The following is a 1,153,433-nucleotide window of genomic DNA, read 5'->3' on the forward strand; positions in this document are numbered from 1 at the left end:
TATTATCCAATATATGTTTGCAATATTATCCCTTGTGCCTCTTCCTCTTCTGCACTCAGCTAGGACATGAAGCATTTCTCATTCCATATATGGTAAAAGTCATTGCTGTAGAATTGTGAGCAATACTTTGCTTTCATAGGAGATTAATGCAATGGTTCTGTACTTACTGCAATCTCTGATGTTCCCCTTCTTGGGGTCTAGGATATTGAACATTTCCAATCTGTGGACAATTCTTTACATATTTGCTGACAGATTTTAGTAAGAACTGCGGAGATTCTGGCGGGATACAAACCGCCGCTTTGCGGCGCTTCCCCGCCGCCGCCGTTTGCTCCGCGCGGGAGCTGCAGCAGTCAAACCGCGCGGCTCCCGCGCGGAGCAAAAAAGAAGCTCCATTTCGGAGCTTCTTCTTGCGGCGCCTTTATGACATCGCGAGGCGCCTGGCGCGGACTCGCAACGTCATAGGCGCCGTGACACGTCTGGACGCTATGCGTCCAGTACGTAAAGATGGCGGCGCCCATGTGGAAGGGGTGCCGCCATCTTGTACGTATTGTATACGTACTAGGGTTAGGGGGGTGCGGAAGCACCGCCCCTTCCTAACCCTAGTACGTATACAATACGTACTATATGGCGGTATGTATCCCGCCTCTGTCTCTATCACTTGAAACAGCTCTATTGGTTTGCCATCTGTTCCTGGTGATTTATTTCTCCCAACTGCTTTGAGTGCAGCTTCCACTTCACTTTCTAAAACTGTGGGTTCTCATCTTCATCATCTCTTTTATATACTTCATAATGTCTTCATCATCTCTTTTATCTAGCTATTCCATCAGCTTTTTATTTCTTCTTGATCATGCAGTGTGGTCTCCTGCTGGTAATAGAGCTTTCCCAATCTTGGTTTAAATTTCTTTTGATTTTTCAGGACTTGTGGAAAAGGTCTCTTCTTCTATCTTTTTAGTTGTCATCTGCATTGGTCATCATAATAGTTCTCTTAGTCCCTACATACAAATCACTGAACAGTTGCATTCAGCATTCTGACCCTATTTCTGTCATCTTTTACTTTTGCTACTTGCATGTCTTTAAGTGTTTGAAGAGTTGGAGCTTTCCATTTGGAAGGTTTTTTTCTTTCTGGTTGCAGATAACTTCTTTCTTTCTTTCTTTCTTTCTTTCTTTCTTTCTTTTCTTTCTTTTTTCTTTTTTTTTTCTTTCCTTTCTTCACAAATACCCTTGCTTCAATCCAGAGTTCCTCTGGCTCAGAGTGAATTAGGCTTTATGGTGCAAATCTAATTTTTACATTATCTTTTAATCCTGGGAAAAAGAACATATACTGGAAGACGAGCAGGTAAATAAACTTCTCATTGCTTGGTACTGTAATTTTGTTGTAACTGTTAATATGTGCCCCCAGACTTCCCTGATTTGGCAGGAACAATAGCAAGTAGCAAGTACATTTCTATACTGCTTATCAGTGTACTTAAGCACTCCCTAAGTGGTTTACAATGTGTAAGCTAATTGCCCCCAACAAACTGGGTACTCATTTTAGTGACCTTGGAAGGATGCAAGCCTGAGTTGAGCTTGAGCCCCTGGCTGGTACTGAACTCACAACCTTGCAGTTTGTGAATGACTGACTGCAGTACAGGTATTTAATCACTGCACCACCAGGGCTTGGGAACAAGCTAATCCTCTGCTGTCCCAATTTTCAGTTAATTTCAAAATATCCCTGTTTCACTCTCCACTTCCCAGTTCTTCATTCACTCTTGATTTACCTCAGTTGCTCAAATTGGGTTGAATGTGCAAAAATAGTTTGCATTGATGTAACTCAATTGGGGAGGAGGGGAGACACAGGGGAGAATCTTGCCCTCCCCAGTAGATTGAGACAAAAGCAAAATGCTGCAGATCCTCTTAGCTTGTCTGTTCTTCCTGATTAATAACTTTTGCAGTGATGACCGCACTCTGTTGTTGTGTGGCACGTATGTCCCAGATTTCACCTGTGAAATGTTGAAGAGTATGTTAATGCTGAGCATGTGATCCCTTTGTTTGTGTTACATAGCATCTTCTTGTAATGAGTGGTTGCTTAAGGCTTGGGTTTGTTGGTGAGAAAGCACAGGTCAATCATACATGCCCGTGAGAGGTCAGAGTCATTATAGTCCAAAATGAGGTATTTAGCTCATAGAATATATGTTTGGGTGGTTCCATCGCTACTAAAATGTGACACTTTGTTTACAGTATGAATCTGTACACTGTATGTTGTACTATGTGATCTTACAAAATGATGCTCAGCTATCTGAATGCTCCCCAGACAGTTCAGATATATGGGGCAAGCAAGCAGAAGGGATGGTGAGAATAATGGTGCATGTTGCAGTTTCATGGCTTGCAATATCTTCTCTGTTACAGATATTTGAAAAGAATGACATAATACTGAAATGAGTGCCTGATTAATTGTTTATGTGCAGGGAAATTGAGCTGGATGAAATACAGAGGAAAACCCATTAAAAAAGAAAAGAGGGGAGAGGAATCCATTTTATTATAAGCTCCAAGTCTGTCATTTTGCTTTGCAAATAAGCAATCCATAAAGAGGAAGACATTATAAATGTTTATAATAAATTTGTTTTCTAGAAAAACAAATGAAAAGCAGAAATAACAAGTTATATATTTTTAAGTAGACTCTCACTTTAATCCTTTTGATCCTTTACTGAAAACTGCACCCTACTTACAAGATGGTAAATCCATGCAAACAGATTAACAGTGCAATTCTACATATAATCAGGAGTAAACTTCTCTTAATTGAATAGAAGTTACTTTCAGAAAAGTCTATACAGGATGGAAATGATAGCCAGTTGTTGGTGAGTCCAGTGAAATGAAAAGCACAAACTTCTCCCAATGTATTTTTAATTATCTCTCAACTGTTTTTAAATTGCTTTGCTATATAATCTCTCCTAACTGTGCATATGTGTGTCTGTGTGTGTGTGTGTGTAAATCACTCAGATTTTATTACATTAAACACCATATAAATTCCATAACTAATTCAATTTCTAGTTATTTACTGAATGTTTTAAAAGTGCTTTATCTATTGTACATCACCTAGGGGGCCCTGATAGACAAACAAGTAATAAATAAATGTTTCAGGTCAAATCATCTTGTCCTCCTTCTATGGATGTTAGGTACTCCTTTTGCCCCAAGTACTCTGTTTCTCTTCCAGTTGTCTCATAATTCATACTAGACAAGATGAAAAGAGTGTAGATGTAAGGAACTGCCATTTGAATCAGCTCACCAGTGTGATCTCAGGTGCAACTGTCAATCATAAAAATATTCCTTTTCTTTCCTTGACCTTGCTACTTTGCTTTCAGGCCCTTCCTCAGTCCAAGTCACATCAGCTCCAAAGAAGTCAGCTTTTATGTCACAATTTGGCAAGGAAATAAGAAAGAAGAGAAAAAGGATGGCTCCTCCAGCCTTACAAACCTAGCCCCAAGTTGACATGGAAATGATGGAATTTGGAATCATGTACACCTGGAAGGCTTTTGGTTAGGAAAGGCTGCTCTATGCTGATGGTTTTGCTATTGCTTTTTACATATGATCTACAGAAAGCACACTGTGTGACCAGTATTTGTTTCCTTAGCCAAGAGCATAAGGGCTAAATATCTATCTCTGAAGTACTTGTTCTCTAGTTATTCATAACATCCTTTTGTAGTATTATATTGCATATAATGAAAAGGCAGAAGGATTTAGCTCACTTGAGTAAGCCTATTCCCTAACAGTCATTATCAGTAACTTCACAGCTGCTGTGTGGGTTACATATTTTTTAAAAAATTCAAAATTAAGAAGGGAAAAATCTGTTGAGGTCAGATTTATTCAGTATGGGAAGACTTACCACCTGACATGTCTGGGTAATTAGACACAGGGACTTTAACAGGAGGTTAGGCTTGGGCGGTAATATTACTTTATCTCATTTCACTGCTTTGCATGCTAAATTGGAGATATATGCAATACAAGGAGTAGTCAATGATTTCTTGAACGAATTATCATGACGCAGAACTTTTAAACTATTTCTCTTTTTCTAATAGCATCTGCATTCCAAGCATCATGCATTCCTTGTTTTCCTACTAGATTGTCAACGCATTCACTATTCCCCTGTTGAAACATTGGCCATTCCATTCCTACGAGAGTGAAAATTATTTGTTTAAAAAAATCTTCTAGGAGACCATTTACAGTTAGCCAGAGCAAATACGAGTATGCATTTTCTCTGTGTGTGTCTTAACACAGAGTGAGTTCTATTGAAATATGCTTCTTTCACATTTCTTTCACATAAAACATTGCAGTCTTAATGCAAATTGTGCAAGCCATGCCAACTTGGTAGCAAATGGCAGTATCGAGCACTGGAGTATTTCAATATATGTACTGAAAATCCATAATCTTTGTACAATTAGGAATATGATATTCAGTGCTCTGATAATCTTTTGAGATTTATAATTGTGCCACAGTGCTGCCATTAAAACACCTCAGGAGTATGAACCAATGTGTTAACAGTTGTTAAGATATGAATCCTTGGTCCTGAAATGATGGCATCAAGTGGTTGCAACATGCAATGGAATATTTAAAACATCATGCATGCAAAAACAACCTGACTCAGTTATGTTCCTGGCCTCACTGATAAACTCAAATGAACCCTAAATCCAATCCCTATGAACCCATACATTAAATGTAATGTGTGCTACATCATCTGGGTAGATGGTTATATCATGACATTTACTGCATACGTCTGTTAAGTATGACATGTAAAGAAAGAAAAAATAATGTTCAGGTATCAAATTGAATGATTACATAACATTTCTGTTTCCTTGGATTATAAAATTTGATGTTCCTGTGGATATACTGAAACCAGTGGTAAAGGCGCTTATATTTGACATAAGTAATGCTTCCACAGCTTGAGGCATATGATCATTTCCTTACTAAATGGTAAAATGAACAATTAATTTGGAGCAATATTGGAAGGAAAGTTTCACCTCGACCTTGGAAGAAAAATAGTCTTTCAAATGCCCAGGAATACAGAGATAAGCACTGAATCGAGACAATAATTCCATATACTCCATGAGGAAGTTCATGCATTTAATATTTCTGGGGTCTATAATAGTATGGTGGAGAGTAAGCATTATGGATCTCATTATCTGAAAAGAAATGTGAGAAAGCATGCCTGGTAACACCTTTGTCTTGTTCACACAATCTAATTTTTCCATAGTTATCCAGAGGTATTAATGTGAACCTGTTCATTTCTGAAAGTAGGACGGCTGTATTGAAATAAGTGTGATCAAATTTATAAAGATTGCTGCCAGCTCACTGTCATGGAGATCTTCACATGGAGTTAACCATCTCTAGTTACCTTCAGATACCATGGGTAAACGGATAATATACAGGAATGCCTGCAGCCTTCCTAGTCAGGGCAGGTTCATAAATAAATAAATGAATAAAATGTATATGGAACTTACAATTACAATAATGAAATCACAAGCAATACTACATGATAAATGGTAAATAGCTATTTTTCATTCTCAGACAGAGTGAAGCTATCTGATCTTTCTGATACTTTTTGTGTTTGCCCTTCCTGAACAGGCATGTATTTTGAATTGCTCTAACTTTGTTATATTTTCATTTAACTCCATTTTCATCATGTTAATGGTAAAATCTATTTTTCTCAGAATGAGACCAATATTTCTCCAGAGGATTTCCTCTTTTCAAATTAACCACAAAGGCTTTCTTTCTGTCACAACTAAATTCAAGCAGTGATAAACAGCAAGTATGCATCCTATTCGGCTTTATATTTCTGCTCTTTTAGCTTTTACTCTTTGAAGCTATTTTCCATATTTGTAAAATTTATGATAAAACATTACACTAAATATGATTTTAGGCTAAGCTATGAATCTCTCTGAAACAAGATAGAAGCCACAAACATACATTCATGAATTGTTAAAAACAGGGATGAGCATCCATGTGCATAAATCAAAGAAGATGCATTCCCCCGAAGCTTCTCACTACCAAACACAATAGCGTATGCATGTACAGCACTGTTAAGGATGGGCTGACTATAATCCAGCATTTCCAATTCATGGAAAAAAGGTACTTTTTTAAAGATAGCAACAACAACAGTAACAAAAAAAATGTATGCAAGCTTTCAAGATCTTCAGTTCTCTTCATCAGTTTCATAATCAGATGATGAAGAGATCTCAAGATCTACAAATATTTTCTACCCTTAGGTAGATCAAATAAATGTAATACTCTTTTTTATTATTTTGGAATAGTTCCAGTTTGTAACTGATTTTGATAATAGATTAATTAAGATGAAGTAGACATCCTCAAACTGCTAGGCTTCTAGACCTACCATGCTCCCAGTGATATGGTTTGGAATGATATCATGATAACACCTAGCAATGGATTAGGCCCTTTCAAGAGGTCAGACAAGAAAAGAAGGTGACCACTCCACCCCCTGACATTTAATTCCTTTCTGTGTAGATGAAACTGCCTTGGCTTTTTAATTGTGCCTCCCCCCCCCCTCCCGATAATGTGTGACTGTGTTTTGCCTTTTATTTGGTAGGATCCTCTTGCATCCTCCACCATACTTCTGCCATTGCCCCGGCATGCATATTGGAAAAACAAACAAACTTGTAGAGTAGTCATTCATTATCCTGGTAGAAATTTCCATGAAGCTAAATGTGATGCTAAAACTTTAAGGTGCTATAATATTATGATGTTAAATGGCACAACAGAAGGGAAGTTTTAAAATTAAATTAAAATTAATTATATTAAATTAAACATGCCATAAATGTTATCTTCACTATCCGAGCACCAAAAATGGTCTCTGGATGCCCCTACAGGCCTCCGGAGCAATCTTCAAGAAAGGATTCTTTCTTTCTCTCCCTTGAGTTGGCCACATCCACATTACACCCACTAATGGAGTTTTCATCCAAGGAAGCACAGTGGATGTTCTGCAGCACAAAAAGTTATTGTTTGGTAGTGAGAAAGGGGGTTATTTACAGATTATTTCCAGTGTGAAAAAATGAAGATTTGCAATGGGTCTGTTATAGGATGATACCAAGACACCAACGACATCATGCAGTAAGGCCTAATTGCTGGTGGTACCTACGCATCACTATGATGCTATAGCAACATGGTGCGATAAGGCCCTAATTGTGAAATGTGGCCTTATAACATGTTCCAATTTATCTTAAGAGGGTTTACATAAATTAGGATCTATAGGTCAAATAATATAAAAAATCTGAGCCTGTCCTCAGTGGGCAGTCCTATGCACACTCTTCATGAAGTAAACTTCACTGAATATAATGGCCTTTACTTCCAAGTAGCATGCATTAATCTATGCTATCTGCAACGTAAGACATGCATAGTAAAAGGTGGCCAAATTTGCAAGTTTTGTTTGAGAAGAAGTGAGATTTGATTAGGTATGGGAAGTTTAAATCAGGCTACATCCAGCCCCAAGGGCCATTTTGTGGCCTACAGGGTTCCCTAGACATAAAGAAAACATTCTAAAAAATGGATTTTAAAAAACAATATTGCCCCCAAATGTCCATAAGTGCCATCTTGTGGGCATTGGAGGACACTTTTGTCACAGTTTGTTCCCCTCCTGACCATTTTAGGACCAGGAGTTGAGATTTTCTAAAAGAGAAAGCGAATAGGAGGTTATTTATGGCCAATTCCATTGCCTTTAAAAAAAAAAATGCCTCTCTTGGGTCTAATACAGTCCAGGGCTCTACCATAAAACATGATGAAAATGCCCCATGCATCCCAAAGGGTTTTGGGAGCATCTCAGGACAACATTTGACCTTTTTTTGGAGGAGGAGGAGGAGGAGGAGGATGTGGCCCTCCAAGGTTTCTTGACTGCAATAATGGCATCAGAGTTACCCATAAGCTACGAAATGTTAGGTTGCCACAAAACAGAAAGAATTACTGATAACCCACTCTGTATTGCTATTGTTGTGTGAAAGAAAGATTACAAATGTTTACCACTAATGTTGCTGCAGCCATACAATGTTGTTTTTCTTCACACTTAACTCAGTGTTCTGGCACTGAGAATCCACACTTATAAACGGAGGATGCATTTGCACTGTAATGCATTTAGATACCACTTTACCTGCCATGGCTTCCTCCTCCAGAATCTTGGGATTTATCATTTTACAAGGTCTTTGGCCTTCTCTGCCAAAGTGTGTTGGGCCTCACAAACCTGCAATTTCCAGGATTCTGCAAGATGGAGCCATAACAGTTAAAGTGGTGTAAACTGCATTATTTCTACAGTGTAGATGCACCCTGAGTTTTGCAAACAGGGCAATGACTACTATGAAATATGCACATGGCTTGTTTGAGTTCACAGGAAAGAAACAATAAACCAGTGACTCTCCTGATAAACAGAAATAGATATCATATGTATTGGGAATGAACTTACTTCACCTCAGGTTTATGAGTTTTAGTGATTTCAGAGAATCATTACTGGCGGTGAGGGACTGATATATGAAACCTCCATGGCAAAATTTTCTTTGACATAACATTTGATCGTACCAATGTTAGACCCAAAGCACCAACTACAACAACTAAACTGATCACCCAGGAACAAATGAACTACTTTACTTAAATCTATTCTTGGTGTTCCATGAATGAGATTATTCTCATGTATAATGCTTGCTACAGTGGCATGAATTTGACCAAATGGGAATCTCTTGCTAAACAGAAGCTTGAAAAATATAAATCTGTGATACATCAAACCAAAAATGACAGCATCTTCATAATTTACTTCTTCTCATCTTCAAAGAAGTCAATCCCTGTTGTATAGAGCCAGGTGAACAGTCTGTCACCTTCCAGATGTTGTTGAACTGCAGCACCCTTTAGCTCTCACCCCATGGAATATATTTGGTTGGCATAGAACTATTAAAAATCATCCCCACCACAAATTATTTTTTAAAATAAGCCATGCAGGTTCACAGACATAGTTTTCATACTAACTTGCACTTTAAGGGAAACTTTTGGGAGCACAATTTAATTTGCGAATGAGGAATGTAAACAGCCTGATCTTGTTGGTAGGGAGGATTGTTGGGGAAGGGGTTTATATGTCATAAAATATCATGGTCATGGGACTACAAATACAAGCATGGCCACATGTGGAGTGCACTCAGTATGTTGCCCATCTGCACTGGGGCAATGGAGATGTCTCCTTATCCCTCTTTTCTGTTGTAGGGGGATTCTTCAACTTTCCCAAGCAGATTTTACTGGGGAATGAGGAGGAATTCTCTGGTTCCTTCAATGGGACTTTTATCAATGGAACATCGCTGGCTATAATACATCCAGGTGGGGGAGTGGGGAAAGACCTCCATCTGAAACCCTATAGAACCACTGGCAGTCAATGCAGACAGCAGGATATTGTGAACCAACATCCACAATATCAAATGCAGACAACAGAATATTGTGGACCACTTCACCTTCCTATAGTATCACCTGCCTATGTAGTAGTTTCTTGTGGTTTTGCCTGGTGAACAGGCTCACTAATATCACACTGCAGTTATTACATCATGGGAAGTAAAGTATCTGCTTGGGTAAATGGGTGGCTGTGAAATTTCAGTTCCATATTGCAAACACACAACACAATAAACAACCCATTTCCCCAGAAACTACTGAGTTTACTATTCATATATGTGATGTTTAGTTTACAAGTTTGTGTGTTTTTCCACTTTTGTTGTGATTATTATTGTTTCTCACCATTCCTATACATTTGTTGAATATTTGTTTTCATGCATATTTTTCTTAAGGTATGATCCAAAGGGAAACTTCCTTTGGAGAAATATCAGTCTCCCATGGATGCTCCCAAACCCAGTGCTGGAGAAACCTCCAGAACCAGCTTTTGGGGATGTGGAAGTCTGAAGATGGAGGGTGAAGAAAGTTCCTATTGTACTACCAGTGCGCATTTGATTTAGCCCTTAGTGTTGCATGTTGTTGCGCTTGGCAGCATTTCATAAATTTTCTACTATTTTCTATGAAATAAAAATATGTCAGCTAATATTGACATTTGGTCTTCTTCCACATGTGTATAATTCTCGAACGTTTGCACCAAAAGTGGGACAAGTCTCATTCAGAGGTCTGATGATGATTTCAATGCTCTTAAGATTATTGAATTAGCCACCATACAAATCAAAGCCTGTCACTAAGCATCTACATATATTGGTTGAGAGACAGATGGTCTTTCATCCATAATTAGTCACAACACATAATTCTTGTGTGTTTCCAAAATATAGAATGCCTTTTCGACTTATGGTCCTTTCAATGGCTTTTTTCAGTACTTTGTTTATTAGCTGCTAATGACCTTGAGGGTTATCTTGGCAAACCTGCTCAAGCCTCTGCCGCTCAGACAGTAATTAGTTTCTCACCCTGGTGGTCTCATTTCCTTTTTCTATATTGCTAATCAGTCTGAGATCTTATACTGTTAAAATACCTATAACAGATACAGTAAATGCTGTTTTAAATTAGAAGGAAGCTGATAATGTCATGGGGACAGAACCGATGAGAACGAATTCTCCATCTCTTGTTTATAACATGACAAAAGGTTGCCACAACATTCATGTTTTTCTCCTTTTCAGAAATAGCTGTGCGGATGACACCAAATTAAGAAGCGTAGTTCATACCCCAGAGGACAGCATTAGAGTTAAAAATGACCATAACAGATTAGAGACCTGGGCCAAAACTAACAAAATTAATTCAAAAGGGAGAAATGCAAGGTACTACACAGAGGCAGAAAAAAAATGAAATGCACAGGTATAGAATGGATTTACCTGACAACAGTATATGTGAGAGGGATCTAGGAGTCTTTGTAGACCACAAGCTGGACATGAGCCAACAGTGTGATGTGGCAGCTAAAGAAGCCGATGCAAGTCTAGGTTGCATCAATAAGAGTATAATGTCAAGAACAAGGGAAGGAATAGTACCTTCATTCTGCTTGCTCAGACTTCACCTTGAATACTGTGTCCAGTTCTAGGCACCACAATTCAAGGAGGATATTGACAAACTGGAGTGTGTCCAGAGGAGAGTGACCAAAATGGTAAAGGGTTTGGAAACTATGAACCATCAAGGAAGCTGGAAGAGACTAGAACATGGAGCAATGGATTCAAACTACAGGAAAAGAGATTCCACATGAACATTAGGAAGAACCTTCTTGTGGTAAGAGCTGCTCAACAGTGGAATATGCTGCCTCGGAGTGCGGTGGAGTCTCCTTCTTTCAAGGTTTTTAAACAGAGCCTGGATGGCTTTTTATTGAGTGTGCTTTGACTGTATATTGCTGCATAACAGGGGGTTGGACTAGATGCCCCTTGTGGTCTCTTTCAACTCTATGACTTTATGATAATATGAAATAATAGGAATCAGATTTTGCCCAACCTGGCAATTTCCAGATGTTTGGGAATGAAATTCCTATCAGCCCAAGTCTATGGTCAGGTGCTTCATCAAGTTATGGATGCTTCAACATGTCATTACACTAATTCATCTTAAGAGGAACTTTCCAAACTTGTCCCCTGCTCATATGGCCAAGGTTGACAGATAATTGAAACTGGACTCTAAAACATCTGCAGATTGCAAGATTGGGAGAGGTTGATATGAGCAATAGGGAGAGGAAAGAGAAGAAATATTGAATGGATCTTTTTCACCTACTGTGTTCACCTAAAAACATTAGTAACCAGGGATTTTCAGCTTATGGAAGAATTTATTACAAATGAATGCACCGGATCAACCTTTACACTGTTTTCTAGTTCTAAGGAATTAAGAGGGAACAACAAGTGCTATGGATAATCAGATTGCTATGTAAAAAAAGAATTGCAAGGAGAAACATGGGGAGATGGCTACATGATGGTGCCAGGTTTCTGAATTATGCTCAGAATCTTTGGCATACACTGTATTTACATCAAGGAAAATAAATAGATTTTAATTGTAGACTGCAAGCTTCCAGTCACATTTGGCAAACATAAGCAGCCTCCTAATTTACCAGTCAGTCAAGCTTCCAACACTGACATATTTATTACAGCCATGCCAAAGATCTGACAGAATTGCTTTGGGAAAAGAGATTTTGTTTGTTTGTATTTTAAAACATCCAGTAATTCAGTTGTAAGGGTCTTTTTATTCACTGTCTAAGCTCACTTGATATTTATGTACTGAAATAAATAAAATTTGTGAGCACAACTAAGCCAAGATCTTAAGGCACAAGGATACAAATCAGCCATATTTTCCTCTCCATTCCTTTTTTCTTTGCCATTTTTATGAAACTTCTAATCATGAAACTACCTCATGCCTATCTGATTCTGTTCAGTTACCATGCCACATGCCACACCAGTTTACAAAGAAAATCAAATTAAATGACTGCTCATTCCACCCCCCCCCCTCACAGTTTAGATGTTTCTGAAGAGAAAATGCAGTCGCCCCGATCGCGGGGCAGACTGCTTTGCCGCTGCAGCGCGGCAAAAACTACAAGCCCCAGAGTGCTCTGGGGCTTGCCTCGGCTCCTGATTGGTTTGTGGGGCCGGAAGGGGCGGCCCTTCCGGCCCGGGGACGCTCTGGGAGCCGGGCTTGTTGGTGCGGGGCTTCCGGTCCTCCAAGGCTGCCCATTGGTGGGCTCGGCCTTGGGGGCGGGGCCCCGCAAATGACGCAGAGGGGAGGGGCCGAGCAGTATATATTGCTGCTCGGAGGCCTCTCCTCCTCAGTCGGCGCTTGGCTCCGAGGAGAGCGGAGCCAAGCTTGGAAGGGAGCTAGCCTCGAGCTTCTCCCTTCCATCGGGGGCCGACTGGGCCAAGGTTGGTGGGGTGGTGTGGTTCGGGGAGGCTCCCTCCCCGGATCCCCATTCCACCGGGCGCATTCTGCCTTGGTCCGCGGCCTCCATTTTGCCGGCTTTTCCGCGGCCCGGCGGCCATTGGGTAAGTCCTCCCAACCCCCTGGGGTGCAGTTCGGGGGTTGGAGGCTCCATTAAGGGGCGGCTACAGGCACCAGGCCTGTAGCTTGGGCCTCAGTTTTGGCGGGAGCCGCCATTTTAGCCTCTGTTTTTGGCGGGAGCGCCATTTTGTTTTTCCTTTTTGGCGGGAGCGCCATTTTGGATGTTGATTTTGGCGGGAATCGCCTTTTTTGTTTATTCAGGGGCTTCTTTTTGTATTTTCTCCCCTTTTTAACCCTTTGGGTTAATGTTGCAGTGCTTTGACACTGTTGTTTAGTACTAGTTTGTTTGGTCAATTGCTGTGTGGGGTTTTCCCACACTTTGATCAATTTCTGCTTGCTAGTGCCTTTGACTGTCTACTGCCTTCTCAGCAGTTGCTTGTTTTACATCTGATTTGAGATGTCTCCCAAAAGGTCAAAGAGGATAGAGTCTCGCAGGGCTCGGTTGGTTATAAATCCTCATGTTGTGCCGAGTCGGTCTCAGGCCTCCAGACAGGGGTCTCCTATTATTCCATCTGCGCATGCTGGCTTGCAGAGTGTGAGCATTCCTCCTGTGGCAGACTTTGCACAGCCAGCTGTTCCTGCTGGGATGAACTCGGCCGCTATTGCCAACCTATCTAGATCCATCACTGAATTCATTCAGCATGCTGTGGAGGCTGGTCAGATGCCCTACACTTCTACGCCTGCAGTTCCGGTGAGTCAGCCAAGACATCAGGATGCCAGCGTGTCTGTACAGCCATCCACTTCTTCAGCTATTCAAGGCTCTCAGTCGTACGGCGCTGCTTCACGTCGTCAGGAAGTTCAGCTTTCCAGCTCATCCAGCTCTTCTAGTTCCAGCTCTTCATCGTCGTCATCGGATGAGGACGACCTTTCCGGAGTTTCAGCGACACAACGGCGCCGGGAGAGGAAGAGAAAGCACAAGGCTAAGAGGAAACGACGGAGAATGCGGAAGGCTGGTTCTGTACAATCAGCTTCTACAGGTGGTTTTCAACCTGATGTGCCAGTGGGGAGGGATGGCTTTTGGGTCGACCATGCCATGGTCCCGGGTTTGCCGCGGTGGGCCATTAAGAAGCGAGCTTGGCGACCCGGGGTGCAAGGAGTTTGGGTTGATCCTCTTGCAGCTCAATTCCCAGTTTGCTCTCCTGGAGAGCGCCCTCCTGGAGCTCATCTGTCTAAGAAGATACGTAACAACATTCTTAGAGGTTGCTACGTAGATGTTTTTACCTTACTGCAACCTAAAGGAAAGGAGGCGGTTGCTGTCACTTCAACCAAAAAGAGCAGACATGAGCCCAGGGTGGCTGCAGCTGAGCCTACTTTTTCTAATTGGTTGGAGGGCTTCACCATCTTTGCGGCTGTAGTCTCCATGGCGTTCCCTGAGCGTGCTTGGCATTTGCTTAGCCATCTTTTGAACGTCCAGCGTGCCAGGGTTTACGCTGGAGATGCAGCTGCTATTGCCTATGATGCCGCTTTTCGACAACATGCCTCACAGAACTCTCGTGAACGTTGGGACCTTCTTCATCACGAGATTTGGCTCTTGGAAGTGGGCACGTCTGCGAGGTTCAAGGGCTCTCAAAAAGGGCCCGCTAAGAAGGACTCTAAGTTTCTGTCTTGTTGGGATTATAATTCTAGTCGTTGTACTCGTGTTCAATGTAAATATGAGCATTGTTGTTCTAATTGTAGAGGGTCCCATCCAAAAATTTCCTGTTCCCGTCCTGCTCAAGCATCCCAGCCCTTTCGGGGGGGGCGCTCTGCTTCTTCAACCACCGGAAAAGGAGATGGGGCCGGGGGGCCAAGTGCTGGTCAAGCAGGGAGCCAAAAATAATTCGGTTGTCACCACTCCAGAATTTTCGTTAGCCTTTTCTCCGGTAAATCCCAAGGCTCTTATTCCACTGTTGGAAGCTTATCCTGATAAACAAGCTGCCTCCTATTTGGCCAATGGTTTTCTATTTGGGTTCAGGTTTCCCGTTTCTGGTCATTTGTCACATCAGTTTCCCAAGAACTTGTTATCTGCCAGATCTATGCCTGATGTACTCCGTTTAAAGATTAAGAAGGAGATCCAGGCTGGGAGGGTTGCTGGCCCATTCCATTCACCTCCTTTTGTTAATTTTCATATCTCCCCTTTGGGTGTTGTACCCAAAAAAGCTCCTGGGGAATTCAGGATAATTCATCACCTTTCTCACCCTCCAGGGTCTTCTGTCAATGATGCCATCCCCGATGAGCTTTGCTCAGTAAAATACGCTTCATTTGATCACGCAGTTCGCTTGGTCAGGTCCTGCGGCACAGGTGCTCTTATGGCCAAGTGTGACATTCAGTCAGCTTTTAGACTCCTTCCGGTTCATCCGGACGATTTTCATTTCCTTGGTTTCCAATTTGAAGGTCAATTTTACTTTGACAAGGCTATGCCTATGGGCTGCTCCATCAGCTGCTCAGCCTTTGAGACCTTTAGCACCTTTTTGGAGTGGGAGTTAAAGCGTAGGGCTTCTTCATCTTTGGTTACTCATTATCTGGATGATTTTATGTTTGTTGGCCCTGCTAATTCTAACATGTGTCTGGATTTATTAACTGCCTTTTCTTCCCTAGCTGCGGAAATTGGGGTTCCGCTTGCGGCTGACAAGACAGAGGGTCCAGCTAAGGCCATGTCCTTTCTAGGGATTCAGTTAGATTCGGTCAATGGTTTTTCTTCCTTACCTCATTCAAAAATTGTTGTGCTATGTGAACTTTTGGAGCATGCTCTCCAGGCTCCCAAGCTTACGCTTAAGCAGGTTCAGTCCCTGCTGGGACATCTTAATTTTGCATGCAAGGTGGTGTCTCCTGGCAGAGCTTTTTGCGCTAGATTAGCCAGATCTTTAGCAGGTCCTCGGCTGCCGCACCATCACATTAGGATCACAAAAGGTGTTAAGGATGACCTTCGCATTTGGCTCCAATTTCTCAAGGGTTTCAACGGTATTGCCATTTGGCAGAGAACCTGGCACATTAATGATTCTTTGCAGGTTCATTCAGATGCAGCTGGGAGCATCGGTTTTGGTTTATTTTTCAATGGCCACTGGTGTGCCGAGCGCTGGCCTGTGGCCTGGCAAGGGTCAGACATTCTCAGGGATCTGACATTCTTGGAATTTTTTCCCATTGTTGTGGCCATTCACATTTGGTGCTCGCAATTTTCAAATAAGAGAGTCCTTTTCTGGTGCGACAACCAAGCTGTGGTGTCAATTATCAACAAGCAGTCAGCTAAATCCCCGAGGGTAGTGAGTTTGTTAAGGAAGTTTGTATTGTGTTGTTTGATTAACAATATTTCCTTCCTAGCTAAACATGTTCCTGGTTTAGATAACGGCATTGCTGATGCAATTTCTCGTTTTCAGTTTCAGCGATTTCGACAATTAGCCCCGGAGGCAGACCTTCAACCTACCCTATGTCCTGCTTCAATGTGGGAGGTTGGCTGTCTGAAATAATGGACGGGATTTTGGGATCCATTGCTCCTTCCACTTTAAAGACTTACAAAAATGCCATAAGAAAGCTGGCAGATTATTTTAATGACTCTAGAACTCGGCATGTTTGGCCTTTGCCCACCGAGGTGGTTTTGCGTTTTTTAGTTTGGCTACGCCACAATAATGTGGCTCCTAAGACAATGTCCATCCATTTGGCTGGTACTTCTTTTTTCTCTAAGGCTGGGGGATTTGCTGATCCATGTGCCTCCTTTCTGGTTAAAAGGGCGGTTGAAGGTTGGAAACGTGCTTATGCTTGTAATAAGGACACAAGACGACCAATATGTTTACAATTGCTCTGTAAAATTTGTGCTACTCTTCCTGTCATTTGTTCTTCAATATACGAAGTTCAGCTGTTTTGTGCTGCTTTCGCAGTGGCATTTTTTGGCGCCTTTCGTTTAGGCGAATTAGTTGCTGGGTCCAAGAGCGATTTGTCTGACAGGGCACTGCGTGCTTCTGACTTAACTTTTCTAAAGCACGGTGTCTCTTTAACTTTGCGTCGCTCCAAGTGCGACCAGTTAGGGGTTGGTCAGAATGTGGTGCTACGTCGTTTTCGTGGCTCCCCTGTTTGCCCAGTTAAAGCTCTTCGACTCTTCTGGGTTGTTAGGCCTTCGTTGGCCGATTTTCTTTTCATACATGACGATGGTTCTCCCCTTACAAGATACCAGTTTGTTTCTGTGCTCAGAATGGTCATTTCAAGTTTGGGACTCCCTGCCAGGGAGTTCGGTGGACATTCTTTTCGTATTGGTGCGGCCACTGCGGCCTCTGGGGCTGGCATGCTTGCCAGAGATATCAAGCAAGTGGGACGCTGGAGATCCAAGGCCTTTGCTGGCTATGTTCGCCCACATTTGGATCAATGTGGCGGACATTAAATCGCTCTTGGCAGGGTTGGCGGCAGGCCTCCGTGTAGGCCTTTTGTGGCGGCAGCATAGGCCAGGATCTGAACGTTGGTGGTACCAGGGCTATGGAGTTCTGGTTTGGGAGTCACAAGGTACCCGGGGGCGATGAGCGAAGGCGTCTGGCCATTGCGGGGGCCAGAACGCAGGTGCGCCTCCCGGTGACTAGGGGCTTTGTGAATTGGGGAACGCAAGGCATGGTTTGCGCTCAAGCGGTGTTCCTTAGCCCCTAGGTCATCCCAAGCACCGGGTAGGGACCCGGCTTTGGATAATCAAACAACAGGGTGGTTGTTTGATTGCACAGATCCTGACCTTATGCTTTGTGCCAACCCTACCAATGGTTTAATAAAGTTGTGGCCTTTCTCCCATATCGGTGTTATGTGGTTATTTTGACAAGCACATACAAGGCAAAATGCAGTCGCCCTGATCGCGGGGCAGACTGCTTTGCCGCTGCAGCGCGGCAAAAACTACAAGCCCCAGAGTGCTCTGGGGCTTGCCTCGGCTCCTGATTGGTTTGTGGGGCCGGAAGGGGCGGCCCTTCCGGCCCGGGGACGCTCTGGGAGCCGGGCTTGTTGGTGCGGGGCTTCCGGTCCTCCAAGGCTGCCCATTGGTGGGCTCGGCCTTGGGGGCGGGGCCCCGCAAATGACGCAGAGGGGAGGGGCCGAGCAGTATATATTGCTGCTCGGAGGCCTCTCCTCCTCAGTCGGCGCTTGGCTCCGAGGAGAGCGGAGCCAAGCTTGGAAGGGAGCTAGCCTCGAGCTTCTCCCGCCCGCCCACCGCTGTTTCAGGTGGTTTTTGTCACAACTGTTCGGCAGCATAGGCCAGGATCTGAACGTTGGTGGTACCAGGGCTATGGAGTTCTGGTTTGGGAGTCACAAGGTACCCGGGGGCGATGAGCGAAGGCGTCTGGCCATTGCGGGGGCCAGAACGCAGGTGCGCCTCCCGGTGACTAGGGGCTTTGTGAATTGGGGAACGCAAGGCATGGTTTGCGCTCAAGCGGTGTTCCTTAGCCCCTAGGTCATCCCAAGCACCGGGTAGGGACCCGGCTTTGGATAATCAAACAACAGGGTGGTTGTTTGATTGCACAGATCCTGACCTTATGCTTTGTGCCAACCCTACCAATGGTTTAATAAAGTTGTGGCCTTTCTCCCATATCGGTGTTATGTGGTTATTTTGACAAGCACATACAAGGCAAGATGTCGAACTGGAGCTTGGGTACATTGACCCTGCGATGATGGCCAGCAATCTGGGGACAAGTCTTATTATTGATGAGACTTTGGTGACAGGCACTCTGTTGATGATTCACACACACTGATGCATATGCAGGATCTTGCTACCAGGACATCAAAACATTAAACAGGGTAAGCAGGTGTGGGGGGTTTTAGTTTGTTTCTTTGGGTCATGTGCACATATCCAAAACAAGTACAAAAGGAGAGGAATAGCTATGGGCAAGGGGCAAAATGAAGTCATTGCCCCTCAATAAAAAATTATGTACCCCCAAAGTACAGAAGTTCTTTAACATTTCTAGCAATGCAGTAACTTAACACTTCAGCTGTGTGCTTAGAAATACAATTTAGGCACCCAATGAAAAGGGGTGGGCAAAGGTACCAAAGGAATGTTTGCTGTGTTTGCATTCCCTTGATAACGTCCTCCAACATTTTCTTTGGATGCTTATGCTGTATTTCTAAATGTTCAACTGAAGTTTTAAGTTACTGCCAGGTTAGAAATTTGGATACTGAAGAAAAAATTCATGGGAGAGGCATAATTTTTATTTGAGAGGGTAATGCCATCATTTTGCCAACCTCATAGCAACACCCTGCACAATAGGACAAGCTGATTGTTCACAACAACACCAACACTCCCAGCACAGCACACAGTGCTTTCACTACTCCATGCAACAAGGAAGCAGTTACTGTATATTTTTTTCCAGTTTTGCCCAATTTGTCAAAAGTCATAAAAATTGCTCTCAAAAAATGTGAGAAATCTCTCTAAGGACAAAGAAAAAATGTGACATCTAATGACAGGAAGGTTTTATGTTTATTTACTGCAAAGGATGAACTAAGTCAGAATTTACACCTCTACTGAGGAAATGTTGAGATCTAGTAGGCATCAGGCTGGGCTGTGGCTAGGGATATGACAAACTGTCTCTGTTTCATTGCATTGCTACCTGCACTGAGATCCCAGTCTCCCTAACTGCCAGTCAGTGAAGAGAAAGGTCCAAAGCATCTTACAGTTCTTCAGCCACCTTCCTAGCAAGCACAGTAATTGTAAGCCTGCAGTCCTACACAATATATCTAAGAATGCCCCACTGAAATAATAGGACATTTCAGAATTGACTTGCATAGGATGGCTGCATGGTACAGTTCTCTTCTTTTGCTATCTCTTCTATATAGTTCTAATTTTAAGGGGGTGCTTTAAAAAACAAATTGGGAGAAAAGTATTTTAAAAACAATATTTTCTCAGGAAGACAAAGTTCAACAAGGGTGTAGTTTTTTTTTTAAAAAAAAGTTTCACCATTTATTATGACACTTTTCTGAAATATTTCCATAGGCAGTCTTCTTCTTTTCTTTTTTTAAAGAAAAAAGCAGAAGCAGAAGCGGTGTTATATATAATCTCTAAGGGAATGGTTTAAAAAATTAAAAAGGGTCCTTCCCACACAGAATTTAGATTCAAGCACGCTAAAGCAGGTGACATCTATTACAATACACCTCTTGAACATAACATTGGGAGGGATATCTAGAGAATAAACCTTTCACCTTCAATACTCAGCTGAAATATTCTTTTGCAGAAGAAAACTTTTGGGGCTCACTTCCAATCAACAAAATGATGGCAGTGTCATCATTTCATACATTTTTAAGAGAAACCCTGTAGTGTTCACATTTGAAAAAAGTTTTGCTATAACAACAAAGCATAACTGATTTTTTATATTAAACAGAAAATGCCAAGTTTTATTCATAATAGTCTGTCTGTGTTCCTATGTTGAATAAGTCTAATATCTGTCAGTGGTCTCTTGATATAGTGAACACTCATAAAGTATCCAAGTCCTAATCAGCATGTGTTATATGACTTTATGTCAATTCCAACTCTCTTCTAGAACTTCTTCATAGCGTTTTCTTAGCAATGGCTTTGCCATTGCCTTCCACTAAAGCTGATGGAATGTGATTTGCCTTAGTCATCCAGTAGGTTTTCATGGCTGAGCAGGAATTAATAATAATAATAATAATAATAATAATAATTTTTATTTTTACCCCGCCTTTCCATAGAGATGATCAAGGAGGCTTACAAAGGATTAAAACATTACAATACAAGATAAAAACAATTACAGTATAAAAGTTAAAAACATTGCTACAAGAAGTGGGAACAGGAATCAATATAAAACACATTTAACAAGGGCAAGAAATGGAAAAAACGATTGAATTTATAATGGTCCGTGGTCAGTAGGGAAACAGGGGCAGAGAAAAGAATAAAATAACTAAGGTGGGAATGCCAATCGAAATAAATGTGTTTTTAAGTTTTTCTTAAAAGAATCTAACGATGCAGCAGAGCTGAGCTCTACGGGGAGCATATTCCAAAAAGAAGGGGTGACGGTGGCAAAAGCCCTCTCTGAGGTCCTCACAAAATGTGACCTAGGGACCTCCAACAGATTTGTCCCAGACGTTCTGAGTGTGCGGGACGGATTATATGGGGAGAGGCGGTCCTCCAAGTACCCTGGGCCCAAGCCATTTAGGGCTTTATAGGTCAAAACCAACACCTTGTATTGAGCTCGGAAGCGAATAGGCAGCCAGTGAAGATCTTTTAAGATAGGTGTTATATGGTCTGACCTGGAACTGCCAGCGACCAATCTAGCTGCCATATTCTGCACCATTTGCAGCTTCCGGGTTTGGTACAAGGGTTGTAGAGCGCATTGCAGAAATCCAGTTGAGAGGTTACCAAAGCATGTACAACAGTTTCAAGGTCCCCACGGTTCAGGTAGGGACGCAGCTGGCGTATCAGCCGAAGCTGATAACAAGCACTCCTGACCGTCGCATCCACCTGAGATGTTAGCTGGAGCGACGAATCAAGGAGCACTCCCAAGCTGCGCACCGAGTCCTTCAAGGGGAGCGTGACCCCGTTCAGGACCAGGTGACAGATCTCACCACCCGAAACTGGGGAACCTATCACCAGTACTTCCATTTTCCCTGGATTCACACTGAGTTTGTTCTCCCTCATCCAGCCCATTACCGACGCCAAGCAGGCATCTAGAGGAGAGATGCCATCCTTAGTTACTGCATCAGTCGGAGACACAGAGAAGACTATTTGGGTGTCATCAGCGTACTGGTAACACCGCACCCCGTGTCTCTGGATGATCTCTCCCAGCGGTTTCATGTAAATGTTGAATAGCATAGGGGACAAGATCGCTCCCTGAGGGACACCAGATGTAATGGCCCTCTTATCGGAGCGACAGTCCCCCAGCTCCACCATCTGGAGTCTGCCCGAGAGGTAGGACCGGAACCACTGCAAAGCAGTGCCCCCGATGCCCAGCTCCCTCAGGCGCTCCAGAAGGATACCATGGTCGATGGTATCGACAGCCGCTGAGATGTCCAAAAGCACCAACAGGGACCCGCTACCCCTGTCCATGCCCAGACGGAGATCATCAACTGAGGCGACCATGGCAGTCTCAACTCCATAGCCCGCCCAGAAGCCGGTTTGAAATGGGTCCAGAAAATCGGTGTCATCCAAGATCGATTGAAGCTGAAAAGCGACTGCTCTCTCGATCACCTTCCCCAGAAAAGGCAGCAGCGAGATGGGCCGATAATTATTATGGATCAGGGGGTCTAAGGAGGGCTTTTTTAGCAGGGGTTTAACCACTGCTAATTTTAATTTAGATGGAAACTGACCCTCTCTTAGAGAAGTATTAACCATGCGGCGTAAGAGAGTTAACACCGCATCTCCCCCCTGAGCTGCCAGCCATGAGGGACAGGGATCAAGGGAGCAAGTCGTCTTCCTAACACTTCGAAGGATCTTGTCCACTTCCTCGGTTCTAACAAACTCAAAGTGATCCAGTATAACAGGGGCCACGGACGCTTCGGACGCCTCTCTTATAGGATCTGCATAAATACTGACGTCGAGATCAGCCCTTATCCGAGAGATTTTATCCGCAAAGAAGTTGTTAAATTCATCGCAGCAGGCTTTAGATGGTTCCAGAATAGGGCTCAGGGAGGGGGGGAGCTGAGTTAGCTCCCTCACAACCCTGAACAGCTCTGCTGGACGCAACTCTGCGGACGCAATACGTGCAGCAAAGAACGAATTCTTCGCTGCATCTATTGCCACTCCGTAGGCTTTCAAATGAGAGCGAAGGAGTGTCCTGTTGGATAAGTGCTGATGTCTTCGCCAGTTACGCTGTAGTCATTGCGCAGCCTGCTTCCTTTCCCTGAGGTCTTCCGTGTACCAGGGTTGTTTATTGGAAGCAGGCCGGAAAGGATGCTTGGGAGCGATACTGTGTATAGCCCTGGAAAGGTTGGTATCCCAGATGTCGGTCAGGGCATCAACAGAATCGCCATCAGTGCCTTCGAGGGTGGACCATCCTAATAGGTCCGCCACCCCCCGGGGGGGTTAAAGGTAATAGCCTTGATTCGAGCCTTGACCAAGAAATGATCCAACCATGACAGGGGAGAGATATCAGAAATCTCTACCCACGGAGCCTCCATATCCGTACTGAAGATCACATCGAGAGTATTACCAGCGCACTGCATTGGCCCCGAGACTAATTGAGACAGGCCCATGGCTGTCATGGTAGTCATGAACTCCCGAGCTGCACCTGTTGGAATATCTCTAGCCTCGAAAGGGATGTTGAGGTCCCCCAGGACAAGAAGCCTAGGGGCTCCGAGACCAGCTGCGTCAGCTCGGCCAGGGAGTCTGTTAGAGCACGGGGTGGCCTGTAGACCAACAGAATCCCCAGACTGTCTCTGGCCTTCAAGGTCAGGTAAATACACTCGATGTAATCTGTTTTCCAGACTGGGATCCTGGTTAAGGAAAAGGTGTTTTTATGGACCAAGGCAACACCGCCCCCCCGCCCACCTAACCTGGACTGGTCCTTAAATAAATGCTCCTATCATTTTCCCCACTAAGTAAACTAGTAGGAGCAGAGCTCTCAATAGCCATTTCTTGGTTATATTTTTGAGCAGCTACTCTTATTTGTAAAGGCTAATTTATGGTTTACAAGTGCTTGCCTTGTTTCTTTCATAATGTACACCACATTGGGAGAGTTTGACTTTTAAAGAAAGGATGATAAATAAACAAACAAATAATCGCTTTGATGGTGGAAGCAATTTTAAGATGAAACTTGCTCAGACAAAGAGAGTTAACGAATGATATGTGTCTTAAACAATGGTACCTACTACTCTGTTAATCTAATTAATAAAACATGTTCATTTGCAACTAATTTACACTAACTAATAACTAATCTACACTACCATTATAGTTTGCATAATATTTATATACAGTTATAAAATCTTGATATGATAATTAATTTTAGAAAATGGTAGAAAACACACTGCTTATCTAATGGATAACTTTTGCTCATTATGTGTGTCAAGCTAATATGTCAAGTGTGTGTTAAGGTTTAAAAAATACAAGATTACCCAAGTGGGCACATTGAATGATCTTCAAAGTGGCATCTTTCTGAGCTGGGGCCTAGAGATGAAACACTGTGATGACTCACCAAGATGTCTGTCTGATGACTTGCCATTCAAACCCATAATTACAATATAGTATATAACCAGTTATTCCATATTTATAAGCACTGAACTCAAATGGATTTCTTGCCTCATGGTTCTTTATATATGCAGAAAAATAACCATTAATTTAATGTGTTTGACAGAGGACAATTGATCCAGTTTTAACAGATTATAGAAGCAGTTTCAACATGCTTATGAAACATTTTAATTTTAACCAGGTTACATAAAAAGAGAAGTATATGATAATGTTTTGAAATAAAATTTGATTTGCCAAAAGAATCCTTTGTTTCAAGAAATGCAAATTTTACTAATCCTAACATTTTCAATCCTTAAACTGTACTAAAATAGCCTTGTATAAGATAAAGCTCCAGCTCAAGAGGTCAAAATCCATCTTGAGCCACTGAGTCAACTTACATTGGTATAATTAAAGAAATAGCAGCGAAGGTAGCTGAGTTTATTAGGGATCTGTGTACATGATATTTTCCAATCAATGTGTCAGATTTTTGTTTATAACACACATTTCTCAAGTCAATGGCCTTGTATGAGGCCAAGTGAATTTGAAACACACTCTCTTAAATAAAGTACTGAAACGTCTGTAACAAGTTGCCGTGTTGGTAGAATGTCTAAATCAATATGAAGACATTTCAAATTGGATATTGCTAAGAAGTGTGTTCCAAGGAAGTTAGATGACTAGTTGAGAGATACTTGGAAGCTAAGCAAAGACCGCAGATGTGTGGATGACAATCCAACATCCCCAGGAAGAAAGAAAAAAAGCCCAGAGGTTGGCACACCACATTTCCCTCCATCCACACTATGAACTGCTTAAATCTCAGGAGATGGGCCAAATCCACTGAGTTCCCACTGGAAGCAAGAGAAATAAAGGTAGCCTATTGCATATTGATGAGGTGGCCTTAGTGTTAAATGCCTATAAAGCAGAAAACTGATTCAGCTCATAACATTTTTTCATTTTTGTCAATTACATAACAAACATAATACTTTTCCCTCCTAAAAACAAAGAAAAGCTTGTTCTATTATCCATACTGTTGGTTCTGAATTTGTGATATGGCATTTTAGGTATTATATTCCATTAATGTAAATGCATTTGTCAACTCTTGTTTAATATTAGTTTTTGCCTGCATGAGAACAAAGACATGAGACAAGAATTTGAGTAAAAGAGGGTCACATTTTTATTAGTAGTTCCACTCAAGGATCTCCCCTAAGCTGAGTCCAAGCCTGTCCTAGCTAAACAAAGCTGCTCTTAAATTATGTGACATTCCTAAATGGCAGATAGGTATTACATTAGGCAATTAAAACAGTCAGCACTTACACTTTCTTTTCCACCATGAAAGCAGCAAGGGGACTATTACATTTGAAGGCTCCAGTCTATTGTGCACAAAGAAAGTCTACAAGATGATCTCCAATATTTTGCTATAATTCTATATGCCATAAAATCTGATATTTGAGGCAGCTACCTCACTATACTTTGTGGTAAGGCTAGCTCCCCTCTCTGTCCATTAGTCTTCTTTAACTACTTTGCATGTCCCATTTATACTAAACCTATAGACTTCTGTGGTTGCCAGTTCAATACCACCAACTCATACTGCCATCACTGAATCCACCTTTTCAGATTACTAGCAAAGCTGATATGGTAAAGCACTGTAGAGTTGGCCCTATTTATTTGATGGTACTGAAGGACCTGGATTAAGGTACAGCCTATCTCATTTGTATGATGTACATACACCAGCTGCACTTAGAATTTCAGAATGCAGTTCAGGCCCCCATTTCCATTACAGAGGAATATTTTATGCTTCCTTATTGATTCTGAGAAAGGAACAAACAAATCTCTTGCATCTCTTTATTCAGGTACAGGCCATATTTAGTTCAATTGCATTGCTACTCAAATTCTCCATCCCCTGAGGGCTTGAGACACCAAACAAACTAATAAATTACTGAAAGTATTTCCATATTTTGCAGACAATTGTTTTGTGGAGTGATTTCTTAATCAGGTATTAAGTATTTGGTATGATCAATTGTCATTATATGAGAGACAGGTTGTGTTGATCATAACGGCACTTGTGGTTCCAGTCAAAATAAATAATGCAGGCAAATGAATTCAAAGGGTCAAGATTTATCTTCAGAGAAAGCCAAATTTCTGCCCTTTTGCAAGGAAGTTTTAAATGTTGCCAGTGGATATATGGAAGTCTGCCAAGGTATAAATATACAAGTGGCTTGGTCATGGGCCATCCACTGCCAGCTGTAACAGAGCTTGTAGACAGCATGAACATTTCAACTGAGGTTGAAGATATCACTGTGTGGTTAGAACATGAGCCAACTGGATGGTGATAAGGCTCTTGGAAAACTCTGGGATAAATATAGTCTTTGCCTGTAATTATATGAAAAGAAAGTCTGGGTTACATGTCAGAAGAAAGAGAATTAATGGGTTAGGGAAGCCAGTATGGCTAATTCATATAAAATGTATGTATTTTTCTGCTTATTGTAATTTTTCTAAAATATAATGCCAAGGCTCAATAGCTGAGATAGAACTTTTAAATATTTAGGTCAGTATGTAGCCATATTGAGAGCAATGAAAGATACTTCTCTCTTTCACCTGAATTCAGATCTCTGCATTAATATCAACGAATTGAACCCTGAAGCTATGAGGTTTTCACTGGCATTATACATTTACTGTATTATGGATGATCATGAATGTCCAAGACAAAACTATGTGTTTTCAGCTATTAATGCCCGTTCCTCCTCTTCCCCTCCCCAGGACTTCAGCTGCCTCTCTGGCCAGGAAGGAGGAAAAACAGGCATGCACCTGTTCCTCCTCTTCCCCACCCTCCACATGTCATGAAAAATGGCTTCATGTGCAATCCCTGGTACCCGTGCCATAGGTTCACCACCACGGTCTTAGGACATCTCAGGCTCACACAGCATTTATGCTTCGCAGCCTGAATATATTACTCCAAACAATACCCTAGGATAGATTTTTGAAAATTTCTTTCCAACAACAATATTATCCATGAGTAGTTGGGGCCTTTGAATTCTTAACTCCTTTTCCTTAACACTGTAATGTCTATATAGAGTGCAATTTCTACAATACTTGAGTCTATAAATCAAACTTTACGCACACACACACACTTACCTCTTAAACCCATGGATATCCTGAATTAGTATCACTAATAAAAAAGCTAGTTATATTTGTTTGTTTTTCAGAGTTAAGGGTTAATACTGGGCAATTTTGCTTATTGCCATGGTATATTCACTGTGTGTAAATATCTACAAATGGTTTTGTTTATATACTGACTGGGTCTGTACTGACCGACTGAGGAAATTTATTCTATAATACTCTTCAAAGGGTCTTCACCAGAGTAGTGACTGGTCAACTTTTATTCTAACCATATATAGTTTTAGGGAAGTCACCAAAGCACAGGAAACTTTGATTTAATTTTATTAATAAATGCATGGAAGAAAGTCTCTTTGACCACCGAGTAAGATTGTTTGGCATTTGTATTATTTTTAATTGAATAATCAACTATACAGTATGTGCTATTACATCTATGGGAGAAGAAATCTCACTTTAGATAATAAAGATGTGATACAACAGTCTTTTTTTTTAAAGGATGTATTTCACCCTTTATGTGAAAAAAACAAAACAAAAAAATATACACTTTCTAGAATGCCACTTCTCAGCCGTGGATTTTGAAAACACATTTATTAAAATTATTAGTAATGAATTTTAATGCCCAGTCTTTTGTGAAGGGATAACTTTTTGAACAAAGTAGAAGATCGTTTAAACATGTTATTGCTGATAAACTACTGTTCTTCTACAACTAGTCAATTTCATCAGCAAAATACAGGGGGAGATTTATCACTGCTGAACACTTCATGGTCTGCATATCCCATCACCTTACATGATCTGTAAATGTCTGCCAAGTGCATGAAGTGTAATAGGATGTCTTTAGTTGGTAAAAAAAAAAAAAAAATCAATGTCCTGGAACTTTTCAAGGATTTTTGCTTATTTATGACCCCTGCAATTCTAAAGCTTTTTAAAAAACAAAGCTAAAACCCCTACCAACAGATGAGAAACTGCTTAATGCTTAAAATTCTTCTACTTAAATCAACGTTTTACCATCCTTTAAATTATACCCTGGATGCTCCTTTTTACAGGTTTAGCCACATATTATTTTGTGAGGAAATACAAGTATGTGCATGAGCTTACTTGGAAGACTACTATTATAAAAGGTTTGATGATTTGCTGATGAACTTGTAAAGCAAGCATGATATACTTTGTGGTCAATTGCATAGAAGAAACAAGGCTTTGCTGCACTAAACTCATGATCAATAAAACCAACAATTAAAAAATAATCATGACATGAAGTAGTAAAACAGATCAAATTGGTTGTATGTTTTTCAAAAACAAAGTAGATAAAACACAAGGTATAAAGCTGTCAAACCATCTAGTAGAGATGTAAAAAGTGCACACAAATCCACAAGAGAAAAGAGACCAAAGTAATAAGATGCCCTGTGTCATACTGATCACAAAAATTATTAGAAATTCTACCACAGTTAATAACTATAATATAATACCAGAAACTTCTATATGTTTTCTAAAATATACATTGGTTAATAACATACCTCCAGGACTTATTGAATGCAGCAGAGAGTGAGGACAAGGTACAAGAGGTTGTAAATGCTTCTTCAAGAGAAGCAGTGCTCCTTAGTTCTTTAAAATAAATAATAATTTGATTATGTCCAAAGAAACCTAGACTGTACCAAGAAAAGATAAGCAATTACAGACCAATGATTAATACAGAGCTTATTGTACATGGCCAGCAAAGCAGCAGAATAACAGGATAACAGTGTGTCGGATTCCCATCTCCTACATTGTGTCCCTGCTGTTCCATCATTATAGCATGGGAGACCATTGTAAAAGTGGTTCTTTTTACTTACAGGGGAAAAAAACCCAGTAATTACCTCCTTTGCCACTACTGTCATGTATTATTCCAGTCTGGCCCTTTTGATGTTATTATTATTATGCTGGTTTTAATGCTGGTTTTAATTGATTTTATTGGAATGTTCTTATACATAACTGTTCGCCGCTTTGATCAAATTTTGGAAAAGCAGGTTACAAATAAACTATATTATTATTATTATTATTATTATTATTATTATTATTATTAATAGTACTTTGCTGATTTGGGGTGGCCAGTGCATTTGCTTTGGGTGAGAAAATGGTAGTGATCAGGAGAGATCCAGCCCCTTTCCAGAATCTCTCTCTCTCTCTCTCTCTCTCACACACACACACACACACACACACTCACCTTCTCCAGTAGTACCAGACAATACACTTCACTTCAATTTTTCAGTGATTTGACTAAATCTGTGTTTTCCTCCAATAGCATTCTGGGTCCAAGGACCATTCAAGGGAAGTATCTTGTGCTGTAGTTCCAGGCCACTCCAAGGGTTTGTTCAGTGAAAAATACTGACACACACTACTGCTATAGCCTGAGCTTTGTTGGTGGTAAATAATGCAGCAGAAAGTAAACAGCAGAAAGGTATTCCAGCCTTTTTGCTGATAATGACAAGCATTCCTTTACAGCCAATAGTAGAACTGGGATCCTAAACAACAAATTCCACCTAGACTGTCCCTGGTGAGCAATGAAATGCAGTCCTCATTACTGGCTACATTGGGTCTCTGGGCTGGCTTGCATCTCCTCCAGGGCAAGGCCAACGGAAGATAGATTTTTCAAGCAATATATAACGCAAAAGGAAACACATAAAATTAAACAGTGCAAGTGTGACCCGTCTCTCCCTTGGAGTAGCAATCATAACTTTGCAACAGGTTAACAAAAGACATAAATTCAGTCCTTCAGTCTGTTCCAAGCCTTCTCCTCCTTTGCATTACTAAGCTAATACTAAAAGGGTCAAACAAAGTCAGTAATATGAATTGACTCTTTCATGTCACCAGAAACCTGTTAATGCTTAGCCATGATGCTAACAATGACCCTCCAAACCCATCTGCCTGGTTGGAAGCCCAACTCACTGCAGCAAGGCATTCGAGAAATTGCTGGCTTGGAGTCAACCCCTAGAAAATAGCCTCCTCTTCCTCCCATCGCATGAGACTGCCATGGTCACCTTAGTCGATTATCTCCATCTGGGCATCGACAGGGGAAGTGTGACCTCTTCAATACCATCGACCATGGTAACCTTCTGGAACACCTGAAGGAGTTAGGAATTGGGGGCATTTCATTCCAGTGGCTCCACTCCTACCTCTCGGGTAGATTCCAGATGGAAAAGCCGGGGGACAGTTGCTCTTCTAAGAGAGACCTAACATCTGGTGTCCCTCGGGGTGCCATTCTATCCCCCATGCTGTTTAACATTTACATGAAGCCGCTGAGAGAGATCATCCGGAGACATGGGGCATGGTGTTATCTGCGGCAGCCAGATTGGTCACCGGAACACCTAGGTCAGACTATATAACACTGGTGATAAAATCCCTTCATTGGCTGCCATTTAGCTTCTGGGCACAATACAAAGTGTTGACTATTACCTTTAAAGCCCTATATGGCTTGAGCCCGAGTTACTTGAGGGAACGCCTCTCCCTACACAATCCACCCTGCACTCTCAGACCATCCGGGAAGAACTCATTAGAATATTCAAAGACAAGACTGATGACAACTTCCCATAAAGTGTACACATCCATGGCCCCCAAGTTATGGAACAGCTTGCCGGTAGATATCTGTCTTATTTCCACATTAGATGCCTTCAAGAAGGCACTTAAGACAGATCTCTTCTGGTGGGCCTACCCATCTGACCTTTATTAAGAATCTAACAAAAATCCCACTTCTGGTTGTAATTGTCTAATTGTGTATTTTCAATGATGATTATTGTTTTAAATTGTAATTTCCAATTGACGTTATCGTTTTATTGCATTTTTGTTGATATGCTATTGCTTATTTTTATGGTTGTAATCCCGCCTCAGTCCATCGGGAGAGGCAGGAAATATAAATAAAGCTTATTATTATTATTATTATTATTATTATTATTATTATTATTACCTTCTCTTCCTCCTTTCATCATCATTGTCACCTGAACCCATATCTGAATGCAGATAACATGATAGCATGTCTACTATTGGCCATGGGCTAATTACATTTTGCAAATATGTGGTACATCAGGCTTTCTTCAATAGATCCAGAAACCTTTTCATTGGTCCAAAATATTCCCACAAGATTATTAACTTGAATGGGCATTTATTGCAACAATGTTTTGTCATCTCTACCAATTGCAGCTAGAAGTTGTTTCAAGCTTAATTCAAAGTGTTGATGTTAATTTTGAAAACCTGAAAAGAAACCACAATACTGAAAGATAAGTTACCCTCATATATATATTTACCTAAATCTTTCTATCCTCTTCAGACACATTCAAATGCTCCCATCAAGTAACCTGAATTGAGTAGCTACCAAGGAGAGGACAGATCATCATTAATTAATAATGGCGGGATACATACCGCCATATAGTACGTCTTCTATACGTACTAGGGTTAGGAAGGGGCGGTGCTTCCGCACCCCCCTAACCCTAGTACGTATAGAATACGTACAAGATGGCGGCGCCCCTTCTACATGGGCGCCGCCATCTTTACGTACTGGACGCACAGCGTCCAGACGTGTCGCGCCGCTTCTGACGTAGCGAGCGCGCCCCTGGCGCCTCGCTACGTCGCAAACGCGACCGTAAAAGAAGCTCCATTTTGGAGCTTCTTTTTTCGGTCCGCGCGGGAGTCGGGCCGTCTGAAGGCTCCGGCTCCCCCGCGGACCTACTGGCGGCGGCGGCAGACCGCCGCAAAGCGGCGGTCTGTACCCCGCCATAGTAAATAGTTTAATGTTAGAGTTAGTGCATAAAAAGGCAAACAGCACCCCTCTGAGAAAATAGCAATTATCACACCCTTATTTGTAAGTAACTCATCTAAACTAGCATGGATTGTGGCTTAATGTTGGACTATGAGTCTGGAGACTAGGGTTTATCTCCTCTTCAGCAAGTCACACACTCTCAGCCTCAGGGGAAGGTAATGGCAAACCTTCTCTGAACAAACCTTGCCAATAAAACCCCATGATAGGGTCACCTTTGGGTTGCCATTGAGAATGAGTTGAAGACATATAACTACAGCAACAACAATATCTAAACTTCTACACTGGAGAAATAATACAGGGGATGGAGTACATGGGTAAGAACCTGAAATGTGTAGAAAAGGAAATGAGTTAGCTATAGATACCAATTTGTGATAATGTATGAAAACTTTGGCCTAATACAGTTGTTAATCCCAGCTGAAGTAGAGCCACTGGATGAATGGCAATTTGGCAAATCAGCTCTTGTGTAACCTCTATTGGGTTAATGTATCTATTCCAGTTCAAAATACAATTGAATCTAGATTCTTCATTCTTTACATGTAGCCATGCATCTGAGGGAAGCTTTGCCATCTTTTCAGAGACCATTTAAGCTAAACATCGGTAATGACTGCATAAAATGGTGTACTCTGCTCTCTAGTTCCAAGATTACATTCAATTAAGAACTCCTGCATATCCTTTATTTCTATGGCATACTTCAACATGCAAAACACATTCTTTGCATGCATGCAAAAGTTCCCACTAACAACCCTTCAGGTACATTTAATATCTTCAGGTACATTTAGAGTTCTACCTGTCAGATGATGTCAACAATACTGATCTTTATGAGGTAATGTCTCACTCAGTCTAAAGCACTATACTATAGACTAATTGATTTTACAAACCAGCATAATACTGAACTTTGGGAAATTGAAGTAAAGTCAAGAAAAACTAGCTTGCTTGATATCTTTATGATTGACCAGTCTGTCACTTTTTCATTTATCTGCATTTCTAAACTGTGGGTGATGGACACAGACACAGACAATCAGTGACTTCAAATGAGTTCCTCACAAGTAAAATTTCTGGTGGATGCTTTTGCTTCTTAGGGTTTCGCCTTCTTGTAGACCAGGGGGAAAGTAACAATGGTACAACCGGGGGCACCAATGTGAAGAATGTAATATAAGGGCTCAGAGTACCATTGAACATTTGTCAATGGGACACTTTGAAAAAGAAGGGAAAACAAATAGTTTTCCCCAATTAATGCATATAGAGAATAACAATACATTTAGGTTAATATGTGAACTCAGCAAATTTTACTGTACACCGCTATGATCATCGCGGAATAGCGGTCTATAAATAAAACATATTATTATTATTATTATTATTATTATTATTATTATTATTATTATTAAATTGATTAATCCACATGAAGAACATAGGATTGTTGGCTCATTAACCAGTTTCATTAAAAAAAGAATGATTTAAATTAGTTCATGCTAAATTCACATCTATAATTTGGAATAAAAAATCCTCTATGGATTTTGGCTTTGAATAATTCATCTAAAGCAAAAGAGCTGGATTGTAGGGCCACTATTTAAATATTTATCAATTATTGACTAAATGACTATTCATTCATACCACAATCATTTTATGGTGTCCATCTATGATGGATCTAGCCAGATGCTTTGATTTAACCTTCCACAAGTTACAACACTAGTTAGAAGTCAAAGTATAATATCTTAAAATGGAAGGGGAGGGATGAAACAATGTTAGAGAAATCCTCACTTGTGATGTTGTTGATCTTGTTTTTCAGTAAATTCCAGGCCCAAGGATTTGCATCAAAATGATGCCCTAAGATAGTCTTTGATTTAATTCTCTGGGATCAAGATCAAACTAGTGCCTTTAAGACCTTTTAGTGTAGTGCCTTAGGATATATTTTACTTTTTTTTCCTCAGCTGCCAAGGAAGAAATTATTCACTTGCCTAAAATCAGACTGATGCCCTTAAGGTCTTACACACTTATGCTTAGATTTTGTTTATTTAAGAAAGGGAAGCTTCTGGATATCAACTGGTACTATGAAGTGTTTGCTCTCATAGCCAAGAGTTATTTTTAGTAATGAAATTTCTTGTTGAGGCAAAGTTAACTAAAGGAGCTTTGAGAATTCCTCCAAGAAATGTGAATTTTTGTTTGCTGTTTCAGGAACAAGCAAGCAAGCAAGCAAGAAAGAAAGAAAGAGCAAGAAAAACATGAAGTAATGTTCATACACAGGCTGAAAGAGAGTAGGTTACTCAAGGGCACCCATTCGATTTGTATCCTGTAGTGCTCTTCATTTCAGTTTTCAAGTCCTTCTTATTAGGGCTGTCAACAGAATTTTGCAAAATGCTTGGGGTAAGACATCCTCCAGAGGGCCATGGAAAGGCATTCTTCTAAACAGGCATCTTAGTAATGGAACATGTAAATGGAATATTTCCACAAATGTCCTTTGATCTGCTGGTCCATTTCCAGACAGAATTGAAATTGCTGTCTATGACCTTTAAAGCCCTACTCGGCTTGGGTCCAGACAATCTGAAAACAAACAAACAACATATCCCTATATGAGCCTACCATCTTCTAAGATCTGCAGGGGAAGGCTTTCTCTCACTCCCGCCACCATTCCAACCATGCCTGGTGAGGACTTGTGAGACAGCCTCCTCTGCAGTTATTTCTAGGCTGTGAAACTCTCTTCTCTCTAAGCTCCGGGCCTGCTCTTTACCGTCTTGCCTCTGGAAAATGGAAAGATTTTTTTTTTAATTTAAGGAAGCATTTGGTTTTTAGCATGTTATGGCAGACAGACCTTCTAACAGGGGTGTAGAGTTCTTATTTTATTAAGTTTTAAGCAGTTTTAATGCTGTTTTTAACTTGGTTTTAACTTAGGTTTTTTAAAAAAGAAATGTAGTTAACTTTTGTATCAAGATGTTTTTTTAAAAAAACTGTATTTTTCTTTTAAAATGTTGTACACCACCTTGGATTCCATGGTGGGAGAAAGACATGATAAAGAATAAACTAAAATACTTTTAGGTGCTCAATGTAACATGATAATGGCAGTACTTCCAGGATACTTTGCTCTTATGTGGATGTGGGTCCCAAAAGAGAGCCAGCACAGTGTAGTTGTTTGAGTGGTGGACTATGGATAACAGGGTTCGAACCCTGCTCAGCCATGTAAACCCACTGGGTGACCCTGGGCAAATCACACTCTCTCAGTCTCAGAGGATGGCAATGGCAAACCCACCTGATGCAACTTCCTGGCAGACTGGAGATGTGCTTCTGTCTGAATGCCACACACCCAGTTCACCGGAGAGCCAGCTCTTTTTGACTACTTGTTTAGCCCCTTAGTTTCATTTGAAAAAGCAACATACTGAGTTACGGATTAGGAGTCGTTGTTGCTGTTAGATGCCCTCAACTCATGGCGACTCTGTCAATGAGACATCTCCAAGATCCCCTGTCCTCCATTTCCCTGCTCAAGTCCTGCAGACTAATCAACTCCCTAATTGAGGGGCTGGACAGACCACCCCTAAGAGGCATCTCTTTGCTGCCCTGCAAGCGCTGGTTTGGGGATGGAGCAACCGCATACCATGCCTCCTCACTCAGCGGTTACATAGCACAAAAAAAGCCGGAAAGGGGGCTTCTTTTTGCACCATGGAAAGGACACTATATCCACTGCCACCAAGGCTCTTCCGCAGCTCTTTGGCATAGCACATCTACATGCTGCGCCAAAGACACAGCATGAAGCTGCCCACCGTGTGGTGATGTACTCTGAATGATGCCGGAATGATGCCAGCGTGGGGGTGGGCGGTGGGCAGGCACCATGCCCTCAGTCTGTCCTCACACTGTCATTTTTTGCTGGTGTGTTGAGGGCCTGAGTCTAGCCATCTGGTGTACCGTCTTCTTCTCTTTATTCTATCCTCCATCTTTCCAAGCATTATTATGAAAGAGTCATGTCTTCTCATGATGTGGCCAAAGTACAGCAACCTCAATTTTGTCATCATACTTCTAAAAGTATTTCCAGCTTGATCTGTTCAAGGGCCCGCTTATTAGTCTTTTTGGCTGTCTACAGTATCCTCAGCACTCTTCTCCAGCACCACATCTCAGATAAGTTGATTTTCTTTTTACCTGCTTTTTATCCACATTGGGAGTATGCAACAGCAAAAGAAAGTGTTTGGGGATAAACAGGTATTCTTTTTTCAGGATGGATGAATAGCTAGCTAGCTAGCTAGATCTTATACGATGCCTTTTTCCTACTCCAAAGTGACTTACAATATGAATTAAAACAGAATACCACAAAAAGAAGTAATTTAAGAACAATTTTAAAATAATTAAATAAGCTACAAATAAAGACCAATTACTGAATGAAAAAAACAAAATCATTTTTAAAAATATCAAGAAAGGGGCAGTATACATTACCCCCTGAAAGACCTTTCCACAGCATTCAAAAGCCTGCCAGGACCAAAAGGTCTTTTACCAACTGGTTGAAAGAGAGCAGAGAGAGGGCAATCCTAATCACCAGAGAAAGGAATCCAATAGGAACTGTTGTGAGAAGCCCTCTCCGGCCTCAGCATGTAAAACAAAACATATGCAACAAAAATACTGGAAGATATTTTATAACATGCTTAGTTTGCATGAGTGTTCTGCCTCTGTGGGAAATAAGATATTTTTAATAGGCAACCAGACTTCAGATGTTCAATTACAGGGAAATAATAAGCAGTTCAGAATTCAAGCCATGTAAAAGGTGCACTAGATGACTTATAACAAATGTGAAAAGTAAATGAAATAATCTATGTTCCCTGAGTACCCCAGACCCCTTTAAAGCATTCTGAGTTTTCTTTCCCCTTCCTCCAGAAGGTATTCAGCAGAGTTTCTAATCTGTGGGAAATATTTCTAGACTTTGGAGACCCCTTTCTTGACAAGTCAGGTGAAGTTGTCAATATTATGAGGGCAGTGAAGTCTGAAACATCCCATTTCCAAATTGTATTCTCAGTAAGGGCTTTAAGAGATGCAAGGGTACATGAAACATTGTACCTGACTGTATCATTATTATTGAATTTGAGCTTCAAAAAGAGAATTCTTCTGTCTTGATGTAGCACTGTAATGCCACACATATTGATCTCAAAAAGGCACTTAGGAAGTGTGAGTTCTTAAATCTCTCCTAAGATCCTCTTTCACTTTACGTAGAAGCAAGCTCTTATTACCAGTTAAAAGCCAGACATGTTGGACTCACACACATGCCAGCCTCACACACAAGCAGACCTATTGTCATTGTTGTTATTGTTTGAAAAAAAAAAAATTCCAAACTATTTTTTCCTTTACAAAATGTTTTGTAGTGATTTTTTTTGTGTGTGTGCTCATTTCTGTGCCCTCGGGTAAGCTTAAAAGATGCAGGCCCTGAAGGCAGGAACTGTAATAGTCCACTTAATAACTCATCCTTCAGTATCATGATTTTAAGGATAGGGCTCTCAGAGGAAGTAAGTTGTGTTGAATCTGATTCAGATCACAGTGTGGCCCGGCAGGACTGGAATTTCAGAGAAGGTAGTGTTGCTAGTCCAGGACCAGCAAAGTCCTTCAGGATCAAGCCCAAGCAGAACTTGCCTTGTGAAAATATTGAGCTAGCCTGACAGTGAAGGTTTGGTTGTCTGCTCTGATTCCATGGGTATATGGCCTTATCTCAAAACTACAGAGTGAGAAAAGACGGGGTATAGCTCTCAAAGTGAAGGAGCTCTCAAAATGCTTGAATATGCCCTATAAGCTGTCTTCCCCTCTTTTTTCTTTTTTTTTTTCTCCTTTGCATTCTTTCCTAAACTCCCTTATCCCTTCTGCTGTACGTCTTCTGCAGCCTTGGCCCATAGCTCTCTTCCTATCTCTAGGCAGACAAAGATCTAGTGATGTCAAAGGTTCTTTCAAGGTAAGAAAAAAAGTTGGAAAATATTCCACCTCAAAAGTAGATAAGCAAAGCTTAATCAGTGATATCAGTAAAGTCCACCAAACACAGGCAACAGGCAGCTTCTTTTCCAGGACCAGAGCATTTCATCTAAAATGGAAATAGGAAGTGGACCCTTATTCCAGAATTCATGTTCTTGAAATCTAGACTGTCTTTTAAAAGGATAGTGGTTGGGAAAAATTCCCTCTCCCATTTTCAAGCAGGTCTTCTGTGACCAAGGAAACAACAGCAGCCCTGGATGCTCATCTGCTTTTCCTGAAAGACATAACAAAAAGGCAGCAATAGCTAAGAGCCTGTACACTGGGGGTGGGGGGTGGGTGGGGGGAGTGGGGGCATAGCATCTCCATGATGCATGCCCCGGTTCTGTCCCCAGATGCCATGACGCTGCACGCCATGCCACACTGCACAGCACACGGCCTCACGGGGCTCTTCCGGTGCTGTGTCCACATGATGCAGTGCCAAAGGAGCACCATATAGCTGCAGCACCACAGCTATGCACCCTGGAAAGGCCAGATTGGGGCCATGATGTGCAGTTGCTGTAGCCCTGATCTGTCTGAAGAAGGGACAGCTGGAGGCACATCCCCTGAATCAATCACCCTACCTGAGGATAATATTACAGGCTACTTAAGGTAATAATCAACCAGCAGGGGTAGGTTCCATGTCAATGTGATAAATTTATTTGCCAGGGAAATATTCATGCTGAATATTTAATTGATTGCTCCCTATTTCCAGAAGGGAGCCTGCAGATTCTTGCTGTCTAGAAATGCCAGTTTGGATCTTAACCTTCTGTATATAAAGCATGCACTCTGCCAATAGACTATTTGCCTCCCTTCTGTTGTTGTGGTTGCTGTTTGTTTACCAGACTTCCACTGAAAACCTTTTTTTTCTAGAACTGTACAATAAATTTGGATGAATCCTGAAGCAAATTGTGCCAATTCAGATTACTCTGTACCAGCTCTGGGTCAGTTCAGGTAAGACTGGCCCAGTTAAGTTCCAGATTGGAATAGCATTGGGAGAAATGGTTCACACTTATCTCAACATCTGGAAGTACAAAAATAAGTGAGAAAAAGCCAGACAAATAGGGAAAATTCAAAAGTGCTATGATGTGAAGATATAGGAGGAGAACTAGTCTTTTGATCACAGACAGCTTCAACATGCAATCTGGGGCAAAAATTTTATCAGTCAGCAATGTTTGTAAGGATTTGTATGAAGTCATGGAAGTCATATAGTCAATTATTTATTGCAACTCTTTGTTAATTTGCTACATTTGGCTGTTAATAAGATCATCGAAAGTGGTGTGGTGAGGGTTTGGGTGATAGTTGATTATTATTTGACTTTAGTCACTGTGAGTCTTTTAAAAAATCTTGTGGAATAGCCTAGTTTAATCCTCTGTTAGCCTTTCTTCTTCATTTGAGTCATAATTAGTTCATGAGTCATGTGAGTGTTTTAGACAATGAAATATAGTTTCCCTCCCCAATTGTCCCTAGATGTATAATTTGCTTCATTTTTAAATACCATCTCTGTAGGTGTTTTGTCTGCATGAATGCATTTTTTGTCTGCCAACAAGCACATTTATTTAATTCACAAAGCACATATGTTACTATTATATTGCATGTTTAATTAATATGGTGAAGAAAAGCAAAATATTATTATTTTATTGCCTATTCAGTTAAGCAAGCAAATCATAATTAATTTCTATTACTCGTAGCTCTCTTTTCTTGAGCTTATGCATCATTTCCAGTTATACATGTAAATATCAACACATGACAATTATTTCTCTAATATCTGATGGGCTGGAAAAGTACAATGTGTTGACTATGTGCAACCCCAGAACAATTTTTGTGGGCCCAGACACCCCCAATTTTGGAAATCCTTTGTGGTTTTTGAAAAGACAGTACTTCAAAATGCTTCCAACAGCCCTCTGTGGGTTTGGGGAGAGCCCTTTTTGTAAATGTTGCCCTTCCCAGTAGGCTAAGGCAAAAACAGACTAATGCAGGCTCCCCTAACTTGTGTATTCTTCCGTATTAATAACGTTTGCCATTTTGATCACATTCTGATGATGCTTGGCCACATGTCCCAGTTTTCATCCGTGAAATTTTGGATGGTATGTATTGTACTACTGTCTGTAGTGCTTCAAATATATGGTTGAAAAAGTGTTTCTTCTGGTTTTTACAGAATCATATGTAGCAGTAACTCCATTCAGACATTCAGTAAGGATCCTTGCACACATCAGAATTATAACAATTCCACTTTAACTGCAGTGGCAACATCCTATGAAATCCTAGGATTTGCAGCTTCCAAATTACAAAGCATTTTTTATGTAGGCTTGCACTATCATCAAATGTGATTGTATACACACAAACACACATGAGGAAAATGCACAAGTGTGTTCATAAAGGCATGCACTTCCCATGTAAATTATTTCATTAGGCAGTTTTAAATGTTCCTTTTTTAAAATAATAATAATTCCTCCACATAATCATGCCCACTGAATATTTCAAATTAAAATGATCAATGCATGATAATCTCTCTCTGTGTGTGTGTGTGTGTGTGTGTGTGTGTGCGCGCGGGGGGGCATAACTATGGAATTACCCACATTATCTAAACTGCAACTGTTATTTTATGAATTGCAAGTTACCTTGATTTCTATTTGCAGTATAAATAAACAGCTGCCTACAATTGAAATGTTGATTTTCACCTTTTGATGCAATTGAATAATAGTAGAAATGTGAACCATAATGAAATTGATCAGCCTTGGTTGCTGCTTTCATGAAGGAAACTGGAATATATTACCTAATTCCTTTTTCTTGTTGTTGTGTTTCGACCTGTGCCAGACTGAATGAAATACTGATAAAAATCTTATAAGAATTTAAAGAATGGCCCAGAGAAAGACAAAGAAGCCGCTCCCTTGTTAAATCTGACATGATCTAGCCCTGTAAAACAGCCATTCTCAGGACCATCTAGGAATGCTTTGTAACTTGATTCAAGATCCTTGGAGAAAATATGGAATGAATACACACACACACACACACACACACAAAGTAAATAAAATAATCAAATATTGACAATGATGAAGTGCCACAAGAGATCATAAAAGAAAAAGATTTTTGTGCTGAAGATGGCAAGTGGATAAGGGGGTGGGAGCTCCGTGGGACTACCTTGGATTCTATAGTTGGAGAAAAATATGATGTAGATAAAATAAATAAGAAAAGATTAAGCTTATGGGGAGTTGTGGTGGAGGACCACACCAGATTGGACAAGATTACGCAAATCACATGAAACCTTTTTCATGGGCTTTGGATGATCCAGTCTTGCCAGACATGATTGCTGTATCTTATGAAATGAAATAAGACACATATGACAGGTGATAAAGTCAGAGATACAGATGGAAAGACTCAGCGCAACAAGTCTGTTCATGGTATGCCATAAGTGAGGAGCCACCATCCAAATTTGGGCCAACTGGGAGATCATTTCACTCACTTGGGAAAGGTCACAGGACATAAGCCCTTCCCCAAGATACAAACAAGATGTCTTCCTCCTTGCCATCTGATTAACTGTGGTCTTAATTTCATTCAAATTTGTTCCATTAGTATTAAAGTTTTATTGCTAAGCATGATTTCTACTTATGTGCTGTGCTATTAGAGGATAGATGCATCTAACATAGAATGTGCACATTACAAATTTTTATATATCCAAGTTAAAGCATCAGTTCTGTCCCACACAAATGAATCCTTCAACAGTATTCCTTTTCCTTTTAAAAAGTCCAAATATTTGCTTCTGCTTTGGAAGCTGATATGTTGAAATTCTCAAAATCCTATCTCCAGCCATGTTCACACATGCTTTGAATCAAGGAGGTTGAAAAGGATCTCAGATATTTCAATTCCCACAAGGCATATCCTTCACTTCTGAATTTTAAACACAATCATAAAAAGAGGACATTCATTCCTAAGGGAGATACTGCCAAGCTACAGTACAAACTGACTGCTTAGTTACACATATCTCTGGAAATTATAAAGTCAAAATCGAAAGTGGTGCTGTTCAGATCTAGCTGCTGATCCAAGAACAATATATTAGAAGTGTAAAATGAATTCCCTACAGAAATGAAGAAAGAGAATATAAAGGTTTTCATAATATGAGTCTGAAGTCCAACTAAGTGCCCTGCTCATGGCAATTTTCTAAACAAAGATCTAAAATATGTAAAAGAAGCATGTTGTATATAAAACAGCAGAGCGATATTGATACATGACAAAATTGTTGAAGCTGATTTTCTTTAACGGTGAAAATGCTAATTCTTGAGAAAAACTACTTAGTGTAATATACAATTTCATGAGGAAAACAGTACGATATATGACTTACATATAGTAATACTACATTAGGAGTGTTTATTTTACTGAAATCAATGAACTCGCCCTTTTTTAATAGATTACGTTCTCAATGTTTAATTAGAAATGAATGCCAAATCATAGATACTCCATACTCTTGAAGTGGTTCCTGCTGAAGTCCCAGGCTATAATTTTTTAAAAAGCAGTGCGACAGAGAAATTATTTTGTGCAAAGAAATAAGAAACTACTAAATTCAAGACATTATACATGGAATCCTGTTGTGGCCTTTTATCCTAGTGGCTACACTTTTACCTGGGTTGTGCAGTAGTCATAAGAGGCACAGGCATATTCATAGCTTTTGTGGATGGTCTTAGAATATTGCTTATTCTAAGAAGCCTGTTTTTCCAATGTCTGGCTTTGGAGGAGGAAGTGTCCTAAGGAAAGGTGGAGTTGGAAGATCTGTGGCACAGGTGAGTTTCCAAGCCTTCCAAGAGTATCTTTTCCTCTGATGAAGCAACAGGAAAACTTTCTCTTGTCAACTGTGTTGCAACACAGAGTTTTACATCCTGCATCTTTTACAGTTGATTGCTGGTCTAATCTAATTTATGTCTCCTAGAAGTATTCAGAAGTAGGTCCCCACTGAGTTCAGTAGAACTTTCTCCCACATAGGTGAACATGGGATTGCATCATAAACTTTGCTACAAAGTACATATATTTTCTTTGAAAATTTTCATGAGAGCAGCTTGTTTTGAATTAATTCTCAAATACTCTGCATCAGTGTAGCTTAGAAAACTGAAATATGTACCCAGTGCACCTTGACAGTTCATTTTCTACTAAATCAGTGTACCAGGAAGCCCTGCCAGATAGATCAACACACCAGCTTTATTTTATATGACCAGACATCCAAAATTGCAATTACTTCCTGTCTGAAAACACACATAACATTTCTCATCTGTTTATATAAAGGGCATGGCTGTTGAAAATAAGAAAAATATTCACAGCTAATTGTAACAGCATCTGCCTATAGTAGAGATACAGACTATATTTGTTTATATTGCTTTTACAATACTTTTTGGCTTCACTGGTATATACATATATTCTATAACATTTACAGGACTGATGTCACAGGTTAACACCACAGGAAACATGACAACGCTTATATCCCTGCCAGATTCCCACCAGCTACTACTATAGAAGAGGTGGAAATTATATGGCTTTCTTGTCAGGGATGATGGGAGTTGTTGCTCTTCACCTCTGGCTCGAACTCACCACCTTGTTACGCACCCGCGCTGACCAGTTTTGGCCAGTGGTTAAAGCTTTGCTCTAAAGCAGCAGAGTTACAGAGAATAGGCTGAAGACCCTGACAAACTCTCCAAGCCTTCTCACTCTTGCTTCCACAGAAGTCTTCCCACTTCTTCAGGATCCAGCTGGCTCTTGTATCTTCACTCAAGACACCAGACAACTCAGTAGTCTTATATAAAAGATCTACTTTATTCTACTATATACAGCTCCAAAACTATCCAATACAACAATACTCCTCACTAGTACTACCCAACTACTACCCACACAATACATTGGGATTCATAGCCATTATTATAGTCATTGGATCATACCACCCACTCTTGTCAGTTTCCACCCAGTGGGCGTGTACATCCACTCTCATTGGTTCTCTTGTTTCTACCCAGAATTAATGATTTCATCATCTCAGCCTTGACCACTTAACAATTCTCAGGTGTGTTCAATTATTCATTTTGCATTTCTGTCCTTGGCATTCAGGACTTTTTAATTCCATTACCTTCTACACCTGTGTGGCTCTTAATTGCTTCTGCTGAGTCACCCTGACTCTCACATACATGTTTTATTTCATTCACTGTATATCCCATGCTGCTTTTTCCTTAACATTTCTTTGGGGCAAATCTCAGAATCCATAGGAAGCACAAGGAGGTTCCCCATCATCTGTATTTTTTTTTTCAATCAAAAGTTGAGCCTCTAAGATTCTCTTGTTAACACCATTTGGACATTTTTGCACAACTTGGTTGGGGTCCAGATAAGTATTTTGTAGAAACTGGAAGTATCACTGTGGTCTCTTTTCCTTCCAGAAAAGGAGCCAGGTGCAGGGAGGCTAAGAAATGGAATGTGTGTACCCCTCTCAGACCCACCACATTTGTTCACCCCTATCCTACAGTATGCCATCATGTCGTTTCTGACTTATAACCATCATAGGTTTTCTTGGAAAGATTTGTTCAGAGAGGGTTTGCCCTTGCCATCTTTAAGGACGAGAGAGTGTGACTTGCCCAGGGTCACCCAATGGGTTTCCATGGCTGACTGGAGAACTGAACCCTGATCTCCCAAGTGATAATCTAACACTTAAACCACTATACTATGGTGGCTCTCTTAGTAAGTTGTACACTTTAATTCCGGTGGACCTGAAGGCCTGCCATGTGTAGTGTATGCATTCTGACTTCATTAATTGTCTATTTTGGGGCAAACAACCTGCCAGACACTACTCATTCGTAAATGACCCATGTCTACTAGTTCATCCACCTTCTTTCCTAATCATGACAGTCAGCTAAGATTTTATGCAATGAGTTTGAAATGTGTCTGATCCTCTGAAACACCCTGTGACTCATTAGACTATCAGCTGTATTCAAAATGAAATTCTGCTCTTTAATTACAGGGCCAAAAACTGTTCTGAAATGTATTATATTAACCAGTGATCATTTCATCTTATGTTAGCAACAGCTAAACAGATCCATAACTTGAACTTGGCCTTTATTATTTATATTACAGAAAAATAATGACAACATATCCTCCAAGGAATCATAAATAGCTTTGGCTGCAATACATTTATTTGGGACTGAGTTCAATTGAACTGAATGAGATGAGTTTCTGAATAGATATGCACTGGACCATGCTGTTAAAAATCTTAATATTTTTGACTTTAAACATTTGTCCATATCTGTGGTGACCTAATTTTTTCATTCAGTATTCATTTTTTTGCTCTATTTTCTACAAAACCTCTTTGAGGGAAAATATGAAAGGAAATACATGCACTCATGCACACACACACACACACACACACACACACCCCAAAACACAGAGACTGAGAGCAAGATATGTTAAATCTTGAATATCAAGATGAAACAAGAACTTCTCCAGCACCTATAATCTAATAAAATTTTAATAGCATGAAGCTGCTTCTTTCAGTGTTGTTATTGCCAGCAGATAGAATATTTCTCAGGATAATATTAATCAAAACACAGAGAAGCTGCAAATGCCTTAACACTAATCCATCTTCCTGACAGCATTTAATGCATCTGTCAATCACATTCATCTAAAACAACACAAAGAAGCAAAATACAACCCTCTCTAGATGAAATGAAACAAAAGAAATAAGTAATTAATAATAAAGTTGGAACAATTACACACAATCTGAGGTTTAAAAAAATCTTGACGTCAATTCATGAAAAAAATGATTGTTTTCTTATGCTATTATTGACTAGATTCATAATCCTATGGTTAATTTCTTGATCACCACCCAGGCTGTGTCTTGGATAAGCAACCTTTTCTCTTTGTTGGAGAATTATGTCCCATCAGAATGAATGTGGCACTATTAAAAGGCAAAGCCAGAAGGCTTAAAACTAACAAGTTTATTTAACGTTTTCAGTGGAGCCAAGCCACAATGGGAAATATGTTCCTTTGAAAATCATTTATTGTCATTCAGGGGTATAGATATGCATGGATGTGAAACAGAAATGGGAAAGGATAGAGAAAGAGAGAGAGAATATGATAAAGTGGAACATGCAAGTCCCCCGCTGCATTCCCTCACAATCCTCATATGGATAGTGTTTTTGTAAAGAGCATGTATGGAGGCTCTCCTCTCAGTCAAGAAAGGTGAAAAATCAACATTTTCAATTGCATGAAGAGCATCTAGACGTAGGAAAAACTCTCCAGTCCAGAAAACTGCTTTCCATATGAGCTGAGTGATGGGGCAGGGCACTTCCCTGCCTTGTGTGTTTATTTCATAATGCACGAAACAGAGATTGGATATAGATATAGAAAGATACAGACATAGACATATAAAAATCAATTGTCCCATTTCATTAGAGAATTTCACTGAATGGAGCCTCATCGTCAGGTCTTCATCAATTTAGATTAACCTATCTGGTTTAGATTACCAGAGCACTGTCAGAAAATAGAATCGGTTGGGGGGGGGGGGGCATGATTTTTTGTTGTTGTTTTTAGCTTGCACATTTATTTTGGCTGCTGACAAAAATAAATAGCATGCTTATATCACTCTTGAATCCATGCAAAAGCTAAATTGACACAATATATATTTAATAAGTAAAGTAGAAGGAACATAAGGTTACCTTTAATGTCCTTTAATGCTTTTAATGAGATCTATGTGATACATTAACATACCTGTAGTATCCAAATGGTTTTTTTAAGTAGTTGTCTTTCAGGTGAGATGAAAAAATATATTTCATTGCTTTTTGTGTGTGGAATAAAACAACTAGACAACACTGAAGTGAGCACAGGAGCAGCTTAGGGTAGTAATATTGACCCTTTTCTTTCAAAACAAAACACTCTTAGAAACACTTGTCAGATCTATACAAACAGAAAGTCACACTTCTAGGTGACAAATATACATTGACAAAAGGTGAAAAACAAATCTTCCATTTTACCAATAAGGAGAGTTTAAGGTGGGGGCAGTTAAGACAACTTAGAAGCACCACAGTCTTGAGTATGTTGCCATGAATGAAAAGGTGGAAGAGAAGTGGTATGGAGATGGTGCTCACCCACACCACTTTTTCCCCTTGCTAATACAAAAATAAAAATACCTGTCACTAACAGGAGTAGCTAACCAGTTGAAAACCACGTAACCATTCTTTCCCTCCCTCCCTCTGCAAAGTGCCAGAGGTGGCATAGGACTTGGTCACCTGTCTCCTTCCAACTTCATTGGGTGAAGGGGAAACAGGATTTTACCCTCCCCATATGACTCCCAGTGCCTCATTCCACACTCTTCCACAAAATCCTGAAGAGGAAGCTAGCAGGATGGTGGAGGTAGAGCAAAACAAGGCAAAAGGAGTCGTGTGGATTGCTCCCAGCACCTTTCCTGCCCATCTGACTGACTCTCTTTCCTCCCCCCTTCCCCCCCCCCCCACATGCTTCACTTCTCCTCCTCTTGTGTCTTTCCATCCCTCTCACTGGTGCAACACTGACCTTGGATTCTCCATTACACAGAGCCATAGGGCCAGCCAGGGAAACACCAGAGAGCTGGTGGGGGAAGCAGGAAACAGGAGGATGGTGGAAGGTAAGAATAGTGACCTAACATTTTTTGGTTGCTTTTCATCCCTCTCAGCTTGTGTTGCAAGGTGAGTGCATGCATGTGCATCCAAAGTCAGCTTCCATAGGAAGAGCTAATGTGAACCCATTTACGTAAAGACCTTGACTGGCATGACCATCACTGTAGAGGTTGAACCAAGTGACACCACTGAGAATGTGAAGGCCAAGATTCAAGATAGCAGAGGCTGATCTTTGCCAGCAAGCAGCTAGAAGATGGCCACACCCTCTCTGAATACAACATCCAGAAAGAATCCACCCTCCATCTTGTGCTCTGTCTGAGAAGTGGATGTTAGATAGCATTATGCTATAAGGGCAGGGGGAAGATTAACAGATATTATTTTCCTCTCCCAGCTCCCCAATTTTTCAATTCCTTAAAAAGAGAGAGAGACCTTTTCACCAGTTCATCACAAGCTGGTAGAAGTCACTTATGCCCCAGATAAGCTCCAAGAGTGACACTTGACAATTACCCAGAAATGTTCAATTAATTCAAGGAGCAGTCTGTCCACAGCATGGGACAGCATGCACACATTTCTTATAGTCAAAAGGAAATCATAGGCAAGATAAAAGAGTGGACCCTTGTAAAATTAATGGAACTTGTCTAATTTGCAAGTGTCAAAAGAATGAGTCATCAAAGGCAGGGGAAGCTTGTAATACAAAAGACACCTAAATAAAATAATCACCCCTCCATATTGGCAGGAATTCGGTTGTGAACATCAGCAGAGGATCTTACTGTATGGTAAGATTATATAGTAATAAGTTCCACTGGAGAACCAGCATGGTTTGGTAGTTTGAGCATTGGACTCTGACTCTAACCAGGGTTTGAATTCCTGCTCAGCCGTGGAAACCCATTGGGTGACCTTGGGCAAGTCACACACTCTTAGCCTCAGAGGGAGCAGAGGCAAACCCCTGCTGAACAAATCACCCCATGAAAATCCCATGACAGGTTTGCCTTATGGTCACCATAAATCCAAAATGACTTGAAGACACACAACAACAACAACAATTTCCACTGGCTACAATCCTACACACTCTTAACTGGAAATAATCTGCATAGAACCTAGCAGTTCAGAACTTCTAAATAAACACCTATAGAATGGCATTGTAAGATTCCTTTTTTAAATGAGACTCAATATAAATATTATAATCCATATGCACTCTTGCTGCTTCCTTTGAATCCACTCCCTTGGAATTTAATAAGACTATTGGTTTGTTTGGGAAATAGAGTGGTAAGAGACATGGAAAACAATCTGGACTAGAATATAAAGGAAAGCAAATTATTTTCATACTCTGATTTGAAAGGCATGCTGATATTGTGACTATAACATCATTAAGATTCATTATAAAATTACCATGACAATTAAAGACAACTGTGAAATGACAGTTCAGGAGCAACTCTCCATGTTTTAAAATTATATAATTATTTCTCATCCTGCTGAGAATGTAATTAATGTAAATTTCACTTCTATATTGCCTGCTTCATTTCTTTTCTTCCATCCAATAATCATTACAAACTGTGCTGTGGAGAACTGAATTCCATTCACTTTATCCCTGTTTACTAAATATCGTCTGTGTTTTCTCTACCTCTCCCTGGTAGATAATTCTACCTGTTTCGTCGTTTGGAGAAAATTTGTGATGTTATTTAAGTGTGTTGATTGTTCACACTCATCCAATGAAAAGGCAAAGACTCAGTTGCACAAAGTAGATGCAATTGAGGTCTGCTGGCAAAAGTAAGTTTCACTATACAAAGAGACCCATGAACAGATGAAAACTCAGATTAATAAAAAAAAAAAGAGAGAGAGAGAGAGAGAGAGAGAGAGAGAGAAATATGTTGCAGATTCAATTTCTGGCATCTCCAGGCAAGCCTAGGAGAAGCACCAGGCCTACCTGGAGATGCCAAAGATTGAATCTGAAACATATTTCTCTTTCTCATTAACTTGATAGTAACCTGGAAATCAGAAGTAAACTAGGACTTAGAAGGCGAGCTATGAAAGCACAAGTTAAGATCCTCAACTTTAAAAATATATCATTAAGTACAAAAATCAAGGTCATCGTATCTCTAGTTTCTGTGCATGGTTGCAAAAGCTGGATGGTAAGTAAGCTAACAGGAAGAGATTCAACTAATTTGAAATGTGGTGCTGGAATTGACTGCCAAAAAGACAGAATTCTCCCTAGAAGCCAAAGTGACCGGACTGGAACTGTCATACTTTGGACATATCACAAGACAACATGACTTACTAGAAAAGATGATAATGCAGTACAAAAAGAGGAACACCACATTACAGATTGATAAACTCAATCAAGGAAGGCACATTCATGAGACTGGAACTTTTACTAGGGTTTTCATTTCATTTATATGCCACCTTTCTCCACCCAGAAAGGGACCCAAGGTTGGTGAATTAAAAACTACAATAAAAATTTAAAAATGACACCATCTCGCTAAAATAGGTATTAAACATACAAACTTTTAAAAAAGCAAATAGAACACACTCCCCATATAAAAGCCTCCCTGACAAAGATTATATATTAAAAGGATGCTTTTTTGCCTGCTGGTGAAAGAACAGGTAAGGGGCCTGCCTAGCTTCCTGTGAAAGAGCATTCCAGAGGGTGGGAGCAGCAGGTTGCCTGGTTAATGAATGACAGGTTGACTTGGAGGTCTCCCATTTTTAGAGCTGCCAAGTGTTGAAGCCACTTTGAGGACAATTATTAAAAATGACAAAGTAATGGGAGAAAAGCCCCAGCCTGAAACCCTGATGTCCAGATCTCTCAATTTGTATACTGTATATACTCAACTGTAAGTCAACCTCATGTATAAGTCGAGGGCATGCTTTGGGGCCAAAATTATGAATTTTAATATGACTCGTGGATATGTCAAGGGTAAAACCTAGGGGCATGTAACAAAGGATGTAAATGATGAAGCAAAGGAAAACATGCCAAAGAACTTACAAAATTCCTGCAGGCATAAATGTTTATGTTCATGCTAAAGGCAAGTGAATGAGAGAATAGAGGGGGTCGGTGCTTCCATGACAGATTGCACTCTTGCTTTTCATCAGGGGATGGTTCCTTTCTTCTTCTTTTTAAATAAGAGTCAAAGTACAGTACTTACATTGACTAGTGGATAAGTTGATTCAGTTTTTTGGAGGGGTCAGTTTTTTTCACTAAAATTTATAGACTTATACATGAGTATATACAGTAAATCACTTTGAACTATGTTGTTACACTCTGGAAATAAATTGGACTGAACATTTGTACATTGTACATTTAAGTTCAAATTATCTCAATTTGCTTCAGAATTCATCCAAATCAATTAGTCCTAATTTTAACTACTCAATATAATTCTTCCTAAATCCAGTCTATAGGCTTAAGAAGTTAGCTATTCCAGCAATCATTTTTGAGCATGTTACATCAGACAAAAGCGATTCTTCTACCAAGGATAACTTAATCATGAGACTTGAAATACTCCCCTTTCAAAAGGCACATGACATGGAATATGTTGGATAACAAATGAGGCAAGCTGGTTGAAGTCAATGAAAGTGCATGATAAAAAAATCTGTCTAATCTTAAAGGTACTATAAGACTCCTTTTTCTCTTTATGAATTTTAGAATTTTTGGAATTTAGCATCTGCCATTCTTTTGTTTTAAGCAATTAATGTTAAGTTTAAAAATGAATAAACCCTGAAAGATATCATATGGTAAACTTAGATGTTGATTGTTTTTTAAATGTATGGGATGATGAGACATCCCAGGTTGGAATATCATGCACCCACCAACTCTAATGGCAGAGGGTTTCATTGCATTTCACGCAAAATAACTTTATATAATAATTAAAATTGTACCATAATATACCAAAGAACCCATTTCAGAATGTAATTGGTAGAGGAGACGTTAATGAAAAGAAGCACAATACTTCCTACACTCTTCTTGCATTGAGACCCATGTGGAGACATTTTCCAAAGGCCTTGGCTACTTGAGGGCCTTGGTTTTCTACTAAGCAAACAAATCACATCTCTGTTCCATTTTGGGACCCATTTTTTCACCTCTTCCCATCTTATTTTTACCTTTTCCCCAATAAACAGCTGCTTTTCTGCTGTACAAACCTAACTTCCTGAGCTCTAGAAAGTCACTGCCCCCCAATGCATTTCCAAACAAATCAAAGAGATTAGGCTGTCTAATAACAGAACAATATGATGAATTTTCTCCAATTCTAATGTTTCTTCTCTTGTGGTAGCATTTCTTCCTGTTTTCTTGAACAGAGAGGCATCCAAGGAATTCTAAAGACTTAATTGAGGAGAAAAAACATTTTAAACTTCAGCATTAATTAGGAAATGTGAAAGGTTAGGTAAAGTCACTAGAATTATATTAATATTTCCAAATAGCTATTTGGCCTATTGTCCTCTCCTCATCTAACCCACGGTCCATGTGAGTGGCTCTCCTCCACTCCTCTTGATGCTCCTTTAAACTCCACCTCCCTAATATTGCTGATTTTACATAAAATCACAAAAGAAACCCTCTGAAACCTAGAGCAGTGAGGCTACCCTTTCATTTATTATCTGTTCTCTACTTCTTCAGTCTAATACTGTTCAAGGAATCAGGCTATCTTTGACGGCAAACTCTGTCTAGGCCTTAATGTGCTAGGTATTAAAAAGATTTTGCAGTCAGGGGTTTTGAAATTGGCTACAGAAATGCGGTTTCTATATGAGGTGGAAGAATATTTCTGAAACTAACAAAAATATAGTTAATTGTACAGTGGGACCTCGGTATCCACAGACATGCCATCTGCAGATTTAAACATCCACAGACAGACAGCCTGCATTGTCCCCAATAGTGGCATTTGCATGGAGCCGCTCCCCCACTGAAAACAACTGCACTGAAGTCCTCCCTCCCTCCCTCCCTTCCTTCCCCTCCAGGGCTTGGCTTTGGCTTGAAGGTGGAGGCTGGAGCCCTGCTACTGCTACCTATCTCTCTTTCTTGGAGATCCTCAGAGGTCTCGGAGCCCCCCGCCCCAGCCCAACACCTGGACAGAACCTCCAGGCTCCAAGACCCAAGCCCTAGCCCCGGCTTTTACTCCCTTTGGCTGATAGGCTCCAGACTTCACCTCCAAACTGCCTCTTAAGCCAAACCTGGGGAAGAAGCCTCAGGGGGAGAGAGGGAAGAGAGAAGGAGGAAGGACTTCAGTGCAGTTGTCCCTAGTGGTGGCATGTCCATGTGGTTGCACTGCCATTAGGGACAATGGGACTTGAACATCCTTGAATTTTGGTATCTGCAGAGGGCCCAGAATGAACACCCCACAGATACCGAGGGCTGACTGTATACAATTAATATACAACTGGTAGTCCTGTGTTTCCTCCTCTTTTTTTTGAGCCAGCCATTACATTTTTATAAACTGCACTTTCACATTGCAGGTATCTAGACTCTGAAGTATGCTGAAAATAATTCATCCACAGCTTTCAAACTGAATGTGAGTAAGCATAAAACCTGTCAAATACAGAAAAACTATGACGATTTTACATAAGCACCTTCCTGTTTTCTGACATACTGTATGAATATCTATTAATCTCTATCATTTTCAAATAAATGGCAGACTCAGCTTCATTGATTTTTACTGCAATGTGATGAGCACAGGGAACACCTAAACAACTGTTATTAAACATCCCGTCTCTCCGCTAATGCATGTAGTTTCTAAAACTAGTCTATATCCATGTGTATTAAAAGGGATCAAAGGAAACTGCTGATAAGCATGATTAAGAGCATAGGTTGTTTGTTGTTGCTGTGAGACTTCAAGTCATTTCTAACTTATGGCAAATTTAGGGCAAAGCTATCAAACAGTTTTCTTGGCAAGATTTATTCAGAGGGAGGTTGCCTTTGTCATCCTCTGATACTGAGACAGTGTAACTTGCCCAAGGTCACACAAGGAGTTTCCATGGGTGAGCAAGGATTCCAATTCTGGTCTCCTGAACTGTAGTTCAGACTTGAAAGCACTACACCATGCCAGCAAGAGAATTTATAGGGATTTGTAATGAGAATTCCAATTATCAGTTCAAATCTAATGTGAAGAAATTGTGGAACAGCTAAGTGACTCTATCCTAACCAATGAGCTGCTAATCAGAGAGAGAATGTCAGGTTTAGATCTCTGAGTTATTCTGCTTTGAATACCTAGCATGCGGATAAGAAAAAGGTAAACTGGCAATTTGTATTTATTAAGGAAGTGAACTAAGATCAGGGAACAGCTGTTTCTTTGTAGTAACAGTACAACTTCAGGCATAAAACAAATGAAACATATTGGTAATATTTCCCTTGCTAAATAATTAAATACTTTAAACTGTAGAGAAATAATAAATAAGTAATAGTCTGTTTTCACTTTCAACTATACTCTTTTCTGTTCCTCCTGCACCTGTAGCCTGCACTGTCCCACCTGAACTCTAGGTGGTAAGCTAGGGTAGACCCTAAGCCTTTCTCCCTCCCAGAGGATGGCAAAGGCAAACTCCCTCTGAAGGGTGAATTGGCAGAAGGTGGATGAGGGTTTGGTGGAAGACACCTGAGTGACTTGCTGTTGATCATCAAAGCTTTCATAATAAGCATGTTATTTATTTATTTTAAAACTTCTGCTATTGCTACCTATCTCTTATTCTTGCAGATCCTCATCTGCAAATTATGATTAATGGTTGATTGTTTTTGGCTGCATCTGCACTGTAAAAATAATCTAGTTTGACAGCAGTGCCATTGCTGAATGCTATGGAAGTCTGGGAATTATCGTTTTGTGAGACATTTAGCCTTTTTTGTCAGAGAGCCCAGGTGACATAACAAACTACAATTCCCAGGATTCCCATAGCAGTGAGCCATGGCAGTTAAAGTGTCAAACTAGATTATTTCTGCAGTGTGGATGGCCTCATAGATGACATTCAAAGGGTCTCACATATGGTCTATCCCTAGTTGCTGAGGAGGGAGGCTGCCACAAAAGACCAAGACACCAAATTGGAAGAAAGGCCACAACTTTATTAACCAAACAGCACAGGGGTAGAGTTGGCCCAAAGCATGAAGTCTGGATCTGGATCATCAGCCAACCCCCGATTGGTCGATAAACTGATGTGCTTGATGACGGCCAAGCTTTGAGACATAGGGGCCATGAAAAGCATCCTGGATAAGACATGCAACTGGTCGATCGCATGTTTGCTATTAAGCCCCTAGTCACGAGGAGCTGCTGAATCGATGTGGCCTCCGCAATGGCCACACCGCATGCCTTGTGCTCTTGGGTCATGAAAGACTCCCATTGAGTGCTACGCAGCCCTAGATACCACATCCACCAGATCCATGATCTATGCTAACGCCCCAAAATGAAAAGTTGTGACAATAACACCAAAGTGAGGGAGGGAAGGTGGGAGAACTGAGCAACTGTCACCCAAATGGAATGTCATGTGGCTTTATATAGGCCCACCAACCAATCAGGAGCCAGAATAGGAAGGAGGCACTGCCTTCCTGGCTCCCTCAACCAATGAGCTACCCCGTGGGAATGAGGCAGCCAATAGGAGAGCTCTTCTGCCCCAACCAGCAGAATGGCCCTATAGTGGGCCCACCCAACCCCAGCAAGGCATGCTGGGAGCCCAGGCGGGCCAGCAAAGGCCCAGACAGTGGCTCTCTCCCCCAGGCAGCAACAAGGCCAGCCTCAAAGATATGGGGCGCTCTCATGTTTCTAGCTTACCATCTATGCAATAACCTGCAGGAATTATGTAAGGAGCTTTCTCTTTCTATAAATCAGAGCCCATCACATTCCATTTCTGAAAGGCTACTCAGGGGCTGTACAGACCGTCCATAAGGGGCGTCCTGCCGCCATCCCTTTTAGTGCTGGATTAGGGCTGTGACAACTATGTGCCTTTTTGTGGCACAAAAAGAAGCCACAAAAAGCGGGTCCTTTTTGCACCAAGGAAAGTGTTCCATAGCTGCCCGTGCTGTGGCTTTTCTGTGCTCCTTTGGCACTGCGTCATGTAGATTCAGTGCCAGAGGAGTGTCATGATGCCACCTGCCATGTGGTGTGGCATGTGGTATAATGCCGTGCTGGAGGTGGAGTTGAGGCTTGTGTAATGTGGATGCCACAGCCTGACTGGCTGATCTGTATCCCCTGTCAGTTAAAAAGAAGCTTGTATCCCCAGCTGCAGAAATTGTTATAAGGAAATTACTGGAAAAGGCCATAGCAAAAGCTGAAGATAAGACTTCCATAACTGAAACATGATTGTTCTCAGCAGGAATGGGCATGCTTCCAATCAAACCAGCATTAAAAGCAGGATGTTTATGACAAAGTTAGCATGATTACAGAAAATTGTGACAATTTTAACAACTTAACAATGAATATTGATCACAACATCCATAGAGAGTGGTTGCCATTGTAAAAATCTGTGTTTGGGGAGAGAGAAGGCTAAAAATAATACTGTTTGAATTGTGGATTCTTCCTCTTCAAATGGGATGTTTTCAGTGTAGCCTGGGCAAAGATTCCCTCAAGTGAGGCTGTCACAAAGCCATGGTGCATTTGGAAAAGCCAGCAATGCATTCCAAAGAAAATTGCTACATGAGCAGTTGCGTAAATAGAGTTTTTCAACATGTTGTTAAAGTTCAGTCATTAAGTTTCCTGTGCAGTTCTTCCACTCAATATTTTCAAGGGTCATGTCAGTTAATGCTTCTGATGAGAATGTATCTTTCAAAAGGTTGATTCCAGACTCCTGTCCTTGTTATATCTTAATGTATCTTCTCTGTTATGTGTGTGTTGTTTGCCTTCAAGTTGTTTCTGACTTATGGCAACCTTAAGGCAAACGTATCACAGGGCATTCTTGGCAAGTTTCTTCATAGGAGGCTTTCCATTGCAATCCTCTGAGGCTGACACCGTGAGATTTCCAATTTTATGCTAAGCCAAATTCCATTCTCTATGGCATCTATGACATATTTAACATAGCTGACATGACCTAGTCAGAATCAGGAGTATTAAATATGATTGTGTAGATTTACCATCAGAGAATAAGCAGCAGGCACATAACTAAGCTTTCCAAATGTGACATCTGGCTCTTTGGCAGATTCCTAGGGCAGCTGTAGTGGAGGATCAGAAACTGATTAGCAGCCTGCCATATGCAGAAACTAGGTTTGGGCTTGTTGAGGCTTGTCTTAAATGTTGCCTATTTATAGTAAATGTTTGTTGTTTATGTGTCTTAAATAAAAGAAAAGGAGAATTTCCAAGTTCTGGACTGTAAGCAGCAAACTGTTGACAATCCTATTCTTTTATATTTGCAAACAAGTTGATTGTTTATTTGAAAATATAAACCACTCGTCAGTGCTGCTTTCCCAAATGTACTTGTGGCAGTATCTTATCATCCACTTACCTTTTACCATTGGATTATGTGATCTCTCACTGAAATACATCCGCACAGTTTGCCAATAGCCTCGGGTAAATGGCAAATTCTGTTCAACAAGCAGTCAAGAGGCAAACTATCCCTACTCTCTACCATTGTCCATCCACATACCTGCTCACACCTACTGCTATAACATTACCTTGATGGTTTAATCTACAGCAACAGAGGATATCCTAACAACATTCCTTTAATTTGTCTGAAATCTTCTGACCACCCACAGCAGTTTGGAACAATACATAAGATACAGCATTATTTCCCCATCACAGAATCCAATAAGGAAAACAATGACAGTCAGCAGTACTGTTTTTTGTTGTTTGTTTTTTACTTCCAAGCTAGAGAAGCATACTTCCATTTGGCTTATCCAAAACTTGAGGCCATTAGGAAAAGGAAGCTATGAGAATGCACAGAGAAAAAGTACAGACTCATAAAAAGAGGATGATAACAGCACAGGTTCTTGATATTTTCTGGTAATAGTATGGATCATCTGCATATCTTAAATCGATGTACATTGCATTTTGCATTAGCAGTTTACAATTATTAATTTGACAGTTCCCTGCCTTGAGGCTTACATTCTAATAGGACATGACACACAAGGAAAAGATGATCTGATGTATAGATGACTGCATTCCCCCCCCCCCCCATGTGCCAAGGACAGATACTATATTTGTGCCATTCACAAAATTCAAAAGTTGTTTCTTTTTTCTTAGAAACTTGCCAAGAACCAAAAACCAATGGTTTAGAGACCAGTCCTGATCCAGGGAGGACCACTTTAAGTAGCACTATCCTAATATGCTTGAATGCTGTGTTGGCTAATAATGTTATATTTTATCATTGGTTGATATTTTTGTTATTATTCTTGTATTATGTTATGGGTTTTTATGGCCATCTCCCTAAAATTTGTGTTAGGGTTAAGGTTAGGTTTCATGATATATATTTCAATCAGCTAAAAATAAAATAGGTATATTGTTGGATGGTCTAATGAAAACATTTCCTTGTGAAATTATCAATTCAATGACCACTTATACCAACAAAAATAAGTGTATTTCAACAGGAATTTCAGAGAAAAAAGTACTCATTGACTGAATTCAGAATGTATCTTTGGAAAACTTTAGCTTGTTGTGAATACAGAGCTGTTGATTTGCTTCAGCTCAGGACTTGGTGAATATTTTAAATTCTTGGTTGTGTCTGAAGCTATTCATTGCAGAAGCTTTTTTTTCCTGCTGCAATCCAGCATAATATACTCACAAACACCCTGTTCCCAACTCTTGATAGTCCTCTCTGTGAAAAGTGTCTGAAATAGTGTTAAAGTCTATCATTTTCTTCTACAATTGCCAAATGGTCTATTCTTTTCCCAGTGTTCTCACATAAATGCCACTAATCTGAATGGGAAGCAATATATACCTTTTGAGGAATGGGAGGCAATGCATACTTTTTGATGGGCTATAGGCAGAATATTTAGAGACATCTGAAAGAATCTGTGAGTATACATAAAAGGTAGATGAAATGAATGAGAATCAATCCCAGTGGAGTCTTGCATGTTTCCTCCTTCTGAATGGTGAGGAATTGCAAGGTAACGCTACCAATTTGAGCTTTCTTTGGATGAGCAACATATTTACTTCCTTTCACCATCACCACTACCCCCCAAAAATCAGTAGCTGAATATAGTAGACAGAAACCAATATACCTTTCAGGAGATACTTCACAATCAGGGGAGAAAATGTGACTGGGGGGGTCTCATGTTGCTCTATGCTCTTCAAATTTTGCCCCTGTCACACCCACACTCAACATCCTTGGGGCAAAATTTGCACACCATTTACACTGATAGAATTTCTGTGACTTCAAACTTCAGTGTCAGATGACTTCAAATTTTGCCACAAATTAAATCTTATTTTATTTTCCCCGGCCATAAGCCACTTAACTCACAACCTGATTCATGGGACTTCAGGTTTAATTTATGTCTTATTCTTCAGCAAGGTCTAGAACATATGACTAAATAATTTTTATTTTATTTAATAAAGTCGCAGTGTTCCAGTTAAAAAGAAAAGGCAAATGGGATCTTAATCCAGCAGGTTGAAAATAGATTTAGAAAATACACTAACCTATTCTTTATATACATGGGAAACCTTATAAATTACTCAGTAAACCAGGATGCTAGGTTTTAAATAGGATCATACCTATTATGTGGTTTCCATATAGTGTAAATGACTTAAAGCAATTTCTGCATCTGACACCTGCACAACTACAAGTAGCAATGGCCTACTCAGTTTGCAGGCCTAATCTTGAGACTAAGGACTCATCTACATTTTCCAGTATATTTCATGCTGGTCCTAAAGTATTCTGGCCCAAATTCCACCCAAATCCCCCTTTACCTGCTGCAAAAAAATTGCAGTGACCATGGATGGCTGCCTTCCCACAAAGTACTTCCTAGCCAGCTGATGCAGCTGCTGAAGATGCAATTTGCTCTGAGGTGAGAACAAGGTGTCCAGCCTTATTTTGACCTCAGAGTGATTCGCACTTCCAGAGCAACTTGGCTGGCATGTTTACAGGGACCATATGGAAAGGCAGCCACCTGTCACCACCACGTTTTGGTCTGTGTTGAGTAAAAGGTAAGTCTTTTTAATGTTGGTCAAGAGATAGTAACCCTGAATCTGGTGCAGGCAGACCCAATTCAGGTTTGAGGGCTGCATAGTGTAAACACAGGGAAAGGAATTCGGGGTATATAGGCAATGTAGACAATCTCTAAGTTTAACAGACCCACATTCTGTGGGATTTTCTGAGGCTGTCCTACTTTGTCCTGCATATCATGAGATGAGGTGACTCATTGGAAAAGGCAATAATGCTTGGTAAAGTGAAAGTCAAGAGCTGGAAGAAAACAAACCATTTCAAAGGACACTGTAAAGCAGGGATAGACAACTTTTCAAATATTCTTTCCATCTCCAATAATGGGATGATTTCCTATCTTGAGATTGTACATCTCAAATTCAGTGCTGAGCATTTCATAGGAATGGAAAAAATATTTGAAAATATTTTTTAAATGGTCGAAAAAGATGTATTTCAAGTGTTGAGAAACCCTGATGAGAAGAATCCTGGACCAATGAGAATTATACACTTCGGGACTTATTCTACGCAAAATTCACATCTGGTTGTTTTGCACAGAAAACTGTATTTTCTGCACAGAAAAGATAGAAAATGCTGTAATGGGGGATTTATTCAGCAGAAAATTCAGACACTGTTAATTTGCACAGAAAGCATCAATTTCTGTGCAGAAAACAGCATTTTCTGTTTTCCGTGCAGAAAATGCTATTATCTGCACAAAATAACCATGTACAAACTTTGTTCTGATTCTGTAACTCACCCCCTGGATAAATCAAATGAAGAGGAGGTGGTAGAGGAAGAGGCAGATTACAGGGATGCTGCACTAGAGAGAATATTGCTGAAATATCATTGCTATTTTTGAGAAGAAACTAAATCTATATCTGCTCTGCAGAAACAATCCAGTTTGACACCATTTTAACTTTCGTGGCTTAATGCAATGGAGATTTGGAAATTGTAGTTTTGTGAGATATTTAGCCTTCTCTGTCAAAGAGCTCTGGTGCCCCACCAAACTACAGTTTCCAGAATTCCATAGCACTGAGTCATGGCAGTTAAAGTGATGTCATACTGGATTATTTCTGCAATGGAGATTCAGCCTTATTGAAAGAATTACACACCTTCTGGCTTGTAAACTGGAGAGCTGATGTTAGGCAAAGTTCATAGCACTTCACTACGTGGACCAAATTTGAGTCAATATAATGTAGTTTTTTATTCTATGTCTAGAGGATAGAGGGCAGATATAAAACAAAATACAAATGTACACTTCTGAGAAAGTCTTCTGTATGCCAGGAATAGTTCAGGCATGCTCATATCAAAAGCAAAAAACCTGCCTAGAAACCATGTTTTTGTAACTCTAAACTACTCAGTCATTGCTCTCTGAATGCTTCAAACATTATCTGTGATGTTACTAGGCAGGCTGTTTAAAAAAAAATCCCATATCCATGGGGATATGTGCAAGCAAAATTCTGAATGCCAAAAAATCTACTACAAGGTAAAAAGTTTTGAGATCAATTGTGAAATACTGGCTAACTATCTATTTACTAATAATCAAGTGTAAGGACACCTCAAGGCCCAAGGTTTGCATTCTGTTTCAAGAATAGATAGGATGGGTTGTTGTTGTTGTTGTTGTTGTTGTTGTGGTGTACCTTCAAGTTGTTTCTGACTTATGTAGACCATGGAGCTTACCGCTCAGCCCCCAGGGACGGGATTGGGGCATGACAAAAGGGAGCAGGATGGGAACAGAATGGTTGCTATCACCCATTTTATTGCACGCCGGAACACTGCTAACACCGCCGGAATTTCCCATTCCATTCCTGATCCATCCCACAGGAGGTGATTCTGAACAGTTCCTGAAAATCACCTTCTGTGGGACAGATCAGGAATGGAATGGGAACTTCTGGCAGCATTGGCGGCATTCCAGCGTGCTATAAAATGGGTGATAACACCCATTCTGTTTCCATCCCGCTCCCTTTTGTCATGCCCTGATCCCGTCCCTGGGGGCTGTGCGGTAAGCTTATATAAGTCAAACCTATCACAGGGTTTTCTTGCCAAAATTTGTTCAGAGGAAGTTTGTTCTTGACTTCCACTGAGGCTGTGTCTGAGAATGTGACTTGTCCAAGATCACCCAGTGGGTTTCTGCTGAGCAGGAATTCCAAACTCAATCTCCAGAATTATGGTTCAGTACTCCAACTACTACACTATGCTGACTCTCAGGAGGGGTTATATATCCCATATCCTTACTAAACCTCACATCAGCCTGGTGATTGCAGTGTGGCCTCTTCCTCATGGCTTAAAAAGTAGGAAATGGAATCAACAAAAAGAGAAAAAAAGAGGACAGATATTTGAATATGCTAATGTATATGTGCAGATTTATAAATTTATGAGGGGTCATGCCTCCTATTAGTAAGTGTGATGCTGACAGAATTCTAAGATCAAAGAATCCCACTTGTCTTCCCATCTCGGCAGGACCTATATCATTCCAAACTACAGCCACCTGTCTCTGGAGACTATGGCATGCCGCTCTGCTAGTTCCAGATGACTTGCTTTTTGAGTTTCAGCCATTGTCCAATTATGAACATATGTTACATTTAACAATATAAATTGTCTTGTGGCTAGTATTGTTTTTAAAGGTTCTGTTAAAAAGGTTTGATGTATAGACCTTCCATTATGTTATTGGAAATGGAGTGAAATATGTGCAGTCATTCCCGTTATCTTTTCTTTTTACTCTGTATTTGTGTAGGGAGGGGGGTGTTTCACTTGTCTCTATGGCAGTTATTCAAATCCCACTTTTGTTCCATCGTTGGAAAAGGAAAATATATGGCTTTGCACACAAAAAATAATCATTCAAACAAATTTACAGGTCACCCACACAGTGCAGAATGCTACATAACAAGATATACTTCCAAGGCACAGGATAACTAAGGGTTTATGAATTTTATTATGACTTAACAGTAGTTTAAATGCTGTTGTTCAAGCAGCTGAATTTTTTCAGAGGATGCTCAAGTGTCATATCCTATTCAGGTCTGGGAAAACATCATTACACTAGAGTAAACTGTTCAATAAGCAATTGCACAAGCTAGGAGCTTCCAGAAGTGTGGTCTGCTTAACAATGAGTAGGATGTTAACTCAGATGTTGTTCAATGACAAGAGTGTACAGTTAAAACAACAACATTGCAATCCAATAATCCCAGCAGTACTGTGCTGCTGTGATTTTATACTGTACAGGATCTTGGCCCATAAATCAAGCAACTAAATGCAGTTTTGACAAGTATAAAACACTCTCCAAAAGCAAAGCAATTTGTTTACCAAGTTCAAGGCACAGATGCTTAATGCAATTTAAACTCCAGTTAGTGGCAGCCTGAAGACATTTCCTCATTTGAAGGAGACCCATGGGCCACAGGTCTTGGTTGAAAGCTGATGGCAGAAGTTACTGTTATTCCACACAAGTAGGCCTTTGTGAAGGAAGCAAACTGCCTCCTTTTTGAGTACCAATATTGGCAAAGAACAGCTCTTATGTCCCATTTGTCAAAGTTGGGTATATTCTGATGACTTTCAGAATGCCTCAGAACAATGCCTAAATACTATAACTGGCTGGATGTGGGTCAGTGAACTGAAGCTGAATTCCAATAAAATGGAGTATCTGTAAGTTGGTGGTTCTCAGGTCCATGAATTCAGTAAACAGCCTGTTCTGGACGGTGTTGCACTCCTTCTGAAGGAACAGGTATGTTGCCTGGGAGGGCCTGTAGACTCATCCCTGTCACTGGATGTCCAAGTAGACTCAGTGGCTTGGCATGCTCAGTGCCAGCTTGAGCTAATGCGCCAGTTACAACCTCCCATAGACAGAGATAACCTAGCCACAGTGGGCCCTGTATTGGTAACTTCCCAATTAGAGTACCAGTACTGTAACGCACTCTGTGGGGGCCTGCTCTTGAATAAGATTCAGAATCTGCAGCTAGTGCAAAATGCAGCAGTTCAACTGCTGACTGGAATATCATATAGGCAGTATGTAATGCCAACATTAAAAGACTTAAATAGCTTGGGACCTTGATACTTGAGGAAACACCTTTCCTATATGTCCTTATAATGGATTAAGATCTTCGGTGGGGTTCTCCTCTGTGTCTCACCAGCAGGGTCAATACACTTTGTCAGGTCATGGGAGAGAGCCTTCTCAGCTGTGGCACCCAAACTGTGGCATACTCTCCCCTTGGAGGCCTAACTGACACCAATTCTCATGTCATTTAGGTGCCAATTAAAATTTGGCTGCTCACCAAAGCTTCTGGCCTTCATCAGTTCAATCCAAAGACTTTTACATTTTTTAAAAACTTTAATGTATTTAATGTATTTTAGGTTAGTTAAATTATCTTATGGCTTAACCTGTTTTAATGCTATCTGTAAGCTGCCCTGAGACTTCTTGATATAGGATGGAGTATAAATGTAATGACGATGATAATAATAAAATAGGCTGGCAACTTTCCCGATCAGTAAATCTCCTTGTGTGTCCACTACAAGGACTTATAAAGTCTTCTAGTGCTTCTCTTTGAGAAGATGGGCGTACATAGAATCACAGCAACTAGCTCAAAAAGTTTGATCAGCCTTACCATGCAAACAGTTTGACTGGTTCACACATGGGTTACAATGTGATTAATCAAACTTTCTGCTGCACATGGGGGAGAAATGGTTGGAATCTGTATGTAGTGTCTGTATATGATCCTGCAGATGAGTGCAAAGTCACCTTGAATGCTAACATAGAAAACTGAAATGCTTCCAAACAAGACTTGCACAATTGCTCTGCCTCATTGATGGACTAAATTTACATAAAGTCCAGACAACACCTTCAACTGGCTGTTCTGCCATACTTTCTTCCACCACTTTTTGTAGCAGAGGCAAAACTGCTAAGGAAAAAGCATAGGATATTTGCCCAGCACCTTTTAATTGTGAGTAGAAACAAGAAAAAAATCTGTGAACCACTTTTTTTCCATTGAGGGATGATTTTGACCCATTTTCAGTAATATGTAATTCATCCAAATTATAAATTTAATTTCTGCAAAATTCCTGGTTGCTGACAGTACAATTTAACTGCTTTTTAAGACAGCAGTCAAGTTGCTTTTTAAGAGGTTTGTGCTGGGATGTCTCCATGTTCCCCAAGACTCAGTTATTGCACTAACAATAAAATGCATAGCCCTTCCCATGAAATCTTCCAAAATATTCTTCAAAAAATAAATAAATCAGCAAATCTCTTGAGAAGACTAACCTTCCAGCCAGAATCTGGTACTTGTAGTTGTTACTGTTGTTAAGTACCCTCAAGGTAACACCAACTTATGGTGACTTTACCATTGCTTTTGCTCTGCAGAATTTATTCAGAGGAGGTTTGCCATAGGGTAACAGGCCCCCATTTTGCTCATGAATGCAGGAATAAAGCTAATTGGGGTGTACATCCCTTGTTATCAGCACAGAAGCACCCTGAATGATTTTGAGATGTGTTACTATAAGAATTCTTTCAAAAACCTTAAACAAAATCTTGCTCATACAAGAGAAGTGTAAAATATCTTCTAGCAACTATCTTTCAGCACTCAACTTCATAGATGACTCTCTAAAACAAGCACTTCTGTACATAAATATTAATTATTGATTATAACAACAAAAATGCCTCTATCCATGTAAAATGAATTTTTAATTGTAAAGTGGAATAGCTCCAAGGATGGCAAGGAGAAATCATTATCTGATAGTTCAATTGTCCACAAGTCAACCACCCTGAGTTCAATAGGACTAGCCTCCAGGTAAGTGTGCCTTGGATTGCAGCTTGAATACTTGTTTTATACAAAGTCCCTAATGTGCAATAATTTTCCTTGATCGCTGTAAAACTTCAAAGCAATTGCTCTCTATTTTTACAGAACTGCAGCTCAAGCATAACATATTATGAACACAATTTTATAGCATTATTATTAATTATCTACTACCACCAGAATACAATACATGAAAAGGTAAGTAATACAATCTTCAATATTTTTAACAGCTGACCATAAAAGTTTTCATTAAATATTAATTTTACACATTTTTACTGGAAAACACATATTTAATTTTTCTTTCAGGGTTTTCATTTCTCCTTCGGGAAAGCCATTTCCTTGGTGGCCCTGTAAAGACTAATAGAGCAGAAAAATGATATCATTCCTCCATAGATATATATGCAGGGATGCAGAGAAGGAGTATGGTTATACAAAAAAGTGGGGGTTGCACTGCCCCAATGAGACTCAGTGTGGTGTAATGGTTTGAGTGTAGGACAAGAACACACTATAGCACTGACACGCATTCAGATTCAAGGACTAGAAGCCATAGAACAGGAGAAATACATAGCACCATCTCTGCTTCTAGAGACAGTGAGTGATCAGGATGTTGCAGGTTCCCAACTGAAGTTCATGCCAATTTGCTGTTGAATAATGTTATATCACCCTAACAAGAAGTGGCTATCTTACAATTTAGGCCCTCTTGATGATAATGATAGTGGTGATAAAGACACTGTTTACATTTTTATTCTTTGGAATAGCTTTCAAATATTTTATGACTCTGGAGACCAGGATTTGATTCCCATCTTGGCGATGAAACCCACTGGGTAAACTTGGGTAAGTCACATGTTTTCCATTTCAAGGGAAGGCAATTACAAACCTCAAGGCTGAACCTACCATTAGGCACAGTGAGGCAACTGCCTCATGAGGCAGATGCTGGAGAGAAGACAGAAAAAGCACTCACCTGATGTTGCTCCTGAATCTCAAGATATTTCTGTTCTACTATGCATCTTAAGGAAACAGTTCATTCTAAGCTGTTCTCCTAAGATACTGTTCTGAGCTACTGTTCTGAGAACAGTGTTGCATTGCCAGTGCTGAAGTAAGAGGCACCTAGCAGTTCAATCGGCTTTTGTATATGGAAAGGAGGAGAGAAGATGCTGTCTTGTCCTTTGCTTCAGACAACATAATGTCTTAAATGGGCCCATTTGCATTCCTTCAAGTTCTCTTCTTGTCCAGTCTCTGCTTTTCCCCCTTCTTCCCAGTATTTTTTCAGCCATACCTCTTTCTAGCCTTTCATTCTTTTTCACTTTTTCAACCACCATACTCTCATAGCATCCTAGGCTCTCCTACTATCTTATTCCTCCATTTTCTGTCCTCCATATTTCATCTCCTTTCAGTTGCTTCTTTCTTTCTCTGTCTCCTCCTTTTCTTCTTGACTTTCCTCTATTCTGCTTTCTCTCACTATTGCTACTCTCCTTTTAGTATCCTACTGATACCATGCCTGGAATTTGCTTAGGTAAGTACCTAAAAAAAAGCACATTTTGTACCTCCTATCAGTTTATATCTTGGGAACTGCAGGCTGACTACATAATATTCAGGCGTCTGTCCTTGCAACAACTCAATACCAGTGTGCTGCATCCGCCACCTGAAGTAGTAGTTTCTCTCTATAAATAACAGTACTTATGCCCTGGCTATGGGCTTCTCATAGGCATTTGGCTGGCCCTTATGGAAACAGCTGGAGCAGATTGCCTGAGTCATCATAATTTTTATCATCTTTAAGTGACCTGGCAAAGCAGATATTAGCTTTGGAAAATTGCTGTTCTTCGCTACAATTCCCATAATCCCTTAACCAGCCTTCTTTGCCATATTGCCTGGGACCATCTGAAAGCTGTAGTCCAAAAAGAAAACTTCTACATGTTCTACAGTTATATGGCTAATATTATTCTTAGTCATTTTGGATCTATGTCACTGTCAGCACTCCAGCTTGTTTATAACTTTGTATGTTGGCCTAACTAGTCCCGTGAACAGTAAGAAGCACTGTAAAATGAAATCAAATTTTGAATAAAAGTTAAGGGGAAAACTTCATGTTTTCTTTCTACTAGATTTCTGTGTATTCTTTAAAATGATCCTAAGACTTTTTGTCAACTTAACAAAAAAGAATGATTGTTTGGGTTTTCACCAAGAGCAATAGTAATTAATTATTTTAATTATTTCTCAAATTCTAACCTTCTGCATTCTCAGACACATTTATTTATTTATTTATTTATTTATTTATTTATTTATTTATTTGGTGTTTTGATTATGTACCAACCAAAAGCCAAACCTACATATTTGATGTAGGAACTGTACCTCTTTGCTGCTTAGATATTTGTTATACACTTAAATATTTGTGGGTTTAGTGGGTCTCCTTACAATGGTAACTCTGTACAATCTTTGCTGTAGTGATCAGGTTGAGGGTTTCATTACTCATGGAACTGACCTTTAATAAACCTATGAGGAGTACCCACTGATTTATTTTAGATCTACTCCAAGGCTTCAAGGGCAGAATAAGGATCTACAAATATTTTCAAATGAATGACTCTGCTGTTTGGACAATGTTTAGACTATTGTATGTGATAACTCATTTCTGTCCTTACTGGTCTCAGTTTTAGAACCAACATCTGACTTCTTTTAAACACAGAGATACACAGTTTTGCCCATGCCCTAATCACTATTTCCATTATTTGTCCTCCATCTACAGATTCTCATTGTCAACCTGCCAGTCTCAGTCAACTCTTTTAGTTTTTACACCCCAAATTATTAGATTTGATTTTATGTATCTTACAATAATTGAAATGTATGGCAGTGCTGCTAACTCTCTTGTCATGAATAAGGAAAAGCCTACCCTCTTATCATGAATAAGGAGAAGCTACTCATGTGTGGAAGATTATTTCCAACTGCTTCTTTTTTGGTATATATTAGTTACAAATGTATCTTTTCCATTTTCTTCTGTTATGTCCAGGTAATGTAACTGCTTTGTACTAAATGATGCAGTAAATTTGATCAGTCTGCAACCTCTGTGCACATAATTCAAATATTCTAGGAAACTTTCCAGTTCTCGTTCCATCATAAATATTGATGTATCAAGATCAAGTTGCGTGAGCCGCAGATGTATGCTGAGCCAAAATCAACTGAAGCCTTATTGGAAATATTCTGCCTTATTGGAGATACTTAGTAAGTGTAAGGAATTTCTTGCATGTAGATGTTCGATGAGCTTGGTTTTGTGTTACTTCTGATGAGAATGCACTGCAGACAAAGTTGTCTGTGCATGCAAATGCCTCCGTTTGAATTATTCCAATACTGACAAAAGCTTCTGTATATAGTTTTTGCTCTTGGATTAAGGACCAGACCAGATGGTAGGCACATGGATGAGGAACATCTTGCATTCTGACAGTCAAATTCAGTTTTAGATATGTTATCAGGTCTACTTTTACATGGTGGGTCTTTATCATTAACAGCTACATTGCCAACAGATCTAGCATATTCATCTACCTCCTGATAACAGCTATACTTATTGAATTTATCTTGTGTAGGTGGGGAGATTTTAGTTTGGCTTGTTCTGAGAAAAACATAGCAAAACCCACTTTACCCCTGTTATATTCCCCTTATGAGATCTTGTTTTCCTTTGATTTGTGTTTGGCTGTACTGTTGTATAATGAAAAATTTTAGAAAGAATTAAAAGGCAGTCATAAAATCCTAAATCTACAAATTTCTTCATAAATTGGAAAAAAAAATTGAGATCTGAAATATATGAATATAACAGGACGTTACACTGATTTTAGGCCTAACGCTGATACGGGTGTCTGGATTTGACAGATAAATATACACTGAGATAACTGGGGTGATCAGTATCTAGTTTTACAATATTAGCCGTCAAAGGTCAGAGGAATAAATAGCATAAATTGTTTATTTGTAAATTGTAAATAAATTGAAACTTACCACATGGTTTGCAACTGTTTAGTTGTATTTCTGTATTTAGGACTTACTCTAGGCATAGTGTAGTGGTTTGAGCATTGGACTATCACTCTGGAGATCAGGATTCAAATTCCTACTCAAACATGGAAACCCTTTGGGTGACACTGAACAAGCCACACTCTCTCAGCCTCAGAGTAAGGCAAAGCAAATCACCCCCACCCACATCTTGCAAAAAAACCCACAACATGATGAGTTTGCCTTAGAGTCATCATAAGTCAGAAACTACTTGAAGGCGCACAAGGAAAAATTTGATCAAAGATATTTGGAAAGGATATACAAATAGTTGTACCTCTTTGTTTTTATATAGTATAGTAACAGATAGTACCAATTTCAATATACTAGAAGTCCAAAATCTATGCTTTGTAATCTTGATAGCTTGATATTGGGGATTAGCCTTCTTTTAAATCTAGATATTTTCTCTATACTGCTGAAATGGCAAGAGAAAGAGAGAGCTTAGTTTCTGTGAAAATAAATTAATGATAAGGAAAGTTCAACTTTCTAACGCAGATCTGCAAATATAATCAGAGATAAGGCACCATGCCTTTAGCCTACTCATAGCTCTAGCAAACAAGCCTGTGGCTTCTTAAATAAATATATAATCCTTATAACAAACAGGTAAGAAATAAGCACTCGGAACTCCTACAGAAAACCAGAAATTTACTGAATGTAGTAAAAGAATATATATTGTGGATAAAGATAGTGAAGGTATCTCACAGTCTTCTAAAAACTGAGCTTATGAAGTCATGTAGATTTACTTCAGATTTAAAGGTGAAGTTTTTTATGGGAATACAAACGACTAATTCAAATTATAAGGCAAGGAGAACAATAAAGTTAATTACATTTATTTTGAAAGTAAAAAATGGTCTTTTAAAGCTGTTACAAGCAAAAGTTCTTTTTATAAGAATTTTATTTGACTTATATTGCATTTTGGAATGAATTTTATTCTGAATTGTAGTGTATCTGATTAACCAAATAGATTTCTATTATTGACTCTTTGGGATTGAACCAGGCACCTATGTTGTAAATTTTGAACAACAGACATTCATCATAGCTAGGTTCCCAAGGAGAGATTAAAAATGCAAGCTATATTCATCCAGATTCAGAAATCGGTCCTAGTTAATTTTAATCTCACCAGGAACTGGTCTTCTGTAAATATATATATATATATTTGGCAATTAAAACTATATATACATATACATACATACACACACACACACACACACACACACACACACACACACATATATATATATATATATATATATATATATATATATAAGCCAAGCTATCCCAAACTTGTTTGCATTACAAAAGATATAGCTCAGAGCAATGTTTGTCACTGAGGAAATCTACACATATATAATACAACGTGTTTGCCTCTCAAAACATGGGGAAATTGCCTTTGTGTGCCCTCCTAGTGGGACAAGAGCATTCTGAGGTTTAAATATTAAAAAATAATAATAAACAAAAAACCCTTTTAAAAACTGGGGGGGAGGGATCCATTGGGAAGCAAAGCTATTCCAAATTCAATGTGCCAGTGATAACATTAAAAAACACAAATGGCTTAAAATCTTGATGCATGAAGGTATGATTCTCTTTATATATGCCTGTCTGAAAGTAATGGTTTGTTGGTGGGGCCATCTTTTTTTGTTTTCTACCTGTCGGGGCAATACACTGTGGGAGGACATGGAAGAGGGTTTTATCTGACTTTGGATCATAATTATGGAACTATGGGGCTGAAAAGACCACCCCAATAGAACAGCGTCCTGCCACCACTTTCAGTGCCAGATTGGGGTTGCAGCAACTGTGCACTGAGCTCCTGATCTGGCAATTTGCCACTCTAAAAAAATAAAGCAAAATGCCACTCCTTTTTAGAATGGCAAAATACCGCCCTTGCCACTGCAGCTTTTCATTGTTTCTTCGGTGCAGCACGTCTAAATGCTGTGCCAAAGAAATGGCGTGATGCCACCCGCCATCTGGTTGGGTATGCGGTGTGACACCAGCATCAGGGCAGAGTCGGGGCATGCAGCATGTGGTCACCATGCCCCCACTCCACCCTGATGTCTGTGTTTCTTGCCGGTCTGTTCGGGCAGAATACTCCCCTTAGAGGCCCAGTTAGAACAAAAGTTAGCATCATAATCGTACCAAGTCAAAAAATGACTTATCTATAAAGGTAAAAAAAAAAATCACCTGTCTGTCTGCATAAGGCACCTAGAGGGCATTTTCCTGCTGGCTTCAAGGCATGTGTCATCTAAATGTCACACCTTCAAGTCATCCTAAAAGCACCTCTTTTTGTCTGTTTACATTGTTTCAACTTGTCTTAAATTGTCTTAAGTGTTAAATGGTTTTATGTATTTTATGTTTTTTTTAATATTCTTATTGTTTTAAACTATTCTAAACTGACTTTTCTGTATGTGTAAAGGAATGCAGTGGCTTAGTGGTTAAGATGCCTTTACCTATTGTAAAGGTAAAGGTAGTCTCTTGACATGAATATATAGTCGTAACTGACTGTAGGGGGCAGTGCTCCTCTCTGTTTCTAAGCCAAAGGGCCAGCATTGTCGGAGGACTGATCTGGGGGTCAAGTGGCCAGTGGAACTGCACCAAATGCTGTTACCTTCCCACTTAAATGGTGCTTATCTATTTACTTGCATTTGCATGCTTTCAAACTGCTAGGTTGGCAGAAGCTGGGACTAGTGACAGGAGCTCACCCCATCATGCAGCACTCGGACCTTGAACTGCAAACTTTCTGATCTTCTGATCATCAGAATTGGCATCTTAGCCACTAACCCACCACATCCTACTGTACCTACTCTCTCTCTCTCTGTGCGCGCATCGGTGTATCTCCTCAGATATAGGGCAGAATATAAATATTTTGATAAATAAATTAACCAAAAAAAAACCCAACCCTAGCATTTGCCCACTAGTGCTCCAGAAAAAAAAAAACCTTACTATGGATAGATATAGTGAAATAAATGTTTGGGATGGGCTTGCCAGTCTTGCTTATGCCTATCACTTCTACTTTCTGAAAATCTCTGAATTCTTTCTGTTATTCTTGGCTACATTATCTCTTTGATCAATGTCCCCAACAGTAGAGAGGCACAACTTTGGACCAGGGACTGCAGTAAGGTAAAATGCCAACTCTGGGATCTCCAACTGCTTGCAGACCCTTCCTTTGTTGATCATATAGGGTTAAACCCAATTAACTGTCCCAATCAAAGTATATCCACTGAATAAATAACATTTACATATGTACTGACTCACCCCTCAGCAATCAATTTGTGGGTTTCTTTAGTTGGGACTAGATTTTGTCTAAGTTCCCCATCACTTCTGATTTTTATTTTTACATGTTTTAAAAATGCTGGAAACTGTAAAATGGCACACTGATTTCTTGTTCTTCCACACTTATGGGCATGTTGAAAACCAAACAGAAGAAACAGAGGGGTCAAATTGAATGACTGATTACATCACCTAATTGTTAACTGAATTCTTGACAAGAGAAATTGGAAGTTTGTAGGTCTGTAATAAATTTTTAATTAAAGAAATAATGCCTTGAATGTCACAAAATCCCCAAGCAAATACATATTCTTGGATAATAAAAGGTGAGGGGTTGCACTCCATTCCTTCATTTATAAAGGTATACATTTTAAAAAAGAAAATGAAAAAACTATATTGGGCATTCCAGATATCTAGAAATGGGAGAAACATGGGGGCGGATTAGAAGTGTAGGGATTACTATGAGGTTTGTGAAGGAACTGGAGGATATTTTCCTTGTTCTCTCCCTCCTTCTCGCCTTGCTGCAGTTTCTTTCTGTTTGGTTTTTGGGGTTAATTTTTATCAAAAATATTTTTAAAATTGTTTATAAAAAGTTTTAAAAGTTGATCAAATATAGGAAACCTTGACAATAGATATCCTGGACTAACAAGAATATTTGCTGTTCAGGACATATTCTGCACAAATTTTGCATGTGCACATTTTGTATTGAAGACAGAATTTTCTGAGCAGTAAATGCCCTTTTCTGTTTTCTGGACACACAGACAAATCACATGAATAAGTGTACAGAATAAGTCTCAACTACAGCTATTTCTGCACAGAAAATAGCATTTGTGTTAGCTGACCATTCAATAATTGATTCACTGAGTCTACTCTAGTTCAGACTAACCAACAGGATATGAACCATGCAGTCTTATAATCTTACATGGTGGATAACTATTCACCTACGGCTCCAGCCTCTTTATTCTTTGGAATTGCAGAAACATATATTATGAAACAACAACCAACAACATTGGCGGATACACAGTTCATTCTACAATGTCAGAAGGGTTGTACATTGCAACCACTTTGTAACTTTGTGGGGGTAGATATATACAGTGGACCACTGGTACACACTGGGGTTTGGTTCCAGGACACCCTATGGATACCAAAATCCATAGATGCTCAAGTCCCATTATATACAATATTCTAGTAAAATAATGTCCCTTATATAAAATGGCAAAATCAAGGCTGGCTTTTTGGATTTTTAAAACATATATATTTTCAAGTTGTGGATAGTTGAATCCATGGATGCAGAATCCAAGCAGAATGTAGGATCTCAGTCATGCTGTTCACATAGTGACCCACCAAATGCCTATGAGAAATTTACAAGCAGGACATTTTCATCAGCAAGTTATTGTGTTCTGCTGTTTTGTTTCTATGACTCCTTTATCTGTTCATTCTCTCTCCTTTCTTCTCCTATCTATTAATGTCTCTGCAAACTTGCTTCTCACGTTTCTCCCACAGGTCTCTGCAGCCTTGGCTTGTTTGGCATCTTTTTTTTCCCCTGTTCCCTCACCCAAGAAATCTTCCTATATTTGCTTGTGGAAGTAAATAATTCTGGATTCTGGACAATGCTTTCCTAGGGGACTTCTTCTTTGTTCTTAAATGGCAATATCTATTATTTCTTTTCATTTTGCTACTGGAACCCTGCACTTTGGGTATCAAGGTCCTGCTTTGATGCCATTTCTACCTGCAGGTGTTCCTATTTCCAACTTCTTTGCATTTCTTCATTTCATCTCTTTCCATATTTTCACCCACCATCTGTTACTTTTTACTCAGTTTTTTTTTAAAAGAGGATTGCATTTTCCCACTTCACCTGTCCCATAAGGATCAAGTGTATGGATAATTAGTATACAAGGTTTTCTTTCTACCAGCAATAGATATATTCAGGCACAATGCAACATTTTGTTTCTGGAGAAGAAAACCCAGTGGATCTTATTTCTATGTAAATATGTTTAAGATTGTCCTGTGGGTGTTACAGATGGGCTGTTGGCATGCAGGCCTTATGCCGTGTGCACCTGTTTTAAAACATAGTTTATATTATCTTCATAGGTAGCCATTTATCAGTAAGTGGTTTAAAATAGTTTTTTTTAAAAAAAAAAGAGGTCTGTGTTCTGTAAAGGAAAATACAAATTAGCTTACCATTCATTTAACTGCTTGCTAAAATATCAGAGAGAAGGTCTGTTAGACAATTCATCACAAGAAAATTGGCTGTCAAAGAATACAATAATCTCTTTCAGCTGAACAATGTACTTTTTTAAAGTGTAAATTGCTGGTGCATCAGACAGTTTTAGCCATGTAGGCTTAGCAATGCTAATTTTTCAGGGATGTTTCTTCAACAATTATAATTGGAACCATATGTTATATATTTGAAGATATAAAATGCCTATTTTCTCAGGGAAAGGAAACACCATAGCTTTTATGCGAGCTTGTCAAATACATTCTGAGGAACTGTATAGGTTATATACATACAAATTGTTTACACATTTAATTAAAGAGGTAAAGAATACTTTCAGTGCCATCATAAATAAATTTATTTGGAAGGAGGACCCACTGAATTTAATGGGATTTTCTCCTAAGGATGCATATACCTACAGCTTTATATTGTCATATGTAGAACACCTGTATTATTACAATTGCTGTCCAAAAGTATGCATCTCTTCCAACCTTGTTCATCCAGATGTGCCAGACTTCAAACCCCATCATGTCCATGGAAATGAAAATTATAGAACAATAACATCTGGAGGTTTAGGTTTGGGGAAAGCTGTTTTACAATTCTGCCAATTCACTGATAAAACTCTATCCAATATTATGGAAGTGGTGTGATCTCTGCAGCTTCTTCCATGCCACTTCAATAATGAAGCAGATATTACACAGAAAGAGCAGACTCATTGATAGTTATAAAAGGCAGACCTAAAAGTAAGGAGAGCTTCCACTCATCCAAAAAATACGTGTTCTTTTCCTGAGGCAATGCATTTCTGTAAATGTAGGGATATTAATAGACCTTGTTGTTTTTGAACAAGTGTAATAGTCAAGAAAGAGCAGGCAGCACAAAATATGTAAGAGAGATGCACAGCATCAGTACATAAGAAAGAGAGCTATATTCTAGCACAAACATTAATGCTTTGTACAGATTTGCATTTGACCTTGTGAATGTGGATCTTTGCAGTTCTTTAAGCTGATAATGCAAATCCATAGCCCTTGCAGTTTGCTGGCTCATGACCATTACGCCTGTTATTGCTGAGTATCTGCACAAATGATTGTAATGGGATAGATTGAAGTGGTAAAATACACTTCTCTTCAATTGCAGTGGCGCAATATCAAACCTGAATTTATTCAAAGGTTTCTTCTCCGCAGACAATGAAGTTCCAGTGTCCTTCATGTATGCCCCAAACCATCAAAGATTTTCAGTAAAATCCTTGCATACACATGGCCTAAAGAAAAGAATGTGCTAACACTCTGACATAGAAACGTATTCCTTACAAGGAAGATGGAAATATATATATGCAGAATATAATTCTATACACTGAGAGTAGGTACCACTGCACTTAATGAGGCTTACATATGGGTACAGCAGTTAGAGACGGGTAGGTGTCCCACTATGCATGTATTTGATGTGGGTGGGAAAAGACACTATATATTTTTATAATTAACAGCTAAAATAGGGTTGGGTTGGCATAAGGCACAGATCCAAGAATTGAAAGAACTGCATGTCATCCAATGTGCACTGGTGTGCTTTCACAGAGACAACCACACATTGAGAACTGTAGAATAAGCATGGATGTAAAGCCATTACTTGGTTTCTGTCATGTACGAGAGGCAGATCCAACAGTTCGAGGTGGGCCTCATCCTGGCTACCTGCAAACACCAAAACACCTGCCACCACTGAGTAAAGGCTGGGTGTTCAGTACTAGGGATGCAGTTCTTCACTATGTTTCATCTTGAAGACAGCAACAAGTAATTTCAGCAATCTTCATACTGCTGAGAGAAAATCTCTGAAAACCAGTTTTCCAAAGTCTATTCACAGTGATATTTATTCTGCACAAAATTTGCATGTGGTTATTTTGCATAGAAAGCAGCATTTTCTGAATGGAAAATAACATTTTCATGCAGAAATATTGATTCCTGTGCAGAAAATGACTGTTTTTGTGCAGAAATGCTGTTTTCTATGCCAATAAATCATGTGTGAATTTTATGAAGAATAAATCCTCAATTACAGCATTGTCAGCATAGGAAACAATATTTTTGTATTGAAATGTTATTTTCCATGTAGAAAATGCTGTTTCCTGTGCAGAAAATGCTGGTTTCTGAGCACAAAATAAATCCCAAACTGAAAAGATTCTTGTCAAAACACGATGCTTCTTGTCAGGATTTCCAAACACACATGCACAAAAAATAAAATAAAAATAAAATTTTTAAAATCATGCATTTTGACCATTTTCAAAATATTTTCAAATATACTGTCCATCCCTTGTCAGTGTCCAGCTGGGAATGTTTCACTCTCTTCGTGTGCCATCCTGGCTTCTGATTTGCTAAGTTCTCCAGAATCCTGTGAAAGGTGAGCATGTCCCTGGGAGGAGACTAGTGCACCAAGAAGAAAGAGGGTGGCTCTATTGACTTGCTTGGTTATCTCACACACAACCTAACCAAGTCTGAATAGAAATATATAAGATTTTACTGCAATAGCACAGTCCCATACATGCCTACTTAAGTGCTCCCTGTATAGTCAGTATAACACTGCATCCTAATAGCAAAATGAATTATGAAGTAAAGTAGGGACATTTCTATAAAGTCACCACTAACTTTGCTTTGCTGCTTGATGTCTACACTTTTGAAATCTTTAGCTTTAAGGTGCATTTTTCTTCAAAAGCTACTGCTGGCAAGTTGCCTTTCTTTCTGTTAAGTTAATGGATTTATTTTAGTGGAGTAAAAAAAGGAAGGAGCTGACCTAGCTTTCCAATCTGGTTTTGCTGAAAGAATTAGCAAGAGTGGGTTATTTTCCTTCTTCAACAGAATAGATACCTTCCTCTTACTCCAAATGTTTAGTATGATATCTAAGTGGATGAATTTTTATGTGGAAGGAAAGTTTATACAAGGCTTCCTTCAGCTCATTTCCATGAAATAGACATACTTTTTAAAAATCAGACAAATATATATACTTTATGGCTTCAGATTAAATGTTAATTTTAATATATGTAAAATAAGTGGTGTAGTGGTTTGAATGCTGGACTAGGAAACTGTGGGATCAGGATTTGAATCCCCACTCTGCCATGGAAACCTTGGACAAGTCACAGTCTCTCAGCCTCAGTGGAAGGCAACGTCAACCCCTCCTGGACAAATTCTGCCAAGAAAAGCCCATTAAAGGGTTGTCTTAGGGTTGCCACAAATCAGAAATGACTTAAAAGCATACTGCAACAACAAATATAATCTTTCCCATAGTTTGGGATATAAAGGCTTCCTCTTATCCTTAATCAACCTCAGAGGAGCTCTTGGGAACTTTGGTGAAGTCGTCTTCTTTGGAGGTTTATACGCAGGCTGGGTGGCCATCTGTTGAGGGGTCTCATCCAATTCTATGATTCTATGGAAGTCAAGAACATTCTAGCTATACACATATTTAATTCTTTTCCAAGTGCCCCCCCCCCACCCTCTTATTTGTGTGTTTTTAGAAATTGTGGCTTCTTTCTTGAAAGTTTGGGCCTGAAATTTGTGTATAGTTGAAATGGTCTCCAGTGTACCATATCAGAGCCAGTGAGAGGAACAAGATGTTATGTCCTCTCTACTTACTGTGATATTATGGGGTGGGCAAAATAAAGTGGTTTCTAGCCACTTTGAAGGCAGGGAGGTTAGATGGTGCACGCCTTGAAAGCAGCTGGAAACTCTACTGAAGCTATGCTCCAGGGGTAAAAACTGGAACCAAAAGAAGCTGGAATAGGCCAACCCAAGTCAGAAAATGCACATTTTCATGTCAGCAAATAAATGCTCTGATGCAAGTGTGGGATGTGGCAAAGCAAAGAAATGAAATTGCAACAACTCCAATGGGTGTAATTAGAATCTACACAAACCAGACAGTACAACAGGGGGGTATGGAGTGAAGGGGGGATGAAGAGGGCATGTAGGGGGCTCTATGACTGTGCGTTGCCAATGTATCACTTGCACACTGATGCACCAGTACACTGTATGGGTGGACCATTGTACGTGTGACTGTGTGGCCGATCAAAGGGGTGGTCATCCAATAGTATACCATCTAGACAGGAAGTGGGAGGCAGGTGGTGTGTTTGTGTAAGGGTGTATGATGGGTAGAAAACAACAACAAATATGTGGTTGGGCCACGCATATTCAGCCCTCCTTGGGAGAAGGCCCTGTGGGCAGTGGCATTTTGATCCACTTTTTGAAAAAGCAGGATTACGTTGCTTTTACCTGCCTGTCTTTTCTGACCTAATGCTGCATGATGAAAAAGGGCAAAAATGGGTCTGTTCAGTATAGTGTAGTAGTCTGAGTACCGGATTAGGATTGTGGAGGCCAGGTTTCAAATTCTTGCTTAGCCATGAAAATCCATTAGGTGACTTGGGCAAGTCACACTCTCTTAGCCTCAATGGAAGGCAAAGGAAACCCCACTCAGAAGAAATCTTGCCTAGAAAACTCCATCATAGGGTCTCCTTAGGGTCACCATCAGTTGGAAACCACTTGAAGACACACATCAACAATGCTGATTTCATAACTATTTAAGAGGCGATTTCATTTCTCCAAATCTGTTCATAAACACACAGTTTGAGTGTATTTCCATTTTGGAAATGGGACAAGTCAGCAACCTTACAGGCCTTGCATTAAAATATAGGTGCTTTTTTTGTAGGTGTCATGATCATTGAAGGCAGCTGTCACTATATCAATTTTAGTGGCTTAAGGATGCATTCATTTCTGCTAGAAGGAAAATTAAAAATGATGCCTCGGTTTTTTACAGAAAAGTACATTGGACATGTGTGGAGTTTGAAAAAGCAATATCTGGAAGTGTTTGAAAATTCTGTTGCACTCACTAATGCCTTATCTGGCAGCACTAGATATGGGAATCAAACTCACAGCTGGAAGCAGATGAGTGGCCTACCCCACAGCAGGAAACTAGAATTAATGGAATTTCTTCCTACTCATCACTGTTCCTGGCTATCTTACACATTGCCATTACTGTGAACCCATAGCAGATAGAATAGAAAGTGCTCTAACTTGCCCATTGCCATTGCTATGAAACCTCACCATTTTTATAGAAAGGGGGTTAGGTGACTCTGATACATGCAAGCACACATAGCAGTTGAATCAGGATTTGTTTACTTCTTATGAGGATGAATCAATGTTATTTGGTCAAGACTAAGTTCTTCAAATAGCAGGATCTGTTAAAGGTCTGCATGCACACACAGGCACATGGGAGAAACATCTATATCCATCTATCAAACCTGCTAAAAGTCTGCATATATTTTCACATACATATTTAACCACGTTGCCACTACTTCCAATGTCACCTTGCATTTGTTTCTTTATTGGTCTGTTTATTTTATACGTACTTGCCTTTTTAAAACTGGGTCTTCAGGCAGCTTACAATAAGATTTGAAAAGAGATAAAAATAAAAGCAGAATAAGTTGAAATATTAAAGCCCAATTAAACAGAATATTGTATTAAGAAAATGAATTAGGCCTAGTACAGACCATCGGTTTGTGGCAGCCTGGGGCCAATTTTAGGGTTCCAGATCATGCAGCATCTGCACACTCCGGAACCCTAACACGTGATGGCAGTGCCATCTTTAGGCACTGCCATCCACATGGTGCACATATCGATGACATCATATCCATGCCGCATCCAAACAGCGTGGTGCGCACGTGACATCACCATGATGCCCCAGGGCACTTACAGTGCCTTGGTGACATTACCAGAAAGAGCTCCATTTTGAAGCTCCTTTTTGCTGTGGATCGTTGCCACAGCAACAATCTAGAGAAGAAAGGGACAGCCTCAGGCTGCCCTTTTCTTCCAGTCTATACAGGGCCTTAAACACCATTTGAAAGCACCTCAATAAAAGTCATAGTAGCACACCCCTGAGAGCCAGTGTGGCATCATGTTTGAGTGCTGGAGTAGGCTGCATCTGCAGTGCAGAAATCCTGGGAATTGTAGGTTGTTGTGGCACCAGAGCTCCCTGACGGAGAAGGCTAAATATCTCAGAAAATTTCCAGTTCCAGAATTCCATAACACTGAGCCATAGTAGTTAAAGCATTATTTTTGCAGTGCAGATGCAGCCTAGGACTCTGGGAGATCAGAGTTTGAATCTTCACTTAACTGTGGAATCTTCCTGAGTGAATTTAGGCAAACCACATTCTCTCAGTCTAAGAGGAGGGCAGTAGCAAGTCTCCTTTGAATAAATCTTGCCAAGAAAACCCTAATTAGAGTTGTAATAAGTCAGAGCAAACTTGAAGGCAAACAGGAAGAACACAAACACACACCCATTAGTGTTCCTCTTCCTCAGCAAACATTGTGAAAAGCCTGCCTCTTTGCCTTCTAGTAGAACTACAACAGAAAGTGGGGGGCAGGCTAGCTTCCTTTTGCAAAGGAGTTCCACAGCCTAAGAACAACCACCAACAAGGCATTCTTTTGCATCCTGCCAAACATTCCTCTGAGGGTAATGGGACAAATTGTGTAACTCAAAAACTGGACAGGCTCATATGGTAAAGACAGTTCTTCTCATAGCCTAGATCTGAGCTTTATAGTTTATACCAGCAGTTCAAATTCTGCCCAGAAAAAGACTGGTAGGCAGTGTTGCTGTGATAATTGTATTGCACCAGACTGGTGGGTCCAGATATTGGTTTCATAGGTTAAATATTGGCCACAACTTTAATGCCCATACAGGGGTGATACATTCAATGAGTCATCTTAATACAAAGTAACCAGTATTGCAACATAAAATAGGTCATAAAATATGAATAATCCAGCAATCATAATCTTGGTCAAGAGGGTAATAAATCAATCATAATTTGTGCAAAATCAGCCATAAATGGTGATAAATCAATCAAGAAACACATGAATTACCTGTGACGATCCCCAGTCTGGCTGCAATATTTAGGCCTTGCTGAAGGACAGCCCTAAGATGACCATATTATATTGATACTGATTTTCATGTATGCATTCCAAATAAGAAACAAGCTATGCAACAGTTGCCATTTTCGGCTGGTAATTGGTTACTCCAATTGCATCATATCCACCAGCTCTCACATGTATGCATCTATATAAATACCCAGACACATCATACCAAAGATGGCTTAACTTTATAACTTCAGTCTTTGGACACAAGACTGCAAAGTGTGCAGCAGGGACCAGAACTACATGGCAGAGCAAAGAACACATTAACTGACTAATCAGATTATCAAAGGCACACAAAAGCCAAAAAGACAGGTAGGAAGAAAAAGAGGGAGAAAACACTAAATTATCTTTTATAGACACATGTCAATCTATTGATTAAAATGGAAGAATAATTTGCAGCTAGTAGCTAAAATATTTTACACTGTTCTCTAAATCTCTTATGAAGCAGGCATCAATAGCAATTAGAGGAATAGTTTGTTCGCCACCATAGACAAGCATAAAAACAAATTCCAAATATTTCTTCACCCCCAACAACAGCTAAGAAAAATGTTTATAGAAGAAAGATTGAAAATATAATTCCATCCTATCAATTTATTTGGCATCAATATTTAGAACACTTTTTTTAATTTGCTGCAGTAGGCCCTCTGTCTTGCACATAGTTACACTAGCCTTCTATGGTTCCAATATTTATTTATTTATTTATTTATTTATTTATTTATTTATTTATTTATTTTCCTGGAGCAGGTCTTCTGTCTAGCACACAATTATTTTAGTGGAGACACTCTAAGGACTGTCTTTCTGCATTCTCAACTTAATAGTCTTTTGAATTTAGCTGTAAAGGATTTCATTTGTGCCCAGGCAACCTAAGTAGTACCCCTCCATTACCTGAACAAAGTTATATCACTCTATGCAGTGGATTATACCATCACTTCTTGTTTCTTCCAATCTTTCTACCATCTTCTACCTTTCCTAGCATTATTGCCTTCTCATGATACATCCAAATTACAACAGTCTCAGTTTAGTGATTCTTGTAGGGTGAATTCAGACTCGATTTGTTCTTGGATCCATGTATTTGTCTTTCTGGCAGTCCATGGTATCCACAGAACTCTCCTCCAGCTCCATATTTCAAACCAGTTAATTCTGTTCCTTTCAGTTTTCTTAACTGTATATAATTCACAACCAACTATTTCACAACATACAAACTGGAAATACAATGGCATGCATGACCAAATATCCAGAAGATCAAACTCAGAGATTTAAAATTTAAAAAACTCTAAGCATCTTTTGTTTTTGTTTTGTATTTTTTAATCAAGTTCTTTCCATCCCCAGAAAGACAAAATTTGTGGATTTGGGCAAATTATTGTTAAAATCAAATGTTGACCTCTCTTTAATTATGTAACAAAAATGGCAGAGTTTAGGGATAAAAAAAATTAACTTTGAACGATCAGTTTCCTTTTTTAATGAACACCTGTGAGATGCTCATTTCTGAAAAGAAAAAAAAAATAATATCCATCAAATAATGATGGACTAGGGATCAGAAATGTCATCTTGAAGGGTACCCCATGACACACTGCAGTGAAAATAAAACCACAAAACTTAGACAAGTTTCATTTTACCTCAGAAAGCAATATAATTAAGTCCTATAAGAGTTCTGGGACTGAGGTCTACTGGGTTTTGCCATCTGCTGCTAGCAGGAATATTTCAATAGAAATAACATTAAGAAGCTTTTAGTCACAGTATTTCATTAATTTGTACTGTGCTTGAAGGAATAAACATTCCCCAGGATACAGCTTCTTTGTTAATTTTGGAAAATCACAAAAAATAAGAAGCTTTTAAAAGTGTGTAGGGGGGCTGTTTGGTTTGTGAAGTCGAAGGCTTTTGCAGTTGGCATCCATAGTTTTTTGTGGGTTTTTTTCAGGCTATATGGCCATGTTCTGGAAGAGTTTATTCTTGCTGTTTCACCAACATCTGTGGCTGGCATCTTCAGAGAATGCTGGCATAGAAATGAGTGATACACACACACACACACACACACACACACACACACACACACTGTGTGACCCTTGGTTGAGAGGAAATGATTTACATGTTAATCTGTGTCTCGGTCTGTTATTGAATGGCAAGATCTCAGGGTGTCTAATTAATGATCCATTGTCTGCTGGAAAAAAACCCTTACCCTGGGTGGTTTTCATTTGCCATTGCTGGGTCTTGATTTTGGTGTTTTTCAGGACTGGCAACCAAACTTTGGCACTTTATAGACCGCTCAAAAGGGTGTTCTGCCGGTGTCCATGTTTGCTGCACGAGGGAACCGCAGTGGAAAAACCGCGCGATTCCCCCGTGCCGCAAGAAGAACCCGCAAAAAGCGACATCACAAGGCGCCAATGGTGCCCTTGCAGCATCACAAGGGTGCCAAGACGTGCGGCGCTAGGCGTCCGTCATGTCAAAATGGTGGCGCCCAATAGGACCCATCTGGAATGCGCCTTTGTTTGCTTTAAGGGTTTGTCCTTTCCTGTTGAAGTTGTCTTAATCCTACTGAGACAGTTTACTTGTTCTTATTGGAAGTGTCTTGGCTTTTTAAAAAATTCTTCACAAGTTTCATCTCATGGGGAGTTCTCAATGTCTTTATGAATTCTAGTTTTAACTAATATCTGGGAAGTAGCTCTAATATTAAGTCTCAGTTGCAGTGATCCATGAAAATGAGCTCTCCTTTAAAAAGTAATCTAGGACTGCATCTGCATTGAACTGCAGGAATACTCTATGGCTCAATTCTATAGAATTCTGGGAAATGTACAATCCCAATAATTCCATCGCATTGAGCCATGGTGGTTATAGTTGTGTCAAACTGGATTATTCCTGCAGTGTGGATGCAGCCTAGGAAATTCTTTTAAAAGTTGTACAAGAAAGACTTAGGTGCAAAACACACTTTAGAAGTAATCCCATTTGAGACCACTTTAACTGCTCTGCCTCAGTGTTAGGGAATTCTGGGAACTGTAGTTTTGTGAGACATATAGCTTTCTCTATCAGAGAGCTCTGGTGCCACAATAAACTACACTACCCAGGATTCCCTAGCAATGAACAAGGGCAATTACAGCAGTCTCAAACTGGATTATTTCTGTAGTGTCTTTTGGATCATTGATAACAATAGCACTATGTAAATGTAGACTGATAGATTCCCCCCCCCCCTTCTCTTCTTTTATCTCTCTAAAACTGACCAGTGGATCTTGGTTTGTGATTGCATTGCTCTGCAACATATGTCTAGCTGAGGGTGGCAAGGACCCAATCCAAGTAAACACCATGCAAGGAGGAGGCAGGGTGTGAGTTCCAGCCAGTCCACAATCAAGCACAGGGATGCAGTGTTTCAAGAACTAGGCTGAGAGGCTGATCCAGAGGCAAGGCGAGGTCAAACACAAAGAGCCAACTTACCAGTTTCAGATGTAATAAAGGCTGCAGACTGAATAGAATTCGTGGAGCATTGCAGGATCAAGAAGCCAAGGGAAGTCATGCATCTGGAGCCAGATAATATAGATGAGAAGAGGCACATTGAAAGCAACCATATCATGTTTCCAGCATGGGTGCTTCATACCCAATTATCTGTGGTAGCACAGCTAATCCTGATCAAGATGGCCACCATCTTATCAGACCTCTTGAATTCTAGCACTCTACTTGGTCAGCTATGGGTACTCTTCCTGGTCCTGGGGGTAGAAGGAAATGGATCCCTGCTGGAGTCTATTTATTCTGTCTCTTTCCCCAGTAGCCCCAGAGAGGGCTGGAACTCTTCTCATTTGGGAGCATCCCATTTCCCTTCAGATTCCTGCTGCTGGAACCCATTTTTATGGCTTCCTCCCCATAGAAGGAAGACTCACTAAATAAGACATTAGAGAAAACAATATTTCTGTGCAATTTCTCCAACTAGCATAAAAGTCTTTCAGCAAACCATGTTGACCCATGACAATGACAGAGTCTCTCCTGCCCTCTTGCATTACCATTTTGTACCTCTTCAACTTATCTTTGCCAGCACATATTCAGTCTTTTATTCCTTCCTGTCCTATTTCTAAGAACATTTATATTTTGGTGAACCTCCATTTCTATGAACATTGTTCCTCAGATGTACTCTCCATCAGCAATTCAGAGAACTTCCTTTTCTAATGGCACCAATGGGTTGACTAAGGTTAATATTTCAGTGCTTTCTGTGGGGTTTTTGTCTGGAACCAGTGCTGTGGGTCTGTCCAGCTGCTCCAGTGAGCAATGGCCTCAGTGCCCTTTCACAGAGAAGCTGCACTCTCTTTAATGAGACAATATTCTTTTCTAGAAACAGATGGACTATCTAAAATAAAAACCATAAAAATAAATTAGTCAATACAATACACACTGAAAAATGCAGCAAACAAACACTGGGATTATATTGCTGCTGCGTGAAGGACAATTCAATATCAACTACAAATGTTTAAAAAGAAATTACTCATTTTGTTCAAAATCATTTCCTTTTGACACAGCTAGATTTCTATGCTATCTCACTACCAGTTGCCTACTTCTAATTCAGATGTTTTTTAAAATGAAGAAATTCATAAAATACATCTCACTTTTGCTCATGTACATCTGAATCTTAAAGACTGGAAACATGTATCTTATGCCCACCATGAACTATGCATCCTCAAAAATGTATCTGTGCAGGGCCCCATGGGTGTCAAGTGAAACATTTGCCACAGGGCTGGTCGCTCTCTTACTGTTTATAAATCATCTCTCCACAGGTTAAGAAGGTGATATGATAGCCTTGTTTAAATATTTGAAGTAGTGTCATATTGAAGAAGGAGCAAGCTTGTTTTCTGCTGCTTTGGAACAATGGAACAATGAAGAGAGATTTGCGTTCAGAGGAAATTCCCTCTCCCCAAACGATTCAGTGACGCTAGAGGGGAGCCAATGATTCCCTGATGTGCTGGGTTTTCACACATGTGTGCTTCCTCAGCGTTTCAGCAATGACTTACCAGTGTTTACCCCACAATAAGCACTGGTATGGAAATCTTCTGTGTGATAGAACCCTATGATTCTAAGGAGCCCTGGTGGCACAGTGATTAAAGGCCAGTACTGCAGCCACAAGGTCCACTCAGCCTTCCATCCTAGATTGTATGATTGCAAAAGGGTTGTGTCAGGAATAGGGACCAGTAACCGGCTCTTTTATAGTTTGGAGCAGCTATACATAAAGCAGCCATAAATCATAAATGCATTTCAGCCATGATCAGGTCTATACAGGGGTGCCTGGTGGATCCAGCTGGTGGTCTGATACCAACTATGGATTATACCTATGTCACATGTGGGCAAAGTGAAACCTTTGGGCTGGATGTAGCCCCCAGGGCTTTTTCCTGGCCTCCATGGGTCAAAACATTTACCCCAAAATGCCCAAAAATGATTTCTAGGGAGTGTAGACAACACTTACACATTTTAGAAATTCCCTTGAACCCCTTTGAAAAAAACAAGATTTTCTGGAAATGTTCAAATATATTTATATATGCTTAAAAATGTCCCAGAATGCCATTAGGAGGGTATGAAGACCCTCGAAAGTGTCCCCATGCTCCATAGAGAGTATTTCAACTAACACTGTTTTATTCAGGAGCAGGTGCAGCCCCCAAGCTCTCGTAGAGTGCTCATACACCCCCCTAGATTTCTATAGTTGCCCACCCTTGATCTGTGTGGACTGTAGAAATTGGTTCCATGTTATTTAGACAATAAAACTGCTCCAGGTTTTAATATGAATGTTAAATTAGTTATTCAAAGTACTAAACCTACTTTGGAGACAGTAGGTCTGCAGCTTGGGATATATCTTTAAGGCCTACAGTAAAACCTGGGGTGAATTCAATATCCCACTGACATGAAAGCCACCAACCATCACTGTATGTGGAATATGTTTTCTATGCATGTACCTTTCAGTAGGCTCAGAATTGTACAATTCAAGATTGTTTGGAGAAATCTTAACTAGTTGAATGCATGTATTCAGGCATTACATAAGACTGTTTCCCTCCCACTAAGGATGGGAAAACCTGTCAGTTTCACCATTTCCCTTGAGTTTGCATATTTTAAACCTTATATTCTCTCCTCTCTAAGTATGAAGAAATTTGAGTTTTGTTGTTTTTTGTTGGGATTTTGGAATATGAGGGCGTGTTCTAGAATAAACCCTTCTAGAACATAGCCTCATAACCCAAAAACCCCACAAAAACTATGGATGCCAACCATGAAAGCCTTTGACTTCAAATTTGAGTTTTGTTAAACTGTTCAAAATGATTTTCTCTTCTGTCTTTTTGTTGTGAGCTTTAAAGTCATTTCTGATTTATGTCAATCCTACCATAGGGTTTCTTGGCAAGATTTGTTCAGAGGAAGTTTGCCATTGCCTTCCCCTGAGGATAAGAGCATGTGACTTGCCCAGCATCACCCAGTGGGTTTTATGGCTGAGCGGGAAATTCAGCCCTGGTCCCCAAAGTAAGAATCCAACACTCAAGTCACTATGCCTCACTGGCTCTCTCTCCTCTGTCTATACAAAAGGAACCAATGTAGTGGGAAGCAACTCACATGGGTGAGTATACAAGAAAATAAGCCCAAAACATTTAAGGCTTAAGCACTCAAAGCCTTGGATATGGATGGGCAAATGAGTCCATTTTGGTTTCTCTCAATTTTGGATATTTTAAATCTCCAGTTCCTTTGGTCTTGAGTGTGAAAACTTGTGTGGATTTTGATAAATCATTACAGAAATTTAGCTTTAAACATTCTTGCTCATTCCTAACCTTCATTTCACTATGTGCAAATGATTTGTAAGATTCGTAAGGATTCACATATCTTTAACATATTAACTTGTGAACAGCACTGGTTTCTGCTGTCCTCCTACACTGTTGGTTCAGCCATTGATTTTGGCTGTTAGAATGAATACAGAAAAATGTTTTAAGAGGATAGTACAGGCTGCCCAAGCATAGGAATATACAGTTGGCCCACCATATTGGTGGGCTAGCTATCTGCAGATTGGAGTGTCTGCAGTTTGCCACACTTCATTTTATTGAATGGTAGCGCTTGCATGCCGGACATGCTTGCAAGGCCACATATTAATGCCACCATTGAATAAAATGGCATACAACTATCTGCATTTTTCCAATTCATGCCTACCCAGAACTGAACCCTCCACAGATGGGAAGGGACCATTGCACTTGGAAGCTTATCCACTTCTCCAATCTCAACCAGCCAGTAAGTGGCTGGTTGTTGTATAATTTGACCTGGCAGAACTTTGCTTCTATTTTTCCTTTTCCCAGATACGTTAAGTATGAAAAGTACAGTAGCATTGTTCCATATCAATCCGGTAATACTACCAGTGGTTCAAAAATGCAAGTGATTTATATTTAAAATATCCATATTTAGGGAAGCTTTCAAATCAACTCTCAAGAACAGCTGGATTTGTAATATCCAGTCTTCTAAAAAGATGAACAGTTTACAAAGATTACAAAGCATATTTATAATGCCGTGCAAGAACATATGCTCTTTTACATTGTGCTTTATTCCATGATATTTATTTGCTATTTTTAAATAGAGTGTAGCAAAAAGAATTTGGAACAAATGGAAACTGAGTGAAAATCAATGTTTGAAAGAAAACAACATTGTGTGTGCTTTTTGTGACAACTGTATGAGATTGGAGAAAGCACCACTTCACTCCTTTACAAAGCAAGGAGTTATGAATCACAATAGAACCAGTACACTGAGGTTTAACACTGAGTATGACTCAAACTCAACAAAACAAGAAAGGAATATCATTTAACTGAGGATGAGTGCCATCTTCTTTTGTAAATACAGAAATGTTAGGCCTGGAAATATATTGATGTGTCTGCCTCTGAGAAAACAAATCCTCCTATTTTTTCAAATAAAAAAAACCATGATGAAAACAGCCTGTTTTTCCCATTCCACACACAAAAAATACATAAATGAATTGTATCGATACTTCACCAAAGAGTTCAAGGAAGCAGCAATGAGAGGGCTGGGCACATCCTTTTGGCCAACCCCTCCCCCTTTGGCACCAGTTAACACCAGGGGTGGAGACACCATTGCCAAGAACCACCATTTTTTCGTTTGCTTGGCCTCAGAAACTTATTTTCTTCCCCCCCTTTTATTTTTTATTTCCTGCCTTTGACAATGCACACATATATGCAGAATGACATAGTTTGTCTGGTGCATGGTGGAAGGAATATGTTTTACTTGGGGGGGATGGGGGGAGAGGCAGTAGCAACTAAATGATACTGGAGTTAATGGTGGAAGGCATTTGTGGGATCAGAAGTGAAGGACCCAGACATTGGTGAGAGTATGATACTATCAGAATTAAAATAAATCAGTGAAATAGTTCATTGTAGCCATACTCTCTTCCCTCTCCTCCATTCTTTTTTCCCATTCCCCCACCCTGCTTTTCTTTTTCAGAGTGTATAAAGTGAGAGATAGTCAAGCTAGGGGGGAAGTGAGGAAAATGCACACATGTTGGGCAGCAGATGGGTGTGACTGTGGGACAGAGATAATGCAGAGGAGGGCACACAAAGTGGTTGTTTAGAGATAAAATTGTGTTAAAATTACAAGTAAGTTCACCACAGATAAATGAAACAACATGGCAAGATCTTTGACTCTATACATGTGCACTATATATATATAAACTGTACTTCAAGTATACATATACACATTGGCTGTGTTAATATGTGTACGTGCCCATACACATGCATGGAGATGATATTTATGAATTTATGTTGACAGTCTTCCCAGTCTATGAGGCCAGGACTGGGCCTCATTACCAGATTTTATTTCATTTAATTTTGCAAAGAGATCTATGTGCACATTACAAACATGGCCTTTACACCACATTTACAGCTGAGAGAGACTCATATTGTAGACAAACCCAGTAGAGTTGAACAGAAACCACCAGTGTGGCCTACAAATAAATCAAAAGTAAACCAGGGCAAATTTAGGATAGATATATGACATGTTGTACTGTAGATTCTGTTGTCTCAGTCAGCATATACCTGGTACATGAAGAAAGTTGTGAACATTCAATTTCAGAAAGAATGCCAGTTTGCTAACTTTCACTATGCCATTGCTTCATGCTCACAGTGCCTTTTTGATATTAATTAATTAGCCAGCTCCTATGAAGCAGGTAATTAAGTGGTGTTATCCACACATTAGAAATTAAGATAGTGAGACACAGAGATTAGTTTTCACCTACAAATGATCAGTCTGTTTTATAATGAGTTAAGAAGTTCGGGGTCGATATACTTCAGTGTCAGTACTCAGTAATAAAGCAAAGGAAATATTTAGCAACACAGTTAGGTTTTTTAAATACTGTGTGATCACTTCCCCTGCTTCTTTTTGTCTATGCACATCATTCACATAACTCACTATAAAACAGTGGTGTAGACTCAAGTTGGTTGATTTGGACTCAAATTGGACTCAAATCACTTCAGCAATAAATTACATATGACTTGCATATTTTTTAACAGCCAACTTACTGGCCTAACTTGATCCAGAAATGTTAAGTAATGGAAAATGGGTTTCCTACTTTGAACAATGTTTCCATCTACCAGCTTTTTGCCTACCAGTTACATGACAGAAGTGGCAATTTACAAACCCATTTCTGGGCATCAATACACATTCTGAGTGTGATGGGAAATTTCATTGAAGCATCTCTGAAGCCTCAAAGTATCCAGTTAACTTCCATTCTGGGCAAACAGTTTACAGTGCCACTATTAGGTGACCAGTATGCCTCTAGCTGTATGCCCCAAAGCACCTGGCTATTGTTCCATTCTTGGCTTTCCTCATGCTGTCAGGATAAGAGATTCCAAATAAGCAGGAGTGCAAGGCCCTATGGCTGAAAATATACACATGGCTCCAAATACTGACCTGAGATGATTATTTGGGACTGAAGCAGTAGCTGTGTTGGCCATTAAACAAAATCCAAAATATATATTGGTAATATTATCTGTTTGTCTAAATGTTATTTGGTTATTAGGTTAAGCAGAAGCCACAAAGGTTATGCTAGATTTCAAAGCTGACTGGTTAGTTCGTCAGGCAAAGAGGTTAGGAATAAACCATGCAGGAGAACTAAAAGTGATATTGTAGGTGGTGCAAATTTACAAATGTCCACTCCAGGAGAATGCTAAGACAATCAATCAATCTGCATCTTGGGGTTTGGGAATCCTACTGTAAGAGTGTGTCTTGCAGGCAGAAAGTTAAGATTCCCTATCCTGATTAAGAAGATGAGGAATAACAGGAACAAAGGCTGTAAAATAAGGCCATGTAATTCTAATTCTTCATTACAACCATAGGTGTTCTTTCCTTGAGATCTGTTGTGACCCTGCCAGTAAAGCCCCAAAGCCCCCATTATTTTGGCAGAGTTCAGTGATCATCCCAGGAAGACCCTGCATTTGCAGATCTAGAGATAAGTTTAGGTGTGAAAGGCACATGCACCAATAAAAACCATTTAAATTGTTTCCCTTCTTAAACATCAAATTCCTGTGTAAATAGATGAACAGCCCATTCAGTTAATCAGCCCATGAACAGGGAAACCTAGTGTCATGTCCCCCCACCTATTTTACTCTTCTCAAAACTTTGGCGGGATACACACCGCCATTTAGTACGTCTTCTATACGTACTAGGGTTAGGAAGGGGCGGTGCTTCCGCACCCCCCTAACCCTAGTACGTATAGAATACGTACAAGATGGCGGCGCCCCTTCCACATGGGCGCCGCCATCTTTACGTACTGGACGCACAGCGTCCAGACGTGTCGCGCCGCTTCTGACGTAGCGAGCGCGCCCCTGGCGCCTCGCTACGTCGCAAACGCGACTTGAAAAGAAGCTCCATTTTGGAGCTTCTTTTTTCGGTCCGCGCGGGAGTCGGGCCGTCTGAAGGCTCCGGCTCCCCCGCGGACCTACTGGCGGCGGCGGCAGACCGCCGCAAATCGGCGGTCTGTACCCCGCCTTTGTGAACTATACAGTGCTTACAGACTTTGTCTTGTTGGCCATTATGTAGGCATAACATTAGGTTATGCTGATGACTGAACTTCTTACATGCTTCCATAAGAAACCAAAGCTCCCTCAAAAGTTGAGCTCCTCAGTTGCTCTCAGTGCAACTGAGTACAATAAGAAGCAAATAGTAGTCTAATCTGCTAAATGAATACAATAGTTTTTAAAAGGCATAATAGCTTCATATTCAAAAAGGAGGCCAGTTCTCGCAAAAGAACTGATAAGTTAATATCAAGTACATTCTAAAATTTAACCACTGCCTTAGCCCAAATCTAACATATGAGCTAATCGCTTTACACCCTTAAAACAGGGCTAGGTTGCTTTAAATGCAGTCCATGCCAGCTGTTGTATTTTGGGGTTTGTAGTTTAGGAAGGGGCATTTGTAATATTCACCCAGAGAGCTCTTAAGCCTCACTGGAATACAAAAATATTGATTACTTTAATCAGCTTAATTTGTGCTCAAACCAGTGGTAGGAGGAACATTATTATTAAATAAAGATGCATAAATCTCTATTAGAATTCATGATTTAAAAGATAATCTAATGCTGAGCCACATATTTAGAGGTAATGATATTCAACCTTATGTTGTCTGATAACCAACAGACACCACAATATTTGTTTGCCATCATCATTTTTAATATCTGTCCTTTCTCTTTCTCTTTCTAAAGATGAATCCAGTAATGAAAAGAATTATTATAATAGTAACGTCTTAAACTATAACACTTGAGCCTTATGCTTTTAAATTGGTTGGTATTTTGTGAAGTATGCAAGAGACAATGTTCTGCACCTGTTGAGCAAAAGAAACAAGGGTAGGGATCTCTTTGGAGACTCCAGTAAGCTTTGTAGGCCTTATATGGCAGATAGTGCCTTCTGAAGTACTTCCAGTTCAGAATATAGAGAGTATTGAAGCAAACTGGCAACATAGGTTGTTGCATAAATATCAATGTCACATATTCTCCCTACCGAAGACCTTGAAAATTATTCCACTATATTTTGTACCAATAAACATTTAACCTTGGATGTGACAACCTGGAATAAAATGAATTTCAACAACAAATGCTCAAGACAATTTGAAAACGGGAAAGGATCCGAGGTCTTTGTTTTCAAAAAAAAACAAAAAACCAAACAAACCAGGAGACGGAGAATTTGATCCTGTAAGGGACATGCAAAAGCAGGCAAATCCAGCTCTCCAAACTTTCCACACCAGCACACCACTTTGTCCAACTTACAAGTGAAGCAAAAGTCCTTTGATTTACATCAGCCATTTGCCATTGTAATTGTAAGTTTATTTGTCTGATATTCCAATTTTAACTAGTCAAAAATTAAGTATAGAAATCAGCAGCTAGTTAAAAGTTAACAGGTTTAATTTTTAATTTTCAAATGTCATCAGTTGGTTTCTTTTTCATAAACCCACATAAGCAAAATAATTTACTTGGAGTTCACTCTGTTTTACCTGATAATAATGCTATACTTGTTATACATATTTTTTTAAACAAAATTTATGAAAGCCATTGTTAGATCCCTCTCACCCTCTCCATGTGAAGTATTCTATAAAAGTCAACAGATGCACCAAAACAACAAGAAATGAGATATTCATAAGCAGGTGATAAATGAATCTGTTTCCATAGAAAACCTCTGTTGTTACAATTTTTATTGTTCCAAAGGTAACAAAAGGGTATGAAGCACATCTTGAATTAGACATAATGAAAGTGCAAACCTAAATTACTGAAATGGGATAAGCAATTTAAATGACAAAAAGAACATGCAGTATCATAGCAGAAACTATTTGAACAAGCTTATTGAACTTTAACAAAAAGCTACTTTTTTTACATCTGACAGTTTTTGTCTTCTGTTTCTCAAACCTAACTTCCACCACAGGGGGGAAAAAATCACTCGGTATTGGTAGACAAGAGGATGTGTGTTGTTATTTCTTGTAAGTTTCTTTCAGATGAGAAGTAATGCTCTACTTCTTTGGTTCTGGGCTGCTTCTTCTAATGCTGAATAAAAATGAACAGAGTGATTTTAGATGTTTTCGAGTGCTGTTTAGCATTGCAGTATGCACTGGAGGTGGGCTCTTTGGAAAGAGGCACAAGTCATTTTAAAACTATCAATTTTCACTCAAGAAATATGGTATGTAATTAGATATAAGATTGTTGAAATAATTATCACAATCTTAGTAGTGGTCTAAAAATGCCCAGGAACTCTGAAAGAATGTTTAATCGTATAACCCTGCTGGCATAAATCTCTCTTAGGTTTATAAATTTATAAATTAAGTCTAGCTCAGCAGCATGGGTTGTCTTCTGGCACTCTTAATCCGTACCACTTTTACTGGAGTCAACGTGCTTGCTTCCTTGTAGTTATTCTTTCTCTTGTAACCATTACCCGGCTGTGTTGACTTCTTTAAGAGAGAAAGCTATCCGGTAGGCTTCTGAACTATGTGGGATGTCAACAAAGCAGCTTCTTCTGGAAATGGAGAGAATTTTCTCTTTTGTTCTCCCCATGAACACATCATCACTGCTGTAGGGTTCTCCCAAAAGTGCCTTACAGTAGCATAGTAGGCCATTTTGTTGTTAACTGCCATTAAGTTGACTTTGATTATGGTGACTCCATAAATGAGTGACCTTTTAGCCAACCTTTCATCAACAGCCCTGCTCAGGTCTTGCAGACTCAGTGTTTTAGCTTCCTTCAATTATTCTATCCATCTGGATCCTCTTTTCCTACTGCCTACGGCCTTCATTGCTGTGTGCCTTCAAGTCATTGCTGACTTATGGTGAACCTATAATGTGATTTGATTTTCTTGGCAAGATTTGTTCAGAGGAGTTTTCTCATTGCCTTTGCCTGACACTGAGAGTATGTGACTTGCCCAGGGCCACCCAGTGGGTTTTATGGCTAAACTGGGAATGGAACCCTGGTCTCCAGAGTTGTAATCCAACACTCAAACCATTATGCCGCACTTCTACCTTACCAAGATTGTTTTTTTCTAGTGAGTCATAACTTTTCATGATATGACCAAAGTATGACAGTCTCAGTTTAGTCACCAGCAAAAATCACCAAAGGATTCCAGACATGTTCTTGCAAATATTAGAAAAAAATAGGTGTGGGACCAGTATTTCAGTGACCCTGAAAATACTAATGTCATTTTTCCAGAAGTAAAAATGAAGGAAGACAATAAGCACTTCTTTACAAAAAAAAAAAAAAAAAAGAACCTTAGAAAGGTAATGCTTTGGGGGATCTTTTAATAAGTATTCATAGCAAGCATCTCCCTTTTTACATAGTGTGTTTACCTACTGGGACAAAAATTGAAGAAATTGGAATTTGGAAATTACATTGAGACAAGGATAGCAACAACAGCATGGATAAAACCAAAAGCTTCTCATTAAGAGAAGCAAAGAACCAGAGCTGTGAAAGAAAAAGATGACTTGGGAGCTGACTGTCATAGAAGCAACTGCATGGCATGAACTACTTTTCATGTCTACAGCAAACAGAATTCAATTACTGTTTGGATGTGATCAATTATGGCCAAAGGGCTTGCCAAGTCTATTTACTGTGCTGGCACAAATGTAGCAGCCTCTTCTCAGAAAGGTTGTCAAGTGTTTCTGGGATGATGAAAAAACTGAATTGGGGGGGCAGGAAAGCAAACAACATTAAGAAATACTACTGAAACATGGTTTTAAGTTAATTCCAATCCAGAGGAGCTCATAATTTTGCAATGTTAACGCTACAAAGTGTGACAAGGAAAATACCAATGCAAAGAATCCCAGATGGCACAGAAAATTGATCAGCTATGCTTTCCAACTACTTAACAGCATTATTCGGGGGGGAAACAACAACAACCACAACACAACAAATCCCAGCTGCTCAACAGATGAATCAGTATCATATTGGTATAAACATGTCACTGGAGCTGCTTTGGTTGTTGCTAGAATTCACACAAACTTCAGCCTATCGTTTGTTTGTTGTGTTCAGTTAAGCCCAGGAAGTTAAGCCAAGTGTGTGTGTGTGTTCTGTACAGTGGAATACAACTTTAAATCAGAGATAACTCACTGGCTGTTGGCACCCAGGGCCATTTCTACAGTACCTAACCTGTTCCCATATTTATTTATTTTTGTATAAGTCAGAATTGCATAATCAGGGGTGCATCTACACTACAGAAATAATGCAGTTTGACACCCCCTTTAAGTGCTGTAGATGCATCCTATGGAATCCTGGGATCTGTGGTTTTATGATATTTAGCCTTCTTTGCCAAGGCGTGCTGGTGCCTCACAAAACTAAAAATCTGTACGGTGGAGCCATGCCAGTTAAAGTGGTGGCAAATTGCATTATTTCTGCAATGCAGCTGAACCCCAAGAAGTGCATATATCTTCTAAAACAAGGTTTTATCTCCTTGTTTTACTAAAACCAAGCAGTCAAAAACACTTAACAGTTATTTTAAAGGTACCTCAAGCAACCTTTCCATCACATCAGATTTCTTTGAAAGAATCAAGTGCAGCTCTATGGTAGCTTCAGGAAGGGAGGTAAATTGCCCCATAGTTTCCAACTCTTGTTTTAAATGGCCTGGGTCATGTAGCTGTAAAGCCAGATGAGGGGTTTTTTTTAGAGGAGGGGGCTAAGATGCAGAAAAAATAAATGCACCAGTGGGTTAAAGAAATGTCAGATTGTTAAGCATCAAGCAAAATTTGCAGATGTTGAATAAAGTCTCTACCCAAAACAAGCCACCCCATAAAAATTCACATCTCGTCTCAGCTGTTGGGAGCCCACAGAAGCAAAAGCGGAGATATCTCAGGGTGAAGATGGGCAGCACCTTGCCAGTGCTGCTGGTCTGAGCTCTCTCACATCAATTTTATAAGGATATTTATAGACAGAAACCTTTCTAAAATATGTGCAGTCTTGTATTCCCTATTGCTAAAACCTGTTGTCTTCTGGACACATGCTTCAGTCTAATGGCACCTGAGTCTAATGTGTACATCTAAACAAACTAACACACCTGCTTTGAAAACTAGTTATCTATATTTATGTCTAATGGATTAAGGATCTATCTTAACAGGTGTGGTTTGTAAGAGTTCTTCCCTACAGCCCAAGGCAGTGCTAAGCAGGTGATGATGACAAGAGCAGTCAGTTGCTAAGGTAAGACAAGATTAATATCAGTGAATGCTAAAATATAGCATCAGCTGAACTGCAGAAAGTTGGCATAACAGGTAAGTATAATGGGACAATTTGCAAATGCCAACATAATCCTCTGTTGAAAGTTGGTTCCCTACCACCACTATTCCAATAGGTCACAGCAGTTGGTCCAACTGTGGGATGGTCACCTTTAGGTGCTGGAATGCTTATCATTTTTGTTCATTACAATTTTAGAGAGAGTTAATGTGGATCTAGGCGGATGAGGTAAACCATCACCAAGTATGCTGTGCCATCATCTGGTAAGAATAAATATTCTCTTGGACGTTCCCTTTAGAACTGATGATCCACTCTGGAAGATATCTCATTCATCTGTTTTTTCCTCCTCTGAAAACTTGAAATTCAGTGGGAAAGGGCACTTGGGAAAGGCAGGTTCTGTCAGCACTTCTTTTCAGAGAGGCACTGGGAAGTTATGGTGCCAGAAAAGCTATCTCCATTTCTCATTCTCTTATATCTTAGCCAGTTTGGGATCATCCAAGCATGATTAAGGTTCCCTTGACACTAGCATTCCTTGTACAGAGCTGGATTCTGTACACTGGAAGGATTATCCTTAAAAGGATATGTTGATTTGTTACATTTGAGATGAGGATAGTAGGGAGAACTGGGCAGAACTTTACTATTTGAAAAATTACTCTGGAATTGTCTATGGCGGGATACAGACGGGCAGGGGAAGACGTCTTGGAGGTGTATTCTGCAGAATACGGAGCCTCCAGACCGCCCGCCCCGGGGGCGTGGCTCAGGAGATGGGGCTTCCACATTGGGGGCAGTGAAGACGCCTCACCTGGGGCCATTTCTGACCCGCAGTTTCCAAACCGCCACCTCGGAGGACGCTGCAAAGAGAGAGGCAGCTTCCTCACGGGCGGCCAAAAACGGGGCTTTTTTTTTTCCTTTGCCGGCTGGCGGATGCGCAGCTGCGCAGCTGCAGCGCTAAGCAGTGGCGGCAGAAAGCCTATGGGCACATTTAAAGTGCCCAAGCCCCTTTAAAACTTTTTCCCCCGCTCTGCCCAAGAACAATGGTGGTCTCCTGCCAGCTGGTGATCAGCTGGTGTTGGCATCCTTGTCCGCTTGCACTTTGCCAGTGTCACCAGCATCATGGATGCCTCCTCTCCTTTGGTCCCCGCGCTCCTGCTGAATCTGCAATGCACAGCCACAGCTGTCGCCGCTGCCACCGCTGTCCCCCTGCCATCCCCCATCACCTCCCTTGTACATATGTAAATATTTACAGTTTTAGCGGTTTTTATTGTTAGGTGAAAATGGCACAGGAATGTGTGTAGGGCTCACTTTAAAGTCCAAACTTTCCAAGCAGCGCATGTGTACATGTTGCTCTAAGGTTAGGGTTAGGGTTAGGGTTAGGGTTAGGGTTACGAGTCTTAAAATGCGCTGCAGCTGTGCTGCAGCTTCCACACCTGCATGGCAGCTGACGCTGCAATTAAAGCCTGACTGCAAACTGCGCATGTTCCAGGACCCCGACTCATTATGCGACGCAGCAGACACGGAGCTTTTAAATGGGCAACTTAAATTAGCGGCGTAGCAATTCTGACGTACCGGTGCAGCAGCTTACAGACAGAGCTACGCAGCTGCGCATCAAACGGAAAAGAAGAGGAGAAAAGCAGCACATTTTTAATGCCGCCTCTTCCCGCTTGGGGCGTGCGGGGGGCGTGTTCATGGCGGCATTCAGGTAAGGCCCGTCTGAAGGCTCTACTTTCATGACATCATGAATACACCCCTTTTTGCCCGTCTGTATCCCGCCTGTGTTACTTATAAATGTGAGTGTACATTGAAGTTCTGTATACATTGAAATTGACCCTTTATATATTCCTAAAAAATATGGCCTTTTTTCCTTCTCTTTTATTCAACTTTTAGTTTGTGGCTTGGGTGAATCTTGGCTTTTGAGGTTTGGGGCCTTCATTGCATGTGTTTAATGTTTAACACAGTGCAAGCGCTTTCACTGTAAATAATTCATAACAATGTAACCAAATTAGCAGTGAGTGCTTTCAGAAATTATACTTCCTATATTTGTTAGCAGCAGTTTCTTTAACCATTTATTATCCAATGAAATTTGCATTTCCTGAACTTGGGAGATGTCAAATGATTTTTTGTCATTTGGAGTGTTTTAAAACTTCTATTTTTGGACCTCCTGGGAACAGGTTAAAGAAATTGCATGGTATGTGCACTTCCACTGTGTTCAGAGGGCCATTCTTGCCTTGGCCATTTAATGGACCTGCTCATACACAGAGGCAAGAATGGCCCTCTGTACAGAGTTGGAAGAGACCACAAGGGCCATCCAGTCCAACCACCTGCCATGCAGGGCTAGGTTGCTTTAAATGCAGTCCATGACTGCTGTTGTATTTTGGGGTTTGTAGTTTAGGAAGGGGCATTTGGAATATTCACCCAGAGAGCTCTTATGCCTCACTGGAATACAAAAATATTGATTAGCTTAATCAACTTCATTTGTGCTCAAACCAGTGGTAGAAGGAACATTATTATTATTATTATTATTATTATTATTATTATTATTATTAACCTTTATTTATAAAGTGCTGTAAATTTACACAGCACTGTACATACAATCTTTTAATTAGACGGTTCCCTGCCCTCAGGCTTACAATCTAAAAAGACACGACACAAAAGGAGAAGGGAAAGGTGGTGGGGAAGGGGATGATACTTAAATCCCTATTAGAATTCATGATTTAAAAGATAATCTAATGCTGAGCCACATATTTAGTGGTATTTAGTGGTTTACCATCGTCAAATTTCTCTCTGGCATCTGTGAGTGTACAGTAGCTCTTTTGATGATACCTTTGGAAATGGTAATAACAGGTTCACCAGCTAATATGCCAGATGGAGAAGTTGCTGAATACAGCTGCAGAATAGCTTTCATACTCCGAAGACCTACTTAAAGAATTCCTAATATGAGTTAATGTGAAACAGAGAAAAATATCATTTTTAGATAAATATTATATTCTAAATTGCAGTAATCATGAAATTGTCTTCCTCCAGATAGAAGTCTTGACTTGGGTAGACTCAGTGAATTAATGAAATTTACATAACTTTGTTATTGATCAGGTTTCCATTGATTTAGGGGTCTACTCTAGTTGAGACTAGAAATTAAGTTTACATCTATATTTTTAGTCAAGCTTGGGTGACTGAAATTTTAAAAGATCTCTAATTTTCTGCCATTCATGCCAATCTGTTTGTGCTTCCTGTTCATTTCTATTTATATACTGAAATACATACATTGCTAAGTATTTTAGACTTGATTAACTATCTTTGGATGATATGTTTGCCTGATATTTGGCTTTGATCGGTAAAGTCATGAATGGAAGCTGTAATTTGTAGAGAAGGATTCTACACTGTCATTGCCAGTTTGCCAGTAGATACTGACAATCACAGTCACCCAGTATATTGAAGCCAGGCTTTTTGGACCTACAAATGTTTAGGATTTGAATTCACAGAAGCTGCAGCCAAAGTGAGCAGTGGTAAGAGAACAATGGAGTTGTGGTCCAAAACATCTGGAGGTACCACATTCTTTATCCCTGCACTCACCTGGGCATTGAGCCTCTCTGCTTATGCCTTCTTCATCGTTCTCCTTCACTGAAACAGAAAATGTGCACTCCATTTGTGCATAACACAACACTGTCTGCCTATTCCTCTGATAAGCAATTACACAAGCTTTAGACTGCAGCACACTAAATTAATCAGCTACCTCCATGCTGTCAATGGAAAATGAATGTTACATATAGTGATTCTGTTTTTAAAAATGATCTATAGAATTTCAGACTCCCCCCCCCTTTTTTTTTTTTTTTTTTTTTTTTTTTTTTTTTTTTTTTTTTTGAGGGGTAAACTCTCCCCTCCTCTCAGAAGCTGGTAGAAGTGGTGTATCCACAGAGAAAGAGCAGGGGGGTAATATACACCACTACAGAAAATACTACAAAGTGCACAAGTGCAATTGAATGTATACATTAACAAATCAGCAATATCTGAACCAAAGAACAAACCAGGAGGTGTAACTGAGAGCATACCAGAAGTCAGGAAAAAGAACAATCAATGATACAAGAGTTGAATCAGGCTCAACTGAAACAAGACATCCTTGTACGAGTGCACTGTTCAAGAGTGCCTAGCTCGAGTGGGTTGAGTTAATTTCTCAGGTTATTTTGCTGAGAAGCTGCCACCTAGGACAGGTATCCACATATCTTTGATGATTCAGAGAAGTGCTAGTCTGATCTGGTGCCTCATGGACAGAGCTAGCCTTTGGTTCTTGAGCTTGCAGCATATAATTATGAAGGTGTATTCATTCTGAAGAAAACATTTGCAAGAGTATGATACCAGAAACTTGCCTTTCTATGCAATATATTAGAAATACTTGTATTCAGCAATTTGGATTTCATTATTTAGTTATTGGTGGAATTATTCCATGGATGCACCTCTGCCATTAACATTCAGGATATTGTCATTGAACCATTCACTATTGTGTAATATTTATTTAAGTTCTTATTTTCACATTCTGTATATACTCGTCTATAAGTCAAAAAATTTATGCCAAAAAACTGACCCCAGAATCCTGGGTCAACTTATATATGGGTCAATACAGTAATACAGAAAAAAGTGCCACCCAGAACCCCATTCTCCTTACCTTGGCAGCTCCTGCTCAGCCAAGAAATGGGTGTTAGTGTTCCTGCCTTCCCAATGAGGAGGGAAAAGGTGGTTTTGCAAGGGGCGAGAGTGAGTGTGTGTGAGTGTGTATGCACATTTCTGCCTTCCCAAGGATGAAGAAAAAAGCAGGTTGGTTTTGCAAAGGGCGAGGGGGATGAGTGTGTGTGAGGGTGTATGCATGTCCCAGCCTTGCAAAGGAGCAGGGGGAAAGACGGTTTGTTTTGCAAGGAGAGTGTGTATGTGGGGTGGGGTGGGGGTCTTTGTCATTTACATCCTTTGTTACATGCCACTAAGTTGTACCCTCCACTTATCCATGGGTCATATCAAAATCCAAAATTGTGGCCCCAAAATTTTCCCTCAGTTTACACATGAGGTCAGCTTGTCCACGAGTATATATGTTACATATTTTGTTAATCTACATATTCAGTGTGCAGTTGTGCACTTTGTAGCATTTTCTGTGGCAGTGTATATAACCCCTGCTCTTTCCATGTGGATACTGCAATATTACCAGGTTCTGAGATGTGGTGAAAATGTTAACAAAAAAAGTCTGAAATCCTATAGATTTTCTTTTGAAAAAAATCACTAAGCACAATATTGAATATTGTAAACTAATATACTTTTCAATTGCTAGCAAAGGCCTTGCAGTACAGAGGTTGTGGCCCAAGTAAAGTAAAGTTTTGGAAAGGCAAAGTAGGGCAAGGTATGGAAATGTCTACATTTGTGCCAGGCCAAAGGATTCTGGTAGTACTCCAGAGAGCTCCATGCAGCATTCAAACAGCTTCAAAACCTCTGCTTCAACAGGCAACTCTAGAGTGAGCCTTAAACATAGCTCCATTCCATCTCAGTGGGCATGTCTTTCTACAGTGAGAAGAGCTTCTTGTATTATAAAGGTCCGACGTGATTTTATAATAAACCTGGCATATAGTGCAATTCCCTCTTGCACTTTGAGTTCTCTTCCAAATGTTCACTTCCCAATATATGACACACACACACAACATCAAATGAGGTGTATCTATCCATCAACCTCTCCATTGATGCCCCCTTGTTGTGGGGGAGAGGCTTGCATACCCTAATGAAATTGTGAGCTATGCTGGTGGTGGTATAATAGCCACCGGTAGGGCCTCCCATGCCAGACAGGTCACAACCAAAGGGTCTGACCAAGAGCGCCAAAGGGCAGGATGGGCTCTCTAGCGTTATGACAACCATCCTAGGAGAAGGAAAACTCTAATCCCAAACCCGGGTAGATGGTGCTCGTCTAACCCTGTAAGGTCAACCATCTAAGAGAAGGAAACTCTAACCAAACCTATGACCCAAGGACCTCGCTGCCACCATCCATGCTTGTCAAGGCCTCAGCAGTCAAACCTCTGGTTTAAAGGGCGAGGCCAGTTCTGTGCATGCTGCGCTCCACCAGAAAAATCCATTGCACAAGCTCGAAGCCTGAATCTTCGTTCACGAAGAAAAGCCAGAGAGATCCATCAAGATGTTAGCCCTATATTACTATTTTTATAAAGATGTAAATTGATTGTCAAAACACATGGCAGTTCCACAGTTCATTTGCCCACAGTATCACATCTGTATGTAATATGGTCAAAGGTAACATTTCCACATTAAGGAGATTATGATCTCACAGAAGTGAAAGAACAGGAAGGTACATATGTTTCAATGTGTTTGGGATGAAAGTACATGGAGTTTTACCTTTCACAGGTTGTTTATACTCAGGGAGCAGAAAATGGGTGATTTGCAAAGGCAGCCACTCACTTCAATCAAATGGAGAAGTGGAGAATTCCTCTTTCACCTTCCAACACATTAAAATTTTTCATATTGGGGAAAGGAAGATTTACAGTGGCAACAAGAACATATTTCTATTTGCAGAATGCAAGTTATGCTTACTAGTGTGTATGACAGGGAATTTTTTTTCTAGTAGTTGCCTGTATTCTACTGAAACAGTCCTTGACATCAGCCCACGAATCCTGGAAGTTAAATGTAGGCTGGGCTGAGACATAAAGCAATCCATTTTATTATAAATGTAGGTAAGCACTTGAAAGTCATCAAAGCAACATGAATGGAGATTCAGTAGCACAGGTCTCACACCTGCGCTGAAAATTTACTCCTTGATGTATAATTTTGTAGCATTCAATAAATAACAACCCTGAGGTTTATAGATGAGTGTATATATTATTTGCTGCCACCTCTGCATCCAGCCTTTTTAGATGATGGGAATTAATTTACAACAGAAGCACTTGGTAGTCAATATTTCTTTCGTGCTCTGTAAATATATTTAGAAGCTGCAAACCTCTATTACCACTTTCCTGGTGGGTTAGTGTTTATAGAATCATAGAAGGGGCTCCATGGGCCATTGAGTCCAGCTGCCCGCTCAATGCAAGACCTCTGGCTAGAGCATTCGGCCTGTTGTTGAAGACATGCAGAGAAGGAGACCCTATCATATGACTAGGTAATTTTTCCTATTGCCAAACTGTTCTTATGAGCAAAAAATTCCTTCAAATGTTCCGTTAAAATCTATACACACACATACACCCCATAACATAAAACCATTAGGCCTGTACCTAACAAACCTGCCCCTTCCTCTGTGTGTTAGCCCTTTAAAGATTTAAAGAGTGCTTTCTTCTCTTCACCATGCTGAACGAGCCCAACTCGCTCAACCTTTCCTTTTACCTTTTGTTCTCTGTACTTCTTATCATCCTTGTTCCTCTTCTCTGAATGTGCTCCAAATTGTCTATTTAGCCCAGAACTGAATGCACTACACCAGATGAGGCTTCACTAATGTCCAATATAATGTGACTATTACCTCCCTTGACTTGGAAACAATGGCGGGATACAAACCACCGCTTTGCGGCGCTTCCCCACCGGTGCCATTTGCTCCGCGCAGGAGCTGCAGCAGCCAAACCGCGCGGCTCCCGTGCGGAGCAAAAAAGAAGCTCCATTTCGGAGCTTCTTCTTGCGGCGCACTGATGACGCCGCGAAGCGCCGCTGGCGCATTCGCGACATCATAGGCGCCGCGACACGTCTGGACGCTATGCGTCCAGTACGTAAAGATGGCGGCGCCCATGTGGAAGGGGCGCCGCTATCTTGTACATATTGTATACGTACTAGGGTTAGGGAGGTGCGGAAGCACCGCCCCTTCCTAACCCTAGTACGTATACAATACGTACTATATGGCGGTGTGTATCCCGCCAATGGTTATATTAATGTGGGTTAAACTATTACAGTATTTGCTTTCTTTGTTGCAGTATCACATTGATGGGTCATATTCAGCTTATGGTCAAGAATAATCCCAAGATCTTTTTTGCATGAACTACTGCTAATGATTGACATTTTTTTAAATGGGTTGCAAATTATGACATTGAAATTGTCACCTTTTCTCCATAAAAAAGTTTTCTACCATTAATAACTACATGATAGTAGAGAATTTCAACAGATATAGCTGATTCTGACAGGCAAATAAAAGTGTACAAATGTGAACATGTGTTTTAGAGTTATTCAATATACTGAATCCCTATCAAGCGAAAAGGAAGCAATTCCTTCTAAATAGGAAGGATATTACTGTGGGGTGTTTACCATATTAACAGCAAGAGGATCAGTCATTTCCTGTTGGGGAAGAGACACATTTAGGCCTAACATGGTGCAAAAAGCCTCCACAATGCAACACAATAGCTAATTCTACTTGTCAGGGCTTTGAGGCCAATATTGGTCAGTTATGGCCATGTAAATGTTTGGGCTGCAGGTTTTGGGGGAGGAAAGTTGCAAAAAAAAAAAAAAAAAAAAAGTCCATAGGATCCTATGAAGCATAAGGACACATTTCCCCACCACCACCTAATTTAACCTCAGGGAGGACTCTAGCAAGCCCATTATGGGCTAGTTTATGGAGCCCATCACACAGGTCATGGGGGATGGGATCAGACCAGAACAGAAGGGGGCGAGAAGGGAGTGCAATGGGGAAATCAAGGATATGACTGCATGGGGGAACACCGCCAATGGCACTGGAAGTCCCCAATCCATTCCCCATCCACCCCACAGAGGCCGATTTTCAAGAACAATTCTGAACAGTTCTTGAAAATCGGCCTCTGTGGGACAGATGGCAACATTCTCCCATGTGGTAATATGCATGATTTCTCCCTTCGCTTCCCGCCTCCTTCCGTTACACCCTGATCCTATCCCCCAGGGCTGGTGTGATAAGCTCCTATGTTTCCAAGTTGTCTTCAAAAACATGCCCCTGGAGAATACAGTAGTCCAGTCTGGATGTGTCAGGGCATGTAAATTTGAGGCCAGAACCAGTTCCCCTAGAGCACAGGTAAGGTATCAGCCAAATTTGAGAAAAGGTACTCTTGACTACTGCTGTTACCTGTGTTTCTACAGTTAGCAACTGTTCCAGAGGATGCCCAAGCTATGAACGTGGGCCAGTATTCTATATCAGCTGCTCATGTTCATGAATACAGAACAGTTAACTAGATTTATTTTTCTGCTCCAGCTGTGATTGGGCAAGGACCACAGTGACCACACAACCCACTCTCAAAGTGGGCCACCACAGTCCCAAGCTGCACGCTGCAGGAGCCACATTTTTCCAGCTCCTTATTGATTTGGAGCAGCTTCCAATCACTTTGGGGGCATGCATCATCTGAACACCATGCCACTTTCTTTTGGCCCATGTGTTTCAGGTCATAGTTATAATTGTGACACTCTTTCCATAATCATAACTCCCCCCAATCTATTTTACTGGGCATCAGTTGCATGGGCATAAGCAGATCCATTCTGCTAGCAAATGAGTGTGGGTGAATGTTTCCATCAAGTTGGTGGGAGGAGTGGGAGGAAATCAGACCAGGATAGGTCACCTAGGCCCATTCCAGACGGGTGTATAGTACGTCCCCAGGACATACTAGGGTTAGGAAGGGGCGTCACTTCCTGACGCCCCTAACCCTTGTATGGACTGGGTCCATACAAAATGGCGACGCCTGTTCTACACGTGCGCCGCCATTTTGACGTCACAGACGCATAGCGTCCGGACATCGCACGGCGGAAGTTATGCCGTGAGTATGCGACTAGCGCCTCGTGGCACCACTTCCGGAGCACAAAAAGAAGCGCCATTTGGCCACTGCGGTTCCCGGACACAGCAACCGGCGGCAGCGGCAGACCGCCGCTTTTAGGCAGTCTGTAACGCGCCTTTGTTAAGTATGCTTAGGTATGGCTGTATCTGCACTGCAGAAATAACCCAGTTTGACATCGCTTTAACTGCCATGGCTCAATACTATGGGATTCTGGGAATTGTAGTTTGTTGGGGCACCAGAGCTCTCTGAAGGAGAACGCTAAATATTTCCCAATACTACAATCCCCAGAACCCCATAGTATTGAGCCGTGGCAGAAAAAGTGGTGTCAATTCTGGATTGCAGATGAAACATACATAGCTGATATAAAACACTGGCCTTGGTACTTATAAGGAAGTACAACCCCACCCAATACCTGCTTTAAATGATTTTGAAATGCTTTTCCCCCTATGCCCTTCTGCATCGGTGCTCCAAACCAGTCCTTAACCTATATCTACAGAAGTAGAAAACTATTGCTCATTAAATCCATGTTGGTGTCTGGAGATAAATTGTGCATGAATGCTTTTTCAAATTCTCTCTGGGTGACTACTTCAATACTTGTAAGATCTGCTAGAGTGGAGTTATTCTCAATTGCCACTTTCCCAGATGCACATGCATAAATTGACCCCATGACATGTTGCTAAACAGACTGTATAAGCTTGGAGATTTTCTTAAATGTCTGGCCAGTGCTATGAACTAGCAGCTGCCAAAACCTTTGAGATTTATGGCATTTTCACTTCCTAGTCTCTGTCTGCTCTGACCTTTGCAGCACCTTTATGCACCCGAACATGAGTGAAAGTCTCATTTACATGCATGTTGCTCAGAAGCTCAATATAATCCCCACTCTTTCCGCAACTTGAAAGCAGTTTTATACATGTTCTCTGTACTATAAGAAGAAAGACACTTTAAATTAAAGTTACTGTATTTCAGGTAATGCTATTTATTATTTATATAGATACCATATTACTGTCTATTATTTTTCTAATTCATGCCAATTCATATTCATCTTGATGCCACAATAAGGCACTACTTCTAATAAATGCTCTGCGCTACTACATTTTAAAAAATAGTTATTTCCTTCAGTCATTTGACACATTTTAGAGCTTACTCATTCTGCAAGCCAGTGTACACCCAGGAGGTGCAATTTTAGTGTCTGCATTATTTCCAGCTCTTTTATACCAAATGAGCACTGTATTACTGCATGAATCTTTCAGTGTAGGTGGGATTGTCCCTCACTCCCATGAAATCTTGTCAAGTAAGGATAATGGCAAAAGCATTTAAAAAGAGACATAAGTGGGGCCCTTCAAGAAACGGCATAACATAAATTGCTTCAAGACAGAGTTGAGCATATTCTTTTCCCTCTTATTCCATTTCCACCTTGCACATTTTGACTGGAGTGGGTTTAGGTGGAAACACGTGTGCCAAGTCCCAAACTCAAAAAATTATTATACCAGGTAATTTTTTTAAAAAAGGTGCAAAACCAAATGTACTGATTGATTTCTATGGGTGTATCTCGTTTTGCTCTCCAGCAACATTTAAAAATAGCCTTTCAGCATGAATGAGGAAATTACTAGATTACTAGATAATGAGATTATTCATGTTTGGTTTTATTTCTTTTAAAAATGTATTTTTTTCTCTATTACTTTATTTATTCCATGCTTCCTTTTACCTGATTTTCTCTCCCCATTCAGCATTTAATGGATACTGGACATGTACAGAGTTTATTGGGCTGTTTGGTGCAACAGACAGTCTCTTACCATCCTCCCACCCCCATAGCTTTTTGGTTTCTTCAACTCCTGGGAATCCTTTTGAGGTGAATATATGTGCACTCCTTTGGATGTTCAAAGGAGAGGGCATGCCCTTCAGTCATCCCAATTTGGCAAGGGCAATCCCAATTAATCCATCAACTGCTTTATCAATTGTTTTTAAAATGTCCTGGTTTCTCTTTTCTCCACCCACTTTTTCCTCTTTGTTCCAAAACACACCGCAGAAATAATCCAGTTTGAGACAGCTTTTACTGCCCTGGCTCAGTGCTAGGGAATTCTAGAAACTCTAGTTCTGTGAGCCATTTAGTTTTCTCAGTCAGAGAGCTCTGGTGCCACAATAAACTACAATTCTCAGGATTCCCTAGCACTGATCCAGAGTAGTTAAAGCAGTGTCAAACTGGATCATTTCTGCAGTGCATTTTGGACCATAGTCATCAAATTACTTTGACTGCTGCAAACTGAGTTCAAAGTATAAAAGGAATTTACACTCAACAAGGAGAGCATGCAAACCTGCCCTTTCTTATAGAGTCATGCAAGGATAAACTGTTGCAGTTTCTTCTAGCTTGTGTGTTCTTCCTCACTGGTAACTTTTGCCATCCTGACCACACTCTAATATTGCTTGCCACACAACATCCTATTTTTTATCTTTGAAATGTTGGAAAGTATGATGGGAGCACTCAGTAACACTGATTCCTGGAGCTCAGCTGGCGTGACCCAGTCTTGGAGGCAATAATGCCATCATACTGCCTGCCTCTTCACTTGTTCCACAGCAGGAAATGAGACCAGGATAGGTGCCAAACAGTGTCAAACACTGGGGAGAGTATGAAGAGAGAGAGGTGGATGGGCGGCATTGGCATGGGACCCCTACCTGCCCTGGCACATCAACACCAATTGTACCATTGATAATCCAATTTTGCCCCTCACCAGCCTTTGCTGTCTCCGCATAAATCCTTCATTATTATTTTTCCTCCACAAAATGTAATTATTTTCAAGGTTTATTACACCGCATTGTGTACTTTTCTTCTTCAAATATTATTTTTGTTTGGCAACCTGAACTGGTCTCAGTGGATCTGATTGCTGCCATGCAGAAAAAGGAGAAACAGATAACTGACTGAGTGATTATTTCATATTGAGCTTCAAAATTCTTCAGGCAAAGCCATTCAGAAACACAGATACTAATTAAAATGTAATTTACTCCTTTCTTCCACATCATAACTAAATTGTGCTGTTCTTTGTTTAGTCGCTATTATTCTCACAATGAGGAGTTCTAGGTCACTGCTTTTGGAAGCTGCTTTTTAGACGTTGATCCTAATGTGTGTAATTAGTTGCTGGATGGTGAGGAAAAAAGTCTCTTCGGCAATAGTAGATTATAATTTTTTAAATATAATAGAGCACGTTCTTATCAGTGGCTTACCAAAATCTCTTATCTCACAATGCAGCTTCTTTAGCTGTGATTTACACAAAAGTAAAATTTAGGATACTCTTCCCCTCCATGTCTAATTGGAAATGTTTGTGTAATTTGGTTTTTGTGTGAATTCTGAAGGGAACCTCTCATCTTTAACAGCCATATGTCAGCCAGACACAACATTGTTGTCTCTAATCTGAGAGTAGCTGCAATTTTGAATTTGGTCAAGGCAGCTGGGGGGAAAATTTATTTCCAGTTCATTTTTTGAAGCATCTTTGTTGATGTTGTGTGCCTCCATTCCTGACTTATGGCGATCCTAAGGTGAAGCTATCATGGGGTTTTCTTGGGAAGATTTATTCAGAGGGGGTTCACAATTGCCTGCCCCTGAGAATGAGAGAATGGACTTCATCACATGTGAGGAATTTCTCTTAATTTCGAATGAAAAGAAAGTGGAGCCAGAACGCATTCATGTGAATTTGCTACTTCAGCGAATTTACATGAATGTGAATTGCATTTGAACTGGCTTCCCATTGCCTGAAAATAGCAGGCCATTACCTGAATTTGCATGTGGTAGTCTATCACGCAATAACGGTGAAACTCCATGATAGTGCTCGGACTGACTTCCCATTGCCCGAATTTGCGTGTAGTGGGTTATCACGCAATAGCGTTAAACCTCATAATTGTATTCAGATTGCCATTGGATTATACTTCCAATTTCCCTTATCTGATAAACTCCAATGTGTCTTACCCAAGTCACCCAGTACGTTTCTTTTTTAAAAAAATAATTTTATTGGATGATTAACAAATTTACAAAATAAAGTTAAAATAAAATACAAATGTTTAGTTGTTCCATCACCCAGTAGGTTTCATGGCCAAACTAGGAATTGAACCATGGTCTCTAGAGTTGTAGTCCAGCACTCACACCACTACGCCATGTTGGCTCTTGGAAACATTACCAAATTGCAAATTAAATATAAACCAAAAATAAAATAAAATGGGGGAGAGCAAGATAGATAGAATGTATTTGTATCATGAGAAGAGCTAGGATGGATCAGACTAAAGGTCTAACTAGCACAACATTTTGTCCATATAATGCCCAAAAGAAGCCCAGCAGCAAGACATAAGTGCAATGGCACCCACCATCTTGTGTTTCCTAGCAAATAGTATATAGAGGCACGCTGCCTCTGAAAAAGTAGATTTTATTGCTTCTGCATATATGCCATCACAGTGACAAGGCCAGACCATTTAGAATTCATAAATCTAGAGAGAAATTTAGGTGGGGAGAATCCCATAAGCACTTCAACTCTGCACATGTATACATTTTACTTTTAAAACAATTACAAAGTGTCATTTTAGCTAAAGTAGAAGTTGCTACTCTCAGCAAACTTGACATTTAAGAAATAACGAATGAAGTGGCAGGCTTTCAAATCAGAGTATTGGCCTACCGAAAGAAAAAATTCAATGCATGCAATCTATTGAAATGAATCGTCTTCTTTTTTTAACACAGCAGGCATAAGTCAGATTTATCAGTACAGTAAAACCCATACGATTGAAGGATTGTGCTCAGAGCTGAGCAACACCCAGGAGCGCCTCTTCTTTCCTCTGAGCAAATTCTCCATCAAAATGAGAATAGAATTAGGATGTTCCACTGGAGGTAATTCAGTGATATAAAGCAATGGCATTATCTAAGTGACACGAGGATTGTATAAATGCATACCACATCTTGAAAGGAACAACTGTATAAGAACTGATGGAGTCTCTAAATTGTTTATTCATCCTAGGATAAATCACACTACTTCAGCTGATCCTTTCCATTAGAAGTAGGACATAAGGTGCATGTTTACAGTGATGAGGAGTACGTCAGCTAGATAAACTGTCTTTCATGTAGTTGAATGGCAATTGCTTCACAAAAATGAGCTCAAGCTACATGTTACACTGCTTTTGTTTTTGTGTTTTTAAAAGTATATAGGCCATATGTATCCCATCCTTCAACCATGAGGCTCCCAGTGTGGCTTACAAATTAATTTGATGATTTTCTGCCCTTAGATGAAACACAAGCTAAAGAGGGTGGCAGTGGATGAAGGTATTAAGTCCAGCAGATGCTCAGACACTACAGCAGTTTACCATTCTAGTGTGCAGCTCACAAGAGAAAATAATCATTATCATTTAGAGAATTCATTATAGATCCTTCATAATATTTTAGTAGTTGAGAAACCAAGAACCAGAACTAAAAAACAAACAAACAATCAGAAAACAATCAAGAGCAATCAAGGTTCTTCACTGAGAAGCTACCTTTCTGAGTCCAAGTGCAAAAAGTTACATCCAAAGAGTCCTTGCAGGAGAAATGTAGCTATTTCTTGTAGGAGTTGCTGCTTTGTTCTGATTTCTTCTAGAGAGGATATGTTGCAAAATATATTTTAGGCCACTGATTTAAAATGCACAATATAACATATGCTCTATATGTCCAATCCAGAAGGTGGTGGCACAGAAGAAAAAAAGATGTTTGAAGACTTGCATGCAATAGGGCTGTTTAATAGTGCTCTTTAACATCTATCTTCTCTCCTTGCCTTCAGAGCTCTTTCCCTTTTTTGTGTGTTCTTTCTCTCTTCACTTCATCTGGGTCCTCTTTTTCTCTCCTCCACTATCTTGGTGCATTCAGAAGTCTTTTACCCTCTTACAAGCAACCATGATGCTCTCTAGTTTTCTCCTCTCAGTTATGATGCTACTCTCTCTCCTGCTGCCTGGTACAAACACAATTCATCAATCCAGTTGGTCATTCTCTTCCTTCTTCCTCTCTCCATTTGCCAGGGATCTACACCTTTTATTTCCTTTCTGCCTCATAAAAAGTGGCACTCCAAAGTGAAACTCCTATCACATTGTCATGTCCATTTCCCCAGCAGGCCTCTGAGACCTCATCTCATTTGGAGAATTACAGGTGCCCAGCATGATATCAACCCTATCTGACCTGTGCCCAATCTCTTCTAAAAGGAAAAAAGGAAAGTGGAGGAAAGAACAAAAGATAAGGTGGTGTTCCTTGTTGGAAAGTGAGTGGGGATGAGAGTGAACAGAAAGATGATGAGAAGACCAAAGTAGGAAAGAAAACATAGACATTCTTATTGTGGTTGGGAAATACAAGAAGCATATATTGCAACATGATCCTAACCATGACCTAAATTCTAATGCAGGCTGCACCTACACTGCAAAGTTAAGATAGTTTGATGCCCCATTAATTACCATGGCTCAGTGCTATGGAATTCTGGGATTTGTAGTTTTGGCAGATATTTAGCCTTCTCTGCCAGAGTGCTCTGGTGCCACAAGTTACAAATACCAGGATTCCATAGGATGGAGTCATGACAGTTGAAGTGGAGCCAAAGTGCATTATTTCTCCAGTGTGACATCACTGTTAGTCCTCAATATACTCGAATTTTCACTGGGGTCAGAAAACAACCCACAGTTTGGTGAACATTTGTTGCATGAATAACTTTCCAAGCTCTGGAAGGTTTATAAGCTCTTCCTCCTGGTGGAACAGATTACTTTCCAGGGACAATTGGAGCTTCACTCTAAACTTGGACATTTCTTCAAAACCCTCGTGTGTTAGGATAAAGAGCTTGAAGATGTTGCTGTGGACAGATTTTGGTTGACTACAGAGCCTGCAAGTCCATGTGCAATGAATCCACACACAAACAATGAATATTACACAAAACCTTTGCCTTACCTAGCTTCGGACCAGACAGGCCCAGGATCTGAGGTCTGAAAATGTCACTGTTGCATGCCATCAAAAGCTCTTGTAGCCTCAGAATGTAGCAAATGGTCTGAAACCACTTCTGACAAGGCCTATGTAGAGGTAATTAAAAGTGGCTGAGAGGCAAATGATGGTCTTTTGTGGATATGCCTGTCATTTTGATCTTTATTTTGTTGAATAGCATAACAAACTACCCCGAGCACATAGTCTAGAGACTTTTGTAAGCAACCTTGATTTCCCTCTTCATTTTTTTCCCAATGGTAAGGCATTATATGCACCATCTGTGTAATGAGACAATCAGGCAGTACCTAACAAATCAGTTAAAAGTAGGGTGATTCAATGACAGGAACAAACTTTCACTTACACTTTTCATAAGGCTGTGGGTGATTCCTAATATAGCTAAAGTGAGGAACGGGACTTGTGGGTTTTATTAAATCCTCCCTACTATCTCCTCACCTCTAAGAATTCAAACCTTGTAATACAGAATCACAACTAGAAATTGCACAGTTGACAGCATTGCTCCTGAAAACTGAGGATGCATTTAGTTTTTTAAAATTATGTTTTTTAAACCTCCAGGATTTTTCTCCTGAACATTTGTTTATATTTCAGTGATCACACCACATAATTTGTTGTCACTGATATTAACAAGATATGAGAAATATAATAAAATGTTTTAAATATAGAAAGAGAAATAGAAGATTTAGTACCTTTATAGGTCTTCCCCCCTCTGCAGGTATAAATGCTTTATTTCAGGAAGTTAAAGCAAAATGGACATACTTCTTGCATGTCTAGGATAGTTCATAGGTTTCATGGGTTGATTATTTTGAGAAAAAAGCAGTTGCCTGAGGGGGGAAATGACATCAATGCACTGTACATTGTGCCTTGAACTCATGGCTCAGCTTTCAAACCCTTTAGAAGCAAAATTAACAAAGAAAAGTTAGAATGTTGAAGGCCCAGCACAAGATATTTTGCTGCCAGAAGCAAAGGATAAAATAGCATTCCTATTCCACACATAGAAGTCCACTCTCTAGATCCTACACCAACACTTTACCACTCCAGAGAACATCAAGCAAGCTGAGAGGGCTACAGGACATGCTGCATAGTACCCACATGTTCATTTATTTCCAAGATCCTGCATCTATAAATGGAGCTATGACAATGGAGTTTTGTCATTGCAGCTACATCACCCAATGCAGCCCTCAAAAACCAACCTTAGAAGCCACAAACACAGGGATTTCTGGGGTGCTGGGGAGTGAGGCAGTGAATGAAAAAGTGTATACCCCTCTCCTGGCAGTGAAATGCTTCCCGATAGTCTATGACAGGGAACTGTGTGCAGTCACAAAGCACCTTGCTGGCAGAAGAGAGGTGGCCTTAATCAGCAGTCTGGTACATTTTGGATCTGTTGAAGTTTCTGAACAGTTTCCAAAAGCAGCCACACAAAGCGTGTGTTACAATAACACAGAAGGAATGTGTTACAATAATTCAAACACTAGCATCTTGACCAAAGCCACAACTCTTGTCTTCCAACACCTCACTGATGTCCTATTGAATCTGCTGCCTGAAGTAACTGGCCCACTCTACCTAATAGTGGACCTGATTCTGAATGTTTGAATTAGGTATTTCCTGTGTTCCAACTTATATTCAATGCATGTTCAACCCCATCTCCTCTATATATTCAGAGTAGGTGTCACCATACTTGGCATGGATATGCTACTCCCTCCCCCCTGGGATTCTTGATAGCATGGAGATGCAAAATTTGCAAAAGGTACTTTATGGTACTTCAACATCTAGCATTCAACAGCCAGCTACTGGCTATGCTCAATGTGAATTATGAGGGGAAATTTCCTAAACTCTGTTAAGGGAATGCACCAGCAAAGATTCTGGCTGAACATTATTTACATCAGATTATTTACATCAAATTTCCAATCCCATGATAGCTTTCCTGGAACCTGCTTTATTTCTGTTTCATTTCAAAATGACATGATTTCAGCAACATATATATTTCACCCCTGGGCAGCCCATGATCTGGTTATGACCAATTAAGCCCTATATGACTTTGGCCCAGGCTATCTGACAGATCAAATCTCCTCATATGGACCTGCCTAGACCATGAGATCTGGCAGAGAGACCCTTCTTTCAATCCCATCACTTTTGCAGGCATGATTAGTGGAGACATACATTAGAGCATCTTCCATGCAGCTCCTGGGCTCTAGAATTCCCTTCCTAAGGAGGCTAGGATGGCCTTCTCCTTGTTGTTCTTGTGTAAGTAGGCAAAGTCTTTCTTTCTTTCATTACAACAGGCTTTTAAGAACTTGAGTTTTTTAAAGAAAGCACTTTCAACAGAGTGTTGTAGCATTTTAATCGTATTGTTTCAAAACTGCTTTTTAACATTTTTAATTACTGTATATACTCACATAGACGTCTAGACATTTTAGTCAAAACATGACCCAAAACGTGCCCCCGACTTATACATGAGGTCGACTTATAGTTGGGTATATACAGTACATATTTTCAATTAGCTTTATTTGTAATAGTTTAATTCAATTTTAATAATTTTGGTTGTTTTAACTATTTTGTACTTGTTTTAATTTGTAAGCTGCCTAGAATCCTAGTTTAGAGAAAAATAAAATTCATCACCATCATGTTCTTTCCATTGTTATTGATGTCCAATCAGCTTCCTGATACTGTTGTCTTCTTGGGACAGTAAAAACAAAGGGATTGTAACATAGGCAGAAGATTGCTTTCTTTATTGTCAAAGGAAGAATGATACTAAATTTGCAGGTCTGCTTTTTAACGGACCACAATGATATAGATGCATACACCCCCACACACGGAGAGGCCTGAGAATATTTGGAGACATAGTCTCTCACTAGCTAACTTTACAGTTCCCCTAAGATGTGTTTGAAACTTTTCTGATTTTAAATGTTTTCTAAGGCAATTGGGGGAGGAGATGTTCCAAGAGAAATGGCCACAGATGTTTCTGTGAATACTGCCTCTTTCCCAATTTCCCTCTAAATGGTTCTTGCTTTGCTTCCTTCTCCTAATGTTATTTAAACTCAGGAGAGTTTAAAATGCAATTTGAGATTTCTCCAGGGATAGCTGATAAGGGAGAAATTATCCCGGAATTCAGGTGTGCATGCAGATGGTATGTGACCATTATGTAACATTTACTAACAGTGCTCAAGATTATGGATGGCATACATAAAATGCAGAGTGCTTAGAATTATAGAGGGTGCATATGCATGCAAGGAAAAAGTGTACTTGAAAAAACAGCAGTGATTGCAAGGCTCTGCTGTTATTGAAAAATCTGAAGTGGTTGCAAATAAGTTCTAGAACAGGGCCAAGAACAGGAAAGAAGGAATGTTTCATTTTCTTAATAGGAATGAAAGTTTCCACAATCATACATGACCCACTGTGAAATATTAGCAAATAGATTTATCCTCCTAAAGGACAGAAATTGAATGTTCAAAGATACCATAGTGCTTATATAGCCTTACTCACCCACTAAAGGATCTCATGAACTTGTTGAACAGTTGACAATACCCAACATGACACAACCCTTGAAGAAAAAGTAAGAGAGAAAATCTATCTCATAATATTACATCCAAGCCCCAAAACTTAAGTGGAATGGTACAATTCAAGATTTTCTTGGGCATTTGCATATGAGCTGCATCTTATTTTTAGATCATGCTGGAAAAGGAAAGGGGAGAAAAGCACAGACAAGCAGCTAAGTGATGGTCCACGGATGTGTGAAATGTTAGGCTATCTGAGACAAAGTGAAAATTAAAAACTGGCTAGGCAATCCCCTCTGGAGTAAATTTGCAGGTTTCATTCTGCTGCCATAAAATCATTATAACAAAGCACCTTTTCATCATAGAACTCACTCCCTTGTGTGTTCACCTTCTTACAAGATTTTCAAACTTGAGAAAAACAAAGTTTTCCAGCTTTTAGTACTGATTAACAAGGTAAGAGAATATAATTAACCACTGTAAAAACATAGAAATGATTCTAAACAAGTGGAAGCACTTTTTTTATAGTGCCAGGGAAGACTGGAGCACAGTTTAAACCAATGTTTGGGCAATCCAGACAATATAACAAAAAAAAAAGAATACTATTTTGGTTGTGAGTGTGTGGCATACATATGCCAACTATTTTCTCGACCATTGTCATGTTTTTTACTAGTATGGGCATGGAATTGGTTTGTTGTTATGTAACGTTATGTTATCTAGTCAGTTTTGACTTATGTTGACCATATGAATGGCAGACCTCAGCAACAGGACTGGCCAGACCTTCAATATTCAGGGCTGCGACATTTGGTATTGAATGAGTTTAACTGTAATGTGATCTTTCTCTTTTCCTACTGCCTTCCACTTTATCAAGCTATATTTTCTTTTCTAATGGGTCATATTGTCTCATGAGATGTCCAAAATACAATAGCCACAGTTTAATTGTTTTGGATTCTAATGAGAGTTCAGGCTTGATTTGTTCTTGGACCCATTTGTTGTTGTTTGTTTTGTTTTCTGGGAATGTGTGGGTTTTGTTTATTTGTTTGTTTTGGTTTTGCTGTCCATGGAATTAGTAGAACCTTCCTCCAGCACCACATTTCAGATGAGTTGATTCTCTTTCTGTCAGCTTTCTTCACTGTCCATCTCATACAATCATACTTACAAACTGTAAATATTGTGGCATGGTTTATCCTAACTTTGGTATTCAGTGATATACCTTTGCACTTTGCAGCTCTCTCCTCTTTATTCTCTCCTTTTCTTCCAACTGTTTGACTGAAGCAGATGTGAGTGAAATGTGGGTATCTGGATATTGTTGGATTATAACTTGCATCAGTCCAAGCCACCATAGGCAACAGTGAGGAATTCTGGCATGAGTCACTCCCTCTGAGGTCAGAAATTGTCAATCAAATGGCTTGTTGTGACCTCAGAGGGAGTGACATATGTCAGCTGTGGCAGTGCCAAGCAGCACCGCAGAACATTATGTAGACAGCTGACTGGTGTCACTATGGATTGCTCCAGATTTTCCTACAAAATCTGGAGGAAAAGGGTTTTACACTGGTTTAAGTGTGTAAATGATGTGCAGTTTATAGGGGGTGGATCCGGTGATAAACTGGCCTCACATCATGAAGACAGTCCACACTGGAATCAGGGACTTGGCCCCTTTTTGGGTAGAAAGTTCACAGTGGGGGCGGAGAGAAACCAGTTTAACTAGCCCATGTAGTCATGCCCTTAGACAGTTGATTTATAGGACAGTACTGATGTCCACTGACAGGTCTACAAGATCCAATAAGGCTGAAGAGATTAGCAACATTCATTAGGAAGACTCCATGAAAATTATTTTGTTATAAGACACTGGGAAGAATGCTTTTTTGAAAATTAATAATTTTGGGAGTGGATCAGTGAAGATTTTATGTGAACATCATGATCCAATGAGCATACAAGCAGACACCAAGACTCTAATTTAATGCTCATAATGAACAAACATTTTGAAGGGTCTACAGTAGTCTGTTAAATCAATATCATAGGGAGTTTTAGAGAATCCAGGGGATGACACTTGCAACACATTCTGGTGTGACTTACCAAAAAAGTAACTTGACATTGAAAATATGACTAATAGTTCAAAGTAGTTATAGTTGGCTCTCAAACATGTGGATATATTGCTTAACTTGCCTGGTGCATGTGGATAAGGAATTGTTCAGAGCTTCACATGCGTCAAGTCAACAATAAAGCAGGATTTAGCACTGTGTAAAAAATGTGAAATTATGTACATAAAGCAGCAGGCTCGATTAAAAATGTGGGTGTTTTCTTTAATCAGTTCTTAGCCTTTTCTTTTTCCTGGCTTTGTCCTCTTTGAATTCCCCAATGAGCAATATTAAATCCAAAGGTGCAATTTTTTTTGCCTAGCACATCCATCTTCGGATTGCTTAAAGGCTACAATTAAAAACAGTTTATCCTCTAGAAGACCTCAGAGGCTGTGATTTCTAGATGGAATTATGTTAAAAGTAAACAGAAGTAGTCATTCTTTCAGGGAGTAGTGTTTAGGCTGACCTCCACCAATATTTTCATTTAAGTTTCCCATCTAGTAACATTATTCTAAAAATATCCTGCATTTAGTAATGTATTGTTTGACTTTTCTGCTTTCAACATACACTTTCTATAATGTCATTTCTTACCAATCAAGCTGCAGTCCTATAACAACCTTTCTGAAAATAAGCCACATTTAAAATATAGACTGTCCATCTCTTATAATTTTGGAAACATAAAAAGCTATGAACATGGAAGTCACATAGACCATATCCATAGAACACTGATTCTTACTGTCCACTTTTATGTGCCATATCCATATCTGGGGAGGTGAGGAACCCCTGCAAGAATGTAATTTGTTTTGGGTAAATCAGATCTTTGATCAAGAAATAAATACGGTATATCAACTAAAGTGCTTATGCTTTTGTTTCTTGGCTATTATGTCTTAAAATAGGTTTGGCTCAATTGAGAAGATAGCTCTGTTGGGGCAACAGCTACAATTGAAGATCTATTTATGTGATAAGGATATTGCATGATCTCTATTTTATAGTTAGTTCCAACTTTCCCATTGCCTTGGAGCTGAATAACTGTCTGTAGGAGAGAGGTAGACCTAAAGCTCCACATTTATCTGTTCACTGGAACAGATACATAGAGGATGGAGTCTGTGCAACTGAAGTTATCATGCACCCGAATCTATCTTTATACATTATATGTATTCAACTGGCAACCAATATCATCCACATCCAAACAAAATAAGAGCTGGATATGAGAGCTTCCTGTGCTCCTCCTCTGCATCTCACACAAAACGTTTGATTACTTCTGTATTACTGAAATAGAAATCCTAAAAATTAGGTAACTGTTTACACAGGGTGGAGAATGAGGAAAAGAGGAGGGAGGGAGAGAGAGAAAGAAAAGCACATTTTAAAAACATTCCACAGAAAGAATCAAGGCTTTGGATTTCATGGGTTATTGAACTGCATCATATAAATATCTGCAGGATCATTTTAGCCATTAGGTAGTAAGAGATAGAAGTCTCAGATGGTGGAATACCAAATTGTGCTATCCACTCTGTGATAATGGGGTTTTTCCATGGGCAGCACAAGTAGCCTTTTTTCTAGGCAACAAAGGGTTCAATGATGTGATGAAGTTATGTTACATTTTTAAAATATTTTAAAATGTATTAACATAAATGCAAACTAGACAAACAAATACAAATTAAAAACATACATTCTCCTTTCTCTGACACTGTAAGTATTAGGCTTGGCTTAAGGTTTATCTGTACCTTTCCCATTCTTCACTCTTCTTCAAAATCTACAGTACATCTCTCTGATTCTTAAACCTACTACAAACATAAACATCTGTGAACAAACACACGTATCTTTGTTATGTTATATTTTAATGTTCTGTTATGTTTTCATGTTCTGTTTTTATATTTTAATGTTATGCTACAATTTATGTCAATGTTACATTTTAATGGTGTGATACAGAGGCGATGAGACAAGGCCAGTTGAGCAGAAGCAGGGAACTTCTGTGATCCTTCACAGCACAAGCTATAAAGTGACTACAAATGACCACAAGACAGAAAACTCTAAAAAAGGAACACTTGTAGGCAAGCTTGTCAAGACTAGACAAAAGTATCCAGACTCCTAGCTATTCCCCACGAACATCAAGGACAACAAATCTCATCTGATCTGTTACTCACATCATAAGTGAATGAAATAGCTAGTCACATCAGGGATTTTGATCATTTTACTGACTTGGCTAAAATGATCTAATCTGCCTGAAACTCCTCCATGTGCCTGAAGAGAAGATGGCCCTTCATGTCAAGAGACATTCTTTTTGCTATACAGATTTCTTATTTAGAATAAAGCCTTTTCCTTTAAAAGTACTCATGCTTTTGCTAAGTCTCATCTCCTCACCAGGGTTTGAGGCAAAGGAAAGTCTCTGCAGACTGAAGCTGGAAAGCAACCTCAAAGTAACTTCCTATGGAGTTATTAGGAAAAGGGGGCTCAGTTCAGCATGGTATAGTGGTTTGAGTGTTGGACTACAACTCTGGAGATCAGGATTCAATTCCCCACTAAAGCATAAAGCCCACAGGGTGACCTTGAACAAGTCACACTCTCTCAGCCTCAGAAGATGTCAATGGCAACCCCCCTCTAAAGAAACGTACCAAGAAAACCCTATGACAGGTCCACCTTAGGGTCATCATAAGTCAAAAACGACTTGGGGGATTATGGCTGAGATTCTACCTCACTTCAGCATAAATATCCACCAGTGGAGTTATGCTATGCAAACTTTATACTGAATAACAATATAATGCAACATATGTGGATCAAAGGTCTGTAGGACACATTGGTATTTATATTAAGTAGAATGCAGCGTGTCCCAGTGCAACATGAGCATCTCGTATAAAACAGGATAGAAGTATGCAGGATGTTCTGATAAGGTTTAAAAAACAAACTTGGCTGCAAGAAATCCATCCAAAATAGGAAAGCAGATAGTCAATAGAAAATTACCTATACTTCAGTAGAAGCATCCCTAATGCTGACTGTCATGTGTGTGTCTATGATGCACCCTGAGGCTAAGAAGCATCATGGATGCTTCCTTCTCAGACAAAGATTGTAAAACACTAACACTAACTTTTAGAGAGAAAGGGGAGGAAGTAGTGGCTTCTGTAGATAGGAAGCAGAAAAGGATGGAATTATATAGATCAAGGAGCAAACTGCAAAAAACAAGACAGGCACTTCAGAACTCTCTCTCTACCCTCAGTTATTAAAGAATCAGGTATTGATCCCTTTTTACTTACAAAAGGGTCAACATACAGGGCTGGTAACCCATTGTGAAACTGTAATGTGCTAATGTCCAAGGGAAATTCATATAGGCAGTGTGTGTTCACATGATACTCTGTGCATTTTAATGCATTACTGCATGTGCAATGGTTCCAGATGTGCAACTCTATTTATACAACTGTTGCCTGGATATGACAGTTGCAGATTGCACACACACACACCCAAAAAATCACTCTGCACATAGACTGCAACTTATGGGTGCACATGTTACTAACAGGATGTTGATCTCCCTGTTCTGCCCAAAGATAAGCTTAGGGGGGTATGGCTGCCAAGGATTGAGAGACAGTGGAAGATAAGCTCATTCTACCTCCTAGTTGCAACATACGGGCCCTGTAAGCCCTGGCTCTACTATTCCATGGTTGCAATTTATTATTTATTTCTTATATTTATTTATATTCTAGCTTTTCCCCAATAATGGGATGGTATGTGGCCAACAGTACCATGAGCAATAGGAGCCAGTGTGATGCAATGGTTTGAGCATTGGGCTACAACTCTGGAGACCAAAGTTCTCCCAATCAATTGCTCACAGGGCTACAGAGTCCTACTTCTACCACCACCACACTATGCTTCTGCACATTATGGAGTGCAACCACCATGGCTTTTCTATTGGAGCAAATACTACAGAGCTTTATATAGAATTTTGTTCTGGGAAAAAGTTGAAAACATTAATAGTAACTCTAGGAGGATTTCATTCCGTAACGTTATACTGTTGAAGAGGCCCTTCCTTAGAGCAAAGCATTGTGGATGAAATGCCCCACATAACACCATCTTATCATGGCAGCAAAAATGTTTTACTGTTACACAATATCTGGGGAAAGGGAATAGATTTTTCTGGGAATATTGTATTGTTGTGTTACATCCCTGTTGTTCTGAGATGGCTTGGTCTTGAATAAGCAATTTGATCTTCCCATTCACTTTCTCAAAGACCTGCTCCTGGGGGAAATGAAATAGCTGGAAGTGGTTTATTCATGTGGATCAATGAAGCTTGCTGCATTCTTAGACACTCCAGAACTTCTTTGCTTTGCTTTATTTTTCTTTGTAAAAAAATAAATCATAAAATGCAATTGAAATAGCAACAAAAGTGTGCGAACACCTTTGTAAGTTAATTTTTTGTAATGCAAATAAAAACCAATACAATTTTACATGATTATTTGGAAGACTTTGTTTAAAAAATTTCCAAAGATGTCTGCTTTATTTGTTTTTAACATTTGAGGGTGACAGTTTTAGAGTTTTACCATTATATAAATGTCATCAGCAGTCAAATAATGCCAGGAGTGATTGTGAATAGTGTGAAACTGTTATATGTAAATTAGGCTAATTCAGAGATTTCAAAGAAGGTCACACAAATATGAAATACCCCTCAAATATATCATTTTATCAATTTTATATACTGTTTCATTTCCATGTTGAAGAAAAGCCCTTTTCTAAAAGAAGGAATTTTTTCTGTGTGCCAAAGCCCTTCTGTGTTTTTGTCAAAGACCTTATAATGGGAACAAATATATGCATTGCATGCCTGATTTTTACACCCTTGAAATTATTTTCCGAGCCAATAAAATTATAATTTACAAAGCAGATAAAGAGGAAATAAGAATGGTTTCCAACCCACAAAATAAGAAGGTTATAAAAATGCATAAAAGCATTTATGCCTGGGTTGACATTTCAATATATAAAATTAACCCATTTAAGAAAAATCTATAGGCATGGAATGGATGAAATGGGGAAAAATTACAATGTCTTGTACATCAAGTTTAACTTTCCATTAGCTTACTCTGATGATTAAATTATGCTGATCTGAGGGGTTATTGTGCCCTTGAGCCAAAAGTTTAACAGTCCACTTACAGTCTAGCAATAAAAGACATTTAAGGAATGATGATTCTGTCACATTCCAACGACTGGCAAGAAGATACCTGGATGTCTGTTCACATACAAATGTATTTAAATGAAATTTATAGCACATCAATCAGCCTCTGGAACACATTTCAGCTATTCTGACACTTTGCATGGCAAATTTATGTTTAAGCTATAAATACTGTAAATAGCAGCATTGGAATCAATATTAATGAAACAACAGTAGGGATAGCTGACATTTCCCCCCTTCTAGTACCTCACACTAACCCATAGCAGATCAGTCAATGTCATCAGAATTGCTGTACACTGCCTTTCTGCAAAATGGGATTTTCACCACAAGAAGCACTTTTGGAAATGTTGTATGAACTTTTAAGTTCCAGGATGTTACTTTTCTTTTGAAAGGTGCATCATCAGAACAAAAAAATCTGTCTTCTCACCACAAGATCTCTCCACCTGCAAGACTGATTTACTGGATACAATACCCAGAAGACCCTAAAATAAATTGCCATGTGTTATATAAAGGTTAAAGTACAAGTTGAGTTATAAATGCAATTCAGTGCTGGCGTTTTTAGGCCCTTGACTTTTATCTTTGTCATCTTTCTCATTCTTTTTAGACCATGTCTACCTCCTCAAAATAAATGCTATCAATGCAATTTCCTTCCAAAGTCTATCAATATCTGGAGATTGTTAGACTACCTAACAAAACTAACTAGAGCAACTTTTTGTTGATGTAATTAAACCTGGCTGTTCTCCACAATTTGAAAGATGTGAACATGCTCATTATTTTATAGTCCTGACCCCAGATTTTAACTCATTGACATGGCATCCCAACCTAATTCTAGATTAATTGGCAAGTGATTAATTTTCAAGTTTAAAAAATAAAGTGACAAGAGGAGAAAAATCCTTAAACTTCTAGGAGCAGGAGTGGGGAATCTTAGGATGGAATGCATCCATGCAGAGGTCTAAGTCCAGCTCTCAATGATAGACCAGATGGCCACTCCTTCCCATAATACCGTGGGAATTTGGCTCACGAAGCCATCTCTGAGGGCACACGGTGCCCACAACAAGTAGGGGTGGGGGCAAGGCATGCGTGCTTGGCCTGACTCCTTGCCGTGGCTCAGTTTGCCTTGGGAGAACTGAGCCATGACAAAGAGGGGAGATTTGTGCCCCTTTTGGGCAGAAGTCCCGCCTCTTCTGGGTGGAAGGCTTACCACTTGTGGGCAGAAGCCTCTCTTCTACTGGGTGGAAGCCTTGTTCCTTCTATGCTATGCTATGGGATTCTGGGAACTGTAGTTTAGTAAGGTTTAATGAGACCTCGCCATAACATGGGATGCGGTGGCTCAAGTAGTCAAGATGCTGACTCTGTTGATTGCAAGATTGGCAGGTTGGCAGTTTGAGGCCCAGGTGCCACATGATGGGATGAGCTCCCATCACTAGTCCCAGCTTCTGCCAACCTAGCAGTTCAAAAGCATACAGATGCAAGTGTATAAATAGGTAACACTTTGGTGGGAAGGTAAACAGCATTCTGTGCAATAGTGCTGGCCATATGATCACAGAGTAGTCTGTGACAAACACTGGCTCTTCAGCTTAGTAATGGAGATGAGCAGAGCCCCTATGGTCAGACATGACTTGACAACCTTGTCAATAGGAATACCTTTACCTTTACTGAGACCATCCATGAGATTTTCTTAGCAAGATTTCTTCAAGAGAAGGTTCGCCATTGCCTTCCTCTGAGGCTCAAGGTCTCCCAGTGGGTCTCATGACTGAGTCACATGCTCAAACCACTGGCTGTCTTTGTTCCTGTTATTGTGCTGTGCCTTCTGTGCTTTATTATGCTTGCTACTGTGGTGGTGGTGGTGGTGGTGGTGGTTGTGTGCATTAAAGTTGTTTGCAACCTATGGGCCCAGAGCACTCTCCCTCCCTTCCGAATGCCGGTTCCTAGTGACCCTAAGGTGAAACTATCATGGGGCATACTTTGTTAGAGGGGAATTTCCATTGCCATCCTCTGAGGGTGAGAGAGTGTGACTTGTGTGTGTGGTGCCTTCAAGTCCTTTTTGACTTATGGCAAGCCTAAGGTGAAACTATCATAATAAATAATAATAAAATAATAATCATGGAATTCTCTTGGCAAGTTTCATCGGGGGGGGGGGTTGCTATTGCTAGCATGAGGCTGAGAGAGTGTATTTTGGGTGTCCCCCCCCCCCCCCGGACGGCAGAATACCCACGTCCAGAAGTCCCTCACACAGAAGGCATAAGTCCCGCACCCCCAGCACCGGGTAATACCCAGTATGGCAGTGCCACTGAGTTTGGGCATTCATTCTCTAAAAGGTTCACCATCACTGCCATAACATCATAATTTTGTGGTTTCCCAGTTTTTGTATGCCTCCTGCCCACACAAAGAGAAGAAAAGTTTGAAATTCTCAGGAGAGGAGAAGTAGGGCTTTAAGCAGAAGCTTACTATTTACAGTCTCACCCTGTCCACCACAGGAATATGGGACCAAGATATTATCTAAAATTGAAGTTCACCATTAGATTGAAAGATTCTACAGCCTTTCTCTTGAGAAGAAGTGAGCAATCTATTTGCCCTCAAAAGCTGCATGCAGGAATGGGTGATGATTTGTGGACTGTCCAAATATGTTCACCCATAAAAACACATGAAATCTCTCTCTCTCACTCAGTCACTTTCTCTGTTTCTCCCCCATGCACAGGCAATGTGGACAATCTGAGATAAATCATAAATAAAAAGTTGAATATATTTAAATGCATTAGATCATTATGGGGTGTTAATGTATTTGATAATTTAGAACATTTCCTAGGCTTCATCTAGGGAAATAAAATAAAATGTATTTTGTTCTTATTGATGGCCAGTATTCTACATCAGCTGTCTCCCAATGTGAGAATGAAAAGTGCTAATCTCTCTTCATTTCCAGCCACTAACAAACTTATTTGCTATTAGCCATCCCCTGCATGATACTGAATGTTGTACTATTTGTTTCTTCATTTCTATTAGTCCATTTCATAGGCTGATCCTGCTTACTCTGCATGACTTAATACAGATTCTGATAATATTTTTAGCAAAAACCTTATTCCACATTTTAGGTTTTGTTTATCTTAAAATGCATATTTTTCTCTGAACTTCAGAGACGAAACATCTTTCATAAAGTTATGATGACATTTTCTACAGAATTAATTCAAATAATAATCCTTCCTGTGATTTCTAGCCACAGAGAATAGAATAAAGGAAAGAAGATTTTGGATTTTGTGTAGAAGGATCAGTTGTATACTGACTTCTTGCCAGATGGATGGGGAGAAATAAAATGCCATGGGAAACTGGCAGAAAAACATCCGTATTAACTGTGAAAATTATAGCTTTATAGCAGTCTTTAAGAGGGGGGTTATTTTCTTTATTATAAAAATCTTAATGAATCTCTGAGCATCGGAACAAGTGTGAGTCTAATGATTCAGTGTACAAAGTGATGCTTTAGCTTAGAACTATCTTAACTGCAAGCTGGGGGATTTATAAACAAAACAAAATTACAGCTATTTATTGTGATGCATTTGCCATTTGAAATAATGGTAGATTAAAACAATTTATGTAATTATCCAAGTAGCTAACTCCAAACTTGTGAAATACAAGTGGTGAAATACTAATGGTTTGCATGAGCTTTGCTCATCTTCTAGCCCAGTGTAATAGCCTTGTAACATAAGTTAAGCATACAAAGCATTATCCACCTGGGCATCTATCTAGTCCAGTATCTGGCCAAATTGACATCTTTAAAACAACGGTGATAATCCTCTTGTTGTTTGTCCCCATGATTTGTTATTCATATATATATTTCCTCTAAAAGCTGGCACAGCATGATAGGCTATGCAAAGGTTACTTTTAATAATCTATGGCTAATCACTCTTCATGATGCAGGCCTAGGAGCTGTAGGCAGTTTAGAAGTTGGTAGAAACCTCAAGAATAAAAGACAAATAAAAAAACCTGAAAATTAAAGGGGGGGGGGCTTACATAGGACATTTGGATATTTAGTTTCAGCATGAAACAATGTACTGATTTTAAAACATGTGGAATGTGAGAAATAAAGTGGCAATGCATTGCTAGGATCAGACCTACGATTAAGCATGGGAAGCAACTTCGACAGGGAGTCAGTATAGGTGTGTTAAAGCTAACAGTCCCCAGCTGTTCCTTCTGAACCTCCTGGTCATTTTCCTTTATGGAGCACAGAGCTGTGAGTGCCACACATCCTGTTCTTACCCCCATAAACTAGCCTGCTGCCCCCAGGTGTGGCAAGGGATGCTATCCAGGTCCCACATTTATTCAACATACAGTGCAGTGTGGGCTTCTAAACAGAGAATGGCTTGGTCACCTGTCCTCTTGGCAAGGGAATAAAAGCTGTGTACCTGCAGTGGCAGGCCCCTCTGGGGGAGCCACTTCAGGGAGGAGCGAGAGCAATGGCTAAACATTTTGGTTTGTAGGGGAGTGGTTCAACAGGATGGCTGTAATCTTGAAACAGTTGACCTGCCAGAAGTAGAATATGTGCCACAAGGAGGCCATGGGAGGCGAAGCAGTCCAGGGAGCAACCATTATGACAGTAAGGGGCAGGGGGAGATATGGTATGGGGAATCAGCCCTATTACTCTGGTAAAAAGGAAAGCCACAAGGTGCTGGTTACTCCCAAGATGTCCGCCATTTCAAATATTCTGGATAGCCTTGGCAACAGACCCCCTGGGCTGAAAATGCTGTTGCTCAATGTCAGGTCATTGAATAGAAAAACCTCTCTGATCCAGGACTTGATCCTGGGTGAGCATGCTGACTTGACTTGTATTACAGAGACATGGCTGAATGAAGCTGCGGGTGGGTGGGTTTAATCTCTGCCAGCTTTGCCCACCTGGGTTCTCCATATAGCAGCAGACAAGGCTTGGGGGATAGGGAGTCGGAGTTACAGTGGTCTATTGGAATTTCATCTTCCTTGTTGGTGCCCTGTCTCAAAGTCTGCTGGGTATGAGTGTGTATTTTTGAATGTCAGTGGACAGAACGGAATAGGGATTCTGTTGGTGTATCGCCCACCCTGCTCCTCAACTGTCTCAGAAGATGGTGTTGGGGGACTCCTATTCAATTCCTTGGCCACTGGCCTGTGAAGTCCCAATAGGGTTCTGTTCTATCCTCAATGTTATTTAACATCAAGGATAGACCCACTGGGAGAGGTCATCTGGAGTTTTGAGGTGTAGTGTCACCTGTACGAGGATGACACCCAACTCTATCTCTCCTTTCTGTATGATTCCAAGGAGGGTGTCTCTGTACTGAAGTAATGTCTGCTGTCAGTAATGGACTGGATGAGGGCAAACAAATAGAAATTTAATCCAGATAAGAAAGAGGCACTCCTGGTCAGACTTAAAGCAGATCACGAATACGGACTTTGCCTGTGCTGGATGGGCTTACATTCCCCCTGAAATCTCAGGCGCACAGGTTGAGTATTCTCCTGGACTCAACTCTGAGCCTGGACTATTTGAGAGACCATATCTCCCCACACAAGCTGCTAGAGCCCTAAGATCTTCAGAAGAAGGCTTTCTCTCAGTCTTGCCACCATCGCAGGCACACTTCTTGAGGACTTCTCGGTGGCTGCTCCTACTCTCTGAAATGTCCTTCCATGGGAGGCTAGGTTGCAGTGGTATCATGCACCGGGATGTCACCCAGTGGGGAGTTTCAGGGGATTCAGAGGGCGAGGCCAAAAGGACTTACTCTCCCCTCCCTGCCCGGCATGGCTCTACACAAGGGAGGAAGAGGCTCAGGGCACCCCTTCCTACCTGCCCAGCCATGTAAAGCCACACCAAGCAGGGAGGAAGGGGTGCTTTGGGCCTCTCCCTCTATGTCCAGCATGACTTTACACATGTGTAAAGGCATGACAAGCAGGTAGGAAGGGATGCCCTGGGCTCCTCCCTTCTGGCCACACTCTGTGGTGCATGGCAAAAACGTGTGGAGGGGGGCATTCATCCAGGCGTCACCCCTCTTCTTGGATGTCATCCAGTGCGGTCTGCACCCCCTGACCCCCACAGTGATGCTACTGCTACGCTGACTCTGTCCCTGCTCTTGGCCAGCAACTAAAAATGTTTTTATTTAAGCAGGCTTTTTAAAATCATGACAGGGTGTGTTGTCTTTTTAGTTATATTTATAACTTTTGTATGCTTTTATTGTTAATTTTATATTGCTTTAACCTGATTATCTTAATTGTTTTTAATTTTTTTCTTGTAATGTTTTTAAAGTGTTTTTATCTTGTTAGCCACCTTGGATCCCTTTCTGGGAGAAAGGTGGCATAGAAATTAAATAAATAAACGAAGATGGCATCATTTTGATGGTTGGTTGGTTGGTTGGTTGGTTGGTTGGTTGGTTGGTTGGTTCAGACAGCAAAATATGGCCCAAGATAACTAAAAGGCACACATATACACATTCCTAAATGGTTCAAGATGCATATTGCTGAAGAAATGGAAGAATATGGCCTTGTGTTTTATAAAACACAATGCATTCAAGAGAGATTCCTGGATTTCTTTTTGAAATACCAGCAATTTTGCCCATTTTGCCTTTATTCTTTTCTTTTAAACAATCCAGATTAAGAATGAACCCGAAACAAGGAAAAGCAAGGAGGAAGAAAACTGATCTTAAGGCTGAATGTTTACAAGAACTGGCACTCTGGATTATGGCAGATAAAAGGTTAATGTAAAGCCACATGGCCAGAAGGAGGAGAAGGAGCCTGCCTGCAAAAGATATCCTCCTGAGCATACCATCTTTACTAAGGACTGAAATAACATGCAGGTATCTAACATCTCCAAAAAGCGGTTGCCCGACTCGGTGGGCTGACCGCTTTGCCGCTAGACGCAGCAAAAGACTACAAGCCCCAGAGTGCTCTGGGGCTTGCCCCAGCTCCCTATTGGTGCGCGGGGCGAAAGGGAGGCCCTTCCGCCCCGCGACGCTCTGGGAGCTGGGCTCGGTGATCGGGAGTTCCGGTCCTCCAGGGCAGATGATTGGTTCAGCTGCCCTGGAGGAGGAGTCTCCTGGTCAGGTGGTACTGAGGGCGGGGCTTAGGCCTATATAGGCCATGCTGCCAGCCCCGGCCCTCAGTTGGCGCTTGGCTCCGGATGGTTAGGAGCCAAGCAGGAAGGGAGGAGGAGCTGAGCCTTCTCCCACCCACCCACCGCTTGGGTTTGGGTTTTTTGTCACAACTTTGGGGCGGCAGCATAGGCCAGGATCTGCACGGTGTGGTACCAGGGCTACGGAGCTCTGGTTTGGGAGTCAGTCGGGACCCGGGGGCGAATAGGGCAGGCGTATGGCCATTGCGGGGGCCATAACGCGAGAGCGCCTCCCGGTGACTAGGGGCTTAGCAAATATATGAACGCATGGCAGAGATGCGGTCATACGGTGTTCATTAGCCCCTAGGTCATCCCAATGCCTGGTGGGTGCCAGGTTGTGGTTAATCAGACAAACGTGGGGTTGTTTGATTTCGCAGATCCTGACCTCATGCTTTGTGCCAACCCTACCAATGGTTTGCTTAATAAAGTTGTGGCCTTTCCTCCAACACGGTCTCCTGTGGTTATTCGGCAGCAGCATCTGAGGCAATTGTTCTTTTCTCCTGTTTGGTTTGTAATATTTTGCTTGATAAAGAAGCCCATGGAGCTTCGAAAGCTTGCAACAAGTATATTGTGCGTTTCAGTTGGCCAATAAAGGTATCACTAATGGATTTTTGTTTGAATGTAAGATTATGTGTATGAGTGACTTTATAATGATTTGATTAAGTTCTGACAAGAATCAGGAAGACTGGGTAGTAAACATTTTTCTCCATGAAAAATGTAAAATAGTGCCTAATGGCAAGTACTTGTGTTACTGCTTTTTCCTGTTTTTTAAAATATGAAAATTTCAAACATGTTTCATTAAGATGCTATAGTCCTTGCATGTGGTCTGTATAACTTCAGTCTTCACATAATGATAATGAGATGAATCATTTGGAAGATGTTATTTAGCAGTTTCCCATTGGAGTTTCCCTTTGATGTTTCTTTGCTTAAAGCTGGCCTATTGGAGGTCAGTAACATATTGGCTTGGTAAGTTAAAGGAAAGTTTAAAGAATTTACTCTTTTGGACCATGACACTCAATTTGTCACTTTCTTTTCTAAATCTGTCCTCTAGTAAATTATATCAGTCTAGTATTATATATCACCTCCCCTCCCCTTCTTCTTCTTCTTCTTCTTTTTAAACTTCATTTAGTGTTGTCATCTCAGAAATGTCTAGTACAAATTCTTATATTCAGTCCAAAGGGTCAGAAGATAGATGCTCTTGTATTGTAATAAACAATGGATTTTGTGGTATATTCTGTTCAGAAGATGGAGACGTGTAGATATGTGTAGTGGTCAGTAGGTTTCCAAGATAATGGAAGTTAGTAACTAATTGCCCTTGATTTATAAGCTGATCCATAAAATTTTAAAATGTCAATCTCTACATAAAGTCATTTTTAAAATGTGCATTTTGTTTTCCTGTATGAAAATATCATAGCAGCCAACCACAAATACATGCTTATTTCATTTGCTCCACATTATAAGTTGATTATTTCTGCATCACAAAGGTTAGCCTAATAAAATATAGTGGCTTACACATTTGGACCCTAATATACTCTTATTCTAGGTTTGAATAGTTGGGATGTTGTGCTTTCTGCTTCTTTAAAAGAAAGTTTTCTAATCACTTTGCAACTCAAGTTCATTGATGAGGAGTTGATGAGAATACTAAAAGGTATCCAGTAGAGAGCATCATTTGCCTTTCATTAAAGCACAGTGTCTCACCAAAGTAGAAGTTGTTTGAAAATTGAAGGAGTGTCAGGCCAATTGTGCTCCTTTCTTTAGGCCAAGAGAGCTGAGAAATCTTAGAAGCAAATCAAACTGATGCAGATAGATTCAGGGAACATCTGATCTAAAACAGGAATCTTCTGAGGAAGAGTAATTTCAAGTTGCAATATTCAGGAAGATTAGAAATTTGGATTTGGATTTAATTAACCACATTCTTTTTCTGGATTCATGGACAATGACTAGTTTTTATTAACCTTCATGGCCATCACATCTGAGAGTTGTATGGACAGGACCAGCTCTTCTATTAGACAAAATGAATCAACCACTTCAGGTTGCAAATATGGGAGATGAGTAATGGTAGCCTGCCAAGCTGTTCCACCTGAGCTCCCTGGCTATTTGCCTTTCTTGAAGGATAGGGCTCTATGAACCACAGTCTGTCCTGTACACCCATTCACATGGCAAAGTGTCTTTAGGCATGGCTGAAGACCCTGTCCAATTGCTAGCATTGACTTAAGACTCACCCATCAGTTCAGCTGGTTTCGGTACATGTGTAGAGGAGGAGACATCTTGTCCCTTCCTTCAGGCAGCAGTGTCTTGTTCATATGCAGTCTGACCTTTCTATCACAGCACACCCTCAAAAATCGCACACATTCCGGGTTTATATAGCATTTATCCTAAGCAGAAGGGGAAATAGCAGGTGTGTTGTCAGTTAAATCCAAGGTGCGACACAAGATGTTGCTGTCTTGGGCTACCTTGATGCTTACATTTCTCAAGAGATTATCTCAAACATCTGGCATGCAAAAGTGGTGGTACCTGCATCTGGAGAGTATCCTTTCTTCCTTCTAAATCTATATCCAGAAATATCTTCCCTCCTCCTTTGGGCAAAGCTACCATAACACATGTTCTAGAACTCAAAAAACTCAAAATGCAAATGATCAGAATGCATGGCTAACTATTCAGTTTAAAATAACTCTTTCTCATTGCAAATGAAAAGCAGTTGAGACCCTCAAGACAGATTATCAAGTATTACTTAGGAAGTGAGAATAAACAAAGGTGTTATAAGAATGTCTCAGTCATTTTAAATTGGTGCTGGTGATGGGTTAATATGTAATACATTAAACCTATAGAGGAAAAGTGCCAAATACTTTAAATATAAAGCTGTTTAACACAGATATGAACTCTGTAGAGCAATTTAGCTCCAACAAACTCACTTGGATAAGTTTCTATCCCAAAGGGAGTCATAGAAAGTGAGAGAAAATTGCAGGTCTTTAATCCAATTACAGCACCTCTTAAATTGCTCTTCAACTACTTGTGATGAGAAAGCGAGTTCCACCATCTCACTTCAGTCATCAAATACTCTTGTCTAATTTTCAACTTTACCTAGCACATAGATTTGACAGAAGGGTGTCAAAAGTATTTTTGAATGCGTTTGCAAACATGGGCTACAGTTTAAGTGTTGATCAGAGGTTAAATAAATGCCCTTCCTTGGTACAAGTTTCTTTACTGTCCCGAAGTGAGATTATTGGCAGTCAAGAGAAATACCCAATAGACACCTACAGTCATATTTCATTAATATTCTTCTTACAATAAATGAGCACAACAACCTGTTATCTTCCTGGCGTTCATTTTGTCAGATACAAGCACATTCATATAGGGACATTTCTGCCATACTGCACCGTAAAATAATTTTAACACCACCTGTGAATTACCATTACTCTAAGCTGATTCAGACAGACCAGCTGAGAGAAGACATTGTAGTTTCTATTGCTGTCCCTACTTTATCTCCCCCCCCCCCCAATTTGCACAATACATTTTTAAGAGCCAGCATGGGTAATGATTTGAGTGTTGGGCTGTGACTCTGGAGACCAAAATTTGAATCCTTGCTCAGCCATGTAAAACCACTGACTTCAGCAAATCATATCCAGCCTCAGAGAGAAACAAAGACAACTCCCCTCTGAACAAATCTTGCCAGGAAATCCCAATATATATATATATATATATATATATATATATATATATATATACACACACACACACACACACACACACACACACACACCACCTTTCCCCCAAAGTGGGATCCAAGGTGACTAACATACATAAAACATAACAGTTAAAATTGTACAATTAAAATCGTAAAAATATAAAAATTACAGATATAAAATTTAAAACATACAAAGATAAAATTAACAATCCAAGACCATCCCTCTCATCCCTCAATAAAACGAAGCCTGCCAGCTCTCAAAAGACCTATTTAAACAAAAATGTCTTTGCCTGCCTGCAAAAGGCCAACAGTGAGGGGGCCAGCCTAGTCTCCCATGGAAGGAGAGAGACTAGGCTGGGGAGAGTTGCTGTTGTTGTTATCCAGACTCAAGGCAGTTTTCAAAGTATTAAAACCAGTTGAGATGAAAAACATACAAAAACATCATCCAGCGAGAAAGAGAGAGAGAGAGAGAAAGTGTTTAAACCATTTAGAATTCTGACAATTCAGTAGAGTCTCAGTTATCTGACATAAATGGGCGGGCTGATAGTCGGATAGCCGAAAATGTCAGATAATACAAGGAAAGTCCTGAAATCACAGTGAATTGCAAACATATTGAAGTTTTATTGTAGTAACAGTAAAAGTAATGTTGCAGTAACATTACAGTCACAACATTTTTTGTCTGGGGTCATGTCTGGGGGCGTGTCTGGGGCATGGAAATGCCTACAGCCACACCCCCAAGCAGCCGCGACACCAGATAATCCAGAATGTTTAATGACCGAAGGACAGATAATCGAGACTCAATTCCGAAAAGTCTGACACAATCGGAATGCCAGGAGGGAGAAATCCTAACCATCCTAATATCTCTAGGATGGGAGTTCCAAAGTCTGGGAGCAGCTACTGAGATGGCCCTCACTTTTATAGACCCCCGAGAAAAACTCCTGTGTTGTATTTGTTTATTTTTAAAATCTTCATTGCTATTATATGAAACCTATAATTTCTCTCAGTAAGGGCTCGCAATATAGGATGAAACAAAAATAATTAAAACAATGGGTAATAAAGGCATTTACAGTATTATTATTATTATTATTATTATGATAAAAACACAGCACACCCCAATTAAAAGACTTTCTGAAATTGACCGTTAACAGCCAAAGGTCTGAGTAAATGGAAAGTCTTTACTGACCAGTGGAAAAAATGAAGCAGAAAGGAGGGCAACCGCCCAGTCTCCCATGAAAGGGAATTCCATAGCCATGGCAAAGGCTCTCTCCCATGTGCTGACCAAATGTGCCTGTAATGATGGCAAAACCAAGAGAAAACCCTCCCCTGAAAATCTTAAAGTTCAGGCAAGCTCCTATCAAGAGACTTGGGTGGGTTACAGACCGCCCATTTGGGGCGGGCTGTACCCGCCCCTTTCCCCGGTGTATTGGGGCCTCAGCTGCTAGAACGGCAGCCACTGATCCGACGCTTTTCAGGCTGCAGGGAAGCGGCAAAAGGCCCCTTCCCCACAGCCTGGAAAGGGGTGTCCTTGGGGCTTTAAGCCCCAAGGACACCCCACGGCGTCGGGGAGGAGGAGAAAGGGGCCGCTTGGCCCTTTTCTTCCTTGCTTCGCTGGGCGCAGCCGACTGAAGGCTGCGCCCAGTGACGCAAAGCGGCGGTGCAAACCAGGAAGGAGGTCTGAAACGGAGCTCCTTCCTGGTCTGCACAAAGGGCGCACTAAGCGCCCTGGCGTGGACCGACGACGTCACGTCCGCGCCACCCCGTATAGAGGTGGAGCGGTCGTGACATCGTCATGGCGGCCCCCATGTGGAAGGGGAGCCACCATTTTGTACGGACTTAGTCCGTACTAGGGTTAGGGGGGTGCAGAAGCACCGCACCTTCCTAACCCTAGTACGGACTGACTCCGCACTTTCATGGCGGTTTATAACCCGCCTAGGTCTTTTAGATAGGCTGTGCCTAAACAGTATATTGAGCCCAGAAATGAACCACTAGCTGATGAAGCTATTTCCACAAGAGAGTTACATGTTCCCTGTAACCAACTCCAATTAGCAGTCTGACAAGCTGGTATACTTGTAAAAAGTCTCTGATTGTATCTGGGATAAACAAAATGTGTGTGGATCTCCAAAATAAAATTAAAAAGGAACAGGAACAATATATGGGACTTTCTGATCTTTTAAATCAATCTGGATGCACCCTGAAAGTCTAGGCATACAGCATACTGCAGCCTAGACTTTCAGGGTGCATCCAGATTGATTTAAAAGATCAGAAAGTCCCATATATTGTTCCTGTTCCTTTTTAATTTTATTTTGGAGATCCACACACATTTTGTTTATCCCAGATACAATCAGAGACTTTTTACGAGTATACCAGCTTGTCAGGTTTGCTTATTTTAATCCAATACAAAATCTGAAAACAAAAACAAAAAACAAGAACAACATGTTTTGGAAAAGTGTAGATGCACTCTCAGTCCAATTCTTTGTATACTCTGGAGGGCTAAAATGTCCAATCCTAGTGCAAGATAATTAAGCAACATTTTTGTGTAGTCCATTTCAATGAACTTTGGAGACCACTTGATCCTTAGAGGAACTAAACAACACAGGTACAGCTTCTGCCATATGCTTTCCTTTCAAGACTTCAGCAATAATCATTCAGTCCTGATAAAAATAGTGTGACAATGAGAAAGAAACTGAGAAACATGTAAGACAGGTCCATTTCTATTCTTGGTTGGAGTGGGGTGAACTCTGGCAGACATATCCCTGAATGGCTGCTCCTGAGAAAGCATACTCTATATGTTATGCACCTTCAAAATCTCCCAGCTAACAAACAATTACATAGATGTATTGACAGAGTGCTGCTAGCAGGATAAACCACCAGGCATCTCAGGAAACAAAAGCATACCTGTTTAACTGACTGAAAGATGAGAAAAGGGATAACTTAAGCAGGCATTTCCAAACTGGCATCTCATCTTCCCTGAGCTGACTGTCACATTAATTTTTCATACCCTGAAAATCTTATTAATGTGTAAGAAGTGTGTCTAAAATAATGTAAGAATTGCTGTGCTGTGTGACATATCTGTCTCTTTGTCATGCTGTGTGAGCATGACTGGAAACACACGTGCAAGAGGAGAGAAAGAAGTTGGCAAAGAGAAGGCAAAGAACATCCCTAGATGGCTCTGTCTGGGATGAAGCAACTCTGAGAGGGAAGCACAGGATGTTCTCTGCAACCTTTTGCTTTGAAATCAAAATAGTTAACCAATTTGATTTTTATCCAAATTTCCAAGAGCAAGAAAAAAAGCTAGTCCTCAATCTTTACATTCATCTTCAGTCAAGCTGCTGTCCATCTGGGCCAATCCAGGGAGAAAGAGAAAGGCTGGCTCAACTGTTTCAGGGCTACCATGGTTTGAGTATGCTTGCAGATTGTCATGTTTCAGGCTTTCTTAATGTACAAGTTCACAGGTTTTGAACTACCCTTCCCATCATCCATAGACAGCATGGCCAACCGTTGAAAGAGATGTGAGCTGTAGGCCAACAAGAACAAATGGATACATCTGAAAAAGGCCTGAGGTTGACAAGCTAACATGCTATATTGAGAATTTAAACTGGAACAAAGAAAAAATGGTTTGGCTCCCTTTGGTTGATTTTTTAAATTCAGGGAAACTGATTTAGATCTAAATATACTGCTCACAATCTTTTCATATTGTAGTTAAGTAACTTTTATTGGTAATTCAAGAAAAATACATAAGATATTAATTTATACATCATATCTATATTGGTAAACTGGTAAACGCAAGTGTGGTATGATATATTTGGTGATTTTCTTTTGTATCAAAGTACAGCTTGGCTATGTCATGTTCTAGATCACTCCGCAGGAAGTCAATGTGGTGTGCTTGTGACTTTGTAAATAATTGTTTTGTGTTTAATGTTGTTTCGTCCATGTATTGCATTATGTATTATGTACTCTGTGGATATCTGAATGTATGAATGTGGATTGTTGATGTGTTTATGTATTTTATATTTGTTTTGGTGGAAATTAATAAAATATATAAAAAAAAATGAAAAAGGCCTGAGGTTAAAAATAAGCCGGACTAAATTCCTTGGGATCGCAATCCTTGAAGGAGCTCCTCTCCCCACTCCCCACTCAGCCTGGCTGAGTGATGAAATTTGGTGGAGGAGCCATCTTCTTTATCTTACTGGTGATGGGGGGGCAGAGGAGAAAGGATATGGCCATTCTCACCACTTGTGGAATGCCCTCTCCTTGGAGGCCTGACTAGTACCAATGTTGGCTTTCTTTTGGTGCCAGGGAAAGACATGGCTGTTTATTAAAACTCCTATAAAGCATGCACATGGCTTAGACTTACTTGAAATGTTTAATATGTCTTTGACTTGCTTAAATTATTTATTTATTCCAAGTTGGAATGATTCAAATTATATTGTTTGCTGCCCTAACACAGAGGCTAAAAATATTTTAACAAGTAAATAATAATAAGTAGGGTGGGAGGCATATAGTAGGATGGGCATATAGTGGTGGTGGTGGTGGTGGTGGTAGTGATAGTAGTAGTAGTTGTAGTAGTAATCACCTAAATTCCCTAGGGTTTTCTTAGGAAATGAATGTGTAGAAGAAGTTTGCCATTCTCTTTCTCTGAATATACCTTCAAGTTTTTTCTGACCCTAAGGTGACCCTATCACAGGATTTTCTTGGCTGAGACAGTGTGATTTGCCATCAAGTGGATTTCCCTGCCCAAGCAGGGATTTGAACCCTGCTCTCCAAAACCCTAGTTCAGCACTTGAGTCAGAACACAACACTGGTGTCTGTTCCAACATATATGACCATTTAGAAATGTGTGTATTAATCATTTTAATGTATTTAATAAGTAGTTAAGTTTAAGCGAAATACATATAGAAAGTCCTACTGGAATTGATGGTACTTTGTGACCACATAGAGCTTCTAAATTCCACCTTTAGTCATGCTATTCAGCTCATAAAGCTTTGTTTAACAGATTATGATAAAACTAAAGTTAGATACCCATTACTGGGAATAAAAGGGCAAGAAAATAGCACTTTTGCTTATTAAATATTCTTGAACAGTTTTCTCTTGTGCCATCATTTTGTTCACTACTCCACTCCAAAAGGATTGGGAGGTAGACCGCATAATGTAAATGGTCTTATGAGAGGACTAAAATACAGTTAGAACATTGATCTGAGAGGATTTCACTTATCACCTAAGAGACTGAGTGCAACTCTAATTGTAGAATCATTAAGTGAGCATTTTCACCCCATCTACATGTGCTGAAAGTCTGGTGCTTTTCCAGTTCATTGAGCAATCAACCTTGACTGAGAGTCATACTGGACACAGTAATTCAATAGGGAAAAAAAAACTGTAAGGGCAAAAGGAAAGGAGAGGAATCAAATCATTGGTGGTGTGTTTGTTTGTTTGTTTGTTTGTTTTGAAGTCTGGTTGAAATTGTAAGAAGAGCAAGGAAGACGTATACTTAATAAAATTAATTTAGTTAGCTTGCTTCCTCACTTTTAGATTGTCCACTAGAGTTTTCTGAATAATGTACAGTCTACCGAAAATATAAAATTCAACAATGACTAAAAGCTACAGAATACAGAAATCATTTTCAAAAATACTCATAGAGAATAAAACATTATAGTGCCAAATTAAATGTATAAATAAAACATTATACTGCCAGAATAAGAGCCTGAAGATAAAGAAACTGTCTGGAATCATATATCAGCTATTTTGTTAAATATACTTAACTAGGTAACCTGCCCTGGTTGAACCCCCCAAACCTGATGGAAACATCCTTCACCCATGCTTCAGTCACTGGCAGAATGGATCTCCTTCTACCCATGCAGATGAAGCCAACTAAAATGTTACAATCATGGCAATAGTGCCAAAATCATGACTAAGTAAAGATCATGGTCTGGAAGTCTGTATGAGCTTGACATCTTCACAAGTGAAATTATGTATGTAAGAATTAGAATTGGTTTTGCAAGATCCATATCCAGTACAGGGCTGTAGTTACGTTACTACAAATGCACATCATGCAGTCTTGCTGATGTCCTAATACACAGCTTCACAATTCACTAACAGGGTTTCTTAGCACCTCTGCTACTTACCTAAGTATATCTAAAGTTATGTTAAGTGAAAAGGCAACATGGGATACCAGCAGTTAATATGAAACAAAGATATCTTGTAGAACCTTTGAAACTAACTGAAAGAAAGACATTGGCAGCATGAGCTTTCATAGACTTAAGTCTACTTCCTCAGATGCATTTGGTGGAGTGGAAACCAGGGGGAGACATATATATGCTATTGGTATGTGAGAATATCAATTATAATTCAAAATGCTTTGTGTATGGAAATAAAGTGGCAATACCTTTGTTCACTAACACTCATCACTAAAACTGGACTTGCCACTTCACAGAGTTACGGATGAGTAAATCTAGGTAACCATTTTGTATTCATGCTTGCTGTTTAGTCACGATTGTGACACTAGTGCCACAATTGTAACTCTCACCCAACCAATATTACCAGACAGCAGATGCATAGGGAGAAGGGCATCCATTTCCTTAGCAACTGGAACACTAGTAACTGACATTTCCATCAAGTTTCACGGGGTTAGGAGACTGCACAAGGTGACTTAGTGGAACACATTCCTTTGGCAGTCAAACATACTCCCTCGGACGGTGGTGGAGTCTCCTTCTTTGGAGGTTTTTAAACAGAGGCAGAATGGCCATCTGTCAGAAGTGCTTTGAATGTGTATTTCTGGATGGTCCTTGAGGTCTCTTCCAACTCTATGATTCTATGACACCTTAGAGTGGGGGTGACATCTGGTTGAGCCCTCTGCCTGCTGGCTGCAACCACTAAGGGTGGGTGTAGGGATGTAAAGAATATTCTCCAAAATTCGAAAATTAGGAGAAATATGCCTAATTCGACAATTTCTATAACATGTTAGAAAGGAGAAATTCTGAGCAGTTCTCGATCAATGAGTAAGAATCTTGATGGTTAGTCATTTCGAAATGAGGGGGAGAGAAGAATCCTTCATCTGACTCTCGATGGCCACTATTTGCATATTTTGTGTAAGAAAAGCTACCATTCATCCTGGAGGCTATTTCCTTTGTTAGGGTGATTTGCTCCAACTTTGCTTAATCACAGCAGCTTTGCTTTGAAAAACAAAAGATAACAAAAGGTGAGGCTTCTGCCCTTTATGCCATGCTCTGACATTCAAATTCTCACAGAAGAGAAGAACTTGAAATCTCAAAACTTAGTAGGAAAGGTCTTGGCCACAGTTTTTTGGATTAAGACAAGTATTTTGATGATAAAAAAATGACTAATCACTTTGATGAAATACAGTTACATCACTATGATCTGGAGACTACCATGCAGTAGGTTTGCCTTAGCATCACCTTGAGAGAGCTGGAGAGAGAGGTTTGTCATGTCCTGCCTCTGAGGCTGAGAGAATGTGCCAATTATTATTATTATTATTGCATGACCTCTTAGCATCACCATGGGAGAGGTGCAGAGAGAGAGGGCAGGGAAATGTCTAACAATTTGTAAGCTGCTCTGATAGCACCACAGACTGCTGGGAACTGCAGTCTAATAAGGCTGCACACTGCAGAAATAATCCAGTTCGACAATACTTTAATGCTATGGAAACTCCTGGGATTTGTAGTATGTTGTGCCACCAGAGCTCTCTGACAAAGAAGGCTAAATGTCTCACAAAACTACAATACCCAGATATTGTTGTTGTTGTTGTTGTTGTTGTTTTCTTATATCCCTGGCACAGACTCTCAGCCTCAAAGGGAGGCACTGCCCCCCCCACCACAACAAGCCTTGCATGCCAGGAGAGTCCTAAAAGTCACAACACACGACAACAGCCATGTTTCCAAGAGGTCATGGGGAAAGGGAGCTCAGGGCTTGGATGGCCATAGGAGCCCTCTGGGAGGCCTTGGGCAAGTCACACTCTCTGGGTCTCAGAGGAAGGCACTGGCATGTCCTCATTGCAAGAGCCCTCTAAACACACACAAAACCCACAACCCCCCCCCTTCTTGCCCCGTTTTGCCAGGGTCCTCCCAAAGCACTGAGAGTGCCCACCAGAAGGCAACAAACATCAACAGCCAAGTGGGTCACACTGTCTCATCAGGATGACACTGGAAGATGGGACAAACCGAGGGTTTTATTGGCATAAAGAGGAGTTTTGTCATGGGATGCCCCTGAAGCTGAGATAGTGTGACCCTCACAGATGAGAAGGGGAGGGGTCGGGTGCCAAGTGGCAATGCTCTTCTGCCAAGCAGGAATCCTCAATTAGGAGCAGAGTAGGGTGTGATGGCAAGAATTCTGCCATGAATAAAACCTACCATGAAGGAATACCTAGGAGTTGGAGTTGAAGCTGAGAGGATGTGACTTGCCCAAGGTCAGCCAGTGAATTTCTATGGTGAACTGGGAGGCTAGAGTCCTGATCCCAGCTCAGCCATGTAAATCCACAGGGTGACATTGGGTAAGTCACACTCTCTCATTCCTGGAAATTCTGCACTCTCCTTGCCAATAATAATAATAATAATAATAATAATAATAATAATAATAATAATTTATGCCCAGCTCTTCAGCCAAAAGGCTATCAGAGCAGCTTACAAATTACTAGATATTTCCCTGCCCTCAGGCTTGCAATCTAAAGGGACAAGAGACAAAAGGAGAAGCCAATGGCAGGGGAAAAGTTCAGCAGATCCTCATTCTCCCACATTCTCTTTTGTGAGGGTCACATTCTCTCAGCCTCAGAGGCAAGACATGACCAACTCTCTCTCTCTGCACCTCTCTCATGGTGATGCTAAGGTCATGCAATAATAATAATAATAATAATAATAATAATAATAATAATAATAATAATATTCCTTACCCAAAATGCTGAGGACTAGATGTATTTTGGAGTTTTTCAGAGTTTGGTATATTTTTATACAGTATGTCTAATGGGATATAATGGGAGATGGGATCCATGTATGTCTCATATGCATCTCATAGACATAGACTGAAGGTAATTTAATGCACAATATTTTTAAAATAATGTTGTGCTTCTGCACACTGAGCTGATAATTTAGGTTTCAGAAGTCCAGAGAAAGGAGACTCAGACTCTACTCTGGACATTTCTCCTGAGAATGGACTCATGTTTTCAAAAACAGTCATTTCTGGATTTTTGCAACAACAAAAAAGAGGAGCACCACAGACTGCTGGGAACTGCAGTCTAATAAGGCTATAGTATATCTTTCTACAATGTAGATGGACACCTCCATTACATAATTTGTTGAGGATGCTTTGACTGGGAGTTCCAGCATGGCAGAATGGGGTTGGACTGGATGGCCATTCTTGGGGTCTCTTCCAACTCTATGATTCCATGATTCTATAGCACTCTGAGCCTACTGTGATTTTAATTGTTTTTAAATGTATAAAGGTATAAAGTCTTATAATGCAAGCCATGCACTGATGGACTATTGCACTATAATTTTTTATAGATTGATTTTATACCCTGCCTTTCTCCCAAAATAGGATTCTCTTAAAGGGGTTTGTTTATTATTAAAAGAAAGGAACGTATAATGGCTTGGAATTAAAAATTATGGTTGGTAGGTAGATGATAGATAGATAGGTAGGTAGGTAGGTAGGTCTTGGAATTAAAAAGTGTGTGTGTGTGTGTGTGTGTGTCTTAAAATTAAAAATCCCTCTTGGAAGTGGGAATGAAATGTGTGGATGCAGCCTGGGTTCTTAACTCAGCTCAGAAGTTGGAATACAGTGTCTCAAAGCATGAGCAGAGTGCCTCTGAGCATGAACAGAGTGGCTGCCGCTCATTGCTCGAGCAGCTGCACTTTGCTTGATCGAGATGAATTTATCTGATGTAAACACCTTCAGAGGAAGGACTCAGTTTGCATCTGCACTGAAAAAATAATCCAGCTGGCCACTTTAACTGCCCTTGGCTCCATGTTGCGAAATGCTGGAATTTGTAGTTTGTTGCGGAACCTGACAGATGACTCAACAGGTCCTCAAAAGTACAGATCCCAAGATTCCATAGCACGAAGCCATAACGGAAGTTAAAGTGGTGCCATCGAGGTGTCAAGGGTAAACGCTCGACCCTATTTTTGTGTCTTGGGGGGGCTCTTAGCCTCTCAAAATGGTGGCACTTAGTCTTGACCCCCCCTTCCCAAAATCCTGGCTACGTCCCTGGTGGGTCACACTGTCTCAGCTTGAGGGGCATCCCATGGCAAAACTCCTCTTTATGCCAAGAAAACCCTCAGTTTGTCCCATCTTCCAGTGACATCCTGATGTTGAACAGGGGTCAGACTACATGTCCTCTAGGACATGCTACTAGAGAGGTCCCTTCCTCACCACTACTCCCTTCTCCTTTTGTGTTGTGTCTTGTTAGATTGTAAGCGTGAGGGCAGGGAACCGTCCGATTAAAAAGATTGTATGTACTGCACTGTGTAAATTTGAAGTGCTTTATAAATAAAGGTTAATAATAATAATAATAATAATAATAATAATAATAATAATACATGTCCTCTAGTATGCCATGTATTCCTATGTATTACTTCATAGCAGAAGGGGGTTGGACTGGATAGTCCTTGAGGGTCCCCTCAACTAGCATTTCTTGTTGGGACTGTTTATTTTTCCCTTTTGTGTTTGTGCCTTCAGGGTATTTTAAGCATAGGAATGTTCTTTAAACCTCTGCCAAACTTCCTTTTGACATGGTAATTGAGTTTGAAATGCAAAGTAATTAGCGTAATTATTCGCCTTGTCTTTTATTGTCATTCAGAGAAATCTGTGAAAAATATTTCGCTAGTTGCTGAAAGGGAGAGAAGAAATCACCCTTTGAAAGAGAGATTTGTGGAACGAATGTTTTTTTAAAAAGTTCTCCTCAAGCTCTCAGTTAACGAGAAGAAAAACATGGGTTTCTCTAATCACTAGGTGGGTGCTGCTGCCACCCAGCAGCCCCTTTTGGATCTGGCAGGGCTGCTGGCCAGCCAGGAAGGGAATGTGCTGGAGGCAGCAAGAGAAGTGATGACACGAATTACTCCTGCCATCATCACCTCCTTTTCATACTCATCCATTCTTCTCCACTGCATTGAGCACTCTGGACTTGGCCAAGAGAACCCAAGGCCATGGAGAAGCCCAAATAGGAGGTGTCGTTGAAGCAAGATGCTTGCGTGTTCATTGCAGCCACTGCCTCCTGCCTGTTCTTCTCCACTGCCATAAGCTCTTTGGATATTGGTCAAGAGAGCCCAAGGCTGCAGAGAAGCCCAAATAAGAGGTGATATCCATGGCGCGCTGGTTCTAGCCAAGGCTGGGATGAGGGAAGTGGTTGCCAGGTGGCAGCAATATTCCCACCCCTGCCAGAGACCTCAGTGAGCAGGTGAGAGAGGAGGCCACAGTGGACAGAAGGGCCAGCTGGGATGTGTGCCAGGCAGCTTGGGTGGGTTGGGAAGGGTGGCAAGGTGGTCAGGAGGAGGAGGGTGGGAAGCGAGCACCTCCCCTGCCTGCTGCTATTTCTCCTTGTGCCACACTTTCCCACCTGCTTTTTCCCTATATTGTCTCCCATGAAGTCGATGCTTGCCTAGAGTTATCAACATGTGTTCATCACACTGGGATAACCCAAACTCTAGTGATGCCACTGATGGTTTTCTGCTGTTCAGTGTTGTGGTCACTGAAAATGTTTATTCTGAGAGCCCAAGCCAGAGCTGGGCTGGTGTTCTCCTTCCTATGTATTTTTCATGAGAGGACAGAGCTTCCACCCTCTTGCTTTTGAATCTGAATTTAATGGGGAAAATAAGCATGCCTATAACACTTTCACTCACCTCAGTGGTGTGTCAAAATGTAGGGCTCTGGCTGGATTGTGTCTTCAGTATTTGCAAAAATACTGCTGGGCTTTAGTATTGTGATGAGAAAAACAGTTTTTATTAAAAAATGTTTCATTATTTAGCATGTTTTTCCTGGGAGGTTTTATGATTAAAGATAAATTGTGCACTCTTGTGTCCTTGTACAACGTGTTCTATAAATGTGCTACATGAAACTGGCTGCAATATCATTAGCAATGTACCCATCTGTATTAGATTATTTTGCTCCCTTACAGCTCTAATGTTGTGGAAGAGTAGATGCCTTATCAGCTTTAGAATTTGAGGTGTACTTTATTTTCTGCAGATGACCATTTCTGACTGATGTCCTTTGGCAATATTATTCATTGCACAAGAGTACAAAGAAAACCAATGCTATGTTAATGTATTAATTGAATAGATACATGGGTTGTTGACAGGTAACTATTCTGCAAACATAGTATGAATTATTTTATTCAGAATCCATGGAGCTACAACATGATTTCAGATTATAGCTGGTGTGAAAGGAAGGAACTACCAGAAATAAAAAAATTAAAGATGCATTTTCAAAAATGATGTGATGTGTTCCAGAAAGATGATTGCATGCACCTAGCATGGAGGACATGGGGAATAGGTTAAAAAAAATCTAGAGCCTTTAGGATAGGTCTAAAAATATGAGACTGACATTAATCCTCACAAAAAGGTAAGTGGCACCATCATTAATCAACAAGAGTAAGAAAAACTAAAGGTGTGTCAAAGCTTTTATCTATTAATGGGATAAGATGGATGAGCAAATGGCAAAATTTTAGGAAGAGGTAAAGTCTGTGAGCAAAAAAGAGACATTTAAATTTTATAAAGCAATTTTCCCGTGGTAAGCCTGGGCATGCTTTTTGTTTTGCTTTGCTTTGTTGTTGTTGTTTTATAAAACAGAAAGACACCACTTTTCTGAAGGGTTAGAGACTGAAGGACTGTCAAAAAGGGAATCAGTTGAAAACCTAGTCTTTTAAAGCTTGCGAATGCAAGACTGTACATTCTAGATGTGCTGAGTTGACTGAGTGGAAGCAACAAAAACCCAGCGTATGAAAAAGACCATACCAGGGGTTGAAAGTGTGGTACATGACTGTAATTTAGATCTGTCAAAACAGCAAAACATTCAAAAATAAACTGTTGAAAACTTAGCTTATATAGTGAAATGAAGGAATGTTCAGTTTAACCACTGTAAGTACCATTAGCTTCTGTGGCAACAGTTCCCAAACCGGTCATCTCAGATATTGTTATTCAGGGAATATCTAACTATTGGTCATGCTTCCTGAGACCTCTTATTGTCTTCAGCCAACAACCCAACAAACACTCTGGCATTTCACCTCTCAGGAGACACGTTCTTAAATTTTCCCTCTTAGTGCACAAATACTTTGTGCTTGCAATTAATTTCTTCTCTTTTTCAGGAGCATCTGTTTGCCAGGTAAGATCAGTTAGAGACCAAGTCTTCTTCCTTCAGCTTTGAAGCAAATGTGATAAAGGGCAATATAATTACATTACATTAAAAGAGAGTGTGGACTGGGTCCAGGCAAAAACATGTCAAGGAAATTGATTACAAATTGTATGTTTTGATTTAGGAATACACGAGTCTCACCCATTCCATTCCCTTAATGAGGCATTAGTGAGGGCCAAACTATATGTCATATTAAATGCATCTTTGCATCTAACTTGAAGGTTTCTAAACAGCATCAATTAAATATCATTTATCTATCACTTATACTGATATCCTGGCTGTCCTCCAACAGCATCATTATAGCATATATGGCTTTCCTTCCTTCTCTTTAAACCAATGAATTTCATGGATCAGTAGGAACTAGAGATGGTGTTCTCAAGACTCCATCAAACATTCTAATCATAAATTGACCAGGGGCTTTTTCACACTATACATGACATCGATAGTAATATGATTCCACTTTCAATGTCATGACAGCATCCTATGGAATCCTGGGAGTTTATGGAGTGGTATTTAGAATTATCAGCCAGAGATCAATAGTGATTCACACTCCAAGTACAAACACAGCTTGTTGCTGTAGAATGTAGCACTATTACTATGCAGTGTATAAAGGCCCAAGGTTGATATTTCAGAGCAGACATGGAGGGGGGAATTAACCCCTACTCCCTATTCCTTTGTCTTGAGGGGAGGGAGAATGCTTCTTCTTCAGCTAGTATTTGAGGGATTTCTCTCCAAAGCTAATACTATCTTCAAAGGTGGGATATTTTTCAAGAACAAAACTAGGAAAGAAAGGTCTACACATCCCCTCTACAGCTATTTTGATCCCATTAATTATCATCCTCTTACACCACCACCACCACACACACTCATAGGCTGATGTAGTTTGATGTGTCTTCTTTCTTCTTCCTGTATGTGTGCTATGAAATGCAAAAGATACATTAACTGTCATATAAAGATTTGCCCCGAGTCGTCAAGAAAACCTGGAGGCTGGTGATTACAATATGGAACCATCCCTATTGTAATCAAGTCACAACAAAAGGAATGAAAAATCAAGATATTCCAAAATGAAGAGAGCAGATTCATATCTGTTCTGACTGAACTATGCAGTTAAGAGAGGCTTTGTAGAAATATTACAATGCTGGGCTGGAATTGCCAATTGATTCATCATTATAGTTTCTACACTTAGTCATTCTATCAATATATAAGGTGTCAGAAGTGAAAGGCAGAAGACATACGTTGTCATAAGCAAATATAGTCTTATGCTAGGCATCAGAAATCAAATTACTTTGAATTGAAGCTGTAATCTTGATTCAGCAAGCTATTTGCCTATGTCTACAAAGCCTGTCAAACTGTCCTATAATATGAATATAAGTACCTTCTCCTGCTTCTTTCCCCCTTCCCCCCATCACACAATACCTCCTCACACCTTTGCTATTATCAGTGCAAGAATCCTATGGCTTTCTGTTTCTTCAGCAGAAGCATAAACTTAGTAATAGGAAAGTACACCCTGTCAAAATGACAATGCACATTGATTCTTCCTATCTCAATGCCTTTAACAGGAAAGCTTATCTAAAACTCAAGAAAAATTGTGCTACATATTGGCACTGCTTCATCAATAAATGAAGCAGCTACTCAATGGGAAGGCTCCTTCCTTAACATGAAATGACAGTTCGTTGCTAAGAAAACAAAGCCTTAATAAACATTGCAATAATTACTCAGCCGAACTGGACATTTTACGTCAATTGTTGACATTATGAGGCACTATAGTATCCTGCTATAGACTGGAATCCTAGGGGCGTCATGCTGAGAGTCGACCAGAGCAGACAAAATTGATGCAATCAGGACCCTGGACAGCACCCTGGGGAGGAAGTTAAACCAAGCAAAGCAGAGCAGCAAGTTGAAGATTTTGTTTAGGCGAGGCCAAATAATAGCTGAAATTGTGAATGAACAATCTCTCTCTTCCCCTTTTCCCAGGGGCCAGATTTCCAGTTTGGGAAACGCCCAGGAGTGAACCAAAACAAAGTGAGCAGAGTAAGATGCCTATTGAGCAATAAGCTCTAGTGCCACAGTTTTCCAGGCTGCAAATCATAGCTCAGTCCCATGAATCAACTTCCCAGGTTTAAAATGTCTAGTTTTGAAAAAGTCCCCACCTGCATAAATCCTGGAGGGGAGGCTGGGGAACCTCCCTCCCGCCAGACTGTAGTGGGCACACAAGACCCTTTTCAGCAAATAAATATTATTTAAAGTCCTTTTGAAGTGAAGGGATGGGAGAGGATTCAATTTCCCAGGTCCTGTTGGGACATGTGCTGATCCCAGACTTGCCCTCTTTTAAATAGACTCACTCATTGGAAAGAAGAACAGAAGAAACATATACAAAAAATAAATTAAATTAAAAATAAAAACAGGGGATATCTGCAGATTGTATCTGGACCAAGAGCAGGAGATTCTGTTCTTTGTTTCCAGGTGAGGCAAATGTGTCACATTTAACCATACAACATACTTGGGGTTGGTTGTAAGGCTAGACTGGTCTGCAAAACTAGCTTGCTGCTGACATTGTGGAGACATATCCTGTAAGAACAAGAGCACCGGGGAAATGGAAAAATGAAAATAGAGAAAAACGAATATATCCAATTTTGTGTCCAAACAAAACCCGGGTCTATGATTTCTTCAAGATCTGAAAGCTGCAAAGACATGAACACAGACACAATGGAGGATCGGGCAAAGCCAAAGTTTTTATTATGCACACAGCCCCCTCACCTACACAAAGTGAAGTCTATAGCAGGAGAGGAGCAATTTGACACTGAAGCTCCTTACAGTTTTATATCCTCCTTTCCTCAAGAGCACCCCAAGATCATCTCAGCAATTTTCAAAATTCTACATTTACAGATTGTTTTACATTAACTATTTGAACAAGTACTCATGACACTTGTTTGGTCACATTCTGCAAATATCATATAAAAATAGATACACCAGTCTGAAATTTTGTTCCCTAAGCCTAAATCTCTCTTTCTGTATCAAAACCATAAAGGCAGATTTATCCTGTATGTTTTCAAAGTCACACACTATGTTTTCAGTCATATTCTTCCAAGTTCAGCAATAAACCTTATGTCTGTATTTAAGTGAAAAGTTATAAGGTCAAAAGTTTGTATCCACTAGAAAGCTCCATTTCAGATTGTTAGCCTAGACCAACTAAATCATTAGCAAGCAGGGCTTTCTCCAAGGTATACCTTTTTGACTTCATAGTCTCACATCCCCCAAAAGAGCACTTTCCAGCACTTCTTTATGAGTCTTCTTTCAGTGCTGAAAAGTGCACATCTGTTGTCATCCAAATGTGCCATCACTCCAACAGACTACTCCCTTTTGCTTCACAAGTAACGCAATTGGGGAAAATTAAGAGCTAAAATGAATTCTGCCATTGCTCCCTCTATAGCCAGAACATTCACTTTAGCTAAATGGTCAAATCACCTATATTTATGGATATCTGAATAGGTAAAAGAAGAAACCTTTTTTTATATACATCATATTTTTGCAATGGATCTGTGAAACAGTAGGGACAACAACAAAAATATGATCTTTCTACCAAGCGTATTGTTCATGAAAAAATAACAGGAGTGGGGTTTTACAAAAATGAAAGATGAAAGATTACACAGTTCTTTCTCTACACTCTAAAGATATTTGCTTGTCAATGAGTTGCCTACATCATCCATCTTAGAATTACATATATTTGAGCACCATATGATAGATTTTGCACACAGAGTGGATATTGTTTGTATAGCCTCAAAACATTTCTGTCAATAATTCACAGTAATACCGTGGTGAGTGCATTTGTCCACATTCCACAACATGGTCAATAACCATACAGTACTAGCCATACCAAGTTGCCCAGCATGTTCCAGATTATCCAGAAAAGAAATGGGCAAACCTGTTACATTTTCTCCTTTCTTCAAACTTTGTGAATTTCACAAATTTGGTGAATTTGCTTAGAAAATTCTGAAATATGAATTGAAGTGAAATTCTAATCTAACCTTAAGTCATACTATACAGCCTGCTGTCATTATAGGGCTATTCAATTATAACCACCACCCAGGTACTGGATGCATGTGAGCTGAATGCTGGATCTGTCACAACACTGGTATGTCGCTGAGCACCACATGTTCATTGCAGTGTCTGAAAGGTGGCTATACAGATTCAGACATGTAGGTTATCTAAGTGACCAGTGGTCACATACAGTCGCATCATTATGAGGTGCATGGGGTGCAGACCATACTGGGTGACAACCCAGAAGAGGGGTGACAATGGGTCAGACCCTATGCCCACTTTGGGGTGAGAAGGGCTGAGTAGTCCCTTCCTGCTGTTGCTGTGGTGGTGTTGGTCTCCTCATGAGACGCAACAGTGGACAGGCAGTCCCCTTCTTCCTTTGCTGCAGCAGTGGCGGTCTCCTCATGAGGAGGCTGGGTCCACAGCAGTGGAGAGGGCTGAGAAGTCTCCTTGTCCCATACCTGCAGAGGTGCCAGTATCCTCATGAAGAGGCTGTGGCCATCACAACCCTGAAGTAGAGAGCTGAGTGGTCCCCTTCTCCTGTTACTCCAGCAGCACCTGTCTTCTCATGAGGAGGCTGGGGCTGTCGCACCTCCTAAAGACAGGGCTGAGAAATCCCCTCCTGACATCACTGTAGCAGCACTGGTCTCTTCATGAGGAGGCTAGTGCTGCAACCACACAGAAGAGGGCAAACTGACCCTTTTGGTTACCACCAAGGCAGCCTCCCCAGCACCAGGTGACATCAGGGTTGGAGACACCACTGACTACATAGGCCATGCCATTGTATTCTTTGAACACTTACAAAGGCAAGAGAGGCAAGATCATATTTGTAGATATAATAAAACAGTATGGGCTGGGATGCTGGTTTGGCAGATGAATCATAAAGTTCTAGCACAGCAGAATTATAAGGCATGTTCCCCTCCCATCCTGCCAGACTCATCTTTTTCCTGCACATCCCACTCCCACAGACATATGGTGGAGAGTGGGGAATGGCTCGGAAGTGGAAAGAGGTCTAAATTATGTCTTTACCATTATGCATCCTGTAGATCTTTCTATAGTGGTTCTTCCCAGGCAGAGCAACTGCAGCTAAACAGAATATGTTCACAGTTGCATCACATCCTTTGCCCTCCCAGACCTCCTGCTTATTTCTCTTCTAATTCCTTAAATTTTCATTCCCTCACGCTCACTTCATTGCTCATCCTCTTTTCTAGACATGCTGCATGAGAAATGTGACAGGCCTTTAGGCAAGCAGAAGCTTAGGATCTTTGCCCCGTTTTCTTACCTCAGTGAGTAAGAATGGACATGGCATTCAAGATTATTGCCTAAATAAAATGTGATAAATGTCTGTTTGGCACCCTGAGTATTTTGAAGAAGCGTAGGAAACCAATGTAAAAGATTAATGATAGAGTTAGGACAATCTATCCACTAAAAACATGTAGTTGACTTTTCTTAATGTCAGGTATTAGTCAGCCACTTCTTGTAGTTTCTGGTGTCTCCAAGGGATATACCCTGCATTCCTCTCGGGGCTTGGATAGATGTGAACTTTGCCAGGAGAAAAAACAAGCACGTACAATATTCTGAAATATGCTCAAATGAGATTCAGTTAATCAGGCACATCACACCCTAGTGTTCTGATTTAAAAGGTAAATCTGGGAATGTGTTCCCAGAGGCAATGGAAAAAAACAACCATATAGGATGCTCACTTTTAAAAAAAAAAAATTGTATCCATTGAATATTGTGTCAAAGATCGAGGTGATACAGAAATGCTATCATCCATCTATCTATCTTGTGGCACCCTATCTAATGGCAGAACTGGTCTTGCCTGAAAAACTTGGACAGCCAGACCATTCTGCTTAATAAAATCAAATATATTCACCAATAAACTGAAGTCTATGTATAACAATGACAGAGTTTTCCCATTATTCCCTATTTGTAGGAGCCATTTTAAAATAGCAAATAAACCCTGTGCTTAGAGCTTTGGAGTTTATATAATAGCTATTCTCTCAGTAGACTGCCCATAACACCTTTATGTGTATCTTCATGTAAATATAGAGACCTATATAAGCCTATCACACCTGAATATTAACTTGAAGTTAAGTAGAATGTGCTACCTCAATTTTACCATTGCTACTACTGCTATATGATAATTCAATTAATTCTTCTTTATGATGGCAATATAGGTTGAAATCACTGCAACATCTTACATCCAGTCATGAAATGAAGCAGTGTTATCACACACCAAGGTTAAAGTAATTTGATTTTTGTAGTATATGGGGAAGCATTTGTTCTTATAGATTAATTTTGTTTCTCTCCAGAAACCACATAAACTGAGACTTTAAAAACTTTTCAAACTGACTGGAAAAATGCTTTTTTTCACTGACACTTTCCAACATTTTTATCTGACATATTGTGATTTAGAGGGTATGTAGTACAGAGTGCTCCAAACAGAACCATTTCTGCATGTTTCAAAAGAAACTACTGCTATTATTGCCTTTGCACTAGAATTTGCCATCTATGAAGTGTGAGTTCACATAGATAACGAAGCAAGTGAATGGGTTACCTTGTATGTGTTCTTTGTGCATTTTTGATGCTCATCAGATTCAAGTGTCTGAACGTGTTTACCTGCCACATTCAGAAGTAATTCTTGGTGAGGCTGGCTTGAAATAACTAGGACCATTTCTCTTTCTTTCACAGACAGTTGAATTGTGTTCTTTGTTTCTAGTGTATTTCAGAAACAAAATTGATTTGAGAAAGAGTCAGAGCAGCACTTGAATTTAAAAAATGCTTTCTGATCTGTATGGCTTATATGAATGGTAATTAACCAGCTGTTAACATGGCCTAAATAGCCATGAGGATATTCATAGCCTTGAAATTTGCTAAGAAAAAAAAAGATCTCCCTATCAATAATACAAATATGAAAATAAACTTCCATTTTTAATTTCCTTTTTTAAACCATTGTTTACCTAATTTTTTTACTGTTGTTTATGATAACTGCACAACAGCTTATGATAACTGCACAACAGTGTCACCAATCTGCATTCTGATTATATTGTGGTTGACTGCTGTTTTAGATGTTTTAGGTGGAGATTAAATTGACATCTGATAGAAGAAAAACCTATCTGTAGTTATATGAGTATTACCTGGCTGTGGAAGCTAAAATGAGCCTCCATATTCAGAAGCAGTACAGGTAGAAACAACAGATGATGTGGGCCAAGACCAGTGACATTGATTGAGTTGTGATGGATTCAACACTGGGTCCTGGTGAGACTAGAAAATATGCAGAATGTAATAGCAACTTGGAATTTCTTTGTGGACACCACCTCTTTGGATGGGAGGATTAGTGAAAGGTATCAGCATCGGATGGCAGGTCTTCTTATACGCAGGACTGTACTGATCTGGAAGACTCAGGCAGAAGCACTGAAACTAGGATAGCCTCATACCAGCCACACATCTGCTCATAGTTATGCTAATATGTCTTTACCTAATACCAGATGGTTTAATTTATTTATTTATTTATTTATTTATTTATTATAGTTGTAGTACAGTGCGCCTGAATTTTACACGGGCGCACCGTATGCGGCTTTCATCATACGCTGAAAGCCGCGCCGGAAGAGCCTGTTGTGCACCCTGGAAGAACTAATGGGGCACCGCTATGCCGCTGTGCGCTGTGGGTGCGAGCCCCATTACTTACTATGGGGCTTCAGCATACGCTGATTTCCCCTTACACGGAGGGATCTGGAACAGATCCCCGCATAAGGGGAGGGCACACTGTATTGGGACAACACATAAATCATCTCTAAAAACATAATTTCCTAAAAATTTGATATTTATCATCTATTATCCATATTATCATATACATACCTATTACCAGAGGTTTCAGGAGCTGCAGTCTGCACTCTCAACAAAGTGGACACTCTGAGTATTAGAAGGCAGGGACTGGGACTACCAATGAGTTCATATTTATGGATTTTTGAAGTTACATCATCAAAGAGAACCAATGACAAGATATATGATGCATTCTGTTCATAAAGGTACTCAGCTCTGTTCTATCTAGCTGATGCAACAAACAAGACACCACAGATTTGATAAACAAAATAGCCCCCCTACAATTGGAAAGAGATGATTTAATATGCACAATGGATGTAAAATTCAACAGGAAGCAATAACAAACCCTCTGAAGAAACCTGCCAAGTAAACCCCATGATAGGTTTGACTTGGGGTCACCATAAGTCAGAAATGACTTGAAGGCACACAACAACAAGAGTCACAGGCCTGCATTTTCTCAAGGTGTTGGTGTGTTGTTCTGTAGAGGGATATCTATGCAAGCAGGTCCCTCCTCCTTCTGGACAAGTGGCATTGGGGACAAAACATTCCAAGGTCCAGGAGACAATTAAAAAGTGATGTCAATCTGGATTATTTCTACAGTGCAGATACAGCCTATATGTGTTTTTATTGTAATTTTCTGTACTGTTGTGAGCTGACTTGAGTCTCAGTTTGAGATATAAATAAAGTGATGGATGATGGATGATGGAGGCATACCACACTCAATCTAATGGGAGGGCTGGCCCTGAGCAGCCTTTTCCCAAAATCAAAAAAATTGCTGTTCTCCAATGTTTGAACTAGGCAGTGCATTGTAAACAATCTTCTTTCCCAAAAGCAATTAGTCTGGTCTTGAATCAAAATTTTGATCCTTTATATTCCTTTTTAGATCACATTTTCTGTCTTTACCCAAAAGATACATATTGTAGATTCTTTGTACTAACTTCATTTTCCCTGCGGAACTTGTTAGTGATGATGTCTGGTTCTGAAAATGTGTGATGTTTTCAGCAACAATAGAGGAATGATTTTGTCTCTAACCAAAAACATGGTCTGAGGCTGAAGAAAAGAGTGTCCCATGAATTCTGTCTAACTGTCATTTTGTCAGGCATCTATTTCCAGCTGTGGCCTTCTGTTAGATGTTTCAGAGGATTATGAAAAGCTTTCTCACGTGCACACATCTCTACAACAGTGCAACAACAACAAAAGTACCATTGCAAATTTCTCATCACTTGAATAGCTAGAACTGTAGCAGCTTCTGAAGCTAGTGTAATTGTATGGTGCTTAATAATATTCTATGTGGTTTTCTTTCTAATATTTTACCATAAAATAATGATAGTTCTCATAATTGAGAATATCCTCTTTCTCCTCTTCAGATGAAAAGGGGAGCCTTGAAATATCTTGACACGTTATGAAAGATACTGTGAAGTCATGAATATTTTTTTTTCTCCAGGGGATTTTCCCCTCCCAAAAAAATCATTTATAACATTTTTGGCAAAATCATTGGCTAGCATTTTGTATTGTAGTTATGGATTCATAACCTAGAGTTATAAATCTGTAACTGCTTTGTGTTCGGTAAGACTATGTAGCCATGGTCTTGGCACTATTGCCTCCTTCCCAAGCCAGCCTTAATACCCAGCAGCCACATCGAGTGATGGAGATCTCTTCAGTTGTTGATTGGGGCACAAAGAAAATGATGTTTCCAGTCTCTTTCCACCAGTAACTGAGACTTTGATAAGAAATTGCAATAGGGTTACTGCAGTTTTTGCAGTTTTGTTCTCTGGTGAGTGAGAGCTAGAAATATCATCCTATTTGTGCCATAATCAGGAGCTGAACAGCAACTTGAAGCAGCTGCTGGCTGTTAAGGTGGGCTTCAGGAGAGTATGTCAGGAGATGTTACTTAGTTATGCATTTGTAACTAAATTGTGAATTTAGAATATTGGGGATTGTTCCAGGACTCTGTGTATTGTATATGGTGGATTGGTAACATCACAGTCCTGTATTGTATGTTTTGTAATTTTCTCTAATAATAATAAAAAAGAATATCAATGATTGTGTTTTGCACAAAATAGATTGGTTTTTGTCCAAACAAAAATTTTGTTAAAACCACAAAATGTTTTAATACACAAAACTTTCACAATTTTGCCCAGCAGGAGGAACAGTGTTGATTTCCCCTCCCCCTCCTGTGTGAGAATGCATTTACCAAGTATTTACCATCCTAATACTAACTAGCAGGAACTGTTCTCCATTTCTTAGACAGTGGTCTTTCATCAAGACGTGCATTCTTTAACTGCAAAGGACAGCCAAGTTTCTATTTGCAAAAAGATCAGATAACCAGAAAGTTGGAAAGAAACTAATATTGTGCCAATATTCTAGAATTCACATTTATGAACCAGTTTTAACCACACTTGATATTTTTGCTTGGGCTGACATGCCAAACTTGAGACCACCACTTCTGTTCAGACCACTGGGCACTAGTGAGTTCTTGGAAAACACTGCCAAAGAGGTACCACCTTCTTATCCTTCTCAGAAGAGAGACATCTGGTGATCTGTTACTAGAAGCACATAGTTGAACTAAGTGGACAAATGCAGCAAAGAAATTCTTATCTTATGAATATTTTATATGCATTTCTCTGTTTGTTCAAAGGAATGAACTAGAGGTGCAACCATTGAATATAAGACTATGAGCATGATTGGTTCAAGGTTCAAATTCCCACTCAGCCATGAGGTTCATTAGAGCTGTGTCTCCATGGCTCAGAATATTCCAGGAATAACCCAGGGTATTCTGACCCCAAAACTTCCCTGACATCCCCCCATTACCTGGCAGTTTGAAGTGATGCAGGGTGGCTGTCTGTACATGGGTCTTGCTATGCTGGCCAGTGTTGCTGGCACCAGTGCATGTTGTTTCCTTTGAGGCCAAATACAAGGCACCTAGCATTGATCACATGTTTCACCACCTTGTTCTGAACTCAGAAGAGTGAATCATGCCAGCAGTTCTGGTGCTGAGTGGCACAGCAGGACAAGTGTGTAAACAACTGCCCAGCACCAATCCAGAGGGCTTCAGATTTTCTGAAGATCCAGAGCAAAAGTTTTATTAATCTGTAGTGGAATGTGGGCTAGACAACGCAACTGTTACATGGATTTGTAATTGGTTGACTGGCTGAAGCCAAAGGGTGCTCAGCAATGGCTCCTTTTCATCCTGGAGAGAAGTTACCAGTGGGGACCCACAGGGGTCTGCCCTGGGCTCAGTGCTATTCAACATCTTTATCAATGACTTGGATGACAGAATTGGGGGCATACTCATCAAATTTGCAGATGACACCAAATTAGAAGGAGTAGCTAATACCCTAGAGGACAGGACCAAGATTCAAAATGACCATGATAGATTGGAAAGCTGAGCCAAGGCTAACAAAATGAATTTCAACACGGAGAAGTGTAAGGTACTTCACTTAGGGCAGAAAAATGAAATGCACAGATATAGGATGGGGGACACCTGACTGAACAAGACTATGTCTGAAAGGGATCTAAGAGTCCAAGTAGACCACAAATTGAACATGAGTCAACAGTGTGATGCTGCAACTAACAAGTCCAATGCAATTTTAGGCTGCATCAATAGAAGTATAGTGTCTAGATCAAGGGAAGTAATAGTTCCACTCTATTCTGCTCTGGTCAGGCCCCACCTGGAATATTGTGTCCAGCTCTGGGCACCACAATTTAAAAAGGATGTTGAAAAATTGGAGTGTGTCCAGAGGAGGCGACTAAAATGGTGAAGGGTCTGGAAACCATGTCCTATGAGGAACACCTTAGGGAGCTGGGGATGTTTAGCCTGGAGAAGAGAAGGTTAAGAGGTGATATGATAGCCCTGTTTAAATACTTGAAGGGATGTCATATTGAGGAGGGAGCAAGTTTGTTTTCTGCTACTCCAGAGAATAGGACTCGGAACAATGGATGCAAGCTACAGGAAAAGAGATTCCACCTCAACATTGGGAGGAACTTCCTTACAGTAAGGGCTATTTGACTGTGGAACACACTCCCTCAGAGTGTAGTGGAGTCTCCTTCCTTAGAGGTTTTTAAACAGAGGCTGGGTGGCCATCTATCGGGGATGCTTTGATTTAGATTTCCTGCATGGCACAATGGGGTTGGACTGGATGGCCCTTGCGGTCTCTTCCAACTCTATGATTCTATTAATAGTGATATACTGAAGGTTTAGTGCTGAATTGGCCATATGTCATCCAGACAGTTCACACCAGAACCATGGATTAGACTGTGCATCATCTAGGCTAGTAAATACAGGAGAAGGATATAGTATTTGGCCTGTGAAGACATGGTCTGGTGGATCAGCTTCTATAACTCTGCTTTACTACCTCACAAGGTTGTTACAAAGATAACTATGGGAAAGGAGAGACCTATGCATATTGACCTCTTTGGATGGAAAAAATGGAATAAAAATGTCAAAAATGCTTTCCATTGAATTTACTGAACAAGGGTCTAAAGGAAACCAATAGTGTTTCACTTATTTAGTGGCATTAATCAGATTTTTGGGGTAAGGGAAACTAATTGCAATGACCAGCTAGGTGACTTCTATTTTTTTAAAAAAAAAAAATATGACAGGCATTTCTGTAGTTTCTCAAAAGCCCCAGTTGCCACTTACCAGTTTTTCTGTTTGGTCTTTAGCTGGTTAATGTTTGGTTGCATGCTGGTAGGCCCAGGGAACCATGCCACTTCAGTGCATGGTGGCCTGCCTCTGCTGGTCACTCAAAAGCATTCTTTGGCTTGCAAAGCTGGGACCTAGTAAGGGAGATATTTAGAAACCTTTCTCTGCTCTCTTCCTAGACATGTAGATAATCTCCCAGATTGGTGTAGTTTACCAGTTGGATCTCTTTGAGAAGGGATACAGAATTAACCATGCTCACAAATTCTGTCATGGTTGGTTACAGGGCAGTTGTCCACCAAAATCTAGAAGTCATGGCTTCTGAATCAAATTTCACAGAAGATAAATTTCACTATTTCTGATTCTGCAAACTAAAGATGCAGCTTGATACATCACTGAGGCAGTCCATTCTAAAAAATTTCTCTTCCTATTTCATAAAATATAACTGGCAAGTGAGGAGCTTGATTTCTCCTGCTTCTTAATTTTTTTTAAACTTATGTTCTTGCTGGCCCAGAAATGAAGACACTTGCCGAGCTTGGTAAATTCTTCCAAAAATAACTAAATTGAAAGTTCCCCTCATCTAGATCAGCCAAATGCCTAACATGGGGAAAGTGGCTGCCAGCCTGCCATATAGATATTAGTGATGAGAGGAAGGTGTCCCTTATATAAAATGGCACAATCAAGGTTTGCTTTTGGAATTTATATATTTTAAAAAAACACTTTCAAGCCATGGATGGCTGAATCCATGGATAAGGAATTTGTGGATAGAGTGGGCTGACTGTATTTTAACCTGGTGTTCAGGTGCTCATATTCCACTTTTTTGCATCACATGAAAAGGAGGGTTGTGCATCAACATGATAGCTACACTACTGTCCTTTTTGCCCTTATCATGTTGAGGGAAGATGCCTGAAAGTCAGGATTATACATTGTGTAGACATCCTCCATATGTAGGAGTGGCTTTCTGATTTAGCAGTTTGTCCACATGAAGGAAGACAAAGCTACTGTGTTCATGTAGGTCCTCCCTCTTTGCATGTTAATAGAAAATGGGTGAAGATTACAATTAGTCAAGGTGAGGCAATCTCTCAGGCATCACATTTTAATTAGAATCACAAAACCATTCAGTTGGAAGTGAAGCCAGCCCTCTGACACCACTGAAGAACTCTTGAAAGGTGGCCATCAAATCTATATTTTAAAACCTCCAATGAAGGGGATTCAACCTCCCAGTTTATTTCACTATTAACTCTTTCTTGCCCATTAGAAAGTTCATCCTCAAGTTTAGTTAAAATATCTGTTCTTGTTATTTGGAACCATTATTTCAGAATTTACCCCCTGGAAGAGTAATAAATTTGCTTCATCCACCATACACTAGCCCCTCTGATATTTGAAGAAGACCACTATCTCATGTGCCAATTATCTTTTTTCCCAGGATAAACATACTCATCGCACTCAACTCCTTCTCCATGGGATTGGTTTCCAAATCTTTTACCATCTTGGTTGTCCTCATCTTGACATTTCTTGCTTGTCGATATCTATCTTAAACTGTGTTGTCCAGAATTGGATACATCATTCCAGAAGGGGTTTGATGAAAGCAGGGGAAAGTAGTACTATTACTGCCCTTGATTAGGACATAATTGTGCTGTTCATGCAACTTGGAACTGCACTGGGGGGTTTTGCCACTGCATCACACTGTTGAATCACTTTAAGCTTGTGGTCCACCAGGATCAATAGATTCTTTGGACTTGGTCAAAAGTCACCTACTTTATATATATTCACCTGTGTTTTTTCTCTGCCTAAGGATTTTTTGCATAAACTTTACCCTTGCTGAAGTTCATTTGTTAGTTTTGATCTAGCTTACCAGTCTGTAAACCTTCAGGTATTAGTTGTTCATCCCAGTTTAATGTCATGTGCAAATCTGTTGAGTATACTTCCATTCCATCATTCAAATCATTTATAAAGATCTTGAGGAAAACTGATCCCAGGACAGAATTTCTAACCAGTTTGACAAGGAGTCATTGGTGAGTAATAGTCTGTCAGCTACATATCCACTTCACAGTAGGATTGTGTAGCCCACATTTTACAAAGTTGTCTTACCAGGTTGTCATGAGAAGGCAGCAGTAATTAGCTACTTTAGCCATTATCGTTGGACTTTTACTGCCAGTGGTCAGGAGAGGAATTGGTGAGCATTTCTCACCAATGTGCCAGAATATGTTGGTTAGCCATGAACATGAACATGAACATGGGCCGATGTGTGTATGAAGAGGTGCTACTGGCTACCCTGACTCAGGCTGAAAAATGTCTTGGGCTCTGCCAGCCAAATTATTTTTGCCTATAAAACAGAAAATCCCATGCCTCTCCTTTTTTATGATAACTATCTGATCAAAAGAAATTAACTAACAATTGGTTGCCCTTTCATGATATCCACATTTTTCTGCCTGAGGTGGCCACTTTGTTAGGCCAGGCCTGATTGTCTGGTAAATCTTGGAAGGATCACACTACAAAAGAGTGAATTATAATCTGTATAAAGTTACACCTATTGTGCTCTCAAGTCTTGTGACTGCAACTTGAAAAGACAAAAGATGCTATTCGTAACATCTCTCTTACTAAATAAGAAAGTGTGCTCACTAACTGGGGTTTCAGCTGCTCTTAAAAGAAAATCTGCCAGTAGAGCAAAAGGGCAAAAGGGTGACATCTGGTGCAGCAGATGTTTGAAGACAATTTTGGCATAAAGCCTGCATTAAACAGAGGAAGCAAGTGGGAGGATCTCTTGACATAAAAAGTAAAAGAACACTATGCAATCTTGGCTCTTAATCTTGAATGACTGCCACACTATCAAAACTGTTTTTAAAGGGGTGTATTTTCAAGGAAGCTATTACCTGGCTTCTGTTTAAATAGGTTCACGTTCCAGTGATTTCTTCCTTGAGCTCACAGCTTTCTTTTGAAGCTGTTCTGCAGCTAATTCTGGAAAAAGTCAAATGCCAAGACTTAAGTCTCCTAAGATGCTCTCTCTTTAATTTAAGATGTGCAAGAATTGGAAGATTCTGTATCAGTCACTCAGCTGGGGCTCTCCAGGGTTTCAGGCAGAGGTCTTACATATCCCTTGCGGTCTGATCCTTTTAACTGTGAGGTGCCAAGGATTTTGACTGGATTTTAACTGAGAAATCAAGGGCCTTCCACCTTTAAGGCACATTCTTGAGCATTTAGAGATAGTTGCTCCTATAAATGGGTAATGTGAACGTGAGTATATTTTGAAATCTATAAGTCTTATTCTTGTGTTTTTAAAAAAATGACTCTGGGGGGGGAAATCCTGCTCTCACCTGACATGTATTTTATTGAAGGTGTTCCTTTTTCCTGATGGTTCTCCAAATATATGTATACACACACACACACACACACACACACATTCATGTTTTAAAATGCCTTGGGTCTTACACTGGTTAAGAGGAACAAATTGTTAATTTCTAGTTGCATATATATTTGGAGAACCATCAGGAAAAAGGAAATATATATGCAACTAGATATTAACCATTTGTTCCTCTTATATCCCACCCCTTTACCAGTGTAAGACCCAAGGCATTTTAAAAGATGAATATATATATATATATATATATATATATATATATATATGGAGAACCATCAAGAAATAGGAACACCTTCAATAAAATACATGTCAGGTGAGAGCAGGATTCCCCCCCCCCCCCGAGTCATTTTTGAGAACGCTTGCCTCCTGGGGGACGGATGGGAGACAGAATGAAAGGGGAGGGAATGGAATGGGGACTTCCCTGTGTGCGGTAAAATGCATCCCCCACTCGTTCCAGCCCCATCCCGGACCCTTTTGTAATGCACAAGGCCTGTTCCAGGGGCCTGTGCGATATTCTCTAATGTGTAGCATAAAAGGGTGATGTTCTTTTTCATGGCACTAAACACAAAACTGATGACTCTGGCAAAGAAAACATCTAGCAGCTTACATGACCATATGCTCTTGTGAGCATGGCATGTGCCAGAGGTACAACTATGGGAAAGGGGGCAAAATTAGGGCATTGCCCTCTCCGTGAATTCTGCACTCCCTGTGAAATATTAGTCACTCATGCTTTGAACTCTTATAGTTGCTGTGTTCATATTTCCTTGGCATCTTTGGTTGCCCCTTTTCTTTGGATTCCTATACCACATTTCTAAATTTTCAACTGAAGTTCTAAATTACTGCAAACCTAGAACTTTTGGGACTGAAGGAGAATTTTAATGGGGAGATCACAATTCTTATTTTGAGAGGCAAAGTCTGTATCTTGCCGAGCAGCTAAGCCCCTAGCATATATACATTGCACCCACGAATCAATCTAGAAACTGACTATCACAAAGATCTAAAGACTACACTACAAATCTCCCCAATTCACCATTTTTTTCACATGGACTGGAGAGAGAGAGAGAGAGACAGACAGACAGACAGACAGACAGATTGATTCAGTCATGTCAGTCCTCACTTGAATTATGAAATGATCCAGCCAGACACATTTTTAGTATTTTATACAAGAGTGGCAGAAGAACTTGTTAAATATGTATAAGGAAAGGATACTTTTGTGAAATGCTTTTGAAATATCCATTTCATAATTTCCTTAGATGTTCTAGTCCCCTTCCAGATTAGTCTAAAGAGGCAATAAAGGTAGCTTCTTGAGTTTTGCCAGGTTTTGCTGGCTATGCATATGCTCATTCTATTCTTAAGGAAGCTGTTTGTAGCAATTTCTTGGATTTGCACTAGGAATTTTCCAAAGAGGTTTTAAAAAAATAAACTGGGATATAATTTTCTGGGTGATTCTATGTTTTAAAGGGCAATTTTTTACTTTTTAAAAATCTTAGAGTTATAGTGCTACAGTAGGAATGCAGTTCTTTGCAACTGCATAATCTGAGTAATGTCCTCTCCACTGCAAGAAAGTCTTCAAAAACTGTACAGTTTTCCAAAACTATTTGTAGTTCAAGACTTATTCTGTGCAAAATTCACATGTTCAGGAAACATCATTGCCTGAACAGGAAATGACATTTTCTGCACAGAAATGCTGTTCTCGGCACAAAAATACCACATGCATATTTTATATAGAATAAATCTCAAACTCTGAAGATTCTCACTAAGATTCTTTTCATCAGGAAACTCAAGAAACACATTTTTCAACCATTTTAAAAAACCTTTTCAGATACTCTTTCTACACCTATACTGTATTGCAAAAGTGCTATTTCACTGATGTGCTATAGTATTAATGCTCTAAAGAGGGAGCGGAAAGAGAGAGATAATGTAGAATGATGTTTTGTTTTGTTTTTGTTCTCGTGTGTGTGTGTGTGTGTGTGTGTGTGTGTGTGTGTGGTGTGCCTTCAAGTCATTCCTGATTTATAGCAACTCTAAGGCAAACCTATCTTGGCAAGCTTTCTCAGATGGGGGGGGGAGGTCCATTGCCATCCTTTGAAGCTGATAGAGTGTGACTTACGATAATCTAAATTAGACTTAGGATATCATTACTAATTCATATGCTCATTTAGTGCCACAACTGCAAATTTCCCCCAAATCCATATTAATGTCCATTCAGATGGCCAAAGCAAGGGAAGTCTATGCTGCTAGCCAAGTGTGGTGTTTCAGGATTATGCAACCAGCCCCTTCCTGCTAGCAAGTGATTCTGCAATGAAGAATTGCAACGGGATCCTACAAGGTTCCCTACATCTGCTTCTTGAAGTATCACTTGCTGGTGGAAATGGGTTGGTCATATCATTCAGCAACCCCAACGCACACACTTCTTGCCAGCAAAGCAGACCTCTGTTTCTCAGCATTACTGATTTGCTATTCAGGTGGGTTCCAAGAACTGGATGGTGTGATAAAACATAACCATGACAGCATGGCTACATGTTTGATGAAGGATCTCATCTGTCAGTTGGATATCTTTAAACAAACAACAACAATGCAGAACCACAGCAACAAATACAGGGATCTCCCAACAAATTTGCTTTGCTTGGAGGAGCCTCTGGAGATATGTGTGGAACATTTTGGCATCTGTTTTTGCACTCCTGGATTTGTCTTAGATATCCAGTTTTTAAAAAAGAACATATTTGTATGAGATCATGGCTAGAATCTTGTCAGGTAGTCCCAGCTAGAGCAGATCCACTGAATCAATTGTTGAATGGTGAGACAACAAGTACATAAATCTAGTTGATTCAACGGCTCTACTCTATTTGAGACAAACAATAGCATATGGCCCATGCTTCCTAAATATATACAGTAATAATCTTTCTGCACAGGTTTAGTCTTCCTTATCCAAAATACTTGGGACCAGAAGTGTTTTGGATTTTGGATTTATTTTATTTTATTTTATTTGGATTTTGGAATATTTATATAAATATAATGAGATATATTGGAGATGGCATTCAAGTCTCAACACAAAATCCATTTATGTTTCTTACACACTTTATACACATAGCCTGAAGGTAATTTTGTAAATAATACTTGCAGAAGAATGCAGCAGGATGATTTTTCCAGACACCTTCTACAATCAAGCAAGGCTACAACAAGCAGAAGTGGGACCTTATATTGCAACTTTTCATTACAGCTTTACTCACTGGTGAGAGGAGACTTGAAATGCCATCCTGTTGTTCTTAATCACCAGCAGAACTCACTTCCATCTCTCTGTGAGGCTGCTGGTTGTTAAAGTAGGTTTGGGGGCTCAAGCCATGACCCATTACCGCATCACCATTAGGGACCACATTTGTAGTTGTGCCTGTGGGAGGGGCCTGCAGGAAGAGGACAAGGATCAGCAGGCAGGCACCTGCCACCCCAAGAGAGCTTTTGCCAGGCACTGGAGGTGCAGGTGGGAAAGGGTACCAGCCGGGAGAGGGGCGTGGGATGCCTGCCGTGCCCTCGCTGGAGGCTATGGGACTCAAAGCTACAGAGGTTGTGCTGCTGCTATGGGACCCCCAGCTACAAAGTGGGTGGCATCTGCCTTGGCACCTGCTCACCGGACACTCCTCAACTGGCTAGTAGGAGCAAGGCAGGTGTCACCTGCTGGGTTGAGCAAGGGGGAGGGAGGCGGACCCACAACTGGGTGAGCCAGGAGTCCTGCAGGAGCAGGACAGCCTCTGCTGAGGGCACCCCACACCCCTCTCTTGGTGGGCACCTTTGCCCACTCATACCTTCTGGTATCCAGAAAGTCTCCCTTAGGGCAGTGGGCATCTACCTAGCTGGCCTGAGGCTGCCTGCTGGTCCTCCTCCTCCTCCCACAAGCTCCTCCCATGGACACAACTGGAAATGCGGTCCCAACAGCAGCACAGTTGTCCCCAATGACAGTGCGGCTACATGCATGCGCCACCATTGAGAACAATGCAGACTTGAGCATCCGTGGATTTTGGTATCAGGGGGGAGGGGGTCTGCAACAGATCTCCCATGGATACTGAGGTCCAACTGTATTTAAGTAAAGCACAAGATCCTGTCTGATCCTGGACACTATGTAGGATGAGCCTTGATTAGTACTTAGATGGGAGACCACCAACAAGTAGCAGGTAGTGCAGACTATAATTTAGAAGAAGGAACTGTCAAAACCATCTCTGAGTATTCCTTGTCTAAGAAAACCCTATGAAATTGATGAGGTCACCATACATCACCAGGCAACTTGAATGCTGATAACACACAAGTTATGTAGGACTAACTTCTGGAAACAACTCTGGGGACCTTAGAACTACAACACATTGCTTTAAAAAAATAACGTTCAGAACTCTGGTCCCTATCCAACACCCATGAGAAAGCAAGATCTATGAAGATTTTCTGCTTTACTGTCCTTTATTGTCTTTAGTGCATAATCCAGGGTAAAGATTTAGTAATCTTTTAAATTATAAATGTGAAAGTAGAGACTATCTTGGTCTGGCTTTGTTTTTCTGCAGATGTAAGCCACCCTGGGAGCTTTTCCAGTCAACAGTGGGGTAAAAAATACTTTAAATAAATTAGTATTTATTTTTAAAAGATAGAGAAAGAGAGAGAGAGAAGGGAAACTGGTGGCAGGGAACAGTGAAGAACAATATGTATCACAACAGCTCTGAAGAGAAGAGACAATTTTAGTTTCTTTATGGACCACACCTTGGGCCAATAAACACATCCATCAAGAACCTCAATTTCATAGCTCTAATGGGATCTAAAGAACATAGTTCAACCCTCTACCCCCTGCCAATGTTGTTGATTCTGTGATAACCCATGGAGTGAAACTGTACTGAGCAGCTAGAACTGCAGCTGCATAAAGCCAGAGAGAAAAAGAGGAGGTAACATTAAAAAAAATCCAAGTAAAATAAACATAGAAATTGGACTCCCCTCCCAAATACAACAACCAGTAATTCAATGTAATAAGAATTGTTATTGATATAGCAAATTGCTGAGCTTGTTTTATGGAATCCTACCTTGGAGGCATAAGAATTAATGCACTAAGTTTTTTTGGCAATACAGTGTTCTAGCTCCAGATAAGTAAAACCAGCCATTCATTCAGCAATAACTGATCCACATAGCTCATTTAACTATATATGTCTGTATTGTTCCATGAACAGGTGAAGGAAATTTAACATATACCTACCCTGATCCCACATCCAAACTTGTGAATAATGGTAATAATTTCCTTAAAATATTTAGAAGATAAATTTTCTTCATCATTGGGCAGAAAAAATATATGATACGATATCTGCACATGTCAATCCTACTAAAATTGAGGGGAAATTTTACTGATTCTTTAGCAAGCAGTGCATGTCTATTTTCATTTCATTTCAGTAACCACATTTTAAAACTCTTATTTGGAGATGTATGTGTAATTAAAGTTTGCATCTTCAGATACCTTCCCTTTACCATTCCATCCAGATTGGCCCTGGTTTGATTTGATTTTTATTTTAATAGGATGGCAGCCATCCTCTTCTTTGTTGGGTTTTTTCCCCAACTTGACACTTATTTCAAACTGTGCACATTACCTGAGTTCATTTCTCCGTTGACTGAAACATGTTTAAGCAATGTTTTGCACACATTTGAAATGTGTACATGTTTCTGTGAACACTTCAAATGCGTGCCTTTTTGCAGATGGACCCACAGCTAGTAGTTGTAATTGTACAATTCCAGAGTTACAAACATCTCTGCACACAGAGCAGGAAATGTTTACTTAGAAAAAAACTGCTAAAATCTCAGATTGATATTAGATCCCCCATATACCTCCATTCCTGTTGAATTAGGATAGGGAACTGGTAGAGTTTGAAGGGAGAGACAGTGTGATATGATGATTTGAATGTTGGACTAGGGCACTGGGAGACCAGGGCTTGGAAACCTGCTGGGTGACATTGGGCAAGTCACACTCTCTTAGCCTCAGAGGAACAATTCTGCCAGTAAGAGTAACAAAGGAGGAGAGTATTGCGGATCTGAGGGCCTGATCCTGAGTCTCATGGCAAGCGAAAGGAATTTCAAGAGGAGAGTGTTGCCTTGAAAACATATGGGTGTGTGTGTGTGTGTGTGTGTGTGTGTGTGTGTGTCAGTTGTTAGGCTTGGTTCTTTTATTTGAAAGTCCTTCTTTGTGCAACTGTAATTGATAATTAATGTACTAAGGTTAAGGGTATCACCAGAGGCAGTCCCTTGTAAAATTACCCATGTAACATCATTAGGGCCCATGCCCTATAATATCACAAGGGGTCCTCCCTAAGTCTTCTTGGGTCCCAGGTTTGAGTACCGACATCTCAGGTCCCTGGACTGTCAACCATAGAGACTGATTTGCAATTCTAGCAGTCATCTTTGGTTATAATAAATGTATACATTCCCTTAAGGTGTATATAGCAGTGAGAGGAGCTAACAGAGTGAATAAAAGGAAATAAAAGAGAGGAACAAAAAAAAAAAACCAACCTTTGTTCATTTTCTTATATTAAATTTCCTTTGAAGCTTTCAGATGGAAAACTACTTTGTACAGATTGTTGTTGTGTGCTTTCAAGTTGTTTCAGATTTATGGTAACCCTAAATGAACTTATCATGGGGTTTTCTGTGGCTGAGAGTGTGTGACCCACCCAAAATCACCCAGTGGGTTTGCATGGCTGAGCAAGGGACTGAACTCTCATCCCCGGAGTTGTCATCCAACACTCAAGCCAATACACCACACTGGTTCACTTGAACATAAGTAAAATTAATTTGCTCATTAAAACAAAGCAAAAGGTTTATCACATAATTAGAGAAGGAATGACTTGTTGAGTAACATCCTTTTTTATGGTTGAAAATCTCTGAATTTTTTAAAAATGTATATAAAATACAATACATAACAATTAAGCTAAAACTGTTGCTACTGATTTTGCTTGTATTTTCCATCAGAAATGCCTCAGACTATGTTCTATGAAAAAGTCAATAATTAAAATCTATCTTGATTTTCACCAAAGAGCTAGAACCAGAGTTCAAAAAAATGTTGGCTATAAAGGCAACCTCAGAGTTTGTTTTCAACAACAGTAGCAGGTAGTGAAGAAGTCTAAAATATAACTGTAAACTTGATTTGGATTTCTATCCAAGGCAATTTGAATCAGCCACTGCATTATGTTTATATCAAGCAATGTGTGCCAGGAAAACAGACACAGTCATCTTGATGTAGTAGAATCACTATGATCTCTTAAAACATGATGAAATGGAAGGAGACAGGCACAGGAAGCAGGATATTTTCAATATGTGAAGTCCGACCTATTTTGATCAACATTCTTATGTATACATTGTGCACTTTCCAGCATTCATTGATAAACATGACAGGAACCAGGCACTATGAAGGCACTATGCCAGGCACTATGCCTATGAAGTGGTTGGCTGTGCCCAGGTGGGTCCTATCAAAACTGCCCCATTAAAAAAACAAAAACAAACCCCATACTACCTCTAGTAGGCAACAAGCAGCAAGCCTGCCTCATTCTATTAAATCGTGTGCATCTCTCTGTGCCTTAGGCTTAGTACTTACAAAGTGCTCACAAAGACAACTGGCAGCTAGTCAAAAATCCATGAAAATGTTCAAATGCAATATACATATAAGGGTGAATTTAAGATCTGAGTAGACTACCAGGACCAGTGACAGGATGTGATACCATCAGACATCTGCCAGTTTCCAAACCCTGAATATAACCAGAGTATGAACTTGACTAAGTTCATCTTCACTTGGTAAGGATGGCAATGTGAAAAAGCACAAAAATATCTCTCTTTTCTTGGTCTTAGAGAATTTTTGCAATTTTTTGTGAATAGCTTGTGTGCATTTTTGTAAAATACTCAAAATGGGGGAAATGGAATAAATGTTGCTTTGTTGCAGTGGGTAGTAAAAACTAAAGCATTGGATGGACTTCTTTCATTGTGGTCAAACAGCCTGTTGAGAGAAGTGACTTGCTGAAAAATGTTGGGAAATGTGTGAGAGAGTATCACAAGCAGAATAATCAAATTGGTGGAGCAGAAGCTGAATCATAATCAGTCCCATGCTTTCAATGGTGTCAAGCAAAAAAAAAATTTTTTTTTAATCTTCTTTGTAAAACATATAAAAGTAGCTTTACTTACAGTACTTGTTCATAAATAAATGCATGGTCTAATGGAGGAGCAAAAGAGAAGAAAAAAATGGCTGAAGGGTATAGCGAAGCAGTAAGAGGGAGTGTGTGTCCAAGCAAACAAACAGGAAGTCTGCAGACATGCACACTAGCAGTAAGAGAGGACAGGCATTCAAAAATTGCTAGCTTTGACAAAAACATGGTGGGGAGAAACATTTTTGCTTTCTTGGTCTTACTCTGGAGTTGAGCTCTCTTGAAGGGTATGGAAAATCTTTGATATGTTGTCTTGCTATGCCAAGATGGAGGCCCAGTTACCCTGAAAGCAACCAGATCCTGTCAGGTCTGCTCAACCCTGGTTAATACAGTACTTGGATGGCAGATTCCCACCCCCACCCCCCCACCCCCCAAAAATCAGGTACTTTAGGCTATATTTCATAGGAAGAAACTCTGAGTATTCCTTATCTAAGAAAACTCTGTGACATTCATGGGGTCACCATAAATTCACAGTCAACATATGTTGCACACACATACACACACATATATGGCCAGTCTTACCTACCATCCTCAGGTCTCCCTAATGCTGGTGCTAATTTGCCTGTTTACCTGTCCTCTCTAAACATGTCAAAAATGAAAACTAAAGCAGTGAAGCTGCATTCTCCTGTCACTTTGTCCCTCTCTAGGTAGTCCTGCAGATGCAGCAAGTAGAAGAGAGTATGTGAAAGGAGAGCAGTACCCAGTGGCTCCGAAAAGGAGTCTTGCTGAGACTGCCTTGGTCAATGGTCCTCCCAGATCTGGTGCCAGCAGTGAAGCATGCCCAGTCACATTAATCCCTGAATGTGAGGATAATAGTGGAAACTTTTTTTGCTTTGCTCCAAGCCCACAAACAGGATGTCTCATTCTTTTATCCCTATAGATTGTCTCAGTACTGGATAAACAATTACTGTGACTATGAAGAAGGCACAATATACTAGGCTGCTACAAAGGTGGGCACCATGGACACGAAGTAGGGATCCAAATCCAGGAAGGTGATATTAGTTATCATCAGCAGAAGTAACTGAAATGCAGCCTTTGCTTGTTGGCAAGGAATAAGTGAGCCATCATGTTCTACTGATCTTATATGTATTTTAAAAAGAACTTATTAGCATGGTGTAGTGGCTCGAACTTTGGACTGTCATTCTGGATATCAGGATTAATTCTCCGCTTAAGCATAAAAACCCACTGGGTGACCTTGGGCAAGTCCCATTCTCTCAGCCTCAGAGGGACATTGGCAAACCCCCTTTGAAGAAAATTGCCAAGAAAATCCTATGACAGGTTTGCTTTAGGGTCATCATAAGTCAACAATGACTTGGAGGCACACAATATCAAAAAAGGGAATAGAAGCATGAAGTTGCATTGCTATTCTGCAGGTCTAACGTAGAGAAAAACTATGTTGGATAAGATTTAAGGGGTGATTGTGAGCACCTTTTCTTGTGCCCTTTCGCACCTTTGGGTTCACCCATCCATCTCTAAATGAGTCTGCCTTAGTAATACTTTATACACTTATTCTCTAAGGGTGATTTTGAGAAATGTTTAATGGAGTTCATTTAGCATGAGCATGTATCTCTAGTAATTTGGGCTTAAATCCTACTTTTAATCCAAACAAGTATACACCTATTGAATCCATGAGAACGTGGCAAATCAATATTTATGTAAGTTTTATTGCTTCTATGGGTCTAATTGAGACTCACAATTGGATTTAGGCCCATATATTGCATTTCTTCATATTCATGCATTTAGTAGCTTGCACAACTTGCTAATGACATCAAGATCAGGTGTAAAAAGGCAAGGACTGTGTGAATCCACTAGATATGTTTATTTAATAAAGCTTGGAGCCATTTACTCTGCATGAGAACAATTAAAACTACCTCTTTTATGTTTGTCCTTATTGTATCAGAAAAAATAGGGCATGCATCCACAGTAAGAAGATTGTAATAGATTCAAGATATCTGAATTTCAAATTTTATTTTCTAGGTGCATCATAAAACCATTATTAAGATTTAATTTTCAACCATCAAAGAAAATACAGAATATTACACTACTCATGCATAGAATTACAGTTAAACAACATAACATAACTTTTTGAACATCTATAACCAAGTTATTTTAATGGTCCAGGTATATTGCTGCAACAATTTATGTTGGCTCCTGTTGTGGCAAAGATTTCATTGTAGTTTTCTATGTGTTGCATTAACTCTGTGAACTAAGCTGTCTTGCAACATGACTATATATTTTTATTTCCCTATTTTTTCTCTTTTTGCAATACAGTTGCCTGGTTCCCTAAGCCATGACAGCTAGGAATTAGCAGTACAAAGGCTCCAATGCCCCATGGGCGCTTGTGGCCTGATGGTTTTTCAGGTTCTTCTTCAGTCCACTCTATTCCACAACCTAATAACAAACCAGAGTGAATTAAAGAAAGATTTGAGTGACCTAACATGGCTGAATGGACCAGTGCATCCTGTGAAAGACATCTGAGTCCCAGAGCACCTATACAGATGCCCACATTTTCTTTTTAGAAGCTGCAGTGGTGGGGCTGAAGAGAAGACAGTCTCAGCTCAGCGGTTCCTGCTCGAAATGAATCTGGGGAATATTGCCATATTGGTAGGGCAACTCAGAATAGATTCATAGCCCCAGGGTCATTAAACCATTAGCTACCATTGGTCAGAGTTCATGTCAATGTCCTGCTGACATAACATATACATATTAAAAGTATCTCTGGTTGTGTTCTTTGGTATGGCCGTCATTCTCCTCTGTTAGCGTGAAAATTAGCCGAAGGTAAAATATTTTCAAGAAGAGTGTTGCATTGTTTCCTCAGCTCTTCGAATTTGTGTTGAAAGCATGAAGATCAACTTATAAGAGCACCAAGGAACGGTAAGTGTTTTACCAAAAGGTCAGGTCATATCTGACTTGTCTTGTTCCCTCAGTGTAGAAATTGTAAAAAAAATAAAATAAAATAAAGACATCCTACTATTTACCTTGCAATGGATAAATGTCAAAGTCATACATAAAAGAATGAACACTTGACTTTTTGCTGAAGGGCAACTATTGTAATGCAAATTAACACCTGCAGAGAAATGCTGGGCAATATCATTTAGTAATAGCAAGACAAATATGATTTAGGTTTGATGGCATATCAATAACCGGAAGATTATCTGTGCCAAAATTTAACACAAGGAACAAGCATTGTTTGGCAGTTTATACTGAAAAGCTTTGAAACTTGCTCACCTGATCTCTACCAACATGCCTTCCAGAGTCTGTAGCATATTACCATTTGCTGGCAGTTGTTCAAAGACCTTTAAAATGCAGATCTACTGAGGTCCCCAGTCATCTCCTGTATATATTCATCTTCTTAAGGGCCCATACTGTCACACCTCTCTGTACCATTAGGACAGTTGTGTCAGTGGCCACCAAAGGTGTTGGAAGACCTAGGGACCATAATCATTGGACATTTGCTGAGAGCCTTGCTTCAGTAGGGGATCCCTGGTCCTTCCTGCTGCTGTTGCCTCTCATGGCCGATGCCTTTCCTTTCTAAGGGAGTAAGGACAGGCACGGGGTCACTGAGCAGTAATCCCAACATGCCTTCTCAACGTTTTGGGGACTGAAGGAGGACGCTTGTGTGCGCGCGTGCTCTGGAGAAAACAGAGTTTACCACACACGAAGACATCCTCCAAGAGGCCCCGTTCTGTCCCCCGGTGCGCACCCGTTCGCGTCCAGTCCTGGCGGGCATGATTTTTGCCTGACAGATTATCTTCCGTCAGCAAAAAATGGCGCCCATCAGGACTGGATGGGAACTGGTGCGCGCCGGGGGACGGAACGGGGCCTCTTGGAGGACGTCTTCGTGTGCGGTAAACTCTGTTTTCTGCAGAGCGCGCGCACACACGAGTGTCCTCCTTCAGTCCCCAAAACGTTGAAAATTGCGATAAGATCCCAAGTAAAACAAAAAGCTTAAGTCTTTAACTTACTCTCTTGGTAATGGGGAGAAAACGAGAGGAAGAGATCTGGAAAAAGGAGTAAAAATAAAGGGAATATGATTGATGTTCGGGGGGGGGGGGGTTCCTAGAGTTACTTGACCAAGGAACCCTAGGAACTTTCCAGGGCCACATGGTCTAGATACATGGATACACAAAACGTATTTATGACCATGCATGTCCAAGAATAGGAAGAGCAAATGGGGGAAAAACAAAACTGAAAGTAAACAGTAGAGATACAACTGCCAAATAAGTTCTGGCTGGGCATTAGGGGCATTTTTGGACAATACTTACCTGGAAGACACAAGGAAAAATTAAAACATCAGAGAAAACCACAGTCAATGGCATCCAGAGGGTTGTGAAAAGGCAGAGCAGAAGTTTAAGAAGTTATTGCAAGACATGAGGGAAAGCAGCAGCACCAGGAAAAAGGTTTTAATCATAGTCACTGAATATTCTGCCACTAAGATCTTCTCTTGGTTAACTTAGCTCAGAAATATATGTTACTACAAGTGGCAGAGGGTTGGTGCTTCTTATAACTTGTAGTTCCTCCACGTTGTAATAGTCTGCAACCCCTTGTGAAAGAGAATTATATGGCTATGTTTATCTGCCATATCACACTTTGCATGTTCTGTGTGATGAAATTCTGTCTTAATGACAATGACAGGTGTGCTATATCTTTTGTAAATCACAGACAAAAGAGTGAGGAGCCAGACAGTACAGTCCAGTTTCCCTTCCCATGAATAGTTACACAGACATTTGCTCCAGGGAATTCAAGCTGCATTCTCTGTGAACAATTATAAAGATGTCTTGGACATATTTACTATATGATTATCATCTTCTGATGAAGAATTTCTTAAATGTTCCTTGTTCTTCAAAAGCCATGCAAATTAGCAGATACTGTCATTCTGAAATGAGCTGCATCCATATCTCCATTAACAATCACCATCAGTGTTTGAAAATAATTCTGATGTATAGATTCAAAGGATATTGAGATACTGTTTACATATGTCTGATACAAAAAGTTAACATTCGTAATATTCTCAGCTGTAGTTATGTTATATTTTTACTGCTATAATTAGGGAACTGATATTACCTTCACCTGCTTATAATCTATATTAATGGTCAGCCCTCTGAAATCTCCCTTTTTCCCTAGTGAGGAAGCAAATAAAAACCAGTTAAGATCCTCATTGGAAGACATATTAATTTTATAACTACTGATAAACCATATTTTACAGTGTTTTACTCTCTTATTACACTATCACCTTTGTTTATATCATTCATGATTTCATCATTAAACTTACCTTCTAGCTTTGCTAAAACTGTACTTGGAGTTTAATTAAGCTTTACGTTGCTCTGAAGTGGGGAGGCAAAAACTCATCATTTTTACACAGAAAGAAGAAGAAATGGATCCCAAAGGAGAGTTAGGAAGAATTAAACTTATGAAGCAATTTGACTACTCACTTAATAAGTTGTTCCAACACATTATTAAAAAATATAGTGGTGAAACGTCATGATGTAGTACATGTTTCCAATTATAGAGAACAGGCAATGAAAAAATAAGCCAAGCTAAGGCAAATAAATCTTACTAATCTTTGTAAAGGCAAGATTCCAATAAAAGGAATTTCCTGTAAGTTCATGTATACCTTCCTTCCAAACTTTGAGTTGCTTATTATTGTGACTCAGTTTTACTTCTCAAAAAGAAGAAGAAGAAGAACAAAAACAACAACAGCAAAAGGTGCATCTCCACAATAAATTTGACACAAATGACATCTTTCCTCCAGAAAACCACTTTTAAACTCAATGAAATATTTTTTCAAAAAATCACAAAACTATTCAATATGTTTTCCTTAGTCTTATTAAGATATATTTTTATTATGCTTTATTTATATCATTGCCCATACAAGAATTATCTACACTGCAATATCATATGCACTTACCTGAAAATTAATCCTATTGAAAGCAATTTATTTCTGATGATCTTAGACAATTCATTAAATAATAATAATAATAATAATAATAATAAGAGGATTACTCACAGCTGATTCATTTTTAGCCTAATATTCACACTCCCCAGGGGTGAAGATCTGGGAGGATGAAACATGTGCAGTAGGATGAAGGATAGTGCTTTCATGAGTGGTGGTGCTCTCAGAAGAGTATTTGACGGTAGCACAGAAGAATTGTGCACAGGGTTCTGAAGTGGGTGTGACAAGTTTATAACATCTCCTTTCTGGTTCCCAACCTGCACGCACCAAAATTCTCTCCACCATTTATATGGTCATCCATCCACCCGGGCTTTAGACAACATCTTTCCTCCTACTTTTATATTTCAATGATAATAGTTAAAAGTGAATTTGTCAGCTCATCACCATACTCACAAGTTTTTCTTTTCTATGGCTATTCATATAGTCTGACTAAAAAGGTCCTTCCTGGGCACCAGTTCACTTTATGAGAAAGTAGACCAAGTCAGCAAAAGGTTCTACTCCAACATCTGTTGCTCAGTTATTCTCAAGATCACTTTGCATACTGGGTGTGACAGAGTCATTACAATGGGTTCCATATTAGATACAAATTGTCTATAGTTTAGAAAGGTTGAGGTGTCACATGACTTCAAGACCTTTGACTTCAACTCATTTCTTACATCTACAACAGGAGAACCTGTGGCTCTCCAGATACTGTTGGACCACAACTCCATCAACTCTGACAATTACTTATGTTGGTTAGGGTTGATGAGAGCTGGAAATCAACAATATTCAAAGGGTGATGGGTTTCCCATCTACAACAATAGAGCTTCAGAACATGGTTGGATCTAACATGGAAAAACTGGGGCTTCATGGTGTGGTACCACTCCACTTTCTTGTCCCTGGAGAGTTTCCAAAAAACAAAGAAAGAACTGTAGACTATGGGGACAAATACTCATATAGTATGATCTTCAGCACCTTAGAGGAAAATCTGTTGGCCCTCCACATCAGACAGTTTCAGAAGCACTATGTTAGAATATTCATCCCTGTTAAAATATTACAGCTCTATAAGAGTCATTGCATTAACAGTGTTTATAGGAATTGGCCTGTAGGGCATTTTCACAAGAAATGGTTATTGAATTCCTGAAGTCATTGCAATACGGAATTAATCTATTTTATGTTTTATTCAATACATTTACATCCCACCTTTCTTCAACCATGGCATTCATGGCAATGTGCACGTGTTTCCAAGCTGATCTCAACCTACACAATGACTAGATTCAGACTTTCTTACCCAATCTGCACCTCGATACTAGTTCACATACCTTTCCTCCTCTACACAAAAGGGTAGCCAATACTATACATGGAGGACTTCATGCACTCCACACATTTTTGTATCCCCCAGTCCTACCTGTACATCCACAGAACTAAGTACCTGTATACAACAATATATTAACAAAGGAGAATTCCTGCTCTCTTTTAAAGGTGTAGAGCAATGATGATGAACCTATGGTATGTGTGCCACAGGGAACACACATAGCCTTCTCTGTTGCCACACAGCATTCCTCCTCCTCCTCCTCCTCCTCCTCTATCCCCGCCACAGCCATTTCCCTCCTCTTCCTTCCTTCCTTCTTCCCTCTTCCTCTGCCTCGTTCTTCCTCATGCTCCTCCCTCCTCTTCCCACCTCCTCTTCTGCTGCCTCCCTGAGGGTTTGCCGCAGCTCCATTAGGAAGAATGAGACTGAAGTGCCCCTTCCTTCGTCCTTCCCTCCCTCCCTCCCTCCCTCCCCTTCCAAGGGAGAGGGAGCTAGGGCCAGGGCTTAAGTCTCAATGCCTCCATCCCCAGGCCAAACATCCGGAATGGAACCTCCAGGCTCCAAAACCCAAGTCCCCACCCTGGCACTGGCGCTAGCTGCCTCTGGTCAATGGGGCTCCACAGCCAAGCTTCACCCCCAAAGACAAGCTCCATCAACTGGAGGGAGTCAGTGCCAGTGCCAGTGTGAGAGCAGGGACTTGGGTCTCAGAGCCCAGAGGTTCTGTTCTGGATGATGGGCTTGGGGAAGGAAGCTTCGAGACTCAAGCCCCATCCCTGGGCCTGGCTCGCTGTGGCAGATGGGGCTCCAGACTCCACCCCTGAAGCCTTTTCTGAGTCATTTCCAACTTATGGTGACCTTAAGGTGAATCTATCATGGGGTTTTATTCGCAAGATTTCTTCAGAGAAGGTTAAGAGAGTGTGACTTCCCTAAGGTCTCCCAGTGGGTTTCATGGCCAAACTGGGATTGGAGCCCTGGTCTACAGAGTCACACACTTAAACTGCAGTCTGGTTGTTCTGGTTATTGTGCTGTGCTTTCTATGCTTTATTATGCTTGTTGTTGTTGTTGTTCTAGTGTGTCTCCAAGTAGTTTCCACATTATGGGCCGAGAGCACCCTCCTTCCCTTTCAAGCACCAGTTCCTGGTGACCCTAAGGTGAAACTACTATGGAACAAGCTTCATCAGAGGGGGATTTCCATTGCCATCCTCTGAGGCTGAGAGAGTGTGACTTGTGCCTGTGGTGCCTTCAAATTGTTTCTGACTTATGGCGATCCTAAGGTGAAAATATAATGGAGTTTTCTTGATAAGTTTCATCAAAAGGGGGGGGGGGCTGCTATAGCTAGCTGAAGGCTGAGAGAGGATGTCTTGGGTTTTCCCCCTGGAAGTCCTGCCCCTCAGAAGTCCCACCCCTGGACAGTGGAAGTTCTGCCCCCTGGCACCAGGTGATACCCAGTGCAGGAATGCCACTGAGTTTGGGCACTCAGTCTCAAAAAGGTTTGACATCCAGTAGGGCTTCTGTTGTATGTGTGTGCTACACATGCTGAAATTGTCTACCTCTGTTGTGTACATAATTTGAAACCTGAAGAACAGGTGGAGAATATATAGCAAGGATTAGGTGAATAGATTACATTCTATACCCTCAGACTATGCCTGGGGCCATTTGTATGTGCAAATTGAAATTTTGATGATAAAGCTATACTTTTCCTATGTTATTTCCTGTGTCACTACCTGTGAGATAGATCAGGCTGAGAGAAAGTGACAGGGCCAAGAGACCTTCCATTGAGATTTATGCTTAAGTAGGATTTCAACCCTGGTCTCCCAGTTTCTATATGCTCACCACTATACTACACTGTTTCTATTATGCTGAGTTACTATTAACATTCTTGGAATATATATCATTCAGAGTTTTCTAGTGCAGAAGATGCACACTTCAAAGAAGAAAATTCACATCTCAGTGATGGTATCTCTATGGGTGTATCTATACTGTAGAAATAATGCAGTGCAACACCACTTTAAGTGCTGTAGCTCCAACTCTGGAACCCTGGAATTTGTGGTTTTCAAAGGTCTTTAGCCTTGTCTGTCAAAGTGTGCTGGTGCCTTACAAAACTACAAATCTAAAAATTCTATAGGTTGGAGCAATGGCAGTTAGTGATGTCAAACTGCGTTATTTTATATAGTGTAAATGCAGCCCATGACATGTAACAATGAAGCCAGGTCGGTTTTCAAACATAGGTAAATGTGAATTAGTGGAGCTGGACAGACGGGCCCTATGGGGCTCCATCATCACGTGCGAGGGGCGGCACTTCCAGACGCAACTCGCCCCTCGCACGTGATGAGGGCATCAAAATGGCGGCGCCCTGTACATACGGGCGCCACCATTTTGACATGATGGACGCGTAGTGTCCGCACATCCCGGCGCCTTTGTGATGCTGCAAGTGCACCATTGGTGCCTTGCGGCGTCACAACAGCACCGCAGAAAGAACCCACTTTTTGCGGCTTCTTTTTGCTGCATGAGGGAGCTGCGTGGTTTGTCCGCTGCGGCTCCCTCGCACAGCAAACCAGGGCAGCAGGAGACTGCCCCTTTGGGAGGTCTGTATCCCGCCAGTGTTAAGCATTCTTCCACTAAAGTTACAGTTCTCTAGCAAAGTCCATGAGTGGCACATGTCCAAAATACTTTGATCCACTCACTGGCAGTGGCTCACGGCCACCATTTCAACTACCTGCTGTGCTTCCAATGTAGAATATTCATGGAACATTGTTGGAAAGTAAAATGGTAGCTCACCACCTGATGGTAATCAAAACACTTCATGCCACTGCTGGCTGCCACCTGTAATAGCACTTTGCAAAATAAATAAATAAATAAATAAATAAATAAATAAATAAATATCCTGAAATTGGTTCTAATGACTTTTACAACCCAAAACTCATCCTCACTCCAAATTTAGAACATTATTAAACAGAAGCCATCCTGTGTAACATACTACATCCTCCTTCCCAGTAAGTAATGTCTGTCTGTCTACCTACCTACTTGTCCAGGGAACAGATATGCATTCTTCAATCCATTGAGAGCATAACAGCTTGACTACAATGTGTGGCAGGATGAAAAATGTATCTGATAGCCATTTTTAAACATTTTTAAGAAAGAGTTGAAACAAAGTGATATATTCAAAGCCCAGAATGTGGCTGCCAAGAAGGATGTGGCAGCATACTAGAGCTTGACAACTGTCTCATGTACTATAGATTCCTTTTGAGAGATCCATTTAAACAAGATGTCATCTGGTGTAGCTGAAGTAATCTAAATTAGAACACGTTATCAGAACAGTGACTGACTGGTCGTTTAAAACTACAATAAACTTTCTCTGCATGAAATTCCTTCAGCTTCAAAGAACAGAGTGGAAAATTAGAACTGTGATAAAAACAGACAAAAACTGATTGTTGTTTTCTTTCAGCGAAACAAGCAGTTTTGTGTGTGTGTGTGTGTGTGAGAGAGAGAGAGAGAGAGAGAGAGAGAGTCCAGATGTGGTGAGGTGATAGCATTTTTTTCTCCCTTTTGTCATATTTGGTGCTGTTATTACTTCCTAGCAAGAGAGTAGGATGTTGGATTTAATTATGTAGTGTTAAAATGCCACACTGAAAAGTGGAAAGATAGACTAATAGTATGAAGTGATCAATTATAGTGTGCATTTTAACTGTGGTGCCAAACATAGTGGTAAGCACATTTCCGAGTATTATCCCAGTTGGAATGACTTTTAAAATACAAAAAGCGGGATGAATAATTTAACACCATGCTGGGAGAACTTTATTAATTAAGAATATCTTCTAGAGGTGTTATTTTCAACCCACAACCCCATAACGAATATGACTGTTTGCCTTGAACTACTGGAAAGAAAAGAATGCTCCTTCTGAATGAGGCATCAGGGCAGAGCACCAGTTAGCTAAGCATTCTAAAAAGAATGATGGTTACTATTAGACTAATTATTCTGTTTTTTCCTCAAAGGGGAAAAATGTCATGAGGGAAGCTCAAGTACTTGTAGAAATCCAAAAGGGTTCAAGTAACAGCATGTCATGGGCATGCCTTCTCTGTCTTGGGATATCCCAAAATAAAGCACATGTAGCTTTGCCTATGACTATTCTACATTTATTTCTTCATTACAGGTCCACTGTTGCATAACAATTCTCTCCATTTCATAACACCACTGTGAGGTGCAATAATCTAGTAGTCAATGAGATGACCATGTTCACCCAGCACATTTTGTGGTTCAGTAGGGATTTGAGCTTAGAACTTGCTGGTTCAGTCATCATCTCATGTTTATTCTTCTAATATAAGGTGACATTGCAGATAGCATCACAAGAACTGTGATTATCAGAATATGGTTCTATACTTACTAAAAGACTTACCTTTTTTGGCTTAAACATTTTCATACAGCATTATTGGAATTGTGATTTAATGGATACAGTTCCTTGTGATTTGTGAGCTTTCTTGAAAAGATTTTGTCCAAACTAAATAAATATATATCCTGCACAAACATATTTACTTCTTTAACAATGCCTACATAGTTGATAAGTCAGTCTCTACAAGAAAGTCACAGCAACATAATTATGCTATGAAACAGGGAAAGGTATGGAGGAACAGCAAAAGATTTGAAGGAACAGAGAATTTTCAGCTGGTTTTTGCAGGCACTGGCTGAAACTGAGGCGCACATGGCCTCTATATCATTGGCTTAGAATAGTTCGTGTTGACTTCTAATCACTGATCAGAGATAACGTTGGAGATTTTTCAATACACATCAGTAGTCTATCAAAAACACAGTTTATGGAGGGGAGAGGTGAACATGGTCCACATTCCAAGCTTCCATGGGCCAATGGTTTTCCTCTTTCTCTTTAAAATCTGTAACAGGAATTTAAATGAGACATGCCCCAGGATAAATGTGGTGCTTTTCTAACTCACTGAAAACCCATTCTATAAAGTTACAAAATCTGTCCTTATTTCCACAGCATACATAAGGTTTTGTATCTTCACACAAGAAGCAGCAAATATATATTGTGCAATAAAATGGTTTACATAAGAGAAAAGCAAAACATGCTACAAATATACAAAACAATGAATATAATTCATAGGGATTCCACTCAGATGTGTCGTAAAATAACTTCCAGCTTACCACTGCACACATAAGATGCATCTAGTCACAGCACAAATTATTATTTTCTTTGGGTGTTTTAATTTTCTGAAACTTATTCTGTGACAACACCTGAACAACACCTAAAATATTTCCTGATGCAAAAGCGTGGAGACTTCCTGAGAAATTCAGTGTGCTCTTCCTAACAAATAGGCTTGTAGCCTCACAAAGGATTCGAGACAAACTGGACTACAAAGGAAATAGCTTTTTGTCTTGCTAATTAATTTAAAGCTTATTTCCTGGACTGAATCTTCCAGTACCCACATGGCCAGAAGGAGGAGGGTCCCACCTGCATGAAGACCATTCCATACTCTCTGAACTGAGGACAACAACCACAACTTCTTGACCAAATGCAACATGGTAAATTTCTTTCTTTCTTTCTCTTGTATGATTTTAACACCATTCCCTGATGAAAAAGCCAGTGGAGCTTTGAAAGCTTGCAACATGTAAAGTGCATTTTGGTTGGCCTCATAAAGGTACCACTGTTTTGTGGATTTTGGACTATACTGTACTTTGGAATATGGCCAGCATGGCTACTCTTGGATATGTTGTCATTCTGTTGTTATTATGTTTAAAGCACATGTACAGCACATAGCATAAAACACCTATATGCAAACTACATAACTTTATGTTATCACTACCCTGCAAAACACACTTAGCCCTGTGAACTGGCAGTCAGTGGTTATATATCAATAGCTTAGCTATAGCAACAGTAGTGGCAAGAGTAGTGATTAGAGAAACCCATGTTTTTCTTCTCGTTAACTGAGAGCTTGAGGAGAACTTTTTAAAAAAATATTCGTTCCACAAATCTCTCTTTCAAAGGGTGATTTCTTCTCTCCCTTTCAGCAACTAGCGAAATATTTTTCACAGATTTCTCTGAATGACAATAAAAGACAAGGCGAATAATTACGCTAATTACTTTGCATTTCAAACTCAATTACCATGTCAAAAGGAAGTTTGGCAGAGGTTTAAAGAACATTCCTATGCTTAAAATACCCTGAAGGCACACACACAAAAGGGAAAAATAAACAGTCCCAAGAAGAAATGCTAGAGTTGAGGGGACCCTCAAGGACTATCCAGTCCAACCCCCTTCTGCTATGAAGTAATACATAGGAATACATGGCATACTAGAGGACATTTATTATTATTATTATTATTATTATTATTATTATTATTATTAACCTTTATTTATAAAGCACTGCAAATTTACACAGTGCAGTACATACAATCTTTTTAATCGGACGGTTCCCTGCCCTCACGCTTACAATCTAACAAGACACAACACAAAAGGAGAAGGGAGTAGTGGTGAGGAAGGGACCTCTCTAGTAGCATGTCCTAGAGGACATGTAGTCTGACCCCTGTTCAACATCAGGATGTCACTGGAAGATGGGACAAACTGAGGGTTTTCTTGGCATAAAGAGAAGTTTTGCCATGGGATGCCCCTCAAGCTGAGACAGTGTGACCCACCAGGGACGTAGCCAGGATTTTGGGAAGGGGGGGTCAAGACTAAGTGCCACCATTTTGAGAGGCTAAGAGCCCCCCCAAGACACAAAAATAGGGTCGAGCGTTTACCCTTGACACCTCGATGGCACCACTTTAACTTCCATTATGGCTTCGTGCTATGGAATCTTGGGATCTGTAGTTTTGAGGACCTGTTGAGTCATCTGTCAGGTTCCGCAACAAACTACAAATCCCAGCATTTCACAACATGGAGCCAAGGGCAGTTAAAGTGGCCAGCTGGATTATTTTTTCAGTGCAGATGCAAACTGAGTCCTTCCTCTGAAGGTGTTTACATCAGATAAATTCATCTCGATCAAGCAAAGTGCAGCTGCTCGAGCAATGAGCGGCAGCCACTCTGTTCATGCTCAGAGGCACTCTGCTCATGCTTTGAGACACTGTATTCCAACTTCTGAGCTGAGTTAAGAACCCAGGCTGCATCCACACATTTCATTCCCACTTCCAAGAGGGATTTTTAATTTTAAGACACACACACACACACACACACACACACACACACACACACTTTTTAATTCCAAGACCTACCTACCTATCTATCTATCTATCTATCTATCTATCTACCAACCATAATTTTTAATTCCAAGCCATTATACGTTCCTTTCTTTTCATAATAAACAAACCCCTTTAAGAGAATCCTATTTTGGGAGAAAGGCAGGGTATAAAATCAATCAATAAAAAATTATAGTGCAATAATCCTTCAGTGCATGGCTTGCATTATAAGACTTTATACCTTTATACATTTAAAAACAATTAAAATCACAGTAGGCTCAGAGTGCTATAGAATCATGGAATCATAGAGTTGGAAGAGACCCCAAGAATGGCTATCCAGTCCTACCCATTCTGCCATGCAGGAACTCCCAGTCAAAGCATCCTCAACAAATTATGTAATGGAGGTGTCCATCTACATTGTAGAAAGATATACTATAGCCTTATTAGACTGCAGTTCCCAGCAGTCTGTGGTGCTCCTCTTTTTTGTTGTTGCAAAAATCCAGAAATGACTGTTTTTGAAAACATGAGTCCATTCTCAGGAGAAATGTCCAGAGTAGAGTCTGAGTCTCCTTTCTCTGGACTTCTGAAACCTAAATTATCAGCTCAGTGTGCAGAAGCACAACATTATTTTAAAAATATTGTGCATTAAATTACCTTCAATCTATGTCTATGAGATGCATATGAGACATACATGGATCCCATCTCCCATTATATCCCATTAGACATAATGTATAAAAATATACCAAACTCTGAAAAACTCCAAAATACATCTAGTCCTCAGCATTTGGGGTAAGGGATATTATTATTATTATTATTATTATTATTATTATTATTGCATGACCTTAGCATCACCATGAGAGAGGTGCAGAGAGAGAGAGTTGGTCATGTCTTGCCTCTGAGGCTGAGAGAATGTGACCCTCACAAAAGAGAATGTGGGAGAATGAGGATCTGCTGAACTTTTCCCCTGCCATTCGCTTCTCCTTTTGTCTCTTGTCCCTTTAGATTGCAAGCTTGAGGGCAGGGAAATATCTAGTAATTTGTAAGCTGCTCTGATAGCCTTTTGGCTGAAGAGCTGGGCATAAATTATTATTATTATTATTATTATTATTATTATTATTATTATTGGCAAGGAGAGTGCAGAATTTCCAGGAATGAGAGAGTGTGACTTACCCAATGTCACCCTGTGGATTTACATGGCTGAGCTGGGATCAGGACTCTAGCCTCCCAGCTCACCATAGAAATTCACTGGGCAAGTCACATCCTCTCAGCTTCAACTCCAACTCCTAGGTATTCCTTCATGGTAGGTTTTATTCATGGCAGAATTCTTGCCATCACACCCTACTCTGCTCCTAATTGAGGATTCCTGCTTGGCAGAAGAGCATTGCCACTTGGCAGCCGACCCCTCCCCTTCTCATCTGTGAGGGTCACACTGTCTCAGCTTCAGGGGCATCCCATGGCAAAACTCCTCTTTATGCCAATAAAACCCTTGGTTTGTCTCATCTTCCAGTGTCATCCTGATGAGACAGTGTGACCCACTTGGCTGTTGATGTTTGTTGCCTTCTGGTGGGCACTCTCAGTGCTTTGGGAGGACCCTGGCAAAACGGGGCAAGAAGGGGGTGTGTGTGGGTTTTGTGTGTGTTTAGAGGGCTCTTGCAATGAGGACATGCCAGTGTCTTCCTCTGAGACCCAGAGAGTGTGACTTGCCCAAGGCCTCCCAGAGGGCTCCTATGGCCATCCAAGCCCTGAGCTCCCTTTCCCCATGACCTCTTGGAAACATGGCTGTTGTCGTGTGTTGTGACTTTTAGGACTCTCCTGGCATGCAAGGCTTGTTGGGGGAGGGCAGTGCCTCCCTTTGAGGCTGAGAGTCTGTGCCAGGGATATAAGAAAACAACAACAACAATATCTGGGTATTGTAGTTTTGTGAGACATTTAGCCTTCTCTGTCAGAGAGCTGTGGTGGCACAACATACTACAAATCCCAGGAGTTTCCATAGCATTAAAGTATTGTCGAACTGGATTATTTCTGCAGTGTGCAGCCTTATTAGACTGCAGTTCCCAGCAGTCTGTGGTGCTATCAGAGCAGCTTACAAATTGTTAGACATTTCCCTGCCCTCTCTCTCTGCACCTCTCCCATGGTGATGCTAAGAGGTCATGCAATAATAATAATAATAATTGGCACATTCTCTCAGCCTCAGAGGCAGGACATGACAAACCTCTCTCTCCAGCTCTCTCAAGGTGATGCTAAGGCAAACCTACTGCATGGTAGTCTCCAGATCATAGTGATGTAACTGTATTTCATCAAAGTGATTAGTCATTTTTTTATCATCAAAATACCTGTCTTAATCCAAAAAACTGTGGCCAAGACCTTTCCTACTAAGTTTTGAGATTTCAAGTTCTTCTCTTCTGTGAGAATTTGAATGTCAGAGCATGGCATAAAGGGCAGAAGCCTCACCTTTTGTTATCTTTTGTTTTTCAAAGCAAAGCTGCTGTGATTAAGCAAAGTTGGAGCAAATCACCCTAACAAAGGAAATAGCCTCCAGGATGAATGGTAGCTTTTCTTACACAAAATATGCAAATAGTGGCCATCGAGAGTCAGATGAAGGATTCTTCTCTCCCCCTCATTTCGAAATGACTAACCATCAAAATTCTTACTCATTGATCGAGAACTGATCAGAATTTTTCTCTCTAAAATGTTATAGAAATTGTTGAATTAGGCATATTTCTCCTAATTTTCGAATTTTGGAGAATATTCTTTACATCCCTAGGCAAGAGCAACAGAGTTTAGGTAGCACAGGCATGGGGACCATGTGACCATCTACTTGTTGTGGTCTACAGCTCCTTGTAGCCTTAGCCACCATAGCCAAGGATAAGGCATTCTGGGAATGGCAAGCTGACCACATCTGGAGCGCCTCCCAAGAGGATCTCTTTGTTAGTATTCAACATTTTTTTCTATAAATGGCCACTGTTAAGGTAATTATCTTTGTGTGTATTTTCTGCATTTCAATTCCCTTGGCCTTTACTAACAATTCTACCCACACACTGCCACCCACTAGTAACTGAGGAAGCACTTCATGTTTAGAACATGAAAGCTTGTGCCATTATAAATTGGTTATCCTTCAAGATGCCACAAGACACTTTGTTGTTTAGGATCTCCTGTGTACCATTGCGTGGGTTAGCTTTGAATGCTTTTTTGGATAAGATTTTTATCTATTGATTTCTGATGTTGCTGGTCTTCATATGATAAGCTTAGCTATCACCAGCAAATGTTACTCTGCCAAAGATTAAATGACTTTGAGATCCTCCCCTGCAAAAAAAAAAAAAAAAAAAAAAAAAAAAAAAAAATTAAAAAAAGAAGAGAGATTAATATCCTGATGAGTTTAGAGAGGCCTGCTTCACAAGATTAGGAAAATAGCAGCAATTCACATAGAATTGTATGTGAATGTTAGCTGCTAAAGCCCTTTGTCAGTAAGAGACTGAATAAAATCCCAGGACAGGTAGAAATCTAACTTTAAATATGAATGTTTTCAAGCCTGTTTACATTTTGCAAGTGGCTTCTCTATTAGTAGGGCATTGAATTCTCTCCAGGTTTAGTTGGAAATGAAGAACTATCGGAATCGCTGAATCATTTTTAGGGATATGGCTTAATGCCTTAGATTGCTCATTTAAAGTTTGACTCAGACTTGGAGTTTGCTCACTGCCCACTGGTGTGCAAGTCAGTGGAACTCTGGAACTCCCTTCTGAGAGAGTTAGACTGAAACCCTCCTTGATATCTTTTTCCAAACAGGTTAAGATTCTTTGTTATTTTAGTAGCCCTTTGAAGATTGACTGCTCAAGGGAAATGGGTCTTATAGAATTGTGCTGTACAGACTATCTGTGTTTAGTTTACCGTGTGTACTCATCTATAAGTCAAGAAATGTATGACTAAAAATTGAGCCCAAAATCCTGGGTCAACATATATATGGGTCAATTTGGTAATGCTGGTGATGGCAGCTCATTCAAACACACACACCTTCCTGCCCACTTTCCCTCCATGCTTGGGCATGGGCTGCTGGAAGCAGAGAGAGTGCAGGGTGATTTTTGTTTCTATGGGAGCAACAGCTGATCCAGTCACACACACACCTTCCTCTCCACTTTCCCTAGTCCAACATGTACATGTATGCACACACGCACACACAAACTTTCTCTCCTCCCTGCCTTCACTCATTTTACATTTGGCTCCCCCAACTGACTCTTCACCCTGCCTCCTCCTCACCCTCTCTGAGAAGACAAGCCAGCTTCTGCAGATAACTTTGAATGGGCCAGCAGTAAAGAGCTTGCATTCCAGTGAGAGTCTACTGTAAAAGTAGGTTTCTTGGTGGAATTGAAGGAGCAGAGGGTGCCTGTGACTGTTTAACCCCACTCCAAGGAAAAAATGGCTGCAACCGAGGCTCTTTTGTGTTTCCTCACTGTGGCAGGCAAACAGCCTCTGTCCACTGCTGGGGGAAAGACTGAAGAGCCACTATGGACCTGAAGACCCTCAAAGTTTTACCCTTGACATATCCACAAGTCATACTAAAATCCATAACTTTGGCCCAAAAACTGGCCCTCGACTTATACATGAGATCGACTTATAGCCAAGTATATGCAGTAGTTGTTGCTTTAATAGCTATGTTTTAAACTGGTTTTAATTTATGGCTAATTATATTTTGTACTTTGTACCTGTTATATTTTTAGCTGCTTCTTTTAACTTTTGTAAGCCACCTATAAAAGAGATGATAAAATGGATGACATCCAGAATGAAGAACCATATGAAGATGAACTCCAATTTCTATAAAGCCAGGTGGAAGCTGCACTAAGAGAAATTTGGAAGAATAAATCACCAGAAACAGATGATATTCCAATTGAACTGCTAAAATCCACACAAATGGAATCAGCTCAAACTAAAATATGCCTACAAATATGGAAAACAAAGCAATGGCCAACAGATTTGAAATTATCATTATAGATCCACATTGACAAAAAATGAGATTTAGGAGATTATCGCATGCCAAATCCCCGCCAGGATATAGGCAGGTTGTAACTGTCACTGACGGATCTTGCACAGAACATTTTCCTAAAATACTTCAGGATGTGTGAATGCCAGGTGAAAACTGTAGCGAAATATTAGTTTTCCCCACAACAAAGAGAAAATTGTGAAAATTTGTCCTTACATGTAATAATTATCAAATATTAACTCCTGTACACCTGGAAAGATCCCACATAATGTTACAATTGAATTTGGAACATAATGTGAGCAAAGTTTCCCAATGTTACTTTCTTTGACTGTGACTTCCAAACTCCCTGGCTAGCATGACTACGGGGAATCTATGTTGGATATTTTGGGAGTTGTGGTCCAAAATAGTTATGTTTCAAAGCTCTGGATATGAGTACATCCCAATTTGGTGAAAATTTGGTGAAAAAGCAGGTTATTGACAGCTTTCAGAGACAAAAATATCCTGCAATGGAGAAGGAAAATGGAACTGGGCCTGGAACCACATTTTGGGTTAGACTAGTCATCAAGAGCAGCACTTCTCTTTTGGTTTGTGTGGAATGAGGAGGACATAGGAATGGGGATCCCACACCAGTCTGAAACCTACCTTCTAGACAGAATGAATGACAGGGAAGTGAGCAGTGGCCCCTAGCAGCTGGCGGTGGTTGCAGATGCTTAAAAAGCCAAATACTGCACACCTTCATCTCAAGTTGCTGTTCAAAATGTTCATGAGGTAGGGAGCAGTGGGGGAGCATTACGTGAGGTACTGTGAGGCAGTGGGTTAAAAAAGTATATGGGACAGCAAGCTAGTGGAGGTCAGATTGGATGCAGAAGGAAAAAGAAATGCAGGGGGGAGAAGGAACAGGAAGTGAGTTGGAGAAAGGAGGAAATTTGCTGAATTTTAACAGCAAACTGAAGCACTGCATGATTTAGAGGCAAATCACTTTAGTTTTTTGTGGGTTTTCAGACTATGTGGCCATGGTCTAGAAGAGTATATATGCCAGCAAAACATCAGGAATATACTCTTCTAGAACATGATCACATAGCCTGAAAAACCCACAAAAAACTATGGATGCCAGCCATGAAAGCCTTTGACTTCACAAATCACTTTAATTTAACTGACCTTTGGGGATTTGCAACCCAAACTCTGCCATACAGTCACAAGAACATCCAAAAACACAGGTCCTTCTATATATTTCCCAGATAGAAGACAGAGGGATTTGATAAACTAGTAGAAAGCATTTGGCACTGCACTCAAGTTCACATGGAGTCGGTCTATTGAGCAGGTTAAACTCCCAGAACCCCACAGCTGTAAGCACTATTAAGACTGCCAATCACTGTCTGCTCCACCACTGCTTCCATAGCAGAGTTTACCAAAGGGGCCATAGGACCACTTTGTCTGAGTCAATTATTTACTGCACTGTTTTCTCCCATGTGTATTGTTGCATGGCAGTATATAGGAGTAGAGGGATAGAGAGAGGAGCCTACATTTTCCCAATGAATACAAATGATTATATATACTGCTCTACTTTAATAAAACAAATAAAAAAGCAGTTCAGAGCAAATAATGATTCTTATCTGTGCCCAATGTAAAGAGGGGGAAAACTGGCATAATTTTTGCTTTACAAGTGCTGTGACACTGCCAGGTAATAGCTAACATTCTGAGGATGTTGGGTCCCCCCACCTCTCATTTGTTCTTATATTAATTTGAGCATAACTGAAGGTGTTCCAGGATAAATCTATTGAAGAGGCAGGAAGGAGCTGTTTGGCAAAAGAAGTAATAAATGAAGTATGCACATAGCACTCACATATGCAAACAGAGAAATTATTTTTTCCACTGATTTAGCCATTGGTTTACAGCAACATAAAGTAATAACTGACTTTGGCATAAAGTGTGGCAGTTCTTGGCAGAAAGAGCAGAAGATGTCGCAGGCACCATTTCATAAGAATGCAGCATGAACACGTGGTAGGATCAGAAAATATAAATAACTTACAACTTAAAGAGAGCTTAGGCCAACAAGTTTCATTCAGGCAGCTGTTGCTGACCACCATGCAAACACAGAGGCTTCCTCTCCTTGATGAATGAGAGCCATCTTGATTGAGGTTATGGAAATTAGTCACGGTACAAATCCACTTTTTCTCTTATGTAACCTTGCCTTTTCTCTACTGAAAGTAATTCTGCTAGATATCTGAACACCCACCCCCAGTCCATTGCTTGAGATCCTGACATTGGGAAAGCTTATATGAAGAGATGTTTGTTTATTGATGGCTCCCTTTCACCGCTGAGAATACCTAGGTCGAAATTCAATTACTAGTCAAAAGCTAGAATAGAACCATTAATTTAGTTGGACAATGTAGTATTAAGAATAGAAAAAATAATCTGTTTTAAGGAATCTTAGCAGCATTGCCACAGATGCTGGAGCATACGATGGTTTTGTATCTCCAGGGAATTCTGCATGATACTGATTATCTAGATTCATTTCAGTCTCATTTCAGGCCTGGCTATGGGACAGAGGCTGCATTCAAACTGCAGAAATAATCCAGTTTGACACCATTTTAACTGCCATAGCTAAATGCTATGGAATGCTGGGAGTTGTAATTTGTTGTGGCACCAGAACTTTCTGACAAAGAAGGCTAAATATTTCACAAAGCTACAGATCCCAGCATTCCATAAAATTGAGCCATGGCAATTAAAGAGATGTCAAACAGGATTATTTTTGCAGTGCAGATGTAGCCAGAGATAGTTTTGATCACCTTAATGGATTATCTATACTGGGATGATCTACACTGGATAAAGGGAAGGTGTCCCTGTTGCTTCTACTGGACCTTTAAATTTCATTGACCATGGTATCCTTCTGGGCTCTCTTGCTCAGATAAGACCTGGAGGCACTGTTTTACAGTGGCTCCATTCCTTCCTGGAGGAGGAAACCCATAATGTAGTACTGAGAGATACCTATAGAATACCTTGTCCATTAGCCTGTGGGGTTTCTCAAGGGCTGATTCTGTACCCTCATGCTATTTAACATATATATGAAATTGCTGGGGGAAACAGTGCAGAGTATTGGTATCTAGTCCATCAGCATGTAGATAACACTGAATTCTACTACTCCTTTATATATCAAGGAAGCTATAACACTTCTAATCCAGTTCATATTATCTAATGGATTGAATGAGAGTGCTGACTCCAGAGATCACAGACATGTTCTTGGCCAGACAAAAGGCAGGTCAGGGAATAAAGATTCACCCTCTGCTCGATGGTGTAAAACTCTCCTTGAAGGCTGCAGTTTTCAGTTTAGGGGTAATCCTAGATTCAGTCTTCTGCAGTTGCCATGTTCACAGTTAAGATTTGTGCACCAGCAATATTCATTCCTAGAAATGTTAGATCTGACTATGGTGACACATACCTTTGTTAAATCCAGTTTAGGTAAGTGTACCATAAACTACATGGGAACTTTCAACCGAGCTAAGTTTGAAACGGAACATGTATAAGAAATGGAAAAAGGGGGAAATCACGAAAAAGGAATTCAAAGAAATAGCAGGCATGTGTAGGGGTAAAGTCAGAAAAGCTAAAGCGCAGAATGAACTCAGGCTTGCTAGAGAGGTTAAGAACAATAAAAAGGGCTTTTTTGGATATGTCCGCAGCAAGAGGAAGAAGAAGGAAACGGTAGGGCCACTGCGTGGAGAAGATGGCAAAATGCTAACAGGAGATAGAGAAAAGGCAGAATTACTCAACACCTTCTTTGCCTCAGTCTTCTCAGAAAAGGCAAAGGGTGCTCAACCTGAGGATAATGGAGCAGAGGACAGAATAGGGGAATTTCAGCACAGAATAAGTAAAGAGATAGTAGAAGAACACCTTGTTAATCTAAATGAATTTAAGTCTCCGGGACCAGATGAACTCCATCCAAGGGTATTAAAAGAACTGGCAAAAGTAATATCGGAGCCATTGGCAATCATATTTGAAAACTCCTGGAGAACAGGAGAGATCCCAGCAGACTGGAGGAGGGCAAACGTTGTCCCCATCTTCAAAAAGGGGAAAAAAGAGGATCCCAACAATTATCGTCCAGTTAGTCTGACATCAGTTCTAGGAAAGATTCTGGAGCAGATCATTAAACAGAGAGTCTGTGAACATCTAGAAGGCAATGCCATAATCACAAAAAGTCAACATGGGTTTCAGAGAAACAAGTCATGCCAGACAAATCTAATCTCTTTCTTTGACAAAATTACCAGCTTGGTAGATGAAGGGAATGCTGTGGATATAGTATATCTTGATTTCAGTAAGGCCTTTGACAAGGTTTCCCATGACATTCTTGCAAACAAGCTTGTAAAATGTGGGCTAGACAAAGGAACTGTTAAATGGATCTGTAATTGGTTGACCGGCCGAACCCAAAGGGTGCTCAACAATGGCTCCTTTTCATCCTGGAGAGAAGTGACCAGTGGGGTCCCACAGGGCTCTGTCCTGGGCCCAGTGCTATTCAACATCTTTATCAATGACCTGGATGACAGAATTGGGAGCATACTTATCAAATTTGCAGATGACACCAAATTACGGGGAATAGCTAATACCCCAGAGGACAGGATCAAGATTCAAAATGACCTGAATAGACTAGAAAGCTGGGCCAAAGCTAACAAAATGAAATTCAACACAGAGAAATGTAAGGTATTGCACTTAGGGCGGAAAAATAAAATGCACAGATATAGGATGGGTGACACTTGGCTGAATGAAACTACGTGTGAAAAGGATCTAGGAGTCCAAGTAGACCACAAGTTGAACATGAGTGAACAGTGTGATGCGGCAGCTAAAAAGGCCAATGCTATTTTAGGCTGCATCAATAGAAGTATAGTGTCTAGATCAAGAGAAGTAATAGTGCCACTGTATTCTGCTTTGGTCAGGCCCCACCTAGAATATTGTGTCCAGTTCTGGGCGCCACAATTCAGAAAGGACATTGAGAAACTAGAGCGTGTCCAAAGGAGGGCGACAAAAATGGTGAAGGGTCTGGAAACCATGCCCTATGAGGAACGACTTAGGGAGCTGGGGATGTTTAGCCTGGAGAAAAGAAGGTTAAGAGGTGATATGATAGCCCTGTTTAAATATTTGAAAGGATGTCATATTGAGGAGTGAGCAAGCTTGTTTTCTGCTGCTCCAGAGAACAGGACCCGGAACAATGGATGCAAACTACAGGAAAAGAGATTCCACCTCAACATTAGGAGGAACTTCCTGACAGTAAGGGCTGTTCGACAGTGGAATGCACTTCCTCGGAAGGTGATAGAGTCTCCTTCCTTGGAGGTCTTTAAACAGAGGCTGGATGGCCATCTGTCAGGGATGCTTTGATCTGGATTCCTGCATGGCAGGGGGTTGGACTGGATGGCCCTAGTGGTCTCTTCCAACTCTACGATTCTATGATTCTATGATTCTATGATTCTATGAAATCCTTGAAAATATATTCAAGAACTGAATATATTTTGAAATGTTCAAAGCATGTTCAATGTAGCATGTTCAAAGAAAAGCAGCAAGAGTACTGACTAGGATTAGACATAGGGAGCATATAACTTTCTTGTTACAGCTTCTTACAACTCTCTCAGTGGCTTTTGATACTATTGACCATGGTATCCTTCTGAACCACCTTTCTAGGATGGGACTTGTGGGCACTTTTATGCAGCTGTTCTGGTCTTTCCTGGAGGAGCAGTGCCAGAAGATGGTGTTGGGGAACTTCTGTTCAACTCTTTGGCTGCTGGCCTGTGGAGTCCCACAGGTTCTGTATTGTCCCCATGTTATTTAACATCTACAGGAAACCAGTGGGAGAGGTCATCTGTATCCCAATACAGGGAGAGGCAGGATACAAATAAATATTATTATTATTAAAAATATTATTATTTTGGGTATCCCCCATTCTATATCTGTGCATTTCATTTTTTCTGTCTAAGGGCAGTATCTTACATGTCTCTGTATTGAAATTCATTTTGTTGGTTTTGGCCCAGCTTTCAAATCTAATAAGGTCATTTTGAATTTTGATCCTCTCCTCTGGGGTATTAGCGACTCCTCCTAATTTGGTGTCATCTGCAGATTTGATAAGCATGCCCTCTATTCTTTCATCCAAGTCATTGAAAAAGATGTTGAATAGCACTGGGCCCAGGACAGAGCCCTGTGGCACACAACTGGTCACTTCTTTCCAAGATGAAGAAGAGCCATTGCCGAGTACCCTATGGGTTTGGCAGTCAACCAATTACAAATCCATTTAACAGTTGCATTATCTAGCCCACATTTTACTAGCTTGTTTGCAAGAATATCATGGGGGACCTTGTCAAAGACCTTACTGAAATCAAGATATGCTATATCCACAGCATTCCCTTTGTACCAAGATGGTAATTATATATATATGAGAGAGATCAGATTAGTCTGGCATGACTTGTTTCTTAGAAATCCATGCTGACTTTTTGTAATTATGGTATTTCCTTCTAAACGTTCACAGTCTCTGTTTAATGATCTACTCTAGAATCTTGACAGGTATTGATGGCAGACTAGCTGGATGGTAATTGTTGGGGTCCTCTTTTCCCCCTTTTTGAAAATGGGGACAACATTGGCCCTCCTCCAGTTTACTGGGACTTCTCCTTTTCTCCAGGAGTTCTCAAAGATTATTGCCAGTGGCTCTGAGATTACCTCTACCAGTTCTTTTATGCAAATACACAATGCTGAACCTGGGTATGCAAATATAGGTATTCCAAAATCTGAAAAAATATTAAAAATAAAACACTTCTGGTCCCAAGCATTTCAGATAAGAGGTACTCGAACTGTAATTATAGTTTAATTACACTTTATCATTTAACAATGTACTATAGTTATTCCTGTTCAAACAGTAAACTGCCTTGAGTCCCAGGACTAAGGAAAGTGTGTAACATAAATAAATTAAATAAATAAATAAGTCATTTCTTTTCTATTTAGGCTGGTGCACATATAATATCAATTTCCCTACTCCAGTATAAATATTCTTCAAAGCCTTTATTTTATTATGATCCACTGAATCTAAGAAACTCCAATTCTTCTGTTGTTTTCACCTCACCCATCTTTTTGGAATATTAATTCAACACTCATCTGCATTATTCAAATATTTCCATGAATTATGCATGCACATGCACTTACCAACATTTCACACTTGTGGATTGATGTATTAAATCTCTCTCAAATTTTGATGATGTTTAAATAACCACAGTATATGCTGTCATTAGTCTGTCAAATGTATTTGGATTATTTACAATATAACACAATTGGAATCCCACACACTTTTAAACTACATTGTAAGTTTTCTAGCCCTTTTTTTAAAATAGCTCCCATAATGGAACACAGCAACACAAAAGAAAATTACAGACAAGGGGGAAAAATCAATTCCCATGCTAATGGTGTGCAGCACAATGCTAATGGTGTGCCATTGCCATGTTCTCAGAGTGTAAATTGATGTTACTTAAGAAACTCACTTCTCAAAACAAATGTTCTCTTAAAATTATTCTTTATAGATATCTAGACAGATAATTATATCTAGTTCTTTTTTAAAATGTTGCTTATTTTTGATGAAAACACCTAGATTGAAAGCTGAATGATCAACCAGATAAAAAGCAAGTTCCTAGCTCAATCAAACCACTAGGTTTCCCCCCTCATTTGAAAACCTTTGAACTTTCCCTATAAGTATGTTTCTAAAAATCATTTTTTAAAAAAAGCTGGACATGCCTATGCATGACAACTGGAACCAGTTTGCTTTACTGCATGAAAATTATTTTTTCTTAAAATGTTATGTTAGAAGACAGTGGCATCACTGGTGTTGATAGCACCCAGTCTGGTAACAATGGTCCAAAATAGACCACAGAAATAATCCAGTTTGAGACTGCTTTAATTGCCCTGGCTCAGTGCTAGAGAATCCTGGAGATTGTAGTTTATTGTGGCACCAGAGATCTCTCATAGAGAAGGATATAGCTCAAACTAGATTATTTCTGCAGTGTGTTTTGGACCGATGGTATCACCTTCCCCCCCCCCCGACCTCCTCCCATACCACACTATACAGAATCTTCAGTAATATTTTGTACTACTATTATGTGTAAATTGTAATTCCTGTATATCACTGAATGTAATGGTAATAGCCGTGATATAAACAACTAGCAAAATTAAAATTAGACCTTTAAATTACAATATCATAGGCACATCCTAAATGTATTTACGTGAACATTGTTTCATTTAGTTAAAGTGAACATTTGGTAAGATGTAATGTTTTTAAAGAAAAGTTAAAAAGATGTTCCACTGTGCTGTGGTGTCAACCCAGATTGGAGCCAGCAGCTGCAATTTCTTTGCCAAGAAATGATTTGTTTCCATTTTGGAATGCAAACTACCAATTCAAGAGTGGGTTGAGGCCCAGCAGAGAGTGTATCACCCAATATGGGAATCACTGTTGTGAGTAGTGCAGAATCAAATTGGAAAAAGCAAGTTCCTTGTCAAACTGACAGATGTCCTTTTGACCAAATTTGGTTTCTCTCAAATATTCTTGGGTACTGTATATAGGAGTGTTATTGGTCCTTAAATATTATGGATTCCACTAACTTGGGTACCAGCACTTGGTATCAAGCTAGTTACCTCTCCTTAGTTTTCAGCAGTATCTCACCTACAGCTGTTGTATATTAAGATATAGTACATGAACATACATACACACATTATACACACACAATATAATATTTATATAATAAATATATACATATGCATAAGTGTAGCATGCTCTTTCTTTTTTTCTATATGTGTACTCTAGGTTATGAATTTAATGAATTCTGGGCACACTTTTAAAAAATTCCCACAAGGTTTACAATGCCGTGTGAATGCAAGTTCAAGGGAGTGGCAAAAATAGTCCACTATAAAAATGATTCTCTCAGTCAGTTTGTTGAATTAATGTCTAGCTATCATCCTCTTCCAGTGGTTCTTGCAGTGGTGTGGAAGCTTAAAATCTGCTGATGGAGCTCTCCATGCATAGCTTCAACATTCAATAGGATTTGGTTACTCCAAGTATCCATGAACCCTGATAGGGCCCACCAGATATGATGCTTTATCTTTGAGCCTGTGTGTTATTTGGGCTCTAGATCCTCTGCAGAAGAACAATTACTTGGGGGAAGGAGTCAGCTGAGAGGAATCTTAGCATCCGCTATTTTGTATAACCATTGCCACCTGGCTACAATTATCACCAAGCAGTAGCTTGGCTTCTATCCTGTGCATCATGATGCGACCAGGCCAATGAATTAGCTAGGTTGAAGGAAGAGATGAGTTCACTAGCTGGAAAGCTAGGATAGCAGGAAATTCTAAGGTATTCTACATTTGGAGGGGAATCACTGGTGGCAAAAGGATTCACCTGACCTCTTTGATGATGGTGAAAGAAAAGACTACATGTCCCATGGACATATAACACAGAGCCTGTCTAGTTCTAGTATATGTGATAGAGAAGTGCAGAACTGAAAGCCAGGATTGTGTTGTGGTTGCAGTTTTACACTGGGGCTGTGAGAGACCCAGGTTCATGTTCCCACTGAGTTATGAAATGAACTGAGCTACAAAATAGTTGTGAGGATAAAGTGGGTTGGGAGAGATCCAGGTATGCTGTCTTGAGCTCTTTGGAGAAAAGGTGGAATCTAACAGAAGTGGCTATTGACTGTGGTGAATCTAATAGATTTTAGTCCAGATCTTAAGAAGCTAGCCAAGATGCTGATTCTATTGGAGGACAGAATTCAGGCTAAAAGCTAAGTGGATTCACCACCTCATTGAGATGATAGACCCCAGTCAGTGATTGCAACAAACAAATAATATACATAAAATACTGTGGAAGGGATTGTGGAGTAGGGCACACATCTTTATATCAGTTTTTGTCATTTGTATTTCTGTCTGTACAATATCAAGGCACTTGCTGAGGCAGGTTTTAAAGAATCTTACATGCTGAGCTCAATGCCACTGCTACACTTTTCTCCACATAAATATCTGTGGGATTGCTTTAGATTTGGTCAACTTGTGAAGAACCGAAACCCTTCCCTCAAAGGAAAATGGCATGAACTTTAAAGGTCAAACACTAACTTCTCAGATATTTCCCAAAAACTGGCACTTTTAAAGACTTTCTTAGTCATAGTAATATTTTGAAAAGTAGGGGAGTTAGTATCATCATCATGGGTTGGGATCCTACACAGCAGTTGCAAGTTCATAAGTTGAACTTACAATTTTATAACTACTGCTGCTCTCTGAAAGAAAAAGCTGAATTTCTCATACAACTACAATTCCTAAAATTCTATAGCATTGAGCCATAGCAGTTAAAGTAGTGTCAAACTGGATTATTTCTGCAGTGCAGATGCAGCCATATTTAGAATGCTCAGCCAGTGTGTTCTAGTGGCTCAACAGATTACAAAACCCAGGATTGCATAGGAGGGAACCATGACAGTTAAAGTGAAATAATAGAACTCCGTGTTGTGTGAATGGACCCCAGAGCTCAAAATTACTCCTTTCCTTTCTCATGCTAGATCTCATTTTCTTCTGAGCACTCTGACACATCTTTTTTCCCTTTCCCTTTGGGGTCAATTGTTCTGAATATTACATTGCTCATTTATTTTTATTTTGTTAAAGTAAGACATCAATTATACATTTATTTTATCTATTACTTTCTAGAATCTATTCCCTAATACGCCCCATGACAATATTTTCATTCTGTCAGGTTCTAAATACTGTTTTCATCAGCATTAATATTGGTTCATCTGCACTTTATCTGATGACTTCATGCCTTTTAGTTCTGCTCCCTTGTAGCATAAATTTCTTTCTGTTAAAGGTCACTTTTTCAATGCTGGAAAAAACTAGAAACCAGATTTCTGTAGCCCTAACTACTTGTTCTATCATCAAGGTTGATGGGTCAAAAATAAAACACGGAGCCATTGTTCTGGTCCCAGAAATGTATAGTTTCAGTAGATTCAAAAATGTGTACTTATTAAAAATTGCTAGCATGAGGACAAGGCTGACGCTGTTACCTGGTATCTCCAGACAAAACAGTCAGTATGATCTGGGGGTTATGGGTATTGAAGTCCAGAAAGATATCTTTTTCTAAGCCCTTTACTAATATCTACCTTTAATTTTATTTCTGGTTTGACACAATGATCAGCTTCCTGCATCATACCTGGTGGCAGAAAGCCATGGGGCACAGACAGCCCAATACTGCACTACCCTCCCACCACCTATTGATAGCACTGCCCCTGAATCTAGGCATGGCTTCAGGTACTGAGTTCCCAAGCTGTTTAGGGCTTTTACTGCCATGACCAGCATCTTGTATTCAGATTGGAAACATAACGATAAGAATATAAGGGCTGGAATCCCATTCAATAGTCCCAGCTGAAATAAACCCATTGCATCAAAGGTCAAATAATAATGTGCAGTGTGGTGCAGTGGTTTGAGCACTGGACTAGGATGCTGGAAGACCAGGATTTTAATCCCAGCTTGACCATGGAAACCCACTGGGCAACCTTGGGCATCACATTCGCTTAGCCTCAGAGGATGGTAATGGTATATTCCCTCTGAAGAAGCTTGCCAAGAAAACCTTATACAGTGAGCCCGCGCCATATACAGGCTTGTTATAGGCCGCCCAGGAAATGGGAGAATGGCACGCTTGTACAGCCACATGGTGAGCACGAGCCCCAATTATATCCAATGGGGCTTGAGCATACTCCCTTTTTACTTTAAGCAGGGGGGGAGGTCCGGAAAGGATCCCCCACATAAAGCAAGGGCCTACTATGATAGATTTGCATTAGGGCTGCCAAATGTTGGAAATGACTTGAAGACAAAAACAACAACAACAAAGATTAATCTCAGTGATTCAATGGCTCCACTCAGTGGCATCACTAGGGGGGTGTAATGGTGTGTCCTGCACCGGGTGACACTCCTTTCTCAAGGGAGGCCACATGCACTCCCTTACCACATGCTGCCCCACCTCGTGCTTCTCCTGAGGAGAGGGACAGTGTGGGTAGCATTGGGAAGGAAGAACACACAGCCTCCAATGGTGCCTCCTTGCCCTATCCTTCTCCTCATGAGTGGAACCACAGGATGGGGCGGCACAAGGGGAGGGAACACACACAGCTTCCATTAGTGCTGACCCATCCCTTATTCTCCTCATGAGCGGAAGGACAGGATGGGGCCGCACCGGGGAAGAGAGCACATACAGCCTCCATTAGTGCTGCTCCATCCCATCTTCCTCATGAAGGGAAGGATGGGATGGGGTGGCACAGGAGAGAGCTATGTGCAGCCTCTGTTGGTGCCGCCTCACCCTTTGTTCTCCTCATGAGGGAAGGCTGGGTCAGGGTGGCATGGGGGGAAGGGAGCATGAGTGGAAGGACAGGATGGCATGGCACGACACGGCATAAGGGGAGGGAGTGTGCACCATTCCAGGAAGCCCTGGCACCGGGTGACAACCACTGGGGTGGTGCCATTGGTGCCACTCAAGTTGGAACTAGGCCACAGTAGTCCTAAGAGCAGCAGCATGCTGTCATGTAAACCAGAACAACACAAAGTAGAGTTATGCCACCAGAGATGTGAAAATGGAAACAAATATTTATGGTCTCACATGAAAATGTCCATAAGAGCCATTTTAAGACAGCTAGACAAAAAAAGTTCAGTGTCTAAATTTACCTCTCTTGCTTTTCTCAGTATCCCAAGTATTCCTCCTTTAGTTTAAAGGTTTAAAATGAAAACAATATAAAAACTCAAAGATTCACAATTTGCTCATGTTGTAATATGTCATTAATATTTTTTTACAAAAATTGGTCCACTCAAGCAAACTCTTTAACTTTAACTCTTTAATTCTTTCAGCATATTCCACCACAGAAGTACATTCTGGTTCACTTGAGGCACATGCTGTGAATTGTCTTTTATCAACTGCCTAAGATAGAGCTTCATTTTAAAAAAAGAATCATAGTTTTAATGTTTCAGCTAAGGTTTTGTTTTAAACTTTTCTTTTAACATCTACTACTCTGTTGATTAGATGCTTGCCATTGTGATTGATGTATACTCAGTTTATTAATTTATTAAACATTTTTATTGTTGTGATTTTTGCAAATTATAGTTTGGATGTTTACTAAATAAACACCACAGGGGATACCCTTGAAGTAGCTTGTGTCATTAGTCAAGTCATTGAGGATATCATGAAGTCCAGCTGTGTAGTTTTATGGGGGAGGAGTAGCAGAACTGCATTTCTTTACATTCATCATTCTGAGGTTTTCATGGAGCTACTTAAATCTCCCCACATTACAGCTAACAGTTGCTCTCTTTCTTTAAACAACACTACACTGGAGTGTGTAATCACTGGGGAAAATTCTTGCTATAACTTGTTTTTTAATAAACATTTTATCTGTTTCTGTTTGAAATTAATGCAAACTTTTTTTTTTGTATGGACTATATCTGTGGTATTTTTCGTATTAATTTTTGACTGATTCATAGCCAATGATACTGGCCCATAAAATGCTGGGGGAAATTATTAAGGAAGAGCCATTTTGAAATGGCTATACAAGCCCCAGGAATATCTTTTTATAAGAAGTCAGAGGTTTGTTGCCCAGTACTAGCAGATTATTATAGATTTTGTCAGCAGCTAGAACATGGATTCTTACAGCAGCTAATCTGTTTTGTTTACTGCTGGGATTGTTATAAGAAGAAACATATTAGAGTTTGTATGCCTGCAAACTGCTTTAGACGGTATTAATTCTGTACTGACTTGCTTTGTCACATTGCATTCTATGTATCTAGGTTCTTCTGTATTTATTTTTTATATTACTTTTGGTATTGTTCCTTGAATGTTTACTTTTGGATTCTAAATACGAGTACTCCATTCAGTTCTGTATTTTCACTCATACTGGCTGGATATATTTCACTTATACTGGCTGGATATATTATTTTCATTATTAATTGCTATTGTATTCTATACCATTGGTGTTTTGTTTGTGGTTTTTGTGATGGTCCTTTCTCATCTGTGGTTGGGATTTTTCTCTTCTGTATATATTGAAGATATAAGACATCAGAGGAATTAAATCCTATTAGTCTCAGTTGTCCTTTTATTTGAGGATGTAAGCCACCAAAGGAATTACTGTATATACTCATGTGTAAGTCTAGAAATTGTAGTCAAAAAATTGACCCCAAAAACGAGAATCATCTTATCCATGGGTCAATGTATGTACTGTACTTTAACTATTATGGGAGAAAAAAAGAATAATCCCCTGGTGAAAGGTAAGAGCATAATCTGTTCTGGAAGCACTGACCCCCCCTCTGCTCTCTCATTCATCAACCCTTTAGCGTGAACACAGTTATGCCTGTTGGAATTTTGTAAGTTCATTAGCATTGTTTCCCTTTGCTTCATCCTTCAGATCCTTTATTACAAGCCCCAAAGTTTTACCCTCAACTTATCCATAAGTCACATCAAAAGACATAATTTTGGCCTCAAAACCAGCCCTTGACTTATACATGAGTTTTACTTAGAGTTGAGTATACATGGTATATCCTGTTTCCACTCCACCATCCCAGCCTACAGCACTCCATGAAGTTATCAAGGGCAGCGAGTGGCAGAAGCACTTCTTCAATTTACATTGGCTGACTGTGAGTTGCCTGCCATTTTGACAATCTCACAATATGTGGGTGTAGTGTCATTATGTGGCACTGTACATGTGAGAAAACGGTGGTCTCCAATTTCCCATTCCTACAATTTGGGTAAGTCTTGTTAGGGCACTGGGACCCCTGAATTTTCAGGGGGCTTTTCACATGGCACAATTAAAGCATGATGATTCCATTTGCACTGCCATGGCTGTATCTTGGGGTTTGTAGATCTGGGGGACACTAGAGCTCTCTGAGTGAACATTCTTGATATTCCCTCACTAAACTGCATAGAAAACTGACAGTTAAAATGGAATCATAGTGTGAAAGGGCTAAAGGTGCCACTAGTTTTTATCTGTGGCAAGAAATCATAAGTTCCACTTCCTAAGCTGAGTGTGGCCATTCATCTTGGCAAAATGCAGCAGTTCTTCTGATGACTGCTGACACACATGCACAAGATATAAGAAGCCTTAAAATCTTTTAAATTGCATTTTATTTTTTTTAACTAGAGATTTGAAGTGTTTTAATATTTTTAATTTGTTTAATTCTATTTTAACATTCACTTTTTATATTTTTAACTTTTAAACTATAAGGGGCCTTGGGTCCCAATTTAGGGAGGAGGATAGGATATAGATGATAACTACTACTATTACTACTACTACACCACAAGAGTTTTTCTACATCTTCCACTAATAATTGTAAAAATGGTCCAGAAAATGATTCAAAGCACATGTTTAGCTATTGTACTCAAAGAGTACATCAGCCTCATTGAAATCTGAGAAGCAGCTGAATTTGTAAAACCTTTATTATCCTGGTCATTTTTTTTCTGTGTAATTGACCAAATCTACTGGGAGGGGGTACACTAAAAGTTATAGTACATTTGCTTTATGTAGGCTGGAACTGTACCCTTTCACTCCTATAGCTGACAAGTTTAATTATTCACAATTTCAGTGTTTCTCATTAGTTTACATTCAACTCAGTCTGCATTGTGACAGGTAAATTGTTTGAGGAAAGGTATTATTTCCAGAATGATTACTTCTACCACCAGTTGCTTAAAAATAAAAATAATTGCTAGACGAATGCCCACAATTGTGTGTAACTCCATTGTATTTCATCAGTTATGATCTAACATAGTTAAGTAAAACAGTTATCAAATCTGTAATTGCAAATAATTTTGAATGCAATGCATGTTTTGATCAAGGCTATTCATACTTGAACTCTCCAACCCTGAACATCAACTTTTCCTGAAGGGAAACCTACAAGTACCTCTCCTGATCTGTTCATAAAAATACATTAAGATATCAAAACAACAAGCAATTTGCTACTAATTCTTGACACTCAAAACCTGCTGCACAAGGCTGCCATCTAACTCTTTCTGATGTTAGGGGCAATCGTGGCCAATTCATATGACTAAAGTGATACAGTGAAAGCGTTCAAAAGCCAGCATGTAATGAAACAAGATTGTCACTGGGTATTTTCACACACAAGGCTGAAAATAGTTTTTGCATCAGTTAGCATGAAGCAGCATAGTAAAAGGGACAGCAGGTAGAACTGAATAGTACAAGCCAGGAAATGCTCAAACATAAAACCAGGCATATCAGGTACAATTAAAACTGTCCATGTGTACAACAGACTAGAAAATAACAAAGATCTCAGACGCACAATATATAGAGAAAATTCCACAATTTGGTAAGTACCGAAGGAGTCTCTCTTCAGTTACCACTGGCCTAAGAAGGGAGCCTCCACTGATGTACAGGTTTATGGGGAGAAAGATATTCCTTCATTTAGGTTCCATTTAGGGCTTGAGGGGTCAAGACCAGCATGTTGAATTCAATCCAGAAACAAACTGGTAGCCTACTTGATTCTTTTCAGTACCAACATAATATGTTCAGGGTGATTGTTAACAGTTCAACACATTATTAACTAGCCGACATTTCCATGGGTTTGTCAGAGGCAATCCAAGCTGAGCGTTGCTAGAAAATAAATAATATAGATGGGTAGATCATTCTTCCCCAAGAAGGGGATACCAACCAAAACCTGTAAAAGATAATGCAAGCTGATGATACAGTACTGTGAAACTGATCCACAGGAAAGAGTGTGGTACTATCAAGTACAGTCCAAGTGCTATTTCCTGGATTTGGTAGAGCATTTATCAACAGGTATATTTTCTTTTCTTTTCTTTGCACCATCTATGCTGACCAGAGACTGGACACTGAATAGGGCCACTGCTACAATACAGAATTAACACAGTTTGGCACTGCTTTAATTGTCATGGCTCCATCCTATGGAATCCTGAGAACTGTAGTTTGTTTTGTCACCAGAGCTCTCTAACAGAGAAGGCTAAATATCTCACACAACTATAAATCCCAGAATTCCATAGCATTAAGACATGATAATTAAAGCAGTGTCTAACTGTATTAATTCTTCAGTGTAGCTGTAGTCTTGGCTTGATTACCGAATTCCTGTCAGCAATTCTGATGTTCCTTCTCCTTTTAACTTGGTTGGTGTTGTTTTTTCTTTCATTGATGTGTTTTCATTGCATTCTTAATCCATTTTATGTTTACTCCATTATACTGATTTAATTTGTTTTTTATCATTTTCATCCCTTTGATTGTCATTCTTCTGGGGAAAGATGTGGGCATAAATCAGATAAATGAAACAAAATACTAAATGGTTTAGAAATTATTCTACAATATTATATAATCTTCTATCCTCATTGAGATTGATTGTATGGATGAGGTGGCAGGGGTCATTGTTGCTTTAAATGTACACTAAAAAGTGGGGCAGGACTTAGCTCTGGGAAAAAGCTGGATCTGAATGGATCTGTTTACTTCTTCCACTATAATACCACCTACACCCATTTCTTCAAACTTACTATCAGTACAGCATAGAAGTTACACTGACTGATATTCACATAATTGTAGCTTCTCATCAATGGCTTGTCTTGGAAGTTAAACCAGCATTTATAAGGAAGGACTATGGAAAAAACTTCCTTTTAAACATCAGACTCTTTCCATATGTATGCTGTGCTTCTGGATTCCATTATTCTCTGGAAAAGATGAAATAAAATATCAGTTAATATAATATGTAAGGATATATTAAAGTATCATGACAATTGAAGTGTCAAAAATATTATACATCTTTATGTGTCGAGCCTAATTTAATTCCACTTCTTTTTAACTTTCACATGAGTAGACTTAACAAATGCAACATTTGCAGTTATCGCTAATATCTTGCAGTCGGCTTCTTGCCGACACCAGGGAAACTGTTATGACCCCTGCAAGATGTAAGACAATTTTCTTCCCACCAGGATATATTGAACAATTTATTTTCTGCTGTAATATGATTGTGCTGCTGAATCATTTCAGTATTCAACAGGAATAAGAAAGTGTAGTTCTAATAATTTAAACCACAATTATCATTTTCCCAATATGCTGAGGTGAAGAATTCACCTTTTGAAGGATTTTTAATGCATTTTCAGCATTCTTGCTTTTTTTTTATATAGGTTCAACCCTAGAGGACACTTCAGAGTGTAATTATTTTGTAGGACCCTTGAACATTTCTATCACTTAAGAAAGATTCTATTGCTACATTTAATCCATGTTATCTCTGCAGAGCATTGCTACACTATGCATCCATGATAGGATGAAGTGGTAATCAATTTCATAATTAGCCCTATTTTGAGTCCTCAAATTTAAAATCCTTCCTTGTTCACCAGTTAAATTTTTAAAAGTGCATTGTGTTTCAATCACATTCCCAGAATGTGAAAGTGACCTTCTCTGGGCACAGGACTAGTTTCCAAAAGAGGGATGTGTCACCCTGCCATCAATTGTGGTGTAAGTTGGGAGTGAAATGGAGAAAACCAGATATTAAGAATAGAATTCAAAGATATAGCCGTATTAGTCTGTAGAATTAGTATGAGACTAACTGAACGAAAGATGCTGGCAGCATGAGCTTTTGTAGACTTGAGTCTACTTCCTTAATCACATCTGAGGATATATCTCAAATGCTTCTGGGGAAGTGGACTTAAGTCTACAAAAGCTTGTGCTGCCAACTTCTTAATTTCAGTTAATCTCAGAGGTGCTACAAGATTTTAGGAGGTTACCTTTTGGAGCACAAATAGCATAGTTAGTTAGTAATCACACTCCAAGGTCTATAGACTATGACTGGAATTCTGGAATGGTTTTTACACTGATGTAAATCTCATTATGCAAATATATCACATTTTTCAGGTGATTCCTTACTAAAGGTTGCACAATCCTTTATGATGCTGGCATAAAACATTGCACAAGCAGTTTTGTTTTCTACAGATAACCATAACTGGTTTTTTTACTACTTTTTCCCAGTGAGAATTAAAATGGTCAAATGGTTTCTTCTTGCCTTCAGGGACAAAATCTAGAAATGTTTACATCCCTGTCAGTGACATAGTTGTCCAACAGCTTTTGCTATGTAGAGAAAGAGAATTGTAGAGCCCAAACAGACAGGCGAAAAAAAGCCCTCTTCCAGGCATCATAAGAGTGCAGCATTTAGCCACCCAGAAGCTGAGCAGCCACACAGACGTGGGCAGCTTCAAGAGGCTCCACCAGCATGGCGTTTACATGTCGCATGCCACCAGAACATCTTGAAGCCGGCTATTATTCAATCCTTTTTCGGCTGGCTTCGAAGTGGATTGAGGTTGTGGCATGTGGTTGCTGAGGCCCCATCTTCAGAAGGAACAGCTTCAAGCCATCCTTCCTGCCAGTCTGTTTTCCCCCATAGATTATTAGGTCCAAAACACACTACAGACATAATCTGCTTTAACTGACCTGGCTCAGTGCCCTGAAAATTATAGTTTCTTGTGACACCAGAGCTCTCTGTTAGAGAAGGCCAAATGTCTCACAGAACTACAGTTCACAGTTCCCAAAATTCCCTAGCATTGAGCCAGGGTAGTTAAAGTGGTCTCTTAGAGTTAGAAGAGGCAACAAAGGTCATCTAGTCCAACCTCATCCCACGTGGGACTATACAGCTAAAGCACTCCTGAAATATGACTATTCAACCTCTTAGTAAAGACCTTTAAAGATGGAATTCCAAGGCAATCTCTTCCACTTTCAAACAGCTTTTGCGGTAAGAATGTTCTTTCTGATGCAGGAATCTCTTTTCTTGTAATGTGAATCCATAGGTCTCTGGAGCAGAGAAAACATGCTAGCTTCATCTTCTACATCTGAGATACAGTATTTACAAATGGTTATCATGTTACCTCTTCCTCTATTCATCTCCAAGTTAAACATATCCAGTTTGTTCTTCATTAAGCTTGGTCCAGAATTACATTTCCTTCCTTCCTTCCTTCCTTCCTTCCTTCCTTCCTTCCTTCCTTCCCTTCTTCTTCTTCTTCTTCTTCTTCTTCTTCTTCTTCTTCTTCTTCTTCTTCTTCTTCTTTGGCTGCCATGTCACACTGTTGACTCACTGCAGTCCTCCCAAGGCAGGTGGACAATGGGTGGGACTGAAGATGTCTCTATCTATGTCCCTATGTTTTTGTGAGCCTTCAAGTGTGCCTGACTTATGGCAACACTAAAGTGAACCTATCATAGGGTTTTGTTGTCAAGATTTGTTCAGGAGGGGTTTGCCATTGCCTTCTTCTGAGGCTGAGAGAGTGGGTTTCCATGGCAGAGAAGGAATTTGAATCCTGGTTTCCAGAGTCGTAGTCTAACCCTTAAACCACTGTACCATGCTGGATCTTCTATATTACTATAGCCAGGCACAAAAGAAATACATCATCTGCTGAGACTTCTAGAGACCCTGGCAGATTTCAGCAGATGACATTGTTGGTCTGTTTCTGACTATGGATGCACAACCAAGCATGTATTTCATTACACACACACACACACACACACACACACACACACACACTCTTTCCATCAGCCGCAGAATGTCCATGCGGGAACTGCAACACCTTCATAGTAAGTCTGAGAGGGGGATAAGTGGTTTTGCAGGTGAACCTATTCCTCTATCCTGTGCCTTACAGGAACTCAGTCCAAATGACTCTGATTTAAATTGATTCCACTGAAAAACATGTCTGAAGTGATGTGAAGTAATACAAAAGACTGGCCAGCATTGCTTATCCTCCACATCCAACTGATGTTAGTAGCAATAAACAATAATGTGTGAATCCGTCTATTGCAGGGATAAGTGAGAATCCATCTTTAGTTTGGTTTCAATAAGAATTTATTTCATTTTGGATGTTTCTCATATCTGACATGAAATGAATTTTAAATTTTAAATATGTAAATGTTGAAGAAACCAGAACTGGGAGACTGAGCCATCCACAACCAGGATTTTCAGTGCTTAACTTGCCACAGTTTTGAAACCCTGAATATCTAGTTATGTTTGTGCAAAATTAAGGTTGCCTTTCTTTTTTAAAGCAGCTCTTCATGTTTATCTCTGCCTGTGTCAGGAAAGACATAACATGTTCTGCAGTGTTCTGGCAAGATCTTTACCTATTGAAACTGACTGAGATAGAAATTCAGTTTTGATTGTTGAGTTTAGTTTCTGGAGAATTCAATAAGTGCCACAAATTTCCTCATATTTGGGAAAGAGCATATTTTTGATGAAAATGTGGGTGTATATGTGAAATAAATAAACTGAGGTTTTCCAAGTTCAAATATTAGAGAAAGCAAAACTGGCAGATCTCATTCCTGGACCTGATGACTTAAGAGCTCAAGGACCAAAAATAGCATTGTGACCCGGCAGTATTCTGCAAAAGATGTAATGGCTAAATGTAGGATATCAAGGGAATTTTGGCTCTTCCGCCCACTTCAAGTGTCACATACAGGCTGCTGTCTCAGCTTCTGTAGCGCAAAATCCCACTTGTGTTGTTATAGCTAATGATGATTCATGGGTTCATTAAGTCCCAAAGAGCAGAGAGGTGTTTAGGCAGAATCCTTAAAGGCCATATCAGCTCCCAGTTCTATTAATTTAGAGGCTGTCGGTTTCTTTCACTTCATTTGTTTTAATATAGGTCAAAATCTAAACAAGCCTAATATAATCACTCTTAACCTTATGCTCTCTCTTTTTTGCTGCCCTACAGTTAACTACTCCTGTAAGATTTCCCTCCTTAGTCATTGAAAAATCACTCTTCCACTCATATATTTCATACTTTAGCTGTGTGTGTGAAACACATAGCTCAGTGTCATATTTAACGTCAATCAGTGACCTTTTAGTTTTGTGTTAGTCACTGCCTGAAACATTCAAGAGCTCTAAGTCCATTCTTTCTTAGAATTTATAACACCAAACTTTATGACACTTATATTAGTGGAGAGGGCAGTTCTGACAATGAAATGAAAAATAAGGCTTGCTTTGTGTTATAATTTGGAATGAACTTGCTCAGCGGCTGATTTCTGTTATCTTTTCCCACTGCTTGGCTTATGAATGTGCATCAGACAAGGACCAAAGTTCATGCCTTAATTAATGACACAAAATTTGGATGAGGAGAGAAAGCAAACAGTGTTCAAATTACAGGAGACCTAGGGCACTCTATATTTTGCCATGCAATGCCATAATTGCTATTTTTAGAAAGCTATAGGAAAAGTTAAAATGGTTGAAGTCAACATATGTCAGAATGGGAGTTGCTGAATTCATTTCCTAAGTTTACTTTCTAACATAACTTCTAAGTTTACCTCCCATAATTTCATCACTGCAATCAAACAATATAGTACCTAAAGGCATGGTGCAGTACTTTTAGCAGTGGTCTAGGACCCTGGAAACCAGGGCTTAAACCCCCTCTGAAACATGAAACCCACTGGGTGACCTTGGGCAAGTTAGAGTCTCTTGGCTTCAGAGGACAGCAGTGGCAAACTCCCTCTGAAGAAACTTGTCAGGGATAGGGTTGCCTATCATATGGTGGCTCAAGTGGTTAAGACACTGACTGTTGATTGCAAGATTGGCAGGTTGGCAGCTCAAGGCCCAGGTGGCATGTGATGGGGTGAGCTCCCATCACTAGTCCCAGTTTCTGCCAACCTAGCAGTTCGAAAGCATGCAAATGCAAGCAGGTACATAGGTACCACTTTGGTGGGAAGGTAACAGTGTTTGTTGCAGGCATGCTGGCCACATGACCACCAGAGTAGTTCTTGGACAATGCTGGCTCTTCGGCTTAGTATCACAGATGAGCACCTCTCCCTACAATCAGACATGATTTGACAACCTTGTCAAAGGGGAATACCTTTACCTTTAGGGTTGCCTTAGGGTGGCCAAAAGTCAGAAACAACTTGAAATCACACAGTAACAAAGGTCTAAGCCCCATTCAAATGGTTGATACTTCTATATACTGAATATGGAAGAGTGTAAGAATACATGAGATAATATACTCCCTGAGAACACTAATATGGATGCCACACTACAAACTTGGCACCAGTATGAGGAGATCTATATGAATAGTGATGAAGAGGTTTAGGGCTCCCTTCAGGGGACAGCAATATTGACTGATGTGCTTTCTTTTTATAAATAATACAATTTATTTTTAAATAAAGATTACCCATCAGTTAATGTTTCTCAAGTCTCAGTCTCAAGTCTCAACCAATCAATTTAACAAAACTGAACTATACTAAAAATGTATATCAAGAAGCCCACAGGAGTAAAAACCAAAAAACCAAAACCCATACACAAACCAGGTATATAAACCAAGATATACACAAATCAGGTATATAAACTAAGATATAGGTAGCTTCAAGGGAGGGTGCAAGTGAAATGTAAAAAGGTACAAGTCATGCATGTCATAGTTTGTAGTTTCTGCATGTCATTTTCTTCACTCCACTGATTAAATCCCCTCTGACTTACTCACCCACTCAGAAATATGTATAATAATCTGCCAGCTGAGAACATTCCATGCATTTGCTGAAGTTGTCTGTCATTCACAAAAGCTCATGCTAGTCTTGAAAGTGCCACAAGACATGTTGTTATTTTTTGCTGCAAAGAAATAACACAGTTAATGTTTCATAGAAAAAGAAAGCACAGGTAGATGTCACTAGAGAAACCTCCATAATTGGCAAGATGCTATCTGTAACAGATTAATAAAGCATGGATCTCACTTACCCACATTTATTGCTGTCCAGCCTCCTCATCTTATGAATCTAGTTATACAAACTCTGCCCAACAACAAAAACTTGCTCATTTCCCTTTCTCCACAGAAAACTTTATATGGTGGAGGGGAGAAAACTTTCCGAGTCTTGCTTATACAACTAGGCAATAACATTTCTGAGTCTTGCTTCTCCAGAATGAAAGCTAAGCTTGTGTAAATAGCTATTTCCCTGCACACTCTTGTCATATAGTCCTTATGACTGGAAGAAGATGGAAAAATCTCAGTATTCTCATGGGCCTTGTAAATGACACCAAACTAGGGATGGAAAGAATAGTGTTTAACATTTATTTCTCAGTCAAAAAATGGGTTTCCAAACAATTGGGAAACATCACTGCAAGGAACAATAGAGATTTTCATTCATTTTCTTCCTAGTATTCAAATATCCCCAATTATTCTGGAAGGTTTTTCTGTGCAGAAAGGCAAGTGGGAGTTTGTGCAAAATATATGTTTTCTGTGCAGGAAATGTGATTTTTTCAAAGTGAACACCACATTTGTTTATGTGGAGAAAAATCCTTCATAACACTTTGGGACACTTGAATATGGGGAGAAAACTGTGCAGTAATGTTTATTTTCTTTCGCAGCAAACAGAAAACTACAGTTAGTTCTCCTTGCATGTGAGGACAAAGTAGTCAAAGTTTTACATCTCTGTATGAACGTCTGGATAGCATAAATGTTGGTATCAAGGGAACACAACTATTCTTTCCACCATGTCATGCATTTGGTACCCACAGATACCGATTACCCCCATAGATGTATAGGCTGCTCATATTTGCAAGATCGTAAGTCAAACATACATGAGAGACAGTGTGGAAAAGTGGTCTGAGTGTTCAAGTACAACTCTAGAGACCAGAGTTCGATTCCCCTCCTGGCCATGAAACCCATTGGGTGAACTTGGGCAAGTCACATGCTCTCAGCCTCAGGGGAAGGCAATGACAAACCACCTCAAAACAAATCTTGCCAAGAAAACCCCATGATATGATTGCCTTAGGATCACCATAAGTAAGAAATGATTTGAAGGCACACATCAACAACAAGCAAAAAAAATTCTTATGATAATATGGATTTTGAGCATTCTTTCTTCTCATTTATATATTTTTGGCTACTTTTCCTTCAGATACACGAACAAGATCGAAATATTTGAAAAAGTGTGAATTTTGACATCTATGTGTGTTTTGAATTTGCTTATAGGTATGGTGAAAATTTGGTAAATTCATACAAAATTCTGGGTGTGACAAATTTCCCTGCATCTTTGGTGGAGCCAAGAGTCCAACTTAATATAAAACTATGTGCCGCATAATATATAAGTTCTGTACACCACATTGTGCTCAGCAATATAATAAAAACATTTGACTTGGTGGCATAACAAGAACATTTAGCAATTTTGCATCTAGCCATAGCTCAGTGTTGATGTATTTGCAATCTGACCTCAGCTCTTAACATCACTTCTGTAAAATAATTCTTTTATTTTTTCCACAATGGAATCTCCTCTGCTAAAGACAAATAATAAAACCAGAAAGTACTTGGCAAGGTATGTGAAAAATAAACTTGCCCTGGGATCACTTCACTTTTTATGGTGAATAGAATAGCTAGAGCTGTGGGTCTAAGGATGAGTCAGAAAGGAGAACAGAGAAAACAACAATCAAACAGTCAAGATAGTGGGCAACAAGTGGGAAATTGACTATCAGCCCAGAGATTCAAAGTAAAACAAAGCAAACACAACACATACACACACAAACACCAATGCTGAGAACTGAACCACTGTCTTCTTTTTGTGAGGTTTCCTTACACAATGGGAATTCGGAGCCTATGTTGCAACTCAATGTGTTCAAAGTCCCTGCATTCTGAATGAAGTATATGAATACATGTACAACTAGGTGATGGGAACTTCCTCACCTGAGAAATTTTCTGTGACAAAAAGAAGCACTCTTGTTTCAATAGTGAAAAAAGTCTGGCTCAGAATCCAGGAAAATTAGCTTTTAGCAGCACTAAGACCAGAATAAATGTTAACTCCAGTTACTCCCCAAATGTCAGCAAAACAAAGAGATTGTAGAAAACCTCATTTTCTCAATATGTATCCTCTAAGCCTGATTAAAGAGGACTATGTTATTTTAATGTTGCCATCATTTATCTGCACATTTCTAATTGTGGAAAAGCCATTATGATCTAACTTTCTGGGCAAAATCAAACAGAAGATAGGAAAGTCCTGTATCATCAACAACCATCATCATCAACTGTTGTTTTTATTACAATCTGAAAAACAATGCTAATGTTGTTTCAAAATATGACCAAGCTAGGGCAGATCAAAGCAAATTATATATAATGGAATCCTCTATGGGAGATAATGTAGGTGTAGGCACAATAGTTATGGTGTTATATAATGAATCTTGACCCAACTCCCCCCATCTCCATTTACCAGGATGTAATCACTGTGATTGATGGGAGCCTGTACTCTCTGTTGGTCGGGAAGCAGCTGACCATCATTTCCAGCCCCATCTCTGATTTCCAGTGTGACAAGCAGAAGCAGGTCCCATGTCGCAATCACCCTTTGTGCTAGAGACTGACTGTGAAAGAGCATGGAGTGGGACCATTAGCCAGCTGCTTCTTGATCAACAGGGGGACAGAGCCCCCCTGCTGCCCATTGATTGCAGCACCTGCTGTCCATTAAGTATGGATTTAGGACTTCTGTTGTCCCTACATAGCTACTAAATTACATACCTCCTAAACTATGTCACGATCATGAATATGTAACTGTCATGACCACATAGTACTAGTTTATTCATTCATAGCTGCCATAGCAGATTCTGGCCATTTATCCGACTTTCTGTTTGGTACATTTTGCTTCACAAAACCTTGTGAAGTATAGAATATTAGTCTGAGAATGTACATTAGGTCCAAGGCCACCCAGTGAGCTTTATGGCTCAGTGAGGATTAGAACTTCAGTCTTTCCCATCCTACCTGACACTCCCTAACCACTATGCCACACCACATCTCTACATTTTGTGTCCACTTTCCCTGATCCAGAAGAAGATCTGTGTATGGATTACCACCATGGAATCAAACTGTAAACCTGTCACTGTGAACTCACACATTTTGGCATTTATCTATGGCAGGTGGTTGTTTTTCCCTTGTACTGTCTGACCATGGGAGACTCTACTTATAAATGCAAGTCTGCAAGATTATTACCAATGTTTAAGGTCACAGGAAAAAAGAAGAAAGAGGATTTTTTAAAAACAACACTAGAATAATTGTATTACTTTTCTTTCTGGAGCGCATCAAGCTCCTACAGTATAAATAAACATTGTCAAAAGTATATCATAAATCATTTTTAAAATATGTACTAGATACAAGCAATCCTACAACACTGGTAGCCCTGTTACCCACTTAACAGTTTGGGGCCTCAACCAAATCTATTTTAAAAACTCCATGATTATGCAGCCCCCAAGAGGACAGAATATTCTCTAAGTGCAACCTAAATGAAACATAAGTAAATGAAATCTAAAAAATCTAAAAATATATATTTTTATTACTACATATTCTTCAAGGGTGGAAAATTGACTTGCTAAGTATGTCTGACAAAATATCTTTACTTTGGAATACCACTTAGATTGTCACTGCTAAAGACATCCTGGGATAAGCTATGAAAGAGGATTCATATGTATGCAACACAAACATCATATTTTCTTGTGAAGAAAAAACAAAGGAAAGATTCTGGGTTTTTTTGCATGTCAGCCTCCTACTTTCCAGACAGAATAATAAGAATCTGCATCAATTAAGGAAATTATATAATTCCATTCTGAGCACTGGCAGACCCAGTAATATATGAAATGTTTTACGAGGCCCATCAACTTTGATTGCAACATTACATTGTAGCTTTTCCCCTTGCTCACTAATTAGGTTCATTCATATAGTCACCTTTCATCTATGTGGATAGAAATGGAAGGAAAGATGCATTTTCAACCCGTCCAAATGCTTGGGGGTGGATTCTGGTAAACAAACAGTGCTCATCAGCTGTCCAGGATATAGCTAATTTCATTAATGGCTTGTTCTTCCTAGAGATGGAGTGGGGAAAAGTGCTGAATGTGGGCTTTCATAATTAACTACAATGTTAAACCTTTCAACCTATAATTAAAGATTTTGACTCTCTCTGCTGCTTTCTCCTGTGCCAGTGAACATTCCCCTTTAACTATATTTTTGTTGCAATAAATGTACTTCCTGAGTAAGAAACTCGGCAGAATATATAGGGAATTAAGTGTATGTCTCTTTTTATATAAAGGCCTAGGCAAATCAGGACAAAGGTGTGGTACTAACAGACCAGTGTTCAAGTTCTTTGGAAAACCAAAAGCATAAGAGACTAGAAACAGAAGATAGATGATCACAGATAAGATGAGATCAGATACCAATTCAGGCAGATCTCAGAGGCCAGAGATAGAATATAAGGTCAAGACCAGCCTAGATCATAGTGGCAAGGCACTATGAAGCGCAACTTCTCTCACGCAGAACAAGTCACCCACACTGAAAAACCAAGCCATGGAGAAATCATATAAAGGGCTATCAGGTTTTCCACGGGCTCCGTAGGTCATCAGATCCCATAGTCACCTGATTTCTTGTAGGTTCCATTCCAGGATGAAATGCAGTAGAAGGGCATTAATTTAATTGGGAGTGCAGAAAAACAAAAATTATTTCATTAGAATTTGATTTTTTTTAGTATTACATATCATAATTATGGCTTATATTTTTATGCTGTCCATTGCCCCAAGAATTCTTGATAATAGACATTGCAAGAAACAGAATAAAATTAAATAATGCTCATCTAGCCAACCCTTCTCCTTGTGAGCTGTGCCTGTCATGAGATTGATTTGGAAACAACTCTCCTCTCCACACCTTACTCCATTCATCAGGGTTCTCTGGGGAGGGGGGAGAATAGGAAAAAGAATAGAGAATTGAATTCATCCACTTCTGTCAGCCCAGGTGCACATTCCAAAAAGAAGCATACACTATGGTGCTGAATCAGACCAGTCTGTGGTCAATGGAAGTTCAAAACCAGCCAAAGACTCAATCTCGACTCAGGCTTGCATCCTACTGAGGTTGCTAAAATGAGTACTCAGCTTGTTGGGGGCAATTAGCTTACACTTTGTAAACTGCTTATGGAGTGTTTAAGTGCACTGATAAGCAGTATAAAAATGTACTTGCTATAAAAGAAACATCAGAAGTAGCTTCCTTAATTATCATGTTGGTGATCATAACCATAACCATGATTTCATATTATTGTGGAAGAGAGCTGAAGCCCAAGATGTAGGTGCTTTGTTCAAGCAATATAGGAAACCCCAATCCACTCATCCATCCATGCTCTCCCCACACTTTCTAAAACTTCCCAAGTGGCTCCTTCTAGCCTACAGCTCTTCAAGATTCAGTTATCAGTCCTGTTTGGTTAATAATGTTTACCATTCCATTAAAGTGCTTTCAGAAGGGCAGCATTGATGTTAAAAGCAAATAATGAGATATGAAAAGCAAGATCTGGTGAGAAGAAATAATCATTTTCTTTGCTTGAGACATGTTCAACCTACGTAAATTCATCACCTTTGCTCTTTCTATTGCAAGAGGATTCTGGCTGTTTATTTTACTCTCTGTGCTTATCTGTTTTTGATGAGAAATCCGACTCCAGGTTAATGTTTTCCAGCTTGCCTTATATATGAGGGCAATAGTGTTATACTATGAGGAGCAGAGGTAAAGCTATTAGAAACCTTGCTGTTTGTATAAGATTTCTCTTGTAGTGCTCATTGGAACTTCAGAAAGACATAAAAACCCCACATCTTTGGAATGGTTCATTATTTGGGGGAATAATGAGGCTTAAAGATCATGAGAACCTAGAAAGGAGCATCACCTTTTGCTTCTCAAAAATCTTACTTCTGTGTGGCAGCTGCTACATACTGCAAGTTGTTTTGTATACAATGATACACAATATGTGGCATGGTTGTATCCCTGTCACCATTAAATATTATTGCAGGCTTATAGTGACCTGAACTTTGCTCCCCTATAAAAGAACAACAAGAGGGGAGCTGGTCTACCCTCCCTTGGAAGGAATTTCCACAACCTGAGCAGCCACTGAGAAGGCAATATACTACTTATGATACTGGAAGTTAATATGCAATCTTTATTTATATGAAGGGTGGTTGAGGTAGAAATGCAGAGAAAATCTGTAGCTGCTCAGCATATCATAAGATGATCTGTGATTAACTGCTGTTGTAGGAAAGCCACTCTGTATACAACATTGTGCACACAGTCAGAGGTAGACTGCATTGCATGTTATGTTCATGACTGAATTCCAGGTTGGTTTTCCCCACAAGAAGCCATCTGCAAATGAATATTAAGAAGGGATAAATGGATACCATACAGGGATATTGTGTGTGTGGGGGGGGGGGGGAATAGGGGAAAATAGAGGGTAAAGGAAATAACAATTAGAACAAGATGTAGTTAAGTTACAATTGATGCCAGATTATCAACAGAAGGAGAGCGTGAAAGAGGATTTTTTTCATAAAGGGAAAATATCAGAATTTGAGAAAGTAATGTGTATGAATGATGATCATTTAACTAGTAAAATTTATAAAATGTTGTTAAGATTTAATATGGAAGGGGAGCAAATTAAACAGAGTATAAGAGTATGATTGTCTGGGCAAGAAACGTAGGCCATATTATTTATTTCAAACAGTTTGAAGATATTTGAATGAAGGGTCTGAACTTTACATGTTCTTATAATTTGAAATGATGTACAAGTGGTACTTAGCCCCAGAAAAATTGGCGAAAATTTACAAAGGTGTAAGCAATGTTTGATGGAAGCTTCAAAAGCATGTGGGAACCTTTAGTATTTATGGTGGAATTGTAGAAAAGCCAAAAGATATGGTTTGAGATTAATGTGGGCACAGAAGATATAGCTAGTAGGCCAGAATTATATTTATTAAATATGGTTAACTTAGATTATAGGAGGGGGAAAGAGCATAAAACTTTAATAAGTTATATGGTTTTCGTGAGATACTGGAGGACTAATAATACTCCAACATGAGCTGAGTGGCTAGAGAAGATGATGGAATTAGCTTATTTAGATGAATTAACAAAATTATTTTTTTTAAAAAAACGAACCCAAAGGATTAAAAAAAAAAATCTTGGAGACCTTTTATAGATTTTTTAAAACAAATAAGAGCAGGGGGTTATCAGTACTATAAGTTTTATTCTTGATAAATAGGGCCAATTCAAGCTAAATCTAATTTACATATATGAAATAGAGATAATAGGTAATAATCAATTTTGAATGTAAAGTCGAAGGCTTTCATGGCTGGCATCCATAGTTTTTTGTGGGTTTTTCGGGCTATGTGGCCATGTTCTAACAGAGTTTCTTTCTGACGTTTCGCCAGCATCTGGGGCTGGCGTCTTCAGAGAATGCTTTGCCTGGAAAAATTGGGTGTATATATACTGTGTGAGCCTGGGAATGCAGGAGTGATTTGCATGTGTATTGTTCTGTGTTGATGGCAGGCCTCAGCCTGGGAGGCTAATGCAAAAGATGATTAATGTCTGCTAATTGGTGATAATTATTTGCTGGGAAAGCCCCTGACTCTGAATGGTTTCCCATCTGCATTTGCTGAGTCCTTATTTTGCTATTCCTCAGGACTGGCAGCCAAATTTTGTTCACTTTAAGGGTTTCTTCTTTCTAGTTGAAATTGTCCAGGTATTTGTGGATTTCAATGGCTTCCCTGTGCATCCTGACATGGTAGTGGTTGGCATGGTCCAGAACTTCAGTGTTTTCAAACAGTATTTTATGCCCAGGATGGTTTGTGGTGTGTTCTGCTACTGCTGATTTTTCTGGCTGGCCCAGTCTGCAGTGTCTCTCATGTTCCTTGATTCTTGTTTGCACACTGCGTTTGGTGGTCCCTATGTAGATTTGTCCGCAGCTGCATGGTATGCGCTAGACTCCTGCAGCTGTGAGAGGGTCTCTCTGGTCCTTGGCAGAGTGAAGCATTTGCTGGATTTTCTTCGTCAGTTTGTAAACCATTTGAAGGTTGGGCTTTCTCACCACTTTGCCTATTCTGTCTGTGACTCCTTTGATGTATGGTAAAAATACCTTCCCTTTGGGTGGTTGCTTGTCTTCACTTCTCTGGGCTTTCCTGGGCCTGGCAGCCCTTCTGATGTCTGAGCTGGAATAACCATTGGCCTGTAGAGCCCGGTCCAAGTGCTTCAGTTCATCTTCCAAGAAGTAGGGTTTGCAGATGCGTTTTGCTTGGTCTACCAGTGTTTTGATTGTGCTTCTTTTTTGTCCTGGGTGATGGTTGGATCATAGAATCATAGAATCATAGAATCATAGAGTTGGAAGAGACCACTAGGGCCATCCAGTCCAACCCCCTGCCATGCAGGAAATCCAAATCAAAGCATCCCTGACAGATGGCCATCCAGCCTCTGTTTAAGGACCTCCAAGGAAGGAGACTCTATCACCTTCCGAGTTCTTGTGCAGGTATCGCTCTGTATGTGTGAGTTTTCGATATACTGTGTGACCCAAACGTAGGTTCAGTTTGCGGATGACAAGGACATCCAAAATGGCAGTGCTCCTTCCTTTTCTTTTTCCATGGTGAATTGGATGTTGGGGTGGATGTTGTTCAGATGGTTCAATTTTGACTAGCAAAGAAATGGAATGATGATTTGAGGTGTAGATAGGTGATAGTTTTAAGTCACATAAGAGGGAAGTCTTTTTAATAGGGGAAAGGGTGGAAGGTATGAAGGGACAATGTTATAAAATAAAAATGTATTCTGTTTTGGTTTGTGTATGTGTGTGTGTATTACTTTCTTTTTCTTCTTTTTCATCTTCTGTTTTTCCTTGAAATGCCATATGAAAATGATTGAAGTATAAAAGTGAATTAGTAACAGTTTCTGTAAAATAAAAGTAAAAATTACTGTAATACAAGTGGTAATATAAATGTAAAATATACAATCAAGAAATTGTTTAAACACAAGGACTAGCATTCTATATGGCAATTACAGGATTCATAACCTAAGGGTGAAGCAGGCGGCTGGGAAAGTGTGGACCAAGGCTGCTCCAGCTGCAAGTGGATCTGGTACACGGTTACCACATGACCTGCTCTGAAAGTGCCTGCACTGAAAGTGGGCCCCGGTTGCAAGACCCATGCTATTCTGCCAGAAACTGGCTTACCCCAGCTGCTTTCTGCTCCAGTCTAGTTGGAGACATGTGTTGTATAAATGGTATGCTTCCAATGCACCTGAAAGCCACTTCTTTTGGCTCATGTGTTTTGGGCCCTAGAGTTATGGATATGTAATACTATGGCCTGATACACATGGACCAAACACACTGGCTTCAGGTTGATCTAATCATGCATGCCCCTGGACCAGGCTGAAATGTGCTGCAGCCACCTAAGACAGCCCGGGGCTGCCAGCAAAAGGAGTGCAAAGAAGTGCAGCTTGCCAGCAGCCCATTTGGGAATATGGTGGCAGCCAGCCTCAGGGCTGTGGCGTCTGGTTGTCACAGTCCCATGCAGAACGAAGTGCAACCAGGGCTGGAGTAGCCAGAGCTGCCCGTCTGCTTGACTACTAAGTAGTCACAATTATAACATATTGCCACAATCATAAATGCTCCCCCAAACTCACCTTAACAGACAGGAGTTGCCTCAAATTAAGGAGTTCTGTGTAGCTGCTGACTGGAGCTCTTAAGCCTCACTGAACTATAAATCCCAAAATGCAACAGGAGGCAGGACTGCATTTATAGAATCATAGACTTGGAAGAGACTGCAAGGGCCATCCAGTCCAACCTTTGCCATGCAGAAAATCTCAATCAAAGCATCCCAACAGATGGCCATCCAGCCTCTGTTTAAAGACCCCCAAGGAAGGAGACTCCATCACACTCCGAGGGAGTTTGTTTCACTGTCGAACAGCCCTTACTGTCAGGAAGTTCCTCCTAATGTTGTTGTTGTTGTTGTTGTTGTTATGCTTTATTTATATAGTGCTGTAGAGTAACACAGCGCTGTACATACTAACAATAAAATAAATATTGAGGTGGAATATGTTTTTCTGTAGCTTGCATCCATTGCTCCGGGTCTTAGTCTCTGGAGCAGCAGAAAACAAGTTAGTTCCCTCCTCGATATGATATTCCTTCAAATATTTAAACTGGGGGGAGGAGAGGAAGCTGAGATTGAGGTGGCAAAACCACAAGGCACTCCATTCCAGGATGAGGGATGTTGTGCTGCTTGAGAGCCAGTGGTGTGTGGCAGGCAGGCTAAAACCATGTAAAGAGATTTCTGTGGCTTCATGGAAGTCATTTGTGGGTTGCTTCTCTCAAGCAAGGCATCTCCTGAAGTTTGTGTTTGTGAAGGTCATGACAGTTCAAAAGATATTATGATGGTCCTTGATTAATCTAGATTGAGTCTCCCTTATCCAACATACTTGGGACCAGAAGTGTTTGGGGTTTTGGCATATTTGCATGCACAGTCATCCCTATCTCCAGATTCTTTATTCACAGATTCAACCATCCACGGCTTGAAAATATTCAAAAAGCAAACAGATTGCAAAAAGCAAACCTTGATCTTGCCATTTTATGTAAGGGATACTATTTTGCCTCCACTTTGTATTTAATGGGAATTGAGCATTCACAAATTTTGTATATCCACAGGGGTCCTGGAACCAAACCTCAGCAGATATCAAGGGTACAGTGTATATCATGAGATATTCTGCTCTGGTTAGGCCTCACCTGGAATATTGTGTCCAGTTGTAGGCACCACAATACGGCTGCTTAATATTATGCTGGATTTTGGGATGGGCAAGGAGATGTTGCATAAAAATTACACATTTATAACTAAAGAGCCAATGCTGAAAATCAGCAATGATATTTAATCATCTTCTTTTTTAAAAACAAACTTATAAAGTCTTCCGGCATAGCTTACTTATTTGACTTTTTTTGGAACACCTGTTCACTCCCATACAGCCTGCTTGCAGGGTTCAGGGAGTTGTAAATGATGAATAGCAACATTGGATACATTTGAGAGCAAAACACGTTGAACCTAAAGATTCATACAAAAAGAAAAAGTGGGCTTTCATAGAAAACATCAGCTGCACCTGAAAATTACTACCCATATAATCTTGGTGTGTGTGTGGAGGGAGGGGGGCAGTTTCTGAAGTGTGATGTTCCTGAAACAAGAAAGTAAAAGAATACAAGCTGATTTTCAAAACCAGAAGCTTAATTTGCTCATGCTGAGAGGTCCAAATAAAGCTCAGTGGTGCCTGTGAGGATGATAAAAAGGTGGCAAGAATGAGTCAGCAGATGGTGAGTACATGTCCTCAGTTTTTTTACTCCCTTTGACAGACTCTGATTCATTCCCCCACTTATATGTAAATTTTATTTTTACCAAGTGTGCTCTGGAGTTTGGGTAACATCATGAAACTGATCTAATAACCAACCAGTGTGGCTCACAGTTTATTTTCTGTAATAATACTGATGGCTTCCTGGACAGAAGCTAAGCATGGAACTGACTGTCTCACATTAGAGCAAGAGTGGTTTTATCTCCTTTGGTCTGGCTATGTGTGTGTGTGTGTGGGGGGGGGGGGGATGGGACACAATGACCCAATGAGGAAAAGACCCCTAATTTTTGCAAAAGGCCTGAACTTTTTCCATTGACTTTCATGCCATTGAAATGGCTTCAGTCATGGAAATTTGCTTTAAGCAAACAGTGTGTTTGTTGGTGAGCTCATTCCTTAGTAACATCAGTTCAATAAAGACCTGCAGGAAATTTCTTGGTTCAGAGCTGGCCAAGTGTCGCTCTTCAGAATCTCTTACCATTGGCTTTTCAGGTTAGAGTTGCTGGAAGTTACAGTCCCAAAAATCTTGATGGCCATAGTTTCCTATCCCTGATTTAAACTGAAACAGCTTCTCAGTTTTTAGCTGTTGTTCATTTGACAATCTCCTTCCAGTATGTACAAGAATGTTTGCTAGCAACCATCCTGAAAGCAATGGGGGAAAAAAGGTGCTGGATCAGAATCAGATCAGAATGAGCTCTAAATGCATGGATAATACAACTCATGGATTATGTTCATAGTCTTTTTGGAAATAAACAGAAGAATTAGTTCAGGTAGGAATGCAAGGATAAAAATAATTTCATTATTTCTCCAAATAATCAGGCTTTTAAAAGTTACATAAAAAATGAGGAATTCTCCTGTTTGCAAGAACTTTCTGAAGAACATTTTTAATAACAATTGGCTGTCTGAACATCTCTAACCATCCCCTGACATCTTAGAATAATTACAGAAGGAAAAAATACAGATGACTACTAGCACAGAGTTTAAGGCATTTTAAAATGCTGAAGAGCAGAATCTTAGATCAAACCTTTTGCTCAAACTCAGCCTTAGCAAAGCCAGTGTGAATTAAGCTTGAATGGTACTGAATTGCCTTCAGTCATGGGACTTTGCTTTAAGTGAGCTGTGGCTTGAGGTATTTGATAGCTCATTGATTTAAAGTTCCCTCTCTTCCTCCATTTTCTCTTTTGAGATTGATTGTCCATGCATTTTGGGGATATATAACAGATTTCATTTCAGGAGAAATGGGACCTCATAGCAGTCATTCTGATGCATAACATTGGCTATGATATCATAATGTAGGAATGTTTCAGTAGCCCTTGGCTATTGCTGGCAAGCAGAAGTGCAGTATACATTGTAGTTACTCCATCAGTGGGGTTGTTGCACACTTCTGTGAGGCTCCAGATTGCAGCCATGTTGTCCTTGACTTTGATACAAATTCTACTAGCTATTTCCAGGGAAGCATTTGGCAAACTGCTAATGTTTTATACTGATTATATAGTATCTTGGCCACATACCAACATTTTGCAGAGGTCTAAATGGCATAATATATTTCATATTTCCCAGAGCAAAGGGGAAAAAAGCATATACTGCAGCATATGCTTGGTAATTTCACATTTTGACTCCGTATCAGTAGAATGCCATGTATAGAGCACTCTTGTGGCATTGATGTCAAGGTTGAAATGTCAGAGCTTATTTTCTGCAGCTTTCTGCTTCTGCTGATTTGAGTTTTCCTCCCAAATATTTTCTAATTTCATAATGGTAAACCACAGAAGTTGTATTTCCAGGATTTCCTGCAAGTGATGCACTGAATACTTAATAGCCATTGACTGCTGGAGATGGCTGAGGGTTAGATATTGGATTCTTTCTTTTCTTCAAATGAGCCATTGTCTTCTAGATGAAATGCTGGTTTCCATTCCAGTTGCATCTCCTTTTTGTATCAAGAGAATAATTTGTACTATATGGGAAATAAATAAATAAAATGATTACCAATAAAACAAAAGACTAAACAATCCATGAATGGCTTGTTCATATTTAACTTCCCACCATCTCCTCTCCCTTGTTAGCAAGGATTTATAGTGAGGGTGAGATTTGTTTGGATCTCCAGATATTGTTGGGCTGCAAGTCCCAATTGATGTTGATTGAGTTGGCAAAGACTAATGGGAGTTACAGTCAAACAACATCAGATGGATTGCAGATAAGTAAATATTCTACTCTTTCATTCATGCAAATGAGGGGCAAACAGTTTCTGTAGTTTTCTCCCCACTGCAAAGAAAATAAATATTCCTGCTCAGTTCTTTTCCTGTGTTAACCTATCATGGGGTTTTCTTGGCAAAATTTGTTGAGCTTTGCCCTTGCCTTCTCTGAACCTGAGAGAATGTGACTTGCCCTAGATCACCCACTGGGCTTCCATGGCCAAGAGGGGATTCAAACTCCAATCTCCTTGAAGTCTAATCTATTACTCAAACTACTACAGCACTCTAGTTCTCAATAGTATTATTTGTATATTCCCATTATCAGTCAAAATAATTTCAAATTGTCAGGTATCAAGAAGCATAATGCTGGACTTTGAAAGGTTGAAACAAATGCTTATAATTTTGCAAGTTGTTCCCTGGGATACAGACTCTAAAACTTCCCTTATCCAGAAGGTATATTTGAGCTGAAGCCAATTAGGAGCTTCGATAATTGACTGGTCCTACCATGAACATCACCTCCAGCGTTTTATGCTTAAAAATAGGAAAGAATTGGCCTATTAAGGATTTTTCTATCCTCTTACAAGTAGCTGTAGTCTGTATACTTTCTGTTGTGCACGATACTCTGCCATATCCTCTCCTGTCCCTTTTTAATTTAAAAAGGCAAGATGTCTGCTTTTGAGGTTAGAGATAAACTAGAAACACAATTTGCAGTTTACAAACATCATCATTCAAAATAAACCTCTCTAATATCAAAAGTGTCAGGAACTTTACAGTATCATAGTAATCATGTGTAAGCATTTACATGTGTTCATGCTACAAATGAGGTACATGTACTCCACACACATTCAAAATACAGTCCTAAATGTGGTTATTCATACATTAAATCCCACTGTCCTCTATGGGACTTACTCTCAAAACTTAATAGAACTGAAGTCTTGGGGATTTAAATCAACTTACCTTGTTCATCCATTTTCGGCTGAGTTTAAATGCCCTTTTTTGGTGGATAACTTCCCTAAAGGCAAATTCTATTACTGTATTTGTACTAATCATTAAACCTACACAGTTTGCAAAGGGATCTTGTAGCACCTTCAAGACTATCTGAGAGAAACCAGTTTGTATCATAAGCTTTCATAAAATGGGTAAACTTCTCTAGAGGCGCAGAGTTTGTTGGTTGCTTTTGTTGTTAAAATGGAGGTGGTTCATCTCATATTATAATCATGGGTACCATCAGAGACTGTAACACAGAAGTCATATAATCAATTCTAGTTACTGAGCTCTTGCTCTCTCATTAATTATCTGCTAATGCAGCATGTGATTATATTAGCCACATTTGCTACAGCATCATCCTGGGAATCTGTGTTCAGCATTTGTTCATTAAGAAAATCTAATGTCTCCAAAGAAGAAGAAGAAGAAATCTGCATTTATAAATTTGAAAGCAAGTTAAAACAAAAATAATCAGACTGTTCTTGAAACTATCAACATTCCAGGATGAAAATGTACAAATATATCACCCACAGTTTCAAGGCTCAAATTCAGATCTTACTTAAATGTTGTGCCTGGATAAGGTGAAGGACAGGGACCTGTGTCCCAGGCATGGGGAACATGAGGATGTTGTTAAGCATCAACTTTCATTAGCTCTGTAGTGAACAGAATCTTACTAAGGGATGATAAGAGATGCAGTCTAACAAGATGCAGTCACACACACTTCATTTCTGCTCTGCATGTTGAAATATGTACATACAAAGTCAAAGGCTTTCATGGCTGGCATCCATAGTTTTTTGTGGGTTTTTCGGGCTACGTGGCCCTGTTCTAGAAAAGTTTATTCCTGATGTTTCACCAGCATCTGTGGCTGGCATCTTCAGAGAATGCTGACCTAGAAAAGAAAAACACACAAAAAACCTATGTACATACTGTATAGAGTGAACCCTTGTTATACGCTGTTCCAAGATCCCCTGTGGATAACAAAATCCGTGTATGCTCAAGTCCCATTGAATATAATGACATAGAAAAATGGTGTCCCTTATAAAAAATGGAAAATCAAGGTTTGATATTTAAAATTTACATTTTTTTAACATTTTCAAACTGTGGATGCTTGAATCCGTGTTTTAAAAATCCGTGTATAAGAAGGGCCAACTGTACATTCTTCAATATACAGACCAACTTGCATGGCACCAGGTGTAATATACAAATACTGAGTTCTTCTTCTGATAAAAGACAGTTCTAACTACAACTTTACTGAATCTTGAAAATTATGTTTATTTTAATAAGACATTTAAAAATATTTACTTAGCAACTACATCCCTAAAAATCTACCTTTACCCCTTTAACAGTGCTCTGTTTGTTTTTTGGCCTGTTCTTACAGAATGCTGCCCCTACATATCCTTTCCAAGGAAGTACCAGTAGAAATGTAAGATGATTTTTTAAAAAGAGAAAGAAATCAATATGGACTTTTTCCAAGAAATATGAGCAGTATCTGGCATAAATGTAATAGCCTGCTTTCAGTTTTTTCCTCAGAAATTTGAGTTGATGTTCCATTTCCATCAGTAGTTTAACAAGAAAGGTGTCAATCAATCCATACACTGGAAGTGTGAAATTCAGTAGGATTCACAAATCAAGCAACCATTTGCTAAAAAACTCCTGCATATGGATCCAGACATTTTGCCTAAATTGCTAGGATTCATATTTGGGTGACCATAGGCAAGCCATATCTATCCTAGCTGTAACAGTATGGTATATGTAATATTTTGGATAATAGTCATAACATGTCTATCATGTTACCAATCGCGTAAACATCCTTGGAGGATTCCAACATATGAATAGCTGCACTATTAGGCCCAAAGCATATTGTATAAAAACTATGTAACCTACATGAGTCATTCCTTTAGCAGTGGGTTTCAAGAATGAGAAAAAGATGTTTGCAAGGATCCTGTTGTCTTTTTGAATTACTGTGAGAGAAATAATCCTGAAAAGAAATTCTAAAAGAGAAACCAAACGACATGGAAAACAGTTCAACAATTTTATCCCATTTTCTGAATAAGTTGTACCTAATACACTTTAGATGTACCCTCATTGCTGACTGAGATGAATATTATTATTATTATGGCTTATGCACATTTTAAGAATCTAGTATCAGTCAACTAAACTGGAAATGATAACCTAGGATAGCTTTTTGCTAGAGTTTGTTTTACTGTTGTCCATGGTACTCCCCACTCTTAAAGACAGAGTCCTTCAAAGTCTTGAATTGCACTATCAGATTCATATTTATATACTGTCTGTTGTGATATAAAAGGGATAAATACAACAAGGAGTCCTTGGCTGAATGCCTGGAAGATGTAAAGCCCTTAAAAAGGGAAATCTTGATGTGTTAGCTAGAATTCTAGGGTTTCATTGACAGGTCACTTTTTTAATGCTCTTCTGCTATGCACCTCCATTGAAAGTAATTGTGCATAGTTGCAACTCTGGTTCATGTTTTGTTACTAGCAATACTCTCATTTTCTGGGCCAGGTATTTAAAGATGAGCTGTAGGGAGATATGTGTAGTGAACAAGTAAAATTTAAAACTTTTGAATTGATGTATTCACTGAGACTAAGAACTGAGCATGGCAGCATCTCGTGAATTGGCTGAAAGCCCACAATGCAACCAACAAAATGCACTGATAAATGTGCAATACCTGAGAGATAATCGTGAAGGGTGAAATAAAAATATTTCATGCAGTGTTCCAGTGCCACAAGACAATGAACAGAGTTTTAAAAAGCATTATTTAAAACAAAATACCATATTTTTCCATTAAATAGTGAATTTTTTGTTGCTAAATTTCTCCTCCACTTTTCCTTTTTTTAATTTTTTTCAAGAATTTATATAGCAATGGACAATATACACCAGTACAGACCATTGGTTTGCAGCAGCATGGGGCCACTTCTAGGGTTCTGGAGCGCATGGCATCCACATGCTCCAGAACTCTAGAATGTATGGATGGTGCCATCCTTACACGGTGCCGTGTAATTCAAGCACGGCACAGCATCCGGACCTCTGGGCGCTGCACTTCCATCATGGACACATCACAATGCGCTAATGGTGCACTGATGACGCAGTCCGTGCACACCAAAAAGAACCCGTTTTTTCCGGGTTGTTTTTGGTCCAGAGGGATGCAATGTGAAGTTGAAGGCCGGCATCCATAGTTTTTTTGTGGGTTTTTCAGGCTATGTGGCCATGTTCTAGAAGAGTTTCTTCCTGACGTTTCACCAGCACAAAAAACTATGGATGCCATGCATTTTGGCTGCTGCGATGTCCCTCCAGAGGGAAACCAGACGCCTCCATTCTGCCCCTTTGGGATTTGGCTGACATTTTAATGAGAAACAGCAATCACCAACAGTAAGTCAGCTGGCACTTCAAAAAGAGTGGACTCCAACTCCGGACATGGAATCCACTGGGTGACCTCAGGCAAGTCACATGCCCTGAGCCTCAGGGGAAGGCAATGGCAAATCTCCTCTGAACAAATCTTGCCAAGAAAACCCCATGGCCTTAGGGTCGCCATAAGTTAGAAACAAATTGAAAGCACACATCATCAACAACAGACATTTATGCTAACATTGCTCTCTATAGGCATTCATCTGCAACCTATGAAAATACACTAGAAAAAGTTTGTGGGTACATACATATGGCCAACTACAAAGTTCCCTTGTGCCTGGCTATGGTAGAGAACTTCACTTGAAAAAAGGGTTTGTAAGTGCATTTGGCTGAAGACAGTTACACAGTTTCCCAGGATTAGGAACCATGCCTTATGAGAGTTCCCAGTAAAGAGAAGAGCTGTGAAGAGTTTCAGGTGAATGCACTTGCCGACTGCTTTCATGTCATATCACTGAAAGAGCAGAGGTCTCTAACAGCAGCCAAGCACTCAAGGGCATTGTAGCTGATGTTTGTGAGCATGTTCACCTGCACCAACTGAGTCCACAAGTCCTGTAGGCAAGTGCCCTGTATAAGTCTAAGTTGAATGTTTAACTGTTTGTTTTAAATTGTTTCGAATGCTGGCACTTTATTTTCATTTTAATCTTGGTGTTTTAAATATGTTTTAACTGTTTTGTGTTTTAATTTGTAAACCATTTTGAGTTCCTGTTTGGGGGAAAAAGTGAGCTATAAATAAACTTAACCACAACAACACATCTTGTTGAGAATAAGACCTGGTTTCTACATATTTACTTGGGAGTCAGTCCCCTTGTATAGGATTACACAACAAAATGCTGCAAACATGTATTGCAACTTTTCAGTGAATGTATTTGCCAGCATGTTGTAATGGTTTAATCTTTGGAATATGACTCTGGAGACCAGGTTCAAATCCCAGCTCAGTCATGGAAACCTACTGGGCAAATCACACTCTCTCACCCTCAGAGGAAAGTATGGACAAGCTTCCTCTGAACATAACTTGCCAAGGAAACCCCATAATAGCTTTGCTTTATAGCCACTATAAGTCAGAAATTACTTGAACACACCCAACAACAATGTGTCTTCCAAATTTAATGAGGCATTTTTACTTAGATCAGACACAGATCAGTCAGCTGTAAATGTGTCCATTCATTTTTGTTTACAATATTAGACGATAAAGTTTCATTTGGTGTACCAGAGAAAAGTATTTATAGAGTTAAAGAAGCTCTTCAGAGATCCCCAAAGAAATAGAGTAATTATTATCAGCTATAATTATACTTAACCACTGATTAAAGTGACTGTTACAGACATGCTGTAGTGTGTTTCAATTCGAAATGTATTATTCTACCAGCAACTGGATTTATGAGAAGTATTTTTATGAAACATTAATGTAAAACAAATTGATGTAATTATGACATTAACAATATACAAGTAAGGAAAATCATTTAATGAAAGCTCCTTTTTTCAAATGTTACTTTTACAGATTGAACAACATTTCCTGGACTAAAATCACTATTCATTTAACACATTTATTCATCAGTTCAAAGTGTTAAAAGATGTATTCTGTCTTGGCAGTGACAATGATTGTTATATGATTTGTTACAATCTTGCATTATAATATTAATGTTAGGATTTGCCCTGTGTCTGGAAAAACAAATCAGATCTCCAGGATAAAGATTAAAACATGCAAAAGGAGAAACTTTATTTTTCTGTACACATCTCACTATTGTTAGAATACCAGAATAGTTACAAAGGCTCAAACATCCTACAGCTTCTAGAAAGCTAAAATGTCAAAATCAAGACACAGGTGCTTCACATTGTACCATTTTGTGTGATAACATAAAATCCCCATTTTAATTTACAATAATGGAAAGATACTTTGCTTGCATCAACTCTGCACAGTTGGCAGCTCTTTCATTATCTTATGTGTGTTGCCAACTCCTTTTGTTAATACCAGACTCAAAAGCTTGATTTCCATCCAGATACAAATTGATCATTCCTCCTCATTCTGGAGAGGCCGTCGTTCCGAAGGAAGCTTGGGGTGTAACTTCTGCCAGCGCTCTGGAGGCCAGAGTATATGCGTAGCCCGGGCATGTAAGAGTCCAAGAGAGACCTGAAAAGATAATCAAGATAAAGCCATAATAAAAATGTGAGGAGAAATAGCTTAGGGAGATGATAGCATATGGCATTTTATAAATGTATGGACTAATGATACCCATGGAGGAAGAGCACTGTATTTGCAGCTGGGATGAAATCCCTCTTTAGTGGCAAATTCATTTCTAGCAGCCTCTCCTGTTCCAGCCCCCACTGAAAAAGAAGATGATTCTAAAAGAGAAGTGATGCTGGAGAATTGTGATGATGATAAAGAATGTGAAATAGAAATAAAACCCAAACCAAATAAAAATTTAACAGTTTGTCCCATATAAAAATTGACTACTTAAATAAAAAACCGTAAAGGAATATGACCTGTGACAATTCCTTCAAAGATTTGTTGCAAGACAGAGCCTGGGTGCACGACTGTTTGCATGTAGATTAGTTGTGTGCAAGGCTGTCTCATTTCTTTCAGCCGAGGAAAGTTCAACAATAGAAGCACAGACTTGGCTCTCTCTGTATCAGGATTAGGCAAAGAAGGCCCCTCTAGATGTTGAGTGCAACTCCAATCAGCATATAGGTATGAAATACCAGGAGTAGCCCTTCAACGTATGCAGCGGTCAAATCTGCCCATTTCTTATCTGAATGATCTTGTTGGTGGGCATGCTGTGCACACATCTCAGATATTCTGTGCCTGAATAAACCTATACAGTTGGCTTTCCATATCCAGGGGATTTTTATCCATGGATTCAAGCATCCACTGTTTGAAAATATTTTTTAAATATATACATTAAATTCTCAAAAGCAAACCTTGATTTTGCCATTTGATATAAGGACCACCATTTTACTAGGCTATTGTATTTAATGGGACTTGAGCTTCCACAGATTTTGTTATCCACAGGGGATCCTGAAACCAAACCCCAGCAGATAGCAAAGACCCACTGTACTCTTAATTGTAGATAAATTAAATGTTTTACTCAGGAGTTTCAGGCTGGCTAACACTATTCAGCAAGACAGATAGTGATTGATTGACAGGATTTGTATCCCAGGGTGCTTCACAGTAAATGTTCAAAAAAGCAAAATATAAGAAACAAAAACAAAGCCTGAAGTCTGACATCGCAGTCTACATTTTGTAGGAATCTATAACTAAATTACAGAAAACAATGAATCACAATTCGCAAATTTTGAAGGTGTGCGTTGGGCACCTCTGATGCACACTGGACACTTCTCATGTTGGTTGGATGCTCCTCTTGGGCTCTGATACCTCCTAGCCAGTCACTGGATGCAAACCAAAAACACCCTGACACACATCAGTGCCCACTGAACATTGACACCATGGCACATCAGTCACTCCACCAATGCACAACAGGTGTTGTATGAAGTTGTATGTTAATATCATGGTAGTCCCAGTTCTCACAGTGAGACAACATTTCACATAAAGGGTCTTGAACTTACTGGTAGGCCTATCTTTCAGTCACTTCTCTCTCTCAATATATGTGTGGGCGCTAACTAAAGGGAGCCTGACCTCTGAGATACGGGGTGCAAATTACAGGAGTAGCAACTGAGTTGTAGAAAAACCTCATTACAAAAAACGCGATACTAACTTTGTGAATGTAAGCAAACAAAATATGAGCAATGTCTCCTTGTTCATCACCTTTGCTTTTATCACATACAAAACTTTAAAAGTTAATTCCACATCATTTTCTTGTGAAAGAACTATTACTGGCAAATCTTTCCTTCATTTTCCAGAGGGGATGCATGTGTTACATTGCCTATTATGCCATAGTCAGAACTCATTTCAGTCAAATTAGGCTGGAGATGAAAGTATTTTATTCTTGTGAGCCCATCCTTTTTTCTTTCTTCTTTCTTTCTTCTTTCTTTTTCTTGTTAGATTATATTTATTCTCTGGGCAAATTTGCCTTGGATATTGTAGCTGGCTCCCTATGCATTTGCTAAGAAACTTCCAAATTTAAGAGAACCTATATTTAGCTGCTAAATGACAGTATAAATATTGGCTCTAGCAATACTTATCTAACTACCTGAGATGTGACACTTCACAAATTGCTTTTATTTTTATAAATTCGAAGAATTCATAGTGCACTGTGGCATCTCCTGCCTCTACAGAGACCAAAACTGCATGAATTAAGGGACATGAAGTAGAACTGCTTCTCATGCATAACTACAGGAGGAAAATCAAGCTGAAAGCCTGTCACCTATCCTAATCACTGGCATGGGATACATAAGAAATTGTACACTTCTCTTGTGCAAAGATTGTACACCCATTCCTAGACTTTTGGGATCAACATTCACAGTTCTTTGGATCATGAACCATATACTTTTGCTGTTACTAGAGATCCAGATTTACTTCATATTGGAAGAAAATCCTATGAAATTCATGGGTTTGCCATAAATCAGCAGGTGATTTGAAGGCACGGATACACAGCACACACACAGTTCCGACTAGATCTATGGAATCAGTTCTTGGAGGATGAGCAAACATATAAATTACATTGATTCAGAGTGTCTACTGTAGCTGGGATCAGCAATACAATTCAGCTTTTAATAATACCTGTAATGTGACTGCCAAGTCTATTTTTGCAGCCACCACACTCTTTCAAACTTTCCAGGCTGCCCATTTCCTGGCCAAAGAAAATAATATGGACTACCTCTTCATAAGGACTCCAGGAGTGGCAATTCACTTTTTAAATAGGGTGTAAGGGCTGGCACAGTATATCAAAAATTACAATTATTTTCAAAACTATAACTTGACCTCTCTCTCTCTCTCTCTCTCTCTCTGTGTGTGTGTGTGTGTGTGTGTGTGTGTGTGTGTGTGTGTGTGTGTGTGGCACATTCTGTCACTCTGTGTGACAGGTCCCAAGGACAGAAATGTATCTTCTAGATCCCCCACATTTGGCTATCTCCATCCAAGAGGATATTTGACCCCTACCACTTTACCACACCACATCTGAAGCTGTTTGTATCATGTTTTACATCTGAAAAGTGAGGGGGGAAAGTTGATAAAAACCTTCTGACCCCAAAAGGCAAAACCTTTTCATTTGGAATGTTAAATGCCTTGTTTTAAAAGGTCTTAATTAACATTAGGTTCCTAGTATTTATATATCTGAAAATGTCTTCTGGTCCTTGATGCGTCTGAACTAATCTGAGGGCCAGAGTTCAGACACTGCTCCTCAATTAAGAGGTTGTTTTTAAAGCTGAACCTTTTCTATATGTTCTTAGATCAGAGATGCCTTGAAGCATCTCTTATCTAAGTTTTGTGTAATTCTGGAAGCTTTGTGTAATTATGATAAACTGTTCAGACATCTGAAGATGATTTTCATATACAAAGATTATGAATAACTGGTATTTTTATTTTTTATTTATTTTAGTTCCCTCCAATGATCTTCATGGTTAATATTAGGGATTATACAAGCTTGGATCTCTTCAGCCATTTCGCATTCTTCATGATTAAAGGAGAATAAAAGCAGGCAGCTCAGACTTTTATGCAAATAGACACCAACCACCCCCTTAGGAATATCTCTAGCTAATTCATATGATTTAATTTCCCAGGAATCATGTGTATGCACCAATCTCTTTCTCCTCTATATAATCAAATCACTGAAGTTGAAGTGGCCTGTATCTAATTCAATATTTTGTAGCTTGATTAAACAGGTGCTGAATTACTTGAATATAATTTGGTTAGTTAACAATGCACACTATTGATAGTAGATCATTTATGTTGCTGAATTTATACATTGTTTTCCATGGAAAGTTACCATCTAATTGGCATGGCTGATTTAGAAATGACTCTACCCCTATTTCATATTGCTTACACTCCAAACCTGAACATTTTTATTCCTTAGAACAACAGATGATCCATGTTTCGTACTTTTTTTATCAGTATGATGATCTGTATGCTCTCTGCCGGATAAGAGTCATATTTATATGTGTATAATAGAGAAAAGGTGGCCCATTCTAAAATATTTATCAGTTTAAGAGGAAAATGACATATTATTAAATTCAAATCTAATGTTAGTTCTTCTTAGACTACATCTGTTGAAATAAACTGGCCTTAAGTTAGTCGTATTTATGTTAAGTAGGGCCAGCATTGAATGAAGCCGTGAAATAAGAGATATTTCTACTGCATATAGGAAATGTCTTACTTTACAGAGAAGACTTCTTTGTTTGAAGGATCACTGAAGCAAAATTCTATCTCAAATCCAGTTTTAAAATTAAGAACTATAAGAAGAACTTTGAAGCTGATCATTAACAAAAGTTAGCACCATGACAGTACCAAAAATAGTCACAGTCTTCCTCACTATAATGTACACTGTATTTCTATTTAAATTATAGCAATTATTTCTTAAATTTAGAGATTGATATGTATATGTGCATGCAGAATTTTAATGAAAATCGATATCTTTTTTTGGTGATGCATTTCTTCTTGGAGAGAGCTACTGTGGTGTAGTGGTTTGAGTATTGGACTATGACTCTGGAGTCCATGGCGGGTTACAGACCGCCGAAAAGCGGCGGCCTGCACCCACGCCTTTCCCCGCTGGATCAGGGCCTCAGTGGTTAGAGCGGCAGCCGCTGAGGCCCCGATCCGCCGCTTTCCAGGCCGCGGGGAAGCGGCAAAAGGCCCCTTACCCGAGGCCTGGAAAGGGGTGCCCTTAGGGCTTGAAGCCCCAAGGACACCCCGCGGCGAGGGGGGAGGAGGAGAAAGGGGCCACTTGGCGCCTTTCTCCCTTGCGTCACTGGGCGAAGCCATCTAAAGGCTGCGCCCAGCGACACAAGACCAGGAAGGAGCTCCGTTTCGGAGCTCCTTCCTGCTCCAACAAAATGGCACATTAAGTGCCCTCGCACAGAGCGATGGCATCATGTCTGCGCCGCCTCGTTTGGAGGCGGCGCATTCGTGACACCATCATGGCGGCCCCCATGTAGATGGGGCACCGCCATCTTGTACGTCCTCCGGATGTATTAGCCTTGGAGGCATCAAGAAGTGATGCCCCTTTTTAAATTTAGGACGTCCTGAGGACGTCCCTTATGGCGGTGTGTAACCCGCCCATGATTCTTTTCCTAGCTCAGCCATGAAACCCACTTGGTGACCTTGGGCAAGTCACACTCTCTGAACAAAACTTGCCAAGAACCCCATGATAGGTTCAACTTAGGGTCGCCATACGTCAGAAATGACTTGGGGGCACACAACATTACATGCACATTTCTTCTTGGGGGCTGATGCATGTATGACAATCCTACTTTCACTGCCTGCCTGTTGCACTTATGTGAACATAAGAAGCCCGCTTCCTGTCTTCTGAATGTCTCTGAGCATTTCTCCTTCACTGTTTAGTACTTTTCTTCAGCTTTCTTTTTCATCAATTTTTTTTCACCAAAGCTCTAAAAATATTAGCCAGAATCCTCTATGACAGTTACATATTCATGGTACTTACATAGCCCCTAATTTATAGGCTGTATAGTGAAACAGCCCCTAGTTTAGGGGTTATGTATGGATCATGTAATTTCCTCTATTCCCATGTACTGGGAAGCCACCATTATGATTGGTGGGGTCTGTTCCCCTGTTGACAGAGAAGCTGTTCCCATCCACCTTTCCTATGTGCAATATCTGGCATGCAGGGATATTTCAAGAGATTTTGCCTTTTTCACTCATGGCAAGAAGTAGAAATGGCAGCCAGCAGCTTCTTGAACAAAAAGAGAACAGACCTCCATCAGTCACAGTGGCTGCTGTCTGTAAGTGGGGACTGGGGAAGGGGACTGAACCGGAAATGACTGCGTAGCATTGGAACTACAATGCTTATGCATCTATAAATTCCATACAAGATTCTGGCCCCCATTTTTTAAAAAATGGATTCAGGAGAAGGGGGAGGAGTTAGGGTGGCAAAGTGTGCATGTGCCTCTCCTGACTCAGATATAAATAATATATTTTGCAATTATTGCAATGGCTGGAACCCTTAGACACCATTCTTCTATGTATCTTGCTAATGTACAAGTTTGCATGCCTGCATAAGCCACATGAGACAAGAAGGCAAGAACCGAGGACCATCCGCCAATAAACAACTATCTTTTGAGCACCTTGGAATGTTTCACTTTGGTTTTTTTCTGTGGATTACAGAAACTACATACATACAAAAGTCAGAAACGTGTAAGAGAAGGTGAACAGAACCATAAAACTAGAGGGTTTGGTTTTGCTTCCTTTTTTAAAAAAAATCCAGCAAAGCACTGGAAATTCAACCCAAAGATAAGAATACATTAGTGCAAAATTAAGAGCAATGGAAAACATAGTTATAAAATGGAAAATTAGCTAGTACTCTCCCATAGCAACATCAAAATGGATTGCAGACGAAAACCTGCTAGGTCAAATTAGATAATTTGTCTTTTTTTTAAAGCTATTAAAACAGATTGTAATGTTCGACTGCAGGTACAAAGCAATTTCATACAGAATTATCTGTCCATAGGTTTCCCTTTTGAAAAGAATCTATACTTTAAGTGATGATAAACATGTTTGCATTTGCGCTTTATGTGCTGAATGTTAAAGCTAAAAATCAAGTATCCAGAGAGGGTATAAAGTGATATTTCCTCATGAAGGCTGGACCAAATTATTAGCAGAGACACAAAAATGTGTCCTTCGGTGTTATTAAGAACATTTGTGTCCTGGAAATCTCTAATTTCTCAGTACTGGAATTTAGGAAAATCTTTCCGTACGGAATCCACTCAAGTCATTCCATTCCTAGCAGTCAGAACCACTCTTCTAACTGGGGACCAGATACATGCCAACAATTATTACAACTGAATAAAAAGAGTGACAAGTGAGTGTGGATGCAACCTGGTATCCTATAGATCTTGGAGATTTGGTCTGATTTCTAAGTTATAGCATGGTCAAATCCTATAAAACACTGGTGTATTGTGTGGCTAAAACAGGATTCAAGAAATACTGGGCCACATAAGCTGCAGTATGGGATGGACTTCCTTTCATGGATGATAGTAACTATTGTCATCTAGAAGGCACCAGTCTCCCTACCCCTCCAGCTTCCTTCCATGCATACCAGTCTGGCTTTCACAGCCACATCTTTTATTCTAGAAGAAGGAAATACAATCAGTCCTCCATATCCAAGGATTCTTTATCCACAGATTCAACCATCCATGGCTTGAAAATATTTTAAAATATATATAAATTCACAAAAGCAAGCCTTGATTTTGCTATTTTATATAAGAAACACCATTTTACTATGCCATTATATTTAATGGGACTAGAACATCCATAGATTTTGGTATACACAAAAGTTCCTGGAACGAAACCCAGCAGATACCAAGGGCCACTGTATCTTCATCTGGTTTAAGGATGTAGAACATACCCCACCCTTCTACCATCACATCTGGTTCATATTTAATCAAGAGCAAATGGAACACCCTTATTTATATAAATAAAGAAGTAAATGTAAATATATAATGCATACATATTAGATTAGATTCAGGCTCATAGGTGCTGGATAAAAGCATCATGCCAGCCTCTGGGAGACATGACAATGACTGCAAATTAACAATTTCCTCCCTCTGAGACCACACATAGATAAGCCAAGATGTCCTGAGGCTCAGGCCATGTTAGCACAAATCAAAACTGCATAAGGAAGCTCTTTAAGATTATATATAACACACAGGTTACAGTACACAAACCTGAGTGTATAGTGTTACATTTCATTCAAAAAAAATGTTCCAGAGGGAACATTTAGACAGGGATCAAATTAAAGAAATTGATCCCGTTAAAAGGCTTAACCTGATAAAATCTTCCTTCATTCCCCAATTTTCTAGCATTTTCTAAGAAATAAAAACTTCAATTCAACATACAGCAATAATAATAGCAAATATTAGAAATTTAGAGTCCTCTCCACCCAACATATATTGCCGATCTCCACATGAGCGAGCAAACAAATGATTGTGGGAATTGTGAGAAGGGAGTGCATGAGATCTCCACATGAGCAAATGGGTTAATAACCAATGATGAGAAGGGAGGAAGAAGGAATCTGTGCACCCCATTCACTAAAGTGAAAATAAAGACAATGCAGCACTGCAGGATGGGGAGGATCTAAGGGGGGGGGAGAGAAAAACAAATGTAACATTCAGGGGGAGAGGAAGAAGAGGGGGGATAGCCCAATTTAACCTTTCACCACTGATCTTGCTTTGGTAACCTCAGTCCTTGACTTCTGTAACACACTTTACTTGGGGCTACCCTTGTGCCAGTTCCAAAAACTCCAACTAATTCAAAATATGGTAGCCAAGTTGGTCACTGGCTGATTGAGAAGTGACCATATAACTCCCGTTCTAAAATCTCTCCACTGGCTGCCTATTAGTTTCCGGGCTCAGTACAAGGTGTTGGTAATTACATTTAAAGCCCCATATGGCTTGGGTCCAGGCTACTTAAGGGAACGCCTTCTTCCCTATAATCCACCCCACACGCTCACTTCCTCTGGGAAGAACTTATTATAGCCTACTAAAACAAGATTGTCTACAGTCACCCAGAGGATCTTCTCATCTGCCGCTCCTAACTTATGGAATGGCCTGTTAAGAATCTTGAAAGCTTCAAAAGGGCTGTCAAGACGGATCTCTTCTGACTGTCCCACACTTATGTTTTAAAATTAATGTTGTGGATTGCCCTTGTTATACCCCATGAAGCCCTGTCATGAATTGTTTAAATGGTTTTATAGATTTTATAGATTTTAAAGATTTTAAAGATTTTAATCTTATTATTACAGCGCACCCGCTCCATATGCGGGCACGCCATATGCAGCTTCTTGTTTATGCGGAAGCTGCGCTACAATCTACTGAATGGCGTGCGCGCCCATGGCGCACAGCTGCCACTGCAAGCACAAGCCCCATTCTATTGAATGGGTCTCGAGCTTACGTGGTATTTGCCTTACGCGGGGGGGGGGGGGATCTCCACATAAGGCAAGGCTCTACTGTATGCTAAATCGTATATTAATTTTTTGGATTGGTTGGGATAAGGGGAAAGAGGGTTTTAATAGTATGTTATTTGTTATTTTATGAATATTATGTTATTTATCTCATGTATGTAAGCCACCTCAATCCACTGGGAGAGGCAGGGTACACATAAACAACTCCTCCTCCTCCTCCTCCTCCTCCTCATCATCATCTTATAGCTGAACAGTTTCATAAACAAATGATGAAAAATGCAATTTTTCTTTCTCTCTGGTGTGTGGGGACAATGGGAAGGGGGGGGTGAAAGGATGGGGAAGGATCTAATCAGTGTGGATCAAATAGACTATTGGCTGATAGGCTGATGCACACTGGAAATGGGGGGGGGAGCAATTTCACCAGGGGGCAATGTGTGAGTGGCTATGTCAAAACCACCTCCCTGTTTCTGTGAGTGTGTGGTTTTAACGGGGTGGCTTCAGGATCACTGCAAACCAAAAAAATTGCAAGATGATGGTGATTTTTTTCCCCCATCAGTGTAGACGCACCCACTTACTGAGTTTAAAAAGTATAATATTTCATTAGTATTAGAGCAGCATCTCCAATTACCGAACAAGCCTAAGGTTCATTCTACCAATTACAGAGTGTTGGTTTTGTGAGTAGATCCTTAATTTTGTGCTTGAAAGCTTACTTGCATCACTGTTAGGAGACGCAGATTATAGGCCAGAAAAAGTGTTACATAATGTACTTTTGCAGAGACTGCCAATTAGACACAATCACTGAATCAGTCTCCAGTTTCTGATTACATTGGAAATCATGCATTAAGTATACTGCTGATAAGTTACAATTTTAGCCTTCTCCCTAGGAGGCCAATTCCTTTATGGTTTTATGGAGGAATTAACAAGTGTCCTAGGTTTCAATTTATTATATTTAAACTAACTTTCTTTTGATGAAGGCACCAAGACATGGAACAGAGAACAGACATCAGAATCTCTCCTAGTTCAGTAAGTTACAACCGTGAGCCTTCCCATCAGCATTCCAGATATATTGTTGCGGTTACCTCTTTCCATTATCATCTAAACTTTTTTTTTTGGCAGCGAGAACATCTGCAGTGGGGTTTCAATTAGGCCTTAAACACAATTTGACTTCTAGACCAGGAACACCAGGAATCATGGAAACTATATTTGATACAGTTCCTGGATAGGATTCCTAGGTCTCAGGTCCTGACTCTGACACTCTGGGCATCAAGCTGAGGGAAAGAATCTATGAAGATACCGTGAAAAGTTTCTTTAAAAGGATGTATTGCTGGCTTCTGATGCTATGAGCAGCTTTAGAGAAGCTGCTCCAGACTCTCCAATTGATCTGCCTGACCTCCTCCTCCTCTATCCCTTTTCTGTCTCAGAATTGTACAAGCTGTGCCTGGCACAAGGGCTCAAGGAGCCGGAGAAGTCAGCATGGGAGGAAACTAAGCTGCCCCAGGAGCCTATGAAATGGCATGACAAGTCTACTGCTGCTTTGTGGCTTTTTGGTATATTTTAAGTCTTCCCAATTCTGTTCCCACAACTTTCATCCAAACCTAAATGATTGAGCTTACAGTACTGTCTCTCTAGGTCTCAGGTACACATGTGTGCATCATTGTTAGCAATGCTTCTCCCCGACCATTTGGGCTGGGGAGGAGATTTTGCTGGCCTCTCATTAGAGACCAGCATGTTAAAGGAAAACAGCATGCTCTGCTGGCTGTTGGGAGAGGAGGGGGTGGGGTTTAGCTTGCTTTGGGCTTCCCTGCCCAAACTCCTCTCACTTGGCTTCAAACGCTGGCCCACCCTCCCACCTCGACATCAGTGTGAAAATTAATTCTGGTCGCCTCGGGGCCGGGTAGGAATTTTCTCCCCTTTCCAAGGGTTTTTTCGCCTACCCCACACTGTTGGTTGAGGACTTTGACAATTGGCATGGGTGTGGTCATAAATAGGTTCCACGCATAGGCGGGGGGAGATAGATGTTTCGGTGAACACCTCGGCACCCTCCTAAAGGGTGAAGCTAGGTCTCTGGAAATCACGTTTAGGTCTTGCGAGTAAACGTGAAGGGAAAGAGACTTGCCTTGGGGCTGGCTTGAGATTTAAATCCTCACTTAAGTCTGGCGAGTTAAGTGGGGGAGTCTTGGGTTGGCCTTCCGGATGCCGGCCGGGGAGCAACCCAAAGTATGGATTGCCCTTGGGGCACAGGTGTTTTCGCCCTTTGGAAGCTGGGGAATTGGTCTTGGAGCAGACCATCTGCCAGCTGTTCCTACACAAGGTTCTCCCCCCTGGTTTTTTGCAGTTCTCGAAGAAATAAGTTTAAATAAGTTGAGTTAAATAAAGTTGCCCATTTTATAACCCAGTTCTCTGTGTCTGGTCTCATTATTAATGAGTTGGTCAGCAATAAGAATACCTTATTTCTTCAGCTCTGGTTAGACACTTGATTATGTTCACTTTTAATTTGTAATTTCACTTCTGTCTCTCTCTTGTCTTCTTTCGCCTTCTTCTCCACCCCACTTCTAATGACTAAATGTCTATCCTTCCCTTCCCTTCCCTCCCATCCTTTTTCCTTCTTCCCTTCTTCACATGTCCTAATCACTCTTCTCTCTCCTTTCTTAGTTCATATGCCTCAGTTTAATCCATTTAGTCATTTCCCACCAAATTCCAGTCCTCCTAGTTATATTTGTCTTCTCCCTATTTCTGCTTTGTTTGTCTCTTCTAGCAAAAACCTTAAACCTTGACTGGGACATGTCAGATTCTAATCATTTTAAATTGGTAATATTATTAGCAACTGCATCTCTTTCCTTCAAAAATCTGTTGATTGTTATTAGTAGTAGTATTGTGAGATTGAGTAAAAAATTCCACTGACTGTCAATAAAATTTCTTTTCTTGGACTACCACTCTAAAGTAGTAAGAAAATTAGTACTCACAAAAGTGCTGAAAATAGATCTGGGAAACGTTGCTCTTTTTTGGTTCTCTGTCACCCACACATCTACCCGCACACAGCAGAATAAGGGGTCTTCCTATGACAAATTGTAGACTGGGGATAGTGAAAATGAATAAAATGAATAGAGTTTGGGCTTCCCCCCCCCCATAAAACTCACAGAATCCCCCCCTTCTACATAGCCTTATCACTTTTCCAAGGTCTGAAAAAGAAATATTAAAGATTTCTCTCCATGAAGTTGTCTAATCACCTTCCAAAGCATGTAAGTGTATTTTTATATTTATTATAAGAAAGTTCCAAGGAATGTATAGACACATTCCTTACTATCATAAGTACAGTGAGAACTCAGTATCTGCAGACTTGCCATCCACTGATTTGAGCATCTGCAGATGGCAAACCTGTGCTGTCCCCAATGGTGGCACGTGCATGCAGCCGCACCGTAATTGGGGACAATGGGACTGAAGCCCTCCTGCCCACGGCCTGGCTTTGGCTGGAGCCCCATTGGCTGAAGGAAGCAGAAGCCAGGGCTGAGGATTGGGTCTCCAAGCGTCCTGCCCTCAGGCTCAACACCCTAAGCCTCCATGCCAGCTCTGGATTCCTCTGGCCAATGGGGCTCCAGTCTCTGCCCCTGAAGCCAAGCTCAGGACAGAAGCCTCAGAAGGGGAAGCAGAGGGAGGGAGGGAGGGAAGGAAGGAAGGAAGGAAGGAAGGAAGGAAGGAAGGAAGGAAGGAAGTCTTCAGTCCCACTGTCCTCAATGGCAGCACGGCTGTGTGACTATCCTCCCATAGGGATCAATGGGACTTGTGCATCTGAGGATTTTGTTATTTGCAGGGAGGTCTGGAACAGATCCTCAAGCATACCAAGGACCAACTGTATTCACTTTACTATGATAAATATAGACATACGCTTAGATATCTGGAAGGGGATTACACAGCTTCTTGAGAGATAAGCATGCTGCCTCCAGATGTTTGCTGCACAGCATAGCCGATGGTCAAGAATGTCCAGAATTGCAGTCCAGCAACATCTGGAGGGTTACTTTGTTTTGTAGCTTAAAAATCTAACCACCAATGCACAGTCCATAATTCATACTGGGAGAGTCGGCATGGTGTAATGGTCTGATGACTCTGGAGACCAGGTTTTGAATCCCTGCTTGGCCATGAAAACCCACTGGGTGACCATGGGAAAGTGACATTCCTTCAGCCTAAGAGGGAGGCATTGGCAAAACCCATCTAAACAAATCATACCAAGAAAACCAGGTGATATGGTTGCCATAAGTTGGAAACTACTTGAAGGCACACAACAATAAACTTCGTATTGGATGGTATCTGGCTGGCTACTGACAGACTCGATATAGTAGTCTGACTCTATGTCTGATTCTCCCCATGCTTCTCCCCATGCTTTGTTACTATGGAGAATAATTATGGAAGAACATTTCATTTCTGATAATGAACAAAAGGATATTAAAGTTTAAATTCCTTTTGCATGGAAATTAAAAACTGCATTTATTAAGGCCTATGATTAGTGTATATATTCATTAAGGCCTATGATTAGTGTATATATTCATGTATAAGTCTAGAAATTTTTGTCAAAAATTGATATTTAAAAACTGGGTTGACAATTCATGGATCAATTTAAGTATTGTACTTCAGCTCACTCTTTTGGCAGCTCTTTGGCATTTCCCTCAAAGGAGTGCTGAGAGAAATTGGTCTTTGAAGGATTTGAATAAGACATTTATTTACGTTTGTCAGCTTTTCTGAATTAAAATAAGGCAAAATTATCACATTAAAGTTAAATTCAATAATTACTTCTAACATAGGGCCAGAACAGACTGGCCAAAAAGCTGGCTTTCGGGCAGCTTGGGGGTGCAGCGTTTTGATTACTCAAACCCCCAAGATGCCCAGAAGCCATTCAGCCAACCAGACATGGGTGGCTTCAAGATGCTCTGGGGGCATGGCAATTTGATGCTGCATGCTGTCAGAGCACCCAGAAGGTGGCCCAAACCCAGCCCATATATTTGGGCTGATAGCAGAGGGTGCTTTCAGGACCGCAGCATGTGTTTGCTGCAGTTCTCTGTCTTTGGCAGGGCAGCTTCAAGCCACCCCTTACTGCTGGTCTGTTCCAGTCCATAGTCACTATTTTCTCTGCTTTGCCTTTTCATCCCTTTTAACATATGTGCATTTCTACCTGTGCATGGTCGCCTTTCCCAAACATCACAGAGCTACAATTTACAATAGTTCCTTCCTCATCCATCCAGCCTTTATGGTGAGCACAGTTATGCCTGTTGGAATTTTGTTAATTTTTTGGCATCTTTTTCCTTTGCTTGATTATTCACATCCTTTGTATATGCCTCTATGTCTTACACTGGACTTATTCATGGGTCATATCAAAATCCATCATTTTGGCCCCAAAACATCAAGAGCAACTTATACATGAGGTTGACTTATAGTTGAGTAAATACAGTATGTCCTCTTTTGAGCATGTGAATTGGTTTATCAGTCATCAAACAGGTGAACTAAAATCTTACAAAATAACATAGAAAAAAGAACTTTAAAAACAGACACAGACACATATTCCTTTGCCCATCTCAGTGTCTTGCTGTAAGAACTTAGTCACGAGTGCTGATAACAAGAACAAAATATGCCAGCACCAACAGGTCCAGCCACACTCATTCCTCTGAGCTGAGCCCTGTGTCAGTTCAGTAAACTCTTTGTATTATTACAGGAAGTTTACTAAAAGATGGGCAATGGTTGATTAAGTTCTCTCACTCTCTGACTTTTAAAATGGTTTGCATACAACTAAGGATAATTTACAGCAAACTCCTGAAAACACGGATGAGCACCTTCTATGATGTATTTGCCTCCATATTTTTCTTCGACACCCGTCAGAAGGAAATGTCAAGTATCCATATGGAGTGTTGTTGTCGTTTCACTGCATGTCATTGTGCAATTCATCTATGTGAATAAACAACATGGGATTGTGGACAGGAAGTGTAATATTTCTTTTTGTTTTCTCTCAAAATTTTATTGTTATGAAGAGAAGCAACAAGGAGAAAGGGAAATGCAAGGTCCAAGACTGCATAACACTGATATAATAATGGAAGTTTTAATGGGCAATACTGACTTTTTTCTTCTTCATGTGCTTCTTAAACAGCCATTAATCCAATTGTGTACTACCATTATAATTTATATACAGTCCACCCTTCCACTACATGAGGGATCTGTTCCAGATCCCCCTCCGTAAGGGGAACCCCATGTATGTGCATGCCCCATTCATTAAACTGTACCGCGGCTTCAGCATAAGCTAAAAGCTGCATAAGGAAAGCCTGCATATGGAGTGGGCTGACTCTATTATGTTTTATTATAACTTACTGTGCTTTTGGTTGTTGTTGTTTTTATGAGTCTTCAAAACCCTAATTTATGGCAAACCTACAGGGATGTAGCTATGGGATGAAGTGGGAAAAACAAGGGCACTGCCCTCAAATTTCTGACCCCTCAGGTGAAATTTTCCATCAGAATCCACATTTCTAGCATCAAAGGGAGTGAGCATTTTTATATTTTCTCATTCCCTCACTAACACTGCTTTTTCCTTTGCTTTTCGTTCCTAATCTCTGTTTCAAAATGTTCAACAGAAGTTTTACATTCATACAATACTAGAAATTGGGGACTAAAAGCCTTCATTTTGCCACCAACCCCCATAGCTCCACCTCTGTGACCCTATTGTATGGTTTTTCCTGGAAAGGTTTGTTCTGATATGGTTTGCCTTGCTTTCCTCTGAGTACAGCCCACAGTACCTGGTATTTTCCAGTAGGCCCCATTCCAAGTAATGACAAGGCCTGACCCTGCTTAGTTTCTAAGATCAGAGAAAGTCTGGTGCCTTCAGGGTATTTGGGCTGAAAGGAGATGAGAACAACATTTTTAAACATGAAGCTGGTCACTCCAAATGAAGCCACTCCATGATATTTCCCGTACGAATGAAGTGATAAATCTTCTCTGAAGTTTAGTCTAGACTTTAAGGGAGCTATTGAAAGTGCTGAACCATACCCATAAAATATATCAGCATTTTCTATACTTCATTTAAAACTTAACTAAATTTTAGAACAGATTTACTGCCCCACTAATGTGGAAGCCACTACCATTTAGGACATCACAGAAAAGACTTTGTCACATGTCCCCCGATTTAACAGCTGTTACCAGTGAACATGTGAACTGAACCTCTGGTGAATGGAAAGCCTGGGAAGGTTCATATGCAGGGCTCCTATGTACATCCCTTTTTAGCAAATTTCAGAATAGATATGTACATGCTAGAATTCTGGGGACTGTCATGTTTCCCCTTGAAGGATTTTCCTCTGATAAGAAACAGGCATTACTCTATAAGTAGCCACTCAGGCTGTATCTGCACTACAAAAATAATGCAGTTTGACAACAGTTTAAGTATGGAATTCTGGGATTTGTTGTTTGTTGTGGTACCAGAGCTCTCTAACAGAGAAGGCTAAATATTTCACAAAATTACAAATTTCAGAATTCCATAGCATTAAACCATGGTGGTTAAAGTGGTGTCAAACTGCTTTATTTCTACAGTGCAGATGCAACCCCAGTCAGACAGCCAAAAACTAGCTAGGCTTTTTTTCTGTTGTACTTGACAGCTTAGAGTCAGAACAGCTTCAGCCCAGAGCAGCCACAGCTTCAGAGACAGAAGAAGCTGATACATGTTCTTCTCCACAAGTAGACAACTAAGCAAGTTGTAGTCCAGGATTCCTTAGGACAAGGGTACTTAGGTAGCTAGGAACTAGATGGGCCAAGATCCCTAAGCAGCCTTCATCTTTACAAGCATTCCAGTTGCACTGACCTGTTACTCAAAAGCAACCACACTTCTTCATGTGAGCTATTTGTCTATTTGTCCTTATAGGTGATTTGGGGCTCATCTACAATGCCCAGAATATTCTGGGCTGCTCCTGGAGCATTCTCACACCCAGAGCTGTCTGAGATTCCTCCCAGGAAAAAAGCTCTCAGCATTGATCACATAGCTGCATGCCTCATTGTGATTTCAGATGAGCAATTTGTGCCAGCAATAGCAGAACCAAGTGGCACAGTGGGATATGCATGTAAACAGCCACCTGGTATTGCTAGAGCAAAGATGAGGGATTTTTTTTACACTGGGTTATCTAAGGATAGGGCATTTTCGGTGCAGAACTGGCCTTTTGTCATGAAGACATGCTAGATTTGAACTGGGTCCTGCATCATTTAGGCAGGTTGTAGTGAGGGGTGGGGGAAACTGGTGTAATTGGCTTTTGTAGACATTCCCTGGCCCCCTGTTTATGATTTGGACTTCTGTATGTCCTAATTTCTTTTGGTCTGAACTCTTGGATCTCTAGATGCTGATTGATCAGCTGGCACTTGGCCTCAGGCAGCTCTGGGCATAAGCTCTTTGTCTCAGCTTGTTCCCACTTTTCAGTAGTTCTTGGTAAGTAAATCAAGGGTTTCTCATGCCTGCCTGCCTGCTTGCTTGCTTGCTTCTGGAGCTCTGCACTGACAGGGGCTAGAGTTGTATCTGAGCAGTACAACTATAATACTATAACACTATAACCATAATACCAGCAGAGAACCTCACAGAGCTGGAACAACTACTAAGGAAGATCAAAGAAGAACGTGCAAAAGCAGGCTTACTATTGAACATAAAGAAAACAAAAATAATGACCACAGAGAACTTACACTCATTCAAACTAGATAATGAAGAAATAGAAATAGTAAAAGAGTTCTCATATCTGGGATCAAACACTGATTGGAATGGGGACTAAAGGCCTTTCCAGAATAGAGAACCCGGCCTCAGGAAACTCCTATGAATAAACAGGTACCACCGCTCCCATTGATTATTGTTATATTGATTATTGTTATGTTGTTTGACCTTTGGGTCAGTTTTAACTTGTATGGTTTTAATATTCTATGAGATTTAATACCTTTTTAAGGGGGGGAGGGTACTAGGGATTTGATATGTTTTGTATTTTTTAACTTGTTAGCTGCCCCGATTGTTCTCAGACGGGCGGGATAAAAATTATTATTATTATTATTGCCAGGAAATCAGAAGAATGGCAGAGCAGTAGAGGACTGGGGGGAGGGGGTCTGGAGATGTCTCATCCATAGGGTTGCCATGGGTCGAGATCAACACAAAGGCAGTTAACAATGACAAAGTACAACTATACATTTCTGACCTCAGGTGTTTGTAGAGGTAAACAGTCAAAGGCCTCAATATACTCAATATACAGCTCCCCAAATGCAATCCGAAATGGCAACTTACTCCATCACCACAGAACAAAAAGGTTTTAAGTAATAATTTATTTATTTACTTATTTATTTATTTTAAAATGTTATTGTAAAGCACAAGGGATATATGAACTCTCTTAGCCTGCAGATTGGGGAAAGGGTTACAATCATGTTTCAGTAAATATATTCTGAAAAAGTAAGTTCTGTTTCTTAAAACTGATGCTGGTATATTATCCCAGGTACACAAAAGTGCAGAACAAAAAAAAAATCATGTTCAGATACTTTGGTCACTGGCAAATACCCTACTGACTTTAACACTCAGCCTCTAGGTTCAATATATCATACTGCAAACAGGTTGCTAATTCATTTCATGAGACAAGGCAATGGATATCACTGCAGACTTATCATTAAAATCACCCTGAAAATATCCCTCCTTAGCAAAGCACTATGAGTGGACAGAAGAGGAGAGGAGAGGAAAAAATAGTATAAACAAATAAAAACTAGGCGTGTTGGACGTGTCAGAGTAATTTGCAAAAAAATGAAATAATTACTGACAAATAATTTATGACCAGCTTCTTAAGTAGCATCAAAATTCTTCATCAGGCAATGATGTAAGTAGTTTTGGAACTGATGTGCTGTCCCAGCTAATAAACAAATTGACATTTTAAATCATTTATTAATGTGGCAATTCTGCAACATATTAAAGGCAAATTTAAAACTAGTTTCCAACCTTAAGTCATTTTGAACCATTTTAATGAAACATTTCATTGAAATAACATTTAGCTCATTTTTAGTACACATATTACTTTATTACTGCCAGGCATTTTATTATAATAATAATAATCTATAAAGAGATGGACATTTGAAGCTAAGAGATATTTGCCCAATGCCTAAAAAATGAAAATCAAAAACTGTCCAACTGGTATACTCTAAACAATGATCTACAACTCTCACCATCCTTATGTAGCACAGTTCATGACCAAACCATTTAGAGGATGGTGGGAACCATCATCCCAAACATCCAGAGCATACTAGTATGGAGAAGGCTGATCTATTGATATAATAAGTCCATTTATTCTACATTTTTTTATTTTTAATTTATTTGATTTTTGAATTTTATTTGAAGTTTGGATTTGTTGTTATGTGCCTTCAAAATGTACAGCAAATTATCATACAATTTCTTTGTAAGAATCTTTCAGAGGAGATTTGCTGTTTCTGTCCTCTGAGAGAGTGTGACTTGCCCAAGGTCATTCAAAGGGTTTCTGTTGCTAAGCAGGGATTCAAACCCTGATCTCTTGGAGTTCTAAGCCCAAAACAAATGGGCAAAAAGCACCACCTTTAGACTGACCAAGGGTGTGGCATTCAGATGACACATGCCCTTGGATTGGTCCAAAACCACCCCGTGGGTGCCTAAGGCGGCCCAAACCCGGCGTAAGAAGAAGTACAAAAAAGCACTCCTTGTTGGTGTTCAGTTGCAGACCACCATGGTAGGCAGCCTCAGGACTGAAACATCTAGTCACCGGGGTCCCACACCAAACGGGTAGCGATCGGGGCAGGCTCTAGTCCAACAATCAAACCACTATGTTCTGGCTCTTGAAATCAAGTCTCCATGGTCCTAGAGCCAGTGTGGCATAATGGTTTGAGTATTGGACTATGTCTCTGGAGACCAGGGTTCAATTCCCCACTTGGTCAATCCAATGGCTGACCTTGGGCATGTCACATGCTCTCAGGCTCAGGGGAAAGCGATGGCAACAAATCTTGCCAAGAAAACTCCATTATAAATTTGCCTTAGGATCGCAATAAATCATTAATGACTTGAAGGCACAGAACAACAACAACAAATTCCATGGTCCTAATAAAATTGGACCACAGTATTATCTAATATTAAATAACTCAGTCAAATATTCTGTGAAAGGATGCTAGAACTCAAATTTATACTTCCCATATATATTTGGAGAGAGAGTTCATCTCTGCTGATATTACAACTACTGCATCACCCACTGTAGATATCATGATTAATGGATGGCTTGTTGACCTTAACTGGTTTTTCACCTTCTTCCAACTGTACCAAACTTCTAATATTGCGAAATCTGTTCTATTTTCATTAACTTAGGATATAAATACCAAGCATAAATTCTAGTTGTACACCCTTCTTACATGTGGTGCAGCTGGATGGACTTCTAGTTGATATTACCAATAGATGTGGTTTGCTGTATGAATGAAGATCAAGAACAACCACTGAAAGATGGACTATCCTCAGTCTAGAGCTGAAATGATAAAAATAATTAATGCTAGCCAAGTTATTTTTTTAGCTGAGACAGAGAAGATAGTGCTTCCACTATCTTGGCATCTGAGGCTACATGAACTTTCCCTTGCCTCCCTGGCAGTAAAAATATGTTGAGAATAAATGCAACAGCTCACATTTTGCTGCCTGAGGCAACTGTTTCACTCTCCCTTATGGCAAGGTTAGCTCTAACAATCACCATGAAAATCTCACTCTTTTGAATCACTGTTGAATCATTCTGGTGAAGGCATCAGTAGTATCAACCATACAGTTATCATCAGAGGACCATCTTGTAAGGGCATGATGTTATAGGCCTTAAATAAAGAAGACCCATAAACCATAATAATAATAATGAGATCCATTTTGCAAAAGGTAACCATAGTAATCTGTTACAGAAAAAAACAAAAACAAGCCTCCTGCTACCTTAAAGGTGAGTATAGTTGGTATGGGAAGCTGAAGTTAATATAGTTTAGGTTTATGACAATGTAAGTCACAAAAATGCATCTTAGCATTGTGTTACATGTCATGGGAAAAGAAAGTAAAATATATTCCAAACCATAGCTTTGAGCAGCTACCTTTTGGACTACATTCCCAGAATCCTCCAGGGACTATGGCCAGAAGTCATTTAGGTTGCAGGACTTTGAGAGCTATGACCCATACTGGCTTAAAACTATCATCCCTTCCTCTTTCTGATTTATTTCAAAACACACATTGCAGAAATCTGTTTATTAATTTATTTTAAAGTGTGATTTTGCTTGGATTTCTAGTAGATTTAAAACATAGCTATAAAACTAGAATATGTCAGTACTGGTCATGAAATGCAGAGGACACGGATATGAAATAGACTGTGGCTGCAATTCTGTACACATGATATATACTTCTGAGTAAACATGTATTCAATGTATGTAAGACTCCACTTTAACAGTTTCTAGGGAAAACTCACAGAAGACTTCATCCTGGTGTCACATTTGTTTCTGGTAAAAGCTATTATTTGCAGTGGCTATAGCACTAGCAGTACTGCAATCTGCCAAATCTTATCACAGAAACATAATAGCCTTAAATAGAACAGAGAAAGATGTACAAATGTCATTAGTTCATGCAGAGATTGTGGATACGGGTCTTTTTCAGAATTATTAACCATATGCCTCGCTCGGAAAGAAAAACAAGAAGAGGTGAACTAGTTCAAGGAATTCCAGAATTTTTACATTTGGGCACATTTTTAAAAACTATGTTATCTCAGTATGTTTGTTAAGAAGAGATTAGTCATTTTGCTATAATCACAAAGAGCCATATACCTCCTAGAATCCTCCTAGCCAGTATGGCCAGTAGTTGCAGAATTTAGGGGCAATGAAGTCCAAAAAGTAATTTCCCCAATCTTTGGCTACAAGAATCACTTGGATGCTCTTCTAGAGATGCATGTAAAAAAAAAAAAAAAAGGGGGGGGGGAATCTGTTATGTCCTGATTGACAGAGGGCAAAAATGCACTGCAGAAATAATCCAGTTTGAGACCACTTTAACTTCCCTGGCTCAGTGCTAGGAAATCCTGGGAACTGTAGATTTGTGAGGTGATGCTAGCCAATGGAAGACTGGGGCTGGAAACAGCCCCGCCTCCACTGTTCTGCCATTGGCCAGCCAGCATCAAGGGGCCGAGCTCCCTTTTTAGCCCTGTGCGTGGGTGCGCAAGTGGGGCGAGTGCTTGCTGCCGCTGGCCACGGCCCAGGCAACTGCCCAGAGCGGTTGCACGGGAGCGTGTGGAATAGGAGGCGGAGGTGGGTGGCCGGCAGTGATGGCCACATGAGTGGGTCCAAAGCCAGGCCGGGACCACCAAAAACAGGACTGTCCTGCCTGTAGGCAGGATATGGCATCCCTATTTCTGTAGTACAAGACATTGAAGTTTACTGCACCGGGGTTAAAATGTTTCCCAGTGCATTCTAATGTGCTAGCGTGGGGGCGCACATGGAACGTGATGGGAACGTGATGGGGCCAAGAACCCCATTTTACCGCACACTGGAACGCCACCTTTGCTTCCGGGCGTTCCAATTGCGTTCCTGTTGAGTTCCAGAGGGCGCCATTTCTGGGGACGCTTAGAAACAGTTCCCAGAAATGGCGCCCTCTGGAATGCAACGGGAACGCGATTGGAACGTCCTGCAGCAAAGGCGGCATTCCAGTGTGTGGTAAAATTGGGTTCTTGGCCCCATCACATTCCCGTCATGTTCTGTGCGCGCCCCTGTGAGGGCACGTTAGAACACACTGGGGAACGTTTTAACCCTGGTGCGATAAACTTCAAAGTGTTTTACAGTTGGATCCAATGATGCCCTTCCAGTGGCTTGTGCTGGTTGTGCCAGAAATTGTGATGCCTCTTCCCCCTGTGTCTCCTTGTGCACCCAAAAAAGCCTGCTCTGGAAAGTTAGGAAACCCGGCAGTTTTCAGGACTGCAGAACATTGCACTGGGAGAATAAGTGGTACAGGTTTCCTTTAGCCAAAACGCTTGGGATCAGAGGTGTTTTAGATTTTGGATTATTTCAGATTTTGGAATATTTGCATATATTCAATGAAATATTTTGTGGGACTGAAGTCTAAACATCAAATTCATTTATGTTTCCTATGCACTTGATAGCCTGAAGGTAATTTTATATGTAAGGTTTTTAATAAATTGGTGCATAAAACAAAGTTTGTGTACACTGAACCATTAGAAAGCAAAGGTGTCACTATCACAGTTACCCATGTAGACATTGTTGGATCTTGGAGGATTTGGGATTTTGGAATTCTGGATAAGGATTATTCAACCTGTAGAAATTTCCAATATTAAATACAGAACTACCCTATAGGATCTCGGACTATTCCACTCTACTATGGACCCTTCAAGAAATACTGTTTTCTTTCATACTAAGAAGAAATAGCTTCCTAGTCAAAGGCTTAAATTGCTACAAAAAATCTGACAGCATTTGGAAAGTGTAAATGAGATGGTTTTACTGGATGCTCCCTTCACATATGTGTGAAAGGACAAAGCACAATACACAAATGAGGCACCTCTCAGCTTCAGCTAGTATTTTAAATTTCTTCTATACAACTAGGTTTTCCTTTCCATTGCAGCATTAAAAGATAACACCCCTGGGCAGATTAGCAAGGTAAGGTTATGCAGGTTTTGAAATCACTGCGACCTTGACTGAATAAAATCTGTTTCCAAATGCAATTCATTAAAACCATTATGTGACATGACAATACTGGGAGGAAAGGGGATCTGCAAACAGTAAAGCCAAAGTCCCCGAGGAAGCCGGATGTAATGAAGTAGGGCCAGTCCAAACAGCACATTTTGCTGCAGCTAGATGTGTAATTTGAAAATCTTTGCAAAGAAAGTGCATAGGTCAGCAGTGAAGCTCAGTCCACCTCGTCACTGACACTGCAGAACTGCTAAAAGACATGAAGAGCAAAGCTGTCTTTCTTTGCCATATGCCAGAGGAACTAATATTAAAAATACAGGAAAGAAATGGATTGCACCACTTAAGGCCAAATAAATGTCAACCATAACAAGGATTTAAGCTTAACTTAAATAAAGACCACTGTACAAAGAGGAACTTATTACTGAGTAAACATGCACAGGTTTGCAATGAACTGTTGTGGTTGTGTTCCTTCAAATTGTTTCCGACTTATGGTGACTTTAAGGAAAAACTATCACATGGTTTTCTTGCCAAGATCTGTTGATGGGGGTTTTACCTTCCTCTGAGGCTGAGATAGTGTGACTTGCCCAAGGCTACCCAGTTGATTTCCATGCCTGAGCAGAAATTGAAACCCTGGTCTCCAGAGTTGTAGTCCAACACTCAAACCATTGTTTACACTGGCTCTTGTACTGAACAGTATTTTCATGAACTGTATTCTTAACAAGAAAATCGTGGCTTCAACAAAAGAAACATGATGTGGGCCATTCATGTGCTGTCCTGTTTAAAGCCTGCAAGTACCAGGATGAGTGTACCTAATCCCACCTAGGGATATGATGAAGCTGAATTTCACAGAATGAGAAATTTCAGACTAGGCCATTCAGCGAGTTATGGAGCTGGTGCTTGCAGCAAATGAATGGCCATATTAGTTATAAGATACCTCTTGATCCCATTATTGGTCTAATTACCTCACTGTTTTTCCTTTAAAGCAGGTCAGGGCATTTCCTGCGCCTTTGCAACTAGTATTTAAATTTATGACACTCCACAGGATGCAGGAGATCTATATTTACTTTGTGGTCTTCAGAAGCTGCATGAAACAATCTGGGCTCCACTCCAACCAGTTCCAGGGCAAGCTTTCTCCACAGGCTACACTTTCGCTTACATTTACTTGGGAACTGAAGATGATGAGGTGATTCTTCAAGAATGAATGATATGATTGGACTGGAAGAAATATTTAGTGTTTATGCATATCCTTGCTATGTCAAAGCTGAGAATGAATTTTCGCACAAAGTTGTAGATGAACCATAAGTGAGTCTTTTAGCATACCAAGTGTATATTTATGGAAAGGCTGAAGTACTGTGGTGAGACATTTTCACTAAGGGAGCAGAGACAAAAACAGCAGGGAGAAGTGTTTGGAGCATTGGTCACTACAAAAAAGTTTTTGTGAAAATAATTTTTCAAAGGTAATGACCAAAGATACTTCCCTTTTGTTAGCAGTAGTAATTATGTGTGGTAAAGATTTAAAACAAATCAGTTTAAAATACTGATTTAATTATTAACCACATGCGAAATAGCCTTGTAAACTAAAAAACAGTGATGAGGAATTAGATGCACACTGTTCAGGTCATCCTCCTTTAATGATTCAAACTGTTAATTAAGCCTAATGCACTGTGATTTCTCTGCAAACTTGGGAGAAACTATCCACTTGAAATTCCTTCAGATATGTTGCTTTCAAAAGGGCAGATTATTAAATTTGCTTTTCTCTCATGAAACAGTGAACGCCTGTATGCTGTCACCACAGATGTCGAAACTGAGAATGATTTTTCCACACACAGCTGTAGATACACCAAAGGTGAGTCTTGAAGCATGCCAAGTGTATCAAGTGAAAGGCTTCCTTGCATAAGTTCATTAAGGATAAATCTATACTGTAGAAATAATACAGTTTGACAGCAAATTATATATGTAAATTAAATATTAAATGGCAGAGCTATACTTTTTCTCTGTTGCTTTTATATATCTTACCTATGAGATAGATCAGGCTGAGAGAAAGTGCTAGGCTCAATTATTGGGCTTCATGGTTAAATGGCAGCTGAACCCTGGTCTCCCCAGGTATTCTCACCACTATGCTGCCCTATCTCTGTTATGCTGGTTTACTATTAACATTCTTGAAATACAAAGAGCTCACTCTCAATGATGGTACATCTGCACTATAGAAATAATGTAGTTCACTTTAACTGTTGTAGTTCCATCCTATGAAATCCTGGAATCTGTAGATCTTTAGCCTACTCTGCCAAGGAGTGCTGGTACCTAACAAAACTAGAAATCCCAGGATTCTGTAGGAAGTAGCTATAGCAATTAAAGTGGCGTCAAACTGCATTATTTCTACAGTGTAGATGCACCTGAAGTGTTAGTGATTGGGGGTTTGCAGTATTCTAGCATATCCTTTTCTCTGAATGCCTAAACTCAAACTCAAATTTCTAAATGCTCAACTGATTTTTTCAGATGCTACAATGATAGAAATTTGAGGACTGAAAGAAAATTTCATGGGGTGCAGAATTCTCATTAGAAGGCATTGCCTTTATTCCATCATTACGATAACCCTGAAAAAGAATGGGAACAAAGGTTCAATATTCTCCAGTGCATGATCACTGCATCTTACTTAGTCTAATTTAGCAACATTTGGCAGCATTTGTCTGATGACTGTTTTAAAATAACCATCTTCATGCTTCATGCTTCAACAACAACAAAAAATACTTTTTAATACACAGTGGCTTGAAATTTCCATATTACCAGTAAACATTCCTTGAATTAAACAGGTATACATATTAATTTCATTACTTATACACTCTAGTTACTCAGAACTGACTCCTCCCCTTAGGCTACATACAGCCTTGGCACTGTGATGTTCTACCACTTAGGCATACTATGTAGGTATGAAGCTCATTGAAATGAATGGCCGCAAGCAAAATGGCTGCATTAATGTTTAAATGTAATTGTTAGCTCTAGACCTAGCACTAGAAAAGAATAAAAGAGTGTTTCTTTCCCCTAATAAACATCCCTAACATATTTTCTTAGAGCCTCAAAATAAAAATGCTACATTTCACATTAATTCCGCTGTGGGCCAGAAGGAGCAGCTATTAAGCTGGAGAATTCATAAAGCAGTGTGCCAGCCATTTTATCAAACCCTGTAAAAATGAGCACATTTTATTTTTATTTTCTAGTTATTATACAGAAGCTATTAAATGCATGGTGTCCTCATTCCGCCCTCCACTGATTGTGGCTGGTTGGCATTTCACTTGTTAAAAGAAAGGTAACTAAACATAAACGAAATGTCAGAACCTTAGTAACTATAACCCTTTGTTTATAGAGCTATGAACCAGGTTTAATGTCAAGAATGGGAAAAAGCCAAAATTGCTGCTATTCTGTTAAGCCAGCAGTTTAACTATTATACATATTAATTATAAATGACACTTTTGCCCCTGGTTCCACTGAGGTATAGGAATGAAATGCCATCATGGCTATACTCAAGGGACTGATGGCTAACAGGGGAAAGGCCTTAAAACTGGGTTTGGTAACGGTGATGTATCTGAGAACAAATCTCTTGCCTCTCAAACGCAAGAGATTGAAAAGCAAGAGATTGGTGTTGAAAAGCTGAGATTTTTTTTCTTGTGTTAAATCACACAGGAACCCCTGCAATCTATTAAAAAGGTGAACTTTAATTCATGAGTTTTTTGGCCATAAAAAAGGCAATCTGAGGCATTGAGGGCCACAGAAACAGCTATCAACTGGTACATTTTGGTTGTGGGCTTCTATTTTGTTCACTCTTGCCATCTGACCTCAGTTTAAAGAATTTCAAAGGTTAGGCCACCATTTTCTGAGGCAGTCCATTCCAATGTCCAACACTTCTTAAAGTTCTTCCTGATGCTTAGGCAGAATATATTGGTTTGTGTCCTAATCTTTGAAGCAGCAGAGCATAGGCTTGCTCCATCTTCTACATGACATCACTTCAGATTTTTAAAGGTGGATATCATGTCACTTCTCAGTCTTCTTTACTCCAAGCTAAACATACCTAGCTCCCTAAGCTGTAGCACATTAGCCTTGGTTTCCAGATGTCTGATCATCTTCGTCACCCTTCTCTAAACACATTCCAGCTTGTCAATATCCTTCCTGAATTGTGGTGCCCAGAAATGGACATAGTACTCCAGGTAATAATAATAATAATAATAATAATAATTATTATTATTATTATTTATATCCCACCTCTCTACAAAGTGCAATCGAGGCGGCTTACAAAGATTAAAACATATACAATTCAAACCCTCAATCCCCCCCAAATACAATTAAGCAATGCAAGAATTAAAACATACTTAAAAAATGTAAGGTCTGACCACAGCAGAATAATGGCATGATGCTTCCCTTGATCCCTACAACTCTATTGATGCAGCTCAAATTGCACTTTTCTTTTGGCAATTGTACCACACTGTTGAATCATGTGTAGCATGTGGTTTACTAAGAGCCCTAGATCCTTTTCTCATGTATTGCTTTCAAGCCACATGACATTCATTCTATGTTTATGTAAGTTTTGTTCCAGCTGTCAAATCTGTGAAGGTAATTTTGAATTCTGATCCTGACCTTTAGGGTATTATTTACTTCCTAATTTAGTATCATCTGCAAATGTGATAAACATGCATTCTATTCTATCATTTAAGTCTTCTATAAAGATGTTAAACAACACTAGGCCCAGGAGATAACCCTGAGGTATCCCACAAATCACTTCTCTCCAGGATGAAAAGGAACTATTGGTGAACCCTCTCTGGGTTTGGTCTGTCGACCAATTACAAATTCCGCTAACTGTAGCACTGTTTGACCTATAGTTCACCCACTTTCCTGTAATATCATGGTGGACTTTGTTGAAAGCCTTATTGAAATCAAGATATATTACATCCACAGTATTCCCTTGATCTACCAACATTTTAATTCTGTTTTTAAAAGGAGGAATAAAATCTGAGAAACCCATTCTGGCCTTACTAAACATAGCATTCCTTTCTATGTGTTCACAGGGTTATTATTTAATTATTTATGCTAGAAACTTTTAAGGTATTGACATCAAGTACTTGAAGGCACATACCAACAACAATAATAGTTCTGAGATTTCATCCAAAAATTGCTTTAGTACTCTTGGGTGTAATTCATCAGGCCCTGAAGATTTGAATTCTTTAGACTAGTTATGTATTCCTTTACTCCCTCTGCACCTATTCTGGGCTGCAGTCCCCTTTCTAAATCATTTGTTCTATTTCACCAACTAGAACACTAGACCTGAAATAGATGGGCCAAAAGCAGCAGCTTTGGCCCAATCCAGGGGTGTGGCATTCAGATTATGCATGCTCCCAGATCAGGCTGAAGCCATGCCACAACTGCCTAAGGTGGCCCAAACCCAATTTAAAAAGAAGCAGGAAAAAACCTCTCTTTTTCGGTGACCAGTTTAGGATCGCGACAGTGGCCTGGATTGGAACTGGGCATGTACCAAAAAGTGCCAGGCTTTTTGCCCTGTCTGCTTGAGAAGATTAAGGAAAAGAAGGTATTGAATAGTTTGGCCTTCTCTCAGTTTGCTAGTTTCATTTCATCGCCTTCTCTATACATTTTAGATATTTATGGGAAAGCACTTCATCACTGAAAGCTGAGAACATTTCCACCTCATGCTTAATACTTTTAAGGAGATAGTAAAGTACTTTGCCTGAAGTAGCAATCAAATTCATTTTAGCCCAACTGGCAGATTCAGGGTTCTTCCATGCTACATGAATTACAGTACTACGATTCCATTTTAACTGCCTTGGCTGCACCCTATAGAATCATGGCATTTGCAATTTGGTGAAGTACTAGAGCTCTCTGAGCATTTTCAATACCACTCCTTTCAAGACTCATTATCATGGCATCACACTGAATGGTCGTACGCTGTTGCCTGTTTATACCATCTACTGTCTCACATCCTCATTCCATCTAGTGATGCAGTGTTTGTATTTGTATACATAGACATAAAGCCTCTGTGTTAAAAATATTTTAGTTTTGAAAAGATTTACATAAAACATGCTATTTTCAGCCAGATTATGTCCTGCAAGGATGTTTCTGTTTTTTAACTATGGTTTACATTGCCATGCCCCTCCTCCCATTTATATCTTGTTGCATTAGTTATTGTAACACAAACATTTTTTGGATCAAGAATTGATTACCTCAGTCCTTAGCATATTGAATAATCCACCAGAAAATTGTACGCTGAAGATTGTATGCCTCTGTAGCATATAGCCACAAAGGCATACAATCTTCAACAATGTACAATTTTCTGGAGCAATATTCTAGCCCTTGACACAAACCCTGCCATATTAGATTAGATAAATGATTCATCTACACCACTATCAAATTTGTCATCTGCCATTATCATTTAATAGTAATACCATTTAGTAATAATTATGTTACCATTCAGAAGCACATTTACATAATAAAGCACATTTTAAATTTACAGAACAAATAGGAAACTTCAGACTATGTTTTTGTTCTGTGAGATAGTAGAAGCTTTTTGAGATGGGCAATAACATTCAAAGTTAAGATATTCAAATCTTCACTTCAGTGGCTCCATCCAGTTCCATTTTATCACACACATAAGGAGTTACAACTAGTTTTTGTAACATGGTCAATAAACAGATGCAACTCAATAGTTTTGGTTTCTTTTGCAGCAAAAAAGCCTCAAATATACGCAATTTTCAAAGTTGGAAGCTTAGTTTAAAATGCCCTTCCTTTGACTTTTAAAAACACCTGTCTTTGCAATATCTTTCTCGAACTCATTCCATTAGTGAATCTCACTACATATTATGATATCTGTGTTCTCTGTGGCAGAACCAGAAAACTCCTTTGATTAATATATATCTGTGGAAATCAATTGGGCGATCTTGAGCAAGTCACACACTCTCAGCCTAAGAGGAAGGCAATGCCAAACTCCCTCTGAACAAATCCTGCCAAGAAAAACCCATGATACATTTGCCTTAGAGTTGCCATATGTCAGAAATGGCTTGAAGGCACACAACAATAACAACAAATCTGACAGGATTCTAGCTGGCACGAAAGGGAGGGGGAAAAACAGATCAGCAGTTGAGCACATGTTTTGTGTGGTGTATGTCCCCCGGCCCAGCATCTACACTCAAAATTTAGGTTGGATCTCTCTTGAAACAAAGGAAAATCATTGCTGTTCAACATTGATGATATTCACTGAGAAGATCCACTGGTCCTGCCTCCTGTCAACTCCATGTTTAAACCACAGATTGTGAGGTACGTGTAAGGCAGCTGGGAAAGAGATGCTTACATCTTGGAAATGTTTCCTTTGCTGAATTACAAAAAGAACTGAGAAAAGGAAAGCAAGACCAGGAACTACAATAATAAGAGATATTGTACATAGTCTTACATAAATATCTACATGCTGTATAGCTTTTGAAATTATGTGGGCAGGAGTTCAAATATGAACACCTTGTCTTAAATATTTTATTGATCATTTTAATCCATTTTCCTCAATTTTTCTGGGGAGAAAATAGTTGTTTTTCCCCATTTTTCTGGATCTTCACATGTCTAGAAAGAATTAATGGTTACTCTATCTATCTATCTATCTATCTATCTTTCATTTCATTTCATTTCATTTCATTTCATTTCATTTCATTTGTCTATCTGGGCATCCATTTAGACACACTCAGATATATGTCTATACTTGATTTTTACTTAGATTCTCTTCTACTTGCATATCTGTATATGGGCAACCTTTCCATTTTTATATTCGTCTTCACTAATTGGTGAGGCCAGGAATAAGGGTCACAAAAAGGGTCACAAAAAGTATTATGACTTAAGATGGTGAGCTGCTGAAGGCACAGGAAATTACATCTTAAGAAATAAATACCATAAATGTGAATCAAGCCATTATTAATGTGATCTTAATGCAAGTATGTGCTCAAACCAAGGTATTACAGGAAATCATCTGTAATACCTAGACTTCGCTGGAAAAACTGTAAGGGCGATAGATCAACCACAAAGGAAACTGTAACCCTGCAGATTTAAAAATAACACTAACAAAGAGGCTGGCCTCAGAAGGATAGGTTTTGCAGGCTGATTAAGACAGAATTAATAAAGGCAACTTTTCCTGTGAAACATTGGACTTCAGTACAGATACCAAGGTGTAAATTACATACCTCTCACATTAATGGCAAATGTGCACTCATGTTTAATGTGCTGCAGTGTGAACAAGCACAAATAAGTAGGGATCTGATACCTTGCCATGTGGTACATGAACATTTGTGAACTTAGTCATATCCTAGTTAGACTGCTGCAACATACTCTTTGGATGGCTGACTCAGATGATGTTGTATGCTGCAACAAAAAACATACTGCTCTAGTGACTTCCAGAATATAAAGTAATGGATTGGTTACAACCATTGGATTAATATATGACTACACTATATGATAATATGCAAGGGTAGCTGTGTTGGCCATTTAGCAAATTCAAACAAAAATCCACCACACAGTGATACCTTTATTGGCCAACCAAAATTTACAATATTGCAACATAAGCTTGCAACGCTATAAGACATTAAACTTCACATTTTGCCTCAGATCCCAGAAGAACAGTCTTTTAAAAAGCAAAACCCATAACTGAAGGCTACTTTTGAGAACAAACAAAAAAACATGCAGAGAGAGAAAAGATAAGTGAGTTTCTGCAATGCCATCACGAAATAATCCATATGTGTATCTGTGTAACAGTAAGTAGTTTTGTGTTTGCATTCCTCACTTTTACTGCTCATGAACCAATTAAGCAGTTTATTCTTTACAAAGGAATCAACTTCCTGAATTTGATGACTACCTTTCAGCTGACTTGTTCATAAAGTGTATAGATTAATTCAGTTGACTAATCTCTGGTTAATTAATTATGCCATTATGATTTCACTAATTAGAGAAATTTACTAGGTCCTGTATTTACCAATTGATTAATGAAATATCTGTATGTCACCTTTTGACTACAGATCTTCCAGGGAGCTAACAAAGCAATATTAAAAACATAAAGTCATGTATCATAATCTAGGTCCACATCAGTGATTTTGTCCAATTCTTTTCATAGCTACATTGAAAAGGATATATATTTCTTTATAGCAGAAGTAGGAATCATGTGGCCCTCCTGATTTGTTGGACTGCAGCCCTAGCCAGCAGAGCCAGTAGTGATGAATGCTGGGAGTTGTAGTCAAAAACACCTGGAGTGCTGTATGATTTCCACCTCTGCTGCACAGCATAAGTGCTAGAAATAAATATGGGACAAACAGGTCTCAGGAACTGTGTTTACTTTGACAGCTAGGTTCTAGTTTTGAATATAAATGAATGCATGATATAAGGAAAGAAAGATCTGTATGGAAGAATGTCATCAAACATTTCACAAGTAAAAACTGGAGACATGCTTGACCTGGTAATATCACAGTGTGATCAAGAGGGCAAACATTATTAATGTGGAAGGACACACAAGCTAAGAGAGGCTGCAGTAGTTTGCTTTTGCCTGAGCTTGCTGGGAAAGGCAAGATTCCATCCATCTCCTCCTCCCACTGTGTTCATATAGTGCAAACCACTTTTATACTTGGAACTCATTTTGCAGCAACTGAAGGGAAGGACAAAGGGGGAAATGAGAAGAGGAGATTGAAAATGGGCGGGATAACAGGATTAATTAGGACTGTCCCTGCCTAACTGGTACAGTTGGAAGGTATAAATATGTATTGCATAACTTATTTTCAATCTTTAAAAACATTCTTTCTTTTGATTTATGTCATTTTTTCTCTCTCTAGGCTTTCTAACCTCAAATCTTAAAGATATTCAGCAATGATGTCAAATTAAGAAGGCTTTTAAAGTAACATTTTTAAAACAGCCTGATGAAAGAAGCTGCAAAATGCAACCGATGTAAAGGAAACTTTCAGCAATGATTTTTATTTTAAAAGAATACCTTTGTACCATAAGACATCATATATAATACATTACAAAAGATTTACTTCAAATTTCTTTAAAATAAAATTAATCATAGTGTATGAACTTGCAATGAGCCTAGGGTTGGGCTAAGGATGCTAAAAGATTTCACTCAGTTCACATTTTCACATGAGCAAGCATGATATTAACCTCCCAGATAAATACACAGAATGAAACACAATTATCTTTTGGCTTTTATACCTCTCCTAGTGCTGTGATAGCCATTTTCACATCAGAAAAGATATTTAAATGTATTTAAATTTTAGATTAAACAAGAATCCAATATAATAAATTTAAAGATTTAATTAATTCAAAAATATTGTAGGGTAAAATGTGTCAAAATATGTGTATTTGTGAAAAAGGAACTCAACAATTTGTGTGTGTGTGTGTGTGTGTGTGTGTGTGTGTGTTAAAAACAGGAAGCTCAGATTGAAGACAGTATTGACTTGAGAACAGATGTTGCAATGAATATCTTAAAAACTGATAAATTGGAAGCAGCGTGTTCCCTTTACTAAATTTGACTAAAACATCTTCAAGATCACATTCAATTCCATGCTTTTATGATTTTGCAATGGTATCTGTAACTTCATAATCTCCCCACTGAAAGTCACAATTGTCTTTAAAATGGATTAATCCTGTTATTACTTAGTAATTTCCATTTCTTTTAGAGGCCTGTTGTGATACTGTCATAGCCAGACGTTATGGATCTGGCATGACAAGAAATAGGAGAGGATATAGTGATGCAGTAATAGGTTTATATAGTGAAATAGAAGTAATTTTATGTGGTGAAATAGTCCTATAGATAAGTGGAGAGAAGAGCAAAGGGAGGGCACCAAGAAATGGAGGGGGAATATGCTTGGGGCAAGTTGGAAAGGAGGCTATAATCCGAATGAAATTGAAATGGACAATGGCAGGAACGAGTCATAGTTTATGGCTCTGTTGGTTTCTTGAGGGAAGACTTGATGGAGAGATGTATTAATATGGGAGGTGGGGGAGGTGGAGGTTGAAAGTCCGGGGTGAGGCTTCCCCTTGCACTTTCCCAAGCCTTGAGTTGCCTCTTCGGAGGCAACTGAAGGCCTGGGAGGAGGAGGAACATATTGGTCAACCATAATATACACCAAACTTGGCCCCTTGACTAATATTGAGACAGGCCCGTTCTCTCCCAACGGCCATCTGCTTGGATGGCTGTCCTCAAACCACCAGTGATGTAATTTTTCTCATACAATACAACATCCCCTCCCACAGTTAATCCTTTGTTAGCTGGGGAGAAGGCCCTGATAAATGGAGGGACCCCCATTTATTACACTTCCAAAGAAGGAAACTCCACCACCTTCTGAGGGAGCATGTTCCATTATCAAACACGTTCCCTCGGAAGCAAACCATTGTAATTGGCTCCCCACCTTTGTAGAAAAACTATAGAAAGTCCTTCCACTCCCAGATCATCATAATTCCACCCAGTTCAGAAGACAAGGTCCAAAGTGCCTGTGAGAATGAAATAATTCATTTCATTGCTGCCAGTTTCCCAGAGAAGCAAGAGACTGGCTTAGTTCTTCTCTGGGAGAAGGGATGCTGAGGAGCTATTATGTTCATGACCTTTGTCATTTCCTTATTTTAGAGGCCAACCAGGGCTTCAACAGAAATGCATGCTGAGGCAACAGAAACTCCCCAAGGGCCAAAAGGATCCATAAGCCTCCTGGGACAAACCATTGTAATTGGCTCCCCATCTGTGTAGAAGGACTATAGAAAGTCCTTCCACTCCCAGATCATCGTAATTCCACCCAGTTCAGAAGACAAGGTCCAAAATGCCCATGAGGATGAAATAATCCAGGATTTACATACCTATACTTTATAGTCTACTCTGTCTTTATATCTGTGTAATGTTTTTTCTTGATAATATGTTCCAATGAACAACTGATCAACTTCACAGCTCTAAATTAAAATGGTAAAACAAAAACATTCCAGAAAAAAAAACCAAGCATAAAGGACTACTCTTCATGTTAGAATATAAACAATGATGCACTGAATAGATTAAAAATGGTATCAAAACACTATGGTGCACATAATCAAAATGTTCAAGCCTCAGAAATTTCCAGACTTTTCTTTTAAAAGATGATTTCATGTTGCTCCTCTGGTGAGCTAATGTGCCAATCAGTTTCAAATGTTTTTATAAAAAGAAAGTACAGAGCTGAACAGACTCTACTGCTGAGTTCAGTATGTATTGGTTTTGTAATTGTTAATGTCACGGGGAGCCACTGAGGTTTGCTAGACACCTTCCTCTACAGCTACATTCAAAGCAAGAAACATTTCTGTTCAAAGCTGCATGAGATCATTTTGAGTCTAACAACCACGGGAAATTAAATAGAACTTCCCAGTTCTTGAAAGCTCATTCAAAATCTGCATCCTGATTATTTTGCAATTCTTTATTTTAAAATGATGTCATGTATTAGCAGGTGATAACACCAAAAACTATGAAACTTTTTAGAAGAGGAAGCAGTGCATGCATTATTTATTGTGACTATACTGTTTGAAGCTGCAGTGAGAATTACAAACTGACAATACCCCATAAAGCATATGCAAACATGTCTAATAATGATTTAAAGCAACTTTTATCTCCGGTTGCATGCACTGGTTAGCAATATGAACCACTGAGCCTGTTCCAGGTTATGTTTGGGAAGTGTTTCCCCCTGCACAAACTGTGGACATGTGAAATATCTAAAACTGCTCACACTGGAAATATTTACAATATTCAGACATTTGAGACAGTGTCCATCAAATGGGCTAAGAAAGGGAGCAAATTAAACCTACACCACTCCTTTGTCACTCTCTTCACAAGAAAAATGACAGTCAGTGGAGGAGAACCTCTATTACACAGGGAGGCTTTCCATGAAATCCAGAACCCTGAAAAATCAATATTTCTGATCTCATGAAATGGCTGAAAATGTTCTCTGCTTCAGACTCACCCTTCAATTGAAGAGAGTAGCAACAGACAAAGGTAAGGCTTCTTTCCACACTTGCTCCCTTTCCCAACCCTACCTTGAATTCCTGAATAGGGTTCTTGTGTTATTCATTTCAGTTTCATGGATATACAACCAAGACAAAATTACTCATCCTCTTTCCCCTCTCTCTCACATACATGTGACTGACATATAATGATCACTATAAAAATCTTACCCCTCCTATCCCAACATCCTACACTATGACTTTTCTGAATAAAAATTGTTATATAATAGTCCAGTCATATAGAACAGGCATTTCCCGATGTTTTCCATGTCCTGTCTTCACAGGTCTTCCTCAATTGCCTACTAATAAATGTGTACTTATGTTAAACCTGGTAAATGGAAGTTAAAACACAAATAATACTGACTTAAATCCAAGTGTATTTTGTACACTGAGATTATTTTAAAGCCTCCTTCTTTTCACAGTGGCTTGAATTCCCCTCAAGGTCCACTAAAAAAGAATAGGGGACATTGTGGAGGTTTGTTCAACAGCCTGTAAGGACTGCATCCAAAGCAGAAAATCAGCTGAATCTAAAGACAGGATAAATAAAGATGTTTGTTGGAATCTTGGGAATCATTTTTCTGGGTTGTTTTTTTTTTAAAGAAATGTTCTAATCCATATAGTCCTAAAAATGCACAATAACCTTGATTGAGCTGTGTAACCTAATCAAGAATTTACCACAAGCAATCACAAGAGCTGTGTGTAGCTACATGAAGTCTTCTGTGATATACAAAGGGAAGCAAACTAAACATTCAAAAAGTGGCTTCAAATAGTGCAGATTAGAACCAAAGGAAGTGTGAACAAGGAGCAAAGACCGCTGCTCCAGATGCAAGCCTGGACATCTTTACTTATACTCAATTTTACTGACATCAAGAAACTAACCAATATGTTGAAAATATAGATGCCAGTCATTATACTTAATTGGAATATCATAATACTGAATTTGTCTACAATGCCTGCAAGTGAGAGGGTATAAACCTTGTATAGCACTGGATTTTGAACTGGGCATTATTAATTTAGATGCTGGCTTGAAGCTATTGTCTACTTGAACACAGTATGTCAAAATGAGTATACAAGAACAGATGAAATAATCACATACTTAAATTAATTACAAATCTGTCAAACTGTCATCTTTCTAGTTTTTTGGTAGCACTTCCCACAATGTCAGTGAAACAGTTGCCTGGCACCATCTCAATAACGTCATCTGGTACTTTGGCACATTTTGGTCAATATCCTATATCACAATGGTAGAGTTTAAGTCTCTGCCAATGTACTTAGGTGAAGGGGCTACATTTGCTCCTCCTGCCCAGCTCCTTGATCTAGCATGACATTTGTGGAGGTGGTGTGTACCCGAGATAGCTCCATCTCTTTACTCCCAGTTGGCTGTAGGGGTATTCACAGATTCATTCCAGCTACTTTTGCAGAATGATGAAAGAAGAAGTGGACTCCACTTCTGTGTAAGGTTGTTCCTTCTTCACTCAGTGCTCAAAAGAATCTGTCAAATTCTCCTGGTAGGAATGTAATGATGGTCAACAGTAGAATTGGATTCAAGAAGGAAAAAAAATGGAATTTGAATAGGTAACAGCTAGGGTGATCAGGGTCCATGTACTCTTATGAGGCATGCTGCTAAAGGCTGGTACACACTGGGATTTGTTTTATCCAAGGAAACAGCCACAACCAGAGCTTAGTCATATATTTGTCCACAGATGGGTAAAGAAACTGTTATATGAACTGTGCCAGAGTAAAGAGACCAAGGGGCTGAGCAGACAGGCCAAGATAACACAGGCCAAACCCATGCTATCTAGACTCAGTCCTAACCCAGATCAGTCCCTGGGGGTGGGGATGGGTAAGTGTTTACCATGGACCCATTGCAGCTGTTTGCCCCTTACCATCTTTTGCCATTGCCACTACTGAGCAGATCCCCATCACTGCATTTGACCTGGCCTGGCACCCTGTCCCCACATCAGACACAGGGACAGAGTTCTGATCAGTAGCAACAATGGTGTAGGAAGGTAAGGGATGCACAGGGCCATCCAGTCAGCCAAGGGTTGCTGTGAACTTTCTGAGAAACTCTGCGGTGAACGATCAATCATTTTGACCCATGCTAATGCCCTTTTGTGCCAGGATCAGACTGGGACTGCTGGATCAGCATCCAGACTGTCCAATCCTGAGCTGGGGGTATTGGCCTGCACTGTCCAGGCAGGACTGGGGGGAACTCAGGCCTTTGGGCCCATGCAGAAAGCTCCCAAGCCTGACAGAATTATGCTTGAGGCAATAATACCTCCAATACTACATTGTCAGAGGATGTATGAAGCTATTCTACCCTTCTAATCATCCTAGATGATAAGAACATTTTAGACCCTGATACACTCCTTCCTGCCTTTAATAAATGTAAGGACTGGCAGAAAACTCACAAGGAATTTGGCTTCCCTACATAAACAATGAAAGCTCACTTTGGAAACAAGAGAAAGAAACTAAAGGATGCTTAGTGTAAAACAAGATGCTCACAATAGTCCATAAACGCACTGGGATAATAACCTGTCATCCATCATAGTGTCATAGTAATACCTGTCTTGTTGAAAGGTAGATTCTGAAGAACCTATTATGGTATAATGAATGGAACTGAAGATACAGTGTTAGAGGAGAGTGGGAACTTTGGCTCCTCTTTATTCTTATTGGTATTCCTACCAGCATGTTAGTGAATTGCTGACAGACTTGGATTATATGTACTGTTCCCTGAGGCAGTGGGTTCAGTTTGCAGAACATATGCTTTTGCAAACTGGATTATCTCAAAGGAATTCTTGCTAAGGACGTTTAGTGTATCTTCTGCCATCATTTGATTATTCTTCTGTGTTCTGGGTTTTTCTTTTTTTAGGATATTCATCAGAACTACCGTGCTGATCACAAGAAATATCTAAACTAAAACAAGAAAAAATATTGGAAAAGGGAAAGCCAATATAAAGGCTATAGCTGGAGTGTTTTTTCTTTCTTTTATGGCTTTGGCTCAGTTTTTAAATACATGCTCACTTTTTTGTTATGCCACCTTTTATGCCGAGTTATATTTTTTGTTGCTGCACTAGAAAAATTACGTATTTCAAAAGAGAAAGACATGAAGGCAATGAACTCCATAAATGAACATTTCACTTGTAAATTCAAAATACCTCATACAAAAATGGTTTGTTTACAGTGCAGTGAAACTGAACAAGCAGATAATTCATCTACTTATGGTACCTTTCCCAGCTATATGCCAAGTACCTTTCTCTCTCTCGTTGCAAAGTGTTTTCAGTGTATCCCCACCCCCCCAAATAAAACTAAAAAAAAACCCCAACCCTAGAAGTCTTCTACATGCAGTTGGCCCTTTGTAGCCATATATTATTTACCCACAGATCCAACTATCCACAGCTTGAAAATATTCCATAAAAAATCCAAAAAGCATACCTGGATATTGCCATTTTATATAAGGGACACCATTTTACAATACTAAAAAAAGGTAAAAGGTAAATGTTTCCCCTTTGATGTGATCATCTAGCCATGCCCAACTGCTGGGGGCAGTGCTCATCTCTGTTAATAAACTGAGGCAGCCAACATTGTCAACTGGGATCATGTGGCCAGCATGACTAAATGCCAAGGTGCACAGAATGCTGTTACCATCCCTCGAAAGTGATATCTATGTATCTACTTTTACTTGCTTTCGAACTGCTACGTTGACAGAAGCTTGGACTAGTGACAGGAGATCTGTCCCGCAGTGCTTGGGTCTCAAACTGCCTACCTGGTGATCATCAGAGTCAGCATCTTAACTGCTAAGCCACCACATCCCTTTTACAATACTACATCCTTGTATATAACAGGACTTGAGCATCCACAGATTTTGATATCCACAGGGGTTCCAGGAACCAAACCAAAGTGGATACTAAGGGCAAAGTGTATGCCTACTTAGAAAAATGTGCCACCATGCACAAAATGTACCACTAAGCACAATTGCTCCCACTTGTATTTTTAGGATTGAGGTCTTCATATTACAAATGTTGTTCCTATCTTCAAAAAGAGGGCAAACGTTGTCCCCGTCTTCAAAAAGGGGAAAAAAGAGGATCCCAACAATTATCGCCCAGTTGGTCTGACATCAATACCAGGAAGGATTCTAGAACAGATCATTAAACAGAGAGTCTGTGAACATCTAGAAAGCAATGCCATAATCACAAAAAGTCAACACGGGTTTCAGAGAAAGAAGTCATGCCACACAAACCTGATCTCTTTTTTTGATAAAATTACCAGCTTGTTAGATGAAGGGAATGCTGTAGATATAGTATATCTTGATTTCAGTAAGGCTTTTGACAGGGTTCCCCATGACATTCTTGCAAACAAACTATTGAAATGTAGGCTAGATAAGGTAACTGTTACATGGATTTGAAATTGGTTGACTGGCCGGAGCCAAAGGGTGCTCAACAATGGCTCTTTTTCATCCTGGAGAGAAGTGACCAGTGGGGTCCCACAGGGTTCTGACCTGGGCCCAGTGCTATTCAACATCTTTATCAGTGACTTGGATGACAGAATTGGGGGTATACTTATCAAATTTGCAAATGACACCAAATTAGGAGGAGTAGCTAATACCCCAGAGGACAGGATCAAGATTCAAAATGACCTTGGTAGACTGGAAAGCTGGGTAAAAGCTAACAAAATGAATTTCAACATGGAGAAATGTAAGGTACTGCACTTGGGGTGGAAAAATGAAATGAACAGATATAGGATGGGTGACACCTGGCTGAACGAGACTACATGCAAAAGGGATCTGGGAGTCCAAGTAGACCACAAATTGAACATGAGTCAACAGTGCGATGCGGCAGCTAACAAGGCCAATGCAATTTTAGGCTGCATCAATAGAAGTATAGTGTCTAGATCAAGGGAAGTAATAGTGCCACTATATTCTGCTCTGGTCAGGCTTCACCTGGAATATTGTGTCCAGTTCTGGGCACCACAATTCAAAAAGGATATTGAAAAACTGGAGCGTGTCCAAAGGAGGATGACTAAAATGGTGAAGGGTCTGGAAACCATGCCCTATGAGGAACGACTTAGGGAGCTGGGGATGTTTAGCCTGGAGAAGAGAAGGTTAAGAGGTGATATGGATAGCCCTGTTTAAATACTTGAAGGAATGTCATATTGAGGAGGGAGCTAGCCTTGTTTTCTGCTGCTCCAGAGACTAGAACTCGGAGCAGTGGATGCAAGCTCCAGGAAAAGAGATTCCACCTCAACATTAGGAGGAATTTCCTGACAGTAAGGGCTGTTCGACAGTGGAACACACTCCCTCAAGGTGTAGTAGAGTCTCCTTCCTTAGAGGTTTTTAAACAGAGGCTGGATGGCCATCTGTTGGGGATGCTTTGATTTAGATTTCCTGCATGGAAGGGGGGTTGGACTGGATAGCCCTTGTGGTCTCTTTCAACTCTATGATTCTGTGATTCTATGATATTACATAGCTTCCTCATGGAATTGAGATTTCATTGAAGGCTCATTGAAGGAAAAGCTAGGTGTGGGGAATTTCTACTCATATAATTATTCTTATTCCAAAGAATACAACCCTGTTGTAGACTAGCTGGTGAAGACACCACTGGGAGAAACCTCTGAAAGAATAAACTGGTGTGTTTCAGAGATTGAATGATACCACATGTATCAAGAGAGGGAAATTTACCTTCAGTTATACATTCCAAGAAGTAATGATGCCACTCATATCAAAAGGAACAGCGTTGTGCCCTCACTACCAGTCAATGCATGTTCTCCATTTCAGTTTCCTGACACCTATAGATTCAGTAGACTAAGCTTGTATATTGCTTGTATAACAATATTTATTGCATCCGGTCTGGAGAATGAGTGGATGTTGGGAAAGGAGCACATAGAGAACTAAGGTGAGGATGATGCCTTTCATGTATTACAAGATGCCATCTCAACTGTACTCAGTAGTTTTCAATAACATCTCTTTTACTTTTATGAAATTATGGCCTAATTAATGCCAATTCTTTTGATAAAATCATTGTTTTGAGAGAAGAAGAGTGACCATTACACTACCACTGTGAAATGGTCACTTAAATCTGAAGTACGTTTGAGGCCATATGCAACAGATGCCTACCATTCATGATGAAAGAGCAACTGTGTAGCAATTCTGCAGTATGTGAGTATGTACATAAATCAATAATCAAAATAATTCATCCCCAGCACTTGGAATACCCAATTTAAGTCAGCAGGGAATATTTATTATTGAGTTCTTTAACAAAAATGCTAATACAGCCTTAATTATAGTTTAGCTGTTAAGCTTCATACATTTTTGCATATATTTCCAGAAGCAGTAAGCCTCAGGACTGGACAATTAGGAAGTTACATCGATTAAGATTCTTTTTTCAAAGAGGAAGACAGATTTTCAGATTATATGTAATGCAAACACAATAAAATCTCAAAGCAAGAAACTTTAAAGTGGAATTATATGATCAAGCTAATCTCTTTTTTAAAAAATCAAGCCAAACCCTACTTAATTATCTTTCAGATTTGCTTTTACATTATTCCTTAGGAAGAGATTTTGTATATCCATTTTAATCAACATTTTTAGCCAGCTTGATTGCATGCTACAGAGCTACCATGGTGTGTGTGTTAATATAACCATGGTAACACAGTAACAGATTATAAAATATAAATACAAAACTTTGGATTTCAACTCCTGATCAACAGTTGGGAGGAGAAATGTTTTATAAATGGAAGAAATTACATTTTGAAACAACAGAGATGTTTGCTGGTATCTAAAGAATACTGGTACCTAATCTAGCACTTCTCTTCACACAGTCCTTTTAAGAAGACTGTAAAAAGAAAAGAAATAAAGAAACAAAAATAAGTAAGGCTGGTATCAACCACAGTGTGCTCTAAGGGAACTCAGTATGCCAGGGTCTTCATGCAGGTACTTATATAAATAACTGGTCATTCTCAATGATTGAGGTCCACATAATGTTTGCATTACTAAACCTATCTCATAAAGTTGCACTACAAATCACTGGAGCAGAAAATAGAACTGAACATTGATATAGTGATAGTCTTTTTTCCTGAGGTTGTTGAAAATATTCTCAATTTTTCTGATTCTCAGCAAGAAGAGTTCTCAAGATATCAAGATAATCCATCTGGGAAAAAGACTGTCACACACTATGGGATTTTTCACCTCCACACAAGAGTATTATTATTATTATTATTATTATTATTATTATTATTATGCTTTATTTATATAGCATTGTAGAGTAAAACAATCAGTGCTGCCCCCATCAGTGTTCTTGTTGTTGTTGTTGTTGTTGTTGCTGTTGTGTGCCTTCAAGTCATTTCTGACATGGCAACCCTTGGACAAACCTATCATGTGGTTTTCTTGGCAAGATATCTTCAAAGGAGGTTTGCCATTGTCTTTCTCTGAGGCAATGGCAATGAGCTTGTGACTTGCCCAAGGCCACCCAATGGGCTTCATGGCCAATCTGTGAATCAAACCCTGGTCTCCATAATCGTAGTCCAACACTCAAACTACTAGACCACACTGGCTCTCATCCACCAGTAGTAACAAAAGCAAAAAATTACTTTACAGAAGAAAATATATATTGCAATGTTATACTTTATGCAAAAATAGCACAGGACAGAATATTTTGCATGTGTTTTGCACACAACAAAAGTTTTAGAAATATTTTGCAAAACAGTTCTGAAATGCAAAAAAGAAAAAAAAAAGGCCACCGCACAAAACCTCTTACAACCTCAGTGACTGTGGGAAAAGGTTTGGAAATGTTTTGTATTCTGGTGAAAGAAAGATTTTCATCCTTTGACTTGTTTCTCATAATGCACACTCCTTTATAATTATCATGCTCTTTAACTTCCCCCTTTCTTTAAAGCAAACTCCCTTGTTTTGGTATTTTGCCTTTCACTCAAGACTACAAATTCCTATCAAGACAAAGATGAGTAAACACACAATCTGGCAGAATCTGTCAAGTCAGCCACAGGCCACTTCTCACACCATTTCCTCTCCTACTGCTTCCGATTTCTCCTCCCTTACACGGGCATTGTTTTAATGTATCAATTTGGACACTGTAGATAAACTCCTGCAATGTAAACATGCATGTAGTAAGCAATAAGTATTGGATCTGAGGTTTGCAGGGGATTCAACCTACTGTGTACCATAAATTATCCAGAATGAAAAAGGGTGAGAATCTGTGTGTGTGCAGACCTTTGACAGTGTCAGACTAAGCCTGCACTTCATAAACTGTGCTGCTATTAATAAATATGTGCAAGCTATTTGGTTTCTAGTAACTGGGAAGAAAATGTAGGACTTTCTCCCCCTAAATAGCGAGTGAACAGCTGGCTAAAATAGTTTGGGCCAAGACAATTGTGACCCACACAGCCCAAATCTTTGGAATGGGATTGAGAAAACAGAAGTGAGCTTTTAAAGGTTGTGTATGGTGATGGTGGTATGGGCTTCCAGTATCTTATTGGTATCCCCCCCCCCCCCCCCGCTTAATCAGTGAGGGAAATGTATTTAAAATGTATACAAGAAAAATACATGCACAGAGTTCTGTATGGAAGGGGTAAAAAGTTTTGAAATGTTACATGAAACACAGTTTGTCATATAAAATAAAATTAGGTATGATGGGACAGGTAGTACTCTATGCGATTCTGAAGGGAAAATAAAAAATGACAGAAAACTGATTTTCACTTCTCTGACTAACACCTGCCCAGATCACCGTAATTTGGCAATTTAAGATTATTCTGTGAAAATCAAACCTATATATTCCAGTAATAATGCTTCTTATCTGAAACGGAAAAGTAAACTTACAGGAAGGTTCCAGAAGAACTGTGTGTGTATGTGCCTTCAAATTGCCTTTTGATTCATGACAACCTCATGAAATAGAGCTTTCTTTTGCAAGGAACTAAGAGGTGGTTTACCATTGCCTTCCTCTGAAACATAGCCTTCTACAGCAACTGGTACTTCTTGGTGGTCCCTCATTCAAGTACTTGCCAGGCCATACCCTGCTTAGCATCCATGATCAGACAGGATCTGGTTCTCTCAGGATATTTAGGCAAAGACTCCAGTACACTTTCATATTAGATATTATTTAAATATGGTTAAGAGGCAAAATAGTAATCCAGATTCTTTTTTAGAGCAAAAGGAAGAGACAAGAAATGGATTAAGTGCAGAAGATGGGGAGTCCATGCATAACCCCACTGAACCCAAGAGTGCTGAACCTCTTCTCCAATATTTTATTTGATTTTGCTAGAAGAAAACCATAAACTGCTCATGCCATAAAATGGACCCATGGTAGTTCAGGTAGAACCACAGCTCAAAAAAGCTATGTATTTGTCAATCTCACAGCTATTTTAAGCTCAAGAGAAGTGGCTTTTCCCAGGAGCTGACTGGAAATTAATTTCAGTCCATGGGGCCAAGATTTAGTAAAAATTACTGCTTCTTTTTCCTAGAAGACTTTTCTTTTCTTTTTTAAAATATATTAATTGGAGAGTGGGAGCATCCTGGGTCCACAGTGGTTCCTTCACTCAGCCCAACTCTGGGTTAATGATAATATCTGTTCAGTAGGGAATGTGAAATTCTCTTATGTTTAAACCCTATATGCATTTCCTTCCTATAATCATTTTATATTAGGGTTTTTTTCCCCGCATGGAAATTTGAGTATTTTGTGCTATCCACATTCCCTAATACACCCTTCACACACTTTGCTTAGTCTATGCATTTTGTACTCCATCCCTTTTTTCCTGTTCACAAATCTTTGCTGATACATTTAAATAGACATATAGTTGTGTTATACATACTTATTTACTTTTTTTAAAAATCTTCTAATGATGGCTTGTTCCCTAAAACTGCAAGATGAAAGATACGTATGTATTTTTGCTTGTAGTTGTACAGATCACAAATTACATAAAACGGTAAACAAATCAAGACTGATTACTACACATTTATTTCCCGTTCATATATTTCAGGGTGGCTAAGTGACACCACCTCAGAACTAGCGTATTTTATGTATCATGGAGTGATGGATATAGCACCCCAGCATACACTAATTAAATACAAAAGGACATATGTACAACGGGTAGGGTTGCCATAATTGTCCACTAAAACCCGGGACAAAATGTAGGACAAAATCTAGACCAAACTGTAGGGCAACTGCAGGACAAAAATCAACCCAAAATGTAGGATATTTAAGAAAAATGGAGGATCTTAAATGATTTTAAATGATGGGATGATTGTGGGAGATGGGCATCTGCCCAAACACACAAATGAAAGCTTTGATGCAGGGTCATACGTTAGCACTGTATGAAAAATGGGGCATGTCATCTTAATGACACTAATGCAACTTCTGTCTCAAAACCAGACATATTATAGTTATAGTTGCTTAGAAAAGAACTGCCATATATAAACCACTAGGATCAGTGCAATTTCAAATTCAGGAAACAGAGATGGATGGCCACATTAGAAACACTTGCTGATGGACATGCAGGTCATCTTGGGTAACAGCATCCAATAGCATGAATTTCAAGCTTTGTAGTTAAATGGGCATTATCTTTGTTTTCTTCTTCCATAGGATCACTTTGTTTACTTTAACAATATTATATGAAATTCTCATTATTATACTATTTGTAAGGGGTTTTTATCACTATTGCCTATGCTCTCCTGTGAAACTCAAGAAAACAGCCTATTTGGGAGATGCTTATTAGTAAATAAATGTACTTTCGCTTGAGTCACACCACATTATCAAGTCTTTATTTTCAGGAACAATGGTTTTTATTACTAAATACACTTTGAAGCACTGTTAATACTGAAGAGTGCTAAAGTTGATACATGCACATGCTGAAAGAAATGCATGCAAGCTGAGTCTCCCTTATTCAAAATGCTTGGGACCAAAAGTGTTTGGGGTTTCTGATTTCTAAATATTTGCAAATATATAATAATATACGTTGTCGATTGGACCTAAGTCTAAACATGAAATTCATTATGTTTCATACATACCTTCTACACATAGCCTGAAGGTAATTTTATACATAATATAATATTGTACATGAAACAATGTTTGTGTGCCCTGAACCATTAAGAAAGCAAAGATGTCACTATCTCAGCCATCCAGTTTTGGATTTTGGAGTTTTCTGGATTTCAGAACTTGAGATAAGGAATTATCTTGCATTATTTTAGCAACATACTGAAATAGCTTAACTTCAAAGACCTCAATTAGCTTCTGACACATTTTGCATAAGCAAATGGCTTTCCAGTATGAGAGGTGTGAGCCTGGGCAAGTCCAAGCTGAAGCTCCTATAGGGAAGTCTACATATTGACATATGTCTTCTAGTATTTCTATAATATAATTTCATAATATTTTATTCTAAAATTCCAAGCTATGAAAAATCTTTGAAATTTAAATAAATTTAAAAACATGACAAATAAAAAGGGTCTACAATCATTCCATCCCCAGATTTTTAAAAAAAATTAACAACAGTCTGATGTCTCTCTAATTGTTCAGACTGAACAGTAGTTTTAATAGCAAAAGCCATCAATTGAACCTAGAGGGAAACAGGAAGGCAAGGTACTTCATATTCCAGGAACCCTCCATCCCAGAATCTCCTATGCTCCATTTTGTCCATCAACAAACAGAAGTTAATTGTCCACTTCAATATTGCCCCTCTGGCTCGTTGTTGTTGTGTGCCTTCAAGTAGTTTCCAATTTATGACAATCCTAAAGCAAACCCATCATGGGGTCTTCTTGGCAAGATATCTTCAAAGGAGGTTTGCCGCTGACCTTCCTTGAAGCTGAGAGCATGTGACTTGCCCAAGGTCACCTAGTGGGTTTCATGTATGAGCAGAGATTTGAACCCTGGTCTCCAGAGTGGTAGTCAAACATTTAAACCACTACACCTTGCTGGTCTTACCCAAAATAAAAACCACCTTAGGGAGTGCAAGGTAGGGAGTGCAGTGTAGGGTAGTTGAACAGTTGCTGAGGGAATCTCAAAAGTGGGAGCTGCTGCCGCTGCCATGACTCCAAACTCAAGGTTGGCATGATAATGGTAGAGCTTAGCAACATGGTTGCTGAATCATAATGATTTCATACCATCAGTTTTAAGATGGCTGCTCAAATATAGAGAGTGGAAATATTTAATGTAATGTCTAGCTGCTTTTTAAAGCATGCAGTTACATACATACATCTGTATATATTTATTTTCTGAAACTATGTTTGTTCTGTGCAGTAAAATGTCTGTGAACTGATCCTTATTGAAGAACAATAGGCCGCCATCCTCTGAAGATTTCTGTTGAAAAAATAATCTTCATGACAAAAAGTCATGTCTTTCAGAGTTTCTCATTCACTGGTTTGCTTCAAAAGCAATCCATATGAATGACAGCAGTAAAATGACACACCTGGTCCTCAGCAATCGGCACATAATATAATCAATGCAGCTTCCAAGACAGGTTATCTACCAGATTCAAAATGGAAACCAATTTTAATTTATTAAAATTCCCTGAAGGGTGAAAAATCCATTTACTAGTTATCACTTTGTAATGATGTGGTGCTTTATATGTGGTAGCTTGAAGACATGCAGTTAAATTTCGCCAAAGAATAAAAAAGGAAGCCAATGAGTAGATTACACGAAGAAAGAAGTTGCTATCAATTATTATTCTTTTTAACACTTAACTTCTGGTGGCATTGGAAAGTTAAAAAAAAAATAGAATACACAGAGAACTACATAATAGCAGAATAAGCATATAAATCTGAAATGTATGCTGGATATATTAAATATATTAGAAAAATCAGAAACTTCCTATCAGACATCAGCACTTAACCATTAGCCGCTGATAATAAGTCATCTATTTAAATTTTTAAAAATATAACCAAACCAAACCATTTTTTTCTGTTAAATGAGTCTTAGTAGTCAATATTTATGTCCTTTTTATTATTATTAAATAGAGAAGCAAAAACCAATACACAATTGTACATGTTGAAGCACAGTTAGTTCAGCAAAAGTAAACACAAAAATGTCTAGATTATAGCTGAAAAATATATTTCAGTTACTTGGATTCCAGAGCTTAATAAAAATAGGATTTTTTTTCAGTATAGCAAGAGTAAGAAATAAAATAAAATAAAATAAACATTTTAAACAAATGTCATCATCTTGTCTGTTATCAAGAAGGGAGTAGAGACCTTTTCATACCACCATCTTGTTCACGTACGTAGAGGGAAAGTTTATTCTATTTTTCTGTTACTAGATTGTAATGATTCCTTTCAAAGTTCAGTTTTGGTTTTGTGATTGCAAGGATAATTTTGAGGGGGAAAATGAGGTAGAGCCATATTGAAGGATACAGTCTACAAGGAGCCTGTATGCATGTATGCTCCCCTTGTATGGATGACACAGGCCATTAGCCCTGGACCAGGGTCTGCCTGTCGTCATCATCATCATCATCATCATCATCATCATCATCATCATCATTATTTATAGAGCACTGTAAATTTACACAGCACTGTACATACAATCAGTTAAAAATAAAATAAAATAAACCTGCCTAAGGCATACATTCTACTAAAATAATATAACAAAATACATATTAATACATATTAACATTAAATCATAAAATATAGAACGCAACAAATAAAAACAAACCTATGATAACAATCATGTCTGTTTGGATGCTGATCCATCGGTTCTGGATTTACCCTGTCCCAAAGGACTTTGCCACAAAGTCCCCTTGAAATTTTTTAGTGATAGCCAGCACACCACACAGCCCCATGTTCTCCACACCTGCCTCCACTGTTGCATCTTCTGAGAAGACCCCCATTGCAACCTGTGATGTTGGATGGGGTTGCCTGGGCACATAGGTCTAGCCAGGCACCCGATTCTACCCTTATGGGCCTCGACAAAAATCTTCTGGGAAGACATGATGGCAGAGGCAAATACGGGACATGTAGCGGTAGACAGTCCACGACATGGCAGCAGGCAGGCATGTAAACATCTGTCCATCACCATGCCAGCCCAGGGACTGACTTGTGACATAATCCAGAGTTTAGCTCATGCTATCCTGCCCATCTGCTCCAGCTTTCCCATACAGAAAATGTTTTAAGTTCCTAGTGATTTCAAATTAAGTTAAACATTTACAAACCATTCTATGCTATGTTCCAAACCATCTTGACATGCTCTGCTGATATGATAACAAGAAAACTGAAATAAGATTTTTAAAAAGTGTGACAAAGATAGTTTTGAAATAGTGTTTGCTCCTTATTAGTGAGCAGTTGTTGTTACCCTTTTATTATTTGTATGCCATAGCCTTCAGTTACTCAATTGCTGCTATTGTATAAAGTTTATTTAATTGCTTGTTCAGTGTAGAAACCAAGGTTCAATGGAGTCCAGCTTGCACTGTGTTGCTAAATAAACTGTTCAGTTCAATCTACTATCAGATTCTTCATGAATTTAAAAGGTTTTTTAAAACAACAACAACAAGAACAACAAATCCTCTTCAATTTACACTACACTTTTGCTGCACAGGGAGCTGTTTTGGATGGCCATCCAGTATCTTCCCCAAACATTTCCTTGCCCCTCCTCATTATTTGGCTATTTCCTTGGAGGCTGCCATCACTTTTTCCCCACCTGATGTTTCTTGTTTCCAATTTTAATTTATAACTGCACTGGTATGACATGCAGTCCTTCCTTCCAACTCCTCTACCAGAAATAAAATGAGAATGGAGGACAGGAACAAACCTTGAATAATGACACCACCACATGCCAAACACACCTACCTGATGCCTAAACTTGGATATTGGAGAAAGGGATCTTTTGCATCATATGAAAAAAAAACCTTTAAAATAACATGATTATATACAGATATAAATGAATTATTATTGATGGCAAAAAAACAAAAACAAAACCCAAAACAAAACCTTATGATTTAACCAGGAGGAAAATGGAACAGCAGCATTGACATGCAAAAGGCTTTCTGCTTGCCAGTGCTAACTCACCTCCATTCCACTATAAAAACTGTGTGTGAAAATAACCTAATAAGGTTGGAGTAGATACCACGTAGAGTTGTTGTCGCTGTTTGGTTTTTAATAAAACAAAAAAGCACTGCAAGACATGACATTTATAATTCAACAGATTTAAGTTCTACCATCTACCCTAATTTACTTCAGCCATGAATGGTGGGAAGGGAACATCTCAGGATTTTGGAAGAATGTGACTATGCCATTGGCTCTGGGCCAGATGTTAGATATCCTGCAGCCCTGCCCTTATTACCAAATGTCCTGAAGAAAACCAGACCTAGTACAAGTAGCTTCAGCTGTCAATCAGGACAAACTGATTGTATGCTAGTGGTTTTATCTCTTACATAACCTCTTTCGATATCCTCCTTGTTCTCAGAGCCAAGCATAATACCATTTAAAACAAAATTAAAGAACTGTCATAGTATAGATCTAATTTAAAACAAACGTACTGTCAACTCTCTTCTACTACTGCAACTGTTACTTATTACTATCTAAACCACTTGACCTAACCCTTCCTAAGGCTAAATGCCAGTATCCTCCCGTATACTATTGATGCTGTTTACTAACTCTGTTTACTTACATATATATCCTTTTCCATAAAATCCTTAAAATCCAAAATAAGAACTACTCGCCTTCCTGTTTCTAGCCCTTTATATTGTTACTATCACTGAGAATTTCTTTCTGCTTTCTCTTTTCCTTATTCATCAAATCCCATCTGTGTAAAATCACCCTTTTCTCTTTTTAAATATTCCTTCCATGGATTCCACACTTTACCAAAATCATCCAAGGTGCCATTTCCAAGTAATATAGACAATTTGTCCATTTCAAGATATTCCATGACCTTTAATCTCCAATCTTCTATGCTCGGCGTTTCCTCTAGTCTCCAAAGTTTTGCGAAAGAGATTCTAGCAGCCATAATCAAGAAGAAGAGCAATTTTTCCTTTTCTTTGTTTAAGTCTTGTACGTCAGTTATGTTTAAGAGATACATCCTGGGTGTGGCTTTTCCACTAATCCCTATAATTTTTACAATTTCTTTATGTATTTGTTTCCAATATTTTTTCGCTTTATTGCAACTCCACCAACAGTGAAGGTATGTACCTACTTTTCTTTTGCATTTCCAACATTTATTTCTGTTATTTTTAAACATCTTTGAAATCTTAAATGGCGTCAGGTACCACCTATAGATGGTTTTATATACATTTTCCTTCAACATCACACTTTGTGAATATTTAATTTTTACTTTCCATATTTTCTCCCAGTCTTCAAGGTGGATTTGTTCCCCCAAATCCTGTGCCCATTTAACCATAAATTCCTTCACTACTTCGTGTTCTAATTCAAATTTCCTAATTAGGTTATGCAGTTTAGAGATTTGTTTTGTAGGGTCTGTTATTATTCTTTCTAACTCTGCCTCCCCTGGTCCGATACCATATATTTTACTGTCTAAATTAAATCTCTCTCTCAGTTGTCTGTAGGTGAACCAACTACATGAATACCCCTCCTTAATCAATTCCTCCTGAGTTTTCATAGTCCTCTTCCCTTTTTGTATCTTGGTTATATCTTTATAAGTCACCCAATAATCTTTTTTCAATTCTTCCCTTTTAAATAATGCTTCATTTGAGGAGGTCCATAGAGGCAGCTTAGTACACCACTTATTTTTATATTTTTTCCAAATTCTTAAAAGATTTCTTCTGATCAAATGATTGTTAAAATTAGCATCTGCTTTAATTTTATCATAAAATAAATATCCATGGAGACCAAATTTTAAATCAATTTTCTCTAAATTTGTCAACCTCTTTTTTTGCAGTTTAATCCAATCTACTACCCAATCTAATACACAGGCATAATAATACCACCTTAAATTTGGTAATGCTAATCCGCCCCTTTCAACCGTGTCTTGTAATATTTTACTTTTGATTCTTGCTTTCCCCCCCCCCAAATAAATTTCGAAATTTCCTTATCCCATGTCATAAAGGGCCTATCATTTCCAATTATGGGTAGGTTCTGAAACAAAAACATAAATTTGGGTAATACTGCCATTTTAATAATTGAGATCTTTCCCATCCAAGAGGTTTGTAGTTTAGCCCATTTTTCCAGATCTGATTTAATGCCTTTCCACATTTTTTCATAGTTATTTTTAAATAGTTCTATATTTTTTTGTTGTTAAATTTACTCCAAGATATTTTACTGAGTTAACTATTTTAAAGCCAGATTCTTCCTGTAATAACATCTTTTCCTCTCTCGTCAAATTCATTGCCAAAATGCTGGTTTTTTCAACATTAACTCTATATCCTGCAACTTTTCCGAATTTTTTGAATAATTTTATCATTTGTTCTATACACTCATTTGCATTTGCAATTGTTAGGACCAAATCGTCTGCGTAAGATCGCAGTTTATATTCCATCCCCCTTAATTTGAATCCTTCTATCGTTTGAGTCTGTCTGATCTTATTTAACAGCATTTCCAAAGACAATATAAATAACAATGGTGATAGGGGACATCCCTGTCTCACCCCTTTGAAAATCCTACATGATGGGGTTTTTTCCCCATTTACCAAAATCTGTGTTTCTTGTTTTTTATATATACCCTCTACTGCTCCTTGAAATTTTTCTCCAGCCCCCATTTTTCTTAATACCCCAAACATGAATTCCCAATAGATATTATCAAAAGCTTTCTCCGCATCTATGAAGAAAAGAGCCAATTTCTTATCAATTTTTTTTTCATGAATTTCTATTAGATTTACCAAATTCCTAATATTATCTTTTATTAATCTTCCCGGGAGAAAGCCACTTTGATCAACGTGAATCCAATTGCTCAATACCATTTTTAATCTGTCCGCCAATATTGATACAAATAATTTATAATCCGAATTCAATAGTGCTATCGGTCTATAATTTTTTGGGTTAGTCAAATCTTTATCTTCTTTTTGAATCAAAATCGTTATGGATTGTGTCCATGTTTGGGGTATTTTCCCTTCCATAGCCTCGTTCATCACCCGTTCCAGAGGATCCACTACGCTCTCCGCACAATTTTTGTAGAATTCATTCAAAAAACCATCTGGTCCTGGGGCTTTCCCGGTTTTGGCTTTTTGTATAACTTGCAAAATCTCTGTCTTTGAGATAGGTTTATCTAACAACTCTTTTTGTTCCTTAGTTAATTTTTGTATTGTTATAGAGTCCAAGTAGTTCATTATTTTTGTCTCTTTAACCAGAGGCTTTTTAAATAGCTCAGTGTAAAATCTTTGAAAACATCTTTTAATTTGATTTTGATCAGTCAACACCCTTTCTTCTTCTTTTATCACATTTATTCTTTGTTTCGATTTTTCTTTTTTGATTTGATATGCCAGTAATTTCCCCAGTTTATTTGCTGACTCATAATATTTTTGTTTAACAAATTTTAATTTCCTTTCCATCTGCTCTATCATAAGGGTCGAGATTTGCCTTTGTATTAATTTCACTTCACCTAAGGTATTTCTATCTTTGGGATTTTTCTTTAGCGCTTTCTCTCTCTGCTCTAATTCCTTATTCAATTTATCTAATTTTTCATTTCTTTTTTTCCTAATTTCTGACGCTTTTTTAATTAGCCAGCCTCTCATAACTGCTTTAAACGCGTCCCAGACCATCTGGTCATTTACTCCTTTATCTAAATTTTCCTTAAAGTAATTTTGAATATTCCAATTTAGTTGTTTTACCAATTTTTCATCTTTTAGTAAAGAGCCGTCTAACCTCCAATTAAATTCTTTCTTTCCTAATTTCAGATCTATCTGTACCGGGTTATGGTCGGACCAAATTTTTGTCAAAATTTTTGCTTTGTGAATCCTCGGAAGTAGGTGCGACGAGGCCATGATCATATCAATACGTGTCCATGTTTTATGTGGGTTGGAGAAAAAAGTATAATATTTATTGGGACCGTTTTTTTTTCCTCCATACGTCCTCTATCACCATTACATCCATCAAATTAAAAAATTCCTTCGGGAGTTTCCCTTGTTCATTTTTTTTGTTGTTGTTGTTCTGAAAATTTATCTATTTTGGGGTCTATTACCCCATTCCAATCACCCAACATAACTATGGCGTCAAATTGTAAATCCAATAATTTTTCTTTTAATTTCTTATAAAATTTATTTTTATTATCTAATGGCCCGTATATCCCAACCAACATTATTTTTTGATTATTACACATCAGTTCCACAATTACATAGTGTCCCTCTGGATCATTATCTATCTCTCTGGCTTCCCATTTTGTATTCACATATATCACTACCCCCTTTTTTTTAACTTTTGCCGCTGATATATATTCTTGATCCAATTTAACACATCTTAAGTATTTTTATCTTTCTGTTTAATTCTGGTTTCTTGTAAGCAGATTATGTCCACTTTTAATTTTTGAAGATAGTGGCAAATCTTTTTTCTTTTCTGTGGTGTATTTAACCCTTGAACATTCCAGGAGAGAAATTTTAGGTATTCCGCCATTACCCAGTCTATATCTCCCAAACACTCCAGACAACCAAATTATTAATTTTCTTAAATTCCAAAAATTGTTTATTCAAATGTCAAAACCGTCAAAAAATAAAAGGTCGAGAAATAGACTGAGTTCAAATAGGGGATTTCACAATCCGTATGTCAATTCAGGAGATTATCCGTTTCTATCTCTTGCTCCTCTCTTCTTAATCTTTCTTCCTCTAGCAGCAATTCTTGTGGGTCAATTTCTTGGTTTAAGTCTTCTAGGGAGTTACAATTTTGTTCTTCCTCTCCTCCTAGAGCCTCTTCCTCTTCATTCCCACTTAACTCCACTGTTAAACTTTCTGCGTCTCCTCCTCTTTTATCTTCTCTCAACACCTTTGCCTTTACTTGTTGCTTTGGTTCCCCTTTATAGGCTTCTTTATTCTTTTCTGTCGCTTTTCTTAAAAAAGTCTTTGCTTGTTCTGGTGTAGAGATCTTTGTCCTTTTTTTATTCCACCAGAAAGTCAGACCTTCTGGTAAGTCCCACCGATAAGGTATGGCTTCCTTCCTCAAGAAAGTGGTCAGAAAGATATAATCTTTTCTTTTCCGAAGGATTCTTCCGGGGATATCTTTCAGCACCTTTACCTCTTGTCCTTTATATATGAAGGGGGTTTCATTATGCAGGGTAAGAAACAAATCTCGTGTGCGCTTCCTCACAAAATATAACGCCACATCTCTCGGCAGCCCCTTCTGTTTTGCAACTAATGAATTGATACGGAATATCTTGTCCACTTCCTCATCAAAAAAAACAGGGTCTTTTTTCATGAATTTTGCAATTTCTGTGATTAATTTTCCAGCCAAATCTTCATTTTTTCCTCTGGTAAACGTCTTATTTTAATACATTTTTCTCTCAATTTTATTTCCCATATCGCCCTTTCATCCAATTCCTCTTCTTTTTTATTCAAAGATTTTGCTAAATCCGATTCCAATTTTTCAGTTCTAAATTCAAGAATTTCAACTCTTTGTTTGGTTTTTTGTGTATCTACTAACAATTTATCCACTGTTTGGTTTATTTCTTTCAAATCTGACCTAATCTCCTGTTTTATTTCCTTTCTAAAAATGTCCATTTCTTTGGCCAGATTTGCTGACAAGTTTATTGAGAGATTCTCAATTTTATCTAGAAGGAGTTGATTCATATCTATACTTTTGGGTGAGTCAGTAGAAAATTTTCTTTGTTTTTGTGCCTGTTGTAGTGCTTTCTGGGTTTGGGTTCTTGTATTCATTCTATATTTAACACCTTTCTTCAGGTCAGTATTCCAAATATTCCCACCCCTAATATCTCAAAAGAGAAGAGAAAGCAGAAAAATAATTAACTTACACCTTCAATATCGTTAAATTACAATATAACTATCCGTTTATCAATTATTTTTATCCCCGGTTTCTCTGGGGCGACGCGCTACCTTACTTTTTACACTTTGGTTTATCAGATCTTCAAATTTATCCAGTAATTCTTCCCAATATATTTCAGCACACAAGACCCCCCCTTGTCAAACTTTCTCCCTTCAATCTTTATCCACTATATATATTTACTTCCTTTAAACTCCTCCCCCTATCTTTCTTATCTTCCTTTCCTATTATTTTTAGGTAGATATTTCCCTTTACAGTCTCCTTCCCCCTCCCCCCTTATATCTATATAAACTCCCCCCCCCCCCGGAAAAGACAGATATTTTCTAAAAAGCCATATGTAAGCAGACAGTAGGAATGAGGCACTCTAGCAAGCAATTTCAAGAAGTTCAAGGTGCCAATGAGTGAAATGGAGGCTCCACTCTGTGTTCTGCTATATAGTGCTCACTTAATGTCAGCACTCAAGCGTCTAAAATTTATAGACTTATACTTCCTACCCCCTTATATCTATATAAACTTTTTTCCCCCTGTGCTTTTATGTATCTTATTTCTTAACTTCTCCTTCCTCTTTACTTCCAGTGTCCTTTTCCCACCTTTTCCTTACTTCACCTTCGCTCCTTCTGACTTTACTCTGTCTTTCCTAAGCCTTTTAAAGTTCCTTGCGTCGTCTTTCGTTGTTTCTCTTCCAGCTGCTCCTATTTCCTCTCCTACTTCGTCTTTCTTGCGTTTCCCCTCTGTGCTGCCGCTCGTCACGTCACCTTCTTTACTCTCTCCAACTCACTTCCGTCGTCTCTCTGGGCTCCTTCTTTATCCGCCGGACCTTCTTCCGTTTTATTACTGACCTTCTTCCTTCGTCTGTCTAGTCTCCAACTCGTCTGTTCTCCATCTCAGTCCTCCAGACCTCCTTTCGTCGTCCTTCTATCTTCTTCCGTCGGCACTCTATCCCGCAACTCGTCTCCTCCCTTTGTTAGTCCTCCGGACCTCCTTCCGTCACCCTTCTAGCCTCTTCCGTCGTCGCTCTATCCCGCCACTTATCTCTTCCCTTTATTAGTCCTCCAAGCCTCCTTCCGTCGCCCTTCTAGCCTCTAGCCTTCTAGCCTCTTCTGTCGTCGCTGTATCCCACAACTTGTCTCCTCCCTTTATTAGTCCTCCGGACCTCCTTCCGTCGCCCTTCTAACCTTTTCCGTCGTCGCTCTATCCCGCAACTTGTCTCCTCCCTTTGTTAGTCCTCCGGACCTTCTTCCGCCTTCCGTCGTCTTCCGTCGTCACCGGACCTTCTTCCGTTGTTCCTCTAGGCTTCTCCTCGTCTCCTCTCTTCCCCTTTCGGTGTTTCTCTTTCTCCCCTCTCTCTTTTCTTTCAGGAAGGGACGTCTCTCCGCTCCACTCTTCCCTCGCTCCCTCCCTTCTCAGAGGGCCAACCAGCCTCGCGGCCTCCTCCACTCCTGGGTTGCGGTTTTATCTTATCTCTCTTCTCTTCATCCAGCCCCAGGTGAGTTCCAAGGCCACTATATGTTAACTCTTTCGTTAACCTCCGTCTACTGAATGGTCGCCAGGTTTATTTAGGTCCGTTTTAAATGTAGGGCGTTAGGAAATCTTTAAAAAGATTTTATTTGTTTTGTTTACTACTTAGGACTTTCACAGATGAGTCCCCGCAAATTATTCATAAAAATTTATAAGCGTCTCCGTGATAGTATCAACTTTTCCAAACCAACAAGTAAAGACATTCTTTTTTAAGTTCCACAGAGCAGCGGTAGTGCATTAAGTTCCTTACTGCCCTGTTCTTACGGTATATTCGTAGCTGTTACTTAACAGGATTCCTGGTAGCCTTCCTCCTTTATAACTGCTTTATTTTTAATAGTAAAATTAGTTGATGGTGCCTCTGTGCGAATAAGATCGCTACTTGCCAATTCTGAGCGTGGATTGCTCTGCAGGTCCCCCTGTCTGTGTATCTTCCGTCTCTTCCACTTAGCGGTAGAGACTTACTCTGATTTCTCAGCACAGTCCAGAGTTGAACCTTCCATCAAGCCCCCTCTGATTCTTCCAACCGTAGGGAGAATTTCCCGACCTCCAAAGATCCCTTTAGATGGTCGGGGCTCAGTTCTGACTGAGACGGCTCCGCAGCTAGTTTGAAGACCGTCTTAACGAGGCGCCATTGCAACCGGAAGTCTAAATGATTATAGATTATATGTTTCAACGTTAACAGTGCAGTTTATGGAATCCTGATGATTGTAGCCTGGTGGGGACTAGAACTCTCTGGTTGGTAACTCTACATACCCCTGGCTGAACTGCAAATTCCACCATTCTAAAAGATGGTACAATGGCACCACATTTATAAGATGGGGAAAGGGTCTTGGTCTTCAACTTGACTTACTGCTACCCAGTAACACTATGAAATCTGTACCATTCCCTTTGTACAAGCTTGACACTGGATGCTACATTTATTTTTATTTATATATTTTTAAATGAACACTGTTTAAGAAAAGATTGGTAGTTCAGACAATAAACTGGAGACTTTGGCAACACTCATTTCGATAGATAGATAGATAGATAGATAGATAGATAGATAGATAGATACTGTAGATAGATAGACAGACAGACAGACAGACAGACAGACATATTTATGCATATATAGCTAGGTGATAATAGATCTTAGCCAGGATATTTTGAAATTACCTAAATGACAATTTAACATATAGGATGGATAGACTCACCATTTTTAATTTTAAGGGTGGGAAAGATGGGCCCACAAGCAAAATACCACACATTACTCTTAATGTCTACAACACTCATCTTGTTGGCTATATTCTCATAAAACATTTAGTATTTTTCATATGCTTAAATGTGACTATTACAAACCAAGTTTTCTCAAAGCACTCATTGGGAGATATGGTTGTTTAAAATCTGGTTGGCTGCTTAATATAGATAAACCCATTGTGGGTAAGGAAAAAAATGAAGTGGGTTGATTGCTTTTTTGTCCAACATTAATTGCTTGGGAATGAGAAGTATCTTGCAAGTGAAATTGGGTCCTCCAAGCTATTTGCCATAAATACTCATAAAAATGAAATGTAACCAAAGACCAACAAAGTAATTATGATAACATTACAGTCATGGTTTATGTCAGTGTTTAAAATCATAGAATGGTAATGAAGCACTGTTATATCAGGGTCAGTAATTTTCTTCCAGCACTGATATGCATTTAACATGAAATTCAGACAGGTGGGGGAGAAAGATTAGTGTGAAAACAGCTTGTTTTTCTAGCACACAAAATGGTTAGAGGAGCAACAGATGCCTAAAGATGAAAATATGATAGACAGTCATTGCAAAGTTGGAAGTTAAGCTGGTCCTTTTTCAAAAGAAAATGTGAGACAAACAGTTTGCTAGCTGCAGTTCCTTTGTTGAGTATTTTAGGGAAAAGATCACATAAATGTAAAAGAAAATATGTTTAGCAAATGATTATTTTAAATTAAGAAACTTGTTGGATAGAATGTAAGGTTTAAGAAAGTTAAAAAATTATAAACAAAAGTTGGAAGGAATGAAAAGGAAATTAAAATCCATGCCATTCAGAGGGCAATACACAGCTGGCATTACCATCCGACAGAGTCTGACAACCTTATGTGGGTGATACTGGACTGCAGCAGTGGCAAGTCCTGGTCATTCCTTCTAACCTTCTGGCCATTTCCCTCTATGGAAATACAGAGCTATGTGTCATGCAGCTTATCCTATAGCCCCTAAAATACACTTTGCCTTCAGGTATAATGTGTGACATTTCCCATTACAAGTTTGATTTACTTTTGTCAATGGAATGGCAGGGCACTATCAGGGAGCAAAATTACAGTGGGCTCTTGGTATTTGATGGAGTTTGGTTCCAAGGCACACACACACATGTGGATACCAACATTGGTGGATACTCAAGTCCTATTAAATACAATGACATAGTAAAACGGTGTCCCTTATATAAAATGGTAAAATCAAGCTTTGCATATACACCCACATTTTCAAGCTGTGAATGGTTGAATCCATAGATAAAGAATCCATGGATATGGAGGGCCGACGATAATTACACCAATCCTGCAACAGGCATACACAAAAAGAATGGTATCCTAAATTTATTTACTAGTTCCAGCTGGAGAAGAGTCACTGAATCAGTATGGAATTGGCATGTCAACACTTATGTAAGTTTTATTTATTCAATGGGTCCCCTTAGTTGGAACGAGAAATTAGATATAGGTGAATATAGTAATGTGCAGAGAGGATCAGATCAGGGACCTACATGTCCCTTGATGACTACCCCATAAGACCTGGAAAGAAATTCCATCCATGTAATAAATATGGTGATGTTTTAAATAAATTAAAAAATGACCTGGCACCTACCCATACTACAGAACTATTGCACCATTATTTTGTTTTTACTGCTATGATTCCATGCAATGGAATATGAGGGTTTGTAGTTTTGGTGAGACACTAAAGTGCTCTGGCTGAGAATCTTCAATGCCCCCCTCTAAACTATCAGTCTCAGGATTCTATAGGACAGGACCATGGTAACTAGTGGAATAATAGCACTAGAATTCTGTAGTGTGAATGAGCTCCAAGTTAAGTTTGGGCTCAAATAGCTCTATCATTGTAAAAAGGTCCAATGCTCCTGAGAAATCCTAGAAATCTGAATGGCATAACTTGAACTGGGGAGCTATGAAAAACAGAGCTAACTTTTCTTACTTCATTTATGTTTACTATTTCTGAACAAAACTCTGGTGGACATTTCGTTGTTCTTGAGGCCCACATAGCTGTTTCAGAATAATCTACAATTGGCTGTGGACAGCTGCCATCATTTCATGATCAGCATAAACACCTAATGCAGATTTTATTTTATTACTGTGACTAGTATTTATTTTACTTTTTAAAAAAACTGAAATTAGATCAAAAAGAGTTGTGATTTATTTTACATATAGTTCTGTTCTAAGAGCCAACATGGTGTGAGTGGTGGACTAGGACTTTGGGGAGCAGGGTTCAACCCGCTTGGCCAAAGAAACCCACTGGGTGATCTTGGGAAAGTCACATTCTCTCAGCCTCAAAGAGAGGCAAAGGGAAACCCCTTCTGAACACATATTTGCCAAGAGCACCCCATGATAAGTTCCCCTTAGGGCTGCCATAAATTGGAAACAAATTGAAAAGCACACAACAACAATAGTTCTGTTCAACATGTCAGCTTAGAAAAATTTGCATGTCTTAAAAGAATTAAGCAATTAAAGAAGATGGTTTTCTTTCTGTCATAAATGACATCAGCATGTGAATGTGTGGTGAGCTTTTTAAAAAATTGGGAGCACAATATTTCTGTCCAAGAACCTATAGTTGCATGTGGCATACGATGCTAATGAAATGAAAATCAAGCATAATGTCAGTTTGATAGAAAACAACCAAAGTAATAAAAGAATGAGACTTGTACATTTTTATTGTGCACAGATGCTAATGGTACAGACTGAGCAAATATTATTAATCAACACAGCCCCATATAGCTGTCTCTTGAGTGGCAAGTCTATGAAATTGAAAATACTGATTCAATATTTTCGTAAACAGATGTAGGAGATGAATCTGTACTATTGAAGTTGGCTCTTTTCTTCTGCAGCCAGTCTAGTTTTTTATTGCCTTTAGCTAAACTCATTGCTAAGTAGAATTCAAATATACAGTGCTGTTATTGTGCTTGCATTATGATATGCAAATATAAATAAAATTCCCACAAATTGGCAAACAATTACTGAGATTCATTGTAGAGACCTTTTATCACAGAATGCTATTTTCTTGCCAACCGAGACATGATGTATTTAATTCTAAATGACACCACCTGCTCCCACCTCTAAGTGAAATGAAAAGGCTGCCATAGGGCATGTTGGGAATTAACTTGCATGCTTCTTTTTAATCAGACATTCTACCTTAATGCTCAGAATGCTAACAGTATCCACAGAGTGGGGAGAAACCACCTAACTCTTTTATATGTGTATTTATTTGGTTAAGTATTAAATGTTTGCTAATGTCACATGCTCCATTAAATATTGCTTTAAGCCATTATGCTGCGAGGTGCCACAGTGCTCTATCTATGTGAACTGTCTACCATCAGGGTGCTTGTTGACAGTCACCTCTGTTTCTCCTTGTCGTAAGAGCTGGGTGAGTTTGTGCAGTGCTGGACCAATGTTTGGATGCTGCAATAGACTGGATGAGAGCCAGTAAACTAGATCTGAGATTCAATGGTTTTCACGTCCAAGAATTGAACAAGTGACCTACTATCAGTTGGGTTGAACTCTCCATAAAGAACAAGTATATAGCTTGGGAATAGTCCTAGATCTAGCTCTGTCTCTGGAGGTGCAGATAAACTCAGTGAGTTAGAGTGCTTAGAGCTATGCTTGAAGATGGCATGGAGGCTACAGTTAGTGCACTACACAGAAGCAAGATAGTATAGTATATGAACTCAGTGGATTGGAGTGCTGGGAGCCAGCTAATCTTGTCTTGACTGCTTACATTCCTGGGTGCAAGGGTATAAACTGGCCAGTATAATGTACGAGTTAACTACTGCTGATAAGAAATGAATTAGACTACTGGGATTTGTTCTTCATGGAACAATGCTTAAAGATGAGATGGAGGCTGCAACTAGTGCACTATACAGAAGCAAGACTGATCATAGGAAAACCTTACAAAAACCGTATGATAGCCTGTACACTGGCTATCTATTTGAGATCTCAAGATCTCTGTTAGAGATCTAAAGAATATTCACAAATTCCTCTAAAAAATGACTGTTGAGAAACCCTATCAAGCAAATGGTCACCCACCATGAGCCCTTTTCACTTTAGGTGGAAAAAATCATTTGTGAAAAATATGTGGGTTTTTTGCATTAAAAACATTTTTATGCAGAATGCTGTGTTTCTGCTGTGCAGAAAAGATACAAAAAGACACAAATCAATTTTTCTTAGATCAAAGTGTGATAAACATTTTAAATGTGGAAAATTCTTGTAATCTCTTCTAGTAGGGAGAAAAAATCATTCATACTTGCATTTGAAAATGAAATTAGCAAAGATTTACATCCCTGCTACCAATATACATCCAATCTGAATCCAAGATACTACTGATAATATTTCACCTAGCCACAGTAGTCCATGCAGTGGTGATCTCCCAATTCGACTACTGTAATGCACTCTATGTGGGTCTGCCCTTGAAGAAGCTAGTGCAAAATGCTGCAGCTGGACTTCTAACTGGAATATCATGAGGACTGCAGTGCCAGTCTTAAAGAATTGCACTTGCTGTGTCATCCCAGCTGGGGAATGCCTTCCCCTTCAAGGCTTGATTGACATCTATGTTGCCTTTACTTTGGTGCAAAGCTAACATCTTTACCATACATTTTGTAGTCTAAGGTTCTTGGCTTGAATAGATTGTTTAGCTCTGTATATCTATTTGGCTCTAAATTGCTTTATAGGTTTTATACTTTTACATTGTCTGGATGTTTTAAATTGATGTTTTAAACTGCTCTAAATTAGTTTAAATTGCTCTAAATTGTTTTAAATTGACTTTTTGTCTGCTTGTTTTAAATTGGCCCTTACTTTGACATTTTATGATATAAATGTTTTAAATAAATAAATTAAGCCCCTCATTCACATCCCCCCCCCCACTGGTAGGATGTGATATCAGATGATAGCTATTTGACATCAGATTATCACGACAGCCAAAACTATCTACTGAACAAACCTCGTAGAACATCAAGCTGTTTAAAAATAGAGCTGCAAACATCTCATTTCTTTTAAATGCACAGTTAGATGAAATCAGATCTTTGAAGTATTACAAAAGAGGTGACAAAGACTGCCAATAATGGCAGCAAAAATGATTGTGATGCAAAGAGTACATCAGAACACGATTGCACAAAAAATCACTGAGGATGTGGGGGATGGATATACAAAGACAGAGTTCAGTAGATCTACTTTGTGGTTACTGGCAAATAAAACACTGCTGATCTGAACATGAAAAATCAGCTTATCTGCTGTATGAAACTGTTAACATTGCTTTTGTCATTCAACTTCCAAAATGTTATTAGCACTGCTGAAGATCTCTGTCCACATGATAAATGGATTCTACGGGTAGGGAAGCTAATACCCTCCAGATGTTTGAAATTACAATTACCTTTTCCCTTGACCATTGGCCATGCTGTCTGGATCTTATGTAGATGCTGTAGTTAAGGATGGGTGACTGGTTGCCTACATCTGCTTTAATATACTTTGAGCAATGAATTTATTAAATCTATGTTTTGCCCTCTTGTCTTACCCAGGTGTTTACTCATGATATGTCATAAAAATCAAATATTTTTAGGTAGTGAACATCAAGCTTTGGAAACATTTGCAAATGTTTTGACACATGTGGCCTTCAGAACAACATATTCCAGCAGTGCAGCTTTGAGATTCATATCATTTGATGGCACAGAATTAATCTGTGCAATGTGATGGTGTGGGTAGTAGATAGTAAATACCAACAATCATGGGCACAAACAGTTTTCATTAGACAGAACAAAGAACACAAAATATTTTTTTTCCAATTCCAGCTTCTGACAGCTTGGCAATTGAAGATTTGTTTTGAAAGAAAATTAGATTTTATATGTAACATTCAATCAGTCTGGGATATTTTGTCATCTGAGTTGTTGCTTTGTTTTGTTTTTTGCTAGCCTTGTGGGGAATGTCAAAATGGTTACACTGTACCTCATGCCTATGGACCATAAAAAACAGACATGTGCTCAAATGCATCACCTATGACGTTTACAGGAAGACAGCTGAGACTTTAGTTGACAAGGTATGAAAGAAGGACAGAAAGATCTCAGGGAAACTAAATGAATTATTTGTGATAAATATCTACATTTGAGTCATTACATGGGAAAGGGCATCTGAGAAGCTATGCCACATAGAGGTGATGACTGCAGCTAACTGACAAATTGTTTGGTCTAATTCAGCTAAGACTTCATATTCTACTGCCAATTTGCTATCCTAGTAATAAAGACCCAGAACAGAAACAGTATCAAATCAATTTATTTACCATGTGAAAGTTTAATGTTCTACATTTTGTGTGCTTTCAGTTGGTAGTTCAAACCTGCATAGATATAAGAAATAGATCTTTCCATTGTTCCTGAAAATGTGGGTCAATTCTTCCATGCTCAGTTATTGCCATATGTCTGTCTTGTAATAAAATAGAATGGATTTCTGGACATTACACTGAATTTTATCTGACAGAACCTGTTGGACAGGCTGACAACAGAATACACAGTAGTGTGTATAGATCTATTGTAATGTAGTTGATACAGCATTGGGACTGAATTTCCACTGAGACATGAAACTCACTGGGGCTGCATCTGCACTGCAGAAATAATGCAGATTGACACCACTTTAATGTCCACAACTCAATGCTATGGATTCCTGGGAATTGTAGTTTGTTGTGGAATCAGAGCTCTCTGATACAAAAGGAGATACACACACACACATACACACACACACACACACACATACACACACACACACACTAAAAATCCCAGAATTTAAATATATATGTCTATTTTCAGCCATGGTAGTTCAAGCCGTATCAAACTGCATTATTTCTGCAGTGAAGATGCAGCCAGGGTGATTGTGGACCAGTCAGATTTTCAACTGAACCTTCCTCACAGAGCTGATGTAATGATGAATTGGAGTAGGGGAGAATCATATACCAAATCTCATTAAAGGAAAAGCAAAATATAAATGTAAATAATAAATAAATAGAGTAACTGTATTGGTTAAGCATTGGTACAAGTATAGCTTGTTTTCTAGGCTCAACCAATAGAATCTACAGTCTTCCTTTTGGGGCGCTGAAAACAGAACTTGGAAAAGTCTCCTAGCTGGCATGGCCTCAAGTGGCCTAAGGTTTAGTGGGAGTAGTATTTTTTTTTAAAAGGCACTTTCTATGGAGGGAATAACTGAACTTGAGCTGATAACATATGTGTCTGAGATACAAATATATAAGGATCCAATCCTGGAATTTTAGTTCTTCTACACTTTATAACATTTCTACCACATTACAAAATTCATGGGATCTTATTTAAATTTAAATTTAATATTGGACTATTTTCAATCCCACCACCACCATGACCACACCAAATTAATGCTGCAGTGTTAGTCTAGACAGAACAGATTTCAGATCCCGTCACCTTGTCAGTTAGATACTTTTTCTCAGTCTATTTTTCATATATATTAAATGATAACAATGACACATCTTAGAGATGACAGTGAGCTCTGCTGAGAACAAAATTAGCAAAACAGATTAGAATAATATACCATTTTGATGGCAAACATTCTTCCAGACCACATGAACCAGCTTGTGATAAGCAGCTAGGCCAGTCCTACCATTAGAAAGAATGAGGCAGCTTCTTCAGGCTCAAATGTTGAAGGAGCACCAGTTTGAGAGAGAGGAGAGCTTTGTGTATAACATTTTCCAGCTGAAAATGAAGTTCAGTACTCCACGGCACTCTTAATGTAGAGTGTCAGTCCATTCAATTTATATATGCAAAACTAGGATTCAATGACCATTTTATCCTTCAGCACAGGCAGAAAAATCCCTTTATCTGGTCATATGAAGAGGTACTGCCTTGGGAAAACATCAAAACAGCCCTTCAATAGATTAGAGTAGAGTAATGGCAGTTTTTGATTGTGAACTTTTGGCTTCTTTTGTCTCTGCAGGGTGCATTCCATCCTGTAGAGAAGCATACATGTGAAACAGGACATCCCATCTATTTTTAATACACTCCTGCTTACAACACCAATGAAAAATGGTTGCGAGGCAGCATTCCTTCCCCCGATGTCATGGAGATGATTTCCACCTTGTGCTGATGAGGCATTATGTGTCATGGACAAAAAGCCCAAAATCCAATTGTCAGTCCCAGTCAATTATAAATAAAAAGTCAAGACTTATTTGAACGTTATTGCTAGAATGAGTTACTATAGTTGGAAATATCAATTGATAGTTTGATGTAAGCCAAAGAAGCCCAGAAGTGAACATGAACATTTTTCCCCAATATGAGAAAACTAAAACTTAGACGAAACAACTTGTCCTCAAAATGGTATCGCTCTTTTAGAAAGACTTTATTTTATTAAGGGATGTTTTTCTTTCTTTCATATTCTTCTCCTGATGTTTAAACTACAGATGCTTGTGATTTACTCTGGTCTTTGCAAATTCCTGGACCAAATGGGCTGAGCTGCACCTAATTTGTGAATCAGAACTGGATTAATTTGATTTTGCACTTTTCTGAATGATGTAGCAGAGTTCTTTGCAGTTCAAATCAATCAAAATATACATTTAGATATTATGTTAACTGAATATACACATACATGTTTAAATATGTAATTTGAAAAGAGTTTTTTTAAAATAATAGATTAATATATTAGAAACAGCACGGGCAGAGATAAGCAAATTATTCAAACTGGAAATCATCAAATTAATCCATTCTTAATTTTTCACACATCTGACCTAATCCAACTTGTAATGAAGTACATTACAAGAATCCAAATATCTTTGTTTTCCCTGGTAGCATTTGCATTATCATTTGCTGAGAATCTACAGGCACAATTTAAGATCATGCTATCAAAGTCCTGGGTGAGTCTAAGAGGTGAATACCTAATAAAATGACAATAGTGGTCTGCTAGGAGATGTGGTACTTTCTGGATCTGTAGGAAGAAATGTAGCAGAAGCAGAGCAAAAATAAAAATGTGCAAGTCATTTAGGGAACAGTAGTGGGTCAGGCTTGGGGGAGATTGCTTGAATAATTCCTTTCCCCCAAGCTAGCTGGCCAAGGCAAACTGCACTCATAAAGAGTGGACCAAAATTAGAGCTGTTAGGTGAAGTAGCTTGGAAAATTGCTTCAGGAATAAGCACTGTGTGATTTGAAGCCGCAGAAGGCCATGTAACCTCCTATTGTGTTCAAAAGATGACCAGAGAAAAGTAAGAATCTCTCCTTCCAAATGATTCCCGCTCTTCAAAGTGAGGCAAACTGTTAAAACAACAAGTTTCAAGACCCACCATTTTAATATTTATCTTATGCAGTGCACACCACTTAATAATCAATATTTTACTGAAACCAAGCACAATGGATTAACAGACATCATGAGATAAATCGAACTGCAGGCCCAACTAGGGTAGGACAAATTAAATCAATAGGACTTGTTCATCATCATGCATGTCTCTCTCTCTGGCTTTGCTTTGCAAACCAAGATTCAGGAAGGACTCATCCTGCGCTTTCTACAAACGCATTGATGACTAAAAAGGCCAATCCGGGATAAACAGGTCCGGTTGCAGAAAGCACAGCGGAAAGTCTCTTTGGGTGATGTTTCCAGGTTGTGGTTCTTTCTGCATTGTCATTTCTCTTCAAGACTTGTTTGGCGTGAGCTTTCAAAAAAGGCTGCAGCATCATGGATAGTGCATCTCCATGCCTCACGATGCGAGGCCAGGGTGGACCATTGTTGGTAATCAATTTGGCCAAGCCTGAGATGTTGTTTCAGGGAGTCCTTGTATCTCTGCTTTGGAGCGCCCCTCTGATGCTGACCCGTGGCGAGTTCACCGTAGAATACTATTTTGGGGAGGCGATGGTCCTTCATCCTAGAAACGTGTCCTGCCCAGTGCAGCTGCGACCTCAATAGCATGGCCTCAATGCTGGTGATCCCTGCTTGCTCAAGGACAGCAACATTTGTCACATAGTCAGTCCAGTGTATATTTAGAATTGTGCGTAAACAGCAGTGATGAAAGCGTTCAAGGAGTCGTAGGTGTTGGCGATAGGTGACACATGTTTCAGACCCATAGAGGAGAATAGACAGTACAATGGCTCTATACACACTGATTTTTGTGCTTCGCCTCAAGTGTTTGTTACTCCAGACTCTTTTGTGAAGCCTTCCGAATGCACTATATGCCTTTGCTAGTCTGTGATTGATCTCTTTTTCAATCTTGGTGTCTGAGGAGATGATGCTTCCCAGGTAGGTGAACTGCTGGATGGACGGAGCACAGATGTGCCTACAGTGACGTGAGGATGGTAGTGTTCTTCCTGTGGTGCTGGTTGGTAGAGAACTTCTGTTTTCTTCAGACTGACTTCCAGCCCAAAGAGCTCTGCAGCTGTAGCAAAACAAGATGTTAGGCGCTGCAGAGCTGCTTCCGTATGGGCAACGAGGGCAGCATTGTCAGCAAAAAGCATCTCACGGACTAGTTTAGAGTCTTAGTGCGAGCCCTCAGACGGCTTAAGTTAAACAGGCTACCATCAGTACGGTAGTGTATATAAATGCCGTCTTCTTCTTCGAGATCTGCCGTAGCCCTTCGGAGCATCATGCTGAAGAAGATTGTAAATAGAGTTGGAGTGAGAACACAACCTTGTTTCACACCATTAGTTATTAGAAAGGGTTCCGAGAGAGCATCGCCATATCTGACTTGACCTTGCTGGCCTTCATGCATGTATATCTCATTGATCTCAGTGGGTCTACCCTAGTGACTAAAATTGGATTTAGCCCAGTTTCATTAAAATAATAGAAATATATGTCAACCAGACAGTCATATTGACAGTCATATCAATAAGTGGAATGATATTTTAAAGATCCTAATTAATAACAGTGAATTATACAGTCTGCTACAGATAGTTAAAAAGAAATAGCTAACCTTATGCTGATGGACCAGGGGATGGGGGGAGTAACATCTTTTCCTGTATTGCTATGTACTTTATATGAATTAGCCTACTAGCCCCACCACCTTTCCCTTCTCCTTTTATGTCATGTCTTTTTAGATTGTAAGCCTGAGGGCAGGGAACCGTCTAATTAAAAAGATTGTATGTACAGCGCTGTGTAAATTTACAGCGCTTTATAAATAAAGGTTAATAATAATAATAATAATAATAATAATAATAATCTATCCAGCATTAAGCACTTTCAAGATGATTGATTTCTATCAGCAAGTGAAAAACCCATCCAAATCTATCCTATTAAAATCAAAAGAACTTAAAAGCTCCTGAGGTATAGGTGGATAGTGCCTTGAGTGTTTACCAAAGACAACTTGCAGGGCATTTGGGGATGAGGGTTAATCAGGGATGCACCAAGGAAAGCTAGGGTGATTATTAAGCTAGATTTGCACAGTCTCTTGAGAGAGAGGAAATGTGCTGGCAGTAGTTCTCTCTTAACAACTGCTGACAATCTGTCCTACCACTAACATATCAGCCATAGATCAACTACAGCAACAGTACACATAAAAATAGCAGAAAAGGTAGGGAATGAAACAGGAGAGACAGCATTAAGCCTGAGGAAAAAGGAGAGTGGTTGGCAATAGCCTATAATTTCAGGTCAGAGGCTTGCAATTTTTAATCCAATGTCTGAGATCCTGCCTTGTGTCAAGAAAAAGATGAATAGCCTCTTTGGGAAATATCTAAAACTGTTCACATTCATTTGTTACACATCAGAGTCTCACAGCTCCATACGAAGTGCAATATATTACACAACTTCCAGAATGATTGCTCTGCTGCAATTGAAAGACATTTATTCCAAAGGAAAACACGGGAGATGCTGCCGATGAGAACAAGCAAAACAACAACAAAAAACTATCATGGAGACTGCCAGAGCAAGAATCATAAACTCATGTACATAGCCTGCCAGACAACTAATATTACAATATTATTATTCACAAGTTCTCTCTGTTTTTTTCCTTTTTTTCTTTTTTTTTCCTTTTTCCTTTTTTCCTTTTTTTCTTTTTTTGCTCCTAATTCACTTTCCATTCCCCTTTCCAATCAAGCAAGGAACATAGCTTTATTCCTAGCAACAATTTTAAGTTTACATTCTGTGGGAAACAGCACTGTCAAATAACTCTCCTTCTATAAATCCTGGAAATATTTGAAACCACACAATTGCATCTCAGCTGGTGCCCCATCCAAAAACAGACATTTTTTTAAAAAAAAATCTGATAATGGGAGTGTCAGCCTAAATAAGGTATACATTCTACTTGAAATGGCATCTCTACATTGGGAGACGTGCAAATATGCCATTCATTTCATAGGAACCTCGGTGGGAGATGCTCCCTACAGATCCTAACCTTCCCTTTGCCCTTGGGATCTTTGCCATATGATACAGCTTGTGTGAAATAACAGAGTAAGATTGGAAAGAGTGTCATGCTGATATTAAGAAATAAAGCCAATTAATCATCCCCGGTATTAAATGTTCTGCAGTCACTTGTCATACATAATTTCATCAGTTGTGCTGCAACTACAGCACCTTCTAAATTTCACACTTCAGGGCAGAAAGAGAAGATGCTCTGTGACTTTCTGAGTTCAGATGAATGCTGTCTGTTCCCTGTACAGCAAATACTTGCAAGATTATTTATTGGAATGCTTAGAGGAATAATGGAAGAGAAATCCAGTGCTATTGTATTACTAAGCACAGACATGCAGATAGTGTGTTAGATCACAACAGGAAACTTCCAAATGTAGGCCCTCAAACAGGACCTTCATGAACTAACGGGGTATGCCCCTTCACTGTCACAACCATATTTCACCCCATGCTGTGAAAAGTCAATGGCTGGACATGCATGTTATTTTGAGGCTAACAGTGCTTCTGAAATTCAGTATGAAAAGGTAAATGCGCCCTACACACTTTGGTTTAAAGGGAAAATGCAGCTTTTTCTTCTTTCTCTCACCTTCTACTTTCTGCATCACAGCAGCAAATTCAGGTGGGAGCCATAAAAATGGGAGCAGCCTAGCCTTGGGCTGAATGTTGCCTGACTTTGCCTTAGCACATATTGACATTCCTTCCCTTTCAGTTCTGTTAATTGTAGGATTGGGTGAAATACATCCCCACACATTTCGTGGGCTCAACTGCAGTGATATAGATTTGAGTCAATTGACTCAGATGCAAGTTGCTTCAGTGACTTGACTTGGACTCAACTTGACTTTGGCAATACATGATGCACTGACATTGACAGTGAGTTGACTTTGGTAATAAATGATGCACTGATTCATCGACTCAAATCACAAATTGTATATTTTTAGCAACCAACATGGTGACATCATTCACTTTGAGCAGCAGGAAAGATCCAACCCCAGAGCACAGGTGCATTTCTTCCAGAAGAACAGCAAACATGTTAGGCAATGGGCTTGAACCAGAAGGATCATTCTAAAGCTTTTCCAAAGCTCCTCTAATGTGCAGTGGGGTCAGGCTGCCAAGCACACCTCAACCCACCCACTTCAAGACCATTGCTTAATACACTTGCTGTTCCCCTCTGAGAAACACACCCTGATTCCCTTTTTTCTGTTAAAGTTGTCTCCCAGATTTGAGACTCAACTTAAAAGTTTATTGCAAAGATTTGAGACTTGAGGATAGCTTCCTCACTGTTCAGGCCACTAACTAATTTTGTATCTGATCTATCCATAATTATTTACTTTTGTAATTCTGTGCAAATTTATAACACTGCCAAGGCAATGTTAATTTTTGTATTATTAAACAGTACTCAGTCACATGGATTTTTTGGAGTCAGAATGGTAAGGAGTAATCAAATGTTTTTATCTCTGTGTTAATTCTGATAAGCATATCAAAAAGTCAGATGTCTCCATTCTGATCACCTTATTTGTGGTAGAATGGAATTTTAACCCAAAGAACACAGTTGCTACTGTATGCTTTTATTTGGATTTCCAAGAAAGGGAGCTGATGATTTTGATACATAATGTTTAAATGAACAGAAAGGTTTCTCTCCATACTTCCCATGTCACATTTCAATTTTTATACTGGCTTGTGGCAAACTACTTTCACAAGGCTATTACTCCTACAACATGTCAGAATATATATTCTGGAGCCATTATTTTCAAATATGTAAGCCAAGGGTCGCATACAATTTTGAAAAGACCTGGTAACTTCACAAGAGTAGTTACTGACAGGGAAGGATTACACTCCTTAGCATAAGCTCTCTCAGTCCACAGTTTAATTTTTTAGTCAAGTTGAGCTGAAAAATATCATTTAGTGATAGAAATTCTGTATTTAAAATGTCATACCTGTAGAGACAGAAAAATACTCAAGGCATTAAGAAAATCACAAGCCAGCTGTGTGAAATGGGCTTGACAGAAAAATTTATAGCACTTTGGTAATGTGCCATTTTTGTATTAACTTCACAAACTCACAAAATTCCATTCAGCCCTGGATTAACAGATACAGTTGACCTGTATTTAAACTTATACTACAATTCTCAAGCCAATATAAGCACCTGCTAGTGCTGTGGAATATACTAAACAATAATTACAGTTTAATTCAAAATTCATCTTTCCCTATCCTAAACAAAACAAACCTGTTCATGATATAAACGTTAAGTCAATGCATTAAAAATGGATGTCTTAATACTACATGGTATATGTGCCCACACACTGCTCATTTTGAAACATTTCATTTGAATATAGGCAAATGTGGAATCTGGAACTGGGAAGTATGCCATTAAGGTTGCAACCCCGTGTAAATTTACAGTTAACTCAGAATGACCTACTTCCAAATAAACATGAATTGGATCAGGATGCACAAGTGGCAAAATAACACATACAGAGAAAATGGTAGTAAATTATGCAGAACTTTTATCGGCTGCAAAAGAGAATATACAGGTTAAATACCTTGGTTAACATGCTTAACTCTTTACTACTATGGAAAAAATTAGAAAGTAAAATGCTTAAATTTTGATGGACCATATTGTGTATACATTTTATTATTCAAAAATAACTTGTCAGTCAACATCTGAGTCTACATGTTAATTTCTGTGTTTCCAGTGCCTGAATTCCTTTTGCAGTACAAATTTAAAAGTGGTAGATGGACTGATAGTAAACATTTGATCTTCAATTCTACGCAAAACCTATATGGAGGGTCTTTTTTTTTTTTTTTTTTAAACTAATTTGAGTGTGGGAATAGTATGGGAAGTTTAAAAGGTCACATTTGGACAGCTGAAATGTTTCCACAAGCATTTGCTATCCTCTTTAACTATTGACATTTAAGATCAATTTTCCTCTTCATTTTTATTTCACCTGATGTTCTGTGCAGACAAATCTTGCCATATTGGTATCTGGATATGTTGTTCTTGCTATTTAAAAGCTATCTGCACATATTTAGGCCAAATTGCATTTTTATATATTTCTCATAAACAAACAAACAAACAAACAAACCCTAGGAGTAGATTAATGCATATATATGATCAAAATTAGTTAATGAACTCCAGAATATTCAGTAGACTTTCAATACTGCCAGATGCATTACAAAACAAAAGCAGGGGCTATAGCATTCTCAAAAACTCTTGGAGTCTTGTTTGGTTTTGGTCAAGCCATCAAAGACAATTCTGTGTCCTGGAAAGTGGCCATAACTGAACCATTCAGTAAAACAGAGAGAGAGGGAGCCATGTACCTCTTCCTTATGTAATGCTTGCATAGTTGCTGCATGTACAGCAGGAGAGGAAATAATTATGTGAAACTCTTTGTTAGCTGGGCGTTCTTAAGAGTGTGGCAACCAACTCAGGCAGAAATGCAAGGATGCAGCAGCTCCGGCTATCCTTATAACAACTGGAGTCAATGATACTTGGAACCCAAGAAAATGTGGAAGGCTATACATTCCAGCAATGTGGTGAAGCTATCCAGAGAAAATATGTTCCAGGGAAGGGAAAACAAAAGATGTTTAAGTGCCATTGACTTTATGGTACTTACGGTGCCTCCTCAGTCTGCTGGTATTTATTTAAAAGTGCTGACAAAGATATAGCCATCATAATTAAGTTTCAGCTTTATTCTCTCCTGAACAGTTCCGCTGAGACTGGATCTTCTGAGGTTTCTGAAAACAGCTATTTCACACTGGGCACACAATGAAGCTTAAGACAGCAATTAGGAAAGTCGCATGACACCAACCCTTACAACTGTTTCCCATTTTAAATAAGTGGTAAATAAGCTCACTCTTTTTTTCAAACAGGAAGAATTATAGAAGGTAAAACCACCGAGTCAAGTGAATTATAACAGCATAAGAACCAAACACAGAATTCAAAGTTGCATCACCTTGCACACAAGAGGAATTTGTCCTTTATTATAAAGGTCACAAAACCCTGATGTTTATGCACATAATTCTAAGACCGTCACAGCCATAATGGTTGAAAACTTTGTAAATGAGAATTTTGACCTTTTGTTCCCATAAACACAAGACAGATCATATCAAGCATTCAATAAAGTCTGAAATAGGTACCTGTGCTCTTTTCCCAAGGGGAATTTGAAGGCTTGTAGATATGCTAGATCTCAGATATGCCTATATCATAGTTCAGAACAAGGCTTACAAAGATTACTGTAGAAATGCAGGACATATGCTAAATACACTGTGTTGATCATGTCAAGACTGCTGAAAAGAGTGTGTGTTTGAAGACATGTGGGAGAGAAGAACAAATTAAGACACCTCACAGTATCCAATATGGAGTCTACCATGTTGGTAGAATGAGTTGCTATTTCAGAGCAGCCAAGTATACATTGAACCAATCAAGTCTGAATCTGAGATCAAAGCAGAGAAGGCAAGGATGTTACTGTTTATCTTTCATGAATTCTAAACTGTTTATTATTTTTTTAAAAAATCTCTAAGATGTTTAAAACATATAACATAATAAAGCCATAGGCTAAAACCCTATAAAATATAGAGCCATTGAACTGGTCCCCTGTGCTGCTATTTTTTCTCTAAACAAGCTGATTTCAAAATCAACTAGAAGCCACATAATCAAGTAATAACTTTCTAATTTACACACATATATACAATTGGTAAAGCTCTAAACCATACTTTAGATAAATCTGTTCTGGATTGTAGAAGGATGTAGCAAATCACTTAAGAACGTGTGTGTGTGTGTGTGTGTGTGTGTGTGTGTGTGTGACTGACAAAACAATCTTCTCTCCAATGCACACATTAATACAATGATACAGACTGATGGCGCCAGAGTAATACCATCAAGAATACTAGACTCTTTCAATAGTCTAGACTATTTAAGTTAGAATGCTTAAAGTGAACTCACCAGAATAAGATGCATCCATTCTCTTCAGGGAGTAATAGCCACAGTCATCAAAAAAGAACTGATAGTTTCAATGGAGAACCTACTAGGGGTGAAACAGACTGGCGATCGAACCCTGAGTGGCATGGGACTGGATACCACAGTCCTGAGGCCAACCACTACCGTGGTCCAGAATGGACCACTGCTATGGAGTATTTTTCCCCACTTCTTTTGCCGCCAGGTTTGAGCGATCTTAGGCAACTCTGGTGCAGCTTTCAGCCAATCCGGGGCATGCATTTTCTGCTCACCATGCCCCCAGATCGGCCCAAAGCCGGTGCTTTTTGCCCATGTGTTTCGGCCTTAGACAGCAGCAGTAGTGGGAAATGACACTAATGGAGAATCTCTTTGAATTCCAGTGGCACTTTCACTAGTATTGCACAGTGTTAACCTAATTCTTCATTTCATTCTCAAAAGAAGCAACAAATAATTTTAGCAATCTTCTTTCTGATGTGAGAAATTTTTCAAAAACTGACTTTTTTGAAGACTAACTGCAGTTTAGGACTTATTCTGTACAAAATGTTCATATGATACTTTTTTTGCACAGACAGCAGAATTTTCTGCATATTATATCCCATACAGAAAATGCTGTTTACACATAGTTTTATGTGCAAAATATGCAAATTTTGTGTATAATAAGTTCCAAATGGAAAACATCTTATCAGTCCAGGATTATCCTCATCAGCATTTCCTGACACCTAAGAAATATATTTGTGACTATTTAAAAAAATTTCAATATTTGTCCAGCCCTAATGTACAGAAGAAAACATTGCTAAATCTCCCTGCCTTTGATCTTTCAGTAGCCAAAAAAGACAAGATAAGACTGATTCAGTTACTGATGACACCCTTCTGCTGGTTATGGGCAAATGAGGAGCTAAATTAAAAGATGACGGAAAAACAGTCAGAATCATGAATGCAATTGTTCGCCCACTTGTACATTAGGACAAAGAACTATTATAATAATGAATGCAAAGTATAGACAACAACAACAACAAAAAGAATGAGGGACCTCTTCCACAAAACACAAGAATTCAAAGGGAAACTTGAATTAAGAGTATGGATGCTATACCACAAAGAGGGGGCACTCTAAATGAGGCCAGAGGCCAAGCAGCCACACTGGAGCCCAAACAGCCCTCCAGAGACAAAGGCACCACCCCCTCTGGGAGCAGTGACTGCTAGGGAAACAGTACCTTATGTTTGGACTCCAGAGACCAAACAGTTCTGGCACTGCCCATTCCAGTGATGGTGGCTGCTGGGGGGAGGAATACCATCTATTTGGATTCTGGAGTCCAAATGGCCTTTGTATTGTCCCCACCAGTGACAGTGGCTGCTGGAAGGCCAGTAGCTTCTGTTTGGACTCAGGAGTCCAGATGCTCTGGCACTGCCCCTCCAGTGGTGGCTGCTGCTGGGAAACAGTACCTTACAGGGTCCACAATAGTCTGCCCCCTGCTGCCCCCTCCCCACATCAGGTGACACCAACCCCAGCTGCACCACTGCTTCAAAGTAGAACCTTTTGACAAAGAACCTACAGTTTTAGAAAGTGAAGCTAAAGCTACTGTTGAAGCAATTGGAAGGAATATATCATCACCAACATAGGGCACACCAATGGAGCTGTTTCAAGCTATAGAGACAGAATCCATCCAAAATCTAAAATAAATCTGCCAGCAAATATGGAAATTCAAAACAATGGTCTATAGAATGGAAAGTCTTGATTCTAAGGAAGGGGAACAAGGGGTTATAGTAACCATTGGACCATTGCACTAAAGTGATGCAAGCAAAATGATGCTCAAGATTGTAGAACAGAGATTCAATGTGCTAGTTATGACCTATAAAGCTCTGTGTGGGTTGTGTTTAAGCTATCTCAAGTACCTTATTCTTACATAAATACATGGGCAGGGGCTGATGACTGATGGGGGGGAAGCAAACAACCCTGCTGTGCATCTAGTCTGAATGTGTGATGTAATTTAAGTAACTTTAGCATATAGTCTACTATTTCTTATGCTAGTCTGGTTGGTGTCTCAGAAAAAATCTAATTTGTGATTTTACTAAATTGTGTATTGCACTGACTTTACTAGGCTCATCTTATGTTTTCTTGAAGACTTCCTCTTATTTCTGGTGCAGATCATTTGACAGCCTTGGCACACCTAACTGAAAACTAAAATTTTTAACTTCAGACAACTTCTATTGATTTCAGGTAGCTTTACCAAGTAAAACACTGCAGTCATCAGAGACATCTTTTGACTGAAGTATATAAACAGGGCTACTTCCTAAAGCCCAATGTGAGTTTCTCAGAAATTCTTTGTGGTTATCTTTCTGCCAGTTCTCTGTGTCTCCACTTTCTCAAAGCCTTTTCTTTCTAATCATATTCTCGGCTTCCACTTGTAAATTTTCATAGGTTTCCGTATCCTATCTTCTAAACCATTGGGAATGCAGGCACTGCTGAATATACTGTACTTCCTCTAAGGAATAAAAATTGCACTGAGATTTAAAAATGAAAATACAGTATTAACATTCAGATTCTGTCCTTTGCATTTAACCTTCACAGTGTGGTAAAATGAGGGCCAGAGGCTTAGACTTGTAAACACTAGGCCTTCTGGCTTGTAATTACATGCCCCCTAATCAATTTATACTCATGGGGAAAGACGAAGAGGCACATTGTAACAAATGTGATTGAATCACAAAAGGTCATTTTAAAATGTAGAATACTAGAGACACATATATAGTGGTGTTTCTTTTAAGTGCAATAATGAGGATGCATATTGTGCACAATATCACACTTATTTCAAAATAATCCCATTAAAATTAACAGGGCTGATATCTGGTATCTCTAGTCTACACTTTTTTAGAAGAAGATTCATGTTAGGAAGGAAAAATGTGTTTCTTTTCTAACATTATGAAGAGCAGAAGTTGAAGATGAGATGGCGTTGTTACAAATTTCTTTTGCTTTGCTTTTCAGGACATCATTTCAAGGTGTAGGTAGAAAGAAATTCCAGGTGTGGGGAAGGATAACAAGATACAAAGGCAAGACATGAAAATCTGTTCTTAGATATATTCTAGATGAAACTGCAAAAAGGAGTGCACTTTAAGTATAGTAACGGTAGTTACTATTCATACCTCAAACCCACTGAGTGACTTTTGATGAAAACCCTGTCACAGATTTGCCTTAGGGTCACTATAATTCACAAAAGACTTGAAGGCACACAACAACAACAACAACAATAACCAGAAATACCAGACTGGGTATCTAGGCCTGAGAATGCATGAGGTTGCTCATCAAAGCTTCCTGCAACTTCAGTTGCTTGTAGCATAGATAACATTCCCACTTGTAGGCTTCTCAGCCTATTTATACTCCTGTTATCTATTCCATCACTTCTGCTGGCCTACCACTGTGTTTTTCCATATTAAGATGGGTCCTTCCCTCTAAAGAAATGGCAAAAGAACAAAACTAATAATTAGTCTTATAGCCAAAGTCAACCCAGTAATATATCACAATGCAACAGGGAAGAAAAGAATATTTGCAAATATTTATTGAAAATAGATGAAAAATATGTTATTGTGTTATGAAAAACCATAACAAGAAGAATTATGAACTGACAAGAATATTCACCATTCTGGAGTTCTTTTGCACAAAATTTGTATATGGTTATTTTGTGCAGAAATCAGCATTTTTATGCACATAAAATGCTATGATCAGGGATTTAGTCTGTTCAAAATTCACATGTGGTACATTTGTATATAAAACAGCATTTTCTGCTCAGAAATTTGTATTTCAACATGAAAATATTGATTTATGCAGAGAAAATGCTGTTTTCTGAACCAAACAATCACATGTTTTGGAGCCCTGGTGGCACAGTGGTTAAATGTCTGTACCGCAGCCACTCACTCACATACCACAAGATTGTGAGTTCAATCCCAACCAGGGACTCAGGGTCGGCTCAGCCTGGCATCCTTCCAAAATCACTAAAATGCATACCCAGATTGTTGGAGGCAATTAGCTTACAATAGTAAACCGCTTTGAGACTGCTTTGTGTGGTATGAAGCGGTATGTAAATGAAGCTGCTATTGCTACGTGAATTTTGCAAAGTATAAGTCTTGAAAGAAAAATTGCCTTTAAATACTGTGTAGTTTTTGAAGATTTTCTCACAGCAGGAAGAAAATTACTGAAATTACTAATTACTTCCTTTAAGAAGAAACTTCATGAAGAACTGCATTCCTACAAGTGAATTTTGCCCAGGAAAACAGATTATTAGGGGTGGTACCAGTTCTGCCCAAACTGACTGTTAGATGAAAAGTAAGAGGGGCCTGTTACAGACTGCCAAAATAAAGCTGCTTCGGGTCTCTTTGGAGGTATGCTATTTAAATAATGCATGGGTCCTAAGAGTCCAGAAGTCGCGCCAAAGCCACACTCCATTCCTAAGGACTGGAGAGCAACTTTGGTGCAGCTTCCGGATTCTTAGGGTGCATGCATCATTTAAACAGCATACCTCCAAAGAGACCCGAAGCAGCTTTATTTTGGCAGTCTGTAACAGGCCAAAGTAACTTAACTGGTGCTCACTTCCCTTCATATGTGTTATTGCAGAATAATTGTGCATATACTACACACTGGGATGTACAAAGTTACGTGCATTCCCTTAATCCAGATTCTCCAGACCACTATATTTCTACTTAGAAAATAAGGGATAAATTGCCTTCCTGGAAAGCCTCCACCTATAGGAATTTTAAATAAGTTGCAACCACCACCATCCTGTCCACATACTACAATTTAAGATGATCTATTTACTAAAAACCAGAATTAGATATCTACCCACTTCTGATTCTTTTTTTGGGGGAAGGGGGCATTTCAGACAATGGCGGGATACAGACGGGCAAAAAGGGGTGTGTTCATGATGTCATGAAGGTAGAGCCTTCAGACGGCCCTTACCTGAATGCCACCATGAACACGCCGACCGCACGCCCCAAGCAGGAAGAAGCGGCATTAAAAAGGTGCTGCTTTTCCCCGCTTCTTTTCTGTATGATGCGCAGCTGCGCAGCTCCGTCTGTAAGCTGCTGCACCGGTACGCCAGAATTGTTATGCTGCTAATTTAAGTTGCCCATTTAAAAGCTCCGTGTCTGCTGCGTCACATAATGAGTCGGGGTCCTGGAACATGTGCAGTTTGCAGTCAGGCTTTAATTGCAGCGTCAGCTGCCATGCAGGTGTGGAAGCTGCAGCACAGCTGCAGCGCATTTTAAGACTCGTAACCCTAACCTTAACCTTAACCCTAACCCTAACCCTAGAGCAACATGTACGCATGCGCTGCTAGAATTGGGGGAAGTTTGGAATTTAAAGTGAACCCCTACACACATTCCTGTGCCATTTTCACCTAACAATAAAAAAACCCTAAAACTTTAAATATTTACATATGTACAAGGGAGGTGATGGGGGATGGCAGGGGGACAGCGGTGGCAGCGGCGACAGCTGTGGCTGTGCATTGCAGATTCAGCAAGAGCGCGGGGACCAAAGGAGAGGAGGCATCCATGATGCTGGTGACATTGGCAACATGCAAGTGGACAAGGATGCCAACACCAGCTGATCACCAGCTGGCAGGAGAACACTATTGTTCTTGGGCAGGGCGAGGGAAAAAGTTTTAAAGGGGCTTGGGCGCTTTAAATGTGCCCATAGGCTTTCTGCCGCCGCGCATCCGCCAGCCGGCAAAAGAAAAAAAAAAGCCCCGTTTTTGGCTGCCCGTGAGGAAGCTGCCTCTCTCTTTGCAGCGTCCTCCGAGGCGGCGGTTTGGAAACTGCGGGTCAGAAATGGCCCCAGGTGAGGCGTCTTCACTGCCCCCCATGTGGAAGCCCCATCACCTGAGCCACGCCCCTAGGGCGGGCGGTCTGGAGGCTCCGTATTCAGCAGAATACACCTCCAAGACGTCTTCCCCTGCCCGTCTGTACCCCGCCATCATCTGTGGCACCCAGGAAGTCCCTAGGGTAGAAGTTGGTCATACAATTGTCTACTCCTGCTATATTAAACACTGTTTGTCATATGCTCCTTAACTGGCTGGGACAGTCCTGATTAATCTTCAGAGCCCGAACAGACAGGCCAAAATAAAGCTGCTTCAGGTCACTTTGGAGGCATGTTGTTTAAATGATGCATGTGTCCTAAGAGGCTGGAAGCTGTGCCAAAGCCATGCTCCAGGCCTAAGCTATCTGATGTTCTTTTGTTGTTTGTTTTATTAAATCATTTCCTGTATTGCTATGTAATTTATATGTATTATCCTATTAGAGAGGCCCCTTCCCCACCACCACTCTTTTTGTGTCATGTCTTTTTAGATTGTAAGCCTGAGGGCAGGGAACCGTCCAATTAAAAAGATTGTATGTACAGTGCTGTGTAAATTTACAGTGCTTTATAAATAAAGGTTAATAATAATAATAATAATAATAATAATAATAATAATAATGGCCTCTTAAAATGTGTGTGTCATTTAAACAGTATACCTCCAAAGTTACCTGAAACAGTTTTATTTTGGCCTGTCTGTTCGGGCCTTCAGTCCTCGAACTTTTTCAACTGATTATATAATGTCCTATTTTTTCCTCTTCCCTTCCACTTTTCACCTTTGTCCCAGCTTACTTAAATTTCTGCAAACTGAGTTCAAACTGCAAAAATGATTTGAACATAATTAGATCAGGAAAGGGACAGAATTCTGCCCTGCCCAGTAGGCTCAAGCAAAAGCAAAGTGTGCAGATTCTCCAGGCTTGTTTGTTCTTCTTCATTAATAACTTTTGCCACCTTGTCCATGCTCTGAAATTGCTTGGCCTCACATGTCCCAGTTTTCATCTGTCAAATGCTGAAGTGTATACAGTATTTTATACTTTCTTTTATACATTCAATTTAAAAGAAATGTGAAAGATCAGATTCAACTAAATACCAATAGGCAGCACAAAACTGTATTGGAAATGCTTTGAATGTGGGCAATGCCATCTTTTACAGCAGGGGCAGCTTCTCCAAATACTTTGGATCTCCAAATACTTTGCCCAGTATCTCCAATCAATTCCACACAGCATGGATAGTAGTAAATAATTGTAGGATTTGTTTTCCTAATCATTTGGATGGGCAAAGGTTCGCTGCCTCTGACATACAACATCTTGATACTATAAATAAGTAAATAAATAAATAAATAATGTACCAAATAGTTTTAAGTAGGATTAAGGGATTTAGCAGCAAGGTCTGATGAGGTATAAACTTTCCCATTATTTTTAATTGCAAATTGCAAGAGCATGGGAGCAAGGTTGTTTTTGATGCCAACGGTAAAAATTGCTAGGAGTAAATAATTTTACTTTAAAGAGTTGGAAATACCATGTGAATATTGCCCAGAACAAACACACTCTTAAAGATATTGTTTACAATTCAATTATAAACTCCTGTTTGTACAAAATTGCCTGTATAAATTGTCTTTCCTAAATCCACAGTCAAAGTAAATATGATCATTGAGCATATTGATCACTGATGTAAAATTGATATAGTGGGAAATATCTCTTTTTAGAAATGTGATTTGCAATAAACTTGCCCTTTGTGTGGGCATAAGCAAAAAGTCGAAAGAGGACACATGCCAATTCAAATTCTGAAGCTATTTGCTTTAGCCATGTCCCTATTTCTGTGTCCCTGTTCTTCTCCTTACACAATTATTATAATGCTTAAATATACTATAAGCATATTGATAAAAATTAAAAAGTGCCCAGGGATATGAGCAGGATACATTTTCTTCTTTGTTCAAAAGCCAAATAGAAGGTAACTCACTTGGCAGCTGCAGAACGCATGATTATCTTTGAACACCATTTTGCCACATGTTATATAGAAACTATTTTTAAAAAATCAGCAAAACAGCTGGACAGCTTTAAAATCTCTTCTCTCTCTCTCTTTCTCTCTCTCTCTCTGTTTCATTTTAAAAATGAAACAATCAGTGTAGGAAAATACATAAGAAGAAAGGAGAAAAACTGATTTCGAACAAGGAGGAATTATTATTTGCTTTTATTTTAGCATTGGGTATATTTTAGTCTGCAATCCCTCTCATAATTTAAAATGTTGAAAATTGCTATAAACAAAAATGGAATGGTTTGTCTTCCTGCAAGAACTCCTGCTCATTTCAAGTTTCATGGAATAAAGGTAAGAATAACCTATTTGCATATCCTTGCAGAAAGAAAAAGACGGAAATATTTAGAACACCCTAATTTTCCTAAGAAAGATGTTTGCCTGAAGTTGCTACTACCCTTTACTATTAAGTATGTCTGGATGATCTGCTCTATAATTCCTGCTGTTCACATTTATTCTGCAGTAGCCTATCTTCTACCAGTTTAATAGCCAGGAGGGTCTTTGCTCTTGTTAAAGCTCTGCTAGACTGGTCTCTCCCAAACAGGTCATGAACAGTTCAAAGCATATCTCATCAGTGACATTACATGAAATTGTAGGTCAGATACAGAATGATGCTTTGTCCCTTCTGCACATCCAATTCATCTATATGAATTACAAGGAAAATATTTCCACCTACGTTAAGGATACACAATTTCACTTATTTATTTATTGCGGTTTCTCCTCATTGGGTGAGACTGTGAGACTTGTGGACATTATTTCACATTTATTATTTCACATTTCAGGATTTTCACAGAAATTGCATTTGTGACAAAATATTGTTTTCAGCAGAAAAATGTCCCTATGCAGGGAACAGTTTATTTTGTGCAAGCTCACTGGCATCTGCTTAAAAATAACAGCTGGCACATTGTTCATTAAATATGAGACCATAAACTGAACTTACAATGTCATAACTTTTGCAATTCATGTTTACAGTCATTAATGACTGGACGTAACCTGAAAAACAAAACTTTGCAGCCTATCAGCACTCCAACCAAAACGTTTCCAAGGCACTGTAGATTAGGTTAATATGGATTGACATCTTCAGTACTCTTCTGGATGCATTTGAAACAAGCAGTTGTGGCAGGACCCCAACAGGCCTCTCCAGCTGCCTGCTCTTGATCTGTCTCATGATGGAGAGAGTCCTGCAGATGTTATTGCTCAGAGCCCCGAACTGCAGTGTCTGGAAAACCCTTCAACTAATGTCTGAATGGAAAGATAGGGGTTTGAACGTGACACAGCTATGATAACAGATCTCCATCATTGTAGTTATGTCTGATGATGCAGGCTCTTGGCCATATTTTTGGCCATAGAAAAGAGTATTTTTGTAGAATCATTTTTTTTACAAAAATGAATAAAAAACATACAGCAGAAAGGATATCTTCAACAAATCACTCAAAATGATTGTCTCAGTGTATTTGGATACCCTTTCTCACTAAGAATGAAAAAAAAATGCAAGTTTTCTTTACATCTCTTCTATGCATTCTAACTCTAGGTGTTTCAGACTAAAAGCCCCATAAGGCTCAAACAGTATAACCAGTGATCAGGAATGATGTGATCCACAACCAAGAACTATGAAGTGTGCCAAGTTGTTTGCACTAGGGATTCTGGAAAAGCCGTTGAATTCTGAAGAAAACCAACATCATTGGGCCTGGATCCAGTCTCAGGCTTCAAGTATATCCCTTGAAATCAATAGCATTGAAGTGTGACTTGACTGACCCATTCATTTCAATTCATCTTCCTTTCAAGTCATTTCTGACTTATGGCAACCCTAAGGTGAACCCTAAGGTTTTCTAAATGACTAAATATGACTTTGGAGTCAACCCAAAGTCTTTAAAGTTGGAAGAAATCACTCCTTCGAAGACAAAACTATGGACAAAACATGGGCAAACACTTACTCAAGCACAAGAAGAACTACCCCAAGGAAATAAGAAAACTGCAATTTAGGATTTTATTTAAACAGAGAAAATAATTATTCTGTAAAAACTGAAGTATTCTTTTTAAGCAATAAGAACTGATTCCTTTTTGAGGGGACACTTGTTGCAGTAATTAGTTCCAGAATTCTTTAGTTAGTAGCTGTGAAAGAGTTTATTTGAATGCATTTTTTTAAATGCTCATTCGAATGCATCCTCATGTGCAGCTGACATATATGACTGAAAGAAAAGGAGGCACTCTATAGCTATTCTGTCTCTTCCACCACAACTACCATGGATTTTCTGCAATGTAGAAGAAGAGGGGGGAAGCTGTGGAAAAACAAAGAAGGATTAAAAGTCCAAAACAATGCCATATGAAACCCCTATAAATATCAGGAAATGAAGCAGGACAGTGGCATGAGCAAAACCTGATCTAAAACCATTTAAAAAATAATCTTAGTATTCTATACTGTTCATTTTTTTAGTCATTCATGAGTTGAATGAGTTCTGGTTCATATATACACCAATTAAAACAGAAAGTCAGTGTAAATGTCATTGCTACACCTTATGAATCTTGTAAGTTGGTCAAAACTATGCCAATATTCCAGGCTTTAAGCAAGTTTCCCCCTTCAGTTTTCCTCCTAACCCAGATGATATAATTCCAAGGTTTTTAAAACATCCATATATCCATTGAAGTTCCATTTATTCCTTTATTCATTGTTTCTGTCATTTTGGGAAGTTATACACTATGAGCTTACTAAAACTACTACTTCACATTAGTGCCAAGGTATACCACAGGTCGGAGCTCCAGGAGTGGATACAAGGAAATGTCTTTGCACTAGACCAGAACCAAGAAGCATCACAAATGGAAGCAAGAACCAAAAAGGTCAGAAATCAGAACTAAAGGATTAATTAGGACTGTTGTAATGGGCCCTCCCATTAGTTGAGCAACATGGAAAATTATCACACATGGACGGGATAGGGATTGGATTTCTCCCCCATCCTTATTCCATCTGTGACCTGAGTGAAAGTGATCACACGAATCACTTTCACATGAAAGCGAGCTGAAAACAGCCATCTTATTATAGCTAGTTTTCTTCTTTTTGTTGAACTTACTCATACTCTTCAAAATCAGGCATTGGCCTATGGAGCAAACTTTGGTGACAACCTGATTCTTGAATGCCTTTAATGTCTAGCACATTTAATTCATGCTGCCTAGACAACCACAGTGTGGCTATGGCACATACACACAGATTTATATATTTATCCTCATATTTAAGAAATCTCACTATCGGGGGGGGGGGGGGGTCAGAAAAGGGATTGAAGAGGAAAAAGGACAGTAAAGAAATTAGTATGGAATGTTTTTCAAAACCTGTGTCCGGCCAAAGAGATATTGAGATCAGAAAGGAAAGTTATAATGGGAATCCTATTAGAGGTTTCATGGAAAATAGTGACAAGCATACAGAAGCCAGGCATAGTCAAACACGCATTCTAGACTTTAGGAGAGCGGATTTCAGTAAACTTAGAGAAGTATTGAGGGTGAACCCCTGGTCAGAAATACTAAAAGGGAAGGGAGTTCAGGGCAGATGGGAGTTTCTCAAAAGAGAGATACTGAAGGCACAATTTCAAACAGTTCCAGTGAGAAAGAAAAATTGGAGGTGTCTCAAGAAACCAGGATGGATGACTAAGGAACTTTCAACCGAGCTAAGTTTGAAACAGAACATGTAGAAGAAATGGAAAAAGGGGGAAATCACAAAAAAGGAATTCAAAGAAATAGCAGGCATGTGTAGGGGTAAAGTCAGAAAAGCTAAAGCGGAGAATGAACTGAGGCTTGCTAGAGAGGTTAAGAACAACAAAAAGGGCTTTTTTGGATATGTCCGCAGCAAAAGGAAGAAGAAGGAAACGATAGGGCCACTGCGTGGAGAAGATGGCAAAATGCTAACAGAAGACAGAGAAAAGGCAGAATTACTCAACACCTTCTTTGCCTCAGTCTTCTCAGAAAAGGCAAAGCGTGCTCAACCTGAAGATAATGGAGCAGAGGACAGAACAGGGGAATTTCAGCACAGAATAAGTAAAGAGATAGTAGCGGAATACCTTGTTAATCTAAATGAATATAAGTCTCCAGGACCAGATAAACTACATCCAAGAGTATTAAAATAACTGGCAAATGTAATATCGGAGCCATTGGCAATAATCTTTGAGAACTCCTGGAGAACAGGAGAAGTCCCAGCAGACTGGAGGAGGGCAAACGTTGTCCCCATCTTCAAAAAGGGGAAAAAAGAGGATCCCAACAATTATCGTCCAGTCGGTCTGACATCAATACCAGGAAAGATTCTAGAGCAGATCATTAAACAGAGAGTCTGTGAACATCTAGAAAGCAATGCCATAATCACAAAAAGTCAACATGGGTTTCAGAGAAACAAGTCATGCCAGACAAATCTGATCTCTTTCTTTGATAAAATTACCAGCTTGGTAGATGAAGGGAATGCTGTGGATATAGTATATCTTGATTTCAGTAAGGCCTTTGACAAGGTTTCCCATGATATTCTTGCAAACAAGCTTGTAAAATGTGGGCTAGACAAAGTAACTGTTAAATGGATCTGTAATTGGTTGACCGGCCGAACCCAAAGGGTGCTCAACAATGGCTCTTTTTCCTCCTGGAGGGAAGTGACCAGTGGGGTCCCACAGGGCTCTGTCCTGGGCCCAGTGTTATTCAACATCTTTATCAATGACCTGGATGACAGAATTGGGAGCACACTTATCAAATTTGCAGATGACACCAAATTAGGAGGAATAGTTAATACTCCAGAGGACAGGACCAACATTCAGAATGATCTGAATAGACTAGAAAGCTGGGCCAAAGCTAACAAAATGAAATTCAACACAGAGAAATGTAAGGTACTGCACTTAGGGCAGAAAAATGAAATGCACAGATATAGGATGGGAGACACATTGCTGAATGAAAGTACATGTGAAAGAGATCTAGGAGTCCAAGTAGACCATAAGTTGAACATGAGTCAACAGTGTGATGCGGCAGCTAAAAAGGCCAATGCAATTCTAGGCTGCATCAATAAAAGTATAGTGTCTAGATCAAGAGAAGTAATAGTGCCACTGTATTCTGCTCTGGTCAGGCCCCACCTGGAATATTGTGTCCAGTTCTGGGCACCACAGTTCAAAAAGGACATTGAGAAACTGGAGCGTGTCCAGAGGAGGGCGACTAAAATGGTGAAAGGTCTGGAAACCTTGCCCTATGAGGAATGACTCAGGGAGCTGGGGATGTTTAGCCTGGAGAAGAGAAGGTTAAGAGGTGATATGATAGCCCTGTTTAAATATTTAAAGGGATGTCACATTGAGGAGGGAGCAAGCTTGTTTTCTGCTGCTCCAGAGAACAGGACCCGGAACAATGGATGCAAGCTACAGGAAAAGAGATTCCACCTCAACATTAGGAAGAACTTCCTGACAGTAAGGGCTGTTCGACAGTGGAACAAACTCCCCCGGAGTGTAATGGAGTCTCCTTCCTTGGAGGTCTTTAAGCAGAGGCTAGATGGCCATCTGTTGGGGATGCTTTGATTTGGATTTCCTGCATGGTAGGGGGTTGGACTGGATGGCCCTTGTGGTCTCTTCCAACTCTATGATTCTATGATTCTATGAATTCTTTTGCTTCCATCAGAATCCTCTTTCCCTTGCCTACTCCTGCAGCTTCTTCACTCCGAAATACATTTTTGGGCTGCAGAAGAGTAGAAGAGGAGTAAAATCATAACTCTGCAGGTATAAGCGAGCACAAATTTAATTTTTAAAAAGCTCAAAATGGGCATGGCCTGTCCTCAAAATCAATTTCTGCTACACTGGTAAGTTTTGTATCTTGTTTTGTCAGAATAAGTTGTAGAAACTTCCTCCTCCCCAGCAATTTATGACTATCATGACAAAACACAATTCATCCAACCTAACCTTCGCAAAGAGACACAGCTCTGGCTCTGTAAGTATACATAAATAAAATTATCAATATAAATCCATTTTCCAGTTGAGATTGTTCTCAGCAGCATACAAGGGTATTCTCATACTTTGAGTTAACAGTTAATTGAGCCGGGTAGGAGGGGTTGGAATAATTATGGGAGAGGACAAAAAAGCAATGAAGTCCAAATGAATAATGTATAGTGCTAAATGGCATAGATAAATTAAAATAGTAATGTGAAACTACACTTCCCTTTTTGTCAACACGGAACATGAAACTGCATAATACATTCTGTTGCATGAATGCAACCCTACACCTGTTTTGCCCATTAGCGTTCATTAAAAAAATAATTGATATCTATTTTTAAATACTTCAATACCGCTTCTGGCATGACAAAATGCCGAGAGATCAGTTTTATATAAGATTCAGCACATTCTGCACTGAGTGTTCATTTAACACAAAGGAGTTTGATCTCCTGCCATTTAACTCTGAATACTTAGGCCACAGTTTCTCTTAATTTTATTGACAAAAACATAAAGTAGCCTACTTTACAGAGCCAGAGTCATGGTTTTTATTATTATTATTTACTTTACCAACTTGGTTTCCAGAGATATGCTAATTGAAATACTCACTCAACCATCTTGGAGACATGCCAGGAAGACATGTATGCATGGTAGTTCCTACTGCACAAAAACAAACCAGCCACATTTTTCACACGTGACTCTGTCTGAATCAGAGCTTTTAAGTAACAATGTACAAATATCCATGTATTTGTAACTATGACAGCCGGTGTGGTATAGTGGTTTGAATGTTGTAGTATCACTCTGGAGATCAGGATTTGAATCTCTGCTGAGCCATGGAAATTTGGGCAAGTCACATTCTCTAGCTTCAGAGGAAGGCAAAGGCAAACCCCCTCTTAACAAATCTTGCCAAGAAAGCCCCATGATAGGCTCACCTTAGGGTGGCCACAGTTGGAAGTGACTTGGAGGTAACAACATTATTTGGTAATACCCAAATAATGAAGGTATAATTAGATTTCCCCCCAACACTTAACAGCACTCTGAGAAGGGCATCTCCAGCAGATCTTAGGTACAAAACACACTACAAAAATAATCCAGTTTGAGACCGCTTTAACTGTCCTGGTTCAATGCTAGGGAATTCTGGGAATTGTAGTTTATTGTGGCACCAAAGCCCTCTGTCAGGAAAGGCTAAATGTCTCAGTTCCCAGAATTCCCTAGAATTGAGCCAGGGCAGTTAAAACGGTCTCTAACTGAATTATTTCTGCAGTGTGTTTTGGACCTTAATGAACAGACAAGTTCATATGGAAGGAGAAAATTTTGCAGGTACGCTGAAGAGATGCTTAGGCCTTTATGGGCAACAACTAGCACTTTAAATTATGCCCAGAAACAGAATGGAAGCCAATACAGGCATGTGTTCCCATATGTTGACTTCAGTCAACAGTTTAGCTGCCATGTTTTGAACCTACTGGAATTTCCAAATACCCAGCCCCATATAGAGCACATTGCCATATTGCAGTAATGGTGTAACTAATGCATGTGTTCCCATATCTGGATGTGATCTGGTCCCTAAAAAATATCCATGAAAAAAACAGACGACGGCACTTTGCAAACTGAGATAAAGAAATATAGTAAATCTGTGATAGAAAACTTCTGATAAAGGGAAAGCCATCCCTTTGGACAGCACTTTTCATTCCAGCTTGCATCTCTCTTCCCACTGTATGCAAGTTAATTGCCTGGCTCTACTTTCTTCAGAACTCCTTTGTCCTTCCAGCATTGTTTTCCTTATTCACCTTGCCCCTGATCCCACTCCTTGCCTCCTTGGTCACTCTGGGGCAGGGACTGTATCATCTTCCATAGTTTACAGAGAACATACATGCCTCCTTGAACCCACTACTTCATACTGCAGCACCAGCAAAGGTTGCTACTTCCTGTTTTCTTTGCCTGGCAAAGGGTGTATTGAAAATGGTGCAGGACACCTAGGCTGGCAATGGCATGCATACTTAGGGGCACTAGAATTTGTCAAATACGCTTCTGTTGATCTTTGAGGCCAGAACTTTGATAGACTTCAGAAAAGCAGGTTTAGAGTAACTGAGGGCATACAACAAAACAACTGAGTTTTTCTAACACTACAGTGCCCCAGGTATGTTCTCTGTAAAGTATGGAAGATGATATAGTTCCTGCCCCAGGGTGACCAATATAAATTATGTATTGTACATACAACAGAACCACATCCATAAAATATACATAATAGGTGCTGCAAAAGGTCAGATCTCCCACTGTTTGATTTTTGTTTGCTTCCACATCCATTCTCTTTTATTCCTGTTGTGCCTGTTGTGCCTAGAGAGATATTACTGAAAGATTCAGCAGGAGACATGTCCTTTGAGTAAAAATTTAAATGGGCAGAGGGGATGTCATTTACCAAACAAGCACCAGAGAGGAATGCTTGTATTTTTCTCTCTCAATATCCTACCCCCGTGTGTGTGTGTGTGTGTGTGTCGTAGGAGGTAGGGAAAGACCACGGGGGAAAATGAGAAGTCAGATTAGGGTTTAGAGAAGATCTTAAGTAGTGGCACGGAATGAGACATTACCGAAATAGCAATATGTAACATAAACAGCAAAGCAATTTTCCATTGCTGATAGATTGCAAAGCTCTTCAGTAATGGTATCTGAAAGCCTACATATCAGCATGAAAAAAATAGCCATAGCAAATATAAAATGAGAAGAAATATATCTAAACTTGACAAGTATTTTTTTCTTTTATAAATAATTCCAGTTCAAGAAATACAGAATAATTTTGAGGAGAATAATTTCGTTTTGTTGTATGTCACCAGTTACTCTAAACTTGTTTTACTGAAGTGCAAATAACAGGTGTAAAGTCCCATTATTTATTCCTAAGCAGGGTTCCCAAGTTGTAGGATACCTTTTGGGAGGAGGGGCACAAAATGAATTACAATGAAATTTCTTTCCACCTCAATGGTGCCTGCAAAAAACTAATGTATCAAGAAAACCAGACAAGAACCCATATCTCTAACACTTGGTTTTCCTTGTGGTGGAGCACTATGTGTTGTGTGCAGAAGCATGTTCTCTCTCACTTTCATTTGAAAATAATGGGATTCCTACATTGGCAAAGGAGTGAATAGATTACCTTTAAGGTTCCTTCCAATTCTACACTTTTATTAAGTCAAGAAAAGGGCCCCCACCTCATGAATTGTGAATCATGAACTGACTCTCTTTTTCAAATTAACCTTTTACAAGAGAAATAGGAAACTATCCCCCCCACCCCCCACCCCAAAAAAAAGACTTCTGAACAGCACTGCTGGCCACGGCATCAGGGAAAATGTACCTGCTGTTGGCAACAGATTTGAGGTTTCATGGAAGGACAGCAAATTGTTAGTGCACTTTTCCTGACAGGGCTTGGGAGAGGTGCTTGCCAGATTTTCTGCTTCATAACCCACTGGCATCACTAGAGGGTGTAGAGAGTTTGGACAGCACCAGGTAACACCTCAGAAGACATGTGACACCTGACTGAGACCTCCTGCTGCTGCAAGGTGTGCTCCTGCTGTGCTTCCCCCTTCCTCTCTCTACAAGGAAGAAGCCAAGGCAGTAGAAAAGGAGGGGCAACACACTCTCTTTTCATCATTACCTGTTGCCTCACTTGCTTGGCTGCAACCATGATCCACCAGCGGGTGGCCGGAAGGAGATGGAGGGAGGGCAAGGTAGGCAACCACAACCTGGCAGCCCTTTCTTGGGAGATTATTGCACACGCCCTGGGGGATGGGATCAGGGCGGGACAGAAGGGGGCAGAAAGGGAACAAAATGGGGAAATCATGCATATAACCACATGGGAGAACGCTGCCGATGCCGCCAAAAGTCTCCGATCCGTTTCCCATCCATTCCACAGAGACGGATTTTCAAGAACTGTTCAGAATCATTCTTGAAAATAGGCGTCTGTGGGACGGATGGGGAATGGATCAGGGATATCCAGCGGCATCGGCGGTGTTCTCCCGTGCATGCCCTTCTTGGCTTTGGGGCCACCTGGTTTTCTCTTTAGGCTTTCTGCTTAGGAGGGTGCTGACACAGCAGTGAAGGGGTGAGTGATAACACTAGGATATAAATTTCCTGCTTATATAAACATGTTTATGAAAGTGCCTTTTTTTAAAAAAAAAAAATCCCTAATATAATTCAGAACATATCATGTTTCTTTCATTGCAAAAAGACTGGTAGTGAGTTCTGCTCTTTATGTGCCTGTGAGAAAAAAAATGAAATTTTAAAATAAACACAGTCACTTTGAGAAAAGCATTTGTTTCCTGGTGTTGTGGCTTGTCCCTCAGTCTGGGATTATTTTTCTTGCAGACTTGCCAGTCCCCCAGATCTCTAGCCCTATTCGGGTGTTTTCTTTGCATGTAATTTTGATATGTGAAGTGCAGAACATGGGATTGTTGCTGGATAACAACTCCCAGATCCTCCCTAGCCAGTGGCCATGCTGGCTGGGGGATTCTGGAAGTTGTTATCTTTAAAAGGAACTTTTTATGCTCCAGAGAGGAGTAGTGCAGAGACAAGCTTGCTAGATCCACTCTCCCTCCCCTTCTTGCCTGTCTCTGCTTGGGAGGGAGCTGAGACATGGTGAAGGAGAAGGGGTGAGCATGCCCCTCCTGACTTTGCCATCATCCAGCTCTCTCCTCAGCAGCAAGAGGAGGCAGTGGTGATGGCAGAGGGGCAAGCACACCCCTTCCATCCCCTCTCACTGCTTTACTTGCCCAGCAGCCCCTCATGGGGTGACATCAAGCCTGGTGATCCCACTGTCATAACCTAGATGGATTTGGGTACTGTTCACCTTGACATGGGCATGTGGGTGAGGGAGCACTATTTCCTGCTGTATCTCAGGAAGCAGAATGACTTGGGCAAGTCCCACTTCATAGTATTCATGAATTCCTTAGCTAAACTCTTCCTAACTTCCCTTAGTCAAAAGCTTTCCAGTGATAATGCCTGGCTGCTTTTCTGTGCTGTTCTTGTGAGCCTGCTGTTTGATAGCTGATGCAGTTTCTTTCTCAGACATTTTAACCCAACTTTTAGAGTTTAGTGGAATTTTAAGGGGCTTTAAAGTACCTTGAATTATGGAAGTAACCTCACAAAAGCACATTCTTTTCCTTGCCTTCCATATAAACAGAAACCTATGGTTTCTTTTCCTGCAGGCTAACAATGGCTGCTGTGTCTGACAGATGAAATGCCTTTCAAGAGACTTATCACGTGAGGGAGCCCTTTCAAATTGATGCAAGATTTCTCAGATGCCAAAAGAAAGGCACCCGTGAGTATGCACGCAGTTACTTTAAATCAAGACATTCCATATAAATGAGACCCCAACAGAGAGTAGATTGCACACAATGATTGGCAATACATTTGGGCTTTCTATAAGCTTTCTCTATAATATTCAAGTTTGAATGCTGGAAGATAAAAATTTAGAAACACATTGCTTGCAGATAACATACAATGCACTTGATAATGCTAACAGACAAGCCTTTTGAAAACAAAATAGCCTATTTACACTGAAGGAGTCTCTCAAGATTATATAGGCAAGATTTTGAAAGAAAACTATTATTACCAGAAGTCTGATGCTTTCATTTCATGTAACTAGATTAGCTATTCCCTGATTACCATATTTTTGAATAATATTAATTTACTGATTTGCCACTGTATTTTACAGTGAATTGACAGATTCACCTAAGTTATTTTTTACATATAATTTTATTAAATTTTAATACTGCTCTTGGTATTTGAATTGCACAAAATGATAGACAAATAATAACCGCACATGACAAAAACAAAACAAAACATGTAAATGATACTGTTTCTCCACCACCAATTTCAGACTGAATTCCCATTCTTCTCTGACTAGAATAAATTAACTTAGACATAACATTCCTCCTCTCTAAACTATAATATTTACTATATTTTTCCTTATAGTACAGAAGGGATTTTCTTTCTATATATCAAAACCTATTTTTACAGTGTCCCACTTTTCCTTCTTTAAATAATCTATAAAAGGATGCCAGAGTTATAAATAAAATTTTAAAAATTATTTTTAATGTACACAAAAGTTTGCACTATTTTTAGAGGAAAGCAAAATCTCTGGAACTGTCAAACATTTATAGAATCCACAAACGAGTATCCCATGCAGCTTAGGGATTAATAATCTTTCTATGTAAAAATATGAGTCTCCACGTTTACAAATATGATGCCTTCCCCAAGATTTGCACTACTCCTCTGAAAAAAAAATATTCCTCCATTCACAGGGTCATTGGGTAACTTGAGCCCCAAATACCCAAGGGGGTCTTCTACTGAACACCAAGTCAAAAAGATGTTTACTGCCGACATCTTCAGAATACAAAGTAGGTGATAACAATTTATGATCAGCTGTATATTCCAGAATTTCTATCTACACTTCCATAAAACTTCAGCCCACTAAAAGTTGAAAGCATAAGGCCTTTTTAAAAAAAATAGCAGCAAGAAATTGGAAGGTACCAAAGTTGAATTTATTATTTCTAAGGGTGTGGAGATGCTTGTTTTTACTAACTTAGAGCTGATTACAAATAAGATCAGTTAAATTTCATGAAACTGGGAATATGGAAGCTTAGTTTATAGAACAGGGCATGGCTGAAGTAGGGAACAACATATCCTTATTGTTTCCTTATTGTTTGCCAGATAACCAAGCAGCAAAATCCAGTGACTAGAGGTGGCAAATACTTGGGCAAAGGAAAGGTAAAGGGGCAGAAGGCCTAAAAGCAAACCATGGCTACATCTGCATTGTAGAAATAATGCAGTTTGACACCACTTGAACTGCCATGGCTCAATGTTATTGCATTCTGGGATTTTTAGTTTTGTGAGATATTTAGTCTTTTCTATCAGAGAGCTCTGCAGTCACAACAAACTACAAATCCAAGGATTCCATAGGATTGAGTCATGGCAGTTAAAGTGGGGTTAAACTAAATTATTTCTTCAGGGCAGATGCAGCCCTTGAAGCTGTAGCGCATGCTCAAGAAGAGGCATGTTGAGGCCACCTGATTTTAAGGATCAAAAAAGTTCAGAGAGTTTTAAGGTGTTGGTAGTCTCTGGGCTGGAACCACTAACATCAGTTTGACAAGAGTGACTCTCAGAATAGGAAACTGAGGTATATACTTGCTGGTTCAAGTCCACATTTTCTAGTAGCCTCTGAAAATTTCACTGTACAAAGGAAGTAAGAGACACTGGTCGGTTAGTGGAAGTAACAGTGACATCACAAGGGTTGTGCAGGAATGGATTCTGTTAAAACCGTGTAATGAGGATATGGGGATTTAGAGAACCTCTTGATCCTCTATTCCTAGTAGTGTCACTAGGACTGGCTCCGATGAGAACATCATTAAAAGTCTAACCATTTGTGCCAAGGTAAGTCTTTCCATAACCCACTTTTAATACCTACACCAAGAAAACCAAACAAGATTAGATCCAGACTATCTGAAAATGCAGTCTCCCTATCTGAATCTGGCCAAACTGTAAAATCTTCATGGAAAGGCTTTCTCTTGATCCCACCACCATCAGAGACAGGTCTAGTGGGAACTCAGGAGAGAGCCTTCTTGGTGGCTGCTCCCAGTTTATAAGAAGAAGGCTTGGTTGGCCTTCTTTCTGCTCTCTTTTCCTTGACAGGCAAAGGCTGTCTTATTTAAACAGGTCTTCAGATTTTAACTGGTTAGGTTAGTGCAATGGGTGTGTTGTTTCTTAAAATAATATGATTATATATGTTTTAAAACTTCTAAATTAATCCTTTTAAGTGGATAGTTGCTTAATGCTTTTTAACGTTTTGTATTAAGCTATTTTATTTTAATGTACAATGTCAGCCATTTCAGGCCCCCCCCCCCCAAAAAAAAAATAATTGAATAAGTGATGATGATGGTGACTCAGAAAATAGTTATGTGTACATTTGGTCAAAGTTAAATAAATATGGTTGTAAAACTTTATAAACAAAAAATCCTACATTTTCCCTGTTATCTGGACCCAAAGGAGGGCCACAGTATGATTCAAAACACAGGAAGTAATAATATTAAATATTATATTATCAATCAGTTGCCTAAATAAAAGGGTATTTCCCTGCCAACAGAAGAACAACAGGAAAGAAGCTAGGACAGCCATCCTTGGAAGAGAGTTCCAGCTTATTTAAAGTCAGAAGAAGAAGAAGAAAATTATCTAACTAGGCCTATGTGGAAATACACCAAGATAAATTCTGCTAGTCGAACAGTAACATGCTTTGTTTGATTCAAAACTGATCAGATGTTTCATGTAAACAAACTTAGCCCAAGCATGCCTTGACATTTTACCTTAGGCAAAACTCAATAGCAACTAAAAATGTGTGAGCCTTCACCTAAAAAAATGTTTTCAGCTGTAGGAAAGGACTGAGCTAAAAAACAAACCCCTGCTTCTTCTGAAACTAGAGACCTGAGCCACAATTTTATCAGTAATTCCAAAGTGAGCTGTGCAGTTAACCAGAGTTCTCCCATTACTCTATACCAGGAGCAGAGGTTTCATTGTTTCCCAGTAATAGTTGTTGTTAACTGCCCTTGAGTTTAACTCATGGTGACCCTGTGGAAAAGACATCTCCAAGACTCCCTGTCCTCAGCCTCTCTGCTCAGGTACTGCAGGACCAGGGCCATGTCCTCTCTGATAGAGTCTAACCAGCTGGTATGTAGTCTTCCTATCTTTCTAGTTGCCTCTAACATCATTGTCCATGGTACCTTCAGCACCATATCTCAAATAAGTTGATTCAAACTCCATCTGAACAAATCTTGCCAAGTATACTCTGTGATAAGTTTGCCTTAGGGTTGCCATAAATTGGGAATTATTGGAAGGTACAAAACAACAAGTATTTCTAAGCAGTTAACTTGACTTGAGCAACATGCCCCAAATTTGCCTAAGCCATACTTACTTTGAAAGAGCCATAACGGATTTTCAATGCTAGGTATAAACCAATTTTGATATGTTATGGCCTTGTCTAGTGCAGTACTGTTTATACTAGCTGAAACCCACTCTCAGTAGTATCCTATCCTACCTAGGGATGTCAGGGATGGAAGCTTGGATCTTCTGAAGGCAGAATATGTGCTCTGTCACTAAGCAACAAGGTCAGGAATATGTAGGAAATGTTCTATCTTGGGTACACATAGGCATATACATATGGGGCCAATTGCTCTGACTTGTGTCACCATGAAGTGGATGCAGGCTAGATGCACTGTATGTTAGGAAATTCACACCTCCCAAGACTGTAACTTCATGTAATAGATCTCACATATATATAAAAAGGTCACACAGAAGATGCACATATTTAAAAAATCTGTACAGGAATATGTTATTCAATGGATGGATGTAGGCAAACTATGTGTACAATTTGATACATACGTTGTTGTTTTTTTAAAAAAAATAAAGCTTAACACTACTTTATATTCCATTGTGTTCAGATCACACCCACTTTTCAGATGAGAGATGGGGAGATCAAAATAGTAATCTTTAGTGACTAAAGGAAATGCTGATACTGCAGCCACTCACAAACCACAAGGCTGTGAGTTCAATCCCACCCAGGGGCTCAGGGTCGACTCAGCCTAGCATCCTTCCAAGGTTGCTAAAATGAGTACACAGCTTGTTGGGGATAATTAGCTTACAATTGTAAACTGCTTAGAGGCTGCTTACTGTGGTATGAAGCAGTACATAAATGAAGCTGCTATTGCTATAATTTGTTACCCCAGATATATGGAGATTAGTTGTATTTGCTCATTAGCGAGATAAAGCCAACTTTTTCTTGCTGTTGTTGCTGTGTTCCTTCAAGATGTTTCTGACTTATGGTAACCTTAAGGTGAACCTATCACAGGGTTTTGGGGGGGCTGAGAGTGACTCTCCCAAGATCATTCTGTGGGTTTCCATGGATGAACAGGGAATCAGAACCTGGTCTCCAGAATTGTATCCAGTGCTTAAACCACTATACATGCTGCCCATGTCCAAAAGAACTTTGTAACTATTTTAGTTCATCTAGGACACATCTCTGGAGTTAAAATCAGGATCTAATCATTGGTGAAATGTAACATATATACGCTAAATCAATATGTAGCACTGTTTTCTATATTTCAATGGTCCGGTACAAATGAGCCTTTCCGATGCCCTTGTCACGTGCTAGGGTTGCCTGGGCGGTGGAACACTCATACGCCCCACAACCCTCACATGTGATAAGGGCGTAACAATGGCGGCACACTGTATACATGGGAGCCACCATTGTTACGTAAGCGCCATGCGGCGCTTACTTAATGAGTGCACCAGTGGCGTACTTGTTATGCCGCCACCGTGGCTTGAGAAGAACCCACTTTTTGTGGGTTCTTTTTCCACTGGCGGGAAGCCATGCGTTTTGGCAGCTGCGGCTTCCCTCCAGCATAAAAACAGGAACCAGGAGGACACCCTTTTTGGGTGGTCTGTACCATGCCTACATTTAAATTCAAAAAGTACACCAGCTCAGAGACAGGGTATACCATTCTAACACTGGCGATGCTGGCTTTATACAGCTTTTTAAGGGCTCATGCAAGTTGGTGGATAGGTCTGCCTGGTTTTCTACTGCAGCAGAACCTGTTAGATCAAACAGACACAGGTGGATTGCAGTGATAAGAAAGCTCTAATTGCTCATGAAATCTGATTTTAGGATAAACACCTCTTTGTTTACTCACTTTGTGGCTGGAGCCAATGTGTGTGTGTGTGTGTATGTGTATGTGTGTGGGTATTGTCAATGGCCATTGTTTCTGTCAAACTATAATAGAGTCTGAAATATAAGGCTTGAAATTAAGTTTGAGAAACAGAAACAGGATTGTTGTCATTATTGTTTTGGGTTTTTTTACTTATAAAATTTCTGATGTAATTTCAGGATGTAATTTTCTCTTGATTCATTTATGGTCAGTGAAGTGCTTGTTCTGTAGAGAACTGTGTAGTGTGTTTAGTGGCTTAATATTACATTTGCAGCACAATTCAGTATGTGTCCATTGGGAAGTAGATCCCACTTGAGTTCAGCAAGACTTTCTGCCAAGTATGTATGTACAAAGGCGACAACCTTAAAAGTGAAACCAAAAGTTTTAACTGCTGTTGAAAAAAATTACAGATCTTTGTCTATGTATTGAAGTTATTAACCATATTTTAAACAAAACACACACACACACACACACCATAAAATCATACTGGGTATAATAATATAATAATAATAATAATATATTTATTTGTATACCGCCCTGTGGCGAACCAATCCGGGCGGTTGACAACAGTAAATATCACAGAGTAAAATATAAAATTAAAAACATTATAATCCCTCCCCTCCTTATGAAAGTATTAAAAAATATGACAGATTAAAAACACAATATCAAAACATAAAGCATAATTAAAACAAACTAAAAACCCTGGTGTCCCTCTGGAGATCCTCAACCATCACTAAAGATGGGGCCACGAGAGGAAAGAGGGGATCAGGGAGCCCGGGCCGGGATGGTTAATCTGGAAAGGCCTGCCGGAAGAGATCCGTCTTGACCGCTTTTTTAAAGCTGTCTAATGATGTCAACTGACGGATCTCATCCGGCAGGTCGTTCCAGAGTTTGGGGGCGACAGCAGAGAACGCCCTCTGGGAGGTCGCCGCAAGCCTAGATTTTAAAGGCTGTAGTAAGTTCCTCCCAGAGGAGCGGAGAGCGCGGGGAGGATTGTATGGGAGGAGGCGGTCCCTGAGATAGCTTGGACCCAAGCCATTTAGGGCTTTAAAGGTGATAACCAACACCTTGTACTGGGCCCGGAAGCTGATAGGCAGCCAGTGGAGGGACCGCAAAACCGGAGTAATGTGGTCCCTCCTAGATGTACCAGAAATAAGCCTGGCTGCCATATTTTGTACCAGCTGAAGCTTCCGAACCAAGCACAAGGGTAGCCCCAAGTAGAGTGCATTACAGAAGTCCAGGCGTGAGGTTACCAGTGCGTGCACTACAGTTTCAAGGTCCCTTACTTCCAGAAAAGGGCGCAGCTGGCGTATCAGCCGAAGCTTATAGCAGGCGCTCCTGACCGTCGCATTAACCTGATTTGTCATCAGGAGCGACGAGTCAAGGAGCACCCCCAGACTGCGAACACAGTCACTGGAGGAGAGTGTGACCCCATCCAGGACTGGAGGTTGCAACCCAATTCTTGGTTTCGGGGCCGCTACCGTGAGCACCTCCGTCTTATCTGGATTCAGTTTCAATCTGTTTTTCCTCATCCAGCCCATTACCGCCTGAAGACATTCATTGAGAGAAGAGATGCCATTGGAATTCGAGGCCGACAAACGAGACATGGAGAAATAGATTTGGGTGTCATCAGCGTACTGATAACACCCAGCACCATAACTCCGTATTATCTCACCCAGCGGCTTCATATAGATGTTGAATAACATTGGGGACAGAATAGCCTCCTGAGGAACCCCACAAATGAGGTTCCTCTTACTGGAGCTACAGTCCCCAAGCAGCACCCTCTGGGACCGACCCGAGAGGAAGGACCGGAACCACTGCAAAGCAGTGCCCCCGATACCTAACCCCCTCAGGCGGTCCAAGAGGATGAGGAAGGTACACAACTGGAATACTATTCTGTAATTTGAAATAATATTTTTGTAATATGATACTTCTTTTTAAACATTCCCTCCACTTTTTACACCCAAGATATGGAACAACAACAACAACAACAATAATAAAATTTATTTATATCCTGCCTCTCTGTGTAACACAACCAGGGCAGCTTAGACATTAAAAAACAACAACATGGACCTTGGTGAATCTAGAGGTCAATTCCTAGAAACTAAGCCTTATTGGCTGAGGGATTCTTTTGAAATTTAGAACTTTGAAGTGACAGCTGTCAATAAAATTAGCATTTGCCATGTTTGCCTTCCACTGATGGAAATTCCATTCGCATTATGATTTCTTTAAAAAATCTTGTGCCTACAATAACCAAGAAAAGTAATTTCTTTATAGCAATGAAAAAATATTCCTAAACAGGATATTTGTTGAGATGAGATTTAAATGGGATATAAAGTTATGTTGCTTTAGCATTTGTACAGGAGGAATTAAAATTCACATCTCTGTTTTTTATTTTTTAAAAGGAAATGCAAGAGAATATTATCTAACCAAATACTCAGACCTGATTTCAATTATGCACTGTCATGAAAGTTTGAGATACGGAAATTCATCACTCCAAGATTTTATTGTCTTGTACAGGTAATTAGTCGAGCCTATCAAATGGACAAGTGTAGGATAAAATTTCCCACACCAGAATATTATCTGAGCCAAGTTCATGCCATTATTCTGAGTAATCATCAGCAATGTGGGTTAAATCATATGTAATTGAACCATGATTCTCTTAGCCGTTGCTTCATTGCCTTCAAATGGAGTATAGAGCCTTCTGTTTCTCACTGCATGCTGCCATCCCTTATAACTCAGCACTTTTTTTGTTGTTGCTTAACTGAATCTTTTGTTCTTGAAAAACTCTGTGACCCATGACAAACAGCACTACTAAAGTATTAACACCTGCCTTAGACTATTTAGGCAAATCTGCCTGAAACAAAACAAAACAAAATACAATTCAGTAATTCCACACACAATTTCCCCCCAAAAGTTCCTTTTGCAGCACTTTGTAGCAGCAGTGACTCAACCCAGGGGAAGTTAATTGCATCTGCAATTGGAATAACTCAAGATGTCAGAGAAAGAATGTTTCATTGTGGGAATACACACACACACACACACACACACACACACACACACAGAGAGAGAATTTTTGCTTTTTTTCTTTCATAGACTTTCACTTGAAAAGATGTTCTACATAGTCCTCTAGAGAAGGCCTCATATTTAAATGCATATATTTTAAAATGAAATTCATAAGGGACTGCTAATATCAAAGTTTCACCCAAAATATTCTTGGAATTTTAAAATGGAGAGAAACAATGAAAAACAAAAAAGCAACCTTTAAATTGTGCTTTTTAAAATGAAATGGTGCCAGCTTTCTGGAGACTACTTTAAACTCTTTGTGGAATAACCAGATTATGCAACATTAATGATGCGAGGTTTGTTTGTGAGAAGGAACTTTTTTTTCTTTTTCTTACTTTTTGTGTTTTATCCAAAGTCCCTATGTATATGATGGATGTCAACCTGAGAGTCAACCTGAAGAGGATATATCCATTTTTTTTTCAGCTCTTGGAAAAATGGCTATTGTTTTTAACTATTATGAAGACTTAACATAATTGGCTTTGCTTTACAAAATTAATAGAAAAATGGGAAATGAATTTGCTTCTTTGGTTCATTTATCAATGGCACTATCTGGATTTCATTGTTTTCTATGGAAAAAGTAGATTGAGAGAAGCAGTTCTCAGAAGTAAAAAAAAACCCTCTTCATTTAGGAGACAGAATGTAACCCTGATTTTGGACCTGTGTAAAATGATGACATAATAGAATTGCAGTCCATAATAAAATTAGAAATTGAATACTGCCTGATATAGAGATATCACAGACATCCGTTTTCACTGCCATAATTAAACCTTGAACTGTACTGAACCTCAGTCCATATGAAAGCACTTTCTTTAGTTAATATATTTACTTCCTTGCCCATCTATAAAATCTATCCTCTGTATACGTAAAGTAAGTTCACATAAATTTCAAGTTTGTAACTTTCATAACTAGTATCTTAAGCCAGGGTTTTAAATTACCTTTCTGTTCCTAGTTTATCAAGAGAGTGGCAGGACAGGGTTAAAGTTTGGACATAACAGAAAGCTTTTGAACCTTTTGCTTTCTGGTTTGTGTAGGTGCTCCTGCTGGCAGAAGAACCCAAGTGAACCCAAGAAACATTCATGTAATCAACACCCCTTAACAATAAACCTAAATTCTTAGCATCTCGAGCAAATTGTTACATCTGAATGTGGCCAGACAGCTATAATAATGATTATAATGAGCATTGTGGTTTGATGGAGGGGCCTCTGTGCTTTAGTAGCAGAAGAAAATACCCATAGGATGATGTGAAAGAGGGTCTTCAGTCTGTGGTATTCTGGTCGTGGAATGCTCTCCCCTTAGAAGTCTGGTTGGTGCTGTCCTTGGCTTCATTTTGGTGCCAAGTGGAAACATGACTTGTTACTAAAGACTGTGGGTTCTAATTTTTAAAAAAACCAAAAACACAGTTTTGACCATTTGAATTTGTTTTCATAGAATCTTAGAGTTGGAAGGGGGCACAACCCTACTACTCCAACCTCCTGCCATGAAGGAATACACAACTAAAGCATTTCTGAAAGATGCCCATCCTACCTCTATTTAAAAAACTCCCGAAGATGGATAATCCACATATAATTTGTTATATGGTTTAAAAGGGTTTAAAATGTAGCTTTGATACTGTGATGTTACTTCTGGTTGGTGTTGATTCATGGCAACCCTTTCTCGGCAAGATTTATTCAGAGAATGTTTGCTGCTGTCTTCCTCTTAGCCTGAGAGAGTATGACTTCCCAACATCAAACTACAAATCTCACAATTCCTTAGTACTGAGCCACGATAGTCAAAGTGTTGTTAAAATGCATTATTTCTGCAATGCAGATTAGACCCTAGTCCAACTTCAAAACCAGTCATTATGCTGGTAAGTTAGCCTTTTTTTTTTTTTTGAACTCTCCTTTTAAATTGTTTTAATTTATGTTATGTCACACTGCCCTAAGTTCCTCAGCTGTAGAGCAAGATATAAATATTTCAGGAAACAAACGGGGAAAGAAGTGCTGTAGCTGGTTTATTGCAACAACAATCCTAATGTATTTTTTGTGATATGAGATGTGAGCAAGCTTGGAAGAAAAGCAAAGATGGATGAATTTCAATGATTTTGTACATTTTCTGACAGCACCAGAAAATTTCCAGTTTAGAAAGCCATGACCAAACCATTTTCAAAGCTGCATAAACCTCAAACCTTCTGAAATGAATTCATTTGCTACTGACATAACTTTTAAGATTTTACATGCATAGTCTTTTGCAGTATACAGCAGGCAGATAGCATCCCCCCCCCCCCACCCATGAAAAATAAGAAATAAGTTTATACACAGTGGCTACAGATGTAAATCTGAAAAACACGAATATTTACACAGTGGGATTTTTAAATGTTTGAAGCACAACTGATGCTTTAGAAAGGTTAACCTGGGAACTCAAGTTAATATAGTTACAGGATTCAAGTATGTCAACGGTCTCAGCGGTAAACACAGGAATTTATTGTATAAGGAAATTTACCATCATACCATCTTAACACAGCTGTTGTCTTCTGGATTCATAAGCTGAGCAGGTTTGGGAGTGGCTATTACTTGGATGGAAGGCCGCAGGGGAATACCAGTGATCTCCATGGAGAGTCATTACTGGCAGTCAGAACTGACACTATTGGACCAGACAGACAAATGGTCTGACTCAGTATAACTTCCTTTCTTCCTATGAGATATGGGGCCAAGACCAAGGCCAAGATTTACAAAATTAAAACTGGTTTAAGTAAAGAAATAACCAGGCATTGTATTGCCCAGTTAGCAGAGATGGGCATGCATTTCAGACTAACTCCAAATTATCAGATATCTTCCTAAAAACAAATACACAGATCGTATCTTGGATAACGCATTCAAAATACATTGTTTCCTATGCAAATTTTTTTTTACACAAAACAACAAATTTTGTGCAAGCAAAGGGTTTTTTGTCACTTTTATTTTTGCATTAAAAAGAGTACAAAATGGTGGGAAATCTCACAGACATTGAACATTTTCTTGATGGGATGTCTTTCATGTGTTGAACCACTCTCAGGGATGAAGAATAATTGCAAATATTATTTATGTCCCTAGTAAGGAAGCAATGGCACTAGCACACTCTCCCTCCTTGTGTTTCTTTAATAATGTCTTAATAGGATTCATCCCCCTCCTTTAATGGGTGGTGGCAGGAAGCCAGCATAGTATAGTGGTTTGAGTCCTGGAATACAATTCAGGAGACTAGGGTTTGATTCCCAGTTTGGCCATGGAAACCCACTGGGTGACCTTGGGCAAGTCACACCCTCTCAACATCAAGAGGACAGCAATGGCAAACCTCCTCTGAACAAATCTTGCCAAGAAAATCCTACGATAGGCTCGCCTTTGGGTTACCATAAGTAGGAAATGACTTCAAGCCACACAACAACAAAAACAACAGCAGAAGTAGTAGACGAAAATGTGTGAGCAGAGAAAAGAAGCTTTTTTCATTGCTTCCTCTCTCTGACAACTTGGCCTCTGACAGGGTAAGGAAGCACCTGCTCTTGTAAAGACCACCACTGAAAACAAAATTCTGGCTTAAAAACGCTAAACTAGAATCTGTGCTAGTTTAGGCTATTGGTGGCTAACCTTCTGCTGCCAAAGCCTCACAAGTGACAGAGAATCCCCATATATACTGTATTTTTCACATCAGCATTGTGCTTGGCAACTTAGGCCATACCTGCATGGGCCAAATAACATGTCATCCCCCAGTCCTCAGAGCAATCTGTCTAGACAGTGCAGAGCCCAATCCTCAATTCTGGTGTGAACTGTCCTGATGATATACAGGCTGTTCAGCACTGAACCCACATTATATTACCCTTAAAATTAATTTTTGCTTTGGATTGTCTTTGAAAATCTGGAGCCCTGTAGAGTATCACCAGGGCAGTGGGCAACACAGCAGGACTGCCATGTGAACAGCTGCCTAGCATCACACTAGACTGCCTAATGGGGGAATTTGGGGTAGCTTTGGGGGCAGAATATTCCAGGCTGCTCCTAGAGAACCATTCTCTCCTGGACAGTAATTCTTAACACTCATGGACAATCCTAGGAAATCAGACTCATCAAAACTTCTGTGGGATAACTTACTGAGGTTAGTAAACCACATAATTTGGAGGTGGAAGAAATCCCCGCAGAAAACCTAATATAAATCTAGGGTCTCAGTTGACAGATAAGAAATGCTGAAGTCGTCAGACAATCTTTTCAGAAGAGAAACTCACATGACTACTTGAAAAAAGTAAAGCTGTGATAGTAAAATCTTACATCAGAAAGAGACTGCAAAATACAGTAGGTACTCCCCCCCCAAAAAAAAAACACCTTGATTGAATTGTATTATCACAAGCACTTCAAAGCTATTCGTCCTTCAGCCACAAGAAATTGATATGTATACATTGGAATATTTGTAACATCTTATTTATCTGTACAACACCAGGTCTTAAGCTGTTGGCATGGTTAATTCTGCATTAGCAATGCTCCACATGCTTTAATAGTATTTAGCTTCCAATTTCATATCATTAAGTACCCATTTTGGACACTATGACATAAGCTGGGGTGATATCTGCAATTTTTTGTGAACCTTATAACTCTACCGCTATTACTCACTTATGGAGGCAGAATGCTGAGTGCATTAGTATCGATAAAATGCTTGCTGTCATTTTTCTCAAATGAAAAGGAAAACCTGATAGAAGACAATTCATTAAGTGGATTATCAAATCTAAGGGCATAGCTAAGCTGAGCAACAGAGTTAAGATGGCCCTTATATAGCAAAAATATAGGAAATGGAACTTCCAGTTTAATTTTAAAGGAAATGTTCCCTTCCTTGGAATTCCCATTACAGTAAATATTTTTATTATTATTATAAAAAGTCTTCCGTAATTGAGTCTCCAAGAAATGGTATTTTGTAAGGTTTCTGTCTATCTGTCTGTCTCTTGATCTAATCACAGTTTGAGTTTTATAAGGCTGCAGTTTTTTCAAAAAAAAACAACCCAAAACTGTGACTCCACAAAGGAATACATTGCCATTAGGAAACACACCCACCCACCAAAAACTTATATAGACAAGCACACATACATTTGGACTATTTTCATATTTAGTCAGTGATTTATATTAAAACACATACATATGCCTTGAATATTTTCTTATTTAATCATTGATTTGTATTAAAACACGGGGATATATTCCTTTCTGTGTGCTGCACCATGATGTGTTCTGTCGCAAAACTTAAACTTTCCCAATCATCAGTCATGTCCCTACTGTTGGCTTCACCCAGTGCAGATAGCTGGTACAGCTGGGGGATGGCAACCACCCAAATCCCCACCCAGGGCTGTCAGGGAGTGGGTATGTGAGGTAATGGGGAAGGTGAGAGGCATGCGCGCACACACACACACACACACACACACACACACACACACCTCCTTCCCCAGTGCCACAGCTCACTTGTCCCAGTGTGCCAGGCCAGTGGGGAAGGAAAAATGGAGGTGCTTTTCCCCCTTTCTCTGCCACCTTGGTGCCCTTGAGTGACATGGCGGCAGAGAAATGGTGTGCCCTATACACACACCCATAGCAGAAGGAGGGATCCACCAGGAGTCACCCCTCCTCTGAGCCTCCTTACCCCCCCCACACACACACCACCCCAATGATGCCACATGCTGGCAGTTGGTGGTTCCCATATTAGCGAGACAATTAATCTGATGTGGGTTTAAAGAGGGTATGACAGATGCTAAAATTATCTGGAAAAAATTATTAAGCTCCTTGGATTCCTGGAGAAAAGGCTTAAGCTCCTTTAGAAGCTGGACTTCAAAACAAATTCACTAACCAACAGCCACAGAAGCCAGCAGCCACCACTGTGTTTGTACACATTTCGCCTTCATTAGTGTGACTGAGAACCTTGTGAAACACAGTGTTCCCACAACCATGTGGGAATGGACTCTGTTTAAACCATCAGATGAAGGCATGGGGATTTAGAGAAGCTCTTGATCCTCTATTCCTACCTACCTATTCACTGACTATGTGAGATGCGGATGTGGGAACCCAGTAATAATATATGATTTGAATCAAGGTCATTTGCACAGGAAACCTCATAGTCCCCAAATCTGGGCTATTGGGAAGGAACCAGAGTTTAATTTTAGAATATATACAGAAGGTTCCATATTTGGTCCCTAGTATCTGCCATTGAAAAATGGGAAAGACCTCTATAGGAGCCCTTGAAGAATTTCCACCAATGTGAGTAAACAGTACTCAGCTAGACAGACAAATAACCTCCAGTTTAAGGCTGCTCTCATATGTAAAAATTATATCCCTGGGAGGGAGCTTGAAGTATTAGCCTCTAAAACTGAAAGGGACTGCTCAGATCCTTCTGGCATAAAGTCTGAATCAGCTATGCTACCACCAGAAATAATCAGTTTTCAGAACAGCCTCCTTGGAGAAGGTAAGGAAGACACTATATATTGCTATCCAAAATTGCCACAGTGCATCCCTTGATATTTCTAGTAGCTTCGCCCAAAGGACAAGCCCAAGATTAAGGCAAATGGCATCCCTCACCTGTCTTACTACACAGTAGCTAAATTTAGTCTCATTAAAAAGTATAGTAATAACATAGCAAAGGTCTAACAATTGCTGCACTATTATGCTGCATCGTTATACTTAAAACTAGTTGCCTGGATGAGAAACTACACTGTAGAAATAATACAGTTTGACATCACTTTAAGTGCTATAGAGCCATCCTATGGAATTTTGGGATTTTAAATTTTACAAGGTCTTTAGCCTTCTCTGTCAAACAGTCCAAGGAATTCTATAGGATGGAGCCATGACAGTTAAAGTGGTATCAAACTGCATTAATTCTGCAGTACAGATGCACCCAGAGAGAGCAAAAGTAGGGACATAAATCCTTGCTTTGTGTTTTATGGATGTTGTTGAGCCTTGTTAAATTATTGTCTGTCTTCCTCTTGGTAATTCTGTCGAGAACTAAAGAACCTCAGCCAATTATTGCCACCTACAAGAGACTTCTTGTTGCTGGATGACTTGTGGACAATCACCCAGGATTTGCATAGTGACCAGGGATCCACTCACACTACACAATTATTGTACTATGATTCCACTTTAATTCCCATAGCAACATCTTATGCACTCTTGGGTTTTGTAGATTGGTGAGGTGCTCTGTGCTTGAGAAGAGTGCTAAGGGTCCTAGAATAGATCAAATGTGAACTCTCCTTGGAAGCCAAGATGACTAAACTGAGGCTATTGTACTTTGGTCACATCATGAGAAGTTATGACTCATTGGAAAAAAACAATAATGCTAGGAAAGATCAAGGGAAGTAGAAAGAGAGAAAGGCTGCATGCTAGATGGATGGACTCTGTTCAGAAAGTCACGGGTATGAATCTACAGGAACTAAGCAGAGCAATGGAGGATGGGGCTCTTGCAGATGTCTCATCCACAGCATCGCCATGGGTCAACATCGACTCAAGGGCAGTTGAAAATAACAACAACAGAGGTGCTCTGACTGAGAATTCTAAGTCTCTAAAATGCACATCTCTACGAGTCCCTAGATCCGGAGAAAGGGAGTAGGTGAGAAATACTAATACTTATATCATCATCATCATCATCATCATCATCATCATTCTATGATTCCACAGAATGAAACCATGGCAGCTAACGCAAAATAATAATGCCATTATTCTATAATATGAATGAGCCACAAGTCTGGCCCAACCAGGAAATTTATAGGAAGTACTTCCCACCTGGCTGTTTCTGAACAAGACTGGTCACCATATTCAAAGAAAACTCCCAAATATTTTTTTTAAGTGATACCTGTATATTTACCTTGCAATATGCATTTTAGTTTCATCATTAGGCAGATAACACCTTCTCTGCACTCTTGGATTTCTAATGGCCACCACAAGACATGCTTACTGTTAGTACCATTCCAGATTCCCTTTGTTTACCCCATGATTTTTTTTTCACCATGTAAATATCCATTCTGTTCAACTCTTATCTTCGGTAGAAAAAAGCAGAACCAAAAAACCCCACTGCCTCAGCATTTCACTTAGAAAGATTTTTCTGTCTAGCTTCTTCTGGTATATCTTGATTGGACCAGATGGAAAATTACCTCAACTCTGCGTTTCTACACTATAAATCATGTGAGTTTTCCTCTCACATGTAAAATGTAGATGGAAGAAATTTGTTCTTGACAGTATTCACTCAACCCCGTTGTCAAGCAACTATAGTCATTTAGGAATACTGGGAAGCACAGAATGGCTTTATGTCCTCTGTGGAAGAACTCTGGGTACAAACAAAAAGCTTGTCCAAAAGCCAGAGATGCCTTCTGGAAATGTTCATTGATTCCAACTGTTTCTTTTACTCCCTGACTGTTTCCACTTGAGTTGGTCATTATTAACTTTTAGAATCAGGGATATAAATCTTCACTTATTTCATTCTTGCACAAAACCATTTTTGTTTTTTGGCCAAAGGAAAATGAGTGTGTTTGCAGATATTTTATTTCTGTTGTTTGTATTTGTTAAATTTCCCTACAGGATTTTTTGACTAAAAGGATTTCATTGTGTATAAAAATACAGTGGTTTTTTTCATGCAAAAAAATACAGTGTGAAATTTTTCACACATTAAAAAAACCCTCAAACAGGAAGTTGTGAAAAAATTGGTTAACAATACAATTAGATGCTCATGCAAAAAGAAGAAGAAGAAGAATGAATGAAAAACACATACTTTGGGATTGCAAAATTATGCAGTATCATGACAGGTGATTAGGCCAGAATTTTAGTCAGCAAAATGGATGGAAACTGTGACATTATTCCTTTCTTTTATTTGTACAGGAGATGTAAGTACTCATGTAATTCCTCTGGAAACTCTAGCATTTCTTTAGGCCACATGAACATGAATAGTAGTAGGCAAGTAATTACCGACTAACCTGAGTATGGCTTTTTGATTTATTGGGGTTGTTTCAAACTTTTGCATTATTGTTCTTTCAATGTCGTGAGCCACTCTGGGTCCCAGTTCTGGGAAAAGAGCGGGTATATAAATAAATAAATAAAATTCCATGTTCTTTATCAGCATGAATACCCATTTTCTTCAACAGTGGGGAGTAATGTGAGGATGAAATTGTCAATTATTTACATTCCTGTTCCTAAGAGACACCCCATTGAAAAAGATGCCCACTGTTGTGAGCATTTTCATTTTGTTGTTTGGGACTAATGTGTGAAAATTTCACACACTGTCTTTTTGCACAAAAGCCAGTACTCTACTGGTCCCAGACCAGACCAAAAGCTGGTATTCTACTAGTTGCAGACCAGAAAGCACAGTTCTGTGTGTAAATAGATTTTTATTCTGCTTACATAGTAGCACAATAAGTAGAAGCTCATACATGGTGCTTTACTGTGGCTAATACCTAGTTTGTTTGCAGAATATGGAAGATTATCTATCTATCTATCTATCTATCTATCTATCTATCTATCTAGAGCACGTGATAGTGGAAGAGCATATGAGTACATGATTGAAATTCACAGACATTTATCCTATGTTCCGGATGCTCAGTTGACTATTTTTCATATACATTGTTCAAATAAATCACATACACTTCTCTGACTCAAGAGTTCTGCTGTTTTCTGACCATATTCTAATTCTGTAATTTATCTGAAATGTATTCATGGAAATAGGATAAACAAGAACTTGTGTTTTCTGTTACACATTATAATGAAGTAAGGTAACTTTTCTTAGGTTTTGACAACAAAAGGCAATAACTATGAACATTTACATTTTTTTGCTTCAGAAAACAGTTTTGCAACTTTATAACCTAGTAAACAGAAATCCTTTCTATTCAGTTTTCCCTTTGGTCCCCTTAAGCCTTCTCTGGAAGAGGTCAGAATCATGTCAGAAAGGTTAGCCACAGAGCCTAAAGACCTCTAGGCTAAAAACATTTTCTTTCTTTCTTAATATATCAAGAATTTATTTTTCCTTTTCTACTCTGGTCAGGCTTCTGTTCTCTTCATTATCAGTTTTCTACAACTTTCTTCAGTTTATAACTTTTTATTTCTGCAGCTGCCTGTATGAAATTAAAATGCTACATCAGAAGACACACATTGCACAGAGGCCTAGCTGTTGTCGTATTAATTCATACCCTAGAACGTTTCACAGATGAAAACCAGGACATGAGTGGCCAAGCAACATCAACATATAGTCAAAATGGCAAATGTAATTAATGAGGAAGAACACACAATCTGGGAGAGACTGGAGCAGCTTGGTTTTGTTTAGGCGTACTGGAGAGAAAGGGTGGGAATATGTATGATTTCCACCCCCAAAATAAAACAATACTATTTCGTCTTCTGTTTGTTTAGTGAATATGTATAGAAAGCTATATTGTGAATGTAGTGACTATAAACACTATAAACTAAGCTCCTTTGGGGGGCTTCTTTTTGCTTCCTGCAGAGACATGCAGTTGCTGTGGCCTTCATCCGGGGCAAAAAAGGGACCCATATATACTGCCCCTATGTTTCAGAAAAAGGAACGGTCAAAACTGCCTCTGAGTATTCCTTGCATAAGAAAATCCTATGAAATTCATAGGATCACCACAAATCAGCAGGCGACTTATAAGCACATGCACAGACGTACAAAACTGGAGAGTATATAAGACTGAGCATACAAGTTTGAAGTAATACCTGTTAACAAGGATCTTCGGGATCAGTTATATCAGTTATCTGATATTTGATTTGATATTTGATATTGATGTTTTTAATTGTTGCCTGCTTATTTTATTTAATTCTATCTTGTATTATTACCGATTGTTTTATATGTATTTTGTAGAATGTATGGCATTGGCAGGTTTCATTTTTATTGATTTTATTATTTGTATGTACAGCACTATGTAAATCTACAGCGCTGTATAAATAAACTATAATAATAATAATAATAATAATAATAATAATAATAATCAGTTCTTTCAATCATGTATATACATTAAAAATATTCCCTAAGGGCATGGCTTTGGAAACTATATATAAAATAATCCATGACTGCAAAACTGAACTTGGAAATCTCTCTAAAATGTGAGTCTTCTATTAGTTTCCAGTTAAAGTAGAATGCAGTTTTGCCTCATAAAAACTTGACAAAAGAATTGGCTCATTTAAATGAAACCATCCAAGTTCAACTCTGAAGCAGCTCAACTGAAGCAAAATACATATATTCACTTAAATAACGGAAAGAATGTGATAAAGGGAAAGCCATACATCCTTTTAATGGTTATTGGCTGCTGATCATTACAGGGTGATGTTTTTTTCTCTTTTTAAAGTCATTATAAATAGCTATTTCAAAATGGAGATGAAGCCAGGCAATATCAAAGTAACAGCATTACAGTACATTGCTTCTTTGCATTGAACAAAGCTTTTCTTTGAATAATAAAATACAAAAAAAGCTTGCTTTCCTTAATTTAATCTAACATGCTGCAAAGTAATTAAGAGCTAAATCTGTAGCTAGCCAGTTGTATTGTTTAGACATATGCATATTTAGTTCAGCACAGTTTTATCATATAAACTGATAAGTACTCACCTAGAGAAAAAGAAAGACACAAACAACATGAGCAACAACAATCCAATATTGGCTAGGACACGGCTTTGAAAAATTGCTTTTTAAAAAAGGAAAAGGAAAACCTTTTGGATCCCCCAGCCAATGTGATGATTCTTGAGGAAATCCAAGAGTTGCGATCAAAAAGGTAAATTTTCCAAGCTTTTCCCTAACCACTATTTGGCTTAGAAAACTAATTCATTTAAAAAGTTATGCTTTCAGTTCTCTAGTCAGTGTGGCCACATGGGATATGAGGAATTAATGTCTCTGTAAGAAATTTCCTCAAGATCTAAGGATACATCTACTATAGAATTTTTCGAAGATTTAGGCATGCAGCCACTGTACAAATGATGCAGTTTGACACCACTTTAACTGCCATGGTTGCATTCTACAGAATCCTGGGATTTGTAGTTTTGTGAGAGACTAGTACTCTTTGGCAAAGAAAGCTTGTAAAACCTTGTAAAACTACAAATCCAAGGATTCCATAGGATGGAACATCACTTAAAATGGTATCAAACTGCATTATTTCGATAATGTAGACACACTCTAGGTTTAGAGTTTTACGTATTTTTATAAGAAACTCTGACCAGTCAAAAGGCATTCTGTACCTATTCCATTTTCTCCTCCTTAATGTGTTTATTTTTCATAGCAAGAAACACATTGGATCATTTGGTGAGAAAATTATCAGAGGATTACAAGAAGAAGACAATCTTGCTTGGTGTTCTTTTAAAGTTCTGAGAACAATGCAGGGTGATTGCATAATAAAAATCCTTGCCTGGAAGCAGCTTGACATAGCTTTCCTTACAATTGTATAAAGCTGTGATACAAGTTCAGTCTCCATTGTCTGCAATTTTAAAATCCAAACTATTCCAAAATCCAAAATTGCCCACATGGGTAACTGACATAGTGACTTTTTGCTTTCTAATGATCCAATGTACACAAACCTTGTTTCACGCACAAAATTATTTTTTAAAAGTATAATGTGTATTTGAAACATAAATGAATTTCATGTTTAGACCTGGACTCATCTCTAAGACATCTCATTGTGTATATGCTAATCCAAAATCCAAAACACTTCTTGTCACAAGCATTTCGGATAATGGAGACACCAACCAAGTTAACCAGAACATATGGTGACCTTATGAATGAGGGACCTCCAAGCTACCCTGTCATCAACAGCGCTGTTTAGGTTCCACAGACTTGAAACCATGGCTTCTTTGAATGAGGAAATTATCAGATGCCTGAAAGTATTGGGAGCAAAGTGGGATGAACCCATCCCAATCGTGTGATTGGTGCAAGAATATCAGATGATGTCACACAACGTCACTGTGATGTCCTGCCAGGACTGATTGAGTTTCCCCCTGCATTTTCTTTCGTGTTGGTTCAGGCCATAGAATATTTTAGTGTAGGAAAGTTCATTGTATTAGCTGTGGGAGGAGCTATAGGATCCCCTGCATTATTTCCATGTTTGGTTTGCCCTTTCCCAGCATGCTCTGTTGTAGCTGGAAGCTTTTAGTTTGGAGCAGTCTTTGCTGTGAGCAGGCAGAGGGCTGTCTTTTGGTGGCAAACAGGCCCAGACAGCCGGAAAGGACATTTCTTACACTTTAGCCATTTTAGTTACCAGTAATTACTCAGCCAAATTAGTTACCATCAGCAAGCGAATAAAGGAATTCAGAAGCTGAAAGACCCTGCACCAGCTCCATTGAGTGAGGAGAGCAAACCAACATCAGACCCAGAAAGATGACATCCGGAAGATTGCTGAAACTGTAAAGTACCTTTTGTTTAGAGCTGGGGAGGAGAAACCTCTTTATTTTTGTCCTTTAAATTAAATTTCCCCCCTTTTGAACTTTACATTCAGCTTCAGAGCCTTTTTGGGTAAAAGAGTTTGATCTCACCAGGGTACTGGCAATGCACACCCAAACCTGCCACCACCTTTAGTTGGGTGTGTCTTCACAGTCACCATTATCCTGTCCTTGACCCATCCATGAAGAATGAAAAAGAAAAGCAATGGGAGAATTCCTCCCCATGGACAGGACAAGGATGGGATAATAGCAACATTGTTATCATCTGAAATTCTTGCCCCAATTGCCCAATTGTGACAGTGTCCCACTTAGCTCCTGTCACTTTCAGACATCTGATAATCTCCTGAGTCTATCCCTCTGGAAGGCGGCCTTCCTTTTTTCCTGCAGCCTTCTTACTTACTAAGCATTACTGACTCTTCTAATGAGTCATGGCTTCTCATGATATAGCCAAAGTAGGACAGCCTCAGTTTAGTCATCTTGACTTCGAAGGAGAGTTCAGGCTTGATCTGCTCTGGGACCCATTTATTTGTCTTTTTAGCAATCTAGGATATCTGCAAAACTATCCTTCAGCACCATATTTGATAGGAGGTCCCCTCCCCCCCCCATTAGCTTTCTTTGCTGTCTAGCTTTCACAGTCATACATGACAATTGGAAATATAATCCTGATTTTAGTACCAATCCTCTGTTCTTCCGCTTCAGGATCTTGTTTAGTCCCTTCATAGCTGCCTTTCTTAGACTTCTGATTTCTCGACTACAGTCCCATTCTGATTAATGATTGGGCCAAGGTATGGAAAAACTTGAACTATCTCAGTTTGTTCATCATCTACATTAAAGTTATGTAAATCATTTGTGGTCATTATTTTTATTTTCTTAATGTCCAACTGCAAATCTGTGTTTGAACTTCCTTCCTTGGCTTTCTTCAGTAATCGTTTAAAGTCTTTGCTAGTTTCTTCCTATAGTATGGTACCACCTGCATATTTTAAATTGCTGGCATCCCTTCTTCTAATTTCACACCTCCTTCCTCTGAGTTTAATCCTGTTTTACATATGATATTTTCCTCATGCCAGTTAAACAGATAGATAATAAATTGCAGCCTTGCCTGACCTCCCTGCCAACTGGAAACCTTTCTGTTTTCTGTATTCTGTCCAAACAATAAAATTAACCCTGATCTACAGAGTTGTAATCCAACACTCAAACCACTACACCACACTGGCTCTCACGGGTTATTAAAATCCCTATAGAATAACAAGGTCTTAACCTCATGGATTTTTCCAGTCACCAGATGCCTGATCTCTGACAGTGAGAGCAGCCAGGGTACTGCCTCTGATTCAAAGGTCACATATGCATTATGCCACAAATGTCCCTAAGAACATCAGATACCCATGTAACAGTTCCGTGTGCCAGGGATGGCTGGTACCAGAACTGTACTGCTGACACTCTTTATTGCTCAAGAAAATATGAATAGTTGTGTCATACAACACTGGCAGGTGAGATGAGTTAGGTATCCAAAATACTTATTTGAAGGAATTGCAAAATACAGAATTTGTTGGCAGTCCAAGTGAAATCTTGTGACAGCTTTATTGCTAATCCAAACCTTCATCTTAATATCTTTTTTAAAAAGATGGCATGTTATTATACAGTTATGACATGTACAGAGCACTAGGCAATTCATAAAGAAAAATTCACACAGTCTATAGATGTACAATGTTTATGAATCAACAATACAGCTACAATATCCTTTACTAATTGTTTCTACTGCACATTCTTTTACAGTGTTCATATTTTTGAGAACTAAATTTTCTGAGATCATGCTTGTACTGAGGTGACAGAAAATTGCAAAACAAAACAAAAAAATGCCTTTTAGGTTTCAAGCCTTCCCGCCCATGACTATGATACTGTTACTTTACTCTTTTCACCCTTGTCCTAACTCACCACCCTTGTCTGTGAATTCACAAGTGCATGCCTGTCACAATTCACTCCTTGTGTGCAAATATCCTCTGCTGAGCTAAGTGATATAAACATCCATTGCAGGAGAAATAGTGCAGACAGAATTGTCATATTGTATAACATCAAACACAGAAAGATTTTAAAAGTGAAAGATCCCATATTTAGCTATGATCAACTGAGTAATGCCTATGCATATATGAATAAGGTATATATTTTCTCTCTGACCTTGTTTCGTAAATTTCTTCTTTACTCCAAAAATCCTCTCTCATAACCTTTCCCCACCTTTTTGCATTTATTGCTCCTTGGCTTCTATTCCTTTGAGCCCTAACAGGCAGCTTCCTTCCCAACTCTGTTTATCTACCTACCTGCCTTCCATGATCACACACTTTGTGTGTGAAACAACCATTACAATTATCACTATTACCTTACAAGTCCCTGAGAACAACACTTCTTGAAAAGGCTTCCATGAGCTGTCTATCATAGCTGCACTAGACACCTCCCCTTTCCACAGCTCTGTAATGTTTTCCACTCACACTTGCCATTGTCAGTCTCTCATCCCAGACAAATCTGCTAGAGTACATTTTTTAAAAACAACTTCTGGGCTTTTCACTGTCCTACATGACTTCCAGTATACTTTTGGCTCTAAATAAATGTCAAGCCATAGTAATAGAATTCAAGGTCATTAACTACCTGAGGCAACAATTATTGCAGAATGTTTAGAAAGTTTGTGCTCTTCAACAATGGGCTTAGGAGCATTTCCTAGCATCTGTTGTGAACACAGTAAGCTCTGCCTGCCACAAATGTACCAAGAGATTACCAAGTGTACTAAGAAAATGATGTTTGTCTGTTTAAGGCTGCAATTCCATACAAAATTGTTGATGCATAAATCCCTTTGAACTCTATGGGGGCTTATATCCAAGTTGCTATTTGGAATCACACTGGATCTGTTTGTAAGCACAAAAAGATTGGGGCAGGAAAAGGTTTTCCCCTCTCAATTCCACCCCCCCCCCCTTCAACCGTGTGATGGAAGAAAGTGCATCTACTTAAATTTTCCTCTTTCTTGATAATCTTATAGGGACACAATCCACACCACAGTTAAATTATTACTATCTTGTATATAATTATTGTTAAATATACATAGAGAAAATTATTGTGACTTACCGGGCCAAATGCATTGCTGTCAAAGCTATGTCCATGATGGTCCCCTTCTACCCATATATGGCCATGTGGGACTTTCACATACTTCTTTTTGTAGCCTATGGTTCTAAGGACAAACGGGAATTTATAGTTATCAGTGCAAGAAGTAAACCATCCTTCACCCACTATATTAAAACAGTTCTCATTTTTCACAATAAAAGAAATACCAAATAAATAACATAACTATTTCAGATTTATTTATTTATTTCTCTCCAGACTAATTAATGCACAAAACTCAAATAAGAAAAACGTTCTCATTCATATTTCTGTATAATTACAATGCAATCTTATTGATGGTTAGGGGTATAAATCTTCGCTTCTTCTATCTGGAATTCTGTTAGTAACTTATGCAAAATTCCTGCTTTTGATTGTTACAACCTCACACACTGCTGGAAAGGGGCTTGAAATGTCATCCTCTTCATACCCCAATTGTCAGGTGAATCTGGTTTTTGCCCAGTGTGGCTGCTGACTGTTAAGGTAATCTGGGGTAGGCATGTATGTAGTCTTAATGAATACAAAGCAGTTAAAGATCTGTAATTCCAGGTTACAAGTCCATAGTCAGAATACAGAATGCCAGCCATTTTTGGCTGTCTGCAAAACATTTATTGTGTCTTCTGAAAAAAAGACAACTGCTTTTGAGCAAACTGTAACATACTGTACAAAATATAATGGAAAAAAATTGGGGGGGGGAGGCATCTTTTCATTGTCACGGATAAAAAAAATTCTTGTGGCAGTCCTGTTTTTCAAAGGGGAAACTCAACATGTTGAGAGTCTCCTTTGTGACTGAGGATAAGGGGAAATGTGATTTTAAAAAAAATCCCTTAATACCTGTTTGAGAAGTAAGACCTATTAATGTCCAGTGTTATAGTTAATGTTATTCCCAACTAGAATGAACCTGCTGAAATGAGTAGGATTTTGCAAGTTGTGACTAACAAGTCCATTTACTTTAGCAGCCTGTTTTAATTGAGACTAACATTACACTCAATGCAGTATATTTCATAGCAACAGAGGTCAGTCACCAGCATGATGTTGGATGTAGGCAGATGACACTTACTCAAGCATACTATGTTTTATCAGTAGTTAAGAAGCAACAGAAAGGAGCCATAATTAGAAAAACATTACATTTTATGGGCAGCAATAAACAAATGTAGATAAGGGAAACACTTACAAAATCACTGTTGAACACTGACTACACAGAAAATTAACCCAGTGAAATAGCACACGTGGGATGAAAAGTCAATTTATTTGATATCCATAAATACAGAATACAACATCAAATAATTTCCTAAACCTTTTCTTTTTTTATGGGGATCTGGGCAGCTACAGGCCACAGAGACATAACAAATGACTGCAATATGTCAATTCTGCATATTTTAAAAATGTTCTAATATTCACCAAATTTGAGTAAAATAACAAGTATAAGCATAACCTGGTTTATCTTACACAGACTTAATAAGTAGGCACTCTTTTTCCCCATAGCAGGGGTTGGCAACTGCCAGGAATTGAGGGCTTCACCTTCCCTTGAGCCTGTAAAGGGCTTCCCCACATTTGGTGGGTAGAACATTTTACCCCTGTCTCCAGTTGCATCCCAAAATTTTGGATTGTAAAATAATGCTCTTAAAGTGCAACATCCATGTCACTGAAAGTGACCCTGGGGCAGGAAACAATGGCAGAAGTGAAGAAAGTATTAGTGCATTTCAGTAATTATTATTATTAACTTAATTTATAAAGTGCCGTAAATCTACACAGCGCTGTATAAAACCAAGTAAAATCAAGAATATAAAAGCCTACCTATGGCGTACAATCTAAAAGTTAAAGCAACAATGTTCAGAGAATCCCTGAAAACCATCTAGAAATATTTTAAACTCTCCACTGCTGAGGGCAGATTTTATGACTTAGGGATTTGCTGAAGACACACCTATCAGCAGTTGATAAAAGATTTGTATAACAATCCAGAAAACAGCAGCAGTTCATCCTCAAGACCAGGATGCTAATGGAAGCCAATTTTTATCTCTCCTTTCCATCCAATACCAAGGAAACAGTTTCAGTACTAAACCAGTGTGTACTGTCTGTAATGAACTGGTCAAAATAGAGGTGATACTGGTCAGTTGAAAGGCAGAGATAAGGGAATAAGGATTCTAAAATCCTGGCCTGACCTCCCAAAACCTGACGGAAATGTTATTTACCCATAATCCAGTCACCCACATACAGGTGATGCCGGATAAAGTAGTTGTGGGAAGGATTTACGTTTGTGGCAATAGTGTCACAATTGTGACTAAGTAGCCACCATGAATACAGAACAGTGACCTAGATTTACTCATCCACAACTGATCCATAGTCACAACTCTAACATGGGGTGAAGCAGATATGCATAAAAGAACGACCTCTGGCCGCTGCATCTGCCATTGGTCCATGATCGGCTGGGCAACTGCAAAGCCCATTCACAAAGCGCGCCTCCACTGTGGTCCCAAAGCCAGCAACCACCAGGAAAGTCTTTTCTCTGCTCCTTTCTCTGTCAGCCTTGGAGCAGCGTCTGGTTGCTCTGGGGGCATGCATCATATGAATGCCACACGCCTGAAGCAGCTGGAAACGCTCCTTTTGGCCTGTTTCGGAGCTCAGTCACAGAAGACTCCTGGTTCAGAACCTAACTCCAAGTTGTGTCATGAAACACAAAGCTACAGCAAACCTCAAGTATCTAAATATATGGTGAATATTTGCAGTTCTCCCCATGATACATTCTTCTGTATAAATGTGATATACTGCCAAATGTCCTTGAAGCCATTCAGGTTGTAGTTATCAAAACATACCAGATTCAATAACAGTTTTTTTAAAACAAGCAAACAAACAAACAAAATCTATTAAGAATTCTTAATAGAAATCAGGGGCAGCAAGTTTAATAGCTTGAAGCAGCTGCCCTTTTCTTTTCAATATCAGTTTTATAAAATACTGTGCATGATCATTTTTGTCATGAAATATTCAGTCTCTGGGAGCTAAGAACCTTCCCTTGCTTCAAGTCTGTCACATTAGGCATTGTACAAGTTAGAAAATGGTCATTAGCATGATCAAAGCAAATATATTACACAAAGCCTTTAACCTGGATTTTCCTGTGATGTGCAGTCCCTCCAGTATTTAATGCAAAATTTCTGAAGCCACTGCACCTGCATACCTTTTAAAGCAGGTAGAATTCATTGATCTAACAACGTTACAGTTAATCTTCACACAGTGCAAATCACTTTGTAATTCCCAGGGATTTGCACAATTGTAATTCCCATGGCCTAGTAATTCCCAGGGTGTTGCACAGTAATTTGGAACAAAAGAAATGTTTAGTAAGAAGTCTTCAAATGCAAAAAAATCTTGTGGTACATTACCATTTTTTTTGATAGAGTGAGAAAAAGAGTCAAGACACTTTCTCATCAAGGCCAAGAAAATTTAGATGTATTCTTTATATTTTTACTGCCTGTCTGGTTGGCTTGGGAACAGTCATAATCCCGCCCTTCATTATGTTTACTAATGATACAATGCACATCACTAGAATCTCAGTTCTGCTGCCTTGTCAGACGGTTCTTTGTAACAGTCCATGTGCAAATTTCTTATTTGAAGAAGGAAATCTCTGATACTTGCATCATGTCTGGGTTGCTGGTAGTTATGTGCCATCAAATCAACTCTGACTTATGGTGACCCTATCATAGGGGTTTCTTGATAAGTTTTCTTCAGAGATAGTGACCCATTGCTTTTCTCTAAAGCTAAGCAAGTGTGATTTGCCTAAGGTCACCTGGGGATTTCCCAACCATTTTACTGTTCTTACTCTGGGTTAGTGATTATTTACAGTATATCTTGCCTTTCCTTTAATACACTCAAGGTGGCATGCATGCCTCTCTTCCTCACCACTTGCTCCTCATTGCAACCCTGTCTGAAAGACAGAAAATGGCTTAAGATAGCCTAATGGTTTAGTCTAATGCTCAAAAATGAACCTGGATCTTCAACCCCATCCCACCTTCCAACCATACCAAATGTCAACACATATAACCAATATACTTATGATAATTCTTATTTTTAGGTTTTTTTTTTGGGGGGGGGTAACTAAAACTGAACAGGGGGCCAACATGGTCTAGAGTGATTTGACTCTGGACACCAGGGTTCAAATGCCTGCTCAGCCATGGAAACCCACTGGATGACCAGAGACAAATCTCTCAGCCTCAGAGGAAGGCAAATGAAAACCCCCTCTGAACAAATGCTGCCAAGAAAACCTTGTGATATGGTCGCCTTAGGGTCGCCATACATTGGGAATGACTTGAAGACAAACAACAACAAAAATGAACATAAATTAACATGCTCATACAAATATGTTCATATAAATATGCAATGAAAATTTACTGCACCTGGTAAAAATTGAAACATCATTATGTTTGTAGAACTGAATTTTACTGCCACGACTATTTGAATATAGGTGTTTTTTGGAAAGTAGAAAAGAAGAATGTCTGAAATCGTATTTGTAAGATATACAGTGTCATTATTTATTTTTGTTTTTGTCTTTACTTTATGTGGATTTCAAATGTTTTATCTTTTTAGATAGATGTTCAGATATAAATAAATATCCAGTTTCAGTAACATAAATCCTTTACTGAGTTTAGAGATGAAAAGAGAAGGGAGAATTAGGTATAACTAGAAGGTCCTGAAATATATTTTGGCTGGCACGCTTATCTAATATACGATAAAATAAAGGAAAACAATGAATTTAATAATCATTACTTAAGAAAAGCATTGTTGCGAAGTTGGCTTAAATATAAACCATGACTGATTAATAAAATAGCAATATGGACATCTGTAAATGAAGCTTTTTATAAAGGAGAAAAAATCAAGGAAGATAAATGGATAACATATGATGATATACAGTGGGACCTTGTTATCCGCTGGGGTTTGGTTCCAGGATCCCCCATGGATAACAAATCCATGGATGCTCAAGTCCCATTAAATATAATGGCAGAGCAAAATGGCGTCCCTTATATAAAATGGAAAATCAAGCTTTGCTATTTGGAATTTACCCTTTTTTTGGAATATTTTCAAGCCGTTGATGATTGAATCCAAGGATAAAAAAATCCATGGATAAGGAGGGCTGACTGTACTAATTTTAGAAAAAGAAATTTATAAAATGAAAAACTATGGAAGAACTAAAAGAAGATGGTTACAATTGCAATTGTTGTTTATTAAGACAAATCAAAGAAAAAATTATAATGGAAATGAAAAAAAAGGAGACAAAATTTGGAAAATTACTATTATATGCTAGCCAACACCTTTTAACAAAATTTTATAAGTTGCTGTTGAATATAGAATTGGATGATGAATCAGTTTAATGTTACATGGTAAAACTGGCTCAAGATTTTGGTCACTCAATAATGTTTAAGGATTGGGAGAAAAATTGGACAAAAAGATTAAAGCATACACTCAGTTATGATATTAGAGAAAACTATTTTAAAATGCAGTACAGATGATACCTAATCCCACAGAAGGTATCAAAAATGTATAAAAATGTGAAGGATAAATGTTGGAATTGCAAAACAGAAAAAGGTGCATTTCTACATATGTGGTGGGAATGTAAAAATGCCAGGAAATATTGGACATCTATCCACACAGAGGTTATTAAGGCCTGTTACAGACTGCCAAAATAAAGCTGCTTTGAGTCTCTTTGGAGGTATGCTATTTAAATGATGCCTGAGTCCTAAGAGTCCAGAGGTCACGCCAAAGCCACACTCCATTCCTAAGCACTGGAGTACAGCTTTGGTGCAGCTTCCGGATTCTTCGGATGCATGCATCATTTAAACAGCATACCCCCAAAGAGACCCGAAGCAGCTTTATTTTGGCAGTCTGTAACAGGCCTAAGATATTAAACACTGATTTAGAATTTGAACCTACAGTTTACGTATTAGGACTGATTAATGGGGACATAGAGCAAAAGTTTGGGAAAACAATCTTTTACATGATAATTGCAGCTAGATTAAATTTTGCAAAAAGTGAAAGACACAATAAGAACTTGCGGTGACAGAATGGTTAAGTAAACTATATGAATATGAATATATGGAAATTGATAAATTAACATGCCTACTCAGGAATGGGTCTAGAAATAAATATGAAAGAGCCTGGGAACAGGTACATAAATATCTATAAGAAAAACGAGGAAAGAGTCATGTATTAGGATTGACAGAATAAACTGAAGATATTTGGGAAAAGACTTTTAAAATAATATGTTATATGTTTTATAGTAAATATATGAGGAATCCAGGGGAAGAAAAGATGAGAGTGCAGTAACGTCAGGTAGAAGAATTCAGATTTCACATCGGGATGTAGAAATATTGGATATATTAAATACTATATCATTATGGCAAGAAGCAAAATATAAGAAAATCAGAATATGAACATAAATATTCAACTCTAGAGGGAAAGAAGTTTATTTTAGATTAATGCATGTGTTGTTTTGTTAGAGTGATAGATATGCGTTTGACATCAGAATACTTTGATGTGTGGATTGGATGTGGGCTGAATGACTTATTGTTGTTGTGCTATTAATTTGAATTCAATTAGTATATTTATAAATATAGTTAGTATATTTAATATGTTTCTTCTATTTTTATTCTGACTTACCAATTAATATTTAGCGTATTCTAATTTAGTTGTCTACATTTAGGCGGACATTTTAATATATTGTTGCTTGATCAGAAATATTCAGGATAAGAATGGTTTAGAAATTAGAATAAATCAATAAAACCTTCCAACTGTTTTCAAGTGGACAAAGGCCCCCACATTGTACTTCCTCTCCACTGCTCCCTTCAGGAAATGACCCATCTGTTAGGCAGTCCATTAAACACAAGATATCAGTCATCTGCATTTGGGTCTCTAGAATATATGATGAAAAAATGAGACAGATTCTATAATAATCCTATTTAGCCAATAAGTCCCAAAATTCAAAATAAAACAAAGATTTGTTTTATTGTGCACTAGTTATATTAACGGCAAGCTACAATTGTAAACTAATGCCAGAGCAAATTGGATCATCCATTATTCAATCTGATGTTCTTCTCTTTAAAAAAAAAGTAGTTCAAGGTAGTTTTGATATTAGGTTACTTTGCAACAAAATCAATAAATCATTTGTTCATACACATTGAGCTGCAGATTTAAGGAACGTACATTTAGTTAATGATTACTCCTTGCTTTTAATTATTGTTCTAAGAAATACCTCTGGTTTTGCTCCAAAGAACATAATAGAAAATGCACATATCCTCTCTGCTCCTTTCACTCACTATGTTAACAAAGGCATAGCTTCCAGCAGAATAAAAATCAATCAGTAATTTGTATACACTGCTGCTTTCTTATATAAAATGTTGTAAAATACCAAGTTCCAGTTTCTCTTTCTTCTTTTCCCTTTTGTCCTCAGCTTAACTTCAAGCTCTCTCGTGATGTGTCCACTCTGCAGAATTAAGGCAGTTTGATACCACTTTAACTGCCATGGCTCCATCCTGTGGAATCCTGAGATTTATGGTTTGGTGAGATATTCAGCCAGGTCTGTCACAGAGTTCTGGTGTCTTAACAAACTACAGATCCCAGGATCCCACAGGATAGAATCATGGCAGTTAAAATGGGGTCAGACTGCTTTAATTCTGCAATGTGGATATATTTTCAGCTGAAGCATGGCCACAGAACTTGTCTCATGCCTAACATTGCATCTTCATATACCTCTGTGCTGAGCACAGTTGTTTGCAAAGAAAATTTTTATATCTGAGCAGGTGTTTGTCTACAGGCAATTGAGATGTCCACTGGGCATATCCGCCAATTGTCCCAATTTGGCAAAGACAGTCCTGTTTATTCCTCTGACATCCCAGTTTTCCAGCTGCTTTTAAAAAATCCCAGTTTCTCTCTACTTCTGGTCAATGTGCCCTGGTTTTCATCTGTGAAATGTTGGAAAGTATGAAAATAATTCTGAAGTGATCCACCATTTCAGGTTTACCATATCAGTGAAAACTAGTCATAAGTGCAAGATTAATTGTTCTAGATCAGGGCGAGCAAAGTACAACCCTCCAGCCTCTGTCACTATTAGCCTTACTAGCTGGGGCTACTGGGATTTGCAGTCCAACAAAATTGGGAGGGTGATGTGTTTCCCTCCCCTATACTTGGTAAATACTACACTTTTTCTCTACATACATTTCTTTAAATACATCCTGGTTAGACAGACACTGTAAAACAATCTTTCATTTGTCTTTCATACAATCATCTACAGTCATTAAAAGACTCAGGTAGAAACGGAGTGGAGTGGAGAGCAGAATGCCAGCCTTGCCTCCCCCTTGTCATTCTTGTTGCACTCCATGCAAGATTTTGAACTCTCTTGTGGAGAGCTTCAAAGGATACTCTCCTCTGCAGACAGTCTCCACAGGTCAAGAGTGACAAGAATAAAAACAGAGGGGATGGAGCTGCTGGCATGCTCATCTCTGCTCCCCCTCTTCTAGTACTGAGCTTTGCAATAAGTGAAAAAGCTATGGTGATTAACCAAAGTAGGTCCCTCCAACAGATCTTTCCAAAAATCTGCAGACAAATTTGCAATTTCCAGTGCCAATATATAATACACTTCAGGAAAATGATGACAGAAACTGATGTTACAGAAAAAAGAAAATTAAGCATCAAAACATTCTCTCGGGAGAAACATTTCAGAAAAAGTTTTTCTTATGAAACAAAAACATTTATGTAAGATCTGAATCTAAAAAGCCTATATTGATGTTAGCAATGATGTTTGTGCCATCCAAAATGCATAAGGAGAAAGCTGGTTTGCTACCTTTTGTTCTGTCTTCATATTTGAAATTAAAGTGAAATACTTCACTTCCTTCTCTAAACAAAATATTGACACAGTCTTATGCCTTCCTACATAAAGACAATCCCTTTATTTTCAGTAGGGCTTGAATACATGAAACATGAATACGGACTGAAGTCTAAACAATGGCATTTATTCTGATAAATGCAAATTGACTTATGACAACAGAAATATAATCTTTTGAGACATTAATGGAACCAGCAAGGATACCAATTTATCTTTCAGTGTAGAAGTAGGGATTCACAGCACAGTTCAAAAGTCCACTCTTGGACACTTTCAAAACTAAGTTGAAGAGGTGGACACAATGCATTTTACAAGCACCTATTGTAGATAGCTTCTATGCCTCATAATAATGAGATATGTAAGTGCTCCTGGAAAACAAAAAACCCATCCAGACATTCATAGAGGCATTAAATCAACATATGATGAAAGGAATGTGCTTTGCTTGTATGAAAAGCAATGGTTTTGAAGAGGAGAACATTCTATTTGTGGAAGGCCACCAATAAAGCCAGATTCCTTGAGTATTCAGGTTTTGACTTGTGTGGAAATCATACTCAGAAAAAGCTTTTCTAGTTCAGAGCTATTGCTTTCAACACAAGCAAACCAACAATGGAGGGGGCAAGACCAGCACACTTAATTTCTTGCATGCTGAGTTATTCCCCCTTTGAAACACCTAAATAAGGTTATATATAGTGTGAAACATGGTAAAGAAAGATACACTTTCCTGAATCCCACCCAAATCAAGCTTGTTAACAAGGTGGTATCTTTTCAAAAACACTGGAAAATATTCTAGTATTGTCACAACTGTTCCTGTCAGAACAAGCAGCCACCACCTTGGTCTCTGAGCCATAATGAAAGAATGCAAATAAATACTAGGTGCATATTCAGCACCTATGAATCTAAGTGCCAGTTCAAATGTGCTCAGCCACCAAAAATATCATTACCCATGCCAGGAAATCAGGAAGAGGGAGCAGCATTTCAACAGCTTTCTCCCATAAAACAGTAACAACCATTCACATATATCACTGGAATGCCAGAATCAATTTCTTGCAAGGACAAGGTGGCTTGGATTGTTGAATAAGGAAGCAGGTTTTAAAAATGAGTGTATAAAATCATAATTCTCAGGTGTGCTTCAAATTTTTAGATGCATCATAACACTACAATGTCTGGGTCAAACGGTCAAGTGACTCTTACTCAAGTGAATATTATTCTGCACTTTATATTCTAATCCAGGAGTCTCCTTCTCAGCTGACTAGTAAAGTAGCAAATTAAGAAGCTGAACCTTAGCTACATAGGTGGAACATCTTTAAAAAGGAGGACATATAGGAGGCAACGATAACACAAATAGGGGTACCCACCATAATAAGAAGTACAGTGGACCCTTGTTATACGCTGTGGTTTGGTTCCAAGATCCCCCATAAAAATCCATGTGTGCTCAAGTCCCATTAAATATAATAACATAGCAAAATGGTGTCCCTTATAAAAAATGGAAAATCAAGGCTTGATATTTGAAATTTATACTTTTTTTTTTGGAACATTTTCAAACCATGTATGCTTGAATCCATGTATAAAAAATCCGTGTATAAAAAGGGCCGACTGTACATAGTTTATAAATAAATAAAAAACAAGCATAAAATTGAACAGCAAACATAGCCACTCTTGAAACAGTAAAGTTTTGGGACACATGGAATCTCAAAAAACATTCATGAACAGTAGTGTTTTTTGTTGGTTCCAATATGAGGTGGAATTACACTTCCCGGAGAGTAAATTCCATAATGGAAAGGGGTATGCTCTGGCAATCAGTGAAATTACAAGCAGATTACAAGACAGTCATGTCATAACTTACCCACAGGAGTCAGAAGATTCAGACACAGATGAGTCAGATTTCTTCTGACCAATTTACAACTGATGATGGTGGCCTCTCCAAGTCTGATAAGCTGGGGGCTGAGGCTGTGAGGGGCCCTACATTCCAGCAGCAGATGCTGAGGAACTCTGCCATCCTTTATAGATCATTGAAAAGATAAGGAGAGGCTACACAGATCCCAGTGGCTGTTAAACAGGAGACACTGACCCACTAAGCATCTTGGGTCTTCAGACAGCTCCCTATAAATCTCCTGGCAACTCCCTGGTGTCTTTGTTGTTTGCAGCTATTCTATCCTGGTGACTGGCAGTATTCTTTGATGTTAGTGTTTTCTTGACCATGGATTGGCTATGATTGATTACTTTGTTTTACTTCTTGCTGGCTTTGTTATCTGGACTATTGACTTGCTGTAGCAACCTCTAGAATGGATGAAGACCATTCTCTTGTTTTCCCCTTTACCTTGTTGGATAACCTGTGACTGCCCTGGACTGGATTAACTACCTGATAGCTCTTGCACTCCTGGGTCACTTGCTTTCTGGCGCATAGGACCAATCGCTCCTAGGTGATCCTAAAGAATGGGATAGTCACTTTCAGAAAGACACTCTTTTTCCTACTTCAGTCTGCACCTACAACAGCTGAAAGACCACCCAATGTCCATCCATGCTTTTGTTGCTGTGTGCCTTCAAGCCATTTCCAACTTATGGAGACCTAAAGCAACCCTATCATGTGTTCATCTTTATTAAGGTCATATACCAGCACAGCCCTATCATATGGTTTCCTTGGCAAGTTTTGTTCAGAGGAGGTTTGCCATGGCCAATATGAGTGTGATTCACTCAAGATCATCCATTACATTACCATGTCTGAGTGGAGATTCAAACCCTGGTGTCCAGAGTCATAAATCCAAAACACACTGCAAGAATAATCCAGTTTGAGACCACTTTAACTGCCCTGGCTCAGTGCTAGAGAATCCTGGGAATTGTAGTTTATTTTGGCACCAGAGCTCTCTAACAGAGAAGGATAGATATCTCCCAAAACTACAGTTCCTCGAATTCCCTAGCATTGAGCCAAGGCAGTTAAAGCGGTCTCAGTCTAGATTATTCCTGCACTGTGTTTTGGACCATAGTACAACACTCAAACCACTACACCACACTAACTCTCTGGTTTAGAATAATGTATATACTGCCAGTAAGTGTGGCATCTAATAACCAGACTACTTCAGCACCATCTCTTGGGAAAAGCCATAAGCAACTCAAACCAGATTTAAATCAAAGAACTGTGTTAGTATTCATGAACATGAGAATTGTACTAACAGTTGTTCACAGCTGAATAGGTTCAGGTGCAATTTAGATCTAAATAGAGAAAGTGGGAGTAAAAGTATAAGCTAAGCACAACATATTATATAACTGTCTCAGAATAAGTAGTTTAAAGTTTACCAATGAGACAAGAGTGAGCATTTATATTCTTTGCTAACACAGAGGACCTATCATTTAAAAAAATTGAAATGGATCTTTTGGGGGGGGGGGGAATCAATCAAGTGACATTACTCTGTCATTCCAAAGAGTGTTGAAATGTAATTTCCTTAAAGCAACTCATTGCAAAATCAGTACAACTCAAAGATGGATATTTGTGTCCAGTTTAATGCTTTTATGTCTCCAATGATTTAAAAGTTAACAGATGCGCTTATGCTTATCCTTTGCTGGGGGATAATTTCACTCCTGACATGTAGAAAATAGCTCTGTCTCGTATTCTAGCCACCTGTCCACATAAGAAGAGAAATCTTCATTCAAAGAACCAGCTGTGAGTGCCAAAAAGAGTAACTGGGATCAGATATAATGAAGGAAATATGATTAATCTTGACTTGACCTTGGAAAGGGGGGGAAATTAGAAAACTGCAGCTGTCCCACAACCTTTAAATGCCATCTGGAAGACAAATGAATGTCAATGATTCTATTTCTTTACTGATAAATACATAGTAGAAAGTAAAATGTTCCATAACAAAATCAAACACAAAAGTAGGAGGTCTTTCTTCGTGTGTGTGTGTGTGAAAGACCGACTAGTGTGAAGAACACATGTGTCAAAAAGACATGATTGCAAAGAATTCTCAAAATAATTCACTTTCATAGTGAGAACTAGGTATCAACCTCAATCGAATCTGCAACCCGGTGTCAATACGATTCATAAACCAGTTTAAATGTAAGTGGGAATGGGTCCCTGGTTTCATTAGAAATGCTCAAACACACCGAAAGTAAAATAAAAGCACACATTAGCAACTTCATTACATCCATTCCAAAAACACTGTAACATTTACAGCAGCAATAAAAGTTAGTTTAATTATAGCCAGTCCCTTCAGCACACCTGTTGAACAACATCCTGCAGATGACAAAAACATCTGAAGCTTCCAGTAAGTAAACTTCTTGTGGACATACTATTAAACTGATACAGATTGAAACAACAGGTGTTTTCTTATGGGTTTGGGAAAAATTAAGGGGAGCACCATTGGACTCTATTACCTTACATTCCCATACACACAAACCATGGCACCTTGTTCAGTCCACTGTCATTGCTATTCAGAGAGTCAGGGAACTCTGATGAATGGAGTGAGTTATAATACAGGAAGAGGGGCAAATGTCAAATGGAGGCATCTTTCATGAACCAGTAGAAGGAAGAGATTTAATATATACAATGATCAGACCCATTGTATATATCAAATTATTAACAAAATGCAAAATTATTAACACAATGAGAAAAAAACTACCCTGGAGCATTCAAGATTCAATCACCTTTAGACCATATGCCAGCTGTATAGGAATTATCACACAGAGGCTTACCATGCTGAAATCGTTGGCTAAACGCTTCAGAAGTGCGGAGGTGTGGTAGCTAGTCACACTTCTGAAGCATCACCAAAGTGCCTCCCCTTGCCTCTCCCATTGACGAAGTGTTCGTGGAACAGCCATTTCTTTAATAACAGAAGTTCCTTGTTATGTTTTTAAGGCATCATCAAGTCACACACATTCAGAAAACTTCTGCAAATCAACACAAGTATGTTGGTACATTATTCTCAGAAGTCACTTTTAACATTAAACATCTACTTTGCTTACTTAAAGAAATTTATCAAAGAGGAAAAATAAAAAGCCTCCTCTACTTCTTTGATGCACATCTGTTTTTATCACATCCAAGGTTTTTCTCTTTTTTGTCAAAACACAAAGACCCTTGGTACTATGCACCATTTAATAACCACAGACTGCCTGTGTGAATTTGGATGCTGATCATCAAAGCAACAGATTGTGTCTGATTACATTTTGGCAGAGGTACACCTTTTGTGATGAGGGCATTCAATATTCCTAAAACACTCTGGATTAGACAGATAGGAAAACCAGAGATGAAGGGTAAACAGGAGACCAAGCAATTTCTTACCTTTAAATAAATACAGCCATCTATTTGAGCATTTAATTTTCAGAGCACAGTGTTCTACTTCAGTCAGAGTGGTGAGAGACACAGATATCTAAGCTGTTAATGTTATATTCTTAGACGTCTGCAGAGATACTAGCAAGCATGTTTAGCAAAGAACTATGGGGAAAAGAGTGGACAAATTCTACAGCATGCTATAACACAATAAAATATTCAGGATCTAGTGAACGGATCGCAATACACTGCAATGTATTTATTTCTAAATAAATTGATTCAGCCCAAAAACCCACCATTTCAGCCCAAAAACCACCCCATTTTCCCAGTATATTTTTGACACAGGTTAAATTGGTAAAAATGGGCAAAAAGCATGCCCCCCTTTATGAACCGATTTCTATAATCAGATTCAGTGGGAACCATGCCCATTTAACCCAGATCACGATCTGGATTTAAACGTAGTGAGAATGCAGCCTCTGTTATTTTAAACTGGGACTCTCTAGAAGCTCTCAAGAAACTGGCAAGAGTATTACAGGTAGAAACATGTAAGCTTGCCTATCATTACTGTAGTTTTCTCCCTGCTATGGAGAAAAACAAACATTACTCAACAGTAGAGACCCCATACAGTGAGCCCTTCTTTTACGTAGGGGATCCGTTCTGGACCTCCCTGTGTAAAAGAAAAAGTGCATATACTCGAGCCCCATTACAAGTAATGGGGCTCGTGCTTGCAGCGGCGGTGGCGTGCACATCATGGGTGCGCACGCCTTTGTTCCTTCCGGCATGCGCCACCATTTCTTCCCGTATGACGCAGGCGCACTGTACATCCTTTTCAAAACTGCAGGATTTTTGTATATTGGGAGAAAATTCTGAAATTTTCTGTGTGATCTATTATTCTTCTGGCTGTCAGGAAATCTGCTTTTTGAGCTGAGAACAATTTTTCAAGAATAATCTTTCCAACTCTAGTTTCTGGCAAAGCTTTTGCAAGAACCTCCTATCCTCAGTCCTTTAACTAAAACTAAATATGTGTAACCAAAAAGATTGTATTTTTTCCCTCTTTATATCTATTTCCACTTCTTTCTCTAAAGCCTCCCTTGAATCTACATTCCAGATTTAGGGACTTTGGTGAAAGAAAGCTATTCTGTTTTTTCCTCCTCAGCTTCTTATACCTGATGGTATTGGCCTTTTATTCTTCAGAGCACTACATAAGATCACTATGCTCATATGTACATAAGAACAATTAGGATTGTATCAGATCACCATGCTCCCTTTAGAGGGTTGGCACAATCATTGCTCACTCATAGTTTTGCACTGTATTTGCCATAAGTGAATTTCTATGTCACCTTTCTTCTTTCATGGAATGCAGAGATAAAGTACATGTCTCCCAGTGCCCCTCTTAGATCTTGACCAGATTGAAATCTTTTTAATTTCCCCAAGATGGCTGTATTACCCCAGAAACCAATCTATGAAGGAAGTGATATATGCATCACAAAACTGAGTCCACAGATTGAACATTTAGGCCCCTGAACAAAATATTTATTTCAGAGGTAGGGCAAGTGAGCATGTTCCCAATGCTCTCTCTATACATCCCAGTGAACATATGCATGAGTCATTTCTGTTCCTCGATGCACAGAGCTGTCCAGATCACAAAATCATTGTATCTTTCAAGCTGAATGAATACCTAATATCAGTTTGGCTATGTTCCAATTTGGTACGATAATAATCAGCTAACAGTGGAATTAGAAGCCAAATAGAGCAATAAATGTTAATTACAAGTATCTTATATGATAGCAATTTTACTAATAGGAAACAGTACGTACAATTAGTCAAATCCATAATCTCAGAACCCTAGAGGTTGCACACACCATTTCCCATACTTCATGGAAACATATTGGGATGACAATAGTGTAAACAGAGTAAGCAGGTGTACAAGGATCTCAGCCAATCTCCTATTAGAGCTCAAGTTGCTAATTTTTATTTCTGCACAAACAATGAGCCAGGCAAAATCATTCAAAAGTGAGCTTCTATGTCTTCCCTGTTCCCTTAATTTTTTGTTTTTTTGGTTTTTTTGTTTTGAGGCTTAGATTGAGTGACAGACAATCTAAGTGTGATGGAAGTGGTTAAAACATGTTAGCTCTCTTGGAAACAAATGCCTCAGAATTCAGTCAACGTGCATCCAGAAACAACCATTTTGAGATATTTAGAGTGAAACATCTCTGGCAGTGAAAGAACACATGGGTAGAGTTGCATGGCCATGTGTGCTAGTGCTGCCCCCACCTGCCAAAATACATGGCTGTAGCATTTTCTTTACTTCCAGATAACACAGGAAAGGTCTGTCTACATGTACTGGACTATATGTGTAGAGCTCCTCCATATGAAAAGTAGCATTGGAGGCGCATGCTATCAGTGCAAACATCAGTGAAAACAGAGAGTTCCTTCTAATGCCACCCAAATGTATGGACAACGAGAAAGGTCTTTCTCCCTTGGTGTCAGTGATAACCTGAGAGGGCAGTGGGTGGGATTAGCCTGGAAGGCTCACAATCATCACAATATGTGCTACATGTGGCCCAAATTTCTATCCTCACTACAAGGCCCTCAGTGGTCAACAAAATATACTAAGTGAACTAGAATGCAGAGACAGATTAATTCCACACTTGTGAAAGATTAAAAGTCAGAAGGGCTGGCTAAATTAAACTTTATTCACATATTTAAGCAGCTGGTGAATGGTCTTTAACAGACCTGACATACTGACTGGGATCTGGATTATAAGAAAGGGTGCATGTTTCTTTTTGCACTGGGAGAAAGGTTTCTATATTTCAAATATAAATAGCAGGTACTCTATTGAACTGCAGACGAGGTTAACTGCAGTGTTGCTGAGATTCCAGTCTAATTTGCACAATTGCTAACAACATTAATGGCATTTCATATGGTTTCATACAAAGGGTGATGAGTGAAAGAAATGAAATGCCAATTTCATTTGCCTATTGAATGCCTATGATAATGATTTTGGTTCCAGGGAGAAAGAAGGAAAAACACAATGGTGTGCATGACTCTGCGTGTGTGTGTGTGTGTGTGTGAGAGAGAGAGAGAGAGAGAGAGAGAGAGAGAGAGAGAAGATATGGAAGGAGACAAAAACTCACAGTAAGGAAGGTAGGAGCAAACTCCAGTCATCTAGTCCTCATATCATTTGTAGAATATCTGAATACATCCTACACATGTACAAATTGTATGCAGACAAACTTTCTCTGCACCAACCAGAATTCCTACCAAAAAAAAGTCTCTACATGGTTTATGGCTGCAGTGTCAGTGTTCACTTGTATACAGTTGAACATGTCTATCAATGTAATCTGCTGAATGCATGGAGCCTTTGACAGGCCCAGGAAACAGTATCTTATGCTCTACATCTGTTTCTGGGACATGCAATGCCTTGTCAGCAAGCTTGAGAGAGAAATATCCAACATGTGAATATACAAGTTTATAAAACAACCCAGACAACAGGGGAAAATATACTGTTGTACCAGTCAGTATGACCAATGTCCATTTTAGCCTACAAGAAGAGCACATGCATGCATGCGCGCGCACACACATCAAAATGGAAATCATAACAAAAGTGGAAGCTGGTGAAAGTAAAGATCATTCCTGTTAGCATTCTGGAAGAAACTTTCATGAGGTCTTTAAAAGATTCAAAATATTTTTGTTTTTTATGCAAGGCTTACCTAACCTGGTTGTTTCATTTTATTGGGCATATTGTTAGTTTTGACCAAAAAGACTACTGAAACATGTTGACTGGCTCTTCTTTCTTGCAGTATAAGAACCTATTCCTGCTCTTTCCATGTAATTTTTGCCTCTGTCACCAAATTTTCTCTTGTGGCCTAAATACCCTAAAGGCACTAGATCCCAATCTGATCTTGAAAACTAATAAAGTTCAACCATGGTTAGTATTTGCATGGGAGACTGCTAAAGTATACCAGGTGCTTTAAGGCTATATTTAAGAAGATGGAACTAGCAAAACCACCTCTGAGTATTCCTTGCCTAAGAAAACCCTATGAAATTCATTGGGTTGCCATCAGTTGACAGGGAACTTGAAGGCACAAACAGAGATCAAATTGTCTGTTAAAGAAGTAATGTCCAGGAACACATTCACTCAGTTAACTAAGACATAGCTATAGTAACTTAAAAAACAACAACATCTGAATGCAGAAGCATGATGCATGGAGCAAGCCATGTGAACCATGTGATAGTCCTCCTACAGCACTTCATAAGACCAGAAATATAAAAAGCAATTTTACAAAATTTCAGATACACTATGAAAGGAGAGGGGTCATCTCATCTCAGATCAAAATAATAATGTAATTTTTGCTATACCTTTGTTGCTTAGGACAAATTAATTAAAATAACTTATATTTGCTATGACTTACTGCTAAGAGATTTACTACATCAAACTGCATCACAGAAGCTTGGTATGAACTGAGACCTCTGTTCAGGCGTCATCAAATACAGATATTTCAATCCTTTTAATTTTAACCAGTCTTCCCTTTGATAATTCCATTGTCTTAAATTAGGATGGCCTCGGGCTTAATGTCATTCATTCTTATTTCCTATCTGCAATTGATTAAAGCCAGCTATGTAAAATCAGCCCTGTATAAAATTGCTCCTTTTGTTTGTCCTTTAAAAAATCAGTTGAATTATCATGCTCCAGTAATGTTAATGACAGCTTTCTCTGAAGGCTGATTTTACTTCTTTATTATTGATCTAATGGCTTAAATCTGTGTGTCAATATTTGCTTCATTTAACTACAATGACTAAATGATCATGGGGTGGGGAGAGACATATCAAGCAACCACACAGAAAGTTTCCTTTGCAAATGGAGTCTACATTTTTTTCAAAGCCTTTCTTAAGGAAATAAAGCTGTTTTACTCCAACTGCTGGCTGAAAAAAATGGACAAAAGCATGTCAGTTTAAAAAAAAAGAACTGATTGAAGTGAGCTGGGGTTTCAGATATGGAGCTGAACCAAGGTGAGAAGTGAATCAATGGTGCCTCATGCGGTAGGACAAAATTGAGACATATCATCTAATTTACTCCACCAAATGATGCTTGCACAATCGCTGAACATTGGAATACTAAAGGAAAACAAACTACTAAGGCACAACTGGATTACATAAAACTGATTATATGGGAGATTTATGTTTATTTTCAGTTGACAATGATGTGAGGATATGCTGACATATGAGCGAACTAGTGCTGAACTGGAGAAACTTAGGCCCTGGACAAACGGGCCTATAGGGCGCCCTCATCATGTGCTAGGGGTTGGCCAAGGGCACACCACCCATACATGCCTCACCCCAACACGTGACGAGGGCGTCAAAATGGCACCACCCTGTACACACGGGAGCCACCATTTTGACGTGACTGACGCTTAGCATCCGCACGTCGCACCCCCTTTGTGATATTGCGAGTGCACCATTGGAGCACTGCAGCGTCACAAGGGTGCCACAGAAAGAACCTGATTTTTGTTGGTTCTTTTTGCTGCACGAGGAAGCCGCACAGTTTGTCCACTGCAGCTTCCTTGCGTGGCAAAACAAGGCGCCGCGCAGACCACCTTTTTTGGGCAGTGTGTACCCCGCCTTAGACTCAAATCTTTAAAATGAAATAAAATGCAAATCTACAGCACTATATAAATAAAGTATAATAATAAATAAGTAACTAGTTCACAGCCCCAAACAGCTTGCAGAGGTTGGTGTGATTACCCTTTCCAGCCTTCTTCTGATTTCCTGACTGCAATCACCATTCTGACGAATGATTGGGCCAAGGTATGGGAAATCAGTTTATTTAGCCAGTATCTGGGGAGTACAAATTCCAAGAAGTATTCAGAGTGCTAAAACATTCTAAAATACCCATGTGCACATACGTTAAGAATATCATTGGTATGTTCAGCGATTTTGACTTGGCATGGCAATGAAATCCACATTAGAGGAAAGAGGGACCTAGACCCAACGTCACACTAGTGGGATAAAAAAATCTCCATGCAAGTAGCAGTACAGAACAGAATGTACACATTCTTCTTCTGATTTCCTGACTGTAATCACCATTCTGACGAATGATTGGGCCAAGGTTTGGGCAATCTTTACCTATTTCAGTTTCTTCATCATCTACATTAAATTTGTGTAAGTTTTCAGTGGTAAACACTAACATTTTGTAAACTCAGCCTAGTTCTGGCCACTCCTACTGCCAGAATATGAACCCCAAGAGCTTCTGATGAAGGTAATGAAGATATTGTAGCTGTCTGCACTGCAGAAATAATCCTGTTTGACACTACTTTGACTGCCATGGCTCAATGCTATGGATTTCTGAGATTTGTAGTTTTATGAAACAATTCACCTTCTCTGTCAGAGAGCTATGGTGCCACAACGAATTACAGTTTCCAGAATTCCCTAGAATTGAGCCATGACAGTTAACATGGTGTCAAACTAGATTATTTTTGCAGTGTGGACGCAGCCATTGTAAAAAAAAAAAAAAAATTCCCTAGTCCTGCTCAATACCAGCAAATACAAGCTTCTAGCAGGTAATGCCCAGCAAGCGATTCCTTCTCCCCACTCCACTTTCCTAGCCCATATCAACCTATACCTAAGCTATCTGTCTGGAGAATGGCAGAAGTAAGCACCACAGAGTCATCCCAGTTACCTCAGCAATGAAGCTTTGTCATATGTATGAAGACAGGACATGTACAAAGAGAAGCAGCATGTCCCAGAGTCAAAAATGTGTACCATGGTGTGCATGAAAAAATGGGCTTCATATCTGAGATTGGCCACATGATCTCCTGCGCTTAACAATCAGTTCAGTGCCTACGCTGGTTGTTTGATTCAGAAACTACTGTACCTAGGAATGGTTCAGAACTCATGGTGCATTTACACCTTAGTAAAAGTTAAAGCTTTCCATTTCCTACACTTATGTACATAGCTTTCAGAGTACTGCTGCACAGGGCTAACTCTCCAATATGAGTTTACCACTGATATGGATAAACACCTCTGCCACCAGGTCCCCTGTTGCACATTGAGAGAAATGCACACTTAGTTTGTATGTTTCTAACCAATATGCAAACGTAAGTGCAATTATTCTTCAATGTTTGCACTTCTCTGCATTTTGGATGTTCATAAAGAAAACAGACACACAACATGAAGGCTAATGAAAAAATAATAATGTGAAAAATTGTATGACACAAGGGAAAATCCTTCATGCAAAATATGCAAAATTAAGTTAGGAGCTCGAGAGACCCGCGTTCTATGCCGGCTTGGTGGTGGCATGGGGGCAGCATGGGAGCATGGCAACCAGACACCGGCCAGCCTGACTCCACCCTGACACCGCCCACCTGACCAGACAGCAGGTGGCATCATGCTGCATCTTCAGCACAGTGCTTACATGTGCTGTGCCTAAGAAGTGGCGAATAGCCACTGCCGCAGCAGCTAGGGCACCCTTGCAGCAGCGCAAGAAGGAGCTGCTTTTTGAGGCTTCTTTTGTGCCATGGAAAGGCCAGATCAGGGCCGAAGCATATGATTACCATGGCCCTACTCTGGCAAGGAAAGGGGTGGCACAGAACCACCCCTTGAGGGCCATCTATTGAGCCCCTTATACATACAAAAAGGAGCCAGGGTGGCATAGTAGTTTGAGCCTTGGACAACGACTATGAAGACCAGAGTTCAAATCCCCACTTGGCCACGGAGACCCACTGTGTGATTTTGGGCAAGTCACACACTTGCAGCCTCAGAAAAAAAAACATGATAGGTTTACTTTTGGATCACTGTAAGTCAGAAACAAAAGACACAACAACAACATATACAAGAAGAGTGTGTGTTTTTTTAACCACCAACTTATACGAAAAAAGGATGGCACAAATTTAACACTAGAAAAATTAGAAATGGAAATAATCCAAAAGTGATAGAATCATCTACCTGTAGTTCTTGGAGTATATTTCAATGACATCTTTCTTTGAGCTACAAGTACAGAAAGCATTGTTACTGGTTTAAATTAAAGTGGAGAGGCTGGTGCATTTTAACCCAAGCTGCAATACTATTTGCAATTTTTTTTAAAAAAAAAAAGCACCAGACACCTTACTTTTCTTAGTTGCCAACCTTTTGTACAATTTCTATTTTATTTTTGGTGTGCTTTTTCTTTGTCTCCTTTACATACCATTTACTTTCTGTTAGATCTACATCTACCATTTGATCTCCCAGGAGTGCTGCAAAGGGTAATACCTTTTGTAGATAACTTTTTTGCTCAGTCTTTTATCATCATCCTAGAGGTTTTAATGATCTAATGTGTAGATAGGCATTAGGTTTGCACAAATCTTGACATTTGTATACAAACGGTCTGTAAAAAGGGGGGGAGGATCCTTTCCAAATGGAAGTAAACTAAATCTGCCAACTGAGGTGAACTAATGAGGGTTGGGCATAGTCAATAAAGCTTATTTTAGAACGATTAGAAAAAAAGGTTGCATAAAATAAGAACCATGAAATCAGAGGAACACTTTCGTTATGACTTCTCTTTGTGTTATAGGTCCACATATATTTTTCAATGTGATTTTTTTATTCTTTCCTTGGCCTTCTCTTGCATGTCTTTATTTTCCTGCTATAGTTTTCTGTGGTCCCAAAAACTTGTTCCAAAGGGTTTCTCAGTCCTGCAAAACAGATTTCTTTTTTAATGTATCACAAGGAGAGGACTAAAAAGGAGCACCAGTTCTGGAGGAAGCAGTGGGATTCAGTGGAAGGCCACGATTTCATGTTGACTTTATACTGCGCTTCTTTTCTCTGTGACTAAGGATGCATCTGCACTGCGTAAATAATGTAGTTTGACACCATTTTAAATGCCAAAGCTCAATGCTATGGAATTCTGGATTTTTAGTTTAGTGGGGCTCTCCAACAGAGAAGGCTAAATATCTCACAAAACTATAAATCCCAGAATTCCATAGCATTGAGCCATGGCAATTAAAATGGTGTTGAACTGCTTTACGTCTGCAGTGCAGACAACTCCTAAGATATCGTCACAGTTCTGTCAGTTTGTGGCAACATGATGTAAAGTTTGCCTCAACATTCCAATTATACTGGCCAGATGTAGATCATTCCTCACTCTGCCCAGATACAAAAATGGTAGGGGCCTTTCTTACCATAGATTGGAGATCAGAACAGTTGAGCTGAGCAGAATGACTCTGATTTTCAAAGCCTTTCCTCCCAGGGTTGCCTTTGGCAAAGTATTGGAATCAAAATTTTTGTCCATATTCACCTTCCCTCTCTAAAGCTACCTAATCAGGAACACTATCAGTATGCACTTATCTATTTGGTGGTCCAAGTTTCCTGCACTTCTAAATTACTAGCTTCTGTCCTCTCATCCTTTTATCATAACCTTTCTTCCTGCCTCTTTTAGTAGATATGTAGGGGGCAACCAAATTATACATGTCAGAGGCACCTTACACTGCTTATGAGTGCCCTCTTATTTAAGTTCCAGCATTTCTCCATCATGCAAAGGAAACAATCCATAAGGAGAATGATGGTATACAGGTAATTGATGGCATGGATGCCTTTTATATCTTGAGGACACATTCCAAGAAGCTACCCATAAGATGTCTGAAGCAGTTATAAGTAAGAAGAAAGAGTGGTAGAGTCAGTACAAGTCCAAAGTTTCCATTTCCATTTAAAAGAAAAAGAACAACAGAATGGAAGAAACAGCAGCAAGTCTTGTCTCAGATTCAACTAATTTAAAAGGCTAATATGCTTGCAGTTCAGTAAAGAAGAAGAAAAAGTAGATTATAACAAAAAGCATATTCTTTCACTTCTAAACCTTCAGTGCCACATTGACAATACCAAATCTTGCTTGTTAAAATTAAGAAATGTGTCCTGCTTGCTATATTATTAGAAAGCATGACTATCATATCACTTCATTATCAATTCACACCAGTGATTAGCATGCTGATTTTTCTATTGTCCCTTGCAACTATGGATAGAGTAGAAGAATTTTGCATAATCACTTCCTTTCAGGCACTGTAAAGTTCCTAATGCTTATGATGTGCCAGAATACAGCATAGGCTTAGGATCAAACAACATGTTACCTTCATTATGCAGCATGCAGTTCTTTATGTTCTGATGTACTTGCAAGTACTTGCAAAGACTTCATTCGGCCTAGTACCATCACACATAGGTAGGGACAGATGGAGGACACTGTGGCTGATGGATAGGAATGACAGCAAAGCCAGAGGGAAAGTGCATCTGTCTCTCTCTGTCTCTCTCTCTCACACACACAGAGGCAGATATTCAGTCACGGACACAGGTAGGCATTAACACACATGAGGCAGGTTGTCATTCACATTAAGACAGGCAGGGGCATTCACATATAAGCAGGCAGGTGTTTTCACACTTACACATGCAGATCTCAAAGCAGATACTTTTGCACACATGCATACAAGTCTCTCTCACACAAGCAGACATTTATTTACCCACACGTGGAGATGCATTCATTCACATCAATGCAAAATCTTTCTGATATACACACACAAAGATTTCATAATGACAACACCACACTGGTATACCTCCCCTCTTCCTCTCTACACTGCTCTCTCACACACAGCTAGGATAGACTGTGTATGAACTTTCACCTGAGTTTTGGAGGCAGGGTGACCAGATGTCCTAACTGCAAAGAAGAACAGGACACCACAAAATGTAGGACATTCAAGAAAAAAATGTTGAACATTACAAAATAAAAGCTAAAAACACTCATAGAAACATATGTTCATATTACTTAGCCATGCTCAAAATGGAGGACATTTTGAAATTCCTCCTGGACAGAAGGTTGAAATATAGACATGCCCTGGAATAAAAGGATGTCTGGTCACCCAGTTTGGAGGTGACATTGCTCAAGGCAATCTTAAAAATGCCTTTAGGGCCAGTATGCTGCCTGTCGGCCACATTTTCCCCAACTCTGCCCTAAGAAAACTTACAGGGAAAGTAAGAGAGAGAGAGAGAGAGAGAGAGAGAGAGAGAGTGCGCGCACACACACACTTTCAACTTGCCTGCCAGCATATGGTGACCCCATGAATTTCATAGGGTTTTCTTAGGCAAAGAGTACCCAGAGATGGTTTTGCCAGGCCCTATGTTTCGTTTTAAGTTAGACAAAAAAGAAAAGAATTACATCTGACAGATGAATGAGTGAAGCAGATGAATGTTTGACTAAATTGAATAAAGGGTTCCCTTTTGCCCAGTCACATAACAGGAGAAGTGAGGGATGACAGAAGACTTCAAAAGTGTCACCTCAAGACACTCTGGGTACCCTGAGATGTGGCAGAGCTGCCAGGGTCCATCAAGAGCAATGGAAGATGGAGGCTGTGGCCTGTGATGCCTGTAAGTTACTGTCAGAAACCTAGGGCTGCATCTACACTGGAGAATTAATGCAGTTTGACACCACATTAGATGCCATGGCTCAATGCTGTGGATTCTGGGTTTTGTAGAGATATTTAGCCTTCTCTGTCAGGGAGCTCTAACACCACAACTATAAATCCCAGGATTCCATAGGATGGAGCCAATGTTTCGAAGACTGGGATTGGAGTTCAAAGTGGCTTAAAAATTAAAATGAGTACAATATGGTTAAAAACATACAAAACAGAATTAAATTATTAAGAATATTAAAACAATGTGTCATACACTTAAATGGAACCTATCACGTTTTCATTCAGTTATTCAAGCTATTCTAAGGTAGCCAGCATGATGTTTTGGTTTGAGCACTCAACTAGGTCTTAGTAGAGCAGAGTTTGAATCCCTGTTCAGCCATGAAAATCCACTAGGTGATCTTGGGCACAATCTCTCAGGCTCAGAGGAAGACAATGGCAAACCCCTCTGAACAAATCTTGCCACAAAAACCCCATGATAGCCTTGCATTAGGGTGTTGTAAGTCAGAAATTACTTAATAATAATAATAATAATAATAATAATAATAATTTGTTTTATTTATATACCGCTATTCCAAAGATCACAGCAGTGAACAGCAAGTAAGCTAATTTGCTCCCAACAGTCTGGGTACTCATTTTAGCGACCTCGGAAGGATGCAAGCCTTGTGGTTTTGAGTGGATGGCTGCAGTACAGGCATTTAACCACTGCGCCACCAGGGCTCCATAAAGGCACATGACACAACAACATTTTAATGACATTTCTTGGTTTTAATAACCAAGTGGGATTATTGCTGTTCCAATGTCCTGGTCCAGCACTCAAGCCACTACACCACGCTGGCTTTTTGTACACATCAAATAGGGTACTTGATATATGATAATAATCTCCTGTAACTCCCGCCAGCAACCTTGGAGTAAGTTTCTATAGTTTGTTCACCAGAAAACAAGGATCAGAGACAGATGGGACTGGAGAGTCAATTAGAAAACAGCCTTAAAAGTAAATACAGTAGTTCCTTTTGAGAATTTAATATGGCAAAGAAACTGAAGCTTAAGGGAACTGTGTCATTGATCTCCACCAATACAGTCCTGACAATATCGAAGTCAATAGAGAAATCTAATTGATTCTAATGAAGCATGATTGCAGACCCACAGTGATCAAAGAACATTACTTTGATGCTTGCATTTAAAAAAATACACATAGTGCATACTAAAAAAATGTAGGTAATAACGGTTGAAAGAAAATTATATCATCTTATATTTGCTGGTGCAGAGTTTGAGTATATACATAATAGACATCTCTTAAGAACTTCTTAAAATTAAAAAAAAATAAAGGAAAGGAAATAATTTGATAAGACCTATTCAAGGACTATTGTTTATATCAGTTTATTTTAGCCAGTATGTGGGGAGTTCAAATTCCAAGAAGTATTCAGAGTGCTGAAACGTTCTAAAATACCCATGTGCATGTATGTTAAGAATATAATCGGTATGTTCAGAGATTTTTTTTACTTGCCATGGCAGTGAAATCCACATTAGAGGAAAGAGGGACCTAGACCCAACATCACACTAGTGGGGGGAAAAATCTCCATGTAAGTAGCAGCACAGAACAGACTGTACACATTCTACCTCTTGTGCAGATGGTGACACAATGGAAAACTCCGTTGTGTCTAACTCTTGTGATAAACTTGGAAATTGCTGCTAGCCCAGTGACACTACTATATTCAAACTAGACACTGAGCATTCAACATTATTTCATTTTATATGAAAGAAACTGTTCTATACAGAATATGAAAAATTTCCAAAGAAAATAGTACCATCATTCTGTGTCTGGAGAAGAAATCACCAGGGAAAAATTCAGTATCACTTGTATATTAGATCCCAGCAACAGGCATCTGTAAACATTTCTAGATAACGAGTGTCACAGGTGCTTAGTTCCATGATTTCTTTACCGTTCTAATTAAAGTCATTAATGAAATGTTGGTATTGTCAAGCCTGACACTTAGTCTGAGGCAAGGAACAGAGAGATCATAGTATACAACATCTGGTTCTAATTTCCAGCCAACTGTCTAAACATTTGGAGCAGCTGGAGTATACACACATTCAGATTTCCTTCTTCACATCCTATCATCCAGATTGAGATGGAAACGCAATGGGACAAAAAATGTCACTATCTTTCCCCTAGAGCCAAAATTCCCTAAACACAATAAATCCCATCTGAACCTGGAAGCTAAGCCAGTTCAGAGCTGGTTAGTAGTTGGATGGGAAACCACCAAGGATTACAATATGCTGTAGACTGTATTTCAGATGAAGGAAATGGTGAAACACTGTGAAATTCATAGGGTCACTATAGACAGACAACTTAAAGGTATGCACACATGTGTACATGCACACACTAACAGCTTTCTCCTGTTAGTTTTCTTAGGGCACAGATGGGCCTACAGGTTGCATTCTGATCCTAAGGCCATCTTAAAGATTCCTTTGAGCAATATCACCAGCAAAACTTATCCCCCCCCCCCCAATTTCATTTAAAATGTTAGTTACCCTATTTTTTAAAGTCCTCTTCTGGGCATCAATGTGTGGAAACAAAATTGCCTCCAACATGCTCTGGGAGGGGCTTCAGGTCCATTTTTGGGTAATTTTTATTTTAATGGGAATATAGTGCAACAGGAAAAGAAGGCTTCTAAGGTTCCATCAAGGGCCAATTTAGTTGTTCAATATGCTTCAGGGTTACCGGCCTATCACAATATTAAATTGACATCAGCCAGTTGATATAATTCCTATGAGCAAATCGGAGACAAATTCCAATTTCCTGCTGGCATCTATAAAGTAAAAGAATTTGGGGGAAGCTTTCTAGGTATTGTGCCTTTTCTCATGGACAACAGGAAACAACACAGCTTAGGCTGGATCAGCCTCATAACATAACTACAGGAAATTGTTTCGTTCTGAGGTTTTTCACACTATACAGTTATGATAAAATAGGCAACATCTTATGGAATCCTGGGATTTGCAGTTTAGGGAAGGACACTTAGAAGTTTCACCTAGAGAGCTTTAGTGCTTTATCAAAATGCAAATCTCAAGAATGTTAAATTACTGCATGACAAAAGAAAGCTATTGTAGCACTCCCTTTCTGCCAAAGGGAGACAATCAAAATAGTGTGCCTTTTGCCAAACAGATTTTTCCAGCCCAACAGAAGACACACCTTTATGACCATCTTCCTCACAAAGAGAATGGAAGTACTTTGAAGGCATGCAGAGAAGCATGGAGAAAGCCCCTTCTCTTTCATTGTGTCTTGTCGTTCTTTTGTCATGCAACAAAGTTCCAAGATTCCATAGGATGCAGCCATGCCAGTTAAAGCAGAATCATAGTGCTATAATCATATCATGTGAAAGGGGCTGAAGTGAATTAGACTTTATTTACACTGACAGCATGCATCTAAAATTCAAGGGAAAATGTGATTTAATCAAATCACACATTTATAGAAGGAAAAGTGATTTCATAATTTCCAGCCATCTATCTATCTGTATTTCAGTGTTCTTGGTCAATGGCTTAGGTCCTATCTGGAAAAGGAACTTCTGGTCTTATTTTAAAGTGGTTATTTTAGTCTTCCTTAGTGGGGAATGATTATTAATTCTTGTAAGTTTTTATTACAAATCAGTTGGGTAAATGACAATATGTGGGACTGATTAGAAGTCCAGAGGCTGAAAGCCAGTGGATCTCCCAAAGCTGGGGAACTAAAAATGACTGGAGGGTGAGCAGAAGAGTAATCTGGATTAAAGAACAGGGCAGAGTCTCTGAGCTGGCCTGGATTTAATTGGCATCGTATCCAGTGGCTGTAGAGTATTTGCTGTCTGACTTATCTAGGGAGGCTAACTGTTCAGTACAAACAGCTGGGGCAGCACCAACTGAACTGCAGGTGTGCCAAGCCTCTCCGCAAACACTCCAGTCCTACTAGCCTCTCTGAGGGAGGCCCGACAGTTTTATGGTTGTTTCCATTGTACTGGCTTTATTTTGTAAACCACCTTATTATCTTTAAAGATTAAAAAAAGTCTATAAATAATAAAGAACACTAAATACATATTCAATAAAGAATAAAGCATTCTTCACTTCCAGAAATCATTTTCATGGTAGTACAAAAACCAAAATAGAAACAATCTTGCTTGGCAAAGTTTAAACAGAGTAATCCCTTTGCACTGCAGCAGAGGAGCAAATATGAGCACCTGCAGAGTGCTCGATACAAAATTCTCCACTTAAATCCTCTCTTATGATTTTCTGTCAAGATCTTCCCACCACCTGTAGTAACTACAAGTATTCATAATCTTTTTTTCCCTCCTGACCTTTATCCTGTCAAATCAGACCTATATTTGCTGAACATGCTTTGAATGTGTGCACTTCTGACCTGAGAAGTTACAAAAAATACAGAACACTTCATAGTTAGAAAGGCTGCTTAACCTAGAAGACTTAACTACTATTTGTCACTCTATTCCAGCTTATGCATCTGCTTGAAAGAAATCATTCGGGCACAATCCAATATAGTACATCATTAAGTAGTAGCTTAGCCTTAAAAAAAAAAAAACACTGTGAACCTGATCTTACTTCTTAGACTTGGCAACACTGACAATGCTTTATTTTACTTCCTACCCTACCCTATCCGATCCTATCCACTCAAACTCAAGAGTGGATTACTTTGTTATTAATATTTTTTCTTTAAAAATTCTACAAAGCAATTATACATAAAACCAGAGATCTATAAAGAGGTCAGTTCAATCAACTACAAAGGGAAAGACAGCATTATCCTCCTAAACATCACCTCTGCATCCAGTAACCTCTCTGTATTGAGTGAATTGATCGTTCATTAAGCTAGATGACTTCTCTCTTTACCAGCATGGTTTTATGGTTTAATGTTACTATAGGAGCCAAGTGTTCTTTTGACATCAATTCATGAAGGTAGTTTTGGGAGCATGCTTTGAAGCGCTTACTTGTATCCTTTTCCTACATACAAAGGACTCAATCCTGCTTTCATTAAGATCAATGTCAGACTTCCCATTGACTTTAGTGAGAGCATGGTAATATTCATGCTGAGCTTTTCATTTTATGCCATTTCCAGTGAGAAAATTGTTTTTGACAAAGGGTTATTTCTTAATGTATATAGAATTGTCCATAACCCTATATGGCTCAGTGTACTGTAGTACTTCCACATGCACCCTTACCATATAGCTTCTGGAGCTTCCTGTTTGGCTATATTACAGTTGACATGGGGAATGGTCAGGATCGGAGAAGTATCTGACTATGACTCCACAGCCAGGTGCAAGATGATTACATCAGCAATGAGTTCTACTGGGGTCCTCTGGATGTCTCAGTGCTGCTTAATCATTTCACATCTTGCTACAGGGACATAGCCAAATGCTTCTCTGATCCTATCCACTGTCCATGGGGCATGGAATAGGCACAGGAGGAGGCCTTCAGAAACTGTAGAGTAATTTAGGGTGGCTTTAGGTGCTGTGGATTTAGGGCTATGTATGCAACTAATACTATGTTAGCCAATGTGTATTTTGTAAACCCACCCACCCTCCTCTCTCTCTTACACACACACACACTAAGTTTCAGTACTTCCCTGGGACTTAAGTTCAGCCTCAGGGTGCATTCCTCTAAAGACAGATAGTAAGATCATTTGTAGTCAGACGGTTTAAAAGCAATCAGTAAGTTTTATCAAGACAGTGGAGAAAAGGACTTTATCAGTGATGGCTTTGTGGCTAAGGAATTTCTTCACTAGCCTCCTTCTCTTCCAGTGATTAAGCAGCCCCTCTACCTGGTGCTGTTTATATTATGTTACTTGTGGGCATGGTACAGACTGCCCAAAAGCGGTGTACAGCACTGATATTAAGGTTAGGGAGCATGCACCATCTACATGTTCCCTAACTGTAATATGTACCATCGTCAGCATAATGGCAGCGCCCTGTGTACACGGGTTCCGCCATTATGATGTCACAACCGCGCCACATCCAAACGGCGTGGCACAGGTGTGATGTCTTCATGCCGTGCCAGGCCACTTGTGGCGGCCTAACAGCAGCACCGGAAGAAGCTCCAAAATGGAGCTCCTTCTTGGGGAGCGCCTCGTTCCCGCAGCCACCAAACAAAGCCAGGGGAAAGGGGCCGAGTGGAAAGAGAAACTGGGACATTTTAAGGGCTGCAGAAAAATTGGACTATATTAATGGGACTGTCAGCTGGAGTGCATGCAACCATTGTTCTTTCCCAATTGCAATGTCTCCACTCATTATGAATTATCTAGGGTGGGGATGCCTCAACATTCGACCATGTTTCTTATTAAAGCTTTAGATTTCCCAAAGCAAAGATATGAGTTGATAAGGGCTGTTACAGATTATCTGGCTAAGGTGATGACTTAGGAATCAAGTAAGTGTTTGCATAAATCTGAAATTATATGGGGCAAATCACATAATCATGATCAGCAAATAAGTGCTTATTCTGCAGAGTATTCATAAGTATCTAGGTAATAGCTAGAGCATGTAAATGTTACTTTTTGGAGGGCCCCTTGCCATGTGGCCATCTGGGATTCTCTCACTATTGGCAGCATCAGCTCCCTTGTTCTCAGGACAAAATGACCACAGCTGCATCTATACTGTAGAAATAATGAGGTTTGGCACCATTTTAAGTGTTGTAGCTCTGTCCCATGGAATCCTGGGATTTGTAGTTTTACAAGGACTTTAGCCTTGCCTGCCAAAGTGTGCTGATGCCTCACAAAATTCTCTAAATTCTGTGGGATGGAGCCATGGCAGTTAAAATGGTGTCAAACTGCAGTATTTCTACACTGTAGATGCATCCTACTTTAGCCAAGGTGCCAAGTTGATATAAAACAATCACCACAATATAGGTAAATGACATAATGGCTGAACTTCTTTGGAACAATTCCCAGTTATTAACCAGTGATCACTGTAAATTTAAAAAAATGTCTAGCATGTCTTCTGTTTAAATGTCTGAATCCATTCTGTTTAAATAAAGATTTCCAGGGCAGCTGAAAGTATTAAAAGAAACTATCGAGTTAAAGAAAACAACTGAAAGTTGTGTTTTGAACTAGCAGCAGTTTCTAAGTAGAATTCAATGGCTTCTAAGTATTGCAGTAGTCTGCTATGAAGGTTACCAGATTACAGGTAATTAAAGTCAAGCTCCAACTACAAAGATTTTAAAAAAGCAAAACAACAACCAAAACCCAGCAACACTTTTTCGCATGGAGGTTGCTAGGAACTTAAGGGATAACCCTAGAGTTAAAGCATCCACAAATGGAAGATGTGTTCCTTAGCATGGCAGCCATGGAAAACAAGGGAATGCTACCCCCGCCCCGAAACGAAACAAAAAACCCACCACATGAATCACCCATGAACAGAAAATCCCTCTTGTTCATTCAATTGACATTCTGTCTATTGACCTTCAAGATAGTATTTCTTATATTTTACAGATGCAAAAAAGGCATCTTTTGATCGACCTTTATCTTTAAGCTAAAACATTGAGCTTTCTGTCAATGTGAGAAATTAACCACAAAAGAACATACATTAAGTAGTCTTCACCTCTTACCTCACCAAGCTGTGCTTAAAAGGTAACATGTTAAGTGACCATTACAAGTAGGATTGCCATACCCATGATTTGGCCAGATTTTATCCAGATTCTAGGCATTCTACCCTGTCCCCATTTGAACTGTTAGTTGGCCCAGATTTTTAGCTTTCATTTAAAAACAGTAAGCCTTTAACACTTCTGTGAGTGACAATACAATGTACCCTTCATATCAGCTGGAGTTTTGTTCCAAGACCCCCCATGGATACCAAAATCTGTGGATGCTCAAGTCCCATTATATACAATGTCCCTTATATGAAATAGCAAAATCAAGGTTTGCTTTTGAATATATATATATATTCAAGCTGTGGATAATTGAATTTATGGATTAAAAAAATCAGTAGATATGGAGGGCTGGCTGTATAAGGAAAAAGGTACTTCTCATTGTTTTGTGAAAAATGAGCCTGTGACTGTCTTTCTGGGTTTCAGCTAATGAGTGAAGTATTGCAGCCACACTGCCATGTTAGTTGACCTTCTCCTGGTTGAATTTTATAGTTTGAGAGGGGAAAGTATAGTTTGTCTTCGGAGAGCAACGCTGAGATGAAATGACCTTGCCTTAGTATTGTTGGGGTGGGCTGCTTTTAGTTAGAGATTTGCCATGCTTCTGCAGCAAGACTTGATTCTAATTGCTTCTTTTTGTAAGCAAAGAGGGATTTTCCTTTAATAGATCCTTTAAATTACACCACCCCCAAAACTGTGCACCCCACATCCACCTCTCTTTCTCAGACACAATGATTTTCACCCATTCATAGCCTGTAGACTTCTCTATTTCTCAAAATAGGATCAATATAGCAGAGGAGCATTCCTGCAAAGTAACTGTAGCCGTTTCGGAGGTGGATGAGAGATAGGGGAGCAGAAGAACGAATCCGATTTTGTGACTGTTGAGATGTAACAGTCCTCACATTTCACCCATTTCATGCAATAGTAAACCATCCTAATAGAAACCATAAAAATGCAACATTTACAGAACTTTTTATATGGTCAGATATTTTATTTTCATTCTTCTCCTTTCCCCCCTTTGTGTCTTTCACCACTTTTTTTCTCCAAACTTAGTGTGAGGAATTAAATAAAAACTATTGTGAATGTAGGTAGCATCCATCAGGTCTCAATTTTCAAAGAAAATTATTGATTAATTCAAATTCATTACATTTTTATAGGTTAAAATCCTAAATATGCTAGGGATAAAAACTTTATGGGTTCAAGTGGGCTTATTTCTAAGTAAACATAGTTAGAGTTGCACTGCAGACACGGAACTCAGCCAGTTCATAAACCACCATGTAAACCAGTGGTCCCCAAACGGTGCCCTTTACGAGATTTTGGACTTCAGCTCCCAGAAGCCTCAGCCATATTGGCCAATAGTCTGGGATTCTGAGAGCTGAAGTCAAAAATCCCTTGAAGAGCACAGTCTGGGGACCACTGATGTAAACTAATTACATTATTTTTGAGACAGGAACCAAACAGAGGTGCTCAAAAAAAAAAAAGAGGGTTTCAGTGCCTCACTGCTGCCACCACTCGTATTTCTAAAAAACCTACATAGACGCTGTACACCCTAGCATAAAAAATAATGAGGAAAGTTGAGAGTTATAGTCCAACAATGTCCAACAAGAGTTTTAAAATGTATGCTCAGACAAATGTCCTACTAAATTAAATGAGTTTTACACCTAAAAATATGTGCATAGCATATGTACGTATTCATGCATCCATTCAGCATTCAACACTCTACTGCTAACATTATTTTTTTGGCCTGTTGCCTTGATCGTGTTATCCCACTTTTGATATCTCTTTACCATTTACCCATTCCTTCTAGTGTTTAGTACAAAGTTTTTGGTTTAACTTTCAAAGCCCTATACATCCCAGCTCCCCACTAACTTTCACTCTTTATTTCTTTTTTAACAGCCTGCTCAAGATTTGCATTCTAAGAATATAGGCTTCTCATCCAACCAATGATTTCCTCTTTCTTTCTCGGCTTCACCTTTTTTCATTTTCTGCTCCTTACTATTGGAATTGCCTCTCTGAATATTTGAGGACTGCTCCTTCACTTGTTATTTTTAAATCTCAGTTTTAAAAAATCATGTTCTCCCAAGCTTTTTGAATTTTAGTTTAATATTGTTTTGCATTCTTTTATATTTTAATGATATGTATTTGTTAGTTTGCTTATATTAGTTATATTATATTGTATCTTTTGTCTAGATAATTTCTTTTACAATTATATTGTATACTTTTATATTTTTATTCTTCTTTTTTCCCCTCTCTGTAGTATGTGTGACTGTACATGTGTGTGTATACACATATATTTTATACTGTATGCCTTTGGTAGGACCCACTGTTTTTGATTGTTGTATTTATAAAGTAACATGCACATCAACTGTGTTATATAAAAAACGTTGTTGTTATTGTTTAGATATACACACACTTTATATATGAACATATGTAAATATATCTTCATTAAATTATTGTTGTTGTGTGCCTTGAAGTCATTTCTGACTTATGATTAACCTAAGGCCAATCTATCATGGGCTTTTCTTGACAAGTTTCTTCAGAGGTTATTTGCCATGTCCATCCTCTGAATCTGAGAAAATGTGACTTGCCCAAGATCACCCAATGGATTTCCATGGCCAAGTTAGGATTCAAACCCATGTCTCCAGATTCATAATCCAGCACTTAAACCATTACACCACATTGGTTTCTCATGTAAGTATATATACATATGTATATATTTATTAATATAAAGAACATAATTTATCTCCACCATAGGATTTCTTTCCCTTTTCTGTGTTACATAATAATAGGTAATATAGGTACAATAGCAGCAATGTGGTAGGGAATATAGAAAAGATATATATTGAATAGAAGAAGCAAAATATTGGAAGGTGGTGTTAATCATTTCTGTCACATTGTATTGGCACTTGTTTTGAAATATGCATTTTTTCTTACACAAAGGAACATCTGTCAGATGTAGTCATATAATATACAGTACAGTTATACAGTATATCACATTGTCATGCTAATTTGCAACAACTCAACAAAAGATGTTTTAAAATACCAAGTCAGGCATAAGATAAAAGGCCCCATTCAAAATCAAGCTAGTTATGTATTGTACCAGCAATATACATTGCAACATCATTCTCCTCTCTCCATTCATCCTCATGACAATCTTGTAAAGTAGACTTGACTGAAAAGTAGCTATGGGTTCCAGGTCCAGTGCTCTAACCATTACAGAATACCATCTCTCCCACATCAGCACTTACTATAATAACTACATAATCTGCTGCGGTTTGGTTCCAGGACTCCACCTGTGTAACAAAATCCATGGATGCTCAGGTCCCATTAAATACAATGGCATAGTAAAATGGTGATCCTTGTATAGAATGGCAAAATCAGTTTTTGGTTATTGGAATGAAGATATATATATATATATATATATATATATATATAGAGAGAGAGAGAGAGAGAGAGACTGAGTGCAGTGGATGATTGAATCCATGGATACGGAGGGCCGACTGTAGTTTTAATGCTGATGCATAGTAGTAGAATCTACCAGGAAAATAACCAATGCCATAACTAATGTGTATAATGTGCAAATTGTCCAAATTAATGATCATATTATTCAAAAGAAGCTTTGTAATTTCTGAGAACTGAAAAAGGGCAAATCTAATTACAGTGGTACCCCGGGATACGAATGCGCCGCCTTACGAAATTTCCGGGTTACGAAAAAAATCCATTGAAAAACATTTTTCCGGGTTACGAAGGTTATTTCGGGTTACGAAGAAAAATTTGGTGCTTTTCGGCGCGATTTCACACGGAATCGCGGCTTTCGCTATTAGCGCCTAAGGGCTTTTCGGCTAGCGAAAGTTTCCGGGTTACGAAAGTGGCGGCGGAACGAATTAATTTCGTAACCCGGGGTACCACTGTACTAGTCAAAGAAGTGGGGCTGTTACTAGAATCAAGACACAAAGAGCTGGAGGCTTTCTGAACTCAGGTTAGTTTCAGAGTTACAACAACTTGTTTATTGGAGTAAATAACTGGTTGCATGTACTGTTTAAATGTGGGAAAGGAAATGACGGAAAATCACAGTGGCCACAAAGCATGTAGCAAACTGGCAAACGAACACAGAAAAGGTGGCTTACACCGAGTCAGGCCTTTTGTCCATCGAACTGATTCACATTTGCTACAGATTAGAAGAAGTTCTCCAGAGTTTCCGATAGGATTTTCCCCTACTTGTAAAAAAACGAGGATTGAACTGGAACCTTTAGCATGTAAAGCCTGTGCTCATCGACTGAGCTGTAGCCTTGTCTCACTAAGATCCGACCCCCACCCCACCCCTCCAAATGCCATGGCTGGTTGGAATGTGATTATTGAGATTAACCAGCATCACTCACTTGGCAGAAGAACTTAGGTGCTGTTACAGACAGGAGACCATTTCCATGGCAACACACTCTTTAGCTTTACACAGCAAACTGCAGGGAGACTTAATGCTGCACTTTCCATTAACTCCTAGCTCTTCGTTTCTGCTCTTGTTGGAAGAAAGAAATGCACAGGTCTATTAAGAAGCATGAAAACAACCCCATGTAATGCATTAGCCGCCCACAGAGGCCAGAGCTACATTAGTGAGACTGGAGGGCCTCTGCTCAGTCAAAAGAGTGTCAAGAGCTCGACACTCCATTACCATGATCAATTTTATTTTTTAAAAAATGTATATTATGTAAAGGGGAAGATACCTGTGAGAATGAAATTTACAAAGATTTATATCCCTAGTGGAACGTAGCAGCTGGGTTGTTGGGAAGGACATGAAGGCTGCATCAACACTGCAAAAATAATCTGGTTTCACCAGGCTTTAATTGCCATGGGTCAATGCTATGGATTTCTGGGAACTGTAGTTTGTTGTAGCACCAGAGCTCTGCTTTCAGTGGATTTTTATGGATATGCACTTTATAGATTTGTCATAGGCATGTAAAGATTACTCACAAATTTCCTTGCCCCAATGAAAAAGGGGAACTTCATGTATTACCTGCTGTGCAATTTTTTTGCGCTGAGGACCTCACAATGAATTTTAGGGGCTGAACAGACCGCCCTGAAAGGGAAGGCTGGAGGCGCCTGTTTTTGCTTCTGAGGGAGATTGCAGCAGCCAAACCGCACGGCCTCCCTCTGCACCAAAAGGAACCCGCTAAAAGCAGGTTCTTTTTTGTGTGTGCGGCGGACACCATGAGTGTGCCATTGGCACACTGTCACGTGTCAGTGATGCAAGCGTGGCATCACGATGTGTGGACTCTGTACTGCGCTTGTGTCATGATGGCGGCCCCCGTGCAGACAGGATCTTGCCATGATGGTGGTGCTGTTACGTACTAGGGTTCGGGAGTGTGCAGTTGCTGTGCTCTCTCTAATTTTGGCCCCAGGGCACCAAAAAGCACCCATCTGTACCGGGCCTTAGATTTGTGAGCCATTTAGCTCTCCCTGTCAAAGAGCTCTGGTGCAACAACAAACTACAATTCCCCAAATTCAATAGCATTGAGCCATGCTAGTTAAAGTGGGGTCAAACCAGATTATTTCTACAGTGCAGATGCAGCCAAAGAATGGGTTTCTGTCCCCACATGTGCTGTTGTTTTTGAAAGACTTGACCTGCACATACTCTCATAGTCCTAAGTTCCTCCCTTTCCTCATTTCTATCTGTTTCCTTGGCTTGACATCACTTAAGAATGCAACTTGACTTACTATATTATTCAGCTGAGCGAAGTGTAGAAGCTTAGCCTCAGCCTGCTCCATTTTTCTGTAGCAAAACCAGCACAGTCAAATAGAGAGGAAAGGAATTTGGAGGGAACAGTAAAAAACTGGCCAGATTTATTATAGTAGTCTTTAAACAGATGTCACTTATAGCCCAAAATAAAAAGGCATTTGGGTCAAGTTTCTATGTTCTACACGCCTATTTCCACAAATATATGATACAAGGAAGACTCCCCCCCCCCCCAAAAAAAAGTGTGCCTTTTAAAAAGTGATGTTACTGGAGCACTCTCTGATATTTACTTTTATGTTTTCTCATTAAGTATGATTTACTGAATATGTACACTACTTACAAGAAGTGCAGTTTCTTAAATAATCTTCTACCTGATGAATCAAGCCAGCCTTTTAGCTGGCCAAGGGGCGATGCTCTTTGAGACATCTGAAATTCTAAGAATAACCAATACATATGGACAATATTTTTAAAATGTGCATATAAACCTTCACCATGGGTTTTTTGGGCATTAGTATTCTACAGTATTACTGCAGCCTAAGAGAGGACCAGAAGAATAGGAGAGCATTGAGACCAGAATTGGGATTGGAGGAGGGAAGAAGAGAGAGAGAGGGAGGGAGAGAGAGGGAGAAATAATGTACTTTGGTCTTTATAATTCAATAGTAGTTGTCACTGGGTGGCAGTACCTGCCATGTGATATTTTGCAGACATATCAAGAACGAAAAGGGGGAAATGTAATAATTGCCAACACAGGGATAGCATTTCCATTTGGATGATTGCCAGATAGCCAGATGATAATTGTGTCCGAGTAACTTGATTTAAAAATGCACCTAGGGCTACTTTTCTGCAGGCATGTGGTTCCCAACTTCCACGTCCGAGGAGTCTGGAGAATACAACTGAAACAACTAATGAGCAAGCCTTTATAGACCAGCCACAACTTGGATTGTTGGATCTGTCTGTCCCTTCATTATACATTTCCAAAAAGGGGAGGCATAAAGAAGAGCAGGAACACTGGTGAGCAGGTGAAATATATTCCGTGAGTAATATTACATACATGTATGAACATATGTCCACGCATTATCTACCAGATGACTTACTGTAAAATACACATATTCCAAAAAAGTTCAAGAAAGCTTTCCTACATATAATAGCAGCCCATGTATGCATCATTCATACCAGAGGGAAACCATTATATTAGGCTCACAGTCTGATTATGAAATCTATTTAAAATGTTCAGACCAGTTCTGAGTCCCATGTCAGGAGAAAGGTGGGATATAAATTAATTAAACAAATATGGACAAACATGCTAATAGTAGGTTCCATCAAATTTCATGGAACTTTCTTCTAGGTAAGCATGCATAAGGTTTTACATTGTGACCTGTTCCCTTCTTTTAAAAACAAGATGAATAATTTTAGAGCAACAGCAGTATTTTCCCCTTACCCATTTCTAAAATAATTTTTGTGGTATTAAATGTTAATAGACACATGCACTGAACTGCAGTTATGGTTGTCATGGGAACTGTAATTCTTAATTTCATTACTTATATACATAGTTTGTTAAATGTAATGCATTATTTTTTTTAAATAAAATCATATAATTTGTTGTGTTTCAATCTCCTAGACTTCATTAAGGGCATTTTGAGTACAAATAATTAATAATCATGAAAAAGAATGGAAGTTATCTGTTCATCTCACCTTTCCCATCATATCTGATAGGTACTTAACTGTCATATAATGAATATTTAATGTAACTGGGAGGAGAGGAAAGACTAGACTAAAATCAAAACAACTATAGTACTACATTGAGAAGTATTTTAAGTACAACACATCCTTCTCATCTACATCTACGCTGCAGAATGAATGCAGTTTGATACCCCTTTAACTGCCATGTCTCAGTGCTATAGAATTCTGAGATTTGTAGTTTTCTGAGTTAATTAGCCTTCTCTCTCAGGCTGCATCCACACTGCAGAAATAATCCAGTCTGACACTGCTTTAACTGCCATGGCTCAATGCTATAGAATTCTGGGAACTGTAGTGTGTTGTGGCACCAGAGATCTCTGACAAGGAAAACTAAATGTCTCACAAAACTAAAATTCCCAGAATTACATAGTGCTGGCAGTTCAAGTGGTGTTAAACTAGATTATTTCTACAGTATGGATGCAGCCTCAGAGAGCTCTAGTGCCACAACAAGACTGCAATCCCAGGATTCCACAAGATGGAACCATGACAAAATGGTATCAAAATGCGTTCATTCTGCAATGTGGCAACAGTCACAACAGAAGACCAGAAAAGTAACTTTCCAAGTTATGCAGGCACCCACCTTGTTGATTCCAGAAATGAAATATTCAGTGTGATGTCAGTGTCCCAAAAGACATGGCATTCTTGGAAATCTCAGGTTGGATTTGCTTGTTCTCGACAGTCCAGAATTTAGCTGGAACTTGCTGAAGCTGATGGTGGTCCCATCACCAGATAAGGAACTCTAAATCTTCCCCCGCTTCTGCTGCTTCCAACCACTAATACTCTTCCTTGGCTTGGCAAGCTACTTATCTTGGTCATGGTAGAAGCAACACAGGAATTTAGTAAAACGGAAACTAGGCTCTGATTATCTGAGGAATGTGGCCACCATTTCAAATCATTCGTAATGCAATGATTGATACAGTAGCTTAGCTTCAATGTTGAATGGAGGAGGCCGGGAATGAAAAGGAATTGCTTCCCACAGTAGCCCCAGGAAAAATGATAAGGCTATGCTGGTTTATCAAGGACCGTACTTGATAACATTGAGTAGTCAAGCCTGTGCTATCCTGGTCTATCTGCTCAGAGCAGGGGTAGGCAACCATTTTGAGCCGGGGGCCGGGTTGCTGTCCCTCAGACAACTGGGGGGTCGAAGCCAAAAAATAAATAATTAAATATTTTTTTAAAAAATTAAATATATAAATAAACCAGGACAAATGTAGGACAAAATTTTCTAATGGAAGACACTTTTTTTAAAAAAAAATGGAGGACACGCGAAAAAATTTGCTGATTTTTTAAAAAATGTTAATATAAATGCATGTTTCTGAGGCTTCTATAGACAATTGCCCCCCAAAGGCCCTGGTGGCAATTGGCGGCAGGACCAGGCTGGGGCCGGTCCCAAGGCCTTGCCGGGCCGCATCCGGCCCGCGGGCCGCAGGTTGCCTACCCCTGGCTCAGAGCCTAAAAATATACATGGAAAAATCCAAAAAGACTAATAAAGCCTACCAAAGAAAAAACAAAAGAAAACAAAAGACAAAATTAACATGTTTTATACACTAAACACTGGACAAACTACACAGGGAAATAACAACTTCCAGTAAACCTGACTAGTTCATTTAAACTATGTTATCTAAATCTCTTTGCCTCATTGATACAATACTTATAGTAGTCTTATGTAACTTGTCCTTGGCCAAGCAAGCATTCAAACACTAATGATCCAGTGTCCTAGTCCAGTACTCAAACCCTTACACAATGCTGGCTCGTGTTTATTAGTCATATATTTAATGATCTAAATGTTTTGCCTATTGTATTTTACTTGGGGTCCTTGTTAGTTGAGAAGCAATAAACAAATACTAGAAATAAATAACGTGGAATAAGCAGTTGTACAGAAAAATTGGGTGTGTATTCAAGTGCACAATAATTACCATTGGGGGGGCATTTTTATAAAATGTTATTTTTTAACATACAACCAGTAGCAGGTGCTGGTTCCCATATCAGTGGGGCAGTGAATCCACTCCAGGTTTTAATCTAGTTTTCAAAAGGGCTGTCCAAGATGGTAACTCCTATCCTTAAGTTGGTTAAGCATCTTGAAAAGCTATTTTAGAGCTAAACAAAAGCTGCCATGGCTTCCTCACCCCATTGATATGGGAGCCAAAAGACACCACTGAATACAAACATAAAACACAGCCATTTTTTTAAAAAAATGTTGAACACGGGCACACAATAAAAGTAAACCAAAGGTAAGCCAAAGTAATATTAGAAGCCTATTGAAAGTAAAGATGTGTAAGCATTATTTAAATTACAAACAAAAGAGAAACAAAAGCAAAAGAACCAAGCTGGCACAAGCGCTAAAAATGTGAACAAAAAGATCCAAATTAAGATCATTATTAGAGTTGCTAACGCACACAGAAATGTTTTATAATTTACAGGATGAAAAGGAAACCCTCCTAGACAATTTAGCAAAATGACTAGAGGAAGTCCAGGTTTTCATTATTGTTATTATGCCCCATAACACAAGAAGATGACTGCCAAGGCTACGCTTTTTTCAACAGCCCTTTTATAATATATATTTGCTGCCTAACAATAATTTTCTCCCAACTCTGCTGTTTTACAACTACAAATCTTTTTACTAAATAAACACCCCAGAGGGAATGGCTAGTGCATTTATTATAATTAGAATTAGCATGAGATTAAAGCTTCTATTAAGACATATTAGTATCAAACCTGATTAGATTCAGTTATAAGATATGCTAGAGAGAGAGAATCCATTAGCCAGAAATGAGTCCTGTGCATTATTTTCATGTAATAGTTGTTTGGAATGTTAGGATGCATAGTTGGTTCTCACTGCCTGGGACTTTCAACCTTTGGATTAAACTTGGTGGAATACATGAATGGATCTTTTAATAATGATAATAATGATGATAATAATAATAATAATCTGAGCTAAAGAATAAGAATTGAATTTTAACTTTACAAACAAGATAGATAGATGACAGACAGACAGACAAGATTATTCTTCTCTGTTTCTCCAAAATCTATTTTGCAGGAGATAATAGGATGTTCCTCTCCTGGTGCCCTCCTGCCTAAAAGGAGTGTGTGTGTGTGTGTGTGTGTGTGTGTGTGTGTGTGTGTGTCTTTAAATTGCTTGTCAACTTATGGCTGCTCCATGAATTTCATAGTTTTCTTGGGCCTGTAATACTCTGAGGTGGTTTTGCCAACTCATTCCTCTGAAATATGCTATTTAATGTATACATGAAGCCGCAGGGAGAGATCATTCGGAGACACTGGGCAGGGGGTTATCAGTACGCTGATGACACCCAAATATATTTCTCCATGTCTCAGACGTCAGCGATGACGACAGATGGCATTTCTCCCCTCAATCAACATCTCGAGGCAGTAATGCAGGGAAAACAAACTCAAGTTGAATCCAGACAAGATGGAGATGCTTACAGTAGGGGCCCCTAAACCAGGTATTGGTTTGCAAGCTCCAGTCCTAGATGGGGTCACACTCTCCTCAAAGCACTGTGTTTGCAGTCTGGGGGTGCTCCGTTGTTTCAGATGACAAATCAGGTGAATGTGACGGTTAAGAGCACCTGTTATCAGCTTTGGCTGATATGCCAGCTGCACCCTTTCCTGGAACCAGGAAACTTGGAAACTGTAGTATATGCACTGGTAAGCTCATGACTTGATTTTTGTAATGCGCTCTACATGGGGCTACCCTTGTGCCTAGTCCAGAAACTTCAATTGGTACAGAATATAGCAGCCAGACTGGTCTCCAGAACATCTAGGAGTGACCGCATAACACCAATATGGAAGTCACTCCACTGGCTGCCTATCGGTTTCTGACACAGTACAAGGTGTTAGTTATCATCTTTAAAGCCCTACATGGTCTGGGTCCAACTTATTTAAGGAATTGCCTACTTCCATATAATCTGCCCCGTACACTCAGGTCCTCTGGGAGGAATTTATTGCAACCTTTAAAGACCAGGTTAGTAGCTACCTCCCAGAAGACTTTTTCTGCAACCACTCCCAGTCTGTGGAATGGCCTACCAGATGAGATCTGTCAAAAAGCTGGCAAAACAGATCTCTTCTTTCCATAATAAAGTCCTCGGACACATAACGATCACTCCCATATACCATGGACACTTTTGGTCTATGCCATGACTCTGCCCATGATTATTAGATTTTAATGTTATTTATGTAATTTTAATCTCAATTTGTTTAATTCTTTTTAAAGGGGGGATATTATGTATATCGTATGATTTTATATGTTGTTCGCCACTTTGATTGTTTTTACAAAAAGCAGGATACAAATAAAAGTTTTATTATTTATTTATAAATACAGTTCAAAGCAGCTGGTATTCCTACAGCAGTACTAAGCAGAGCTTAGCATTCAAGATCAGATGGGGTTGGGTGCCCTTAAGGTTTTTAGGCATCCTGAAAAGTCTTACCAACATAAAACTATCAATGCCAAATATCCCTGAGAACTGTATCTAGCAAGAGCTTCTGGGATCCTAGTCAAGACGCAGAAAACATGAGAACTTGTCAGTGCCTTCCTACAAGATCTTCACTGGCTGCTGGTCTTCGTCCAGGCACAATTTTAAGTACTGGCTGTGTCCTTTGTTGTTGTTGTTAACTGCCCTTGGGTCAAGCTCAACTCATGGCATCCCTCTGGATTATGTCCTATGAAGCAACATATGACTTAAACCTAGACAGCTCCCACATGAGTCTGCCTAGACTTTGGATCTTTGAGCAAAGCCCTTCTTTCTTAGATGCCACCTTTAGAGGCATTCTATTTACTCCCCTTCTTTTTAATGCAGATACTCTTCATGCAGTTACAACGGAAGGGTCTGGGTGGTTGCTGTATTTTCTTTGGGGATTTTTTTTAAAATGATATATTTTAAACTGCATTTTAAAATTTTAATTCTATTTTGAAATTTGAACACATATTTGTGTTATGGTTGTATTCTTTTATTCAATCTTTTTGTGAGCCAGCTTGAGTCTCACTTCTAGGAGAAATGTGGGATAATAAACAAACAAACAAATCCACAATTCTAAGGTAGCTTTATTAAGGTATATTATACTCAACAGGTATAATGAAAGCCCAAAAGAGCAGTCTTCCCTTGTTTATGCCCCTTGCTTCCATGGCTCCTGCTTGAAACTTGAGACAAGAGAAGAAAGATGGGCAAGGGCAAACAAAGAAGAAGGGAAGTGATTGCAGGGAAGAGGCACACATTGTATCAATCTAACCTGCCATTCTTTTCTTTTTCTTCTTCTTCCCTCCTCCATTACAGCATACATTTGACTATGAACAAAAGTAAAGCCACTTTTATATGTAGATTGCCTGTTTTCTTTTCTCAAATAGCCCCCTGTGCATGATTGGTGGTTCTTCAGCTTCTGATTTTCCAGTTGAAATTGTCTGAGCAATCCACTACTACATTTTTCACTTTCCCATAGCAAGGGTGCAGCTTTCTTTAGTTGTCCAAACTCTATTTATAAATGCTGAACTGGAGTTTTAAATTACTGTAATGCCATCAACTTGGGTAATGAAGGGAAACTTCATTTGTGAACGTTGACCTCTTATTTGGGTAGGCATGCTCTAATTTTGACACACACGCCTCATATCATCACCTCTCTCTCAAAACATATACTGCTGAATTTACTATGTATGGCACACAGTGTAAAACCTGCTTTCAGGACTACTTATAAAATATGAGCTATGCTACCCTTTCATTTTATATTTGATTACAATAGAAGGGAGATTAATAGCCAGCTCCTCAACTAAGGTTTAAGAACTTAGTTTTAAGCTGATTTAAATCTCAGTGAAGTTATGGATTGGCCTGTGTATAACCTATTAGTTCTTATAAGATCAGCAAAGTCCAGTCATGAAAGAAAAGAAAGAAAGAAAGAAAGAGATCAAAGCGTGATACAGAACACAATGAATTTTGACAAGCCAAGCACTTCTTTGTTAACACTGGTTACTGAATGGTATTGCAAATACTTAAATAGGGCTATGTCTATGGATTAATAAAGACATCAACTATAGCTCACCACATGAAATCTTCAGTAGCCAGGCCTAGTCTTATATTGGCTTCTCGTATGGTGACCCTACAGAGAACCTATCATGGGGTTTTCTTGGCAAGAATTGTTCAGAGATGGTTTGCCATTGCCTTCCCCTGAGACTGAGAGCATGTGACTTGCCCAAGATCACTCAGTGGATTTCATGGGTGAGTAGAGAATCAAACTGTGATCTCCAGAGTTACAGACTAACATTCAAACCACTAGACCACAGTGGCTCTCGGTGTACACACTAACCTAAAATCTAACACTCTAACCTAAAATCTTTTTTCCACCCATCACAGGATTAATAGGATCTCTTCTCTCTGCCAGAGGTCTGCATTCCCCCATGGGAACAGCATGGACAGAAACACTAACTGAGAAACAGACTGGCAAATGTGGAAATCAAGGTCATGAAGCAACATCAGGTGGCAGCATAACCAGGGGAAAGTCTCAATTTATAAATCCCTGTCCACCCAAATGTATTTCTATATGACCAAGTAATCTGTAGAGCAGGGCAACGAGCAGGGACACTTTTCAGTTGAATGATTCAAGGTGTACATTACTTTAAAGCAGCCCTTTGGTGAGGGTAACACACTCCTAAACAAAAAGATATTTGAGTTGATTAGCTTGAACATCCATAAAATCTTACAAAGACCCAATAACCTTTAAATAACACTTCCTACCACGTCATGAATACTAAACTGGTCAACCACAGGACATGCCTTGATGAAGCCAAAACCAATTTAGGCTTTTTAGAGGACACTTCATTACAGCATAGTGACTTTTATGTGACTTTCCCCACAATCATGTTTAGATTTTCTAGCAAAGGATGAGGTGGATAATTGGACGGTGGCTCTCAAGCAGCAAATTTTGTAACTGAAAGTACTAAAGTCACCTATGAATGGGATTTAACTCATGGAACAGTCAATACTAGTAATATACAAAAAGGAGTTGTGGTGGTAAAAATACAAGAGAAATGAAGATGTTGCATACCTTCAGTTACAAAAACATCAAAGTGCAGAGTGGCGAAGTCACTAATCCATTAAATCCTGGTACCAATAGAATAATAGAATCCTAGAATTGGAAAAGACCTCAAAGGTCTAACCCCCTGCTATACAGGAATACACAATCAAAGCACCCCTGACAGATGGCAGATTAGGTCTCTGAAAGACAGAACTACAAAATTAACTAACTGCCCATGCAAGTTGTGAACCGGAGCAATAATGGTCAGAAAGTGTTCCTTGTCTCTTTTGCCTAATCAAGGTTTAATGCTGTCTACAACTGTTAAAAGAAAGAAAGATAAACAGCAAATGTAGAATAAAACTGTAAGTAGTAGTCATATTCTCTTTCCAGTAACGACAACTATTTTAAAGAGAGGTTGAATGGCTATATCTCAGGAGTGCTTTACTTGTGTGTTTCTGCATGCAGGGAGTTGGCCCTTGGGGTCCCTTCCAACTCTACAATTATATGTTTGATCATGGATCAATCTGTTCAGAGCTGAAGTCTGAATTAGATATTTACAACAAGAATGTCAACAATAGTCTTCTAATGGAAGTACCAAGTCTTCTAAATGAGAGGTGGAACCATTCACAAGACTCTTGTTCCTCACCCTTTTAGATCTGCAATGGTTGCACATCACATTTATATTCCCTTAATATATGTAACTCATATCCTGAAAAGGAACAAGAGACAACAGAGTGTGGGGAGGAATTAAATATAGATTTTAGGCCATTGTAGGACCAAAGAACCAAAGCTGCTCCCCTTTCCTGATATTCAGGCATCCAAAACAGTCAAGTGAAAATGACTGGAGCATAAAAGACAAGCTGTAGAATGATAATGATGAAATGGAGTAAGCATAAAGGGGCTGCAATTTCTTCTTTGTCCTCTATAGACACTGTAGCAATATTATACAGTAATCTGATTTGTTCTGTTTTTCAACTGCTTTATCACTGGGTGTATAGTATTGCAGTATCAATGGAGAATAAATTCTAAAAACTATTGTTAGTCAAGGCTTCATTAAATGAACAGAACCTGCAAGTCCTTGGTACATTGAATTTAAACGTCGAATAAGTGTCGTGAAATGCTTCTTTTTAAAAAAAGCACTTTGATTGGCAAAGTACTGATGACACTTCTTTCACAGAGCATTATCAGACTCACACTAGTCAATTAAAAAAACAGATGTTGCAAATTAGATAAACGTAGGAACAATGGACTGAGAACATCTCCAGAGGAAACCACTTCAGATGAATCCTTCAATTCAAACATAGTATTGTTACAAAGGATGGGTGAAAATGTATTAATAATATATACATATTAAATGATGGACAACACCACCTTAAATGAACTTATTTGAATACAATGCAAACACACAATAAATTGTGGTAAAGTATGCATAAAATGAGGTTCAAATCACAGCTGATAATTTTCTAAGCACCAATCATCCACTTACAGCTATCAGTTCCTATATGGTTACAGTTCTGGATTCATCATTCAAGGTATCTGAATATCTTCTCAATGGGGAGCTTACAGAGGCCTTGGGAAGATAGTGAATTCACAAAGCTGTGAATCCAAGTTCGACACCCAAGTAGTCTATGATCCTGGTTGCAGTAAGTAGAGTCGAATCAACATTCTCGGAATGCCTCATAGATTGCTCTTCCAGTGTCTTGGGCAGAGCTTGACTACAGACTTTCATTGACTACAGTTTAAACAGTTCTGTTCTACCTCATCCAAAGCTCTAGAGGACTGATACACAATATGCATCTGGGTTTTGAACAACACGTGCTCTGCCTATAAAGGGGCTGTGCTTTTTCAGGAGGAAGATATACTTTTTCCTACACATAATTGACCTAAGAAGAGAGAATGAATTCCAGTAAATCATGACATGGAAGATTCACATTCTCAGTCTAATCATTTCTGAATCCAGCTATAAACACTCTGTCATTCACACTGATACTGGCCTAAATTTCAATGCATCGCATAACAGAACAGCCTCAGAAGACTTTTTGTGTTTTGATGTGCATACCAGTAAGTAATTGTTTTCTTGCCATACAACACTTTTGCAATCTACCAGCTTTGATGTTATGATTTTTCACACCAAATAAATTCAGTTAATTGTACCAAATCTTGCAATATGAAGTGTGAACTAATGTGACAGAGGAATTATGACAAAAACTAAACTATTTACACCCAGTCTTTAATATAAAACCCATCATTCACTGCAGCAAAAGATGAAAGGGCATATCAAAAAGATCACAGGCTTCTAACAGAAGTGAACTTTCAACAGTTCTGAAGGCAAAGCAACAAGATAGAACTAGCCAAATGAGAGCACAGAGATAAGAGTTTCTGGGCAAACATGCTGGTTTGGAGTAAGAACATAGAGTTCCTCTTGCAGGATTTGCACATAAGGAGCTGGATGGATGCAGCTAACTAACAGGAGAGACTGTTGTTCTTTAGCAAAAAGAACAGAGTGCAGATGCATAAATATTTTAGTTTATAACATCTATGATTCCAGTGCTGAAATTTGATCAGGTCCCAGAGAAATAATATACCATCTCTCAGTTATGATGGCTTCAAAATATCCTTATTTTACGTCTTAAAACTAACTTTGAATAATAGGATCATAGAGTAGAAAAGAGTCTGTGCCAGTTAGCCCATGCCCTACCAGAATACACAGCTGCAGCATTCCTGAGAGATGGCCACTCAACCTCTTTTTAAAGGCTTCAAATGAAGGAGAGTCTATCACCTTTCAAGATAGTTCCCATGGTTTGGTTTCCAGGCTTTTTATCCTCCACTTTCATTAACAGGGGAAACCCATCGATGGCTTCCAATAACATGGCACTCCCAGTGCTCCTCATGTGCAAAGCATCACTGCCATGGCGTTGATATACTGGCAGTTATATGGTGACATAGTATCCTCCTCTCCCTCTGTCAAACTGCATTAATTCTGGACTGTGGCAGTAGCCTGTCACAGGAGAGAGACACACAAGAGGGCTGAATCTCGATGAAATGAAGTCCAACTGTTTTGCATCAAAATCCTATCTTATAAGCTTTTTTATTTACAAGGCTGCCATAAAATCAGTAACTGAGTGTCCTGCAAACCAGAAAATGATGTAATGACTCTCCCACTCACGTTTCCCTTTGTGACATCAGTTTTTGGTCTATTCGGGTTTATTTATTTATTTATTTTGCATAAGACTTGCCTGTTTTCCATTATAGTAGTGATTCTCAACCTTCAACAAGGACTTTAATTCCCAATCACTGTTCAACAAAATGGCCAGTGGTCATGGACTATGGGGACAGCAATCCAAAACACTTGAAAGGCCATAGTTTCAGAACCAGTGTTACACAGAATACAGTAGATCTACTCTGACAACACAAATACAGGACCTAATAATGTCATCAAAATTAGGGGTATATATACTAATTTGTCTTTCAGTGTGATATGTGTTCATTTACTAGCTGTGTCCTACCGGATGCTATCTGTTGACATATTCTTGTGTAACAGAGAATAATATTTCATGCATTTGATGAAGTACACTGTTGTCCATGAAAGCTCATGCCATTAAAAAAATTGTTAATCTCAGCAGTGTTAGCTCTGCTCATGCTGTTTCCAAGTCGAATATTGAAATCTTGCTTTTAGTTTGATTTTTGAAAGAGGATGATGGCATTCTAAATCAAACTACTTTTACAAAACAGTTATTAAGGCTATAATCCTGAACCATTTACTCATGAGTAGTCCCAAGAGGCAAAGTTTTCTGGCTCACTGCCTAAGATTGCAAAGCAATTTGATCAACAGTAATGTGCTCTAATTGTAACTGCTTAAAGAAAGCAAAAGGAAGTAAATGGATATTATTCTGGAAAATGATCAAAGGATTCACTCCCTAATTAGGATTTTTTTAAAATGTAGTGAGCCTTACATGAAAATAACACAGTCCTGTAAAATGCCATGGAGGCTAACTGCAACAGAGAAAACAAAAAGATAACAAGAGGGAATGTTTAAAAGTTGTTGCCCATTGAAAATTGGCACCCCTTGGGGGAAAGAACCTGGACCTTTTTAGTGGTCTTTCTCCCAATCTACATATTTCCAAATGTGAAGACCAAAAAAATGAATGAAAGAAGCTGTCCAAGGACAAGCAAATTTTTATTGCAATTAAACCTGCTTCTTAACTGATGTCAGGCCCCTTTCTCAAAAAATACATATACCACCACAGGGCCAAAAAAGTTTTCAAGAAGAAGTGGGTTGAGAGGAAAAAACCCTGTACTCATTCCACACACACACACACACACACACACACACACACACACTTATGCTTAGAGCAGGAATATCCTGAGTGATCCTCCCAAATACATGGTTTTCTAGATGCACTTGTATGGAGAGTTTTATTTTTGATCTGTACGGTGATGTACACCATTGTTTCTGAACTATGGCTCTTCTTGTCCCTTGATAACTTTTGAAGAAACTCTAGATCTGTTCTTCAACTGGTCATGGCCTCTTCTCTCTGTTCTAGAACTAGAACACAGAACTGTTCTACTTCTAAGACTAGAACACCACATTGAAGATAGTGTGACTGCCACCCTTCCCCCCCCCCCCGAGCTTGTAAAATTTACTTTTATAGACTACAGCCTTGTCTGCACTATCCAGGTTACTCTGGGGGGTAGCCCAGGTGCGCAGGGTGGCTCAGCAGGACACCTATGCAGACAGGTGCCCCAACGTGGGAACAGTAGAAAATCAGGAGTAAGAGATCAATTTTTGTTTTGTTTTTTAAAATCATGTTAAGGACACAGTGGATCAGCAGTTAAGATGCTGACTCTGACAATCGCAAGATCGGCAGGTCAGCAGTTCGAGAACCAAGTGCTGCATGGTAGGTGCATGGTGAGCTCCTATCACTAGTTCCAGCTTCTGCTGGAACCTAGCAGTTCGAAAGCATGTAAAAGAGCAAGTAGATAAATTCAGAGTAGTCTTTGACAATACTCCCTCGTCTTAATAACAGAGATGAGCACCACCTCCTACAGTTGGACATGACTTGAGAACCTTGTCAACAGGGAAACCTTTCCCTTTTAAGAGTGTTAAACTCTGATTCTGGTGCTGAACATGCCAGACATCTTCTGGACTGTTCACACCAGAACCCAAGTTTGAGCCAAGCATGATTTGAACAGGACACTGCCAGAACAGGGGGAGAACAGATCAATGGCCATGTCAATTCTGGGAGCTATAGCCTGCAGAGCAAATTTTCCAGGTTCGATAATTTTTATTTCTTTAATCCCATCATGATACTGATTCTTCCAATTCAAATTTAATTATAAAACTCAGAATTTATGTTGCTTCAGTATGGTATTATGGTATTACCTCAAAAGTTTTTCATTTCCTCTTTTCATTCATGCATATTTTTTTTACTTTCTTGACAACACCTACAAAGACATGTGATAAATAGAATGGTTGGTGGGGGATAAATAAATAATGCCATTGCTGTTAGAGAGAAGACATATCTATAGAAACAAATGCTGTTTTGTTCATCCCTAGGAACCACGCAGATTTCAAGAAATAATCAAATAATCAAAGAGCTGTAAGTACAGGATGAGGAAGTGACCTGAATAGGTCAGGGAGATGCTAATCTAAATCTCTGCCTAATAAGTCAGCAATAAGACAGCAAAGTAGGCCAAGGAAGGAAATATTATAAACAGCATAGATACTGGGAAAGATTCACTACATCACAGTACTTTCCCCATATATAATGTAACTGTCAGTGGCACACATGACTAGAAAATAAAATTCAGTACTACGTTACACAGCAGCGATGGGGAACATGTTGCCCTCCTGTTATAACTGTATTACAACTTCAATTGTCCCTTGCCACTAACTATGATACTGGGAGCAGTTGTCAAACAACATCTGGATGGCCACATATTCTGACCCCTCATTATATACAGAAACTTTACAAAGTAATGTAACCGAACAGGATGGTAGACCAGACCAACAGGAGGATATAATGAATCCCAGCAACTGGAAGTGACACGTTGACTGTGTGATTGTCATCATCACGATTGTTCCTCCCCTTCCCCTTCATCCTCTTTCACCATCTTTGCCTGATAAAGAAGCCTGTGAGGTTCCAAAGCCAGCCCAAATTAATTCTGTGCCTTTTTGGTTAGCCTAATAAAGGTGTCACTCTAGTGGTATCACCCTCATGGGCAGGTGTGGGAGGTGCAGACCAAACTAAGGGAAACTCCAGATGAGGAATGACACCCCATGGGCCCCTGCTCCCACTCGGTGGAGAGACAAGCACACTCCTTGTGGCTTCAGTACTGGCTTGGATTTCTTTCCAAGGATGAGGCCAAGATGGCAGCAAGTGCAACAGGTGAGCAAGAAAGTAGGAGGGAAGGGTGACACAGAGTAGGTCGCCGCCAACACCCCCCCCCCATCGGGTATCACTAAGCCTGGTGACACTACTGGTCACCTAAACATGGACTGGTATCAGGAAGAGCATCTATGTATGTGCTAACACCTATTTCTTTGTGCCATTAAGTTCACAGTTCCTAATAGCAGCTGTATAGCTATATAGCTATTTTTACATTTTTTTCTTATAAAGCAGAAATTTTTTAAACCACGTGGAAACTGCTACTGCATGCTAAATTGGCCATGCATTTCTTTTTAATATTCAGCAAGTGATACCAAGCAGCAAAGCACCAGCCATGTGCTTAAATGCCGAGGAAGAATGAACAGGGTGGGCTAGAGGCCCTAGAATCTATTTAAGCATGGAATGCCATTTTCAACATAATTAGTTATCTAATTGCAAAGCCAAGCCTAGTCGATGCATTTGCACATGCAATTAATTACAATTTACTTTACAGCACTCAATTGTAGTGCCTTGTTATTCATTTCCCCAAAACCTTATTACCCAACGATAGATCTGGTTTTTAAAATCAAGATAGGGAATTACACATGTAATGATGAAATGGAGCATTTACTAGATGTACTACTCCAGGTTAATTGTTCAAAATGACAAATATTGTTTCAGGAAATAAACCTTTGGCCACCTTAAGACCTATCTAATAGCACCTGCCTATTCTTTTAATGCAGCAGTGATTTTAATTCCTTCAAAACACAGACATGATTAGCTTATTTTGTGTGTAAAGCAAAACCCTAAAGTCTTCTGAGTTATATAGTTAAAATAATTATAGATCATGTATTTTTCCAGCAATGGGAGCACAGACAGTTCTTTGCTCAGTTGAAGATGGCAAAAATGCAATAAGCACCCAGAGTTGGAGTGGTTATGTTTATATCTCATATGCAATTCAAATCTAAAGCATACTAGGGATTATTTTGTGCCATTTGTTTTTCCCATTTAAAACAAAAGAATATGAAATGGTGATTAGAAACAGGAAAGAAATTTGAAGCAGTCAAGACTTGTTATGAATTCACTTATGCATTTGTGGTCTATGACACTACTAATAAAATGATTAAACATATGTCCATTTGAAAAATGTATACAAACAAGAAAATGAGTACAAAGTGTACACTAGGAAAATGCATACTAAAAATATGCATATATTTCCATGCAGGAATATTTTCATATCTCACATATTCCCATGACTCACAAACCAATATGGAAATAGCACAGGACAAGAATGCTAGTGAAATTCTGGGAACCATGATAAAAGACTAGTTTGAAATTCTTACTAGTGAAAATGCTTTGATGACCTAGCTTCTTTGTCTATGACAACACTGATGGGACAGAAGGGAAATATTGGCCAGAGCAACCAATTGCTTCATTATTTTATGTACTGCATTGCTTATGTTTGCAGTTTGTTAAAAAGCTCTTTTATTATTTTCAAAATTGGTTGCGAGGTCATTGTCCACTAGAACGCTCATGTCCATGCAACCATATAATTAAAATAAATTCAACACATTACCATAAATAACATCAGCATTAGTATTTTTTAAAAGTTATGACTTCATTAAGCAAGGGACTCAATATGAAACTTACATTGACTAGTTGCTTGTTATACTTAGCAGCACTATTAGCTGCTGTTAGGTTAATTAAAAAGGGTGAGTGTTAAATTTTCAACAGTGGCTGGACAACATATTACATTGAAATCAAATGCCCCAGGCTGTTGAACAAGAATGACACAAACACAAATCCTTATTGCTTGACTTATTGCTGAATTGCCATGTATTTTTTCTCTCTCCACATCTCTGCATTTGGGTATTTATTCACGGCATCATAAGCCATTATTTATTGAAGCTGCAATTGAACATCATGACCATGTGTTCCTCCTTCTCTCCAACCCGTTCTCTCACAACATGCCATTTCTAACACAAAGATTTGGCTTGTATGCTCAAGCCCCCCTCACTGTCACACACTGCTCTACTCGCAAGTAGACAGTAAAGGGAAGAGGGTGCTCTCTCTAGACAGAAAGCCCACCCATGTACCCTTCCTGGCTGCTCCCTACTAGGCTTTCTCCCTGTAGCCTGGAAGTGAGGAGGACTGCATGCCCTTCCTGGCTGGTCTGTCCCAAGCTTTTTCCCAGCAGAGGAAGCCTAGGATGGAGCAGCCAGGAAGGGCGCATGCATGCTCCTCCTCCTCCTCTGTCCCAGGCATCCAGGAGCAGCTGGGAAGTGGGAGAAGGGTCCAACTAGGTGTCACCCCTCTTCTTAGTATCACCCAGTGTGGTCCACACTCTCCGCAGCTTCCTGGTGACGCCATTGCTACAGAACCCCAGGATTTGTAGTGTTTTTTTAGGTACCAGAACTCTTTGGCAAGCTCTTTACTCTTGTAAAACTACAGATTCCAGGATTTTGTAGGAGAGAGCAACACCACTTAAAGTGGTATCAAACAGCATTATTTCAACAGTTTAGATGCACTCTGAGAAAGTTAACTTTTCATAACTTTTTTAAAAAGAGGAAGATAAACAGCCCTGATATCCAGCCACATGTCCACTGGCATTCTATTTATTCATTTTTGTACATATTATATCTTCACCTATACAAAGGCAAGCAACACAATATCCTTCCCCATAGGTTATTCAGGAGTAATCACCATGCTATTTACATGTTCACTATGTTGGTGGAACTTGTCAGCAATTATACACAAAGAGGGGAAGAAGTTAAAACTAGATGCTAGAGATTTTTTTTCTCATGCCAATGATACATAACCACTCTATATTTCCCCATTCTCATTACCTTCCAAGAAAAAGCTGCTTGGAGGAAAATGTCTTTATATACAGGCACTAGGCCTAAGCTCACCAAATCTGCCACGGGTGCACAGGGAATGCCCAATTTAGTTACAAGTCCACTTTCCCATGTGGTGCATATACATAGGCATGTAGACACACATGAGCTATTTTCTTACCATGCTTATCTGCATTCCTCTGAATGCCCACTTGAATTTCTGGGAAATTTTGCTAATTGTTAGCCAACTTGAGGTTTGAGTGTTGGACAGCAACTTTGGAGACCAGAATTCAAAGCCCTGCTCAGCCATGGAAACCCACTAGGTGACCTTGGGCAAGTCACATTCTCTCAGTCTTAGAAGCAGGCAAAGGCAAACCCCCTCTGAAAATATCTTGTCAAGAAACCCCTGTGATAGATTCATCTTAGGGTTGCAATAAGCCAGAAATGACTTGAAGGCACAAAACAACAACAATAAACAATACTTATATAGCTCCAGTTTATACATGTGTATAAACACTTCAGTTTATAGCTTGTTTCAGCTTATTCTTACAGTTTGCAACTGTCAGACTAAGAACACAAAGAAAGAGAGAAGTCTCACAGTTTCATACTGAGGATAGATTACTGGGACAATCAAATGAGGAAGAAAAAATAAATAAGATGGCTTTATGTTAGAGATGGCCTGGGATAATTCTGCATCTAACCACAATGGTACCAAACACGGAGAACTGTATAGCACAGACTGAACAGAATGGTAGAGGTTGAGGTTCTGATGGCAACAGACTGGAAAATCACATTTCTTCAGTTTCGTAGATCATAGAAAACTTACTAGTCTGGAACAGAATTATTTAAATTTTAAACAGACAGAAATACTTTTTCCTCCAGCTATGAATAAAAATGTAGAATGTGGAAGACAGGGAAAGGAAATCAAAATATAATATGATGGGGAAAAATGTGTTTCATTCTTTTTTGAATGAACACCCTTTTAAACATAAAGATTTAAAACATTAAAATGATTCAAAGCCAAGCTGCCCTAGAAACCATACAATTGTATTTTTTTCCAGGAAGACAATGATTGTAAGAATAAAAACAAACTCAACATTTAGTCTTCTTAACATTACCTTGTGAACAACAGATTTCCAACCCTGTCTCAAGATGCATCTACACTGTAGAAATAATGCAGTTTGAAAACACTTTAATAGCCATAGTTCCAACCTACAGAATCTACAACCTACAGATTTGTAGTTTTGTGAGGCACCATCACTCTTTGCAGAGAAGGTTAAAGACCTTTTAAAACTACAGATCGCATGAATCTATAGGATGAAGCTACAGCACTTAAAGCGGTGTCAAACTGCATTATTTGTACAGTGTAGATGCACCCACTGTTAAATGCCGATGAGCCCTCCAAACATATTCTGAGATAGTTAAAGAACAGTAAATTTATCAAAGTATCTCTAGAAAACTTTGAATAAAAATCTCAGTAAAAATACCTAGAAAATATTTCACTTATTCATCAACCTTATATTACAGTTTTCCTCCTGAGAACCTTCTCATTACTACTAGAGATTGTTATTTAATATCATATTGCTTCTGTCTGTATCACACATAATGCTCCAGTAACCACTCTAAACTTTGTAAGAACCAATAGAAGTTTATTCTAAATACCTCAGTTTTAAATGTATCTCTACAGGCTTGTAAATGTTTTATTTTACTATAGAATAAAATCAGTTAGTGTCATGCGATTAGAAAAAATGATAGAAAAGAAAGAGCCTTCTTATTTTCCACATTAAAACACTGCTGAATTATAGGACTCCAGTGCACAAAGTAACTCCTAGACACCTTTGTGTGCAAAGTTTTAATGAATTATTTTCCCTTGTACATTCCTCAGCACATAGCTTAACATCCTTTTTCTTGTTGCTGCTGTTGTTCATGGGAATGGGCACAAAAAGCAGAAACCACCATGCTCCAAGCTGTCATGTTTCCTGTATAAGAAAGGACTTCTCCTAGCATTGTTCTCCTTTATGTGGAGAGATGTATAGCTTGGTTTCCAGTACATTCTTTCTTCTCTGCCCTGCTAAGTTAATTCAGTGCAAACTACTTTTATTCTTTGAACTCAGTTTGCAGCAACTGAGTAAACCAAAGACCAAAGGTGAAGGTGAGAGAAGAGAGAAAGCAGGGCATTTTAAAAGCTGCTGAAAAAGTGGGACAACAGATTCTGGAACTACCCCTGCCAAACTGGGATAGCTGGAACTGTGATGGTCTGGGGCCAATCTTTTGCCCCTGGGATCCTTGGAGACTGTATGGACTGCCTAAAATGCCCCCTAACCCAACACAAACACTAAAGGTGGTTGGAATTGACTTGGTGTGTGTGTGTGTGTGTGTGTGTGTGTGTGTGTGTGTGTGTGTACAGAGAGAGAATGAGAAAGAGAACAATGCATGGAGGCCTTGCCAGCTCTTGACAGCTTGGAAATCCTGAAAGCTGCCAGGAGTGGCAATTCGCTTTTTCTTTAATTCTGAATAAGAGCAGTCCTAGAAGTTTGAAGTAAGCAATAACTGCAAAAACCGCCTTTGGGCCACTTAGAATCATTGAACTGGAAGAGACCACAAGGGCCATTCACTCCAAGCCCCTGCCATGCAGGAATGCACAATCTGGCCTGTGTGAAAAAATGTCCAAAGGATACTCCACCACCTTCTGAGACAGCATGTACCACTTTCAAACAGCACTTATCATTAAGAAGTTCTTCCTAATCTTTAAATAGAATCTCTTTACCTGTAGTTTGAATCCATTGTTCCATATCCAGTTTGTGGAGCAGTAGCAGAAAACAAGCTTGCTGCATCCTCAATATAACTCCCTTCAAATAATTAAACAGGGCTATCATGTCAGCCCTTAACCTTCTCTTCTAGACTAGAATGTACCTGCACAGTGCTTGGAGACACACACACAAACACCCCATTTTTTTTTAATTGCCAAGGAGTTTTACCCCAAGGGGAAAAAGAAATTTTTGTGTGTGGTTTTGGTCTTTTTCATGAGTGGCTTCTTCTTGTATATTGAACCTAATTACAAGATGTCAAAATCATTACTGTCTTCACTTGTAACAGTAATGCTAAGTGCTTTGACACATTTACATATGAATTAATTATACACTGTGAAACTGATCAACTACAAGATACAGCATGCTGATACTTCCTTATCACTATGAAACAATCTATTTGGTTTTTCTAATTACTTTGGACTTTCATTAATACCAAATGAATTGTGATATGGATATTTAACTGTTTCAATCTACGATGTCATTACAATACCCAAAGTCTGCCTACTCCTGTTTTGACATTCATTTTTAGCCTCTAGAGATCAAAATGTCTACCAAGGAGACAGTATGGCATAAAGCTATGGAATATATGTGGAATATATTGGATTCTGCCTCAGAATCTCAGATGAGATGGGAACAAAGCTGTTCAGAAGTTAGTTGTTCAATTAGTTACCCTAACTAACAGCTAGGTTTCCCTATTAGTGACATACAATTCCTGTTTACTGCCTGGACTTCACCTGAACTTCATTGTCTGCTCTGAGACAAAATTCACTTCCAATCTCCATTTTATTTAATCTCAAGAGAGAACCTAAATTGACCATTAACTGGTCATCTTATAATGCATAGCTTTATTTTTCTTTGTTGCCAGAATCACCTGGGCTGTGCAGGTACTGAACAATGTTCAGGTGTCTAGATTCTGAGCTGGGTTCAATAAAGGTCAATAAACTGAGGCAAAATCCTAATAAGATGGAAACTCTTTCCCACAACCCATCTTTTTGGTGCCTTGAACAATGCCTCTATCAATTGCCACAACTTTGGCAGGTGGCAAGGGGAAAGATCCAGTTATAGGAGAAGGGAATGGGTGATGAACTCTTCATGTCTCATTCAAGTTTGAAGGGGAAATTTTCCAAGAAAGTCCAGTACTCCCCACCTTCACTGAGGGTCAAAACACACAGGACTCTGTAATGCAAGACTGCTAGTAAAGAAGAAAGTATGTCTTTGACAAACAGCACAGGTCAAGTAGAGTTTTCTCAGACTTTTAGACAAGGAAGCCAAACTGCACCTGTCAGAGTTTCTAGAACATGTTTTCAAAACACTGTTGATAACATATAGGGAAAGCATACAGGTACAGGGGACTTTATCACATGGGGTGGCTTCCATCCTCCTCCCATGATTAATTCAAATTTAAAGCATCAAAATAGCGCAATCAGGGTTCACACCCCCACACTTTTCTCCCATCCTTCTCCCATCAATAAATTGCAACCAGCACACTTGTCCCATCAGTAAAGCGTTATGGAGCCACCATTTGGCAATAACAGAAGATCCATGATGCTTTACTGACAAGTGCGCTGGTAAGGAGATTATCACACAGGAAGATTATCCCATGGGGAGGCTGGCAATTGTGATTTACTGACAGAAGAAGGATGTATGAGAATCTCCAGACAGCTAGTACCAAGCTCTTTTCTTGTACTAAAACTAATGTGAAGTTCCATTCTTATGTTTACGTTAACAGAAGAATACAGAGATGGCACCTCTATCAGGCCTTTGTTCTGGCTGCAACTGACAAAAGAAAAGCCATGATTTTTGTGAATGATCTTTTACTATTCAGAGCTACACAAGATCAGCCCTGGCCTGGGGGCACAAGAACCTGCCTTATCTTCAGATGACAAGCAAACACCACAGGGTGCACCCATCTGGATAACTCAGTTGTCACCTCACAGTTGCTGCTTGACATTCATGTCAGGGGGCCGGGCTGATCATATGGAAGTCAGTCACTTACTGGATCTGTGTCTTCTGCCAAGCCAATCTTATACAACTGTAACAATAAGGTTGTGGCCTTTAACATCCAGTCAAAATTCTATGTGGGTTTGGGGGGAGTATGGCTCCCCCTATCCAAACCTGCTTTTTGATAGTAGGCCCACGAGTGCATTTAAACATATCTTTTTATTGGCCAAATATGTGTTTTATAGATATACCTAAAATGTCAGCTGCTCCACCACATAAAGCACAGTTACTTTCTGTGCAGTTAAATGAACTAAAGTCCAGCTATGGCATACTTTGTGCTGCATGTCTTACAATTTTTCATTCTTTGTGTGTCTAAAAGCACAAGTGGGCCACGCTCATTGTCAGTAATACTGTTCATTCAGCAATGACATGAAAATAAATGTGAAACAAACAGAAAATGATTTCCCATTCCATTTAGAAGTTAAAAACCTAATCAATATAGTTTATCTTATTTGATTGGCAACTGATTACTGGTCTCAGAGAATCTGCAGTACATGAAATATTCACTCACAAGAATCTATCTTGATTCATAGCTAACCCTAGAGAAAACAAAAGCATAGAAAACAGAAAATGTACATTTTAAGCAAAATGTAGTGCAGTAGGATCAGAAAAAGTGCACTTAGGCCATTCACAGCAAGACATCACCCAAAATAGCTTCCTTATTATAAGTAATTCTATCTTTTGCTGTAATATTCAGAACCACTTATCATACAAATTGTTACTGGTCTTTCCCTTCACTGAATAATCTTAGCATAACTAAGGGTTTCTAAAGATGGCTGTCACTCACCATCTTTAAGCCTATTTAACAGAACTATAATCTGCATTCATTACTGTAAACTGCAGAACCCTCCTGGTTTGGATGGATTATTCAGTTTCTGTACATAACTTTCTCCCACTCCAGTTCTAAACTCTGAACACTTGAAGTTACTTATATCCTTCTATTTTGTCAGGGGAAAAATCAGGCTTCAAAATCAAAATCTAAATCAGGCTTCTTGTAGTCATTGTCATGGAGTATCAATGTGAAAGGTCTGTTGACTATGTATGCAGCCTGGGGGCTTCACAGAATCTGATAATTTACCCCTGTGGAAATGCTGGACAACAAGATGGACTACTGGACTGAACCAGCGGGGCTGGATCCTTTGTGAATATACCTTTATGTTACAGGTTTCTTGTTGAGCTGCAAAAAAACAAACAAACAAAACAAACAAGGTTCATTTATATACCACTTCATACCGCCTAAGCAGTGTCTAAGTGGTTTACAACTGTAAGCTAATTTGCCCCCAACAATCTGGGTACTCATTTTAGCAACCTCAGAAGGATGCAAGCCTGAGTCAAGCTTGAGCCCTTTTGCTGGTCTTGAACTCGCAACCTTGTGGTTTTGAGTGAGTGGCTGCAGTACAGGCATTTAACCACTGCACCACCAGGGCTCCTGGCAAAGAAGAGTAGATGCATGTGTACACCTTTGGGTTCTCTACCAGTCAAAAGTGTTTACCACATTGTGTGGAGTGGAAGTGGAAACTTTAGAGTCTCAGGAGCAATTTCCCTCCAACTTTCATCCATCATTGGCCATACCTCCATCTCTAGTTAAAACTAGAAGTGGTAGAAATATCACATCCAATTTGAAAGCACCCTGCACTGTCTCTCTGATTCCCCTCCCAATTTAAAACCCAAACAAAGCACACAGGACTGTGATTTTAATTTAAACAAGTGTCATATTTTGTGAGGTACAATTCTCCATTTTTATATGAAAAACAATAATGGCGAGGAGTTCTGAGGGTTCAAAAATGTACTAGAAGTGCTTTTTAAAAATGTTATGCTGCGATGTTTGTTTAATTAGCTTTATTCTTAATGTGCAATACATAGCTGTCTCATTTATGAACTTGGAGTTTCTTGAAGCCAACTCCATTCTCGATCCCTTTCAGTCTGGTTTCCGCCCAAGGCATTCTACAGAGACAGCTCTCACTAAGATCTCGAATGACCTTTTACAGGCCAAGGCTAATGGCCTTTACTCTGTTCTCATTCTTCTCGATTTGTCTGCAGCCTTTGACACTGTTGATCACTGTCTCCTAATTGACATACTCTCTGACCTTGGGTTCTCAGACTCTGTTCTCGACTGGTTTAGATCTTACTTGTCTGGCAGATCTTTTGCAGTAGTTGCAGGGGGTCAGACTTCTTCTCCTGTTCCCTTATCTGTTGGAGTTCCCCAGGGCTCTGTTCTGGGTCCCCTTCTATTTTCTCTCTACACACTGTCCTTAGGAAAACTCATCAGCTCTTTTGGCTTTTCCTACCATCTGTATGCTGATGACACCCAGCTGTATCTTTCTGCCCCTGACCTTTCTCCAAGGCTTGAACAGCAAGTCTCGTCTTGCCTTACAGCTGTCTCGCAGTGGATGCGCCATCGGCGGTTGAAGCTCAACATGTCCAAGACGGAGCTTCTTGTCTTTCCTCCTAACCCCAACCTTCAACACTCCTTTTCTGTCTCTGTGGACAACATCTCCATTCAACCAGTCCAGCAAGCCCGCAGTCTTGGCTTTATCTTTGACTCTTCTCTGTCGTGTATCCCTCAGATCCAGACCACAGCCAAGGCTTGTAGATTCTTTTTGTACAATATTGCCAAAATCCGACCATATCTCTCCGCCTCTACTGCCAAGATCCTGGTCCATGCCCTAGTGGTCTCACGACTTGATTACTGTAATGTCCTCCTGGCTGGTCTTCCTTTTTCTCACCTCCGTCCCTTAATCTCTGTCCAGCATTCAGCTGCACGCATTATCACTTCCACCCACCGCTCTGACCACATCTCTCCTGTGTTGGCATCCCTTCACTGGCTCCCTCTCCCTTTCCGCATTCAGTATAAGCTCCTGCTGTCGACATTCAAAGCCCTCCATGGACTGGCCCCTCCTTACTTATCAGACCTTCTTTCTCCTCACCTTCCCACTAGGGCCCTCCGTTCTGGTAGTCAAGGGTTCCTGTCTCAGCCCAGGATTTCCTCTGCCCCATCTCGGATTCGCCCCTTTTCACTTGCTGCCCCTCACTCCTGGAACCTTCTTCCTCCACAAGCAAGAGCCATCACTTCTTTAACCAGCTTCAAAACGGAGCTGAAAACCATCCTGTTCAGAGAAGCCTTCCCAGGCATCGCATAATTGTCGCTTACTATCTGATGTTCTGTTGTTGGCTGTTTATCGATCCATTTCCTGTATTGCTATGTACTGTATATGTATTATCCTACTTGTGAGTATGTATTTTCCCTGGATAATGATTAACCTTCCATTTTGGAGCCAAGCCCTCCCTCCAGTCCATCTGCCTTGGTCCAGGCCTCGGAGGTAGAGAGGAACTGCTGGACCTCTTACCCTTTCCCGTCACCACTCCCTTCTCCTTCTGTGTCATGTCTTTTTAGATTGTAAGCCTGAGGGCAGGGAACCGTCTAACTAAAAAGATTGCATGTACAGCGCTGTGTAAATTTACAGCGCTTCATAAATAAAGGTTAATAATAATAATAATATGTAAGGAACAGAAACACTACACAATATATTGGCTGCCAACTTTGCCTCACTTACACACACACACAATGTGTGTGGGGAGGAAACCCTTGTTTCCTTAGGAGTGAAATCCAGTATTATTTGCACCTATGGTTTTGCTTTCCAGTGGGAACTAGAGTAATGATAGATAGACTAAAACCTACCTACCAAGATTACAAAATAGTTCTCCATCCCAGGACCCTCGCATTTTTCTTCTGTAGGGTCCCAATATGTAATTCTACTTTAATCCCCCTTTTTAGCAAAATCCCGATCTGCTGTCTCAGGTAGATGAACATATGGTGCCATACCCACTCAAATGATGATGCTAAAGTGTTTTGGTAAACAAGGGAGAAAATCCCTTAAGCAATAAAAAAACAAGTATGACAGAGTAAAATAACTTACAGTTTGCTGTCATTTCAACAAGGAGGTGGTCATCTGTGCCTAAGGACAGGGCCAACTCTCTCTCTCTCTCTCTCTCTCTCTCTCTCTCTCTCTCACACACACACACACACACACTTTCCTTGTTGTGGTCATCCTAGGCTCTTCAAGACAGACTATAGTCAGATGAGTTGCATACCTCCCTTGGTTGAGGCAAGGTCTGCTAAGTGATCTGTTGCTTTTGACACCATGGCTGAGAGAAGATATTAAAAAACCCTTCTTTCTTAGTCCTCCTGCTTGTCATTGCTGTGCCACAGCCCTTTCTCCAAAATCTAGCTGCTGTTAGAAATTTGAGAACAGCAGAAGAGAGAAAAGACTTATTATTGATGTTCTTGCTTCTTTTTTTCACTGTAAAAATTACTTGCCGAAAGTACAGACAACAATTCAGAAGACACAGAACAAGGAGGAACACCTCAGCTTTTCAGCTTGGACTTCAAGTAGACAAAGAAATGTCCCTGACTCATTTTTATTTGCCTACTGGCAATACTTTCAGATACTGGTATGTGTGTACACAGAAACATTCATTCCTGTTATACATGTCAGCTACTAGCACAGCAAAGTGCCATTATACCCCACCATGTTGGAACCAGGATAAATCTATTCCTCAGATGCTTTTTCATATATTAGTATTGTACCTCCCTTTTTGTCAGGAAGGCTCAAAGAGTTAATTATGCTGAAATAAATATTAGCATAATGCCTAAGGATACAATTTTCATACCTAGCTAGGAAAACTTGGCAGCAAATATGCTGAACTTAAAACTGTAGAATAACTCATTAGGAAATATGCAGTAGCCATGGCAAGATTTACTACAAATATGCTAGAAGTGCCTTTAAAAATTAATATTATGCTGCTATGCTTGGTTTAATTAGCTTTCTTCTTCATTTACAAAGCGTATCTGTCTCGTTTATGAACTTGGTCTCTCTTCCCTTCCTTGTAAACCTGTTTAATTAAAGTTTTAACAACTGTGTAAGGTTTAGAAACACTAGAATGATTTTTATCACTTTAGACCCTGAATACTTCTTTTCTCCATGCTTCTTCTTTAGATTACTTTGGTAACATGCCAAAGTTCACAGTATCTCAAAATTAAGACAATACCATTCTGCTGAACTACATCTCATTTCTAATATTTCACTGGTACCTTCATTTTGATCTATAATGGTGCTTCCGCTGAAGCTGAAATCCTGATTAACACTCTCAGCTGTCAAAGCCATCTTCTAAAATTCATAAAAGGTCACTTTTTCTTTTAGATACGTCCAATCCGTACATTGATTGCCTCATTCACCAATATACCCATCCTTTGAAAAATTCTATCAGTTATTAGCCTCTAATAGTAGGTCACTGAGCTTTGGTTTTCAATTATAAAAATTTCCATTAAAACCTGTTTCAGCATGTATTACTTGCTCTTCCTAAGATAACAAAAGATTTAGCAGTAATTTATTTTTCCATATTTGCAAAATTGAAACCAACGCTTTAGAAATGCTGCTTAAGATATAATTGGAACCACAATGTGTTATTTTGATTGTATTTTATTCTTTGTAGTCTGTCCTGTTTCCAAAACTCAGACAATAAACAGCATAGCTCTAAAAATCAACCTATTTAATTGAATATATACTTTCAAATATGAAATATCCAGCATACCATATATACTCAACTATAAGTCGAGCTCAACTTTTGGGGCCAAAATTTTGGATTTTTATAGACCCATGGATAAGTTGAAGGTCAGAGTTAAGGAGGGGAGAGACTGTGAGGTGATCAGCCACCCTTCCCAGCTTCTCTGCAGTTGGGCTTTCCCCTGCAGAGCTAGGTCAGATGGGAAGAGGCTGCAGGTTGATCGACTACATTTCCCAGCCTCTCCGCAGCTGGGCTTTTCCCGGGGGAGGGAACCCAGCTGGGGAGAGGTTGCAGAGTGATTGGTCACCCTTCCCAGCCTCTCTGCAACTGGGCTGTCCCTTGCAGGGGCTCTGGGGAAAGGCCTGGGTTGTACTGTATTGACCTGTTTATAAGTTGTCTTAGTATTTTAGGGTCAATTTTTGACCTAAATTTCTTGACTTATGCATGAGTATATAGGGTAATCCCATCAAACCCAATTATGTAATTACAAACAAGATAGCAAAAAAACATGGGGGGATCCATGGTCTCAAGCAATCCATTTTTGCAGCCCCTAACAGCCTCCTACCATACCAGTTCAGAGTGCACTATGGACCTTATCACATAAAGGGCAAAACTTGGTTGAAATGTCATCCAAACGTTGCAGAAGCACCAGGGATGTGATCATGCCTGGTGCTTCTAAAGTGTCATTGAGGCTTCCCGCTATGCAATCATCATGAAATCATTCGCGGGGAAGCCAGGAGGAGCCATTTTCTGGATGACGGGATATCTCATTATTCAGAAAATGGCTTCTCTGCAAACGATTCCATGATGGGGACATAGCGGGAAGCCTCAATTACACTTTAGAAGTGCCAAGCATGATCAGACCCTGATGCTTCCACAATGTTTGGATGACATATCGACCACATTTGCTCTAAATGTGATAAGATCCGATGTTTTCTAGAAGGTAAACGTGTATACTTCCTAACCTTTCACAGATGACAATGGGACACATGTGGCCGAGCTCCATAAAAATACAGTGGGACCTTGTTATACGCTGGGGTTTGGTTCCAAGATCCCTCGTGTATAACAAAATCCGTCTATGCTCAAGTCCCATTAAATATAATGACATAGCAAAATGGTGTCCCTTCTAAAAAATGGAAAACCAAGGCTTGATATTTGAAATTTATACTTTTTTGGAACATTTTCAAACCGAGGATGCTTGAATCCGTGTATAAAAAATACATGTATAATCCATGTATATCATATGGCTCCTTTATATTTTACTCTCTCTGATGTAATTACCAGGGAATATAATGGTCAGAGAAATGCACAAAATCTATGTTTGCTCGCAACAGACTTGTTTTAAAGGATTTGTGAATATAAATATTGTTTTATTTCATTCTTGCTTACAAGCATTTTGGTAGGGTTAAAATTGTTTTTCATATTTCAGAACTTTTTGTGAAAAATTCATTTGTGCAAAAATGGATTTTGTGCAATACACCCTTTTCTGCACAAATATTTTATTTTCTGAAAAGGTTTTTTTATGTAAAAAAGGTTTTTTTTAAAATCTACAAATAAATTATTTTTATTATTATTCATTTTCTCAACTTTATTTTCCCCAATGTGAATTAAAATTCTGACACAGAAACTAGAATGAAACAAATGGCTATCTTACAAAATATTTTACAAAATGGCATTATTCTTGAAACAAATGGATATTTTACAAAATATCTCCAAATGCAAAATAAAAAACAATGATTTAACATTTTCTCAATATACTAATACATCCTTTCTCACTGAGGAGAAGAAAAAATGAAATTGTTCTTTACCTCGCAACACTAGACAAGGAGACTGAAGCATACTGTAGAAATCTAAACCCTTCTTGGAATAGTTCAACCATATCATTTCAACATTGTAATGCACCATCTGCTTCAAGTCCGGCACACAACACTCAATCCATTGGCTGTTATTTACTTCATAAAGTTGACTATTAAGAGAGATTGAAGTTGTCATTGTTGTTTTTCAGTGAAAGCCATGAACTCCAGCCAGCCTCACCTAATTGTATAATTTATGCTCAAATCACACGGTTATTCTGGGCAAAATTTAACACCAGCTTCAAACTTCTTGTCAAGATCTTCCCACACAACAAATTGTACAGCAGCCTATCCTTGACATCTGACAGAAAACCCCAAAACATTCCTATGAAATAAAATATGTACCAAATAGACTTTGTATGTCAAGAGGTACCCAAGAAAAATTTGACACTTTGATCACTCCATGCTCTTTAGTTCTCATACTGTTGCAGAATTAATACTAAGACGTGTTTCTATTCACTAGGCTCTCAAAGAGGTGAGCAAGTTCAATTGTTCAAACAAAGAACAGGGGAGGAAATCAGTTCTATGTTTACATTTTATAGTAGCAGTGTCAATTCTGTCTTGAACTACCCTAGGCCCAGAACAGATAAGCCAAATGAAGTGGCTTCTGGCCACTGTGGAGATGTGGCATGCAAAAGACACATGCCTTCGAAGCAGTCCAAAGCTGCACCAATGCTGTGCTCTGGTCTTTTGGACTAAAGCAAAAAGGAGCCAGGAAAATCCGGCTCCTGGTGGCGCAATTTGGGGCCAGTGTCCCTGGCCTGCTTTGGGAGCAGGCCATGCAGTCAGCATGGTCCAAACCCAGTTCTGGGCAGAGCAGACTCAGGCTGCTTCTTCCCACCCCTCTGCTTCATCCCCTAGATTCACCCAAAGAAGACAATAAACTTCCCTGCTCCAGTCAGTTGACTTGAATCATAACCTCTGTTCAGTGAATGAAACAGTGTTGTGTTCAAGAAGAAAGCATTTCCATTTTCCTTTCTCTTTGCATCCCCTTCCTATGATCCCCGATCTGCTCCTGAAGGCTGGGATGCTCCACAGAATAGTATGACACATTGAACAAAAAGCTACAGCTCATAAGGGGAATGTTAACATCTAGGCATCACTTCCATAAGCAGAAAGCATTATCCCCTCTCAGATCCACTAGGTGGGTCTGGGCTGCATAGGCTAAAAGTTCACTATTGATTTTGTTTAAGGCGGGGGGAAACCAAAGCAAAAACACTGCCCTTCTTTAGGTGGTCAAACAAGTGCAGGGAGTTGTGTGCTTTGTTTTAAAGAATATGTAAAGTTCCAGAGGATTCCTGAGGATTCCAGTAGTGATATTCCCCTTCCCTTATAAAGAAAAAAATGAAAAAGAAAAGGATGTTGCTGCATAGTTCTCTGTCTCTGGAAGTTGCAAAATTATAGAGTGGGCACATTTGATCCACAAGTTCATTACATCTTCTTAACCAAGTCTTTATTTGGAACACTTCTTGGTCATGCTTTTTGCTTCCCAACACAGTCAGACCTCCACATTTGTGGGACTGACGTTTGTGGTTTTGACTATTCACAGGTTTGAAGCTGCTGCTTAAAGAGCTTGAGCCCCCTCTCTCTTCCCCTTCCTCTCAATCTCTCATCTTCTTATTTAAGCCAGACGGGAGATCGATGGGCTGAAAAGGGGTTTAAAACCTGGCTGGCACTTTTGGAAGGCTGGGAAGTTAAGAGGAGGTGGATTGGGAAGAAGAGGGATGGGATGCGTTATCAATAAAGTTGAAACGAGATTAAGAACTCTCTGGCTCATTGAAACGGGATTAAGAACTCTCTGGCTATTTTGGAAGAAGTGGCTGAGAGGGGTGGATTGAGAACAACAGGAATGGAGTGTGATATGGATTAAAAGCTGTCTGTCTGTCTTGGAAGGATGGGAGGTTGCGAGGAGGTGGATTGGAAAAATAGGAGTGGGTTGTGATAATGATAGGGTGGAAAAGGGTTAAAACCTAGCTGACATGCTTGGAAGGATGGGATGTTGAGAGGATTTAAAATCTGGCTGGGGCATGTTGCTATCCAGGTGGTAAACAGTAACAGGCTTGTACTGCTGACAGGAGCTTGTAGCATGCATTTGGATATCTAGAGATACTTGCCTTTTTAAACTTTTGCAGGGAGTCCTACAACCCTAACCAGCGCGAATGTGGAGGGGTCACTGTACAGCCTATTCACTTCATTCTGACACTCCAGTGATTAACAGAAGCCACATCTGGTTAGACACCACATGTCCCATCACATGTATGCTTCCTCAGCAACAATACAGACAGGACTGTGTTCAGTGCTGTCTCCCTTTGACTTAGCTCCTTCTGTACACAGGTATAATTCTGTTTATAAAATGTTTATAAGACATTTTGGTATGATGATCAGGGACAGAGGAGATTATTGCACTACATTCTTAAAGCATTGCTATTCCACTTTAACTGCTCTGTCTGCTTCTTGATGCACTCTGGAGTTTGTAGTTCTTAAAGTATTGCTATTCCACTTGAACCTCTCTGGCTGAATATTCTAAATGACCCTCCTTAAACTGCAAATCCCAGAATGCAACAGGAGGCAGCAGAGCAGTTAAAGTGGAATAGCAACACTTTAAGAGTGTAGTGCAATAATCTCCTGACTGTCTTTATTCAGTCAGTGCCTTTCATAAACAGTTAAGAAGAAAATAAATTGCCACAGATCCTCAAACCCCAAATGTAATACCTATCATATTCAAAATATACTGTACCTTCCTCACACTGTCTATTCTGCAAATGCAAAGAGTCAACAAGAGACAGTTCTGTAATTATGAAAAATAGTAATTTTCACTCCTGTTTTCATTAAATATCATAACTACTAAGGTTATCAATTTCAAAATCTTATTAGTTCCACTATAGTGTGAAACATCCACACCCTCATTTAAAGAACCCCTTACTGAGCAGAGGAGGCAACCAAAGAAACAGTAATGTTTTAAAAAATTTCAATTACTATTTCTTTTGAAACCTATTTGCCAGAGAATCACAGTGCTTTCATCTTCATAGTAAATCTGCTGTTCTGTCTAAATATTGATTGTGTTATAAAATCCACTGAGTAGTCCTTCCCTACAATCAGGCTAACATACCTTACAGCAACCTTTCCCAGCCTTGGATCTCCAGCTGTCTAATTATATTCTCCCTAATCAGAATAGTTAAGAATCAGGGATAATGGGTCCAAAGTCCAACTGCATCTGGGCACTAGGATGAACATCTGCTTACAAGGACTGCTCTCTTTGAAGGTCTATGAGGGAACAGACTTCTTTTTCAAGATGTTAAAGATGGACTAGAGAGAGAGAGAGAGAGAGATGTGAGGTTGAAAAGTGTGTTTCTTGACTGATGGGTAGCCCTGAGAAGACTTGTTGACTGACAAGAATTTTCACATTTTAAGACTTATTCTGAGCAAAATTCCCATAAGATTGATGTATGTGCAGAAAACAGTATTTTTTCCCTGTACGAGAATATTTTTATGCAAAAAAAAAAATTATGTGCAAATTGCATGCAATATGCTGAACTGTAAACAGCCTTTACAGTTCCAAAGTTTCGTGCAGTGCAAAGAATATTTCTAAAATTACTCAATGCTTCTTTTGAAAATGAATTTAGCAAAGAATTACCTCCATAGTATTTCAAAGCCTGTCAAACCCACACCTAGTTTAAAATGAAACAATACGCCTGTTCAGACAACTATCTGAACATATCTAGGAGTAAAAGTGTAGACAGGGAGACAATAGTATAGTGGCTGCTAAATTTTGGCAGGAAACTGCTTGTTTTAATGGCACTTGGTGTGCTGCTACTGAATGGAGGGTGGTAAAATGACCTTTGGGGCTACACATTGCCCACTCCTAAATTATAAATATAGATTAGAACATGCCAAATTTATGCAAGCCAGAATTGTCTTTTATGGAGGCGTATTTCCTCTTTTTTGGTGATACATCAATGATCACACTACTGTGAATCCAAAGCTGGGAGAAGTTTCTTTAATTAAAGCTAAAATTCCAACTTGATTTCTTCAGGGTGAAAACACAATATATGTACATGAGATATCAACAATGGATATTTATTTAAAACATCTATTTACATGTTAAAATGGGGTTATGTGGGTCAGGGTGCTGCTGTTGTTGTTGTTAACTGCCCTCAAGTTGAGCCCAACTCAAGGCAACCCTGCGGATGAGACATCTCCAAGTCCCAAAGTCCCCTCCTGCTCTGCTTAGGGCTTGTAAATTCAGGCCCATGATCTCCCTAATCAAGTCTAGCCATCTGGCATACAGTTTTCCTCTCTTTCTACTTCTCTCTACTTATCCTAGCATTATTGTCTTTTCTAATGAGTCATGCATTCTCATGATGTGGCCAAAGTACAACAGCTTCAATTTAATCATCTTGGCTTCCAGGGAGATTTCAGGCTTGATGTATTCTGGGACCAATTTGTTAGTCTTTTTGACTGTTCATGGTATCCTCATTACTCTTCTCCAGCACCACATCTCAAATGAATTGATTTTCTTCCTATCCACTTTCTTTATTGCCCTGCTCTTACATCCATACATAGTGATGGGGAATACCATGTCTTGGATTATTTGAACTTTAGTGTTCCGTTGTAGAGTGCACTCACATTTTACGCGGGCGTGTCATATGCGGATTTCAGCATACTGTGAAAGCCGTGCCAGAACAGCCCCTCATGCACCCCGGAAGAACTAATGGGACATGTGTTGCCGCGTTGCTGCAGGTGCGAGCCCCATTACTTCCAATGGGCTCCAGCATATGCTGATTTCCCCTTATGTGGAGGGATCTGGAACAGATCCCCGCGTAAGGGGAGGGCCTACTGTATATCTTTACTCTTTAGGATCTTTTCTAGTTCTTTATAGGGGTGTAATGGATAGCCAGGCAGTAGTGGCTAGCCACTCCCACCTAGAGCACCACAGGACCACAGCAACCACATACTGAGGTCTCAATACAGGCCCCTGCCCCACTGCCAAAGGGACCATGGCAAGGTGCGAAAAAGATCAGCTCCTTTTGGGTTTGGGCTGCCTTAGGCAGCCCGGGAACAACCCCAGCATGACTTCCATGCAGGCTGGAGGTTTGTATTATCTAAATGCCATGCTCCCAAGCCACATGGAAGCCAGCTTTTTATGCCTGTCTCTTTCAGGCCATAGATTCTCTTCCCATTCCTAGTCTTTTACTGATTTCTTGATTGCAATCTATGTTCTGATCAAGGTTTGATCCAAGGTAAGGGAAATCTTTAACTACTTTGATCTCATCATTGTCTAGGCTGAATTTATGTAGATCCTCCATGGTTATTATTTTTGTTTTCTTTATTTTCAGTAGTAAGCCTGCCTTTGCACTTTCGTCTTTGACCTTTCTTAACAACTGTTCCAGGTCTGTGATGTTTTGTGCTACCAGTATGGTGCAATCCACATATCTTAGATTGTTTAATGTTCCTTCCTCCTATTTTCACTCCTCCTTTTTCCAAGTCTGACTCTGCTCTTCATATTATATTTGTAATACTTTCTGCACGCAGATTGAACAAATAGAATACACCCTTGCCTGAACCTTTTGCCAATTGGGAACCATTCTGTTTTTTCATATTCTATTCTAACAGTAGCGTCTTGTCCTCAGTACAGCTTTCTCATCAGGACTATAAATTGTAATGACACTCCCATGTCTTTAAGAGACATCCATAGCTTTTTATGATCTATGTCATCATTTGCTTTGCTATATTTATAAATCACATGTTGGCATTTTGTCTGGAATTCCATGGTCATCCCTAGTGCTTGCACCTCTGGGATTTCACTCTCCATGTATGATTTGAGTCTATAATGCACAATTTTAAGCATAAATTTGCTTGCATTGAAAATTAATGCTATGGTCCTATAGTTTCTGCAGTCGTTTGTGTCTTTTTTTCTTGGATGTGGTTATATAGTGATAATTTCCATTCTGTTGGACACTGTTTTGTTTTCCATATTTATTGACATATATTAGTTAACACTAGAGTTGATTTTGTCTGTGTGGATTGTAGCCATTCAATTGGAATATACTCCAGTTGTTCCTGGTGATTTATTTTTCCCAATTTCTCTTATTCCAGCTTCCACCTCACTTTTTAGAATTTGGGGTTCATCTTCATATTGTTCTGAATTCCATTTTTTTTCATCTAATGTGCTAATGAAATTCAAACCAATTTATCTTTGGCTCTGGCACCAGACATATTAAAGTTCAAACATCTCTGAAAAGTTAATATAGATTTTCATGCCTCAGACATAGGTGTGATGTAAAATGATTTCAGAAACATTTAATTTATCCCTGCTCAACTTGTTTTCTAGTACCTCATTTTAAAATTGTATACAGTATTGGCATTATAATGTCCTTTACTCCAAAAAAAATCAGTTCAGAGCAGTTCTGAAGCAGTATCATTTGTTTTAAAAATGATTTTAAAGTCAAGCAACTGTGCAAAGCGAAATAAGTTTTCTACTCTTCATTACTGCAACTTCTCTATGTGGGGAAACTTGATTTCAATACTACTCTGTTTTCCCTGTCTTGCTTTCTCCTTAGAAGGAAGAACTATACAGAGTCTACTTGTGCATAATATGAACTGCAGAGATAAGAGCTAAACTATGATTTTGGGAATCTCTGAATCACACAGGTTATACAACTTGGGAGTTCTAGTCAATAAAAGTAACTTTTCCTAGCTCTGAAATGGATTTTAAAGGCAGATTGCTGAAACTAGATTTTTGTAGACATGTGCATGTTTTTACGTTTTCTCTTTCTTTACATCTGATCTGATCATAACTGGTCTGGTATATTCATGAGTCATTGAAGCCAGGAGGGCAATTAGGTTTGGGTACATATTTACAGGGCATAAGAAATGAAATGATTAGTTGGTAAGAAAGAACCCTGAACTGAGTTTGAATAAATAAAGGGAAGGCTAAAATGCAACATATGATTTAGAAATAATTTGCCCACAGCCAGTAAATTCAGCAAGCTAAGACGTTTAAAAAAGGAAGAAAGAGCAGCATCTTGTTTACATGTATTAAATAGGACTATAATGCTCATCAAAACCTCCATTTTGGGGCTTTGCCGTTCTCTGGAAAGTTGACAAAGAGCATTGAATAAAGCAGGCACTAACATATTTACAAGATTGGGATTATGTCTATGTGAATGCAAAGGCATCATTGGAGGGGGTAGGATTATGTCTATGTGAATGCAAAGGCATCATTGGGGGGGGGTGAGAGATGGTGTGACACCATGACCACCACTCTCATGAATCAAGCTTCCCTGTTGCCACTGCCATCTCAGAATGGAGGCTTCCAGCTCTGACTGTTCCCTCCAGTTGGGGACAGTATGCTCCAAGTGGGCCAAATGGAGTGAAACTGGAGGCATCACTCCTGTGGCTACCTCTCTTCATCCACCAGCCCTGCCAATGGCTTGCTGGTCTTGCTTCTTCTTTCCACTGTATTGACCACTGCCACCATCACTCATGTCCCCCCATCATGGAAGAAGAGTCGCCAAGCCTGGGTGGAATAAGGCCGCAAGAAGGTGGGAATTTCTGGTGCCTCATTTCTGCCTGAGAGAAGCGTAGAGCTGAGAGGTCAATTCCTTGTTGCTTCACACCAGTCATCCTTGTCCTCATGTTCCACCAGAGCTCACCCACTCTTGCCATGGCAGGGGGACATGAGGAGAAGGGAGGACCAACAATGAGACTGGAGGAGGAAAGAAGTAGAGAGGGCTAGGAGACAGCAGCCCTGGCAGTACTGGTAGCAGTGACAGCAGGCAGGAAACATGGAGAGAGGTGCAGTGAGGGCTTCTCTTTCTCCTCCACCACCTCCAGCTCATCATTGGTCATCCTTTTCCTCATATCCCCTCCCCAACCATGGCAAGAGTAGCCAAGCCTAAGCGGAAAAAGAGGAGGACAACTGAAAAGGATGCTGTAGAGGTAGAGAAGAAAGACAAGCCCTTGGTGTGCCTCCCTCCACATTGCCACTGCCACTAGGAAATCTAGTTCCCAAGGCACTAATGTTATTTGTTGTGTAGCTGTGTTGCATGCTGTGCCTATTGCATGGAGCTGGCTGGCTAGCTGGCTAGAAAGGGAGATGGGAAGGGAGGGATTGATGAAAAGGAGAGACAGACAGATAGATTCATTTACCTGCCCACAGTGGGGGAGCTCTTTAGATGGTACTGCCAGGCCATTTCCAGTGGGTGAGTTCACTACTTTCCCTTTTCCCTCCACTTTTATGTCTCCTGTTTTCTTTCTTTGTAACTTTCTGCCTCCCTCATTGGTCCTCTCCAGTTGACCCCATTCCTCAAGTCTTACTTTTCCACATGTCTCAGTGTCCCTCCCCTCCCCTCTTGCTGCCCCCTGCACCCTTTGCATTTTGCATAAAGCACCCCAGATGCATGGAGAAAAAGTTCCAGCTCCTTCACTTCTGAGGCTATTCTGGCGTTGCTGGCTTCTTTAAACTAAAGGTTATTCAGTGTTTCTGGGAAAGGGATTTACCTTTTTAAAAAGGAAAGACATGGAGGATCCTTGGGTTTTAGGCCAGTTTTTTGTGGGGGGAGGGGGTATGTGCACCTGTTTGTCTTATATGGAAATTGATGTGGGACTGGAGGTTAGGAGAGAGAGATGCAGACTGCGTGAAGCTTCCAAGAACCATATGGTTATTGTCAAGACTTGCAAGAAATCCAGGCAGAGTGAAAACAGAAGTTTCAAGGAGGGTGAAAGACTATCAAATCTAATTAAAAGGACAATGACCTCTGAGAAGGAAGGGAAATGGGCTCCGAAAATCGGGGAGGGAGTTTTCATGAGAAAACTTCCTGATGGTACTGAATAAATGGGCTCCTGGAAGTTTTGTGTGTATGAGAATGCGGAAGCTCAGAACAGCAATGTCCATTTGAACTACAGTTTGATCTGTTTGATGTCAGACCTGGTTGTAATGCTTTCAGATAGCCTTTCCGATGTAGCAACACTTCAACAACAGGAATGAAAAAAGATACTCACTTGACAGGCCTGGGCTTCCCATTATTTCTGCAAACTTCTTGGTGAGCCCAAATCCCATAAAGATTCTGCTGGTACTTTTTAAAAAGTGGCTTTTAGAAGGGTACCTTGGCTGTTTCTTTTCGGATTATGAGTCAGATTAAAAGTAAGTACATTTCTATATTGCTTACCAGTGCACTTAAGCACTCCCTAAGCAGTTTACAATGTGTAAGCTAATTTCCCCCAACAAGCTGGTCACTCATTTTAGCAACCTGAGTCAACCCTGAGACCCTGGCTGGTACTGAACTCACAATCTTGTGATTTATGAAACGTCTACAAGTAAAGACGTTTAACCACTGCTCCACCAGCGCTTTTCTGTAGATTTCTTTTCTTCACCTCTTATTTGTGTCAGGAAACTTTTCAACTCACAGCTATACGTGTCAGCATGCAGTGTGTGCATGTGTGCGCACATGCACATGATTTCACATGCACATTTTCATTTGGACCTCTAAGAAGGGTGACACCATGAGCACTAGGTGACACCAACCCTAGTAATGCCACTGTATGAACAGCAACATTTTGTATCAGAGAAGCATTATGAGCGCATCAGGCCAGCACACAACAGATTTTTTTTTCAAAGGGCCACAATGTACAAGAATTAATACACTAATGTACAAGAATTATACCCACTATATAATACAACTGCCATGGTTTCAGAACTATAGAAAGTGTGAGTATTTATTTTTCAGAAGGTGGTATTTACAAATGGGATAGCACAATTTTCAGCTCAGATTTCTTTACTGTTACTGAAAATGCCACTAAACCTAATTTTTGAGAACTCATTTTGAATGAGAAGGAAAATGATTTATTGCTATAAGCAGCTACAATAGACAGAAGGAATACTGAAATCTTATCTTCAGGATTATATGCAATCTTCCCTTCAAGTGTCATCATGTTCACAGGCAGAATCACATGTATTTATCTTACCTGGGCAAAATCCCAGCTAACATGAGATTTCTTCCTCCCCAATATGAGTCAACTGGAATAGACTAGTAAAGATGGCCTTACTGTACATTAGACCAGTGATTCTCAACCTTTAACCCTCCATTTGTTTTGGACCTGAGATCCCAGAAGCGCCAGCCAACTTGGTCAACAGTCAGGAATTCTGGGAGCTGAAGTCCAAAACATCTGGAGGGCCAAAAGTTGGGAATCACTTCACTAGACTATGCTGGAAATCTGATGTTTGGAAATACTAAGTGTATCAAAGCTTGTGTTTCATTTTAGCTTTTTCGCACTACTTCTGATTTGCTATGTAGAGAGTGGAGTGGCTAGTTGGATTGTAGTAGTATTTATTTGGGCTATAAATTAAGAAACAAGAAGAGTCCAGCAGTGTGCCCATATTTTAAGTTATCGTGGAGGACTGATATGTGGCCTGAATTCCTTGTTTAGGGGAGGTACATCTCCACCCATTGCATTATCTGCACTGGCTAGGATACTCTGGGCACAGCTTGAAAAATCCTGGCCTGAGAGCTGCCCCGACTTTATCCTATTTCCTGGCTCTCAGTTTCCCACTGAGCCTCCCAGTGCACCCACTGCTGCCACATGCTGCTCACTTCTGCGGCCAGAATGAAAGACCTAGCAATGAACTCAGAGCAAGTGACTGATAACAGAGATAGATGCATCAGGTGGTAGATGCATCAGGTGCAAGGTTGTTATACCCTGGTTCCGGTATGTTGTGTGGACTGTTTACACCAGAACCAGGGTTTGGGCCATCATCCAAAGAGCGTTTCTTGCACTTACCTAAAGTAACCAGCATCAGGTGATCCCAGGTCTGCTGCTTCTATCTTCCCTCTTTTGTATGCATATAGAGCCATTGTTTTGCTATTCTCATTATTTGGTAATGTGGAGAGTAAAACACTGGCTGAGTTTGGAAGTTGGTATAAACTAGAAATCCTTGCTGAATACAGAATAGGAACAAGTGATGTACTAATCTGTGTAACCCATTTCCTCCCACTTTGTTTCTTCCTTCCTGTGAACAGATAAAGAACCACAAACTAAAAATATAGCATTATGTGCCATGTTTGGATTATGGTTACCTGTATGTAAACACATCAGAATTTGTGAACAGCACACCTTAGTTTAATGCTCATTTTAAAATCTTGCTTGGTAAAAATTAACCACAGCCTTAGAGGTTCAGTTATAGCACAATGATGTCCCTCCCTTGTTTGTTAAGCCACAAGTATAAAAATAAAGAAAGACAGAACTGTCTTCATATGACAGTACGCATACTTCTCATGTAGATCATTGTTAAATCAAGATAGTGGGATTAAGATTACTTCCTTTCTCCCACGCTGCCCCTTATTTTTCGACTCTCCTTTCCATGAATTTGTGGAGCACCACCTCTTTAGACTACTTTAAGTCCAAATTAAAGGCTATTCTGTTCAGGGAAGCCTTCCAACTTTTGTCTTGATTTTATGACTGTATATTTCATGACATATTATTTGTATTAATCTCTATTTTTATAGTATTGTTTTAATTTGTTATGGTAATATTTTATTAATTTTATAATCTTGTTGGTGGTTTTAGATTGTGTATCGTAGGCAGGCCTTTGTTTTTATTTTGGATTGTTGTTTTCTCTCCTTGGTAAAGGGCTATGTAAAGCCTATGGTGCTATACAAATAAATCTAACAACAACAACAACAACAACAACAATAAAGATGACATGCAAATGCAACTACTGTCACTGTCACTCCATCGTGCCTTGGTCCCAGCGACTGGTAAGAAGACCTCCCTCCATATCAACTGTCAATGTTGTGGGTTAGAAGGAGAGAACAGCAGCCAGACACACCTGCATTGTGCCTTGGTCCCAGCAGCTGGTGAGAGGTCCCCACTCTGTTCCAACTGGCTTTGCTTTGGCTTCTGAGGGACAGAATGGCAGCCAAATGCATCTTGGTGGCTGGTCAGAGGCCCTTTTTCCATGCCAACTGCCTATGGACTTAATCCCTTCTCTTGCTGCCATCCCCTTTTCCTTGTGTGTTAATGTTTTATTAGGCTGTAAGCATGAGGGCAGGGAACTGTCAAATTAACAATTTATAAGACAATCTGGGAGCTTTTTTGGTATACGTGTGATATAAATGACCTAAACAGACAAACACACAAATAATAATAATTTGCAATAGTCACAGTCAGAAACTGATGAATTTTTTTTATCTAGTTATTCTTGTCTAATTAAAAAAAAGTTATAGCAGTAATACCTGTGTTAATAATTTAGAGTCCTGAAATGACAGAATGTCATGGTTGTCTGGGATACTGACTCAAAATCGACTGAAAAAGTACTAAAATAGCCATATAAGGCATAGGAGATGACAGTGTACCATACTTACTTGATAATGTCCCCTTCAAGAGCAATCACTCTCTTAATGATCTTCTGTTCTGGGTTTCTTGGAGACCTGAAGAAAAGGGTGGGGAAGGTTATTCAATCAGTAATGTTCTCATTGTTTCAAGAAAATGAAGAAAAAATCAGGTATGAAATGGGGATTGCTTAAACCATGAGGGGATTTGCTATTCTGCCTGATGCAGCATCTGTCACTATAAAACTTGATATGGCATCCCATTGAAATGAAGCCACTGCTGTCACCCTCATTTCAATCCACAGGTGACAGAAAAGTAGATGAATGCAAAAACCAAGGTAATTTACCCTCTTGCTCTTGTGAATTAAATACTAAAAATATTCAGTGGTGATCAAATTAGTGCCCTGTTATAGATAATGCAGAGATGATTGCAAATGGATTCATATTTTTCAAGATGCATTTACTATTAAATGCCAACATAATAGCATACATAAACAGGCATGTCAATCATTTATTTTAGAAAATAAACTGAAAAACAGATGAAAATTAATTCATCAGATGTAGGCACCTCTTTCACAAATAAAATATGTTTGTTTTTTACTAAGAGAATTCCATAGTATTATAGAGCAACACCATTTAAAATGTCTAAAAAAGATACAGTAGTGGCAGTAGAATGAGATGACACACCAAGTGCTTCATTAAAACAGAGAAAATAATTAATGTTCTGTTGACAAAGCAGCTTAATGAACCACTGTCTATGTAACCTGGCATCAACAAGCATAAAAGAGGGTGGGGTACGGGCAGAATGATATACACCCAATTAAACTAGCTTGTTGTTGTGAACTTTCAAGTCATATCAGATTTATGGTGACCTTAAGGTGAACCTATCAAAGAGTTTTCTTGGAAGGATTTGTTCAGGGGTGATTTTGCCTTTGTCTTCCTCTCAGGCTGAGAGAATGTGACTTGTCCAAGGCCACCCAGTGGTTTTCTATGGCTGAGCAGTGAATCAAACCCTGATCTCCAAAGCTGTAGTGCAACATTCAAACTATTATGCCATTGTGTTTAGTATCCATTTATTAATTCTAACCAGATTGTTGTTATTATTATTATTATTATTAAGCTTTATTTATAAAGCTCTGTAAATTTACACAGCGCTGTACATAACAATCAGTTAAAAATAGAATAAAATAACATAAAATAAACCTGCCTATGGCCTACATTCTACAAAAATAATTAAAGATAATACATATGTACATATTTACATTTAAATAATAAAATATAGCAAACAACAAATAAAAATAAACCTAGGATAACAATCATGTGATGTCTGGGAACACTTCCCTGAATAGTATTGTTTTTAACTCAGTTTTAAAGCTGGCTAAAGAGGTGATGAACCCTGCTTGGGAGGGAAGGGCATTCTAGGAGTGAGGAGCAGCCAGTGAAAAGGGGTAGATCTGGGCTGGAAAAGTGAAAATCTTTGCCTGGGACATTGATTCCAAGAATGGAGGGTGTGAGTGGGAAGGTAAGGGGAAAGAAGCTCCAATAAATACGGAGGGGCCAGCCCATGCAGAGCTTTAAAAGTCATGAACAGCAGTATATAACAAATACAGAAATAGAGGGGGAGCCAATGGAGGGATAGCAATAAAGGAAAAATATGGTCATAGCAATGAGCAGAACTGATGATGAGTGTAGCTGAATGCTGGACAGAAATTAAAGGATGGAGATGACAAAGAGGAAGACCCGCCAGAACGTGGTTACAAAAATACAAATATTCTGATTGATCCAGGCAGAGGTCCAAAACACACTGGAGAAATAAACCAATTTGAGACCACTTTAACTGCCCTGGATCAATGCTAAGGAATCCTGGGAATTGTAGTTTATTGTGGCACCAGAGCTCCCTGACAGAGAAGGCTTAATGTCTCACAAAACTATATTTTCCCGAATTTCCTAGCATTGAGCTAGGATAGGCGGTCTCAAACTGCATTATTTCTGCAGTGTGTTTTAGACCTTAGTAAAGCTTAGAATAGCACAGGAAATATAACTTAGGGGTCGACAGTCCACTTCGAAAGGGTGGGCTGGAGCCGCCCGTTTTTGCTCCTGAGGGAGCCTGCGGCAACCAAACCGCATGGGCTCCCTCCACACCAAAAAGAACCTGCTAAAAGCATGTTCTTCTTGGTGCGTGCGGCCGCTGCCATGAGTGCACCATTGGCACACTGTCACACCCCAATGACGCAAGCATGGCGCCGCAACGTACGGACACTGCTCTGTGCTTGCATCATCATGGCGGCCCCATGATGGCGGCGCCACCACACGCTAGTGCTCAGGAGCGTGCGGATACTCTGCACTCTTGAGTCCTAATTTTGCCCCAGGCTGCTACAAACTGGCAGTCTGTACCGAGCCTTGGGATCCTGTAGAGACTGTAGAACTGAACTTCACATCAGTCTTGGTTAGTATAAAAAGCATTAAGGGATGATGAGAATTGCAGTCCAACAACATTCAGATAGCCACCAGTTGTTCACCCTGTCCTAAAGTATGACAAATGGTAGCTCTCATATTATACCAAACCCGAGGTTGTGATTAACGTATAAGTTGAGCCCAAGTGATGTTCTTAACACTATTCGAAACTTTGTCTCTATTTTCTTACTAGAGCAGTAAGATCAGTTATTATTGCTACTAGGTACTTAGGAGTACAATCAGTTTTCCATAGCCATAAATTCTTTATCCATGGATTCCACTATCCATGGCTTGAAAATATTACACACACACACACATTCCAAAATGCAAACCTTAATTTCATCATTTTATATAAGAGACAGCATTTCTATGCCATTTTATTTAATGAGACTTGAACATCCACTGATTTTGGTATCCACAGAGGGTCCTGGAACCAACCCCCAGTGGATACCAAAGGCTCACTGGACATTTCCCTCCATTTACAAGAATAACCAGGTGACTAGAATTTAAAGATATAGCTGTATTAGTCTGGAGAATCAGTATGTAGAGAGATCTTGTAGCACCTTTGAGACTAACTGAAAGAAAGAAATTGACAGCATGAGCTACTTTCTCAGATGCATTTGGTGACTAGAGTTCATACCAGCAGTTGAAGGTAATACATCTATTATATATAAAGCTGGATTTTGTCTCCCTTGGAACAGATTCATTCAAATCAGTGGGATTTGTTATGAGCAGTCATGAATAATTAGTCCCACTGAATGGGTTTATCTTGAACAGTCTGGGTTGAAGACCATGTTTAATCCATTCATATTTAGCAGGAGTAGATGAGATTGACAGAGTGATGAAATTTTAAGGATAAAATTTATCATTGCTACCAGGAAATCCCAGGCCTAAATACCCTAAAGGCACCAAATACCATCTGATCTTGGAAGTTAAGCATGCTCAGTCCTCGACAGTATTTGGATGAGAGACCACCAATGAAAACCAGGTGCTGTAGGCTATATTTCAGAGGAAGGAATTGGAAAAACAAACTCTGTGTATTCCTTGCCTAAGAAAACCATTCTGAAATTCATGGGATTGCCATAAATTGACAGATGGCTTGAAGGCGCGCACACACACCAGCAACTGTTCCTAGAAGACATCTGCCACCCTTTCCCTTATCCCACAGGTCTGATAAAAGGGAAGAATGACAGCACCCACTATTTTTGTTATTATTTTAACTGTAACAATATTTGACACTAATTTCTTGCCACAAGAGAAAAGAAATAAGATGATCAGGTCACTTTTACCCATTTAATGTACTGAAAATCAGCCCCCTATACTTTTTTAAACAGTAAAATTGCCTTTTGGCCACTTTATATATAGTTCATTTGTTCTAATGAAAAAAATGTAAGTGTACCCTTTCAAAAGTCTTCCTGTACTTCTAAGCTTTCGTTTACTGAGGGGGCAGGGTGTGTGTGTAATTGTTCCTACAAAGCATTTCCATTTGATTACAGGATTTGAGTGTGTGTGTGTGTATATGTGTGTGTGTGTGTGTGTGTGATGTAACCAGTCACCCATTCATTTAAATTTACCCCCATTCAGCAATAATCACAATATCCTTGAGAAATATAATTCCAAATCAGATATAAGAACATCGTGGTTACTTTTCTCCTGGCAATGACATGTAGATTTTTCTGTCTATCAATCAGGTTTCGAACATTATAAATCAGGGATGGGCAACTGAAGGGGGTGCAGGTTCCAGTTTTCAACCTTATAGCCCCCTGGCAAGCTGCTCTGCTAATTTTTGAGGGGGTATCACATTTCTGGTCACAAATTGCAATTTTGGTTAGGGATTTTTGCTTGTTGAGGGGGCTTGGCATGTGTACAGAGGTAAACTGTCACTCTACGGTAGATGTTCACCTTTAGTTTTCAACTTGGGATGTACAACCAATGTCCGTTATGGCATTAAATATTTGAAACTAAAATATAGGCCTTCTAAAGTTCTGCTTAGGGTTGCCAACAACAACAACAACAACAACAACAGTAGTAGTAGTAAATCTATTTGGATTCCAATTTAGAATAGATCAGGGACCAATTATGGGGAAAAGTAAGTGACAATAAAATAAATTTAAAAATAGGGAGAAGGAAACTGAAGATGACAATTTTCCCAATGAATAATTTTGGACTGAAGATCTATACGAAAAGCATGCGTCTCTCATACCAGCATCTTCATATCACCATAAAACGTGTGGGACAATTTTTTTATCCCTTTATATTTCATCATCAGGGATGGAAAAAATATACCTCAATGGAAAACTACAACAGATTTATTAGAACATTTTTTGCCAGGGTAATTTTTCTCTCTGTAAAAAAATGTAAGAAAAAGAAAAACCTGCGCATAGCAGGTGGCTGAAACTTGGGAACATCGTTTATAACTCTTCAGGGAACAATGTCATAAAAACTGTGTCTTACAGTTCTAGTTCTGTGTGAATCCTACAACAAATCCTGTGTGACTCTGGAAGAGTAAAATCCCCTGTCCAACTGCATAAGGTTTTTTAAAAAAACCTCACCCAAACCCTAATAAATCTCACTAACAGGTTTAATGTGTCTGTAAGAAGCACAGCTACACTTCCCAAATGAAAGTAAAATTATGAGGTAATAGTACAATTACAACTTTCAAAAGCATCCTACCAGAAAGAGTTGAACCTTGTGACTGTATCCTCCCACTCAAGACACAATGACATGTCACTGACATTTACCACTTCTTGACTGATTTATAATTTTGTCCTAAATTGTCAGGGCAGTAACAGTAAACATGCAGCAATACAAGCCTATCTGAACAGCATCTTCATCTGCCGAGAGAGACATATGGCCATATCCTTTTACTCTAAATTAATTAATCTGGAATAAAATATTACTACTGATGATCACACTAGAATCTTCACTTTGCTTATTAAGAATCATTAAACATTAAAAGGATAGCAATAGCAACAGCAAGTACATTTCTATACCACTTATCAGTGAACTAGCACTCACCAAACAGTTTACAAAGTATAAGCAAATTGCCTCCAACAAGCTGGGTACTCATTTTCCCGACCTATGAAAGGATGGAAGGCTGAGTGGACTTTGGAGTCCCACCTGGGATCAAACCCACAACCTTGTGGCTGCAGTACTGGCATTTAACCACTGTGCCACTAGGATGCTCAGAAAGTCTACCAATTTAATAGACTGAGGGGCAAAACAGACTGCCTTGAAGGGGTGGCTTTAAGCCGCCCTTTCTGAAGATGGATTGGGACCACACCAACCGCATGCCATGGCCCCAATCAGCCTTTTTGCTAGCCAAAAAAGGAGCTGCAAACAGCTGCTCCTTTTGGGGGCAGTAAAAAGATGGCTTTTCACTCCATTGCGGCTGGAAGGCATCTTTAAGGTGCTCCGGCAGTCTGGAGCATGTACACACTGCACTGCCAGAGCACCTGAAATACAGCCCCCATGTAAATGGCTGGGCGGCTTCTGGGCGGCTTGGGAGTGTGCAACATGACAACACCACATTTCCATGCCGCCCAAAAGGTGGAGAAAAGGGCCATCTGTTTCAGCCCTAAGACTCCCCTGCTCTGCCCAATATGCTTGTCTGTGTTTCTATTAATTATTAGATGAAATAGTAACAGTAACTAATAACTGCCTGCAACCCTAGAACTGTTGGCACTTACTTACATGATTATGATATATCCTATTTTCTCAGCCTCTGCCTACAGGTGTAAATTTTTGCATTTCGTTCTCACAAGCAAGAGCAAATAATCTTATCATTAGTCTCTCCACTGCTAGAAACTTGTTGGAAAATGAAGCCAAAAACTATTTGCAGTTTGGGATGTATTCTGTGCAAAATAATAATAATAATAATAATAATAATAATAAATGTGGGGATGGGTGGATGTTATTTTTGCCCAAAAAACCCCAGCATTTTCTGCACAGAAATTTCATTTTCTTTTTTAAATTTTTATTTCAACATAAAATAAACAAATAAACAAATACATTCTTTCATTATACATTTCACATTAAGTCACCTATTATCAATTCTATTATATTGCAAATAAATTTCTTTCTTCTATGAGTCAATGCTATTTTTCTTTCAGCAAACTTGTTCCCTGCAGAGAAAATACTGTACCCACATTTATTTTTGGCACAGAATAAATACTGAACAGTGAATATTATCTTAGATTCTCTCTTCAGGATTTCCCAGCACTCAAGAAGCTCATTTTAAAAAAAAATATTTTCAAATATTCTTTCCATGTCCATCTTACAATACACGAGAGGCATCTGTAATGCAACATGCTAATGCATAGCATCTGACCACTTCTATATGTTCTTATTGCAACCAGAGGCATATGAAGTAAGAAGAAGATATCCAATGGTGTACAGAGTTTTACAAATGAATGCAAATCCTAAATTGCTCCTCATACAAACCTGGATCTCTAACCAAGCTTCCAGCTCTGGTATCTTAGAAGAGAGACAAACCTGAAATCCAGATCTGGGTGTAACACTGACCTTTTCTGGTCTAGAACATTTCTGGTTACTTTAGCCACCTCTGCTGACTCTGGATCACCAGTTCTCTGCATATGTCCTCATGCAGACTAACATGCAGGGTTAGAATTCAATGATTCTCATCCATTCTATTAATTTACTTTAGATAATGCTTCTTTTTATGGACGTTGAGCAAGTGAGCCTGACAAGCAGAAAATTCAGAATGTGAGCCAAATCTGATGAACTTGGAGTGTGGTCAAACACTTACTTCACCAAGTATTCAAACAAGTTACATAGGTCCATTTATGGCATGTATGCATTCTTTTTCACAAGCCACATTTTTCAAGAGAGAAAACTGTTGAGATTGTATGTCAAAACAGCCCCTGAGAAGCTTGTTTAAACGTACTGTACAGATGTATCTCAACTGCAAATAACAGTACCCCTATCACAAATCTGGTTCAAATTTTGTTAATAATTATACTAATAAAGCACTATTTCCTGTGTTTTCTGATTCTCTGTCTTTTCTTTCTTTGCTAAGTTCTTTTTTTTTTTTTTTTAATGCTCTGTTTCCTAGTTAAACCAATTTGTGCTTGGGAGGCTGCAAGTTAGAACTTACTAAACTTTCCCACATACCAGTGCTTTTTCAGGTTAGCTATGGACTCCTGGTAAGCAAGGGAACACAATTACTTTATTTTAACTCTCAAAAGAAATTTGGGAGATATCTTCAAATGCTACAGGAACCTCTTTCCTGCTGGGGCATGCAGTCATCTGTTCTAAAAAAATAATAATGAGTGTATATGTGTAACTCAGAACTCCTAGGTAACACATAGAGAAGTCAGATGCAGTAGTGAAGCAAATACAATTATATTCCTCAACATACATTAAGGATATTACTATCCAAAGAACAAAGAAATTAGATTTTCGTTCCATCATGACTCAGTCTAAATTACGACTACATCATAAAAGTGAGGTCTGTTTCAAAGGGCACATAGAGTTCACCCAGGAAACAAAGAGAGACAAACTGATACCATTAGCTCATTACTAGGAATGGAGTTGGAACACTAAGGGGTCCACTATGCCCAGGAGAACACCTCATTACATTCTGCCATTCATCACAATCTTCAGGATTAACCAGGAGGCCTTTCTCAACAATTCATTCCTTACCTCAAATATAAATGCATAACAAACAATCACTGTTAGATGTTATGTTCCCCCCACCCCGCCAGTGTCTTCGATTTTTCAGAGACTGTTATTATGTTTTGGAAGCATTTCAGTATTATTTTCACTGGTGGCTGTCAGCTACCTAGCAGGAACGTAGCCAGGATTTTAGGAAGGGGGGGTCCAGACTAAGTGCCACCATTATATTGGGGCTTGGGTGCGGCGGTGCAGCAGCACGCACCATTCATTTTTCTAACGGAAGGGGGGTCCGGACCCCAAGAACCCCCCCCTTGGCTACGTCCCTGTACCTAGCAGGGTTAAGCTATGCTGCAGAGGACTTTGAATTCCTTGTATTATACTTTATACAATACAATACAATACAATACAATACAATAGATTACTTGGTTGTGCTTGGGAAAGTTGCTTCTAAGAAACCTTCAGACAGCACAACCAGTGATGATACTGATTGTGGAATTCAGGGGACAGTAATCCAAAGAAGTAACTTTTCCAAGCTTGGTATGCATACCATTCTCTCTAAATGTTTAGCTTCCTGATTAATATGCTTGTTAACTGTCAAAATTTTAAACTACTAGTTTAAATTAAATATAGAAATAACTTGCTGAGTACAAAAACATAATGTTAACAGTGATGGCAAACACCAGAAGGAAATGAAATTGTTTCATTGCCTTAAAATTCTCTGTAGGCTCTGCACTAGGAAAATGGACTTCAGCCTTAATGAAGGCAGATTCAGTGAACCATACTGGGAAAATACCCACCATTTCTGATATGCATCTCCAAAATGTGGAATTGCATTTAATTGAGACTGGAATTATCTCAACTTATTGAGTGGAAGCTTCAGTAATGCCTGACAAGAGCCATTATTTCCAGTGTAGAAAATTATGTTTTAATTGGTATATTCAACAACCCTAGGCAAACTATTTTTGTCAAACTAGTAATTTTTGAAATTCCACTTCATAGTGAGACATCCTGAAGTTTTCCTGATGTTTCCTCCTAATTAAAGAAGTTTAAAAACAAACAAGATAAGTACCTTCACCTCTTTTCTACAAACATGGGAACTAATAACATCTTAAATGTAATATTTAAGACAATCAGATAGCTGGGAGCCATCCAAACTTGAACAACTGGACAACTGGAACAACATTGTGAATTACTTTGGTACTGCACACCACCAATCACAAAGTACAACTATTTGAATTAAACTGAAATTCAGTTTAATTATAGTCTAGCATTTACAAACAGTCGTCCCTTCCGATTTGCAGGGGATCTACCCCCCCCCCCACGAATCCAGCAAATGCCAATATTGCAGTTGCCATTGGTTTCAATGGTGGCATGCTCCTGCATGCACCGCTTCATGTGCTCCTCAGGTGCACATAGCATTTTGTTCTCCCTGCTTGCTGCCTGCAAATGGGTAAGACTGCAGATTCCAAGTCCGCAAACTGGGAGAGACGACTGTATTTAGATCTACAATGGCAATTGTTTGTGATTTCCCCTTTTTATCTCCTAATGGAAAGGCTCTCTGTAGTTGGAATCAAGACACAATCAACAAAATTATCTAACTTAAATTCCTCTTATGTTCAACTGTATCCCCACACAGAGGGCCCATCTAGACTTCAGGTCCTAATTACATTATCCTCCAAGTTTCCCCTTGAACTCTTTCCTTCTAATACGTTTTTGGTGTCTTTAGTGTGCTAACTAATCCACTTTGCCTTGGGTAAGCAGCTGCATTTCTTCTATAGCTCTCATATCTTATGGAAAGGAAGGGTCATTTTCAAAGTGATTTTTCATCAGAGAAGCAGTGAAAAGGGAAACAGAAGTAATGTGCTGCTTTTACCCTTCTTTCAGACTTCAGCATGTGACTCTGCTGTATGATCTTTGCGTTAACAACCTGAAGAAATGACTTGCCCTGCTTACACAAACTGGGACAGAGGATCCCCATGGGCAGTTCATGACAGCAAAGATTATCATCAATATATTTATATTCTCACAGTGCAGGTAGGTTTCACCAAAGCCTAGATTTGCAAAGTGTGGGAGAAATACATTAACTTAAAAGGGCTTCTCTCTTAGACATCTAAATGATGTGGATGGTGATACATCTATAAATAGAACAAGTGCAAACACACGGTGGTATTTTGTTGGTCAGTCAGCTAGAATACACCAGCTAGACTAGTCAATACATTAGTCAATCCATTGCTGATTGGTAGTAAATCCCATTGATTAAATGGATTTACTCTAGTTAGGACTAGCAACAGGATTTAGACCATAGTACTTGCACTTCAGCAGGTGTTAAACATTCAGCTATAAATCCCAGAACTGTAATCAGTTCGGGGAGCCCTGATGGCACAATGGTTAAATGCCAGTACAGCAGCCACAATGTTGTTTGTGAGTTTGATCCCAGGGAGCTCCAGGTTGACTCAGCCTTTCATAGGTCAGTAAATTGAATACCAGCTTGTTGGAGTCAATTGTTTTACAGATTGTAAACTGCTTAGAGAGTCCTGAGTTCACTATGAACCAGTACAGAAATGTCAGTGTTATTGCTAATGCTATCATGTTTCTCTCTCTCTCTCTCTCTCTCTCTCTCTCCTAGATTTGCTCCTACAAATTATAGCCAAAATCTAATAGGGTTAACCTGCTGAAAGAGCTATTTCCATCAGTGGAGACAAGACATTGTGCAGCTTCAATCTCCACCGCTCCATTAACTTCTGTACTAACTTTCCAGATTAATTTTTTTGATGATGTAGAAATCCATAGTTGGAGGCAAAGGAAAGGAAAGAAGTTTACTAACGCTAACAGTTACATATTAATAAAATATTAAGTTTAGGCCTATGTGGCTCCTTCAAGAAGAGCAGCAATGTAAGTTTGTGGCAGCTGAAATTGCCTTGTGGTGCATTATTATTATTAAGCTTTCATAAACTGCATTCCACATCATTCCATGAATGATAAGTTATCCTCTGGTAGCAGTTGAACATGGACAGAAATGGAGGGAGGAGATGGGGGGAGGGAGAGAGAGAGAGAGAGAGAGATGCAAATGGTGAAATCAGGCGGAAATGAATATCAGAGGGAGAGAGAAATACATCTGTGACAATTAGGCTAAAATATATATAAACTAATCACAGTGGTCACTCACAACAGCAGTAATTGATGATAACATGAACATCTTAGCTCCATCTTTTAATGCACTCTTATTAAAATGGGTACTTTGAATTAATGATTTTAACTCTCAAACCGGAATGACCTTGTCACTATGCCAAAAACCTGTGTAACTACCCATATAGACGTGTTTCTATTCAAAACTACATGAAAGAAAAACACTCTGTCAGTTTAGAGCAGTCCTTTTTTCTGTGTTCCTTCTCATCCTTCACACATCTTCACATAGCTGATCTGTCCTGGCTTCCCTATTTACATGGTTGCTTAATTGTGTAAATTAAGTGCTATCTGGTGCTAGGAAGCTGGAGGCACTTCTTTCTTCCCTGTCATAGAAAACATTAGAAATATCAGTTGCCTGCTAGGCATTCTTCCTTGCATTTTGCAGCTATCTCCTGCTATCATACTGTGCAAACAGTGCTATAGCAATGTCTAATTACAGAGAGCAAGCATTACATCACAGTTTTAAGAAATTAAACCAAAGGTTGGGGAGAAGAAAATCATCTGGCCTGTTCCAATCTTGAAAGGATTTGTGTGATTAACACAAAGTAAGCACCCTGCATTAGTCAACCAAAGACCACATCACATACTGGTAATTCCAGTACAGCCTTACAATATGTCTAAGAATCTAACACCATTAAAACACAGTTCACGTGTTCACCTGAACGCACACAGGACAAGGAGGGTGGTGGAGATATGGGTGGGATACAAACCGCCGCTTTGCGACGCTTCCCCGCCAGCGCCATTTGCTCCGCGCGGGAGCCGCAGCAGCCAAACCCGCGCGGAGCAAAAAAGAAGCTCCATTTTGGAGCATCTTCTTGCGGCGCACTGATGACGTCGCGAAGCGCCGCTGGCGCATTCGCGACATCATAGGCGCCGCGACACATCTGGACGCTATGCGTCCAGTACATAAAGATGGCGGCGCCCATGTGGAAGGGGCGCCGCCATCTTGTAGGTATTGTATACGTACTAGGGTTAGGGGGGTGCGGAAGCACCGCCCCTTCCTAACCCTAGTACGTATACAATACGTACTATATTGCGGTGTGTATCCCGCCATGGACACTCATACAAGTCCCCTACCTCAATGTCCTCAGACAGTCTGCAGCACCTGAGACCTTTGTGCCTTAAACATGTAGGACTGCAGATGGCTTTCCACAATATTCAGCTGAACATGGTGACAGATGTCTTGTGACTGCAGGCCCCACTATGCCAGATTCTCCCCCTCTTCTCATTGTCCCTACATTTCTAAGACGTGGGCTCCTATTACTCACCTTGTCCTTCCGACCTTAAAATCCCTTCCTGGATCTAGTTTCTCGAGCCCCAGGATAATACTTATACTGGACAGGTGGATGAATTTATTGGTGGACATAGCTTGGTAGCATATGATCTAATTCTCTTAATAACTTAGAAATAAAATATATTCAAGCACAGAGACAAACAGCAAAATAGCAATGGTTTACTATACTGTATCAAGGAGCCACAATGTTGTGAGTTTGATCCTACAGGGTCCACTCAGCCTTATATCCTTCTGTAGGTCCCTAAAATGAGTACCCAGATTGTTGGGAGCAATTAGCTTACACATTGTACACTACTTTGGGAGTGCTTAAGTGCACCTATAAGTGGTACAGAAATGTACTTGCTATTGCTATATTGCTGTTATTATAATTCACAAGTTAAACATCAAGCATTACGGGTTCTATAGACAGTACAATCTAAAACTTTAATTAAAATGATATCACATTTTTCCTGAACCTTTTCTGCACTTTCAGCTTCCATCAAACTAAAATTCCTGCTGAGTCCTCATCAACACTATTCCTATTTCTGACTGCCCCATCTGACAGTTTAACAGACAAGCCTGTAGTTTTATTTTCTTTCCTGTATAGGCCACCCTCGGGATCCTAAAAGCTGTATTTAGCTGGCTCTTCTCAGCCATATTAATAATGTAACCCTTTCTTAAATCTGCCTTATTAGGACTCCTGACTATGGGAGCTTCTTTAACTGCATCCAAATTAATATAGTTATAAAGTCCTCTGCAGAAGTTCATTGTCAAGACTTCAGATTATTATGATGGGTGCATGGGGACATTTGGGGACTATGCCTTATGTCCACAACAGTGATCCTACCACATATTTAGCCTTCCAAGAATTTAGGTGAACATATGAATAGGACTTGAGCCTTTCTTCTTATTAAGTTTCAACATAAAAGTATGGGCCAAGATCCAAAGATCATTTTAGGAAAATTCAAGTGTGTATATGTGTGTTCAATAAGGTTTTGTTTTTGGTTGTATTCCATGCCAGCAGAACTGAAACTGCTGCTGAAATCGATGTGTTGTTCCCATGTGTTTCCTCAAACCTGCCCCAGAGAGTTGTATCATCCTCTGGACCATATCAGGAGCACACAGGGGAAATAGTTCAAGGTGTTTCTGTAGGAGTAGAAATCCACTCACATGACATTTAAATTGACTCTTTGTCTTCTAATTACATATCCTCCCTGTCTTGCCAGAAATTGCTTTGAGAGTTGTTATGTGATCTCTGTGTTGATTCTGGCAAAACTACCTGTAAATATTGTTAGATAAATGAAAATGTAACCAGTAAGTTCTCTTGTCCAAGTTTCCTCTACAAGCAAAATGACAGCTATGTGAAAAATCAAATGCATATACCTCCCATAAAAACTGTTTTAGAGAAGCAGCCCCCACCCTAAAAGAAAAATAAGACCAGGGTAACAGGCAAAATAAATAGTACAGTGGGTTCTTGCTGTTCTCTAGGTATTGGTTCCAGGACCACCACCCCTTCCATGGATACTCAAGTCACATTATATACAGTGTCATAGTAAAATTGTGCCCTTATATAAAATGGTAAAATCAAGCTTTGCTTATTGGAATATATATATAACATTTTTCAAGCCATGGATGGTTGAATCCATGGATAAAGAAACCGTGGATAAGGAGGGCCAATGGTAATTGCACCTGCCCTACAGCAGACACACACAAAAAGAATCTGTGGATACAAAGGGCTGACTGAACAATGAAAGAGCATTAAAATGGCACTAAAACAGCAGTCACACTAAAATACCAGGAACATAATAAACATGAGAGTAAAAAGCAAATAGAACAGCTTTAACTTGTTAAAAAAACCAAGCAAGGTGCACTTTTGTGGAAAGAGTTACTGTTATTTCACATTCAGGACATCACTGCAGAAAAATTCATATTGCCAGTGAGGAGAATGAAATAAGATCTTCCAAGCAGGATCTTAATTACTGGACAAATGTGTGAAATTAACAGCATTTCACATGCTTCCTAGAAAACTTTCTCACTCTAGCTAGGAAGTTTTTCCTAACATTTAGCTTAAATATAATTTGCTTAAGGGCAATAACATTTACTACTATTTTTCCTCTTGCTTTTTCCCCTCCTTTTCATTTTCATTGCCTTTAATTCCCTCCCCTCATAATAACACTGTTGTAAGTTTTTAGAAATATAGAATAAAGGAACCTTTATGAAATCTACAAATAATTTTAAAATGAAGTAAAATTCAAAGCTGGTTTTGTTATTTTGTGGGTTGCTCTTTATTTTCACTTTTGCTCAAAGAATCAACTCCATATGTAATTTTTGCAATAGCTTTTACCTAAAAGAAATTGAATGAAAGAACAATGAGAGATTCCAGTGTCTGATTTTGTCTAAATGACTCAAGATAGAGAGAAAGTCAAATTGTGAAGGCACTAATTAAAATGCTTCATGCAATAAAACTAACTGGTGGGTGGCAGAGTAATGGGACTAGTCAATCTAATAACCTGAATGTACTTGAAATATCTGGCAAAGTCTTTTGAATTAAAAAAAATCACTTCCATTATTTCATAGGCTTCCAGCTTAATCACTTTGAAGTTAAAAGGACCCACTGTTTAGAATGTAGGCTGCCTAATTACTAAGGTTTTGTGTAGTTGACATTTTATCTGTTAACAGCATGACTCAATTAATTATTTGCCATTTTAACAGGTCACTTAACCTCACCTTCCCCTTCTCCTAAAAGAGCAGAGCAGCTTGATCTCCTTAACCTGTGCCTTGGTGAATACACTCAGAACTACATCACTCGTCAATATGAAGTTGTCTTACAACAGCATGTACTGAGAAGTAGTGGCCTATTTATGATTGACCATCCAGTAAGCCTTGCAGCTGAGCATGCATTGCAACCAATATATTCCTGTCTAAACCCAATACTAACTATAAGACTGCATTTCAAATATCTCACTTGGATGCCCATTTGCTAGTTGAACCTTATGCCCCCAACTATATACAGGAATAGATCAGAGACAGGTAGCATGACCTCTTGATTTGTGGTAATGCTCTTCATGGTCTGAGAAACTCTAGGAGGCAGCTTCTGTGCTCATGCCTAGTCTTCTCCACTAGCCACCTCAACACAGAGAGGAGAACTGAGAAATGTTAGCTGGTTTGCAATTTGCAAGAAGCATAATGCAGAATGCTTTTATAAGCATTTATACCAGGAACAGGCAAAGTGTGGCCGTAGGCCTGCATGTGGGACCCCAAGATATTTTCGAGACCCGTGTCCCCTCCTTGAATCCTCCAGATTTCTCCAAAACAGATTATTTGTCTCTCTTGGAAACCTCCATAAATGGCAGATAAACTTTTCAATAGATTTAACATCCCTTGAAAAGAATCCTCCCACAATCAGAATTGGACACCCAGCCAATTTGGAGGCATTTGGCAGACATTGCTGATAGTTTACAAGCCTCAGATTGTTCAAGGAGGGAAAAATTGGCCTACCACAGTTCACCACTTCTGATATGTAGAAAGGGTATTCACTTTGTAAAATCTAGACCTGGCTCATAATGTTTAGGGTTGAGGTGGAACATTACTGTATTTGGCCCTTAAAACTGTCTTTTTGGAAGCAGAGATATCCAGACACCACTCACAATGGGGTAAGAGAAGCCCTCCAAGCCCAAGATCAACCTGATCCCCATTTGTACTGGCCAAGGCAAGAGGATGGACAGTTACATTCTCCACTTTGAGGATCCAAATGCTTCAACATGACTTGCCACCCTCTCTTTGAAAGGAATGAATTTATGGCCAATGAATGAAAAAAGATTGAGGATGCTGCGTCCCCTTCCCTCTACATCCAAGGACCAATGTAGGAAGAACATTGGCAGGAGGAACAGTAGTCCTTTATTCCATAGCCTAATTACTCACATGTTATCCCTGCTACTCTTCAAACATTTCCGCCCTAATGCTTCTGGAGCTTAATGGGAAATCTTGGTGACATTCCCCACAAACAGACAAAAGAAGTCTGTTTCCTTTTACCGAGAGTGCAGAGGATTTTATGTTGCAGCTAATCCACACATTCCCTAATCAAAGGATAGAAACAGCCACATAACACAACTGAAGACCAAGGTTTCACTTTCAAGCAGCAGTTTTTGGCAAGACTCAAATTATATTCACAGTCATAAAGAAGTTTTTTATTGAATGAACACTCAGGCTGCAAATGAACACTCATTATGAGAAGATCATAATGTATGAACTTTGAGAGATGGAGGGAGGGAATCAGAGAAGATAAAAACACATTCATTAAAGGGGTGGGCTTATAGAAGAGCTGTTATTATAAATATGAATAGATAGGTCAAGAAACTAAATGCCAAATTGTGGAAGGGATTTGATCTCCTCTTATTTTATGAAACTGGATGCACTGAACACAATGAAAACAGCTGAGCAGAATGCTGGTATGAGAGATGGTAAGACATACTTGAATATTATTCACTAAGAAAACAATCATATTGTTCTGAGAATAGCATCCCATAGTCACAGGAAGTAACAGCAATCTCCTTTATGGTCTTAGATTCTCATCTCAGTGGGCAAGATGGGATTTTCTCTCTTTGCCCTTCTCAGCAACTGTAGAGATTTCTGGATTGGTTTATTTTCTAAGGCTGGAATTTGTACTTCAATGAAAGGAGGAAACTGATGTGTTGGGGATATTTCTCATCCCAAACCACATCATCCAGTACCCCTCCAATGAAGCTTTTTTTGTCAGGAAGTGGAGGACCAAAGACCTCTCCCTAGACAATCTTCAACAACCAATGAGTCATTTCAGTACTAAAGAATATCTTTCCTTGGTTGTAGGTTTCTTCCTCCTGCAATTACAGCAGATGGCTAGCCAACGTAGGTATAAAAATGCTCAAGTAGAACAACAAAGATCCCTGGGGGCAAGCTCAATGGCTTGCTTCAATGGTCAGACAAACATCTAAGGCAAGCTTTGTTGTCGTTGTTGTTGTTAGCTGCCCTCGAGTCGACCCCGATTGATGTCACCAGATCTCAAATGAATTGATTTTCTTTTTATCTGCTTCACTGTCCAGCTCTTGCATAAGTACATGTTGATGGGGAATACAATGGTTTGGACAATTTGTGCTCTGTTGTATATCTTTACTCTTTAGGAACTTTTCTACCTCATTCATGGCTGCCCTTCCCATTCCTAATTTCCTTCTGATTTATTGACTGCAGTATCCATTCTGATCAATGTTTGATCCTAGATGTGGGAAATTTTTACTGTTTCAATTTCCTCGTTGTCTATGTTGAATGTATGTAGGTCCTCTGTAGTCATCATCTTATATTTATTTATGTTCATCATTAAGCCTACCTTGGCACTTTCCTCCTTGACCTTCTTCAGTAATTGCTCCAGGTTGTTGGTTTCTACTAGTAGTATTGTGTCATCTGCATATCATAGATTGTTAATGTTCCTTTCTCCAATCTTCACTCCTCTGGCCTCTGAGTCTAAGCCTGCTCTGATATATTTTGTGTACACATTCAACAAATAGGGTGATAGAATGCACCCTTGCCTGACCTCTTTGCCAATTGGGATCCATTCTGTTTCTCTGTATTTTGTTCTAACCACAGCCTCTTCTCCTAAGTACAGTTTTCTCATCAAGGCTATCAGATGTAGTGGCACTCCTATGTCATTAAGAGCCATCTATAATTTTTTTCATGATCTATGCAGTCACATGTTTTGCTATTGTCTATAAAGCACATGCTGATTTTTTTCTGGATTTTTTTTTTTTTTTTTGTACAGTCATAATATGTTTGCAATGTGACCATAGTATTTCTTCCTTTCCTGAACTCTGCTTGCACCTCTGGGATGTCACTCGTCATGTGTGATTTGAGTCTATGTTTCAGAACTTTGAGCATAATTTTGCTTGCATGGGAAATTAATACTGTGATCTTATAGTTGCTGCAGTCTTTTATGTCTCTTTTTTGTGGATTGGGGTGTACATTGAATGTTTCCAGTCTGTTGACCACAGTTTTGTTTTCCATACTGGCTGACATATATTAGTTCACGCTCGAGTTGATTTTGTCTGTGTGGATTGTAGCTGTTCAATTGGAATATCATCTAATTGTTCCTGGTGACTTATTTTTTCCCAATTTCTCTTTTCACAGCTTCCACCTCACTTTTTAGAATCTGGGGTTCATCTTCATATGCTTCTTCACCCCATGAGAAGATAATGTAGGAGAAACAGTCCCTAAGGTATGCACATACAACTGGTAATGGTTTGTATACTGTCCACTATGGAAACACAATTGTAACCTAACATGGATAATAACCACTGAAAGGTCTATTTCTTGTGAATTTTGTTCTTTTTTTAAAAAAAAATCATATTTTAAAAACCTTTTGTTTGAGCTTTCAGAACTATTTTTTAAGGAGAAGTTTTGTTGTCTTTTTAATTTTTTGTTTCCATGTATTGAATGTTTTATTTAAACATTTAAAATGTTTTTATTCACTGTACATTGTCTTGGGATCCCTGCTGGGCTGAGAGACAATAACCAAATGCCTAAATAAATAAATGAATAGGTGTTCACATTGCTTTATTATGTTTTTATATTGTACAGCTTTTTACTTGTATTTTGTGAACTTCCCAGAGAAACATAATCAATCACTCAATCAAGATATTTTAACATATTGTGTGAAGAACAAATAGTAACTAGCAATTATTGTCCCAGAAAGGAGAATATACTCCATATTATCCTTGATATGATATATAATTTACATAAATATTGTACATATAAATCACCACAATTGGCAATTTATATGTACAACAGCAACTGAATATGAAGCAAGGACTCATTCATGTTTGTGTATAAGCCAGGGCAGAAGAATAATGAAATTAAATTAAAACGAAGGAACAACAACAAAAAGTGGGGAATAGTAAGCCTTGAAAAAGTGAATCTAGAAAGAAACTTGGTTATGAATTCAGAGCATAGAAAACCTTGCCTTTTTGAACAACATCTCCCACTGACCCACATTCAGTTGGCCACTGGCTGTGATACTGTGAGAGATGTTAGTCCCCAAAAAATAACTTTGTCTTGGTATTTAAGCAATATGCTATCCTACAGCATGTAAGGAGGCAAACATAGCAAATACATTTTCCCAAGTTCTGTTTCTATGCTTCCAAGGATGTCAAGGCATAACCTGATAATTAGCTATAACTCCCCAAAGAGAATGATATCCTTGCACCTTTGTAATAGAAGTATGCTAGTCCAAATGCAGAGAATTGTAGATTTCTTTAAAAACATTTTTCATGTTAACTTATGTTTAAAACTATTCATTCTACATTTTTATTTTTCAATAGCCAAAATGGCAGCATCCACAAAAATGAGAGAAGTACAGGTTGAGTCTCCTTCATCCAAAATGTCTGTATCAGAAGTGTTTGGGATTTTTTTCAGATTTTGGAATATTTGTATATACATAATGAGACATCCTGGAGATGGGACCCAAATCTAAACATGAAAACCGTTTATGTTTTGTATACATTTTATACACATTAGATACGGGAAATGCTCAACTATTATGGGATGTGTATAGGTGTGTGAACACATGCATAGAAATAATGTGGAATGTTCCAGAAAGATTGGTTAACTAACTCAAACTTTGGAGAAGAACTTGTCTCATGGCAAGTCCAATCCATATTTTGCTAGCTGTGATTGTTCCTAATAACTTTAGAGCAGCTCAAACAATAAATTCAGGAGAGTGCAGACAAACAACAATATTATCAAGTCTCAGCTTATTAACATAAAATGAAAATATAGGCCCGTGCTGAAAAAGGAGAAAATACATACATTTCTTCCTAAGGGTACAACGGTTGGTGTAGAAAAATAATGAAATGAAATTAACTCAAAGAAACAAAATGGGGGAAGGGTTAGAAAGCCCAAATCCTTGAAAAAGTAAATCTAGCCAGACACTTGATTATGAAACCAGAGCTTGGAAAACTCTATCTTTTTGGACTATATCACCCACAGACTGATAGATTTAAGAAACTCAGCTGGGGGTGCATACAAGAGATAGGCACGATGGCAGTTGATGACACTCATGTCAGTGAAGTGGCAAATTAAAGGAGCCATGTCAGGTGCTCAATATATTTTGTGGGGCAGGACTCAGCACCATGAATAGCTCTTTGACGTTCAGACTACAACCCAGAGCAGATTCACCACCCCAGTGACACGGAAGCCACCAGTTGCCACCAGTTGTGCTGACAAAGTATTGACAGAAACTTCTGAATGTAGTGATATATTTATTATCAGTATATAATGACCCACAGCAGCTTGTTTCATGTCCTGTATGAAAAAAATTATAAAAGGCTTTTGGAGATCATGCCAAATTTGTTCATTAAAGTTTATGAGGTTTTCTGAAAAATAAACAAGATAAATTTACAGAGCCAACATGACCTTGGACAAGTTAGATAACTAATATAACTAATACACACACACACACAAACACATATATATAATACTCAGGTTAAACAACTCCTTCATGAGTGAGACACTCCGACAGAGATTGTGAAACATGTTGACAGTAAGTGTATGTGATGGGCTTTTGCAACATACAATATCAATGTAAGAGGTTTGCAAAGAGTAACTCCGCTAAAGCATTTAGGGCAATATTGCCTTTGGCATACTAGAATTATGACCTTTTCTGAAAACCTAAAAGTGTGTACCCAAGAGATGTGAATGAAAAACTCCACAGACACAGCTAAAAGTACAGCTTTCTTTTCCTAAAACAGTAGAGGAAGAAGAAAAGGAGCTATTTTAAAATTCCCTAGAGTAGGAGAAAATATTGGTGGGAGTGAAAATGGCTGTAAGAAAAAAGAAATGCACACAAGCTTTTCATATGCTCTGTTTGGATGGCTCTGACCTTTTCTCCAGTGCTCCTTCCTTAAGTAATAGTTTTATCCACTCCCAAATAAAATGAAATAAAATTGTGATTTATGTACACAAAAATTACACATCACATGCAATTTGCCCATCCACTGAAAGCTTGTGCACATATCTTCCAGATGAACAATCAATATTGAAAGAAGGAACATAACTTACATTATTCTCTTAAAGCTCAAAGTGCCTACATAAGCAACAAATGAAGCTTTTGAAAAGGGTATGAAAGGAATCTATCCATTTTAGTTACTGCAGTAGATAAGAGTGTCAGTGCAGTATAATGGTTAGAGTAGAGTGTGGCAGAATGGTTAAACTCTGGCACCTTGGAGAACCAGGTTCCACTGAACCATAAAACTTACTGGGAAACCTTGGGCCAGTCATCCTCTCTCAACTTAGCCTATCACAAGGGTTGTTGTTACAATAAAGTAGAGACTATATGTGATATGCACCACCTGGATACAAAGTGGCATCACTAGGGGATGCATTGGTGCGGACCGCACCGGGTGACATCCCAGAGGGGGTGCCACCCCTCAGGAGGGAGGAAGGCGGCTGCCTTCTGGGTCCCACACGGCCATGGCCACGCAGGTCTCAGAAGGCTGGGTGGTCAGCTGAGCATGGCCCTTACCTCGCTGACACAGCACCATTCTAACTACTGCAGCAGCCAGGTGGAGGCAGTGTCCTTTTGGTCCCACTTCCAGAAGCCCTGCACCTCCAAACAGGGTGATACCCTGGGCATGGACATCACTGGCAATATATACTGATCAGGCATCAGAAGCCTAAATAGATAAATATACTATTTAGAATATTTGATTTCTTCCTACTTTTTATCTATGTAGGTTTTTTATCTGCTATTGAAAACTATGGCAGAAAGTAAACATATTTTAGAGATTATTTTAAAAGTGCTTTTTAAAGGGTTTTGATGGTTTATTCATGCATCCAATATCAAATTTTAATATGGCCAAAGTATCTAAACTCTTTACAGTTAAATGCTGCTATTTCCTGAGCCAGGATTTCACAGAAGGCCTCTCCTAAGGCCCTAACCTAGCATCTTCCAGATGCCTTGAGTCCAGAATGCACTGCGGAAACAATCCAGTTTGAGCTCAGTGCTAGGGAATCCTGAGAATTGTAGTTTATTGTGGCTCCAGAGCTCTCTGACAGAGAAGACTAAATGTCTCAGAAAACTACAGTTCCCAGAACTCCCCAGCTTTGAGCCAAGACAGTTAAAGTGGTCTCAGACTGGATTATTTCTGCAGTTTTGGACCTTGGACCTTCATTAGCCCAATCAATGGTCAGAATGGTTGGGAGTTGTAATCCAAAACATCTGGAGAGTACCAGGTTAGGAAAGGTTATCCCAAGAGATATAAAGAAGAGGCTTTAAGCCATTTGCAAGGTAAGGAAAGAAAGGTATAGAAACCAGTTTGTAGGCATACCCACCTGCCAGACTAACAGTATAATATAGCTGATACAGGGAGCTTCTCTATTTCTAACTGAAATTTATTAGGCATGGTCTGGAGTCTGGTTGATTTGATTTCAATTTTTCTGTTACCTCTGTGGAATAAATTATATATTTAAGAGTGTACTTCTTTTATTATTGTATAAAATTTAAGGCATCTACATTCATCCACATTTGCTGGGGTTAGGGGCACAGGGCCCCTGTGAATGTGGGAAGACCACAAATAACAAAACACTATGTTTTTACCTGAGAGAACACCTCTTTAGGAATCTCTAGGAATCTGCTGGACATTGACCATAAAATTGTGCTTGGAGGAGTTACAAATGTCTAGTGGGATGTTGTCTCTAGGAATCTCTAGGTCCATCAGTGCAACGTTTGGTTAAAGTTGACCACACAGTTGCACTGGAGGACCTAGATATTCGTAGAGAGATTATATTAATAAAATCCGTGAATAAACAAATCCACAAAAGTCAAAGGCACAAATGTGGAGGGATGAGTGTACTGTCCTGTTATCACAGTACTGGCTGAAGCTCAGGGAATTGCTGTGCTTTTCTGGGTTTTCTATCTATAGTACAAATCTCAGAAATTGGTAGGGTGACCTGATTATTGGTTATGTTATGAGATGGAATTCCTGAACCAGCTTCCATCTTGATATGTACAATTAAATTTCATAAAAAAATTCTTTTTGCTTGATCACAGGATTCTAGACCAGAAACTTATAAATAAAACTCTTCCCATATCTTTTTGTACAATATGCTCAAAGAAGTTGAGAGTCACCCGGCAAACTACTACAAAGATCAGGATTTATTTTTTGCTTGCTTCTTTTGTTCTATGACCGTGGTTTTCAACCTTCCTAATGCTGTGATCCTTTAATACAGTTCCTCATGTTGTGGTGACCCCCAACCATAACATTATTTTCGCCATGTGTTTTCCGATGCTCTTAGGCGGCCCCTGTGAAAGGGTCATTCGACCCCTAAAAGGGTTGCAACCCACAGGTTGAAAATGATTATTAAAACAATTTCAAGGAGTCTCCAACTGCCTTCTGTGAACACAGATAACTCAGACCATTTCATCCTGTAAACTCGGGACATCTTTGGGCAGCAATAGACCAACTGGTGCCCCTAAATATTATTGGACTACAATCTGTAAACCATCAGCTGACAGTTCACAGCACGTTTCGGGGAAACAATGTGAATACAGCAATGACATGGACCAAATATTATACCATTCCTTGGCACTCGGTGTGTGTGTTTGAATTTGTCCTATTAGATTGCTTGAGAAGCACTGTCCTACACTTGCCTTATAGTTTGAACTAAGTTCTGGCATTCTAATTAACAAGGTGACAATCTACAAGCTGTTGGGGTAAATGAAGGTGCTCCCAAAATAAAATAATAGCAGGTAGAAGGGGCTTGTCAGCAAGACAAAGGCAAATATGCATTTATAACTATGTGGGAATATAATCTCTTAAGGTACACCTCATTTCTTGATGTCACTATTTAATAAAAACATTTTACAGTTTCTCTCTTTTTGTCTCTTTCTGTCAGAATCCAGTGAGGATTTACAGTACTAAGTACAAGGTCCCTTGTACCCCTTAAAACAAGGATAAAGAAAGGCCCCATATCATTCATGTGGGATGTGAGTTCTTTCCCTGCACATCTGGCATTGCCACAAATCACTCTACTTTCACGACTTCCACATTCCCTAGGAGACAACCATACAGTAAGACAACACCTGCTACCTCCAAAGTTTGGTTAGCAGAGACAAATGTGTTCTCTGTCTGGAATAATAAAGGTTTTCTGTAGCTCCTGCACTTTTCCTTCATAGAAAAAGTACAAGGAATTATACATGAAGAGGAGAGTTAAAGACATCATTTGGAAGATTTTATGCTACCTCCAATTAAAAGGGAAAAAATTCAGTAAGATCCCTTCAAAGCTGTTTAAAAAAAAACCCTTAGGGGATTAATGTACACATCAGACACACCTGCAACTGAAGTAAGCCTGTCGTTTAAAAAACTTGAAGGATTTGCTAATTTGTGTTCTGTGCAATTCTTATGTTTTAACGACACAGCACACAGAAATCCTTTAGGCAACAGCCCCTACTTCATGACACAGTCTTCCATAAAGCAATTTGCCTTCTTACATCTCAACAGGTCCTCAAGCTGAAGGCAAGGATGTAACTTGAAATGAAGGTCAATCGTCTCAAAGAAATAGCCTGAAACAAATACCAGATTGCACAATTGTAATTAGGGCATGCTATCCAGGTCATTGGTTTGTAACCAGTCCAGCTGGAGAGAACTAGACGGATCACAACTTGAAAATCAGGGGCATCTCTGGGTTACAACTGCTTTGCAGAAGGAATACGTGATTCAAAGACTTATTTGTAAAAGATAGGATTCAACATTAACATCAAAATAAAAAGATGAATACCAAGAACCAGCACTGGCTGCTTCACAAAACATTATTGTGAATATCACAATGGCTGCATATGCACTGCAGAAATAATCCAGTTCAACACCACTTTAACTGTCATGGCTCCATGCTATGGAATCCTGGGATCTGTAGCTTGTAGTAGCACCAGAGCTCTCTCACAGAAAGTAAATATCTCAAAAAACTACAACATGTAAGCTAATTGCCCCCCAACAACCTGGGTACTCATTTTAGCGACCTACGGAAGGATGCAAGGCTGAGTGGATCCTGGAGCCCTGCCTGATACTGAACTCACAACCTTGTGGCTGTGAATGGTTGCAGTACTGGCATTTGAACACTGCACCACCGGGGCTCCTCATCATCATTGTATCCTAAGGAAACAATCAGGTAACAAATTGATGTGATGAGGAAGTCTCCAAAATGGGTTGTTACAACAACAACAACAACAACAACAACATAATCAGATCGAAATAATCATTCATGATACTGCCATTTCATAATCTATATTCTCCAACAGGGACATATTTGACCAAGCAACATCAGGGCGTGGTCAAGATGGAAAAAGCTATTAATGAGGAAGAACATACAAGCTAAGAGAGGCTGGACCAGCTTGCTATTCGGCTCCCTCCTCCTCTTCTCCTGCTGAGTTACTTAGGTATGAACTACTTTTGCCCTCTGAACTCAGCTTGTGCCAAATGAAGTAAGCTGAGGACAAAGAGGGAGAGCAGGAGGAAGAAAGATAAACTAGATCATGTTAAAAGCAGCTGAATAAGTGAGATGAAAGAGGATTAATCAGGATATCCCGTGCCAAATTAGGACAATTTGACGATGCATAAGTCATTTGTTGAGGCACATTTTCATGACAAGAATGTATCATCAACCACTGCAACTGGACATTCATTTGGGGATCTTTCATAAGAAAATACATCTAATTAAAATCATATCATACAGTACAGCCAATGGACAGACAGAAAGATAGAACATTTGAGCTACGTGATTGATGATCTAAGTCTCATTACTCCGGCCTGACGTCCTGGCGGCGATAGTAGGGCTTGGGACCACACACCAACTGAATGGTCCCGAGCGGTGGGACCTATTCAGCAGCACCGCCCGCATGTGGGGCGTAGGGATGATGTGTGGGAGTCTGAGCACCCACACGTCTGTTCTCGGAAGCGGCGTCATAAGGGCTGCGACGCAGTGCTTACAATGTCGCAAAAAAGGATCTGCTCTAGGCAGCTGTTTTTGTACTGCGCAGCTGCGCCATGCAGTTTGGTTGCCGGGGCAATGCTGCGCCATTTAAAGGGCTGGCATTTCTCTACCAGCCTGTACTGTGCCTCCCTCCCTCCCTCCCTCCCTCCCTTTCTTTCCTTTCTCTCTCTCTCTCGCTTTCTCTCCCTTTTTCTTTCTTTTGGTAAATGCTGGCCTAAAACATGCCTGTGGGTTAATAACATTAAAAAAACAAAGAGATAGAGAGAGCGAAGCTGTGGCCGACTAAGAACAGAGAACAGCAAAAGATGGACCCACCACCCTTGGAAGGACCATCCCTGGCCTAAAAGAATGTTCTACTTGCATGCACTTGCATAAATGTAGATCATTCTATACCAGTGATGGCTAATGTTTTAGAGACTGAGTGCCCAAACTGCAACCTAAAACCCACTTATTTATCACAAAGTGCCATGTCCCTCTGACTTTCTAGTAACAAACTATGGCAAACTCTGTGCTGAGGTGATGACATGTGAGCCCATGGAGAGGGCTCTGAGTGCCACTTCTGGCATTCGTGCCATAGGTTTGCCAGCACTGTTCTATACTATCAACAGCCCCAATAGAGCTGGTTCTTGAACACATGGATCATTCTACATCCACTCAAATGATGGAGTTGGAGCTCCCCTACAAACCTCCTTGTTCAATTCAAGGAAGTTGGGGACTATGGACAGGGAGAGATATAGGGACTGGAAACCAATATATAGTGCTCCATGCATTTGTCTACTGTTATCCTTCACATTTCATAGCAAATCCCAAGAGAAAGACTAGAATAAAATTCCTAGCTCTTAATTTTAATCTATTTTTAAATGGACTTGGATCCTGCATTGGTAAAGATGGGATGACTGATTGATTGACTGACTGAAATCTCCTCAAAAGACAGCTTTGATTCTTTGGTACAACATATTACCATCCAATTTTAGTTTGTCAGAGAAGAGGGCCTCGATTGCTATCATCATGTCGTAACATTTTTCAGGTTAAAAACAAATGCCCTAACTAGTAATTCTTGGGAGTGAGTATTAATAAACATATTATCCTCTATAAAGATCTCACTCAATATTACTTGCGTCATTAACTGCCATCTCTTAACATTATCTTCAGTAATTCATACTATATAAAACTTTATTAGGTATCTTTAATGAACTCATTCAAACACTTGTTCATATGAAAAACGTCTCCAAATGTATCAACAATTCTGAGCCAGTATCAAAATATTTATGATGCAGTCATGCATAATATTGCTTTTAATATTTATCTGAATTGCCAATTTCACAGTGAATATATGCATGCTGTCCTTGTGTGTCCTTTGTATTCAGTCCCTGAAGACAAAGTAATTTGGCTAGTCACCAGATTCAAAACACTGTTCAAAATCACAAGTCCCTTGGTGAATATGTATTGCATCAAAAAATAAATATAACATGTGGGACAATTATAAATAGCTTGTACTTCTCTGAGCTTTAACCCAACCTTTTTGTTATTCCGAAATGTTTGATTATTTCAGACATACAGAACACTATGTGAAACATTATTTAATTAACACAATATAGACAATAATTTACATCAAAGCCAAATGCCTTTACTGAGGCAAACTGCACTGAAGAGTTTCCACAAACATTATCAAAATAAAATTTTAAGGCAGTGACTAGTAAGCAATAGTTGACTGAAATTCAATAATGTCTTACAACCCATTACATGATTTTGCTCTATTTCTAGGGCGTTGTCATTTTGTAGGTTTATAGCTCTTTATTTGGAAATTGATGATTTTTAATTTTTTATTGCCTGATGAGGTCTGTACAATTGAAAAAAGATGTGTATCTCTTTCCCGAAGCTGGTAGGACTATTTGACAGAACAAATGACCAACAACCAGTTTATTATGAGGAACAGCTTTAAAATATGTAAGGTGCAGAATTCAGCTCTTCTCCCGATCTCTTGCAATAAGGGAAGCTGGCAAAATCTGAGAGGAAATCACTCCTATCCTCTTTAAAGTTCACTGAGTCTTAGCAAAATTATCTTCTTTCTCTACATTCAAAGACTATCCCCTGCAATTGTCAGCATTAGGAAGAGGCTAATAAACCATGAAGCAAAGTAATGAGAAGATAAAGAGACAGGCATTAGCCATTGCTAGATAGGTGGGAAAAGGAATACAAAGCAGCCTATATTGTTATTATTATTCAAATCTTGAGACTTTGTGGTGGTTGTGGTACCTGGTTAGTGCATAGATTAAATAGCGTGCCTCTGAACTCATCCTGACCCTTGCTGTGAGTCATTATCGAACACAGATACTGCGGAAGGCACAACATTTAGTGAGAGATCAATAAATCTTTGTAAGCAGAGGCTTTTATATACTGAACTACTATTACCACACATTAGCATTTGTCATTTCCTAAACCACTAAAATATTAGTAAGGAGAGCAGATAGTCTATCAGTAAACAGAGAGACACGATTTTTATATTCCCTTTCAAATGTCAAGAAAAAAATCAATATAGCTCCAAATAAAATTGTAGTGTCAATATTCAGCCAATATATTAACCATGGTTAAGAGATCAGGCTGTGTGCTCCCTTATACTCCATTTCTCATGTCAATTCCCCATGCAAAAATAGTGGAACAAAAAATCCACCAGCACCAATCAGTGTTAGTTTTGACCAGTGCTTGTAAACCAGGTGCACACACTGGCCAAAATCCTACTGGGACCATGTATTCCATTAGCATTCTCCCTCTCTGTGCATTTCTCACCATTCAGGCTAACTTAGTAAGCTGTTTTGCATATTTAAAAGAGTCTATAAAAAGCAGCTGTTATATATATCTCTTCAACGGAACATTTGTTACTTTAAGCAGTCCAATTTATACTTCTCTAATGCAATATTTACTTATTTGTGTTCCTACTATGAAACTGGAAAATTGAGATCATACGCTTTTCACACTGCAGGCTACCCAATCTGCAGGAGCCACATAGTTTTCAAATGACAAGTCTTACAAAGCCTCCAGCAATGCTACAGTTTTAGGAGTTCTTCTCTCATAAAAGACAGATGAAATGTGCGAAGGCTGATTACATGTGAAGGCTATTGCTTTCAGACTTCTCCAGATTTCATTGTGACTGCCATTTAAGGCTGATTATTAGATTAAACAGATACCTGATGGGTCAATATTTTGCTGACACTTTTCTTTTCACAACTTTCTTGTTAAACAAGACTACTGCATTGCTTGATTTTTCTTCTGCCTTTCAGTACTGTCTAGATGTGCTCTATATCTTAACATTGATCTATGGATATGAGGAAAATGGAGAATCAGACATTTTTTTAGTGTACGTTTGTCAGGCATCCATAATTTGACTGAAAAATCCCCAGTCTTGTGTCCCTCTGTCTTTCCAACTGCCAGAAGATGTAATGATGGCTTCAAGAGGGTTTAGATATTATTCAGAAACTTAAGGTCCTTTCACACTACACAGTTATAGCACTACAATTCCCCTTCAACTGCCATGGCAACATCTTGTGGATACCTGAGGTTTGAAATCTGATGAGATAGTACAGCTCTCTGGCTGAGAGTTCTAAATACTCTTCCTGAAACTAAAAATCCAGTATTCCATAGGATGAAACCATGGCAGTAAATGTGCAATCACAGTGATATGGTTGAGTAGTGTGAATGGGTCCAAGATGCTGAGGCAGAAGTGCAAAACTGCCATTCAAAATGTTATTGGCTACAAGTCCTTTCTGAAGATAACTGTCAAGCCATTGTGGGATGCTAGCCAAAATCATATTTTGATCTGTTCCTTTAGGGCTTATCTTGTCCATTGGGGTAGTTTATTTATTTATAGTAATGTACCAAATATGCTGTCAGCCTCAGGGGAACATCCTCTGAACAAATCTTGCCAAGAAAATATCATGCTAAGGTTGCCATACTTGAAGGCACACAACAACAACCAGATGTGCATATGATGTAAAATGATATGTTAATGTTGCCATTATTATCATTTATATCCCATTTTTCCCAATGATAAGGCTAAAAATGGCTTACAAATTACTATTACTTAAAAAAAATAATGCAATGTTGACATGAGGTTTTTATTATTATATTTGATATGCCACTCTCTTGCAGCTGACATATCCTATTTCAGTGTGTAGTGAATCCATTTTGTGGTTTATTCCAGACTTTTAAAGAAGCTATCCAAGGTGCTGAGCCCTTTCTTCAAAATAGGTTCAATGTCTTGAATGTCTGCTTTAAATGAGCATATTACAAAAAGAAGTCCACCCAAGTGCCTCCACAGCTGCATTTGCACTATAGATATAATCTAGTTGGTCACCACTTCTACTGCCATGGCTCAGTGCTGTAGAACCCTGGGAACTGTAGTTTGTTGTAGTACAGAAAAGCCTAAATGTCTCACAAAACTACAGATCCCAGAACTCCCTAGCACTGAGCTGTGGCAGTTAAGGTGGTGTCAAGATGGATTATTTCTGCAGAGTGGATGCAGCCCAGGTGAGGCTTTGAATGTGCAATCCCACTGACTGATGCATGGAATTTTATGGGAGGCCCAGATAATTATAACTTTGATGTCCAGCTCTCAATCTTTTCTTCTTATCAGAAAAAAATAAAAAATAAAATAAAGGCTATTAAAGGATGAGGAAAACCAGCACAAGAACCAAATGATGCTTTGAGAAAGAATTACACTCAGTATTTTCTATTCTCTTCAAAAGTCTCAGCTGAACTGCATTTTGATCTTTCCACAGACAGTGTTTAGCACCATTAAACTTGAGGCTTGGTTCAGCGATCAGCAAATGGGACTATACCCATGTAAATTATCCCTACATTCCTTGACAGCTGTTAAAACTCCATTTCCCCTTGTAATTTACAACTAAGGTTAAAAAGACTTAGCACTTACAAAGCTAAATGAAAAAGTACCTATAATTATTAGTAGTATTATTTCTACAATGTTTTAAGTGATATGAAGAGGTGCATGGAAACGGAACATGGGGAAACAAACAAAAGAAATTAAAAAAAACTCTAAACATGAAAGCCACTGGGAGACCTTGGGCAAGTCACAAGCTCTCAGCCTCAGGAGAAAGCAATGGCAAACATCCCCTAAACAAATCTTGCCAAGAAAACCCCATGATATCTTCACCTTAAGGTTACCATAAGTCAGAAATGACTTGAAGGCACACAACAATAACAACAATAACAAAGTACCCAGCTTCATCCAGGTTGCAAATGCATTATTCCCATCCTTAACCCAGTGTTCTTCTTTCCCTCACCGCAACTCTTTTTTCCATAGCGGCCTTTCTTCCATCAGCCATCATTATGACTTCACCACTTTCATATAGGTTAGAAGCCACTTTGTCCCTCTCCCTCTGATGCTGTTTCTCTTCTCTTCCCCACTCTTTGTCGTCTTCCCTGCTTTTTTCCCCATATTCCACACACATGCCTGTTCAGACTTTCCATCTCCTAAATTCTCTTCCCCATCCTTACAAGCAACCAGGATTGTCTCTCCCACCATTCAAGGTTGCCATATTCTAGTTGCTCAGATCCATCTAGTTGTTCAAATGGTATGCAGATGGTTTGCTCATTATACAAATCAAATGATAATTTATGAAAGGGTTGACCAGCACATGTGTATATAAACAGATTTCTAACTTTCCACTCCTTTTAAAGGTGCTTTATCGATAGACAATGCAAACTCAGGTTCTCTTAGTCTTTGTATGTAATATGAAAATGCACAACATGAACACCCATCATGACCATTTCCCCCCTTACCCTCTTTTCTCTTCAAGGGCTGTCATGCCTCTAAGAGCTGCAGGAGATACAGATATTTAACAAGTACAGCTTTCCCAAGAAAGACTGTTCCTCATTTGGAATCACACCTGACATATCTAAAATTATCCATTTATACCTAAAACTCAGGAAAGTTACACTGTATGCTCAAAATACTTTAAAAGGACTATTATTATGCTGATATTACACAGTAATAGCACTGACAACATTAAATAATTCCTCTTATGCTGGCTATTTGGCATAATAAATGAAATGAAATGAAATGAAAGTAATTCCTCTCCAAAATATCCTTATCTGAAAAAGGTACTGCCTTCTGTTTTCAAAAACTGTCTTGAGGACCAACAGTCTTGGAACATGTACACAAGGCTTCCCACATTTAACATAAAGTTAATCTTTTTCAAAGGTCAACTAGCAGTGTCTATTCAGAAGTTAAGTACCAATTAATTCAAAGGGACTTATGTCAGTATATTTTTGCCTCAAGCTGTGTAAAATGTCTCAGGTGCATGCAATAGGTTAAAAAGGAAATGCCAACTAGTTAAGAAAGCAGATAGGAAGAGAATTAATTCATTTGAAATGTGGTGCTGGAGAAGAGTGCTGAGGTTACCATGGACAGCCAAGAAGTCAAACAAATGGGTCCTAGAGCAGATCAAACCAGAAATCTCCCTGGAAGCCAAGATGACTAGACTGAGGCAGTCGTACTTTGGCCACATCATGAGGAGGCACAACTTACTGGGGGGGGAAAAAGAATGCTAGGAAAGGTAGAAAGAAGCAGAAAGACAGGAAAGCCACATGCCCGATGGATGGACTCTATTAAGGAGAACTTGGGTATGGATTTGCAGGACCTGAGCAGAGCAATGGAGCATAGGGAGTCTTGGAGATATCTCGTCTACAGAGTTGCCATGGTTAAGATTGACACAAGGGTGGATAACAACAAAAAAGATTAAAAGCCTCTTCAGAAGAACTTCAGCAGTTGTGAACTACTTCCAGACTTGGCAGTGATGTTTGTCTTCTTGGCTGGCTGTCTTCTGTGTGTGGACTCAGTTTTTCCCCAGTGCTAACAATTTACTCCTGGATAAGCGGAGATAGGATGGTGGGATTACAGCCTGAAACACAAATAACTATGAATAGTGAAATTTCCCCAGTACCATTCTCTCTCACTCACTCACACCGTTTTTATCTGAATTTTGTTCATGCACATATGTGAAGGTCTCTGACAAAGTGGAATTTAATAGTATTCATAAAAATATTTTGATACAGCACATTGGGGTTTTGTCAAATTCACTGGTCTACTCAAAAATGTCTTGAAAGTAAACAGATGCTTAGTCAATAGTCCTTGATCATTTTCAAAATGCCACTATTTCCAGCTACCCAAGGGAAATGTTTTGTTCCAATTTCCTCATGGACATGGGTATGGGGGACACCTCTGACACAACAGGAGTGAAAGTGGTACTTTGTTGTTATTGTTATTTGCCAATAAGTTGACTTTTAATTATGGCAACCCTATGAATTAGAGACTTCCAAGATCCTCAGTCAACAATGTCCTTGCTCAGGTCTTGCAAACTCAGTGCCATGGCTTCCTTGATTGGCTTAATATGTCCAAAGTATGACAGTCTCCGTTTAGTCATCTTTGCTTCTACTGAGAGTTCAGTGTTGATTTGTTCTAAGACCTTTCATTTCCCTTTTTAGAAGTCCATAGTATCCATAGACCTTCAGCACCACATTTCAAATAAGTTTATCTTCTTTCCTTCTTTATCACCCAACTTTTGTAACAGTGCATTGGAAAGTGGTACTGCTGCTAATAACTTTTGCATTTGTTGCTTCTAGCTACCTTTCTGAACACCACTGCAGCTGATGATGATGCTAGTAATGAAGAAGGCCAAAGCAAGTTTTGAAAATAATTCACCCATTCAATCCAAAGCAAGAAACATGAATTCTTATGTAATTCAGTCTTACTGCCGTATTACACAAAAGTCCACATGAGGATGGTGAAGTGTGATAACAGAGAGATCCACTTGGCCCCATACATCTCCATAGAGTATAAGCTATAGAACTTGATTATAAGGCAGAATGTGAATCATCTAAACTGTCCTGTCATGAAAATCTAATCACTTTACTATGGAAAATACTGAGAAATATACCTTTTGTTCTTGTATGCCTTCAATTCATTTCTGACTTATGGCGACCCAAAGGTGAACTATCACAGGGTTTTCTGAGTTTCTCAAGGTCACCCAGTGGGTTTCCATGGCCAAGCAGGGATCAAACCCTGGCCTACAGAATCATAGCCAGTGACCAAACATTACGCAATGCTGATCTGCTTAATAATACATTGGTTCTATGTGGTAGAGAAATAGCCATTTTTGAAACAGTCTTTCAGATATTCTAGAACTCTATCTTCTTTCAGTCAACCAGTGGCTATAACTGTTATACTGCACTTGCTCACTGCTCTTCTATCATAAGTGACTGTCTTCAGGTAGAAAAATTGTACGTATTTGCATTTGAGGGATGTTGGAAAATATCCCATCAAGATCAGAATTATAAGTATTAGCACCTTACCTCATTGGCTACATGGTGTAACAAGAATGGAGGGTGCAATGCAAAATGATTTAACCAGATAACGAATCTATCCAGGCATGCAAGCCTTTGCTCGAAACTAATACTTGTTATCGTTAGTGATATCTTATTCCATTGCTTGCAATAAAGCAAATGTTTAATGGGTTTTAGAAGTCTGCATGGGACAAGTGAGAGGCTTGGTATAATTAAAAGCTATTGGTGCATAACTTTGCACCTACATGTTTTTCATATTCACAGTATTGTGCCCAATCAGGTGTGAAATGCTGTGAAATATCACAGCTTTCTTTAAACCAGTGAACATCTACATAGGCCCATACATATACAATTACTATGTGGGCAGTGAAATCAGACAGTGGTGATTGTGGCAGGAAGCCACAATACAGTTCTGAAAAAATAGAAACCTTCATTAACTTCATAGGCAGCTCAGGTGATTGTGTGCGCGTGTGTGTGCCCGAAAGGTTATGCCAACAATAAATAAATTAGCCATACATGCATAACTAAAAAAAATACAAAAAGAGGAATGATGCAACAGTATTTTCATTGCCATGAACGCTGTTACAACCCCCAACAGAATGAGTGTAAACTTTCTGCATCACAAACAGCTGATCCAAACAGTAACTTTAGATTGGCTTGTGTGCGCTTAGTGAGACTTCCCCCAGGCCTCTAAAATCAGATGCAGTGAGGTTTTTGTTTTTTTTAAATAGTCCTTCCTTGCAAAAGCCATTTGCTATATTGCTTAGAAGGCTGCCTTTGGAGAAAGACAGCCAAAGCCTCTTAGGAGGTTGGAACTAGCTATAGGTTTGCCCATTTGTTTGTTTTGTTTTGCTTTAAGAACTTATTCAATGAGAATACTTGCAATATATCTTTCATTCTTCTCTTATGTGGGTATTTTCTCCCTTACTAAAAGACTTTGAACAAAAGCTTAATAAAAATTGAGAGATGAAGTAAACTGTGTGTATTAAAATGTTGTAGAGCTGGGGATGTTTAGCCTGGAAAAGAGAAGGCTAAGAGGTGATATGATAGCCTTGTTTAAATACTTGAAGGGATGTCATATTGAGGAGGGAACAAGCTTGTTTCTGCTGCTCCAGAGAACGGGACCCAGAACAATGGATGCAAGCTCCAGGAAAAGATTCCACCTCAACATTAGGAGGAACTTCCTGACAGTCAGGGCTGTTCGACAGTGTAACACACTCCTTCCTCGGAGTGTAGTGGAGTCTCCTTCCTTAGAGGTCTTTAAACACAGGCTGGATGGCCATCTGTTGGGGATGCTTTGATTGAAAGTTCCTGCATGGCAGGGGTTGGACTGGATGGCCCTTGTGGTTTCTTCCAACTCTATTGTTCTATGATTCTGTGATTCCCTCCCAAGGGAAGCTAGGCTGGTTTCTCCTTTGCTATCCTTAGACAATCTATGGCCATCAATTTGGTTGTTGTGGAAAGTATTTTAAATGGATGGTCCTGGGGTTTTTTCTTATTTCATCTGTTATGTTTTAAATGCTGCTAAATAGCTTTAAATTAAATGTTGGTTTCAATATAATTGTTTCTTTAATCATTTCTACATTAGTTATTTACTATTATGATTGACATTAGCTACATTCTGTTTTAATCTGTTATATCACATCTAAGTCCTCAAACCCATAATATTGATCACGTCAAGTGACTGATGCAACTTGGGCTGGAAACAAGCCAATAGTGAGTTTTTCTTTGCATCCCTTTCAGGAATGACAGAAAGTCAAAAAGAAGATATTGTTAGAATGGGGGAACAAAAATTTAAGTTGCTCATTAATTGCTACTTAAAGAATAAGCATCATTTGTTCAGGTACAGAGTTATGTTTAGAGGAATCTTAGCAAACCAGGTGCACTTTTGGCATGTTTGACTACAGCTCCCATCATTCCTAGCCATAATGGCCCCTGCTAACTGGACAAGAGAGGATTTGTTCTTCCACCTGGAAGGTTCATAATTGGGGAAAGATGCCTTAAAATGTATCACTAGAACTGCTATACAAAGAAAATCAGGATACATTTTATTCTCAAATTAAAATAAAACTAAGTAAATTTGTATAAACCTTTGTGCACCTTTTTACATTTGCCTCACCATTCTGTTTAAGGAATACATGACTGTGAAGAGTGAAGAATTCTTTGAGGTAAGGGATTATCAATAGAGTATTGAGTGAAAATCATTTCCATAAATGTGTCTACAATATAAAATATGTTTCAAACAAATAAAGCAGCCAGCAGGGAAGAAAAAAAAATCCAAAGGCTTTGTCATGCAATGCAGCTGGCACTGAACACACATTACATACAAGCCCAAAGCGTTGTTTGTGCTCTTCCATACTGCTTGGAGGTGATATATTTTCTTCAAATATATATTCTCATTTGCATAGTAAATTAAGAAATAAAATCTCTATGTCTGTGTATTCCCACCATTAAATCAACTAGCCACCGGCTTATTTTCAATTGAGCTTTAATTGGACAGATACAGTTTTAACTATCACAGCATGCCTGTAACTCCCTAGAGAAACATTTCTAGCAGTTCCCATAGATGTCAGTGGCAAAAAGAAAGAGTAAAGATTAGGACTGTGCATTTGAACATGTCTTTAGCTAGTGGGCAGTATCGTAATTACAGACCAGACCACGCTAAAGATACAATGGTCAGAAAGCCTTTGTGCTCATTAAAAGTGATCTAATGTTCTTGCATCACAGCATGTGATTGAAGCCATAAAGTTGGCAGTAGATTTAGCAGCCTTCTTTATTCCCCTCATTTTCTTTCTTAATGTGCCTGTCAAACTGGCAACATCACAACAGGGAGTGGCGGAGCACAATCAAGCATCCTCCATATCAAAACAAATGGGAAAGAATGCCAAAATAAATGGGAAAGCATTTGTAGCACTTAGGATAATTCACCATGGTCTGTGTTGGGAAATGCTGCTCTTTTCAATTACAACTCCCAGAATCCCCTAGCTAGCAGGACCATTGGTTGTGGTGACTGGGGGATCCTGGGAGTTACATTCCAAAAAAAAGGAATTCTCACAAGTTTTGACCCTGACTATGTTGAATAGAAGGGCATATGCCCAACTGGAAGCCTATCAGCAGCGTTCTCATGTGCAGCAAGACATGTTCTCCCCCTGTTCTGTACCCTTCCGTTCTGTTCCCGTGCCATGGAGAGCCATTCAATAAGCTTCATAATTCCAATAACTCCTTCCACCATCCATATGGTTATCTACTCTCCTTAGCTTTAGGCAACCTCTTTCCTCCTGCTTTTGTTCCCAGTGACCATAGTTAAAACTGAACTTGTCATCTCATCACATTACCCACAATTTTGTATTTCTATTGATATTCACATATGCAACCAGCTCATTCATAGCTTGAAAGACTGGTTCCTAGGCACTTGATATCTAGCATCTGGGGAAGTAGCATCAAGTCTACAAAAATCTATGTTACCAAGTTGTTTCTCTCAGTCATAAAGGGCACCAGCAGATCTCTTTGCATAATAATCATCTAGGTGATTTTTCTCCTCACGACACGAGAAGCATGGGCATAGGTGGCCATTTGTAATGGAACAACATTTCATGTGCGAAATATGTTATAGAATGCAATGGCCCTTATGGCTGTGGCAGCTTGTTCTAATTAAACATAAATTCCTTTTTTTACAGAGTGAGGAGTTGTGCTATTGGTTCTTGCAAATAACATCACTGGGACCATGTAATTTGTTATACAAAGCCCTCCAGTTTCTTCTTCTCTCCTCCCCTCCATCTAAATGCTCAGAGTAGCAATAGCAATAGCAAGTATATTTCTATACTGCTTATCATTGAACTAGCACTCCCTAAACGGTTTCTTCTATGTAAGCAAATTGTCCCAACAAGCTGGGTACTCATTTTACCGACCTACAAAAGGATGGAAGGCTGGGTGGATCTTGGAGCCCTGCCTGGGATTGAACTCACAACCTTGTCGCTGCAGTACTGGCATTTAACCACTGCATCACCAAGGGATTGGGGGAAGGATTTTACTAGCAGAAATATATTGTCATGAGCTGTCCCAGATGCAATGCAAAGTTATGGGTGGCTTGGTCTTCAGTGGGCAACCAAGACCCACTTTAAAAAAAACCTGTGCCTTATAGAGATGAAACAAATCAGCAGAATTGATTTGTTGATATGAATCAACATTGTTGCCTGCATTTTTAGGTTTTCTTTGGCCCCATACAGACAGGCCAAAATAAAGCTGCTTCGGGTCACTTTGGAGGTATGCTGTTTAGATGATGCATACGTCTTAAGAGTCCGGAAGCCATGCAAAAGCCATGCTCCAGTCCTAAGGACTAGAGCTTGGCTTTGGTAGGGCTTCTGGACTCTTAGGACGCATGCATCATTTAAACAGCATATCTCCAAAGTGACCCGAAGCAGGTTTATTTTGGCCTGTCTGTACGAGCCCTTTGAGTGACAGTCATGATGAGCATCTGCACTTCAAAATTCACCACTACACCAATGTGGATACACCAGTTAAAGCTCATTCATTGTTTGTACATTGAGCCTCCTATAGCCAGTTGCAGGTTTCATTCACAGCTACATTACAAAACTTATCTATGAATGTGAAAACATTTAAATTATTGGTTACCTAGTCTTTAGATAGAGAAACAAAGATTATATGTATAAGATGGCAAATTTCATGTACGGGAAGAATAGGGACATTAGTCTGCCTTTGTAACTGCATGAAGTGCAGAGCTCTGTGTTTTGATGTAATTCTGGGCTCTACACAGGACGATATTTTTTTCTGGAAAATACTTTGTGAACATAGGGTATGAACATTTCTTCATAGTAACCTTTGGTCTCTCTTTTAAAAAGAGCATGTTGCTGCATTTATTTTTAACATCATTTTGAAACAACCCCAATGGATAATCCCCTCTGACAATTGTAGTAATGTAAATCAGCATGTCTTCCTGAAACACTGGAGTAGCAAGCTTATAAAGTTGCCATAAATATTAATAGTCCTCAAACATTTGACTGGTGCAACTGTCTGTATACCTGATTTATTCACTTGCATAGAAAAATAGGCTGTGTGTTAGGGGGAGAGAGGTATATGTGTGTGTGTGTGTGTGTATTTTGCAAATGATCAGGCGAGTGTCTGGTATAACTAAGTTTGAGGCACACTGTCTGAAGGATTCTGGGACCTATGGTCCTAAAAAGTAACTTTTGCCATACTTTGTTCTTCAAAATATATTTATGTATAGAGCACAGCTACTGATGTATCTCACAGAGATATAGTTTATATTCTAAACCATTGCTTATTCATATGGTATCACACCCAAATATGTGTATGTCTGTCATAAAGATGGGCACACATAGGAATAAAGCATGCAACTTAGTATGTTGCTTTTACTATAAAGCACTGGAAAGTGGGTTTCACAGGTTACTTATTTAAAACACAAGATTTTTTTATAATCTGATGGAAAAGCTCCAAACTATTTTTTCCACTGTTAATAAAACATGGGGAAATTTGTTGTTGTTTTATTGTTCTCCCATTAAAATCTTTCTAAACAGTTAAGAGTGTGTAGGAAAAAGTCCCCTCAATACTCAAAACATTTTTAGGTTGCCTGAAGTAACAAGGAAGTAGGAAGTAAATATTACTCATTCCTTGATCAGGGCTGGAATCCATAATAGTGTTCCATTATTATTATTATTATTATTATTATTATTATTATTATTATTATTTTGAGGGAGGAAGATACTTCATCATGCCCTCATTAACCTGAAAGAGATCATAGGCATCAACATCACTTGTATCATGTTCTTGAAGTTTCCCAAGGAACTCGGTGGCTGAAGAAATACCCAAATTAGTAAGGAACAAGTTGGCAAAATGCAACAATTAAAAGTTGGCAACATGCAACAATTCCACTTTTCCCCTCTTTGCACACCCTCATATCTACTCCACAAATCTCCACCACATTTCAGAAAAATTCTGCAGTAACTCAGTTTTCACAATTACAGTGACAGAACTGCCACAGGTGACTACTTCTCCCCAATGGTATGTTGGGGGCGGGGGTCCAGCACATTCTATTGAACAGATCCCTGTAATAGTGTTCCAAGCTCTGGCAACACTATTGATCATGCTTAAGATGAAGACCTAGAGTTTATCACAAGAATGTTCATGTCTGACTCCCTCTAGCTTAGTTGTGTCTGACTCACGCTAGCATTTGTTGTCATTAGTCACCTTTGAGTCGATCTCAATGCATGGTGACCATGTGGATGAGACATCCTCAACATTCCCTATCCTCCACTGCTCTACTTAGTTCCTGTAAATTCATACTTAGCATATTCAATATATTTTCTCTGTTATGCCCCTGCTTGCCCTGGTTGTAGCTCCAAGCCACAGTACCCACTGGATCATTCATAAAGCAATTAGAATGCCCTGACTATTTCTATAAAGGATGTACATTTTACCTTCAGGAAGCAACCTATCTGAATTTTCTTTATGATATATTGGAATGCAATACAATGCAACGCAACAGAATGCTCTTCCACTCTCAGTGCCTGTGTGAAGATAATCAGGGCTATCAATCAGAAGCATATACTTGTCTCGTAATACATAAAAAATAATTCTTTTTTTTGCAAAAAGAAAAGATACGTCTTGTTCAAGGTGTACATTCTCAGAAACCTATTATTGGTTGACTGTAGTTACAAAAAACTGAAAGCACAAGGCAATCTCTGTATAAAATGTGGACAACAATTATTACAAGACTGTTGTCCATTATATGTGAAGTCATAGATAGCTGTTGTCAGTGAAGGATTTAATTTGTTTTTATGCTTGTCAGATTTGGGTTTGATCAAAGCAGGCTGAAAAAAAGACCAGGAAATCCATGGACCGTTGAACAGTTATTGAAATGTCAGCTTACTTTACTTGTTTAGTTCTACAAATTGGACTCATAACAAAGAAACAGTGATGAATAACAAAATCCTTTTGTGAGTATAAATTCTGCCATATGCTTTGAGGGGGATATTCCTACACAAAAATTCCTCTGTAGTATAGTAAATGAAATCAGCCAGTGATGAGAACTTGGTGAAGAGGAGATTTGTAGTATAAGCAAAAGGGAGCACATACCCTTTGTATCTCAAAGCCAAGCTGAAATTTATATCTCATTTGCTATCTCAAATGGGTTGTAAATCCATAGACAACTAGCTGGGTTGTGTGCTGAAAGTTATTAAAAAGTTCAGTATGGGACCTGTTTTCTTTCAAACATATGTACCTTAAGATGCAAATAAATTTCACCCTTACATACAAACATCAGACTTATATGTACCATATCCACAAGAATATACAAATCTAAACTGTAGTCTCAGTCTAGGCCACATTTTAAGAAAAGCTCTTTAAAAAGACCTGAATAATCTACAAGAATAACATGGAAACAATGCGAGAAACAACAAGAAAGCTTTGAATTACCTTACTGAACAACAGACATGTTGAAATTCAGTTGTGGTATAGTATGTGATATCTGTACAATATACCGTAGTGTTTAACTCGGAAGAACATTTCAAGTAACCAGAATTTATTTATTTTCTCTAATAAAATTAAGATACGCTGTAACTATCCGTCTTGGAACATGATGTGAATAGTGTATTATGAAAAGCATGGAACACAGTCTATGTGATGGACTGTTTAGTATTTAGAATGTCAAACAAAGTCACACTTTGTTTGACCAAAGCTCCATCTCCAGTGCAGAAATAATGCAATTTGACACCGGTTTAACAGCCATGGCTAAGTGCTATGGAATTCTGGGATTTATAGTTTTGTGAGATGTTTAGTCTTCTCTGTCAGAGACCACTGATGCCATAACAAGTCCCAGGATTCTCTTGCATTGAGCTATGGAAGTTAAAGTGATGTGAAACAGCATTATTTCTGCAACGCAAATGCAGCCTAAGCTTCAGATTTCCTAAACATATATTTAAGGACTCTTGCACAAAGGGGTATACTCTAAGACTTGGAGTAATTTGAGGATTTTAAGGAAGAATGTGTCTTCTTTTGGCACGTTGCTGTGGTGAATCACACATTATCTAAATTTATATCTAAATCTAGGATCTAAACCTCAAAGGCATTAAGTCTTAAGGAGAAATATCATGCTAATCTCTGCAACTTGACCTAGTGAGTCATCCTTTCTCTTTTAACCAAACAAATTCCTTTCAAGTACCTTGTACTTTTCATATTGTATCATGAAGTGGTTGAAGGAGGGGCTTAGATAATAAGATTGAAATGTATTAATCTATGTAATGAGGGAAGGTTTCAGGGTCTCCAAGGTCTTGTAAAAATGATTGCACTACAGTATAAGAAATAATTATTTCCAAATTATACAATCACAGGCAGCTGAGGAAAAGAAGTAGCAGCGAAACAAGAGAAAAATTATAAGAAGAATGCAACTTTTTATTCAAAGTCTATGTGTCTTCCAAACATATTTGTTTCTAAATCTAGGGATGTAAATCTTCACTTATTTTGTTATTTCACATGAGACCAACAAAATTCCTTGGTGATTGAGATTATGAAAGTTTTGTGCAATTTCTTTGGATGATTTTTCATATTTTTGAAGTTTTCACAAAAATCTGTTTCAGAAAAATTACATTACGCAGAGCACATAGTTTTTGCTTCCTTGTGCTTTACGTTGCTTTAATCTTTCATTTTAAATGAACTATCATGTAATGGTTTTTAAACGTTTGTATTAATGACTTTTTATTGTGAAATATTTCAATATTCTGCTTTTAAATGCTTGTAAACTGCCTTGGATCCTGTACAAGGAGAAAAGTGGGATATAAATAAAATATATATATACTGGTCAATGACCGAATAAATTTTATTATATATATATATATATATATATATATATATATATATATATATATAAAACCATTAATTGTATTTTGCAAAAAAAAATATTACAAAAAGTCTGACCATGCAAAACAAAAGACTAAAAATGCACGAAAAAATTGTAACATGTTTAAATATGTTGACACATTAAATATGTTGACATATGTTTAAATATGTTGACCTTTCGCATTGATGATGAGAACATCTGAGAATATTCTTTACATCCTACTTTACAGCCAAGAGAATGTTTCTAACTCTTCATGTTGGCTATTGGATGACAGATACCCTTTAACATAATGTCTTGACAGGCAGGATACTCAAATGTAGGGAAAGATCATTTAAGAGCCCAAGAAATTATTGCTCATGAGCTAAAATTAGAAGCTATACAATGTAAAGGTTAAATCTTCCAGAAAATGACTGTGTTATACATTAGATAAAAGTCCAATAGAGATGTAATTTTGATAACTCACTGACCAAATTCACACAAACCTGTCAGAGACAACAGAATCCCAGTGTGTGTTTTGTCTCTGTTGTAGGATTCAAAGTATCTGTACCAATTATCATTTTTCTTAGTAGTAGATTGCAGATGATAGAATTGCAATACAACTTCCAAATACTTTCTTATTACCTTCTAAATCTTGCTTTCATTCTGAGGAATGCAGTCTTCAAGGTCACAGTATGTTCTGTTCTTCACTAATGATACCTAAATGCAATTTTTGTCAGGAGCTGAGCTGCTGAAAAAAGCTGTTGAATGGGGGGCAGCCCCAGTTCTCCTGCTGCCTGAAGCACAAATCCAAGCCCCATTTTCACATATCCCTCCCACCTGAAAGATCCTTATGGAAGTGCTACTTTCTACTGATCTCAGCTCATGGGAATCTTTACCCAGCTATGCTACACCCTTTCTGCTGACCTCCTCTGTTTGGCAATGTCCAAAGGCAATTAGCAGCTGCCAACAAGAATAATGTCTCCAGAAAGGGAAAGTGTGTGGCTAGCCGAGTAAGACCTGCCAAGCACACCAAGGTGTGCAGAAACTTCCTTTCCAAGCTCTAATACTCCATCTCAGTGTTGCACTCACTGTATGTTTCAGTCGCACAGGCAGAGGTACTGCCTCTAAATCAGAGCCACAGGCCGCCATTGCCCTGCTATGCCATGCTAAGCCAGAGAGCTTCCCTAGTATAAGAAAGGCAAAGAGGCAACAGAAGCAGTTTACTCCCTGGACATTAGAAGGAGTGGGGGAAATCATGGTGACGATGGCAGCTGTGCCAACCACAGCCCAACATGCTGTAGATGGAAAGGCTGGCTCTGGAGAAAGCTTTTAGCTTTTCAGAGCAGCAAGGGGCCTCATAGGGCAGGGCATGAGAAGTGTAGGGCAATGGAGGCAACCAACACACCAAGTCTAATGGTGGCAGTGTTACCATATTTATATCACAGTTCATTTCAGATCATTCCTTGGCTACTACAATAAGCAAAACAAGCAAGAATATAATTGGATGTCCGCTACATCTGCAACTCTAAATTTCCTATTTTGGTAAGAGAAAACAGACTGAATATGTGTGCAGCTTCCACTGATTAATCCTGTTGGACCTACTGCCAGTGTACGAAGCCCCAGAGTCTTTCAGTGTATGGAGTTCCAGAGATTTTGCTTGTTATAACCAGGGATGGACACTAGTAACAGGTCCGAGGGCCACACTTATACCTTGAGAACCTCTGGGAATCTCTTATACCTTGAGAACCTCTAGTTTTAATCCGGAACAGCCCTGTCCAGATTGCTTGAAATCTTCTTAAATATTCATGTGTCTCTTTTCCCCATAGATTCCTTCACTGATTACTAGATTCAACTAGGGCCTGTTTCAAACTTTTATTGTGGTATTTAAGACTATGCACTGTAACCTTCCCCAGTATCTGACAGTTTGGCTAGCATGGTCATACTATTTAGGATTATTATCTATTCCATTGAGATGCACAGCTCTGTCAAGGAAGTGGGCTACATTTGCTTTGCTCCCATAAAAGATGCGGGATGGAACTTTTAGAAAGCAGATCTTATTGCATTTCCCCATCGCTAGGAGTAATGTGGGTTTCTACGGGCTCCTCCCATATCTTTTTACCATTCTTCAAAAGATGCTCCAGAAGCCTGGATTGCAAACGGGCAAACGGGTGATGGGGAAATATGATAAAATTCGCCTTTTTAAAGTTACATCCCGTGTCTATCGTGGGAGCAAAGCCAATGCAATAAACTTTAAAGCTCCAAGTTTTTCAAGATCTGGCTCCACATCTGTGGTGCAGTGTTTGGACCTCCAGAGAGGAAGACCTGTTTGGGTGTAGAAAGATGTGCTGTGTCCACCACGACCACCTGCAGAATTGAACCACGTCGACAGGACGCCAGGGCGAAGGAATCTGAAGCGATGACTGCAAAGGTATTCAGGCCAAGAAGGAAAATATTCCTTCACCACTGCAAACGGCCTTGAGCTCACGGCTTGAGAAATAACGACAAGAGCCCTTCAAGCTTTCACTCTACATGAGGGCTTTAATAAATAAGTTACTTTAATAAATAAAATACTTTGCCAACCAAACAACCATAACAACAAAACAGAGAGGCAGTTACTCTTACACCAACTGTCATAACTGACACTCTCTCTCAGAAGGACTGGCAGCATCAACATTCCATAATGCAAGTGTTAACTTCCACTGGAACTGTAATAGGTTCCGCTACAGCTCTATCTTGTGGTCACATACATGTCATTTCCTAACAAGACCTTGTTCTTTGATTCTCCAGATTAAGCTGCTGAGCTGTGCCCGAGATTTCTGAAGTGGATAGTGACTGGTGGGATATTGGAGATTTAATTTTATGTATTTGTATGTTATGTTTTGTTGTCCTCATCCTTGATTGTGTACTTTGATTTTCTACCCTTTGGTGAAAAGTGCATTATAAATAAACATTGTTGCTGTTGTCGTCATCATCATCATCATCATCATCATCATCATCACAATCTAGACCTTTCAGAATTACCTTTGCTACTAAACCATTTGATTGGTTTATGCAAAGTAACCATCTTCTGCTAATGCATTACAGCTACTTTACAGATGCACTAAAAGTACAAAAGCCCCATCATCTTTTCCTAGAATAAAAGAATCATAGAGTTGGAAGAGACACCAAGGGTCATCCAGTTTAACCTTCTGCCAAGAATACACAATCAAAGCACTCCTGACAGATAACCATCCAGCCTCTGTTTAAAAGGAGTCCAAAGGAGACTCCAGACACTCCACGGCAGCATATTCTACTGTTGAACAGCTCATATTATCAGAAAGTTCTTCAGAGGATAAGTATCATTCAGTGACTAGAATCCTGTTGGCTAGTCTAAACTAGAGTAGACCCTTTGCATCAGTTGTTGAGTCATCGTATAGATAATTCCAACTGGCTCTACTTGATTTTGGACTTAGAATAAGATTTAGGTTTATGGAACCTATGATAAAAGTGGATGAAGACTAGCAGTGGTCTTCATCCACTCTAGATGTTGTTCAACTGCAATCAGCCCCAGTCAACACAGACAATGGTTCAGTATATTGAGAACTGCAGTCCAGCAACATTTGAAAGGTTGATGATTCTCATTCATTTATTATTTTGGGAAAACTATACATTAATGGAGTATTCAGATCCAGATATAGTTTCCTTACATCTGATGAAGCAGTCTTCTATCTACAAAAAAAAAAAAGGGGGTGGGGGAGACACAGTAAGGCTGCTATTTTCTGGTCCCATGACAACACCCCAGGGTAATAGGAAGAAGTGCAAATTCCTTTCTGAGTTCTACAATATTGGATACCTCTAAATGGACCCACTGTTGCTCTCACTCTGTGGCAAAAGCTTGGGAGATGGTTTTGATTGATTGATTGATTGATTGATTGATTGATTTTTAATACAATGAAAACCTCTGGTATTGGAGCACTCCTTTTTCCACACTGTCTTCTCTTTAAGAACGCACACTAAGTGAGGAATGGTTCCCCCCCCCCTCCGTCCCCATGAGCCTTCTTTTCAGGATATTTCATTTAGGTGTTTTTTTTTTTAAAGGCCAGAAATGCTGGAACAGAATGAAATCATCAAGGTATAGCTAAGATAGGGCCATCATGAATTGTTCTGCAAATTTATTTCAGTGGTGTAAAGTGGTCTTATACCATTACTCTGCAACAGTAAAATGGAAAGCAATTCTGATATGTTGGATAAAGGATCTTATCTATAATGACAAACAGCATTAAAATAGGTAGTCAAAATGAAACCTGCATCATTTCCTGAGCTCTGGACATACTCATCTCAGTAAGATTGCATTCTTTCACTATGCTGTTTCAGACCTTTCTTTCTGTACGCTTCAAAGTAACTGAAGTATATATAATGGCTATGTATGTTGTACAAACTAAAGGGAGTCTGTATTGAAAACACAGTGTCTTCTGTTAACAAGCTCATAAAGTTTCCTGACAAAATCATTTTTTAACAATTCTCCACTTTTATAAAAAAATCCTCAATGACAGCATTGCAAGTACTGAAAAAAGTTATGAACAGCTATGTGAAATGTCCTATTACTGGAATTGCTGTTATAGGAATTCCAAAATATACACCATAAGATACCAAGAATCCTGAGCTCTACATTACAATATCTCATTATAAAATAGTGTATTAGGTTTATTGTTGTTGTTGTGTATCTTCAAGTCATTTACAAACCTAGCTTAAAATGAGTACATTTCATTCTGATGACACTAAACTGTTGAAAAGCTTGTGCACTGAATGAAGAGATATAGGGGGAAACCTCCACAAAAGTCTCCTCCTTTGGAGGTTTTTAGACTGTGGCTGGATGACCATCTGTCAGGGGTTTTTTGATCCTGTATTACTGCATGGCAGGAGGCTGGACTGGATGGCACTTGGGGTCTCTTCCAGCTATGATTCTTTGATTCTATGTTAAAAATACTGTACAGAAAAAGATGATACTATTAAACACTTGCAGATCTTAAGTGGGTTTTCCATTTTGTTTGTTCCACTTTGTTTGTTCCACTTTGAAGATGTTTCAAATGGTCTCATACTAAAACAAAATTAAAATAAAAAATCTATAATTCCTGTGGTGTTTCAAGCAGAAATTATCATGATCACATCCCATCTCCAGAAAGAAAGAAAAACCTCCAGAAGGCCCTAGTCATTTGTAATATTTGCTGGCATCAAGGTATGTCCTTCCTGTTTTCTAGTCCTATAGATGGCAAGTGGAAGCCTGAAGGACTGAGAAGCTGCAATTTTTTTAAGGGTGAAGGCATTGCATTTGCACTGTCAGCATTCCTAGTTGTCCCATAAGCTTGTGTATGTCACTAACAGGATGCCAGACATAATGCCCAAGGCCTCCCAAAAATGTTACATAAGCTGCATGAATCTGCCCACATTTAGATAGACTGACAAATCAGTTTTATTCCAGTTAGTTTTTGCAAATTTCCTGCTTAATCCATGAGACATCCATTATCATATTTAAATTGTTTATGATAATTCTGCCTTGGGGATAAACTGCCAGGGTCCACATGTTGATGTAGAGTGAAGCCTTGGCCAGCGCCAATAACAGACTGGACAACCCTCCTTTTGTTTTTCTCCTCCCTTCCCTACACAAAAAACTGCTGAGTATGGGGAGGGTGGGGAATATATGGCTTTTGAAATTATACCCCAAGGCTGCGTGAGGTTAGATTGCAATTTGCAGGCAGCTCTAGGATCTACATGTGCAGACCAGGGGATGATAAAATATGCAAAGCCTCTTTTGCAAAACAATTGGGTAGGAATATTTGCTTTGGAATTATGAACTAGTTAATCAGTATCAGAGCACAGGTGGATCACCTGAAATTTGCTAGAATTTCCTGAACAAGAAGAAACTTGTATTATGAGAGAAATCACTGTCTGTCTTTCTGTCTGTCTGTCTGTTTACCAAACTCTCTATCTATAATTATCAATTATCATATACATGTCCTCCAAAGGAGGGTGCCAAAGAGTACTTCTGAGACCACAGGCAGAACAAGATACACCAGGCATGTTCATTCTTCAGTCCAAGTTTCATGGCATACATTTTGTAGTAAGCCACAATGCAACATCTCCAGCTCCAGAAGATGGCTCTGACACCATTTGTCAAATCTCTGTGTAAAAATTTCCACAACTAATCAGGAGATTTTAGTCATGCTGCAAAAGAAAGAAAGAAAGAAGAAAAAAGAGTGGCTCTTCATGAATACTTCATTCATCATTACTGTCCAGACACTATAAACATTCACTAACTTTCTGGAACTCATGAAAATTTCATGAGACACAACGCACACAGAATGAGTTGTTTTGTATCTTTTAAAATATTGTGCAGCCAGATGTACAACAGAAGTAGAGATGTATTAAGGAAACGAAACAAAACAAAACAAAAAAACATAAGCATCCATCCACAGAGTAAAATTATTCATTCCCTCTCCAAATTTCTCACAAAATGCAGTTTAGAGTAACTACCGAATATAGGTTGCTTGCTTTGGGCAGCAATCAAGCATACATCATTTACAAACATAAATGTTAATAAGAGGCCATATGTATATACATATTTTCTCATGGTCATGAAAAACCAATGATCATAAATGAAGGCACCAGTAGGCACACTATTTTCTTCAGAAAACACAATGTTCTTTTCTTTAGTATAAAACAGCATGACCAGCCTGATCCTATGTAAATTTAGTTTCAGCACAGTCCCACCGAATTAAATGGAATTCATTTTGAAATAAGAGTCAGTTTTGCTTGAGTGTTGGACTACAACTTTGGAGACCAGAGTTCAAACTCCTCATTGGCCCTGGAAACCCACTTGGGAAAATCACATTCTCTCAGCCTCAGAGGATGGCAATGGCAAACCCCTTCTGAACAAATTTTGCCAAAACCTCTCTGTGATAGCTTTGCCTTAGGGTTATCATAAATCAATGATTTAAAGTCACACAACAACAACGGTGCATATAATTCCAACTGTCCTTAATAGAAATGTATGGATATGCACCTTCAGTACATGGCTTATGCAATATATTGGCTGAAGAATTCAAATATAGATTCTAACTTAGCCCGAGTAATAAAGTAAAATCAGATCTGAAATAACCACATGTACAAAATTCAATGTAGTCTCCTTGGGACCCTCCTTCAGAATATTTTGAGCAATTAATACCATGTTACACACGTATAGCTAGAGTGTTCTAGCACTCTAGTGCTCAATGGTACAACAGTAGGCCCTTGGTATCTGCTGGGGTTTGATTCCAGGACCCCCATGGATACCAAAATCTGTGGATGATCCAGTCCCATTAAATACAACGACATAGTAAAATAGTGTTCCATATACAAAATGGCAAAATCAAGGTTTGCTTTTGGAATTTATATTTTTTTTAAAAAAATATTTTCAAGCCATGAATGCTGAATTTGTGGATTAAAAAAATCCATGGATATGGAGGATTGACTGTATGTACAGTTAGAGATCTACAGAGGAAAAGTACATCATTAATGTTTCTGTACACTTCCTGGAACACATACAGGCTTCAAGAAAACCTGTGGTAGGGGAAGTACATCTGAGAGACTACCTTACATGGAAAAAAGAAAAACTGCAATACCCTTGTTGCCCCAAATTGTACTGTGTTAAAGACACAACATGATGACTTGTTATGTGGCACTTCCAAGTTCCATTTGAAATCTAACTGTTGAGCTCTAATGCTTGATACAAACCCAGTGGGTGGCTTCCAGTTTAATTAAGCCCACTTTGAAAATTTTACTTTTATAAAATCAGAAATGAAATGTATTACATCGTACACCCCTTGGAAGCAAAGAGATGCAAGAGCACAGCATCCAATTAGATTCTGTCCTGTTGTCACTTATTTCTCATTTTTCACCTCAATGTTTCAGAATGAAACCATTTGCATTTTCCCCATAGCATTTGAAAGCTAATTGTGTCTTCTTGCTCCCTATTCAAGTACTGTGTCATGTCTACTCTCAGCAGATGCTGGATACAGGGTGCGGGGGGAGGTGGAGTAGGGAGGACACTGAATTTAATCCTTAAAACAAAGTTTCCTTCTTTTTCTATTATTGCAAAGCAAAGTAATGTTGACAGGAGGATCAAACTGTTTGCCCTCAAATGCCATTATGAATGGATAAGGAAGGCAAAAAGGTACAATTTAGATTAGATTACTGGGCTGCTACCAGCCTCTTCTTGGACCAATTACAAAAGGCTTGCTTATTTACATATAAATAGCTAGGATATTCTAAAACAGCCTGTAACTAAAAACATTGCTTCAGTAGTTCACTAAAAAGGAGAATTAGCTACAACTTGGTTTACTGAAAAAACAATTACAACAAGCACACATCTAACAAACGAAAGTCAGAAAAATACTGTAAAAAATCTCTCCTTTTTTATTACTATTAAGGGACAAAATCCAAAGCATTGTTTTTAAAAAAAGATAATCCTACATCAATCTCAGATTCAACATCATAAGCAGGTAGAGCTGCAATTGTCTGCTTGAGGCATAACTGCTTTTTTATTTTACAAATCTACTTTTAACCTGAGCTTGATAGGGAAAAGAGGTGTTACATCGCACACAGATGATATCAAATATCCAAAATGAGCTTGATTTGGATAAAATGTAATCACAAAGAGTGCTTTCCATAGAAAAAACAGTTGTGGTTTCAGCCACAAGCAGTATAAAAATAAATATGGGATAATTTTTACGCAAAGCCGCAGGATATTAGGAAATACTCCAATTAAAGAATGAGAGGAAAATTGAAGAATTCAAGAAATAAAATGTTCATTTTTGGAACTGTGATTATCTAGTTCTTGAAATTCAAAATAATCAAAGTCTAAACTCAATGGCTAACCCTAACTACAGTAGAACTACTGGATCATTTACTGAATGGCAAATCAACACATATGTAAATCATATTGATTCACTGAGTTACTCTAGTATAACCTAACAAAAAAGTTTAGAAGTAGCTAATGACTAGATGGTTGTGCTTGTTTCTTTTCCCCCAAATATTGATATTAAATAGAATTAAAGCTTTAATTGAGATATAACTTAAATTCAGTTAAATTTAGCATTAACTGCAACTTTTCAAATTGCCTTTATAGTTGGAGGGAATGGCTAACTAAATGGTGGAGAAGGAATATACCATGGTTCATGTATTCGCATATGCTTACTTATATTTCTTGAAGAGACAACGAGGGAAAAGTATAAGACGAGTATGTTCAGTACCACAGTATAACAAACTATAGCTTTCAGGATGGTTTAAAAAATCCTAACAGTTATAAATGTATTTATTTTAATTACTTCTGAGAAATGATAACATTGGCCCGTTACAGACCGCCCAAAAGGGGCGGTCTTGGGCCTCTGCCAGTTGCAGTGCGGGGAAGCCGCTGCAGCCAAACCGCGCGACTCCCCCGCGCTGTAAAAAAGGAGCGCGAAAATCGCGCTCCTTTCGGCAACCCGGAAGAGACATCGCAAGTGCCAAAGCACGCACTCGTGACATCTCTTCCGGGTTTAGACGTCCGGACGCTGTGCGTCCATTACGTCAAGATGGCCACGCCCATCTGTATAGGGCACCGCCATCTTGCCGTACGGAATACGCCCGAGGGGCAAGGCGCGTCCGGAAGCGCCGCCCCTCGCGTGTATTCCTGGTGCAACGACGGCGCCACTTAGGCCCGTCTGTAAGGCGCCATTAATGGTTTTTTTTTAATTGTATGTATATATTCGACTATAAGTTGACATGTGGATAAATTGAGGGTAAAACCTAGGAGCATATAGCAAAGATCTAAAGGATGAAGCAAAGCAAAACAATGTCAAAGAACTTACAAAATTCCAGCAGACATAACTCTTTGTGCTTACTCTTAAGACTAGATGGATGCGAGAGAGTAGAGAGGGTCGGTGCTTCCTAGACATATTATACTCTTGCTTTTCACCAGGAGATAGTTCCTTCTTTTAAATAAGAATTAAGATACAGTACTTACATTAATCCATGGATAAGTCGACTGAGGTTTTTGGGGTCAATGTTTTGACCTAAATTTCTGGACTTATACATGAGTATATACAGTAAATGTGATGGTTGACTATTTTTGTGGGGCCAAGGCCATAAACACCATAACATTTGAAGCTCTGCAAATTACAGTGTGTAGTACTACTTTATTTAGGCCAAACAGATTTCCTTTCAAAGCTTTTACTTCCTTTGTGCTATCATTCCAAACAAGACCTAGCTCACCTCCATGTTCATCTTTAAGAATTTTAAGAATATCATGGATAGCCAGAAAGTTTAAAAAAAAAAGGGGGGGGGGCGTTACAGAAGATCAGGCCTGAGTTCTCCCTAGAAGTCGAGATGACCAAACTGAGTTTGTCATACTTTGGCCGCATCATAAGAGGACACAACTCACTGCAAAAGACAAGAATGTTAGGAAAGGTGGAAGGCAGTAGAAAGAGAGAAAGGCCATATATTAGGTAGATAGATTCAATCAAAGAGACAATGGCTCTGAGCCTGAAAGACCTGAACAGAGTCATTGAGCACAAGTGGTTTTGGAGGTGTCTCATTCATGGAGTCACCATGAGTTGAAGTCAAGGACAGTTAACAACAAATGCTGCCTTCTGGAACGTGCTGATTTTAGCAGCCACCCATGCTAACAGATTTATTACTATAGTTCTAATGGTAAGTGGAAGGTTTTCTATTTTTCTAACTTTGGGATATAATATTGCTTAAGTCATGTAACCATAAGCAAGCAAAATAGGACAGTATGGTCAGGAAAATAAGGAACAACCTCCACCAAAAAACACAGTGGTAGTAATAGCAGTAGCTGTTGTTCTTGTTGTTGTTGTTGTTGTTGTTGTGTGCCTTCAAGCTAATTCTAACTTAGGGAGACCCTATCAGAGGGTTTTCATGGCAAATTTTATTTGGAGTGTGCTATCACATCCTAGTGCAATGCTGCAGCAAAGAAGGAAAATACTTTTTTAGCCTGCATCAATATAACCATAGTTTCTAAGTCAAGGGAAGCAATAGTCCTGCTATATTCTGAGTACACGTTTGGAGTACTGTGTTCAGTTCAGAGCACTTCATTTTAAGAATGAAATCAGAGTGACCAGACACCCTCCTTTTCCCATGCATGTCCTACATTTTAACATTCTGACAGGAGACCCAGGAAAAATCCCAACAAGTCCAACATTCAGTCTTTTGAACCAGCCAAAGTAGAAGATCCCCAATTCCTCCTTGTTACTGTAGAGCCGTGATGGATAACCTATGACATGCATGCCAGAGTTGGCACATAACACCATTTCCCCAGGCATGTGGTGGGGGGAGGAGGAAGAAGAGGTGTGCACCTGTTCCCCCTCCTTTCTGGCCTCCAGTTGCCTCTTCGGAAGCAGCTAAAGGCCGAGAATGGCACGGGGAGAGGAGGAGGAAGAGGTGTGTGCCTGTTCCTCCTCCTTTCCTAACCTTTCCAGCCTCCAACTGCATCTTCGGAGGCAGCTAAAGGCCAGGAATGGGATGGGGAGAGGAGGAGGAAGAGGCATGTGCCTGTTCCTCTTCCTTTCTGACCCTTCCCAGCCTCCGCTTGCCACTTCAGAGGAAGCTGAAGGCCAGTAATGGTACGGGAAGATGGGGGGGAAGAGGCACGTGCCTGTTCCTACTCCTTCCCAACCCTTCCTGTCCTCCACTTGCCTCTTTGGAGGAAGCTGAAGGCTGGGAACGGCACAGGGAGAGGAGGAGGAAGAGGTGCATGCCTGTTCCTCCTCATCCCCCCGCCTGAGAAGGAAAAGGCCCTGCCCCAGAAGTCCCACCCCCAGAGGGCAGAAGTCTTGCTCCCGGCACCGGGTAACACCCTGTGTTGGAAGGCCTTTTAGTTTGGGAAGTCAGTCCCTAAAAGGTTCACCATCACTACTGTAGAGGCTGCTGTTACAATTGCAGCTGTGCAGGCATGCCAGAGCTCAAAAGGGCACAGTATGGAGGCATTAGACAGCGATGAGTGTGTGCACTGTAAATGGTGCTTATGGAACGAAGAGGGGCCAAGAGTTGAGGAGAGAGACTTCAAACTACCGCACAATGGTAGGGATTTCTTTTCTCTCTCTCTCTCTCTCTCTCTCTTGGTCTGGGGCTGTCTGGAGTTTTTTTAAACCTAAATAGCTCCTAGCAAAGTTAGCAAACAGTGAAGTTTACCTCATTAAAGCTGGAACGCCCCTTAAGTGTTCTTAAAGGGACCATTCCTGGAACAGGAGGCAGTGGAGAACGCTGTATATCGCACAGCGGGAATGCTGCTGCCACCGCCGAGTGTTCCCATTCTGTTCTGGAAGTGATCCAGAGTGCTGATTTTCAAGAACACTTGAGAAAGCGGCGGCAGTGTTCCTGCTGTGCAATATACAGCGTTCCCCACCACCTCCCGTTCCAGGAATGGTCCCTTTAAGAACGCTTATGGGCCATTCCAATTTTAATTCGGTAAACTCCAGTATCTAGCTGGTGTGATATTAGGAGTGGGGACAGGACTCAAAGAGGCTTCAAACAACCCTACAGTAGTTTGCCAAATTTATATTTATACTAACATTTTTAGTTCTTATTTTGTAATATCCTACGTTTTTCTTTAATGGCCTACATTTTCTGGTGTCCTGTCTTTCTTTCTTGTTATGACATCTGGTCAACATGAATGAAATAGACAAGTTAGAGAAAGTTTAGAGAAGGACAATCAAGATGAGATTTGAAAACAAAACATATGAGGAACACTGGAAGGAGCTGGTCAAGAGAAGACTGAGGGGTGGCATAATGGCACTGTTTTAATACCTCAAAGGCTGTCACAGAGTTAAGCGTGCAGGCTTGTTGTCTGCTATTTCAGAGGGAAAGACCAGGTCTAATGGTTTTACATTAAAGGAGTATAGATGTCTATTGAACATTAGAAGGAACTTCTTGATGGCAAGAACAGTTTGGCAGTGGAGTCATTTGCTAGAGAGAAAATGGGGTCTCTTTCTCTGTATGTCTTCAGTTAGAGGAGCTTATCGCACGAGGCTCTAAGCATGCAGCTAGCACGGAAGGAAAGGAGGCGGGAAGGGAACAGAATGGGGAAAGGTCGCATTTTACCACACGCTGAAACACTGGAAGTCCCTGTTCTGTTCCCCATCTGTCCCAGAGGAGGCTATTTTCAAGAACTGTTCAGAACAATTCTTGAAAGTCGCCACCTCTGGGACGGATGGGAAACGGGACGGAATGGAATGAGGACTTCCGGTGGCATCAGCAGCGTTCTGGCATCCTTTCCCCATTCTGTTCCCTTCCCGCCCCCTTTCGTTCTGTGCTAGCTGCGTTCCTAGAGCCCCGTGCGATAAGCTCCAGAGACTGGAGAGCTACCTGCTGGGGATGCACTAGTTGGAGATCCTGCATTGAGCAGAGGAGGTGGGTTTGGTGTCCCATGTGGCTCTTTCCAGCTCTATGATTCTACAATTCCTCTCAGGCTAAGAGTCTGATCCGCTCAAGGTTACACAGTAAGTTTCCATGGCTGGGTGAGAATTCAAATCCTGAGGTTTTTGAGTCCTACACCAGCACTCAAAATCAATATACCACACTTGCTCCTTTTTGCCTAAGGGTGGCTGCCTAAGTATAGGTTGAACTAAACCCAAAGGTCATTTAGATTGTGTTAACCACAAACCATAGCTTAATTGACCATTCAAAGTTGAAAACTGACTTGCACACATTCTGTGTTTATAGATGGAACACTCCTTGCAGCACCTAGATACACAGATAATAATAGTTCACATGGAGGAAAGTATATATGAACATGTGACACATGACCATTGTGAAAGTAATGAAAGTATGGATGGGAAGCTGTGTTTGTAGGCACAAGAATGTGGGCTGAGAATTACAAACAGACCAACACACAAATATTGCCAGCAGTATAAGCAAAGAGTGTTAGGATTCTGATGGAGTACAAAACTAATGAATATTCTCTGCTCATCTTCCCACAAGAGGTCCAACTATTGTAAACAAAGATAGAGCCCTGCTTACTCATACTGTCCTTCTGTGGTTATTTTTGTGATGCATGAACCAAAAATAGGAAACTAAAGCTGTATTTTACTCCCCCTAATTACTTAAGTAAAAGTTAAGGTCCTATAGAGGTTTTCCTGAAATAAAGGTTGAAAAATTCCGAGTCACTAACAGTTCCAAGAATTTTAGAATCCCTAAATGAAGTGTGAGAGTTTAAAGGTCTGTTTGCAAGGGGAGGGGGGGGGGGCAAAAGTTCAGATGTATGTACTATATATTATGAGTATATTTGCTCACACACTCAGTAACTACTTCCTATCTTTTAAAATGTAATATAGCAGCTGGCGCAGAGCACCTTGGTTTGACTTCACAAATCTTGTTCCTAATTAGACCACTTGAGTCTTAGAATTTTGTTAAGAGAATCCTTCTGATTCTAGGAAAACAGAAGAAAAGAGAATAAACCTAGTCTACTCTTTTTTTTTCTTTTTTTTTGGATTTGTGAATCAAGATTGGAACTAATTATGAGTATTCTTTTTCCCAGAATGGACTGATAAGGTTGCACAGCATCAGCCCTAAGAAGCAAAGCGAACATCTGAGTACAGAAAGTACAGCTGGCAGCTAGAAGTAAATAGAATAGGTACACCAATTATAAACACGGATAAACATGATTAGAAAGTTTTGGAGATGTTAACATACTTCCCGTCCCATTATTGATTTGCGTTATCTCATGAGACAAAAGAGCTTCTTCATACAATTATGTCAAAATGACCTATTTCTTACTTTTGCAATTCCGGGTCTCCTGAGAGGAGGGAATCCTTCTGACAAGACAGGCAAATGGTCCTACTTTTTAAAATGAATCAGAAAAGACACCAGGAGTGTAATGTATGGATATGTGTACAGGTTGAGTCTCCCTTATCTGAAATACTTGGGACCAGAAGTGTTTCAGTTTTTGGATTTTTTCAGATTTTGGAATATTTGCATATACATAATGACATATCCTAGAGATGAAACCCAAGTCTAAACATGAAATTCTTTTATATTTCATATACACATAGTCTGAAGGTAATTTTATACAAAATATTTTTTAATAATTTTGTACATGAAACAAAGTTTGTGCACACTGAACCAAAGCAAAGGTCTTATCTTAGCCTCGGATGATTTTGGCTTTTGGAATTCCGGATAAGGGAGGCCCAGCCTATATCTAGCTTTGAGCAAGTCTACAAGTTTCACTTTTGGCCCATTCCCACTTACTGGAAAATCTGTTTCCTGAACCGATTCCTGAAAACAGTTCTGAAAAAACATAGTTCCCACTAGGTTTGTGCCGGTTTCAGGAATCAGTTCAGGAATCATCAAGTGGCGGGGGCAGCTTGATTGCCCGGCCTGTCTCTGGTCTCTCCTGGTCCCCACATCACCAGCGCAGCCTCCTTACCAGTTTCTTTGGCCGCCAACCGGGTTCCCTGTGGCCTTTTTTTAAATTCCCCATGGCCAGGGAGGCTGGAAGGAGGTCGCAGAGAAGCCGGGAGAAAGCCAGGAAGGAGGTTGCAAGGCTTCCAGCTTCTCTGAGACCTCCTTCCAGTCTCCCCGGCCATGGGAAATTTAAAAAAAGGCCCAGGGAAGCTGGTCAGCAGCCAAAGAAGCTAATAAGGAGACTGGGCTGGGGATTTTGGGGCCAGGAGAGGCTGGGCCATGCCAGCTGTCTGCCCCCCTTTCCAGGACCAGGCTGCCAGTGGGAACCAGGGCAGATTCAAATCCAATTCAAATCCGCTTGGTTTCCACTTGGCCTGAATCGATTTATTTCTAAATAAATCAATTCAGCCCAAAAAACACTCCATTTTCCCAGCATCTTTTTGACATGGGTTAAATGAGCAAAAATGGTCAAAAAGCATGCCCCCCCTTTCTGAATCGATTTCTAAAATCAGATTCAGTGGGAACCATGCCCGTTTAACCCGGATCCTGATCCCAATTTAAATGTAATGGGAACAAGGTATTTAATCCTTCAGGCTGGCACAGTCTCTCTCTCTCTCTCTTAGCACAGCTGTCAGAACTGAGAAGGTCCATTCCTTTTCAAAGTGGAATTTATTTCTTCAGTAGCTGGTGTGTTTTTTTATATCTGACAGAAATGAAGAAAACTGTGGCTAAAGTTACCTGCATGAGTTACCTGGAACATAGATCCAAGGGTGGACTGCAAGCTCGTAGATACCAAACAGATGCAATGGCTACTACTTGTTGATATTAGAAGTATGATGTGCTCTCAGAAACCATCAGCACAGAGGTTTCTGAGTCCACAGCTCATCTTAACAGAAGAGAGAGAGAATTTAATGGCAATTTAGGAGAAAACTGGGAAAGGAACAAAGAACACTGTTACACATAGCAGCTGCAAATGCCAAGGGTAGAAGAGAAGCATAAAGCTCTTGCAGGCTCACATAAAGAGGCAGACATATATACATCAAAAGTTGCTCTTTTCCTAGTTTTGGTGTTTTTAGGCATTATAATACTGCACAGGTTTTGAAATACATTTTGTTCACATCCACTTAAAATACTTGGAGGGTCAAGGTTTTTGAATGAAAGCCTGCCCCACCTAAACTGGTGTCTGGATAACACTGCAAATAATTATTCATATAGAAAAGTCATATCATGAATCACACAATGCAGCTAAGTACCCAGTGTGGATTTTAAAAAAACATTTAAATGAGGAAATGTGTGTGTATGTGTATTTATATTCTTATGTATTACACTGTTAGGCCATCCTTCTGCCAGAAGCTCAAGGAGTACAAAGATGGCTTTAGCATTCTATTATGAGAACAACCCTATCATTAAGGTTACAGTAATTTATATCCAACTGCTATCATCAACTAGAGTAGACCCACTGAAAATTGTTGAATAGCACTTTAACATTTATGCAAATCACAATGATTTAATGGATATACTCCAGCTGAAATCTAATGGAATTTAGGTCACTTTCCGTGAGTGGGAAAAGGCCACACAATAGGCTTCATATTGTGATGCTTGTGACTTTAATAAGTAAAGGATTTATTTAAAGGCATAAATCTTCAAGGGCTAAGTACCATGTAGAAAATCGACAAAATATATGAAGTTGAAGGCTTTCACAGCCAGAATCCATAGGGGTTTTTTTTGTTGGGTTTCAGGCTATGTAGCAGTGTTCTGGAAGAGTTTATTACTGACATTTCACCAGCATTTGTGGCTGGCATCTTCGGAAAATGCTGACAAAGGAGTGAGTGGAGTATATATATACTGTGACCCCCTTGGTTTAGAGGAACTGATTTACATGTTAATCTGTGTGTTGTTCTGTTGTTGAATGGCAAAACATCAGGGTGTCCATTAACTTAATGATCCATTTTCTGCTGGGAATCCCCCTCACCCTGGGTGGTTTTCATTTACATGGTCTGGGTCTTGATTTTGGTGTTTTTTAGGGCTGGTAGCCAAACTCTGGGGTGAAACAGATGGCTCCAGAGGGGCGGTGTAACACTGCCCCTGAGAGAGCCAGATCAGGGCCGTGGCAACCACCACCATGGCCCCAATCCAGCCAGCTTCCACCCTAAATAGGAACAGAAAAAGTCCACTCCTTTTTGAGGCAGAAAAAAGCTGCCCCTTCAACTCAACAGCTGGATTTTCACTGGCTCTGGGGCAAGTGGCATCTGAATGCCATGCTCCCAAGTGACCCGGAAGCCAACCAGTATGAAATCACCTGCATGGCTTCTGGGTGACTTGGGGCTATGCCGTGTCCAAACGCCACACCCTCAAGCCAGCTAGATGCTGGCTTTACCAGGCCGTCAGTTTTGGCCCTAGGTTTACTATGAGGGTTTCTTCTTTCGTGTTGAAGTTGTCCAGGTGCTTATGAATTTCAATGGCTTCCCTGTGCATTCTGACCTGATAGTTTTTGGCATTGTCCAGAATTTCAGTGTTTTCAAACAGCATTTTATGCCCAGGATAGTTCATGACATGTTCTGCTACTGCTGATTTTTTTTCTGACTGACCCAGTCTGCAGTGTTTCTCGTGTTCCTTTATTTGCGTTTGGATGTGTGTTTGGTGGTCCCTATGTAGACTTATCCACAGCTGCACAGTATGCAGTAAACTCCTGCAGCCATGAGAGTATCTCTCCTGTCTTTCACTGAGCACAGCACTTGCTAGATGTTCTTGGTTGGTTTGTAAATTGTATGGAGGTTGTGTTTCTTCACCAGTTTCCCTATTCTGTCTGTGATTCTTGTGATGTATGGTTAAAATACTTTCCCTTTGGGTGGTTGTTTGTGTCACTCTTATTGGTTTTTCTGGGTCTGGCAGTCCTTCTGATGTCTGAGCTGGAGTAACTGTTAGCCTGTAGAGCCCAGTCCACTCTCTCCCATGTCAGCATTCTCTGAATATTGTAGCCACAAATGCTGGCAAAACATCAGGGATAAACTCTTCTAGAACATGGCCACATAGCCCAAAAACCCTACAAAAAATTTATGGGGTGAAAATAATTTCTGGGCAGTGTAATGCTGTGGAATATATCATTTCCCCTGCTCAGACAGAAAGAATCTATCAGGAATCTATCAGGACACACAATGTGTGTGTGTGAGTGAGAAAGAGAGAGACAGACAGACAGACAGCTAGAGAAGGACGAAGAGGAGGAGGAGGAGGAAGCAGGGAGAAGGCCAGCCTTGAACATGTTGACTCTTTGCAAACACACACACTCTCTCACACATAAATAAGCTATCAGCAGTTTAGTGAGAATATTAATTTGAATTGGAAAAATAGCATAGACGTTAAACCTATTCCTAAGGTGACAAAAAGATTTCAGATATCAAGAATATTTAATACCTCAATCAGTATCGGTGAAGAAAAAATGTACACCTTAATTAATCATTGCGAATAGATAGCTAAACACTACTTTCCAAAAGCACTGTCTACGAGAATTATTTACCAGCTATAATGGGACTATTATTCCTAGCATTACAACAGTCGTAAACATGGCTGCTTCACCAGCCTTCGTTTAATTGGCTGCTATTGCTAACATGCCATAAATTGAAAGAAGACAAAAACAGCAGACCAATTGATGAAAATTATTTCGAATGCAAATTTCTTCCATCTGCTAATTATACAAATTAGATTTCATACACTCCCATCTTCTGAGAGTTGCCAGAGTGACAAAGGGGACTGTATGTAGTTTGTATGAGAAAACACGCAGCAGCTGCCTAACAGTAAAGAACAGAAAGGGCAACAACCCAATGCCTAGTATCCTAAAGCTGAAGTTGGCTATTCTGCCAATGCTGGAGTCATCAATTCCGTGTGTGTGTCTTCAAGCTGTTTCTGACTTATACCAACTCTGACACAGGGTTTTCTTGGCAAGATTTGTCTGAAAAGGGTTTGCCATTGCCTTTCTCTGAGGCTGAGAGAGCGTGACTTGCCCAACACTACCCATATTAATTTAAGTGATGCTAAATGACAGTGTTGTGCAACTGAAGCAACTTTACTTTGTAGTGAGTAAAAAATTGACCACCACTGCTCCCAAGACTTCTCAACTGCAATAGTTCCAGGTGTATATTTTCTCTTATGTGTATGTGTTTATGTGTGCGTATGCACACACACGTGTCTCCAAATCATCTGTTAACTTATGGTGACCTTATGAATTTCATAGCATTTTCTTAGGCCAGGAATGCTCAGAGGTGGTTTTGCTATATACTTCCCCTGAGATATACTGAGGGTAATATGTAGCCATCAAAAGCAGCAAGTAGCCTTTCATAGCCTTATCCTTTTAGGACGTTCAAATACTGTTTCATAACAATCCTTCAAAAACAAGAGCAGCCATCATCTCAGCAGTCTCTGAGCTTAACCATTCTTCTGAAATTTCACTCAACTGTTTAGGATGCAATAGTTTATCAAATGGATAAGCAATATTCTTTGGCAAGTGTCCAGATGCCCACTTTGCTAAATGTTCCAGCCTCGGTTTTGATAATAGTGCTCTATTGTATTCCATCAAAAGTATTCCATTGCCCCTGCCTTCATTTCCAACCTGTAAATCTTTCCTTTTTCTTTGTTCCCTCATCCCAAGATATCTCAGTATGTTGCCATGGAAAAGCCTGTGTGAACTGAACAGAAACAAAAGGCGCATGTCTGCAATCAGAAATAAGAGACAGCCTAAGACAAGAAAATCTTTCCGGCAGTACCTTGAAAAAGAAGTTTCAGTGTGTGTGTATATGTGTGTGTGTGTGTTTTAGAAAAGATTTTTCTAGCAGTCTTTGCTTTATAAAAAAAGATAAGCAGGTTGTACCATTAGCAGCTGGAAAACAGAGTGTCCTCATGCAGATCAAGAGGACAGAAAGGAAAAAACCTATCCTCACTGTACTCTTTTAATGGACTTCTCTCAGAAAGGCTTTCTCCACTGCAGGCTATATTACCAGACATGAAATACACTGTACATAAGGGTCCTGTATCAAAAGGACAGAGCGAACAGCATTTTGCACCACAATAAGAGATTCACCTTCCATTTTGCTTCTTAGAAAGAGCAGAATAATTGGCAAATTGTTGTTTATGGAGCAACTCAGAATATTAATCAACCCTCTCTCAACACATCACATGCAATGAACATCACCATTCAAATGATGCAATCTGTATTTTGACATCCACTTTAAAGAGCACATGGAAGTCCTAGTCATCATGATTTAATTCAGTGGAGGGAGCCAGTCCATACATGCACATTGGCTCTTCTTAGCTCTTATTCCTGTATAAAAGTGGAGGGCAAAACCCTTTGAGAGGAGGAAAGCACAATAATTCTTTATGTACATTGTAGCTCATATACCTAGCAACAGATTTTTGGCTATGAATATAATTTACCAATAATCTGATCCAGTCTACCATTAAATCTATGCTCCTAATAACTGTAGAAGAGCCCTAAGAGAACAAATCAAGTAAGAATTGAATTGAACAGATCTGACATCATCGTATCATGATCATCACTATCTTTATACTCTGTCTTTCCCCCAACATTGACTGGTTTTATAATTTCCCATCTTGGATGTTGCAGATTTTAATAGTAGATGGGTTCCGGAAAGGTAATTTGTTCTAGTTTACAAGCATCAAGTGTTTCCATTAAAAACTACTATGCCACCGTCTTAAAACATGTCTTAAATTATGTTGTTCTGCTAGCTCCCCATTGCAAAATAAGTAAATACTCAGATCCCCCCCCCCCACACACACACACATACCGCAAATAACAGCAGCAGAAAAGAATAAAGGCAAGGGAGTGAAAACTGCACACTGTTTCATGATATCCTCACGGGAGGAGGAATTACTCTCTCATGAAACAACTGTAGCAATGAGCAGATTGCCTAATTTGTAGAGACAGGATAAATGCCTTAAAGTGCAATCTTGAGAGGTACAGTATCTCTCCGGAGAAGGAAAGCAGGATATCAGGTCCTTCACTTCTAGGTCAATGCTTTGGAGCTAGAAAGTGTCATCAATACAGTAGTCAGTGATCCAGCTACACGTACAAAAGACATTTGCTTAACTTCAAACTTAGGACAAGGGACACTGAATTCCCAGTGCTAAAACTGGTACTGACCCTCTCTCACACACTATCTGTCTCAACAGAGGATGACAGTACTTTCTCTCATTTGTAGGGAGGGAGAGAAAAAGATGAAATCCAGAAAATTAAGACTGAATATAAATCATCATCTCTTCATATTCCTAATATAAATCCCCTAGTTAAATGGAGACCTAGGCTGCATCTGCACTGCAGAAATAATCTAGTCTCACATCACTTTTAACTGCCATGGCTCAATGCTGTAGAATTCTGTGTGAGATATTTAGCCTTCTCCATCAGAGCGCTCTGGTGCCACAACAAACTACTTTTCCCAGAATTCCATGGCACTGAGCCATGACAGTTAAAGTGGTGTCAAGGTGGATTATTTCTGCAGTGCAAATGCAACCTTAGTTGGATGGAGCTTTCTTTACTCTCTTGGTTGAAGAATGTACCCATTATGATTTGTATTCCCTACTCATAATTTCCCAGTCATAAGACAATCCATGATTCTTGTACAATGTATGTATGTATAGGTTAAGGAGGGGTACTTCACCTTTCCTCCTCTAGCTGTTTTCCCACACAAAATCTGTTCCCGTTTTCTTGTTACTGTATGGGGGAAACAAAAGTACAAAGTAAAAAGGAACAACTGCCCTAAACTGAGTCCATCAGCAGGAATGGGAAAGGCTCTCTAGAATTTCAGACCTACCTGAAGATATTAGGGGCTCAATGTATCTCTATACTATAGAAATAAAGAGTAAAGTGTAAAAAATATACAACTTGAGCACTGAAGTTAGAATCATCCAAGCCACTGTATTCCCCATCGGTCTGTATGGATATGAGAGTTGAATAGTGAAGAAAGTGGATAGGAAGAAAATCAAATCATTTGAGATGTGGTGCTGGAGAAGAGTGCTGAGGATATTGTGGACAGCCAAAACAAAACAAAACAAAAACAAATGGGCTCTTGAACAGATCAAGCCGAAACCTCCCTGGAAGCCAAAATGATCAAACTGAGACTGTAATACTTTGGACACATCATGAGAAGGCACAACGCATTAGAAAAGACAATAATGCTAGGAATAGTGGAAGGAAGTAAAAAGAGGGGAGGACCACAATCAAGATGAATAGACTCGATTAGGGAAGTCACGAATATGAATTTGCAGGACCTGAGCAATGGAGGACTGGGGGGCTTTATCCAAAGTGTCAGTGTGAGTCGGGGTAGACTCAAGGGCAGATAACAACAACATTAAGTCCTGTAATTCCATCTTGTGGAATCCTGGGATTTGTAGTTATATAAGGTCTTTTGCCTTTGCTGCCAAAGAGTGTTGATGCCTCACAAAACTGCAAAGCCCAGAATTCTGTAGGAAACATGGCAGTTAAAATGGTGTCAAACTGCATTATTTCTACAGCAGATACACCCTGACTCTGGGATAGCTGATATACAACAACATATGTCCAATCACAGGCCTATGGTCCTTCCCAAGGTACCAGGGAATGAGTAGTTTGACCTTTAAGTTGCTGTCAACCTGTTTGCAGTGCAAACAACATTGTTTTATAGAAGCAGAAGATGCTTTACCCTACTAACTCCACTACAACAGTCAGACTTGGTCACCAGTAACTTTCCAGAAGATTGGTCACAGACATAGATATTGCATCACTCCTTCAAATGATGGGTCATAAAAGAGAAAGCAGATACAGATGTAGAGAACCTATGATGCCCCAGCTGGCCTTAGGTTTCAGTTTCCATCCACACCTGTCAGCATAGGAATGGATAGAGAGTTGTGGTACATCAGCATTTAGAATGGCTGCTTCTCCGCCCCTACTGAAAGGTATTTGGTTTCCATTGAGGTGATGTCTGCATGGGCCAGAATACTCTGGGAGCAGTCCAGAATATTCTGGGCCCAGACCTACCCCAACGATCCCCATTACTTGTCACTCCAGAGAGATGGTTGGTGGGTCGCTCTCTCTGAGACTGCATGCAGTATCCAGCCTAAATCACATGCCTGGGTGCCTCATTCTGACTGCAGAGGAAATGACTTTTGCTTGCTATGAGCAGGACATGTTGTAAACAGCTGCCCACCATTACTCTAGAGGGCTCTGGATCTCCTAGGAAGATCGGGAGCAAAGGGTGAGTTTTTAAAATTCACTTTATGGGGAGTATACAGAGGGTTCAATGCTGAATTGGGCCAGACATCATCCAGACACTTCACACCAGGACTGGGGAATGGGCCCTGCATTGTCAGGACTACTCAGCATGAAAATGAGAAAAGACATGGTATTTGGCCTGAGATCATTTACTCAAACAATTGGCCAAGTAGAGTGTGTGTTACTTTTTCATGGCTTCATAGTGCTACTTTAGAAAAAAGCCAAATTCCCACTAATGCAACCGGCTAGGGCTGCTCTCATTTTTCCAATCCACTGACATCCAAAACTCATTTTTCAAAGCTCCGTCTCAGATTCGCTTCAGTACAAACATGGAGAGTATTCAGAGGCATACCTGCTGGTTTTTAAACTCATGTGAGATTGAAAAGGCTTTCTGAATAAAATAGACAGACAAGGAAGGGAGCCCGCTACCAGTTCTTTAGGAAAGAAGATGCTCTTTACAAAGCCACTATATCTGAGAGTCAAAAATTATGCCATGCATTCATTTGGGTTCCCCCCCTTCTTTATTGGCATGTGTCCAAGTTTGTTCCACAGCTAATGCAGATAAAGTCAATATAACAGCCCACATGTTCATTTAATCAGGATATTTCCTGACTTGAGATCAGAACAGATGAACTTCAGCATGCTAAGATAAAAGGCGAAGCCATCAGAAGCTGTTTATATAACTACTTATTAGAGATTTACATCTTTGCCTGTTAACATCCTTCCATGTAAGAATAAAGAATTTCAAAAGTTTTCTCCTCATTGGATGAGATTATAAACATACTTTTTCTCACCCCATCACACCACACCAGACCCAGTTTCATATTTGGGGACTTCTTTGGTTAAACATTTCTTCATATATATTTTTGTGCAAAATTAATTGTTTTCTGTGCAAAAATATTTTTGTGCAAAAGCTATGATTTGTGAAAATGATTTTTTTAAAAAAGTCCCAGTGTGTAAAAAAAAAATCTCTCAGCAGTTTTTCCCTTCTCTGATGGGCTTTCCCAAAAATGTCAAGACATCCATTCTTATGAAGGATGAAAAAAATTAAGAATATTATTTATATTTCTACTACTTATGAACAATATAGTGTTTTCAGACAATCCTTGGCTGAAATATAGTATATTTGGGCAAGTGCTGCATCAAAACATGGAAGCAGCATCAACAGATAAGAAAAGTTTTAAAAGTTTGTTTGGAAATGAATGATTTTATTCACTTTAGATATAAAAATAAAAATTAAACTAATCAAATTATACGATTCTCAGCTCACGGAGTCATCAGTGATGTGACTAAGAAATGTGGCCTTGAAGACAGCAGATAAGATGGCAGTCAACACACCATTTGAATAGTTTTTAATACTTCAATTATGTTCCTTTTGTGTAGGTACCATAATGATCATAGCTCAAATTTTATGAATCAGGACAGAATCTCTTTTCAATACTTTGCTTCCCCCCCCCCCCCCCTTAAGCCATCATTTTAAACATTACATTGATAGATAGAACATTATATAGATTTTATAGTGTCTGGATTAATTTAAAGATATAAACAGATTGGCAGAGCACAGTGCTCTCCAACTGCAAAGTTAAGGTTGTCACTTAAACACTCTTTTAAATCAAGCTATTATATGCAGAAGCTGAGACATATATTGTTGGGACTCAATATGAAGCAAAGTAAAATTCTGTATGAAAAGTCACCCATCAGTGTAAGAGTCTACCCATAAGAGACCTGGCATGTTTTATGGAAACTTGATTGGGAGATGACCCAACATGAGTCCATGCTTTCCCAGCAGGGTACTGTGTTAGGCCCGTTACAGACCGCCCAAAAGGGGCGGTCTTGGGCCGCTGCCGGTTGCAGCGCGGGGAAGCCGCTGCAGCCAAACCGTGTGACTCCCCCGCACTGTAAAAAAGGAGCGCGAAAATCGCGCTCCTTCCGGCAACCCGGAAGAGATGTCGCAAGTGCCAAAGCGCGCACTCGCGACGTCTCTTCTGGGTTTAGACGTCCGGACGCTGTGCGTCCGTTACGTCAAGATGGCCGCACCCGTCTGTATAGGGCGCCGCCATCTTGCCGTACGGAATACGCGTGAGGGGCAAGGCGTGTCCGGAAGCGCCGCCCCTCGCGCGTATTCCTGGCGCAACGACGGCGCCGCTTAGGCCCGTCTGTAAGGCGCCTTAGTGAGCAGGTGAGGGAAAATGAGTGGGGAGCAGAGTAGCTGTGGTCCATAAAGATCATCTTAACCTGACCAGACTACCTGTTATAATCTGTTATAAGAGAGATAGAAATACTGCACCTCTATTTGTAATAATATGTATTTTATATGACAATTTAGTTAATACATTGTATTGGTAATGGTTATATTATTTTATTGAGTGTATTTTATATGACATTGTAGTTTTAATCTTATAATTGTTGTTTTTATTGCTGTAATCCCGCCTCGATCCGCAGGGAGAGGTGGGAAATATAAAGAAAAGTTATTATTATTGTTATTGTTATTATGAGAGTGGGCGTTCTAGTGCGGGACTTCTGGTGCACACAGCAGCATGTGCACACAGCTGGAATTCTCCCAGGGAGCATCTGTTCGCCCCCGGAAAGAGCTGAAGAAGAGCCCCTGAGACCTGGGGAGAGTTAGAATAGGGGGAAAAAAAAAGAAATGCCGCACATGTCTCCGGGAAAGGCCAGGGAGGAGCCCCCAGGACCCAAGGAGGGCAGAAAATGACCCACATGCCCCAGAGAAAGGCTAGGGAGGAGTCCCTGGGACCCGGGGAGGGCTGGGGACAGGCTGGGTGCCAACCCCCTCTTCTGGGCTGTCACTCAGTGCAGTTCACACACACCGCACCCCCCTAGTGATGATAATGAGTAGCACCAATTATACTAGCCCAATAGATGGAAACAAAAGCTTAATAGTTTCATATTAAGCCAGCTAAGGCTGTTGCCACATAGCAAAATTAATGCAGTTTGACACCACTTTAACTCTCATGGCTCCATCCTTTGTTGTGGCACTAGAGCACTCTGACACAGAAGGCTAAATATCTCACAAAGTTACAAATCTCAGAATTTAGACATGGCTTTCTTAGCATCAAGAGCAATTCCACAAATGATGCAAGGTATTATTTTCCCCATGGGCAGGATTTTTGTGGCTAACTTGCAATATCATGTGATTATAAGCCATTTTTAATTTAAGTGACAGTTCTTGGAAACATAGGTATTTAAAGTTAACATTTTGTGATTGAACACACATTTTCCTGTGAATGAATACAGCCTAAAACATGTGCCATATACATGTGCCAGGTGCAATATTTTTCAGACAGAAATATACGACAAAAACAGTGGGGGTGGCATAATTAAGGAGAGAAAATGTTAACATTTGAATATGCATGATGGAAGGTTGCAAAGAAGTGTCATTGGGAAACACCCAAAGTTCAGAAATAGGTTTAAGTGCCTCTTGAGAAACCACTTTGAGAGTCTAATACCCAAGAGCAGCTTCACAAAATTAACATTTTCCTCTTGCCTCTGTGTTATGTTAATGGAAAGTAACATTTTATATGTTTGGATTACTAATAGGCCACATTTCAGTATAAAATGAGCACCCACAGTGGTGTACATAAATTTCAAATACCTGACCATTTCAAATACTCCAAATATTTGATAATTTCAATACATCACTTAATAACTTCAAAAAGTCTGACAAACTAGAAATGAAAATCTGAGATGAACTAGAAAGTAATTCCTTCAACAGTAGCAGCTGACAAATGAGATTCCACAATTGCAGAAAAGGCCACCGCAAATTGCAGCTGTATCTAAAGAAGGCTCAAGCTGAATGCCATTTTTTCATTGGAAAAAGGGACCATTCTTGTGTTGAGACCCATCCTGGTACTTTATAATAAAATTTATTTTTAATCACTTTCCATGTTTCTATTAGTGCTCTTCTAACTGGGTTGTTATAGAAATCTTTATTTACTGAGGCTTTGTTGTACCAAAGGTACACATGCCACCCGTAATGGAGATCCGCTCCTTCTAGCTTTAGGTTCTTATTTTTTTCTAATTTAATCCAATCCTGTATCCAGCACATATTGCAGGCCCATCTATAAATTTTTATGTCTGGCATGGCACACCCTCCATTCTCCTTTTTTCCCTTTATATTATTCCATCTTATTCTCGCCTTACCCCCTTTCCATATAAATTTCTTAAATTCTTTATTCCACTGATCTATAATTTTAGTGTCTATATTAATTGGTAGATTATTAAATAAAAATAAGATCTTTGGCAATATGCTCATTTTAATTGCAGCTATTCTACCAAGGAAGCAACACAAGAAGCTTTCGCAAATAGGTGGGATACAGGGAAATACTGGTTAAGGTATAATGATATAATAAAGACAAATCAAGAACAAGAACTGGTTATGAAAACCAGGGAGGAATTAACTAGAGAAAAAAAGGAAATAAACTGGTATAGCTACTATCAGTTAAAACATAGATTTAAGGAAGATATTAGAATGATGGGAATTGAGCTAAAACCATCAGAGTTGGATGAAATAATAATGAAAGAAGAGGAAAAGAAAATATGAAAGTTTTATAAATTGTTCAGAGATAGGGAATTGGAAAAGGAACCAATAAAACAATACATAATAGATTGGGCAAAAGATTTAGGACATGAGATTCCATTAGAAGCATGGGAAAAATCTTGGAAAAAGACAAATGCATTTACTAAATGTCACGATCTAAAAGAAAACATTTTAAAAGTTAGCAATAGATGGCACTACACACCAGCCAGATTGAAGAGAATGTTAAAAACAGAAACAGACAGATGCTGTAATTGTCAAAAGGAAAAAGGAACAATGATCCACATGTGGTGGAAATGTGAAAAAGTAAAGGGTTTTTGGGAGGATGTACATAAAATAATACAACAAATGTTTGGCATAAAATACAAAAAGAAACCAGAATTGTATTTATTGAACATGACGTACTTTATGAAGGCAGAGGATGAGAGAAAATTATGGAGAATTATATTGTACATGATAACACTGGCCAGGATGGTTATAGCAAAATACTGGAAATCAAAGGAAGAACTACAAATAGACGAATGGTTATTAAAATTAAATGAAATTAGGCAATTAGATATTCTCTCATGCACATTACAAGACAAAAAGAAAGACAAAATGGAAAAAGAATGGAGGCAAATCGTGAAGTATTGGAGAAAAAGATGGTGTTTAGATAAGAACCTGGTTCAGGAGACTGTATAAGTATGAAATAAAAAGAAAATGTGGAGCCAGGAATAGAAATATATGCAGGAAAAAACAAGGTTATATACCCTTTATAGAATAGGATTTGGAGTATACATATGGCTATATAACTAGTTATATAAAGGAATGGTTTGTAACTTCTGCTTTTCAGGAGTGAAGTTGTATATTTTATTTGCAAGAGGCAAGAAAAGAAATAACTGGCAACATGGAGGAGTATTGTAAAGACAGGAAGTGAAAGAAGAACAAATTGGATGTAGATGTATAATAATGTTTATTGAAGCTTTGTAATTGATATGTAATGAAAAGAATCTTTTCTTTACCTTGTAAAATTTAATAAAGATTATGTGGTACAAAAAAAAGGAAAAAGGGACCATTCTGACTGTCAAAAGACATGTAATACAGGACGAACTTGACTGTGTAAACTGACCTGCCAGCACATGTATAGAACCAAAGCTTGAGAGTTACAAATTAAAAGCAACATTTTGTTACAAGACACATATTGTGTGAGGATTAATATGTTATGTTATTTTTAGAGATTTTAACAACCACTTTAGGGTGTGTGTGTGTTTGTGTGCATTTTGTAGAGTGAATATTTACTACTTATTTCAAAAATAATTGGGTGTACTTTGAGCCCTTTTTTACACTATCAATAAAAATAAACAAATAAGCTGACATTGAAAATAAACATTTTTTAAAATAACGGTTCCAAGTTCTGATATGGACAGTGGTATTAAAATTATATATAACTTTTAATGTCTTGTGGCTGTCTCTGAAAAGAATACATTTTCATGTTTTAAATAGTTTCCGTATAAAAGAGAAACAATGAGCAGAACATCTGACCGCTGGTCCCCTTGGCCAGAATCCTGTTGGGTAAACATATTGATTCAATGGATGCAAAATGAATAGTAATACTTGGGGATGTGTGAATACTGGATTAATAAACTTCTTTCCACAATCCTATCCTTCCCAACTGGGTTTTCCAAGTGTTGGGGAAAGCATTTTTCATCCAGAAGATGAATAGCAGTGATTATTTTTCCCATCTCTAATATATAGTTTTAAAAATTCATTTTTGGTTTTTAAATAATGTTTCAAGTATCACAGTGACTGAATTAAATTTCTAGGATTGGGAATGTATTAGTGTATATGCATGTGTGTGTGTGTGTGTGTGTATATATATATATATATGTATCAGTAACAGTAAAAATTGGAATAAATAGTTTGAATTCTCTCTCTCTCTCTCTCTCTCTCTCTCTCTCTCTCTCTGTGTGTGTGTGTGTGTGTGTGTGTGTGTGTGTGTGTGTTACCAACATTAACAAATAGGAATAAGGAGTGTAGAGAAGGCAGGTTAGAACTGGGGGATTTCAAGATGTAATTGAGGGCAAAAGCAGGTACCATTCATTTCACAACAGTGCTTTGGACAGCTTTAAAACCCACTCCAGATGCATAAGCTGGATATCATTTTCTTTTCCAGGAGGAATAAGATGAAATCAAGGGAGCTACACAGTAAATGAATTCTACAGTAATATTTTGTGAAGAAGGGTCATTTTAATTTCAGAGTCTTTTATTACACAGCAAGCCACGAAATATCATTTACAGCATAAACAAATGCTGATTTTCCCACCCTTCTTATTCAGTGCCTTAAGAAACAGTTGAAATATGTTGTCTTGGGTTTACGAACTCTTTAGATTATTTAATTTTGTGTATGTGTGTGGAAGCATATATATATAATATACAATGCACAATATGAAATAAGCAAATGCAATATTTGTACCAATATATAGGCAATTTGGTTCCTAAATTACTCTTGTTGTACTCTATTTTGTGTTTCTCTTGCCACAGATAAATGCAGTGTAATGTTTCTGGCAAAGGGCAGAAAACCTATGTGAAGCTTCTTCAGACTTTTGTAATTTTTCCACAGCTCCAAAAGGCCCTGAAACCTCAGTTCATTGAGGTCACAAAGAAATGTGATGGCAGGAGATCAATGATTTGTTCTCCTGATGTTATTTAAGGGCCTGAATGGCCAGTAGTGGTTGTATGGAGGAAATGTAAGTAGAATACCAATTGACAGAAAGTACAACCCATCTCTATTTCTGTTGCCAATCTGATGCTATGTTACAAAAAAACAAAATAAAATGCATTCACCCATGGATCTTACAAATCTACTGAGCATTCCATGATGGATTAAAAATCTGCATTCCTGGTCTACATAATGGAGCAAGGTTTGAATTTTAACATTATATTCCTCTTAAGCTTCCTAAAGCTGAAAAACAACACACAAGTCCTCTTTAAAATGAGTACACCAGATATCAGCAAATAGTTATTCCCAGTAGCCTCACAAGTTAAATTACCAGAATGGATGCAGCTAAGCAGTAATGATAGCAGCCAACGTCACAGTTGTGCCATAGATATCTATAAAACATCATGTTGACCTGAATAAAAATTACATGGATGTCACACATACAAAAATACCTAGGGAAGACACTTCAGAACAACCACAACACATGGGAAGGAAGAGGGCATAGAAGGTTGGTTGGGGGAGCAGGGGATAGAAAACCTACTTCAAATAAACCAATCTTGGTTTATTCCTCCCACACGTAGCAGACCATGTTAATTTCCTCTGGATAAAATTAGATCCAGTATAACTAGGCCCAAGTGGCAAGGTTTTTCTACTATTCTTGGTTGCTTCACACGTACATGGCACATGCTGAAATGTCATTCCTAGGAATTTTTGTACATTTGACATGTGCATAATTTTTACTCAGGTCAACATGATGTTTGACAGATATTTATGGTGCAACTGTGACATTGACTGATAATCATTACTTCATAGCTGCATCCATTCTGCTAATTTCACTTTGGCCCTATACAGACTGGCACTTTGGGCCAGCATGGGGGTGGAGATGGGGCCTAGCATCTTCACACTTGCCCCAATTCCACCCCCAGGGTGCCATGAGGCCACGCACCACTCCACATGGCATTTGGCATCACTGCTCTCTTCTAGCACTGCATCCATATGATGCCTTTACAGGGTGCAAAAAGGAGCCGCTTTTTGTGGCTCGTTTTCATGCCCTGGAAAGGCCGGATCAGGGCCACGGTGTGAGGTTGCTGCACCCCCGATCTGGCTAGAGAAGGAGCGGCTGCAAGCTGCCCATTCAGGGCTGTATGTTCAGCCCCTTTGTGAGGCTACTGGGAACAACTATTTGCTGATATCTGGTGTAATCCTCGTTTTAATGACGACTCAATCAGGATGACAGAGGGCCCCGTCTCCAAGTCTGGCACAAACAGTGTGGAAGGCATCTGGCTTGTTCAGCACCAAATGTGGGGTATACTTCACTTAACATGCATTTAAAAAACCTTTCTGGTTTGCTCCGAATCCTGGAAGATCTAGAGCCTACGTTCTGATGTCAGGTGCCTATTTATCTTGGCCAGTGCAGATGGGACCTGACACTGAGAAATGTGCTGAATATTCTTCACATCTCCAGTATGGAATAGGGCACAGAAGGGCAGCATATGCTGCATACATGGGATGCAACAAAGAACCAAGCTGGTAGAAAGACCTTGGGACTTGGACCTAGCTATACTAAATCCAGTTTGGATCCAGAGGAAATTAACATGTTCTGCTACATGTGGGAGGAATAAACCAAGAATGGTTTATCTGAAGTAAGGTCTAAAACGGACTGCAGAAATAATCCAGTTTGAGACTGCTTTAACTGCCCTGGCTCAGTGTAAGGGAATCCTGGTAACTGTAGTTTATTGTGGCACCACAGTTCTCTGAGAAAGAAAGGTAAATGTCTCACAAAACCACAGTTCCCTAAATTCCCTAGCACTGAGCCAGGACTGTTAAAGCAGTCTCAAACTGGCTTATTTCTGCAGTCTGTTTTAGACCTAAGTTTTCTACTCCCTGCTCCCCCAACCAACATTCTCTGCCTTATTCCATATTAGAGATGTGAAAAATATTCAACACATTTCTCAGTGTGGGTTCTGGGGAACTTTCTTTTTGGTGCTGGGCATGTTCTTGCATGATGGGGGTTCTGTGCAGTTTTCAGGTGAAAATGCCTGAAACTCATATCATTTTTTTAAAATAGTGGTGCGGAGGTTTTGTGTGATTTGTGGGCAGATGCAAAAGTGGGGCCCAGGGCCCATTGATGTTGAACATAAAAAATATTTTCAGATTAACTATTTGTGAGAACTCAGTGACAGAATTCACTGAATCCCATTTTGGAGAAAGGGAGGATATAAAGCCAATAAATAAATAATAAGCAATGAGCATGCTTGTCAAGTATGCTTCCTAAATAATTTTTGCCAGGCTTTCTAGGAGAATCAGACCTTGGAAGTAAATACAGTCAGCCCTCCACATTCAGTGGGATTAGCAGTACAGGAAATCTGAGAGAGTGGAAAAACGCGAGTAGCTCTAGCCTTCCCCAACCACACTTAACACACCGAAAAATATGATCCACAGATTCAACTTACCATGGATGCCTTTGAGGTAGCTCGGTTTCTTTGCAAGGCAGAAGTGGGCAGCTGGCAGGACTTGCCACTGTTCTACATCATTTTAAAGAGAGTCTTACAAGCCTTGTTCACAGTCTCTCAGTTTCACAAGGCTTCCAGTTCCTATTAAAAATGGCATAGGATAGCAGCGGACATGGCAGCAAATAATCTGTGAATAATCAAATCCACAGAAGTGAAACCTGCAAATGTGGAGGGCTGACTGTAGTCTCAAATAATTCCTTGTATTTCATTCATTCTTTTCCCCTAAGTTAAATTATGAGTGAATTACTTCACTTACTTTGCAATGATATTAACTTTTTTGCTAACATTTAAAATTATAGGGGTGTGGTTTCTCTAGATCATGCAGGATGAAATACATGGCTCAAAAGAAAGTTCAAGAAAGTTCCACTTGCTCCTGCACTATCTTTGGGTATATTTGTTTTTGATGTTGTCTTTGGCAACTTAGATGTGTGTGTTTTTTCACACACAGTAGCTTGTAGCAAATAGATTAAAAACACTAAGAAAGATATCTATTTCCATTTATTTTAGAAATGAGGAAGCAAAGGGTTATTTAAAAAATGTAACAATAATGGTAGTTAACCACTTTAGATGGCACTGGAGCCTAGACTTCAACAATTAGTTTTACCAAATATATGAGTATATACAGTAACTTTCCAAGCTCTAGTAGGCATCCTTGTAAACCCCCTCCCCTTCTTCATTTACTAAAAATTTTCATCGTTTTGGAATGTGGACATATTTTGAGAAACTCCCCAAACTATGAGGTGAAACAGACGGGCAAAATAAAGCAGCTTCCAGCTGCTTTGAAATGGGGGATTTATATGACTCATGTCTCCAAAGCGGGTGGAAACTGGTATGAAGCCATCCTCCAGGGTTAAAAACTGGATCAAAAAGAAGCCGAAATACTCCAGCTTATCTCAGAAAATATGCATCTTCATGACTACATATAAATAGTCCAGCACCAGTATGGGGCTGCAGCAAACCAAAGAAATGAAAGTGTGACAACTCCAGTGGATGCACTCACAACATACACAAACCATAAAATCCAGCAGGGGGGCATGGGGTGAGGGGGGGGGATGAAGGGGCATGCATGGGAGCCTCCATGATTGTGCTTTGCTAATGTATCACTCACACAGTGATACACTAATGTGTTGTACTGGCAGAGCATTGCATGTGCAACTGTGTGGCTGCTCAAAGGAGCAGCCATTGAATGGAATGGCATTTGGGCGGATGTGGGAGGTACTTGGACATTACAGGTAGTGAGTTTGTGCAATGGTGTGAACATGTATGGTGGAGAGGGGGGGAAAAGTTACCCAGCAGCATCGCTTGACACTGCCATGTGGTATTCAACCCACCATGGGAGCGGACTGTGTGGACAGTGGAGTTTCGACACTTTTTTGGAAAAAGCAGGATTGAACCACTTTTTCCTGAACATCTGCTCCAGCCCAATAATTTCTTCCCTGATACTTCTTTTTATTTTTGGCATCGTTTGGAACCTTTCCTCCTGTTTTCTTTTTTTGGGGGAAAAACCCCACCTCCCCACTGGTTGTCTCCAGCATCTCCCAGTTTTAGAATGACGGGGACAAAATATTTCCACTCAAATGGGTGCTGGATTTGTAGACATAGATCATCTGTTTAGAATTCATAACAAAAATGTAGATTATTATTTTTAGCAAAGGAAGGAATGCACACTTCTGCATCAATGATTTACAAGTGGATGTTTTAAAAGCAAGGATCCACATAAACCCATTTGAAATGCATTAATCTGCATTGAATGAATGCGTATAAACATGTCTTGCTAAAATCAGTGTGTGTGACTAAAATGTTGGTTTGTGAGCCACACCAATTTCACTTGAACAGCATTCCTTTTAAAGTAAGCAGCTAAGAAGTGAAATTTTCTGCTGAACCCTAGCTTTCTACTACAACAGAACCAACTATAATTGTGGGCAGTAATTAGATATACTCACATCTCCTACTTTATTTACTTAGCAGGACAAAATGTCAGTGGATATTCTGGAAACCCCTGTTAAGAATCTACTTCATTTCTATTAAATGTCTGCCCAATGTATAAATGATAATGAGGCATATATAGTACAGATATTTAAGGCCTCAGCATTAAGGCCCTAAACACAGTGAGCTTGAGGGATTCAGTCTTATTTTTAAAATGTTTATGTCACTTTCAGAAAACTTATTTTGTCCTTATTACAGATCTGCCTTTTCTTGCTTGTTATTTGCCACATTGAATCGTTTTAAGGAAAAGGAGATTAAAAGGTTTAAATTAAAAATAAGCAACTGGTTCTTCAGAACAGCTTACAACAACAGATGGAGAAGAAAACAAAACTAAAAGCATCAAATTAATTTAAACAACAGGGCAAATAAATAACCATACATAAAATTTATGTATCAGCTAGGGTGCAACTACATTGAAGAAATAATGCAATTTGACATCACTTCAAGTGCTGTATCTCCATCCTATGGAATTCTGTGATTTGTAGTTTCGAAAGGTCTTTAGCCTTCTCTGCCAAAGAGTGCTGGTGCCTCACCAAACTACAAATCCTAGAGTTCTGTAGAATGGGGCTATGGTAGTTACAGACATCCCAAACTACATTATTTCCATCCCTAGACATGAAATCTATCAAAAGGCTTTCCTAACCTTGGATTTCTAGATATTGGTGGACAACAATCCCCATCATTCCTAGCAAGTGCAAGTCAGGAAAGCTAGAATTTGCAGACCAAACCATCTAGGTATTCTCACTGCATATCTAATAGGATTTGTCTCCTTCCCTCCCTCCCAAAACGAAACAGCTACTCCCTCTCCAGTCCCAAAGCTACATGAAAAATGCTAAAACACAACGAACTTTTACAGTTGGCACTATAGACCTGGGGGAGTCATAAGTTTAAAGAAAAGGCAATTTCCAAATGGGAAACCTTTTCAGTCTCTTACAGAAAAACAAGAGAATCCTGTGGCATCTTAAAGACCAACAAATGCAGCATGAGCTTTTGTTGACTACAGGCCATGTGTATCTCTATATTCCATAATAAAGAGGTAAGGTTTTCTTTAGTTTTATTTCAGAAAGTACTCATCCATATATTTTTTCATACAGCAGTCAATTAAGGGATGTGTTTTTGCAAGAAAACACTATAAAGAACTCCTTATAGATTATTAAGGATGACCTGTGTCTGAATCAATTGAGTTAGCAGCCATGTAAGGTAGGGCAGTTGAGTTGTACTGTCCCAGCTGTCATGCTGTCTACCAACTTTAATTTGCCTCTTTACTCCTACATTATAAAGACAGCACAGTTGGGAGTCTCCTAGCCTAGAAAATAATAAAAGGCAAAAAATTGAATTGAGTTGTCAGGCCAAACAAAGTAAAGCGGTCTACCATGAAGCAGCAGATAATTAAGAAGACGGTCTGCTGAACTAGAAAAACAGTTGCCAGTTACACAAAAATTTCAAACGTCACACAAAATAAAAAAATACATACTTTTTATATTATCATAAAAAGGGAGTACCAATTCCCAAAAATTAATCCTAGGTAAGGAAATAGTATTCAAAGGAAATTTTTATTCTGATGAGGATACTTCATAAAATACTAAGCAACTGTTTACATACATGGCAACATGAGCCTAAAGTATTCGGCTTCTTGTCAACATGTCAAACAGAAGCTTCCCCTGAATCTTCTCAACCAAGGCCCCATCCACACTGGACAATTACAGCACTATTATTCCATTTTAATTAGCATGGCAACATACTACAGTCAGCCCTTCATATTCACAGATTTTTTTTATCCATGGATTCAAGCATCCATGGTTTGAAAATATTTAGAAATATATCAATTCCCAAAAGCAAACCTTGATTTTGCCATTTTATATAAGGGACCCCATTTTACTATACAATATATTTAATGGGACTTGAGCATACACAGATTTTTGGTCCTAGAAGCAAACCTCAGCGAATACCACTAGCCTACTCTATTTGCATTTTAGAGTGGGATATTTAGACTTTTCAGCCAGAAATATCTAATGCCTCACCAAACTACATATCCTATGGTTCCACAGGATATTGCACACTGTCTGTCTCACAGGTGAAAACCAAGACATATGTGGCAAAGTAACATCAGACTGTGGTCAAAATGGCAAAAGAAAAATCTTTTTTTTATTCATATGCCTCCTTTGTCATAAATTGGACCCAAGGCGACTCACAAAAAAATACAACACAACTTTAAAAACAGAATTAAAACCATCACATCAATAAAACACTTAAAAATAAAAAATCATTAAATATAAAATCATTTAAAAATATTAATGAGGAACACTTAAGAGAGGAGAGGCAGCTGAAAGATGCTGGAAGGGCACAATTCTGCCCCCTGTTCTCCACTCCCTGAATAAGTAAATTGTGTGCAAATTCCTTTTGTGCCTTTAACTCAGTTTGCTGCAACTGAAGTAAGCTAGACAAAGAGGGGGAAATGGGAGGAAGAGAGAGAAATGGGGCTGCATCCCCACTGCAGAAATAAATCGTATTTGATGCCACTTTAAGTGCCATGGCTCAATACTATGGAATTCTGGGAATCATAGTTTGTTGTGGCATGAGAGCTCTCTGACAGAGAAGGCTAAATGTATCACAAAACTAGAGTGCCCAGAATTGCATAGCATTGAGCCATAGCAGTTAAAGTGGTATCAAACTGGATTATTTGTGCAGTGTGGATGTAGCCTGGGACACTTAAAAGCAGCTTAGCAAGTGGAATGACAGATGGTTGATTGAAACTGTCTTTGCCAAACTGAGAAAGTAGAAAGAGCATGATATCCCCATGGTAGTTCAGGTAGAACCACAATTCTGTAACTGTGTAGTGCAAAAGGGTCTCTGGAGTTGGCATCTTGGATGGAGTTGAGGACCAGATTTTGGGCTGTAGCAAACCCAAATTCTGGGCTGCACCAAGCTCCCTATGGTAGTTACAGACATCCCAAACTGCATTATTTATGATTCCCTGCTTGACTATGAAACCCGCAGGGTGACCTTGGGCAAGTCATGTGCTCTCAAACTCAGTGAAAGGCAATGGCAAACCTCCTCTGAACATCTTGCCAAGAAAACCCTATGATAGGTTCACCTTGGGATCGCTATAAGTCAGAAATGATTTGAAGGCATAAAGCACACACACTCTTACATGTTATCTCATTTCCACTGTTGGTAAAAAATACCTCATTCTAGAAGCACTATAGCATTTCCCCCCCTTAAGGTTGTGACATTACTGGGCAAAAAACTGAATAAGATGTGGTGTGGTGGAGTCAGAAGTCCCAGGGTTGAAGCCTCAAGATTTTTTGATTAGCAACGACATGACAACATGACAGCATTACACACACACACACGCACACACACACACTTTGAATTCCCCTATTTCCTGGGGGTTTAGCTGCAACCCCCTTGGTTACTGCAGAGGGGAGGATTTTCCCAACAGTGCTGTAGTGTCATGAGCTATGTCTCTTGTAATTCAAAGTATGTGGAGGTAGTTTCACAAAAGGCTTGTCCTGACAGAGGTGAAAACTGCTAGACAAGCTTTTAGATCAGGGATGGCAAGGATACTTTTGGACTCACTATGGAAGTACTGCCATAGAGAATGAGCTAGTGAAGATATTTTCAAATTTACCTCTACAGGAGTGTGAGTAGGTAACCTAGATGATCTCCTCATTAGTAGAATTGTACCTTGTGGTAAACTTCCTAGTGTTTTGTCAGTGACTTATTTAATGTGCTAAACAATGAGGTTTTTACTACTACCCAGGGGACATGATTTCACAGCTTAATGCAAGCCATTCTCAGAAAGATTTTTTTCTAATAGTCTGCTTTGTTTCACCCTAACCAACTTCCATTCATTACTTTTAATTGTTCCCCTCTAGCACTACATTTAACACTTTTAAGTATTTTCACTCTTTCTTTGGGTTTATGCTGTAGATTTTTCTGTCTTAGTAATACCTGATCCAAATTGTAGGCATTTACATTTTTTTCTATCAGTCATGCCCTTCCTTTTCCCATATTTTAAAAGGCAGCTATGATCTACCTGGACACCATAGAGAACAACTACATATTTATCACAGTAAACATGCTATGTGTAGACATCATCCAAATGTCTTTAAAACACCTATGCATATATATCATGAAGCTATGCCCCGAATGGGTACTTAAATTATTATACATAAGTCTTTAAAAACATGTATACAAGCAGTGTACAAAACAGACAGCATGGTGTAGTGGTTTGAGTGTTGGACTATCACTCAGGCAAGTCACATGCTCTCAGCCTCAGAGGAAGGCAATGGTGAACCTCCTCGGAACAAATCTGCCAAGAAAACCCCACGAAAGTTTCACCTTCGGGTCACTATAAGACACACAGCAACAACATAGAAGTAATGTGTTTACTTCAACAAACATAATGTACATTATGTACAACAAACAGACTCACTCACAGGAATGTATGACTTGAAAATAATAATGATCTTCATTTGCTGTTCAAGAATCTTCAAAGAGCTATTCTGTTAGTTGTACTAACAGTTTCAAAGTGCTCTAAGAAGGTTTAAGAGGTTGCCAGGAGATATCTATTTATAGGTTTTCATGCAGAGAAGAAGTGGTGGTGAACTTGGAAGTTGTGTAAAGCTTGAGGGAAACAGCAAAACCTGAACAAGCCCTCACTGCTTTCTATTCTCTCCATCAGATGTGGGAGCCATTTTCATCATACTTTTAAAGAAGATCTTCAGCAACAGAGCAACACAAGCACTAGCTCTATGCCACAAGGGGACAGCATTGCTTGAGCTAAGCAAGAACAGCTTGTTTTCCCTCAGCAAACTTGGCTTACCAGTAGAGTTGTACAAGGGGAACCTCTACCATCTCCCAAGCTTTTCAAGCACAAGCTGAATGTTCTAACCTGCAAGCTGTAAAGAGATGTCCAGTGAATAGTTGGCCAGGAAAGAGGTGAGATGGAGAAAGGTAAAAAAGGAATTCCTGCAGAGCTGAGAAAGTTACTATTTAATTAGTTTCTTTTATAGTATAGGCAGGATTTAGACCACCCAAAAAGGGCGGTCTGCCCACGCCTTCTTTTGCTGCACAAGGGAGCCACAGCAGACAAACCGCATGGCTCCCTCGCGCAGCAAAAAGAACCCACTTGAGCCACCATTGTGACATTGCAGTGAGCCAATGGTGCACTCACAGCACCACAATGACATCGGGCCGTGTGAACACTAAGTGCCATTTTGACGCCCTCGTCATGTGCTAGGGGTAAGGCACATATGGGCGGTGTGCCTTTGGCCAACCCCTAACATGTGACGAGGAATCACTATGGGCCCATCGGAATCGGTCCATAGTTTCTTTTATAGTATTTATAGGGATGCGGTGGCTCAAGTGGTTAAAACGCTTACTCTGTTGATTGCAAGATCAGCAGGTTGGCAGTTCGAGACCTGGGTGCCACATGATGGGGTGAGCTCCCACCACTAGTCCTGGCTTCTGCCAACCTAGTAGTTTGAAAGCATGCAAATGCAAGTAGATAAATAGGTACCACTCCGGTGGGAAGACAAACAGCGTTATGTGCAGTCATTCTGGCCACATGATCATAGAGTAGTCTCTGACAACACTGGCTCTTCGGCTTAGTAATGGAGATGAGCAGCACCCTTTATGGTCAGACACGACTTGGCAACCTTGTCAACAGGGAATACCTTTAGCTTTGTAGTACTATTTGAAGTCTACAATTCACTGGCTTGAGCAGCAAAACAAACTCCCATTATACAAAAATATTCAAAATCCATAAAACAGCTATAGCTTTATTGCGCCAACCAAAATGCACAAAATACATAATGCAAATTTTTGAAGCTTCAGTAATTTCTTTGTCTGGCAAAGGAGTTATAAATCAAACAGTGAAAGGGAGAGGAGTGACAATGTTGGAGTCACTAGGCTATTATTGTTATAGTTGTTCTCAGTAAATATGGTACAGAAGGATATCCTCGTAGGCAGAGGCTATTCCTCTTTTTTGGCCATGTGGGGTCTGGGTGACAAAGAGTCCTTAAAGTTCAGGAAGCAAAATTTTAAACTCTGTTAGCAACACAAAAATAACTCTCCTTTAAGATCCAGGTTGTAATTCATGATGTTCACCTTGTTCCCATTTCAATGCCAACAGCTAATACTGAAATAAAGTATGAACCAGCACTTGAGCCAGGTGCTATTTCTCCTTCACCATTTAGAGAGTCAACACCACAAGAATGAGAGAAGTGTCTCTACAAAGCTACACTCCTGCTACTTAAGGACTGTAGTAATCTATGTTGCACCATTATGCCTTGTTATTGAGCATAAGGATTAATCACAAACAACTAGTTAGATATATATTTTTAAAAGCATGAAGCAGCAAAAATATAGGATTCAGAGAAAGAGACGGATTATTTGATGGTGAGGGAAGAGAGATTGAATGCTGATTTAGATGGAGAAGAGAAGAAGTAGATGGGGAGGCTTAACTAGGCTCAGACACCCTAGGTCACAAGATCCCATCTGATCTTGGAAGCTAATCAGTGTCAGCCTTGGTTAGTACCTGGATGGAAGACTGCCAACAAATACCAGTTACTGTAGGCTGTGTTTCAGAGGAAGAAACTGGTAAAATCACCTCTGAGTATTCCTTGCCTAAGAAAACCATATGAGGTCACCCTAAGTTGAAAGGCAGCTTGAAGGTACAATACTTACACAAAATAAGAGAAGCACAGCAAAGATGAAAAATAACAGGGGAAGAAGGGAAAAGGGATCATTCTCTCCTTTGCACCACATTTCTCACCCCCACACACAAGTTTTCTACATCCCTTCTTGTACAAATGACTTTTAATAGTACTAAGTGACTTTCAAGCATCTGGCACATAACTGTTTCCCCATGTTTAAGCCACAGAAAAACAACTTCTATTACACTGATGGTGGAATTCTCATGGCTTGTGATATGCAAATAGCAATGTGAGAGAAGCATTATGCCTTAGTTACACTTGATTAGCCAGCAGCAACTGAAGCAATTTGCTGAAAACCCTTGAAAAAGTTAGATGAATCTATCTGAATAAATGCCCCAGACTTTGCAGACTGTATCAACAGTTTACCCAGTCTCCTGTGATATGGAAATCAGAGTAAGAAAAGAACACAGAAATTGGGTTTGAAATATGAGAAAGCTCTGTGTGCTTTTAGTACTTGTAATGTTAAATCTAAAAAAGAAAAAAAGAATGAAAACGAATGTGGCTCTGCTTTTAGTACTGTACCTGCAATGTTAGTTCTGAAGAAAAACAAAAATTTGTTTTGTGAGGGAGGGAAGAAGAGAGAGAATGAAAATTTAGCTAACATTAAAAACACAGAAGAATAGTGGGAAGTAGACTTTAAAAGCATTGTTTCTCTGACTGTTGAGACTGCTAGCAATCATTTGTACTTGATCATGGTTAGCATCTATTCATTGCTTTTATTCCTTTGTGTCTTCAGAATGTTTGCTATGCTAAATACACAAATCACATCATAATGAGTTCCAGAATCACATATGGTTAAACAAAGTTGATTTTAATGTAGATTTCCCTTAAGTAGCCTCTGCCAAAATTTTCTAATATTTAATGTTTGGCATTCTCCCCCAACAGCCTGGATAGGCTCTCTTTCCTTAGATATTGAGCCATTGGAAATGGTTCTCTAACCAGTCAAGGGTCCCATACAGACAGGCCAAAATAAAGCTGCTTTGAGTCACTTTGGAGGTATGCTGTTTAAATGATGCATGCGTCCTAAGAGTCTGGAATCTGCGCCAAAGCCATGCTCCGGTCCTAAGTACTGGAGCGTGGCTTTGGTGCAGATTCTGGACTCTTAGGACACATGCATCATTTAAACAGCATACCTCCAAAGTGACCCGAAGCAGCTTTATTTTGGCCTGTCTGTATGGGCCCAAGATCTCTTTTAAAAATTCTATCCCCCATTCCTATGGAAACACAAAAATATACTGGAATAAAGTACAAAATGGTTGTGAGCTGGTTATTCATCTTCTGCTGCAAAGGAAAAGGGAGATATGAATTTAGAATTATGGATCAGGACCATTAAGTGAAAATCAGCCCTGTCAAAATGGAGGTACTGTTTAATGAAATTACCATTGCTCTAAGCCTTTTCAGTTGGGATCCTATTCTGGCAATGCTGTAACCCTTTCTCCCATGATAGCTTCTGAATCTGATGCCACTAGGGCTTACATTGTGGCAGCTGAGTTGGTGGTAGGGATGTACACAAAGAAGTTGTGGCCATATGCACTCATGGGCCATATGTTGTTCACTCCTACTCCCTAAAAGATGAACATTCAATCTAGCCATACTTGTTGGTCCATCCTTGTCAGTTGAAGCTCACAGTGAAAACAAAACACATTTGGTTGCTGCAATTTATAATGAAAGGAAAGTTTCTTTTGGGGACAAAGATCAATCCTTTCTTCCTAACTAGTGGGCATTTTCTAAGGGACTGCTGGAGAAGAGAAAGGCTTGAGCTAGCTGGGCTAGCTGTCAACCAAATTTTACTGGCTGAAGGAATGCTTCATGAAATGCCTCATTGTATATTTATGGACTCATAATCATTTGAGATTCTAGTCCAAGGATGGAAACTCAACTTGAGATGGATGGCTGACTCTGTTTCTGGTCTGTGTCAGTTTTGTGTCTATACAATTCAAACAACAGAATCAGAGCCAATAGGGCGCAGCAGCATGCTCACTTTTTCCCCACAACAAACTTTATCTTTCATTTTGTCCTACTCAAGTGCTTGTGTAAGTGTCAACAGAATCTTTCAGAAGTATCTAAGAGAGGCTGGAGAAACTGCAATAAATCTACAAGCATTTCAGAGTCCAGAGGCTATACTGAGATAACTCATACACACAAGTCAGCAAAACAAACCAATACCACAGGGTAGGGAATCATGCAGCCTTCCAGATGTTCTCAAATTATCTGTGTCTATTAAAACATATATATATTGAAGATCTCAGGGTGGCAGAAAATAAAATCAATTTAGGACAATAAATTATAAGAATAACAATTATTTTATAAAAGACCAAAATCATTTATCGCTTAAATCCAAACCAGTTAAAGCCAGTTAAGACAATTTAAGATAATGCCAACCACAGCACATGCAGAAACTGGATAAAGTCAGTTAGGCCCTGAAGGCTTCACTAAAAAAAGTATTTTGCCCAAGCACTGGAATGACACCAGCCCTGGTGCCAATTGGGCCTCTAGGGGGAAGAGATTTCATAATTGGGGTGCCACAGAGGAGAACATGTCCTTCCATGTTGCTCCCATTGGAACGACCCTAGAATACAACTTCTAGCATTCCTTTCCACTGACTATGGTGGCTAAGGTTGATGGAAGTTGCTGTCCAGTGATATCCAAGGGCTACATGGTCCCGTTCTTGGAATAAGTGATGTTCTAAAACAAGGTCTAGGAAACAGAGCAGGATTACAACTGATAAATCTTACTGATCTGTTCATCAGGTCCATGGAGGGCAAGCTAAAAATGGTATCGGAGGAGACACCAATGCCAGATGCCAGCAGCATAAAAACTATTTTAAGAATGCCAGGCCCAGTAAGAAGCCAAGGTTTGGAGATGTTCTCAACAAAGCTTGCTACTACCAGCCCCCTTTTATCCAACTGTTGCTCACCTCGCCACCTCCTGCCACATACATGACATAACTAAACAGTACTGAATCTGTTTATTTAGCCAGAGGATCTTCATTGAGTCTACATTCTTGGCTTCAGCAGAACACTCCTATGGAGGAACATTCTGTCCTGTTTCTTTGTCATTTTGTGGGTAGCTCTGTTTCCTAGTCTCCTTCAGTGCCCTCCACCATGGGAGGGAATGTATTCCAAGCATCCCCCCTGACAGCCCTAATATCTCTGATGTCTTGGTCACTGGTAGGTCTTAAGAGAGTTTTCTTTCTTTTATTCTTCTAGCAAAAAGATGACAGAAACTCATCTTTAGACCCATGATTATTTACAGCAATTCTTCCTAATTCGATGACTTTCAGCTACTTTGGAAGTCTTAGGCCAGAGTCCTATCATCCCTGAGCTATGTTGGATAGGGCTTAATGGAAAGTCCATCTGGAAGATATTAAATTAGAGAAGAAGAATAGAACATTTAATAAACACAACTTGAACTGTATGCAAAAATTGTCCATTAGGCAGTAGCTGAAGAAGAATGGAAGTGCATAGCAGATACTCCAATAAGAGTGTTGTGTGTGTGTGTGTGTGTGTGTGTGTGTATTGTGCTAGTAGACTGTGGACTATCTGATCTCTCTGCTCACTGTTTTTATAGAAAGATGTAGATTTTCTAGCCAATTTGCATCAATCATCTTGAAGGGGGGGTTCTTATTCAGTGCCCTTCATCATATGTACATCTCTGTTTCACAGTGTTGTGCATATAGGAAATGCTTGGAGCTGCTGCTGCTACTATTTCTTTATTTATTTATTTAATTACACAGTCTTTAATGTTGCATTATATGCCTTGATGAATTCAAATTTAGCTCTATAAGAAATGTATGTCTCAATGCACCTCACTGTCTATACTTGCCAAGGGCAAACAAGAAAAACTGGAAGGCAATGCACCAATTAGCATGCCATGTTTGAATAACTACCAAACAATTGCATAATAAGCAATCAAAATGCCCAGATTTAGGGAATATGATACCCCTACAGTAGCATCCATCACCTGGATTAGGTAAAGGTGGTATTACACCAGAAGCCAGCCATGTTTGGTCAACAGAGTAGCACTTTTGCATATCTCATTTCAGGATCCCACTTAGCCACTACCCCTAGAGCCCCAAGATCGATCTATCTATCTATCTATCTATCTATCTATCTATCTATCTATCTATCTATCTAGTGCATTTATACTCCACCCTTAAGCAAAAAAGGCTCCTACAGTGGCTTATAAATAATTTATTCAACTGTTTCCTGCCCTCAGGCAAACAACCTGATTGAGACAGAACAAAAAAACAGGATGGCAGTACAGGTGCAGATTAAGTCTAGGAGATGCTGTCTCCTCCTGTGTTCCGACGAAGGACAGAGCAATAGTAGTTGGGACACTGAAGTACAGGTTATTACCAATTGCAGGGCCAAAGCACAATGGATCTTTGCCTGACTGGTCTTCTCTCTCTCAGAAGCAGGCCGAGGGCAGTTTGAATACAGAGGGAGGGATTCTCTGCAGCTGTTGAGGACAAGGTGTGATGGAGCTAGACATGGGTATGGTTTGACATAAGCAAAGCCACACTCAGATATTCAATACAGATTAACACAAAACACTTGAAAGGGCTATGCAACTTTGTGGACTAGCCATGCCCTATAGATGCTGATGTACATCCCTTCAGCCAATGTGTGGTTGACATCTAAAGAAGGCCTGTGTGTACACAAATGCACATATGAAGGGTTCTCTTTACAGTAACATGAGCGCCGACTGACTCCTACATTCTGTTTCATGTTGGATGCTTCCATTGAGAGGGAAGCAGTTGTTGAAGAATGTGATGAGAAATTAGGAGGGGACTCATTGTAAAAACTCTCTGAGCAAAATTAAACCTTACAAGAAACACATGATTAAGTACGATTGTCGTATTTTGGCATATTTGACTAGAGAACAAGGAAACATTACTTTTTGCTCTCATATCTAGAGCAGGAGGAATATGGTAACTTCTATAGCCATATGGTACCTTGTCTCATCATTCAGCCAAATCCTCTCTAGGGACAGAAAATAATTAGGAAGGTTGGGAAAGTCAAATTACTGAAGATTCTATTAATACAACATTTAATGCAATGTTTTGCAGCAATTTAGCAGCTCAGTCCACAACAGGTTCAAATATATCATGATAAAACATGCAGCACTGCCTATGCAATATACTTTACATATTTATAAACTGGACACCTGAATATAATTAAAAATTCTCTTTTCCAAAAGCTGAGCTTCATGTAAGAACTATTAAAGCTTGTAGACATGTGCCAAGATCTTATCCAGAAGTGATGGAACAAATTCTACAATTCATCAAACTCTCAGATTTTTGTTGGTTCAACGGTAACTGTGAACAGCACCAAAACCAAATCATATGCTGTGTCTCAGCTTTGACAGACAAGTATATCATCTTTGAAATCCAGAATTCCAACTGACAATTAAAAATGGGTAAAATCAATTTCTTTCCGTGATGCACTCATCATGTTTTCCCTCCAAGTTATTAAGTACAAGATTAGATGCATTTTCCACTGTTTGCATAAAAATCACACCACTCTACACTCACACAGTCCTGATTTTTGAACTACATAAAAATACAGTAATAATCAGGCACATTCAAGCATAGTACCTGAAAAGTACCTCTTTCTTGCCATTATTAGTGTCATCTTTCTTTTTGCAGATTTTTGTAATTAAACATTTTATAAAGACTGTTTCACACACACACACACACACACACACACACACACACATCTAATCATGTATCTATATACAAATAGATATAGATAGTCAAACACATGCATACACTGTTTCTGATTACATAAGTTTAGCCCTCATCCAATGATTTGGGCAGGCGGGGAATGCATGGAATAATTTTCAGGGTATTTCCTGATCCCAAAGAAGTCCCAAGGTATCATAGGATATTAAATATCCCATGTCCACAAAAGTGTTAGTGGGTGCAGAATGAAGGGTATTCCCTAGTATCTAAACATCTAGAGACAGAAAATGCATGTTCGCATGAGCTAGAAAATTTATTCTGAATAGTTATCAGACCACCCTCCCTCCCTCCAAAAAATAACCTGAACAACTTTGGTGCATTAAAAATACTATTACCATTATTTTGTATCAAAAACAAACAAACAAAAATATTTGCGGGGGGGGGGGGGAGAAAGCAAACATAAACCTTGAATTAAAACTGTTGTTATTTATTTGCAGGAAGACCTAATATTCTGGGAGAATTTTCTATTCCACATTCTATGCTTTGTATTAGACAATTTTCAGAGTGTCAGAGTGTGTCATTTTAATATTACTGTTCTTTCAAGCAAGTTTTTTCACATGTGGTACACTGTCTGCTGATTTCCTTACACACTTCATACCACAAAACTAAGAGCATCTTCTTGATGTGGCTGCTTGTTCAGGCAGAATAACAAGGCTAACGTTGGAGTGCATAACCTATATCAATCTCAGCCCTATTTATAGACTGGTTGAAATGTAATGCAATTTGTACCCTTGGTTGTATTTCAGATTGGACCAGCCTGTTTCCAAGACCTAGCTGGAAGATATGCCTCCACCTTCTATCAGCGGTAGGATTTCACTAAGAATGCCTGTGGAATGACAAGGTATGGGTGTCAAGATCCACTGGCCCCCTGTTGACTTAATCTTTATGCTGTAGTTTTTATCCAGGTAGTCAATATTATTCACTTCATTTTACATTTGATGGCAATGTAGAATAATATTAAATTTGTGAGATTGGCCACATGGTACCATTTCACAATGGAATGAGAAGGTATGCATGGCTTTAACTTTTAAGGAGGGCACAGACCTTTTCTGCACAGGTGAAAAACCTCATTTCCACCCTGACACCAGTACTATCTGTTGTGACTTCTGACTTCTGGTGAAATACCACGGGCTTCTCCCATTAACCCAATTTTGTCCCAAAGTTGGAAAAGTCATAGGAAGCCCTGGTGTTTCCCTGAAACTGTGGGGTTAGCAAAGGGATTTGTGGCATGTGAATAGCTAGATTGGCCATGGATGGGGCTGGCCCATTTATTCACACACCAAGTATCACACCACCCCCCTTGCCCATGTTAAGCAGCACAGAGAAAGGGGATGGCCTGTCCATGGAGTCATGGCTACCATTGTCATACCTGCAGGAGTTCTATGGACAGGCCACCAAGCATGCTACTACCTATCTTGAGGGTGGGTTTGCCCATGTGAGCAATGCGGGCAGAATGACACATTACTAGGGCCTGCTGTGTGTGACTGCCATCATGGCTGGTCTGGGGCAATTCTGAATCATAATGCTCCTGACTGGCCCCGGACCCTTTGGCCAGTGCAGACAAGGCCACAAGGACTCAATGGTCCACAGACTGAAAATGCTTGATATACATTCCCATCCTAAAGAAAGGGAACATATGGGACTGAAGTAACCATCAGACTATTGCACTGATCTCCTATCCAACCAACATGATGCTTAATCAAGATTTTCTAAGTAAGACTTTCACTACATATGGAGTGAGAAATGCCAGATAGCTAAGCTGAGTTCAGGAAGAAGGCAGAAAGGATCATTTTGCAAACAGATGTTGGATAAAATATATGGTAAAATAACACAAAAAATTGGAAGAAAATCAACATGTGCTTTATAATTTACAGCAAAGCCTTTGGTTCCCTTGATTGTGTGGAATATGACAAATTATGGTTCATTCTAACAGAAAGCCATGAGGCCACTGTCAACACACACGATGGAGAAAAAGAATGGTTTCCCTTTCGATGCATTTTATCACCCTAATTCTTTAATGTATATACAAAGCATATTATATGGAAGCCAGGATTAGAATAAGAGGAACTGGAGGTGTGAAAATTGAAGGAAGGATCATTAACAATTTAAAAAGTGCACATCACACTTACGGAAAATAACAAAGACTGGGAATGACTACTGAAAATTAAGAAAAAAAGTACAAAAGTAGGGTTATTGTTAACATTAAGATTTTTTTTAACTACAGATGATTTACATAACTTTAAAGTAGATGGTGAAGACATTAAAATAGTTCAAGATTTTCCATAGGTAGTCTCAGAATGGAGGCTACAGCCAAGAAATCAGAAGAAGGCTAAGGCATGGAAGGGCAGTTATGAAGGAACTAGACAAGATCCTTAGTAGACACAAAAATCAGAATCATCCATGCCATACTATTTCCAGTGTCTATATAAAATAGAGTGTGAAAAATACCTAATTTGTGATACTGGCGATATTAGAGACGGGAAAGACAAAGTAAGGCTCTCCAGATATTGTTGGACTAGAACGGCCATCATACCTCTGCAACTACTGTGTTGACTAGAGCTGAGAGTAGCTGCAATGTAGAAATCTTGTGTACTTTGAAAAGAAACCACACTTCTCCAAATTGAGAGGAAAAGCTTAATTGGCCCAAGAAACTGACTGAGCCTACAGAGGTGTTTACTAAACCACAGCCAGAAGATTATAATAAGCATGTTTTCTTTTTCCACCTGTTGCCAGCTGTAATGCTGTGCAGCTTCTTTTCAGAAATTAAATGCCTAGAAAGTAGACACAGCACACACAGTCTGCTTTTTCATTTAGTTCTTTCTGGAGAACATGGCAAAGAAATCACTATCTTCGTTTCAGATCTTGAGTGTCGATAAACAGGGAGGAGAAAAAAAGTAAAAGTCTGGAGAGGACTCGGTGTAATAATTATTGCTAAATAAGAAAAGGCTAAGAGAGATTGGAATAAGGAGGAGAGAAACAAAATCTATGAGAAATTAAGTACTAATGGTAAATCTGCTTTTTTAAAAAAAAAAATCTGCTCTAATAAGAAATAAAACCATATTTTGTTCATGCATATCATTGGGGAGACTTGCCCAGAAAAGTGTGGTAGAGTGGTGAGAGTGTTAGATTGTGAGGTGGGGAGAAGATCCAGGATTACTGAACTTGCTTAGAAAGCTTGGGCCATTTACTCTCAGGGTGACCTACCTTGCAGGGTTATTGCAAGGATAAAAGTGAAGAGAAATGCATCCATTTCCATACTCTGAGCACACGTGAGGAAAGATGGGATGCAAATGCACCAAGAAAACAGCTAACTGAAACAGTTTAAATGGTTTTCTATGTCTAAACCCCTACATCATGTGGGAAAAGGGGGAGTGAGACCATGCTACTCACCATGCCACCCACATGGCCTTCACTGCCATCCTGTGAGTGCACATTCAGCTTGGCATCTGCAAAAGGCCCATGATCATAAAGCTGAATGTACATAATCATTTACATGACCTGGGACTCATTCACATTACAGGAATTATACCACCATGATTCCAATTTAACTACCATAGTTCTAACGGTAACCTATGGAATCCTGCGATTTGCAATAGAAGGAGGGCCTGGTTTTCAGAGAGGCTCCAGTGCCTCACCAAACTGCAAACCACATGGCAACTGAAGTGGAGTAACAACATTATAATTGTGCAGTGTGAATGCCCCCCCCCCCAATGTTTGGTTTTAGACCACTTGAATATAGGCAAGAACGGTTTTATTTTTTAATCGATCTCATATTAGATTTTTAGGAGAGATCTTTCATTTGAAAGGCAGGATAAAAAAATGGTTTAATTACATATATGCATGAATACACAGGCACACACACAAATAATACATAGCCCTGAAAATATTGAAGGGAGGGATATCAAATTTATACAGTCCCTGGAAATCAAAATATATATTTTTGCATGTTGTACACAATATGCTGCACACTCAGTGTATAGCACCCACAGTCACCTAGTGAAACAAATTTCTTCATGATCAACCTTGTGATTAGCTTACTTGCTAATTAGCTTACTTGCTGTTCACCGCTATGATCTTTGGAATAGCGGTATATAAATAAAACATATTATTATTATTATTATTATTATTATTATTATTATTATTATCATCTGATTAAGAAAATGACCAGATTCCTCCTCTATCCTCCAAAAGCTTTCTGCATGTACACTGTTGCAAATGAGTAAGGAAATAATGTATTTCAGTGTTTGGTTTGGGCCTTTTTATAGTCTATTAGATACCCATATAACTGCACCCTCCAACTTTACTTCATATACTTTTCAAATCTCTAGAGGAAACAAGTGGATGGGGGGGGGGGAGGAGAAATAGTTTCACTTTATTGGGTAGTTTTATTCCATTCCAGTTTAGCTTTATTTTCCAATTCTTCTTTCCTTCAAGCTTCCTATTTTACCATTAAGGGTTTTAGCACTGGGTAATAGCAAATGAATTTAGTAAAGTCTTTGTACTTGAATTGCTAGCTATAAACCAAATGGAATACTATTAACTATTAGACGCAGTATTATTGTTGGAGATTTAAATTCTTGGAAAATATTTACCAAGCAGAAAATTTAAAGCATGTGCTAAGCCACATAATATGGTAACATTCCACACTAGTATTTTAAATATTTAAAATGTGTGAATTTACAAGCATGATCAGACAGAGGTATTTGCTGCATTAGAGGGGATGTCAACTTACTGTTATTTAACAAACAGATACAGCTTGTATCGTTCAGGTAAACCTTCTCCTTTCACTACCAATGAAAACTCTCAACTCCTAATCTATCTCTTGTTAAAATATCTAAACAGTGAGCTTGCAACCCTACACACACTTCCTTGAGAGTAAGTGCTACACTGCATTGCATATAGAGGCTTCCTTCTGAGTAAACAGGCTTGTACTGGAGGTCCCATATATACTTTTTTCTCTTCCATTTTCCAGCTGGAGCTCTGGCTTCCACAATGGATTGTCCCTTTTCCAATTCTGTTTTAAACACACATCTCTCAATGCCCCATTACTGTGATTTGACATAGTCTGTACTGGCTGCTTTTATAAAGAGAATGTCTTGTCCTGAAGAAGGAGATAAATACAATTTTTCTATGTTCATTTAAAAAAAAAATTGGCTATTTGAGTGTAATAAACTGTGCATATGTCAGCTTTGGGATATATCTCAAGGAAGTTATCTTGAACATTTAGGAAGATTAGAAAACTCTTGTGAGCTGCAGAAAAGAGATGAAACTCTGCCAAACTAAGATAATAAACAGTCATAATGAAATGAATAGGCAGCAAGAGAGAGTCAAAGCTGAAATATACAGAAATCTAAACAGCAACAGAACCAAAAGAGTTCTACCTTCCAGTGTGGAACAGGAGTAATTCTTGGGGCAAAATGTTCTATAAATTGACTTCTGTCACAGAAGACGATTTTGCATATTACCGCCAATAATGCCTCCACCTCATCAAGTATTCATACATACAAACTGATCTTAACAGATGGGCAGATAGTCCTGTCTTTTAGAAGGACTGTCAGTCTTTAAATTTTATGTACATGTGAGGTGGGCTATTAACATAGTACGACTGCCAACTGGCCACCGGACACTCTTTTCAGGCTCTTGGCTTCCTCCTTTTCCCTTCTTTGGGCAGATATCCAGTTGCTAAAATACTCTGGGCTGCACCCAGAGTATTCAGCCCCCAAATTCCCCTCTTGCCCGCTGTCTTTAGCTAGGGGTTTTCACAACAAATGACAGGCAACTGCTTTTCTTAGTGGCCCCTGTCACTTGCTTGGTGGTGCTGCTGAGGTCAGAATGAGGTGCCCAGCCACACTATTGATGCTGAGTACCTCCTTCTGACCTCAGAGTGATTTGCACTTCCAGCAGCAGCAGCACTGGACAGTTCACAGGAACCATGAGTGAAAAGGCAGCTGTTGTTGCTGCAAAGAAGGCCAAAACCCCACAGCAAAAACTGAGTTATTTAAATGCAGGTTAAGGAAAGGAAGCTCCAAACTGGGTGCAGACATCGTGAAGATAGTCCAGACCCAATTTGGGGCTTTGTCCCTGTGCCGTGTAAACAGAACACAGTGAGCCTGGGGGGAACTCAGGGTAAATCAAACACGTAGACAAGCCCTAAAAGGTCACACCAAGCTCAGCAAGAGGCCTGGGCTGTGTTTGCTCCTTTCCATGCTTCCTCATCTCCCTCCTGTCATGAGCCAGAGGCAGAGCAGTCAGTGCTAGAGGAAGCAAGTGGGGTCTCCTCTTCTAGCAGCCACCTCATTCCTCTTTTGACTGAAGCACGAATAACAGACCCTTGGCTCCTACCAGATGTTTGAGGGACTTGGATGGAGGACTCAGTTGGGTTCCAAAAATAATTTAGGTGGAGCATCAAGACTGGGGAACTCGAAATGGAAATAATAGTGATCGGTTTAAAGAGAATCACAGCAAAACAAACTTTAAATATGGTAAATCTCATTCTACTTTTAAAATGACATATAGGTGTTATCTTCTAGAGAATCAGGGAAATTCTCCTTACTTTTATGTTTCCACTTACAACTAATATAAAGCATGTCAATAAGCAAAACCCAAGCACACAAAGTTTTATCCTTTATAATGATGTTTTCCTATATAGATCTCTTTACTGTGTTGTTGCTTCTGCTGTTGTTGTATGCCTTCAAGTCATTTCCGACTAACTGCAACCCTAAGGTGAACCTATCACAGGGTTTTCTGAGTTACTTGCCCTAGGTCATCCAGTGGATATCCATGGCTGAGCAAAGATTCGAACCCTGGTCTCCAGTCTAAGTCCAGTGCTCAAACCACTCACCACATTGGCAGATACTGTGTAACACACCACAAACCCAAACAGGCACCCACACACTGTACACAGCACAATTTAAACATTAAAATTTGTAAAGGTGGCAAAAATCAAAACACTAAAAGAAGTCAGGGTTTTTCTCTATCTCAAGGTGGACAATGGGAAGCAGGGCTCAGACAATCCCAAACCATACCATCAAAATTCAGTAGCAAATATGGAAACTCTTTTAAAACAAGTATTTCCTGCTTGTTTTTTCTTTGTTTTAAAGGACTTGTTTTGATAGTTAAAATTTAGCAGTGTGATTTGCAACAGAAATTCATCAATATGGTGGTAGGGGATATAATTGATGGGTTTCTGGGAAGAACGGAGAGTTGGCTTCTGGAACTGTGAAAGTTGCCCACTCCTTCCTTGTACATTGGCAATATGAAGCCAAGCTTGATAAGAGATCTTGCAAAATAAGAGATGTAAAATTAGAAAGCATTTTAAAAAGACACACATCTCCCGATACTACGAGGTGATGTTTATTATTTTAAAAAAGCCTGACACATTTCAGCCTGTTAATATTTTAAGACCCTTCTTCGGGGAGTTATAAAAATATAAAGCACCACAAAACTGCATTTTCTATAAAGTTAAAAAGGAAATAAATATAAATGGGAACATTTTTGGTAATATCTACTGCTATTTATGACTTGACCTTCCTCCTAAGAGCTTGGGTGACTCACTTTGTTGGAAATGTTGTCCAAAGTGAAACCATTTTGAAAAGAAGAACCCATTTTACAAATGCCTATATCTCTATTGGGTGAATATGGGCTGGACTGGTGAACTGGCAAAACCAGCAGTGGCTGGCTACAATGGAGATTATCACACAGAGACAGGATAGGGACAAGATTGCTCTCGCGTCCTTATCCCATCTGTGACAACAATCGTGCAAAAGGCTTTTAGATCATAGCACTGATCCTGTCATTATCCTGTCATTGAATCAGCATTGCATTAATGCGAACTCCCGTTAATGCAAAATGATGGGCAGTGCCACTTCAATGACGGAACAATGGTGGGATCTGTATGATGTCATCTGAAAGTCTTATGTGTGATCGCTGTCAATCACACTTTCCGGATGGGATAATGTCTGGATAAGCGCCATTTCATCTGAAAGTCCTTCCCACAATCGTGCAGGAAGGACGGGATAAGGACAAAACACTGATGTCCTGCCCCCCGTATGATAATCTCCAATGTTTATGATGCAACCAATGGAATTAGCTAGTTGGTTGGCTGCATATATTTATGACTGGTTGTCTTTCTGCATGTTAGTATACAGAAATGCAGATTATACATCATATAACTTAAAATGTTTAGACTAACTATAGTTCAACTTGCCTATTAGGCAAAGGTGTCCTGATCATGGACCTCATGCACACAGCAATGTGCACATGCAGTTTCTCCCTTCAAGTCTTTTTTACTATGTAGAAAACCACAAACATTTAGCAGAGACACCCACACATTTATTCATCACAAAAAATTACAGGACATCACCCCAAAAAGGGAATGAAAGAGACACATTTACATACAATTTGCATGTTTTAATTTATATACATAAGTGAACATTTAAAACAACTACTATTGCACACCATGGTGAAGACAACTGCAACTAGGTGACCTGTGTGCCTTGAAATTACTCATCAGCAGTTGGCTGAAACCATTTACTCATCTTGAGAAACATTTCAGCTTGTGCTTCCTAAACAAGAGGTCCTTAGATTACTTGGCAAACTTCTTTTTTAAAGTTGAGCAAGTTTCAAAAGTTATATAGAATACCAGAATGGAATTCTTCCACTCAAAACTGTGGTGGAGGGACGAATCATCTATGGATGACTAAATTGTGAGCAAGCACAAACAACAGTGAACAAGTTCACTGTTACCCAAGGTTCCAGGTAACTATGCAAAGTCCTAGAACATATCCCCCACAGATATGGGGGTCATACTGCAACATAAAATTGATATTAGTAATGGAAACAGAAACTTATGTGAAAAGGCTTTGATATGGAAGACAATATCTGGTACTGACATATATTTCAGTGGTCTATGTGTCTGTTTAAAAACAATGTGGTCATGATCCAGCAAGCTTTATGAGACGCACTCCCCTTTGAATCAATCCAAATGAGGGCTCAGATTTTATGATATGTGAAGCCCATGAAGACAAGATAAGTAAGTCGGTTAAGAGTAGAAGGGGTTACAAAATTGTTTTGCAGAAATGCCTAACCTACTGAGTCACAATTTTGCTCAGAAAACATGGCCTGGGTTGTAACTGAGTCACACCACACTGTGCCAAGATGAAAGCAGCAAACCTTTCTGCCGAGGTTTCATTCTGACACTATGAAGCAAACATTAAAATTGACTTTGCATAAACATGGCATGGAAGCTACTTAAAATGTCATGATGGCTGCTTCATGGGGGGAGCCTTCACAAGAAGAAACCTTTTGTGTACAGTAGCTTGCTGGCACAACCTAGATAAAAAGCTGGTGCCAGAAATGTCGTTTTTCTCCACACCTGTAGCTTTAACAACTAACAACAAAAACCTACAGCTACAAATGATACACTTATGAGCTGTTCCATAACCTTCCTACACAGGGTTCTCTCACAGGGGTGTTTTAAAATACGTTTCTAGTTTCTTCTCCTGGCAGGACTGTCACCTCACTTTATCTTGTTCTTTTAAAACTAGAAACAGTGTTAGGGAAGATAGAAGCTGGATAAATTTCTTTATGCTTTTGTGTTCATCAAGGTTTAGGAACAGCTGCTTAACAATACACTGAGAATCTTTGTTGTGACAAGCAACATGACAACAAACAATCCCCTTTAAAATTAGTTTCTTTAATGGACATTCTTCATTCATTTGGATCTATTTCCACTGCTATTATTCTCCACTGGTTCATATGTATACTGTACAGGCACACTTTCGTTAACAAAGCCTCTGACTATGCAGCTACTTTTTACAAGGGTTTTTTTCCCCACACCTGCCCAGCCTACACTTTTCCTCCTCAACCTCTGAAAAGATATTTTTAGCAGCATTGGCATTGAGAGGATGATGAAGGAGGCCTGGAGAAACACAGATTTGAAGCTTCAGGTTGCAGCAACACAACTGGAATAAACAATGTAATGAAGTCTGAGCTGGGAAAGAGCAGGATTTTACTCTAGCTTGGTACTACTCAAAAGTGGTGGTCCACTGGCTACTGCCAGTCTGTGAGGCATCAGTTGCCAGTTTATGGAGAAATTTCCAGGAAAGAAAGAAACAACTATAGCCAATGGACACACTTATGGTGCTAGTCCCTGGCACACTAGAAAACAAAAATTTCAGCTTCAACCTCAGATAGCCTGAGAAGCACTGTTTGACTTGATCCTACTGTAGTCATGTGTGCCTGCCTATAATAGGTATTTACCTCCAATATTCCTCATCAAACATATGTGAACAGCACAACAGAGAAAAGGGAATGTAGACAAGCCTTCCTCACCAGCTTTGCTAGCATGTTAAAAACCAAACAAAAAAATCATAAGTTTCCACTAAAATGGAAATCATAAGAAAAGTGAATGCTGGTGAAATGCATCCCTGGATGAATTTTGGAAGAAGCTTTCAAATGGTTTCTAGACAGTACAAAACATTATGCAAAGCTTACTTAACCTGGTTGTTTCATTTCCAATATACAGATTGTTAGTTTTGAATCAAATGTTTGCAGAAACATGTTGAGTGCTCTTTTTTTTTTTTTTTTTGTGATACAAAAACCTCTCTCTATTTCTTCCAAATTATTTCTGCCTCCTTTTAAAGTAATGGCCAGAAACACATCTACTTCAATAACTGATGTATACCTGCACTATGAATGATTCTGACCTAAGATGCTGGTCTTTCTGTGTATGCCAAAGGAAAGCATTGCATAATCCATACTGTCAAAAATGAGGGCCATAGTTGTTGGTCTACAAAAATAGGAAAATCCCTTTGGTCTACACAGTTTTATAGCTGACTTTCTTTTCCTCCCACCAGATCAGAGGTGGGATCTCCTCCTCCAGAGTTATTTCAAACAGAATAATACCAACTGATGTTCTGTAACCTCTCTGTGATGTAGGTATCGTGTAATAGATCAACTGTGCTCTAATAAGCTCAACAGCCAAATCATAATTCATCAGAGACACTCGTGTAATTTTACTGGTCAAATAAATCCCAGCCAGCTTAGATGCAATTAAGTGTTTAAGTCTAGGATCCCCTAGCTCATCTTCAAATTTGGACCTATACAGTTGGCCCTCCATATCCACCTTGTCTGCGTCCATGGATTCAACCAGCCATAGCTTGAAAATATTTTTTTTTAAATTCCAAAAAGGAAACCTTGATTTTGTCATTTTATATAAGGGATACCTTTTTACCACATCACTGTATATAAGCAGACATGAGCATCCATGGCTTTTGCTATTCACAGGTGGTCCTGGAACCAAACATCAGTGGATACCAAGAGTCCACTGTACTTGTTTACTCCATATTTACCCTTTGCATCAGTAGCATCCTGCTGAAATAGTTCACTTGGAAAGTGCCTTCTTTCTCAAGCCTTTAATCTAGTTGTAATGATTTATTTCACTAGTATTCCATCTGACTTGTTTTTGTCTCTCTCTTTTAAAAAACAACTCATTGTATTGCTAGAAAGGCAGATCATGCATTTAGAAACTAAACAAGTAAATAAACCTTGGACGGATGGACACATATTCACAATTAAATCATTTAAAAAATTTAAATGGAAGGGGAAACCATTAAGAAAGTTATATTTTTGCCAAAGATTGTCTCTCCCACACTTTTTAAAAACGTAATTCGATTTACTATACATAATATCTGTTTATTCATTCAAATATGCATATATTTAAGCAAGTAAACACATCCAGGAAACAGAATTGGAGTTTGGCTCCCAAGATGCTTTTAAAAGATGCCTTCATTTGTAGCTACAAGTGCTGACATGTCAGCCTTTGCTTATTCCTTCCATCTACCCCCACTGAAAATGGTCTTTATTTGTTTACAACACTTCTTTGCCTTTTGATATAATAAAATCTCAAAGAGGTTAACAAACCATGAAATGTAAAATTATCATAAGATACAAGTGTAATGCAATATAAACATTATAACTGACATCAAAACAATAAATCAAAGTCAGAGTCATTATGAGAGGGAAAGACTGTGTAAATAAATAGTTCATAGCAGTTGTTTGAAAATTGTCACAGTCTCCATCTCTTGTATTTTTGATGGGAGTGTGTCACTACTGAGGTGCCACTACTGAGAAGGCCCTGGTTTCAAAAATAAGACTGTCATATCCTATTGGAACAAGAACTCCAGGGCAGGAGCTTCTCTCTTTCTCTTATTCTTTACTCTAAGCGTGGCATATATTTATGCTTCCCTATCTGTGTCACTATCAGTAATAGCTACATCAATAATAATGAATGAATTGCCAATCCTGTACCCAAGGGTTTGGGGCTGCCCAGTGGGAATTTCCTATGGGTTCCTTGGAGGATAAACAGCATGCAAAGTGAATAATTACAATTATCTTGTTACCAAGAATGACAGGGGTCAGTGTAAAAATTTCTCTGTGTATATTTCCTGTCAATAGCTTTATCTCAAAGAGATCATCCATGGATGTTCTGAGGCAAACATAATCCAGTTTATTTAAATTTCTAACCCCATCCAGTTAGGAAAGCAGTGTACATATCAGATTTCAAAACAACTAGGGGATCAGACAAACCAGGCTGAGACAAGTTGGGGGGAGTATCACTTGGCTAGGTGTTGTCTGTCTGACCCCCTATTTGTTTTGACCTTTGCCGCAATAACTGTTGCCATTTAAAATGCCGCCTTGCGTCCCTCCAGGGAGAAAGGCAGCATATAAATGAAATAAATAAAACAGTGTCACTAATTTAGCCTGTTGTCCAACTCCCCTGCATTTGACGGAGAAGAGAGAGAGTCTGATACCCTCCAAAGAATTTACTCAGCAGATCAACTAGAAGAAATCTACAGGCCCTTTCATACTACATAGGCACAGCATAATGTTTCCACTTTATCTGCCATACAACATCCTATGGAATCATGGGATTTGTAGTTTTGAGACTTTTAGAATTCCCAGCCAAAGAGCTCTATTGCCTCACTAAACTACAAACTCCAAGGTGGCACAGATTACAGCCATGACAGTTAAAGTGGAATCATAGAGCTGTAACTGTGTAGTGTGAAAAGGCCCTATGTAAAAAAAAGTTCAAATCTACAAATTTATACAGAAAACCTAGTTTAATAGAATATTGTAATATTTTAATGCTACAAATCATCATGGCAAAATCAGCAGGAAAAAAGAATCTTTAATGAACCTTAATCATCATAATTGTCCCAGTTATAAAGATGATTTGCTTTGCAAGCATTTTGAAACATCTTTAAAACATCCTTGAAAATATTCCTAATGAAAATTAAAATATTTATCTGCTATGAATAAAGGATACTATTTAAATTCCTCTCAAACAGTGTTGCTGCTTGTATCTGCAACTCTCACGAAGCTTTAAAATATAACCACTGAGGTCTAATGCCTGATTCCCCTTATAGATTTAAATTGGTTCAGTTATTTACCTCTATAATTATACAATCTGGGACAATCAACCAAAACAAAACACTTATGTAGTTTTTTAATAACAGTACTGTATAGAGATTTACCTTGTTTTGAGACACTTCAGTTTAGAGAATCTTGCTAATATTAAACAGTTTAGCACCATTTTGTTACGCTTACTCAGTCCATTTACAGCATTTGAGCACTTCAGGTCTCGCTGTCATATTGTGGAATTGTTTTAATTAGTATTTTTACTTTTGCATTTTGTTAAACTCTGGTTCTACTGAACATTTAAATGGTGATATTTTAATTTTTTTATATGTAATGGAAAGTGAAAAAAGGCTGTGGTTCACTTTAAGGTGACATTCACTTTATGGCAGTGGTCTGGAACCTAACCTACTACATTAGTGAGGTATGCCTATAACCCGAATTTCATATATCAAATTACTTTGCAAGATTCCCCCTTCCCCATGGATTTCACACAGTTAATTTCACTTCGGAGACCAATACACACAGATGTAAAGTTAGTATGATATAGAAAATATTGCCTGCGCATAACTGAGATGTTCTGAGGCAGAGCCCATGATACAATGTACACATGAAGCGTTCCTGCCTCTACAGTTCCCACTCACTTCAAATAACAATCTCTCTTGAGCATGCAAAGCTATAATCTTTATTCAAATGCATCAGGACCATGTTCTGAGCTGGCTGCAATTCCAATTTCAGTTCCAATTCCATTCCAATTGCCCTAATACTTCATTTGGTACTGAAAATGGACACACATCACTGATATAAGATAAGCTTAGTTGGCCGTAAATCAGTGCAGCAGATGGTCTACACCAGAGACAGCATTATAGTCCTTTAGTTGGTGGCTTCCAGCACCCTTAGCTGTAAGTGGCAGAAATGGGCCCATAAGCTAGGAATTCTGCTCATAGAGCTTTATCACACTAGCGAGATTCCACCGGAAAATGGGAGTTAAACACAATTTAAAGTACATTTGAATTTAAACAAAACTTGCAAATTCAGGGAGTTTGTCACACTAGAGACTGCTCAAGTAAAATAACGCGAAGTTAATCCGAATGCAAAGCAGAGGAAAATGGCAGCTTTTTTATTTTGAGATTGTTCCACAAGTAAAAAGCTGCTGGTTTTCTCTGCTTTGCATTCAGATTAACTTCACGTTATTTCACGTTAATTGCGATGTTGCGTGATAAACTTTGGGCATTTCCGGGTTTCCTCTGCTTTAGATCTCATTTAACTCCTGTTTTTCCATGGAATCTTGCTAGTGTGATAAACTCCATACTGTCCCTGGGCTGGGGAACAGCCCCACTCTCCCTCAGGCAAGACAAGTGGAAGATGGAACTTCAGGGCAAAACCAAACAAAGGAGATTGAACTATGCAGATGCTTCCCATTTCATATTGTAAAAGATAGAAGAACCTCACAAGCAAATTAGTGAAGTAGTTTACTCCTCAAGTCTATTCCCAGACTCCTCTATATCCCTGAACTGCCAAACTAAAGTGATACTGTCAAGCAGGGACTACTTAACACATTGGAATAGATGCTTTAAATTTGGACTAAAACTCAAGAGTTGATTCGTGAGTGACCCTAGAGCCACTAGCTGCCATCATACACTCCTAATTTTAAATGAGTTCTGGAGAGAAATCATTATGTAGGCTGGGTTCTGTTCCACTAGTGGACACAAAATGACTTCAAAAGTGCTGGAGTCCCCACCTCCACATCAACCCACAGAAAACCTCATGGGTATATTATTATTATTATTATTATTATTATTAACCTTTATTTATGAAGCGCTGTAAATTTACACAGCGCTGTACATACAATATTTTTAGTTAAACGGTTCTCTGACCTCAGGCTTGCAATCTAAAAAGACATGACAGAGAAGGAGAAGGGAGTGGTGGAGGGAAAGGGTAAGAGGTCCAGCAGTTCCTCTCTACCTCCAAGGCCTGGACCAAGGCAGATGGACTGGAAGGAGGGCTTGGCTTCATAATGGATGGTTAATCTTCTTCCAGGGAAAATACATACTCTCAAGTAGGATAATGCATATACAGTACATAGCAATGCAGAAAATGGTTTGATAAACAGGCACCAAAAGAACATCAAATAGTAATCAGGGGATCAGATGAGACAGTTTGAAAGGCTTGGTGGGGTGGCTAAGGATTCACTGTATCTCAAGCCTCCTTCTCTTTCCTGAAAGAGAAGGAAAAACTATCCACCATCCACACTGGCCACAATGAGCCTGTTAAATGTTGCAGTTCTATACAGTGGGTCCTTGCTATCCGCTGAGGTTTGGTTCCAGGACCCCCTTTAGATAACAAAATCCATGGGTTATCAAGTCTCCAATATAAAATGGAAAATCAAGGTTTGCTCTTTGGAATTTATACTTTTTTTAGTATTTTCAGGCCGTTGTTGCTTGAATCCATGGATAAGAAGGGCCAATTGTACTGCCACTGACCACTGTGGGGCTTACTTCCAAGTAAACATGTTTAGCACTGTTCTGCTGCAATCCTAAGAGTGACAGAATTAAAAAAAAATCAAGATGTGCGGTTGTATATTTAATATTATTGAGACAGAACTAAAGATTAAGACACTTCTTTACATGAAACAAAATGTAATGTCTTAATTAATTAGGGGCATGGTGGCTCAGCAGTTAAGATGTTAACTCTGACAACTGCAAGGTCAGCAGATTGGCAGTTCAAGACCCAAGCGCCATGTGATGAAGTGAGCTCCCATCATTAGTCCCAGCTTCTGCCAATCTAGCAGTTCGAAAGCATATAAAAGTGTAAGTAGATAAATAGGTAACAGCATTTTTGTGCAGTCATGCTGGCCACATGACCCACAGAATCATCTTTGACAATGCCGGATCCTTCGGCTTAGTAACACAGTTGGACATGACAACATAATCTTGTCAAAGGAGAAACCTTTACCTTTACTTTTTTTTTTTAATGTCTTAATTTAGCATCTCTCAAATTAACAATTTTAGTAAGTAAACTACAGCCCTGTCTGGATGGGCCAAATAAAATTTCCTTCCCTCTGTCCTCTCAGCCAGAAGACCAGATTATGCATGGCCCAAACTCCTGTTCTGGAGTGCAGATTGGACAACGTCTAGTATTCAGCACCAGAACTAGGGTATATCCCTCTTAAAACACATTTTATTACTAGTTCCTCTGGATAGTCCCAGAAAATCCAGACCCTGTTGTTCCAACACCGGATGACTGTTTGAAACAAGTCCCACTGAACCACCCAGTGCATCCACCATTGCCACCAGTCACTCACTCTGATATCAGAATGAGGCTTCCAGTCATGTGATCATCCCTGGGTGCTTCGTTCTGATCTAAGAACGAAGCAACTGGTGGCAGTTGTGCCAAGTGGCTCAGCAGGACACACATGCTATCAGCCCCTCAGCATCAGAATGGAAGGCATTTACAAGGGGGGGGGGCTAGGGGCATCTCCAAGGCTAGGATATTCTGGGCTGCCCCTGACCAGTGCAAACAAGACCTACAACTGGAATCCTATTAGTTAAACCCAACAAGTCTAGACCTACTGCATTACTGACTGATGAGTGAACACAAAGGTTCACTGGTTCTGTGGGGAATAGAATTCAAGCCTAGATGTTGGCACCATTATCTTAAATATTCTCAGTAAAGCATGCAATAAACAAACATGCAGCAAAACAGTATAGTGATGCAGCTGTTGGCACCTGACTGCCATTTTAGTATTTTTGAATCGTTCTTTTTAAGAACAGGTATATGCCTCCTCAATATATATGGTACTCATTTCACAAAGAAACAAGGAACTTCTTGCAGCACTGTAATATTAATCATTTGTAGAAGTTATTGTTTCTGCTGTTGTTATTGCATATGATGCTCAAAGATATGCTGAAGAAAATAAATGACAATTAAGTTTTATTTTATTCCACTAGAGGGTAGCGTCCTGAAAGCAGCTTTATGGTAAATGTGTACAGTAAATCCAATCATTTGTTCACAGTTTGACCAGTTGATCACAAATAGGCTTGTATTCTCTGTAAATGGCATCAACATTTTTAATGAATGTATAAATATATTTTTTATATTTAAAACAATGCATAGTGTGTGTTTTATACTTTGTGCTAAGAAGGCTTTTTCGAACACGCCCATAATTGTATTTATTTCAAACTATCCTTGTTTCTCTAGAAATCAAGAAAAGTATGAAAGAAAACCGACCTTCCTCCTCAAATAGAGGCATACAAATATACTAATCCAAGGAGCAGGGAGGAGGCTTTCCTTTCCCCTGTATGTTTGTTTACTGATGTTTTGTTTAATGACTTCATCTTTTATATTCAGAAATAAGTGGATTTGTCTGTCCATCAACTCATTCACTGTGATGCAAAACATATTTATGAAAAGGGAAAGCACACAGCAAAATACCAATAGAATGGTATTTAGCACAAAGCTGTAAAAAAAGAGAGATCTTTTTTTTTTTTTTGTTAGTGAGCACTTGTTTCAAATACACCCTACACATTAAACATACTTCAGTGCTTTGCAAGGTAGGCAAATCATGCCCCTTCCCTTCCACAGATTTGGAAGGAATGCCAAGAAGCACAGAAAGGGTCACCCCGTTTATTTGCACCCTAAGCAGCAATGTCATCTAACAGACAGGTTGTCTCAACCAACCAGACTGGAGCAGCTGCGAGTGCTACATCTTGGCACTCCAAAGCGATTGGCTCCTCTCTGGGGAGTGGAGGGTGTTCAGTTATTAATGACCGCTGAACAGGCAGCACCATGTCAATGTGACAACTGATCGGGTGAAGGATGCACCACTAACCACCATGGAAACAAGGAGAAAGAAGAAGAAAAGCTAGCAGGCATCCCTCTTGCTCTTTCACTCGCTCTCCCTCTCCCTCCTCTCTTTCTCTGCCCTCCTCCATTGGATTGTGAGCTTCTGACAGCCTCAGACAAGAGCTCTGGAAGAAAAAAAAGTAAAGGATCTCAGCTTGCTGCTGCTCAGAGATTCCCTCCTATTTCAGGATCTATAGAGACAACCATAACGTACACTATCAGTGCATGCATCAAGTCGGATCACTAGCATTGGCATCACGATGCAGCTACCTGAACTAAGGGATCCCAATATGCTAGAGCCTTCCAGGATGAAAACTACTCTTGTAGGGTAAGTGTCTCGATTATTCCAAGTTGTGCTTTTGTGTTGTTGATGATCTTGTGCTTTCTTTTGCTTTTTTTTTTTTTTTTTTTTTTTTTTGAGGTTAAAAATGAATTCTGACTGAGTCCTATCCCTCCACCTTCTCCATATTATACTCATTCAGAGAGAATTACAAAGAGAGCCCTGTGTGCTCTAAGCCACCAACCACCTCCACTGAATCCTCATTAATCTAATGCCCCCCCCCCCCCGGACTCTCACATGGGTGCTTCACTAAGCCAAAGGTCTGAATAATCTGATGCTCAGTGTCTTCAGTGCAAAAGGGAACAGTGCACTTTCTCTGTCTTTGGAAACCAATTACATGCGATACTGGACAGCCTTTTTAACCCCCTTCCAATAGCTGGATTACAGCAAATGCCACTGTATGTCACTCTGGGACCCAAAAGCCACTGAGCACGAAAGCTGAATGAGAATATCACAAACAGTTATTGAATTTCTGCCAGACTACATTTTAAGGATTGTAGCAAATGACTCCCGCCCTCCCTTTCCCCCCTCTGATGCTCAGTCTCTCCTTCACATACAGGGAGAGAGCAAGAGCGCTCTGACACTCAGAAAGGCCAGGATGAATGTCTGATTACTAATGCAACTGGAACTGAGACATGCAAGGTAGAAAGGACAGCATTAAGCAAAAGACTTTTAATCTTCTATGGTAATTAAAGCAATCACAACATGACGCCTCTAAGTGCATTTTCCAGCCGAGAAAGCTGTGGGCTTATTGCTGTCAAACCCCTTCCCATAGAAAACCTCTGAAGTATTTGCTTGGAGCAGGGAGGGGCAATTGGTTTTCACTAGTTGTGTCCAGCTTTGACCACGGCTTTGATTTGGAATTGTCAAAACAGCAGGCTCAGAAAATAAAGTACGAAGTAGAGGCTTCTCGGGAATGCTTATGTGTGTCTGGGTGCATGAGTGTGTATGTGGGAGCAGGAACAAGGAGGGTAGAATACATCCAATCTAAGCCAAACCTTGTTCTACCCTTTAACATTAAAATGTTATCCTCTAAGTACAAAAGAAGAGACGTCCTTCTACCATTAATGTCAGCTAGATTAAGAGGTTATCAGTTCAGAAATATGGAAAGGGAGAATAAACTACAGCAGCTGAATGCTATAAAAAACTGTTTTGTTTTGTTTTTTTAATTTGAAAAAGGGGAAGAAAATAATGTTTCTTTAGAGGTGGTAGTGGTCAGTTTGTGGGAAAGCAACCAACCCACCTCCACAAATGGATCTTTCCTCTCTTTCCCTCTCCACATGAAACACTGGAGGAGACCGTCCCTCCCTCCCCACTCCCAGTTTTCAAAGCAGTTATTTTCCTGGACAACTCTAACCTGAAAGTTAATCTGGTTCTGCAGTGCACAGTGCAAGAAAAATAAAATACACATACACACGCACACAAAGATGGAGAGGGAGGGAAGGCAAGTCATCTTCCTCATACCTGCCACTTTCTCCAAAATATGTCAGGAAGTGGGGGAGCTTAGCAATATATGCTTGGCAAAAAGTCAATTAAAATTCTGTTGACCTTTGTAAATGATACCAATAAAGCAGCTCCCGTAATATGCTGCTACATTTAATTTTCCCTTAGATAATGAAGGAGTTTAAGGCAACCTTTCCTCTTCAGATGCCATGAGGAAAGCCAGTGAAGCTCAAGCTACTCTTATTAGCAGGCTTGCTTGTCATTCTTCAGAAAAGGCAAAAAAATCCTTTTCCTTGTGTGTTGTTTTTGTTTTACAGAAAGCCCAGGACTTATTTATCATATGGTTTTAAATAACCATTGCACTAAATCTATCTTCTATGACACATTTTAGCTCTTTCAAGGAGCACTGCATCCTTCTGCTTTCAGCTCATGCAAATATCTTACACCGCAGTAATGAAATAAATCATACTGCATTTTTGGTGATGTATTTAGTGCACTGCTTACATGAAGACAGGATCAAGTGGGTGGGGGTGGGGGGTTCATTCACATATCAATGCATATTAAGGATTTCTGTGACTTATTTTTGCATGATCAATAACATTTCAAGCTATCTTTGGTAACTTTCAGTCCCCTGTTACATTATGGTACATTTTTACTTCATGTATAATGAACAAATGCTGTGAAGGCATGCCACAGAGCTTTTCAAAATGCAGCTTTTGCACATATCAACCCTTTAGAAAGAGCAAGCAGTCACACCTATGCATGTCTAAAGAACAAGCAAGCTAGTTGCAAGCCATGGGCATAACCAAATGTTACAGGTGCTCATGTCTTTTGAAGAACACACTGTAAAATCTGCCGTGATAATGTGATGAAATATTCTTAAAAGGATGATGATTTGTCTTCAAGCCTGTTTTCCAGGGGCATTACATGTATACCACTACCACCTCTAAAGAAACATTATAAGGGCATATGGAATAAGCAGGAACATGTGCTTATATTTAACAGAGCCTCCAGTTTGCCTGCAATTTCTTTGGCTTTAAATGCAGCTTGTACAAACACACTCATTATTCATTACTCATTAATTCCATCTTATGAGAAACTAATGCAACATTAGTTGCGTGACAACCATGCCAAAAAACTGACTTGAAAGAGTAACCAAAAAAAAAAAAAGATGTTGGAGCTTGTTTTGGGGGAGAGCAGAGGTATTTTTATTAGAACTAATAACTGAAGCAAGAGAAATCATTGAGTATCATTGCAAAACCATGCTGGGAGGGGGAGACAAAGGGATAAAACAGAACATTACTTCCAACCCAACAAACCATGCATTTTTCAGAATCTAAATGGAACTCAGTCACCGAACCTGAATAACTGGTGTCCATTACTGTTCTACATCCTTTCCCCAAAGCAGTTACTCACTAGTATGTAATGTTAAACATCTGCAGTCACTTCTAAAAAGGATGCTGCAACTTTTTGACATAGTGTGCTCATACTGATTCAATGAAATAGCTAGCTTTGGGGGCTAACTGATGTAAGAAAATAAGATGAGGCAGGTGAATAGTAAAGAATAAAATTATATTCCCTAGTACTTGAAGAAAATATGATTTCTGGCATGATATGAACTAATTTTAGGTAATTGTAATTTAAGTGTTGGCCAACAATTTTGTGGGTCCTTTGTTTAATGACACATTCTGGACATGCAAAACAAACACAAAGGGATCTAAGAGTGACAACCTGTCTTAGCTTTGAGTCCACAGTGTAAATTTCTCACATGTGACAATAACGTTGTTACAACCTAAACCAGTCTCGCATGGTTTGATGCACATATGGGTGCATGGATTGGAAGGGAGAATAGAGGAGAGAGAGAGAGAGATGATGGAGAGATTTAAATGGGTTGGGGAGGGAAAGTTGGTAATAGTAATTGTGCTGTTGTTGTTGTGTGCCTTCAAGTGGTTTCCAACTTATGGTGATCCTAAGATGAACCTTTCATGGGGCTGTCTTGCCAAGATTTGTTCAAAGAGGCTTTGCCTACACTTTTGCCTTCCTTTGAGGCTGAGAGAGTGTGACTTGACCAAGGTCATACAATGGGTTTCCACGGCTGAGTGGTGATTAACCCTGGAGTCATAGTCTAACACTCAAATCACTACACCATGCTGGCTCTCAGTAATAATAGTACTACTACTTGGATTAGCAATGGAGATGGCAACTTCTTTTATTCTACAGCTAATGCAGAAACATATCACCATACATGAGAGGAAATTACAGTAAACCATTGAAAGTGTTACTATACAAGGGAAGGGTATTCATTTGTAATATGAGAAGAGACAGTGTTGGCTCACATCAGTTAAAATGTCATTAAGCATCTTTAAATTTAAAGATTAGTTCTGCTTTTTGTAATCTTGATAAACGAGAAAACCAAATCTAAATTGTTGTTTGTAGCTTACACATTTCTAAACAGAAAAGTGGCCATTTTTCTTTGGTTACACAGGGTATTCCTCTAATCTTCTAAAGCAAAGAAACAATCCTAATATAGCCAATGTGTTCCTGTGTAGTCTCCAGAATTACTTACATTGCCTCCTCAAAATTTACCAGTCCTATATTAGAAACATTTAGGTTAGTTCCTTTTTCCTTTGAGGAAAGTTCCTAGCCACATGCTCACTAACATGTCTTCCAACTTCAAAATAAGGTAAGTAATGGTTTTATGCTCCACCTACTTGAAGCTTCAGCTATTCATGACCTGGATAGTCTGGTGTTTATTGACTTACAACTTTGGCTCAGTAATTCCCCTATTCTCTTGGGCAACTTGTAAAATTTTAATCAAGAAAAATTAAACATAACTCAAATAGTACAATAAAATAACAAATTAAACAAAAAAAACACAAGCCGGAAAAATCATGATTGTGTAAAAGGATGCTAAAATGATAGTAATCAGGGTTTAAAAAAGCAATTAAATGTAATTACAACTAAAGTAATATTCAATATCAGCCTTAAAATAAATTTACATAGTTAAAAAGGGCAAAAGGATGAGTGAAGAGAAAGATCTTTGCTTGGTGTCAAAACAATGGGCCAAAACACACTACAGAAATAATCCATTTTGAGACCTCTTTAATGTCCCTGGCTTGGTGCTAGCAAACTCTGGGAATTGCAGTTTATTGTGGGACCACAGCTCTCTCATGTAGAAGGCTAAATATCTCACAAAAAGTTCCCAGAATTCCCTAGCATTGAGCCAGGGCAGTTAAAGCTGTCTCAAACTGGATTATTTCTGCAGTGTGTTTTGGACCAGTGTTACTGCTGGCTTCAAATAGACTTTTGGGGAATGATCCACAGGTGGGGGCCACCAATAACAAGGCTCACTTTCTTATTGCCACCTCATATTTCATATGGTAGTGTTTCACTACCAGCATAGAAACTACAGTCTTGCTTGAAGGCAATAAATCTAAGTCTGGGCTATATCACATCAGTTGGGAAGCTCACTGGATTCAACAATCACCCTTTAAAAGACAACACCTCCTCACCAAAAAGCAGATGTCAGAAAGGTTCAAATATAGCCACATTCCTGTGTGATCCTAAGATTTATCTACATGGTCACCTCAGATGTTATCATTTGTGGAGTCGAAGACTTTCACAGCCAGCGTCCATTTTTTTTTTTTTTGGGTGGGATTTCCAGGCTATGTGGCCGCGTTCTGGAAGAATTTATTCTTGATGTTTCACCTGCATCTTGGCTGGCATCTTCAGAGAGTGGTGGCATGGAAGTGTGTGGGGTATACCAAGGGTTACACAAGTATATATACTCCACAGACTCCCATGCCACTACTCTCTGAAGATGCCAGCCATAGATGAAGGTGAAACATCACATAGAACACGGCCACATAGTCCAGAAAAACCCACAACAAACTATGTTGTTGTTGCTGCTGCTGCTGCTGCTGTTGTTGTTGTTGTTGTTGTTGTTGTGTGCCTTCAAGTCATATCTGGCTTATGTCATGGGTTTTTCTGGGGATAAGTGTAAGACTCGCCCAAGGTCACCCAGTGGGTTTCCAAGGCTAAATGGAAAATCTCCAGAGTCATAGTCCAACACTCAAATCACTACACCAAGCTTGCTCTCTCAGAACGTTACAGCTCGCTGGGAACACATCAGACCCGTCCCCTCCTGGAACACATGTGGAACACATTTGGAACGTTCTGGGAACCCGATGGGAACACATACGTGCGGTATACTCAAATGTGTTCCGTTCCCATCGGGTTCTCAGAACGTTCTGAGAACGCAGTGCGGTATTTTTCTCAGACTCCCAATTCTGTTTTTTTTTTTAACCTTTGAATCAAGGCCCTTAATGTTACAAAAGAGCACTAATGGCAAATACATACCTAGCATAAGGCATAAGCTACCATAACTACTTCCAAAATGACAACAATTGTGGGTATAAGTCATATCATTCCAACAGCAGCATGCTATCTCACATTATATTTGGATAGCCTGAACTTAGTCTGATCATTAAAAGATAAAATGCATGACTGATTGCACTGAAGTATACACCTTTTGGGATGAGCTGTGAAATGAAGAAGCAACCATGAGCTACTAAGTTTAAAATGTCATTTTGAACAAGGTGTAAGACTCAGTTTAGATGGTCAGTGGCTTCTGTGCAGTGATGTCACCAACAGGCTTGCAACCTGGCAGGAATAGGTTGGAGAAGTTAAGATCCTAAATCCAACTTTAGCCTTCTCTTTTGATCACTGTGGAGGTAAGAATTCTCTATCACCCCCCGCAGTGACCAAAGCCCCATGCAAGATTCACCATGTAGCTGCTACTCTTACCCACCTCAATCCTCAAAAGGGAGAGGCAGGAAACAAATAAATATTTTATTATTTATTATTGCACCCAATCCACAATCATGCAGTGGCTGGTGGGATGTGTGGTGGGGTGTGGGGTAGAGAAGCACCTGGCTATGTCCTCATAATCAGATGCAGAACAATGACATCATCTGCTAAGACCTTTAGAGGACTCCAGTAGATCTTGGAAGATGATTTCATCTTTCTGTATCTAGAGTCATAGCCAGACGTTTCTCTGCCCTACCCCTTAACTCACTAAATAGGTATGAACTGGGGGTTATAGCAGCTATACTCTACATGGCTTAGTGTTTAAGACACTGATTGTGATGATCTCAAGGTCGGCAGTTCAAGACCCAGGTGTCACATGACAGAGTGAGCTCCCATCACTAGTCCCAGCTTCTGCCAACCTAGCAGTTTAAAAGCATGCAAAAATTCAAGTAGATAAATAGGTACCATTGGTGGGAAGGTAACAGCATTCCATGCAGTTATGCTGGCCACATGATCACAGAGTCATCTTTGACAATGTTGGCCCCTTCAGCTTAGTAATGGAGATGATCACCACCCCATACAGTCAAACACAACTTGACAATCATGTCAAAGGGGAAACCTTTACCTTTAGCAGCTAAATGTTGAGTCCTGAAGGGAGATGAGAAGGAAGTTCCATCTGAGAAACTTTTATACTACACTTCCTGATGCAACAGTACATCAGCTTGTATTCTTTATAAGTATTCGCAATGTTTGAAAGAAAGATAAAAGGCTAGTATAACAGTGCAAATCATGGAAATGAGAGTACATGCCTCCAAGGGAAGTACCCATTTACACAATCAATGCCTCCCATATGGGGCTCACCATGCTGCAAATTCACAAGAGATCCCACATGTTCACACATTTGTAGAGTACAGGACCACTGAGCATCTGAAGTGGTCCAAAGACTTCCTGACCTGGATGTTGCTTATCAAATACTATAACTGTGGTAGTGTTTGTGAGAAGAAAAACTGAATTCCAAAAATATAGTGAGTCCACATTCTGGGTATCCTATGTTATCAGCAACAATTGTTATCCACAGAAAAGTTATCAGCTAAATTCTTTTTTGGCAAAGGTTGACTGACTTTTACAAATTTGCCTCTGGAGAAAAAAAAAATCCTCCCCAGTATTTAGATCAAGCTGAGTAACAGCTCTGAATAACATATCTGTGGATGTTACAATCATGTTAAGCTAAAAAAGGAACCACTTACCAGTATTCCTTGCTGGTTAAAAATCTCTATTTAAACACTGAAATGGTTGGAAAAAATGCTATGGGGGAGAAAACCTTTCAAAATGCCTACTATTTACTTGCATTATCCCAGGAGTCTTTTCCAGAAGGGTTCTTGTTGTGTGAATAACTGCTGTGCAAGAAAATACATTATAATCTACAAAACATTTTGTATGAGGGAGAAAAAAGGTTGACTTATCAGTTTTAAGTTCAGCTATGGAGCAAATTCCCGGGATATCTGGCTACCTGTGTTGGGTGTGTGTGTGTGTGTGTGTGTGTGTGTGTGTGTGTGTGTTGAGTTGTTTGCACTGTGCTGTATCTAGAGGCCTGGAAATGTTTTGTGACGGTTTGCAGAATAAATTAGAGATTCACAGCATGCAACTTACATATGAGCAGCTACCAAAACTATCCAATGGGAATTGATTCACGACTGCACTTAGAATTGAAAGCCACAACAGTGTAGGCAGTGTTAAGAAAGCAGGAGGGGGGGGATGAGTTGAAATAATTCCCTGGTGTTCTTCATATAAGCAGATAGGTAACAGGACACTGTTAGAACCAACTTCAAGACTAAGAGCAGCTCCAACCCACCAATGAGAAAGACTAAAAGATAGTACAGAACAAATGAAAATATTTTGTTATGTAAGAACAGAGAGAAGAATCACTTCAGTCATCCACTGCAGCTCCATAGCCTCCAACATTTCACAAATGAAAATCAGGACATGTGTGGTCAAGAAGCATCAGAGTATGGTCAGGATGGCAAAAGTATCAGTGCAAAAGAACAAGCAAGGACAGGGCACAGCAGTTTGTTTTTGCCTGAGTCTAAAGGGAAGGGCAAGAAGATTCGACCATTCACTCTAGATAAAGAGAGAGACAGAGAGAGTGTTCACCCCGGGAAGACATGAATGAATTAAGCAGAAAGGTGCCTTCCCCACAGATAAGCAATGTGTCTTCAATACTGAATAATCACAGCAAGTTCCCAAACCACTAAAAATGTGTGAGAGAAATAATAAAAAGAACTAGCCACCCACTTAGGAAAATCTGCATTTCATCTTCAGAACCAGGATGCTTACCAGAAATTCATTGCTAAGGTGCAGTACAGAATCTTTATCAAATTCAAAGGCCAAAGGATAAATGAAAAATTATTGCATGATATAAGTAAAGAAATTACTATGTAACCACACACATGGCAACTGTAGTGTGCTAAGCTACATCATGGCAGTCCTCATTACCACTCTCCCAAGAAGAATCCCAAAATACAGGCAGTGGTGATCAAGCTTATCAATTAATCAGTTCTAGCATTTATCATGTATACCTGGAGCAGCTCTTTTACAAACTGAATGGAATTGAAATACCAACAAATACCACTGAATCCCAAAACACTTTACCTAATAGTACAATAAGAGAGTAGGACAGAGTCAGTGTGGTTTGAACATTGGATTATGATTCTGGAGACCATGATTTGAATCATTACTCAGCCATGGAAACTTATTGATTGGCCTTAGACAAGTCACATTCTCTTAGCCTCAGAGTGAGGCACTGACAAAAACTCCTCTGAACAAATCTTGCCAAGAAAACCCTGTATAGACTTGCTTTAGCATTACTATAAGTCGTAAATGACTTGAAGGCACACAAAAAAAGGATAGCAAACAAGGTACTGTTGCTGGGAAAATCTATTCCCCACCATCATCACAATGATGATAGTAGCTAAACTCAGAGGGAAGAGGGCATGGGAGATGACATAAGCATCCCTGTCATTCAAAGAGAGATCCTGTGAGCCTTGCCTCCTGATACAAAGAAACAACCTGAACAAAATTTACTTGACATTACTATTGATTCAGTTAAACTGTGTGTAAGTGTGCTTGAGTCCATGCATATATTGTACATTAGTAGTCTATTCTGTAATGACAACTGTATACAAGATACTACAAAATAAAGGCAAGGCAGAAATTATTCATTAGTCATCTGAGATTATTACTGCTTCCCCAGAAGTAGATTTCACTGTTTTCAGTGAAGAATTATCCCCAGGAAAGTATGACCATACTATGATGTGCAATACAAATAGTCAAACTAAAAGGGGAAAAATCTGCTTCACAGGTTGCAGAAACTCAGCAAACAATTCTATTATCTTTTGGAAACGGAAAATAAACCACTTGATTTATATAATTTAACATGTGACTACTCCATTCATGTCCCACAGAAAACTAGATCAAATTCTGATCTTGCAAAGCCATCTGGATCTTTTAAAAATGTCTCTTTTCCACAACCAAGTGGGGCAGGGCAAAAAGCAAGATTTAGTCCTAGGTGCTTGAGGCTTAAAATTGTCCTCACTCATATAAAAGAACTACGTTTTCTACCATAACAGCTAGATTTTCAAAAGTATTCAGGCTTTTCTCCCTAAATCCCTACAGTTTGTTGCTGCAAGGACCCATATTCAGTCTTCTTTTAATTCAATCTTGTTGTTTTTCTAGCTGGCATGGTCTGCTTAAGGAAAGCCATTCTGAACCTAGCTATTTAGTGACAAGAAATCTTCCACAGATAAAGAAAAGTATTTACTAAAGTGTGGTTCCAGGCTATGCCACATGTACTTTGACTGGCAGAGATTTAAGACCTTCGTCCCCATAGGTCAGAGGGAATGGGGGTAACAGGTCATACCGGGCATCTCCATTGCTATCTCTTTAATGCCCCCACCACACAATTCCCCAGAGAGAGCTATTTGTCTCAGTATTTGTCAGTTTTGATTGACAGTCTGAAATGTTGTTGCAGTTGTTGTTACTGAGGGATGATGACAGTTTGTTTTCTTAAAAGAGATCCTGCTTTTCCCTCACAGAAAGAAATATTCAAGAGGACTTTGTGAAAATCCTTTCAGTTTAGTATAGCACCAAGTGTTATAAGGCTGAATATTTTAAAATTGCTTCATCCTGATGTATTTATAATATGCATTGACCATGGGCTGTTTGAAACTTTTCTTTTGGATGAATAGCATGCTTGCAGCTATGGAATGTAATCATTTTCTTACACTTCTTTCTTCATGTTTCTTAGGGAACATATAGTTTGCAATGGCCTACGATCACAAGCAGAAAATGTACTACTATAGACTTATGTACAACGGCCAATCACACTATGACAGTCCAAGTGGTATAGTAGTTAGGCTAAAGGATTAATAGGTTAGATCATGAAGTTACATGTATCCATTGGCCATTCATCTTCTTTGAACCCTCACTACTTTATAGGGTTATGGGAGCCATATGGGGTCCCTGAGTGCCTTGGAGAAAGGGTGGAACAAATATGCAATAAAAATGCAAATATGGGCCAAAACAAAAATAGTACTGCAAACCATGTTATAAAGCATATTCAAAGGGATTTTGTAGTACCGTTGAGACTAACTGTGTGAAAGAAGTTGTAGCATAAGATTTTGTAGACTTGGTCTACTTCTTCAGATGCTTGGTTATATTATAAAGATAAATAAATAAGTAAATAAATAACTGATGGCAGCAATTCAGTTTCACTAACCACAGCTGTAAACACATAAATTCTTACTTCTCAGGTGTCTTTTAATAACATTGTCCTTTTCCATGAGTGATCCCCACATGTTCAGGATAAATCACTCAGCCATGTGGGTTGAGGGGAAGCTGCATACTTCCTCTCCAAAGAATGGACACTCATTCTTTGGTCATGCTTGGGTTATTTAACTGAAACATAACCCCAGCCACACAAGACATACCCACAGAAAAGCAGTTTCATCATGGCCATCACAGTGATTGTTTCCTGCCATTTTTTGGTTATTTCTTCTACCATATTTAAGATTATTTGGTTCCAACCTGTATTAGCCACATTTAGAAATTCTTGACTATCCATTTAAAAACAACAAAAGCCATCCTATCTGAAAAAGTTAAATTATCACAGTGGTTCTCAACTTTCCTAATGTCGCAATCCTTTAATACAGTTCCTCATGTTGTGGTGACCCCCAACCATAAAATTATTTTCATTGCTACTTCATAAATATGTGTTTTCCAATCGTCTTGGCAACCCCTGTGAAAGGGTCATTCGATCCCCACAGGGGTGGCGACCCACAGGTTGAGAACCACTGAATTATCAAGAAATATTTGTACTAAAAGAAAACAGAACAATTACAACTCAAACCACAGTAGCACGCAGAACCATTCAACAGGATTTTCACATGGCTCTCTGATAATTATTATTTTGGGGCTTCACGCCACTGTCAATTGCCAGTGGCAGTGGCATCATTAACATTAACTAATGTTAATGAGCTCTTTAAAATAACAGTAGTGAGTAACAAATTATGATTCAAAAATAATGTTTCAAGCACTGGTCTTTACATCATGTTTCCTCCTCTGACATAGTTTGGTTTAGACTCCATTTCAGCTTGCTGGATGAGAGTATATGGAAGCTTCAGACTTGTAGTCTACCAATATTAAATAACTCTCTGTAGCTTACCAATATCTATCAATCCAGAAGTCCCTTTCCATCATATTTGCGATATGAAATCAGGAGGCAGAGAAACAACAAAGACTTCCTACTAAATTGAATCTTCTACCCATCTATCATTTCTCTGTCTACCTATATATACCAATATTAAATAACTCTCTGTAGCTTACCAATATCTATCCATCCAAAAGTCAACCCGTTTCTATCATAGCTAGGATATGAAATCAGGAGGTACAGGAACAACAAAGACCTCCTCCACCACTAAATTGTCATGAATCTCCTATCTATCTGTCATCTATCTGTCTCCCTATATAGCTGGAGCAGAAACCTGGTATGTTTTGTGAGCCTGTAAGAAATAGGGAGCAGTCTTTAACATAAACAACTAAGGTAAAACAGAAAATAACAGAAACACATATACATGTTGCGTTCCACTCATTATGACTTCCTAGCCATTGCAGCTACCATTCTGAAACTGGACAGATTTTTTCCCCAAAGGGTCTCTTTGGTGTTAATGGATTTCTATATAAACTGTCCAATCAAATCTGAAGAAGGCAGACACACACACATACACACAATTTCCATTTTTTTAAAAATCCACAACCTGGAAAGGATTATGTTTTGTGCAACCCTTCCCATCCCTCAAAAATAGATATTCTGAAATCGGCAGGCTTCGTATAGTATACTGGTAAGGTTGTTTAACTGGCATCTGGGAAATACAGCCTCAAGTTCCCAATGAACTATAAAATTCACTGGATGACCTTGGGCCAATCACTTTCTGCTAGTCTGACCTAATTCACAAAATTGTTAAGAAGAGAAAGTAGAAGACAAAAGAACCACCCACCCTTGAGTTCACTGGGGGGGAAATGGAATATCAATGCAGCAAGCAACTCTTCAATTATTGTGTGAATCATGCCACCTTTTTGTTGCACCAAAAGTATTGTTACATGCAACATCTCTGTTGTAATATGCATTCCTGCAGAAGCAAGGGTCTGAAAAATGAGATATAAATCAACTCTGAATTTAGATCTGTCTGTCTGTCTGTCTGTCTATCTATCTCTTGCTCTGTGTGTGTGAGAGAGAGTATGTGTGTGTGAATGCTTCAGAAAGAGTAAACTGAGATCAAAACTGCTTAGTCCTCCGATGAGTCCTGCAGCCAAACTTCTCATAAAAGCAGAACAAGCAGGATCTCAGGTTAAAGCATGTCTGTCTCCAAGCTTCAGGAAAGAAAATTCCAAGATGCAATGCTCTATAGGATTTGTGTAATCATCTGGCCCTCAAGTTAATCAGTTTTTAGCTAATTGGATGTTGATTAAATGGGGCTGTACTCAGTGTTTACCCACTGTTGTGAGAAAATAACTGTGCAAGAAGTCAGCAAGTGGAATAACCTAATGTTACAAAATCGTATTACTCTCACAGTGAAGTTGAGTTAGCTTCTTTAATATTTAATAGCCTACTGGCCATGGGAAAAAATCATGAGGAATTAAACTCATACTTCATAATAAAAACACAAGAAACCGAGAATGCACAATATGCATTAGTAGAACTTTCAGCAGTAACTTAGGAACCAAACCATTTTTTTTTTTTTGCTTTAATTTTATACTAGGCATGGCTCAAAAGAATTTTAAATGCATGGATTTCACATCTAATGGTCTTCATTTTTATAAAGTGTTACAACTGACTCATATTTTATCTAAATACATTTCAACCCAGAAGACAGTTTTCTGAGATATACCTCTATTCACATAATGAATACTTATACTAGTTCCTCAACATATCCCAAAAGACCTTATTTCCCTACATGAGCCTGTCCAAACCTTCATATCTTAGTGCAAGGGTTTTCTCTCTGTCCGTCACCATCACAGGAAGAATTGGTGAGGAAAAGGGAGAGAGACTTTTTGGTGGTTACCTCCACACTGCGGAATCCCTTCTCATGGGAGGCTAGAGAGGTGTCTGCATGGGTCAGAGTATTCTGGACACAAAATTGCCTCAATGTCCCCATCTGGAGCACTCAAGAGCAATGGCAAGTAGCTGTTGGCACTCGCATCCTACTGTATCCCCAGCTGCCATGGGTTGCTCCCAGAATGAAGCACCCAGCATTGATCATATGGCTGGGCCCCTTGGTCTGACCTTAGAGCAAATGACCCACACCAGTGGAACTGACAGTGGGCAGCACAATGGGATGCAGATGGAAAGAGTAACCCAGTGTTGCTCCAGAGGGCTCAGGGTCTTCTGGGAGGATCTGGAGTAAAAGGTGATTTTATTTAATCAATTTTAAGGCTGAGATACTGCGGGTTCGGTGCTGAACTGGCTGTATGTCATCTGGACAATTTGCACCACAACTGGGGACTGGTTCCTGCAGAATCCGGACTGATCACTGTGAGAAGGGGGGGAGGTTATTTGGTCCATGCAGACATGGTCTAAGTTAGCCCCATCTTTGATCTCTTTCCTCCAGTGAAGACAGACCTTTTTATTTAAGCAGGCCTATTATGTTTAATTGGGTGTGACTGAAGGATCTTTTAAAGGGGGGTGTTCTGTACCTTTATCTTATGTTTTGTATGTATTACAAACTCTTTTTACATACTGTAATATGGTTGGCTATTTAATTTTAAAACCCTTTTGTACCATTCTTTTAACTGTGTTTTGTTTTAAATCTGCACTATTAAGGCTCCTTAGTTATCATGCTGAGAGAAAGGTGGGATATTAAGTAAGCAAGTAAGTAAATAAATAAATAAATAAACAAATAGTTGCAGCCAGCCAGCCAGCCATTATGGGATTCACCAGAGCAAGGAAATGAAGGCAAGCACAAAAACCCCTTCCCTGCATGTCCCTATGCCCTTCTGAGAATAAGATGTTGCTGATGGATTTTAATTTCTCATAAAGTACATGCACTCAGCATATCTGCTAAGAAGAAAGTCATTCTGGGTTCAAGGGGTCTTTCCAGCAAAATATAAAACACTGTCAGATGTAGTTCCTCCCCACCCAGCGGGCCAAAATCCTGACAAAAAGGCAAGGCAAAAATGCAGCAAGGAAATGAGAAGGCAATGTGAAATGGAAAAGGAGCAGCAGCTGCAGAATAACCTTCTACAAGCCCAAGCTGGGAGGTCTTGCAGGAAGCAAGTCTCATCAAGTGGCCTGACCAAGGCAACAGTGATTCAAAAGGCTTCTTTGCTAGCCTAATCAGTTAGTGTGATGTCCCTTACTTTGTTTGTTTTTTTAATTTAAACATGTAATATACATATTAAACATATATACATACAACAAAAAATTTACGCAACATTGTTTATCAACAGAATTACATTGTCACTTCTGTTATCTTCCTTGATTGGGCCTTGCTCACCATCCCATATGATGTCCTTACTTTGGAAAAGCTTTCTGGTGGCACCATTATTCTCTCTCTGCTCTGCCTTTTAAGTCTTTATTTATTTATTTATTTATTTATTGAGATGGAATAGAAATAGTAAATGCCGAAGAACCTTTTGTAACTTTATTCACTTTTTTGCAGCATCCCTAAACTGTCATTGCTCCAAAATGACAGGTAAAAAGAAGCCTTAGGTAGGAAGAACAGCCACAGGAGTCTTAATCTATCATGTCTGTGATATGATTATGGAAACTACCATGGAAATCTAATGCTTGCTCCCCTGCCCAAAGAATAGTGTGAGCACTGAGATAAGCACTACCATCCATGCCAAATAACAAGACGATTGACTTACATGGTGACATTAGGACCAGAAGATTCTATCCTGCAAAGGCATTCACATTCGTGGCCCATCTCTATGCTGACCTTTGCTTCTCTGTTTGCTCCGTTTGTGACTCCCCACCCCCAAAGCAGTCAATTATTTGATGCTGCTTTGCATGTTAATGTGTCCCAAGGCTGCAATGAGCATTAGAATGGGTGGCTCAGCTAGCGAATCTTGCCAACTAAAACTAAACATTTGTGCCAAAGAGGTTTCTCAGTTGAGGCTGTTGCCAACTAGAAGATTCATCCAGTTGTGTGTATGAATACCAGAATATTTTAGAGGACATGAAGAGTCCAGCTAGAAAGAGATGGCATTTAAAGGAGCTGTGTTTAATAGTTGTTCCAGTCATTCTTGGAGGGAGGTGTGCGTGTGTACTTTGTTAAAGAGAGGACTTTATCAAGAATTTAAAATCAAAGCGGTACAGAATAAGCTACATTTGATGCCAGTGTAAATTGTGGAGCATAGACAGTGTTTCATTGGTAAAATATGTTCCAAGTTTCTTTAAAATGAAGCAATAGACTCAACATCCTACTGGTAGATTAGTGGGAGGTTAGTTATGAGTAAGAGAGATCTGTGTGTGGTCACTGCATTTCATCCAATCTACATCTCCCTGTAACATCTGAAGTACATGGCTCACAAGGATAGATAGCCAAATGCTGTCTTCTATCAGGCCCAAGCTATGAACCGACTTCACAGCCAGGACTAGATTTATGAGGAACAGAAGCAGCCCCTGGCTCACTTGTCATCTAGGTCCCCAACACCATATAAACTTCTGTCTGTGATAGTTCCTCTTCCTCAGTATCATCAGTCACTGCCATATGCCCAGGACAGGGTGACCAGATGTCCTCCTTTTCCAGGACATATCCTACATTTAAACCTTCTGTCTAGTGGGAATTTCAAAATGTCCTCCATTTTGAGCATGACTAAGCAGCACGAATTTACATTTATATTAGTGTATTTGGCTTTTATTTGGCAATATCGTATCTTTTTCATGAATGTCCTACCATTTACAGTGCCTTAGCCTCCTTTGCAGTTATAACATCTGGTCACACTGGCTCAGGACCTGGTGGGAGGTGCAAGCAAGCAGCATCACATTTATTTAATGTGATATTTATTTATTTTAAAAAAGCAGTGGCATGGCATGCACAAGATATACTGGCTAGGGGCCTCAGTCAGGCTGGAGCAATTATGGACAGGCTTCTTGGTTGGTTGAGTACTCCATCTGTTCCTCAGTATGGGATCCAAGGTAGCTTAAAACATAGAACAGCTAAACCTAATTGATACAAAAGTTTAAAAACTATTAAATAACTCTGTTAAAAAAACATTAAATTAAAACAGTTTAAAAACACATTAAAAGATAGCCAAAAGAATTAAAGCATAACACACCCCATTGAAAGACCCTTCTGCCACAGTAAGTTAAGAGCCAAAGGGATATTGAAATGAAAAGGTTATTTGCTGGCCAGCTGAAAGAGAGCAAGAGCAGATAGAGGGCCAACTGAGCCTCCAGTTGGAAGGAGTTCTATAACCTGGGAGCAGTCACCAAGAAGGCTCTTTCCTATGTACACACCAAGGGAGTGTATAAGGAGCAGCCCATCTTAATATTTGTCTGTAAGGAGTAGCCCATCTCAGTTTCCTCCCTAACAAATTTCCAATCACAGCAGTAGATAAACTCAGTTTTGCATTGAGTGTCTATATGTCTGTATGTTATATTACTTCCATTTATCAATAAGATTAGCACAAAAGAAGTCTCTTTCTAATACAATCTCCCTAACCTGCAGTTCACCTGGTGATAGTTGTGTTTTTGTTCTTCTGGATTTCATTTGCATGAAAACTGAAGTATTTTCCATAAAAATGCACTGCTTTATTATTAATTATGATAGAGGATTTTCTTTCAACAAGGGACCACATGCACACAGTAGAACTTAAAATCAAGTACAAACAATTCAAAAATAAAACCCTTCTTTGCTATATAGTAATTATAATAATTAAAAGTGACAGCATAATTCCCAGCATAAGCCACCCCCTCCCCTACTTTTTCTGGAAACTTCAGCCAAGACTGGCATTCATTCAGCCAAAATACCCTTCCATTTCTTTGGAGTAAATGTTGGTTCCTCTCTCTGTGTTACTTACACGTCTGATAGAAATAGGAGAGAATAACATCTATTGTATTCCCATGATCCAGTAACCTTTACCCAATGAAATGCCCCAGAATTTTTTTGCAGTAGAGTGATCTTGTCTTACTTTAATCTACATACACGTCTCCCTGCCCCCACCTTTGTATTCTGCAGAAACACAAGCCCAGGGTCTTTCATTAACAAATACAACAGTTTTATGACACAAAATGAACACAAGATGCTCCAGGCCCTAGCCAGATGGCAGAACTCCCACTTGCCCTGTTCCATATTTATGCCCAAAATAGGAAGTAGTACCAGAGCAAGGAAAGTCTGTTGTGGCGGAGGGTTTCTTGCACCAACATTACACATCCCCAAGTGAAAGCTGTGGCATCCCAAAATACTGCCCTTCCCTCCTGTGAACTGGATGTGCAATGAGCAGGGAAGCAGCTGAAGTGGTGGAAGCAGACAATGCAGATAGCACATGCTCAGGGAAGGTCTGAGTGGGTTTGAAAAAGAGACACACATTCACTACAGCACTGAGCACAGATATGATAACATTCAGCAACATATTAGAACTAAACAACTGTGCTTATAACTACAATAGCATCATCACCAACAGTATAATGATTCTAGGGCTCAAAGGGTTCAGTCCCCTGGATTTATGATTCATGGGGAAAAGGACATTATCATCTGTAACAGTGCTCAGGCTTCTCTATTCCAGTAAACTCGGGGATGGAATGAATATTTGAAAATGTTCAAAAACAGTCCAAAAAATTATTTCTTGTGTGTGCAGATCCTGTGGCGCAGTGGTTAAATCCCTGTACTGCAGCCACTCACTCAAACCCATAAGGTTTTGAGTTCAAGACCAGCAAAAGGACTTAAGCTCGACTCAGGCTTGCATCCTTCCAAGGTTGATTTGTTCATATTTACTGGGTTTCTGAAAACTCATGCAATTAGATCTAGACTGCATTAGTCCTCAGGGTTCAGTGTCATTAAAAACCATGGGATTTAGGTTAGTCACAACCCGTTTGTGCCACTGGTTTTCTGAAATTTAGAGTGACAACCTTTGTCTAGATCATTTCCATATATTAAGAACCTTGTATTTGGCTGTGGACAGTGTCTGTGTATGTGTGTGTGTGCAATACTCTAATCTTAACTTTGGCTTTCCCAGAATGATATAGATGTAAGGGTTGCAATGCAGAAAGTCCTTCCAAGCACAAAGAAAAATTTGGTTGCCCCTGGATGGCGTATCTATATCCAGAACTTGGAAAATTTACTCTTTTTGCTACTACAAACCCTCCAGTATGACCCATTCTTCATTGCAAACTGTTTTTGAAACTTCAGAGTTTCAGCTATATAGCAGGGGTTTGGCGAAAAGAAAAGAAAAGAAAAGAAAATTAAGCTCACCTCTGGGTTTAAAACAACAACAACGCAAACCAACAATATTCAAATATCACTTCTTCAGCACAACATACAGCCCACACATGGATAAGTACATATTATCAGGCTATGAATTACAATCATGGAAATATCTTTAATCTTGATCAGCTGTCTGTTCCAAATATATTATAATAGGGTTAAGTCCAGACTAAAACATATGTAAATGTGCTTTGCCCTCTATGGCTACTACTTCAGATCTCTGAACACAATATGAGGGGTTTTATAAATGGAGTGAGTTGTAATGAGGGGCAGGGGAAAAGCAGGATCTCCCAAAATTAAATGTAGTTACCTGCCACAAATGGATACCTTCCTTCTATAGTAATCAGACCCTAGATACATAGAAATCAATCCAATGTCAGTTCTAACTCAAGGAAACCCAGTAAAATCAATAGGATTCATGTAAATCGTGATCAATGTCCCATCCACTTCAATGAGTCCACTCTAGTTGGACACTGAAATTAGTCCACTATGTGGAGCAGTTTTGAGAGCGTAATCTTTAATGACAATCTTTGTACATCATGCAGGTAAAGCAATTTGGGGATATCCCAGTGTTTACTCTATTTGTTTTTAAAGGAATAAATTTAAAGCCACAGGTACAGCATTCTTCCATCAGCAGCAACTTGAGACCATTGCGCTGTGTTTTATGCATTTCCACCAACCTGTTTCCTTAGCAACTACTGCATTTTACCCAGCTCATGTCTAGGATTCAAAGTAATGTTGAGAGGAAATATACTGTTACATACTCTTAATAGCATTTCTGAATTTTAACTGAGGATACAATATGTTGAGTGATATTTGCCATAATGTTAATGATCCTGATCTGACAGTAGAGAGATCATTCGTATCTCCAGGTTTGTGTTAAAGTAGCAGAAAAACTCAGAAAAGAGTATGTTTTTCTAACATGATGGTTGTTATTACACTTTCCTTTAAATTACTGATGAAATGCAATATTCACATCTAGGTGTGTATTACATTCCATGAAGAGTGTGGAAAGTTACTTTTTAGTAGTCATTAATCATAGTATAGTTCCAATGATTCCAAAAACAGTTAGCAACTATAGTAGTTGCAACTTTTAAAAGGAACACACTTTCTTTATGTAGCGAGATCTTGTAGCACCTTTGAGACTAATTGAAATAAAGAAGTTGACAGCAGGAGCTTTTGTAGACTTCAGTCTACTTCCTCAGATGCATATTTCATAGAGAGAAGTCTATGAAAGCTCATGCTGCCAACTCCTTTATTTCATTTAGGCCTGTTACAGACTGCCAAAATAAAGCTGCTTTGGGTCTCTCTGGAGGTATGCTATTTAAATGATGCATAAAAGAGTCCGGAGGTCGCACCAAAGCCACACTCCATTCCTAAGCACTGGAGTGCAGCTTTGGTGCAGCTTCCGGATTCTTAGGACCCATGCATCATTTAAACAGCATCCCTCCAGAGAGACCCGAAGCAGCTTTATTTTGGCAGTCTGTAACAGGCCTTAGTCTCAAAGGTGCTACAAGATCTCTCTACTGTAGAATCAGTATTCTACAGACTAACATGGCTACATCTTTGAATTACAACACTTTCTTGTTTTTGAAAAGTATTCAGTTTTTTAAAGCACAGCTGTCTCTTTTAAGTAGCTAAAATGGTCTGAAAGCTGCTGGCTGTAATGCTACATACTGTATTCTCCTCCCTTCAATTTTATTGTCACTTCAACACTCAAAATAGGGCACAAGGCAGCATCACAAAGTACAGCACAAACTGTCACTTGAACCACAATATTCTTCTTCTAGCTTGTCATAAATATTACCTACATTGCCAAAAAGAAAAGCCAGTGTGGAATAGTGGTTTGAGCATGGGACTACCACTCTGGAGATCAAGGTTCAGTTCCCCACTCAGTCATGGAAACCCACTGGGTAACCTTGGGTGAGTAACGCAGTCTCAGAGCTAGAAAACTCTGCGATAGAGTCACCTTAGAGTTGGAAACAACTTGAAGGGACACAACAAAAATATTTCCCAAAAAGTGATGTTATTTCTTGTTGAATTATGTACTTCAAAGCTCTAGTTCTATATTGTTTAATGTCTACATAGAAACACCTGGTATTCTTTAGGGCTGAGAGGAACAAGTAAATAGACAAACTTTGGCTTTGTTATCTAATATTTTCATGAGTGTTCAGCTGTTTAGATAGCCAGATATTGATCTTACGGCTCTTACGTAGCTCCTGATGCTCCCATGATGTACATTTTACCTTACCTATCAACCTATCAAGGCAAATAAAATGGAAATATGGCTGTTCTGTAAACTAACACAATCATGTGCAAATCTCACAGCAGCCTAAGATAAGTTAATTTAGCTCTCCCACCAAAGCTCCACTTACAGCTCTAGGATACGCTGTTGTAAGTCTTCCCTGGGAACTATTCTTTTAGTGTCTATAGATTTTCTTCTGAAGACTAATCTTTGGCATAGGTCATTCTGTAGCAGACATATGCAGGCTTTCAGAACTTAAAGCATCAAAGGTGGCAGCCAGGCACAAACCTTGTAGGGAATAATAAAATACAGGCTTACAAATATGCCTGGAAGTATTTTTGTTCACCTGGATATCAAGACTTCTAATGCTAAATACATTGAGAGTTACTGTAAATATTTATTGTGCAAGTAGAAGAAAGCAGTTTGCATCTAAAGACAGAGCTCCCCGTTATGCATAATATGGGAAAATTGGGATCTGGTGCCTGACAGTGTCTAAAAGGAAGTATTCAAGAAATGAATCTTTGGCCTGTTTCTAATTCAGGAAACTGAGTGTGGAAGTTATCCTCCATCCCTCTGGGACATGCAATATTTCCTACAGCTAGGTTAATTCAACCACAGTATGTCCCAATATTTCCCAGACTAAGAAGAAGGAATTTAGCAAGCAAAGAGTCTGAGGCATTCGCAGACTTAATTTTCAACTGGGTTTAGTCACAGGTCCAGTTTTCACTATCATGTGACAAAGATCCCCTTGGAATAAACTGAAGTCCATTTTTCTCAACATTCAGTAATTTTACATAATTTGTCTATTTCTGAGATTAGAAAGAAGAATTTCCAAGTTAAACAGTGTGCTTTTAAGATAAGCTTGAGGCAAGCTTTGATGCAGAAACATAGTTTTCCCTCTTAAAGAAGCATGTTTCCTCTTCTCTCTTAGTAGAAAACATTAGAAGCAGATATTCATGTGCTTTCTTCTTTATTTTGTACATATGAAAAGTCTGGGATTTTGGTCTGGCCAAAAACCTACTGAGAACTAGCACTGCTGCCAAGGCAAAATGTGTAGTTGGGACCTCTTCCCATAGCAACATACATTATATCCACTTTCTGGGGGTGCTGAATTTATTTTATAGTAAATAAATAATTATTATTGTGCTCCTTCCTTCCCTCAGCTTTGTCTTGACCATGAAAACTCAAGTCTCAAGGGATGAAAAGAGTCCCCCATCTTCATTCATCTATTATTTTGTCTTCTGAGCTCTGTTCTCCAGCTGATGTCTCACCATCTCCCAGTCTCACTATGTTCTGTTCTTCCTCATCCTTCATGCTTTTGTTCTGCATGAAGATTTGAAACTGGAGCTGCAAAGATTCAATTCCCTTTTCTCCTATTGTGAGGTGTGAACAGATGGACAAACTTCTGTTGCCTTCTGGTTACTCTTGGAAAAGGACAGGGGATAAAAATCAGAGAAATCTGGCAGTTACTCTGTGCTTCTGCCAACATAGCAACAAGGCAAGGCCTCCTCTCACAAACAACCATCAGTAGATGTTTAGATAGACAAACATCCACATTGGAGACAGTAACAGTAACTTGTGCAGACATTTATTTATGGTGATAGCAACAGCTGTCTCTGCCTAGTTTCTTGGTGTATTTCAGAGCCTTAAAAAACATATTTTGTACTTATAAAAAAAACCCACAGACTTTTGGGGTAAGAAGTAAACCTCTTTTTCTGACATTTTTTGTCTATTCAACTGATGAACTCTACTTTGGCACAACTCTATCTTGTTGTTATCATCACATTGATTTATGCCCTGTATCCCCCTCCCAAAACTTGTTCTCAAGAAGTATTTGGTTAATCAAGATCAGAAAAAGCAAAATATATAGTGTAACGTTCATCATCATGTCCTCATAACAAACATTCATTTATGGGTGGGTGGCCTTTTCCTTAACTCTCATTTATTTGGAAGTTCATCTTGCACAATGGTCTTCCATTTCCCATTTATGAGGAAGAACAAAATGCAAGCACCATCATCAGACAGTAATTCTTGAAACACCAAACCAAAAGAATGACCGCAGTTTTAGAACTAATCAATACAGAGTCATAGTGACTCACCTTTAGAAGTAGCTGATTAAATTATTATTCTTGCATTTAATTTAATCAAACTGAAGAACTGAAAAGCAACATATACAAATAGCATGTTTGTATTCCCTTGGGCTACAAACAGAGAGCAATCAGTTCTAGAATAATTGGAGAAAAATTGTACTGTGTTCAGAAGAGAATAGCAAAGCATTCATCTCATTCTCTTATTCAACAAGTCCACAAAAAGTCATTTGCTTAATGGCATTTCTAATGTGCTATGTATTCAAACTACCACTCTGAGTATGAGGAAGAAAAACAATTATCAAGGATGTGACTCCTAATAAAATATAACCAAAGGTAAGCAGTTTCTGCAAATTGCAGTTCCTGCAAATTGCATTTTAAAATGTCTTTTTGCTCCTTACTTATCATTATGGTTGGGCTTTGTGTGTATATATATGTGTGTGTGTATGTGTGTGTGTGTGTGTGTGTGTGTGTGTGTGTGTGTGTGTGTCTTATGGTTTAAAATACATTTTACTGCTACCTAAATAAAACATTCTAACACTAATATTGAAAAGATTGAAAATTAAATAAGCAAACATACCTATTTTAAAAATTTATTTTAAAAACAAGAAGACAAGTCTAAAATTGAATATTGTGCGAAATCACCTAAACTTTTGGCAATTTTTCAGCTGTGTGTAATACAGAAACTGGGAGATGATATTCAGATTTGGAAGGTCAAGGGATCTTGAGTCACATCTAGGAGTCAAGACAGAACAACGTTTGTCCTCAGGGGACATTTCTTTACATCCACCAACTAGACTGCATAAAGCTGTACTCAGGGCTCTTTATTTTGTTGAGCAAGAATGTTGTGTCTGGTGCTTTGAGCTGTGTTCATATTCTATGGAAAGAGCAGCACTAAAGTTAGACCCACAATTACTGTCCCAGCAATTTGAAATTATATGGATAAAATAAAGATGGTTTTCAAAAAAGCAAAGATATTCCCAGAATCATACAGTGAAGGTCTGATACAGATTCATAAGCATGACATCACGGATCAATACTATCAGGTACATCATCAATACAGCAAGACTCCTCCAGAGGCCCACCACTATGACCCTCATGAGGCAGCCAAATGCCACCTTAGCAAGAGGGACTAAGGGCCTCTGCAGAGCAGCAAAAAATACATTGGAGTGGAGTAGGAGCATGGCGATCGCATGCCGCATGCCCCGACTCTGTTCCGACGCTGGCTCACGTCACACACCTGACCAAACAGCAGGTGGCGTCACACCATTTCTTTGCTGCAGTATTTAGACACGCTGCATCAAGGAGATCCCCAAAAGCTGCTGCCGCTGTGGTAAAAGTGGCTTTTTGACACTCTAAAAAGGAGCGGCCAACTGCCAGATAAGGCTGTGGTGTGGCATGTGGTTGCTGCAGCTCATGCTCAGTTGTATATCTTTGTTCTTTAGGATCTTTTCTAATTCTTTTGTAGCTGCCTTCCCCATTCCTTGTCTTCTGATTTCTTGACTGCAGTCCCCATTCTTATCAATATTTGATCCCGTATGAGAACTCTTTTACTATTTCTATTTCTTCATTGTCTAGGTTGCATTTGTGTAGCTTCTCCGTGGTCATTATTTCTGTTTTCTTTATGTTCAACAGTAACTCTGCCTTTGCACTTTCTTCCTTGATCATTCTTAGTAGTTGTTCTAGGTCTGCAATGTTTTCTGCTAATAATATGGTGTTGTCTGCATATGTTAGATTGTTGATATTCCTATCTCCTATTTTCACTCCTCCTTCTGTGCCCAAACCTGATTTCCACATGTAAGTTGAACAGACAGAATGAAAGGATGCAGCTTTGTCTGACCCCTCTGCCAACTGGGAATCATTCTGTTTCTCCGTGTTCTGTTGTAACAGTAGACTTTTGTCCTAAGTACAGATTCCCCATGAATCTGTTTTCAGATTAAGTGGCACGGCCATGTTTTTAAGGGTGTTCCATATAGTCTTTCATGATCTATGCAGTGAAAGGCTTTGCTGTAGTCTATAAAACACATGCTGATTTTCTTTTGGAATTCCTTAGTGCACTCCACTAGCCACTGTATTTGCACTGTGGTCCTTAGTGCCTCTTCCTTTCCTGAACCCTACTTGGCCCTCTGGAATTTCTCTCTCCATGTATGGTTGGACTGGTATAACTGTCCTACCACCCAAATTATAGGCTGAAATGAGGAAAGTTTGGGGGATATATTTTGGTGTAGTAGATCTGTGAACTCCATTCACTTCTGGAAGTCCAAGTGAAATCTTGGGCTCAGAATTCTTTAATTCACTGTATTAAGCTTCAATTGGTCAGTACACACAGAGAGAGGAGAGAGAGAGAAAAAGAAGGATATTGCTGAAGTGGTGAAATTACAGGACATTTTGAGTACATGGGTATCTCTCATTATATTGCCTTTTATTTGATAGCATAATAAATTTTAGGATGAAGCAGAAATTTGTTATTCTAATTTATAGTGAATAAATTCTTAATTTACCATCTGCAGTAGTAAATTAGTTACAACAAATAAGTAAAAATAAATACATAGTTAAAATTACCACTAATTTTTTAAACAAAATAAAGCTTATTGTTCAGATGAAATTGGCTTCTGTTTCAAAAATTCACGGTCTCAATCTTTTATTTGCTTTTACTTCCAAAAAGAATTCCCCCCCAAATAATGACTTTGTATTGCGTATAACATTTTAAACAGCACTTTAAGATTAACACCCACAAATAAATATTTCCAAGATAAAGGACTACTTATAAGATAAAGGTGTACTAGAAATGAAAACTACATTCAAGAAAAACATGGACTATGTATTTATGGGCTTTCAAGGGACAAAAATCATTTTAAGTGGTGAGGTACCAAAATAATAATCCTGATTATGAGTTTCTATAAATGCTATTCCTGCTCTGATTAAATGTCACAGACACAGACGTGTTATTTAAAAGCCAGTGAGGCATAATTTGATAGCGATAATGAAACTTCCCAAAGATTTGTTTTACAAATACTGTTCCTTCCATATTGAAAAGCCTTCTCAATGTAACACCTCTTTATTTTACTGGGAGGCCAAACCTGCAACATTTATGATCCTGGCTACAGTTTGTTGCTCCTGGGAAATTATGGGGGCCACAGAAAAAGTGCCAAAAATGCTACCCCATCTTGAGTCAAAAAGAGATATATAGTCAGCCGGTCTTATCCATGGATTCTTTATCCATGGATTCAAGTATCCACAACTTGAAAATATTCAAAAAAATGTATGTATTTCAAAAAGACAACTTTGATTTTGCCATTTTATATAAGAGGTCACCATTTTACTATCCATTGTATTTAATGGGACTTAAACATTCATGGATTTTGGTATCCATGAGGGTTCCTGGAACCAAACACCAGCAGAAACCAAGGGCTCCCACTGCACTTCCATTAAAAAGTGGTCCAGGGCAATCAGAGGGAGTTGAGGATCCTGTGCCGAAATGTACACATCAGGCATGTAGAGTGAATGAATAAATGTGGAGCAGAGCAGATCACCATATTCCCATCTTGCATTTCAGACCACAAACTAGGCTAAGTGCAATTGCTCTTAGCCCAACCAAAGTAAACCCATTGATTCAATTGCTGAATAGTAAATCAACATTTATTTAAATTTAATTACTTCAGTAGGTGTACTCTAGTTGGGACTAGAAATTGGATTTAGGCCTTAATGTGGCCACACATTAGGTCTTAATATGTTGCCAAATAACCTACATAGCAAATTGGGTGCATTCAGCATTCCCACAAGGATTTCACATCTGCTAAACACAACATGGCCCCATGGGGGAATCTACATTCTCAACATGCCAGTATTCTCAATTTGTTTGTATACAATAGTCCTATGAAATTCGGTAGATTTTACTTGCATTTAATTTATTTATTTTGTCTGTGTGCTCAGTGTGTTTAAAGTTGAAAGCTGCTTTGTCACTGTGCAGACTCACCACAATTGTAGGTCACAAGTGAACTGCTATGAATTGAGATACAAGGCATCCTAATTTTGTAATACTCAGTATAAGCTTCAGCTGATAACTATTGGTGCCTGTAAAGATGGAGACCCTTAGTCAAACATGACTATGCATACTTAATTTAGCTACAGAAAAGTGTGCACACATGGCTGTTCACAAACACGTGTGTGTGCATGAAATACAGTCAGCCCATAGTCTCTGTGAGGGTTCCATCTTGGATCCCATCCATGGATGTGACAAACCACTGAACCTCAAGTACTGTGGCTTTTAATGGTGGTGCATGTGCAACCATGCTGCCACAGCAGCATACACTTGCTGTCATTAGGGTCAATGGGGCTTGCCATCCGTGGATGCTCAAATCTGCAAATGGCAATCCCACATTGGAGCTGGCTGGCTGTAATATACAGTTGGATACTTGATCACAGTAACTGTAGAAAAGGAGAGCTAAGGACATTTAAGCCAGTTATATAAATATATATGCATGTGAACTGCCCCCTCCCCCAAACTAGCTATACAATAAAGCTATATTAGGTAAGAAGTACATTTGACATGGTAGTTGCATTATGAGCATAGCATATGAATACATTTAACCATGGACAACAATACTTTCACCAGAATGATTGGCTGTGCATACTTCTGTGTCTCAGGACAGTTTGAATACTGGGTTCTAAAACATAATCACCAGAAAATAAATTAAAAACAAAAATAAAACAAAAACCTCTTTCTGGACATCCTTGAGTAAATATAAGACCGCTTTAATCAGCATAACCACTTCAACAGCATTTTTTATCTTGTAATCATTTTTCAATGAACCACAAACTACTTCTGTGTTGTTGATGTTGCATGGCTTCACAACATTTCATACCTATGGCAAACATATCACATGGCTGAGAGGGGAATCGAACCCTGATCTCCAGAATCATAATCCAACATTCAAAAAACTGCACTACACTGGTTCTGTATATCACTGGGGGGGGGGGGGGGAGTTGAGATTTGGCTTTGTCATGGGAAGCAGAGGAAATGTTCCAAAGTGATTTGTCACGTTGTGTGGTGATCTACTGGTCAGAGAGAAACAGTTTTTAAAAAATGCTATATGGCACATACAAGCCCCTGGCCTTACCTAAAGTAAACCTTTGGACCCTGCCATGTTACACCTAGAAGTATTTTGGTATATTAACCAATACAGGTAACCCTCTTCATATGGATTTGCAATGTGTATACAAAATTCATATGCCTACATTTGAGCACTAACAATAAATATTTAACAGCTAAATCTACAGCACTTTGGTTAATTAACAAGGGGTAGTCATTTCATTTTTCTGCAAAGTTGTGCAACATTTTAATTTTCAAAGTATGCACTTAAAATTCAATGCATTATAAAGTACATATAAAAGATGACATACTGTATATACTCATCTATAAATCTAGAAATTTTAGTCAAAAATTTGACCCCCAAAACCTGGGACAACTTATCCACAGGTCAATGTAAATACTGTACTTCAACTCATAGAAAAGGGAATTGTGTCCTGGTAGCACTGACACCCCCCCCCCCCCCGCTCTACTCTCTCATCTATCCAGCCTTTAGGCTGAGTACAAACAGTTATGCCTGCCAGAAATTTGTAGGTTCTTTGGCATCATTTTGCTTTGCTTCATCATTTAGATCCTTTAATGAATGCCCCTACGTCTTACCCTCAGTCTATCCATGGACCATATAAAAATCCATAATTTTGGTCCCAAAACCTGCCCTTGACCTATACATGAGGTTGGCATATAGTCGAGTATATATAGTAGTTCAGGGGAGACTACAAAATATACGTCAGAAAAGGTATACTTTGCAGTTGGAACAGAACTGAAATTATTCTGGACAGTGGCATTGCAATAGAGCAAAATACATTAATGTGTATATAAATGGCAAATGAAAATGAAGGTACAGATATTAGCATTAGATTAAAATTTAGCCTTTAGTCCACACATCAGTGTGGGAAACAATAGTCTACCTTGTTCAAAAATTAATTTATCTTTCAGGGTTTTTTTTTAAAGCTCCATTTCAGCTTCATACACCTTCATTACTATATGCCATTATATTATATTTTATATATTTTGTGAGCATTATTAATAGTATTGTTGCTTTATCAGGAAGAAAACTAAGAGAAAAGTAGGTTTTGTTTTGTGATGCTATCAAGAAAAAAATTTCAAGTAAGACATGTAAGCCCCCGTTTCTATGGTGGTTCAGACTTGAGTACCAGGTAATAGTAGAACAGCACCAAGTGTTCCTACAAGCATATTGTAAATGGGTCTCTAACAACCTCAAATCATCCTGCTGATATCTTTTATTGTGTGTTTCTATTTACACAATGAAAAATATATGCCAGATCCCAGGAAGAAAATGGCTTGATGTTCCAATCATAACCAGGAAAAAAGCATATCAGTTGTGTCCGGAGAATCAGAAATGTCAAAGAGCTTAAGCACATTGATATAATCATGCAAAGATGACAGGCTCATTCAGGTTTGGAAAAATCATTTGTTTTGCCAATCATGTACAAAAATCAACTGAACATGCAATGCCATTAATGAAGTACTCAGCTGAGCAAAAACTATAATTAAAAATAAATACAAATCATTTTTTCTGTAATTAGATATGGCTATATTGGTACAAGCTGGTAATTTATGAGCATGTAAAAAAATCACTCCAGCTAATGTAAAACACTGCAGAGACCAGAACTTCAATTTCTGAGCTTTTACAAAAAGCATTCTAATGATTAATATCCGCTTTGCCAATTATCACTTGTCAGTTCTAGTGTCCCACAACTGCCTTTGCAACTATCCAGATGTCTTAAGTAAATGCAAAAAACACTCATTTATGCTTATTGCTCCATGGTGAATCCACTGTATTATCCCTTCTAGACCAAGATATTTATTAAATTTATTTCAACGACTATCAAATAAATGCACCTTTTATGGATGGTTCCCTAGTGTAAACACATTTAGACTGGCCTAAGTATAATTAAACACACTTAACTTTCTTTGGGGTATGTGCTTCTTGATGCAGTGACTGGAAACGATGCAAATAGTTCAACAAATCTCTCATTGTATTTATTTCCTCATTTGCATTTGTTGTAATTAACATTTTGCTGTATGTATCCAAATTTCTGAAATTTGAGATCTATCACAAACCTCTAGAACCCCAATAGCTTTCCAAACACATCACAACTAATAGATTTGTGGGTTTAAAAAAAGCTTCAGGATCTGCCCTACACATACAGAGAAAAAGTAAACGCAGAGCAATGTTCTTTCCAAACTATTTACAAAACATCTCCAAAAAAGGGAAGTTTGAGGGTAAAAAAGAATGATGCTCCAGCAGGTCAACTTGGATTACAATTTAAAGTTTGGAAATATTTGTTTTGTCATTTGCATGACTTTGATGGCTTCCAGAAGTAACTGAACAAATTTGTGAAGGATGGTATTATCAGTAGCTACTAGTGATGGTTGATATATACTTTGTACAGTATGCCTGTGTGCATCAGCTGGGAATACAACCAGATAGGTTCTCCAGAATGTGAGCTTCCCACAGGCAACTAGCTGGACACTGTTGTGAACAGAATACAAGACCTGATGGGTCTGTGTTTTGATCCAGCCTGACTCTGATGATCTCAAGGGCTCAGCTCCAATTTGGGTGATCTGGCCTGAACCCTTGGTTTTGCAGCTAGCCTTGGGCATATAGCAGTTTACTGTCAGTGAAATATCTTTCATAGGGATTCTCTGTTTCATAGGAATAGTAGTGATAAAGTATATGGTAAACATGGTAATATCTCTCTTTATTTAATTCATGAGGAAAACATCCAAAGAGTTCCCCATGGTATATAACATCCCAATTGCTCATTTTATCAAAATAATCCTGTGAGTTATGTCACCGGAGCTGCATCCACACTGCAGAAATAATCCAATTTCACACCACTGCCATGTCTCAAGACTCTGGCATTCTGGGAATTATAGTTTTGTGAGATATTTAGCCTTCTCTGTCTGAAAGCACTGGTGCCACAACAAACTACAGTTCCCAGAATTCCATAGTATTGAGCCATGGCAGTTAAAATGGTGTCAAGCTGGATTATTTCTGCAACATGGGTGCAGCCCCAGTGAGATTCATAGATGAATACCAACTTGGACCTTGGTTTCCCACCTTTTACAGATGGTCACTGTATAACATAGGAAATATAACATCATGCTCACTCTCTTGCATGTTTGTATGTTTGTGTGGTTGTGTGTTGTCATTCACATTAGAATGCTGGCAGCCCTTAATTAACTTTGTAAATGCCTGAAATCCTCTCTCTCCTCCTTGCTTTTTAGACCCAGGGTAGTGATTATCAGCAAAACACAAAATATGCATTGCTGGATAGTAGGGAAAGGAAACCCAAACTAAATTTCTATGATTTTAAGCCAGCTGAACATTAAGGATGCTGCCAAATATTAAATGAATGAATAGCCGGTTAAATGAGCCCAATCAGATAAGTGCTGTGCCGGCAAAAGTCTGAAATTAATAAGACTGATGAATGGGTGAGAGCCGCCCCATGTATCCTGTGCTTGATTCAGTGGTGTCTTTGATGCCATAGCAGTTCCCTAACAAAATGATACTATGCATGCCGCTGCATCTGCCTTTTCCATTATATCTATGGTTGCTAATGGCCTATAGTCTAAACAGTTATAAACTACATAACTATCTTTGGTTAAATATATGTGGTTTTTTGTCCTTATTTTACTAGCCAGCTTAGATGTAATTAAGCCTGTAAAAATCAATGCAAGAGTTTCATGTTCTTCAGGAGTTTACCTGGGGCAAGAATGGGAACTCTCTGTAAGGAGATACATTTGGCCTTAAACCTAGACAGTATGCATAGACCAAGTAAACCTGCATAGACCCAGTGAACATTTTCTGAAGGCCACAGAAGAATTTAAACAGTTTGAATGGAACAATATAGAACTCTTTAACAGTGCAGAACTCTTGTCTCTCTTTAAAACAATTAGAAACATTCATTAGGGCTTTTCTTGAAAGTTATGGGGGCTTCTTCTTCACTATCAAAGAAGATGATGCTCCCGTTTGGTTGTGTACTGAATTCACCCTATATTTAGTGATACACTAATTGATATATTTAGTTCTCAGCTTTTCAGGCAAGCACCGATGAGCGTGGGTTTTAGAAATTTCCCTCTCTGCAGCTGCACTGTGCTATCAGCCCAATGTTTCCCTAGCTATAATTCTCACAATTTTCATTCCCCCTCCCCTTTTAATTTTGGCTGCCACACAAAATAACTGAAATTTGCCATCATTTTAGGTAAAATGATGCAGTAAGCATAAATACTGACTGATTCCTCTGCATAATCATGTTGCTTGATACACATCAAGCCAGCTGCTCAAGCTCCTTTTTTGTACAGTCACGTCTCTGTACAGGTTGACTTCCACAAATGTTATTCCATAGAGTGAATTTTTCTTAAAACTAAGAATCCATCACTTGTTACTTGATATTTGGTGACAAGCTTCTTGAATGGGTGAACTGGTTAAATTGAAAAATAATCTTTGAAGAGATAAGGATAGTCCTGTCTGTAGTACTGCATATGTGATGGCCAATTCATACTAAGCAAGCAAATGAGTTATTAAAATGCATGTGTCAACCAAAACACAATGTAAATATAAAAGGGCACATTTTTCATTACAGGAAAGAAAACCCACCATTTGGAAATCCATGAAAGTAAACTCCATATTACAGGTCACTATACTTCACACTTCAGCAACCATAACCCACGGAAACACCATTTATGAAGGTCATGAGACCCTCAGGAAAGATTGGATACGGGTGTAAGGACCTAGCAGCAAGAGAGAAGAATAAGTGTACTTGGAGTGGGGCAAACAATATCTGTCTGCATACTGATAATTTTCCTCCAGTCATCTCATCCCTCCTGCTTTAGCTGGTTAGTTGGGTTAAGGTGAGAGACAGTGGCTTGCCCTGTATTATTCCAGAAATATATTCAAAACACATGCATTATTCTGGAATGATTTTTAATTTACAACCATTTATAAACTAGTACCACAAAAGTGAAGATTATTTAGACAGTCTAAGTAGAAAACATTTTCCATTTCTTCCTTTTAACCAAAACTATACTACAGTATCACACACACACACACACACACACACACTCACACACCATGTCCATGGGACTGGTACTTGTTTCACTTACCCATTTCCAAAAAAAAACACCCCAATAGGGCATTTTCTAGGTCCTTTAATTTGATTCTATCATTTAAAAAATATTTATTAAACACACACACACACATATATAAATGTAAATATCATCCCAACAAAAAGTACATCCACAACAAATTAACTCACACTCTATAAAAGTAAGCATTTTTATTGTTTTAGTCCACTGGTGGCCTATTTTCCCTTATGTTGTTCTTATCACCTCTTCCTTTTCCTGCGGATCATGTTCATAACTCTCTCCTTACTCCTTCTTCCATTTTCTATCTTTAGCTCTCTTAATTCCTGCATTTTTAATCTTTCTTCTTATCCCATTTCTCACCTAATTTCTTTCTTACTTCTCTTCTATTTCGTTTGAATTTATCATTGCTTCCAGCAGGAATTGATCACAGAGTCATGCGGGATGATCCTAGACATTCCTCAAGAGCTGTTCTCTCTAGGAATCTCTAGGTCCTTCACCACGTTTGGATGGTATGCAAAGACTACAGAATTGCACTATGTACTCTGTCCATGGTGGACAGAAGAAACTTGCTAAGAAACTGCATGATAGGTTTGCCTTAGGGTCACCATAAGTCAGAAACAACTTGAAGGCATACTACAACAAACACTGTCCATAGAGAAAGAGATGCAAATACAAGTCATATACACATGCACATATGTCACTAAAAGGAGTCTAGTCACACTCTAAAATTCTTTAATACCTTTGCTTCCAAAATTCCATCCAGTTTCAAAGACACAAATCTCATCCTCCACTGCCAGCTCTCCAGAACATCACTTCTGAGCAGTTCTGCATTTAGACTAAGTATAATCAATTTGTATAATATCATCCATAAAACTTATTTTGCCTAAGATTCTTTATTTGGTTTAATGGACTGAATGCGGGACTGGGAGTCTGGGAGACTAGTGTTTGTATTACTGCTTGAACATAGAAACTGGGTGATCTTGGATAACTCCTACTGTCTCAGCCTTATAGGAAGGGAACAACAAACCCACTCTGAACAAAACTTGCTAAACAAATCCTGTGATAGGGTCACCTTATGGTCATTATAAGAAGGAAGTGACCTGAAAGTAAATGACAAACAGGGGTAGAAACTGTGTGACCCTCCAGACATTCTTAAGCTACATCTTACAGCATGTGTCACCTCTGGCTAGGGCAGTTGGGAGATGCAGTTTAATAACATCTGGGGGATGCATGTTCTTGACCAGTCAAACTGTGAACTGCTTGACAGCTTATTGGTGTAGTTTCTTACATCAGTAGCAGGGAGCAGGATCAGACAGGTCTCTGTTTTGTTTTATTATTTTAACAATACAGTATCTGAAACTGCCAGTAGCAGTACATTTCATCTTGCAGTCCTGTCATATACATTCTCCATCTTGTATGGTAGTGATAAGGTCCTGTTGTCTATCACACAAATTGGATGGAAGTGTTTACTCAAACAATATGTAACTGTCTGTCAACAAGAGCATTTACATGTAAACCGTAAACAGACCACAACTGTAACATTTGAAACACGTCTTCCTCGATGGTTCCTTGAAGGACACATATTATATTAGAATAAATAAAACTGATTAACTATTCAAAGCTTTGGTTTTTCATTAAAAATGCTCACAGAAGTAGCATCTGGCTGCAATGAAGTCAAAGGCAATATTGAATTCTTTATAACACAGGAGCAAACCTGAGTTTACCATCACTTAAGTTTATTATGAGGAAAATGTTTCTGCATATAACATATTGGCTAAATTATGGGAGGTGGACAATTCTTCCATCCAAAATTCCTAGTTCTTTGCTAGGATTCCTCCAGAAACTCTCATAGTATATGTTTGAAAGCAAATGGGCATAGTGCCTGTTGAAAAGATATGTACTGCTGCACCTACGAAGTATTAGGCTTGATTTTATTTTTAAAAGCTTGAAAGCTTTGATGAAATACAATCTTCCTTCCCCAGTTTTGTGAGATGTGATCTGGGCCCTTAATACCTGTGTACTTTTTTGTTGTTGGGCCCCTGTAAGTCATTTTCTATTTATAGTGGCCATAAAATGATCCTCTCATGGGGCTTTCTTGACAAGATTGTTCTGAGGATGTTTGCCTTTCCTTTTTCTGAGGCTGAGAGAGTGTGACTTGTTCAAGGTCACCCAGTGGGTTTCCATGGCTGAGCAGGGATTCAAACTCTGGTCTACAGAGTAATAGTCCAATGGTCAAACCATTGCACCACACTGGCTTTTTATATAAAAATGTGTGAATGTACAACAGATTGCTTCAGATTAGTATTCTTGATTCCCCCCCGCCCCAATATCCAAGAATGTAACAGCCATGAATATTATAGAGAGAGAGTGCTGATACTCTTCCACCCATCTTCATGGTTAGTTTACTCTTTCCAAGGATTCTCAAAGCTGGGGAGAGGCATTTTCTCCAGGCTAAAACGTTGGAATGGAAAAAATCTGGAAGAAATTGATGCCACATATCTTCACTTATCTTAATGTGCATGTGTGTATGTGCGCCGTGCGCATACACCCACACACATGTACATAAATTTCCCCAAAAATTAATATTCAGAAGGGGTACTGGTGTCAGAGAGCACAAGCAACAGGTCTGGATACTATACAGAATGCATGTTGCCAATAAAGTATGAGACACGCAGTTCCAATCCTTTCAGCTCAAGTTTTTTTGCCAAGAAACATGGAGAACAGGGGTTGTCCAAACCTCTAACCCAGGGTGAGCTACGTGTGGGGTGTGGGCTGCATATGGGCCAGTAGAGCCCCCAAATGTATCCCCTAGCATCCTCAAAACTCTTGCCCTCCCTAGAAACAATGGGTTCTAATTTTGAAAACAAGGACTCTCCACAGGTCTAAATCACATGGGACTTTATCACACGAGGCTAGCAAACCAGAATTTCAACGGGATAAGAGCGTCTTTGAGTTGTATTTATCAACTATTTTTGTGCCTCTCCTGTTACAACTTTGCATTTAGATTATTGGTGGAGCACACATTTTCACTGATGGGGAAAACCTATCAATGGCTCCCAATATCATTATTATTCTACTAGTCCCCTTGGTACAATAAATCCCTTCTACTGCAATAACTATGGCCCGGTACAGACTGCCTGAAAGCGGCAGTCTGGGGCTGATTTTAGGGCTCGAGAATATGGAGCGACTGCATGCTCTCGAGCCCTACCGCGTGGCAGTGGCCCCATCATGGCTTGACCCCATCCACATGGGGGCTGCCATTATGATGCAAGCGCAGCCCAGCATCCGCACATTGTGGCACCAATGGCACACTTGTGGCATTTGCCACACACACCATGCGGAGGGAGGACACACAGTTTGGGGCGTTTGAGTCCCTATATTAACAGCAGTCACTTGGCATGAGGGGTCATGAGTCTCCTCCTCTCTCCCTCTCCCACACATCACTATTTTCATGAAGAATAAGGCGGTTTTTACTCCATTCTTTTCAGCATTTTTTAATTTTTATTTTTGATGTGATTGCATAATTACAGCTAAATAATTTATTGATGTACATACTGAACAAATACTTGCTTTCTCTTCTCCAAAGGAAAGCAAAAGCATATTTGCAGTTTACCAAAATCAAAAAATTACATAAGCCTAATTGGTGTCAGAGTGACTAGTCTTAAAAACCACTTGGTCTCCATTCCTCCTGCTCAAATGATGTTTCACTATCCTTATGTGGAATACCTTTTGGAGAGTTTTTCTGGATTATATTTAGCCTGAGGCATGTAGCTATGTGGCAGGAGGAGAGATGAGAGCATTGCCTTTCCAATAATAATTCTGCTCTACCCAATGAAATTTTCCATCTGTCCTCAAATTTCTAGCATTGTGGCAACTTAAACTTTACTTAAGTATTTAAATACACTTTTGGCATCCAAGGAAAAGGGCAGACAAAGTTACCAAGGAAATGTGAATACAGCAAATGTTAAGAGTTCTAGCTTGAATGTTTTTCAATGTCTCACTTTCTTGTGATGCAAGGACAGAAGTGTTATTAGGAGGCAATGCCCTCATTTTTCCACTCCCTCCCTCATAGCTACCCATCCAAATACCATTTAGCCTGCTTATTGTATCAATTAGTTATTCAGATAAATCTACACATAGAGTACACATCTGGGTAAGCTTTTTCAGGGCACAAGCAGCTCATCTGAAGCCATCAACAGTGCCAGATGTGCATACCATTTTGCTGATACAACAGTTCTTCCTTGTGTGGATAAGAACATGTCAGCCACCTCTAGTATTGCATCGCACAGTGTTTTATCCTGGGTGTTTTTCCCAGAATCCTGGCAGATTCTGCTTTTCCTAAATAAGCCTGTTCCGATTCTATCCTACCAATAAATGCTTCTGCTGAAATCAGCTTCCCTGGTAAACTTTATGCTATGAAGGGAGTAAGAGGAAGATATGTGTATTATATTTTTCTGTGTCTCACCAAGAGAATCAGATAGTGTAGAAAGTACCAAAGAAAAAGGGACTGCTTAATTCTGAGTCAAACAATTGCTCCATGCATGTTAGTATTGCCAGGTGTTATTGACAGTGCCTTTCCAGTTTTTTTTTAATAACCTTACCTGAAGATTCCTGCCATTCCCTGCAACCCAACCCTGTTTAGCTTCTAAGCAGTAATTCACACTACATTATTTGAATGAAGAAATTTGCATCTCCATGCCAATTCCGAACCGATTTAGAACCAGTTTGGTGTTCTTGCCATGTTTACTGTGATCGAATCTCCCCATGCCATTTTAACCCTGTTGCTGTTCACATTTGCCACCATATCAATTTAAAATGGAAGCACCTCCATTTCTGGGAATGATGCAGCGTGATCTGAATCAATTTGGTAGTGTGGTTACACTACCAAACATGTGCATCATTGCCGCTCTTAAAAAAAGAACCACTAAGGGGTCCAGTGCCAAATACACTGGTTTAAGTGGACTTTTCAGTCACACACCCACACCCCTGCGCAAACTGCACCAAGTGCAGTTGGGGCAAGTGTGAATTCACGGAAATAAACCAGTTCCACGCCAGTTTATTTCCATAGTGTGAATGGAACCCTAAAGAGGTAGATAGGATGTATTCAGAGTGATTGCGTGGTACTACCATTGTTGTTGTTGTGAGCCTGCAAGTCACTTCTAACTAATGGCAACCCTAAAGTGAAACTATCAGCGGGTTGTCCTGGCAAGACTTGTTCAGAGGGGTTGTTTTTGCCTTCCTCTAAGGTTGAGAGAGTGTAACCTGCCCAAGGTCACCAAGTGGGTTTCCATGGCTGTGTGGGGATCTGAACTCTGGTCTCCAAGGTCATAGCCCAAAGCTCAAGCCACTATACTACACTTATCATTAAAAATGTTGCTCTTGAACAATCATGGGAGAACAGATCTCACTTATGGAAACAAAATCCAAAATCCATGGAGATTATCATATTGCCCTTTCCTGTCCTTTCTTTCTGAGCTAGGTGCAGGATGTAAACTTTTAAACACAGTTTTTATCCCATGATCGTGTATGGGATGCCTCCTGACTAGGCACAGAAGTGTGTGATAAAATCTGCTTTTAAAAGTTTACATCCCGCACCAAGCTTGGGAGGAAAGGATGGGAAAGGGCAGTGCGACAATCTCCCATGAAAGAAGATACATTTATTGGCCAGCCAAAATGCACAAAATACATCATGCAAGCTTTCAAAGCTCCACTGGCTTCTTCATCAGGCAAAATATATTTCAAAAACTATACAGGTCGGGAGGAGTGATGGTCTTGGAGTCACAGGTATACATTTTGTATCCAAATTGTCCATACTATAGTTCAGTTGGTTTGGAGGCATCTCAGTGCAGGCAGGGGCCACTCTCCTTGGCCATGTGGGGACAGAGTGAAAGGACTGTAAAATTTAAATTCCATTAGCAGCCGTAAAGTAACTAACTCCTGTTAGGATCCAGGATGTTAGCCTTTTGTGAAGCCTCTTCCCCTGTATGATTGTTAACATCTTTTGCCTGGTGATGAAACACTGGAGCTTTAAAAGCTTGCATTGTGGGTTTTGTGCATTTTGGCTGGCCAAAATAGGTATTGTTTTTTGTGTATGCTGTTTTATTTTGCTGTATGCATAGCACAGTTACTCCTGAAGAGGTTCCTCAGTTATGAAGAGGCTTGAAAGCTCTCCTTTTTCTCTGTAGTAAAATAGAGCTATTATGACTTAGGGAAAACAAAGGTTCTGAGATGAACAGGAGGGCATTTCATTTTACATGTTCATTTTTGCTACACTGAAAGTTGCTTAAATTAAACTGGAAAATGAAAGTTGCAGATTTGATAGCACTTCCACTCTATTGCTTTTAATACAAAATAATTTCCGTACAGGTCACAGAGTACTAATAGGGACAAAAGTTGGGTTTAACCTAATAGCATTGAAGAGAATGATTATTTCATGAAAAACCAAATCTAAAAACTTTCATTGCTATTTTTTTCCTGAGTAATTAGACTTTTTGATGAAGTCCTAAATGTCTCCAGATATGTAACATAAAACCTTTTGAGACTGTCTGTAATAGTCACAAAAGCAAAAGTCTATCTTCTCTTACTTTCATATAAACATATTAAGCTCTTGGCTCTCCCTCAGGCAACATATAACCATGAAATCTAAGAAAAAGAAAGAAAACCATATACGTTGCTAAGGCAGTGAACTATTGTAATTATTTACAGAAAACCTGCTCTTTATAAATCTAAGGTGAAACTGTATATGGAATATTGTGTACATTTCTAGCTCTGGCGCCTTCATAAAGATATTGTAGATATGGGGAAATTCCGATAAGAGAAAGCAATGTCATCAGGGACCTGGGATAACTTTCTTATGAGTAAAATTTATAGTGTTTGAAGAAACGTGGCCAAAGAGAACCCTTTCACCTTCTGTGGTAATACTAGAACTAGAATTCATTTAATGACCTAAATGGTGTAGGAGTCAGGACAGAGAAAAGGCAGATATTTCTTCTAGAACTGGAATTCATTTAATGAACTTAAATTGTGGAGTACTTGGGACTGATAAAAGGAGAGTGCTTGTTTTTATAGCATTTCATTGCATTATCTTTCACAAGATAGAGTGATGACCACCAATACTGATGGCTTTAAAAGGAGATTAGGCAAATTCATGTCTGGCAGTAGCCACTTATCATTATGATCTTTGTATCTGAATAACAGTTGTTGGAGAGCAACAGCATTGCTCTTTGTACTGCTTGTGGATTTTTATAGCATCTGGTTGACCACTATAGGAAACAGGATGGTGGATGATATAGACCTTTGGTCTGTTCCAGCATTACTTTCTTTTTGTTCTTGAACTCTTTCAGGAACAAACAAAGCCCACGGGGAATAGTAAATGTAACTCAATTAGTTGTAGAGGTGAAATGTCCTTCCTTACAAGAGAATCAGTCCAATCATTTTATAAACTATGAATCTCAAGGCAGTTTCCCTCTCCATGAAGAAAGGATAGACCCTCTTAAAATATTAAGACATCACTGGCAAAGCACATCTATATAACATTTAGAATGAGTTGAGAGACTAGGATTGGAATATTCCAGAGAGTATCCACTGAGCTTTGAGTTTGGGATCATAAGTCTGAACCGGCAATAACATCTCAGAGAAAGTACTATTACATAGAGAGACTTATAAACAGTAGTTCATAATAAATTATGGTATATTTGTTCCTAGAAGATTACTAAAGCATAATTTTAGGAAACCTTATGTAAGTACTGATTTAAGAAGTTGCCATTGATTCAATGGCTTTTCTGTGGTTGGGACTAGCAATTGGATTTAAGCAAACTGGAATGTTTTCTCCAGTCCTTAGAGTGAAGGAGAGGAATCTCAGGGCAAGAGCAGCACCTTGAAAATAATGTATGTTTTATCTTTGTCTGTGTGTTTATGTCTTTGCATTGCTGGCCCTCAAAGCCACAGGCTGCTTTGGAGTAGCAGCTGGACATTCTTCAGAGGACCTACCTAGCTCAATTTGAGAAACTTTAACAAATAATGGCTCAGTAGGAGGGAGTGATCAGGGAGTAGAAGTAATGATCCACCTGAGTAGTTGCTGAATATGGATTATGGCTTTGCAACTTTTCCCACCATTTCCTACCATTCTTTATTGTAGGATCTGCAACTTAGGGGTGAAACAGACTGCCTCCCCTTTGAGTGCTGGATCAGGGCTGTGGCAATCACATGCCGGCAGCCCCAATCCAGTGTTTTTTCAGGTCAGAAAGAAGTGGCAAAATGCCACTTCTTTTGGGCCTGGAAAAAGGGTGCCCTTGCTGCTGCAGCTGCACTTTTCCACACTCATTTTGACGTGCAGTGTGTGAACACTACCCCGAAGGAGCACTGTAATGCCACCTGCCATGCAGTCAGGCAGGCAGTGTGACACTGGCTTTGGGGTGGTGTTGGGGCGTGCATTATCCACATGCCACGACCCCACGCCGCCCCCAAACCGGCACTTACTGCTTGTCTGTACAGCCCCGTAATTTCCTTTCTTGGTCTGAAGCAGGCATACATGGGCACCATTGTTAACAAAGGTGTGGAGAAAATATCATCTTCAGCTCTGTTTAATGAATTGTCTCCTTCCTTTTTTAATACTTGATTTAATTCCTCTTTATCACCATCCATCTTCATCATCATCCATCATCATCTCTGCCCCTTCCACAAATATTTGGTGATTCTTATTAGTAGTATTAAAGAAAGAAAGAAAGAAAGAAAGAAAGAAAGAAAGAAAGAAAGAAAGAACTAGTTAGGCACAAATAAACTGCGACACAATTGTATCTCAACAAGGGATTACTAAATTCCCTTTGCAGGGTTGCTATAATTGCTTTAGTTACTTATATGTAGGAGCTTGACAACTTTTATACTTAGGTGTGTTTTACAACAAAGGCCAACAACATGAAACACAGAAAAAATAATATAAACCACTGCAGTTATTACTTCTGAATAGTAAGACATATGCTTTTACAAAATTCTGTCTATAATTATAATGATCTAGAAACTATAATTCCTTCTTAAATATACCTTTCCAAGCTCTGTTTTCCCCCTTCATAATCTCTTCAAATTCCTGAACAACAGCCACAATAACAGGAATTATCAAATGCCTCTTCCATGGAGTTTTCTTTGAAAGGTAGCTGCGTAAATACAGCTGTGTTTTGGGAATCCTTAACACTTCTGGGCCTATGTGAAAAGAATGCTTTTTCCTCATTAGCTACAAGGGATATTACATTTTTGCGCTCTCTCTCTCTCTCTCTACACACACACACACACACAGTGTGTGTGTGTGTGTGTGTGTGTGTGTGTGTGTGTGTGTGTGTGTTTTCAAAATCTTTCAGAGGCTAAAGACAGCAGAGCTGGGGAGATTTCTAGTGCCTTACATTCAGTTTCCTTCCTACCCACTCTAACTGGTTCTTAGCTCTAGAGATTAAAAACAATGTTCTATTTTATCCATTCCATGTCAAATAAGAGATACACACATCCCTTGAGACCCAAGGCATGACTCACCAGTGACAGCAAGAGGCACAAGCCTAATTAAGGCATACCAATCATTGTCTACAAAAGAGATAATTAGTCCACAAAGGGTCATGCAGAGAGTCCGGAACATATTTGTTCTGAAACCAGCCAATGTTGCTGTCATAGTTAACAAAGGATGGATTTCAACAGGGAGATATTACTGCTACATATATATAAATATGTTAGATTTATGCTAGATGGTTCAGGTATTCAGAATTTTTTTCCTAAATGGAATCTTGTGCAGAGTCTCCATCACAAGTACTGTACAATGTTTTATGTTGTTAGTCTTTTAAAAAGAGCTCTCTGCTGTTAAGTCACTCGTGTTCCCATTCTATAGATGGGCCCAAAAGATAATGATACTCCAGGCTACATTGTGAAGTAATGACTAATATAGCCATGATTAGTCATTACTAATATAGGCTCGGAACAGACGGGCCTTTGCAGCACCCTCGTCACGTGCGAGGGTTGCCTGGTGGGTGGAGTGCCCATACGCCCAGCAGCCCCCGCACGTCATGGATGCGCCGCAGCTGTGGCGCGCCCACCAGACAGGGTGCATAGTGATGACGTCATAGTTGCGCCACTTCCAAATGGGGCGGCACATCTGTGACATCATCACACCATCTCTGGCGCTTTGCGTTGTCACAGCGCCACCTCAAAAAGGAACCACATCCAGGCGCTCCTTTTTTGTTCTGCAGCAGCACCGCGCAATTTGTTGCTGCGGCACTCCTGCGGAACAAAGAGAGGTGCCAGGGAGGCGCCTCTTTTGGCACTCTGTACCACGCCTTTGTCGCTAATATAGTCAGACTGAGAATGGGCAAAAATAGTTATTATGAAAAGTATTGCACTAATTTGATATAGTTCTATTATTCCACTTATTGGCTACAGATGCCTCCTTTGGAATCCTGGGATTTGCAGTTTAGGGAAGGACATGTAGAATTCTCAGAGAGTTACAACCCCCCCCCCCCAGAATGCACCAGGAGGAAGCCATAGCAGTAGAAGTGGACTAACAGTGGTATAAGAGAGCCAATGTGGTATAATGGTTTGAGTGTTGGACTATGAACTCTGGAGACCAGAGTTCAGTTCCAACTCAGCCATAAAACCCATGGGGTGACCTTGGACAAGTCACATGCTCTCAGCCTCATGGGAAGGCAAACACTAACCACCTCTGAACAAATCTTGCCAAGAAAACTCTGTGACAGGGTCATCATAAGTCAGAAATTACTTGAAGGCACATAGCAATAATGCTATAACAGCGTAGTGAGGTATTGTAAAACAGATGAGTGCAGACAGTAAAAGGAAGGCACATATATTGCACAGCCAAGCCCATCATATCCCCCAGATAATGGCAACCCAAATGCCTGTGGCCAAACCAAGCTTTCATTGTTACTGAACTGTGTGCCAACTTGGAACCCACTTACTTTGTCACAAGACACACAACTGAAAAGCAAGCTCCAAACTGGGGATGATCTGCTTCACCAGTCCTAGCCACATTTCCTGGCCATGCCAGATGATGACAAATTAAATCCAGAAACTCTGTGTGAGTGAATGGGTATACATAAAGTGAATAGAATAATACAGTTCAGTTGCTTTAGTATAAAACCATCTGTATACTGAATCACACTATATATTAAGCCAGAAATGTCTTAAATGCCAGACAGCAAGAAAATGAGAAGCTTGATCATTCTTCAGCATGCCAGTCATACCTGGCAGGTAGTGGTACCACAGAGATTCTTTGCCCAAGGCACATTATCTTTTAACAAGGAATCTTCCCATATATGCTAAGATGTCTCTGTTTCACCTGTATATAAACTTATACTCTTACTAAGCATTAGGAAATGTGTGTAAAATGTCTTTCTCATTAAAAAATGAAGCACTCTCTTTATCAATATTTCATTCTGATATTTGGACCTTTGAAAGGGAATGAAATTAACTCCCTCTCTCTTTCTCTTTCTGGGAAATTAAATGCAAAATATTCATTTATCCACACCCTTGCTTCACCTTAAATAGAGAAATCTTGTCTAACTGTCATGCTTATGTGCACTACATTCATAGTTAAAAATAATCTCATAAGTGTCAGAGGGGAATATATATATATATATATATATATATATATATATATATATTCCACGATGGTCTGCCAATCAGGGTTCTTCTTTCTACCCATCATGTCATGTGGAGTAGGATAACACTGTTCATTAGGAATTTTGTTACTTCACAAAACACCACCTCCAACAACAGTAGAATCATAGAATCATAGAATTGTAGAGTTGGAAGAGAACACAAGGGCCATCCAGTCCAACCCCCTGCCATGCAGGAACTCTGAATCAAAGCATCCCTGATAGATGGCCAGTAGTATGAGCCTACCCAGAGTTTGTTGTGGACTAGTTAGCTTGCTCTAGCTCCATGGCCAAAGAGAACTCACCAGCCCCTGTGTAATTCCCACTAGATGGTTTCATTAGGCACTGAGGACCCAGGGACCAATCTAAGAGATTTTCATAGCATACAGATAGGGACATTTCCAGGAGTTCCTTCAGTTTGGAGTCAAAAAAAGTCTGTAATTTTGCATTGGTTTGGTATTTTCCTAACAGACACAATTCTCATCCAAGAGGGTTAGATCCAGTTGCTTGTATCCCTTTCTGGTAAGCACCATCAGACCAAAGTTAAAAATATTTGAGGAATAAACAAAAGAACAATTACCTTATCTTTCAAGTTGGAGTAAAATATGTATTAACTTCATATCCAACAACAGTGGGGATAAGAATCATAGAATCATAGAGCTGGAAAAGACCTTAAGGGCCATCCAGTCCAATCCCCTGCCATGCAGGAAAACACAATCTAACCACCCCGAGAGATGGCCATCTAGCCTCTGTTTAAAAAACTCCAAAGAAGAAGATCCAAACACTCTCTGAGGGAGTGTGTTCCGTTGTTGAACAACTCTTATTGTTAGGAAGTTCTTACTAATGTTTAGGTGGAAATTACAAGACAATTGTAATTGTAATTGTAATTTTTAGATCCAGGGTGGGAGTAACTCTCCAGATTTTTTTTAATTCCAACTTCCACCATCCTCCACCACTGATTATGGCCTTGTCTGCACAGGCCAGGATATTTTGGGGTCAGCCCATAGTATCTTGTACCACAGCTGCCCCAACCCCCATTACCTGGCCTTCCATTCTCATGCTGCTGTTGCTGCTGTCTACTTGGGTGTCCAGCTGAGCCACCCAGCACATCTGCCACCACCATGGGTTGCTCATTTCTGAAGTCAAAACGAGATGCCCAGTCTTGATCACATGGCTGGGCACCTCGTTCTGACATCAAAATGAGCAACCCACAGCAGTCGAGGATGAGCCAGGTGGTTCAGTGGGAGACCTGTGCAAACAACCACCACAGTGGGAATGGTAGCTTCTGGATTGTCCCAGAGTAACAGGTATATTTTTGAATACTGTTTTAAATGTGTTATATCCCGCTTCTGATGTGGAGCATCACAAACGTTGTCCAATCTGCTCACACCAGAACCAGGGTATGGGATGCACATTGTCCAAACAGGATGATGCTAGAACGGGTGGAAACAGGGTCTATGCTATCTAGAGCTTGCTGGGAGTTAATAGTCCATCAACATCTTATGGGCCACATGATTCCCATATCTGTTCAAGATTACAGAAACCTACTGACAGAGTTTGATTAATTACTTATGGATAAGGTCCCTATTCACACACACATACACACACTGCAAAGCTGAAGAATACCTACGTTCATGGAATGGATTATATTTTGATTACATTACTTTGTACCCATGATATTTTGAATTGCAAATGAATTGACCTACCACTGTAAAAACACATTACAAAACTTCAAAACAGCAGAATGTTTCCTTTGCATGTTTGTCATACATTGTCTGTTCATTTTATTTATAATCATTTTAAGACTATAAGTTAAAAAGGTGTGTGTGTCCTCAAATTGGTGTGTGTGTGTTTATGTGTGTGTGTATACGCAGGTAACATTCTCAGGTGATTTTGCCAGTTCCTTCCTATGAAATATAGTCTACCGCAGCTGGGATTTGTTGGAAGTCCCCTATCGAAGTACTAACCCAGGGCTGATCCAGCTTAGCTTCAAAGATCATTGGTATTTAGGCTTGCCATTGCCATGCAAAAAAAAAAAAAAAGTGAGTGTGAGATTACCAACACAGTCCTATAAATCCTAGTAAGATGTCCCCATTGTTGAGTGAAAATGAATTACATCTAAGCTGCAATAAGGCAATACCACATGAGCAGAGTATAGTAAGCATGGCCATTAGAGTGTCAGAGAAAGGCTTGGAATATCCAGGCTGAAATCTTAGGCTACCTGTGAAAAGTTGGCTTTGAGGTATACATAAAATATGCATAGGACTGCAGTCTACATGTGGAAGTTTCACCATCTTGTTCCCCAAAAAGAAATCTTTGAATGTTCTATGAAAAGCCTGAAGTGGGATTCTAAGTGTGTTTGGGTCAACACATTTGAAACTCTTACTCACTAGCCCTGGTTAGTACTTCTGGACTCACAATCCAGATATGCATATGCATATCTATTGCATTAATATTAATTGTGCTATTGGATGATATTTTTGGATTTTTAGAAATGTTACCAAGAAAAAGCATGAAGCAAGGTGGAAGGAGATAAGGGGGGGGGGGAGTCCCATAAAACAAGTTGAAATGATCATGCGGTCATCATCACTTAAATTTAAGTTTTGTGTTTTATTTATTTATTACAAGTTAAATTTCTTCGTTGTTTTCAAGCTCTACACTGAAAGGCAACATACATGTAAATCTACATCCCAAAGTACTTTCTCCAATGTAGTCCCATTGAAATTACTAATAACAAGAGATCAAAAGATCTGGAGATTTTGGTCTTAAGAACTTAAAAAGGATTCCTTATTAACTTGTGGCCAATAAGTTTTATGTGTGTGTGGTAAGCTTGCATATCTGTGGTCCAAATTTCATCTTAGTGATCTGTACAAGTCATAATTTCATAGCTTCAGCCCCATTCTCTAATATGGCCATAGTTGTTATGGGTTGTCAGTCAGAACTGCGATATAGTTCATCCACCCTACCTTTAATACTTTGAAATGTCACAGAAATATAATGTATCAGTACTACTGTAATACTAAAAATGGTGAAAGCCACATCCAGTGGATGTATGTCTACACATATGTAGCTGTAAGAGTATATGTACAAAAAGAAACAAGAGCAACTACAAACTATCTGGTATATAATGGATGTAAAAGGAATATAAAATAAAATGTTTAAAAACACAGGTAGCTTCAAAAAACCTTAATATGAATCTCCTGCTGACATCAGTAGTGTTCATTTCAGATAACGTTCCTTGCTGGCAGAATACCTAATAGTTATCTGAAAGTCGTAAGCCAGTTTACTAGATAAGGCTTCAGTGCCAACAAATGAAGGGAAGGAGCCAAATCAGATTTTGGTCCAGACTTTTATATGATGTATATATTGGAAAGGAGACACTGCTTTCTGCCCATTCTTTCCCCAACCAGCAATATCTTAAAATACATGTATCAGTGTCAAGGGAGCACTGACTTTATCCCATAATTTGAAAACAACGCTGCCACCATTGTGTGTTAATGTAAGGGGTTAAAGACCAAGAGGTGGAAAATAGTGTGACTACTTGAAAAGACATGCACTATATGCTATGTATTTGTGTACAGAGCGTTTAGCACGAACATTTGCTAGTCAAGTTAAATGACTTACATACTTTCAATCAGCAGGGTGCTTCACATCCCTCTTCCATGGATTCTTACAAACACCCTTCATAAAACTATGGGAATAGTTTTCCCCAATACATAATCTGGACTTCTGTTTCCTAAACCACAGACAAGCAAATCACAAGGTAGGCCATGAGGGTAGTATACATACTCATGTTCTTTCTGATAAAGCTCCTTAATTATAATTTCCACCAAACACTTTCTCTGCAGTTATTAAGCAGAAAATTTTCAAACATTACCTGAAATCCACACCAATTATTTTACTGGCATTACTGCCAATTATGCAAGTATTTATTTACATTTATATACAGCTTTTCTGTCACATGGATTTCAAAGCTGCTTACAACAAAATGATCAGAAAATGATATACAAATTACAAAAATTGATATTTCACCGTCAGCCTACTTTCTATCCCACAATAAATGTATCCTATGGTAGTACAAAAATGCCAGTGCGGTGGATCCAGTAGATCTCAACTCACTATTCTACATGCACAGACAATTCAAGATAAGCTGTAACTCTATGGCTCTAATTCTGTGCAATCTTACCTAGGGGAAACAATGATTTAATTCAGTGTGGCTGAGTAGATATATATGAAGACATTTTTAGGCATGTTACTTGTAAAAGTCATTTGAAGAGGCAATCCCATACAGGCTGAGTCTCCCTTATCCTGAATGCCAAAATCCAAAATATTCCAGAATCCAACATTGCACAAACTGGTGGCTGACATAGTGACACCTTTGCTTTTTGATGGTTCAGTGTATACAAACTTTGTTTCATGCACAAAATTATTTAAAAAATACCTGTGTATAAAATTGCTTTAAGGCTATGTGTGTAAGGTGCATGCAAAACATAAATGAATTTCATGTTTAAATTTGGGTCCCATCTCCAGGATATCTCATTATGTATACACAAATATTCAAAAATCCAAAAAAATCCATAAGACCTCTAGTCGCAATCATTTTGGACTCAACCTTATTAACATGTACATGTATACATGTTCGCACACTTCCTACTGTCTCCTCCCTTACACACACTCACAAACATACACACTCACATGCACATACATATAAATGTACAAATTCTATTAATGCATTGGCACTACTTTTTCAAACAACAGACTTTTATACTAATATGGCAACACAGATTTTTAGGACCAATCCTCAAATGACATACATAAATATCAGCTGCAATAGGCAATACTGTATGTTTTTAACCTTAAAAAAGTATTTTTGTCTATGTTTCTCCCTTTCCCCTCCCCAATAGCATATATTAATTGTTTTCTTCCTTTGTACTGCAGGTATCTTTTTCAACACATTGAAAATGACAGAAAACATCATGGAATCTAAAGTGAATACTACAATATAAAGTGATTCAATTCCTTCTCTACAAGCATCTAGATGGACCTCATTTTCAAACATATTTTGCCATCTATCCTTGTCAAGAGAACACTATCATTCCTCAATATGCCTCTTCTGACTGGGCAAAGTGATTGCAAGACGGTAATTTATCTCCAAGAACGAGAGGGATTTTGTTTTTCTTCAGCATACACTATTTGACAAATGCAAGTGCTTGGCTTATCAAATGACCAATTCCTCCTGAACTTAAAAACTGTAATTGTGCAATCATTAAGGGCCAATTACTTTTCAAGAATACTGAGCTAAGATGAAGGACACCTCACTCAAAATTCACCTTATACTTGGTCTAACAATAATTGCACTAGTACATGCTGTAGATAAAAGAGCAGACTGCCCACAGTTATGTATGTGTGAGATAAGACCATGGTTTACTCCAAGATCTATATACATGGAAGCTTGGACAGTGGACTGCAATGATGTAGGCCTCTCTGCTTTTCCAGCCCAACTGCCTGCTAATACACAGGTTTTACTTCTACAGGCAAACAACATTAAAAAAATTGAATACACAAAAGAATTTCCAGTAAACCTCACGGGTTTGGATTTATCTCAGAACAGTTTGTCCTCAGTGGCTAATATTGAACTTCGCAAGATACCCCAGCTTCTTTCAGTCTACCTGGAGGAAAATAAACTGACAGAGTTGCCTGACAAATGTCTCTCTGGATTGAGCAACCTCCAAGAGCTCTATGTTAACCACAACCAGCTTTCCACAATTGCACCAGGAGCCTTCACGGGCCTTGATAATCTTCTTAGACTCCATCTCAATTCAAATAGTCTGCAACTGATCAACAGGAAGTGGTTTGAAGCTATTCCTCATCTGGAAATCCTTATGATTGGAGAAAATCCAATCATCAGAATCGAAGATATGAACTTTAAGCCCCTTATCAATCTGCGGAGCCTGGTTTTAGCAGGCATAAATCTTACAGAAATACCAGATAATGCCTTTGCTGGACTTGACAATTTAGAAAGCATTTCTTTTTATGACAACAGATTAGTTAAAGTGCCCCATACTGCTCTTCAGAAGGCTACAAATCTGAAGTTTTTGGATCTAAACAAGAACCCTATTAACAGAATACAAAGAGGGGATTTCAGCAATATGATACACCTCAAAGAATTGGGAATTAATAACATGCCTGAACTGATATCTATCGATAATCTGGCTGTTGACAATCTGCCGGATTTGAGAAAAATAGAAGCAACCAATAACCCTAGATTATCATACATACATCCAAATGCATTCTACCGACTTCCTCGGCTGGAATCTCTCATGCTGAACAGTAACGCACTTAGTGCCCTGTACCGTAGTACAATTGAGTCCTTGCCTAATCTCAAGGAAATCAGCATACATAGCAACCCAATCCGATGTGACTGTGTCATCCGATGGATTAATATGAATAAAACCAGCATTCGATTCATGGAACCAGAATCCTTATTTTGTGTGGATCCTCCTGAATTTCAAGGCCAGAATGTGAGGAAGGTTCATTTCAGGGAAATGATGGAAATTTGCCTTCCACTGATAGCCCCAGAAAGTTTCCCCTCAAAACTAAATTTAGAAACAGGCAGCTATATATCCCTACACTGCCGAGCAACTGCAGAACCAGAACCTGAAGTGTATTGGATAACTCCATCAGGACATAAGCTTTTGCCCAACACTATTTCCCTGAAATACTATGTTCATTCAGAAGGCACACTAGATATCAGTGATATAACGCAAAAAGAAAGTGGCCTATACACATGCATAGCAACTAATTTAGTTGGTGCAGATTTAAAATCCATTATGATTAATGTGGATGGTTCTTCCCCCCAGGATGACCATAAATCTTTGTCTATCAATGTAGAAAATGTGCAATCTCATTCCATCCTACTGTCTTGGAAAGCTCATTCTAAAATTGTGAAATCTGCCATCAGATGGATTGCTTTTCCAACAGATGGAAACTCTCTAGCATCACGGAGTGCTCGAATCCCATCCCATATAAAGGTCTACAATTTTACACATCTTACTCCATCAACGGAATATAAAATTTGTATGGACATCCCCACTGTTCAGTTGCAGGATGCAAAACAATGCATCAATGTCACCACAAAAGAATTGGATCCAGCAGTGACAAATTATGAGAAAATCAACATCACCACATTTCTTGCTTGCCTTGGTATTCTTTTGGGATTTCTTTGTGTATTGTCTCTCTTCAGTTGCATCTTCCACGAAATGAACTGTGATGCTGGACACAGCTATTTCAGGCAGTACCTGAAGAAACAACCTTTTTCTTTCAGTGAGCTTTACCCTCCTCTAATCAGTCTTTGGGATACTGGCAAAGAGAAAAGCACAGCACTCGAAGTCCAAGCAACAGTTATAGGGGTTCCTCCAAACATGTCATGAACTATCTGCATTACTATACTTGGTGTTTTAAACTGGGGATGCACAAGACTATAACTGTGCTCAATAAAAAGGCAAAAAAGAAATCCTCTCTAAAAAATCAAAACTTGTGTTTGGCTGATGGTGGTGGCTACAAATACAAAAATAAAATAAAATACCAGTGTGGTATTTTTTAAAAACAGAACAAAACACCTATCTTTGAAGAGCTCTGTGCCAACCAAATTGTTTTCTAGGACTTTATAGTGTGACTTCTTATAATCTAAGAGGCACTCAATACTGTCGAAACAGTGCAAGTAGATGAGAAAATTTTCTGTATTTGTTGTTTTTTTTAATTAAATGTAGGAATAGTGGGACTGAGTAATGCCCCCCTCCTGTGTTGTATGACACACATTAGCCACGAGCTTTTGCAGTGAACCAATAAAACTAGAATTGATGCGTGGTGTAATGAAATGGATACATTCTGTAGAGTAGACACCGTGAGTATGTGAAACTTTTTTATGGGGAAAAATACAATTTTTGATTACAACCAAAATAGTTTGGATTGCTTTCTTTCTAAAGAAATATTTCAGGGACTTACTCCGCATCATATATGGTTAAATCCAATGTCTGTCCTGTCTAAAGTAGAAACACTAAAATCAACATAAATTAATTTAGTTGTAATTAACAAGTTCAATTCATGTTGGTCGGATTTAGAGTTCATTTTATATTGACAAGGTTTAGGATCAATTGGATTTACCCTATGAATTTTAATGTCTGCGTAATATACACATTCTTCTCTGTGAAGATGTACAGGACTGAAGAATTGATTATTGTTCTTACAATTGCTCTTTGATTGAACTTTGGTCAAGTCCAAAGTGTGATGAAGACTGAAGTTCTGGACCGCCAAACCTTTCCCAGCCAGGGAAAAGTATATTCATTTGTTTTATGTTCCAATCAATACAATCCTTTCCCAAGTATGCATATAGAGAGATAGAAAAAGAACACATGTTTCTCACTAGTTGAGGAATAAGATCAATTTTCTCAATGTACAATAAAATAAGCATGTCCCTGATTCTAGATTTAAAGTGCATTTTCAGAAACATTTGTCTATCTTATGTAGTATTTTTCATGAGTCATGTATTTTAAAACCCTTAGTCCATCTAACCACTCTCCACTTATTCCTATTTCATGTACTGAAATGCTGAACTAGAAACTAAGGCATGGCAAACCAATCCAAAGCTATGGTCCAGTAGAAGTCTGAAATCACATTACTGACACTAAAGTTCAACACTCACTCAGTTGGGTCATAATGTTTACATAGAGACAGACTTCCGTCTGAGATGGGAATCATGCAACTTTAGCTGACATAGCCAGTGATTAGGAATAATGAAACTGAAGTTCAACATATGGAGAACCGCATGATTCGCATCCCTGTTTTAGACTGCTGCTTTTGAGCCATTCTGGAGATTAACTGAAATATCTTTATCCTGTCTTAAACCTTGTTGTAACTGGCCTGTAATATTCTCTGACACATCAGTTGATGCTGGACTGGATAAGGCTTTGATCTGATCTAACAGGGTACTTCACACACACACTTATCTCAAAGAGAAAAGCCAGATAGAAGTATGTGGTCAATTTGCAAATGAATCACATTGAAGGAAGAATCCCCAATAATTCATGCAGGACCTTAAACAATGCTTGATTCTTCTGATATAATTCTAATAGTTTTTGGGGAAAAGCCTCAGAACACAGGCATATAAAAAATAATAGAAGTAAAATTCTGCAGACCAGTGAAAACAGAGATAGTTTCAGCAAATAAAAACAATCCAAAGAAAATACTAAGAAATTAAGGGCATCAGTCCGTATAGTGTTGACTTGTATACTGAACCAGTTACGTAATTTGAAGGACAACCAATCATGCATCCTGAGTGAATCTGGGAACCACTACGCCTCTGCTTCAGACCACAAAGTTTTAAAGACACACTGAATAATAAGTGTGTATATGAGTAGTATGGCAGAAGCTTTATCTTTACTAGGGAGATGTGTGGCTCAGATCAGACTCCAAAGGTTAAAAGAGTACAATACTGTCATGGGTTCATTGAATCACCAGCAGACCATTCACTAAAAAAATTCAATGTGCTAATGTGTGTCTCTGCCATCTCTCATCACCTGCCCAGGGTGATGTCCAAGGTACTATTTATAGTCTGGACTAGTACGTATGTTCAGGTTTAGGACAGTGTCATTTATACAGAGCCACAGTCCTTTTTCATGCTTCCACGTCCTCTTCTTTTGCACAGACTCCTTCACTCTATCAATTTTCCATAGGCTCATTAGTATTGATAGCATAAGGTAGCAGGGAGGTATCTCCTTGGACCTTTCAATATGAAAAATTAGCTTTCAACTCATGGTATTTTTGAATAATTCTCAGTTCTTGCTTCCAAACCTACAAGTTATTTTTTAAAAAAAGAACATTTAAACTAGAAAGTATATGTTTGCGGGGGAAAGGGAGTCAATTCCAATGGTAATTCTAGAATATCTGTAATCTGAATCTTTATGAATTCAGTACATTTTACTGAGCACACTCTTTAGAAGCCTGATGAATCGCTATCACACACACCCTGACATTAGAATTTATCAGCCAGACGTGCTCATGCATCATGAGAGATTTCAGCATAGAGGACACAGCTTTTAGAGGAAGGCTATTTATCAAACATACAGTAGTTGAAATATGACCTATTATAATGCCAGCACTGTATAGGTCAGCAAGAACATGTTCATGTATCTTGTGTGTTTGTCTTTGGAGCCAGAGTACATTTAAAATCTGTTACTGATATAACTCAGGGGTTAGAATTACACTTGTTTCAGGCAACACAACTGAGATCAATGGCACTATGCCACACAGAAAGCAAACGTAAAACATCCAAAGCAAAGTTATTTCTGAATCCATTTGAATGAAAAGTTCATACTATTTGTCATGTAATCATGATAATTCACCATCTCTAAGCCATTCTTAGCTTAATTTATCAGTATGAATGATCTGACATGCTTCCTTGCATATTACTGCTACTTAGATAAGGGCTGTGTCTGCAGTGCCAAATTAATGCAGGTTCACAAAACTTTAACTGCCATGGTTCAGTGCTATGGAATTCTGGGATTTTTAGTTTTGTCAGACATTTAGACTTCTCTGTTAGGGAGCACTGGTGACAAAACAAACTACAAATCACAAGATTCCACAAGATGGAGCCATGGCAGTTAAAGCAGGGTCAAACTGCATTAGTTCTGCAATGTGGCAGCAGCCAAGGACAATGACAACACACTCAGATCAGTTATGTGTTCAAATCATGTTTTCTACGATAGCCTTATAAACATTTGTCAAGAAATTCATTATTTCACTGAGTGCTACTCAAATGCAGAAAACGTATAGATAATGATCAAATCAAAACTCAGTTAATTTTTGGATATAGCCTAGCACAGGCAAATAGGTGTTTAAGACAGACTTGTACTGACTATTGCTGTTTGATTGTATTCTCACTCCAGCTCCAAAAAGTCTTAATGATAATATAGTTTGTTAATGAGAGGAGGTGCTTCTTCACATAAACTGAACAATTTCTGTTATCATTTTGCTGGGATTATTCCATGGAAAGTACATAAAACCGCAAAACAATGAATGCAAAAAAATAAATAAATAGTGAAAGTGGTAGTTTAAAAAAACGTAACATTTTCATATTTTCAAAAGGTTGGTGCATAACTGGTGAGCACATCATAATACCAATTTCAGTGAATGACTTTGGTCCAGAAGAGGAATATTGGTGTTACGTGTGCGTGTTGCACTTGATATCACATTGCACTGACAAAGCTTTTTGAATGCTCATGTCGAGACTAGTAAAAAGTATTCAACTGGACAATCAAGCATTTTCTTGTGGATGAGAGGGGGACACATAGATACTAATGTTCTCCTACCTGCCTCTCCATGCCTCAGAGCCCTTACATCGCTTATACTTTCTCGATAGGATCCCTGCCAATTGGGAATGGCTGCAGCATGAGGATGTGGAGGAATGGGGAAATTACAGAAACTGAGCAGATGTACCTTCTGTAAGTCGACTAGAAGGAACCTCTGTTCAATTTTTTGTGATCACTCCTTTCTCACTCAGGATCCTTCAAATCTAGGAAATTGTGGGGAAAGGAAGACATAAAGGCAGCTTCAGCCTGCCTCCTTTGGGGGGGGGGTCTCTTTGCAGAAGGACACACTCACAAACACACACACACATTAACAATGTAAAATGGATGTTTTTGTTTTCTGAAAAAGTTATGGAAAGGGTACACAGGATTTGTGCAATTTTTCTTGCAGAAATAAATAACAAATTCACAAGGAGAGAAGCAGGTGGAAGCAGACTTTGCATTCTTTCCTCCCCAGCAGTCCTTCCAGCACCCCCAAAAGTGGGCAGAGGTCCAAGGCTCTGTAACTGACTGGAGTGGAGTGTGGTAAAGAAGGATCAAGATGAGACAGAAGTGCCTTCTATGAGCCAAACCTATAAAGGAAGCTTCCATCCAATTTTAGGAGACACCTCCCCTGCCGTTTGCTCCATGGTACAGTCTACTCTATTCTTGAGGAGGTAGGAAGGGTTGAATTGGAAGGTAGACTACAGGAACCACATCTCTACTAACCTGGTTGCACACACTTAAATCTGAATGCAACTAGATGTCTTTATTCTAGTGATTCCCAGACTTCAGCTCCCAGAAGCCTCACCCATCTTGGCCAATGGTCTGGGATTCTGGAAGCCAAACTCCAAAATGCTTGGAAGGCCAGAGTTTGGGAATCACTGCTTTATTCAAATACAGATTATATTTCTGCAAACCTATAAAGCTAAAACCGTGGGCAGCCTTCGCATGTCACACTAGATAAAAACATGAGTGACTGTCACTTTTCGTTACTTTCATTCTGTTGCTCATCCAGAGATGCAGGCATCTCCCTCACAGAATCTGGATAAGTTACTTTCTTGGCTGCGATCTTGTATGATCACTTAGGGGATTATTGCACAAAAGCTTACTGTCTCTTAAAGGTTGCTAAATCATCCATAAAACACGAGGGTGTGATCACCGGTTGTGCTTTTCCCCTATGATTAAATCATCATGGAGGTGTCCCGTCATTAAAGCATTCGCAGAGCAGCCATTTCTCCACATAACGGAAGTTCTCATGAACGCTTTAATGACGGGACACCTCCATAACAATTTAATCACAGGAGGAAAGCGCAACCGGCAATAACACCCTCATGCTTTACAGATGATTTAGCGACCTTTCATAAATGGTAAGCTTCCGAGTGATAATCCCCATTGTGGTTGTGCGTATGTGTCATTGAGTTGGCTTCAAATTATGATGACCCTGTAAATGAGAGATTTCCAAGGAACACTGTTGTTATTCAGGTTTGAAGACTCAGAGGTTTGCTCAGGTCTTGCAGACTCAGAGCCATGGCTTCTTTGATTGGTTCTATGTTGTCTTTAGCTTTATCAAACATTGTGCTCATTTCAAAGGAGTCATATTTCATGGCTTCCATAGATCTCTCTTTCAGCATTACATTTCAATTGAGGATGTTTCCAGGAGGAGGGAAAGTTGATGGTAGTCTCAGCTTTTGTTCCTCTACAAGCCAATTTAATTCATGCGATCCATATGGCATTTTCCTTATTCAAAAGAATTTCTAGGAACTCCCAGTAGTACTCTGAACAGATTGTAAGAAGACATGATTCACTAGAAAAAAATGACAATGCTTAGCAAGGTAGAAGGAAGTTGGAAAGGGGGGGGGAAGTTACAGATGGAGCCATGGCCCTGTATCTGCAAGGCCTTAGCAGGGCTGTTGATAACTGGTGGACCTGGAGTGCTTATAGGGTTGCCATGAGTCGAAGTTGATTTGATGATTAGCGGGAGGCAAACAACTCATTAGTACCAAAGACTTTTTATTTGCACTTCAAGGATCAGTTTAAATGAACTTAGTACTTTCCTAAATGAAATGCTTCTGACTTACCTATGTGTTTTTACTGTTTCAGAAGCAGTAAAGATGGCTGCTACTAAGTAAAGACGGCTATTGTTTCCAAGATACAGATTCAACAGAGATCAAGTTAACACGAAAACAAAATAATCTTAATGCTTAACTATTGTAATATTGCTGAAGCACTCTAGCATTTGACTATAATTCCTGAATAATTTGAATAAGAACAGAGGCTTAGTGGGAATTGGTAAAACTTAATTTCTGAAATGTTACATGAGACTGGGTATAATGTGATCAGTGAAAGGAGGAGAGAGAAGGGGAGGGAGGGAAAGAAGCCTCCATGTTTCAAGAAGACTGGTTGGAAACCCATGAAGATGCAGATACAAAAAAAGAAAAGAAAAGTCTTGATAGTTCCAGAGTCCCTCCTCCAAAATCTGCTGCACTTTGAGTTGCTTTTCTGTTAGGTTTTTTTCACTATTCAGCTCTCACATGATCACTAATGAAGTATAAATATTTGCTAGTGTTCTTTCACTGGGCTCCCGCTTGTACCTCAAATCTCAGCTGATGATACCAGGGTGCAACGCCATGGCCGTTCAGAAACCAGTGATGGCAGGGAGGATTCCAGGAATGACCTGGATGAAATTTTATAGTTGGGAGGGAAAATACAATTTTTCATCCTCTTGGACCACCAGGAAATTTCTCCTAGAATGTAAAATTCCTAAACTCTGCTTTCCCACATCATCTACATTCTCCCCACACATTCTGACCCGAGGTAGGCTAATAAGCTATGTTTCTATTAGTTATAATTGAGACAAGTTATGACAGAACAGACACATTTCATTATTCATCACTCTAATGATTTCAATGATTTCTCCATTCACTTGATTTATCCCCACCCATAATCCATATGCTGGCTGCACAGAATGCTAATCACATGGTAAAGAAGAAAACAGAAGAAAGGTGGTTTCCTCACATCTACTAGTTTGTCTATTTACCCTTGCTGTTTTCCACTGTTGGAAAAGGGGGAGCTAACATACAGTTTGAGCAGCTGCAGAGTCTCTCACCTCAGGAGGACCATTCCTCACCCTATGGGAAGATATGGCAAGTTTTGTCAGATGTTTACCAGATATCAGCTGCATAAGGCCCTATTTGGAACACAGATCAATTTGGAAACCATGGAGCTCGGTGTACCCAACCCTCTTCACCTACGCATTGAATCCAGAGAATGAGTTGCATGTGAGTGTATCAGACTAGTATATCAATAAAGTATATCAATACATCAATAAAGTTGTGACCATCCCACTTAACCCATAGCAAGGTGTATAGCCCTCTCTCTCTCTCTCTCTCTCTCTCTCTCTCTCTCTCTCAGTGCAAGACTTATCTCCAATGCTTGTGCAGAGAGGGTATGCTTCACGAAGCTCACAGGAGCTGGCACTATTGCTCCCAGGTCTTGTTTAGCAACTACTCAGTTAGGCCTAGGATTAAGGTTATGATACTGTGAGATTTAGGCACAAGATCTAGTACAAATTGCATGCCAGATCACATACCAACTCTTGGGAACTACAAGCCTCACAAGATTTCATGGAATCTCATGGAATGCAGATCTGCATGTCAGCTGATTGGCTATTTTTAATCAGATCTCCAGTGCAGCCTTCCTTCCCTCTCTTTTTATTGCATGTTTCCTTGCATATTCCCCAGCCACATCTTGTCACTTATCACTGTGGCATGTTTTTTTCCCTTTTCTTTTAGGCCTTCCTAGGACTCTCCCCCACTTGTTGGGGGGCCTTAAAGCAGAATTACTCATCTACGCTTTGCTAACCATGGACAGTTTTTTGGTATTGCTTTGTCACAACTAGTGGGTATGAAAGTGGAAAGAGAACACTGGGCATGATGTTAAATTGAGATGAGGGATGCCCTGAAGCTGCTGGACAGTTGGAAGGAGAGGCTAACATGCATTTTGGAGATCTGCAGGGTCCGTCTCCCATGGAGATCCATTTTCCTCACCTCATGGATTGGAAATTATGACAAGTTTACCAAACACCTGCTGTATAAGGCCATTTTAGCATGTGTCAGTTTGGTAACCAATATTCTCAAAAATGTGCAAAAACTTTTTTATCCTCACGTAGGAGACTGCAAATGTTTGAAATCTTCCTCTTCCATGCAAGTAAAGATTCACAACCCCACACAAAGATGAGAAGTATGAAAAAGACCTTAGTTTATTCCTTTAAAATGTTAAGATCCATGGGTATTTTCTGAGAGACAGAAAAGGTGAAGCAATTACCATCATGCTTTATGGACATTTTATTTACCTTATAAATATATCCCAGGTGCCCTTATGGAAGGGAAAGATAACACTTCTATCCTTTCCATGTAAATAAAGAGCTACCTGTTCTCTGGCCGTTTGCTATCTTGTACTCCTGCCTGTCAGTGTTAAAAAGGGAGATAAAGAACCACTGTTGAGTGAAACTATTCAGACCTTTAGACCTCACCCCCACACAATTTCTCAACATATTTACCATACATTAGAAACTGGGAAAGGATTCTTAACAGCTTCTCCCTGTTGCTCAACCTTTCTTTGGCTCTATTGACAGACAGGCACACAAGACAGCAAGCAGCCAGAAGGCCATCGGGACAAGATTTAGATCTTTATTTACACAGAAGGGACACAGGTGTTATCCTTCTCTTCCATCATGGTACACAGGATATGTCAGTTTTGTGGTTCCCACCTTTCTTTGTCTAAGATCTATTTCTATTCAACTATTTGATAGTAAAATAATAAATAAATTTGCCAACGCATCATGCATGTTAGCTACTCAGGCACACAATTAACACCTTCCTAAGTTCATTACCTAATTACCTTGCCTGGTGCCCATCAAATGCACAGTGGATGCTAAGCCAGCAGGCATTTTCCTGTCTCTCCTGCTCTTCAAACTACACATTTCTTTCAGATATGATTGTTTCCTCTCCTGCTGGTCAGAAAATGTCATTTTGGTGACCTTCTGACTGTTTGGTTCAGTGCATAATAGTCAAAGTTAACCAGTGCACACTGAATTCTTAAGATCACTGCTTCATCTGATCCCTTGCCCAACCCTATAGTCAAAGTTCTTACTACACTTTGACTACAGTATTTCAATGACAACATCTGTAAACGTCTCTTCCCAAATGGTGTCAGCATAGGAAGCCATGCTATGGCTCTATGTTCTTGTATCACATGGCAATAAAAGACTATAAGGTTCCTCACATTGTCTTCCCACTAAATATCTAGGCCAAAATTCAATGATGCATTGTTATCCAGTTGGAATCACTCTGACAGTAGCTCTTCGTGGTGCCAAAGACCTCCAGGGAGTTTCTAAGCCCTCTGAAAAAGTATTTTAGGTCACACAAGGAGTAGGAATGAGAAATTACCAATTCTGGCAGAAAGTGGGATCCACAGAAATATACTGTCTGAACCTGATCAGAGACATCAAGCTCTAATCCACCAGTAGAAATTAACATTTATGCATACTCCAAGATTTACACCAAGATGGATCCTTTTTAAGTTTAAACACACTGAGATTTATCCAGAGTATGCTAGGTGTACTTTCTGTCCTTTGAAAACAATGAGACATAGCAATCACGATTAACTTTTAAATACTGATTTAAATGAAACTTTAGTCTCATTCAGACTTTACGATTATAGTGATATATTCCATTCTAACTGCCAGGATTCTGGGATTTGTAATACCATGAGCGATTTAGAATTCTAGTGCTATATCAAACTTTAAGTCCAAGGAATCCACAGGATACATCTGTGGGCGGGGCTGGCGCAGCAGTTTGCATGGTGGGAAAAATGGAGAGCCCTCCTGTGCACGTGGGAAACAAACTTTCCTCCCGCACCGAGTTGCAGCAACAATAACGCCTTTATTGGCAACAAACAAGGTAACAGCCAAACAGGCAACAAAAAGAAGTGTCCATAAAGTTCCCCTTTTTCCCAGTCGCCTAAGGTAGGTCTTCAGGGGGTTCTTCGTCGTGGTTCCGGGTGGGCTCCCCGCCTCGCCTTCCCCCCGCGTGCTTCTCCAAGGCCTCCTTATCCGCCTTTTCCCAGTCTTGGGGTCGAGGACCTTGCTCCCAGGCTTCTCCCTTGGGGTCCCACCACTCACCCTCGAGACTCCCGGGTTCTCGTCGAAGCCAGTCACCTTCCCCGGGGTAGGCAAAGTCCCCTTCTATCCTCGGGTCGACTAGCCTGACCGCCTCATGGGGTCCGGGCCTTCTCAGACTTGCTCTCCCTACCAGAGAGACGGGCCTTCCCACTCTCTGGGGGCTTTGAGATACCTTCCCTCCTCTTAACTCGACCGCCTCGCCACGTCCACCTCTTCCGCGTCTTCTCCCTCTCCCCGCGCAAGCTCTCTCCTCCTCCCTTATATTCTCTGCACACCCCGCCCTCTCCTCTTCTGGCTCCTCCTCCGGGGGTCCTTTCCTCATTTCCTCCACCTGGTCCTCCTTAGCCCTCCCAACTCTCCCAGTCTCTACTTCCACCTTGCTACAACATCTACAGCAGTTGCAGTGGTATCAAAGTGCTATGATTGTGTGGCATGAAATATATCTTAATTGCAATTTATAACACATTCTTTTTTTCTTTTCTTTTCTTTACACATACACCCACACACTTGTTCATGCACAGTGTTATTCACAATGGAGGGGGGGGGGGCTACATAGGAAGAAGAGAAGGCCCAGCCTTACTCCACTCTGTCAACACTTCTTCAATAGAAAGGGATGAGTCTTGAAGAGAATTTTTGTTTATGTGGAGGCTTTCCAGATAAGCAAGTTCTCTGATTTTCAAAGTTTCTTCCTTGCTACACAAACAGGAACGTCTCCTATTCACACATAATCAGTTTCAACATAAAGAAAGCAATGGCTGAAAGAGGACAATGTTCTCCCCTGAACTTGTGTTCAAGAAAGTTTGGTTAATACTTGGAAAGGATTACTATTTTAAGTGAACGTGGAAAAAATACTGAAATGGCACAAAAAATAATTAATGTATTTCAGTCAATTCCTTTTATGAAGAGCAAATACTAGTACATGATAATGGACATTAACAGCCCCAAAACCAAAGTAATACCACAGACTCTTTTCAGTATTACAATATGGTTGAAACACACACAAATGCTTTTCCTTTCATATGTCTGCTGATGCCAAGAAAGTGGGGTCTATCACAGTTCTTTAATTAAAAAGAAGAAGCCATTTCCGAACTTTGACAACTTGCTTTGTAAACATTATGAGGGAAAATGAGGAAGCATGAGACTTTGCTATAGCAAACTATCCAAAAAATAAAATAAAATCTAAATACCAATTAAAGCCTTTCAGATTGATTGGATTGTTCTCTATATCCATTAAAAGCCTCCTGAGCCTTAACTTACAAGTGAACCATCCATGATATGTACTAATGAGCACTTAGTGTATCAAATTCCACTGAACTCCCAGCCTCTCTGAACGAACTTTTCTAGTTCTTTCCATCTAGACAGATGCGACATAGCGGGGCTGCACTGCAAAATTCCTCTTATTTCCTAACTCTTCAATAATGGCTTCATTGACTCATCTGTTAGCAGTGTTTTTTTCTTAGTTGTTGTATGACTTTTCTATGTTATGTCAGACACCACAGCTCAATTAATGGGCAGACATTCAACCTTGATTCATTCCTCCATCCCCACCCCATTCCCCACTCTCATTCTATTACAATAATGAAAAGACCAAAGACAACAAGAAGAGCTAAACCCTACTATTACCTAGAGGGACCAACTGTATCTTAATGCTACCATTCAGAGACATGGAATTCAGCCACATAGCCATGTTAGTCTGGGAAATCAGTATACAAAGAAATTTTGTAGCACCTTTGAGACTAACTGAAAGAGGTTCAGTTGTTTTAGGCAACATCCTTCCTCTGCCTTTGTTCTCCATCGACCATCATTAAAATTGAACTTATCATGTCATCTCTATACCCACAAGGTTTTGCATTTCTCTTCCTATTCTCACACAAAGCCTGCTTATATAGCATTCCACTTCATGCATCTGAGGAATCAGACTCAAGTCTATGAAAGCTCATACTACCAGCTTCTCTCTTTCAAACATTCTTACAGGTGCTACAAGATTCCTTTGCATTCAGAGCCATGGCCATGATAGTCTGGAATATCAGCATAAAAGGATTTTGTAGCACCTCTGGGACTAACTGAGAGGAAGAGGTTGTAGCATAAGGTTTCGTAGACCAAGTCTATGAAAGCTTACTGTATATATGAATGTATAAGTCTAGAAATTTTAGTCAAAAAATTGACCCCAAAAACCTGAGAGTTGGCTTATCCACAGGTCAATGTAAGTACTGTACTTTAACTCTTATTTAGAAAAAAACCATGCGCTGGTGAAAAGCAAGAGCATAATCTGTCTTGGAAGCATTGCCCCCCCCCCCCAACATTCTCTCATCCATCCACCTTTAGGGTGAGCACAACTAGTTGTGCCTGCTGGAATTCTGTAAGTTGTTTGGCATTGTTTTCTTTGCTTCATCCTTTAGTTCCTTTGTCACATACCCCTATGTTTTACTCTCAGGTTATCCACAGGTCATATCAAAATCCATAATTTTGGCCCCAAAACCTACCCTTGACTTAAACATGAGGTCGACTTACAGTCAAGCACATATGGGTATGCTACAACATCTTTTGTTCTGTTAGTCTGAAAGGTTCTGCAAGATCCCTTCATATATTGTCAACATGTTTGGAATGCTCTGGGTTGACATTAGATAAACTTAAAAAAAAAGATCCCTTTACATATTAAGACTAACATGGACTGGAAAAAAAATCAATAAATGCTATAGGTAAATCAAACCTGAATTCTTCCTAGGACTCAAAATGACCAAACTGAGGCTATTATCTTTAGGACACATCATGAAGAATCATAATTTATTAGAAAAGATTATAATGCTTGATAAACTGAGAGGCAGTCGGAAAAGAAGAAGACCACAATACAAGTGGATAAATCCAATCATGGAAGCCATAGCCTTGACTTTGCTGGAACTGAGCAGAACTGTTGATGAGAAGGTGTCTTGGAGGTCTCAGATTCATAGCATCGCCATACTTTGAACATCACCATACTCAGCAATTAACAATAATAAAGGGAGATCAAGCTGTGGCTAATAGAAAGTACTGTAGTCTGTCATATAACTTGGCCAAGGCAATCTAAGATAAGGAGTTCCTGATTTGTATTCTAGTCTCTGAATCAGCTCTCAAAATAAGATAATCTAAGGAAGGGCTGTTGTTTTTTTAAGCCCACCCAAGGAGGAAACAAAACCTAACAATTAAATGTAAAGTAAAATGAATGAGGGAAGAACTACTCAGCGTATGTATGCATGCAGATGAAGAGAAACCAGATGGCCTCTTCCAGATACCAAATTAGTTTACATCCCTTTTAGTGTTACAGTTTATGAAAGTGGAAAACAACCCCATCTGCCTCATCCTCAAGTAGCTACTGACTCTCATTCACCATAATCAAATCATGCTGGGCCCAAAATGTTGGGCTCTTTTACTCTTCTGGAACCTGGAAATCTCTTTAATACAAAGAGGTCTGGAGTTGACAGTCCCAATGAAAAAAATCAAATGCTGAATTTCTGTTGAGCAGTTGCTTTGTAGATCAATACCCATGAATGGAACATGAGCCGATCAAAAGGTCTTCACATGAAAATACCAGAGCTAGGAGGACCAGTGGTAACCCTGGTATCTGGGGGATTCTGGGAGTTGTAATCCAAATGTGGGGAAGTGACTTTGCCAAAGTTTGGGAAAGCTCCTTGCCTTTTTGTTTGTAAGACTCTGAGGCACAGATGGTGACCAAATAACGTTCTCTTAACTATATGTTGTACAATTAAAGCAAATAACTATTTTAGCAGTTTCAAGAACTGGAGGTTACAGCCAGTACTACTGAAACAGCACTGTGTTCTTTGGTAAAGTCAAGGTATTAGAGATCTTGGGGTCTTTTCACTTGGCACATAAGTAATTGCCACATTTTAAAACTTTACTTTTGATGGAGCACATCACAAAGTGCAGTTTTCTTCTGCAGAATCATAAGGCTTGGAATCATGACAGAATATGTATAATAGACTCACACATCTTCTGTTCACATTTCCTTTGTAATTTCTTGTCAAGTACCCACAGAGTTCAGTTAGGGAGTCATGTGGTTCAGGTACTAACTTCCCACTCCCTGTGACACAATTGTTCAAAGGAGAGAACAACAGAGTGGCTGATGATGGCAAAGAAATCTTACTTCTCTGACACCATTCCATATGCACAGTGCTGGCCGCCCAGTTGAGCTGCCTTCCCCCCCTTTTTTTGAGTGCTGAAAGACCTATTTTCTGTAGGATCAGAAGATCAGACAAAACTCTTAAAGGCTCACTGTGACCAATTTGAATTACATTTTGCAGACAAACTCGTTCACATCCATTCTGGCTTATATCCCATTGTTTTGACAGCGATGGAGATGGATGCAGCCAGGGTTCCATCTGGTCAAGTTGTTTTGGATCATTTTCAGTGTTTGCACTCCAATGATATGAATAAGTAACTTGGAAGTTTGAGATCCAAACCTGGTGCTTTGAATCTGTGCCTTTCTGGATGCTGAAATCTGCCAGGGCTGAGCTTACCATCTGGTGGATACTCAGAGGTGGATACTACCTCTCTGAGAGTACAATTGTGAGTTTAAAAAAAAAGATTAGTTAAATACTTACGTAAAACAATCAGATGTGGATCCTTTGATTCTGGAAAAGTACTTTCCATTATGAAATGTACCATGCTTGAGTGAGGGACTGAAAAGAAGTGGCAGTGCCAACTCAAGTGGTTGCATGGTAGTAATCATTTCCATGTCTTGGACAACCTTGTGAGGATCTTATACTAGGGACAGGACAACACAAATGCCATCCCGTCAGTTCTCTCTGGGTCTCTCTGCAGGCTTCAGAGACATTTTTGGTCTTCATTTAGGTTGTCTAGCTGGCATAGGACTGGTGGACATGCTGTTACAATGACTTCAGTTTCTTCTTAAATGTGTTGGAAGATTTCCATAGCAGCTGTTGTTAGTTGCCCTCATGACTCATGGTGACCCTGTGTATGAGACATCTCAAAGCCCCCCTATCTTCCATTGCCCCATTTAGGTCTTGTAGATTCATACCCGTAACCTCTCTGGTTGAGTCTAGCCAGCTGATATGTTGTCTTCCTCTGTTTCTACTGCTTTCTATATTTCCTAGCATTATTATCTTTTCTAATGAGTCATGCCTTCTCATGATGTGGCCAAAATAAAACAGCCTCAATTTCATTACCTTGGTTTCCAGGGAGAGATAAGGCTTGATCCATCCAAAGACCCATTTGTTTGTCTTTTTGACTGTCCATGGTACCCTCAGCACTTTTCTCCAGCATCACATCCCAAATTAGTTCAGTTTCTTTCCATCTGATTTCTTCACTGTCCAGCTCTCTCATCTGTACATGGTGATGGAGAATGCTATGGATTGGATGATTCTAATTCGAGTGTTCGGTCATATATTTTTACTCTTTAGGGTCTTGTCTAGTTCTTTCATTGCTGCCCTTCTTATTCCTTGACTGAAGTCTCTGTCCTCATCAATCTTTGATCCAAGGTACAGGAAATCTTTATATATTTTGATTTCCTCATTGTCTAGGTTGAATTTATGTAGATCCTCCATGGTCATTATTTTTGTTTTCTTTATGTTCAGCAAAAAGCCTCCCTTTGCACTTTCTTCCTTCACCTTCATTAGTAATTGTTTCAAATCCATAATGTTTTCTGCTAGCAGTATGGCGTCATCCAGATATCTTAGACTGTTGATGATCCTTCCTCTGATCTTCACTTCTCCTTTTTCAAGTCTAAGCTTAGTCTTCATGTAATATTTTCTGCATACAAGCTGAAAATATGCAGCTTTGCCTGACCTCTTTGCCAATTGGGAACCATTCTGTTTCTACACATTCTGTTCTAACAAGTTGTCTCTTGTCCCAAGTACAGATTTCCATGGCTACTACTCTCTATTGAGTCTCAGAGTCAAAGCTTGCCTACTGTTCCCTATAACAGCTACGTTAAATCACAGGGAATAGTCATCTAGAGATCTGGGTTAAAACATCATTACTATGTATGTGAATGACACACAGCTCTCTCATTTTCTCCAGCTGGTCCCAAGGATGCTATAAAAGTCCCAAACAGGTGTTTGTAGACAATATTGGTATATATAAAGGCAAATATGCCAAAAGCTTCATTCAGATAAGACAGAAATATAGTGGATGGGTGGGAAAATCTGGTCTGAATTGAAAATGTGATCAGTCTTAGATAGCAATACTCCCTTAGAAGAGGCATGTGCAGAGCTGGTTGTTACTATGGTCTTTTACCAGCTTCCAGCCTGTAAAAATGGCCCTTCCAACATATACAAATTTTGGAAATCAAGGAAACCATATAGTACCGATTGCACTGCCTTTGCTTGTTGTAAACATCTCCTATATCTGCTGCATGTACATAGTTTGTGCTTACAGACTGATCATTTGTTAGAGATTTACTTGCAAACCAATTGGTCATGTATGTCATGTTCAAGGGTGTAATATGGACAAGGGAAGTTGCAGGCATGTGTGGAGTATCCATATCTTCAGCACAAGAGGGAAACATAACTGTAACCTTTTCAATAATACCTAAGAAGTCAAAACAGACTTCTATGAGCATTCAGTCTTACAACTTTGTTGAGTTCCCAGTGAGTAGTCAACCCTTTATTATTCTGCATGACCTTTGGTTTTTAAAGCTGGCTTTTAAAATAGGTTTAATCTGTTTTTTGAAGAATATTTTCATATATTTCATTGTACATAGTTCTGATGGTGCTGGTGAGCAGAGACGCGATGAAAAAAATAATTTAAATTTTTTTGGTAGTGGTGATGATAATGATGATGGAGGAAGAAGAAGACAAAAAGAAGAGGAAGCAGTAGTAGTGGATGAGGAAGAGGAAGAACTAATACTACTACAGAAAATGGAACTTGTACTACTTTGGAAATCAGCTGTAATAATCACACATTCACAAACACATTTTTGTAGCCACATTCTGTAGTGAGAACAATGTGATCATCCTCCAGTACTGTATCATATAGCCTCTGATATGAAGAGGAAGAAAGCCACTGGATAAATTTCTGTATTAAAGTAACTAACATTGGGATATTTGCTTTAAGAGCAAAGATGGTATACAGCATCTTTATCTGAATATCTGAAGCAACATAAAAGGTCTGTTTTTATAAGAGTAGTTTACATAGGAATGATTTATTTGGGTTAAAAAGACTCCTAGAAGCAATACTATTTGACACCTTCAGAAATATGCAGGAAACACAGTACTGAATGTGTTTATAAGAAGCTAGGGAAAATTAGAGAAACATTGATCGGTCTGCTAAGGAAATGATCATCTGGCAATCATTTCAACAGAACTGGTTCCATTTCAAAATACAACAATCCCAGTGTGCAAAGAGTGGTTGTTGAAACTGTCAGGCTCAGCTGAAATGAATAAATTAACACATTTGGTTAGAGAAAAATCACTGGCAACTTTTGTAAAGGATTGGGGACATTTTATTAATTTTTTTGCAGAATAAAGAAGATAACAGGTCAATTTGGGGTTTTAATCATCAGTAGATTAAGTTAAGCAATAGAAGTATATAAATGGTATATTACGCTATGATGTCGAAGGCTTTCATGGCCAGCATCTATAGTTTTTTGTGGGTTTTTCGGGCTATGTGGCCATAGGAAGAAACTCTTCTAGAACATGGCCACATAGCCCAAAAAAACCACAAAAAACTATAGGTATATTATGCATTTTAGCTGTCACAGGGGACTCCTAAAGAGAGAGCCAGTGCACTGGGACCTTGCCACCTGAAGCATCTGCCTCCAACAAAGGTAAAGCAATTTTTTCGAATATTGGGACTAATTGGCATGCTTTACCTCTACACCACCTAAAGTTTTCCTGATTCAAAACATGAAGACATCTTGAGAAATTCAGTGTTCTCTACCTACATAGGAGCTTCTGGCTTCACAAAGGAAGGAGACATGCTGTATTCCAAGGAAACATCTTCTTTGAATTGCAAACCGATATTAAATTTCCTTGATTTGAGAATCTCCCAGTGACCGCATGGCCAAAGGGGGAGGTGCCAGCCTGCAGACAGCCCTCCCTACCATCTGAACTAAAACCATTAACAGAAAATGCAGGCCAATGACTAACATCTTCAATTTTTTTTCTCCTGTTTGCCTGATGAAGAAGCCAGTGTGAATTCAAAAGCTTTGCAGTATGTAATTGTGCATTTTGGTTGTCCCAATAAAGGTATCACTGTTTGGATGTGGCGGCAAACACAGCTACCCCTAGATGATAAATGGCAATGATATTTGAAGATGCTACATTAGCTACTTATGTACAATTGTCATGAGGAAGGTTGGAAGTCATATCTATAATTATCTCATTAACATTTCTACTATTTTTCTTGTTCTGTATTTCTCTGTGCTCTTTTGTTTTGCTTTTCTTTGCAAGTTATTTTTATTGTACTGGGAAATTCTTATTTATTTATAATGAAAAACGGGTTCCAATTAAGGAATCAAGTGGAAGGGAGCAGGCATTACTTAAGATCAGAATGAGATCTTAAGTATAAAATAACCTTTCCCCTTCTTTTGGAGTGTTTTGATTGTGGCAGGGGTTGGACTAGATGGTCTTTGGGGTCTCTTCCAACTCTAGGATTTTATGGTTCTAATGTCCTTCAGATATTTGATCACCAAGATCTTCAAAGGAATTTCTGTTGGTAGTGGGGTAATCAACTGATGATCATCCAAGACCAACACAGAAATATTTTTTCTCTGTAATGGTGCCTATGCTTTCAAGCACACTCCTTGCTCATATACAGGAAAAGCTGACCATTATATCCAGCCAGAGCCTATGGAAAACTTCATATGGGGGAGACAGTTTCCAATTGCTTAAGCTCTGTGTGTTTGTGTGTGTTTTATTTGTATTTATTGTGATGCTTGCTTTCTTGTTTTTCTCAGCTACTATACTTCAAGATCTCAGATAGTAAATAAGTAGTAGTAGTACTTGTTATTGTTGTTGTTGTTGAAATAGGTTTGAGAATTGATGAAAAAGTAGGTTGTGATTGGTGAACACTCCATGAAAGTTGAAAAGTTGTAGCATCTGTTAGCCTGCTACCTATACGAATTAGTCCAAATGGATCATTTTAATTCTATAGGCAGTTTAATACTGTCTGAAAAGAATGACTGGCATCCTGTTTAGTAATTATGAGACTGCAATCTGGATTTATGAACCTGCAACTGCTGGGGATTCACATTTACAGCTGTTTACAGTTGAATGTGACCCCAAAACAACCTTTTTTCAGCATGGCAGCATCCCAAACAAATGGTTTCAATGGTAGTGGGGCACAGTGGGACAAGCAGTTGTGGCAGATCCCCAAGGTGTCTATCTGCCTGTTCTCAACCCACGAGAGCACTGTAAATGCCACTTCCCAGCACCCTGATCTGCAGCACCTCAAATGTCTTTCAGTCAGGGTGCAGCCAGGCTGGGGAAAATGTTTATTTGTTTATTTATTTTATTCACAATTTTTATACCCTGCCCTTCTACCAAAGTGCTCTCAGGGTGGATTGTTGTTGTTGTTGTTGTTGTTGTTGTTGTTGTGTGCCTTCAAGTTGTTTCAGATTTAGGGCATCCCTGCGGCAAGTCTATCATAGGACTTTCTTGGTAAGATTTGTTCAGAGGAGATTTGTCATTGCTTTCCCCTGAGGCTGAGAGCAAGTGTTATCCAGTGGGTTTCATGGCTGAGCAGGGAATTGAACTCTGGGTTCCAGAGTAGTAGTGACTCAAACCGCTAGGCTACACTGGCTCTCACTCTCAGAGTGGCTTACAAACAGTTAATTTGCAATGGCATTTGGGATGGAGCAAGGACCTCTCATCAGTCACTGAGACCAAGGAATGACCGAGTTGCACCTAACTGGTCTTTTCTTCCTTGGGCACCAGAGCAATTGCAGATGGAAAAGGAGAGACTCTCACCAGCCGCTAGGGCCAAGTCATGATAGATACAGTATGTGCTTGGCTGTTCTTCTTCCCCTTAGAGGCCAGAGGAATGCCAGTTGAAATGGAGGAAGGATCTCTCACCAACTGCTGAGGACATGGTACCTGGCTGCTCTTCTCTTCCTCAGAGGCCAGATTTTTTGGGGGGAGGAGGTTACATCATCAGATATATGTACAATGACATGAGATCTTTATTTTTTTAGTTACATCTGACAATTCAGGATCATGGCCAATTGTTTAAATTCCATAGAGTGTTTATTTAAATTGTATTATTTCTTTTTGTCCTGTAAGCTGCCTTGAATCACCTCTTCAAGAGAAAAGGTAGGGTATAAATAAAGTGACTGACTGGCTGAATGAATGACATGGAAAGCCTTTATGATAAGAGTGTTTTTCTGGTGACTGGAGAGTGGAGGCACCATATGCAACAACACTAATCCATATCCACTTACAAACATTACAACTGCACATTGAGCCCCTTGGAGTCCATGTTGGTCACTCTATAGTTTCACTCCACAGTGCTGCTTCACAATTTAGAGGCCTAGACATAGAAAGACAAGTAAAAGTGCTACTTTCCTCATATACCCCCGGTGGCAGTGATGCTATTCTGGTGTCACACGCAACATAATCTAATAGCTTTTTGGACAGAGAATGGAGTTGCATTCTTGGGAAAGAGGTATGATATAAATAAAGGGCTGAAGCGATTGACAGTGCTTTTTTGGGTCAATCGCTTCAGCCCTTTATTTGGGACAACCATTGTCTTTTCAATTTTCTTGTGATGGTCACTGTTCATCTCCTAGTGTATCCAAAAATAACATACTGGAAACACTGTTGTTGCTGTAGGGTCCCTTCAGGTTGCTTCTGAATTATGGCAGCCCAAAGTCAAAGCTATCCAAAGTCTTTTTCTTGGCAAGATTTATGGAGAGGGAATTTGCCAATGCCTTCTTCTGAGGCTGAGAGAGCATGACTTATCCAAGATCACCCAATGGGGTTTCAGTGGCAAAACAGGGATTTGAATCCTGGTCTAGTCAAACCATGACACCATGCAGGCTCTGAAGGTACATTACACCCCTTGGATTACTTCATTTTTAAAAAAACAAAACAGAGAATGAGAGAGAGAGAGAGAGAGGAGTTTTTTTTAAAGTTATGATAGATGCTGACAAAATGTTATTCACCAGCTGGCTTTTTCATATTTGGTGAGATAATGTTCAGTTATTAAGTGTGTGTGTGGCTAAAATAATCTGGAATGTTAACAAGCACAGGAATTATAGCATATTTTGAATTTTTCATCAGGTTATTGACAGTAGCCTAGACAAATAAATGGTAACATATTTCTGTAATGTCTTAGTTAATCTGTTATTGAAGAATGAAGAAAGAGATTCTGTTGGATTTAGGTGGAAGTGGATTTTGTTACAGCACACTAGCACTCTACATTCCAGTTCGCGCTGCGACCTTCTCTGGGCTTTTTCTGTTTTCATACAGGACTACACTTTATTTGATTGCAGTGAACAGATAAATTAAATTTCATCATACATATAAGGGGTGGAAATTACAGGAATTTCAGATGCTGGATTTTGTATTGTTTACTTGGAAAAGTGTAAAAGCAGAGAAAAACAGGTCCCATGCTGTCATTGTAATTAACAAATGATTCCCTATCTTGATTCAGGCATAGAAGAAGAGGGTTGTGTGTTAAGATATGGATACACAGGCAATATGTCACAATGTACATTCCTCAGGTTATATACAAACATCATCAATTAAACCAATATTGCATACAACTCTGAGACAAAACATTGTCTTTACAGAGCACAAGGATGGGCATATAGTGAGACTACATTTTGTATAATTGTGTCCTCCCCCCCCCCCCCCCCATAAGCAACAGGTCAGTTTCAATGCAATTAACATTAACCTACCTGCTGCTTATATGCACTGAAATAAATTTAGCCAAAGTACATTCGTTCATCAACAAGATACAATTGTTCAGGGATCACCAAAGACAGCTAGAGAGTTCATTGCTGAAGCTATGCTAATGAGGAAAGATGTATACAAAATAAAACAAAACAACAGAAAATTCTTCTACTTCACTTTTAACTAAAAGTCATATGCAGGGCTTTGTAGATGGAACCAATTACAGTATTTTCCCCCTTTACCTTTCCCATCACTTCCTCCAAATCAAAAACAGTTGGACCCACTTTTAATAAAAAATAGCCTACTATCACTAAGCCAGAATGTTCTCATTATGTCTGTTCAATAATAATGAGGTTTGAGATAAATTGTTAATAAGAAGTCTTTCTTTCTCTCTTTCTTTTCTCTCTATCAGATTTGTTGGAGATGCCTTAATTGAGCAATAAGTCAAAAAAGTGGAAAATGAAAAATTAATTGCATATAATTTAAAACTATTGGCTACCTGTATCCTTCCCTAGTTTACTGGATTGCCACTACATTCAGATATATGGTGCCGATTCATTAACAACGTGTTTTAAGGTGTTTATGGAGGGACAAAAAAAATTGCACAGTTCAATCCCATATATGTCTTCAGAGAAGAGGATTTAACTCAAATAAACATGTCTTGCTTGCATCTCAGCCTTAGAAATTAAAATGTTTTCAAAATATTTGTCATTCTTTTGAGGAGATTTACCAATTTTACCCAACATAAGCCAAACCCACACTAGCATAAAGCATGCAAACTTCTTTTTAAGTGGGAACGTGTCCATTGCTATTAGCCTGAAGGAACTGCAGCTGCATCCATAAGGCAGAAATAAAGCAGTTTGACATTACTTTAACGGTTATGACTGTATCCTACAGAATCCTGGGGTTTGTAGTTTGGTGAGGCACCAGAGCTCGAGACCAGGCTAAATACCTCACCAAACTACAAATCCCAGGATTCCACAGGATGGAGCCCTGACAGTTAAAGTGGTGTCAAATTGGTTTATTTCCGCAGTGTGGAATTGCTGTGACAGGAAGACCTTTTGCTACAGCTAGTGGAGAATGGAAATCAGTTATACCCAATCTATGCTGCTTCCAAATCCAGCTTCTAGGACAAACGCACTTCTTCACCCATAGCAAAAGAGAATGTTAATGCCTGAAAGGCAGAGCAATGAAAGCCATAGAACACCTTTGCCTCTCCAATGCAGACTTTTATTTCAGCTCCTGCAGCTAGCACTGTTAATTCCAGTACATTTTCTATGTGGCCCCAAGGAAGTACTTGACTGCATATAGAGATCAGAACTCTGCAGGTGAAGTGACTGGCCTTTCCAACCACAGGAATATGCAGGTGGAGAGAGAAAGAGATAAAATAGCAATAGTAGCAATAAAATCTGATTCCTTTATCAAAAAGCCGGCATGGTGTAGTGGTTTGAGCGTCAGACTATGACTCTAGGAACCGGGTTCCAGTCACTACTTGATCATGGAAACCCACTGAGTGACCTTGGGCAAGGCACATTTTCTCTGAGCCTCAGAAGAAAGGCAAAGGCAACCCCCCTCTGAGCAAATCCTGCCAAGAAAACCCTATCATAGGCGCACCTTAGGATCACCATAAGTCAGAAACAATTTGAAGACACACAACAACACTCTTTATCAATTAAGGAAGAATCTCAGTAAAAAAAAAAAAACACTGGTGTTAAGAGAAGAGCCAAAAAGAAGCTTTTTGACATTTAAATGTTTAAGTAACTGAAATAACATGCTCTGGAATACGCTAAATGAATAGGCATTCATTTACATCACAATACTCTATACACACCATTACACCACAGGGTTTTCTTTTGCTTTACAAAAGAGCTTTACTTCACAAACAGCTTTCCCGCCCACATGAAGCTTCCCCATTTTCCTTAAAAGATGATGAAGCTCCATATGTTTTCTCATAGATAGATAGCTAGATAGATAGCTAGACAGATAGATCTAAAAAGATTTTCTGATTACAATAAATGGTGTCAGAACGCAGTCCAAATATACATTTCTGTTAACTGCTATGGAATGCAAGACCAACAAGGTCTATGATTTGGTACCTCTCTTGAGAAGCAATACACTGGGTTTTGTTCCCAATTCTATCTAATGTTAAAGATTCTTCATCTTTTTCTTTTCTTTGACAATAACAAATCTGGCAAAAACTAGCTTGTTATTTCATAAAGTTGAAAATAATTCATGAGGTAGAAGCTGCTTCAGTGTAGTTTCAGATTATCTAACTAATCCATTTAGCCACCTAGGCAGTTGGTCAGAGGTGAAACAACAATTTGTTTTTGTAAAGAGAATGTGTGGGCTGTTTCCCCCCCCTGGTCTCAGATGCCCATAAATGTGTGAAGTATCACCCTTGATCTTTATCTCTTTGCAACTGTGGGATTCTTCACACACTCCTATTACTCTAGAGCCAAAAGAAGGGTATTAACAATCTCCCTCTCAGTGCTTGCCTAGCCCAGGCTAACTCAGCTTGCTTTGAGGGAGTCTACCATCATTCTGTCTTCTCCTGGCGAACTCTAACAGAAAGGGACTCTAGCAATGTTTCCCACTCACCAGCCAATTACAAAGAAGGAAAAGTAAATTCTATAAACCCTGCACAAAAAAAAAGTAGTCTTTTTTTTTGGGGGGGGGGGAAGCTGCACTGTTTATCAAGAGGATACTACTGCTGTGTCAAGTTTCTCTGTCAATAGGATGACAAAGGCAAAATCAATTGCATATACATGCACCTTAGCTTACCCTGTGCAGAGCAAGGTTTAATATCAACCCTCTTGTACATATGCCATTTCAATATGTCAGAGCCCTCAGTGGTGAAAAGTATGGAATACCACAAATCCCAAAGACACCAAATCCCATATGATTTTGGAAGCTAAGCAGGATCAGCCGTAATTGGTACTTAGATGGGATATCAACAAAGATCAGGTGTAGTAGGAAGAAACTGACTAAAGCACCTCTCAGTATTCCTTGTCTATGGAGTGAAACAGGCCACCGCTTTGCTCACTAGGTTAGGGCCATGGCAACCACACGCCACACCCCCAACCCGGCCTTTTCCTGGCACAAAAGAGCAGCTTTTTGCACTGGAGAAAGGGCGCCCTTGCCACCATGGTGATGTTTTTTCAGCATTTCTTCAGGGCAGCATGTGTAAACACTGTGCCACTGAAACGCCATGGATTCACTGCATGTGTGGTTGGCCGTGTGACTTCCCAGAGGACTGGGGGCATGCTGGTGTCTGAATGCCATGCCCCCAGTCTGCCAGAAACTGGTTCTTTTTGACCGTCTGTTTTCTCCCTAAGAAAACATTATGAAGTTTATGGGGTTGCCCTATGTTGACAGATACACTAACATACCACTAGTATATGGTCCCTGGCATGGAGCAATGTCAGTTGTGCTGGTTAAATAATGCAGTAAGCACATACTCTGCTGTTCCTGGAACAAGAAGACTAGAAATTTGAAGTAACTTTGGACTATTTCGGTTATTACTGGGCCCAAACAGATAGGCCAAAATAAAGCTGCTTTGGGTCACTTTGGAGGTATGCTGTTTAAATGATGCATGCATCCTAAAAGGCCAGAAGCCACGGCAAAGCCATGTGCAGCTTTGGCGTAGCTTCTGGCCTCTTAAGATGTGTGTGTGTCATTTAAACAGCATACCAAAGTGACCCGAAGCAGCTTTATTTTGGCCTGTCTGTGTAGGCCCACTGTTAACTATCTTTGGATTACTAGGGTTAGAATTGTTTAAAAACCTTTTCCTTATTGGCCAAAACCAGGCTATAAAATGCTTTGTGGTTTCCCACAGTGGTGATGCACCAGCATGTTTCAAATTGTTAACCATCTGGTGAATTTTAAAAGTTATGTCTATAATTACTCATGAAAAATGACACTGCATCATATTGAGAGTAAATTCTTTTGAACCAGTCTGTCTGGACAATTGTTATCTAGAGAGATGCACAAGCTCTCACCAGATGCTGTATCCAGTAACCCTCCTTATCCTTTCTCTCATGGTGTAATGCAGCATGCTTTCACTTAATCATTGTTTTCCCATTTCATCTGAACTGGGAAACCATGGTTACCAGGTCTATAACATGGCAGAATGTTAAATCAGCTTCAAATAAGCTTTATTCCATAGTTCACAAGTTCAGACAAAATAGAAAACTATGGTTAGTAGAAGACTTCTGGATTTAACTGCAGTACAACAAGAAGGCTGGAAGGAAAGACCCAAAAGCTGTATTTCAAAAGGCATATTATTCACTCATATTTCCTTGTGTGCTTAAAAAGAAGCAAAATAATGGCCCAAGGGCTTAAAAACACACTCAATGCATTTGAAATGTACATATATGTTGAATTTGTGACAGTAAGTCATATTCTCATGAATTGTAGTTGTTCCTCCTGAAATTAGGTCAACAAGTATGGGAAAAATTCTTCCTTTTTGATCTTAGTGGTTAGTGTCATAAAATTTCTGTCTAGAGAATTTAAACTATACAGGAAAGAGAGAAGAGGTATCCACACTGGAAACTAAACTAATTAAAAAGCTGGGTGAGAGAGTCACTTGGGACAAACCTCCAAGTAATCACAAAGCCATTTTTAGCAAAATCTAATCCACAGATGTAACAGTACAATATTAATCTGATGAATCAGTTCTTTAATCAGTGTGTTGTGTACACCCAAAGATGGAAAACCACTGCCTCCAATCTACTTTAGAAACATACATGAAAGAAGAGCAGGTTGTGTAGATGTACCTGTAGTTCTCCAAGTGGCCATCTATGAACTCACATAAATGGGTTATCTGCGCCTGTGCAGTACACCATTCAAAACTTTCTAGAGCTAATATGTAAACATGTTGGCAGTAGCCCTACCCACCATCCACATGCCCATCCAGAGCACATCCTGCCTAAACACCAAAGTAGCAGCCCAGAAAGGAGACAGGACAAGACAAGGGGAGGATAAGCAGGGCTGTATGAGTTCCAATCGAAGACCTACAGTTACAGGTAAGCAACCTATTGTTCTTTTTCATGGTCTCTGTGATGCACACAAATGGGAGACTAGCAAGCTACCAACCATAGAAGGTGGAAATGCCATACAATTCAGGAAAAGAGTAACTTTTCCAAACCCAGCCTCCTCTCTGGCATTGCATATGGACAATAATGCATAACAAATGCCTAAGGTTGAGGGCAGGTAGCTGTCCTGATAAAGCCCTATAGAAAGATTCCCTTGATGAGTGAAACAGAAACTGTTATACCTCGTGAAAGTGGCTTTGTCCTTGCACATGAAGAGTAAGGTAAAGGTATTCCCCATTTACAAGGTTGTCAAGTCGTGTCCGACCATAGGGGCGATGCTCATCTCTATTACTAAGCCAAAGAGCCAGCATTGTCAGAGACTAATCTGTGATCGTGTGGCTAGCATGATTGCACATCATGTTGTTTTACCTTCCCACCGAAGTGGTACCTGTTTATCTACTTGCATTTTCATGCTTTTGAACTGCTAGGTTGGCAGAAGCTGGGGCTAGTGATGGGAACTCACCCCATCATGCAGCACCTGGGCCTTGAACTGCCAACCTGCCGATCTTGCAATCAACAGCGTCAGAGTCTTAACCACTTGAGCCACTGCATCCCCAGCAGAAGAGGAGATTTCTGCACGAAGCCATAGACAAACCTGACATGCGGTGTCCTACTCAGAGAAAGGCTGTGCAGACAAATAGTAGAAGAACAGCATGCACCATTTCATGAAAGATGATACATAGGTTTTGAACAGGACTAGCTCTTGACGAACCTCTGAAGAGTGGAGGGAGTGATTTAAGTCAGATGAAGAGTTCTGCCAGAGATGACATTTTTGACTTCTGGACAACATTGTCCATATGAAAGTGGTGTTTAGAAGAATTAACCTCCTGAGGCTGCATCACTCTCTCATTCTTCTGGTCATCATAATAGGCACCACTTTCTAGACGAGGGCCCTCAAGCCACAGAGATCCAAAGGCTCAAATGAGCTTTACAGCAACTGGAAGACCAGTTCAGACTCCAGTGAGGTAGGTCCAGTAAAGTAAACTTCCATTAGTGGAAAATGAAAGCTTTACAAAGGAATGTGGAAAAACAGACCCCTAAAGAGAGTCAGAATCTTAGGATGGCTGGTTCTCTGTACAGTTCAGGGATATCTATTGGACCGGAAGATGTCCAAGTAGTTTATAATGCCATACCAACCCACTGATGTCAAGAGTGGTCTCACATAAACACCTCAGTACCAGTGCTTGGGCTGAGAGCAGGAATCTGCACTGGTGTGGAACAGTCAGCTCTATCACAGGCAATCCACAGCAAGTGATACAGAATTGTAATGAGATCTCTGAAAAGTGACTCAGAGGTCAGAAAGTTATACATGTAGGGCAAGCTTGGGTAAGGGACTTTCAGGCACCTATAGGCCAAATTGCCTGGTTTTGGTGGCCCAGTCCACTACTTTGAAGATATTCTCCCAGATATTAGGTAGGGGCAAGTGGTTCCGATGTGCCTGAAGGATGAATGCATGAGTACACTGTAGTGAGGGAAGCCCTGAGTCTGGGAGAGCTGGGGGGATGGAAGAGGCCCAGGTGGATAGAGGGGGAGGAGTTGGCTTGGAGGTGGGGCAAGGAGAGGAGGAGCCAAGAGCCCCAGGGAGAGAGATAAAAGAGAAGGGAGAGTGGCGCTCGGGAGGAGGGAGACGTCGCGGAAGAGGAGGCCGGGGAGCTGCGGACGAGAGAGGGCTAGCGCAGGTGACTAGGAGTCCTGGGAGGAACGGGATCCCAGTCTCCCTGCAAGGCCGGCTGAGTTTCCGCCGACGGGGCCCTCACGAGGAGGTGGAATTGAAGAATCCTCGAGCAGAAGGAGACTTCCCCTACTCCGACGAGGAGGAGGGGACCCAGGCTAAGGGGCAGGAGAAAGGAGGCGACTGGTGGGACCCCAAAGGAGAGAAGTGGGAGTCGGGCCCTCAACCCCAAGACCGAGACAAGGCTGACTGCGAGCCACTAGAGAAGCACTCAGGAGGACGGAGAAAGGAAGCCGTGAGTTTGGGACCAGTGGAGGACACGCTGAACTAAGAGACTGGGGGTTGATTGGAAGGAGGAAGCCCTCTGTTTTGTTTTGGCCCGTTGGCCTTGTTGTTGAACCCCGAAGTAATAAGGGACCTGTTGTGTGGTGGTTAGAATAAACTTTATTGCAGCAGAACCGGGTCCTGAAAGTTTGTTGCCCACGTGGCTCACTTCCTCTTTCTGTTAAGCTACAAACATGCAGCCGGCTACTCCAGCCCCGCCCACACTGGTGGAGAATGCGGGCACCGCCCACAGGGCGGGGCAAAGGCCCTCCCAAGAGCAGCTGTTTGCATGGTTCGCTGAACAACAACAGCTTTTACTCCAACATGTATCTGCGCAGCAGACGCGCATGCTGGAGCAAGTCTGCAGTTCTCAACAACAGGCCCAGGCTCAGTTGGTAACTCAGCTGGCAGAGTTGTGGCGAGCTCCGCGGCCGGCGGGTGGGGAAAACCCGGAGCGGGGTTTGACATGGACTGTGGGGTTAAACCCGCTGAAGTTGATGAAAATGGGGCCACAGGATGATGTGGAAGCTTTCCTCAACACCTTTGAGCGTGTGGCGGCAGCGGCCCAGTGGCCCCAAGAGCAATGGGCTCTCATTTTGACCCCCTGCCTAACTGGAGCCGCCCAGGAGGCCGTGGACACTATGGCGGCGGAAGACGCGAGGAGTTATGAGAAGGTGAAGGCCACCATTTTGCAGACCCTCAATATCTCGGAAGAGACGTACCGTTTGAGGTTGAGAGACTTGCGGTGGCGGCCGGGCCTGCACCCGAGGACTTTAGGGCAGAAGATTAGGGCGAGTGGTCTGCGGTGGCTCAAACCAGCCAAGAGGTCGTCTGTGGAAGTGGCGGAACTGGTCCTGGTGGAGCAGTTCGTGGGGACCCTCCCTCTGCAGGCCCGGAATTGGGTCCGGTGCCACAGACCAAAGAGTTTGGAGGCAGCAGTGGCCCTGATGGAGGCGTTTTCGGCGGCAGAGGAGTGTGAGAGTGGACGGGCGCGGAAGGCAGTAGAAGGCTTCCCGCTAAGAGGGGGAAAGGGACCCTCAGGAATTGGAAGAGGCGTAGGGAGGCAAGAGCTAGGAGCCGGGACACCCAGGATGGGGGCAGAGGGCCCGAAGTTGGAGGGCAACGCGGAGAAAGGACCTCGCGAGTCGGCCCCCAAGGAGCCGACACGTAAGCCTCTTGTCTGTTACACCTGTGGTATGGAGGGACACATTCGGCGAGACTGCCCAGTAATGGAGTGCTCTTGGGCAGACTCCTGGGAGGCGGCTCAGGTGAGTAAGGGGCCGACGCAAGCCCGGGTGGTGCCAATGAGGATCAATGGGGAGGTGGTACAGGCTTTGGTGGACTCGGGGTGTAGCCAAACGTTGGTTCGACGAGCCCCGGGGTTGAAAGGGACTCAGGCCATAAATGTCCGGTGTATACATGGAGATTTGAAACCTTACCAGTCCGGGTGGGCCTGGGTTGAGGTAGCCGGCCAGGCTCGTAAGCTTAAGGTTGGGGTGGTTCCTTCCTTGAGACGAGAGGCTCTATTAGGGCGAGATTGGCCGGGGTGGAGGCAGTTGTTGAAGGAGGAGGAGGGCTTAGAAGGGGAGGTTCCAGCGGGCCCTCTGGTCGTAGACTTGGCGGGCGTAAAAAGAGCCCAACTAGTAGCTTGGCAACAGGATGATCCAGTGCTGCGAGAAGCCCTAAGGCAAGCCCAGACCGCGGGGGGGCCAGTGAGCCCCAGGTTCGAGATGAGGGGGGACCTGTTGTATCGAATCCCACCCAGGACTGGTGAAGCGGAGGGCGAGGGACAATTGGTGATACCAAGGGCCCTCAGGGGGGAGATAATGCGGTTGGCCCATGAAGTCCCCATGGCTGGACATTTAGGGGTGGAAAAAACGACCCAGAGGGTGCTGCAGCGGTTTTTTTGGCCAGGGGTATATGCGGAGGTCAAGGCCTTCTGCAATTCATGTCCCCAGTGTCAGTTGTTTCAGGAGAAAGGACCGCCTGGGGGCAAGTTGATCCCGATGCCTATCATTGACGAACCCTTTTCCAGAATTTCAATGGATATCGTGGGGCCCTTGGAGCAAGCTGCTGGAGGATTTCGGTATATTTTGGTGGTGGTAGATTGTGCTACCCGGTACCCAGAGGCAGTACCGTTAAGGTCAATACAAGCGACCCGTGTGGCACAAGAGTTGGTAAAGATATTTTCCAGAGTAGGGTTCCCAAGGGAGATTTTGACGGACCAAGGGTCCAATTTTATGAGCCAAACGCTCAAGAAAATGTGGGAACTATTGGAGGTCAAGCCACTAAGGACAACCGTTTACCACCCACAGGCCAATGGCCTGGTGGAACGTTTTAATAGGACCTTAAAAGGGATGCTAAAAAAGTTTGTGGAAAAACACCCTAAGGCTTGGCCCCAGATGGTAGAGCCATTGTTGTTTGCTTTTCGGGAGGTGCCGCAATCGTCGTTGGGATTTTCTCCGTTTGAATTAGTATATGGGCGAAGACCTCGAGGTATACTAGACATCCTCAAGGAAGGATGGGAAGAAGAAGCCCCCACCTCGCAATCAGAGCTTCAGTTTGTGTTAAAAATGAGACAACACCTAAAGGAGATAGGGCAGGTGGCTCGGGGTAATCTAGAGAAGGCCCAAGAGGAACAGAAACGTTACTTTGACGGCAAGGTTAAAGAGAGGAGTTTACAGGTGGGACAACAAGTGCTAGTATTGTTGCCGGCTCAGAAGGCAAAGTTGTTTGCAAAGTGGCAGGGTCCCTTTGAGGTGGTAAGAAAACTGGGCCCAGTAGATTATGAGGTACGAATGGGAAGAGATCCACCTAAGACTAGAGTTTTCCATATTAATCTTCTAAAGGCCTGGAGGGTGCGCGAGGCCCTGTTTGGAGAAGCAGAGCCGGAGTCAGAGGAGGAGGAAGAATGGTTAATTGGACCCCAGGCGGAGGACTTCTTGGAACAGGGGGACCTTCCCATTTTGTCACCCTTAACTGAGTCTCAGCAACAACAGGTGAGGGGGTTGCAAAATCGCTTCCGGGATGTTTTCCAAGGGGAGCCGGGTTGTACTAGTGTGATACAGCACTCAATTCACACGGATCGAGGTAAAGTAGTAAGGTTGCCCTTGCGACCCTGGCCCTGGAAGGTGCAGGAACTCATTAATAAGGAGGTGGAGGTGATGTTGAAGCTAGGGGTAATAGAGCCGTCAAACAGTCCTTGGCGCAGCTTACCTGTAATGGTACCTAAACCAGATGGGTCGGTTAGGTTCTGTGTAGACTATAGACAGTTGAATAAAGTATCAAAATTTGACGCTTACCCAATGCCGGGGGCCATAAACTTGTTGGAACGGCTAGGACAGGCCAGGTATCTTTCCTCGGTGGACCTTACAAAGGGATATTGGCAAATCATGTTAAGGCCTGAAGATAGAGAGAAAACAGCTTTTGCTACCCCAAGGGGGTTGTTCCAATTCACCCGGATGCCATTCGGTTTACATGGGGCTGCAGCCACTTTTCAAAGGCTAATGGACAAAGTCTTGCAAGACCTATCTTTTTGCGCTGCGGCCTACATAGATGACATTATCATTTTTAGCGATTCTTGGGAAGAACACTTAATACATTTGGAAAAGGTGATGCAAGCCCTTCGACAGGCAGGGTTAACGGCCAACCCAAAGAAGTGTGCTATAGCCTGTAAAGAAGTGAAGTACCTAGGGCATTGGGTGGGGCAAGGTTGTATCAAGCCTCTGGCCGATAAGGTAGAAAAAGTGCAGGATTGGGGAATTCCCCAGACCAAGAAGCAAGTAAGACAGTTCTTAGGTCTGGCAGGTTATTATAGAAGGTTTATTCCACACTTTTCACATATAGCAGTTCCCCTAACTAATTTGACAAAGAAGGGACAACCGCGGAGGATCAGGTGGGGAAGAGAGGAACAGAATGCCTTCGAGAAGTTAAAAGCACATTTATGTAGTTACCCGATCCTCCGAGCTCCAGACTTCTCCAGGTCCTTTATTTTACAAACGGATGCTTCAGAGAGAGGGTTGGGAGCTGTACTGTCACAACAATTCAAAGATGGAGAACATCCAATTTTATACTTAAGCAGGAAGTTGAAGTTAGCTGAACAAAAATACGCAGCCATTGAGAGGGAAGCGTTGGCCATCAAATGGGCAGTAGTAACACTCCGGTATTATTTATGGGGTTCATCATTCCAGCTTATAACGGATCATGCACCGTTGACGTGGTTAGCCTCCATGAAGGATACCAACCCTCGTATTACTAGGTGGTACTTAGAGTTACAACCTTATGCTTTCACTGTCCATCATAAACAGGGTCTTTTGCATGCTAATGCGGATTTTTTTTCCCGACAGGCCACCTGGACCACTTCACACCCGCCATCTCTCTTGGGGGGGGGGGGTTGTGTAGTGAGGGAAGCCCTGAGTCTGGGAGAGCTGGGGGGATGGAAGAGGCCCAGGTGGATAGAGGGGGAGGAGTTGGCTTGGAGGTGGGGCAAGGAGAGGAGGAGCCAAGAGCCCCAGGGAGAGAGATAAAAGAGAAGGGAGAGTGGCGCTCGGGAGGAGGGAGACGTCGCGGAAGAGGAGGCCGGGGAGCTGCGGACGAGAGAGGGCTAGCGCAGGTGACTAGGAGTCCTGGGAGGAACGGGATCCCAGTCTCCCTGCAAGGCCGGCTGAGTTTCCGCCGACGGGGCCCTCACGAGGAGGTGGAATTGAAGAATCCTCGAGCAGAAGGAGACTTCCCCTACTCCGACGAGGAGGAGGGGACCCAGGCTAAGGGGCAGGAGAAAGGAGGCGACTGGTGGGACCCCAAAGGAGAGAAGTGGGAGTCGGGCCCTCAACCCCAAGACCGAGACAAGGCTGACTGCGAGCCACTAGAGAAGCACTCAGGAGGACGGAGAAAGGAAGCCGTGAGTTTGGGACCAGTGGAGGACACGCTGAACTAAGAGACTGGGGGTTGATTGGAAGGAGGAAGCCCTCTGTTTTGTTTTGGCCCGTTGGCCTTGTTGTTGAACCCCGAAGTAATAAGGGACCTGTTGTGTGGTGGTTAGAATAAACTTTATTGCAGCAGAACCGGGTCCTGAAAGTTTGTTGCCCACGTGGCTCACTTCCTCTTTCTGTTAAGCTACAAACATGCAGCCGGCTACTCCAGCCCCGCCCACACACACACCAACCTCAACATTGTGTTTATGTCCTAACACAACAAGCACTTGGAGTAGCTCTGGGTCTAAATGCCACAGGGCATGAAGGTTATTAGCTGCTCAGGGTACACAGGGCTGAAATGACCAGCAGCACTGAGGTAAATTTGAAGCATAATCCAAAATGTAACTAAAATGCAAGACAAAAACAGCAGATTAAAAATCTAATCAGTCAAGAAATTAAAGCTCAGAATAAGTTCCTATTGATGATGCTGCCATGGTGGATGAAAATGAGCTGAGGGTTTAGGCAGGAAGCACTCTGGTTTGGCATGTGGAAAGTGGGGTGGAGCTACCATCAAAACACACAATAGGTCTAGAAGGTCTGGAATGATGCACTCTGCAGTCAAAGATACCATCAATATACTTGTGTGAATGGTTGCTGTAATCAGTATATTTAGCAAAAAAATCCCTTTCACAGATACTGAACCAAGCAGGTTGGCATGTGGTAGAAGGAGGCTACAGATTTCTATTTTAAAAAATACGAACCCTTTATTTGTCTGTCAAACAGGTTTTCTGCCTGTATTGTCACTGATGATTCAGCCAGCAACATCCCCTCTGCCAAAGGTTGCTGCAAGGACATTTTGGCTCTTCCTCATTTCCTCAAATCTTCAACTTCAACTTGTTGTGCCTGCTATTTATTCCTTTTCTTTCTTTTTTTCTTCCTCTTCATTTCTGCAGTTCTTCTGAACTCCCTCCAGAGCTCCTCATCATCATACAGCAGGAAATGCAACAGTAAAAGCCATGGGGCTGTACTATTTAAATACATCTCCCCAGGCCCACACCATAATGAGCCATCACCAGAGACCAACCAGTCCAGCTGATTGATTCACTGACCAGGCCAACCAGTAGCCAGGCAGTGCAACCGGAAAGTCCCTTACCTGCTTATGAACACATTACAGTGGGCCCTTGTTATCAGCTGGTGTTTCGTTCCAGGATCCCCTGCGGGTAACAAAATCCGTAGATGCTCAAGTCCCTTTAAATATAATGGCATAGCAAAATGGTGTTGCTTATATAAAATGGACAATCAAGGTTTGATGTTTGGAATTTATACTTTTTTGGAACATTTTCAAGCTGTGGATGCTTGAATCTGTGGATAAAAAATCCATGGATAGGGAGGGCCAAATGTATATTCTTCATGGTAAATCTCCCCACCTCTTCCTCTGTCCTTCCAGGTACTGGGGAAATTGGGATAAGCAGAAGGCACTGAAGGTTGGTGCAGGTCTTAGTAAATTCGACTCTTGCTTGTAGACGTGGCACTGGAGCAAGTTCTGACCACACAGTGATTAGAGTAGGGGCTAGAAGGCCAAGTCCTCCTTTTTCCTCCATACATAGCATAAAAAATGAAGAGAGGGACACAGAGATAGGGCTGTTGTCAGTTGCCACACTCTGGATATAGGAAACTTCCTGGAAATCAAGCAACATCAGGCACTCACTAAACTGGGACAAAGACAGCTTGCAGTGTGCAACAAGAACATTATGAGACACCATTGCAAATGGAAATACCCCCTCCCCCAACTACTAAAAGCACATTAATTGATACCTTGTAGTGGTCATTACTGTTTGCCTGAAAGACGGGCAACTGCAATGGTGGGGGCGGGGGCGACAGAAAAAGAAACAACTTTCAGTGTCAGCAGAAATGTTGTGTTTGTTTTTCAGCAGATAGTTATATTCTGTTTCTTTGCTTTGTCCTGACACCACTGCAGCACTTCACTTTCACTTCCTGGCAAACATTTCCATCCCAGGCAACAATGCTGAAAGAAATTAGCACTTCACAAAGAAACATTTATACTTCTAAGCAAGGGAGGGAGGAAGAGTGATACTGTTTTGCAATGGTGACAATGAAGGAACTTCTTTTTAAAAATAATTATGCAATTCTTGACAAAAAAGAAAGGAAGGAGCTGGTTCCTGGTGCTGATCCACTATGCTGAGAGCTTCTGTTCCTTTCCCTTCCACCTGAACTCCTCCACCTCCTCTTTGGCATTCTGAACTCATTTAGATGGAAGCCCAAATTCCCCCTGGCCCTATTAAATGTGTTGCTAAGCAGGGAGTCCAGCAGCCACTGTAAACATGAACCCTGGAAAGGAGCCAGTTTTGAAAGTTGTGGGTAGGTCAGTAGAGAAGAAAGCATGCATGCCAAGGGCTTCAAAGTAAAACCAGTTCCAAAATTCGGTAGGCTCTTCAGAAGAGACAGAATTATTGATAGCCCCCACCCTTGCAGGCTCCAACTTTAAGTCTTTGCCTGGATGGTTTTTGCCCTCATTCAATGTACCCAGCCTCAGGCTGAGAAACCACATAGGAGAGTGGAGCACAGTGTACAAAAACCTAGTTAAAACTGGCTAAACTTTTAGCTTACTCTGTGGTACTGAATCAAAAGCCATGGAAGCTCCTGCAGTGACATGTCCTGAGTGATCTAACAAAAAAACAAAAACAAAACAAAACCCGACACCCCCACAAAACTTGTGTAGGAGAAAAGTAGATGCTCACAGCAGTGCACTGAGAAAAAAATATTTCAAGCAATCAAAAGTATATTTTCAAAGTGCACTAGGAGCCTTATGGGGTCACACACAATAATTATGCAATACAACTAATCTTCACTAACAAAAACTAAAAAATGACAAATGGACCCTATGTTATAGGTCCAAAACTGCGAGGGAATGCTGGGAACTCTAGTTTATTGTGGCACCAGAGCTCTCTGACAGAGGCGGCTAAATGTCTCACAAAACCAGAATTCCCTAGCACTGAGCTAGGGCAGTTAAAGGGGTCTCAAACTGGATTATTTCTGCAGTGTGTTTTGAATCATAGACACAGGTCACAATGAACTTAACTGTGGACAAAATATCAGCCTATTTTTAAAACATGTATTTGTCTTTACAGTGTTGCATGCATGATGGCATTAAAACAAAACCTTGCATGCACTGTGCTCCAAAGTGATGTACAATATAGGATATATGAAAACGGATCAAATTGATCCTATGCTAGGAACATTTCCCACATCTGTGAATATATTGTTTGCTTTCTCTCAGCAGAATGCAATGTTCATATATATTCAGATGAACCTTGATATTCAATTAAATGAGTGTTGAATTAATATATACAGGCTTACTCAAGCAGTAGAGTCATAGAGTATAACAGGCTGTAGCAGACACACTGAAGGAAAGCACCTTCACCTTTCCTGACAACCCAGATCCACCAGGTTCATTAACTATCACATGGCAGAAGGAAGCCACTACATCAAGCTAGAACAGAGGTGGTAAAGGGGGGCATTAGTTCTTCTAAGAAGGTACTAGCAGTGTTTGCCTCCTCCTCTCCTTGAACTGCTTTCCAATTATAAGAACTATTCCAGAGTTTTCCCTCGTTCTTTCCTCTCCTAATTCCTTTTTCTGATAGGGTTGGCATTTTGAGACAGGTTTACACAGGATGCAGATATGACAACTAAAGTGGAATCACAATGTTATAACTGTGTAATATAAAAGGGCCACTGGTATCTACTTACAGTTTCTAGGTCTTCACTTAACAGCTGTTTGGACAACAAGGCTATAGAATGGCCCTACCAACCTTGTATTTCAAGGTGATTCATGCACATATTCACAAACAATAGATCATTAAATCAATAGATCATTAAATCAAAAACATTTGTCATGAAGTTTGATAAAAAAAAATCCAAACTTGGGATACTTAAAACATCAGGCTGCACTTAATCAGCTGGAAAAAAATCTTTCTCCCTCAGTGCTAACAGTGCATTTCCAAGGGATGTGAGGCAATTAGATTTTTAACAACTTAATAAAATTTTGTTACAAAATTAAACTTCTAATTAAAATCATATTCTCAAGTGAACTATTTTTTATTAGGTAGCAGATGGCAAGTTCCTTAAGCGCTATGCCTATACTGATGATTAACAAAACATTAATTCTTTAACAATATTGTTTGCGTATGCATGTCCATACGTGTGTGCTATGTGGATAGGTTCATGCATGCAAAGATTCAACTTAAGCATTTATGAAGCTATATGCTAGTATTTCTAAATCTCTTTAGATATATAGTTAAAATTATACTTGAAAGAAATTAGTAAGATTAAGGTTTGGTTGACAGTCCATTCAAGGCCAGTCATTGACCTTCATGGTCATTGACCTTCATTTACCTTCACCATAGCTTAACCATTTGGGAAATGGATCCATTAAGAAAGTATAAGAACTTCAAAACTATTTCTTTTTACAATTTATACTGCCTATTGAAGTGTTCCCTAAAATAGTGATCTTCCAACAACTTCAGAATGCAACTATTAATGACTGTAATTAATAATTCAAGGGTTGTTTGTGTGCGTGCGTACACACATTTGTTTGTTTTGTTGTTGCTGCTGTTTTGAGAAAAAAACTTAAACATATTTTACAGCTGTGGATGGTTGAATCCATGGATGAAGAATCTGTAGATATGGAATGCTGACTGTATAGTATTTTCATACAGTGTTATGTCCATGGCAACTTAAAAGAGGTCTACTGGTACACCAAAGATCTATCTAGTCCATTATTCTTGTTTCCTACAATGTCGTTCAGATGCTTATGGGAAACCCATAAACACAATTCAAATGCAACAGCAATATTTTGTGTTGCCTCCAACTTGCCTGTTGACTTATGGCGATTCCATAAATTTGATAGGGTTTTCTTAGGCAAGGGATGCTCAGAGGTGGTTTTGCCAGTTTCTTCCTCTGAATATTGCCTACAGCAATGGGTATTCATTGGCAGTCTGCAACCAAGGTGCAGGACTGACCCTGCTTAAAGTCAGATGGGATCTGGGGGCTTTAGGGTATTTAGGCCACTGATTGCTCTCCAGAGGACTGTTGCCTGCATGTCTAGTTCACAAGTGGCCATAGCTTGTAACCACAATGGAAGGAGAGACAGTGATGATGTTCAAAGATATGTCCTTCAAGAAAAATGGGGATAGTATAAAATAGTAACTGGTAATTTTTTTCATCTTCACTGACAAATGGTGTCTTTACACAAGGATACATTGAGACATCCTGTCAAAAAAGGTAAACCTCCCTCCTCATTTTTTCACACACATGGGGACTTTATTTTCCGTGAATTCCTTTCAAAATTTCAATTTGTGCAAATAAAAAATTGGGGGATGGGGGGGAGTTCAAAAACACAAGCTAATTAATCAATGTATTTTTTAAAAAAAATCTTCGATCATCAATTCAACTTCATATTGTGAGACATAGGTGGGAGGAATTTTAATGAAGCCCAGAAAAGTACTTTTTAAATGGGCAAGTCCTAAATAATGGAACCCTAATAGGATCCTTTGTGGTGGCTTAGTAGTTAAGATGCCAATTCTGATGATCAGAAGATCTGAAGTTTGGCAGTTTGAGGCCTGAGTGCCGCATGATGGAGTGAGCTCCTGTCACTAGTCCCAGTTTCTGTCAGCCTAGCAGTTCGAAAGCATGCAAATGCAAATAGATAGATAGGTACCACTTTGGTGGTAAGATAAACAGCATTCTATGCAGTCATGCCATCCACATGACCCACAGAGTAGTCTGTAACAACGCTAACTCTTCGGCTTAGTAACAGAGATGAGCACCACCTTCCATGGTCAAGTCAAGCATGACTTAACAACCTTGTCAGCGGAGAATACCTTTACCTTTACCTTTGTCTGACAGAATCCCCAGAGTGGTAAAATGCTTCATATTTAAATCTATCTGTAGGACTCTGAAATTTATTTCTACTCCATATTATTCCATCATCAATTTGTGTTTCCCCTTGTGATTTTTAAAGTACCTACTAATGCAAAAATAAAATATTCTAATCCAGAATTTCTTCCACCTTAATAGCATTGTTTGCACATAGCTACTGAATGGTACAATAGCAAATAAGATACATTGCTGCTGTCTAGCTTGTGCAATTTAAATCAATAGAATTTAGATGACACAGTAACCTCCTAGCGGCAAGTGATTAGACACACTCATCTAATCAATAACATGTAAGTAATGTCTTTCTGCTGAAACATGGAGTGTACGTTACACTGAACTTATAGATATTTTTCAAGACTAAGACCTTTCAACCATGCAGTGAAAGTACTGATTTTAATTTTTAAAAATGAAAAGACAAACACATACTAAAAGCTCCCAAATATACACATTCAACTCTAAACATCTGATCATTCTATAATAAACAAGTATACATAAAACAAATATTTAAAATAATGCATGTAATATAATATAAAATAATAAAATACAAAACTCTATAAGACCAGTTTGCAATATTATCATGGTATAGAAATTGAATAATGAAAGGAAGTATGTACATCTATACAGATCATAAGGAAACAGTGTTAGAATATGAGCCATGAACTTTGGAAAGGCAGTGGCACTGTTTTACAATACTACAAGAAGAAGGAAATCCCATCCAAGAAGACGCTCATGATATTTGTAACAGCTGGTTTCAGTGGCATACTGTATAGGGATTTTTAGACCAACAATGCTGCACTTTACAAGTAGTGAAGAGGACTTGTAAAACTGCTGTTGATATAGGTAAATCCATATATAAGTGAAGTGATGTGCATAATTACAAAATATGTTAATAATGACCAACAATCATGCATCCAGTTTGTAAGTTCAAAGACTTTATAAAGATTTTAGAAGAATGCAAAATGTTATGGTATAGAACACCAGTACCTAAATAACATAGAGAGAAGTCAGTGGAATGAGGCATGTAAAAGTAAATGAACAGTATCATATTAAGTTGACAACTTATTTTAAAGCCATGAATATATGGGAAGGAAAGTATCTTAGATTACTACACAACACTATAATAGCACTGAGGCATCAATCCAATCTCTGGAATCACTCATCATTCTGCGGTGATAGGAAGTCCCACAGCTCCACTTAATTAGAAAACATTGAAACCTTTCAAGTAATTAATTCTGAGCATCACCATGTTCTTAGGACACTGAATGTCCTACCAGGCTTCTAGGCCAATACCTAACATTAGTCATTTGCTTTTGCCATGTCTATATTTGTTCATTACTCAAAGTCAAAATAATCTGTTTAACTTAGGTTTTTAATATTCTACTTTTCCTACTGCAAATACCAAGATGTCTAAACTGAGGGAGCGCAATTTCGTGTCCCCGTTTTGACAAGTGGCAAATCCAGGATGGTAGTGGTGATGCACTGCTGCTGCTTAACAGTGCCAGGGAGAGGACAGCAGGTACTTCAGAGAATAAAGAACCAGAGAAGATAGGGTGTGTTGACAGATAGAATACATCTTTTTTCCCCTCTTGAATCCCAGAGCAGTTGCATCTTCTTCATTGAATTGCCCCCCTCCTGACTCCCTGCTCATAAGGGAAGTTTTAAATGGACAAAGGGCTCAAGCATAGGCTTCTCTGTTATTCCAATAGGAAATGATTGGCTGATAAAGACACTGGAACCTACTAAATGAATAAATTCAAATTTTGATCAGGAGAAATCCTTGATAAATTTTAAGACTGGAAAATGTTTATTTCCTTTTTCCAACCACACTGGGGATATATATCAGTTTTATGTTTTATAAAACGAATTGAGAGCACTTATATAGTAAAAAAAAGTATATAAATTATTTTTTAAAAAGTATAGGTCATTGGGGATTATAACCACCATTTGGAGAAGGAAGGGGGGGGGGGTAAACATTATGATATATGTTTAGCTGTTAGATTTGTTGTTAGGTTTTGAAATGATGTGGTTTATTTTGTTTTAGTATTAATGTAGGTTTAGATATATAAAACCTATTTGTGTATTGCTGTCGTTTTTAGGTATATGTTTAATAAAAACATTTTTTTAAAAAGCTTCTGTGGGCATAAGAGGATGCTACCCACAGTGCTGCAGGCCGTCTCTCATGAAGGTACTGACAATATTATTAGCAATGCTTCTGCATTTAATACCTTCATATGCTGCCTCGTGCATCATCTGCAATAACACAGCTAAACGGTCCAACATGGCTTTAAACAGTGCCACTAAGGGGAAGAAACAAGATACTGACAATTTTGTATGCTCTTTACAAATGCAATCCATTTCCTTCTGCCCACTTAGAAATGTTAGCATAGGAAATGTACCTCCATGCAGCTGTTTCTATGATGCTTAAAAAGCCTTATGGATGATGATGGGTCATTCTAGATTGCATCAAGAGAAGTATGGTTTCCGGATCACAAAAAGTAACAACAAAACTCTGTTCCATGTTGGTCAGTTCTAGACATCACAGTCTAAGAAGAATGGTTACACACTGGATTATGTCTAAAGGATGGTAACAAAACTGAACTGGAGACCAGGTTGTGTAGGAAGTTGGGTACGCATGGAGAAGAGAAAATCAGAGACAATTCAACAGCTAACCAGAAACACCCCAAAGCCTGATTCATGTATGATAGAGCAAATTTATTCTCTGATATTCATGTAGAACTAGAATCAATGCATTAAAATGAACTATGCATTAAGAACAAATTTTTGACATTGGAAGAGAACACCCTGGAAGGGTGCTCCATTAAAGCAGAGACTGGATGGTCAGTTCAAGACAGGGGTAGGCAACCTTTTTGAGCTGGGGGCCGGGTTGCTGTCCCTCAGACAACTGGGGGGCCGAAGCCAAAAAATAAATAAGTAAATAATTTTTTAAAAAAAAATTAAATATATAAATAAACCAGGACAAATGTAGGACAAAATTTTCAAATGGAAGACACTTTTTAAAAAAAAAATGGAGGACACGCGAAAAAATTTGCTGATTTTTTAAAAAAATGTTAATATAAATGCATGTTTCCGAGGCTTCTATAAACAATTGCCCCCCAAAGGCCCCGGTGGCAATCTGCGGCAGGACCGGGCTGGGGCCGGTCCCAAGGCCTCGCCGGGCCACATCCAGCCCGCGGGCCGCAGGTTGCCTATCCCTGGTTCAAGAGATGCTGTAACATGGGAATTTCCATCTCAGTAAGGACATTTTGGGGCCTTTGCCAACTATTATTCCAATTACAGTTGTAACTACACCCATTCTTTAAGTGGTTAAAGAATATTTGTAACGGCAATTGTTGGATTCATAGCTCAGTACTACATTACTATGTCTTGCTGTGGAAATGCTATGAAAAACATAGTTGGAAACACTATGTTTGGTTGTGATGCCTTAGCTTATCAAATATAAACTTAGACTGCTGAACTGCAACAGTCCAGCCTGCTTGTGACAATTACACAGATCATTCATCACCTTGGTGAAAGGCCATGACATAGTTTGCATGTCTAAAGATATAACCAGACTGCACATTTAATTCATGGGAAAGCTAGTTTGAGGTGCTATGGATGGAGTACTACTACAGCTCACTCTCTTACTTGTCTGCTCAGTACAGGCTGCACAAACTGTCTTAAAGAGTACAAAAACCACAATGCCTATCTGTCAGGAGAGACAGGTATTGGGGGCCTGCCTAGCTCTGGAGGTCAAGGCTTTCCAAAGCAGCAGAGGTGGTCATGGAGGCCTTCCAAGAAAAGTAAAGCCCATTCCCTCACTTCTTGACTTCAGAGGCAGACACTTTATTCTTTTCAGTGGATGGGGTGCTCCCTGCTGGGAGAAAATAATTAGTTACGGAGGTACTCAAAACATATGCTTCCCCCTCAAGACAAAATTATTGAAAATTCTGATCATAATTGAAGAGACTACAATTCTGGAGACTACAAAGACTTGAATTAGCAATTGTTTTTGTTTTGTTTTGTTTTTGTGTGTTTTTAAAAAACTCTCCAATGCTGACATATAGAAAACTCTATTGATTGACTTACTGTTCTTTATGTACCAAAACACATGAAATACATATTTGTTTTCAGAGCCTTGAGGTTGTTCTGACTTTGCCGGTTGCAAGAGAAACTTTATCCAAGCAAGAACTAAAGTGCTTTTAAATGTAAAATGTGTTTGCTTTCACATGAGTAAGCAGCCTTGAGCTACAAACCAAGCAACAGAATGGACAGATAATAGTGGGTTTTCAAGCTCTCTTTTCAGAGGGGTTCTATTCCAAACACAATTTGCCATACAGGAACACAAAAATTACTGGCTTTAGAGGGAAACATGCACAAACTAATAATAAAATGTCACTCAGCCATTTTTTGATTATCATCCTTTCAGTTTTTAAAATGGTCATTACCAGCCACAACAGAACATTGTCCATATTATAGCCAACTGTTGGGATGATAAAATATGTAAATACAAATAGGTCTTCCACATTTATGGATTATATAAATTCCTGCTCCCCGATCATTCTTCCAGCTCAATCTGATTTCAACATGGAGTGTTTCGCAGGATGCCAGGTGTGGAATCTTATTTCATGGGTGGGTGCTAAAGAGAGTTTACTAAAAAATGAGTGTGGAATCTGATGATGGAGTTTGCCTTCCATTAAATAAGGAGAAGGCAGCATGTTACTATGTTAAGACTTGTCTATATGTATACAATTAATGGAAATATTTCATTTAAATTGCTAATCAGCATCTGAGAAGATGTGAAATACACTGGCTAGGATCCAAAAAGGTCATTTAAGCAACATGTCAGGAGAGCAAAGAGCACTACCAAGAAACTGAGATATCCAGGAAAGGCAAATGTCAAGCTGGTGCTACAAAGCAGCAATTTAATTGCTAAATACATCCCAATGCTTGGTGTGCTCCATGGATTGCATCTGGAGTTTTCTCCTGCCCAGGAAACCAGAGTATTATTTAGAAAGATTTTGTCAGAAGGAACAGACAGTGGCAAGATTTGCTGATTCCTCTTCCTACTGCAGTCCCCCATAGCACCTCATAAACTGCTAAGATAACATTCAAAGCATATTTTCAGGGAGCCTGAGAACTGAAGTAGCTTCCCCTCCTACTCTGTGAGCAGAAATGCAGTGTCAGATTAAAAGTCTTCCAGAAGGAAGGTCTGAATTCAAATTCAGTCCTTTCATGTTATCCATATGAAAGGGGCTTCCTGCATAGAAGAGATATTGTTTTGCACGGCAGCAAAACCTCACTCTCCTTTTTACATAGAGAGACACCTTTATACAGTAAAGGGAACTTCTAATAAAAAGTAAACAAAACAAAACACATACACTATTTCACAACTTAAAGTGGATGTTAAATGCAGTATTTCCATGATGATGTTTTGCCCTCATTTTCACTAGTGACGAAAAAGTCAAACCTCAAGAGCAGTGGTTCTATGATTAGGAATTTACATCCTTGAATATTCTGTACTTACATACAAGAAAGAATATTTAGTGCGTAACCAACCGCTGTTTTCACACTTGTCCAAAAAATGTGTGCCATTCTGTAATGAAAATTCCTCCAGAATAATTTAGGATGTTGGAAAAGTGGGGAAATCTCTTTAAAACGTCTTGTTGCAGTTATTCTTCCCAGTGACAAAATTTTTATTTTCATTATTTTTTTGACAAGGAAACGAATAGCAGAAAATATTACTTCCATCCTCCTTATTCCAGACTGGCATCTCAGTCGCTTCCCACTGACTTCCCTGTCTTGTCCGTTTTAATAATCTTAACTATATTGTTTTATTGTTGTTGTTTATTGTTGTGATTTATTGGTTACGGTGGGTGGGTGGGTTTATGGGGTATTGTATTTTATTGTATTTTAATGTTTTTAATATTGTTGTAAGCCACCTCAATCTCATTGGAGAGGCAGGGTATAAATTATTGTTGTTGTTGTTATTGTTCTTATCTCACATGCGAGTTGAAAAATGGTACTGGAATTCAACTTCCAGAAGCTCCAGAAAAGAAACAGAAAGTAGTGGCCAGGGATCCCGGGAACTGTAGTTCACAGTGTCTAAGATAGAGAGGGCAACAGCATGGGAGCGGTGTGTGTGTGTGTGTGCAATTTCCTACTTGCAGACCACATTTGATCCCAGTGGTGCATGAAAGTATCCCTTTCTCTGACTATACAGCAAATAAAATGGCAACCAAGAGTAACACTTCTTCACTCCAACTCTCCAGTTTGGCCAGGATATGGCCAAAGGAGGAAGCAAGAGTGGTGATAGTGGGGAGGACTGGGTTGGTTTTCGTATGTTTTGGGAGAGAATATAGTCCCCAAATTGCATAGAAATTGGGTACGGGGTGGGGTGGGGATTGTACAACGTGCTTCATGTTGATGCTAAAGTGGGGTTCAATGGCCACATGCAACCCCAAGGTAATACATATTCCATCTCTGGTCTAGGGAACCAAATTTGCAGTGCAGTACTGATCTACAGCTTGCACTGAATTCATGATGTGTATATGTTTGTTCAAACATCAAATAAATGTGATATAGGCAACCCTCTGTATCTATGGATTCTTTATCCACTGATTCAACCATCCATGACTTGAAAAGTTCCAAAAAGTAAACCTTGATTTTGCCATTTTATATAAGGAACACAATTTTATTATGCCACTGTATTTAATGGGATTTGAGTATCCACGGATTTTGGTATCCATGGGAGAGTCCTGGAACAAAATCCCAGCAGATACCAAGGGCCCACTGTACTGGGTGTTTTGGTATGTATGTACTCTATTTTTATTACATCTATAATATATTTTTTTACTCTGGTGAGCAATTACATTTCCACTTCAAAATATGAAGGCTGCAATTTTATACACAACTCTTGAGAACAAGTATTACTAGCTTATTAGGATTTACTTCAGAACAGACATACACAGGATTGTATTACTGGTGAATTAAATGGATAAGCTGCACACTGAAATGTTCCCTGTTAAAAAAGCATCAGTGCTTACACCACACGCTGTAAACAATATATCAATGTCTCTGGACACAGGCAATATATATCCAATGAATAAATTATGTGCTTGAGTTGTTTAGTTCAAAGTTAATCTTCATTAGACTTCCCAAAATATTTCCATTGGACTACTGTTAATATTTAATAAGATATCAAATTTATGGGGGGGTGTACACATGCACAATGTGTGTGCATACCCACATAAACCGTGTGCAAAGAGCTTTAAATCTGAAATACTAAGATTTTCTCCTGTGTTCAGAAAGGAATTGGAACAAAACCAATCCTTAGAGGCTTTTAATAAAACTCACAATACGTCTAGGTCAAAATTTATAGTACAAAGATCCCATTACTTTCAAGGCAATTTGCTCATTCTTCAGCTCCCTCACCTTCATTACACTGCACAACTTGCTGAAACTCACATAAAAACTGTGGGCTATTCTCTGAATTCTTTCTCACAGAATGAATGCTATGAATGCTGATTGTCATAAATGTCACTAGAAAAACTGCTTGAGACCAATAATGAGGGATCTGACTGGTGGTGATTTTATTCCAGTTCATTTTTAATAACAATCTGTCCCTTCCTCTTTTAAAAAAAATGGGCAAAATCCAAAGTTAGTTCTATGTACAGTAGATCTATTGAAATGAATTATGTTTACCACTCACAAGTAACACTTGTCTCATGGATCTATTTGAAGTAGAGTAATGTTTGATGTAGTCCGACCAGAGAAATTTGTTGTTTTTGTGAGGGTGGTAGTCCTTCACGTTATTCCCACCTTCTGGTGACCCTAATACAAATCTATCACAAGGTTTTCTCTGCAAGATTTGTTAAAAGAGGGGTTTGCCATTGCCTTCCTTTGAGGCTGAGAGATGTGAAATGTCAAAGGCCACCCAGAGGGCTCCCATGGTGAACCAGGAATTTGAACTGTGATCTCCCAGATTCCTCGTTCAGCATTTAAACCATTACACAGTGCTCATGCTCTGATATGAGAAATAGTCTACTAAAAAGAAAAATCCTCTTTAGTCTCTAAGTGACAAATTCATTTGACATTTGACATGGTTGTTTAACTCTAAAGAACTCCATGATCCTTTAACTCATTTATCAGTCACTAATTAACCTCCATCTACACAGACAGGGCATTTTAATCCCTTCTGAGTTATGCACTGTACCAGAATTTATATAGAACTAGACTTACAAGGTAAGCATTTGCCCATGATACTGTTGGTACATTACACTAGAAGTTTTTGTCCAGAATTGCACATCAGTGGAGAGGAAAGGCAGACAAATCTGCCCATTCTGAGCAGCCTATTCTGCCAGTGCTTTCCTCACTAATGCTGTGCCTCTTGCCCTTTCCCTCCTACTATCACTCTATCTCCTGGAGCTGCGCCAATAAAATTCCAGCCATTGCCATCTAAACTGTTATAAACTCTTCTACATTTCTGTCTTATACAGAAATTGTACCAAAAATATATTGCATTTCCATTGGCAACACTTTTTTGGCAGAGAAAGGTTGGCATCCTGCTAGCATCTCATGTGCCTGCAATTTCCCTTATGCAAATGAGTTGGCATTTTTGGTTGGTGATAATGGCCATAGTCAGCTGGCAATCATGAAGGAGGAGGTATACAGCAATGCCGCTGTGTGCTAATGAACAACATAGAACATAATGCATTGATTGCAACATCAGAAATGTGTGCACGTTGTGCACTAACACACACTGCACATTGGTTGCATAACATTGCAATTATGCAATGAGGTGGTGTAACGTAACTGAGGAGTATCTCTGTGAGCATAAAGTGGAGAATATTACCGTTGTAAGATAGTGGAGAATCTTACCATTGTAGGCTAACATCAACTAAGAACAAACATTCACCTCATGTGAACATGTTTTCTGGCTCTGAGTTTTGTACTGTGAAAAGTTGTTGATCCTATAACCCCAACACTCCTGATTACCTGGGGCATTTTTATATCCTCCAAAACATGGGTATTCTCATTAGGTTTAGAAAATATATCCAGATTAGTACGTTCAGTTTGATTTTAAAAAACAAAAACACTCTGCCTGAGTTAATCATGTCTGAGTTGGGGCGGGGGGGGAGGAATCCATGTATTAAAAAACAACAACAGGAAGTGCTATACAACCATTTTCATAGTGTGCAGTTTGCAATAAATCCTTAATTGACTTTGCCTTTTCCCACAGTCTTTTCGCATTCTGTCTATGGCATGTTGTAATGAAATAAAGGTAATAAAAGGCAAATACAGTTATATATGAAAGACTACTTAGGCTTGTCTACAGGAGAGGGGAACTGACACCCCCCCACACACACACTGAATCTGGTGTGATCAGTTCACACAATACATGTCATTTTCCCTAGATCTGGTGTAATCAGGATGCACAATGTATGGTCACATCTGCACCAAACTTGCAATGTAGCTATGATGGCAAAATCAAGGTATGCTTTTTTGAATTTATATATATGTGTAATTTTCAAGCTGTGGATATTTGAATCTGTGGATAAAGAATCCCTGGATATGAAGGGCCAACAGCAATAGTGCTATAACACTATATCACTGTATCATCCAGAGAGAAATTAATGCAGAAAGACTATAGATTGGTTCCTCGCTACTAGAAGAAGCATGCTCTCCCATGAGCTGGTGATTTTCATGTCAGTAGGACTGTAAAAATGGTCTGAGCTTTTAAAGAGCTATCCAAGATGCCAATCCTCTTCTGCGTTTTTATCATATCACTGACATGGAAGCTGCCACAGCTCATGAACCTGCCCAGACTTTGACATCTTTCTGGGGAGTCTCTCAGTTCGTTGACTATCACAGGTATGTTTGGGTTAGACCCGAGAGAAGGCCTTCTCTATAAATGCATCTATGCCCTGGAAACTCACTTCCAAGAATGGCTAGACTGGCCTCATTCTTGTGGTTCCTCTACCGGCAGAACACCCTCTTTTTATTCAGATGGCTTTATGTCAAAAGACTAGGGTACTGGAAAAAGTCTGTTAATGCATTGGTATTGTATTTTCACTCATACTTTAAACTGCTTGTAAAATCCAGAATTGTTTTAGTATAATAATTTGTAAAAAGGACAGATAGGATTCAAATAAAAAAAAACAACTGTTGTCCTGACATTGAGAATTATATAATTAACACTGTATATTGACAAAACTTTGGCTGGTAACACAAACATCTTGGCACTGGTTGATTCAATTAGCACATGGATGGGGCTATAATGCTCAGAACAGTACTATTTTCTGATCTTTACCTGTTTGACTATCTTGATTGCCATGTCCTATAAAAATATAATTAACCTGGTCTGAATACAAATAAGTATTTATAAAAATACATTTCTATGGTGAGAAGAGTTTGACACATTTTTCTAAAAGAATTAATTAAACTGTAAAGTTATATGGCATACACCTAGGAATAGTGGGTTTAGAGGGGGATGTCTACAACAGTTGGCACATTCTTTAACACACTTTCTTCGCTTTTAAATTAATCTATGTTATTATTATCCAGCCACATTCATTCTCATGGCGGGGGGGGGGGGGATTCTGTGTCTTGAAACGGTTCGTAGGGGGAGAGATTCAAAACACAAGTCAAAAAAGCAAAATAAGAGAATCTTCAGCATGAATATATTTTAAAATTGGAAGGAATTTCACATGCTCTGAACATAAATTACACCTCCACCAAGAGTGCTATTAAAAAGTAAGTGCAATCTCCTAGAAGTCAGATTAGAGGTTCCTTCCCTAGTATTGCTTTAGCTCCAGCCATCAGGGGACTATAGTTAAAGAGCATAAATCAGATTCAAATTCCTGACACCCATAAAATATAGATCACTCATGGACATAAGTGAGTGGTATAACTGCATATCAAGTTTGTTCAGCTATCTTAGGCCTGCGACCAGTAAAGGTTTAGTTTTAGTTTTAGCACAAAACCAGCTCCCCATACCCGCAACTAGCTTTTACTCAACATCCAGGCTGATGAAATGTGCAGAATTTGAAAGTTTGTTCACAGTTTTATAACTTTTTGGCTATCTCCAACCAATTTTGGTTGTTTTGTGGCTATCTGCAACCCTATTTTATTGCTATAGATTAGATTTGTTCCCATTCTGAGATTTCTTTGTGAAGAAGAGTTGTGTGTGTTTTTCCCCAACCAGAGCTTCACTTTCAAAATAAGAAACACAACATTTTAAAGGGGCTATCACACTTTTTTATTCTGTTTTGGTTTGGTTTGTCCTTGCATCATACTAGACCAGTACACAGAGGTTACCACTGTGGAAAAGAGGACACCATACTTACACAGGAAACTTTCAATCTTTAATGGAAATATCAAATACTACCCTTCCCAAACATAATGATAAGTAAATATGCACCAAATATTAAAGCTGTGGAACAAAGCTTTTCTCATCCTGTCACATGCTGCTGAACATGATAATGATTAAATGTGAATAAAAACAGATAGTAACAAAAACATTGAATTCAATGAAAGATTCCCTCCCTCCACCCACTCATTCAATTTCAGCTCAATCTGCATGACCCTACAGGTTTTCCACAATAACAGTCTTCCTTCCCCACACACAATATGGCTGACTTGTATAATTAATGGCCTTGGCTCATGCATCCATCTTCTTCCAAATGCCATGATATTCATTCATCAAAATGACCTCATAATGAGTCAAGACTAAGGCTGCTGTTGACATATTTGCCAGTGGAAGCCTGCGGAGTGACTCTTTACTGAGAGAAGTTCCTTATTCTGCAGACTATTATTGTTTGAGCAGCTTTGTTAGAGGCTTCATCCCGAAACCGTTTCCTGTGCTAGCAGATGAATACACTACTAACAAAACCCTTAGCCTGAGCTGCCTTTTTTCCCCAGTGCATCACAATTTTAATGGGCTTAACAATTGTATATTGGTGAGGTGGATTCTGCTTTATCCAAAATGCTTGGGGCCAGACATGTTTTGGATTTTTGGATACCTGTATTTGCATATACATACGTAATGAGATATCTTGGAGATGGGGCCAAAGTCTAAATTAAAAAAATCATTTAAATTTAATGTACACCTTATACATATAGCCTGAAAACAATTTTCTACAAAGCAAAGATCTCACTATCTCAGCCATCCATGAAAAAATGTTTTGGATTTAGGAATATTTCAAAATTCCAGATAAAGGGAGACTCAGCCTTTCTTCTAGCAATTATTTGTAATCAAATGGCACAATTTATTCCCTTCAATCCCTGCTAGCTATATAGACATCTTTAGATACTTCCAGTGACAAGTTTTGTAAAATCTGTAGGGTAAATACTTCCTCCACATGACTAAAATTTATGGGTTTTATCAGTGGCAAAATCATTGTTATAATGATATAGGAAATAGCAGCAGCAGCAACAGCTACAACAATCACCTGGAAAAGTTTTTAAAAATCATGAAGTATAAATTTTAAGATTGTAACTGATAAACAAGTGGAACATATGCTACACTGACTGTGGTTGGGGCGGGGGAGAGCTTGGATTATAAATATGGCTATCCCGAGGCATGGCAGAATTTAAGACAAAGAAAGAGGGAAAGGTTATGAAATATCAGAACTACAAACTAAGATTTAGCTTCTTGGAGGCAGAGAGATGGTTCTAGTGGAGATAGATGCTCTAGGAGCAACTGTGAACAGTTTAGCCAACATCAAATTAAATCTCTACAGCTAGGATAACAATAGCACAATTACACAGAGTGATATTTGGTACATGCCATTTTATCTGATAATTCCTCACTGACTCCTATATTCTTAGAATCCAAATCACTGATGGCCCCAGACTCCAGACAGTATCACCTGGTAGACTGTGAAACTAACATATTAATTGCAAGGACTGCTAAAATGCAATATTGTATTAAATTGGAAAGAATTACAACATGGCTTATCACCGCTTTCTGGTTGAGAAAAAAGCTTCTTCTGGGCTTTAAGAAACCAGAGAGGGCCCAAAACATGGAAAAATTGTTCACAGAGTCTTTAGAGGACACTGGCCCAAGTAAAGCAGTTTAGTTGTTACTGTTATTGTTATTTTAAAACTAGATGTGGGGAGAGGGGGAGACCTCCCTACCATATAGAAATAAGCACTTCCAACATTACAGTGATGACTACTACATCACTTTATTGAAAGCTAACTTACTAAGTCTTCAAGTCTTTAAAGGCTTGGAAAATTATAAAAGATATATATATATATATATATATATATATATATATATATGCTGAGTACTAAATTCATGGACAAATCTGATCTGGTTATCAAAAAGTGGTTCTGCATTCATACATTCCTCCTTGCTCCCACACTCTCAATTTCTCTCCTGGATTTTCTGGACCAGGCTCCAATTAGATATTTAAGCTGGATCTCTCTGGTGTTGCCAAAATCAGTCAGTGACTCTCTTCCATTCTTCAACCATCTATAAATCCTAAAATCCTGATCCAGAGAGGTTCCCACACTGCTTTTGCTAGAAATAGTGATTCCTTTTCATCCTTCAGCAATCTCTGGATCCTAAAAATCTACTCCAGAGTTTCCCAGGCCTCTGGCCAAATGTATAGAGAGAGCACTGAAAGAATGAGGATGTTCCCAACCAAGTACCCAAGTTTAACTACCCAAACAGATCTCTTTTAACCATGGATTGGAGATAGTTACCACTAACCATTTTGCCTTTTAACCAGAATCAAAAACCACTGCAAGCCATAATGTCCAGGTCTGTTTTGGAGGCACACTGTAGTTATTTCCAACCACAGCTTGCCCAATTCAGATGTCATGCGAACCATATTTACACAAACCAAGAAGTAACTGGAGAGTACCTGAGAGTATGAGGAGAAGGAAAAAGGGAGTTCAAGAACACACAAGTACAGAATATCATTCTTACATCCAAACTACAGTTTGGGTATGATAGGAATGAACAAGTGCCAAGGGCTGGAGGTAGTGCATTTTTCTTTTATAAACTACACTTTAAAAACTTTACATTTCGATGTTCTGTTCAGAGCAGGTCCATTCAGTGATGCAAACATGGGGACAGATGTTCATCATAATTTACTGGTTCACAAAGAATCAAGGGTTTTGCCTATTTTCCCATAACTTAATGGCAAGGATGAACTAATGGGAGTTGCTTTTCACCGACGTTTAAGCAGCCCAGAAAGGCACTGGAATAATTATCCTTTGAGATTAAAGGTTGTTGTATTTCCAGTTGCTTCCACAGAAATTAACTGCTATCATTTATTAGCTTTTGGGTGAAAACTGCTATACACCTGTGATTGGAATGATTTTCAGCACACCGTTTATGATCAGGCTTTGTTGATATGTCAATGGATCACTCTTAATATCTCACTGCTATGAGAAATTACATAAAGTGGCAATTGTCAGTGTGAGAACAAACAATAACACTCTATTTTCCTGTAGATTTTATGTTCTCAAACATAATTTCACACCATTTTCATGCTAAATTAAATATTTGGCCAGTGGCGAAGAACACTGATGTTTAAGCTACTTGGCACTGGCTTTTATATCCTTGTTGCTTTTTATGAGAATCTTGCTGAGTATTATCCTTCTCTAAATTTTCCACATACAACCTATTTTTCAGGCTCCAATACCTCATAGAAAAGTGTTATTTTTCTAAGCCATGAAAGAATATACGGATTTTCATCCTAAGACATTTATTTAGCTAATTACAGAAGCTAATTTCATTTTTGGAAATGTAAACACAGTGCTATTTTTGTTAGCTATATTTTAGAAATAATTGGGCTGCTACTATTCATATAGTCTAGATACAGGGTAAGGAGTAACCCTAGATACACTGTTTTGGGGGGCAGGTGGTGAATTCAAATCTCCTTGTTTGGCTACTCTTTTTTAGTATTATTAGTATGTCCATGGCCTATATCCATACACCTATTGCTGATTTTAGAATCAGTCATACTTCTGGGAAGAGCCCAACATGCTACCCACCCCTTAGCTGTCAAATAACCTCCTCTTCACAAATTTATAAACATGCTCTTGCACTGTATGATGAAGCACAATCTGCCAAGCCTTCTGCTCTTCTTGTAGCTATGTGCCAACTTCTAGGGATGACAGGAAACACAGAAGAAAGATGGCTTCTTTTCAAAAGACATAAGAAAGCAAAAGGTAGAGTATTTGTAACGGAAAACAACTTGGACAGAGGCGTAATAAATGTGGCTGTACACAAGAATTCATTTTCACATCATGACACCACTCAGGCAACACCAATTGTCTTCAGATTGCCAAAGTTATTATTTATTTTGATTGTATATTTGTTTTGTTCCATTTCTCTATATGCATTTGAGGAAATATTTCTAGGGAACCATTCATAAATTGTCTTGTAATAAGGGAATGCGAGGCCATTAGGTTGTCATGTGCTTTGGTTTGGAGTCCGACTGTTTCCGTATTACAATATGTAGCATTTTCTAGCATTGCCCTGGAAATGACTTTTATGCAAATAGCAAAAGATATGTTAATAAGAGGCCCTGAGACTTCCACTAGGAAATGTTTGCACTCAAAAAGGACAAAGTAAGTAGCACCTGTGTCTCCTCTGCCCTCCTATGTATCAGATTTCCAATGCAAGAAAAGATGTAAAAAAATAAAAAAATCTTTTGCATTCACTCATCTCGAACTAACACCATTCCCCCAACCCAGATGAATTTCTTTAAGGTGTGCAGGGGTCTTCAGAAAGTAGCATATTTTAAGCACATAAAAGACAGTGCAAATGCTGGGTTTACAGTTTCAATGGCATATGACTCCAAGCTTTTTCAAATGTGAAAAAAGCCAGGCCATTTGCCCAGAAAGATCTATTCTTTAACCCTGAGAATGAAAAGATGAAACAGGATTACTTGGCTGTAACATAATCCATGCAGAGGTATTTTAGTGTTATACACCACCACAGCTGTGCAGATCCTTGGCCTGAGCCCCAGTACACATTACTGTGTACACAAGTACACAGTACACATGTCCTGCCCATTGTTAATTATATCTGTCTTAACATTTGTTTGTCTAGCAAAGTTCATTTGGCGCAGGTATACTAGATAAACAGAGTTGCATCCTTTTTCATAAACACAAGATTAAGGCTGTTTCTCCTATTGGTTTACAAGAATCAAATAAAGCATTTCTCACTGAATGCAGTGGCATCACCCACAGGGGATTCAGCCTGCATGAGATGACATCTTAGAAGAAAAGTGGCACCCTGGTCAGGCCCTCCTCCTTCTGCGGGGTGAAAAGGGATGAGAAAGTCCCTCCTGGTTTCTCCACAGTGGCAGCTTCCTCCTGAGAAGGAGGCCATGGCAGTGGCAAAGGAGAAAGGTGGGTGCACTCTTTTGGCCACTGCCGTCACTCCCCAACAGCCCCCCAATGGGTGACACCAGGGGTGGGGACGCTACCATATATTTGAATCTGAAATTAAAAAGGTGGGGTGCGTCTCTAGTAACTGCATTTAGGACAGCACAGAAGATAGTGGGATCTCACAATATTGAAGATTAGTTGGAATCTTTTTTTCCTGCTAGGACTTTATGGCAAATGAGACCCCACTGCCTAGCACAATATGGAAGTAATATGCCGCCGCCGCCACCACTAATAATAACTATAGTATAGCCCACAGAAGCACTAAAAAGCAATGGAAAAAGAGAAAATAATTTTAATAAAATTGCTGAAAACAGCTTTTAAAAAGCAGAAAAGCACCAGGGAAATGTTATAACAGAGCCAGAACAGGATATTTGGAATCAAAATAATCCAAAAGCCTAGTGAGGGAAAAAAAGTGCAGGTCTTGTCTGCCATCCAACTAGAAAGAGCAAAACAAACATCCCCAAGGCTATTTGGCTAGGGGATTCTGGGAGTTACTGTACTGTTAACTTTTTCAGGCTCAGCTTCAGTTTGATCCTGAAAGTTTGCTCATTAAAGAGCAGAGCAAAGCTAATTGTTTGTATAAATCTGGTCAGTCTGATTTTGAACAAAACAGGAAATAGTAACCAGCATATGCAGTTGAAAGTCTTACCATGAGCTCCCTTTCCTTACCTGTGTGTGAGAGAGAAACTGAATGTAGAATACTATATTGGAAAGTCATTTTGCTGGATGAAATGACAGACATGTCTGAGTCACTAAACTACTTATGCTCTCTGCCTTCTAGCAAAAGGGCTAACATTGATTAATAGGAGAGCAGGGATCTGAAGCACTGTCAGAACAGTGTGAAAAATAATCAAGGCTTTCTCAAGGGCATTACATAAGCCTGCTAAAGGGATGGCAAGATGAGGTTTACGATGGCCTCTGCAAATTTAAGGCCAAACTTCTGTGACAATTGTTGAGGACTTCATACCTCACCATGCAGCCATGGGCAGTCTTGTTTGAGCAGAATCATCCCTTTCCCAGAGATGCACTGGAACCCTAAAGGAAGTCTTCACTGGGACTTCTTGATTTGGAGTGGGCAATGCTGCCTCTGCCCTTGTTAGCCGCAAAGGGAGAAAAGTGGTGCCATGGGATCTCTATGCACCTTTGTATCAGAGGAAAATCCTTCTCATTGCACCCTTCTGAACCCAGTCCTGCATTAACTAACCCCCATAGCATTAGAAAGGGTTGGAATATTTGTGCAACAGCAGGTCAAAAACAAAACCAATCTTCTTGCCAAATTGATACAACCATAGTGAATTTGATATGCTATCACACTGTTGTTTTTAAGAAATTCTTTTTGCACGTTCAATCAACCCCACCCACCCCCCGCAAAAAGGTAAATAAGAGCCCCTTTATATTTGCACCAATTAGATACTAAGTTACTGTATATTTTGTTTTAACGTTATTTCCTTTTACAAATAATAAACTAAAGTAAAAAAGATTCCCTGTAACAAATCATTTCTGCTTCATTACATATTATTATTAATTTAATTCTAGGCTTTCCCTGACTGTAGAATAGGCCTATAAACACTCATATTTACAGGGGGGCAGTTAGTCGTCAGCATAATCTTTATTTAAAATGGAAAAACCCCTCCCAAACAAACAGAATCTTTATGCCCAACTTATATTATCATTATCATGCTGTTTTCAAAGTGGCTCAGACACATCAGTGAATATAAAATAAGAATTGCAGGGCAACTGATGAGTAGCATCACTTGTAAGGTGTTCTCTACTGCTTATAATTTGCAGCTAAACCCAGCAACTGATAAAGGTTTGCTGTACATGTGACAGTAGTAACCTGCTGGGTTTTGTCTAGGGAGACAATTTTGCTTTAATTTGTCCATAAAGTTGAATGTCCCCTGGTAACTGCCCAGAAGAATTCAACATAGTATAGTTTTCTAGATATAAGAGCTGACTTGCTCAGTCAGATGACAGATATGTCTCAAGGAAGAACAGACCCTTGAGAACTTTGGACTTGACACAACTATAGTACTGAGAGGGAGTGATCAGGCAGACCCAGCTCCACCAGGGATAGCCTGAAGGAAGAGGCTCCTCCCTCCTTAACTGTCATCTTCTGGCCTCCTATGCCCCTCCAGCTATGCTCTGACTGTGTGGGGGAGAAGCTTGCATACTCTAATGATGTTATGAGCTATGCTGGCGGTGGTATAATAGCCACCGGTAGGGCCTCCCATGCCAGACAGATCACAACCGAAGGGTCTGACCAAGAGCGCCAAAGGGCAGGATGGGCTCTCTAGCCTTATGGCAACCATCCTAGGAGAAGGAAAACTCTAATCCCAAACCTGGGCAGATGGTGCTCGTCTAACTCTGTAAGGTTAACCACCTAAGAGGAGGAAACTCTAATCAAACCTACAACCCGAGGACCTCGCTGCCACCGTCCATGCTTGTCAAGGCCTCAGCAGACGAACCTCTGTTTTAAAGGGTGAGGCCAGTTCTGTGCACGCTGCGCTCCACCAGAAAAATCCATTGCACACGCTCGAAGGATACATCCAACATCATCAACGCGCTTGTAGAAAGCACGGATGAGTCCTTCCTGAATCTTCGTTCGCGAAGTAAAGCCAAGAAGAGATAGTACTGTGATAACACTTTACCTGTGGTGGTTGCAAGCTATGGATCTGTAGATCAGTAACGTACTAGAACTCCCTGGCAGATAATTATAAATGCCCCTACCCAAACTGAAAATCCCAGGACCATGGCAATTAGAATGAAAGCATCATGCAAGCGTTATGTATACTGAAAGGAACCCAGGGTAAAGATGACATTAGACATTGTTAGAGAATCTGTATGAGGAATATCATAGAGCAGCAGACCATTGATGCTGCTAGAAGACCATTTATTGCTAGTTGCATAATTTTGTGAGGTTCAGCATGTTCACAAATCTGTAGCAGGAGTGAAAAAGAAATAATAGCATTCAAAGCAAGACTTTTGCAAATGTTTCAGCTCTTGCAGGTTGTGTGATTTAAGACCACAACTAATGCAGCTGGGAAAGCTTGCTCTCAATCACTGATGTTCCCTAGACATTTAATGGCTGTTTGTACTAACAGCATTGTGTAAATTAATGTGTAAATTATTACGGTTGTTATTTACCCACACCTATTCATGGTAGACCATGCTCCCTTCATTGACTGATTTGTGTTTTTTAGCACACATTTCACAAACATTTTAAAATTATATTGATTGCATTAGCTTTTCTTCCTTACTTCTTTGAAATATATTTGTAGTTCTTTGTCTTCGGAAAAACAAATCAAGTAATGTGTCCCAATTCATTGCAGAGTGTTATTGAATAACATTCTAATCTGTATTTATTACTGGATGCTAGTCTGCTGTTCACAGCAGGATAATACTCTCTTCCAAACCAGTTTTTTAAAATATTTGTTCCCTTGCAGGCCCTTTACAGTGTGTTAACTAAGATATTTGTCCAAACAGGTAGAGCTAGCATGGTGTAGTGATTTGAATGTTAGACTAGGGATTCTAGAGTCAAGGGTTCAAATCTGTGCTCAGCCATGGGAACCTAATGGCCAAGTCACACTGTCTCGGCATCAGAGGAAGGCAATGACAAACTCTATGAACAAATATTACCAAGAAAACACAGTGATAGGTTTTTGTAGGGTCACCAATATGTCAGAAATTACTTAAAGGTACACAACAACAGCAATCCAGATAGGTAACTGGAATATATCCAATAGCTGAAGCGAGTGGTCTCCCACTTGTACAACTCTTAGTATAACCCATCAGTAGTAGAATCCAATTACGTTTCTTCCCTTTTGGAACTCCGTATTACTCCAGCTTCCATCAGTGAATGGATGGAACTTCCTTGACATCTGCACCAGCCAGTTGGGAGATCCTCCAATGTCCATGTGTGATAGAGCAGGGGATGTCAGGGGAGGAGGAGGAGGAGGAGGAGGAGTCCTGTTGTACTAACAGATATCTAGTTGCACAACGCTGATTTCACCCTTGATTTTTAACCAAAACTTGGAAATAATGTATTAAAAATAAGACAATATGTCTAATTTCTTCAACAAATAATAAGCAAATATTGTTTGATATTTTGATTATAATGTAACAAGAGGCATTCTCACTAGAATTTGGGTGTAATGAACTAGGTTTTTGCCACAGGGTTATGGAGAGTGGCTTCTAAATTAGAAGTGGGGAATATCCACCCACAGAGCTGTTTCTGCCCTTATTTCTGATCAGAGGTAGGAATTTAAGAGCTGTTTAAAGCCTGGAAAAGTTTTATATTGAACTGAGTTGCGGTTTTAAGCCACAAAAGTTTTTGAATGGAACAATTCTGCTCTGTAGACTATGAAGGTTTTGTTTGAAACAGTATGTAAACTGTCCAGTTTCTTCATGGAACACAAGTTCTGCTTTATACCAGTGGCTTTCTTTTTGTTTTTTAGTCACCAGTGAGGGGATCTCTAAATGTATGTTTAAGAATTGTCAGGTGGAAGGAGGTTTAACTATTCCTTATTAGTGCAACATTGGCCTATTCTAGGTTGGACCTCTGCAAGCCATCTGCATGCTTTCTAACTCTCTCGAAAGATTTCATGCACTTTTATCTTATGCCATTTGACCCTGCCAGAACTGAGCTCCCATCATTCTGTCCCATTATGCTCTGCTTCCATTGCCAATATTTGAGTTATAGCTTGCTGGTTGAGGCATTTTCAGTGTGTTTTTTTAACTATTCTGGTTATATTCTAATTAGTAGATTACAAGATGTGTCCACAATAAGTCAATAACAAGTCAGTGTAATAAACTTGGTCAAGATAGCTAGTAATTATATGATGGGGACTATCTAGAATGGAGCAATAACATCTGGTATTCCCAACATACCCTTATGACCAATATTATCCTAGAGGAACTTTCTGTTTTGACTGGATCAACTGTGAGAAGTGAATCTTCTTTGATAGCTCTACCTTGACTTGCAAGCAATAGCATGCGGTGACAACCTGCCTTTGTCTCCACACTGTCTTAAAAGCACACTCTGTGGCCGACACATTCTGCCTAAAGGCAACCTGCACTGTGACATTAACTTCAACTCTATTGCCATGTCGTTACAATTAATGGCTCTTCTTTCAAATCTGAGGAAGGCAATAAAATATTATTTGATAAGCAGCTTGCTATAAAATACCAGTGAAACAGGTATGTAATTCTTCACTAATATTCTTCTTGAAGAAAACAATGAATTTTAGTCTCGCTGTGTGAAATCCTTCAAAAGCTACAGTTTTCAAAGGCTGTTTGCAGTTTGAGACTTAGTCTGTGTAAAATTTGCATGCGGCATTTTTACACAACAAAATGCAATTTCTGTTCAGAACATTATTCTCTGTACAAAAAAATCTTTCTGTACACACACACACACACAAAATGCTCTCTTCTTCACAAAACCACCATATGTGAATGTTATATAGAATGACTCCAGTATTGCAAAAATTCTCATTAGTCCAGGATTTTTTTCAATGTTTCTTAACATTCAAAAAACAAATGTTTCAACCATTTCAAAAATATTTTTGAGTATACTTTCCATTCCTGTTACAAAGAAAGGGTCTTTATTTTCAGTTGTAGGCTTGGAGAGGAAGAACATGAAAATAATAGTGACCAAGTGAATCAGACAATATACTGTTTTTTCTGTATTGGATAAAACCATATAAATAGATGGGAAGCAGAACCAATGTTATCTTTTTATATATGGTATACAGTCCAGAGAAAGAGAAGTTATCTGGAACTATTGTTAAGAAAATTTCAGCATCACATCACATAGTATTTTACTCAAGACTTTGAATGGTAATGATAATGTTGATGAAACATGGCAACCCTAACTAATATCCAACAAGCAAATCATTTCCTTATGTAATTGAATTTGCAGTTGTGGTTCACCTGAGTCTAGGAACCTATTAGTTTTCTATCCATGGTAAATACCAGCTGTTACCACAAAGATGCTCATTTTGAAGAAATGTTTACCAAGTGCAATATATCAGGACACTGCCTTTCTTATGCTTTTTACCACTTGAAATGCACATAATGTGTGATCAGAGCAAAAGCAGCAAAGGCCTATATGCAAAGTTCTTGTAACTAAAAGCTCTTGTAACTATTGATGCTGTATGTGGATTCTGAAACTGCTGCAGTTGTAAAAGCGGAATCAGTTTCCAATTCAGGATCTAGACAGAAAATTTCAGAATTTACTACTAGGGAGAGGATTGTTTTCCCCAGAATGGTAAAATAAAATAGAGGAGAGCCATGCTGGTAAGAAAGGGATAAGTATTTTTCACTTTGTAATTAGTTGTATTTTCTTTATTTAAACTTCTGTAACAGTATAGTTTGAAAGGAAGCTGCATATTCATCATGCAGCTAATACTGCCATCACTGAGAGATGCAATCTATCTGGAAGGTACTCATTCAAAAAGTTAGAGACCATGCTTTCTACAAAGCTCCACTGTGGCTGCCAAAATCTCACACACATACCTTTTGGATATTAAAGTTTTATATTGATTTTAAAATGCATTTGAAAAACTAGTGGTCCAACTCCATCTATTACACAAAAGCAGCCATCTCTGCTCTTTGGTTGTTGTTGTTGTTGTTGTGTGCCTTCAAGTCATTTCTGACTTATGGCAATGATAACCCAAACCCTATTCATGGCGTTTTCTTGTCAAATTTCTTCAGAGGGGGTTTACCTTTGCCATCCTCTTAGGCTGAGAGAGTGTGCCTACCCAAGGCCACTCAGTGGCTTTACATGGCTGAACTGGGATTTGAACCCTGTTCTCCAGGGTCATTGTCCAACACTAAACCATACTCTTTGTACCAGTCAAAGACCTTTTTATTTCAACAGGCCTTCAGACATTAACTGGCTATTGCAGAAAGGTCTTCTAATCCGTCTGCTGTGATTTATTATATTCATCATCTTCATTATATTTTAAATGCTTAATTTTTTTAAAAAAAAATAGCATTGCTTATTTAATTGTGTTTAAACCTCTGTACTAGTAATGGTATTATTATTAATTTCTTTTTACCTATGCTGTATGCTGTTTTTGGTCCCAGATTGTGAGAAAGCCAAGAGTTATAATAAATATTTCTTTTTCAAAAGATTCTACCCTGTACCCTTTTTTGCTGTTGCTTCTTAAGCCATAGTAGACTACTTAAATCTATACTTAATTTTTCAGGTGATTAGAGTACTACTATATAAAACAGAATGCAACATCAACATTAAAGATATATGGTATGAAGAATCCAATATTGTTGACCTGACCAGCAAAAGTACGTTGGACTTTTCTTTCTGTTAAGATGAAATTCAGTACATTATCACCTCTGTCCTTTGTTGAACTAGAGTGTTCTACTCTTGGAGCTGATTTGATTGATGCCAGGTGTGATTTGACTAGACACCAGATTTTACAGGCTTTGATTTGTTGCCGGCATTGATTTCTCTTGACAGTTTTCACTTGCCAAGTATAAAATAAACATTTTTTTTTAAAAGAGAAAAGCAAATATAAGACTCTGGGAAAATGTTGTGTGTGTAGCAGAAGATGACTCAAAAACTTTGTTCAAACATGGCAATACTCATTTTTCAGTTGGTGTGAATGTTTTTATAATATATTAATTCAAACAGGATAGAAATAACCTATACACAGAAACACCACTCAGATGCTGATACATCCAACTGGTCAAAATAAATATTTTTATAAAGACTTGGACTGACTACTGAAGAACGTCAAGGAACAAAGTACAAAAGCAGGGTTATAGTTAAACATTAAGAAAAAAAATAACAGTCAGACACAATTTCATTAATTTTAAACTGGATGATGAAGATATCAAAGTAGACAATTTTTTTCTATACTTTCGCTCAGTCATTAATCAAAATAGAAAGTGTAATCAACAAAATCAGAAGACTAGGACTTAGAAGGGAAGCTATGAAAGCATTAGATAAGACCCCCAGATGTATTGCTTTATCACTGAATACCAAAGTTAGATAATTCATGCCGTAGTATTTTTTAAAAATATTTTTAATGCATGTGCTTGGAAGCTGGAAAGAGAAGAAGGCTGACAGGGGGAGAATCAATCAGGATGGAGAGCTCAAGAGACACCACGAACTTCCATAATAAGAAGGAAAGGGAAACTAGAGTAAATCAAATCTGAACTTTCCCTAGAAGCCAACATGATTAAACTGTGGCTATCATACTTTGTACATATCATGAGATGACATGACTCATTAAAAAAGATGATCATGTTCATTAAAGTGGAAGGCAGGAGTAAAAGAGGGAGATCACATCACAGGTACATAGATGCAATCAAGGAAGTCATGGCCCTGAGTTTGCAAGATCTGAGCTGGATTGTCCAAAACAGAGTCTCCTTGAGGTCTCTTATTCATAGGGTCACCCTATGTTGAAGTTTGACTATGGCAATTGACAACAACAACAAAATATAAACTATTTCCTCAATTAAATCCATCTAGAAAATTGTAAGACAACACTGCAATTCTATCTTCTAGGATCACAAAAACTGATATATTAAAGCCAATATTAAACTCCAAATTTTCATAGTAAGAGACATGTTTGAAAACTGATGTTTTGCATTGCAGAAGTAACACAGACGATCTTGATTATAATGACACTTCTGAAATACATTCTTTTTTTAATTGCTGAAATACTTCTAAATAAAGACAGTTTTGTATGTAAGGGGTTCTGCATACTAGTACAGTACTGTATTTTTAAAATGTTGTTTTACAGCAGCTGATATTAATCTTGGAAATGCACTTCTCCAGATCCAAGTCCACTCTTTCTCTAATATTTATTGGCCTAACACTCTTTCTCATTTTCTGATAAAACAACAGGCTAATCATCTAGATAAAAAGAAATATAACTTAATTCAGCAATTCACTGCCACCCCTTAAGTCTATTATCTCAGAAGGGAATTTTCCCCCCCTTCGAGGCCATTATACCTCCTATGCAACAAAAGAATAATGTGCTCTATCAGAAGGTAAAGCATCATTTGCCTTAGACCTTCATAGCATCCATTACCTCTTTCTAAACAGAGTAAGAGCATCAAGCAAAAGGTCTTACACTTAAAGCAAACCATCTTTTTGTAAGATACCATATTTCCAGCTTTTTCAAATTGGCAGGAACAGTCCCAGTTAATCGTTTGTCACCCCACTTTCTGAACTGCTTTTAAAATGTTTCAATTTCTGTCTTTGCCTCCCATTTTCCCCCTTTATCCTTGGCTTACTTCAATTGCTGCAAACTGAGTACAAAGTCCAAAAGTGGTTTTCATTCAATTAGAAATAGGGGAGTAAGAGTAGAGGAAGGGGTAAAATCTTGCCCTTCCCAGTTGACTCTGGCAAGAGTAAACTGCTGCAGCCATAAGCGTATGTGTTCTTCCTCATTAATAATTTTCACCACCTTGAACATATTCAGATGTCACTTTAACCATATGTGTACCCGTTTTCATTTAGGAAATGTTGGTGAGTATGAGATAGGTGAATAAAATCATACTAATTGCCAAATGTCAACAATGTGATGTGGCACAAGAAGCAAATCAATGCAAGGAGAAAAAATCCTAAATATATCAAGAAATTTCATGATGTATTTATTCTACAGAATAAAATGTAGACATATCACCTTTCCATCTTTTAAAAAAGCATATGTCTGTTTATAAGGTATAGAGCCCTGGTGGCGCAGTGGTTAAATGCCTATACTGCAGCCACTCACTCAAAACTGTAAGGTTGCGAGTTCAATTCCAGTGAAAGGGCTCAAGCTCGACTCAGGCTTGCATCCTTCCGAGGTCGCTAAAATGTGTACCCAGATTGTTGGGGGCAATTAGCTTACAGTTGTAAAACGCTTAGACATTGTTTGTTCAGTATGAAGCAGTATATAAATGAAGCTGTTTGTTTGTTTGTATCTCATATATTTTCACAGTAAGAGGCATATTGAAAACTAATGTTTTGTATTGCAGAAGAGACACAGATGTTCTTCATTATAATGACAGTTCTGAAATGCATTCTTTTTTTTTTTAGCACTGAAATTCTTCCAAATAAAGACTGTTTTGTCTGTAAGGGGTTTTGCTTTCTTTGCTTCTGACAAAGAGACTCCTTTTTACAAGGCTTTTTATGACTACCTAGTCCGCTTTCCTCTCATTTTCTGTCTAGCTAGAAGGGTATTACCAGGATTGGCACTGGAACAATGGAGAAGAAAAACAGACTTTGGTTCTTTTAGCAGCATGATCGAGGTAAAAAAATGCAATCAAAATAAAATAATGGAATCTATAGTGGATTTTACTATAGCTGTATGTGCCTGCATACAAGAGGCAAGGTAAACAGCACCTGCCTGTAGAATCACTTATTGAGCATGCATGAACAGCAAAGTAGAAAGAAAAGGGGACAGCATACAAACCCATCTCACCAGCTTCTTCAGCATGTTAACAAAGCAAATAATTTGGCCTCCAGAATGGAAATTCATAAGAAAACTGGAGGCTGGAGAATGAATATGTCATCCCTGAATACTTTTTTGAAGATGCTTTCAAGTGAACTCCAGAACGTTCAAATGTTTTTGTTAACCTGTGGAAGGTTTCATGGGACTGATTGCAACATTTCACGTGTGTATTTTGTTAGTTTTGAATTTAAAAAATTGCTGAAACATGTTAAACTGTCCTTCTTTTGTGCAGTGTAGGAACCTATCTATTTTTTCCCTATTTTATTTCTTCCTCTTCTACCAAAGACATTAAAGAAATAATGCCCAAGAACACATGAAGTGAAGTATACCTCTAATGAACCTTCTCAAAAGAGAACCTCATCAACATGGGCTTCTTTGGTCCAAAACACACTGCAGAAATAATCCAGTTTGAGACCAGTTTAACTGCCCCGGCTCAATGCTAGGGAATTCTGTGAACTGTAATTTTGTGAGACATTTAGTCTTGTCGGTCAGAGAGTTCTGGTGCCACAATAAACTACAATTTTCAGGATTCCCTACAACTCAGCCAGGGTAGTTAAAGCTGTCTCAAACTGAATTATTCCTGCAGTGTGTTTTGTCAAGATACTCCCAGAATAACTGCATGTCAAAAAGGATTTTGTGGTGTGTTCTGGAATACAAACTGAGCCATGTGGGGAACACTTGCCATCTATCTTAGGCCTTAGTTACTGTTCCATATAAACTAAGAGCATGCACTGGAAGAATATACTCACTAAACTCATATGTCTGCGAACACTAAAGCAAATGGGGCAAGCTATCTTTCAGAAAAACTTATCAACAATATTGTAATGGAGAAATCCTTTACAAGCTTCCAAGAAGCCACCAGGGTTAGCTAAAAACACTGCCTGGATCCTCTGTCATACTATAAAGCACTCCAGAAATTTGGAGGTGAGGATTTCAGTACTTTACCTTGCCCAAATACTGCTCTCATCAAGAATCTAGCTGGGTAGCTGGAATCTTAAATGGCTTCTTTTTTTTAAAAAAAAAAAGTCCATAAGGAATAATGTTAAAATCACCAGTCTTGTTTCAGTCGACCTCACATCACACATAAACCACATTACTATACATAAAGCATCACTACCCTCTCCCCTAGGTAATCCAGCCCAATCAGTAACTTGAGGTAGTAGTTTTAATAAAATGGGACTCATAAGTTTTTATTACATTTATAATGAATGTGTTTCCATTTTATTGGTTCTTGGAAAGAGCAATTCAGCTCCTCTATTAAAATGTGACTTTATATCTCTCACAAGCATACAAGTTTCAATTTTGTGTTTCCAACATTACGAATATAAATGCAGATATTGAGGTTTTAATAAAGGAATGAAGTCCCTTTCACAGAAAGACGCAGAATGAGAATTTAGAACATTGAGGAAGAATGGGAAGATTAAAATCTGTTCTGGTTTGATTCATTCAACATTATTGTAACTGAGTTCATAATCTCCCAATAGTTATCAGTGGCTACATCAGGTTATGCAATGTATTCAGATGTTAATAAATGTAGATTCTTTCATTTTACTCTCTCAACAGAACACATACTAAGTTCTTTCACATTCTGTAACCATACACTCTAGGCTAAGAAAGAATTTAGTAATAAAAAGGGGTTTCTTCACCTCCTTTAATCATTTAATCTATTCCAGTGTTTAAAGAGGCTTAACTAATATTGTGTGTATGTTGTGTTAATACATTAAATTAAAATCTCAATATCACCATTATTGAAGTTTTCACGTGCAAGCCTGTTGTCAACTGAAATGGATGAGTTCAAACACACATACTGTGTTCTGAGGTGGAACTAGGTACAGTTCTCTGCCTTCCTAAATCTTAGTTTGGTACCAAAACCCCAAATACATCACTGTAATAAGGTAAGCGTTATTTGTTGCAAGCTGATGCAGCAGGCAGTCTACACTAGAGCAGTAGTCCAGCCCTTTAGTTAACAAACCCACCATCTCTGATAACAGATGGAAGAATAGGGCCTCTAAACAACACATTCTACCCTATTCCAGGGCCAGCATTTCTGATCCCTGTGTCTCAAAACTTGTCTCCTAGGATTAGGAGCAAGGCATTTAGAATAACCCTGGGGTTATATTGAGCAGAACAAACAAAAGAAAATGAATCTGCAAGCACAATCTGTCTTTCATCCCAACAGTTATGTGAACAATGCAATGTTCTGAATGGACCTGACCAGATCCTGAGAGCCTTAGGAAAAGTCCTTTGTTCAGACCCATCACCTTCACAGTTTATGTGGAAACAAGGTAGATGTAACTAGGCTGATAATCTCCTAACACTTTGGCTTTGCTGATGGGTGAGAGGTGCCCACCCTGATTAACTCTAACAACATAACTCACTAAGACATAATTTTAACTTAATCAAGGAAGTTAGGTGGAGAAGCAAGTTAGCAAGTTAAGTGAAATAAAAAAAGAACTAGTGAATTAATATTTTAGCAAGTTAATCAATTAATTATTTCTAAATTCTAATCCATCTTAAGTCTTTGGACTGATCCCTTGTTTTCATGGTGTGTCTTTTTTTTTTTTTTTTTTTTTTTTTTTTTTTGCTGGGGGGGAGGGATAGAACCTATTTTCCAAAGCAATACTATCTTGTACACTATATCTGTACTACTCCCTTAATTTATTAGCTCTCTTTCTAATAAACAGCTTTTCTGTTTAGCCGCTTAATAAAGCTGTGTGCCACCTATGATTATTTGGACTTTTTATAGTAATGGAAAGACCCATCCTATAAACACAGGTTGGGATTGAAGTCATACTCCCAAAGTGCAAGCAAAATAGCCTTGAAAACAAATGCCTGTCTGAGAGGGAAAGGGAAAGCAATCCAACAGGAAACACAAAAATGGTGAAAAAACACACAGAGAGTGCCAGTGAATTCACAGTGGTGTGCAGATCGGAATCTGCTTATCTGAACCACATTGTTTTCAACTGGTATAGATGTCTCCATGTACTTTGTCACTAGTTTTCTGGTCAGTAATATCTAGTAAGCACGGCTACAGATGGATTAGGATATTCTGCCTAATAACTCTACAGAAGAATTTAGTAAAAGTCAACATTTTGAGTCAAATAAAAATGTTCTCTAGAAACAGTTAATGAACCAAACTTAATGCCCTTTAGGGGATTTTGCATATTCCATGAATCACTAATACGGTTTTACTTAAAATATCACCATTGCTAATATATTGTCATTCTCAAATAATTAGAAGCAAAAGTACTTTAAAAATTAGCCATTTCTCAGACTATGTGCCAATATAATCATCTCACTATTCTCTGAGGTGACTTTAATTGTATTTGGGGGGGGGGGGATGCTTCTTTCTATGTGCAGTTAAACTGAACAGCTTTCTTTCTATGTGCAGTTAAATTAAAACAAAAGTATTTTGTATTACAAAATAAAAATATCAAAGAGGTGAAACATGATACCCCAAACAAAAACTAACACTTATCAATAATAGTATGTGCAATTTAAAAAACTATTTTTCTCCAGGTTTACCAATAACACATATTGGTTAGCACAGTCTGTTCTGAAGTCTTCACTTTCTTACTGAAATTAATCTTTAACACAAAAGCAACATCATGGTAACATTTTCCATCTGCACAGTGCTCACAGTAAATAAAAAAACAGCTTTGATTCATTTCTATTAATGTATTTCATGTAAAAAAAAAAACCAATATGTTTACATCACCTCAGTAAGCAGTATTTCAAGGGGAGGTGATCTACAAACTACATAAACAAAATCAATTTGCACAGTGTTTCCTACCCATTAGACCAATCATGAAATATTGTGGCTGAACCCACACCCATAAAATAATTTGTGCTTACCTTGATGTCTATGCTGTTGAAATACATATTGGTCCTCTCAAAACAAAGCAAAAGCATTTCTTTATGAAGTGCGAGGAGTTTAAATCTCTTATTACTCGGTGGGGGAAATACTGTTGTTGTTGTTGTTTTGCAATGTGTAGCCTGCCAAATCAGTGTGGCATTGGGGGGATGGAGTAGTTGGAGGGCAGGACAAAGTGGGCATCTTCCATTTTGGAAGTGTGTTGTTTAAAAAAAGCATTCAGTATACAGTCAGCCCTTTATACACGGATTTCTTATACATGGATTCAAGCTTCCATGGTTTGAAAATGTTCCAAAAAAGTATAAATTTCAAATAGCAAACCTTGATTTTCCATTTTTATAAGGGACACTATTTTGCTATGTCATTATATTTAATGGGACTTGAGCATACATGGATTTTGTTATCCATGGGGGATCTTGGAACCAAACCCCAGCGTATAACAAGGGTCCACTGTATGTCTAAATCTCTGCTTGCTGGTGTGTGTTACATTTTATTAAAAATTTGGTCACTGGAGGGAAATCAGACCGACAGGTAGGTGGACCTAATAATTCTCATTCAATCACTCACCAATGGGATGAGAGGGGGAAAGGGAGGAAAACAGTCATTTAGGTCTATACCAAACTTGCTTCCTCTGACCCATTAGGACTCACTGTATACCCACTCATGTATGCCCAGTTTAGTGCCATATTGTTGATCTCATGGCTGGGTTCAGCCGGGGAGGTGGCAGTTGCAAGGAGAAACACAAAGAAACATTTCATTTTTTTCCTTCTCCTTTCCCCCTATCCCAACCAAGCTCTGCTTGCAAAGTTTAAAGTCCCCTTCCTTACTCAAGATCACTCATTGGGGTATGAATGGGGAAAGGGCGTTGGATGTGGGAGTCATAAAATGAGAAACTAAGGTGGGTGAAAAGATTGGCGAACAAAAAAAGAAAAAAAGGCTATTGGTTGGTAGGCTTATGCATGTTGGGAAGGGGAATGAAATATGAGAAGAAGCACCCTTTTGTCCCAGTTTGAATTGGGCCAGTGGAAATGGGTGGCTATCAATACAATTACAAGTCAGTATGGAGTAAACAGGATGGGCAAAATAATGCACACTGGATATTTTGCCCGTGTATTCAGCCTGTGAGAAATCATGTGGTGATGCTGGTTCCCTCATCATCAATTAATAAATAGAGAAATCTTAGGTATGTTACAGACGCGCCTAAAAGTACGTGCTCAGCACGTACTAGGGTTAAAAAGGGGCGTTGCTTCAGGACGCCCCTAACCCTAGTACGGACTGAGTCCATACAAAATGGAGGTGCCCCTTCCACATGGGGGCCGCCATGACAATGTCACAAACGCGCCGCCTCCAAACGGGGCAATGAGGACGTGATGTTGTCACGCCGCGCAAGGGCGCTTAGTGTGCCCTTTTGACGGAGCAGGAAGGAGCTCCGAAACGGAGCTCCTTCCTGGTTTGCGTCGCTGGCGCAGCCGTGTGAAGGCTGCACCAGTGACGCAAATCAGAAAGGGGCCGAGTGGCCCCTTTCTGAGAGTCCCCCGCCGCCGTTGGGGTGTCCTTGGGGCTTGAAGCCCCGAGGACACCTCTTTCCAGGCCGCGGGGAAGCGGCCTTTTGCTGATCCCGCGGCCTGGAAAGCAGCAGATCGGGGCCTCAGAGGCTGCCATTATGGCAGCTGGGGCCCCAATACAGCGCGGAAAGGGCCACTTACAGGCCGCCCCAAATGGGCGGTCTGTAACGCACCAAAGAATCATGTAACTCCTCAAAATGTTCTTAATTTAGAACAGGTCCTCTGAGTTCAAGATAACTGGTACAGGAAGGCCAGACTCCACATACATAGCGAAGCCCAATACTTGACCATCTTTTATTGAATCATACTACATCTAGCTCACTGGACTCACATCTTTGCCCAAGGGCCTGGAGGAAAAAGATGGTCTGTCTTTCCTGCTCAGTTCATAAATGAGACAGCAATCTTCATTCTTTGAGAACTTAGGAGATAGGTGAGGTCTCTAATATTCTGATAAGCTACACATGCCATTGCTAGAAAGGTTTCTCTATCATCCTAATGGCCACATTTATGACACCCTAGGGTTCATCTATTTAGGAATTATATTTAAATATCCTTCGAAAATGGCTTTAAAGTACAGCTCTCTGGATCAGGATCAGGATGGTATAATTCACCATTATTCTGTGTGATTAAGACTCAGTTCACAAAAGTATATTGGACACTTTTAGGGACTTCCTTCTGCAAATGGTGAAGTAGATAAATGGGTCATAGCCTTGTCCACAGATAAAATCTGAGCCCATTTTTCCCAGTTATGAGGAGGAAATGTTCATCATATCATCATATGATTAACAAGGCTGGTAATATCATATGACCAAAAAAACCAATGAAAGAATACTACTAGCTCGGCTGTGTGAAATAACCCTATAATGCATGTCAGCCCCAAGCCCAAGATAATTTTTGCCTCTAATCCTTTTTATACAACAACTCCATCTTTGTTCCAGTGAGTCCTTGGTATCCACTGGTATTTGGTTCCAGGACATCCCTCCCCCCTCCTCCCCACATAGATACCAAAATCCATGGACGTTCAAGTCCCATGATATGCAATGGCATAGTAAAATGGTGTCCATATATAAAATAGCAAAATCAAGGTTTACTTTTTGGAATTTATAATTTTAAACAATATATTTCTAAGCCATGGATGCTTGAATCTGTAGATAAAGAATCTATGAATGCAGAGGAGTGACTGTATAAGAAAGAGAATAATACGGTGGGCCCTTGGTATCTGCTGAGGTTTGGTTCTAGGACCACCACCCCCGTAGATATCAAAATCTGTGATGCTCAAATCCAATTAAATACAAAGGCATAGTGTCCCTTATATAAAATGGAAAAATCAAGGTTTGCTTTTTAGAATGTATATATCTTTTAATGTTTTCAAGTTGTGTATTGTTGCATCCACAGATAAAAAATCCATAGATATGCCAACTGTACAACTATATTATCTTCCAAAGTTCATTATTTCAGTACCTGATATATACCAAGTATCACCTTTTGTTGTTGTTGTCTTGTTCTAATTTTTAAAGTTCTGTACAAACAAGCCTCTAATAAAGGTTATCTGCTCTTCAGTTTTTCTCATGTACCAAAACAAATATCATAAGCAATATAAAGGCCTACATGGTCATAACTTATTATCTAGCAGGAAAATAGAAGCTGTGATATGCAGAATAATTTAAAGCAATCACTCTATCTCTAAATGTCATGAAAAATTAGGTAAACACAAGACATTTCCTACTACAAGACCAGTACCAACACATGGTACATAAGCCTGTAGGGTTTTACATGCTGTACATTTCAGTTTTAAAAGAAATGTTTTCTCTGAAATCTATCATTCAATTGCAGTTGGTACCATGTATCTAACATGGGAAGTAACTTAAATGTGCAAAGGATTTTGACACATAGCCAAAATTTAGGAGCATGTTTTATAACGACATCTACCTGCCCACAGTTCAAGGAGTTTGCTTTTTTAAGTATTCAATACAACCACCACCAACTCACTGTTCTCAGAGTGCCTCCATATGTTAATAAAAATGTCCAACACATATTTGGGAAGTGGAGAATGATAAACAGTTTGGCATTTTGGAATCAATTCTCAATTACTGAATTATTTGGATTCAAGTCACCCCTAACTGGGAGACAGAGCATTGTCTCACCACAACTCAATTATGAGTGGCTTCAACATATTGTTATATTCATTCTTCCTGAAAGTAACTCTCCAAACTCTGCAAACAACATGGAAAAAAGTAGATGCTCTCCAACACTTCAAACGGTTGAAAGAAAACTGATTATTATTTTAAATCTCCCTACAATTAACTGTACATTTACTTTAATGCAATTATTAGCAATATATCTGGCAATTGGTCTTCCTACAATTGTTGATAATGAATTTTGTTAAAATAATGTAAAATTCCTCCTCAAACTTTTGGCTTACATCATTATTAGTAGAGAGACATAATCTTCATTGGCTTTTTGTTTGCTTAGTTTTTGATTTTAATACACACACACACACACACACACACACACATATATATATATATATATATAATTTGCCAACTGTCTTATTTTAACATTCTAATTCAAATTTATCATTATCTTAACAAAGCCAACATTCTGGTTGACATTTTATCTTTAGCAAGGCATTTTTGCTCCCCACTTGTACAAACAGGAGGAATCCAGCCAATTATTTATTTTCCCCAGAGTGTTAGAAATGAATGTGTCTTCTTCATCAAGGCAATTCTGAATGCTGTAGCCATTTATGTCAACAGCTTGTGACAGGTTAACAATGACAACCATCACTAACATTTTCTTGATGGATTATACTATCATTTGGGCTTCCTTGACAGGCCAAGGGCAAGCTGACAGATAAAAATCTGCAAAAATTGATTCCTGGCCAAAATCTTAAACATCAAGAAACATACATTTCACTTGTCTCCGTAGATACAAAAGATACCCTTTCCAAGTGTGTAATGCAAAAGAAAACACCCATGAAGGACTAGTGGATCTGTTCAATATTTTCTAAAGTACCATAAAAAACAGTGCATTTTCACTCTAACAATAGTTTATTGCTTTCTAAGCCGTATTGAGTCTGGCACAGCATACAGTGGAACTACTGAAGGTAATCCACCAAGCATGCCTCAGATTTAAGCTTGCAATTTCAGGGGTGAGATGGGGGATGGCTATTAAAGGGGGGAAAAAAGAAGAGACAGCATGATGCTGGACCAAGAAGACATTAGATTTGTAGCTGAGACTTAACTTTTAATTCAATACAGTTCCATTTCACATAGAAATAACATTTGTCTTTATTTTTGGAGCTATAGACTCCATGTTTTAAAAAAAAAAATCTTGTTAAATAATAATCCACTTGCCAAAAGCTAAGGAATCCCGTTTTTAAATGTAGAACTAGTAAGGATTTTTAGTTTTGGGTGTTCGCATTGTAGTTTCCATTAATTTCTCTCTTCTAAAGGCAAAGGCCTTTTTTTCAAAACAGGTCTTCAACTTTTAACTGGCTGAGAACTGTTAAATGGTCCTCTGAATAAATCTTGCCAAGAAAGCACCATGATGGTGAGTTGCCACAAGCTGGAGTTAACTTGAACAAGAGCAACCAAAAAAAAATAAGGAAAACCACCTTGGATCCCCATATGGAAAAAAGGTGGGATATTAAGTAAATATTTCCTTTGTGGGATCCTTTGGATTTAAGCAATCAATTTGCTTAATTATATCAATAATTTCTCCCATGATCTCCACACACACACCCCAAAGAAAAGTTTGGTAATATTTTAAGATCCATTTCCTTTTATGTGGAATATCACCTTAATTGTCTCATTCACCCATCGTCCTTTTTCACATTTTCATTAATAGTGTCCAGTTCCTTAACTAAGGCAGGATACAGACCGTCCAAAAAGGCCTTCATCCATCATGGATATTCATTTTAAGAAGAAGATGCAGATAGCTGTTTCTATCCCTTGTAATCTATGATGCAAGATTTGTGGGGTAGCAATGCATTCTGTTGCATTAAAAACAAGGGACGTGTAGCTCAGTAATGGAAAGATATTTCATTAATCTCAACAGTCTTGGGGGGGAAAGAGCATTTGCACATCCTTCCTAGATCTGTTGTGAAGAAATGTGTATCTCATCCTAAGCATTCATTTATTTGCAAGACTTACAGGACAGTTCTAAGAAACAAAATGCACTGAGAATAATGCACATATTAAAATCAAACAGGTAAATATGCATTACTTAAAATATAGACATATACAGTTCACTCAATGGGGAAATTAGATAAATAAAATATGCACATAAAATGCACAAATTAGGAAAATGCATAAATTAGGTAAAACATTCACACCCCAAAACAAAGCGAAGACAAGAAGAAAACATTTGTGGGATTTGCAAAATTAACAAAATTAAGACTCGGAGATTATCACATCCCTATCTTGAAGGCACAATAAAAGTTTATGACAAGTAAAACATATTAGCCATTTATTTGGAAATAGAATGTCACTTAACCTGTACATATCTTGCAAAACACTGACCAAATCTCAAAAAATCAGTTGCATGGACCCAGACTGAATTTTGCAGGCAGTTGAATCAAACTGAACTTGACTGCTTTTGAATAAAGATCTTATCGCATAAACTTTAAAACTGTTTCAAGCCTCCTGGGCTGGAGCCAGGATGCAGGATGAAGGCAGGGATTATCACGTGCTAAATCACCACTTAATCGCCACTCGCCATCACCCCAGGTCCCAGCTGCACACTGCCAGCACTTTTTTAGAAGCCGGAAAGCTTCTGACTTCTAAAAAGTGCTGGTGGTGCATGGCTGGGACCCAGCTTGGACCTGGGCTGATGGCAGGCAATGATTAGGAGGCGATTTAGCATGTGATAATCCCCATCTCCATTCCAGGAGGCTTGAAATGATTTTAAAGTTCATGTGATAAGCTCACAAAACATGCATAGAATTGAGTTGTACCCTTCATACGTCTGTAGGGAAAATACCAACACTAGTAAGATTTACATCTGACAATTTCCTTTTTGGTTTGGTCCTCACCACACATTAGGTTCTACCTGCCACTGGAATGTACTCTCCTAAGTACATTCAATTTTAAACTAGAATTCCCCACTTCTGAGAGAGGATTCTTCAACCCTGTTCAGCATGAAGTTGGTAAATGAGGTCATCCTGAGTTTGGGAGTTTGGTGTGAGGAGTACATTCGTAATGCCCAACTCTATTCATTTGAATAAAATTCCAGTGAAACTGCAGAGATGCTAAACAACTACTTAGGATCTGTAGCAGACTAGACATAGCCAACTACTTCAGCTTAGCCCTGTGAAGAGACAAAGGATATTGCGAAGCAATTGATCTGTATTGGGAGACGGTATTTGCTCTCCTGTGTAGGGTTGAGCTCATGCTCTTGGCAGAGGAGAGTCTAAGACAAGCTGTTTCTTTGAATGTCCAAATCAGGCTAGTGTGGCAGCTATTGCCTTTCCTGAACAGGGATAACTTGGATAGAATTATTAACTGTTAATGTCACACACATAAATCTGTTGTACATTTGATTATGTATTCAGTCAGGATGACTATAATATGTCTGCAATGCTGAATTTTGAAGATGTAACACTGACTTAAAAAAAATATATAATGCAGACAAGTTTATACAAACAGACAATGAATAACAACAGGGAAACAATGGGACTCTAAAGAGGGACCACTCATTCCATCCTGTTTTATTGCTTTAAAGCTATGAAGAAGGGATCAAATGAGCACACATAAATCAGGCAATTTGAATAACAAAGAATAAGAGAGGTTCCTACTCCAGTTAGCACTGATGTTTTTTTAAGGACAGCTAAAGAAAAATGAATAATATATATGCAAAAACTAATGATTTCTGAATAATTCACAAACAAAAAAGAGATAAATTCACAGAATACATTATTCATCATGGTTTTTTTCACCTACCTCTATAATTATCCATAACTGCTAAAAATATCACAGTGACTGCTAAAGAACGGGATGCTATTTTTATAGTTTTATGAATAATATACACAGTGAATAATCACTTATTAAGAAAAAAAACTAGACAAAAGATGGAACAGGGAGAGAGCATCAGGTATACAGATGCCCCGTAATATGTGTTATCAGTTGTTCATAATGTATTCCAGAGTATGTGTGCTAGCACTATCAAATTATATATTTGCAACAAATCTGTAGCAACGCACTCTTCCATTCAAATTCTGAATGTAACTCAAACCCACCCATTCAATTGTTTAAAACACTGTCATTTAAAGGACTACAGAGTCTTTGTTTAGCCCATTGCCACACTGCTTTTACAATTCTGAAATAAGTTTCTATAGATCATTGCAATGAAGTTTTCTATTAAAGAATTTCTGAGAAAGAGGAAATATTTTTATTCAAATTAATGCAATCATGGGGGGGGGGGGAGGAGGGAAAGGCAAGCTTGGCAACAGAAAACTTCTACAAGATGCAGATTTAAAAAAAAAACCTCTATATTTGATCTTTTTTTCTTTAATAAGGATTCCACTATGCTTCACTGTTTGCCTATCTCAGCTCAAATCATAAAAGTTCATCAAAAAGAAGATAAAAAAGTTATTGCAGTGCTACAGGCATTCATAAAAAAGAAACATAAACAGTATTAGATACAGTAAAGGGAGCTTTATATCACTTTTGTTTAAAGCAGCCTGGATTTTTTATATTACAACTAATAAGTAAAGGTGCTTTTTAAAAAATGTCACTGCGTGTGTGTGCGCGCATGCATTTTGCCATGATCCTGGAGAGATTAAGGCTGAAATCCTCACCATCATACTTAACTAGAAGTACCTTCCAGGTCTACTGGAACATACATAATGTCCATGACTTGAAAATATTTTTTTTAAAAATGCAAAAAGCAAACCTTGATTTTGCCATTTGATATAAGAGAGACCATTTCACTATCTCACTGTATATAATGGGACTTGAGCATCCACAGATTTTGGTATCCACACAGTGCCCAGGAACCAAACCCCAGCAGATACCAAGGGTACACTGTAGGGCCCTAAATTTGGAGGGCATAAATGTAAGAAGAGGCTGAGAACAGAGTCCAAGATGGGAAGCTACTGTGAAGGTTTTAATAAATTGCAGTGGTAGGACTGACAAGCCACTCCCTACAGCTGATGGCTAGACCATATGTGAGTATGAGCCCCAATGAGGTAGGGTCATCTGACCAAATGCCAATAGCCTGCGAATCCAGGTGGTGGTTTGGCTGGTAGCATATGGCTTCTGAGTGAATGGAAATATTATTTTTTTGTTGATGCAATAAAGTTGTGGCCTATGTTTAATAAAACTGAGACCTCTAGTTCTTTATTTTTGACTCTTCTCATGTAGATAAATACTGAGACAGCTACAAAAAGCTGTTTATTATTTTTAACAAGCCAACAGAATTCTAAGCGCCTGGTGAAAAACAGCCTTAATCTATAGAACAAGGATATCCTAAACAAGGTTGTGTTTACATTAAATTTGTTTTTAGGTTGGTATAGTTTTTTGGAGTGCCAGTATGGTGCTGTTGTTTGAGTGTTGGACTACGATTCCTGGAGACCAGAGTTTGAATTCCCGCTTGACTATAAAAACTCATTGGTTAACCTTGGACAAGTCACACACTCTCAGCTTCCAAGGATGGTAAAGGCAAATCCCCTCTGAAAAAGTCTTGCCAAGAAAACCCTGTGATAAGTTCACTTTAGCATCATCATAAGTCAGAAACAACAATAGCTGTTTGTCCTCTATCAAAGAAATACTAGCAGGGACTCAGAGTTTAAACAGAAAACACATGCAGTATTTTTGGTTATTTCTAGAGTGGTCATTTATGCACAACCAAAAAGAAGAACTATATCACTGATAAAGTTTGCATAAAACTTGCATATACTGCTTATACATATAGATGCAATTTTAGGAATAGTCATTGCAATTTAAATAGATACACAATCCACCTCACCAAAGTTGGAAAACTTTAATCAGGTAAGATTCTACTTCTTCCTCAGCCTTCTGTCTACATTCTAACTGTTCATGATAATTTCAAGGCCTTTACTGATGTTCTTATAGTTCTTCTTTAAACTATACTTGGACTGGGCAACCTTCAATCATGCCTTCAAATAGTGGAGTGGCCCCCAACAGCCATTGAAGTAGAGTATTAACCTCGGTTGTCATGCAAAGCATGACAAATGTCCAGCCCACTTGCTTCTGATTCTTGGGCAGAAGCTTGATGAACTCTTGTTGTTGTTGTTGCTGCTGTGCACCTTCAAGTCCTTTCTAATTTATAGTGACCCTAAAGCCTAAGACCCCAAAACCTAAGATTTTCTGGGGCATAGAGTATAGGACTCACCCAAGGTCACCCACCCAGTGGGTTTCCATGGCCGAGCAGAGAATTGAACCATGTTTTCCGGAGTCATTGTCCAACCACTATATCATGTTGGCTCTCTGATGAACTCTAGATCCTGTAAACTAAATAAGCCCTAGTCAGGGTCACATAGGTCAGATCTGCCATGCTCATCAGGTCGCAGCTGAGTGACAAGTAGAAAGAAACTGTGGGAGGCTATGTTATGATCCCAGGCACAGCAAGAACTATCCTGTCAGGAAGTGGCATAAAACCCCTGCTTATGGCCAGGGACAGATTGCTTCATAATTTTTGGAAGATCCTTCCTCTGGAGTTATTCCAGAGCTTGATACTCCTCCAGAAGCAACATGAAACCTTTTTGTTTGATCTCTTATTAAAGTTTCCCATCTGTTACACTACAGAGTGATCAAAATTATGCCTTCAGAATTGTTTAAGGTCTAAAATCAATGACTTAATATAAGTGAACTATAAAATAACTTCAAAACGTATACAAGAAAGTAAACAAACAACAGATGTTCTGCAAACCACCATGTTTTACTACGGATGCTCCAGCTGTTCCATAGCATGTAAAGAAATTTAGCTTCATACATTTTATACTTTCATACTTTAAATATATTATTGTCTGTAATTATTTCTTGAAGAATGGGAGAGCAATCTATTTTTTTTGGGGGGGGATACGAAATTCAATTTCATACATATTGTCAAATGCTCACTGTGTTGCAGTTATTCAGAGTTCTGAAAATGGCCTTTAATAGATGGTGACTCACCCTGCAATCTAGGCACAAATCCATATTGCATTAAAGAATGCACATCAGTGAACATGAGAAAATTATTTACACAACATAAAAGTGCCAACGATAATATAATTTAGCATTACATCCATAAACACAAGAATGGCTTTATACAACTAAGTAAATCCAACAATGGCATTAATGTCAGAACAAACTCATTTACTCACAAATGTTCATCATGGGACCCCAAGAAAAATAATGTTGTCTATCCCTTATTTTAATAAAAGGAAGTCCACTCAGATAATAAAGAAATCTTCACCTTTGTTCCAACATATTATATTACAAGACACAAATCACTCCACACTGTTTTGAAAACTATGCTTCCTGGTAGCACTAAACCTAATCAGGTAATACTCCACTCATCTGATCTACTCAGGGCACACAAATCTAAATCAAGCAGTTCCATTAGCATAGCAAGACTGCTCTTTCTTTCATTCATAACCCTTTCTTTTTCCCAGTGCAGTACAGAGCCACACAGGCTACTCTTAGCAATGTCAAATAGTTTTGTTGTTTGCATCTTGGAAAAACAGCCTAGTGGAGCATGCTCAGACTTAACACGGTGGCTATAAATTTAAATCTTCTCTTTCCCACAGGCAAGCTATTGTCTCTCAGAGAAATCATTGGGATTTACCTATAATTTACTATTCAGAAGTTGATTCAGTGGGCCTCCTTTAGTCTTCCCCCACCGGTATTAAGAACTTGTAATTAATTAATTAATTAGTCAATTGTTTACCTTTTCCCCAAATGATATTCAAATTCTCTTTCTTAGCCCACCCCTTACGCGGGGGTTCATTCCTAACCTCCCCTCCCACGTAAGGGGAATTGAGCATATGCTCAAGTCCCATTGATGATAATGAGGTGTGCTTCCATAGAGCGCATGCCACAGGTGTGCCCTCCATTGTTTCTACTGGGGCTTGCCTTCCGCGTGAGCTCAAGTGCGCAGAAGGCAAGCCCACTGTAAATATTTATATTAATTTACTTTATTTGCATCTCACTTTTTTCCAGAAGCAGAATTCAGGGCAGTTTATAATTAAAATACAAATATAGAGATTAAACATACAAATAATCATAATTAAAATGCAATTTAAAATTAGAAACAATTTAAAGTATGCACACAAGTGTTCACACATAGTTCTCTAGGGACCATTCACACTACACAATTATAGCACAATGGTTCCACTTTATCTGCCATAGCTACATCCAATGGAAGCCAGACTTTGTAGTCTGGTGAGGCATTAGAGCAATCTGGACAAGAATTTCAAATAACTAAACTACAAATCCAAGGATTCCACAGGTTGGAGCCATAGCAATTAAAGTAATGTGACAGGGCCCAGGTTCTCCAGCACAGTTAATAACATTTTCTTGTTATTTTTCGTTGGTGGGAAACAGTTTAAGAGAAGGAAGATGAATAAATATCACACACAAAGGGATCTTTTAGTACCCCTTGAAAGATGAAAGATAGAAGCTGAAAGCATGAGCTTTTGTAAGCTTGAGCCTACTTCCTCAGATGCATTTGTGGAAATCAAAATAGCAGTAGATTCCAGGCTAGAAAAGCTCATACTACTAACATCTGTCTTTCAGTTAAATATTTGAAAAATGAATAAAACAAAACAAAAAACAAACCATGTTTCTTGAATGTCAAGAAATTCTGTGGAAAGATCCCTGGACTGATGACAATCTGTGCAGTTCAGGATTTATTCTGCACAAAATTCATTCTGTGTGTGTGCGTGCGCAGAAAACAGAATTTTCTGTGCCGGAAACACCCCGTTCTGCCTAGGTAATATGAATTTAATCATATGTGAATTTTGCACAGAGTAAGTCCCAAACTGCCAAAAGGATTTGAAGGCTCTGTTGCTTTTAGAGACTTTTCTAACAGAGGGAAGAAAATTACTAAAATCATTTGTTGCTTCTTCTGAGAACAAAATTAGCAAAGAATTATACCCCTGCTGACAGGCTGCTATGTTCATGCTGATAAAAAAGAAAGCAGAGAAAGCTATGGAATATATGCTGAGAAAAATAAGAGAGATTGAAGAGAAGAGAGAAGATGACTGGAGGAGGAGTGAGATTATGAGGAGGTGGAAGAGACAGGTTGGGGGCAAGAAAATGCATGAAGGGGGGTTTAATTTCAGGAAGGGATGCACAACTGTGAAAGAACTGAGAGCCACAACTGCCCCATTTTTTACTCTTCTAGATCTACATTGACTGTTTCTACTCTTTTTTCTGAAACTAGAAGTGAATGAAAAGTCACTCAGCATTTGGGAAGGAAAAGGTTTATTTGGGACCAAAAAGGAAAAGGTTAATAAGGACCCAATATAGCATTAAAATGCATTGTCACACCTACCAGTGCTTCTGTGGATGCAACAGCCCATTTTAAGTCATTGTTTAAAACAATGTAGGGATTTCCTGCAGGCACAGTGGACAGTCTGGTGGAGCTGCAATGTAGTTTTACACATTGTTATGTTCTGTTAACTCAGACTATCTCCCTTCCAACACCACTATTTTCCACAACACTGGTTTACCAAGGTCTAATCTGCACTATAGAAATAATGCAGTTTAACATCACTTTAGCTGCCATGTGTAGGATTTGCAGTTGGTTGCAGCACCAAAACTCTATGACAGAGAAGGTTAAATATATCATGAAATTAATAATCCCAGAATTCCATAGCATTGAGCCATGGCAGTTAAAGTAGTGTCAATTACAGATTAGACCTGAAGCACTCCCAAGCAGGACTGCTTTCAGGTGCCTCAGGCACTTTTAAACATGAGGCATCAAAGACAGAACCTAGGACTTGGTTCACGCAAAGACTGCCATTGTACCAGTTCAGAGAGGAATTTACAGTCAGCCCTCTGTTTCCCTGATTTTTTTTATCCCTGGGTTCAAGCATCCACGTCTTGAAAACATTCAATATATATTTATAAATTCCAAAAAGCAAACCTTGATTTTGCCATTTTATATAAGGAACATGATTTTAATATTCATTGTATTTAATGGGATGAGCATCCACAGATTTTGATATTCACAGGGGTCCTGGAACCAAACTCCGGCAGATAACAAGGGCCCACTGTACTGAGCTGCCATGAGTACATTGGAGCTTCCAAGTTTTCTTTTTCCTGAAGTAACATGAAAAGGCCTAGAGTACATTAAAGGCACTCTCCAAAATACTAAGCAAACTTACTGTCCCACTGAGTCCTCCTCACCTTCAAATCTGTATAACATTGCGGGCTAGAATAATAACCTATATGAAGATCTCCAGTGATTCTTATGAAATTTGGAAATGAAACCCCAGTTGACAACAGCAACTGAGATGGAATGTCTTTGTGAGTGACCTTATATACATTCTTTGATAAACCCCTGCATCTCCTGAGAGTGATAACAACAATATTAACAAAAATGAGAAAGTGGTAAGTATGGAAACACTGCAGAAACACTGTAAATATTTAAAAGGTACTAGTTCAACACAAGTCATTTGTGTTTCATCACAGCAATGACTGGAGAATGAAAATAAGTGAGTAGGGCAGGAATCTCTGGGGGGGGGGGGGGACAACAGACAGAACAAAGCCTAACATAAGACTGAGTTAGTGATCCCATCTCCAAATGCAACAATTTCTTCATTGAGACATAAGGGTTTATCCAAGATTTTCTACTCTGTCCTGACAACAAAGTTAGAGGTTTGGGAAGGGGAGAGGGAGGGGGACTTTTCCAGCTATGCTACCTCTAGGAAGTAACTTTGACAACCAAACATAAATCTCTTTAAATACTATGCCTTCTTTTAAAATTGTCTCAAATTAAAAATTAATTTACAACTAACAGCTAATTAAATTTGAACCTCTTTCAACATTAACAACAAAAAATTAATCTTCCTAGCTTTACCAATCAGCATTAATGGAATTATTTTTAAATCCAACTTTCTAAGCTCTGTGGAGGATTCACAATTTATTTACCTTGAACAGGGACGATGAATCCCCAGCCTTGGAGGCCTCATATCTGGCCATGGGACCTCATGACATCTTTCACTCCCTGAAGCTCTGCGTATTTAGAAGGAAAAGGTAATGAGAGAGCAAAAGCAAGCCATGTCTCAGCACTATCGCCCAGTCAGACTTAGTCCTTCCTCCCCTTATTTCAGGACTCAGAGCTTTATCACATGAGAAAAGAAATCTGAAACAGAACAGGAGAGTAGTGGCTTTCTTTGTGTCTCTTTGCACGCTGTCGTAGCACTTCTATTCTCCTTCTTGAGGAAGGCAGGCATAAAAGTTTGCCTTTTGCTGGACAGATTTTTCCAGCATGACAAAGGCACACTTTTATGACCATCTCCCTCAGAAAGACAATGGAAGTGCTACAATGGCATGCAGAGAGGCACAGAGAAAGCCACTATGCTCCTGCTCCATTTTGGCTTTCTATTCTTATGTGATAAGGCTCTAAGCTATGAACTGGAAGTGTGCTCCTTGAAGCCAGCACTCACCCCTTTCTCACATTCAGGCACAAGAAGAATGAAGCTGGCTTAGGAATTGTACAGTATCCAACAGCTCATCCAAAAACTGGATGATTTCAATAATCAGGAATGTGCATTGTTTACCATTCTCCATGCTCTGTACAGTTTCATATTCCATAAAGAGCAAAAGATAGTTCTGTGACTCTCCCTATAGGGCAAAAGGTAAATGGGATTGGGAAAAGAAAGCTGGCCTAGAATGCTGGTCCTGGAAGCAACAATTCATCACCTGAATAATCCAGTTCTATATGTTGCCATGGAGCATTGTTGTAATGAATATGACTTGATAATTCACAGGAAGCCCTTTCAACACTCTAAAACAGTAAAATCACCATTTTAGCTCCTATATGGAGGAAACGATGCCAAATCTGTGCTTTACTTTGTTTCCAAATTCACACATTTCTCAAGAGACATGGGAAAAACTGCACTGCAAAAACTCCCCTAATCTCAAGTCACAGCAGAATGGTGCCAGTTTATATATACTTTATTTGAAATCAACATGGATGAAAGGATGTGGCTCTAATGCAACAACATTTTCCTGCTCTCCAAAAACCATCCTTTCTTAGATCTAGCATTGTGGATGTGGTGAAAACTGAAGCAACAGAATTCATAATCATCTTATTCCACCCAACATCTCTCATCTTGACATGGAGGCATATGCTCAGTTTGTAATATGGTGCCTTGTTTCCATAGTAACAGGAAAATGAAATGCTTTTTCCAGCACATTTCTGAAAGAACAGTCAAGGGAAAGACAGACAATGAATGACAAAGCAACATATTTAGTGTAATATCACCATAATACAAGGATACCAATTTGTGTTTAAATTTCATTCACTGAAAAATGGAACTTTCAAAACAAAGTGCTGTGAGAAACACAAGATAGTAGTTGTCTGCATCTGCATAGATATATTGCAACCAAGGATAAACTACAGACTGAGGGAATTTGCAGGATATTCTTGTAACCTGTCAGTCAAAGTGTTAGTGAATAGTAAAGAGAAAAGTCTTCAAAACCTGGGTTCAGATCCATTAATTACTTGGGATATCCATCTTGATTTCCACTCCACAAAAATTGGACTTCTTTAGCCTCAGTGCGATTAAACCAGACACACCACAGAGGGGGAAATCTACAACTTTATTTGCTGCAGCAAATAGGTGTTAGAGGTCTTGGGATGAAATGTCTGCCACAAAGTGAAAGAAGCAAGCACTCTAGCATCTCATATATACGTTTTGTTGTTTGTAAGCTTTTGTGAGTCACCTCAGGTCCAGTTTGGGCATATAAATAAATAAATAATAAATACATGCCAGTATCATAGACACAAAGCGCTCTATCTCTCCACAGCTACTATGCCACTAAATAGCAAGTCACATTTGTCAGACATGCATACTAGACAGTTCACATACCGCTATCCTATAATTTCTACTTCATTATTTAGGCTTCATTAGCATTGTGACTGTATGCCAAGGAAGTATGTTTTTACCCCTGTGACTTCAACAGGGTGCAAAAGTTAAGAAACTTTCTCCTGGTTTCTAGAGGATGTCAAATTGTATCAAGCATCTTCCACTTAATAGCTTCTCTTATCTATACCCTTTCCATTAGGCCTTGCAGGCCTCCCATTATCAGTCCATTCTCTATTGTTCACGTCATTTTCAACTTATGGCAACCTTAAGGCAAATCTGTCACAATTTTCTGAAGTTGAAAGTGTGTGACTTTCCAAAGGTGGGGTTTTTTTATGGCCAAGAGGGGATTCAAACACATCTCCAAAGTCATAGTCAAAAACTCAGCCACTGCACCATGCTGGCTCTGCTTGACCAGAATCATTAGGTACATTAGGCACATTATTTTTAGGGCTAAAGGAGGAGGGAGGAAAACTGACTTTTTCTATTCAAGATGACAATTCCTTTCAGTTTTCCATACTGGTGTCTTAAACTTGTGTTCCAATTTCTTCCAGTTTGCCTTATCAATCCTGGTGCCTACATGGAATTTTTTTTAGGAAAGACAATAATCTACCACTCATGAATTTTAACAGGAATACTGGAAACTATTTTGTACCTGAAGATGGCCAAAGAAATTAACAATCAGCCTTCCTTAATATAAAGCATTTTTAATGACATTCTAGGCAATTCTGGGATCTCTTGGAAGCTTAGCAGAGGCTCTTCATTGCTAATGCTGGATAAGTTCCTCTGAAAACAATGTGAAGTTCTAGGACAGGTTTTGGTGTGTAAATTCTCATTGGATTCTTTGGGAATGAACCTGCCTGTGCTCAGCTTTTGTTATTCCTTTTTAAAAGATGTCAAGATGTCAGAAACTTGTATAAATGTGAAAGCAGTGTGCTATCACCATCCTACTGGGAAAACACAACATTCCTCTCATATGCTCTTCAGCTCAATTTGTAATACAAAATCAGATGGACTAGTAATTACATACTACAATGTTGGAGGATAATATTTGCACATTTGCGTATCTCGCTGGTGCACTCTCTGAAGCTTGTTATTGTAAGTTGGAAAAGAGAAGGTATTTTCCATGCAGACTAAATAAGGTGTCCATCTGCTGTTGACAGCATTACCGCAATACTGCTTTGGGAGTTGCTTTGCATTTTTCACCTCAACATGTTCACGTTAATTAAAGGGTCTTTCTACCGTTAAGCTTAAACAAGTATATGCCAAAGTATATACTCGTATAAAAATATCTGTTATTGATACTAAGCCCTTCCAGGAGAAAATCTGTATACCTTTTTAGATCATTCCTGATGGTAACATATAAAGAATACAGTTTAGGTAGGACTGTAAAATTGAATGCGTTGGGAGGAAAGAAAGCTAAGAAATAAAAGACATTAATTAATGTATGGAAAACCAGCATGGTGTAGTGGCTAGGCTACACTTTGAAGATCAGGGTTTGATTCCTCGCTCAAGCATACAAATCCACTGGGTTGCCTTGGGCAAGTCATACTCTCAGCCTCAGAGGATGACAATAGCAAACCCCTTCTAAGAAACTTGCCAAGAAAACATTATGATCAGTTCATTTTATGTTGCCATAAGCAAAAAAAATTACATGGACGCACACAACAACAACAACAGAGGACATGTATGGGGGGCCTTCACGACTGTACTTTGTCAATGTATTACTTACACACCAATGCCCTGTACCAGCTAAGCGTTGCATATAAGACTGTGTGGCTCATCAAAGGAGCAAACATCCAGTGGAATGGCATCTGGGCAAGATGTGGGAGGTACTTAGAGGTGGCAGGCGATGTGTTTGAGCATTGGTGCACATACATGGGGGAGGAGGAGACAAATAAATCACCCAACAGCATGGCTTGATGCCATGTCATGCAGTCTGCCCATAGGTGTTCAGCCCGCCTTGGGAGCGGACCATGTGGACAGAAGGGTTTCCAAAAAAGCAGGATCAATCTGCTTCTTCCTGTCCGGCTACTCTGGTTCTATGATGACATACATTACCAACTTACTTATCAAGTGCCTTTCATATATCAGTTCAAATCCCAATCATGTATAGATGCCTATATTTTTCTGAGTCTCTCTTTCTCTCTTTCCTCTCTGTCTCATCACAAATGACAAAGACCTACCTCAGGCATATGCTATATGACTTCTAGATTAAATATTTCATTAGACAATTGACTGAGGCTGCTTTTCCTCTGCCAATTCAAAATAAATATCCATATATATTAAGAATTTTAATTAGTGCAGGATTTAAAAATATATATATCTTTACCACTGTTTACATATGTTGCTCTTTTTGTTGTTGCTTCTATTTTTAACAGTACAATGGGGCCTCAGTATCTGCAGACTTTTGATTTGAGCATCCACAGATGGCAAACCCGCACTGTCCCCAATGGCAGCACATGGATGCAGCCATGCCGCCATTGGGGACAATGAGACTGAAATCCCCCTTCCTTCCTTCCCCTCTTCCCCCTTCCTCCCCCTCTGAGGTTTCTGCCCAAGGCTTGGGTTTGGGGCTGTTCAGAGGAAGAGGCTGAAGTCCCGTGGGCCAGAGAGAGCCAAGCCAGGGCTGGGGCTTGGGACGTGGACACCCTCCTCCCCCAGTCTCAACACACAGGATGAAATCTCCAGGCTATGAGACCCAAGCTCCAGCACCAGCTCCCTTCAGCTAACAGGGCTCCAGCCTCCACCGCCAAAGCCAAGCCCGGGCAGAAGCCCCAGAGGGAGGGAAGAAGGGAGGACTTCAGTCCCATTGTCCCTGATGGTGGTGCGGCTGCATAGCCATGCTGCCATTGGGGTCTATGGGATTTGAGCATCCACGGATTTAGGTATCCGCAGGGGAGGGGTCTGGAATGAATCCCCTGTAGATACTGAGAGCCAACTGTATTTAAATATAAATTTCCATGCAAAAAAGAAGACAGCCAAAAAGTGTTTTGGAAAGGAATTTCTGGAGCAGGGAAAGGCCACTGGTTGTAAGAGACTGGAAGCATCTGAAACCCAAGTTCATAAAAGTGTTAGCAAGACTGCAGAGCTACATAGAAACCACTTAAACATTATTTATTGGAAAAGTAGCTTCCAGCTTAAGTTTGTAGTCAATTTCAGCTTGACTACACACACAAAAATTAAATTTTAAGGGCTAATTATGCTTTCTTTGATCTTTGATTATACAGTCGCCCACTCTATAGGTGGGCACCCCACACGCAGCTTCCTGCTTATGCGGAAGCTGTGCAACGGGAGAATTAATGGCACACTTGCTCTCCCGTGCCACGAGCACGAGCCCCATTCAATCGAATGGGACTTGAGCTTACGCGTTATTTGGCTTACGTGGGGGGTCCAGAACAGATCCTCCATGTAAGCCAAAGGACCACTGTGTTTTGTTATGTTTCCAGTACCTAGCAAGGAGAATTAAAAACATTGGCAATATAACTTGTGTAAAAGAAGTTATGGATACTCATTGTATCCTCACCACACAATTACATTCCTACAGAATCCTGTGATTTGTACAATTTTCTGCTAAGAATGCTTTTATGCACTTCCTTAAACTACAGCAGAATATTCTAAGTACTTCATCTAACTGCAGATGCCAGGCTTCTGTAAAAATAGAGGCATGACAGTTAAAGTGGTATCAGAATGCAAACTGTAGATACACTCTACAACAGACAAAAGACTTTGTATAATTTAAGAGACAGAAGTCAGAATCTGTCATTTACATGAGTGACATATCTCATTAATATCATTTAGGAACACCTTCCAGAAATTTCTTGCTTTCCTATATCGCTACTGCTTGAAGTTACATTTACACCCCTAACAATCCCTTCCCTTTGCCATTCTCCATGGCGGAAGGTACTAATGAGATGCTTTCTTGGAAAAAGTGTATCTATATCTTACCGCTAATTTTTTTAATGGTGGACTCTTAGAACATGGTTTGACTGGTGTGCTCGTTTTTTAAAAAAAGTGTCAGTTGATGTCTCAGTAAAATAAATAATATAGGGTTCTTTCTTTCTTTCTTTCTTTCTTTCTTTCTTTCTTTGTGGGTTGCAGTAACTTTAAACCAATCAAACAGGAATATCTCAGAAACTACATTAATTGATCTCTGGTAGCAGTTTTAAACAATGGTTTAACTTAACTGCTATTAATGTTAGTTGCTGTCTTTAAGTTTTAAGGATGATTGCAAACTGAGAGAACTTTTCTCCTTCTCGTTGTCCCTGACGCCTTACAGCCCATTAGATCAAATGGGGATAAATTTGTACTTTATTGAATTGTTATGCTAGTTGCAATGCATTTTTTGTTATTTCTGTTGATTATCTGTTATGGATCCTATTGCGATTTGCTATGTTATTTTGTTATTGTTATTTTGCCATGTATTCTGGGCATTAATTTTAAACTGTATTGATTTGCTATGTTAATTGTTTTGTAGTTTTTATTGCTATTGTTGTTATTTGATTGCATTCTTCTTGATATTTATTGTTATTGTGAATTGCTGTTATTTTTCATTTTATTGTTATTGCTATGTATTTTTCTTACTGTTGTAACCCACTCGGATTCTTTGTGATTGGGTGGGCTATAAATAAATTATTATTATTATCATCATCATCATCATCGTTGTTGTTGTTGTTGTTGTTATGGCCAACAACCAACCTGGCTGCCATGTTCTGAGCTGATTGAAGTTTCCGAACTAAGTACAAGGGTAGCCCCATGTAGAGCACATTGCAGAAATCAAGTCGTGAGGTTATCACTGCATGTACCAGAGTTTCAAGTCCCCCCACTTAAAGGAAAGAATGCAGCTGGCGTATCAGACAACTGCGTCCTTTCCTGTTCACCAGTAAAATTTCAAATTAAATCTCTGGCAGAGATTAAGTTTGTCCTCTGTATCCACGAGTTTTGCACCCATGGATTCAACCAACCACATATTGAATATATTCAAAACAAACAAGAGCAAACCTTTGTTTATCATTTTATATAAGGGGCACTATTTTATTACACCATTGTATATAATAGGGCTTGAGCATACATGGATTTTGGTGTCCACAGAGAGCCCTGGAATCAAGCCCAAGAAGATACTAAGTGTCCACTGTATTAACTTGCTTATATTTTAAAATCTTTGCTAGAGGCTCTTCTTTCTGTGCTGAGATATACTGAAGTATGGTTTGTGGGAACTCAAGAGGGGGAAATTGGTTCAATTGGTCTCAGGCTCTTGATTCTTTGCCAAGAAAGGCCAGGTTAATTCCCTTTTCTGACCAGCAGCAGTAGATATATTTTATGCACAGGTATAATCATATCCACACTCATTGACCCAGTTCAATATTCATTTTTTCTCCAGGCAATCCTGAGAACTGAAAATATAAGCACAAAAAAAAAAAAAAAAAAGACTAGGAGCCAGGTATGGATTAATTTTACATTCATATCACTTGCTCTGAAAATGTTCAATTATTTGGGTGTAAATATTACCCAAGGAAAGTATTAGATAAAATGCCAACTATCAAAAAAGATAAAAGATAATGGTTCTGAAATGACAGTGATGTGTAAGAGTTTTGTTCATTGTTTATACTCTATTTTGGGAAAAATCACATCCAGTGTAATAGATCCCCTGTACTGTCTGATGATGATGACTTACAAATCTACTTGTCAGTTCCTGGCAAGCCAAAATCACAGCCTCTCTCTCCAAAAACCTCAACTTAAATAGTGTTTTGTCCTCTGGAATACAACAACCCCCAAAATAAACATTCCTCTCAAATCTTTTGGTTTCACACTATTGCTGTCAACGCCACCTCATCTAAGAGGATATCAGGGTAGTTTTTCATTTCTGTCATTATCCTATAAATCTAAATTCTGCTGTTTTGCTTGTTTGGGTTTTTTTTTTTTTTAACCATGTCTCAGATGCTGTTTATGACCTTGTTGTTTTTAACAGCCATCAAGTCGACTTCGACTTATGGCCACCCCAGAAATGAGAAATGAGAAACCCCCAAGAGCTCTCAATTTGCAGAGGTGTCTTTGAGTAATAATAATAATAATAATAATAATAATAAGTTTTATTTATAAACCGCTATTCCGTGTTGATCATAGCGGTATACAGGTAAAAACTGCAATATCAAATACAAAATACAGGATAAAAATTGCAATACATAAATAAAACTTCAATAAAAACATTTCAGAATACAGATTAAAACCATACATCAACAGATAAGGGCAAACAGATAAGGGCAGTTTAGGAACAATGGGAAAATGATGAACGTATAAAAACAAATTTAAAATATTAATAAAATCAGAAATATGATATAAAACAATGAAAATTAGAAAAGGACTAACAAAGGAATATTTTTCTCAAGCAAGCATTCTATGGATAGAGTGAAAACGGAGAAACCTTCTGGGGTAATGGCCTGCTTCAACTCTGAACAGCTAGGGCACCAAATAAGATAGCCTTGCCATTTGGGCAGCTTTACGTCAGAATAGAGCTAGTGTCATGTAACAGTTATATGACTTGGGACCTAGTACTTCTACAGTACTAGGACTCTGACAGATCATGGTCTCCATTCAGTCATAGAAACCTACTGGCTGACCTTGGACAAATCAAACTCTATCTTACAGGAAACCAATGGCAAAACCTCTCTAAATAAGTCTTGTGCCGAAAACTCTATAATAGGGTCACCTATAACTCGACGTGAATTTAAAGAGACAGCAGATATGTGAAGTCGAAGGCTTTCATGGCCAGCACCCACAGTTTTTGGTGGGTTTTTCAGGCTATGTGGCCATGTTCTAGAAGAGTTTCTTCCTGATGCTGGCGAACATGGCCACATAGCCTGAAAAACCCACAAAAAACTATAGACAGCAGATACCTCCTGGGGGTGCTCTCTAACTGTATTTACTGCATGAAGTGATGGGTTACACTTGATGGTCTGTGCGGCCCCTCTTAACTCTATGATTCTATGACATCAAGAAAAAGTTGATTAAAGGTATATGCCATGATTTTTAAATAGACCACTAGCAAATGATGTGAGAACTGTCAAAACATGTTCCATACATAGATGCCAGTCAACAATGTAGCAGCTATCTTTTGTACCCATTTGAAACACAGGAAGATCTGAGTCCATCCAAACTGTGAGCCTGGCCTTATAGAAGATTATCACACCAGCGCTTAAGCACACTGATGGTAATCTTGTTTTGCCAGTGATCCGAATTCCTTATATTCTTTACAAAGTTTCCATCTCCCTTGGAGACTCCATAGAAAGACATCAAGAATAAAAATTGAGAAACCTGAATATTCAGGAGCTATTAAATCTTTCTAGTTCTCCTGTCCTCTCTCAAACATGAAATTATGTTCTCTTCAAACTAGTGAAGCCTTATTTATAAGCAATGTGGTTTGTCAGGTGTTACACTGTAATTCTACTGTTCAGAAATTTTATTCACTCACTGTTCTCTCTCTCTCTCTCTCTCTCTCTCTCTCTCTCACACACACACACACACACACACACACACACACCCTTTCTTACAGCAAAGTCACAAATAGAAAAAAAAAAACCCTGCAAAGCCACAGTATCCCCCCCCCAAAAAAAAATTTTATGGTGATCCTAAAGAAAACCTGTCACTGAGTTTTCTGAGGCTGAGAGTGTGTGTCTTGCCCAAGGACACCCAGTGGGTTTCCATGTCCAAGCAGAAATGTGAGCCCCGGTCTCCAGAGTCGTATTCCACAACTTAAACCACTACACTATACTGGCTAAGTGTACTACATTTTTTGAATTACAAAATTATATTCAAATAGAGAAAAGGTTGACAAGTCAGTGTGATTTGGTGTTTTGCTTCTTTCCGCCCCTCTCTTTTTATCAAATTGAACTTTGATTTATATTTTGACAACTGGCTTCACTGTTTTTTAAACTGTTTTTTTTTAAAGTTTATCATTAATTCTTTCTCATGTGCTTCTCATATTCCTAACTTATTTTGCCCTGCTTTTGCTGATTTCTACAGCCTCTGGACTTTGGGAAAGTAACTACAAAGGTACTCACTGTTTAATATTCCCACATTTTAGATTAAACCATGGCAGTAAAGTTTACAATCTCCTCAAGAATTCAGACAGCTTACAGTGACCAAGCTGGTGGTAGCATAGTGTAATTCTGGGTGGAATGAGGGATTTATAAAACCTACAGGAATAAATCCTTCCTCCCCATATCCATCGCAATAAGATATCATAAGTCTCAACCCACGTCATTAATACTTTACTGAGTTTTGTTTGCCTGGCAATGACAAAACATAATTCCAAAGAAACAGAGCCAATATCCCAGGTGAGAAGGCCCTCTCCCACTTGTCCATGCCATCATGTATTTCTTTAGTTTTGTTTCTTTTACAGCTAGATTACACAATTTACTTGAACTTGATTGATTTATGAAATATTTTGAATATCATACCTTCTAAATCAATCTCTGATGAAATAGAAATAAAGAGCAAAGCTTGCGCATATATATTACTATCAATGAGGGGGAGAAGTCTTGCATTAGGAGCGTGACAAATATTTGAAAATATTCCCCCCAAAATGATCAAAAGTATGTTTCTTGACTGGGGAGCAGCTGATGAGAATCACCACAGTTTGGGACTTATTCCTGAGTAAAATTCTGGACATTTTTGTTTTGTACGGAAAACAGTATTTTCTCAGCCGAAAACAATACTGTTTTCTGTGCCAAACAACCATGTGCAAATGTTGCACAGAATAAGTCCTGCCTAGTGGTTTGAGTGTTGGACTACAACTTTGGAAACCAGGGTTTGATTCCCAGCTTGGCCAAGAAACCCACTGGGTGACCTTGGGTAAGTCACATGCTCTCAGCCTCAGGGGAAGGCAATGGCAAATCTCTGAACAAATCTTTCCAAGAAAACAAAGTAAACAGTCATAAATAATGCAAAATGATATTAACAATAATAGCATGTTAATAAATTTATTTTATAATCTGCTTTTATTCCTGTAGTCATCCCTATCTTAAATTAAATTTCCTGTATAGTCATCCCACCTGAAACTAAAGATAAATGGCATCTCTTGCAGCACATTTCTACCAAGATTTTTGGTGGTTGTCAAAGTTAAATACCTTTATTACCAGGGGAACTGCTTCTATTCAAACTCATTATATCACACAAATACAATACAAGGGCTTCCCTAATTGGCCAACACTGTAGTTTGTGGCTGCACACCTCACAGTACTACCAACTCGGGAATAGTGTGGCCCTCCACATCTTTCTGCACTGCAGCTCCCAGCATTCCTCACATTGACTATTCTAGCTGTGGCTGCTGGCAACTACAACAACATCGGAACTTCAACATCATAAACCCACTTGAAAAATTCAAGTAGTCCACAAAATGATATGTATTCAGAAGGAAACAAATATAAGTGTTTTTAAGGGAAAATGTAGAGACTTGCAGTACTTGGAACAGTGGGGAAACATATGCTTTCACATTTTCAAGTGATGTATTGCTGCACCTAAATAACAGTTATCAACTGGCCTGATTCTAGCAATGCCATGAACCAATCTATGTGTTTTCCTCCCCTTCCACAGATCCTGAAGAATTATGTTCATCAGAGTTGTGCACCACAGAATTTTATATGAAAGGGTGCAGGGAGATGGGAGACAGGGAGGGAACCTAGACGAATGGAACTGTAGTTTCCTTTACCATCAAGTTCTGCTGAATATGCTTCAGGGAAATAGAGACAGCAACAATGCTGCAGAACAAGGACAGGTGTGGGTTGTTCAGTGATCATTCAAGTGAGCAATGATTCAGTCCCTTCTTGATGCTGTGAGCTTAATGTACAACTGAAGTACATTGGGAAGGAGAGAAATCCAATCTCCTCTGAGATTATTTATGACAAAGTACATCTAACCGGGGCCCAATTTGTTTGTAGGATTGCAGTTTTTCTATTTCAACTAAACAATAAATGAAACTCCTTTTCACAGGCCCAACTCAGGGTATAAAAGAAAACAGGAGGGAGAAGAGATGTAACATTTCATTTATCCACCAATCTGGAAACTCTCTTACAGAAATGATTGGATAAGGCAGTTATTTGGAAGCAGAGCTATAGCACTGCCAGGAAGAGCAATTTATCAAATCTTATCTACCATATTGCCTTATTATTAGCAATGCTTCATTAGATAGGATACCACAGTGCATGTTACAGTGTCAAAAGATACTGTAGTAAGCAACTTGAGAAAGGGTCCCTTTCATACTAAAGAGTTATAGTGCTATAATTCCACTTTAACTGCCATGGCAACATCCTGTAGAATCCTGGAATCAACAGGAGTGTTGTTGTTGTTGTTGTTGTTGTTGTTGTTGTTGTTGTTTGGGGGGGGAGTTTAAAATCCTCAGCCAGGGAGCCCTAGTACTTCACGAAACTATAAATCCTAGGATTCCACATGGTGTTGCCATGGCAGTTAAAAGTGGAGTCATAGTGTTATAATTCTGTAAAGTGAAAGGACATCACATAATTGGTGCATTGTTGCACAGTTTAGGAATTCTGTTCCCTTTTTAGCATCGTGTTGTGGAAATGTATCTGAAGGTGCAATTATATGGTGGAATAACCATAATTCTGGAAGGAACTTTAGATCCTGCTTAGCCAAACAGTGCACTTCAGAAGTGAAAGACAGCCAGTTCAGAGAACAGCGAGAGACAATCTTCCTAATTTCAGAGCCTTATTGCATGAGAAAAGAAAGCTGAAATGGAGAGGAAGAGTAGCAACTTTCTCTGTCCTCTCTGCATGCCATTGTAGCACTTCTATTCTCTTCCCAAGGGAGATGGTACTAAAAGCGTAGCCTTCGTCAAATGGATTTTTCCACTTGCCAGTTGTCTGACCTGGCCTCCTAATGTCCAGCTATTCACCTCTCCCAACCTGTAAAAAACTGGAGCATTGTGTTTTTCTGACGATTTTCCTTGTCACAAATTTGGGTCTGGGTATTCTGAGATGAATTTTGAAGTATGAAGAAAACCCCACAAACATAGAAGTCCATGCTTTTTCAACAGGTCAGTCCAAACAGCTTATGCTGAAAGAAACATGGTTCCACCACACAATACTGAATGGTATTACTAGAGCTTGGAACTAAAAGGTTACAGATAATGTACTTACCTGCAGTGAGGCATTGTTTTTGTTCATCTGCAACTGGAGAGCAACAGAATTTCACTTTAAAGGTAAAAGAACACGTGAAGCCACTCCATTGGTTGAAGAGTAATGTTCTCAAGTTACTTTAAAAGGGCATTATTGTGTTAGAGTTATTCTGACAAGAATTATTCAAATTTTATGCTTCTCTCTTTATGCCACAATATCTACAATGACTTTCCACCATGCCTCTAGCAACCAAGATAGGTATGTTTGTGTGTGCTTGTGTGCCTGCATGTTGTGTTTAGTTTTTCCTTATATAATCATTATAACTCTTAAACTGTTTTGGTCAGAAAACCAGCTTTATGAGCCTATCAATATAGTTAACTATGCATAAGAAGTGAGAGCCCTTTGTTAATATTTCTGTATTGCTGGATCATATCTATCAGTGCAATAGCCCTGGAAAAATACGACAAAAATCCTGGGCAAGGCAAAGTGGGATCTACCCCTACCCCCATATCATGGGGTGGGCAGAATAAGATGATGTTCAATGATACAATAATGACTTAGAAAACAGATGTCCCTCTTGACTTAAAATTAAGGATCTTCTGCACCACCATATTATATTGTCCTGGGACGATACCAGAGTTACATTTTCTGCTGTACACAAATTAAAAATGCATCAAGCTACCCATCTTTAACCTTTTTGCCCTATTTGCTTTATGCAGTTATTTTCTTTTCCTGATACTAGCACAGACTTGTTTTGAAACTGCCATGCCGTATTGTATAGCATTGGTGACCTGACTTGCACTGAAATCATTTTGCCAGTATAATCCAACATTTTAATGGAAAAATCGTAATGGACAAAAAACAAAATTGCTTTTCTATTGCAGTTGAGTATACAAAAATTGGACTTACTTTCCAATCAACATAGAATTGTAATAGATCCTTCAGAGAGGACATCTTTCTCTATGTTATTGTTCCCTGTGCAATTTTAAAGCCATTGTAGTATCATAATTTAGCAATGATGTCAATATCACAGTAACAAGAGAAATATGGACATGGTGACAATTTTTCATTACTGTCAAGAGAAATTCACAGTAGAGTAAATTGATATAGATCAAATTATTGTCCCTATATAACTGATCACACACACACACACACACACACACATCTCTATAGTTTTGAATAAAAGTTACAACGAAATTTCTGAATTAAAATAGACCTATTTTACACAGATCTAATCCAAAACAGATCAGTTATCTAGGGTTCTGTGACTAACATGTCCCTTGAAAACTTCTGTGGCAAACATACTTTCAAAATGTTCACAGTTAGATAGCAAGAAATGTCACTATTACACAGTTTTCTCATGTTCTATGGTTGAATTATAGAATTCTGATTAAGAATATAATGTATAAACTGGCATTCCTCAACCAAAATAATGAAGTAATTAGGGAGTCTTAGACTAATTCTGCTCTCTCTCTCCAGTCCCCCATCTAATGTGTGATCTATCTGTTCTATCCTATTGCATATTTAGACATATACTAGACAATGTGGATCCTTATAACTAAATGGCACCATCTGTAAACAAGATGAAGGTACTAGAAGATGTGAGGAAAATATAAAAATATGTAAATATTTGTATTGCAGGAACAATCCTAAGGGAGAATAACATCAACAGTATAGCTGAATAAGAACAGATCTCACTGAATCGCAATGATATTAGTTCTAACCAAAACAGACACATCGAACCAAACCTTCAGTCATGAAACCCCACTAAATAAATCCCATTCACTGTCTCCACTTTAGTTGGGAGTAACAAATGGATTCAGAATATGCCATTGCTCAGTTCAGGAGCAGGGAGAAAATCAGGGAAGGATGATTGGAGTGTAGCATCTGGAAGAGGATGTGGTTGGCTGACACTTTGAACTGGAACACTGTGCATTTTGCTGCAGATCCCATTTACTTATATGCCATTTCTAAACTTGTTGAATTTACACACACATTAGAGAGGGCTAAAATAGAGAGGGTCATCAAAATTGTCCCAGCCAAGGCCAAGCAGTTGTTTGAACAGGAGGAGTGCCTCAAACCCGCCATCCCAATATCACTTGTTGAGTACACTAATATGGGACATTGTACAGAGTTTAGCACACACAGTTGCTCCCACTCCTGTGCATCTGCACAGCACATTTCATATCCACAGCTAGCTCAACACCAGTTGAGGGGAAGGAGCTAAGATTCTAGGAGAGAAAAGACATAAAGGGTTTTGTATATGAAAGGATGTGGGTATAGTGACAGACCTTGAAGACACTGAAATGGTTAAAGATTTTCTATATCTTGGTTCAGTTCTTAATCAAAAAGAAGACTATAGTCAAAAATCTGAAGAAGGGAAGCTATGAGGGAACTAGAACCTCAAGTGTAACAATATCTTATTAAACACCAAAGTCAGAATCATCCATGCCATAGTATTTGTAATTTCTATGTATGGTGGTGAAAGCTGGACAGTGAAAAAGTTGACAGGCAGAAAATTAATTCATTTGAAATGTGGTGCTGCAGGAGAGCTCTGTGAATATCATGGACTGCCAAAAGACAAATAAACAGTCCAAGAACAAACCAAGCCTGAACTCCCACTTGAAGCAAAATTGATCAAAGTGGAAGTATCACACTTTAGATATGTCACGAAGCCATAGGACACACAGGAGAAGGCGGGGAAATAATAATACTCAGTAAGGTTGAAGGCAGTAGGAAAAGATCACATTATGGGTGGACTGACTAAATCAAGAAAGCCACAATCCTTAGTTTACAAAACCAACACAGTTTTGTTAACAGCAGAATTACTTTGGGGGCTCCTTTATTCATATTGTCATCTTAAGTCAAATCTCACTTGACAGCACATAGCAGCAGCTACATCTTTCTTCTGTCACCATTGTGAATATGTTAGTATTCATATTTACCACTCTGTGGTGGCTCTCTCAAATGGTACTGAATTTGGAACCTTGTATCTTACCTTCCAGAAGTTTCATTTCTGTAATATTAAATTAATCTGGAAAATAGTAATTATGAATAGGAAGGCCTGAATATGAGATATCAAATCAAGGTAAATCCAGAATGCAATAACTCAAATCTTCCTTGAATATACCAAGGAAAAAGATTCAATTACTGTAATGTGAAATAATCTTGTGATATCTTCTGTCTGGACCTGCCTATTCATATCCCAAATCATAAGTATTGTTTCCTACACTCATTCTTAGATTGAGACTCAAGTCATAATGTCACCTTGTTTGTCTGTATCCAACCATTACTCATTTTAACTACTTCAAGATGCAAGCATGTCTGTCTCCATGCTGCCTACTAGGCTAAGCAGACAAAAAAGACTGACCTTGTGGTAAGCAGCTAATAACAAGTGGTGCGATTTACTGAATTGAACTGATTGAATTGGACCTATAGGCTCTACTCTACCCTGCCAAAGCAAGCCGCTTTCTAACTACCCAAAAAACATTTTTTCACTTTAAGTCTTTTCCAGTTTCTCTTTATTGCCAACCAGTCCCTTGACTATATCTGGTTCTAGAACCTTTGTTCTTAATAATTAAAAACAGAACATGTGGAAACAGGAGTACAAAAAGAAGAGAAAAAGAAGACATAGCCAGACTGTGGTTTTGTTTAAAATGCCATACTTATGTGTATGAGTATTTGATTTGGCATAATTATGACATATGACATAATTCAGAAAAAATCTTGTTGGCAGATACTTTTACTGACTGAACTTTCTTCTAGATTTCTGATTTATTTATTTATTTATTTTATGAATACCCACTTTCTTATCAAAGGAAGTATTACTTTACCAAGTTTTGTAGTGGCATTGCTTTCTGGATGCAGTTTCTTCTTGTCAGTTAAGATTTTGCATAATTTTCATCAGTATTCTAAGCAAGGGGATCCTTTTCAGGGAGGAGGTTATATGAAAGAGAATAGTACAAATAAAACTGTTGCTGGACCTTTCAGATTAACTGTTTTTAATTGTTCTTCAGATTATATTATGTGAAGGGTTTTTACATTTAACAATGGGACTTAAAATACAATGTGCAATGGCTGCATACTAATACATAACCCAAAGTGTCTTGATTTGATATGTTTGATTTCTGAATGCATCTTTACATCCAGAGTTTCCTCTACTGATAGGCTAACTCTACTGCTAGCTTTTTTTTTTTTAACCCTGCCATTTTGGAAGACTACTAAAAAGTAAATGAAAAAGCTATTTCACAGATGACAAAATCCTTTGAATCAACAGCTACAAAAACAACTTATAAGTAAGTCTGTTTCTTGGTAGACTGTAAGAGCATCAGACAATTGATGGCATTTATTCCATCAGAACACTGTAGCAACAATTCCAATTAGTTGCCAGCTTATTTCCAAACTGGCCAGGTCTTTGCAACATTCAACCAACCACATGTGAAGAATGTAGATTTTTCACATTGAATGAGCGATATGAGTTCCAGAAACAAGAATCCTTTTCAGTAAAAAATGTAGGAGCCCAATTCACCTTAAGAATATTCAAACAAAGAAAGATCCAAAACCTTAAAATCTTGAGAGGCCATCTACCTTCTCTAGGTTAAATAACACCAGTGCTAATCCTTTAGGACAGCCAAACTGAGACATGCAACATTTAACCAACCAAACAAGGGACTATTCTATTACCTACCTTTCACAGCCACACAACTGGCCTGTGTGAATTTAGATAATCATAAAACTGGAAAAGATCACAAGGGCCATCCAGTTCAACACCCTGCCATACAGGAATTAATTAAACAGGTTAAATTATTTCCTTTTACCTTCTGCTCTTAAGAGAACAAAAAGAGAATGTTAAGTTTAATGTCAGAATTGTCTCCCCTTAATGACTCAGCAGAAGATAAGTTAGGATGAAGAGTGCTCCATTCCACTTAAGTATCATTCAGATACCTGACCAGAATATTTCACTCCAACTTCAATAAAAACCTGATTTTCTAAAAGTTTGCGAGAATGTATAATTGTTCATTGCTTACAATTGGTCTCCAAGTGTGTGTACACGTGCACTCATGCACACATACTGATAACCCTCAACAGTTCTGCCACCAACTCACAATAGCTTTCCAAGAATCTTAAGTGGCCTGTTGTCCACAAAGGTTTATCCACTGAACAAATCTCTCATTTGAAAATTATTTTCTGTGATATGTCTACACTAGAATGTGACCTTGCTTGCACAGTTGTGATTCAAGTGTCCAGGTTGTTAAACTTTAAATACCATCTATATCAGGTTGGGAAGTTAGGATTGGGATGTGCAGGAAGGATACCATACTCCCAGTGAAAACAAACATATGGTAAACAACAAACAGTTGTTGTTTACCATATGCCAATTTGTGCCAAGTAAAGCTCCTTTAAAAATCCATCAATGAATTGCCTAGCTTACTGAAGTTGTTTCTGGCCCATGATGACATCAGAATTCAAATTGTGCTTCAGACAGTGTCACATACAGGATCACCTCGGTTCAATAGTAAAACAGGAAAACTTTATTCAGAAACGAAAGGTGTGCACACCATACTTAGGTTGTGTGGATTGAAGAATGAGCAGGCACACAGTACAACTAAAGCACATCTCAATTCAAACTTTGAGTGAGCTTATGCCCCATTCACACATAGAATTAAATGCTCTCCCATTTCTTCTTTCCCAGGGTCACTCCTTCCAGCTCCATACTAAATGTTCTCATAGGACCTGCCTTGAAACGATCTCCTCACACCTGCTCATTAACCATTCCAAGGAATGTAGACAGACAACACCCACCATTAAACCATGGCAGCACATCCCATCATCCAGTATTAAAATGCTATAAGGACACAAAGTATATCTCTATAAACTATGGCAAGGAATCTAAGGGACTCAGATCCTGACGGACAGCAATCATACCTATACTTACTGAGGACTAACCCCTGTTGAACTCTAGGATTATTCAGAGTAAACATGCCCACAATTGTACTCAAAGAAAAAAATGCAATAAATATTATTCTGTCAACATTCCAGAAAGTTTTATAGATAATGTATCTATAGATTATCTGCTTGTTATATACCGTCTGACTATCTGCCCTCTGTTCTTCCTTGCTTGGCATTATTCTCTGTGGACATCACCTTCCTCCAGTATTTCTGTGCCACTTAACCTTTGTTTTGACCATTCAATTAGTCTCCATTACATACTTCCTCCTGTCCTGATCTGGCAAGAATCCCACTTTTTCAGATGCTTTTAAAATAGCCCAGTTTTTCTCTTTTCCTCCCACTTTCCTCATTTGTCTTCAGTTTACTTCAATTACTGCAAACTGTATTCAAAGTGCAAAAGTAGTTGGCACTCAGTTCTCTCAGCAGAGGGGAGGGGAGGGGAGGGGAGAGGAGAGGAGAGGAGAGGAGAGGAGAGGAGAGGAGAGGAGAGGAGGGAGCAGAATCTTGCCCTTCTCTGTGGACTGAGGTGAAAGGAAACTGCTGCACATTATATTTTCTTATTTAGATTGTATTTTCTTCCCCATTAATAACTCTTGACATCCTGACCACACTCTGACTTTGCTTGGCCGCAAGGGTCCTGGTTTTCATCTATGAAACATTGGAGAGTATGCCATTATCTGGAATCAACAGTGTGGAGTTTTCACTCCATGTCCAAGATTTTGTTGTGATCAAGGCACCAGTTGTGAGACTTGAGAGAGTGAGTCTGAAGAAGCAGTAGTCACCTAGTCTAGTTATCTTCCTCACTAATCCTAGCTTCCAAGTGGAGCTATAAACAACTTCATAAAAAGCAAATAAAGGTCAGCTTGTTGTGTGCCTTAAATCATTTTCAATTTATGGCAGCCCTAAAGCGAACCTATGATGGAGTTCTCTTGGCAAGTTTCTTCAGAGGAGGTTTGCCATTGCCATCCTCTGAGGCTGAAAGTGTGTGACTTGCCCAAGGTCAGCCAGTGATTTTGAGGGAGGGTTGGGTTTTTTGTATTGTTTTGTTTTTTGGTTGAGCTGGGATTCAAACCCTGGTCTCCAAAATCATAGTCCAACGCTCAAACCACTATACCATACTTGAATTGCAGTCAGAATGCCTTTGAGACTCTGTTTTCAGGGAGGTTTTTTTTTTTAAGTAGTACCACTTGTACTTGAATAAACAGTTGCTTTATTTCTGTTAATTCAGCCTGCAACATACAACAGAAGCATCTTACTCAAATCTGTATCTGCTCCTGGTATTTTTGATAGCTCATTTTCTCTAAAATAATAAAGATCCCCAAGTAGTGTTTTCTAATCCCCAAGAAAGACACAAAAGGTTATCTAGTGTTCCTCGGAGGACTGCTGAACTGTTACTAACAAGCATCCCAAATTAAAATAGCTGTTATGTTGCAATTAGCATGGAGAAATAAATCACCAACATCTTTAATTCCCAGAAAACAAAGAAAAGGATGTTCAAATATACTGCCATGTTTGTTTTCTCAACAACCCACTTTTGCAAACCTGAACTCAAAGAACACTTTTCAGGCAAACAGATAAATCTCTTAAGAGCACCAAGTATGAATACAAAAGCTTTTCTTGACAGGTTCCTAATTGAAAGGGTAAAACTATAGAGGTTTGAAACATTAACAATTGCACAGACATAAAAAGGCAGCAACGTCTCCCCATCAGGCAATAAAGCATTCAATGCTCTGTTGTTTACAGATGTGACACCCAGCCTCATTGCCTATAATAGCACCAGTGAGGCACAGCTCTGTGTCTCTCCTTAGAGCTATACTCTAATTGTAAAATCTGGCATTTCCCCTGTCTAATTAAACATATCTATATATGCAAAGACAAAAAAAAACATTCCATAATCATATATATCTTTTACAATTGAGAACAATGGTGCTCTCTATATTGCATTGCCTTTCAAACCACTGGCAACTCTTTGATCCAAAAGGTGGTTGCCCAACTGCTACCTGTAGCCCAGCAATCAGGACCATATGGCATTTCCTTATCTTTCCAGACTCATTTTGAAATTATTGCAGCCCTATTCTGGTGTTCCTGAACTATACTGTTTAGAAAGAGGAGAGAAGAAGACTTTTTCTTACCCATGGAGGTTTTCCACAATAGTAAGAATGAAGGGAAATCCTTATTATTATTATTATTATTATTATTATTATTATTAACCTTTATTTATAAAGCGCTGTAAATATCTCATTAACAATTTCTGTGTTTAAGCAATAGGAAGTCGTGAATAGGGCTGATACTGGGGTTGAATCTACAACAAAGGTGGATGAAGTGTAACCAAGAGGCTGTGTTTTTGGAGACCTCCTCACTTGAGAAACTACCCAGGCCCGTAGCTAAGCCTTTAGGCACCCTGGGGCAGAAAGTACATTTGGGGCCCAATATTTCTATATTCTAGGGCTCCGTAGGGCAGAGCGTTCACATGCTCCTGAGTCATACAGTGCAACGGGCACCATCTTGGTGCACCGCCATTTACACGGGGCACACGTCGATGACATGGCCTGTGCACCACATCCAAATGGCACGGTGCACAAGGGACGTCACAGCACTGCTCCAGGGTGCTTGTGGCGCATCTGTTGCGGCATACAAAGGAGCTGTGTCTCTTTGGGGGGCCCTTTGGCTGGGGACCCCAGGGCAGTGCCCCAGTTGCCCCAGCCTAGCTATGGGCCTGAAACTACCCTTTTTCTAGCCCCTCACAATGGTGAACTTCATCTTTTGCAGACAATGTACTTTCAAATAGGTAGTAAAGGTCTCTGCAGTATTTAACACAGAAATACATCCTCCCCGAAAAAAACAGAGGTAGGCCTCTAGTAAAAAAAAATAGTATTTTTTGCTGGTGGAAATGACAAAACCATTCCTTTGGATTTTGGCTTGGGATATTCCAAAACTCTGCTTATGACAGATATCCCTAATCTCTTCCTGAAGAAGTATTCTTTGGCTGCTTCCACACTGTGGAAATAATCCAATCTACCACCACTTTAACTGCCATGGCTCAATATTATTGGACTCTGGGAACTGTAGTTTTGTGAGACATTGGCCCTTCCTGCCAGAGAGGGTGCCACAACAAACAATATAGTCCCCAAAACTCATAGTATTGAGCCATGTCAGTTGAAGTGGTGGCAATTATTTCTGCAGTGTAGATGCAGCTCTAGATACTTTCACTATTCTACATAGTGCATGAACACAGAGTAAACTTTCCTATAGTTAGAAATCAACTTGTAATTTCATTCCGACAGCAACACTCTTTCTAGCCTTTAGAAATAAACTCCAAGAACCATTTGAATCACAGTGGATTAGCCAGGCAAATATATAGTTAAATGTTGCTAATGGAAACTCAACTAATGCAATCCTTTGTATACCACTTGTTAGATCCATGCTCCAGTCCAATGGACCTTAAACTCTACGGAGCTTTATGGCCTGCTCTTTATAGTTTATGGTTATTGTACTGCTGCAGTGTGGTTTAGTTTAGTATTTGCGAGCACTAAAATATATAGCTCCCTAAGCAGTCATTAGTCATGTTAACAGAATACATTCCTTGTTAGGCAGATTCAAATATAATGGTGAAAATGTGATGCAAGGTTTCCAGGGACCAAATGTGTATGTTATTTGTCACATTCAAAAAGTCTAGTTATGGAAAAACTCTTGCAGGGAATGAAATTACTCAGCAAGATAGAAAATATAATGAGGCAGTCTAGTGTTGTCTTCAGCTTTCCAGCTTTCTAGACTCAGAAGCAGATGTCAGCCCATGGAACAGGCTGTGGAACCTGATAACCTTGTGTATCTACTGGCTTATGTTTAGGTAGCAGCATATAACTGAAGAACAAAAAGAGTGATAAAATGTGCAGTAACTACTAGATGGAAGTGAAACTGTATATATACAATTAACATTGCATACTTATTGCCAGATTAATCAGAGTATTACTTGAACCCCTTTAAACAAGGTGCAATAATTGTATCTAATTTCATTGCAATGTAAGCTAAACGATTTCTTCTTAAGTGATTTGATTTGGTGGACCAGTAGATTTCCCCCCAACACCCCAGGGTGCCAGAGATCGGACGATATTTGCATCCATTAACTACAAGCTGTATTTATCCCTCTAGAAACTTAGTATGAACTGGCAGTGGCAGCCAATAGCTCATGGACTGGCACCCATCCACTTTTCGAGTAGCATTAATCTAAACATTTGAGGTACATTCCATATAAGACCAATTCCATTGGACTTCTCCACTGGCACTCCAGTGGGATATGAAGAATTAGTTTCCCTGTCTAACAGGGAGATTTAACCTTACTTTAGCCATGACTGGTCGGCCTGGTTTTGACATGGGGTGGGTGTCTGTGCACTTACATATATGTACAAAAAAAAGAGCTCGTGCAGCTATGCTACACATTTAATTATTGTATGTTGTTTAACCCTAAAGTGGTCTGGGAGCTTTGCCATCTGAAGAACAAGATGAATATGTTTTTAATAAAACATTTTATAAAAGTATAACAAGGGATGAGCTGTAGTCAGTTATTACTACTATTATCCAAGAAAGCTTTTATGCTTCCTGTGCCACATTTCCAGATCAAGTGTGTCTGAAGTACTACCAAAGCATGTAACTATCACCCCATTAGCAAGGCTCCTGAAAGACATCATTCCTAAACTTGGAGCCACCTACTAACAACAAAAAAAGTAAAACCCATTGGCAATGACAGCTCCAAGTATCTATCTGCCATCTAAGGACATCAGGAACATAAAGCTCTGCTTTGATTTCATGGCAGGGATCCTCTAATTCACAGGAAGCATAAAGATAAAGTAGAAATAGATGGCAGTTTGAAATTTATCACTAAGAGGAATTATTTCTCTTTCATTCCGTAATCCATTTGAGACTTCAGAACACATCTGTTTTACACTGGATTAGTTAAGACAAGTGTTCATATGGGGGAATGGGGGGTTGGAAAAAAATGTGCTTCCATGACAGCTCCTTTCCAACTTTCAGAATAACTCTTGGAAGTTTCCAATCTGACATCAATCATAGTATTTCACCTCTGATACAAATGCTATTAGAGTTTCACCAGGAAGCATGCCATCGAAGTGTGCTCCTACAGTGTCACAGGCCTGATTATTAATGTGTCGGTAGTCTCAGCCGATATCCTGATAGATAAACCATTATAAATATAGTTGTCCTCACAAACCTTCTTACAGGCAGGAGTTTCTACCAGGACTGTATATGACTGCACATATCAGAAATTCTGTGCTGAAATATATAACAAATAAATTGACAGGTCCAACACACACATTGCAGAAATCATCCAGTTTGAGACCGCTTTAACTGCCCTGGCTCAATGCTAGGGAATTTTGAGGTTTGCAGTTTTGTGAGACATTTAGCCTTCACTGTCGGAGAGCTCTGGTGTCACTATAAACTACAAACCCCAGGATTCCCTAGCACTGAGCCAGGGCAGTTAAAGCAGTCTCAAACTGGATTACTTTGCCATGTGTTTTGGATCTTACACTACATATTCTCCAGCAAGCTTCATAATTATAATAGTCTATGCACATAATTATATACAATCCATTTATATCTGGCATCTACTTCACTTATGAAAATCTTTTCAGGTATTTTAATTTATTGTTTGACATTTTGAGTCAAAAGATGTGCAAACAATAATATATAAACTGTGTATAAACATATCTATAGTATATGTTTGTGCTTGCCAAATGCATCCTAGTTTGCTACAATTAATATAATCACATTTAACTGCACAAATTTGCAGCAACATGAGGAACTCCAGAAAGATCAAGAGGATGTTGAGATGGCATACAATTAAAGCTGGAATACCCTTCTCAGCCTTGTCTGCACGGGTCAAAAGGCTTGTTCTCCTGTTTTGACACCGTCCATTTCAGATAACACATGCCCCAAACCCTGGTTCTGGGGCAAGCAGTGTGAACAACATTTGGAACATTCCACATCAGAACCAAGCTATACCCTCCTTAACACACATTTAAAATTACCTGTTACTTCAGACCCAAAGGCCTCCATTATACAACTGTAGAGGCTGCTTGCATGGACATGCAACTGAGCTACCCAGCATGTCTGCCATACCACAGGTCATTCTCTCTGAGATCAGAACAAGGTCCTCAATGATGAGCACATGGCTGGGGGCCTCTTTCTGATCTCAAAGTGAGTGGCACACGGCAGCAATGGATGCACCAGGCAGCTCAGCAGGACACCTATGGAAACAGCTGCCTCAGTGCAGGAATAGAGGGTCACGTAACAGTTGTGGGATGGGGTAGCTGTGTGGGGCCAGCATACTCTAGGCTGACCCCAAAGTAGCCTGGCTAGTTCAGACAAAGCCCCAGTCTTGGTCATGCTAAACATCATTGTCTTCCATATTCGTGCTCTTAACAACATTACACAGCATCATGGTGTCTGACTTACAAAATATTGGGCCATTCAGAACACAGCAGTGTTGATTCTCCTCACAGTGATATGATTTCTTGCCTAACATGCTGCGTCCATTATTGTAAAGAAAATTTAAAATTAGGATATAAAATTAAGCTGGCATAAATTAATACTGAAGTCACCCAACCACTTGTATGGTAGGGTACTAGCTGACAAACTGGGCTCTAAAATGTAAAACACTGTGCTGGAAAATTCTTGAGACTCTAAAGATTTTCCATAATTCTGGTAAATGCTCTTGGATCTTGGAAAATTAGCTAAACCTTGAGACAAAACCATGCCCTATGAGGAACGACTAGGGGAGCTGGGGATGTTTAGCCTGAAGAAGAGAAGGTTAAGAAGTGATATGATAGCCCTGTTTAAATATTTGAAGGGCTATATTTGTCATACTGAGAAGGGAGCTAGCTTGTTTTCTGCTGCTCCAGAGACTAGGACCCAGAGCAATGGATGCAAGCTAAAGGAAAAGAGATTCCACCTCAACATTAGGAGGAACTTCCTGACAGTAAGGGCTGTTCGACAGTGGAACACACTCCCTCAGCGGATAGTGGAATCTCCTTCCTTGGAGGTCTAAACAAAGGCTGGATGGCCATCTGCCAAGGATGCTTTGATTGGGAGTTCCTGCATGGCAGGGGGTTGGACTGGATGGCCCTTGTGGTCTCTTCCAACTCTATGATTCTATGATTCAAAAGCATAAGCGTAGTGTGCCCTGAGTAGAGAGAGTGTGTGTGTGTGTGTGTGTGTGTGTGTGTGTGTGTGTAAATAAATAAATAAATAAATGCTATTGCTATGTTCAAACTACTGCCAGTGCTAAAAGGCCAAAATTCACAGATTTGGGAATTATTTTCTCCCACATTAAAATAGTTGTGTAGGCAGCAACGTATTATGCAAAACACGGGATATTTCCAGAAAGTGTTGACACCATTTGATGCGATCACCAGTATCACTCGGGCCATGAAACTGACAAGTGTGAAATCCTGCATTGCAAATGAAGTCTACAGATAGCAATAGGATTTAAGGAGCAATGGCATTAAACTAATGGCTTCAACTATACAAGAGAAAAGAAACTGACAACAGTTCTGCTGCAAATCAAAACTTTTTCAGCTAGCTGCAGTCATTTTAGGGTTTATCCTACACCCCATCTTACAAAATCTGACCAACACATGAATTCTATCTATTTATGCAGAACAGCATACATTTTAAGTCTTCCAATTATCTGAAAAACCAAAGAGTAAAGAACAGTACGTGCAATGCTTTATCTTAGAAGTTTGAAGGAACTAGTATAAACAGTAATCAAAAGGAGTGGTGAAAACCTCATAGTTGGACTAGAAAACTATGAAGCTCTGACAGAGTCCCTTGAGAATTAACCAATTCAAGCCTACATTTGATATGGGCTGGTAACCTAAAACAGAACTAAGTCCTTGTAATGCAAGGGACTAGTTTTCAGTATGAATCAAAATGGAGTCAGAAAGGAACTTGCAGATACATAATTTCAGTTTCTGTCCTCAGTCTTTGAGAAAGACTGAGTCGTTCCTCATAGGGCAAGGTTTCCAGACCTTTCACCATTTTAGTCGCCCTCCTTTGGACATGCTCCAGTTTCTCAATGTCCTTTTTGAATTGTGGTGCCCAGAACTGGACATAATATTCCAGGTGGGGCCTGACCAGAGCAGAATATGGAGCCCTGATGGCGCAGTGGTTAAATGCCTGTACTGCAGCCATTCACTCGAAACCACAAGGTTGCGAGTTCAATACCAGCAAAAGGGCCCAAGCTCGACTCAGGCTTGCATCCTTCCGAGGTCACTAAAATGAGTACTCAGACTGTTGGGGGCAAATTAGCTTACTTGCTAATTAGCTTACTTGCTGTTCACTGCTATGATCTTTGGAATAGCGGTATATAAATAAAAAAAAATAAATAAACAAAATACATTGGCACTATTACTTCTCTTGATCTAGACACTATACTTTTATTGATGCAGCCTAAAATTGCATTGGCCTTTTTAGCTGCCGCATCGCACTGACTCATGTTCAACTTGTAGTCTACTTGGACTCCCAGATCCCTTTCACACGTAGTTTCATTCAGCCAGGTGTCCCCCATCCTATATCTGTGCATTTCATTTTTCTGCCCTAAGTGCAGTACCTTACATTTCTCTGTGTTGAATTTCATTTTGTTAGCTTTGGCCCAGCTTTCTAGTCTATTCAGATCATTTTGAATGTTGATCCTGTCCTCTGGAAAATTAGCTGTTCCTCCTAATTTGGTGTCATCTGCAAATTTGATAAGTATGCTCCCAATTCTTAGATCTCATGCGAAGTACTTAACTCAGTTCTGGGAACTGCAGTGTAAGAACTGTGGTAACCTAGAACATATCGATGAGGATTTGGTCAACCAAATTGAAAAGATCTGCAGCCCAAGGAATGGCTGGGTGTGTGTGTGTGCTGAGTATGTTTTACCATGAAGTGAAGACGAAGAACTGATATGGTAACCAAACTGAGAGTGCCATATTTCAGACATATTTTTAGACAGGCAATAATGTTTGGTAAAGTGAGAGGGAGTACAAAAAGAGAAAGACAACACTGTGGATCAAGGAAGCCACAACCCTAAGTCTGCAAGACCTGAACAGGTCTATTGATAACAGGATGTCCTGGGGATCTCTGATTCGTAGTAGCCATAAGTTGAAGCCAATTCAACAGCCAATTTAACAGCACCATAGGCATTCCATTGGCCTCTACAGTAAACAACAAACTACATGGCCATTGATCTGAACCAGCAAGTCTTTATGTCATACTTATAAAAGATTTAGGGGGTTATTTGGGGGTTGTTGGGGTTTTTTACATTACTTAATAAGCAGACTATAGCTCTCTATAGTCCTTCTTCTGATGCCACCTTGAAAACAGCACAGTACAAAATAAATATTAATTTTGAATGGATAATTCCTCTCAGAGTATTGTTTCTTATATAACACAGCACTGTAACATATAAATGTCCTTATACTCTGGCATGGACCTGTGAAGAAACATTACATTTCTTCTTGGAATAGTTTGACTCTAGGGATAATGATATATATATTTTTGATATGAAGTTTAGTGAAAGAAGGAAGGAAATTATTTGTTTGTTTGTTTAGCTGGGATAATCAGAAGAGAATCTCAAGATGCATCTATATTTGTTTATTAAAAAAAATAAACCAACAGACAGTTATTCACAGACTATATATGAAAGACTATTCTCATCTTACCTTATGGTCAGTTCATCAGATGTGGAGCAGGGGGTGGGCTAATCTAAAACTAATAGATTTAGATAGATTAAAAAAAAACTTTAGATTTTTATTATCATTCTTGACAGAAAATGATTCATAGAGTAAGCATATTTCAAAGCCAAGAAAAGACAGAAAGCCAAATTATTTGAAAAGGAAATGACCTAACATAAAAAGACCTTTTTACCACCTTAAGAATCAGAAACAAATGCTGGTTATTGCATAAATACCAGCCCAGCTTCTCAGAATTACAGCTAAAAGATAGAAAGTATTAAAGAATATTTCATATATAATACTACTTATTTAAGCAAATAAAGTAAATTATCAATGATCTCACTCCAACCCTCCAGATGTAATTTCCCCTTGTGAACATAGAGTATCCTACTCTTAGGAAATCTGAGGAAGAATTAAAGATAACCTGTCTCTTCTGACAGGTGGAGAATGTGAGTTGGTTATGTGTTTTGGTGACAAAGGGGTTATGACAGTATTTTCCTTCTTCTGTAGAAAAATATACCTGTCGATATGCTCTGTTATGGGAAATGCAGATAATAATCTGAGATACAAAATTCATGTGTGAGCTTTGTCTGTCTGGGAACATGTGTACTCATATGAGAACATGTTCACCAAGGTAATTGCTACTGAAACAGATGGGAATAATCTTATAATAGAAAGGTATCCTTACACTAAATAGTTAATAACAAAATGGTTAATAAACATTCAAAGAAACATGGTACTAATGAGAATAATGGCAATCAGTACAAACAAATCCAAAAGAAGACAACGGCACAATTTCTTCAATATTAAAAATGTGTGTTTTTTTAAATACCTGGAGGCGATGACTAATCCACCAGCCTTATTCCCACAATATGTGGTTTACATTCTTTCATTAAATAGCAAATAATAATTAAAAACTGGAGTAAATAGTAATTTGCATTAAAAACGAGTGTTTCTGAACAGCAAGAAATTAAATATTTTCACTTTGAGATTATTATGCAAATGAAGTCACTTTTTTTACTGCAGAGGTATGACTTCCCACAGCTGTTGAAAACAAGTTTTCTTTTTCTTCTACAAATACACTTCTAATACCTGCCTACAATTGCATTTTATGTCATATTTATGCAGCAGTAATTTTTGTCCTAGGATGAGACCTTCAAACTGTAATTCATATTTTTGATACTGCTGTGATGTTCACCTTGCCATCTGTTCATAGCAGTCTCATGGAGAAAAAGGTACAGCAAATGTTCAATATATTGACAATAATATATTAAAGAAAAAAACAGAGATGCCTGAACCTTTTTTGATTATAAAAATAAGTCCACACTAAAAAATCTATTATTAATTCAAGATGAATATTTTGACAGGAAATGTTTTGAGAGGGTAGTACTGAATGTTCTCAGCACTTAATAAATCTGGTGGATTTGAATTAAACAATGACTTTGCAAGCCACAAACATGTTGATTCCTCCTTGAAAACACCGCCCAGTTTGAATGCGTACCAGGAACAACAGGAATCATAGGGAGCAAATGCAGCCCCTCCTCTGTCTCACACACATGAGCATATGGTGCAGATTCATGAGTGTATTGCTGTATTATTCTAGATTCAAGTTATGCTTTTCCTTTTAATAAGAACTGAATAGTTACATTTCATTCTGGAAAGACAATGTAGAGTCGAGACAGATCAGCAAACTAAGCTGCCTTCCAGGAGGCTTTGGAATGTGCTGTTTACATGCTTCACACTCCCATGCCACCCGGAAGTGAGCTGGAAGCTGCCTGGCCATTTACACGGGGGCAGCTTCATGAAACTCCAGCAGCGCAGAGTTTACATGTTGCATGCTGCCAGAGCATCTTGAAGCTTGAGGTGTGGGAACAAAGCTAGCTTTTTGCTGCCTGAAAAAGGGACAGGCTACCAAGCAGACTTCAACCTCACAACCCAATTGCCTAACACGCTTGCTTTTTCCTCCAAGAAATGCATCTCATCTCTTTTTTTTCTGTTAAATGCTGGCTTCCAGACTTGAGACTTGAATTGAAAGTTTCTTGCAAGGACTTGAGACTCAACTTAAGACTTGAAAGACTTGAATACATCACTGCCTACAGGCCAGTGATACGCAAACAATTTACCCTTGGGACACTCTCTTCCCTTAATATTTACATGTGACCATCAACCCCCCACACACTCAATGTGATATATTAATAAAATAGTTTGTTTCTTTGCTGTGCTTATTTTCATTTGCACATCCATGTATATTCATATTTTACTATTTTATAAGGAAACAACATTTAAGATTTTCACACCAGTGCTTGCCATAGGTTAAGCGCCAGTAAGGTACTGGTAAAATGTTTCTGAAGCGCAAGGGTGTGAAAGCCGGTCATGCTTCTGAAACATCAGTGAAGTGTCCCCTTGCTTCTACCATCCTTGAATCGTTTGCTGAGCAGCCATTTTCAATTAACAGGAAGTTTGTGTTAATAGGAAATGGCTGCTCCGTGAACAATTCAAGGACGGTAGAGGTGAGGAGACACTTCACTGACGTTTCAGAAGCGCGACTGGCTTTCACACCCTTGGGCTTCAGGGACCTTTTACCGGCACTTTAAAGGCACTTAATCCACAGTAAGCACCAACGTGAAAATCTTCATTGTTCATATTAGAATGGTTTTACTTAAGTAAATTCATTATCAGTTCAACGCATTTATAAATTTTACATATAAAAAATTAGGAAGAGGAGGAGAAAGAAGGGTCAGAGCCTTCTAGTCTTGCACCCCCCTTGAGCAACTCTTGTGCCCAGCATGGGGGTCCCACCGCCACCATTTGAGCACCCATGGCTATAGGCATAATTCCCACATCTCCGTCACCATTCCTTTTGAATGAAGGGTTAGCATGCAAATAAGAATGCTCTGAGTAGAGAGAACAGTGCATTGTAAGTTAATTTTGGCAGTTGGTGAACAGAAGGAATGTCTGTGTGACTTCATAATCATGTAAAGCCGCTTTCAATAAACAACAGGTTTTTTTGGATCAGGAAGATCTTACACATATGTTGCATCTACATTGCAGAATTAACGCAGTTTGATGCCACTGTAACTGTCATAGCTCAATGCTATGGAATTCTGAGCTTTGTAGTATTGTGATATATTTAGCCTTTTTGGACGATTATCACACAAGCCCCCATTCTTGCCACAATCATGTTAATGAAAAGAAACACATACATATCATCTTGGGAGCCATCCTATTGCATGTGTTTGCAACCACTGTTGCAGCAGCCATTGAAGGTCTGGAACTCTCTTTCCCAGCATGATCATTGACCTCCCCTATTGCTTTACCAGAATATCTTTTGAGTCTCTCTCTCTCTCTCTCTCTCTCTCTCTCTCAGACAATTTAGGCATTATGGCAATTCAATTTAGGTGGGAGAAAATAGAATAAAGAAAACAGGCTGCTTGGGAATAGCAAGGAGGATGGAGAGGAGGATACTGATACCATGTGACCCAGGACTGAAGCCCAGACATTATCACACACAAATCTAATACTACAGTAGCAAAACTAGCAGCAATTGATGGGAAAAGCTCATCAATGAACAGATGTGTGATAGTCATGGATGGGGAAACTAGAATTTGCTTTCCATGGAAAAAAGTGATCTTTCTCTTGGTGAAAGGCTTTTTATCTTGCAAAGCATCCATTCTTGCCAATTCATCTCTCCTTCTGAGTCTCACTATGCAGACCCTGGAAATGTGGTCTGCAGGGTTGGAGGATCAACAATACAGTATGAACAATAACGCTGAGGAAACCTAACTTGCATTAAGGGAAACAGAATGTGTACCCCATTAAGCAATTATTGCAGTGTGAGACTACTTAGTGCTATCATTTGAATTGGTCAAATGTCTCCAAGTGTGTCTACACTATACAGTGATATCTGGCTGTTATATTTTAATTGCCATAGTTGTTTCCTATGTAATTCTAGGTTTTATGGCTTGGAGAGGGATTTGGAATTTTCTGTGAGGCTGCATCTGCACTGCAGAAATAATCTAAAGCTCTGGTGCCACAACAAATTATAGTTCCCAGAATTCCACAGCACTGAGCCATGACAGTTAAAGTGGTTTCAACCCGGATTATTTCTGCGGTGCAGAAGCAGCCACAGAGTGCTTGATTCTAGTCCCTCACCCTGCCACAGTAGAAGTCTTTAATATATTAACAATGTCTCACAATAGGATAGCTGCAGAAGCATCCAAGAAGAGCGACCATCAAAACAGTTCATTAGAGTTATACAATATTGCAGAATACTTTCATTACCACACCTTTTAGTTCCAAAGATTAAAACATAAGGTGCATACCCATTATGTGACAGAAATGCAATCACATACACAAAATAAATTGGATTTTACTAGTCTCATCAACCATCCAAATAACAGCACCGAAGCAAATCCATTACTGAAGCAGAAGGATGAATGCTCCTTCTCACCAAATTTACTTAGTTTTAATGCCTTCATTGAACCAGTTCACTAAAACGTGTTTTATTACTCGCTGAATTTCCAGGTTGACAATTGTCCTTTAGTAACTGCAAGACCATCATATCAGTTAGCAATTAACAATGAGCATTTGGCTACAATTAAGGTGTCTAGGACTGCATCTACACTGCAGAAATAATGCAGTTTGGTACCACTTTAACTGCCATGGCTCAGTGCTATAGAATTTAGGATTTGCAGTTATGTGGGATATTGAGCCTTGCCTGTCAGAGGGCTCTGGTGCAACAACAAACTACAATTTCTAGGGTTCCATAGCAGTGAGCCATGGCAGATAAAGTGGTGTCAAACTGGATTATTTCTGCGGTGCAGATGCAGCCCAAGTGAAAAACATTACTCACTGCAGAGAGTCAGGGGGAGATCTTATGTTCCAACAACAATCATTACTTTAATTCCTTCACATCTTGACTATTCCAAACAACTCAGCTTCTTATTTTGCTTTCTTTTATACAACTCTACAGTTTCAAGCAAGCCATAGATTTTTCTATTGAACCTGAATGTCACAGTAGCATGGTTATCTAACATCACCTGTCCAGTCAAAAGAGTTACAGAGGGATACATTCACGTTTAATCAGTGCAGTCCACTTTTCGACAATGAGCAATGAAATATACTTATCTGCTACAGTATAGTCGTTTACCACAAGTGGAAACTTCAGCTAGAACATAGACTGTGCCAGTTATCAGGTGCACATTACAAGGGATGGAAAGAATATTCATTTGTGATTTGGTCTGAATAAAAAAAATTGTTTTATAACAATGTTTAAAAATCCCACTGGGAAAAATACAGGCAAACCATGAAGGTACTAAGAAATTTTTAAATATATTTTCTTACAGAAATGCAGTTTCTGCATAAACAACCCAGTTGTGTTTCTGCACAGGGTTTTTTTATTTTTGTAGACAACATCTACTTTGTACAGAAAGAATATATTTCTTCTCAGAAAAAAATGCATGCGTTACTCCACAGAAGATGGGTTTCTTCATGGGAAAAAAATATAGGTATTTCTGTACAGAAACCTCCCAAACCATGAACAGGGATCAGGATCTGTGCAGAAATTGTCATGTTCCCATCCTACCCTGATGCCATCCAAGAGTAGTATGGGATCAAGAATTAGGATAATTTGGATAGCAACAATCATACTGTAGACCTCCACTGTTCAGAGTAGCTATAATATCATGTCCTTACAGGAAACAAAAGATGGAAATTGCAAGTGCCTCTCTGAAAGGAAAAATCTTCTTCCCTTCCCTTAGTATGTCTCGTCCCTAATTCTGGATGCTGTGTAAGGAGTTACATATGCACTTTGCCTGCCATAAAATGTTGTGAACTCGGTGTGATGGGTTATACAGTAGAGAAGGCTATTGCTAAGGCACGGTGATCTCAGACAGAGATGCTGAGGTAACAATGGGAGGGAGGAAAGTTTGAGTCAAGACTGTTCAAGGTCCATTCTGTGAAAAGTATCTTTTTATCAAAAGTTCAAAGGGGCAGTATGGGAACGATAGAGAAAATGTATTTATTAATTATAATAAATAAGAATTAAGCCCACCAGGAATTTGAAAAGGTGTGCAGTTTAATCAGGCAATTTTAACGATTGCTGGTTAGTTCTAACAATGAGTATCACTGGATCTCTAGTTTCTTAATAAAGGTTTTCTGAGTTACTGAAGGTTGCTGCAAAAGCTAAGTGGGCAAGGAAAAGTGATGGGCCTACAAAGTGATCTCCTCCAGTACTCCCCTAGTACACATCCACAATCACCTCTGCAATATAAATTAAGCATACATATGTAATTGTGTATGACAGCAAAAATACAGTTTCATTATTTAATATCTAAACCACACTGCCTTTAACTTCAATGGTCACCTGTCCATAATGTCTGTGCATGCCACTTTTAAAATTCAAGTATGAATGGTTTCGGCAAAGGTCAAGGTTTGTCAAAAAGCCCTTTGACTTGCTTTAGTTGTAGTTTTCATAACTCTCCTTTCTTCAGTGTGATAAAGTATCACATATCCTTTCTATCACACTTCCACCTCTTCCCCCCTAGTTAAGGCCTGAAATATGATCTTTCATAATTTCCAAGTGAACCAATTTTCTTCTTCTTAGATTGTGTGCATTACCTTCTCAACTATAATGTCTGCTTGATTATGCCTGCTTGTCATTTCATCCTAGAAAAATCTCTCTTATTTATGGGACTTTGGAAGGATTACCAGACATTTTAAGACTAAATGATTAACTAACTCTAAAATGAGGACTGCAGGAAAGAGGAATAGTCTGTGAATTATCCAAGATAGACAACAATAGACTGTTGGTGTGCTTTTTTTAAAAGAGCCAGTTTTGCTATCTCCAGATTAATTTAAAATAATCATTGAAGATTTTAGTGTTAAGAATGACAGCTCTTCCCTGGGCAAGATTTTTCTTCACCAAGAGAACAAAGACAAGTAGATTATAGCCATCAAGGTAACAACTGGTGGATGTTCAATCAGACTGTTCAGCAATTCACAGAAACGTCTCCAATTGTGTAATTTGGGTCCTATCTGTAATTTGTGAGTCCAGAGAGCTGCATTACATTGACAAAAGCCACTGGCCCCTCTAACTGAAATCTTACTTACAGTTTACACTGACTGGCACCAGCTCTCAAGGATTCCAGGCTGCCATCTTTCCAACCTTACCTGGAGAAGCCAAGGATTGTATCAGGACTTTCTGTTTGTAAAGCAAATAGGTGAGCAAATGTTGGGTGCCAGGGAGCCATATTAACCCCCACCTTGAAAGAACTGGAAAAAATTACCCCTCCAAATGACCCCAAACACCTATTTACAAGCACCAAGGGTTTGGCCTTTTCTGATCAGATTTAAGCATAGTAGTGGGTTTGGGGTTTTTTGTTTTGTTTTGTTTTTTGCATAGAAAATTATTCAGAAAGTTAATTCCTGTGAGGAAAAAAGGCTTCAGGTGCAACTAATTTCACCCCCCCCCCCCAATGCAGCAAAATTGCCATACACAACCTCTAGGGCATGTTTGGGACATTTAGAGATTTAAAAAAATTCACTATTTTTAATAATAATAATGATCATGATCATGATCATCATCATCATCATCATCATCATGGGCCCTGGGGTCCTTTAACATTGCTCATAGCTGCATGTGTCCAAAGCCTGCACTATCCCCACTGAGCTCTGCCACGCAGCCCTCTTCCTACCATGCACCTCAGATGATAGAAACCTTGCCTAAATTTTTAATGGCATATTTGTAAGAAATCTAACTTATGGAGGTTATTCACAAATTCCAGAGCCTACCTTTCCTCAGCACACAGTCCTCTAAGCAACAGCAGCCAGGCATTCATTCTGTACCTTTCCTTCCATCCTCTCACATTGCTTGGGTCACCCTTTCCTTAACACTGATTCTCCTATAACACTGACCAAGCAAAATTGCTGACAATGACCTTTCTGATACCTTGGTGTTAACAATGTGGCACATTACCTTGTGTTTTTTTCCTTGATACCCTAGCTGTCTTTTAGCACTCAAACAAGCAAAATGTCTGAGGGAGAACAGATTGAGGGCAAGCATTCTGTGGCCAAGTTCTGACACATTTCTTATGCAATGTCAATATATATTATATACAGCTCCCCAAAATATGAACAAAGGAAAGGCCATGCAATTTTCTTTAAAAAAAATAACCCAACTACTTAGAAACCACGAAGGCCATTCTGAACATGATGCTTTATGCTGCTTGATATCTATGGCCTCATTCCCACTGGCTTATAACACAGATCAAGACTCGTATTATGGGGGCATCATTCCCATTTGAGCATACATGCGATCCTCATTGCACCGATTTCGTTCCCAATGGAATTCAGATCTGAGGGGCTCTGGGAAGACACAGGACAGCTTGGGAGGCAAAGGGATTGAGGGGATGGAGGCTCTTTCTCCCTTTCCCAGAGGGGAAAAGCGCCTAAATGATTGATGGCTTAAAAAAACCCAGAAAAACAGGTTTGAAAGACGCAAATGGGAACAGGAAACAAAAATAGCCCGCACCAAAATGCATTGAAGCAACTGACATCACTGTGATGTCAAGCACCTAGGCACTTGATTGACAGCTGCTTAAAAAAAAGAGGTTCAGGAAGGGCAATGGGAACAGGGAGCAAAAAAGTCCATTCAAATTACAACGGAGAAAATTTCAATGGGAACAAGAACATGGGTCAAAAAAACCTGAGTCTGTTTGCACCCTTTCGTAATGGGAATGAGGGACCAGATTTGAATACGACTCGGAAAAAAAGATCCGAGTCAGAATAGCAGCGAAATACATCACTTTATATGCCCAGAGGGAATGGGGCCTATGAAACTCCAAGGTGCTTGGTGTCCCTGAAATAGGAATAAATAACAAGTATTATGCACAATGAAACTTTCAAGAGCAGAAGAAAATGCATTAGTTACAAATGCAGGGTTTGTTTTTTTTAGATCAAGATACACACAGGAGGTCTAACAGAAATCAAATTAATCAATCAAAATAGTCAGGCCTTTCTGAATGAAATTGTGACAACCAGCAATTTGGTGTGTTTTTTTTTAATGTCATTTTTAAAAACCTCTTTTTGGTTGGAATTGTCATCTGTTCAAAAAGTTACAGCTCTGAGCTCCCAGGTGGTTCCATTTGCTATCCCTATATCTGTCTATCCAGATGATGCTCTTGTTTCACCTCTATAAGCTGTTTGACCATCCTGATTTACCTTTATTAAAAGAATAATATAAACCAAGTTCTACTGAATGGCATATTCTTATGCTTGTCACCAAGATAACAACCCAAACAGCATGGTCAGACTTCCTCAAGGATAAAATCCCCGAATTCCAATTTAAAAAATGAATCACTTTGTGATCAGGTAGCACTAGTGAACAAGAGTAGTATAATGATTTGATCGCAGAACAACAATTCTGGAGACCAAATCTGCACTCAGCCATGGAAACTCACTGGGTGACCTTAGTCAAGTTACACTCTCTCAGCCTCAGAGGAAGGCAAAAGCAAATCCCTTCTTACCAAGAAAACCCCATTATATCATTGGCTTAGGGTTGCCATAAGTCAAAAATGTCTTGAAGGCACATAGCTACAACAACACTAGGTCCTGAAACATTCATGGACGTTCATGCTCTCTGAGCACTGGTGGGGTTTCTGTCAAGCCTGTTCTCTAGCATTTCCTATGTGGTATTGATCAAATATACGAAAAGCCACCCAGCTACTTTCATTGATGGGTGAGTGCTCAATTTTGAAGGACTTTGGTTTCCAGAAAGTGGTGAGCCCAGGAATCTTTTTTTCCTTTCCAATTCACTTCCAATTTCCCTTTCTCTTTTGATGAAAGATGCTCTATTGGCCAAGGCAGAAAACCTCCTCATTCGAAACTACAAAGTGCTCCAAAATTTGGCCACAACCATTTTGAAATGACTAGAAACAATGACTTCAAGGATCATCAAATGTATGTACACATCCTATCCTTTATACCAAGGGAGAGGAACGCAGGGCCCTCCAGATCTTACTGAAGTGCAGGATCACAAATGGCATATTCCTCACTGCCGGCCATGCTGGGAAAAGGAAATTAGTTGGGCTACTAAGGGAAATAGGGAAGTTGAAAGTAAAACTTAGGGGCATACAATGAAGGATGTAAAGGATGATGTAAAGGGAAATGATGCCAAAGAACTTAGAAAATTCCAGCAGACATTAACTGTTTGTGCTGATCCTAAAGACTGGATAGATGAGAGAGTAGGATCCACACTTCTGTTTGGTGCTCCCAAGGTGGACTAAGCTCTCGCCTTTTACCACTCACTTCAGAAAAAGGGGATGGTCCTTTTTTTGTGTGTACATATATAAGAGTTAAAGTATAGTACTTACATCGAGCCATGGATGTCAACCCAGTTTTTTGGGTCAATTTTTGACTAACATTTCTAGACTTATACATGAGTATATATACAGTAAGCTCCTCCAACATACAGGATCAGCATGCCTCTGATATTAATGAAGGCTCAAGCAAATTCAGATCAAGATTTCGACTGATTCTGTATCGAATGTCAAAATCTGTGTGAAGTTCTGTACATGGTGTCAAGTAAATCAAGCAAAAGAAAATAATTATGAGTAGAAAGAAATTCATTGCAATCCAATTATGCAGGAATAAAACATGATTACTATACAGTATAATACTTTCTGCCTCCTTAAACTTTATGTGCACAAAGTTTATGTGATATTACAACTAAGGTGAAATCAATGACATTTTTTGCGGAGTGTTTTAAACCAGACAGAATTATGCACACGCAGGCCAGTGGAAGAGCCAAATCCTGTAGCATTATGCTTTGCTATGCTCTTTTTCTTTTTTCTTTTGGCAAGCTGTCCATGAATAGCATAAAACGGCTTTCTCACAAAACAAAGGATCAAGGTGTCTGCAAAATCTTTATTAATAAACAAAAGTTACACTTAAATTGGTTACAAGAGGTTACCTTTATAGGAGTACTTTAACAGTAAAGGTTACCATTACAGGAGTACTTGTTACCATAACAAATTGGTTTCTTTCTGCGCAACAGAAAGCAATGTCTTTGTTTTTTCATAAAGAACACCAATGATGATAAAACACAACAGTAATGGCACACACAACACAGAACCCTTAGCTATGCATTTGATGTGTTGTTTATGCTGGGGTGTATTGAAGCACTTACCAGTTAGTTCAATTATTTGAACTTCCCCCTTTTATGGTTCTATGTGTGTTGGGCTAAGACGCTGGGAGACCAAGGTTCGAATACCTCCTCAGCCATGAAAACCCACTGGGTGACTTTGGGCATGTCATATTCACTCAGCCTCAGAGGAAGGCAAAGGCAAAAACCCCAACTGCCAAGAAAACCCCCTGATAGATTTTCTTTCGGGTCATCATAAGTCAGAAATGACTTGAAGGCACACAACAATTTTTAAATCTGTTAACAAGGATTCTAATCTGTCCCACCATTTTTTGTCTGTTCTCAGATGAAATAAGATGAAATACTACACCTTCCAATACTTTCTTTACTATCGAAATTTGACACCTATTTACTTGTTACAAGAAAAGCTTTATTGGATCAGGTAGTCTATAGCAGAAAAAGCATTCCATCCCTTTAGCTGTTGGAGTCTAGCATCCCTTCACAGCAAGTTGTAGAAGCTGGCATCTAAGCAACTAATTCAACCCAGTCAATCCCATGGCCAATCTGCCAGATCCCTGCAGCTAACTAAATGGAGTCTCTGAATTGGTGTGCACCCTACCTTGGACAACACTGTGAAAGATGTATTCCCAAGGATGACATAATACAGAAGTGAACGAAGGAAATCCAAGTACACAAACACAGTCCATCTTCCATTCCAACAACTTTGGAGAATTACATAATTCTGGTAATAGGAAAGCTAATGGCCAATTAGGTTTAGACTCTGTCTGTAGCCAAAAAGGAGAAACCAATGGGATGACTGGGTAGATTTTTTAAAATCATTGGGTTTTTTTAACAGTTATTTGTATTAATCTGTGCTGTGAACAACCTCAGAACCCATGCTGGGAGAAAAGTAGGATAAAAACGAAATGATCACATCTCAGGAGAAAGCCATAGGATCAATCTAACAAATAAAATTTTAAAAAATCACACAGCAATAACAATTCCAAGTTGTTAATTAAGATTAACTGTGCCAATATGTAATGCCCAACATGCAATGCCAGCAGATGTTAAAACAAAGGGAGTCATTGCATAGATAGCCAACCGGTATGTAAAACCCCCATTCGTTTCTTTAAGATTGGCTAGTTCTAAATATTCAGTGCACAGACACATATACATATATACACACATATAGAATCATTGAGTTGGAAAAGACCACAAGGGCCATCTTTTCCAACCCCCTGCCATACAGGAATATACAGTCAAAGCACTTCCAGCAGACAGCTACCCAGCCTCTGTTTATACATTTACACACACACACAGCAACAATAATCGAGATCTCCATTCTACATTTACTTCCAACAAAATGACTCTGCCTGGACTCTGAAAGGGTTATAATTTGCTCCAGTCAATATCTATTTTCTTGTCAAAAGAACAGTGTATACTTAATGCCACTTAAGGCTTTGGGAAAAAATGCAAGTTCTTCCATTCCTTTAAACTTCATATATATATATATATATATATATATATATATATGAGAGAATAATTCTTCCACTGGGTTTCAGCTGGAGGAGTGTTTATTGGAACACTAATTGTCACTGCCTTCCTTGTGTATCTTGGCTTCAAAGTGCAGCCTAATGACAGAAGACAGTGCAAGACAATTTACCATCCTTTGCTGACCTTTTGCAACAGAAAAGGTGAAGAATTCAGGATTTTGTGTCCCCCGCTCCTTATTTACATACAGCTCACAATTATGAAACACTTCACAAAATTCTGTCTTTGAAAAACCCATTTAATGTCAATGAAAAACAGTTTGGAGGAAAAACTATTTATCAAAAAATATATATTCTGTCTTCTATCTTCTAATGGCTCACCTTCTGCTTCCCACAAGCACACATACTCTGCCTAAAAGCAATTAAATGAAAAAGTAAGGTTGTCTGTTTTTTCCATGGTTCCACAGGTCCTTTGTAAGTCAGCAGACTGATGCGACGTTAAGATGAAAGCTCTCCAAGTACTCTTTTGATAGCCACTCAGTGAATGCAACTTGTCTACAAAAAGCTATAAGCATATCCCAGACCCTGAAATATAGTGATAAAATGGATGACTTTTGCATCTGTCTTCCTCTGTACAGAAGACAAGACAATAATGCAGAATGAAGAAAATGACTCTACTTCAAAATATTCTGACATCTTGCCCTAGTCTGTTGCTCCAATTGCCTCATGCATTCAATGGAAAAATGTTGGTTTTGCCATTTCTTCCAGTTTGTGAACTCTTTCCCTGGAATTCCAGAGGGAAAACATTCTCTCCATAGACATCTGATCTTGATTTCTTTTTGAGGAAGATGTGCTTTTGAGGAGGAGGAAAAGGTGGAAGAAGAGGCAGTGGCTAGAAAATGTTTTAAGTTATATTGTAGAACATTTACTATTTTCTGACTAATCCCTTCTATATGGAGGACACAAATGGTTAAGGAGGTGCTTTGGAGGTTTTTCATTACCTTCATAATGAAACAGTGATGATCTGTGTAATGCACAATAATGACCACTCAAAGATGTTCAGCTTAAAACACTTTCAGGTATTTCCATTATTGAATTTGAAAGAGAAAATTGAATTTTCTCTTTCAAATTCAATAATGGAAATACCTGAAAGTGTATTTCTCATATTCATGGAATACAGCTTAAGCTATTATGAAAATACACTGCTAAATAGGATACACTACTTGTTATGTCATGAAAATGCATTGCTAATCAGGGTATCTTTGGCCAGTTACAGACTGGCACTTGGGACGTCCGCAGGACGTCCCATTTTAAAAAAGGGGCGTCTCTTCTAGACGCCCCTGGCTCTAATACGGACTTTGTCCGTACAATATGGCGCCGGCCGTTCCACACGGCCGGCGCCATCTTTACGTATCGGATGCTGTGCGTCCGAACGTGTCGCGGTGCTAATGACGTCGCGAGTGCGCCAGCGGCACCTCGCGACATCATTAGGGTGCCGCAGAAAGAAGCTCCATTTTGGAGCTTCTTTTTTGCTCCGCAAGGGAGCCGCGCGGTGTGGCTGCAACAGCTCCCTTACGGAGCAAACGGCGGCGGCGGCAGACCGCCTCAAAGTGGCGGTCTATAACCCACCTTTTTTACCAAGATGGCAAAACTTCCCATGGAAGATTTCACTGTAAGATTTATGTCTTGTTTTCAGTCAGGGCCAAGTCACATATGTTCCTTCCATTAATTAGAAGATTAGAATGCCTTCAGTTTTAGGTTGAGAGCAAGAACAGGTTAGGATGCCACAATTCTATGCCTCTGCATCATTTTTACATTGATAGAGGATAGAATTAGCTCTGCAATAGTATTCAGTAAAAAGTTATTATGACTCCAGACTTGCCTAAAAAAAATACTGTTCAAGCACATCTGAGCTGGTTTCTTTAGTTTCTTGAAATAGAATCTGGTATTCCACTGTAGGGAATGCTTGTTTCTCAGTTCTTCTGGTTCACACAGAGACTCAGAATGGTTTTTTGAAAGGGTTTTCAAAGATTTATTTGTGTTTCTGTTCACAGCAGTGTTTTAATGCCTTGTAAAGGCACTAACAACAATCCAGCTGGCTTTCTTAGGAGGGTACCAGCTTTTTATATTTGGCTAATATATACATGAGTATATTTTATTTCAATCTTCATCCTCTGCCTAATGCAGATGCCCTGCGTACCCTGAGCATGTGATTTTGATGATGGCATCCATATTTCCCTTTGTTCTAAATTATCTAGTTACATATCCTGGCAAGAAGGCTGCTCCTCCAAAAAAGCTGGGTTTGCTTTCAGCACAGAGATGGCATTAGATATTTCTGCTATCTAGAAAGTTCTATACCCCAACAGGATGTTGTTTTCCCCTGCTCCTCATACTCCTTCTAACCCCGACATGGGAAATGCATGGCCCTCCAGATGTTGTTGGACTGCATCTCCCCATATGTCTCACAACTGGCTGTACTGGCTATATTTCCTGTCTATAAAATATGGAGGGTCACTAGGTGCCCAGGCATATTCTACTCATACAAACATATAGCTATTAAACCAGTGATTTCTTGGTCAGGGACACTTTTCAGGAGGTCCTTTGTGTGATGTGCTCCTTTGCAGTCTCCTCCAGCATATAAATAGTAATGCTGTATTCAGAAATGGCTATGGATAAAGAACAGAAGTGAATGGTTTAGAAGATTGGGAAAGCATTCACTTTATGAAAATAATTTTTTCTACTGGCCTACTGTAATACTGGTGGAAAGGAGGGGGCAAGGGAAAGCACAGAAGCGACTGGCCAACCAAGTGATGTTCACATACACAGGTACACCATGGCACAGAGTTCAGTTCACATGGTGCAAAAAAAAACAAGAGTAGTTCACAAAACAGCTCATCAACAGAGTTAAGGCTGGTAAGGCATATTTTTCAGACAAGAATGCTTTAAATAATCCATCACAGTTACACTCAGAAGTTCAAAAACAACATTAGAAAGGCAGACGGAACAAAATATCTCAAAAAATAAACACAAATGACTAAGGTAGCATTCTTAAAAGAGAAGCAATGTTTTGCACAGAGAAAGAGAAACAACAATCCCGACAAAAAGTTCTGACAAAAATGGTCTGAAATCCCTCTCATCTGCTCTGTGGAATGCTAGCCACCAGTATACTGGTGCATACATTTATGTAAATTAATCTCAGTTGAATTATTAATCTCAATTGAATTATTAATCACCTTACCATGCACAATATTGTATACCATTTCCATCACCTTAGGCATCTTCACTAGTCATGTCATTAACTTTAGGATATCACAGGACAGTTTAATTACACATGCCTTTATAGAAACAACATCACACACTGATTCTTAATTGCTTACTTCTACAGAGCTACTCCAAATTGGCCTTCAGTGAACTGGGGGAAATGTTCAGTTCCTCAGACATGCAGAACCTTATGTTTTTATGAAGAAGTTTTACTTCTGCCACTGGCTGTTACTTCTTGTCCTCTGATTAGTCTGGTATCATTTTGTCAACAACATATTTGAAACCATTTACAAGTCTGTATTAGCATTCCTCTTCTGTTTGCAGTTTATCACAAACACATTTCAAATGTCAGGGACTGAAGAAATTAAGTGGGGACTTGTTTTTCTCCATAAATGGCATCACAATTTCTGGGAACCATGGTGGCGTATTATGGTAAAGTAGAGAGAGTCTGCCCTCTAGCAGTTCCTCTACCTCTGGCAAGGCCAAGTAATAAATTAATGGGAAACCAATGGACAATAACAGGCAATTTGTCGGATAAAGAACTTTGAGATATATTTTCCTCCAGAGTTGCAAGAGAGCTGAAACCAGTTAGCCCATCAAAGTCTGGCCACAATGCAGGAAAGAGCTGAAGGCAGTACTTGGGTAGTACAATAGTTCCCCCTTATCTACAGGGGATACATTCAATGACCACCCTCCAGTTGATTCCTGAAATCACAGACAGTACCAACTTTGTGCCAGAAAAATTTTCAGACTGCAATTGACCACAGATAACTGAAACCGCAGAGAGAAAAACTGCAGATAAGGAGAGGACTACATATTTTCAGATCATGACTGGCTGTGGGTAACTGAAACTGTGGAAAGTGAAAACATGGATAAGGGTGGACTACTGTCCACTAACGTGGATTCATACTTCAAGGTTCTCCCTAATCGCCTCAAGATGAGGGGCGGGATCTGATGCAAGTTATCTCATTCACAATAGTTAAGTCTAAACTAATGGGGGAGACGGAAAACTATGGCCCTTTACATGTTGATGTTAAATAACCAACTTCTCCCAACTTTCTTCACCAATAGCCAGGCTGACAGAAGCTCATGGAAAGAAATATGAGTTCAACAACATCTAGAGACCCACAGGTTCCCCAGCCCTGGTCTAATCCTTCCCTAATGGTTTCTGTGAGTTCCAGGAGTCTAGTGAACTTTGATCGTTTTTAGAAATGAGCGTTGGAAGTCTTCTCCATGTATGCCTCTAACCTACAGGGTTAAAGGCTAGCCATACATTTTAAGTGTCAAACAAATTTATATCCCCATCTGAGTTAGCTTGGAAAAGGCAGAAAGGCAGGCAAATCAACTGTAATGATAACAGTGCATAATGCTACTCATTCTAGAATTCATCTCACAATAGCGCTCTATAGATGGGGCCTTTTGGCCACCATCGTTAAGCTCGAGGGGTGGCACTTCCTGATGCACCTTGCCCCTCGCACGTAATGAGGGCGTAAAAATGGCGGCGCCCTATACACATGGGCACCGCCATTTTGACGTGACAGATGCCTAGTGTCTGCACATCGCGGCACCGTCACAACAGTGCCGGGAAAAGAAGCCACTTATTGCGGATTCTTTTTGCTGCGAGGGGGAGCCGTGCGGTTTTTCCACTGTGGCTCCCTCACCCAGCAAACAAGGGCGGCGGCAGACCACCCTTTTGAGCTGTCTATAAAGCACCAATGTTACTTAGAAAGTTTTCCTGTGCTATAAAACAGGACTTTGCTTTCTTTCCCCAGAATGTGTGTTCTTCCACTGGTTCTCTGCAGCACAAACATGTTGGACATAATATATAATTTCTCAATAAATGCCATGAAAACAGAATTCAGATATGTGAAATTATTTTAGATACAACAGACAGTGACAGCCTGTTATGGCACCAGCCTCTTTTCTTATGGCTGTCATCACTGTAATCAATGTAATTAGGAAATTATTCAGCATGCGCTTTTTCTCTTCCTGCTGTATTATTAGAACAAGCATTCCATAGCCTATGCAATTTTATCTGTTACTTGGGCAAAAAATAAATATATTTGATCTGTCTGCTTAACATAACAACTTTTGGAAGCCAAGTTCCACATGTAGCACAGCAGAGGATATTTAAGTATATTCAGTCCAGAAATTGCTGATGAAATCTACTATGGACACTAACCAGAGCGTTTTAGATAGCCCTGATTTTAGTGAGTGTAAGCATATGTAGATATAAATATTTTCCCCATCTCTCTCACACACACTCTCTACACAAGAAAGAATTAAGGAGTAGTTTCACTGTAATGCTGAGCATACAATATATCTAAATAAAACATAATGGCAAAGAGAGCCAGTGTGGTGTAGTGGTTTGAATGCTGGAATATGACTTTGCAGATCAGGGTGCGAATCCTGGCTCAGACATGCAAACCCACTGGGTGATCTTGGGCAAGTCACACTCTCAATTTCAGAAGGTAACAATGACAAACCCCCTCCGAAGAAATTTGCCAAGAAAACCCCTTAATAAATTTGCCTTATGGCCATCATAATTTGGAAACGACTTGAAGGCAAACAACAACAACAGAACCTAACAAAGGAAAAAATAGGGGATTATTTCCTATTTAATCATAGCAAATAAAACAGGATCTAACACAGTAATGATACTTATTTTATAATAACTTCATTTGTCATGAGAGCAGCAATTTAAATCCATTGTCAGTCCCATGCACACCAAACCTACTGAATCAGTGAGATTTGCATTAACTATTTACTTATCATTCAGCAACTGTTTTAATGGCTCTAATTACACTAACTGATAGTAGCAATTGGATAGGGGCCTACAATACCTCCCTCATAAGAAATATTTTTTCTGTAATAGGACACAGTTTATCTTTATAGCTCTTAATAAATGAATAAACATTTCTTTTGGAAAAAATAACTGATAAGCTTAGTCATCATGGCATCTAGGAAGAAAGACCTCAGGCTTCATCTTGCTCCAGGATCCATTTATTTGTCTTTTTTGCAGTATCCACAGAACTCTCCCCCAGCACCACAATTCAAATGAGTTGATTTTCTTCCTGTCAGCTTTCTTCACTGCCCACCTTTTACACCTATACATAGATATGGGAAATATGATGGCATGGACAAATCAAACTTCAATATTCAGTAATACATTTTTACACTTCAGAATCTTGTCTGCTGTCTTCATAGCTACCCTTTTGAGTCCTAGTCGTCTTCTCAATTCTTGACTGCAGTCTCCATTCTGATTAACGATTGAGCCAAGTGACATAAAATCTTGCAGTATTTCAGTTTCTTAACTGTCTCCTTTAAAGTCACCTAAGTCATTATTTTATTTATGTTTTCATGGGCTGCATTCACACTGTAGAAATAATGCAGTTTGACACCACTTTTAACTGCCATGGCTCAATGCTACCGAATTCTGGGATTTGTAGTTTGCTGTGGCACCAGACCTCTCTGATAGAGAAGGCTAAGTATCTCACAGAGATATAAATCCCAGGATTCCATAGCATTGAGCCATGGCAGTAAAAGTGGTATCAAACTGAATTATTTCTGCAGTGAAATATTCAGCCTTTGTACTTTCTTCCTTTGTATTTTTTCTGTAACTGTTTCCAGTCTTTGCCATTTCCTGCTAGTAGTATGGTGTCATCTGCATATCTTAAAGTATTGATGTTTCTTCCTCCAATTTTCATGGCTCCTTCCTCCAGGTCTAATCTTATTTTATGTATGATATTTTTGACATACAAGTTAAACAGATAATGTAATAGGATACAGTGTCGCTTGATCCCCTTGCCAATCGGAAACCATTCCATTACTTTGTATTTTGTCCTTACTGTAGCTTCTTGTCCTGAGTACAGGTTACACATCTGGACAATCAAATGTTGAGGCATACCATTTCTTTAAGAGTGAACTATCATAGTTTTTCATGATCTGTAAATCTATCTATAGATTGTTTGCTCTAATCTATAAAGAACAAGCTGAATTTCTAATGAACTTCTTTGGTGCATTCCATTATCCAATATATTTGCAATAAGATTCCTAGTGTCTCTTCCTTACTGAATCCACTTTGGGCACCTGCCATTTCTCGCTCCATTGATGGTAAAAGTCTTTGTGACAGAGTCTTGAGCAAAATTTCTCTTACATGGAAAATTAATGCAATACTCCTGTGGTTACTGCATTCCCTGGTGTCCCCTTTCTTCGGAACTGGAATGTATATTGAGTGTTTTCAAACTATGGGCCACTGTTTTGTATTCCATATTCGTTGACAGATTTTAGTTAGAACTAGAGTAGATTTTTGTTTCTGTAAACTGAAACATTATTCCCTTTGACACTTGTTGCTACCTGCAAACAGTAACAAAAACAACTGCGTGTTTAGTGATATATCTGATAGATCAATATTCTTGAAGGATACTCTATTAGTATGTCATCTGTTCCTGGTGATTTGTTTCTTCCAAATGAAGTATCCACTTCATATTTTTTTAAAATTGGAGGTTCATCTTCATATGGTGGTCCTTTGAGTGAATCTGACATCCTTTCATCTCTTTTATACAGTTCTCTGTGTTTTTTTTCCGTCTTGTTTTTATTTTTACTTTGTCATAGAGCATCCCCACTTGATTTCAATTTGATTTCCCAGATCTTGTGGAGAAGATCTCTTGTTCTTCCCTTTTTTTTGCCATCATCTTCAATTTGTCTCCAATGGTTATAGTTTATAGACAGACTTGATTTCTATCTTTTGCTTCCTGTCTCTCTTTAACTGCTTGAAGAGTTTTATCTGTTATCCACTCAGTTTTCTTCTTTTTGGCTACTGATGGTGTCTTTTTGCATTCCTCCACAATACTGTCACTGGCTTCAGTCCAAATTTCATCTGATTCTGTCAATTGGGTTTAATAGTGAAAATCTATTTTCTTGATATGAAAACAATGAGCCAGTAGTGAAACGGAATGTCTCAAACTGGCTATTATTTCTTCATAAAATAATCTGACTATGGCAACTCAGTTACGGTAATGCCTTTTTCAGTAAGCTCCTTCAAGAACATCGATCTATCAGATATATCACTAGATGCACAGTTGTTTTTGTTACTGTTTGCAGGTAGCAACAAGTGTCAAAGGGAACAATTTTCCCCTTTAAAAAATGAGGATGCACACCCACTCAGCCTTTACACAAGGAGACATATTTGTTTTCTTCATGAATATACCATGGCCTCTACATAAACAGTAGAGATGTCTAGCTCTAGGTTTTTATGCAGTCTTTTGTAAAAGACAAAATGCATGAGAGGTCTTCAAAATGGGACTGAAGTCTAAACACAAAATTAAATTAAATTTCATATATATGTTATACAGATATTTTTAATAATTTTGTGCATGAAATAAATTTTATGTATACTGAATCATCAGAAAGCAAAGGTATCACTATCTCAGCCATATGTGAGAAGAAGTTTTTGTTTTTGGAGTATTTCAGATTTCAGAATTCCAGATAAGGGAGACGAAACCTGTAGTTATATTTATTAGCTAGTTCATAAAATACAATTATATAAGCAACATACAAGATTAAGCATAAAATGAAATCAAAGCAACAAAAGATAAGTTATAATTGAAGACTAGCATAAAACAAACAGCAGCAGCTATAAAAATAAAAGAATCACATAAAAGAACAAAAAACAATTCACTAAAGGTAACAATAAGAATATTTATACTTTAGTTATTTTGCTCGCAAGTGTATATTTATTCCCTGTGTAGTGAGTCTGACATAATTTGAAGGGAGAAAATATTATTTGTTATTAAAACAGCCCATGTACAAAACCTAACACACTCATTCTGCCTTAAGGCATAAAATACAAGAAAACTGTCAGACATTAATAATGTAGACTAAACTGTTCCAGCACAAATGAGGAGTTGATGGAAGAGATGATAAATCAGACTCAGCTGCCCATTCTTGTTGTTTTAGAATCTGTTGTATTTTATCAAATATGACTAGTACAAGTCTGTTACATCTGTGTATTTTTTAAAGGAAAGAAATTAATATTACGAAGTATAAAGATACTGCTCCAGGATTCTATTTGAGTTCCCTGACATAGCCATTTAATCTAAATGTGAATTTCTCATTTTCATTCTGGAGAAAATGCCATTTGGTTGACATTAAGGGTGCATCAGATATTGGCCAACAATATTTTTATCAACACACAACATTCTACAAGGCCTTACAAACAGCTCTAGATTTGTCTTCCTCCATCATCAAACTTTCAAATTGCCATTGCTTCATTGAGCATTTGGAAGATGATAACTGTCAAGTTCTTCACTTTTTTTAAAAAAATTATTCTTCCAGGGTACACATGGGCATAAATTCCATTGGGAATCTTCCTCAATTCTTAATACTGCAAGTTAATCCAAAAGCAGATGAAGGGGAAAGCCGGGTCATCCCCAGAGGGTTGCCAGTTCATGGGGAGAAACTGCTGACTGCACTGCTGGCTCCCACAACAGGCTGACAACTGACACACAGTCCACTTCGCCTCCCTCCTACTGAGAGGATGGCCCTGCCAGAATAGAACATTTTTGTATTTTTCTGTTCTGCCACAAATGCATGCACATGAGCACACAGATACTCCACTAGCCCAGCTGCCAGACAACTATCCACTCAAGTGCCACATGACTATCCACTCAAGAGCACGATTAAACAACTGCCCATACAGCACAGTGGTGTGGCCAGTGACACATTGGTACAGCACATTCATGGAAGCCCCCCCTTTATCTTGCTTCCGCCTCCAGTTTTGCCAACTGAAGCAGAGGGTTGGAGAAATTGAGGGTAAGCTCAATGAGATCCAAAGCAGCCTCCAAACCCTTCTGGAATAATGAACACCTGTCCAGAAATCCTCCCCATATATACCCCTTTCTCCCCCTTCCCTCCATGGCCTCATGTTCATAATGTTTATATTAAATCCATTGTATTGTTGGCAACCTGATGAGTTTGTGATCAGGTCTCTTCACAGGGTGTGTAATAGGTCGATGGTGCTGCTGATCACTTGCATGCTGGTGTGATTGATTTGTGGTAGACGATAAAAAAAAATTATGGGTAGCAATGGAGCTGGCAGCTCACCCAGCCCAGGGCACCTGATCCTGACCACCTCCACTGCTGCCTGGCCCCTTCCTGCATCTTCTTACCATCATGCAGTCTGCACACCAGCACAATGGTTTGATCTTTCTAGCTTGAACTGGAGCAATCTGGGATTTATTTTGCACTGGGGTAAAGCCCTAGAGTGTGTCTTAGGCCCATTTTCCTCCTGTCTGAAACAGGATGGGGACGTTTCTTTCACCCTATGCAGACAACTCCTTAAGTGTCCAGTCAACTAAACCCTACAGAATTATGATCCGTTCGTGAGAAGAAGAAAAACCCAAGAAGATGCCTCATTCTGAGACTTCTATAATTCTGTTCAACATGAAAGACCAAAACTACTGTAAAACCTGCAAGAGGCCATGAAGTGTTGACTCAAATCTTTTTTGCTAAAGATGCATTGTGATCCAGTTATTTTTATAATTACAGTGTTGCCATGTAAGAAGATATTATATATATATATATATATATATATATATATATATATATATAATTGATGCATCAAAGCCCAAACTAAATACTTTCTCACTTTATTTATCAAAAGAAGAAGATTGGCACAGGTTCAATCTAACTTGTTTAGAATGCCTTGTAGCTGTAAATATCCTATTCAATGATTATCACAGCATTTAGCTCTACACTTCTCACAGTATTGTTTCTGCCCATCCCTACACAGTTCTTAAATGGCACAGGGCACTCTTTAATTCCTGGCATTCTATCAACATTAGTTCACTCCAAAGTCAAATAGGGACATATGCAATAGGCAGTTGCAATAGTTATGCAAATTAAAAACCATCTTGGGATTCAATTATTTCCTTTGCATGGCTGCCATGATCTTCTGTATAGTGTAATTAATTTCAGGTGTACTGATGGACCAACAATTGCAGCAAAATGCTTTGGCTACACTTCATTTAGGAAGAAGTAAAGAGTGGAACATATTTTCAACATGCAAAAGTTCATTTTATGTCTGGACACCAGAGGCATATTCTGTGGTCTGCTGCTCTGCAATAAACAGCTGTTCAATTATACCCTGTGTTACAGATGGATACTAGCTTGCCTTGTGGGGTTTCCAGGACATTTGTTCACAATCACCAAATGCATTACTTAAGAAATATAATATACAATTATACATACAATCACACATGTACATTTGACCAAAGGTAATGCATGAGAAGATCAGGTTGCCTAACTGTAGTTCTTTGAGTGGTCTTCTGTGAACTGATACATATGGGTCATTCTGATTACCACCAAAACACAGCTCTAGATGTTTCTGAAGATCTCTGTGCTGGTACAGAATGCCTCATATGTGTGAGTCACAGACACCATGAAGAAGAAATATAACACACTATTATATATAAAAGCATAGACACACCTTTGACAAGGGTTCTTCAGTGCATCATATAATCTTACAAATTCTGGTGTGTGGGATTCTTATGGCATTTAATCAACTTATGTGAAGGCTGATTCCATCAGAGATAAAGAATTAATAGCCTTGGAAATGTGTGTGTGTGTGTGTGTTCTCTGAGGATATATATCCAAGTACAATAATGGTTATATTTCAGTACTAGAAAAGAGAAATTACTTTTCAAGTTGTAAAGTTGGGTCAAATTTCCTTAATTTTTAATCATGTAAAATGAAATCTACATGATACTCAAATGACATTCAAGAATGTACCACTTCAGACTGCAGTTGAAGGACAGTAAATTGTTGAATGCTTTTGAGATTGTGTTTGTGTGTGTCTGTTAATACATACATAATACACACAGACACATGTACACCATTCATATGTCATATTCAGGTTATTCAGAGTATTTTTTTCTTTTTTTTCATAGACTTTTTTATTGCATTTTTATTAAAAACGTTAATTCACTGCCGTCCATCATCAGCACTCAGGTCCATGAGAACATAAAAACCATGTGATCTGAAGCAGGTCCAGGGAAGCCAGAAGCCAACAGTGACATCTGTGGCTCAAATTGGACCCATTATCAAATAGGCTGATAAGCACTGTGCATCAGTAATGACACTCCAGTTTTGCATAATGTATCTTTTACAGGTATACAGCTGTGCGGCTGTCAGTTTTTCAAAATCTCAGACTGAAATGGGATGTCAACATGGTGTCACTTCCTTCCACAGGGGAGATTCTTTAGCCTTCTCTTCTAAGCCATAATACATCTTTATTACATTTTCACCTGCTTCACTTTGTCTCTCATCCTAGGACCCAAATTTGATAGTAATATTTGAGTTTATTGAGACAGATCTCAGTTCATAGTTATTTTAATTAAAAGGGGATAGAATGACCCAGCTCCCCTCTCCAATGATGTCATCCTGAGCCTCTGTTTTAGAAGTTCATGAAGAAGTCAGGGCATGAAGTCATAAAGTAAAAAATTCATGAAGGCCTGTCCATTCTCTTCTCTATAATTAAAGCCCTGCTCCAAACCCAAAATCTGACTAATTTAAAATTCACTAGCTTTAAAAAAAATTAATTGATTTCACTCTATTAGTGCTCAAAAGCATACATCACTGAATATACAAATACATAAGAACACTTGAGAATTTTCCAAATGGCACCCTGTCAAGCAAGATGGAAGTAATACTCTTTTCTTCTCCATTCCTTCCAAATGAATCTTCATCTTCCACAGCACTTGTAAATTTAGATAGACTCTGCAAGACTATATAAGTGAGTGATTGCTAGTCACACAGGATTAAGGTGTACAAGAGTGTAGTGAGCAACCACATCAGTAAAGCCTTACCATCCTTTAATTCCTTCACTATTGTGTTAGAAGTTCAGCTTCTCATTTTAAGAGCCTGAGGAGTGACAGGTGCATCTAAATTTTGTCAGTCCTGCATCTTATAACTATCACATATCACTCTACCCTTCAGACAGGAATGACTTTACCCATCAGGGTAGCTCATTTGATTTATTAATAAAATATGATATGATTAGCCTGCCAAATACAAATGAAATTATGTTTCAACTACTAGAATGTATGTTTCATTCCAGCAAAATGGATACTGACATGTCAGCTTCTGTATGCTTAATATATAACATGTGCCATTCTGGACAATTCTATTGCTTTCTTTCAATACATGGGTTTATCTCTTTTTATTCTAGAAAAAGTTACATTAAAGCCTTGCAAAAATGATTAATCTATATACATTAACATTATGATATGGAAAGATGATTGTATTCTTTCCTATCAAACTATTTTTAAGACCACTAACAATTTACTTGGTAGATTAACTGTTTGTTGTTGTTTACTGTTAGCTGTCCTCAAGTCAACCTTGGCTCATAGCAACTCTGTGGATGAGACATCGCCAAGCCCCACTATTGTCCACTGCTTTGCTTAGGTCTTGTAGATTCAGACCCATGATCTCTCTAATTAAGTCTAAGCATCTGGCATGCAATGTTACTCTCTTACTACTGCCTTTCTACCTTTCCTAGCATTATCATCTTTTCTAATGAAACATGCTTCTCATGATGTGGCAAATCTTCAATTTAATCATCTTGGTTTCCAGGTAGAATTCAGGCTTGATCTGTTCAAAGATTCATTTGTTTGTTTTTTTGGCCGTCTGCGGTATTCTCAACTCTTCTCCAGCACCACATTTCAAATGAGTTGGTATTGTTTTTAGTCGCTTTCTTCACTGTCCAGATTTCACATCCCTACAGGGTGATGGGGAATACAATGGCTTAAATGATTCTAACTTTAGTGCTCAGTTGTGTATCTTTACTCATTAGGATCTTGTCTAGTTCTTTCATAGCTGTCCTTCCCATTCCTAGTGTTCTTCTTATTTCTTGACTACAGTCTCCTTTTGATTCAATGTTTGAACCAAGGTATGGGAAATCTTTAACTATTTCAATTTTCTCATAATCTAGCTTGAATTTATATAGAGCTTCCATGGTGTTTAGTTTTGTGTAGAACACACCAATCCTGATGCTGCATATTTAACCATGTATATGGTGTAGTGCCTGTTCCACTTCCCCGTCTTGCTATATACCCATCTCAATTAGTCAGGCCAATGTTGCTTGCCCTGACTATTGGATTCATGCTAAAGGCAGAGGAGAGGCTGTATGATTCTGGTGATTCTCCTTGACTTCTTGGCAGCTTCATATGTATTGGCTACAAAAACCTCCAAGACTAGATACATGAATTCTGGTTGAAATAGAATTCAAAAACATTGCCATGTTAGCCTGGAAAATTACTATGCAAAGGGACCTTGTATCACCTTTGAGACTTACTGAAAGAAAGAGGCAGGTAGCATAAGTTTTTGTAGACTTGAGTGTACTTGGACCAGGAGCCCTGGTGGCGCAGTGGTTAAATGCCTGTACTGCAGCCATTCACTCAAGACCACAAGGTGGCGAGTTCAAGACCAGCAAAAGGGCCCAAGCTCGACTCAGGCTTGCATCCTTCCGAGGTCGCTAAAATGAGTACCCAGACTGTTGGGGGCAAATTAGCTTACTTGCTAATTAGCTTACTTGCTGTTCACCGCTATGATCTTTGGAATAGCGGTATATAAATAAAACAAATTATTATTATTATTATTATTATTACTTCCTCAGATGCATGAATTGGATGGTCTAGGGACAGATCTATTTAAGCAGGCTATGTGTGAGAATAGCAATAACAATGCAAAACCTGTGATTATGGAGATGAGGTGCCAGCTTTAGTTTTAACAAAGGTCATTGGGAAACAAGGCAGGAGGGAAAGATGTTGCCTAAAGTCAAGGTGAGATGAAATAGGGATTCTGCTCCTACCTGCACAGCCAGTAGCAGCCAATACTTGGAAGGGGGTGTGTTCAACCTATAGTACTCATTCTATGTATGCCTGATACTATTAAATGCCAATATAAAGCTGGTAAGACAGATAATCTAGGGACTGGAGTGAAGTGCAGCAGTAGTACAGTGTGCTACTCAGTTCTATATTTCCACGTCAATCACATGGGCATACAGGAGACCTGGATAGGCCAATAAACTAAAACTCAGTATTGACAAGATCAACGTACTGCAGATGGGTGGTTCTCTAGTCAGAGAACAGGGGTTTCAACCTGTTTTTCATGTGGTTCACACAATTTAAATGACCAGGTTCTCAGTTTATGAGTACATCTCCCCCTCACATTCATTGGTATCCCCTTCACGGATCGGATGATTCATGGATTTGATCAATATGTTCTCTCTAGGAATTTCTAAGTCCTCCAAAGCAATTCTGTGGTCAACTTCTGCTGGAGGACCTAGAGATTTCAAGAGAAATGTTCTCTCAGGTAAAAGAAACAAACAGTATTCATGATTTATATTTATTTATATTTGTGGGGGGTTCCACTTTTGGTGTGGTGGGTGCCCCTAACCCCCCATGAATGTGGGGGACAGCTGTATTTTATGGACCAGGTGTATCACTTGAGATACACATCTGTCTTCATTAGAATGGAGTGTTTTCTACCAGCTTAGATCAGCAGTGACTTCTCCCAGAGCGTATCATTTAGAATACAATGAATATTGGGATGCCCCTGAAGATAGTTTAAAATTAGCAGGGGGGCAGGGAGATTAAGCAGGACTTTGACCAAGTTGATTTGCTGGAACATATCTTACCAGTTTTAAGAGGTATAAAGTTGGTTATCACTTCACTTTCAAGTCCAATACATCGTACTACATTGAAAATCCAACCAGATGACATCTTCCACTTATTTTATGAATCTTTTTACCTGTTCCTACCATAATTTCCATGCACAAGAATTGTCACTCTACTTCTTGCCTTATCCTCCACTGTTCCCACATTTATGTTCAGTCAGGGGCTGGGGAAAGGATCCTAGGTCAGAGCTGGAGACAGAGGCTGTATAAAATGGCCCTTTGGTCATTTTCTGTTCTATTAATTTCCAGATTTACTCTTACTACAATACTATTCAAACTTACACATACATACACTAAAGATGGAAAGAAATTTGATTAGACTCTAGACTTGATTAAACATGCACTTTCATGCCTCCTGAGGATTGCTGCAAGAAAATGCAAGCTTCCCCTTTTACATTTGCAAGCCTTCTAAGAAATATAGCAGACGCAAAACAACACACATATTTTAAAATGTCAAGGACTAAAATGCATATAATTGAAAAAATATGCAAAAAAAGTTTTAGTCAATGGAGGAAATTTGCATACATTAGATAAATCAGGCCGATTATGTGAACAAAAGTGCAAATTAGGGAAAATGCATTAAAATGTAAGAATTTCAGGGTAGGAAGAAAAGATACTCTCCCAATTGAATATGAAACAAGAGCCTAAATTACATGAGGGTAAAAGTTCACATTAACACACAATTTTTCATCCCACCAGAGCAGTCTCACAGATCATTTTGTTGTCTTGAACATGATTAACATGGGATAAATCTAACATAGATATGTCAAGATCTTTTTCACATGTGTTTGGTCACCCTGGTTAAAACTGGGATTAAGCCAGAAGGAGAGAGAAGTTTATCTACTCAGGACAGATGGGTTTGGGGCCATCTGGGTGGGATCTCCTGGACTTTTCAACCTGATCAGATCTATTCATCTTTTTTTTCCTGTCACAAAATCAATCAACCATTTTATCTCCCCCTCCCCCATTTTTTTTGATACTGCACACATGTGTGGTTCCATTTGTGTGGTTCCTCTCCCCATTCCACATACATGTAAAACTAGTAAATATGGATACAGTAGTAGAAATAGGCCTGAGGTGCCAAATATTTGTCACCCACCTGCATAGCTAGAGTTTCCTCACATTTCCTCATCTGTTCTCAGCCCAATATCTGCTTGTGTCATGCAAAGTGGAGATTTCTATGACATCTGTCGTCATTTCCAGAAAAGAAGCTGCACACTGCACTTTTTCAACATGACACGTTTCCTTACCCCCATGGCTATCAAATGAAAGTCTTTCCTTTCCTCTATGTTTATCTCTACATTCATATTTTTTTTAAAGGACCTATTTCGTTTTGTCAGAGTGATTAATTTGGAACAATTGGTTTCCCTTCTCCCAGACAAAAAGCCTGATCCTTAATCTAGTTGTTCTTTACCATCAAAATCAGTTTCATGCAGAGCTCCACAGTCTTCATTATGGTGATCACTTATTCCATATAGATCAAAAACCATAGTGAGGGGCATGTGTTTCCTAAAACTACATGGGACAGCAGGGATTGTGGGTAATAATACATTGGGTCACAAAGAAAATACACATAATAAGCCAGTTACAAATAAATACTATAGCCAATGTGGTAGTGGTACTATTCCATAAAGTGTACTGTTGCTTTGTACATTTCATTTATGTATACAGATATTTATTTAAATTTTTCTATTCATCTCTCTGGAGCAAATATCAAAGGATCTCTGGGCAGTGTATCGTAAAATAAACTTTAAAAATTTAAAACAATTTAAAATATGAAACAGTAAAAAGAATGTACAGTCTAAAGCACATTGTCTTTCAAATTAAAACAAACTAAAACATGGAAGTATCAGAATAGATTTGGGACTGGTACCAATTGAGCTCCATGAGTCATATTAGACTAATGCAGATCCATCACTATGTAAATGCTGTGAACATGTCGCACAGAATTGAATTTGTCTCAGAATGAGGAACAGTACAGTTCTCATTTGTGGATTCCATCTGGAATAATACCAGCCCATGTGCCCTCAGAACAGCAAAATAGTTTCAAAAATATCCCAAGATAGTTCTAGGATAGGTTCTAGTGTAAACAAAACCAAGGATGGGGAGGGGGAATAGATGTGGCATTTGGAGAAATGCAATACTTTTGAGACTGAAATTTTCACATCTATAATACATATTTTGAAGATGTAGAATTGAACACATTTTGCAGTGGCATAAATGGAACTGAAAAAGAAGTAAGAAGGAATAGCTCCAAGTCCGAGTTCTGTGAAAGATACAGATAAGATACAGATAAATATAATATGTTTGTGTGTGAGTGTGTGTGTGTATATATATATATCATATTATATTTATCTGTATCTTATGAAAATGAAAATATATTTCCTTTAATACTGCTAGTGACATATGAGGAGATGACACATCCCCATCAGCATAAGGCAAACCTATCCACAGCTTACTTATACAGTCGGCCCTCCTTATCCACAGAATTTTTTATCCACGGATTCAAACATCCACGGATTGAAAATATTAAAAAAATTATAGATTCCAAGTAGCAAACCTTGATTTTCCATTTTATATAAGGGACTGTTGGGGCATGTATGATCAGGATTAAACATGCAGAAGACATGCACATGTATGCCCAATACAGTGGACCCTTGTTATACGCTGGGGTTTGGTTCCAAGATCTCCCGTGTATAACAAAATCCCTGTATGCTCAAGTCCCATTACATATAATGACATAGCACAATGGTGTCCCTTATAAAAAATGGAAAATCAAGGTAAATTTATCCTTTTTTGTAACATTTTCAAACCGTGTATGCTTGAATCCGTGTATAAAAAATCCATGTATAAGAAGGGCCGACTGTACTATTAAAGGCCAATATAAAGCTTGTAAGACAGAACAGGAACACCACTGGAAGGTCTCTGCTGTGTAGCTCTGTGCAGGCTGGAACGGAAAAATCCTTCCAAGAAGAAGCTGCCATCAGGATAAATAACTACTGAACTGCCGAGTACTCACAAAGAGGACTTTAATCTTTGGTTCCGATATTTACAATAGACTATCAAAGTGCTTTGCCAGACTCCTATATACAAACACCACCACACTGAGCATTCAGCTCACTTTCTTATATACAGTTCCCCTCTTAGGGTGAGTCTTTCTCCCTCCTGGGACATCACCCAGTTTCCTGTCACCTGGCAACTGTGACTCTGCAGAATTGAAGCCTGCTGGTTTTACCTCCTGCCACTCTGTCATCAGCTTCCTGTGACTCAGGACTGTCCAAATGTTGAGTCATCATGTCTTCCACCTGAACTCAGGTTACCTTTTCAACTCAGAGTGCTCTATACCCTGACAGGGACATCATTTTGCTGTGTCATTATATTTAATGGGACTTGAGCATCTACGGATTTTGTTATCCACTGGAGGGGGGGTCCTGGAACCAAACCCTAGTGGGTAACAAGGACCCACTGTAATTTTTATTATAAATAATGCTAAAATTGCTTCATGTATATCAGATTAAGATTGCCATTAAAGGTGAATATATGCATACCTTTAACCATGTTTAGATGTAGGCCTGTAACACATGGGTCAAAAAAAGCAGATCCTGTCCGGGAAAGCGGCCAAATGGCTGATAAGACCAGCCTAGTTCCCAAACAAACAAACCACTGTCTGGCAGAGTCAGTGCAAAGCTACACAGTCTTTGAGTCTAAATGCAGTAGCAGAAGAGGGATCAAACAGTTTGAGATTCAAAGTAGCAGATAGGCAGGTCAATAAGGCAGTCCAAGGTCAAGGGTTCCAGATAATCAAGATAGGTCAGTAGTCTAAGAAGCAAGGGTTTGGTCCAAAAAGCCACAGGAGCCAGAGACAGAGTCTTTCCTCAGGAAGGTCAGATAATCACTGACAACTAGACACATATTCTCCAGTTGTTTAAATGGGCAGGCAGCAAGCGTTCAGGTGTGTCTGATTACCAGCGTGTTTCTGATCAATCTTCCCCAACCTTCAAAGGCCCTCCCTTTTGGCTTGATGCTCCCTGAACATCTCCCTGATCTTCCTCTATGTCCACAGACTCAGCCACAGGCAAACTTGGCTGCTGAACCTCTGGAGAGGCCACAGACTCTGCTATAGCAGAGCTAGGGCCAGCCTCAGGCTCCTCGATGGCAGACTCAGGTCCCAGAAGCTCTGGCTCATGCTCCGAGTCCTCCGAGTCATCCTCCAGGCTGGGCATGGCAGATTCCAGTCACTTCAGGGGTGGGGTGTGCAGACAACACCTCAGACTCCTGTATACAAACAAATCAGCCAGAAGGTGTAGGAATAAGTAGCTAGCACAGAAAAAGAGCTCCTTGCTGGCAGCCAATTCAGGACCGTATGGATGGCCCGCTTTCAGAGCAGGCTGTGTTGTAGCCACAGCCCTCGGCCAACTGGGAGCCAATAGGGGCTAGAGGGGCCAGAAGCAGCTCCAAGCCACCAGTCTGTTTTGGGCCATAGATTCTGAGGGTTTTTTCTTCCAGGTTTGGAAGCATATCATCTGAATTAATCTGCTTTTATCTACATGTTGTATTGGTTTTACAAAATTATCTACAGTTATTGCTAAATCCTTCTATTGCTGGACTTTCAATCTGTGTAATTTTATAATTAGTTCAATCAATACAGTAATTAAATCTCTAGAAGTATTTTCCACTGACATGAACAATACAATTTTATTTCCCCTTAAGGCTACAAACTCCATTCTGATTAATCTGCAGAAAACAAATCTCAGTAGAAATAGTGATAATAATAAGTGTCCAATTTGTATCATTGTCAATGTTGATGGGTTGTGGGGTTTAAATTTGTTTTGTTTTGTTACTTTATTGCTGCCTGGAGTCATTTTTTTCCTCTCTTTTTAAATCTCTTTAACATATTTATACCTTGTTCAGAAGCAACAAAAGCTGCCAAGCAAGCAACTCCAATATGGTACAGGAAACAAACTGTAGCTTTGTCTAAAGAGACTTGTAATTGCTATAAATTAATAGCAGTTTCTCATTTTATTGATTTGGATATGTACATGTGATATATTACAAATTTGTAGATGAAAATGCTGTGGAAGTAGCACAGCTTGATTTCAGTAAGGCCTTCAAAATGGTTCTCCATGATATTCTTGCAAGCCAGTGAAATGTGGGCTAGGCAATATGACTGTTCAGTGGATTTGGAATTGGTTGATCAACTGAACCCAAAGGTGCTCACCAATAGCTCCTCTTCATCCTGGAAAGAAGTGACTAGTGGACTGCCACAGGGGTCTGTCCTGGGTCCAGTGCTATTCAACAGCTTTATCAATGACCCGGATAATGAAATAGAGGGCATGCTTATGAAATGTGCAGATGTCACCAAATTAGGAGGGGTAGTCCATACCCCAGAAGACAAGATCATAATTCATAGTGAATGACCATAACAGGTTGGAGAGCTTGGCCAAAACAAAGAAAATGAATTTAAACAGTTTTCACTGCTGGCCATCGTGTCACCTTATAAAGTGGGATAAAGTACTATAACTGTGTGTGAGGTATAAATGGTCCCAAAAACAGTGTCAAATCACATGTATAAAAACCTAGGGGTGATCCTTTCAGCACTACTAAACAGTACATGCAAGGCCGTGCAACCCACACCAGATTACACCCTTTGGGGGTTGACATGACTGTTTCCCAAACTTCTGCCTTTTGGCAGAAATGGGTTGTGCTATTCACCTGTATCCTTTTAAAATGCTGACGGGATCGTATGAGTGGGGCAAGGCTCAGTAGGAGGAGAAAGGAGAGGCTCCAGTATGCGCGCGCGCGTGTGTGTACACACACACACACATATTCTTTAAAAACATCACATCTTACCAAATTTCCATTTTAACCACATGAAACTATGTACATGAAAATGCATCTAGGCTGTGCATATGTTATTGTAATTCAACTATTACCATCACATTCAGTGATATACAGGAATTACAATTGGTGGGTAACATTAGTACAAAAACAATACTAAGGATTCTGTATAGTGTGGTATGGGAGGAGATCAATGGTGGGGGTGGGAGGGATACCATGTGTTACCACACCTGGTTGCAGCAACTCTAGTGATGCCACCCAGTATGTCCCATTGAAATTAGTGGGGTTTAGTTCTGTGTAGACATCAATGCTATTGTTTCTGCAAAGCATTCCACTATCTATAATATAAAAAGAATACTGTGTTCTCTTTCTTTACTTCTCAAATAACAAACTGCTTCTCATACAATGAAAACTGCCACGCCCTTTACTCTTTGTACCTTACAAACACAATCTGGAAAACTTCTTTTTAATTACAACTCCCAGAATCCCCTATCCAGTATGTGCACATGTTGGCTATGCTTTCTGCACAATATAGTACAAAATGTTCCTTTCTTAAGTTTTGCTCACCGTCAAATCTACATCATACCGATGAAACTATCAGTAGATAAGGTCCTCCTACCAATCTCCACACCAGAATTTAAATAAAACAGCTTGATCACAGAAAAGCTCTCTGGCCACAATAAAAATATTTGGTAATAATATCTAGCCATCAGATTTTTAAAAATTAAAAACCAAAACCTTAGCACTCTTCACCCATACTTATAATAAAGAAGGTCCATAGGAGCAGACTTCAGCAGAAACCTCCCCACAAACAATGGAAATGTTATGGTCCATTATTGAATTGAACAAAAGGACTATTGGATATCTATGGGTATTTCTGGTCGATTGGTACATCTATACCCAGAAAGCAGCTGGAGAAAATTGCTTCTTGCCATTTCTTAGATGCTCATGCCCCATGCCGCCAGAAATAATATTTCTAATATCATTCGCTGTGCAATACACAGCACCACAATATACTAATATTAAATGTGCTTGGTTCCACAGAGAAACGTGAAATATTCCAAGTAAAAGAACCAGAAAACATGACCAGCTGTAACTAAAAGCAGATGATGATAAAGTAAGGGTGTTGTATGTCTAAAAACATTCTCTTTATAATATCTTTCCTCTCCTTCTTGTTAGATATCAAATCAAGCAGTGTTGGGGAAGGGGGATAATATATCCTGAGAAACAGCCATTGATTTAACAGGCAGCCAGGGTTGCTGCTGTAAGAAAAATGTTGTCTTCCATCAAAAACCACGGCTATTAAAGATGGATAGGAAACAAAAGTGCTAGCCAGAAAAGAACTAAACAGCTTTCCCAAAATAACAGCCAGCAACAGAATCCCAGTCAAACGGGGGGTAAAGGAAAATCATACTGGAAGCAGGAAAAACTACCATTGAGGCAAAAAAGAAAATAAAAGTTTCACAGTTACTCAATGCAAATGAGCACCAGTTTCTACAAATTAGTCAACAAAAAAGTATACCAAAAAAAAAAATGAAATCATGAAGGATCTTAGAACTGCTATGGCATGAAAGATGATAAGCTAGAAATTAGCATTTTTAAGGAGTAAATAAGAATGTCTGGTAATAACAGAGACCGTGTGTCTGTATGCCTATTACAGCTCCAAGACTATGAAACCTGGATGCCTGAAACCCGGATTAAGAAAAATCACAGGTGAGCATTGTGATGGTTATTTTCTCTCTCTTCAAAATGAAGTACTTAATTTTAATTGAACAAATTGTACTAGCAACTCAAAAGACAACCTTTAATCACTTGATCTCTCTAATTTGACCTAGAGAGCTATAGGGTGATCTGAGATATTCAATTATTCAGAAGGCAGGGTCCCCAAACAGTTGACAGGGTCAGAAAATGTCTGGTGCCTGGTAAGAAGAAGAGTAACTAGAAGAAAAGGCTGAACAGCATGGAAGGAACGGAAGAAAAGACCAAAAGAGAACAATGGCTAAAATAGAGAAGATAAATAAGAAACTGGAGCACTGCAATGGTGAACTAGCAGATTTCTAACTCTTGTGAAGATGAGTACCTCTGCAAGTGAGAACTATAATGTGACTTTCAGACAACATGTTTTATATAATTAGTTTTTGAAAAAGATATTGTACAGTTCATTCTGGAAAATGTTATCTCTGACTTCGTTTTTAAACAAATACCTTCAAAATGACCTTCATTATTAAATAACACAGGCCTGCAATGGGGGAAAAACACATTTTCTTCAATATTGTGGCTGTTTTTAATGTTTTTTTGGGTGCTGACTTTGAAAAAAACATGATTAAAATGTCATACCACACACAGTTCTTTCACAAATTTAATATTTTCTTTTCAATTCAGTTGTTAATCAGCTTTAAGTGCAGGCACTGATGTTCTAGTGTGATTTCTTTTAGTGCTTTTGAATGGACTTTTGTGTTTCATATCAGTGCTTTGAAAATCTATTACTTTAACCATTTTCTTACTGTTTGCAGGGTAATTCTTTTCCAGATCATTTCATTCAGTTACATATTACAAGCAGAAATGTCAAAGCAAGTTGTGAAAAAACTGAAAAGGATGGTGAAAATCTGAGTTTATTTTTTTTAAGAATGCCAAATTCCTCTAAAACCAACATACCTTTTTTAAAACCCAATAACCTAATAAGGGCCAGTGACCATGTTGAAGACAGGGATATAAGGCAGCTCTTATAAATATAAGGCTCTTAGGAAAGAAAGGACCCATTGAATCCAGGTGGGAACAGCAATGCTTAAATGTATCCAAGTAGCTAACTTAATTTTTTGTATTCAGTATAAACATAGCCAAGAAAACACAGCTCCTCATAATTCTAAACAGCTGTACCTTGCAACACTGCTTATTTGGACACTGACCATGTTTCCAAAGTGGAATAGATAACATGAATATTTCCTCTCTAGCGTCTTTATTTTCAGGCACATTTTCAACAAAACTGATAATAATGCTTTATTCCAACTGCTTCTGACAGATATCATTACCACCCTTATGAAAACTGTTCATTCCTATCACACTAAAGCTGCTACTGAATTTCCTGCCACTTAACAGCAAATCTGCTACATAAACAATATAAAGTACAAAAATGCATACAAGATCAGAGTTGTAGAGATCACCAAATATGAAAATTGGTGTTCTGATTTTCTTTTAATTTTCTTTTAAAAAACATGCTTCATAGAATTGCCTTTTGACATATGAACAAGCAATTAAAAATCACTATTCCAAAACAGGAAAGCTGGATATCTTTGGCAGGACACTAATACGCAGTGCATCTTGACCAAAGGAAAAAACAGCATGGCTTCTCTTTTCCAAAAGCTGCAAATTGCATGATTGGCCAGTCAGGTGGAACATTGTCTGGAAAAGTAATAAGCCCTATCCTTTTACCTTCCAAGTAAACATAAGTCATCTCCCAAATGTTATAAGAAGAACCAGACATGTACAATTATTTCAATTAGTTATTGTTCAGAAAAGAGGGGAAACGGCTCCATCAGTACAGCATTCCCCCTCTTCCTTCTACTATTTAGGTAAACCTGGTGGGAGATGTCATTGGAAGGTTGAAGGACTGATGTCATCAGGGATCAGGAACTCTTTTTAAGGCAGGTTGAGAGGCTCAAGCCATGCAGGCAAGTCATTATGCTTTTTGCAAACTTGCAAATGTGCTTTTCTAGCACAGTGGAAACACAGAATAAATTGTACTAAAATAGTGTTTCCCAAACAGACTCCTAATGCACCCTCCCCTACAGTATTCTACTTTAAGTGCAAAAGCTGTGATTTGTATTGGCATGTACAAGATTTCAGACAAAATATTCTGAAAACCGGTACATTTATCAAGCTTAAAGAGTAGATTATCTCCAGGTGCAAGATCTGGAGTTACATTGAGTAGTTTGGTAAAAACATGAAATTATTTACACTGGCAAAAACAAACAAACAAACAAAAAACCCACCATGAATTCTGATAAGCGTCATGGAGAACTCTCCAAACTAGAAACATAGGCATTAGAATGGAAAATAAAAACTCTATGTAAGTAAGTGTAATATGGAATATATTGGTGCAAAAAAATCAGAATTCCACATTAACACTGATAAGAGCAGCGATGGCAGTGACAGGACAGGAAGGTGACTTATGTTGTTGACCCAATCTGCCCCTGCTTTAATAAGAAAAATACCTTGTTATATTATAAATCTGCCATAAACCTACAAACCCAAGGTCACCCACTGAAACTGAATGCTGGGATATTTTTGGACAAATATAAAGAAGTACTTTTTCACACAGCACATAGCAAAACTGTAGAATTCACTGTCTTAAGACACAGACTGTGGCAAAAATGTGATACTCAAGTAACTGGAAGTCACTTTTGATTTTAATTTTCTATATTTTCAACGGTTTTTTAAAACTGTCAGCTTAAAAAGGTTTGGCGGGTTGGTATATGAACAAATGTAAACTGTAGTGCTTTAAGGCATTCTGAACTCTGAGGATGGCATTCTGAACTCTTTTCAGACAATTCTTACCACCCATTTAAATCTGGGGGCTTTAGGGAAATTGAGGAGGGATTTGGTAAATCCACTTTGTTCAGCTGAAAAGAAGACCAGAAAGAGAAAAGATTCAGCCTGCGTTGGATGGAGTTAGCCTCACCATAAAGACTTGGTTTTACAGTTTGGGTATACCTTTTGATTAATCCAAAATTCATTTCTTGTGGTAGCCAAAAGTTAGTTTGCAAAGCTACAACTAGTTTGACAGTTTCTCTTGCACTTGGAACACTCAGACCTTGCCACGGTGAACCAGGCCTTAGTTACATCCCTTTTGAACCATAATAGTATGCTCTACATGGGGATGCCTTGAAAAGGTATATAGATACTTTAGAGCCAATTACAGGGAGCTTTTCTAGCTATCAGTCTTTCCTTCAGGCTCAATACAAAGTGCTAATTATGTATTATACATCCCTATATTACTTGATCATATTCTCCCATATAAGAATGCCAGTGGCCCCATTACCACAAACCCATGTTTGGTGGGGACATGTCAAAGAGCTTTCTCAGGGGTGCTCCCAGAGTCTGGAACTCCCTGCTAAGGGAAGCTAGACTGACTTCTTTTCTGCTCTCCATCCATCAGTAGACAAACACATTATTATTCCTGCAGACTTTGGGCATTTTAAGCTGGTTTGCTAATGAAAAGCCTTCAAACTTCTCCAGTGCTTTTTATAGATGTGCTTAAATCATGTATTTATTTTATTTTGATGCTTTAATGGAGTTTCATTTTTAATGTGATTGCCTCCAGTGACATTTCTTGCAGAAACCTGATATAAGTTTGATAAATACATTTTTAAAAATTGTTTAAACATTATCAACTATAGCACTAGGGATAAACATTGGCTGACATCCTGTTTGTGAAGGACCACAGCCTTCAGTCTGATTTGTGTCCAAAATTCACTTTTACAGGCGGGCAAATCAGTTTCTATCCACCACACAATGACCAACATTCTCCCCTCACCCTGCAAAAAGAAAAACCCCAAACCTTTAGGCCCACTCCTCAAATGGCCATGTCCACATTCCTAGAAAGCAGGGGGTGAGTGGTGACACATTCATCTCTTTTCCTGTACCTGGGGATGTTGCACCAGGCATTGGGGTATGGGGGGAGCAGAAAAAGAAATGGAAAAATCCCCACTCATTCACCCACTAACCAGTATCACAAAATGACTGTGTTGGCTATGTTTATGTCCTGTGTAAAAAAGTAGTTTTGGGGGTTTAGCATATGGAGATTCAGCTACGTCACTGTAATTATGTATCCTGATGCAGGATCTCACCCATTATTTAATGCAGCACGTCTGGCACCCCAGTATATTAAACCTTTCATGAATTTGACATGTTACTTATTTCTTAGCTACAATGCTGTGGGTAAACTGACATTCACTCTTAGCATGCTTCATCTTTAAATAAAATAATCTTAGCATTTATTTATTCAAGCACACCAAAATGTGTTTGCTCTTGTCTGTTTATAAACTTAGAATATTCCACAGAGCAGTAGACTTTCATTTTTTTAAAAAAAAAATCTTGCTGTACAAATCTATGTAACTTATGGTACTTTGAATAAAAAAAATGTACACTGAATTTCATTGAGGCTTTGACAGATATTTTGCATGGTTTTCTTATTGTGCATCCTCATGACTGGTGCGCTTACTGTGTAATATATTCATAACAATTTTTTGGAATCTATTTCCATCAGTGATAGTGCAAAACAGCTAGTATCAGAGAAAGCCAGAACTCATCTTTCAGTAGTAATAACCATGGTTTTTTAAGTACCTGACAACCTGAACATTTTCATCTGGGAGTTATGGTCAAAAACAAATTTTTGCAGATAGCATGAAAAATAGCACCCAGCCAATGAACAGTTGTGGGAATTTTGAACAACAAAAAACAAATTCCTAAAATTAGTCGACTCATGCTAGGAGGCAGGGAGAGGCATGTGTTCTTCTGAGACACCCTCAGCAAGATTTGTCAAAATGTGCATCTCAGGGAAGAGTAAGGGGGATGCTCCAAACTCAGCAGGAGAGAAAAAGAAACATGCTTATTGCCACTGGGACAGAAGAGCCCCCCCAAAAAATTATTTGTTAGTTATTAATTGCATTTTTCTCCCACATCTTCTCTAAGGAACACATTGTGCCTTATAGAGTTCTCCTTGGTATTTCTCTTCTTTATAAAATTTTGTGGACTGCCTTCTAAGAAATGGGGGGGGGGGGGCATAACCATTTTAGTCTGGAATATCAATATGCAAAGGGATCTTTCAGCACCTTTGAGACTGTAAAAAAACCCTGTAGCATGAGATTCCACAGACTTAGGCGCGTTACAGACCGCCCAGAAGGGGCAGTCTCACGCCGCTGCTGGTTGCTGCGTCTGGGAACTGCAGCATCCAAACCGTGCGGTTCCCGGATGTAGCAAAGAAGAAGCGCCGAAATGGTGCTTCTTCTTCCACCCCGGATGAGACGCTGCTATGCATCCAGCACGTAAAAATGGCGGCGCCCGTGTGTATAGGGCGCCACCATCTTTACGCCCTTGTCACGTGCTAGGGGTGAGGCCGGTGTGGATGCTAGGTCCTCGGCCAACCCCTAACATGTGACGGGGGCACTGGAAGAGCCCGTCTGTAACGGGCCCTTGTCTACTTCTTCACATGCATTGACTCCACACATCTGAGGAAGTAGACCAAGTCAATGAAAGCTCATGCTACAACTTAATTTGCATAGTTAACCTCAAAGGTGCTGTGAGATCCCTCTGCATACTTTTAAGTTATAGTGACTGTCTCTTCACCTAGGCATAGAGATTAATGACTGAATTTCAGCTTGCATCGTCCCCTTCTTATCAATGTATCCAATCCTGGATATCTACTGATAGAACAACAGAATACAACATACATGGAGAGTGAAAAAGTTGTTCACTCCTTCCCAGTGCAAGACACCAACTCCAAAAATGTACCCCCAAAACCCTCAGAAAAGACCTTTAAAAATCTTTCCTACAGAAAAAAACTCAGCTGAGTCCTGAAATATAGTAGAGGGCTGCAGGTAATAACGTCAAACATCCCAATGCTACTGTGAACATCATGTTAGATTTAAGTCACGGTTGCTGTCTATCAAGATGTTTTCCATATCAATAGGCAATCAAGTTCTTTGTCATCATTTCTCAGAAAGAAAAAATGTGCCACTAACTCCAATTCTCCCAAATAAAATGTTGAATGAATTGTCTCATAATTAAGTGCTATCAAAGCTGTGTCAGGTTCACAGCATGCTGTATCAGGGTGTGAAAAACATTCTAATGAAGGTGCTGTCAAAGGGATTAAATGAGGCCTCCTTGTTCAGTGTATAGTATTTTAAGCTAATTAAAAGATGTCTGTACAAATTTATCCCAAGCAGTGTCCAACCACACATTTAATAGTATCTCATATGTTGCACAATTCAATCTGTTTGTCATTTCTTACTGTTGCTTTGGGCAAACAAGCTTGTGCAAGTGACAACTTAAAGAATATATGTTCAGCTGTTCTCTAAACTCAAGAAGAAGCAAAGAACAAGAGAAGCCATTTGTCAAATGTTGTTCAAGTGTAAAATATATTTCAGTTGCTAAAGCTGGCAAAAAGAAAAAGAAAAAAACACCCCCAAGCTACCTTTATTAGACAAAATTTTAATTGTCACCCAGGTTTGAATATCTAAATTTATTGCATTTATTTACACTTACATGAGACCCATAACCATCACCCCAATTGATGTGGCTATTCATTGGGAACAGAAATAGATTTTCAGCTAATGAAAACATACCAAAAGTATTTATCTATGCACTGAGTTCTTCATACAACATAATGTGTGCCTGCTCAACTTCCATTCTAACTGTCCATTCTAACTGTCTAACTGCAGTCAATAAGTGACCCAAGAGTCAAGTGATTGTAAGGCAAAGAGCTATAGGGTAGTCAATCCAGTCTAAGTCAGTTACAGGTAATCCAACAAGTGGAAGAGAGAAACAAGAATAATGTTGTCAGCCAGTCCAGGAGTTGTTAAAACAAGCCAGTAATCCAGAGGAGCTGCTTGGAGATTTATAAGTAGCTGCCTCAGATTGCTAGGTGCTTAATGAGTCAGTGTTCCTTATTTGACAGACACTGAGACCTACAAAGCCTCTCCTTCTCTTCTGTGAACTTCAAAGAAAGGAGATGCTCTCAGCATCTGCCAAGTCATGCTGGGGAGAGCGCCCCTTAACTGTTTCAGCCTCCAGATCCTCCGATTCAGAGAGACCATCATTATCTGGAGCCATACACTCCTTGAAATCTGTGTCCAATTTTTCAGATTCCAGAGGGTGAATCATGATACTAACTAGACTAACATTATCTTCAAGTTCCATGTTTTAATAAAGCTAATTCACAATTTTAAGAAATGTAAATGATAACTTTGCTCATCAAAATATTCTTGTGTTTTTCATTGACCAGCTGGAGTCTATGCTATGACTTGCTTCTTTGGCAGTCTATAGGCTTGTGACCAAATTTGGTTGAAAAAATAGAATGAAACTTGGTACATACATTCCAAAACATTCTTCTGTCTTTCATATTCAATTCATAGCTTGATCTTCCTGCACTGCACAAATCAATATTCAACAGGAGGGGGAGAACACTTCATGGGTTAGAACCCAAGTAAGTATCTCACATTTGGGCCCGCTGAAATTAATGAAACTCGATAATTATTAAACCATCACATTGAAATAAATAGGAACGAATGTGTTTTAGATGTTCTGGATCCAACTGTAGTGCAACATGCCCCATGAAGACTGAATTATCTGAACAATATAGGAAAACTGCTTTGTTTTTTGGCTTTCTATCCCAACCTCATATCTACAATAATTTTCAACAGGGCTAGGGGAAAACCTTATACAGAATGACACCATATATGTACATATATGTACACACCAAGCATTCAGGCTGACATGGGGGCGAAGTCGGGGCATAGTGTTCTCATGACGCACAACCGACTACACTCCCCAGGGCGCCCTGATGCCGTGCACTGCTCCACATGGCGCTCCTCCGGCACTGTGTCCATATGACACAGCACTGAAGGAGCACCATACAGCTGCAGCAACATGGCTATCATACTCAAAATCACACCTGGACACACACACACACACAGAGAGAGAGAGAGAGAGAATTCCATGCTATATTGGAAGCTGCTATATTGTAGCTTCAAGCTATTATTCTTTTGATACCATTTTTAAACCCTTGTTTAATGTTAAGTACATGACACTCCCCTACAACTCCTCCAGCACTGAGGTAGCTGAAAACATCTACTACGTCTTTTACTGTAAACCCCAGTTTACTGTTAAATCAACCAGGGAAGGGAGAAAACTTTCATTTTTTGTTTTTTTAAAAAAATGGCTTTGAAATTATTTAGGAACACAGATCAAGATTTGAATTTGGCTTCTTTGAACTAATCATATTTTGTAGATGCTTCAAACACTAAAATTTGCTTTGTTGAATAAAACCAAAGATTAATCTGATTCAGAATACTATCTCCAAAAGTAACATCAATGCTGTGTAAAAACTATGAAGAAGGAGAAAATGGGGAAGGTTGTCATTTCTTTGCTTTCCTCTAACATCTGGGAATCAAAAGTACAGTGCCAATAAACCTTTAGCTGTCATGGCTAATCATCACTGATAAACTCATATTCTACTTATAAATGATCTAAGCCTATCTTCATGAAAGACCATCATATAATGATATGGGCCCATGATAATTTGCTTTGATGTACACGTTATACTTTCTTGTATCTTGCACAATGTGGCATTTTGTACTCCCTCTATCTTTAAACCATCACACACTACCTTAATATTCTATTTCTCAGTGAGCCAAGGACTATGATATAAATCACTACCTGCACCATCTCTTAATACCCAGACTTCTCTCTGGAACGTTCTCTGTTCCAGTTATCTGCTACAAAGACCTTTTTTCTTTTTCTTTTTGCTTAATTCAAGACAATGTTTCCAAATAAAAAACAAGTGTAAATGAAAATAATTTATGCTTGAATTTATTTCAAGATGACCAAATATGCGTGTTTTTGTATCTGCCTTCAAGTCACCCATCAACTTATGTTGATCCCATGAGTTTCATAGAGTTTTCTTAGGCAAAGAATACTCAGAGGTGGTTTTACCGCCTCCTTCCTCAATAGCCTACAGCACTTGGTATTTGTTGGTTGTTTCCCATTCAAATACAGGCTGAATAAATACTTCAGATCAGAAGTGTGCTATATTTGAGATCTTTTGGGATTCTGGAATACCTGTATTTGCATATCCATAATGAGAAACAATGTGGCTTGAGAGAGATTGAGGATCTGTGAAATGGCGGGAGACATGGATGCCCACCATTTCACAGATCCTTACATCTCTCTCTAGCTGCATCTCTGTCCAACTTTGCAAATACAGTACAGTACGTGGGTGCACCATATATGGCTTCAAGCTTACGCTGAAGCCATGCTGCAGTTGGGCAAATAGCGTATGCCATTTGTTTCCAATGAGGCACAAGCATATGCGGAATTCCTCTTACGTGGGGGAATCCGGAATGGATCCTCGCGTAAGGGAAGGGCCCACAGTACAAGTAGCTACTATACCACTTATGTTGTAGCTGAAAAAGTTTTGGACTTTTGAGTAATTTGGATTTTGGAATTCCTGATAAGGGATACTCACCTTATACTAACCAGGGCTGACCCAGCTTAGTTTCCAAGATCAGATGGGATGTGGTACTTTAGGGTGTTTAGGCCTTTGACCCAATGAAGCACTCAGGTAATAGAATTCTGCTATTTTAAACAGATAAGATAAAAAATTCAATAAATGCCCTTGGCATGCAATATCAGAATTTTCAGAATGTCTCTCTTTCTTTCCCAGCAAGTATGCATCACATCACACCACCATGGTCTCTATTTACGTCACATTAAATGGTAAGAGTTTTATATGGTATTTATGTGAACTCTTATTCTTCATCTCATATCTCATGGTTCTTTGTCATTTAGAATTCCTAGACATGTCTGCATTGTCCGTTTCTGCACAATATGCCACAAATATTTGGGGCACTCTGTACATTTTCTCCCAATATTCTTATGCCAATTAGTCTCCAATGTCAAGTGCCCACAGATACCTTCTGGACTTAAAAATATACAGAGAATATTTTGCAGCCTGACAATTAACCCTGAAACTCCCTTTGCAGTATCATATTTTTTTTAAGAGAGAGAGAATATTTGATGTTTGCAAATTAGAAGGTGTATCTGTCTGGCTATTCAGCAATCCCAAGTAAAAGAAATCCCACTTGGTTTCATTTTGTTCTTGACCTCTCATGATACTCTGCAACAAGCAACCTTCAACAAACTCACTTAGCATAGGCACTGCAAGAGAGAGCCAAATGACTATTTGCAATGGAATAACATTTTTGTGGGGTCCACTACAAACTGCATGTAATCAAGAACCTTTTACCTTTAAAACATTTTTGGAAAGCATATGAGAAAAACCTCAATTTTTGACCGTCGGATGACTGATAATTATTGGGAAACCATTTTAAAAACAGATATATCTCATGCTGAACATATTTCTACGCATTTGCTTAATATTTATACAATGATGCAAGGAATCCAAATTGAGCATGTATAGATGGTGGGTTTTAAAACATTCTTTGGATGTATTTGGTCAAGAATTGCTAAGGTTGCCATAAGAATTGCCAAAGAGCTGCCACCATTGCCATTTTCTTGCCCTAGCATTCAAAATGTTCAGAAGCAGCACCATAGCAGAGTGAGCAGAGGGCTCAGAGAAGGATGATTGATTTTCTTTATAAGTGTTGGAGTACAATACTTACATTGTTCTGTGGGTTGGTTGACCCAGTTTTTTGGGGTCAATGTTTCACTAAAATGTCTAGACTTATACATTATGAGTATATACAGTATTCTTAAAGGGACTTTAGAAAGAATTAGGCTGCATCTGCACTGCAGAAATAACCATGTTTGTTGTGGCACCAGGGCTTACTGACAGAGATGGCTAAATGTCTCACAAAACTAGTCACAGAATTCCACAGCATTGAGTCATGGCATTTAAAGTGTCAAACTGTTGCACTGTGGACGAAAATCTAGTAATCATTAATACCGTAATATTTTAGGAGACATATTCAATATCCATAACATTTATCTTAATTGTTTGTTATTAAAGACATACATAATTTTTTTATTTGTGAGCTGCTTTGAGTCCCTTCGGGGAGAAAGGCAGGGTAGAAATTAAATAAATAGTTAAATAAATATTTATTTAATTTAAACTTGACCACTAACATTCAAAGACATAGCAATGCTAGTCTGGAAAATCAGTATGCAAAGGGATCTTGCAGCATCTTTGAGACTAACTGAAGGAAAGAAGCTGGTAGAATGAGATTTCCTAGACTATGTCTTGAGACTATTTCTTCAGATGTGTGGATTGGAGGGTCCAGGGACAGACATATATCAGCAGGCTGTGTGTGAGAAGGTAACAGAAATGCAAAACATGTGGGTATAGAGATGAAGTAGCAAGTTCAGTTTTAACTATGGTCACTGGAGGACAAAGTCAAGATGTTGCATAAAGTCAAGGCAAGTAGATAACTCTATGAATGGTGAAGGAAATACTGGAATGCAGTGTGGGAACCAGGGAGGAGATGTGATGAACTGACCAAGAGAGGCCTCATGAAGCTGGGGAGTTAACTAATGTTATAATGTGTATAGTGTGCCAGTAAACCTGTTACAGACTGCCAAAATAAAGCTGCATCAGGTCTCTTTGGAGGTATGGTGTTTAAATGATGCATGCATCCTAAGAATCCAGAAGCTGCACCAAAGCTGCACTCCAGTGCTTAGGAATGGAGTATGGCTTTGGCGCGACCTCCGGACTCTTAGGACCCATGCATCATTTAAATAGCATACCTCCAAAGAGACCCGAAGCAGCTTTATTTTGGCAGTCTGTAACAGGCCATTGTTTCTGAAATGCATAGTATTCCAAATACTTTCCTAAGCAATCAGAATCCACAGATGCACTGTAAACCTGAATTTCTATCTAAAACTGTACCTGGAGTACTGAGATTTTAGAGTTGTCATTTCTCAGTAATGTAAACTCATGGCTAGCTGTACCAAGTACCTTTACAGGAAAAGACCCAGGATCATTTTGCAAAATCTACCTCATCAGCAGATCTGTAACGCAGGCGCTAGTTTAACTTCAACTCACTGTTCTCATTAAATTTTTCATATGTACAGACATAAATACTGGGCATTAGCACAAAAAAAATCCATTCTTTCTGAATCAGCACAATGAAATCCTGAATCTTATTTCTACACCACTTATTATGCATGAGATATAATATTGATTTTATTTCCCCCCACTCTTGCAGTAAAAACGCATTTAAATGTATTCAAACTACCATGTTTGTGGACTTGTGATCTTAAAAATGATGGCAACATAATGGAGAAACCGTCTAAAGTAGAATTTACTGGGGATCAAAACTATAACATTGCTACTAAACACTATAAGAATGGGTGGGGGGAGGTTGGAAATAAATGCATACAACTGGCAATATTTGTGCTTACTTAAGAAAGAAAAAACCAACTGAACCCTGGTGGTGCAGTGGTTAAATGCCACTACTGCAACTACAAAGTTGTGAGTTTGATCCGAAGCAGGGCTCCAAGGTCCACACAGTCTTCCATCCTTTCATAGGTCGGTAAAATGAGAATGGGGTAACTAGCTTACAGATTGTAAGCCACTTAGAGGTTGCTGAATTCACTTATAAGCAGTACAGAAATATACATACTATTGCTATTGCTATTGATTCCTAGGGAGTCACAGATTTATTTTACAATTTTACAGCATACAGTATGTAGACGAGAGCATTCAAGAAACGTGGGACTGCCCACTGCCCAGTGAAAATACAATAACTTATTTTAATTTTTTAAAAACAACTATTCCATACTGATGTTATCTATCAAGATTATCTTTTTATACAGAAATTGATGCTGTTTCTGTTATACATCATAACATCAATATTTATGTTTTTCTTTATTTAGTTGGACTGAGACTCAGGGAGACCAAGGTTCAAATCCACACACAGCCATGGAAATCCACTAGGTGACTTGGGCAAGTGACACTCTCTGGGCCTCAGGGGAAGGCCAACTCAAACCATCTCTGAACAAATTTTGCAAAGAAAACCCCATGATACGGTTGCCTTAGGGTTGCCATAAGTCAGAAATGACTTGAAGTCACAGAAGAACAATATGCACCAAAAGTGACTTAAAATTAAATTGCTCTCTCTAAGGTCAGAACAAGGCGCCTAACCATGCAATTGACGCTGGGTGTCTTGTTTTGGGGCTCAGAAGGAGCAACTCATACCAGTGATGGTGGGCAGCACAATGGGATAGACTTTGGGCAACTTCAGGGCCTGGATACTCCAAGCTGCTCTCAGAGTATTTGGCCCATGTAAACAGCCATAGTTAGCAAAGACCTAAACCTAAACTAAAAACCTAAAGGCTTTATAGGTCAAAGTACCACTTTGAACGGAGCCTGGAAATAGATAGGTTAGAGCAAAAAGTTGTATGTTCCCTCTAAACAATGGTGGTCAGAGTATATCTATGATTCCATACCATTTTAAACTGCTGAACTTTCTGATGTTTCCAGAGGCAGCCTCATGTGAAAAGCATTTCAGTAATCCAAATGGGATGCAATCAAGTCACATGTTACCATGACTTTTTAAAAAGGAAAAAAATAATTTTAAAATAAAAAGGTAATTAAACAAACTACTTTAGAAAAAAGATAATTCCAAGGCACTATCCTTACATTATGTAAACCTGCATTACAACTAAATGAAGAAAGAAGCCATTAACTGAATTGGGGCCTATCCCATGATTGAAAGGTTCTGTTTGTTAAATAGAATATTTTTACCAGATATTACTAAGAATGCTTTATAATTTATGCAGAGGCTATGACCATATGACTATGACCATATGACTATGAGCAGCATAAGCTGCTGGAAATCTGACGCAGTCTTCAGTTAAGTTATCACTAAAAAATCAGGAGTGAGAAACACAGGACTCCATATATTTTTTTAATAATAAGGGCCCGTTCCGGACGGGCGTATAGTACATCCCCAGGACGTACTAGGGTTAGGAAGGGGCGTCACTTCCTGATGCCCCTAACCCTAGTACGTACTGGGTACGTACAAAATGGCTGCAACCGTTCCACACAGGTGGCACCATTTTGACGTAGCGGACACGTAGCGGACGCATAGCGTCCGCACATCGCACAGCAGAAGTGACGCTGCGAGTGCACCATTGGGCACTTGCGGCGCCACTTCCAGGGCGCAAAAAGAAGCATCATTTTCGGGCTTCTTTTTGCTCCATGAGGGAGCTGCACGGTACAGACGCTGCGGCTCCCTCGTGGAGCAACTGGCGGTGCCGGCAGACTGCCGCTTTCAGGCGGTCTGTAACGCACCATAGTTACCATTATTCCTCATTTGTTATTCTAGCTAGGGCTGATGGGAGTTCCAATCCAATAGTATCTGGAGGGCACAGGTTTATACAAGAGGGATAAAAGGGATGTGTGTGTGTGTGTGTGTGTGCCTTCAGGTTGCCTGTTGACCTATGATAACCCCATTAATTTCATATAGTCTTCATAGGCAAAGACTACTCAGAGGTGGTTTTGCCAGTTCCTTCCTCTGAAATATAGTCTGTGGCACCTGATATTCATTGCCAGTCTCCCATCCAAATACCAACCAGTGCTGACTCTGCTTAGCTTCCAAGATCTGAAAAGATCTTTTGGCTTTAGGGTATTAAGGGCCCCCAATTTTTCAAGCTTGGGGAGAAAATGTTGTAGGATATTAACAAGAAAAAAATACAACATGAGACATGTGAAAAATAAGTGGAAGATAATCATGTTTTCATTTCTTTAACATTTGTTCTAGTTCTATAAAGTGCCAGCCAGCTACACAACCCACATTTATTAACATCAGGGTAGTAATCAATACCTTTACTAACAGCTACTCCCATGACTGTCTTAAAAATAAGCACTAAGGTTATGTGGAATGGAAAATAACCAATTAGGTTTTTCAGGACTTACTTAGCGCTTGTCAAAATATTGACTGCTTTGACAATAAATATATTCACACTTGTAAGCTGGAGAAAGGAAAATTAGGCCTCTTAATTAACTATGTATCAGTCAGGATGTAGACATCTAGTTGATCTCTCTGAAAGGCACTGATATTGTACTTTGTCATCAGAAATTTTGAATACTGGAAATAAAGTGCTGAGCTCCAAAGACAAAGGGGTTGTTCCCACTATGGTTTAAACCGGATCGTGATTCCAAATGATCTGGTTTAAATCACCATGGTTCCCATTTAATGTGAATCCCTGAAGCGATTCAGAAAGGGGGGGCATGGTTTTTACCCATTTTTACCCATTTAACACACATCAAAAATATGCTGATAATTGCATCATTTTGGGGGCTGAATCGAATTATTTGGAAATAAATCGATTCAGCCCAAATGAGAACCAGGCAGAATCGAAACGGATTCAAATCTGCCCTGGTTGCCACTGGCAGTGGCTTTCCCTGCCATACCTCCATGATCCATCCTCGGTCCTCCATCCTCCCAGCCTGCCTCTCTCCTTCTGCCCTTGGTATGGCCAGGAGGACAGAGGGAGGCATGGCGGGGAAGCCGTGGCTGTCGCTTCCTGCATCAATTCTTGACACTGGTGCAAACATAGTGGGAACCACTGTGTTTGCTGAACCGGTTTCAGGAATCAGTTAGGAATCGAATCAAGAGATAAGTGGGAATGAGGCCAAAGCTGGACAAACTTCCTTTTCATAGCTAATTTCAGGCCACAACTTCCTAATATATCTTTTCTCCAAGTTAGTTGTATATTCCTAAGATCTCATTTTCTCATGTGCTGGAATGAGAGGATGAATTATGTATAACTAAAATTTGTTTCTGATACGAGAATGAGCACTGGAGAAACCAACCTGTTTACTTATGTAATTGCATTTCAGCCATAACTATGCATACAAATGTCTTATAAGGACTACTGCTTTGAACACAATCCATCTTTGCCATTTGCTTATAATCTTCCCAAAGAATACACCTATGAGATGCAGCATGCCAAGCCTGATTTTAGTCAAATCTTTATTTTCAAAAAAGATGTAACGGGGCCTCTCCCTTTTGACTCCTATATCCAAGTGCAGGGGAGGACTGGAAGGAAATAAATGAGAAAGTGATCAGATGAGAGATATAAGTTGAAATCTCCATTCATCTGAATATAGTGAATGCACTATTTGACAAGTCTCACACCCCTCTTGTACACAGTCTGAGAAAACTCTTTCTAGTTTTGGAAATGCAAATGTTTTATGCCAGAAAGTTTTCAATTAAGGTCTATACGGAAAGAAAAAACAAACAAACCAAGGAATGTGAATTGCCATCATAATTTGTTGCATACTGTACTTATATATGATTGCTATGCCACATGAAGAATTGATTTTGCCAGTCTCCTCAGTATCCACAGTGATTTGTCAAATGGCCTGAGGAAATTCAAGAAATGCAAGCCCAAAGCCTCCTTTAATTTACAGCTAGATGGACCCCAGCCAGTATTTCTGTGAGGCTCATGAGTTGGCTTCCCAGACTCATCAGCAGTCCACAGTATTTACTGATAGTGTTAAATGCCTTCTATTTAAAGGGACATAATAAAAACAAGCTCAGAGAATTATGCTGGAAAAATGATAGCAAAAACATAATGAAATATCCTCAAGATAAAATTGCACTGCTATTTATCTAATCATGTTCCTTTTCTGTTAATGCTAGATCATTTAACAATTGCTGCAGGAGAACTATTCAGTCTTGCAAAACACATTGTGCTATTCCAATGATCCATTTTGCTGGCATCTGAGGGAGGTAAAAATCTCCCCCAGCTGTGTAAAGTTCATATAGACTTCTGATCCTTTTATTTTTTTTTTATTTTTGCAGATATGCTGGATTTTGAAACAAAATGTACTCAAATTATAAAAATGAAAACAGCCCACCATTTCTGTTTTCATGGAAGTAAATCAGTGATCCTTTGTTAAGTACATGCATCAAATAGATTATAAGTACATTTTGTTCAAATGGGCTACTAGAATCAAACGGATTACCTATATGAAGTTTTTCCCGTGATGTAGCTGAAAGCACCAGACATGGGAGATTATCGCACTGCGTTCTGAGACCGTTCTCATCACGTGATGAGAACGGAACGCATTTGAGTATACCGCACGTATGTGTTCCAATCGGGTTCTCAGAACGCTTAAATGTGTTCCAAATGTGTTCCAGGAGGGTACAGATATGAATGTGTTCCCAGAGAGCTGAAACGTGATGAGAACGTTTCAACAGAGGTGTGTGCGATATTCTTATCTGTTCTCAAATCCGTTCTCTCATTCCTCCATCTCCTGATTGGCTGAAAGAATGACAGGCAGGGAGGGAGGCAGGCAGGCGAGCGACTGCAGTGAGGGAAGGGGTGTGTGTGTGTGTGTGAGGGGGGAAAGAAGGAGGGAGGGAAGGGAGGAAAGTTGGGACAAGTGAGAGAAGAGGAAAGAAGGGAAAGAGAGAGGGAAACAGGGGGCCAGGGCAGAGAGCAAGAGGGAGAGGGTCTGGCTGCTTCTGCGGGGGCCTCTAGTGTCATGTCCAGCGGGGCTCCTGTGCTGGCAGCCTGCAGGAGGCAAGGATGGCAGAGATGCCCAGGACCTTCTCCTCCTTCCCTCCAGGAAGGAACCCACAAAAGCTCCTCTGTTTGGAGCAACACACAAAAGCAAGCAAACAACTCCCAGAATTCCATAGCAAAGAGCCAGACAAGAATTAAAGCGGGGAGGGAAGCTCACAGGCCCCACCTGGAATATTGTGTCCAGTTCTGGGCACCACAATTCAAAAAGGAGCGTGTCCAAAGGAGGGCGACTAAAATGGTGAAAGGTCTGGAAACCATGCCCTACAAGGAATGACTTAAGGAGCTGGGGATGTTTAGCCTGGAGAAGAGAAGATTAAGAGGTGATATGATAGCCCTGTTTAAATATTTGAAGGGATGTCACATTGATGAGGGAGCAAGCTTGTTTTCTGCTGCTCCAGAGACTAGGACCCGGAGCAATGGATGCAAGCTCCAGGAAAAGAGATCCCACTTCAATATTAGGAGGAACTTCCTGAGAGTAAGGGCTGTTCGACAGTGGAACACACTCTTTCCTCAGAGTGTAGTGGAGTCTCCTTCCTTGGAGGTCTTTAAGCAGAGGCTGGATGGCCATCTGTTGGGGATGCTTTGATTGTGATTTCCTGCATGGCAGAATGGGGTTGGACTGGATGGCCCTTGTGGTCTCTTCCAACTCTATGATTCTATGAAGGCACACATTACATGCGCACACACACAGGAGGCAAAAGGGTGACAAGCAGCCAAAATGGGGAATTGGGATGACAGCAGAGGACTCTTCTTTTCTAACCGGTTTAAAGAGCTGCTATGGCTGCCGGGGCTCTGCCCTTGGCCCAGTCCCCTCCCTGGCAACTTGCTTTTCTTCGGCTTGAAGAGACCTGCATGGAGCTCCTCCTTCTTCCCAGCCTTGCAAAGGAGGTTTGGGATGTAACTTGCAAGGCTCATCTCTCCTCATTTCTCTTTCTCCCTGCCTTCCTCCCGATCCCTCCTTCTTCCCTCCCTTCCCTCCCTCCTCCTTTCCCCCTTCTCTCTCTCACACACCCCTTCCATCACTGCAGTCGCTCGCCTGCTTGCTTTCCTGCTTCCCTGCCTGTCATTCTTTCAGCCAATCAGGAGACGGAGGCGGCCTTGGTGGAATATGTTCTCGGAACGGTTTCAGGAATCACTGTGCGGTAAAATGCAGTTCTGATCACGTTCTGATCACGTTCTAGTTTACTAATGCAGTAATATCTGTTCCAGGAAGGTTCTCATCACGTGATGATAGGAACGTTCTCAGAACGCAGTGCGATAATCTCCATGATCAGAGACAATAACATTATTCACTAACACTAACTTCCTGCAAAACCACAGTTTGACAAATAGAAGCCAGCCTGCTGCATTCCATCCCATTGTGAATTTCAATCCTCACTTCCTGGCCTTAGGTATCATTTAGCACTACATATCCACAAATGCGGGTAACTCTAAGCACAGTTCAATGTTCCTATGCAAATTCTGGTTAAAATGGGAACTTTGTTAGCAATAGCAGTGCTTTCTATCCAGAGTTGCATGAATAAAAACTCCACAGACAGGAGCTGCATAATCTCAAAGGCAGAAGTGGGAAAGGATGTTAAAAAAAAGTTACTACTCATTGCTTCACCCTAGTGCTACAACAAACTACAGTTCCCAGAATTCCACAGCATTGAGCTGTGGCAGTTAAAGGGTGTCAAACTGGATTATTTCAGCAGTACAGATGCACCCTAGCTCTGAAGAGAACCTTCACAGTGGTGGCTCTTCAGCTGTGGAATATCCTCCCCAAACAAAGTCTTATTCATACATGACAAACATGTAAGCTCTACTTCCAAGGGGCATTAGTGAAGACTGCACCAAGTTGGCCTTTTCTATTGTCTTTTGTCACCCACTACTTAAGGTGGGAGGACTATGTATAGGTCTCTTCTATCAATAGAGACTGTCCTTATGATTCAGAACCTTAGAAAATCAGTCTTTCCCTTGCATACAAGTCACGATCCACATGTAGAGCATCTGTCAACAACACTGATGGAGAGAGTTGTGTAGTACATTCCCCCCTCCACCTGTACCACTTACACTCACACTGACTGCTTCAAGAGCTTACTGACTCAGCTGGTACCTTTTAAACATGCATTCCGGTGCAGGGTGTTTTTGTTATTCTCATTCGTCCAGGACTTGTACAAAAACTGTGTTTTTATGTGCTGTTTGTTTTCTGATTCACCCCACATCCCACTTATTCTTCTAGCAGATGAATGTGTTTAGACGTCAAGCTGATGTTGTTTTATTGTTATATTGCTTATTTAAGCATATTATATCACTATTCATTTCAACACATTGTACAGTACTCCCTTGTTGCAACAGATCCACTACCTGCCAGTTCTTTTCAGGCACAATTGCAAGGGCTGATTATGTTCTATAAAGCTTGTAAATTCAAGTCCAGGATATCTGAAGGGCGGTATCTTCCATCTCGGACTTCCAAACGGCAGTCCTTCAACAACAACAAAACTACAAAGGAAGACTGGAAAGAGATATTGCAGAACTGGAACGTATCCACAAATTCTAGTCCATCAATAGTGGGTTCAACAGAGACAATGGTTTCCAGGCACACTACACACATTACACTAGCTAACCACCAGCCTCAGGAGGACTGTCTTGGCCAGTTCATCACACCTCTTTTCTGATTCCCATACTACATTCCCATACTCTCAACATCATTCACATGGTTGTCTACTCACCTTGGCTTTAGGCAACATCCTTCCTTCTGACTTACCCCCCATGACCATCAGTAAAGCTGAACTTGTCACCTCATCTCCATAAACACAAGTTTTGCATTTCTGTTGCTATTCTCACACACAGTTAACATAGGTCTGGCCTTTGACCCTCCACTCCACCCCATGCATCTGAGGAAGATCCTTTTGCAGACTGATTTTCCAGGGTAACACAGCTAAGTCTTTGAATCATATTTTCCCATATGAGCCTGTCCAAATTCTTACGGTCTTTGGGAAAGGTGTCTTTTGTAGTCCTACCAACTTTACTGGTATGTTTAGTGGACCTTTTCTCCAAGATTCCAAAATTCCCTTTCTAGGGAAGCTAGGCTGGCTCCCTCCTTGTTGTCCTTTGGAAACTGATTACTTTATATAATGGGTTTTCTGATTTAGTGCTGTACTGTTTTTAATCATTGCTTTTAAATTAATGTTTTGTATGGTTTCAATTCCACAGATTGTTTAATATTATTTTGATCTTAAGTTTTTATAAGTTTTTAGTCATAGGTGGTTTTACTTATACAGTATTTATTTTTATTCCATTAGACGAACTAGAGCCCCACTCTTGAGAATAAGGCAGGATATAAAAAGGAATTGATTGAATGAAACCTATTCTTTCAGAGGGGGGCAGGAGACTGCCCTCTAGGATCCAGGTGGACCACTGTTTCCCCTAACCCTCAGTAGTCACTTTATTCCTTCTTGGTGATATTTGTGAAAAAAGCAGCACATGCTTATTATAAATAAAAGAACTTAATTTTATTATACAGTGGGCCCTTGGTACCCGGTGAGGTTTGGTTCCAGGAACTCTGTGGATACCAAAATCTGTGGATGCCCAAGTCTCATTATATACAATGTCGTGTTAAAATTGTGTTTTTAAATAACAGGGCAAAATCAAGGTTTGATTTATTGAATTTTTCTTTTTAAAAAATCATGGCATGCATGGTTGAATCCATGGATGAAGAATCAGCAGATATGGAGAGTCAAATGTACTGCATTTATTCGTATTTCTCATTCTTTGTTTTCAAGTTACTCAGAGAACCATATTATTGGGTTGCTTTAGACAAGTACAGTAATAATATTAAATAAATAAATGACTTCATAGAAGGGGGGCACAGATTTCTTTCTCTCAATGGAACGGGAATAGAGTAATGCTCCCTCCCCATTGCATCCATTTATAGCCTGAAAATGTGTTCTGGAAGTGTAATGGGGGGTAGGTGGTTGCAGGGAAGAGGAAAGTTCTGTCGCCAGTGCAACCTTGGCTTTAGGCCAGACTGTTCTCTAGCCTATTAAGAGAAGCAGAACTAGATACACAGGATACATATTACTGCCACACAGACCTGCTGTGCAATAATCTTTGAACTGTTATGTGTAAGAAATTATACCATATAAAGCATGTTTAGCATCAGTAGGTTAGAAAATTCACTATGTGTAAGTAAGACAGGTAAACAAAAAAGATGCTTATTTTCTATACATCCCCACTGTTTGTAATAGAAATTGTGGACTAAATTCTGGTCACATTCAACCCAATCAACTTGGACCCCATATAAGAAGCAAAATAGGATGTAGTCTCAGGACACAGCTTCTTAACACGATTCCTGTTTTTTAATATTAACATTAAGCCTCATACACTGCCATTTCTTTCATTCAGTGGCAAATTAAGCATTCAAGCCTTATTTCATCGCATTTTTTTTAATTTAAAGGAGAGGGCAGAAGGTAAAAGATATATGAAATGGCTCAATGCCTGACAGAAAGGTAGCTTTCGACAAGGCTGAAAAGTTGATTATGAAGTGTGAGACTTTTCAATTAAAACAATCCTTTTAAAGCTTTGGAGCAGGAGTTGTAATAAGATAGGTGTCGGATTCTTAATTTTGTCCGTATTACCGAGCTGTCCTGTAATAAAGTGAAAAGGAAAGTCTTATTGCTTAATGATGGTAAGGATCTGTTCTACTTGACTACCTGACAGAAATTGAACGTATGCAACATGTCAGCAGGATATAATGAACATCAACAGTGGCTGCAGCTCCTTCCAATCAGAAATCATTCTTTTCCACAAATAGCTCTGGATAGCTTGTCTTCAGTCATTTCTCTTCATGCATTTAGCCTTCCCATTTTCATTTCCAGCTAAGCAGCTGTGGCTATTATTGATGCTACAGTTTTATGGGGTTTTTTTTTCTGATATGGCAAAGACTAAGTATCTACTGGAGTCATCAAGCTCCTTGCCAAGGGTAGGGGAAATGATGCCAATTTTCCAAATGCATGTTAAAACAGCCACGGTGGAAATCTCCAGTGAGCCAGATATGTCCATTTAGAGAGGCTGAGATGCTGGAACGGCGCCAGATAGGCTTCTTCTCTGCTCTGAACCAAGATCCTTTCCAAAAACCTTCCTTCCACATTTCTCCCAGACTATAATATGAGGCTGCAACTTACAACTCCCTAAAGGAATGATGTCAATTGGCATTTTAAAAATGAATTCAGTGACCTACAATAATATGAGTTTCTTATGCACAGTATTTGTTAGCAGGCAGCACAAGAAGTTCAGAATTCATTTTGAGTTTCTGTGCTTTATAAAGGCAAACAAAAGAATACTTAAGCTGCCTCCTCTGGCTTGATAAGTATCTTGTGCTGAAGGGCTGCCTGCAACATATGAAGGATTGGGGAGGGTGGGGAGTACTATCAGGACACAGAGCAGCTCTTGGCATAGTTAAAATTCAAGAACCAGGAAGAAGAAAGCCCTCCAGATAATATATGCTCAAACAGCTGCCATACTGACCTGATGAGAAATTTAAAGCTTGTAGCAATTTTACAGGAGGTTTTTTTTCCAAAGCAAGGTTTGCTGGGTCTCACTTCTGCTTGCACAGCTTATATTTAGTCACCGAGTTAAAAACTGGCACCTGTAACTACTTTTTTATTCACCTTAAGCAGGTCTTTGAGGATAAAAAAATGTCCATTTTGAAAGGGCTTAGCATTCAATTATCCCACACTCCCTCCCTCTGGTTTAACGTTCCTCCAAGTATAATGACTTCTGTGAAATGTCAGGTGCAGCACTTAGCTGAAGTGACTGTTAAAGAGAATATATAGGAACTAATGCTCCAACAATGGGATAACAAACATTGACACATACGTGCTAGAAGAGGAACAGCACAGTAGCTTCATGGGAAACACCCTACCAAGAGTACACTGAACAACAACTTTGCACATTGGTTATGATCAAGAGATGCATGCATGGACTTCACAGGTGCATATGGATGAAACAACTATGTCACAGAATAGCAACACCAGTACTTGTAACCCCACTTCAGTGAATTGCACAACCTCAGCTTATTAATAATGAAAATTATACTACAGTTTGAGTCAATGTACACAAACTTATTATTTGAAAGATTGTTTATAAAATTATCTTTAGGCAATATATATATATAAAGTGTATATGAAACATAAAATGAATGTTATGTTAAGACTTGGATCCCATCTCTAAGATATCGCATTGTGTATATGCAAATACAGTTGTCCCTCCATATTCGCTAGGGTTAGGGGAACAAGACCCCCGTGATTATGGAAAAATCGCAAATAACAAAAACACCATGTTTTTCCCTGAGAGGACAACTCTAGGAATCTCTAGGTCCTCCAGTGCAACTCTGTGGTCAATGTCCAACATACACTGAACATAGAATGGCACTGGAGTAGCTACAAATGGTCTTTCAGTGCAACTTTTAGTTAAAGTTGACCACAGAGTTGCACTGGAGGACCTAGACAGTCCTAGAGAGAACATATTAATGAAATCCGTGAATAATCAAATTCACAAATATCAAAGCCGCAAATATGGAGGGATGACTGTATTCTAAAACCTCCCAAAAAACTCCAAAATCCAAAAAACGTCTGGGACCAAGCATTTCAGATAAGAGAACTCAACCAGTAAACTGTTCTTATGGACAATTCATTCTTATGAACAATGAGGATAATGCACACATATGACTTTTAGTATGATATGAGATCTCAAAATTATAATGCTAGCAAAATTATAACTCCAGCAAATAAGTCATACTTCTTGGATCATCAACAGTTAGGATCAAATAACAATACAATACATGTTATCAAAGGATACTGTCTAATTTTATTAAAAAAAAACAACAACCACTCTGTGTTGTCCTAAAATAATCTGTTGCTCCAATTATAAGAGCAACTAATCAATCCTGATATTTAGAATATAAAAATGTTAAATTTAATTATTTGTTGAGAATGTAGGATTCAATAAAATCTTAAAACCCAGACCTGGGGGAAAAATGTACAAAATACAACCAAATACAGTCTCCCTAACTAGTGGATCTGAGATCCACGACCTTGATTATGTGCCAAAGGACGGCCTTCGTTATTTCTACTGGTGCATGCACCTAGGCCATGCACATAGGGGCGCACCCTCTTCAAGTCTATGAGGCTTGAATACGTGTGAGCCTCTGTTTTCGCAGGAGGGTCCGGAACGGATCCCCCGCACAAACGGAGGGCCAACTGTACACATCACACACAATCTAGTGATTGCCCAATGCCCTTTGTAATACCTTGTTAATTAAATCTTAAAATAGTAATTTTAAAATAAATAGAATTGGCTGACCATTCCACTGTAGCAGGAATGGATAAAAATGCCAAATAGCAGTTTAAAATAGTGTGTGTGTGTTCAATTGTATGCCTTTGGCAGGCTGGCTGTTTTTCTGTGGTTGTTTTACTTTGTGAAGCACCATGTACACTGATGATGCTATATCAATAGATGATGATCATGATGATAACAGTAGTGAAAAAAAAGTACAGCACCCTCATTCTTTAAAAAAAACAACCTCTTCAGTGTTCAAAAGCCTGTTGGAATAAAATGGGGGGAGGTATTTACATATCAACAGAAGGGCAGCAAGGAGTGGCCCATTCTAGTTTCCTTAACAAGGGAGTTCTAGAACCTTTGGGTAGGTATCCTATCCTATGACCTCACCAACTGTCCTGGGAAGGGCTACTATGTGAAGACAATACCTTTCTTAGGATTGTCTTTCCTACAGGGAAGAAACATGCTGGACATAAGTCATTGATTTAAAAGGTCACCTCAGTTACTCAGGTAAGAGGAATTCTCTCTTTTTAAAAGCTATTTGGAATATAATTTTAAAAAACAGATAGTAGACACCATTATAAAAAACAATTTTGCTCCAGTAAGAGTGGAAGCCTTTTTTTAAAACTGTGCCTGCTGAAACAGAGGACATGTGAACACAAAAGAAAAGACACTTGCACTCAGAATTAATGTTTTCAGCCATAGCAACAATAACTTATTGACAATTTTTAAAAAATGATGATAAATAATAAAGAAAGAGTTAAACTTAAGAAAAAACAATACAAAGATCTTTGACTGTGTTCCTCTTCTCTAATTTGCCAACTGATAAGAAGTGTGCACAATCACAAAAGGTGGGCAAAGAGGTGGGCAATTCTAAATGTCCCTCCAATAGTTGATTGACCCTCCAATATTTGACTGATCCTGTCTAATCCTGGAAGCTAAACAGAGTAAGCCCTGTTTAGCGCTTGGATGGAAAACCACTAATGAACACCAGGTGATGTAGGCTATATTTCAGAGAAAGGAACTGGCTAAACCACCTCTGAGTATTTATTGCCTAAGAAAATCCTATGAAATTCATAGGGTTACCATACGTCAACAGGCAACTTGAATGAACACATATCTATATGTAAACAATAATCAACACAGTGAACAGAGATGATAAAGAAGACATAACCAAAAGATTATGAAAAGTGTTTCTTAGTTCCTCGACAGCAAGCCTTACTCCTGGCGTGTCAATTCAAAGCAATGTTAGCGGGTGAAAACCATACGCCTTGCAGGCTTTAATTTTGCCCACAAACTATTTGTTAAGCTACTATGAGCAATTATGAAGAACAGCTGGAGGACAGGGAGAGAAGAGGCAGTGGGGAAAGTTACAAAAAGGAAGCCATAGGAATTCTGCTGATCCTCTTCACTTCTGGATCTCCACCACCTCGCCCAGCCCACTGTATCTCCCGATGAATCATCACTCAGACTGTTCCACAGATGGCTGGTGTTCCTCTGCAGAAAACAAGTAGGCACTGGAGATTTCTCATAGTCCAGGTTTGGAACACATCTATCTGTTTTCATATTCTATATCTCACAGCAGTGCATCTCGGTTCTAAATTTGGGAATCAATCCCTGCCCTTAATTTGATCAGCATTAAGATGTTTGCCTAGAAAGCAATTTATCAACAGCAGATTTATAGCTCAATATGGATATCAGCCCACAGCTAAAAGTTTGGAGATCTATACAGCTAAGCACATTAAACAATGCCCCTGGGGAAAGTATAACCAGAAGTGACTCTCATAATTCAGCATGCACTATGGGAAGAGCTATTACAGCAGCGTCTGTTCACCCTTTTCTAGGGAGAGGGGAAAACCCAATCCATTTTCAAAAAATGCTGTGCAAATCATGAACATAATGAATGAAATCACAAGCCTTCTCATAAACTGTCAATGGTTTCTGACAGCATTTGTACATCTGCTCTGTGAAATCTTTAAGTTGCATTTTTAAAGTGAAGTGCCTTCAGGGGGGGAAATTAAATCATGGGTATTGAACAGCATCACCTTTTATTGACTACATCACTATTCTGTAATATAAAATAACTAAAGACTACTGTAAATATGTTACTGTTTTCAACACACTGAATTGTATATTAAAGCTATGAAAAGAAAAAGTGCTAGACATATTCAAAAAAGAATAAAATGTTCCTGAAAGATCTATTCAAAAGCACCTATGACTAATACATGTGTTTTGACAAGAATAGTGAAAGAGAAAGACAGCAACAACTAAGCAGGACTCAAACCAGCCTAGAACCCACACCCTTATATTTTTGTTTTCTAACATTGCGTTTATAGAAAGTACAATGCCAAGGCCGATTGATTCTATTCTTTTTTCCTCCCATCTTTATATTAAATGTCATGTATATCACACTGTAAAAGGCAAAGTTAGCAAGAGTTTTCTTTCTGTCAATAGCTCACTATTGCCTTTGTTATTTGTAATATGAGGGTGTGTATGTGTATCGCTGTCCCTGCTTTCTTGTGTCCAATGACAATTTCATTGTTATTGCTGGTGTGAGATAGAGGAGAATTGAGTCATGAGCAAGGTTATATAGTCACAAGTGAAAAGGAAACTTAAAAGAGTGCTTCTTCAGAGGAGAAAGGTGAGCTAGAGGAGATTGCTAGGGAACAACCAAAGAAAGGAGACAAGGTTAAAGCAGGAATGAGCAGCTTTGGCCCTCCAGATAAAGCATCATCGTGCTGCTCAACTCCCATGGCAGCACCTTCACTCTTCCAGAAGGACTTATGACACAGACACACCCAGAAAAACAAACACACACAGAGACGTAGAGGCATGGAAAGATGGACCTAAAAATATTAGAGTGAGACAATAGTGATAAAGATATATCACTCAGCGATAAGTATGCATCTGTCAGGCAAAAGATTCTAACTATGTAGCAGCAAAAAAAAATGCTATTCACAAAATACACAAAGTCAATAACAAGGTTGGGGAGATACAGAAATGATACACACATACATATATGTACATACAGACATGCACACATAGTCGTATTCTTTAATTCATTGCAATAAACCCTTAATATTTTACTGTATATTTTGTACATGCAGAAATATTCCATGTTTGGAGCCTATGGAAATAGGAAACTAAACTTTAAACCCATTGGAAATAGGATAATTTTGCTTACTTTAACTATCTATTGGGGTCCCTTCTGATGTACATTACGAATTTCTTGTCCAAAGTAATTTTTTTAAAGTATGTGATGTGTGGTAACTTATTTATGTGAGCTTTCTATGGTCTGTCTTTCATTTAATGCCAGTATCATCCCAAAGCTAATTAGTCATGTATCTGAGCAAGGTGTTTTGTTGGGCGTATAGATGTATACTGAAGATCTGTGTGAGTGATATAAAAAAAATGTTTACAAATTCCTAACCTTCAGATAAACCTGCAGTCCCAGCAGTTCCAGCACATACAACCATGTAGTCACAATCAGGCAGGTAATAATAATAATAATTTAATAATTTGTTTTATTTATATACCGCTATTCCAAAGATCATAGCGGCGAACAGCAAGTAAGCTAATTAGCAAGTAAGCTAATTTGCCCCCAACAGTCTGGGTACTCATTTTAGCGACCTCGGAAGGATGCAAGCCTGAGTCGAGCTTGGGCCCTTTTGCTGGTCTTGAACTCGCAACCTTGTGGTTTTGAGTAAATGGCTGCAGTACAGGCATTTAACCACTGTGCCACCAGGGCTCCATATGGAAGCCTTCAGGTACAGCTGAAGGCTTCCATATCAGGGGTACAGTGATTCTGCTCTCGATTATATTCCAGACTTTAAAGAAGTTATGCTTCAGTCTTCTGACATGCCAGCTGACCAAGTTTCAAGCAGACAATAATGCCTGTCCTACCCTCAATATCTGACACTTCTTTGTCCCCTCTCAGCAGGTATCCATGCCCTCTTCAGCACCCCTTTCTTTTAAAGGCTCAGGGAAGCTGGGTCTTGATCCTTGAATCTCACTCTAACCTTCCTCACAGAGTCCTATAAAGATAGAAAGACTAACTTGGGAACAGGAGACCCTGAAAGTCCACCAGACACGGTTGTGCTCTCTTCAGCTCACTTTCATTTCCTATTCCCCCTCTCCCTCCACACTCAACCCTTTTCTTGTGCTGACATGTTGGAGTAACCAATAACTGCAAAAACAGCCTTGGGCGTCACCCACCTTGCTCCGGGGGCTGCAGAGATTGCAGTGTGTGTGTGTGTGTGTGTGTGTTGCATGCACTTTTAAGTAGCACAGCTTCTATTATCCAGATGTTGTTGCACTGCAGCTCCCAATATTTCTCACATTGACTATGCCAATTATGGTCTGCTGGGATTTTCATTCCAACAATAGCTGGAGATACTAAAGAACGATTTGGACTGGTGGATACCAGTACAATCTTATCTTTTTACCACGATAGATCGCTCAACAATGATCCCCAAGGATTTGGGTCTTGCCACTATAATTCCCATGTATAAAAAGGGTAAAAGAGATGATCCAACAAATTTTCGACCAATCAGTCTACTAAATCAGATTAGCAAAATGTATGCCAAGCATTTGCAGGCTAAATTAATGGATTGGCTAGAATCTGAGAATGTTTTGAAGGATGAGCAGGTAGGCTTTAGGACCGGTAGATCAACAATAGACCATGTGATGGTATTACAACATCTAGTAGAGAAGTATTCTCACACAGGCCGATCTCTTTATATAGCATTAATTGATTTTAAGTCTGCTTTTGATACTGTTTCCAGATCTAGACTGTGGGGAAAACTCAAGAATACACCTTCTCTTATTACTTGTTAAAATCCACAATACTAGTTTAAAGGTGAGATGTAACCCCCAAGGACATGTCATGAAGGAGATACAAATCAAGAAGGGAATCTCAGACAGAGAGGTGTTTTGGCTTCAATCCTATTCAACTATTATATAAACTCGTTAATTTCCTTTTTGAGCAACTGTTTCTTCCAGGCCCCCAATTAGCCAATAAACATATTAATTTATTATTATATGCTGATGACACAGTTATCTTATCATTGTCCCCTATAGGCCTTAAAATCTCTTGCTCACCTCTGCGCTGAAGAAAAATTAATAGTAAATTACTCTAAGAGTAAGATTCTTACCTTTCCAAAATGCCCTAAACTGAGAAAATTGATGCTGGATGGGCAGTCTATTGAACAGGTTAAAACCTTTAGGGATTATATTCCAAGCTTCAGGAAGTAGAAATGCTCACTTAGATTATGTTATTCGCAATGCCCAAAGAACGGCTAATGCTATTCAAAACTATTTTTTCATGAAGGGAGCTCAGTTTATTCCCGCCGCAATTAAACTTTTTACGGCCAAAGCACGATCACAATCGTTACATGGAGCCCAACTAGGACCCTATAGTGGCATAACTGCCCTTGAACAAGTACAAACAAAGTTTCTGAGGAATATATTTCAGGTTGCTTTCTGTGTACCAAATGCTGTACTGCCAAGGGAAGCAGGGATTAGTAAAATAGAGTCTTGTCTGTGGTTTAACATCTTCACATATTGGCTTAAGATAAATAAAAATCTTGGAGGATTATCTCAACTAATTTTGGTAGACAACCATAAATCCTCTTGAGAAACAACTATACTTAAGAATCTGAATCTTCTTGGACTCTCTAGGAGTACCAACTTAAAGTTAGAAATTGATCAAGCAAAATTGGTTATAAGACAAAGAATCCTAGACATTGAAAGCCAGACGGAAATTGCTGCCTTTCCTAGACACATAGTGGTAAATATCCAAATCTCGGTTACATCCTTTTTTCCTTTTCTATATCATGTTACAATACCCAAATTTAGGAGAGCTCTAACTTTAGCTCGATTTAATGCTCTCCTAACAGCAGTGCTAGAAGGGAGATATAAAAAAACACCTTATGAAACTCGGCTTTGTCTTTGCGATGATGGCGTTATTGAAACTACAGCGCATGTTCTATTGTACTGTCAATTCTACAAGGACAGTCACCACCAGCTGATTACTCCTCTTCTAAACAAACACACTGGACATATTGATACTTTCTATTTACATTATCTTCTGGACAATCAGAAACCAAGTGATGTTCACAATGTAGCAAAATTTTGTCACATCGTATGTAAAATACACTCCCAATTGGTTGGAGAAAACTGATATGTGAAAATGGAAGCAATGGGATCAATGAAAGGGAGAGCAAGTAAAGGCGGAAATGAAAGTAGCCTCTCAGTTACGGGAGACAATAGCACAAACCATTACCCAAACGGACACTGAAGTGAACTTTCAACGTGTGGCTACTGACTATGCCCTCCAGAAGAAGATCCATGAGTTGGAGAGCTCTCTCTCAATAATTTGAACTGGCAGAATAAAAATATCCTAGAAGAAATTGCTGAATTAGAGCAGAGCATTAATAACCTCGAAGAGAATAGTTATAACAGAGAAGTGCAAAAACGGATACTTGCCCATACCTACCGGGGCACACAGACTTATCACCCAAGCATGGAACGTTGCTATAACCACTCAGTGTGGATTGACAGGTGTTCAGCGAGAAGGCAATATTGGTGTCCTTAGACACTGACTCAATCACAGTATGCACTTGGTAAGCTCTATGAACATTTGCACCGCGTCGAGGCAGACATTAAAGTCAAGTCAAATCCTTGCATTTGTATAACAAATGCAAGAGCAGTAGGTGCAAGCTCACAGTGCTTGCTGAGAAATGTTCTGAGATGGACACCTTCAAACAAATCACTGTGGTGCACAGAACACCCAGCTGTGGAGTCCAGTGAATTTTATGAGTTCCAGGGGGAACTGAGGTTTAAGTCCAGTGTGAGGGGCTTATAACCTGACAGATCTTGTTAAGTCCAGAGAGGGACTATCGTTGGGAAGAGTCTGAAACTGAGGGACTCAGAGATAACTCAACTCTAGGAAGGGAGTTTTGGGGGTTATTAGGATCCGGAGGGATTTCATAGCCTGAGTGGCTGACTTTATCTGTAACTAATTTGCCAAGTAAGGATACAATAACAACTGTACATCAAAGATACTCAATATACTTCTGTTATTCAAATAAACGTTTATTATTGTTTGAAAAACTGTTTGGCCTGAGTTTCAGAACACAAACACACGGTACTATGTGTTAAAGACAGGAATAGGAATAGATTGTGAAGTCTTGAGAGGCAGGCCCAGTACCAACTGCCCTTCTCAGCAACTACAAAGAAGGAGCCTGAGGCGAAGCCTTGAGAGGCAGGCCTAGTACCAACTGCTTTTTCCAGCAGCTACAGAAGAGGAGCCAGGCAGAGTCTTCATAGCCAACCCCGGACCATCTTCCCTTGATGAAGAGCTTTGGGTGCAACTTTAAAGTCAAGCCCCGAACCATCTTCCCCTGAGCGCCCTGGTTCAGATTGTATTCCTCCCCCACAAGAGGCATTGAAACCAATTGCCACTTCTCTCCAGAGACGCCTCCCTTTCCAGCAACATCTGACTATATTAGATCCCTAGTCCCTTGTGGTAACAGAGGGAAAGGAGACAACATTTGGGAAAAGACAGAGGCCCACAAGTTCAGTCTGGAGACTGCAGGGAGGAAGAGACTTCTGTTCTTGCTGCCTGGACCTCTACTTCCCTCGCTGGACTGAGCCCTTGCAGGACTGAGGCCTTGACTCAGCAGGCACTGTTTCATCCAGCACAGCTACCTTGCCTGCCTGAGGTATAAGGCTGGGACTTCTGCAGGAGACTCACCAAACGGCATCCAGCTTTACTAGCTACCTGTCCCCCCCCCCCTTTTCCTGTTTCTGTCAATTTAATAGGAAGGATGTATTTTCCTCAGAAACGAGGGGATATACAGAGTCAGGGAGAACCCATTGGAGTCATTCAAGGCAGAGGGAGATATGGAGGGAAGAGACAATTAAAACATCAAGGAAGAGGGGAGCTCAAGAGGGTACTTGTGGTCCCCAAGCTATCTCCCCGTCCAAATAGTATGAATAACCTTGGTAACAGTCTCCCTGAGTTGAAGCTGCTGCTGCTGCTGCTGAATGCCAGATCAGTGAATGGTAAAACAGCTGCCATTCAGGACCTGATCCTGCAAAATCACACTGACTTAACATGTATAACCGAAACCAGGTTGGATGAGACTGGAGGAGTTAATCTCTCTCAGCTTTGCCCACCAGGTTTCTCTGTGCAGCAGTAGGTGAGGCCTGGGGGGGGGGGGGGGGGCGGGGAGGTGGAGTTGCAGTAGTCTATCGTGATTCTATCTCCCTGACCAGATGCCCCCTCACACAGTCTACAGATTTTGAGTGTGTTTATTTAAACGTGAGTGGCCAGGACAGAATTGTCATGGCCAGCCAAGATCAGCTCTCGGAGGATGAGGATGAGCCTCCTCCAGAGCAAGGGCTGATTGAGGCAATGCCAGGTGCTGTTCCTGCTCTGCCAGGTCCCAGCTGTGATCCTCCAGCCCCAGAGGAGGAGGTTCAACCAGGTCCTAGTGCCGAAGAGAGGCCTCCTATGGTACCACAGCCTAGTGGTGACTCTGGAGATGAAGCTTGCCTGCAGGTGCCTTCTCACAAAGAGAGAAGGGCCGAGAGTGCTTGCAGGCGCAGATCACAGAGAATTGCCGAGAGGCAATTAGCCAACCAGCCTCAGGTGGCACGAGGGAGAGTTTCCCTTACTTAAGTGGGAGAGAGACTAATGCTGGTTGCTAGAGTTTATTGCATGATCCCTCGACGTGATTGCTGCTAGCACTAGCTCCTAGTATCTGAATTCTTTGTTACCTTGACCTTGGACCGGACTTCGTTATCTCTTGGCTGCTTTGACCTTGGACTGTTTGACCACGCTGTTTCCCGGTATCCTGACTTCGGCTTGACTTTCGGAACGTTGGAATCTCTGGAATCCTGGCTTCAGCTCGTATTCTTGACCTGCCCTCGGACTGCTTCTTTACAAGGTCTGCTTTACTTCCACTGGGCTAAAGGCTCTGTTATCAGCTACTGTCAGTGTTTGCTGGCAGCATTCCCGGACAAGAATAGGGATTCTGTTGGTGTACCGCCCACCCCGCTGCACAACAGTCTCCCTTCCTGAGCTAAGCAGGATGGTTTCGGGGTTGGTGTTGGAGTCTCCACATCTATTAGTACTGTCAGACTTCAACATCCATGCTGAGACTGCCCTTTCAGGAGTGGCTCAGGACTTCATGGCCTCCATGACAACCATGGGTCTCTCCCAAGTGGTATCTGAGCCTACTCATGCTGCTGGAGACACTGTGGATCTTGTTTTCTGTACTGGGTGGGATGATGATGATCTTGGTGTGAAAGAACTCTCCACAGTTCCATTGTCATGGACAGATCATTATCTGGTCAGATTTAGATTCACTGGGACTCAGAACCTCTGCAGGGGTGGGGGACCGATTAGGATGGTGTCCCCCCGGAGGCTGATGGATCCAGATAGATTCCTGAGGGCTCTTGGGGAGTTTCCAGGGTGGTGGACACAATCGCTCCTGAGCGTCCCCTCTCACGGAGTGGAGCCAAACCAGCCCCCTGGTTCTCCAGGGAGTTGATGGTGATGAAGCAAATGAGACGGAGACTAGAGTGACGTTGGCAAAAGACTCAGAGTGAATGTGATTGAACACGGGCTAGAGCCTATTTGAAAACCTACTCTGTGGCAATGCAGGCAGCAAAGAAATAATTTTTTGCTGCCAGCATTGCATCTGCAAGGAGTCGGCCAGCAGAGCTGTTCCGAGTGGTCAGGGGCCTTTTATACACTCACCCTCAGTTAGATGATACAGACCACTCAGAGGCTCGCTGTTAAGAATTTGCATGGCATTTTGCAGACAAAGTCGCTCAGATCCGCTCCGACTTGGATGCTACAGTTGATACATTGTCAGAAGATGTAACCTTGGCTCCTATCAGTCCAGTGTTAATGGATACTTTTCAACTTGTGCAGCCTGATGATGTGAACAGAATCCTTGGAGAGGTAAAAACCACCACATGTATCTTGGACCCTTGTCCTTCTTGGCTTGTTCAACAGGCCAGAGGAGGACTGGCTGAATGGGTAAAGGAGGTAATCAATGCCTCCTTACAACAAGGCAGAATTCCATCCTGCCTAAAGGAGGCTGTTGTGAGACCTCTGTTAAAAAAATCATCCTTGGATCCCACAATAATGAAAAACTATCGGCCGGTGTTTAACCTACCATTTCTGGGCAAGGTTTTGGAACGTGTGGTGACTTCCCAACTCCAGGGGTTTCTGGATGAAATGGATTATCAAGATCCATTTCAATCTGGTTTCAGGCCTGGCTATGGAACAGAGACAGCCTTGATTGCCTTGGTGGATGACCTACGCACGGAACTGGACAGGGGGAGTGTGTCCCTGTTGGTTCTCCTGGACCTCTCAGCAGCTTTTGATACCATCGATGATGGTATTCTTCTAGACAGCCTCTCTGGGATGGGGCTTGGATATACTGTTCTACAGTGGCTCCGTTACTTCCTGGAGGGGCGAACTCAGAAGGTGGTACTGGGGGACTCCTGTTCGACCCACTGGCCATTGGCCTGTGGGGTCCCTCAAGGTTCTGCGTTGTCCCCTATGCTGTTTAACGTATATATGAAACCACTGGGAAAGGTTGTCCAGAGTTTTGTCCAAGGAGGCTGTCCTGGTCCTAAACCAGTGCCTGTCTTCAGTAATGGACTGGATGAGGGCAAACAAGTTGAAACTTAATCCAGACAAGACAGAAGTGCTCCTGGTCAGTCGGAAGGCAGATCGAGGAATAGGGATCCAGCCTGTGTTAGATGGGGTCACACTCCCCCTGAAGACACAGGTTCGCAGTTTGGGGGTACTCTTGGACTCAGCTTTGAACCTGGAGGCCCAGGTCTCTGCTGTGACCAGGAGTGCTTTCGCACATTTAAAACTTGTACATCAGCTGCGCCTGTCCCTTGAGAAGCCAGATTTGGCCATGGTAGTACATGCCTTGGTTACATCCCATTTGGATTACTGTAATGAGCTTTACATGGGGCTGCCTTTGAAAAGTGTTCAGAAAATTCAGCTGGTTCAAAGAGCTGCTGCCAGGCTATTAACTGGGACAGATTACAGGAACCATACAATGCCCCTGTTGAAACAGCTTCATTGGCTGCCAGTTTGTTTCTGGGCACAATTCAAGGTCCTGGTTATTACCTATAAAGCCCTACATGGTTCAGGTCCACACTATTTGGCAGAGCGTTTCTCCTGGTAAGAACCGGCCCGGACTCTGAGATCCTCTGGGGAAGCCCCTCTCTCTCTCCCAACACCAACACAAACACGGTTGGTGGGGACACGAGAGAGGGCCTTCTCGGTGGCTGCCCCTAGACTCTGGAACTCCCTGCCCAGGGTGATCAGAAGGGCTCCGTCCTTGATGGCCTTCCGCCGGCAGGTGAAGACCTACCTGTTCACACAGGCATTAAGGGAATTACTGTAAGGACAGGCTGGGATGTTCGATGTTGGACCAGTTTAAAAATTCTTTTCAATGTACTTTTTATTTTATTGTACTTTTTTTATTTTTTTTACATTATAATCTTTATTAAAGTATTTTTTCTTTTAAATAACAAACACACATTTTGCAATACAAAACAAAATAACATATACGTATATTGCCTATACATAAAAAAGAATAGACATATACAAGCCATATTAACCACATTACATCATTAACACTGATCACTTCCTAGAGGAAATCGAGACTTGATTAAGCCAAGATAAAGACCTTAATACAGTATTTTACAAAAGCATATATCAACTTCAAGCATGTTTAAGATTACATCATAAAGATTGCACATACAATATTCAATTCTTACTTATGCATTTGTTCTGAGTGTAAAATCTAACCTCCAACTATGACATTTTATCTAGGAAAATAAATAAACCCATATTACCAAATAAAGCTGGAGGATATATTTTCTAATTTAATAAAAGAAACTAAGGTCTGCCACACTATTTTTGTTTTCTCCCAGTCTAGACTTTTCACATAGCAAATGAGTTTATCTAGTTCCATGAAATCCAACAGCTTCATAATCCATTCGTTCCAAGACGGCTGTCCGGCGCCTTTCCAATAAGAAGCGTACACCACTCTGGCGGCTGAAATCATATAGAATAATAATTCCCCATGCTTATTTTCAAGCGTTCTGTCCAAAATCATATTCAATAAAAACATTTTAGGATCGAATGGGAATTTATACTGTAATATCAGCTGCATCTTCCGATAAATTTGAGACCAATATTGCCTGGCCAACTCACAGGACCACCACATGTGAATAAAGGATCCCAGGTTTTTACCACATTTTCAACACAAGGGATTTTGGTTTTTATAAATTTTGCAAGCTTCAAGGGGGTCAAATGCCACCTGTTCTGCATCTTTAAATAATTTTCCCTAATTGCAACACATACAGTATACTTTACACGAGTGTTAAATTCTCGCCCAGATCTTGCACCCATTTAATAATTGATGGCTTTACAAGCTCATCATGCATATCAAGTTTCAATAAATACCTATAGAATCTAGATATTCTCTTGCTCTTTTTGCCAAAAATTATCTTATCGAAGTCTACCAGTACATATTCAATCCCAACAGTTTTCAAATCGGACACAAACCTCTCCTTCAATTGTAGATACAAGAACCAATTCAGAGAGAGTCCTTCTTTTTTTCAACTCTTCAAAAGTCTTAATCGAAACAGTATTATCCCTATTATCCCTTATCAAGATATCCCTATAAATAATCCAACGACCAGGGGCTATTATGTCATTTCTGTAGAAAGCTTCATTCACCGAAGTCCAGTATGGAAGCTTTGGATAAATTATTTTTTTATACATAGTCCACGTTCTTAAAAGAGTCTTCCTAACAAAGTGTTGCGAGAAGGCATTATTGGCTTTAATCTTATCATAAAATAAATATGCGTGAACGCCAAACACATTTCCGGCCATCTCCAAATTCAAAGAATATTTGTCATCCAATTTGAACCATTCCACAAGACACTCAAAACAGCAAGCGTGGAAATAAATTCTAAGGTTTGGCAGACCCAACCCCCCGCGACAAACCTCGTCCTGCATAACCTTAAATCGGACTCTGGGTTTCTTGCCCCCCCCCCCCCACAAATTTACTTATGTCCTTATTCCACTGGACGAAAGGTGTCTCATTGACCAGGATTGGGATGGTTTGAAACAGAAAAAGAATTCTACTTTTTTTTTAATGCTGTAAGCCGCTCTGAGTCCCAGTCCTGGGAAAAGAGCGGGATATATATATATATATAAATAAATAAATAAATAAATAAATAAATAAATAAATAAATTTGTTGTGGAGTGCATAACATAAATTGGTGGCAGCGTTAGAGTGAAGGCTGACTGGACAGGGCCTTCACATAATTTGGTGGCACAATAGGAAAGCTTCATTACATAATTTGGCAGGCAGCATCGGGATATGTAAAATCCAGTGGCTGAAAATATGATGAGAAGTGTGCTGGAGACAATTGCTGTTACCAGGTTCTGAGTTCGAGTTACCGGAAACCCAAGATTTGATTTGAACTTGGAAAGTAAAAAGTTCAACAGTTCAAATAAGGAGGCATAAGTCAGTGACGGTAATCTCTGAGGTAATGGTCAAGGGTAAAAGAAAGGGGGATGAAACGTACACCCAGATGGTTTGCAGATTGGATTATTACCCAGATGGGATGCAGATGGGCTGGATGAGTGAAAACAAACTCAGACTGAATCCAGAGAAAACGGAAGTACTCATGATAGGTTCCTCGGGCCTAAGGAAGAAAATTTGTCAACCTGTCCTGGATGGGGTCACACTTTCCCTGAAAAATGTTCTTTCTCAAACTCGGTGTAGTTATTTTTGCAAAGGCTATTGTTGATTTCAGTCACTATAATTAAAGGCTTGTCTTCTGCCTGAAAGAACCGGCTACAGCGAGATTTGAGTCGGTCTTAGACTCCCTTTCCGAGGCTGCGGGCTGCCCACGTCCTTCTCCGTTCCCTGGCCGCAACTCTTTAGAGGGGAAAAAAACTCCCCCTTGGGGTGCTAGTCAGGGTCCTGTTCAGAACCCCGTGGGCCCATCCGAATCCCCCTTCGCAGAGGGAATTCGTTGGCTTGAAAATCAGCCAAAATCACCCCGGAAGGAGCAGCTTACCATGCGCGACTGTGGTTTGCGGCTTCTCACCTCGCCATCTTGGCCAGAAGTCTCGTCCCTGCAATTTACATCTCAGGTAGATGCGACGGCCAGAGATGCTTGCTATCAACTTTAGTTGATACGCCAACTGTGACCCTACCTATACCGAAGGGACTTTGAAATGGTGGTACATGCTCTGGTAACCTCTCGTCTAGATTTCTGTAATGTGCTTTACATGGGGCTACCCTTGTACTGAGTTTGGAAGCTTCAGTTAGTGCAGAATATGGCAGCTAGCCAGATTGGTCACCGGTTCATCAAGGTTCGACCATATTACACCTGTCTTAAAATATCTTCACTGGCTCCCTATTTGCTTCCAGGCACAGTATAAGGTGTTGGTTATTACCTATAAAGACCTACATGGCTTGGGCCCGAGTTACTTATGGGACTGCATCTCCCTATATAATCCGCCCCGCACTCTCAGAACATCGGGTAAGAACTTATTAGAAATAGCAACTTCCAAGTACGTTACTACCTCGCAAAGAGCCTTTTCAACAACAGCTCTGAGACTTTGGAACACTCTTCCTGAGGAGATCCGCTCGGCAGCCTCATTAGAGACATTTAGAAAAGCAGTTAAAACCAAGCTCTTTAGCCGAGCATACCCCACCTGATATGAATACTCCCCTGATATGAATGATGTGCCCCTGTCTGTGTATTATCCCTGCCTTGCTTGTTGATGCTATTTTTATTGTCTGATGTTGGATATTTTATTGTTTTTACCTGTTTGTAATTGAATTTTAATGTAAACACTTTGTGCTTTTATTTAGTCTGTAACCCCGCTTCGATCCACTGGGAGAGGCGGATAAACATAAATAAAATTTATTATTATTATTCATTAAAAAGTTGGATTGAGGGGTCTAAAATAACAACAAAGGACGAGTTACAAAGTCTAATGGGCTTGGAACAGTTTTATAACGTCATTCCACAGGAATATAGGTGGTTGGTTCAGGACCGACAGCCTAAAACCGTAGCTGAAGCAGCCAAGTTACTAGATGCATCGGCTTTAATCAGGGAAGATGGTAGAAAATTGGTCAGGACAGAGGGAAAATCTCCAGAAAGTGAGAAAAGAAATCCCAAAATCTGGCATACCTCAAAAGAGAGGAATAACAATGATAACAATTTTCAACCTTGGCAACAAAAGAAAACATCTGAAACTGAGGGGGAAAGTGTTGTGTCGAGAGAATATGACGCTGAGGACCATAAGAGAGACCACTGGTCTAAGAAAGAACAAACAAACCCTGGTAACAGATTATGTTATGAATGTGGAAAACCAAGTCATTTTAGACATAGTTGTCCATATAAGAAAAGTATGGTAAGTAGTCATAACAGATAAAATTGAGATTAGACATATGTTTAAAAGTGAAACATACAGAAAAATCCCAAAGATACTTAAGCTGGTAATGGTTACTGATAAAACAAGTATTTAAAAATATATTATATATAAAACCTGATATTTATATGATGTTATGTAGAATATTGATGAACGGGTTAGTATCATTTATCACTGAGATTTCATTGACCAACATAACCATATGTTAGAGAAGAGAGACAGTTGGGATTTGACAGTTGAGGGAACAGGTAAGTCCAAGGGAGGACTGTGTTCCAGGAGTTCCTGAGGGAACAGTGGGATAGACCTGTTTTCAAGTGCAGAATACATTTTATTATTACCTGATTTAAAAAAAGAAAAGAAAAAGAAAACTGGTATGTGTATAACATGACCGTGAATTTGTATCTGAAATTGTTTTTAACAATTATTAATAATTGTATTTTGCAATTATTATTTTATCAAGTTATTTTGTATATTGGTCAATGACCGAAAAAATCTTACTACTACTAGCTCTAGAGCTAAGTCCAATGATATCAAATAATAACCACTAAATTGGACAGTATTTTATGTGTATTACCTGAACCAAATAAATTGTGCACTATAGTATGTACTAGAAAGAGGGGGAAGGGGAGAGATGGGTGACAATTAGAGCTTGGAAAAGTTTTGGATTAGAGGTCCCATAATCCCCCATCCAGCTATGGAAGCTGTAGTCCAAAAAAGGTAATGTTTCCAAGCTCTGATAGATATGGATTGATACAACTGCATGATTTTTGTAGTCTCTTCATGGAGCTGGCTCTGCAGACTACTGTCACACCACAGTTTGTGTGTTTCCTGGGCTACACAGAACACTTCTTCAAGTTGGATTGCAACACATAAGGAGATGAACTAGAACAGTGATGGTTAACCTTTTACAGACCGAGTGCCCAATCTGCAACCCAGACCTCACTTATTTACTGCAAAGTGCCACGTCCCTCTGGCTTTCTAGTAAGAAACTCTGGCAAACTCTGTGCTAGGGCGGCAGCATGTGTGCCCACAGAGAGGGCTCTGAGTGCCACCTCTGGCACACGTACCATAGGTTCGCCATCACTGAACTAGAAAATTGATTCCAGCTTGCCTTCACTGAATCTTCCTCATAAACTATACCAACGTACCTGCACTGTCCCTGTGTGACAGTTTCTGTTTTAGGGTTGAAAAATTTGAAACCAGTTATTTGCAAAAACCACCAGAACGACAACAACACAATTTCATCATTTTACTGTCAATACACTAAGAACAACTTCCTTGTTGCTAAACCTTCCCAACGAAGATGCACAGACTCTATTGCACCCCTGCTGTTTAATTGCACTGAAGAAATAAAGCAATAAAAACATCAAGAACATCACATTTCAAAGAGAACTGCCTGCCCAGTTACTTAATTTGCAAATGAACCCTCTGAAAATTTCTCGGTGCATAAATAGAAATGTAAAGGGGCTGTGAAAACAAATATCTATGTGAACTACAACAAATGATTGTTATATCCCTAGTCAGACACACTCTTTCAAGCATTTCGTCCACAGTTTCAGGCCCTGTGCCTGAAAACGAAAATTCGTCCCGTAAAACCATACTAGATTGTGGTCTGCATACTAGTAATATTATTCTTGAAGACTTTTGTAGACACATTTCATTGTGCCTCAAAGACTACCTTAGGGCTAAGTTGGAGAAGGCCCTCACATCACTCAGAAAAGATCAGCAGTTTAGCATGACCTTTGAATACAGCAAGAGTTGACTCTCCGGCTTGTTGTTTCAACTAATAAGTGAGATAAACAAGTTAGGGAAAAAATGATGAGTGAGTTGGCCCATGCCAGGTTCAAACATCATCCTAAATAAACCATGGTATAAATGTCCATGACCTGTTTAGCTGCTCCTGGTGTAAATAGCAACAAATGAACACAGGAGCCAGCTTGCTGTACCTGCACAACAAACTAGGATATCACTGAATTCTAGTGTGTTGTGGTATATCAGCCCAGCCAGTCTGTGTTTTAGTACAACCTTTGGAAACTGTATTTCAAGTAGCATTGTTAATTTCAATATGACTTTAATTTTTCCTTGCTCATAGGTGCTTTTCAAAACCTGCATATTCATTTCTCTTTAGCGATTCTGTTTAAATTAACCTCCAGAGGTACCAAAGTCAAGATCATACAGCTTTCAACACTGTTATTAGGAACAGCTTGATGCAATCTGCAGCCTAACCAATATGCTAAGAAGTTGCACTCAAAAGATGAATGGTTCACTTCTTGATAGCACTATTCTGTATTGGGACATATGGTTGAAAACTGCACAGAAGGCAGTTTCAACAGATACTGGAACAACTGTGCAAACTCCAAACCATCATTCCATATAATTTTCTGCAGAATATAATTTGAATAAAGTACCGCTAACAGGAAGAAAAAAACATTTCCTAAACAACACCACTGAGGTTACTAAGAGAAGAGGGAATCTTTCCCCATTCTATGAGGAAAAAACAGAGATGAAAAGTTCACAACAAGGCAATGGTGTACCTACTAGGATTCTAAGCTAAGGTTTTGGCTGCAGATGCTAGCAGGCAGAATGTAAACATATCAATCTCTCCACGGATAGGCTCCCTTGAGAGCTAGAAGGCTATGAGATCTAGTTCCCAAGAAAGTTTTTATGTGTAGACCTTTCAGCCACAAATAGCCACATCCAATGTATGGCCATCAGGGCCACAAAAAGAAAAAGGCAGCACAACAATAAGAGCATGGATGGCTATACAGCCTACTGCTTCTTCAGTTGTGTGGATCACTTCTGCACACATCAGTACTACCAATGTAGGACCACAAGCCAATGACTGCCTGACCACACCAACTTAGATGTTATGCCCAAGATTGTAAGGGCAACCTGTTTATCCTGAGAGCGTGTAATGAAAACCTCTCCTTCCGTGGACCTATTTAGACACCAAATTTCGTTTTAAACACTATGCATGTAACATTTATTGAATCACAAAAGTAACACAAACATTGATTATCAAGAGCTCTTTCACTCACACATTCGTACAATACTCACACACACTTTCCTTCCGCCGAACATTGATCAGGTGTTCTCGAAGGCTGGGGATGACACCGTTGCCGCGGTAGATGCCAACAAAATGGAGATTAAAGTCCAGGGTCTTTATACTTTTTCTTCTCTCTGGCTCTTGGCTGCTGAAGTCTTGCAATATTGCAGCCCATTACTCAACTTCCTCTTTTGGGAGGACAGACAGGTTGTTCGGATCAGTTCGTGTTCAAAGCAACTCGTTCTGTTCAAAGTCCTCCATTGTCCTGTCAGTTCTTCATCATGGCGACTCAGGAGATAAGGTTCTTCCCGGTCATGGTTCGTCACACCTGGACGGCACCCCGCTTCAGCTTCCAAGTTTTCAGACTTTCCTCGCCTCGGTTGCCAAATACTTTCGTCACATCAATGCTCTGCACGGAACCATCTTGTTTGGTCCTTTAGCTATGTTTAAAGCACAATTCCTTGGTTCTTCGGTTCTTCAGCTCTGAGTTTAAGTCAGAACTCACGCATTCATTTTACATAGAAAGAAAGAAAGAAAGAAAGAAAGTGTAACCTATGAGTAGGGTTGCCATAACTGTCAACCTCCAAACCTGGACAAATGTAAACAAATGTAGGACAAAATTTACCACTGCCCCAATGTAGGACATAATTTTAAAGTGGAGGACACGCAACCAACTAAAAAAAATAATAATTTAAAAAAGCATTAATATAAACGCATGTTTCTTAGGCATGCCCAAAATGGAGGACATTTTGGCATTATTCCTAGATAGATGGCAGAAATGTACTTCCCTTTCTGTTCAAACACTCCCCCCCCCCAATTCCAAAACACACACAAAGCACATTTGGGCATTTGACATGGCTTTATTTAACATGGCCTCTTGCATATTTGAGAGGCTTATGGCATAACCAAACCTTTTGGGTTTCACACTGAACATGGGTTAATATGACTATGCATAATGAACATGTCAAGGTGGTTTAACAAGAAGTGGATTTGCCCTCGGTTTCAGGTTTCTTGCACCAACTGTACTTCTCAAAAATCAAGGTACTTTGATTTTTCTTCACTGCGCATGAGTTTGTAAAAATCAGAGCAACTTACATTGGCCATGCCTCAGAAGCTCGCTGATATCAATATCACCATCACCATCACCATCACCATCACCATCACCACCACCACCACCACCACCACCACCACCACCACCACCACCACCACCACCACCACCACCACCACCACTGTCACAACAAGGCAGACTTGTTAGGATTAAAAGCACCAAAAAATAAAAAAAAACTTTGGAAAGTCACACTGTCTCGGCTTCAGAAACAGTGAGCGCATGCCTCAGAAGCTGACTGACATCATCATCATCATCATCATCATCATCATCATAACTATCATTGTCAGAACGAGGCAAACTTGTATATTTTTAATAATAAAAATTAATTAAAAAATTAAAAAAAACAGGCAGACTTGTATATTTTTAAGGATACCCAGTAATTAAAATAAAGTGGAGCACATGGAGGAGGAGGAGGAAGAGGAGGAGGTGGGTGGCCATCTGGCCATGGCAATGGGTGGGTGTGGAGGAGACAGCGGAGGAGGAGGTGGGTGGGCCCAGGGCCCAGGCCGAAAACTGTGAGTTGGCGGTAAACGGGCCAGGACTGGACCGGGACCACCAAAACCGTGACTGTCCTGCCTGCAGGCGGGATATGGCATGCCTATACATAATCAACAATCAAGCTGTCATAAGATAAGATGGGAATGAGAGAATGTCACAGGCAGCATCAACTGTGGGTAGTAACCAGTTTCCTTTGTGTAATTACAGGTGTATCCTATTGTCAATTAATGAACATGTTTCCCGGATGCGTCAACAGCACCCACAAAGCTCAACCATCTTGTTTGGTCCTTTAGCTATGTTTAAAGCACAATTCCTTGGTTCTTCGGTTCTTCAGCTCTGAGTTTAAGTCAGAACTCACGCATTCATCTTACATAGAAAGGTGGGAGATGAAGCAACTACTATAAACAGCTGAAACTTGAAATGGACGACATTAGTTTATTCTTTTTTGGATCTTGCTGTGGCTTCATTGGGGCTATGATTGCTCTGTATTTTTGGCAGCATAAAACAACCAGTGACTTGGAGCCGTGGCTATAGAACTGCTATAGAAACATCAACGGAAATACATTGCCGCCACCACCGGTCAAAAGAGCATATGTACGCCACTATCAGCAAGCTCTATATTGAGAGAAATGAAGAGACATACAGCCAAGAAGAATACACCACTCCTTAGAGGCCTCTCCTACCATTGGAAATTCGCGAGTAAAATGCTGTTGTTGCCTCTTGTGAGCCATTGAGTTAATTAAAGGCATAAGAATTATAATGTTTCCTTTTCTTTTTCTAGCTCTTAAATGGTGGATCAGAAATCTTTCAGAAATCTTGATGCAGCTTTGATTATCTGCATCAAAATGGTTGGTTTGGGCTCTGTTATTCCAAAGTCCAAAAATAAATTGTGCAGCCATTTTATTTCATCACATGCTGCCTTTGCTGAAACACACTCAGCACCAGTGGAAGAATATGCAAATGTGGATTACTTCTTCCTTGTCCAACTTATATCTCCTCCACCAAAGAAGATCAAGTTTCCACTGGTTGATTTTCTGTCTGCCAGCTCTGCATCCTTATAGGCCATCAGTTGAGGTTGGTCACAGGCTGGCAGCATCAGTTTGTGATTTGCAGTTCCTTTTAAGTATCTGGCAACTCTCTTTACTGCAATGAAATCTCTCTCAGATGAAGAGCTGTCCATTCTATATAAAATTCCAACAGCATTTGCAATATCAGATTTGGTGAAATTGGCTATGTATAGGAGTTTTCCAACTGCAGTCCTATACTTGTCTCCATTCCTCAAAGGCTCAGATTTCTTAGGGGCTGTACAGACCGGCAGGAAAGGCCGGCCTGTGGGTGGCGTCGGGGTGTAACATCCACATGACGCAAGTCCTCAGGCCAGCTTGACACCACACGCCGCACCACACACCACATGGTGCTCATCTGGTGCTGTGTCTGCAAGACACAGTGCCAAAGGAGCGTGGAAAAGCCACACGTTGGCAGCTATGGTGCTTTTCCAGAGTGCAACAAGCAGAGATCAGGGCCACAGCATGTAGTTGCCATGGCCACGATCTGGTGCTAAAAGGGGCAGCTGCAGGCCACCCGTTATGGGCGGTCTGTCAAGCCCCTTAGTGTCCTTTAAGAATCATACTTCCATTGGAGTTGGCATAGCATTTGCATTTTTCAGGTCAAGACAGTCCAGAAGAGCCATTATCTTCTGCTTTTGATTAAGCTGTAGAAAAGGGTTACCTCCACAGATGTGAATCTGTCAAAAGACATGGAAATATGATCTGCTTCTTTGGCCCAAGGTTTATTCCAAATCCAGATAAGAAATGAGAGTATGTTGGGTTTCTAATAGCACAATTCTATGTATGTCTGTTCAGAAGTAAGTCCCATTAGTTCAATGCAACTTATTTCCAGGGAATTGTCTACAAGTTTACAACCTAAACCTTGAATTCTGATCACACAGACATTCTGTTATATCAGTGGAATTTAAAACAAGCCTAGCATAACCACGTTTGTGATAATTCCCGTCCTCTGAGTCTGAGAGAGTGACACCTGCCCAAGGTCACCCAGTGGGTTTCATGGCCAAGAACCCTGATCTCCAGAGTCGTAATCCAATACTCCAACCACTAGACTGTGCTGGGTCTCCCAACATTAAGGCTGCAATCCTATTTACATTTATATAGGAGTATGGGTCTTAATTCTGAGTAGACGTATATAGTTTCTCTGGCAATCAATAATGTTAAAAAGAGAAGCCCCCTCCCCTTAAAATGTTAAATTCTGCATACATAAAACCATCATATGTTAATCCTTTGGCAGTAAATTACACTTCTCAAATGATACTTGCAATCCATTTTTGTGTACACAAAGATGGTGATAATTGCTAACCATTTCCTGTTATTCCAGTATGACTCACTATCCACGTAGCAAAAATGGTGCCTAAATCTAATGGATATCCAGAATCCTATATCATGATCTAAGTTATATAACTTTACAGATATTTAACAATGTAGTAGACATGGTAAGAACCCCTGTTAGTGAATTGTGAAACTGTGTAATGAGACACCAGCGAGGGCATGCTGAAATGGATCAGTAGAGCTCAAAGTGCATCGGCATTCTCTGGACAGTGTCCGGATGCACATCAGGAATCATTGTACATTGGGACTGATACATGTTGGGTCTTGTTGTGCATCAATCATACTCTGCTGGCTCTGTTACATAGTACTGTAACAGTAACCATCTACTGGATATGGACATTGCAAACCTGGCCAAATCTAATTCCCACATATATAAGTCCACATACAAAGATGTACTGTATCTCCCATACAAAATTTCAGTCTACACCCCCAATTTGACTAAGGCGATTGAATTAATGGGATTTACACTAAATATTGACTTGCCAGTTAGCTATTATTTTAATTGGTCTACTTTATTGCTATTTTAAATAATTTTAATTGTATTTTATAATATTGCTGTTCTAATTACAAGGTATGTAGTTTAGTTTTAAGGAAGGGGGATAAGGAGATTATTTAATTTTACATATGTATGTAATTATATATTTTTCTTTATGTATTTTTATTGTTGTAACCTATGGAGAGGCAGGATAAAAATAAAACATTATTATTATTATTATTATTATTATTAAGAAAGGGACTTGGCAGAGCACTAATTTTCAACCCTCAAGCCTATCTGTAGACAAATGAAAACCATGACCATATGTAAGTATTATAGATATAATTGCCATTGTATGGAGATTTTTCTGGTTGTAATCCTGCTTCGATACACTGGGAGAGTCAGGAAAATACAAAAATAAATAAATAAAACTTAAATAAAGTAAACTTCCATGCAAGAGCAGAACACGAGCGTGTTTGTAATTTTACAGTACTTCAGGCAGCATTCAGGAAGGTGGGAGTTGATAAGGTGGGTTGCTGGTGGACAGGAGGGCAAGGAAAAGATGGCACCTGCATTGCACAGGAAGGCCTTCTTCTCTTGGGTGGGCTGGCAGAGGAAAGTGCTGCCAGGGCAGGTCTCTTCCCCGTCTCTATTCCGTTTCTTCATTGGCTGTGTGATAGCCCAGAACCCCATTTGAAACAGTTTGTAAAATGGTGTGTTATAACTTGTTCTTTCTGCAGATGATACCAATTAAAAACTTGGCTAGTGGGAATTTTTGAGAGAATTTTGACTTCAGCAAGTGGTTCAAACAATTATTTGATTCAAACTATAATGAAAATGACCATAATGCTCTGCTACCAAGGCAACGCCAATGTGTGGCCCCAGGTAATTAGAAACCCATTGGCACTGCAGGTAATGTGGTTTCTGCATCCATGACGTTCTGGGTGCAAGAATCCAAAGCTAAGCTTCCTGGGTCCTAAAGCCAGGCCTCTTGTCCTTATATATCAACAGATGGCTCAACTGCTTTAGTGAAACTGGAAAGACAATCAAATACAGAGGAATACATTCTGGTAAGCTCATAGAATCATAGAGTTGGAAGAGACCACAAGGGCCCTGATCCAGTCCAACCCCATTCTGCCATGCAGGAACTCTCCATCAAAGCATCCCTGACAGATGGCCATCCAGCCTCTGTTTAAAGACCTCCAAGAAAGGAGACTCCACGACAATCTCTGAGGAAGGAGTTTGTTCCACTGTCAAAGAGCCCTTACTCTCAGGAACTTCCTCTTAAAATGTCCACCATCAAATAATTTCCTCTAATAGATCCCTCTTTATTTGTTATTGCAGCCTAAAATAGAGGTTAACGTCATATATCCTGTGCAAAATTCTGAAACAGATGCATGTTCAAAAAGAAAATTGCCCAAGGTAATAAATAATACACTATTTATTTATTTATATCTGGCTTTTCTTCATGAACGAAGATTCAAGAGTACTCATCTCATGCTTTCTACAAGTGTGCCTTCTGTTTCTCTTGAATTGGCCTTTTTTGTCATCAACGCACTTGTAGAAAGCACGTGATGAGATTGCAGTCTGGGGGTGCTCCTAAATCCGTCACTTCACATGACAAACCAAGTGAATGTGATGGTCAGGAGTGCCTGTTATCAGCTCCGGCTGATACGCCAGCTGCGCCCTTTCCTGGACGTCAGGGACCTTGGGACCACAGTACATGCGCTGGTAACCTCATGTCTTGATTTCTGTAATGCACTCTACATGGGGCTATCCTTGTGCTTGGTCCGGAAACTTCAATTAGTTCAGAACATGGCAGCCAGGCTGGTCTCTGGTACATCTAGAAGAGACCATATAACACCGATCTTAAGATCACTTCACTAGCTGCCCATTAGTTTCCGGTTTGAGGGTTTGGAATGTATGTTTTTAATCTTTGTAAGCCACCCCAATTGCATTTTGTAGAGGGGCGGGATATAAATAAATTTTATTATTGTTATTATAGTCATTATTTTTATACTATTACTGATGCTTAATCTGTGCTTGTGAATTTGTCTTTTGCAGATTGACGTCAAAAAATGAGTGGAAAGTACTTGTCACATCCTCCATTGTCTTCAAAGAAACATCCACCTCACTGTCATCTCTGCAATTAAACTCCAGGCGCTGTCTGTAAACTGTACAACGTTCACAGCTGCCCTTCCTTGGTTTTCTTGCATCAAGTGGCCCATTTGCCACCAAGTGTATGTCTCACATACATTCATTTGCTTCTGGTTCTGAATCTGTCCCTTGTCTCTGAGATGGACAGTGGAAGCAGCAGCATTGAGGCACATGGACAAGGGCTAAACTCAGCACCGCAAGCAAAGAAAAGGACGAGAGACACTCCGTGAGCGACAAATGGGGGCCCTTGTTGGGCCGAGGGATGGGGCAGCTGGGCCAAGACCAGGGTAAAATGGGCTGGGGGCTGGGTCTACGCTTGTCCCCCGGTGCCAACCCTGTTCAGGCAGGTAAAACAAATGTGCCTGTCATCCCCAGGGCTACTGCTAGAGCACTTTCCGTTGCAAAACTTTCCTAGGCTTTAAACAGCGACTTTTAAATTATTTTTTCTGACCTGAGATCAGGCAGAAGAATTGCCACAGGTTGGCATGGAAGGTGATAGAAGTTGTGGACTGGGTTAGGGGTTGGCAGTTCCCCCCTCCACTGCCAGAGATAGAAAGAAGAAAAGCCCCCACCAGGGAAGACCCTCTTTGTAGCCCCGCTGCCCCTTCCTGAATCCCTTTCCCTGCCATGAGCCCCTGACCCTCCTCAGCCTCTGACCTCCCCTCAGCCCACCCCATTCCCCAGCGCCCTATTCTCTAAACCCTCCCTCTGTTTTTGGGGTGCAAAAGGGAAAAGCATCAAGGGAACTAGGGCACTTTGCTGCTTGAGAGTTTCCCTGTTTTCTCCAGGGAATCCAGTCCAACCCCTTTATTCTTCCATGCAGGAACTCACAATCAAAGCATCCCCAATTGATGGCCATCCAGCATCTGCTTAAAAACAGCCTCTAAAGAGCCACAAATATGGTGTCTGCCACTGGAGCACAGGGAGAAAACCCTTGCTGGTCCCCCATATCAGATGGTTTAAGAAGGAATGGATGAGCTTTCATAATTTTAAACATATTTTTTAACTTTTTCTCTGCCATTTGAATCTTCACCAAAATCTCACCTCAATATTTTTTTTGTCTGCTAATTAAGGGGGTTCAGTATTTAGTCAAAGCTGTTGCTGTTGCTTCCTGCCCTACTTCTTCTAAAATTGTTTGTCCTTGTATTCCCTGATAAGGACAAAGATATATCATATGGGATTCTCTGTAATCTGTTGGCAGATGGGAGATTAGATTATCAGAATTATTTACTGAACACAATCAGATGTCACGTGGTGAGAAGTTCTGTGGTTGAGAAGAATAGCAGAACTATATGAGATGTCCTCATCTTAAATCCACATCAATTTCTGAATATTTCTGAAGATCTACTTCTGTATGCCCTTGAACTGAGATTATTACAATTTGCAGAACAAGGTTGTACGATTTCAGTCAAGGCAAACAATCATTGTAGTTTTTCTGTTTTCCTTTTAAATTGTGCCACATCAAAACACAGTGTTACATTCTTCTTTGACAAGTGCTATGGGAACCTAATTAAATTAAGTTGCTGAACTGCATCAAAAAAACTCTAGCTTTAATTCTGTCAACATAATACCATAAAATGCCAACCATAAATTTTACCATGTTTACAATGAAACTATGAAAAGTCACAGTTTAGCTACATCATCAGTTATGTTCTCTTGTGTGACTTTAATGGGGTCTGTCAACATGGTAATGGAAGCCTGCTAACTTTAAACAGTGAGGTTTCTTTTTTTATCATTATCCAGTATTCAAGTGACTATTCACTGTAAATCCCTCCTCCAACATGGCTTGTTAAGGCTGCTACTATTGCACACAAAAATTCTCATTCTGAGTACAAAAGCAAGCCTTAATTCATTAATCTGGTGATTTATTGTGACAGTTGAAAGGCATATGGCAACATTAAACACTCTTCCTAATGCTTTGGCTGTCATTACTGATATTTTTAACATCACAGAATCCCCCCCCCCCCCATCCAAAGTCACAGTGGAAGCTTTCAAGGATATAGTGAATGATTAGCAAAGCAGATACTACCTAGAGTTGGAAGACAGAAAGCATCATCTGTGAAGTACCATGAACACACATAAAAAGTCGCCTTAACAAGGACCTCACAAAATGCCTTTAAAAATGCTTTAAAAAAATAAAATAAAAGACACACATTCTCTGGACTTCAAAAACATAAAAGTAAGAAATCACTTATCTTCTTACTTGGAACAATATGTTGGAATCGTATAGCTGAAACAAATTGTCAGGATGTCTTTAAAGAGCTGAAATTCTGAAGGCAGTTTTAAAATAATAATAACAGATAGAAGCACTATTTTTTGTAAGGTCACCTTTAAATTGCTTCAATAGCAGAGTTGATATGGAATGAAGAAAAGTTCTTTCTGACTCACCCACCCACCACTCACAGCTGTCCCACATAATTCGATTCAAACTGATCCCTGCAAAAATATTAGCAGGGAAAATAAGGTTTCTTGGAACCATCTACCTCAAAAAGGGGAGCCAGTGCTCATTCCAATTTCTAATTTTGTGTGAGTTAACAAGACAAGGGACTAGGGGTTCCCACCCAAAGCTTGTTCCTATTGTTTTAATCAAGTCTATTTATTTCCATCTTAGAAATGTTAGTCTCAACAGCTGACTCTGAAACTATGCATCTGCCTCATCCCATGGTAGTACTTATTTGGAACACTAGTTACCCACCCCCTCCAGCCTGTCACCATCAGTTAATCTCAATATTCTGAAAATGTATTTCAAATCATTGTCTTCCTGGGAGAAAGGCCTAGTTCTCACAAACTATCTTTAATATACTCTAAACGTAGGCTCCGATCCAAAGATGCTTTTCTGCTAGCAAAAAACACAGTCCACTCTAAAGAGAAATGTTTCTGATCTAGTGCAATGAAGTTGCATGAAGGGAGAGGTCCCTAAACTAGAAAAGGTTGTTGATCTCAGTCCCACCACCATCATTAGCACAGTTGATGGGGACGTGAGAAAGGGTCTTCTTTATGCCTGCCCCTACACTAGGCCTCCCTTTCCAGGGAGGCCAGAATGGACCTTTCCTTCTTGTCCTTCAATTACCAGGCTGAAACTTTTTTCTTTGGTCAGGTTTTAAAACTAAAGGTTTTTATTGCCTTTTAATTGTATTTTATTCTTTTAACTTGAGGCTGAATTGCTTTATTACTATAAATAGTTTAATTCTATTTTAATGTTAATTTTTGTATGCTTTTGATTGCATTGTTCTTTTCACTTGTGGACTGCTTTGAGTCCCTATTTTGGGGGGAAAGCAGGATATAAATACAACAATAACAGCAATAATAAGTTTGTGCATGCTGGTTACAGCACACAATACTCTATATGCTATACTGGTATCCCCCCCCCCCCCCTGTTGTCTCTTTCTCATCCTTTATTGCAGTCTGCTGTACATGGTGGTGCTCCACTGCAAAATGTATACCACTTAGATTGTGTCAATTCTTCAGTCATACATTTTTCCTCTTTACCCTCTCAGTTCATAGAATCTTAGTGTTCAAAGGAGCCACAAAGGCCATCATCTATTCATCCTCCTGCCATGAAGGAATGCGCAACTAAAATAAATTAAAATAAAGATACCCATCCAAGCATTGTTTAAAAGAATCCAAAAAAGAGTCCTACACCCTCTGAGGCAATTCTTTGAATGCAAACCATAACACGTTGCCCTGAAGTTCTGCCCACTCCACTGTCATATAAAAATGCTGTTGACCACAGAAAAAGGCCAGCAGTGAACAAAAGAAAACAAAGTTTGCAAAGTAATACATGCCAACTGTTCATTAAATGCTGTGATTAGTCAAACAATTTATTGTACATATTGCATATTAATATCACTAGTTAAATGAATTAATAAACTCTCTCAAATTCATCCACTAAGCCACAGCTGGTGCTTTAGTGGCACAAGTAAATAAGAAAAGGAAAAAAAGGAAGAAAACTTAAAGACAGAATATCTTCAAAAGGCACATGCCCTCAAAATGGATGCATTCTTTGGGAAGCAAACACATGGACAACATTATGCCACCAATCCATTTGGATGACAAATGCTAATACAACATACAGACTTTGTAGGGTCCCTTGATAGGACTATCACCAGATCAGAGAACAGAAGTCATGGAATGAAGAACCACATAATCAGACACCTCAGCTGTTCTTTTTCATAGCCCTTTTCACAGAAATGAAATGGCTGCTGCACCCATCCTCTTACCCTCATTTGTTTCCCCAATTCAGCAAGGTCTTGTTGTGGACATCTGAAGCTTTAAACATGGTTTTCAACCCTTGATCCTCTGAATGTTTTGGATCTCAACTCTCAAAAGCCCAGATAGTAGAGTCTATAATGAGGAATTCTGAATGATGAAGCCAAGGAACTCTGCCCTAAACAACTTGGCTCCCATTTCTTCACCACATGATTATTTTAGATAGGATCCTACAGTATTTCATATCATAATTCAGTGAAGGGATCTAGGTGTAACCCATTATTCACTAACAGTTAGGCAGGGTTCTTTCAAATGAGACAGTAGACCTCCCATTAATAGCTTTATTTGCATTTCCCCTCTTTACAAATACAAACAAGTAATAATTCCTAACAATTAATTTTCTTTTGGTTTTTCAAATCCTTGAGTGAATCTCACAGTTCTACTCAGTGTTGGCATCTTCTATGTTCCTCTTGAATGGCTGTAATGTTTTAAAACAGATGAGTTTCCCTTCACAGCTGTTCTTACATTCTTGCTGATGGGAAAATAGTCTGAGGGGGAAAGTTTTCTGAGCATGCATACTTGCTGTTACTGAAAGCAAGAGGGAGGTGGCAATTGATAAATCCTCTTTTGGAAATGATTTTATACCATACTCCTGTTGCACCCAACTCTTAATAATGACATCAATAACAATGTGGGTTACATATGCACTCAGGTCTTGACAGCACAGATATATGCATCAAAACATGGGGATCTCAAGAACAGGAATCTTGGTTATGACATTATGCTGATCCCAATAAAGAGAAGATGGGGAAAGCACAGTAAGGGATGGCATATATTATACCAAGGTGGGTTTTTTTTAATTATTTGGAACAGCAGGAGGCAACAAGAATGAACAAACAAAATACTACTACTTTATCTCCATCTCCTTGAATAAGAGCTCCTACAAACTGAATGCAACATCATTCTACAAATGAATCTCCAATGGCTATATTTTCATTCAAGGGTAGGGCACTCTCTTACACTAAACCTTCCTAAGAGATATAACACATTCTATGAACAGGAAAGCTTCAATAGAATGAATTGAGAACTTTAAAAGGAAGGTCATCAGCTAAAGTAATTTACCATAGCCTCAATGATTTCAGGGAACTTCAACTTTATGCCACTTCAGATTTGGCTCATAAAACTGAAGAGAAGTCTGTACAGCTTTTCCCCCCAAAGGATCATAAAATCCACTATGCTGTCAAATATGTTCAAGCCACACCAAGGTAAAGCCAAGCTTGAGGAACCGACTATTGCTCCAAGCACTTATCTGATCATATTTTCAATATCTACACAAAATAAGGGCTCCTGTTCAGTTGCTTGCTCTATAGCATGCAGATCCTGTGGCAGGAGCTCACAAAAAGATCTGGCTCAAATCCAAGAATGGCCTCTAAAATAAAGCATATTTTCCTCACAGTGATGCTACATGAGAAAAATTACTGAATTATCTTTTTTCAAAAGTGCTTCTGTTTGTGCCAACTCTAGCGAAAGGGCTTGCAAACTCTTATAAAGATTTTGTACAAGCTGTCTCCTCATTTATATAGCCTACTAGAGTTTACACTCTGCATTCTCTTTATTCAGAGCTTTTGTCCTGACACAAAATCCATGGAAACCCTGGCCTTTTAGAAATGCTTTTCAACTGCCCTCCCTTGCAACGGGGGCAGCTAAACATTGGACCTCCACTCCATCTCTGGTTCAGAAGGTTGTCTTGAAGCCAGTAGCTTCCCCTTTCTAGTTTTCTTCCCCCTCCCAACAAGAGAAGGAAGCCAAGAAAAAACCCTGGATTCTTTCCCTGGTTTGTTGGGGGGGAACCAACCAGAGGAGAAAAGCTGCCTGCTAGCAGCTAACAAAATAAAAAAGTGGTTTGCTTAGTCTGTGTATGTGCCTCCAAGTTATCTGTCAATCGACGGGTAATCCCATGAATTTTTCATAGGGTTATCTTAGGCGAGCAATACTCAGAGGTGGTTTTCTAGTTCCTTCATGTGAAAAACAGCCTCCAGTACCTAGTATTTGTCGGGAGTCCCTCCTCCAAGTACTAACCAAGGCTGACCCTGCTTAGCCTCCAAGATCAGGATCTGATGCCTTTAGAGTATTTAGGCATTTTAGGGATTAAATCCCAGTCTTCAGTGCAGCCCCGCCTGTTCCTCTCTTCATCTCCTTGCTTTATATATACTTGTGAACATGCACAGAGGATCTAATCTCACTGTGCTTTGTTCAAAAAGGGTTATAGGGATAAGTAAATTGCCAAGTCATTATGTGAGTACCCATTGTTCCATCAGAATTATCCCTTTGTGCCACTGGGAATAAAATTTATGATTGATGGCCATTGATGGCATTCATTTTACAAATAACCTCCTTGAAATATTCTCCTCTCAATTAATAAAAAGGAAGTTCTGATCATTTCCAATTTAACTGTTGATAAAGTAAAGAGACATAACTAACTTGCTAGCCTGAAAAAAACATGTTCTCTAGCATTGCTCTCTCTGTGTGTGCATGCGCCTTCAAGCCACCTGTCAATTTATTATAACCCCATATACTTCATAGGGTTTGCTTAGGGAAAGAGTACTCAGGGGTGACTCTGCTATATATTTGATTTTGACAGATAACCCGTATTTGGTTAATGCACTGTACTAATACAACAACTTTTCTGTGAGTTCTATCCTTATTATCAAAGCCCCAACACTAACTTGACCAAATAATACTAAAGAGTATTTAGCACTCTAAACCCTGGAAATTGCCCACTTCATGGTGGAGAGGAGATTGTCATTTGATTTGTCCCTTTACATTAAACAGGAGTGTGAAAGTTTGCCACACTAATAAGACAGTTTGTACCAATCTCTCCTAGCAGAAGAGGAGACCGCTACTGATAGAAAGTGCTTGTGGTAGGGCAATTTTTTGGTGATCTAAAAGGCAAAAAGGCTAACTCAGATATGCTAAATGGTCTGCATGGCAGGGGGTTTTATTGGATGGCCCTTGTGGTCTATGACTCTAAATAGTGAAAGGAGGCAAACCCACCACCATCACCATGTCCACCTGGAAATCATAAGCTTAGACGCATCCACACTGACCTCCAAAGCCAGACACTTCCATACAGTCCAGACGATGGGCTGTCTTTTTGATGCTGAGTTTGTCAGTACTGACAGTGCCATCCAAAGCCTTAGTCTACAAAATTGTGTGCTACACAGGATACTTCCTGTGGGGAGCCTCCAGACCTGGGTATCTTCTTCCAGAACTCCTTTCCCATCTGACATTTTAGGCTACACCTAGGAGTCAGCAACACACACCTCAGTAGTTGCCCAGGTTGCATAATCTCAATGGTCACTTGTAGCCCAAGACTTTCTGCAAGAAGACAAACTGGGCTTCATATCTATTCCAAACAAGTAGTGGACAAACCTACTCTCTGACTGACGTCCCATGTGCTTTCCCAAAGAGTTCTACCAAACTGGAGCTCAGCCCAGGAATTTACCTTTACAAGTGTATGTAGGCAACACAGAAAGAAAAACGGATCTGTGATAACAATAGTAGCTTTCAATATAGTAACAGATATCTTGAAAAATAAGAAGCGATATAAAGCAGAGCTAGAACTAATAGATTAAGGATACCCAGATGGCATGTATTTAGCCTGAAGTAACACTTTGAGCTACTAAGTCAACTAAATGCACACTTCTTGTTTTATGCCAAGCACCAGCTTTCATATATAAGCCGGGAGTGGCACAACCACCTTCAGAACAAGACGTACCACCCCAAGGGCTCCAGTAAATTCTGTATTGCCAAACAGAGTACCCGAAGCAGATGACAAGCACTGTGCTGAAATATAAAGGGTTGCTGGAAGAAATTTCTAGAACGCTACCCCAGGGGGCCTTTTATAAATTGTGAGATGAAGAGCCCCTTCAACTTTAAATTTCCCTTGGTGGTTATCTGTCGCTGTATTAGCAAAACCTGTGAACTGAAAACATTGCTGAGTCGCTGTGCATATCATTACAGCCTCCTATTTCTATTCTGAAAAAATACATTTTGCACAAATAAAATTCTTTTTATAATCCTTTCAAACACATCTGGGAAATGATTTTAACATCCTTTCCACTAAATGATTTCACAGATAGCAGGAATAGACAAAAGAATTCAGCATTGTTGGGTACATCCTACACCCAAAAATGTGCTGGGGAAAGAGATAAACAAGGTATCACATAGCATCCTATGCACCAACACTTGAATTGTGGATGGAAATCAATTGCAATTGATTATGGAGGGCTTGTATTTTTACAAGGGAGAATCAATTTTTATTGCCTTTCCTGCTCCAAGCAATCCCAGGTGTTACTTTGAGTAAAAGTTAATACCATCTTATCAACATCATTCTGACTGTCACTTCTTCTCCACTTTGAGTCCAGAGATCTTTCCTCTTCCTTACATCTCATAAAAAAAACCAGGCTATATTACTCCAAGATCAACCTTCCCCACTTAAAACACACACACACCAAAGACATCATCTTGCCTGAAGAAGAGATCTGAAGAGCTCAAAAAATTGTGTACCACTTCCTAGATTCTATGGGACCAAGTGTAATTGAACACTGCAAACACAATCACAACTTAAGTCTCCATATATATATTTAATAACAATACAGCAGTTTATACAATAAATAAGACACACATATACACTGTCCTCAAAGTTTCAAGCATCCATTGAGATGCTAGTGCAGGACATGATTACAGGACTGTTCCACTTGTGCTGCACAGATGTACTGCAATATTTGGGTGCCAATGTTAAAGTCCTAAATAAAAAAATACAAAATAGAAACAAATGCAATATGAAATTACACAACAAAGAGTTTGACTATTTGTTCCCTCCTAAATACACAACTGAAAATACCACTGCCTTGTCCAAAGTGAAAAAGGTCTCCTCCTTAGCCCTGTCAACTGCAGCTCCATTCCAGTTCCAGTTCTTCTTCTCTTGGACTCAACCAGAAAGTACAGTCTTATAGTTTCCCCACCTATTGGGCCACAACAATACTCATAAGGGTTATACCTTCACATATTTTGGTGGGATTTTGGGGAGAGGGGGGCTTATAAATGTAAATGGGCTAACTTTTAACTACAACAGTCTTAATTGTTTCTTAGACAACACAACAGTATCGAATTTTGCTTTTCCTGCTTCGAGAAAGCCAAGGCATGTCTTGGAGTTAAGACCTAATGTCATCATGTGCAGTACATGGCCATCTTTTCAACAGTCCTAAAATCAATTTTTCATCAATGAATTTATTGTTATACTGTTGCTGTATGACTTCAAATCATTTCTGACCTATGGTAGTCTTAAAGAGAACCTATTACAAGGTTTTCTTGGCAGAATTTGTTCAGGGGGTGTTTGTCCTCGCCTTCCTCTATGGCTATGAGAGTGTGACTTCCCCAAGATCACCCAGTGGGTTTCCATGACGCAGTGGGGATTTGAACCCTGATCTCCCACTGTTCCAGTGCAACACCCAACACACTAAATAATGCTGGCTCTAGTTGATTTATTAGACCAACCCAAAGGCTGATGATTGCAGGCTAGCTTCTGAGTTTCCCTGAATTCTTCATCAGGTGAGATGGTAAACAAAATGAGAAGATGAAAACAGGAAAAAGTGGCTGAAGTTCAAAGCATGGAGTCTTCCTTTAGTTATGGTCTAAAGATGGAATAGGCAAAGAGTCTGCAGATATTCCTTCCATTAGGCTCAGGTGGTGTCATTAGAAGACAATATATTATGAGAAGCTAAAATTTGTTTTTCCCCGGTTTTAACAATTATAAACCATACACTTAAAATTAGTATCAATCACAGAATTATTCTCTTTGCCATGAAATAAACTCTGAATAGCCAGTTTGTTGCACAGGATATTTGTTTGCCCGGTTCATTCTTCCACAAATGGCTTAATAGTTTAAATACTGTCACAGTCAGTTGGAGCTGACCTCATATCTTTCAGCTTGGTAACAAGCCTCCCTTAGGCCAGCTTAGTGATATTATGAGAATCATAAATATTAAATTGCAGGATGTACCATTTAGGAACCTTTCAATGAGTTATACTTAAGCCAAGCATGTGAATTCTGCTTACACATCAAAAGCATTTAAAATCTAAATGGTGCCACTGAAAGCAAACGAGAACTCATAAGCTGGGCTGAACGTTCTTCAACATGTGCATCTCTGCATAAAATTGAGCTTTTTGTATAGCAAAAAGGGCAAGATACACTCAGGGAGAAATGAGAAGAAACTCATGCAAAATCATCATACTGTACAGTAACATGTGCTAATGGCAAATGTGGATTATTTTGCTGCTTAACCAGTACAGTATCAGTAAAAACAGCATGGTCAAATTGCTTTTGGGGGTACTACAAATCCCAGAATTCCCCAGCCAGCATTGGCAGGGAACATACTGGTTGGGTGAACAAAAACAGCTTTTCCTAGTTCTGAGTAAAATATACACATATCACCGCTACCCTTATCACCATCACATATTAGAGGCTACCTATATATGGGCTTCACATTTGGCTCCTATACAATAATGCAAGAAATATACAAGCTGTAAAATGGCACTCAGCTAGGAGATTAAGAATGAGAATGATATTTTGTGGCACAAAAAGTGGTTAATAAATATTTCATCTTGAGCTTAAAATTCCCTGGTTGATTGCCCATTATTTTGAGATGAACTATGGTTTTGTTAAAATAAACTCTTGCTCTTCCTAAATTTTCACATATATTCCATACTGATAGTTGTCAGAAAGTGAGCACTCTGTCAAAATTTCTCTCTCTCCATACAGCAGGAATAGTGTGGCTCTCCAGATGTTCTTGGACTTCAATTCCCACCAGGGATTTGCAATCCAGTGACATCTAGAGAACTACAGGATTGCCACCCCTGTTACAGGGCTTTTAATATCAATTTTCCCCATTTTAAACAATCCTTCTCTCAATTGGCCAAGGGCTTTGGTGTTTCTGTTTCCTCAGAATAAGCAATGTTTACATTGCAAAAACATTCTGAAGCTAGTTCTGGGTGAACACATCGTAAACTGGTGTAAAATGTTGTCAGCATGGTACAAACTGTTGCATCTAGGAAGTTAATAAAAATGTATAAGAATTTTATAGAAAAAGGCATATCTGATTCAACCTCTTAAATACTTTCCATTTATAAATTAGCAACTGGGGAAGGGCCCATCATTGGCCCATATGCTCACTTTACACGTATTATCAATAAAGCTGTTACATTTCCAAAAAAATCTTGTCAAGATACAGTGCTAAGGAACCTAAGGCGTGCAAAGTATTTCCAACAAAACTGTTCTTGTTAATCACAAAGCTGCCGGACTTCTGACTTTTTTGTTCACTGCTTAATTATTGTTAAACTATCTGAAAGCAAGCTACAGCTTGATGAGAGTCAAAACCCACATAGCCACACTAAGGTCCGTTACAGACCGCCACTTTGCGGCAGTCTGCCGGCGCTGCTGTTTGCTCCGCGAGGGAGCCGCAGAAGCCAAACTGCGCGGCTCCCGTGCGGAGCAAAAAAGAAGCTCCAAAATGGAGCTTCTTCTCACGTCGCAGTTATGAGTCCGTAACAGGTGTAGAGGTGTCTAGAAGAGACGCCCCTTTTTTAAACTGGGACGTCCTGGGGACGTCCCAAATGGCGGTATGTAACCCGCCTAAAGCTGCAAATAAGAGAACTCTTTTCGTAAAGTTGTCTGGTTTTTAAGATCTAGGTTTCTGTGTCTATGGAGAAGACTGGCTGGTCAGAGGAACAGGGCCTTCTCTGTCGTGGTCCCCCTTCTATACAATGTCCTTTCCAGACACGTTAGGCAGGTACCCCAATACTGTATTTGAGCTTTGAATTACAATTTTATTACATTTATGCTTTTCTTTCTTTCTTTCTTTTTCTTTTCTTGGTGAGCATTTACATATTCTTGCATTGTCTTTCAATGTCCATCTCCAGGATTGTTTACAAACTGATGTAAAATATAATAGGAAACAGAAAAGCAATAGGGGAGACTACAGTTAAAATAAGCAAAAACAAAACATAATCCAAAATTGAATATCGTCCTAAAAATTTATTGTTTTACTTCTTATGAAGTAAAGTGCTGCAAATGTATCTGTGGGAAGAACAGGTATTAAAAGAAACACTTTTCAGCTTTAAACACAAACCACATCTAATTCATTAAAGCTGAATCTATTGTTGCTTTGAGTATATGTCATTTCCAGATTTCCAAAATCTGCCTTTTTGTTTAAAAAGAAGATGTTACACTATGAAAAGAAACGTCACTCTGAATTCAAAACTATAAATCTTGATAACTCCTGAATAGCAAGTAGACAAAAATATACACACTGAAAATGAGTTATGGCATAATAAGGCAAAACAAATCAAAACAATAGTTTCAAGTCATCAAAGACTTATCCCTGCATAAGATTTATTAAAAACATATCAATAGCTTTATACATGAAGTTTACATCTCGACCATTAATACTGAAAGGAACAATAATTTTTTAAAAGCTATTTCAGCCAGATTTTTAATTTATTTATTCCATATTAGTGTACACATTCCTGGAGGTCAATAATGAATTATTTTTAAGCAATTTGTAATGAAGGACTCAGCAAGATTATCTGAAAGGCCATTGTCTCCCCATACAAACCTAACAAGTACTGTGGAACCTCATAAAACATTATCAATCTGATTTTACTCTGAGGAAGAGAAATGTTTAATGTTTTCATTTTTGACGAAAATAATTGTTTTTATCTCCAACACATCACAACAGCCTGGAACTCTTATCTGAACATGCTCCTCCCCATACCCCAAATCCAGGATTTTAGCCAGAAAATATAATCAAGTCTGTTTTATCTCCTAAACTTTAGGGCCTATGGGGTACATAGCTCCTCAACTGACTCTCTGTCATCCATAAAAATCTGTCTTTCAGAAAATATTTTCTCTGAACATTGTCAGCTCCTTCCACCTACCCACTCTTCATCTGGTGTGCATGTGTGCAGCTTTTAGGGAAATACCTTTTTTCCATTCCCCACTATACTTTCAAAACTCTATCCCTCAATCTCTCTCTCTCTCATACCTGATGTAGCCTCAAGCTTGAATGTTAAAATCTCCCAGTAAAATTATTCTCAGGCTCTCCAACACCATATCTCATGTTACCTCTATCATTTAGAACAGTGGTTCTCAATCTTCCTGATACCACAGCCCTTTAATTTAGTTCCTCATATTGTGGTGACTCCCAACCATAAAATTATTTTCGTCTCAGTTTCTAAGCATCAGAAATATATGTTTTCCGATGGTCTTAGATAACCCCTGTGAAAGGTTTGTTCGACCCCCAAAGGGGTCCCGAGCCACAGGTTGAGAACCACTGATTTAGAAGAAGCTGCTGAGGAATAAAGTAGTCAACCATTAACAATATCCCCAATTAGTTCTGACAGCCAGTATCAGAAACAGACCCATAGAAGTCCACACCAAACAGTGAATGATAAGTATTAAGGACTATAAAACCCATTCTCTAGATGGTTATTCTGTGCAGATGATCCTGTCTATTCCATCAATTTTGCCCATCCAGGCTTTGGTTATATTTTCCTAGTAAAGCTACAAAGTTTTCCTTTCTTCACTTATGTTATTGTAATTTATGTTTTAATTCGCCACATAAGAAGGGATTTCAGCCTTTGAATAAATATAAGATAAGATATGCATTATAGCTCTTAGACTACACTTATGTGGCTTAGTACTGCTGAACAAATTCCAGTGGTATACCATTCACATTTTCAAGCCTTTCAGAACTATACATTCTAACCATATTACTTGTGTCATGTTGTGTTTGCTGCTTAGAAGAAACCAATACAATCAGTGGCGCTGAGGAACAGTATTGTTGTTGTCAGAAGCACTAGGACAATTGTAATGAGACAATCACAGTCTTTTCTGCAGAGACAGACAAAATATATTGCCAGCAAGCAAAGGATAATGGCATCCTGTATACCCCAAAGGCCTACTACATTGTTTGTGTCTGCTTAAGTGTCTGCTTAAGGGGACTTGACTCTCAACACAGGCTATTTTTAACTTGGAGTGTATGACCTTTCAGCTGAGATGCTGTAGAAACATATTTAAATGCATGATCATGCACTTGGGTGCTAAGGGTATTGGCAACGGGGGGGGGGGGGGGAATCCTTTTCAGACACACATTAGCACACACATTCTCCAAGTTTTCCCAAGTTCAAAAACTAAGCTGTTGAAACACAAAATGCACATATACTCGCCAGGATCCCCTTGATGACTTACACCAAAAATATACTTCATGATGCCAGCATAAGCAGAACCTGGAATTAACATGTTATAATTAATGTTGATTCCTTTAACCAGTTAGTGGGAAAGGGCCAATAAAGGTGTAACAAGTTACCATCTGAAAGCAATATAACAAGCAAAAATCAAAAATATTTTATTGGCATGAAGAGAAGCAGGTTTGTTTGCTTTTTCAAAAGTAACTTCTGAGGGCATTCTGTTGGGATATTTTCAAGTTTTATGCTATTTTCGATGCTAAGAGTTTTCCTCTTTAGGGTAAAGAAATAGAGAGTAATGGAAAAGTAGTGGTATATCATGTGCATTTTCAAAACCAAACTTTTCAGAACTATACATTCTAAACATATTACTTGGGTCCTGTTGTGTTTGGTGCTTAGAAGAAAAGAAAAGCAGAAAAGTAAAGTGGAAAAGCAAAGTAGAGTTATGTTTTCTTCTAGCAGTGAGAGGGAATGTAAGAAGTCTACAGCAGCATCATGAGTAACATGTTGTTGTGTGCCTTCAAGTTGTTTCCGACTTATGGTGACTCTAATGGCCTATCATGAGGTTTCCTGGGCAAGTTTCTTCAGAGGGGGTTTGCCATTGCCATCCTCTGAGGCTAAGACTTGCCCAAGGTCACCCAGTGAGTTTCCATGTGTAACGCACCCCCAAACCACAATCCTTTTCTATGATGGCAGGCACCTGGCAGTTTTTATCATCCCACTGCTGCCACCAAATTATGTAACAAAAACCTTCTGATGGTGGTCTTTACTCTATAGTAGTGTGTGTTTGTATTAATTATTCGGGCCAAGCCGGTTCTCAAACAAATACAAAAACTTTATTGAAATAACAGAAGTATTTTAAATATGTTTTATATACAGATGATATTGTATCTTTACTTGGCAAAACAGTTGTAGATTTTCACTACTCTCTCTCCCAGTAATAACCTAAAGTCAGCCACTCAGGCTACACAATCCCTTGGGATCGTTCTAACCCCAAACTCCCTTTCTAGAGGTAGGTTAACTCTGGCGGGATACAGACGGGCAGGAGAAGACGTCTTGGAGGTGTATTCTGCTGAATACGGAGCCTCCAGACCGCCCGCCCCGGGGACGTGCTTCAGGTGTCGGAGCTTCCACATGGGGGGCAGTGAAGACGCCTCACCTGGGTCCGTTTCGGACCCGTAGCTTCCATACCGCCGCCTCGGAGGACGCCGCAAAGAAAGGGGCAGCTTCCGCACGGGCGGCCCAAACCGCGGCTTTTTTTTTCTTTTGCCGGCTGGCGGATGCGCAGCTGCGCATCTGCAGCGCTAAGCAGCAGCGGCAGAAAGCCTATGTGCGCATTTAAAGCGCCCAAGCCCCTTTAAAACTTTTTTCCCCGCTCTGCCCAAGAAAAAAGGTGGCAGAGGAGAACGTGGTGCCCATCCTGGCATCATGTGTCATTCTGCACAACATCTGTGAGACCAAGGGCAGGGTCCTGGATGAGGGCATGCGATATAGGCGCCGTTTTGTGCTGCCCACCCTGGGAGCAATCACGGCGGATGAAGAGGATGCCAAGAAGGCAGCAGGGGAGGCTGTGAGAAATGCCCTGGCAGATTTTTTTCTGACAAGGAGAATCTGAAGGATGGCTCCTTTGCCATCATCTGTGATGTCAGAGTGCAATGTTCTGTAATACCATAAGCACATGAATAAATGTATCCCATTATCCACAGTTTGAGTCTGCCTATCATTCTTGATCTGTGCTGTGGGCATGTTTTGCCACGTGCCTGAGGGGGACACACACAACCACACACACACAAAAGGTCTCCTGGCGCCTGTTTTCCTGGGTGAAAAAGATACATCAGCTCCAACTGCCAATTGCCCCTTTGACAATGTATCAATCCCCCTCAAATTCAAGGTTTCCTAATGGCCCATTTGAATGTATCAATAGGGCACCCAGAGGGCATCTATTGGGGGAGAGATTCAAACTGCTCCTCTGAAAGCTATCATTGGCCTAGGACCACCTTGGCCTAACGGCCCTGAGCCACAGGTGCCCATATATACCCGTGCGCAACTGTGCAAGACCCCAGGACGGCGATCAACATGGCAGTGCCACACAGGAGGGTCCCGATCCGCATGGCCTACTGGACCGATGAGGAGGTCGGGATCCTCCTGGACTCCCTGATGCCACAGGCAGCTGCGAGGAGGGTGATGGCCAGCACCAACAAGCCCAACCGGGGGCATTTTCTCGAGGCCTCTCGATCCCTCCGAAACCAAGGGTTTCAAAGAACGCTGCACCAATGTAGAGTTAAGTTTAAAACTCTCAAGGCAGCGTTCTTTGAAACCCTTGAGGATTTTGGAGAGGAGCCCCCGGTTGACAGGCGGCCACCATTCTTCTCGCGGCTGAAGGACCTGTGGGTCAGGGGAGATAGGCCCAGACCGGAAGATCGCCGTCCTCCAGGTAAGTCAGAGCTCTTGCCATGCCCTGTCCTCCCCTCCTTGACCCTTCCCTTGCCCTCCTCTCCTTCCTGCATGGTGCCAATGCCATCCCTCCTCTTCCCTTCTGCAGGCGTGCAGCCGAGGCAGAGGCGGAGGGAGGGAGGGCACCGTGCCAGGTCGCCCTCTCCACCATCCTCGGGGGACGAGGATGTCCCCGAGGGTGGGCCACAGCCAGGACCAGCTGCTGTGGCCCCTCCGCAGCCAGAGCAGGCTCCTCTGGTGGCAGGTAGGTCCCCAGGGTGAGGGGTGGGGGTTGCCTGACTGCAGCCCCCACGACACTTGTGCCCTCGTCTGCCATGCCAGCATGGTAACTTGGGCCTTTTCTTCCTCTTTTGCAGGGCTTGAAGTCCTTGCTGCTGTTGCCGCCGCTGAGGAGCCTGGCCCGAGCCGCCGCCTTCCAGGGGAGCCAGGGGACTTGGCCCTCGATGCCAGGACCCTGGATCGAGTCCTCCAAGCCCGGCAGCAAGGTAAGTGCGGAGGTGAACCCAGGGAAGGGAGCGGGGGCACCCAGAAACCCTGCCTGTGGGAGTGGGTGATGGGCTCCACAGGCTGACCCTAACCATCCTCTTTCTTTTCCCCCCACAGAGAACCGGACGGAGAGGATGTTCGCTGCCCTGGAGGAGAAGGTGGACAAGCTGGCGGAGAGAATCTCCTCCGTCGAAGAGACCCTCCAGGAACTCCTCCGCCGGCTTCCCGCCCCACCGCCTCCTCCCCCTCCCTGAAGCAGCTTCCCTCTCCTGCCCCCTCTGCCATCCCCCCTTCACCCCTTCACCACCACCCCCTTCACCCTCCCCCTTCCCTTTGTAAATATTGTATATAGTCAAATTTTTTTATTGTTATTGTAAATAAAAAACTTTATTTTTAAAAAAAATTTGTGTGGTTCATTATGCGCAACTGCGGCAGTGTGGCTGTGAGTGTGAATGTGACAGCTTAGGTGCAACTGTGCAGTCTAAAGCTAGGCAGGAGTGCTGGGAGGGAGCAATGTCCAAACTCTGTCCTTCCAGGCGTTTGGACTTCATCTCCCAGAATCCCAGACCACAGGGCAAGGTGGCTGGGGATTCTGGGAGATGAAGTCCAAACGCCTGGAAGGACAGAGTTTGGACATTGCTGGTTTGGGGACCAGTGAGCCAGGCCTGGTGGGAGGAGAGAACAGGAAGGGTAGACTAGAGTAGATAGGGCTGGGAGGGCACACATGCCCTGGGAGGCGAAATGATGTCTTCATGGGACATCATGGGACCTAGTGCCTTGTCAGTACCCTTCTGCGTCTTGGGCCACCCTGCCCTCCCCTCATGACCTCCAGCATTTGCCCCATCAGAACAGTCTGCGCTTCCAAGGTGGTGTTGAGTCGCCTCTGCTCCTGGTCTGACCTGTCTATTGATCTCTCCTGGTTCTGAACGGCCCTCTCTTGAACTTCCACTGCCCTCACTTGCACTTCTAGGTTCCTCTCTTGAAATCCCAGTGCCCTCACTTGAACTTCTAGTGTCCTCTCATGAACTCCCAGTGTCCTCTCTTGAAATCCTAGTGCCGTCTCTTGAAATCCCAGTGCCCTTTCCATGAGCTCCCTGCGGGACTGTCTGCCCCTCCTCACGGGCGGACAAAAACGGGGCTTTTTTTTTTCCTTTGCCGGCTGGCGGGTGCGCAGCTGCGCAGCTACAGCGCTAAGCAGCGGCGGCAGAAAGCCTATGGGCACATTTAAAGTGCCCAAGCCCCTTTAAAACTTTTCCCCCCGCCCTGCCCAAGAACAATGGTGGTCTCCTGCCAGCTGGTGATCAGCTGGTGTTGGCATCCTTGCCCGCTTGCACTTTGCCAGTGTCACCAGCATCATAGATGCCTCCTCTCCTTTGGTCCCCGCGCTCTTGCTGAATCTGCAATGCACAGCCACAGCTGTCGCCGCTGCCACCGCTGTCCCCCTGCCATCCCCCATCACCTCCCTTGTACATATGTAAATATTTAAAGTTTTAGGGTTTTTTATTGTTAGGTGAAAATGGCACAGGAATGTGTGTAGGGGTTCACTTTAAATTCCAAACTTTCCCCGATTCTAGCAGCGCATGTGTACATGTTGCTCTAGGGTTAGGGTTAGGGTTAGGGTTAGGAGTCTTAAAATGCGCTGCAGCTGTGCTGCAGCTTCCACACCTGCATGGCAGCGGACGCTGCAATTAAAGCCTGACTGCAAACTGCGCATGTTCCAAGACCCCAACTCATTATGCGACGCAGCAGACACGGAGCTTTTAAATGGGCAACTTAAATTAGCGGCGTAGCAATTCTGGTGTACCGGTGCAGCAGCTCTCATGGCTTCTTCCACTTCTCGATATGTGTCAGCATTCAGGTAGGACTGCTCCAGTTTCTGCAAAATGTTTGGCTGGGACCATATAGCTATGAGGTCAGCCGTCTCAGTATGAGACCAAGACGTCCCCCTGCCTTTTTTCGGGGTGCTGGTGGGTGGCTGTGCCATCCTGCCTGGTGGCAAAGGGGAGCCGCCGCACAGCTGTGCCAGGAGCAGCCGAACTGTGCCCGTTCCCAGGTGAAAATGGCGCAGGAATGTGTGTAGGGGGTCACTTTAAATTCCAAACTTTCCCTTATCACTTTCTACAACCAAAACATCCGCCGGCAAAACTTACAACTTCCCGCGGTTCTAGCAACGCATGCGCACAAGTGGCTCTAGGGTTAGGGTTACGAGACTTAAAATGCGCTGCAGCTGTGCCGCAGCTTCCACAGCTGCATGGCAGCGGACGCTGCAATTAAAGCTTGACTGCAAACCACGCATGTCCCGGACCCCGAGCCATTATGCGACGCAGCTGACACGGAGCTTTTAAACAGGCAACTTATACTTGCGGCGTAGCAATTCGGACGTACCGGTGCAGCTGCTTACATACGGAGCTGCGCACGTACGCCGCAAATCAAAAAGAAGCGGAAAAAAGCAGCACCTTTTTAATGCCGCTTCTTCCCGCTTGGGGCGTGCGGGGGGCGTGTTCATGGCGGCATTCAGGTAAGGCCCGTCTGAAGGCTCTACCTTCATGACGTCATGAATACACCCCTTTTTGCCCGTCTGTATCCCGCCCCTGAGTCCCTTAAATGCAGACTCTTTCTAAAGCTAGTCTTCCCCTGGACTTAATAAGATAGGTCAGGTTATAAGCCCCTTTCACTAGGCTTAACCCTCATTTCCCCTCTGGAAATCCTAGAACTGTGTCTGTTCCCTGGACTCAACACCAACTGTCTCTCTCAACTGTCAACAGTCCAACTGTCAAAACCAACGGACACACTGAATGTTCAAAGGTCTCATGATTAACATATTACTTTTTAAAATATTATATTGAATTGAACATATATTTTTTAATGTAAATTATTTCACATCACAGTGGGGGTTATGGCTGTGCAGTGCTACAAGAGAAAGCTATCGAGCCAGCTCCCAAGCAACTCTCTTCTAACATCCCCCTACCCTTGTAGTCATTTTATCTATGGCTACACTGGGATAGATCCTGTGCCAACAAGATCATGGCTGCTGAATTCATATTACAAATCTATTTCTGAATCCTTTAACTAGAAATTTCTGCATGTATTACAAACTGCTGCCATGAAGAACACTGTAGATTGTTCAACTAAGAACAGGGGGGCAAAGAAGGGGAAATGTCACAAGGCTAAAGGACCCAAAACAGATTGGATTATAGAGCCCAAGGTTACAGGGGAAAAATATTGCATTTCTATTTCAAGGAAATGGCTCCAGACCTCTCCACAAATAAATTGAAATGCTTCCATCACAAAGAAGAGACACAAAGTAGAGACAGCAGCACTTTTCCTGGCATTTTTTTAATTAGAAATTTTATTATTAAAAAAATACACACAAACATTCATATATCACATACCAAAACACTTGGTAACAAACAAAAGCAGTTAAAACCAAACAAACAGGGCAAAACTACATCATCCAATAAAAAGAACTTCCAAGTAACGTCTGTCTGGTTTACTGTCTTTAGCTGTCTAAGTCTGACTTTTAAATCTTGTACTATATTATCTGTGCTCCTCTTATTCTCTCATTATTTACCTTATCTACATTTCATTCTATTTTGGTATCCACCTAATTTCCCTTGGGGGCATTTACAATGTCTTATATAAATCATATAAGTACAAAAGGAGCCCTTTACCCAAATAACAAATTTAAACAACCATATTTCATCATGCAGGCAATTTTTTTATATGAATTCCTAGATTGCAGATTGACAAATCTATTTGGGAAAGACATAATATGTTTTGAATGTATGACAACTGACTTGGTATGTTAGGGTAACATTCCCAACATTTGGTAATCTCCTCCCATTTGACTTTAGCCAGAATTTGAGATCCGTCATGGTGTGATGGTTTGAGCATCAGACTACAACTCTGGAGAGTAGGGTTCAAATCCTCTCTAGCCCATGAAAACACATTGGCTGTCCTTGGACTAGTCATGCTCTCTCAGCCTCTCAGAGGAAGAAAAGTAAATGCCCTCTGAACAAATCTTGCAAAGAAAATCTCATCATAAGTTCACTTTAGGGTTGCCATAAGTTGGAAACAGAAGGCACACAACAACAAGAATCTGAGATCTTCTAGATAAAGTATGACACCACCTTCAGAGACTAGCTTGCTAAGTACACGAGGCAACTACCGTGTACACTCGTGTACAAGTCAACCTCATGTATAAATTGAGGCAAGGTTTTAGGATCAAAATCTTGGATTTTGATATGCCTCGTGGATAAGTCGAGGGCAGAATTTAGGAGACAGATTTTAAGATTGGCTTCAAAGTGGAAGTGGAGGGGGGAAAGAGAAGCTTGGTTTTCAGAGGAAATGCAAGGAGGAGGAGGAGGAGCAAAGGTTTGGAGATCAGCTTGCAAACAGAGGGGAAATGGGGAAATGCAAAGAGGAGGCAAGGTTTGGAGATCAGGTTGCAAATGGAGGGAAAATGGAGAAATGCAAAGAGGGGGCAAGGTTTGGAGATCAGGTTGCAAATGGAGGGAAAATGGAGAAATGCAAAGAGGGGGCAAGGTTTGGAGATCAGTTTGCAAATGGAGGGAAAATGGAGAAATGCAAAGAGGAGGCAAGGTTTGGAGATCAGGTTACAAACGGAGGGGAAATGGAGAAATGCAAAGAGGAGGTAAGGTTTGGAGATCAGGTTACAAACGGAGGGGAAATGGAGAAATGCAAAGAGGAGGCAAGGTTTGGAGATCAGCTTGCAAACGGAGGAAAAATGGGGAAATGCAAAGAGGAGAAAGAAAAGTTTGGAGATAGGATTGAGAAGGGAATCCTACATGCACACTCACACTGGTGCCTTACAGCTCTTTCAGCAAGCGCTGCCAAGCCACAGGGAGTGGGGCATCACGGCTACTTTTAAAAGGAGCTTTATGAGCATTATTACTGTTTGTTATTGTTGTTAACTGGCCTCCAATCGATCTCAAGCCATGGTAACTGTATTGACCCTTGTATAATTCAATCCCAGATTTTAGGGTCAATATTTGGGCATAAATTTCTCAATTTATACTTGAGTATATCCAGTACTTGTTTGCTGTAGCACCTCAATGACAGAACTCCTTCCCATGAAAAGAGGTTTGTCCCATCCCTATGAGGTATCAGCAGGCTACCACGACTAAGGCCTCATTCACACTATATAATAAACTGGTTATCAAACCAGTGTAAACCAGTTTAAGCGGCCCTTGTTTGGACCTGCACCAAATTTCTGGCACGATTTGCCAGGGGGGTGCGCACAGTGCTAAACTCAGTTAAATTAGTTCTTCTGAATCCACAGCATTCCCTGCATCTTTTTAAATGAATCGATTCAGTGCAAGTGTGAACGTGCTGTCGACTGGATTCAGTTCCCTGTGGTACAGTCACCCCAGTGATACAACTCCATTTTGATTCGATCCTACTGATGAATGTGAACGCGAAGTGAAGTAAATTGAAATGGGCAGATTCAATCACGGTTTGAATAGTGTGAACATCTATTCCGTGTTAAATCGCTTCATTGATTCAACTCAAAATTGGTTTATTATATAGTGTGAATGAGGCCTTAATTGATCTGTATAGTTCTTGGTCTTTAACCAAGGATTGTCTTTGGGGATTACCATAATTGTATTGTTAATTTCCTTTAACATTTTTATTTGTTTTTAAATAATGCTTTTAACATTTGCACACCACCCTGGGAGCCATGGTGAGCTGAGAAGCAACAATACCTTTAATGAATAAATGAAGAACATGGTTGCTAACACCTGCTTTCAGCTGGTAACAGTCTGGTGCTGTTAATTACATATTTGAGGTATTCAAATTCGTATAAAAAGGAACTACAGTTTAGGGTGCTTTGTCCCTGATAGTAAATCATCCATCTACCTGACCTTATAAAAGGTTATCTTTTTGGTTTGAAAAAAAAAAAACACCACCTGAATGTCAACTGTATTATTCAGTACTTGAATCTTGCACAAAGTTCTCCTTATATTGCATAATGTTCTTGATATTAAAGAAAGGTAAACTAAGTCTGATCTTACAATGATATTTACTCAAAAATTGTTATTGTTAACTGTTGTCAAGTTAACTTTGGCCTGTTACAGACTGCCAAAATAAAGCTGCTTCGGGTCTCTTTCGAGGTATGCTATTTAAATGATGCATGGGTCCTAAGAGTCTGGAGGTCGCGCCAAAGCCACACTCCATTCCTAAGCACTGGAGTACAGCTTTGGTGCAGCTTCCGGATTCTGAGGATGCATGCATCATTTAAATAGCAAACCTCCAAAGAGACCCGAAGCAGCTTTATTCTGGCAGTCTGTAACAGGCCTTTGACTTATAGTGACCCAATCAATGAGAGATCTCCAAGTCCCTCTAACCATCAACAGCCTAGCTCAGGTCTCCCACACTCAGATTCTGGCATCCTTGATCCATCTGTAATTCAGTTTTCCTCTTTTCTTACTGCCTTTCACCTTACCCAGCATTATCGTCTTACTTGAACGTCAATGAATCCTCTATACTTATGATATGTCCAAAGTACTGTAGGCCCTTCTTATACACTGATTTTTTATACATGGATTCAAGCATGTATTATCCTATTCTTAGATTGTATTCCATAAGCAGGTTTACTCTTATATATTTATTGTTTTATGAACAGCGCTGTGCAAATCTACAGTGATATATATATATATATATATATATATATATATATATATTAAAGCATCCATGATTTGAAAATGTTCCAAAAAAGTATATATTTCAAATATCAAACCTTGATTTTCCATTTTTTATAAGGGTCACTATTTTGCTATGCCATTCTATTTAATGGGACGAGCATCCACAGATTTTGTTATACATGAGGGATCTTGGAACCAAATCCAAGCGTATAACATGAGTCCACTGTACCACAAACCCAACCCAAACCCTTCTGCTCCCAATATCAGCAGAATGGTGAGGTTTTTCCCCTGCTTTAGCTCTTGAGAACACCAAACACCTTTGCCCAATAATTTCACAGCCAGTTTTTAGGCTAATGGAGAATGAAGGGGGATGGTTCTGGGAAAAGCAGCAGGATCCAGGGGAAATACACAACTAAATTTAGCTATTAGAAAGTATACTACTGGATCGGAAAGCGCACCACTGGATCCATCATTGGCTCAACATTCTGACAAATAATTTATTCCTTGTTACATTTTGTCATGGGGATATTATTATTATTTCTTAGTCACCTCTCCCCATGAATCAAGACAGGGAACAGAAAAGATTAAAATACAACACATAATATCAGTTTAAAAGAACACATAAGATCAATACATATTAAAACAATTAATTCATAGTTTAAAATTAATAATTTAAAAATTATCTGGATAGGCCTGCTGGAACAGTCTGGTCTTTAATGCTGTTTTAAATTCAGACAGCGTATTCAGCTGTCGAATCTCTTCTGGCAGGTTATTCTAGTCTAGGGGCAGCTGGAGAAAATGTCCTCTGGGTGACAGTTGAATATGTTTAGTTAACTGCTCAGCTAAGAGCTGTTAAGAGAAGCAAAAGGCATTAAAAATGACCACAGGTCTAAATCCAATTGCTAGTTGCTGAGTAGAGCTATTGGATGGATGGAATTTATATACATTTTGTCTTACTATTCAGTGATTCAATGCTCTACTCTAGCAATTGGATTTGTCACAGCCCTAAGAATTCCTAGTTGCATCCACACAACTTCATCAGCACTATAACAGCATTAATGATTTCTAATTAATTTATAAACATCCATACTATATCAACATCATAAATGTATTCTATAATTTAATATGTCTTCCCACTCCCTGCCCATTTTACATACTCTGACTGCCTCAACTCTATGGTATGATCATTTGTTTGATAGCTTAAACATTCATAATTTGACAAACAGCATAGACATCAGTATGCAGCATAAAAAGGAGGAAGGGGGAGAAATAAAAGTGGCAGCACCTTTAAAACTAACTAGTTTTTTATTTTAGCATGAGCTTTTATGGCTATAAACCCGCTTCCCCCGATGCACTCTGTACTGCACTGGATGAAGTGGGTTTATATCCACGAAAGGTCATGATAAAATAGTCTTAAATAGTCTGTGACATTTTTTCTCACCCTCCTCCCCTCTTTTTTATGCTGCAAGAGACTAGCACAGGTACATCTCTGAAAACTACCACATTGTCAAGCTGTACTTTGCCTTTACAGGTGTGTGTCTTCTGGTTCATGCACTCTTGTCTGCCCCTAATATGCCATGATTGCTTACTTCTTGGTTTTTCATTGATGAAATCGCAAGCTATTGCTCACGAGGAACCTAGAACTTCAGAAATAAAAGCATATATCAGCCTGCTTTCAGACATAAAAAATACAATGTGATATCTAAACCAAATATCACTTTGGTATATTTGATATTGCTGAGAATATGATATAATACACTTGATTGGATACTGCTTTGAGGACCTGTTCCCCCAAAAAAGTAGCATAGAAAGATTAAAAGAAATTTACTTCTTTGTCCTGAAATAGGTGTAACTATGTAGTGTAAAAGTTATGGTGACAGCATTCCCTGAGACGTCGGATATGGGGCCGATGGTACATGCTGGTCCAAAGAGCTGCAGTAAGTCTGTTAACAGGGACAGGTTACAGAGATCACAGAATGCCCCTGCTGAAACAGCTCCACTGGTTGCCAGTTTGTTTCTGGGCACAATTCAACATACTGATTATGACATATACAGCCCTATATAGCTCAGATCCAGGCTATTTGGCAGACTGTATCTCCCTGTATGAACTGGCCCAGGCTCTGTGATCCCTTCTCTCCATCCCACCACCATTGCAAGCACGGTTGGCTGGGACACAAGAGAAGGCTTTTCCATGGCTATCTCTAAACTGGGCAATTTTCTTCCCAGGGAGACCAGACTGGCCCCCTCCTTGTTGGCCTTCTGGAAGCAGGCTAAAACTTTTCTGTTCAGATAGGCATTTAAAACAGAAGGTTTCTAAAGAACAGGCTGGGTGTTGCATTTTTTAAAATGTATTTTAAACACTTTTGTCTTTTTAATTATATTTTAATCTTTTACATGCAATCTGTTTTAATGCTGTAATAATTTAATTCTGTTTTAATGTAACACTTTTCTATGTTTTCAATTGTACTATTTTTAATCTTGCAAGCCACTCTGAGTCCAAACTTTGGGGAAAGAGCAGGATATAAATGATGATGATGATGATGATGATGATGATGATGATTATTGAACAAGGGTAAGAAACTATGTCTAAATACTATTAAATGAAATTATAAGTGTTTGAGACAAGCTTGATGAAACTGTCTGGTAGAGTATTAAGCCCATGGACACAGTGCAGCTTTCCAGATGTTGTAGACTGCAACTCCCAACAGCCCTAGCCACCACAGCCCATGCTAACTGTGAGGAGTTCTGGGGTGTATAGTCATAAATCTCTCAAGTTGTCCACTCCTGATTTAGACCAATGTTCTGTTTCCCCAAGTGGCAAGCTAGATGTTTCTGGAAAGCTCAAAAGCAGGACATGATGATGACATCTGGAGACTAGGTGCTCCAGCAACTGCTACTCATATGTGTACTAACCCTGACTTAGGCAGTTGTATAGCCCCATCAAAACTAGAAGCCACTTATAAGATTTCCCTTTATGAATTTTTATTATTCCATGTTTAAGTCATCCATCCTAGAAGATATTCCTTTAAAAAAAATCTTGTGGAAGCTAATTAATTATTCTGTGTGTAAAAGGTATTCCCCTTTGTCTGTCCTAAATCTCCTGCCAATCAGTTTAATTGGATGACCCTTGAGTTCTAGCATTATGAGAAAGGAAGAAAATAATGGATATAGATTTAATCATTTTATCTGATAGACAATGCAGCACTAGAGTGACAGTTGCTTATTGTATCATCATTTGTTTTCCCATCTGTTCGTGGGTTTCAGGAAGAGGCCACCAGAAGAAGAAATTGAATCCAATTCTTTCCACGTTCTTGGGGAGACGTAGGAGTAACCACAGCATAGTCAACCATGCTAATTCACATATCTGCAAGGAACCTGTGTCTGATTAAAAATAGCAAGAGCCATTTTTTCTACCTTAATGTGTATGCCAGAGATTTCCCTACTCTGATGCAACTTTTTTAAAAATTCCTAAAGAGCAAAGACATTTTAACATAGAAAGCAGCAGGAGAAACAGTTGACACACACTTGAAAGAAAAATAAGAGTGGGTGGCTAAATGTACTTCATTTACTTCTTAACAAATTTAAATTTTCCTTCTAACTAGCAATCTTGTAAGGGGTTTTCCCCCTCTATGCCTTACCTCTTTTTGCTCCTATGTTTGGAAAAACGGTTTCCCATAACAAAAACAGTAGTCCAAAAACATTTAATGGTCTCTTTAATGCTCTTAAAATTTTTATGACCAATGTCAACCTAATCTTATTTGTGAAACAAGATTGTGTAACTGGTGTTATGAATGGGTCTTTCAGGAAAGGATGGACAACTTTCTGGTAGGAAGATGGTCACAAGGAAGTCTATCATGTATCTCACCAGGGACTATACTGTCATTCCATAAATTCAGTGGCTGCCCCTATTTCTCAATCTATAACAGTTGCTTCCAAAATTGGGGGAATCAGGTAGTTCTCTAAGAGTCAGAACATGACACAAAGATTCTTGAATTGGCACAGAGTGTATCTTTCCATTTCTGAAAAGAAGGTGGGATGAAAGCAGGAGAAAGTTTCATATTGTTGACAGTATGACCATAAACCAGCTTGCTCGCACTTTAAAGAATAGAGAACACTTTAAACAATAGAGAACTGATTACATTTGGATTCAAGAAACCAGTCTGTTTGGTCTAATCCATTAATTTGCACTTATTCACACTTTCCTGTAATCATACCCTTGTATGCAATGTATTCTCAGTGCATACATATAGGAATGCTTCATATAAGTTTATGATTGCCTCTGCTTGCTCAGTGGCATCTATCTGTACAGTATCAAAAAAAAGCTTTTATTCCATGGAAGTCTACACTTCAGACATTATTTCTACTTTAAATCAAAATGTAGTTTTAATGAGGTTATTTGAAGGATCAACATTTGAGTATTGTACTGTATCACTGAACTGAAATCTATCAATTAATTTCAAGAAAACACCAAAGCTGTGTTAAGGAAAATGCAACATGGGACATACAGTAGAAGAAATAAAACATGTATGTGAAAGTTACAGTGACTAAGCAAAAGCAATTAAGAAGCCACACAGGTGAAAAAGCTAATGTAATTTAGAAGTCTTGAATGTCAAGGACAGAATTATAGAATGTACAATTGGGAACACCTGAGATTCATTAAGTGTACAAGGTGAAATGATGAAATTCTTAAGTATGGGTTGAACTATGTGAACCAATCAAAATGAGTGTACACGCCCACTGGGTGGAAACTGACTAGTGGGTGGTGTTTAACAATGGCTTTAATAATTGCTATGTTTGCCAATGTATTTTGTGGGTAGTTTTGGGTAGTTTGGAGTATTGGAGATTGTGAGGGCATTAGTATTTGTATATAGTAGAATAAAGTAGATCTTTTGTATAAGACTACTGAGTTGTCTGGTGTCTTGAGTGAAGATACAAGAGCCAGCTGGATCCTGGAGAAGTGTGGAGACTTCTGAGGAAGAAGAGTGAGAAGGCTTGGAGAGTTTGTCAGGGTCTTCAGCCTATTCTCTGAAACTCTGCTGCTTTGGAAGAAAAGCATTAACCACTGACCAAAGCTGGTCAGCTCTGCTGCATAACAAGGTGGTGAGTTAGAGCCAGAGGTGAAGAGCTACAACTCCCATCATCCCTGACAAGCTGTTGCTTCAATAAGTCATGGCAACTCACAAATAGTAAAAAGCAAAAACTATTTCACCCCCAAAAGCTGTAAATTTTAATAATTTACTTGCTCCTTCTAAATATCAACATTCATTATCTACTAATACAAGTATAATGAATAAGGAAGATGGTATATTACCTGTCACATACACTACAACTGAAAATTATCATTCCAGCAGAATAACATGTCTCATGTATCTGGCTGTGCTCTGAGATCCTCATGGTAAGTAGATTTTCCTGAATTCTCCTTCAATCCGAAATATGTTTGGTACCTATCAGGGACAGGACTTTTTTAATGATAGCACCCTATATTCAAAATATTTTCCCACAAAGGCTCCCCTATCTTACCAGTATCAGGCAAAGGCCTCTTTATTTTCCCAGCCCTTTCAAACGTTTGCTGATTTTGTTTCAAGTTTGTAAAACCAAGATACAATTGTATGCCTTTTCTCTAAAATAGTAATAATAATAATAACAATAAAAATAAAAATAACAACAACTTTATAATTGAGATGTGAAGCAATTATAATTTTCCTTGGGAAGATGCAATAGTCCTTTTTCCTCAGATGGTTGACATACAACTAACCCGTCACAAAATTTGAAGCTGAGGCAACAGCTTACTTTTCAGATCTGTTTTCTGAATATGATACAATATAAACGGGACAAGGTAGCTAAACTATTGGCATTAATGTGTAGATGTTGCCAGGATGATCTTCCTTAAGAGTGGAATGAATGAAATTATAGTGATTCTCTAACCTGTTTTTTCTCTCTATCTTATAATATTATGCACCTACTTCATACACACACCTGTCAGTCTTTAGCAAAAGCACCTTGGCCAATACTGTCTTCATGTGAAAAAGCCATTGCTCAGTGATCAACCACAAACTCTGGATACAAAAAAGGCCCCACATTCAGTTCCTGGCATTTCAGGGTGGGTCTAGGAAAGGGTCATGTCTGAAAACCTGGAAAGTTGTTCTCAGTCAATATAGAGAGTTAGGACCTTATCACACACACTTTTGCCCCCAATCTGGGCACAGGCAGCAGACACATGCGGCCAAGTGAAAACGCACTTTATCACTGTCATCATGGTGGCCCCATGCCATCGTCCAGCGCTAAGCCATGCCCAATCAGGGTGGCTTAGGGCCGGGCAATGGCATGGGGCCACCTTGAGGACGGTGTGGCATGTGATAAAATGCATTTTCACTCAGCCACACGCATCTCCTGCCCGTGCCTAGTTTGGGGTCAAAAGTGTGTGTGTGTGTGATAAACTCCTTTGAAGTCTCACTTAACATAGGGCAGCCATCTACTTACATTTCTATTGCTGGAAACATTTGCAATGTAATATTGCAAAGTCTAAAGGACCTGTTTTCCTCTTTGAAATGTTCAAAATTGATTGGCAATAGAAGTAATACAGGTTGGATATTCCTTATCTAGAATTCTGAAATCCGAAATACTGTAAAACCCAGTTGCCCACCACCTTTATTTTCTGATGGTTGAATGTATACAACTGTTCCATGCACAAAATTATTAAAAATATTGTGGCTATATGTATTAGGTGTATATGAAACATAAGTGAATTTCATGTTTAGACTTGGGTCTCATCTCTCAGGTATTTCATTATGTATATGCAAATTCTCCAAAATTAAAAAAAATAAAATCCCAAATTCAAAAACACTTCTGGCCACAAGTATTTCAGATAAGGCATACTCAACATATAGTATTTCACCTTTCTCTCAAACCTGGACTCAAGAGAACTTAATATTTCAAAAGTAACAACACAGTTGAAAACAGAAAAGTAAAATTTAAAATACAATTAAATATTAAAGCAATTCAAACTTATACTTAAAAGATAAAATATAAAGATAGATAGCTATTACAAACAGTTCTATTTAAAAAAAATACAGAATCCTTAAATTTAAACAAAATAGTGGCATGAAAAAAGCATGTTTTTTTAAAAAAATCAAGATTTTCACTATTTGATTAGATGCAGTGTGTGGACCACACACATATTTATGAAAATTTCAATACAATTTCAATAAAATTAAACAAAATTTAAGCATTAGAACCTATACACATAACTATACATTCGCCCCTCCTAATGCGCAGATTTGAGATCTGTGCCCTTGAATATAGGCAGAGGGGCGACCTCCGCTATTTGTAATGGCACACACGCCCAGTGCATGCACCCTTGCCGCACACACAGGGATATTCTCCATTCAAGCCTATGGGGCTTGAATAAGTGCAAGCCTCCATTTTCATGGGGGGGGGGCAGGTTCTGGAATGAATCCCCCATGAAAACAGAGTGCCAACTGTACTTCTAAATAAAAAACACAATGTACATTCCTATTTTCGCAGCATGATTAGTTCGATTAATGGTTTTATCTCTACTAGCACTACATTCAAGTATCTCCTTTTCCATACTTCTGCATGAAGTGAAAGGGGGGAAAGCAAAATCCAAGTTAAACCTGCTAGAATAATTTCAATAAATATGAATTTTGAGTGTGTAGAAACAGATATCGATGATTACAGTCAGTTGTATTTCAATAATATAATCAGATGCAGAAATTTTAATGCTCACATTTTCAGCCAATAATTTACTAAAGAGGCTATTATTTATGGATGTACTGACAATGACTGCTTTTTTTCAAACCCATCAATAACATATACTACTTGTTGGTGCTTTAGTATTTATGACCATCAAAGAACTTTGGGGTTCCATCTCTACAGAATTTTAACATGGCTGTGCTGGTATTAACTCAGACTGCTTTAAAAAAAAAAAACCTATGAGGTGTTGTTTATTTACTGTTTTATTGTTGTACAACACTTCAAGGGCATTTTTGACAGAATACACAGCACAAAAAACGTAATAGTCAAACACTGGAAAGACCCAGCAAAGAAAGTACACTATTAACTATGTATTGTTGGAATTAGAAATAGATTGAATTTTGGGGCAGGGGAAGAGTAAGATATTGTTGAAATTTCATAGTAAGGAGTCATATAATAAACTATTATCAGTGCAGATTTTCAAAATCCTCTTTATCTTAATACTATATCTTGTGACTGGTCTACATCACAGGTGTAACAATTTTTTCCTTTTCTATTGTGCCACCAAATTATGTGAAGGCCCCGTCCAGTCAACCTTCACCCTAACGCTTACACCAAATTATGTGATGCACACCCAAATTATAATACCCACTTTCTCAAAGATGTCACTGGAACAGTTTTTCTTAAAGTCATGATCAGAGAAATCTACCTATAACTTGAAGCAATTTAGCCATATGAATATGAAGTACATGAGGGAGAGGCGTAACTTTGTCAACTACAACATGTAGAACATCAAAGCAACCAATAAATTAGAAAGACAACTGTGATTCTTCAGTCTAATCACTGTGTTTCCCTGCTCCTAAACTATGCCATACAGCATTTCTTGGCAGAGCTCTTCCAAATAGATAACTACATATTAAGCAGTCATATAAATGAATTTATCATGTGCACATTGTGGACTGGAATCCCAGTTTTGGAACAAGGCCTAGCATAAGTCACAGTCTTGAATGCATCAGGTGCATTAATTAAGAGAACACACATAATGAACACTGAAAGGAGGCTGCAGAAACAGTAAACATGCAAGCACAGAAAAATATGTCACACCAAAATGCCAATACTAAAACAAGAAACAAGTTCCTAGTTATGCAGTTTCAGAATTAGTACATACTACATTAAAACATATAATTTTGTGATCAACCTGTTCTAATATCCAGCAGGAAAAAACATAGACAATTCCATTGCTATCTATGCCTTAACTGTGAAGCTAAAAAGCAAAGTTTGTCTTCAGACCATGTACCATCAATTTGCTTAATGTCATTATGTCTGTTATGCACAATTCAATGTTCCATTTTTACTTCCAATAAGAGTAGAACATCCTTTAAACATCAGTGAGGTATTAAGCAGAGACACAGTGCCACCTTATGGCTAATCACACCATGATAATAATAAAAATTCTCTCTCTCTCTCTCTCTCTCTCTCTCTCTGAAAACACCTGATTCAGGAATGACCAACTTTTCCATAATAACCACTGCTGTTAAGAGGAGGCAATGCCAACATTACACCAAATCAGATCAGCTATGATGTCCAGCTCTCAATGATACTGGTACAAAAACAACATATTTAAAGCTTTCTCTCAACTGCTTATCCATTTAAATCATTTTGGAATATCATCTTCCAGTGTTGATATCAAATAATTACAACAACAGTAACAGACATGTCACAGCAGATTACCTGCATTAGCATTTCTGATTTACACTCTACATTACCACTTATGCTTTCATATGCTTGGCGCTAAAAACCTTTGAAGTTCATTTGGAAATCTATAGCAGTCAATGTACATATATTACTTGTGCAATCTATGTACAATCACATTTTTACCTTTAGCCTACTAAAAAGTCCTACTACAAATGAAACCTTCTGAATAGCAGTAATGAGCATCAAAAAGGAATTTAAAGACATACTGAGATTTACTTACACCAGTGAAACTATGTCTCCACGTTGCACTTCATAATTTCGAATACTCCAGTGGTTCAAAAGCACTACGTCCGACACCTGTCTTTCTTCTGGATTCAAAGAAGGCTGAGAGGAAAGAAGGAAAGAGAGGTGAGAATTTTGAATGAAACTCAGATTAAAATTAAATCAATAAATACAGGTTGAGCCTCCCTTATCCAGAATTCCAAAACCCCAAATATTCCAAAATGTAAAAATGTGCAAATGGGTGGATGAGATAGTGACACCTTTGCTTTCCAATAGTCCGATATACATAAACTTTGTTTTATGCACAAAATTATTAAAAATATTGTGTATAACATTATCTTCAGGCTATAAGATGTACATGAAACAAAAATGAATTTCATTTTTAAATTTAGGACACATCTCCAAGATACATTATGTTTATGTAAATATTCCAAAATCCAACCCCCCCCCCCCATCCAAAATACTTCTGCCACCAAGTTTTTTGGATAAGGGAAACTCAATCAGTATAGAGAAATCTGGAAGTAAAGGTGTACAAACCACAAAACATTCTTTGTATCTACACCCCATACTGCTTCACAAGACTATGCTTTATGCTCCTCTATATTGAAACCAATGGTGATGATTTCTGAGGCCTTCAAATACTCTGGACCTACTCCCTAAATGTCACCCAGCATATTTAACAGAAAGGTATTTGTGGGCGTTATAGTCCAAAACATCTGGGAACACCCAGATTGATTTAAGGACAGGTGGAATATAGTACAAAACAACATTTGACACAACATGGAAACATTACTAGAAACACCCAGCCAGCACATCCACTGGCCATGGTAATATGCAAAATCTGGAACTTGTAGTCCAACCTCCTGTCTTTTCTAAACTCTGTCCTTTGTGAAATTATCCTATGTTTCTAATTTGCTATAACTGAATTCCCTGAATTTGCAGTTGTGTACAAAGTTCATCAAATTATTTAGTTCAAATATTGGCCCGTTACAGACCGCCCAAAAGGGGCGGTCTTGGGCCGCTGCCGGTTGCAGCGCGGAGGAGCCGCAGCAGCCAAACTGCACGACTCCTCCGCACTGCAAAAAAGGAGCGTGGAAATTGCGCTCCCTCCGGCAAACCGGAAGAGACGTCGCAAGTGCCAAAGCGCGCACTCGCGACATCTCTTCTGGTTTGGGACGTGCGGACACAGAGCATCCGCTATGTCAAGATGGTGGCGCCCATCTGTATAGGGCACCGCCATTTTGACGTACTGATTACGCGCGAGGGGCAAGGCGCATCCTGAAGCGCTGCCCCTCGCGCGTAATTGCGGCGCAATGACGGCGCCTCTTGCGCCCGTCTGTAACGCGCCATAGAGATGTTACTACTTGTCAGAGATTACTTCCCATAGGGACACTTAAGAATAACTTGCATATTTCACCTATATCACCAGTTCATAAGAATCATCATAAAATTAAATATACAGAAAGGAATGTTGTAAGATCTATATTTGGAAATAGGCTTAATTGCTCTAAGCTGTGGGAAGGTGAGTTTCTATGGCAGAATATTGAAGGTGCTTGGTTTGGGAGTTTAATAGCATATGTAACTGAACAAACAGTGTATCAGTAAGAAAAGAGTGGATGTTTGGGGAAACTGTGTTAAGGTTGTGTTGAGGATTTGTTCTATTTTCCCCAGGCAACAGGAAAACAATCCAACGCAAACAGGTAAGGAAAACCATGAGATTAATGATGTTATTATTGATATGAAGGAAAAAATATTTTCTGTAAAACAAATAACATTCCTTTAGTGAAAGTGAACACTACATAGCTGCTTGTTAATTGAAAGGTTATAGAAACAGAGGTCAAACCATCTTTCTGTGAAACAATCTGGGACATGTTGCTCAATGACCTTTCATCTAACACAGAAGATCAATATTAGCAGAGGTGACTGTGTCAGCATCAGCTGAGGACCAAAGATGGCAAAGGGCCTGCCTTCTCAACCATGCCACCATTCTCACTTTGCGCAGAGCACCAAAGAAAATCACAAGCAGCATTAGAAAATACTTGGGATTACACATCACCTCTTTCAAATGAAGAGGATCTGTTGCAGACAGCTTGACCAAGGGCCCACGAGGTCATGGAGCAGACAGTGAGGAATGAAAAACACCTGCATTAATTAAATATATGGCCTCTACCAGTTCACTCTCCCTGTTAATCCAGAAATATTAAAACTCATGAAATATTTCATTACAGGAGAATTTTCATCATTCACATTGCATCCTTTAGTTGTTTTAGTTGGTTAATCCTTTTTAACAAGTTTTAAAATATGTATTGTCTTAGGGTTGTTGTTTTTCATTAACTTACACTGGGAGCTGCTTTAGGTCCCATATTATGAAAACAGCAACATATAAAATAAAATAAAAATCTTATGGACAGCCAATATGGAACCCAACCTTTGCAACTGTGCACCATCACAGTGACACTACTTTTACAGTGACTGCTCTGGGTGAGGTCTTGCTCAGGGCCACTCCTCCCAAACAGATCTGGCTACTGGTAATAAATCAGTTTTATTTATTATTTCTAGACACAACAAATAGAGCAGAGAAAGCCTGATTCCCCCCCCCCACACACACACACACACACTGATAATTGGACCCCAAAGTCATGGAGAAGAGTATAGAAGAAGGTGGGGAGAGTACAGATCAGAGGACACATTCAACCCTAAGGCCAGTTATGTGGACTTCAGGAGTTCCCAGCATCCCCACCAAAGTTGAAAAACAAAATCATGGTGGGGGTTGCCCACTGAAGGGCATTTGTTGTTGTTGTTGTCATTTTTTAGTAGAGGGGTATGTGATCCCTAAAGGTTTCCTTGGCCAATAAGGAGCCCCCTAAAGTCTAATAGTTGCCCACACTTAGCTCTCAACCCTCCCAGGCTTATGTGCACACATTCCACCCCATGATTAGGACAAAGGTGTGTGCAGATGTGTACAGCCTTTTATAGTGTGTCTAAATAAATGGGTTTCAAGTATGTACACACAAGTCGTCTCTAGTATGTACACACAAGTCGTAATTCTTTAAGTATGGAAAATGTAGTTGGGAGAACATTAGAGAGAGAAATGTTACCCCATACCTAAAGTTGGAAGAGACCACTAGGACCATATAGTCCAACCCACTGCCATGCTGGAACACACAGTCAAAGCACTCTGGACAGATGACCATCCAGCCTCTGTTTAAAAACCTCCAAAGAAGGAAAGTACATACCTGTAGAAATGGTTTTCCAAGATAATAATCAAACTGTCCTCCTCGAGTATAAAATACCCCCTTCTACTCCACTAGGCCCACTGTAAGGGTTATCTGCAATACTCTTTTTTTTTTTTTTAAAGTATCTGCCAAGTGGCAATGCTGTGTGCACTGCAGGGTCAGGTTCAGAAGTCTTACGGAACCAGATGTACTGAACACCGGCAACTTGAGGGAGCATGAAAGACTTCATTTTACACATATTTCAAAGCAAAACAAACCATTTTGCCCTTCTTAGATGGTAATATGCATTACCATTTTTTGTTCCAAAGAAAGTAATGAAACATGCACAAAAATACACTTTTGGAGACTTAAGATGTATACAAATGTGTATTTTGTTTTAAAAGGCCTAAAGATTTAAAATTATATTATTACTATGTAAGTTATTTAAAATTCAATCTGATGGGATGGATGAACAATATCTCATTGTCCTGATACATAACCTAAGCCTTGGTTAAGAGGTCACTGTCAGGACACAATATGGGGGAAATGGAATAGTTTCCCAATGGAAGGGGGGAGCAAAGAAAGATTGCATTTTATCACCATATTAATTTAATTTAATTTGTATGTAGAACATATATGGAAAGCAGGATTAGATTCAGAAGATGCAGGCATGAAAATTGGTTAAAGGAACATCAACAATATAAATTTTAAGGTATGTAGATGACACCGTATTACTTGCAGAAAATAGCAAAGATTTGGAACCACTACTAACCGCTGGTAAGGAGGAAACTGCAAAATAATGGTTGCTGAATATTAAGAAAACAAAAATGATTACCACGGAAGACGTATGTTAGTTTAAATATGGATGGTGAAGACATCAAAATAGTTATACATTTTCCATATCCCAGCATGGGCAAAAATCAAGAGACTGTAGAAGAAAAATTAGAAAACGGCTTAAGACTTGGAGAGTAGTCACAATCATGTATACCACAGTATTCCCGATTTCTATCGTATTTCCCATTTCTCTATATTGTGAAAGTTGGACAGTGAAGAAACCTTGCAGAAAAACAACTCATTTGAAATGTGGTGCTGGTGGATAGGTCTGCATATAGTATGGACTCCTAAAAACACAAATGAAATCATGCATAAACTCTTACTAGAATCTAAGATGGCTACTGAGTCATATTTTGGACATATCAAGATACGTGATTCACTGGAAAGGCTCAGAAAGGTGGAAGGCATTCGGAAAAGAATACTGTAGATTGGTTCAATTAAGAAAGCCACAGCCCTGAGTTTACAAGACAGCTAGAGCTCTTGGATGTCTCTCTTTCATAGGATTTCTATCAATCAAAGATGATTTGATGACAAATAACAGTAACAAAAACAAGGGATAGAATGGAATTAAGAATGAATACATGGAAAACTGTCGTTGACCAAAAATCGAAATAAACTAACAAATCAGATTCTACTGAGGAACATATGAGAAATATGGGGATAAATGATCCACTGACCAGATTAATCCACTTTTCTAATAATCAGATTGCTTTACTGATTTAAAAAGTGGAGCCTGGCTTCTTTCTTTGGCTCTTGTGTTACAAGGGTAATTAAGTACTCAGACACAATGTGTCATTTTGTCAATAGTGATGTTTATTTATATTCTCTTTCATTTGAGCCGCTATATGCCATAACACCTCCTCCCAACATTTTCACTATGCTTTTCACTTAGAACATTGTCTCCTTTCTGATGGTACTGATGGTACTGATACACAGAAGACTGTTGTTTTTTTAAATTCAGAGAGGAAACAAAGGATTTATTGGCCCACTTTTTCTATTACACTGAAATAAAAAGCACCAGCTTCCCTTCCAGTGTGTTTAACACAGCATTATGATTTCACGTGGACTCAAAAAAATCTTATTCAAATGGTTTATTCTATATTTAACTGGCCTGATTGAGATTTACATACAGTCAGCCCCTCACATTTGCTGCTTTGACTTTTGTGGATTTGTTTATTCACGGATTTGATCAGTATGTTCTTTCTAGGTCTCTAAGTCCTCCAGGATGACTCTGTGGTTAATTTCTTCTGGAAGTTGAACAAAGAGTCATGCTGGAGGACCTAGAGATTCTTAGAGAGAACACTTTTCTGGGCATTTGTAGGTCCTCCAGCACGATTCTCTGGTCAGCCTTTGGCAGATGCTGAAGGACCTAATGATTCCTAGAGAAATGTTGTGTCAGGTTAAAAAAAACAAGTTTTGTGGTTTTTCCACTGTCACAAGAGTCCTGCTCCCCTAACCCCAGCAAATATTGGCTCCCTTTCTCTTACATTCTCATGGGTAAACATATTGAGTTTGTTGTTCAAAAGCAAGCAGGAGTCCAGTGGCACACTGAAGTTACTTACAATGACATAAGCTTTTCTTGGGCTTTTTAATCTCCACATATCCACGATCAGAGTTATATGCGTGCATAGTGTCAACACTGAGCGGAGACCCATACCTTCAGAATTGAGTTGAAGAGATGAGGTCTGCAGAGATAGGGAGAAAAAAGGGCCATAGGGAGAGGGCAGCTGACTCCCTTCATCCTGAAGCCTCCTTTCAGTTTTCCCAAGCAATAATCTGAACCTCTTTTTTCCTCCAGACACACATCCTAGCAATTGCTCTTGTGGTAAAGCTACACAATTATACAACATCATTCAATACGGCTTTGAATTAGTAGTAGCTGCCAGCAACGGGAAGTAGAGAGAGATTGTGTTTCAACTCAACTCTGCTTTCTTGTCTAAGAAGGTCATACTTTGCAAGACTGGTCCTTGCTACGACCAAATGTAGAATTATCACTGGAACCTTACATTTAATTTCAGAGAAATTAGCTAAGTTTGGCAAAATACCATATATGCTCCTGTACAAGTTGACCTCATGTATAAGTCGAGGGAAGGTTTTAGGATCAAAATCTTGGATTTTGATATGCCCCTTGGATAAGTGGAGGGCAGAATTTAGGAGACAGATTTTAAGATTGGCTTCAAAGTGGAAGTGGAGGGGGAAGAGAAGCTTGGTTTTCAGAGGAACGCGAGGAGGAGGAGCAAAGGTTTGGAGATCAGCTTGCAAACGGAGGGGAAATGGGGAAACGCAAAGAGGAGGCAAGGTTTGGAGACCAGCTTGCAAACAGAGGGACAATGGGGAAACGCAAAGAGGAGGCAAGGTTTGGAGATCAGCTTGCAAATGGAGGGAAAATGGGGAAATGCAAAGAGGAGGCAAGGTTTGGAGATCAGCTTGCAAAAACATGGAGACTTCTTGAGGAATCCATTGTTCTCTGTCTATAAAGAGGCCTGTGACCTCACTGGAATATTGGATTGCCAAAGAGGGGTGGGTCCCTGCTGAGATGCAAATGGACTTTAAATTTCCTGGAGTTTGAAAATCTCCCTATTGCTAAATGGCCACGAGGAGGAAGAGCCTGCCTGCAAAAGATATCCTCCTCAGCATAACATCTTTACTAAAGACTGGAAACAACATGCAGGCATCTGACTAACACCTCCAATTGTTTTGTTTTTTCTTCCTCTCTCCTGTTTGGTTTGTCACATCTTGCCTGATGAAGAAGCCTATGGAGCTCTGAGTCTCAAAGCTTGCAACAAGTATATTGTGCATTTTGGTTGGCCAATAAAGTTATCATTGATGGATTTTTGTTTGTACATATCACATTGTAAGCCAGTTTGAGGATTTTCACATCTATGAAACAGGACATAGATGTGATAAACTAAAGAAAGCAGAAAAGGTGAGATAAATAGGAATGTTTTGCTATTAATCTAATGGCATGATTCTTTGCCAGGAGTTTGTCTGCTCCCACTTCCTATTTTTCTAGATTTCCTCTGAAATAGAGCTTCCTCCAGTGAAGGCAGTGATGAATTAGAGAGTGGACTCATTGATAAGCCACTTTCTCCTTTCTGATCCAGTTTCACAGCCATGCTCAAAGAACAACAAAATCAACTACAACTCAAACCTTATGCCAGATATATTAAAATATCTGATCTTTAAATCCATTGGCTTTCCACATTTTTCTTCCACCAGCCAAACTAACCCTAGAATTCAGAAAAACACTTTTAATAGAATAAACCTTAAGATAGTTTGGGGCCCAAAACACACTGTAAACATAATCCAGTTTGACGCCACTTTAACTGCCCTGGCTCAGTACTAGGAAATCCTGGGAACTGTAGTTTTGTGAGATATTTAACCTCCTCTATCAAAGAGCTGTGATGCCACAGCACTTAAGGTTACATGGCACTACGCCAGGGCAGTTAAAGAGCTGTCAAACTGGGTTATTTCTATAGTGTATTTTGGACCTAAGTTTATTTGAAGTTGATACTTGTGCTTAGAGAAAAGGAGAGCAAGATTTAAAACATTATGCCTTAAGGAATTAAGATCATCAACTAACCCACACTAACATTTCTTCCCTTTTCCTAAGGTACAGGATAGATGCATAGTGCCACCTACTAATGGAAGTCTACAAATGTACATGCTTCAATGAAACAATAATAGAATGCAGGGCCAGCCCTAGCACTAGGCAGAGTAAGGCAGCATTTTGGGAGTAATGCAAGAGCAAACTGGTAGTTATTTCACTTGTTTATTTTTAATAACAAAGACGTTCTGCCTCATGTGCCAAAATATCATGCCTAAATAAAATTTAGGATAGATGGTCAGGTGTAAAGGGCACCATCTTTGCTGTTCTGACTCATTCTTGGACCATCCTGGAAAAAAAAAATACTTTAAGTAAAACTTGATATTATAAGCTCGAATAAAATAGAACTTTCCAGTTTATCAACCTTTGGAAAAAACAACTCTAGAGCAACTCAACATGAGCAGCTGTCAATTAAAGGGTAGAATTGTTCTCGTTCCTCCTGACTACTCATTTCCAAGATGTTTTAGAGAAATTGGCTTTCCACCAACTGTGAACTATTAAAAGTCTCAAATACTATCCATGACCAGACTTATGTTTAATGACTGATTTAAAAAAAACTTTTCAACATTGAAATTAAAGCTTTAGAGGAATCCTGGTCAGCTGTTGAGTTTCTAGCATCCCTCCTCAGTTTCGTTATATGCCAAACCAGTATTTGCATATTATGTTGTTATGGTAAGGAAAACCATCCATAAATGACAGTACAGTTATGCAGCTTTACTCAGTTAATTGTAATATTCCACACCTACTCACTAATTAAATTTTCTATCCATAAAGCTATCTTGCAAATCAAGCAGTAATTCAAATAGCTTTTTTATAGTAACTGACTCTCAGATTGAAAGAGAGGTTGAATCCGACTTGTGCTGGCCCTTTAGATAGGAATTATTTTAAAAGGGAATATATAGTGAGAACAAATCACTCCAATTACTGTATTTTCTGGCGTATAAGACTACTTTTTAACGCAGGAAAATCTTCTCAAAAGTCAGGGGTCGTCTTATACGCCGGGTGTTGTCTTATAGGGAAGGTGCTGAAACCTCCAAGCTGGACTGGAGAATCTGCAGTCGCCGCATATGGTGGAGGAGCTCAAAAACGACCGCGGGTGCATCCCCACCGTATGCGACAACCGCTGTACAAGTACGGTAGAAGAAATCCACTCACTAGGATTCGCGGAAAGAAGTGACTTAACATGGTCCTGATGACAAGGTGAGGGAGCACCTCACCAAGAAGGTGTAAGTGAAGGGCGGAGCAAGCTTCGGGAAGCCTGGGGTATGGAAAAAAGAGCTGTGTTTACGCTACCACTCTGATAGTCTTGGAGACAGGGAGGGCTGGGCAGTCAGGGAGAGCTGACCAATCCAAGCAGGCTTTGTATAAAACAAGTTTTCCTGCTAAGTACCTGCATGTCATAAGCATTGGAATTAAAATTACCATATTGAAATCAAATCTAATTTTTTTTAAAATTTTTATTTGGTGTGCATTGGAAGAGGGGTAGTCTTATACGATGAGTATATACCAAACTCTATATTTTAACAGGAAAAGTTGGGGGTCGTCTTATACGCCGGAAAATACGGTACTCAAAATGGAAGGCATACATTTGAACAGCGCTGCCATCAGTGCACACATTTATATAATATGGCTTGTTTTATTTCCCAATAAATATCACATTTAGAAACAGAAAACTGAGCTTTCTTTTTAAGTAAGAAAAGGCTATTGTGTTTTATTACGTAACTGTGATTACAATGTGCGTGTCTGTAGTGTATATTCTGCATCAAGAAATCTAAAACTGCTTAGCAAACACAGCAAAAAGTCACCTCCACCACCAGAAAGTTATCAATTAAGTATTTCAGTGTTTTTCATTAAGTATTTCAGTCAGTGGAAGCCTCATCTAAATATCAGTTCAATATCAGCCTATATATAGTTGAGCATGGAGACTTACAGAACTGTAGAATACACCTACAAATTGCGTGAAATGAATCTCAATCAATAATTGTTTTTAAAATGAGAGAGGGAAGGAAAGAACAGAGAACTCCTCACCTTCCTCATCTCCTGAACAAGTAGTTTTCTTCTCTAGGCATCTGGAGAGCATTGAGCATACCTCTATGGTCTATTTCCACTGGAAATATAGGGTTCACTATTAGCCACAATTTTCACTAAGAATGATAGGTTTGGGAACGTATCCCCCATGGATAGAGAGGTCACAGTGCATTTTATTTCACCAGCTATTTCTGTCTTGCTTATATGCCCATAGGTGTAAACAAATATGCCAATATTCCAGTACTGAAATATACTAATACCTGCATGTAAGAACAAATCAAAGTTCACAAAAGAACAGTATCAATGGGTACATTAGTCTAGTTTGGAAAGCATTTTACTATAAGATGTGCATTAGCTGAATAGTGATTTATAAAATTTAGACAGCATGGTAAAGTAATTTGGAGTCAGATACAAATGTTTAAATCACATAACATAAATCCAATCCAGAAAACAAAAATAAAGGCGAAATGAAATGAAATAAAAGAGTAAGACATATCTCTTGCTTTTTTCTTTTTTCTGAGGAAGAACTTTTAATTTTAGTCACAGCATGAACCAGGATAATGAGTGCACAATGCCAGCTAGGAGTCTAAAAGGTCTATTACAAATCCAATTCTGGTGGATTGTACAGTGAAAGCTTCAAGTAAGACAATCATACATCCAATGCAAGTGTGTTATTGATGAGCATAAGGCGTCATGCTGACAAAACTTCACTTTCCATCATATCCTATAGCTTTCAAGCACATTCAACATAATTCACTCTCTGGAGTGCAAGATAAAAGAAAAAGGAGATGATTTGCCATATTTTCCTTCCTCAAGCAAAACAACAGAAAGAAAACATAGGAGCTGTACAAACAGCCCTGAACGGGCAGCCTTTAGCCTCCCCTTCTTCAGTCACATTGGGGCTGCAGCAACCGCATGCCACAGCCCTGATCCGGCCTTCCCAGGGTGTGATAGCTGCGGTGCCGCAGCTATGTGACACTCCTTCAACGCTGCATCATGTGGATACAGTGCCAGAGGAGCATCATGATGTGTCATGTGGACACGATGTCCCAACTCTGCCCACAGGCCAACCTCAATGGCCGGTCTGAAGAGCCCCATAATCCTATAGAAGTCCTTTCAGTCTGTTTAATATATTCTTGTGTTGAAACAGCCAATGTGCTGCCAAAAGTTATGACAACCTGTATGAGATGTTATCTGTCGGACTATGCTAAGACTGAGGAAGCCCATCACAAGACATATACCAGCCATGAAGCTGATTGGGACTGTCACTACACCTAACTTGACCTAATTCGCAGGATTGTTGTGAGAATACAAATGGGGAGCAAACCATGTACACCACCTTGAGGTCCTCAGGTGAAGCATACATATAGCAAACAAACAAATCAGTAACTTTAGATAGGTAGACAATAAAGACAGGCAAACACATTTAGGACAGCAAAACAAATAAATCCAAGTCATGTGTGTATGTGAAAGAAAGACTCTCACAAAGAGAGCCCAAGGTTAGGAAGGGTAGACATGAAAAAAAGCAAGGAAGAGTAGAAAAATTCTCTTTTTAATATTGAGTATTATGCAAAAATGTATGGTTTGCCAGAGAGTAGGCAATTCCTTTCAGACAGCATATTTTCCCCAAAGTGAATCTGCACTAGTACATGACTATGGCCCATTACAGGCCGCCCAAAAGGGGCGGTCTCGGGCCGCTGCTGGTTGCAGCGCAGAGGAGTCGCAGCAGCCAAACTGCGCGATTCCTCCACGCTGTAAAGAAGGAGCGCAAAAATCACGCTCCTTCCGGCAACCCGGAAGAGACACCGCAAGTGCCAAAGTGCACACTTGCGGCGTCACTTCTGGAGCACGACATGCGGACGCAGAGCGTCAGCTACGTCAAGATGGCGGCGGCCGTGAGGAACGGCCGCAGCCATCTTGTATGGACACGGTCCGTAATATGGGTAAATGCATGCATAAGCTACGCACTTACCCTAAAGCTAGTACGTCCCCAGGACGTACTAGCTGCCCGTCTGTAACGGGCCTATGTTATCTAGTTACCAACTTCTTCTGATGACATCAAGCTCTCTCTGATAATATTTAAATCTAATAATCCATTCACAATATTTTAAATTTCTTAGAAATAGCAAGGAAAGGAGCCCTGGTGGCGCAGTGGTTAAATGCCTGTACTGCAGCCATTCACTCAAAACCACAAGGTTGCGAGTTCAAGACCAGCAAAAGGGCCCAAGCTCGACTCAGGCTTGCATCCTTCCGAGGTCACTAAAATGAGTACCCAGACCGTTGGGGGCAAATTAGCTTACTTGCTCATTAGCTTACTTGCTGTTCACCGCTATGATCTTTTGGAATAGCGGTATATAAGTAAAACAAAAAAAACCCAAGTATCTCAAAAATCCTGAGGCATGTATCTCAAAAAAAAAAAAAGAAAGAAAGAAAGAAAGAAAGAAAGAAAGAAAGATTGAAACTTTAAATATGTCAACTAAAATTGATGTGTTTGATAGCTCCAGAAATGCAAGAATTACTCACTTTACCCCTATATGCATTAAAAATGCTCTCTGTGATGAAAAACCCTTTTTTGTGAAGCTAGGGTTTAACTTTGCAATACTGAAAACCACATTTTTCTCCTGCCATTGAAATTGGATTGTCAATTATTTACAACTCAGACTCTGAACAGGTGAAAATGAACAGGGTAGAGAAAGAGTTTGTTACCTGCATTGAAGCCCCTTCTACTCTCGCAATGCAAGCCACTCTGTCGAGAAAAGTGACACTCACAGGAACAGCAACGAAGAAGCCTTTCAAAAATGCTTTAATGTATCTTCTCCCAAAGCCTTGTGTCTGTGCCATAATCTGATGAATGAAACAAAGGCAAACCAACGTAAGCAAGACTTTAGAACAAAGACACATTCCATAACAGAAAAGCCAAGAACAATAAGCAGCAGTGAAATTCAGTTTGTCAACGATCATCACCATCTGCCTTTAAAAACACAGTTATAACCCACAAATAATGAGGCAAGAGGTCCTAACATTAACTTCATTTTTAGCCATCTGATGTCCAGCTCTGCCATTAGAAATGATGTGGATAAGTCATTTTCAATGGAAACTTTACCAAAAAATAAACAATGATAAAGGCCTTGGTTTGAATTCTACTGAAGTAAGGTTAGTTTGTTTTTTTACTTGTTCCTCTTTTCTTCAGAAAACAAAAACAGCTCTGGGTGACCAGAGTGCCCTTCAAAACATCGGTGGTAGATCAGCCAAAACTGTTGATTATCACTTCGTCCTCATTCTTTTTCAACAGGACCCATTGCTGCATCTCATTCGCCTGTACAAGAAAGAGTCTTTCTCTTTAGAGAAGGATATGTTCAGTCCACTCCCAGCTGTTCGTTCCCACAAAGCAAGAAAAAATACAGAAAAATTAGACAGAAAGAAAAAATAAAAAGAAGTTTATAAAATTATCCATCACCAGATTTGACAAAAGATGTGCACCAAATGCAAAACACTGTACGGGACTGTGTGCTCAGCTTAAGAATTTGTCAGTGAAGCCAGGGAACACATGATTCTTCAAACCGTAAGTTGACCATGCATGAACAGAGACCACAAAAGCTATTTTCTTAAATGCCTAGGGGCCCAGAACAGACAGGCAGATAGGGCCAACATCCGGCCACATGTCATTTACATGATGCACGTCCCTGGAGTGCCCTGAAGTCGCCCTGGGGCCATGCTAAGGTCGCTTAAGCCAGCCCAAATCCAACCCCAAAAGGAGCTGATCTTTTCCGCTCCTATTTGGGGCCGTTGGAAGAAGCGCCCTCGCAGCCGCATTGTGTTCACTTCTAGCCACTCCTTCCTGCCACTCCTTCGCCCCTAGCATTCACTAAGATAAACGACCAACTTATACCTCTTATCAAGTCAGTTCTTAATATGTTTCAGCAACATTTACTTTGTTTTGCCAGTGTTTCAAACAGCAATAAAAGACAGCAGTGGTAACAACTCCACACACCAAAATATGAGATTTATTTTTCACATCTTATTCAATCTAAATAAAAGGAAAAGTTTACTAGCCCTCAAACAGCCCTCATCACTTGTAATAAGGGACATCTTAGCTTTAGTTCCACTAAAGCATACTGCATATCACATGGAGGTTGTTTTTAATTGTGGTCATTGTTGTTCTTTGATATTAAGGAATAGTACTTTTCCCACAGTTAACTGATAGTATTTCTGAAATAATCCACATTTAATTCACACATACACATGCACAAACAGAAGAGTCAACAAAATTAACCTGATCTTTCATAAATACAGGGCAACGGTATTTTGGTCTGTGTGGAAAGATGGAAGAATATGGTCTGGAGAAGGTGGGAAGGCAACCTTTGCCTTCTATGTAAAACATCATCATCATCATCATCATCATCATCATCATCCCCTCCATCTCCATCATCATCATCATCTCAGGTAGGTAAAACAAACATCTATCATGTCTGCATATATTTAAGCATAAATTCAATCCCATGTAACCAGGAAAAGAAACATAATACATACAAAACTATTCTGGTTCAAGTTGAGAATGCAGTATAATAATAGTGAGCTGACGTCTGACAATACACCTCACCTGCAAAAACCTCATTTGGAGGCACACAGCGTGGCTCAAAGTCTTATCTTCCCTAATTACTCTGCAGGATGGAAAGTGGTTTCTCCCATTAGTCCCTACAGAGTATAAATCAAAAACATACTTTCAGCTCTGAGCCAATCAATGAAACAAGAATCCATTCACACAAAAGGAACATTCTATTTTAAAATACATTACCCGTGCTTTAGTGGTGGCAGATAATTCATTTGAAAGCATCTTCTATTAGCAATGTGTTTTGCAAGCTCTGATGTTCAGCAACAAGAGCAATATTTGCATAGCAAATAGACTAATATATTGCTTAATATGTAAAACGTCAATAGAAGAAAATGCTTCTAAAGCATTAACTCAGCACTAAAATGCTGAACAGCTTTTTTAAAAAAGAAAGACGAAAGATGAAAAATTGAGCCTAAATGAACCAATTAAATGTTGTGTTAATATTTACCAATCAAATCCAAAACTGCAGACTCTTTATATTTATCAATATTTATCAATTAATTTATCAATATGAAAATCTAAAACATTAGCCAATTGAAATACTTGGCTACACTTGAAGGTCTGACAGCCCTATGTCAAACCATCACCATTATTTTAAAAGACGAGAAAGAAAGGGAAAATAATGAACCTACAAGGATCCTCATGTCGTTTTAGGCTTCCTATCGATAGGGTTCACACCTAAATTATGAATAAATGAGCTATTCTTTGAGATAGAGGTTGGGGTTTAACCTTGAATGATGTTAGTGAGGACCTCTTTCCCTTGGACTGACACCCACCTAATTATATGTTGCTTTAAACTTTCAAGTTTACAGAAAGTTCTTTACAGAAAGAAAAGCTAGAAACAGGAAATAACAAAACATTCTTGAATACAAGGCCTTTTAACTGTGTATGGTTAAAAACAGGTGACTAATACAAACAACAAAAATGAAGCAGTTTACAGCAATAACATAGGCAGAGGAAAGATTGGGATAGCATATTGCCTTTCTAGCAAAGATCAAAAGCACCAGCAAGTAACAGGTCAAAATCTAAGGAAACCAGCACTGTGCAGTTTAAGAGATTACAGCAGATGGAGCACAACATTATCCAGACTGAAGAACTAGTGTACAAAAAGGTCCAGGGGCTATAATGGGTCTCCAGTGCATACTACAACATATGGAGCAGAGACTCTAGATTGCTCTCTACATTTGAATATTTTTATTTCCTATACTTGCATGTACATTTCAGACCCATGTTTGTCAGGCCTCCTGAGGGGGGGACCCTCATCAAGTAATTCACCAACAGCCTCAGGTCACATATTTGCAAGTCTAAGCATTTAAACATTACCCACCAAAGTATGGCAGGAAATACAGCAGTAAAAATCACAGCAACCTGCCTCAGAGGAAGGAGAAACAATGACCCCAGATAGGGTCATAAGAAACAGTCTGCAAGCGGAAGAGGACGAAAACAGAAACATTAGATGTAGGCAGCATCTTATTTCAAATTATCTGTTTTATTCACTTTGCCATTTATAGAGGGTAATGATGGCTGTACTATCTTCTTATGGGAAATAGGTTGCAAAACTCTGCAAGCCTAGAGGAAATGTCTTCTGAGCCGCCAACTTCAGGAAACTTTTCCTGGTACACATGTTTGGTAAAGAAAATCTAAAATAATCTAAATTTGTTGCATCAGATCCATTCCAGGAAGTTGCTAGACATGGATGATTCCATAGAAATAGCATAAAAGATAATAAGAGTTCATAAAATTATAATCAACTGTTAAAATAAACATCAGTGGAAACCATTCAATATCAATTTATAATATTCCCATTATAAGACTGTCCATTTTTCTTATGAAACAAACCGACCATTTCACCTGTGAAATGGGTTGTATTTGCTTATGTCTAATTTGCATGGCACAAATAATGCAGTTTGACCTATGTTAATTACCATGGCTCAACGCTATGTAATTCTGGGATTTGTAGTTCTGCCGTGTAGATTAGACATTAGACTTCTTAATTCTAGTTGTTGATCACAGTCACATTGACTAATGGAAAAATATACAAGAGATACTGGCCAAAAGAATGAAATATTATATTGTTTTTCATGTTTACTTTTCTGATACACCACTAATGCTTCAGCTTTAAAGTCTACATAAGCATCACCTGAAGGTTGTACAGCTAGTATAAAGTGGTAAAAACTAAGTGTTAGGGTCTCAGAACATGAAAGGAGGAACAGTCACAAGGAGTGCCATATAGCTTGGAGAACGCTTCAAAGATGGCTTTCATCTTAGAAAGGACTTGACTCTTTATTAGAAGCAACAATCCAAACCGAAGCAGTAGAATCACACAATATTTTGGATGTTAAATCCTCAATTTTGAGAAGCCTGAAAGTAGTCATGTTCTGCCTTGCAAAATTTCTCTCAGAGGCGCTGACCTCAACATGCTCATGCCAAATCAAGAGCGTTAGAGAAAACATATATACACATAGCTTGTTTCTAGTCCTCAAAACTATGGCTGTTCAAGTATAACATCTGAATACAACTAGGTATATGTGTCCTGATCCTTTGAAAAGTGGATCTTTCCTTCTCGTTTTAAGCTGGGCCTAAATTAAACAAAAATTTATGGAAGTTGCAGTTGCAAGTCCACTTACTAGCAAGTAGATAGGCTGGAGTAGGTAGAGTACTTTAAATGTGTGTTTACCCTCGCCTCCTTCAGAATACAGACCAGAAATTTTGAGCATCAGTTTTATCCCAGCATCTGTAGGGTTACTGACTACAACCATCAACAGCAGAAAAATATGTCCCAAAAGATGAAACAGCTTTCCTTGCACATTTACTCCAGTGATCTAAACAAGCTCACCTTGAAACAAGTCCTTCTCTGCAGGAGACTCTACAAGTTCAACATTAGCATGTATGCCAGGTGCTTCAGCAATAAAGTAGGAAAGCATGATGAGATATGATAAAAAAAGCAACAAAACAGATTCAAGTGTGTCCCTGGCCTACATATGACTCTTTGAAAAACAGAACATAACATTTATTATTTATTTCCCCTTTTGGTCTTGTCAGAAAGCTCAGCTCCGTCAGAAGTACAAAGGGACATCCAGTGGCACAGCCCAAGTAGCTGGACCATTCTGTTACTGTTTAAATTGCATTGTGATTTAAAAAAAAAAATCAGCATGAAGAAAATTGTGGGTTTTCTTCCTCCTGTGTTTCAAAGTAGAAAGATTTTATTATTAGTCCTTTTCTTCAAAGCATATGCTTCAGTCTGTGCTGTATGCTTTGAAGTATACAGCATAACCTCAAAGCAGCACAGCCTTATTCTCTGACACATTATTACAACTTGAATTAAATCTGTAGACATAGTGGAAATACATTTGAAGAATCCTTCGCTGCTGCACTGATATGGCAAATATCAATGCCATGAATATAATGCAGTGAACCTCTTTCAAGAACCAGAAACAAAAATTAAGTGACTCATGCTTGGTAAAATTAAATTATATTTTTGTTTACTGTTTCCAAGTCCGGAGAAATACTTCCCTCCTTTACAAAAAAAACCCAACTCATGTTTATGCTCTGGAGTCCAAAGTAGATTAAATTACTAACTTCCACATTTGGCAAAATCAGGTTCTTAGGCTTTTAGAAGCATTAATCACTAGCTTACAATATAATTACATATTTTTGCAAAGGAAATTTACAGCATAAGATCTCTCTCAGTTGCAAGCAGCATGTCATGTGGATTTACAGTATTCAGCAATTATATATGCTTTATTCACTTTCAAAAATACAAAAATATTGTGCCCTTCCTTTAACTACACTATACTTAATATTTAAAATTGTGTTATCTCATCACCTAATAAAGATAAACGCCGTCATGCTATGAGAAGCCACATGAAGCAGAGATCAACTGGTGGGGGGGGGGGAGTATGAGGACAGAAGAATAGTTACTTCAAAAGACAGGCTACTGTTTGTTAATCTGCCTTGTGGTCTTTCCCTGGCTCATAACTTTTTCCCCTCAGCCATTATAAGTAAAGGTAAAGTAGGAATTGAGGCAGAGAGTAGCTTTGAGCTCAAGTGGCTATGCTCAAACAAGATCACTGGCTGGGAGCTGCAGAACTCACTTCAGTGATTGCCACCTAACACAACTGTTAAACCACAACTATGGAAATGACATGACTAGCAAATCATGGAAGGGAGTTGCCATATTTGTCATGCTGCCATCAAGTCTGCCTCAAGAAAGCTTGATAGTATATATAATACCATCCAGAAATTAAGGATTCTTTTTCCAAACATAGTGGAAGAGTTGGATTTATTGACCCCCCCCCCCAAATTTAAAACACATATTGCTGACGATAAGTCCACATGAGATAACCACTTTCTTCTCTTCCAGATCCAGTTTCCAGGCACAATGAACAAGGGGGAAATATATTTAAGAAAATATACCACCCTCCATACATTTTCAGACTTTGCCCACCATCCCTAGTTATGTTGGCTAGAGCTGGTGGAAGTTTCAATCTAAGAACGTCAAGAGTCACCAGTTGCTTCTCTTGACTAAAACGTACGTAATAATTATATGCTGCTCTTTACTGCCTCAAATATTCAGTTCTGGGTGCGAGGGGAGAATCTCCTTATTACAGTATTAATATTTGTATATATATAACATAGTATCCAAATGTAGATCCTGAAGCTTACTGATATATTAATTGGCTATTTCTCGTTTTTGTCCCAGGAAGGACGCTCTCCTCCTATTTGGAAAGCGAATTCTATCAACTCTTTTCTCTCTACTTACACCAACTTCCTAAGTGATGCCTACCCAGATGTAATTAATACAATGATGAATTCACTGTTGCCCAAGTGTATACCTCTGAGACACATCTATGTATTTCTGCACCACAAGCTTCACCCAATTAAAAATAAACCCAATATAAATATCAAAAATAAATTGTCAAAAATAAATCAGCATGTCTCAGGCAGAGATTGACTTCTTATATTGTCTTAGAAAATATCACTGTATTGGATTAGATGCATTTTCAAGTCTAGAGCCCTATAGGAACTCAGCACAGATCAACTGTTACACAGTTACAAGTGAAGAAGCAGGTTACCTGAAATTAGCAGTTCTTATTAATAGACTCAGATAATAAGCTATAAATCAGATTATGATGCCAAGCATACATTCTGATAAATGAGACCTACCAAAGCTAGCAGACTTTACCTCCAGTTAAAACCCACTCAGGACCAGGTTGACTATTTGTTAATGAATTACCCCAGATATATTCCAGCAGATACTTTCCTTTTCTTTCATTCTAAAACCTCACATAATGTTTGCACTTCTAGTGTTTCTTGTCATACAACCAGACATCAGCTTTCCTAATGGTTAGAAAACAGAAAATATTTCATCCTAACGGCGGTTACTGTTTGGGGTTACTGTTCAAATCAGGCTTCAGGTGTTATTTTTTTGAACAGCGTTTTCCAAGAGCCAGGGGCCACACTGACTGGGGGGCTCTGAGAATTGTAGCCCCAAAAGTAACTTTCTAGAGCTTTCTCAGTGTTGCTGCTGTGACTTCAGTCTCCATTGTGAGATCAATGCAACATGTGCCTGGTAAAAATCTTCCTTTCTCACTATAAAACAGACAATAGTTAGTAAACTTCCTCGAAGCTTAAATCCACATATCAGGCTGTTTGTATTATAAATTACTGCAGTCCCTTTAAACATAATTCTTAAAACCACAAGTGGTAAAATTCAAAGCATGATTTGAAATTGTGGATGTTAAGATGTGTGAGGACCCAGGATGGAGCAGGCAGGGGAAAAACAGGAAAATTCTGGGTTTACGCACCCACACAGACCCAATTTTAATTCCTCTCCTCCAACAAATATGGATTATGAACTATTGTACTTTCAAAGAATTAAGGAAATGTTTATGACAACGCGTTCCCATATTGCTGATGTCTTGCTTTATTCCCCCAAAATGAACTCAAAGAACAAGTAGGATATGATGCTGGAAAGGGATTTTCAGTTATGGAAGAATACAGCTCATAATTTGGCTTTCTCCATATATAGAATTCTGTAATATGATGGCAAGACATTTGCAAACAACCGTTTCTGTATCTGCTTACTGTGCATGTTTTTTACAGCCGACCTGTTAACAGAAACATGGCTTGTAAAGCCTCTCCTAAAACAGAAAAGACAGAAGTGGGAACTAACTAGCATAGTTAAAATCTGTTCATTGAATTGGAGATTTTCCAATAAAACAGACAACTTGCTTAAATTTATTGTTAACACGATTGACTTGTAGCAGTTATTTAATTTAACAATTCTTTATTGCGTTAATTAAAACAGAACCAGTGCTAAAGAGTCAGTGGATACATTTTTCTAGTTCTTCATCCAAAAACCTAGTCCTCTTAGATTTTTGAAAATTGGGCCTTGGCTGTTTGTGAATCTCCCAAATTGTAAGGTTTAGGTAATAAGGTTCTAACCACTGACACAAGAGTAGTTCAAGTGGAATGAACTGTGGTAAGTGTTTTTGAGGTTAGCAGTCTCACTGATCCCACCTCTTCCCCACTTCATGTCTAAAAATAACAAAGGATTAATATTACTGGAACCAGACATTTATTTAAAATCTAGGGGACTTCTGAAAGTTACAGAAACACTTGAACTCCATGTGAAGCAGACTAAAAAAAAGACATATTTAAGAACATCTAAGTTTCACAATCTAGTAGGTGTTAATGCCTGGGATTTTGGACTGTCAGTGATTCATATTTTATTAAAGAACCTAGTAAGCAATTGAGGTGGACTGGCCCCAATAATCAATATATCTATGTATAATTCTCTTTAGAAAATAGAGTTGTAGAAGTAAGGCACAGACATTAGAGGCAAAGGAGGAATGTCCAAGGTGAAGTTGATATGCACAAGACCTTTGTTTACATCCAAGCATCTGAGACTGATATGGATGCAACTTCCCTGGGGATGTAGCCAAATGTATTTTAAAATAGGTTTAAATATATTCCTGTATCTTTGCTCCTATTGCTAGAAATTTAACATGCTTAGGTCTTAAAACGCCCAATGACGTGATGAGGATGAGTTTTCTTTGGAGTTTATCAGACACGAGTTTTTGGCTATTTTTCCTGCCTATCACGCAATGTTAGCGTCACCAATGTTGCGCAATAACGTGAAAGCGCGACGTCCTTCCAGACGCCATTCATTTCTATGGGAGCCCATTGCGCAACGCTCCCATAGTTTAAGCGTCATTCCTCCCCTTTTTGGGCATTGCGGGCAAAAAGGGAAGCCCGGCCAGGTCTCCCGTTATCCTTGCGAAATATGTTGCGAAATGGTTTGGTGTGGTAGGCAGCAGTAACGCTAAAGTTACTGATTGCAAAGTTCCCATGATGCTGGGCTACTTTTTGACCCCATTCCCTTCTGGTGGCCTTCCTTTTTCAGGGCAACCCCTTGGAGGGGGGGGGGTGCCTTGTCTTGCATGAACACCTAGGAGGCTTCCAATGTAAGGAACCCCCAGGGGTCATCCCTTCCAGCCCCGCATAAACTCCGCGGAGGCTTCGGATTGAAAGGGCCCCTAATGTAGGGGCCCTTAGGGGTCATCCATCCCAGCCCCATTCCTCTTTCCTGTATGGACACCTAGGAGGCTGTAAAGGAAAGGCGTCCCTAAGGGTCATCCACCCCAGCCCCATTCCTCTTTCCTGCATGGACACCTCGGAGGCTGTAAACGACAGGGGCCCCAAGGGGTCATCCATCCCAGCCCTATTGCTCGGTCCTGCAAGGACACCTAGGAGGCTGCAAAGGAAAGAGTCCCCTAAGGGTCATCCATCCCAGCCCCATTCCTCTTTCCTGCATGGACACCTAGGAGGCTGCAAACAGGAAACTGGAAGGGGCTTCTCTCCTTTCCCCTCTTCCCCCCGGAAGCACAAAGGTCAGGATGCCACCAAAACCTCCAAGGAGCATGCACGAATATGTTGATCCGAAAGGCAAAGGGAAGACGCTGGTGTAGTGAACAGTTCCGCAATGCAAGGTTTCGCATCACGCAAATTGCAACTTTTGTGCAATTGTAGCGCAATTGTAGTGCAAACATAATGTTACAGGGGGAATGACGGAAAAGCAAGCAATGTAATAAGACATTGCGCAAAACACTCATTTTGCAACGTTCTTTACACTATTCTGTCAATGCCCATCATCATCCACAACACAATGAAGTAGCATTGGATAATGTGGAATTTCCAACACTGTGTCACTTTTTGTAACTGTGCTACTGTGATCCCATCCAGGGTTTCATTCTAATGTCCTGTCAGCCTATACTTGGTGTTGCTCCCAGCCGTCGTAATGACCACCACTAGAACCACCATTATTTTCTTTTCTGGAGTTACTGAAACAGATTGCAATTCTTGATATTTTGTCATCTTTTTCTCTTTCTTGGCCTTGAATTTTGCTATTCCCTAGGGACTGCCAATCCAAAAGTCATTTTTCTCAGCTACAAGTACGTTTGTCATCTTATGTGTTAATTGTTCATCAGTTTGAATCTAAACATGATGTTTACTTCACCATTTTCAACCATTTTTCCACGCTTATGTTCCCATCAGTTTTTTTTGCAGATGGCAAATCATATTGTTATTATTATTATTATTATTATTATTTTGCACAGCATTCAGAGAATCAATACAGACATTTTACCGTATATATTCAATCTGTGCAATCCCGCTGCACAAACTAATAAGGTGGCCAACAGTTTTCACATAGGATTAAATTGCCCATATAACGTGAATTGGTTTATTCTTCCAGCTTGCTTTTTATATTTCATATCCATAGGTTTGTTTTCTTTAGCATTAATGAAAGTGGTATTAATAAGGGAGAAACAGTCCTTGCTTAATATGAAGTCTGCTTTGTCCTTCAGCTTAGTTACTGTGATGTTCCACGATGACCATTAAATTGAGATATTTTGCTAATTCCTAAAAAAATGATCCACATGTGTAAATCCAAGTTTTGAAATAAAAAACAATCCCAGACAGTTTTCTACTTTCTTGTTGTGCGTCTTTAAATCATTTCTGATTTATGGTGGCTCTGAGAGCGGTCTCAAACTGGGTTATTTCTGCAGTGTGTTTTGGACCTATGTCTCTCCAAAGAGGTTTTCTGCCATAAGGCAGTTTAAGGAGAGCTTGGGTACATGTAGTAGTAATTGCTAACACAGCCCCTTCCGCCTGCAATGGAATTAAAACTACTACTGGTGTAGTTAAAACTCATGTGTGTGGAAGTGTGCTTAATTAATGATTTCAACATCTGATGATTTTAAATGCATATGGCTACAGGGTTGCTTTCTATTCTTTTAGTTCATGCTTAGGGTTACATTGAGTTAGCTGCCTTGGCTCAAGGCAATGGCATGCTGGGACTTGTAGTTTGCTGGGGCACTGAGGTCCAAAACACACTGCAGAAGTAATCCAGTTTGAGACTGCTTTAACTGCTGTGGCTCACTGCTAGGGAATCCTGGGAACTGTAGTTTATTGTGGCATCAGTGCTCTCTCTGACAGAGGAGGCTAAAGGTCTCACAAAACTACACTTCCCAGAATTCCTTAGCATTGAGCCAGGGCAGTTAAAGCGGTCTCAAACTGGGTTATTTCTGCAGGAAGAAAAGTTGCAGCTGCCCATCTGAGGGGCTTAGCAGGGCTGGCTGAGGGGAGGCTGCCTTCCTCCTCCTCTGACACCCAAAGCCAAGGAAACCCTTCACAGAATAGGCTTCTCTCTCATTCTTTCCCATTTCCTCCCTTTCTTGCTCCTTTGAGGGAGAAGGGAAATAAAAAAAACAACACCGCGCGCCAAACTCCTAAGAATGAGCCTCGGCGGCTCCCGTACAGAGAGAGACACATACAGAGCGTTCCAGCTTCTCCATTTCCCGCCCCATCCAGGAAGCCCAAGCAAGCGACTCACCGCTTTTCGGCGCTGACAAGACGGAGGGGGGAGGGAGAGAGGGAGCACCTGTGACGTAATGGGTGGGCGTGGTAGTGCGCCCCGCCCACTTCTAAAGTAGCCGTTGAAGCTCCACCCAGCTCCAAAGGCTACTTTGGAAGTGGGCGGGGCGTACTGCCACGCCCCAGCCACGCCCGCCCCGTTACGTCACAGACCCTTCTACCCTGTAGAATTGAAGCATTTTGGCCCCACTTTCCCCTTCCCTGACTCTATATCCTACTGAATCCTGGGATTTGTAGTTTTGTGAGGCACCAGAGCTCTCTCTCGCTCTCTCTCTCTCTCTCTCTCTCTCTCTCTCACAGACCAGGCTAAAGACCTCTCACCAAACTACAAACCCCAGCATTTTTGTACAATTAGAGCCATGGCAGTTAAAAGCGGCGTCAGGCTGCTCTAACTCTGCAGTGTGGATCCAGCTTTCATAGTGTTTTAATGAAAGCCTTGTGTTCTCCGGGGTGTTCATATTTGGGCCACCAAAAGTGTCTGAGGGAATAAAGTGAAGCCTAAGGGAAGCTCATGCTGCCATGACATCTTTATTTCAGTATCTTTCTTTCAAGTCCCATTTATGTTTAACAACATAAGCATAACAATCTGGATTCAACCCAGTGTTATGTATGGGTTTAATCCCTGTAGTAAAGGCCAAAGACAAGCTCTTTGGTTACAAAGACACAACTCCTTCAATTTTACAGCAGCGCGCAAAGGGTTAAAATGCCGCATGATTTGAAATAATGGCAGCATTTTTCATGTATCCTTTTTAAAACAGCTTAGTTCTGAATCATTTCCCCTTATATGTGTATTTTAAGGATGTATAATTAAGTGGTCACAAGTCATTAAGCGCTCGACGAAGTATGAACCCACCGGCAATTTGTTTTCCATGTTTACATCAATCCGCCCCCAACTCAGAAATGACAGCAGGATGTTTTTCATCCTCTGCTTCCATCCCCAGATTAAGAAGTGATTCATAAGGCCATTTTTTAATCCTTTGTGTCCCATTATTACACCAAATATCAAGGGGGAATGATCATCAAAACATAATAGGCGCTGAAACGCAGGATGTTACCTCTGACAAATATCCCGAATCAGAGACCCTGAAGGAGCATTTGATATGACTTCTCAGCTAACGTATTAAAATATGTATTTAGTATGCTTTTTCAGATACAGCTGCACCTGAAAATATTACTACAGACTTGCTGTTTTGTTACACAAAGTGTAACAAAACAGCTCCACTGTCATCTGTACTTCTGCAAAAGAAAAACACTCCAAAACAACAGCTATTTGCCTTGTGTTTTCATGGGGAGAGAAAGTTAATTTCACATTCAGATAAGTTTAAAGTCACCTTAGTTCCTCTAGGTTTTTAAATTAAGTAACCATCGTTGTATTTATACACCACAGCACCCTAAATTCAGTTACTAGGCTCAACCAGAGAAGGTCCATAGACTCAACTGATGAATGGTGAGTCAACACCTGTGTAAATCTCATCGATTCAATAAGTCTCTAGTTGGCATTAGTAATTGTGTAAATCTACAGCGCTATATAAATAAAGTTTAATAATAATAATAATAATAATAATAATAATAATAATAATTTCACTGCCCAGGGTGACCAATGTCTTCCTTTTCCAGGACACATCCTACGTTCCAACCTTCTAGGAATTCCAAAATTTCCTCCATTTTGGGCATGACAAAGAAGCATGAATTTATATTTATATGAGTGTTTTGAGCTTTTGATAACGTCCTTATTTTTTTTGAAGGTCCTACATTTTACAGAGCCTTGTCCTCCTTGTCCTGCCACCATCAGTCTTCCTTGTCCAATATTGTCCAACATAAGCAGAGTAATGCTGTTCCGCAAAGTGGAAGGCAGTACTAAAGCCACGTTACAGATGGATTGATTCAATAAAGAAAGACACAGTCCTGAGCTTTCAAAACCTGAGCAGAGCTGCTGATGGATGGACAGGACTATGGAGGTTTCTTATTCGCAGAGTTGCTGTAAACTAAAGCCAAGTTGACAGCAAGGAACAACAAAAATGCTTTTAAGGAAGACTTTGAAATATTTTCAGTGACTTTTTGGTAGTTTTGAAAGTAGACGGAAATCTTTACTCGGCTCATGCATATTTAGTCACGTAATTGTAATGGTCCAGGAAACTGGGAATAATGAATCACAAAAAGCCAGGCTTTTTTTTTTTTACGGAGGGGGGAGAGAACACCCACACTTTTATGCCCATTGCATTATATCAAACCAGCACGAATGAGTATTATTGACAGTTATTAAGAGTTGGAACAGGGATGGGAAAGGTGAGCTAGAATTACAGGCAGCAATACAGAACAATGAAGGAACAGAGGTTTTATAACTGGAAATATAAAAGGTGTCATTGTTCGGAAAGAGGCAAACAGTAGAAAATTAATAAGGGGTCTATTTGGGAGGTATAAATGCAGTAATACGTGCGTGGGTGAGATTTTGAAAGGCCTGATGGCCGTGAAAGTGTTTCTCGGCGCAAAAACAATCAAGCATTATCATTACAGAAGACTGTGATTAGACTCCTGTGGAATTACTGGATGGACATTTGTCCTAAAAGCAGCATACCATGGAGCAGGAGGAGAAGGGTAGCAATGGCTTTTCCGCTCTTGCCTCTGTCTCTCTCAGCAGCAGCTGCTCAGCCTGTACCATTATTGTCTGCAGTCATAAAACAGTTGCCTTTCCCACTTCCTCATAATGCAGGTCCATCAAAACATTCGCTAAGCCAACAGCACTGAGAGGACAAATACAATTAATTCACAGTCAACAACAAGAAGCATGGCACAGCTGCGGGCATTACCAAAATGAGCCAAGGGGTTGTTTTCCTCCATTTGTTCTATACTAATGGATGGTATTGTTTTGTGTGAAACTGCATCGGTTTTGTTTAATGAAGGACTAATGTACAATTCAAATACAGAGCTTGGGAAAGTGTGTCTTGTGGGCTACAACTCTAAGAATCCTCTAGTCAGGATGATTGATGACAATTGTAGTCCAAAGAAATGAATGTTTCCACATTCTGTTTAAATACCTGGTCAATCAGGTAAAGAGAAACTTCTGAAGTTTGATTCCATTTCAAAGAGAGCTTGGACGTTGCTTCTCTGGAGCAGCAGAAAACAAGCTCGCGCCATCCTCAATATGACATCCCTTCCAACATTTAAACAAGGCTGTCATATCACCCCTATTCTGCACTGATTCTAGCCTAATATAAATTCAAAGGCATATCAGCAGACATGAAATGTGGGAAACATGGAACAAGAGTTATCCCACTTAAAATGAGCATAACAAAATAGGATGTGCATTAATAAAAATACACTTTGCTATTCCTCCCCCCCAGCCCCCCCTAAGAATGGACTAAGACCAGTTTGCAATTCCAAACATATTTATTAGAAATCATGAATTAGAAGCAACAACGAATTCTGCTTCAGAAGTCTCCCAAATCTGTAACGAAAACAGCTCAGCTTAGGAGGTGGAAGCAGAACCACTGGAACAAGAAGGAAGACGCTCTCTCAGACATAAAGATCTTCGCAATCCACCAATAGCAGACAGCTGGATACCTTCATTTGCTTCTTGGGGTCTGGTGTTTCTGGTCACTGGGCCATGGATTTCAGAGTGAGCGTTACTTGAAGTTGCAGGAAATGGACTGTCCACATCAGTCTCTGTAGAAGTATCTCTTCTCATTGGTGTTGGTGGCATTTCAAAAACTATCTCCCTCAGCCTTATGTCCAACTGGTGCTCCCTATGGCTGAACATCATTTTTATTACCGCACAGATTATGAGTACAATATCACGAATCAGCCGCACATATTCCATCCATGCGCCACGACTTCCTCCATCCACGAATAAATAATTTCGAGTACATGTAATTACCTAAAAAGACAGGCCAGTTCCATCAGGTCTAGCTGTGAATTCTGTGACTTATGTCGCTCTCTTTTATCTTATTTTATTGTATTTTAATTTACTGTATTCTCTGTATTTTCATAGCTGTAACCTGCCCGGATTCCTTGTGATTGGGTGGGCTATAAATAAATAAATAAATAAATAAATAAATAAATATTAAAAGGCCTGGATTGGTTTTCTAGGATCTAGCTCAAGAGAAATAGCTCATTGCTTCTGTGTATTATCTACCTAATGGAATCATTACGCAAAGGGATCTTGTAGGACCTTTGAGACTAACAGAAAGAAACTGGTAGCATGAGCTTTCATAGACTTGAATCTACTTCCCAAGACACATGTTTTGGAATCATATAAAATCACATTTCAGTAGTCAACTTGCCAGTTATAGCCCTTTATGAGTTCTCTGCAGAGAACTCATGCTATACTAAACTCCACTTTGCTATACTAAAACCCTCATAATCTGTTTTTCAGAGATTTATTCCGCCTTCAAGGTTAATTCCAAATTTAATAATAATAATAATAATAATAATAATAATAATTTTTATTTATATTTCCCCCTTCTACCAAGGATCGAAGCAGGATTACATCATTAAAATTATACAATACAGTTCAGAAAAACTATCTAAAAATACTAACACTGAATTACACATTCCTATTCATTCCTTAAAATATCCATCATCTAATAGTTATACAATCATAATCAATGTGGAGCCTTAACCATTGTCTCTTATACCAAATCTGGTGGATAAGCCCGCCAGAAGAGATTTGTCTTAAGTGCCTTCTTAAAGGCATCTGAAGTGGTAATAAGATGGATCTCTTCCAGTATACTATGGGAAGTTGTGGTTAATCGAGTGTTACAATATTCCAGCAAATTCTTCCCAGATGTTCTAAGTGTGCGGGAGGATTGTGTAGGGAGAGGCGTTCCCGCAAGTAACTCGGGCCCAAGCCATGTAGGGCTTTAAAGGTAATAACCAATAACTTGTATTGCGCCCGGAAGCTGATTGGTAGCCAGTGAAGAGATTTTAAGACTGGTGTTATATGGTGTTATATAATAACACTGTGCCCCATGTCTCCGGATGATCTCGCCCAGCGGCTTCATGTAAATGTTAAACAGCATGGGGGAAAGAATGGCACCCTGAGAGATGTCAGATGTCAGCTCTCTTTTAGAAGAGCAGCTGTCCCCAGCATCACTATCTGGAATCTACCTGAGAGGTAGGAGCATAGCCACTGCAAAGCAGAGCCTCCAGTTCCCAACTCCCTCAGGCGTTCCAGAAGGATGCCATGGTCAATGGTATCGAAGGCCACTGAGAGGTCCAAGAGCACCAGAAGGGTCCCACTTCCTCTGTCAATACCCAGACAGAGATCATTGACTAAGGTGACCATGGCAGTCTCCTGCTCCTTCTTCAATTCCACATATACAAAATTTAGGAGCTTATCGCTTGGCATATTAATTCGGCTTACCTCTACCAGTTTAAATGTCAATTTGGGCTGCATCCTGATGTTATCAGAAGGTTTTTGCCGCTGAATTTACCACCCGAATATAGCCCAGGTCCATCCCTGCTTCCAGGAGCGTTCCCACACGGCTTTTTTCGAATCCAGAAGTTTTCCGGCTTAAGAAAATGACTGCCAGTGAGCTCTTGGAAGCAGGGGTGGACTCAGGCTGTATTCGGGCAGCAAATTCAGCAGCAAAAACCTGATAAGATCAGAATGCAGCCCAAATTGAAATTTAAACCGAGAGAGGTAAGACGAATTAATAAACCAAGCAATAAGCTCCCTATATTGTTATGCGCACACACACTCCTCCTCCAGGTAATGAGAAATCCAAGTGGTTGAGTACTTACCCAGTTGGTTGGGTTTGTTTCTTTTCTAAGCACAATTAATAGGAAATCTAGCTTTGGGGAAGTGTAATATTTCTTCTCCCCCCTCCCATTAATAAATATACCAGTTGCTCATAGGTGGAGGCATAACTTTGGAAGAAGCATTCTCTTGGGCTGTCCCTACTTCAGCACCTTCGTGGAAGAGTCTCTTGTATAAAGTTGGCTTGTTTTTCTGTATGTCAGACATTCCTGAAAAATCCAGATCTGTGTTGGCTGTTTGAATATCTTACTGCTCATTAGTAAAGTTTTCTTCTCTAAGCCAGAGCTGCTAATATCCAAAGGCCAGAGAGGCCCATTCCTAACAGATATTTCATATTAACCTCTTCATTTACAGATGCTTCCTGATTTAGCTCCATTCTACCCAGTGAAAGCAAATCATATCTCACATGTTGAATTAGTGCACTAATTACACAACCAACACTGGCATTCTGCTCAGAAACAGAGTTATTTGTGAGTATCAATTATGGGCAGGCAGAATGTCTGACAGCTGATTTGTTTCTGACAATATGAGTAAAGGCTTTAATTAGGTAAATGTACCTGACCTCTCCATCTGCTGCCAACTTGTTCCTTAGCGCCCCCCCCCCCCCCTTTCTTAAACCATTTAAGCTTTTTTTCGAAAAATTGTCTGGTAGGGAATTCATGTCTTTGGAGGCAAGGAGAAAGAAAGGCAGAATGATCATTTTTTGTGTTATTTGGGACCAGTGTGCAGTGCATAAATCTGTTCCAGGGTTGGCAACACATAGCCTGAAGTACTGTTGCAAGAGAATCTGGCCTTGAGTCTCCAGGCTTGGACCGTCCTCGGGGCAAGGGGTGAAATTTCAGGGTGAGAGTGCTGTCTTGAAAGGTGTGGGGGGGTGTTTGTGTATCTTTCACTGGAGTTGATGTTGTTCATTTGAATGGCATCGTCCATGCGACTATGGAGTGTATCATACAGGGCAAATCCCGTGCAAAAACGGGATTTAAAAGCTGGAAAAGAACCCACAAAAGTGGGTTGATTTTCACACATGTTGCTATTAAACTGGTGTTAAGCCAAACGTAAATTAGACAAAAGCCACTCCTTTTTACTTTCGATATTTTCCAAAAGTAAAAAGGAGCGGCTTTTGTCTACTTTCCATCTACTTTCCGTTTGGGTCAACACCACTTTAACAACAATGTTGTGTGAGAATGAACCTGCTTTTGCAGGTTTTTCCCCCAATTTAAACCCCCGTTTCTGCATGGATTTTGTCCATGTGATAAACTCCTATGACTGATTCTTAAAGTAGGTTAGTGCCATCACCAGGGGCTGCCTCCTTTCATATCACAAGGGATCATCACTAGGCTTTGGGTCTGTGCCCTGAAATGTCAGGGCCTGGGTAGATTTTATTTTTTTTCTTTTGCAGTTCCCATGCTTCTGACCATGCTGTCACATCCCAACAAAGTTCAGCAGGGTACGGTGGGCATATTTTGAACTGAAATAAAGTGTACAATAACCACACACCTTGTTTTGGAGAGGAATTACGGTGCTAGAGGGCTCTTGAAACCACAATCCTCCTCTAAACAAGGCGCACAACATCTAGGTGACCCATTTCAGTCTGATATGCCTTTTCCAAGCAACTGGAAATATGAGGATTTCAATTATGTGACAGTACTGAATTTAGGAAGCTCATCTTGTGATCTGAGAGCTGAAGCTGACCCTGAATCCACTGAAGCTACCTGGCCATAATTTATTCATTGGAGATTAGGAATAATACTGATAGAAGAAGAGACAACAGACCGTGACTATAGCCATTCACACCCAGATTCTGTTAAAGAGTAGCCGGTGGCTGAAAGAAGGACCATCAATAGGAGAAGTTGAATTCTTAGACCTGTTGAGACCTCACCATTGGCAAAACCCAGACCCTCCTGCTTCTGCTAGTTTTCCTCCTTGCCTGTTCAGTTGTCCTTTCTGGTGATACAAACTGCAGGCCTACTGGCCCACAGCATTTTCCAGTATAAAATGGAACACCAAATAGTGATTCCACCCATTCATTGTGTCAAGGTATACTACATTTAAGGTTAACCAGACTATTCTGGAACCTGAGGCAAAGAAATAAAAATCCCCAGAATACCTCTTGTCTCTGATAACCAAATAAATAACTAACCATTTCCTGTTCTGTTCTACTACTAAAACCCAGTTGTTTTAAGCCAAACAGCAGGACCAGTCTTGGCAAGCAGTTACATAAATGAGGCAATAGATGAGCAGCTCTCACTTGCCTTCTGTTTGACCTTTGAGCAGTTGCACAGGTGAGAGCCAGAAGCTCCATTCAGAATTTATCCTCTTTTTGTTAAACAGCATCCAAGAGGAAGAAATGTGGCCATATGCCCCAGCCCCACGGTCATTCTCACTTTCATTCCCAATATTCCTGCCTTTAGCCAAAGCTCCAAGGTTGGGGATGCCTAAGCATTTAAGAGAAACAACTTCTGCCTGATTATCTCTACACCAGACTTAAATACATTTTAACATTGTGCTCAAAGAGACTCTGCTGTTGTATGCTGGAAGGCTAAGTCCCAAATCCCATGAAGAATTGCTGTGGTATCTCTGATGCAATTTAATTCAGATGCCGTTTTCTTTTTGTACAGAAATAAATTGAGTCCATTTTGGAAGCAGTTTGAGCAGTGGACTACAAGAGACCAGGGTTCAATTCCCAGCTTAGCCATGAAACCCATTGCATCATCTTGGGCAGGTCACATGCTCTCAGTTCAGGGAAGGCAATGGCAAACTTCCTCTGATCAAATTTTTCCAAGAAAACCCCATGATAGGTTCACCTTAGGATTGCCACAAGTTGGAAATGACTTGAAGGCCCACAACACCACACCCTTTTGGAAGCTGAAGAACCGGTCAGTTCTGCAAGCAAAAGGATAAAGTAACATACCTGGCTATATGAAAACTATTAATGTTGTCTTTTTTGTTTTTGCTTCCCCAGTAGTGTGCTGGGGTTTCATATCACCATTACCAATGCTGGATTTAGAGAGTTGATATTCTTCAAAATAATAATGCAGGTTTTATTGTTCTGTGGTTCCCTCCTTGTCCAAAATCCGAAGCTAACTAATTCTAGCCTTCTCAGACCCTCAAAAGGTAACCTGGTGTCAACTTAGACTTAGACCAAGACATTCTAACAAACCTGGTCTGGATCAACAAATGGATGTGACAAAAACATTACACTAAAATGTGTCGGAGAGTAACAAAACATAGAATGCAAAATACTGAGGACAGAAAGGTAACTCAGCAACTGCTGTGATGCTCCTATTTCAATTCTATTTCAATGTATTGTTATTATATTACTGTTATTTTAACACTTCTAGGTCCCATGACATGCAATGAAGTTTGGTTCTAACTAGACCTACGTAGATAGGCACACTTTTCCATACTCATCTTTTCTAATAGTAGCTCTATCTATCTATCTATCTATCTATCTATCTATCTATCATCTATCTATCTATAAGGGGGGTATTTTTGTCATTACTTACATCCTTTGTAAGTCATTCTCTCTCAGCCTCAGGGAAGGCAATGGCAAACCTTCTCTGAACAAATCTTGCCATGAAAACCCCATGATAGTTTCGCCTTGGGGTTGCCGTAAGTCAGAAACGACATGAAGATACACACCACACACACATACACATGTCCTTTGTCCTTTTGTTTACATTTGTCAATTTACCAAAGCCTTCTTTTATTAAACTCTTCTGCTCACCCTCCTTTTCTTTCTGCTCTTTCCCCAACAATGAATTTTGTCTTACTAGACTCTCGCTGGGAGGAAGACTGGCACTAAGCTTAGCGGTACTTGAGACAGCCAAGGAGGATGGCAGGTGCCTTCATCATCCTACTAACCAAAACATTAAGGCTTCACCCCAGAAGATCTGGCTCCATAATAAAGCAGTTTATGGACGCTCCGTCATAGAGTGCCACTGGAATACCTCTGACAAGTAACAGAAGAAATATTTATTTCCCCTCCTCCTTAAAGACCAAGATTTGGGTCTTTGGTCTTCACAACGCCATCTACCATGGCCATATTTTTAAGCCATAAAAGGTATTCAATCACTGCTTTGTAGCCAACCAAGGGAGGCAGGGAGCCATGGCGGTGCTTCTAACATATCAACAGGGTGCCGTGGAATGGTGCAATTTCTCCCCCTGCCAAATGATTCTCAGATAAACAGAGCAAATGGAAAGTATACCAGTGGCGCCAATATGAATATTAAATCAGTGATGTATAACATGTATTTAAGTCGACAATAGAAATTTCCATAGTTCATGAACTGTAGCACAACAGTCATTTACAGTCATGGTTACTTGTCTCCTAATGGGTTCTTTGAAACTCATTATTTCAAAGGAAGACTATTCCATTCCAGATGGTACAGAAGGAGCAGTTAATATATTCAAACGCAAACATGCTGCTGATGTTATTTTTTTGGTCATTTTTGCAATTTGAAACGAGAATATAAATATTCCCATACGTTACATAGATAGTCTCCAGAAATGCTGAAAACCATTAGACAGTTCACTAAACTATGTAAGTAAGAAACACTGTAAACAATCTTTATTTACAAGTAGCCTTTCAAGCTGCGGGTGGTGAAGCTGATATAATACATTCCAAAATACACTTAAAAAAAAGAATCTGAATAACAGCTGCCCCACAGAGACGATGTGTTATAGCTGGAAAAGAAAGCATGTTTGGGATTTGAGGTCAGCACCACAATAGTTCCCCATCTTTCTATCCACCTGGATAGAAAGCATATGTTAATGTATTTCTGTTGCTCAGTCATTTTTTTTTTGTTGCTGCTCATGCTGGCTGGGGTATTTGGGGAGTGGCAGTCCACACAAACAACTTTTTCAAGTTATGATACTTGCATACTCTGATCAGTATTTTTTAATGTATTCACTGGCTGCATCTGCACTGCAGAAATAATGCAGTTTGGCACAGCTTTAACTGCCATGGCTCAATGCTGTGGAATCCTGGGATTTGTAGATGTGAGCTCTCTGACAGAGAACACTAGATATCTCACAAAACTACAAATCCCAGAATTTCATAGCATTGAGCCATCACAGTTAAAACAGTGCCAAACTACTTTATTTCTGCAATGCAGATGCAGCCATTATCTTGCTTTCTTTCTGATGACAAGGCCCATACATATTCTTTCTGGAACAGCAGTTGCAGAGATAGCAAGCCAGACTAGGTTTGTCACAGACCTATTTTCAAAGCCTAATGCAATTCTAGAGGCCATGGAATGATCTTAGTCCAATCCCCATCCCTGATCTCTCGACCTCACGAGATTGCTGTGATGATAAAATAAAAAGAAGGCTCATCTATACTTCCTTGAAGGAACACAGGGATGTTGATATATTAAACAAATATATAAAAAATAATTCCAAACTAGTATCAATAATGTAATCTCTCAAACTGTATAAAACCTGGGAACTGTTAAAAGTGCAGTGTGAGATAGAGAAAGTAGACATGCTTTCTGTAGCTTTAAAAGGAGGGAGAAATGTGTATTGCACTGCAAATGGACAGTAATCCAACTCCAGAAGAACCTAGTAAAGTCAAACTAAAGGAGTAGAAGCAAGCAACATTCACAACATGGCAAAACATGGGTAATTTATATCAGAGCTAATCCAGTTTAGGAAAGTTGAACTTTCAACAGTTTGTTCAATGTTCCCACATTCATTCAGCTACAACTGATAATATAAACACAATATAAGCTGATAATTAAAACACAATTAAGTCCAAAGTGCACAAATATCTGTGTTACCTGAACTGTGTGTGTCTGATCACACTCACTGGCATACACAACTACTGCTGTGATGTGGGCAAGGGCAGCTAATTATACAATCTCTACCTAGTTCCTCTCCCCATTTACTGTGACTTACATTGCTCTGCCCACCAATTCTTCTCTTAAATTTAATGAGAAGAATTAAATTAAAATTAATTAAAATAAAATTCTTGCCTCAAGAAGAAGAACCCTCCCTCCGTATCTACAGTCATCATCAGACCTGGGAGGGAGTGAAAAAGACAGGCCCAGTTCCATCTGGTCTAGCTATGAATTCTGTGACTTACGTCATTCTCTTTTATCTTATTTAATGTATTTTATTTAATTGTATTCTCTGTATTTTTATTGCTGTAACCCACCCGGATTCCTTGTGACTGGGCAGGCTATAAATAAATAAATAAATAAATATTATTAGGAGTGGGTAGAACTAAGCTTAAGATATTTGCTTCTGAGTATGATAAACTTCAGCTACCTATAGGCAAACCTGAGTACCTGTGGTGATATGCATCACACATTTTGTACAATTTGTCACCATTCATCCATGCAATGATCAATCCTGTCTTAGTGCTACATGCAAATGCAGTCATTGTGTCATTTAGTGACAAACATGGTTGTTACAGGCATGGAAAACATGATGGTCCCAAAAAGACATACCTGCTCAGATACCTTCCAAAATACACAAAGGGATCACATTGTTCCCTAAGAGTTAAACCAGACAGGATCCAAATGCTTTTTTTTAATGGAACTGTGAAATGGTGGGAAAAGTGTAGAGGTACTCCCTCTTTCTCACTCTTGCAGTCCTGTGTTCACTAAAACCATCTCCAGAAGACTATTTTTGAGGAAACACAAAGGGCTGAGAGGGAGAGATTGGTGGATAAAAGTTGGTAGGACAACATTGTCTTTGGGCCCGTACATTCCAAGAGCAAGCAAATGATCTTCTAATTGATAGGCTCTTGATAAATGTGAACTGATCAATTTCTGAAAGAAATTTACGTAGTTAATGTTGGGGGTGAGGATGGAGGTAAGAGTGTAAGGAAACAGATGATACTCCTTCCTCAATCTTTATTCCAAAATTAAAAAAAAAACAGAAATGGAGTTACATCCAAGTCAGGAATAGGAAGCTTTAATTCCATGGAAAACTGATTTACAACGCAGCACTCGGCAGAAAACAAAGTGGTACAATGAAGACCAATCCATTTTATTTTGTATTTACGTTTCTTCAGCAACCAGCATAACCATCTGTAAACATTTAACTACATTAAAATGTTTTGCTGTCAGACGTCAGTAATACGTGCACATGAGTAAAATTTTGCTTATTGAATATTTTTTTTAAAAATGGACCCGAGGAGCAAATAACACTGATTCAGACTAAGCTGAAGTACCAAGCAACACACTGATTCAGCTGTATGTATAAGCTAGGGAGGGATGAAAGTGGATTTGTTATCCAGTTTGTGACCCTTTCTTTAAATTACAATTCCTTCCTTTTATTTTAAAAAAGCATAAATATGTAACTAAGAGCTTCAAAAATCTGGTTATGCAGACACAAAAATGTTATGTTCAAAAGCAAGGGCTAATTCAAGAAATCTCAGGACTTCAAAATCAGCAAGGTACAAAGCTAAAATTCATATGCTCCTTTTCCAGTTATAAACACTTTTGCTAAACATAGATATTTCAACATATATTAATATATTTTTCTGACATTCAAAGTTGTAGAATCAATATGGCAGAACTGTTAAAAGCACATATGTACAAATAGTCTTCCCTGTACCCCCCCCCCCCCCCACTTACATAAAGTATTTGGCATAATTATAACAATCATACTGCATACACAACTGTTTGCTTCTTCCCCCCACCCCATAGTTGTATTCCTTATTAAAATTAACCAGTTATATACAAAAATACTTGAACATTTATTATAGAAAACTTCTATAGCTACCATTAACAGCATATACCTGCTGAAGGTTTCACTGAAGGAATATAAAAAGTGGTCACTACGTTCCAGTTATGCTATGAACAAGGCGAACGGTTAAATCAACACACGCTTCCCAACAAAACAGGGAGATAACTCTTTCACGGTATGACTGAAAAAAGACAGATCATTCTTTAGGATATCAGAAATAGTACATATATGTGGAACACTCAATTGTTTTAGCTTTCACAGTCCTACAACCAAGCATGAGTTTCTGAAAGGCTGTACTGGATCTTTCTAGTCTAAAGGTACATCCAGACTGACTGAGAAGTCTCAGATTTTATTTTGGGTTAAAATAAACTGACCATGGGAGCTGGTCTAAAAAGTCTCTGATCGTACTGGATAATGACAGGAAATGTTCAAAATGTGTACAGATTGCCAAAATAAAGTAAAAAAATTGGGATTTTCTGGTCTTTTTAATCAGTCTGCATGCACCCTAACTCTACCTAGAAAACATTATCTGACAAGGGCCCTTCCAGATAGTGCATTCTGCAAGAACTGCCCCAGGAAACTGGTGCACCTCTTAGTTGTTGACAAGTTTTCTGTTTGTGCACCATGGGATCCACTTTTCTTCAGCTCATAGTTCCTCATACTTCTGATGTTCCTCCACAGTTTGGGAATGGAACATACAGCGGCAGGATGGAGGAATACTGCTTTTTGTAAGGGAGGGAAGGACAAATAAATGTGTAGAGTCCATGACTCAGTTCTTTTGCTTTGGGAGATCTGAACCTGCTTCTTAGGAGTCCAGAACTTCAGAATTCCTTCATCCTCTATTTGTCTCTTTTTGTTAAACCAAGATACCCAAAGACAAGATCATAATTTGCATTTGGCTAAGAGATACTGCAATCATTGTAGAGAACACATGCATGCATTATTTGCTGCTTCTTTCTTTAAAATATACAGGAAGAGCAGCTGGGAAAAACAGTGGACTCCTTATATATGCATACTTGAAAGGCCTTCACACCCTATAAAGAATGCCACACTAATGCCCCATTACATGTATCCTAGCATCTACTCTGGCAGAAAAAACAAATACATAATTATGTGGAATGCCACCTAGGTTGTGCAGGAGTGGCAAATAAGACATGCCAAGAACTAACAAATCCTGCCTCCATGGATGGATAGAAGGGATTGAATATGGGGCATCTACAGAATAAGGTGCCTGACTTTTCCTCAGATGCTTCCAAAGCTTTCTGTCTTGTACTATCACACACAATCTGGATATTAAAAAATTGCCAAAAGGATGAGATGGTTGATTGGATAACAAAAATAATTCATCCTAGTCCTTTTTAAAATTAGATTGCAATTTGAATTGAATACTAAATTTAATGCCCTTTCCAGTTATATCTCATGCACACTTATTTGTATAAATTTATCTCCATCTTTATGCTCATTTTGCAGCACTAACTATGGTCATTATTGGCTCCCTAGTACACATAGTAATTTGAGCTACAAGAACAACTCAAAAATTAATTCCCTGTCATCAAATAATTTTAAAAAATGAACTTTTATGTTAGGTACAAATATACAACCAACTTTCATGGCAATCATAACATATTTTATCAGCTATATGGAACTGTGAAGTAAATTGTACCTCAAGAAAAGTAAAATAAGTTGTGAAATGTGCATGATAAACCAATAGCATAATGCTGATTTCCCCCCCTAAAAAACAGATTTCAAAATGTAAATGAATACATTTAATACAATTCAGTAATATGTTGGTAGAAATAAGGAACTCAAACCAGGTATCCTGTTTCATGAAATCAGAAACAACAACATTCTTTCAATACTCCAATGCAATCTGATCACTTGAATTATCATCACTTTTGTTTGTGTACATAAATTAGCAGGCTCAAAAGTGGTAAGAAAACAGCTTTCAAAATGTTTGCAAAAATGTAGAAATTATATCTTATCATACCAGCCTTTTAATATACTTAGTTTAAACCATACTACTTTGCATGCTCTAAAAAGTACAGTGTCATACAAACAAGGAACTGTGGAAGGGAAGTATAGTTTCAATTAAACTACATTGGGCGGGGGGGAGATCAAGCTCATTCGAATTAATATGCATCCACATTTCCTGTACTTAATACTAATGCAATCCTCTCAGTCTTTTTCCCCCCTTCTGTTTTTGTAATGTCTTGCATTCTAGGTTAGTACTTTCATTTGACAAAAAAAAATGTGCAACATGATATATTAAGCAATTTTAAAAAATCACTGGAAAGTATTTTTGTGAAAAATATTAAAGTGCCTATATTAGATGTGGGCTTTCCCCCCACCTGTCATTTCAAAAATGACTTTCTTTCTTTCTTTCTTTCTTTCTTTCTTTCTTTCTTTCTTTCTTTCTCTGTTTTTTTTATAACTGAGACACTTTTCGTGGAAGAGGCCTGGGACGAGGGACTTGTTCAGTTCTCTTGTTACTATTTTCCAGATTGTTCGGTCGGACCAACAGGGGCTTGGGTGGCAATGCTGGTGGATCCGTTGGAATGGGGATGGTAAGACTGTGAGGTAGCGGGACAGGGCGCCTCAGTGTCCGTTCATACACACTGTAAGGTGGTGGAGTCTTACTTTCTTTTCTCACTGGCTCTTCAGAAACACTGCAGTTAGAAATTGGTACTGGGTGTTCACTGATGTGACTTTCAAAGCCAGATGTTTCAGATGTGCTACATCTACTGAGTGAGGAGATGCCACTGCTGTAACTTCCTGATAAGACTGGGGAGTTAGAGATGAGTCCTGAGGAATGGTAGTCCACAGGAGATGGAGTAAACGACTGTACGCAGTTCTGGTTAAAGAATAGTAATAAAAAAAATCAAAACAGAATTAATTAATACAAACATATGCAGAGGTGCAGGAAGTATTTCTTTGAGATGACAAACCAAATTATGGATGAACAATCTTTTACAGTAGTTCTGTACAGCAATGAACAATTTGGAAATGAAGATTTAAGTGTTTTACACCTTCTAAACAACAAACTAAATGGCACTACTGTTTGCAATCCTGTGTTCATTCACTAACAATGCTGCAAGACCCCTAAAACTCCTCAAAGCCCAGTATATTCTGTCATGGAAGTGGTAACATTCTGCCATCTAATGCCAAACATAAGTACTTACATAGCAGATGTTTCTATGTCTAATAAAGGTTGACTGATGTTTATACTTTTAAATCTACGCTTCCCCAAATTGTGACTTCCAAGAGCATATAAGTAGTAGAAACAGGCGGTGACAACATACAGTTGCTAGGTTCCTCATTGGAAAGACAGTTTTTACATAATAATTAATAGTACAAAAGTAATAGTAGACATTGTAGGCTTTGCAAACAAGGAGTATGTGTAGGACCTCGTGGATGTCTATCCCACTGCTATGAGTCAGATGTATATTTTTTCCCTAAAAAAATTCTCATATTTATTTCCCAAACTGTAGAATGTACTCCTCGCAATTTTGCAATCTGTTTCCATGCTCATAGCTTTTAAGAAGGTTGTGAAGGTGAATCCTTTTAAATGTTTTTGTTCATTATGATTTCATTGTTCTACTGTTTTAAATTGTTTCTAGTGATACTGATAGCTGCTCTGAGCACTATTTTAGGCAGAATGAAAAGAAAAATAAAGTGTTGAGCAAGTCCTGGAAAGATTCAGGTGCAAATCCCTTCTCAGTGGCCAGAAGCTGCCTTAGACCAGTTACCATTTCCCAACCTCACTTATCTCACAGAGGAGAGTGTGGTGAAGATGAAATTGGGAGAAAGCGATGTGAATAACATATGCCATCCTAAGATCTTTGGAGAAAAGATAAAACATAAATATAAATAAAACCACAACACATTCCCTTAAAGCTAATATGACTAAAGTACACATTAAATGCAGGACTAATTAACACTAAACTGTGCATAGAATCATTACTGTTGATCTGATTAGTTTTAGCAAACACCTCATTTGTAGTTTCTTCATAATGATCAGATCCAATTGTCTGGAACCAGATAGCTACTTTTCATCATTTGAAGAACTGACAAAGACCCAGAACAGATGGGCCAAAAAAAGTGGCTTCTGGCCGCTTTGGAGGTAGGGAGTTCACATGCCTCCAACATGGGTTGACACCATGCTTTGGTCCTTTGGAACAGAGCAAAAAGGAGCCAGGATGATCCGGCTCCTGGTGACATGGCTTGGGTCCTGCAGCTACAGCCCACTTTTGAAGTGAGCCGTGTGTTTGGCACAGACCCGATCCACTTGCAGCCGGAGCAGACTTAGGCCACTCTTTCTTACCTGTCTGCTCCGACCCAATATCAAATAGCACACAATCATCTCATAACAAACCAACACTGAGAAAGGTGATTAATATTTTGTGATATTTGAAAGTATCCTTAAAACAAAGACCCAAATCTATTTGCTACCTGAAAGAAGCTATAGCAAAGCTTGGCCCTTAAAGCAATGAATTATAGCTAGCCAATTTTATTCTCACTGGAAGAAGAATTAACATATTTTACATAAGTAACCCATGACGCTATCACAAGACAATTTCTTCTGAACATGTCCTCAGCTGGCATTTACCACATGGGGAAGTCCATTGGTTTTCACATATTTTCCCATACCACAGCACACATAGCACATATTAATGGAAAATTTATTTCATCAAACTTAGGAAAAATTCTGCTTGTGATTATTATGCCACATCCAAGAGGAATGTATGGATTAAATCTGAGACAAATTATGTATAGACGTCACTTAGAAGGATAAAACACTTGTCAAATATTTTCTTCACTACCTGCTCATTATAATGAATTATGTTCTTTGATAATGAATTTAACTGTTGCCTGAATGATTTGTGAGTCCCAGGTCCTCATGAGCCATGATTCACATGTGTACCTGGCACCCTTTCTTATGTTTCACCACAGGTGGCCTAAAAATAGCAGGCTGCCAGTTGGTCATATGTACTTTTGTTGTTCAACACTTCTGGTTCCTGCAGCTAAAACTTCATCACAACTGAGAAATGTCAACCCTGATCATAATCCAAGGAACCATGAATGCAGTTACACCACCCAGGGGCACTTGGACTTGCATTTTCTGAATAATCCACTCTGCATGCTTTTGGAACTTAGGGGAATGCATATATATGTTGCTATGCCTGCAAGTGTCCCTGCCATGGTACAGACAAAAAAAAGTCACTGTAGTTTTTCCAGGCAATATGTCTATATTAAATGTATTTCAATAAGCAGAGAAAGAAATCCACCTTTAATACAAGTGGGAAAGGAAGAGTATAAAACAATGGTTAAAAATCCAGCGAGAACAAGCCAATACCTTCATTGGAGATCTTCCAGCAGGGGAAGGGGAGACTGAGGTTATGTGTCGAGCTGGGGATGCTGTGAAGAAAAATGTGACAGCTGACTTAAAACAAACAAACAAACAAACAAACAAAAAACATCAGAATTAAGACGATCTTTAAAATTTTGATAAAGGAAAGATTGTTTGTAAAGAGCAGCTTTGCACAATTTTGTGTCCTTCTGAGTTTTTTGGTCTACAGAGCCCATCAGTTTTGGCTGATTTGTCCAGTTGTGAGGAATAATTTGGGGGCTGAAGTTTCATCTGGAGGGCAACATGTTAAGAAAGGCTTCTATGGACAGATGATTGGAAAGAAAGACAGACAGAAATGCAGGCAGGTACGCACACACAGAGAAGCATATATAACCGAACAAACTGAACATTTTAAAAGGTTGGTGAATTTTGAATGTGTTTTTTTCTGGGGGGGGGGGTTCTTTTCCTCTTGTCATCATGGGTCCTGTTAGCTGAATTCATTGCATCCCTGATTTCTTTGGGTCCCCTCCACTATGGTGAAATTGGGTGGCATGGCAGTTTAAAAAGAAGCAATTTTGGTAAAACAAGGAGAATTGCATTCTTGGAAACTCTCCTGGCTCTCTGTTGGATTGGGAATCATCACAAGCTGGCTGTTTTAAATTGTCATTATGGCTGGGGTGCATATCCTTAATTCATGTTCTAATACTCCTAGTCAAATATTGTAGATTACTCTCAAGAGATCAAACTGACATACATTTCTAGTGGGAAGCCAAAGGCCAATCTGAGCTAGATTCAGTTTGTGGCAGAATATTCATTCAATAGGCTGTCTGTTTCACAGCAGAAAGACTGTGCTACCTCTACCTACCAGTTTGTGTGGGGCGTGGTGGCACCGGAGGAGACATAAGCTTTCCACACTCTGACATGTTTCTGGCCTCTTTTCCACTATCAAGGCTCCAGCTGCTGGGAGTGCTGTTTACAGCTGCATAGTAATGAGCAAATGGGCATTAAGATTTCAAACCATAAAGAGTAAATGTACAACATTTGGCTTAAATATAGCTGATTTGAGATCACTTAGGTCTGAAACACACTGCAGAAATAATCCAGTTTGAGACCACTTTAACTGCCTCAGCTCAATGCTAGGGAATTCTGGGAACTGTAGTTTTGTGAGACATTTAGCTTTCTCTGTCAGAGAGCTCTGGTGCCGCAATCAACTACAATTCCCAGGATTCTTTAGCAATGAGCCTGGGCAGTTAAAGCAGTCTCAAACTAGATTATTTCTGCAGTGTGTTTTGGACCTTAGGTTTTGCATGATCTCTACTTGATACTTTAGCTTTTATGATACTGTAATGTTGCACAGCTTGTGGGTAGCTTTGGTTATGAGTAGGCCTAAATACCCTAAAGGCACCAGGTCCCATCTTGGAAGCTAAGCAGGGTCATCCCTGGTTAGTACTTGGGTGGGAGACAGCCAATAAATACCAGGTGCCTTCAGCTATATTTTAGAGGAAGGAACTAGCCAAACCACCTCTGAGTATTCCTTGTCTAAAGAAACCCTTTGAAATTTATGGAGTCATCATAATTCAACAGGCAACTTGACAGCACATATATACATACATACATATCTCTGGATATTAAACATGAAGGCAGGGGAAATATCAAATGATTAATGCTTACCTTTCTCAGGACCAGACAAATTAGGATCACTTCTTGGCAAAGCGCCATCTCCAATATGATTGAACAGAATTCTCTAAAAATTCAGAAGAGTGCATTTTTAAGACAGCACTTTTGTCAGACTTTTAAAGTTGGCAAAAATATATATTAAACTTTGGAATGGTGGGTATTAAAAAGGAAGGAATTCAATGCTCAATTAAAACAGCTTTATTGTGGCTAGCTGGCTTTTAACTACAAATCTTAAGAAGATAGCTATTAGAGGAAAACTAAAGATAAGGCAATGGAAACCCCCTTCTCTACTGAAAAACAAAGATTAATTAATCTACAGAGACGTTTTATCACACCTGTTGAATAAGACAAGTACAAAAGGACAAGTTCCACCCTGTTAGAAAAACTAAATTAAGCTATAGGACAGGAGTTGACAAAAAACAGGTTAAACCTCCTTCTGTGCCTCCTAGTGTTTCCCCAAATATTTTTTAAAAACCGTTTCCCCTCAAATTTAGTAATAAATCATTAAAGATGCTTTAAGTCATTTGAAAAAATAAAATGTTTCATTACTTGTATATATGGGCATACATGTGTGCATATATATGTATTAGAACAATTAATTCCATATCATTTAAAATTCCATAATTCCACATCTGTATCATTTTAAATAAAGTCAATTTAAGTACATCTTAAGCTTATTTATATGTAAATATAAATTTAACAATGAAAAATGAAGTATAAGTGGGGGTATTTTATTTGTCAATGATGAGAGGTAGAACTCTTGGTCTCCCCATACGACAGAGTCTAAGATGTTTTGAAGAGGGGCAGTACAAACTGAAATACTTACAGAAACTCTGAGAAGTGATAAGGGTAATATCAAAAAAGGTTGTTGCCATTTTGCACAAAACCCTCTCTTCCTGTCTTTGCTTAATAGAATTTACCTTTATTATGATTTGGGCGCAACCTAAATCAAACTGCTCATACAAGCACATTTGAGTGTTATGTAATATTTTTCTGTGAATCCAGTAAAGGCCTGACATTTTATGTTTATGTTGCTACTGGATGATCTCCTCAGAACAAAACTGTCAGATCAAATTTGTGAAAACTATACACAAGCCATAGTCTCTGACTTAAAAACAACATTTTTCCTCAATGAGACCACACACAAAAATCAATTCCCATATCTTCTTCCAAAGGCAGTTTTGGAATTCTGACGGTTTAAAAGAAGTGAGACAAAAGAGACACAAGAATCCAGTTTAAAGTTAAGATATTCGATTAAATGAAAAAGTAGAAAACTGATTAAAAAGTTTATATGGAAGCAACATTAATATACCACTGAAAGAAGTAGTGATAACATTGAAAGGGAAAAATGTATGGTTTACATGCTAAACTGTTAGTCATGTCCATTTTATATTTGTCAGAGCTTTATCAATATTTCTGTTCAAAACCGACAAGTGAAAATTAAGATTTACCAATGCAATATTCAGCAGAACTTAGTGATTTTTCTTTAATATAGAGAAATATAGAGGGACAAGTGAAGGAAATGAAGTCACTAGTAAAGTGGTGGAAGCAAACTCATAAGGAACACTACCAGATATCCAAAGCAAATAATGGAGTCATGGGAACAGGAAACTATGGGATATTCAAGAAGAAAGAAAAGGAAAATATCAAAGAACAAAGCAACTACAACTAATGTAGAGTAGATAGAAAATGTACCCCAAATTTGGCCACTAGCAGGCATGCAGGCATTTCAGCTAGAAAATGGAACGTAAGCAGAAGACAGAGTAACAGCTCAGCCAACTAATTTCTTTTCATAACAGAAAGCCATCAGCCAAACACAATGACAACTTCGTCTGATCACCCAACATGTCAGTTTGTCAAACAGGAGTCAAACTGAATGATAGTGATGAAATATGGATACTGGGTGACTACAGTCCCCATCATATCCCATGCTTTCTGCATTCTCCCATTCCAAAAACCAGGCGAATCATTTACGTAATGAGATTGGGGCCTAGTTTTGTGAGGTGGAGAACGATGGAGTGTTGTGACTCCAGGAGCAGACCTGGAATAGCATGAAAAAGAATGAGACATACAGGCAGGTGTGTATTTCTGACCAGCCACCCAAAGCATGAATAAAGCTAGCATGGTAGACATGTGGCACAAGTCCTGCTCCTATCTGTACATGCCCTCAGAAAAAGTTTCCATTTATGTAACAGTAATGGTTTAAATGTCCATGTACATCACAATAACGTTTTTTTCTTCTGAGATGACTGACCATATTAATCTTAACATCTCATGCTTTTTTGGGGGGGAATGCAGACAGTCCGATTCTTTCCTATAAGTGCTGTAAGTCCAAGGGAATGGTCAAACCCTCTAAGAAATAAATTTGTAGTCTCAGGCAAAACAGTTGCTATTCCTTGCCATGCCACTTCTCCAATGACAACCCAGAAGACCTAGCATTCTGTGGTATTCTACAGCAGAAAGTGCTTAGAGGAAAATCTGCCTCCTCTCTTAGTCGTAGTTTAAGGAGGGAGAGTGGGAAATGGACTGCTTAATATCCCATAGTTTTTCTTTTTGTAATGTTCGCATGAGAAAAAATATTTTGTTTCTACTTACCCTGTCGGGGACTACTGAGGATGTTGATAGATTGGGAGATTTTCCTGTTAGGTAAGCCTCTGGCAGAGCAGCTACTGGGCCTATATGCTCTTCAGGCTCCCTTGGTGAATCTCTGATGCAGCGCGGAATGGAGGCCTCATTCCACTTGGCAAAGCCAGAGTTTGCAGGCTGGGAGCAAAAATGGCACAATTCTTTCTCTGTGGCATATTTTAAAAGCCACTTTACATACAAAACATTTTTCTAGAATCCTTTCCTGCTCCAGAGGATGGTGCAAAGTGGCACACTGAATACTGCATTATTGTTTGCCAAGAAGTTGTGGTCAATGATGAAGCAGCAGCTGTTGTGACTACCAGCAAGTTAGAAGCTCACGATGGACTAAGGCATAAAACTACTGATGAACATGTAAGCAAGTATTTCCTATCCAAGAAAATTAATTACAAAGATCCAGTGGGCAGGGAGAACCTACATTATTTCTAAGTTAAGATCCTTTGAATCAGCATAGTTATCTACTGACAGAACCAGAATTCTATAGTTTACAGGGAACCTGGTCAGGCATTTATCCAAGACACAGTATTAGAATGAGGTTGCTAATGACATGATATGAAAATAGAATGGATTACAAGAGTTTTAAGAAATGTTCTCAGAGTAAATGTATTAGTTAAACAAAATGCCTGCTCATTAGGAATGGTATGCACAAATGAAAAAGGGTGGGTAGATTGACCTCACTTTATAAAGATTTCAGATATGACAGGAGACTGGCATCACATTATAGTGTTATTAATAAAAGAACTATTATTTGTGGGTTTCTTCCTTCATAACCTCTCTCTTTCTGATATCATCCAAGAAATTCTGAGTTAGGGTAAACATTTCAGAAACTATTATTTTATTTAATTACTTTCTCAAACTCCTGAGCAATAATATTTGGGAAGGACTTTCAGTCCAGTCAGATAGATGTACCGCATCTTCGCTAAACACATAAAAGATACAAATGTATGAACTGGCAAGAGGATCAATAACATTTCTACACCATAGCAGCCTGTATGCAATAGGACCACCATGAAATGGGGCCCCGAGGAATGCCTACCTGTGAAGGCTCAGCAGGATTAGGGTAAATAGCACTACAGGGCCTTTCCCTTGGAGATAGGCAAGAATTTTCTCTGGAATGTTTAAGCTTGTCAGACAACAGAGGTGAGCCTGGAATACAAGAGAAACCTATAGAATCACTGCAATTCTTTCAACCTTTGGTTTGGTGAATCATCTTGGTGAAAGCACACAGACAGAGACTTTATAGTAGTTCCTCTCCCACTGTGGGATTTCAAATGATGTGATCAAGAAAAAGCAGCATCAAAGGCATTTAGTGCCCAGAAAGCTTCTATAAGGATCTCTACATAATGAAACACTAACCTCTGGCACTGGATGGAGCAGAGCTGGTCACATTAGGTGAAGCGGAATGAGTGGAACTCAGGCTTGAGGTAGATGGACTTGGCTGGAATTATACAAGAGCCACAAAATCTCAGTATCATGCAACTTGATGACAAAACAAAAACCAACAGACATGTTCTGGTTAATGATATGGTATATAATGGCAGAAGCTCAACACAGAGGTTTCCAGGATTATTTGAACTATAAAAACAAAGAGTTTGGAGCAAGAATATGATTGGATGGCAAGCAGATGGTTCACAGTGTAATTCCAGACATATCTATGCAGATGTAAGTCTCTCTGTGTTCAGTGGAATTTATTCCAAGGTACACATGAACAAGATTGCAGCGTAGATTCACATCATGTTGTTCCACAACCACCAATGCACCGTTTCATTTGGTTTATTGTCTTTACAAACCATGAAGTAGCTCTACTAGTTTATGATAACAATGGACAAGATAATGGACCTTTTATGTAATAGGTAAGAACACAGACATTTAATAAAGACTAAGAATGCATTTATTTTCTATTTATTTACACAGAATATTTTTCTCCTGAATCTTTCACCTTAAAAAGAGCCCACAAAGGCCTTCACAATAAAATACACTTGAATATCTTTTATGAAAAACTATTGCTAGTTATTAAAATGGCCCTACTTTGGCACTGTTATCTCTCCACTGAGCAGAGCATAATTCCAAGATTACAGCACCTATCTGAGTTTAGTTTCTTTTAGAAAGAGGTCGCTGGGGTCTTATGGCGTTTTATAATATCTGCATTTATGTATAAGCGTTTTTGCTGCTGTTGTTATGTACCATCAAGTCATTTACAGACTGAATATAGGTGGAGGCACAGTCAAAACATTCCACAGACAAAGTCTGGTGTCTCATGCCAGAGCTTGAGAGATGAGGAGCTCTGCCCTCTCAATACTATTAGGTTTCAGATCTCAAACTTCAGTTCTTTGTCTTTCTTTCTTGATCTCATTTGAAAACTGTGGTCGGTTATTTTCTTACCCACAGTTAACATGCCCCCTGCCTATGGCTAGAGTGCAGAAGAGAGCCTGAAAATATTAACTCATCCATGTTGATAGTTTTAGTTACAATGATATAATTTATTTGTTATGTTGTTTGTCGCTGTTTCACATTTTAAAAAAATGAATTATAACTAGTAAAAATGGGCAAAAATAGGTAAATAAATTACTCCCCCAAATAAAATAACTCAACTCAAGTTAATGTCAACATTAAAATTATTACTAGTTTTTTAAAACAAATTTTAATGGATTTAACAAATTACTTCCAAGCTTTAAAGAATTTTCTGAAGAAAAAGTCATTTCCTTTCACCATCTCTCAGGCCATTTTATTGTATCTAGAATTAATACTGTAACTGTTAACTCTCATAGAAATACATTTTAAGGACATCCAGGGAGAAATAACAAGTCTATTTTGTGTTCCTTCACAAAAGCACACAACGGCAGCCCTATTCACAGGTATCTACGCCAGTATCTTATCTTAAAAGCGATACAAGGGGACAGAGCACATATTTCCTTTGGGGAAATGAGTAGTTCTCCTCCAGTGATTGTAAAAGGAAAGAGGCATGCTTTTTTTTTTTTTTTTAACATTTTTCATTTTATTAGCTTTTGACTGCTAGGGTTTTTTTAATTTAATTTAATTTAAAATTAATTAAAAAAAATTACTACTACAATGTATAGCATGTTGTATCTTGATGAGTATTTCACATTGCAAAATTCATTGTCTCAATGGTCATTACCCACTGAGAACCACGGAAGCAGGGTATGATAGAACTCCGCAAGCAAATCAAAGAAAAAGAAATCTGCACTTCTCCTTGGTATTTCAAACTTTTCCCTATTCCTCTTCAAATTATCTTCTGTTATCCACTAGGAAAATCTGAAAAATGATATAAATTCATCCAGTGTACATGAGGGAGCATTTTGTACCTGCATGTTGAAAACTTCATCAGAACTTTCAGACTGCCCAGTTATATTGCTGACCTCTGCAGAAGCTTGAGAGGACAATGATGAGGAAGAGTATCTGTTGACAGCTGGGTAACTTAATGGGCTGTTACAATCAAAGAAGAGAACAAATGGCATCAACAGCGACTCTGATTTCAGTTTACCAAACAGCAATGGAAATAATTCAGATTTCCACATGAATTCCACTATATCTATGATTAGATCCATATATCCCTGTATTATTCACATCCATATCTTCTTCAGGCATTTTGTTGACCATAGGAAAGCTATGGTTGTATAACACCAGGTTATCCTAGAGCAGTGCTACTCGAAGTAGTGGTCCATGGACCAGTGCCATCCATCAGGTGCTACAGATGCAACTGCAGCCAATGGACACAGGTATGGTATCTGCCCCTGGCAATGGAAACAAACAACAAATTGCAATTCCCTATATGAGAGAGGTTGGAAAGCACCGTCCTAGAGAATCTCAGTAATTAACCAAGAGGGATATCTGTTACTAAGCCTGGCCTAAAAGTGATGCCTTCCTAACCTTTTTCCAAATACCATCAATGAAAGAATCTCCACAGTTTCTCTTTGCAGCTTGTATTGCTATCTTTCTTTTTTTACAACTGTTCAATTCTGTGAGAATTAAATCACCCCTCTGTATAAAACATATACCAAAATAAGAAACAGGGATTTCCCCCCCTTCTTCACCACTTACCTACGTCGAGGAATTACTCTGGCACCCTCTGGACTCATAGAAACTGGCATTGAATTTCTAGAGACACGAGGGCTCCCATTCGGAAAATGAACTGGACTGGCCTGGATGCATGCAGCAAATTCCTAAAAACATATTTACATTTAAAATATTACTGATAATAAGAATGCAAAATATTACACTGATGTTTCAAAGACAAATTTTATGTGTACTAAATACAGTGCTTGTAAAGGTGATTTCTTTGGATTGCAGCTTCCAGACTAGCATGGCTAGCATGACCATTGGTTGCAGAAGTCCAAAAAAGTAGTTTTCCAAACTCTGGCTCAATGTTTAGCAGAAAACAATAATATATTGTAGGCTAAAGAAACCAGATCTTCTTTAATGCTTTCCCTCTTTGAGATATGAAGTTGGAAGCAAAGCAGTACATCCATGCAGCCAGAAGATGTCACTATTTGCTGTTTAATAAATGTATTAACCATGCTTGTGGAAAAAGCCAACAGCAGCATAATGCATCTCCTCCTAGCATTAGTCCCACTTACCTGTATTCCCAAACTTGATTTCATCACAAAGAATTGATCCACTAGTTTTTTATGTAATGGCCTCATATCTTGAGGAACAAACTTCTCATGCACAGCTAGGCCAAATTCCAAAATCTGGGCCTTTATGCAACAAAGCAAGAAGAAAAAAAATGTTAATTTTCTCCATATTCTTTATTTGCCTTCATATAATGATATATCTCAGACATTTTATTGATATTTTTTTTCAAGAATCAAAGCTCTATTAACATCAGTGGTTGGCAAGTAAGCCCATGTCAGTAGGGAGGTAAATCCATTTTGGGTTTAGAACAACTTTCAAGAGCTATCCAAAGACATGAACATATTTTGGGAGAGAGGGTTTAGCATTTTGGGCAACTTCTAGAAAACTTGGATTAAAATCTGGTCAAGATCAGTCACCAGCTAATGACAATATACATTCAGTCCATTATACAGTCAACTATGAAAAAGTTTTATATTTATATAGGACAATTTAGGGCATGGAAATCATAGTTTATTTCACTGAAAGTCCCAGCAACCTAAGCCAGTACAGACAATTGCAAGGGATGACAGGAGTTGCAGTCCAAAGTCATCTGGAGGTCCTCAGGTTATCCTGCTCTCAACTCTTATTATTCTTGACTATGGTTTGTCTGAACAGGCTAGCTCCATGAAACAATTTCAAATTGTAGGTCATTTCAAACCACATTTAATTTTTATTTTTATTTTTAAAAAAATCAAAAACACAACATGCAGCAGTTAATAAAAAGTGAAATCCAAAACATCTGATCTCCCTTTCATTGCTGTATTGGCGAAGGAGAGGGGTGGACAATTTCGGGCCTACCAAATAACTTTGGCCTGTTACAGACTGCCAAAATAAAGCTGCTTCGGGTCTCTTTGGAGGTATGCTATTTAAATGATGCATGGGTCCTAAGAGTCCGGAGGTCGTGCCAAAGCCACACTCCATTCCTAAGCACTGGAGTGCAGCTTTGGTGCAGCTTCCGGATTCTTAGGATGCATGCATCATTTAAACAGCATACCTCCAAAGAGACCTGAAGCAGCTTTATTTGGGCAGTCTGTAACAGACCTTTGGACTGCAACTCCTGGTCATCTTGTTAGGGTTATTGGGATTTGTTCAAACTCTTTCAGCAGTGTAGCTAATGCTGGACTTGCTGGGCTGAAGCCTAGAGCCCCTACAGCTGAGAGGGCTACCAAGTGGAAACCAAGAGATAGGCTGACAGTGTTTGAAACAAGCAGGACTTGCGTCAGTGTCTCAGCTGGTCCAGACATGTTGGGAAGTACTAGGATATCAATGATGCTAGTTTGACCATCTTTTCTTCTTTTAAAGACAAGTACTGCCATACAGACATGTAAAGGATTAGAAAGATATATTTTATAATACATCTAAAGATATATTTTTATTTTCTGCAATTAAATGATGCTTATTCCCAAAGTCATTGCTTTTAGCACCAGGGTAGTAGAAGCAAATTCCATCACATTTTTATAATCATGTTGGTGCCATTATTCAAGTGCCAAACTGCTCACATTCCAAGTATTATATTAAAAAAACACAACTCTGATTGGATTAGAAAGGTCTTCTTCTTTGTTTATCTGTTTACTCTAATATATAAAGAGCACTCTAAGACATACAATATTAACACTAACATATCTGGAATCTAGAAGAAGCTGTAAATCATGGAATGACAGACAGGGCAATATTAGCTTTGTGCTTCACAACTGATGTAATAAACTGATATAATTCACATGGCCATCCAAAATGCCGCTTCTCCATGGCCTGGGAAAGGGGTGTCCTTTTGGCTTCATGCCCCCGGACACCCTGGCCATACAGAGCAGAATGGGGTGGCCCCTTTCTCCTTCCTTGCGTGGCTGTGGGGATGCTGAGCGGTGTCAGCATCATCATGGTGGCCCCGTGTGTACGGGAGGCCGCCATGAAGCTGTTGCCCTGACGTTCTAGGGTTAGGGACCCTGGGGTTGGTGCATGGTCCCTAATCCTAGAATCGTCACCGCCACACCACAAAGCACCTGTCTGTATTGGGCCATAGTTACCAAAGCTACTCTGGAAAAAAAAAATAACAGAAACATAGGCATTTAAAGAGTAGTGAACTTAAAAGAGTTAGCTTTCAGGTTAATCACCATTTTAAAAGACAGACAGAATTTACACTGTAATATAATCCTGGGAATTATTTTAAAAAACACAGGCGGGTTACAGACCGCCCATTTGGGGCGGGCTGTACCCGCCCCTTTCCCCGGAGTATCGGGGCCTCAGTGGTCAGAACGGCAGCCGCTGAGGCCCCGATCCGCCGCTTTCTGGGCTGCGGGGAAGCGGCAAAAGGCCGCTTCCCCACAGCCTGGAAAGGGGTGTCCCTGGGGCTTCAAGCCCCAAGCACACCCCGCGGGAGCAGGGAGGAGGAGAAAGGGGCCACTTGGCCCCTTTCTCCTTTGGTCCGCTGAGTGTAGCCGTCTGAAGGCTGCGCCCAGCGGACCAAACCAGGAAGGAGCTCCGAAACGGAGCTCCTTCCTGCTCCGCGGAAAGGGCGCATTATGCGCCCTGGTGTGGAGCGAGGACGTCACGTCCGCGCTGCCCCGTATAGAGGCGGCATGGTCGTGACGTCCTCATGGCGGCAGCCGTGTGGAATGGCCGCCGCCATTTTGTGCACCGCCCCTTTCTAACCCTACTGCACGCTCCGCATGCACAAAATGGCCCGTTTGTAATGGGCCCTAGTCTATTTCTTGAGCCTCGTCACTCCATAGTTGTAGCCAGGTGGAATCATTCCTATGAGCAGCGTATTATTGGAAAAAAAGTGCAAGCAATCACATGGCAAACTTCTGCCCACCACCCACTCTTCCATTTAGTTTGCTATTCAAAACCTGAGAGAAACAGCCATTTGAAAAGATCTCAGAGTTTACTTTAATAAGTAACACATAGCTTGCTTGCTCACCCCTATCTTTGCTTTCTGAACATCTTACAAATCCTGGACTCCTGTAAACATGGAATATTATCATGTTATGCTTTTTTCCGTGTGCATGTCAATTTTACCTACAACAGGGAGTTACAACAAGACAGCACACAGAGTGCTTGGACCTTCCTTTACCTGTTCAAGCATCAATTCTCTCAAGCATGTGATCTTCTCTCCATCCTCTGGGTGGTTCAGGACATATTCCTTCACAAAGAATGCCTGAGCAGAATACAATTGCCACACAAGGTCATCCATGTTAGTTCAAAGCACACTGCGCTTACAACAGTTCTCGGCAAAAATCTATTCCCCTTGACAGCACCTTCCCATTTCTTTACAACACATTTGAGCTCAAAGAGCACCACAGATACATGCTCAGTTTATCTCAGTGGTATTACATGTTTGCAAGGTATACTTATTATCATGTGGTGATTCATTCATTTTGAAATCGAAAAGAGTGTGGTCTTTATTTTCTAAAACTAAGATTCTGTTATGAACTTCATCTTAATACATATGTATATCTTATGAAACTGTTGATAATGGTCTTAAAGTCCGTAAGTTTTAATAGTGCAGCTAGGAGGAACTGCAAGTGCATGATATTTGTCATTTCATCCATTAGAATTGTTTTGAAATGGCTTAATGGTTTTTATGCAAGATGAAGGGCCTACTCATCTCTTTGTTGTTTTTGCTGAGCTGTGAGAACCTCACTTTTACACAGTGTTTTAGCAGTCTCTAATGTCATTTTCAGATTTTATTGAAAGGAAATGATTTGACTACAATTCTAATAATTCTGCAGAATTATTCTGGTTTCACTATTGTTTTTTATATGAATTTTGGATGCAGCCTAAAACAACCAAGGGGTGGAGGGGGACATTATAATTAAGTCCATCAGAATAAGAATGCAGAGGAGAAGGAGAAAGGACAACTACCACCAAATGTATAGTTGAACCATGAGAAGGTGAAGATTTCTCACTGCAGTCCAGCACAGGTGTTCACCTCAGATAACTTGATTCCGATGTTCTGAAGCATAATCTCAATTACTATTAATTTATTCAGATAATCCAGGGATGAGGAACCACTTTTAAAAACTCAAGGGCTGCATTCTATTATACTGAAGATATAGGGAGGTTGCACTCAGTGGGGTGGGCCCCTTCACAAAAAGAATCAATATTGTTTAGGCCAATCCCCTTCTCATATTGACACACACAACCATTCTCACACATCTACACACAGCACAAACCCCATCATTTGCACCCATTTCACACAATAACCCATTCTCACCAATAACCTCCGTCACTCAACACAAAGAGGGAGGGAGGCAGTGAAAGAGATCCTACTCTCCATGAAATTTAGCTTGGGAAAAAGGCTTCTGTTAGCTTTAATGGAACAATCTTTTTCAAGCTTATGGAAAGGGATATGGCTGGGGGGAAGGTTACAGGCACTGGAGTGGGAAGGGTTAAGCGTTTTCTTCCCAAATGCAGTACTCTTTCTTTAAAAAGGTGGTGGTGGTGGACAAAGCTGCTGCTGTAGACCACATTGGGCCCGTCAGGGATTGAGGTTCAGCACCCAATACAGTGCTATCCATGTAAGTGACACATGACACAGTGACCTAGCAAAAAGAAAGTAGCCGTCTCTCAAAGATTATGATAATGACAGTGACAATGTAAAATGCCAATATGGTGCAGTGGTTAGAGTACTGGGAAATCTGTATTCAAATCCCAAAAGCTTATCTAGGGCTAATTACTATTTTTTGGCCTAATTTACCTCACAGAGTTACTGAGACGATAAAATGGGAAGGTGCTCTTTAGAAAAAGGGCAGGATGAAAAGGTGACACATAAAATAAAAACTGGGTTGTTTTTTAGAATGGATGATCAGACCAAACCAGATCTCTTAGCTCCAACAGGCATTCAGATTTGTAAATGCTTCTAAATGGTGTGGTAGGTCTTGTCGGTGAAAAATTATTAGTCATCCAAATAAAAGGAGTGGGATGGGATGGAGGTTAAGGCAAAAACAAAACAAACAAAAAACAAAACAAAACAAAAACCCCAAACTCCCAAGCACTGTGTGTAAGAACAACTTACTTCTTGGTACCTGGCAACTCCACCATTCACAGCTGCATCAATGACCCCATTTAAGCACATTGTGAGAGGGTTGATATTCTGCATCTGTCGAGTCTGACACTGACTGATCAGTGTCCTCAGTTGCTGGTTTTTATTTTCCAGCACTTCAATAGCATTCTCCAAAGGGCTCATTTCCACCTGGAAAAGAAAAATCCATCCACAAATCTGCCTATATGTCAGCTATTTAACATCTTACTTCACAACTAACACTAGCACTGACAATCTGATCCTTGAAGTTTCAACAAAGAGCAAAATACTCGGTTTCTCTATTTTTTCCCATTTTTTTTCTAAAGCAAAATTTAAAATGTCATGTTTCTTGTGAGGCACCAGCACCCATGAGAAAATATGTAGAACGGAGAATAAAGCTTGTGATCATAAAGTTATAGAGGTTATTGAAACCAGTATTCACCCAAGTACATTTTACAATGTCATACGATTTGGGTGACTCCTGAGTGATAAATAAGCAGTCCAGCTATCATGCTGGAGGAACAAATGGTAAACTTTTCATAATCCAAATTTGAACAAAGTGGTCTGCTCTGCAAACAAAAACGTGTTTTCTCCAGCACACATGTGTGTGCATACACACATGCACACTAGGGGTGTGCAATTTTCTCCTCCACCTCAATATTCCACAGTATTGTGCAGAAATGGTTCTCTAAAGAGAACACTTTTTGTGCAAAAAAGCTGTTTTCTATGCAAAAAACTATCTCCGGTGCAGAAAACATGTGTTTTCTCAAATGGTAGGAAGAAATCTACTTTCAATTATTTGTCCTCACATGCAAGGATGAAATACTCAAGGATTTATATCTCCAATTCATGCACATGCTTTCTGATAAATACCTCATTCACAGAGGTCAACTTCTTAACTTTCACAGAGTTTGGAAGTCACAGTGATTCTCAAACTCTGGTCCTGCAGGTATTTTGGGCTTCAGCTCCCAGAATCCTCAATCATCTTGGCCAATGGTCTAGCACTCTAGGAGTTGAAGTCTAAAACATCTGGAGAACCAAAGTTTGGAAATCACTGTTCTAAAGAGACAGAAAGCTACTTCTGGAAATGACCTGAAGCTTCATTGTGCATATGTTGTTCACAATGGGACTTTGAAACTGGATAACTCAACATTGTGGAAAGACTACAGCAGTATTCCTCAGCCTGATGCCCTCTGACTGGGTTGAACCAAAGCGCTTGTCATGCCCATCCAGTAGGACTTCAGGGCTCCCAAATCAGAAATAGAGCCAGCGTTCCATATCTACAATTTTTTCTATCTATGGATTCAACCATCTTCAGCTTGAAAAGATTCCAAAATGTATAAATTCCCAAAAGCAAACCTTGATTTTGCCGTTTTATAGAAGGGGCACCATTTTACTGTGCTGTTGTTTATAATGGGACTTGAACATCCACAAATTTTGATATCCGCGGAGGGTCCTGAAACAAAACTCCATTGGATATCAAGAGCCCACTATAGTTACATTTCCACTGTGAAATAGTATGCAATAGACACCAGTGTTAGTGCACTGAGGTATCTGATAGTGAAGATAAAACAAGGCAGGATTTAAATTCTGATATTAAATTAAATTGTTAATCCCAATGAAGAGTAGATCAAATGAATCAATGTGGGCTCATTGATTCAACAGGTCTCATTGATTCAACAGTCTAATTATAATTGGGATTAAAACAACTGGATTTAGACCTTGTGCTTTATAATTGGTTAAAGACTCTCAGTGTTATAAATTTATTGTGCAATGTGAGTTATTGTAGGAAATTTGTTATAATTATTACTTCATCTACAGGAGCAAATTCACCCAATAAGTGAAATAGTGCAAAAATAAATATAATTATGCAACTTACTTGGAGAAAAGAGAAACTCAACTTTTAAAAACTGAGTTAAAATTGCATAAGACCTATCATCACGAAACCTATCCCATAAGTAAGAAGAATCCCAAGACAGACCCCCCCCCCCAGTTGAACTAGAGTACAAATCTTTTTATCTGTAGATCTCATAACAACATATATCGGGTGTTAGTTGTCTAGAATTTTATCTTGACATACACAATGACTATAGACACAGGTTTCTATGTTTAGATTTATTTTTCATTTTTTGCTTAGAATTCTTCATATTAAGAAGTGATATAATAGTCTACCTAAAAGGTTATCACATGGAAGATGGGCAAGCTTGTTTTCCTTTTGTTTTGTTTTGTTTTGCATTATTTCAAAGGACAGAATCCACAAACAATGAATTCAAATAACAAAAAGGGAAATACTAAATAAGCATTTGGAAAAAACTTCTAGATGGCAACAAATGTTTGACAGTGGAATAGGCTGCCTTTGAGGATGGTGGACTCTGTTGCATTGGTGGTTTTTAAACAGAGGTTGGAACTATCTACCATAGATGCATTGGCTGTAAACTTCTTCCACCTGTAGGAAGTTGAACTACATGTTTCCTTCCAACTCCAAAATTATAGTATATCCCTATACTGTTTGTTCAATGTTGTATTTTTTCATATTACTGTACTTTTTTCCTATACATTTTACATATCAGGCAATTAGGTACCACTGTCTTTCTCTCTTTAGGTTAATTTTTAGTATCCAGTATCTTCTGCACCAAATTAACTCATCCCCCTCAAACTACTTCATTTACCATTCATTACGTTTATTCAGTTTAAAGCAATATCCAGAGTGTTTACTATCACCATAAAAATGACTTCAACAGGAAAGTATAGTAATACTATTTCCCCACCACCACCACCACCACCACCACTTCATACTCACCACTTCACGTTTTTCCACTTCAAACCAACGAGAAATACCAGGCAAACTCTGCACCAAGATCAATGTGGTCCTCTCTATCCACAAACTCTGTGTCAAAGAAAGAGAAATTGCTTATTGGTTTGCTTGTTTTGAGAGAAAAAAAGCACACATTACTGCTACCCCTTACTTTTTTTATTGCATTTAAAATTTTTATTCCTCTCTTAAGACATATTATTTTTCCACTCAAGGTGAGAAAATGTAATTTACAGAAAGAACAAATGAACAGGAAGGAAATAAAGCAGCCCTCCTTGATCCAGTGCTCTTCAGGTGTACTGGACAATTGGAATGCTGGTTGAGGATGATGGAAATTATAGTCCAACACACTTGGAGGGTACTGTGTTTGGGAAGGCTGCCCTAAATTCCTTCAGCTACACCACACGTATGGCTGTGTGTTTATGAAAGAGTACAGAAAAGCATTGCAAAAGAAGGGTCTTGTTTTCCATCCTAAGAATAACAGGATGCAAAATAACACAGTTTCCATGGAAGCATACAGGAGAAGATGATCTAATTTAAAAAGATTGTATGTACAGTGCTGTGAAAATTTACAGCGCTTTATAAATAAAGGTTAATAATAATAATAATAATAATAATAATAATAACAATATATCCCTCCATTTAATATCAGTAACTAATATGAATAAGCATCAACTCCTTTACTAAGGCCCAGAACAGAAGGGCCGAATGCAACTTGCTGGCACTGATTCTAGGGTAAGGGACCACCACCAACTGCATGGTCCCTAACTCTAGCATGCCACGGCAGCGTACTAATGGTGGTGTCGCTTGTACATGGGCACCACCATTTTTATGTAAGCAATGTGCACTTGTGACATCCACCTGGCGACTAAAAAACAACCTGGTTTTTCCGGGTTCTTTTTACTCTGGAGTGATGCTGTGCGGTTTGGCGGCTGCAGCATCTCTCTGGAGGGAAATAGGCTGCCGGCAGGCTGTCTTTTTGGAGCAGACTGTCCCCTGCCTAAATCTTTATTATAGGTGGGCCTTTAAAAAAACACACAACCATGTCTGTACACTAAAGGAGACATTAAATTTATAGAGGCTGGTCCATTAGGGAAAGTGGAGCTGTGCCATCAAAAGTTGGGTTAACTCCAACCAACCTTATTACTTATAACTAATAATCAGTACTTATCAGTACTGATAACTAGTTTTGTGTTGTTGTTTTTTTGCCTTATGACTTCTAACCAGTCTGGGAAGGGGAAAAGGCATTGTCAATAACTGATTTCCTAGTCACCCTCTCAATCTTGCCTTGGTAGAACTTGGCAGGCAAGTTTCTCTCCACAAATATGCACAAGCATGCTTCTTCACCCCACTTCTTAAAGGTACTATGGACCCCTGGTAGGTTAGTGATTGAATGCCAGTGCTGCAGCCACAACGTTGTGAGTTTGATCCCACCAGGCTCCAGGTTTATTCAGGCTTCCATCCTTTCATAGGTCGGTAAAACAAGTGCCCAGCTTGTTGGAGGCAACTGGTTTACAGACTGTAAAGCGCTTAGAGAGTGCTGAGTTCATTATTAAGCGGTATAGAAATGTAAAGTGCTAGTACTATTGCCACTAGTGTGTTTTCATGAAACTGCAGAAACCTAGCAATCTATCCAGTTCAGGCGCCATACAGTAGCTTGTTGGCTTGGAGCAAAGGTCTCTACGGCCCCTACAGCCCAGATGGGGAGGTGGAAGCAACAGGAGTTAAGATGAAAACATTGGCAGGCCCTGTCAGTGGATTCATGTGGAATAATTGACTAACAAGGGACTTAGAGTAGCTGTGCCCCAGGCCAATGTTGCTGTATGTTGAATTTTGCAGTGAATATATAGAAACCTCTACCACACGACCTAGGTTCCTATGACAAATATGTTTACATAAAACATGGAAAAACACCAAGAGCTGATTGATTAGAAATGAGAAAATGGCATACCTTGAATTCATTGTCCTTGTCTTTGGTGCCTTTGTGGAATGGCCTGTCATATCGGAATCGCCAGATGTGATTTACTTTATAAAAACTTTTGATGTTATCTGGAATGCCTTCTCGCTGCAGCACTTCTTGGCTTTCTGGAATTGGTGTCACAGCATAGATTTGCAGATCTGTGTGTTTATTGTAAGTTAAGGACTAAGCTTATCCCCAGCAGCAAAATATAACCAATGACTTCAGACTAGAAAATAGGACAGGAAAATCATACTGTGCAAATAATGGACAAGCAAGTTCCTGAATTGTCCTGTTGTAGGGGGAGCATTTTTTTTAAAATGCCACTTCTGGAAGCCTCTAGGAACAGCAATTTTATTGAACAGTAAAGAACGTTGAGGTGTTTGCATGAGTACCTTTCTGTTGTGTTTTGCTTAAGAAAAACTGGAAGTGGCATTCTTGTCATTTTCTTTTCCAGAAAAAAATGTGGAGAAGATCACATTTTGGGATGGCGTATAGACGTGCCTTCATGAACAGCAATTTCCCTTCTAAAACAAAGCATGGAGCCTTCTTTTGGTGTGTACATATGTTTCTGCTAATTTCCTTAATCAAAACTGGAAATGAACTTTTTTGGGGGAAAACATTTTTGGAGGAGTTGTGGCTTGTGACTAGTCCTGAAGAAAGTAAAAGTGGCCCCAGAGTCTGGGAATCTAACCATCCTTATCTGTGGCCCTAATCTTTAGGGTCACTGTGGCTTCTGGTGTCTTCAGATGACTCCAGGCTCACCGTCCTGGTGATAATATAAATGGAATCATGCATATTACATTATAATAAACTAAGCCTTTCAGATTTAAAATAATCTAACTCCTTCCTGCCCAGTTGTCCAAGCAACACAATGCAGGAGCACTGATTCTACAGCAGCAAGTGCTGTTGTGAATGTTAAAAGCAACAAAATATCTATGTTCATCCTTAGAAATCAAACAAGTTTGTTAATTCTGCAAAAGCTTAAGTAGATTATTCCATCAGTGGTGTCTTATTATGAATTTTGAAATATAACACCAAAGGCTAAACCTGAAATAAAATGCTGCAGTTTTGAGAGCCCTTGTTCTGTGTTTTGGTCAAGCTTTCCTTTAGGGACTCATAGGGGCTGGCATCCATCAACTTCCAGCAAAACGAAGTTGGGAGCCTTTGGTATATAACACGCATTTGGTTTAACATCCAATGCAGTGGATACATTGTGCCTCCGCTTGAAAGATGGTTTCATCTGGCTGATTGGCATGTTGCATAGCAATGGCATGTGGGAACTCATTTAACATCCGCTGCTGAAAAGCCTCCAGACGCTCATAGTCATGGCCTCGGCAAACAAATTCTTTGTTCTGGGTGGAATAAAAAGACAGTGGATTTTACAAAAGTGATTCAGTATTTTAAAGAAAAACAATGAAACAGCAGCCATCAGTACAGTGGGACCTTGGTCCCACAGATACCCAAATCCACAGATACTCAGGTCACATTATCCCCAATGGTGGTGCATGCACATGGCTGTGCTGCCATTAGGGGCAGCCCACGTTCTCTCCAATGGTGGTGCATGCATGCAGCTGTGTCAACATTAGAGACAACAGGACTTTGGATAAGCCCCCGTTGTCCCCAATGGTGGCAGATGCACCACCATTAGGGACAATGGGACTTCAGGTTAAGTCTTGGTGTCCCTAATGGCAGGGCAGCCATGTGCATGCACCACCACTGGGAACAACGTGGGCTGTCTCTAACAACAGCATGGCCATGTACACAGGCCACCACTGGGGACCACACAGGCTTGCCATTCGTGGATAGCAAATCTACAGATACTGAAGTCCTACTGTATTTGTTTTGGTATTTCTTTAATTTTTTAATTACCTGAGGTTATTCTAACTTTTAACACAATCCTCATACCAAAATACAAATCAAGATATGGAAACTTTTCCCTTAAAAGAAAAAAAACTCCTTCCACTGAATCATATTCAATAGTTTAGAAGACCCATTATTGCACTCCTTTTGTTATGTTCTGCGTGTTTCTAGTTATTGCCTGTGGTCATGTCTTGTAGTTGTTATGGCGCATCGTATTGTTCTGCATGATTAGTTCATAAAAGAACTTCTCTTAAAAAATAAGAGTATGAAAGAAAGATAATGAGCTATATTCATAATCAATAAATCATGAAACATAACAATCATCTATAATACTAAAGAGAAAGTTGCCAACAAGCTGTGAAAATGAAAATAAGAGAAAAACAACCACAGGGACTTTAGAACAACATACTTATTCTTGGAAGAATCTCAGTATACTTCCAGCTTCTCCTGATTTCTCCCTCTCCCTCTCTCTTCCTTTTCTAACTGCTTTAAAGTATAATTGTTTTCACCCCTCTCTGTTTCTTGCCATCTCTTGGCCATTGAAATGAAATAAAAATAACTGTATTTGGGAGGAACTGCAGAAGAGAGATCTTAAAAAGAGCTGAAGAAGCACTGTGGTTAGTCTCAAGGGGGAAAAAAATAAACTGTTAAAGCACCTGTGGATATTTTCATCTGGTTTTCACTGCTGCAACTCTCATATTTCTGAACTGTAAAGACAATTCGATCAGAGACCATAAAGAAGAACTAAGAGTTTATCAAACTGCCTCGCAGCTCTTCAGTACAACTTGATAAAAGTGGTATCTTGTGAAGTACAGGTCCTTATCATGACAGGTCCCTGCAGGGATCTACAAGGAGAATCTGAAAATGTAGTGTGTTAGTTTATATGTTTCTTTTTTAAAAAAAAATACTAAAACAGTCTTTATCTCCAGCATGTAGGCCTTTTGTAAACCTAATGGGTTTTGCCTGTTCAGTATCAAGTAACCCCCACATAAATACTATGCATTACACCAGGGACATTTAATTGTTACTGGGGAAATCTATTTCCCCTCCAGCAACTGTGCTAATTTCAGCTAAAATAAAAGAGAACAAGGTAGTACAAAGGGTAGTGGCAGGTTATGCCATTGTTCCTGGTAATCCAAGAAATGAAATGAAACTTTCAAGGTTGCGAGTTCAAGACCAGCAAAAGGGCCCAAGCTCGACTCAGGCTTGCATCCTTCCGAGGTCGCTAAAATGAGTACCCAGACTGTTGGGGGCAAATTAGCTTACTTGCTAATTAGCTTACTTGCTGTTCACCGCTATGATCTTTGGAATAGCGGTATATAAATAAAACAAATTATTATTATTATTATGAGCCCTGGCTCCACTATGTCTTAATTTATGGAACAGTCTAAATTGCATACTAATCAGAAGGTGCCAATGAGATAGTAGAATGGACAGAAAGAGCCCAATGCCACTGACAAGAGAGAGAGACAGAGAGAGAGAGAGAGAGAGAGAATATCTTGGGCCTTTGCAGAACAATCACAAGTGGGAGGAGACACTGGAAAACCAGACATGATACAATGCTGGTATGTGACAGCCTCCAAGCCATGCTCTTTAGCAATCTGTCAGTGTGTATTTTATCTCAACCACAGTAGCCTCATTTGTCTACTGATAACATCATGGAGGTGGTTCTTCCACTCAGCTGTGGCATCTCTTTCCTATGCCTTTCCAGACATGTTGTTACCTCACCAGCCACCACTGTTGCCAGGAAGTGGATATCTCACCACCCCATGAATTGTCCTCTGAATTTTTCTTTTGTGAAAGTTTCACTTGCACAAAGATCACACTATTTATGTATGTAACATAATTTCCTCACTGCCTTTGGCATTGTCTTTTATATTTTTCTTCTTGCAAAAGGCATCATAGTATATACTCACTCACTCCATCACCCTACATCTTTGCACTGGTCCTCAGCTATTTGATTATGCAATTTCCTTAAAAGCAACCCAATACAAACAATTCCACTCTGACAATGACAGGAGCATGAACTGTGCAGACTTCTCATCAGGTACAACTGGGGAACTTTATGTTGCTATGGTAGCAGAAAACATTCACTGAAGTAGATATAAATACTGCATTTTAAATCACCTTTGTATTCCTGGAACAGCTTTTGAAAAGGATTCTTAAATATGCATTCGGCCTCAAAGTTTGGATTTGGGGGACAAAAACAATGCTTTAAATTGCTATAGATCATGTCATTCTATAAAGGATTTTTTGGTTGAGATTTTTAGTTCCATTTGAGGTATGAATTGGCTTATCTTCTCAAGTCAATTTAACACAAATGGTTTACTAGCTATATTTTTTTTAACCATCTAACCAGTGAAACTATTTTAAGTGACCAAAACAAACGCCTCAACAACAACAAAATGACATGACCTTCAGAAGAGTGAGCAAATTTAAGAAACCCCACTCCTTGAAACTTTCAGTAGGATACTCATGGCTTTGTTTGATAGGTGGTTTCACAAGTGGACAGGGGTTGCTTCTGCACTACAGAAATAATCCAGTTTGACCCCATTTTAACTGCCATAGCTCAATCTTATGGAATTCTGGGAACTGCAATTTGTTGTGGCATCAGAACAAAACCCAGAATTCCCTAGCATTGAGCCATGGCAATTAAAGTGGGGTCAAACCAGATTACTTCTGCAGTGTAGATGCAGCCCAAGAGTACATTCTTCAAAAAGTGGGTAAGTACAGATCATTGTTAGACCAGCACTTGTCTTGTTTGAATTCCAAGACTTTTTGGAATAGCAGGGCAATGACATCCACTTGTAGCCACAGTCCCTTGCAGACTGCCCTGCTCCCTCTGAGTTCATCAGCAATCTTCAAAGTTGCTTCAGAGAAATGAATCTGACAAGCAAACACATCATTTTGAGCTATCCTTGCTGTGATTAGGAGGTGGCTTGGTCTGGAATAGAAAAGGAAGATCCCTTAATTTTTTTGAATATAAGATCCAATTCTGGTGGAGAACTGTTAAAACTGGGTTATATATATAGAGAGAAAGAATAGCATAGCCTGTTTCCAAAGAGCACAGGAGGCATGAACATCTAATAATGAAATAGGGGGTTTCACCTGGCCTCAGCCATGTTGGCCAATAGGCTGGGATTTTGGGAGCTGAAGTCTAAAATCCCTTAAAGAGCACAATTTAGGGACCACTTGTCTAGAGCAAGAGTGGGCAACTGTGTCCCCATACAGTTGCATACCCCTACTCTAGGATTCACTGGGGACTATTTTCTCCCAACTCCCAATGGGTGCACCCACCACAGTAAGCCCAAATTCTTCCCTTTTCCTCCCCAGTCCCTCTCAAAATAATGATAGGACGTGATGTCACTTTTTACCACCATTTTGAGACTGCAATGAAAAATGGAAATATTTGGGGGTAGTACAGGATTCTGTGGTGCCTTGGGAGTGGGAGAATATTTTCACATATTTTCAGATATGTGGGGGACTTTCTGTGTGGTTTGGAACAAAAGTTGCCCTAAATTTGGACCATTTTTCTTTTAAAAATTGGGGGTTGAGGGACTGGTAGGAGTATTCAGTGGTCACAGAAATGGAGTACAGGAGCTGCATGCAGCCCACAGGCCACAATTTGCCCAACCCTGGGCTAAACAAATGGAGAGAGCCAATTGAGTCTTTATCTCCTTGAAGTAAAACTTGAGAGCTGCCCACCTGAAAGGAGATCATTCGTGTTTTAAGACACCATCTTGGGACTTTAATTAAAGGTTCTGTGGCTTTAAACTTCATCCAATAAGATTTCTAGACTTTTCCATTTCTATGCCACCCCTGCCCTCTCTATCCAGCCTGATGAAGAGTCCTGAAAGATCTTCTTTTTAATGATAGTTTAGTGGTCTAATAAAGGTGTTACCAAAGTCTTATTTAAGAGTCTGCATTTCTGAACTTTCTTGGGACTTCAAAATGTAACATTTTGCCACTACAGAAAAATTCACATTCAGTTTTCTCATAATGGCTACCAGTCAGAATCAGCAACAAAATGAAGGGGAGATATTGTCTGAATCAAGCACAAGGTAATGAGAACAATTTGAGTCTAAAATTCCAGTCAGTGACATAAAGAATGATTACAGGACTACAAAAGAATAATAATCTCTTGTGCATGGGACGATATTATGAACTAAGGGAACCCAGCTAGGCGTAAACGTGAAGCAAGCTGCTTGAAATAACAAAACGAGTGTGAGAGTGTATGCGTGAAAATGACACTGACATTGATATGGTGCAGGAAGAATTCATCAAGTGTCAGCTCTAAGGTTTGGTGGGTGGGTAAGGGGGTCATTTGCAAGCAACGGGGGTGGGTGTCCTAACACAGTCATAAATGCAAACTTAAGTTTTAAAGTCCCATACTTACTCGTAAGAAAAAAGGAAACTTTTTCCCATAAAACCCAACCCGGAAAAACTCAGGCTCCAAACGCTGCTGATCCATAATTTTATCATACAAAGAGGCTTCCATCACCTGCATAAGATTGAACACAGTTTGGAAAACATTTACAAACACTTCTATAAAGAACATTTTTTTATTTGGGGCAGCAACACCTATATAGATATATTGGTTGGTGTTGTTAACTGCCCTTGAGTAGAGGTGGATGAGTAGAGGTGGATGGTGTCTCATCCACATGGCGACCCTGTTGATGAGACATCTCAAAGACTCCTCCTTTCCACTGCTCTGCTTAGGTCCTGTGAACTCATACCTGTGACCTCATTAATAGAGTCCATCCATCTAGCATGGGGTCTTCCTCTCTTTCTACTTCCCTACACCTTTCCTAGTATTATTGTTTTTTCCAGTGAGTCCTCCCTTCTCATGATGTGCCAAAACTATGAAGCCTCAATTTTGTCATATTGGCTTCCAGGGAGATCTTTAGCTTGATCTGCTCATTTATTTGTCCCATTTATTTGTCTTTTTGGCTGTCCACGGTATCCTCAGCACTCTTCTCGAGCACCACATCTCAAATGATTTATTTTCTTCCTATCTTCTTTCTTAACTGTTCAGCTCTCTCATCCATACATGGTAATAGGGAATACAGTGGCTTGTATGATTCTAACCTTTGTGCTGAGTTGTATATCTTTGCATTTTAGAATCTTTTCTAGTCCTTTCATAGCTGCTCTCCCCGTTCTTAATCTTCTTCTGATTTCTTGGCTGCAGTCCCCATTTCTATCAATGTTTGATCCCAGGTATGAGAATTCTTTTACTATTTCCATTTCTTCATTGCCTATGTTGAATTTGTCAAGATGCTCCGTTGTCATTATTTTTGTTTTCTTTTTGTTCAACAGTAGACTTACCTTTGCACTTTCTTCCTTGATTTTTCTTAGTAGTTGTTCCAGCTCTGGGAGGTTTACTGCTAGAATTGTGGTGTCATCTGCATATCTTAGACCATTGATATTCTTTCCTCCTATTTTCAATCCTCCTTCTTCTTTGTCCAAGCTTGCTTTTCTTACAATATGTTCTGCATATAGGTTGAACAGGTAGGGTGATAAAATGAAGCTTTGACTGACCCCTTTGCCAATTGGGAGCCATTCTGTTTCTCTGTGTTCTGTTCCGACAGTGCCCTCCTGTCTTGAGTACAGATTCCTCATCAGGACTATCAGATGTGTGGACACTCCCATATCTTTAAGGGTGTTCCATAGCCTTTCATGATCTATGCAGTCAAAGGCTTTGCAAAAGTCTATAAAGCAGATGCTGATTTTCTTTTGGAATTCCCTGGTGTGCATCATTAGCCTTTGTGTGTTTGCAATATAGTCCATAGTGCATCTTCCTTTCATGAACTCTGAATGGACCGCTAGGATTTCTCTCCCCATGTATGATTGGAGTCTATGTTGCAGAATTTTGAGCATAATTTTGCTTGTGTGGGAGATTAATGCTATGATCCTATAGTTGCTACAGCCCTTTGTGTCTCCTTTTTTTGTCGACGGGGATGTATATTGATCGTTTCAAATCATTTGGCCATCATTTTGTTTTCCACATCTGTTGACATATGTTGGTTAGCACTGAAGCTGACTCCGCCAATGTTGATTGTAGCAATTCAATTGGAATATCATCTGTTCCAGGTGATATGTTTTTTGCCATTTCTCTTATTGCAGCTTCCACCCCTCTTTTTAGAATTTGGAGTTCATTTGCATGCGTGTGTGTGTGTGTGTGTGTGTGTGTGTTTAACTAACTAACATAACTATTCAAAAATTAATTAGATCTTATGCTCACACAAGAATTAGAGAAGTGAAATGGAGACAGTACTTCTCCTCTTCATTTATATCTAAGAACGACACCCAAGTTTCCAGCTTTCCTTCTCCCTCCTAAGCCCTTTTTTTCTGTTGTGTCCGGTACGTTGTCCACTTGACAGTTAGGGCCACCTTATCACTAATTTTTGTAAGCTATTCTAGGAGCCTTTTTCCTTTTTTTTTTTTTTTTGCTGAAGAACAGGATAAAAATCCTTCTTGTAACATGCTCTCAGCCACAGGAGAAAGCAATGGCAAACCACCTATGGACAAATCTTGCCAAGAAAACCCTATGATAGGTTTGCCTTAGGGTCACCATAAGTCAGAAATCACTTGAAGGCACACAACAACAACTAATCATCATCATAATAAATTTATTCCAGGAAATCTAAAAAATGGATGTAGTACAGGGTACCAAAACAGTTTCTGGCTTCTTCAGAAATACCCCCCGTCTAAAACCCTGGTGAATGACTTCCAATTACTGTATAGTGGGGTGAACACGTATTTGAGGGTCAGAGGCCCCACTGTCCTTCCCTCCCCAAAAGAAAGACCTCAGTGGGCAGCACTTCACTGTATCAACTACTGACAGCCCAAAATACAATTTTTGCCTCCAAATGTCCCTGATGGGCCATCCAGGCAGTTTCACTTGTTTTTCCCAACCCTGCCATTTTATAACCAGTAGGATGTATACTACAATTCTGAAAGTGTTGGTTTGAGTGTTGGACTAGACCTATGGGAGTACAAGGTTTGAATCCTCACTCAGCCATGAAAAGCCACTAGTTTCATACTCTCTCGGCCCAAAAGGAAGGCAATGGCAAACCTACTCTGAATAGATATTGTCAAGAAAACCCAAGAATATGGTTGCCATAAATTGGACACTTGAAGGTGAAGGACAACATTCTAAGACAAGCCTTTTCCTCCCCCAGCAAACATGACCTGAAAATCAACTTCCTGAGCCTAAAACAACTCAGGATGGCCAAAAATGTAGTGAAATTGTCCCCCATGTTTCATGAAAGGAATTTGGAGTGAAGAAATCTGGAGTGTCCTGGAGGGGCTGCATGTAAGCTGAAGAATGTTCTCCCCAGACTTGTACACCAAGAGGTGGAAAGATAGACCAGTTTTCACTCCAACATTTACCAAAAATCACTGGGTATTGATTCCATGGCTTGCGGGGAATGGGGGTTAGGTGGAACAGTGTTGTAAGGCAAACCACCACTTATGGGGGTGAGGAATATTCACTTTCAGATTTTTGGCATTTGTTGAGTTTGGAGAGCATTGAGGTAAGCCTAGGGGCCGCATCTGGCTCCTGGGCTGCACTTTTTTCCACCTCTGCTGTAAGAAATACTGTGGTGACTTTCTGACTTGGTCTAAATCAGCCTCTTAGTATAAATCAGCTACAAATCCCATCTTGGAAAGAGGGGATTTATGTATACCTCAACCCTGAGCATAATCTACTTTATAGGCTGATGTATGTATAAAATAAACAGCTTAGAGAAGAATTGCTAGGTGATTCAGGGAACTGGAATCCAAAAAAGTAACCTTTTCAAGCTGTAAAAGTAAGATAGCTCTGTTTCCATCCCACACCTTGAGCTTCCTGATGAAAGACAGGATACAAAGGTGACTTTCTAAAGAACATCACAGAAATTTCAAAATTTAGTTCCCATATGCTTTGACCAACATATTTTTTTGGCACTTTAAAGACTCATTGGTTTATTGCAGCATAATGTTTTACAGGCAACAGCTACTCCAAACAATTCATGAAGTTGACTGATAACATGATAGATATATATGGCTGTTCATAACAGTTCTCAAAACTCGTGTCCTCTGGGACGGATTGGGAACGGAAGGGAAGGGAACAGAATGGAATGGGGACTTCTGTGTGCAGTAAAATGTGTCTCCCACTCGTTCCCCACTCATTCTCGGCTCCTTTCGTTCCATTCTCAGCCTGTGCCTGGAGCCCCTGTGCGATAAGGTCCAATGTCACTGATAGTTCCAGCAGTGAGAATTTAGCTAAACTGTATGCCACACCAGAAAGTAGTAGACATAAAGTTGCATGAATCTGAAGTATATTTTCAAATGCTTGTTTTATCAACAGAATAATCTTATGTTTGCCTTCCACACTGCTTACAAGATCCAGGAAGCAGTATTTATAGTATTTACAGAATACAATGAGTCCTCTTAATTGTATACAGAAACTAAGCCTTTGTACTCTGTCAAAAACCCAATTCACAGACATACTCTGTGTATACAAATAATGCAGCCACAACTGTTCGAATGCCAAAGCAGGGTGAAATGTGACTAGACATAGCATTGCTGCCTCAGTACAGTACAGCAGATATACTGCATCTGTTAAGAACATCAGGTAGCATTGGAATAATTTAGAAAATGGTGTTTCACATTTCTGACCAAACCAAAAGGCAATGGCATATCAAATTTATTATTTGCTTTTCCTCCATCTCTACTGAAGAATTGCATTTGATTTTTATTCCTTGGTTAAGAAAAAGAGCATCATTGTTTTAGCATGAAAGTTACCCTGAGAAAATTAAATGTTTGCCTTGTTGATTACCCAAAGCTGTTTTTATATTTATTCTCAATGACTCATAATATGTTCAGCTTTATTACCCGCATCTTGCTGAGGTTTCTGTAGTCATAATAGCTTTCATACTGTTCAGCAATCTTCCTGCACAAGATGATGCCATTCTCCCAGCACTGTAGACAAACAAGGAAGAAGAATGTTCAACACAGAGAAGAATCTAAATGCTTTAAATTTGTTTCAAACAGATTTTCAAGGATCTCCTGTTGGCTGTACATGCTAACATTAACCAGTACTTTCAGATAACATTAACCAAAAGGCAGAAAACATCTGCTTATAAGAACTGACAGTATCCAAGTGCCGTCTTCCTTAGAAACACTGAACTGCATGCACTCATAGGTGTCGAGAATGCTTGCTGATATCACCACCAGATGAGAATATCTGGGGGCCCTACATGCTTCACAGATATAGTGCTATGGTACCACTTTAACTGACATGGTTCCATCCTGGGATTTGCAGTTTGGCTGGAGTATTTAGAATTCTCATCCAGAGAGCTGTAGTGCCTTACCAAACTACAGACCCCAGGATTCTGTGCGGTGTTGCCATAGGGCTTAAAGTGGAATCATAATGCTATAATTATGTAGTGTGAAAGGGCTCTAATTATGTAGTGTGAAAGAGAATATGCCTATGTATTATATTTCAAAATACACAGCAAGCAGACATTTAACTAAAGGGCTCATTCATGCAGAAAGGAAATGTCAGGAAGCAATTTCACAGCAGTGGACCTAGAGCAGAAGTGTTTAGGATGTATAAACCTGCATTAACTATGCTGACCTCCACCATTACCATGCGCTTAACCCTGTTCAGATTTCCCCTATTATAAAGGCAGTGAGGGAATCAGGGAGCACTGTCAGTGCTGGGTCAAGTAATTTTACTACCCAGAGCAATGTAAAAATGCATTCCCCTTCTACCAGTTATCAGAATCACTTCTGAGCACTTGCATGCCTCTATAACCTTCATAGTGCTGGTCATGGGCAATCCCCACTAGGCCTCCCCTGATGTTTACATATTACAGCAGACTCCTTCAGCCTGAAGACTTCCAGCTGTATTGGATTGCAACCCACATCATTCCCAGCCATGTCAGGAAACACTATACAGTGGGCCCTTGGATTTCCCTGGGATTTGGTCCCACAACCCGCAGTGTGGATGTTCAAGTCTCATTATACACAATGTCATAGTAAAATGGTGTTTCTTATATATAAAATGGCAAAATCAAGGTTTGCTTTTGGGATTTGGTGGGAATATTTTCAAGCCATGGATGGTGGAATCTGTGGATGCAGAATCTGTGGTGATGCAGAGCTGACTGTATTAGAGTCAACAGTTGCACACCGAGTCTTTTCTCCACACAGTTATAAGAGGCAAACCATACAGCTTTAAGCCAGCCCCTTCCATACATTATTTGCATTAAGGGCCATAATGTGATTACATATACAGTGGAGATATGCCTCTGATTTCAGCCCACCATGCTGCTCACTGAAGCTCAGGACCATTGTCCATGCAATAGGTGCATATCTAAGGCATGGATGCATTTGCATCAGTGACATGGTGTTCCAGGCCAGAGCATTACTTTTCGACACAGCCAAGGAGTATCTATCCAGTGGGATTCCTAACCTTAAAACAACAACAACAACAAAAAGCACAAAGTGCTTTTCAAGATCTGTTCAAATCCAACAGTTTCCATGTAGCATGGGATCTGCTCATCAAATAACTGAAGCCCAAAGATTGCGTATGGGGGGGGGGGGGGGGCAAAGGACCCTGCATGATTCATTTCATTTTTAAGCATGACATAGTACATCTAGACACTATAGAGATAATGCAGTTTAACACCACTTTAAGTGCTATAGCTCCGGCCCATGGAAACCTGGATTTGTAGTTTTACAAGGTCTTTAGCCTTCTCTACCAGAGTGTTGGTGCCTCAGAAAACTACACATTCCAGAATTCTTTAGGATGGAGACATATCTGTTGAAGTGGTGTCAAACTGCTTTATTTCTACGCCTATAGTTAAAGGTGCTACAAAATCCTTTTTCCTAGTGATATTCCAGACTAACATGGTTATGTCTTTGAATATTAAAAATTAAATATTTCAAACTCATATCTATTACATAAAATGGAATATATACTTAAAATTGCATCCATGCTTAATTCCAATCACTGGGAATATGTGGGCTTTTTGGCTTCTGTCAAGCAGAAGAAAAAGGTAACCAGCTGTAAGCTATTCAAATGCAGCTATGGCACACACAGTTGCTTTAAGAATATGGCAGTTAAAATAAAGAGATTTAGTACACGCTGATAGAATCAATAGAGTAAGGCATAGTAGCTATAAATCATGGACCAAAGATTAATCACTCTTACTCTAGATAGCTTCATCCCAAATTCTCCATATGTAAAGTAATATTAAATGAGATAAAAACAGACCTATGCTGAAGTGTTCTTTTAATAAATTATAGAAGTCACAGTACTTACCATACTGAGACTTCATATGAGGGTATAGTTACAAAATAACAATGCAATGAATGCAATATATAGTAAGTAAACAATTGAAATGGTAAACTACATTATTAGCAATCCTCTTAGAAAAAACAGCTACAGCTACCAAAAACCCACTTACTTTTCCTCTATCAAAATTCTGGATTATAGTGAGATGAAGATACTCTTTACGTTGCCACTCTGTCTGCATGGGATAGTTCAGAAATTCTCGCAGTGGCCGGTCTGACCATTCCAACAGTTCATCATATAGCAATAGTGTATAAGCAGCTTCTATCGTGTGTTACAAGTACATATATGAAGCAAATTTAGTACAAATATATCAACAGCAGAAAAAATACTCTAAAAAATCCCTAAAACATTACTAATTTACTCAGTCATTTTCGAGGCTACTGCTCTATTTAGATGTCATTATAAACCATCTGTGAAGGACTGAGCCACACTTCCCCAGAGGGTAAGGTTCTTCCTCATTTCCCTTTCATTCTCCTTCTTTCTCCTTCTTCTCCTCATTGTTGTTGACCAGTTTAGCATTTCATCTTTCCCATCAGCATTAGCAAGCATTGCCAGCGGTGAGACAAGATTAGCTTTCAGTCCAATAGCCTCTAGAGGGAGACAGTTGTCCATCTGAGCCTTAACATGTGGGGTTTAATGGCATGCCACCTTATTGATTCTGACATTCACACTATAGCTTTTTTTAAAAAGTATTTTATATTTTAGAATAAAAATATAGTTGCCCCTCACACTTTAACAGATATGTTGGGTCAAGAAAATCTAATTCATTATAATCTAGCAGATGGTAACATCCACCATGCATCTAAAGAAAGGCAACAGAAACTGTCAGTACCAGATCATGATTAGGGTTATAATTCATCATTAATTTTCTTCTGGAAAAAAGTAACAAGTAATTTTAGCAATTTTCCTCCTGTTGTTAAAAAAGCCTTTGAAAACCATACAGTTTTGAAAATCTATTCACATTTCAGAGCATATTCTGTACAAAATCCACACATGGTTATTTTGCACAGAAAACAACATTTTTGTGTGTGCAGGAAATAGTATTTCTCAATGGAAATAATATTTCTGTACAAAGCAACCACATGCAAATTTTGTGCAGAATAAGTTTCAAACTGAAGATTCTCATCAGGATTCTTCTTGTCAGGGTTTGTTAAGACTCGAAAAACATGATTTTTGTGACATCTTTTTTTTATGAGGGAAATATTAGAAAGCTGTCTCCTGAAAGCAAAACAAACAGGGGAAACAGAAAAAAAGGAAGAGGAGGAGGAGGAGGAGAAATGGCTATCCAGATAACATCCAAGTCTCTGAAAGCTGCACAGCAGCACCTTCTAAATCAAATACATTGAACACCACACTCTTAGGAAGCGATTAATTTTAGTCCGACACCAAGGCTCTTGATTTGCATGGAAGATGCAAAGCAATCTAATTTGCAATTGTCACTAAGAAGCAGTACTGGCTTCCAGCTGTTCACGAGAAGATTTAAAACTGACATTAAAAAGGGGTTGGGGGGTTGCAAAGAATTATTGGAACATAAGACTGGCCAGGAAAAAAAACACGGAAAGTAGGGCATAACAAGCAGCACTTACATAATCAAAACATGTCATTTCTATCCAAGAAAGATTGTTATTAAGACAAACACCTAACATTTCTGGATTTTTAACACCAGACAGGAGATGGGAAAAGAAAAATAACATTATTTTACAACAGAAGTGACAGGAGGGTATTATCAACTTGCTCATAAACAATGCAGTTCTTAAAGGAGGGTCACTTCTGCTCTACTCCCACTGTTTAAAAAATGCTTAATCAAAAAATTACTTGTGCAAAAGCAATTTATTCAATCTTAAGTTCAAACTTTGGTCCTTCTCATGTTTTGGACCAACTTCCGGAATTCTTAACTATTTGGCCAAGGTAGCTGTGGGTTTCTGAAAACTTAATTCAAACACATCTAGAGAACCAAAAGTTGAAAACCACTGCCGTAGATGTAGGAATGTGTGACCAAATGTCTGACCTAGCATCCTCAACCTGATGCTCTCCAGATGTTTGGGAATCCAAGTCCTACCAGCAAGGTTAATGTTCAGATGCTGGAAGTTCAAAATATTCAGAAGGCACCCATTTGAGGAAACCTGAGCTGTCTTTACAGATATATCCTCAAGAAATAAGTTACCACTAAGGTTTGTTATCAAGTTGTCATCATTGTATATCTACATTAAAACAGATCTTAGCAATATAGAAAAGATATCCATAAATATTTTACCCTACAGACCGAGGGTTAAATGATTCAAAGGTTCAACTCTGATGGAAGGTCCTTAATCCTCTGCAGAAAGGTCTGGAAATAAAGTAATGTGCTACGATTCCCCACTCCCCTTATCTCTTCTCTTCTTTGATTTGCTCACTGAGTAAACCATGCACTATTCCTTGGAATTGGGCAAACTATGGTTTTTCCCAAAGCAGCAACAACCTCAACACAGGATTATAAATGCTAACTATGGTCTCACTTTCCTGTTTTGGAATTATAACTGATTTGGATACATACCTTATAAGGCACATAACTCCCAATGCTGATTTTTTCCACCATAATCAGCTTTTCCAAGAAAACAAAAAAGCCATCTTGAGACACAAACAGGATTATTATTCTTCCAAACGTATTTCCCCCATTGCTGGGTGAAAGATTTACCTGTAAAATTTTGTGCTTTTAAGTGCAGATCATACAATTTATGTATATACCGGATATACATCTCCTCCTTGTTCAGTTCTGTTTTATAAAAATTCTGTAACAAAGGACAATGCAAAACACAATATAATTACAAAAGACTGTGCAAAACTAAAATGCTTCCTAATCTTCAAAATCATTGCCTATGAGAAAAACTTTGCTTTTAGTGGGGGATGGGACACAAAAGACTGTGCAGCACTCTAATGAATCTTAGGGAAACTTATTAAAATGAAGTACTGATTTTTCTTAAAGTGAGAATAATGTTGTATGATAGGCTGTATAAATAAATAATGGGGATTTGTCACAACAGAGCAGGTATGTACCATAGTAAAATACAGAATTAAACACATTTGGTATAAAATAAAAAATATAAAACAATAAAATAATAAAATATAAAATAAATCAAGTCTGCAAAGATTATTTTAGGTAAAAAAAAAAATAATCCAGGGAAGAACTGGCTCACACTTGCTATAATCCACGAGTGTGAACGAGTTCATATAGTTATATGTGTTCCTGTGTGTGGGTGTGTGTACAAAACTCTGCTGTATAGCATATTTTCACCTTCTTGTACACACACACTGCAAGAATGACAGGCAGTTAGCAGAACTGCATACTGATATTAATACAAAATTGTAAGAAGCCAATTGAAAAAGCAGTTTAGTCATCACCAGGGCTCAAAGCTGAATATGGAAACACTGCCACTAAATAAGTTGTCTGTGTCAAGGTGTAGCAATTGATGTCAATTAAGTTTCATATCTTAGCTATTACACCTTTGAGATAAACTGTTTTACGTGGTACTCTTCATTTATAATCATTTTCAAATAATGTTCTTCTCTCGTTTTATTGTTCTTTATCATATATTGTTAGCTGCCGAAATAAAGCCATGCAGAGATGCGAACACATTTTAAAACAAATACATTTGTTCAGTTCAATGAATATGTATGAATTCTGCAGATATGGCATTTCCAAGGGGAAAAAATGTGTTCAAAAAAATATTACAGAAGTGGATGCCAGTCATATCGAATATAGAGAACCCGAACTAAGTATCCTAGCTTCAGGGATAAAAATGTATATGCAACTGGTTTGAATTATTTTTTATAGTAACAGAGGCTATATGTATTTAGCAAATAGTACTATATTTGTTGAATCAACTAACAGTGCATGCTTGTACAACCTTTGGACAACTTGTCTATTCTTGAATTCAACAAAATGGATCTATAGGGCCTGAAAGAAGATGGGGAGAATTTGGATAATCCACATCATCCTACCATTTTAAAAACAATTCTTTCTTTTTAAATTGCCATCAAAATCCCCTGGAGCAGTGGGGATTAATTTCACCATGTTTTCAGGGACCTTCTAGGCTCTTTTAAGCTCATAGAAGCCTTTTATTAAAAATAAATAAATCAGGAAAGCAAACAAGATTGTTTCATATTGGAAAAAGATCAAGAATGGCAGGGGTAAGGAGAGTTGGGAATTGTTTGGGATATTTTTGTCCCCCCCCCCCCCAAAAAAAAAATCTGGGTGCACGGCATGGCTAATGCATCTCCTCTGACACTTAACAGTTGTCCACATCTGGCTTAAGGCGACATAAAAAGGACCAAAGCACACAGTTATTTCCTGAATTCTATGTTGTTTAATTACTGTGCGAACCAGGCATATGATACAGTATAAGGACTAGACATGAGTAAGCCTTATGCAAACTGTCAATCCATACAAAAATATCTAGAAGAATACAGGTTTATGGAGGGGGGCAAGTTGATCCTACTTCAATTATCAGTTGCAGCTTCTTCCCACATGGAGATTTGTCCAAAGAGAACCATGAATTTTTCAAACTGATTCATGAACATGAATAATTATGGATCTTTTAAAGTAAACCCCTAATGAACTCTGCATTCGTTCTTTGTGATTTTCATGAGTATCATTCTACAAGAGAAAAACAACCGCACCAAAAGTATCTTTACAGCTACCACAGACATGGATGTATATCAGCTGATGAGTATAAACTAACACTGCTATTCAATCATCATTTGATGACTGCCATCACAAGAATAGCTATGGCTCCTTTGTCACTACACAATTATAGCACTGTAATTTTGTTTTAATTGCTATGGCTGCGTCCAGTGAAATCCTGGGATATTTAGTTTTATGACAGTCTTTTGCTGAGGATTTTAACATATCAAATGATTCAACAGGATGTTGCCATGGCAGTTAAAGTGGAATCATAGCACTATAACTGTACAGTATCAATGGACCAAATGTTAAAATAAGCCCTATCAAATAAAAGAAGTGGGACCTTGGTATCTGTGGGGAATCTGTTCCGGGCCCCCACCCCTGCAGATATCACAAACCATGGGACCTCAAGTCCTGTTGTCTCCAATGGAGGCACATGCACCGCCATTAGGGGCAACAAGACTTCAGGTCAGCCCAGTTGTTTGGGGACAGTTGTCCCTAATATTGACGCAGCCGCAGGCATGTGCCACCATTGGGGACAACAGGGGCTTACTGTCCACAGATGCTTAAATCCATGGATGGCAAGCCCACAGATAAAGAGGCCCCACTGTATTATCAGAGAAATGCTACATATTGCGAGAACTTTAAGACTGGGAGGTTCTGAGAACAGTATCTCAAGTTAACTTATTATAAATCCATTTGTTATTGATGTTAACTTCCCCTGAGTCAACTTTGACTCAAGGCAACCCTGTGAGGAGACCTCTCCAAGACCCCTTGTCCTCAACCTCTCTGCTCAAGTCCTGCAGACCTAGATCCGTACCCTCCATGTTCGAATCTAACCATTTGGTGTGTATCATTCATCTCTTTTTAATGCCACCTACCTTTCCTAGCATAATTGCTTTTCCTAATGATTCATTTTTCCTTGTGATGTGACCAAAATACAACAGTTTAGTCATCTTGGCTTCCAGAGATAGTTTGGGCTTGCTCTGTTCTAGAATCCATTTGTTTGTCTTGGCCATTCACGGTATCCTCAGCACTCTTCAGCATCACATCTCAGATGAGCCCATTTTCTTTCTATTAGCTTTTTTCACTGCACAGTTGCCACATTTGTATACTGTGATAGGAAATATAATGGTTTGGACTATCCTCACTTTAGCATTAAGATTATATCTTTACACTTTATGATCCTGTCCATTTCTTTCATAGCTGTCCTTACCAGTCTTAGTCTTCTTCTGATTTCTTGACTTCAGTCTCCATTCTGATAAATATTTGAACCAAGACATTGGAAATCTTTAATTATTTTAATTGTCTTGTTATCTAGGGTGAAATTTTGTAGATCTTCCATGGTCATTCTTTTTTTAATGTTCAGCAGTAACACAACTTGGCACTTTCCTCCTTGACTTCTTCAGTTATTGTTCCAGGACTTTATTTGCTTCTGTTATTAGTACTGTATGTTCTGCATATCTTAGGTTCTTAATATTCCTTCTCCAGTCTCTGAATCTAAGCCTAGTTTGTGTTTTCTGCATACAGGTTGAATTAATGGGTGACAGAATGCAGTCTTGCCTGACCTCTTTGCCAATTGGGAACCTCTCTATTTCTCCATATTCTGTCCTGATGGCCACTTCTTGTCCTGAGTATAGATTACACATCAAGACAATCCGATGTTGTGGCATTCCCATTCTTTTAAGGGCAATCCATAGCATTTTGTGATTTATGCAGTCAACGGCTTTGTTGTGGTCAATAAAGCACATGCAGATTTTCTTCTGGAATTTCCTGGTGCACTCCATTAGCTAATGTATGTTTGCAATGTGAACCCTAGTGCCTCTTCCTTTCCTGAACCCAGCTTGTACCTCTGGGATTTCCGACTCTATATATGGTAGGAGTCTTAGCTGCAGAATTTTGAGCATGACTTTGCCTGCATGGGAAAATAGTACAATGGTTCCGTAATTACTGCAGTCTTTTGTGTCTCCTTTTTTATGGATGGGAATATATATTGATTGTTTCTAGTTTGTGGGCCACTGGTTTGTTTTCCATATTTGTTGACAAATTTTAGTTAGAATTGAGATTGATTCTGTCTCTGTAGACTGTAGCAGCTCTATTGGGATGTTGTCTGTTCTGGACCATTTGTTCTTTCCTATTGTTTTGAGTGCAGCTTTCACTTTGCTTTTCAAAATCTGAGTTCATCTTCGTAAATTTCTTCTTTCCATATGTCTTCCAACATTTTTCACATTTTTTGTCTAGCTCTTCTGTATATTCTTTCCATCTTTTCTTTATTTCATTGTGCTTGTGTATTTGTGTTCCCTTTCTGATCATAGAGCCCCCCACCCTTGGTTTGACTTTCTCTTTAAATTCTTGGATCTTGTGTAAGAGGTCTCTTGTTCCTCCTTTTTTATTGTCAGTTTCTATTTCTCTGCACTGATTATTGTAGTAATTCTATTTATCCTTATGCATTAATGAGATTTTTTTTTTTGCTCCAACTGTACATTTGTTTTTCTTTTTTTATACATGGGAGAGACAATCTGTGCAAGAAAAGCCTCAGATGAAATTCTTATAGGGCTATTTTGTCTAAAGGAAGGAAGAAGAAAATGTAGAAATACTGGAGCTTAAAATACCAAATGTGCATTAAGCTTCTACTTGTCTCTAGCCATTCTAAAGACTGGTTCTTCCGTTCTTCTTCCAAAAATTGCTTGCTTTGAAAGATCAGTAACTTATCACTCCAGCTGGTGATATTTACAGAAATTCCCTTTCATATGAGTTCCATATGAGCCACAACCAGCACTGCAAAGCATTTACAACAGAGTTGTTGATGGGCTCCAGAGAAGCTAAATTATACCATGTTATAAGCACATCTCAGCAAGATCTGTAAAGAAGCTAAGAGAGGAAGATTCCTCAGACAATTATATGTGTTATATTCATCATCAAAGGGAGTATAAAAACTTACTTAGGGCAAATAAAATAAAGTAAAATTGAATTCACACGACAGTATTGGTTGGACTTAGGTCAGGCACTCGTGGAGAACTCCCCTAGATTTTGGTCCCTAGTGAATAAAGGCACTAGAAATCCTTGAGGGATTACCACTAATCAGATCACCTCCTCTCAATGGCAAGACCATTTTTCTAGCCTGTTTTCCCATGCATAGCATGATATAACACAGAGTCCCTCTACCAGATTGGATACATCTCTATTTTCCTGTTGTCCCGCTTGGGATCCAGTAACCATTGATGAAGTTAATTCTTTGATTAAATCTCTCCCTAATAATAAAGCACCAGGAGAAGTCATGCTTCCCGGTGAATTATTCAGATCAAATCTAGACTGGTGGGCTCCACCTCTTGCTTCATTATTTACTTATATAAATCAGTGTGGCAAGATTCCCCAGAGGTGGGCTGTGAGTATTGTAATTCCTATCCATAAAAAGGGCTCTATGGCCGATCCTAAAAACTTTAGACCTATCAGCCTATTGAATATCATCTCTAAGCTCTATGCAAGATACCTGTTAGGCAAACTAGAGGTCTGGGCTATGGAAAATGACATTTTTGCAGAAGAACAAGCCAGGTTTAGGAAGGGTAAATCTACACTAGATCAATGTTTTGTTTTACACCAAGTGATTCAAAAATACTCCCAAAAAGATAGAAAAGAACTTTCCACTGCCTTTGTTGATTTTACTTCTGCTTTTGACCTACTCGACCGAGATCGACCCTGGTCAAAGTTAGCGGCGGCAAACATTGATAGAAGACTGCTTCTTCTAATTCAACTGTTACATCATAATACTACCATTAGGGTTCGACTTGGGGCAAATGGGGTTCTATCCAATAGCATCCCCACAGTTAGAGGTGTACACCAGGGTTGTCTTAAATTTTATTTAATTTTTATATTAATGATGTTGTCCGGGCCTTAAAAGGATCAAAAATTTTCCCAGTTACTGTTCAGGATGTTAAACTTTCAGTGTTGTTATATGCCAATGATATTGTTCTGATTTCGGTCACCTTAATTGGAATGCATAGACTCTTAAAGAAGCTAAGTGAATACTGTACAAAGGAAATGTTAATAGTTAATCACTCTAAAACCAAAGTTGTGGTTTTTGGTAAAAAAAACAAACCCTTCATCGATGGAGCCTTGAGGCAAAATCTATTGATCAACAATCCTATTACAATTACTTGAGTTTAAGATTTCAATCTAATTTGTCATGGAAAACTCATTTTGTTGCTATTAAGTTAAAATCATCCCTCTCTATAAATAAATAAATTAAATTAAATTACAGAGGTGAATTGTTCTAAGACGGGGTGGGGAGCCATCAGCCCTTTAGATATTATGGACTATAAAACTCATAATTCTTTAGAACTGCCTGAGGCTTTTAGGAAATGAAGTCCAAAGCACCTCAGGAGATAATGGTTTGCCAAGACTTAGTCTTGTGCCACTCCAAAACTAATATTGCTGCCCTTTAGTTTGGCAAACACAGAACTGTGACTGTACTCGAAAAGGATTCATCCTGCCTACATCAGGACAGATTAATCTGAGACTGGAGAAACAGGTACAGTTTTCACGAAGTATTTGTGAATTCTAAAGTATAGTCCACATTGACAATTTCAAGGCATAGAAATGGAAAGAATAGAGCAGTCTGAACCCATGGAGAAAGTTTCTTTAAAAAACATACAACAACCCTGCAATTAAACTGTCACTTCACAGTTCCTACACTGACAAGCTCTTGCTGTTAAGAAAATGGTCATGAGCCTATTTTGGTTCTTCAAATAAAATGCACAAATTTTGGACTTTTCATGAGCCCCTGTTCCTTGAACTCCATTACTCCCATGTTCAGTACAGTTCTTTCTACTCAAGTCTTTTATATGGCACTCAACAGATTATTGTGGGACAATGGGGCTTTATCAAAGTAATGTCACTATGCCAGCACAAGGCCCAGTTCACTCATATTTGCACATTTTCAAAGTTGACACAAGAGCAATAGTAAAACACAGTTATGCAAATTGGTTGTGCAAGATACTATGTAATCCATTCCATTACCAGTTGTTTAGCCTGTTGTACACCCAAGTTATGCCATTTCTTGGAGGCACAACTGCTTGTATAAAGGTGTAAGACAGATCTGTTAGTGGGGAGTTTCACTCTACTAATGTTAAACTGGATAGGGCATATGATGAAAATTTGGATGAGAGACTGGAAAATTGGCAGGGATCACCATGAATTTATTGTGTGGATTCTTAAATTATGAGCATTGCATTTGGAAACAGGATCAGAACTCCTGTTTGGCCACAAAGTGTATTAGAATTATGATGAATAGACTAAGAGCAAAATCCTACACACATCTACTGTGTCTTTGGGATGAATTCTAAATCGTGATGATTTATTTCCTGGTTGAACATTTTGATTTTTGTTATGACTAAAAATGTTTACTTTCCTTGTGGATTTTTCCTGTTGTGAACTAAGGGTAGTTCATAAAAGGAAATGTATTAAATATTATTTATAAACAGATAATCAAACTCAAATAAAAATAACAGAGACATAACAAATCTTTCAATTCCCCCCAAAATTTATCATCCTGCTTCAGCCATCATGGTGATTAAGCATATTATTGAACCTTAATAGAATCATAGAGTTGGAAAAGACCACAAGGGCCATCCAGTCCAACCTCTTGCCATGCAGGAAATCTAAATCAAAGCATCCCCGACGGATGGCCATCCAGCCTCTGTTTAAAGAGGAAGGAGACTCCACTACACTCTGAGGGAGTGTGTTCCACTGTCGAACAGCCCTTACTGTCAGGATGTCCCTCCTAATGTTGAGGTGGAATCTCTTTTCCTGGAGCTTGCATCCATTGCTCCGGGTCCTAGTCTCTGGAGCAGCAGAAAACAAGCTTGCTCCCTCATCAATATGACATCCCTTCAAGAATTAAAAAGAGACTATCATATCACCTCTTAACCTTCTCTTCTCCAGGCTAAACATCCCCAGCTCCCTAAGTTGTTCCTCATAGGACATAGTTTCCAGACCCTTCACCATTTTAGTCACCCTCCTTTGGACACGCTCCAGCTTCTCAACATCCTTTTTTGAATTGTGGTGCCCAGAACTGGACACAATATTCCAGGTGGGGCCTGACCAGAGCAGAATAGAGTGGCACTATTACTTCCCTTGATCTAGACACTATACTTCTATTGATGCAGCCTAAAATCGCATTGGCCTTGTTAGCTATTGCATCGCACTGTTGACTCATGTTCAATTTGTGGTCTACTTGGACTCCCAGATCCCTTTCACACGTAGTCTCATTCAGCCAGGTGTCGCCCATCCTATGATAACTTCCCCTATTCTTTGGTAAACTAGAAAGATTTCTTTTATGAGCAGGTAAGATCATTTCAAGCTGAAATTGTCTGTACATTTTCCCAGGGGTAAATCATGCTGAGCACATCAACATTTACTTCCCACTGACATGCATAGGATCACATAGTAAGATTCTGTGACACAACCCTACAATCTAACGTAATTCCACTAGGTCCTCTGAAATCTCTCTGACAAGTAAACACTCGGTTAGCCTTGATCCATATGTGCATCCCTCCAAAGTGACCCAAAGCAGCTTTATTTTGACCTGTCTGTTCAGTCTCGTATAACTAGCTAAATTAGATGGACTTTTGCTGATTTAATTTGGAATGCTTTCTATGTGATCACTGTTTCCCGTACACTTTCTCTTTTATATGTGGTCATTTGGTTCAATTATTTTAAATGTAAAGTTTTAGCAATTCAACTACACCATCACAAAACTATTTTTTGAGGATTTTCACAAGGTTTTATCAATTTTTGTGTCTACTGTGTTGCCCTTTGGAGCAAAAAATAAAATAAAATAAAATCTCTTCCTTTCTTTTCTAGAGCTGGGTTAAAGAGAAACATACTCGGGGTAACTATGTTGTCCATGCAGCAAAAGACAACAAAATTCAAAATCCACAAAAGAATCATACCTTTGTTGGCCAATTAAAATGCATAAAGTACACCCTACAAACTTTCAAAACTCCAATTGTTTCTTTATCAGACAAAAGTTGTAAAAAAAAAAATCATACAGGGGAAGAAAAGCAACTCAGGTCCAAAACATACTGCAGAAATAATTCAGTTTGAGACTGCTTTAACTGCCCTGGCTGAATGCTAGGGAATTCTGGGAACTGTAGTTTATTGTGATACCAGAGCTCTCTGACAGAGAAGGCTCAATGACATCCTTGGCAGAAGGGCTTAGAAGAACTGCTTAATAGGACACACAAGACGTGTCTGGAAATCATTGAGCCTATCATTTATTATTTTATTCAGGAACTGTTGTGAAGAAAGGATCTACAAACAGGGAAAATCTCCCATCTCCCAGTTTCTTAATTTTGTTTTTACTCACACCACTTGTCAGCAAGATGGCTCATAACTGACTATTAACTGTGTCACTTGCTACTGTACCAAACACTACAGCACTTTGATTCTTCCTTAACTGCTATGACTCCATCCTACTATCCTGGGATCTGTAGTTTTGTGAAGCTATCAGAATCCTCTGCTAGAGGGCTTTGGTGAATTCCCCAGTACTACAGCACTACAACTCTCCGTCAAAGAATTTGAAATGCCTCACCAAACTACAAATGCCAGGATTCCTAGGGTGAAGCCCTGATGGTTATATCAAACAGCTAAAGCAGCATAATGTGGAAACACTGATAACAATCTCTTTTTCAAAGTCCTGATGGTGGGAACTCTAACAGTACCTACAAAATTGAATTGTTTCCAGAAAACAGTGAGGAAGGAGGGAAACTGCATGCTATAGCCAGTGGAGATTGATCCTCTTCTTCACAGAACAATGATCTCAGAACCAATAGCCTTAATCAGACAGAGCATGGAGAGGTACATATGTCCTGGCAAGCTTTCAAGCTCTTGCCATACTCTTAGTTCCTCGGACATGGGCCAGTGACTCTAATGAAGAAGCACATCATTCCCTTTTCTATGGTAACCATGGTCCCTGCTGACGGATGAGAACTATGTACAAGTACTGTCTAAAATTAGGCATAGCTTGGAAAAGTTGCCAATTCTGGGAGCTGCAGTCCTAAACAGTAACAAGCTATGTTAATATGATGGAGTGAGAGAAACAGAGATATACTGACATTTTAAATTTAAGATACTTATAGTACTAATCAAGTCTTTAAAAGAAGGCTAAGGAAGGCTAAGACTAAGGCTACTCTAACCTAATCTTATTTTCCTTTGGGAAAAATGAGACGCAGCTATTAATGTTTTGCTAGAAATCACAGTAGTACAGTGCTTTCGTGTGTTGGACTAGGAATCTGGCAGACCAGGGTTCAAATCCTCGCTCAGCCATGGAAACCTACTGAGTTACTTTCTCAGCCTGAGAGGAAGGCAAACTTGCTCTGAATAAACTTTTCCGAGAAAACCCTATGATAGGATCATCAGAAGTCAGAACTGACTCAAAAAAGCATGTACCAACTGTTTTGCTAAATAAACAATTAATTTAGACCCAGTAATTTGTTCACTGCATAGTTACATTACCATGTAAGATATTTCTCAGGTGGCTACAACATATTTCAAAACAACACAGATTAAGATGAATGCTGAACTGAGTCCAAACATTAGGCAAGAGCTTAGTTTGCAGCCTCTTGATTCATGTGCTCAGACCTAATTTTTTCCCCACGACATATTCAGATTTTTGCTTCTTTACTACCTCTTAGCTCATATGATATAGATTCATACCACAAAAAATACAGACTGAGAGAACATGAATATTTGATGATTTTAAAATAGGCTTTGAATTTATTGGCATACATTAATCTTGCAGCAGAATGTGTACTTTAAACCCCTGTCAAGAAGGCAGGCTATTAAAAATGTGCTTCTTATCTAAGCATTCAGATCTTCAATGTGAAACAGAAGTATCTTCCAAGCCAAAGAGATACATACCAACAAACTGACAGTACAGCCAATCTTTTTGCCATCTACTTCTCCCATTTTCATGCAGTCCCTGGAGGCAAGGAGTGAGAGAGAAGGGGGAAATAATCAGACCAAATAATGTGCAAATAGTGTGCCAAAGAATTAATTATGCACATCAGATAAAATTATGTTTTTGAGAGAAAATCTGTATTAACAAATTCAAATACACCATTGAGTCAAGACTGCAGCAGCTGGTAGCCTAATGCAAAATAAGATTGTTGATAGACCAAGAAATAAATTAGAACAAATCAACCTGAAACTGAAAGTGTACATTACTGCAATAATTGCACATTCTTCCCATGTCAATTTCTGCCGTCATTTTCCTCTCCTTCTCTGCCCATCTTGCATGTTATTTTGTAGTATGTGAGTCCCCTAAGGCAAGGATATACATTCCCTTGCTCAATGTAAAGAGTCAACTACATAGATGGTGCTGAAATATGCATCACCATCATCATCATCATCTGGACAATCAACAACATTTGACCACAAAGGCCTACATCGAATTGCTAATCCTAACTACAGTAGACCCACTGAATCAAGGGGATTTACGTAAGTGTTAACATACATTCAACAGTTGATTCAAGGAATTTATTCTAGCAACTGGATTCAGCCTATTTTTAAAGGTTTGTTCTGTGCTTAGCTTGCCTTGCAATACAATGATACAGTGGCCCCTTCTTATCTGTTCCAGCCTTCTCCCCCCTCCCCCCGCAGATGAAAAAACCCACAGGACTTCGAGTTGTGTGGTTTTCAATGGCAGCGCACACAGTCATGGGCATGCATGGCTATTAGCGGCGATGGGGCTTGCTGTCCACAGATGCTGAAATCCACAAATGGCAAGTCCACTGTTGGTGGTGGTGGGGGGTGTTGTCTATTTTATTGGAATGTAATTGGGCTGTACTGCAGTATCTGTATTGCCCCAGTATACATTGACCAGTATGCAGAAGTACAGAATAAGAACCAAAGAACAATGTGGTGGGGTCTGTAAATCTGCTTTCTGCAGGTATTGATATAACTACAACTCTGTATGCCACATTTAAGTATACTTCTGAGAAAGAGGAAGGATTTATAAAGATGGCTGTGATAGGCCAGAGGGGGCTGTTGCTTAAAGGAAAGGGGATGTTTTTGTTTTTAATCCCACCAGGCAGGCCCAAGCCCTTTAGTATGCATAAATTAGCCATTAAATCTCTCTCTCTCCCCCCACTCCCTTCCTCCTTGCCTAAGTAGTAGCCAGTAGTATGAACATGTGCTTCAATGCAAATGGTATTGCACAGTGGCCAAGAATCAGAAAAAAAATTGGATTTTGCTCTGCCATGAACTGGGTAAGCTATTCTCTCACATCCTCAGTTGTGCTCCCCCTCTCTGGCAATATGGGTAATAATAATGCTGATTTATGTTGTAGACTTGATGTAACCCAGAAGTGGGCAGCTGAGGCATTCCAAATATGAGCTGGCAACTTGCATTATTAGTCAGTATAGCCAATGGAGAGGGATGATGGGAGTGACAATTCAACAACATCTGATGAGCTGTGTTCTAAGGATTACTTCTAAGGATTACGTAACACCCTGAGGCACTTTCACAGGCCCAGTCCTATCATTAAGCACAGTGATATAATTGTTTCCAGTGCCAGATGTGGAGGGCAGTATTGGCAGCACCTTCTTGGAGACGGAACTGCCCTGCATTCCTTAAAAATGGCTGCTCCTGGGTGTGATAGAAGATATCAGCCTAACACTGATGCTGAAGTAAAATTCATCTGTCTATTCAGTCAATATCTGTACACAGAATGGGGGAAGATACAACATCTAGTTCTTTGCTTCAGGTACCAAAATGTCTTGAGCTAGCCCTGCACTTTGAACACTTGGAAGCACAATATAAACATTAAATATTTATCAGCATCATAATCACTGCCACCACTACTGCCACCACCATCACTTACCACCACCTTATGTGTAGTTTCTAATATAAAGGTAGATACAATATCTGTCATTAAAGCAAGGTGGACACTGGTCTGATGAGTACCAACCCAAATGTTTGGAAATGTCATCAGACTAATGGATTACCTGTACAATGTGTACAGTAACAGGCAGCTTGGTCAGATGTAAATACCTTCAGACCATTTATACACTTTGGATTTAAATCTTTTATGGTTTCCAAGGGGGAAAAAAGAGAGTGAGAGCTAGTACTACCTGTTTCCTAGGTCTTTTGTCTGGTATGCCTATTTGGATTAATTTTTCAGGCCACAGATGGTCTTTTACTATGCCAGAAGTAAAGAGCATAAGACAACTGATCTTCACTTTTCAACTGCAGCAGCTTATACAAATGCTAAAAATGTAGAGAAGTTGCACAACCTTCTGTCTGAGATCAATCGGAAGAAGCATAGCAAGGGACAACCTGATCCCAATGTCACATCTGACATGGTACAGCAAGTAAAGTCAGAGCCAGCCCAAGACATTTTCCCATCTGAGGCAGAGCAGCAAATGGCTCCCAAGTCAAAATCATTTGTCTAAACGCATCAAGTTATTTCAGCACCTGAAATATACAGTCCTGAAAGTACCTCTCAGGGGCAATAAAAATGCAATAATCGTTTATCAAATATTGTTCTGTCTTTGCACTCACAACACTCAAAATCAGCTGAAGGAAGCACAGTCCTAGCTTTAATGGTAGGGCTGACCCTGACTGGGATGCATGTCAATGTGCTTGTGTATCCCATATAAAAGTATAGATTTTCACTAGCAAACACAGCCACAATTCGAGATGGTCTACAAAACAAATAAATTCTACGAAGTTTCTGTGACATCTGAAAAATGTGAGGATAGAAGCCTTCCAGAACATAGGATGCTAGCATGTAATTCAGGGAGATGTTAGGGGAGATCTCTTCCAATGGACAGGTTTTAATTCTGGGCAACCATTCAAGCATATGATATCTGCTACCTGCACCCCGCATCTAAAAAGGTGCACCATGTATTTTTTCTTGGCATATAGCTTGGCCCCATCCTTAGCTGTATCTTTCTGTTCCCCATGAACAGTATTATGGGGTTAACACCTCGTTTTCCAGTAATACCTTTATTCCTGATAACTTTACACCTGTCCTCTGTGTGTGTTCATATTCTTGCTAATAATCCTTCTGTCCAGGGAAATGCTATCATTCAACTTCCAGACAGTTGAACATTTCCTGCTATAAAACATGCAACAATTGCTCACCTGTAGTCCAGCAGCCTCTCCATAAGACGGGTTACTGTGGCGATTAATGAAACACCACTTTCTCTCCATGTTTCACGTTCAATTTTCTTCAGCAGGCTAGAAAGAATGAACCCAGGGCAGAATATCAGAATTATTTTTACCAGTCTCCATAACAACCAATTTGTACTCAAGGATACCCAAAAATGCCTTAGCAGTATCTGCTTATTCACAGATTTAGGTATATACATATATTTCCAATTTCAAACAAAGCACAGTTGCAAATATTGTCTTACCTGGGATAAGGACCAAAGAGTGGAATTCTACTCCAGGAAGCATTGACAAGGCAAATTGATTTTTTATAGGTTAGCCAACTCCAAGACAACACACAGAGAGATAACAGCCTATTTTCCATATATAGATTCTCATATATATATATATATATATATATATATATATATAAAATCAAGAGAAGACATTTCACAGCCTTTACAAACAGAAGATTCAGACTTGTATTACATTCTTACCCTATTATGCTATTTATTAGAGCTGCGTTTCAGCATCAAGAAAAGAAACTGAAGGTTTTGTTACCTAGAAGAGAGCATTTCCCATTTCACTGTTCCCTTCGTAGAGATTTCAAATCTTCTCAATGTAGGATTTTTCCCTGTACTTTAGTCGACAGTAGTTCTGCACCCACACAATTTACTGCATTGTAAGTGCCACAGGAAAAGCCTTTTCCCGAGATTTTTTTTTAAAAAAAACACTTCCCTTTCACTTGGTGTTATTTATGCATTTCAATCTCATTCATTTAACCATTAAATAATTGATGGGTTCTCTGTAGCAAGTATTAGTCCAGTTTTCCAAGTCAATTAGAATTATTGAAAATTATTATCTTTGTGATGAACAGAAGTACAGATATGCAACTACCAACAATACTGATGGACACTAACTACCATTTACTCTCATATATATATATATATATATATATATATGAATGAATAGGGTATCAGAAGGCACCCTTTGCTTTGGAAGTCCTTTCTCCACCCCCTCAATCAGTATACAGGCAAGCAAGGCTGCTAAGTGGCAATGAAGGAAAAGGCACTTTGCATAGGCTGGAAAAGACGTTTTCCTTCATTTCTTCCCATATTCAATGGATGGACCCAAGGTTGCCACAGAAACAGATTCTTTAAGCACTAAACATGCTCAAGAGCCCAACAAATCTAGGTCTTTTGCAGAAAGTCCATGAGAGATGTCTGGGGCTTTCTCCCTGAGCATGTGAGGGGCACATTTAATGATCCAAAATACAAGTGGGCAACTATCAGAAGTTGAAAAATTTGCATTGCTCCACTCCATGGGAAGGAAGGTGCTGGGCTGCTTTAGGCTAAGGAGAGGCTTTTTAAAAAAGGGGGATTTTAGGAAGCAGAAAAAAGGAAAGAGACTGATATTTATTTTATTTTATTGGTTGTTGGAGAATGTATGTGGGCTGCAGCCTCCATTTAGCCCACTTCTGCTCCTGGAGGCTTCCAATACCAATCCAAATGTTGGGTTGGCATGTGAGACACAGCATGGGTTGCACAAGAAAGATCCTGTGGGCTATAGAACAAGCACAATGTGATTCCCACCTATGCATAAAACCTTTATTTGTAGCCACTGCCAAGGTCATAGATCCAGTAGATTCCTTCTCTGAGAAAAGACAGCAGAAACAGGGAAAATACAGTCTGCCCTCTGTATTTTTTTTTACTGTAAATCACCTTGATCCGCAAGGAGAGGCAGGCTAATAATAATAATAATTCACAGATTCCACATCAATGGATTGAACCACTCATGGCTCGAAAATATCCCCCCCCCCCCAAAAAAAAGCTAACCTTGATTTTGCCATAAGGGACACCATTTTACTATGCTATTGTATATACCGTACTGATGGTAGCCTGTTTAACTTAAGCCAGCTGAGGGCTCGCACTAAGACTCTAAACTATCTAGTCAGTGAGCTGCTTTTTGCTGACGATGCTGCCTTCGTTGCCCATACAGAAGCAGCTCTGCAGCGCCTAACATCTTGTTTTGCTACAGCTGCAGAGCTCTTTGGGCTGGAAATCAGTCTGAAGAAAACGGAAGTTCTCTACCAACCAGCACCACAGGAAGAACACTACCATCCTCACGTCACTGTAGGCAAATCTGTGCTTAAGTCTGTCCAGCAGTTCACCTACCTGGGAAGCATTATCTCCTCAGATGCCAAAATTGATAAAGAGATTGATCACAGACTAGCAAAGGCATATAGTGCATTCAGAAGGCTTCACAAGAGAGTCTGGAGTAACAAACACTTGAGGTGCAGCACAAAAATCAGTGTGTATAGAACCATTGTACTGTCTATTCTCCTTTATGGGTCTGAAACCTGGGTCACCTATTGCGAACACCCACGACTCCTCGAACACTTTCATCAGCGCTGTTTACACACAATTCTAAATATACACTGGACTGACTATGTGACAAATGTTGCTGTCCTTGAGCAAGCAGTGATCACTAGCACTGAGGCCATGCTATTGAGGATGCAGCTGTGCTGGGCAGGACACGTTTGTAGGATGAAGGCCCATCGCCTCCCAAAAATAGTATTCTATGGTGAACTCGCTACGGGTCAGCATAAGAGGGGCGCTCCAAAGAAGAGATACAAGGACTCCTTGAAACAACATCTCAGGCTTGGCCAAACTGATCACCAACAATGGTCTGCCCTGGCCTCGCATCGGAAGGCATGCAGATGCACTATCCACGATGCTGCAGCCTTTTTTGAAAGCTCACACTGAACGAGTCTCGAAGAGAAATGACAACGCAGAAAGAACCACAACCTGAAAACATAAACCAAGAGACTTTCTGCTGTGCTTTCTGCAACCGGACTTGTTTATCTTGAATTGGCCTTTTTAGTCATCAACACGCTTGTAGAAAGCATGTGATGTGTCCTTCCTGAATCTTCATTCGCGAAGAAAAGCCAGAGAGAGAGAGTATATAATGGGACTTGACCATGCAAGGATTTTGGTACCCGCCAGGGGGATGCATGCTTTTTTTTGTTTTGCTTTGCTTTGTTTTTTGCAGAGCACAACAGAAAAAATTCAACATGGCAAGGCAGAGTGCATAATGGGTAAGAGATAAGGAAGGAGACAGGGCACACAAAGGTGCATTATTAAGACATTATTCTTATAGCTTGTGTTAAAACATCAGAGGCTAAAGACAAAGGGTAACACCTATTAACACAACAGGAACATTACATGTGTATGTAGTCTGCCAGCTCATGGCAAGTCAGTTGCGCATACCAACTACTTTGTGTGGAGGATGTAATTTTCTGACACTTTCCAAATGGAATCTTGAATGTAGCAACGTTATACAAGACTGGCTTATGATTTTTAAAAAAACATATCAATATTTTTGGCCAAAACAGAATAGCCTGGGAGCTATCAGTCACAGACTTTTCAATTCCTTTCCTCATTGCTAGTCATAGCCATAGACCTGTGAAATAATCGAAAATTATCTTGGGCTGTCATCTTAGTCTAATCACCTATAATGTCAGTGACAAATCAGATAGCAGTAGTGACAATGTAATTATAACTTAGTAGTTGCCAAAAGTCTGGTCCAAGGCCTTTATGTGGACAATTTAGAACAATTTGTTAAGTCGAGGAGCAAGTGCATTTGGTTGCTGAAATATAGATTTATCCTTTTCATTTCTGCATCTAAAGCAGTAGAAATCTGCTTCTCAGATGCAGAGGAAAGACTAGTTGAATATGAGACCAGTTGAATATGGAATAAAGTAGGAAGACTGACAGCTGTTTTATATTATATATGCCAGACATTTTATATGTGATATGTTAATTGCCTATTGTATCATAGAATCATAAAATCATAGAGTTGGAAGAGACCCCCAAGGGCCATCCAGTCCAACCTCCTGTCATGCAGGAACTCACAATCAAAACACTCCTAACAGACAGCCATCAAGCCTCTGTTTAAAAACCTCCAAAGAAGGAGACTCCACTACACTCTGAGGGAGTGTGTTCCACTGTTGAACAGCTCTTATTGTCAGGAAGTTCTAACTAATGTTGATGTGGGATCTCTTTTCCTGTAGTTTGAATCCATTGCTCTGGGTTGTGGAGCAGCAGAAAACAAGCTTGTTCCATCCTCAATATGACACACCTTCAAATATTTAAACAGGACTATCATATCACCCTTCTCTTCCCCAGCTGAAAATACCTAGCTCCCTATGTCTCTCTTCATAGGGCATGGTTTCCAGACCCTTCACCATTTTGACTGTCCTTCTCTGAACACGCTCCAGCTTCTCAACATCCTTTTTAAACTGTGGTCCCCAAAACTGGACACAAAATTCAAGGTGAAGCCCGATAGAGTATTCTGTCTACTCTATAACAATTCAAGGAAAGAAGTGAAACAAAAATGTTTTACTAAAATGGAGAAAGAAATGTCAGACATTCAAAATAGTTCAAAAAAGGAAGAAGCACTAGAGATCATATTGCATGTATATGTTGGCTAATGGAGAGCACCAAAGAGATTCAGAAGAAAATAGCCTGAGCTTTATAGATTATAACAAAGTCTTTGATCTTGTAGATCATGAAAAACTATGGATCACTCTAAAAAAAATGGGCATGCCACAACATTGGATTGTCCTGAAACATAACCTTTACTGGACAAGAGGCTATTGTCAGGATAGACTATGGAAAAACAGAATGTTTCCAACTAGCAAGAGTGTCAGAAAATTGTGCATTTTATCACTCTTGCATAATATATCTATACAACATATATCATATGGAAGGTGGGCTTAGATTCACTTTTGGATGAAGGAGGTGTGAAAATTGGAGGAAGGAGCATCAATAATTTAAGATATGCAAACCACCCCATATTACCAGTAGAAAACAATAAAGACTTGGTATGACTACTGATAGAAGTTTAGGAAGAAGCAGGGCTACAGTTGAATATCAGAAAAACAAGAAATAATGACCATGGAGGATTTATATAATTTAAAAATGTATGACCGACATATACATAGAGTAAGTCATAAAACAGAATGGGAACTGTGCTCAAGAAAGCAGAAGAAGAATATGCCTGACAAGGACAGCTATGAAGGAACGAGTTAAGACCCACAAGTATAAAGACCATCCATGCCACTGTATTTACGATTTCTTTGTATGGTTGTGAACAATAAAGAAAACTGACAATAAGAAAATCAATGCATCTGAAATGTGGTTCTCAAGGAGTGTTCCACAGATACCAGGCTCTGCCAAAAAAACCAAATAAATGATCCTATAGCAAATAGAGCCATTGAAGCCTAAATTACTAAATTGGAACTATCATATTCTGGACATATTATGAGATAACATGGCTCATTGGAAAAGGTGATAATGCTTGGTGAAGTTGAAGGCACTAGTGAAAGAGGAAGACCTCGTTACACATGGATTGACTCGGTAAAGAAAGCCACAACCTGATTCTTCAAGACCTGAGCAGGGCTGTTAATAACAAGAGCTCTTCCAGATCTCTCATTCACAGAATTGCCAAAGGTCAAAGCCAACTTGACAACACATAAAAACAACAACACATTCCATGGCTGGAAAGTGGCAGCCAAGGGCAGTTTCTTGGCATACAATCCTGAGCTTCCACTTCAGACATACTGGAGTTTACCTGGGGTCTTCCAGCAAACATATCTGCAACATAAACACAAAAAGCCGCAAGGAACACAAAGCTGCTTCATATTTCAAAGTTATTAAATGAAAGGTGTTGAATTCATTTAGAAATGGTGAAAGATTATGGAACTCTAACCTGAATGTTTCCCTGCCACTAAATATCAAAGACTTGCTGAAGGTGAGAGCGCATCTCAAAATAAGAGCTGCTAGAATCTCTCAGAACGGATATTGATTAGCCTGTTTAAATCACAGGGTTTACTTTCCGTTTATATTTTCATCTCAAATATGTATGTGCAAGGGAAGTTCAAGAACTCATACAAAACCTTTGCATCACTGACCTTTTAAAGATAATGCACAAAGCAAACATTTATAACAAAAGGGCTTCTCAAATACAATTTTCAGCTACCTTAGGCAAGATCTAGAGAGAAAGGCAGGAAGTGAAGCTATGCTGACATTCTCTCCCTGCATACTATGAGGGAGAAACTCTTTTACATGTTTGCTGTAATATTTTATCCAGATTTTCTTTGATCCTTTTCCAGGGGTCTTTCTGCTCTCCAAACATCCACATCAGAACAGTACAAGCTGAGCACAGGTAGATTTATGGGGCGGCTGGGGGGTGGGTGGGGGTGGAATAGAAATAAAATGTAAACAAATAAGAGTGGATTTTAATCTTCATATTCTTTGCGGTTTCAGAAATCAAAATATCGATATATTTCTACCACATCAGTTGCAAAGGAGGCAAAGGATTCAAAGGATGCACAAATGCTTCTGCTTTTCACTTAAAATGTATGGGTATAGGTTGGAGAATGACCCATGCCTCTTGTATTTCAGAGAGGAAAGTAACATAATTGGTATGTACATGTATCATTCCAAACTGAAACACCATGTAGGTATTTGTATTCAGCTATCTGTACCTGAGTACAAACCTGGCTCTTACTAGGAGGCAAAATAAGGCAACTGCTTCAAGATGCAGACACCAGGGGCTGCTGTGCACCCACCACATAATAGCACTGTATATGCCATACAGCCAGTCCTGCAACTTCTAAACCAGCCTGATTACCTTAGATATAGTCGAAAACCCTTTCCAACTTAGCCTCTCCCTCAGGCAGCACACTGAGTCTGACCCTACTTGAGTACAAAGTTTGATTGGCTTATGGCAGTGGTGGGAAACTTTCAAAGGCTATGGGGCTGATTTGGTCACCCAGATGATCACTGGGGCACATCTTCTCACTACAGCCACCTCCACAAAATAAATAAATAAATAAATAAAATCAAAAGTTTTTTCTCCCCCCCCCCCCCAAACACCTTGTAGGGGGCACAGGGGCACTTTCACCATGCTTTTGGGCCTTCCTGGGCCATTTGAGATGATGCTGTTTTCTAAAAACAAGACATGAACAGAAGTCACTTCCTGTTCCCTTTCAAAAAAGCCTTCTCTGCAGCATAAAGGGATGGGGAGGCTCAACATGTTATGGAAATGCCTTCTGCATTCACAGAGGTAACTGTTTTTCAAAAATGATGCAAAGTTTTCGAAACTTTGGTTGTTCAGGGCACTTCCAAATGTGGTGGAAATGCCACCCACAACCCCTAGTGGTCATTTTGGAGCAAAACAAGTGGGTTTTTTTTAATTGGGACAGCTTGAAGCCACCCCCAAGAAAGCCAGATTTCAGCCGCATCAACCATATATCACAGTCCCAATCTGCCTTTTTGCCAGCCCAAAAAGAAGCGGCAAATTGCCATTCCTTTTTCCATTGGCAAAAAGCTGGCTTTTCTTGCCCCACTGCAACTTTATGGTGTTCCTGTGGCTTGTGCCGTGTAAATGCCACGCTGCCAGAGCACCCAAAAGTTGGCCCACATCTAGGCAGCTGTGCAGCTTTTGAGTATCTTGGGGGCATGAGGTGTCTGAACTCCATGCCCCCGGGAAGCCAGTGTTTTGAGCCAATCTGTTTCAGCCCCAAGTTTTCATACAGATATACAGTCGGTCCTTCTTATACACGGATTTTTTATACACGGATTTAAGCATACACGGTTTGAAAATGTTCCAAAAAAGTATAAATTTACCTTGATGTTCCATTTTTTATTAGGGACACCATTTTGCTATGTCATTATACTTAATGGGACTTGAGCATACACGGATTTTGTTATACACGGGGGATCTTGGAACCAAACCCCAGCGTATAACAAGGATCTACTGTAATAAATAAATAAATAAATAAATAAATAAATTTTATTTGTATTTTCCCGCTTCTCCCAATGGATCGAAGCAGGATTACAATCCGAAAATCTCCATACAATGGCAATCATATCTAAAATACGTATCATAAAAACATCAAATTATCTAAAGGTTATATCACAACAACAGCAAAACATCCATTAAACTATTTTATTATGCCAGAGCGCCCAAATTCCTGAATTTTCTTCAGTTCATATCTTTTTTCTGTTTTGTTTATTTTGCTTATTATTGGAATATTCCATATTTCAGATATTAATAATCCTATCTAAAACCAACTGAAGTAAAAAAAACAAAACAACTTTTAAGAATTCTAGATCACTTCAAACATTGAAACAGCCATTACTGAGGTCATATAAATTCAAAAAGACTAAAGAAGATGCTGAATTTTTTTGGGGAAAGTGCAATGTTGGACCCATCTCAAATACAAAGTATAACTCCATCCATCAGTCAACACATGAACATGTCAAGGGACACAAGAATGTAAACAGAAAACTGTCAAATGAAGATTAAACCATAGCACCCCAGCAATGGCTAATGTAATGTGGATAATGTGTTGACTGACTTATATTTATTGAACTGAGAGCAAATTTTCTGGGGTGCTTCTTTAATAACAAAAATGTATTCTTGTAAAGTCTTTCAAAATTCACTTTCATTTCGTTGAATTTTTGTATCTGCTAGTGGCTCCCTGTCTTTCTCTACCCTAAAAATTGGCAGCTCATGAAGCTGTAACCACCTACTAAGGGGCCCACTCCCAATTTCTGGAGCCTCCCAATGCTGCTACTGTTTCTCCTCTCTGTTGGTGGCTGCTCATCTGTTCTTTCTGAGGTAGTGATACATGATAATGGACTCTGCCATTATCATGGCAAGATAGCTGAGAGGTGTGGGCTCACTTCTAGGTCATCAAAGGGCGAATGATACGATGGGTTGGATTGTATTTATTAGGGTCACCATCACATAGAATTCACAGAGATATCAAGAAACAATTAACCAGTGTTGATGACCAGCTTGTGAGAAGTGTGGAAGCTTCCTGATGTTCTGAAGATGAGAGGTTATAAAAGACATTCGCCTGATGGAGATGATCAGCTTGTGTGAAAGATGTGAGTTTCTAAATGCTGCAAGGCCTGTGAGAGACTCTGAGAAACCTTTGAGGCTGATGGGGAGGTGCTATCTCCCTCACTATTGCTAGGGAAGCCAGGTTCTAGGCTGGACAAGGAGATCCAGACAGACTCCCAGTTTCCAGGGAGTTTCTGAAGAACCAGAATACTATCTGTATCATGAGTAGAATAGGCATGTTTAAATAGTCACATTGGGAGATGTATTTTCTTTCTAACCTGGACTGAATGTGATTTAAGACTGTTTTCTAATAGCTTTGACATTACTTCTAAGTAAAGCTTGAAGAAAGATGCCTTAATGTACAAGATACACTTTGCTAATGTTAAATTGATGAGTTAAAATAAAAGCTGTCTTTTAAAGAATCTCCCTCATTCCACTCTCTCTGCACAAGCCTTTGCTTGGCATGTATGTGGATGTCTATAGGATTCCCGCAACTCCTGTGGGTAAGAAGGAGAAGTCTGCAGATTAAGAGGTGGACAAGGGGCAAGTTAAATCCTTCAGTGATGTCATACTAAGTCACTGAAACTTGGTGCAAACATTATTAGATGGTGGCAGTTGATAAAAATTGTGGGGGTTGCTCATCTCCTACTGAAGATCAAGAAGTGCTGGAAGCTCTTAATATGATGTAAAGAATGCGGTTAATACTCTAATCCACATTGAGATGCCTCATAAAAAATCAGCTGCTATGAGATCTTTTTTTGCCTTTGCATAAAAACAAAAACACAAGTGTGCTTTTTTCATCAGAATGCTGTAATCGCAAATATTATTTTTGCACGTAAGGTACATTTTGGGGCTAAAAATATACTTTACACAAAGTACTGTTTTTAAATGTAAAAACTATTCAATTTTTTTTAAAAGTGAGGCCTGAAATGATTTTAACAAATTATCAAAATCTGTAAAAAAAAAAAAATCTTGTAATTTTTCCCAGCAGAGAGAAAGTTTTGAACCTTTTCATTCTTCTGCACAAGAACTAAATAGATAGTGAACAATGGGATAAAAAGCAGCAATTTTCACCAAAAAGAAATTCTTGGACATGGTACTAATTATGCCCAGAAGAAAGGCAAACAAATGTACAATGGCAAGAACAACAAGAAGCATGTGGAATAGTAATTCAAAAAGGAGGGTCTATTTCCCTAAGGGCCTTTAAAATACTATATAGAAATTGGCTGGCAATACTGTATAAAAATTGACACAGTCAATTATATTTGTTACTGCTGTTGTGTGCCTTCAAATCGTTTCCAACTTATGATGACCCTAAGGTTCACCATAAAGTGAAACTATCATGGGGTTTTCTAGGCAAGATTTGTTCAGAGGAGATTTGCCATTGCCTTTCTCTGAAGCTGAGAGAATGTGACTTGTCCAAGGTAACCCAGTGGGTGTCATGGCTAGGAATCAAACCCTGGTCTTCAGAGTCGTAGCCCAGCATGAAATCACTATGTCAGGCTGGATCTCTAGTCAATTATATAGTTCCTGCAATAAATTCAGAAACATCTTTAGGAAGTCCTTAGTAGATATTCAAATATCTATTGATAGCAGCAAATTATAAGGGTTCTTTTCTTTGCCAAATTTAGAGCCATTTGAGTATTTCAATAAATCATATTTCTCAGTGTGCACAGCACTTGTATTTGGAACCACATGCTGTAGTTCTGTTTTTAATAAATAACTATCTGCCTATTTGCATTGTATAATTTATGTAAGGTGGGGAGGGGAAAGTTAGCTTACAGTTGTAAACCTCTTAGACACTGCTTAGGCGGTATGAAGTGGTATATAAAGGAAGCTTGTTTGTTTGTTTGTTTACAAAAAGGCTGCCCCACTCAGCATCACATGAACTTGAATCTAAAGATGGTCTGGGCAGTTCTTTCTAGGTTACAGAAAATTCCTGAGAGAACTATTTTAAAATGGAATATTTATATGAAGGAAAAAAAGGCTTTAAAAACACAAAGCAAATATTTGCAGTTCAAAATACTCTAATCTAATAATGAATGGCAACATTTAAAATACTCATGTACTTCTACTGTTTTTTTTTTATGCCAGGGCAGCATTGTTTTTAAATGTCCATGTTTCAATTTAAAAAGTGGTAAAGTGGAACAATACCAATAACTGGCCTGTGCAAGTAATAAACCCTACACTCCTATATTTTAGTACCAATCTAGAGAGACACCTCTATTTCAAGCAAGATATATCTGTGACCTTTCAGGCCTCCCTAGATGACAACTGCCAGAAGATTGATAGCTGCAATTTTATGGGATATTTCATTGCAACAGAATAAGTAGCAGCATGCCCCAACCTTAATGTTTTAAAATAAAAATGGAAGATGACATCTGTGATTTGTTTCTGAAATCACTAAGTTCCTCTAGTGCTTATGAACTGCTTCAAAAAGAACTGTACCAGGGAAATGGAGAAAGTAGTAGGGCTATACTATACTCTCAAATTAGCCTTATTTGACAAAGACAGCCCCAATTAATTCTCTGTTGTCCCACTGTTTGAGCTGATTTTGAAATGTCCCAGTGTTTCTCTCTTCTGTCCCTTGTCTTCAGACTACAGTGGACCCTGTCCATACATTGGGGTTCAATTCCAGGTTCACCCCGTGGATTATATAAAAGAAAAGTGTGTTGTCACCCCCTCCATATTATTCAATAGTGGCAAAAGCATATGCATGTGTCAGACTTTTTTTTAAAAATCTTTTTAAAAACTTAGTTCTAAACCCAGTGTTCAGAGCTGGGGTTTGTGGGATTGAATTTGTTGCTTCTCTCTTTCTCCCTCATACAAATTCATACATACTGTATGAAATCAATGCAAAGTGCATTTTGTTAAGGATTGGTTAGATTACACATGTATCATAGGAAAAATATGAACTAGATCAGTGGTTCTCAAACCCTGGTTTTAGACTTCAACTCCCAGAGGTCTCAAATAATAAGGCTAATCTTCAGGAATTCTGGAAAATGAAGCCTCAAACACCTGGAGGATCAGAGTTTGAGACCCACTAACCTAGAGCAAAGTAGAGGACAAATGAACTGTTCTTTGCTTTAGAGAAGAAGATGTTTTAAGGGAAAGTAGCCTCTTTGGCTTCCCCTCTCAAAGTTTTTGTCTTTGGGGCCTTGAAAGCAAACTTGAGATTTAAATTACCATGGATTTTGTGCAGTTTACAAAAACTAGCTTATTCATTGGCTTATAAAACCACCTTCCTATCCTGGGAACTGCTGCGTTGTACATGAAGATACTTCGATGGCCCCTAGCCTCCTTTGTCTGATTGACATTTACTTGAGTCAAAGCATCTGTTTCTATTTCTGCCATAATATCTTTAAATACAGTCAGCCCTTGGTATCCATGCTGGATGCCCCCCCATGGATACCAACGTCCACAGACACTCAAATTTCGTTGTCCTCAGTGGTGGCGCATACACATGGCCATTCCACCATTAAGAAAAATGGGACTTCAATGGTGGCGCGTGCATGTAGCCACGCTGCCATTAGGGGCAGCCCCCATTGTTCTGAGTGGTGGAGAGTGCATACAGCCGTACTGCCACTGGGGACAATGGGGGCTTGCTGTGTGCAGATGCTTGAATGAGTGGATGGCAAGTCTGCAGATAGCAAGGGATGACTGTATTACAAATCATGATGATTTGGGTGGTCTTTAAGAAAAATAAAAACAAACTCAAATACTTTGAGGAACAAGGGAAATAAAAACAAGCTCAAGTACAGTACTTTGTTTTATTAGATAAGCTTTCTGAAGTACTCTTCTTAATTTCTTTCTGATTAACTCTTTTGAGAATAGATTATACAAGGCACATCTTTGGATTAGTCTAGATGTATCACAGACTCATTTCGAGTGGAAAACTGAAATTAAATCAATATTTGGGAGACTAAAAATTATGGGCACAAGCCAATCCACAAACAGTCCTTTTAATCCCAATTATTTCACTCTTCCTAACTCTTCAGTTGAAATAAAATTGCTTTGTGCATCCATTCTTTCTATTATACCAAGGTTTGAATAACTGTATTTCAGTTCATTTCTATGATTTCAGAGCATTACAACCATTAGTCTATATTCTATGGTGGTATGCTTAAATACTTTCAATATATAATTTCTAGGTCAGAAAACTGAACAAAAATTAAAATCCAATTTATCTATAACTATTTCACTGTGAAATGCCTTCCCAAAGGTGATGAATGTAAAAACAAAACAAAACATAAAAAATACAGGCTATTGTTTGAAATCTAGTTTAAGCATTTCTATTTCCAGCTTTCCCTGATTATACAATTAAATGAATGAGAAAAGAACTAGCTCTCACATAGTACAACATCCCCCTACAGTAGATCTTAATAATTAATGACACAAGATTTGTTCACTTATTTGTTCACTCATCCTGATAAAGATAATGAAAGATAGGAACTATCACCTTCATAGCAGTCAACTACAACTCCAGTAGCTCTGCACAGAAAAATAATTCTCCAAGCTGACTTTTAAAGCACATGTACTACTCACATACTATTGAAGAGTTCCCGGTATGTTTCATCACCTTTTCCTTCTGACATCAAGCTATCCAATTTGTCAATCAATTTTGCTTCTACCTGTAAGGAACATGTGTACATATATAAGGTGTTCAGTGGTATAAATCAATTTCTTGATCAAAATACTGGGGACATGTTCTCTGCCGTACTAAATGAAGAATGTAAGCTTTGCCACATTGTTCACTCTCTCTACTTTGAAAGGCAGTAACCATTTTATATATGATACGTCTATGCTGATTTAAATGGAATATTATGCTTTTAAGCTACAGGCTTTTGTTATTACTACAAGGCAGCTATTACAGAGCCAAATAAAAGCAGTGGTCTTAACTCCTCTGTCTGAAAATCCCATCCCAAGGCTGGAAATAAAAGGCATAATATAATTCTTAGCACAAAAGCACCATTTCCCACCTTCCTTTCCTCATCAAATCTCTATATGAACATTATGTTGATATGTGTTTCTTCCATGCTGCTTGATGGTCAAATACCCAAACCTACTCTGTCTCCAACTGAATTTGGACAAGTGAGAAAATGTACTTAATTTTCATTCCAGCAAACAAGAGCAGTTGAGGAGTATGAGTTCCATGGCTAATGCTCATTGCTTAAACACAATTAGGGTTACATTTTGTTATCAAGAAATTCTAACAAGGTGGTTCTGTGTAGTTAATATTGCATGGGAAAATTGTCTCCTGTGAAGTAATAGAGATAATTAGTGAATGAAAAATTAAAGGGAAGGCCTGCTGTACAGTTAATAAAGAATGAATGATAGCTGATATCTTTAATAAGAATGCATAATGCAGAGAGAAATCATAATGTCTTTACACTGCTTATATGAGAATTGTTTCTTTGCTTTAACACTCATATAACTGACAATTTATGGTAGCCTGTTTATTTTACATTCACTGGTCCACTTTCATGCCTCTGTTTTCCCCCTCAGATATTTATGTGAATTCTGCTCCTGTTATTTTGCCATTTCACCTCACTAATTCAAATGCTTTTGCTTTGCTTCATTGGCAGCAGCAGGAAAGGGAACATAGAAAAATGGCTTGAAGCGACACCAAGAAGCAGAATACAAATCTGCAATAGCAGATGGTGTATTTAATACTTCCTTACTTGGCATGTCTAAGGCTGCTTCAGTAACAGGGGGGGGGGGGGGAGATTCAGACTATGGCATGACTTGGCATGCCAAAAGGGTCACCTTCTAGAAATATGAATCTTAAAGTATGTTAATGATCATGACAGACCTTTGTCTTCACAACTGTGTTCCCATTAGTACAATTCTTAAGCTACATTCCTTACAACTAAGCATTTCAAAATGAGCCTTTTGGAAGAATTATTGTTTCAAGCAAGTTAAACCACTGTTTATCTTCTGTTGAGGGATATTATTTTCTTATTTCAATTGCTTTCTCAGATGTGACCATGCTAGTGAGGTGATATAACTATGAAAGCATGCTGAAAAGTTTTTGGCCCAACAATCTGAACATAATTTTGTTACCCTAGCTTGAAGTAGTGTTCTTTTGTATTGTAAACTGCCAATATGCAGAACTGAAGCACTAGTTCCTGATATTTTTCAGATCATTAATGGCAACAAGAAGTGTGGATAAGTGTGGAATTTTCAAGTGCTGAACTTCAGGATGTCATGAAGTTCTTCCTGCAGAAGAAAACTCCAAATGAAATCCATGAGTGTATGTATGATGCAAACACTGACTGACAAGTGATTGCCATACTCAGCTGTGAAGAAGTGCTATGCCAACTTTCAGCATGAGGATTTTAAAACCAAAGAGGCAGCAAAGATGCAACTATTGGGCGTGTTCATGACCTGATTTTGGCAGATCATCAAATCTCAGATACAATTGCTGAGGTATTAAAGATATCCTAGGAATGTGTTGGATTTATAGTTCATGAGTAGATGGCTATGCAGAAGTGGTCAGTCAGGTGGGTGCCAAAATGTCTGAATTCTGACTAGAAACACAGATTTTGCAACATTTGATCCACTGATAATTTTCTTCGAACTCCTCATCACTGTTGATTAAGCATGGTTACATCACTATGACCCAGAGGCCAAACAATAGTTCTTGCAGTGACAGGATGGCTGAAGAAATTCAAGACTCAAAGCTCAATAGGAAAAGGTCATGGCCATAGTTTTTTGGGATAAGGAGTGTAATTGAATGCTTTACTATCTCCAGAAGGGCCAAACAGTTAATGCAGAATAGTACTCGAAGGTCCAAAACACAGTTTGAGACTGCTTTAACTGTCCTGGCTCAGTGCTAGGGAATCCTGGGAATTATAGATCATTGTGGCACTAGAGCTCTCTGACGGCTAAATCAGAGAAGGCTAAATCTATCACAAAACTACAGTTCCAGAATCCCTAGCATTGGGCTAGGGCAATTAAAATGGTCTCAAACTGGGTTATTTCTGCAGTGTGTTTTGGACCTAACTTGCTGTGCCTATTAAAGGAGGCACTGAAGGAAAAATGGCTAGCTGGCAATGGATATTTTGAAGAATTTTGGGTTTGAATGCAAATAACATCCACCCTATTTATCAGACCCCACTCCCTCTATTTCCTGCTTCCAAACCTTAAAAAGAGTTTGAAAGGAAGGAAATTTTTGATTGAGTCAGAGGTGATAGCAGCACCAGAGCAGTATTTCAGTGACCAGACATCAGATTATTTTTATTTTATTTTGGGGAGAAGGGTTAAAGAAACTTTAGAAATAATGTGTCAAGTGAGTTGAACTTTGGGGTGAATAGAATGTAAGGCGGGTTACAGACCACCCGTTTGGGGCGGCCTGCACCTGTCCCTTTCCCCGCTGTATTGGGACCTCAGCTGCCAGACTGGCAGCCTCTGAGGCCCCAATCCGCCACTTTGCAGGCTGCGAGGAAGCGGCAAAAGGCCGCTTCCCCACAGCCTGGAAAGGGGTGTCCTTGGGGCTTCAAGCCCCAAGGACACCCGGCAACGGCGGGGAGGAGGAGAAAGGGGCCGCTTTGTCCCTTTCTCTTTGCATCGCTGGGCGCAGCCATGTAAAGGCTGTGCCTAGCGACGCAAACTCCAGAAGGAGCTCCGTTTCGGAGCTCCTTCTTGCACCACGGAAAGGGCGCTCTAGGCACCCTCACGCAGCGTAAAGACGTCACGTCCGCGCCGCCTCATTTGGAGGCAGCGTGGTCATGACGTCGTAATGGTGGCGGCTGTGTGGCACGGCTGCCGCCATTTTATATGGACCGGGTCCGTATTAGGGTTGGGACGGACCCAGTCGGTATTTTCAGGCCCGTCTGTAACGGGCCCAAGTTTCATGACTCTAGGTCATTCCCTTACTGGTTGGGCCAAGAACCTTTCAGCATCCCCTTGTATTTTCTGAGAATATATGAAGAGCTGCATAAGGCTAGATGCCTCTTCTGTTCAATATTCTAAGTGTACAGTAGTCAGCCAGTTGCCTATGGGAAGCCTACCAGAAAGACATGAATACAACTGTATCTGTTTCCTGCTTTGGAGTAGCAATAGCAGTAGCATTTACATTTCTGCTTAATATGGAATTCAGCAATTTCTAAGCAGTTTACAATCTGTAAGCCAATTGCCTCCAACAAGCTGGGTACTCATTTTATGGAGTGCAACAGACAAGAAACAGACAAGAAAAAGGCGGTTCTTTTTACCACCTTTGGTGGCAGTGTGAGCTTGTCAAGAAGTTTTGGAAAAATATCCATAAAAATATTGTATGTACCCTGAAGAAGAATGTACCTCTGAATCCTGAATTGTTTTTGTTGAACATTACGGATGGAATTCAGGATAACTTGGTCCAAGACGAGATTAGTACTCTATTATATATGATAACAGCCGCTAGGCTGACCTGGGCAAAATATTGGAAATCTAGTAGAACCCCTACAATAAGGGAATGGGTTGCACAACTGAATGATCTCGCAACTCTGGACATATTATCAATGTCTAAAAATAACAGATCTTCGCAACAATATGAGGACAAATGGGTTAGGATAGCATCACTTTGGGAAAACAATATGTACGATGTATGAACGTCTGTGTATCTATATAAATATTTGCTTCAAAAAAAAAGGGGAAAAAAAGAAACGGCCTTTCACTCCACACAATTATAGCGCTATTATGCCACTTAAATTGGCATGGCTGCATACTATGGAATCCTGGGTTTGTTGTTTGATAAGTCATTGGCGCTCTTGGGCTGGACATTCTGATGGCCTCTCCCTAACGTACAAGTCCCAGCAAGAATCAGAAAAAAATGAAGACTATTCCTTTCAACTGAACTAACAAATATTGGTTGAAAGGAATACAATATCTGTATTATCCTGTTCTGGAAAGATTTCTGCAATTAAAAATATATTTCAAAACAAAGAGATTATCTCTTAAATGTCTTTCTGTGAAGGTAAGCTGTGCCATGGAAGACAGCATATTTCTATTGTGTTACTATAATAAGTCTTAGTATAAAAGCTGCCACTTGTTCTCCAGTTAATTTCCTGCTAGACGAAAGCTTGAGAATATTTAAAGAGAATACTGATGTTGATCTGACTATTGGATAAAACTGGCCTTTGAAACTTTGGGGGCATAGGTGACCAGCATGGCAACTCCTAGAAAATCCTGATAGATTCAGACTGACAGGTATAAGGAAAAGAACCTTCAATCTTCTACAAGTGCTATAAGTGGAGGAACCACACCTGTGTGATAATAATAATACAGAATAAACAGAGGAACTAAAAAATTATTTTTAAAATATTGTATGTTGAAAGACTTTACTTTTTCATCGTATTGTTTCATTTAGGTTTTGTTTGCTAGCTTGTTTGTGTTTTTAAAGCAAGAAATAGAGATTATTGTGGTTTTGCCTCCTGTCTGCTTCCCTTAAGGGAAAGAGAACATAGCTTAGTGGCAAAATACGTGCTTTCCATTTAAGAGCCTCAGGTCAAGGCTTGGAATCTCTAGTTAGAGATGGGGAGAAATTCATTGGGCCTATACATGGCCCAGTTCAAAAATGCTATAGATGATCATTGATGACTCTGCACACACTTCTCCGTATTAGTGTGTGTGTGTGTGTGTGTGGGGGGGGGAATCTTTCACTTTGGAAACCCTGTTTTCATGTACATAAACTCAAAAAGATAATTTGTTACAGGGAAAGTAGGATGGATGGTTACAACTCCCTCAATGAAACACTGACACTTGCTATCGATTCATTCCTAGACAAAATTCAAAGTGCTAGTCATGACCTTTAGAGACCTATACAGCTTAGATCCAACAAACCTAAAAGTGTGTATCTCCCCACAGGAGCTTGCCTGAATGTTAATATCCTCAGAGAGGACTTTCTCTCAGTCTCCCTACCTTCACAGTCATGGTTGGTGAGGACACAGGCTTTGGAATTCTCTACTTTGGGAGATTAGGCTGCCTGCTCCTGCACTCCCTTTCTACCAGCAGGTAAAAATCTATTTGTGGAAACATCTTTGATGAGGTTCTTCTGCATTTTTAATAGTTCTTATAGTTTTAAATGATTTTATATTGGTTTAAACCATTAATTGTTTAGTTTTTTTGGGGTGGGGGGCTTTTTTGTAAAACAAATCTTTTAATACTACTTTTTAATTCATGTATCCTGTTTTGATTCATACATGAGCCACCATGGGTCCCATTTGGGAGAAAGAAGTATACACATTTAATAAATATTTATTTATTTAACAACTGTGGCTAAAACTATTTATTTATTGTTAAAACATGCCAGGAATAAGTTATATATGTCACTGTATGATTGCTATCCTGCGGAAAAATACAATCTGTCTTCTGATTGACAATAAACAAATGAATAAATACCTGTTTAAAGTTGCCACTGCGCCTTTGCTCCCAGTCCATCATATCATGGAAAATAGGAATCATTACATTCCGTAGGTCAGGCTGAGGTATAAGTGTCACTTCTAAAAAAGGACCAATCAGTGCTGGGATGAAATGGACTTTGTGTTCTCCTAAAATGAAAATGAAACCAAAGTGAATGAAACTATCTTCATGAAACTGAGTATTAGAAAACAGTGACTACAGATGTATGAAAAACTGAACCAAGTGTACTCCAGACCTGTGTACTCCAGACCTACAAATTGATCTAGAGCAGTGGTTCTCAACTTTTGATCCTCCATTTGTTTTGGACTTCAGCTAATTGCCCCCAACAATCTGGATACTCATTTTAGCGACCTCAGAAGGATGCAAGCCTGAGTCGAGCCTGAGCCCTTTTGCTAATATTGAACTCACAACTTTAAGGTTTTGAGTGAGTGGCTGCAGCATAGGCATTTAACCGCTGCCCCACCAGTATGCACTTAACACAAAAGGCCAAAATAAAATTCTCAGCAATGTGTAGCTGCCACAGCCTGCTATGGGAATGGCAATCCAATATATCTGAAAGGCAGCAGGGTAGAAAAAGTTGGTATAGATTGGCATGTGTACAATATGGGCATGCATTTAAACATTATATATGGGAATTTATGTGAGTGCAAATAATCAGTGCTATTTCTGGCTCTGCATTGTAGATGGCAGGGGGAGCACTCAGAACAATCAGTATGCTGACTAAAATAATGGTGGCTGGTGGCTTCCATGTCTGCAGGTAGTGAACCTACTCTGAGTAATAGCTAGGAATAGCTATTACCTATCTGGGATAGGTTTGGTATCTTGGATATCTCCTCTATAGATCAAGCTAATAGTCACAGTTGGTTTACAGTCATCCTATCATGAGAGCCACTGACTGCCATTGGACTAGAGCAGAGTTTCTTATCTCTTACTTCCCATATGTTTTGGGTATCAAGTGGCAGGATCCCTGATTTCATCTTCCAGCACGGACCATGCTTGCTAGCCAAAATTTAAAATATACTACAGATTTAAATATCCTGTGGGCACAGGTCCCATCTGATCTTAAAAGCTAACTAGGGTCAGGCCTTGGATACTTGGAAGGGGACTTCCAAGAAATACCAGCTGCTGTAGGCTCTATTCACAGGAAAGCAAAGTCAGACTACTCCTGAATATTCCTTGCCAAAGAAAACACTATGGAATTCATAGGGTTACCGTAATTCAATCGCCAATCTGAAAACATGAATTTTACTTTAAACTATATTAATGATTTAAATGATGATGCTTACCTCTAACATTAGGAAAGTTTTGGAGGAGAAGTATAAACATTCAAGATTTTTTTTTAAAAAAATTCTACAATTAAAGCATACATATGTATTTTAATCCTAAAACATACAAGTAATCTTACCTAAATTTTGCCACATGCTGAATATCTCACATCCCATTGTCACCCGCATATCACCATACCTGTGATATATTTTTTTAAAAAAGTCAAATATTAGTTAGTGGATAACAGCACTTATTACATGTTTGCAATGAAGGCAATTTCTGTTCACATTTAGAAAATGGCAATTTGTAATGTAGGTGAAAAATAATTCTAGCCCAAGAAGAGTGCAAGTAGAAGTATTTTGGGTAGCGGAGAAAGGGAAAAGGAGATCTTAGAGCAGTGGTGGCGAACCTATGAACACATGCCAGAAGTGGCACTCAGAGCCCTCTTTGTGGGCATATGCACCATCTTCCCGGCACAGAGTTTGCTAGGAAGCCAGAGAGGTGTGACACTTTGCAATAAGTAAGTGGGTTTGGGTACTTGGTCTCTAAAAGATTTGCCATCACTGTCCTAGAGCTTCTGTAGCAGGGAAGAGGAGAAAGAATAAGTCTCATTCAGGAAAGGGAGTAAAGAAGCAGTGAATATATGATCCAACGAATGGTAAGAACATTTTCTTTGAAAAAAATTTTTTTTAATCTTGACACTTGTGATAACTCATTACAATGGTGTGGAACAGACTCGCCCCTTTCCCCGGAGAATTGTGGCCAGAACAGCCATACTGGCAGCCCAGAAGCCACAATCCGGCGCTTCTCCAGACCACGGAGAAGCAGCAAAATGCTGCTTCCTTGTGGCCTGGAAAAAGAGAGTCCTTGGGGCTTCATGCCCCTGGACACCCCGGGAGTTAGAGCCAGGGGAGAAAGGGGCCACTTTCTCCCTGGTGTCATTCCCGCAGCTGTTTGGTGGCTGCGGGAACAAGGCGTGCCAAAAGAAGGAGCTCCATTTTGGAGCTCCTTCGCACGCCGTGCCCAGGCTGCCCTAAGAGGCCTGGGGCAGTGCGAAGAAGTCACACCTGCACTGTGCCATTTGGACACAGTGTGGCTGTGACATCATAATGGCGGCACCCATGTACACAGGGTGCCGCCATTATGCCGCTGGCAGCATGTATTAGGGTTAGGGAGTGTGTACATGGTACGCGCTCGCTAACCCTACTACTGGCACTGGTAAGCCACTTTTTGGCAGTCTGTATGCGCCTATAATTTATTTACAAGACTATATATACAAAATGAAAGAAATAAAATTGCTACTGACTAATATTCCTTTCAACAATAAGACGATTGATTTATTACATTTTGCTAATATCAAATTCCTCATTCAATTACTATACACATGCTATGTAGCTGTGAGACTAGTCCAGCATTATGGATGGAACTCAAGGTAGAAACAAAACTGTGTGGGAGAGAATGTTAGAGGTATCTGAATTTGTCCTTCATGTCTTCCCTTGAAGCTTGCATTTTGCTAGAGAAGCAAGCCAATATTCAGTTTGAAAAGTAGCTTATGTCTTCAGCTGGAAGAATCAATGTAGCAAACCCCAAAATGAAAATACAAACTGCATAAATTGTTCTTTGCCACTGGCAGTCACTCATTCCTTCTTTGAATCTTGAGTAATTCCTCCCTACACATAATCTCCATTAATTTAAATAAGATGGAATCAAGATGATTTAGAACTAAATTAGGCCAGACAATTCATTGAAAGATTATGCAGCATGTTTATAAAATTACCCAAATATGCCAGGTTGTTTGCTAACACAAGTCAGTTCTTTCACATGGTTAAATGACTTGTGTTAGCAAACAACAAATAGTTTAAACAGTAATACATCGGCTACTAATAATTCACTTTTTGTGACTAGTTCTCCATCAATATTTAAATAACTTCTCTTTTGACCTAGCAAAAACTAAGCTAAATCATCACAGAATGCTCTTCTCTAGAATTCATTTTCTCAGTAATACTTTGTACAGAAAGAATATATGCTTCAAGTGTTGGATGCTTTCTAGTATTATGGGAGTCAGTGACAATACTTACTTTTCCAATACCTTTTTTTTCTTGGAAGGTGTGAACATTTCTAATTGCAGACATAACTGGTTTATAAAAATGACAGCAAGGTAAAAGTAGGAATCCCAAATCTAAAAGTAAATGAAATCAGATAATTATCCTTCTTTACAGAGACACTATTAATAAACAGACAATGTAGTTACTGATTTTCTGAGTAAAAAGGAGTTTTCTATTAAACAAAATTACAATTGCTGTACCTTTGGGTATATGTTATTGCCAGTCTGAAAACAATCTGATACTGTCAAGGTAATTATTTGTTAAAATCAATAGAGCTTTTTTTTTTTAACTTGGGCTGATAATGGCACACACACAACTGTTCCCATATGAAACTTTAAGATATTAGTGCAGGGGGAAGAATTAGAATCCTTATTAGTAATGGAAGTCAACCATCATTGTGGTTTAACTCAACAGAGAGTGATTCATAATGCCAGGGTTTATGATATGAAGGATGAGGGTCAGGTCTCTGTACAACTCCTTCACTCTTCCTCTAATTCCCTTCTTCATGAACTAGCTATAGTGATTCAGTTGTGGTTAAACTGTGACACAGCATTCCCTTTTATCCATATTATATGAGAAAATAAACATGAGACTGCAATCTTAAACTCTGGGCCAAAATAGACTGGCAAAACATGGCAGCTTCAGGGTGGTGTGGGGGCATGCCCCCAAGCCAGTGTCATGCCACTTCGCTGACCACACAGTGGGCAGTGTCATGGTGTTTCTGTGGTGTGGCATTTAAATGTGTTGCGCCACAGAAATGCCAAAAAGCTGGCGCTGCGGTGACAAAGACATCTTTTCCTGGTGCTAAAAGGAGTGGCTTTCTGCCACTTCTTTTTGCACTGGGAAAATGCTGGGTTGGGGGTGTGGCATGAGGTTGCCGCAGCCTCAACCCGGTGACCAAAGGCACAATGTTAAGCTGCCCACTTACGGCTGTCTGTTTCGACCCTCAGTCATTAAGAAGTAAGGACTCCCTCCAACTGAGCACAACTGGGCTTCATTCTGAGTGGAATGACATTGGGTTAAATAGTTAAGGATAATTTATTCATCTCTACATGTGCTGTTTAAATATTAACCAATTTATTATGATTTGAGGTATAATGGACAAAATCCTACTTTGTCTTTCAGTAGCAAAGCAACCTAAAGAGGAAGCATAAAAATATGTATCTCCTTGAAACATGTGTTCTGCTCGAAATTATAAAAATAAATGCAGTCCTCTATACTGAGCTCCAGTGGGGCTATGATTAGCTATGGCACAAGAAGTCCCAAACTGTTTAAAGCATTGCTGATTTAGGAAGCGTCTCTAGAGTTAAATGAGTTCCACTGCAATGCCCTCTCAATTATGAGACAATCAATGCAGGCCTCATTTGAACCAGATAGTTTGGCTAGAGGTACATAGTTCTATCTGTATGGCAATGGAATTGAACATCTGCTGCTTCAAAACAAAGCAGGGCAACCCTCTTGTTCTTATTGCTGTAATGCTGTGGCAGTGCCATTGCTGATATAAAGTCTACAGCAAAGTGATAAAACTGTAAGCGCAATCAACCCTCTGCAATCACAAATTAACCACACGACAGTATAAAAGATGCAGGTATAAATACCACATGGCAGAATGGAAGATACAGATACAGTATAGAGATTTCAGAGACTGCAATCTCCATAATGCAAGCCAATTATTACTACTTACCTTGTAATCAAAGCTCTCATTTAAAAAGTTTTTACGAAGGGCATCCGAAAGGTATAACACTGTTGTAATAATAACACTATTAAAAGAGCAAAAGAATTACACAGTTAAATCTGGACAGTGACTAAAATAAAGAAATCTATACATTATGTGAGGTGATGTTCTTTTCTTCTTTTTTGTTTGAAAAACATTTGTTCAGTCAAGAAAACCAACTGCAGAGTGCAAGATGAATGCTACATAATAAAATCCTTAATATCTTGTGGAACAATTTACCAGCTGCTGCAATATATATTTTGCTTCTAGCTCTGTTGGTGTGAAGCGTGATATATGCTGATTAATACATCTCTTCACCTCACTGAATTTATGAACTAAAATAATGAAATAAAGCTATTAATTATATATCTGTATACCTGTATCTGTATATATCTGTAAATGCTTTGTTTATCTGTTCTAAATCCAGACTTCCCAGATGTCAGGGCCTGGCCCCAAATCTCAGGACTTGGAAACCACTCAGGATGAGGGGGAGGGAGCTCATGCTGAGAATGCTGCCTTAAATATGTGTATGTCTGTCTGTCCTCATTTATTAGCATGGATATTTTTGATCTGAATGGTGTCCTCTGGGCAGCTGTAGTAGGTACCTATTGTGACATCACAGACGATCTAAGGTTTTGGCCTTAAAATCTCAGGTTCTGAGAGTGTATTGACCTGATAACTCTATCCAACTTAACCAAAGTTGTTTCCCAAAAATTAATATGCTCACTCCACAAATCCAGGAATAATTATTTGTAATTTTTAACAAAAGCATGATCCTAAACTTTAATTTACTATTTAAGGTTGGATTCAGATTTAGAACTGGTCGATGTGGACTTCTCCACTGCCCCTTCAGCAACTCAAAATGATACATAGAATGAACTTATTCTACAGAATGAGGTAGGCAATAGTGTAGGGAAAAGAAGAGGTCCACAAACAATGCTAGATTTGCTCCCAAGCTGAACAAGTTGTGCTTTAGATTTGAAAATTTCAGAACCAAATGTCATGTTTTACATGCTTAATAATCCTTTATTTAATGCTATGAGGGCTTTTCAACATGGCATAGTTTGGGTATTGGCAGATCTTAATCTAGTCCTGTCCATGAAGTAAACCCAGCCAAGCTGAAAGAACAGGTTTACCTCAGAGGTAAGGGCTTGCCCTCAGTGATAGATTGCATGCTTTGTATGCAGAATGTTCCAGGTTCAGCCCCTGACATCTCAAGACAGGTCTCTTACCTGAATCACTGGATAACCACTGCCAGTTTTTGTTGACAATATTAGGTTATTGGTTCAAACATGGAACAATGTTCTGATTCAATGTAACACAACTACCTAAAAATCTAAGCTGAAATATATTCCATCTCTAATTCACATATCCAAATTCATTTTGGACCATCTCACCCCCCTCCCCACCCCACATTAAGCCTCTGAGCTGTTATTTCTTTCTTGAAACCTAAGCTGGATAATTTGACATTCTGTGGCACATGCTCAAAATGCACCGCAAACAAAATTCCCCATGTTTTTTTCATATGTTTCAAATTCCAGAATCTGTTAAGAAATATGCTTTGCTTAAGCACAGGAAAATAAATTGGACTTTCTTGTAGCATTACTGGACGGATTAATAAAGGTACCAAAAAATGCAATATTGCAACAAATGAAGAATGAGACACAGTAGTATGTGGACTGTTCCCACAGCAATCACCATATCATGGTCATCTTCCAAAACTCTGGGTAAAGGTATATATGGATACATATGGATGCCTCTGAATATGAATCTTTTGAAATCTTAGATCCTATCACAGCAGCTAAACCACAAAAATCATGGTCTTCCTTATTTAGATGTTGCCCATATTTTTTAAAAAAAGATTTGGTCACAACCATACAACATGGACGTAAGCCAACATCTCTTATTAAACTGTCACTACAATTGGGCTTTACTTACCCAGAATTCAAAATCCAAAATACTACAAAAATCAAAACTTTGTTCATGGGTTGCTGACATAGTGACACCTTTGCTTTCTGGTCGTTCAATGTACACAAACTTGTTTTATTCACAAATTTATTAAAAATATTGTGTATAAAATCTTCAGGCTATGTGTATTAGGTTTATATGAAACATAAATGAATTTTGTTTACACTTGGGCCCCATCTGCAAGATATCTCATTAACTGGGTATATGTAAATACAGGTATTCCAAATCCAAAATATGAAACAATTCTGGTCCAAAGCATTTTGAATAAGGGATGATCAACCTGTACCAGTTTCAATATTCTTCCAGTAATGCCAAACAAGTAGACAGTGTACTCTTTATTAATTTGAGGCTGGGGCTACCCAGTTGGGAAGCTGGTGTGCTTTGAGCAGATTTCAAGGATTCCTAAGCTCAGGTATGTCGTGTTATCAATGGTCTCTCTCTCTCTCTCTCCCCTCCTCCCATGTACACAAAGATTGAGAGAAAGAGACAGAACTATGTATATAAGACCATGTTCTATAACTCCATACACAAGACAACAAGCTTAATTAAGATTACGCACATATATTTAACATCCATAAAATAAATTAGTTTAATTAATTTGATTTGCATGCATGTAGTTGTGCACAAGTTTGTATTTAGGGACACAACAAACTACCTTACACTGAATCAATCCACTGGCCCAACTATCCCAATACTGTCAATTCTGACTGGCAGCAACTCTTCAGGGCTTTAGGCAGAATTCTATCTGAGATCCACCTAAATATGTGGCAATGGGAGAGAAAGAGCACCCAATGGATAGGAAGGGAAAAAAACCCACAGTGAGGACTAAAGGATTTCTAAGCTGTGAAAATGTAGGTATCTCTGTGAATCCTAATTTGTCAGGTTCTAAAGAAGATTTTATGTTAGAAGAAGAGGAGGAGGACACCAATGGCTGGTTTTCAAAAATTCCATCATTTTTTTCCCCAATAGTGTGTGTTTAAGAACTAAAAACTCTGCATTATGCATCTTCTTAGATGATGGATGATTTAACTAGCACAGAATACTGCCAATTCATAGCAATCATGTTTTCTTGGCTTTGCTAACCTAGTCACTGATGTCCAATTTCTACTTGTTGGAATGTAATATGCTCCAGGTTGTAAATCACCAGTAGTTCTCTGTCTTCAAAACCAAGAGACAAGTTCCCTTGAGTTACAGCAGACACTGCCATAGTTAACTATAAACTCCTATGTAAGCAAAATATATAGAGTTCTCTTCAAGATTTCATCTTGATTTCAAGATTTCTCTGAGAAAGAAAGTGGGATTTAGGATAGAAAGGGGGAATAGATTTCACTGTGCCTGTGATGATTATTTTCTAAGATGTCATTTCTTTGTCTACAGTTCCTTTTTCATGTTTGTTTCACTTTTTGTAGACTCTTAATCTTATAGCCCACCTTTTTTCCGGAACTGGGAGCCAAGATCTCTTACAACAAGTCTTGCGTTCTTTCTTTATTTGAAATCTACTGAAAATATGCCATTCCCAGCTCTTTTCTTTTCAGTTTCCATCATCAGAGAATGAAGATGACATGCTATACTCTTCCATTACTGTTATCCCTAAATATGGATATTGCCAATTGAAACACTAGATCTGTCCCACTCTCTCCATTGGTTTGCAATGAGGATAAAACCACTCCTTGAATAAGCAGTGCTTCTGGAAGCCTAATTCCTTTATATGGAGAATTGATATTGAAGTCAGCAGTTTCTTACTTCTTCATGTAGGAAGCTTAAATACTCCACCACGTCTCCACCAAGCAGACAGAATAAGCCTCCTGCTCTTCCGATGGATGCTATTTCAGTAACATCCATAGAAACATTGAGTAATTACAAAAAGTATGCAATCTGTATCATGGCATACATACAAAATAAAAATAATAAAAATAATAATACAACAGTTCATTTTCCACATTTACATCCTGACTTTCTCTCAGGATTATAACTCAAGGTAGCTCACAACAGTATAAAAAGACAGATAAAAACACCACCAAAAATTATAATATTGAACTACAGTTGGATTAAAACTGCAACAATAAAAATAACACAGCCCCTAATCCATTAAAAGCCCTTTTCTCAGCCACCAAGAGATTGCTAAAAGCCAATTATTTAAGAATTAAAATAAAATTGTATTTGCCCATTGGTAGAAGTGAGTCCAGCAAACTGAAAGAAGGCCTTCTTCTTGCAGTCCCAGTCCACAAATAGGCTGCTGAGCATGGTGGGACTGAGAGAACCGTTTTCTTTGGGAATCATAAAATATGGGCATGCTTATATGGTTTGTGAGATATCTAGGACCTCAGTTGCGTTCTGTCAAGCTGCAAGCATGCTGCAAAGATAGATCTTTTATCTCCATAACCATCAATTTTAGCATGTACAGATGAAACCATACAAACAGAAATGCTTCAATTATTTCACTATCTTTATGTTTTAAAGCTGCAGCCCCATGCTAACAAATGCCATCTACTAGAGTTGTATAGTACATCAAATGATTAGTGTTCATCCCCAACAACGCTGGTTCTATGATTATAATTTTAATTATGTTCAAGTAGTCTTACTTGTTAGCAACTAAACGCATCACTGTCCAATCTTTTGGGAACATCTCTGGTCGTATTAATATGCGAAAGACAGTAAAGATCTGTAACAAGAAATCCTAGAAAAAAGAAAAAAAGAATATTCCTTAGACAAGAGGTGAAATGCAATAAATTGTTTTAGCAACAAAATTATAACACTTGCAATTAAAAAGGAAACCAGTTTGTCTAATGTCTTCTTTAAAACACATATTGTGTTTAGTTTCTCAAGAAAATTCAACAGAAAAATGTCAACATGATTTAACATCTTTTAAAGTGAGATGTAGAAGGTTGAGCATGTTGTCAAAAAAATCCTGTGATACAAACTAAATGCCATTCAATCAAGCATATCTTTATACAACACATCAGAATTTTTCACACTTCAGAGGGTAATACATAGGTGGATTGTTATCCTGACAAACACATTTATTTTTAAACTAATCAAGCTGTATAAAAAGAAATGCTTAAAATAGGGTTTAGGCTGTGAGATTAATTTCTACTGGATCTGGCTACCACAGATACCTGGCTCTCTGCAACACAATGTAGGGAAGCAAAACACACACAGTGCATAGGGAGACTTCAGCTTCCCCATAATTTCCACAAAACTGCAAGCTGCAGAATAGGCCCAGCATTCTCCTTATTGCTTAGTCCTTCAAAAGAAGAGTGGCAGCTGAACAGACTTTCACTGACTCATTTGTTACTTTACTGATCTTCCCATTGGGGATAAGCTTGATTGACTTCCAGAGGGACTCTGCATCTCCCATAACATTGTATTCAACCATGTAAGCCATTTGCAGTCTGAAGTGTCGTAGTCCAAATACATGTTTACCACTGCATTTGCTGTTAAGTATGAAGCCTCCGAATAAACTGCTCCTGGAATACTTTAACTTCAAATAGTCTAAACTGTATGTGTGCATGTATTTAAAGTATATCCCATGTTTTTCCCAACAGGAGACTCAAAGTGGCTCACAATAGGAATTAAAACAAAATGCAGTTAAAACAATGGCTAACATAACATTTGAAAAAACAATTAACAAAACAATCATAGTACTGCAGAAATTTTTGTTCTTATGATTTCACATTACTTTCTCCCCCAACAACATCAAGGTCCAAACTAACACATGTGGTGTTAAATGTGTATTTGTACTCAGCACGTATGATTTTACAGATGTAAATATCAGTTGCTAGGCTTATATGATAATCACTTGGATCTCCTATGAAGTAGCTTTTTTTCACTGGAAGAAAATCCCCATTGGTACAATTTTAATCAGGACTGGAGGAAGAAAGAAAAGTGTTAAGCTCACCCTCCCTACTTGCTGTAATCTATATCATCATCACCCTACTCACACCAGGTAATGTTTGTGTTTTAAAACACATGCACTTCTAGCGCCAAGCCATATTTAATATTTTGTCTAGTTTGGCCCTTAGCATGGACAAAGACGCTACTATTATTCAGTACCTAGACTAGGTTGTTAAATGCAAATCTTGATATTGGAATAAAATCTTGGCAATTGAGCCAGTTTTCAATAACCGTACCAAGGCGTGATTTACTTTTTACAAGGTTTCTGTAGTAAAGCAGTTAAATCATAACCTAACAGTGGGCAATAGTTGTTCATTGCCTTTTGTCCAGACAGCACTTAATTCGTTTTCAGCAGTCTGACCTCTGACCTTTCTCTTGTGTTCCTTAATCAAACTGAATTCCTGTGGCTGTTCCAACAATTTTGCATCCCTGCAAATATGATTTTTCTATGTATCCATTACATGTTAAAAATGGGGTTACTGAACTCTGAAACTTTAATGGGGGGAAAGCAAGCTAAAAGGAAAAACCCTCATAACACTGGGGATACTTTTGAAAGAATTCTTCAGAGGGATTATGCAATTCATCACAACCAATCTCTGCTCAATACTGATTTAACTCATCAGATATCAAGACACAATTGTTGCTGTGTGAAGTGATGGAGGATGGTAGAGAAAATTTTAAGGATGCCTTATGTTGTTTTCATTATTAAGGCTACTCTATATTTTGTGGTTTCATATACTGTACATTGCTTTAACATGACGTAAAACAGGGAAAGTGCATGGAAAATTTACCAGCAGGAAAATTCTCCCAAGATATTTGTAAGCTTAAAAAAAAAAAATTGACTCCATCAATCTTTGTCTCCCACTCCCTCTTGTCTTCTCTCTTCATTTTTCTATTTTGACACAGTTTTTCCCGTACATTTAATTATCTCATAGTACTGGGAATGGCAGTTAAAAAAAGACCCATTGAAAATCTGTGTTTTTAGTTGCTTAAATAATCTAAAGAATTTGATGTTTCAAAGGGTGTGTGTTGAAGGCAGGCTAAATATATAAGTAAGGGTTCAAGGAGAAAGTTAGACCCAGAAAGAATGGGATGACCGGGAGAAGGATGACCAGGCTTATGAATCTTGGATAGGACATAAAAAACAGGAACTCTGTATGTGCACTGTAAAGAAAATCAATTATTTTATCATTAATATAATCTATTTCTCTGGTTTTCTGTACAGTAATTTTGATAATGAACTGAACAGATTTAGTAGACGTTTGTTTTAAAGAAATATAACGAGATCTATCACCTAATTGTTTACGTATTTCAAAAAGGCAATCCTGTTTATCCAAAAGGACTATCAAAATTGCATTTTGCGATTCAGTGTCACCTTACCCTCTACTTACTCTAGACACTTTCACTCTTTATGAAAACTCTAAACAGAATACAAATAATTATTTCTGAGTAATGTGTCAGGGTGAGTCAGGGTCACTGTTATGCACAGAAAAAAATCCAAAAATTCCAGGTTTGTATGGATGACCACAAGGAAACTCCAGCTTAAAGCACAAAGCTTAACTTCTCTTCTTTCCGAACAAATACATTCCAGGACTAGCTTCTTCTATAATAATAGAACTGACAGACTGAAATAGAGTAAGTGGTGCATATATTGTGTGAACATCAATGTCTGCTTCAAGAAAACAAGCAGGGGGGGGGACCAACACTTTGATGGAATATGATTCCTGGAGGCAGAAATCCAATATTGTTATAGCTTATAATAAAATCATGACATCATAATGAACATAATGATATCAGTTTTAAGTCTGGTGAAGGGCAGTCTGTAACAGTTAGTCTGGAAGATGCTTAGATAATATCCACCCTCTGTGCATTTCCAGGCTTTTAGTGAATGACGTCTAGGATCTATAGGGTTTCTTGAACTGCAAATAAAATGTGTGCATGTACTGTCCTTCTGCCACTGAAGCTATTAATATTGATTCATATGTGAATACTAAGCATGATTTAATAATATTCTGGAGCATTTCATTCGGCAGATGCTGAACTTCACTACAGTATTAGAAATAGGCTTGGAATCTTCCATGAGATGGAAAATACCTTACAAAAAAGCAATGCTGCATTGTTTAAATACTTGTTCCCTAATCTGGGAAGAAAATGCTTGTTTAAGTAAATACAAAATGCATTCTTACCAGAACCTGGAATGATTGTTGGTATTACTTCAAAAATAATTCATTTTTATTGAGTTTTAAAAAGTAATTAGTCACCATTACTCATTGTTTAGAGACTGGTATATTCATAGTGTGCTGCAAAAATATTACTTTTTATTTACTTTTCACTTGTATTTTTTAATATTACATGTAAAATTTAAAAATGATGGGGAAAAATTCCCCAAACACAATGGTTTGGCATATGAGTAAATGTTAATAAGTTGTTTCACACACAAAGTAAATATGCTATCTGTCTTTTTTTTCTCACAAAAGGACTGTCATTATGTCCTCATTGCCTATCTCCAAAGTATTGTATCATACATATCTTTATAATTATATTACTTCCAAGTTCTAATTCTTATCATTGAGCTCTCTACTTGTATGAATCCATGAATTATTGTTTATCATACCTTTAATAATTTCCAATATAACATAGCTATTGTTTTGAATCATTATTACCTTGTCCCAGTGAGATCTGGCAAACTGGGGGTTTCAACCTGAATCTTCCACAACCAGTCCAATGCAATATACTGATCACGCCAAATGAACAAGAAAGCATAGGTTTGCAGTTCTCCACTAACACTGGGGGAAGAGAAACCCATCCCAATGAATTCAAAGCATGCTAGATACCCTTTAGAGTAAATAAGCTCCTTTCACTTTCTCTAGACTATAGATGTTTAATTCAATGACCATGTGAGACAGAACAATCATGACCAGGAGAGGAAGCAGCAACAGCAAATATTTACAAGAGGCAACATGTTTTATTACTTACTCTTAGCTCATCCTTTGTCTTGAATCTGTCAAGAAGTTGCTGGTAATGTCTGTCTGTCATTTGTCGTAGCAATGACAATAGACATGAAACAAATTCTCCCTAAAATAAATAGATTTTTGAAAAAATGAAAAAAAATTACATCTAAAATGGAGGACAATTGATAGAAAGTGCCTCTGAAAAGAATTACTTTTAACCACACACTTTCCCCCTAATCATAAGGTATTGTTTCCTCTGTGTTTAAGGAACAATTCACACTTGTCAAGATACAATCCTTAATGCATTTACTTGCTTGGGAGTAAGCCTCACTGTACACCATGTTTGTTTGTACTTCTAAACAAACATAGGACTGAGATATTAAAATTCCATTTATTTGAGTTGTTCCGTTTCTTCTAATTTAAAAAGCATTTCCATGTTGCAATCGTAGGCACAATTTCCATACTGAGCAAATAGCTTCCTGTGTTCTTATCTGTTCATTGCCTTTTAAAACAATGTTAGCATGACACATATGCCAGTAGTGATGTGGAAGCTGAAGTGAGTCTCTTGCCATATGGAAGCAAAAAGCCCATTTTTAAAAATTTAAAAAGCCAATTTAAATGAAATGAATTATTTTCATAACTGTAATCTCAGTACACATGACGATTTATTATCATTTGGCTTGAAACCCAAGTATGTAACTTACATGTAATACAAAAGGGCATCTCTTGTATCTGGAATCCACCAGAATAAATGCAACCTTATCAGAATTCAGAAGTAATCATGCTTTTTAGTTGTCTTGCTGATATGGTATGACAGCGTTTATGGAATGTTTTAGGTTGTGATTATGCACACCTGCTCTAAGTCCCATTGAAAGAGAGATTTGCTTCTGAGAAAACAGGCACATTACTAAGCTGTGTGTTTAATTAAGGCTGCGCAGCATTAGCCTTGAACGCTGTAATGTCAGAATACTCCTTTCCTTAGCCTCGTTCCCATAGCTAAACCACCTTTTTTTCTGAATTTGGGACAGAAATTCAATTCTGATATTTCAGTATAAAGTCTGATATTCCACCTACATGTCATAAAATGTACTTTTTTTTTGTTCATTCTGATAAAATTGAAATAGTTCCTAACGACACATGGGGCAGAACCTACCACCTACACTAAAATTGGGTGGTATCTTTCTTCACAAATAACTCAAGAGCATTTGGCTCAGTATGTTACCACAAGCAAACATAGTACTGCATGAACTTGCTACATAAGAGTATATAATTGCCTTATGCTGTGCAATGAGTCACTTAAAAATTAAGTATTTTGATGTGGTACTTGAAACTTCCCTGCACAATGGCTTGCTAGATACTGTGCAAGGACCCTGAGAGACTACTTTTTGGTATTATAAATGAATAAGGCCTTCATAGCGCTTTGTGAAAAGCAAAGGCATGGGCAAAGGCAAGCCCATTAAAATGAAACTTGTTCAAACTAAGGCTATACTTAATTCCACAAGCCATATTTCAACACATAAGTATGGGAACTGTTAAATCAAAGTCAATGAACTGGCATCCAACAAGGCTTCAACAATAGGAAAAATGAACAGTATTGTAGAATTTAGCAGTATTGAAGATTTTCATAACTTAAATATAAAGAAGTATGGAATTTTATAAGGACATTTTATCAGAGCTAGAGTCTGCTCTTAAAGACATCCATTAACTCTATCAATATTAGTTTCTGGTAGAAATGAGTGAAAATTAAAATGTCAGGTTGTACTAGATTATCTGTAAAATATTTGTCCTCTGATTAACATATCCTTTAGAGTCTATTAGTACAGGTCAATTTTTTTCATATTTTTATAAAGCTTTTTTTCCCAACGACTCAGTGAGGGAAAAGCAGGATTAATACGGCTGCAAATCAAAGAATGAATGTGCTAAATGTATCCCTCAAAACTTTTGCTGAATGAACAAAAATAGGTCACTTGCTCTTTTAAAGTTCTTATGTGCCTCCCACTGTGTAAAGTTCCTACTATTTTTGACAAAAGCAGAGCACAACCTGACATTATTTCACTTACACGGTTTTCACGCTGTTCTTGAAGAGATGAGATTTGAACCCTCTAACTCTCATTAACCACAATGTACAACTGAATGAAGAACTTATTATGCTATTTATACCTAGGGATAAAACTAGTGGGATACATAATGTGGGGGATAAACGAATAGTCTCCCAACATTTTCTCTTTAAAAAGAAAGATAGTTGTAAGAGCCACTAGACCAAATTCAGTAGAGGAACAGCAGGCAGAAAGGGGAGCTGTTTGACATTTTCCTATTTGGAGGATCTGTTCACTGAAAATTTCCCCTGCCCAAGTAGCTGTTCTTTCTGCAGGAGAATGACCCCATACTTTTTCCTCCTGGTATGGGGAAACAACTGAGGGGAGGAAGAAAAATGGCAGTGATGGAAATCATTTAGAAAGAGGAAAAAACATTTAGGAAGCATAGAAAGGCCCCCTCTGTCGCAACTACCTCTCCTCTGGCCTCAGAGGAGGAGAAGGAAATTGGGGAGGGTACAGCGCCATCATGCCTAGGGCCAGAAGGAGATGAAAAAGACACTTCTCCATCTCAACTGCCAATGTCTTGGCCTTGGAAGGAGAGAAGAACCAGCAGTATCTGCTGGACTTAATTCTCTCTCCCACTGCCATTTCCCTTCCCTTGTGTGTCATGTTTTATTTAGATTGTAAGCCTGAGGGTAAGGGACTGTGAAATTAACAATTTGTAAACTGCTCTGAGAGCCTTTGTGGCTCTTTGTGAAAACACAATCAGTTCTATGTGTGTCTCAAGAACTAGAAAGCCTTGAGGATACAACACAGACATTCATGCTCATTGATATTCACAATTTACTACCAAATTACAGGAACAGATGATGAGGAATGGCTATTACTTTCATGTCTTCTTGATAGAAGACATTCAGCCAATGATAGCTGGTGGCTTTTATGTCACTGGGATAGTGACATGATCTGCTGCTCCAAGATTTAGCCTGAACTTTAAATAACAGTTTTAAAGTGTGTTGAAACCAGTTCCTGAAATAGGTTCATCACCTTGGATAGCTTCTTTCAGTTTCAGACCAAAATGTGGAATGCATTCACCACCTCACTCACATGGCTATGTGCATCTGGCGAACTAGTGAGGGATACATGATGCTAAACCAGGAAAACCCTTATAGCTGTTTACTGCTCTTTCAGTCTGTTCCTATTGCAGTTTATTCCTTCTTAGGAAAACAAAGAGGTTAAGAATTGAGTTGGTCCTGCAGATTAATAGGCTGGGCTTCTCACCAGCCCTCTCCATCACCATTAATTCTGAGGGAAGATGGGAGAGCTGGTCCAACAACTTCTAGAGATTCATCCCTGTTTTTATTCTTTTTTAAAACAAATCCTTGTTGTGATCCAGCAGGATTCTTTTTATATTCACAATGTTACTGGTTAAAAATTAAATTCATATGAATATTAACTATATTTCATTGCAGAGCCAATTTATACCCATTTTGAGAAGCATCAGTGGCTTAGATGAAATCTTAGTTAGAGGAACCACTAATTTGTGCTAAAAGCAGCCATAAGAATTCTTAAAGCCAGACAACAAAGAGGAACAGGAATTCATATATGAAAAGGGTTTAGTATTAGATTAATGAACTTGCAGGCTTTTTCTCACCTCATTGTGTAAGGCTTTAACTGAAGCTCAGCAGGCTCTTTTTGTTCTAGAAGCCAGGTCTGGCAGACTGCTTTGACCTAGCAGCTTTCAAGGACATTTTTAATCCAGCCATATGTTTTGGGAAACACTTTTTTTGCTGAAAAATTTCCAGGCTAGCAGGAAGCTCTCAGTGACCTGCCTCAAAGAAATACTAAAACAAATGCTCTGTCTGTGTGGTCTAGTTGTTCTGCTGACATTAGTTCAAAGAAGCTGAAGTTAATTAATCCTTGCTTAGCCTCATCTATGATTTAGACCATTTCAAGGTGATATAGGGTGCAACCTACAATATAGGTTACAATGCACAGAGAACTTACTTTCAATCCTGGAACTGAGAACATGCAGAATGAGGCAACTGATACAATAAAATCCAACATGTCAGTTGATGCAGGTTCACCTCTGTTAATTTTAATATCTGGGGGAACTTCAGGGGTGTATTTATTTATTTAAATGTTTGTTTTTCTTTGAGTGCCAGATCGGGGCCGCAGCAACTGCGCACCACGGTCCTGATCTGGCATTTTCCAGCCCAAAAAGAAGCAGCAAAATGCCACTCCTTTTTGGGGCAGAAAAAATCTGCCCTGTCCACTGCGGTGGCATATCTTCTGTGCTGCTGTGGTGTGCAGCATCTGAATGCCGCATTGCTGGAACACTGCAATGCTGCCCGCAGTCTGGTTGGGTGGGCGGCGTGACACCAGCTTGGGGTGGCGTTCGGGCATGCATGATCTAAATGCTACACTCCCACGCTGCCTCCAAGCCAGCACTTAACTGCCGGTCTGTTTCGGTCCTTAGTCTCAAAGATCTTTTCATGCCAATATTCCAGACTAACATGGCTACGTCTCTGAATTCTACCTCCTTCAAATATGGGCATCCCAAGCCATTTAGGACTTTGAAAATCATCACTAGCACCTTTAATTCTGACCAGAAGTAGATTATTAGCCAGTAAAATACTTTTAAAATGAATACTATGTGATTTTGACACTGCTGTGTTTCGTGTTAGTTCCAATGTTGGAATACAACAGGAAGCCAAAATTCACATGGACGCTGCTTCACTTACACATTAGAATATGCACGCACACACATTTTGGAGCAAAATCTTTTTCTTTCCATTTTTATGTACTCAGACACATTAGAGAACGGGAGGAAACTGTAGCCTCGGTATGTACAAGAAGTTATTTTTGCTGTAACACTTACAGTAACATCCTGAAACTGTAGCCTTGTCGCAGACCCTGCTGGCTGAGGGCGGCTTGTGATCTCTAGGATGGTCCTCAGCAGCACATCTAGCAGACTACTGACAATGACATCTATTTCTTCCAAAACTGACTTTTCCTTTATTTTAACAACAAGAAGAAACTGAATTAGTTGTGTTACTTAAGGAGCATGTTAGACATTTCATCTTGGGTTTACCAACTGCTGAAATATACTCAAACCAAAAACTTCCTCCTGGCTTTGACAGGCTTCCCATTCTGACTTAACTAGCTGGTATTTTTTTTAAAAAGGAAAAAGAATTATACATGTAAACATTTGACATAATTGCCCACAATAAAATCCCTTTTCAGACTTTCAATGTGAGTGCAATGACCAAAATCCAACTTCCTAACTATAGTTTATTCTTCTATGTTTCAACATGTTTCCAACTTATTGCAACCCTAATGCAAAACTATTGCAATGTTTTCTGGGGCTGAGTGTGACTTGCCCAAGGTCTCCCAGTGATTGAGCAGAGAATCAAACCCTGATCTCCAGGGTAGCAGGCCAATGCTCAAACGACTAAACAATGCTGGCTCTCACATTAGGCCCATTGAATCAACAAGTGTTGACTTACTATTTAGCTAATGAATGCATGTATGTAAGAAGGCAGGCTCCACACCAACATAAGCTTACTCATTAGAAAGTCTGTACAAAGAGAGATCTTGTAGCACCTTTGAGACTAACTGAAAGAAAGAAGTTGCAGCATGAGCTCTTGTAGAGTTCAATCTACTTCCTCAGATGCTTTTGGTGGAGTGGAAGGGACAGACATATATATGCCATAGGTAAGTGAAAGTGTCAATGCAAATTCAAAATCCTTTGGGTATGGAAATGAAGTAGCAACTCCAGTTTTAACTATGGTCATTTGTGGACAAAAAGATAGCCATTGGATATGGAAATGAGTGTAGGATGCCCCCATCATGATAGGGTCAGATAGTGTTGAAATGTGTGTAGTGAGCCAAGAAGCCATTGTCCCTGTTCAATCCATTGCTGAGGGATTGCAGCTTATGGATGAATTCCAATTCTGCTGTTTCTCTTTCCAATCTACCTTTGTAGTTCTTTTGTTCAAGGTTCACTGTTCGGAGGTCTGAGATGGAATGCCCAGGAAGACTGAAATGTTCTGCCACCGGTTTTTGTGTATTTCCATTCCTAATGTCTGGTTTAAGTCTACGAAAGCTCATGCTGCCAACTTCTTTCTTTCAGTTACTCTCAAGGGTGCTACAAGATCTCTTTACATACTGATTCTACAGACTAACACAGCTATATGTTTGAATTCTACCTCATCAGAAAGTCTGTAGGGGGAGCCTCCATATGCATCTGTTCTAGTTGTTCTGCTGACATTAGTCATCCAGTTCAAAATACAGGACAATATGTCTATATGGAGCAGAGTATGCTTCTACAGTGCTGCTTCTCACATGTTCACTGTCTGAAGAAATCCAGAGCTTTGAAAAATTGCTACTGGGCTACAACTCCTAGCCTCCCCTAGCTGGAGGAATTCTAGGAGCCTGGGATTCAAAAAACCTAACTTTCATAAGATCCAAGAATATAAGGTGATATTTTCCAAGCTAAGTTTCAAAGCCTAAATGCAATTAAAATGTACAAGGAGTACAAAGGCAACACATACACACACAACACAACAGCAAAGACAGAAATAGGTCTGTACAAAAGGAGAAAAGTCTGATCCTAATTTATGAGATCTACCCAGTAAACTATTGACAGTCAGCCTATATTTTGCAAGAATACACACACACACACACACACACACACACGTTTCCTTGAACTCACTAATTTGTCTTTTCCTCCTCTCTGTGGATTGTTAAAGAATGCAAAAGGGAATGCCCTGTGATGTGTTATTTTGCCATTTTCAGACTGGGCTCTACAATTTCTCTCCTCCCATATTCTCAGAGGTGTAGCTATGAGGAGGGGACAAAAATGAAGGCATTGGTTCCCCCAAATAAGAATTGTGCTCCCAAATAATATTTCTAAATGCTCAACTGAGGCTTTAAGTTACTGCAGTGTTAGAATTTTATGTATACAATTATTTTTGGGGGGGGCAATGCCCTCATTTTTCTCCTCTCCCTTATAGTTACACTCTTGCATCCATGCGACTGTGTATTTGTGTGAAGAAGCCCAGTTTTCCATCTGACATGTACTGTACCTTGGCTTTCTCTGTTGGTTGCTGTTATGAAGCAATTTAACAGCCAAGAGTATGAGGAATAAAATATCTGCCAGTATCATTTGTTTGCTCAGCCCATTAACAGGGGATTTGTTTCTCTGCCACTCTGAAAGGTTGCCATTCTTGAATATTTTCAGTTTGACGCAAAAGAATGCACACTGCTACCTGAAAGCAAACTAAAATACGGGTAGGTGGAAATCTAATTCCTGTGTACTTTTAATGTATAGGAGGGCATTTCTAAAAGCATTCCACTTTTATTTGGAAGAAAGGCAGCTGCAAAGTGAAATGTTAACATATTCACTTCATAGATCTGGAATGCACTTTCTCATAAAGATCACTTTCATTAGCAAGTATCAGCCAGGAAGTAGATTTTCAGCCAAGAAGGGTGGGAGGGCAGAACATGAGGAGCATGTTCTTCAATGAGGCCCTGCATAGCTTCTTTTTCTTCAAAATCAATGGCAGGTTTAAGCACACTTTCTCAAAAGCGTGAGTACCTAAAAGATTGCTTGGCCCTTAGAGACAGGTGAAATGAAAAAAACAAAAAACACAGGAGCAGAAGAGGTTATAAAAAGGAAAAAGTAAGGGAGGACAGGATAGCAGTTTGCAAACTACTGAAGAGGCTACCTAGTAGAAGAAGTAAGGAAGTTGTTTTCTCTGGCTATAGAGGGCAGGACTAGAACCAATGAGCAGAAGTCACAGGAAAGCAGATTTGGTTAAATGTTAGAAGGAACTAACTGTAAAAGCCATGAATTTGGCTGTATAGACCAGACTGCCTTGGGAGATAGTGGATTCTGCTTTTCTGGAAGGAATTAAACACAGGCCCCACAGCCATTTTTCAGGGATTTTGTACTTACATCCTTTACTATAGATCCCGCATCAAGCAGGTGAACTAGATTTTTAATAATGTTATGCATGAAACAAAATTTGTGTACACTGAACCATCAGAAAGCAAAGGGCCTGGGAGATTCGGGGAGTTGTATAGTATTCCAAATTCTATTTGTTGTTGGTGGTGGTGTGAACCCTCGAGTTATTTCTGACTTACTATAAGCCTAAAGTGAATCTCTAAGGGATTTTCTTGACAAGATTTACTCAGAGAGGATTTTATTTTTATTTATTTATTTATTGATATGCCACCTTTCAACCAAAAGGGACCTAAGGAGGCTTTGCCTTCCTCTGACACTGAGAGAGTATGACTTCCTCAAAGTCACCCTGTGAGTTTCCATTGTTGACTGCAGATTTGAACCTTGGTCTCCAGGATCCCAGTCCAATGCTCAAACCACTACACCATGTTAGCTCTCCAACTCAATATACAATTTTAATTGGGGATAATGATCTCATTTTGCCCTTTCCCCTCCCCAGTAGCTATACCACTTCATTTTCTTTGCAGAAATATTATAAGACTTCTACTTACAGAACTATTTTTCTTAATGCGGCAAAATATGTTGCTAAGGATGCGTGCGCACATGATCAGATCCTTTTGTTCTTGCAGATGTACGTAGAGGTGATGCAAAACTACTGGCAGTAGGATATATCGGGACTCTGGAAAGAAAGGAATACAGTGTGAACAGTCTACATCTGTGGGATTATTTCTCTCTGCCCATTTAAAGTAATTAAGGAAACAATTCAATCATCTTATCTTTTCAAAATGGAAAATAGTGCAGAGACCTCTCAAGGCTGGCCCATCACCAGACAGACTGAAGCAGCTATTTCAAACATTTCAGGTATCATAAAAGGGTAACAAATTATTTAGTTATTTACTTTGTTATTAAAGCATCTTTCCTGACAGGAGGACAGCAGAAATGCTTCTGGGAGTCTCTGGCTCATGTACCAAAATAAGTTTGCTATTCACCGTTATGTATCTTGGGGTAAGCAGAGTGTAGGTAACAGAGCTTATGGTACATGGGGTCTCTATGTGTGGTCCCTGAAGCCTTCCAAAGACCCCAGACGCCCCCTTCCATTTTCAAATTATTATCAGGATACTTTTTGGGTGATTCTTTGTCCCAAAACTGGCCAAAAGTCCACAAACCACCTGCAAATGTCCCAGCCTACCAGGCAGGTACAGAGAGGAAAATGCCCCCCTTTCCTGCGGCAATTGTTCACTCCTGGCTTAGATGGATGTGAGATGCCATTTGCTGTGGTGCTTGAGGCAAGAGAATGTCTTAGGCCAGCTCAGCACAAGATTGTAATCACCTCATTTTAAAAGGTTTCCATATAGCCTGCCAGATGTGGTTAATATACTGGGCTGGCTGTCATAATGGCCTATTGGTAGGTGCCTATGTATCCCATGAATTCACACATTTCCTCTACTTCTCTAGAGTGGTGATGAGTTGGGACGTTTTTGCTATGCTTCTGAGTATACTGACCTAGGAGCTTATCGCTCAGCATTTTAAACCAGCTTCAGCCTCCCGGAGGTAGGGATTATCGCACACTGAATTGCTGCTGAACCGCCAGACACCATCAGCCTGGGTCCAAGCCGAGTCCAAGCCATGCTCCGCCAGCACTTTTTAGACAGCCGGAAAGCTTTCCAACTTCTAAAAAGTGCTGTCGGAGCACAGCTGGGACCCGGCTTGGACCCAGGCTGATGGCAGCCGGCGGTTCGGCAGCAATAATCCTCACCTCCATCCTGCGTCCTGGTTCCAGCCCGGGAGGCTGCAGCCGGTTTAAAATGCTGAGCAATAAGCTCCCCTAGCAATGCTCTCTAAATGCAGACAAAGTAGGGTAGACTGTAACAACAGAGAATGGAAACAAGCTGCCTTATTTTCACTTACTAGGTACAATCAACCATAGTTGCATGACAAGGGTCTCATCCACATTGCAGAAATAAAGCAGTTTGCCATGACTCAATGCTATGGAATTCTGGGATTTGTAGTTTTGTGAGATATTTGGCTTTCCCTCTCAGCATGCCTCACCAAATAGAAATCTAGAGTGTTTAGGAATGTCCTGAGTTTTGGGGAAGTAATATATCCAGTCTAAGCAAATGGAGAGTGATGTAGGTATCATCAAACAGCTCTACAGTAGCAGAAACCCAGCTTGGTGCTGTGGCACATGATATTTAATCACACCCTCAGCAACACTACTTGCCTTTGCTTTTGGAGCAGAAAACATGAAACCCCCTCAGTGTTATACAAATCTGATTAGCAGGTAAATCTGGTTTTGGAACAAAAAGTTATTTGTCACAAAAAGCTTCTTTTGTCTTAGAAGTTTGAAGCAATCTGTTTTCTCAGCCTACGAATCCTTTCCTTGCCATGCTATTTGCCCATACTCAATAGCAAAACATGTTGTAATATTCTGAAGTGTTCATTTTCACCCTCTGAGACAGGGGAGTTTAATTACATTTCACATCACAGTGAGTATCAGCTTTACCCCAGGATATCATGCTTTATTTTTCCAGACCAAAGTACTTTAGACAATTGAATGAAGTGCTTTCTTTAACTTTCTATAAAGCCAGGGTGGGAAGAGATGAGAAAGGCATTTTTTCCAGTTGGGGCTGATAGAGAGTAAAGCTTTAAAAAAGAGGGGGAGAATGACGAGTCAGACAGGTATTCTTGCTGAGAAAAAAAATCCCCCACATTTCTAGGTCTTACATTCAACAGTGTTTTCTTGAATGGTGTGCAAGGAACATAATGTTGGCTGTGGACTATAAATGGGAAGTCAGCAGTGCACTTACTGAGTGATCCTAGGCAAAATAGGGTCCCTCTCAGCCCTTGTTCCTGAGCCAGGCCAGGTCCAATCTAAAGCATTTTACTGCTTGAGGCAGAACAGCTAATGGCATCCCTTATCCATCCAAGTCAATTATAAAGCAGCCACATTGTTTTGGCACATACAGTACCTATTACTAGGCCTCGTAGGAAAAACTAATAGAATGAATATGAAATTGAAGGCTTTCATGGCCGGCATCCATAGTTTTTTGTGGATTTTTCGGAATGTCTGGCATCTTCTCCTCTCTGAAGATGCCAGCCACAGATGCAGGTGAAACATCAGGAATAAATTCTTCTAAAACACAGCCACACAGCCTGAAAAACCTACAAATATATATATATATATATATATATATATATATATATATATATAGAGAGAGAGAGAGAGAGAGAGAGAGAACCATCTTCTAATAAGGGAGGGAGGGAGGGGATGGCTCTTTCATGCCTCTTATACTTTGCCTGAGCCAGCTACCTCACTGATACAGTAAAAGGTATTTGTGAAACCTCCCTAAGATTAGGAGAGATCTGTGTTCTAATTTACATACAGGAAGCATCTATTTAAAACTACAGTAACCCCTCCATTTTCATGGAGGATCCGTTCTGGACCCCCCTGCGAAAACAGAAAAGCATCAGTACTCAAGCCCCATTGGTTTGAATGGTGGTGCGCACCCCATTTTGTCCCCTTCCATTTGCTGCCTGCGAATGGGCAAGAGGCAACTGTATGTTAAAAGATTTCCGCATGCCTATTTGTCATATGAGATTATGATTATTAAGTATTTAATTGGGGGAAGTCATTTAAACCCACCTTCACTCAATGGAGGACTCTTACATTCCACCATTGCTCATACTGTGTTGCTCTATCACACATCATTGTCCATTACACTTTTTGATGCCATCTATCCATATGTGCCCCCTATAGGTTCTAGGAATTCAACCACTGATGTACTTATTGGAACTGGATGTATTTATTGGTATTGTTGGATTTCATGATTGTATTGTATGTTTTTATCAGGTTGTAATCCTCGATCCATAGGGAGAGACGGGGCAATACAAATACAAATAAAATTATTATTATTATTATTATTATTATTATTATTATTATTATTATTATTATTATTATTATTATTATGGCTTTTACTAATGTGGGAACAACTATAGATTACTAAGCACAAGATTACCAAGAGGGTCTATGCCTCTTCTCCCACATTAATTTGGAAAATGCCACTTCCTAAAATTTACTGTTTCATTCCCTGTTGCCCATCCCCACTATCTGAATGCTTATGCTGTTTGAATGTTTACACCAAGAAAGGAGATAGCAGGGACTGAAGGGCCACTGGATTAATCTCCCACACAAGGAAAGTGATGCTCAAAATTTTACAACAAAGACTTTTGCCATATACGGAGTGAGAAATGTCAGATGTCCAAGCTGGGCATAAATGGGTCCTAGAGCAGATCAGGCCTGAACTGTCCCTAGAAGACAAAATGTTTAAATTCAGACTATCATAATTTGGAAATATGATTCATTAGAAGAGACTGTAATGCTTGGCAAGGTGAGATGCAGTAAAAAAAAGAGGAAGACCCCATTTCAGATAGATGGACTCAAAGAAGCCATGGTTCTGAGTATGCAAGACTTTAGTGCAGCTGTTGATGACAGGGTGACTAGGAGAGCTCTCATTCATAGGGTTGCCATAAATTGAAGACACCACTCTTGTAGACTACCTGGGAAGCAATTTATTTCAAATAAAAGGGGTGTCACGGGGCACAGACTTGATGGGCCAGATGTGGTCCCAGGGGCCAAGCTTGCCACCCTTGTTCCAAAGAGAATGGAGAACAATGTGCCCTATTAGTTCATGTGTGTTGTCTTTAACTAGGCCTATTTATCCTCCTTCCATATTTATTTCTATTTATGTTGTCAATATCTCAAACCAACTGAGCAGAAAAATCTATTTTACTGAATGGTTCATGAATTTCTTCAAATCTTGTTTCCTGGGGCACTTCTTTCCTTTTTCCTGCAAAACTGAGCAGACATAAAAGATACTGAAAATCATGTGGATGCCACGGCTTGACATGGCCAGTCTGCACAGGGCCATAGTTGCTCATCTAAATGTGATCAGTGATGGAGCCAGGGGGAAACTCACTTGGAAGGAGGCTCCAAATTTGAGGAGTCATTGCTGAAAGCTCACTGTCTTGACAGACACCTACTATATCTCTGATACAAGGGAGCAGAGCCTCAGAATCAAAATGAAACTTTCAGACAGGTTTTTGTGCGGAAAGTCACTTAAGATTTTGCAGTCCCATATACGCTAGTTTCTCTTCAGACTGTATAAATCTTTTCCCCAAAATATTGCAGTCCCAGGCTGTTTAGGACTATTATTGCAAATGGCAATTAAATAAATGCTTTATGCATGTAATGTCTAAAAAAAATGGAAGATTCCTTTCATCATACTGTTTTAGCATAAGAGTAACAGGTTTTGCCCTTCCTACCTGGATTGGTGTACAGTTCGCTCTCCACCGTCTTTCCAATGCACTGGAGTTTCACAGCTTGAAGGGATTCATCTGCATTGGTGATGGTTGGCAAGCTTCCCAGAGTATCACGCACCAAATTTGCCACCTCTCTCACATCAAAAAGTTTTAGTAGCTCTGAGTATACAGCTGGAAAGGAGTTTAGAAAGACCACCTAAGATAGCAATAAGAAGGATAAATTAAACCCAGAGGGGCAAAGATATGGGATAGATACAAATATTTGAGAGAGAGATGTTACTTTGACCCTACTATTAAATGTTCTTCGTTTCTCTACTTTGCCAGAAAAACAAAACTTTGGAGACCCCTCTACTCTTTTATTTATGAAAGTGATTTTAAACTGCATTATTATTGATTGATTACAATTTTGGAATGAATAGAAAGATAAAATTACTGTGGTCCAGGTCTTCATTATTATTATTATTTTAAAGGCTAACTGGAGAGAGGATATTAGGGTGGAAGGCTGACAATATTCTTGGAAGACACTGGAGAACAAAATGAACTCATAGCTCTGTAAGCCTGGCAAAATGCTTGATGGAGCTTGATTACTGCCAGATGCTGAATCCAACTTCTGCCATCAGCAAATTGATGAAATAAGCTGACAGCATATTATGCCATTATAGCTGAAAGCAAACCAACAATATTAATTTATCATATTAGAAGCAAGACTGCATCTGTATTAACAAATATACATATACACAATGTGGACATAACAGCATCAACATGATACGGTAGCAGTTTGAAAAATAAAAACTCACCTGGGCCTGAGATAAAGCACTAGTCCCTTTGGTTTCTTGGGAAAGGAAGAATCGCACAGACATCAGCAGCTCTTGAATACAACAGCAGAATTCCTCTTCATTTTGTCCACCAGTAGCAAGAGAGAACAGTTTCCGAGACTGGACTATATACTTAAATATATATTCTTGTGCCTACAAATTTGAAAACATACATAGAGGAAATTACATTGTTCCTTTAAAAACAAAAGAATTTAAAACTATTTTTCAGACCAGCCAGAATGCTCAGTATTATCAGCAAAAATAAGAGAGACAATGAAGTAAGAAACAATGCTTCACTTTCACTCTTCTAAGAATGAAAACTATGATGTGAAAAGTATTGTAAGCTAGGGGAAAATGAAGCCTGGGAAATGAAGCGATCACCAAAAGAGATCTCTCTGTGGTCAGCAATTATCCATGAAACAGATACCTGTTTTATTATGGCCCTGATGTGATGTATTTTGTCATATAATTATGCTATGTGGTTACCCATACTGAAGGGCCTTACTAGGAATGAAAAAAGATTCAACATCCAGTCCAGGCACCTTCTGTTTGGGGAATGGTGTGTATGTGGGAAGGATTCTTTTCCTTTGCCTCAGGCAATAAAAATCATGGGCCAGCCCTAGTGTGCACATGAGGAACAAATTCTTAATTTTAATATGTCAGTTTAGTTTCAATTTATGCATTTACAGAAGGCATTTTCACATGCTTGCTCATGACAGTTTCCATCATGAGATACAGTCTCCCTGCTGCTGCAAACCCTAACCTCTCCTAAAACTGACTCTGGAGAGTACTCCAAGATTCAGAGTGTTTTTGGGGTGGTCTGTCAGAAGGGAGATGGGAAGATGTTCTTGTCTAAGAACATGTAGCTTTACACTACTTTCGATCCAAATCATGAAACCATAATCTAGCATGAGTTAAAATTTGTAGAGAAATACCTCAACCTGGTGCTTTTTATACATTTTGGACTACATAACTGTCTGTGCAGGGATCAACAAATTTTTACACAAACATATCTGGACAGTACGATTTTACAGAATACTGATTAAGATTATTTTTGGCAATATCAGTAAAACCTCAGTACAATAGATGCAATGGAAAAACAGTATGAGGTATTAGTTATCACTTATGTAAACCCCACTGATGTCCATGAGTCTACTATGGTTGGGACTAATAATGAGTTTAGCACATTGTCTTCAATGTGCTCCATTGGAGAAATTTCTCAAATTCAGTTTCACTAAACATCTCATTTTTTCAGTCTTTAGCTTGTCCCACCGTGTTTCTTCATCAGAGTGTTTTTTCCCAGCCTGCACAAAAACTAGTCTATGGCCTGTTACAGACTGCCAAAATAAAGCTGCTTCGGGTCTCTTTGGAGGTATGCTGTTTAAATGATGCATGTATCCTAAGAATCCGGAAGCTGCACCAAAGCTGCACTCCAGTGCTTAGGAATGGAGTGTGGCTTTGGCGCGACCTCCGGACTCTTAGGACCCCATGCATCATTTAAATAGCATACCTCCAAAGAGACCCAAAGCAGCTTTATTTTGACAGTCTGTAACAGGCCTATATTTTAGCATATTTTTTAAACATTTACTTTTTCATACACATTTTTATATATATATTAATGTATGCGTTTTAATGTGCTTATTTTTCAAATGTAAGGATTTTTTTCCAAGTGACTTTTTGCTGAAAAACATTTTGTGTATAATTTTCAAAACATACAAACTTCTTACATGCACTGATTCAAGCACATAATTTTTGGTATTCTTTTTTGTGAATTGCATTGTTAACTAGAAAAAGTCTAATCTATATAGTTTATGTTTAGATTTGGTAAGTGTGAATTTTAGTAAGTTTGCATTGGAGTCCAAACTGAGCTAACTTCTCATCCCTAGTTACCTTTAATACTTCCTGGTTGTGTGTCTGTCTTTCCACTTCTGTTATTCGATCTACATGCCACTTCAACACCTTTATGAGGTCTCTAGAATATAAAGCAAAACTTATTTCCAAGATGAACTGCTGATAAACCCACGTTAGATTAAAGTAATCTAATTTATAGAGCTGTTTTACATATTTATTTTATTGTATTTATAAATCATCTCTCTTCACAACCAGTGCTTGAGGTACTTTACAATAAAACCATGAGAATAATAAAATACATCTATTCCAAACAATACTTAACTAAAGCAAAAAAGTGTATACATTATAACAAGACAGTGAAACCTCTTAAAACCACAGAACATCATTAAATTTTAATCAGCAAATTTTCAACAGAGAAGTATAGTTATTTTATTAACAATCTAAAAGCCAGGAACAAAGGAAAGAGCCAACCTCACTTAGCAAGGTTTTCCACAAATATGTGCCAATACATAACTAATACAGTTTTGGATGTCCACCAACCTTTCGTATGTGTGTCATGTAACAGGGCATCAGAAAATGATTTACAGAATTTACTCAATGAATATAGTCTTATTGGAATTATAGTCATATTTGAACAGTAAGTCTATTGAGCTCAACAGAACTACCTCTCAAGAAAATAGCTACAGGTATGTAGCCTTTCAAAACAATATTCCCTCTCCCCCACACAAAAAGAAAAGAAAAAAGCCATTGAAGAGCAGATGAGAAAAATAAACAAAGAAGGATCCTGTACTTTTCATTCCCTTAGCAATACTTAAATGGACAAACTTGAAATTAGAGGACTGAATGTAGATTTACATTTAATGTACATAGTGGATCAACAATGAACACCCAAGTAATAAATACTTGGGACTGTTTTTTACATTAGCATGTGTGGAGTAGTGTTTACCTTCAAGTCATTGCCAACTTATGGTGACACTAAGGCAAATCTATCACAGGGTTTTCTTGGCACGTTTCTTTAGAGTCAAAGAGGCCTGGTAGCTCAGTGGTTAAATGCCTGTACTGCAGCCACTCACTCACACACCATAAGGTTGCAAGTTCAATACCAGTGGAAAGGCTCAAACTCGACTCAGGCTTGCATCCTTCTGAGGTCGCTAAAATGAGTACCTAGCTTGTTGGGGGCAATTAGCTTACACTTTGCAAACCACTTAGGGAGTGCTTAAGTACACTGATAAGCAGTATAGAAATGTACTTGCTACTGCTATTGCTAGATGGGTTGGCCATTGCCATCCTCTGAGGTTGAGAGACTGTGACTTGCCCTAGGTCACCCAGTGAGTTTTCATGACTGAGCAGGGATTTGAACCATGCTCCCCGGAGTCATGGTCCAATGCTCCAATTACACCACACTGGCTTGCTCTTTTTCTTCAAAGAATTAGTGTATGTAGGAAATAACTTAAGCAACTGTACATGAAGATAAAGATCTTCATTCCAAGGGTTAAGACATGTGGGGTAACTGGGCTGAAAGATAATTTGGCATGCAAGGGTTTTTGACAACCTGCTTATATTTTTTGAATAGCTTTAGGCCTCAACCATCATGCTCTTTCTAAACTATGTTTGATTTAATTGTTGTAAGCCACCTTGAGTCTCAAACATGGGGGGAAGTGGCATATAAATAAATATTATCTCATCATCATCATCATCATCATCATTTTTAAAAGGGTATATATGAACCATAAAACTTTACTTAGAGCCAGATGACTGATTGATTATTAGAATTGAGCTGACTGAAAATTGGTAGAGCTATTTTTCTCAAGGCAAAGCAATTAATTTTGATGCATGTGTTTTGTCTATCTTCAGTTATTTAAAGAAGATCATCAGTGATTGTGCAAGATGAAGCCATTTAGGTATATTCATATATAATTCTACCTGTATGCAAGTGCTCCTGCAAAGTGACTTTCAATGTAGGTGTCCATAACTGGCTTAAAATGATGGAATTTGCTGTCCTGCAGTAAGTTAATTATATGGACCTAAAAATAACAAGATTGTTTATTAGTTTGAGGTTATTACTGTGTCAGCATCCAAAATTAAAACAATACCAAGAAGATTAATGAAGTATATCTTACCAAACAATCAAATACATGGGAGCCATATTTTTGAGAATTTTCATCTAAAATTCCAAATAAAGTGTCCAGTGTATCTTGAAGAAACTGGATAAATGAAAATTTAAGAAATACATATCTGCAAATGGTCTTTGATTTTCTGTCACATGCCAAATAAAACAAACTGTGAAGCAAGACTGTACCTTGACGATTTCTGACCCATCAATATCTTTCAGTTTGGAGAGGCAGCCTGCAATTTTTTCTGGATGGGCTCGCCACTTGAGAAGATCAAGCATGTCCCCTACACAGCAAACATTCAAGATGGCACAAATGGCACTAGGTTAAAAAATGCATTAACATTAATTTTAGAAAGAAGGGGGAGTGGAGAGATAATGGATACAGTTCCGCAGAACTGCCAACTAAGTCAGGAAATTGCAATATAGTATGTGTATATGTCTTTTTAGATTGTAAGCCAGAGGGCAGGGAACCGTCTAATTAAAAGATTGTATGTACAGTGCTGTGTAAATTTACAGCGCTATATAAATAAAGCTTAATAATAATAATAATAATTGTGTATTGTATTTATATATCACCTTGAGCCTGCAAGAGTTCCTGAGGTGATGCACAACAAATAAAGGTATTTAAAATAGTACTAAAATTTGTAAATAAATAAATAAAATAAAAATTTATTAAAATACTTAGTTTTTTGTGGGTTTTTCGGTCTATGTGGCCATGTTCCAGAAAAGTTTCTTCAGAACAGATGCTGGTGAAACGTCAGGAAGAAAATTTTCTGGAACATGGCCACATAGCCCAAAAAAACCCACAAAAAGCTATGGATGCCAGCCATGAAAGCCTTCAACTTTACATTAAAATACTCTTTTAAAAACCATTTTTAAATATAACTTTAAAATAATTAAAACAACTTCCAACATCAAAGGCCCTGCAGAACAACACCAGATGGAACCAGCCGAATTTCCTTTGGCAGAGAAGTCCATAACTGGGGTGATGCTACAAAGAAATGCCTGTTATGTGTGCATATCAACTGAATATCATGAAGTGTTGGAAAATGCAACAGGACTTCCTGTGAGGATCTCAAATTTCAGGAAGGCTCAGATGGAAGAAAGCAGTTTTTCAGATACCGTGGCCCCCAGTAAGTGAAGACCGCAACCTTGAATTGAGCTTGGAAGCAAACTGGAAGCCAGTGCAATTTTTTTAAGACTGGTTTTGGCTAGTCTCTAAAATGCACACTTGATACCAGTCTGCCTGCTACATTTTACTTTGTGAGGTCTAAAGTCATCCAGATGCTTTAGACCTCAGTTTCCAAAAGTCTCAATTAGCATGGCCAATGGTCAGGAAGCTGGAGTCCAAACATCCAGAGGACCAAAGTCTGAGAACCTTAGTTATACATGCTAACTTACGGGGTAACGCTCATTGAACCCTATGAAATTTAATTCTGGCAAGTATAGCATTGTTGAGCTTTTTTGCTCAGTGCATTTAAGTGGGTCGTAGTAATGTTTATGTATAACTTTGAAGTAACAACTGGAGCAATTAACCATTCATAACAAAGCTTAAAATGTTAATTAAAACTCCTACTATTTTGGTCACTACATTCAAAATATTAAAATGTGTTAATGTCAGTCTTACTCATTATCTCATGAATAATAAATTAATAATATGCTGCTAACATATGGTTTTAAATTTTTTTTTAATTATAAGCTTTTAAAATTAGGAAAGTGGCCAATCCGACCCCAACCATTGCCTGCATGTAACAATAACACCCAGAATTTGGCATCATTATTCCCTTGTTAACCTAGAGTAACATGTTGCTTTTAACATCTTCTAAGTCCATTCAGAAGCCATCACAACATTCTAATACCTATCAGAATCTTTTAACTATAACTAAATAAGTTATGAAAGCAAAACTAAGAAACAGTTAACAATAAATGGGCAATTCCAATATTAATTTCTGATTTCATGGTTCTGCTAAAAATGTGCTTCACTACATTAAACCCATACCAGTTTAATTCTATCCATCAATAATCCTACAAATCTATTTCTTCACTATCTGATAATTTCCATCTTGATAAGTTAATAACAGAACACATTATAGCACACCTTAACATTAACAAGCCCAATATTCCATTATTATAGTTTACACTATTTTAATCATCAACATGTTGTTACCATTTTGAGTGAGTTTAGTTGAACACAGGAAAGACGTAATCCAGAATGATTCCTTAGTGGTTTTTACTGCTTGGTGGTTGTTTGCAAGGAGATGTCCCTTTGAAAAGGGGAATTTGAGGTAGCGACTAGAATCCTGAAGACTTACATTTTCTTCACACTGGGAGAACAATTAAATTAAATATGCATTTTAACTCACTTCATAATAATGAAATAAAATGTGGAATAAAACTGTCACATATAACTGTTTTTTAAATAATAAAACAATAAAATCTGATAATTACCTCTCTCGGTTGGGTTATTTCAGCCTACTGTTCTTAGTCTTTACTATTCTCTTTCAGACATACTGCCCTAAGTGACCTCCACAAATGTCAAATTCAATGCAGCATAGCTGATGTCCTGCAATTGCTTCCTCAGACCCACCTTTCCACAGCACTACTCTCCAAATCCTTGCCTACTGCATCTAAACAGTGGTTCTATTAATTAATTTAATGGTTATAGCTGGTGTTTATGTATTTGAAATGTGCTGAACCAGCCCTGCTACATTGATCTTTCCGTTGAGTGGGGCTCTGGACCTCTGCATCAAACTCTGCTTCACAGCACTACTGCAGCTAAGTCTATGTATATTGAACTGAAACAACTACTTCTCCATTTGATTAGTGCCTTCATTTCCTTCCCCTTCTTTGGTTGTCTCCTTTTTCTTAATATCTAGCTTCCAAGCCTCTTCAGACAAGGGCTTGTTCTTTCATTCTTTGTTGAACATCACCTGTATGGTACTAAGTGCTAAATAAAGCAAACAGTGTTTCAAGTGTTTTGAACTAATTTTTTAAAAAAACACGAAGAAGCCCTGGAAACAAAAAATAATGTTGCTTCTTCTGTCACATGATGTTATTATATGGCTAGAAAATGTAAGCCTTTTGAAAACCTCTGATCTTGGCTTTTAAAAGATTCTATACAGGGAGAGAGACAATCAATACCAGATGCTGTAAGTTATATTTCAGAGGAAGGAAATGGCAAAACCACCTCTGAGAATTTCTTGATAGGAAAACCCTATGGAATTCATGGAAATCCCATTAAGTCGAGAAGTGACCTGAAGGGACACACACACACTTTTTAGGAAAATAAAGTAAAAGAGAGTGGTAAATCAAAGCAAACTATAGAAATTCATAAAGAAGGATTGCATTCTGTAAAGTACATAGTATAAAGTCAATGGACAACATAATTTAAATGAACGAGCTACTAACTGCCAGCCTACTTATAAAAAAAGGGAAAGCCATATCATTGTGCTTCTTATATTACCCCTTCTAGAACAAAAATACTCAATACTTAAAAAAATGCTTTCAATGTTTTAATTTCTTATTTTAAGTTTGTGGATATATGTCCACACTGTGCAGACTGAGCTATAAAATACATTTTTCACGTTACACTGAATCACAATTTAGGTCTGTGGAGGAAAAAAACCCACAATGTTTTACATTGTGAAACAGATGGTTTGGCTGACCATATACGCTGCTACCAGATGTCCCTAAATGTTTTTATTTTGTTTCAAAAATATGCTCAAAAACATAACATTATTGGGGAAGTGACATACATAGCATAATCTTCACTTAAAAAACAAAACAAAACAAAAAACCCAACTAATTAATTCTTAAATAATTGGGTCAATTCCAGCCTAAAACATGCTGCCATCCAATATATATATATATATAAAGGAAAATACAGGTCCAAAACACACTGCAGAAATAATCCAATTTGAGGCTACTTTATCTGCCCTGACTCAATGCTAGGGAATCCTGGGAATTGTAGTTTACTGTGGCACCAGAGCTGTCTGACAGAGAAGGCTAAATGTCTCACAAAACTGCAGTTCCCAGGATTCTCTAGCATTGAGACAGGCCAGTTAAAGCAGTCTCAAACTGGATTATTTCTGTAGTGTATTTTGGGCCAGAAACACCTTTCTTGTGATTCATATAACTAATAAAAGGAGACCTTTATTTATTTATCTATCTATCTATCTATCTATCTATCTATCTATCTATCTGTCACTTTTCACCCAAAAGGGGAACCAAGGTGCCTCCCACATAAAGTATATCATACAAGTATATTTTTAAAAGTATCTTTTAAAAACTCATAGTGATTTTAAAAAGAAAAATAAAGAAATGACCCAAACAAAATTGTTATGAGATTTAATATGTGTACAAGATATGGGATGCATCTACACTGTAGAAATAATGAAATTTGACACCACTTTAAGCGCTGTAGCTCCATCCTACGGAATCCTGGGATTTACAGTTTTACAGTTTCTTTAGCCGTCCTCTGCCAGAGTGTGCTGCTGTCTCACAAAACTACAAATCCCAAGATGGAGCCATGGCAGTGAAAGTGCTGCCAAACTGCATTATTTCTGCAGTGTTGATGTATCCAAGGACGAGCCAAACAGGGGTCAAAATGTAAGTAGCTGCAATACAAAAGCAGTGTCACTGAGAAGGATATGCATGGGTGACAATTACTAAATAGGAGCGCAGGGGAATGGGGGGAGAGGAGAGAAGGAGGGGGAAAAAGAGAGAGAAAAGTGAAGTAAGGATTTGGGTGTCCTCCCAGGTGTTAGTCTAGCCTGTTGGCAAAAGATGGGAGCGAACCATAAGGGAAATTATTCACATCACAAGGTCTGGCAATGAAAAAGATAACAAGATTTGGAGAACCAACAGCATAAGCTTGAAAGGACATAATGAAAGGCTATTTTATATCCTGACTAGTTTAGCATTCTTCTGGCAGCTGATTCAATCTGTGTGAAACTAAAGGCAACCATAGGCATTTGGAGTATCACTCCAAATAAATTGCATTTCTCTCTGATTTCTGACTGAAATTACCTTGTGAACAATGAGCTCGTGAGTGCCATCTGGCAGCGTCCTTCCATTTTCCTGCATCAGAGGGACGAAAGAAAAACCAAACAACTTCTTCTCCCCCTTTTCTTTTGCTGAAACACACACATATATAAAAATCCACCACTGAATCTATGCAATGATAATGCATAGATTCAGTGAATGTAAAGTAACACATACGCTTTGACGCTCCACCATTAATAACCAGGATATCATAGTCACAAGGAGGCTCCCAAAAATGACTTCCCCATAGTGAGAAATTCCTAACTTCAGGCATAATCTCAAAAGAAAAAAAGAAGAACAGGAAGGAGGGCGAATTTGCCCTTCCACAGCAACTCTTCCCCCAAATTCTGAAAGGCTGTGAAAACCAGTTTTCATATGGTGAGGAGAGTTGTAGGGGGCAGAGGAAGAAAAATCAGCTTTGGTAGTAGACCTCCACTAGTATTGTACTGGATGTAGGCTCACAGATAAGTCACAGATAACAATGAACGGGACTGATATCTGACTACTGTATATTTCCCTTGATTTCAGTTAAATTGGAAATTTAAGAGAGGCCATCAGGAAGGAGTGTGGGGACTCACAGTGCAGTGTGTGTGTGTGTGTGTGTGTGTATCTCCTAGACAACCCTCCCTCCTCCCCCAAAAACAGTTCTACATGGGAAGAATGAGAATCATTCATGAAGAGTCTGTTGGAAGGTCCTCCTTCCTCAAGGTAGAAGATCTCTCTGCTCTGAGTATATTTTATGAACATGCATGTTCACATTGCTATAGTAAATATAATCTTAGATCCATCTATTTTAAAGAATTATATCACCTATTTAGGGGGGAATACACCTTGATTCTGAACATATTCACAATGGGGGGGGGAGTGAATGCCTCATATTATTGTACTTTCAAGAACACTTAGAAGGTGCTTTTTACTGATATCTCTATCTGTGGTCATTTTATGAAAAAAAATCCCATTAATGCCAAATCTATTAATTGTAATCAACTTAGAAATTAACAGTATATCACATTTTAATTTTTAGGTCATTAAATAATAGCTTATCAGTGCAGTGATGTCTACATAAAACCTTGCTAGAACAGTTATGTATGGTGTAGATTAAAAGAAGAATCAAGTTACACTGGCAACCTATTTTCACCAACAGACTACCATCAGAGGGAACAAAAGAATTTCTAACAACTCATCATCAGTGAATTTTAACTGTCATCCATCACCATTTTGTCCAGCTTGGAAGCAAAGTAAGAGGTTCTTGCCTATATATTTTCTCCTTCCTCTTTCTGCAATTTGTTCTTATCCCACTGATTAAACTTGACAGTTCTATTGAAGCCTGGCAGGTCACATAGTTCTAGATATTTTGAGTTTCAGTTCTCAGAGGTCCCAAGCCAGCACTGTCACTGGTAAAGGAGTGTAGGAGCAATAATCCCAAGCATCTGGAAGGCCTATTTCCTCCCATTCCTACTTTACAGTTAAACAATTTCAGGTTTTGCTGTTTATTTGTTTCATGGACGTGCCATCCTGCCCTCAGGATGGTCAAAAAAAGTTAAGAACAACAAATACCATCAGAAGAAAAAATAGTACAACCCTGGAGGAAAAACTCCACAGCTGCAAATACATGAGTCTATGTACTAAAGGACTTTGTACAGATTTCAATTCTGAAAGACCAGTAATTCCTTTCCACTGAATATTGTTAAGGCAAAACTGTTCACACCAGCAGATAACTGTTGTTTGCATTGTGATGTCTGAATGAGCTCCTTCTCACCCTCACCTCCCACAGACTGCAAGTACCTAGAAGCTCTGTTATAAACCAACAGGTATGAAAATCATTTGAGAAGCCCTCTGACACAGCATAATGCAACTCCAAAGCACTACCACTATGAATAGGTCTTACTGGAACAGTGTCGGAATTCAAAGCGAAGGTGTGCTCCCCTGAATTTATCCACAGGAATGGGAAGTTTCAGCAGCTCCGCCCACCTGGGACTGTTGTTGTGGTACAGCACAAAGGAGTGGAATTCACTGGCTGGTGGTTCTCCAGAGCCAAAGGAAATAAAATCCTAACAAAGAAAACACCCAGGTTAAAGATATTGCTTCACTGACAAAACAGGTAGCAGATCTTCTCAAAAAGGAGGCAAAAAAGATATAAGGAAAATGATAAAACTTCCTCAAACTTCTTCACATAATACATGAAATCGAGCAAAGGTTGTGTGCCTACAAACATTCCACATTTGCAACTCTAAATACAGTATCCAATATTGAAGTCTATGCTGATTTACAAATAATTGGGGCAGATTGCATGAGATCTAAAGATCCATAAGCAAGAAGAATGGGCTCGCTCAATCAGCTTTTGTAAACCAAATGAATCTTGGTTTGATCTTTCTGTGCCCCCACAGACCTCAGAATTGGGAGGGGAACAGAAAGGTTTGTGCCAAGACTGGGCAAGAGAAACTGAGCAACCCTCTTCCCGCAAATAATTAGGCAAAACTGGACCACCAAAATAGGCAGTCAAGCCCACTCATGATGATAAACTACAAGTGTACTATTAAATGAACAAGCATTAAGAATTTTTAAGACAGCTATTGTCATCGAGTTTTCTGAAGAATAATAAATGCTGTCTGCAGTCTATCCTAAGCGCAATTACTTTAGATTAAACTGCACTAGATACTGGAAAGGTACTTGTAAGAATCTTCATATTTAAGATGTTTCTTTGATAATAAATGAAAGAAGTAATTGTCACTCCCCAGCAAGAAGGTAAAATTAACAGCTAGTCTGGCATGACTGAGCCTCTGCCTCTCACTTCAAAACAATTCCAGGTCCCTGTCATCCCCCTTCTCCCCTGTCTCCCTCTTCTAGAACCTCCCAGTTGTCCCCAACTACATAAGGTGACCATTTGGAATAAAGTATAGAGAAGGCGAAGAAGAAAGTTTGGATAGATGTTACCTTTAAAATTTGACCACCACAGTCCACAATGTACATTGTTATTTCCACATTCCGGGCCACACTTTTCCCTCCTTTTTCAAACTCCCCTCTTTCTATTGTGATATACAAATCATTTCTCATTTCACCTATAGGAAATGGACAAAAAGAGTTGAAAGTTTACTGAAGCAGAAACAATATAGGCTCAATCCTTAATTTAAAATTTTAAAAAATTAAAAATCAACAACAAAAAGCCCCAAAATAAGCCCACCAAGTTAATACACCTGGTACACCTTCTTCAATATCCATGTGGATTTCACTATTTCTAAAGCATGGAATTAAACACAACTCGCTGAAAATAAATGAATCAAGTTCACAGTACAATTTTATATCTGTATTATGAGAGTTACATTATTACAACATGAGCACTTTAGGACAACATTTGAGAGGCAACTATCCCTATCATATGTCCATTGTTGAGGGCCTCGCAAAGTGCTTTTATACTGTTTATATGAAGTGGACAGGAAAGAGTGATGGTATCACGTTGTTTCTCTTACATGACTGTTCATAGCATCTTTCCCACATGGGTGCTATGGAGAAATAGTTATTTCACATCATTACCGATGTCTGATGGCAGCAGACTTTCTAGCGAGGCTGTAGGTGCAACTATTACTTTCCATGGTACTGTGAGTACAGCTGTGAGTAGAACTGGTATTTACAGTTATTCTACTGATGCCATTCCTGCTGTGAATGTATTTGACTGTGTCTGTGTTACATCAGCATTAGTCCCGACACACCTAAAAAATCCAGGGGTTTGTAGTTTGGTGACCTATTAAGAGTTCACTAACAGAAAATTCTAAATGCCTCTTCTTAAATAGCAGTTCTTGGATTCCATAGGATGCAACCTTGGCAGTGAAAGTGGAATGACAGCACTACAAGTGTGTAGTGTGAAAAGGTCTCTGATATAATGTCAGAATAGCTAATTGATTAAAATTTGTTTAATCAGATAATCTAATGAAAGTGTGCATGCTTCAGAAAGATAATTCCTTCAGAATCATAACTCCAAGATCATGTAACCTAAATGCTTGAAATTTGACATCTGAAGTAGGGGACCAAGGAGTGTGTATGATCATTTAATTTTGTAAAATTCATTGGTATTTAAACCTGCAACACCATCATCAATCACTAGATGGCAAACAATCCCAAACAGTCTTAATCAATATATAGTTTTGCAATCAATATTGTAAGTCAGAGAAAAACAGTTAATGAATCAAAGCTAAATGCTTCTCTCTGCTGAGGGGCAAGCACAAATCATAAACATGGAGTTGCTGGTCTCCTCTGTATGGAGCTATAGCAGTGCACTATGGCAGGAGGCACCCCTAGAAGTGCCAGAAGGCATGGCTTCACATATATATAACTTGCCTGAAGACTTCACGGCAGCCAACTAATGGCTACTCCAACCTTTTTTCATCAGTGCAAAGCTGGGTGCTTTTGCTTATTATATCATAAAAGGCATTATGATTTGTTTAAAAAAAACTTGTAGCAAATTGCTTTTTATACTTTTCAGAAGTATTTTGAAATCAAACGCAAGACAGGAACAATCTGTACATTAGAGACTGGTTCCTAATTTTAATGTATTGAGCGGGGGAACCAGAACCATTTTAATTAATGTTTCAAATAACATTTAAAAAACTATGAATGTTACATTTAAAGACAGAAATCAAGCAAGATTCATTCAACCTGCCAATTAATTCATATTCCATTCTTCCTGTTACTCTGTCATAGTCCTACTAGATTTTAAAGATGATTCATTCATCTGCAGATGCAAAAGTGTAAAATATTTCAAACTGGAGTACAAATGATTAAAGTGAATTGATTTGCTAATCTTCATTTGCTAATGTAGACATGGAGAGATTTATAAAAAAAAAAAAATAGCCAGATATGCCCATATGAACATCCAGTCAGTGAGAAGGCATTGGTGTTGCCTATCTTGTGGTTAGAGCAAAAAATCAGTTCCATACTCTTTAGCTCCATATTTAAGGGTCACTTCAAAACCAGCATTCCACTTTTTAAAAAGCAAAAGGCCTCTGATATGTTTTAGTCACAATAGGTTATCTTAATTTATGAACATCTCCTTTATTTTGTGGTAAAACATTTAAAAACTATAGCCTATGTGCAACGTGGCATTGAAGATTTCCATACCAGGCATAAATGTGGCTCAAACGTTGCTGAAATGTCCTGAAAAGGTGGCGGAAGCACACATGTCTGAACGCTATGCGTGCTCCCTCCATCATCATTCAATCGTTGCTCCCTCCTTTGCATCCCTGAATCATTCCTGGGGACCGGATTTGCGTTCATAGGAAATCTGCTCCCCTTGCGATGATTCTGGGACACTAGAGGGAGCCACGTTTCCCTGACAATGAAGATTTTCATACCTGGCATAAAGGTGATTCAAACATTTCTGAAACATCCTGAAAAGGTAGAGGAAGGGCACGTGTTTGAATGCCAGGCGTGCTTCCTTAATCGTCATGGAAACTTGGCTCCCTCCTTTGCATCCCTGAATTGTTCCTGGGGACCAGATTTGCATTCATAGGAAATCTGCTCCCCTTGCAACAATTCTGGGACGCTAGAGGGAGCCACGTTTTCCTGACATTTTCATATCTAGCGCATGTCTGAACTCCAGGCACGCTTCCTTTATCATCATGGAAATGGAAATGGAAATCTGCTCCTCTTGCGACAATTCTGGGATGCTAGAGGGAGCCACGTTTCCCTGACATTTTCATATCTAGCGTGTGTCTGAACGCCAGGCACGCTTCCTTTATCATCATGGAAATGGAAATCTGCTCCGCTTGCGACAATTCTGGGACACTAGAGGGAGCCACGTTTCCATGATGATTAAGGAAGCCCATCTGGTGTTCAGACACACACCCTTCCTACACCTTTTCAGGACGTTTCAGAGATGTTTGAGCCACCTTTATGCCAGGTATGAAAATCTTTGATTAAGGAAGAGATACTAACATTTAGACATGCACACTTCTGCCATGTTTTGAGGACATTTCAGCGACGTTTGAGCCACGTTTAGGTATGAAAATCTTCATTGTTAGTACAGTGCTAGTACAAAGGAACTTTCTTCCCATCTGCATCCACTGCTCCCCACATCCCTGCCTCAAAACATGCTGGGGGGTGAGATGTTACCAGACATCTAGAGGAGATTGCTGGGGTGCAGAGGAGGTTGCAGCTTTGGCAGAATCCTGCTGTTCCATCAGCAGAAATCCAGAACTGAACCCTTTCCTCTATGATAAATCAAAGCCATCTTGACATTCCCCTCTTTTGGTAAGACTACACAGTAAAGATTGTGCATGTTGCTTCAAGTGTAATGCAACAAGTGTGAGGATGGCAGTCCTGAGGCCAATTATGTTTCTGGGTACATGTACACAGTATGTACACAGATGCAATCAACACAAATAATAGTCTACACACTGTCTGTATGCTTTTCTAGTTGAGTGCCTCTCTTGGTTGTAAATGAAACATATTTCAAAACAAGAGATAGGAACATAGATAACTGGATATCTTTTGTTAGTTACCCATTTATTCCTTTTTTAAAAAAAGCTGGAATGGTGTGAATGAGTGTCTTATCAGAAAAGAAATAAACAAACTCTGAAAAATTAATGCTTCAGAAATAATATAAAACTGCCTAAATACTCTGCCAATTATAAAGACATCTTTCTAGAAACAATATTTTTGAGAGTAAAGTTTTTAAAAAATACTTTACAGAGAAATCACGAATAGTTCACAATAATGCACAGATTTTCACCAAACAACTATCTACCCATTTATATTGACATCAATGGCTTCTTGGAATTTCATCGTTGTTTTTTTTAATAGAAGATGGAAGCACAACTGATTCTTATTATTATTATTAACTTTTATTTATAAAGCGCTGTAAATTTACACAGTGCTATACATACAATCTTTTAGTTAGACAGTTCCCTGCCCTCGGGCTTACAATCTAAGAAGACATGACACAAAAGGAGAAGGGAGTAGTGGTGGGGAATGGAATCAGGTCCAGCAGTTCTCCACCTCCGAGGCCTGGACCAAGGCAGATGGACTAGAGGAAGTGCTTCAACTCAGGTCTGGTTTCCTTTGAAATGTGAATGACATTGTCAGCGCAACTGCTGGGGTCCAACAACCCTTGTCAGCAACTCAAACGAGTCCTGGGGTTAAGCCAGACCCTTGGAGAAGAGCTGGCAAATTTCCAGAAGCCGAAGCGTGGCTCCCAGAGTCCAATTGGGATGACAGCAACTGGATGTCTTCCAGGAACTGCAGCAATGCAGGAACCTCCAGGGACACACAGCAAACCGATGCTGTAGCTTCTTCTGATAAACCACCAGAGAAACAGAAGTCCCCAAAGTGCTCTTTATTCACAGTGCTATTATACAAAACTAGATCTCTCAAACTCCACAACATACCAATCCAACTCCTACTTCAAACCCACACCACACCCTTGCAACCCCTGGGTTTATATAGACTCCAGACCATGTGGTCTCCCAAACCCAGTGAGTTCAGGTGTGTAGCCATGTCATGTGTCTCCTGTGCAATCCAGACACATGTTTCATCATCCATGGCTATGTGCACTTGGCCAGTGAAGTGTTCTTGGCCCAATGAGCATCAGCTGTGGATGATCAGCCTTGCCACTGTGCTGAATGCTCATGGCCCAACACACACACACACACACATCAAGCATTTCCCTGTGTGCTGTGTTTTAACCCTTCAAATCCTGACAGACATAACCTCTTACTTTGTCTCTATTTAGTTCCTTCACCAGCATTTATAACATACACTGCTGTTTGAAAACTCTGAAAGAGAAACAAGGGAAGTCTTTCTGGAACTAACAAGCATCTCAGGTCAGAACCCTCTCAACAACAACTGACTGGTAAACAAATATCTCAACACTGAGAATGGAATTTAAGTCATTGTTTAGTCAGTGACAGATAGAAATTGCACAGGTTTATTGTCACTTGACTGGTTACCTGCACTGTACAAATTGCTTCCAGCAGAGCAGAGGATGTAAAACAGAAGCCATTGATTTTTCTCCAGGATCAGGAACATGTCATGGGTCTGTCTAGATAAAGAAGTCAGTAACACTAAAGGCACCAGATCCCGTCTGATCTTGGAAGGTAAGGAGGGCTGGATAGGAGACAGGCAATGCATACCAGTTTGTTTGTTTTTAAATTTATATACCGCTATTCCAAAGATCATAGCGGTGAACAGCAAGTAAGCTAATGAGCAAGTAAGGTGGCCCAACTAAAAGTTTTTCCAGTACTGGGTGTTACCTGGTACTGGGGGCACGACTTCCGCCCTCTGGGGGAGGGACTTCTGGGGTGTGACATCTCCCCCCCCCCCATGCCTTTCCCAGCCTCCAGCTATCTCTGGAGAGACACGTGCCTGTTCCTCCTTCTCCCCCTGAACCTTTCCCAGTTTCCAGCTGCATCCAGAGAGGCAGCCAGAGTCTAGGAAATGTCTGGGAGGAGAAGAAATAGGTGTGTGTGCCTGTTCCACCTTCTTTCCACTGAATGCTGGACCAAATGGTGTCACCTGCCATATGTTCGCTGTCACAGACCTAGGACCAATCTGTTATGGTCACATGGTATTACTAATTCTAAAATTAATGAGTCTTAGGGCCCGAACAGACTGTCCAAAATAAAGCGGCTTCGGGCCACTTTGGAAGTGTGCTGTTTAAATTATGCATGGCCTGTTACAGACTGCCAAAATAAAGCTGCTTCGGGTCTCTTTGGAGGTATGCTATTTAAATGATGCATGGATCCTAAGAGTCTGGAGGTCGCACCAAAGCCACATTCTATTCCTAAGCACCGGAGTGCAGCTTTTGGTGCAGCTTCCAGATTCTTAGGATGCATGCATCATTTAAACAGCATACCTCCAAAGAGACCCGAAGCAGCTTTATTTTGGCAGTCTGTAACAGGCCCATGTGTCTTAAGAGGCTGGAGGCCACGCGTCAAAGCCACGCTCCAATCCTAAGGACTGGAGTGCAGCTTTGGTGCAGCTTGTGGCCTTTTAAGATGCATGTGTCATTTAAACAGCATACCTCCAAAGTGACCCGAAGAAGCTTTATTTTGGAGAGTCTGTTCAGGCCCTTAGTTAAGCAAAAATACTTTTGTTATGTCTGAGCAGCTGCCTCCACTAATAAAGAACATGGGTGCAGATAGCTGCTTTCTGCTCCTGATTACTGTTTTCTAATATCTCACTGTCACAAGAAATGTGTATGTCCCTGTGCCAGAACAAGCCTGACTATGCCTTTCTTCTGTTGTTTATATTGGGTAGACAAGACAGTATCCACAGATACCACTTCATTTATGGGACCTAGTCACACCACACAATTGTAGTGCTATTGTTCCAGTTTAATTATGATGATTCTATCCTATGGAATCCTGGGATTTGTAGTTCGGTGAAGCACTGGAGTGCTCTGGCTGGGAATTCTAAACAGTTCTACCTAAATGCCCAACCCAGGATTCCATGGGATGTCGCTGTGGCAGTTAAAGTGGAATGCAGCACTAGCACTATGTAGTGTGAATAAGTTCCAAGACAAGTTCCAGGATGGTTTTCTTCCCTGCCACTTTTATATTACCCAATATGTAGCCACCTTAAATAGAAGGGTATGCATGTGTGTGTGTTTGTGTTGTGTGACATAAAGGGACATATGTGTACTGTTTCTGACTTATTGTGACCCTATCACAGGGCTTTCTTGACAAAAATTGTCCAGAGGAATTTGCCCTTGCCTTCTTCTGAGGGCAAGAGAGCATGACTTCACTAAAATCACCCAGTGGAGTCCATTATAGAAGATATGCTATCATAGCCACCAGTTCTCAGTGTTAAGATAGATTCAGTCTCAGCAGCAAAACTTCTTTAATCCTCTTTAAATATAATTCTGTTAGTGAGACCTGGGGTGCACTGGTTGAACAAGAAGGCCTCTACATAATTCTCCACTGAACCCCAGGAATATCATACTTGCTATTCTCTATTAGTTTTGTGGAGCATCATTGATCACAGTTAGCTGAATGTGGCCTAAGATCCTTCTCAAATTGAAAAGAGTTCCCCACCCATGCTGCAGAGAAGATAGAAGAAACGCCTGATATCTATCTCCACATTATTTAGTCTAATTTTCCATTCTGCCAAAGAAGCAAGACAGGAATCAAATGCAGTTATAATCTGAGCACTTTATTCTCCCTGTCACTCCAGACTCACCCTTTTATTGCCACAATTCTCATTGCAGCAAATGAATCAAGGTCACAAGAGAAAAGAAACAATGGAGAGGGGCAGGTAAAATAAAAGCAATTATGTGTTTATTGAACCTACTGAGCCAAGTGTGGCCAGACTATGTTCATGTGCTACTTTCATTTAGGAGAGATTTAGCTTTCTGGCATACACGAGGAGGCTTTATTTTTTAAGAGTATTAAAAAAAAGGAGCTGAAACAGAATATATTCCTTACTGTTCCATTACACATTTTATGTTTATATTTCAGGTCTGATTTACTTAACTATTCAATTTTGAACTTATTTTCAGTTGATAACAGAAAACCCTTTGCAACAAATAATAATCATCATCATCATCCCGCCTCTCCTATAAGATCGAGGCAGCATCTAGTAAAAAGCAAATAAAAGGCTTCTAATTCAATTTAAACACTTTGCAATCATCATCAACAACAACAACAAAAACTATTTCCTGAAAATACTAAAGAACATTACTGTTATGAGAACAGTACTAGACTGTGTCAAGCAAAGGTATGAATTTCTCAGTGCTCATAAAGTGACCACGAAACCTGTTAGAAATCTAATAGTACAGGAAAAGAGGCTGAAATGAGTGTTCTGCCTGTGGCATGTGAGTGTGCAGGAGAGAATATCTGGCCATTTCCAATGGAGCCAGCAAAGACAAAACAATTTGAGTTTCACCAGATGGTTAAACAAGATGTCATTCATGCAATCAGCAATTCTGTGGATGGATTTTAGCAACAAACAGCAGGATCAAGGACCTGGAAGGGGGTCAGCCTGTACTCAAAAAAAGCTCCCATTTGTGCAAATGAGCGTAAGTGATCTAGTGGTATAGTCTAACTCCCTGTTATGGTCAGAAGTTTAAAATGGATATGTTGTACTTTTAAATATTTTAATTATCAGTTGGTTTTTTGTTTTTGTTTTTACATTGGAGAGCCAGTGTGGTATAGTGCTTTTAATGTTGGACTATGACACTAGAGTCCAGGCTTCAAATTCCAGCTCAGCCACGGACACCCACTGGATGATCTTGGGCAAGTCACCCTCTCAGGAAGGAGATTATCACCCAGGAAATCCGTGCCGGGATAGATGCAGTTTGTAACCGTCTGGAACAGGATTTTCTTGTTCTTGAAAAGCTGCCGGAGAAGCCTGAGTTGGATACGGGCTGCATACTGCCCAGCTTCTCAGTTGTGCAATAACATCCATTCCAGATGGTTACAACCTGCGTCTATCCCAGCATGGATTTCCTGTGCATAATCTCCAAAGGCAAAAGCAAATTTCCTCTGAACAAATCTTGCCAGAAAAATTCTGTCATAGGTTTTTGCTTTAAGGTTGCCACAAGGCAAAAATAAACTGAAGGCACACAACATCAGCAGCAACCTTTTCTATATTCTTTACATTGTTTTAATCATATAAATAATTTAACATATACCTGTATAACTCATATTCCCATTGAAACATTTTTTACTTATTTTGTAAGCTGCCTTGCATCACTGGGAGAAAATGAGATATTTGTTGTTAACTGCCCTCAAGTTGTCACTGAATCATGGCAACCAGGTAGATGAGACACCTCCAAAAAACCCTGCCCTGCTTCAACTACTCTGCTCAGGACTTGTAGATTCAGACTCGTGACCTCCCTAACTGAGTCTAGCCATGTGGCACAGTCTTCCTCTCTTTCTACTACCCTCTATCTTTCCTAGCATTATTGCCTTTTCTAATGAGTCCTGCCTTCTCATGATGTGGCAAGCATGATAGCCTCAATTTGACCTCCTTGGAATGAAGATCTTTATCTTCATGTATAGTTGCTTTAGGTAATTCCCACTTACACTAATACTTTGAAGAAAAAGAACAAGCCAGTGTGGTGTAGTGATTGAAGCACTGGACCATGACTGGAGAGCAGGGTTCAAATCCCTGCTCAGTCATGAAAACTCACTGGGTGACCTTGGGCAAGTTACAGTCTCTCAACCTCAGAGGATGGCAATGGTAAACCCTGCTAGCAATAGCAAGTACATTTCCATATCTCTGCACTTAAGCACTCCCTAAACGGTTTACAAAGTGTAAGCAAATTGCCCCCAACAATCCGGGTACTCATTTTAGCGACCTTGGAAGGATGCAAGCCTGAGTCGAGTTTGAGCCCTTCCACTGGTATTGAACTCGCAACCTTATGGTGTGTGAGTGAGTGGTTTCAGTACAAGTATTTAACCACGGCGCCACCAGGGCTCATATAAGTTGAACAAGTAAAGAAATAAAATGCAGCCTTGCCTGACCCCTTTGCCAATTGGGAACTATTCTGTTTTTCCATGTTCTGTTCCAAAAATAGCCTCTTGTCCTAAATACGGATTTCACATCAGTTTGTAGCTCAATATGAAATACATATATACATGCAGATGCAGGGACCCACACTGGGATCACAGAAGAGGGGAAACGATTGAAAAAAAAAAGGTCCTCTTTGCCAGAACAGGGCTCTTATATCTGTTATCTGCTTTTTAGAAGCCATTCACACCCTTGCTGATTGCTTGAATGGTTTCGCATTTAGTTTTGCCCTCAGGCCCTCCAAGCCCCCCATATGAAATAATTAACTATGGTTTCTTCATTAATCATTTCAAGTCGTTGCTATTTTGTTACTAATAGTATAGAATCATATGCATATCTTAAATTGTTGATGTTCTTTCCTACAGTTTTATGCCTCTTTCCTCCAAGTCTTATCCTGCTTTACCTATAATATGTTCAGCATGCAAATTAAACAGATAGGGGATAAAATACAGCCTTGCCTGATCCCCTAGCCAGCTGGAAACCATTCAGTTTCTCCATATTCTGTCCTGTCAATAGCCTCTAGTCCTGAATACAGGTTACACATTAGGACAATCAAATGTTGTGGCATACCCATTTCTCACAGGGAGAACCACAGTTTTTCACTATCTATAAATCTATCTATATATTATTTGCTATAATCTATAAAGCAAAGGCTGATTTTTTTTTCTTGAAATTCTTTGGCTTGCTCCATTATCCAACAGCTGTTTGCAATACAATTCCTAGCACATCTTCCTTTCCTTAACCCAGCTTGGGTTTGTTGCAGTATTTTGAGCATGACTTTGCTTGCATGGGAGATTAGTGAAATGGTTTGTTGGTTTCTGCAATTCCAGGTGTCTCCTTTCTTGAGGATTAAATGTATATTGAGCATATCCAATCTGTGGGCCATTGTTTTGTTTTCATATCTGTTGACAGATTTTGGTTAGAACTAGAAGAGAATTAAAACCACTAGAGTACATCCTTTCTCTGTAGCTTGAAGCAGCTCCATCTGTTTCTAATGATTTATTTTTCCCAAGTGCTTTGAGTGCAGCTTCAACTTCACTTTCTAAAATTGGAGGTTCATCTTCAAATGGTTCTTCCTTGAATTAATCTGTTGTTTAAATTTTCCTCTGATTTGTTGCATCTTGTAGAAGAGGTCTCTTGTCCTTCTTTTTTTGTTGTCATGTTCTATTTCTCCAATAGTTGGATCCCTTGCTGGAAGTCAAGAGACCTGACAAATTCATTCACGTGCTGATGTGTTAAGAGTACCATATTGCACTCTATAAGGAATTACCTTTAAATGATCCAGAAACTTTAAATCTCAAAATGCTGCTAATGAATTATAATAAAAATTAATTATGGTAGGAATGATTTCATTTCACTCCAATTGGCTAAAAACAAAATCACAGTCATATCTCATGAATGTTTACTTAGAGATATGTTGAGTGGGCCTTACTGCTGGGAAAGTAGGCACAGTTGTTAGCCAGAAGGAACTTGAAGGAGAAAAATGAAAATTATAGTGAATATCAGGTAATGTACTTTGTATTACATTATAGATAGATAGTTAGATCCCCAAGGCATCATTTATGTGTTCCTAATTTGGATCTAATCTCCAAATCAAAAGCCTTTTAAAACAAATAGTGGCAGACTAGAAATTAATTGAAATGTAATAAAATACTTTCCTTTTAACCTTTTTGATAGACTAGCCCAACCAAATACTTAGACTCAAAGAACAAAGGACCTGATTTCTGATGGAGCCTGTTTTCTGGTGAAAATGCTTCCCTGTAGATGGTGCTCACATCCAGCAACTGAACTATGTTGTGTTGCTTAATTACACAGATTCCTCATCAGAAAAGCAAAATATATGCTACTATTGTTAGAGAATGGTGTCTCTCCCCAACCTCTTAAATTTCTTTTTGTTATCCTTTCAGAAGGTTAAAAGTGGAATTTGGAATGAGTAAACTCACAGAAACTAAGGTAGATATAGGTAATCTTCTCTCCATGGACGATTGGAAAGTGACTAGAAATTAATGCTGGAGGTATCAGCAAGCACTACTTTTCAAAGCCCTTTACATTCCAGATAAAACAGTGTGCTATTGGTGGGAACAAAAAGACACACTTCTATTTTATTTTATTTTTCTATATTGTATGGCTGTGATTAGCAACATGAAATTCCTAAGTAATATGATAAGAAAGGAACTATGCAATAAAAAATCTCATTCATAGTACTGAAGACAGAACAAAAGCTGTGTGGTATCCAATCAAAAGCATGAAGCCAATTATTGAGCTGATGAAATACCATGTTGAAATCTATATTTAAGAAAAATCTGTCACAGCTCTGAGCAGCTGAAGTCCACCAGTGGTTGGCTAGCTACACACTGTTTGCTAGTGATGTACATTTTCACAGTGGCAAAGAGCGCTATTTTGTCTCACAATGGGAAGTCAAAAGAAAATAAAAATTATAGCAGTCAGAGAAAAATGTGACAATGACCAGCAGAGAGTTGCTATATCATATGCTGCTAGCAGGAACGGATGCGAACTTAATGGGGATGCCTGACATTCAGTAAAAAGCTGTCACTCCTTAGCATTGGTTATATCAGTATCCAGTCTGCTTGACAATATTATTTCAGATTACCAGAGAAACCAGAAGAAAGCTAGGAGGAGTTGGGGCTTTGAACAAAATGAAGATGAGCATTTGAATCCGAGTCAAAGTTCATGCCTGTTTGACTCAGAGCAAATAAGGAATGGGATGGCATCTTCAGTGTGTTATGTTTTGTGAAACATAACACACACTCTTTCTCTTTTTTACTACTCTATTGCAGGGCAATAGGGACACCGCGGCTTAGCAGTTAAGATGCCAACTCTAACGACTGCAAGGTCACCAGGTCGGCAGTTCAAGACCCAAGCCCATGTGCTGGAGTGAGTTAGTCCCAGCTTCTGCCAACCTAGCAGTTCAGAAACATGTAAAAGTATAAGTAGATAAATAGGTACTACTTTGGTGGGAAGGCAACAGTATTCCATATAGTCATGCTGAGAACATAACCATAGAGTTGTCTTTGACAACACTGGCTCCCTTGGCTTAGCAATGGAGATGAGAACCAGCCCCTACAATCAGACACGACTAGACAATCTTGTCAAAGGAGAAACATTTACCCTTTCTATTGCAAGGCAGAGGAGCTTGACCTTTGGTAATGGGGTGAACATGGGCTATATAAATTAAGTGAAAGTTTTAACAATCTAACGATTCATGACTGCTGGTAAGAAATAATCAGGTTCGGCCAGAATCAAATCAGACCCAGGAATTGATTCTAGAGATTTTGCATGTTGTTCTGGATAGATTAATTTAGTAATATTTGTAACCTTTGATACTTGCAATGGGCATAAACCTAAACAACATAAAATAAGAAAGGTCTGAGCAGTATAAGAAATGAATTCTCCTTGGTTGCAGCATGTTAAGCAAAAATATTTCAGTTACACCCTATAAAATATGCATTAGATTTTTAAAATCCACAAGATTATCTATTAACAATTTCAGGTGTAATAGTCTCAAAGACCAGGTGTAGGGACTTTGGTCTCATGCCAATATTTGCTTTGACTGGACTGGATGATTTATAACTAACACACCACCCCTTAGGTGATTCCCAGAGGTAAAATTTCCAAAATTCTTACCATGCAGACCACATACTGCATGATCTCTTAAATCAAGATGCTTTGAGTATTTTAGTTCCTAACTAATTCTTTCATAGATACATGTCTAAGTCTTAAATGTTCTATACCTCTATCTATTATCCATCCATCCATCCATCCATCCATCTCACATCCTTCTTTATCCTACCTGGCATGATAATATTGGAAAAGCCCAGCTTTCTTGTTACTGAGACTCCATGAGTAAACATGGATGTGTAGTCCCTTCTGATTTGTTCAATGTCCCCATGTAGCAATTGAAGAGAGACAGCCAGCCCTATAGAAGGAAAAAGGGGGAAACAGAGATGAGAACCATATACTGCATACAAGAATAGCATATATCTCATAGTGGCATTTATTCAGAAGCACTTGAATCTTTCTTCAAGAGAATCAGGAAAATAACACATATATTCACAACAGAAAAAGATATCCTGGGCAGCGTCTAGACAGTCCAAAAATAACCAACATCTTTGTTCTCGGGACTGTCCTGAAAGGGAGAGGACCCAAAACAGAACAGCAAGAACTGAACATGCTTAGTGGTCAAAAAGTGATAGCTAGCTCTTGGGAAAGAAAGGGGAAATTGGGTGGAAGAGAAAATAGACCAGAGTGCCCTGGAGGAGGGAAGGTCACACTAGGTTGGACATAATAGAAACACTTTATATTGCATTTTCTTTCAAAATGACCCCTTAATTCTCACTTTTGATTCTCTCAATTAGTCAGATGAGGAATAGATCAGGAAGGTTCTCGTGAACATCAGAAAGGTTATTCCAGACTACATCCAGATACATATGGGGCTGAGCTTGTACACACATCACTAGTTCCCATTCCTCTGTGTCAGCATACTCTTTAATACAAGAAAAGATGAGTGCGCTCATCTACACGGGCCACTTAATCCAGGGCCAGTCAGAAGCATTATGCTCTGGACTGGCCCTGGATCAACAATGATGGTAGGCACATGCACTGGACCAAATTTGGTGTGATGCTTTATTGTTGTTCACCTGGGCCAGCTGGCCAACACCGCATCAGTTTCACTGTTCCATCCCATTTTTCAGAGTCACCACCACTGCTTTCTTATGAGTTCCTCAAAGCTGATCCAGCAGTCCTCACAGTCACAAGAACCAGAGCCACTCTGGGATTTCCTGAAAACCCTGAGGTTTTTCCATGACTTTGCTTATTTCATAGCAAAACCAGATTAAGGGCTGAAAATTACAGATCCTTCCCAAAAATAGCCATAAATTGTAAAGACTGATAGCAAAAGCTTTGGGGTGAGTACAGCATTTTTCACCAGTATAGACAAGCCCTTTGTGTCAAAACTTTTCAAAGGATTTGGACAGACATAAATATCAGTGGCTGATACACTTGAGAGCTACAGCAACTCCACCTACTTGGCACAAACTCTAGTTTGCAGTAAGAAAAACAGGACTAGGCAATTCTTTCTTTGCTCTCTTAAAACCCTAAATATTCTTAAACACTTGCAGCTAAGACAGTAAGTCCACATATAATTTCATGGATGTTCCTAACTCAGAAAATACCAGACTTCATCCACTGTAGTGGGTGTACCTCTAAAGAATATTCCTAAAAACTGGGGTAAAACACTGGCCCTCAGATAAGCAATGATGACCTCTAAAGTCCCATGAAGGGCACAATCAGTCCTCTTGCTACAGATGAGGGCCTTTATCGGGGGAGGCAATCCCTCACTATTTTTAGGCTCAGAACATTACCATAAGAAATTTGTTCTTTCCGCAACCATGCTAGTTACAGGAAACAGAAACATACTGGTTTGGGAGTAGCTATCTAACACATCTCTGCAATAGCATAACCAGGGCTGTTTCTGCTACTGATGGTCCCTTGGGTACTCTTCCACATGCCCCCTTACCCTGCCTCCCTGCCCTATGGCTTCCTCAGTATGTCTTTCAGAGTTATTTTACTTTATTTTTATTTTTAATACAGTTTGGAGTTCTGCTAATGTGATTTAAGTTTTTAAAAGAGAAAGAAAATAGAGGAAAAATGTAAAGTAAATCAGCCTGCTTGGGAATAGCAAGGAGGAGGGCGAACGGGGGACAGGAGAAGATACTGACACCATATGACTGTTAATATTGGAACTGCTGCAGCAGCAACATTTTGCACCTGAGGACTAATGTGACTGAAGTGTGATTGGGAACTTATTGAGAGGTTTTCCCCATCAATGCAAAGGGAGACTCGAACAACGCCAGATATCAAATCAGCAATGGAGATGATGTCGTGTGATAAGTATTGCCAAAGGCGCTATTCTGTAGCTTTAATAGTGGTTTCAAAAACTTGTGTGATAACCTACCCAGACAGGGATTCTTCTCCTCAAAAAGTAGGCTTATGATCCCTTCCTCCTTGAGGAGAAAAAAAGCTTTCTAGACCTGAAAAAAGGTGTGGTGCAGTGAAAAGGTCCCAAAACACAGTGAAATTGCCAGAACTACTTTAGACTTTAGGGGTGCTAAGGGCTATTTGAGGAACAAAAATACTATATAATTAAACCCCAAATTTGGGTTTTGCTGGGAGAAACATGGGTGAGATTCTTCAGAGTTCCACAGATAGGCAGCACCCCACCCAACCCTTGGCAACTGTACATACTTGGATTACATCAACTAACATCAGATCACATGCTTCTGAACTCATTCCCAAAATGTATGTAAATAAAATTTTTCCAGCTTAGTGCTCTCCAGATGTTTCGGACAACTACTCAAATGAGTGCTAGTCCGCAGTGCTAATGGTCAGACATTGTGGGAGTTGTAGCCCAAAACATGTGGACATGTAGTCCAAAACAGCATCACATTAAAAATGCAGATGTAAACAGAAGTGCTGTGCAAGGCACTAGCACTACTGCATATTCCTGAAAGATGTTGGTGGGACTATCCCTTGTTTATTATACATAAATCAAGATGAGTGAATTTTTGCTAAAAAAAAAGCCTCCTCAGAGACTAAGATACATTTGCTTCACAGTCCAATTATTTTGAGGTAGAAGAAATCTGCTAAAATAATAAGATATTCTGCACTGCCTGGTGCCATTTAAACCTGTTATTCTTCCTAAACACTTTAAAGTTCAAGACTTTAAGTCTAATTAGCATTTAAGGACTTCTCCAGCCTCTTTTTTCATGTCTCAGGTTTCCATTGGGGAATTTTATTTTGTCCAGGAAGCTGGAGAATATTAGCGGCAAAAGCAACTTTTAACCTAAGAATTGAAGTTGCTGCCAAGCATTTTAAATTAAACCCCTTTCACTTGTTTAAATATCACATTCCTTGATTGTATGTTGAAGACAGTGTAAGCAGCAGTATAACAGACTCTACCCCGCTTCTGTTTCACAAAGACAATTATTTTGGTACATATAAATAAATGCTGAAACATATTCATTAAATATATAAATAGCATGAATTAAAGGAATGACAGGCATCTATATTGGAAAGTCAGTAACATACACTGTTTTGTGCTTGTGGTTAGTGGAGAAGAGCAGACTTGTGTGATAGACTGAAGTGTGGTATGTAGAGACCCCAATGAATGGTATAGTTACAGGTCACAGATGAAGAAGGATGAGAACTACATAACTGATAAAGACAGAGGACACTGAAGGAGAGTAAGTGTTCAGGAGACAAGAGTTCAGGAGACAAGAAATAGAAGATTTTTATACACTAATATGAACTAATCAAGCAATTGTTGAGCTGCAGACTTCCGGTAATAAGAGAACTGTGAGATCCCTAGTTTTTTTTTGAAAGAAGATTATAATTTAGAACCATGGGACAAAAGATACAAAAAAGGTTCATATATGGTACTATACTTTCACAGAAGGGCTAATGTAGGCTATAAAAAAGCTTTAGAGCAAGACAAAGGCCCCATACAGACAGGCCAAAATAAAGCTGCTTCAAGTCACTTTGGAGGTATGCTGTTTAAATGATGCATGCGTCCTAAGAGTCTGGAAGCCACGCCAAAGCCACGATCCAGTCCTAAGGACTTGAGCACAGCTTTGGCGCGGCTTCTGGACTCTTAGGATACGTGCATCATTTAAACAGCATACCTCCAAAATGACCCGAAGCAGCTTTATTTTGGCAGTCTGTATAGGGTCAAAGAAAACTTTTAAATCCAGACATGTGTGTATATGTGCCTTCAAGTCACCTGTTGACTTATGGTGATACCATGAATTTCATAGGTTTTTCTTATGCAAAAAAAATACTCCGAGGTGGTTTTGCCAGTTCCTTTCTCTGAAATATAGCCTACAGCACCTGGTATTCATTGGTGGTCTCCCGACCAAGTACTAACCAGCGCAGACTATGCTTTGTTTGAAAGATCAGATGGGATCTGATACCTATAGGGTATTGTATCTCACAAGCAAATAACTAGAATTGCAGTGTTAAGGTTAAGATAAAACTGAAGATGGAAAGATGACAGAAGAAAAAAGATGTGCTGGTTGAATGAGCTAGGAGCATAATATCAGGATTTTTCATTAGTTGCACCCAAGTAATACTTTTATGTAGATTGAATAATTGTGTTAAGATGATAGCTAAATAATGTAATCAGAAATGCAAACAACCTCACTCTAGCTGGCCCAAATTAGACTTGGAATGTGATGTGTTGCTGGAGAAAGAGAGTTATGAACAGTCACTGCAAGATCTCCACTGGGGGTTTGTCTAAATGTACAACATGGATGCCAAGGGCATCCTTGTGAGTATAGTTTGTTGTGAGATGGGTTACAACATAATATGTATCTTGAATACATATATTTATGGCTTAACAAAAATGTCTCAGCCTGTGTCTGAAAGAAAGTACATTTTAGCTGATACTGTCACACTAGAAAAGTATGTGCCTGACAGCCCAGTTGCCATTTGAAGAGTGTACATCAACTTCTTCAACAAACAAAGTTTCTTCATGGTCACAAGAGTCATCTCATATGTGGATGGAAATGAATTCCATGAGAATTACAATTCTGTATTCAAATATCCATACTGCATCTTCCAAGACTGCTAATATAACATATCTTGCCTTGGAAGCCAAGAGAATTGTGAAAGCTTACAATAAATTTTGGAGGAACAAATGTATACTCACACAAAAAACATATGCAATTGGAAAGTGTGCAAAAATGTATATTTTTGAAAGATGTGCCTAAACATGGTTTAGACAAGGTTAAAAATGTGCAGAAAATGTGCATGTTAGAAAGACATATACATAATATGTGTACTCTTCAAAAATACATTCACAAAATATTCATGATTAGAAATGCGGGGGGAAAGAGAGTCTCATAACCTGATCTAGAAAGAGGAATTGAATGAGAATAGCAGTGGGAAAACAGAGGGAATGTATAATAAGGGTTTTGCATCATTAGTCGCACAAGCTACTCAGAAAGCAGCAAGTAACAAAGGAGAGATGCTCACATAGATATACACACTTATAAGTAAATGCTCACAGAAAAAATTAGAGATAAAAGCACCTACCATCACCTCTGCCTTTCCCTTGGTTCAAAGTGAAGAGACTTAACTTTGGACCAGCAAGGCAGATTTGGTGACACTTATAGCAACAGCAACAACTTAACTTTGGACCAGCAAGGCAGATTTGGTGGCACTTATAGCAACAGCAACAACTACTTCTCATATGCTCTTAAAGCTTTGAAAGCTTTTGTTCAAAGAGCGAGCAAACCCTCAGCCCCTTTCAAGTGAAATACAGGGATACTTTCATATCCTGACATATCACAGTAGCACCCTCAAGGTAAGTGAGACACAATACCCTCCAAGCAAGAATAATGGTTGCTAAGGCCATATATTCTTAAAAGCATTTCAACTCTCTTTCCAGTTAAGAGCTGGTAAAATCTGAAAGGCCTTCCTGTATTCTGTTGGAGTCCAGTATCCCTTAAGATACAAAGAAATTGACAAGTGAGCCATGTCTCTGAGCCTAATAAATAATGTAAGGAATGTGCATATAAATATTAATAATCTCCAGGTAAATCCCTAGGCCACAGGAATCAGGTAGGTGCTGTATTAACTTTCAAATTTAGGGAGAAGGTGAGGCTGATGCCCACTTTTACCAACTTTTTGTCTTCTTTGGGGAGAAGACCAATTCTAGTTTAAAAAACAAAAACAAATCTAATACAAGATACAGACATTTAAAATGAATCAAAATGAACTGGGATTTCAAGTCACTTCCTAGGAGCAAAAGCTTTTTCAATTCTTAATTTTATTATGAGATCTTTACATGGTAACTGCTGTTTCTTGTACCATTCTGCAGGTCTTCTGTATTTTAAATGCAGAAAATATTCTTACAGAGCAAGTTTCCCAGAACACTCAGCCATCCAACTCAACGTAACCAATAACTGCTGAGTGACAAGAATTGATGTCTCTGCTACAAGATAAACTAGACATTGGTTTGCTAATGTTTATTATCCACTATCCATTTAAGCCAACATCACTTTTAAAAGTGCATTATTAATCACAGTGTGTATGCATGCATTTACATATCCACACACACATGAGATTTGGTATCTTAATTGTTGCTTTTACCACCATATCGAATTTATTAAAATCAACCTCAAAGCCTCAGAAAAGTTAATTTTGAGACTACACTCACAGGTCCCCACTGATGATGCTGGCTGGGGCTATTCAGGCAGCTGTGGTCCAAAGTGTAATCTTTCCAAACTTTCCTCAGTTCTTGAAAACCAACTGTTGCTTAGTGTCCATATGACACTAAGCAGCCTCTAAGCAGTTTACAACTGTAAGCTAATTGCACCCAACAAGCTGGGTACTCATTTTAGCAACCTCGGAAGGATGCAAGGATGCAAATCTGACTCGACCCTGAGTCCCTGGCTGGAGTTGAACTCACAACCTTGTGGTTTGTTAATGAGTGGCTGCCGTACCGGCATTTAACCGCTGTGCCACCAGGGCTCTTAGTATGATTGCTTTCAATGTAAGACCAAGTAAGAACTATAAGTATTTACACAAACATGAACAGAGATATTTTTGGAACCACCTCCCTCCATAGAGAAACTATAGTGTCAACTGCAGTCTAAAACAGAAAATACTCTGGGCCAAAAGCAGTATAAGTTGCTAATAATAGAGCTTTAAAAATATGGCACATTCCAGGTGACCTATATAACAGAACTTTTGCTAAATGCTTTCTATCTATTACCCTTCCAGTTTAACTGTTAAACCGTGACTGCAAAGTGGACTAACAGTAAATTCATCCACCAATACATTCTTTGCTTATTTTGAAATGGTTTGATCTTTTAAAAAAATAAATAACAAAACACTTTTCCAATCTAGCAGAATTTAACTGCATTGGAATGTAAACAAGGAATAAGCTAGTGCAGGATGATAATCATTACTATGACAGCAGCACAGTTGGCTATATTAGAATATAGCAGCCTGTATATATAATGAGAGGAGAAATATAATACAGTGCATTGAAGCCAGTGAAAATAATGATAATAGAATTTGGTAGAATTTCTAACGGACAAATCAGCTGTTCAGACTGAGTAGCACTAGCGCAATATGTTAAAAACTAATGAAATGTTCACCATAATATATGCAGGATGCAGGGAGGAAAAGATTATGCAGATTAGATAGCCCTTTAGTCTGTATATAGAATCATATTGCATTATTACAGAAAGTCGTGTTGGCAAAGACAGGTCACAGAAAATGAGGGCCTAGCAGATACATTCCCCCAGATTTTGGAAAAGTGGCAGTTTGGAACAACAACTCCAGTGCCATGCTGGCTGGGCAATGGTAGGATTTTATGTCCATCTCATATATTATGATGCTTTATTGGCTAACAATAAATAGGGCAGGTATGTTGTCTGAAGAACTTACAGCAAAACTTAACTCAAGGGAAGAAATACAGAGAAATACAGGAATGGCAAGACAATGAGAACAAGGTTCACCAGAACAAAGAACATACATTCAGTTCAGTTTAAATCTAGAATTAGTATAATTATATTTAAATCTGACTTTTTGGGTCTGGGACCCAAATTACACACAAGTTAAAATAGATACAGCTTAAAAATGTTAATTGTACAAAAGTTAAAACTGTAACTAAACCATCAAGAAAATTAAAAGCTGCTAAAACAAACCATTAAAAACAAGAGCTTAATTTCATTAAACATAGGGGCAAAACAAACTGCCTCTTTGCGCCGCTGTCTGGGTGTGTTCAGAGCATGGCATTTTGACACCATATGCTCTGAAGCCACCTTCCAGCTGCACAACTGCCCACACATGTGTGCTGGCTTCCGGGCATCTTGGGGGAGCGATATTACACGCCACAAGCCCCCAACATGCAGAAGAGCTGCTAAAGGCAGCTTTTCTGCAACCGAAAAAGTAATGGTTGAAAACCGCTCCTTTTTCAGCCGGTGCCACAGGAGATCGGGGCTGCGGCATGTCGCTGCCCCGGCCCCAATCCATCTTCAGGTAGGGTGGCTTTACGCCTCCCCATCCAGGCCATCTATTTTGGCTCTAGGTTTCACAATACTCCTTTCCCTTACGCAGGGGATCCGTTCCGGCCATGCCTGTGTAAGGGGGAAATCATATATGCTCGCGCGTCATTGAAAATAATGGGGCACATGCACATGGCGCTGCACGCCCCATTTATTAGATTCTCCTGCAGCTTCAACATATGCTGAAAGCCGCGGAAGTGAAGCTCACATATGACGCGGGCTCACTGTATTATGAATTATAGTTTTCTTATAAATAGAAAAATCTAAACATCCGAACCTCAAAAGTACTTCTCTTCCTCTATCAAGTTATAAATTAAACCTAATTGAGCAATAATTATTGAGCAAAAAAAGTCTCTATCAAAGTTCAGTTGAACTGGCTTTTCATTTATTGAGAACAAAGAGAGATGCTCTCACGCTGTGTGTATTTATGTTAAATCACAAGATCTCAGCATCATTCCTGCTTTGAATTCCTTTCAGAGTGCAGCCTTCGGTGACAATTGATACTTAAACACATGAAAATATAATGTACATAATCTCTTTGCCCCAGAAGTGTAATGAAGGATTTAAAATGGCAGATTAACATCCTGTCACAAGAGTGTAAAGCAATTAAACAAAGGCACTCTACGGATGTTAGTCAGAGTTAGTATAAAATACAGCGCTCTAAACAGTGTTGATATATTTATGAACCTAGGCAGAGGGTGAAGCAAAAGACCTGACAGAAGATAGCCTGAGATGATTTAAACAGGGAGAGCCCTACTATTAGGTAGATTGGAGCACTTAATTTTGGGTTTCAGGAAAATGAAGGATATTGTTAATTATTAATTGATTATAGTTGAATTTGCACTGTGAAGACTCTGAAAAAGCTCTTGTGTGATTTTTACTTCAAGGTGCCAAAAGAACTAGTCTTATAGGATTCTGTAATGACAACAGTTGGTGTGGCTGTCTTTTGTTGATCAGCCTTAAACAGCAAAATGTTTTTGACCGTCCCCAAATTAGCAAGGTAAAGAAGATACTCAAATTTTATCTTTTTTGATTTAAAAGGAAGATACTTTGTAGGAAACAAATGAACCACTGTGATATTTTCCATTTTAAGACTTTTTTTAAACACAAACTCCTCAGTGTTTTTCGCACATTTTTGGTGCAAAAATCCCCTTGAGAAAATTTCACAAAAAATTAAAATGAACAGTAAAATAATTAAAAAAACTATTACCTTTTATCATCTCGTTCAGTGGAGGATTGTGTTATGTATATAAATCTAGTGAAATAGTCTCTACAGACTGAAGCCAAATTTAAACTTTAGCATTCTTAGAACAAAAAATGCTTGCTGGATAATATAGTGCAGTTTTGTCTTCAATCACATTAAATGACAACTTAAGTTAGAAAAAGGATAACTTAGGGCACAGTAGCCCAGGACATCTTGTACAGTATGCATCAAGAGGAACTAAAATATTAAATTAAGAAATCCTGTACTTACAAGCCATTTTCCTTAAAATCATGCCAAAGGGATTAAAATACACATACTGTATTACTTTGTTTACAAAGCACCTTACAGTAAATCATAAGTCCCTAGCTGTGAATAAGGCTTGGAGGACCTTAGGCCATAACTTCCATATTTCCCCAGTAAGAATGACCCAAGGCCCGTCTGCTTGGGGAATTCTGGAAATTTTAGTCTCAAACTCTGGTTATAAATTAAGATCCCACTTGTGATGTAGAGGAGAAAAAGTTGTTTGCTATTTGTTCACTTAACCACACACTGCACATTAAAAGGTCTTATCCATCTCATGACCAATCATCTCTTTTCAGACATTTACCAACAGACACACATTTCAAACTGAGAAAGGTATGTGTCACTCCACAAAGAATTTTAATAAGGAAAGTGGGATAAATGCCACTTTCAGTGTGATTCTATGCACATTTCCTTGCAGATAGGTCCCACTGAGTTCAACAGTGCGTACACTCCCAGGATATTAATGAAATAAAGAAAAGTGATTTTTAAAAGAGATGATAGGAAACTGTATGAGGAATAAAAGGTGTAAAGCAGAGGCTTGCATACATTTGATTCAGCCTCTTCCAGATTCTCCATGATGCAAGCAGACAAGATAGTGTGGCTGAGACTCATTCTAATTATCAAAACCTTTGTCATGAGGAATACAAATGCTGCAAGGGTTATTGTGAATATCAACAGCTGCTCTATAACTTTACTTTCGTTAAATACTAGAAAAATATATATCAATTTTCTTTTGGGGCAGTTAAAAAAAGGTCTCCCGTCACCATCAATTTCTTGTAAGAAAAACATTCATTCATTTGGTGATGATGTTATTTTGAGATTATAATTTATGAAGAGGATAAGAACCACAAAAATTAGGCTACAGCTTGATTTTGCCTTACATTAAGCATCCTGTGTCCCATAGGAACACAAATACACACATGCGTTCGCAGCATCATAATGATAGCTCCAAATATAGCTTAAAAATTATCTATACCTCATCCAGTGAACTCTTGGTTACTGAACAGCAACATTAGTGGCATGAAAAATTCACATAAATTACCCAAATCTATCCAACAGCCCCTGTGACATTTGCATAATTAAAGGTAGGCGAGGAGTGCTTTTTTAGATTAGCAATATATAATATAGAAGACAATTTAAAGCACATCAAAGATTAAATGCAATGTCTGGCCCCAACATATTTTAAGACTGCAGTGTATTAACTCTCCAGTTACATTAACTCTTTCCAATCTCTCCTGTCACCAGGGTTCACCTGTACTGTTAATTTAAACAGTAATTTGACTTTGTCTCAAATGTGCCCCACAACACATGGATATGATCACTGTAGTCACCAAATGCCACTGTACAGAGATTTGACTGCTAGTACAGCAAAGTAATAGGGAAGCGCTCTCTCTCTCTGTCCCTCCCTCCCCCCTCTCTCTCTTTCACACACACACACACACACACCACAATGATATCATGGGATTTACAATAAGGTTGGACCAAATGTTATCCTCTAAAAGGTGTTGGACTGCATTCTCACCAGATCTCACCACTGACTATAGAATTTGGATCCTCTGTGAATTCTTTTTTTTAAATCACATAGTACACAATTTTCTGAGTACACTAATCACAGAGTACACTATTGTCTTTAGTGTAAGAAGTATGTCTAAATTTCATGTCAAATATTCTTCTGTCTACTGTAACCATCTGTTAGCAACAGCTCCTCTGCACAAATTTTCCCCTCAGTGCAGTGAAGTATTTACCTATAAACTGCTAGGTTGCCAGAAGCTGGAACTAGTGACAGGAGGTCACCCCATCATGCAGCACTCAGCCTCAAACTGCTAACCTTCTGACCTTGCAATCGTCAAAATAGGCATCATAACATGGATAAGTAATTTTGAGCTGCTTGCCAAGCCAAAACAGCACCTATGACACCACACTGGCATTTCAAATTTTGTCAAAGAAAATCAGGGAAATGCTCTACCTGCATTGGATCCTGTTAGGTTATAACGAGCATTTAGTTTTTTGATGATGTTTTCATGGATCTGATACCAGTCACTTTCCGTGTTGCACCTACAAAAGAAGGAACATTTTAAACATTTTAAATCAAGCTGAGAAAATGTTTAATGCTGTAAGTACAGGCCTCTCCAGTTAGGAAATACATGCCAGCTCTGCTCCAGTGCCCCAACAAACTAAATTTACCAGAATTCCATAGAACTGAACCATGGCAGTTAAAGTGATGTCAAATTGGATTATTTCTGCAGTACAGATGCAACCTCTGTTGGATTTAGGCCACTATTCTGGGGCACTGGGGAGAACTTTTAATAGCAAGCACTAGGGCTCTTGAGGATGTGAGGTGTTACTAGGTATCTGGCAGACATCACAGGAATGTTTGCTGGGCAAACAGAGGCCACAGACACTATCACAGCTGTAACAGATTCTAGCTAATGTGGAGATCTTTCTGTATGTTACAGGAGAAACATTTGTTCCTATTACAACAAAAATCCAAAATACATATCATGATAGTACCTTTATTTGGTCAAACAAAAGTGTAACATACAGTACACTAGCTTTTGAAGTGTGACAGGCTTCGTCACCAAGCAAAGATGTTAGTAATCCAGGAGTGTGGGTTGGAGTTGTGACAATGAGAGACTTACATTTTGCTTGTTTGTTTAAGGTTTAAGAGTCTGGAAGGAGAGCCAATGCAAGTAGTAGTTACACCCCTCTGAGGCCTTTGGAGGACTTGAAACAAAGAGGTTAAAAGGAACACAATGAATCCTTCTCCATTAGTACATCAGAGTAACCTTCTTTGAGATCTGGTTGTGTCCTGGCCTCACATTAGCTTTGCAAGATAATTTTTTTTTTGTGCCTTTTGGTTGTCCAAATGGATATACCATCATGATGTGTATTTTGGATTTTATTGTAGGACCAGAATAGCTATCCCAGAACAACTTTTCTCTTAGTTGACTTCCAGGTAGCAGAAGACACTGACAACTATCTATAGATGGTATGACACTAGTGGTTTAAGAAAATTGTAGTGGTACGGTGTTTACTAAAAATAGGAAACTACTGGAAGCTAGTGGCAAGCACCAAATCCAGCCAAGAGACTATCAACCCAGGAAAAACATTTTCAAGTATTTTTGCAACAAAACTTATTCAAATTATACAATTCAGTTAAATCAATTTTTTTCTATTTAAAAGGGAAGCCATAATCCTAATTTCATTTGTCTGCTACAGAGAAAAGAATACTATTTAAAAAAATATAAACAGTCAAAAGTACAAAAGCAGAATGCAATTGGCATGTAAACCTCTCTACTGCTGAGGAATCCAGCAGAGAACACTTTCAACTGAACTGTCAGAAAATTAAAGTAGAATAAGAGCACACTAAATTGCTCCCAAAAACATTGCTTCCAGCAGCTATAATTTAGCACACTGGGGGAAGGGAAAAGGCTAGTGCAGTATTGACCTTGACACATTGAGGTGATTCAAAAGTAGTAACCCTGAAAGCAACCAAAGTTCCCAATGAGTATAGATGATAACACCTCACTCTCATTCTGTGGTTTTCTATTATTTCCCAAAACATTTTAAGTCCAAGGTCAGGAAAAAAACTATAAAACTCTTTGCCGCTTCCAAAAAAAAAATATAACTAGTTCAAAAATATGCACATTATTAAAACAGCGATATGTAGAATCCTAGGAAGCTGTCTTATTCTGAGTTGGAACCTTGGTCCATCTAACCCACTTTGACTTTTCAGGGATGGAGATAGTAGTCTTTGCCAGGGATTGAATTTGGGACCTTTGCATGCAAACCATGTACTGTACTGCTCAGCTACCTAAGTCTATGATCATTCTTCAGTACTAAAAGTTAGCACACTAGTATAGCTGAACATAAATACCCACTAATTCCTTAATGAACTTTTGATAAAAAACGGTGATGGTCTTTCACAAAAAAAGAAAGAAAGAAAAGAAGATGGACATCAATACTGCTTGCTAGAGGCTGTTGCAATGAATTCCAGATACAAGTTCTCTTACATGTATACTTTTAAAATAAGGTCATCTTTCGTGTCTCCTGCTAGTAGGTCTGCAATGCTGAGGACTGCACAACCAAAAGGTCGCCGGTACTGTACATTGCAAGCATTTTTCTTTTCCCCAGCTCCCATTCGACCTGTCAAAAGAACACAAGAAATGAAGGTAGCATCTTTCCAAATGGGTACAAGGGAAAGAAGAGAACAATCATTGACATCTGCAATAAATTTCATGGTTTTATCAGATTACACCTGAAATTAAGATTTCTAACCTCCCTACTAACCCTCCTCTAAAAAGGTGGAAAATATACAAAGTGCTTCCATTTCACCGCATGCAGACAGAACAGCCAAACTTTGTTTTACCATTGTCAAGTTGTATCCACAATCCACTACCCACAGGCCTGTCTCCTACTGCAGCCTGTACTAGAGGTTTCATAGCAACAAGCAGCATGCTCCAATGTCAGGCTTTTCTCAGGGAAAGAAGCTATCTGTCTTTATACCATAGATATTTGGGGGGGGGGGGGGGGTTAAGATCTCTCAGCATCTTTCTAAACGAGAGATGGGCTGCTGTCCAAAACTAGATGGCAACAAGAGAGCATCAGTTACCCACTCCCATCTGTGAGGACAAAATAGCAAGATGTGGCTATACAACACTGTCAAGGTAAACACCTTTTGAATCTGTTGCAATGTTAGATCAGATATGTGGCTCCTGAAAGACATAAGCTGTGCTTACTCTTCTCTGAGATTCAGTCTTTATCAGAGCAAGGTCTCTCACTCTTGTGAAACTATCCATAGTTCTGCATTGCTTGCCATGATCTACACTTTCTGCCTACTGTGCAGTATCTTTACAACTCTGATTGTCATAGTGAGACCCTGCTTGGCTGGTTAATAGGAGGCTTTTGCCCCAGCTGGAACAAGAAACTGTATATGACAGCAAGAACAAACAGGAAAAGGAACAGAACAAAAATAAGAAAAACAAAAGATTCTCAGAGGAGAGAGAAAAAGAAAAATGAAGAATTTAAAAAACAACAAAAACAAGAATTGTCCAATTTTGCATGCCCCTTCATGTAAGAATACACAGAGACGTCTGCTGATTTTCATCTGTGTGCTATCAAAAATTTTCATAGCTACTGTTTTGACCATTTTTTCAGCAGCTTGTCTGCTCCCTGGCTCAATCACTCCCTTTTCTAAATCCACATGATCTATATGTTTAATTTATGTGATGACACAAGACACATTATTCCTAACAATCTCCATTTTTGCTTGCTCATTTTGCCTGCCATGTCTTCTTTGTGTTAAAATAAGCTGTGCTGCATGGCCTTAAAAATTTCATTGAGGTCCAGCTGGTGAAATGAAAACATATATACACAGAGAGTCTATTCTAGGCTTTGCAAGATCAGAAATCATAAGCAGCTGAACAGATGCAACTCAAACAGAAAATGTGGTGAACAGAATACCAAGTCTTCCATTTAAGATTCATAGCTAACATTTCTAAAATTGCAATCAATTCATAGCTATCTTCTATTGCAAGGTGACTTTGCCACCATCTAATAGTAGAGATGAAACTCCTGTTTTCTGAATAATTAATATGCAGTCTAGTTATTGGCCCACAGTGGTGAAGTCGTTCCCTGAATACTCTTTAATTCTTTTCCAGTTAGTATTGGAAAACCTGCATGACACTGCAGTTCATCCCTTCAAAATACCATAAACCAATGCACTTTGTGATAGGAGAAAGTTCTGCAGTTGGCCCTCCACATTTGTTGGTTTAATTTTCACAGATTCAATTAGTTGTTGGTTTGCCACTAAGCCACCATTTTATATACTGCATAAGGACTTGAGCCCACTTGCCATTTTTTATATAAGGACTCACCTGCTTACTTGCACATCCTGGCAAAGTAATCCCAAGGATTGGAGGCAGCACCAAGCTCCAACCACCAGGTGTGCATTCTTCATGTCTCTCCCTCTTGAAAGTCTGCCAACTCACCTCTACCTATCTGCCTTCTGCTCATTCATTCCAAAGGTAGAATTGGGCAGGTAGCAGACTACCCAGAGGGGGGAACACGAAGAATGTGTGCCTAGCAGTCAAGGCTTACCATTACTGGCCTATGCCATCTATCACTTATGCAGCTTCATGTCTGAAGGGTAGTCTGGTAATCTGTAGTCTGGAGGATAAGGACATGAAGAATGTGCACTTGGCAGCCAGTACTTGCCTTCACTGCACTACACCATACTGTATATTGTGTGTGGAGCCTCACCTGTGAAGCCTGGAAGGGGAGAACACAAAGAATATGTGCCTGGCAGCCTGGGCTTGCTGTCTCTTCCACTGCTGCCCTGGGACTGAGTTTTGCCCTGGTTGCTTTTATTCATTTATTGTGTTTTATTCACTTTCGGAAGGGTCTTGCGCCCCTAGCCCATAACAATGTAGAGGGCAGTTTGTATCTGAATTCATCCTCAAACATCTGCTCTACCTATAAGAAAACTATATATCTGAAAGGGTGCATAGGTCTTACATTTAACTTCACAACAATGCAGTGAAAAAAGAACCACAAAGGGTATTCAGAAAGCTTTATCACTGAGTCCTGGTTTGGACTTGCCTCTTTTTGCTTACATCCTCTAAACTACAGTAGATATGGGAAAACAGATATGAAATGTATTGGTAGATCACAGAGTGATTTCAAGATGTGTCTACAAGTTGATTAGAAAGTATTTCGGACTGTTACTTGTTTTAAAATAGCTCCAACTGTGAATTAGACTACTAAATCAAAGAATATTTGGGATGCCCAGGAGTGGATTTTCATGTGGCAGGAGAATGTGCTTCATGCACTTCTGATACTCAGTACAAATTCCTGGGCTCAGAATTTTTAATTCTTTTCTTTCACACCAGATTCCAATCCAAGAGCATGAGGATCTAGTGTTGTTTTTTTAAAAAAATGTACCAGTAGGCCCCAGAAACACATAAACCCAATCTAGTGGTTTAAATCTGTGTTTATTTCATTTTTATACACCAAAACAACAACAAAACCCCACTGTGTCTCTCACTGACTGAGATTACAAGACTGCTGCCCATTTCTTGATCATTTTTTCATATCTAAGGATTTATTTTACAAAGACCCATTTTGCAAAAATACAGAGATTCATTTTGAGCAAAAAGCAATGTTTTATGGGGGGGGGGAATTGCTATAACAACTGATGGTGCAAAAAGATTGTCTTTTTGTTCTCACATAGGGTGAACAAACTCCTAATGGTTGACCCTTTTTTTGCTCCCATCAGGGTGTCTCAATGTGCCAAGACACCTTCTCGCATCAAGGACAAGGAAACCACTAAATATTATTCACACCCCTATCAAATATACAATTGAAAACAAACAACCTTGTTGAACAACCTTGTTTTTCCCCTACACATACACCAAACAGACAAATAAATTAACAGCAACTCCATACATAAAGAAGAAGAAGAAAAAAAAAAGGGGGGGGGGGAGGATTAAGAAGGGAACCAAAGCCCACCCAAATAATGTGCTGCATCTTACTAACTGTTGTTGGGGTGTGGATATGTACATGTGTGCATATTTACTGATATATGTTTTAATCTGGTTTTATTTTTTAATTGTGTAATCTCATTTTAATTTTTGTATCTTGCAGATGTTTACCATATTTTTTTAATTTGTTTTAACCTGCTCTAACCCTGAGAAAAATCAGAAAAAGAAGGGCTAGAAATAAATATAACAGCAACAACAACAGCTCCTCACATTACTGAGTCATAGGGCAGCCAACTTGAACCCATTCCTAAACTCTAGGAGTAATAATGCTATATTACATTACTGCTTTCTCTATTACTCGCCCTAATAATCTTTTTTTCTTTCCAGATCACTCAGCTGCTTGGTTCCCGATTTGCTACTGAAATCATTTTTTAACCTTTTGAATGTTTAGAGGAACAACTCAGCACATACTTCCCACAATAACATGGGAAGAAGGTTTTGCTTCCACCTCAAGAGGTTTTTACACCAGTCTTGGCAGAGAAACTGCTTGAAGTTCCTAAAAAGAGACTATAATATTGCTTAAAAGGCTATGAACATTATCATTTTGCCATTTGTTAAACTACCAAAACACAAGTAATTGCTGACTGCCAGTGATAACATACACTCAATAGTAGTCATGAATAGATGAAGGCATATTCAGCATTCTACAATAGAAAACACAATATTAAGATACAATTATAGCTTTAAAATCTACACTGGTGAGATGCTCTAATGGAGTCGGTGGGAGAGAGAGTGAAAGCAAGAGAACACCACTGTGAACGACAGGTAAGGATTACACTAGTTAAATCAGTGAAGTCCATATGACAGCTTCTTTAAATAAGGAGATTAACCACTCTTCTCTTCTATACTTCCTCAACATTGTCTTTGGATTAAATCAGATTTGTCTAAAATAACATTAACCATTATGTTAAACCATCTAGGAAGGGAATAATGTCTTTATTCATGTGCACATTCTTGTATCAAAGCTTAATGCTGTAAGAATAAAGCAAAAACAAATGAAAGCTAAATTCAGGGACCAGAGCAGGCCTAGGAAAAAATGGAAGCTCTTGGACCACCAAGGGTTAAAACAGGTGTAAGGAATCTTCAGCTCTCCAAATATTTTGGCCTACGACTCCCATGAGCTCCATCTCCCATGACTAATGGTAAGAGATTGTGAGAGTTTCTGCCCAAAACACTTGGCAGGTCAAAGGCTGCCCTTCCCCTGGGTTCGGGGATCAAGGAACACTCCTCATCCATGCTATTAAGTGTGATTCTGCTTTCCTTTACCTCCATTGGACATTCACTAATGTTTGCAGTGAGCAATTTTAGAATGTTAGACCAGCACCAATATACACAAAATTGATTTCTGCCCTGTATACACATGGTAAAATACAACGGTGTGCATTTTTCACATATTACAACTGATACAGATGCAAAGAACCTTTGCTTACAACAGGCATGGGGAACATGTATGCATTTACATGAGCCTAGCTAAAGGTGAAGGATGATAGAATTGAACTCTAGTATTTAAAGCTCCAAATGGTCACCTTCCCTGTCATAAGGGACACATAAGGAAAACATTTTTGGGTACAGCCATCCAAAGCAGACAGGCAGTTTAGTGGCCATTTATCAGGCACTAGATGAATTTGCCTAGAATGGGCATCTTCAGGAAAGAGAGATGGAGAAGATACATTAGCTGTAATCAACAGTAAAACTCTTTAAAAAATATTCTGGCTGTTTAGTGATCACTGAGACCTATTTAAACAAAGAAACAAGAAAAGACCCACTACTGATTACAATCAATGTACCATTCGCATTTTCTCTTCTGAACATGCCCAGTCTAGGAAAATAGCTTAACTTACAATAAAAATTGCTGCTGGACAGTATCATTTCAGACTGCAGGTAGATGCTTCATGTTTGAAAGTTCTCCAACAGCAGAGGGGGGAGCCTATATGAAGGGGGGAAACTGAACTTAATATTTCAAGGACACTGGATAACAGTTCATGTTCTTGATGAAATGGGCTCAAGGGCTATATTTCTTTTGCTATACTAAATGTATCAGCCTTTAAAATGGAAATAAATGGGCAGATTGCAGCCTTAAAAATGAGTTTCTGAGCACTGAGTATTGGAAATCATTCCAGATGGAACTGAAAACGTATTTCCACTGTGAAAGGTGAAAACAAATATACAAGCTTTGAATCTGTAAATTATTTTCAACACTGTAACATCGTACTTATGGATAGGTGGTTTCTCACTGAGTAAACTCTCTTTGTAATTCATATTTTATTTTACAAATAAATTAAAATATTACATGCTTTAATATACAGCAGAAAAGAAGGAAGGAAGGAAGGAAGGAAGGAAGGAAGGAAGGAAGAGCAACAGACTCATGACGACATAATGAAATGGTTTTAAAGATCCTGGAATAACTCTAAGCTTAAGGGCCTTTAAAAGAACTACATACAGTAATTGAAATTTAAAGAACTTACAGTCTGTATTTAAAATTAGTGGACATTTCAGTTTTCATGAGGATAGATTTGCATTATAATTGACAGCACTATATCATTTTTTGAATTGGATATTCTAAACCTTAAGGATTTTATGCCTTGTGTTGTTATTGATTTTGAGTCATTATTATCTACATTTTTGATAGAGTAACAGAATGTATTGTTCCAACTGGATTACTGTGTATTTACATTTGAGAACAGATGTAATTTATAAGAGTTTATACATCATTGTAAATTGGTTTGCAGTCACACTCTTAGTAGGTAGCATCAGACTTCCCTGTTAGCCGTGTAGTATTTAAAGTGCCACATGACTCTTTATTCTTTTTAAAGCAACAAATGGTCATGGCTACCCCCTTTACATGATAGCCTTTTGATGATGATTATGATGTTTCCTTTTTTGGATACTGTGGATACTTTTAAAACAATAAAGTGCTGTATAAACACAATAAATAAATAAATAAATAAATAAATAAATAAATAAAGAAAGAAAGAAAGAAAGTGATTGTTTTCAAACCACAGTATGAGGAACATGTCACTGAATCATGTGACTTTCCACCCACAGTCTGAAATCTAGATCAGCCCTAAAACTGTTGCTAGGCTTTATTGTTGTTGTTAGCTGCCCTTGAGTCCACCTCAGTTCATGGCGACCCTGTGGATCAGACATCTCCAAGCCTCCCTATCCTCTCCTACTTTGCTTAGGTCTTGTAGATTCAGCCCCATGACTTCCCTGGCTTATTCTATGCATAATACTAATTGTTTTAAACATAAGACAGACTGAATGACTACCAGGTGGGCTTAAAGTATTGACAACAAGAATAGCAACTACTAAAGCACTAAATCATTTTTCCTGTCATAATTAAATTGTATTTATTGCTATTAATTGCTGTCAACTTCAATTTATGGTGATCCTATGAATAAGAGCCCTCCGAGTTTCCCTTATGATCAGCCCAGCTCAAGCCCTGCAAGCTCAAGGATGTGACTTCCTCAACTGAGTTTATACACCTGTAATGCGGTCTTAACCTTTTTTGTAATGTAAATGGGCATACCAATGCGAATAATATGGACAGTGATGTAGATGTCCTTCCTGAGCTCACTGCTTCCCAAATCCTGGAAAAAAAATCAGAATAATCTATGATTAGCATGCAACAAATTTTGTCACTATATTGTTAATGTACAATAATATGATTTACAATGTACAATAACATTCTAAATCCACAACACAGTAATAACTTTATCGGGCCAACCAAAATGCATGAATACATGAAGCAAACTTTCGAAACTCCACTGATTTCTTCAGCAGGCTAATGTGTTAAAAAATCATACAGGAGAAAGAAAAAAATGACTATGGACCAAAACACACTGCAGAAATAATCCAGTCTGAGACTGCTTTAACTGCCATGGGTCAGTGCTAGGGGATCCTGGCAATTGTAGTTTCTTGGGGCACCGGAGCTCTCTGACAGAGAAAGTTAAATGTCTCTCAAAACCACAATTCCCAGGATCCCCTAGCACTGAGCCAGGGCAGTTAAAGCAGTCTCAAACTAAATTATTTCTACAGTGTGTTTTGGACCTATGTTAAGAGGCATAGGCCTACATTTTGTGAAGATGCTGTCACTGTTGGTTATGTGGGCTGTGGAAGACAAAGTATTGTAAAATCCAGCAAATAAAAATTAAACTCCATTAACAATACAAAAAGAAATTCCTTTTTGATCCAAGCTGCCTCTGTCCTGTGTGAGACAGAGACAAATACAAGAAAAATAACATATTAATAATTAATAATAATAATTTGTTTTATTTATATACCGCTATTCCAAAGATCATAGCGGTGAACAGCAAGTAAGCTAATTAGCAAGTAAGCTAATTGACAAAATGTAGGCATGTGACTTTAGCATCATTGTTTTTTTCTTTGTCTTGTGTGATTTTTAACTCCTTTGCCTGATGAAGAAGCCAGTAGAGCTTTGAAAACTTGAATGATGTATTTTGTGCATTTTTGGTTGGCCCGATAAAGGTATTGCCGCTTTGTAGAGTCTGGATTTTATTGTACTTTGCTGTATGGCTAGCCCACCTACCCCTGGAAATGTCTAAAGTGTTATCTAAAAATGTAAGTGTGATTTTATTTCTTTTTAATTATATCAATTCTATTCACATGGCACCTTACAATAAAATTAAGACAAGATAAAGCTAAACACTGATAACAAAAAGTTAAAATACAATGAGCTTCCATCCTAGATACTGAAGAAGAATCAATAAACAAGGAGATAAAGGGTAGTTTCAATATATTTCCATTGTCTAGTCTTAGTTTATTGATTGACTAACTACAAAGTGCTATATATGTTTAGCCAGGATGATTCTCAGAGATATTAGGAAAAACTTGACAATACGAATTCTTCAGCAGTGGAAACACACAGAGGTCTTCAAATAGAGGCTAGACAGCCATCTGTTGGGCACGTTCTAGGCCTGGTTTTTATGCATCAAGCACAGATGAAACCTGTTCTATTGCTGTGATTCTACTAGAAATAAGACTGACAGTGTGTGCTCTTTAATGTGTGTTTAGGACTGCATGCTGAAATAATAAAGACTCATTCATGGAATACTAGCACTTTAGTCAAGTGTAGACTGGTACTGGTTCCAACCAGGATTTTGAAGCTGTGTTGTGGCCTATTCCATCTGATATATCTAACTGAAACACATCAAGTGCAATTCCCTAGATTAGAATGTGAGGGTTTCTCTCTGAGAATCAGTAAGCACAAATTAAAAAAGGAATGCCCCAAACTATCTTAAGCTTGTAATCTATACACCTCGATTATCTGTATGTTTACTTGCAAGTTAGTCCTGCTTCATTCAATTAAACTTACTCCTAAGTAAATCCCACTGAAATGTTAAACACATCTTAAAACATATATTTGTATTTACTTCTGAAGAAGCAAATCACACTGAAATTTTGAACAAGCATGCTTAGGATTTAGTTGAAAAGCTGTCCAGGTAGCCATCATATCCATTTGCTAAAACTCCTTATAGCCACTGAAAAGATACTAAATGAAAGGGAGACTGAGTCTGCACCATTAAGCTGTTTTGTTTTTGTAACTTTCTCTAGGACCTGACAGTTCCATTTTTTTTCCTGCCATGGTTTCCACTCTATTCTTACAACTGGGCAACTGGCAAAGAGACAAAACTGTAATAAATAAATAAACAAGTCATAAATAAATGAAGAAGTGAAATGACTCACCACAAAAAGAGAACAGTGTCTTTCTGGCTTCTCTGGACATTTTGGCAAACCATTCCGATTAAGTCTTAAAAAAAATCTCTCACTGTAAAAAGAAAAGTAATATAATATGATGAACAACATTAAGACAGTTTCAACATTTTTATTGTACGTGAAGGAGAAAATATATTCAGTACATTTGAGTAAGACATGTTTCTGTCACTACAGTATTTCCAAATCAAGCCCCTGCAGATTCCAAAGTGACACTGACTTTTCATCTTTTAAACAAAGTTTAATCCTCCTGGTATGTGGTGAAAGAGAACTGGTGTTAGATGAAAATATAAAATTCCATGAAGTTAGGATCATGGCTGACAGGGAACACATTGACTTTAAATCAAAGCCAGATGGTACTGCTGGGAAGAGGCACTGTAAGAAAGTAATGCATTAAGAATGAGAAACAGTATAGAGCTATTTTTAACAGACATTAAATTATAAGTTCATGTAGGCCCTTCAAAAAAGTCAGTGACATAGGTCAGTGTTATTTTCTATATGACAGAAAAATTATAAAATAGAACAATCAACAAATCTCTACTGTTTAACCTGAAGCAGTAGAAATGTTCATGGGACTTAAGAAGAGCTCTGCTAGATCAGATCAAAGTCTATGTATTGCTCTGTTCCTACAGTAGCTAATCAGATTCTTACAGAAGCTTTCAAGCACAACAAATGCAATGGCATCTTCCTATGTCACAGATGCACACCTATGCTATGTCCTACTACTTCAAGTGTTTCTCACCAGAGATGAACATATCACATTGGTTCTCTCCATTTTACCACATTTTCATTATGTCCAAAACCAAGCACTGGAAGTCCAGTGGAATCTTGGATCAGAGACTCCTGTCAACTTTCTTCCAGGGACCAGTAAGAAGAAAAATATAGCAACATATCCAGAATATGCTAATATAGTAATACAGACAGAAAACCTGACACTCTCCACATGTCTTTGACCACAACTTCCATAATGCAGAGACAGTCTGGCCAATGATAAATGAGAATTTTACTCCAAAACAGTGTGGTTTGGTGTCTGGAGAGCTGGATTAGGGCAGTGGTTCTCAACCTGTGGGTCGCGACTCCTTCTTTCACAGAGGTCGCCTAAGACTGTGGGTAAACACATATTTCTGATGGTCTTAGGAACTGAGACACCACAATTTTATGGTTGGGGGTCACCACAACATAAAGAACTGTATGAAATGGTTGTGGCATTAGGAAGGTTGAGAACCACTGGCTTAGGGAGACCAGGATTTGAATCCCCACATGGAAACCCACTGGCTCGGGCAAGTCATATTCTCTCAGAGAAGAGATGGCAATGGCAAACCTCTTCTAAATACGTTTTGGAAGGGGTTATCTTAAAGGATTATAACAACAAAAACTCCAGGCTTACCTGGAAGGGGTTAGGTTGTATAGCCCTGGTGGAATATATAGCATACTAAGAAATAATTATAATCTACTAAAAAGAAAAAAAAAAGACTCAGTAATCTACACAACCACCTTAGAGCAAAAGCACTTGTGACACCAAGTTGCATGCCACATGTCCCTAAATTCTGGGTGATTCCAGGTGATGCTTTATTGCGCAATCATCCTGCCTCAGTCACAAGGCTACATGATTGCAGTACATTCATAACCTTCCCATATTTGTCAGCTGATTGTTACAACTCTTTTTCTTACACACATGCATATGTACGTAGAAAGATAGACATATGTACAGAAAACACAAACTGGAAAAAGTTTAATAGTTTCACAAGTGTCCTTTGCCTTAGAATGCTAGGAGCCATCAAGCTGGAAGAATTACTCTTTTGACAAAACACAGTCATAGACACTGCAAGCTAAACTGAAAGCATATTGAGGGAAAGGCAGGTGGGCTTTTCTTTTTCTTCCTCTCATGCTTTCAGGTATGCCATCCACTCTCAAAAAAAAAAAAAACTGCAGAAGAAGGGAGAGGGAGCATGTGTTTCCTTGAAGGGCTAAGAACAGATAGGGGTGAACAATTTTTAAAGAAGAAAACAGCACAGAAGAAAGGGTTTAAGATGCTTCCACTTCCACTTGTTGCTTTGGCTGGTGTATTTGTCAAACAATGCAAGCAAATACAAATTACTCATGATTAAGAACTGCATGTAGCTTCTGGCCCTCAGTCATCAACTATACAATCCACAGAATCAGTTTTATGAAAGTGGCACCTAATTTTAGTAGGTGGCTCAGTAAACATTGATAGGAGAAAAGTGGCAAATTCAAGAGCAAGAGGCCCCCCATACAACATCTTCTCATTTCTAATCATTTTATTAAGTGATGCCAGTATAAACAAGAGTTCCCTCTGTAAATTCCTTTTTAAGTATAGCCTTCTCAGCTGTTTCCTTGGCTTTTGTCAAGGCCAAGTGATTGTTACACATGCCTTCTCTTCCATAAGCAACAGTAAAAACACACAGAATATCTATGCAAGTCTTTTAAGGGGCACAATAGAAGGGATACTAGTGTTATATTCCTTGTATATTCTCTAACTGTGACACCATTTAGTTAAGATTAGGTTCTTATGGGCTGCATCTCTAAGAGAATTTTAACAAGCTCTTCCTCCACTTCAGATATTCACAGGCACTAGAACTACTTTTGTTGCTGGTGTTCTGTTTCAAACAAGTTAAAACAAACATGTCTAATTTCTAACTTTGGGGCAATAGCAACTGTCAGAGGCAGGCAGGAGGTGAGGCCTCAGTTGGTCAGGGTTCAGATTTCAGAGAAATACACATTTCACTTTGAAGGGGTCAGATGAGCAACATAGTCCAGGGCAGGCAAAGGTCAAGCCCTCTAAGCAACAGCCATAGATCAGAAGAACAAGGAAAACCATCCATGTTGGCAGGCAGGTCAAATTTCTCAAGCAGCAATTGCATTAGGGCATGTGGGAAGGATGAGGAAAAGAGAACAAGACATTAAACTGGCAGGATCCTCTCACTGTTATGTCTTACACTAGAACTCTGGCAGGATACTCTAACTGTGAATTAACAGAAGAGCTATCACTTCCCATAACAAGAGAGAATGTCTAGGCTCTGTTCATGAGCAGATTGATGCAGCACTCATTTTGGCTTATCATTGAGGCTCTTACCAAGAGCATGCTTCCTAATTCAGGACTACTTGATGTATGTTTAGACAACCTCGAACTCCAGGCCTCCACCTGGATGCAGTGTCACTTCTGTTTCTGGACATGGGACTAATGGGTCTGAATGGAGGGTAGAACCAGTAGGGACACTGGTTCTTCCAATGGCATGAACTCCAAGTGTGGCATCACTGATGTGGATAGCCTTTGGATGGTCATTAGCATCCATTGACTCCCCTCACTTCTGTAGAGCACCCTCCTGCACACCTAGGGAACTCACCCAGGTCTCTGATAGGATTCCTGTGGTCATGACAGTACTACGTTCAATTTACAGATACCAAATGTACAGTGCTTGGGATCTTACTAATTTAAGGGCTAACATTAGGCCCAGCTATATGCTAAATTCTAAGTTTCCATATTTTTTTTATATAAATGCCTTATGTTTTACAAAAGTATGCCTTTAGCTTGTGGATCTCTGTGGATCTGCAAGGTTACTAACAGGAAATGAGCAGGTGCCTGCAAGCATTTGTATGTGTGTATCATCAGTCTCCTGGGTTAATAAATGATGCCTAAAAGATAGGAAATTGTATGGTAGCATAGTGACTTTGCCATGAAAAGAGGGAAAGATACAGAAAGAGAGAGAAAGAGTTCACAAAAACAAAAAACAGTTATTGTGAATGCCTGCAATATTTTCTACTCGATAACATGATCCTGAGAATGTAAAAATACATAAGCATACATATGCATCTAGATTGTAATATCAACTAAATGTTGTCAAGCTTAGTATGTACATTTATTTGCCAGGGTAAAAATATTTCATCTGTTATATTTCCTGACAGTCACCATCATTGCCGCCCTCTCACCTTTCAAAACTCAGCCTATGCAAACTGAAGAAACAAAAATCATGCCCTTTTATTTAGGTATGGTATTCAAATGTAGATGATTGTCTATCACCTACTTAGCAGCCTTGTTTTAAAATGCATTTACTAAAACAGAATGAAACACCCCCATGGTAACACATGTGCCACAAACTTTGCTTCTAATTCGTTATTGTCATCCAGCTCATCTCCGTCATTTTCTACACTGCATCTTCACTAGATCTCCAAATTAGGTCCAAAATAATTCCTCAGACCTGAAAAATAAATTTTATACTGCAGTTGCCTCCTAGATTTCTCCTTAATTGCTGAAATATGTTTTCCGAGGGTTGGAGTGCAAGAAAAATGACCACAAGTTTTTGCATCAACCCTACCGTTATATAAACACTCTAGTTCCCCAAAATATGAGAAGGTATGACAGACCACTAACAAATACCAGGTGCTGTAGGCTGTATTACAGAGGTGAGAACTGACAAAGCCATGTGTGAGTGTTTCTTGCATGAGAAAACCCTACTACATTTATGGGGTCGTCATAGGTCAACAAGCGAGCTGAGCTCTCCCCGCAACACACAACAGAGATCCAGAATGGATTGGACCACACAGACTATATTCACATGAAATGTCTGAATATTGCAACATGTGAAAAAGTTACAACCAACATGGCAGAGAGAAAGAGACCTCAGAGTATTTTCTTTGCTAGCTCAGTATACAAACAGAGAATAAACTTGAACAATTATTTAAAATGTTAAAATTTCTCACCAACCATTTGCAGTCCAATACCAAAAATATTATGCTGGACAGCTCATTATTTACAACACCAGTGCCACCCCCCCACCCAAGATTTGTAAACTATGTAAACAGCCTCAGTTCAATCCACATTGGATAAAGGATCCTTTTACACTGCCTAGTTATAGCACAGTGATTATATTTTAACTGCCATAGCAACATCTCAGGGAACCCTGGGATTTGTAGTTTGGGGGAGGGGTATCTGTAGTTTGGGGAGGGGTATTTAGAATTCTTAACCAGAGAACACTAGCATCTCACCAAACTACTCATTCCATGATTCCATAGGATGTAGCATTGGGTGTTAAAGTGAAATCATACCACTGTGACTGTCTACTGTAAAAGGACTCTTTAAAAAAGGACAGCCCCAGACATTTTATTGTATTAAGGCAATGGACAGGATGGTACCCTTCATTATTCAAAGAGCAATTGGCTGAAGTGTCCATAAAATCTTTCTACAGTTATGATGCACTGCAGACAGCAATATAGCTAAGCAGATGCAGGACACATACTTGGCTTGGCTACTGAAGTGGGCTACCTAGCACCTGCCACATGAGGCACCTGCCTCACTCCTAAAACTAAACCTGCTGGGAACAGCCATAGCTTGAAACCCAGGAGAACCTTGCTGCCTGTCAATGTATATAATTCAAATCTAGATGGACCAACAGCCTGCCATGATACAGTTGGCTCTCCATATCCATGGATTCTTTATCCATTTATGAGTTCAACCATATATGGCTTGAAAGTATTACAAGAAGATATACATTCCAAAAAGCAAACCTTGATTTTCCCCTTTTATATAAGGGACACTATTTCACCACACCACTGTATTTAATGGGATTTGGGGAGGCTTCCACAGATTTTGGTATCCATGGGGGATCCTGAAACCAAACCACAGCAGATACCAAGGGCCCACTGCATATGGCAGTTTCCCATGCTGAGGTGAAAACACTTAAGATTTGTAGTGATTTTGCAAAAGTTGAAAATGCAAAAGAAAGAAGTTGCATAAGCAGGCAGTGCAGTAATCTAAACCAGTTCTAGAACTATGTGCTTTGTTTTAATGGCCTCTTCTCCACAGGTCAAAATTTTAATGGTTTAACTTGCTCCAGAGATAGGTGAGTGTGTTCTACTAGCTTTGATGTCACATTAATAAGCATTTACTATCAATGGCCAAACCATTCCCAAGCCAAGAGTTAGGATAGCATGGCACATAAAAGAGTCTGTTGTTTCTGGATGTTAAAAAACAAAACAAACCACTTCACACTCTTGTTTCTTAGCCCCGAGCTTTAGTCCTGAGATTTCTAGTAACTAGGAATCTTCTCAGCACCAACTGTCTAAACAAAATGCTTTTCATGTTTCACTGCTTCTTTAAAGAAGAAAACCAAGACCAGACACAAGACAAAGAAGGTGGAAAGAATGCTGAAGAGAGCTTACTACTGCTCAGCAAGAGCAGTGTGTGGTGTGATAACCTGCAGAAGTGGACACATTTGTGGAAATCAGTTTTCCAACAACAGCAACAAGTTCCATGCCACTCTAGAAACAGCTTCGATAATTTCCAGCCTCCATGGCAACTACCAGTTTCTAAAGGCAGATACACACATGACACCACCGTTTCCCTGAGAGGGACATGTTGACATTACATGGGGATAGCAAACACAAGTACGTGCATCTTTAAATTCTAGTGTATTCACTTGTCCTGAGACAGCAGTTGAGGATTAATCTATCCGGCATCCACACAGCTCTAGAAAAAGGACAGGCTTTCTGTGTGTATGCTCCTATCTGCGAAGTACATTGTGTAGAAAAGGGGCATTTCTACTACTTAGTCTCTTCCACAACACTCAACCAACCAGCCACCCACCCTCTATCTTTAGTCAACCAAAGCTTTCTGACAGCTAAAATGTATGTTATATGAATAAGTATGTAACTGTACTTATCCCACTCACCCAGCACCTTTTGAAGAAATGCTGCCGGGGGAAGAGTTGAACAGAAACAGAACTAGTAAGATTTTACCTTAAGTGTCACACCACCAAGTCTTTCTCCATTTCATATCATTTGCCTTCAAATGCAGCTTTTAAAAGGACAGGTTGATGAGCACCATCATACGTGTTTGTAAGTCGTTCGCCATTTAGCCAAGCTTTGATAATCTCCCTCAACCTCCTTTCCATAGCAAAGGGTCAAGCAGACTCAAGTGAAGAAGCCAAGCCAAAGGTGCGGGGGGAGGGGGAGAAGGGAGGCATATTTCTGACTTACATTATCCAGAATCTGACAGTCAGCATGGCCAGTGGTTGCAGTAACCATCCCAAGCACTCCTTCCCCAGCCCCACACATGGATCAAAACCAGCAAATTATTTTAGCTCATGGCTTTCTGGCTATGAATAGAGAACAACAGAGTGGCCAAGGCATGTCTCTGCACCAGCTGCATGGGTAGAGTTCCAACTGCTGTGCAAAGACCAAGATAAGCCTGTGTGACTCCATTGCCCTGTGCAGTAGCTCAGAGACTCAAGCTCCCATACCCTCCAACATTTCACAGATGAAAACCAGGACATATATGGCCAAGCAACATCAGAGTGTGGTCAAGACTGCAATAGTTATTAATGAATATGAACACATAAGCTAGGAGAGGCTGCAGCAGTTTGTTTTCGCCTAAGCCTGATGGGAAGGACGCAATTCTGCCATCCCCTCTCTTCTGCCCCTTACTGAGTTAATTGCAAACTACTTGGAACTCTTCTGCAGCAAGGGAAGTAAGGTGAGGACAAAAGGGGAAAGTGAGAAGGAAGAGGGAGAAACTGGGACATTTTAAAAGCAGATGACAAAGTGAGATAATAGAGGACTGAGACTATCCCTGCCAAATTGGGACAGTTGGAGGGTGTGACTCACACATTGTCACCCTTGAGGCATCTAAGGCACCAAATAATACAATGAGACGATAAAATCATTATGTCCAATAAAAACTAGCCTCACTCTAATTAAAGAAAGAAAAAGAGTAGCATCAGTATAGCTATTGAACAGAAAATCCAAATGATATGCAAAAGCAAATCTGCTCATAAGCAACAGTTCATCAAGAGTGTGCTGAAGAGGAAACATGTAGACACAACAGAAACACACACACACACACAAACACAGAGGAGGAAATCCAATGCACTCAAAATCCCATACGCCCCTTCTGTGCTCAAAATAATAACTAATGCATCAGGGATGTGGGATTCTTTTTCCTCTAAAGCAGTATTATTCAAAGTAGTGGTTCCTGGACCAGTGCCAGTCCACAAACCATTGACTGTCAACCCACAGAGAGTTTCCAGGAAAGAAACCAAGAGTTTTGGTCAATTGGCCTGAATATGGTACCAGTTCCAGATATACAGTATTGGGGAGGAGAGAAATCCAATAGCCTGAGAAGCACTGTTCTAAACCACATAAAGCCAGGATAAGGAACTATCATTCAAAGTAAAAAATGCCAAAATACTGCACAGCGTCTTATAGCATCTTCTGCCCTGTTGCTGCAAAACTAAAGCCTTCTTTTTTCTATTTCAAATGTGGCAAGATTGGGAAAAAATGCAACAGAAAAAGAAAAACATAAAAAATGATTCAGGCTTCTTACAAGCAGGCTAAAAAGTCATTTTGAGTCAAGATAAATAAGATAGCACCTATTTCATACAAGGAAGCTTCTTATCCAGGTCAATCTCATAGTTGAGGAAATGAATTTCTAAACACATTTAGGCACAGCTTCAAAGCAAAGACATATAGGAAATTACAGCATAAGCCTATACATGTCTACCCAGAAGCCTATACATGTCTACTCTTAAGCTACATGGAGCTTATCTGCAAGAAAGAATGCATAAACTGCAGCTTTAAAAAGTGTTTTGATGACAATATTTTGATGCAATATTTTCCATGTGGGTTCTGAATAGAGCTACAAAATGAGAATAAAATCCAAATGGGGAGACTACATTGAATAACTTTTTCCAAAATGATATGTATTGCAAGAAGATGGATTTGAAGAACAAGACATTTCCTTTGGAATCATTTCAGTTTTATTTCATTCTCCCAAGCATGTGACAGCTGAAATATGTCATACACAGTCTACTTCACTGCTTTACAATGAGAAGTATTGGGGGGAGGGAAAGAACCCTAACACTAAGGAGATTAACGCAAGCAGGTCAACAAGGGATTTGGGTGTTGAAATTTTGTGTCCATAACTAAAGCAACAGTATACTCCCAATATTTTATGATTCTTCACAGGAATAATGCAGCTCCCATTTCCAATTATTCTCTCCATCTTTAGCTACATCTGTGACGCCAGGCTAAATAGATTGTCTGAGACAGGCTAAATGAATCCTATCCTTGACATCGGTTATGCAAAATATTTGTGTCCAGAAGAAAACATGACAAACTGACATTTTCTGTTAAAATAAGGCTTATTTCTATAGTCCCTCAACATATACACAAAAAGGACCCCAGACTGCATATATGCGCAAAGTTAAGCCTGTGGATCTTCCTTACTCAGCTGGTATCCTTCTGTCCACTGAAACATGGAATGGTACCACAAAACACCATCTTGGCACACATGAGACGAAGCCTTAATTTCTTCTTTAATCAGCTTTAAGTACAACTTTGTTCACCCTTTGTGACAATACTTGCTATAAGAAGGCTTCTGCAATTCATTTATCAACTTTAATTAAACACCTACAACACAATTCAGTGATTACATTCATGATTTAATGACTACTGATGTTGTGAAACCTCTCCAACCTAAGCATTGGAACAATACCTTTATTGGCAGCACAGAATTCTTCCTTAGACTGCATGTTAACTTGCACCATATTGTGGGATGGGGGAGAGAAGGAGGGGGGATGCTATTGGCATGGGCGTTGTATCTGTGCAAATTTCAATGAAGTGAAAACTGAGATAACGTTTTTACTGTTATTAAGAATGAAATATCTTCACATATACAAAAGCATAATGGGTACTTTGCCCCAAATGTGCATTGGTTCAAGGATATTTTTAATTGGGAACTTTCTGTTATTCCCAAATTATGGTGCTTTTAAAATCATTTCTCATGAACAAACCTGACTTTCTGCTTTGGAGGCTATGTAATCTATGAAGCATAAACTGAAATTAGAAAAAGGTGTCTTTCAACATTATATTACAGGGGCACTACTGTCCCTGTTTTGTGAGATTGCTAGCATGGTCCCTGTCTTCCAAGGGAACGTTCCCACTATGAAATATAGAGCAAATTGAAGATCGGTGAAAATGACCCTTGTTCCCATTTGAAACCAGTTCCTGTCGCAATGTGATTGATTCCTGTCGTGATAAAGCAAAGCAAAGGCAAAAAAAACTGGTAGTTTGAAAGAGGTTCTTTTGAGAAGAATCAATTCTGAAGCAAGTTCAATAAGTGGGAACAACAGATCAGAATAAATTCATTCTAGAAGGGAAGGACTAATGGCAGAGGGGTGTTTACTATCCCTCCTCAGTTTTGGTAGATCCACCATTTCCTCCCCTCTCAGCACTGCCTCTGTACTTGTGCCAGTGCATTTTTTTAAAAGTAAAATCGATAGAATATTCAATTGATTGATCAACTGATTGATTTATTGACCTATCAATCAATTGATCAATTAATTGATTGATCAATCAACTGAATATTCAATCAATTTCATCCTACTGTCGCCTCATTTCCTGGCTTCTCCATCTGTCCCCGGCTGGCTCTTTCTCCCTCCGTTCCCGGGTTTCCTCCTTTTGTCCCCGGCCGGCTCCTTCTCCCTTTGTTCCCCGGTTTCTTCCTTCTGTCCCCAGCTTCCTCCTCTGTTCCCCGGTTTCCCCCTTCTATCCCCAGCTGGCTCCTCCCCCCCCCCCCGGGCCTGGCTTCCTCCTCAACCAGAACCAATTTGAAGTGGTGCAACTAGAGAGGATGACAACCATGCAACAACAAAAAAGTGATTACATTCAGGTAAGAAAAAGATCCCCTTTGATAGTGGGAATGAGGGGCCTTTTGGAATTGATTTCCAACACGGAGCAAGGGAAAATCAGGGATCGGTTTAAACTGCAAGTGGGAATGAGCCCCAAATGTTCAGACCGATATGCATGCAAGTACATTCCTTGTAAAGCCGATTCTCACCTAGGATTGGCCCTATTATTAAGAAGATTGAAGCAGCTGCTTCAGGTGATTGTTGGTTTCAAGGCAACAGCTTGCTAATCTGTTATTATATTTTTGCTACCAGGTGGGGATGTGGAGAAGCACTTCTGACGTTTTCTAAGTCATGTGTGAAAATAACTTGATCATCTTTATGTATTATGTATCTTGATTTATGGGGAGAGAAGTGCCATTTTTTACTCTAACTCATGCAGCCAAATGTTTTGGGCCGGCTCTGCCCTCCTAAGCTGGGGCAGTGCAGATGCAGATGCAGACGTGTGGAGGTTAGAATAGGCATCTATTATGATTGCCCTCCATCATCCATGGTAACACTACAAGAGAAAGAGTTTAGAGATGTTAGGTATAAGCTTACCATGTTATCCTTCCTCCCACTGGAGTATTCAGTGTCAGCTGCAGAACAGGGCAGCAGGTGTAGACTACTTTCCCATTTGCAAGAACGCAAATCAAGCATGAAAAATATGGGTCGCTGCTTTTACCTGAAATATTTTCTTCTTTCAGAATCTCAATTAAGGAACACATATTTCTTGGCCTTTTTAAAAGGGATGTTCTCCAAGCAATAGAATGTTCAAAATTTTAATGAATACATATGTTGCAAACATTCATTATTATTTTTTAAGAATAAAAAAAATCTTTACACCTACAGGTCAAACCAATAAACTCTTTTTTCAAGCAAGGGTATCTGACTACAATGCAGTTTTACTGGTATTGTTTTCCTTAGTTTTAAAGGATAGTAGCAGTAGCTTTTTGAAGAAGGAACAGAGACAAAAGATTCTGAAGCATCCACCTATCTCCTCTTTCACGCTCTATAAATCACTCCTGCTTACACTACAGATGCTGACAACTACCAAGAGGAGCTGCCAGAAATAGCTTACCTGAGACCTAGGAAAAAGAACAGAAGCTTCCAAACAAGTTTTCCCCCCTCCAACCAGTTTAATTAAGCTGAGCACTGACATATGCAGCTGCCTTTCTGGCAAGATTCTGATGGATGGCAGCTTCACACTCTATGTGGGAAACATGTTTTCTGCAGTTAGACTGCTTCCCAAAGCAAAGTAAGGTAGCATATTTTAAAAATGGGAAATCTGTGACCCTCCAAACATTTTGGATTACAGATCCCACAGTCACTTACCATTGTCCATGCCAGTTGGGGCTTCTGGACACTTGACATTCCAAACATATGGATAGCCAAGGCGCATGCGTGCATGCGCACACACACAATGTAACAGGAATACACAATCATCTTTAAAAACATCTGTTTAGCAGGAACTCTGAATGGGTATGGATTGTTGTTATGTGCTTTCAAGTTGTTTCCAACTTTATAGCAATCCTAAAGTGAACCTAGCATGAAGTTTTCTTGGCATAATTTGTTCAAAGGAAGTTTGTTGTCGCCTTCCTTTGAGGCCAAGAAAATGTGACTTGTTCAGGATCACCCAGTAGGTTACATGGAATTTACATGTATTTTTTAATCTTTTCAAACCCTGGATAGCTGAATCCATGGATAAGAAATCCATGGATACAGAGGGCTGACTGGAGCCAGAAATGGAAGAATTTTCCCAGAACAATATATTTTTGGTGAGCTTTCCTTTTTGCTGTATGTTGCAAAGTATGGCTTGGTTTTTAATAGGCAATTCTACTCTGTTAGCTTTAGAAAAGGTCTGCTCCTAATCAAGATAAGAACTCCTAGAACTGGTTTGTTGATACAGATCAACACATCCACCTGCTTTTTTGGACTGTTCTTGGGAGTTCAGAGATTTTTCTTGAAGAGAGTACAGAGACATTTCATGATGAGTGCCCACACTTCTTCACTGCTGGAGGGAAAATGTCTGAAGTAGGGTGCTTACTCCAAGACTATAGACTCTTTCTACAATTTCCAAAACCAGAATGATATAGATACTGAAATTTATGTAAAGTACACTCCCTGCTTCATAGGCTCCCTCTATGATATACAGAAAGCAGTGAGAGACAGCTGTCAAGGATGCCTCTGCTCTTCTTTCTTTGCACAACTAATGATGTGAGAGAGAACCTCCAAATATGGCTAGGCTTGCCCCTAAAGAACTGCTTTGGCTTTGTTTCTTTCCTAGTGCTGCTATTGCTACTGATGCATGCACCTCCTCAGCCTTTCCCCTTGCAAAACAGCCAATAGCATTTTGTGGCCTAGGTCCCAGGTTCCTAACAGTAAATATGAGGTCCTATCATCTGCCCAGCAAAGTGTGAAAACAGACTGAAATCAATGTAAAATACAATGGTGCCTCCAAACACACTCCTTCCAGCCACGCTGCACTGTGTGTCATTTTTGCTGCTGCACTGCTTCTTTTCAGGTATGCAAGCAGGATCTATCTTAAGGCACCAGCCTTAAGGCAATAGGACTCATATATGCTGGGACCTGTGATAGCTCTGACAGCTCAATTTGTGCCAATTCTGACGAGTCGAGTACTGACAAGAGGTGTTCTCAGCCCACACACAGTTGTATGAGACGCTGATCCACAATGGGTTTTTATTTCTTTTTTATTTCCTCATTCTATCTCTTTCTTGGGAGATCCATCTTACTTCAAAAATGCTTAATAACTCATTTTCCATTAACTTTGGACCCAATAGATCATCCTATGATATAGGGTCGAGATTGTTCTCTGTTGCTTTGCTTACTTATTCCACCCTTTGTATTTTTTATTTCTTTTGAAAGGCCTTTGGTATCCCCTGGTGTTTGGTTCCAGGACCCCACCTCCATAGATACCAAAAATCTGTTGATATTCAAGTCCTGTGATATACAATGGAATATTAAATTGGGGTCCCTTATATAAAATAGCAAAATTAAGGTTTGCATTTAGGAATTTACATATTTTTGGAATATTTTCAAGATGGTTGAATCCATAGATGAAGTGGATCTATAGAGTGGATAAAGAACCATGGATATGGGGGGCCAACTGTACACTATAAATGCTGGAATCACTTAAATTACAAATCAATGAGGAAAAAAAGAAAACACTGCAAAAAAACTTCTTCTGTAGCCTGCAAAAGGTCCACAGGAGTCAACTGTCACCTTCTGAGCAACACAGCATGCCAACTTAAGTCTATATCATTGTGCATTGGGATTCTACTAGAGAATGAAAAGCTTTAAAAATATGTACAAGTGCGTAATGAGGGGTGGGATGGCACTGAGAAACTCCTAGATGTGAATGGCAGTGGTTCCTTGTGGTTGAGAACTCAACCATGACTCCTCAGTTTCATCTCTTGTGTTTGTAGTTCCCTTGAAGAGACCAGCAGTCATAGCTTGGCCTTGAGCCTGTCTGTGTGTGCTGTCAAATCATCTATTGACTTATGACATCCCTATAATTTCAGAGGGTTTTCTTAGACATTTACTCAGAGGTAGTTTTGCTAGTTCCTTCCTCTGAAATCTTGCCTACAGCACTTGGTATTCATTAGCAGTCTTCCATGCAAGTACTAACAGACAGGATCTGGTACCTTTAGAGTATTTAGGCCCTATGTACAGACATGTTGTTCTTGGGCTGTAAGCATCTGCTAGAACATTTGAACAGGGTGAATCAGAGTAGTGCAGTTTAAAAAGCAAAGCAAAACTGCAGAGTAGTAGAGAATCTTTAAATTATATATACAGTAGTAAGAGGTCAGAAAAATTTCAGTTTGTGGGAGACATGAAACTAACATAGTGTGAGCTCTTTGTAAGGGAAGAAAGAAATTGCGGCCATAATAAATCTTGTTCTTTCTTTCTAGATGGATGATATATTTGTGTTCATTTGAGGGCAGTGTGATATATAAAGGAAACAGCATTTAAGTTGACAGAGAGCAGCAGATTAACCTGACGCTGAAGGAGCCAAGAACTGACAATCAGCAATAACAGGACCTTCATATCTTATTGACACAGACCTGAAATATACACATGCAAGCAGTATATCTTATCATGGCATCATCTTCCACAAGCAGTGGTTGAGAATTTCCACATTTACATTTGTCTTTCCAGGGAGAAATGACAGAGTGATTTAATTTTTTTTAAGTGCTACACATAAGTAAATTCTGAGGCACACCGTGCAAGATAAGCAAAAATAGCAAATCTAAGACACTATGCAAATATGCACCATAGATTTTTAGTCAACCTTTATAACTTAATGGGATTCTAGACATGTGTGCCTATTGATGGTTAGGATTTTGTGAGCCCCTCCAAATGCTGATGATAAAACACAGATTTTTTTTAAAGTCCATCAACATCAGAAATCAAATGTTTTAAAGGCATGGTGATGTTTTATTTACACAGCTCTAATATGCTCTAATTACAAAAACATATAACTGCTTAACACAGACATAATTTTAGACCCTTTCCCCCATAATCCTATGGCAAAAATTTTATTGCAGCTATTAGTCAGTAGAACTGACTGAACCTTGAAATAGATGGGCCAAATAACCCAGCTTCTGGCCACGTTTGCGGTGTAGCATTTAGATGACGCATGTCTTGAGTGCAGCCAGAAACCACTGAAGCCACATCTTTGCTGAAGAACTGGGCCAAAAAGGAGTAGACAAGATCCATTCCTTTTAGCTCTGCTTTTGAAATAATCATAAATGGGTGTTAAATATTGTCCTTAGTAAAGTGAAAATTGCCACAAGGATCATGGCTGATGGCTGATATGATTCCTAGCCCTGATTTAAACATATTGGCTTCATCCTGTATTGCTATATTGTTCTTTCTATTATGGCTATTGCCATATTTTTATTCATCCAACTCTTAGTCATTTTCCTGGAAGAAATGATGAATTCTATGTATCTTATTTGCTGGCAGACTAGTGCCCAGCAATAACAACAAGAGTGGCTAGTTTTTGTGCAGCAGCAATGGTCTGTCGGCATAAGATGGTTTCTTAAAATTTCATAATATTTTTAGTCTATTAAATTTTTATAATGATTTCATACATTTATGATGATTATATACTTCTAAATTTTACTTTTTTTTCTTTTTAATATAGTTTCATAAGTGAAATCTTAACCATTACCTGCTTTTACAATTTGATGGTTTATTGTGATGTTTGTTGATTGATTGACATCTGTTGGTTGATGTCTGATCAGTTGATCGAAATAAATAAATAAATAAATAAATAGATAAATAAATGCTGGCTTCATGCTTATGATTCAATCTTTGTGTTAGACTGTAACTCCCAACAGCCTTAATCATCATAGACAATGATGAAGAATGTTGAGAATTGTAGTTCAACATCTACAAGACTGCATGATTCAACAGGGAGAATTGTAAGGTACTACACTTGAGACACAAAAAATGAAAAGGCATAGGATGGGTGACACTTGACAACAGGCATCAACAACAGGCGTGTATTCTTGAATGGCAGGGGGTTGGAATTAATGGCCCTTGTTGTCTCTTTCAACTCTGTGATTCTAAAATCTCTATGGTTTTTTGCTATTGAATCAGATGCATTAAAAACACAACTAAATGCCTTGTTGTATTCTAAGCCCTGACTACATGAGCAAGGAAACTGAGTACAATGAAGTCCCATTAACATCACTAGTACAAACCTAACACTCTTTAGTATGCCCAGCATTCCTTGATTTAACTCCATATTAATGACTATCTAGTCAACAACAAAAAAGAGCCAGTTTGGTACTTTGAGCTTTGGTCCACGACTCTGGAGACCAGAGTTCAAATACCCTTTCAGTTATGCAGACCCACTGGATGACCTTGAGCAAGTCACAGTCTCATAGCCTCAGAGGATGGCAATGGCTAAGGAAACCCTGTGATAGGTTCACCTTTGGGTGTCCGTAAATCGGAAATGACTTGAAGGCACACAACACACACAGTCAACCAAAAGATTTCAGCAGCTTCAGTTCTCTGCCTATGTAATGAGAATTTTGCTGTTGTTGACAGATACAGGAAATTGAATTGTTAACAGATTCAAGAACCTAAAATACATTATTTTTAATGCTCAAACATTGAAAGAAATACAATATAATGGATAATATTTACAAAGTTCTGGAGCACCATATCCATTAACCATTATCCAAAACTGGCCTGATTAATTCACTGTCTCTCAATGACACCATTCCCTGTCTACATAATGGAAATAGAAGTGAGAACTACTTCACCAAGTTCTTGTGAAGGCAGGTAATAAAAAAAGTACAATTCTAATTACTACGAAGTGCTATGTTGATGAAAAATCATCATAATTTTAAAGACAAGCCACACACCAGTAAATGACTTTTCTTTTTAATGATAAACCTGACAATTTCTCTTGTGGGAATTCCTAAAATGCACACAGACAACCAGAATTTATATGAGATCTGATAAAAAAAATCAATGTAGCTTTGATTAAGGAATCAGGCTTATCTGAAAAACACTGTAATTGGGCCCTCCAGCAAATCTGAGGTCAAACTGCCTTAAGATACTATTGCAAATGGCAAAATAATAGGAGTAACAATCTTCAGGTTCAAATGGAGTGTGTGTGTGTGTGTGTGTGTGTGTGAGAGAGAGAGAGAGAGAGAGAGAGAGAGAGAGAGAAACATTAATGAAGGCAACCACTGCACAATTAGCAGGTTTTGATGACTTTAGCATTTTTAGAATAGACACTATTGAATGATGCACAAAAAAACAAATATTACTGAAATGTATAGTTCATGTAATCTGCCTATATCACTGTAGATGCCAATGTACAATAGAAAAAGGAACTATGTCTATATATCTATGTAGATATCACACCAGAATGTTAATGCACAGAGTGCCTTAACAACTATGCACTCTTCAATAAAACCAGCAGTCTCTCTGCAAAAAAGCATCCTTTAGTCTTTACTGAGATAACCTGAAGAATCCATTATTATCTGCCAATTTCAGATCATATAAATCCTTCCCAGTTTTCATATGACTAAGTTATAAATGTGACTTGGAATAATGAACAGAATTGCCTCCTCTTATAGCCAGTATTACAGTTATCCCATTAACTAAGCATGTACTATGTGCTTAATTATCTTCCATTATAATCAATTAGAACTGCAACTATGTTCAGTAGTTAGGTACTGGCATTTATTTCAGTCATCCACTCTAGTGTTATTAAATTGTACACAATATTTATTTTGTTGTAAAAACCTACAATTCCTGTCTAATTAGTGTCCTTCCTTAGTAACTCCACATAAACCTGAGGTATGATTGCTATTATAGCCATATTTAAAGCTAAATGAGTTAATTAAGGATGCTATCAGCACCAAGTGGACATTTATCTTATGAGCTAGAAGGCATTGGACCATGTAAGTGGAAATATTCCTATCATAACTGAATAGGAGTTTCATGTACTCTTCTAAAGTATGTACTCATCTATGGGTGACCTATATAGATCTTTTTAAAGGTAACTTTTCTTAGTACATCTCGAACCAGCTTGGTCAGTGTAAGAGCCAGTGGTTCTGTTGGGGATGTGTGTGATTTTTCAAACTCTTTTCCCACTGATGATGGGAATACAAGTTATCCAGTCCTTGCCACTGGCGTGATACTCTCAGTGCATCTACAGCACCGTACTAGAATAACTGGTATATGAGACCATCCAAACAATTGTAATGAGTCTCAGCATACTCAGAGTATTGTCTATAAACTCAAAATATGTTAGAACAGCTCCAGTTAATTGTTCAACCTTTATATAAAACCTCAAACAACCCAGAAATAGCAAATGATGGACAAATGAATTTTAACGGAAAGCCTGTGGTGATATTGTAATTCTACAAGGTGCAAGATATTCATGACATATTAATGAACTGTGGACATTACCAACAGACCTAAGTATAGCCTTTGGTAAAGTGAGGGAAAGTGCTGACCTTACATGCATTGAACCATTTTCTGCATTATTTTTAAAAGAAATAGATTGATTTATAGTATTAGAGAACTCTGGTTAGTGCATATTTTGTAGACTTTTTCTCCGCATCCTTACATTCTCAGTAACATTGATTTTGAGCATGAAGAGTGATCATAACCATCCAGATTCTCTACAGCTCCCATGAGCTCTCATGACTGACTATGATGGCTAGAACTGATGGGACTTGCAGTTCAACAAATCACAGAGGCTATAGTTACATCTTGCTGATTTATCGAATTGCCAGATATTTCAAATGCTTCTTTTTAAATTTGGGGGAGGGGTGTTTCTGAATATTTTGTTAGGGCAGTGATATTGCAAGAATATAGAAAGCCATGTTGTGTGGCTCTGAGCAAATGTGATTTGCTTTCTATTGCCCTTCTTGCACTTTACTACCCTTGCTTAATTTACTCCATTACTCTTCTGCAGTGTAATGGTAGTAAGAAAGTATTTCATTCCATCTTTCATAGGTCAAAGACTAAACGATCAATGCATCAGAGTGATCTATAGTCTGCATTCTTCATGGGGAAATCCAACAGCTCATTTGTTCTCACATGAATCACAATCTGTCTCTTCTGCTTTCTTCTATTGCTGTCACTGGGACCCAGCTGCAAACTGACTTCATATATATGAGAATATGGTCTTGATGCAATTACAGGTTTGTGGTACAGCCTAAAGCTACATGACTTTTTGCCTCTCAGAAACCATCTACTATAAACAACCCTTCTTTTTTTCAATACTATTTGAACCTCATTTTCCTGTTTGTTTCAGTGATCTGAGTTCTCTCGCAGTTTTCAAAACAATAAATGATATCCAGGATAATTTCTTTCAGATAATATGATTCAAAACAAAGAAAAATATCATCAGGGATAGCTGGCAAAGTTTTTGTTAGCTTGTAAGCCTCTGCTATAATGAGATGAAAGAAATGATCGGCTTCTGTACAATTTAGATTGAAAAGAATGACCAAAGTGATCTCAGTCACTTTTGTATCTCAGCAAAGGACTGGATAATATGGCAGTCTAGTTGCAAAAAGATTCTGAAGAGAAACAGGTAACAATTCACTAACACATTTACTATTACAAGCCTCACAATCATTAATAGGCAGTTTTCAGTGGCATGCCTCAGCACATATGGTTCAAATCTTGTCTGTACCACAAGCCACCACATCTGGAGAAATCTTTTCAAAAACTGGGTCAAAGTAGGATGGTAAGATATGAAATGAAAGGTTAACATCCATGGAGTGGAGGGGAATGAGAGGAGGACACACTGCAAATAATACTGGTAGCTATCACCATCATCACTGTATTTATTAGATTTATTTATATCCCAGTTTTTTCCCAGTCCAGCAGGTAAAAAAAGTTAAAACTGACACTGCTAGAATAGTTCACAACATACAAATGTATTATTATATTATATTATTATATAATTATAATTATCAACAGAATTAAAAGCTGTTAAATGCATGACCATGCGTTTGTGGCCCTATGTAGATTTGTCCGGAGCTGCATGGTATGCGGTAAACTCCTGCAGCCGCAAGAAGGTCTCGCAGTCATTTGCTGAGCGCAGCATTTGCTGGATTTTCTTGGTCGGTTTGTAAACCATTTGGAGGTTGTGTTTCCTCACCAGTTTCCCTATTCTGTCTGTGACTCCTCTGATGTATGGTAAAAAACACACAGAAATAGTTTCTTATTGCTGTGTTTTCTGTTAATTATCTGCTGGCTTATTCTTTTATTAATTAGTTTTTGCTTTCTTTTCTTTTTCTGAAAGCAAAATTAACATAATAAAAATAAATCTGTGTATCTAAATGAATTCAAATACAATAAAGTGGACAGTTTAAAAACAAATATATATTTACAGTGCTGGAGAACAATCACTGAATAAGATACAGTGGCAAAGTTTGCTGTTAACAAGAAAGCTGAACAAGCTCACTGCTGTTGCTTTGACAAAGAATGGATTAGGGCAGTGAGCCTGTGGTTTTTATTCTATTTTCCAGGCCACGTGGTCCTTAGCACTGTGTCATTCTGAGCACAACAATGGATAAGAGATGAAGCTTACTCTAATATGTTAATAATGGGCATTCTATCTTCAGACAGCTGGTGAATTATTTATTTACAACTCAAGTATCTGCGTTCCTTCCCAAACATCACACAAGCACATATCCATTATAAACCTAGAAAGAAAATTCTCAGCAGCTAGCAGTTATAATACAGCTTAAAATTCCACTAATGGCTTTTAATGCAGAAGAGGCAAAGTCTGGGAACCGTTACGGATTTTCGTCCACTGCGGAGATAACGTTTTCCATGTTGCACATAATCTGGCCTTCCTTATAGTTTTAATTAGATGTAATGCACATTTGATTGTAATCTTTTGAGCCTTGCAAACAAAAGCATAGCTTGGCAGAAACAAAACAGGCATTTTCAAAGGTTTTGATGGCATCTAGGACAAACGTCTTCAAATTACTCCTCTCCAGATATGTTGGACTACAAGTCCCATCCTCCCCATCCAGCATGCTATAATCTAACGTATCTGGAGGGCACAGAGCTAGATAAGGGTAAGTCACTTCAGATATTTAGTTATTCACTGCTGCTATTAGTAAGTATTCTGTTCTCACAAAGTTTGATATTTTTAATATATATATAAGTTTAACAAAATGTAGCAGCACTTTTATGCCACAAAATATAATGGGTAATATGGCTGCCAAGCTCCTTAGACTAGCCACACAAAGATAACTTTGTTAGAAACCGAGAGAAACAGAGATGTGGATAGAGAGTACGCATTACATTTCACCCTCTTTATGCGGTTTGATTAAGTAGTCTGCCAAGATTCTAATTTGGAACAAGCAACTATTCTTTCCAGCTCTGTAGATAAATACTAATCAATAATAGCCATGTTTTACAGAAAGGTAGCCCACTTATTTCCAGGCAATTCTGATGGTTGAAACTTTTCATAGCTACTCACATAAATTAACAACACTGAAAACCAACTTCCTTTTGGAATAATTTCACAACTTTATCAAGAAAATGTCCTCTTATCCATTTAATTTGCATTGGCATCACCTATAAACTGATTTTACGTGCCTTCAGTGACATCATGTAGCCAAATTTGGTACGTTACAGAGCATTATAACAGTCTCTTGTACATTTTCAATTCTGATTAGCTGCAAGCACCCTGGTGAATCATCCAAAACCACTACTCTAATTCTCATGTGCCCTCAGTAACACATATCCACATGTCCCTTTGTACATGTGTACCTATGTACAAGATGTGTCAGAAGCATCTTATTTATAATACTGTTTCTAATTAAATAGGGCCATCAGTGTGAGTGGTCAGTACAGAAGAAGTAGTGGTAGTTAAGAAGATAACTTGCTAAATCTACAGTGGCTAGACATAATGGCTCAGATATAGTTAATATTTGCATAATCTAAACATGTTCAACAAATATTTCTTCCCTGTCAAAAAGATTAGACTTGCAGAAGTGAAGGGAGAGAACCTGAACAGGAAGAGGGGTATTCAGTTACATAGAAAAAATTACATTGCTGAAGACTTCCATACTTTTTTGAACAACTAAATGAGCAGTCACATAGTAGCACAGAGAAGCACTTTCCCAGTAACCAAAAACAGCTCACTACTCAAAGACATTCAAAAGGAGAGAGAGAGTGAGTGTCATCATGCATGGTGACACTGGAAGTATCCAACTGGAAGCCTATGGGGGCTGCACAATGACTTTACACAAAGCTACCTCAATGGAAACAGGGGTGTGAGGTGCAGAGAAAGTTAACTTACTCCAAGTACTTGAATATGAAACATATGTACTGTGTTGACAGCAACAGTAGAATAACCTAAAGTCAAAAGATTAACCAAGTAGGATTGTACTAATTTCAATACACACACAACCCAAACATAATACCTAGCTCTAATCAAGTTCACCAACTGGTGGGATTTACAATGCATTCACATCTTTACTGTAGGCTGAGCAAGAAAGAAAGAATCTGGATTCACTTCTCTCCCTGCCCCCAGCATGCTCCTGGATGGGGGAGAAATGGGTGGCAGAATCAGGATTATTGGTAGTTCACCAATGTGAAGTAAAGTCAACCAATTAGCAGTCACTGTACATTTTGCAAATGCATAATCTCTCTCAGGGACTACACTTGGAGCCAGAGCACTTGTCTGCAGCAACCCACCTACCCAGCCTCTTTTTCTCAGAACAGCATGAGTTTTCTAGTCATTTTTACTGAACCTGAGTAGGAAAGTTTTGCTTCTGTTCTAAGATTTCCATAGGATCACATTTATTTCTGCCCAATTCATGCTACACCCAGTGACCAGGAGCAAAAGTTCACCTAATCTTGATATGGCTGATTTGGCATCTAACTGTCTCTCATTTGGATGTTTTGGCTTTTACTTAATCTTTTGTCCATCTGTTTGGCATTTAATTATTTCCAGTTTGGGGTTTTTTTTGGCATGCAGTTAACTCTTTTGGAAGCACAGTGTGGCGCAGGGATATTTGCTTTGGGCTGTTATGAACATATGGGGGCATCCATGCATGAGGGATTTACTCATCCTGAACAACCCTCACAACCACCAGGTGTGAGGAGCTTTGCAGAGAGAAATATCCTTGGGATTTGGCAGCCAATCAGCATGTAAGGACTTAGCAGTCACGGTGTGCTTTGTCTGCCAAGTCCACTCTTCTGCTTACTCATTTGGGAATGGGCAATAACAAGGCAGACTGGGGATTTTGCCTCAGCCCACTTGTGAGCCAGTGTGTTTTGCTCCATTTCAGCCGGTCAGTGGGACACATTTTAGCACCCACCTCAAGATTAGGATTCCTGCTCTGTTTGAAATTAGCCTTGGTACCATCATCACTACATTGTATGTTAAAGGTTGTGTCCTTCCTGAAATCAAGTACTGACTCAACTGTATTCATTCCTGGTGGAAGGACTATGCTAATTCTTCCAGGTCTTGTAGGAACTGACAGCATACCTCTATAGATATCTGTGCAGAAGTAAATAACAATTGATCATCCAATTGTAGAAATGTCTGTTCAGAAGTAAATCCCAAATAGTGGCACAGTTCTATAGATACCTTCTCAGCAGTAAATCCCATCTGACAGTACAGTTCTACAGATCAGTTTGGTCCATTGCTTGAGAGGGTTCAGCTGTCTCTCCTATACTCCTAGCTGCACCAGAAGTAACACTGGATCACTTCTGGTAACCATCTGGATTTTCTTTTTAAAAATTGCCTTTTTTTTTTTTTTTTTTTTTTGCTTTTTTCCCTCCAGGGGGTGGTTCTAAAGGTGTAGGTGGTCTAGACTATCACCTTTTTGGACAATTTGAGGTCTGGTTTTGATTAAAAATCAGCACACACAATAATTTCACATGCTCAAAAAAGTCCACCTAGATTTTTTTAAAATGCACAACAAAAATACAATACAAATGTAAGATTATATATACCCACTTCACAAAATCAAAGAATCAAAGTCACAAAAGCAAAATGGCACAAACCCATTGGCTAAATGGAGTGAAAGCAAAATGGGTAATGCAACAACAGTTTTGCATTTTTTTCCTCATGAAAATGGGAGCACTACCTGATTGGTCGATTCTCTTTACTATCAAAAAGCGAGAATATTACTTCCAGTTCTTCCCCCAGGTTAGAACACATTAGGCTCTTCATCTGAACAAAGAGGTGGTGGCTGCTTGCTGGAACAGGTGTGTCTTTCTTGCGATGACGGTGCTCCATCTAAGAATGGACATCAACAAAAAGTAGCAGTCAGTTTTTATTGTTTCAAATGGAAATATACTATGGAGGAGTGGCAGCTGCTAATTTCCATATCAGTAAGTGATAGATATACTTCAACTTTTAGACCTAACTTTAAAGGCACTGTCTTCCAAGGATCAGATGAGAACTACCACCTACATAGGTTCAGAACCTTGGATAGCTCTTCTGAAATTGAAACTAAAACGTGTAACACATTGAAATGCGTAAAGCAAGTGTGCACTGTATCTACCAAGGAGAGTGCAGAATTTAAGATTATATTTTTCTCAACACAAGTCACATAAACTTTGTCCACAACATCCATTATTTTAACCTCACAAACTCACTAAATTTTAACAGTTTTCCTTGTGAGGTAATACTGAGAAGTGCTTTAAGGGGGTCCCCCACTTGTGGTTAAGTTTGAAAGCCAACCAATACTTTATCTAACCAATTAGACAACACTAGCCCCATTGCATTTATTAGTTTTCTTTATTTGTTTAACTTATATCCCATCTTCCTCCCAACAAGGGACCCCATTTATCTCAATTTGTGTTTACAGATTTGATTATTTGCTTTATCCTATCATTCCTCCACAAGGCTCACAGATGGCATACCATGTTCTCCCTTCACCCATGTTATCCTCACAACAATCTCTGAGGTTGGTTGGGCTGAGGGAAAAGAAGCGAAGGGGAAAAAAATAGGAGAGGGGGGGAAGTGAGGGAAGAAACAGGAAATGGGATTTACCCAAATTGAAGTACAGTCAGCCCTCCACAGTTAGATATTTGACTTTTATTTCCCACTTTCACAGGAGTCCTATACCCCTAACCACAGTAAATCTGTGAGGGTCCACTGCAGTAACCTTCAATACTTAGTGGAGTCTTGTACCTTATCCAATTTTTGTTTTAATCCAGCACTCCAACCCTATATCACACTCTGCATTAGGGTAAGGTTTGTTTGTTTGTTTTTTGCAACTGTCCCCCTTCACAGGGGGGAAAGGCAATGGGCAGTGTGTGGATGTATCTGGAATAACCCCACCAACCCATAGATACTAAACTTAAACTCCAGCAGAACACATTATTTGATATTTTGAAACAAGCATGCTATGCCTCTTTGTGTTTGCAAGCTAATTTGTTTTTAAAACACCTTAGTCTTCTGGCAAGAATTATGGATTTGCCTCCACTATGGAACTATCTTCAGTACCATGCTACAAATTATCTGGCCTCTTCTGCTGTTTTCATTACACGTAATGCATATTTTAGTGATATATCTTTTCACCTTTGGAAAGCAAAGCAAAGCTAGGCAGTAATGAAATGGAAGTTTGAAAAGCTTTTCATAATGCCTGCAAAACAGTCACCTCAGCAATTTAGCCATTCAATGGTGCTATTTCCAAGAACTCCCATCTTGCATATTCTGATGTTTTGACATAAACATACTTTTTTAAAAACAAAAAAAAGCAGTGTGTCTGATAGCTTTAAAAATGCATTTCTCTCTGGTGAAATTATACTGAAGACTTTGTTAGGCATCTGATGCTTGAGTATTGGAGAATCTCGCCTTTTTGCAAAGCATATAACTCTTAAACAAGTCCATTTAATAATAATTAGTAAAGAGAGCCAGCATGGTGTAGTGGTTTGAGCATGGGATTATAATTTTGTAGACCAGGATTCAAATCCCCACTTAGCCATAGAAATCCACTGGGTGAGCTTGGCAAGTCACACTCTCTCAGCTTCAGAGAAAAGGAAATACAAACTCCCTCTTGGCAAATCTTATAAAAAAAATCCATGATTTAGGGTCACCTTAAATTGGAAACGATTTGAATGCATGCAACAACAACAACAAAATAAGTATTTAGGTTCACTGTGTATAAAGCCATTTTTAATTGTTTTTGCTGCATATGAGAAATAGCACGTTGTTGAAAATGTATTACAGTATTTTGCTGCAATATTAAATTGAAAACTGAGCATTTCCTGTCCTTTACAAAGAACTTATAATTCTCCCAAAGCAGTTTATTTTGTGTTAATTTTGAACTGGAATTCAGTCTAAGGAAAAGCAAAAATGCAGTGGTTTGTGGGAAATCAATATTTAGCATGTTGTGGCTGAAAGCCAATGGCTTCAAAATCCTCACAAGGAATTTTTCCACACAGAGGTTTTTTTTCCAGGAGCAACTGAACACGGAAAAAGAAATCCTTGTGCTCATTTCCTTTCTTGTGACATATTTCAGAACTACATTCTTGTTTGGTTTTAACTACAGTTAGAGGTGGTCAAGTAAAACACCTACTAACGGTAAAGGGACACCTAGTCAGTGTACAAGGAGAAAGTGTATGTTCCTATGACCCAGTGCCAACTGCTTAATCCTAGTTAACACCTAGGTTACATCTGCAGCAGTAGTCCCCTACTGACAATTTCAATTAACAGAGAGAGCTGGAGTACTTACCAATCTATACAGCTCTGTAATACTGATTTCCTCTGGATCTACCATTCCATATTCCTTTCTTGGAACCAAGTCCAATCCCAGTTGTCTGTAAGTGAATATGGAAGATCTGGTTAGTGAAAAACTTTCCAAGGTACCCTGAGCAGAATCTTCTAAAAGCATACAATTTTTCATTCCATTTCTCCTTACCTTTATATGCTACAATATTTAAAAATCATCTACAGTAACAGTGTGGGGGAAGAAGAAATATACATTTTGTACAGAATGAAGTCCAGTACAAGAATACAGTTAGAAGCAATCTCAGTTGCTACCATCAATGTAAAACATGTGATGGTTTGAAATGTTTCACATGCAGTTATATTGTTATCTTTACAGGAGCCCTGGTGGCACAGTGGTTAAATGCCTGTACTGCAGCCATTCACTCAAAACCACAAGGTTGCGAGTTCAAGACCAGCAAAAGGGCCCAAACTCGACTCAGGCTTGCATCCTTCTGAGGTCGCTAAAATGAGTACCCAGACTGTTGGGGGCAAATTAGCTTACTTGCTAATTAGCTTACTTGCTGTTCACCGCTATGAGCTTTGGAATAGCGGTATATAAATAAAACAAATTATTATTATTATTATTATTATTATTTACAACGAAGATTAATTATTTTCTAATCTAGCAGACTCATTTCTTTTATAAAAGAAAAGACAGCTGGAAGTTAAATAATAATACTGATGAGGAGAAGTCACAGAGTAAATAACAGAGAAATCTGGCGAGGGAAACAATGGTGATGAGAATATAAGAGTAAAAAGTAAATTTTGGAATTGTTCATTAGGCTTTTCTCTACAACTCAAATGGTTTATCAACTCTTTGTATCTCCCAGGAAACACAGTTTTCGATCAGTGTCTTTTAGAACTCTTCCACACACACACACACACACACACACACACACACACACACACACACACCTTTTAAAATCTTGCTGTTCTTTCCAAGGCTTGGATCCAAAGTTCTACATGGAAGGTATGTCTGCCCAGGAGCACAGGATCACTGTACTAGTACCCCATTCTGCAGCCCTTTCTGATGAGACAGGGCTTGCTTATCATAGAATAGCAGCTTTATTTATATACCGCTTCATACCACGCTAAGCAGTCTCTAAGCAGTTTACAACTATAAGCTAATTGCTTATAGTTTTAGCTACCTTGGAAGGAAGCAAGGCTGATTCAACCCTGATCCCCTGGCTGGGACTGAACTCACAACCTTGTGGTTTGTGAGTGAGTGGCTGCAGTACTGTCATTTAACCACTGCACCACCAGGTTTCATTTAGAAGTGGATGGGTTCTAAGGTATTATGATGAGAAGGCAGTTCCAAACATTTTTGTGCATGTACCTTGACTCAGTCTTCCTTCTGTAACTAAATGATGCAACAATTGTCTGAGTAAAAATAATGTTACCAGATGGCATAAACATGATAAACTCATCCATTTAACCTTGCAAAGCAATAGAAACACTTAAAGTATCTTTGATTTCTAAACTGTACTAGCAGCTCCTTTGATTTAGTAGATTAAAGCTCTTGCAGGAATGCCTGCCACCTTGCTTCTCATAAACAACCAGTGGCAAACCATTTATGCAGAAATATAAAAGGTGCCAAATCTGTTCAGGAAAACGTTCTACTTTTAAACAAATGCATCTCCAAAATCTTCTTTCCCAAGCAAGCTGCTTATGATGTGAATTAACCTTCATCCTCTCTACCACTCTCAAAGATCTCTAATTCTGTAAAATGCAACTCCATATCACCAAGCATACTTTACCCCATATTTGCTCTCTGTCCATTCTGCAAATTAAAGGAATACTTCTCAGGCTATCATTGTGAAAGACTCAAAATTGTTTTCCTAATATGTTTGGTACCAGTTCCATATCATGGACCAGCAACTGATAGTTCATGGACTAGTGCCAGTCCAGAAACTACCACTTTGAGTAAGAATGTCCTAAAATAAATTGAAATAAAGTTTTGATTCCTAAAGTTAAGAGGTCTTAGCAAAATAATTCACATAGTTGACAACACAGTTGAGAAATATTTCATAGGAATTGATGACAATAGGAACAGAAAAATTACTTAGGTTTCTGTGTATATCTGTTTGTCTGTCCAGGACTAAACGTTAGTACTTAGAATGAATGACTCAAGATTCAGAGATGTAAAGAGTTAATATTGTCTTCAATTTAATGGAAGTTTGTGATACCTCCTTGAGCAATTAGAACACATAAACATATCTCGAACATACACAAATCAAACTCTGTCATTAGGCAGAATGAGGCAACTGCCTTAGGCAACAAATTTCAGGTATCTTGAAGTAACATCAGATGTTTGTATTGTTTTAACTAAATTTTTACTATTAGGATTTGTAGGATTTTCCTCCTCCTGTGCCATAATAAACTGCCTAGATTTGGGTAGGTACTATGCATCTTGACTGGAGTGCTACAGAAGAGTGCCACTCATGGCTCCACCTCAAGCAGCAAAATGTACTCGGTTGCCCCTGAACATACAGTCCGCCCTTGTTTTACGTGGGGGATCCGTTCCGGACTCCCCTGCGTAAAGCAAATACCGTGCATGCTCAAGCCCCATTTAACTGAATGGGGCTCATGCATGTGGGAGCGCGGCAGCACACGCGTGCTACAGGCACGCACCCCATTAGTCACAATGGGACTCACTGCCCCTTGCGCCCTGCATGGCTTTCAGCATATGCTGAAAGCCGCGTATAGCGCACCCGCATATGACACGGGTGCACTGTATTATAAAGCCAGAATAAATGCATTTATTTTCCATACTGAACATTTTTAAATCTGGAAATATACCCTACAGGCATGTTTCCTTCACCAGCATCTGCTCCATTCATCTGCTAGGAAAGTAGATAACAAGGCCTCAACAGTTGGCTTCTTTCAAAGAATGAGTCAGAAGGGCCTTATGTCCCATCAGCTTACGGCAGGAACACATCCCTGAACTGGAATGCAAGTGCCAATGTGCTTTATGTCTGTGCTGCCATTCTCTCAAATAATATTGAACTAGAGAAGCCAATCATGTTTATTTCTTCCTCAGCGACATGATGCATGGATAGAATAGCAATGAGCTTGTCGGCTTTTCAAACTCTGCAAGATACTGTCAGGAGCAGCAGGAGCCGTACCTGGCAAGATTCAGATCACACTCAACGTCAACACATTGCTCTATGAATTTTTCATTTTCCCAAACAAGCGACGGCATTCTGCATTTAACAGCAGAGTGAAAGGCATGGTTTTAGCAAGCACAAACACATAAAGAATATGCTTGTTTGCTGTAAAAACTCTAACAGGGCATGTCAATTTACTCAGCATTCTCAAAGCAAATATTCAGATAAAAGAGAGGGGGGGAGATGGGGGGGGGGAGAGAGAAACAAAGGTTTCTGAATTATTTCTGCCTGTAGGTTTTCCCCCTGGTTTACATACACTACTGGAAAGAAACTGATCAGGTTGTAGTTCTAGCAGGATAAAATGAAATCTTGATGCAAAAAAATCTCTGCTGATACCAGAGCAGAATTGAGGTGACTCACTAATGACATTCAATCTAGTATAAAAAAACCTGCCACCAGAAATATCCAATATGCTTCAAGACAACACCACTATACAGAGTGCCTCCTCATACACTAACTTGGAGCACTGGAGTTTCATGAAATAACCATATGCTGCTTAGGAACATACATAAATATCAGGGCTTTGGAAACTTGTTTTTTGTCTTATAGCTCCCAGAAAGCTGGCTGTGCATGATCATTGAAAGATTCTGGGATTTATAGTCCAGAACAGTAAGTTTTATTGGAGCAGGCAGAACATGAAGATCTTTTATAACCTCTTGCTAGGGTATCAGTATGGTGAGAAAGAACTATGTAATGAAACTCAACAACTGGAACATTCACACATTCCCCAGCGACATGAGATCACAGCATTGTACATGTTTTATACCCTAGTTGGAGGATGGGCAGGGGACAGGAACTGCAGAAAGTGGGTAGGAGTGGAATTTTGCTCATGTAAGCAAACTTTCATGTCTTCTGCTTTTCACAGCAGCTCTTTACAACAGAAGTTCATGAAAGTCATGAGGCAAGGCTTGGATGGAAGAGGGGGCTATATATGAAGCTATGAGGGGAAGGGAGATATACTCACTCTTGCCCATAAGGAAGTATCTTCTACTTAAAAATCCTTTCTTGATACTACCCATTTGATTTCCAAAGTTAGCTAGAAAGTACCAATAATGGGTTGGAGATTTAAGCCTTCTGGTGGAAAATCTGGCTCCTTTTCAAGTTTTCATGTTACTGATGTACTGCTCAGAGAATTCAGCTTCCTTTTAGTCACCTTATCATGAACATAATACGCACAGTAAAGGTAATATAACTTGTCTCTTACTCACTCGTTGCCCCAGTCCAAGCGGGCAGTGATGTGCCGTTTGACATCCTTCATCCTATCATGAGTGAGATGGCCCACCAATACTTGCCGTCGTAGGTCTAGTATTTCATTCATTATGTGCCATAATCGGTGAAAGAGATCCCCTTCATTTCTCTGTCAAATACATAATTACATTCTTAAACTGCTAAAGTCATTAAGTTTGGTATAGATGACTGTTGCTGTTTTGATTCCAAAATACTTTTTTAAAAAAATTGAAGATCAATTTTTACTGAAGGATGAGGCTACAATCTAAGGCACAGTACAGACTGCTGCTTTGGGGCAGCCTGCACCCGGTCCTTTCCCCGGAGGATTGGGGCCAGGGCAGCCATACTGGCAGCCCAGAGGCCCCAATCCGGCGCTTCTCCAGGCCATGGAGAAGCGGCAAAATGCCGCTTCCCTGTGGCCTTGAAAGGGGGTGTCCTTGGGGCTTCATGCCCCAGGACACCTCAGGAGCCAGAGCCAGGGCAGAAAGGGGCCACTTGGCCCCTTTCTCCTTGGTGTCGTTCCCGCAGCCGTTTTGTGGCTGCGGGAACAAGGTGTGTCCACTGAAGGAGCTCCATTTCAGAGCTCCTTCATGCACCGTGCCCAGGCTGCCCTAAGCAGCCTGGGGCGGCGCAAAGATGTCATGCCAGCGCCACGCTGTTTGGATGCAGTGTGGCCGTGATGTCATAATGGCACCACCCGTGTACACAGGGTGCTGCTATTATGCTGCCAGTGGCACATATTAGGGTTAGGGAGTGTGTACATGGTGCACGCTCCCTAACCCTAATACCGGCGCTGGCATGCCACTTTTTGGTGGTCTGTACCACGCCTAAGTTAATTCCATTTAAATAAAACCTATTCTTCACTTGTTCATAATCCAACACATCTTGGCAAAAGTAATACTTGTTTTGATATTGGCTTTGTTTCTTTAACCCTCTTTATTGTGTGTGCTTGTATTAGGAGAGAGAGAGAGAATGAGGGGGGTAGACAATGTGTTCTAACAGCAAAGGCTTTTCCTGTCCTTACCCTATCTAACCTCTTCCTGCAGTTGGCTTCCTCACTAGCCCACTTCCTGACCAATAAACTGGTACTTTGTGATACTATGAACAAATAAAAAGAATTGATCTCTTAGCTCAGATTTCAATAGAACAGCATATGCTCTTGGATTAGAATTTAGTATAGTAGCATATGCTTTGTATGCCAAAGGTCCAAAATGCATTCCTGCATATGTCCAGGTGGAGCAGGAATAAACCTTGCTGACACCCTAGAGAGCCATTCCGTGTAGACCAGGGGAGAGATTAATGTGTCCCTCCAGATGTGATAGGAGTTTAGCTCCCAGCATTTCTCACCATAAGATTATGCTAGCTTGGACCTGCTTTCATAAACATCTGAGGGAGCATGTGATTCTCACTCCAGTGTACATGGTGTTGATGCTGAGCAAGATCTAACCCACATTCTCTGCTATTTCAAGGAAACATGGAAAAATCAGCAATAGTCAACAGCCATCCAGAGTGGCAGAGGGTTCAAGTAAAGGATTGTTTTCCAGTGACTAAAACCTAACTCCAATCATAATTCCATTATGCAATTTTCGGATAAGCATGGGATCATTGGTACATTTGATTTTTACTTGAAAATGTGTTAGACACCCATTCCTAAAAGCACAATTTCCCACTTTGAAGAATCAAGGTCAGTTTTTTCAAGCTACCTTTGTGTATCAAAGTGGGCTTTTTCTTTATAAAAACATTTTCTTTATCTTGAATCAAAGTCCAAAGATGCAAGACACTGTTAAAAAGTCATATTTCAATCCCTTTACTAAACAGCTCATTCCCTTGGTTTTCTAAAATTAAATCAGCACCTCAATTTTAATTTCTTGGTATATTTATTGATACACCATTGAAACAGCAATAGCATCTTCTCATAGAAATAGAATAATATAAACATAGTAATCTTAGAGAAATATAAGATTCTATATTTTATTTTTGTTGCTGCTATATGTCTTTCCTTTATTCATATTATTTTTAGAAAGTATGTCTTTTTCCAGACATTCTAGAACAGGAATCTTATAGATGAACGGTTGCTGTATGCATAATATTTATACCTATAACATGTTAGACTTGTATTAATTATAAATGCTGGGCTAAAGGCATATCTACACTACACATATACATCAGTTTCATAACAGTATTATTGTCATGCCTCCATTCTAAGGAAACCTGGAATTGGTTAATGTAATAATGTAATAAAGTTTATTCGGTCATTGACCAGCAAATTGGTTATTTGGTGAGGTAATAAGAAGGTGCAAAAATACCCTGGGAAGAAAAGAGAGATTGAGGATTATGTCGATTTAATTTTATAGTGTAGACATGAACTTACATACTTTGGGAACTCTAGATGACAGGGTGTTCTGGGAGAAAATTCCAAGTATCCCATCTATCTCCCACGATTTCTTAGGATGGAACCATGACAGTGGAAGTGATGTGGAACTGGTATAACTGTGCTATGTAGATACACACGAAATATAATATATAGGACTCAACAGATTGCCTAGACCATCCGTTTTGAAAGCTACAACTACCAGCGGGAAGTGTGGGTGACCTTATTCAAACTTCCTCTTCCCCTTTCTTTAACCAGCAGTTTGTAGGTACTCAAAGACTTCCAGTACCTCTGATGTGAAGCCTAGATTGAAAAGGTTTTAAGAATGGTGGTGAAAATATCCACATGGTCAAAAACACCAAAATATCTACAGTTACATTGTTAGCTATCTATCTATCTATCTATCTATCTATCTATCTATCTATCTATCCCACTTTTTCCTGGCCCAAGTCACAAACCAGGATATAAGCAAACATAATTATTCCAGATCCTCCATTTATTTGTGCACACTCTGTTTAAAAAAATGAGAACAGAAAACAGCACTGCTGTGTAGCATTAACAATATTACCACTGAAATATGATAAATGGAAAGTTAACTTTAAAAAAACCTGAAATTATTCTGATTAATTATGTTGTGTAAATAGGTTTGAAGGGCAAACTAGTCTTAATTATGTTTCTGACCCTATTCCCTAAATTAAATTTCTTAAAAGAAAAAAAAAGTTAAAGACAAAGATAATAATAATATTATTGATAGTAATAATATCTTTGTACAGATCCTAAACTCCAATACTGAATTAGGATCATTGAGATAGACGTGGGAGATGTCTGATTCGAAGCAATAGTCTTCCAAAGTGTCCACATCTCAACAATCTTGATAAAATCATTAGCAATTTTAAGTATAATCATTTACCACATAAAGTTGTTTCCACATTGTCCCCCAGTCTCTTAATGTTGATGTCATCTCTGTAATAACAGAATCCTCTGTTGGAACAACCATTTCAAATTGCCTGTTAGAACAAGAAGATATAAGATATGAAACAAACATTTTAACCATACTGCTGTTAAACCTTAGCAAGAAACCATTCAAACTGTCTTAGATATCTGGGATTTCCTTCAGCTCACTATGCTCTGCACTTTGGAATCAAGAACAAAGACAATAAACCATGCTGTTATGTGAGGACAGGACTGGACTGGGACATTTTGCTGCCTGAAAAATGGTGTCTGACCCCAGTCCTCATATGGTGGTTTTGGACTGTGTCTTCCTTCATATCTCAAGGAAGCCGACTCACTTATGAGGTACATGACACACAGAGCTCTGTCTTCAAATCCTTTGCACCACTCTGGGCCACTTGGCCATCTACCTGAGGAAGCTGCCAGCCGTGTGTTCATGACTTTATAACAATCATTGCACTGGAGCATCAAGCATACTACTAAACTCAACTTGGTTCACATTGCCTTTTGGAAGTAGCATCAAGTAATGTTCCAGCTTGGGGATGAAGGATTTGTTGCTGTTGTTGTGTACCTTCAAGTCATTTCTAAGGCAAAACTATAATAGGATTTTCTTGGCAAGATTTGTTCAGAAGGGGTTTGCCATTGCTTTCTCCTGAGGCTGAGAGCTTGTGATTTGTCCAAGGTCACCCAGTGGGTTTCATGGTCAAGCAGGGAATCAAACCGTGGTCTCCATAGTCTAACATTCAAACCACTATGCCATGCTGGCTCTTACAATTATAAATTGTAATTAATTAGAATCAACCCTTTTGCTTAACAAATATTTTAGAGTTGGCAAGCTATGGTCCATTCAGCTGAAGTCCATTTAGCCCTGAGTAAATTATGTTAATCACCAGTAATACTTTCACTCCAGCAGGGCAGCTGTATTCAGACTGGTGTAAGGAAAAGAAAGAAAGAATCCTGTGGCAGCTTAGAGATTAACATTTGTTGATCGTACATCCATAGCAAACACAAGCTGCCTGCTTCTTCTAATCATGGATAAGAGATCAAGAGCTTGCATACTCCTTCCCATCCTCCATACGAAACACACACATTCACACACAAACACCTCACCTTTGAAATTAAACATTGTATATTTCCACTGCTGCTGTTTTCCCTGTTTGTAGTTAGGTCAACCCACAGTTTAAAAACCCATTTCTAACATGTAACATGTTTAGTGGCCGGGAAGGGGGGGGGGGGGGTTTGACACTGAACCATAGTTACCTTAAAAATTAGAAGGATATTAGAATGGAGTGGGATATGAAAGGCTCTGCACTAGGTCTTTCAGGTGCCATAGGCCCTTTTGCTAGTCCAATACTTTTATTCATCTCTAGCATGATTACTTCGTCAACACATACTTTCCCTACAGTCACTTGTCATTTGCTAAAATTAGGAAGCTCAGACTGTTTACATACCCTTTGTTCTTAACACATGCATTTTTCAAGTGAATATAGTTGGATGGGAAGATACCCTGAAAAAGAAGAGAGTCCAATAAATGCAAGAAATTTCCCAAAATAAAGAGAGGAAATGGGCATAAATGAAGCATATGCATATGTCTGTCCACGTGTGAAAAACACAGACACCCATCTTTTATGATTGAAATAAAAAGTACTTTGTTGTTCTGTGCCTTGAGGTCATTTCTGACTTAGGTAAATCCTAAGGGGAACCTATCACAGCATTTCCTTGGTAAGATTGTTCAAAGAGGGGTTGCTGTCACCTTCATCTGAGGCTGAGAAAATGTGACTTGCTGAAAGTCAACCAGTGGATTTTCATGGTCGAGCAGAGATTTGAACACTGGTGTCTGTCTGGTGTTGTAGTGCAATGCTCAAACCACAACACCACTTTGGCTTTGTACTAGTGAAAAGTAAATAGCAGTGGAATTTCATGAATTTACACAGACTAAGGGAACATTTAAAATAATTGATGGCTTTTATGTGGTTAAAATTTACCATTCTGAGGATAGATTGAATCCTCAAAGAAACACTCAAGTATAATACAAAGCAGGCACAGCAACAGAAAAACTTCTGCTGTCTTCTTTATTTCTACCATTATTATCTCCATACCAACCATAGCAGAAAGTCTGGGTATTAGTAAGCCCAAGAGTGGAGTGAGCCTACCATTCTTCTTTCATGCGCTTTACTGCAGATTCTACCATCTGCCTTCCTGATCCACTCAGTACGTTTTCACACTACACATATGTGGCACTATGGGTCCATACAGACAGACCAAAATCGAGTCATTTTGGAGGTATGCTGTTTAAATGATACATGCATCTTAAGAGAAGTTGCGCCAAAGCTGCGCTCCAGTCCTTAGGACTGGCGTGTGGCTTTGGCACAGCTTCTGGCCTCTTAGGACGCATGCATCATTTGAACAGCATACCTCCAAAGTGATCTGAAGCAGCTTTATTTTGACCTGTCTGTACAGGCTCTAGGATTCCACTTTAGCTGCCAGGAATCCTGGGGTCTATGTTTGGCTGAGGCCCTAGAGGTCTCTGGCTGTGAATGCTAAATGACCCTTTCTAAATTGCAAATTCCAGGATCCCCTAGGATGTTACCATGGCAGTTAAAGTGATACTATAGCACTATAACTATGTACCATGAAAGGCTCCTGGTTAAACCAGAGCATCAACACAACTGCTGGGTCATTTGTACTTTATCTGTTTCTTATAGGATAGACATTGGCATAGGCAGGAAGACATTGACCCATTTCTGCTCTGGAAGACTTCTTCCACTCTTTTATAATCTGACTTCCCTAGCATCTTACACAGTTCCCTTTACAGTGTCTCAACACTCTTTTCATGTTACATCCTACTTTCTACTGCTTTAATAGAAAGATAGCATCCAACTTGTGGCATTGCATCCTCTTCTCCCAAAACCAATTGTATGCTGCAATGTTAGTGAGTTACTAGGGCTTGGACTACAGCTACTGAATGAACTTGCTCCATCTATGCGGCACTCCCACCCATCACCCTAGTGCATGCAATGGGATTTTTCCATTCATGTACTTTGTTTCTCTGTATTTTCTCCCAAGCACAACCACTAACAGTCTATCAAGGGCTACAACTCCCTTCTATGTTTAAAATTTAATTATTATGTTGTTATAAGGGTTATGCAGTGGCTCAAATGGTTAAGACGCTAATCCTGTTGACTGCAAGATCAGCAGGTTAGCAGTTCTAGGCCCACATGCCGCATGATTGGATGAGCTCCCGTCACTAGTCCCAGCTTCTGCCAACCTAGCAGTTCGAAAGTGTGCAAATGCAAGTAGATGGATAGGTACCACTTAGGTGGGAAGATAACAGTGATTAGTGCAGCCATGCTGCCCACATGAGCACCACAGGAGTCTTCGGACCACGATTAGAAACAGATATGAGCTTAGAAATAAAGATGAGCAGCACCCCCTACAATCAGTTACAATTAGGTATTCATGTCAAGGGACTAGCTTTACCTTTACCTCTACCTGTAATCTTATTTTATGCCAGACAATATATGTGTTGTGTGACACCTCAATAAACTATCTAACTATTCAATGCATGAAATTTAATTTAGAAACAGAAGTAGTTTTACCTTAAGATGTGGGTTTTTTAAGGCAAATCCTCTGTACCAGCCTGTAGAGAAGTAACAATTATTGTAAACTTGCATTTATATTAAAGCAGAATGTCTCATAGATAGCTGATAATAATCTAGAGATAATATTATTATCTACAATAACAACAACTTATTATTATTATTATTATTATTATTATTATTATTATTATTATTATTATTTCTTACCCGTCTCTCCCCAGAATTCAAGGCAGGGTACAACATTGAATAAAACGTATGAAACCATTTAAACACAGAGGTTAAAACACATAAACACAGGACACATTAAAATCATCCAAACATAAAGTTAAAAATATACCAATTTAAAATTCATAGTTTAAAATTGACTGGGATAGATTTAGATAAGGGTCTAAACCTAAGGCCCCAAAACAGATGGGCCAAAAGGTGTGGCTTCCAGTTGCTTTAGGGGTGTGGCGTGCAAGAAAAAACATGGCCTTGACGCAGCCAGAAGACTCTCCTTGCCAGTGGCCCGTTTGGGACTGTGGAGGCAGCCCACTTTCAGAGCGGGCCATCCAGTCACCCTGGTCCCTAGCTGATTTGTGGGCTGATTGTGGCTGGAGCAGCCAGAGGCCACTCCAAACTGCCAGCTCTAACTCTTAATGCCAGCTATAGTGGATACATTAAATCAATGGTCCCCAAACTTTTGGGGGCTACCACCCCCTTTCCTCTTGCACAACAACCTAGCACCCTTCATGAGTATTTCTTGATATTAAGTCTACTGTTCTAAAATCAAAACAACCAATCTCAGTTGCTTCTCTCTTTGCGCCCAAGCAGGTGACGAGGCTCATGCAGGCAGGTGACAAGCAGGAGACACCATCACAGGAAGAAATCAGGGTGGCTGCACAATGGTTTTAAGGGACTCAAAAAAGAAATTTCATGTAACCCTCATCCCCACCATGGTCCTACAGGCCGTTGGTTCCCCTTGACTTTCTTGCACACCAATACTTTGACTGAAGGCCTCCCTACTGTCCAGTTTTCCTCTCACCACCTCCCTGGATCTTTCCACAGCCCCTATGGGGCATACCACATGCTTTGGGAATCAGTACATTACATCAGTATACAAGTTCCATTGATTCAAGAACATACTCTAATTGGGACTAATTATCTAAGCCACAAATATTTCACAGAAAATGATACAAACAGATTTGTATAATGTCATTGTTACATAGCTTTGCATCAGCAATTCCTTTACCCTTTGGTGGAAATTGTGGATGAGGACCATGCTGAGGACTGAAGTCTTTTTATATATGAGTGTTTTCACCAAGAGCATGTTAATATCCATTTGTGACTCATACCTCTAGCCTGATGTAGTTTCACAGTGTTCTCTAGAATGTCTAATGAACTGACACCATACTGTGTTGCCAGAATAAAACCAATGCTAACTTCTGTTTTCCAATAAGCATCCAGAACTTGAACTTTTTTTAAAAAAACACAATCTACTCAGTTCAAACTGATTTATTTATTCATTCATTTATTTATGCCATAATTTAAAAGCCATTGCAAAGGTGAATCCAACTGCTAAGTAATCTTATCATTTAATGGTTAGATCATTAAAATAAATGCAGATGACACTGCACTATCACTCAGAACAACAAGCATTCTTTTCTAAACAGGTAACTCTCATGAAAAGAGAATGCTTATTCCCCTGTCGTAATACCACCTAATCAGAGGTCTCTTCCACAGACCATCTTGCATAAACTCTGAAATCCAAATAGGACACTAGAAGCCTCATCACGTGTGAAAAGGAAACCGAAATTGAATGGGAAAGTAATAGCTTTCTCCATGCTTCTCTGCATCCTGTTGTCACACTTCCTTTCTCATTCCAAATGAAGACAGTCTTAAAAGCATGCCTTTTGCCAAACATGCTCCCTTGATGGCATGTGGAGAGGCACAGAGAAAGCTATTACTCTCCCACTCCATTTCAACTTTCTTTTCTCATGTAATAAGCCCTTTGTGTCTATGCAACATGCAACCAGCAGAATGCTCTATGTCTGATGGTTGCCTTTCCTTCTTCCATCTTTTTCTCTCAGCGGTTTTTACAATCTCTCTAGTTTTTACAGTATTTAAGTGTCTGGCCTGGGTTACTTTAAAAGATGATTTTTCATTACTCTTCCCCAATGAAGGATAATAATTCCCATGTTATTAGGATCCTCACAAGCTTTTGTTAACTTCTGGGGTTTGAGGCAAGAAATAGCAATAGCAATAGCAAGTATATTTCTATACCGCTTGTCAATGTACTTAAGCACTCCGTGTAAGTTAACTGACCGCAACAAGCTGGATGTTCATTTTAGTGACCTCAGCAGGATGCAAGTCTGAGTTGAGCCTGACCCCTGGCTGGTATCGAACTCACACCCTTATAGTTTGTAAGTGAGTGGCTGCAGTACAGGCATTTAACCACTGCGCTATCAGGGCTCCAAGAAAGTCCAATGGGCTTCTTTTTCTCCCCTTTTGTTTTCTGGATAGACTATGGACATTTATTCCAATTAGTGCTGCCTATCAGCAATTCTTTTATTAGGGAAGCCTTGTAAAGAAGGGATCCATCAGTAGCAAAAGGCATTCTTCCTCTCAAATGCATAACAAAATTAAGAAGTTAGACAGTAATTAGTAATAATAATAATAATAATAATAATAAATTTTATTTGTATCCCGCCCCTCTGAGAACAATCGGGGCGGCTAACAATGTTAAAAATACAAAACATATAAAATCCCTGGTACCCTCCCCTCCTTAAAAAAGTATTAAATTCAATGCAATATTTAAAAAAACAGAACAAAAAACAACAACAAACAAACAAACATACAAGTTAAAAACTGACCAGAAGGTCAACAACATCATACCAACAAGCAACCAGTGGAAGCAGCAGTATCTTTCCCAGACGTTTTTCTAAGGCCGGGTTCTCTATTCCGGGAAGGCGTGCCGGAAGAGATCCGTCTTAACAGCCTTTTTAAAGCTGTCTAAGGATGTAAGTAGACGGATCTCATCCGGCAGGCCTTTCCACAGTCTGGGATAAAACATAAACATAATCATTTCCCACACTTCTATAAAAATGGGCATCTGAAATTTATCTGTTTATTTAAATTATTTCATTTCATTACATTACATTTAAAGTACATTTACATCCTACTATCCAGGAGCTCAAGGTGGTTGACACTAAACATTTAAATCATGAGATGAAATAATCCTTGAGGTTTGTAGATTTGCTAAATTCTTTTTTTGTTAACCAAAAGAGATACATACACAACATTTTCTTGAATGCTGTATTTTTAATTTAACCTACTAATCCAGTTATGATTCTTACAGATTTCCTGTTCTAAGATTTTGGAAATTTTCAAGGAAAAGAGGGGCATACACACATAAGGATATATTTGGGCATACATTAGTGCTTGCAACAATGTACAGATTTTGCTTTCCACACATCACAAGAACTGAAGATGTCAACCATATGGTTTCCACAACAAACATGGTTGCCTTCCCCATTGCATCTGGAGACACTGACTTAATCATTTTATTGCCACATTCTTTCATATTACACAGGCACCCCTGAATTTTATAGCCTTGTGGTCATTAAAACATAGCTTGCCCAGACCTTGGAAAAGCTAATTTACTGGACTACAAGAATCCCCCAACCAATGTGGCTACTGAGAGCCACAATCAAAAAGTAACTTTTACAAGCTCTGGCTGTTTAGCTGTGAGGTCTGCAGTCTTCAATATATACACGGAGGGGTGACCTCCATAATTTTCAATGGGGCACACCCCCGCAGCACACACCTCACTGAAGCCTACGGGGCTTGAATATTGGCGAATCTCCATTTTCATGAGGGAGGAGTCCGGAACGGATCCCCATGAAAACGGAGAGCCGACTGTATTTCCATTTAGACAGATTCTCTTCTATAGCAGACGTTTGGTTCCTGCACTAGTATAACTAGAGGACATGACCTTGATCTCTCTTCCCATCTGACAGTTGCATGCTAAAATGTCAACACTTACCATCACATTTCTCCAGTATTTGAACAGTGTCTCCAATCTCCAGTGATAAACCATGTGGGACTGCTCCTCGAAAACTTGCAATTACTGAAAGAGATATTAAATTCCAATTAATCATAATGTTTTTAACAGGCCACATGTTAGGTATTACACATTCACACGGCAGTATTTTTGTAAGACTCACAATGCCGCAAGCTATATCAGTTATAATAGGGTTTGTGGGTAGTTGGTAATACTGTAGCCTGCTTTTCTCCTTAATCTTCCCAAACTAAGATAGATTCCTTAAGATTTTAAGGGAGGAACAGTGTTGCTCAGTTGCTCCCTTCTCTCCCCCCCCCCCCAGCCTCCTGTTTCATTCCCTTTACCCCTGTCATCTATATCTAAATCAACCCTTCCGAGCACTGGAAGCAAATGGAGCAAAACTACAGTGCAGCATCATGGGAAATGTGGGACCTTGGAGGTTTGGGGGGGTGTACTGGGATGGAAGCAAAGTTGTATTCCACACCAAACCAATTTGGGGTGAAATCAAAGTGAGCTTAGAAGCAATTTTTGTGAATTCGCTTGTTACCGAATTCACCAAAATGAGGAGTCACTTCAGATTCACTGTAGATGCACCTCGGAACGACCCCCCATAGAAAGCAATCACGTGAGATAATGCATAACGTTATCACGTGAATTCGCATCGTTGGACCCACAGTGGCTTAGATCTGAGCTGCAAAAACCTCCACGTGATAAACATCTCTGATGTCCCAACTCATAGATGTGCTTTCTCTCTGTTCCATATATACAGTCTGCACAACTTTTTAAGCTCTCCTTTTTAGAAATTGAGAGTGGACTATGATTCTGGAGATCCCTGCTTGGCCATGGAAACTCACTGAGTGAATAACATACTTTCAGCCCCAGAAAATCACATCCACCGTAATGTCACCATAAGTCAGAAACAACCTAAAGGCACAACATCATCAACAACAACAACAACAACAACAATACTTTTGTAAATTAGGGTGGCAATGTGTACATCATGGCCTCCCCCAGAAGGAGAATGTTTCAGCTCAAAAGACTACAAATATAGATGTCTGCATAATAGGTAGTTATAGATGAAAATTCAGAATTAATTGCTGTTGTTTAGATAAAAGACAATACATCTTACTTACAGGACGTCTCACCATCACACTCACATTTTGCAAGTTAGGGATGGGTTTCTAAGATATAAAAGCCTTTCCAGGCAAAACCTCTTTAGTTCCTTTTTATGCATTAGTAAATACTAATTTTAGGATTCTTTCTTGCAGATTCTAAAATTAGCTAGCATGGTGTTTTAGTTGTGATTTCAAGTACATTACACACCTCAGCAGACTTTGTGGGAAAGGAAGTCTTTCTCAAATAGAAACACACACTGGATCCTGATACAAACTGCTGGTTTTTTTTATTTTCTAATAGGTATGGGAGGAATCCTGATCACGCTGGGCCTTTGTACAACAATTTCCAAGTATAGTTACATATATTTTATTTTATTTTAAATATTAGAGACAAAATAATTTAATAGGAAAGGAAAAGAAGTGATTTTTCTCTAGATACTAGATAATATGTTTGTTCTAAGCTTCACCAAGGAATATGATAGTATTGTTGCAGTCTGCACCGAAACCTCTACTAGCCTCCAAAACTCCAAAGGGAGAGAATAGGCTAGAAACTAAAATCAGTGACTGTGGGTTGCTCAATAGATGAAACAATGAGAGCGGGCAGAAAGGAAATCCATCAGACTGGCTGAGAAAGCAAAACTCCAATAAGGAGGAAGCAGCTGTGGATTGCAGATGTGCAGAGAGAATTACTTATCAGCCCAATCAAGGAACTGCAATGATCTTTCTAGCCTCAGCTACATGACAAATTGTCTTTAAAATACCAGCTGCTCTCTCAAAGACACTTCTTGTAAGCCCCACAATGGGAAGTGAGGGGAAGCAGGGCAGCACGCAAGGTCAGTGGCGCCCTTAAATTGTAATCCCAAAGACACTTCCTCTTGAGCCTCCCAGCTATGAGCCAAACAAAACAAGTACTTTTACAAAACAATGTCTTGGAAGAAACAGGCTTGAAGGACTGTATAAACATGGTCATTATATTTACACATTGCAGTATTTTAAATGAATGTTTAAGAAAAAAAAGAAGCTTGCTACTTTTGAGCGCATTGCCACTACTGAGGAAGTGTGTTCAACATGACTAAAGACAGATCAATGGATTTTTGGTTGCATATTAAATCTACACGTTCACGTGTATGCATGACACAAAAGCACAGTTTCAGATTTCAACAACTGTGGAGGTAGTTGGTAGGAAAAGAAATAGATTTCAGCTGAGGAAGAATCAGTTCAAGGGCTTGCTCTTTGATGTCAAACTGCAAAAACACAGTGGCTTGGACACGAAGATAAGTGGAAAAAGGAAGTTCGTGCAAGGAAAAATCCCTATCCTCTATTTGCCCTGCAGCTGCCTGTGTGAACTTCACAAACACACACCCAACAAAGCCTCTCCAGAAAGTCAGGGATGAGGGGGTTCTTGAACAATTTGACTGGGGAGTTATGTACCATTCCTTCAGTTCATGTCCTTCCATTCACTTATTTTAGGATAGAAATCAGGAGATTTTAAGCACATTTGTTACTTTCTCTCTCCAAAACCTTAGAAAATCTGTTTGGCCATGTCGCCTCAGAGCAGTCACAGAGCAGATGATGATGATTGTAATTCAAAAAAGCAAAGAGATTCATAGTTTGAACAAGAATATGTGTACAAGTCCATTTAACTCTTCATAATAATAGTTATTCTTCAGTATGCAGTGCAAGCAAGCTGTTACTTAAAAGTGTGCATGGTCTGAAACATAGGTAGAGTGCTTTGCCCTGTTGCTGAACAGTAGTTCTGACATGCCATGAGCCACTAGCTGTTCCATCCTCAACTGTGCAACTAAGGGGCTGTACAGATGGGCGGCATGCAGCTGTCCCTTTCCTGGCTGGATCGGGGCTGCAGCAACCCCATGTCATGGCCCTGATCCGGCCCCCGGAGAGCGCAAAAAGGAGCCACAAAAACTGGCTCTCCAAGGGGCGCCTCCAAGGGGCGCCATAGCCATAGCGGCACAGCTTTATGATGCCCCTTCAGTGCTGCATCATGTGGATACAGCACCAGAGGGGTGTCATCATGGTGCATGCTGTGTGGACTTGTGCACGCCAAAATAGTGCCCTGGAGGTGGGGTTAGGGCACGCAGCGTGCGGACGCTGTATCCTAACTCTGCCCACAGGCCATCACTTTGTGCCAGTCTGTGTTGGACCTAAATAAGTAAATGTTCAGATCTAATATTATACTGAGTTTTTATACATATTTAATATTTTCAACTGGCCCTGTTTATTGGCTTCAGGATTGTGTTTTGTTACAAGTGTTATTCAAGAGCTCATTATTTGACAACTAGTTCATAATGTATTCAGCATGTACATTCTACTCCCAGAAGAAGCAAGATTTGGCCTGGTATTCCACTCTTTCCCCATATACAGAATTATTGCACCTATATAATTGTAGATACATATAACTGGGTCCAGCCCCCAAACATACTCATGCAACAGAAGACCATCCAAGCTCTATTTAAAGACTTATAAATACGACGACTCCATCAACCTTTGAGAGAGTCTATTCCACTGTCAAATAGCTCTTACCACCAAGGAAGTTCCACCTAATGTTTAGATAGAATCTTTTCTCTTATAATTTGAATCCATTGGTTCACATTTTGGTCTCTGAAGCAGCTGAAAATAAGGTCACTCCTTCTTCTACATGACATTCCTTCAGATATTTAAAGGCAACTATCATATCTTCTCCAAGTTATCACATACCCAGTTCCCTAAGGTGTTCCTCACTGGGCTTGGGTTAAAGACCTACTTGAACATTATCTATGTAGCTCATCCACCTTTTTAATTGTAGATTACAGAGTATGCTGATGCCTCCCCTTCTACTGATCCATGTGCATAGACCTCTTTCATACTAAATAAGAGCAGGCTACATGAACCCGAAGATCACTCTATTAAGTTTATAAAATACACTTTCTCTTGATCAACAAAGAAACATGTGTGTCAGTGTAGCATTAAAAAAGACACACACAAAGCATGCTCTATAGCACCTGTATATTTCAGAGGAAGGAACCAGCAAAACCACCTCTGAGTATTCACTGCCTAAGAAAACTCTATGAAATTCACGGGATCATCAAAAATCAACAGATGACTTGAAAATGCGCACACGCACACACACACACACACACACAGATTTGTACCTTAAGCTTAGGGACAACACACTTAATGGCAGCAAACATGACAGACTTCACTTCCTGCATAGGCTTAACATTCCATCATGATACATTAGGATTCCTTCAGTAGGAAAGAGATGACATTATAAAAGCCTATTTCTATTTGTAATGCAACCATTTTATATAATACAGAAAAATATTTCATGTAATAGTATAAAGACAGCCAGAATGGCATAGTGGTTTGAGTGTTTGCCTAGGGCTCCAGAAGACCAGGGTTTGAATCCACACTCAGACATTAAAACCTACTGGGTGACTTTGCACAAGTCAGCCTCTCTCAGCCTCAGAGGAAGGGCAAGAGTAAACCCCTCTGAACAAATTATGCCAAGAAAACCTTGTGATAGGTTTGCCTTGCATATGCTGTGTGATTCAATAGGCTTCTGGCCCTAGTAAAAAAAATCCTCAATGTTACATGACAAGAAATATTCTGGTTCAAGAAATTTTAGGACAACTGTGAAACAGAAAGAAGTTATAAAACTTTTTGAAACACAGATAAGAATAGAATATAGGAACATCTGTCAAGGAGGTAGCCTGTCTAGAGTGAGTGAGCAAAGGGCAAATAAGAGAGGCATCATTTGATCCAGCACGTTCATGTGCTCCAAAAATGCAGAAGGAATTCTAAGAGAGGCCTCCTGTCAAGCTTCAACACAAGTAGCCTACCATCTTAGCAGAATTACTCAAAAGGCAATAAGAGTACATAGCAGAAAGGAAAAGATATTTTGAGTTTGTCAAAGAAAGCAAACTGTACTTAGAAAGGACCAAGAAAGGGCCAAACATGAAATACATTTAAGAAATTAAGCTCAGGACCCTACAATCACAAAACTACTTTGCAGCAAACTAGGAACAAGTACTCCCAATCATCTGATGAACAGGACACTTGATAACACACAGTTTCCCACTTGGCAGACTGCATTTCTAATGCAATTTCCAAGCAAGTAAAGAGCAATAGGATTCATCTTCAAATAGTGGGAAAATCTGCTATTTCTTAGCTTTTGGTCACTCATACAAGTGGGACCAAAAACACGCTTCTCTTCAAGTCCTCAGTGCATGTCACAGGATCTGGAGGAAGGAGCTGGCAGCAACCACAAATAATGACTTAATTAGAAGCCAAGATCAAAGCAAGCATGGTATAGTGGTTTGAGCACCAGACCTTGACTTGTGAGACTGAGTTCCCACTCAGCCATGGAAACACAATGGGTAACTTTGAGTAAGTCATACTCTCCTCAACCTTAGAGGAGAGCAAAGGCAAATGCCTCTGAACAAATCTTTCAAAGAAAATGCCACCATAAGCACACAAAGAGGATAAAACAAGCCAAGCCTATGGCAAATTAGGATTCAAGCTAAATAGTCCTATTTGGAAGCCACCTCCAAAAATGACATATTGCTTTCCTTGGAACAAAGTGGTTATGGTATTTATTGATTGTTGTTGTTGTTAACTACTATCTGACTTTGACTTATGGATACCTCCAAATCACTCTATCAATAGTCTTGCTCAGGTCTTGCTGGTTCAGGACCATGGTTTCTTGATTTGAGTCTATCCATCTGAAATTGAGTTTTCCTCTTTTCCTACTGCCTTCCATTTTACCAAGCATTATTGTCTTTTCTTCCCATGTCTTCTGATGTTATGGGCAAAGTACAATAGTCTCAGTTTAGTCATTCTGGCTTCCAAAGAATGTTCACGATCGATTTGTTCTAGAAACCATTCACCCCAAGCAGCTTCAGTGTGCTCCTGGCCTCCACTCTGAGCCTGGATGCCCACGTTTCAGCAGTGGCCAGGAGTTCATTTGCACAGTTAAAACTAGTGTGCCAGCTGCACCCATTCCTTGAGACATCAGATCTGGCTATGATGATATATGCATTGATTACATCCTGTTTAGGCTACTGTAACGCACTCTACATGGGGCGATCTTTGGAAACTGTTTGGAAACTTCAGCAGGTTCAAAATGCCGCAGCTAGAACGCTGACCGGAGCCAGTTATAGGGCGCATATAACTCATGTATTGAAACAGCTTCACTGGCTACCAATTCATTTCTGAGCACAATTCAAAATGCTGGTCATGACCTATGAAGCCCTACATGGCTTAGTTCCAGACTATTTGAGAGGCCGTATCTCCCCATGCAAACCACCTAGATCCTGAAGATCCTATAGAGAAGGCTTGTTTGGTGAGGACACAAGAGAGAGCCTCCCCAGTGGCTGCTCCCACCCTGTGGAACTCCCTTCCTTGGGAGGTTAGGCTGGCCCCCGCCCTGCTGGCCTTTAACTGGCAAGCAAAAACATTTTTATTACAGCAAGCTTTTTAAAATCATGCAGGCCTGGTTTTATTGGGGGGGGGGGGGGGTAGATTATTTTTGACCTTTGTATGTTTTAAATTTAGTATGTTTAATTTTTTTTAATTTTTTACTGTTTTAATTAGGCTATATTAAGTGGGTTTTTTTAAATGTTGTTTTAATGGTTTTTTTTAATATTGTGAGTTGCCTTGGGTCCCTTTTTGGGAGAAAGGCAGGATAAAATAATAAAATTAAATAAATAAATATTAGTCTTTCTAGCTGTCCACTGTATCCACAGAACTCTAATCCAGTACCAAATTTCAAATGAGTTGACTTTCTTCTTATCATCTTTCATCACTGTCCTGCTTTCACAACCACACATAGAAATTGGAAACACATACTTTAGTATTCAATAATATATCTTGATAATATATCTTGGGACATCAGAATTTTGTCTATTTCCTTCATAGCTGCCCTTCCAAGTCCCCGTCTTCTTCTGATTTCTTGACTGCAGTCACCATTTTGACTAATGACTGAGTGAAGGTAGGAAAAATCTTGAACTATTTCTATCTCTTCATCATCTGCTTTAAAGTACTATTGGTATCAGTAATTAATATGGTAAGAAAGGAAAACAATCACATTGGCACAAGACTGCTTCCAGCAACAAAAGCAACAGAAAAGCTTGTGGCAAGAATGTCCATGAAAGCTTATAACAAACAAAATCAATTAGTCTTTAAGGTGCTAGGAGGCCCTTTGCTATTTCGTCACCTCCTTAGCATGTGTCTCCATATCTGTCCCCCAAAGCATTTTCTTGTTGTTGATAGAATAGCTGGTGTTGAAAACTTTCACTCTGTAATCTCTATATGCACAACAAAGTCCTACATTCATTTTTTTTAAAAAATCATTGGCAGAAAAAAGCAAGGCTGTCTGGTTTGGAACACAATTTGATGAATATGTCATTTATTCAAAACGGAAATATTTGGAAAAAGTAATCACTCTGACATTTCTTTACATATATGTTGACATTTACCAATTGATTTTCATTCTATTCACATTAAATCTATATTTTTTTAAAAAATGCCAGCACTGTATTTTAGTAATTTCATATCTTCCTCTACAAACTGCTTTGCTTTTCTCACATGCACACGCGCGCGTGCGCACACACACACATGAAAAGCAAAGTTGTTTGTAAAGGAATGTATGAAATTATCAAAGTGCATATGGAGATGCTGGTGTTTTTTTTAATTAGATTTAATGTGAATAGATGGAAAATCAACTTATAATCTCAGAGCCTAGTTATGTGGGATCCAAACAGATCATAACAGAAGCTCTGGTGGTTTATGTTGGATTTGTCTCTGAAAATGCAAGAGCAACTTTGGCCGGAAAGAGATGGGCAGGAAAGAACACCTTCTAGCCGCTCTGGGAGTGGAGCGTGCCGATGATACACGCTCCCAGAGCAACCAGAAGCCACGCAGAGAGCGTGCCCAGCTAGGAAAAGCCAGCCGGAAAGAGTGGAAAAAGTCTACATCCTGTTAGGGACCATGGTGGTTGCCCAGATCAGGACCAGGCCATGTGGTTGCCACAATCCCGCGCTGATCGTGTCTGGGTGGGGGGAGGAAGCTTGGCCTGAATAACCCCTTCGTAAACTTTTTTCATTATACCAGAGCTTCAAGCTGCATACACAGAGACATGTGTGTGTGTACAGCTTGAAGATCTCGTATACTGAAAAAGACTCAATGTTGTTTGTGCATTTTCAGAGACAAATCCAACATAGACAAAAGTCATAGCTTTTGTTCAGATTTGTTTGGATCCTACATAAGCAGGCTCTGAGGTTACTTCATACCTTCTTTATCACACTGTAGCAGGCAAATTCCCTTTTGCTCAACTGAAATCCTGCCTGTGGATAAGAATAAGCAACAATATGTTTGTGAATCCTCTCCAGACTGATTTTGTGTCCTATGATATTTTACTGTCCAATATGAAGGTGTGTGAGTGCACACACACTCACACCCTGAACTGGTCAACGTGAGATCTCCCAAAGACCACTTAGAACAACATCAGTGGGTGACTGTAAGGAGCTTCCAGGTTTAGGAACTGTCAATCTGTGGTTCTGTGTGTTTGGTGTCCACAGGTGTGCTATTCGAACTAACTGTGCTTAGAACATCTTGACAGTCAAGCATTTTTCAGCTCTCCAAAGGATCTGCCAACTTGGGCAAGTGTTTTGGCAGGAAGGGTTATAAAAGACTTCCTGCTTGGCTGGGAACTTACCTGAACAAGAGGCCTGGGTCTAGTGTGCTTCTGTCCATTTCTTGACTAACCCCTGGCTTTCTTTCTCTGTTCTAATGCCTTGGCTCAACTTACTGACAAAATATTTGGTTCCTGGCTCATCTGGTTACCGCCTATATTAGATAAATAGTGACTGATGTAAGAAGATATCCGAGTATGAAGTTGTGTCTCAGACCTACACCCAATATTTTACTCTCAGACAACATGATACAACTTTCTGCTTCTCCCTGACATATTACAACAATCTACATAGCCTCAAAACCAGCTCCAGAAGGTTTCTCACTGGCTGGGGATGGTATGTGAAAGCAGGCTGCAGGAGGTCCTCACTTCCCTCCAGGTTCTGCAGACAGAAGCAATTCTCTCAGTGCACCACTCCTTGGATCATGCCCTCACCTTAACCTCACAACTGAACTCTTGCAGTCAAAAGGAAATCACCAACCAGAGGAGTTTCTCAATTCCATAACAAAAATGTTAATTCAGTGCTCTGGACCCCTTACCATTGGAACACACCTTTTGAGATACACATCATTTATATACTGTCATATAGTTATATACTTTAAGGACCTAGATATAGGACTACAAAGGAAATGGTAGAACTGCAATGAGTAAATAAAGAGGATTTACTCAATGAATGGGTTCATGAATCCCTGGAAATAGCGTATTTTTACTATGCATCACTAAGTTGAATTCATGTGATTTTGAAGCACAGAGTCAGTTAGATATTTTGAGGGCTCCTGATCAATAGCAGAATACTGTACATGCTCTGCATTCAGAAGGTCTTAGATACCATCACTGGCATGTTCAAGTAGGGCTAGGAAAGAATTCTACCTGAAACCCCTGGAGTAAATAAGATACTCTCCTATCGTCCGAACCTTGTTTTAGAATACAATAATTAGAAAAATGTGGATGTGAAATAAAGAATTGTAAAAAGAATCAATTTAATATTGTACAGTTTATATGCGGAATTGAGTATACTGTATATACTCATGTATACGTCTAGAAATTTTAGTCAAAAAATTGACTCCCCCCCCCCAAAAAAAAAAACCCAAGTCGACTTATCCACGGGTAAATGCAAGTACTGCATTTTAACTTTTATTTTAAAAGCAACCATCTCCTGGTGAAAGGCAAGAGCATAATCTGACCTGAAAGTACTGACTCCCCTCTGCATTCTCATCCATTCTAGCCTTTAGTCTGAGTACAAACAGTTATGCCTCCTGGAATTTTATAAGTTGTTTGGCATAGTTTTTCTTTGCTATATCCTTTACATCTTTTGCTTCATCCTTTACATCCTTTGTTACATGCCCCTAAATTTTACCCTCAACTTATCCATAAGTCATATTAAAATCCATACTTTTGGCCCAAAAACCTGCCCTCGATTTATACATGAGGTCGACTTATAGTTGAGTATTTACAGTAATTACTGGGGATGGAGCATAAAGGACAACTGGATTTATTTTACTGCTCAAGACATTTAAAGTTGACTTGAACAATTATCTAATTATGGATCTTCTTTTCAAGAAATATACAATGAATGGCTCGTCAATTATACACAACAAAATAGGAGGTTGGACTATTAACTCCAGTATTAAAACCTGGAATATTTCTAGCACCCCTTTTCTATGTGTGCATGTGCATGCATGTATGTGCATATACCTACAATGAAGTCTTATATACAATGAAACTACTGACACACAAAATTGCACATGCCCTATAGTAGTAAAAGCCCAATGTCTGATTCTTTCCTGGCAAGCCACTGTATTACCCTACCAATGAACAGGATAACTACAGACATCTATTCTCATTACACTGTAGGAGCAGTAATGGTAAGTCTCATATGTATTGTGAGAAAGCCTCATATCAACTACCCAATAAGAGAAGGATAGGGGTTTCCATCCTCGACAACTGAACAAAGCTGAAGGCTCAAATGCCTACTAGCCTCTAGATATAAGTCATAATCTTTCTAAGCTTTAGCTGCCTTTCACTGCAGCAGGGATAACTATCACACTGTGTGCATTTCTATGCTGCAGTCCAAATCCAACATAATTTATGTTGCCTCCTGCATATGTTTTGGATGGAATGATTTGTTTGTGTGTTTCACCTATTTAAAAACGAATCCCAATTTGAATTTTCAGATAACAAAGTTTCATCATAGCTCACAGAAAAGCAAATTTGCTTTCCTTAAAAACATTTTTGAAAACTAAGATCTCTACATTTTTGCAGAACATTAGCTGTTCAATTGCCAAACATTCATCCAAAATTTCAAAATGCTATTTCACACCCAGTTATATCTAACAGTATTTGCTAAGGGACATTCAGTGCTTTTTGGCATGAGAAATGTGGTACACAGTGCTGTTTACAGGACCATTAAAACCAAAGCAATAAAGAAATAGCAATCTGAATTTCTTGATAAAAGGTTAATATTCAAAATGTAAGTTATCCATTTGAAATTCATAATCAAAACAGATGTAAAAAAAGTGGGAAACATATATGACTTCACGTGGTTACCAATATTAATTTCAGCTCTAAAATTACACCAGTCTTACAGTATGGTGTAGTTATTTGAACACTGGGCTGTGACCAGGGTTCAAATCCCCACTTCACCATGAAAGCCAATGGGTGACCTTGGGGAAGTCATACTCTCTCAGCCTCAGAGGGAGACAAAGGCAAACCTGCTCTGAACAAATCTTACCAAGAAATCCCCATAACTGGGTCATCTTAGGCCATAAGTTGGAAATGAGCTGAAGACACACAAAACCAGCAGTTTATAGCATCTGAGCATATAAACCCTGTCAGATTTCATACCAACCATTCTCTTTGAGACACATAACAGCAGCTGTGTCTTGGGTGGATACAGTCATTCACACAATGTTTTAAACATAGCTCTCTTATTCTTCTAAACAACTGTTACTCTCTCATTCACCCTAACAGACCTATGAGGCAGGCCACTGGAAAGTTAGCTTGCAACAATATAAAATTCCCTGAGGCTATCCAGGGAATGATGACTGAATAAGGGAAACAACAATATAGCATTATTAACGGAATTACATTGGCTCTTGGTACAAAGAGACTTATTCAAAATCACAGTGATGAGGTGAAGCCTATATAAAATCTTGGTGCAAGGTAGTACATAAATGCACACCTATGCTTTAGGTCAGACTCATCGAAACAATGAGATTATCTGGATTTTATATTTATAGCCATTTGATACACTTGAATTGTCCTGGTTCCACTCTACAGAATCTTGGAATACGTAAGCCATTTGCTCAGGAATTTCAGACCCTCCAACATTTCACAGATTGAAACCTGTCGTCAAGTAACATCAGAGTGGTGTCAAGGAGGCAAATATTATTAATAGTGAAGAACACACAAGCTAGGAGAGGCTGTAGCAGTTTGCTGCAACTCAGTTTGCTGCAACTGAAGTGGGACAAAGGGGGAACGTGGAAGGAACAAAGAGAAACTGGGATAGTTTAAAAGCAACCAAAAAAGTAAGATTATCTCCCAAATTAAAATAGAGAATATGATATTTAGATTCCTCTTTTATAGAAGAGTCCATTCACCTGAAATGCAGCACAAGAACTCTCAAGCAGAAAATTCTAGGTTTCTCATCAGACTGCAAGTCCCAGGATTCCAGAGGATGGAACCATGGTGTGCTACCAAACTGATATAGCTGTATACTGTATATTCACTTAATACCAGTCAAATTTAAACAGAATATATATCCTGGGACTTGCAGTCTGATGAGACACTTAGAATTTTCTGCTTGAGAGTTCTAGTGCTGCATTTCAGGTGAGTGGACTCTTCTATAAAACCGGAATATATATATATATATATATATATATATATATATATATATATCACAAAGTGTTTGGAAGCAGTGGAGGTATTTTCTCTTCTCAGTACATCAGTGGGATGCAAGTAGATTCCCAAGTACAGGTTGAGTCCCCCTTATCTGGAATTCTAAAATCCAAAATATTCCAGAAACTAATTTTTTTTCATGGGTGGCTAAGGTGGTGAAACCTTTGCTTTCTAATGTAGTTCAATGTGCTCAAACTTTGTTTCATGCAGAAAATTATTTTTAAATTATATATAATTACATTCAAGCAATGTACGTAAGGTGTATATGAAAAATAAACGAATGAATGACTTGGGTCTCATCTCCAAAGATATATTTATGTAAATACATAAAAAATACAGGCATTCCAAAATTCCAAAAAAAAAAAACAAAAAAAAAAACCAACAACAAAAACAACAACCCTGAAATCTAAAACACTTTGGGTCCCAAGCATTATGGATAAGAGAGACTCAGTTTATAGTTCAGGATATGGGAAAGAAAGCAGATGCGGAGGGAATCCCATGTGATCTGCTGTTGTAAACTAATCTGTGTATACATATGCCCCAACTAACAAGGTGAGTTACTGAACTGACAAGGAATGGTGGATGTTTCTTCCAGCATCCAAAGAGTGTTTTCAGCCTGATAGAGGATGATTATTTAGTGAGAAAGCTGAGCCAGCTCCAACTGAGCTACAATCTGCTTGGCCCCTTGTGCTGCTGCATAACAGATGGAGGCTTGAGCCTTGGCTCAGTTGTATTTGCTCAGTGAGCAGAACACATGCACACACACTACTACTGAAAGCCTGAAGATGTTCCTGCCCTGTATGCCATTATAAAAAGAGAAAGCAAGACAGTAGTAGTTATGGAGCAACATTATGGAGACAGTTGGATGTGATCACAGCCATAATCATTTTCTCTCCACCAACCTACATGCATTCAACTGTTTATCTAGAAACAAATCCTACAAATAGCTGGAATTTCTGCAAAAAGCAGGGACTCTGGTAGTGTCAATGACCAACTAACACTATGTATTTCGGTTTGGAGTAGTTTTTGAACTTCAGTCACACACCCCTTCACAATCTATATGTTACTTCTAGAAGAAAACTATGTCATCTGAAGAGTAATACTGTCATGTTCACTGTGGACAGGATTGATAAAGCAACCACTATCCCGAATCCTGGGATTTAAGGGCCAAAACCTGAGAACAAGGGATGGCCCTTCTGATGTTACAGGAGGTAGTCCTATTAAGCATAATACATTAAGCATCAACTACAGTTGCACACAGTAAACCATTCAAATAAAAATCAGCAAGTCTAACAAATAGGACTACACACACACACTTTTTCAAAGCAGTGTTCTTGCTCTGAGATTCTTCACCCTTACCCTGCAGACTGAAAAAGAGGATTGAGGCCTTGAGATCTAGGAATCCTAGCAGTGGAAGACAGTTCATGCTTCCCCTTTTTTCAGACCGCCAACAGGTGTGAGACATATACGTACCAAGCTTCTTCTATGAACAAAACATTCAGCTTCAGCTATCCAAAAGCCCCCCCCCCCCAAAAAGCAAAAATCCTTCCTCTTCAGCATAACAAAACATTTCTCTGTCAGAGTAGAAATTCTCAATTCCAATTTTGCTTGGACAATGGACAAGAGCATAGAGATCCTTAAAACTTTGGGTTTAAGAAGTTGGCATTTTACCCATGGCCTCAAGTTTTAATACCGTTTCCTGGATTCAGTCTTCACATTTGCATTTTTAAAAGCTCCACATATTCTGTTAAAAAACATCTCAGAATTTGTTTACTAAAAGCCATCCAGACAGTAAAGCTGAATGGTGGTGCATGCATCAGTTGTCAGTATCATGCACAGGAGAGGTTATTAGCTTCTTTCTAAATCTGTCATCTGCTTGTCTGAGAAGGTGATGGATCTCCTTCTCAGCCTTCTGTTTCTTACAACACTAACTAGCATCCATAAACATGAGTGCAGCAGTAACTATTTCACTTCCTTTCTCTCTGACACAAATCCATTCACTCTGTCCATTCTTTTTCACTGCTTGAATTCAGAGGGTCATTATGGTCTGTCAGAATTTTGGCTAACTTTCTGAGAAATGTAATAAATACAATGAGAACTTCTAGCTCAAATCAGCAAAAAAGTAAAAAGAGATCTGAGAAAGCACTACGCAACATGGAAACTCAGAAGGCTACAGCTAATTGTCATTCTCTCTTCTTCATCTCCAAGATACGAAAAAAAGATTGTGTCTCCCCCCCCCCCAAAAAAAAAACAGTAATGCATCTGAGGAAACAGAATGAAGTCTACAAAAGCTCATGCTGCCAACTTATTTCTTTCAGTTAGTCTCAAAAGTGGTAGAAGATCTCTCTGCATACAAATGTGTTATATATAGATCCTAGCCCAAATTCATTTATTACCTGCACATTTTGTCCTATCTCGAAGTTCATCCACATCGGCATAGTTTGAAATCAATATACTGATTAAAGTGAGTGGCGGTGTTTTTTTTAAAAACCAAGACAGCAGAGAAACCATTGAAGGGCTACAAAAGATGCCTTCAATAAAAACCTGTGTCAAAACCTGATAAAGATTGGGAAGATGTGTTACCATTAATAATGGTTAATATAAGGACACATGTAACGCCAAACAATGGTTTTTAAAAAGACTAAGAACAGAAAATGAAAAATATCTGTGCTTCCCAACACTATAATAACAGCATAAGCCCACAAGCCCACAATGATTTCCCAAATAAATAAAGAATCTTGTTTGATTTCATCTGGAGGCCTGACAGCAGAAACTGTAGCTCTCCCTGATCATAGCAGAAAGGAGAGAGCGCCTGCAGGAAAGAAAGAGAAGAACAGGAGTCTTGTTTGTGTTTCTTTTAAGGAAATTATATCCCATCATTGCTGAAGCAACTCACACTTGCTAACAATCAATGAATAAAACAATAAAGGCCATAATACATAGGAGCAAAAATCAACCCACATAACCATAAAAGATCAAGCATTACCTACTAAAAAATTCTACAGCTATCAAAAAAATGAAAACTAATAATAAGCAAATACTTACCACAACCACCACCAATTCAACCAAAATGCTTTATTCCAACAGTGGGCAAAGCATGGTACTCTAGATATTGTTAGACTGCAGTTCTCATCATCCCTCACCAATAGTGGTGCTTTCAAGGACTGATGGGAGTTACAATACAGGAGCGGCTGGAGGACTACTCTTTTGACAATCCCTGCCTCTTCAACCATCCCTGTGTGTGTTTCAGGCAATCAACTAAACCTATATCAAAGTTTAGGACTGGTGGAACTCCCCAAGGAAGGCATTCTATAGTACTGACAATTGGTACACATTGCCCTAAGTTTGTGTGTGTGTATGTGTGTGTGTATGTGTTCTACCTTCTTGCTATGAAGCTGGTTTTATATACAGCAAGTTCAAATTATGGAACCAGTTTATTCTACTTTCACATTGAAGTCCCTTTTTACTGTTAAATTATCTAACATATGCAGGGTGACAGATTTCCTCCCTGCAAAGGAGGGCAAGGCACCGCAAAATTTAGGACATTCAAGACAAATGTGGGACATGACCACAGAAAAGCTAAAAACACTCATTGAAATCTAAATCCATGCTTCTTTGCCACGCTCCAAAGGAAGGACATTGTGGAATTCCTCCTGGACAAAAACCTGAGATGTGGGACATGTCCTTAAAAAGGACGACATCTGGTCACCCTGAATATATGGTGCTTTGGCGCTAGGTTTGAGGGGCTGGGACCTACATACTCCGTTGTTATGTTCAGGGACCACAAGGGACCCAGAGTCTACTGGACCACCTTCCTCGTGCACTTAATTCTCTCACTATCTCTCATCTGGTACTGGGAAGGGTAATGTAACCCAACAACCATGAGTTGTTGTTGTTGTTGTTGTTGTTGTTGTTGTTGTTGTTGTTGTGTGCCTTCGAGTTATTTCTTATTTATGGTGACCTTGTCATGGGTTTTTCTTGGAAAGAATCATTTGTGTGTGTGTGGGGGGGGGGGTGCCTTTGCTTTCCCCTGAGGCTGAGAGAGTGTGACTTGCTCAAGGTCACCCAATGGGTTTCCATGGCTGAGCAAGAATAAATCCCTGGTCTCCAGAGTCGTAGTCCAACGCTCAAACCATTACACCACATTGGCTCTCAGTCAGGTTACACCAATAATATGTAAGGCATCACCCAAGTCCACATTCCAGATCCACCTTTTCTCACATGAATAAAATCTCTTTAAGCACTGTGTTTTTTAAAAAAAAAACTAGTATATGGCTACACTTAAATTTTCAACTCTATGATTCTATATATTCTAATTGTACAGAAAACTCTACACAGCTGTAGAAATATGGAACACTATGAGTGCATTAAGTTGTAAATTTCCTTCTACGTCTGTCCAGCAATAGCATCCCGCTTTTCCATTGGAATGCCAAATGCATGCAAGTTTGAAGTCATTAAACATGCAGCAGCAATGTTCCAGCTTTCTAAAGTGTGAAATTTTGCTAATCACAGTTCTCACCCTAGCTGGCATATTACTTTGTTTTAAAAGAAAGAGAAAATCTTTTCAGCGTGGCTCTTAAAGGCTGCTGATTAACTCAGCATTTTGTCCCACAGAGACTGTGAAAGGCAAATGTCCTGTTTTATATTTGTTCTACCAATGGGGATAACAACAACTTTCCTTGCCGCCCTCGACAATCAAGAAGCCCCTGGAGCCTGTAGGCATGTTGATGAAGCTCATCACTGAGAAAGTCTTCCTGGGATCAGTTTCATCAAACACAGCAGGATTCATTCCACAGCCTGTTGAAATGTGTCTTTTAGAAATTTAAAAGCAAAAGAAGGCATGTGCTGGACATTTTTTCTCTAATACAGGTAGAGGGACATTAGCTTGGCTTTTGCACTAAAGATATAATACAATAGTTTCTTTTCAGTATATGTGCGCCTTTAAGTCACCTGTCGACTAATGGCAGCCACATAAATTTCATAGGGTTTTCTTAGACAAGAAATGCTCAGACGTGGTTTTGCCAGTTCATAGAATCATGGGTTGGAAGAGACCACAAGGGCTATCCAGTCCAACCACCTGCCATGCAGAAATACACAATCAAGATGTTCCCAAATGGCCATCCAACCTCTGTATATTAACACAGGTTACCTACTTTACTCAGATTATGGATAATTACTAACGTCCACATTTCTTTTACTAGGGAAAGAAGTGTGGACACTGGTAGATAGTCTACATCTACACTACAGTGCTTCTGATGTGAGGACCACCAGTTTTTTCCCCCCGATGTGCCAAGGACAGGCACCATATTTATGTCCACTGGCTACAATTTTACTCTTCTTTCCTCGAAACTCACTGGGAACCAGCAGTCAGTGGCTCATGGACAGGCACTGCTCCAGATCCACTCTTTGAGTAGCACTGATTCTAACACACAGTGCAGGAGGTTGGACAACTCTAAACCTGCACTGTCTTTTCAGGAGGAGTTTAATCCCATCCAGCACAGACTGATTCCCTATAGCTAGATCTGCCTTTTGACTGACCAGGGGCACCTCTGTCTTGTCTGGATTAAGCTTTAACTTGTTTGCCCCCATCCAGTCCATTACAACTGCCAGGCACCAGCTTAGCACAGAACAGCTTTCTTCGAATTTGGTGGAAAGGAGTGTTAGAGCTGGGTATCAGCAGTAGACTGCTGACACCTAACCCCTAACTCCAGACCACCCCTCCCATCAGTTTCATGTAAATGTTAAATACCATAAAAGACAACACTGAACCCTGAGGGGCTCCACAGGCCAATGGCTAAGGAGTTGACTAGGAAGCCCCCATAATCACCCTCCAAGACCATCCTCCTAAAAAGAACAGAGCCACTGTAGAACAGTACCTCCAAACCCCATCCTAAAGAAAAGACTCAGACGGATACCCTGTTCAGTGGAATCAAAAGCCATTGAGAAGTCCAGTAGAACTAACAGGGACACACTTCTCCCTCCACTTTCCTGCATAAGCCATCCATCAAGGCAACCAAAGGTGTTCCTGACCGATAACCAGGTCTGAAAGCAGATTGACACAAATCTAGATAATCCATCTCATCCAGGAACCCTTGATGTTGAGAAACCACCACATGCTCCAGGACCTTGCCCAAAAATGGAAGGTTAGAGACTGGCCTAGAGTTGTTTAGTATAGTAGGATCTAGGGCCGTTTTTTTCAGAAGAGGTCTTCCCACAGTCTTCTCCAAGTGCATTGAGACCCTGCCTAATTGTAATGAGGCATTCATCACTTCCTTTACCCACACAGCTAGTCCTCCTCTATCATATTTAATAAGCAAGGGGGGGGCAAGGGTCTATTACACATGTGGTTGGTCTTGCTGCTCCAGGATTCCTGTCCACATTTTCAGGCTGCACAAATTGAAAAGTATCCATCAACACTGGTCAAGGAGGAGCCACAGTTACATCCAAAGGAACAAGATCAACTCTGGCATCTAAGTCATAGCAAATCCAAGTGATATTTATCTGCAAAATAGTGGGGAAATTCTTCACAGCAAGAATTCTCCTCTAGATTGTAATGGACCACTGACCACTTGAAATAGCTCAGCCGAAAGGTTCTGTGCAGTTGCAATGCTTTTGGTCAGAAAGCCTTTGCTGCTGCCTTTATTGCCCCATTATAGGCCTTCAGATAGATTTTAGCCAGTTTACGGTGGGACCCAGTCTGAGTTTTTTTGCCATTGTTGCTCGAGTCTCTGTCTTGTTCATTTCATTGCAGACAGCTCCTTAGAAAACCAAGGGGCTAGTTTAGCTCCACTCAGTAAGATGGGATACCTAGGAGCAATTGTGTCAACCACCCTGGTCATTTCCCAATTGGAGAGACTAACTAGGGCTTTGACAGGATCACTTGCCAAAGCAGCAGGAAACTCCCATGAGCTATCAGGAATCCTTTGAGATCCATAACCCTCCTGGGCAGACCATTTTAATGGGTCCGTGACCCTTCCAGAGGTTCTGAGTCCCAGCAAGTCTATACCTGACTGAGAAGTAATCTGTCCACGACAATGGAACAGTAGAAAGCTCCTCCATTCCCACATCACCACCCCTTCTGGTAAAGAAAACATGGTCTAGAGTGTGCCCAACAGCATGAATAGAGCCAGATACCACTTGAGACAGATCCATGGTTGTCATGGAAGACATGAAGTCCTGAGCCACTCCCAACAGGGTAAGAAAGGGCCATGCCAACTGGCAAAATGATGAAGAGATCCACTGATATGTGTTTGTGTAAAAGAGTCGGTGTACTGCAGTTAATGGAGTGCTGAACCTGGACTAGACTCAGGTGAAAATTTGGTTCAGATCCCCATGGATTTCACCAACTGGCCTTGTCGTAGTGTTCCACATCGGGGCTAAACTAATTTGCTGAACTGTGTTGGGGACAAAACGAGGAGGGAAATCTCTTGTTCCACCCTGCACTCCTTGGGGGGGGAAATGAAAATATATAATTAATAAAGTAAATAAACAGAACTAGTGGGCACGTACAATAAAAATCGTACCTAGGGTGGGGAATTAACTTCAATCAGATCCAATGACTCCTCTGTTTACTGGGTTCCAAATGCTAAACATTTTAAATAAGTGCTTTCAATAAAAAGTAGGCACCTTGCACAGCTTGAATGGCAATAGCTAAAGCAGGAGTGGGCAACTGCACAGGAAGCAGGTTCAATCTTTCTACCTGAATCTACTCAGTGGACCATACTGGCACCAGTTAAGAGGCCAAAATAAACAAAAATCTGAAAATTAAACAAAAAAATTATTAAAAATGCTGAGGACCTACCAGGGAGGGCCTCAGAAGCCTTACCTAGGGATCTAAAGGACTGTATGTGGCCTGCAATCCATGCCTACTCCTGGGCTGAAGGATACAAGACACATGAAGCCTTACTATGAGAATAGGCTAACTTCCTCCTCTATAGGAAAGTGATCAACTACCGGGATGGTTGATTATGGGAAATGGATGCTGAAAGATAAATAGTGTCTATGGCATGGCATAGTGGTTTGAGCACTAGACTACAACTCAAATCCCCACTTGATCATGGAAATCCACTGGGCGACCTTGGGCAAGTCACATTCTCTCAGTCTCTGAACAAATCTTGCCAAGAAACCCCCGTCACCATAAGTCATCGTAAGTTGTAAACGACCTGAAGGCACACAACCAAAAATATTTAAATCAGGGCTCTGCCCTCAAGCAACCCTAGCACGTCATGGGCGCGCCGCAAAGGGCCCGTCTGTACCGGGCCTGAGATCACACAAATTTACACAATGTCTTGAGTATTCAGGACACATCCCAAATTGTTTTTGTTATGTCCCTAAGGAACACAGAATCCCTCAAACACAACCCTGCAAGGTAAGGTAACATACCAAGTGGCACTACATCACGGGGAGGGGGGAGGCAAAAAAAAATCCTTGTTATCAAATATGTAACTCAAGTGACCTTCTATCTTGTGTAAGAAAAGAAAAGAAAATGCATCAAACTTACTTGTCTCTTTTTCTTATCTCTTTCTTCTGAAGGGCAAGGTTTTGTTTTGGACTTGGCAAAATCTCACTGGAATACTAATGGCAAGGAATCAGTGCTTCGTACACCTCTGAGTGACAACATTTTCCAGCTTTACCAAGTGTTGTGTTGTGCTCTCTCTAACCTCGTCCTCTCACTGTCCTGAGCTTATCTCTTTGACATTCAGCTTTCATTTCATTGGAAAGAAATGTGCACACATTGTTGTTTTTCTCACACACACATACACACACAGAGCAAGCCTTTAAAACTTCCTTTGTCAATAGGAAGTAGGCAGAGCATTCACATGAAGCTCATTTTCATTCTCACAGCAACATTGCCAAATGAAAGATTTACCCTAAATTTTGTAGCTATTTTTTCATACATATTTCCTGAGAGAATATTTTTTCATACATAATTGATCTACACTACAATCCCCATGAAGATGTAATTCTGCATAAGTGCCTCTGATATTTGTTTTATGCATTGTGGTCACAAGTAATATGTGTGAAATTTTAAACTATAATCCACTATTCATCCCAAAGTTCTGTCTTAAAAGCTAAGAATGCTAAAAATATCAATGTGCCTCGCAAAACAAGGCTGCACAGTTTTCATACTGTCTAGTGTTGCAATGCATATTTTCTTTGATGATATTTAGAACAAAAGGTTTATGGGTGCTTCTCTACCTAGAAACATCAGAAACATAATGAGGCATCACACATGTGTAAATTCGTTTCCCTAATGTACAATTATAAATGTACAGTTACAAAGCTGTAGTTAGAAATATCTTGCACATATGTTGGGGGAGCCAGTCCTTTGTGTATTTCCAAACTTTGCAAAATTATCTGTATTAAAGTATGTACATCTTTGAGTATTCCTTTCTAAGAAACGCTTTTGAAATTTATGAGGTCACGATTAATCGACAGATGCGTTGATGACACATGTACATGTACACACAGAGTACAACATCTCCATTATATTTTTCCATCTTTTTTTGCCCCTGTAGAGGGCAAGGTTGTTAAAATGGGCAAATATCGTTCATTGCATAGCTTATGATAAGTATGATGCAAGCAGACATAAGCAGAGGGCCTTCCACATATATAGGATTCAGAAAATAACTATAGCCCAATTCATACATTAATGAATCTGGATCACCATGAGATCAATTAATATTAAAGTCTGAGAGAGACCAACATTACAGTCACATGGATTGGCCCCAAATCTATGCCACAGAAGTGTATATCTAAAAAAATTCCAACTACAAGTTTTTAATCTGAATCACCTTGAATTTCCTATCCTTTCATATTTCCTATCTTTTCATCATTTGCAGTCTTAGAAAAATTGCTTGTAACAGGTTCACATATTTCATTTCTCCACCAACAAATTTAGTGAGTTTCTGAAACACTAACTTAAAGAGAAATTGAGAACTGAAATTTAAAGGGAGAAAATGTTATCTCGTCTGCAGTTAAATAGCTGTTGTTCTTGTAAATTGCCAGTCCTCCTGTTGTTACTTCAATTAAAATCAATATATTAAACGCAATAAATAGAGCAATTTCAAGTACAAATGTGGGTGGGAGGGAAGACCACATTCAGAAATTATTTCTCCCAAATAAGCTTACATTAATTCATGAAAAGAAGAGGGGAACTCACCATTCAGTCATATAAATAGTCAAATATTATATTTTTGCTCTGTTTAAATATTTGTGTGAAATAGATCCAACATATTAAACCGTTAACTGATTATTCTAATTTTGTTTTTTAAATAACCACTTTCCACTTCATTAGGATTATCTGAAAGGTCAGCCTGCAGACACTTTCAGCAGGCATTGCAATTCATTAGTCCCAACAAACAGACGTGATAATTGTACTCCTTGGGTGGTTTGCCTGCTTGCAGTGACAGAGAGAGATACCATTATATGACCAACCTAATCCCGTCTAAATCCCTTAAGGCATATGTGTTAACCACAGATGCGATGGTGGTGGGTTTATTTAAGAGGAAAAAACACTGGCGTAAATATATCTTTAAAATACCTGTGTCATGCTAATAACCACTGGGTTTTCAAAATGGGTATGAAAACTGACAGATCTTTAGACCTTCCTTTGAGAAAATCTCTTAGGATGACAATTTAAGCTGATCTTATGCAAATGTGCCTTGGAAGTCTCCATAGCCTTATGTTCCAACTACATGAGAGAAACAGGAAACCATTACGACACAGTTATTTGCAAGGGAAATAGCATTGCTGACACTTCACCTTTTGTCCTTACCATAAAAGATTTCTGTCTGTCTACTAGCAAAGATGTCAGTTGTTTGTTTACATGAATTCTCTCCTCTAGATGACTGCTTCTTAGCTTACACAAAAGACCACCAACACTGGTACCAGCAGAAAAAGACTGCCAAAATAGCCCCCCCACCTCTGCAAAAGAAGAGGTCATCCTTAAAAAAGAAAGCTGAGCAAAAATGCATTAGAAGTACCATCAATAGACTCAAAGTAACAGGAAGAAGAAAAGAGGATCTAATTATTCTCTTTTACACTGATGTGATCCCAGAGAATTTGGCACAATTACTGTGCACTGGTGCAAAACTTGGACTAATGAAAGAAAAAATAGGGCCCGCCTATCAGTGCAGGAGATCTAAGTCTGCTACTGAACTGCTGCCAATTCAAGCTGCTGTGTTTTTGTTCTGAATCTCCAGATATTTAAGGATTTTTTAAAAAACCTACTTTGGAAGTGCTCACATTCAAAGGCCATTGTACAAGGGTACAAACTAACCCTGCTGTTGCTGTTTTGTGCTTTCAGGGCAATTCCATCTTATGGCAACCCTAAGGTGAACCTATCGCAGGGTTTTTTGGGTTGCAAAGGTATGGCTCGCCCAAGGTCACCTAGTGGTTTTCCATGGCTAAGCGGGGAATCAAACCCTGGTCTTCAGCTTCGTAGTCCAACTCGCAAACCACTACATCATGCTGGCTCTCAGCAAACTCGGTACTATTGTTAAAGGCAGTACTCCGCCATGGGTTGCAGAACAGTTTCTTCTAAGAACCTGCCAAGTATCCAATTGCCAGCAGTGAGATCGTTGGAGGTTGTCCTAAGATGCGTGTGAAATTTAAACAGCATACCTCCAAAGTGACCTAAAATAGCTTTATTTTGGCCTGTCTGTTTGGGCCCTAACTAATCAAGGTATAAAAAAGACCCATGATTTACACCGGCGGATGTGGCTCCAGAAAACAGCAATGAGGCTTCTCAATAATTGCAAAGAGCTATTTCAAGATGTGCAGGTTCTGGAAGGATGATAAAACAGGTGTGTGCATGTGCCTTCAAGTTGTTTCTCAACTTATGTTGACACCATAAATTTCATAAGGTTTTCTTTGGCTCCATCTGCACTGTAGAAATAATGCAGTTTGATACCACTTTAACTGCCATGGCTTAATGCTATGGAAAACTGGGATTTGTAGTTTGTTGTGGGACCCTCGCACTCTAACTGAGAAGGCTAAATATCTCACAAAACTACAAATCCCAGAATTCTATAGATTAAGCCATAACAGTTAACGTGGTGTCGAGCTGCATTAGTACTACCACTCAGAGGTAGTTTTGCTCTCTATTTCCTCTGAAATATAGCCTACAGCATCTGGTATGTATCGGCAGTTTCCCACCCAACTACTAACCAGGGCTGACCCTGGTTACCTTCCAAGATCAGACAGGACCTGACACCTTTATGGTATTTATGCCAATAAAAGAGGTACTGAAGATTTATTTATTCATTTAAATCCCACCCTCTGTCTAGCAGTCTCAGGGCAGTGTAAAATAAAACCAACCTAATTTAAATAGTATTAAATGCCTGTACTGCAGCCACTCACTCACAAACCACAAGGTTTTGAGTTCAATCCCAGCCCGGGGCTCAGGGTTGACTCAGCCTGGCATCCTTCCAAGGTTGCTAAAATGAGTACCAAGTTTGTTGGGGGCAATTAGCTTACACATTGTAAACCACTTAAGGAGTGCTTAAGTGCACTGAGAAGTGGTCTAGAAATGTACTTGCTATTGCTATAAAAATAAAAAGATTTTTAAAGGCTAAAAACATGCTAAACAAATCAACAAATTAAAAAATGGCCTCTTCCACACAACTTTTAGCAGGCACAGAAGCCTATTAAGCAACTTAAGCCTTAGTCTGAATTTGCTTGATACTTGTTTGTTAAAAGATCCTGTCCATCCTTAGCCTAACAAGATGGACAATCATAATTATGTCATAAACTTCTTTGATTTTTTACCTTGCTTTTAGAGTTATTAGGGTCATCCATGGTACAGAATGCTTTACAGAGCAAACTAGGACAGTAGCCAGGAAATCCATTCAAAGAGCATTCTGTAGGTATCCTTCTATCCCTACCACCTTTTGTTGGTTAGATTTGCCTCATCTTCTTGTTTCAAAAAGCAGTTTGAAAGCAGGGAAGGGTGGGCAAGCTCATAGTTTAGCATGTTGCCTCAAACTGTAGAAAGTCCTCTTCGGCGTCATGAAGGACAGCTTCAAAAGAAAAAGAAAATACTCTTTTGCCAGACTGTTATTCATACTCAGCATTAGTCCAAATTTCACGGAGCTTGTATGGAGATCTCAAGATTTCATGGCGATTCGATTCATCGCTTTTAAAACGTGGCAGGATTACCAGCCATGCAAGGGAAGAATGCAACATCTGGCAGGAATGGTAGCAAAATTAAATGTGAAGATGGGTCTCAAACGTTGGACTGCAGTCCTTCAAAATTTCAGTCACATTGTGAGAATTAGTATGAAGAGAAGGAAAAACACTCTCCAATCATCGTGTGCACACTGGCTTTGATTTTTTAAGTACTGTGCACCACAACTTTGGAAAATTACCTTTTTTAGACTACCAAAATTCTCCAGCCAACTAGGGGATTTGGGGAGTTGTTTGCTTATGTATGGCATTTGTTTATTGCCTCTCAGCTCACCCAGTCCACCAAGGCAATGCAGGTTGGACAAAAAACACTTATAATATTAAATACTGTATATAGCTCTTTAAAAAAAAAACAATTTCAAAACTTCTCAACCTCGCTTTAAAAATAGTGCTAAGACCATACAATTCAAAGTAGACTTAAAAACAGCCAGAGCAGACACTCCTAACTTTAACAACTAACAGTCAGGGAAATAACACAGTCTCCCCTGCTGCCAGAAATCATAAATCGCAGCCACATCCCAGGTTTAAATACCAAATCCCTAGATGGATTTTTTTTTTGGGGGGGGGGGTGAGAGAGACAGCTGAAACATTTTGCTTTGTAGCTCTGTTCTAAATAAATCTTGTAACTTCTTAAATATGCAGACAGAACTGGGAAACGGTTTGAGTCAAAATAACAATTGTACAAATCTTTTTATCCTGCTACATATCAGATACACAACAGTGGGTTTTTTAAAATAAAAAAATTACAGTTGGCACTCCATATCGACAGATCCTGCATTCACGGATTCAATCATCTGTAGCTTGAAAACATTCAGCAAAAAAAAAAAAAAAAAAAAAAAAAAGGGGGGGGGAATCCCAAAAGTAAACCTTGATTTTTCCATTTTATGCAAGGGACACCATTTTACTACATCACTGTATAAAATGGGACTTGAGCATCCATGACTTTTGGTATCCGTGGGAGGAGGTGGTGATCCTGGAACCAAACTCCAGGCCCATGCCAGCATGATGACGCATGCCCCACTGCACAGTGGGCGGCATCACAATGCTCTCTTGGCGCAGCATATATACGTATCATTCCAAGGGGGGAAATTGTTAAGAAGGTTATTGGAAATCAATATCTGCTTGGATGGGTTATCAGTGGAATACTTATTGGAATATCAGAACCTGCATATTTCCAGGCTAATGGCCAATTTTCTGGTGGAGGCAACAAGATTATGGCTTAAATTTTAGTTGTCTGCCTAATAAAGGTTGACTGACTGACTGACTGACACATGCTGTGTCAAAGGAGCACTGAAAGGCTGTGGTGCCGGTGCCCTTTCTATGGTGCAAAAAGGCCAGATGGGGGTTGCAGACCCGATCCAACTAGGAAAGGGGTGGCGTCCCACTGCTCCTTAGGGGCGATCTGTACAGTCTCTAAGTCATTGGTGAAGAATACTGGGAATTACAGTCCAGCACTCCTAGGAGTGCCTTTTGTACTGGCCTACATCATAGATTAAATTATGCACTATTTGTCTAGGATTGGATACAACATATAACACTAAAAGTTAAGGCTTTCAGTCTTGTAAACATGCTGGGGGGAAAAGGTATGGGTCAGCTAATGAGCTCAAGAGTCATTCATGTTAATGCTGTGACATTATTTATTATTGTTTCCAGAATTCACTAGCCCATATGTAGAAGGAAGCATTCATGCTATGGCAGAGGAAGTTTGTCTATCTTTTACTCTAAGTAAAGGGTTTAAGCCTTTGAAAATAGGTGTTGATTGCAAATGCTGGCAGCTGGAATTACGCTGACAGCAAGACCTGCTCTTGAAAATTTCCACTTCCAAGCATGCTAAATGAGAAGAATAAATACACTAAAAACTAACTTCTTTTCTGAAAAGGTTAAGAAGAGGAAATTGCTAAGATGAGCAGTTAGTCATCAGGCTTGCAAAATTTTGACCATTATCTCCATAGAAACAAAAGTGGAAAATGTACATAGGAATGCTTAAAAAGTAGTGCATGGAATTCACTGGAATTTTTAATCTTGTCATAAGACCCTTAAGTAGGTCACTGCAAGCTTAAAGATTTTTGACAGTAAGCAAAGAATGATGGTTAATGCAATGCAAATCACCTTGCTAGCAAAGTTGATATTTTCTCCTCTCAATTTAGACCAAACCTAAGTTTGAGAAGCAAGCCAATGCTCTAGAAAATGGGGGGAATTTTTAATGGGAGCAAAGTAGTAGCAACCAATTCCAGCAGCTTTTAAAACCAGTCTTGAAGGTCACTGCTGCTTAATAAAAAGTTAGCATGCAAATTAGAAAGTATTTTAAATACTGTGAATTGTCACATATATACACTTATGGACGGGAGGTATCAGCCTTCTTGGGGGAATCTTATGGGTTTAAGAAATATAAAAACCATTTTAGGACAAAAATATGTCAAGGCAATATCTGCCTTCCAACCAATAGTCAAATGTGGTCTGAGCCTGCTCAGTGGTCTCAGAAAGCTGACTGGTGATTGCGAATGGTGGATGGTTGATGGAAAACCTTGGGAAGGGGAACAAAAAGAAGTTTATGGAGTCCTGAATTGGAATAAATCCCCCCACGTGCCAAACCTTCTGTTGTCATACACAAGGGAGGAAGAGAAGGGAGGGAGGAAGGAGAACAACTGAAACAAACAGAAGGAAAAAAAAAACCTGATGAGTGGGGAGGGAGGACACAGGCAACTAGTGAATACAAAATACAAATGTCTATCATGGGAGAACAGTAAGCCAGGTGAAGAGAAATGCATACCTTCCAACTGTCCAGATTTGGCAGTCCCTATTAATCCTGTTGTCCCACTTTTACAGCTGTTTTTAAAATGTCCCAATTTCTTTCTCCTCCTCCCACTTTCTTTCTTTGTCTTCAACTTATTTCAATTGCTGCACAAGACACATGTCTTTTCCCCCTTCATCTTTCAACTTGAAATACCTCAAGCCTTTCTAAAATAAACACTGATGTTTGGTTTGAGTGAAAGGAGAAGGGTGGGTTCCTTCTGTACAAACTAACTAGAAAAGACCTCCTAGTACTACTCTTTTTAACCATAATATCTTTTTCTATCACTCTACTGAAACTGACCAGGGCAGTGTAGAATATTTCCCCAATAAACAATCACCACATAAAAACTAATAAAATCATGAGAATGTTTAAAACAAAAATGATAAAACCAACTGTAAATTTGTACTGAGTTCCTCCAGCAGCCAAAAGCTCTGTCAGTTCTTCAGTAAGCTTACTGAGAAACCATCTATGCTCTTGACAGTCAGGTTTTCATTACTGTTTTAGTTCTGTCTGGGTTACTATTCATATGCTGCATAGCGGTCCTGTAAACAGTTTCTGACACACACAAGAATTCTGTGCAGTGTCCCCTTCCAACCAGTTTCTTCATTTCACAAACAGATAGTGCCTCTCAATGGTTTCACTGCATAAATCATTGTTCTAGCATTATTTTAGCCAGCTTCTTCTATCTCACTGTCCCAGACTCTTGGTTTAGTTGTGCCAAGTAGTGCAAAAATGAAACAGAGCAAACAAATTGCAATGCTGGATTTCTTCTCATGAGAAGTGTCTATGGGGATGTCATGAGCTGCAACTGGCTGCAGTTCCAGGTTTCCACATGACTTCTTTTGGTACACATTTCTGCTCCATTTGGTATGCCTCCCTGGTACTCCTGCCAGGGATACTATCATTTACTGGGGATAAATGATACAGCAAGTGGTCTGCAAAAGAAGCAGTATCTTCAACTGATGGATTCAAGAATCCCTTCACAGTTAGTGACAGAATTCAGCTGCTATCAACAAATTATACCTACATTATCCCAGATTCCCATGTCTAGATGTCCCATGTCCCATGGGCTGGGGTGCACTCTACCTCACAGGGTGAGGCAACTGGAAAATGGATTTACAGGGCTAGATAGGACAAAACCAAAAGAGAGAGAGAGAGAGAGAGAGAACTGTGCAGATATGAGCTGTATCTCATCCTAATACCTATGAGAATTATAGGCGAGTTGCTAAATGTGTTGTTTTTCCATTTTATTTTATTACATTTTAAACATGCTTTTAAAACTTTTTAATATGTGCATTTTAACTAGAACTCTGGCTTCATTCTCTTTTAACTTTTGTATTAATAGTTTTTAATTTTAATTTGTTTCACATGGTTGTGAGCCGCCTTGAATTCTATGGTAGGAGAAAAGCAGGATATAAATTCAAATAAATAAATAAATAAATAAATAAATAAATAAATGGAGCATTTACTTCCCTGTTCTATCACAGCTACTGATCTGTTCCCAGCCTTGAAATGCCAAGCAAAAGAAAAACGATCTAGCAGAGCATATTAAAGACATAATATTCCTTTTTATGTCACTACCCAGCTATTAACTTTGGCCACTAATAATTAATAATAATTTGTTTTATTTATATACCGCTATTCCAAAGATCATAGCGGTGAACAGCAAGTAAGCTAATTAGCAAGTAAGCTAATTTGCCCCCAACAGTCTGGGTACTCATTTTAGTGACCTCGGAAGGATGCAAGCCTGAGTCGAGCTTGGGCCCTTTTGCTGGTCTTGAACTTGCAACCTTGTGGTTTTGAGTGAATGGCTGCAGTACAGGCATTTAACCACTGCACCATCAGGGCTCCACTACACTTACAAGAATTGTCAAATCAGAAGGTGGAGTCACACACAAGATAAGAGAGATGTCTGCCCTCAAGGAATCTTGATAAATCTAAAATATATTAATACTTTTTATTTAAAATACTGTCCTTTATCTTGGAAAGATCTGTATTCTGATAGTGGGCATAGAATTAATTTTAATAAATCTCCAAAACAAATCAATGATGCTTTTGTCCCTGGCTGTCTCCATGTTTACGTGCCTTTGACCATAGTGGGGCTTAGGGTCCATTCTCTCCCCAGCCCCAAGTGGGGCTTTGATTAGCATTGCAGGTGACTCTCAACCATCTCAACAAGTTAAACTGGAAGGCTGAGGCCTGTTCCCAAAGATGCATAGCTAGAATAAAACAATGAAGTCACTGTTTATTTGGAAGCTTATTTTGCAAGCCTGAGTATTACAAATCCAATCCATAGTTCCAAATAAAAAGGGCATGCAAGCCAATGGGAAGGAAGGAGAGGATAAACATGGAATTCTGGTTATCAGTTCCATCCATCTTCACAATTATATGGTAGTCAATTCTATACCAATCTTGGCAAGCTACCCTTTGTGATCAGAACAACATGAAGCAATTGCTCAGCTCATGTTAGAAAGCTCATGCATACCAGCAGGACAATGTTTCACAGATGAGATTATGAAGACTAATACACTTGTCTCTCCATATTTTCTAGGATTAGGGGCACAAGACCCCTGTGAATATGGAAAATCCACAAATAACAAAAACACAATGTTTTTACCTGAGAGGACAACTCTCTAAGGAATCTCTAGGTTCTCCAGTGCAACTTTGTGGTCAATGTCCAACAGACACTGACCATAGAACTGCACTGGAGGAGCTACAAATGCCTAGTAGAGTATTCTCTCTAGGGATCTCTAGGTCTTTCAATGCAACTTTTAAGTTGACTGTAGAGGTGCAATGGAGGACCTAAATATTCCAAGAGAGAACATATTAATCAAATCCATGAATAATCAAAGCCGCAATATCAAAGCCACAAATATGAAGGGATGAATGTACTACAAAGATGAAAAAAAATGGATAGGATAAAGACCTGTTAGAGGCAATGAGATCGTCCTTCAAGGTTAAATCCATAATATTCGTTTCTAGGACCAAACCCTGGAGGAATGGAGATACAGGCCCACACATTTGTTTTTTTAAAAATCACACCACAGTTCCTGGTACACTGACAGAAGAAAACCTTAAAGGTACAAAATGTGAGATCAAAACAACAACAAAAGAAAGTTTATATTCTCAAAATATGTAAGCATCATCCTTTTCTGAAATTTATAGAGGTGCAGCATGATAATTAGCACATAATTTCCACCTCCAAATATAGAAATTATGCCCTATTAAATTTAGTGAGTTAAAAGCACGGGATTTTACAGTACAGAAACATTTATTCTCCTATGGATTTTTCTTCTCAAAAGATCACCTTCACAGAATATCAAGTTCTTAACTATTATTCATTTCTTTTTTAATCAGTTCACACACTTTATGCTTTCAATTCTTTTATCTAAAGAGTATTTAATTTAGTATTTCCAAAGTGTAACCTGGCATCTTTTTTCATGGCGCTTAATTTTAGAAAGCTGCCTCTCTCTCTCTCTCCCTCTGCCTTTCTCTCTCTACCTTTGAAAGGCTTCAGGTTTCTCTCTTTACGCTGAAGGGCAGCAAACTTCATTGCTTATCTAGGTCAAGGCTGTCACTTATGAATGATCATAACCAAGGGCAAAATCAAGAGAAAATGAGTTCAGAAAGGAAGCTGTATTTTAAATATGTCTAGAAATGAGAAATACAGAATATAGATCCCACTCGATAAACAGAAATAGTCCAAGTTATTGTTTGCTTAGAAGGACTCTTCTTAATACCCACTTCACCCTGTGTGCCAATGTTAACCTTAGTCTCCTTTATCCTTTATCAGATGTCTTTAAAAGTAATATTTTCAAATCACAAATGAATTTTTTACCTTCCCACATTAAATTTTTTAAGATATATCAAGAGTATTAATTAGGCCAGACTCAGATATGCCATTTTGATTATGACAATTCCCTGATGACCTGACCATCCTGTGCCTTTATCTTTCCGAATCCATCCCACCTCTATCTCTCTCACACACAGACACACATGGCATGAGGCTGGACACAGTAACAACAATACAAAAGTATGGCTTTTGTGAGCCTTCCAAACCAGGAATGAAAAACACCATTTTCATGCAACCAGTACACATGTGCTGAGATGGTGAGGAGTCAATGAATGGGTGTGGCATGCCCCCAAACATTTCACAGGTGAAAACTAGGACATGTGTGGCCAAGTAACATCAGTGTATAGTCAAGATGGTAAAAGTTATTCATGAAGAAGAACAGACAAATTTGGACAGTCTGCAGAATTTGATTTTGCCTGAGCATACCAGGAAAAGCAAAATTTCCCTCCTCCTCTTCTTTTTCCCTTGCTGAGTTAATTGAATATACAGTGCGTCCTCGCCTTACGCGGGGGATCCGTTTCGGATCCCTCCGCGTAAGGCGAATTCCGCCTATGCTCGAGCCCCATTGGAAACAATGGGGCTCGTGTGCGGCGGCGCGGTGCGCAACAGGCGCGCGCGCCCATTCAATTGAATGGGACGCACCGCCCCTTCCGCCCCGCGCGCACACCGCGGCTTAAGCACGTACGCTCAAGTCCGCGTGTGGCGCGGGCGCACTGTAAACTACTTTACAGTCTGAACTGACTACAGCAAGTGAAATAAGCTGGAAACAAAGAGACAAAGTGGGAGGAGGAGAGAGAAACTGGGACATTTTAAAAGCATCTGGGAAAGTGGGACAACAGAGGATTAATAGGGACTATCCTTTCCAAATCAAAACAGTAGGAGGGGGGTATGGTATGGGGGATAACAATCCACCCGTTCCTGAGCATTCACATGCCAGACTGAATTATGTGCATGCTATCTGCCTTCAAGTAATTGTCAAATTATGGCAACCTTAAAGGGAATCTATCTTATAGGGCTTTCTTGGCAAGATTTGTTCATAGGAGGTTTACCATTGCCTTCCCCTGAGGCTGAGAGCATGTGACTTGCCCAAGGTCACCCAGTGGGTTTCATGAACGAGTGGGAATCAAACCCTGGTCTCCAGAGTTGTAGCCCAACACTCAAACCACTACGCCGTGCTGGCTCTTAGAATGAACTAAACTACGCTGTATCCTAGAGATTTAATTGGAACTTTACTCCATAGAGGCTGCCTAAAATTACATCTATGAGCTGGTGTAAAATTTGGTGGATATTTGCCATGTACTGTTACCTCACAGCTACTGAAAATAACAGGGCTGTCAAAATACGATGCCAATAGGATTACAGTGAAGTAACTGTTGGTGGCATCCTCCTAAAAATTGTTCTTAATCCTTCTTTAGCCAACTGTCTAAGAAGGCCAGTGAGTCAATTCCATCAAGAAATGGGATGACAACTTGGATGACATCTTTCCTCACAGCAATGTTCTGTTAAGAAGAACAAATGCTGAAGCCCCCAGAGTCAATATTCTTTTTGTAAATTTTTGGAAGCACCATATCCTCACCTAGAGTCTTACTATTTACAAGGCTCTGAATATGCCTGTTACAGACTGCCAAAATAAAGCTGCTTCTGGTCTCTTTGGAGGTATGCTATTTAAATGATGCATGCACCCTAAGAATCCAGAAGCTGCACCAAAGCTGCACTCCAGTGCTTAGGAATGGAGTGTGGCTTTGGCGCGACCTCCGGACTCTTAGGACCCATGCATCATTTAAACAGCATACCTCCAAAGAGACCCGAAGCAGCTTTATTTTCGCAGTCTGTAACAGGCCCAAATTCATCATCTGAAACAAGTGGCCACAATAGCAGTTTCTTACTATTGTAGAGTATCAGTGGACCCTATTACCAGGCTAACACAAGAACACAAGGTAAATATGGAATAAAAAAATGCTATTCCCACTGCATGGTTCATGGTTGACATCCATGACACCCTATGACACGACAGTCATTTTTCTCGCTGTTACCATAGGATTTAATTCCATCCAGTTTGAATGAGAACAATGAACAGGCAGAACAACTCATTCTGTGTGAAGTTGAAGGGTTTCACGGCCGGCATCCATAGTTTTTTGTGGTTTTTTGGGGCTATGTGGCCATGTTCTAGAAGAGTTTATTCTCTGAAGATGCCAGCCACAGATGCTAGCGAAACGTCTAAACTCTTCTAGAACATGGCCACATAGCCCGAAAAACCCACAAAAAACAACTCATTCTGTCTTCCATGAAACTAAAAATCATCACTTTTAGCTTTCTATTTCCTCAAAGAAAATGGGAGCATCCTCATGAGTCTGCTTCTCCCACATCATACGGCTGAGACAAGTAAACACCACTCATATGAGCAGTGTTGTTGTGTTAATCGCCCACTGAGGTCTCACAACTTACAACTCAGATACAGCAACTAAGTCAAAAGCAACAGAAAGCAACCACTTTGACATGATAATAACTGTGGGATGTTATGGATCAACACAACAGAGAAGCAGCCACATCTGTACACAGGGCTTCATTTAAAAAAAACAAAACAAGACGATAAGAGCTTGAAAGCAATTCTTAAAGAGCTATTCCTGCCAGTCTATTTCAGTATAAAAAGAAGGGAAGGAAAAGGAGGAGAAAGAGTTTTGCAGCGCCCATAAAGCAGATCTATTTTAACTGAGCTTCTGCAGATTATCATCCACTCCCCTCCGATCTGTTGATAGAGCCTTGCTTGGAAGGTAATTAGAATCCATTTCTCATACCCAACATGCGAAGCAATTAACCGTACCCTCCTTGTGCACTTTAAATCTTACCAAGAGGGGGAAATTAAAAAGAAACCTTATGCTGGGATGTAGGGCAGTATTCTAGGTCAGTGTGCCAAGAGGAGCAGAGGAACGTTATAGTCTGGACAACAGTGGTACTGTAATCTCACTGTTTGCCAGTGGGTGTTGCTATGGTGACAGAGCTCATTAAGGGGGTGAGATAGGAAAGCCGTGTCCTTTTCAACAAGTGGATCAGCACAGGGATGGAACAATGCAAGCCGTCCATTTCAGATTCATCCTTACCAACCATGGGACCCCTAGATTCTATCCCTGACTTGAAAGGAACTAAAAAAAGGCACGCATCTTTGTCACATCCAGCATTTTCCCTTGCCACAATAGTTGCCGCTTTGTTAAGATTTCAGGCGTTCATCTCATATTTAGATTTTACTGTGTCAAATAGCAGGAATGCCCAGTGATCCATGCAGACTGTTCAAGCTCAGCAACCTGCACTTCTCGCCCAATCTCAAGGAATTTTTGTTCCGCCCTAGCCTTCCCCATCAGGCTGTTCATGTGTTGTTTTGGGGTTTTATACTTGGAGATGTCTCATCTACAGGGTCTCCATGGGTCGCAGTTGACTTGAGGGCAGTTAAGAACAACAAACCACTACAAAGTCAAAGGCTTTCATAGCCAGCATCCATAGTTTTTTGTGGTTTTGGGGGGGCTAGAAGAGTTTGTTTCTGACGCTTCAACAGAAAAGAAGCCCTTAAAGTTAGCAAAGTTTGGCCACCAGTCCTGAAAAACACTAAAATCAAGACCCAGCAAATGCAAATAAAAACCACCCAGGGTCAGGGGTTTTCCCAGCAAACAAAGGATCTCTGAAGATGCCAGCCACAGATGCTGGCGAAACCTCAGAAAGAAACTCTGCTAGAACATGGCCACATAGCCCTAAAAACCCACAAAAAACTAAGGATCTCTGATTAAACAGACACAAATTCTCTGTGCATATCCTCCCATGCCCTTGCCATTCAACAACAGAACAATACACAGGTTAACATGGAAATCACTCCTCCCAGCCCAGGATCACACAATACACACACACACACACACACACACACACACACACACACCACTCTCTTCCATGCCAGCATTGTCTGAAGATGCCACCCACAGATAGGGTTGCCATATCCCGGCGGGGGGCGGGACTTTCACGCTTTTGGACCGTTGTGCACGGTCCCGCCACGGTTTTGCCTTTGTCCCGGGCGCCCTCCCGGGTTTTGTGAGGCTGCCGCCGCCGCGGCGCCTTTACCTGCTTTTGCGGCGGCGGCCCTCGCTTGCTCCCCCTTGTCCGCCGCCGCCGCTGCCGCCAAGCAAGCCCCCAGAGCTCCGCGCCGCCGCGCGGGCAAAGAGGCGCAAGCGAGGGCCGCCGCCGATCCTCCGCCGCCGCCGCGCAAGCCCCCAGAGCTCCGCGCGAGCGCGCGGGCAAGGAGAGGCAGGCGAGGGCCGCCGCCGCCGCGCAAGCCCCCAGAGCTCCGCGCAAGCGCGCGGGCAAGGAGAGGCAGGCGAGGGCCGGCGCCGCCGCGCAAGCCCCCAGAGCTCCGCGCGAGCACGCGGGCAAGGAGGGGCAGGCGAGGGCCGCCGCCGCTGCGCAAGCCCCCAGACTAGAGCGCGCAGAGCTCAATTGGAGGCTGGAGCTCTGTTCTGGCAGGGGGCGGGGCTTTTCCAGGTCTCTGCCCCCATTGGCTGCCCAGCTCATAGAGGAGGAGCTCTCCCCTGTTTGCTCCCCGGCCGGCGAGGAACTGAGGTGCTCCAGGCAAGCAGTGATAAGGCAAGCAAGAGGGCAAGGGAGGGCAAGCGGGGACAAGGGGGAGCAAGGGAGGGCAATATTATTAGCACCCAAAGACCTAGCTCTGTGACGTCAGTTTGCAAAGGGGCCTTCCATGATTGTTGTTGTTGTTGTTGTTGTTATTATTATTATTATTATTATTAGTCAAAGACCTAGCTGTGTCACGTCAGTTTGCAAAGGGACCATCCATGATTATTGTTGTAATTATTATTATTATTATTATTATTATTATTATTATTATATTCAGAGACCTAGCTGTGTAACATCAGTTTGCAAAGGGACCTTCCATGATTGTTATTATTATTATTATTATTATTATTATTATTAGTCAAAGACCTAGCTGTGTGAGTCTAGACTAGAGTAGGGCTGCCCAGCAGATGAGCAGGCCTGGTTGTGGCCCAGGGGACTGGTCACCCTACAAGAGGTGTATTGGGGAGAAATCTGTGTGTGTGGATTATGGCTGTGGTGTGTTTATATAACTTGATGGCTGTGGTGTGTATGTGTTGTTGCATGCTTTCAAGTTGTTCAGGACTCATATCACACTCTCTCAGCCTCACAGAAATGGGGATTCAAAAATGGGTTTTTTCTTGGCAAGATTTCTCTTTGCCATCTTTCTGTGAGGTTGAGACAGTGTGACATGCCCAAGGTCACCCTGTGGATTTCATATCTGAGTTTGCATTCAAACCCTGATCTCCAGAGTCATGATTAAGTGTTCAAACCATACAGAAAGGGAAGTACATTTCTGCCATCTGTCTAGGAATATTGCCAAAATGTCCTCCATTTTGATCATGCCTAAGAAACATGCATTTATATTAACATTTTTTTAAAAAAACAGCAATTTGTTCGCGTGTCCTCCATTTTTCAAAAAGTGTCCTCCATTTGAAAAATCTTGTCCTACTTTGTCCTACATTTGTCCCAGTTTAGAGGTCCTGACTTATGGCAACCCTACCCACAGATGATGGCAAAACATCAGAAACAAATTCTTCTAGAACATGGCCACATAGTCCAAAAAACCCACAAAAGCTAACAAACCACTACTTTTGTCATCATACATTTTTACCATTTTGTCATCATGCCTCCTACTGGGTATGGGCTTGGTTTGAGATTTTTCCAAGAGCTGCTGCCTAAGTGTCTTGTTTTCTCATCTCTACCTCATTCTTTTTCTTTCCTGCCAACTCTTCTCTCAAATGTTGGATTTTTTTTTATTTATTTTTTTACAAAGGAAGGAGGGTTTAGCAACCTCCTGTTCCCACCTTTTAAGACAATCAATTTGTGAAATAGTGTAGTTAAAAGGTGGGACGGTCCCTGGTTATTATATGCTTCACATTCTCTCACCCTCCCCTTGTACACAAAACCCAGTTTTCCTGACAGACAGCTCTAGCCAAGAGATCTGCACAGAAAAGGTCAAAATACACAGGGGTCTTGATGAGGGCAGTGCTGCATTAGCTGGTTTTACACTGCTAAGTAGGAGGCAGTGGGTATGGAGCTTTTCCACCGTAGAAAGTCTGCCTTCATCCCTGCTAAAAGTAGAGTGAGCAGAACAGATAGGCTGCCTCCTTCTTTAGGTTTCCAAGCTGCACAATGCTGCCTGTGGACCCTTCTAAGAATGAGAGTAACCCAATAACTAGTGCAATCCAATGGCACTATTTGGGGCATCAGGGAACAACTTGCACCATGTTTTCATGCTAAGTTCCCAGAATAATGTTCAATTGTAAATGCAGTCAGTCCTCCATATCCACAGATTCTTTATCCATGGATTCAACCAACTACAACATATTATATATATATATATATATATATATATATATATTCCCAAAAACAGACCTTGATTTTCCCATTTCATATAAGGGACACAATTTTAACATGCCACAACAAATAATGGGACTTGAGCATCCATGGATTTTGGTATGCACAGGGGGCCCTAGAACCAAACCACAGCAGATACCAAGGGCCCAGAACTCTTTGCCATGGCAGGACTGACAGACACAGAGTTGCACCATTTTAAAACTACTTTTAAGTTGCCCTCCCCTTTTAAACGGTTTCTTCAGCAATTAGATATTACAGCTTATATTAACGTGTAATCATTTTCCCAACTTTAATTTGTTTTAGTTGTGTTTTTATTGTAACTCATCTTGTCAGAAATTATAACTGCAAGACAACTATCAATCAGTAAACTAGCCAGACCTCCCAAAGCTTTAGAAATCCTCCCCTTCCACAAACCAGCTTAATGTTTTGAACCAACCAGACATGTCCTCTTAACTTCTTATACCAAAATCAGAGTTAGCCCAAAATGAAAACAATGGCTTCTGATCTTCAGATGATAGAGAAGTGAGGTAGAAACGTACAAAAGGCTTCCTGCAGGCTGTTCCTATAATCATAGAATCATAGAGTTGGAAGAGACCACTAGGGCCATCCAGTCCAACCCCCTGCCATGCAGGAAATCCAATTCAAAGCATCCCTGACAGATGGCCATCCAGCCTCTGTTTAAAGACCTCCAAGGAAGGAGACTCTATCACCCTCCGAGGGAGTGCATTCCACTGTCGAACAGCCCTTACTGTCAGGAAGTTCCTCCTAATGTTGAGGTGGAATCTCTTTTCCTGTAGCTTGCATCCATTGTTCCGGGTCCTGTTCTCTGGAGCAGCAGAGAACAAGCTTGCTCCCTCTTCAATATGACATCCTTTCAAATATTTAAACAGGGCTATCATATCACCTCTTAACCTTCTTTTCTCCAGGCTAAACATCCCCAGCTCCCTAAGTCGTTCCTCATAGGGCATGGTTTCCAGACCCTTCACCATTTTTGTCGCCCTCCTTTGGACACGCTCCAGTTTCTCAATGTCCTTTCTGAATTGTGGTGCCCAGAACTGGACACAATATTCTAGGTGGGGCCTGACCAGAGCAGAATACAGTGGCACTATTACTTCTCTTGATCTAGACACTATACTTCTATTGATGCAGCCTAAAATAGCATTGGCCTTTTTAGCTGCCGCATCACACTGTTCACTAATAACAAATCATGGGTCATTGTGAGGTCCAAGCGTGATATGGAATGGTTGACCTTCTTACTGTTTGAATGTCATAGGTCCAAAACACACTGCAGAAATAATCCAGTTTGAGACTGCTTTAACTGCCTTGGGAATCCTGGGAATTGTAGTTTATAGTGGCACCAGAGTTCTCTGACAGAGAAAACTAAATGTCTCACAAAACTATAGTTCCCAGAATTCCCTAGCATTGGGCAAGGGCAGTTAAAACAGTCTCAAACTGGATTATTTCTGCAGTGTGCTTTGGACCTTAGTGTCCTATACATACATGTTCTATATGCAGAAACATAGATGCAGAAACCTATAGCACTAGAATATGAATCTTAAGGGCTGGCTATTTCTGCTACACTTATGGGCAATACACTAGCTTTGGGAGTTGCAACACCTGCAGTTCTACTCTCTCATAACCTGTGGCCAGTCCCTACACCCCACAATCTCTGCCAACTTTCAGGAACCATTCTGACTTGAAAAGCTGTGTTTACTGAGATTTGCTGCGTTTAGTAGATTAATCTATTAGGCTTATGGATTGATTCTTAATTAAGACAATCACTTACTCTTGTTAAATTAGACAAAAAAGACCCCTTAGTAGGACCATTTCCTCTTCTTCAATACACTAAAGTACTTGCTCCATCTTAAAGAGACTGGTGTATGCAGATTTAGGACCCATTCACGTGTATGTTTTTTGTACTGAGGAGATCTGAATTCCTTGGCGATGCAATATAGAATCAAAGTTACCACTACATTTACTGCAATCAAATCTCTACATGGCATTTCGACCCTATTGCCATTCACACTGCCAGCATATCGATTTACAATGGAGCCTCCATTCTGAAGGCATTCAATCATTTTTGGGGCGGGGTGGGTGGGTTAAAATGTCAGTCAACTGATGCACATCTTCATCATTCTACTTCCGTTTTCACAGTTGATGATACTGATGCTTCTGTTGTCACGGAGCATAAATAAGTGTATAAATGTATAAATAAAGTGTATAAATATATAAATATGCCTTCCAATGCTAAGCAGGGGGAAATGGAGGTGGTGGAGGAAATACTGATCAGATTTATGGAGTCACTGTCTTCACTGGCAAGACAAGGTGGGATGTGTATGTTTCGCCCCTCTACATGTAACCTCTCCCTTCCTATTTTGGTAGGTTCAGAATGCCCCAAATCAACAGTGTGTTCTCATTTGCGGTGATCCGCAACTTTTCAAAAGACACAGAAAAAAACTGGTATTGAATATATCGGGGTAAGTGGGTTTTGAGGGGAGACCCCTCACCCCAAACTGCACTGAGTATACTAGGTGTAAGTATGAATGCCACTGAAAAAATCCAGTTTCTACACTGGGTTATTTCGTAGTGTAAATGGCCCCTTAACCAAACTAGCTAAAGTCCTAAGAGTAAATCACTGAAGTTTACTTTAAATTGGGTCACACCAGTAGTTTGCTTTGGGCAGATAAATAACAATGGGTGTGTTTAAGGAACGCCTTGAAATGAAAGAGTATGGGGACAGGAAAAAAAATGAGACAGCAGGATTCCAAACAAATTTAAGAAGGGGGAAATTAGTTGTCTAGTCCCTTGCAGACCACAGAAACATTGCACAAACTTATAAATACCAGCATCTTTGGAAAAATTAACTACAGGGTGTCTCAACTTCTAACTGCATTTCCAAACAAAAAATAAAACAAATGCCCACACCCTGAAATGTTACTCATAATTAGGCAAACATTCAAATATGCACAGCCTTTTAAAAAAGAAAACAAGGTAAACTCAAACCTTGCCTACATACTGGTGTGATAATACCACTTCATGACATTATCCATTTGGTTCATTGACCAAACTACATCCAGTTAACAAAGGGATAATTTAACCACTTAGGTTAGCTTAGGCACATTACAGACCGCCCAGAATGGGCGGTCTGCCGCTGCCACCATTTGCAGCGTGGAGGAGCCCCAGCGTCCAAACTGCGAGGCTCCTCCGTGCTGCAAATAAGAAGCGCCAAAATGGCGCTTCTCTTTGCGTCGTGGTTATGATGACACATCCGCTACGTCAAGATGGCGGCCCCTGTGTGGAACGGACGCCGCCATTTTGTACGGACTCGGTCCGTATTAGGGTTAGGGGCATCCGGAAGTACGCCCCTTTCTAACCCTAGTATGGACCCAGTCCATACTACAGGCCCGTCTGTAACGGGCCATAGGGCCCTTTACCCACAAAGCTCCATGGAAGTTAAAGAGGTCCAAAACACACCTTTTCTGGGGGGAGACCAGAAGGGCTGGAGCTAGAAGGGATCTAGACACCCAGCTTTCTAGCAATGGAAAACTCAGTAACATTTACTCCATGCAGCAATAAAGGGATGTTTAGTTACGGGCATCAGGAATCTTTCTTACATTGTCTAGCTAGTTGTTGGTTTAACATCTACTCAGATGTAACTTGCTTTGTAACTTGAAAACTTAACATAGAGGCTCCAAGCTGTATGATGCGGTGCAACCTTATTTATTTATTTATTGAGAGAGAGAGTTCTTTGTATACTTCCTGTTAAATCGCATTGGATGCAATATTTTAGGATGGAGAATAGTCTACATAACTGGAAAGAATTATTCACCGAGTCACAAAACAAACAAGACATTTAATTTAAAATTAAGGACAGTTAATAGGGAACCTTCAACCTTTTGGATATTTTGGACCACAAGTTTCATAATCCCTTATCAATGGACCCTCCTGGTCCTTCTGGGAACTAAAGTCCAAACCACCTTGAGGGATAATACTTTCTTACTCCTAACCTAAAACAATGTATATAAAGAAGGCAGGAACACGAAAATGTAAAGTAGACATTCTGGCCAGAAAAATCCTTAGATTTCTAATTGTTAAGGGCTATGATTCACATTTCAGTGGTTTACATTTTTTTTTAAATCTCATTCTGGCATCTGAGAGTTAGCTAAAGTAAAGGGAAATATGATTTGTTTGTGTTTTAATAGAGAAGAGTTATATTTATTATAGAGGATATTAACTCACTTTTTGGGTGGGAGTGAATTGCAACCTCTCTCCCATGAAACAGCACCACTGTCTTTGCTTCTTAGCACAAGTTAATTCAAGCTCTGAAATGCTCAGGGAATAAACAATGAATCTTAGCTTACAGCGGCATTTATGGCCAATAAAATCCCACAAAGCCGTTTAAAACCTTTCCTATGTTTCCCCCTTGTAACCTAAGGCTATAATCTTTGTTCACAGAAAATCCATTTCAAGTACCTATAGTTAAGTTACAGTCAGTATCATATAGTTCTCATAACATCTGTCATATAGATCCCAAACAAAACATAAAAGACCAAAGCAAGCCACATAGTCATTTCCCAAAAAGAATTGCTAAAAAAGATAATAAAAAGAGTATAGTTTTCATATTTTTTACATAAATCAAAAGTACAGATGAAAATTTGAAAATGATTATGAGAATTTAAATAGAAGTCTTCCAACCAAAACAAAGGACACTCCTCAGTCCTGAATGGGAATGGCTTGGCGCTGGGCGATGGAATGGAGCCATTTTGAGGACACTTTGAGGTGCGATAAAATATGTTTTTTCTGACTCATGCAGCCCCGAATGGCCCCTCCCATGCCCATAACGGGGGGGAAATGAGGCCGATAAGGTTCGTAGTGGTTGTATTTATTGTTGGTTTTGCTGCTACCGCACTTGTCAGGGTCCATTCATACTACATAGTTAAAACATTATCATTCCATTTTAACTGTCATGGCAACATCCTATGGAATCCTGAGATTTGGTGCTTAGGGGGGGTTACTTAGAATTCCCAGCTAAAGAGCTCTAGTACGTGGCCAAGCTACAAATTGCAGGATTCCAAAGAACTTACAACAAAAGTGGAATCATAATGCTGTAATGGCTCTATTTGTGGATCAACTTTCCTAGAAAGGCACATCAAGTACCTATGGTGTATCATTTTCAGCACCAGGTGAAAATTGTTCTTTCAGGCTTTTAAAAGGTTTAAAAGGTTTAGAAACCTTCGTCCTGCCTGGAGAGTCTTAACAGCAATGTCAGCTGCTCAATGTGTAAATGCTGTATAAAAATGTCTGCAAGAAGTCAACAAATAAATTTATCATACCAGCTGGACAATGCCAGCAAGCTACAACACAGGACCCTACTGAAAATAGGCACACTGGTATCAGATGTTCACCCTGCTGAAATGGGGCTGGCTGAACTGATCATGCAGAGCCAAAAGCAATCGCAATCTTCCTTCAAGCAGAGTGCTCTCCAACAACCTCCACACACAGAAAGCTGTTTCAAGTTCACATTTCTGATTTATTTGTATATTTATTTTTGCAGACCTTCACATTTTAGCTCAAGAAATCCAAGAGGATGGTAAGAGGAAGCATGTACCCAGCATGCTTCCTCAAGTCATGAGAAATGATTCACAACTTCCTTAAACAGCAAAGAGCACAAAGACATGAGAAACGAAACCTCTTGCCTCACTCTGCATTGCTGAACTGGACCTCAGCAGATATTTATATCTATATTTAGCTCATAATTAGGCAAATAAATGTAACTGGTTCTTCTAACATGTTTTCCCACCACCATCCTTTACCACCATTCTGTTTTACTGATGGTTTTAAAAATTATATTTGAGTTTGCTTGTTTGCTTTAGGGGCACTTAGAATTCTCTAAGCTGTAGTGTCCATTGGCAGATAAAGTGGAATCATAGTACTATAATGGTGTAATGTGAAAGGGCCCCCAGTGCCCTGAGTGTCTTGCTAAAAGGATAAGAAATAGACATAAACCTGAAATATATAGAATGAAATCAACTCAAAGAAATTTATGCAAGGAACACTTTATCCGCACTGACTCAAAAAGTGTCTCTGGAGAATTTTGGAACCACTTGAACAATGTGAGATAGGGCAGGGCAGGGAGGGAACAACAATATGTCCCTTATTAAACCTCCTTAAAGTTAAGCTTATCTTAGAATCAAAGCAAGATTTAAGACACTTCTCCCTCCATTATTCCAGAAAAATCTTTTATCATACTAGAAAGGGCGATCTCTGAGCGAAAAAAGGAGGCCTTTCCTACCATAAACTTCATTAACAATAAAATCAGAATGGGCAGATTGAAATCAATGATTTAAATCACCAACTGAAATAACAATTATTTAAAATATTCATTAAACAACATTAAAATACTGTAGTGGCATAACACTGATTTAATCAGAGGCATAAAAATGATACATCTTTAGACATTTTTTGAACAGTAGTGCAAATCTGATCAATAGAGTATGTTAATGTACAACTCCACAGGAAATGTTGCTTGCAATTTATGTTGATAGCTTTAAGAGATATAGGTTAAGTAACTTAAGATACGATTCTATAAATTTAGGAAATAGCAGTGCACAATAGAGCGATGGTGTAGTGGGGTTTGAGCACTGGACTGTGACTCTGGAGATCAGGAGTCAATATCCTGCTTGGCCATTCCCTGCTTGGCCAGCTGGGTGACATTAGGCAAGTCACACACTCTAACCCCCAGAAAAAAACTCATTATAGGTTTACCTTGGAGTTCCCATAAGTTGGAAACAACCTGAAGGCAAACAACAAGTGCGTGATAGGTCTAAATACTCGAAATGCATCAGATCCTGTCTGATCTTGGAAGCTAAGTAGGGTCAGCTCTGGTTAGTACTTGGATGGTAGACCGCCAACAAATATCAAGTACATTTCAGATGAAGGAACTGGCAAACTACCTCTGATATCCCTTGCCAAAGAAAACCCTATGAAATTCATGTGGTCACAATAAGTCAAGAGGTGACTTGAAGGCACACACATACACACACAAAGTGCATGATAAAATTATCATTCAGTGGGCCAAACTATGGATGGCTCATCAGTACATGCGGAATAGTAACAATACTTAGACCTAAACAGTTATTCTCACCCTTGGGTGGGTTGGATTTTAGGTCCTTGAGGAGACCTAGTTTAGCACAATATGAGTTTCTGGAGCCCTGGATTCAGATTTAAGATTAATCATCAATTCACTAATATTTGCCAGTGGAATGCCATGCAAGGATTTGGCACTAAGACACTAAAATAAATACCTTAGCAGGAAAAAAAAGTTTTGAATAAAACATCACGAATGTCACACTTTTAGCATTCCACTGGGTTACAAAATGTGAATTACATGCAACATTAAAAACAATGTTAAAAGTTCTCTTTGGCAATATGTACATATGAGGGGAAATATTTGCATGACTAGAAAAACATGAATTGAAATTTCAATTATCAAAATGGCTTAACAGCTACCACCTTTACTCTCACACTAGAAATGGCAAGAGCAGGCATCCCAAGTAATGGCCTCAAGCCCACAACATTCATTCAATTTTTATGCATATATCCAATTTTTATTGTGTCAATAAAACTATGCAAAATAGCTGGTGCCTGCCAGCTCTTACTACATTTTCATATTCTTTTGTGAATAAGTTACCCAATCAAGTCTCCTTTCAACACAAAGAGAGACAGAAACTGACTGGGTGCATGGTATCCAAATTAATCCTATTTAGACATTGCCACTAAGGACAGACAGAGGATTCCCTGCACATTATACAAGCAGGTATGAATTATAGCAACACTCACTTGAAATTATCTACACACTCTATGTTCAGTAATATTCTTTTATTTATAAAAGTTCAGGTAAATGTTAAGACCATTGAACGACATGGCTCTAGGGCAGGGGTAGGCAACCTTTTTGAGCTGGGGGCTGGATTGCTGTCCCTCAGACAACTGGGGGGCCGAAGCCAAAAAATAAATAATAAAATAATTTTTAAAAAAAATTAAATAAATAAATAAACCGGAACAAATGTTGGACAACATTTTCAAATGGTGAACACTTTTTAAAGAAAAGTGGAGGACGCGCAAAAAATTTTTGCTGATTTTTTTTTAAAAAAGTTAATATAAATGCATGTTTCTGAGGCGTCTATAGACAATTGCCCCCCTTGCCCCTGCGCGCGAGAGGCCAAAGGCCCCGGTGGCAATCGGTGGCAGGACCGGGCTGGGGCCGGTCCCAAGGCCTTGTCGGGCCGCATCCGGCCCGAGGGCCGCAGGTTGCCTACCCCTGCTCTAGGGCATGTGTGTAGGTTGTTGTGTACCTTCAAGTCATTCCCAACTTATAGCAACCCTAAAGAGACCCTATCATGGGGTTTCTTGGCAATATTTCTTCAGATGAGGTTTACCACTGTCTTCCCCTGAGGCTTGAGAGCATGTGATTTGCCCAAGATCACCCAGTGGGTTTCATGGCCAGGTAATCGAACTGGTCTCCAGAGTCACAGTCCAATGCTTATACAGTCTGTCCTCGCCTTACGCGGGGGATCGGAAACAATGGGGCTTGTGCGCGGCGCCCCTTCTGCCCTGCGTGCGCCCCGCGGCTTGAGCGCGTATGCTCAAGGCCGCGTATGGCGCGGGCGCGCTGTAGCACTACACTTCACCGGCTCTCTATGCATGTAGATTAGCCAAAAAGAGCAAATACATCATCAAAGAACAAATGAAGATGTATGTGTACAATATTGTATTATTACTGTTGTTGCTACTACTGGTACAGTCAGCCCTCCTTATCCACGGATTTTTTATCCATGGATTCAAGCATCCATGGCTTGAAAATACTTTAAAAATATACAAATTCCAATAGACAAACATTTTGCCCTTTTATAAAAGGGACACCGCTTTACTAAGCCATTACATTTAATGAGGCTTGAGCATTCATGGATTTTGGTATCCACGGGGGCTTCTGGAACCAAATCCCAGTGGCTAACAAGGGCTCACTGTACATTCTTTCAATGCTGGGATTCAAGAGGGCTTACAAAATATTTAAACCAGAGATCATTTAAAACATACCAAAGCATCAGCAAAAATATTTAAACATTGTTTTTAAAAAGCAATTTAATAACAACCATTTAAAATTTCATTGAAAGGCAGGATGTAAAAAACAATAATGTAAATATGCATTCTGGGTTATAATTAATGTAAACCCGGAAAGCTATAGTGGGAAGACTATGACAAGATACAATAGGTACCTTTTTACTTTGCTGGCCAGATGCATACCCTCCAACATTTTACAGAAGGAAACCAGATTATATGAGCAACACAAGAGCATGGCCAAGATGGCAAAAGTTATTAATGTGAAATAAAATGCAAACTAAGAGAGACTGCAGCAGTTTGCTTTTGCCTGAGCCTACTGGGAAAGGCAACTACTCTTGAACTTTGAATTCAGTTTGTACCAGTGGATGTAAGGAAAGAATGAAGGGGAAAGGAAACTGTTGGGATAGTGGGAAATTTAGAACTGTCACTGCCAAATGGGAACAAGTTGGAGAGCATACATGTGGTAATGATGGTTGATAGCTTCAAGGTTCTGTCTCGCCCTTTTTATTTTACCTGCAAAAAAGTTGTCCAAACCGAGGATTATGTTCAGTACAAAAAACTATTTCCTGACCTGGCACCTTACTTTGAACTCAGACTAAAAGAAGCTTTACATGGTTTTTGATACGATCCTTTCTTAAATCTTCCTGGAGATCACTGATGATCTGTCGTCCAAGTACAAAGACTATCTCCACTTGGCTTTCAAATCAGATAGGAATGGTTCTATCAGGCTGGCACAATCAGCGTTCTGTATCCACAGATGTTTTATCCACGGATTCAAGAATCAAGGGTTGAAAATATTTTTAAAATATATGAATTCCAAAAAGCAAATTTTGCTATTTTATATAAGGGACACCATATAAAAACCTACGTCATTGTATATATAATGGGACTTGAGTGTTCATGGATTTTGGTATCCACGAGGAATGCTGGAACCAAACTCCAGCAAATACCAAGTACCCACTGTATAAGGTACATGCATGGAGATTCTATAGAAGCAGGAATATCCTTGAGAATGCTGACCCAGCTCACATAGGCCTCTTAAATAGGTGACATCAACACTTTCAATTACATCTTGAAACTAAATGGGAAACAGTGAAACTCATGCAAACTAGAGATAATAACTGCTTTGTGGTCAGCGGGCCTGTCACATTCTGAGTCAAAGCAGCCTGATACTCTTTCAATGTGCTGGACTACAACTCTCATTACTGCTAGCCAACATGGTCCCTAGGCTGGCAGAGACTGCTTTGACAAGCTGTGTTCTTTTGAATCTCTCTGCACTTTTAAAAATCACCATGGCTATAACCAAAGAGGCAGACAGAATGGAAAAGACAGACATGGAGCCTGCCTATAAAGATCAAGCCACATAAAAAGCAGAAACCTTACACAAATATAATACATGGGAAAAGCTGTGAATCATGTTGGTCTGGTGACAATCTGGATCTAAGGAGAAAGACTGCCCTTCTACCACATACTCCCAAAGAAACAGATGTACATTTATGTTTACCCTTCTGAAGTTCACCAAGAAGTTCCTAGCACATGTCTAAATCTCATGACCCTCGACAAAGATCTCCAAATAACAACAGCAGTAACAACAACAAAGCAAGCTTTTTGTGCTGGTCCTTATTATGTGCTGGTCCTTATTATGTTCTCACTGCACAAAAGCTAATTCCTCCATCATGGGGATAACAACATGTTCCTGAAGGGATACACCAAGCTTGGAGAGTTTTCCAAAGTCAAACAGCAGAACGAATAAATGCAGCAGCAAAGATGACATTTTGTAGGAGACAAAACACACTGACTTCAGGATAAGGGCATGCATACAATTGTCCCCATTTGTCCTCCTTTCCTCCTAGGTGCCCAAGTAACCACTCTATGGGATGGGTTGGCAGTGCTATGTCCAGGAGTTGCTTTGAAGCAAGAGTATTAAGCCCAAAAACCCTACAAAAAACTAAGTATTAAGACAAATTGCAGGTTCAAATGGGTTAGACTTGAGTAGATGTAATGCAAGAGCCAGGGGGTGTAGTGGTTTGAGCACTGGACTATGACTGGAGATCAAGGTTTGATTCCCTGCTCAGCCATGGAAACCCACTGGATCTCCTTAGACAAGTCACGCATTCTCAGCCTCCCAAAACTCCATGATACATTTGCCTGAGGGTCACCATTAGTTAGAAATTACTTGAAGGCACACAACAAGGTGGAATGCAAGTTTCATACTACTCCTAGGAATGCTGGGCAAATGGTAGATTTCTTAATTTTTGTAAATGTAAAAATCCAGCTGTTACATGGCTAGTTTCTCCCACTATACGAAAAACCATTGCCTTTTTTGAGGACAAGAGTGAAGAGAACAAGAGTAAAGAGAAACACAGTAGTTTTGAAAATAATAATAATAATAATAATAATAATAACGGTGCAAGAAATAAATTTTGAGTTCCATGCTAGATTAAAAAAGAAGTTAACAGAAAACAAATTGGGTTGATGTTGTCTAGTGACTGACCTTGAGTTTTTGGAATCTCGCTGATAATAAATAGTCTTTGCATTTTTGGTTGGCCCTAAGAAAGGTATTACCTGATCCAGGATTTTGGATTTTTTCTTACAGATCAATTCTGTTTATTGAGTTTTATGTGTATCTAATATTAAGAATTATCTTTTCACCCTTGAGACTTTTTTCAGCAGCCTATATTTCAGTGAAAACTAAGCAAACTGAATTATAGCATATGAGAAATAAAGGAGGAAAAATGATCCATTATTTGAAAGAGAGTATTTTTCTGGACTGTTAGTTTAAAAGAAGCGGAGCATTTCTTCAAATCCAAAACATCTCTCAAATCCATCCACTTTCAGGACAAAAGTCAGCCCTTGAGTTACAACATTTTGTGGTATCCCTCCTAACTGCTGTTTAAAGAAAGCTAGAAAGGGTCCACTGTGTGTGTGTGTGTGTGTGCCTTCAAGTCACCTACTGACCTATGATAACCCCATGAATTGCATAGGGTTTTCTTAGGCAAGGAATACTCAGAGGTGGTTTGACCAGTTCCTTCCTCTGAAACAGAGCCTATGACACCTTCAAATTGTTTGTAGTCTCCTATCCAACTACTAAGCAGAGCTTCCAAATACTGTCCCTCTCTAATAGTACTCAAAACTGACAAAGCTAAATTATTTCCTCTCACGTTGGTGATTAGACAAAAATGAAAAAAGCAGCACAGTAAGCTTAGTCTAGCTGAAAAACCATGTAAGTGGCAGAATTTACTGAATGATTTTATACTTCAGCTCAACCGTTCTGGAGTGTCTAGGTCTGTGCTCTATAAATCCCCTTTTTTAAAAAAAAAAAAAAGAGGAGGAGAATTAGGAAATCCATATTTAAACATATTGTGAGACATTTCAAATTCAAGAGCCATTAAGACTTATGCTAAGTTATAGTGCTGAAGTTTGGTCTCTTAAAGAAAATGATAGAACTAAACTAGACTTGATCAGAGATTCACCATCTTGGGGGGGACCTCTTGTAAACATTTGAATAGTTTTAAGAATCCTCTTGTATGGACCCTTAAAATATAGTATCACTGGCAAAACATTATCTATCCCCTTCAGCTATATATATATATATATTTTCCTGTCATCCCTGTTGATGAATGTGGGCAAAGATTTTCTCTGCCAAAGACTGAGAAGGGGGGGAAACTATATAGGGACCTGTATAGATGGGCCAAAATAAAGCTGCTTTGGGTCACTTTGGAGGTATGCTAGTTAACTAACACATGCATCATAAGAGGCCAGAAGCTGCACCAAAGCTGCGCTCCAGACCTTAGGACTCGAGTGTGGCTTTGGCGCGGCTTCTGGACTCTTAGGACGCATGCATCATTTAAACAGCATACCTCCAAAGTGACCCAAAGCAGCTTTATTTTGGCCTGACTGTGTGAGCCCTAAGTTACAAAGATCTTTATTCAAAGACATAGCCATGTTTATCTATGTAAGTGTAAAAAGATGCAAAGGAATCCTGTGGCAATTTTGAGAGACAGGAATTTCTAGCAAAAGCATTTGTAGACCCCATTCCACTTCATCAGATGGATAGAGTGAAGCCTCTCTGGACAGACCTATATAAACAGACTGGGTGGGGGAGTGTGGACTATAATAGAAACACAAAAAGTGTGAGTATCGTGATGGGATGGCAAGTTCAGTCTCAACAAGGGCTGTCAAGAATAAGATGGGAGACAGGTTTTACATACAGCCAAAATGAGCAGGTAAATGCATGAACAGTGAAGGAAGTTCTTAGTCTAGTGTCTTGATAGGGATACATATCAATAAAGCAGGCATGAGAATTCTGGTTGGTTGATGGATTGTCACCTGGTAAATTTTAGTTTGAGCCTTTACTAATAAAGGATGTAAAGCTTTTCCCAAAACATGGCAGCAGTTGATGGAACAAATTAGATTGCTTAATGTGACATGGCTAACAATCCACCAAATTGTCCACTTGACAGCCATCCCTTCACTAATGTCATAATATAATCATAATATCCTAAGTTACAATTTGGTTAGCAATCACACTGATTTCAAAGAAAACAGCTGACCAAGAGGTCTGAAAACTGGACATTAACTGCCCCACCAACATGGATGACACCACTTAGGAGAGGAGATTATAGGCTTTGGTATTTCACTAAGAGCCTCCTGTCAAGCACTGTCACTATCACACAATGTGATTGCTGTTGAAAATGCCAGTGTTCCACTGTTATTACCCAAAGCAAACATATGAGAGTGAATACATAGACACACTTTCTGTCAGGTGGACCTGATTTTTTAGTTACATGCACACTAATATTTAAAGAAATAATGACATATATTCAAGCTCAGAAATAAAACAGTCTAACTGGCAACCAAAACTGATTACAGTAACAGAACTCTGATTTTAGTGGTACATCAGTTTGATGATCTGGATAACATTTTCCCTTTGGCCTGGAATGAACTATTTGCTCTGTTGCTGTACGGTGTATTGTGAACTGTGAAGAAGGCAAGAATATTATTTGAGTTTTATTTAAATCTCAGGATGGAATCCATGCACCATGCAAGGCAACTTTACAAACCTTGGAGAATAACCCTGCACTGAGCAATGTTTCTCCAAACATCTTTTTAAAAGGGAGGAAGTGCATCTTCACAGAGTATAGCTCCTCTCTAAAACAAGCAGTGCTCCATCTCCACGCATCTTTTATTAGCCAGAGCAGATTTGGACCCTAATGGTATGATCACTCTCTAGAGCAGTGGTCCCCAAACTGTTCCCTTTAAGAGATGTTGGACTTCAGCTCCCAGAAGTCTCAGTCATGTTGGCCAATAGTCTGGGATTCTGGGAGCTGAAGTCCAAAATCCCTTAAAAGAGCAGTTTGGGGAGCACTGCTCTAGACGTTCCTTAAGTGGAGGAACATAGCCATCACCACTCACAACCAGCACCTTTCCACCTGTCAGCCACCTTCTTTTTGTGACTTCACTCTTTAATTCACACCCAGCGGTTGCCCTCACTTCCATGTCAAATGTCCTTCAGAGTCCATTCAGGACAGCCAGGAGCTCCTTGGGAGCTTCTCTCCTTGGGAACTTCTCTGAGGAGCAGAGAAGGTGGCAAAATTAAGAGAGCAGCTGATGTAGGCCATGAATGCAATGGTGCTGCTTCTCCTCTCTTCTGAGCAGCTGGGGCCATAGTGGGTTGATAGTCTCTGTCTTCAGCCGACAATATCTTTGTTGAATGTCCTATGTTCTACCCAAAACGTCATCCCGTACTGCCTGCCCACTCCCTTGTTCCCTTCCTCCCACTCGCTAGCACTACTGTGTCCCTTTACACATCCTGGCTTCTTTTCCCTCACTTACGCTACAGTCCTGCTCTCTTTGGCAGAAAGGGAAGACTGTCTAATAATCATTATCATTTTGCAATCATTTTTGTAGCATTATTTATTTTCTTTCAAATTCACTGATTTCAACAACCAACATCATAGTCAGGTCCTGAATCCTAACCAGACTGCCAGACCCCTGTAACTTGTATCCATCCCCATTCATCAGCCCTGGTTTTAGCAGGAAAGCAAAGTTTAAAACACAGACATGTTTTGAGAAGCTGGTGCAAAGCGCAGAGCATCTTGAGGTCAGAAAAACAAACCTTAGACAACAAGACTTTGCCAGCCCTTTGTGTAGATGCCACTATAAAAAGGATTAATGCTAACCAATACATGCCTGACACAAGAAAAAATGAAGTAACACTTTCTCTCATTTCCCTTTTTTCTCCCCCTTGTCGCAGGTGTATTGGCTAATATTAAGTCATAGCAAGTCATCCTCATGCCAGGATAGTTGTTTCTACAGACATGTAAATTTTGACAATCTAATTTAAACCCAAACTTCACTGCAACACGTGTAGTAAATGGCGTGGTTTGAGGAGCATTACTGAGTTAAACTCACAAGCAGCACCCCCTATAATAGAATCAGCTGACATCTAAATCCAATTCATAGAACTTGATCTTCAAACGTACTTGGTTCTTGCTTGTATGTTAAATCCCACTCCAAAGGAAAAGCACAACATAATCCCACAAATATGCCAGAAAAAAAAATCTAGCTACCATTTATAGTAAGCTTTAAAATGCTAAACTTTCCCCCCTACTATTTACAGCAGGGGTAGGCAACCTGCGGCCCGCAGGCCAGATGCGGCCCGGCGAGGCCTTGGGACCGGCCCCAGCCTGGTCCTGCCGTCGATTGCTGCCGGGGCCTTTGGCGTCTCGCGCAAGGGGCATGGTGGGGCAATTGTCTATAGAAGCCTCAGAAACATGCATTTATCTTAACATTTTTTTAAAAATCAGCAAATTTTTTCGCATGACCTCCATTTTTTAAAAAAAGTGTCCTCCATTTGAAAATTTTGTCCTACACTTGTCCCGGTTTATTTATTTATTTAATTTTTAAAAATTATTTAATTATTTATTTTTTGGCTTCGGCCCCCCAGTTGTCTGAGGGACAGCAACCTGGCCCCCGGCTCAAAAGGGTTGCCTACCCCTGATTTACAATGTTGCAATTTGGCTACTCTTCAATTCCTTTTCCATGCTTTTTGTTCCTTTCTTAAATCTTGAGTTAGCAAAATGAGGTGGGAGGGGGAGGAATAACCAACATCATTTCGATATGGGTGAGTAAAGAAAAACAAAATTCAATTCCAAGATATGAAGACAATTTTGTAGTCTTTATCAACTCAGAATACATAAATAATTGGGGAACCATCCACATTATTTCAGACCTTTCTAAACCTCTTAACAATACCTCTCCATTCATGGCCTAGATAGTTAATTTAAAGAGGAATTACTGTAATGTCAAGCTGAAGCCATCCCTAACTGAGCAGTGGTAGACTGTCTTGAATCCCAAAGTTTCATCTGCCTGGTTATGAATGGCTTCAGCATGTTATATATTCTTATTTTAACTTACCAAAAACATACCGGTATTATGTTCCAATTCAGTTTTTACTTCACAACATAGGAATTGTTAGCTCATAAAAACCATGCAAATTTCTGCTCTTTCCCTGGTCCAGAGTTTATGTACAACTTGTTTGCATACCCTTAGAGTTATCTATATCTTAAGTACATCTGAGTTAATTGCTTACAACAAACAAAATCTAATGTTTTATCAGTGTTTGGCACATACAGTTGGCCCACTGTATCCATGGATTCTGCATCCATGGACTCAATCATCTATGAGTAGATCTACACTGCAAAAATAATCCAGTCTGACACCACTTTAACTCGTATGGCATAATGCCACAGTATTCTGGGAAATTTAGACCCCATACAGATTGTCAAAATACAGCTGCTTTGGGACACTTTGGAGGTATGCTGTTTAAATGTTTCTTGCGTCCTAAGAGTCTGGAAGCTGCACCAAAGCCACGCTCCAGTCCTTAGGACTAGATCGTGGTTTTGGTGTGGCTTCTGGATTCTTAGGACGCACGCAACATTTAAACAGCATACCTCCAAAGTGTCCCAAAGCATATTTATTTTGGCCTGTCTGTATGGGGCCACAGTTTGTTGCGGAAGAGAAACTGTTGTGGCAGCGATCTGACAGAGAAGCTACAGAATTCCATAGCATGACAGTAAAAGTGGTGTCAGACTGGGTTATTTCTGCAGTGTGGATGCAGCCTACATCTTGAAAACATTTTTTAACATCCAAAAAGCAAGCCTTGAGGTTGAATGGATGCCATTTTACTACACCATTATACATAGTGGGGCTTAAGCATTGACAGATTTTGGTATACATGGGGCAGGTTTCCTGGAACCAAATCCCAGCATGTGCCAAGGGTTCACTGTAATTTTTTCCTCTGTAGGCTTCTGCTAGCTGAGAATCACTCTTGAGAGGCTTCCCAGCCCTTCAAATTTGGCTTTGGGGATATATATAGTGCAGTGAGGAGAAATGATCAATTCTGCTTTAAGATACTATCCCACTGGTAGAAGTCCAGTGTCTGATAATTCCCAAAATTTCAGCTTACTAAAATGGCAAGTGCAAAGAATTGAAGGACGTATCCTAGAAAATCAGCTGCTGACTTTTGTCTAGGATACGTCCTTCAATTTCAGCTTACTAAGATGGCAAGTGCAAAGGATTGAAGGATGTATTTTCTAGGATACGTCCTTTAATTCTTTAAAGAGGTGGTGGACTTGAAAGTTTTCATCATGCAGCCTGAGCAGAAATATGAGATCCTCTTCTCCAGTTATATAATTTATAATGCAAATAAAAGACTCAACAAAAGGATACAACTTGCTAGGTTATGTGTTCATAACAATTTAAAAATTATTTTTGGTTTGAAATCAAACAACAAAATAAAGATGTTAACAAAAACAAAACGACAGCAGAGACTGATCTGTCTGAAGACAGTAACAAAGTGCAAGAAACTGATTATTTGAGATTCCTTGCACCTTTGTTGGAGATCATTTTTAAAATATCCTGACAGACCTAAGACAAAAGACTTTTCATAGGCTTCAGAGAAAGAAATACTATGGATAGAGTTCATCAATGAAAGGAAGCAATTCTAGAGCTCTCCACTTGTTACAGCACAGCTCCTAAATTTAAAGCTAGTGTTTTATGACTGTAACACTTGGCAGGCAACAAGTCTCCAAATATGATCTTGCCACATCCTTCCTACAGTGATTAAGACATCCTAAACTTTGAAATGAGGAAACAGTGCTTTTTAGAGAGGAAGTGTATGATGAAGTCTGGAATAGAAACACAAATTTGAGCTATACTGTACTTGACTTGTGCCAGAATGCTTCCTCTTGTCATGTTAACTGTGATTCAGATTTATTTCCCTTGAAGGAGGCACTGGTTGCCTACATTTGGGCAACATTTGGCTACAGCTTTCAAGTAACCACTGACTTCTTTATATCCCAATCGGCATGCATTTTACATTTAATTCTGGAAGGAGATACTCCCCAAATCTGCATCCTTGACTTTCAAGGATTGAAACTGGGACCTTTTGGATCCTAGATCATATGATCTAGGTTGGCATTAGGTCAACTTCTGGAGAGCCTAAACACACATGATGTTTCAGCAGTACAACCTGACACATATGTATACAAACTGCAATGCTGCAAAGTCCCAGATTGTCAGCTTATCCAGCAGTATCCCCAGCCAACCAAGTAAATGTAGGCCTTGCTCTGCAAACTTAATGAAGAAAAGGAGGAAAAAAGGGAGGTGGAGAAAAAAATTGTGGGAATTACTATGCATGGACGAACATCTAAGTAATTTTCTGTCCTTTTCTGCCCTTCTGATTTACCCACTCTCACCGCCACAAATCAAAGATTTAATTTGTGTAAATAAAGAGAATTGAGCCTCAATTTGTTATCTCTAAGCAGTTTGTATTTCTTTTACTAAGTCTTTTTTCCCTTAGATGTATGAGTGCATTGTTAAAGATGGCTGGAGAAAGTTTGGCTGTTCCATCTATCATGGAAGTGTGTTTTCTTTTTACATAACTTCCCTACCTTCAATCTAGTTTGAAATGCCAATCAGAAGGAATTATGTTGTAGTATTTGGACTATCAGAGCAACCTAGTAATAAAGCAAACAAATAAAAAGGAATGAAGTTAGCAGAATCCAACAGCTTCGTGAACTTTCATTGTCATTAAATTCTGAGATATCTGTGCCCCTAACATTTGGCATCACTTGAAAGAACTTAAGTAAAAAATGCAAGATTGCAAGAAAATATGTTACTAGTCTGATAAGCATTGATATAGCACATTGCATCAATAGCAAGTTGAAAGCTATCTCTTATTTCTTATTTCCAGAGTAATTCTTCTCTATTTTTCATAACACACTGAATAAGTGACTATTGTGTTTAAACGAGGATAGGATCAGTGAACAAAGCAAATACAACTTTCAGATAGGAGAGGGACTGTGAATGGAGCAGGAATACAGGTAGAAAACCAGGAGAAACCACGAAAAGAATTTCCTTCCTAGACAATCTGGATGAATGTTCCAAGAGATAGAAAGTAGCAGGAAAAAGCCGAAGACAAAATGCCAACTGACAGAATCAGTTTGCAGATCAAGTGTGAGTCAATATTTATACTTGAGTAGCACACATCTGGAAGGATTTTATTATAGCACACATGCATGCGTGCATTATCAAACACTCAGAAAATTAATAAGATGAATTCAATAGCAAAGAAAAATGAGCATTAAGCATGGAGTATAGGCATTTTTGTGCTGCTTGAAGAGGCATAAAATCTATTAATGCAATGTTAGCCATCTAAGCAGTAAACTGTTGTAGAATTTAGCCATGCAGTGAGCTGTTTGCTTCTTTTATTCGAAGACTAACTAGAAATTGTGTCTTCATGGTCACTGCTTAACTGTGTTGCAGCTTTAAACATGGAGACACTGTTTCAGGAAGCCCCTATGTAAAAATTAGATCTGTTGAATAGCTCTAATGAGATATTTCAAATTATTTCCAAAGAGCCACGAAAGCATTCATAACATATCTACTGTATTACTGCTTTCAATGTACATTAGATAATAGGCCTACCTGAACTATGAGTCAAAATATTAAAATGTTCAGTCTTCGGTATGTTGTAAACTTAGAATAATAAAGCATTCTTTCTAGTGAATGTTCCTCATTCTCTAGTATACAGAAAGAAAAAATGTCATATAGTGGAATTCTCGGATAAGTTCTACTTAATTGCTTTGTATCGAGCAGATTTAAAGCACCAGGTTAGGAAAATGTTGACATTAACTCCAAAAATTACTGTTTTATGTAATATTTTATACATAACAATGTAATAAATTAATAAATCAATTTATTATTAATAACTAAATTATTAAATTAACCTTAAATTGTCATTGTTATCTTTTAACTATTGGGCCATTTTAATGCATCCTACCAGTGAGCATAGCCAATGGTCATACTGGCGAGGGGATTCTGGGATTTTTATTTTTAAAGTAACCTTTCTTAGCTCTACTTAGCTACTAGGAGGAATCTTTCACTCTTTGTCTAATTATAATTGGGATTTGCTAGCACAATCTGAGCATGACTTTTGCCCAGTAATGTTATGAGGAATTTCTGCTATTCTTCTTGAATCCCAGAGGATGTTCATAAATTTGGCTACTGACATGTATTCTCCTCAAACCTGGCCAGCTCCTCACACATCTGGTCTCCAGCCAGGAGTTTGCAAAGCAGCTCCTTTTGCTGATCACAGCAGCATCCATTGCTGTCTAAAAATGGAAGCTGAAATGAGGGTCCATTTCAGGAAAATCACAATGAGTAAAAAGATACAAAATGCTTCTGTAACCAGAAGAAGCAAATGGCACCCAAGGTTTTCTTCACATTTAAAAAAATAATTCTAGCAATTAGGTCTAGCATATATGCTGCAGAGTTCTGGGTGGCTTCTCTTGAGCAGGGGGAGTATTTAGTGTGACTATTAAGACAAGGTACAAATATTCCTGCCCTTCATAATAGATGTTGGCAAAAGAACTACAGAGTAGGGATGGAAAATAATGTTTGTGATCAGTGATTTCAAGATTTCCAGCAAAACTATTCATTTCTGCAAGCTGCTGAAAGGCAAGTGTATTTTGCCACATAAATTCATACATTTGTGAGCTTTGCTGTAGTTTTGAACACACAGAATCACATGCCCGTTCTTAAAATGCAAATGGCTAAAAATGGGCTCATTTGAAAAATACACACTTCAGTTAATATGGAAAATGTGTATAAAACACCTTATAACTTAGGGAAAGTGTGTAAATAATTGTGCATGGTATGAAAATCATGCATATAAAATGTAGATGAGTTTCCATGAGAAACAGAAAACTGAATCTTGCAACTTTATATAAACAAAGGACAGGACAAGAAAATGGCTATGATGTGGAGAATGGCAATACTGTGACTTTTTTACACAGCGCACCTTGCTATTTTGTAAGTTCATAAGCATGGATGCGGGAGATGTACAGCACCCATCACTTACGTCAATCATATCTTTTTAAATCATAGAATCATAGAATCTTAGAGTTGGAAGAGACCACTAGGGCCATCCAGTCCAACCCCCTGCCATGCAGGAAATCCAAATCAAAGCATCCCTGACAGATGGCCATCCAGCCTCTGTTTAAAGACCTCCAAGGAAGGAGACTCTATCACCTTCCGAGGAAGTGCATTCCACTGTCGAACAGCCCTTACTGTCAGGAAGTTCCTCCTAATGTTCAGGTGGAATCTCTTTTCCTGTAGCTTGCATCCATTGTTCCGGGTCCTGTTCTCTGGAGCAGCAGAAAACAAGCTTGCTCCCTCCTCAATATGACATCCTTTCAAATATTTAAACAGGGCTATCATATCACCTCTTAACCTTCTTTTCTCCAGGCTAAACATCCCCAGCTCCCTAAGTCGTTCCTCATAGGGCATGGTTTCCAGACCCTTCACCATTTTTGTCGCCCTCCTTTGGACACGCTCCAGTTTCTCAATGTCCTTTCTGAATTGTGGCGCCCAGAACTGGACACAATATTCTAGGTGGGGCCTGACCAAAGCAGAATACAGTTGCACTATTACTTCTTTTGATCTAGACACTATACTTCTATTGATGCAGCCTAAAATAGCATTGGCCTTTTTAGCTGCCGCATCACACTGTTGACTCATGTTCAACTTGTGGTCTACTTGGACTCCTAGATCCCTTTCACACGTAGTTTCATTCAGCCAGGTGTCACCCATCCTATATCTGTGCATTTTATTTTTCCGCCCTAAGTGCAATACCTTACATTTGTCTGTGTTGAATTTCATTTTGTTAGCTTTGGCCCAGCTTTCTAGTCTATTCAGGTCATTTTGAATCTTGATCCTGTCCTCTGGGGTATTAGCTATTCCCCCTAATTTGGTGTCATCTGCAAATTTGATAAGTATGCTCCCAATTCTGTCATCCAGGTCATTGATAAAGATGTTGAATAGCACTGGGCCCAGGACAGAGCCCTGTGGGACCCCACTGGTCACTTCTCTCCAGGCTGAAAAAGAGCCATTGCTGAGCACCCTTTGGGTTCGGCCGGTCAACCAATTACAGATCCATTTAACAGTTCCTTTGTCTAGCCCACATTTTACAAGCTTGTTTGCAAGAATGTCATGGGAAACCCTGTCAAAGGCCTTACTGAAATCAAGATATACTATATCCACAGCATTCCCTTCATCTATCAAGCTGGTAATTTTGTCAAAGAAAGAGATTAGATTTGTCTGGCATGACTTGTTTCTCTGAAACCCATGTTGACTTTTTGTGATTATGGCATTGCCTTCTAGATGTTCACAAACTCTCTGTTTAATGATCTGCTCCAGAATCTTTCCTAGAATTGATGTCAGACTAACTGGACGATAATTGTTGGGATCCTCTTTTTTCCCCTTTTTGAAGATGGGGACAACGTTTGCCCTCCTCCAGTCTGCTAGGATCTCTCCTGTTCTCCAGGAATTTTCAAATATGATTGCCAATGGCTCCGATATTACTTTTGCCAGTTCTTTTAATACCCTTGGATGGAGTTCATCTGGTCCCGGAGACTTAAATTCATTTAGATTAACAAGGTGTTCCTCTACTATCTCTTTACTTATTCTGTGCTGAAATTCCCCTATTCTGTCCTCTGCTCCATTATCCTCAGGTTGAGCACCCTTTGCCTTTTCTGAGAAGACTGAGGCAAAGAAGGTGTTGAGTAATTCTGCCTTTTCTCTATCTCCTGTTAGCATTTTGCCATCTTCTCCACGCAGTGGCCCTACCGTTTCCTTCTTCTTCCTCTTGCTGCGGACATATCCAAAAAAGCTAAAGAACAGGTATTTATGAGTCAAAAATCTAAATCTAGCAATGGTTTGGGGTGACCAGACACCTTTGCAAACTATGCAATTATAGCGCTATGATTCCACTTTAAGTGCCACAGCAACACCCTATGTAATCCTGAGATCTGCCGTTTAGGCAAGGGTACCTAAGTAAAACCCCTAGGATTGCCATAAGGCAGAAATTACTAAAACACACACAACAACAATAATTGAAAACTGAAATTCCTGCAAATTGAGGAATCTGTAGGATGTTGCCATGGAAGCTAAAGTGGAATTGTAGCATTATAATTGTGTCCTCTCCTCTTTTACCATGAGCGTTAAAGAATTGGGTATAACTATGTTGAACATATTTAAAGCCTGTATCTCCCACACAACTCCAACTTTTTAAATGTTTTTGGATCAGTGAGAATGGCCATAGAGACACCATGTGCAACAAACATGGTATTGCCTCTGGGTCAAAATAAAGCAATGTCCACTCTATATGGAGTAGAGGAGGCAGGCAGAACCCTATATAGGGGCAAGTGTAGTTTATCTAATGTTGTTGCCATTTGGACAAGAAAGTAAAGAGGATATTTATTTATAAGACTTGCCTTTCAAATAACCTGCTGATCTGGCTGGAATTTATGTTAATATGACAACGGGAAGATATGCAAATCCAGTTATTGCATCGGTTTGCATAAACACGAAACCAGACTTCACAGAATTCTAAGTCTGGAATTGAGGGCACATTATTTGAGGGATTGCCCAGACAATATAGCAGATTCTTACCATCTGTATTTCCAACAGTTTTAACTCTGTGCTGACCTAGCCCTTATCCACATGGATAAGCTATTCAATGGGGCTTCGTCTACTAACTATCCTCCAGACCTCTAGAGTCTAGGGACTGAAGAATATGTCAATTGTACTTTTTACTACATTTTTTTAAAATAAAAAGACTTCGCATCTTTCTGTCCCAGATATGATTAAATCAGCAATTTTCTGATTAATCCATACTGAAATAAATGTCTCACGCAACTGTACTGGCCCAAACCAAAATTAAATTAATTTCTCAACTATTTGTACAGACCAACTCTAATAAGTACAGTTATTCCAAGCATAATGGGGATCATATTACACTTTTCCTGCCACATCAGTATTAAAAAAATTAGGGGCCTCTCAGAAAAGAAGAGGTGGCAACCACAGCTATAGCATTGCTAACTGCACATATTTTAAACCAAAGCATTACGAGCCATGATATCACTAGACCTGAATAGACAGATCTTTCTATTTCCTCTATATTTCAATTTTATCTGTTTTTTAAAACTAGAATTCATCGACTTTAAAATACAAAGAATTTTTCAGACTTTGGTAAATTCATACAAAAAAATAAACTAAAATGAAATCTTCTCATACCTAACACTCACTATGCCAGTAGCATATCTGACTTTCTAACTGCAGCGCCTCATAAGAATTCTACTTTTCCCCCAACTAGAAGACTACCGGTAGTTATGTGCTCACTGAAAAAGGGTCTTGTAATCAACTTACAGTAGACTCAGTTGCTGATATGGAAGCCTGATGGTCTTCTCACATAACCTACCACAAAAGAACCTGCACAGTGTCAAGGAAAGTGTCTTCTAGGGTTGCCAGATTTCAGTCTGAGTCCCCAAGTATCCAGTCTTCATGGGTCATCAGTTTGGGAGGGATCAGCTCTGGGCAAGAGGAAAGGGCTATGTGCAAATCTCCCACTCAGCTAGTAGACCAAAAGCTTGCTACAGTCCACAGGGCTTGATTTGTTGCTGCAACTTGCAGAGATTTTTCAGGGGTGTCTATGTATTTACTTAATTAGCTTCCTCCTAATCATTATGTTGCCAAGACTCACTCTCCACTTTGCATCCACTCCTTTAAGAGCCCTGGTGGTGCAGTGGTTAAATGTCTGTACTGCAGCCACTCACTCACAACCTTGTGAGTTCAATACCAGACAGGGGCTCAGGCTCAACTCAAGCTTGTATCCTTCCAAGGTCACTGAACTGAGTACCCAGCTCGTTGGGAGCAATTAGTTTACACATTGTAAACTGCTTAGGGAGTGCTTAAGTCCACCTATAAGCTGTATAGAAATACAGTTGGCCCTTCTTATACACAGATTTTTTATACACGGATTATAAGGGACACCATTTTGCTATGTCATTATATTTAATGGGACTTGAGCATACACGGATTTTGTTATCCATGGGGGATCTTGGAACCAAACCCCAGCATGTAACAAGGGTCCACTGTACATTTGCTATTGATATAGGTTAGAAGCAAGTAGTCTAGATAAATGTTCCTTATCCCATCTCCCTGAATAAGTGAGGAGGAATAATCCCCGCATTTCAACTTGATATTAGTACAAAACATGGCAGCCAGGTTAGTTACCAGAAATTCTAGGAGTGACCGGATAACACCGATCCTAAAGTCACTCCACTGGCTGCCAATTAGTTTCCAGGAGCAGTAGAAGGTGTTGGTTATTACCTTTAAAGCCCTACATGGCTTGGGTCCAACCTATTTAAGGGATCGTCTACTTGTATACAATCCACCCCGCACACTCAGGTCCCTTGGGAGGAATTTATTGCAGGCTTTAAATACCAGGCTAACTGCAACCTCCCAAAGGACCTTTTCTACAACTGCTCCCAGGCTATGGAACGTCCTACCGGATGAGATCCATCAAATTACCAACTTAGACAGCTTCAAAAAAGCTGTCAAGATGGATCTCTTCTGGCAGGCCTTTCCTGAATAAACTCCCTGGCCACAGATTGATTACCCCCTTACACCATGTATGTACTACCACCCTACCTATGTTATCTTTATTATAAATTGATTTTAAAACTCTTTTAATTGTAATATATTTAATTCTTTTTTAAGGGGGGATATTGTAATTTTATCTATTATATTGTATGTGGACGTTTTAGTATGAGCTGCTCTAATTGTCTTGCTATAGAACAGCGGGATAGAAATAAAAGTTTTATTTTATTTTATATGGCAACAGTCCCTTTTCTTAAGATTGCTGTCTTATTCCCAAACAGGAAAATACGTATGTTCACCTTCTCTCTCTTTCTCTATATGTGTTTGTGTCTTTGAATGACAAACTGTAAGCATCTGTGGTTAAAGCTTTGAGGCCTGAGGCTTAATGACAGCACCAGGGGTGTTCTTAGGTGTCATGGTTTGGTCCAGAAACCTGAGGGCCTGGGACAATCCTGGACTGGCAACCCTATAGTCTTGTGATAATCATACCCAGCTTGTAGAATTAGGCTCAGCATTGCACTGCTTCTGGGAGTTGAAGTTTCAGAAGCATTTTCATTGGCATAAGTCTCACAGCTTGGAGGCATGACCTTTTTTGGACTATAACCCTCAGACTCCTCCAGCCATCTTGCTCATGTTTGCTAGGGGATTCTGAATATTGTGAAGATCAAGCATCCTGAACAGGTTGTGTCACATCAAAAATTACAACTTTTTTTCCCTCTTAGACACATGCACACACCTGCCCAAACATTATCTTGCATCACTGGCTATTCTATAACCTTTCTTGTTTCTTACAGGGCATTATCTTCCAGCATGCACCTCCACATGGGCCAACTTGTTTTACACAAAGTGAACAACCAGTCAGTCGTATAGGAACAAGCAAGCCAAGCGCACAAGAGATTTCCGTGGGGTCTGGTCACATGCCTGCCCTTGCCAAAGAGTGTTAACTTCAAACCAGACATTTCCCAACAATGCAGAACACTAGAGTGCCAAGTTAAACTGATCCTGATGTTCAGAAATAAAGTAAATTTTAGTAAAGAGTAAAAAGACTAAAATAAAAAATTCATGGTCAAAATGCAATATAATACTAGCAGGTCCATCAAATTTGAAGGTGGGGGAGGGAAGGCCACCTCACCAGCCATTAGAGATGAAAGAAAACCACATTTTGAGTAGCATTCAGCCTTCTAGAGAATGCTGTTTTGTTGCTTGGTGGGTTGCAGCTACAAAGCAGACTACACACATCTCCTCCAACATTATGGATTCTCTCTTACAGAAGCAGAACTTTGGTGCTGAGCACAGGGCAAACAGACTGCATCACCAAAGCCAATATATGTTAACACTCATAACTCTATACCTGTATTACAACAATACCTTTTTTAGACCAACCCAGACGCTAGAAAGGTTAGGAAAAACAGGTTCGCATGGAAAGAGACAATGGGGAGACAAGGTGGAGTGGAAGCTGAAATTACCAGTTTCCTGTAAATAAGAACCTTAAGAAGAAATGGTGAAGGATGCTCCAAGACATCCCAGCTAAACTGTACTGGTTTTAAGCTTGCATCTTGGGCTGTCCCTAGGTCTGATGAAGATGAACAAAACTATGGCTAATTTTAAGAATATTAATCCAACTTAGTAGAAACAGTCTGTATTCTTAGGTGAAACATGCAGGTTCCTTGGTAGGCTGAAAATAAGTAGAGAAAAACTTGATTATTTTTAAAGCCTGCACAGTAAACCATCATGATAGTGCCATACAGTGGGCCCTTAGTATTCACTGGGGTTTGTTCCAGGACCCATCATGGATACCAAAATCCATGGATGCTTAAGTCCCATTAAATACAATGGCATAGTAAAATAATGTACCTTATATTAAATAGCAAAACCAAAGTTTGCAAAGTCTGTTAGTTAAGGTATAATCACAGTGCTAGAATTATGTGGTGTGAATGGGCTTCTACTTTCCGACTATCAATTACATATAAACCACATGACAAGCAACATGTTCAGTTTGGGCATTACTTTCTTGCTTCATCTACATTGTTCTAACATCAGCCTCATGATTCTGCTGTACACAATCAGTGCTTGTGTGGTTTATCTATTTTATATAACATATAACAAGCTACTGATGCTATATTATGTCACCAAAAAAATCTAATAAACTTTGACAACACAGTATTGTAGCTACTCTTAGGATAGTCAAGAAGCAACTTGTACACATTTCTGCTTGTATCAACAAAAGTTATTTCAATTGATAGCTCTTAACTCTTAGAAGGTACAATAACCATCATTTCCTGCCATTGTAGTTTCAAACATATATTCACTCTAAATTGCTGAGACTTCCTGCAAACATGTTCTATGTATTGTACCTTCTAACCCTGACAATTAAATTAGGACAACACATTTTAGGTATTTGTTTGCAATAAGGGCTCTTGATGTTGCTGAACTCCAGTTCCCATCAGCTTGGACAATTGTGAGGAGTAGCAGTTTATCAATATGAAAGGCCAAGGATTCATTATACCTATAGTAAACATTCTTTCTTTTACACCCTTGCATCATAAGACTGCTTGGATGAAGTGCCACTCCTGTCACTTAAAACTTAAAGGACATGCCAATCAGGAAGCCAGGCAAGAACCTTTATGCCCCTACCCTCAAAAAAAGAAAAAAAGAAAAACAGGAGTCTCCCAATCTACCCAGATACAACTAGGTCTACTTCCAACTAATGTTGAATTCCAATAATGAAACTATCTATACACACCCACACTACCCTTTGAAGCAGTTTTCAATAAAACATATGCATCTAGGTATCTGTTCTATGTAATGCACCAATTTAAGGTACCAGATCAGAATCAGCATATCTTGCATGATGAGATCTCTGACACAAGGGAAGATAATCTGAGACAGGTCTAACCAGCCCAGGAGTTTGCAGTGTAGCAAGGCTGCTGAAAAGCACTGGGTTGAAACAATGGGCAAGAATTTGACAGAAACACCCAAAGTGGTAATGAAAAAGCAAAAAAGGCAAGAACAAAGAACCACAGCACCTATTTCACCAGCCATCCAGCAGTCACCTTTTACAGAAATAAACAAGTCAAGCAGAGTGTAAGGCAGAGTGTCATTTGGGATGTATTATCAGGATAAGCCACCTGGGTCTGAGTGCTTCAAAGCCAAAGACGTGACAAGGAAAGACCCAACAAGTTTTCTCACAAAATCCAGTGTTTCTTATCAGAGCTATCAACAATACCAGAATGAAAAGAAAAAAATGATTATTAATTTATGCAACCCAAGATCTGTCATTTGTAATTTCTTTCCCTCATTGAATACATGTGGTTCTTTAGTTGGTCAACAGGAAGATACATATTTCTAAGCCTGTCATTATGTAATTGTGTGATTATGCAAATGTATAATCATTAAGCAGGATGTGGACCAAATGAAGTAGTATAAATTGTATTGTCACATTTCAAGTGCAAGGAAACAGATGGGAGAACTAATGCTATTGAAGCACAAATGCAGTGATGGTGCAGAGAATGCACTGCAATTCCATTACATTTCCAGGTATGGGAGAAGCAGGTTTCAAAGAGAACAACCCAAAATAACTGGATGGTGTGATATTCCTCTATGAGGCTTCACCCACATCTGGATGGAATGATGCACCTTTTCTCTTCAAAATCATGGAGATCAGTACTTCCTGTAGAAAATTTTTGAGGTACTGAAATAATGAGCCTCCTCATGCCCAGAACCAGTAATGTAAATGGTAAAAAAAATAAAAAATCATATGACTTTCAAGTAGGTATGACTTAATTTTATAGCTTTAAACTGGCCTTTCTGGATCCACTGACTGAGATAGCCACACACAAAAATTATCAGAAAAGGTCTAGTATAAAATTCCACTGAAAATTTTCAGCCTTGAATTTCCTACTTCTAACCTAAACAGTCAAACAAACAAAAATGTTACCAGCACATTCCACACAGAGCTGTTGCACACTATAAATGCTGTCTAAGCCTCCATGCTATTGGATCGGCATTGCAAATAAACTATAATATTTTTGAGGCTGAAAATGCTTATTTTTAATTATGAGCTCTGATCTAAAATTAGCTTTCAGTAAGACGATACAAGCACAGGATGGGGGCACCCACATTTGTAAATATTTTCACAGATGCACTAATTCTTTGATTATTTAAACTACATTTCTACATGTAGAACTTGAATTTCTTTCCAACACTAACATTTCTACATGATGAAAACAAAACAAAACAAATCCTGGCACTTTAAAGACTAGCACACTACTTAAGCTGCAACAAAAACTATTTGGAAATTGTTACATGCAAAGATGTTCTTGGACAAAAACTCCCAAATACCACTACATCTATAGTTTCTTGTGCGTTTTTCACGCTTTGTGGCCATGTTCTAGAAGAATTTATTCCTGACGTTTCGCCAGCATCTGTGGCTGGCATCTTCAGAGAATGCTGGCATGGAAGAAAGTTGGGAAGAGAGTTAGGTCACAATTTCCCCCCTTCCAAATGTCCCAAAAGCATATGCACATGCAATGGTTTCACTTACCAGACCTGTCAAAGCACCACCAAAGTAAGATAAAAATGGAGGGAAATGGCAACCATAGATGACATACATTGTGTCATATCTAATGTGCCAAGGAGGCAGAGGTCACCTGCAAAGGGGCAGGAGTGAAAACTGGCTAGTGGCTCCCATGAAGTTCTTAACCCTTGGCTTAAATGATGATATTAGACCATATCTAGACCACAGCAGTTCTAAGTTAAACTGATTGGATTTATTAACCATATTCTTCAAGGACACCAATAAACAGTTAACCTAGTCTGAATCAGCCCATTACATTTATATTCCACGACCTCAAACAGCTTCTCAAGTTTGTCTTGGGTTGTATCAATCCAAGTTGGAAAGTTGATTCAGAAAGCTTTAATTAAACTCACGAAATAAGTATTTTAATCCATCCTTTAAGATCTCACCTTTGAGTTAGAAATTATGAGAAAACAAGCATTATTTCATATCAAAATACTAATCTAATATTAGCAAATAAACAAACACAAAATTCAAATGCAAGCAGCAAAGTCTTTGTTTCAGCACCACCAATTAGACAGTGTTTGGATGTCTGATTTTATTGAATTCAAAGTCAAAGGGGTACAAAAGCTAGTCAATATGACAGTAAGGGTAATGAGTTAACTGAACTCTGTCCCATTTTCAAAATAGAATTAGGTTATCACAGCTGTCATATCCCAAAGTAGTCAGAGGCTTAGGACTCATTCAGATAACCATGCCCTTTCCCACATTTTAGCTTTAATGGGAAATGGGAACTACCATAATTTGCTATCCATACCTAATGGCACAGGTTAAACCCAGCACAATATATATATGGAAAGTATTGCACCACTATCCAGCTAACATGTTTCCAGCATACAAAGGAAAGGTGCTTTTTGCTCTCTTTCTCCCTTCTGTCCCCACTTCCTTCTCAATGTATCCTCCCAGAGAGAGAGAGAGAGAGAGAGTAAATCAGGGAAAGTTTGAAAACTGTCTGGGAGGGTTTCACATTTCTCATAGACAGTGATCAGCTTTTGCTCAAATATCCAAAGGATGGGACTTCACTCATCACAGTTCTCAAGGCATCTGTCCACTATGACTCTTGGATTCTTGCTGTCATACTTTCAATGGGACAGAGACCAACATAGACAGAACATTTTGGAAAGTAGTGTACATATCATTTCAAATACAAAAATCTGGGATTTATTTGGTAAGAATAGACTACTTGGGATTTTGAAGGACATCTTTTTGCAACAAAGTGGTTATCAAGTGAAATGCATTTTAGAAACTTGCACAACCATCACATATGCACTTCCAGTAGCAAGTACTAGTACCTGAACAAGGATCTAAAATCTTGGAGAACTGGGCAAAGATATACACCAATTAATAAAATACAGAGGCAGCCCTGCATACTATCATATGTAACACAAACCAGTTTTCTAATGCTAGAAGGAGAGGAAGAGAGAGGAGCAGCAGGTGCAGCAGCAGCCCAGTACATTTTAGCTGCTCTTACTACATATAGCAACAGACGAGAAACATTTTTCTCATAATACTGCCATATCACACTTTAAGTATCTGCTGTCATTAACACCTTGCATCACTAGAGTACAAACGCTCAGAGTACAACAAATGCTCAGAGTACAAACAGCTCTGCATGTAAATCTCAGGATAACCCAGCTGGTGAATATTAAACAGACTTCTGAATTTAGAAGCTTCAGAAAGATGCTTGACTGTATTTGTAAATATGTGAAGCTTGCATTGACTAGAGCATTTGTGACTTATTACAACTATTGCAGAACTCTTATTTTCTGAAGCAATGGTACAATGCTCATCATGGCACAGAAGTTGTTTCCACAAGCTCAAACGGTCTAGTCCTGCATGGTGTCAAGCACTTCTGGCTCCTATTGAATTCCATGGCTGTTACCAGATAGCTGAAATTATGAGACACCAAAGCCAAGAGAAACATTACCCTTGTTCAAGAGCATAAATGGCAGAGTATATAAGACAGTTAATTATATGATGCTCAAAAGCACGCTAATACTCATTTCCTTCCCTGCTTAAAACGTGCAGTGTTACAGCATGCCAATTTAAACTAGCACTCAGTTAATAAAATCTCCAAAATATAATTTAAGTGTGCATTTGAATGTTTAATATTGAAGTTAAATCTACCTTATCTTCACATTCAATATCATATGTAACCCATAATCTTGGATCATTTCCCATCACCATAATCATATTAATAACACTTTTTTGCACAAATTTATTTTATAGTTCTTATTAAAATCAGTGACAGATGCCTTAGTTACATCCCATTTGGATTACAGTAACACACTCTACATGGGGTTTGCTTTGAAGAGTTGCAGAAACTTCAGCTGCTCCAAAGTGTTGCAGCCAGACTGTTGACTGAGACTGATTATCGGAACTTCCTTATTATAATAGCTACACAATGGTGTTTTTACAGTCACAAATCTAAGTGCTGGTTGTGACCTATAAAGCCCTATAAAGCTCAAATCCAGATTATGTGAAGGATTCATATTTTCCTATACAAACCTGCCCACGTTTCAAGATCTTCAGGAGGAGGCCCTGCTCTCCATCAACAACAAGCAGGATCAGTAAGAGGGGAGAAGTTATGTGCAAATTAGCTGGGACTGACGACATTGCATACATTTTTGTTTTTGAGGCACAGGAGATCCCATATTTTTTTTCAACCAGTGAGAGAAGCAAGAGTGGGTACCAGGTCCACTCGCAATAGACTGACCCCCAAGCATTTTCTATACAGCAAAATGGCCTTAAATTGCTGTGAAGGTGTCCATCTGTTTTGAGCATGGCTCACACCTACTCTTCCTGTTCTCAGTTCTACAAGGCCAGGATAGTGATTGAGTACATGTGAGGCTGGCATATATAAAGCATACCTCAAGTTTCCCAAGAGGAACACCTCTTGCAAGAGGTCCAGGTTCCAGCAAGAGCTCTAGAGCAATCTCATGACAGCCTAGAACCCTCCAGAACTTCTCATCTTGCAAGACTTAAAGCAGACTTTCTATAGGCCTGCCTCACATACTGTGTTTAGAAAATCTGACATGATTAGCTGCGGGTGAGCGAGCAAAATCTACTTTTGGCAGCCCTACAGATACATCTGGGAGGAATGCAAGAGAAGACTTTCTCAGTGGCTGTTCCCTGGCTCTGGGTCTCCCTTCCTCAGAGAGACTTAATTGGCTCCCTTCAACACTTCCTTTCAGCAGCAGGTGAAGACTTTTTTTGTCTCAGCAGAGCTTTGGAAACAAGCTGCTCATTGGGGAAAAATGTCTTCATAATTGTGCTGCTATTGTTGTTGTGTGCCTTCAAGTTATTTCTTATGGCAACCCCAAGGCTATCATATCATCAGTTTTTCTTGTCAATATTTTTTCAGAGGAGATCTGCCATTGCCTTCCCCTGAGGCTGAGAGCATGTGACTTGTCCAAGGTTACCCAGTGGGTTTCATGGCCAAGCTGGGAATCTAACCTTGGTCTCCCGAGTCATAGTCCAACACTCAAACCACTACACCATGTTGGCTCTATACTGCTTTTATTGCTTGCTTTAATGGATATTTTAAAAATTCTTTTAAATTTTATCGATAGTTGAATTATGTTTTAACTTCTTGAAAATTGTTTTTATCAGGGATAGCTTTTATCTACAACTATTTTCATTTTAGGGCTTAGGAAAAGGTGGGGCAGAAACAATTACAGTTATTACAACCGCCTACTATGACTACTACAATATAGGATGGGCTTTCACATAAATCAAAATATATTTGTGCAATCACCATTTGCAGGTACTCTTTGGAAATCAAAAGAGAGAATTAAATGCTAACAAATTAAAAACCATACAGACAACAATCTTAGTCAAATAATGGCGTTCTTATGATCAACTCATAACAAAAAGTACTTCTAAAATCATGTACAGTCATCCCTCCATATTTGCAGATTTGATATTTGCGGATTTGATTATTCACGGATTTCATTAATATGTTCTCTCTAAGACTGTCTAGGTCCTCCAGTACAAACCAAATTTACTCTTGCTTAATTGGATGTACATTTTTAAGTGATCAAACAGATTTAATCAATTAATCCAGCTGATTATATCCCTAAAGCTGCACTCCTTTGTGCTTGGGAGCGAGTTATATTGAACACCCATGACTGGCATATGAGTTAACCCACTTAAAATATTGGCATTCAAATTAATTTACAGATGATGATACCGAAGGCCTGTGAAGTGCTTTCAAGACATAATGTTGTCTACATAAATATATTTTCTGAAACAATTAATCATAACTGCTTCTCATGAGAGATGCACCTAGCATAATTTTAAGAACATGCTCGATACTCATTCTCCAGAGACAGAAGCGCAGGGAACTCTTTGAAGAGGAAATAAGTACTTAATGATCAAGGTTTGCCGAAGTGACAAGCAGGAGAATAGGGGAATGTAAATGAAATATTTGTGAAGCTGTTGTTGTTCTTGTATTTAATGTATTTCCTTTGCTTTTTGTCATGCTTTTAGAACTACGTTAGCTTGTAAGTAATGAATCATTTGTAGAGCACTCTAGGCAAGTGTATGCACAGAACAGTCACTATTTTTTACCATCCTCTTTTTCTTCTCCAGAGACAGCTAACATTGTGGTTCTTGTGTTAATATGGATACATACACAGCTATGTTTATACACACTCAATCTTTCTTTCACTCATCTTTACACTTCAAGTTAGTAATTAATTATTTGAGGCTAAGCCATTCTTCTTGCCTTCAATAAAATGCTAATTGAACAAGCTAGTATATCCCAAGAGCTTGCCACTCGCTACATGTACTTCATAGCTCATTGATATTGATCTGCTGTAGACTGAATTAACAATGGATTATGCAATTAAAGGAGAACCTATTATTAACACCACAACTGAATTAAGTGTAGCCTTACCCAACCTTGTCACCTCCAGATGTGTTAAACTACGGCTGCATCCATACTGCAGAAATAATGCAGTTTGACACCACTTTAACTGCCATGGCTCAGTGCTATAGAATTCTAGTGTATTGTGGCTCCAGAGTTTCTCACAGAGAAGGATAAATGCCTCACAAATCTAGTTTCCAGAATCCCATAACATTGAGCCATGGCAGGAAAAGTGGCATCAACCTGGATAATTTCTGCAGTGCAAATGCAGCCTACAACTCCAACTGTCCTGGTGGGAAATAGTCTAAAAAGCAAAAATAAATCTACTTGGGAAAGACTGGATTAGTGGTTATCAACTGGATATAGCTGAGCTAAAGGAAAATAAATCAGCAAAAAAGACCCCTGCACCTTGATGCAAGGAAGAGGCCTTTTCAGAAATCCAGATATGGTAATGTGTAATGTTCATCTCTCTCCTGGCAATTTTTTCTTAATGCTTGGTGTAGCTACTGTAGATTTAAAACCAAGGCTGCCAAGTTACAGGTTCAGCTACTTTCGAATATCTCACTCTATCACTAAAAGACCACCTTTGAATTTCAATGGCTTGGATGCCAAAGACAGAACAGGAGAACAGAAAAAGAGCCATGCTGGACAAGACCAAAGGCCTGTTGAGTTCAGTATTCAGTTCATACAATGCCCAAGCGTAAAGTTACCTCTGGGAAACCTGCCAGCAGAATATGAGTAAAACAGAATTCCCAGATTGTATCAATTTCATTTCCATCTTTACTTTTGTAGAATATATCAAAGTGATGACTGGAAAAGTCTGTGAACTAAACCAAAAAGTATCTAGGTAATTCTTCTTTTGTTTATATTTGCTGAGAACTGCACTTTCTCTTGACCATCAATAAGCACTTCAACACTTGGCAGGGAAGAAGAGGTATGAGAACAATTCACACTCAGTGAGATTATGTAATTTTAAGCCTGTCTCATGCACCAGAATGTGATAGATTAAGGTGGGGGCCAGGCATAAGGACCCTTAAAAACCACGAACAAAGAAATATGTTGTTCATTAAAATAGAAAAAACACATTGGACTTTGAAGAATAGAATAAGCCCTTAAGAGTTACAATCTTCTTCCATATTGTCTAGTTTTGCAATTCACCCCTCCAATCACCACTTACTACAGCAGTGAATAAAGCATCTTTTTCTTTCTTTCAAGGTAGCTATTTTCTTTCAAAACAAGGGGCTGTACAGGCCGCCCCTTTTAGTGCCAGATTGGGACCACAGCAACTGCACACTGCATCCCCGATCTCACCTTTCCGCAGCGCAAAAAGGAGCCGCAAAAAGTGGTTCCTTTCTGCACCATGGAAAGGGCACCATAGCCACAGACACCAGAGGTTTTCAGCTCTCCTTTAGCACTGCGTCATCTAGATGCAGCGCCAGAGGAGTGCCATGATGCCACCCACTGTGTGGTGTGGCACGCAGCATCACACCAGCCTGGGGATGGAGTCGGGGTGTGCGTCATGTGGACACCACGTCCTGACTCTGCCCCCAGGCTGGCCTTAATGGCCAGTCCGTACAGCCTCAAGGTTCACGTTCCCTGCAAAGGACAACAAAGTCACTTTTAATGGGAAAATTCTGCTTTTTGCTCTTCGAGGTGGCAAATTTAGTGAGTTTGGTGGCCTTGACTCTGTTGGAGATGCCGCCATGCCTCTGATAACCCAAACCTGCCCAACTCTAAACTATGCTATGCATACTTATCTTTGAGAAAAAATGTTAGAACAAATTATAATAATTCCAGTCTTAATGGTTCTTCAGTCCCATTCAAATCAAAATGCAAGTAGACTACTCAGAGATCTAGTCCATTGAGAAGTCTGAAACTCTTGCTTCTAATGTTTCATCCCCACATCTTCCACATACAGCTACATGTGACAAGGAGAAGGAAGAGAAGGAAGAGGAAGAGATTTCTGCCTCTCTTAAATGAAAAGAGGGATCCTATATCTCATACAAATATAGACATAAGAAGCAATGACACTGTTTTTTGAAAAAAGGAACTCTAGAGCAGTGTTGGACAATAGGTTGGTGCCAGTCCATGGCCAGTTTCCAAGAAAGAAAAAAAACAGTTGTAGTCAATGAGGCAAATATGGTACCAACAAAGGGGAAAAAGAGTGTCAGTCCCTCACATCTGATAGTTTGGGCAGCACTACTCTAGACGGTTATGATCTCACAAAGAAAAAAAATCAATGACATATCATTCCCATCACTGAGTCACTAACAACGCTTTGCCCACTCTTACCAATGTATTCCTAATCTTCCAGATTGCCCTTTTCTCTTTTCATGTTTGTCTTCTCTTTGTTTGATATGATTGTTACATTTCCCATTGTAGTAAACAGAAAAAGTGATATAGTATTGATTTCTACCTTAGTATAATCAGTACAAAGTAGGTCACATGCAAATGACCGTCAGCTTGAATGGGAGAAACCATATGTAATGCTTTGTCTATTTGCAGCTTCTGCCATAGTTATAACCCACTATGAGAACTAGAATATACAAAAAGCATTTACATCCAAAAACTGAAAGGTGTCAATGAAAAAACTTTAGCTTCTTGGACTGGTTGGCTGCTTATTAAGTCATTGACTAAATATATCCTTTTAATTTTGTATTCCCCATATTGTATATTTTACTGAAGTGTTCTCAATTAGCTGAAAAATACCATAGAATAATAAAATGTATCACAATAAACACATTTATGTCACTCATTCATATATACAATTAATACATTATATGCATTTAAGATTACAATTCTGAACATACTTATGAGTCAGAAAGCCCCACTGAAGATATACAGGCAAGAAAGAGTTTAAAGAATTGTGTTCACAGCATCAAAAGGAACTTTTTTATCTCCTAGAACCCCCGGCCAGTAAAGCCACTAGGGAGTTATAGTTCAAAAAAGTAACTTGTCTAAGTTGCCACTGTGTTCCATATGTCTTTAAAGTGTTAATCGTTTGAGAATATGAATTCAAAGATCATTAGAAAAACACACACAAACCTGAAGATTGACAAAATACACTACACCAGTGCCATCAGAGTGCCACATCCATTTTCAGTAATCTTGACAGAAACAAAAAAGAAAACCAGTATCAATAGCTCAATATGAGGAGTTCATGTTGACTTTAAAGAAAATTGAAATGTCATTTTCTCCTCTAAAAAAAAACTAGCCAACTATGTAATATATTACTGGAGACTGCACCAGCATTGCCAATGCTGAGAGAGGCATTTAAAACAATATAAAAATAACATTAACACAATTATAATTCACTGGGCTTCTCTTCAAAAATATGGGCAAACTGTCTCTTGTTAATGGGCTCCTTAATGAGCCTGGAATGTACAAGAGCAAGCTGATTTCCATTCCTAATTCTAAGATACTATAATAAAAAAATTTCCAATTCTTAAAAAAAACAGCCAAGAAGAAAATAGTTCACTTTCTCAATATAAAGAAAGTCAACCTGGACATGTATTTTGACAAATATTTGAAGATGGGAAGACATGATCCATGCAGTTAGGTATTGGTAACTGTAGCTGTCATTGTAACCCCACACAGAGATCCAATTTCAGATAATAAAAAAGGAAGCAGTTTCGTTAAAAACAAAACCTCTACTATATTCAGGAAGCCAGAAATATGAGATTTCTTTGTTTTGTTTACACAGTCTCTGGAATTAATTAGAGGGACCATGTCTTTACCTCATATCTCTCCTACCCCTAAACAGGCTCAGTTTGATCATCAGTGCCTGGGTGAGCAGAAACTGGGGTCGGGGTAAACTGAAGGTAAGAGCATTGAGCAGGGGCATTTGGCACTTCCCATTTAGTGCTTTAAGCTGTGTCTCATTTAACCCTATTTTATAAGGAATTGGAACAGATCGGTCTTTGAAGGGACATGGCGGCCTTCTTCATGTGCATTTTGTGCCACAAAAAGGTAATACACCTTGCATGTTCAAGGCAATGGTTTACCTACTCCTGTCAGGAGTCAAAGGTGGGCCACCACTTACATTTTGTTGGTGATCCCATTAGCTATGGTTTTAAGCAGGCTGTGAGTAAGGAATGATTTGGCAAAGACTGAGGGGGAGCAAAGAAATGGGGGGGGGGTGGTGTTTCATTAAGGAAGATGCCACTCTGCCACCACACAGCATATAAGCACAAGAGGCTGCCTGTTTTAAAATGACATGTCTAGACAAATCAAGACAACTTCCCCTTTTTATGCCACTCATTGCTCCATTTTATTGACTACAAATTCAAAATGGTAAATCCACAAAGAAAAGTGATGACCCCGAAACACATTTTCTATAGTGGCATGACATGTTATTTATCTTTATGTGTACTTCATGCATTGAAAGTCTAAACAGCAGCTGTGATCATGGCAAGCACAACCAGTTCCTAAAAATTAAAGCACTACTCATTAAAACCTCCAATTCTAAAATAACTACAATCATTGCACACCATAAGCAATTTTACATACTGCTTTAAGCAGTGCCAAATTGCATTAATTCTGCAATGTAGCAGCAGCTTTAATCTTTCAAAAGTACTGAAACTGAGGGAGATGATGGTGACTGATGACCAGACGTTTGCAGACATTTAGGATCTGCTGCCACATTGTCTCCCCCAAATTAAAAAAAAAATAGTAGTGGGCATAATTCTGCTTCTGATTCAAAAATGGAAACTGCATTTCCTATGAAGGAACTAGACAAGATCATGAAGTGTAAAGATATATTACTAAAAATTTTAATATTAAATTTTAAACTCCTGGGAAAGGAGTTCCAGAGTCTAGGGGCAGCCACCAAGAAGGCCCTTTCACGTTTCCCTGCCAACCATGTTTGTGATTGTGGCAGGACTGAAAAGAGGGTCTGTTCTGATGCTTTCAGGCTCCAAGCAGGCTCAGATAGTGAGATATGGTTTGCCAGATAATCTGGACCTTTATAGGTCATAACCAGCATTTTGAATATAATACAAATGGCTTGCAGTTTAAAAAATGAGGAATTACTACTTTGACAGTCAAATGAGAATGTATATACTACTCACAGGAGTTTCCAAACCTCCAAAAGAGAGAAAATACCTTAACTGTGTCTAGCTAAACATCTCAGCTGCTTACAACTCCAGTCTCAATCATTTCTGAAGCAAAGGTAGCCCTGTATTTTGCTGATGACCACATGCTTAACTCAAGACCTCCAGTGACTATCACCATCACTTTCCACAGCATAGGCTGCCGATTAGTTTCCGGGTGCAGTACAAAGTGTTGGTTATTACCTTTAAAGCCCTACATGGCTTGAGCCCGAGTTACTTGAGGGAACGCCTCTCCCTACACAATCCACCCTGCACTCTCAGAACAACCGGGAAGAACTTATTAGAGTATGCAAAGACCAGGTTAACAACAACTTCCCACAGAGCATTCACTGCCATTGCCCCCAAGCTGTGGAATGGTTTGCTGGATAATATCTGTCTTATTACCACCTTAGATGCGCGGATCTCTTCCGGCAGACCTATCCACCCAATCTGTTATAAGAGTTTCAAAAAATGCTCCACCTCCATTTGTATCTGCATGTATTTTAGACGATGATTTAGTTAATTGAATTGTATTGATGGTAACCTCATTGTTTTATTGAATGTATTTGATATGGCACTGATGTTTTTATTGCTGTAATCCCGTCTTGATCCGCAGGGAGAGGTGGGAAATATAAATAAAAATTATTAATATTAGTATTTATTATAGTAAGGAGAGAGGAAATTCTTGTCTTGTCACTTTCTCCACAGTCTTCTCAAATCACTTCTATTTCCTTCTAGATTACTTCTATGACAGAGATTGGTTTCTACCTTTAGAGCCACGCTGACTGTCAGAAATGCCACACACACACACACATATATATATATCAACAAGAAAATGGCCAGACATTTACTTCTGGTTTGGAAATACAGATATTCTTAATGATGAGCAGTATGGGCATTCATCTACCTATTTAAATGGCAAATTACTCAATTTTGGCCAGAAAATGTGGAGAGCATTTTAAGACAGCCCTGAGAATGAACACATATGACCACAGGGCCATACTATGCTCACCCCTGCTCTAGGACTCTTGCAAACATGATGGCTTAACTCCTTGCAAACATAATCAACATGATGGCTACCTAGTTTATTATATATCTTAGCCACATGACATAATTCTCCCCTCTTATTTTATCCCATCATACCAACAGACAACTTAAGCAGGAAAGTTACAGCTTGATTTGTCCTATGAAACTTCATATGTTCCTAGTTATATTCAGTCAAAATAGAAATATTTTGAACCAAGGTGTTCCATGGTGAATGACACAAAAAGGAACCACAACTTTATTCTCTGGTAACATTCTAGTTCTTCAATAGCCAAGAAGAGTGGTAGGGATACTCTTTGATCCCAGTTCTCCATCACATCCCCTTGGCAGCCCTCCTGCTCTCAGTGCACTAGGGGCTCAATTTAAGTAGTCTTTTTCTACTTATGAGTGCTCTCTGTTGCAAAAATTTAGACCCCAGTTTATAGAAGGCTGTGATGGGGCTGTGATCAAGTGAGCAAGGATCACTTGATCTTTTTGATCTTTTTGGAAAAGCGGTATATAAATAAAATTTATTATTATTATTTATTATATCCCCGCTTATCGTTTGTGCAGATAAAATTACATGAAGTCAGGAGGTAACACCTGAACAGGGCTGCTGTTAAGCTAAAATTGTATCAGGCTGCATCTACGCTGCAGAAATAAGGCACTGATAACGCTTTAACTGTCATGGCTCGGTGCTATGGAATTTTGGGATTTGTAATTTTTTGAGATATTTAGTCTTCTCTGTCAGAGAGCTCTGATGCCACAACAACAGGTTCTTTCCATTTATTTTCTTCAAAGGAAAGGATTTGCCCAAATAGCCATAGGAGCATACAATTTCAGTCCCACTGAGTTTGCTTTTTTCGGATATTAGAGTAAATTGAACTGAATCTAAAATTCCATTACCCTTTGTAAGGCAGAAAAGAAAATCCACATTTTCCCAGTGCTGTGCTATCCTAGCAGTCTGTAATAGGTGACATATTAATTCAATTCCTGGTTTTGAACTTCTTCATTCAATATAACCGAGAATGGCAATCAACAGATCAAAGGGAAAGGTAATATCAACTGTTTCCATTATCTTATCTGAGAACTGGGAGCAGAAGCGCTGTCGTTGAGGCCATGTCCATCATGCATGCACAAGATCTGCTCTATTGTGTGAATATCACCAACAGCTGGAAGATAACAGTAATCTGAGCAGCAGGAATGACTCTGCCATTTGGCAAACGATTACAGGAATATCAGGGAAAAGATCTGGGGTGTCATAAAACAGGGATGTAGCCAAGGGGGGGGGGTTCTTGGGGTCCGGACCCCCCCCTTCCATTAGAAAAATGAATGGTGTGTGCTGCTGCGCCAGCACACTCAAGCCCCATTATAATGGTGGCACTTAGTCTGGACCCCCCCCCCCTTCCCAAAATCCTAGCTACGTCCCTGCATAAAAGGACATCAAAATTGTTTTCCCTAAGTAACAGAAAAGGTGCTTGACAAACTTTCTACTTCAAGTAGCAAAGTAGCCTGGTTGGCTCTGGATACAATGATCTTGACTTGGATGTATGAGTGGGGACAGTGCATTGGATTGCAGAATGTATTGGGCTCACCCTACTGATTGTGACTTCTAGGATGAACTGCCAGTATGCCATCATTTTGTAATCATTTCGGACAGGAGTTAACACAGGAATATCTTCATTCCTTTCTTCTACCTGAATGGGCAGACCCAGTTATAATTTCTCACATTACCTTTTAAGCAGTAAGTGTAGCATTATGATGCTAGTAGTCTCTATTAATCAACTACTTTAGGTAGCAGAGCTTTATCGATATCCATTATTACATACTCAAAATCAATTCCTTGGAAACTAACTACCCACTTGCTGAACACAATTTGTGCAGGACAAATGTCTTTTATAGTGGTTGCATTTCAAAGGCTTTAAAACACTCAATGAAAACCATTCAAAACATACAATAAAATCAGTTTACAGTGCACTCTTAAAAGCCCTTCTTTAAAAAAAGAAAAAAAACCTAGAGGAAGTAGATGGCCAGAGCCAATGTGGCTGGTCCTTTAGCCCTGAGGTGAACAAATATAAAGTTTATATGGGCTAAAGGACCAGCCACATTGGCTCTGAGTCAAACTGTGGGATCCTGCAGTTTGAGCCAGATGTAAAAGGCATACAGAATTAAATGATTCATTGTTCAGAGATTTCAATGCAGAATGGCCATAAGAATCCTAGTGATAATGGAAGAAGGGGGGCTGTCTCTAGCAACTTTCTCCATACAGCAGAAATAGTGCCAACAACGCCTGCATTTGTGACAGTGGCATAGGGCAACAACACTACAAAGGAATGCAACTACTAGGGTTGCTGAATTCACAGTCCACAAAGAGTACCTGCACAGCTGATTTCATAATTACATATAAAGAAATGCAACTAGAAAATTCCCACATCATAAGCAAAACGGTACATTCTTCTTGTTTCAAATACATAACTGATACTCATAGAAGCAAGATGATGGCGGCCAAAGTAAGTTCTTGTATTATATTGTGACTATTATGAAATCAGCAAATGTTCTGTCAACAATTAAGATTGCACATCAGACAGCTACCTTGTCAATGCCTTTAAGCATATTTTAAAAAAAGCACAAACAAGGATTGCTCACTTCCAGTTTCATATGTCATTTGCTTTGTGATCTGAAGAGTTAGCTGTCTGTAGCAGGCAGGCTTTTCAGAAATACTGGCTCTCATCATATCTTTGATATTGCAAGTAGGGACTGTCATTATACAACATGCTCATAAGCTGCTTTAGTGCAAATCTTGCTTTACATTATAGTTTGACAGAGTAGAAGGGTTTCCCATACCAACAGATGTTTGTATTAATCCAGCATCGAGGAATGGCAGTTCGGTGTTGGAGCTATGCTTTTCTGTCAGACCAGTTTTTGGGTTTTTTTAACAGAATACATATTCAAATGTTTTTACAGAGAGATTAAAAATGCATTCCTATAGTTACAGAAGCTGCAAACCCAAAATATTCAGAAGCACAGAATGATTATTGGGAAAACAACTACTAGCAGGTGAAGAAAAGAAGGATGAACTATTATCTCTTTGATTTCTTAGTGGCAGTGCCAGATTTATGCACAAGAGAAATGAACTACAGCTTAGAACCTCAGAGTATGAAGAGCCTCGACATACAAAAAATGACTAAATTCAGGTTTTGGTAATGGTACGGGGTTTCCTTAAATGCGGAGATCTAGTAAACTTTCAAAGTCAGACCACTGGTTCATCTAAACCAATATTGTTAACTCTGACTGGCAAGTGGTGCTCCCATTTTCAGGTAAGTTTTTTTCCTAGCCCTGTCTGAAAATCCTCTCTATGATCTGGTGATCTCCTATCCAGATACATATCATCCCTGAGCAGCTTCCAAAATCAAGCAAGATCAGAGGTGTTCAGGTTTATATGAGGGTCCTATGGCCTCATTATGTCTTAATCTGACCTTAATTCATGGAATTGTTTGGAGAAGCTACACTGTGTGTTACTTATTCCTATTAGAATGTGACATGGTGTTAAAAGCAGCACTGTACTGGCTACCTCCCTTCCCTTATAGGCCCTGGGACCAGCTAATTTTTATTCTGATGTACCAGAGACCGGCACCATATTTTTGCCCATTGGCTCCAACTATTTTTCTTTCTTTCCTGGAAACATGTTGTAGACCAACAGTCAATGGTTTGTTGACCACCATGGACAGTCCATGGACCACCACTTTGCATAGTAATGCCTTACTGGTCAAACAGCTGACAAAATCCACAAATGTTTCCACCAGAAAAGAAAGATAATTTTGGCATTATTAAATTCCAGATTAATCGTTGTTTACTTAATATCAAGTAAAACATTCTTCCTTGAAAATTCTTTAGCATGATCATTGTTCAAACTGGTTAGAAAATGTTCAGATCACAAGTCCAAAACTGTTCATTATGTATGTGTCCTTGTAATTTCCAGAAAATATTACTAATGAAGTAAATGGACCATTACATTCCTTTGTATTTGATATTAAAACAGAAATGTGCTGCAGCTAATTATAACAGAACACTGGATGATTACTTTTGTTACTAATTGTTCTACAAGGATATATCATTTTCTTTGTCTGTAAAGCACAAAGCAGTGCTGGAAGTCAAAGAATCCATCCCACACACTTTTCTGGGTATTAGACTGAGTATTACTTCAAAATTTGTTTACTGTATTTTCTGCAGAGCATGCCCATGGGTAAAAGTAGAAAGCTGCTGCTCCTGCTACATAGCAGACATCTTGGGAGTAGAAAGAAATTAATTATTGGATCTACAACATGGCAACACACCTAAAGAGCTATGCACTGAACAAGTGGACATAGATTATTTACATGGTAATATGAGAATTCGTCATGGTGTGCATGTAATTACCTAAGGTAGCATACCCTCAAACATTTCACAGATAAATACAAATATTCCGTAGATGCTTATATATTTGCAGGATCTTTATCAAATCAAGACATCAGTGCTGATGACCAGTATTGTGTTAACACTGTTCAACGGCCATTACTTTATATTTCTCCAGAAATATAAATAAAAAACATGTGATATGCATGTGAGTGACTTCAATATAGGCAACAGGAAACTGCCTTATAAACTGAGTCAGACCCTTGGTCCATTTTGCCCAACTCTGACCCTCAGTGCCTCTTCAGACTTTCAGCCTGGATTCTTTCTTAGCCCTACCTGTAAGTCTGTGGCATTTCTTGGTGTTCCAAACTGACCCTGTGTAGTTTTTTGTGGGTTTGTGTGTAGCGTCTGAAATCAGGCAAGATAAAATTTGTTCACATATGTTTGGGAACCTATGCTGGTTAATTACGTCAATATCAAAGCAAAAATGAAATTAAAAGGTATTAATGTTGCAAAACCAGTTAGAATTGCAAAAAGAAAGAAAGAAAGAACAGTGGTCCCTCCACATTCACTGGGATTAGGGGTGAAGGACCCCCATGACTATGGAAAAACCACAAATAAAAAAACACTATTCTTGTTACATAAGGCAACACCTCTCTCTAGGTCCTCCAGTACTACTCTGTGGTGAACATGTGCCAGAAGTTGATCACAGAATCATGCTGGAGGACCTACAAATGCCCTGAAGTGTTTCCTCTAGGAAAAGCTAGCGCTCTCTAGCACAACTCTATGGTCAACCTCTAGGAGAGTTGTGCTGGAGGACCTAGAGATTCTTAGAGGGAACATATTAATCAAAACCGCAAATAATCAAATCCGCAAAAGTCAAAGCCACAAATGTGGAGGGCCAACTCTACATCCAAAGCATACCAGATAAAGAGGGCAGTAGAGACACCCTTTATACTGTTTTATAATAATAATAATAATAATAATAATAACAACAACAACAACAACAACAACAACAACAACAACAACTTTATTACAGCCATTTGGCCAGCACAATTACAAAATTCCAATTTAAAACATAACTTAGTTTTATACCATAGGTTCATATACAGGCAGATTGGAGAATATAAACAAATGATAGTTTATAAAAAGTAAGGATAAAAACTAAGGATAGGACTGCACGATCAGGTAAACACACAACAATGAGTAGGCTGCATCACCTCCCAAACAACTCTATCATACTGTGTAATAGAGAACCACATTCAAGACATATTAGTGCAAAACCACAGTCATATCCCCGTCCAAGCAAGACTTAAACTACAAAGTGCCATTAATCAGATGCAACTGGTTGGGGTAACTTCATTAGTAGAGACACCCCTTATACTGTTTTAGCATAGGGTGTGTGGATCCTATTCCCGACTTTCCCTACCACACACTAACAAACAGGTTTCCTACCTGATTTGTATTCATCAATACTGAAACAACATGTCTTACAGTAACTCAGAAACAAAGCAAGTTTTTAAATGCCCCACAGACAAGGCATGTTTAGTA

The 1,153,433-nt window shown here is 39.4% G+C and overlaps 3 protein-coding genes, 1 long non-coding RNA gene and 1 pseudogene across 11 annotated transcripts in view; 3 read left to right on the forward strand and 2 right to left on the reverse strand.

The window, feature by feature from the left end:
- Positions 1 to 235,747: 235,747 nt before the first annotated feature.
- Positions 235,748 to 861,224, reverse strand: IMMP2L (inner mitochondrial membrane peptidase subunit 2). 3 transcript variants are annotated; one of them, XM_089524300.1, is made up of 7 exons: positions 854,132 to 854,220; positions 851,284 to 851,378; positions 849,390 to 849,527; positions 836,998 to 837,101; positions 439,806 to 439,871; positions 358,347 to 358,449; positions 235,748 to 236,766 (listed from the first exon to the last, which is right to left on the reverse strand). In XM_089524300.1, the coding sequence occupies exons 1-7, from the start codon at positions 854,217 to 854,219 to the stop codon at positions 236,647 to 236,649; spliced, it is 714 nt and encodes a 237-aa protein (XP_089380426.1). In that variant the 5' UTR covers position 854,220; the 3' UTR covers positions 235,748 to 236,646. The 3 variants fall into 3 exon arrangements, with proteins under 3 accessions (XP_089380426.1, XP_089380428.1, XP_089380427.1); XM_089524302.1 differs by lacking the exons at positions 851,284 to 851,378; positions 854,132 to 854,220 and adding an exon at positions 861,194 to 861,224; XM_089524301.1 differs by lacking the exons at positions 851,284 to 851,378; positions 854,132 to 854,220 and adding an exon at positions 849,855 to 849,987.
- LOC149312259 (uncharacterized) lies at positions 458,535 to 483,098 on the forward strand. The gene is made up of 3 exons (XR_016281238.1): positions 458,535 to 458,563; positions 476,820 to 476,855; positions 483,054 to 483,098. It is a non-coding gene; the product is annotated as an uncharacterized LOC149312259 (long non-coding RNA).
- On the forward strand, positions 549,463 to 603,427 carry LRRN3 (leucine rich repeat neuronal 3). 2 transcript variants are annotated; one of them, XM_089524299.1, is made up of 3 exons: positions 549,463 to 550,015; positions 583,294 to 583,561; positions 600,379 to 603,427. In XM_089524299.1, exon 3 carries the CDS (start codon positions 600,744 to 600,746, stop codon positions 602,868 to 602,870), a length of 2,127 nt encoding a protein of 708 aa, XP_089380425.1. In that variant the 5' UTR covers positions 549,463 to 550,015; positions 583,294 to 583,561; positions 600,379 to 600,743; the 3' UTR covers positions 602,871 to 603,427. The 2 variants fall into 2 exon arrangements, with proteins under 2 accessions (XP_089380425.1, XP_089380424.1); XM_089524298.1 differs by lacking the exon at positions 583,294 to 583,561.
- Positions 787,170 to 798,979, forward strand: LOC149312261 (uncharacterized; annotated as a pseudogene).
- Positions 861,225 to 873,877: 12,653 nt separating the features above from the next.
- Positions 873,878 to 1,153,433, reverse strand: part of DOCK4 (dedicator of cytokinesis 4) — a 311,504-nt gene continuing 31,948 nt past the window's right edge. The window contains exons 2-54 of one of the 5 annotated variants that reach the window (XM_089524308.1): positions 1,066,809 to 1,066,892; positions 1,062,785 to 1,062,825; positions 1,060,637 to 1,060,692; positions 1,059,145 to 1,059,241; positions 1,055,845 to 1,055,993; positions 1,051,435 to 1,051,519; positions 1,048,837 to 1,048,988; positions 1,024,506 to 1,024,587; positions 1,022,329 to 1,022,389; positions 1,015,272 to 1,015,404; positions 1,013,225 to 1,013,313; positions 1,001,468 to 1,001,593; positions 988,087 to 988,211; positions 987,041 to 987,203; positions 985,138 to 985,244; positions 982,277 to 982,433; positions 980,296 to 980,393; positions 980,117 to 980,200; positions 979,920 to 980,020; positions 978,036 to 978,117; positions 976,128 to 976,298; positions 975,334 to 975,526; positions 970,563 to 970,690; positions 966,925 to 967,059; positions 962,036 to 962,134; positions 957,748 to 957,842; positions 953,168 to 953,243; positions 951,457 to 951,557; positions 949,518 to 949,576; positions 948,092 to 948,240; positions 942,260 to 942,345; positions 929,062 to 929,088; positions 928,790 to 928,885; positions 925,562 to 925,622; positions 914,657 to 914,750; positions 912,095 to 912,243; positions 909,516 to 909,602; positions 905,035 to 905,139; positions 899,989 to 900,130; positions 898,770 to 898,936; positions 896,807 to 896,893; positions 894,001 to 894,177; positions 892,057 to 892,140; positions 888,953 to 889,072; positions 888,417 to 888,538; positions 887,681 to 887,801; positions 885,714 to 885,795; positions 885,394 to 885,503; positions 884,310 to 884,477; positions 881,709 to 881,781; positions 880,903 to 881,016; positions 880,044 to 880,105; positions 873,878 to 877,541 (exon numbers count right to left, since the gene is read on the reverse strand). In XM_089524308.1, coding sequence (XP_089380434.1) covers positions 877,116 to 877,541; positions 880,044 to 880,105; positions 880,903 to 881,016; positions 881,709 to 881,781; positions 884,310 to 884,477; positions 885,394 to 885,503; positions 885,714 to 885,795; positions 887,681 to 887,801; positions 888,417 to 888,538; positions 888,953 to 889,072; positions 892,057 to 892,140; positions 894,001 to 894,177; positions 896,807 to 896,893; positions 898,770 to 898,936; positions 899,989 to 900,130; positions 905,035 to 905,139; positions 909,516 to 909,602; positions 912,095 to 912,243; positions 914,657 to 914,750; positions 925,562 to 925,622; positions 928,790 to 928,885; positions 929,062 to 929,088; positions 942,260 to 942,345; positions 948,092 to 948,240; positions 949,518 to 949,576; positions 951,457 to 951,557; positions 953,168 to 953,243; positions 957,748 to 957,842; positions 962,036 to 962,134; positions 966,925 to 967,059; positions 970,563 to 970,690; positions 975,334 to 975,526; positions 976,128 to 976,298; positions 978,036 to 978,117; positions 979,920 to 980,020; positions 980,117 to 980,200; positions 980,296 to 980,393; positions 982,277 to 982,433; positions 985,138 to 985,244; positions 987,041 to 987,203; positions 988,087 to 988,211; positions 1,001,468 to 1,001,593; positions 1,013,225 to 1,013,313; positions 1,015,272 to 1,015,404; positions 1,022,329 to 1,022,389; positions 1,024,506 to 1,024,587; positions 1,048,837 to 1,048,988; positions 1,051,435 to 1,051,519; positions 1,055,845 to 1,055,993; positions 1,059,145 to 1,059,241; positions 1,060,637 to 1,060,692; positions 1,062,785 to 1,062,825; positions 1,066,809 to 1,066,892 — 6,038 coding nt within the window. In that variant the 3' untranslated portion in view covers positions 873,878 to 877,115. The remainder of the gene's footprint in view (positions 877,542 to 880,043; positions 880,106 to 880,902; positions 881,017 to 881,708; positions 881,782 to 884,309; positions 884,478 to 885,393; positions 885,504 to 885,713; positions 885,796 to 887,680; positions 887,802 to 888,416; positions 888,539 to 888,952; positions 889,073 to 892,056; positions 892,141 to 894,000; positions 894,178 to 896,806; positions 896,894 to 898,769; positions 898,937 to 899,988; positions 900,131 to 905,034; positions 905,140 to 909,515; positions 909,603 to 912,094; positions 912,244 to 914,656; positions 914,751 to 925,561; positions 925,623 to 928,789; positions 928,886 to 929,061; positions 929,089 to 942,259; positions 942,346 to 948,091; positions 948,241 to 949,517; positions 949,577 to 951,456; positions 951,558 to 953,167; positions 953,244 to 957,747; positions 957,843 to 962,035; positions 962,135 to 966,924; positions 967,060 to 970,562; positions 970,691 to 975,333; positions 975,527 to 976,127; positions 976,299 to 978,035; positions 978,118 to 979,919; positions 980,021 to 980,116; positions 980,201 to 980,295; positions 980,394 to 982,276; positions 982,434 to 985,137; positions 985,245 to 987,040; positions 987,204 to 988,086; positions 988,212 to 1,001,467; positions 1,001,594 to 1,013,224; positions 1,013,314 to 1,015,271; positions 1,015,405 to 1,022,328; positions 1,022,390 to 1,024,505; positions 1,024,588 to 1,048,836; positions 1,048,989 to 1,051,434; positions 1,051,520 to 1,055,844; positions 1,055,994 to 1,059,144; positions 1,059,242 to 1,060,636; positions 1,060,693 to 1,062,784; positions 1,062,826 to 1,066,808; positions 1,066,893 to 1,153,433) is intronic. The other 4 variants (XM_089524304.1, XM_089524305.1, XM_089524306.1 and 1 more) reach the window with 4 other exon arrangements.

Source organism: Sceloporus occidentalis, unplaced genomic scaffold (assembly GCF_023333645.1).
Source record: "Sceloporus occidentalis isolate IW3139 unplaced genomic scaffold, rSceOcc1.0.p SCAF_5, whole genome shotgun sequence".
Classification (NCBI taxonomy): Eukaryota; Metazoa; Chordata; class Lepidosauria; order Squamata; family Phrynosomatidae; genus Sceloporus; species Sceloporus occidentalis.

Coding starts and splice junctions, on each gene's coding strand:
- LRRN3 (XM_089524299.1), top strand. CDS start 600,744: ATGAAGGACACCTCACTCAAAATTCACCTTATACTTGGTCTAACAATA.
- IMMP2L (XM_089524300.1), bottom strand. CDS start 854,219: ATGCTTTCCTACTTTATTGCTGAAGCACCTGGCATACATGCTAATGTT. Junction 851,379..854,131: donor AGAGAAGGACTTGTTTCAAG/GTGAGCTTGTTT, acceptor TATACTCTGTAG/GGACTAATGGGAGAAACCAC. Junction 358,450..439,805: donor CTTGAAGGGGACATTATCAA/GTAAGTATGGTA, acceptor GTTTGTCCTTAG/AACCATAGGCTACAAAAAGA.